At 39.2% G+C, this 1,153,433-nt stretch overlaps 12 protein-coding genes, 6 long non-coding RNA genes, 11 other non-coding genes and 1 pseudogene across 95 annotated transcripts; 18 read left to right on the forward strand and 12 right to left on the reverse strand.

The window, feature by feature from the left end:
• The first annotated feature begins 592 nt into the window (after positions 1 to 592).
• On the forward strand, positions 593 to 41,748 carry KIAA0040 (KIAA0040 ortholog). Of its 2 annotated transcripts, XM_081494046.1 has the most exons (4): positions 593 to 1,046; positions 19,496 to 19,575; positions 35,622 to 35,696; positions 38,266 to 41,748. In XM_081494046.1, the coding sequence occupies exon 4, from the start codon at positions 38,398 to 38,400 to the stop codon at positions 38,698 to 38,700; it is 303 nt and encodes a 100-aa protein (XP_081350172.1). In that variant the 5' UTR covers positions 593 to 1,046; positions 19,496 to 19,575; positions 35,622 to 35,696; positions 38,266 to 38,397; the 3' UTR covers positions 38,701 to 41,748. The 2 variants fall into 2 exon arrangements, with proteins under 2 accessions (XP_081350172.1, XP_081350171.1); XM_081494045.1 differs by lacking the exon at positions 35,622 to 35,696.
• Positions 41,749 to 52,086: 10,338 nt separating this feature from the next.
• TNN (tenascin N) lies at positions 52,087 to 132,852 on the reverse strand. Its single transcript, XM_081494041.1, has 19 exons — positions 132,673 to 132,852; positions 114,322 to 114,763; positions 112,514 to 112,888; positions 111,045 to 111,308; positions 106,478 to 106,663; positions 104,877 to 104,966; positions 93,435 to 93,698; positions 87,792 to 88,055; positions 86,886 to 87,149; positions 82,727 to 82,990; positions 80,732 to 80,995; positions 74,631 to 74,894; positions 71,863 to 71,993; positions 70,723 to 70,855; positions 69,919 to 70,070; positions 64,163 to 64,259; positions 63,112 to 63,279; positions 55,817 to 55,980; positions 52,087 to 53,018 (listed from the first exon to the last, which is right to left on the reverse strand). Exons 2-19 carry the CDS (start codon positions 114,725 to 114,727, stop codon positions 52,878 to 52,880), a joined length of 3,891 nt encoding a protein of 1,296 aa, XP_081350167.1. The 5' UTR covers positions 114,728 to 114,763; positions 132,673 to 132,852; the 3' UTR covers positions 52,087 to 52,877.
• A 19,912-nt stretch (positions 132,853 to 152,764) lies between these two features.
• Positions 152,765 to 161,671, reverse strand: LOC145507481 (uncharacterized). Its single transcript, XR_014054895.1, has 4 exons — positions 159,894 to 161,671; positions 157,876 to 158,114; positions 157,109 to 157,181; positions 152,765 to 152,974 (listed from the first exon to the last, which is right to left on the reverse strand). It is a non-coding gene; the product is annotated as an uncharacterized LOC145507481 (long non-coding RNA).
• Positions 161,672 to 171,929: 10,258 nt separating this feature from the next.
• MRPS14 (mitochondrial ribosomal protein S14) lies at positions 171,930 to 193,679 on the forward strand. Of its 2 annotated transcripts, XM_081493732.1 has the most exons (4): positions 171,930 to 171,984; positions 172,765 to 172,842; positions 187,587 to 187,745; positions 192,861 to 193,679. In XM_081493732.1, the coding sequence occupies exons 1-4, from the start codon at positions 171,940 to 171,942 to the stop codon at positions 193,041 to 193,043; spliced, it is 465 nt and encodes a 154-aa protein (XP_081349858.1). In that variant the 5' UTR covers positions 171,930 to 171,939; the 3' UTR covers positions 193,044 to 193,679. The 2 variants fall into 2 exon arrangements, with proteins under 2 accessions (XP_081349858.1, XP_081349859.1); XM_081493733.1 differs by lacking the exon at positions 172,765 to 172,842.
• A 6,712-nt stretch (positions 193,680 to 200,391) lies between these two features.
• Positions 200,392 to 212,747, reverse strand: CACYBP (calcyclin binding protein). The gene is made up of 6 exons (XM_081493731.1): positions 212,564 to 212,747; positions 207,283 to 207,502; positions 204,015 to 204,111; positions 203,685 to 203,784; positions 202,347 to 202,444; positions 200,392 to 200,962 (listed from the first exon to the last, which is right to left on the reverse strand). Exons 1-6 carry the CDS (start codon positions 212,582 to 212,584, stop codon positions 200,806 to 200,808), a joined length of 693 nt encoding a protein of 230 aa, XP_081349857.1. The 5' UTR covers positions 212,585 to 212,747; the 3' UTR covers positions 200,392 to 200,805.
• Positions 212,748 to 216,820: 4,073 nt separating this feature from the next.
• On the reverse strand, positions 216,821 to 222,605 carry LOC145507339 (uncharacterized). The gene is made up of 2 exons (XR_014054784.1): positions 221,224 to 222,605; positions 216,821 to 217,452 (listed from the first exon to the last, which is right to left on the reverse strand). It is a non-coding gene; the product is annotated as an uncharacterized LOC145507339 (long non-coding RNA).
• A 28-nt stretch (positions 222,606 to 222,633) lies between these two features.
• On the reverse strand, positions 222,634 to 875,151 carry RABGAP1L (RAB GTPase activating protein 1 like). 29 transcript variants are annotated; one of them, XM_081493697.1, is made up of 27 exons: positions 875,036 to 875,151; positions 803,273 to 803,443; positions 801,470 to 801,662; positions 792,928 to 793,138; positions 789,350 to 789,524; positions 782,184 to 782,341; positions 779,855 to 779,965; positions 747,502 to 747,568; positions 742,040 to 742,142; positions 738,552 to 738,718; positions 712,680 to 712,821; positions 678,986 to 679,079; positions 674,069 to 674,219; positions 492,021 to 492,134; positions 462,254 to 462,328; positions 443,116 to 443,241; positions 440,315 to 440,458; positions 439,701 to 439,739; positions 396,205 to 396,246; positions 351,917 to 352,045; positions 253,299 to 253,391; positions 242,490 to 242,600; positions 232,671 to 232,775; positions 230,291 to 230,374; positions 226,845 to 226,916; positions 224,283 to 224,480; positions 222,634 to 222,971 (listed from the first exon to the last, which is right to left on the reverse strand). In XM_081493697.1, exons 2-27 carry the CDS (start codon positions 803,408 to 803,410, stop codon positions 222,819 to 222,821), a joined length of 3,195 nt encoding a protein of 1,064 aa, XP_081349823.1. In that variant the 5' UTR covers positions 803,411 to 803,443; positions 875,036 to 875,151; the 3' UTR covers positions 222,634 to 222,818. The 29 variants fall into 29 exon arrangements, with proteins under 29 accessions (XP_081349823.1, XP_081349824.1, XP_081349827.1 ...); XM_081493698.1 differs by having other exon boundaries at positions 875,031 to 875,151; XM_081493701.1 differs by lacking the exon at positions 439,701 to 439,739 and having other exon boundaries at positions 803,384 to 803,443.
• Positions 242,376 to 244,722, forward strand: LOC145507337 (uncharacterized). The gene is made up of 3 exons (XR_014054782.1): positions 242,376 to 242,945; positions 243,594 to 243,686; positions 243,815 to 244,722. It is a non-coding gene; the product is annotated as an uncharacterized LOC145507337 (long non-coding RNA).
• On the forward strand, positions 353,387 to 357,073 carry LOC145507338 (uncharacterized). Its single transcript, XR_014054783.1, has 2 exons — positions 353,387 to 354,586; positions 355,871 to 357,073. It is a non-coding gene; the product is annotated as an uncharacterized LOC145507338 (long non-coding RNA).
• On the reverse strand, positions 628,973 to 634,028 carry GPR52 (G protein-coupled receptor 52). Its single transcript, XM_081493730.1, has 2 exons — positions 633,251 to 634,028; positions 628,973 to 632,141 (listed from the first exon to the last, which is right to left on the reverse strand). The coding sequence occupies exon 2, from the start codon at positions 631,920 to 631,922 to the stop codon at positions 630,837 to 630,839; it is 1,086 nt and encodes a 361-aa protein (XP_081349856.1). The 5' UTR covers positions 631,923 to 632,141; positions 633,251 to 634,028; the 3' UTR covers positions 628,973 to 630,836.
• A 26,008-nt stretch (positions 875,152 to 901,159) lies between the features above and the next one.
• Positions 901,160 to 901,261, reverse strand: LOC145508058 (U6 spliceosomal RNA). Its single transcript, XR_014055326.1, has one exon. It is a non-coding gene; the product is annotated as a U6 spliceosomal RNA (small nuclear RNA).
• Positions 901,262 to 962,897: 61,636 nt separating this feature from the next.
• Positions 962,898 to 1,001,369, reverse strand: LOC145505160 (uncharacterized). The gene is made up of 4 exons (XM_081486956.1): positions 1,001,243 to 1,001,369; positions 973,218 to 973,902; positions 972,520 to 972,623; positions 962,898 to 964,003 (listed from the first exon to the last, which is right to left on the reverse strand). Exons 1-3 carry the CDS (start codon positions 1,001,367 to 1,001,369, stop codon positions 972,539 to 972,541), a joined length of 897 nt encoding a protein of 298 aa, XP_081343082.1. The 3' UTR covers positions 962,898 to 964,003; positions 972,520 to 972,538.
• On the forward strand, positions 972,090 to 1,042,971 carry RC3H1 (ring finger and CCCH-type domains 1). Of its 16 annotated transcripts, none has more exons than XM_081493683.1 (21): positions 973,499 to 973,736; positions 985,834 to 985,927; positions 1,005,635 to 1,006,005; positions 1,009,280 to 1,009,400; positions 1,010,132 to 1,010,371; positions 1,010,800 to 1,010,975; positions 1,012,059 to 1,012,259; positions 1,015,682 to 1,015,814; positions 1,020,435 to 1,020,553; positions 1,021,909 to 1,022,021; positions 1,025,106 to 1,025,387; positions 1,025,632 to 1,025,846; positions 1,029,698 to 1,030,068; positions 1,030,562 to 1,030,729; positions 1,034,785 to 1,034,937; positions 1,037,015 to 1,037,228; positions 1,037,690 to 1,037,780; positions 1,037,906 to 1,038,038; positions 1,039,815 to 1,039,991; positions 1,041,269 to 1,041,384; positions 1,042,613 to 1,042,971. In XM_081493683.1, the coding sequence occupies exons 3-21, from the start codon at positions 1,005,775 to 1,005,777 to the stop codon at positions 1,042,761 to 1,042,763; spliced, it is 3,405 nt and encodes a 1,134-aa protein (XP_081349809.1). In that variant the 5' UTR covers positions 973,499 to 973,736; positions 985,834 to 985,927; positions 1,005,635 to 1,005,774; the 3' UTR covers positions 1,042,764 to 1,042,971. The 16 variants fall into 16 exon arrangements, 15 of the variants coding, with proteins under 15 accessions (XP_081349811.1, XP_081349819.1, XP_081349815.1 ...); XM_081493691.1 differs by having other exon boundaries at positions 1,039,842 to 1,039,991; XM_081493695.1 differs by having other exon boundaries at positions 1,015,688 to 1,015,814; positions 1,039,842 to 1,039,991.
• An 8,602-nt stretch (positions 1,042,972 to 1,051,573) lies between these two features.
• SERPINC1 (serpin family C member 1) lies at positions 1,051,574 to 1,068,653 on the forward strand. Of its 5 annotated transcripts, XM_081493751.1 has the most exons (8): positions 1,051,574 to 1,051,852; positions 1,057,569 to 1,057,729; positions 1,059,952 to 1,060,321; positions 1,060,981 to 1,061,196; positions 1,062,112 to 1,062,249; positions 1,064,319 to 1,064,709; positions 1,065,643 to 1,065,707; positions 1,068,403 to 1,068,653. In XM_081493751.1, exons 2-8 carry the CDS (start codon positions 1,057,689 to 1,057,691, stop codon positions 1,068,577 to 1,068,579), a joined length of 1,398 nt encoding a protein of 465 aa, XP_081349877.1. In that variant the 5' UTR covers positions 1,051,574 to 1,051,852; positions 1,057,569 to 1,057,688; the 3' UTR covers positions 1,068,580 to 1,068,653. The 5 variants fall into 5 exon arrangements, with proteins under 5 accessions (XP_081349877.1, XP_081349878.1, XP_081349880.1 ...); XM_081493752.1 differs by lacking the exon at positions 1,051,574 to 1,051,852 and having other exon boundaries at positions 1,057,043 to 1,057,729; XM_081493754.1 differs by lacking the exon at positions 1,051,574 to 1,051,852 and having other exon boundaries at positions 1,057,610 to 1,057,729; positions 1,064,376 to 1,064,709.
• A 16,462-nt stretch (positions 1,068,654 to 1,085,115) lies between these two features.
• ZBTB37 (zinc finger and BTB domain containing 37) lies at positions 1,085,116 to 1,097,047 on the reverse strand. Of its 4 annotated transcripts, none has more exons than XM_081493747.1 (5): positions 1,096,998 to 1,097,047; positions 1,096,271 to 1,096,467; positions 1,094,316 to 1,095,272; positions 1,092,463 to 1,092,562; positions 1,085,116 to 1,086,515 (listed from the first exon to the last, which is right to left on the reverse strand). In XM_081493747.1, exons 3-5 carry the CDS (start codon positions 1,095,236 to 1,095,238, stop codon positions 1,086,027 to 1,086,029), a joined length of 1,512 nt encoding a protein of 503 aa, XP_081349873.1. In that variant the 5' UTR covers positions 1,095,239 to 1,095,272; positions 1,096,271 to 1,096,467; positions 1,096,998 to 1,097,047; the 3' UTR covers positions 1,085,116 to 1,086,026. The 4 variants fall into 4 exon arrangements, with proteins under 4 accessions (XP_081349873.1, XP_081349874.1, XP_081349876.1 ...); XM_081493748.1 differs by having other exon boundaries at positions 1,094,316 to 1,095,275; XM_081493750.1 differs by lacking the exon at positions 1,096,271 to 1,096,467.
• LOC145507345 (uncharacterized) lies at positions 1,096,657 to 1,101,423 on the forward strand. 2 transcript variants are annotated; one of them, XR_014054785.1, is made up of 11 exons: positions 1,096,657 to 1,096,722; positions 1,098,232 to 1,098,284; positions 1,098,472 to 1,098,504; positions 1,098,706 to 1,098,747; positions 1,099,069 to 1,099,100; positions 1,099,382 to 1,099,429; positions 1,099,692 to 1,099,732; positions 1,100,014 to 1,100,067; positions 1,100,822 to 1,100,852; positions 1,101,038 to 1,101,067; positions 1,101,245 to 1,101,423. It is a non-coding gene; the product is annotated as an uncharacterized LOC145507345 (long non-coding RNA). The 2 variants fall into 2 exon arrangements; XR_014054786.1 differs by lacking the exon at positions 1,096,657 to 1,096,722 and adding an exon at positions 1,097,422 to 1,097,475.
• Positions 1,097,669 to 1,097,748, forward strand: LOC145508118 (small nucleolar RNA SNORD74). Its single transcript, XR_014055377.1, has one exon. It is a non-coding gene; the product is annotated as a small nucleolar RNA SNORD74 (small nucleolar RNA).
• LOC145508150 (small nucleolar RNA SNORD75) lies at positions 1,098,338 to 1,098,400 on the forward strand. Its single transcript, XR_014055407.1, has one exon. It is a non-coding gene; the product is annotated as a small nucleolar RNA SNORD75 (small nucleolar RNA).
• On the forward strand, positions 1,098,560 to 1,098,641 carry LOC145508089 (small nucleolar RNA SNORD24). Its single transcript, XR_014055351.1, has one exon. It is a non-coding gene; the product is annotated as a small nucleolar RNA SNORD24 (small nucleolar RNA).
• LOC145508145 (small nucleolar RNA SNORD77) lies at positions 1,098,932 to 1,099,000 on the forward strand. Its single transcript, XR_014055402.1, has one exon. It is a non-coding gene; the product is annotated as a small nucleolar RNA SNORD77 (small nucleolar RNA).
• On the forward strand, positions 1,099,249 to 1,099,309 carry LOC145508119 (small nucleolar RNA SNORD44). Its single transcript, XR_014055378.1, has one exon. It is a non-coding gene; the product is annotated as a small nucleolar RNA SNORD44 (small nucleolar RNA).
• Positions 1,099,556 to 1,099,620, forward strand: LOC145508147 (small nucleolar RNA SNORD78). Its single transcript, XR_014055404.1, has one exon. It is a non-coding gene; the product is annotated as a small nucleolar RNA SNORD78 (small nucleolar RNA).
• LOC145508099 (small nucleolar RNA SNORD79) lies at positions 1,099,865 to 1,099,945 on the forward strand. The gene has a single exon (XR_014055360.1). It is a non-coding gene; the product is annotated as a small nucleolar RNA SNORD79 (small nucleolar RNA).
• LOC145508120 (small nucleolar RNA snR60/Z15/Z230/Z193/J17) lies at positions 1,100,112 to 1,100,192 on the forward strand. The gene has a single exon (XR_014055379.1). It is a non-coding gene; the product is annotated as a small nucleolar RNA snR60/Z15/Z230/Z193/J17 (small nucleolar RNA).
• On the reverse strand, positions 1,100,677 to 1,129,405 carry DARS2 (aspartyl-tRNA synthetase 2, mitochondrial). 11 transcript variants are annotated; one of them, XM_081493738.1, is made up of 18 exons: positions 1,129,153 to 1,129,405; positions 1,128,422 to 1,128,585; positions 1,127,681 to 1,127,780; positions 1,126,376 to 1,126,442; positions 1,124,558 to 1,124,659; positions 1,124,072 to 1,124,167; positions 1,122,496 to 1,122,619; positions 1,121,702 to 1,121,748; positions 1,120,621 to 1,120,727; positions 1,119,753 to 1,119,822; positions 1,118,836 to 1,119,015; positions 1,117,717 to 1,117,824; positions 1,114,750 to 1,114,812; positions 1,111,682 to 1,111,834; positions 1,107,960 to 1,108,178; positions 1,107,645 to 1,107,755; positions 1,105,667 to 1,105,742; positions 1,104,017 to 1,104,761 (listed from the first exon to the last, which is right to left on the reverse strand). In XM_081493738.1, exons 2-18 carry the CDS (start codon positions 1,128,543 to 1,128,545, stop codon positions 1,104,547 to 1,104,549), a joined length of 1,962 nt encoding a protein of 653 aa, XP_081349864.1. In that variant the 5' UTR covers positions 1,128,546 to 1,128,585; positions 1,129,153 to 1,129,405; the 3' UTR covers positions 1,104,017 to 1,104,546. The 11 variants fall into 11 exon arrangements, with proteins under 11 accessions (XP_081349869.1, XP_081349868.1, XP_081349867.1 ...); XM_081493737.1 differs by having other exon boundaries at positions 1,129,144 to 1,129,365; XM_081493745.1 differs by having other exon boundaries at positions 1,127,671 to 1,127,780; positions 1,129,144 to 1,129,364.
• On the forward strand, positions 1,100,891 to 1,100,967 carry LOC145508117 (small nucleolar RNA SNORD47). The gene has a single exon (XR_014055376.1). It is a non-coding gene; the product is annotated as a small nucleolar RNA SNORD47 (small nucleolar RNA).
• Positions 1,101,101 to 1,101,177, forward strand: LOC145508094 (small nucleolar RNA SNORD81). The gene has a single exon (XR_014055356.1). It is a non-coding gene; the product is annotated as a small nucleolar RNA SNORD81 (small nucleolar RNA).
• Positions 1,129,406 to 1,129,412: 7 nt separating the features above from the next.
• Positions 1,129,413 to 1,146,902, forward strand: CENPL (centromere protein L). 4 transcript variants are annotated; one of them, XM_081493758.1, is made up of 6 exons: positions 1,129,413 to 1,129,527; positions 1,134,131 to 1,134,147; positions 1,136,298 to 1,136,474; positions 1,140,885 to 1,141,136; positions 1,144,500 to 1,145,042; positions 1,146,248 to 1,146,902. In XM_081493758.1, exons 3-6 carry the CDS (start codon positions 1,136,301 to 1,136,303, stop codon positions 1,146,317 to 1,146,319), a joined length of 1,041 nt encoding a protein of 346 aa, XP_081349884.1. In that variant the 5' UTR covers positions 1,129,413 to 1,129,527; positions 1,134,131 to 1,134,147; positions 1,136,298 to 1,136,300; the 3' UTR covers positions 1,146,320 to 1,146,902. The 4 variants fall into 4 exon arrangements, with proteins under 4 accessions (XP_081349884.1, XP_081349883.1, XP_081349882.1 ...); XM_081493757.1 differs by lacking the exon at positions 1,134,131 to 1,134,147 and having other exon boundaries at positions 1,129,413 to 1,129,875; XM_081493756.1 differs by lacking the exon at positions 1,134,131 to 1,134,147.
• On the reverse strand, positions 1,138,437 to 1,139,938 carry LOC145507409 (small ribosomal subunit protein uS10 pseudogene; annotated as a pseudogene).
• Positions 1,140,693 to 1,146,523, reverse strand: LOC145507346 (uncharacterized). The gene is made up of 2 exons (XR_014054787.1): positions 1,146,266 to 1,146,523; positions 1,140,693 to 1,141,163 (listed from the first exon to the last, which is right to left on the reverse strand). It is a non-coding gene; the product is annotated as an uncharacterized LOC145507346 (long non-coding RNA).
• Positions 1,146,903 to 1,153,433: the final 6,531 nt, after the last annotated feature.

Below are 1,153,433 nucleotides of genomic sequence, written 5' to 3' on the forward strand. Positions count from 1 at the left end.
CTTTGGGTCTGGAATCCTCCTTCCCACGTGGTGGGCAGCACTTTCATTTCCTAGCTTCCCAGGTGCTGGACACCTGACCCACTAGATCCAAATAAAGAGTGGATGCAGGACGATACTGAGGAGGAGAGGGGAAGCAACTCTGAGACCTCTCTGAAGGCATTTCCCCCTCCATCTCTGCTTCTGACAGCTCCTGCTGGAGTGCATACTGTTTCTTATCGCTTTCAGTGAGCAGTGCAAAGACTTCTCCAAGGTGTTGCGTGCCCCCCACCAAACACATAACACTGACCAGGGGAGCCCTGCACTGCCCTCCGTCCAGTGAAGGCACTAGAACCTTCACCCAATCTGTCCCATGGGCTCCCCCTCCAACACCTCCCACCCCCTCTCCGAGAAGGCTGCTCCATTAGGAAGGGCTGGGCTGTTTTCACTTAAGCCTACTTTCCCTCCCAAATAGGTCTCAGGTCTCTGGGAACTTTGGTGCGTCCCTGAAAGCCGCTGAGGGACTGGTTGGTTCCGCAGGCAGGCAGGGGAGCGGCTGTGTCCTGCAGGAGGCGTGTTCCGGGACGGCCGGGGCACGGACACGTAAGGGCAGGGCGGGGACGGGGGAGCCGGCGGGAGGCTCGGGCAGGAGGGAGGGCGCGTCCGGGCCGTGTGCGCCCAAGTCCAGGGGCACTCAGTCCTCCGCAGGCCCGGGCCAGGGGTGGAGAGTGTGGGCCGAGCCCAAGACGCGCGAGGGGCAGCGAGTCTGATTCAGGAAGTCGAGCCTCTGACATCAGGGGCAGGACGACGGAGTGGAGTGAAACCTCAAAAATGCTAAGCGTCCGCCCGCTGGAGGGCAGGGGACATAGAGGGCGCCTTTCTCGCCACCGGCGGCAGGTACGCGCGGCGCAGGGCGGCCCCCGCTGACCCTCCCCTCTGGGCCAGGACCGCGCGGGACCCGCAGGGGCTTCCGAGGAGACACCGGGGACCTCGGCCGCCTTCGCTGGGGCGGCACCTGGCGGATCCCTGGGCTACCGCGCCTGCAGGAAGCCCTCCGGTGGGACTCATAGGTGAGTCTCAAGAGTTTGTGTGGTTGTTGTCTGTTTGTGTGTGTGTTTAAATACTTTTTAAGGTGCCTTCCGTTGGCAAGGGGACTTCCCACTCCCTCTTTCCTCCAGAAGGATGAGTCCAACCCCAGAGATCAGTGAAATTTGAAAATCGTTTCCAAATAGCCTCTTGCCCCTCACTTCCAGGGTTCCCCCCGCTTTGCAAGGATTCTCAGCAGCCTTACATCTGCTTCTGGGCTGAGTCCACATGGGTTCCTAGCCGCGTCTGGGGTGGAGTTCTCAGACTCTAGTTGATAACAGCTGCCGGCAGGAGAGGCTTGAAAGGGACAGAGGGACATTCAGTTTGCTACAGAAGAAGTCAAGACCTGAGACCCTCCAAAAACATCCCAGGCTCAGAAGTTTCTAAATTGTTCTAGACTAAGCTGAATTTTCAAGGGGTGTAAGAAACTGGCCACAAGGAAAATGTGGCGTGGAGCCAGGGCTGGAATGGGAGCCTTTCTGCTATTTCCTGAGCCTCGGGGGATTTGCTGTGACCCAAACTGCTACCTAACTTCTCTGCCTCTCTCAAGGGTCCCACTCCTACTCCTCTCCCCACCCTTGAATGTAGAATGGAGGACACAATGAGACCTGGTTCCCTAATGTTTTGAAGAGCTTCACAGGAATACATTATGTAACAGAGTTAAATAAACTATAGACATACAGAACCTGCATCTCTCATGTCTCCTGCATTAGCAGGTGGGTTCTTTACCACTAGTGCAGCCTGGGAAGCCCCTCCCTGGTGGCTCAGTGGTAAAGAATGTGCTTGCCCATGCGGGAGACATGGGTTCAATCCCTGGGTCAGGAAGATCCCCTGGAGAAGGAAATGGCAACTCACCCCAGTATTCTCACCTGGGAAATCCCATAGACAGAGGAGCCTGGCAGGCTATAGTCCATGAGGTCGCAAAAAAGTTGGACATGACTTAGAGACTAAACAACAACAAACCTGTGGAATAGAGAAAGGATGTTTTCCACCCTCTCCCCTGAATATTAACCCCAGAAGAATAATGAACAATCAACAAGCTGAGTTACTGATTTCATCAAAGAGAGATGTACAACCATCCCATCCATTCATTCATAGTTACTATGCTCACTGTGTGTCAGGCCATATGCCAGGGCCTGGGAGTCCAAAGATAATGGTACAGTTTTTGCATCTGAGGACATGAAATCTGGTAAATGAGGCAGAGAAACAAAATATAGTTACCCCTGGTGGTTCAGTGGATAAGAATCTGCCTGACAATGCAGGGAACACGGGTTTGATCCCTGGTCCAGGAAGATTCCATATGCCATGGGGCAGCTAAGCCTATGTGCCACAACCACTGAGCCTGTGCTCTAGGGCGCAAGAACCCCAACAAAAGAAACCACCACAGCAAGAAGCTGGCACACTGCAACTAGACAGTACCCCCCACTTGCTGTAACTAGGAAAGCCCTCACATAGCAACAAAGAGCCAGGGCAGCCAAAAATAATAAACAATAAAGTTTAAAAAAAAGAATAGTATCCATCATCATAGCCATAGCTATGGGACACTGAAACAATGCAAAGGGGGAGTGAATAACTCCCCCAGGGGTTACCTGCAGAAGTGATGGATGAGCAGGTGTTGAAAACGATTAGGCATTCCCAGGAAAAGGGTATTCCAGACTGAGGAAAGAGTATCTGCAAACTCAATGGTAAGTTGGGGGAACTGCAGGTAATGCAGATTACACTACTACGCAAAGAATGATGAGCTCTTTCCTGTGGCAGTGGGAAGTCGTTTTTTAAACAGGGAAAGAGTATGGTCAGATCTGTGTTTGGAGAGAGAACTAATGGCCAGATGGAAGCCGGGTTGGAGAGATAAGGAACAGAGGTAAGGAGGACCTCAGCTAAGAGAATGGCAGAGGGAACTGAGAAGAGGGGCATGGACTTTTAGTGGTTTAGGAAGTAGAGTCAGAGAGGTACCTGGAGGCCAAGTGAATGTGGCTAAGGAGGAATGAATGGAATAGAGGATTATAAGGTGTTGAGCTGGGGATGGGAAGATGCATTGTGATGCTTGTAATAGAAACCACATGAACTGGAGGAGGAGTGGGCTTGGGAAGCAGAGTTTGGGAGAAAACGATGACCACTTCAGACACATTTAAGTTGGATGTACTCAGGAGATGCCTGGGTGGAGATATATGGGAGGCAGTGGGTACACAGGTCTGGAACCCAAGGAGATGTGGAGGTTGCTCTGATGCGACTATCTCAGATGTTGTGCAGAAAAGCAGTGTTGAAGGAAACTAAAGAGGACTGTATTACACTCTCAGTGAGATTGCTTGACCCTGAAGGGTCTTGGATTGGTCAGTAATGGCCTACAGATCTTATTTTCATATCACATACTGACTTCCATATGACTCCCATGAAACGCCCATGGTTTCCCCCAGCTGTCTTGCAGGATGATACCTAAAATGTTGGTGAGAACCCTGGGTTAACGACACACAGGTGGTGAGGATGCATTTAACCAACAAGCAAATCCCCAGGAATCACTCCCTGATGTGAGAAGTGAATATGTTAGTTGAATTGTAAGATCTGCAGGAGATCTCCCCAGAACTCATACCCCAAGTCAAGGCATGGCACCTGTGTGGGAGAGTCCTACCTTCATTAAAACAAGAAGGACGACTTTCTCAGATAAATTCTAAACCTCTGTAGAGTGGTCCTTTAGGTCTGGCTGCCAATGCCCAGATCAGGATTTTACGTGACCTGGTACGGAAGGAAAAAACACCTTGAACTTGGAACTAGACAGACATGGGTTCAATTCTTGCCTTGACCACTTATTAGCTGCCCTTGAACAAGTCTTTGAATCGCTCAGCTTCATTTCCTTTACATTTAAAATGAGGATAATTATGTCTCACCAGGGCAATGGTTAGAATCAGAATCAAATTGAAAAAGAAAGTACATTTAATGGGCTATATAAATTGTACGGTTCTATAAAAATGTAAGGGGGTTTTATTATTATTATTAATCTTTCCCCTTGAAGTCACCAAATCAGATGGGCTGTGTAGGTGTAGGATTTGGGCAGCATCGTAGGCCCAGATGTGCAGCTTTTTAACTGCATATAATATTTGAAGGCCATAATTATAGAAGTCTCCTTCCATCAGAGCAATGACGGGTATCTGCTTCTCTTTTTACTCCTCACCTAATGTGATCAAAATCAAAGAAGTGAATGGTCTCCTAAAGCGAATGCAGGTTGTACACTGACCAAGAGCTCCTGGAAGCTCACAGGGCTAAAGCAGCCAGGGTTCCACTTACTAAGCCACAGACCCACCCCATTTGCAGCTGAGGCCACCCAGAGGGGACACTTTTTTTTCTGTAATCCTCATCAGTGTGCTAGTTGAACCAGCAGTAGCCCTGAATCTGAGCATCTTTCAATGGCTTAGATGTCTCTGTGGTTTTCCTGTCTCCCAGCCAGAGAAGCCTGACATATTCCAACCTAGTGAAGCTCAAGTTTTATGCCAACATTAGAACTTTCAAATAAACAGACTTCTGATAGGGGCTGGTTGTTGAATGAAGAAAAGGAAGTAACCACAGACTCAGAGACTTCAAATGGAAAAACACTTTAGAGATGAGCCAGCCCCTCCCCCTCACTTCACAGATGAGCAAACTAAGGTTCAGAGAGGGAAGTGTGTGCTGGGGTCAACAGCTGGTTAATGGGGGAACCAGCATCCAAGTCCTCGAACAGTGAACACTCTCTGGGGTTTCTATCACCTAGACCTTCCATGCCTCACACACGGGGGCACAGGCAGGCACTCAGAGGCTGGCAGAGGGGAGAAGTGGAAAGATTGTACTTAAAGGCTGCATCTTCCCCCCAGTGGCCCCTGGGCGTAACCAGGAACAGCCCCTCCTTTAAGGGGCTTCTCAGGTGGTGTTAGTGGTAAAGAACCCACCTGCCAATGCAGGTTAGATGTAAGACATGTGAGTTCGATCCCTGGGTCAGGAAGATCCCCTGGAGGAGAGCATGCCACTCCACTCCAGTATTCTTGCCTGGGTCTCACAGAGTTGGATACGACTGAAGCAACCTAGCACGCACGCACACACGCTGCTCCTTTGCGGCAGTCTCCCTATCACACCCAAGCCTTCTGTTTCATCAGTGTCAAGCCTCAAACTGTTCTTAAGAATTCCTAGAGATTCCCTCAAGAAGGGATACAATACTGGGTGCCTTAAGGAACTAAAATATGTGTTTTTTTTGGTTTTTTCCTTAATCATTTTTTTTTTTAATTAGAGGATAACTGCTTTGCAATGTTGTGTTGGTTTCTGCCATACGACAATGTGAATCAGCCATAAGTATACATCCCCTCCTTCTTGAGCCTCTGTCCCACCCACCCCCACCCCATCCCTCTAGGTCCCAAGTTGAGCTCCCTGTGTTACATAGCAGTTTCCTGTATCTGTTTTACACATGGTAGTATATATACGTCAGTGTTACTCTCAATGCAGCCCACCCTCTCCTGTCCCCACTGTGTCCACAAGTCTGTTCTCTATGTCTGTATCTCTATTCTTGCCCTGCAAATAGGTTCATCAGTACCATTGTTCTAGAGTCCATATATATGCCTTAATAGACAACATTTGTTTTTCTCTTTCTGACTTACTTCACTCTGTATAACAGACTCTAAGTTCATCCACCTCAATTCAACTGACTCATATTCATTCCTTTTTATGGCTGAGTAATATTCCATTGTATATATGTACCACAATTTCATTATCCCGTCTTCTGTTGATGAACATCTAGGTTGCTTCCATGTCCTGGCTATTGTATATAGTGCTACAGTAAACATTGGGATACGTATGTCTTTTTGAATTATTAAAACCTATTTATTAGTGTTTCATGGAACTTGTCATGAAGGCTATTTTCAGACCAGTGGGTCTGGAAATACACATGGGTATTTCATTTTTAGGGTCATCATTACACATCAAAATGGTAGTCAACTCACTGTTCAGCGGAAAGCCTATAAGTGAATCACAGGAACTCATGAGACTTATCACAGGCACAAAAGAGACAAAACAGTGGCAGACAGACTTTCTCCCTCTCTAAGCACTGGAAGGAAAATCTGCAACACAGTTTTGGATAGACAATCCCCAGGGCTACGGAGCAGCTCAGGTTTCTGACATGTCCCCCGCATCAGCCCGAGCCATCTGAACAGAGCACCACTGGGGACATGAGTGGGAGACCAAGCAAGGGTAGCTGAGCTCCCAAACAAACTCCACCCAAACACAAGATTCCTTTCTGAGGGTAACTCCCAAGGGACTGTGGCAGCATCCGACGCGAATCCCGGCCCTGGGAAGAGGCTTCCTCCCACGCTTGTAAGCAAACTGCTCCATGGAATTTGTTGCTAAGAAATGAAAGGAAACCTAATCACAGCCATATTTCTTGATCAGAACAGAAGATTTGTAAGTCATTACAGACTCTCAACTGTCTTTCTCTTTTTAACAAAGAGCAAGCTTTGCTCTCAACTGTCTATAACTCATTCCTCTTGGGATGTTTTTCAGTAGACTTTTATTCTTCTTAAACATGACCCTGATTTCAAGCTGGATAAGCTTAAGGAAAGCCCATCCACAACTTCGTTTAGTTTTCCAGGCAAGTTAGAGAAGAGAGTTGGCAGGAGAGAGGGGAAAAATGTAATAGCAATAAGGATGTAAAATCGCTCAGTCGTGTCCAATTCTTTGTGACCCCATGGACTATACAGTTCATGGAATTCTCCAGGCCAGAATACTGGAGTGGGGAGCCTTTCCCTTCTCCAGGGGATCTTCCCAACCCAGGGATTGAACTCAGGTCTCCCACATTGCAGGCGGATTTTTTTACCAGCTGAGCCACCAGGGAAGCCCTCAGCAATAAGGATAGTTGTATGTAATAATATTAATACTTTTAGTCTTCTATTGTCCTTTTCAGGACAAAAATTGGGGGTACATAGGTTTAGAAAGCATCACTACGAACAAAGCTAGTGGAGGTGATGGAATTCCAGTTGAGCTATTTCAAATCCTAAAAGATGATGCTGTGAAAGTGCTGCACTCAATATGCCAGCAAATTTGGAAAACTCAGCAGTGGCCACAGGACTGCAAAAGGTCAGTTTTCATTCCAATCCCAAAGAAAGGCAATGCCAAAGAATGCTCAAACTACCGCACAATTGCACTCATGTCACATGCTAGTAAAGTAATGTTCAAAATTCTCCAAGCCAGTCTTCAGCAATACATGAAACGTGAACTTCCAGATGTTTAAGCTGGTTTTAGAAAAGGCAGAGGAACCAGAGATCAAATTGCCAACATCCACTGGATCATCGAAAAAGCAAGAGAGTTCCAGAAAAACATCTATTTCTGCTTTATTGACTATGCCAAAGCCTCTGATTGTGTGGACCACGATAAGCTGTGGAAAATTCTTCAAGAGATGGGAATACCAGACCACCTCACCTGTCTCTTGAGAAATCTGTATGCAGACCAGGAAGCAACAGTTAGAATGGGACATGGAACAACAGACTGGTTCCAAATAGGAAAAGGAGTACGGCAAGGCTGTATATTGTTACCTTGCTTATTTAACTTATTTGCAAAGTACATCATGAGAAATGCTGGGCTGGAAGAAGCACAAGCTGGAATCAAGATTGCCAGGAGAAATATCAATAACCTCAGATATGCAGATGACACCACCCTTATGGCAGAAAGTGAAGAGGAACTAAAGAGCCTCTTGATGAAAGTGAAAGAGGAGAGTGAAAAAGTTGGCTTAAAACTCAACATTTAGAAAACTAAGATCATGGTATCTTGTCCCATCACTTCATGGCAAATAGATGGGGAAACAGTGGAAACAGTGGCAGACTTTATTTTTTTGGGCTCCAAAATCACTGCAGATGGTGATTGCAGCCGTGAAATTAAAAGACGCTTACTCCTTGGAAGGAAAGTTATGACCAACCTAGATAGCATATTAAAAAGCAGAGACATTACTTTGCCAACAAAGGTCCGTCTAGTCAAGGCTATGGTTTTTCCAGTAGTCATGTATGGATGTGAGAGTTGGATGGTAAAGAAAGCTGAGTGCTGAAGAATTGATGCTTTTGAACTGTGGTGTTGGAGAAGACTCTTGAGAGTCCACTGGACTGCAAGGAGATCCAACTAGTTCATCCTAAAGGAAATCAGCCCTGGGTGTTCATTGGAAGGACTGATGTTGAAGCTGAAACTCCAATATTTTGGCCATCTCATGCGAAGAGTTGACTCATTGGAAAAGACCCTGATGCTGGGAAGGATTGGGGGCAGGAGGAGAAGGGGACAACAGAGGATGCGATGTCTGAATGGCATCACCGACTCCATAGACATGGGTTTGGGTAGACTCCGGGAGTTGATGATGGACAGGGAGGCTTGGCATGCTGCAGTTCATGGGGTCGCAAAGAGTCGGACATGACTGAACAACTGAACTGAACTGACTGAGGTTTAGAGATGCGTGTGGAGGCAAGGGTTTGGGGGTGGAGAATTAGGCAGGGGAAACTGGGACATTCAATTAGCTTTAGTGTCATGGGAGCAGAATGGCATGCAGTGCACATGCTGGGTCTTAACCTAAATGAGATGTGACTGTGGCCACCTTAAATAAGAAAAGAGGAAAGCTGCACACGAGCCCAGAGCCTCTGAGATCCTGAGGCTGTGTCTTTGCAAAATTTCTGATCCTAGCTCCCTCTGCAGCTCCACCAAAGGGACAGAGCACCAGCTTTCAAAAGCCCCTCTGATGTAAAGGCTCCACAGCAGCCCAGGGCCCCAGGGAGCCTCTCAGGCACACTGGCCCCAAATCCCCCAGGAACTAACATTGGGGTCACAGTGACTTTCCCAGCGATCAGGGACAGGGAGTAAACACATGTCCACCCAACTTTTCTTGCTCGCACAGATCTGCAGTGTGCACGCTAGGCTCTCCATAGCTATTGGTTGAGTCGTGGTGCTAAGACTTTGAGGCACACAAAAGTGACAGCCGCTGCTCCCTCCCACCACCCCCACCAAGGCTGCTCTACCAGCCCATCGAGCATATCATGGTTGTTTATGCTCTGCTGGGGAGAAGCAGTGGGGCTGGAAGAGGACACGCCACTCTCAGGGCCAGCCCTGCAGATGCACCCCATCTGTCGGGCTCCTTTCTGATTCTTGCCTGATGGCTCCCACCCTCCCCTCCCTCACTCCACCTTCCAGTCCTGACCTGAAACGTCCCCTCCTGCCCAAGGCCCACAGTCTGCCGAGCGGCAGTTGCCAGTGCAGTGACGGCCGTGGCCTAGATGCAAACCTCCAGACTGATTACGTGGGTGACCCACCCTATCCCATAATGAGACCTCCCAGGGAGAGGGGAGCACACGGGCACAGTGCACCACCCAGACATGACCTGCTTGCTCAGAGTGCTCCTGGTTTCCAGAAGAGAAACTCAGGCCCTTCCCTGCAGGATGTTTGGCCCAATGCCTTCTCTGGCTCAAGAGAAAAGCAACGATGTGCCGGGTGACTTAGGACACTCGCTGCTTTCCAACTACTGTGTTTGTGCAGTTTTGCATGGAGATATTATTGACCCCTTTGAGGAAAGAGCTGATTTTTACTGTGTTTTCAGTGGATAGATGGCACAGGTTTCCACAGTGGGGTGTGGAAAGAATATCTCATGTTTAGGTAGAAATATTGCATTTCCCCCACCCTGTCTGGGACAAGAGGAAGGGACACAGTCACAGGGCATGTGACACATGGGGAAGAAGGTCTGATGCTCCTGACTGACATTTTCCAGGAAAAAGTCTTCAGATGTTTTAAAAAAATAAATTATTCCTTCAAGAAGGAATACTTCAACCACTGAGGTATGTGGTCATTCAGTATTTGGTACTGGAGGGAATGAATAAATACACACCAAAAAGATAATCAAATCAACAATGTTATACTTCTTAAACCTTAATAATGGAAACTGTACCATTGTTTTCCGTTTATCCTCTATCAGTTTTCCAGAAATTTTGTATTATCTCCTGCCATTTTTTTTTATGGAAGTGAAATTCACATTACAGAAAATTAATCATTTTAATGTGAACAATTCAGTGGCATTTAGTACATTCACGAAAGGGATTGATTGAAAATTTTAGTTGCTCAGTCGCGTCTGACTCTTTGTGATCCCATGGACTGTAGCCCGGCAGGCTCCTCTGTCCATGGAATTTGCCTGGCAAGAATACTGGAGTGGGTTGCCATTTCCTTCTCCAGGGGATCTTCCTGACACAGGGATTGAACCTGGGTCTCCTGAATTGCTGGAGGATTCTTTACCGTCTGAGCCACAAGGGAAACCCATAGTACATTCACAGCGTTGTATTAATAGCATCACCACCTCTAGTTCCAAAATATTTTCGTCATTGCAAAATAAACCCCCAGGCCCATTAAGCAGTTACCTGTTATTGCTCCCTCTTCCCAGCTCCTGGCAATCTGCATTTATGGATTTATCTATTCGGATATTTCCTATAAATGTATGCCCTTTTGTGTCTGGCTTCTTTCATTTAGCTTAATGTTTTCAAGGTTCATTCACGTTTTAGCCTTTACTGGTGCTTCGTGCTCTTTGTGGCTGAATAATTATTCATTCTGTGTATTTACTATAATTTGTTTAACTGTTCATCTGTTGATAGACGCTTGGGTTGTTTCTACCTTTTGGCTATTGTGAATAGTGCTGTTATGAACATGTAAGTACAAGGATTTGTTTGAGTACCTATTTTCAATTGTTCTGGATAGATACCTAGGAGGAGAATTTTTAGATCATAGGGTAACTCTATGTGTAACTTTTTGAGGAACTCATCAAACTGTTTTCTCCAATGTTTTAATCAGCAGATGTAAATTCACTTCCTTTCTTGGAGATAAGAGGCATATGAAGTAGCATCCTTTCCCACGCCTGCTCCCTTATTTGTTGCCTTTGATCTTATGCTTTAAGGAAAGATATTAAACTCTGCTTCTTGTTGTCCTAGAGATGCAGAGTTATTTGGATGCTTGGGATAGAAAATATTTGGGGGACTTCCCTGGTGGTGCAGTGAATAAGAATCCACCTGCCAATGCAGTGGACATAGGTTCGATTCCGAGTCCAGGAAGATTCCACATGCCGCAGAGCAACTAAGCCTGTGTACCAAAACTACTGAGTCTGTGCTCTAGAACCCATGAGCTGCAACTACTGAGCCCACACGCCACAGCTGTAGAAGTCTGTATACTCTAGGGCCCATGAGCCACAACTAATGAGCCCCTGTGCCGCAACTGCTGAAGCCCGTGCGCCTAGAGCCTGTGCTCTGCAGCAAGAGAAGCCGCTGCAATGAGAAGCCTGTGCACCACAACTCGAGGCTAGTCCCCACTCTCTGCAACCAGAGAAAGCCCGTGTGCAGCAATGAAAACCCAGCACAGCAAAAAATAAATAAATTATAAAAAAAGAAAATATTTGGGTAAACTACAAATCCTTCTTGGTGCGGTTAAGTAGTAAGCAATAGGTAACACCAGCAGCATTTCTGGAGGACTGTTCATGTGCCAGGCATTACATTAAGAAAGTCATATCCTTGCTCTCACTTAACCCTCATAGTTCAACTATGATACCTATTTGACATAGGAGGAAAACTGAGGTCTCTACCAAGAGCTAAGTTCTCTTCCTCTGGCTCCAGAGTGTTATTGATAAGCCTCTCCTACAAAGAAACTGCAACTGCCACCAATGATGAATCAGAAGCTGTTCTGTTACGGTCTACTTTGGCAGATGGATAAAGACGCAGTTATAATACAGTATGACCAGTGCTATGACAGGTGTGACAATAGGGAAGAAGTACACTTAGCTCAGCTCTAGGTGACAGACTTACCAGAGGAGACAAAATCTAAGTTCCTGTTATTATTTCATTTATAAGTAAATGAGCTTTTGTGCCACTTGGTGAAGTTGGACCCTCCCCCATCCTCCTTTGGCACCACCAGTTCATCATGCCCTGTGCCCAGTGTCTGGCCCACAGTAGGCGCTCATTAAACACAGGTTAATAAACACATGTGCTTCTGCAGATGGAACTTCCAGGCCCCATCACGCTGCTACAGCACTGCAATGCCTGAGACTCAACTCATTTGCTTTCTTGAAACAGTTGTGGGGGCTTCCCTGGTGGCTCAGTGGTAAAGAATCCACCTGCCCAGGCAGAAGACATGGGTTCCATCCCCAGTATGGGAAGATTCCACATTCTCCAGAGCAACTAAGCCTGTGCATCACAACTACTAAGCCTGTGCTCCACGACACAAGAAGCCCACACACCACAACCAGAGCGTGGCCCCCACTTGCCGCAACTAGAGAACAGGCTGAGCAGCATGAAGACCCAGCACAGCCCAAAATAAATAAATTAATAAGCAGCTGTGGCCCAGGTATGAGGGAAAGGAGATGAGGAAAGGCCTAGAATAGCCTCCTTGGTACTTTCAGTCTGGAGACATGAGTAGACAAGAGAAGGTGGGGAGCAGGGTGGGGAGAGGGGCGAGGCTGTGAAGACATCTCCCCTTGCCGAAGTGAGGAGTCTGTAGAGGTGCCTGGGATCCTGGAGCAGACACAGAATGAACTGCTAAACCACTTTCTGAAACTCTAAGTTCTCCACTTCATCTCAGGGTTGAGTTGTTGCATCCAGACTTCCAAGCTCATGACTATCCTGTATCTGAGGCAATTCACCTCGGCCTGCAGGAACACGCAGCAGCAGCCTGGTGGAAAGATCTCGACTCTCCCCAGTGGATGATTCTCGCTCCTCTTTCCCATGGGTTTTTGGTGAGATTCGGCCCTCACTTACCTTCCTTGGTTCACACTCAGCTCCTCTCTACAAAAGGAGAGTTGTAAAAACTCTTGGGAGCCCTGCTGGCCTTGCTTTAGAAGGCAGAAGCTGTCCCAGCCTGGCTCTGGCTGCATTTTATTTATTTATTTACGTTGGGCCACGCTGGGTCTTCATTGGTGTACGGGCTTTCTCTTATTGTAGTGAGAAGAGGCTGTTCTTCTTTGCAGTGTGCAGCCTTCTCATTGCTGTGGCTTATTTTGTTGTGGAGCCTGGGCTCCAGGTGCATGGGCTTCAGTAGTTGCAGCTCATAGGCTCTAGAGCTTGGGCTCAGTAGTTGTGATGCATGGGCTTAGTTGCCCCGGACCAGATCTTCCCAGACTAGGGATCGATCCTGTGTCCCCTGCACTGGCAGGCAGATTTCTTAACCACTGGACCACCAGGAAGTCCCTCTGGCTTCATTTTTTTCTCACACACATTTCTTAAGTGTCTTTGTGTCTGCCGGACACTATCTTGGAGGCCGTGAGGGAATTTAAAAACCAAAACCAGGCACAGGCCCCACCTTCAGGGGCCTACTGCCTATTCCTAGGAAGCTGCCCAGCCCAGCCGCAGTCATGCCCCTCCATCTAGAGGTGGAAGAAACAGCCTTGCCCCCCAGAATTAGAGCCTGTCCTGGGATCTCTGCTTGCAGGTGCCACCGTTTCTTTGCCCACCACCCAGGCTCTGGCCTGTGCCACTTGTGGCATCCCCAACACCTGCTTCATCCCTACTTGGCTGGTTCTCCAGGCTCTGACCAACTTACCTAAGTCATAAGCTGCTACTCTGGGTTCCTAACCCCAACTGTGAAAGCAAGGCCTTCTTGTTCTGCACAGGCCCCAGTCCTGGTCCCCTCCACTGCTGTAGCCCAACCCTGTTATAGCACCTATGACCTGGCCCTGCAGAGGCCTCTGCAAAGCTCGTGGAGATTTGAGGGCTCAGGTTCCCAGGGATGACTGTGGGCAACCTGACCTGGAGGAGGTTACATACAGCCCCACACAGACACTCTCAACTCTCCCATCCCATAACCATTCAGTCGGTTCACTAACCAATTGACAAGCATTTATTGAGCATCTACTATGTGCCAACACTGAACTAGGCATGGGGGATTCCTAGAGGAGAAAGCTCTCAAATAGTCTACAATCAAGTGGAAAAGCAGATACGAACAGCATCTGTACCACAAGTATACAATAGGAAGACTACATAAGTATCCCACAGTATCTTACACACATTGTCAGGGAGGTAGGTAGGAGAGAGGGACAGAAATGTTCAATTGTGATGATCTCTATCTAACCGTGATTCCAGAAAAAGTCCCCAGGTCACTAAATTCTCCTTTCTCTTGCCCTGTGTGCTGAGGGCTGTTCAGTACACATAGGTCAGTGTTTGCTCTAGTTTTATAGGCCAGAGCATTCCTCATGGGCTGTGCCCGGGACACCCAAAGGCATCTTGCCGTACTACACACGGGAGTCATCAATCACTGTGGTCCCTTCTGCATCCTTGAACTCCCCACTGCTGGATTACAGCAGGGGTCACAAGCTCAACACCCACAGGGCCTGACAGATAAAACTAACATTTATGGAATGTGGGCCAGGCTCTGCTTTAACCACATGACAAAGATGATTAAACTTATCTGATTTCCATAACAATTCAATGGCAGAGGGTCTATTCTGATTATTGTTTTATAGCTGAGGGACAGAGGGGTAGAGGGACTATCCTAGGTCGGACAGCTAGTGAATGGAGGAGGGCAAGCAGCCTTTGACCCAAGCTGGTCCGCCTGAGAGAGTAGCACAGGTAGCGTGGGAATCCCTACAGGACTCGCTGCAAGCTGTGTCTCAGCCGACCTCTCTTCACTGATCACATCTACCTCACAGGCTTCCAGCTTGCAGCCTGTGATTTCCGGTTGCCCTTCTTACACAAAAAACTCATTTGGTTTCCACCAACCTTGGGCCAAATGTTAATAGTACTGTTACATGGGTAGGCTAACTGAGTGTGTGTGTGTGTGTGTGTGTGTGTGTGTGTGTGTGTGTGCACGTGTCTGTGAGAAAGAGTTGTTGTTTAATTACTCAGTTGTGTCCGACTCTTCCACCCCACGGGCTGTAGTCTGCCAGGCTCCTCTGTCCATGGGATTTCCCAGCAAGAATACTGGAGTGAGTTGCCATTTGGAGCAATCTCTTTGATCTTGGGCCAGCTGGAACTGACTTTGGTTACCCTCATGGCCCCAGATTGGAATTTGGGATTATCAACACATTTAAGAATATACAAAGGAATAAAGCATGTTTAGAGTTGAGAGGGAAGGAGGCAGAAAACTGACTAGCCACTCAGATTTTCTCACGCAATAATCTGCTTTCATGGTTAAACATGAAAAACAACCCCTGGGCAGGTCCTTGGCCCAGTGCATCATCTTGTTACCCCTGCTCTGTCCTTGGACATTCAAGTCAGAATAAGGAAGGAGGTGAGGAGGGAGAGCAAGTCTCCCAGTAGCATCTCTTCCCCTCAGGCCACAGCCTTAGGAACTCTCACCTTGGGCCAAGCTGTTGCCTGGAATGTCATGGATTAGAGCAGCTGGCTGGGAGAGTGAGCTGTTTGTTGCCATGGTAACAATGGCAGATTCAAACTCTCCAGATCTGGGCCTGGTGCCTGGGCCACATTGATTGGCTTCTTTCTCTGAGCCAGCTGTGCTTTCTTGAACATCCCGGAATCCCTTCATTCTCATCCTCACTGCATTTAATCATCCCATTCTCCCGGCAGGTGCCATTTCAAATCCCACCCTCCTTGAAGCCTTGCCTAGATTCCTCATTGGAATGAACAGCTTCCTTCCTGCTGCTCCCATAACCATTTGCTTGCGTTTCCCTTGGGACATTTAACTAGTCATGCTTCACTGTTCCCCTGTGCTCATCCATTTCCCAAGCAAAAAATAAATCCCTTGATTCACAGTCTGTGTCTTTAGCTTGGGATCCCTTACCCAGGTGGTTGGCAAGTTTCACATCTTGTTCGGCAGCATTAGCTGGGAGAGCCTTAGAAAAGAGAAGCTCCTTGAGTGCACAGTAGGTTCTCAACGGATGTGCAATGTATTGAACTGTGTGCCGTAGAGAGGGGAAAGGGCAGTTCCTTGGCCTCCTTGGACTCAATTGTGTCAACTACCCAGGCTCAGGGAGGGAAGAAAAAAGCCAGCCAAAGAGCTCCTCTTTTTGAGGGAAAAAAGCAAGGAGAACTTTTTGCAGTAATACCAGTGAGGTACTGAGACACTGAATGCAACACACACTTTCGCTACTCAATTGACTTGGCGTCTGAGAATTACCAAACGGAATGTTAGCAATTTGTGACAGCGAAATGTGTCAGGAACACAGCCAACAGAGGCTTTCCAAAAGCATGGCAATAGCCTCACTCTTGTGTGATATAATTATAATATTCAATATGGCACCCCGTGAGGCAAAGGCCCATATCCAATTGAGGCCAGCGACCTTTGGAAGTCAGGTCTCACTGCTGTCATTTCTGTTTCTTGGCACTGACAGCCTCACTGGAGATCCAAAAGTAGCCAGTCACCAAAAGAGGCCTGCAGAGTGTGCCTGCAGTCTGGAATGCCCCCAGCTATCTGGCATCTGAGCACATTCCGCGCCCAGGCTGAATGAATTCTCCAAACCCAGAATACTGAAATTCCAATTGGTACATTTGTTTCTTCTTTTCCTGAGTACCTTCTGTGTGGCCACAATGCTGGGTGCAAACCCATAAACCAGCCTGGCAGAGTGGAATGAGCCCTGGATATTTAGGGGCAGAAGAACTGCCATGTCTGCCATGATTGGCTGTGAGACCTTGGGCAACTCATTGAATTTCAGTAAACTTCAGTTTCCTCATCTATAAATATGGTCATTCACTAATTCAACAAATATTTTCCAAGAACAAAACAGGTGCAAATATTTTCCAAGAACAAACATGTCCCATCAAATATTTTTCCAAGAACAGAACAGGTGGGAGTAGCTTCTGTCTAGAAAGGAAGCAAAATGATTAAATAAACTGTGACTCTAAAGTGGGTCATGGGCTGTGGTGACGGTATAGGGACAGTGACGGGGTACAGGACAGGGGCTCTAATGAGGTCGTGGAAGGTTTCCCAAGGCGGGTGCTATTTCAGCTGAGACTAACTGTATAGAAACCAGGAGATTGGGGTGTACTGGTTGAGGTGGGATTGGGGGATAGTTGGGGGGATTTGAGATAAAGAAGCTTTCATGAGGCCCCAAAGCAGGAAGGACCACATATCTCAGGGAGTCTGAGAAATGGAAGGTTTTATAAACTGGAAGAGTGACTGGTTGCCATTGTTAGTTCCTCTCCTGTAGCTTTTTGGGAGTTAAAACAGTAAAGAGAGTATCACACTGGGAAATGGAAAAACTAGAACCTGGTCTGCCCTTGGCCACTGACCAGCTTTGCAATTTTAAACAAATTTTGAACACCCATTTCTGTTCTTTAGTTTATTCATCTGTGAAATAGGGCAAGAAATCCCTTCCCTTCTCACATTACAGTGGATTTAATGAAGAAATGTTTGCAGAAGAGAAGCTGTTAAAAAATTAAAATGACTTATAAGTGCAGGGTCTTTGCTAGGACTTTCCCCAGTCATAAATAAATTCAAGCCCATTCAGGCATCAGTTTTAAGACTGGAGAAGTGATTGCACTGCGGTTTTTTTCCCCCCTCCCCTCTGCCTCCCTTCCCAAGGGATCAGGAAATAAATCACAGTTTCTTTCTGATTGGTTTGGTGATATTTCATTTCAGTTCATAATCGGATTTTGTCTAAGGGAGAAAGTACACTATTAATAAAAGTGTTTTTTTTTTTTTAATTGTAATATTTGTGATTACCAAGCCTGGCTGGTTAGGGCAGACTGCCCATGAGCCCAGGGTGGTCCTTAATCCTGCTCTAGCCAAGGCATACTTTGAATTACCAGAGGGGTCAAGTAAGAGAATGAAACATTGACACTGCTACATCTCTCCTGCTCACCAACATTCAGGACTTTCCTGTTACACCAAACCTATGCTGAGCCTTCCAAGCCCCATGAAATCTCACCCACCTTCCTCAGGAGGTTTCTTCACTGCCTTCCCAGTCCCAAACTCTGTACGTGCTGTACACCGGCTCTTGCTTTCCCATCCTATCCAGCTCAGCCTAGCTTCCCTTCTCTCACTCGAATGTCCAAACCTCGATGTGATCACACCTGGTACAGGGGCCCCACACAGCCTCCATCTCCTCCAGGTTGCCTCGCCCTTAAAACCTAAGCCAACAACCATCACTCTCCTTTCTAACTGTGCATGCATTTTGGCACTTTCTGATATTTATCTTAGCCTTTAATAGCTTGTATTATTTTTGAAAATTAAACTGTGAAGAGCATTATCAGTTTATAAAGACTCTCATGTAATATAACTTGACTTTCACAACAACACTGAATGGTGAGTGGAGTCAGTGGAGTTATTATCTTCCCCTCTGAGAGATGGGGAACCTGAGGCTTGGGATTCAGGGATCTGCACTGTCGCCTGGCAGGACTTACCATGTTCTCAGTTTCATTAAGAAACTCTCCTAACTCTGCTCATTGTTACATGGCAGCCTGGATGGAAGGGGAGTTTGGGAGAGGATAGATACATGTGTATGTATGTCTGAGTCGCTGTGCTATTCACCTGAAACTATCACAACTGTTAACTGGCTATACTCCAATACAAAATAAAAAGTTTTTTTTAAAAAAAAAGAAATCCTAGGCTGGGAACCAGATCATACACTTCTCTTTTCCCCCTCAGCACCATGTTGATCACACAGCAGATACTTAAATAATATTTCTTGGAATGAAATCCACATGCAACTACCGGAAAAATAATTGGAATGGCATATTTCATTGATGCAAATCATCACTATTAGTACTATTAGCCTCCTCATGGATAAAGAACAGGATGCTTGCAGAATTATTTTTATTTTAGTGACCCAGTAAACAACTTCGGGGAGGCTCTCGCTTGTTCTATACAAACCTCTCCATTCCCACCCTCGCCCCCGGCAGTCAGTCAGAAGGCAGCCACCCCTGCAGTTTCTGCTCCTTCTGCTCACACCAAGCAGCCTGGCCCCACCGACTCTTGCCTCCTGGGAAGGATGGAATGTGCTTATCAGAACCTGCCCAGCAGGGTGGACATGCTTGACCAGCCCTTGGAAATCTGGGGTCATTTGGGCACACGGAGGATCCAGGCTGCCTAGCACCAGGCACCGCGAGGGGAAAGAGGAGCCTCACTGGTTGGGGTGGGGTCGGGGTGGGGTCCACCCATCCATCCATTCCGGGTTGGAGGCAGGAAGACCTTCCAGCATGGCAGCCAGTTTTCCAAGAACTTCAGTCCACTGTGACTACCTGGCAGAACTGAGGGGTGATGGCTGCTGCCCTGTCCCTACATCGGCCTGGAGTAACACCAGTCGTGACTCTTAAGAACTTGTGCAGTTCCTGAAAGCCTAGGTGCACATTCACACGCACTGCTGCTCTGACACAAGGACCCAGGCAGGTGCCCACTTCCAGTTGGTGGTTGACTTTGGAAAGTGCCTGTGTACAATCAGGTCTTCAGAACTGTACCAGCAGCCTGCCTCCCTCCCAGCCCCGTGCCTGGTGCCCTTCTGCAGAGGTGAACCGTGCTATCACTTTCTTGTGTCTCTTCCCAGATTTCCGCCGTTTGGGAGATAAAGAAATTGAGGCCCCAAGCAACTGAATGAGCTTCCTGAGGACACACGTTAAGTCACAGGTAAGAATTTGAACTGGCTTCTCTTACCACCATGAACTTCCCCTATGTTCCCAAGCTACCTTTTAGCCAAGAATTCAGCTTGTATGAAAATCTGCTGCTGCTGCTGCTAAGTTGCTTCAGTCGTGTCCGACTCTGTGCGACCCCATAGACGACAGCCCACCAGGCTCCCCCGTCCCTGGGATTCTCCAGGCAAGAACACTGGAGTGGGTTGCCATTTCCTTCTCCAATGCATGAAAGTGAAAAGTGAAAGTGAAGTCGCTCAGTTGTGTCCAACTCTTAGCGACCCCATGGATTGCAGCTCTGTCCATGGGATTTTCCAGGCAAGAGTACTGGAGTGGGTTGCCATTGCCTTCTCCAATTGTATGAAAATCTACAAGAGTATAAAATCTACAAGCGTATAAACAAATAAAGCCATTATTCAAAGCCAGGCCTAGGGGTCTGGAGCCTCATAGACTGTCTGCTGAGGGGCAGACAGTCTGCCCTCACTTCAAGGGCACCCCCAGGCCCTTCTCTGGCTGCTCTAAGCCAACTCCCATCTCTGGGACCCTCTTCTGCCTTCCAGTTAGCAGGGGCAGGGCTATACATCCTGACCGTTTTGCCCTATCAAAATGTTCCCACCCAATGTCCTATTTCTTCAAGATACTGATACTTTGAGGGTTGGTCTGATAAAATATATATACATACATACATTGGGCTGATAAAATATACATACATACATACATAGGGCTGCTAAGGAAAGATAAAGCTTAAGACTGGTGTAGAGCCTGCTAGGAGACAAGGTCAGAGTTCCCTGGCCTCTCCACCATCTCCCCCACCTCCCATTGGCCCCATATTCTTTCCAGAGTGTCTTCCATAATACTTTGAGGTCTCCAAGCCAGGATGGAGCAGAGGTGGTGGGTAGGGAGGGCGGGGTAGGGCTGAGGGAAGAGTGCGTGTGTGTGTGAGTGTGTGTGTGTGTGTATACTCTTTAGTATCTATGAGGAACTCCCCTACCCCCACAATCCCCAGTTTAAGCAGTTTCTTCCATCCATACTTCCAAATCACTCATGGGCAATGCCTGTATCCTCCTTTGGGAAGGTCATTTCAAGGGTGGAGAAGAAAAGATATTGATATGAGGGGCAAAGGCAGGCAAACTGAGGGTATCACGGATGAAGCAAAGCCAGTGGCAGTTCCAGAATTCCTCTAGAACAGGACTTAGGGGTAGCAATCTATTTGCACAGAAGCACCTAAAACTACATTTGATAAGACTGAGCAAATGTCACTTATATCAAAGAAAGAGGGTACTGAGGCAAAAAAGGGGGTGTTACTTGCCTGGGTGGGTGCTCCATCAATGTTTTAGCACATTCATATATATCTCCTACGCTCACCAACAGTTATTTATCAAAACAGTAAAAATACATCTATATCCACACTCGATGTTGGGGATACAGATGTAAATGCATACAGACAGGAAGTGAAGATTCATCCACCAGTAACATCGACTCCTCCGCACTACCCACCCTCTGTGGCCCAAAGTCTGACGAACCTGAACTGTTTCCACACTGTGCATTCCACAGGGGTGAGTTATGACTGGAATGAGAATATTTCTGCTCACTCCCTCTATGACTTGGCCTTTACATTTTAAGCCTTAATATTATAGTAAGGTAGCTTTCAGCTTTTAATTGCCCTGAACTTTTGTTAACATTAAATGAAGGGAGGAAATGGAAAGGAAAATAAAATTGTATCTGTATTGCTTCTGAGTTGCATAATTGTATATTTTTGCCACCCCATTAGTTTTCAACTATTCCAGCCTATAAACCTCTCCCCTGCCACCACTGAGGAAAATAAATAAGTCAGTCATTTGGCTATTGCTGCAAAGTTTGCCAAACTCTGAGTTCTCTAATATTAAAGAGAGTGATGCAACTTTAAATTCAGAGTCTTTTTTTTAATTACCACCTGTGGGAGACCCTAACTCACACAAGTGCTTGGCTGTCTTCTTGCTTTTTCTAAAAACATACCTTCCCTCTAAGCAGATATGACGTTAAACATCAGTTATTGGAGTCAGCCACAGACTGTGTCCCCTTTATTTGGGGACCAGAGAAGGCACTGCCCCTCCCAAACCGCTTCTAACTCCAAGATGACCTCAGAGCCTCAGCTCACACTTTCCAAAAATAAAACTGTACTTCGGCACTTCACCACACCCACCAAAACTGGCTCCAAAATTTTTTACCAAATAGTTTGGAAGAGTGAAAATAAGAACAGTATAACCCAGGTATGTCTCTGTAACCATGGCTACAGGTTTTATTAGCACTAATACCAGGATGTGGTCAGATTGGATATATACAGACAGCAAACACAAGCCTGAGTGGTGTCAGAGTGTGTGCCCATAAATTCTCCAAATTGGAAACGTGGCCCTTAATGACTGTGATTCATAAAGGACCTGGGGCAGGCGGGGGTGAGGATGGAGGGAGGGTGAGGGGGTAGAGGGAGGAGAAGGTTTAGGGTGGAAGGCTGCATCAAGAAGAGAAGTCAGGGTTCTAATTTTAGCTGAAATTCAGCTTTTGAGTACAATCCTCTAACATACCCCTACCTTGCATTTAGACTGCAGTTTTCTCAATGTTCTTTGATATACCTTGTCTGTTGTTCACTAGTCTTGACAGATATCTGAGATGGCTAATAGCTGCAGTTCTCAGATGAAAAAGGGGCTCAGAAAGCTTAACTGATTTGCCCAAGGTCAGAAGCTTGGAGGACAAGTGAACCCAGAACTAGAACTGGTTCCTCTTAATATTCTTTCCACCACACCCCTCTGCCAGCCTTTTATATTCTGCTTGGGACATTTGGATATGTATTCATTCCTCTTGCAAACATCCCTCATCCTATCATTTGTTTAATTAGCCAGAAACCAAGATCAATCCATCAAACTGGAGGTGACAGCTGGAAAGTAAGGCTTGCCTTTGGTCCTCGTCTCTTTTTCAAGCCCCTTGCCTCGCTTTCCCCTACACAGATGACAGCACAAAAAATGGGCAGTGTGGTCCCTATTCAGAAGAGAGTGTGTGGTCCTGGGGTTACAAAGTTTAATATGCCTCCAGGGACCAGGTAGGTGTCAGCACTGGGTGAAGCCAGCAGGGTGGGGACTGGGGTACAGGTTTCGGGAACATTGGTCCTTCTAAGGCTCCAGCAGATGTGGGAGGTTAGTGTGGCCCAATTTTAGGACTCACTAAAGAATGAGAATTGTATAGGAAATCAGAGGAGGAAAAAATAAAGTAAAATAGAAGTGCCTAAGGGTTGGATATAGCTCCTGGGCTGTCAGTGAGCACTCTAAGAAGTTTTATGCCTTTAGGTTCCCAGCACCTACTGTCATGTGTGACATATTGCACTTCTCTTATATTTCTGGTCCTATTAAAATGTGAGCCCCTTGGGGTCACAGGAGGTGTCTTAGTTCCTCAAGGGTGTGTCCACCGAGTGTGGCACACATGGCAAGCTTTCAAATGCTTGACAGGTGAATCGTTGGTGAATACCCCTTCATCCTAGAAGAGAGGGTCCAGAGACTGAAGTCCTCAGCATCTGGAGGATGGCAGTTCTAGAGCATAACATTTACAGCAGGATCTTCTGCACTTTAGTAGCTCCATTGTTGTTGGTCAGTTGCTTGGTCATGTCCAACTCTTTGTGACCCCATGAACTACATGTTTTGTCAGTTCACAGGAAAAGTAATGAAACTGCACACCAGACTTTCCTGTCCTTCACCATCTCCTGGAGTTTGCTCAAACTCATGTCTATTGAGTCAGTGATGCCATCCAACCATTTCATCCTCTGTCGCCCCCTTTCCCTCTCACCCTCAGTTTTTCCCAGCATCAGGGTCTTTTCCAGTGAGTCAGTTCTTCCCATCAGGTGGCCAAAGTACTGGAGCTTCAGCTTCAGCATCAGTCCTTCCAATGAATATTCAGGGTTGATTACCTTTAGGGTTGACTGGTTTGATCTCCTTGAAGTCCAAGGGACTCTCAAGAGTCTACTCAAGCACCACAGTTAGAAAGCATCAATTCTTCGGCGATCAGCCTTCTTTATGGTCCAGCTCTCACATCCATACATGACTACATGTCATCCCGCTAACATGGAGCAGTTGGAGGGCATGTCCCTGCTAGTCAGGGCATGACAAAATGTGCTCCACTGGAGAAGAGTATGGCAAACCACTTCAGTATTATTGCCTCAAGAACCCCATGAACACAAAGAAAAGTAGCTCCATGGCCTTGGGCAAATTACTTAGTCTCTGATAGCCTTATCTGTATAATGGGTATTTAAAAGACTCACCTCCTGCATTCTTGAATGAGGTCATGTCTGTTGAGCCTTGATTACACATACAGAGTTGGGCACTTAGTAAGAACACAACCAATGGTGGCTTTTGGATTCAACAGATCATTCCCTGTTCCTGTGAAAGGTGACAAGACATTATGCCAACCCTCTGTTTTTGAGGCTTTGACCTCTGAGGTCTCTGTGTTAAAAGAAGATACTCAAAGAAAACAAGTGAGCATTCTAGCTGAAATGAAGAGGAGAAAGTTGACAGTGATGGACAAGACAAGGTAGCCCTAGGAAACTAGATCCTGGATGTCAAGAGGGCTGAAAGAGGGGTGGTAGCTGATAATGAATGGAAATGAAATCAATGAGAGAGCAGGGGAAAGGTAAATGAGTCTGCCTTGATTCCTAGGATCAGTTGGCTCACTTCTTAAACCAGTTCACAGTAAAAGTCATCAAATTCTGCAAAAACTCTATGAATTCTGTTATGAATGGCTGTTTTTACCTTTCACACAATGAGTAGTATAATAATAAACAGAGTGCTATATGGTTTTCAAGGCAATTTTAAGGCACCAACTGTGCGCAGTGTACTTAGGCAACATGCTTTACACACATTATCTTTATACACATTATTGATTCACTCACTGATTCATTCATTCATCCATTCAACAAATACTGCCAGCCCACTTTCTGCCAGGCACTATGTAGGTATAAGGAATAAAACAATGTAGTACAGTGGAAAAAACACCTCACCTTCTGAGAAATGTGCTAATAGCTAATATCTGTGTTTACAGAAGAAAAAACTAAACTCAATGTGCTTAAGTGGATGTTGCCCAGACTCCAAGCCAGTGTTAGTGAAGGAGGCAAAAGTCATAACTGTATTGTTTTCTGGTTGAGGAGAAGAAAACTCAAGTTTCCTTGATGATCTAGGGACATAAATACGAGGAAGTTTATAACTTGCTAACAGGCTGGGGATATTGTATTCAATCACATTTAGCACTGTTGGAATTTTCAGAGTATCAGAGAGACAAAATTTTTAGTGTTTATTCCCAAGAGTGACTGAAAATGACTAACTATTATCAGAGTCTATGACATGGATCCTTGGGAGACAATGTAATTAGGGAAGGGAAGAGAGAAAGGAAAGGAAGAGAGAGAGGGAGAAAGAGTAAAGGAGAATAAAGTGGCTAGAGATTTTAGGCCATCCATAACAGAAAGTCAAAGAAAGCCCAGATGAAAACCCTTTTAAATTCTTTTCATTGTCCTTAAATTATTCTCTAATTATTTTCCTTGCATCATCTTTGAGTAGAGAGGTGTCTTTTTCCTCCGCTGTATTTCCTAGCATAGCTTAATTAATACTTGATTGATTGAAAGATTGACTCATTTGAACCTGGAATGAAATGGAGCTTTTTAATTTTCTTTTCTGCTGAACCTGAAATAGAGCATATAGTAATTAGGGAAGGATCCCTTGTTATCAGAAAGTGACAGCCACGATGAGCAATTTGTAACAGAGCAAAAGGAAGGTAGATGATTATTTGGGACCTGATAAAGCATACTCCCCACTCCCTACTGCTTTCAGTGATATGGGAGTTTCTTGATCATTATTTCCTCCTTGAAAGAGTTTCTTGGCTGGAGGATCTGTCTGGACAGTGGGCTAAATGGTCGGTAATTGTCATCAAAGTCTGGCCACAGATGTGACTGATGGCCTCTTTTCTATGCCTTTCATTACCCCGGCTCTCTCCCCCAAAACCTGGATTGACTAATTTACATTTTTTTCAAGATCTTTTGAGTTAATCAGCATTTCTTTCATTCATTCATTCATTCATTCATTCAGGGACAAGTTCAACTCTGGGCATCTAAATAGAATAAAACAGGCAAGGACCCAGTTCTCACTGAATTCATTTAGCAGAGCAGGCAGACAGTCCATAAATGCATATGCCACAGTGACAAGAGCACTGCATGTGAATGAGAAATTTCAGAGTAGGAAGAACTACCAGGGCTGTAAGACAGGATGGTGTGGTAGAGATTCACTGGGGGCTTGGCTTCTCGGATGACTTGGTTAAGCAAGGCTTCCTGCTGAGCTAACATGTGAGGTTACAGTGAGTAGAAATTCCTTTGTGTGGAGTTCTGCATGTTATGAAGTGGTCGATCACGCTAAGATCTCAGAGAAAATGTACTGAAGGAATTAACAAGTTCCTACAGGGTGGAAACTCTGAAGTAGGTGTGTCCAGGGCATGGTGGGTGAGGAGGGGGATACGAGATTAGAGATGGAGGCAGGGCCAGCAGATGGAGGCATGTCTGGGGTATGGCAAGGAGTTTCGATTTGACTCCACAGGCATTGGGAAGCCGTGGTGAGTGCGGGCGACGTGATCTGGCCCATGTGGGGAGAAGAGGCCATAAACAGGGAAGAGTAGAACCAGAGACAATGGTTAGGAAGCTGAGCAGTAATCCAGGTGAGGGGTGATGGTGACCTAGCCACGACATGGAGAGAAGTGGACACACGTGGGATATATTTTAGAGAGCAAGGCCATGAGACCAGCTGAGGGGTGGGAGTGCTGTGAAGTCAGGGGGTGTACATGAGCCCCCTGGAGCTGCCGTGATGAAGCACCGCGGGCTGGGCGCCTTAAACAGCTCAAGCGTGTTGCCTCACGGTTCTGGGGGCTAGAAATCTGAGATCGAGGTGTTGGAAGGGTTGGGTCCTTCTGAAAGCCGTGAAGAGAGGATCTGTTCCAGGCCCCTCTCCTTGGCTTGTCAATGGCCGTCCTCTCTCAGTGTCCCTTCTTGCTGGCTTCCCTCTGTGAAAGTTGACCTCTGGGTCCAAATTTCCCCTTTTCATAAGGAAACTAGTCATATTGGATTATAGACCCGCTTTACGCCAGTATGACTCATCTTAACTAATGTATTGATACATCTCCAAAAATGCTGTGTCCAGTTAAGGTCATATTTTGAAATAGTGGTTAGGTCTTCAACATAGACATATACTATATGTGTGTGTGTGTGTGTGTGTGTGTGTGTGTGTGTGTGTAATTTTTTGTGCTGTTCTGTCTTTTAATTTTTCAAAGAAAACAAATAATTACAATATGTCAGACAAGGGGTGTGATGGTAGGTTATTGGCTCCAAGAGAGCTCAGAAGAGAAAGAAATGGGTTTGGGGAGGTTTTCGGGCAGAGGACTGACAGTTACAGAAGACCTCCCAGTGGAGTCTGGAAGGACAAGGAGCTCCCCTGTGAATGCACCAAGGGGAGAGGTGAGAGGCCATTCCAGGCAGGTGGAACAGAGCACGTGGCAGTGCGAGACAGCAGGATGCTTGGGAGAACCTGAGGGAATGTGGCAATAGGGGTGTTGGGGGAGACGAGGCTGGGATGGGAGCAGAAACCATCAGCTCACAAGCGCTTTGTTCCCCTTACTAAGGAGTCAGGATGATCGTACAAGTGACGAAGAGCCAAAGGCGGGCTGAGCGGGGGAGCGTGACCTCATTCTAATTTTAGGAGATGAACTGAAGAAAGGGAAAACTAGAGACCGGTCTGAGGGCTCAGACAAATGCAAAGACAAGGGGGGTGAAAAGGAGGGCGCCTCTGCTCCTCCGGATCCTTTCTCTGCTCCTCCACCCTCTGCCTTTTATGCCACCAGAACTCCCTGGTCATCTTTGGTGCTCCCAGGCTGCAACTCCCTCCTAGACTGTGCCAAGCTCTTCCCCATGTCCGGGCCTTCACCCTGCTGTTCCCACCTGTGCACAGCTAGACCCTTGTCGTCCCTCAGACCTCAGCTCAAAGTCACCTCCTCAGAGGCTATGCTGACTGTGTCCTTTACAGCATCAGTAGCATCTCTTGGTTTCCGTGTTTGTGAACCTGTTCACTATCCACCTTCCCCCTGCAGAAAACAAATCGCTTTACCATATCTACGTCATTCCTGACTACATCCACACGCAGTGCCTAGGACAGCGTTGACACACACTAGGAGTTCATGGAATGCAGAAGGAAAGGGGGGTGCAGACAACAGAAAGACAGTCTGGTGTGGGGGAGGACAGAGGCTCATGTCACACTCTGCCCAGGGATGTGAGGTCCCCGAGATGGTATCCCCATCCTCATTGTCTGTATTTTAATTCTGAATTGGTTTCTTTGAAAAAGAATGATGAATGGAATGGAGTTAAGAGTTCCCTTTCTACAGGAAAACTAGAGGAAGGAGGGAAAAAATGACTTTTAAAGGAGATCTCAAGAATGATGGCACCCAGGCAAATAGAGATTGGGTAGGGGGCTCACACACACCCCCATGAAAGGGTAACTTCCAAATAATAACACAGTAAGAGGACATAATGGGGCTTCCCTGGTGGCTTGGTGGTAAAGAATCTACCTGCCAGTGCAGGAGATGTGGGTTTGATTTCTGCGTCGGGAAGATCCCCTGGAGAAGGAAATGGCAACCCACTCCAGTATTCTTGCCTGGAGAATCCCATGGACAGAGGAGCCTGCTGGGCTATAGTCCCTGGCATCACAAAGGAGTCAAACACAACTTAATGACTAAACAACAACCATAGCAACAAAGAATCAACGTCATGGCTCCAGAACCATCCCAAACTCTAAAACATGTTCTAAAAATGCTCTAAAATGAGCATCAGCTGAGGAGTCAGGGGTGTTTCTTCGGCTGGCCTACTCATTTGGGGTCAGATAACAAGGGCACATGTGTCTGTTGCCAGGCATGGTACCAAGAGGTTTTACATTTACTGACTCACTTGTTTTCACAACAGCCTATTATTATCAGCTTCATTTTACTATGAAGAAAGTGAGCCCCAGAGTGAGAAGCTGAGTAACCTGCCCAATATGAAAGACAGTGAGTAGCAGTCAGGATTCGAACCGAGGCTATTTGGTCCCGTAACCTGCACTCTGGAGCACTTAGCTAAACCCCTCTTGGGTGGAAGCTGCACTACAAGAGAACTGTTAAATGGATCACATATTTGTTATAATCATTATCAACATTAGCTTTTTGTCACCTGTATGAGTCAGGATGGGTTAATTGTTATAGCAAATAATTCTTAAATCTCAGTGGCTTTCCCTCACAAAGATTTCTTTCTCTTCCACTGTTTGCTGTAGTCAGCAAGGTGCTCTACTAGCGGCCATTCAGGAACATCTCCCATCTCTGCTGTCCCAGAGGCCCTGGAGTCCTTCTCTGGGCCCTGTGCATTGGCCAGCCAGTGAGCAAGCAGATAGAGAACATGAAGAACCTCAAGAGAGATTTTAGGACCCAGGTCCACACTCTCTTGTCCAGAACTCAGTCACACATCCCCAGGGGTGTCAGGGGGCTGAGAGGCATAGGCTGTCTGGAGCCCAGGATGAGGACATGGTGGACCTCTTGTCAACTGCTGTCTCAGTCTTACCTGTAAGGACTTCTATATGGGATACCTGACTGGGGTGGGGGGTCATACTGGGAGTCAGAAGACACAGGTTCTGGTCCTGATCTCACCAACTGTCAACTGTCTGACCTCCAGCAAAGCAGCCTCTTCTGGTCCCAGATTCCTCATCACTAAAGTGAAGGAATTCAACCACATGACCCATCTCTGGATTCTTCCAACTCAGGATGTCTGTCTGACAAAGCATCACTTCAGTATTTTTAATAACCATAATGCCTTAATCATTTTTGTATTGATGACCTCTTTGTGCTTTTGTTCAAAATTGCAACCATAATTATAACATTGATTCTGAAGGAAAATACTATCAATTTTCCTCTAATACTCAATATCCAGTTCCACACCATATATGCATACTCTATAAGGTGGAGGAAGAGGCTCCAACCTGAACTAGTTCCTTAAAGCAATTAATTAAGTTGGGGGAAATACAGATCTCTATTTCATCATGCCTTGAGCCAGGTTTAAGTCATAAAGTCACATTCCACTAGCAGATTGTTTTCTGGGATCTGACACTTTTTGTACAAAACAGTACTTACATCTATTAGAGGGCATCTGAGCATGCCAGGTTAGCAAGGTGAGAACCGTGAAGAAAATATATACCCAGAGCGGCGGAGTTAATAACTGCTGACTGAGGTTCCAGCCGTGCCCTCGCTGCCAGAGAGCCTTGGTTTCTGAAGTGTGTGATGGTGTCATAACCAAAGGGATTCTACAAGGACTGCAGGGTGGATCTGAGAGCTGGGCAAGGTTTGGGCAGGCAGGGTGCAGAGCCCTGGGGCTGAATAAGATGCTTTACACCCCCAGGAGAGATGGTGGGAGTCTTAGAGCCTATTGGATGGGATTCCTATTTTAGAAAAGAGAACAAAATATAGCAGAGTCGGACACCAGAGAGGAGACCAGGGTTAGAAGACGAGGAGCGGAGCACAGCCCAGAGACAGTCCTCGTGTCCCTTGGCCTGACAGTTCTGCTACTGTGTCTGCTGAAGTACGCCCAAGTCAGGCCACGCCTCCCACCGGCCATCACCACCCTCACCCTCGTCCAGGTGCCATTTTCTCTGATCAGTTATAATCATCTCCTCCTGCTCCCATTCTCGGCAATCTGTCCTCTCACCCCACTGACAGTGTTCTTTATAAAACACAGGTCTAGCCTATTCCCTCCTTGCTTGAAACTCCATGGCCCTTCTGCACACACCAGCCATTGACATGGCTTAGCCAGCCCAACAGATGCAGGGCCACCTGCCTCAAGGGCTTCCCATCACCCCCCATCACCCTCCACACACACTGCTGCTACATCCAGCCACACTGTCCTTTCAGGTACTTTTCAGAAAAAGCAATGGGTCCAATTGTTCATCTGAAAAAACAAAGCACAGTGAACACATTATTTCCTGTGTTTCCAGACTTTGGGGGGGGGGACATGTTATTGAGTGTTAACAATTGAACTCATTGCTTTAAATTTAGAGGCACTTCAATGAAAAAGTACTGGAGAGTTGGAGATAAACACACCACACATATTACTTGAAAGTGCTTTAGATAAGTTTAAGTTTTGAGACTTCTCAACACCTTGACCACATGACTGCTGTGGTTTTCTTGTCATTCAGACCTTAGCAAAGCCATCCTTGCCCAGTGCCTGCCCCAGCCTCCCTGATGGACATCACTCATTTTCTCAGCATCCCAGACTTCTCCTTTGTAGCACTTTCTATGTTACACATGCACACCAGTCTTTGGGCCTCTTTGCTTCCCACATTGGACTTTGAGCATGAGAGGGACAAGGACTGATCCTGCCTATTTCCTGGATACCCAGGACTCAACCCAGTTCCTGGCATGTAGTAGGTGCTGCCTAAGTAGTCACAGAAGGGATGAGCAGATGCCGTCCTGATTGTCATTTCCTTTGCATCTCTTTCCCTTAATCCCCTCCAGGCCAGCAGGCTTACTCCTTCCCCAGTGCTTCTCTCATGCCCTTAACACAGAGCTTGACCACAGAACTCTTATCACATTGTGCTTCTGCTATTTCTGCCTCTCCTTCTTACAAGTTAGGAAGGAGCTCAGGGTCTGAGTGCCAGGGTCAGACACAGTGGGTGTTCTGTGAATCTCTATTGCATTGAACTCTGACCTCAAAAAATCACTAAGGACGGTGACTGCAGCCAGGAAATTAAAAGACGCTTGCTCCTTGGAAGAAAAGCTCTGACCAACCTAGACAGCATATTCAAAAGCAGACATCACTTTACCAACAAAAGTCGGTCTAGTCAAAGCTATGGTTTTTCCAGTAGTCATGTATGGATGTGAGAGTTGGACTATAAAGAGAGCTGAGTGCTGAAGAATTGATGTTTTTGAACTGTGGTGTTGGAGAAGACTCTTGAGAGTCCCTTGGACAGCAAGGAGATCCAACCAGTCCATCCTAAAGGATATCAACCCTGAATGTTCATTGGAAGGACTGATGCTGAAGCTAAAACCCCAATACTTTGGCCACATGATGGGAAGAGCTGATTCACTGGAAAAGACCCTGATGCTGGGAAAGATTGAGGGCAAGAGGAGAAGGCAGCGACAGAGGATAAGATGGTTGGATGGCATCACTGACTCAACGGACATGAGCAAACTCAGGTAGAGAGTGAAGGACAGAGAAGCCTGGCATGCTACAATCCATGGGGTCACAAAGAGTCAGACATGACTTGGTGAATGAACAACACAATGACCTCAAGGAAAGCAGCTCTGGCCCAGATGCCCTAACTACACAAGAGCAAGAAGTGACACCCAAGGAGGCTGCCCACAGCAGGCCTCAGAGCTGCCGCATATGAAGATGAACCTCTTCCCCACCTCTCCTCGCCCATGAGCCATCCATTCTCTCATTCAGCACATGGCTCCTGAGTGTATGGAAAAGGGTCATCACCTCAGCCTGCTCATTCAGCAGTTTTTGAACCTGATAACTGTCCAGAAACACTTGGGTTGTTTGTTACAAATTTCTGGGCATTTCCTAGACCTACTGAATCAAAGTCTCCAGGAGTGTGATTCAGGCACTTGAATCTTTAACCCCCTTGGTGACTCTCAGGCAGCCAGCGTGACCAGAGTCAGAGACTGGAGAGGAGACTAGGGCTGCCCTCCTGAGATTCTGCCATCACCTGAGATCCATGGGTGAGGAGATAACGCAAGCACAGTGATCACTGCAACACAAGGTATGGGCTCACTGGAACACGCGAGGAAAGGCCCAAGGCAAGGTCTTTGCCCCTTTGCCCCCAAGTTATAATGATGAGATGGCCCCCACACATACTCAGGAGTCTACAGCTGCAGCAGAGGAATCTTTTAAGGTTCTGAGAGAGACCTGACCCTCCTGCTTCACCCTACCTGTTATAAGAAGGCCAAAGATTTAAACCATATGGAAAGCACTCTGGAGAAGGTCTCAGGGATTTTAGTTGGGTGCCATTATGATCCTTATCATTAACATTTCTAGAAAGCATTTGCTACCCAACAGACCCTATTCTTCAGCTTTACGTGTATTATTTCACCTAATAGAAATAACAAGAGGCTGGTGCAAAGGAGAATGCCCTGGCCGTTTCTTGGGGAGTTCCAGAAGAAACAGCAGGCTATGGGCCAGCCTTGGACATGACTCTGGAGCAGCTCTTGGATGTCACAGATGGACCAGTCATCCCTGTGGCAGGAGCCATCTCTGTACATTTCCAGGGGTTCCGAAGTCTGGAGAGAGGCTGGGGCCTTCAGGGGACTAAGTGCTCGCCACAGGCCTCATTTTATGAGCTCAACAGTCCTTCAGACACTATCAGATGTTCCCCAATGACCCTTCTCCATTCCTATTGCTGAAAGCCAGAATCTAGAATTACAGCCACAGAACTTCTGGCCAGCCCTAAGCAGGGAGGTCACTGTGACTCCCTTTTCATTTGAATAGAGTAGGGGTCCATGGTTCTTTGGCCATGAAGATTGGGCTAGAGGTGAGAGATGGGGAAGAAAAGCTCAAGGCTAGAATTAGTCCATTGTTACCTGGAGTTCACTCACTACTTTGTAGATTATGTTTCATAGTGTTGTACAGTTTACAAAATGCATTAAACACATTGAGCTCTTAATCTTCACAACCTCATTACAAGGGAAGCTTATTATCTGCATTTTGTAGCTAGCATTTGGTAACTGGCCAAGGTCACAAGAGTTAACCCAGGATTCAAACCCCCAAGTCTTCTGGCTCCAGGATCTCTGTTCTCCATCAATACCTCACATTCAGGCAGACAGAAGCTTGTGGGAAGAATGAATGAATGACTTTCTCCCAGCTAAATACTAAGGAGGATATAGAGATGAGTACTTGGTTTCAGGAAAACTGAAAGGACTTCTCCCCTCTTCTCTCTCCTCACACCCACCCCCACACCCACAATCAAGGTTGGTTAGCACCTATTGTCAGTTTTACAAGAAGAGATGAATTAGTTTTCAGTGTCAGCAACACTTGAGAGCTGACAAAAGGATGGGGTCTCCCAGAGGGCATTTCTAGGCCGAAGTGTGGCTCCTTTTGCAAAAACATTCCACAGAAGCTCTGACTTTTTTAATTCATACCACCAAGGAGATATTTGATTGTTTCCTGGAAATGCTAATAATGCAAAGCTCATAAATACTAATGAAATGCTATAGATTAGCAGAGCTCAGCAAGTAACCTGGGGGGCAGGGGTTGCCTAGAAGAGAATTTTTAGATTAAAAAGTATAAAGAATACCTTTTAATCGAATTTTCCCCAGACAGGGTTCCCAAGTGTTAATGAATATTCTCTTTGGCTATATGGAGAGTAGACTCAAATAAGTACCTTTAGTAATCCAGAAGCTAATTATTGACTTGGCTTTTGCTTGAAAATAAATCTGTTTATTCACATGGCTATTTTAGGTGCCATGGGATAGATGAGTTTGAGCCAAAGTTGGGAGGGGTGGGAGGGCCTGGAATGTTGAAATAAAGACATAATTCAAAGGCATGCTTTTATTTCATCCAACTAAGCAACCTAAGCTGGAATTTGCTTCTTCTTCTTGTCTGTTGACATGATCCCTCAATGATAGTAAGTCCCATGAAATATACAAGGCTCCACGATATCAAAAACTATTATCTTTGTCATTCATTCCTGAATCCTCAATACTAAACACAGTTTGTGGTACATATCAGGTGCTCAATAAATGTTTGCTAAATGGCTGAAGTGCTCTCTTAAAACATCTTCCAGAGCTTTCCAGACCCTCTTATCTTTCCCTGAAGGGCAGCTCTGATCACAACATCTTCCTATTATGTGCTCAGTCATCTCTGACTCTTTGTGACCGCAAGGGCTGTAGCCCACCAGGGCTGGGATTCTGGCTGTAGCCAGCCAGGGCTCTGACCATGGGATTCTCCAGGCAAGAGTACTGGAATGGGTTGCCATTTCCTTCTCCAGGGGTTCTTCCCACCCCAGAGATCGAACTGGTGTCTCTTGCATCTCCTAAAATTGGCAGGAGGATTCTTTACCACTGGCGTCACCAGGGAAGCCCGTTATAGAGCCCCTCCCCACAAAGAAACACATCCTGTGAAGGTCCTCTCTAACATGGCCACAGCCTACAGTCCTTCACTCTCCAACCCTGAGCTCCAGCCTCATCAGAAGGTCCCCTGTTCTCCTGCTGATGTTCTAGAAGTTTCTCTGCCTGGGATCTTTGACATCTTTTTCACACGTCTGTCAAGAGCCTACTTGTCTCTCAAGGTCAAGTGGCTCTACTTTCATGAATACTACCCTACTGTTCTCCAGGAGCTCCACGACCTTCTCTCTCTGGCTGCACCCAGATTGGGCCCTGATTCACATATGCTCCCCACAGAGACCAGCATGACCCCAGCACAGGAAAGCTTGTCAGTAAGTGTGGTCTGCTGCTGTCTAATTTGAATCACAGAAATGCAGTGCAAGGAGCCTTTGGTTCTCAAAACCGTATGTGTAGGAAGGATCAGCTTAGAGAAAGGTACCCAAAGTCTTCCTACAACAGAACAGAAAAATCCCTCTGGGTCAAAAAAACAGGGCCATACAAGGCTGAGGTCAAAGCAAAGATTATGGCAAAGGGAGGAGACTCCAGAGGAGAGTGAGGGGTGTGAGAAGGAACAGGCGAGGGTCTGGCCCCACTGAGGGGTCTAGGGAGACCAAGCGTGGTTTTCCTCTGTAAAGAACCTGTGCACTTGATGGTGTGTGGGCAGGTCCACGGCACATGATGTTTCAGACACTGGAGGGGCTCAGGCAAAGCCTCCAGCGAGGACACATAACTTCTCAGGATGCTCGTCTTTGTTGCACATTGAGTTTAAGTTCAGATGCCAGTATGCTTTCTATAAACCTCCCCTTGGGCAGGACTGGACTTTTATTGTATGTATCTTCATGCATTTATGAGGTATCTGACAATGGGAAATAAATCTCTTTGTAGTCTCTTTCTTGGAGAAGGCAATGGCACCCCACTCCAGTACTGTTGCCTGGAAAATCCCACGGACAGAGGAGCCTGGTAGGTTGCAGTCCATGGGGTCGCTAAGAGTCAGACACGACTGAGTGACTTCACTTTCACTTTTCCCATTCATGCACTGGAGAAGGCAATGGCAACCCACTCCAATATTCTTGCCTGGAGAATCCCAGGGATGGCGGAGCCTGGTGGGCTGCCCTCTATGGGGTCGCACAGAGTCGGACACGACTGAAGCCACTTAGCAGCAGCAGCAGTCTCTTTCTAGAGCAGACCGGGATAAATGTTTCAGTCGATCTGGGGGATGGCAGAGGATTCTACAAACCCTGGGCTACTTGCCAAAAATGGGTTAATTCCACATGAAGAAATCAGAGGCCCAGAGCCATGCTACGAATGGCTCAGCCCTTGGGAATCTGGAGCTAAGCTTCCCAGAATCCTCAGGGCCAGCTCTGCTACTCAGATACTGGGTGACCTGTGCCTGCATCTCTTTGGCTGTAGAATGGGAAGAATAACTACCTACTGCATAAGCTTGTGATAAAGTCCAAGGAGTCAATAGGCACAAGGCGCTTAGAACAGTGCCCAGCATGTAATAAGTGCCATCTTTTAAAAAGTAATTGTTTATTTAATATGTATTTATTTACTCGGCTGTGTCAGGTCTTGCTGCATCACGTGGGATCTTTTGTTGTGGTCCATGGACTCCAGAGTGCATGGATTCCAGGGTGCATGGGTTTAGTTGCCCTGCAGCATATGGTATCTTAAGGTTCCCAGACCAGGGATTAAAGTCATGTCCCCTGCATTGCAAGATGGAGTCTTAACCACCGGACCACCAGGGGAGTCCCATGAGTGCCAACTTATAGCATGATGTCCGGCTCCTTGGGCCCAATGGCACAGAAAGTGAAGTGAAAGTGAAGTTGCTCAGTCGTGTCCAATTTATACAACAGCATAAACTGTATAAATAATGTTATGAAGGGGTGGGGCCACATGCCTGCAGACTTGGATGGAGATCCTGGGTGGGGCTTGGATGGACACACGGGCACTGGGTACCTGGGACCCCAAGAGTGCATGTTATCCAAGGAATGAGACCTCCAAGCACAACTGCTGGGACACCGTGTGTAACATACCACCCAGATGTATAACACACACACTTATGCTCCAGTGCAGGACAACCCAATGAAGCCTGAATTTCAGAATGACTCTGGACCTAGGTCCCCTCTAGTGCGTCCCTCCACTCACAATGCACCATCCCGTTGCTCACTTAAAAGATATAATTCACATGAATGTGGCTTAGAAAAATATCAAGTAAAATATAAAGTAATGTTACCATCCTTAAGTTTTTCTGCTTGCCCGGCAGCCTTGGGAGAGGTCTGGGTGTTCATCACAGCTTTGTGTGTGATGAGAAACACACATGTGCTTGTGTGTCAGGTCACCTCACCACTCTGGGCCTCAGATTCTTCATCTTTAAGTGAGACAGCGGGTCAGGATGATTTCTAAGCTCTCCAGCCTGAAAATCAATGACTTTTTGATCTTTGGCCCCTGGACAATGTTTAATGCCGAGAGGTCTCTTAAGGTCCTTTGACCCATGCCTGTCCTCCGAGTCTTGTTTAGACCCAAGAACCTGTGGATTCCAGAACTGAAGGCGCCTCTAAGATCTTACACTTGGGAGCTGAGGCCTGAGATCCATGTGGAGAGTTGGAGAAGGTGCCATGGGAAGAGGGATCACTCTGGACAAGCAACCAGAACTGCCCAGCTGCAAGCTCGGGCTCAGGATAGGAGGAGAGAGGCAGCCAGGGACCCCCTCCCGGTTTCCAAGCACCATCACTGATCAGCCTGCAAAACTCTTTTCACTGCAAAGAGAGGGAACATGCAGGGAAGGAGACTTGGGAGTATTTGGTTGGGGGACAGGGAGCAGAGACAAGGGTAATGAGGGAGAGAAAGGTAGAAAAAGAAAGACCTGGTTTCTCACCCACAGCACGGTGAGTCCTCTCCAGATCTGAAAGTGGAATGTAAGGAGGGAGGAGACACAGGGCCGGGAAGAGAGCATGAAGGGACCATGAGAAAAGCAGGAGTGAAACAGGATGAGGACTGATGACCTCTTAGCATGGGGAGGTCCAGGGCCCCCATGACAGCCAGCAAGACTTGGACATTCTATCTTGTGCTTAAGCTTTCATTAGTGTTAAAAATGACAAGTTGTGTTCATGGAAGGTCAGATATGGAGCTGTCCTGTGGGGAGTACGTGTTCATCATTTATCAGGTAGGCTGAAATGAAGAAAGATGGAGAACTACTCCTGTAGAGGGTCCAGAGAGACAACCCCCTAGCCAGAGCACTGTGGGATGCACACACTGATTTATCTAACCATCGTGGAGCACTGCCTACGTGCCAGGTCTGACATCTTATTAACTGTCATATCCTAAGCCCCATATAACATCTACATAGCAAGAATTAGTTAATACATAACTGACTAAATGCATGCTTTTATCTTATTTATTTACAATTTCAGTGAACTCTGGAACTCTTTGATTTCCTCTCATTTCCTGAGCCTAACATCAATGATGTTATTAAAAATTATAGACCGTCCCCACCGCGTCTCTCTTAAATGATCTGCTGTCCTCTCTTTAGGTGCTATCTGTGGTCTGCCCAAACCCAGAGCTGGAAGAGAATTAAGTTCCAAGTGGGCAAGCCTGCATCCTCTCACATCCTACCCTCGTGGGTGAGCTAAGGGGCTCCTCTGGCCCAGTCTAGCCAGGCACCATGGAGAAAATCAGCATGTTCTTCAGTGCCATCTGGGACATCATCTCCACCAAACACCAGGAGGGCCTCTTCAACAGCATCTGTCTAGGCATCCTCCTGGGGCTGCCCCTCCTGGTGATCATCACCTTCCTCTTCATCTGCTGCCACTGCTGCTGGAACCGGCCAGGTGAAAATGGCCGACAGCTGGAGCAAAACAAGGGGAAGAAGAAAAAGAAAAAGAAGAAGAAGGCTGAAGAAGACCTCTGGATCTCTGCCCAGCCCAAGCTTCTCCAGATGGAAAAGAGGCCATCCCTGCCTGTCTAGCTAGGCAGGGGGCAGAGGTGTCCTGCTTTGGGAACTCAGCTGCCTTCCAACCACACGCAATGTGAGGAGCAGAAATCCCTGTAGTGATGCACTCATGTTCACAGAGGAACTACTCAACCAAGGAGCAAACCTCAGACTGAGTGTCCCCCAGGGAGGGCCTTCCCAGGGAGCACATGGACAAGTCTTGGGCACTTTCTCAGCACCTATGTGTCCAATAGCAATGCTCTTTACTGCAGACTAAGGCATGCCTTCCACCCACTCTGGCACATTCCGTATGCAAAAGCACAAGGAACATTTATCCATACTTCTTGACATATCTCCCAGATGCACACATGCACAACACCACAGGTACCCAGGCAAGTATATTCTGTTTATCAAATGGTCACTGAATGTCTACTTTGCACAAGGCCCTAAATGAGGCAGTTCATTATCTGCTCTTGGAAAAACATCTCATTGGAAGGCCTGGCAGATCCAGGCACACATGCACAATTATATAACAAGAGAAGCCTAAGTGCTGTCAGTGCCATACACCACTCAGGTTAGAGATGAATGCTCTCCTATTCTTGTCCCTACATAGCCTTTTACTGGAAATCTTCATAGCTGGACATTCCAGCCATCTGGTATACCCCCATTCCTACATATTGATACAGACACACCAAGTTCCTGTGCTTCTGGCCTCTCACCTGGGAGGAAAAGTTGAGAAATCAAAAGCTATCGTCTTACAACTCATCACCACTGATGAGTGTTTAATGGCATCCAAGACTTCTCTTTGAGATGCTACCCGCAGCAAGCCTCCCTTCTCCAAGCAAGAACAAATGGTTTCTGGCCATCTTCATGGCCAGGTTTATGCCGTCCACTTCAGTGGACTGCCATTGTGTACCTGTGCAACGTATGTTTCACAGATGGAAACGGGATGCTACCCCTGAGCTAGGGATCTCCTATGAACCCAAAGGTTTTCAGTGGGGAAGGAATTAAGACAATCACTGGTACAGTCTCACAGAAGGCACACTGGAAGCAATTACATAAGGTTATCATGGAGGTATGGCATGTTGCAGGCGGGGTGCAGAAGTTACAGAGTTTAAATGAAAGTAGGATGAAGCTATATAGAGATTTATTAATATTTATCTTGAAGCTCAGGCTAGTGCCTTGCACACAGTCGGTACTCACAACTGTCTGTGGATGCTGTCAGATATGTGATGCTGTTAAGGGTAAACTTGTAATACCTCACCAAGTCCCCAAGTGACCTTCTCTTCCAAGTGAGCCCATTAATTGCTGCAACAGGTGGAAGTTGGGTATTAAATTCTGAAGGAGGAGGATGCATGCAGGGCCAAGGTTTGGGTTGAGAAGTGTGCCCTGAGATCCATAAGGACATGTAAGCTGGGTCCGCGGTGAGTTGAGCAGAGCATCTCCCTGCATTCTGGGCTGAGTTTGGGAGGCTGAATTAATCCACTCACAGGGTGAACTGGGTGGTATGTTGATTGTCTTGTGACCACAGCACAAAGATGGATAATTCCCCACGTGGGAGCAGGTTGTGCTCTCAATGTTCATTTGCACATCTGCAGGGTAGCTCTCTTGAAGTATTTTCCTACTGAAGCTGTTCTAAATGATGGTGAAATTGCAATTTCATTAATAATATAGCTAAGCTATGATATTTATAGAAGCAAAAGCTAAATTCTCTAACATTGTTTCATGGAAAATGTCCTGTTTGCTCACTTGGGGCAGCTGGTAGTCACCCTCCTTTCAGGTAAAGTCCAGGTCTAGTCCTGTGCAGGTGAGGTGCCTGCTGGCGACTGCTGCACCAAGATCTTCTATCGGAACACCCTGTGAAGCATATTGCAGGCCTGCTTTTATTTTAAAACCGGCCCTGTTCCCCCTTCTTGTTCTAAGTGGGCCTAAATACCCCAGGCACTCAGGCCCCTCAGGCATAAACCTCTTTGACCAGAGAAAGAAGCACCCTCTGATGCTCTGTCCCTTTGTCCTAGAGCATCTGGCCATCCCCTTCACCTTCCGGAATGACTTCTCATCTCCCCACACCTCCCACTGCCCAGCAGGCTGAGTTGCTTATTCTGTCTCCAACTCTCAGCCTCCCCCACCTTCAAATGGATGACTTGGGGGAGATGTAGAGGCTGACGGCTGAGACTGGTGTCAGATACAATCTAGGAGAGCCGATCTCCAGGATCACGGAACCACACAAGTACCGCAGTTGCCATGGCAACCAGCTGCTAGTCTGAATTAAGACAGCAGTCCGTCGTCATCACCCATCACGACAAGGCCTCTATCTCCAGGTGCAGTGCCCCACCATCTCCTATCTGAATGTATCTGCTCCCCCTCCAGGTGTGAACACCCAGAAACACGCTTCTCAGCTGCTTCCATAACTCAGGTTTGGAGAGCCAAATGCTTGAAAGAGGCTTCTCTTTTATCCCATCCAGCCTCCTCAACAACCTTCACTGGAGTACCCAGAACAGTGTCCAGTGAGTGAGAGGCCCTCAGACTTTGCTGAATAAGTGTGTGTGTCAAAGAAGAAAAAAGCAATTATTGGAGTCCACTGCCTTTTCTTCCCACTGCATTGTCATTCTCCTCTCCCCTGTTTTCTTCTCCCATTCCCCTCTCTCTCTAGGCACCACCGCGGCTCCATCCCTCTCCATCTTCACTCCTCCTTCCCACCCTCTGTCCCACGACTACCACTGGCATCCGGGGGTCCCTTAGGACTGGAGCCTGCCTGGCCCATCTTGTAGGGGTGGGGTTAGGCTAACAGAGGATGGCAAAGAAGAGGTCTCCTAAACCAGCCCAGGCTTGGGGAGAAGCCCCCAGGCCCAGGACTTCTGAACAATCAGAAGAGGTCTTTCTCCCAACTGCTCAATGGATTCACTTTGGGTTTCTTGGGGGGAGGCGGGAGGAGGGGAAGATATAGACAAAGGGCAGTCACCTTTTCAAGAAGAATATAAATGGCCCATGCTGTATAGCGTTTGTCAGTATTTTTTTTTTTCTGGAAAATTTAAATGCACCAAGAGAAGATTTTATTTAAATAAAATACTTTGAAACTAAAAAGCCATGTGTAACCTCCTTACTTATGGAAATCAGTTAGTTAATTTCTTGACATTAGAGACTACCCTCTCCTAGAGTTCACCCAGAATGATGGATGGGGCGACTCCCTCTGGGACGCCAAAGGCCCAGCCATTCTCGGGCACTATCTTCCCCCCACCAGCAGAGTCAGAGGTCCGAGAACCAGGGGTGCACTCACACCCCACTGCCTGCAGAGCAGACATCTCGGAGACTAGGCACCCTCAGAGATGCCAGATGCAGAAAAAGACACTCATGTTCCTCGGCAACACTTAGAGAACATTCCCACCGATGAGGTCGATCAATGTCCTCTTAAAGGAAAAGGGGGAAAATAGCAAAAACTAAGTAAAAATAGACTCCTGAGTTAAATCTGGTGCTGGAAAGCGGAGAGATCAGAAGTCTCTATAGTAGCAGCAAGGGAGATAGATAGGTAGGTATCTACAGATAGATAGATAAATAGATCATAGTAGGTAGACTTTATACATAAAGAGATAGACAGACATGTGTATGAATGAATAAATGTGTATCATCTTTTTTTCGAGTTGGCCATAGCTTTGCATTGGTTAAAAAATGTAATGAAGACTTCCCTGGTACAGCCGATGCAGGGGACACAGGTTTGATCCCTGGTCCAGGAAGATTCCATATGCCAAGGAGCAACTAAGACCATGCACCACAACTACTGAAGCCTGTGTGCCCCAACTACTGAGCCCGTGTACAACTACTGAAGCCCACATGCCTAGAGCCCGTGCTCCACAACAAGAGAAGCCACCGCAATGAGAAGACTATGCACCGCAACTAGAGAGTAGCCCTTGCTCTCCGTAACTAGAGAAAGCTGGTGTGCAGCTCCAAAGACCCAGTGCAACAAAAAATTAATAAATAAGACGTGATGAACATTTTTAAAAATGTAATGAGTTAAATGTTCCTGATTCCTCCCTTGATGATGCTAAGCCGTCATTAGAGCAAAAACCATCTAGAGCAGCGCTGTCCCACAGAACTAGGAATGATGGAATGTCCACTCCCTGCCCAATATAGTACGATTAGCGGTATACAGCTATTAAAATTAATTAAAGTTAAATAAAGCTAAAGGTCCAGTAGCTGACTTACATCAGCCACATTTCAGTTGCTCAACAGCTGCCCACAGCTGGTGGCCATCATCCTGGAGAATGTGGGCCTAAAAGCTTGTAGGGGGAGCAGTCAGACACATTGGCAAAACACCATGCTAATTGCACTTCAAGGGCCTAGGCAGGCATGCACTTCATCTTCCCCAAGGCAGGCTGATACTCCTCTGAAAAGCGAAAGTGTTAGTCACTCAGTCATATCCAACTCTTTGTGGCTCCACGGACTATAGCCTGCCAGGCTCCTCTGTCCATGGGATTTTGTTGTTGTTGTTCAGTTGCTCAGTTGCTCAGTCATGTCCAACTCTTTGTGATTTTAAAATCATGGGACTTTACAGGCAAGAATACTGGAGTGGGGAGCCATTCCCTTCTCCAGGGGATCTTCCTGACCCAGGGATCAAACCCAGGTCTCCCACATTGCAGGTAGATTCTTTACCATCTGAGCCACCAGGGAAGATATTCCTCTAGTTGCCGTCTGTTCCTGGGTTTCCTTCCCCATCACACATATTCTACGACCAACTGAAGACAGAGACCCTTCACTCAGCTCTCTGTTCTTTCCTCCAGGACTTTCAAAACTTTCCACCATCATGGAGGGAATGTTGCCCAGACTGCATTTGGCAGAGGAGGGGCTGCTGCACACCTGGGTGGATGCCAGAGCTCAATACCATCAGCTCCACCTGTCCAGGCTCAGCCCTGACATTTGGGATATGAATGGACATGTGCACAACGCTGTGAGCATTCTCAACTCACCAGAACACTCTGCACTGGCCCCTTGCCCTCTGCCCTTAGTACAATTCCTAAATTCAAAGTCACAGGATTACAAGACTGAAAAGAAGAATGCCTTTATCACCACTTGCAGTCTCTGCCAGAGGTTCAAAGGGATGTTTTGAAATACCTGTGACATTTCATTCAGGAATGGCCATGTATGCAGGTATCTATTAATAACTCCCTCTGGAGGCTATTTGTTCCATTTACATTTTTGACTCTAGTATGTGCCAAGCACACCAGGTGGCCACAATATAAAGGCATTTGGAGGGGCTCACAGCCTGGCTGGGGGAACAGACAAGCAAAGAGACCATTCTAGTACAGTTGGTCACTGCTTTCTAAGAAGGAAGTTTCAAAGCTCATGTTAAGTCAGGGTAGGGGCAGGGGTCACCCAGAAGCTGTCACCCGGAAGAGAGCTAGCTGCAGAGGAGGAAACAGGAAAAAGAGGGCACTGTTTGTATCACCTAAAACCTAAAGGTTTAGCCTGGTGAGGACCACCGTAAGTGTGGGAGGCAAGGACTGGGTTGTCCCGATTCCGAGGCTAACTCCAGCTTCCACAATTGTGTAATGTACATGCAAGACTTAATCTCTGAGTAGAATTAATGCCAGTCAGTATCTATATCAGAAGGATGAGAGGATTAAATGAAATAATGCATACAAACCGTTTAGCACAGAGCCTGGCTTATTGTAAGTGTTCAGTAAATGTTCCTTATTATTAAGGACAGAAGGAAGATCATGAGAGACTTGTGTCCTAAAGAGATGTTCAAGAAGAAAGCCAGAGTCCATGGAATCAAATGGTGCAGACAGGTCAAAGGAGATAGGAATTGAAAATAATGGACATTTTCTGTTCCTGTTGGTGTAATAAGTTCGCTCATTTCACCACATACTGCACTGCTTACAGTACTATCAATACTCCTTGAGTTAAGGGCTCCCAATTTATAGGATGTGACCGGTGAACTTCTTAAGTAACTATCCTTCCTCGCGTCAAGCCCCTCTGTGCACAACTAAGCCACCCTAGGGTGACAGCGCTCCTGGTGGCCAGATCAGGAGAGAGTTTGCATCAACGTGTTTTTCACCTTACATCAGTGCTTCTCTTAGAACATCAATCCAGCTATGTTGCTGATCCTCAGATGAAATGTGCTAAAGATTCACTGGGTTTCATGGGACAATCATGATGCCATGCTCACTTGCTAGATAAGGGATTTTCACAATCTTAATTGCTGTTACAAACTTATTTCTGTGAAGTCTTCCAGACTTTACATCACTGCTTAGGAAAGCTCCCCTAACCACTCAAGTCTTCCCCATCACAACAAGATAAGACCACACTCTTCCTACATCCCCAGCTCTCCATTCCATTCTCACCTATATTAGAGTTAGTCTTTATGAGGCCAGAATTGTAACTTATTCACCATGTATCTCCAATACCTAGCATGGAGCCTTAGTGCATACTAGATGCTACATAAATGCACTGATTAAGGGGAAAAAGAAAAAGAATCACTTGTTTTGTTGTGTTTTTTACAAGTGCAGATCCCCACTTCCTCTTTGTCCTTCCGCTGGATTTATTATATCTTGGACCAGACCAGACAACCTGCTCTTCTAACAAGCACACTAGGTAGATGACAGTGGTCTCTGAACCATACCTTGAGAAATATTATCTAGATATCCAGAAACCAAAAGCATTCTATAGTCAAACAAGTGCTACATACCATGTCTTTCCCCCTCTTTCTTAGAATCTGCAAGTATCATATTAAAAGCTCTAATGGGTACTGGAATAAAGAAATGGGTGTGACTCTGCTGAACTCAGAGTTTTCTCAAGCTTATTTGATCATGAAACCTCATCTTTTAGCACATCTGGAGGAGCAAGGGTTCCAAGGAACAGCATTTGGGAAATGCTGCTCTGGGGGTGTGCATACCCCCATGCTTCATCTGCTGGTCTTCTACTGCTAACACCTCAATTCATATCATCCCCAAGGAAACCTTTTGTGAAATGTAGACAGATTCTCCTTTCCTTTTACTTAACCTTTCTTTCTCATTCTGCCCTTTCTCTTTCTTCCATCTGTGAGCAAGCCATAATAATCCTATTGGTGCCTATTCATAGCAAATATACCTTAGTGTTGGCTAGAGATACACCTTTATAAAAGAACCTGTCTGCCAATGCAGAAGCCAAAAGAGATGCAAGTTCGATCCTGGGTCAGGAAGATCCTCTGGACGAGGAAATGGCAACGCACTCCAGCATTCTTACCTGGAGAATCCCATGAACAGAGGAGCCTGACACACTACAGTTCATGGGGTTGCAAATAGTCGGATACGACTGAAGCAACTTGACACACACCTTTATTAGGAAAAAAAAAAAAAATCCCAAAACTTTGAGTGAAATTATGGAGACTGAAGATGCAAGGCCTCTATCCTAGCAGAGTGCTTTCTACCTCATAAAGGCACTTCCATTACCTCATTTGACTTTTGCAGCAACTGACATCGTGAATAAAACATTCCCATTTTATAAAAGATGAAAGTGAGACCCAGAGAAAGTGAGCAACTTGCCTAAACCTGGATTGGAAACCAAAACCTCAGACTCCTGCCCTAGGGCCCCTGGGGCACACAGGGCAATGCAATCCAGTCCACTGATCCGGGCTCCTCAGAGACTGTTAACTGGCAACAGCACCCCCTATAGGTCAAAAACTCCAATAACGACTCCAATAAAGGGCTCTGCCCGCAAGTCTTTTAGACACTCTGCAGTGTGCACCCCCCTGAGAGTTCTGTGTCTTTTTTTTTTTTGTCATCCAAGTGCCTGACGTAAGCTTGGCTTGCAGAAGCACCCACTTCAAAGACCACTATGCAGGATAAACACACTGCAAACACACACAAGTAGACGAAGACCTGGGCCGCCTCCCCCCACTGTGGCGCCTTTGTTTTAGAGACCCTGGGTGATTTCAGTAATTGACTATTTCGGCCACTTGATTTTTTTTCCCTTTTCCTGCACTTTCAATTCACCAGTAAAGACTGATCCCTCAAAATCCTAGGCCCCCACCATGGACCCCAATAAAAGCAGAACCCTAAGCTCACTCTCTCTCTTGAGCTGTTTTCTCTCTCCCCCACAACCTCACTATACAGCTCCAGGTATGTAGTGTAATTGCCAGGTCTTGTAAGAAATAAACCTTTATTTTTTCAAAGTTTCCTAATAGTTATTGCTGAAGGGTGTCTTAAGATAAGAATCACAAAAGCCAGTCCAACCAAAACACTGGCTATTGACAGGTTGAGACCAGCATAGAACACACAGCCAGCCTCATTGGCCTCCTTATCCTTCTCTCATCAAACCTAATTTTCTTTGCTTGCCAAAATAAGTAACAGTTTCATTCCATTTTTTTTTTTCATTTTTAAATTTAAATTGCAATACTACTTTTGTTGTCTACTTTGGTCATTAAAAGTGCACTGCAATCTGTATTATAGAATGAACAGGCTTTTCTGGGCTAACCTGAGAACGTAACTCCTTTGTATACCATTGGAATCAGATCTCAACCCATTTCCCATTTCCCCCGTGGAAACTAACACGAGGCCTATTGGGAAGTGGATTCAGCTGCGCTTTAGGAACTGCCTAAAACCCCTTCCAGGGGCGCCCCCCATCCCCTTGCCGGACCACCAGCCCAGTAGACCAGGCTGGGGGAAACGGTCCCGAGCTCACCAGGCAATCTTCAAAAGGGCTCCAGGGGCTTCTACCATGCAACTGGGGCTAAGAACAGCAGCTAAAATGAAAAACGGGGTGGTAGTGGATTAGTTCGGAGAAGGCAATGGCACCCCACTCCAGTACTCTTGCCTGGAAAATCCCATGGACGGAGGAGCCTGGTAGGCTACAGTCCATGGGGTCGCTAGGAGTCGGACATGACTGAGCGACTTCACTTTCTCTTTTCCCTTTCATGCACTGGAGAAGGAAATGGCAACCCACTCCAATGTTCTTGCCTGGAGAATCCCAGGGACGGCGGAGCCTGGTGGGCTGCCGTCTATGGGGTCGCACAGAGTCGGACACGACTGAAGTGACTTAGCAGCAGCAGTGGATTAGTTTCTCAATTACCTGTTTTGTGAGGCAACACTGCCTGCGCAACCACCAAGCGATGCTGGATGGTGAGTCGTACCCCACAGGCTGACTCCCCAGATGAATTTACCCGGGAAGGAAGAAACGTGAGGACCCCCAGAACTTCCCTAGCTGTAGGAGAGGAAAGGAGCTTTGAGGCTAGAGGTTCCCGGTAGGACCACACTGCCATCTGCTGGCCTGGCTGGGAACAGCGCGCCCCTGAGCCGGTCCGCGGGCTCCAAACGTACTGATTGATTCGCATTCTTTATTGACAGAAACGCCCTCCCAATCCTCTCCACTAGCCCCGGTGAAGGGCTTAAGGGTATGACTTGGAAATATTTTTAGCGGAAGACTTTCTCCTGTAAATGGCTACGTTTCGCCGAGAGCATTTCATTATTTATACTTGCTTTTCCACTCCCACCCGGGACACTCCACCCTGTCCACAGCCTCCTCCCACAACCTCCCTCTCTTCACACAACACACCTGGTCTTTTCCTTCAGGGCATCCCTTTGATCATAATACCTTGGGTCTTTTTTTTTTTTCTTTCTTTCTCCCTAGCTCCTTCAGCGTTTTCTGGCTTTAATGATCCTTGAATCCCTGAGAATTCCAAGTTAAAAAGCAGAATTTTTTTTTTCTTTTTGGTCACACGGCTTGTGGAATCGACCAAGGATTGAACCCAGGTCCTCAGCAATGAAGCGCAGAGCCCTAACCACTGGACCGCCAAGGAATTCCCCAAAGCAGAACTCTGGACATCACATGACAAACATAAACGCTGGGACCCTCTTCCCAGAGGAAGCTACTGTCAAGAACAACCAGTTTTAAACTCTGCCATGAAAGGAGCCCTCCCCCCATTTACCACCCATCCCCCTCAAGTCCTGTTAATCCTTCCTTCTATTAATATTACTGATCTGTGCTCTTCTCTTTCCCACCATTTCAGCCTCAGGCCAAGGAAGTCAGTGCCTGCGTGCTTAGTCACTTCAGTCATGTCCGACTCTTTGCGATTCCATGGACTATAACCCACCAAGTGCCTCTGTCCATGGGGATTCTCCAGGCAAGAATACTGGAGTGGGTTGCCATGCCCTTTTCCAGGGGATCTTCTCAACCCAGGGATCGAAACTGCATCTCTCATGTCTCCTGCATCGCAGGTGGATTCTTTACCACTGAGCCCCCGGGAAGCCCATACCCATCGCCTACTGCAATAACCCTTCACTGTCTGTGAATCTCTACTTCCTTCCACGTCTCCTTCCATTCTCCAGCTTCCCCAAACTTCCCCAACGCCCCCAACTTACTTCCACTCCTCCTTCCATTCTCTCTGCTGTCACCAAACTGATGCTTCCAAAATGTAAGTCTCACCACAAGTGTCACTCCAAGGTTTAAACACCCTCAGTGTTCCCCACTGCCCCTCCCAAACTTTTTCATCTTAGCTGTGGTTCTCAGCCCCGGTTGCATGTTAGAAGCCCCTGAAGCTTTAGAAAGCACAGCTGCACAGGACTCAGCTGAGACTGATTGAAGCGGCATCTCTGGGGGTGAAGTAGGGTCTGGTTACGTGACAGCTCCAGCTGACTCTGATGATCAGTGACAGCTGGTACCACAGTGCCAGTTGAGACCACCGTGCTCATATGGCTGAGATGAGTTCCTGCCCGTCTCTCCAGCACGGCTCCCTACCAACCACTCCTCACCCCACCAAGAAACCATCTTCCTCCCTGAAACACACCACACTCCATCCGTTCTCATCTTTGCCGTGAGGTAACCTCGTCCCGAGGTGCCCTGCCTGCCCCTAGCCTTTCACCTGTCCCTGGCGAATCCAGATTTGTTCTTCCAGATGTGATGCTGACACCACACCCGCAACACTTTCTGGGGCACCCCGCTCTGCTCACAGCACTCTCTTCATCGCAGTGCCCACTGTGCGTCCCCACAGCTGTCCCCACCACACTGCAGTTCTGCTTATCACTCGGGGCTTTGCTAGCATCTCCCGTGGAACAGGAAACCGCTCAGAGACTATCAACTGTGTGTGATACTCTGTCCTCACTTTTACCCTAGTGCCTGGCTCTGCCGCCTGTCCCTTCTATGACAGCTTTTGATTTTTGCTGTTCTTCAGTCGCTCAGTCGTGTCCAACTCTTTGTGACCCCATGGGCTGTAGCATGCCAGGCTCCCTGTCCTGCACTATCTCCCTGAGTTTGCTCAAACTCATGTCCCCTGAGTCGATGATGCCATCCAACCATCTCATCCTCTGTCACCCCCTTCTCCTGCTTTCCATCTTGCCCAGCATCAGAGTCTTTTCCAATGAATCAGCTCTTCACATCAAGCGGCCAAAGTATTACAGTTTCAGCTTCAGCATCAGTCCTTCCAATGAATATTCAGGGTTGATTTCCTTTAGGATTATTTTCTTTGATTTGTCCTAACCAGTAGGAATTGTCCCTGAAGCTTCAAAACGCTGATGGCTCATAATCTGACTCTGAGAAAAGTGTCTGACCCTCGGAAATGCAGGTCTACCCAGAAATCTATTCTGGGGCCTATATTCAGCTGCCAGAGCAGGAGCTCCTGGAGTTGGTCACATTAAAATGAGGTTAGGCCCAGAGGTTTAGGTCTGGAATGTTCTCAGTCAGACAAACATCCTTTGAAAATGAGCTCCCTGCCCCTACCCCCACCAACTTCCTTCTCTGCCCCAGTGGAATCCTTCAAGAGTCAACTGAGGTTTTCTCTGCTGTGTCCTTTCAGAGCAGCAAGAACCCTACATGTGAAAGAATGCAGGAAACAACTCCAGTTTCCCACAAGTGCTCTGGCTACCATGTCAGCCGCCTCCTGAGCAAACAGCAAATCAGAGAGTGGTCCCCTTCGCCAGAGCTACTAAGACAACAGTCACCCATCCATCAGCAACCCCAGCCCAGACCTGCCGAGTCAGAAGGGCTGGGGCCCAGCAGTCCTCTTCCCCAGGCGCATCTGAGAAGCCTGAGTCAATTTGGGAAGACCCACCCACCAGGAACTCCACCCCCACTCTGAATCATCCCGGGGTTTGATCCACTTTGCAAAGGTGGCTTTCCTTTTCTAAAAAGGCTGCACCCACTGGGGTGAGCACAGGGCTCCTGAGTCACCGAGGTGGAGACTCTACCTGCAAACGGGAGATGAGAGGCCTCGGAACTGAGAGTCTGCGCAAAGGGACCTTTAAAACCAACAAGGAAATTAGCTCCTGCTCTGGCCCTAAGGAAGCTGGATCAAGACTAAAGACATCTAGTCGGTGTCTACAAATATCTGCTCCTCAGATAGGCTTGTGGAGTCCCCAGGACTGCCACCCATCTCCACCTCCATCTCTTGATCCTACTATAATTTTCTTTCATGGCACTTATCACTTCTGGGAATTGTATGGATATCTGTTGTTTATTAATTATCAGCCTCCACCAATAGAATATCAGCACAAGGACAGGAATCTTGCGTCTGGTTCACTTCTAGAGCAGTAGGCCTTAGAGTAGACCAGCATGTAATAGGGCTTAATCAGTATCTGTTGAATGAAGGAAGGAATGAACGCATGACAGCACACACACTCCAGTAGGGCAAGAACTGGCTCACTCACCTCTGTGAGCTCACCTCACACTGCCTGGTAAGCAGGCAGAGCTTTAAAGTCTTCTTGAATCAATGAACAAGGTGCAAGCTTGTTTTTAAACTATCAGCCCCAACACCTACACAGTACTTCATCCAGACTGCCCTGTATCAGATTGAGCAGTTACCCGGGCATTGCTCAGTGCATGCATAAAAGGAGCCAAGGGGATGCTGAAAATTTTAAAGCTTGACAAACACTATTCCAAAAGTATGCCTTGGTATTTGGCCAGAGGTTAAAACCTGGAGAACCCGAGGTAACAAAGGACTCCCAATCCTGAAGGAGGATTGCAGCTTGTAGGGCATTTGTCTTCCTCCTCACTCACTCACTTCTCCTGGTTCCAAATACCATTATTTACCATCACAACAGTAAGAGGTCACGGCCAACCAAATTCCATTATAACGCTCAAATTGTACCTTTGCTTGCACTTAGGTTAAATTTAGAATTCAAGTGCACTTATGTGGGGAAAATAACACACAGCAGATTTTTTTAAATCAGTGGTTTATTTTTTTTTTTTTTCTTGAATAGGAATTTGACTTTTTTCAATGGTTACTGACTTTGCTACAGAAAAACCTTCCAGAGTGATAGGAAAATAAGACAAAAGGATCTGACCTTGCCAAGTGTCCATTCAGACAATAAGCATCTGGTACTGAGCACTTTCAGAAAACCCAGGGGTCCAACAGAATAGGCGGTAGAGGAGGGGGGGGGGAGGCTGAGGACTTGACCTTATGAAAGAGTGACAAAGAAGAGTCTTTGGGAGGACCCAATTACCAAGAGAGTCAAACTATTCAAGGTTGAAATAAGTGAGAATTTATTCACAACATATGCGGATCTACAAAAGTGATTATGCAGATGGCTGGTAGGGGGCACTTCAAAACAGCAGTAATATGGAAGCTGGGGTTTCCAGCATGCTGGATACCAGTCAGAACTTAGCAAAATTCGACTCTCTCTTTGTCTCTTCTAATTCCCTTGAATAACATCAGCAATTTTTTAAAAAGGGGGAAGATTTATGCCTTTTCCCCCCAAAATCCAGTGGTAATGGAAGGTAAGTTTCAGGCTCCTATCAGCCCCTTGTCATCAAAGAGAAACCCCTCTTTGGTGCTTCTTTTTAGACAGAAGATTTGTTTTAGTAGAACTATGTGTGTATGTATATATATGTATATATATACATACACACACACACACCAATTTTGAGATTTCCAATTAGTGAAGTACTAGATGATTCTTCACTATTTTTTCCCCCTAACCCCATACATTTGTTACTGAAGATAGAACAGAAAACCTTGCAGCTTCAGTGCTGTCTCTCCCATACACACTGTGCAGCTACTACTGTATGGATTTTCAGGCCCCCAATATACGTGGGCAAAATGCACATGACAGGGAAGTAAGCTACATGGCTGAGAACTTGGTGACATGCTTTGTCCTGCAGGTTATCCAGCCATCTCAGAAGCCAGGGGCTATGAGCATTCTTCAAACTTCCATTAGCCAGTCATCACTACCCACCCCACCCCACGCTTACAAGGGTGGCCCCAACCCTGGGCTGGTTTCCTCTTGTGCCATATGTGCACAAACGGGCCGTCAGAACGTTCTCGAATTTTCTCCCAGCATTCTCTTCTTTCTGCTCAGGACATGCTCCCCGCTGTAGCCGTGAGGTCGGATCTTCAACTCCACAAAAGGAATGGAGAATTCATGTCCCTTCCATGGCTCCCAGTTCACCCCCTATGTTAAATAAATGAATAAGCCAACAAATAAACAAGCCAACATCAAGAAGATGCACTTGGGAGAGAGTGGAGTGGGTTACAGCACCAAAGAGTGCTTCGCTACCAGAGAAACCACTCCCTCTCTACTTTGTTGCTGTTAGTCTCTCAGTCGTGTCCAACTCTTTCACAACCCCATGGACTGCAGTCCACCAGGCTCCTCTGTCCACAGGATCTCCCAGGCAAGGATACTGGAGCGGGTTGCCATCTCCTTCTCTAGGGGATCTTCCCGACCCAGGGATCAAACCCAAGCCTCCTGCATTGGCAGGTGGATTCTTTACCGCCGTGCCATCTGTGAAGCCCACGCCTGTCTGCACAAGGGACAGAAAAGGGGACTGGGGTACTTATAAAGGAAGTGAGAGAGGAATCTGGGAGTGTGTGCCCTCTGCTGGGCAGCTGAGGTTAGACAGGCTGAGGACTGGGAAGCCCCCTGGGGTTGGAGGATGGGAGTGTGAGCCCAGGAGGCAGGTGAAGCCAGAGCAGCTGCAAAGACAACACGGGGTCAACCTGGCCAGCAGTGATTAAATTCAGAGTGATTTGCCTCACTCTTTTCCTTTACAAAAAATTAAAGACAAAAATAAACATATTAATTGGCCAATTGTGTAAAATCATTTTCAATTTACACTGTACAGATATTAGCTCTGGGGTAACGAATAGCCTGCTGAAAACTAAATTTCGCTTTATGACTTTTGACTGGTGAGCACAATAATATTTAATTCACTTAATAACCTTGCAACCTGGCCAATAAAGAGCCCAAGTGACCAATTTTATGTATTTTAATTTGTGAGGTAAATAATAAACAAGAAGCTAAATGCTGTGCAGACTGTGAAAAGCACATTAACCAGATGAATGTCTTTTATTAGCAAATATGGGGATGGTTTAGGGCACGCTGGCTGCTCATTTCAAATATCTGATCTCTGATCACAGCTTCCCTGAGTCAGTTCACATGCAGCCTCCAGGATTCATGGGCCCACCCTCCTTGGCTCCCCTGAGTGCAAATTTCTTCTTCCCTTTGAAAAATCAAGTAAGGATTGGGAGTCCCTACTGCCTGGTTAGGACCAATGGAATCAGAATGTACCTGGACTTTAGATGTATTAATATTTACAGTCATATTGGTATAAGGTGAGTTCTGGGGAGAGGTGGCTTCCTGAAGGCTAGGATCAAGACCCAGGGTAGGAAATTAGAAACCCAAGGAGGGGGAAATTTCATAGAGTGGGATGGATTAATGATGAGTAGGAACAAAGATGCAATTTTCAAGAAGCTGTGAGGGAGCAAGCAGGAGATGGCTAGTAGCTGGTGAGGAGTTAAGATGATGTCCTTGGGGCATGAGAGTTAGAGAAATCACTAGTAGGAAAGTTTCAGAGCAAGGGAAGGGTGAGGAGCCTGTGTTCACACTCCTGAAGTGGAGAAACTGGTTTAGCACAACACTCTGAACAGACTTTGGGTGGCTCTAAGATGAAGTGGATCCAAGGATGTGTGTGTATGCTAAGTCACTTCAGCCATTTTCGACTCTATGCGACCCTATGGGTCTTACCTAAAGCAGAAAACTGTGTTCCCCGTGATCAAAGGACAGAGAAAAATATCTCTGGTTTAACTGGAAGAAGGACTTCCCTGGTGACTCAGGTGGTAAAGAATTCACCTGCAGTGCAGGAGATCCGGGTTTGACTCCTGGATCAGGAAGATCCCCTGGAGAAGGGAATGGCTACCCACTCCAGTATTCTTGCATGAAGGATTCCATGGACAGAGGAGCCTGGGATCGCAAAGAGTCGGACACGACCAAGTGACTAACACTTAAAATTTTCACTTTTAACTGGAAGAACAACTGGATAGAATTCTGATGTGTCTGTTATGGATAAAATATTTGTGTCCCCTCCCAACCCCCCCAAATCTATACACTGAAGCCCTAACCACCAATGTGATGGTATTCACAAGTGGAGCCTTCGGGGGGTAATTAGGGTTAGATGAAGTCATCCATGGTAGGATCAGTGCTCTTACAAGAAGAGAAGGACAGACCAGAGCTCACTCGCTCTCTCTCTCTCCTCTCTCTCTCTCTCTTGCTCTCTGCCTCTACTGTGTGAGGACAGAGTGAAAAGGTGGCCATCCACATGCCAGAAAGACCTCCCATCAGAAACTGTATCTGCTAGGAACTTGGACTTTCCATCCCCCAGAACCATGAGAAATGAATGCCTGCTGTTAAGCTACCAGTCTCTATTATTTTCTTACAGCAGTTCAAGCTGACGAAGAGAATGTCCACATGTGAATTTGTAAAGCAGGATGATGTGTGACGCATACCATCTCTGTTAAGCAGTGGGCAGCCTGAGTCCTGCCCTACACTGAGGAAGGGCGCAGCACTGGTGGGAATGCAGAGTGCGGGGGGCTGCAGCAGATGGGCAGAAAGGACCCAGACCCCAAGGTCACGGAGCCTGGAGAAGGAGCCCTACTGCTCTGACTGTTGGCCTCAGAAGGAGAGGGGCAGCCACACCAGCTGGAGGGTGTCACTCCAGGAACAGAGTATGGGTAGAGCTAGTGGTAAAAAACCTGCCTGCCAATGCAGGAGATGAAAGAGATGCGGGTTTGATCCCTGGGTTAGGAAGATCCCCTGGAGAAGGAAATAGCAACCCACTCCAGTGTTCTTGCCTGGAGAATTTCATGGACAGAGGAGCCTGGTGGGCTGCAGTCCCCGGGGGTCACAAAGAGCCAGACACTACTGAGCAACTAATACTTTCACTGGGACAAAAAAGATGTTCACCTGTCACCTACCTCGCTATGCTTGGTCTCCCCGTATCTGCCATTGGGGTTGGCCAAGTGGCAGTTCTTGTACCACCAGCCGCCATGATGCGTCAGGGCACAGTTGCTGAGGGCGATGTCGTTGTCTCGGTCAAAGGTTGTAAACTTCCATCCATTGTGGTAAGAGAGCGCATCCCCTGTGGGCAAGCAGAGGTGACAGAGGTGGGTGGGATCCTCCTCTGGCCTGAGAGAGGACTCGGCAGGAAAACCTCCGGGCACGAAAATGCCAGGGGTGCAGTTAGTTATGCCACAAGGAGTCATGCCTTTCTCAAAATCGCCAAGATGAGCACACAATACGAATGAATAGGTTCTCTTTCCTCGCTTGTCACCCAAACTTCAGGCCTGTTTTTCCAATAGCTTGAATAGCATTTCAACTTAGTGGCTTCACAGTAAAATATCCAAACATCCAAAACTGAACTCCTCAACATTCCTCATAGTACCAGACCAACCTCACACAACTGAGCCCCGTCCCATGCCACTGTCTCTGTTTCAGTATCCCCCCAGTGGCCCAGACTGGGCACTCCTGAGCCACCTTTGACAATCCTGTTGCCCCCGCCCCCTGCCATGATCCAGCCCTTCCTTCTGCAGATCATTCCAATACACCCCTGTGCCCCATGGCTGCCACCCTGGGCTCTTCTCACCTCTCCAGGCCTGTGTCAACACAACAGGCTTCCCAGTTCTTCTGAAGCTTAATAAGTATACTTTTTCATCATCTCAGATCTACTTCTTCCCATGTGGAGTGAATTACTCCTCCTGGCTTTGCAGGCTTGTACTTTGGCTGTACCTTCTGTACAACCTCATAGCCTGCTGTCCCCAAAGGCACTGAATGTGTAGGATGGACAAGTCCATCATCCATGCCTCTGCTTACCTGCTTCTCTCTACCCTTCATCAGTCCAAGTCCTCACCATTCCTCGAAGCCCAGCTCAATCCCACTCCTGAGGAAGAGTCTCCTTAATCCTCCCATGCGCCCTCTTAACACACACACCTGAACTTCTAGAGCCCTTCTGGGCACACAGGTACTATTAAGTGCTCATTACAAACTGTCTAGAAACCTGCCTTAATTGCTTGACTTGTGTTTTACTATTTCTCCATCACATTTGTCATCCTTTTATAAGTTTGCTTTTTAACTCAGCTCATAAATGGCAATAAGGGCTCATATAAATCCCAAGCTTAATCAAGTCTGTTCCTATGATAACAATACTTTCATTTAATCTGATCTCCGAGTTACAGATCACCTCCACATGTACATTCTCATCTGATGCCCATGACAAGCCTGAGGGGTGGGTCAGGCAGCTCTTAGTCCCATGAGGATGGAAACTCACAGAGTTTGTTCTAGGGACTTGCCACAGTCTCTCAGTCCACTGGCAGCAGAGCCAGGACTCAAAGCTCCAACCTGAGACCCCAAGCCCAGGGTTCTTTCTGAGCCACCAATTCACCAGTGGTTTCCTTATTTCAACAGCAGGCTTTGATTATGCCAACAAGAATGAGCTATCTCTGACCATCTACAACAATGGTTCTCAAAGTTCGGTCCCTGGGCCAGCAGCATCTGCATCACCTGGGAACTTGTTAGAAATGCATGTTCTCGGGCCCACCCCAGTCCTACAGAACCAGAGACTCCAGGGTGGTACCCTGCAGTCTGTGCTTTGACAACCCCTTCAGATGCCAGCTGAAGCTTGAGAACTTTTGTCCTGCAACCTCATTCATTCATTCATTCATTCAGGAAACATCAGTACAGCAGGTGTACCTGGCTCAGACTCTGGGAATCCAAACAATGGTCTTTGCTCTTAGTTGCGGGTGGCTGGGGTAGATACATAAAGAGTTGACAAAACATGATGTAAAGGGAAGGTCTCAGTTTGTCTTTCTCATTTGGGAGCTCAGATGGTGGCCCTTTCATGTCCACCTTGTTGTTGTTGTTTAGTCGCTAAGTCATGTCCAACTCTTTTGCAACCCCATGGACTATATATAGCCTGCCAGGCTCCTCTGTCCATGGTATTCTCCAGGCAAGAGTACTGGAATGGGTTGCCATTTCCTTCTCCAGAGGATCCTCCCAACCCAGGGATCAAACCCATGTCTCTTTCATTGGCAGGTGTATTCCAGTAGGACACCCGGGTAGCCCTCATGTCCACCTTTGTTGTTGTTCAGTCGCTCAGTCATGTCCAACACTTTGTGACCACATGGACTGCAGAACATCAGGCTTCCCTGTCCTTCACCATCTCCCAGAGCCTGCTCAAATTCATGTCCATTGAGTTGGTGATGCCATCCAACCATCTCATCCTGTTGTCCCCTTCTCCTCCCTTCAATCTTTCCCAGAATCAGGGTCTTTTCTGAGACACAGCAAAACCTCTTCCCCTGTCAATTTTCTCCAATGAAAGAAGAGCAAACTGTCACTTCATTCACAGACATTTCTTCATCTCCTTAGATTTTCTGCAGATAGTTCCCTACAGTTCAAAATACCGCACAATGGCTCCCTTAGTAACACTTTTGATGAGCACAGTTTACCTAACTGGCACGTAAGTTCCAAGAGCTGTTTTCTAAGCACCTGTGCAGATGCTGTTTCTTAAAGATTTCCTTGTGGCTATCTAACCTTGGGCACTGGGATAAAGAAAGGTGAAGCAGGTTGTGGCCTGAGTGTGAGAGTACCCCCCCAACCCCCAATTCATGATGGATTATCTACCTTCTGACTTCAGAGACTGAAGCCACACTAATGTTCCAAGTGTAGATAGTGAGTGCTCTCATAAATCAAAAACTAACTTTTCTTTGGTCATCAGGCCCTGGCCAAGACAGTGTTCTGATGTATTAAGCTTATCTCCCCAAGGAAAATAAAGCAGAAAAGTCAATGGTGGTTAGACTCTCTCCCTCCCTGCGAGTTTTAGGAGAAAACAGTGATGAGAGATAAGTGCCCCACTTCTAGTGTAATGGCCTTGGGTGGGAGGAGTCAGTGGCAAGCTCATAAGAGGTCTGAACCCAAGCCCAGGTGCGGCTGCTGAGCTGGTCAGCACCCATCTCATCAAAATATCTCTTGGGGGTGGGGTGGGGGGGTCCCTAGTGGGTCCAGTGATTAAGAATCCACCTGCCATTGCAAGGGACACAGGTCCAATCCTTGGTCCAGAAAGCTTCCACATGCTGCAGGGCAACTAAGCCCATGTGCCACAACCACTGAGCCCATGATCCAGAACCCATGCTCTGCAACTACTGAAGCCCTAGAGCCCATGCTCCACAATGAGAGAAGCCACTGCAATGAGAAGCCTGTGTACCACAACTAAAGAGTAGCCCCCACTCGCTACAACTAGAGAAAGCCCATGCCCAGCAATGAAGACCCGGTACAGCCAAAATTAAATAAATAAAAATAAACAAAATATTTAAAATATAAATATATACATATATAAATCACTCTGGAACCAACTCTTCTCCTCTCGTACTTCCTGAGATAGGAAAGATGAGCCAGGCAGCTAAGCCATCTCAGGCCAGAAGAAGCTGTTAACATTACATCCCCTATGGATAACACACAGGCACAGGATCACATGTCTGGACCTTGAACATCTTCCACTCTGAGACCAAGAAGGAGCCAATGAAAGTATGATTTGTGTCACCTCCAGATTTCCCTTTTGTTCATGTGTTCAACGATGTTTTCCTTCTTTAAGTGCCAGTACTTAAAAATTCACTTCAAAGCTAGGAAGGCACTGGCATTTGGGATGGAACAATCTTCCACTGTGGGTATTTGGCAACCCTGGCCCCAGCCCACTGAATGCTGGTTGAGTTCCTCGTCACATTTCTAAGTGTCCGTAGGGGGTGAACCATCCCTTCTTGAGTAGCTCTAAGTCTCTGAAATCAGCTGTTAAGTGGCTAGTTAACCCACAGAAATCCTTCTGCACCACCCTGAATGTCTGCCTATTTATGTTTTCAATATAATCTCCAAATTAATGCACAGCGGCATCCTGAAGATAGAGTTCATAGAATGTCCTACCTGTCTCACTCCAAGAATCAGAAAGTCGATTGACCTGGCATTACCTTGCTAGAGTTTCCTTCAAGGAGGAATAATGTGCTGGATTTTTTTAAATTAATTTTTATTGGGGTATAGCTGCTTTACAATGTTTTTTTTAAGTTTCAACTGTACAACAAAGTGAATCAACAACACATATGCTTCAGTCATGTCCGACTCTATGAGACCCTCTGGACTGTAGCCCGCCAGGCTCCTCTGTCCACGGGATTCTTCAGGCAAGAGTACTGGAGTGGGTTGCCATTTCCTTCTCCAGGGGATCTTCCCAACTCAGGGATTGAACCCATGTCTCTTATGTCTCCTGCATTGGCAGGCAGGCTCTTTACCACTCGCGCCTCCTGGGAAGCCCAAGTTAGCACAATAGCTGCTTTACAAGGTTGCCTTAGCTTCTCCTGTACAGCAAAGTGAATCAGCTACACAGACACATATATCTGAGTAGGTAGCTATACAGCAGGTTCTCCTTAGTTATCTATTTTATACATAGTATCAACAGTGTGACTATGTCAATTCCAATCTCCCAATTCATCCCTCCTCTCCTTCCCCCTTTGGTGTCCATTATCTGTTCTCTACATCTGTGTCTCTATCTCTATTTTGCAGCTTCTTGATTTGACTTCAGTAGGAGCAAAAGTTGAGGGCCCACCTGGACAGTCTGAGTAGGGAAAGAGTCTAAAACCTCACTTATCCACCAGAGCTGTACATCTCTAGTTCCAAAAAGAGTGACAACAGGGTTAAAAGCTGGGGAGAGCTGGCCCATGCCTGGAGATATCAAAATGTTCGCTTTCTATCTGAATGCCATGTCCTCTAAACAGTACCTCCTCATCTAGGACATAAGCAGCCAGAAGCTTGCTAAATTTCAAAATCCTCCTTGGGGACCAATCAGCACATATAAGGAAAGCTCAAACTCCACTAACCCCACCACTATAATTCAGAATTTAACAGTAAGAATGATAGTATGCAGGGGAAGATTAGACCGCTGCCTAAATGCTGCATAAATTCTGAGTCTCCCAAGGCTTCCTATTAAAAAATACATCCTCCACTGACCAGCACTAGTTGGCCTGCACAGCCTTAGAATGGGAATTAGCCCCTAATCACAGTTAAAATGCAAATACAGTCCCCGGGAGGAGAATCACAGTAATTCACAAAGATGTTGACTCCTTTTCACTCATTTTCCCATTAGCATCAGGTCATTTACTGGATTAGGATAGACCTCAGAGAAGGGACATTTGAATACTAGAGGGAGGGGGACTAGGTAGCCTGGGAGGGCAGGCTTGAGTGAGGTCCCCAGCAGAAGGCTCATGAGGGCAGTGGGTTTCAGGGAGAGATGTGGGCACATGTGCCAAAGGGAACCAGCCCACCCCCATATCTTATCTATAGAAGGTGCCATGAGTGGAGTCTCTGAAGACTGGGCTTTTTCAGCCTGCGAAAGGAAGGCTGACTGATCACTGTTGTCAGGACTGAACAGGGTATTGGGAGGAAAAGGGATGGCCAGATATTTAACCACGTGGGCTGAGATAGAACAGGAGGAGGCCCAATGGGTCTGATGAAATAAAGTCCATATTTTCTGGCAAGATACAGGGCCCATTTGGGCCTCATTCTTCCCCTTTAGTGTGTACCGTGCATCTGTGTTAACCAGACCTCTTTAGGAAATGATACTCCCTCTTAATATCCTCAAGGAGCCATCATGAATCATGACCTGTGATCCAATACTTTGTATGTGGTGTAGATCTGGACTGTGTAAACTGTCAATGATGCATCATTTGACGGACTTATAACCCTCTGTCTCAAAAACTTATCTAACTGTGCTCTGACCTCTAACAGGAGAGACAGTCCTCTGAGTTTTCTGAAAGACTGCCACCCGGGTTATAATCCTCCGGTTGGCTGGAATAAAACTTCTATGTCTTTCTTGTTTTTCACTGACAGGTCTAAGAGAGACCGCGGTGTGCACACCCCTTCTACCTCTGGCCGGAATGCAACCTCATCAGCTACAGTCGGTTAAAGAGGGTGGGAGGCAGTGCACTCACTCCTATAAAAGGGCGTCTCGAAATCCCTCTCATTTGATTAACATCCTTAGAATCAACTAAATGCCCATCTGTGTTTCCCAACTGTATTTTAACTGGCTTTTTTCTATGCCTGACTTCCATGTTTGTTTATATCAACCCTGAATATTCACTGGAAGGACTGATGCTAAAGCTGAAGCTATGGCCACCTGATGCGAAAAGCCGACTCATTGGAAAAGACCTTGATGCTGGGAAAGACTGAGGGCAGGAGGAGAAGGGGACGACAGAGGATGAGATGGTTGGATGGCATCATCAACTCAATAGACATGAGTTTGAGCAAACTCTGGGAGACAGTAAAGGACAGGGAAGCCTGGTGTGACGCAGTCACTGGGGTCCCAAAGAGTTGGACACGACTGAGCGACTAACACACACACACACACACACACACACACACACACACACACACACACATACACATTCCTACATAGTCCCAACAAAGTCAATAACATGCTAAGTCAAACACTAGACTTACTTGCTAGGGTTTAAAGACGATAAATACAGGTTTAAAGTATAGTATTAAAACAATAACCACGCCTTGCATCTTAAAGAAAATGCTCAGTGTCATAATTCCAGTAATTCATCAGCTGCTTAATTTTGTTCTTTTCCTTTCACGACTTAATACACCACCAACTGGCTTTAATCCAGTGAGACACTAATTGAGGCTATCGTTCCCCTCCTTTCAGCTGAACTGTTAATTTCTGTGTTGTCATAGTTGTGTGGAGTTAATGAGACCTAGACTTCTTATTGTGTGAATCAGCACTTTCATTCTTCTGTCTTTATTTATCGTAAAGTACCACAATAAATTTAAATCACACACACACACACACACACACACACACACAGGCACCGCTGTGCGAGAGTGGCAGCCACACTACTGAAGCCGAATGGGTGGTGGGCAGACACCTCTGAAATCTCTCAGAATAGGGGTTCATCGGCTAACGTACAACAGCCTAAATTGTGGCAGTAGAAGAGGAAGGATTTTACTGGTGGGGGATCAGTGTGTAACATACAGAAGTTCTGATTTTATGATGGTCAAAGATTGCTTGGACGATTCTGTTTAACCCCCTACAGGGAGCGGGCCCTCAACTGTTCAGTGAGGACAATTCACCTTCGTAAAACAATATTCCATCCCCCAGGTCCATGGCAGGTGGCCGACCCAACCTCAAGATGCACCAGGCAGGAGACCCCAGCAAGAAGGACACATTTTGTCTTACCTGCCGTGCCTCTGTATTTCCCGACTGTGAGCCTGTACCGCTCCTTGCTGGAGGCCACCTGGAAGGAGTCGTACACGGCATAGGCAGATTCGTTGGCAGTCTGTAAGTCCACTCGCACCTCATAGCGGGTGGGCGTGCCCATGGTGAGATTGTGTAGCTTGTCAAGTCCTAAGAACAAGGAATGAGATTCTGGTAACCAATCACCCTGTGTGTGTGAGCACCCACCGTTTGCATCTGAGACTTTCAGTTCCCCAAACGTGTCTTGGCCTTTTCCTCCTGTGATAATGGGGGGGGAGTCTTCCCTATATCATCTCTTCTGGGGGGCTTGTCTTCTCAACCCATTATGTGTTTGGCACAGTCATGCTTCTGAGCATGGAAATCATGCCCTCTGGGAGGGAGCGGGATGGGGGGTGGGTAATCATGGGATGAATCTGCCCCCACTGACTCCTTCTCTCTCAAGCAGGAGCAGTCCTACTTATCATCCACTTATCTCACCAAGTGGGAGAGGAGATCAGCCACTGACTCCAAGGTCACTGACGGGAATTTTGAACCAAGCAAAACACAAAACTCATCTACTCTATCAGATACGTGATGAATTTCTAATTCTTCACTTCCCAATTGATGCTTCTGGCTCTTTCATTCTCCACGAACATCTGCTCCAGAAAAGAGCAGAAGGAAAAGGGAGAAAACAATGCCACAATGACTGGCACTCCTAACAGAATTCCAGGGCACCTGTGTGACCACCCAATGAGAGCCCAGAATCCCAATCAATCAATAACTGTTTTCCTCCTGTGGCTTCTGAGAAGTTCAGGCTGCAGGCGGATTGTGTGGGGCTCAGATGCCACATAAAGCCCGTGTGTGACAGTCCCACCCTCCCACACACCCAGTGCACACAAGAACCTTCCCAGCGACCCGGCCCCACCAACACCCTGGTGGGCAGTGTCCTCAGCACCCCATCACCTGGAGCTCTTCCCCCAAGCTGCCTGATCAGCTTCTTAGGGAGGAATCTCCCCTCCACATCCCAGCCTTCAGGGATGCTCAAAGATCATACCAAGCCAGAACTCCTTCATGGGGTCCCCGAAGCCTTCCACGTAGGTCCGCCAGCGCTTGAAGAAATCCAGCTGCCCAGTGTTCCGCCTCTGGAAGACCTGAAGAGGGAGACTGGCATTTCTCTCTGACACATATGGACAGACATGGCTGAATGAGAGAGGACAGCATGGCACGCTGGGGGCTGCCCTGAAGATGGACAGAAGTGGCCAGGAGGTGAAACTGACAGAGGTGGTGATGGACCGAAGTGGAACTGAGAGAGAGGAGGACATCAAGACTGCCTTTCGAGTTCTGGGCTTCCATTGCTGATGGCAATTCACGCTGCCAATTGCTGAGAAAGGGGTTCTGAGAGAGGACAGTTTCCATGGATGCAACATCACTCATTTGGGGACCTGGTGAGTGTGAGTGGCTTCTGAGGTATCCTGGTGAATGAAGGTGCCATAGGAGCCGCTGAATGTAAGGGCCAGAGCTCTCAGGAGAGGGTCAGGCTGGACTTAGAAGGTGAGCATGTGTCTGAGATAATGCTGGCACTCACCAAGTCCAATTTCACTCTCCTCTCCTCCAGGACACAAAGAGACTTTTTGTTTTAGCCTTTCTTGCAGTTAAGTTGGAACCATGTGACTTGTTCCAGCTACAGGACTGAAAGCAGCAGCACAGGGCGTGGGGTAGGGGTTTCCCCTCACTCGCTCCCCCATTGCCCCGGGCCACGGTGCCATGGTGAAGGCCACATGTCAAGAGGGCAGAACCATGAGCTGGAATCAGTCTGAATCCCTGAGTCACCATTTAGTAGTGACTTTGCACACGTGAGAAAAAAACTTTTATGGGTTCAATCATTGGAATTAGATATTAGTTTGCTACTGCAGCTTAGCCCATTCCATCCTAACCAACATGGAAAGCCATCAGGACACAGAGAGGGAGATAAAGCCATTGGAAGGATGAGATCAAAACAGGAACTGAAAGGCGCAAATGGCCTGGAATGAAGCCTTGTGGATCCCAAGATATAAGAGCCACACACAGCAAGATGAGTTCTTGGAGGAGAAAGAGGAGCAGCTGGTGATGTGAAGGACAACTGGGAAAATGTGCAATCAGAAAGGCCACCAGAGAAAGGTGTGCCCGATAGTGTCAAGTGCTGGTGAGAAGTCAGGGAGAATGAGGCCCAAAGTGCCCACAGCCTCTGGTGACACAGAAGCACCGATGACTTGAGCGAAGGCTGTGCTAGTGAGTGATGAGGGCAGAAAGCCAACCAGTTGCAGCTGAAGAGTGAGTGAGAAGGGACAATATGGAGACATGGTTGGGGCTGTTTCATGAGAGTATGGGCTGCTTTCTTTTCAAAAATCCCACTATCTGGGCAAAGGAGGCAGTTCTGGTCAGAATCACTGGATTCTTTTCTATGAAGTAAACCTAAAAAGCATCTAAAGGCTAAACACACCTAGGTATGCTTTTGGACTTCTAATTCCTCCTGGCCTTGGCAGCCATGCTAGACGCCATCCTAGTTCCATCCTAGCTAACCCCACACATGAGTCTGGAATTCCCAAAGGCTTGAGTGGCATCTTCCTCTCCACCTACTGTCTTCTGTGCTCCTTCAAAAGCAGAAGCCCCAACACAAAATCCAATTCCCCTCTTTTCCACCATGCTTCACACCACGTGCCTTGAAGTCAACAACTTTATCTGGAATTTGGTGCGGTAGACCTCCTAATACTTGAGCATTCTTGATACATTTTTCTCTGGGAAGAGACAGGGAGGGAGGAGAGAGCGGGTTGCCCACAGCAGTGCCCAGAGCTCACCACCAACTCCTGAAGCATCAGTCCCTGTCTGCTGGCCTGGGAGGCACTGAATGAAGGGTGGGGGTCCTGGCAGGGAGATGGTGAGTCAGTCATTTCTGTTCCCGAGCATCAGTCGAATTGTTGTCCAACAGGGTTGGAAGTGGGAAGGAAGTGTCTGCCCCTAGAGGTGCTAGGAGGACTCATGAGACAATGCATGTGAAAGGGTAGAGAGCCGTGAGCAGGACTTAGGGATGGTCACGGTGAACAATTGCACTAACACTCACTAACACTGTTGTTCCCTTTCCCCTCTTCTTATGTGTCCATCTTGTAGAGACATCACCTTCCTTTCCTGGCTTCCTTGATTTCTTTTTTTACTTACTGATCTATGTAACAAGTGCTTATTGAACACTTTTAAAGGCTGACTCCAGGGCAAGAATATACAATGCCATTTTACAGATGAGAAAGTGTAGAAAAGCAAATAGAGTCACACAGCCAACTATTCTGTGGCTGATGCAAAGATAAAACACTGCCTCATTTTTCCCTGAGGAAGTCTGAAAACACCAGCTGTGTGGAGTCTACTGTTTAAAGAGCATGCTTTAAGATTCTGAGGCCGTCCATTTCCTATCATGGCACCTGGGACTCCTCCTGGATCATGAACAATGAAATCCTAGGGCATCACCATTTGGTCCCATACACACTGCATCAAATTCTATTCCCACTAATGTAGTTAGTTCCCGTGTAAGGTCAGCTCAAACCTGATCCCACCCTCCTAGGACAGAGGCTTTACAAAGGCATTGGGTTTCTATCTCCAATCAATTAACGTAGTGCCAAAGCATTTTTTGTTTGTTTCTTTGTTTATTTTACTAATGCTTCAGCATGGCTAGGGAAATTGGGAAAAAAAAAGGTTCTGATGCTCTTTGCATCACTATTTAGACCCAGCTCTACACTTACTGACTGTCTCCTTGGGCAAGTCAGTTAACCTTGACTAGCCTCACTTCTCCAAACTATGAGATCAAGATGTTAATAGCCTATTTGTCATTCTCTTAAATCAAGGCTTCAGTATGGTCATGAATCATGATAAATCATAAAGGCCAGAGTCCGGCTCATACCAATATAATAAGTGATTATTATATCTCAGTAAATGTGTTAGCTTGCATTTTATAATGTTCAAATGAACTGACCCATGGGGATCATTTGTACATCCTGATCAGGCAGCCTTAACTGACTCACTGAGAATCTAGTCCATTCCCTTCTATGAGGTGAAAATGCCTTATAATGAACTATTTGGGATAACAGAAACCCCTTGCCAAATAAATCTCAAAGGAGAAAAAAAATCTTTGTCTTATTCTAACAACAGAGCTTGGTTGTACTCTAGAACTTTCAGTCCTAAATGACTAAATCAGGAGGGAAAAAAAGAAAATCTCACTTAAATGCCTGTGGAAAGAGCCTCTCATGTAGTTCTTAGGACTTGCAAGATGGGAAACAGAAATAGAAATATTTGAGACACTTAAGTGTTCCTTAATAGTCTCCATTCCAGCTTTCCACCCACAGCCTTAGTTACCTCAGGGCAGAGTTCTGGCTAACCCAAGTTAATCAAATTGTGTTCTTGCTGCCTGAGTGGAGAAGGATTTCCTTAAAAGGATTTAAGAAGTTCAATTTATAAGGGTAATATACTATGATCAGAGAAGGCAATGGCACCCCACTCCAGTACTCTTGCCTGGAAAATCCCATGGACGGTGGAGCCTGGTGGGCTACAGTCCATGGGGTCGCTAAGAGTCAGACATGATTGAGCGGCTTCACTTTCACTTTTCCCTTTCATGCACTGGAGAAGGAAATGGCAGCCCACTCCAGTGTTCTTGCCTGGAGAATCCCAGGGACGGGGGAGCCTGGTGGGCTGCCGTCTATGGGGTCGCACAGAGTCAGACACGACTGAAGCAACTTAGCAGCAGCAGCAGCATACTATATTCATCTTTCAGTGACAGAAGACTTTTGAACACCCCAAAACATGGAAATTGCCAGTAAAAGATTTGGTGGGGAGGTTTGCAGGACTCCACATATTTTCTGGAGTGTAGTGGCTTTGAGGAGAACCCTACAGTGTCTCAGTTCATGTAGTATCTTCAGAAACCTGGGTGAGAAAACAAGACTAGGGAGGGGAGGGAGCACTGGCATTGGTGGGAACCCAGAGTTATTTCTGGAACTGAACTCTGTGTTCTGGCAAAGGTCACTTGTGTGGGCAAGATGTAAAAGGCAAGCTCAGTGAGGTCAGGGATTTTTGTCTATTTGGTCCACTGCTGGTTCCTAAGTATACAAAAAAGTACCTAACACATAGTAAGCACTCAATAAATATTAGTGGAAAAGAATCATGGATACTCCCAGGCAGACAGACTAGCAAAAGGTCTCTTTCAAAAAATTGCCCTAGACACACTTCTCTTTGCTTGTGTGAGGCTGGCTTTCAAAAAGGCCACACCAAAAGGGACTTCCCTGGAGGTCCATTGGTCAAGACACTGAACTTCCAAAGCAAGGAGCATGGGTTCCATCGCTTATTGGGGAACTAAGATCCCATATGCCAGGCAGCACAGCCACCATCCACCCCCGAAAACAAACAAACAACAAAAAGACCACACCGGACAGTACAGACATCCTGCCAACAGGCACCTACAGGGACAAAGGCAGGGAACTGGCTTCAAGCCTAAAGGGACAGAAGCACAGAGGTATAGTGGTGCTGATGAGAAGCAGCAGGTGCAGCCCTATGAGTCTGGTCAGGTGGACGGCCTCCCATGTGACACTTGGTTCCATTATTTTTACAAATCAATCAGGAATGCCCCCCACCTAATCCATTTCTGCCTCTCGGCCATCAGATGCAGCTGTGTGGATAATAAGTTTTCTTCTTTGCTGCTTATCAGATGGTATCATTTTATCTGCGGCTGCTTGAGCGTCTTTGGTTCCACAGGCCCCTGAGCGAATGTGTAAATGAATGTAGTCTGAGCTCTATGAGATCATGCTTTCTCCTTCCCACAGCAAGTGGTGGAAGCACAGCAGGTAAGGCTGCAGGCTGGTTTGGAGCAGTGAGAGCCTCTCGCTGTTCAGGTACAGGGAGAATGGGGTAAGGAGAAGTGGAAAGATCAGATTGAAAGTCTCAAAAGCAGCTCATCATATAATTGGATCAGCAGATGCAATCAAAGAAGGTACCATGCGGTTTAATGGCCCACAGAGAATAAAACCTCCACACAGATGTGAGATGATCAGAACATTGTAAGTTCCTCTCTTTCAGGGTTTAGCCTTTCATATCAAATTTCCAAAGGCCCTGCTTCTGTACTGTGGAGCCAGGATACAGAGCTTGAACAACGGGCTCCAAAATTCAGAGGACTGAGCCCTCAAAGAGGCCATGTGTTTCCATCTTAGATGATCTGAGATGACCCATTGGGAAAACCAATGACCCAGGAGGCTGGAGTCCTAAAATCTGGTCCCAACTTTGTTATTAACTCATGTGACCGACTCAGTAGACATGAGTTTGAGCAAACTCCAGAGGATGGTGAGGGACAGGGAAGCCTGGCATGCTGCAATCCATGGGGTCGCAGAGTCGGACATGACTGATCAACTGAATGACATGTGACTTGTTCAGGGCACTTCTTCTTCTGAGCTTCAATCTACCCATCTATAAAGTATGAGCAATACAATCTCTCTCATTCTATAGCTTACATGTGAAGATCATGTTTATGAGTGTGCTTTTCAGAGAGTAAAATGTAGGCAACTCATGTAAAGAGGCCATTAGTATTAATAGATGGTGGTAAACCCACAAGCCTTCCCAAACATCAGCCTGAATTTAACCGAGCCTGCTCTATCCCAGGAATCAAGTACCTCGGGCTCTGTTCTTACAGTTCTCTGTTCTCTGAAAATAGCTGCAAGGCACCAAATCATCTCTCTCCCGTGGATGAAGAAGAAATAGAGCTCCCCGGGCTGAGAAACAAGACACTGCCCAGGGCTCTGTGTGACTCACAATCCAGCCGCCTCCATCTGTTTCCATGTCACAGTACACCTGCAGGGGCCGGCTGGCATCCCCATGCAGGTAGATGGTGTAGAGGCCACTGGCGGCGTTACTGTTCTGCTGAACTTGACTGCAGTCTGAAGGGTGTGGAAAACGGGCACCAACTGGGAACCAAGCAGAAGGACAGTATTGTTGGGAGAAAGGCAAGGGAGGAGGGAAGTGGGGCTAGTCCCCTATTTTAAGATCATTTATTTTGTTCAGAAATTATTTTGGAACCTCCCACTACTTTGTATCTTCCAACTCCTCACTCACATCTTATTTTTCTCACTCATCCTGCTCGCATCAAACCCCCCAAATGTACTAGTGTGTGCTAAATTGCTTCAGTGTCTGACTCTTTGCGACCCTATGCTCTGCAAGCCACCAGGCTCCTCTGGGGGACTCCCCAGGCAAGAATACTGGAGTGGGTTGGCCATGCCCTCCTCCAGTAGATCTTTCCGACCCAGGGATTGAACCCACATCTCTTACGTCTCCTGCATTGGCAGGGGGTTCTTTACCACTGGCGCCACCAAATAAGGTCAAGTTCACATCACTTCCTCCTCTGACTAAACGCCCTCCTCCCCTCCACCAGACAATACTCCACTCCCTCCCTTCATCTCTTTACCATGGGATGGATTTCTTCTGAATTCATAACCCCATTTCCATTTCCCCTTGTCTAGAGAAATCCAGAGCCCAGTCACCACTTGCTCTTCCTTGGACACATTTTCCGGCTTCTCCCACGCTCGTCCTGCACTGCTTTCTTGTTCAGAGCTCCATTACCTGTGGAAAGGTTGGTAGATACACTCCTGCTCCGGCGATCACCCTTAAAGGCAACTAAGGAGACAGGGAGAGTGACACCCTGCTCAAGGCCTTGCAACTCAAACCTCTGGTCCTCTCTTCCAAGCTGCACCTCCTACCAAACAAAGAAGACAGTAGACATTCACTTAATCACCCGCAGCACCCTTGGTGTCCACAGCCCTCCCTGGTGCTAATGACAGAAGCTCCTTGGGAGGGTAGAGTTTTGTCTTTTTGAGGGCTCAGTAGTAACCCAGAATCCCAGTAGGTTCCAGCCACTTCTCTTTAGGGCTGTGCCATGGAGATTCAGCACTTCTGGGCGGTCTAGCTGGGAAGCAGCACCTCAAACTGCCACCGGGGGAGCACCCCTGAGGGGGGCACACATGAGGTCTCCTGCCCTCCAGATACAAGCTGGGGCACCAAAAACAGCCACTACTGGCAGCAACAGGCTAGCAACACCAAGCTGAGAAGCTAATGGGCAAGGTGAAGCTGGCCACTGATAGCTGAGGCAGGGAGATAGCCGGGTTTTCAATAACCTTTCTCCCTATGCTTATAGTGGCAGCTTTACCACTGAGCTAATGAATAAATCAAGGTGCCCTTCCTTTTCTCCTTGCTCCCTTTTTTCTTTCTTTTCAAGGAAAGAGAATACTAACTTTCCACTGGGACAAGTCACAAAAATATGCTGGCTTTCTAATTCCAGGTGGGAGGTATAACTCTTGAAATAAGGTTAATCAAATTCATTAAATAAATATTTATTGAACACCAACCATGTGCTAAGTTCCAAGCACTTTAAATACAAGGCGAGGCAAAGCAGACAAAAATTCCCTGTCCTCGTGGAACTAACATTTACTGGGGAAGTAACACGGGACAGATGTGTGGCCAGCAGATACGTGACAGGCAGCTAGGAAGGAGCAGGCACGAAGGTTAGTCCCATAAAATGAGATCACACGTACACTGTTCACAAATGACCAAGTTTAGCATTCTCCCTTGCATACAGCAAGTGATCAGTAGGGACCAACACATTCATAAGCAGGTTGCCATGGGACCAGTTATTAAGCTGGCTGGCCCCAGTGAGTTGCTATACATGGAGACTGGGGCAGAAGAGAAAACATGAGCGTCCAGTACCTTGACGGTGCCATCTGGGAACTGGTAGGTCAGAATATAGCCATCGATCTCGGCAGAGGGGGGTGTCCAAGTCAATACCCCACCAGACTGGGTTACAGCAGAAGGATGAAGGTTTTGGGGAGGGTCAATGTCTGTATATAAAACACCAAATAATTATTATTACTAAGGTAATGAGAAGAGGTAATTTTTGAGATTTCCGTTTATATTCTCTCCCTACACATTCCCATTTTCTTCTTCCTATCAAGCAAGTAGCAGGCTCCATTCTTCTTTGCCATAAGGTCTTTAGGATCTGTTTTTCTAAAAGTATAAACCCATGGAGGACAAGAGGGTTAAGGAGTGAGTTTCAGAGGGAGTTAACCTGGGCTCCCACTTCCCCAGCAGATCTGCAGAGAGTGGTGGTGGTGGTGGTTTAGTCACTCAGTCATGTCTGACTCTTGTGACCCCATGAACTGTAGTCCACCAGTCTCCTCTGTCCATGGGATGGGACTCTCCAGGCAAGAATACTGAGGCGGGTTGCCATTTCCTTCTCCAGGGGATCTTCCTGACCCAGGGATCAAGCCCAGGTCTCCTGCATTGCAGGCAGATTCCTTATTGACTGAGCCACTAGGGAAGCCGCAGAGAGTGGTGAGTATGAGCAACCTCGATCGGCAAAGTCCTGGAGATGGCAGGGCTCCCGAAGTGGCAAGGAAGGACTAAGACCCAATGCAGCATATATATATATATATGATGTGGTAAACGGCAGTCCGAGTTTGGGAGCAGCAGAGGCAAACAGATCTGAAAGGCCCCTGCATACAGAAACCAGGGACACTCAGTAAACACCTGCTCAGAAAGATGACCGAAATACAGGATGGGACCCCACGCCTGGCCTTGGAAAATCACCTGAGACTTCATACACAGCCCTGAGGAAGGAGCATGACTCTAAATTTACTGAGACTTCCAACTAACAAACAGAACGGGAACTTATAATAGAAATTAAGTTGGTACAGAAATATAAAGTTCTGTGTCTTAGTAACTAAGTGTGCAGCCTTAGATGCACACCCTGTACAAAATGGGGAAGCAGGGGAGATGCTTGTACAAAAGAGGAGAGAAAGGGAGACAGGGTAGCAGAGATGTAGGAAAAGCAGAAATGTCTTCTCATTCCCACGCACTTCTCCACTCAAACACCAGAGGGAAAGCATGGGTACGTGTATGCACTGTAGACCATGAAGACTACATCTCAGCAAAAATTCTAGTCAACACCACAGTAATTGGTCAGACAGCTCACTTTTTTTTTAAGCAAACAAGATATGAATGGAAATTTCCATTTTGAAAAATCATTATCATAGAGGGTGATTTTAATTTAGAAGTTTCCAAAAAAGATGTCTCCAGGCTATTTTCTACCCAGTAGCATTTCAGCTGAGAACTGAAATGCAGTATTTTAATAGAAATCAGGCAGCTGTTGTTTCGAATTAGGATGTTTTGACAAATTTTGAGTTTCTGTAATATCAGTGTGCTGTGGCTTTCTAAAGCATAACATCTGGTCTGGATTTTATTGCATCCATCACGCAGAAAAACTGAATTTCCTGGTTTCAAAATCAAAGGAAAACCTTAACTATGTAAATATCTTGAGCTGGCTTCTGCCACCCCTTTGACTGCCCACCCATCCCCAGGCTAGGAACCTGAGATGTCTGTCTTAGTTATTTCTACATTTCTACGAAGTAGAAAGATGAAATATTTTTGTCTTCAAAAATGGGAGGGGGCTTCTCTGGTGATTCGGTGGTTAAGACTCTGAGCTTCCACTACAGGGGGTGCAGGTTTGATCCCTGGTCAGGGAACTAAGATCTCACATGCTGCACAGTGCAACCAAAAAAAAATTTTTTTTTTAATGGGGAAAGTGAAACAAAGAGAAGATAAAGAAGAGAGAGAGAGAGAGGAATGGAGGAAAGAGGAAGAGCGAGGGAGACACGGGGGTGGGGGGGAGAAGGAAGGAGGAAGATGCTGACTACCCCAAGAGAGGAGTCCTGGGTATCCGGGAGCCTTGGGTGTGGAAAAGAGTTTTTCTTTCTACACACCTTTGTTTAATTTGAAAATTTTCACTAGAAGCGTGTATTACTTTTTTATTAAAAACATCCATTAACTGTAACTGATAAAAATAATGAATACATTCAAGGCACCGCTCATTCCAGTGGCCACACATGGTGTACTGTGGCCACACAGGGAATGGCCAGGCTCTGCCCAGACTGTCTAAAGAGACCCGAGGATGCCAGGGTGGGCTGTGTGATCCTGTCAGGTCCCTGTGAGGCCTCATCTCCACAATGCTCAGCGAGACCAGGGGCCTCATCACACACCTAAAATACAGGCAGCCCAGGCCCCTCTGGTGGCCAACTGGAGAGGGACAGTGAGGGAAGGAAGATGCTCCACCACTGCCCCCAATGTGGAGATGGAGGCAGAAAGGGCTCCTTGCCTCCCTCTTCCCCAAACTGGAGCTGAGGCCCAGCCAGGTTCTCAGGTCACGACGAAGAGCCTGGGAGCTGGGCTGGGTGAAGCGAGTATGAGGGAGGCTCCCTCCCACACAGTCACCTTGAAGAGTCACACAGTCTTCCTTCACACCAGTTCCTTCCTAAACTGTCTGTCAACGTATTACCTCAGAAAGGTGAAAAGGGAAGCACTCTGAAGGATGCCCTCAGGGGCAACACTGTGTTCCCCACTCCCCTCCTCAGACTAGATGTGGAGGAAGGCTATCTCCTGTTAGGTGTGAAGGGCTCCATGTCCCCCACCCCGCACAGTACCTGTCAGGGCCTTGGTGTCGGCCTTCCCGCTCTCCCGGTCCCCCTTCTGGGCCCACACGTGGACCGTGTACTCCACGCCCGGCCTCAGGCCCGTCAGGACGGTGCTGGTCTGCTCCTTCCCCACCGGAACCTCCCTGGTGTCTCCATCAGCTGAGGTGCAGCGCACCAGGTACCTGTCGATGACGGCCTGCACCGGGTCCCAGGAGACGGTGGCCGTGTTCTCTGTCACCTGACTGGTCACCAGGTTTTGGGGGCTGTCAATTTCTTTTTAAAAAGGAAATGCTGAATTTTAGGGCCAAAGGAACACATCACCATTCATGATACTTTTATTGACAATACAATTCCATTGAAAACATTTTTCCAGGGGAAACAAACCACTGGAAAAATGTTATATTAAAACTGAAAGAAATTTGATCTTCTCCAAGTTTATCGACATGGAAATTTTTTTGTCCTTTTAGTTCTCATAAAAACAAAAATAAAAATCTCCTGAGCAACAAGACAAGCCACCCAAATGGCAGCTGAGGGGACCTCTTTTGCTATCTCCATGGTATCTAGCTATTTTGTTTCACAGAATTTGAGAGCTGACAAGTTACATCTTTCAACCTTCTCTTTTATAAAGGGGAGGAGAAGGGAGATCTAGAGAAATGGAAAGACTCGTCCAAGATCTTGCTGTTTTCTTGCATTAAAACTTGGACTCTGGGGACTCCCCTGGTGGTCCAGTGGTTGAGACTCTGTGTTGCCAATTCAGGGGGCATGGGTTCGATCCCTGGTCAGGGAGCTGGGATCCCACATGCTGTGTGGCATGGCTTAAAGATAAACAAAGAAACAAAAAAAACTAGACAAAAAACCTAGACCCTCTTCCTCCTGAATTTTGAGCCCTTTCACCTTCTCAAGGACTTTGCTCCCTTTCATCTGCCCTCTTTCACCTGTGCCATCAGTCTCTCCCCCTCTCCCATCATTCCCAGACAAACAAGCTCTAGGCTCTCCTGTCCCCCTGCTCCCCTTAACTCACAGACTTCTCGGGAGAACCCACCTATATATCCCACCTCCTGTTCACTCCTCAGCTCAGTGAAGGTTAGTTTAGTTTTTCTATAGCACATCACTATAACCTCTAGTCTAGGTCACCAACAACCTCATCTTGCCAAATTCAACGGACACCTGTCATCCTCACCTTGCTCGACCTCTGAGCGGCATTTCATACAGCTGAGCCACTGTCCCTGTCTCAAAACACTCTCAGCCCTTGGCTTTCATGACTATACACTCTATTGGATTTCTCTTAACTGTCTCCTCCTCTTCAATTTCCATCAGCAACCTGAAAACGTAGGGGAACCTGGGGTGCCCTCTCTTCCTCTCTGTCTACAGGTGATCTCAGCCATGTCCGCAGCTTTATTAATATTCTAATCATTTACTTAGGGCTGTGTCAGGTCTTAGTCACAGCACATGGGATCTTCGTTGAAGCATACAGGATCTTTTGTTGCAGCACATGGGCTTCTCTCTAGGTGTGGCACGTGGGCTTTCTAGTTGAGGTGCTCAGTAGCTGCCCCCCAGCATGTGAAATCTCAATTCCCTGACTGGGGATTGAACCTGCAGCCCCTGCACTGGAAGGTGGATTCTCAACCCTGGACCACCAGGGAAGTCCCTCCACAGCTTTAAACACCAGCCAGATGCTCACAGCTCCCCAGTGCCTATCAATTCTGAGCCCCTGTGTTTCTAGCAATTCTGAGTCCCTGACTTGTATCTACAAGAACATATCCACCACAGCACCTAGCATGTATTAAGCACTCAATAAATACTTGTGGAATCAATAAATAAGTCTCTCAGTTAAGCAAGAAATCCCATGAGTACCTCAAGCTTAAGCATTTGAAAGTCTTAATGTTCCTCCTCAAATCTGTTTATCACTCAGAAGATGCCCCAGTCATCCATGTTGCTCAAGTCAGAAACAGATGCCATACTTGGTTCCTCACTTTCTTCCTGCTCCATATCTCATCCATCAACAAACACTGTTACTGATGCCTCCAAAATATGTGCCCTGATGTCCTCTTTTCTCATCCCTATTACCATCACACTTGTCCATCTCTCCCCACCAACTTGACTAATCTTCCCCCTTCTACTCCTGTCATCTCTCCCATTTATTCTCCTCACTGTGGCCTGAATAACTTTTAAAAATAAATATTGCCTCATGCCATTCTTTTCCTAATAGAACAGCATGCTCCGTCTTTGAGGTACTGTGTGGTCCTGTATGACCTGACCTTTCCCCCTGACCCCATCATCTAATGCCACTTTCTCCCCACCGCTCTATGCTCCAGCAACACCAGCCTCCTTTCAAGTTCTTCAACCATCTTGTGCTATTCCAACTCAGGGCCACACACATGTTCTTCCCTCTGCCCAAGATGGCTAGTTTTCCCCAACCCCACTTCTGTTCTTCCTCTACAAGCACGCTGTCAAAGAGATCTCTCTGCAATGATGGGAGTAGTCTAGAATCTGTACGTTAGTTGCATATGGGTAGTGACCATTGGAAATGTGGCTAGTGCAACTGAGGAAATCATTTATAAATTCAGTTCAGTTCAATAGCTCAGTCGTGTCCAACTCTTTGCAACCCCATGGACTGCAGCACACCAGGCTTCCCTGTCCATCACCAACTCCCAGAGCTTGCTCAAACTCATGTGCATTGAGTCAGTGATGCCATCCAACCATCTCATCCTCTGTCGTCCCCTTCTCCTCCTGCCTTCAATCTTTCCCAGCATCAGGGTCTTTGCCAATGACCCGGTTCTTCACATCATGTGGCCAAAGTATTGGAGTTTCAGCTTCAGCATCAGTCCTTCCAATGAATATTCAAGACTGATTTCCTTTAGGATGGACTGGTTTGATCTCCTTGCAGTCCAAGGGACTCTCAAGAGTCTTCTCCAACACCACAGTTCAAAAGCATCAATTCTTCAGCGCTCAGCTTTCTTTATAGTCCAACTCTCACATCCATACATGACCACTGGAAAAACCACAGCTTTGACTAGATGGACCTTTGTTGGCAAAGTAATGTCTCTGCTTTTTCATATGCTGTCTAGGTTGGTCATAGCTTTTCTTCCAAGGAGAAAGTAATTTTTAAATTACTGTTAATTAATTAAAATTTAAATAGCCCCATGTTGCTAGTGGCCACTGCATTGGATGGGACAGTGTAACAGAACTGTAGGCTGGACACGTGGCCATGAAACTAAAGACCCCATTTCCCGGTTCCCCTGTGTGAGGGACACTGTGTCTCCTCGGTCTGGTGGGGGAATGTGAGAAGCGACATGTGCAGTGCAGCTATCTCTTCCCTTTCCCATGCCCCTTTTCACTGGCTGGAGTGAGGATGAGTGATGACCATGTATTGGATTGTCCAAGAAGTTCATTTGGGTTTCTCTAGGAAAACTCCCTAGGAATGGCTGAGCAACAATATGGAAGGAGCCTGGGTCTCCTGAACCACGGAGCTATCATACCAGCCTTGGCCCCTTACGCTCTGACTGTTCCACAAGAGAGAAATAAACGTCTTTCTTGTTTAAGACACTGTTATTTGGGTGTTTCTGTCAATGTGCATCTTTTCTTTATTTTTAATTGGAGGATAATTGCTTCGCAATGTTGTGTTGGTTTCTGCAGTACATCAACATGAATCAGCCATAGGTATACATATGTTCCCTCCCTCTTGAACCTCCCTTCCTCTTCCCACCCCATTCCACCCCTCTAGGTTGTCACAGAGCACCAGGTTGAGCTTCCTGTATTATCTACTACTCCCCCATTTCATCCCTGCCCTGTTATTTTCTACACCTATACCATGTTCATCCCCTTCACAAAACTTATAATTGATAGTTATAAATGCATTTTCTTGTTGACTATTTGTCCTTCCCACTGGACTTCAACACAGTAGGAATCATATTTATTTTGTCCACTGCTGTATCCCAGGCCTGGCACTTAGAAAATGTTCATTAAAATTTAGCTGCATGTTGAAATGAACACTGAACTCCAACTGCCAAAAGTTACATTTGTCCCTTTAATCTAAACACCACCTATTAAGTAAAAAATAAAATCAAATAGCTTGCAACAAAACAGTACTTTAATGCAGTGGTTTTAATAATTTTATACTGGTTTTATCTTATTCCCTATAATTTCCTATAGCTGAGAGGCATCATCATTAAAAACACAGGCTTTGGAAAACAGTTTTAAGACATTCATGAGATTGCTCAGTACTGAGCCCATTATTATGCTTTGTTCTTTCTTTAGGTGAATGGAGTTTGCTGTTTTGTTTTATTTTACTGTAAACTCCTAAAATAATCCACAGTCCCTGAGGACATGGACCACAAAAGCAGCAGTGCCATAATTCAGCAGCAGTAGATCGGCCCACAGTGAAAAACCCTATTTTGCTTTTCTTGTCCCTCCTGTTACCTGTCAGGGCCTTGGTGTCGGCCTTCCTGCTCTCCCGGTCCCCCTTCTGGGCCCACACGTGGACCGTGTACTCCACGCCCGGTCTCAGGCCCGTCAGGATGGTGCTGGTCTGCTCTTTCCCCACTGGAACCTCCCTGGTGACTCCATCAGCAGAGGTGTAGTGCACCAGGTACCTGTCGATGACGGCCTGCACCGGGTCCCAGGAGACTGTGGCCGTGTTCTCCGTCACCTGATTGGTCACCAGGTTTTGGGGGCTGTCAATGTCTGAAAAGAAAATAACAATCAATATGCACTATTAATAGTCCACAGAGTGCAGAAATCACAGCCACCTTTCTTGGGGTGACACCCTTTCACGTTTCGTGGGGTTTCTATCTTGCATGCTCTAACTGCAGCATGGATATACGTCTTCTCTCCCCATAAAGACTTTGACTCCTCAAGGAGAAAGCACAGTAGACCAAAACCTGAGCGTCTATACTATTACCTCTATCAAGAGTTTAGCAGGACAAATTTCTTTATTCGTTCAATAAGCGTATGTCAAATGCCCACTATATACAAGGCATGGGAGTAGACAGTTTGCAGGGTTCAGTTGAAGAAGACATGGTCTCTGCTCACAGCAGCTAAAAATTTTGTTTCTAGCATCATGTCAACAAAGACCTCTCAGTTCATGCAAGATAATTCTACCAGCCAAATGCAAATATAAGCCCTCAGAGGAAGTGGGCTATATTTTACTCCACTTGGGGTTCCCACTGCCTAGGAGGGAATACAGCCCATGGAAAATGCTCAATATATGTGGTTAAATGAATTGGAAAAATTAAAATCCAGTTTTAATATGCTTTAGCACATCATAGATTCACTTGTAATGCTGATTTGCTGGCTAAATCACAGTACAGAAATATAATCATACATGTTTTTCACAATAAGGTGAGAATATAACCTAGAAGTTACACCAAAAAATAACACAATATTGTAAATCAACTATAGAAAGTCCAGACATAAACCCATGCACATGCGTGCATATGCTGTCACTTCAGCCATGTCTGACTCTTTGCGACCCCATGGACTGTAGCCCGCCAGGCTCCTCGGTCCATGGGCTCCTCCAGGCAAGAGTACTGGAGTGGGTTGCCTTGCCATCCTCCAGGGGGTCTTCCTGAACCAGGGATCGAAACTGCAGCTCCTGCATTGCAGGTGGATTTGTTACCACTGAGCCACCAGGGAAGCCAGAACATAACATAGAAATTATCCTCATCCTCAAATGACTCATTATAGTAAAGCAAACCACATACAACTACTCACTTTGGTAGATGTAAAGTCTACTTTTTGTAGCTGAGTTTTTAACACATTACAGTTAATATTCATGGCATTTGATTTTCATCTTCTGTTTCCAATCACAAACTCAACAGGAGAGCCTTGATACTGCACAGAAGACTCACTCACTGAGAAGAAGCACTGCCAGGACCTGACCATCAGTCACCGCAGACTTGTAGCTTAGAGGCTGCCAGGTGGCCCTGACTTGTAAAGAAACCAGTTAAAGGGAAATGAGAGATGGTATATGCAGTGCATTATGATGGAATACCATTGGCCCTTCCATAAATCATTAGCTCTGCCAGTTTTCAGTTCAGGAAACCAAAACTAGATGAGGCATAGCCTTAGCATGACAGGCCTTACATTCCTGAAGAACAGTGCTCTGTTACCTGTGGGGGCCTTGGTGTCGGCCTTCCTGCTCTCCCGGTCCCCCCTCTGGGCCCACACGTGGACCGTGTACTCCACTCCTGGCCTCAGCCCCATCAGGACGGTGCTGGTCTGCTCCTTCGCCACTGGAACCTCCCTGGTGTCTCCATCAGCAGAGGTGTAGCGCACCAGGTACCTGTCGATGACGGCCTGCACCGGGTTCCAGGAGACGGTGGCCGTGTTCTCTGTCACCTGCTCGGTCACCAGGTTTTTGGGGCTGTCGATGTCTAAACGGTAAAGTACACTATTAGCAAGCACCAGAGAGTGAGACCATGTTCCTTGGGGTGAGGCAGTCTCCATTCTTATGGTTTTCCTGTCTCCTATGTGGATTTTTAGTTGTTTCATGGACGTAGGTCTTCTCACCACAGCTGGACTCTTGGATCCTCAAGGAAGCGGCACAGGACAGCAGAATGGGCATCGGATCCAGAGTCAGAAGAGCTCCATTCCAATCCCAGCCCGAGAGGCAGAGCAGAGGACCGCGAGGAGGAGCTGGGGGCTGGAGCCAGCAGCCCTGGGCTCTAGGTCCAGCTCGATCATCAGCCAGCAGTGGCCCTGCACAACTCTGCCACCCCTGGCCGGATCTCCATCCCTCATTTGTAAAATGTGGGCCTTGCCAAATAGATTTTAAGGTGCCATAATATTCCATGAATATTCCATGAATCATCAGCTAACTTTGTGATTGCTGAAATCATTCACGTCTCTGTATTTGAGGTTTCTCAACTGTAAAATGGGGATATTGATTCCTGCTCTACCCATCTCAATGAATTCCTCTGAGTACCAATGAAATGAAGAATATAATTCTCATTCATTGCTGGTAGGGATGTAAAATAGTGCCACTGCTCTGGAAACAATTTGGCAGCTCCTCAAACAGTTAAACATAGAGTTACGATATGACCCAGGAATTCCACTCCCAGGTATATAGCCAAAAGAATTGAAAACATATGCCCACACAAAAATTCATTCATAAATGCTCAAAGCATCATTATTCACCATAGCTCCAAAGTGGAAACAACCCAAATGCTCATCAGCTGACAAATGGATAAACAAAATGAATTAGATTCATATAATAAAATATTATTTGGCAGTAAAATCTATGGACACAAGCTACAACGTGGATGAACCTTGAAAATATTATGCTTAGTGAATGAAGTCAGCCACAAAAGGCCACACATTCTATGAATCTATTTATATGAAATGTCCAGAATAAGGAAATCTCTACAGACAGAAAGTATGTAGTTTCCTAAGGCTGGAGGAAGCAGTGCTGCGGAACAACTGCTAATGTCTGGGGTTTGTTTTAGGAGTGATGAAAATATTCTGAATTAGACAGTGGTGATGGCTGCACAATTCTGCATATACTAAAAACCACTGAATCACACACACTATAAAAAGGTAGATTTTATAGTATGTAAATTATAACTCAATAAGTCTGTTCTTAAAAAATGAGAAACAGAGATGAAAGAGCTTTAAAAATTATGAACCGTTACTGTTTAAAAGTGCAACCTTAAGATCCTCAGAATGGAGTACACAGCAATCAAAAGAGAATTTATCCACTAAGAAAGCAGTAAGACTTCCTTGTTCCAAAGAGACTGCAGCGCAAGTCATTTTCCTAAAGTACTTACCTCACAGATCCTAACATGTGGCTTATTTCTTTCCTTTCAAGAAGAAATATTTAATGATTGATCACAAAGTAAACACACAACTGGAGGGACAGTGGATGGATAAAACCAATCCCCATTTATCTTTGCAAGATCAAAGTATGAGGCCAAATGTGAGCCCCTTATTTTGATGTAATGTGTAAAAAGGAAGTGAGGGATGGTGTGTGGTTTGGCAGAAGTCTACTTGCCTGCTCTTCCAGAAATCATCAATTCTGCCACTGTCAGTTCAGGAACACAAAACTTGACCAGCCATTGACTTTAGAATGTCAGGGCTTATATTTCTAAAGAGCAATGCTCCCTTACCTGTCGGGGCCTTGGTGTCAGCCTTCCCGCTCTCCCGGTCCCCCTTCTGGGCCCACACGTGGACCGTGTACTCCACGCCCGGCCTCAGGCCCGTCAGGACGGTGCTGGTCTGCTCCTTCCCCACTGGAACCTCCCTGGTGTCTCCATCAGCAGAGGTGTAGCGCACCAGGTACCTGTCGATGACGGCCTGCACCGGGTCCCAAGAGATGGCCGCAGTATTCTCTGTCACCTGCTTGGTCACCAGGTTTTTGGGGCTGTCGATGTCTGAAAGGAAGATGCTGATCAATAAACACTATTCACAGAGTGAGATCTTGTGCCCATGTTGCTTGGGGTGGGGTAGTTTCCCGTTCTCATAATTTTCCTATCTCATACGTCAGTTTTCAGTTGTTTCACCGACATAGATCTCTTTATACATCCAGACTTGAGGAGTTTCAAGGAGGAAGCACAGAACAGCAGAATGAGCAGTAGACCCGGAGTCAGAACTGTGGCCCTGGACAACCCAGCTGTCTCCGGCTGGGCCTTGGTTTCTTGATCTGTAAATCTTGCCTTCAGGTTGGATGGACTCAAGTTCCTTTGAGCCCTACTGGTCCATGCATGCATCTAATCTCATAAATTAATAACTTGCTTTGTGACCCTGGGCAAGTCACTTCACTTCTCTGCATCTGTAAAATGGGGGTGTTCACCAGTCAGAATGGCTGCTATCCAAAAGTCTACAAGCAATAAATGCTGGAGAGGGTGTGGAGAAAAGGGAACCCTCTTACACTGTTGGTGGGAATGCAAACTAGTACAGCCACTATGGAGAACAGTGTGGAGATTCCTTAAAAAACTGGGAATAGAACTGCCATGTGACCCAGCAATCCCACTACTGGGCATATACACCGAGGAAACCAGAATTGAAAGAGACGCGTGTACCCCAATGTTCATCGCAGCGCTGTTTACAATAGCCAGGACATGGAAGCAACCTAGATGTCCATCAGCAGACGAATGGATAAGGAAGCTGTGGTACATATACACAATGGAATATTACTCAGCCATTAAAAAAAATACATTTGAATCGGTTCTACTGAGATGGATGAAACTGGAGCCCATTATACAGAGTGAAGTAAGCCAGAAAGAAAAACACCAATACAGTATACTAATGCATATATATGGAATTTGAAAGATGGTAATGATAACCCTATATGCGAGACAGAATAAGAGACACAGATGCATAGAACAGTGTTATGGACTCTGAGGGAGAAGGTGAGGGTGGGACGTTCTGGGAGAATAGCATTGAAACATGTATATTATCATATGTGAAACAGAACACCATTCCATGTTCGATGCATGAGACAAGGGCTCAGGGCCGGGGCATTGGGATGACCCAGAGGGATGGGATGGGGAGGGAGGTGGGTGGGGGGTCCAGGAAGGGGAACACATGTAAACCCATGGCTGATTCATGTCAATGTATGGCAAAAACTATTACAATATTGTAAAGTAATTAGCCCCCAACTAAAATAAATAAATTTATTAAAAAAAAATAAATAAAAGATACATTAAAATAAATAAATAAATAAATAAAATGACACACAAAAAAATGGGGGTGTTCAATAGTTATTGTACATCTCTCCAGAGTAGCTCTGAAAACCAAGACCAACAAATGTCATGTAGAAAGGGGCCTTGAATATATTATGGTTATCAATGTTTACAGGAAAAAAAGGCACAGGGAGACAACATGAGTACATATTCTGTAGAACTGGGTATCATAGGACTTAATAACATGCCCTTTATAACAGTTTCTGGCACAGAATGCATGTCCAATGACCACACGCTATTTTAAATGATAGCAGTTTGTTGATATTTTACGAATGTACAAGATTATATTCCTCCGTACCACACATAGATAATGTATTCACCAAGAGAATAATAGCACTTCTCTGTTCCAAATACAGGCATATCTAGTTTTATTGTGCTTCTCTTTATTGTGCATCATAGATATTACACTTTTCACAAATCTAAAGTCTATGGCAATCCTACACACAGCAAGTTTATTGGCACCATTTTACATTTGCCAACAGCATTTGCTCACTCTATGTCTTTGTGCCACATTTTGGTAATTCTCATAATATTTCAAACTTTTTCATTCTTATTATATTGGTTTTGGTGATCTGTGATGAGTGATCTTCAATGGTACTACCATTTGCTGAAGGCTCACATAATGATGAGCATTTTTAGCAAAAAAGTATTTTTAATTAAAGTATACACATTTTTTAGGCATTATGCTATTGTACATTTCATAGACTACAGTGTAGTGTAAATGTAACTTATATGTGCACTGGGAAACAAAAAATTCATGTGACTTTCTTTATTGTGATGTTCACTTTACTGCAGTACTGTGGAAACAAACACAATATTTTAGAGATATGCCTATAGTTGATTGCAAAAGCCATTACCCTATGGTCTTATTATAGACTTACAATCATATGTTCAAGTGGGACCATTCTTATCTTAGCTTAGGCTTGACCCCAAGAAAATCAGTATCTACATTCCAACCTGAGGGCCCAAAGCCAAGGTGGGTGAAACAGTTTTGTGGCCTTTGATTGATCAACCAACTACAGATTATGAATGAGGTTGGAGAATACAAAAAGGTGAGACTTAGAGAGTGGATTTCTTTGAAAAGAGTTACACAGTGAGTCTCATGGGTGAGGGCCAAGCCTCGAGTAAGCAGTTGCAATAGGATCCCTTACTGACCAGCACAGGTATACTCTAGAGCAAAAGTTCTCAACCAGGGGTGATCAGCAATGTCTCGGTTCACTGTGGGATAGGGAAGCTCCTGGCCCCAAATGGGTGGAGGTCAGCAATGCTGCTAAACATGCTACAGTCCACAAGACAGACCCTGCAACAAAGAATTATCAACAGTGCCCAGGTTGAGAAAACATGACCAAAGCTTAGGGAACACCATAGGCTGGTGTCTGACCTGTGCATAAAATATCTGAGATATGAAAAAATGGCTGGTTGCCTTGCTGCAGAGAAAGGAGATGCTGCACCATTGAAAAAATATATATATATATATATCTGGTTGCGTGGACAAAGGGTACATGTGTCTTCCGCAAGGCAAGGATAGCCCACCTGGGATTACTTTAGAAGCTATTGAAGGGAATCACCCAAGAGGGGTGAAGAGACCCCACCAGAAGGGCAGTGGTGGGCACCCCCAGATATGTGAGCAGAGGAAGAGGAGTGGGAGACCAGTAAGAGAGGTACAGGTGCCCACAGGATCACTCCAGTGAAAGAGCTGAGGGAAGAGGACAGATGAGCTGTCTCTGAAGGACCCACGGAAGTGTTCCATGAAGGAAAAATTGGTTTTAATCCTTGTTGGGCACCACAGCAGTCTCAAGCCAGCTGTGACTGTTGCTGTCAAGTGAGATCTCTCACCTCTCCTCCTGCTGACTCCTAAACTCCCACACACTAAACATTAATGGGTCAGAAAGTCTAGCTAGCACTCTGGAAGAACAGTACTTGAAGAACAGAGGAGAAATATAAGAGAAGCCGAGCACGCCCACTTCTGTGGCAGGCAGTCCGCCCACAAATGGCCCAAGCTGATGAAGAAGAGTAGGTTTAACTTTCAGTAAAGTATGTACAATTACTTATATGTAGACATCTTAATTACTAAAATGAAACATATTGGGGGCTTAAAGTGACTTAGACATTTGCTTATTTTGAACTAATAAAACACCATCATTTCTACTGAAAATGCTCATCCAAAGGGCAGAAACAAACATTAGCACCATGGAAAGGCTTTAGACTGGTGAGGAAGGAAGAAATTTGGTTTTGGATCAACTATCCCGCAGCATGATCATTACTTGTGCTTTCTTTATATTTATTCCTTACGAAGGGGAAGGCTTTAGGTATTAACAACAAAGCAGGTGCACAGACAGAGAACAAAGGACCATGAGCAGGAATGTCAATGTTGAAAGCCTAAACTTTGGTCTTTAACCAAACAGGACAAGCTACCCATTCTACAAGAAGCCATGCCATGGAAGAAAGGGGTACACAATTTCCTATGCAAGGATACCAGCCTGCTCATCCTTAAGCCTCTCTTTCTGTTAAGATGAGAGAAGGAAAACCAACCTGGACAGACCATAGCTTAGCAGAGACACAGTGACGATATGTGCTCCCTTACCTGTCGGGGCCTTGGTGTCGGCCTTCCCGCTCTCCCGGTCCCCCTTCTGGGCCCACACGTGGACCGTGTACTCCACGCCGGGCCTCAGGCCCGTCAGGACGGTGCTGGTCTGCTCCTTCCCCACCGGAACCTCCCTGGTGTCTCCATCAGCAGAGGTGTAGCGCACCAGGTACCTGTCGATGACGGCCTGCACCGGGTCCCAGGAGACGGTGGCCGTGTTCTCTGTCACCTGCTTGGTCACCAGGTTTTGGGGGCTGTCAATTTCTTTAAGAAAACATTTGGGAAAGACTAAGCCTTGAAGCAACATCACCCCATCACAGAGATTTTTATCTCCTAGAGCCCCCTTACCACAAGACAATGGTTTTCCCATCCCGGATTCCCTGGTGGGAGTCAAGGGAGAAAGTAACCCCTGGTTCTCCACATCAAAGGACTGTTCATTATAAACCTGACATACTTCCTTAGCTTCCAGCTCCCTAAAATTTGGGAGGAACAATGTCTTCTTAGCAACATTATGGCACATCAAAACAATCCACTAAGTATCTGGCATGATTTCGGGGTATCTAATTTACCATTTTATCAGGGGCTACTTCTTAAGTAATCAATCTAGAAGTACTATCATAATGATAGCAATGACCAGATCCTATCAGTATCTTGGCTGAGTCTGCTAAAAACACAGCCACTACACAACTTTCCTTCTGTCTTTTAGTAGGCTGAGTGGCTCCATGAGTAGCTGTTACTGTCAGGAAGGGCAGCATAATGAGATCACCACTAGAACTCACCGTCTTCTTTGAGCTTTCAGACTGTCTTTGCAAAGCCTCTCAACTCAAGACACATCTTTTGCTACCATGCACACCCAAATCCACACCCTCAAACTTCAATCCCCATTGACCATCTTTCTCTTATTACCTGTCGGGGCCTTGGTGTCGGCCTTCCCGCTCTCCCGGTCCCCCTTCTGGGCCCACACGTGGACCGTGTACTCCACGCCCGGCCTCAGGCCCGTCAGGACGGTGCTGGTCTGCTCCTTCCCCACCGGAACCTCCCTGGCGTCTCCATCAGCAGAGGTGTAGCGCACCAGGTACCTGTCGATGACGGCCTGCACCGGGTCCCAGGAGAGAGTGGCCGTGTTCTCCGTCACCTGATTGGTCACCAGGTTTTGGGGGCTGTCAATTTCTTTAAGAGATGAAAAAGTGTACCATTTGCCAACTCGCTAATTTGTGAAAGGCCAGCACACAAACAACCAAAATGATGACCTCAACAAATTTCAGAGTGTGTTAAATGGCAATAGTTGGGATAATCTAAGGGTTTAATTAAGCAAGTGATCTGAAATTTCCAAGTATGAGCCATTTGCATTTAATGAAAAGTAAGGTTTACACACAAAGCCTATATTGAGTCTCAACTCCATAAACTTTTCTCTACAAGTTGCCTTTGGATAAAAAGAATTCATCCTCATATACACATTTCTCCATTACCCTGGATTTACATAATATACTCTTTTAGTTCCTGACTCCTTATACTGGAAAACAGTTCACTCATCTAGAGCCAGACATCCTGGAATGTGAAGTCAAGTGGGCCTTAGGAAGCATCACTATGAACAAAGCTAGTGGAGGTGATGGAATTCCAGTTGAGCTATTTCAAATCCTGAAAGATGACGCTGTGAAAGTGCTGCACTCGATATGCCAGCAAATTTGGAAAACTCAGCAGTGGCCACGGGACTGGAAAAGGTCACTTTTCATTCCAATCCCAAAGAAAGGCAATGCCAAAGAATGCTCAAACTACCACACAATTGCACTCATCTCACACACTAGTAAAGTAATGCTTAAAATTCTCCAAGCCAGGCTTCAGCAATACATGAACCATGAAATTCCAGATGTTCAAGCCGGTTTTAGAAAAGGCAGAGGAACCAGAGATCAAATTGCCAACATCCACTGGATCACTGAAAAAGCAAGAGAATTCCAGAAAAACATCTATTTCTGCTTTATTGACTATGCCAAAGCCTTTGACTGTGTGGATCACAATAAACTGTAGAAAATTCTTCAAGAGATGGGAATACCAGACCACCTAACCTGCCTCTTGAGAAACCTGTATGCAGGTCAGGAAACAACAGTTAGAACTGGACATGGAACAACAGACTGGTTCCAAATAGGAAAAGGAGCACTTCAAGGCTGTATATTGTCACCCTGCTTATTTAACTTATATGCAGAGTACATCATGAGAAACGCTGAGCTAGAAGAAGCACAAGCTGGAATCAAGATTGCCAGGAGAAATATCAATAACCTCAGATGTGCAGATGACACCACCCTTATGGCAGACAGTGAAGAAGAACTAAAAGCCTCTTGATGAAAGTGAAAGAGGAGAGTGAAAACGTTGGCTTAAAGCTCAACATTCAGAAAACTAAGATCATGGCATCCGGTCCCATCACTTCATGGCAGATAGATGGGCAAACAGTGGAAACAGTGGCTGACTTTATTTTTCTGGGTTCCAAAATCACTGCAGACGGTGATTGCAGCCATGAAATTAAAAGATGCTTACTCCTTGGAAGGAAAGGTATGACCAACCTAGGTAGCATATGAAAAAGCAGAGACATTACTTTGCCAACAAAGGTCCATCTAGTCAAGGCTATGGTTTTTCCAGTGGTCATGTATGGATGTGAGAGTTGGACTATAAAGAAAGCTGAGTGCTGAAGAATTGATGCTTTTGAACTGTGGTGTTGGAGAAGACTCTTGAGAGTCCCTTGGACTGCAAGGAGATCCAGCCAGTCCCTCCTAAAGGAGATCAGTCCTGGGTATTCATTGGAAGGACTGATGTTGAAGCTGAAACTCCAATACTTTGGCCACCTGATGCAAAGAGCTGACTCATTTGAAAAGACCCTGATGCTGGGAAAGATCGAGGGCAGGAGGAGAAGGGGACGACAGAGGATGAGATGGTTGGATGGCATCATCAACTCGATGGACGTGGGTTTGGGTGGACTCCGGGAGTTGGTGATGGACAGGGAGGCCTGGCGTGCTGCAGTTCATGGGGTCACAATGAGTCAGACACGACTGAGCGACTGAACTGAACTGAGTTATACTTCAATAAATCTTTGCATCAGATCTAATATTTTCTTTTGGAAGAAAAATATCCAATAAGTAGAAGCTGTCAGTTCTTTCCATATAAAACATTATGTCTGAGGCCAGAGAACTGGGAGACTTTTAAAGTGAATGTATTTGATGTCTAGGTGGATAAAAATAATCCTACTTGTCTGAGTTTCTATGCAGTTAAACTGAAATTAAACCTGGATTCCACTATTTCCTGGTTGCCAACTTAGAACAAACAGTACAACTTAAGTCTTGGTCTCCTTATCTCTACAAAGAAGGAAATATCAGTACCTACCTATGTGTTATGATGAATGGTAATTGAGATATTGCATAGTAAATCTTAAATATGAGCTCTTTGCTATTACAAATGTCACTAAAGTTATGAAATATCACTTTCTCCTCAAAACATAAACCCTTAAAAAGTCAAAAATCTAAGGAATCAGGTGTAATGATTAGCATGCTTTTACTCTCCTGTTTCAAAAACCACCTCCTTGAAAGGCTGAGCTTTCTGTGACAACAGCTTTATTTCAGACCCGTACACCATAACTTGCCAGTGTGGCCAGGCCAGCTCAGTGGGATACACAGACAAGGCAGAACACGCCAGAAGAAGCACAGGAGCTCGGAATGTACCACCAACAGCTGACATGAAAGGACAAACAATTTATCCTGGGATTCTGAGCTGGCTTCCCTGTCCCAGCCTGTCATATTCCCACACCTTTGCTGTTCAGTCGCTCAGTTGTGTCTTGCTCTTTGCGACCCCATGGACTGCAGCACATCAGGCTTCCCTGTCCTTCTCTGCATGTACTGCTCCCACTGCTAACAGCTGACCATCGTTCTAGACTCTTCAGGTGTCACCTCCTCCTGTGGGCTGCCATGACCCCTCCCACCCCCACCTTTTTTTCAGATTCCCATAGTTCCAGGGTTATGTTAACACAACATAAGTCACGGCACTTTATCTTTTTCACTTGTCTTCTCTACCCAAAGGACTGTGAACACTGTATGCACGCAAACCATGTCTTTTACCTTTGTACCCCCAGAGCCCAGCTCTGTGCCTGACACCCCCGACAGTACCACACCAGTGGTTCCCTCTAATCTGTGGTACTTATTCACACCACCCTCACCTGTGAGCAGGGAAACCTCTTTTTTATTACAACTTTCACTGTCTTAAAAAGGTTGACCCAGGGACGTCCCTGGTGGTCCAGTGGTTAAGAATCCACCTGCCAACGCAGGGAACATGGGTTCAATCCTTGGTCCGGGAAGATCGCACATGCTACAGGGAAATGAAGCCTGTGCCCCACAACTACTTGAGCCCATGAGCCTAGAACCTGTGCTCCTCAGCCAGAGAGGTCACCTCAACGAGAAGCTCGTGCACCACAACTAGAGTAGACCCACTAGCCCCACTCACCACAACTAGAGAAAACCCGTGCACAGCACCAAAGATCCAGCACTGTCAAAAATAAATAACAAATAAATAAATGTTTTCTTAAAAGGTTGACCCACATGTTCTATTCACAACACCCAAAATCCTGGTAAATGGAAGGCCAGGCGTAATATAACCCAGGATCTGGTGATCTATAGTCAGTCCATCAGCCAAATCTGACCTGCTGCCTAATTACATAAATCAAGCGTTATTAGAACACAGTCATGCCAGTTCATCTCCATACTGTTTATGGCTATTTTCTCATTTCAGTTGCAGAGTTGAATAGCTGCACCAGAGACTGTGTGGTCCCCAAAGCTGAAAATATTTACTATCTGGCCTTCTGCAGAAGGTTTCCTGACCCTGACTTTAAACAAATCTAGATCTCACCACCCTTATTGCCAACTGCTTCTTCCCCTGGAGGAGACAAAGACCACATGGCCTCAGGAGGCTACGGACCATGAAATGCTTCCAGGTCAAATGCAGACTAACATTTCTGTGCACTGAATGTTTGTGTCTTCTCAAAATGTGTATGTCGAAGATCTAACCCCTCATTTGATGGTATTTGGAGGAGGGACCCTTGGGAGAGAATGAGCTTTAGATAAAATCATAAGGATGGGGCTCCCATGGTGGGATTAATGTCTTTCTGAGAAAAAGAGACCAGAACCTCCCCTCTCCAGCATGTAAAGAAGAAGGAAGCATCTGTAAGTCGAGAAGAGGCCCCTCACCAATAAATAAATCAACTGGCACCCAGATCATGGGAATTTCCAGGCCCCAGAACTGCAGGAAATAAGGTTCTGTTGTTTAAGTCAACCAGCCCGTGGTGTTTTGCTATAGCAGCCTGAGCAGACTAATACACATTTCAAGAAATAAGCACACTATGATTTATGTACCACTCTCTATGTCAGGTAGGGGCTTCCCTTGTAGCTCAGTTGGTAAAGAATCTGCCTGCAATGCAGGAGACCTGGGTTCAATTGCTAGGTCAGAAAAATCTCCTGGAGAAGGAAATGGCAACCCATTTAGAATCCCATGGACAGAGAAGCATGGAGGGCTACAGTCCATGCGGTCCCAAAGAGTCAGACACAACTTAGCAACTAAACCAACACCACCTCTATGTCAGGTACTCACATGGATTCATTCATGTAACCCTCACCCTAACCCAGTGATGTAGACAGTCACATGCCCCATTTAACAGACAAGAATCTGAGGAATGAAAGTGAAATAACTTGCCCCAAATCACTCGGCTAATAAATGGAAGAGCTGAGATTAAAAGTTGAACAGTCAAGCTTCTGAAACCATATTCCTAACTGATTATCAGCTTCTCTGAGCATCTTGACACTAAGAGACTGTCCAAAACAGAAGTCTATCAATAGGCAAATTCTTTTCTAGGATTCCTGTCATGTGTGTGGGACGTCAGTGGACTCCAGGATTAGGCTTCTCTGAATTCAAAGTCAGTGCCAGAGGAGGGTTTAAGCAGAAGGAATGTCTGGGATATACATTCCCGCGCAGCCGCAGGACACCTGCAGGTCCCAGCCGAGCAGAATGACGGGATGGAGTAAGGGAGCCCTGACAGTGTCTGAAAGCATAAAGTTAGAATTGGTACAGTTGGTAAATCTTGACTCGGGAGGCAAACCATTTTCACGGTCTAAAAGAGAGCTCCAGATTACATACACAGTGCCTGTGCAGTCACTGCAAGCTGAGATAAGCATTCAAATTCACTGTTTTTTTCATGTCCAACAAAAATGAAAATTAGAAAGCGTTCCTCTGCTCTGAGGGAGTTGCATGTGGAATTTCAACCCATGTAAGTATGACCTTCTGATTCAAATTAAAAGGATGGTCTCTTTTGCTTGAGGTTAAAAAGGGGGGAAAAACTCATAATTATGAAATTTAAAATTGCTTTGGCAACCCCTTGCCCCACACCTGTAAACAAAAGAGCTGGTGCTAGGTGGGATTCGGTCTACTAATTCAAGAATCAATCTTTTCCCTGCCGTGGGGAAGTCTGTTTATTTAGAGATGGGAGAGAATAAGAATGAGAGACGACTCCCGTTCTCCTGTTACCTGTGAGAGCCGTGGTATCCGCCTTCTTGCTCTCCTGGTTGCCCCTCTCAGCCCACACGTAGACTTCATAGGCCTCCCCCGGCTTCAGGCCTGTCAGGACAGTGCTGTTCTGCTCCCCGGGCACCGCCGTGTCCTTGGTCTCCCCGTCAGCGGAGATGTAGCGCACTATGTACTTATCAATGACCGCCCGGACTGGGTCCCAGGACACCGCCACTGTGTCTTCCGTCACTCGGTCAGTGACCACGTTGGCTGGACTATCGATTTCTTCATAAGCATAACACAAGAAAGAAAAATTAGAGAAGACCTCTGGCTGGTCAAGGTCACCAGTGTTTCAAGATTGCATTCTTCTGGGTGACCTGGTTCCATAGTCTGTGCAATGCAAGACCCTCCATCATCTATGACAGGGGACAACTGGCCTCTGCTTGAACCCCAAGCTGAGAAAAGTCTTCCTGATGGACGTCCGTTTTCAGACCACTGAACACATTAGACAAAGCTCTTCCAAGTGTGGCTACTTGAAGTGGCTACTCCTTCAAGTATGTCTACCCTTGGTGGGCATGTAGAATACAACTAATTCCTCTTCCCAGAGACCATTCAGCAGGTGGATGGTCTCTTCCTGTACTGTTCTGTACTTAGTCACTCAGTCATGTCCGACTCTTTGTGACCCCATAGACTGTAGCCTGCCAGGCTCCTCTGTCCATGGGGATTCTCCAGGCAAGAATACTGGAGTGGGTTGCCATGCCCTCCTCCAGGGGAATCTTCCCAACTCAGGGTCTCCAGCATTGCAGGTGGATTCTTTACCATCTGAGTCACCAGGGAGGCCTGGTCTCTTCCTACTTCTCCCCTAATCAAAACAGCTTCACCTCTCAAATTTATGCACTAGTAAATTAAAACCTATTATATCATATTATAAATTTATATTACCAACTTCCCACTTAGTTTCTAGACTTGGCATTTACATCTAGACGTGTTCTTGTCTTTCCCTTTTCATAGAAAAATTCCCAGAACCCAGTTCATTCATTCAACAAGTCACTGAGCATCCATTCCATTCCATGGAATGTAATGGCTCTCAGGAATCACCAGTTAACAGGACAGTCAAAAATCCCTCTACATGTAGACTTCATATTCTAGAAGGACTAACCCAGGACAAAATGTCACAGACACTTTACCCCTCAATAACAGCCTCAGCCCAGAGCCTCAGAAAATTCCTGTTTTTTTCATACTTGTCCCAGTTACCCCAGGGGTTTTCAACCTTTGTCAACCAAGGACACCGACTAAGTACCACCACCAGAGGGTCTACTTCAGAAGGTCTGAGATATGCCCTGACATCTCTATTTAAAAAAAACTGCACAGGTGATTCTGATGTACATCAAAGTTTGAGGACCTTCACATTAAACCACATCTCCCCAATTTTTGCATATCATACATGTCCTGGACCCACCATTTATCCTCATTATATTTTATCTTACAGATTCCATTTATAATTTAGTCTTTCATCCAAGATGCCCACTTTCCTTTCCAGGTTCTTACCATTTGCAAACTTAATAAGTGATTCATGTGAGTGCACCCATCAAGGTCACTGATAAAGATGCTTGCCCCAAGACCCCGCCTTACATATAGATTGGTATCCTTCTGGGTGAAGACACACAGAAAGGAAATCTAAGCATTTTTCTTCTTCCTCATCCTGTTTTAGTTCTCTTGGCCAAGGATTTTCCAGCAGAGAAGTTACAACTTTACATAGCTATGTTCTTTGACATCAGCTACAATGCTCTTTTCTTGAGCACAGTGGCTGTGTTCTGTGTGCAAGGAAATGAAATATGTTCTATCACCAGAGACAATGCATATTTTATTTAATAAATCAACTGCCATTTATCAACGACATATTAAGTGCCAAGTGCTTTTAATTCATGACTTTATCAGATGTCATAGTAACAACATAAGGCATTTACCAGGTTCTCCATTTTACCAGGTTTACAAAATTAATAACAGTTACCATTTTGAGATCACTAATTATATGCAAGACTCAGAGAGATTAGATAAATTGCCCAAACTACACAGACAGTAAATGGTAGACCCTGACTCCTTCTGTAAACAATCACTAAGTGTTTACTTGGAGCCAGAGACTTAGCAGTGTTATGAGTTAAATTGTGTCCCCTTACCAAAAAGATAAATCTATGCCCAGCACCTCAAAATGTGACCTCATTTAGAGGTCTAGAGATACAGGGTTAAAATGAGGTCATTAGGGTGGTGGAACTGATCCTTATAAAAGGGGGAAATTTGGACACAGACACCTACAAATGGAAGACAGGATGAAAAACACTGGGGTGCATGTTCACATGCCTGTACCCCAGTGTTCGCTGCAGCACTGTTCACAACAGCCAAGACATGGAAGCAGCCCAAAGGTCCATCAACAGAGGAATGGGTAAAGAAGATATATATTAATATGTATCCATATACACACACACAATGGAACACTGCTAGGTCGCTTCAGTCGTGTCCGACTCTGTGTGACCCCGTAGACGGCAGCCCACCAGGCTCCCCTGTCCCTGGGATTCTCCAGGCAAGGACACTGGAGTGGGTTGCCATTTCCTTCTCCAATGCATGAAAGTGAAAAGTGAAAATGAAGTCGCTTCAGTCGTGTCCGACTTTTTGCGACCCCATGGGCTGTAGCCTACCAGGCTCCTCCGTCCATGAGATTTTCCAGGCAAGAGTACTTGAGTGGGGTGCCATTGCCTTCTCCCAATGGAACACTACTCAGCCATTAAAAAGAATGAAATAATGCCATTTGCAGCAACATGCTTGAACCTAGAGAATGACTTCTCAGTAAGTCAGAGAAAGAGAAATATCATATGATATCTCTTATATAATAGAATCTTAAAAAGTCATGATACAAATGAACTTATTTACAAAACAGAAACAGATTCCCAGACTTAGAAAGCAAACTTTTGGTTGCCAGAGGGGACGATGAGGGGAAGGGATAGTTAGGGAGTTTGGGATGGACATGTACACACTGCTATATTTAGAATGGATAACCAAAAAGGACCTACTGTATATAGCACGGGGAACCCTGCTCAATGTTATGTGGCAGCCTGAATGGGAACAGAGTTTGGGGGAGAATGGATACATGTATGTGTACGGCTCCATCCCTTTGTTGTCCACCTGAAACTATCACAATATTGTTGATAGACTGTACTCCAATACAAGCAAAAAAGTTAAAAAAAAAAAAAAAACACAAGGATTGCCAACAAACCCCAGAGGCTGGAAGGGACAAGAAAGGATCCTCCCCTTGAGCTGTCAGAGAGAATGTGGCCCTGCTGACACTTTGATTTCAGACTTCCAGCCTCCACAACCATGAGAGCCTCCAAAACCAACCTCCACACTCAATTTCTGTTTTAAGCCACCCAGTTTTTGGTACTTGGTTATAGCAGCCCTGGGAATCTAATATAAGCAATGAAGAGAATAAAGACCCTCTACCAGGGAGCTTACATTCTCTTGGGAAAGCCAGACAATAAACATGTGGGGACAGTGTTATGAAGCCCAACAGGGCAAGGAAAAGGAATTAGAAAGTAAGGGACAAAAGATACTTGTGATTTTAGAAGGAAGGCCAGTGAAATGGTAACATCTGAGCAAAGAGCAAAGTGAAATGAGGCATCAGGCCATGGACAATCTGAGGGACCTCACTCCAGGCAAAGGTAGCAGCAAGTTCAAAGGCCCTGCTCCATGTATTCGGGGAACAGCAGTAGGCCAGGGCATCAGGACAGAGTAGGTGAGGGGTTGAGTGGCTGAAGGTGAGGCCAGTGAGGCAAAGAGGCAAGGGGATGCCTTTGAAAGTCATTGTAACAACTTGGCTTTTGCACAGAATGAGATGAGAAGCTTCTGGGGGTGGCAGAGAGGGGCGGTGGTTCACTGAATGGTATGATCTGACATGTTATAAAAGGACCCCTCTGGCTGCTGGAGAGAGTACAGGCTGTCACAGGTCAAGAGCGGAGGTCCCCTAGGAGGCCACTACAACAGTTTATGTGTGAGACGACAGGAACGTGGACAACTGTGGCAGATGAAAGAGGGCTGGGGAGACTGCAAAGACAGAGCTGCCAGAGTCCGCTCGGGAATTTGACGTGGACTATAATGACTTGTCGGTTTGGGTCTTGAGCAATTTGCAGAAAGTGGCGACATTTACAAGGATGGGGAGATCTTTGGTACTGGTATTACAACAAATGCTAAAGGAACTTCTCTAGGCAGGAAACACAAGAGATGGGGAGACAAGAGGGAGGGTAGAGTCTCCAGAAGAGGCCGGGGAGAGGAATGGGACCAAGGGTTTGCTTTTGGACTTATTAACTGGTAACTGGTAGAGTCAAGATTTGAACCCAGTCCCGTCTACCTAAGACTACAAATTTCCACCTTATACCACTACCATTGGCCTCTTCTTCTTCTTTTTTTAGTATTTATTTGTTTAGCTGCATCCAGCCTTAGTTGTAGCACACAGGACCTCCATTGTGTTATGCGGGATTTCAGACAGATTCTCTAGTTGTGGTGTGGGCTCAATAGTTGCACACGCAGGCTTAGTTGCTCCACGGCATGTGAAGTCTTAGTTCCCCCACCAGGGATTGAGCCCATGTCCCTGGCATTGCAAGACCGATTCTTAACTGCTGGACCATCAGGGAAAGGCCCCCATCAGCCTCTTCTTATGGAACTACGACTACTACTAAGAATGCGAAAAAAGTGAAAGTGTTAGTCACTCAGTTGTGTCTGACTCTTTACAACCCCATGGCTCCTCTGTCTATGGGATTCTCCGGGCAAGAACACTGGAGTGGGTCGCCATTTCCTTTTCCAGTGCATGAAAGTGAAAAGTGAAAGTGAAGTTGCTCAGTCGTTTCCGACTCTTAGCGACCCCATGGACTGCAGCCTACTAGGCTCCTCTATCCATGGGATTTTCCAGGCAAGAGTACTGGAGTAGGTTGCCATTGCCTTCTCCAAAAATGATAATAATCAGTTGCAAATAAAATAAAGTATGATCTGAAAATTTCTTGTGACCTGGAATCCAGCAGCACTGGTGGATTGGAACTTGGAGGGGCAACTAGAAAGAGGACATGGTCCCAGACTGTCAGCTCTGGGAGACAGGGGCTGGGCGTACCTCACACCCACTGGCAGAGTGGGCCTCTTGGGATGAGAGGGCAGTGCGTTCAGGACACAGACACTAGAAGGGCCTCGTCCTAGGCCTCCAGAGCTCGAGTAGGCTCTACAAGGATGCTCAAGAGAAAGTGTGTACCCTGAGGGAGAGGGCTCCCTCCTCACCCCACTGCCCCCTTCTGTGCAAAGCATGAGTCTGCACATATCAGGGAAGAGAGCCTCCAATGGCGATATGTCACTTTGGGGAAATTAGTGCTCAACTGGGAGTGGGGACACTTTGACTGGCAAAGTGAGGATGGGGAACACCCAGAGAGTCCTGCCTCTTGAAGTCCCTGGCCCCCATCCTCTCCCACATCTGTACAACCCCCAGGCCTCTCACCGCCTCTCCCTGCCCCAGATCAGCACTTGTCACTATGGCTGCCAGGACCCTCAGCCCAGGCCCATGGCTTTGTAGGGTGAGGACTGCCTGCATGTGCAGCCCTGTCAAGGTCCATCATAGCCACATGGCTGGATGGAGGAAGCCTGATGTTATTATAACCAAGTTTGATAGAGTAATGTGTGAAAGACACCTGGCATATAGTATGTGGTCAATCAGTGGCACCTGGTTTTTTCAATACATTATAGTTTTACAGGTTATTTGCAAAAAATGAGCTTGTGCAACACACCTCTTCTTAAAGAAAAAAAGCACATAAGGAATGAGCATGAGACAAGGAGCTACCTCTGGGATTACACGCCAATTTAGCTCGGTGGCAGCCACTACAGTACTCTAATATCTGGGAAGCAGAGATCAGAAAGATTAGAGAATGACCCTCAAAGAAGAAACTGAATGTTTACAAATATCCCCTCGTTTTTGGATTTCCTTCCTATCTAGATCACCACAGAGCATCAAGGAGGTTCTCACTAGTTTACTATTTTATACATAGGGTATATTATACATGTCAATCCCAATCTCCCAATTCATCCCACCTCCTCTTTCCCTGCTTGGTGTCCATACACTCGTTCTCAACGTCTGTATCTCTATTTCTGCTTTGCAAATAGGTTCATCTGTACCATTTTGCATATGTATAACTGATTCACTTTGCTATACAGCAGAAACTAATAAAACATTGTAAAGCAACTATACTCTGATAAAATTTTTTTTAACATCAACAGTAATGAGGGCAGGCTTGCCTTTACATATAATAATATTATGATAAGTCCAAAAAAAAAAGAAAGATGATGGAAGTCTTCTTCTAAAAAAAAGAAAGAAAGAAAAAGAAACTGAATATTGTCTTTCCATCACTGCCTGTGGATTAAGGACAGTCCTAAAGAGACGTGTTAGACTGCACCTGTCCCACTTGGGTAAGCAGGGCTAAGCTGCCACCAATGATCATGGGAACCGATCCAGGGAATTACAGATTTCTGGCACAAGACCTGATTTTGACACACAGCCCTGAGGCTCCTCCTTCCCCCAGCAGTCCCAGAACCTTCAGGAACAGAGAAAAACCAGAAAAAAGCCATCTTGGCTATAAAGAGTGAGAAGGTAGGAGGCAAAATAGAATCATAGCATGTCAGGGTTACAGAGACCTCACTCAGAGAGGACATGTGACTTCTCCAAACTCATAAAGTCAGTGAGAGTCCGGGCCAGCCTGGAACTTGGGACTCCCCGCCCCCTTTCTCTCAACTCCCTAACAATAGCAACAACAACTTCAGTGTTTAAGAGTCTCTTTACTCCTCTCCTTGATAAATTTCAGGATGGGAATCAGATGCCAAGATACAGATATAGGAGGAAAGCCTCAGTGATAGGACCCCCCACAATGCACGACATCACTGGAAGGAGCCAGCTTAGCAGGACCAAGACCTGCCTCTCTGCCAAGAAGGAATATGGGGATCATAAACAGTCTTTTCCATGGAACAAAGCCTTTTGGTAGCCTGCTGCAGCTGGCCAAATCCGAGATGACTCACAGCCGCAGCTCAACTGGTAGATGGGCCCTCCTGCCCTGGCCCCAACTTCCTCCTCAGGCTGCAACCTCCCATCTGCTGGACACTAGCAGCCCTGGTGGGACCTTCCTCAGGGCCATGGGAGGTGAGGGACATCTAAGACAAGAGTTATAAAGCTTGATAGGAGAGATTCACTTTTGAGTGCATGTATTAGGTGGCACCAGTGGTAAAGAACCTGCCTGCCAATGCAGGAAACATAAGAGATGCAGGTTCGATCCCTAGGTTGGGAAGATCCCCTGGAGCAGGGCATGGCAACCCACTCCAGTATTCTTGCCTGGAGAATCCCAAGGACAGAGGAGCCTGGCGGGCTACAGTCCACAGGGTCGCAAAGAGTCGAACACGACTGAAGCAACTTAGCACATACACACTCAAATAAAGGTGAGCCCCATTTCAGAGAGATCTACAAAACTGGGGATACAGAAAAGGCTAATAAGGAGTTCTAGGCACGTGAGGACAGGTTATTCTGCTTTATAACAAGATTCCCCCACAGAATTGGGTAGGACAGCTGTGAAGCTGTCCTGGGTCTATGCTGACACACTCAACAGCACGGGTCCACGCTCTAACCCATGGCCACGGGATTAGGGACAGCCTTCTCCATTCACAACAGCCACGTGTGAGTCACCTAGCTGGCACAGTGGAAAATGGCACAGCCAGGGGCTAAAATCTATGGGGACATGGGCTTGAGGGCAGGGACGGGGGACAGGGCCTATACTACAGTTGTGAAGGTGAGTTCACTGAAGAGGTATGCATAGTACCTCTTCAGTATAGAACTATAGTAGCTATGTTTTCTCAGGTCTCCTCTACTGCTGTTCATTGTGGCAATAAAATTATTCAAAAGATATCATATGTAGAGAATGTGCTCACAGAGATCGATCCATCTTCCTGCTGTCCTCCTCTAGCTTTGCTTCTGCAAAGCGACCCTAAACTCAAATGCCATTCACTAGTTTACTCTGAATCTCCTAAACTTTGTAGGCCTCAACATTCTCATCTGTAAAATGGGAATAACAATGCTTGCAATGTTAGTAGAAGGACCAAAGATAATATTCATGAAGCCCCTCGGTACCTAGAACACAGTGGGGCCTCAAAGGCTAGAGACTCTCATTATTTTTCAGCTACAGGGTGTGGGGTGGCTGTGAGAGACAGGAGTTCTGAATGATACAGGAGCTCATCTTGAAACAAAAAGGAGCTAGAGAAGGAAAGTTTTAGGGGCTGGGCCATTTCAAATGAAGCACTGTGTTTGGGAAGCAATAACAAGTGAAAAGGATAGTGTGTGTGTGTGTGTGTGTGTGTGTGTGTGTGTGTGTGTTAGTTGCTTAGTCGTGTCCGACTCTCTGCAACCCCATAGACCACAGCCCACCAGGCCCCTCCGTCCATGGGATTCTCCAGGCAAGAACACTGGAGTGGGTTGCCATTTCCTTCTCCAGAAAAGGATAGTAAGAGTTGCCAAAACTTATCTCATAGCATAGTCTCAGGAGAAAAGTTCTGAGAAAATTGCTAACGAGTGAATATGCTACACCGTATGTCCTAATGTGCCTGGGAACATGTGAGATTATGAAAAACCAAGTGGTCCTTTGTTTCAGACTCACTATGGAAAGGCATGAATTACAGATGTTATTACAAAATCATAAACATAAAAAGTAAGAGAAGGAATCTGAAACTCATGTAGTCCAACTTTCCATGTTACAGATGGAGCGTCACCTCTCAGTGAGGGGCCTGCCTCTGGTCATCTGATGGGATGCGGCTGTGAGGGTCTGATGGGGGAGTTTGGGAACACGTCTCCCTGGAGACACTGGCCTGGCTGCTGCATGCTTCTCCAGAAGCTGACCTGGCCCTGAGGTTTTTAGAAGTGCTTTTCAGGGCACTTTAAGCATGTGAACAGGGTAAGATTTTCAGTCGACGCTTTCTCTTCTGTGGTATGAGTTCCACTGAGTGATTCGTTAAATGGAAAACATCTGAACTGTGCCAGTTCCATCCTGTACATGCATATGCCATTCTTATATTCCAGGGTGTTTTTCCGTCTCATGGAATGCAAAACATCTGGAGAAAAGAGAGATTCTTCCCCTCCCTCTTACGTTAACTAACAGTCTGGCCAGGTGTGAGAGTGTTTCCTGACCTTAGAAATTATTGGGTCCTTTTTTGTCATGTTAATAAGGCACATAATACAAATTTATTTGCAATCCAATAAAATATCCCATCCTGCTTTTAGAATATAATAAGCAATAAAAATATTTCTTGAACGCTCATGTTCTAGCTAGGATAATACACTTGAAAGTTTAACTGGCAATTCAGGGCCATTTGTAATTAAATGCTCTAGAAATTCAGGGGCAAAGATGGTTGCCATTTAACATGGTCCTAAAAGGCCTCAGTGAAGCAGCCAGTGTAGGAGCTGACCCTGTGATGTTACTGCTGTGAGCCCTTGAAGGGCAGGGATCAGGGCTCATCATCTATGTATCTAAAGGAACCGTGTCTCTAGGACCCAATGATACTCGGCAATTAATGCTTGTTGAACTGACTTAATTGACAGCTAGAGATAACAGTGGAGAATTTTCCAGGCAGGGGTAACAACACAAACAAACCCACGAGGTAGAGAGAAGGCTTCTGTGTTAGGGAACCCCAAGAAGAGTCCAGTTGCAGGAAGGCTTCTTGGTGGGAAATTCTGAGCAAGACAATGGCCCAGGTTGGATGGGCCCACAGAAGCCAAGATAAAAGGACTCTATCTTACCCAAGACAATGAGAAGTCACAGAATTTTTTTAGTCAGGGAGTAAACAGTATGAAAATTAACCAGAAATTCCCTGGTGGCTCAGATGGTAAAGAATCTGCCTGCAGTGCCAGAGACCCAGGTTCGATCTCTGGGTCACAATGATCCCTTAGAGAAGGGAAAGACAACTCACTCCAGTATTCATGTCTGGAGACTTCCATGGACAGAGGAGCCTGGTGGGCTACAGTCCATGGGGTCACAAAAGACACAACTGAATGACAGAAACTTTCAATTTCACAATGAACAGGGAAATAAAAGTAGGTGGCCTTTTAGTTTTGCGTCCACCAAAGTGGACATCCTGGGTTCCAGTCCCAGGCCTGTCACTTCCAAGCTGGGCAATCTTGAGCTTAATTTCTCTAAGCCTCAGCTGTCTCATATGTGACTTAGAAATAATAATAAGACCTACCACACAGGATTATGATCAGAACTAAATGAGATAATTCACGAGCAGTGCACAGTTTGTATAACACCTGGGGCATGGTAAGCTCTCAATTAATTCACAGTTAAAGAAAAAGTCTCTAGAAGCAAGGAAAGACCTGCCATTTTCCAACTCACTGACAGCGATTCACTAGTTCACCATTCATGCAGGCTGCACAGTATACACTGTATGGTTAAAAAACTAATGTATATTTTATCCTTTATGATTGCCCAACTATATAATTCTTTCACATTCCAGCTATGCAATCTGTTAGGCAGCTGAAACAGTGAATTCAATTCTTGCACCATCTCACCCTTATTCTCACTAGCCCAACCAGCTACTGCCAGGACTGAATTGAAAAGAACTACAAAACTTTTCAAGAAAGTCTCCAAATTCAAATATCCCTTCTTTGCTGGCTCCAAGGATTTGCCTTTACCCAGCGGCATCAAGCTCACAGTCTCCCACCGTGACTTGGCAGGAGCACAGAGTGTTTGCACGAGGCTCACAATTCAATATGGGCTCAAGCACTGTCTAAAAACTAAAAATTACATAGGACATCTTGCATATAAATAAATTAATAAAAAAAAAAACTACCATGATTTCAAATTCTTTTCTGATAATAAATTACAAACTTACTGTCAAATATTACTGATTCATAGCAACATTTGTCATTATGTATTTTCTTAATCCACAGATGCTAAATCTATTGCTACTCCCCTGCGAAAGTCTTTAATATCTCTTGACATTTTAAAGCAAACTCTCTGAGTGTGTTTGTCATGAAAAAACACCGAAATGACAAGAAAAAAGTTATAAATCACCTGTCTTGGGTACTATGGAGCTGTGTGCCTAAGTCCAAGATAATAAATGCCTTGGAAAGAACCCAATGATGGAAGCTATTAAAATAAGCAGAAAGGTGTTGGAAATGGCCTATCCCCTTGACTCCAAGATTCAGGTGGAGATTTTCAACAGCAAGAAAAATGTGAGATAGAAGTTTATTTCCCCTCTTCTGCCCCGCACCCCTCCCCTAGAGATGTCCGTACACAGAGAAACTGGCTATCTCTATACGCAGAAGTACAGAGTTTTTATCCAAAGAGGAGTCAGCAAGAATATAGCAGAAGGCGTGCGTGGGATGCATTCACAGTGCCTCCACGTGGTTCTTACCTGTCCTGCCGTTCAGAAGAATTGGCTTGCCCTCGAAGTCTCCCCTCATGGGGATGACTGTGATCTTATATTCTGTCCCCGGCTGCAGACCTGGAAACAAGCAGCCAATGCCGGGTTGAGGACGGGCTCTGAACCCAGGAGCCCCAGCACTGCTCTTCTGGGGATTCGGAAGGGTGAGGGGCAGGGCTGTGAGTCTCCCCTCGAGACTACAGTCTACCTAAGGCAGCTAAAGAGCTGCAGGACCAGTGGAACATGAGGCATCACTGAGGAGCTTATAGGCCAGAATGGACGAGATGAATCTGATGAGGCTCTGGTTTCTTCCTTGGGCCATTAAGCACATATTTCCCAATTGTATTTATAGCCCAAATGTTTTTCTGCTCCCGACAATCATTTTCCCTCAAAAGTTTCTTTCCTTCCCATTGTAATAATTCACTTAACTTGTTTCTCTTTATTTTCTTTTTTGTCTTCACTTTACTTGGCCTTTTCTGTTTCTTTTTTGTTCTTAATTTTTGTTGTTTCTCTGTAGCAGCCACCTGAATGCTTGTTTCTCATGGCACAAAAATTGAGACTTTGGTGACAAAATGCAGGCAAATGGTAGCATGTATGAGGCACACCCCACAAAACATTGAGAACTCCAAGATGACCTCTCAAGACAGAAATCAGAGGGTGGAGGGCAGGAAAAAGCCCCAGAGGAGGACGTACCAAGGAGCTAGTAAGCCTCAGGGCCCCTCACGTGCACCAGCCCCTTCCAAGGCCATGTGCTTGGGCATTCATGTTTATGTGTTACTTTTCTTAAAGAGGGTCCTGAAAACTGTGCAAGCGTCAGGTGCCACAAAACATTACCCAGCCCTGCGTGGCCCCATTGTGTCTGCAGCCATCTGATTTCCAGTCTTCCAGTGTTTGCTCAGTCACTTGGGATGAGGAATGCCCCACTCCTGGCTGCCTAGCTTGGGATGAGGAATGCCCCACTCCTGGCTGCCTAGCTCAACTCCTTCCACATATGGCACTGAACAAACCAACTTTAACCAATTTCTCAATGTCTCTCTCTCTCCTACACCACACACACACACACACACACACACACACACACACACACACACACACACACACACACACACACACACACACACACACACACACACTGTTCTTCCAAAAAGAAAACCTGTCTGCCATCAAATCCCCTGTCACACACACACACACACACACACACACACACACACACACACACACACACACACACACACACACACACACACACACACTGTTCTTCCAAAAAGAAAACCTGTCTGCCATCAAATCCCCTCTGAGACACAGAGGCTTCCAGAGGGTTAGCTGACTTGGAAGAACATTTCAGATGTGTAATCTGCTACCTGGATGCTCTGAGATCCTGGAGTCAGCCCTGGGATGCTGGAGCAGAGTCTTCAGGCCCCTCAGAGTGGGCTGACCTCTGTGAACTCCCGGAGTCAGGGTTCAGGTGATACTCAAGGCCTCAGGACCCTCTGTGTACAGCTGAGCGCTATAGCGGCTGGTCCCCACTGCTCACACAGTCCCCACCTCAGCATCCACACCAAGCATCTCGCATCCCCAGTGCTGGCTCTTACCTGTGATGTCGTATCGGCTCTTGGGGTCACCACTCTTGGGCACGGTGACCTCGGCCACCTCTTGCCCTGTCAGGGGGCCATACTGCAACTTGTAGTAGTCCACCTCAGTCGCGGGGTTCTCCCATTCCACGTCAAGGGAGTTCTCCGTCTCATCTGTCACCCAGGCAGTGCCAGGCACAGCAAGATCTAGTGCAGGGGTCGGGGTGGGGGGGCAAGAGAAAGTAGTGAAGGTGAGGGCCCCCTGTCTGTAACAGGCCGTTGGCTACCAGGTCAGCTCCCATTCTTGACACTCTGCATGCAGGCTGCAGCCCCAGGACATGTCCTTAAAATGTGTCCTGGAACTGCCAAAGCAGCACGTAACTGTTGGTTTTCCCACTGTCCATGGAGGACAGACTGTCTTCCAGGAAAACTTCTTCTCTATCCCAGCCCATCAGATGCCAGGCAACCCTCCCTGTCCACGTTGCCATGGCCAAGCCCTAAGCCTCAACTCTGAGGCCAGCCGTCAACACACTCGGCGTTGGGGGCAGTCACACTGCTCTGAGCCGAACATTCACCCTTTAGCTCTTCAGAGACGCAGCCCCATGACAAGACTCTCAAGGCCCCTCCATGTAGAGTTTGGGAAATATATTTCAAATTTTCTGGAATGCAACCAGCTCCTTCCTCAGTCTCCCAAATTACAGTTGCTTCCCCTTCTCTCAAATTCTCCTGTAAGATTTACCCTTATGCAAAACCGTAAAGCAGCAGAATTTTAACTTGGTCCTTTGAAGGATTCTTCCTGCAAGTTCTACCAAATTTTAACACCTCTCCCAGATACCTGATATCCTCAGCCGCTCTACCTATTGATCCTGTGAAGGAAGAAAATAACTGTGCATAGTTCTTCATGCCCTGCTGGTTCAGTCGGTAAAGAATCCGCCTGAAATGCAGGAGTTCAGTCATTAAGTTGTGTCCAACTCTTTGCATCCCCATCAGGCTCCTCTGTCCATGGGATTTTCCAGGCAAGAATACTGGAGTGGATGGCCATTTCCTTCTCCAATGCAATGCAGGAGACTGGAGTTCAACCCCTGGGTCAGGAAGATCCCCTGGAGAAGGAAATGGACACCCACTCCAGTATTCTTGCCTGGGAAATTCCATGGACAGAGGAGCTAAGCAGGTTACAGTCCATGGGGTTGCAGAGTTGGACACAGCTGAGCAACTAAACCATACCACTGCCACACGAAGTATTAATGCCTAAATGTTCACCCATCCACTCAGAAGAAAATGAAAATATGATGCCTGTTACCAAGGAATGGATTGCTGGTGTGGCTCTGTGGGAAGGACTTTTGGGTGCTGGTGATGGAGAGGGGTCTGAGGTCTCTGGGAGTGCTTTGAATTTCAATGGCCACCTCCCAGGCCAATGCTGCCTGGTCTGAAGTTTGGAACAGGAAAGACAAGCCCCCAGACTCTCAGCCTCGCCCCCTTCCTCACCTCCCATGCCTTGGATCTGAAGGTGTTCCCACCAGGCTGACTGACCCTTTGTCAAGGACACAGAACAGAGAATTTGTGCATCAGTCAAGGGGCGAACTCTCAAGGCCTGGGGCTCTGAATGTTTCTGAATCTCTCTGTTATGGATAAAGAGCTTCATGGAGCCTTTTCCCTGAAGCACTCCCTCCCAAGCTCTGCCTTTCACCCGCCAGCCTCCAGGTTCTTCCCTCAAAGATGGGAATTTCTTGAGGGAACAACAGGTCAAGAGGTGAATAATGAAAATGACTCAAGGGTTACAGAAGGGGTACTACATGGCTCACAAGTAAAAAAGCAGGAACTTCGTGAAAAAGTGCAAGGTGAGCATGGGGATAAGTGTCTCTCAGGCTGAGGTTCCCCAGAGGAACAAACCAGAAAGGGTTTCACTTGAATTGGATTAGACGACTTTGCAGTCGTCTTTGCAGGATTTTACAAGTCCCCAGGGCAAGAAGCCAGGAGTGGTTGCTAAGACTTTCAGAACTGATGTCTCTGCTCTTCATTGAGAGACTGTGGGCACTGTCCTGGCTGAAGACAGGGGCAGTCAGACAAAAAGAGAAAGAGAAAAGCAGCCAACAGCGGGGGCCGGCCTGACTCTCACAGGTGGGCCTCTGTGTTCTCCCGTTGAACATACACAATTTCACAGGGACTTCCCTAGTGGTTCAGTGGGTAAGACTCTGTGCTCCCAATGCAGGGGCCCAGGTCCCACCCTTTATCAGGAAACTAGATCCCACATGCATGCCACAACCAAGTCTGGGAGCAGCCTAAATAAATAAATACAATTTCACACAACATCAGCAGCAGACAAATTAAGATGAAACATGACCATTCCAAGATTTTGTCTGCACACAGGCAAAACATGAACTGAACATTGTCCAAATCACAAAAATGACTAAACATCCTCCCTTCTGACTAATATGAGTGACTATTCCCCCTCCCTTTTTTTAAACCAAGGACAGCTTTAGCCTCCCTCTAGTCTACCCTCTTCCTAGATAAGATTCACTAAGATACCAATCACAGGATTATCCCCAGTTCATGACAGTATGCAATCAAACGTAAATCCCTGCTTCCCTAACCCTTCTCTCAGATCACCTAACACAAGTTCAAATCCTACACCAGTCTCCTCAAACACTGTCTTCCTGAGACACCCATGGTCCCCCATTGTGTGCGCTCCTGTGAGGCAACAATCAATAAACCCAATTTGTTCAACTACAGGGGTGTTCTGAGAGGTCTTTGGCTAGAGGGCATTGACGATGGCAATCACAAACTGTCCTCCCAAAGAGGATAAGTCCTTCATGCTCTTTCTAACATTGAGCTACCCCTACCCTTTTCTATTCTTACCACCAAAATGGACAGGCAGTCAGATATTTCTGCAAAGACGCTTCATTCCAAAGGCCCATTCACCTGGATCTCCCTGGACTTTCCTTGAGAGTTTAGGGGAAAATGGAGGCAGCTCATTTTTATCACACCTAGAACAGTGCCTTTTTATTTTTTTAAAGTCACTCAGTTGTGTCCGACTCTTTGCAACCCCATGGACTATGGACCCTTCTAGACTCCATGGAATTCTCCAGGCCAGAATACCGGAGTGGGTAGTCTTTCCCTTCTCCAGGGGATCTTCCCAAACCAGCGATCAAACGCAGGTCTCCCACATTGCAGGCAGATTCTTTACCAGTTGAGCCACAAGGGAAGCTGAGGATAGTGCCTGGCGATGTTCAAATAAATGTTCAAGTAAATGTTCAATAAAGTATGCTGAGAAAAGAAATGAATTTGAATCACTCAAACAACTAGGTTTCTCTGGACCCTTGAAGATCTAGGCTGTCTCAGGTACTATCATAGGAATGAATAATTTCTAAAGAATAAGCAGTGATGCTTGTCCTTCCAAACATCTTGCTAGCATTTAGTGGTGCCCTAGAGATTCTGTCCCTCCAGATCTGCCTTCCTGTTCTGTATCCCAGATCATGACCTTTATGAAATGTATTAGCTGGGTCCCCTGGCCCTCTGATTTCTGGTCATGTGCAGCCAATGAGAGTCACCAGAAGACCAGAGGGCAGGAGAGAGAGTTTGGGCAACTGTTCTCCTTCACTGCCTCCTGATGAGGACATAGTGGACTGCCTGCGTTCCTCTACCAAAGGCACTTCATCAGGCAGCCATTTCCTAAAGCTCTTTCTGGGTCCCAGTACCAATTTCCATCCCCTGCCCCTTGAGACTGGGGTGGATCCCCACTGGTGCTAGCCCTGGAGTTTCTCATCATCCAAACCTTACCTATACCTTTATAAATAACCTCTTCACTAAACTTTCTAAGCTACCCCATTTGTTCCCTCTCTTTCCTGCTAAGATGAATCTAATTGATACAGGTGGCTTTAGCAGACCCCCAATCATACCAACTTGACCTTGTTCAGAGGCTCAGTGAGGCCATGAGGATGCAAGTGTCCTCCATGGCTGCTTGTACATGGGTGCCAGAGCAACCAGAAAAGACTATTGAGAGTCCCTTGGACAGCAAGGAGATCAAACCAGTCAATCCTAAAGGAAATCAACCCTGAATATTTGTTGGAAGGGCTGATGCTGAAGCTGAAGCGCCAATACTCTGGCCACCTGATATGAAAAGCTGACTCACTGGAAAAGACCCTGACACTGGAAAAGATTGAGGGCAGGAGGAGAAGAGAACAACAGAGGATGAGACAGTTGGATGGCATCATCGATTCAAAGGACATGAACTTGAGCAAACTCTGGTAGATGGTGAAGGACAGGAAAGCCTGGTGTGCTGCAGGCCATGGGGTTGCTAAGAGTCAGACTCAATTGAGCAACTGATGAATAACAATCTCAGGGAATGGATAAGACCCTGTAATTCCCAATCCAGCAGGCTCCATCACTGGCTTGGAGGACCCAATAATCAAGGAGCAGAGAGAGGGGAATAAGAATGGAGACTTTTCTTCAGAACCTAGGATTGCAGCAGCTGTGTTTTACAAACTCCAAACCAGAGTAATGGCCTGGGTAGTAGAAGGGTACTTGTGGGGACAATGGAAGAAGATGTATAGAGCAGGACCTCTCCTGAGAAACCTGGCTGCTTTCTCACCTGTGGTGGCCAGTAGATGCTGTGGGCTGCTGGAAATCTCTTTCTTCACATTGCGCAGGGTCACGATGTACTTGGTTCCAGGCAGCAAACCCAGGATCTCGTAGCTGTGCTGCTCCTTGGGCACTCTGATCTGCTTCACAGAGAGCTCCTTCCCCAGCGGGTAGTAGCTGAGGAGGTAGTGGTCCACCTGGCTGGAGGGCTCCCAGCTCACCAGCAGGGAATCCTCTGTGCTCTTAAGCAGCTGCAGTCCCTGGGGGGCGACCACTGCACATAGAACAGGAACAGGGGTGGAGACAGTGAGGAAATGGGTGGGGATCTATAGCCAAAATGTATTCCTTGAGCACCTATTTTATATTGAGTTGGCCAAATCATAGCATATGGAAAAACCCAAATGAACTTTTTGGCCAATCCACTGCTTAACACTATGATGGTGTGTGTGGAGGATACACAGCCTGGGTAAGGCACCACGATGGACCCCCTAAAAGTTAGGAGTGGACTATCTGGTTAGGAGTTAATATTGACCCCCCTATGTCACCAGTGATGCTCCAAGTCTTGGTTCAAAACCATCCAACCTATGGCTTTAACAGGAGTTAACATTAATCTTTAAATGGTCCAGAGATGAGAAAGCAAGCTACAAAAAAAAAAAAAAGAGAGAGAGAGAGATAGAGACCCAGCTTGGACCAAGATGGTGAATCTGACCTCCAACAGACCCTGAGTCTCACTCTACCGTGATTTTACTATATTGGCATATTAAATGACATGCCTACCAGCAGCCTTGACTGGGACATTAGGAGTCAAAAAAACAATAAAAGAGAGTGGCACCTCACTCCTTTGAAAAAGCACTGCTCCTTCTCAGATAGACCAATGCACAGTCTCCCCATCATTAACCTCACTACTCCTTCCTTTGTTTTTACTCTTTAAAATTAAATTTCTCTTGCTAGGTGGGCCAGAAGTTGATCTGTGCACTTAGTTCCCACTTCTCCATTGTTCAACCACTGAATAAAGCTTGTGCTGTAGGGATCTCAGCTTGAGTTTTGTTATTGGCACCTAGAACCGCAACCCTCCCCCAGCCAGGCAGAGAGCCTCAGCAGGGCCAGGGCCTGAGCAGGGTCTACAAGACTTCATTCAGTAACACCTACACACTGACACACACACACACACACACACACACACACACACACACTAGATCACCCAAGACTACTGGTCCTCAAACCAGTGGTATCAGCATCACCTTGGAACTTGTTAGAAATGCAAGTTCTTGGGGCCCTACCTCAGACCTGCTGAATCAGAACCTCTGAGAGGGACCCAGGAATCTGTATTTTCACATGCTCTCCAGGGGGTTCTGGTGTAAGCTAAATAAAGCTGGGGTGCCTTACTTAGGACAAAATGTAAACTGATGGTTAAAGGGTGCCTGGACCATGGGGGCCGGGTCAGAAGATAGGCGGACCCAGGCGCATCTCCGCTCTCACCCTGGGCGCAGTCGAGGCCAGTGAAGCCCTCCTCGCAGTAACACTCGCCCGTGTCGCAGAAGCCGTGGCCACTGCAGTCGCCGGGGCAGCGCCGCTCGCTGCAGTCCTCCGACGTGAAGTCCTCGTGGCACTGGCAGACGCCACGCACGCATGCGCCGTGCCCGCTGCAGTTCTCGGGGCAGGCTGGGTAGGCGCAGTCGGCGCCCACGTAGGGCGGCTCGCACACGCAGCGGCCGTCCACGCAGCGCCCGTGCCCGCTGCAAGCGCCGGGGCAGGCGAGCCGCTCGCAGTTGGCGCCCTCCCAGCCATGCTCGCAGTGGCAGCTGCACGTGTCCAGGGAGAAGGTCCCATGGCCACTGCAGTGGCGGCTCAGACCTGCCCGAGAGAGAGAACAGTGAGCGGAGGCTGGAGGGCTTGTGAATGGGGAATCTCCACCCCTGAGGGCCCTGAGAGCAGATCATTTCAGGATTCAGCAAGACTCTTTCTGTAGAGGGTAGGGTCTATGGGGAAGACTAGGAGTCTGCCCTTTCTACTGTGGGCCAGACTCTAACCTACGAAATCTATACTTTATGCCTGAAAAGTCACAGGGAACCACCCTAGCCTTTCCCTTTCCATCCCAAGAGCTCCTGTGACTTCACTTGGTTCCCCCACCACCACCCCGTAAATGATGCTAATTATTTAGTACCTTTCTATGAAAGCGCCTTAAATGCTCCAACCTGGACATCAGTGGGCCAACTTATACTAAAGGGCAGAGCTCCTGGGGTGGGCAGGAGAGAGCTAGGCTGTATGGGAGCTTGTCTTGATTGGAAGAGCTGGACCTAGCAAGTCTGGGTCCTTAGGAAATGAGCTGAAGTTGAAGCCTGGAAAGGTGGGCCTGCAGAAGCTATGAAACAGCCCAGTCTCATTATGGGGATAACAGATGGGAGAAGGGTTAACCAGGCTCCCATCTCTAATCCCAGACAGCAAGAGGCAGTTGGAGGGTGGGCCAGTCCTCCTGATCTGCTTACCAGCCCCAGCTCTTGATTCCCAGAACACCCTTTTTCCTTCCTAAAAACTTTTGATGTTTGGGCTGCTCAGGGGCAGTTTCATGCTCTTTTATTGCCATTTTTTACCCCCCGCAGCGTCCTCCGTGTCTAGTTCTGCGTCTGGCCTATAGGAGGCGCTCTTAATGGTAGCAATTTCTTCTAGCATTAAAATGTATGCCAAAGTATCACTGATTATTATTCTTTGGAAAATAATATGGGCAGTTTATGTTGAAAAAAAAATGTGGTGATGGAGGTGCTCACTATTTGTAAAGTCAAATTGTAGTACTTTATTACTAACAAAAGAATTAACAGTCTGCTGAATAACAGGCCAAAAAATCTTGTGTACATCATCCATAGTTCTCAGAACTTAGACTAGCTGATAGAATTATCCTCAACGGACAGTGAGGAAACTTAAGAAATTTGTCCAAAGTCACACACTAAATAATGGCAGAACTGAGATTTGTACCCAATCCTGTCTAGCTCCAAGCCATCGACCTTCTTTCTTCTCCAACCTGTCACTTTCCCTTATAAAGGGAAAGAGAGATTGGATCCACAAATAAAACTGCGCCCAGAAGCATTCTCTTCTAAAAGCATTGACCCAAGCTCCCTTTAAGAGTTGCTGGTCCCTCCCTGCTCAGGCATGAAGATAACCCCTGGAGCTAGTACCAGTGATGACATCCCCCTTAGAGAAAACCCAGAGAGGCAGGATGCTCACAAGGCTGGGAGAAAACCTAAACGTGCTCATTCAGAGTTTGTTGAATGGATACCAGGTGGTGCGCTCACCAGCTGCTCCTGGGCAGCAGTGCTGGGCACTGCACCGCTCCTTCACCTCCGCCATCTCCTCCTCCAGCTTCTTCACCCGGGCCAGGAGGTCCCGCACGCTGCCTGCCAGCTCACAGTCCTTCTGTGGTGTCTGCAGGCGGATGTTGTGCCTGAAGATGATATTCTGTTCCTCAGTCTCCTCTGAGGCCAGGAGCGAGGTTCCATCACCACGAAGGGGCTGGGGGTCAGCCTCCACCTGGACCAAGGTGGACTTGGGCACATCAATCTTGTAGGTGTGGCTGACGGTGACCTGTTGCTCCTTCTCACTGCATCCAGAAGACTCGAGAGTGGCTGGGGCTGAGGCCACCAAGAGCACAGAGCCCAACAGGAGCCCCAGGGGGAAGCAGAACCTCCCCTGGAGACCCATCCTTGGGGGAGACAGGGAACCGATGCTCCTGGAAGCCTGCATCCAGAAGAACATGCAAAAGAAAGCCAGGGACATCTGTTGATGGAAATTGGCCTTTTTAATGGATTCTAAGGGTCCACGGGAAGCTGAGAAACCAGCAGAAAGATTTCATCCTCTATCTCCTGAGGGCTTGAATTAGATTATTTTTTTTGTTCCTTCTTCACACATTGCACATTCCTGCCTCCTGCTTTGCTGACACTGTTCCTACTCCCTGGAAGGCCCTCCTCTTCATTTCTAATTCTGTATTTCACCTGCACTTTAATAATAACAAGACTTCTTGTAGTCAGGGCATACTTTGTGCCAAGCTTTGCTCATCCTAATCCATCCTGACAACACTATCAATTGTAGCTGTACGTGGAGCACAAGTTGTGTGCCAGGCACTATTCTAAACATTCTACATTTATTATTTCATTCAATTGTCACAACAACCCTTCATGGAATATATGGTTATCCCCATTTTAGAGATAGGGAAACTGAGGCCAGCTACCTCAAATGACTTTCTCACAGGCACACATGGCTGAGAGTGGCAGAATGTGAACCCAGGAACTCTGACACCAGAGTCTGTTCTGGTACCGTGACATCATGCTGCCTCGTGAAGATGAGGAGGCAGAGGCTCATGGGATAGAGCATGTTGACCTGGGTACCATGACCAGAAAGGGCAGAACCTGTTCTCAGCCCCCCAGGCCAGTGTCCCACTCACCACCTCTGCCCACAAACGTGCAAAAGGCAGAATTTCTAATAAAAAATAACTTCTCCACAAAGTCTTCTCTCACACCCCCTCTCTCACCTCAGCTGGAAACTAGTTCTCCTTCTGCTGAGCATTCACAGCAGTGTATGGGTCCCTCTGAGCTTCTCTTAGCAGTGATTCTTGCCTTGTAATTACTCTTGGATGCAACTTGTGTCCACGCAAGACTGTAAGGCCTTTTAAGGCCAGGACCCAAAGCCAAGTCCTCTCAGGGACTGCCCCCAAGACGGGAGCACAGAGCCCCATGTGCTGAGGGGTTCAGTCAGCCTCCAACTCCTCTGATGCTCAGGTGGTTAGTGAGTCAGGCCACCTGGACCAGAGCTGGCTGTTAGGTTCCACCATGTCTGCCACCCACAGAAGGTGCAGACCTCTGGCACCATCTGTGTGCAGGAGGACCCCATCTCTCCTGGGGCCCCTGGCCCCCATCTGAGATGGCACATTCTTGATCACTAACAAGCCGAGTCAGGGCAGATGCCAGGGAACTTGGTTTGCACCTCACGTTGACTTGCAGGTACGCAGTCACCAACCAGTACATCTTTCAGTCAAGCTGTCATCCAGAAACCAGTCTGCAGAGCTGCCTCCTGACAATGGACTCCTGTGATCAACTCGAGACTCACAAGCATTTGTACTTGAGACTGGAGAAGTCAGGAAGCCTAGTCCTTTCCCGGTGGCTGTGTCCCAGGCAAGCTCAGGGTCTCCCTCTCTGTGTGTGAGGCGGCTCCTATCTACTGAAAGGACGAATGGAGCAGGTCCTAGGTGTCTATCCTTGTGAGTTCAGTTCAGTTCAGTGGCTCAGTCACATCTGACTCTGTGACCCTGTGGACTGCGGCACGCCAGGTTTCCCTGTCCATCACCAACTGCACTTTAGCCTCCTCAGTCGTCAAGTGGGAATAGCAGTGGCTGCTTGACTGCATTGTATGTGGAAGGCACTTCCCACCATGCCAGGCACATGAGTGCATGCTCAGTCACTTCAACTGTGTTTGACTCTTTGTGACCCTACTGAGAGAGTAAATTCCTAGGTAGACTTATAAGAAGTCTGGGGTCCCCAAGGAGGAGAAAGGGGTCTGGAGTTCTCAAGGAGGAGAAAAGGACAAACTTTTTTTCTTTAAGCGCAGAACTGATGATTGCACAACAAAACAACTCATCTTGCTCAAGGATATGTTTTTCCTTAAATTCTATATATAACAATGTACCCTGCTTGAGGACCTGTGTCTCCTTCTTGAGAACCTTCTGGCTAATCCTGTCAGCTTAAAATGTATATTGTGGGAATGGGTCTAGTAAGACCTTTACAACCTTGAGACATTCTTTTGATTTATTATAATAACCAATTAAAAAGTATATAGCTCACTTGCTAAGACTAGCAAGTGGGGCATTCTCCATCCCCCTTCCGATGTCTATGTCAGAAGATTTCTCTGTCCCTTTTTATACTTTAATAAAACTCTGCTACACAAAAGCTCTAGAGTGATCAAGCCTGGTCCCTGATCCCAAAGCTAAATCTTCTTTAGAGATCATGAATCCAACATCATTCACCATAAGCTATCATTATGGACTGTAGCCCACCAGGCTCCCCTGTCCATAGTGTTTCCCAGGCAAGAATACTGGAGTAGGTTGGCATTCCCTCCTCCAGAGGATCTTCTAGACCTAGAGACTGAACCCACATCTCATGGGTAGCAGGGGGATTCTTTACCTCTTGAGGCACCTGAAAGCCCTGCCAAGCACATAGTAAGGACTCAATAATTATTTTGAGGTTTTATTTTTAATCAGCTACTCAGTATGACTTCCTTTTTTCTCTTATCTCTTTTATTGGGAAGGGTGATATTGAAAAGAATATACAACATAAATTGAATAGTTTTAGTGAACTGTTATGGGCTTCCCAGTTGCTCAGTGTTAAAGAATCCACCTGCCAACGCAGGAGACACAGGAGACCCAGGTTTGATCCCTGGGTTGGGAAGAGCTCCTGGAGGAGGAAACGGCAACCCACTCCAGTATTCCTGCCTGGAGAATACTATGGACAGAGGAGCCTGACAGGCTACAGTCCTGTGGTTGCGAAGAGTCAAACATGAGTTAGCGACTGGACACACACAATGAACTGTTTTAAAGACAACAGTCATGGAACCACCATCCAAATTAAGAACTAGAATATTGTGGACCTGGAAGATATTATGCTTAGTGAAATGTCAAACAGAGAAAAATAAGTACTCTATGTTTTCACTAATATGTGGAGTCTTAAAAATAAATGAATAAATAAAAGAGAAACAGACTCACAGGTAGAGAGAGAAAATGAGTGGTTATCAAAGAGGAATGAGGTGGGGGAGAGGCAAATGAAGTAAAGTGGATTAAGAGGTACCTACTACTAGGTATAAAATAAGTGTTACAAGGATATAATGTACAGCAGAGGAAATATAGTCACTATTTTATAACTTTATATGAGGTGTAACCTATGAAATATAAAATTACTACATTGTACACCTGAAACTAATGTAACGTTGTCAATTAAAAATTTTTTAAAAAGAACTAGAATACTGCTAGTGAGAGTGTTAGTCACTCAGTCATCTCCAACCCTTTGTAACCCCGTGGACTGTAGCCTACCAGTCTCCTCTGTCCATGGGATGCTCCAGGCAAGAATACTGGAGTGGGTTGCCATTTCCTTCTCCAGGGGATCTTCCTGACCCAGGGATCGAACCCAGGTCTCCCACATTGCAGGCAGATTCTTTACTGTCTGAGCCACCAGGGAAGCCTTGAGCCACTAGGGAAGCTGCTAGAATCCTAGAAACCCCCCCACATGTCCTCATCTGATGCTGCCTCTCCTCCACATCAGTAGTTGAAATCAGCAGAATGCCATCAAAAGGATTGACCTGGGCAGACTACTTCTGGGCAGAAAAAAAGGAAACTCCCTAGTCATTAAGCCAAATTCTAATACTGTGTAAAATCTTTAATTATTAATAGTCACCATTTATCTTATATCAGAAAGTGGAGGAAATAAATGCTGAAGGACCCTGGCAGAATTGTTATTTAAAAATAATAACATTACAACATTAAATGTTATTTGTCGAGTTGCTGTTACATGCAAGGCATTGACCAGATGCATTAATCCTCATGTAAGATTGGTGTTATTCTCCTTACCCTGGGTGGAGAACCGGGTGTTGAAAGTAAGTTCACTTACCAGGAGCTGCTCAACTAGTAGGCAGCACAGACAGGATTCTCATTTAGGTGCATCTGATGGCAAGCCTGTGCTTGTTCTTCATTGATGCGACATTCTGATACAAATAATGGATGAGTTCAGTATATACCATTTCTATGCAATCCCCTCCATTGGACAAATGTCATATATGTTGTACCCAAAGGTTGTGCCACCATTGTGAACTAACCAGAACAGCCCCAAAGGAAAGCTCTTCTTCATGTTACCCCTTTGCCACACTCACTCCACCTTGGCTCTTTCTATTAATATTATCCAAAGCATGTATTATTGATAATAGTAATAGCACACCTCTTCTGAGCACTTACTACATTCCAGGAACTGGACCCAACAGCTTGCAGAGGTAATGGAATGGTCAGTAACACATTTCTTGTCATCAGCTGATTTAGAAAGTTGGTTAGTAAGTCCCCACACATTTTAGAGAAAGCTGTTCTACTGGAGGGTTTCTGGGGGTGGGGAATTTGGGGGGGAATAAGAGGTGAATACAGTGCCTGCCCCTTGCCTGGGGGAGTTCAGAGATGGGGGTTTGCTTGGAACAGGCTGCATAGCAGACTCTGGAGGGAAGCCACAGTGGGAGGGCTTGCACCCCAGAGTTTGGGGAGACACAGTATATAAGTCCTTCCATAGGTGAAGTTCATGCCACAGAAATGATGCAGCTGGGGCCAGAGTCGAGATGCACCCTGCCACAGCTCACTCCAGGGGGCCAACTACCAGAGGAGGTGCTCAGAGGGTAGAATGGGGACGGTCTGAAGAAAAGAGGGGGCAGGTGGAATCAGCTCTGGGAGCAGCTGCCTTAACAAGGCGTCTGATAACCAGAGGGAACTATAACAGCCCTTGCTTAACAAAATGCCTTTTCCCTTCTCTTCTGACCCCCCTCCCTTGCTCAGTGAGCAATATGCCAGTTGGAATAGGGGAGATGGAGGAAGAAAAGCAACTTACCAGGCCAACCATGACCCCCCGCCCCCACTCGCTCACTCATCTTTGGATTCCAAAATCACCCTAAACTGAGTGAAAAGAAAAGCTGCAGCTTGGGTGGGAGACTGAGACTCTGATATGGGAATGTACCTGCCTTTCACAAAAGGGGTTCTCTTCCAACCCCCAAAATGACCAACAGAGCTCTGGAATCTGCTGGAGATCTTTGTTAGAAGATGGAGAAGGTGAGGAGCACTATAGAGTGATTTGTAAGGTAGACGTAGGATAAAAATGACTATATTTCACCGTTGCTGTCTTCCAAAGTTCAGCTGAGTGATAAATCAGTCACACACACATTCTCTGCTTACTCTCTAGGATGGAAACTGAGGCTCAGAGGCAACAAGCAATGTGCTCCTGATTGTGCAAGGAGACTATAAGATCGTAGATTGGAACCCAGGTGCACAGTGTCCACTAACTGAGCCATTAACTCCTGGGCACTCTGCCATCACCAGTTACCACACAAATGGATCTGAAAAAGCACTTTCTAGGTATGGGCTGCACACAAGTTTCCACTGTCAAGTCTCCGCTTCCCAGACAATAGAGCTAAAAAGGCAGGCCTCAGACCTCTCTGCCCACTGCTGTTATCCAACCACCCCCGCCACTCCCAGTCCATGGCTTGCTATTCTCCAAAATACAAATAGAGTGCAGATGGTTTTCTGAAGAAGTTCTGAACAAATGCAAAAAATCCATGGACTCTTGTCATAAACCACAGAGGGACTGGGCATAGCCCACTCTCACGGTGTTTGTCTTTGAAGCCTGGAATAGGAGAAACCCCAGAAGCCCTTGTAGGAGTGTTCACTGTCACCCATGCCTCTGAGTTGTAGCAAGATGTCCTTGCTAATTACAGCCTCTTGGATGCCACACGTTGAGGTCAGATTTTCCTAGGCAAGGATATTTCTCGAAAGATGATGAGAATGGGGGAGTCCTCAACCTAGCTCTTCTGTCAAGGGCAATGGGTGGGAGGAGATGCTTTCTGGCTCTCTCTCCGACATGTGGCAGGAGGCTCAGGGGAAGAAAGGAATGACTTCACCCACTCTTTTATGAACGGCAACCACAGACAGAGGTCTGTGAGGATGGGGAGGAGACAGGGAGGGCAGTACATGTCACCCGGAAAAATGCAGGGCAAGTTTCTGAATGGGGATGATTATTCTGTTGAGGAACAGTTTTCCGTGGAGAGAAGAGTAACTGCTGTAGGAATATATCGGCAAAGGGTGTAGGAGAGCCGGGAAAATGCACACAGGAAACCAGGCGTCCTTGAGAATCAGTTTCATTGACTGACGTGCATGCAGCACATGCTAAGTCGTTTCAGTCATGTCCAACTCTTTGCAAATCTATGGACTGTAGCCCGCCAGGCTCCTCTATCCATGCGGATTCTACAGGCAAGAATACTGGAGTGGCTCTGGGGGAATGTTTCCCAACCCAAGAATCGAACCCGAGTCTCTTGCATCTCCTGCATTGGCAGGCAGGTTCGTTACCACTAGTGCCACCTGGGAAGCCCCTCATTGACTGAACCTTTATTTAATTCTGACTTCAGGAGGGGCAGTGGGTGATGGGGAGAAATAGGAGCAGTGTGCATTAAAACTCAGGACAAATACTGCCTGCTATTGCTGTTTTGAGAAAGGCTCTTTGAGGTGTATCCTGCTGACCATGAACTGGATGGATGGTCCCCCTAGTTCAGCCCTGAGGCTGAACTGATATCACTGGGCTCTACGTTTATACTTTATTTCATTCTCTTTTGGCAGCCACATCTACCTCTGTGGCTTTCATTTCCAGCTGAACACTGAGAGCTCCCCAATCTGTATGTGAGTTCCTAGCCCAGACATCGCTGTAAGCTCAGGGATGACAGTGGCCATGACTGTGTTGAACCTCTCCATATTCACAGCCTTACAGCACAGTCCTGGCCAAAGTAATATTTTGTGTAAATAATAATAGCCACTGGGTTTTTTGCTTGTGTGTTCATTAGATGATGGTGCCACATGCTTAAAAAGACACAGTATTCTCATTTAATCCTTAAAATCCTGGCAGTCAATTGATGTCACTCTCTGTTACAGGTGCTCAGAGAGGTTAAGTAAGTTGCCTAAGGACACACAGCTAACAAGAAGCAAGTGTATTAGACGCTCAGTCGTGTCTGACTCTTTAGCAACGCTATGGACTATAGCCCACCAGGCTCCTCTGTCCATGGGATTTCTCAGGCAAGAAGACTGGAGTGGGTTGCCATTTCCTTCTCCAGGGGATCTCCCTAACCCAGGAATTGAACCCAGGTCTCCTGCATTGTAGGTGGATTCTTTACCATCTGAGCTAAGGAATATATCCCAAGCTGGGATTAAGACCAGGTTTGTCCACTCCCCATATCAGTATTCTTCATTTCCCTGCTATAATTACTGCATCAAATGGAAAAAATCCAATAAGATTACTACATGTGGAAAGGAGACCAAATGTCCACCTTCCTGAAATGTTTAAGAGAGGGATTCTCCAAAATAAAGGAAGCTCAAGGCATACTGAGTCCTCAATTAAACACAAATTTTTCTGAGCAGTACCAAGGATAAACCCCTGGGAAGATAAATTATTGTTTGTCCCATAAAGAGGTTAAATTCTGGTCAGTTATCTTGAGAGGCTGGAAAGCTCTCTTCCTAGGAAACACAAAGCAGACCAAGACATCTGTCTGTAGGGGTAATTACCGACCAAGTCTTCGGCCAGAGGAGAAGGATGGACTCTGATCCCAGATGGTCCTCTCCAATCCTAGGGCTGGTAGTCTTTATGTCACTTCATTTTCTCCGAAGAAGGGCAGGAATAAAATATACTACTTACATCAAGGAGAGTAGCAGTCAATTTCTTAGCTACCATTACAGATCTATTTAAATTTAGGGCTTTCTCTGGTTCCCTTATTACCTCATCTTGCCCTTACAGTTAACCACAGCAAATAAGAGCACTGCTTTGGGTTTTAGAAAGACTGTATTATCTTGGATTTTAGGGTGGAATCACTTTAAAAGATATTCTGTCCCCAAATGAAAGGGTGAACATCACTGAGCTAGGAAGGAAAGTAAAGGAGGTGGGTAGCTAGGGATGTGGCGATGTCACAAATGTTCCCTGGAAATTTACTCCTCCCCCAAACTCCCTCTGGCATATTCACCAGTGATCTACAGTCTGCACCCTGAGTGACTCCAGGGTCTTTTAACTCAAACACTCAGTCTAGGAGAGCAAGTTTTCATGCAACTGAGTACTTGCCATGGCTCAACTCACCCTGGCCTGGAAGCCTTATGTAAGGAGTTTCACCTCTGTATCTTTTTCTCCTGCAGGTTGCAAACACCTATTATCCACAAGGCCTTCCCTGGTGGCTCACTTGTAAAGAATTCTCCTGCCAAAGCAGGAGATGTGGGTTTACTCCCTGGGTCAGGAAGATCCCCTAGAGAAGAAAATGACAAGACACTTCAGTATTCTTGCCTGGGAAATCCCATGGACAGAGGAGCCTGGTGGGCTGCAATCCATGGGGTTGCAAAAGAGTCAGACACAACTTAGCGACTAAACAACAACAACGAATGATGCACAAGGTCATACTGTTTCTGTCTGGGTCACTCTTTAGACAAAACAAGTATATGTGAGCATTTTCATTTCTAGTCTTTGTGACATTGAACTCTGCACAGGCATTCTGTATAGGACACGAGTCAGCAAGTTGTGAGTGAGGATGAAAAATTGATTTCATGTGATAAAGCTTAATATGGTCACATTTCAGACCTCAGTTCCCCCAGCTCAACGACTCTGCTAGTTCAGTGGAATACACCCAGAGAGTGGCCAAGAAATCCTTGTGAAGACCTCACACTGCCATGCAATACCCCTTCTCACAAAGACTCTTTCTATCAAGTCTGCCCACGTGCCCTAGGCTGGAAAAGATAAAGGATGGCATTCCTGACCCAGCCTCAGCACTCAATCACTTTTTCATGGGTTGCTTGTGTGATTGTTTTGTTCTATCAACTGAATCTCTCTTTAACTTTTTTTTTATTTGATTGCATCAGGTCTTAGGGCACTCAAGATATTCATTGCATCATAAATCTTTCACTGTGGTGCATAGGCTCAGTAGTTGTGGCACGCAGACTTAGGTGCCCCAAGGCATGTGGAATCTTAGTTCCCTAATCAGGGATTGAACCTATGTCCTGTGCATTACAAGGCAGATTCTTAAACTCTGGACCACCAGGGAAGTCTCTATCAACTGAATCTTAATCCACCTTGCAAAGGCTCACGTGGGTGATGAGAAAGTGGCTACCATTTTCTAAGCACTTATTATGTGCCAGCCTCTATGCTAAGCATGTTTAGAAGCTCCTCCTGAGAATCAGGCAAAGATATTTATTTATCCCCCAGGAAGGCCACACACACACACACACACACACACACACACACACAAAAAAAACCCTTCATTTTGATTTCAAGGGAATGCATAGGCTCATGCATGAGGAGAAGACAAAATGGGCACAAGGGCAAAAATTCAGAGACCTCAAACTACATCAAACCAAACACCTAGGCTCCAGAATGACTAAATATTACCTTATACAAAATTATCCTTATTCCCTATGCTCCTGAGGGGCGTCTGATGAGAAACTATACTTGCAGCTGAATGGTAATGAAGAGAGGCACATCATGAAAAAGTTGCAATCCCTTTCGTTAGTTTAGCATGTGGTTTTCCACCTATTGAAATAACTTGAAAGCTCCAGCCTTCTATCAAAGAAGAGAGGCTTTTCCTTGTTAATTTCCAAGGACTTGCACTGCTCCACCCACACTCACTGGATCTCTCTTTGAGATCAACAGCACATATTCAGATGGTGGCTGGTTGACATTAACAGTGAGTCTACTGCACAGAGTCGGACACGACTGAAGCGACTTAGCAGCAGCAGCAGCAGCTACTGTGCTGAAACCCAGCAAAGCGCCTGAGATCTCACGTCTGAGATCTCAGCTTCATCAGCTTGCATTCTGGCGGCTCCAGATACTGCTACAGAACCTCAACCATGATCTCATGTCTATATCCAGACCTTATAGGAGCCAAGGCTCTGGAATGAGCACTGGGTGGACAAGAGTTTCCACTGGGTCTGGGCACGATTTCCTCTGGCATCTTCTTGGGAGCAGATCTCAGCCTACTCTTCATTTCAAACCACAGACCCGGACTGGGATGGAAACCAGAAGCCACAAGATGATTTCAAGTCATGCTGTCCTATTTTCTCTCTTCCAGGAGTCAATTGCAGCCCACAAGCTTGGGGACATAGCAGGATTCAGAATTGCATAAAACAATGTCAGGTGGTTTTTTTCCCTCCTCCTGGGAAAATAATACCGATGCTATTACTCTTTATTCCTTCTTAAGTTCCTTCTCCCAACACTCTCACCTTGATTCTGAGTCTCCAGCAAATGCCCAAATGCCAAAAATCACTGATTTTTTTCCATGTAGACTCTGTGCTCAGCCAGCTACCAATCTATAGTCTTGGCTGAGCAGGTGTCACCTGATACCTTAGTAATACTTCAGCTTCTCCAAGAACCAGTGGACTCTAGGCACTGTGGTTAACCTATGTCCAGATTTGGGCAGTTTCTCATTTTTATGTTAGGACTTGCTCTTTTCTTAATGCTTATATAAGCAACTCAGTTTTGTGCTTTTAAGTGATTGTTCTCACTCATTCTTTCTCTCTCCTTCTTCTAGCTCTCTCCCAAACATAAAAACATGTAAATAGATACATAAATAAAAACATCTCCAAAATCTAACCCACCACATTATTCCTTGAATGGTTTCAAAATGTTTCCTTTGTGGCATTATGAGGGTAATAGCATGAAGATTTTGAGAAAAGACATTGTCCTCTTATAATAAGAATCAAAACTGATCAAATTAAATATTTGAATAAACTTCAAAGCTCTTCAAGTTCATTCACAAACATCATCTTTATTGGAATATACAAAATCCAGAAAAGAAAAAAGTTATAATAGTTTCCTGATCACAACTAAAATGAAAGCTCCATTTTAGAATTTTTAAAAGTGAGATAAATTACAAAAAAAAAGAGAAGTCTTTGACATTGTAAAGCCAGCAGAAAAATAGAGATGAGAGCGTGGTAGACTTAAAAGAAACATTTAATATAAAAATCTATTATTCCATGTGGAAAGTTCCCTATAATACAGACTGCATCTGGCCAGGTAAGAAGATTGTGCTTAGCTCAGTTGGGGAATCAAGTATAGTATTGGTTAGGGACATGTTACTCAGGTCCTGGGAAATATTATTAGGAAATAATATTTCCTAATTGGAAATAAATATCACCTCATGGACTTGACAGAAGACCAATTACTCTGCCTGGATATTTAGGATCGGGAAGTGAAGCCCATGAGTTCATTCGCACCTGGCCACCATCCTCCCCCCACAGATAGAATCTTCAGAAATTGGTGCTCTTACCTTGGAGGCTACGGGGTACCACTTCCAATACTTCTGCTACCTGGAAGCCAGGCCTCTGGGGCTGCAGACCTTGGTGCTTGTCTATCCCTCGTTCTCTAATTCCCTCAGCTGTCCTCTCTGGGTTTAAATCCCATCCAGGCCAGGGGAGGAGCCAAGAGGGACTCTTGGGTGTTCCCCTCTCTTCCCAGCAAAAATTCAGCTAAGAGATAATGAACAACTCTTTCTTATTCTAACTAGGAAAGGAAAAAATATATACAAAATTTCTCCCCTTTATTTTTACTTCAGTTACACAGCAGCTAAAAATACTGGAGGCTGTTTCCATTTAAGTAGGTCCAGAAGAAGGTTATTAAAAGAGTTTGCATGTCTCCTGGCCAAGAGTGGGGTCTCAGGGTTTGAAAGTGTGTTCAGCAAGTCTCTCTTTTTTGCTGGTTTCAGGCACTCTGGGATTTATTGCCTACCATTTTTAAAATAGGAAAAGACCTCAAGCACAAAAAGAAACGAGCAGAGACCTCAGGGACAGAACCTCTGTGACTCCCCAGACCTCTCCCTCCATCAGCTCACAGCTGGGAGTGGCAGGGTTCTGAGGACACCTAAGAGCAATAGCAGACCCAGAGGGTCCATTTCACAGCCCATTCTGACCCAGCCTTTCCCAGAGGCCTCCCACTCACCAGCACAGAAGACCCCTGTCACCAGGAGGGCACAGGGGTGCCCTTTCATCTACCCTTCCCCTTTTGCCATCGGATGGCCTGGCCTTTACCCTTTCTATGAACCAGCTGTTCCAATAGGTCACAGCCCTACCCTCCACCCCTCTCCTGCCCTGCTTGAGGTGGATTCTGGAGCACAGATCTACAACACATGTTTTAGTTCAGCTCCGTAGTCATCAAATGCTGTTGGAGAGAGAGCAGAAGGAAGAAGACAGAAGAGATGTGGAATCAAGGAGCTGCTCCCAGAAGTGTGAAGGTGCGTCCAGAGCCAGACTGAGTGTATCTGAAGCTTGTGTCTGCTACTGGCAGATGAACTTTGACTTAACCTCTTCCTGCCTCTGCTTACTTATCTCTAAAAGAGAAATAATGTGATTATGGTGAAGATTAAATGAGTTGATACATGTAAAGAATTTTGACTAATCCCAGGGACACAATGATGGTTCAATAACTTAGCTTCAGGGGAGGGTGGGAAGGGATAAATTAGGAATTTGTGATTAACAGATACACCAAAATATTTATAAAATAGATAAACAACAAGGACCTACTACATAGCACAGGAACTGTATTCAAAATCTTGTAATAGGAAAAGAACCTGAAAAACAATATGCATGTGTGTGTGTGTGTGTGTGTGTGTGTGTGTGTGTGTGTGTGTATTTTTGACTAGCCTGAAGAGGGAGGAAAAACAATCAAAGGAGAGGAGTCAGGTCCCACATGGGATCAACGCTGCACAAAGAGAAGGAAACTGTCATAAGATGTAAGGCACAGAGCAATGGAGTTCAGAGGAAGCAAGAATCCAGAGCCAGACCTAAGACCCTAACCATAAGCCATAAGCATTTTCACCCTGTCCAGGACAGGATGGACAGAATCAGTCATGGGAACAGGGGCAGGGGATGCTTTGGTTTTCCCACAGGTTGTCAGATGGAGGTTGGAGCTGATTTTATTTAACTCTCCAAGAAAGGTGACTTCAGTTGGCACTCAAGTTACAGGATTTCTTCTCAGTAGCCCTCATTTCAAGATCCATAGTGCTGGTTGACTTCTCTATGTGTTTATGCGGAGGCTCCTTTATTTCAATACGAGCTCCTGGAGAATAAGGACTTAGTTTTCTTCTTTTCCCCTCACTACCTATGGTATTGCCAAGTACATAATGCATTATTTTAAATTTTCCAGCACGACAGATTTATTCCTCGAGATGCCCAAGGACAAAGCAAATTCCCCAAACCTATTCAGGCCTAATGAATGGTGGAAGGCATGGTTTTGTCTGCCTCCCCAACAGCCTTGCCCTTCCTCTTGCCCATGAGAACCCCAATTTTACTTAAATAGCCACTTGCCTTCTCCTGATCTTGGGCTTCAGGGGTGTATAGGCCCATTCCATGCTCCAGGAGGTGGGTTCTGATTTATCTAAACTAATCAGGATAATCCCACGGTCCTTACCACTGACTGATTCAGACAAGAACATGCAATGCTTTAGGGGTCAGTGAGTTGTAAGGAGAGGCTGCTGATGGGGCTTCAAGGAAAGGTCTTCACTAAAAAAAACTAAATAAATGACCCAGAGAGGAGCACATCTTTATATAAAGATGTCACATCTTTATATAAAGCCTGAGACTGTGTCAGACACCTGGCAACCAAATGTAAGGAGTCTTAGCCAAAGACAAAGAAAATGTATCAAGGATGGCCAAGCAGAAAGATGGCAGGAATCTGGGGGTTTTAATGACATTACTAAGCTGCTGAATTACTTGCCCCTCAAGTTTTTCTTTAGGCCTCCCAGGTGGTTCAGTGGGTAAAGAACCCACCTGCCAATGCAAGAGATGCAAGAGACACTGGTTCAGTCCCTGACTCAGGAAGATCCCCTGGAGAAGGAAATGGAAACCCACTCCAGTATTCTTGCCTGGAAAATCCCATGGACAGAGAAGCCTGGGGGGCCATAGTCTGTGGGGTTGCAAAGAGCCAGATGCAACTGAGCACGCAAGTTTTCTACTTCAGCACTTTCTTGAGTTCGGATTTTGTTTCTTAGAACTGAGAGCATCCCACAGGATTCTACATTGCTCTGTTAATTTCTTGATAGAAAAGTGATTTATTGACATCCCACTAAGAACATAAAGAGAGAGATGTAGAAAACCCTAGAAAGAAATTATCACAGCCAGGGACAGGCCATAACTTAGAGACAGGTAAGTCAGTTTCCAAAGCTTTCTGTTCCTTGAGCAGCACTGCATGGCCTTCAGGTTGGGAATCCATGGCAGATTTTAAATTCTTTTATTTTTTAATCTTTTTTGGGACTTCCCTTGTGGTTCAGCTGGTAAAGAATCCACCTACAATGTGGGAGAATTGGGTTCGATCCTTGGGTTGGGGAGATCCCCTGGAGAAGGGAAAGGCTACCCATTGCACTATTCTGGCTTGGAAAATTCCATGGACTGTATAGACCATGGGGTCACAAAGAATCAGACGTGACTGAGTGACTTTCACTTCACACCATGTATTTAAATTTATGGACCACAGCCTTGTCTAACTGAATGAAATTATGAGCCACACCTTGTAGGGCCTCCCAAGATGGACGGGTCATGGTGGAGAATTCTGACAAACTGTGGTCCACTGGAGAAGAGAATGGCAAACCATTTCAGTATTCTTGCCTTGAGAACCCCATGAACTGTATGAAACGGCAAAAAGATGAACTCCCCAGCTCGGTAGGTACCCAGTATGCTACTGGAGATCAGGGAAGAACTAACTCCAGAAGGAATAAAGAGACAGAGCCAAAGCAAAAACAACACCCAGTTGTGGATGTGACTGGTGATGGAAGAAAAGCCGATGCTATAAAGAACAATATTGCATAGGAACCTGGAAGGTTAGGTCCATGAATCAAGGCAAACCGGAAGTGGTCAAACAGGAGATGGCAAGAGTGAACATCGACATGTTAGGAATCAGTGAACTAAAATGGACTGGAATGGGCGAATTTAACTCAGGTGACCATTATATCTACTACTGTGGGCAAGAATCCCTTAGAAGAAATGGAGTAGCCATCACACTCAACAAAAGAGTCCAATACGTGTATTTGGAGGCAATCTCAAAACACGACAGAATGATATCCGTTCGTTTCCAAGGTAAACCATTCATTATCACAGTAATCCAAGCTTATGCCCTGACCAGTAATGCTGAAGAAGCTGAAGTTGAATGGTTCTAGGAAGACCTACACGATCTTCTAGAACTAACACACACAAAAAATGTCATTTTCATTACAGGGGACTGGAATGCAAAAGTAGGAAGTCAAGGGATACCAGGAGTAACAGCAAATTTGACCTTGGAATACAAAATGAAGCAGGGCAAAGGCTAATAGAGTTTTGCCAAGAGAACACACTGGTCATAGCAAACACTCTCTTCCAACAACACACGAGAAGACTCGACACATGGACATCACCAGATGGTCAATACAAAAATCAGATTGATTATATTCTTTGCAGCCAAAGATGGAGAAGCTCTATACAGTCAGCAAATACAAGACCAGGAGCTGACTGTGGCTCAGATCATGAACTACTTATTGCTAAATTCAGACTTAAATTGAAGAAAGTAGGGAAAACTACTAGACCATTCAGGTATGACCTAAATCAAATCCCTTATGATTATACAGAGGATGTAACAAATAGAGTCAGTGGATTAGATCTGATAGACAGAGTACCTGAAGAACTATGGATGGAGGTTCATGACATTGTACAGGAGGTAGTGATCAAGACCATCCCTAAGAAAAAGAAATGCAAAAAGGCAAAATTATTGTCTGAGGATGCCTTACAAATAGCTGAGAAAAGAAGAGAAGCTAAAGGCAAAGGAGAAAAGGAAAGATATACCCATTTGAATGCAGAGTTCCAAAGAATAGCAAGGAGAGATAAGAAAGCCTTCCTCAGTGATCAATGCAAAGAAATAGAGGAAAACAATAGAATGGGAAAGACCAGAGATCTCTTCAAGAAAAGTAGAGATACCAAGGAAGCATTTCATGCAAAGATGGGCACAATAAAGGACAGAAATGGTATAGACCTAACAGAAGCAGAAGATGTTAAGAAGAGGTGGCAAGAACACACAGAAGAACTATACAAAAAAAGATCTTCATGACCCAATAGCCACGATGGTGTGATCACTCACCTAGAGCCAGACATCCTGGAATGTGAAGTCAAGTGGGCCTTAGGAAGCATCACTATGAACAAAGCTAGTGTAAGTGATGGAATTCCAGTTGAGCTATTTCAAATCCTGAAAGATGATGCTGTGAAAGTGCTGCACTCAATATGCCAGCAAATTTGGAAAACTCAGCAGTGGCCACAGGACTGGAAAAGGTCAGTTTTCATTCCAATCCTAAAGAAAGGCAATGTCAAAGAATGTTCAAACTACCGCACAATTGCACTCATCTCACACACTAGCAAAGTAATGCTAAAAATGCTCCTAGTCAGGTTTCAACAGTACATGAACCGTGAACTTCCAGATGTTCAAGCTGTATTTAGGAAAGGCAGAGGAACCAGAAATCAAATTGCCAACATCCGATGGATCATCAAAGAAGCATGAGAGTTCCAGAAATACAGCTATTTCTGCTTTATTGACTATGCCAAAGCCTTTGACTGTGTGGATCACAATAAACTGTAGAAAATTCCTAAAGAGATGGGAATACCAGACCACCTGACTTGCCTCTTGAGAAATCTGTATGCAGGTCAAGAAGCAACAATTAGAACTGAACATGGAACAATAGACTGATTCCAAATCAGGAAAGGAGTATATCAAGGCTGTATATATTGTCACCCTGCTTATTAAACTTATATGCAGAGTACATCATGAGAAATGCCAGGCTGGATGAAGCACAAGCTGGAATCAAGATTGCCAGGAGAAATATCAATAACCTCAGATATGCAGATGACACCACCTTTATGGCAGAAAGTGCAGAACTAAAGATCCTCTTGATGAAAGTGAAAGAGGAGAGTGAAAAAGTTGGCCTAAAACTCAACATGCAGAAAACTAAGATCATGGCAACCAGTCCCATCACTTCATGGCAAATCGATGGGGAAATAATGGAAACAGTGAGAGACTTTTTTTTTTGGACTCCAAAATCACTGAAGATGGTTACTGCAGCCATGAAATTAAAAGATGCTTGCTCCTTGGAAGAAAAGGTATGACCAACCTAGACAGCATATTAAAAATACTTTGCCAATCAAGGTCCGTCTAGTCAAAGCTATGATTTTTCCAGTAGTCATGTTTGGATGTGAGAGCTGGACTATAAAGAAAGCTGAGTACTGAAGAATTGATGCTTTTGAACTGTGGTGTCGGAGAAAACTCTTGAGAATCCCTTGGACTTCAAGGGAATCCAACCAGTCCATCCTAAAGGAAATCAGTCCTGAGTATTCATTGGACAGACTGATGCTGAAGCTGAAACTCCAATACTTTGGCCACCTGATGTGAAGAACTGACTCATTTGAAAAGACCCTGATGCTGTGAAAGATTGAAGGCAGGAGGAGAAGGGGATGACAGAGGATGAGACGGTTGGATGGCATCACCGACTCGATGCACATGAGTTTGAGTAAGTTCTGGGAGTTAGTGATAGACAGGGAAGCCTGGCGTGCTGCAGTCCATGGGGTCGCAAAGAGTCGGCACGCTCAGACACGACTGAACTACTGAACTGAACTGAATCTTTATTGAACTTGTTACAGTATTACTTCCATTTTATGTTTTATTTTTGGCCCCAAGGCATATGGGATCTTAGTTCTCTGACCAGGGATTGAACCTAAATCCCCTGCATTGAAAGGCAAAGTCTTAACCACTGGATCACCAGGGAAGTCCCTAAATGGCCATAGATTCTTTGCAGCCTCTCCCTGCAAGGGATTGAATTTATGTCCCCACTGCTTGAACCCGGCTTACCTTTGTGATTTCCTTTGCCTGAATGATTGAGGCCAAGTGTCACTATGAACCTGAGCTTGAGCCTCAAGTGGCCTTGAAGCTTCTATTCTCACCATCTTGGAAAACAAATGCCTTTTAATGATGAAGGAGCACAGGAAAAAGAGGCCTCGCCAGCCTTGCTGAAGCCGCAGACATTTGAATGAGCCCAGCCAATACTACGTGAGCCATCCTGGCCCCAGTCTACTCCAAACTGCCAACCCACAGAATTATGAGCAAATAAGTCATTATTTTAAGTCACTGTATTTTGGAGAGGTTTCCTATGCAACAATGGAAAAAGCATACGGAGCCTATACCCAAACTAGGGGAATAGTTTAACTTGAAACTAATTTCAACCCATTATTCCATCCAAATAAGTGTAACCCATCCCAGAACAACCTGGAAAAAAAAAAAGTTGCTGGTTCAAATGGTGGTTCAACCAACATGTTATTATATCATCTTCTTTTATTTGAGAAAGATGTAGGAAAAAGTATTCCAACTGCAGTCATATCCAATTTTATTTGTCCTAAGAAATCACCCCAAACCCAGAACACCAATGTGCTGGCTCTGGAGGAACCCGAATCATTTATGTCTAGTTTGGAGACCTGGAGCTGGTTTTAGCTGGTCTGGGTCTGGTTTGAGCTGGTTGGAAGATATGTCTTAGTATCTTTAATTAAGATTCTGCTGAATCTAAAGGAACTAAAACACAAACTGAACAGACCTCCACTGTCAAGATCTTGTCTCGGCTCGCTTGCTCACTGTGTCTTTGCTCTAAGTTTTTATCTATTCTATACCCACAGGGACCCGTTCCCTTCGTGGTAGACTCTGATTTCAAATTCTAATAGTGTTTACGGGGATACAGCATCTTTGATTTTTAAATGCACAAGTGCTTGCAGAATAAACAGAATATGGCATTCAGCAAACAGGAGGGTTTATTACTCCCTTCAAGGCAATGGCAGACCTTGATTCTTCTTTCATCAATATTTTCTTCTCTGGGTCAGTATTCTGTGATATCTATCTCAGTAGAAGTCAATATCTTCTTATTAATTTCTTTTCACTATAACATTTGTAATGAGCCGATGACCTGAAATGTGTGGGGTCAGAAGGCTAGATTTGTAGCAAGAGACCTGAAATCTTGAAGGGGATGGCAGTTTGGTCTTATGGGGCTCTTCATGCATCCCTTGCCCATAGATCACTGTTTTGTAGATATCATTACTATTTTCATCATAAATGTAACATAATTATAGACTAACTAGAACATGCATAAAAATGTAAAGCAGAAAATTAACTGTAATTTAATTACTGTAATTTCTACAACCAGAGATAACAACTGGTTTATTTTCTACAGATGTATACATATATGAAGAAACGTCCACATCTGCACCCATGAATAAAAAAGATTAAACAATTAAGATTACATTATATACTTTTGGCTCAATTTTATATAGTAAATTTTTCCCCATTTTCTTATGTACTTTCAAGGACCTACTTTTTATGCTGCATAGTATTCTAATATATACATCTAATGCATGGGGGAAAGGACTGATTACAAACGGAAACAAAGGCATTGGGGGCAGTAATGAAAATGTTCTATACCTTGGCTGGTGGTTGTCAAAGGACTATATAGATTTGTCAATATTCATTGAATCATATTCTCTAAAAGGATCAATTTTAATGTATATTAATTGTATCTCAATAAAACCAAGGGAGGGGAAAGAATTAGCTAAAGAACCACCTCAAAATATGAAGCAGTTCTGCCCAGATCTTCGTCTACTGTTTAATTTCTGTCTTGACAGCACATGGGAATACAAGGAAGTTTTTAACAAAATAAAATTCTAGGGGTGTTGGGGAGGGAAACCAGAGACTCTGATTTAATTGGCCATGGGTTGGGCCAATGAATTATATTTTCTGAAAGTTCCAGTGATGACTCCAAAATATGCAGTCAAGGTTGAGAACCACTGGTCTACATAAGAATTCATTTGGACCAAAGAGGCAGAAGGAGATAAAATGGAATGTATACATTTCAGAATCATAAAAGAATTTTAGAAATTTTTCAAAATAAACATTTATTAGCCCACTGATGTTTTGGTCTGATTTCACTCCCCACCCCCACCAAGGCCTGAGGTAGTCCTATAATTATTCTTGTTGTAATGTAACTCAAATACTATAGAATTTGTTCTTTTAAAGTACACAATTCAGTGGTTCTTAGTGTTTTCATCAGATTGTGTAATCATTACCAGTATTTACTTTGAGAACATTTTCTTCAACCTAAAAACAAACCCCCAATAGTCACTTCTCATTTCTCCTTCCCTAAGCCTGTGACAACCACTAATCTACATGCAGTCTCACTGATTTCATCTATTCTAGACATTTCAAATAAATGAAATCATACCGTAAATGAATTTTGTGACTGATTTCTTTCACTTACCATAGTGTTTTTAAAGTTCATCTATTGGAGAAATATACCGTGTTCATGGATTGGAAGAATTAATAAAGTGAAAATGAGTATACTACCCAAAGCAATCTATAGATTCAATGCAATCCCTATCAAGCTACCAATGGTATTTTTCACAGAACTAGAACAAATCATCTCACAATTTGTATGGAAATATAAGAAACCTCGAATAGCCAAAGCAATCTTGAGGAAGAAGAATGGAACTGGAGGAATCAACCTGCCTGACTTCAGGCTCTACTACAAAGCCACAGTCATCAAGACAGTATGGTACTGGCACAAAGATAGAAATATAGATCAATGGAACAAAATAGAAAGCCCAGAGATAAACCCACGCACATATGGACACCTTATCTTCGACAAAGGAGGCAAGAACATACAATGCAGAAAAGACAATCTCTTTAACAAGTGGTGCTGGGAAAACTGGTCAACCACTTGTAAAAGAATGAAACTAGAACACTTCCTAACACCATACACAAAAATAAACTCAAAATGGATTAAAGATCTAAACGTAAGACCAGAAACTATAAAACTCCTAGAGGAAAACATAGGCAAAACACTCTCCGACATAAATCACAGCAGGATCCTCCATGACCCACCTCCCAGAATATTGGAAATAAAAGCAAAAATAAACAAATGGGACCTAATTAAAATTAAAAGCTTTTGCACAACAAAGGAAACTATAAACAAGGTGAAAAGACAGCCTTCAGAATGGGAGAAAATAATAGCAAACGAAGCAACAGACAAACAATTAATCTCAAAAATATACAAGCAACTTCTGCAGCTGAATTCCCGAAAAATAAACGACCCAATCAAAAAACGGGCCAAAGAACTAAACAGACATTTCTCCAAAGAAGACATACAGATGGCTAACAAACATATGAAAAGATGCTCAACATCACTCATTATTAGAGAAATGCAAATCAAAACCACAATGAGGTATCATTTCACACCAGTCAGAATGGCTGCCATCCAAAAGTCTACAAGCAATAAATGCTGGAGAGGGTGTGGAGAAAAGGGAACCCTCTTACACTGTTGGTGGGAATGCAAACTAGTACAGCCACTATGGAGAACGGTGTGGAGATTCCTTAAAAAACTGGGAATAGAACTGCCATATGACCCAGCAATCCCACTGCTGGGCATATACACCGAGGAAACCAGAATTGAAAGAGACGCGTGTACCCCAATGTTCATCGCAGCACTGTTTACAATAGCCAGGACATGGAAGCAACCTAGATGTCCATCAGCAGACGAATGGATAAGGAAGCTGTGGTACATATACACAATGGAATATTACTCAGCCATTAAAAAAAATACATTTGAATCGGTTCTACTGAGATGGATGAAACTGGAGCCCATTATACAGAGTGAAGTAAGCCAGAAAGAAAAACAATACAGTATACTAATGCATATATATGGAATTTGAAAGATGGTAACGATAACCCTATATGCGAGACAGAATAAGAGACACAGATGCATGGAACAATTTTATGGACTCTGAGGGAGAAGGTGAGGGTGGGACGTTCTGGGAGAATAGCATTGAAACATGTATATTATCATATGTGAAACAGAACACCATTCCATGTTCGATGCATGTGACAAGGGCTCAGGGCCGGGGCAATGGGATGATCCAGAAGGATGGGATGGGGAGGGAGGTGGGTGGGGGGTCCAGGAAGGGGAACACATGTAAACCCATGGCTGATTCATGTCAATGTATGGCAAAAACTATTACAATATTGTAAAGTAATTAGCCCCCAACTAAAAAAAAAAAAATCTTAAAAAAAAAAAATAAAGTTCATCTATGATATAGAATGTATCAGTACTTCATTCCTTTTCCTGGCCAAATAATATTCCATCATATGGATATACCACATTTTGTTTATCCATTCATCCATTGATGGAAACTTGAGTCATGTCCACTTTTTGCCTATAATGAATATTACTACTATGAACATTTGTGCACAGGTTTTTATGCAGATATATGTTTTCATTTCTCTTGGTATTTACCTAGGTATGGAATTGATTTCTGGGCCATATGGTAACTTTATTATGTTTAACTTTTTGAGGAACTGTCGAGTGATTTCCAAAGTGGCTACACCATTTTACATTCCCACTAGCTGTGTATAAGAGTTCCAATTTCTCCGTGTCCTCCCCAACACTTGTTTGTTGTCTATCTTTCTTCCTAGTGTGTGTGATGACTGGTACATGAGTGGTTCAGTGATAGAATTCTCACCTGCCATGTGGGAGGCCCAGATTCAATTCCCAGTCCATGAAGCCACAGCATCCCCTTTGGGGCTTCCCTGGTAGCTAAGCCGGTAAAGAATCTGCCTGCAATGCAGGAGACACTGGTTCTATTCCTGAGTTGGGAAGATCCACTGGAGAAGGGATAGGCTACCCACTCCAGTATTCTTGGGCTTCCTTGGTATCTCAGCTGATAAAGAATCCACCCGCAATGTGGGAGACCTGGGTTTGATCCCTGGGTTGGGAAGATCACCTGGAGAATGGAATGGCCACCCACTCCAGTATTCTAGCCTGGAGAATTTCATGGACTGTATAGTCAATGGGATTGCAAAGAGTCAAACATGACTGAGCGACTTTCACTTTCAGTGTGTGTGAAGTTATATCTTGAGGTTTTGATTTGTATTTTATCAGTAATTAATAATGTTGAGCATTTTTTAATCTACTTATTGGCCACTTGTATATCTTCTTTGGAGAAATGTCTATTGAAATCCTTTGCCCATCTTTAAATTGAATTATTCATTTTTTATTGTTGTATTGGAAGGGTTCATTATATATTCTGGACATTAGACCCTTAATAAATATATGATTTGCAAATATTTTCTTCCATTCTTTGGATTGTCTTTTCACTTTCTTGATATGTACTTTGAAGCACAAAAATTTTTAATTTTGATGAAGTCAAATTTATTCTTTTTTTCTTTCGTTGCTGATACTTTAGGTATCATATATAAGAAACCATTGACTAATCTCAGATCATGAGATTTACAAGTGTTCATCTAAGTTTTTTATAGTTTAGGCTCTTATAGCTAGGTCAATGATCGATTTTGAGTTAACTTTAGTATATGCCAGGAGGTAAGGGCCCAACTTTATTCTTTTGCATGTGGATATCCAGTTGTCTTAACACCATTTATTAGAAAGATTTTGTTTTTCCCTGAATAAATTGCCTTGGTACCCATATTAAAAAATCATAGTCATGTATTTTTTGAGTTTTACCTCTGCTCACCTGGAAGAAATTTATATTTATTCTGTCAGTTGATTAGAAGCTCTCAGTCCAATTGTCCACATCCACACGTCACTGGGCCCAGTGCCTAATAGCTGTGACTTTCAAGTGCCAGTTCCCACTGGGTCCTTAACAAATACTTTTTGATAAACTGATCTTAAGGTTAATCAACTGCATAAAGAGAGCATAATTTGTTTCTGATCAAGTTGATTGGTCTGATTCAAGTGGCTCTCTCCAATCAGCCAGAAGGACCAAACTAACCTGTAAAAGTCAACAGTCTTAGATTTGGAGCAGTGAAAGAATCTTTGGGATGATAGTTGCCTATCGAGTGGGACTATGATTTTGTCTGTTCCTCTCTCCTGTGTGACTCATGGTTAAATCCTGATTTATTCTAAGCTAATCATAGTGATTTTCAGTCTCTATGAAATAGGTTGATTTAGGAAAAAATATTTGATCCACTTCTGTCAAATGGGGCTTCCGAAAAAATTTTTACATATGAAAAGAATGTGTCCTTCTCCTTCCTGTGGCTGTGGCCATGCTTGCCTGGCATATGGCAGCCATCTTATAACTATGAGGGAGCTAAACAGGGAAAAGTATGACCGAGCAGAACTGTGAGAGGAATCTGAGTCCTTAGTGACATTTCTTGAACCCCTGAGCCCACCTGGGAGCTTCCCTACCTCGGGACTTCTCTTGATCTGAGACAATATATTTCTTCATTGTTTTAAGCAATTGGGTCAGGGTGTTTTGTTATTTGTATTCAGATCATTCTAACCAACACAGACCTCCTGACTTTTTACAGAAAATGCCCTTAAACTTCAAAACTTTAAGGGGACTATAAAACTGAGCACAGTGACCTAGGGACTTGACATTCTCCAAGGGGAGTTCCCAAACTCAGCCTCATATGAGCTTCCTTGAGATCTACAAGGAGACCTACTCTCTAGGCTGACGATGATGGAAAAATTATGGTACGTATGTTGAACTTCATCCCAGCACTGAGTCCCTGGCTTCCTCAGGGGGTGCAGCTCATCTCTCTCTACTGCTTTACTGAAAAAAGAATAGAATTTTGGTATTAATGTATGTAATATATCCTTATCCTCTAAAACTGTGGGTTATAAAGGAAGTGGGCTTCCCTGGTGGCTCTGTGGTAAAGAGCCTGCCTACCAATGCAGGAGACGTGTGTTCAATCCCTGGTTCGGGAAGATCCCATGGACAGAGGATGATGATGGGCTACAGTTCATGGGGTTGCAAAAGAGTCAGACTTGAAGGAGAGACTAAACAACAACAAAGGGAGTGCTTTTACATTTGAAGTGGAATAATGAAATCTCAACATCTTTGGATTGGGAGGGCGACAGGAGAAGCCATACATACGGAGTCTCCTCCCTGATAGTAGTCCTCCTCCAGCCAGGGCTCCTTGCCACCCTAATAGCAAGGAAATTTCAGTTGTATATTGAAACCAGCAGGTATGGGATTTTGAGAGCTTCCTAACTCTTCCCAGGTCCACACTCAGTGACATCACATTGGTAGCTTAAAAATCACTGACAGTATTTATAGCATGGAAATCAGCAAGGAGCTTTCTCTTTCTGAGCACCAAGTGTTCAATGTTACCAGCACACCACTGGAAATTCCTCTCTCGGTCCTCCTGGGGCTTGGAGGTTCCTTTATGCAACCAAGGTATCATAATATCTCCCAACCTTCATGACTATAAATCAAAGAAGAGAAAAACCCCACTGTCCCTCCCTGAAGATGACTAACTGCTGAAATATGATAGGAAAATTCAATCAGTTGCTCTACAAACTGAGTCATAGCCTCCTATCTCAAATTTTCCTTCTAAGGCCAGGCTGTTCAGACTTTCGTTTTATGGTTTTTATTTATTTTTAATGCAACTTTGATTCTCCCTAATAGCCTAATTGCCAGCATTTTCATTTATTTTTTTAATTGCTGTTCTCTCAGAGTGTAGGATTACAGTAAGGCTGCTGTGTGGTAGCTATTGCATTGCAAGCAAGGGCAAAGCCACAGCTAATGATAAGGTCTTACTGTGGAACTGCTGAGGTCACCCATTTGAGCCCATCTGTGGTCTCTGGGAGATGAGTCTATGCGTGGCTCCCTGGTGACTGAGGGTACCTCTGTAGACTTATCCCTCTGGCCACCTCTCCTCCCATCTCCTTCCATCTCTGTTATCCCATATCCATCCCCAGCCAGGCTCTATAAGGCTCTTCTCCCATTCTCTTCTCAATTACAGGTTTGGGAAAGTGGGCAAAATTCATTGTTAACACAACTCATCCCCATTGGAGCCTATAGCTGAATATAATTTGTTTTGAATTATGGGATGTTTCAGATATACAGAAAGGTATAGACTCATATGTGTGTGTGTTAGTCACTCAGTTGTGTCTGACTCTTTGTAACCCCGTGGACTGTAGCTTACCAGACTCCTCTGTCCATGGAATTCTCCAGGCAAGAATATTGGAGTTGCCATTCCTTTTCCAGAAGAGTATTAGAAACACTCTTAAACTTCTACCCAGCTTATGAAATAAAACTATATAAACACTGTTAAAGTGTCTGCATGTGCCTCTCTGATCATATTGCCCTATCTCCAAGAGAGAAACACCTTTCTGAAATTGAGACAATTATTCCAGTGCCTATCTTTATACTTTTACTATATATGTCTATATGTATGCTTAAAAACAGTATACAAAATTGGTTTGTGTGCTTTTAAGCTTTATGCAAATGGTATCATATATATTGTATGTCTCTTCCTGAAACTTGCTTTATATCTATTAAGATTATGTTTTTATCCATGTTTGTATTAGGTTTTTGTGTTTTTTTTCCTGTGCCACACATATTGTGGGATCTCAGTTCCCTAACCAGGGATTGAACCTGGGTCATGGCAATGAAAGCACTGAATCCTAACCACTAGCCCATCAGGGAACTCTGTTATTTTCCTATTGCTGTGTAACAAACTACCGCAAATGTAATAGCTTAAAACAACACTCATTTATTATCTCATAGTTTCCATGGATCCAGAATCCAGACATGGTTTAACTGGGTCCTCTGCTCAGGGTTTCATGAGGTTGCAATCAAGGTGTTGGCTATGCTGCATTCTCATTTGAAGGCCTGACTGGGGAAGAATCTGCTTCTGAGCTCATTTAGTTTTTGGCATAATTCTTTTCCTTGAATATGTGTGATTGAGAGCCCTGGATTTTTTAGAGGACATCCACTTCCCTGTCATGCGGCCCTCTACCTAGGCAGGTCACCTTTTAGCAGCTGGCTTCTTTGCAAGGTCAGCAAATCTCTTACTCTAGTCTGCTAAAATGGAATCATATAAGATTTCTTTTGTCGATTTTGTCATAGTGCATTGATTAGAATTAAGGTACAGGTTCTGCCTGCATTCCAGGGGAGGGGACTACACAAAGATGTGGACACCAGTACATGGGGATTATTGGGATCTTGTCTGCCTAGGACCTATCTGCCACAATGTTGATACATGTCACTCTGGTCCACTTATTTCTGTTGTTACCTGCATTGCAGGAATATACTACAAAAATCTACCCATTTTGCTGTTAATGATTAGGTGATTAGGGTAATTCCAATTACTTACAGTTAAAAATAATGCTATGCTTAATAATCCTTGCAGGTCTCTTCTATACATGGGAAAAAGTTTTTAGACCCTGAAGCACACGTCTTCAACTTTACTAAATATGGCTAAATTATCCTCTGGCATAGTTATACCTATTTCTATTCTACCCAAGAGTATATGACTCTCCTACTCTTGAAATAGAATTACTTTAATTTTTTATATTATGGGCAACCGGCATGAGTGAAATAGTGCCTGCTTGTTCTGTTTATTATTTCCCTAATCAATACTAAGTTTGAGTATTTTTTTCCTTTTTGGTTGTTGTTTGTTTCTGCTTCTGGGAACTGTCCTGGATTTTGTGTATTTTCTTACTGATTTGTAGTCCTTTATATATCCTAGGTCTTAATTCTTTCCATTATTGCACTACTGCTATTTTCTCCTTATTGGTGCTTCTCTTTTAACTATTTTTTCCTGGTATTTTTATGTGCAGAAGTTTTTCATTTTAAGTTGTTCAAATTTATCAGCCTTTCCCTTTATGATTTGTTGTTTTAATGACTTATTTAAGAACTAGTTCCCTATCTTGAGGTAAAAAAGATAGTCACCTATATTTTCCTATAAAGGTATCAAAGTTTTGCTTAACACATTTAGGTTTATATCAATAGTATACCCAGAATTTATTTTTTTTCCAGGGTAAAAGAAAGCATCCAATTTTATTTTCTTCTTCTATGTAGATACCTAGATGTCATTTATTTAATAGGCCATGTTAGCCCCTCTAATATGCTATGTCATCTCTAATTTATCAAGGTTTGATATGTGTGTGGGTTTGCTTCTCAGTTCTCTATTCTGTTTCCTTGATTTATTTATTACGATACCAATATTTCCTGCCTTAATTATTATAATTTTATGTTTTAATAACCAACCAGGCATTCCCTACCATCTCATTCTTCTCGTCAAAAAAAAATATTCAGCCTATATAAGACCTTTATTGTTTCATATAAACTCAGATTCAGAAGGTCAAGTTTCATGAAAAGGCTTGCTTGGATTTGATTGGGGTAGTCTTCAATTTATAGACTGATTTAAAGAAGGTTATAAGCTGAAAATTTTCCTTTTAAATTTTATATGTTGAAGTGTTTACACCCAGTACCTCAAATGTGTGTTTGTAGATAGACTCTTTAAAGAGGTAAAGTAAAATGAGGTCATCGGTAGGCCCTGACCCAATATGACTAGTGTCTTTATAAGACAAGAAGATTATGATACAGACATGCATGACCATATGAAGACACAGAGAAAAAGTGACCATATGCAAGCCAAGGAGAGAGGTCTCAGAAGAAACCAACCCTGTTGACAACTTGGATCTGTTCTAGTCTCCAGAAAATTAATTTTCTGTTATTTAAGCCACCCAGTTGATGGTATTATTATAGTAGCCCTAACGAACTAATACAGGGAACTTTGAAAAGTTACAAATCTGAGTTTTCCTGTCTACAGAGATAAGCTCTCTCTCCATTTATTTGGATCTTTCTTAAGAAAGTTTTACAATTTTCTCCATAGTGATCTTACAGATCTTTTATTAGATTTACTCCAAGGTACTTCATTTTTTTTTCATTCTCTTTTAATCCCAGTAGTTTTTCCATAGATTTTTACAGGTTTTATGTGAATATTCATATCATATATTAATAAATAATGACCGTTTAACTTCCTTCTTTCCTACCCTTATAATTTTTGATATCACTGAACAGAAGCACTGAAAGCTGGTGTCCTTGTGTTGATTTTAATTTTCAAGGTGTTGTTTCTCCAATTGCAAGGATACACTGAACATTTTTATGAAGGAGTTTTGCTACCCGACATCCTGCAACACAAGCTTGATAAATCCCTCTTCTGCCCCCTCTTTCTCTAGCCCCTTCTCACTCTTCTTCCTTCAGTACAACCTATCTGTCCTGAGCTTTGTGTCTTAAAAATAAAGTAAAGTCATGTGGAGATTCACACTGAGATGCTGATGGCTGATTATCGATCGGATGGCACATTCACATTTTAAGACAAAAGTCTAGGTCCAAGGAATAAATGTGACTGTTGGGGCCTGAGTGTTCATCTTCTCAGATCCTGACAGTCATGGGAAACACAGCCCCCTTTACAGCTTCCTTTTAAAAATACCACTTCTCAGACTTCCCTGGTGGTACAGTGGATAGGAACCCACCTGCCAACGCAGAGGACACGGGTCTGATCCCTGATCCGGGAAGATTCCACAAGCCTTGGAGCAACTGAGCCCATATGCCACAACTACTGAAGCCCACACCCCTGAGCCTGTGCTCCCCAACAAGAGAAGCCACAGGAATGAGAAGCTTGTGCACCGCGACCAAGAGCGGCCCCACCTCGCAGCAACTAGAGAAAGCCCATGAAGCAATGAAGACCCGGTACAACCCAAAATAAAATAAACAAGTAAGTAATTTTAAAAAATACCACTTCTCTCTGGGCATCCAGATTCATAATAACTCAGATGAAACCAGGAGAAATTCCAAAGGATGGGGACTTGATGTGTCCCCTTATTTTAATCAAACTACCCAGGTTCACACTCCACTTGCTTAAATGGTCTTGGGCAAAGCACTTCCTCTCTCCTGCCCCAACTGTTTGACTTCTCAGATGGGAATCACAGTAGCACTTCATCATGCTTACCTAGTAAGTCGCTTCAGTGGTGTCCAACTGTGCATCCCCATGGACTGCAGCCTGCCGTGTTCCTCTGTTCATGAGATTCTCCAGGCAAGAATACTCGAGTGGGCTGCCATGCCCTCCTCTAGGGGATCTTCCCAGCCCGGGATCAAACCTGCATCTATTATGCCTAACCTGAATTGACAGGTGGGTTTTTTTACCACTAGCACCACCTGGAAAATCCCTAGCACCTTCTCACAACGGGGGTGGGGGGGTGGAGTAAATGAATCATTGATGTAACTTACTGGGAATAGTGCCTAGCATATAGTAAACACTCAATAAACATTAGCTAAGCCAAGGGGACAGCCACCTTTGCACTGCCATTCAGTTGCTTAGTGGGTTTTTTTTTTTCTTTTTACATAAAAATCTCAAAATATGGTGTTTAAGTGTTACCCTATCCCCTGTGTTCCACCCTGTGGCATGGCACAGAACACAGCTCTAGTTTACTTGTTAGAGTTTATCCAACCCTGCCTGGTAGCAACTATACTACTACTCTCCTTGCCTTTTCTTCTAGTATTTAGGGTTGAATGCCACTGGCTTTCAAGCCAGCTTTCCACAATGAATGAAATACTAAGCAAGAAGTGAGCAATCCTGGAAGAACCAAACCAAACCTGACCATAGAGATGCTGGCTCACTGGCAGAACTCCGGACAAAGCCAGTTTGCAGCCGCATCTCCAAGAAAGTCTAGTGCTGTGCTGGGGGTTAGTAGGGCTGGTAAGCTTGATAACATTCATGCCAAGGTCACAGGGAGTGGAGGTGGGAATAGTGAGTGACAGGCCTCAATTCTTTTCAGTAATGCCCATTGATCAAAGAAAATTTCACATACTGATATATATATAGGGAAGTCATTCTGGCTTACACATGAGTTAACTTGAAGTTTACACTAACTAAAACAGCCTGTTTGTGGCCTATGAAACATACATCTGCCTTAATTACTAAAGAAAAGGGCACATTGACTAGGAGTAAAGAATGTCTGCTAAAAATCCAGATTAAATGCCCCCTCTTCCTGATGCTGCTCCTCCTTCAGTAATAAGACGTCCCTGGCAGGCGCCAAGGCCATACTGTACGTGCTGACATGTTTTTCTGAAATCTTGAAGAAATGTATCCCTGGCTTTAATATTCTCAGCCCTGACAAGACATAAAGCTGTGCTGAATGGGGAGGGAGGTGGGAAGGGGGTTCAGGATGGGGAACACATGTATACCCATGGCCGATTCATGTCACTGTATGGCAAAAACCACTACAATATTGTAAAGTAATTAGCCTCCAATTAAAATAAATAAATAAATTAAAAAAAAAAAAAAAAGCTGTGCTGAAAACCCTGCTTCTCCAGAGCATACTTCTCAGAGTAATCTTTGGGCTGGTTTGGGCTGGTCCTCAGTTTAGTTTGGGCTGGTCCTCAGTTTAGTTCAAATGAAATTCTTTTTCTGTTCTTACTACTGACTGCTTATTCGTTATTTTTGTCGACACCATTAAGCAGTGAGATTGCTAGACTGTAAGTTCAGGAAGGGCAAACAGCTGCTGCTCTAGCACCGTGCCTGGTACATACAGGCACTTAACACATAGACACAAGCTTACTTAAATTTTCCCCTGCATGCGCCCCACAGTTAGGCCTAATGCAGGCCCTAGACATGCAATAGATAGTTAATAAATATTGGTGGGTACTTCACGCAGTGGCAACATGCTACAGTGTGAGGTGTTAGCCTCGGGGAGCTGAGGCGTCTGTCTTATAACATACTTCTGTTATATGTTTAATGTGCGCATATGTTTCAGTGCAGTGTGTGTTAGTCACTCAGTCGTGTCCAACTCTTTGTGACTCCAGGGACTGCAGCCCACCAGGCTCTTCTCTCCATGGAATTTCCCAGGCAAGAATGCTGGAGTGGGTTGCCATTTCCTTCTCCAATGTTTAAGTGCACACATCCTCAATTAGTTGCTGTAAAGGAGAAAGTTAAATCACTAAACAAATGCAACTGTGTCCACTAAGTAAGATATTTTGCCTACAATGATTAAGGATCGGGTGTTACTGTCATTCTCAGCGATAGCCAGCATGTATTGAGGAACTAAGCCAGGTCCCACACTGAGCAGGTTGCTGCTGCTGCTGCTGCTAAGTCGCTTCAGTCGTGTCCGACTCTGTGCAACCCAGTAGATGGAAGCCCACCAGGCAGGCAAGAACACTGGAGTGGGGTGCCATTGCCTTCTCCCACTGAGCAGGTTACGAGGATAAAAAGGGGCACTGTACTGCGACTCACAGGGGAGTTCAGTGAGCCTTTGGTCAGAAAAATAGAAGCCCAAGCTCAAAAGGTGAGGGGAAGGGGCAAAAGAGTAAAGGCCAGCTCTCCACCTTTGCTTCCATCCTTTAGAAAATCAGGAGCTTACAAGACCTTGGGAAACCACCACTGATGATCCCAGCTGCCTCCAGTACCAAGGGAGAAAATTTTCAGGAAGGGTAACACTCAGCCACTGGGAAATTTTCAGGGGGTGCACCACTGCTTTCACATAGGAAGCACAAAGGTGCTTCCACAGTCAGAGAAGCAATGAAAAACACATTTGCCTCTCTTTCTCATGCCAGATCTCAGAGGAATGCCTCTCATTGGTGAAATTCAACCGGAAGCAATGGAAGTAAAGGACTCTGAGGAGGGTGGTTCTCAGGCTTCCAGTCCCTGAGATAAGGGTGGAATATAGAAGGGGTGGAATGATGCTGAGTTGTCAACAACTTTGCCATGAAAGGCTTCTAAGGTAAATCAAAGGCAGTTAACCTGTGTTACTACAGTTGATCTTAGCCAAAAGGCCGAGAAGCGATGACACCACACTTATGGCAGAAAGTGAAGAAAAACTAAAGAGCCCCTTGATGAAAGTGAAAGAGGAGAGTGAAAAAGTTGGCTTAAAGCTCAACATTCAGAAAACTAAGATCATGGCATCCGGTCCCATCACTTCATGGCAAATAGATGGGGAAACATTGGAAACAGGGGCTGACTTTATTTTTCTGGGCTCCAAAATCACTGCAGATGGTGATTGCAGCCATGATATTAAAAGACGCTTACTCCTTGGAAGGAAAGGTATGACCAACCTAGACAGCATATTAGAAAGCAGAGACATTACTTTGCCAACAAAGGTCCTAGTCAAGGCTATGGTTTTTCCAGTGGTCATGTATGGATGTGAGAGTTGGACTATAAAGAAAGCTGAGCACTAAAGAATTGATGCTTTTGAGCTGTGGTGTTGGAGAAGACTCTTGAGAGTCCCTTGGACTGCAAGGAGATCCAACCAGTCCATCCTAAAGGAGATCAGTCCTGGGTGTTCATAGGAAGGACTGATGTTGAAGCTGAAACTCCAATACTTTGGCCACCTGATTTGAAGAGCTGACTCATTTGAAAAGACCCTAATGCTGGGAAAGATTGAGGGCAGGAGGAGAAGGGGACGACAGAGGATGAGATGGTTGGATGGCATAACCGACTCTATGGATGTGGGTTTGGGTGGACTCCGGGAGTTGGTGATGGACAAGGAGGCCTGGCGTGCTTCAGTTCATGGGGTCACAAAGAGTCGGACACGACTGAGTGACTGAACTGAACTGAACTGAATTAACCTGTGCTAAGGACCTAAGATACTCCAATACTTCGGCCACCTGATGCAAACAGCCAATTCATTGGAAAAGACCCTGATGCTGGGAAAGATTGAAGGTAGGAGGAGAAGGGGATGACAGAGGATGAGATGGTTGGGTAGCATCACCAACTCAATGGATATGAACTTGGGTAAACTCTGGGAGATAGTGAGAGACAGGGAGGCCTGTGTGTTGCAGTCCAGAATTGCAAAGACTCAGATGCTGCTTAGTGACAACTGAACAACACAATAACAAGGACCTGAGAAGCAACACCATCTGTGCTTACAGGCAAGCTTTGTCATTAAGATGAACAAACTGCTATGTATAAAACAAATAAACTACAAGGGCTATTATACAATGCAGAGAATATAGCCAATACTTTAGAACAACTGTTCAATTCAGTTCAGTCACTCAGTCGTGTCCGACTCTTTGTGACCCCATGAACTGAAGCACGCCAGGCCTCCTTGTCCATCACCAACTCCCGGAGTCCACCCAAACCCACATCCATAGAGTCGGTTATGCCATCCAACCATCTCATCCTCTGTCGTCCCCTTCTCCTCCTGCCCTCGATCTTTCCCAGCATTAGGGTCTTTTCAAATGAGTCAGCTCTTCAAATCAGGTGGCCAAAGTATTGGAGTTTCAGCTTCAACATCAGTCCTTCCTATGAACACCCAGGACTGATCTCCTTTAGGATGGACTGGTTGGATCTCCTTGCAGTCCAAGGGACTCTCAAGAGTCTTCTCCAACACCACAGTTCAAAAGCATCAATTCTCTGGCGCTCAGCTTTTTTCACAGTCAAACTCTCACATCCATACATGACTACTGGAAAAACCATAGCCTTGACTAGATGGACCTTTGTGGACAAAGTAATGTCTCTGCTCTTTAATATGCTGTCTAGGTTGGTCATAACTTTCCCTTCAAAGAGTAAGCGTCTTTTAATATCATGGCTGCAATCACCATCTGCAGTGATTTTGGAGCCCCAAAATATAGTCTTTCATGGTTTACCTTGCTTCCCCATCTATTTGCCATGAAGTGATGGGACCAGATGCCATGATCTTAGTTTTCTGAATGTTGAGTTTTAAGCCAACTGTTTCACTCTCCTCTTTCACTTTCATCAAGAGGCTCTTTAGTTCCTCTTCACTTTCTGCCATAAGGGTGGTGTCATCCGCATATCTGAGATTATTGATATTTCTCCCGGCAATCTTGATTCCAGCTTGTGCTTCTTCCAGCCCAGCATTTCTCATGATGTACTCTGCATATAAGTTAAATAAGCAGGGTGACAATATACAGCCTTGACGTACTCCTTTTCCTATGTGGAACCAGTCTGTTGTTTCATGTCCAGTTCTAACTGTTGCTTCCTGACCTGCATACAGGTTTCTCAAGAGACAGGTCAGATGGTCTGATATTCCCATCTCTTTCAGAATTTCCCACAGTTTATTGTCATCCACAGAGTCCAAGGCTTTGGCATAGTGAATAAAGCAGAAATAGATGTTTTTCTGGAACTCTCTTGCTTTTTCGATGATCCAGCGGATGTTAACTGCAAGTGGAGCTTAATCTATAAAAATTTTGAATTGCTATTCTATACACTTGAAACTGATATAATATTCTAATATAATAAGGAGGTAAATCAACGATAACTCAATAAAAATGATAAATTTTTGAAAAAAAGATAAGGATTGACCTTTGAAGAAGGCTTTGGATAGAGTCAAACCCCAAGACAAGACTTCATCAAACAGGTAATGAAAAAGAGGAAGAGAACGTGGAGGTGAGTAGGCATTTTTATATTTACTCACTGACTCATGCATTTAGTCATCCATTCAGCAAATATTTATTACAAGCATTGGGCTAGGCCCTTGAGCTTCTAGACAGTGAGGAGCCACTGATTGTTTCTAAGACAGGAAATAATACGATGAGATCTTTAGTGTAAGATCATTCTGAAAATGCATATGTGCAAAGACACAATTGAAAGGAAATGCACTGCAGTGTAATCACTGCTCATCTTTGGATGGTGAGATTGTGAATAAACATTATTTTCTTTTCTAAATCTTTCAGTATTTTCCAAATATCTCACAATAAATGTGTACAACTTTTTATCAGAAAAAACATTTTGAGAAAGAAGATAGAGATCAAGCTGGTAACAATGTGGAAGAAATTCATCACACGTTTGTCATCTGATGTTTTTTTCATTAGGATATGCTTCCTTTGCTCTTGCTCTCTTCTTTTTCACCTGGTTGCTGCCTCGTCACTCCTTAGTTTTCAGCTGAAACTGTTTTTCACTGAAAAGACTTGCCTGGCCTCTAAGGCTAGGTTAGGTGTGCATGTCTGACATTCTCAGCCCCTGGGAGTGTCTCCCACCACTTGATATACCTACACGTGTGGGCTTGATGTTCATCTTTCTCACCAGAATGTAAACCCACAGGGCATATGCATCATACTCACCTTGTCCACAGCTGCTTCCCAAGCACATTGGTCACTCCATAAATGTTTCTGGAATGATCAGCTCTATCTATAAAGGATGTTAAGACTGGAGACATGCAGATTAGTAAGGAGGTGATTGTGATAATCTACAAGGATAAACCGTGCCTAAACTAAAGAGAGGAGAGAGTGATGAAGAGGAAGAAGGGAAGAACTAGCCCATGATGCTGTTAACGTGTCAAATAAGGAGAACCTAATGACTTCCTTTTGGATTCATTCAACAAGAAGCAATAGTTTGGGGACTATTTTGGAGGTAGGATTTATAAGGCTCACTGATCAATTAAATGTGAGTATGATGGAAAGAGAACTACCAAGAAGGTCTCAAGAGTTCTGGTCTTGAGGAGCTGGATGTGTGATGATACAGTTTCCTGAGATGGAAAAGGCATTTGTTGGGGGAAGCATCAAAAGTTCCAATTTTGGATGAAAAGTAAGGATAGGGAAGATGGAGGGGGAATTGCTGATCTTAGCTAGGGAATTATTCTCTTAGGCAGGAGATACAGAAGGTGAATCAAGCTTGCGGAGAAATGTTAATTAGGTTTTGGATATGTTGAGTTTGAGGTGTTCATTGAGATATCCAAGCTATCTAATGAGATTGTAGGGGTCTAGAATTTATGAGCAGATCCTGGACAAAGACAGACATGCAGACTTAGTGGTGATAGTTGAACCCATCAGGTAAATGAGAATATGCATACAATGAGAAGGGCAGAAAAACACCATCAAAACCCTTGAGAAACTGATATTTACAGAGGAAGAGATGCCCTAAAAGGATATTGAGAGGGATTCAGAGGAGTAAGAATATCAGATTACATGAAACAAGGAGTGCCATTTTGATCAAAGCAAGAGTTCAGATAAAGAAGTAGTACATTGGAGTGGTAAGTAGGGGCCAGATTTTGGAAGTCCCTGAATTCAAGGCAAAGAAGTTGACTCTTCATCCAGAACCTTCGTGATCAGTGGTGACGACAATGTATATGTTCTGGCTGTACCTGACTGAGCCTCCTAGCCCTGTAGGGAAATTGAGAAACACTGGTGGGTCAAGAGTCCAAAATCTTGATGCATACAGTCAACCTGGAGATAGGAAGTAGAGAGTGGCCCATGAACAATATATTTCTTATCAAACTCTATGTCATCTAACGCAAGTCACCACTGACTTGAATAAGCTGAAGAGTAAAACCCAGACTTCCAAAAACCATAGTTATGTTTGTTTGGTTCTTATAGCCAGGCCCTCAGCAAAGATGAAGGGCAAAAAACATCCCCCGGGAATTCTCCTGGTCTAGCCAACTCCAAAACCAACCACAGCTCATCCAATAGCCTCTGTGATGAACCTCTTTGGCGCCACATGGGCCATGTGTTAGTTTATGTTCCAGAAAGAGCCATTAGACAAGTGCAGAAAAATGTCTGTCCTCATTTCCATTAGAATGTTCCAGAAGAAGAAGACAGCCTGAGGCAAGGGGAAGACAGGCACCATGACTCTTCTAAACACTGGGAGCTGTACCTTCTACCATACCACTGCGGCTTGGGGAGAGGTTGAAAGCTAAGCTTCAAAAACAATCACAAACGAAGGATCTGACTAAACATAACCAAAGAGGGAGAGGGAGGTGAGCTGGATCTTTGCAAAAGGCACTGGGGTGCATGGTGAGTCTGTGAACCTGAATGTTCAGGAAGGCTCCTGGGTGGATGCCTTGGTGGGCAGCGTGTATTAGGGAGCATGCATGTCACAGGAGGATGCACCTCTCTGTGTGGATTGGAAAAATGAACAGCAATTCAGACCACAGGAAAGAGTATCACTGATGGTTAGTAACTGGCAGTGTGTTTGTGAACATCTGCAGGAGACTGAACTTGGCGTAAACACTATGCAGACAGACATTGTGCGGTTGCTTTCAGAAAGCCCCAAGGTTCCAGCCGCTGACAGAAGCCAGAGGCTGCAGAGACTTGACTGGAAGATGAGCTGGACAGGACTGATGCCCTTGGGGAAATGGGCTGGCCCTGAGAACTCTGTGCTCCAGAGCCTGGTTGGGGAGAATAGGGAAGAAAGAGTAAGGCAAACCCAGTTGACTAGAAGGTTCTTTGATCCAATCTTTTGATTAATTCTCCCCCCAGCCCCCAGTTTCACATCTAGGGGAAGGGGAGTGAAAAGGCAGAGAAGTCTTTTAAGGAGAGAGGCCATCTCTGAAGGATGCAAAAGCCAGAGTCTAAGTAGCTGATGTTCTGAAGAACAAGGAGCTTGTGGCCGAACCCTCTAAGTGTCCTCAAGATGTGCCCTGTGGAGGCAAAATTAATAAAATAAAAATAAGCAAATGGGACCCAATCCAACTTAGAAACCCTGCACAGCAAAGGAAACCATCAACAAAACAAAGATGGGAGAAAATATTTTCAAAAAATGCAACCAACAAGGGGTTAATATCCAAACTATGCACACAGCTCATACAACTCAATAGCAAAAGACAACCCAATCAAAAAATAGGCAGAAGACCTAAACGGACATTTCTCTAAGGAAGACGTGCAGATGGCCAAAAGGCACGTGAAAAGATGTAAAAGATGTTCCACAATGCTAATTATTAGAGAAATGCAAATCAAAACTGCAATGAGGTATCACCTCACACCAGTCAGAATGGCCATCATCAAAAAGTCTACAAACAATAAATGCTGGAGAGAATGTGGAGAAAGGGGAACCCTCACTGTTGGTGAGAATGTAAATTGGTGCAGCCACCATGGAAAACAGTATGGAGGTTCCCTAAAAAGCTAAAAAATAGAGCCACCTTATGATCCAGCAATCCCACCCCTAGATATATATCCAAAAAAAAGGAAATGCATTCAAAAAAATACATGCACCCCAAAGTTCATAGCAGTACTATTTATAACAGCCAAGACATGGAAACAACCCAAGCCCCATCAACAGATGATTGGCTTAAGAAGATGTGGTATATATATACAATATTGTGAAATATAATAGTGGAATATTGCTCAGTCATAAAAAGAAAGAAACATTGCCATTTGCTGCAACATGGATGGACCTAGAGAATTTTATACTTACAGAAGTAAGTCAAAGATCAAATAGTATATGATATCACTTACCTGTAGAATCTAAAAATAATATAAATGAAAATTACTATACACAAAATAGATAAGCAACAAGGATTTACTGTAGTGTAAGATACTGAACTATATTCAGTATCTTGCAATAACCTATAATGCAATATAATCTGAAAAAAATTCTGTAATTGAATCACTTTGTTGTATACCTGAAACTAATACAATATTGTAAATCAACCATACTTTAGTTTTTAAAAAATTGAGAAGATGTGCGTTGTTGGAGAAGACAGGCCCCTCTTTACTCTTGGTTTAGTGGAAGTGAAAAAGTAAAAGTATTAGTCACTCAGTCATGTCTGACTCTTTGCGACCCCATGGACCATATCCTGCCAGACTCCTCTGTCCATGGAATTCTCCAGGGAAGAATACTGGAGTGGGTAGCCATTTCCTTCTCCGGGATCTCTCCAATCCAAGGACTGAACCCCAGTCTCCAGCATTGCAGGCATTCTTTACCATCTGAGTTACCAGGGAAGCTCTTGGCTCAGTGGTGAGGCCCAATGTGTCCAGTGAAATTGAGGGGGCAAAAAAGTCAGAGGGAAAATCACAGATAAAGAGGAACCAAGAAGGGATCAAGACTAATAATTAGGCCTAAGAGCGAGGTCTAGGACTAAGGGTATGATGCCAAAGCTGGGGTAAAAGAGAAAGATATGCACCAAAGAGACAATCTCTGCTAGTTCCACCTCGTCCTGTCTCGTCCAACAAACACACAGAGAACTATGAATCCTAAGGTTCTTGCACTCACGGAGCTCACAGTATTCCAGACAAACAGACTCCTAAAGGTCTGCTAACATGGTGAATGCTATAGGTCCAGGGTGCTAGGAATGCACAGAGGAGCAGCCCTAATCCTATCTGGGGTCCCCAGCAAAGCCTTCTGAAGAAGACAAGCATAGGTGCTTTGAATGCAGAAATAACATTGTGTGCACACATGCGTGTGTGTGTTTCCACATGTGCCCACATGCACATGTGCATAATCTATATTCCCTAAGGTCCTGTAGAGCATTTTGCATATGACTGATAATAATAAAGGTTGTTGCGTGAACATAAGGATTAGTTAATTTTTATATTTGTATCTTTCTAACTGTTCCTTTGCTTTCTTCTTTTTCTTTGCCTTTGATGGCAATGCCCAGAGAGTTTCATTTTGAGGTAAGGTCCAATAAACTGGATGTCAATCAGATACAGAAATGGCCATCTTATGACATGAGGCAGTATTGCAGGGGAGGATACCGTGGCCAACAGTAAGAAGGGAAATCATCGTTATCATAATCATCACAGAGCATTTACTGAACACAAAGATCCAGCTGCTATTTTAAGGGCTTTAAGTATGAAGTGTGCTAAATCGTTTCATCCTCAATAACCCAAAGAGGTGGGTATTGCTAGAAATGAGGACTTCAGTCGACACACAGAGAGGTCACACAACCTGGGCAAGGTCCCAAAGAGAGCAGATGGTGGAGTCAATGCCATCTGGCTCCAAGCCTGCAGCTTCTACTGCTTCCCACCCTCAGGACCAAAACCTAAAGGCAAAAGAATCTTGAGCTTGCCCCCGGCGTACAGGCCAGAGTTGCCTAATTATTTGAAAAAACTTTAAAGCTATATAATATCCACCAGTTCATCTTCCCTACTTCCTTCTGCTTCTCTGTAGAAATTAGAAGGTCCTAAATTCAAGGAACTTTATAGATGATCACATTTCTCTGGGCTTTTATTCCAGTGGTAAAAATAAAAATTAGCCATAGAAAACAAGATAATATTAGAATCACAAAGCGCATCATTCTCTCAATCAGATAATAGTGATGAGCCAAGGGCCTACTGCTTTCTGGCAGTAGATGCTCAGCAGGGCCTGGGGACCAGGATGAACGACCACCAGGGTAGGACTGGCTTTCCTGCCCTCAGGTCAGTGTCCACGCTTCGGTGTCACCATCTGAAAAATGGAGCTGATGATCTCTGGGCCTCATTAGAGCATGACAAGATGAAAAAAATTCATGTCTCTATCTGAGAAGTCTGAATCTCCTCAGAGAAAACAAGTATCACCACGATTAATTAATCTAAATATGACAATGACTAGTTGGTGCTAGTCCTCTTTAATTGTTCCTCAGTATTAAACATTAAAACCCAACCTATTACAATTGAGGGGCGAAGGAAAACTAAATGAAGCAAAAAGAAGAAAGAGAATCCTATAAAAAGCGTCTGTCACCATGGCTATCCCACACAGACAACTGTATTCTACAGTGACGTGGCCACGTGTGCGGGCCTGTTCTTCCATCGTCATTACGTCAGCTTTTCCTACTGGGCTGTCACTCCCCTTCATGCTACAAATGCCCCTCCTCTTCCAGAAGCAGGCCCTGTGGTTCCTGGAAGTATGAGGCTGAGGTTTTGTATTGAATCCCAGATCACATCAGAACGGGAGACACTCAGCCTGAATCAGACCTCAAAGACAGACTTCAAATATATGAGAGGACAAGTCTATTCTCTGCTGATTAACAAAGTCTGTAAGGATATACCAAATATAACCTGAACTCTATTCATTCATATATTTACTGAATGCATACTATGTGCCGGGGACTGTTCTAGAAGATGGGAATATAGAATTGAACAAAATAGACTCATCACCATTACTGGCCTCTGGAGTTTACATTTCTAGAGGGAAGGACAGACTAGCTCTCCCTGTAGTTGAAGGGAATCAATATTAATGATGTACTACCCTGTGGTTCTGTGAAGGAAGTAAATGAATGGATGGCAGTTTATGTTCTTCATGTGGGCTTCCCTGATAGTTCAGATGGTAAAGAATCTTCCAGGAGACCTGGGTTCAATCCCTGGGTCAGGAAGATTCCCTGGAGAAAGGAATGGCAACCCACTCTAGTATTCTTACCTGGAGAATTACATGGACAGAGAAGCCTGGCAGGCTACAATCCATGGGGTTGCAAAGAGTCAGACATGACTGAACAAATAAGCACACACATGTTCTTCATGTGTTTTTTATGGAATATACACCACATTTCCCAGGTGGCTTTTAGTTTCCCTGGTGGCTCAGAGGTAAAGAATCTTCCTGCAATGCAGGAACCACAAGAGACGCAGATTCAATCCCTGGGTTGGGAAGATTCCATGGAGGAGGAAATGACAACCCGCTCTAGTATTCTTGCCTGGAAAATCACATGGACAGAGGAGCCTGATGGGCTACAGTCCATGGGGTCGCAAAGAGTCGAACACTACTAAAGTGCCTAAGCATGCACACTACATTTCTCAGTGCTGTATAGGATACTATTGACCCTACAGCTTGAATCCTATGGAGATGTAGTAATTTAGGTAATTACCATTGTACTTTTTTTCCTCTCTTCTCTTCCCTGAGCAGAGAAATCAAGGATGCTTCATCATCATGAATTATACCTAAGAAAGAGAAAAACAAAACCCTAAGTAAAACCCTGAAAGCAGATGTCCAGCAAGTCAAACTCAATCCAGTAAATTTTATATTTAGTAGTGGGCTTCCCTGATAGCTCCCTTGTGATTTCCCTTGTGGTTCAGGGCTTCCCTTATGGCTCAGCTGGTAAAGAATTCATCTGCAATGTGGGAGACCTGGGTTCGATCCCTGGTTAGGAAGATCCCCTGGAGAAGGGAAAGGCTACCCACTCCAGTATTCTGGCCTGGAGAATTCCATGGACTGTATAGGCCATGGGGTCGCAAAGAGTCGGGCATGACTGAGCAACTTTCCCTCACTTCACTCACTTCCCTGGTAGCTCAGCTGGTAAAGAATCTGCCTGCAATGCAGGAGGCCTGGGTTTGATCCCTGGGTTGGGAAGAGCCCTTGGAGGAGGGCATGACAACCCACTCCAGTATTCGAGCCTGGAGAATCCCCATGGACAGAGGAGCCTGGCAGGCTACAATCCATGGGGTCATAAAGTCAGGCATGACTGAGCCACTAAGCATAGCACGGATGTTAATCCCAATCTCCCAATTTATCCCTCCCCTCGCCCTTTCCCCCGGTCATGGTCCTCTTGATCATAAAGCTGATTCTGTTGCTCATTCCTGTCTCTCCAGCTGTGGGGGTGCCTCCTTCTCCTACCAGAGGGAAGTCTACACTTACACTATGAGGTTTTAGATCCAACTTAGGGACTTCCAAGATGCTATTCGTCCAGCTGCTTGTGGCTCCGGCTAAAGCAAAATGTTCCATGTGGTTTCAGGGACATGGTCACACCTGGTTTCTTGTGCAATGTTCTTAGTAGAGCTTGAGTTGGGGGAATAAACAGCTGATAGGAAAGCAGCTTCTTTTTTTCACATTGTTTCCTCTTTTTCTTTTTCCCCTTTCTTCTCTTCCTAGGTTTTCTAAATTTCAAATCCGGATGAAAAGGCAAAATACTAGCAATTTAGCCTATTTCAGCTTTTAGTAGCTATAGGGACAAAAATACCAAAGAATCAGAAGTTAATGAGATTTCAAGGGTAGGAAACCTCTGCAAATCACAGGGCAGGTCCTGTTGATGCCAGCCACAAGGCAGAGGTCCCCTTTTTTGGAGAGGATGCCTGGTACGACCCTGCAGGCCACCCAGCAGCCCCAGAGCGGAAGTGTGTATTGTGTCCTCATGTCCCTGGTCTGTGCGGGGGCCTGTGAAGAAGCAAGACGAGAGCACAGGCACTTTACATCCCGGTAAAGTACACTGTACACGTCTGTCCAACAGCCCTCTCCACGGCTTTCTCCCAGAAACCCATAATCCTTAAGTTTTCCCCCACCCCCACCTCCAGGTTAACATGATTAGACTAAGAAGAATGTTCCTGGATATGCTTGTCTTCTGCTGAGTTTATCAGTTGTCAGGCAAACCGGGTGAATTTAAACTTTGTCCTGATTTATTTTAGAAACGGAAATTACAAAACAGAAACAGATTCACAGACATAGAAAACAAACTTACGGTTACCAAATGGGAAGGGGAGAGAGATAAATTGGAAGTTTGGGATTAACAGATATACACTACTATATGTAGAATAGGTTAAAAAAAAAAAGAAACAAGGTCCTACTGTATAGCACAGGAAATTATATTGAATATCTTGTAGTAAACTATAATGGGAAAGAATCTGAAAAGAATACATATAACTGGAATATATATGCATATATATATTCAGTCCATGGCTACAGTCCATGGGGTCACACAGAGTCGGACATGACTGAGTGACTTTCACGTTCACTTTCTTTCTTTCATGTGGGATCCAGAAAATATAGAGAAGAAATGGAGTTGCAGACATAGAGAAAAGGCTTACGTACACAGTGGGGGATAGAGAGAGTAGGATGAATTGAGAAAGTAGCATCGACATATACACCCTATCATGTGTAAAATAGGTAACTTGTGGGAAGCTGCTGTATAACACAGGGAGCCCAGCCTGGTACTCTGGGACGACCTGGAAAGGAGGGATGGGAGAGGGAAGGGAGGCTCATGAGGGAGGGAATATAAGTAATTATGGCTGATTTGTATTGTTGTACAGCAGAAACCAACACAAGTCTGTAAAGCAATTATCTCCCAATTTAAAAAAAAATTGACATAGGAAACAGACTTATGGAGGGAGGGGAGGAAGAAGAGGGTGAGATGAATGGAGAGAGTGGCATGGAAGCAGATACACTATTATATGTAAAATAGATAGCCAATGGAAATTTGTTGCCTGACTTAGGGAACTCAAACCAGGGCTCTGTAACAACCTAGAGGGATGGGAAGGGGTGGGAGCTGGAAGGGAGGTTCAGGAGGGAAGGGACATATGTATATCTGTGGCTAATTCATGTTGATGTATGGCAGAAACCAAAGCAATATTGTAAAGCAATTATCCTTCAATTAAAAATAATTTTTTTAAAAAATGATTTTTAAAAAGTCACGAAAAAACTTTAAAAGTAGAGGAAATTAATACAAATTAATAACTGTATTAATTATATTAATAATATACATAGTATATTTATGTATTATAGATATTTATAGTATTCGTATTTTTCATATACATATATTTCGACAGCTGGGGGAAATATGTCAACCAAGTACATTACTGAAAGAGCTGTATATGAGTATATCAGTCCCACCATCCCTAACCTTGACTTTACCCCATGAGAAATTCTAGTAAATATGTGTTTACCTTTGGATATCTCTTTAGAAATTCAGGATGGGTGAGGATTGAGCGCACACATTATGGGTCGCTCCTAGTGGAGTCAGATAGGAAAAGAGGAACTTGGAAATGAGACTGGAAAGAGCATTAGCCGTAGACCCGCTGCAATGGCATCTCGACAAAGTTGGTATGTGTTGAGTAGTGTGGGGACTCCCAATATTCATGTGAATCCGCAACCCCAGAATGTGACTGTATTTGAAAATAGGGTCTTTGCAGATGTTATTAAGGTAAGACTGACATGAGATCATCCAAATGGCATACATTCAAATGAGAATGATCTTATAAGAGGTAGAAAAGAATGCAAAGACAGAGCAAGGAGGGCCGGGGGAGTCAGGAGCAGAGGTTGGAATAACGATGCCACAAGCCAAGGAAGGCCAGGAGCTACCAGAAGCTGAAAGAGGAAGGAGCCTCCTCTAGGGTCTTTGGAGGGAGTGGGACCCCCTGACATTTGATTTTGGACTTCTGGCCTCCAGACCCTAGGAGAATAAGTTCCTATTGTTTCAAGTCACCCAGTCTGGGGCAATTTGTTCTGGCAGCCACAGGAAATGAATACAATGAGGAAAAGTAAACCAGGTCCTTAGAATGGGGAATTAGCTTGAGAGAAGAGGTAAGTAGCTAAAATAGAAAGAGGACTTAGCAGTAGCTTCCTCTGCACACAGATACTAAGGCCATGACTGGGATTATAAATCCTGGGAGCTGAATAGACTGATTGGCAGTGACCTGCCGAGCTCTGCCTCATTGGTTAAATGAGATTATCTGGAACCATTTCTTTCTCAAGCACCAACTTACTTGACATCTCTGGATCATAGCAGAATTAAAGGAAAGTACAGCTGCGAGCCAGGCAGCCAGGCTTGGCAAAACGAGGGGGCCGGAATCAGGTCATCGCCTCCGTAGGCAGTGCCAACTTGCACACTATACCTAGCCCGCCGGCAGAATGAGAGACGTGAAAAATCAGCAATTCCAAGTCCCCAGTATCAGGAAGATACTGAATATGTGGCTGGAAAATGGGACTCAGAAAAGGAAAACTTCTTTGAATGCATATTACAAATCAGAATGCTGCAACAAATCAGAACAAATACGCAAGCATCTCCTTGGAACTGCTGGGAAGATAATGTAACACATTTTTGTGAGTTGGGGATGGTAAGTGGAAATCGAGGACCATATCAGCCGCTACTGATTTAAAATGTGCAAGATATTAATCACATCACCTTCATTGAGAGACCAGTCTTTATGATGAATGTAAAAATAAAAAGCATACATTTACCCCCACTCAGAACCTGGTTGATACACAAGATCTCAAGTTCTACAAACGCAAATTTTCCTATTTCCCTAGCAAAGTTCCAGCAGCGGTTTTGGCCTGGTGAAAAAGTATTTTCAGTCTCCTCCACTGGGGTGACTTAGCCAAAAACCTTTTCATGGGATTGTGTTGACACATCACAGATTCAGTGCTAACCCCAGTAACTTGAAGCATCTCTCCCCATCCCCTCATCTTGTCACCTGCTCCTCACCTCCCTGGATGACAGAAACTATGGTGTACTTGGTGTTCAGTTAAGCATTTGGCGAACCAAATTGAACTGGGTGGAAAGGCTGCCTGAAATATAATCTTTTCAAGAAAGGGCCACCAAGGGGAACCTTGGAAAGGGGATTATCCATTGTGGTTAGAGGTGCCTGGGGGGGATGGAAAGGGCACTGCAGAGGGCTGGACTTGATTTTGTAAGAGAAAGCAAGCTACCAAAAGTGAACCGTAATGTGTTAGAAAGTTTACTCTGGCAGCAGAAAAGCATGGAGGTTTTGGGGGGGAATGTAGACTAAAAAATACAGTCACGATCTGAAAGTAGAGAATTATTTGGTGGGAATGTTTAGGACTCCAAGGCCAGAAGACAGCATATCAGTAGCTCTGAGAAATCTGCTCCAAGGAGGCAGGAGGGGAAGTCAGGCTATAGACAAGTTTGCAACACAGGCAACAGGCAATCTGAATATCAAAGATCAGATATCAAGTTAAGGAATTCAGCATTCTGTGTATGGGAAGATGCAAGCCTCTGGGCTCCATGAATTCATTCCTTTCACATGCACCTCAGCTATCTGGAGCCAATCCTGTTTCCTGACTCACCTTAAGGAGTGGCCCAAGTGGCAGATGACTGCTTCTTGCATTCCCCCAGCTCCTCAGCAATCACCGTGGGGTGTGGCAGCATTGGCTGCATCTGTTTTGGGAGCCCTCATTCACTTCTAGAGGCCAGAAATTGCTGATGGCTGTGACATTTGTTTATTGATATGGCAGGAGATATCTTCATTTCACCAGAAGGAGATGGGTTAAGTTTTTTGTTTTTTTTTTTAAAAAAAGGAGGCAGAAAGAGCAGTTATGAGTCCCCTTACCAGTTCGGGTGGAGATAAAGAGGGTCTGACCAAGAGGAACAGGATAGCAAAGGAGGAGATAAAAGGATGATTAGCAGCAGAATCACTGCCGGTAGTTCCCCGGCAGTCCAGCGGTTGAGACTCAGCGCTTCCACTGCAAGGGCTGTGGGTCCAATCCCTAGTCGGGGGGCTCAGTATCCTACATGCCACATGGTGAGGCAAAATAATAATAGTTAAATAATAAATGAAAATGAAAAAGTAGCATCAATAAGATTTGAATGATCTGTTGGATGGGGTATTTTTGTCTTAGCCTGAGTTCCCCCTACTCCCCCACCACCTGCAAAAGCAGGCTCTTCAATAGAGGTTTAAGGGCAAGTAGTTGATTTGCATAGCGACCCTGGTGAGCAGGAGTGAGGAGTGAGGAGGGTGAACAAGAAAGAGGGAAAAGGCAGCACAAAGATGCATTACCGCGTTACTGACAGGACTTCCCTATCGCTTATACCTCCTGGGAGTCACACGAAGCATGTTATTCACAGTCTTCCATCACCTATTGGCTCAGGGTGTCCCACAGGCATCCACTGTCCTGCAGTTGGTGGCCAGGCACACGTGAGAGCTGAGCTATCCCCTGGTTCCTCCAGGGCCCCATGTCAGAGACGCCCCAGGCCAAGAGGTGAGAGGTGCCTGAGGTAAGCCCGAGCGAGCTGCTGTCTCACTGCTCCTGAGCTCCACTTTACATTTCACCAAGTTTAACTGCAGCTTTTCCCTCCTTTACGAAGAAGGGGCCCTACATTTTTATTTTGCACTGGGCCCTACAAATCATGTGGCCAGTCCAGCTATTGAGCCCTACAAAAGAGGCAAGTGTTAGTCGCTCAGTCACGACTCCACTGACAGTAGCCCACCCAGCTCCTCTGTCCATGGAATTCTCCAGGCAAGCACACTGGAATGGGTAGCGATTCCCTTCTCCAAGGGATCTTCCCAACCAGGGATCAAACAAAAGAGGCAAACTCAATTGCAAACACAGGTCCTACCTGATGATAGGCAACACGTCCTCATTGTATTTGGTGTGTGTGTGTGTGCGTGAGAGAGAGAGAGAGAGAGAGAGAGAGAGAGAGTGTGTGTGTGTGTGTGTGTATGTGTGTGTGTGTGTGTATGTGTGTGTGTATGTGTGTGTGAGAATGTGTTTTTCCCGTTTGCTGGCCGGCCTTGGAGCTCCAGTGTGCTACTACTTCCACCTTGTGTTCAATCTCATGCATAGCATGCAGCTTCGGCAGGCAGAGCTGCAAGCAACTGTTTGCAGAAGCGCTCAGGTCTGCCTGCAATGCAGGAGACCCAGGTTCGATCCCTGGGTCGGGAAGATCCCCTGGAGAAGGAAATGGCAACCCACTCCAGTATTCTTGCCTGGAGAATCCCATGGATGGAGGAGCCTGGTGGGCTACAGTCCACGGGGTCGCAAGGAGTCGGACAAGACTGAACAACTTCACTTCACTTCTTCAGGCCACTGCACTCCACAGCCAAGCTGGTACTCCAGTAGGACTGCTATTCAGCTGGTGGTGTTTAATAAAGCTAGACTATCCATACACACCATATCAGAGCCTGGGTTGAAAATGGTTGTGTGTGTATGTGTGTCTGTGTGTGCCTTTCTCCCTTCAACCTCCAACACTTTCTTTTCTTTCACCCCCACTTTCTTCCTCTTTGTTGCTCCTCTTGCCCTTCCCTATACACGGCCCACTGAAAGCCCAGGAAGTCTGGTTCTTTTGAGTCAAACCATATCCAGCTTTCCCCATGGGGGAGGTCCGGCCCTGGAGGCTGCTCCAGGAGAGCATCATGAATTGGAAACACTGCAGGGGTGAAGCAGGAAGAGTGTTCAGGTCCTAGGAAGTTGCCAAGTTAGCCTGCGCCAGGACAAGGTCTCTAGGCACACGCATACATCAAGGTCAATATTCTGACTCAGCAACTCCCAAGGCTGCAGTCAAGTTAAGCCTCTTATTTACCAATTACAAAACAATAAAAAGGAATACTTGGGGCTTCCTTGGTGGCTCAGTGGTAAAGAATCTGCCTGCCAACGATCCCTGGGTCAGAAGATCCCCTGGAGAACGAAATGGCAACCCACTCCAGTATTCTTGCCTGGGAAATCCCACTGGACAGAGGAGCCTGACAGGCTACAGTTCATGGGGCCACAAAGAGTCGGACACGACTTAGCAACTAAACAACAAAAAGAATAATTGAATAATCCTTGCCCCACCCCCAGAAAAACAGAAAGGCGAAGGAAGTGATCAGTCCCGTATTTGGTCTAGACTAAATGCCAAAGGAACAACTTATTTGATGGTCAACAGTAAGGAGTCAGAGAAATGAAGGCCAAAAGGACAGTGAATAACTGAATGACTGGAACTAAACAGGAAGGAGTAGGGCATCCCTGAATTCTCACTGTGCCTGTCCCCAAGGGTTAGCACAGGCTGTTCCCTAATTGGGACCAGACCATGGCCTTTCCCTCTGAGAAACACATTTTCCAAATATTTTGGGTGAAATAATAGAGGCATAAAAAACAAGGACAGGTTGATATTTTTAAATCAACTTCAACATTTCTGTGTATATCATAAGGAAATTGAAAAAAATTTTCAAACATAAATATAACCAGTAATCTGTTCACTCACCTATTAGTCTTAGTATTCAAGTGTATTTCCTTCTTCACCTTTCTTCTATCTAGCTGTATATCTATGTATCTAACCTACAAACATGCCTATATCTTTAAATATATATTTAAAATTTTGGACCCATCAGGTTTTTTTAAACTAGAATTATAACATGTTATTTCTTAGTTCATTTAACTCTCCCCCTACTGTTAGACTTTTAAGTTATTTATTTGTCCTTATTATAAATAATCCCAGGGTATGTGTCCCTGTATATAAATTTTATAGTTACTCAGTATTTCTTTGGGATAGATTCCTAAAAGTGGTACAACTGGGTCAATATAACAACTTTGAATAGGCTCTTGCTAAATTATTTTGTAGAGAAGTTATACCAGTTTATATTTCTACCACTAGGATATGAAATTCCCCATTTCCCCATATCCATAACAACACTGAACTTTTTTTTAACCTTTATTAATTTGAGAGATTGAATTGTCATTGTTTTAATTTGCATTCTCATGGAAACTAATGAGAATGGATACTTGTTATTAGACATTTGGAGAATTGTCTACTGAGATTTAAGTTTAAAAATATGTTCACCTGTCTTTTCTTCTATTTTAAGGCTTTGTTAGCATTTAACTCTTTATCTAAAATTTAGTTTGATAAATGGTAAGTGGTAAAGATACAATTAAAACAGTTTTTCCCAGGTGTTCTTTAACAGTTTTTCCAGTATCACTTGTTCAGTGATTTTTATGCTTCTGTTAATATATAACAAATTGTAATTATACTGGGGTTTCTTTCTGACCTATCTAAGCTGGTTTATTTACCTGTCTGTTGATTTTGGCATCAGTATCACACTAGCTCATTCACAATGGCTTTATAATACATGGCATTTTAATATCTGGTAGAGCAAGACTATTCATTATTTTTCCTCTTTGAAAATTTCATAGCTTTCTACCTCCTTCCAACCCCACTTGTTCTTTTATATAAATTTTAGTATTAAGAAAATTTGCATTAAGGGCTTGGATTGAAATGACACAAAATCTATACTTTAACCAACTGATAAGTTTATAAATAAGGATTCCATGACAGTACTTCAGGCTTTGTTCTTGAACTGTTAGTTCCCCATTGCTGAGTGAGGATTAAAGTCATAGACGTTGGCCTGGGAATAGCTCCATGAGCTCAGCAAGTCATCTAACCTCTCTGTGCCTCAATTTCATCATATATACAATGATTCTTGTCATTTTATAGACTCAAACATCAACTAGCACAGTCTCTCACAAACAAACCTCAAAACATTTAACAATTAAATTTTAATCTTTTTACCCCAAAAGTAATTTTTAAGTCTTCTCTAAAGGAAAGACTATATGGAAAAAAACAAAGGCCATAAGACTGGCAATAGTGGGTATCTTCAACTACATCTAAGTTTATCATGCTGAATTGCATCAGGACAGGGATTTTTTTTTCGGTCATCCTACCTCACACACAAACACCATAGTACATTATAGACATTTAATACATGTTTGTTGAATGAATGCTGTGAAAAGAGGAGAAGCGAAAAGGAAAGATATACCCTTCTGAATGCAGAGTTCCAAAGGATAGCAAGGAGAGATAAGAAAGCCTTCTTCAGTGGTCAGTGCAAAGAAATAGAGGAAAACAATAGAATGGGAAAGACTAGAGATCTCTTCAAGAAAAGTAGAGATACCAAGGGAACATTTCATGCAAAGATGGGCTCAATAAAGGACAGATATGGTATGGACCTAACAGAAGCAGAAGATATTAGGAAGAGGTGGCAAGAATACACAGAAGAACTATACAAAAAAGATCTTCATGACTCAGATAATCACGATGGTGTGATCACTCACCTAGAGCCAGACATCCTGGAATGGGAAGTCAAGTGGGCCTTAGGAAGCATCACTATGAACAAAGCTAGTGGAGGTGATGGAATTCCAGTTGAGCTGTTTCAAATCCTAAAAGATGATGCTGTGAAAGTGCTGCACTCAATATGCCAGCAACTTTGGAAAACTCAGCAGTGGCTACAGGACTGCAAAAGGTCAGTTTTCATTCCAATCCCAAAGAAAGGCAATGCCAAAGAATGCTCAAACTATTGCACAATTGCACTCTTCTCACACGCTAGTAAAGTAATGCTCAAAATTCTCCTAGTCAGGCTTCAACACTACATGAACCGTGAACTTCCAGATGTTCAAGCTGGATTTAGGAAAGGCAGAGGAACCAGAGATCAAATTGCCAACATCCGCTGGATCATCGAAAAAGCAACAGAATTCCAGAAAAACATCTATTTCTGCTTTATTGACTATGCCAAAGTCTTTGACTGTGTGGATCACAACAAACTGTGGAAAATTCCTAAAGAGATGGGAATACCAGACCACCTGACTTGTCTCTTGAGAAATCTGTATGCAGGTCAGGAAGCAACAGTTAGAACTGGACATGGAACAACAGACTGGTTTCAAATAGGGAAAGGAGTACATCAAGGCTGTATATTGTCATCCTGCTTATTTAACTTATATGCAGAGTACATCATGAGAAATGCTGGGCTGGATGAAGCACAAACTGGATTCAAGATTTCCAGGAGAAATATCAATAATCTCAGATACACAGATGACGCCACCCTTATGGCAGAAAGAAAGAAGAAATAAAGAGCCTCTTGATGAAAGTGAAAGAGGAGAGTGAAACAGTTGGCTTAAAACTCAACATTCAGAAATCTAAGGTCATGGCATCTGGTCCCATCACTTCATGGCAAATAGATGGGGAAACAGTGGAAACAGTGACAGACTTTATTTTGGGGGGCTCCAAAATCACTGCAGATGGTGACTGCAGCCATGAAATTAAAAGATGCTTACTCCTTGGAAGAAAAGCTATGACCAACCTAGACAGCATATTCAAAAGCAGAGACATTACTTTGCCAACAAAGATCCGTCTAGTCAAAGCTATGGTTTTTCCAGTAGTCATGTTTGGATGTGAGAGCTGGACTACAAAGAAAGCTGAGTACCGAAGAATTGATGCTTTTGAACTGTGCTGTTGGAGAAGACTCTTGAGAGTCCCTTGGACTGCAAGGGGATCCAACCAGTCCATCCTAAAGGAAATCAGTCCTGAATATACAGTGGATGGACTGATGCTGAAGCTGAATGTTCCCTTGGTACCTCTAATTTTCTTGAAGAGATCTCTAATCTTTCCCATTCTATTGTTTCCTCTATTTCTTTGCACTGATCACTGGAGGAAGGCTTTCTTCTCTCTCCTTGCTATTCTTTGGAACTCTGCATTCAAATGGGTATATCTTTCCTTTTCTCCTTTGCCTTCAGCTTCTCTTCTCAGCTATTGGTAAGGCCTACTCAGACAACTATTTTGCCTTTTGCATTTCTTTTTCTTGGGGATGGTCTTGATCACTGCCTTCTGTACAATGTCACGAACCTCCATCCATAGTTCTTCAGGCACTCTATCAGATCTAATCCCTTGAATCTATTTCTCATTTCCACTGTATAATCGTAAGGGATTTGATATAGTTCATACCTGAATGGTCTAGTGATTTTTCCCTACTTTCTCCAATTTAAGCCCGAATTTGGCAATAAGGAGCTCATGATCTGAGCCACAGTCAGCTCCCGGTCTTGTTTTTGCCTACTGTATACAGCTTCTCCATCTTTGGCTGCAAAGAATACAATCAATCTGATTTCGGTATTGACCACCTGATGATGTCCATGTGTAGTGTCTTCTCTTGTGTTGTTGGAAGAGGGTGTTTGCTATGACCAGGGTGTTCTCTTAGCAAAACTCTTTTAGCCTTAGCCCTGCTTCATTCTGTACTCCAAGGCCAAATTTTCCTGTTAGTACAGGTGTTTCTTGACTTCCTACTTTGGCATTGCAGTCCCCTATGATGAAAAGGACATCTTTTTTTGGATGTTAGTTCTAGAAAGTCTTGTAGGTCTTCATAGAATCATTCAACTTCCGCTTCTTCAGCATTCTGGTCGGGGCATAGACTTGGATTACTATGGTATTGAATGGTTTGCCTTGGAAATGAACAGGGATAATTCTGTCATTTTTGAGTTTGCATCCAGGTACTGCATTTTGGACTCTTTTGTTGACTATGAGGGCTACTTCATTTCTTCTAAGGGATTCTTGCCCACAGTAGTATGTATAATGGTCATCTGAGTCAAATTCGCCCATTCCAGTCCATTTTAGTTCACTGATTTCTAAAATGTCAATGTTCACTCTTGCCATTTCCTGTTTGACCACTTCCAATTTGCCTTGATTCACAGATATAACATTCCAGGATCCTATGCAATATTGGTCTTTACAGCATTGGACTTTGTTTCTATCTCCAGTCACATCCACAATTGGGTGTTGTTTTCACTTTGGCTCCATCTCTTCATTTTTTCTGCAGTTATTTTCTATTGATCTCCAGGAGCATATTGGGCACCTACTGACCTGGGGAGTTCATCTTTCAGTGTCCTATCTTTTTGCCTTTTCATACTATTCATGGAGTTCTCAAGGCAAGAATACTGAAATGGTTCGCCATTCTCTTCTCCAGTGGACCACATTTTGTCAGAACTCTCCACCATGACCCATCTGTCTGGGGTGGCCCTACGCAGCATGGCTCATATTTAAGATATCATAAATACATACATATCTACAGTAGCATTCACAATAGCCAAAAGGTGGAAGCAAAGTAAGTGACTATCAACAGATGAACAGAGAAACAATATGCTTTAATATCCATACAATGGAGTATTATTCAGTCATTAAAAAGTGAGGAAGTATTGAAGCATGCTACAACATGGATGAACCTTGAAGATATTAAGAAGCTAGACACAAAAGAACCGGTGTATGATTCCACTTATGTAAGGTGCATAGAGTAGTCAAACTTATAGAGACAGAAAGCAGAATGGTGGTTACCAGAGTTTAGGGTGCAGGGGGAATGGGAAGTTACTGATTAATGGGTACAGAGTTTTGGTCGGGGAAGATAAAAATATTCTGGAGATCTATTGTGATGATGTTTGTACAATGACATGAACGTACTTAATGCCATTGAATTGTACACATAAAAATAGTTAAGATGGTAAATTTTATGCTATGTATATTTTACCACAATTTTTTAAAAGTTACAAAGCTGTTTAAAGATGCTGTCAGAACTAATTTTACAGAAAGAAAGCAAAAGAGTGCTGCATATAAAGTTGGCTCACCTGTTTCGTTAGCTGATCGTGTTACTATTTTGGCAACATCACTGAGTTCAAGTTCATACTGCTCACCACACAACAGGCCAATAAATCAAGAGATAAGTTATTGGGACAAGGAACAGCGACCTTATTCAGAAAGTTGGCAGACAGAGAAGATGGAAACTAGTGTCCCAAAGAACTATCTTCCTAAAGTTACAACTCTGGCTTCTTTTATACTAAAACAGGAGGGGGCTGTCTTGGCTCCAGCCAGACTCCAGAGTGGATGTGTTAATTTCTTCCTTCCTTCAGGTGGGCCTGGTCAGGATGGTTCCTATGAACTATAAAGTTTTTGTTTAAGCTTAATTCTCATTATCTGGAAGACAAGCGTTCCCAGAAATGTGCCTGTGTGCTTAGTTATGCAGTCCTGTCCAACTCTGTGCAACCCCATGGACTGTAGCCTGCCAAGCTCCCCTGTCCATGGGATATTTTTTTCCAGGCAAGAATACTGGAGTGGGTTGTCATTTCCTCCTCCAGGGGATCTTCCCAACCCAAGGATGGAACACAAGTCTCCTGCACTGGCAAGCAGATTATTTACAGCTAAGCCATCAGGAAAGTTTCACAGAAACGTGCCATTATGTATAATTTAAGCTTATAGGTAGCATCCCTTTAGTGATTAACTTGTAATAGGATACAAAGGTTCTTCCATATTACAATTGCAGAAGATAACCCTCAGCTGTGGGGAGAGAAAAGAAAGGTATCAAACGCGCTAGAATTAGGACTAGATGCCTGCTTGACACTGGTCCAGGAATTCTCTGATTCTACCCTAATTAGGAGCTCATGCTGGTCTTTCCTGCCAGCTGGCCTCAGTCAATCCCTCCCCAGATCATAAGACATGTTCCAAAAAACTTGAACCTCTAAAGAAAGGAGTCTGCATTCAGCTTCCCTTTACAGAAGACTCCTGTCCAATAATGTAGAGGTAAATGGCACACAGGGACATCAATTCATAAATCAACACATCTATTAATCTATTAGCTTTGCCAAGCTAACATATACTCCTTGATACTCATCTACGAGGACTGTAGGTGGGTGGCACTTGCCTTACTTGCTATACAAAGGAGCCCCACAAAAGGTTCATTCCAGACCCAAGGACTTCTGTTCTAAACATGAACTGCAAGTTCCTTGCACTACAGACTGTAAACAGCAGTTTTAACAAAATGGCAGTGCACCGCACTACCCAGCCCCGCCCCCCCCCCCGCTCCGGAAAAAAAAAAAAAGTTTTAAGCGCTTTTCACCTAATATACAATATACATATTTTTAAATATATATTTTTAAGTCCTAGACATATAAATGGAACTACAGCATTGCCATTATCAACATGATTATATGACCATTATAGCTGAGAGAAAAGAGAGATCTGCAAAATTTACACGAGGGGCGACAGAGGAAGAACTAGCCATAACTGTGGGCTTCTAGCAAGCAGCATCCTAAACTAATAATGGAGGATACAGGAGAAGCGGGTTGAGCGAGAATTTAGAGAAAGAGGCATTGGTGACAAGGAACAGGTAGGTAGGAAAGGGTGGAAGAAAAGGAGGTGAATGAGGACAAAGGTAATTTAAGAGGGTGTGTAAACCGCCCAAGAAGGCAGGAACAGGTGAAGAGCGTCACAGTCCACTATCAGCATCACAGCTCCGCTTCCAGATTATTTTGTCCAAATTCCGTTGAATACCGCGAGAACGCTAATCCAATTAACTATCCCCTCCTCCCCGAACGCTAAAGACCCGCCCCCTGCCGCCCAGGTCCCGCCCCTCGTATCCTCGCTGTCTGCGGCAGTGTTAATAAAGTTGCAGCGGTTTGACATTTGCGGTCGACAAGATGGCTGCCTCCATGCTCGGATCTCTGCTGCGGGTCGTCCGGCAGGTCTGGCCCGCGCCGTTATACCCTCCTCCCCTTATCCTCTGAACTTCCAAACCCACGGGTCCTCCACTGTTCTGCCACCAGGAGCGCCCAGTGCAGACCTGTTCCAGGGTTCTCTGTCTGTCCGCTTCCCTCCTCCGGCTTGATTCCGGGGAGGGCCGAGCTGCAAATGTAAATTGGGTTATTTGTAAACTTAGAGTTGACTGGCATTGAAAGCCTGCAGACTGACTCCAATTTATGAGTGTAGGTGGAGACAGAAGGTGTCTGAGGAATAAGGCACCCAAAACCTCCCAGTGTTAAAAGAGAGCCGAGCAAAGGAGACTTGAACAGAGCGAGGGAGGAGAGCGTGGTGGCCTGGAGGCACTCCAAGGGCAGGGAGTGGGGAACTCTGGTTAAAGTCAATTAAAAGAAGGGCTGAGAATTGCCTGTTGGGTTTGCGTGCCTGCCTGCTCAGTCGCTTCAGACTCTTTGCGACCCCATAGACTGTAGCCCGCAGTACTCCTCTGTCCATGGGATTCTCCAGGCAAGAATACTGGAGTGGGTTGCCATGCTCTTCTCCAGGAGATCTTCCCAACCCAGGGATCAAACTGGCATCTCTTGGGACTCCTTCATTGGCAGGCGGATCCTTTACAACTGCGGCACCTGGTAGCCCCTCTGTTGGGTTTAGCAGCGTGGAAATTGTTGGACCCTGCGTCATAGCAGTTTCGATGGTGTGGTGGGGGTGAAAGAATTAGAGACAAAATGGAAGGAAAGAGATACATTCTATCTTTCCTACAAACACAGACTGCAAACGTAGACGAACCTATGAAGACGTTTTGCTGCCAAGAGGAACAGAAAATTGGATCAATAGTTGAGGAGGAGGTGGGTTAAGAGTGGGTGTTTTGTGGTGTTTTTTATTTTTAACGTGACAGAAGTAAGTGCATGTTACTGTGTCAAAGGGAAAGATTCTGTAGGGGGGTGGGGAATAGATAGTGTAGGAGAGGGAAGAATTGCTGAAGCTGTAGTTTGTGTAGGCAAGAGGTGGTGAGTTTGCTGCTGCTGCTAAGTCGCTTCAGTCGTGTCCGACTCTGTGCGACCCCATAGACGGCAGCCCACCAGGCTCCGCCGTCCCTGGGATTCTCCAGGCAAGAATACTGGAGTGGGTTGCCATTGCCTTCTCCAGTGCATAAAAGTGAAAAGTGAAAGTGGTGAGTTTAGTGTTAGATTATTTGATCTTCAGAACATGAACAGTTAATCTGTAATGGCGTTGTCCAATAGAAGTAAAATACCAACCACATTTGTAACTTACAATTTTCTAGGAGCCACATTAAAAAAAGTAATAAGCAGATGAAATTAATTTTATTAAAGTATTTTAAATACGTTTATCAAAAAATATTGTATTTCAGCATTAATCTATAAATGTGATGTGTGAGATCTTACGTTCTTTTTTCATGCTAAATCTTCAAAATCAGGTTTGTATTTTACATCTTAGTTTGGATTCTAAATTTTCCACGATTAAGATGGAAAATGTAGTCCTACCAAAACTCAAACTTTTTAATGTTTCCTTGCTTAAGTTTAGATTTTTTTTTCATTAAAATTAAATAAAATTTAGAATTACATTCCTCTAGTTACTTTTCAAGGGCTCACTAGTCATGTGTGGTTAGTGGCTACTGTATTAGAGCAGATCTTTAATAGCAGGAGGGAATGTAGTGCATAGGATTGCAGATGCTTTTTAAAAAATTTATTTTGTTGAAGTAGAATTGATTTACAATGTTATGTTAATTTATGCTGTACAGCAAAGTGATTCAGTTGCACATATTTTTTCATATTCTTTTCCATTATGGTTTATTACAGGATATTGAATTCAGTTTCCTGTGCTATACAGTAGGACCTTGTTGTTTTTCCATTCTACATAATAATAGTTTTCATCTGCTAATCCCAAACGCCTTATCCAGCCCTTTCCCATGCCCCCTCCCCCTTGGCAACCACAAGTCTGTTCTATATATCTGATTATAGATGCTTTTGATTTCATAATTGAAGAGAAAGTGAAGTCATCAGCTAAACATGGGGATGTGGGAGCAGGTGTCAGGGATTTAAAGAAAGAAGAGATGGTGTAAAATAGTCAAGAGTAGATCAGAAGAATAGTGGCAAGAATTAGAGCCAAAAAGGTGAAGTGAAAGAGGGATCAGGGAGATGAGGGTGTATGAAAGACAATATTGTGTTTACAGACCATGGAATTCAGGTGGCGCAGACTGTAAAGAATCCGTCTGCATTGTGGGAGACCTGGGTTTGATCCCTGGGTTGGGAAGATCCCCGGGAGGAGGGGATGGCAACCCATTCCAGGATTCTTGCCTGGAGAATCCCCATGGACAGAGGAGCCTGGCGGGCAACAGTCCATGGGGTGGCAAAGAGTCAGACACGACTGAGCGACTAAGCACACAGCAGGAGATAGGAAATCAAAAGCTGAGAGACAGGTGAAAAGCTGGTAGGAGCAACGGATTAAAAGTTCCAGAGGGGCTGTTATTAGGGTGTTAGAAGAAACATGCTTTAAAGAAGTAAAGGGTATGAGATACACACAATTGGATGATAGAAAACTTTCACCTACTGGGAATAAAAGACCTCCAGCATGGAAGTAAATAGGAAAAGAGGAGTGGAGGACAAAATGACTGGAGGAAAAGAGTTCGAGGCATGGAGAGATCAGGGTATAATTTCACGTGTGTTGAGATCACCAGGAATTAAGACAGGAGGAGTGACAGCCAGGATTGACAGTGAAAAATGAAAGGGGATGGTGGGGGCTGTGGTAGATGACTGCAGTGGTGGAAGTATAACCCAGTGGCACAAGAGTCACAGCTTCCTTTCAGGAAGGAGGGACAGTCTGGAAGCTGCAGTAAAGAGCAAGGAAGCTTCCTCCCGGTTGTGGGAGAAAAAGAGCTATAGTGGACACTATCGAGCAAATATCTGGAGGAGTTGTTAAAAGAAGTTGAGGATTTGGAAGATATTGATGATGGTAGACCATGAGTTGAAGAAAGTCCAAAGGAATAGTTTTAAGATGAAGAGGGGTGAGAGGGGCAGGTTAGGATATGTACAGAACAGAATAGAAGCGATCTTAACAGGTAGAGCACTGCTATAAACTGGGAAGAAAACACAATATAATAGAAGTGTGGGCAAAGGACATAAACTGTTACAGAAGAAATTAATGTAAGAGACCGGTAAATGTTTATTTTAAAAGTGTATTGCCTTTATAGTCAGAAAAAAAAAAGTTGTCCAGAAAGAATGAAAAGTTCCTTGTTTTTTCTTAAATAGATAGAAACCTGTTAGGAGATGATAGAACACTGATTAGGGATAGTCTGGAAAAGAATTGAAGGGGAAAATATTTAATTTTGGTTTCTGATTCTCTGTTGCTTTCAGTTTCATCAGTAGCAGCAGACATTGCATTGCCCCTTCAGGTGAATTGTTTCTTTCAGGCAGAATGACCTCCTTGGACCTTACCACTCTATTCTTGTCCATTTCCTCATCTGGTTTGGAAAAACTTCACCTTCTCTCCCTTCCCCCGCTTCCTAACTGTATCAAAATTCTGTCAGTCCTTCAAAGCCTTGCCGGAGCCCTCTTTCCGTGACGCTTATTTCCAGCCACTGTGACCATGGCACTCATTTGACTCAGTCGTGAATGAAATTTCAATATCGATTTGACACATGCTGTCTTATTTCCAAAAGATGATTTTAGAGTTGTGTTTCCCCTTGAGACTTTGAAGCATTGAAGGCAGTTTATCTTTTGTTGATAGGTTGAAAAAAGGTTATCTTTCTAGTCTAGTAGTCTCATTTTCAGCTTTATATTCTGTATCATGCTGAACATGTATTTTTTCTAAAACAGCAGTTATAAGAGGCCACCATCATTTTCCATAGCTGTAATTTAATGAACATATAATATCTGCTCTGGTTTGGGAAAGACTTGAGTTTCTAATGGTCTATACTTGGTGTGTACTGTTAGAACCGTTGGCTATCACCATGTAAACATGTGACAGTGAGGAACCCTCTGTCTTGTTACTGGACAACTCACACTAAGAAATGAGTTTTGAGTGACAATTTCAAAGTACCCATTGACCCAGCAGTTCTGCTTCCAGGAATTTATCTTGCTGATATATACAAATATATATGAAATGATTTACATAAGACATTATTCATTGCAGCATTATTTATAATGATAACTGGTGAGGTATGGTCTAGTTGTCCACCAGTAGGTCACAGGATAATAAATCATGATGTGTCTGTGGGGAGGGAAAAAAGTTCTCAGCTGGGGCCCTTGTGTCAGTAGCAAGAGAAAAGCATACAAATTTGTAAGTTTTACCCAACACAGGAGTTTTCATAAGGAAAGAAGAACCAAAGGAGTTAAACCTAAGTGGGTTTTGTGCTAGGGTTAATGAAGCCTGGTAAGTCATGGGAAAATGTGGTAAGACTAAAGGCATGAGCTATGTGTAGGAAACTAAAGGAAATAGCGTGGCCTGTTATTCAGATTCTTCTCAGTGTTCCTCAGGCTTCAGAGATACGGATGCTTCTTTTATGCTCTGGGTATACAGAGGGACCCTCTCATGTGAGGGTCTTATGACCTGTTTCAAGGGAAGGTCAGAAAGTCCTTCTTGCACCTGCTGTTTCTCAGATTCCTTTTGCTTGACATAAACAGTATTCCAAAGGAGCCCTGTTTTGAGATAGTGTCTCCTGAACCTGGTCACTTCCATATAGTGGAATATTATACAACCTAAAACAATGTGGAAGCTTTTAAACATGGATATAGAAAGAGCTCTAAAATCTCTTGTTAAATGTGAAAAAAATGGGTAGGAGAAGAAACATGGGAGAGGGAGTGTGGACGTATGTTTTATAGGCAAAAATCTCTGGAAAGCTACAGCAGAGAAATTAGGAACTGGGTACCTCTGGGATGGGGGTATGGCCACTGGGCAGGTAAGGGATGAGGTGGGAGGATGAATCCACTTTGTGTCTTTATTGAACTGTAGTTGACTCACAGTATTGCTTTTATTTGGTGTTGTGTGTGTGTGTTCCTTCTCTTAATTCTTTCCATTTTAGGTTATTACAAGATGCTGAATATAGTTGCCTGTGCTATACTCTAAATTCTTATTGTTTATTTTATACATGCTAATGTGTCTATTTGGTGTTGTGTGTGTGTGTTCCTTCTCTTAATTCTTTCCATTTTAGGTTATTACAAGATGCTGAATATAGTTGCCTGTGCTATACTCTAAATTCTTATTGTTTATTTTATACATGCTAATGTGTATCTGTTAATCCCATACTCTCAATTTATCTCTTCTTCCCCCCTTCCACTCTGATGATCATGTTTGTTTTCTATATCTGTGAGTCCATTTCTATTTTGTAAATAAGTTCATTTGTATCATTTTTTTTAAATTCCATATATAAGTGATATCACGAGTCTTTGATTTGCTTCCCTTAATATGATAATCTCTAGATCCATCCATGTTGCTGCAAATGGCCTTACTGCATTTTTTATGGCTGCGTAATATTCCATTGTGTGTGTATATACCTCACATCTTTATTATTCATCTATGATGGACACTTAGGTTGCTTCCATATCTTGGATATTGTAAATAGTGCTGCTATAAACATTGTGGTACATGTATCTTTTTGAATTAGAGCTTTTTCCAGATACATGCCCAGGAGTGGAATTGCTGGATTATATGGTAACTCTTTCTAGTTTTAAGGAATGTTTTCTGTAGTGGCTGTACCAATTTGCATTCCCACCAACAAAGTAGGAGAGTTCCCCTTCCTCCACACCCTCTCCAACAATTGTTATTTGTAGACTTTTTGATAGTGGCCATTTTGACCTGTGTCAAGTGATACCTCACTGAAGTTTTGATTTTCATTTCTCTTGAGAATTAGCGATATTGAATATCTTTACATGTACCTGTTAGCCATCTGTATGTCTTCTTTGGAGAAATGTATATTTAGGTTTTCTGCTCATTTTTAATTAGATTAAAAATTTTTTTTATTGGAGTATAATTGATTGACAGTGTTGTGATAGTTTCTGCTGTGCAGCAAAGTGCATCAGTTATGCATATACATATATCTACTCTTTTTTAGGTTCTTTTCCCATATAGGTCCTTACAGAGTATTGAGTAGAGTTCCCTGTGCTATACAGTAGGTCTTTATTAATTATGTATTTTGTATATAGTAATGTGTATATGTCAATTCCAATCTTCCAATTTATCCCTTCCCTCCACCTCCACAAACCATAAGATTTCTTTCTACACCTGTGACTCTGTTTTGTAAATAAATTTATTCAATATTTTTAGATTCCACATATAAGTGATATTATAGGATATTTGTCTTTCTCTGTCTAACTTACTTCACTGAGTTTGACAACCTCTAGGTCCATCCATGTCTCTGCAGTTGGCATTATTTCATTCTTTTTTATGGCTGAGTAATATTACATTGTACATACATACGCATATATGTACCACAACTTCTTTATCCGTTCTTTGTTGATGGACATTTAAGTTGCTTCCATATCGTGGCTATTGTAAATAATGCTGCAGGAACATTGGGGTGCACGTATCTTTTTGAATTATGGTTTTCTTCAGGTATATGCCCTGGAGTGGAATTGCTGGATCGTATTGCTGGTAATTCTGTTTTTAGGTTTTTAAGGAAACTGCATGCTGTTCTCCATAGTGGCTGTACCAGTTTACATTCTGACCCAGCAGTATAGGAGGGTTCTTGTTTCTCCACATTCTCTCCAGCATTTACTATTTGTAGGCTTCTTGATGATGGCCATCCTGACTGGTATCAGGTGATAACTCATTGTAGTTTTGATCTGCATTTCTCTGAGAATTAATCATGTTGAGCTTCTTTTTGTGTGCTTTTTGGCCATCTGTATGTCTTTGGAGAAATGTATATTTAAATCTTTTGCCCATTTTTTAACTGGGTTGTTAGTTTTTATGTTAGTGAGCTGTGTGTGCTGTTTGTATATTTTGGAAATCAAGCCCTTGTCAGTAACATCATTTGTGAGTGCTTTCTCCCAGCCCGTGAGTTGTCTTTTCATTTTGTTTATAAGTTTCCTTTGTTGTGCAAAACTTTAAAAGTTTGACTTGGTCCCATTTGTTTAGTTTTGTTTTTATTTCCATTATTCTAGGAGAGGGGTCTAAAAACATATTGCTGCAATTTATGTCAAAGTCTGTTCTGCCTATATTTTCCTCTAGGAAAATGTAGCAGTGCACTTTTCCCAGGAACATTTCCTGGATAGATTGTCTTTTCTCCATTGTATATTATTTCTTTGTTTGTCGTAGATTAATTTACCAAAGTGCAGGGGTTTATTGCTGTACTTTCTGTCCTGTTCTGTTAATCTGTTTTTTGTGCCAGGACCATATTCTGTCGACTACTGTAGTTTTGCAGTATTGTCAGCAGCCAGGGAGCCTGATTTCCTCTATCTCCATTTTTGTTTCTCAAGATTACTTTGGCTATTCAGGGTCTTTTATAATTCCATACAAATTAAAAAAAAATTTGTTTTAGTTTGTGAAAAATACCACTCATAATTTGATAGGGGTTGCATTGAGTCTATAGATTGCCCTGGTTAATATTGGTAATTTTCACAATAAAATTGGTAATTTTCACAATAAAATTGGTAATTTTCACAATATTGATTCTTCCAATTCAAGAACATGGTATATTTTTCCATGTGTTGTGCCATCTTCAGTTTCTTCAAGGTCTTACAGTTTTTGGAGTATGGGTTTTTGCCTCTTTTGGTAGGTTTTATTGTTGTTTAGTTGCTAAGTTGTGTTCAACTCTTTTGAGACCCCATGGACTGTAGCCCATCAGGCCCCTCTGTCCATGGAATTTCCAAGGCAAGAATACTGGAGTGGGATGCCGTTTCCTCTCCAGAGGATCTTCCTGATGGTGGGATTGAACCCATGTCTCCTGCATTGGCAGGTAGGTTCTTTACCACTGAGCCACCAGGGAAGCCCTCGGTAGATTTGAAGTGCACTGAAAGTGGCTCAGTTGTGTCCGACTCTTTGCGACCCCATGAACTATACAGTCCATGGAATTCTCCAGGCCAGAATACTGGAGTGGGTAGCCTGTCCCTTCTCCAGGGCATCTTCCCAACCCAGGGATCAAACCCAGGTGTCTCGCATTGCAGGCAGAATCTTGACTATCTGAGCCTGGAGGGTGGTATTTTATTCTTTTTGATGCAATGATAAATGGGGTTGTTTTCTTAATTCTCTTTCAGATTTTTTTGTAGTTAGTATAGAGAAATGCAACAGATTTCTGTGTATTAATTTTCTATCCTGCAGCTTTATCAAGTTCATTGATGAGCCTTGGTAGCTTTCTAGTGGCATCTTTATGATTTTCTATGTATAGTATCATGTCATCTGTAAACAGTGGCAGTTTTACTTCCTTTCCGATTTGGATTCCTTTTTTTCTTTTCTGATTTGGCTAGGACTTCGAAAATTTTATTGACTGTTTCTGATCTTAGAGGAAATGTTTTCAGCTTTTCACCATTGAGTATGATGATGTTGGCTGTGGTTTTGTCATGTATGGCCTTTATTGTGTTGAAATGTGTTTTCTCTGTGCTCACTTTCTGGAGAATTTTTATCATAAATGGATGTTGAATTTCTTTTTCTTATTTAAAAATCATTTATTTTTAATTAGAGGATAATACTTTACAGTGTTCTGTTGGTTTCTGCCATTCATCAACATGAATCAGCCTTGGATACACATATGTCTCCTCCCTCCTGAGCCTGCCTCCCACTCGAGGTTGTCTCAGAGGACAGCTTGAGCTCCATGCATCATACAGCAAATTGCCACTGGCTGTCTGTTTTACATAAGGCAATATGTATGTTTTAACGCTACCCTCTAAATTTGTCCCACCTTCTCCTTCCCATGCTGTGTCTGCAAGTCTGTTCTCTGTGTTGCTTCTCTGTTGCTGCCTATAGACAGGGTCATCAGTACCATTTTTCTAGATTCCACATATGTATGTGTTAAAATACAGTGTTAATATTCTGACTTACTTCACTCTGTATAATAGGCCCTAGGTTCGTCCACCTCACTTAAACTGACTCAAATTCATTCCTTTTGTGGCTTGAGTAATATTCCGTTGTATATATGAACCACAGCTTCTTTATCCATTCATCTGTCGGTGGACATGTAGGTTGCTGCCATGTTCTGGTTATTGAAAGTAGTGCAGCAGTGAACATTGGGATACATGTGTCTTTTAGAATTGTGGTTTTCTCAGTGTATGTGCCCAATAGTGGGATTGCTGGGTCATGTGGTAGTTTAGTTTTTAAAGAAATCTCCATGTTGTTCTCCATAGTGGCTGTATTAATTTACATTCTGACCATCAGTGCAAGAGGGTTTCCTTTTCTCCACATCCTCTCCAGCACTTATTGTTCATAGATTTTTTGATGGTGGCCGTTCTGACCAGTGTGAGGTAATACCTCATTGTAGTTTGATTTGCATTTCTCTAATAATAAGCAATGTTGAGCATTTTTTTCATGTGTTTATTAGGTATCTGTATATCTTCTTGGAGAAATGTTTGTTTAGGTCTTCTGCCCGTTTTTTGATTGGGTTCTTTGTTTTTCTGATGTTGAGCTGCCTGAGCTGCTTGTATATTTTGGAGATTAATCCTTTGTCAACTGCTTCATTTGCAATTATTTTCTCCCATTCTGAGGGTTGTCTTTTCATCTTGTTTATGGTTTCCTTTGCTGTGCAAAAATTTTTAAGTTTAATTAGATCCTGTTTGTGTATTTTTGTTTTTATTTCCACTACTCTAGGAGATGGGTCATGGAGAATCTTGTTGTGATTTATGTCAAAGAGTATTCTGCCTATGTTTTCCTCTAGGAGGTTTGTAGTTTCTGGTCTTACATTTAGGTCTTTAATCTATTTTGAGTTTCTCTTTGTGTATAGTATTAAGAAGTGTTCTAATTTCATTCTTCTACATATAGCTGTCTAGTTTTCACAGCACCATTTATTGAAGAGATTATCTTTTATTCATTATATATTCTTGCCTTCTTTGTCAAAAGCAAGGTGCCCAAGCTGAATTCCAGAAAAATAAACGACCCAATCAAAAAATGGGCCAAAGAACTAAACAGACATTTCTCCAAAGAAGGCATACAGATATCTAACAAACACATGAAAAGATGCTCAACATCACTCATTATTAGAGAAATGCAAATCAAAACCACAATGAGGTACCATTTCACACCAGTCAGAACGGCTGCTATCCAAAAGTCTACAAGCAATAAATGCTGGAGAGGGTGTGGAGAAAAGGGAACCCTCTTACACTGTTGGTGGGAATGCAAACTAGTACAGCCACTATGGAGAACAGTGTGGAGATTCCTTAAAAAACTGGGAATAGAACTGCCATATGACCCAGCAGTCCCACTGCTGGGCATACACACTGAGGAAACCAGAATTGAAAGAGATGCGTGTACCCCAATGTTCATCGCAGCACTGTTTACAATAGCCAGGACATGGAAGCAACCTAGATGTCCATCAGCAGATGAATGGATAAGGAAGCTGTGGTACATATACACAATGGAATAGTATTCAGCCATTAAAAAGAATACATTTGAATCAATTCTATTGAGATGGATGAAACTGGAGCCCATTATACAGAGTGAAGTAAGCCAGAAAGAAAAACACCAATACAGTATACTAATGCATATATATGGAATTTGAAAGATGGTAACAATAACCCTATATGCGAGACAGAATAAGAGACACAGATGCATAGAACACTCTTATGGACTCTGAGGGAGAAGGTGAGGGTGGGACATTCTGAGAGAATAGCATTGAAACATATATATTATCATATGTGAAACAGAACACCATTCCATGTTCGATGCATGAGACAAATGCTCAGGGCTGGGGGAATGGGATGACCCAGAGGGATGGGATGGGGAGGGAAGTGGGAGGGGGGTTCAGGATGGGGAACACATGTAAACCCATGGCTGATTCATGTCAATGTACGGCAAAAACCACTACAATATTGTAAAGTAATTAGCCCCCAACTAAAATGAATAAATTTAAAAAAACAAAAAACAAGGTGCCCATAGGTACATGAGTTTATCTCTGGGCTTTTTATTTTGCTCAGTTAGACTATATTTCTGTTTTTATGCCAGTAGCATACTATCTTGATGACTGTAGCTTTGTAGTATAATCTGAAGTCAGGAAGGTTAATTCCTCTAACTCCATTCTTCTTTCTCATGATTGCTTTGAGTATTTGGCGTCTTCTGTGTTTCCATACAAATGGTGAAGTTTTTTGCTCTAGTTCTGTGAAAAATGCCATTGGTAATTTGATAGGAATTGCATTGAATCTGTAGATTGTTTTGGGTAGTATAGTCATTTTCACAATGTTTATTCTTCCAGTCTAGGAACATGGTATATCTCTCCATCTGTTTATCATCTTTGATTTCTTTCATCCGTATCTTATAGTTTTCTGAGTACAGGTCTTTGTCTCCTTAAATAGGTTTATTGCTAGATATTTTATTTTCCTATTGCAATGGTGAATGGGATTAATTCCTTAATTTCTCTTTCTGATTATTCATTGTTAGTGTATAGTAATGCAAGGGATTTCTGTGTATTGATTTTGCACCCTGAAACTTTACTAAAATTACTGATTAGCTCTAGTAATTTTCTGATAGTATCTTTAGAGTTTTCTATGTGTAGTATTGTGTTATCTGCAAACAGTGAAAGTTTTACTTCTTTTCCAGTCTGGATTCCTTTTATTTCTTTTTCTTCTCTGATTGCCATGGCCAGGATTTCCAAAACTGTGTTGAATAATAGTGGCAAGAGTGGGCACACTTGTCTTGTTCCTTATCTTAGAGGAAATACTTTGTTTTTCACCATTGAGAATAATGTTTGTTGTGGGTTTATCACATACGGCCTTTATTATGTTGAGTAGGTTCCTTCTGTGTCCATTTTCTGAAGAGTTTTTGTCATAAATGGGTGCTGAATTATGATTTTTATTTTTTAATTTGTTAATGTGGTGTATCATATTGATTGACTTGTGTATGTTGAAGAATCCTTGCATCCTTGGATAAACCCAACTTGATCTTATTGTATGATCCTTAATGTGTTGTTGGCTTCTGTTTGCTAGAATTTTGTTGAGAATTTTTGCATCCGTGTTCATCAGTGATATGGCCTGTGATTTTCTTTTTTTGTGATGTCTTTATCTGGTTTTGGTATCAGGGTGATGGTGGCCTCATAGAATAAGTTCAGAAATGTTCCTTCCTCTGCAATTTTTTGGAATAGTTCAGAAGGATTGGCGTTAACTCACCTCTGAACGTTTGGTAGAATTCTTCTGTGAAGCCATCTGTTCCTAGACTTTTCTTATTGGCAGTTTTTAAATAATTGGTTCTATTTCAGTACTAGTAATTTTCTGTTTCTTCCTGGTTCAGTCTTGGGAGATTGTACCTTTCAAAGAATTTGTCCATTTCAATTAGGTTACCCATTTTATTGGCATATTGTTGCTCATACTAGTCTATTATGATCCTTTGTATTTCTGTGGTGTCGGTTGTAACTTTTCCTTTTTCATTTATGATTTTACTGATTTTGGCTCTCTCCTTTTTTTTCTTGATGAGTCTCTCTGAAGATTTGTAAATTTTGTTTATCTTTAAAAAGAACCAAAATCTGCTTTTACTTTCATTGCTCTTTTCTAATGTTGTTTTAGTCTCTAATTCATTTGTGCCCTGGCTTCTATGATTTCTTCTACTAACTTTGGTTTTTATTTATTCTTCTTTCACTGGTTGCTTTAGGTGTAATGTTAGGTTGTTTATTTGAGATTTTCTTGTTTCCTGGGATAAACTTGTATCACTATTAACTTCCCTCTTAGGAGTGCTTTTGCTATATCTCATTTTCATTTGTCTCCAGATATTTTCTGATTTCTTCTTTGACTTCTTCAGTGATTCATTGATTGTCATTGTGTGTGTGTGTGTGTGTGTGTTTTCCTTTTACTTGATTTCTAGCTTCATAGCATCATGATAGGAAAAGATGCTTGATAAGATTTCAGTTTTCTCAAATTGACCAAAGTTTGCTTTGTGCCCCTGCATGGAATCTATCCAGGAGGCTGTTCCAAGTGCACTTGAGAAGAATGTGTATTCTGTTTTGGGGTTGAATGTTCCATAAATACCAAGTCTGATGTGTCATTTAAGGCCTGTGTTTCGTTACTGATTTTCTGTCTAGATGATCTATCCAGACAGAATAGATATTTGTGGGGTGTTATAAGTGGGGTGTTAAATCCCATTGATCAAAGTGGGGTGTTAATGTCCCTCACTATTATTTTGTTACTGTCAATTTCTCCTTTTATGTTTGTTAATATTTGGCTTATCTATTGAGGTGCTCCTATGTTGGGTCCATATATATTTACAGTTGTTATATATTCTTCTTGGATTGATCCCTTGATCATTATATAGTGTCCTTCTTTGTCTCTTTTAGCCATCTTTAAAAAGTATATTTTATCTGATGTGAGTATTGCTATTCCAACTTTTATTTGATTTCCACTTGCATGAAATGCCTTTTTCCATCCTGTCTCTTTCATTCTGTATTTCTTGAGAGGTGGGTCTCTCATCAACAGCATGTTTATGGGTCTTCTTTTTATATTCATTCAACCAATCTATGTCTTTAATCCGTTTACATTTATGGTAATTATCAATATGTATATTCTTACTGCCATTTTGTTTATTGCGTTGGATTTGTTTTTGTAGGTCTTTTTTCTCCCTTTACTCTTTTTCTCTTGTGATTTGATGACTATCTTTAGTGTTATATTTGGATTCCATTTTCTTTTTTGTATGTATATTATAGACTTCTGGTTTGCTGCAGTTACCATGAGGTTTTGTACTGTAGTGTGTATTTATATGTACTTGTTGTAAGTTGATCTTATTTTCTAATGCATTTTAGGTACTCTGCATTTGTACTCTCTTCCCCTCATGATTACTATTCTTTATTTTATATTTTATATCTACTTTTGTGTAACCCTTAACTGCTTGTTGTGGATACAAATGGTTTTACTACTTTTGTCTTTTAACCTCCCTACTAGCTTTGTGCATGGATGATTTCCTACATTTATTGTATGTTTACCTTTACCAGTGAGTGTTTCCATTCTGTAATTTTCTTGGTTCTAGTTGTGGCCTTTTCTTTTCTGCCTCGTGAAGTTTCTTCAGCAGTTGTTATAAAGCTGGTTTTGTAGTGCTGGATTTTCTTAGCTCTTGCTTGTCTGTAAAGCTTTTGATTTCTCCATCAAATCTGGATGAGACCCTTGCTGAGTAGAGTATTCTTGGTTGTAGGTTTTTCTCTTTCATCACTTTAAGTACATCATGCACATTCTTCTGGCCTGCAGTTTGTGTAGAAAAATCAGCTGGTAGTTTTATAGGAATTCCCTTATAAGTCATTTGTTGCTTTTCCCTTATTGCTTTTAATATTCTCTCTTTACCTTTAACTTTTGTCATTTTGATTACAATGTGTTGTGGTATATTTCCTTTGTGAATTAATCCTGTATGGGACTCTCTGTGCTTTTTGTACTTGGGTGACTGTTTCCCTTCCCAAATCACAGATGTTTTCAGCTATTGTTTCTTCAAATACTTTCTCAGACCCTTTCTCACTGAGATCCCTATAATGTGAATGTTAACATGCTTCCTGTTATCCCAAAGGTCCCTTAATCTGGCCTCAATTCTTTTCATTCTTTTTTCTGTTACATGGCAGTGATTTCCACTCCTGTGTCTTCCAGCGTACTGATCCATTCTTCTGAATCATTGAATCCACTACTGATTCCTTCTATAGTATCCTTCATTTCAGTTATTGCATTCTTTCATTCTGTTTCATTGTTCTTTATATTTTCTAATTCTTTTTTGAAAGCTTATAATTTCTTGCTCTCTGCATCTGTGCTCCTGCTGAGTCCTTTGACCATCTTTACGATCATTACTCTGAACTGTTTCTTGGGTAGATTGCCTACCTCCACATCACTTAGTTGTTCTTATGAAGTTTTATCTTGTTCCTTTGTCTCAAATATATTCCTCTGTCACCTCATTTTATCCCAAGTGCTGTTTGTATTTTATGTATGTGGTAGATTGGTTACGTTTCTCGACTTTGGAGAAGTGTTCCTCTGTAGGAGACATCTTTTGCATCCCAGCAGTGCTCACCCCAGAGAAGGCAATGGCACCCCACTCCAGTACTCTTGCCTGTAAACTCCCATGGACGGAGGAGCCTGGTAGGCTGCAGTCCATGGGGTCGCGAAGAGTCAGACACGACTGAGCGACTTCACTTTCACTTTTCACTTTCATGCATTGGAGAAGGAAATGGCAACCCACTCCAGTATTCTTGCCTGGAGAATCCCAGGGACAGTGGAGCCTGGTGGGCGGCCGTCTATGTGGTCGCACAGAGTTGGACACGACTGAAGCGACTTAGCAGCAGCAGTGCTCACCCACCGAGGGCCAGGGGCCAGGTAGTCCCAGGGTAGTGTCTGGCCTGAATTTGCAGATTATTCTGTGGGTTGCAGAACAGTAGTTTTCTTTCTTTGAGGGGCTGGTGCCTGTCCCCTGGTGGGTGGAGTTGGGTTTTGATCCTCTGGCAGACCCTGGGTCTGACTCTCCTTCACTTATTCCTTGTCTCTTTTAGGTGGTTCCTTCATCAGCTTCAGGCCAATCTCGAAGTTACTATGTCGATTGGAGAATGTTGCGTGATGTCAAGAGAAGAAAAATGGCCTATGAGTATGCAGATGAGAGGCTACGGATCAATTCTCTCAGGAAGAATACTATTCTTCCAAAAAACCTTCAGGTTAGCTAATTAATATGAGTATCTGCCAGGAAATCGTTAACTCAAATCACTTTATACTTTTTGTTGTAACTTAGTATACTTTGTGGAGACTGGAATCTAGTTTTCTTGGTCAACATAAACAAATACCATTGAAACTTTTGATCAGTTTCAAATGAAAAAATTATTCATTCTTAACTAGCCTTTCAGCCATTTCATTAGGTGATACTTAGAAAGTACTGAGGCATGGTGCCCACACAGAAATTGGATAGTTATTTTGGCCTATGATGTCTCTCCAGTTCATCCCAGTCTTTCAGCGTGCCCAGCACATGACCTACACTATCCCTTATCCAAGGCCATCCCTAAGCCTGCTTCTGAATTCTTTACCCATGAGGTGGGCTTCCATATAGGTTTGACTTCTTGTCATACTCTTTAACTTGAAAAAGAGAATGTCAGCTCAGGCTTCCTGAAGCATAAGTCCTGTACCTAACTGTTAGCATAAAATACCTGCATTCAAGAGTCTTATCAGAGACTGTAACTCATACTCAAGGCCATTAAACTTATCAAAAGCTCAGAGTAAAAATTATTTCATTCATATAAATTTGGAGAATAATATACAGGCTCTTCATTATCATGGATTCTTTTCAAATCTTATCTAAATTCAGCCAGATAAGCAGAAAATGGAGTGCCTTGGACCACTCTGTTACAGCTTTTATTGTAATGGCGTTAAGCTACTTGCCTATATTTAGGGAGTAATAAGAGTTGGCTCCTGAGAAACAAAGCTTAAGATGTTAGGGAGGACAAATTTATGAAGACCTCCATGAAGTCTCTGGTTTGAGGACCATCAGTAGCTGTGCAGAGCCTCTGTGAGTCCTGGGAACTTACATGGCTCTTTGTTGCCTGCCAACTAGCTTACAAGGCGCATTTCTGTCCCAGTGCTAATGAATTTACAGGCTCTCACAGAATGCTCTTCTGTTTCATTTTCCCTTTGCCTAGTTTCCTTATTAGTACACTGCCTTAAATCTTTATGTTCATACACATGTAAACAATTTGTAGCTGTTCTTCATGTTCTGTCTCCATAAAACTTTACTTCACTCTACTAGCCCAATCATTTCTCCTGTTCAGTTCCTTTTGTAGCTCTTATTATTTACCATTCGTTGACTTAATCATGTTTCATATAATTTTATCATTATTTCTTTTCTTTTTTTAAGTGTATCACTTCATTTATTTTGGTCTTTGATTTTTCTCCATCAGTGTTTTGTAATTTTTAGCACACAGATTTGTCAGTATTTCTTAATAGCAACATATGTGTCAGCTTTTGGAAGTCAGGAACTACTCTTAATGCTTACTAATTAATATAAACTTGTGCTTAGTCACTCAGTTGTGTCCAGCTCTTTGTGACCCCATGGACTGCAGTCCACCAGGCTCCTCTGCCCATGGGGATTCTCCAGGCAAGAATACTGGAGTGGGTTGCCATGCCCTTCTCCAGGGGATCTTCCCCACCTATGCATCAAACCCAGGTCTCGCACATTGCAGGTGGATTCTTTACCTGGTCTGAGCTACCAGGGAAGCCCAATATAAACTTAGTGGCTTTCATATACATTTTCTCATTTATGTGTTTTTAATATGTTAGAGTAATTATTTTGCTTCCATCATAGTCTAGTAAGGGTGTGTCCCACACAAACACATGCACAATAATACACATACTTTTAAGCACATACATAAGAATAAATCTGTCCTGACAAAACCTTAGTGCTAGCTACTGCGGTAATCTCTGTTTTCCCCCCAAACCATTTTTGTCCTTAGCATATTTATTTCCTTATATTGCAAATGATGTTTTAGAAATGTAAATCTCACCTGGTCACTGGTCTTTGCGTCTCCAGCAGTCAGAACCTTTACTGTAGATGTCCAGGCTCCATACGCTCCTATCCTTCCTCCTCTTCATCTTCATGTCAAACATTTCCTTCTACTTGGTCTTCAGAGGTGACACTTGCATGATTCAAAAATGTTATGGGAAATAACCTAATCCCTCAAGGGACTAGAAAAACACAGATAAGCCCCAAATTAGCAGAATTCAAGATTGGAAAAGAAATAAATGAAAATAGAAACCAGAAAAACAGCAAAGATAGGTGAAACTAAGAACTGATTTTTTTGAAAAGATAAAACTGATGAGCGTTTAGCTAGACTAACTTAGTAAAAAACAGAAGATTCAAATAAAATCAGAAACAAAAGAGGAAATTTTACAGCTGATACTAAAGAAATACAGAGACTCATAACAGATTGATAAGAATAATCGTAGGCCAACAAATTGGCTAACCTAGAAGAAATGGATAAATTCCTAGAAACATAAAACCTATCAAGACCGAATTATGAATAAATAGAAAATCTGAAGTGACCAATGATGAGTAAGGAGATTGAATCAGTAATCAGAAAAAAGTGCAGGACCATATGCCTTCATGGATAAATTCTACCAGTCATTTAAAGAGGAACTAGTGGCAATTCTTCTCAAACTCTTCCAAAAAATTGAGTAAGAGGGAAACACTCCCAAAGTCATTTTATGGGCCCAGCATTGCGCTGATGGCAAAGCCAGATAAGGGCACCACAAAGAAAGAAAACTACAGCTCAGTATCTCTAATGAATAGAGATGGAAAAATTCCCCATAAAATGCTAGCAAACCAAATTCAATAGCACATTAAAAGAAACATTTACCATAATCAAGATGCAAATAAGTAAGAAGATATTCCATGTTCATAGAGTGGAAGAATTAATATTTTTAAAATGCCCATACTACACAAAGCCATCTATAGATTCTGTGCAATTCTTATCAAAATTCCAATAGCATTTTTTTTCACAGAAATAGAAAAAATAATCCTAAAATTTGTATGGAACTACGAAAGACCGTCAAAGAGTCAAAGCAATCCTGAGAAAGAAGAACAAAGTTGGAGGCATCACATTTCCTGATTTACAAAGCTATAATATTCAGAACAGTATGGTGGTGGCATAAAAACAGACACATATACCAGTGGAACAGAATTGAGAACCTGGAAATAAATCCACAGATAAGTGGTCAACAAGTATTTGACAAGGGAGCCAAAATACTCAGGGGCTGTTGTGGATAGCGTCTCCGTGAGTGGTGTTGGAGAAACTGGATACTCACATGCAGAAGAGTAGACTTGGTCCCATATCTTAACACCACTCACAGAAACTCAAAATGGGTTAGACTTAAAAGACAGAAGTGAAAGTGTGAAACTGCTGGAAGAAAACAAGGGGGAAAAGTTCCTTGACATTGATCTTTGCAGTGATTTTTTTTAGTTGTGACACCAAAGGTACAAGCGACAAAGAAAAGCAAGTGGATTACATCACACTGAAAGCAACAACATGAAAAAGGCAGCCTACAAAATGGGAGAAAATATTTGCAAGCCATGTACCTGATAAGAGATTAATATCCCCCAGATATAAGGAAGTCATACAACTCAATAGCACCCCCCCAAAAAATGATTAAAAAATAGCAGAGAACCTGAATAGACATTTTTCCAAAAGAAAAGTACAAATGACCAACAGGTACATGAAAAGATGCTCAACTAATCAGGGAAATGCAAACAAAAACTACAAAGATCTATCACCTCCCACCTATCAGAATGGCTACTATCCAAAAGATGGGATAACTTGGTGAAGATGTGGAGAAGAGAACCCTGTGCACTGCTGGTGGGAGTTTAAATTGGTACAACCACTGTGGAAAATAGTTTGGAGGCTCTTCAAAATATTAAAGATTAGAACTACCATGTATGATCCAGCAGTTCCATTTCTGAGTATAAATCTGCAGGAAATGAAATCACTAGATAGAGATGAAGTGCTAGCTGCATCCCCATGTTCACTCCAGTATTATTCACAGTAGCCAGGGCATGGAAACAACCTGGCTATCAGCACATGAATGTGCCACTCCGAGAACGTGATTTGCACACACACAGAGACACAGAGTGTGGTATGTGTGCTTAGTCATGTTGACTTTGTGGCCCCACGGACTGCAGCCCACCAGGCTCCTCTGTCCGTGTGGATTCTCCAGCAAGAATACTGGAGCGGTTTGCCATGCCCTCTAGGGGATCTTCCCTACCCAGGTATCGAACCCGGGTCTCCCACATGGCAGGCAGATTCTTTACCAACTGAGCCACCTGGGAAGCCCAGAGTATGATACTATTTAGCCATTAAAAACAGAAATCTTTCCCTTTGCAGTAACATAGATGAACCTTGAGGGCATTATGCTAAGTGAAGTAAGTCAGAAAGACAAATACTGTATGATCTCACTTACATTTAGAGTCTGAAAAACCAAATTCATAGAAACAGTAGAATGATGGTTACCAGAGCCTGGGGATTAGGGGAAATGGGGAGGTGTTGGCCAAAGGGCACAAACTTCAGTTATCAGGTGAGTAAGTTCTGGGGTTGAATAAGTATAGCATGTTGACTGTAGTTAGCAGTACTGTATTACATATTTGAAAGTTGCTTAAAGAGTAAATCTTCAGTGTTCTCTCACACACACAAGGTAATTATGTGAGGTGATGGAGATGTTAACCTTATTGTGGTAATTATTTTTCACAGTATATACATGTATCAAGACATCACATTGTACATCTTACACTTAACATCTTAAACAGTGTTATATATCGATTTTCTTAGTGAAGCTGGGAAAATCATTTGGGGAGACAAAAGAAATGCATTCATGTATTTTCCAAAAGAGAAATGAGAATGTTAGCCAGGAGGTCAGTGACCAAAAGGAGTGGGAGGGAAGGCTTGGGTACTGATACTGTTTCTTAGTCTGGTTGCTGGTTACACAGCTGTTTTCTGTTGGTGAAAGCTTTTTGAGCTTTACACTTAACCGTTTGTGGGTTCTTGGTTATGTTTGTTAGGTTTCAATTTAATTTTGAAAAATTACATTGTGAGTATGTCAAACAGTTCTGTCACTTTTCTTTCTGGCCTGTTTGTTTCTACTCAGTAAAATTCATCATGGTATCCAGGGTTCTTTTGCCACACTTGGCTGCATTAATGAATCTAGCCTTTTGTGTTCTCTTCCTCTGAGCATTGGCTCATCATCTAGAATAAATAAATGCATGTGATCTGTGTAAATAATGTTGTGACTTCCCTTAGGAGATGGCTGATGAAGAAATTGCTGCCCTTCCCCGGGATAGCTGCCCTGTTAGAATCAGAAATCGATGTGTTATGACGTCCCGTCCACGAGGCGTAAAGCGGCGCTGGAGGCTCAGCCGTATTGTCTTCCGTCACTTAGCTGATCATGGGCAACTGTCTGGGATCCAGCGAGCAATATGGTGATCAGAACCTACTGACCTTGCAGGAAAACCATGTAGGCAAGAAGAGACTTTTCTAATAGATAAAAACCTGATTTTTATTTGGGTGTTCTGTCAGTGAATAATATTTTTCTAAACATATAGTTCCCAAGCATAGTGCAACGAGTAATTAAAAAAAAAGAAGTTTGTGAAAATATGTTCTGTATGGTTGTCTTTTCCTTCAAGTTTAATCTTTTAGCAACATGTAAGTGTTCTTGTATTTTTTTAAAGAGCATTACTTCATCCAGCAGTATTATCTTATTGTTCCTCCAGCTTGTTGACATGTAGCTCATGTGTGGCAATTTTTAATCCTGGGCTGGCTACCCAGATCTGCGCAGCTCACTTAATTTTTAGTTGATTGTGAAGACAGACTGTACATTGGATGGTAAAGGTGATGTTCTGGATTATCTAACTAATGCTTAACCTCTTTGTGTGATGGCTGAACCAAAAAAGAATTACTATTTGTTTTCTTGCTCCATCTTCAAGAGCCCTTAGAACAAAATGTGTCTCTTTAAGGCCTGAAAACCTATCCCAGGAGGAAAAGTCCTGCTGGAATGGTATGTATTTGCTGTATTCGTATTTATTTCATCTGTAACAGAAATGAATAAAGGGAGAAAAAGTTGTCTTGTGCAGTAACTTGATGATGTCATCAGCCCAGTGATAAAATATCCATGGGGTAGTACGGAAGCACCTACCTAACATCCGTCTAGAAGATGTTCCTGGAGCTGACACCTGAACTCAAATCAGAAGGCAAGGGATGAGATTGTCTGCAAAGAAAACAGTGAAAGCAAAGGCATCAAACAGTGAAACTGCGGTCACTTCAACGTATCAGAATTAAGAAACACACAACAAAGGCTGTATCAAGGAAGACATCACCTGTGAAGGAGCTAAGACTTAAATAACAGCTGTCAGAGAGTTTTAAGCAAAGGAATGACATGATAGTTTGCCCTACATATAAATAATAGCTGTGTGGTGGATGGCCGTGAAAGGAAAAGACTACAGGCAAGATAAACAGCTAGGAGGATATCTTAATTGTTCAGGATGACAAGGGCCTGAACTAAGGTAGTAGTATGAGCAAAGTAGAAAAGGGGACAGCTTTTTTATTTGGCTGCACCCTCTTCCAGTAACAAGAGAAGACTTTACACATGGTATCACCAGATGGTCAATACCAAAATCAGATTGATTATATTTTTGCAGCCAAAGATGTAGAAGTTCTATACAGTCAACAAAAACAAGACTGGGAACTGACTGTGGCTCAGATCATGAACTCCTTATTGCCAAATTCAGACTTAAATTGAAGAAAGTAGTGGAGATCACTAGACCATTCAGGTAAGACCTAAATCAAATCCCTTACAATTATACAGTGGAAGTGACAAATCGATTCAAGGGATTAGATCGGATAGAGTGCCTAAAGAACTATGGATGGAGGTTCATGACATTGTACAGAAGGCAGTGATCAAGACCATCCCCAAGAAAAAGAAATGCAAAAAGGCAAAATGGTTGTCTGAGTAGGCCTTACAAATTGCTGAGAAAAGAGAAGCGAAAGGCAAAGGAAAAAAGGAAAGATATACCTATTTGAATGGGTATATCAAGAGTTCCAAAGAATAGCAAGGAGAGATAAGAAAGCCTTCCTCAGTTATCAGTGCAAAGAAATAGAGGAAAACAATAGAATGGGAAAGACTAGAGATCTCTTCCAGAAAAGCAGAGATACCAAGGGAACATTTCATGCGAAGATGGGCACAATAAAGGATAGAAATGGTATGGACCTAACAGAAGCAGAAGATATTAAGAAGAGGTGGCAAGAATGCACAGAAGAACTATACAAAAAAAGATCTTCATGATCCAGATAATCACGATGGTGTGATCACTCACCTAGAGCTACTCACCTAGATCCTGGAATGCTAAGTCAAGTGGGCCTTAGGAAGCATCACTATGAACAAAGCTAGTGGAGGTGATGGAATTCCAGTTGAGCTGTTTCAAATCCTCAAGGGTGATGCTGTGAAAGTGCTGCACTCGATATGCCAGCAAATTTGGAAAACTCAGCAGTGGCCACAGGACTGGAAAAGGTCAGTTTTCATTCCAATCCCAAAGAAGGGTAATGCCAAAGAATGTTCAAACTACCACATTGTTGCACTCATCTCACACGCTGGCAAAGTAATGCTCAAAATTCTCCAAGACAGGCTTCAGCAGTATGTGAACCGTGAACTTCCAGATGTTTGAGCTGGATTTAGGAAAGGCAGAGGAACCAGAGATCAAATTGCCAACTTCCATTGGATCATTGAAAAAGCAAGAGAATTCCCCCCAAAAATCTACTTTATTGATTACACCAAAGCCTTTGACTGTAGATCACAACAAACTGGAAAATTCCTAAAGAGATGGGAATACCAGACCATCTGACCTGCCTCCTGAGAAATCTGTATGCAGGTCAAGAAGCAACAGTTAGAACTGGACATGGAACAACAGACTGGTTCCAAATTGGGAAAGGAGTACGTCAAGGCTTATATTGTCACCCTGCTTATTTAGCTTATATACAGAATATATCATGTGAAATGGCTGGACTGGACGAAGCACAAGCTGGAGTCAAGATTGCAGGGAGAAATATCAATAACCTCAGATACGCAGATGACACCACCCTTATGGCAGACAGTGAAAAGAAACTGAAGAGCCTCTTGATGAAAATGAAAGAGGAGGGTGCAAAAGCTGGCTTAAAACTCAACATTAAAAACTATTATTGTGGCATCTGGTCCCATCACTTCATAGTAAATAGATGGGGAAACAATGGAAACAGTGACAGACTATTTGGGGAGGGCTCCAAAATCACTGCAGATGGTGATTGCAGCCATTAAAAGACGCTAGTTCCTTGGAAGAAAAGCTATGACTAACCTAGACAGCATATTCAAAAGCAGAGACATTACTTTGTCAACAAAGGTCCATCTAGTCAAGGCTATGGTTTTTCCAGTAGTCATGTATGGATGTGAGAGTTGGACTATAAAGAAAGCTGAGTGCCAAAGAATTGATGCTTTTGAACTGTGGTGTTGGAGAAGACCCTTGAGAGTCCCTTGGACTGCAAGGAGATCCAACCATCAATCCTAAAAGAAATCAGTCTTGAGTGTTCTTTGGAAGGACTGATGTTGAAGCTGAAACTCCAATACTTTGGCCACCTGATGCAAAGAGCTGACTCATTTGAAAAGACCCCGATGCTGGGAAAGACTGAAGGCAGGAGGAGAAGGGGACGACAGAGGATGAGATGGTTGGATGGCATCACCGACTTGATGGACATGGATTTGAGCAAGCTCCAGGAGTTGATGTTGGTCAGGGAAGCCTGGCATGCTGCAGTTCATGGAGTCGCAAAGAGTCGGACATGACTGAGTGACTGAACTGATTACAGATCATAACTAGAACATGAAAGCTGCTGACTTCTGGCATATCACTGATAACCTACCTTTTCCTTTGAATCAGGGTTCAAGTACTGTTCACATTTTTTTTTTTTTTGCCATCTCCCACTCCTCCCTTTTTTCTTCATGTAATTCATTTGTTTGAGGAGCCAGGTTATTGGTCCTGTAGAATGTCAACATTTGGCTGTTTGCTTCTTTATGTGTCCTTTAACTTAGTCCTCTGTTCCTATAAAGTGGTATTTACATCCAGTGGCATGACCAGATTCAGGTTTAATATTTTAGGAATGGATGCTGTGTATCCTGTTCCGTTACATCAGAAGGCTCATATCTGGTTGTCCAACTTTTGCTCTACAGTCGTTTGTCTGTATTCAAGTGGTGTTTAAATGTTAGCTGGTATTTAAGTGTTAGCCTCTTCACATAGGTGATGCCTTCCTTGATCAGGCCTTTGTTGTGTGCTTCTTAGTTGTGATATGTTGAAGTGACTGCAGTTTCACTGTTTGATGCCTTTGCTTCCGCTGTTCTCTTTGCTGGCAGTCTCATCCTTTGCCTCCTCATTTAAGTTCAGTGGATTCAGGAGGGGTCAGCCTCACCCCTGCATTTGAAGTTCACCATTTATTAGCCTGTCACGTAATGATTTTAGCATTTCACTGATGGTTGTTACCCTGACCTCTGTTTCAATTAATGGTGATATTCTAAATCCCATGACTTTTTCTGCATTAGTTGGAATTTTTCTGTAAGGAGCTTAAACAGTTTATTTTCCTGAAATAAGTTTCTTAAAGACTAGATATACATACATGATTTTCTATTAGTTTTTAGAGTAAGTTGGTGCTATAGCAACTTCCAAAGGTTACATGATTTTTCACTGTCATTATTTTAGTGACAGTTGTAGACTTTCTTTGTATTTGTTTCAGTCCCTGCCATACACGATTTTGATGCTCAAAATAATCCTTTCATTCTTGGGTCCTGTAACCTGTTAATTTGGTACAGGGTATTTGATAGTTCCTTTGCTTTCTGGCATAAGATAACCTGGGCTTACCTTGTATATTTCCTGCCTCATACTTTTTTTTTTTAAGGGTTCGTTTTTTAGTAGGAAATGTTGGTAGAGACTATACACCTTAGGGTGCTGCTCATTGCTATTGAATTCTGAATTATCAGTGCTTTTAGGCCCTTTTGGTGGAAATTGCTAGGAGATGTATACTTTAAGATTAATAATAATGGTAAGTTTATACTGATTTTATACTGTCAAAAATCTTGAATTCCTAATGACATCAATCTAATTATTACTGTCATTATATAATATGTAAATATGGTTTCAATGTACTACTAATTTTACTCCTATTAATAGTAATGATTGCATTGTGACTTGTGTGGGGTTTTTTGTCCTTAGAAAATGGACAAAACACTGTATTCTAAGGTCACTTGAAAGTAGTATAACACTATGTATTTTGTTTGCAAGTTTTAGGGTTTTTTCTTTTTAAAAATATTGAAGTATAGTTGACTTACAGCATTGTTAACTTCAGGTGTACAGCAAAGTGATTCACATAAATATGTATTCCTTTCCGGATTCTTTTCTATTATAGGTTATTGAGAGATACTGTTTTGTGTATGTGAGGAAGTGTTTTTAACTTCATGGATTTACATGCAACTGTTCAGCTTTCCCACCACTTGCAGAAGAGGCTTTTTCTCCATTATAGTCTTGCCTCCTAATCGAAGATGACTGACCTCAGGTTTGTGGGTTTGTTTTTGGACTTTGTTCCCTTGCACTGATCCATGTCTGTTTTTGTGCTGACACCAGACTATTTTGCCTAGTGTAGCTTTGTGGTATTGTCTGAAGTCTAGGAGGGTTATGCCTCCAGCTTTGTTTTTTCCTCCTAAGGATTGCATTGATAGTTCTGGATGTTCTGTGGTTCTATGTAAGTTTTAGGATTACTTGTTTTAGTTCTGTGAAAAAGGTCACGGGTACATTGATTGCATTAAACTTATAGATTGCTTTGGGTAGTATGGCCATTTTAACTGCTTTTAATCCAACAACATGACATGTTTCTTTTTGTTTGAATCACCTTCTATATCCTTTATCAATGTTTATTATAGTTTTCAGCGTGTATTTCACCTCCTTGATTAGATTCATTCCTGAAGTGAAAGTCGCTCAGTCCTGTCTCTTTGCGACCTCATGGACTATACAGTCCATGGAATTCTCCAAGCCAGAATACTGCCTTCACCAGGCAATCTTTCCAACCCGGGGATCAAACCCAGGTCTCTTGCATTGCGGGCTCTTTACCAGCTGAGCCACCACGTTCATTCCTAAGGTGTTTTGTTTTGATTTTTTTTTATTGAAATGTAGTTGATTTATTCAATGTTTCAGGTGTACCACAGTGATTCAGCTATACATACACATACATCTCTTTGTATTTTTTCAGATTCTTTTCCCTTGTAGGTTTTTATAAAATACTGTACAATTCTCTTCACTTGGTCTAGGAAGTAGAGAGGTAGTATGACCCTCCGTGCTGATCTCTTCCTGCCCTGCCTGCCACAAGCTAAGTGTTGCACCCTCCTTTGAGCCTGAGGCTGTTTCCCAGCTGACCTTTCAGCTGGTGACGGATTCCAGGGTGAGGAAGCTGGTCACAGCTCAGGGGCGCAGGTCTCACCCTGATTCTTGTTTCGTCCTACCCAGTTACGTGGTGATTATTTCTTGCCACTTTGGTTCTATGAGATCTTTTGCCAGTGTTCAGTGGGCATTTGGTGAGAATTATTCTCTAGGTGGGTGTATTTTTGCTGTATTTGAGGTGAGTTCCACATACTTTTATTCTGCCATCTTGATCTGTCCCCAGTTTTTTAGGTTTTAAATTCTTAAATTTTAGGTGGTCAAAACAATGGAAAAAGGTACATTCACAGGATTGCTCCCATCTCATCTCTTTCCTTTCCCTATTGGGGGCCATTTTTATTAGCTTTGAGTTTTTTCTTCCATTGTCTGTTTATAGCCAAATATATATATTATGAATTCACATTTCTCACCCTTGCCAACACTAAGGTAGGTTTAACAGAAACAACATCTGCAGTTTGCTTTTCCACTTACTGTATCCTGGTTGATCACTGTATATCAGTATATGGAAACAATCTTCATTTTTTGGTGACTATCAGTACTTTCTGTGTAGATGTTTCAAAGTACTAGTTTACTCACACACTCCCCTATGAACTGACATTTGGGTGTCTCCAACCTTGTATATACCTCAGTATCACTCCAAATTTTTGCCACTGTTACCTTTTAGTAGAATTGTGAGAGGATAAATACATACATAATTCTGGTAAATACTACAACGTATTCCTCTATACAAATTTTAAGCTTCTCAACCTTTTTATTCCGTTACCATATGTGTATTACCCCATACCCTGAAGAGTCAGTATATTTTAGACTGTTTTAAAATTATTTCTCTTCTGAACAAGTTACTTTTTATACATTAAAGGTCACTTACATTCCTTTTTCTAAGGAAATGTTAGTAATTTTAGAATTCTTTCAATGTTTTTGGTTATTGTAGGGGTTTTTGCATCTTGCTCTTGCCATTTTAGGAGGAATAATAACCTTTAACTAAACAATACCCCTAAAAACCTGACATTTCTGACATACTCTTGGACAGAACAGCTTTACTTACTTTACTGAGCATAAAATACATGGGATTTGCACATTTATTGTTGCTTTAGGGTTACTATTTTTATAAGCTATCTATCTGATCCATAGCAAAACTTTATTAGTACCATACAAATGTGTTTGTCTATCACATTTAGATTGAGTTCCAATTTATTCATAAATATATTTAAGCCTAGAGAAAAATATTTGTGATTAGATTATTAGGCCATGGTAATACATGCTGTATGCATTACTTAAGCTCTGGGAGTAAAGCAATCGACCTCTATAAAATCTTAAAACACAGGTACAAATTTGCATTTTATGTAAAAATTCAGGCTTTATTTTTACTTATTCTTACACCGGTGGGAGCGGATGTCAGGAACTGAAAGGCAAGCATGAACTTTGTTTTCTACCTCTTGGCTGAACAATAATACACACTATGTGGCATTTTCATTAGGCAAGACTTGCTTTTTACATTTCACACCAGAATACAACATTACTCTTCTTGAATAAAATGACCTGGTTACTAAAGAAACCATCCTTGGAGGAACTGTTTAATAAGCATATTTTATTTAAATAAATCCTCCAGAAGGAAGTGGAGAATTCATTGCCTTTACTTAGAAGAAGGCTGTGTAAGTAGTTATATGTCAGATTTATTTGTGCAGCTCAGCAACATTTCCTTATTGTAAACTATTTTTCCACATCACAGTTCCCAAAAAGACTTTAAAGTCTCAGAAGTCTGTATCTCCTTTGGCTTGCTTCTCTCTTGATTCCACCCAGGCTTTATTAATGGTTCGCTTCATATCATCATCTCCATCTTCATAAATTTTCTTTAGAACATTCATTAATCCCTCACTAGGATCTGTTTCAGTGTCATAGGAGGGCTTTCTATTAAAAAAAAAATACACAATAAATAGTGGAGAAATATATATATATATATAATTAGTAAGTACAGAGAGACAAATTAGGCTGTAGGAAATACATGAGATAAGAGTCAGACAGTATCCTAAAATATTCTAAGAAGAATCAAAACACGCACAAATTTATCTTAGACAATATACACTCACACTTAGCTCATCAAAGAATGGTCATCAAAAACGGTAAGGTGTTATCATCTTGGGACCCTGGCATTTTAGGTGAGTTTTGGCAGGGAAGGTAAGTAAATAATCATTTACCTTTGTGAACTGTTTTAATGTTTTAAAACCATGTTTCCTTCATGGAATATGAAAATTTCATTGAGAGAAAAATAAACATACATTATAACACACAGACACATACTGAAGCACATACATATTTTAATTAGAAAAGCCTTCCTCTTAAGACTGAAATACAAGAGTCTTGGCTTGGTGGTATAAAAGCACACTTCTAGTTCAATTAGTGTGCAAACTGGGCCCATTAACTTTTCCACTCACCTCATTAAATGCCAGATTCTTGGGATACAATAAGACAGGTTCCTATATTCAGGTGATCCATTCTCGATTTAAAAGCAATTCCACAGATAATGCCTAACCTTAGCCAACCACAACCCAAATGCCCAGTGGCTATGGGAAGGCGGAGTGAGAGATGTGGATGGCTAATTGACTCAATGTAGTACATTACGACTGCAGGAGAACAGAGGAATGTTTGACCTAGAATGGAAGTAGCTCTGAATAAACATTTTTTTTCAGAATAGCCATTACTGCTGCTGCTGCTAAGTCGCTTCAGTCGTGTCCAACTCTGTGCAACCCCATGGACTGTAGCCTACCAGGCTCCTCCGTCCATGGGATTTTCCAGGCAAGAGTACTGGAGTGGGGTGCCACTGCCTTCTCCGATAGCCATTACTAAGTAGGATAAAAATATTCTCTTTTCACCCTGTACCAGTGATAGTGAAATTATAACTATATAGCAGAAACTTGTGGAACTCAAAAACTGTATATGGGTATCTGGGCTACTCTGTAACTACTGAAATGCAATCTCCCAGAACAAGCACAGTTATCTGTGGGGCTGGAGCACCACAGCCCCAGGGTTAAGAAATGGCACTAAACAACCAACCACAAGTACAAAGACCTCCTTAAGAAGCAACCTGCTAGACACACGCCCTCTTCTGGTGCCCTCTGACAAGTTGAAAGCAAACATAAGAAAACTGGGTTAGTCAGAGGATATTAGAAGGTTAAGTGGTCAAATTACAGACTATAATATAAACATAATACAAATAAAAGACTATTATCAATGAAAATCTATAATCCTAGCAAAAAATACATTGTAATTCTTAAATAAATGAAAACAGACTCACTCTTTCTCTTTGCATTCTTTTTCAACCTGAGTCAGGTAGTCCCACCGTGTGTTCTCCGCTTTCTTTCTACATAAGATAAGAACTGTATCTGTCTTGACCTAGAAAAAAAGTAGAAAACAGGTACAACTTAGAACACATGGTGATAAGCATGAATATTTAGAATATAATTATTTACTCAATTATTTGAGTTACTATTATGTACAGGACCTGTTTAGGTATTAGTAATACTTTTTGTAAGTAGGCTGGAGTCTGAAGACTCATGGAGAAATGAAATCATACACAAGTAAAACTCGAATACCTTCAAATACTGGGTGCTATTAAAGAGGGTATTAATGGGGCTGGGGGAGATTAAAGAGGGTATGAATGGGGACTAGGGAAGGAACTTCACTAGGAAAGCCTTTCTGAGGTGAAGTTTGAGCTGTGGCCCAAGATCCAGCAAAACAGGGCCTTCCAGGCAGTTGGCAAGGAGAAAGACTCCAAGAAGGGATGATTTTGGTGTATTTGAAAATGAGGAGGAATGCTGGATTTTGATGACTGAAGGACAGAACAATATGGTAAGAGCAGTCAGAGTCATGCAGAAAATCATGTCAGGCAGTATTGGTTAAGGAGTCTGGAAGGTGAGTATGCAAAAAGGGCAAGAATATACAACCCTTTCAACAAATATTCATATGACTCTCGAGTTCTTTGAGTACTACCTTCAACAAAGAAAGGAGCAGGGAGTCATAAGCTAATCACTGAACTATATTCTAATATTACCTTTCAGCTGCTACATAACTATGTAAACACAGCAGAATGGCACGTCTATATACCAGAGGCATTAAACTTCATTTATTTAAATTAGGTAGAGAAGAGAGATTATATGAATCAGTGAAAAATATTTTCAAAAATACTTTATTTCAATTTTGTGAAACAAATTTTATTCCCATTGTACAAATGAGAAAACTGAGGTACAAAGTGATGACGTGAGCTGCCAAAGGTCACAGTAAGTGATAAACCTGGCATCAAAACCCAAGTCTCATCCTTAACTATTTTCTGTTTGTTCAATCCCCTTCTGATTCTAATGCAGTGTTCTTACAGTCTACTTTTCTAGAGCAGGAGCTGGCAAACTTTTTCTGTAAAGAGCTACTAGATAAATTTAACTGTGGGCCACATGGTGTGCTGTAGCAACTTAAACTTGCCACTGTAGCGCAAACACAGCCACAGACAACACACACACAGGTGAGCATGGGTATGTCCAAATAAAACTTTCTTTAAAAAACAAGCAGCAGGATAAGTTAATTCCAGTTTGTCTTCATTTCATAAGGTTTCACAATATTATGACCAAAAATGTAAACTTACCTTTTTTGAACTGCCTTCCACAGAGATGGGTTTCAAGAGATTGTTCACAATCATGGAGTAACTCTTCCCATTTAGATTCTTTACCAAAAGATCAAATGACCTACAACACAATAGTGAATACATTATCTTTCTGGTTCTATAAAAGGTGGTAATAAGTTTCTGTGGAAAAAAAGCCAGAGTTCTATTTTAGGATGTGCGTTTGGCCATCTCACAGCAGAAGACTCAACTTTTAAAGTGGATGTAAAGGATAATTAATACTCAAGCAGAATTTTAGAAACTGCAAAGGAAAGGACCCATTATAAAGCAATCTTCTCCACTGTGAGAACTCACCTCTCTGTGAAATTCACCTGCACACTCTCAGCAGGCACTTGATGAACTCCAGGTAAGGTAATGTAGATTTTTACAAACTTATCTGACTGGTCCCATCCTGGTAACAGTAACAACAGAAAACAACAGGAGTAAAGCCTGATACACTGTCTCTGGAACAGCAAATGCATCTAGTTCATTAAAAAAAATTCAGATAAAAATCTAATAGAAACATGAAATAAAAATTTAAGGATTTTTTAGATGGAAAAATTGAGCTTCAAAGCAGTTAGGTAATTGACCCAAAGTTAGGCACCTAGCTAGTAATATATAACATGGACTCAAATCCAGGTTTACTTGAACACAAAACCCATGTTTTTTATTCCTTCAAATAAGCAATAGGATAGTTTGTTTATTTAACTATCTAGTTTATTTAACTACCTAACTAATAAAATGTATTTACATTCCTGAAGAATAGCTCATTTCCCTGTTTTATGGAAATAATTTTGTTCTAAGTATTGATAATCTCCACTAAGCTAGATGGCTAAACATCAGTTTTGTCTAATCAGTATTATCTAATTCCATAATCATATCCACTTCTCTAAGCAGTTCAACAAATGTAATCCTAGCTTCCTCAATCCCTTTCCCAGATAAAGCAGAATATAAATTTAGAGTCAATTTCATCCAAATACACCAAATATGACTAACCTAACAACATCTAAAAAATGTTATTTCAGTATATATTATCAAACTATTTAGTTTCTAACCTAGATGAATTGTTTACAGAAAACACCCAAGCATCACATAAAAAGCAATTATATAACAAAATATATTTTTACATATTTACTGTATACTATATATATGACATTTTCTTACCTGGTCCAGTAGAATAGAAATGTAGTGTTTAAAAAAAAATGTGCTAGAGGATTCTGGAGAACTTCATTTAGTTTGTTCCCATCCATTCAACCCATCTTCCACACTGACAACAGTTTCTCCCTAAACACAAACCTAGATTCCTAGTTAAGATGCCATAACCCTACCACCTTCAGGCCAGTTTCCTATAGTCAAAGAAGTACTTAGCATATTTACTACAGTACTGCAGCACATCACTTAAACACAGCACTTAAACTGCTTTTTGCTATGACAATACTGAAAACACATGATGACCTTCATATCTCTCTTTATGTTCTTTGCTCATACAATTCTCTTTTCTTCACAACTGCTGAACCCACCTTTTAAACTGAGATGTTTCTTCTAATTCTCCCTGACTCTTACCTTCCAGCAGGGTTATTTTATCAGCTATAGTCTCATAATACTTTATAAAACTTTATTTGGTTAAGCAGATATTAAGTACTTACTATGTGCTAGATATTGTGAGCACAAAGAAAAAAAGATTATCCCTGCCTTCATGAGAGCTCATTACTCAGACTTTAAGCTGAATTGCTTCCAAAATAAAGTCTACAGTCAACTGAGGAAAGATGGTATTATGACATTGTTATGGTACCAGGTATATGTCTATGACCCAACCACACCATGAGCAGGGACTGGGTCTTGCTCACTGTTGTGTATTCACAAGTCCAAGTACAATGCAAGATATTAGATGCTCAGAAATGTTTTTTGAGTTTAACTGGATTCCCTTCCACAGTTAATATGGGTGGTTGTTTGGCAAAGTGAAATAGGAAACAGGAAGACAAAAAGCTGTCCATATATATGAAACTAGCCATCATCAAAAAATCTACAAACAACAAATGCTGGAGAAGGTATGGAGAAAAGGGAACCCTCCTACACTGTTGGTGGGAATGTAAACTGGTGTAGTCACAATGGCGAACAGTCTGGAGGTTCCTTAAGAAAATAAAAACAGAATTACTGTATGATCCAGCAATCTCACTTCTGGGCATATACCCAGAGAAAACCATAATTCAAAAGATACACACACCCCAATGTTCACTGATGCACTATTTATAATAGCCGGGACATGGAAGGAACCTAGATGTCCATCTAGAGGAACGAATAAAGAAGATGTGGTACATATATACAATGGAATATTACTCAGCATTTAAAGGAATGAAATTGTGCCATTTGCAGAGATGTGAATGGACCCAGAGATTGTCTTAGAGTGAAGTGAGTCAGAAAGAGAAAAACGGTATAGGTGAACTTATCTGCAAAGTAAAAATAAGACACACAGACATAGAGAACGAACACGGATTCCAAGGGGGGATGGGATGGTGGTAGTGGGATGGATTGGGATTTACATATATACACTACTGTGTATAAAACAGATAACTAATAAGAACTGACTATATAGTACAGGGAACTCGACTCAGTGCTCTGTGGTGACCTAAATGGGAAGGAAATCCAAAAAAAGGGGATGTAAGTATACCCATAGCCGATTCACTTTGCTGTACAAAAGAAACACGCTACTGTAAAGCAATTATACTCTAGTAAAAAAGATATATATGAGAATTCAGCAAATCTAAAAAAAAGTGTATATACACACACACGAAAAATTAAATACATAGCAAGCTAACATATCAATATGTCACGTTACTATTACCAGTGCTGCTGCTAAGTCGCGTCAGTCATGTCCAACTGTGCGACCCCATAGACGGCAGCCCACCAGGCTCCTCCGTCCTTGGGATTCTCCAGGCAAGAATACTGGAGTGGGTTGCCATTTCCTCCTCCAGTGCGTGAAAGTGAAGTTGCTCAGTCGCGTCCGATTCTTTGCGACCCCATGGGCTGCAGCCTACCAGGCTCCTCCATCCATGGGGTTTCCCAGGTAAGAGTACTGGAGTGGGGTGCCACTGCTTTCTCCTATTACCAATGAATTGGAAATATTGAATGCTTACAATTTTATGGTAAAATAAACAAGTATTAATTAATGCTTTTCCACTTCACTTTAAAAATGTTAACTGTACATGTGTTTTATTTGGACATGCAATATATCCCTTATAAAATATTGTTTTCTAAACAGTATTATGGTTATTACTGCAGTATCTCTGGATAGTAGAATTACTATTATTTTCTCCTTCAGGTTTTTTTCTATTATCCAAATTTTCTTCGATAAACACATACAGACACAAAGCTGAGTCCATATATACTAAATATATTTCAGAATAGGTTCCTTTTTAATCTCTTAGAAACCATTTTATTAAATAAGAGCTGACGGGTCCTCTACTTCAAATCACCAAAAACACTCACTCAAAACTTTTCAAAAATGGTTTTGTTAGTCACTACTGAAGAACAGGCCTCCTCAGAGTCAGAAAGAGCTGGATGTGATGTGGGGGACAAGTCATACCGTAATTACTGATTTTCACTGTATATCCTGTTGTAATAGGAGCAACTACAGCAGCTGGCTTCTCATTTTCTGTAAGTTCTGCTTTCCTCTGTAATTTCTGCTGCATCTTATTCTTCATTTCTGTCTCAATCTTGGATTTTTCAGTTGTCAGGGCATCACGTACTCTTTTTCTAGTGGCTTTTTCCAGCAGTACCTTCACCTCTTCTAGATCTTTCTGGAGCTGTGTTAAAATGAAAGATAAATTAGATATGATGAATAGTCTATACTGTGCATATTGATCATTTCAACTTACTGAACTAAGAGCTAAGAATAAGAGGGTCACTTAAATTTTCTAGGATTGGTAGCAACTAGGATTCTTTCCTCCAGCCTACTGAATTGTAAATAACTCAAGCTCCCTTTCTTTTAAAAAGGAAAACTCGGAATTAACAATAGGTAATCAAGCCAAATTTTTCCAGTTTGGTAGACTCTTTGCTATCTACCTTTGTTTTAAAAATTTTACTTACAAGATATGTTTGTGATTTATAAATATTTCCTGATAAGATGAATAAATTCAACAAAAAGGGATTCATGGATTTCATTGTAACATGCAGTCCTGTCTTCAGATATTAGGAATTTTTTAAAATATTAAAATAAATGAGTACATGATAAGCATGGTGAAATGGTACAGCTACTTGACTGAGGTAATCCTCTACTTTCCATCAATGATTGGTCCTCAATGATCTTCCCACCCCAAATAGTATGAATAAAAAAGTTTACTATTTTAAGACAAAAGATAAAAAAGATATATTTCTTCTAAGAAGTTGTCTGATTCTAAAGCTCCTGGTTAATTTTACCATCAGAAGTCTGGGAATTGGTTGCACAGTAGAGGGGAAAAACCTGGGCAAACAACCCAACACACTCCTGGATCACTGAAAATGCCACCTGTTTTTTCTTCTCACGCCAATACATGGCCTACCCAAGTCTATTTCTTTCTAGGGAGAGACCAAGACACTGTTCAACAATTAATGGGCTTAAAAACTTTTCCCCACTTATCCTCTGACCTACTGCAAATGCATGAGATCTTTATAAACAAGGGATTCATTTTTGTTAAAATGACTTTACATTCTCACTTGATACTAGCAATTTGACAGGAAGACTGACATGATAGCCAGAGATCATGTAAGGTTCAATATAAAAATATTTAAGTGCTTGATAACTTGGTATAATATCCAAAGTACAGCTTGAAAGTGTTTCTTACAAGTCTTAGAAAATGCAAAACAGAAAAATGAATGCCTTTTACCCCAGGTCTTTTTTTTTTTTAAATAAATTTATTTATTTTAGTTGGGGGCTAATTACTTTACAATATTGTAGTGGTTTCTGCCATACATTGACATGAATCAGCCATGGGTTTGCATGTGTTCCCCATCCTGAACCCCCCTCCCACCTCCCTCCACATCCCATCCCTCTGGGTCATCCCATTGCCCCAGCCCTGAGCATTTGTCTCATGCCTCAAACCTGGAATGGTGTTCTGTTTCACATATGATAATATACATGTTTCAATGCTATTCTCCCAGAACGTCCCACCCTCACCTTCTCCTCAGAGTCCATAAAACTGTTCAATGTATCTGTGTCCCTTATTCTGTTTTGCATATAGGGTTATTGTTACCATCTTTCAAATTCCATATATATATGCATTAGTATACTGTATTGGTGTTTTTCTTTCTGGCTTACTTCACTCTGTATAATGGACTCCAGTTTCATCCATCTCAATAGAACTGATTCAAATGTATTCTTTTTAATGGCTGAGTACTATTCCATTGTGTATATGTACCACAGCTTCCTTATCCATTTGTCTGCTGATGGACATCTAGGTTGCTTCCATGTCCTGGCTATTGTAAACAGTGCTGCGATGAACACTGGGGTACACGCGTCTCTTTCAATTCTGGCTTCCTCAGTGTGTATGCCCAGCAGTGGGATTGCTGGGTCATATGGCAGTTCTATTCCCAGTTTTTTAAGGAATCTCCACACCGTTCTCCATAGTGGCCGTACTAGTTTGCATTCCCACCAACAGTGTAAGAGGGTTCCCTTTTCTCCACACCCTCTCCAGCATTTATTGCTTGTAGACTTTTGGATAGCAGCCGTTCTGACTGGTGTGAAATGGTACCTCATTGTGGTATTGATTTGCATTTCTCTAATAATGAGTGATGTTGAGCATCTTCTCATGTGTTTGTTAGCCATCTGTATGTCTTCTTTGGAGAAATGTCTGTTTAGTTCTTTGGCCCGTTTTTTGATTGTGTCATTTATTTTTCTGGAATTCAGCTGTAGGAGTTGCTTGTATATTTTTGAGATTAATTGTTTGTCTGTTGCTTCGTTTGCTATTATTTTCTCCCATTCTGAAGGCTGTCTTTTATGTACCCCAGGTCTTTTATCTCATTTAACTCAGATGCCCTTGTTTCACCTATCAATCTTTTCTGTTATCATGGTTTTAAAAATTCACATCGTAATAACAAGATGACAAAAAAATTAAAATGCACGATCAGTATATTGTTTTCAGAGTAAGGACTTAACAAATGAAAATGTATAGTCTAAACACGAAGTTTTACTTCTTGACTGAAATAGGAATCCTTTTTATAGGAGAAAAAGAAACTGAGAATTATGCAAGAGATCCTTAAGCCCTCTCTACAGCCAGTCTGACGACAGTACTACAAAAATAAGATATCCACTCAAAGTCTGAAGCAACTTACAGAAGGCCTGTTTAACGTAATTCCTCAGTTCTTTGTTATTTGCAGAGATCTGACCAGTAAAATTGATCCCTTGGGACTTTCCTGTACACATACCTTAGATTCAGCATTTCTTACCTAATTTGTCTAGGTATTCACTTGTTTTCCTTATGCAAAATCACATCTCCCTTTTATTCCAATTCATAGTCTTTTATTTCCAAATTCTTCACTAGGAAGCATTAAAACCAAAGTGCCTCAAAACAGGCAAAGGACTTGTGCAGACATTTCTCCAAAGATATGCAAATGGCCACCAAGAGCAGGAAAGGATGCTTAACATCATTAAGCAAACATATTAAATCCACTTCACATCCATTAAGATGACTAACAACAAACTCTAGCAAACAACAACTATTGTTGAGGATGTGCAGAAATTGAAACCTCCATACACTGTTTGTGGCAATGTAAAAAGGTGCACTTTGGAAAGGAGTTCAGCAGTTTCTTAAAAGTTAGTTCCCATATGACCCTACAATTCCATTCCCAGATATATACCTAGAGATTTGAAAACCATATATCCACATAAAAAGCTGTACACAAGTATTCGGGGCAACACTGTTCTAGGGGCCTAAAGAGTGAAAATTATCCAAGTGTCTATCAATTTATGAATAAAGAAAATGTGGTATATCCAAACAAAAGAATACTATTCAGCCATATAAAGAAATACATGCTTCACCAAGGGATGAACTTGAAAATATTATGCTAAGTAAAAGAAGCCAAAAAGCAAACGATCATATATTGTAACATTCCACTTAAATGTTCAGAATAGGCAAATCCATAGAGACACAACTAGACTGGTGGGTGCTGGCAGGGAGGAGTAATGGGAAGTGACTGCTTAATGCCTGCTTGATAGATTTCTCTAAGGGCTGAAAAATTATACAGTGTTGATGACTGCACACCACTGTGAACGTACTAAAAAGCACTGCACTGTACACTTGAAAATGGTTAAAACCTGTGAATTTTATCTCAAACAAAACCAAAAACCCAAAGTGACCCTAAATGTACACACTGCAATTAGAAAGCTCCCTACTTGGAAGATGACTAATACTGAACTATCCACATGTAGGACTGTAAAGCCACTTCTTTATGGACCATAAAGAAGCCTGAGCACTGAAGAACTGTTGCTTTCCAACAGTGGTGTTGGAGAAGAAACTTCAGAGTCCCTTGTACTGCAAGATCAAACCAGTCAATCCTAAAGAAAATCGATCCTGAATATTCATTGGAAGGAGTGATGCTGAAGCTCCAATACTTTGGACACCTGATGTGAAGAACTGACTCACTGGAAAAGACTGATGCTGGGAAAGACTGAGGGCAAGGAAAAGGGGACAACAGAAGAGAAGATGGTTGGATGGCAACACCGACTCTATGGACATGAGTCTGAGCAAGCTCCAGGAGTTGGTGATGGTCAGGGAAGCCTGGCGTGCTGCAGTCCATGGGTTCGCAAAGGCTCGGACACGACTGAGCGACTGAACAACAAAAAAGCCACTTCAGAGGCTCTTTCCTCAGGGCACATGGTACCATCAGGCCTATATTTAACAGGTAACAAACTTGTGGCAAGTTACCTAGAACACACACATGCGCGTTTTCTTCATTTAAAGCAAATTTTCAGAATCACGAAAGTCAAGTGTGAGATTTCCCAGTCTTGCTCATATTAACCAGAAGATTTCCAAAGAACAAATCTAGTCAGTCGATACTCAACACTTTACTATGAATAACAGTATTGACATCTTAAGTCAGAAAAAGAGCAATGCAAGTTTATGATTCCCGTTCTGTAACTGCGCAGTCTCCAGAAAAGCTGCCTCTGTTCAGTATACAGGGCTTAAAAGAAAAAAAGCTCTTTACCACTACTAAGTTACAACTAACTTTCCAATTTATTTATTTTTGAAAACGCCTATAGCAGATTGCTGTTTTGCCAAGCACTGTTTTGAACATTTAGAACTCTTACTTGGTCTTTACGACTCTATGAAATGGATACTACTGTCGCCCACAGAAGCACCATAACTTGTCCAAAGTCTGTGCAGAGAAAACATGACCAAGAGATTTAAATGCTAGGACCGAAAATTTCCCATTTCCAACCGTCCTCTACCATGGAACAACAGTTTTTGCAATCAGCTGTAATTTAACGAAGCTTCACGCCCTCAGGCTAGTGTAACGCGAGCGGAGGAGCCTGAGGATAAAGTAAAGGTGACCAGCCCTCAGGTCCACCACCGCACCTACCTGCCACCGGGAACCACATCTCCCGCTCACGCACACCGACGGCCGGGGCTGAGCGGGGAGGCGTCGGAAGGCAACTTTCCCGGGTGAAGCGGAGGCCCCGAGGCCCGCAGCGGCCGGGTCGGCACCCAGGCCGCTGCAGTTGGGCGGGTGGTAGACAGGCGGGAAGGGCGGGAACCCGAGGACGCAGGCAGGCGGCCCGACTGGCAGGTGCCGCCGGCGGCCGAAGGGCAGCTCGGCACGGGAGACGGGCGGGAGACGGAGCAGAAAGCTCCAGCAAGGCCGAGCGAGGAAGACGGGGCCGAACTCCTTACCTCTTCCAAAGCTGAAGACATGGTCGGGCTGCGTCAGGCAAGGCCCGGGCTGCAGCGGCGTAGGACGGAGAACGGGAGACGCCGCAGCGAGCGCTCTCACCGCGAGCTCAGACAACACCGGCACGAGTAGTGGCGGACGCAGCCTGCGAGCACACCTGAGCCTGCGCGAGATCTCGGCCCGCCTGCCGCACGCGGCGCCTCTGGAACCTTCGCGAGTCCTTCGGCGCCCCCCAAGCACCGCCTACCGGGCTCCGCCCCGCCTCGCCTCTCCTGGCCCCGCCCCGCCCACCTCGTCTCTTAGCAACACTCAACTCTCGCGATCAAACCGGCAGTTCGAGAAGTGTAACGCCTCCACCTCCCAGCCCGGGAAACTCTATGGAGTATACTTTGACCCCGTTTGTCCCGCCCGCGCAGTCGCCGCTCGGAACTGCTGTCTTCCGTATGGTAATAACCATAACCCAACCCCGGAAATCTGCGGGGTCCAAACCGGAAGTTGACGACAGACTCGGTTGTTTCCGTGCGCTCTAGGACCCGGGGTCATCGAGGCGGCCATCTTGTGTAAGACTAATTTGTTAACTTCTACGAGGCCAAAAAAAACAAGGGGAGAAAAGGAAGCCTATTTATGTTAAGGTGAGAAGGAACGAGAACGTTATCTGTAAGAGTCCTGAAGAGAATAGTTTAATTTTCACTAGATTCTGGCGCTCTGGAGACGTCACGACTTAGCGTGTACGTGATTACGTCATCACGGATCGCGAGAGGAGGTGGAGTTGCATTGGCCACGTGACCGGACCCTTTAGCGCAGCGGGGCGAGTAATATAGCGGCACCTGGAGACGTCACGTTTTAGCGTGTACGACGTGGTGACGTCACTACGGACCAGGCGAGGAGGAGGGGTTGCACGTGACCTGGACCCGATGTCGCGGCTCGGGGAGTAAGCGTAATAATATATGGGTATCTCCGTGGGCCCAGCGTTTGCGGTCCCGCAACCCACTCCAGTATTCTTGCCTGGAAAACCCCGCGCACAGAGGAGCCTGACGGGCTATAATAGTTCATGGAGTTGCAAAGAGTCGGACGTGAATGAGCGACTCTCTCTCTTACTTTTTTTCCCCTTTTCCTCCGTACACCGCGGAAGAACTTACATGGAGCCCTCACCGACCATTCTGCGAATCTCTAGTTGTCACCCAGGTTTGGAGTCGATTTAAGTGAGCCGGTAGACCATAGATACCGACTTAGCGACTGAACAACATCGACCTTTGAAAGTGTGAGCCGAGCTTTCCTGGGAATGGCATTCTGCTCCTGTTCTAGCTCCCGCTCTCTCTCTTCCTTAAGACTCTTAAGAAACCCTATTTTCAGATTATTTTAGCTTTTGGTAGCCCGTCGAAAACATAATAACCCCTGAGAAGTCAAATAGCCCGCATTCAGCTTTATACGTCGTCCGAGGTAGAGATTACAATCAGCAAGTCAAAGGAGGAAAAAGGGTTGTAAAAAAGCAGGCGGACCATTGTCATGGGCAAGAATGTGAAGGGCAGTACAAAAACAAATTACAGGTACGCACAACGTGCACGAATTTCAAACTTGATGTTAAAGGCAAAGAAGCCAGGCGGAAGTCCTATCGTTTGGTTCCCAACTGAAGTCTAAAAAACTGCGAGACATTAAAAATCGGGTTAGTCTTTCCGTAAGCGGGAGAGACAGTGACAGAAAGGAACCACGAGGGGGCTTTTGCGGTTCAAACAGTATTTTGTTTTCTTGCTGTGGATGCTGGTTCCAGATGTGTTCATTTTGTAGAAATTTCATTGAACTGTAATTTGCGTTTTCTTTTTTATGTTGTAGTGAGCTGTAGCCCGCCAGGCTCCCCTGTCCGTGGAGTTATCCACGTGAGAATACTGGAGTAGATTGCTGTTCCCTTCTGCCGGGGATCTTCCCGACCCAGGGATGGAACCCCAGGATCTCCTGCATTGCAGGCAGATTCTTTACTGTTTGATCCACCGGGGAAGCAATATAGTTACCTAAAAGCTATATTTAAGTAGGCCCAGGAGGGAATTTTCCCTGTATGATAGAAATGTTACACTGATAGATGCGATTGTCAGAATTCATAGAACTAACTCCTAAGATCTGTGGGTTTGTTTTTTTTTTTTTTAGTTGTATCATAAGTTTTTTAAAACATGCGTCCAGGGAATTCCCTAGTGCCCAGTAGTTAGGACTTGTCTTTCACTGCTGAGGCCTGGGTTCAATCCCTGGTCAGGGAACTAAGATCCCTCAAGCCCTGCAGCACAGCCAAAACAAAAAAGTCTTAACTGGAAACCTGGAATTCTTTAGGTACTTAATTAAATAGGAATAAATATCCCATTTCACTGTGAGAAGTTGACCTAACCCAGTGATGTTTAAATTTCCTCAGTTATGCACCTGGGGCAAATTCTCCCACCAGACAGCCTAAGGTAACAGTTTTAAATACCACCAGTTACCAGTGACTCGGAAATCTCTGTTCAGTTCCACCAGTCCTCTGAGCTCCAGGCTCTGCCTCTGCTTGGATGTCTGATAAACACGTCAAATTCAGCTTGTCTGAAAAACAACCAAAAAAAAAAAAAAACCACCTCCAGATTTCTCCTCACCCCTAATTCAGATCAGCTTTTCCAGTTATTCTCCAGCTGTGAATGGTCACCTCATTCTCTTAGTAGCTCAGGCCAAGGAGTCTATACTTGAGCCTTCAATTTCAGTCCACATCCCATCCTCTGCCAAGTCATTCTCTCTTTATCCTCAAAGTATGTTGAGAATAAAACCACTTCTCACAACCTCCACTGCTACCACCCAAGACCAAGGCGTGAGTATTTTGTCTGGACTGTTAGCCTCTCAACTGGTTTCTCTGCTTTCCCACTGTGCCTTTACAGTTAGTTTTCCAGAGTAGCCAAGGTAATCTTTTCAAATGAATAAAGTCCAAACTCCTTACACAACCTGGACTGTTCTACCTGATCTTAAATCTCACCTTTGAGTTCCTTTATCTCATGGAGCTCATCTCTCACCAGTCTCCCCTCTCCCTGATTAACACTGGCATTCTTGTCGCTCCTTGAATCCACTGAGTTTGTTCTCACCTCCAGGTCTGTGCTCTCTGCTTTCTTTCAGTCTGGAAAGGTTTTCCTCCAGATCATCACATAGCTTTTTCTGTCTTCCTTTTCTGCCAGCACTTAAAAACACCTTAGAATTTCCCACTTTTAAGAGTCAACAGAAATTCAGTGCTGCTTCTCTCCAGTTGTATCCTATAATTGTCCTTCCATGTACCGTGTAGAAGCAAGCTGACTCCTTGCACTGCTGCCATCATGAGTAACTGGGTACATTAGATCCCAAATCAAGGGGAAAAAAGTGAAGAACATTGTATCCTGAGATAAAAGCAGACCATCATCAACGACACACACGTCAGGGTCACGGTGTCTAGTTCTAGTCCCTCAAATAAATGAAACTCAGGAACCTGAGCTTTTCCTCTAAAATTAGACTCCCTAAAATCAAACGCTTTGTCTCTGATTTTTGCAATGCTGATGTCTAAAAATATGGATAGTAGTGTGAGAACCATGAACAAACTAATTATAGACTTTATCCTTGGAAATTGTGTAGTTTTTTCCTATAAATTCTTGTAATTTCTATTTGGCAAGCTTGTTCTTCTAAAGCCTGAGCTTCCTCACAAACTTGCTTTGCAAGTAAACTTGCAAAAGATTTTATTCTGGACTCCCTAGTGGTACAGCAGTTAAGACTGCCTTCCAATGCAGGGGGTGTGGGTTCAGTCCCTGGTAGGGGGACTAAGACCCCAGGCCTCACAGCCAAAAAACAAAACATAAAACAGAAGCAGTATTGTAACAGATTCAATAAAGACTTTAAAAATGGTCCACATCAAAAAAATCTTAAAAGATTTTGCTCTGAGTGTCTATTTGACAGCGCTCAAGTTTTGTTAAAAGCATAATTTCAAAAAGGTGAAATTGATTCTCATGGAAGTAAAAAATGAATATTAACAAATATTTTATACAACTCATTGCATAAACCAGTGAGGGAACCAGTACCTTGTTAAAACTATCAAAAAGTGCATTTGCACAGCTAGGTATTTATAGACAATTTAACAATGGAATATTAGTGTAAGGTTGCAAAGTTAGACACAAACTACTTACTGTCCTACAGAGTAGTAAAACTATATCTAACTTTTGGAGTCATCTATTCCACTGGAAAGAAAATGGGATTTGCATCCCTCCTGGACAGAAATCTACAGGTTAACAGGTAACTTCACAAAGCGTAGGACCTTTAATCAATAATGAACAGCGAGTTCCACTTACTTTTCATGACAGGACCACTCATGACCTGGTAACTGCGAAGTTCAGTAGATATTTTCTGGATAATTCGACGTTTTACTTTTTATGTAAAATTTCTCATTGTTTTAATTGCTACATGGGCCAAAGAAAAAATGTCTGTAGTCTGGGTTCGGGGCACAAACTAATTTTACAATCTCTGATTAATATTTTTTTAATACATGCTGAATTCTAAGAGGAGCTGACTAATCTGACTTTCATTTGGCTCCAGGGACACCCAAAACAAAATGCAAATTAGAACCCAGTGCACATCGCGATTCTCTGTACCCTGCCTCCGGTTCAGGAGAGCCTATGGAGTTTTCAAGTTCTGCCTGAATTACATGATGTCACCCACTGGGTTGTACTCTGAAGGACAAGCAGCAGCCACCTAATCCAATATTAGCCAATCAGATTGTTGCAAGGTTTTGAATTGGGACACTGAATTGGGACACTGAGATGCCAGTCCACATCACTGGTAACTAGAAGAGAGGGCATATAAACTTGGAGGTTACACACTTTGAAGCAGGGGGTGCCTCTTTTCAGAGACAGCAGCCGCAGATAAGCATCACCTGTCAAGACAAGAAAGAGTGATTATGAGAACAATTGCTCACATTCCTGATGGCATCCCAGCCCCTTGTCCCTGTGCCTCTTCAGGCCCAACAGTTTGGCCTTTGGTATTATGAGCTAAATATACTTTTTTCCCTTTTAATGAACTACCTTATTATTATTAGGCTAGCTTGAGAGAGTTTGTTACTTGGAACCAAGGAATCTCTATAGAGGCATACAGGGCACTTGGCTGTGCCTGCTGTACAGGATATCCTTTTGCAGGGAATCACCCAGAGCAAACTCCTATTTATTTCTCCTTGCTACAATGACTAGAGTCTAGTATCAGATAAGAAGCTTTTCACCAACGCCGGGTTCAGATGATTCAGAATAAAGTCAACTAGAAAAAAAATCAAAAAGACATTGATGGATTTTAGGACAAATGTTTATTACTGCTTAATGGGGCCAAAGGGGCAACACAAAGCATTGAGAACATCACTGGCTCACAAAAACAGTCACCTTGCTACCTTCTTGGTTGCATTTGTTTATTTCACAAGGCTTCATTCACACATGAAAACAAGATATTAATCCAATTCAAGTTCATAATAATTATAAAAGTAAACATTTGTTGGGACAACGTACAATAAATTGCACTTTTCTTAACAAGCATTACATTTACATTTATAGGGTGTACTATACATAATACATGGAATAGTGGAAACATCTAACTGGTCAGTGTTGATAGAGGAGAGAGGCTGCTAATTTCTTTCGTAGTCAATTAGCACTGTTGGAGCTAATCAACTCCTTTATTCTGGAACCTGTTTTCACTGGAGAAGCCATGGGCAAAATCATAGAATTCGTAAAAACAGATGGCATAAAATTTCTACTACCTCCTCAGCAAGGGAAAGGTAGGAGTTGAAAGAAATGAAGTGAGGCTGACTGAGAAACTTTCTTTCTTATTTGAACTAAGGATCCATACATTATGCAGAATACCAAAAATAGAGAAACTGATGCAAAGGCTATTACGATCTTGGATTCTGGGACCAATTCCAGGCTTTATTCTTGTGCTTTCATGACACGAGAGTCTTGACGAATTTATGTCTTTATCATTCAGTTTCCTATATTTTATTCCATATATAATATATAGTTCTTAAAAGTTACATTTCAACAGAAAAGATTTTACATGTTAATTTATTGCCAATGAAAAAGGAAAGTAACTTAAAATATTTATTTTCTACTCAATGATTCTTTTTTTTAAAAGTTTCCAGAATACCACTAACGAAAAACCAGGGGTGGAGGTAGGGAGAGTGGGACACGATGAAGATGTTTTTAAAGCAGGGAGCAAACACACTTGTAGATAAGCTTGACATGTAGTCTTTTAGATGGAAGCTAAGACAGGAATGTCTGACAGCTGACTATAGTCACTAAGCTACTCATAAACACCCACTTTTCTCCTTACAACTGAAGATGATCATCTCCTATCGAGGTGCAGCCCACATAAAAGTTTTCATTTTGGTAGCTCTTGAAAGATAAGAAAATCCCTAAGGGCTGTTACATGGAAGCCACTATGAGACAGGAAGATGTTCTGGAGCAGTTCCAGTTCAATGTGACCATCAGCATGGCAACTAGAGGGCAAGATTTTTGTATCTGGTAGTAGGAAACACAGGCCACTGAGCTGGGTCGGGCCTTCTGTATCTGATCGCCATGTGCATATTCAGTTGAATGGTACCAGGGTATACCAAAGAGGCAGAGATAAGCCATATAAAATTATACCAATCACCAATCACACAACACACAAACCTCACAGCATTCAAATCAAACAACAGTTTGTTCATGCTCTCGTTTACCTACACTTGAAGCAAGAAGAATTTTTTTTTTTAAAGAATAAGTTATACAACAGAATCATCTTACTAAGTAATTAAAAGTGTTCTGTGCCAGAGAGAAAATATTTCACTTTTTAAAAGCTTCTTTCCCCCTAATACGATCATGAAATTAAACAACCACCTTACAGGAATAATTAGTAGACTGATCTCAACTAAAGAAAAAGAAAACTCAACCCCTTACATTAGTTTCATATATGATTCTTAACCTCAGAAATGAATCCGTTCCTTTAAGGATCTCTCATCTCTTGTGCCCTTAATTGTGTATTCTTGTTTCTCTCACTTCAGCTAGGAAATGAAGCCACTAGTTATCAACCAGAAAGTATTTTAGGAAAATGGAGTAAGGGTTTGAGAAACATAAATATTAATACATAGTATAAGAGGATGAAAGTTTTGAAAACAATGAAACCAGATAAATACTATTAAATATCCCAACATCAGTACAAAGGTTACTGTTTTACTTTATTATGGAAATTTAAGAAAGTCAATGAAGAACAAACCACGAACTTAATAGTTGGGAGAGGGAAAGAGAATTATTGGTTGCATGGAAAGATAGGCCATAGGCCTATGTGACATTCCTATTAGTGTTTCTGATAGGCACTCATATACAGAACATTAAGTAACTGAGAATTTCTTTGCATTAAATTATATGTAACTAACTATAACCAAATTGTGCCATGGCTCAGGATGTGGGAAGCTAGAAAACATATGCACTGCAAAATTCAACTTGGTTTCTTTCAGCTCTAAGGAATGTGTTAAGATTCTCAAGATATAAAAGCTAATGACTGAATTTATCAAGTTGAACTTCATTCTCTTATATTGAAGAATTTAATGAAAGGAGAACTCTTCACTTTTCAGAATGCTGCAAATGTTGGATTTTTGGAGGAATGTTTTATACAATGTATCCAAGGAAAAGATGAAAAACACTCTAAAATATTAGAAATTTTCCTGGATATTTGAGCTGGTCAACCTCTTTCTAAAATCAAAAGAAGAGTATGAATTCTCAAATATACTTCAAGTTAAGAGAAATTAAAACTACCAGATACTTAATGCTGGAATGCATGAGTTTTTAAACAATATATGGTGAAGGGCATGTGGTCTGGGATAGTGCTATTGTAATATTGTATGACTAATAATATACCAACTTTTGAATTTTCTTTCTTTCTGTATTTGCTATTGCTACTCACCCAAAGGCATTGTAGTGAGGGACAGTTTAGACTATGATACTAATACACATACCCAAGTATGATGGGGAACTGGAGGAGGAAAAAAAAAATCTTTAGATGGCCATTATAATCTGTTAAAAGAGTTAAAATGCAACAGATTAAATGTTTACAGTGTTTGTACCCGGTGATTTTGTTTAAAGAAACAAATGTTAGGGGCTATAAAACTGAGCCAGGTCTACAGGTAAGAACTGAACCTAGAGCTAGTTCTTTCTCAACTACCATTTAAGGAAAATTATGCAATTTAGGCATTCTGTGAAATGTAAAAAGAGCTCTGTACAGTAGAATTATGAGATTCACAAAACACAAAAGAACATCCTTAATTTAGCTAGCCATCTGATAAGGCAACTTGTACAAGGCTTCTTGGGATCAAAGCATAAAGTACCAGGAAAGCTAACAAATTTTACTAAATGATTTACAAAAACAAGTACCAAGATGCAATTTTCTAGCCATTATATTTTACAAAAAAAATATTAACTTTTCTAAACCACCACATAGGGAATGTTAAAGTCAACACAGATACTCAGAATGCTGAGTTATTTTCCTTTGGGGTGAAAGGAAATGAAAACTATGATGAAAGATATCAGGACAAAAGAAAAAGAATTCTGTAAGAAAAGTATTGTTTGATGAGTGTAATGAAGGCTAACAAACAACCACATCAATTTTATGGGCTATAGATGATATGAACACTTACCGATGAGGAGAACTTCACTTTTTGGAGTTTAATGATTATTTTAGGGGAGAGGATCCACCATGAGTAACTTGTAGTGCATGCTCCTGGACTTGAGATGGCTCTTATATGATTTTTACTTCCAAGAGTGTGTTACTTTTAACTGCAACATATGGCACAGATGAGAGTCACTCTGCCACTACAGGGTTTAAGGTCCTCTGCAAAGAATATGTTCAACAGTGAAGCCACGGATGAGCATCATTAAATGTTACTGTACACAGATGACAGTAGTTTGGTTGACGTAAAAGGACCGAAGGCCTCCAAAACAGTTTAAAAAATGGGAAAATTGGTTTTCCCCTTACCAAAGGATTTCCCGCAAAGACTATTTATAAAGAAATGTTAAATATAATTGAAAAAAATATTTCCATCAACTTTTACACAATAGCTTTACCTTTCCATGAGATAAGTATTTCTATAAAGGTTTTATATGCAATCGAAAATGTAACAAATGCATTTGCATCTCTTCATCTAGGGGTACCAAGGGCACATTTTTAGGAAGCTACAGAACTCAGAAAAAGGGGCCTAGTATTAATGTGATATGAAGCTGACCTCTATTTCCCATTTCATAACTTTAACAAAGTTACAGTATATTAGTGTTTCCTTTGCAAAGTACATGTCAACATTAAACAAATACTCTGTCCCTGGTTCTACATTCCATTCTAAGCACAGTAGCTGTTCCTGGGCCTTTTCAGGCTTCTCTGATAAAGGTCTCCTAAAGATGAAACTCGTAATATCCACTTCTGACTTCACATTTGCCAGAAGGCACAACTGTATTCTTACTTAGGAACTTGCGATTCTCCTGTGGAATTCTGAAAAGGACCTGTTAGGAGACCAGGACCAAAGTGATTTATTTTATCCTGCATTTATAAAAACCTCAGTTCTTTTTTGTCTAGAGTGTGTTCTCAATAGCCTATCTTATTCCATGGTTCTTGGCACTTCATTTCCAGATGTACCCCACAGAAAGTAAAAATAAACTAATTCTCTTTGGGAACTGTCCGGCCCCAGATCTGTTCTTTGCTTCGGATAGGATTATCGCCGTCCAGGGAATCACTTTCAAGAGGAAACCTGACAGTGGTCGTGGCTGGTCCCACAGTGTGCTTTATCTGAGGAAGTCCTGAAAAGTTATGAGGTTTAGGTTTCAATCTTTTTTTTTTTTTGCTGTGACAAATATCTTCCTATCAATTCAACCTTGGAATAAAAGACATCTCCATTTTCATGTAAGATAAAAATAATTATGAATAATTAGTTCTAAATAAAAAGCATTTAGCTCTGAATTACTTGTTTCCAACCAGACATCAGGCATATAAAATAATGTGTAATAATACTATGATGGATTGGAACACGGCCTTCCATGAAGCACAAACACAGGTATTCAACATAAATCAGGTTAGTTTAAATAACATCCCTTTGAAAAGTGTCATACGAGAAAGATTGAGAGCTACTGAAAGATCCTGGCTTGCTTTCTGGCCTCCTTCCCTTCCTTTCAAAGGGACACCAGGACTCTTCCTGGGTTTCCGTCGCTTTGATCGTTGTGCTCCTGTGCTTGGGTGAGGCTGGAACTATGTGCTCTCCTTGGGGGGCTGAGTGGCCTGTGGTGGCTGCAGCGGCTGCGTGCCCGTGGCCGTTTTGATAGAGTTCAGAGTTTTGCTAAACCAAGAGTTTTTTGCAGCTTGGATTTCATTCATAAGGGCTCCTCTCTGATGTTCAAGTTCCTAATTAAAGAAAAAAAAGTCATCTGAGTTATATAAATGTTTTCTCTCTGCCAAAAATAAAATCAGAGTGCAGCTTTTTGGAATCCACATAGCCGTAGTTTTCTTCCTACACACCCAGGTGAGGTTTAGTTGGCTTCTGAATGCAAGAAACAAAAAAAGTAAAGCTAAAAGAGTTACCACTAAAACCTAGAATCTGTGCTTTCTCTGATCAGTGAAAGGAAACCTCATTTTACCCTTTCCTCCCCCTTGCAATTTAGGTCCAATTTAGGCTGCAACCTGAGAGAAGATGTTTAAAACCACAGGTAAACATAAGCATATGGATGGAAAGAAGTTTTACTGATAGGGTAAGCATGAATGAGTTCTGGGTCCCAACACACGGCCTACAGCCCTGAGAATGTACAAGGTCTGGTGCAGAAAGTTCAGGATCATTAGTGTGGTGTAGCAGATTCCATGGCAGGACACAGTGAGGGTGAGCATCACTGGCAGAAGGAAATGGGAACAGTCCATCAGAAGCCAGGACTGTCTTCCTAATTCTGATATCCTCCAAAGTGGAATGAGATTATGGGGAAAGGGATTTGACAAAATCAGGTAAAGATGAAAAGGGACTCCAAAGAAAAGAATGGCTGTCAGCCAACGTTCAACTGTTAGGGCAAGGATAACGGGGGGTTTGGCTTTTCAACTCTGAGGATCAGCTAAGTAACCAAGTTCAATGAGAAAGGACCATGGCAAAGAAAATCTCAGGGTAAACTAAAAAGGCATATGCTTAAATTCCCATAAGATGTGTGTATGTGTGTGTGTATGAAATTTAATTATTAAACATTTATCTAAAACTATGTGTTTACTGTTGTTTAGTTGCTCAGTTGTGTCCGACTCTGCAGCCCCACAGATGCCAGGCTTCCCTGTCCTTCACTATCTCCTAGAGTTTGCTCAAACTCATGTCCATTGAGTTGGTGATGCCATCCAACCATCTCATCCTCTGTCATCCTGTTCTCCTCCTGCCCTCAATCTTTCCCAGCATCAGGGTCTTTTCCAATGAGTTGGCTCCTTGCATTAGGTGGCCAAAGTATTAGAGCTTCAGTTTCAGCATCAGTCCTTCCAATGAATATTCAGGGTTGATTTCCTTTAGGATTGACTGGTTTATATCAGTGTTTAAAAGTGACATACAACTCATTAGTGGGCAGAAAATGTATTCATCATATATGGTATAACATTCCATGATTCTGAGCTTGATAGGTATATTCTACAATACTAGAATATCCTGGACCACTAACTTTATTTTTTTTCTTATTGGTCTTTTATCAAATCACCAACCTGGATTTTACACTTGGCCTCCACCAGCTGCAGTTTGGTTTGTGCCAATTCCAGCTCCATCTCTCTCAGTTGCTTCTTAAGAGAGTCCTTCTCATCATCTGATTCAATCCCCTGGTCCTCTCTGCTTATGGCTGCTACTTTCAAAGCACCCTCCTTGCTGAAAATGTCACTGCAGTGTTTACATGCCATCATTTTACCCTGAAATATCCAAAAGAGATAACCAGTATCAAACTGTATTTCATAGCATATACCATGTCCTGAGATACTGTGGTAAGATTTTTCTTTAGACACTGCTTCTGGTCATCAAATGAAGGCCCATTTATGGAAGTATTTTTCTTGGGCTATCACCAAAATGGTTATAATCAGCACAAAACCCAACTATCGAAGATAGGTGCTACTTGAAGTATCTATAGAAAAACTCTGATAGGAAGTGTTATAGCATTTTCTTGAATGTGTTTTAGAAATTTTATTCTACCATTATCCTTACTGGATGCCAAGCCCATGGCATATACTCTACGTGCATTAATTACCTTATTTAACCCTAGAGTTACCATGTGATTAGGTACTATTATCATCCCCATTTACAAATGAAGAAACTTAAAGAGTACAAGTAAACTTGCCTATGGTAGACAAGGAAGGTCATTATGAGTAACCTAAGTCTACCCTAGCAACAAACAAGTATTGGGTTGGCCAAAAAGTTTGTTTGGGTTATTCCATAAGGTGGTATAGAAGTACCCAAATGAATTTTTTGGCCAACTCAAGATATGTCCTTTTGTTCAACTTTAAGGAAAGATGGTCATTATTATTCAAGGTGATAAAAGTCATTGGGTTACATGCCGGGATTGTCAATCAAGCAGAGAGCACTGAACAATAGCAACAACAGAACTACTGTTTTCTTAAAATATCTTCAAAAAATTTAGAGATAAGGGATATTACAGAACATTTCTATTTTGATGTCCTACTGTTACAAGCTCAGCATGTCCCTAACCATAACCATGTTCCTCTCTTCACATACACACACACACACACACACACACACACACACACACACACACACACACAAAGCAACCGTGCTCACACTTCTCTGTCACTGTGCATGACCCCACCATGTAGGCCTAAAGGCTTTGGTGTCATCTTTTCATTAGCTTCTTCTTCATTCCACTGGTCATTAAATTCTTTCTCTGGTATGTCCAAGCATGTCTCCCAGGCCCAAAGCCCCAAAAGTCACCTTCCCAGAGCAAGGTTCAGATTTTTCAGTTCTCATGTCTCAGATTTTCAGGTTGTAACCTATAAAATATGTATTCACTGAGCATTTATTGTGTGCCAAGTTCTAGAATAAGCACTTTATATACATCATCTTATTTAATCTTCAAAATGACCTTATGAGGTAGGTAATATCTCTAGTTTACAGAACACAAAATAAAGCTGTGCTTAGTGGCTCAGTCATGGCCCACTCCTTGCCATCCCGTGGACTGTAGCCCACCAGGCTCCTCTGTTCATGGGGATTCTCCAGGCAAGAATACTGAAGTGGGTTGCCATGCCCTCCTCCAGGGGATCTTCCTAACCAGGGATCAAAAACCCACATCTCCTGCATCGCAGGTGGATTCTTTACCGTCTGAGCCGAGGTTAAATAACTTGTCAAGTTGTTAAATGATATGCGAAAGTGCCTAGAATGCATTTACTTACTAGTACTGTATAAACCTGAATATATTAAAATTGAATTGCATCAGGTTTCTGTAACACTGGTCCCAAGAGTGGGCTGTGCCAGCGCTGCTGCTTAAAGAATACCAATCCACTTGGTTTACTCCTGGCTCTGTAGAATAAGCTATCACTTTTTTCAAATAAAAAAGAAACAAGGAGTTCTACCACGAGGGAGTAGCATATAAATAAATGTGACTCTGTGACCCCATGGACTGTAGCCCACCAGGCTCCTCTGTCCATGGAATTCTCCAGGCAAGAATCCTGGAGTGGGTTGCCATTCCCTTCCCCAAGGGAATCTTCCTGACCCAGGGATTAGAACTCGGGTCTCCTGCGTTGCAGGCAGATTCTTTACGGTTTGAGCCACCAGGGAAGCCCTATAAACGCTACAGGTTTTCTTTACATCTCTAGACACTGGTGGAAGAATCCACCTCCACCTGAGTTCCATATTTCCCACAGTGTCTACTGTTTGAAAGATTAATGGGATGATCCTGCTGGGCTGCACACTGAAGTCACATCAATCCAGGCACAGTTGGAATGCCGGCTTCTGAGGGTTCCCAGGTTGCCAACATGCAAGAAAGCTCAGGGGCCTCGTGTGCCAATGCTGAAATCTAACCTCCTTTCTTGTTACCTGTTTCTGACAGCCCACAAGGTTTATGGGCTTTCATCTGGCCCCCATCCCAGTCCAAAGACAAATCCTATTCTCCATAATTCCTAAATCCTTTGTAACAAAGGTGGGATGGGGGCTGTATTTAGAGGCTGTCCTGCCTGTGGTGTGTCATCATATATTGGGATCAGGTACTCACTTAAGATGACATGAATTGGGAAGACACTGTATCACAGAACTGTTTCATTCTTTCTCACCTTCACCACTTCCAACTCCTCCTTGCTGGCTGCTTGCTGTTTCTCCAGTCGGGTACTCAACTGGGAACAGATCTAAGAGAAAGAAAAGAGCTGCTTTATTAGAAAGTAGAACAACTCATGTAGCATGTGCACATAGCTGTTTATTCACCCATATATCACTCGAGCATCTCTGACACTAGAAGAAATTTTGCAAATTTGCCAGTGATTCCCACAACGAGCAGCAGAAAGCCTAAGCCTGTTCTGTGTATAAAGCACATTTCTATCTCAGTCAGTAGAAAAAACACAGGGGATAAGTTTGATTTATGTCTGTCACTAGCTGTCGTGACTGGTTCTAGAGAATTCCTGTCCTCACTTTGGATTCAATCTGTAGAACCTTGCTGACTGTCTACTTTGGGCATGGTACTATCCTAGGAATCTGACGAAAAGGATTCTGAACCAGAAATGTCTCCTATCTGCTGCAACACGAAGAGTTTCTGTTTTCAATCACAAAAGTTTCTGTAGGAAGTGGCAGAGTGAATTTTTTAAAAGTTAAAATGAGCAGAAAATGATAGAGACTTAAAACTTGAAACAAGAGGTTTGGCAACATAGCATAAAATGAGATGCCTGGAAGTCCACCTCTGTGACTTCCTAGCACTGTGTCCTTGGGTATATTCACTCATCTTTCTAAGCCTCAGTTTCTTCATGACTGACTGAAAAGTACTGTGCTGTGATGATCACTGGGAAAGAAAATATACATAAAGGGCTTAGTAGGACCATTAAATAACATCTCATTATTCTGATTCTGAAACGAGGTATTGACAAGTACAGGGAACAGAGAGAAATAAGTGCTTTCCAAGTCCCCCAAACTATACGTGTGTGTGTGTGTGTGTGCGTGCGCGCGTGTGCGTGCGCGCGCGCGCGCACTGAGAGACTGATATCTCTGTGCTGTCTCTCAGTCATGTCGGACTCTTTGTGGCCCCATGGACTGCAGCCTGCCAGGCTCCTCTGTCCATGGAATTTTCCAGGCAAGAATACTGGAGTGGGTTCCTCCTTCAGGGGATTTGCCCGATTCAGGGATTGAACCTGTGTCTCTTGCATCTCCTGCATTGACAGGCAGATTCTTTACCACTGTGCCACCTAGGAAGCCCTATATATACTATATATATACATATAAAACTGGAAGGTCAAGTCCTACTAAGCCTGAGTGAAGCAAGAATCTTTTATTTTGGAAAAAAAAAATGGAATAAAACATTTAGGGGATGTCAAATTTTCAAGTGCAATTTGGACTAAAAACATAAAAGGTCTACCTCTATTATCAAAACAGAGACTTAAAAAATCCCAGTCTATAGTTTCAGAGATCAGAACTTGTTGAGTTCAGTCTCCAGGTTCTCCAGATCGAGGCCTGGAAACAACACACAGGACTGTACTGGCTGATGTTAAAAGGAAGAGATCTCTCTAGCAATTCTGGCAAACCATAAACCATTTTAAATAAGCCCAAACCTTCTGAAACATAGCCAATAGTAGCCAATTCCAACTACAGAATGCATTCGGATTATATGTTTAATTATCTTCAAAGAGATGGGTCTGTTGCTTGAAGTGCTTGCCAGATAATATTCAAGAATCGTCCCAAGGACTGCTCTTTGAAAAGTGCTGCATATGGAGGCTACCTATGGCCTAATGTGATGGAAAAAAATGCATCTGCAGTGATGACAAGCACGTGGTCTTTGATGTTCCTCCTACTGCTTAATGTCTAACCAGTCCTTCTCCTAGTTATCCAAATTCAAAATTTCCTCATTAACTCTCTTGTATTTCTTGTTTCTCCATTTTCACAACTACTTCTTGTAGTTCAGGACCCTGTTTTGTTGCAGCCTCTACTGTTGGCCTCTCACCACTCTATTCTTTGCCTGGGCATCTCTCCACTTGCTTCCACATTTCTCCCTGGGACCAAGTAGTGCCGGTTCCATGTTCCCAGTCATGCCACTGTCCTGCTACAAACAGTGAAATCCAAACTCCCCAGCCTGTCCCTGAAGACGTTCCCTGAACTCGGCCCCAACTCATCTTTGCTTTTCTTGCCTGTACTTGAAACTCTTGCAAAACAAAACTGTCACTAATCAACCTCCCATGCCTTTGCACATGCTTTTTCAACCTTGCCAACATTTCTAGCCTTTCCTTCTCCATCTCCAGATGCCTGAACCTCACCTTATCTTTGAAGCACAACTCAAATTACTTCCTTCTCCAGGAAGGGATTCCTCATCTCCCATGTATAATTCCCTCTCTTCTTAATTATGGTCAAGTTTTCCCTATTACAAGATCAGCTTCTAGAGAAGAGAAACTGAATCAATTTCTCTGTTATTCCTCCAAAGCCTCACATGTGGCAGGCATTAAATAAACATATATTGATTATATATATGTATAGATAAATAAGCATATAGATATAAACAGATTATAAAACAGAGTAAGATAGCTCTGAAGCCTTAGTTCTAAGGGGGGAATCCTTGTGGAAAGATATTCACAATAACAAATGAACTAGTTTTCCTCCAAAAGCATGAACAATATGACTGACATTTATATTTATATATCAATAGCAACAAAGCATACTCAGTGTATTAAGTGATTCTTTCCAGTTGGAAAAATTAAGAGAGGTTTGTTTTCTTTGTGCTTTTTCTGCACTTCCACAAGGGACATACATTTTATTTACAAGCAAAAAACCACTTTTTAAAAAAGTAAGACTTAGACTTCCAACTCCTTTGTGAAACAGGAGACCCTAGGGAAATTTCTGGATAAGGTGGTGGCATATGGTGCCTTAATAATTTGGGAAAGCTGGAACTTGAACAGTCCAGTCAGGGTCTTTTGACAAGCGGAGTCCTGGCTGTGCCCCAGCCTAACCAGCAGGGATCACTGGAGCTGGAATGGAGGCTTTCTGAGACCCTGTCTGGTGGTGAGACCAGAAATGTCCTCAAGGAGACCAGCCCCCACCGCCCCCCCCATTAAAAGATCATTTTAAGGTTCATAAGAGGTTTCCTGCTAGGCACTAGCCTCTGTTGGCTAAGGCCACGCAGGCGTGTGTGGGAAAGAGCTCCTGTGTTCTCTACTGTGACAGCAAAGGACGCACGTATCTCCTAGCTGTACAAACGCTAAATTCTAGTGCTTGGCAAATGTGATCTATTGGAAATTAGCTTCTGAGTAAGGCAGAGGCAGGATCCCAATGGTAATAAGATTTCTCATTCCTCTAAATCTATCAAACACTGAAAACAACCAACAGATTGTTTTGCTCAATTAAACTTCCCATGTTATCAGCAAGCATGTCTAACCACTGTCTGTTTCAGAGGAGAAAACGAGCCAACAAATATAATCCGTGCAGTGCAGCAACTGTTCTGGAAACTCTAAAAACAAATAAACAAAATTTCCTCAAAGAAAAGAGTGAAACAAAGACTTCTACAGTGATGAAGCCCACAGGGGCACATTACCTGTTTATACTCGGCAATGATAGCTGTAGTCTTCTTGATTTCATATTCCGCCTTCTCTAGCTGTTTCCTGAAGACTTCTTTTAGCTATAAAGAGTAAGAATGAGAAACATCAAGACTCAGTCAAAATCTTTACACATTTCCACCAATATGCATATTCAAGTCTGCCTGATTCCAAGTCAACAACAATGTAAACAACTGTCGAATAAGGGTCCATTCAGAAGCTATCTTTCTTCTCATGAGAGTCTAAAACAAAAAACATCAAGGAAAACACTGCATGTACTCTTGATGCTCTGTCATAGACTACTGAAAAAACATTTTAGGCCTTCTTTCTCATCTCATATTGACTCAGTTGTTACCTCTCCGGAGGTAGGAACAAGAGGCTTTTGGGACTGGAGTTAGAAATGGAGGTGCAGACTAAAGAAACACTGATTTTAGAAGTTAAAGTGACAGACGATGCAGTACTCGTTACAGTCACAGAAATACTAAATTATGAACGCTGAGCCTAAAACCACAGTTATTTCTGTAGCTTGGCGAAGGTTAGAGCAATGAAAAGGCTTAGATGTCACCAGTTACAAGGGAAAGAATTCAATTCTCCCAAGATGACCAAACAAAAACCAACCCTGGTTAATCTGCAAGTACACAATCAGAAAACAGTTGATGAATTCTGCTTTGCAGCATCCCAAAATATGAATGGAGGATACTCGGTACTTCCAAATTCACAAGTTATTGCAATTGATAGCTGAACTTCTCATCAGAAGATGTGGGAGTTTCTTCATATTTGCTACATTCTAAAATTTTAAGAGCATTTGTAGGTTATACTGATTCAAGCTTGTTTGTTTTTATTGGTCTCCGTTCTTTATCTTCCATAATTCAAGGACATTAACCATGCCCTTTGTCCCTTCTGCCATAAGGCTCCACTGACTCAGGGTCAACTTAGGTAGCTGAGAGGCTTTGAATAAGTTCACTCAGTTTCTCTAAGTTGTAGTTAACTCATCTGACAAATGAGAATACTCTCTATCTCACAAGGGAACCATAATTAAAAAAGGATACACACACACACAAAGGGAAAATCATGGATTAAATTCCTTTGTTAATAGCTTTATTCTTTATGTAAAGTACTGAAGTAGGCCCTCAAAAAGCAGGAAATAAAGAAAAGAGTAAAACCCATCAAAATGCCAAGATCAAACCAGATAATCAGCCCCTGAAAAGTTTTTATTACATTTTAAAAAAAAATTCCTGGTCCACCGTAATTGCCAAAACATTTCATTATTTAGGGGAAAAAAATGAAAATCATGGAATACTTTTTATAAATTCTGGAAGATGCTAAATAACACATCCCTTCATTAGTAACTTTACTGGAACTTTTGCTGGTTGCTTGGAAGGAGGTCTTTGAAATGCTTTGTGTTCTGTTTTATAGTTAGTATTATTGATGTCTCCGAATAAAACTCATTAAAATAATTGAGCTAATCGTGCCTGGCTGGAACGGACAGCGATGGAGACCACTGGTGAAGCAGCCTGCTCTTCCTTAGGGAAGCCGGAAGCTCTGACTCCAGCTGTCACCTGTCACATCTGGGGCTCCTTGGCAACGGCATGTCTTCCAGCTGATCACCCTCACCACTCACATGAAGACAGGAGGGAGCTAACTTCAAGGCTGATTCCCAAAGGGTTTCTTTCTATTCCCTCAGAGAATATGATTTGAGAGTTCTGCCAGGAACAGAAATGTTGGTGCTCCTTCTTCAAAGTCATCAATCCAGAAAATGAAGCGTGACTGATAGAGGCAAATCTCAGCAGAGATCTCTGCAGGCATCTGGCTTAACGATCCTCATAAATGACTTCAGAGAAGTCAGTCATCTTGGAGATGCGACACGAAATTTACAGATTTGTCACAGCTCTTGGGTCATAATTCCAAGTTCTTAAACTTGGAGAAGACTTAACACTCTTGCTAGACATCGCAGTGAAGGCAAATTCCTGAAAGCTGTTCCAGGGTGGAAATGCTGCCACCTCTCCTAACACCCTTCAGGAGAAATGACTCAGTGCTGCTCACATGTACTGCTTCAGCACCAGCCTTGATTTAGAACAAATTTAACTTTACTTCATATTTAACTGATGCTGGGAAAGATTGAAGGCAGGAGGAGAAGGGGACGACAGAAGAAAAGATGGCTGGATGGCAACACCAACTCAAAGGACATGAGTTTGAGCAAGCTCTGGGAGATGGTAAGGGACAGGGAAGCCTGGCGTGCTGCAGTCCATGGGGTCTCAAAGAGTCAGACTTGACTGAGCGACTGAACAACAACTTTACTTCTTGTTTATAGTATTAATCAAGTCCAGGAACCAATGCACCTGGGTAAAGACAAGTTACCCACCCCCCCATGCCTGTTACCTGAGCTGTCTCCTCCTCCTGCTTCCTCTTCTCTTCTTCGGTTTCCACCAGCCTCTGTTTGGTCAAGAGAAGCTCCTTATTCAGCACGTCTGCCTTGTCTTCTGCCTGCAAATCAGAGCACATCAGTCATGAAGAAGGTGAAGAAAGCATGTACATACTTTCTGGGACCTCTGGCTCATCCAGGGGTGGGGGGTGGGGGTGGTTGCTTTCAATGAATGCCAACTAGGTACCACATGCTCGGCACACGTTATCTCTAATCCTCACAGCAAAAATTATTTTCCAGATAATGATAGCAAGGTTTGGAGAGATCAAATAACTGGACTGGGACACACATCTAAGATCAGAGTCACAGTCTGAATTCAGATGTGAATGGCATGGAAGACCATGCTCCTTCTAAGCGTTTCTTCCACATTTTCAGCAGCCACAACAGCACGGACTCTGAGGCTATGATAGGACGGGATGAAGGGCTGGAGCCTCCTGGGGAAGCTTCTACCTGGTGATGTGTGGGGCCGAGCCAGAGAGGAGGAACAGACAGGCTGATCCATGAACCACAGTTAGGTGAGAAAGTTTAAAGATCAGCTGAGGGAACCTGGCCCATCAGGCTACTCACAACAGCAGTGAGTACAGTAAGGAGAAAGGAAGGCCAAAAATGCATAACAGAGACAGCCCAGAGGCAAACTGAAGTAAGGACCAGGAATCCAGGCACATAAGACCGTATTTCTAGAATAGCCAAGAAAACTCAGGGAGAGTGCTCTGCTCTTAATTTGGATACAGAGCCAAAATTCACTGTGAAAGCACTGTGTGTGTGTACATTTAACTTAGTTACTGTATGTCTGCCTGCTTTACACATTAGGGCCCTTACCTCACCCTTTATGGTCTCGGCTTCAAGCTCACTTCTGCAGCACAGGGTGGCCTGAGCCCTGTCCCACTCAGCCCATCCGAATCGGTTCCCCACCCTCATCTGAACTCGTATTTCCCGATAGCACTTGCCACAATCTAGAGTGACAAACTGTGTGTGTGATGTGTGTGCCTTGTCCACTTGGCTGTAAGCCCTAGGAGGCAGGAACCCTCTTTCCTGTGCTCATCACCATACCCCTAGCACCAAGCCCAGGACCGGAAGAGCTCATGCTCCTTAAGTGTTTACTGAATGAATGGACGTGGTTCTCTGAGTTATCAGAGAAGCAGACTTGGGGGAGGGAGCTACAGGATGAGTTCAGCAGAGAAAACCAGACACTGAAGACAGGCAGCTCTTTGAAGAAGCCATCCCTGGCTGACAGCAGCAAAACAATGTCTAAGTCATTGTGAAAACTGGCCAGGTGGCCCTCTGTCTGTGTTTCACCGTATCTCCCACATGTCCAGATGGCTGGGCCAGCACAGTCTGCCGGGTCCTGGCAGAGAAACTACCTTCCAGCTTCTTGGTTCTGTCTTCCAGTTCCTGATGTCCCCACAGCCCAGTGCTCACAGCTGTTTTCAGATGACTTGGAACTGCCGGGTAGTTAAAGTGAAAAATTCCCTTTTGAAGACTCTGAAATTTGTTCTGATACATTAGATTTCAGGAAGAAAATCTACACAGCAAAAGACACATCCTAAAAGTAGAGGTGGGCCTCAAAAAAAGGAACATGTATATTGCAAGTTAAGTTTTAATAAATTGTAAGATAACTAGAAGATTGATACTAAATATGGACACTTAAAACTGAGAATTCTACAGCTGCAAACCGGATGACAAGTTACCCACAAAGTGGAAGATGCTACCCAAAGTCTCCGATGAAGGGTCTTCCAGTGGCAAATCAAGAGCTTGCATTGGTGGATGCTCCTCTAATTCCCCAAGAGTTTGGTTTAACTATCCTTCAGTTGTTCCACTATGGCATTAGCCTTTGAAACTATTTTTAAGTAAAAAAATTCAATTTTCTAGTGAAAAAAAAAAAATGACATCCTGATGGCTTCAGTGTTAGTGGCTCAGTTGTGCCCAACTCTTTGCAACCCCATGGACTCCAGCCCACCAGGCTCCTCTGTCTATGATAATTCTCCAAGCAAGAATACTGGAGTGGGTTGCCACTTCCTTCTTCAGGGAATCTTACCGACCCAGGGATCGAACTCAGATCTCCCGCACTGCAGGCAGGTTCTTTACTGTCTGAACCACCAGGGAAGCAAAAATCTTATCAAATCTGTCTCCCTAGAACAGCTGCCTACTGGCTAAGGTTCTACCCTAGAATTTCTGAGTGACAACCTTGCTAATAAAGACGACTGCACTTTAACTTCCTCCTACTGTACCCCTAACAGGTTCCATTTTGTAGAGAGAACGGTCCTTTTCATAACACACATCATGACACTCTGAAACAAACGTTTTCTAAGTTTGGTTTCTCGAAGGAAGATTCACTCAAACTGTGAGCCTTCTGTAAACCTCTGAAGAGTCAATGCTATCCTGACATTTAGCACCAAGCTTCTAAAATTCTGCAGCATATCTAAATGTTTACAATTTTGGAAATATCTATAAGGGAAAAAAAATCCACTTCCCTGAGGAAATTTTTAATAAACACTTAGATACGTATGATGAGAGGGCCTATCATTTTTATGTACACATTTTCTGCTGCATGATCTTCATGAGGCCAAGGCCAGGTGACCTCACTCTATTTCTGTTCTCAGATCTGACCTCTGTAGGAGTTGCTCTGGGTCCCACATGGGAAGAGTCCCTGGAAGCTGCATCCAGAGTTTCTCCTTCAAGGTTGACAGTGAAGTAGGGGTGATTGTGCTCATCACAATACAACCAGATCTGAATTAACGTCCTCCTCCTTCTAAAAATAGTCTTCTGAGTCTCTGTTTAGCTAACCTCTATATCCCGCTTAAGTAAAAACCATCTTTAACGTTAAAGGCATCTCCAGGAACAGAATACTAAACAGACAAATATTTAAATTCTTTGTGTCCAAATGATAAAACCTTCACCACAGTTTAATAAGACTGAGTGGACATCTGTCATTATCATCTTCTAATCATGTACCAACATCTCATAATGCCTTATTGATACAAAACCTTCTGAAAGTGTTAGTCTCTCGGTCATGTCCGACTATTTGTATCCCTATGAACTATAGCCTGCCAGGCTCCTCTGTCCATGGGATTCTCCAGGCAGGAATACTGGGATGGGTTGCCATGCCCTCCTCCAGGGAATCTTTCCACCCCAGGGACCAAACGCGGGTCTCCTGCATTGCAGGCAGATTATTTACCATGTGAGCCTTCTAACTGTCATCCAACTTCTATGACATATAATATGCAGGTCAGGAAGCAATAGAACTGGACATGGAACAGCAGACTGGTTCCAAATTGGGAAAGGAGTACGTCAAGGCTGTATACTGTCACCCTGCTTATTTAACTTTTTTGCAGAGTACATCATGAGAAACGCTGGGCTGGATGAAGCACAAGCTGGAATCAAGACTGCTGGGAGAAATATCAATAACCTCAGATATGCGGATGACACCACCCTTATGGCAGAAAGCGAAGAAGAACTAAAGAGCCTCTTGATGAAAATGAAAGAGGAGAGTGAAAAAGTTGTCTTAACACTCAACATTCAGAAAACTAAGATCATGGCATCTGGTCCCATCACTTCATGGCAAACAGACAAGGAAACAATGGAAATAGTGACAGACTTTATTTATGGGGGCTCCAAAATCACTGCAGATAGTGACTGCAGCCATGAAATTAAAAGATGCTTGCTCCTTGGAAGAAAAGTTATGACCAACGTGGACAGCATATTAAAAAGCAGAAACATTTACTTTGCCAACAAAGGTCTGTCTAGTCAAAGCTATGGTTTTTCCAGTAGTCATGTATGGATGTGAGAGTTGGACCATAAAGAAAGCTGAGCACTGAAGAATTGATGCTTTTGAACTGTGGTGTCACAGAAGACTCTTGAGGGTCCCTTGGACTGCAAGGAGGTCAAACCAGTCCACCCTAAAGGAAATCAGTCCTGAGTATTCATTGGAGGGACTGATGCTGAAGCTGAAACTCCAATACTTTGGTCACCTGATGTGAAGAACTGACTCATTTGAAAAGACACTGATGCTGGGAAAGACTGAAGGCAGGAGAAGGGGACAGCAGAGGATGAGATGGTTGGAGGGCATCACCGACTCAATGGACATGAGTTTGAGTCTACTCCAGGAGTTGGTGATGGACAGGGAGGCCTGGCGTGCTGTAGTTCATGGGGTTGCAGAATCAGACATGACTGAGCAACTGATCTGAACTGACCTGATGACATATAAATGAGAGAAACAGGCACTTGATCTGTGATTACAACATGAACCAGCTACTCAGAAGGCTCCACTCTAACATTAGGGATGGGGCTCTTTCAGAATTGATTTCTTAAAGAACTAACCAAGGCAACTGTTTAGTTGAAAACAGAACAAAAGAATGTGCCACTTGTGACATGCAGCATCTGGTTCAACACGAACTCCCTGTGGTCAGAAGGGACCTGGGCCCAGTCTGCACTGGGAAAGCATTTGTTGTGTTTCTTGCTTTTGTTCCTCAGGAACAGAAAAAACAAGAAGGGCCTGAAAGCAGGTAACCAAAACTGAACTGGAGATGTATCTTTTTTTCATTTCTGATCACTGAGAAGTCTTTACCGAAGGAGTCTAGAGGGTGGGGGGCAAGTTGTCAAAAGAGAAGGCTGTCAGAGAGAAACATGAAGAGCTGTTGGCGCCCAGGGAGCCTGAAGCCAGCACCAAAATGACATGGGTAGGAAAGAATGTTGTTTTTTTTTTGAGAATGTGTTTTTTTAAGTACCTGATTACCTAATTAGTGTTTGTTTGGTTTACATATTGTCTCAAATACAATCTGCTTTCATGCTTGTTTAATGTTTGCCAATGTTCTGCTATCTGAATTAAGAGATTTGATTTTGATTAAACTGGGAATGAAAAAGTACTGGGCAAACTGGGTAAAGGCAGGCAAAGCCTCAAGCTAATGCCCTTCCTTGAAGTCTGGAGGGGCCAGGTACCAAACCCCTCGGGAAGAAACTACAAGATCAGATTTTAGGAGGAGACAGCATGTTTTGAATTAGCAATTCAATGACATAGCAATTTCATTCTTTCATCTAGATAATAAGCTTCAAAAGGCAGAGGGGCCAGGTCTTAACTACTGTTTTTAAAAGAGAACGACAGGCATGAAGGGGGGAAATAAAGAGAAGAAATAAATGAAGGAATCTTTTCTTCAGGGACTGATCTAGTAGCTCCATGAGATACTTAGGTACTCAATAATTAATTATTTCAGGAGGACCCTAGCAACTTTTCCAGACTAATTTACAAAATGAATTTTTGGGGGTGGAGAAACAATTTTTTAAATAATATATTTTTTTCTGGTCATTAATGTTATAAGGCATATTATTACTTAACCAAAGGTGAAAGTATTACCTGTTCAGTCATGCCCAACTCTTTGCGACCCCACGGGCTGTAGCCTGCCAGTCTTCTCTGTCCATGGGATTGTCCAAACAAGAATATTGGAGTGGGTTGCCAATTTCTTCTCCAGGGGATCCTCCCCCAGGGATCGAACCTGGGTTTCCCGAATTACAGACAGATTCTTTACCTTCTGAGCCACCAGGGAAGCCCTTATTCAAAGATGCTTAAGTAATTTAAGGTCTTCTTAGAAAAGACAAATAATTGAAAAAAGTATAAGGATGAATATAAAAATCAAATTTACTCATCACTCAGAGATATCTAATAGCAACATTTTTTAGAGTTTTCAAAAATTAATTTGTTCTTTATTTTTATTTTTGGGTGCCTTGGGTCTTCATTGCTGCACTTAAGCTTGTTGCAACGAAAAGAGAAAAAAGAATTAGTTTTACTTTTCTTTCCCGAGAACAAAGAAGATGGAGAGAACAGTGAGCAGGCCTAATCACTCTCTAGTTTTTATTTTAACAGTTCCTAATTTGTAGCCTATAACTAAGCTTGCTTTTCGGCCCCCTAGCTCTGCATGAGCTGCATTCTGCACCTACTATCCTTTAACTCTATGCTAATTACATCCTGTATCTGGGGCTCACCTTTACAGCACTCTCTTTGCAGAGCACTCTTTTGCATTATAGAAAGAAGGCCACAGTACAATACACAAAAGACAATGGAGTCAACTACTAGGCTATTGGGACTGCCAGACCCAATTAACAGGCTACCTGAGGTTTATCTACAACTGATTTTGAAACAATGCAAGAGGAAGAATACAAGATCTTTACACTTTTGTTCCTCATCACTGACCCCTGCGGGCAAGCCCTCATCTGTAGAATCCTTCAGATCCCTCAGGGGCTTCCCTAGTGGCTCAGATGGTAAAGAATCCACCTGCAATGCGAGAGACCTGGGTTTGATCCCTGGGTTGGGAAGATCCCCTGGAGGAGGGCATGGTAACCCACTCCAGTATTCTTGCCTGAAGAATTCCCAACAACAGAGGAGCCTGGCGAGCTAGTCCATGCAGTCACAAAGAGTCAGACACAACTGAGCGATTAACCCAGCACAGATTCTTCATGGAAGTGGGGCACAATTTTTGAGGCTTGTGCTCGCTCCCTTCCGCCGGCTGAGGATTAACTTCACTCTTCTATTTCCCCCAGATCTTGTCTCTTTATTTTTCATTAGGCCTCAGTGGTCAGAGAAAGCCAAGATTTTTGGTGGCATCAGGCTTTTCTCTAGCTGTGGTGAGCGGAAAGGCTCCTCTTCTTTGCAGTGCACAGGCTTCTCATTGTGGTAGCTCCTCTTATTGCAGAGCACGGGCTCTAGATGTGAGGGCTTCAATAGTTGCAGCATGTGGGCTCAGCAGTTGCGGCTCGTGGGCCCCTACAGCACGGGTTCAGTGGTTGTGACACACAGGCTCAGCTGTTCCTCGGCATGTGGAATTTTCCTGGACCAGAGGTCAAATCTGTGTTCCCTGAATTGGCATGTGGATTCTTATCCACTGTGCCACCAGGTAAGTTCCTCTTGTAGCAACATTTTGATGTATTTCTATTTTTTTGTCGGCCTTTTTCCTGTCACAAGGTAGATTCCAGCCTCCTTTCCTTTCCTCCAGGATGGCCCCAGGCCAGCATATATCCCTTGCAATTTAGATGTAAACATTATACACAGATAATTTTACTTTTTAAAAAATATTATTATATCATTATCTTCTCATTGTTTTTAAAAATTATTCCAAAAAGATATTTTACAGATGTGCCTTCATCCTTTCTTTCTATTGGACATATACCTTATTTCATTTTTTTATTCTTTCAAGTAACACTGCAGTAAACAACTTTGCACATATATTTTGATGCAAGTCTCTATTTTTTAAAGGATAGTATTCCAAGTAGTGGTAGATATGCCAGTTGCCTCATTTATAAAATGGAAGATTAAAATACCTGCTTAATGGAGTCATTAGGAAAATTAAATGAGATGATGCTTATAAATTGCTAAATAAAGTGTTTGGTGCATACTAGGAATTCAGTAAATATTTAACTTCATTATTTTTCTAGTTTTTAAAGGCTCAACATATAGCAAATACATTTCACACAAAACTTTCAATTTATGACTCTAACTTGTTTCATTGCATCCCTATGAAGTCTAACTGCTTAAAACTTTTTTTCCTTTTAGATTTATTGAGATAGAGGTGACATACAGTGCTGTGTAAGTTTAAGGTGTACAAAAAAATGACCTGAATTACATACATCGTGGAACGATTACCACAACAGATTTAGTGTAAAACTTTTTCATTCAGCTAGCCATCTTAAGAAAACTATTAATGGATAGAATATTCAAAATGGCAGAATCAAGTGTTGGTCAAGGTCATTTGGAAAGTTAATATGGAACCAAAAATTTCATTATAGTACTGAGTCACCACAATGGTCTTACTTATGACAAAAGTAAAACAGTCAAGGTCATGCTGGGTCAATGGCCCTGTTAAATGGGAACCTTCTGCCTTCTTTGGTTCTGACTCTCTTAGTCACACATTTTTCATTTCACCTCTAACAGCTTGCAAATGGGCTAGCTGATGCAGTTTGTGGTCCACAGGGCAATCCCAACCCCCCATAGGGCTGTTGCTTCTACCTTATATATCCTGTCCCAAGCAGCACAGGTTTCTGTTTTAGTTTGAAACTCCAGTTAGTGTTGACTCCTTCAGCTTTCTCCTCCCCCCTTTCAGTACTTTTCTTAACAATGGTTTTTATCTCCCATCTTACTGTGGTCAATCCTAAAGGAAACAAACCCTGAATATTCATTGGAAGGACTGATGCTAAAGCTGAAGATCCAACACTTTGGCCACCTGATTCAAAGAGCCGACTTATTGGAAAAGACTAAGGCTGGCAAAGATGGAAGGCAGGAAGAGAAAGGGACAGCAGGAAATGACATGGTTAGATAGCATCACTGACCCAATGGACATGTGTTTGAGCAAACTCCTGGAGATAGTGAAGGACAGAGAGGCCTGGTGTGCTGCAGTTCATGGGGTCATAAAGAGTTGGACACGACTTAGCGACTGAACAATAACAACAACACGAACATCAACAACTTACTCTGGTTAAAACTTCTGAGCTGCAAAATTAGCTGCTTATACGGGAAAAGGAGTTGTGGCAGGGATCGTTTTTAAACATTAAAAAAAAAAACTTCCATTTTAAACATCCAATCATGTTTATATTATTAACGGATCTGTATTTTAAATATTGCCAATGAATAGTTAGAGTACAGGTAAAGCCTCTTTTTTAATTTTTTTTTTAACAGATTCAGCCATTCTAAGTTTCAACTTTTCTGACCCTGCACCATTGGGAATATTCACATTTTAAAAGTTAAAAAATAGTATGATGATTTTAAAACTGTGCAAGATTCCTTCTATATTGCCAATTATTTCCAAACACACTTGCAATGGAAAAATAGGAAGTCCTAAAGCTATGAGTACTGCTGGAAAGGATGAGGAAGTTAAAGAATTTAAGGGCTTCCTAGCAATAGCTAATGTTTATTGAACACATACTACTGTAGTGCTTTACTTCATTTAATTCTCACATCTTCTCTATGAGGGAAACACTTTTTGAAACCTACAGGCAGGTTAAGGATGGCCCTGGGTCATGTGATTAGTGAGCAGTGATACCAGGATTGACACCCAGGCAGTCCTGGCTCTCTGCCCCTAGGATGCCTGTCAGTCCACCAATACACATATCTCAATGTACATGCTTCATATAAAATCCTCATGTTTACTGTAGATAAGAAATCTTCTTGGAGCAAAAAGTATAGTGCCTATAAATGTTAGAGTGGCATTAATATACTCCTGGTGACATATTCTCAGGTAATGATGCTGTAAGTCCTTGGTTTAGGAAAAGAAGAGATTAAGAGGGCATCCCTGCTGGCTCAGTGGTGAAGAATCCACCCGCCAATGCAAGAGACGTGGGTTCAATCCCTGGGTTGGGAAGATCCCCCAGAGAAGGAAATGGCAACCCACTCTGGTATTCTTGCCTGGGAAATCCCATGGACCAAAGAGCCTGGCAGGCTACAGTCCATGGGTTTGTGAAAGAGTTGGACACCACTTAGTGACTAAAACAACAGGAGATTAAGGGGAGAGACACCAGAGAAGCTTAGAGCTATTTCTTTTTTTTTTAAGTATCTGACACATGCTGTTTGGAAATGACCGAAACCCCAAAGGCTTGTGTTTTTCACCATCTCCTAGGAGCACAACAGGCCCCTCCCACCTGCCACTCTCTTGCATTCCACCCACGCATTCACCCATCAAGCAGCTGACTCAGCATCAAGCACAGAGCAAGCCCTGGTGGGACTGCTCTGAGAGCAACTTGGTCCTTGCCCTGGAGGAGGTCACCACAGTCTTATTTCTACCTAGTGAAACCAGGCTTACCTGATCCAAGTCATTCCGCAGAGCAATCTTGCTGGTTACTAGTTCATGAGCAAGGTCATCATTCTCTTGTTCCAACCTCATGCTGGCCTCCTGTAGTCTCCGGTTCTCCCTCTGCAGAAAAAGAGCAACAGCCAGAGGTGGGCATTAGTGCCTGGACATACTATCAGACACCGATGGAACTGGTGAGGAAAAACAAGCGACAAAAACAACAAAGTGAACTTTTGAAAGTGTCAGAAGGAGAAGGCGCGAGCGGCACAGGAAGGCAGGACTGCTGTCTGGGAAACAACGGTGGGTTAAGCGAGCGGTGCAGCTGCAGAACTCTACCCAGTGAAACTTACAACCCCTTCAGCCCCCCAGACAGGGCTTCATCATAAAAACCATGCCACAAAAAGCAAACTTTTCAAAGCCACCCCCGATCCTGTGAGATTTTCATCGAGACCCAGAACACAGACACAGGCAAGTCTTTGCTGGAAACATGCATGATAATCCCACCCTGGAACGCAAAGGAAACTGCAAGACAGTAGGGACAAAACTGGGAAAACCACTAGGCATTTCTCTGAAATGTTTTCCCCCATTTCAGGGTTTAAATTAATTGAATATATTTAAGATACACAGTTTGGTCTGTTTTGCTATCAACTGATATTTTCATTCTTTTTGGATATGAAGGCATTTACTTTCCTGAAGGCCAGTTTCTTTGTTGGTATGCACAACAGTCCTTATGATAATATCTCAATGTTTGTTTTGCTTTTTTTTAAAAAAAACAAACAAAACTTCAGATTAAAAGATTCTGGGTAAAATAAATGGCTGAATTGGTTTTTTACCCCTTGAACTCCCAGAAAAAAATGTGAAACAGCTATATGATGTTATATATAGCTATAACATAACAGCTATATGTTCATAACAGCTCATTCTTATGAAGCAGGGACTCCCCTTAACCAGTCATTATAAACTGTGTACATTGACTTTATTTTCCCAAGAGCAATTTAGCCTCCTCCATTTCAAAGTATCAAAAGTGCTGTCTTTGCTATTGTTAGCAGTTACAGATGATTCAAAAGAGAGCTGACAGGAAAGACATCAATGTGAGGAGACCTTCCTGTTTTTCAGATTTACACTCCTAACAACGTTTTCTGCAAGTGCGGCAAAAACTCAAGACAAAGCAGTGTTGCACAGCCAGAAGATGAATCTACGCCCTGGAAGGCACTGTATCAGACTGGAGTGGGGGGCAGAGGGGCAGAGGAGAGGGAGGGGCACGGAGTGAATTTTATCTTCTATAGAACATGGACTTGAAAATAAGAAAATCTAATTTCTTTCTTTTTGTCTTTTAGAAACAGGCTAAGAAACAGACGGTAAGGGCAAAGCCTGAGACTCTTTGTGGAGGCAGAAGATCCAAAAACCGGGCCAGCAGAGAAGCCAAAGAACAAACTTGCACTTTGACTGAACTTAGTCAACAGGGCCCATTTCTGTCTTTTCCTTTGGAAAACATAGACTGGGATAGCTGGGAACAGTCAAAACATTTTTTAAAAAGAGAGCTACTGAAAAAGAAAAAACAATCCCAATACAGTGTTAACACATAAGTAAAAAATATCTAATGACAGGAGAAATGTGTATGCTATCTTTGTATGTATTAATGTGTTGTTTAGTCGCTAAGTGGTGTCTGACTCTTTTGTGACCCCATGGACTGTAGCCTGCCAGGCTCCTCTGTCCATGGGATTTCCCAGGCAAGAATACTGGAGTGGGTTGCCATTTCCTTCTTTAGGGGATCCTCCCAACCCAGGGATCGAACCTGCTTCTCCTGCATTGGCAGGCAGACTCTTTACCACTGAGCCACTGGGGAAGCCTGTATGCCTTCTATGGGGAAAAAAACAGACAAGTAACTAGAAAATCCCATTTTTGTAACAACATAAGTAATATTAACTGTGGATAGTGGATTATTTTTATTGTTGTCTTTTTTTTGAAATGTTTCCAAGTTGTCTACAAGAAATTTATAATACATGTGTTTAAAAAGTTGTTAAAAAATAAAAAGTAATCCAGAATATCAATTTCATTGGATAGGATAAAATGCCAAAACAAGAATTTTTTAAAAGTTTATTCCTAATAAAAGCTATATGAAACTATAACGGGTGTTTCTCTGTGACCAAGATACAATGGAACCCCTCAAAACTGCCACCTTTCCAGGAACCCTTCCCCCAAGATATATTCCTGAAAAGGTAGTGTACATATTTGTAGGGGAAAATTATACCCATCAAATACCGTATGTGTCTACACTTGAATCTTTCAATCTGTGCCCAAGTCATCCAAATTCTAGCAGGGGATAGAGATTAGTCTCTCATTCTGATCTATCAAACTATGACCCTTTTTGTGGGAACAACTTACATACTGGGTGGAAACTTAGATTTAAAAAATATGATTCAGAAACTTTTCCAATAAACTCCCTCCTTGTCAGGAAGAAGCAGCAATATCCAGCACAATTTCATCATAACATATTTCACAAGGCAGACTGCTTCAGGCCAGGAAGAAATTTTTCTCATTTCTTGATAAATCCCTTCAAAAGAGACCGTGGTAAGATGACTCAAATACCTATTCCCAAGTGTCCTATTTCTCCTGAAGTTGCACTTGGAGGTCTCCAAGGCACAAAGAGCTCCCTCAACTATTTATTTACATTGCATTAATTTGGCACAAGTGGAAATGTTGCAGCTACCAGTTTTTCATGGTACAGTGTCAGAGGCTTAGAATCAAGTTAAAATAACCTCCAGGTAAGGGGCTTCTCTCATAGCTCAGTTGGTAAGGAATCCACCTGCAATGCCGGAGACCCCGGTTCTATTCTTGGGGTGGGAAGATCTGCTGGAGGAGGGATAGGCTACCCATTCCAGTATTCTTGGGCTTCCCCTGTGGCTCAGCAATGCGGGAGACCTAAGTTAATTCCTGGGTTGGGAGATCCCCTGGAGAAGGGAAAGGCTACCCACTCCAGTATTCTGCTTTGGAGAATTCTATGGACTATAGTCCAGGGGGGGTGACAAAGAGTCAGACACAACTGAGCAACTTTCACTTTCACTTCACATGAAAGGCATACGATACAACACTAGTGGACAAACACTTTGTTCAAAGGACTTAAAAAACGCACCAGGTAGCTACTTCACTATTGATTAGAGATAAATGTCTGATGGGTTATATTATATAAGAAAGAGGTATGAGCGCAGCTGAAACTTGACTGGTCATTTCCTATTACCATGATTGCTACCACCCGAACGTTTGACACAATGCTCAGGGGGTGGGATGGTAAGGGGAAGATCTGGGAGAAATTATGGGTGTCTGAGGGTCTCTTAGGCTTCCCAGGTGGCTCAGTGGTAAAGAATTTGCCTGGCAAAGCAGGAGATGTGTGTTCGATCCCTGGGTCAGGAAAATCCCCTGGAGGAGGAAATGGTAACCCACTCCAGTAGTGTTGCCTGGATAATCCCATGGACAGGGGAACGTGGTGGGCTACAGCTGGCTCCTGGGGTTGCAAAGAGTCAGACACGACTGAGCACGCACGCACGAAGGTCCCTAAAAAGCCAAATAGCCTAGGGGACAAGCCTACTGGCTTTTGCTCTAGCAAGAAGCTTCAGTTCAGTGTCTGCAAAGCAAGCAGCACGGTGGGGAGTGTGGACTCCTGCTCTGCACTCACATACACGTGGGGAAGCAAGCTCTGGGGCCAAAAATGCAGTATCGTCCTCCAAAGTATGAACCTGGGGGTGGTCAGATGGAGATTTTCCATGAAGAAGAACCTGCCCACACTTACCACGGGTTAAAGAGAGACGGACATGACTTGGCTGTCTCTTCCAGCCTTTCCGAGGAGTCAGAACTGTTTTTAGAACTGACTGATTCAAGAAACAGTTTGCCTTTATACTAAAGAAGATAGGTTAGCTTTGGGAAAGGTAGTAATCTTGCCTGGGTCATTCTGAAATGTTGGCAAGGGCGTCCACCAGAGAAAGACTGGAAGTGGCCCCCTAACCTCAGCCAGGACAGAAATGCTCATATGCCACATGTCTGCCGGAGCAGATGTGCTGACCGCTCAGAGCCCATAGACAACACAGGCAAATTGCTTCCCTTGCCTTTTGGAAAAGACTACAGGAGACAATGCTTACATAACCCTACAAATTCACATCACACTCTTGGAAACTTCCTCCATGTCACACAATTAACAACGTTTGCACAAAAAGCAGAGAGCAACTTTTCTCCTTAGTTTCATCCCCTCCTGCGCAGGAGATGTGTAGCCAGGAAAGTTGGATTAGTATCTTGGGGGAGGAGGATACTGCATTTTTCGGAGAGACAGACGCTGATGTTACAGACACACACAGACAAAAAAACTTACCTCCTCAAAAGTCACAGACCAACTATCGTTTTCAATCATAGGTACAAAGACAATTGAAAAAAAAAAAAAAGAATATCCAATGAAATTGCACACCTACTAACACAATTAGGAAATGGTGACAACAAAAAACAGACACTTGGTAATGCTATTTTGCTCTGTTGTTTTTCCTTAGAGTGTCATTTACTCTACGCTCTCTCCAGGACAGCTAACGTTTGATGGAAGAAATTATACTTGAGGCAGCCAATGGGAGCGCAGAGTGATACACTAAACTCCTCCCTCTCCACACTGCTATTTGCAGTCTGCATGACTGATGCAAACACTGTCTGTGGAACTATTTGCAACTAGGGTGTGGGTTGTTTACACTGTGTTGGTAAGAACTGGGTGGAAGGAACTTCCTTCAATGATAAAGCCAGAAACCTTGCAAAATATTTCATCTTCAGGCATGACAAAGCCAGCAACCTTGCAAAATATTTCATCTTCAGGCAATGGAATTATATTGCTGGGCAGGGGAGTGAGAAAGCAAACCGGAGGTCCCAGGTCTCCTTGGTGTCTGGGGATTGGAGTTTGGGTGAAGCAGTATAAGGAATGGTGAAAGCGATTTTTTCCAAGATGAGAAACCAGAGAAATGTGAACTGGCAATCAGAAGAAAATAAACTCAGCCTTAAAGGAAAAAATGATGAAGTAGGTGGCTTTATAAACTCTAGCTCAGTATTTTGGGTGTGCTGTCTGCTGCTATAATGATTTCTTGGCACATGCTTTTAAAGACATTCCAGGGTTCGGAGAAAATGTTTTCCTAAAAGACCCAGGGCAATTTTATTAGTAACGACACACTCAACTCTCACCTCTCTTCTTCTGGGTGCCTCTTTCAAAAGCCTTGATAGTCATCATATTCAAATTTCATCAAACAGTTTTTTGACATTTAAAGACAAATGCCTACAGACAAAAATGTTTAAATGTCTACACTGTAGATGAGATTTGAGAAAGCAAATCTGGATATCTGAAATCATTTCATGCTCTTCCTTCACCCAACACAGCCAGTTTTATCTTTCTGGTGGAAATTTAAACAATTTTAAATGTCAAACTAAAGAGAAAATCTTGTCAGTAGTAACTAACTGGCAGTTGGCAAACCAGACTGAATTTCTTTTAGCATTTAAGAACCATCTTAGATTATACTCTAGCACAGGGGTCAGCAAACTTTTAATGCAAATGCCCAGACAGTAAATATTTTAGGCTTTGTAGGCCATATGGTCTTTGTTGCGGCTACTCAACTCTGCCATTGTTGTGCAAAAACAGTGATAGATAATAAGCATGCGGCTGTGTTCCCATAAAACTTTATTTACAAAAACAGGCAGTGGGCCATATTTGGCCCACAGGCCATATGGTTTATAAATCTCTCTACTTCTCTAGCATATAAGTCAAATTTTTAAAAAGCAAATGGGTTACAGATGATGTAGAAACAGGAGTGTGATGTAATTTTCCAGTCATCCTCTTTTAACAGGAAACAAGACGCACTAAAAATTGAAGAAAAAATTTGGAGCATTAATTCTAAAGATCATTGATAAACATACTGAGAGATTCTTAATATGCATAACCTTTATACCTCCCCTGAGGGTTAAGTATAACTCAATCAGCAGACAAGCATCATCAGAAACCACCTGCTCCTTCTTAGCTAGGCTTGCTTTCTCCACCATCTTACAGCAGTGAGTGCATGAGTTAGCCAAGAGCAAAAAGAGAAAGGGTGGCAGTCATCTGAGGTTTATAATTAAGTTGTCACAGGTAGATAGAAACCATCCTCTTGACTATTACTATTCATTAAAAGCATGTGATTTCATAACAAATATTCCAAAAGCCAGCAACATCTCTGTGATGTGAAAAATAATAAAATATAAGTTTATTTTCATTGGATGAGAAATATTTTTCAAAGATGGATTCACTTCTCTTGACTTCTATGAGTAAGGAAGGGTCCAATACGAAAACAAAACAAAATGGGGTGGGGGTGAGGATCATTTTTTTCCAGATATGATTAGTATAATTTAAACTTTAGCATAATTTAAAAATAAAATATGATCACTGTTGTAAATTATTTCCTTAGATATGTAAGGATAGCAAAAATACAAGTACAAATTAAGCTTTATTTAGAAAACTTTGTTTGTACTATTTATAATTAAACAGCTTAATTTCAAATTACATGCAGGGACAACTGCTCTACAAAAATTAGCATGGGCAAGTAAAACTTTCTGCGAAATTACAGGAATCATTTTCTCTCTATTTGAATTACATTTTAGTTTTAAAAAAAAGTACTATGTCTAACCTCAAGAAAGAAGTTAAACATTCTAAATTTAATTATACTGAATATAGATAAGATCCTTCAATTAGAAACTGTGTATTTATAATACTGTCTCCCAAACCCAAGAGAGTTTAAATATTCCTGATTCTTTCTAGGATTTGCCCAACTAGAACAGGTAATAATATAACCTTCATTACACTTTGGGAAATTCACTGAATTTAATTAATTAGCTGTGCTTTTTGAAGGCTTAACTCACATTTGTACAAGTAGTTCTTTCTTTAATTACACAAGAAAAGCATATCAGCTTCTAAAGACAGATGAAGGCTGTAGCTCTCTAAAATTGCCATTAATGATTACATCATTAGAAAACTAACTTCCCCCAAATGAAAACAGTTCATCATCTTAAAATAAAAAATAATATTTTAACTTCTGAAATTGATAACCACCTATTAGGTGTTTGGCTACTAATTTTTAAAATGACTAAAACAGCTGTACATATCCATGAATGTTTGTTTTCTGGGGATTTATACAAAGATGAACATATACATGATGTATTTCTACAGACAACTCTTTATCTTGTATTTCACTTAATCCGAAATTTATAAATATGCAAACCAAAACATCAGAGCAAATAAAAATCACTACACAAATCTGGCCAGGTCAAACTTAAGAAGGATAATAAAAGAGGCTTATAATGAATACTGTGCATTCTTCTTCCAATAAAGTTTCCTTTCTGTATCTTGGAATCTAGTCATGAAGATAAAACAGAAAGAGTACACCAGAGGCTGTAAGCAGTCATTATAGAGCTCACTGAGTTTCAAATACAAACTTATTCCAAGACGAGGTAGCACAGGCACTGTGCATATGTATGCATTACCTATTTACAGGTTTTGTCTATGTGCATATATATATATGTATATAAACATACACACACACATATAAAGATGAATGCATCACCCACTTTTGTTGGCTGGCCTTTCCCTTATAAATATGAGTACATATAGGATCTATAGTCATTGATTAACTCTAATTCTGACAGGAGGTCTCCCTCGTTTAAGTATGGTTTCTGCACAGGTACCTCTGGTATGACTGAGGTTTATGAAAAAAACATGGCAGGCAGATGATAATTCTCTTGGAACATTTAGCTTGGCGGGATTTTTTTTGGGGGGGGGGATATTATTCACATATCAAAAATTCATCTTTCTAAAACGTACAATTCAGCGGTTTTTCTACATTCTCCAAGTTGTACAACTGTCACCATTATCAAATTCAGAACATTTGCAATGCGCTTAGGGTTCCAAAATTTAGGGTTCCAAAATTTAAATTTATACCGACGCCATTTCATCAAGTGTTAGGTACAGATGAGTATGCTGACATAACCTCAAGAGTAGATATTTTCATATGTCATAAAAATAGACACAAAACACATGTTTAGATAGACACAGCAAGAATGTGAGTGCTGAGAGTGATCTCTACATTGTTGGATCTTTAAATCCATGTCTGGTTTCCCTGAAACAGCTCTTTTAGTACCCCACCATGCCCGAGAGAAACAGTATCAAGCTGAAAAAAAATCCCTTGGAATATCATAAGGTATGACATTTCTGGGTCTTTTTTTTTAATCGACACAACCTTCTTAATTCTCTTGAATTAAGCTAGGGGGCAAGCTAGGGGGTAAACAAGGCATTTTAAACACTACAGATCCTAACTGTTGAGGAGGAATTGTTAGTGAACTGTGTAAGTTCTGACTCAATGCCTTCAAAGATCTTCCCCAAGCTACTCTTGAGAATTTTCATATCTAGGTTCCCAGTCCCTGGACATGAACAATGAATTATAAAGTGCTTATGCCCAGGGCATAGATCTTACTCTTGATAGGATTAAATTTATAAGATGCTAAAATGTATTTTCTAAGATACTTTCCTAAGTTAATGAATACAACTATAATTAGCTTCTTAAACTAGATATTGACAATCTGAAAGAACAAATCTACTGATGGGTGAACACCATGTGCTCAATTGTCACCTTGAAAATGTAATTATAATGTGAGGAGCATAACTTTACCAAGTTTATCTTCAGTACAAATTTTTAGACATTATTAAAAGGGTATAGGAATATTAGCTGAATGATGCATTAGCAAGCTATTACAATAATACAAAAATAGCTATAGAGGATATCTGATATACATAAATAGAGCATTTAAGTCAAAAAGTAGTACCTGTGTTCAAAACAAAGGCCAAAAAAAAGTTTAATTCTACTTTGACTCCTCAGTAAAAATTGTACACATCAACAGCATATGTGTGATAGTCACTTTTTAAAAAAATAATAATACTATCCATTGTACTATTCACTTATACGTACCTGCTTTGACACAAAAAGGATATAAGAAACAATAACAAGTTCAGTTCCAGACTGAATTTGAATACACAATTTTAGTCTTTCATTTCCCTGTCTTCTATTTAAAGAACCCTTCCCAGGCTTCACTCAGAATGATGGCAGCAATAAGAAAATCAGAATGATGCAAGCAGCAGGAGAGTTTCATTCTGGATTCTTAAAAATATTTTATAATTACTGCTTCAAGCTTTCCACAGCAGCATGCTACATAAGCTACATTAAAATTTGTTTTATTGAGGGGTGGAAATTAGCTTCCAACTATGAGTACTTTATATGGTAACAGTTATCTGCGTAGCAGTATGTGGGATTCTACTGTCAGCTAGTTTTATAAACCAAGGAAAAACATACCGATGTTAGATTATTAGGTAACAATACTTGGGAGAAATAGGAGAAAGATAAGTGAGGGACTGGTGGGGCAGACACAAATTAAGGGGATATTATTCTAGTAATAATTGGGTAATTAGAGGCAGCAGGCCTAATAAGGCTAATAACAACCATTTACTGAACACCAACTATGTGCTGGGTACTTTGCATACAACGTACCTTATCTTCGCAACAATCCTTCAAGGAGACGTGTATACTACACATTTTACAGGTGGGGAAGAGGTCCAATAATTAGTCTAAGATGCTGAACAGTGGCATAGGGGTTAAAATCCCCAACTTGGACTCCAAATCCTGTCTTCTTTTCCAGAAATTCAGGTTTTGAACTCAGATCTGACTACAGAATCCATACCCGCCTTCCACCGCTCACCTATGTCAACGTTCCATGCTATTCAATTCAGCAACAGAAACAAGATAGACTGCGTGACTGCAGTGGCCTGTGTCCGGCTCTCTGACTACATAAAGGTAACTCTAGTTACAGAAGTGGACGTCATCTCACAGTGAGTGGTTTAATTAATAATGTCATCACAGTACTTTTTTTGGCAAGTTGTTTCAGCATTGCTGGGACTCAGTGTATGAATACAGTATTCTCTTATCCTAATGTACTGATGTGGAGAGGGAATCATTATATGTCTGTAGGAATCTGAAGAATCAAAACCTGGTGAAGAGAGACACTAATATTTCAGTCAGAAAAAAGTAAGGTTAGGGTCAGTATTTCCCCACCACTGCTTTACGGAAACTGTTGCTAATTATCATTGAGGACATCTTTATAACCAGCCCAGTTTTTTAAAAATACTGTAACTAACTGGGATATTAAACTGAATCATTTTGATTTTAGAACTGCACTCTGTAATAAAATGTCACTTTTTTATATAAATTTGTTCGTGGAAATAAATGTTGCGACAAACACCATGACTGTGCTCAATATACCTTTGTGGTTTTTATTTTTTACTTTTGAATGAGTTTGTATCTTTAACATTGGCTACAGGCAGGGGTAAGTCTGAAACATTCTTGTGCCAGTCTTGGAACCGTTCGCCTTCTAAAAGTCTTTGTGGATGTGACCATGCACAGCTAAAACCGTACTTTGCCATTTTTCTTTTTTTCTCATTTTTGAAAGTAGTTGACAGCCACTTTCTCTCTTTTCTTTTTCCCTTTCTTTCAGCTTCTTATGAAGACTCCCAGTATAAATGCAACAGGTGAAGTTACCTACAAATATACAAACTGAAAGAAAAGAAATATTATGTTTGGCTACTCAGGAGTCTCCTGAGATGAAAACATACCTGGACATTGAGCAAAGTCAGAGTTAACATCAATCAAGAAGGAATAGAGGGAACGAATGTCCCTCAATTGTGGCTGTAGGGAAAAGAAGATATTGGCTCAGACAGGTGACCCGTGTCTCCCATACCTTGTATCTATCCATTGGGTCTTCCTGCTGCAGCTGACTCTCTCGCATTGTCTGATATTCTTTCTCATATTTCTTCAGCTTCTTGGTCGGTACCTGCAGGGTTGAGAGGAAAACCATGTTAGAAAATCACTTAGGAAACCATTTTCTGATGTGTTTCCCAACGAAGTCTCTGGCTTTCTAAAAGAGTACACCTATTCAATGTAGGGTGGAAATCTAGACTCCCTGGTGGCTCAGATGGTAAAGAATCTGCCTGCAATGCGGGAGACCTGGGTTCGATCCTGGGTTGGGAAGATCCCTTGGAGAAGGGAATGGCTATCCACTTCATTGTTCCTGCCTGGAGGATTCCATGGACAGAGGAGCCTGGCAGGCTACAGTCCAAAGAGTCGGACATGACTGAGTGACTAACACTTTCACTTTCAAAGCTTTTCTGTAAAGGTCCAGATACCGTATATTTTAGGCTATGTGGGCCATACAGTCTAGGTTACAACTCCACTGTTGTTACTGTACAAAAACTGCAGATAGGTGATATGCAAACAAATGAGTGTGGTCATGTTCCAACAAAACTTTATTTACCAAAATGAGCTGTAGTTGGTCCATGTCTATTCTACAGCATTGCAGACATAGCATCGTTTTTTCTTGTTAATGTATTTAACAGTGCTATTACTTCTGTTAACTGCTTTTCTTAAAGTAAAATTCATTCTTCTGCCATGTTAAAAATCATAATTATTATTTTATAAAAACACTGAGGAACAAAGAAAATGGAGCCTATATACTGGAGAGAAAGCAGATTCTAGAACTGGTAGGCAAACGATTTCTATTTCATAATGGTTGTCAAGAGAATTAAATGACACAAAATATCTAAAGTAATGCCTGGTCCATGGGACTTTTAAAAACAGTGTTTCTAGAAAATATTATAAAAATTAACCCATTATAATCTGTCATATATTTTATGTAACAGACTAAGTCTACTTTTAGGTTATTCTTGAACAATCAAAATTTACAGAATTCCTTTAAACATCAAAATCTCCCCTTAATGTTTAGGTCCTAACATGAGCGACAAGAAGCTAAAGTTTTAAAAAGAAAACAAGTGTATTACTTGGCTAAATTCTTGGGGACTCAGTGAAGGCAAGGAGCATGTGTTGATGCTCCTCAGCCTGTATCATGACATCTACCAAAGGAATTGGCCCCTAGGAGGCCCTCAACAGATTGCTTTTTGTCAAGTTCAAAACCTGGCATTTACAAAACATGTAAGTGTGTGTGAGAAGGCGAAAGAGAGGATGGAAAGCAGCAGAAGGAAAATAAACTTATAGTTTCCTGGGATAAGGATTGTTTCAGTTCTCTGGAATCTGGCCAGAGAATTTGTTAAATAAAAAGCAAAGACACTAGGTTATTCTAATTACTTTGTTCTTCCCATCCAGGCACACTGTGAGTACTGGAATTATCTGCTTTTCATCACAACTGGGAAGTTTCACACAGTCCAAGCCCATCAGGTAAGTGTAAATCATTCAACAATCGCATGACGACAATATTCACTTGGCTGATGGGGACTGCCTACCTGGTAAGACAAGAAGAAAGGACACTTTCCAGCATGCTAACTGAACTGCAAAACCATTACTGAATACTAGCATAAGAAACTCTAACCTTTACTACTCCGTCTCCAGAGACCTTCAACAATACATTGTGACCAACGTGAGCACAAGGCAGAAAAATGCCATCTGCCAACTGTATGGCCTTAAGATCATTGATAAACAATGAGGAAAATATAAATGATCATGTACTAACAAAACAGCAACAACATTATTTTTCTTGACTTTGAGAGGGACAATTTTATCCAGTTTTCTTTTCTCTGTACTTATCACATACTCTGAAAACCAAAAACAGATTCTCAAGACGAAGCGGCAAATCACTGGAACTGCAGTCGCCTGAAGCTGGGGAGAAAAAGGAAGAAGTCCCAGTGTTTTAAGCCGTAAGAGGGGTTTCCCAGGTGTCCCTAGGAGGAGGGGTCGAGAGGAGAAGTGAAAGGATTTGTGGGGAGGAGGGAGCCAACTCCAGCAGCCACTTACCCACAAGATGAGAAGGAAGTATTATACAATATCTAAATAGTTTCGTGTAGCTGAATATTGGTACCACTGGGTACCAGGCTGAACATCAGTCTTGCATGCGTGCTAAGTTGCTTCAGTCATGTCTGACTTGTACCCTATGGACTGGAGCCCGCCAGGCCCCTCTGTTCATGGGGATTCTCCAGGCAAAAATACTGGAGTGGGTTGGTTGCCATGCCCTCCTCCAGGGAATCTTCCCAACTCAAGGAGCCAACCCAAGTCTCTTTTGTCTTCTGCACTGCCAGGTGGGTTCTTCACCACTAGTGCCACCTGGGAAGCCCAGGAACATCAGTCTTAGGAGGAAGCATTTTCTACATGGTTCTGGAATGGATTCATTCACCAGTAAGTCAATTACATATTATAAGCTTGTCTCTAGAGAATTTTTTCTAAAACTGTATTTTTTCAATTGAAACTATTTATGACTGAGGGGTTTTTGTTAACATGTAAAAGAGTGTCCTTTTAAAAGTCAGTCTTGTTACTTATGCTAAGAGGTTCATTTCAAAGTGAAATATTTTAAAAATGAATTAAACACCCCTCAATAAGCTAATCCTTTCCCATCTGGCTGAGATTCTAGGATGTTTGGCTTCATCTTGTTCAGGAAAATAGAGCAGGTTCCCAGAACAATATGTTGCTAGGAAACCTTCCAAGCTTATTTATCTTGTGCTGTGGGGTGATATTGAGAATCCACCTGTGATTGGCACAAAGTAAAAGGGAAAAAAAGGTGGAGGAGGAAGGAGAGCTGATATGAAACTCCTGTCGTTTATGAGATAATCAAAGAAAACAGACGGTTGTGGTTTTAAAAACTGTATTTCAGGACAAAATTGATTTTATTTTAGGGAATGTAATATTAAAAAACCTCTTCAGTATGTAGTTTTAATTAAAAACACAGAAAGTCATTAAGAATTATTAAAATTTAAACAACCTACTATCTCAAGAGTAGTATAGGTATCTTTTCCCTTAAGTTACATAAATTTAATGTAATTGTGCACTTCAGCAATGAGATTTAAAGTATAGGGAAGCATGTGTGTAGGTTATATGCAAATACTACGTGATTTTGTGTAAGGGACGACTTGAGTATTCATGGAGTTTGGTATCTATGGGGGGTCCTGGAACTAATTCTCTATGGATACTGAGGAATGACTGTAATTACTAATTTGCTTTACTCTTTCTCAAGGTTAATCAAGCTGGCCTCAGTAGGAGATACAGAAGGTGAAGAATGAATAAGAATACAGTAGTTCCCTCTCATCCACACTGGTTGTCAGACTGCAGACAGGATCAAACTCTACATACACTCTATTTTTTCCTATACATAGGAACAATAACAGTAATAATTATAGAACAATCTTACATGCTGTAATAAAAGGGTTACTTGGACACAAGCACTGTGATACCAAACTGCTGATTTGACAACCAAGGTGGCTGTTAAGTGACTCCTTGTGGGAACACAGTGTGGATATGCTGGGCAAGATGATTTGCATCCTGGGAGGACTGCAGCAGGATAGTGGACCCTAATCAGAACAGCTCAAAATTTAAAACTTATGAATTTTCCATTTGTAAGTTTAGGATTGCAGCTGACTACGGTAACTGAAACCTTGGAAAGTGAAACCACAGATGAGGAGTGACTGCTGTACGCTCAACATTCTCCATTTCCCATGTTCTCTCTCCTTTTTGTTTAAAGCATTGATTTCCTATTTTTATATGACTCTGACAGAAAAAATATGTATGTATATACAAGTTTTTGTTGTATATCAATTAATTTTAGGTGAATTTGTCTTAACAGTCTTTACTTCAGTAATCATGCCCATCTAGGTTATCACCTCACTTCATATTTTTATTACATTATTTTGAATACCTCTGTCTATGGGATTTCCCAGGCAAGAATACTGGAATGGGTTGACATTTTTTTCTCCAGGGGATCTTCCTGACCCAAGGATAGAACCCACATCTCTTGCATTGCAGGCAGATTCTTTACCACTGAGCCACCTGGGAAGGCCTTTGATCAGTAGTAATCAGCATTAAGAAAAACATAAAATGCCTTCTTGCCAAAGAATTTCCTAATAGTTTTAGAGGTATAATTTAGAAAACTCTATATTTAAGCCTCCCAACAATTATGATAAATTAAAAAAATTATTTTACAAATAAAATCCAAGTAATACTTGGAGAGTATTTGCCCAAGACAGGTAACTTGCCCAACATCATATAGCTGGTAAATGGAGCCAGAAATGGGATCCTGGCAGTCTGCTTGCAAAGTCTGTCCTCTTCGACCACTTGGATCTACTGCCTGGGACCAGATGATTGAGGCAAAGCTTCTCAAGAAGTTGACAGTCTAGACATAGAGCTAATTATGTGTCTAATTACCACATAGTTTCATAAGTCCAACAGCAGATGTTCATAATGGTACAAGGGTGATCAAGAAGAAATTTGCTAGGGTAGGGAGAGAGCACCTCAGTAAGGAGGATTTTTCATTATGACTGGTTTACGTAAACTTCCTTGCCCAAACAAACATTCCTGTACTTCCCTTTGCTAATTTTTAACAAGGGGCCACTTACATGTAAGAGGCGTTCATTTTTGGCTTGATGAATCTGCTTCTTTATTTCAAAAATAAATACAAAACTATTTACTGATCTATACAAATGCTGGCAAGGTAAATCACTATGTTTTCAAAAGGCTGATAAGATCTAGTCAGTATTTTCCTGACTGTCAGAGGTCTGAGTGCCTAAAAAATTAACAGGCCAAAGGTATTAACCATTATGTACTACTGCTCTTACTCACTTCAGATAATTTCTTAAACTAAACATCAATGATTCTAATTTAATATATTAATCACTGGATAGAGAAAAACATAAATAAGTAGTATAGCACCACATTTCTTGGTTATGGGGGGGATGTGCTCAGACTGAGCATTTTTAATTGAGTCACTTCCATCAAGATCTGTGAACAGAAAGTGGATCAGTGGCAACCAAAATTCTAGTAGTAAGTTTGCAGAAGCCTAAAGGACTTAGAACGAAATAAACGGGAAGAAATCAAGAGGAGAAGACATCTAAGAAGAGGGAGCATGTCCTTCAGGCTTCACTTCACTCTCCTCATGGTGTTTAGCAAAAGAAGCTACCCTGACTCTTTTTGAGTTTTTAGTACTAGGAGGAGGGAAACAGAGTTAACTTCCCCACCAGGGTACTTGGAGAAGACTCTTGAGAGTCCCTTGGACTGCAAGGAGATCCAACCAGCCAATCATAAAGGAAATCAGTCCTGAATATTCATTGGAAGGACTGATGATGAAGCTGAAGCTCCAATACTTCAGCCACCTAATGCGAAGAACTAACTCATTAGAAAAGACTCTGGTGCTGGGAAAGATTGAAGGCAGGAGGAGAAGGGGATGACAGAGGACGAGATGGTTGGATGGCATCACTGACTCAATGCACATGAGTCTGAGCAAGCTCTGGGAGATGGTGAAGGACAGGGAAGGTTGGCATGCTGCAGTCCATGGGGTCGCTAAGAGTCGGACACAACTGAGAGACTGAACAACAACTGGGGGAAACCTTCGGAGAACATAAGAGCCATTTTTATTGAGGTATAACCGACAAATGACATTCTATCAGTTTCAAGATATACGATTTGATATCTGTATACATTGCAAAATGATCACCAAATTCAGTCTAGTTAACGCCCGTCTCTACTGTTACTGTCTCACTTCATCTTGTGATGAGAACTGTAAGATCTGCTCTCGGTAACTTTCAAATATGCAATACAGTATTATTAACTATGGAAACCATGCTGTACGTTACATCCCTGTGACTTATTTATTTACAACTGGAAGTCTGTACCTTTTGACCCCCTTTCACCCATTTCACTACCCCCCCCCCAAGCCCCAAGCCTCTGGTAACATTAGCTGTATACCAATGCTTAAGGAATACAGTGGTTTAAGGGGGTGAGGACAAGAAAAGTGTTTATCTCTTGCTGTAATTTTAACGTAACTCCCAATGTTTATAGACATCAAATTACTCGACATACTTTTCCTGAATTCACACATGAGTCCACAATGCTGCACTTTCTTTCATTTTGTCAGGCATGCTCAGTTTCCCCAATTACTCAAGCCTGATGGCGCACACTCCTGTGACAGGTTCCTGTTCTCATTCATGAATAATTGTATGATGTGAGTCACCTTCCAGCATTTGTGGCTTACTCCTGAATGTAGTGTGCTCACCAGAGTATCTATGACAGCTTCTGAAATATTGATCTCTACTTTCTTTACCATGTTCTAATATAATCTGTCTGGCCCCAGTGCTGTAGCAACTCCAAGAGAAATGGCATTTTATAGAAACTGCTTATCTGTTCATTTCTAATTTCTCATCTCCAGGCCTATAAATCTAACCTATGTACTATTTATATGGAACTTCTTGGCATTTCTGCTCTAGAGATTTCCTATCAGTAAATAATACCTGGAGGTAATTTCTTTATTATCCATGTTTTGACAACTTCCAAATTTATAGTGCCCAGCCCAAGACTTCTACTGAGCTCAACTGACATAACTCACTGTGAATTTCATGTATTTTGGATGTTTCATATTTGAGATGTTTTCAATCAGGAGACACAACCCACCCCCTACACCCCAACTTGCTCTTCCGTGGTTCACCCTCAACGAAATGCACAAGCCAGGAACCCAGCAGTCACATTTGGGCTGGGTCTACTATGTCCATTCAGTAAGTTGAGCATACTGAGAAAGACTACGTGACATGCAGAGGGACCAAAGTAATGACCAACCCCAAGGTAAGGTGCCTTTCTCACACCGAAGATAAAGCCTTCATTGCAGTATGTTATGTGCCTGTCATCCACCCAGCACACAGGGCTTTCAAACCCAAGAGCCTTGCTAAGCTTTATCAGTCACCTGCTGCAACTAGCTGAGTGAAGCAACTGCAGGATGATGGAGATGCTCTATTTTAACAGCTGACTGGGAGATAGTGAACCTAGGATATGTGCCATCTTAACCAGCACAAAGCAGGAACTCAGAAAACTATAAACACCTTCACCCTGAACTTTCTGGGCAAGCTAGGAAAAAAAGGGAAGGTCAAATAGACCCTGAGGTGATTGAGCCGGGAGTTTCACTCTGAGAGAAGCCTGCTTAAAATTCCATAAAGCCGCAAGAGGGGGCAGATTGAAACGATATATTTTCCTCCTCTCCCAGCCTTCTGAAAAAAGCACTGAGGCATAAACAACTCGGGAGATTTACAGCTTAAAGCAAATTACCTTAAGGTATTGGAATCAGTCAGAGCTTAGATGGAACATTTTTTGAGGCCTACAGCTTCACTGAGAATGCCCTTCTCTATGCATTGTTCTCATATTTGTTTCTTTCTGTTCCCCCTGCTTCATGTACAGATTTGTAAAATAAAAAAAGAAAAAAATGACAGGTTCTTCTTTTCACCCACATGCAATAGTTGCAACAGGGTTACAACCATTCCTATTAGTTTTTAAGTCTTTTTCTCAGATTTTTTTTGTATCTGAAGGAGAAAAAAGACATATAGCCTATTTTTCTTTAAAGCAATACAAATCCTTATCTCACTATATTGGTTAACTTCAATTTTACACTGAATTACAGAAATTCTGTTTTCTCTTAGATTTTGGTGAGAAATGTATCACTGAAAATGTTTATTATAGCCTTTGAAAAATAACCAAATGCTACCCAGTGCTAAAAATTAAGAGTGTAAGGTAGTATGTAATACACTAAATCTGGTCACATGTGGAATGATATTGGTCTGATTCCAGGGAGCAGATTAACCAGCTGTAGTCCCCAAACTGAGCCACAGAAAGCTGATACAGCTATGCATTCAGAATGAGCTAATTAAGCTTATTTAAAACTAGACAATGAGACAGGAGGGGAAGAATGATAGCAGAGCTATGTAGGACACGGTTCTTTATTACCATCAAATGCTACGTTCACTGGAATAGTACTGGCCTTTGCACTGCAGATGCTGAGAAACCCAAAGCAGTATTTTTATGTCAGTTGCCATTGGCAATTAGGTCAGAAGTAAATACATATTCTTGCTGAAAATATTCACTGTAGGCAGGAGGCTGTAGATATTTATGCTACACAAAATTTAATTCAAGACTAATATGCTGGGACTTGCCTATCAGTCCAGTGGTTAAGACTGCCTTCCAATGCAGGGGCATGGGTTCCTGATCCTATAGCTAAGATTCCACATGCCTCGGAGCCAAAAAGTCAAAACATAAAACTGAAGCAATATTGTAACAAATTCAACAAAGACTTTAAAAAATGGTCCACATTAAAAAAAAAACTAAAAAAAAATATATATATATAAATATAAATATATATATATATATGCCAAACAGCAGTTGTATAAAACAGTCTGAGTATGTCTGTCTTCAGATTCACTTTTACTATACCCTACTATCTGAAAAGGAAAGCAGTGGGAAAGAAAGAGAAATTGGGAACCTTTACTGTATTCACCTACCTTAAAGGTAGTCCCTGGAAGGAAGGAAGTCAAATTGGCCAGAAGTCATCAGCAGGAGTATTCAATGCATGATAATTGCACTGCCATCTTTTTTCCTTTTTGAATTTATTTTTTTATTGAAGGATAATTACTTTACAGAATTTTGTTGTTTGCTGTCAAACCTCAACACGAATCAGCCATAGGTATACATATAGCCCCTCCCTTTTGAACCTCCCTCCCATCTTGCACTGCCATTTTTATATACCAACTGTTTAACATGGGAAGAAAAACTCATCCCTCCTTTGCATTTTTAAAAACCTCCCATTTGCTCACTCACACCACAGATAGGTACTGATAACCTACAGTGTTGCAGGCAAAGCCAGCCAGGAACAAATATACAGTGCGGCCCCTCCAGGTGCTCAGTGTGGTGGGGAGGAAGTCTTCAAAGAAATGATCACGCAGTTGAAATAAACACTGCACTTACATAAGGTGAGCGCTCTTAGGGAGAAGTTAAGGTTGGGGGATAAAAGTGGACAGGATTCTATATTTTGATTGCTTCTCTGAGGAATGACAAAAAAGCTGAAGAGAAGTGAAGAGTTAAGTCAGAGACTTCCCTGGTGGTCCAGTGATTAATAATCCGCTTGCCAACGCAGGGAACACGGGTTCAAGCCCTGGTCCGGGATGCTCCCACATGCCGTGGAGCAACAACTAAACCCATGCGTCCCAACTACTGAAGCCCTCTTGCCCAAGCGCACCTGCTCACCAACAAGAGAAACCGCCACAGTGAGAAGCCTGGGCACCACAACTAGAGAGTAGCTCCTGCTTGCAGCAACTAGAGAAACCCTGCATCCAGTGGAGCCATAAATAAATAAATAGTACAATTAAAAACAAAAGTTAAGTCAGCCAGTGAAGAGTAGGGAGGGAGAGTGTTCCCAGCAGAGGGAATGATGGGCATAGGATGGCAAAGAGCATGTTCAGCTATATAATTTGCCAGGACCGATACAAAATAAAAATCAAGGCCACCTGTTCAAAAAGTGAGAATTTCAAGGTGAGAGTAGAGCATTAAACCAAACGCAGTCGCGCAGGGCACACGCCCCTGAAGCCAGCAGGAGGGACGGAAGGCCCGCTGGAGCACAGTGAGGAGAGAAATGGCTAGCTGAGGCTGAAGAGGTGTGCGAGGTACACGGGCAGCAGGGCCTCCAGGGACCAACATCACAGACCAACCTACTGTTGTTTCCTGCACAGCTCCACAAGGAGTTACTGAAGAGCTGTTGTGTAAGCCAGACTATTATGTAAGCACTCTTCTGGGTGCTAAGAGGAAGACAAAGAAGACAGTCTTTCCTTCTAAGCAGCTTACAAATAATTGCATAATTTAGGGTAGAATGTGGTAAGTTCCACAAGAGACTATAAGCACCAATCCGTGGGAGACTCAAGGCATGAAGATCACTCATTTGAGTTACAGTGTGTAAACACAGAGACAGAAGGACTTCAAATGGACTGAAATTAGCATTCCTCTGCCTTTAGAGTAAAGATTGGGCTATATCACTTCCTTATATGCCAGGCATTCTACATGTATTAATTTATTTTCACCTTACACCTGTGAGTTAGGTGCTATTAATTTCCCTCACTTCACAGAGGAGGAAACAGAGAGTCAGGAAGGTTAAATAACTTGCCTGAGGTCACAGAGCTAGCCAGGTGGCTATTCATTGTAATCAGGGCAGTCTGGATCCGGAGTCCTGGCTTTGAGCTAGTATATGACGTTATCATTTTACAAACGTTTTATTTTGCTTTTTTATATCTATGTTATTCTCATGCCTTTTTTATTTCTTTTCCCTGGTCTTCTGTTGTCAGTTTAACCATTTTATGTACTTGATTAGCTATATACACTGCCTCAAATTGGCTAAGAGATAAAAAATAAGAAAAAATAATTTTTCTAAAGATTTTTCCAACTGTATCCTCTAGAGCCAGAGTTGGCAGAAACAAAAATAGGATGGGAACTTCGTTGGTGGTTTTGTGACTAGGACTCTGCACTCCCAATTCAAGGGGCCTGGTTTGATCACTGGTCAGGGAACTAGACTGCATATGCTGCAACTAAGACCCAGCACCGCCAAATAAACAAAATAAATAACATAAAAAAAAAAAAAAGAAACAGGAACATAAGATACATTTAGGTGTGGATTTCTGAAGATGACACAGACAATGCTACCTTCCTCTGCTACTGATGACAGTCTCGATGTGTCTTTGTACTGATGGGACAACCAGAGCTGATATAGATACAGACAAGGACAATTCCTACTGACCCCTTGAGGACTCTAAATCTGAATTTGTGGAACCCTGGGAACTCACACATTGGCTCTCAGTGCCCCCATGACCCACTGCTAGTTCTGTTCCTCATAGAATTGGGAAGTGCGTGTATGTACTCATTCATTCAACAAATATCTAGTGTGTACAAGGCACTATGCCAGATGCTACATGGGATACAAAGATAGCTATGACACAATCCTTTCATCAAGAAACTTAGAATAAAAAAAGAAACTCACAATAATCTACAGAATTTGATTAATGCCATAATTGAAATTTGAGACTCCTGCTGTTACAGTTTAGAGGAGAATATTCTCACAAATCTACGAGGAAATTTAAGACAGACTTTAAAATGGAGCTAGTATGTAAGCAGGCATTGTCCTCGGGGAGGTTTTGCTATTGACCACCTATAAGTATTGGGCTTTCCTGGTGGCTCAGATGGTAAAGAATCTGCCTATAAGGCAGGAGACCTGGGTTTGATCCCTGGATCAGGAAGATCCCCTCCAGAAGGGAATGGCAACCCACTCTAGTATTCTTGCCTGGAGAATTCCATAGACCGAGGATCCTGCTGGGCTATAGTTCATGGTGTCACAAAGAGTAAGACACAACTGAGCAACTAACACTTTCACTTTTCTGTAAGTGTCAGGATTTTTCTTTTCATCTTCATCAGCATTTTTCTTTTTTTTTCGTTTTTGGTAGGTATCAATAGCCTCCAAGGACGGGAGATAATCACGGCCATGTCTTCTCCCTACTACCTTTCTACCAAGCAGGAAGCATCAGTTGTTAGGTGGTAGTCAACAAGCCCAGCACATTCGGCTGCAGGTGCCATCCTGCAGGTGTTAGCCTGCTAGCTTGCCAGAATCTTACATGCAATCCATACAAGGCCAGAGGGGCCTACATATAGTATTTCTAGCCAATCCAGTGAAAAATTATTTGACATCCTTTATGCTAATTAGAAAACCCTCTAGTGTAGATTTAAATAAAAGTAGGTTGAATTTATAGTAGTTATCTCCTGATTGGGGTCTTTCTAATGCCAACCAACTACCATTCCCATATCAGGGTGCTTCAAATATTAATCAAGTCCACGGTAGAGACTAAAACTAACACATATCACACTGTGTAGGCTGTAGTATCTTCATTTAAATTGCAGAGTCTAACAGTAGGGTAGGACTGTAAGAGCTATAGAGAGGGGTAAGACTAAGGAGTAAACAGCTCATTATGGCTTATTTCACTCCTCATTCCATAAAGGAAGCAGAAAGAAAGTGCTGTAAGCAAAAGGCATGGAGCTAAAAGCATGGGCCTACTAACTGTGCCACACAGTTATGTTTGTCTGGGTGAGGACCTAGGAGCCTGGTGTATGGTGCCTGCAGAGCAGGCTGGAAAGAATACCCCGGGGCCAGGTCATTAGAAGATCTAGGTCATTGCCAAATTGATGAAAGTGTGAACTATTTTGGTAGTTGCTAGTTGTGTGACCATATTTTCTGAACTAAAAACTGGGCACGTGGGCTTAGCAGAAGTTTGTATCCACTCTGAATATGAGAAGCAATCTGGAATACGAAAGAACATAGAATACTAAATTTTTAAATTGTTTTGGTAGCTTATAGGACTTAGAAGGTAGAATATTTGACATTAGAACTACCTTAAAAAAAAAAAAGTCCTGTCCCAGAAATGATAAGAAGTCAATGAGGTTTTAAAACAGGGCAACAGAAAGATCATAACTGTGCTAGTAAGAATGTTCATTGGAAATGGTGTCTATGCTAAACTAGAAAGGGGGATAAAGAAAAGGAGGAAGGTGACAACCGAAAAAATATTTATAAAGTTGTGAAAACAGTTCAGGAGAAAAGGTGTTTGTTAAGATGGTGGCAGTATAGGACTTGCCTGGTGGTCCAATGGTTAGGATTTCATGCTTTCACAGCAGAGAGCCTGGGTTTGATCCCTGGTTGGGGAGCTAGCATCCTACAAGCTTCATGGTGCACCCATAAAATTAATAAATAAAACATAATAAATCAAAAAAATAAAAGGAGACAGTAGAAATGCAAAGAAAGGACCATTAAAACCAGTAACAGAGAGGTCTTTAAAGCAAGCCTTCCTTGATCATTTTGGTCAGGCCAAGAGAACCCTCCCCTCCTAAAAGTCCTTTCAAACTAGTCTATACAACTCATTTAACAATCACATATGGCTATAATTAGTTTTTCCGGGGTATGAATTTTCTTAATCCAATTAGGATGCCTTATGGCAAAAAAAAAAAAACCAAAAAAACCCTGTCTTATTTAAACTTGGTATCTCCTGCTTTAATTGAAACAAAAAGCTGAATACTCAGTAGATGCTTAACGCAGATTTGTTCGGTTAAGCACATTCTTCATGTCTCAGGGTTCACAGGGACTGTGTTAAGTAGTCAAAATATTGGAATAAAAAAGAGATGAAGACTGTGCCCATATATTTTCCTTGAGTATGGGTATTATGGGAGACATGATGACAGAGAGTTGATAAGTGGAAAGACACAGAAATTCACTTAACATAGGCTATTTCTGTTACCTAAATGAGAAGACTGTGATAACCAATTAAAAATGGCAGTTTTCCTTGATATGTTTGACAGAGCCAATAATTAGCTCTGCTCTGTGGGGCAATTTCTAAAGTAATGCATGAGAATGAGACTATTTGAGGAAACTTTTTATGCTATGCAATTGGATGCTGTTTCCTAAACTGAAATTCACTTCTGTAATCTTAGGCGCAAAGACATGAGTAAAAACATCATGCATACTAAATGCTTAATACAGGAAGGACAGGTATATATATATATATATATATATATATATATATATATCTGACAGTCAATAAGTGTATGTCTAAGACAATTCTCACTTTGAAAAAAGGTAATATCAAACTAACTTTCTAAAAGTTAACTAAAAGAAATCATTTTAAACGGGGAAACGGATCAGATAAGAATATATTTGCAAGTAGGATTGGCTGCACAGGTGGAAGAAAGGTTAAGATTAGTTTTGTATATGCCTGTTTAAGGTCCATCCACTGCTGTTTACGCATAAATGATTGTTCTCCAAAGCTTGGGGTGGAGTGGCACTTATACTCTCATTTCCATGGAAATTGTGAGGAGGCAAGAAAAATGATGTATGGGGAAATGTGTATGTCAGCCCTCACTTCCATTCCACCCAACCAGCCCTCCTCATTTCCATGGGAACAGAATTGAAAGACCTCCAGCAGCTGAAAGTGAAAGCTCACTCATAGATTGCAGCTGTTTGAATGTCAGCTGAGCACCGCAAATGACAGTTTATAGCAGCTGTTAAAATTTTTAAATGATGTTTTCCCTAATAAATTCCTCACTATAATAATTTACAAGGGGGAAACTGACTATATAACTAGCATGAGGAAGAACACTCAAAGGGATGTTTGAGGCTTAGTCTGTTGCTGTCTTTCATAATTCTAATATCATATATCATTTTAGAACAAATGACTGCAATAGGAAAGGCAGTGAAATGAAGAGTGTGTTCATCAAGTCACTGGGGATGTCGCAAACTTCTTCCAAATGGTGAACGTGGAAAAGTGTAGAGCAACTAATTAAACTCAGGGAGGAGAGAGAAAAGGAGAAGGAGAGGAGGGATCTAATTCAGCTTTTAAAAATGATTAATTATATTTTATCACACGAAATTATGTGAAGATTGTCAGCTACACCTAGAGATGGAACACTGAGTCCAATGATGTTGGTGAGAGATCTTGACTTAGGCATTTGTAAAGAATTCTATAAACAATCTGTACTGTATTCAAATCTCTTTGGTTGGAGTTCAAATGGAGAGGTATACCCATATATACATACGTGTGTGTGTATGTGTATGTGTGTGTGTATTTGCTACTGTGATTGGAAAGAACAAACCAGAACTCGCTAAAGATTGCCCATTTCCTCTCTACTTTCAAGTGCTTTAGCATACACATATAAAGTGACTTGTAGATAAAAATCTGTGTCACAAGCTTTTAGCTCAAGGGGAAATAGCCTCTTCAATTCAGATTATTTCAGATTAATGAATGGGATCCTTTTAAATGTATGTGAAGGCTAACAAAGGAAAAAAAAAGAATTCTTTTTGTTTTACATGTTAGTGACTCAATTTTATCTCTGAGGTACTTTTTCACTCTTTATGGAGAGGTTGTTGTTCCCAATTGTTCCCTATAACTTGGCTTCTACTCACACATGCCTCAGGCAAATACAAAATCTGAACACTGCCTAATACAATTCAACAGAACAGTGTCAAGAGCATTAGCCAGCAAGGTAAGTAAGCGGGAATATTATAATAGACCTTTGGGGCCTACAGGGGCTTTTTATTCTTACCACAATCTTCAAGGTGATAGTTCCAAAAACAGGATATAAGAATAAACTAAGGTAGAGTTCCAAGTTAAGATAACCAATGGATTTTCAATGCTGATTCATGTAGTCTAATTTCGTTTACATCAAGAAGTACATCTCGACAACCTACTTATCATCTAGCTCCAGGTGCTAGTAACACTAACAGTTATGAATGAGACTGAGTTTCTAACTGCCGGGTATCTATTTTTTAATGAGATATTACTATTTTAAAATTAATCTTATAAAAAAATACATGGAGTTCTCCTTCCCCAGCCCTCATTACTATAGATCTTGATATTCATGAGGGTTGTCTGAGAATTTGTGAATGTTATTTATAATGTAACAGATAACATACCCTATAAAATGCAGGTCAGTAGTTGAAAAAATGAAAGTGACCCAAAGTGAATCTATAAATATGGGCCCAAAGTTATTAATAAATTCTGATACTTCCCAATTCTGCATACATGCTTTCTCTTTTCATGAGCATATTTCTACTGGCTAACATAATAGTTAAGATAGTTTTATAAAGCACTTTGATGCTTAAATAAAGTATATGGTGATACAGGTTCATAGCATAGATAGGACCTACTATTAAATTTGATAAGCTGAACCATGCTTTAACTTAATCCAAATGGCTCTTTTCTTGCTAAAAACCATAATTCCCTTGGCCTTTATGAGAAATTAAATTTCTCAAATTTCCTTTTTCAAAGCTAATGATTTCTTGTGATACATTTTCAAGAGATTACTTATAAATGCAAATATGTAAGGACAAGCCAAAATTAAGCCAAAGTTCAAATTAAGTGATTTACTTCATCTCTTAGACTTTGTAAGCAGGAGTAGGTATGTATTTATGTATCTATTGTTTCTAGTGCAGAAAAAGTCAAAGGTATTACACCTAGATATTCTCAAAACTTATTCACATGAACACAAAACAGAGAACCCAGAAATATTTACAAAAATTTTGTGAGAACAGTAGTAAAGCCCTTCCTTGAGAACAAAGAAAATTAAAAAATCAGAAATATCAATCACCTTTCAAGAAGGGAGTAAGTTTTAATTTAAGGGAACTTTTAATATGAATTGAAAACATTTTTACTTCAGGTACTTTGTCATAATTATCCCTTTTTGCTGACAGAAAAGTTAAAGGATACAATATACTTAAATACCTGATTTCAAGGTCAGGGCCAGGAAAGCACAAAAAGAGCCTGGAATATCTTGCTGCTCCACAACCAAGTTTTGAGTGCTCAGAGAAAAATGGGAACATGTCACAGGACACAGACATCATCTTGGAGGGGCTCCTAATGGTCCCAAAAGGGATATTTGAGCATTAAAATGAATAGTTACAGGAACAAAATAACAGGAAATCACAGGTCCATATAGACGTGAATTAAATTATTTAAATTAGGAAAGGGATATTTATATCATTTTAAAGCTTTCTCCACAAAAACCTTATTAGTTATGTAGGAGAACAGAACTTTACATGGAGAACCTGGTAGGAACCACCATTAGTCAAATGAGCAAAGTGAGCATCACCAGTAATCGGACAAATCAAAATTGTGCTCCAGGGACTTCCTTGGTGGTCCAGTGGTTAAGAATCTGCCTTCCAATGCAGGGGATGCAGGTTCGATCCCTGATCAGGGAAAATCATCTCACCTATCACTGGGCAACTAAGCCCATGTGCTGCAACTACTGAGCCCTCTGTGTCACAACTACAGAGAAGCCTGTGCGCTGCAATGAAGGATTCCATGTACCGAAAATAAATGCATATTTAAAAAAATTATGCTCCATCTGATAGAATGGACACAATGAGGAAAAAAAATATCATATCTAGGACAGTCTGGTCAAAATGTATACTCTAAATCTAATCATGAGGCGCCATCAGAACCATTAGACAAACTCGAATTGAAGACATTCTACTGAATAACACACCTTGTAATCTTCAGAAGTATCAAGGCTACAAAATGTCAAAGAAAGACCGAACAGCTGACTGAAGGTGTCTAAAGACAGAAGTTGAATACAGTGCCTGGCTTAGAGCTTATTTTAAAAAAAAATTTTTAATTAGATGAATAATTTGAAATATTAAAGAAAATGATGGACTTTCCAGACTTGTTCTGATATAATCCTACTTGGAGAAAGGAGAAGTACCAGAGGATTTCTCTGGGCTCTTTCTAGTTTACCAGTTCTATCTGGTTTACTATCTTCCTGCTCATCTATCATTCAGAGCACAATGAATACAAGAATCTGAGCATGGATAGCTCAGAACTGCACTGGACAGGCAAATAACCACATACCAAAGGAACATGATCAGTCCTAAGGAAAGCTGAAGTGAAGTAAAGAAGTGAAAGTTGCTTGGTTGTGTCCAACTCTTTGTGACACCATGGACTATACAGTCCATGGAATTCTCCAGGCCAGAATACTGAAGTGGGTAGTCATTCCCTTCTTCAGGGGATCTTCCCAACCCAGGGATTGGACCCAGGTCTCCAGCACTGCAGGCGGATTCTTTACCATCTGAGCCACCAGGGAAGTCCAAGGAAAGTGGCTTTATTAAAAGCAGCAAGAAGCTTAAAGTCTTAATTTAACACTAAGTAGGCAAATCTCAAAAACCTACATACACTTGGACACAAAATGGGAGGCAGATAGTGTCTTCAACAGAAGAGGCCATCACATGCAGCCTTTCACATGATATTTCTGCCACTTGGTTGTATGCTCAACCAGGAAGTGATCAGAACCAATAAGTATTAATATGGGTTTTTTAAGTTAAATATTATCAAAACCTTCTGTTATAAAACAGGAGTCATCTTTTGGCTTCTTACAGTGCCAGGGGACTGTTATGCAAGTAGTAAATGGACATTTAAAGTTACTATCTGTTTATTTTACAACTTGAGATGGCTTCAGTTCAGTTCAGTCGCTCAGTCGTGTCTGACTCTTTGCAACCCCATGAATCGCAGCACGCCAGGCCTCCCTGTCTTTCACCAACTTTCAGAGTCCACCCAAACCCATGTCCATCAAGTCGATGATGCTATCCAACTATCTTATCCTCTGTCATCCCCTTCTCCTCCTGCCCTCAATCTTTCTGAGCATCAGGGTCTTCTCCAATGAGTCAGCTCTTCGCATCAGGTGGCCAAAGTATTGGAGTCTCAGCTTCAACATCAGTCCTTCCAATGAACACCCAGGACTCATCTCCTTTAGGATGGACTGGTTGGATCCCCTTGCAGTCCAAGGGACTCTCAAGAGTCTTCTCCAACACCACAGTTCAAAAGCATCAATTCTTTGGTGCTCAGCTTTCTTTATAGTCCAATTCTCACATCTGTACATGACAACTGGAAAAACCAGAGCCTTGACTAGACGGACCTTTGTTGGCAAAGTAATGTCTCTGCTTTTTAATATGCTATCTAGGTTGGTCATAACTTTCCTTCCAAGGAGCAAGCGTCTTTTAATTTCATGGCTGCAATCACCATCTGCAGTGATTCTGAAGCCCCCAAAAATAAAGTCTAACACTGTTTCCACTGTTTCCCCATCTGTTTGCCATGAAGTGATGGGACCAGATGCCATGATCTTAGTTTTCTGAATGTTGAGCTTTAAGCCAACTTTTCACTCTCCACTTTCACTTTCATCAAGAGGCTCTTTAGTTCTTCGTCACTTTCTGCCATAAGGGTGGTGTCATCTGCGTATCTGAGGTTATTGGTGTTTCTCCCAGCAATCTTGATTCCAGCTTGTGCTTCCTCCAGCCCAGCATTTCTCATGATGTACTCTGCATAGAAGTTAAATAAGCAGGGTGACAATATACAGCCTTGATGTACTCCTTTCCCAATTTGGAACCCGTCTGTTGTTCCACGTCCAGTTCTAACTGTTGCTTCCTGACCTGCATACAGGTTTCTCAAGAGGCAGGCCAGGCAGTCTGGTATGCCCATCTCTTTCAGAATTTTCCACAGTTTATTGTGATCCACACAGTCAAAAGCTTTGGCATAGTCAATAAAGCAGAAATAGATGTTTTTCTGGAACTTTCTTCCTTTTTCGATGATCCATCAGATGTTGGCAATTTGATCTCTGGTTCCTCTGCCGTTTCTAAAACCAGCTTGAACATCTGGAAGTTCACGGTTCACGTATTGCTGAAGCATGGCTTGGAGAATTTTAAGCATTACTTCAGTAGCGTGTGAGATGAGTGCAATTGTGCGATAGTTTGAGCATTTTTCATTTATCAGTTAATCAGAATCTTTAGCATATTGAGGTAAAGAGCAGTGCAGAGCTATATATGTTATATGGATACGAAAATTCCCTGCCTTCCCCCTTCCCTCTTAAATACTCCAATTGGCTGAGATAACTAATTCTGGTTCAGTATAGCTGAGTAAAACACATGACAATAGCTGTCTCCCCTAATCTCTCTCTTTAAAAAAAAAAATGTCTCGCAGGGCTGAAGCAAGCTTTGATTTGGCTCAAAGCACTGGCTTCTATTAGGCTTCAAAAGCCTCACAAAGAAAATCCCTGAAAGAGGATCAGTGAAAAAAGCATTAACTGTTTGAAGCCATAAGAAATGACTTCCCTTATTCAAAGCATTCAAAGCTAGGCTTAGAGCTAGAGTATTAAAATATCAATCTTACCATTAGCACTGGGGATTCTGAATTTTAGTCTTTAAATATAATGCAAAAGACATCCCATCAGCTTTCTTCTTAAAAAGAAATGGGAAATGTTCATCACATAAGAAAATACTGAGTTTCATTGGAGACATATATTCATTCCCACTACCCCGAGCCTGGCCTGAAGGAGGTACATGTATATTGTGAAGTACCCTGAAAATAAATAAAATTAGGTATTAAGAGCATCCATATTGCTTATTTTATCTCTCTCCTTTAAGACAGGTGACGATGAAGGTATGATTTTTCAAAATGTTTCAAGTGAAACTCAAACCAGAGCAACAACAAAACCTCACTGAAATTGAGGGTCTAAAAAAAGAACAAACTATTCCCCATTTGATAAACTGAAACTGATAAATTCCTTTACTTGGACTTTGGTGGTTTCATATTCACCTGAACTTCAAAAATATATCATCAGATTACTGTTAAATTTAGCAGGAATGCTTATCAATATTTGGTTACGCTTTTAAAGCTCTTATCTTTTAAGATATATACTTAAATACTGATGAATGAAATAATATATCTGAAATTTTTAATATCCCAGCAAAAAAAGTTGAGGAGAAATGAAATAAAGAGAAGTGGAAGACTGATGGTTACTGAAGCTGGGTGATGATCCATGAATATTAATCATTCTCTTCTCTCCAGTTTTGTGTGTGTTTAATAATTTCCATAATACAAATTAATATATATGCAAAACAAGCAGACTCAGGCATAAAAAACAAACTCGTGCTTACCAGCAGGGAGAAGGGAAGAAGGAGGGACCAGTTAGGGTTATGGGATTATGAGACACAAACTACTATGTATCAAATACGTAACTAACAAGGATATATTGTGTAGCACAAGAAATTATAGCCATTATCTTGTAATAACTTTTAATGTCATGTAATCTATGAAAATACTGAATCACTATGCTGTACACCTCAGACTAAAATTGTAAATCAACTATACTTCAAAAAAACTTCTGAACAGCAACAAAAACTTTCCATAATAAAAAGATATTTTAAAGCATCCACTATTATTAAAGCTCTTGTGCATAATTATGGCAATGAAACAATGAATTTTGGTCTGGATTTAAGTCCGTTCCATTTAAAACACTGGTTTAGAAATCTAATTCTATCCTTGATGTTCTAATCACTTAAAGTTACAATGATAGATTAAAAAAAAATTTTTTTTAATACAAAAGCATTTTGTATTGGGGTATAAGAAGTAAGAACTGAAGTCACTCAGTCGTGTCCCACTCTTTGCGACCCCATGGACTATAGCCTACCAGGCTCCTCAGTCCATGGAATTCTCTAGGCAAGAGTATTGGAGTAGGTTGCCATTTCCTTCTCCAGGGGATCTTCCCCACCCAGGGATTGAATCTGGGTCTCCTGCATTGCAGGCAGACGCCTTACCTCCTGAGCCACACTGATTAACAATGTTATGATAGTTTCAGGTTATAGAGATACCTAATACCTATGCGTGCGTGCTCAGCTGCTCAGTAGGGTCTGACTCTTTGTGACCCCAAGGACTGTAGCTCACCTGCTGCTCTGTCCATGGAATTCTCCAGGTAAGAATACTGGAGTGGGTTGCCATTTCCTTCTCCAGGGGATCTTCCCAGCTCAGGGACTGAATTCGGGTCTCTTGAATTGCAGGCAGATTCTTTACTGTCTTAGCCACCAAGGAAGCCTTATTTAACAGCTATGCTGCTAAGTCGCTTCAGTCGTGTCCGACTCTGTGCGACCCCATGGACTGCAGCCTACCAGGCTCCTCTGTCCATGGGATTTTCCAGGCAAGAGTACTGGAGTGGGGTGCCATTGCCTTCTCCGTTTAACAGCTATAGTTAGCCCCAAATATAACATAGCCCATTTTCATACACATTTAGATATAGCATGAGGCAAGTGTTTAATAAAAGTTAGACAAAAAGATTTATAAAGTAACTTTGTCCTATTTCCCAGTGTGCATGTTGTAAATGACACCATTATAAATGGATTCCAGTCTATTTCAAATTCTGAATCATAGTTCTTTGAGACACATTTTTTCTTATCTCCTTCTCAACATGGAACATGCAGAAAATAAGTACCAAGTAAATCATCACTTGACAAGGACAAAATCAAGCTCATTGAATGTTTGCTTTAGCATCAATAGGAATTTACATTTCTAATTTCTAATCTGACCAAAGCTCAAAAACTTAGTCATATTTTTCTTAACAAGTCTGAGGAACAGAATCTTTCTTCAATACTGACAGTGGGGAACAGGAAGAGAGCAATAAGTAGAAGAGGAAAGTGGCTTCTCAGACGATTTCTTCCAGCACTCCATCCTCAATCACTTCCATTTACGCTCTTGCTCGCCAAACACAACTGTTAAAAACCCAGGGAGCAGCATACTTCCTTAACAAGGTAGGGGTCACAGTGGAAAAATGAGAAAAGTAGTAGGATAACTATGCAAAAGCACTGCTATATTTGTTTGTTTACAAGTTTGTATCCCCTACCCAACTTAGAAAAGACAGAGGAACCAGATATCAAATTGCCAACATCCAGTGGACCGTCGAAAAAGCAAGAGAGTTCCAGAAAAACATCTATTTCTGCTTTACTGACTCACCAAAGCCTTTGTGTGGATCACAACAAATTGTGGAAAATTCTTAAAGGAATGGGAATACTAGACCACCATACCTGCCTCCTGAGAAATCTGTATGCAGGTCAAGAAGCAACAGTTAGAACTGGACTTGGAACAACAGACTGGTTCCAAATGGGGAAAGGAGTATGTCAAGGCTGTATATCGTCACCCTGCTTATTTAGTTTATATGCAGAATACATCATGTGAAATGCCGGGGTAGATGATGCACAAGTTGGAATCAAGATTGCCGGAAGAACTATCAATAACCTCAGATACACAGATGACACCACCCTTATGGCAGAAAGCGAAGAAGAACTAAAGAGCCTCTTAATGAAAGTGAAAGAGGAGAGTGAAAAAATTGGCCTAAAACTCAACATTCAGAAAACTAAGATCATGGCATCTGGTCCCATCACTTCATGGGAAATAGATGGGGAAACAATGGAAACAGTGACAAACTTTATTTTTGGGGGCTCCAAAATCACTGCAGATGGTGACTGCAGCCATGAAATTAAAAGATGCTTGCTCCTTGGAAAAAAAGCTATGACCAACCTAGACAGCATATTAAAAAGCAGAGATATTACTTTGCCAGCAAAGGTCCATCTAGTCAAAGCTATGGTTTTTCCAGTAGTCATGAATGGCTACCTGATGTGAAGAGCTGACTCACTGGAAAAGACCCTAATGCTGGGAAAGGTTGAAGGCAGGAGGAGAAGGGGACGACAGAGGATGAGATGGTTGGATGGCATCACCGACTCAATAGACATGAGTTTGGGTAAACTTTGGGAGTCGGTGACGGGCAGGGAGGCCTGGTGTGCTGCGGTTCATGGGTTCGCAAAAAGTCGGACATGACTGAGTAACTGAACTGAACTGAGCTTTGACAAGTTTGCTAAGGAAATGCAATAGTTTTTTCAACAAATGGTGCTGAGACAATGGATATTCCTATATGTTAAAAAAAAATGTATGTAAACTCTTATCTCACAACATACCTCCTCGCCCCCCACCAAAGCAAAAGAAAAATAGAACATAGACCTAAACATGAGAGCAAAAACTAAAAAAACATTTAGAAGAAAACCTAGGGAAAAAATCTTTGTGTTAGATTAGGCAAAGATTTTAAAGATATGACACCCATAGCATAATCTATAAAATAAAAAATGGTAAATTAAAAACTCTTGCTCTTCAAAAGACAACATTAAGAAAGCAAAAAAGAAGAGTCATAGATTGTGAGAAAATATATATAAATTATATATCTAATAAAGGACATACCCAGAACATATAAAGAACTCTCACAACTCAACAAGACAAAAAAACCTAATTAAAAAATGGGCAAAATTTTTGAACAGTCACTTTATCAAAGAAGAAATACAAATCGCTAGTAAGGACATGAAAAGATGCTCAACATAATTAGGAAAATGTAAACAAAAACTTCCAATGAACTACTACTACATACCCACTAGAATGGTCTATAACGAGAAAGACTAACAATATTAAATGTTACAGAAGAAATGGAGAAATTAGAATCCTCAGAAACTACTGGTGGGAATGTAAAATGTTAAGAGTCACTTTGGAAAACGGTTTGGCAGTTTCTTTAAAAATGAAACACAGGCTTACTATACAACTCAGCAACTGCTCCTAGGCACCATTTAAAACACTTTAAAACACTGGTTTAGAAATCTAATTCTATCCTTGATGTTCTAATCACTTAAAGTTACAATGATAGATTAAAAAAAAAATTTTTTTAATACAAAAACATTTTGTATTGGGGTATAAGAAGTAAGAACTGAAGTCACTCAGTCGTGTCCCACTCTTTGCGACCCCACGGACTATAGCCTACCAGGCTCCTCAGTCCATGGAATTCTCTAGGCAAGAGTACTGGAGTAGGTTGCCATTTCCTTCTCCAGGGGATCTTCCCCACCAAGGGATTGAATCCCTGGGCTAAATAAAAAGAAGAGAAATGAAGACATATGTTCACACAAAAAGTTGTACATGAATGTTCATAGGAACATTACTCACAGTAGCTAAAAACTGAAGCAAGTAAAAAACATCAACCAACTAGTACACAACTAGTTTACCATCCAACTATGGGTAAACAAAATATGGGATACACATACAATGGAATACTGTTATGCAACAAAAGGGAACGAATGACTGATGTATACAATAGCAGAGATGAACTTCAAAATCATCAGGCTAAGTGAAGGACGTAAGGTAAAAAGCTATCAACTGTTTAATCCCATTGATATAAAATTAACAGAATGTAAATCCATAAAAATAGAAAGTAGATTCCAAATTACCGTGTCTGGGGATGAGATGGGGATTGACTACAAATGATGATGAGGGTGATTTTTGGGATGACAGGAATATTCTAAAACTTGATGTGGTGACAGATGCACAAGCCTATAAATAATTACCGTTCCTGAGTTTCAACTGGGTTCCCATCTATAGATTATCTTTTTCAGATTCTTTTCCCATATAGATTATTACAGAATACTAAGTAGAGTTTCCTGTGCTATACAATATAGGTCCTTGTCATCTTTTCTATATATAAAAGAAAAGATACATGCATATGCATAACTGAGTCACTTTGCTGTACACATGAAACTAACACAACATTGTAAATCAACTAAACTCCAATATAAGATAAAAAATTTTTTTCTATGAGAGAGCGCGCCAAGAAAAAGAAAAGGAAAAAGATTATCTTTCCCAGCCTTTCCCACAGCTTGGAAGGCCATATGACTAACTCTGGTTGTAAGCAAAGGTGATGCACGTCATTTTGTACTACAGTTCTCAAAAGGGAAGGAGTTTGTCCTCCCTTTCCTTTCTCCTTTCTCCTTTCTCCAGGGGATCTTCCCAACCTAGGTCTCAAACCCAGGTCTCCCGCATTGCAGGTGGATTCTTTACTGTCTGAGCCACCAGAGAAGCCCATGAATACTGGAGTGGGTAGCCTATCCAGTCTCCAGGGCATCTTTCCAACCCAGGAATTGAACCAGGGTCTCCTGTATTGCAGGTGGATTCTTCACCAGCTGAGCTACCAGGGAAGCCCTGGTAGCTTTCCTTTCTCCTATTGGCCAGGAGATGGCAAAGGCTCTAACAACTCCTTAGACTCAAGAGATGGAAGTAGCTTGTGAGGATGGCAGAGCTACCTACGTCCTTCTAGACTTGGATCTCACAATCATGGACTGCATGTGAGAAAACCACTGGATTTTTAGGATACTACCATTACATTTTAGAAAATGAAGAATGGAGTTCACCACTCAACATTTGTTAACTGTGAAGTATCTTAGGCAACAGCTATCTTTATGAACTGTTTGCAGATTAGCAGTAAGAACATTCTTATCTAATTACAGAAAAATGTATGCAACGAATTCTGTTTCCAACTATAGATAAATATGGTGGGAAATCTATCTTGGACACTAGTGTATATCTGAAGGATATGTGTTGAAAGAACATTCCAGAAAGTCATGAAAGCTTTGTAACTTCTTTTAGGTGTCAACATTTATTTTCTGAAACAAGGAATCACTAGTCTTTCATTTCATATAATCACTGGCATTTAAATAGAACCAAAGAAAAATTTGTCTTTTTTCTTTTCCCTGTAGTTCTTCAGTAAAACTTTAAGATAAATATTACAAAAAGAAACCTTTCGCAGACAGTTCATTTGTAGAAAGAAGCTAGATATTTTCTTACCTGCCACCTGACTTAGAATGCTGACACGTAATCAACCAGGAGAGAGCCGAAAGCCAGAGGCAGTTACTAACCCTACAGAAGTTAATAAGTTTTGTAGAGTTTTCACAAAGTGAGGGTTTGGTAAACATATTTACATTATCAGGAAGATTATAACACAAAAATAGCTATGTTCTTCAGGCAAGACAGAAGCTGCCAGTTCTAACTGACATTCCACAGGGACAAACCTTTTATTTCTAGAAACACAATGTTTAGTGTTGCTATCTTACTAACATGGCAATGACGAGCATCTCAAAACCTGTGGGGAAACAATCAAAATCCTTATAGTTATATGACTTCATCACATGGTTCTTATGAACAAGCATGCAGAGTGGACTATGAGTAGACACCTCTACTTAGAGCCAAGGTAGAATCTGTGTCATATATAACAGATACCTAAGAGTTCATAAATTAAACTTTCAATTATTGTGCTGTTTACTGGGTATACCAGATAACAATGCAAATGACAGCAGTAAGGAGTTGCTGCCATTAGAATGGCACATATTTATTTTCACTGTTTTCTAGGTTAAAAACTTGAAAATATATAGGCTATGAACATCTGAGATAAATTTTATTGTTAAAGGATTCCTTTCTTGAAAATCTAGAAGAGAATGCATTCAGTTAATATCAACTACTTGACATGACTTATGTTTTAGATTGATATACATTTCCATAATAAACTTATCTGATTAGCCACAGCTGGCACTGTCAAAAACAGATTCAGTTTGTGTCCAACTCATATATATTCATCTATACTTTGCTTTTAAGACATTTCAAGATGTGGGTGTGTTCTTTTCTGAAGACACTGAAAATTCTTGAGATCAAAGACCACATATTTGGCTTTTAGGTATTTCCTGTAATAATGCATGGCACACACCCTTGCCACTTACAATGCACCGCTCCAGCTTGTATAAGGATAAAACCAGTATCCAATCCTTTGGGCTACTTTTCCAAGACAATGGATGTGCACTAGTCTGTTCATATTCTCTTGCCTGGCTCACTTTTGTGAGATAAATTTGAGAGGCTATTAGCAGAGAAAAGTGCTCCCCTGGTAACTCAGTTGGTAAAAAATCTGCCTGCAGTGCAGGAGACCTGGGTTCGAATCCTGGGTGGGGAAGATCCCCTGGAGAAGGAAATGGCAACCTACTACAGTATTCTTGCCTGGAAAATTCAATGGACAGAAGAGCCTAGTGGGCTACAGTGCATGGGGTCAGACACGACTGAGCAACAAAACCACCACCACCGGCAGAGAAAAGCAGTAAAATCTATAGAACAGAACAGAATCATCTGTCTCATGTGGATATGGAACATATGGCTTGTATGTCATTAACACCTGCCAGCCATGGACAATGCCATTGACCAATTTTTTATGTTTTTATTTTATCAAAGAATGAGTTTGTGAAAACATAAATGCTTATTACCCAGCTCAATTTATACTTTAAATGTTCAGAAGTAAAAATCAAATCTTATCTATTCACTCATTTGACTACAAAACAAAATCAGGTCTGCCAAGGGTAGGAGCTACTGTGAATAACAATTCCAGAAACAGAGCAATAAGAGGACATTCCCTAACTGACCAGGGCTTGTTGTATTATCCTGAGTTTAGTCAGCATTAACACAGAAGCTCCAGGGAGAAAACAGGGATATCTGGAATAAAACCCATCCTAGTTCTGGAGGAGTTTAAAAATCACTATCTCCAGAGTCACCACTATCTCCTTTCTACACCATCAAGGTAAGCATAGCCTAATACCTGGAAGCAGTAAGGATCTTTCTGTTTAGTCATGTGTGTCTATCTATATTCAGCAGTTGAAAAGAATCACAGGAGTAACAAGGGAGTTTTGATTTTTATAACAATAAGTAATCATTCAATCACATAATAGGAGTATTTGAATGAGCTATTTCCAACATCTTGAAATCTAATAAGACAGATGATGTCATTACTAAGCAGATAATATGCTCACAAAATTTACTGCTAGTCTTACAAGCACATTCTCAGATTCTGTAAGCATTAAGTTAAAAAGCTCAAAACATCCTTCATAAGTAAATTGGAACCTTTTCACAGAAAGAGAAAGCTTAGAGAAAGAAACAAAACAACTCATACAAATTTTCATTCAATTTAGCTACTATGTTATTCTGCGTGACTCAGTGGGTAAAGAATCTGCTTGCAAGGCAGGAGACACAGGAGATGCAAGTTCAATCCCTGGGTCAGAAAGATCCCTTGGAATAAGAAATGGCAATCCACTCCAGTATTCTTGCCTGGAAAATTCCACGGACAGAGGAGTCTGGTGGGTTACAGTCCATGGGGTCACAAAGAATTGGATATGACTGAGCGACAACTATGTATATCTATATATGTTATTCTGCACGTATTCAACTGAACAGTTTGCACTCTTATTCAATTACATAAAAGCTCACTCTCTTAAACAGAAGTTTTTATGAATTTTATGATGTTTTATGTCAAGTAAAAATATCTTTGACACAAACCAAAAAAAGTAAGTTGGACTTCTTCAACATTAAAAATTTTATGCAAAGAACATCAAGAAAGTCAAAAGACAATCTACAGAATGAGAGAAAATATTTGTGAATCATATATCTAATAAGGGTTTGATATCCAGTATACATAAAGAACTCTTACAATTCCACCAAACGATGCAGTTATTATTTTGGGAGGCTCCAAAATCACTGCAGATGGTGGCTGCAGCCATGAAATTAAAAGACGCTTACTCCTTGGAAGGAAAGGTATGACCAACCTGGACAGCATATTTAAAAGCAGAGACATTACTTTGTCATCAAAGGTCCGTCTAGTCAAGGCTACGGTTTTTCCAGTAGTCATGTATGGAAGTGAGAGTTGGACTATAAAGAAAGCTGAGTGCCGAAGAATTGATGCTTTTGAACTGTGGTGATGGAGAAGACTCTTGAGAGTCCCTTGGACTGCAAGGAGATCCAACCAGTGCATCCTAGGGGAGATCAGTCTTGGGTGTTCACAGGAAGGACTGATGTTGAAGCTGAAACTCCAATACTTTGGCCCCCTGATGCGAAGAGCTGACTCACTGGAAAAGACCCTGATGCTGGGAAAGGTTGAGGGCAGGAGGAGAAGGGGACAACAGAGGATGAGATGGTTGGATGGCATCACCGACTCTATGGACGTGGGTTTGGGTGGACTCCGGGAGTTGATGATGGACAGGGAGGCCTGGCGTGCTGTGGTTCATAGGGTCACAAAGAGTTGGACACGACTGAGCAACTGAACTGAACTGATGCAGTTAAAAATGGGCAAAGGAGTTGAGTAGACACTCCTCCAGGGACATTTCTCCAGATACATAAATGGCTAATAAGCACAAATTAAAAATGCTCAACATCATTAGTCATCATAAGGAAATGCACATTAGAACCACAACGAGATAGCCACTTCACATCCATGAAGATGGCTAGAATAAAAACAAAAACAAAAAGTTGGAAAAGTGTTAAGAATGTTAGTGAGGCAGTAGAGAAATTAGAACTTTCCTATGCTGCTGGTGGGAATGCAAAGTCGTTCAGCCCCCATGGAAAGCACCGTGGTGGTTCCTCAGTAGGATAATTCTATATTTAACTTGAAAGTGAAAGTGAAAATGAAAGTCGCTCAGTCATGTTCAACTCTTTGCGACCCCACGGATGTCCATGGAATTCTCCAGGCCAGAATATTGGACTGGGTAGCCTTTGCCTTCTCCAGAGGATCTTCCCAACCCAGGGATCGAACCCAGGTCTCCTGCATTGCAGGTGGATTCTTTACCAGCTGAGCCACAAGGGAAGCCCAAGAATACTGGAGTGGGTAGCCTATCCCTTTTCCAGTGGATCTTCTCGATTCAGGAATCGAAACGGGGTCTCCTGCATTGCAGGCGGATTCTTTACCAACTGAAGCAATTTCACTTCTAGGTATATACTGAAAAGAATCAAAAACAAGGACTCAAACAGATACTTGTACAACCATATTCACTGTAGCATTATTCATAACAGCCAAAATAAGGGAACAATCCACATGTCCAACAACAGATGAACAGAGAAACAAAATGTGCTCGTATAGTACATACATACAACAGGATGTCTTCAGTTATAAAAAGGAATGAAGTTCTAATATGATACAGCATGGATGAACTGCAAAAACATTACAGTAAGTAAAATAAGCCAGACATGAAGACAAATATTCTATGATTCCACTTGTATGAAATACCTAGAATAGGCATTTCACTGAGACACAAAGTAGATGAGAGGTGACGAGGGGTTAGGAGAAAGGAGGGCAATAGGGAAGAACTGCTTAATGGACAGAGTTTCTGTAATCGGGGGGGAGGTGGGTGAAACTGCTTTAGAAATAAATAGTGGTGAATATAACCAATGCCACAACTGTACACCAAAAAATGACAGACCTAAAAATCAGTTTAAACTTCCGGCATCTCTTCAAAGTCAAGACACCTAGTAGCTTAAATTACTATTTTCTTAAACAAGTATTAAATTATTCAAGTCAGTTATGTGTTCCTCAAAATATGTATTGAATTAAGATTCCAAAATAAAACCCTTGATTATGGAGTCAAAGTTCATATAATTTAACTTCCTAGCTGATGTTGGGATGTCCTCAGAATTATCCCTAAGTGACTATATACTGTTTAAACATACGTAGCACTTCACGGGGACACTTACAGGCATTCAGAAGAACTTACTAACCTTCTGGTGAAAGTTCTAATTGTTAGTTTTGTTTTTCCCACTTTTGAGTTGAAATCTGTATCTGTAGCAGCCTATACCCATTAACCATGATTTTGCCTTTTATTCCAACTTCCACACAATAGCCCTTCAGAAGTCTGAAGACTATTATTGGACCTCCAATGTTCTGCCACCCCAGCAGTGGAATTTCCCTTTTGATAAGATTTCAAACCAGCCTATCCAGGAGATGGTGAGGGACACGGAGGCCTGGTGTGCTGCAGTCCATGCGGTTGCAAAGAGTTGGACATGGCTAGACAACTGAACAACAATGACAATACCAGCCTGTACCCTTCATTCTAGCTGTATTCCAAGTATTTTACTATCATGGTATCCATCACTATTATTTCCTTCTCATTATTTTCCACATTTAAAATTTTTTCCATAATACATCTATATTACCTTTCTGATGACAAAATTCTATTTTAGGGAAAAAAAAACCACATCAGAGGAATCATTAGAGTACTTTCTGTACTCTAAAATATGCTCCATAACAAAACTTATATTCCAATATGAAAGGAAGAAAAATAGAATCAGAGCAGAATAGATGAAAAATACTGTGTTACTTCTTCCTAGACATGATACTTTCAGAAGATTTACATGCACATTAGAGATCTTTGATCTGAAATGGTTAACCTAAGACTCTCACTCTAAAGATGAGAAAATTCAGAAGCAGAAAGGTCAAATGCATTGCCCTGTTTAAATCATTAGCTTAGTGTTTCTGACAGTGCCATAAAATTAAGATTTTCCCTGATTAAAACCTTGAAACAGCATTCCATCGCCCTGCGCATGAAGTCCAATTTCCTTAACATGGCTAGTAAAGCCCACTCTCTTCTCTAGCCTAACTTAGAGCCATTCTTTGCTTCCCTCACCCAACACTCTCTGCTCCATTTCTTTAAGTTTTCCTGCTCACTCCTGAAACTTAGAATACACTTTCTGCTCTTATTGGAACATCCAACACCTTCCCCTCATTCTCTTCGGTTGACTAAATCCTCCTTGTCAGTGAGGTCCCCTGATCCCTAACTTAGATCAGTTCTCCCTCTGTGTTCCCACAGAGCCTAATCCATCTGATTTGGACTGCTGCTGCTAAGTCGCTTCAGTCGTGTCCGACTCTGTGCGACCCCATAGACGGCAGCCCACCAGGCTCCCCGTCCCTGGGATTCTCCAGGCAAGAACACTGGAGTGGGTTGCCATTTCCTTCTCCAATGCATGAAAGTGAAAAGTGAAAGTGAAGTCGCTCAGTCGTGTCCAACTCATAGCGACCGCAGGGACTGCAGCCTACCAGGCTCCTCTGTCCATGGGATTTTCCAGGCAAGAGTACTGGAGTGGGTTGCCATTGCCTTCTCCGGTATTTGAATAAATAGACTGAAAAGTGAGATTCAAGTAAGACGGCAGCAGTTTCACATTCAAACAATAACTTTCTCGTTAGCATATGCCTTCTCCACAGTTAGGGAAATTCAAAACAGACAAAACTATTAACTGCTTTACTTACTCATTGTAAGCATGCTTGCTACAGGAAGAACCTTCCCATGTATAGAACTCAGAGTCAAACATGGAGCTTTTAGAATTTAAGTAAGCGTGTTTACCTTAATATTCACATACCCGAAAGACAGTGAATAACAGGGCCGATCACTGTTAGAGCAATCATTCACCTTCAAGAAATTAAAGAAACTCTAATTATAGATTTAACATCTAACTTACCATCTTCCTTAGAAACTGTTTAGGTGTAGGTAAGTTTAGGATTCTGATAATCAAAGGGACATATAATCTCAAGATAACTATAAGTTATAGTATTATAGTATAATAACTAATGAGTCAGAACAAAGCATAATGCCATGCATTTTGTTTTGTTTTGAATGCAAATAAAACATTTTATCTTTTTTTTTAATGCCATGCATTTTGAATAATGATTAAGAACACTGTCCCAGAGCCAGGGAGCCTGTGTTCAAATTCTGACTTTGCTACTTTCCTGCAGTGTATCCTTGAGCTATCTTCTGAATCCCTGTTTCAGCTTGACCATCTGTAAAATATGCCTAAAGTTTTGTTGTGAAGATTAAGTGACTTAAAAAAAAGAATAATGAGTTAACTGAATTAAATAAAGTTTAAAAATAATGTGATTCTTTTTATTGCATCATTTTATCACTATTAAGATGAAACCCAGGATATATGTATACCTATGGCTGATTCATGTTGAGGTTTGACAGAAAACAACAAAACTCTGTAAAGCAATTATCCTTCAATTAAAAATAAACAAATAATAAAAGAAGATGAAATATAATACTATAGAACTTGTGGACAGACCCTGAGCCTTACGTTCCTTATTATGTCAATCTCCTTTCAGCTTAATTTGTGAGCCTACTAATTTTCTATTCTTACTCTAAGTCTCCTAACATGAAATCAGTGCATAGTCAAGAAAGGAAATTAAGTCTTTCCCTTTGTAGGTGTACTGAAGACAAGTACCTTACTGTCCTATGAAAAATTCTCTAAAGCTGGGGAAGACCGAGGATCTACACAAGTAGCTGGGCTATAGAGGTGCTTAGAGAAAGGTGGATCAGTCCAACGTCAGGAGTGCTGTGGTTACCCAGTCAATGTCACACTTATCCTGCACAACTGGGCCCTGGCTCCTGCAGCCAGAAGCAAGCTGAATCCTATGGGTTTGGTCTAAATAGGTCACTGGTGAGTGAAATTTTTCAGTATGAATTCACAGTCATTTTATATCATGTTCAATATATAAAAAAAAACTTCTATATAGTTTGAAAGATTGAGTAGGCTGAATGCCTTCATTTCACTCCAGATGGAATTAGTACCTTTATTTTACATAGTTCTTATTTCTGTTTTTCCCTTGAAGATTGCTTAGGGGAGGCATGGTAATTTACTGTGGGATATCAATATCACTTCAAATTTGTATATCCTTGAAATATTTTCAGTATTCTTAATTCTGGAAAACTCACAAGACAGTTTCTCTTATTTCTAATTAACAGAAATGAATAGTTTTTGCTCAGTTATTCCAGTTACTTATTTGCCCAGTTTTGTAGAATATCTACCATGTTTTGACCTGGTAGGGTTTGAAAAAAAGTCGTGTCTTGGCAAATGTCTGTTAACAACTGATCTCTTTTCTCCCCTGGGTCCAGTCTCAACCTTCTTGCATCAAATGCAGTGTGCTAAGCTCCATTTCCATCAATGATTATAAAGAGTACTCACTTCCTGAAGAAATAGGTAAAAGTCCTCTGTAGGAGAAAAATGAACTCATGAGTCCAGCCAACTCAGTCATGGCCATCTTGGTTAGAGACAAAATATATTCTGATGTACTCCAGTCTTCTCTCATATCCTCTCTGCACCCTTCCATCATTGGACAGGCTGGTCCTTGAAAACATTTCATTCATGAGCAAGAGTCTTGAGTGCTAAGCTATACCTTGTTTTTCATATCTTCTTTGAAGAGTTCAAATCAATGACAAATTAGAGTACACATTTACAGATGACATTAATCCTTTAAATGGAAGATATATTTCCTGTCTCTTTAACAAGAAGAAAGCTCAACAGCCTACATCCAAGAGAGAAAGCAATTTGCACCTTTCAGGCAGGAGCAATAAAAATGATCGTTTCACATGAAGGAGTCAAATTAATGTAAGTGTGACTGTTAGGTTAGAGGGTACTGCAGAGCTTTTGGGCTTCTAACTAAAAGTCATCTTTTAACAATTAAGAGAGAGCTGATTGCAGCATTCATCACATACTGTATGAGTTTTATCACTAACTTGGGATATACTGAATCCCAAAACACCAAAATTATTGTCACAATCTACCAGTTTGGAATTCCCCAATAGATAGTTCAGTAAATGCACCTAGGACCTTCCCCCTCTTTCCCTCACAATTCTTAGGATCTAATCAAGGAGGGAAAAATTATTTGAAGGTACTTTAATGTACTTGTAAAGCATGCACTGGTAGGACACATGCATTTAAAGAGAACAACAGTGACTCGGAGATGATGTTCTCAAATCCTGTTTTCAAAGAACAGCCTGGAAAGCATCTGCCACAAACTGTTTCAACAGAGCCTACAAAAGGAAGACCTGGTTACTAAAACTACTAGGATTATTCCATAAGAGAACTCCTGAGTATGAACAGTGTACTCCAGCTTTCTGAAACTTATCAGACATTTTGCATGGCTGATAATTGCTGAGATCCTAATTAGCGAAGTACCTGCCAATGAAATGTCATAACGAGGAAAAACAGTACATGTAATCAGGATCTACTTAGAGGTTTGTAGTAAGGTGTTGGAGAAGACTCTTGAGATGGTTGGATGGCATCACCTACTCAATGGACATAAGCTTGAACAAGCTCTGGGAGAGTGAAAGACAGGGAAGCCTGGCGTGCTGCAGTCCATGGGGTTGCAAAGAGTTGGAAACGACTGAGTGACTGAAAAACAACAAAAGTCCTTAAAGAAAACAAAAATGGTTCTTTGTCTCTAACAAGCACCTATATGTTTAAGATAAGGCCTTCATTTTATATGCTTACATTAACAACTATTCTGTAATTCATGCAGGAATAATTACCTTTTTTTCTTCCTTCCTGGAAGAAACCACAATCTCTTAACAAGTGGTTGTCTTTGGAAATCATTGTCTTTTCTAACCTAATACATATACTGATTCTCTTTCATTGTTTTAAGGACCACAGGAGTTCTTTGGATAGAGAGAATTTCTGAGTGGTATGTATTAACCAACTTTAGTACATCATTTTCCTACTCAAAACCTTCATCTATAGGACTAAAGTATCGATCCCTTAGCATTATACACAAAACCCTCCACGATCAACACCTATTTTCTTACCGCTTCCTCGTCTTCCTCTCATATTCTAGCTAGATTAAACAGGATAAAATTCCCAGACATGCTATTTCTCCTGTGTGCTCCTCAAAGTGCTCTTCTCTTCATCTGTAACATCTTTCTTCTCCATATAACCACCTGAAAATTTTCTATTTTTTCTTTAGAATGTTAATCAAAAGTTTCACCTTTAAAGGGGCACAGATATACACTGCTGGTGGGTGAAACGATACATCTTTGAAGGACAGCAATTTGGCTTATATATCAAAATTACAAAATGCACCTACCCTTCAACTCAGCAATTCCACTCCTAGGAACTGGGTATTTCGATATTCTAAATGACATACAAAAGGTTATTACCGCACCAGTTTGTAGCAGCAAAATACTGGGAACAACTCTAAATACACATACATTGGGAGCTGATTAAACATATTACAAAATTCCATACAGTGAAATACTATGCATCTATCAACTGCATAAGGAATCCTTGATATAGAAGAATTTCTAACACATATGGAAAAGCAAAGTACAGAACATGAATGGGATGCCAAAATTTCTGTAAAAAGAGAGGGAAGGAACACACACCAATTTGCTTGTATCTACATAAAATACTTTCTGAAAAAGAAGAACACTACTGGGACAACAGGAACAATTTCACTGGACGCTATTTTATATGTATTGAAATTTTAAACCATGTGAATGTACTACTTACTCAAAAGGCAAAACTGTAAAAGTTTAAAACTCAAAGTGCTAAAAAGTGTTCACATCTTTTGATAGTATCTCTATTTCCCATACTGTCTTTTCCATAAACTCCTTTATTCATTCATTAGAACATCGGACTGCAGATATTCTGTGCCAAATGAAGAGAAATAAAAACAACCTGCAAGGTACAACTCAGGGGAGCAGATAGAATATTCATTTCAGTGAGGCCCCGGGTACACGATGTGACAGGCACACCAAAGAAAGGCTCTCTTCCAGATTAGACTGTTATCTCTTTGAAGATATTTTAAAGGTTAACAGTGCATTGCCCGTAGGAGGTATGCATGTTCAATGAACCACTGAATAAGCTAAAGAAATAAGCAATGCATTATTTTTTTTAAACAGTTAAAAACTAATATTTAAGTATTCAACTAGTGTGTCTGTGTGTGAAAGTTGCTCAGTCGTGTCTGATTCTTTGTGACGCCATGGACTGTAGCCTGCCAGATTTCTCTGTCCATGGAATTCTCCAGGCAAGAATACTGGAGTGGGTTGCCATTCCCTTCTCCAAGGGATCTTCCCAACCTGGGGATGGAACCCAGGTCTCCTGGATTGCAGGCGGATTCTTTACCATCTGAGCCACCAGGGAAGCCTATTCAACTAGACTCTAGGCTAATTAATTCTACAGTAAATTTTATAAAAATGTAGTATGAAGGTCTAAAGATAAAAAGATTTTGAAATAACCTTCTCTATCTTATGTGTACAGATATTTATGAGGGTATCCAATCATCTTGAGAGTCCCTTGGACTACAAGGAGATCAAACCAGTCAATCATAAAAGAAATCAGTCCTAAATATTTACTGGAAGGACTGATGCTGAAGCTGAAGCTCCAATACTTTGGCCACCTAGTGCAAAGAACTAATTCACTGGAAAAGACCCTGATGCTGGGAAAAACTGAAGGCAGGAGGAGAAGGGGACGACAGAGGATGAGATGGTTGGATGGCATCATTGACTTGATGGACATGAGTTTGAGGAAGCTCCAGGAGTTAGTGATGGACAGGGAAGCCTGGCATCCTGTAGTCCACAGGGTTACAAAGAGTTGGACATGACTGAGTGACTGAACTGAATCATTACAACATTATCCACTGCAGACCATGATTACACATATGTGGTGCTTCTTTTTTCCCCCAATACTATAGATTAAATATGTACAGAGAGTACATAAAGCACCAGGCATAATGCTGAGCTGGAGATGTAGTGGTAAACAAAAACAGACATAGCCCTGTTCTCATGGAAGTTATGGGTTAGTGAGAGGCTAGTCAAACAATCACACAAGTTTCACAAGTATTTTTAAGAGCAGGCTCACTGGAAAAGTCCCATAAGCTCGGAAAGATTGAGGGCAGGAGGAGAACGGGGGCGACAGAGGATGAGATGGTTGGATGGCATCATCGACTCAATGGACGTGAATTTGAGCAAACTCTGGGAGATGGTAAAGGACAGAAAAGCCTGGCATGCTGCAGTCCATGGGGTCACAAAGAGTTGGACGTGACTGAGCAACTGAACAACAAAGAAGGAGAAGAGAGAAACTGCCAGGCATAGTCAAATGCCTCCAAGGCAGTCATAAGGAAAGGAAAAGTTACCTAAAGCCTTTATGTCTCACAAAATGTAAGTTAAATGTTATGTTAGCAGGGACTTCCATGGCAGTGCAGTGGTTAAGGTGCTACATTTTCACTGTAGGGGACATGGACTCGATTCCTTGTCAGGGAACTAAGATGGCACATGCAGTGCAGGGGGGCCTAAAAAAATAATTTTTTAAAAAAAATGTTATGTTAGGAAATTGTGGACAGAATACAATGTCCTTGACATTAGATGGAAAAATATCTATATTTTCCTGAACCTCTGAAATTAAAATTATGAATGTAGGCAATAATCTACCATGGTATTTGTGACTTTGTTAACATATCAAGCTCTGTACCACTTTGGGGCTTTCTCTCAGAGGTTTCCTCTGCCTGAGCCACTGTTTTTTTCCTTATTTTCCTTTGGATGGCATTCAGATCTCAAATGACACCAGTGAGGCACTCACTGATTACCCAACATAAAGCCTCCAATTAAACACTTGAATTACATCATTCCATTTTAAGTCTCTGCATAATACTTATCACTGGCTGACAAGTGTTATCATTAGCTAATATTTGTGTCTTTCCTCTCCAAATAATATAAGATTTGCAATTGATACAGGTCTTTCTATGTCACACCTAGATTCCCAGGGCCAAAAGTACAGCAGAGCACACTGGAGTAGATCAATGAATATTTTTAATTAAATATTAAACTGAATGCAAACATGGGTGCTAAAACAAAAAACTAGAATAAGATTTTTCAGTCATTGTGGACAAGCTATGATTTTACAAAACAAAACTTTAGGTATTACACGTTTCATGTCAATTGCTCCTATAACACCTCCAAAAAAGATATTTTGAATTAACTCACAAATCAACCCCACTCCCAGAATCAAGTATAGAAGATAACTTCTCAACATCTGAAACAGGATTAAATGCAGAAGAGCTCTAACGATTGTCATAGCAGCTGGTTCAATCATTTCATATTTAATAGCAAAACAACCTAAGTGAGCTTTAGAAAGTGAATTTATAAAGTCCTGCTAAATGTTAATCTCTTATTTCAAGACTGTGTAAAGGAAGAATCAGTTTGGAATTATATTAATCTATACACATATACCTCTTACTATGTGCTGGGTATTCTTAAATGCTTTAATGCATTAACTGTTTAATCCTATAAGGTACTTCTAACATGCTTCCAATTTCACAGATGAGAGAAAGGAAACTCAGAGAGGTCAAGTAACCTGCCCCAAGTAAATGAGCTAATTGGTGGTGAAGTGGGATTTGACCCAGACACTTTGGCTCCTGGGCTCATCTCTAGACTACATTACCTCCTCTGTCACTCAGATTCTCTTTGAGGAATATAGAGTTGTGAATCATGGGTAACAACTTAACTCTGCAAATGATAGAACTATAAATCTGAATGCTGTATGGCAGCTATATTCTGCTATGGGAATAAAAAAACAGAGAACTTGGGGAAAGAGATAAAATAGATACAAAGAGACAAGCTAATTAGATGGCAAGAGATAATGGAAAATGTTTGCCAGTACCCGCTATGCTGAACTCCTGCTCTTGTGTTTAAAGGAACATCCCCTGGTGCCCACATGATAAATTTCACTTCTTGTTTAAGATAGCTCAAGATTTTATTACTTGCAACTGTAAGAATCTTAACTTATATCAAAACTGATAAACCAAATGAGGGAGGATATGGCTCCTGTGCTAAACTGAAGCTGATGAAATATTACCAAAATATGTTCACTGAAGTAACAATCAGAATGTAAAATATTCAGATAATAACATGGGTCAATAGCTTTATTCTAATCAATATTTTTGTATACAGAATGAAGATTGAGAAACAACTACTGATTTCATTGTTTTCTCCATCTCTGGCACAAGGAATTGCTCTGAATTTTTTTCTTTTTAATTTGGCATGTGAGATGAAATTTATGTGCCAACCTGATAAGGAGGAAGTCGCTTCAGAAAGCTCTCCCTCATCCCAGTTATACAACAGAGAAACTGTAGCTCCCCTGAAGACCTCCCTTCTTTCCCTGGCGCAGTGCTGCTATGTTGGTATCTGTCTGTTACGAACCTTATATCCAGTGCTAATCGAGTATAAACATGTGTTAGTCTGGGTAAAAAGCGTCTGTTAATGGACAAACCACCGAACAGCCAAGTCTCTTACAGTGAGGCTGTGATCTAGAATTTCTAGATGTGGAACACGATAAAGCCAAAATGGACCATCTTTTCTCCATTACATGTCTTGATATCCAACTTTCCTATCCAAGCTGACATAGTAACAATCTTTCCAATTTTAACTTTATAAGGTGGAAAGTTTACATGACAGTAATTTGCAAATTATCTCAATCATTTACTCTTCTTGTATAGATCAGCTGCTGCTGCTTCGTAAGTAATTCTACTGTACCTATCCACTACAAGAACTGAGCATCGTGCCTGGGCGAATTTCTTTATTTACACTGTTGCTGCCGAAGTGTCAAGAAGTCCAGACTCTTGTCAATTCTTTTCACCTGCTATAATGACCTTTAAATTTTTTTTCCATGGGCAATGTGGCGCCTGTCAATCCGTTACTGCCTATTGTTGCAATAGTCGATATATGTACTCAACAGATGGTCTCACCCATATAAATCCCTCTGATTAATGCTACACTGCCTCCTCACCATCCTGAGGCTCAAACCTAAGCTCTTCTACAGCAGGGGTCCCCTGCCTCTGGGATCTAAAGCTTGATGATCTGAGGTGGAGCTGATGTAATAATAACAGAAATGAAGTGCACAATAAATGTAATGTACTTGAACCACCCCCAAACCATCCCCTACAACCTGATAAAACCGGTCCCTGGTGCCAAAATGGTTGGGGACCACTGCTCTATACCATCTTCATGGCAATAGACTTCAAGTTATCTGTAAGACTGATATCCTCATAGTGACCCCTTACCAAACAAAGCAATTCATGAGGGCAACCCAACTAGTACATTTGTCTACCCCTTGCCTTCTTCCATGGGCTTCCCTAGGGGCTCAGTGGTAAAGAACTGCCTGCCAATGCAGGAGATGCGGGTTCGATCCCTGGGTCAGGAAGATCCCCTGGAGAAGGAAATGGCAACCCACTCCAATATTCTTGCCTGGGAAAACTCATGGACAGAGGAGCCTGGCAGGCTACAGCCCACGGGGTCACGAAGAGTCGGACACAACTTATCAACTAAACAACAACGCCTTCTTCCACATCCCTATGACGCCTTACCTACTCACCATACTCATCCTTTAGGCTTTCTGCAGGCAGTTACAAGGGGAGACAATTAGAGCTTTCACTGCTAAGTGCTTTCATTTAATCCTTGAAATAACCAAGTAATGTAATGCTACTATATCCCTCATTCAGATGCTTAGAGAAACTAAGTAATTTGCCAGTAAGCAGCAGATGTAAAACTTGAACTGGGATCCTTATAACCTTAAAGCCTCTGAAACAGTTAATCCCTCGGCCTTTGCACAAGCTGTTTTCACCCTGCTCAGAAAGGCCCGACTACTTTCCACTCCTACTTTCCACTCGCTGGCAAACACCTTATCAGCCTTCAAAGCTTCAGTTAATTGCTTCCATCCCCTTTGGAATTCTGCCTCCACACTGAGTAACTATTCTCTACTTCATTCTACCCTATAACAGTAAATATCACCCCCCAAAATATTGATTTTGCTTGTCTCTTTTACTTTATTATGAGATCTTTGGGTAAAGGATATTCTATTCATACCCAGCATATTGCAGTAATCCCAAAAATGTTTATAATATTACATACTGGCTAAAGCAACGTTCCCTTCATTATAGATTAAAAAGTTGAAATAATTCGGCAGAACATAAGTTAACATTTAACCTGAAATATTCAAGCTTGACAGACTATGCATTGGTATTAGGCTTATTCATGTTTAAACATTAAATCATACATTCTGAATTTAAATACATATTCAAAGCTTCCTTTTGGAATGCATAACAAATATAACAGGTGTGATCTTTTTCCTTTATTTACACTAGTCAGGTATAAAAATAATTAGAAACGGTGGACATGGTAGAGAGGAACGTTGGTGATTCCACTAGGAGACAGAAGGCCCTGATTGAGGAAAACTTTAGAGTCTCTCTCCTTCAGTTATTATTGGTTGTTATTATTCCTTGTGTGAGCACCTTGCAATAAGGGGAGGATGAGGAAATGGGTACAATTTTGTCTCAAAATGAAAGAGTTAATTTCAGCCAATGAACAACAAGAGGAAAAGTAATCTGTTGGATTTAAGGAAAGGCACGAATACTATGTCCAATGAGGCAGCTTTCTCAATGCTTTTGAGTCATTGTGATCAGACTGGATTTTCAACTTATATACCAACTTATTTATGCTGTAATTTACAGGCTTTTGTTTAGCTTATCTTAGCAAATACAGTATTGATCTGCATAACCGTATGTTGTGTGTGTATAAATGATCTGGATGATAAGAGAGATTAAGCTTGACTTCCTTATCCTTTTTTCTTACCTGTTTTATCAAAAGGGCCTATATAAAGAGATCTGTGATTTTCTTCATTATCATTCATTTTTAAAGGATCAATAGGACGCAGCCATATTTTTCAAAGTGTGAATCAAGACAATTCTGAAATCAATGGTTGTGCATAACTATCTTTAAAACAAATGTAACAGAGTAGGAAAAAAAAACTGAATACATCACATGTAGCAACAGTAAGTATGGTTTAGTCAAATTTTCTTTCAGTCTTGTGTGTACAATGCCGTGAGATGTGTCTTTCACTATGTGCCTCCATCAAAGATGTCAGAAAGCCACAGAGCTACTTATGAACAAGAAAAGATTCAGTGTCCACACCAAAACCACTGTACCTAATGGCATTACTACCATTTAAGGAATCAAGATAACTCTCATTATGAAACAAAGTCCAATTACAGAAAGATATTAATTAATCCCATACAAGGAAAGTTTCTAAATACCCTTATAACAGGTAACCTAAACCCAGGGGATTTTATATGTTAGCAAGAATGTAATTTGCTTTACAGTGCAGTAATAAATCACATTGAGAAGCAATTTATTTTATACTGCAGAAAATCTGAGTATTTATCTCTTTCATACAATTTTTTAAAGGGTTCATCTCGGACAAAGCAGAAAACTCAACATGGAATCAAAAGCAAATGATAAATATTTTATCTTACCACAATTTTAGTATAACTTTTCCAGACAAACTAAAACCAAACTATCACCTCCAAAAGATGATACCAATAAATAAATTCTTTCAAATTTCAAACCCAATAAAGAGAACTAAGAATCTCCAGAATGTTCTGTAATTAATTTAACATCCTGACCTTTATACTATTTAAAAGCTCGGTGTATAGAGCTATATTTTGTGTCTTTATCATGCCTCTGAGATTTTCCATGTTAGTGACCAAACCAAATTTCATGTCAAATAAGCTCCTGGGCTAAATCCCCTTTGGGGGAGCTGGAATTGCATCAAGGTATAATATATATCAATATGCAGACTATGGAAGAGTGTTTCCTGGTAAGCACATCAATATTCATTCATTCATCCATTTTCTCTCTTCCTGTCTCTCTGTACGTGTATAAGCACACCCCCCAAATGTGTTGTATTTATTGAGCCTCATAAGGCTCCCCATGACCTGGTCACTGCCTACCTCTTCTGCATCTTCTGTCCTCTACACTGGGTTACTTTACATCTCTGTTTTTGTTCTTCTCCCCTTTAGCCTGGAAAATTCCTACACATTTTTGAAGACTCAGGTCAGATCCCTTAAAAGAATCTTGATAGGACCATTGGAAAAAAGTGAAACAGAATTTTGAATTTTTTGGATAAATGTTCAATGATGGATTATTATAAAATTAATGGCTAAAATGAAGCTTAAAGATTATTCACAACTGTGAATTAACCTATCCTGACTTGGTATATATACATATTTATGGTTAACTAAGGATTGGCAATAATCTCCATATAATACATATAATTATAAAAATAGAAATTATGTATATTAAACAGGAAAAGAATGTAATAGGCTGGATATTTCTGTACTAATGAACATTTAAAAAAGTATATTATGGTTTTGTATTTGTTTTGCTTTTTTGGTCTAGCTGATTCTTTTAAACTGTAGCTATCAAACATTTACAAAAGGAGAAAGTATAATGAATTCCTATGTACTCCTCTTCTGTTTCAACAATTATCAACACCTATTCATTTAGTTTTACCCACATCACCAAACTCTCTACTGGACCATTTTGAATCTTTGCAGACATTATCCTTTCCTATCTTGTTTATCATCATTAACTATCTCCATACACCTCTCTAAATCATTTTAAACACAATCAAAATATTACTGCACACACAAAAATTGAGTATTTCTCAATATTACTAACTATCTAATTAGTGGTCAAATTTTCCCTGATTATCTTACAGATTTTTTTATGGTGTCATTAGTACACCAAAACAAGGTCAGTATACTGCTTCAAGCTGATATTACCCTTAAGTCTTTGAAAATTAACCTATGAGTTCCTCCTCCACCTTTTTTTATTACAATATATTCTTTGAAGAAATTGCCACATTGTATTAAGGCTCCTATGTCTTAGAATAGAGAATTATGGTTTCATACTAGAAAGATGGAGGCTCAATGGTAAAAGAATCCACCTGCAAATCAGGAGACACAGGAGACATGGGTTTGATCCCTGGGTTGGGAGATGCCCTGGAGGAGGAAATGGCAACCCACTCCATTATTTTTGCCTGGGAAATCCTATGGACAGAGGAGCCTGGCGGGCTATAGTCCATGGGGTCACAGAGTCACAAACAACCTAGTGACTAAACAAAAACAACTAATAAGATAATTGTTATTATACTTGCTCATTCTGTTGCTTATGATGAGTACTATTGAATAGAAGAGGTCACTATGACAACAGTCAGGAAAGTATGTTTAAAAGGTATGGATCAATGACCGATATAAGGATGACATCTACAGAGAAGAAACAACAAACATTTGCAAGGACTTTGTTTTTCTATTATGCCAGGACATGCAAACTAAGACTCTTGGAGAATGGTTAAAAAAAAAAACAACTCAAATTTAAATCCCAACTAAAATTATACTTATAATAGTTGTTAGTAATAATGTAAAGACTCTGAAAGTTATTTGATTTTTAGATAGTTCAATTCTTAATGTCTCTGTTATGGCCCACTGGTAAAAATGCTCCACTTTAGAAATACTGAATTATATATGTGTAAATGTAGGTAGCCCTCACCTAATAACCATGTATGTACACACAAGGCAAACACATGGGAGAATATCATGTTTGGCACTATAAAACTTCTTTCAACCTCACTATATAAGAAAGCATTAACCTAAGTTTTACTCCTGGGACACTTTAAATGTACTACTAAGGTATAATATTGTTTAGTTATATAAATAAAACCATGAAAACCTGTAGACCTTGTTGCAGCTGTAACAATGCCAACAGCAATACTTCTATTTTTATTCCCAGGAAGCTATGCCTCAACTGCTACATGAGTACAACCATCATATTAGAAAAGAAATAACAGCCCCAGAAGAGTGTGCAAGGCCCCACCTACCATAGACCTGGGCTTGCTGATGGCCACCAGACTAGTGAGGAAGTCTTCGTCGTGCAGCTGGCTGAAAACATGGGCATCATAGGCCACCATAATGGAGATTTCTTCCATCATCTTGCCAGCTGGTCTTCCCACAGCAGCAGCTGCTGTCCCAGCTCCAGACCAGACTATCCAAGGGAAAATCCTATTGCAGCTTGGTGCCAATGCCCACACCCACCTGAGTTTGAGGGGGTGGAGTGTCAAAAATCCAGAGGAGGAAAAAAAAAGCAGCTGCTATCATAGGCTTGTCTAGCAATTCACTCCCAGTAGAAAACTGAGCGAGGTCTCTTATCTACGGAGGAAGTATATACTATAAACACCTTCTTCATTCTTAATGGAGCAGCTGGAAAATTTAGTTTTTGGAAGTCTTCTTTAAACTTCAAAAAAGTCTCCTAACTGGAAATATCCTAGAGCAAAAAATGAAAAAAAAAAAAAAAAAGGAAACCAAAAGCCACAAAAATTGATGTTATGTCCTTGATAATTAGAATTTTTTTAAAGTTTATCTTCTTACTTCAGTATTACTTATATCAAGATTTGTCTTCTTGGAGAAGATGTAGATTTTCTTACTGCTTATTTTTTTCAGGTTCACAGAAAATAAATAGATGGCAACATTTAATTTTTCAGAATTTATAGAATTCTTGGTGTAATTAAAAATTATCTCAAGAAGTGTGGGAAAAAAGAAAGGTTCTTTTTCCCCTCTGAGTATTTCTGTTAAAAACAAAAAGTACCAAAATATAAAAATGAAACAGACTGCAATATCAGTTCATAACCATTTCCTCTTCTCCCACTAAAAAAACAACAAATATTTTAAACAGAATTCTTGATTTTGAGAGAATTTAGTTTTCTGCTGTTATTCTGAAAACAACACAAGGTTGTCATTTCTAAACTGATTATTATTCTCCCATGATAAAACTTCTCTTTGTCTATTTTTAAGCTTAGAGATTTCTTTTAATTACCCAAATCAGCAGATAGTAATGAACTACTGGTGCCTTAGCAATGAGAAGCGTCTTTTTAAGTACAGCTGAAGACAGTAAATGAACCTCAGTGTTCCCTAATGAAAAAGTGAAAACTGCCCAAATTATCATTACAAGGTTGCCTAAATCACCAGGAAATATAATGTAGGCTAATTCTATGGGGAAAGTATTAAGCAAATAAAAAGGGAGGAGGGCAGATAAAGCTCCTCCTGAAGTTGTTTTGCCAGTATTTCTAATTAAGCCCTTATCTTCTCTGCTTTTTCTAGAGTATGACAGCACAATACTGTGAGAAATATTTGTTAGAATTAGAAATCAACTGGGAATGTTTGTCTTCAGTCAAATAGAATGTTTAGTCCTAATTACCCAAGGCAGTATCATGTTATTTAGTTTGCTTGTTTTTCAGAAAACAAGACTTGGAATAAAATTTCTAATGACTATTTTCCCCTTGTCTTTCTAAAGTATTTCCACCTAGATGAACATGATTACTTAAATAGTACCCTGTTCTATTTAAATGTGATTAGAAGAGGTTTGCAACTACCATAGCATTCTGGACTACAAACACACGCACACAAAACACACACACACAAAACACACACACACACACACACACACTCTCACACACCCAGAAGGGGGAAAACACCTGACTGCCAGGAAACAGAAGCAAGACTAATAGGCTTATTTAAACAGAAAATGCAATACTTTAAATAAATCCTCAAGATTAAAACAGCTTCAAACTGTGTTTGACCCATGCTGGAGCTGGTAAAGCATTTTCACTTCATTTTTTTTTTCCCCTACAAGGCAGTTGTGCCTTTTAAGCATTATCTTTCTTAAAAATTCTTCCTGCAGTCAACACTGACTAACCAGGTAAAGATTAAATGATCATCAGGAGATGAAATATTCTAAAGCGTCAGGCAGTTCATACCTTTTTAATTCCTTTTTATCTTTTCAGTTGTACTTGAAAAGATACTGTGACTCCCTTCGTGCATTCACTAGCACCAGAAGGCTTCCGATTTATCTCGCAGGACCACTTTCTAGCTGTGAAAGCAATTCCTCTGTCTTTCATATTTTCCTTGGCTCCAGTGACTCAGTGCTTCCACACTGGTATCTGAATCAGGTGCGCTGACAAAGACACCTGTTGTGGAAGGTAAAGAAACCACTTCCCATAATGCCTTATTCCCTGCTGGCAACCGCCCAGGGGCAAACAAGAATTATGACCGCGTTTGAGCAGTTGCCTGTGCAACATGGGAGAACACATTCGGTTTAACAATAGGTAATCTTCTTGGTTAAGAACACTCATAACCAAGAAAAAAGAGAAAGGACCAGGGAAAACAATATTAAATAGTTTTAGGTGCTGTGTTATAAAGTCATAAAACTTTTAAGGCATCGGGCTATAGGAGTGCAAAACACTTTTAGAAACAATCAAAGGCTGTAAAGACGGTTTTAAAATGACAAAAAAAGCTAACCACTTCAAATAATTAAGTCCTTTTAGAGCTCCACGTGGGTTGTTAGGTAAACAATTAGGTATTTTTACAAAACTCCTGATTTATTATCTTCAAAAGACTGTTCTAATTAGCCAGAGTGCCTTAGAATTATCCATAACAGTTTGTGCCTCAATCCAACAGGTCTTCTCTAATAGCCACACTGCAAACGCTTTCTAGATAGAGCAAGGGCTCCGTAAGTTTTGTTTGTATCCTTCATTTTCTGTCACCCTTAAATATTCCTCCAGATTTTACAGTCTGGGAAACAAAAATTTAAATGTCCTTTTTTCATACAGTTAAATGTATATCTGTGGTCCCCCAAAAAAGCATACTTCTATGGCTGATTCATGTTGATATTTGACAGAAAACAAAATTCTGTAAAGCAATTATCCTTCAATTAAAAAAAAAAAAACTTAGCAAACCAATGATCTATTTTTTTAAAAAAAAACTGTCTTTATACTACCTTTTTCTCTTTTCTTAAAGATTGTTTTCTCCAGTCTCAGAAATAAACAGCTATGACCCCCCTTCCAGACTTCAGGAGTCACTGTACACAGTCATGTTTACATACAGTACTTCACTGCCTTGCAAGACATCTCTCTGACCCGTTTGCCTTTTCCCCAGTGAATTGAGACCCAAGGATCTCCCTGGATGGTTCCCACCTGAGCTTCTGCAGTCACTGACTTCACATCATTCAGCTCCACTGAAAGAAAGAGGTGGGGAATTACCTGCGATCAAGGAGTGTACTGCCGACAGCACCAGTTGCTGCTAAAATTTGCCAGGAGAGGATTGTGTATTAAATGGGCAGCAGAAAATAAAGTATTCGTGGTAACCAATAGAGGGGCTTCAGTTCCAGCAGGAACGAGCTAGCTGTCTGTCCCAGGGCAAGTCACTTAACCTCCCGAGGTTTCCATTTCCTCGTGGTCATGTAAATTGAGAGGGAGGGAATAGATGAGAGGTTTTCCTGTGTGCTCAGCCAGCTCAGAAAGAGTCAAAAGCAATGTGTCCTTTTCCGCTCCACTAAATAGGCTTACTGGAGGATTTGAAGGTGAGAATACCTTTTTAATCTCTATCAGAATGAAACACAAAAGGGTAACATTAATCCCAGATGTTAGGAAAGTACCCCCCACAGTTGCTATAATGTGTCCCAACAAATGCTGTCTACTTTGTACCCTAAATTGGATTTTCTAATATCAACTCTTTTGCTTTTAAAAGACTTGGTAACAGTTGCTGCACTTTTTATTAGTTACTCTTTACAGTCTTTCTATTCAGAAGCCAAACTGGCTACAAAATAATTTCAAAAGGCTTCTAGATCTCATTAAGATGAAAAAAAATTAACAAATATTAATAAATATCTCCAATGATTTTTGAATGCTGTCTTCAAACTTTTTACACAGATTTTACTCTGTTAGCTGATTTTGTTCCAATGGCCATTCTTCTGGGATTATTCCTATTTAACAAAAACATACCTGGGTCATACTAAATGAGTATGAGTCTAATAAACCATTCCTGGCCTTCAGAGAACATCTATTCTCAAGAATCAAATTTAGTAAAAGCCAAAACAAAAATCAAGAGAAGCCTGAATAAGATGTGAACATTTTCTATTTCTGTGTTCTCCCCAAATGCAGCAAAGTAAAGTAGTTTAATTATGGGAGCAGTATTTTGTTATCCACTATCAAAGCAGCAAATACATTTAAAAAATGAACACACATCATTAAAATATTATCTCACCTCACAAGAGTGGCTTTAAAGACCCTTTCTCCCATGCCTCAGGCTCTACCTGTTGAATATTCTCATCACAACAGCCATAAAATCAGTATAAGCTAGAAGACAAAACCACCAGGACAGAAATATGGCCTAGAGGACAGAAAGGTCTCCCGTGCCCCTACCACGTACTGACAAAGCCTGGTAGAGACAGTTTTTTCTTCCCCAGGGGTTTGTCTAATCATTCAGTAACATCTTTATAGATTCAATTAATAATAATAATAGATTCAATTCAATATAAATATTCATGGAGTATACATGACTCAGTTTTAACGGACTGTTGCAAAACGTTCATGGTATTGACAGAGAGATAAAGAACTCTAAGAAAGACAAACTTCTACCCTTTCTTAATCACAGAAAAGCAATATTCCAAGGAGGTTTCTCTTTACATGCAGCAGTGCACATTACTAAAACCCAAGTGCTCTCAGTGGAGGAATAAGAGATAAATTGAGAGAGAAACCATAGAAGTATCAATAGAAGAAAACTTTTCAGAAGATTTTGGATTTCAGAATAGTCCAGTAACATACTGAGTTTCACAAAGGGAAAAGAACAAGAAGTAGAAGATAAATAAAAGAAATCTTGGTTCTTTTCAAAATCATGCGAATGTAAATAAAGAAAACCATTATTCTTGTGTCAAATTTCAACCGTTCAGCTCATTATCTTTCTTATCTTTGCCAGTAATTGCTAGGCAAATTCAAAACCTCAGAAAACACAGATTTATTTAAAAAAAAAAACACCCTAGAGTTAAACTAAGAAAACAAAAACCAGTGGGACACAAATACTTGCTTAACTGTTATACCGGGTATCTTACTTCTTCATTTGCATCTCACTGCAAAGAATGACGGTGAGGTACATTCCAGACTATGAAAGAGTAGCTGCAAGCTTTAACAAGTCAGCTTTCTACCACATTTGTAACTCTAAAACTCACAGCTATTAAAAACAAGACAACAGGTATAACGTGGAGTCCCTTATGCTAAAGCCCCATGTCACCAAAGACTTTGCTACAGTTTCTACTCTCCCAGAAATGAAATCTTAAACCAGGAATCACCTGATCAGCACTAGTTAGGTAATCTGCCTGATAGAGCAGGTGAATTTCCCCTAAGGGAAAGTGATCTTGCAGTAACCACTCCATTTTTTTGTCTAGTTTAACTTTCTTGGTTCTGCTCCGTTCTGCCTATAAAAGTACAACTCCTGAGAGTGCCATCTATCTGCTAGATTGGCTGCTTCCCATGCATGAATTGTTGAACAAAGCCAGTGAGACCTTTAAAATTTACTCACTTGAATTTTGTTTCTTAACACAAAATTTTCACTTAAATTTTACCTAACCAAAAATAAGTATTTCAAGTGCTCCTAAGCATTCACTGTTGAAGCCTGGCTTGGAGATTTTGAGCATTACTTTGCTAGTGTGTGACATGAGTGCAACTGTGTGGTAACTGTAGCAAAGTAGCACACTAGCAAAGTAATGCTCAAAATTCTCCAAGCCAGGCTTCAACAGTATGTGAACCACGAATTTCCAGATGTTCAAGCTGGATTGAGAAAAGGCAGAGGAACCAGAGATCAAATTGCCAACATCCGCTGGATCATCGAAAAAGCAAAAGAGTTCCAGAAAAACATTTACTTCTGCTTTATTGACTATGCCAAAGCCTTTGACTGTGTGGATCGCAACAAACTATGGAAAATGCTTAAAGAGATGGGAATACCAGACCACCTGACCTGCCTCCTGAGAAATCTGTATGCAGGTTAAGAACCAACAGTTAGAATCAGACATGGAACAACAGACTGGTTTCAAATCTGGAAATAAGTACCTCAAGGCTGTATATTGTCACTCTGCTTATTTAACTTATATGTAGAGTACATCATGAGAAATGCTGGGCTGGAATCAAGATTGCCAGGAGAAATATCAATAACCTCAGATATGCAGATGACACCACACTTATGGCAGAAAACGAAGAACTAAAGAGCCTCTTGATGAAAGAGGAGAGGGAAAAAATTGGCTTAAAACTCAGTATTCAGAAAACTAAGATCATGGCATCTGGTCCCATCACTTCGTGGGAAATAGATGGGGAAACAGCAGAAACAGTGGCAGACTTTTATTCTTTTGGGCTCCAAAATCACTGCAGATGGTGACTGCAGCCATGAAATTAAAAGACACTTGCTCCCTGCAAGAAAAGCTATGACCAACCTAGACAGCGTATTAAAAAGCAGAGACATTTCTTTGCCAGCAAAGGTCCATCTAGTCAAGGCTATGGTTTTTCCAGTAGTCATGCACAGAAGTGCGAGTTGGACTATAAAGAAAGCTGAGTGCCGAAGAATTAATGCTTTTTAACTGTGGTATTGGAGAAGACTCTTGAGAGTCCCTTGGACTGCAAGGTGATCAAACCAGTCAATCCTAAAGGAAATCAGTCCTGAATGTTCATTGGAAGGACTGATCCTAAAGCTGAAACTCCAATACTTTGGGCACCTGATGCGAAGAACTGACTCATTGGAAGAGACCCTGATGCTGGGAAAGATTGAAGGCAGGAGGAGAAGGGGACAACAGAGGATGAGATGGTTGGATGGCATCAGTGACTCGATGGACATGAGTTTGAGTAAGTTCTGGGAGTTGGTGATGGGACAGGGAAGCCTGGCGTGCTGCAGTCCATGGGATTGCAAAGAGTCGGGCACGACTGAACGACTGAACTGAACTGAAAGCATTCACTGCTATTTGCTATTAATATCACCTTGAGTGAGGATGGTTTCAAACACAATCCAGGAATACAAGTAATGCTGCATCTTGTCTCATTTTGAGCAGAATATACAACTGAATTGTAATTTACAAATACCTTCACCTTAATTTCTAAAGCATTTGAGCAACTTTTTAAAAGTTTTACTGACCACTAAATCAAATCATTCCACATGGAGTATGTTTCAGATTCCTTTTTTTCATAAGGTCAGAAGGTAGGTTTAGGGAACAATGAATTGTAAGCTCCTTTTCATTCAAGTGTTCATTTGTCTCAAGTTCTTCCTATAGGGCTGGTGACCCAACCTGGATAACTCCCTTCCAAATGAGCCCTCAGATCTCCGTAGAAGGTCATACACTGAAGCGCGAAGCAGTGGACTTGGCAAAAATTCTGCAGTTAAAACTGGAAGAATTTCATGGTATGTGAATTATATCAATAAAAATAAAAAGAGTAGCATTTACGGAATGCCTACAATGTGCATGAGATGGGCTTATACATTTGTAATATAGTAAAATATAACCTAGTTATAATAATGACTGGAGGAGAAGGGGACGACAGAGGACGAGACGACTGGATGGCATCATTGAACCAATGCACATGAGTTTGAGCAAGCTGTGGGAGAGAGTGAAGGACAGGGAAGCCTGGTGTGCTGCAGTCCATGGGGTTGCAGAGTCAGACATGACTGAGCGACTGAACAACAACAACTTACACTAAAATTCTCCTATAATAGCTAGTGTTTAATAAGTACTCACTCTGCCCTAGACACAGACTCTCATTTCATCTTCACGTAAGTCAACAAGCTACGTACTACAAATATCCTTGCTTTATAGATCAAGTAACTAAAGTGTGGAGAAGTTTAGGGATGTGACTCCATTCTCAACAGTCAGAAATGGAATTGACAGGATTCCAAAACCAGCCTGTCTGGCTGCCAAGTGCGTGCCCTTCATGACTAAAGTAAGATAGGGGAAGTAAGCAAACATGCAGGGAAAATCAGCCCTGAGCCAGACACCATTTCTCCTCCCATGCTGGGATCTCCTTCACACACACACTTCAGGTCACACAATACAATGCACTGTATTTGTCAAGTCACATTAGGATTGTAATAGAATTAAGTCCTTTGGCAGACAGGAAAGTCTTCATGGGAAAAAAAAAAATGGATTAGTTTTCATAAGCAAAGTAATTTTAAGAGAAAAAATAAAATTATCCTGGTCAGAGTGGTGAACTGATATTTAGATACAGTGGGAGATAAGGTTTCAAAGGCAGTTTTGAATCAGCCTGTGGTGGGTTTCTAATCTCAGGTCAACAAATTTGGAATACAAAGTATGTAGGCCATGGGCAGACTGTGCAGACTACAGGGTTTTTGTCTTTCTAGCCTCCACTTTTTTTTTTTGTCATTAGGTCATCAGAGGAAGCACAGTATAATGGTTAACACATGGACTCCAGGGTTCAAAATACCCTGGTTTAATACAATACTTTGCCACATACTAGCTTTTTGACCATGAGCAAGTTCCACAGGCTGTCTCACTATTGATCTTCTCATCCATAAAATGAGAAAAAGATAATAGTACCGATGTTATAAGGAATAAGATAATGCATATAAAAGTCCTTACTAAGCTGCCAGGCTCTATAAAGTATCTGATTCATGATGGTTGCTATTATTATCAACATTAGTAAAAATGATGGGGAGTTCCCTGGTGGTCTAGTGGTTAGGATTCAGCACTTTCTCTGCTATGGCCTGGGTTTAATCTCTAGTCAGGGAATTGAAATTCTGCAAGTCATGCCATGTGGCCAAAAAAAAAAAAGAGAGAGAGAGAAAAGGCTGGAGGGGTAAGATCATCTGTCAAAAATGGAGAAGATGGTAGAATATAACCTTTAGAAATGAGGTGGGGGCTGTTCTCAGTGTATGAGGACAGTCAGTACCTCCATTTCTATTTTTTTTTGTCCAATTAATAAAAAATACAGGAGGGAGAAATAAAAAGTGTCACACAACTCCAATCCTGTACCTGTTTTCCCAACGCGATTGATCTTTCTAGATGTTGATTTGTTTGGGAGTGATTTGGTAATTTACACAAGTCCTTCTGTCAGAAATAATTGAAGCAGGTTAGTGGAGGTAAAAGAGTGATAATGGGGTGGGAGGGGATCTCTTACAGTTAGCTTCCCTCTCCAGTTTCCTGACTACAGTGCAAACAGAGCCTAATCAATTACCTTTTATTAAGTCGAGCAATTGTGACAAGAACAGGGAACAAAGAGAGCATTTGTTGTGTAACAATATCCATCTGTTAAAACCTGATCAAGAAAACAGTTACAATGGGCTATCATGTGCAAATACATAATCCTTCGTCATAATTGTATTATAATAAGATTTTTCAGCATTCATTTGTATCTTAGAGTCAAAAGAAATATCCTATGCAATAGTTTAGAGTAACAGCTTATCCAGAAGCTTAGAACTGACCAATAAACCTGTAATCTACTTTGGTTCAAAGATATCAACTGAATTTGATTAGGGGTGAAGGTGGAAGGAGAGGAAAAATAACACATATTTAACAGTTGCTGTGCCAGGGGTGGTGGCTGGGGGAGCTTTAACTACTTTGTATTTCTTTTAGTTTTAACAGCAATACTATTTGACTGGTTTTATTATCCCCAATTTACAGAAGGGGAAACCACTGCCTTAAGAGTTTATTTGAGGTCTTACCAGTAGTAAATCAGAACCATGATTAAAACTGATATACATGATTACAAAGGCTCTGGGTGTTGTTTTTTTTTTTCTGCTTTTTGTTTTTTCTCCACCTACAACAAGTTCTTCATAACATGAATTTAACAGAGAAGAAAAACAGTTCAACTTGGAGATCCTGAAATAGAAACTTTAAAATTTCTAAAGTGAGATTCTGTATTTCTCTTCTCTTTTGTTTTAAATATTATATTAAATGTTTTAAATATTTTGTTTTTAATATTATATCACTGTATATTGAAAATATGAACTAAAAACTCATTGCATCTAATAATATCATTTACTAGGCATTTGCAAATTAAAGAAAAAGAAGACTGGAGGCAAACTACTGACAAGTGCAATGCACATACTGAGAGTCTGCTACAACAAAAAATACCATGTGAAGTGAGACAGCATTCTTTAACTGTCAATGGTGGCTTTTATGAGTTAAAAATTAGCTTTTTCTTTGTGTTAAGAGCAACAGTGAGTTGCTTAATTGGCTGATAGTAAAATAATAAAAAGGTATTGATAATTTTTTAACAGTAGTCATAAGTAGCAGCAGTGGCAACGCCCAAAGCATTCTAATTTTATTCATTTTGATAAGAATTTACTTTTTATATTCCATCTAAAATTTTTTCCCAAAAAGTGATCATTTCAGGCTTAAGAAGTGTTAGCAAGTGTCATAATAGAGACTCTCCCTCTAAAATCATAAAGATCATAAAAATCGCTAAAATCCTTATGCTTTAATTCCTCTTCAAACTAAGCAGGAAGTTAAGAGGGAATATTAGGGCCTGCATAGCTGACTAAAGGTTTTATTTTCAGTCATTGTTTCTAATATGATAACCACCTTTAGGGCTAAGGATATACATATTCTGCAAAACATCTTCCTTATTTTAAATGTTCACTGAGATCTAAGTAAAGCTTCATATATTTAGGTGAGGAGGCCTAGTTTAACTAGGTTAAGTAGTTTACTAGTTACATAAAGAATCAGAGGCAAAATAAGCAGCCATTAATTTCTAGAATTTCTGGCTTATACATTCCTTATTGCATGCATTCTCAGTTGCTCAGTTGTATCTGACTCTCTGGGACCCCATGGACTTCTTTTCTCTGTCCAGGCTTCTCTGTCCATGGAATTTTCCAGGCAAGAATATTGGAGTGGGTTGCCATTTCCTACTCCAGGGGATCTTTCTGACCTAGGGATCAAGTCCGCCTCTCCTGAGTCTCCTGTGTTGGCCAATGTGCCATCTGAGAAGCCCACATTTCTTATTATGTTGTCCTTATTATCCTGTATTAAAATCCTCAGTGTGTTCTTAAATACAAATTTTAAATATTCAAAACTGCTATGGAATTGTTGTTTTATATTAAACTTAGCATACATTTAGGGAGAATTTTAATTATGCAATATGAGATCATGACATATTTTTAGACCAATGTTTAACTAAAATTGAGATAATGGTGAAACAAAAAATTAACTAGCTGAAATTATGTTTCTATACAAGCAAATCTGAATAAATGGTCAGATTGTAAAACTGGATACAAATATTTTTTACTGGCTCGTGGACAACTTTACATTATGTATATAATGTCTTTTGCTTCTTCTAATGGCCGACTTGTTCTTTGTCACTGCACTACTTGTATTTCTTTTTCAAGGAGTGCAGAAACAGGGAAAGAGGGAAAAACTATGATTAGTGACTTTAACTGCTGGGTGTTATTTTTTAATCATCTATATCAAATAACTAGGCTATGGGAATAAGTTAAAATTAAGAGTTAAAATAAATACAAGTTTCATTTTATATAAATTTCAGTTATCAAATGTCTATCCAATTTTCAGTTTTCTATTCCCACATATAAAGGAGAGTTGCCTAAAATAGTTCACAAGAAAACTGGTTCATAAAGCAGGCTAAATAAACTTCATGTTAAGCAAAGAGTTCTGGCATTAAACTTTATAAAGGATAAAAGAAATTGCCCATTATCTGTGCTTGGAAAAACAGAACTGAAGCATTAATAAGTGTCTACTTTTATTAATTATTTTAGTCACTATTAGCGATCTTGTAAATTTTTTTTCTTTTCCTCTGGAAAAACTGAATAGTAAGCTGGTCTTAAAACTAACATGTTAAGGTTCAAAGAGTTTTTAAACTTCGACCATAACATTTTCTTATTCTCCTCACCATTCTTCTCCACATTATCTATCTTCGTTTTTCTCTTTGTCTCTCTCTCTCACACACACAGCTAAGTGGCTGTAGTCGTGTCCAACTCTTTGTGACCCTATGGACTGTAGTCTGTCAGGCTCCTCTGTCCCTGGGATTCTCCAGGTAAGAATACTGGGGTGAGTTGCCATTTCCTTCTCCAGGGGATCTTCCCGACACAGGGATCGAACCTGCAACTCTTACGTCTCCTGCACTGGCAGGCGGCTTCTTTACCACTAGTGCCACCTGGGAAGCCCCTCTCTCACACATACCTCTCTTAAAAGATTATTTTTTTGAGCTGAACTATTTGACTCTAGCACATATGCATTTTATTTGATATGTATTTATATCAGTGTGACCCCCCCCAAGAGACTGAGCCATATCTGTGAGCGTCTGAGGGTCTTTTGAGGAGGTGTGGGTCAGCAGTGGTCTGCTGAGGGGACAGGGGCCCTGGCAGCAGCAGTCCTGGGAAGCACATGCTGGTGGAAGTCCTCTTGGAGGTTGCCTTTAGCCCTATCAAAGAGCCCGTAGACTCCAGGAAAGGGCCGCCTTAGGCCAAACAACTAACAGGGAGGGACCACAGCCCTACCCATCAGCAGAAAACTGGATTAAATATTTACTGAGCATGGCCCTGCCCACCAGAGCAAGACCCAGTTTTCCCCACAGCCAGCCCCTTGCATCAGGAAGCTTGCATAAGCCTATTATTCTCATCCATTAGAGGACAGAAGAAACAAGAACGACAATCCCACAGTCTCCAGAACGAAAACCACAATCACAGAAAGCATCCTATGGGTCAAAGCCCTGTGTAACTTAATGAAGCTGTGAGCCATGCTGTGAAGAGCCACCCAAAATGGACAGGTCATGGTGAGAATTCTGACAAAACACGGTCCACTGGAGACGGGAATGGCAAACCACTTCAGTATTCTCGCATCGAAAACCCATAAACAGTATAGAAAGGAAAAAAGATATGACATCAGAAGATGACTCCCCCAAGTCAGGAGGTGTCCAACATGCTACCGGGGAAGAGTGGAGCAATAGCTCCAGAAAGAACAAAGAGGCTGGGCCAAGGGAAACCATGCTCACTTGTGGGTGTGTCTGATGGTGAATTGGTGGTGAAAGGAAAGTCTGATACAGTAAAGAACAATACTGCATAGGAACCTGAAATATTAGGTCCATGAATCAAGGTGAATTGAGTGAACATTGATGTTTTAGGAATCAGTGAACTAAAATGGAAGGATGCTTTCTAATTGTGGTGCAGAAAAAGACTCTCAAGAGTCCCTTGGACTGCAAGAAGATCAAACCAGTCAATCCTAAAAGAAATCAACCCTGAATATTCATTGGGAGGACTGATGCTGAAGCTGAAGCTCCAGCACTTTGGCCACCTGATGCCAAGAGCCAACTCAATCGAAAAGACCCTCACGCTGGGAAAGACTGAAGGCAAAAGGAGAAGGGGGTGGCAAAGGATGAGATGGTAGGATAGCATCACTGATTCAATGGACATGAGCTGAGCAAATTCCAGGAGACAGTAAAGGACTGGTGTGCTGCAGCCTATGAAGTCTCACAGAATCAGACACAACTTAGCAACTGAACAACAATGGCAAAGCTGTGTATGCCATAGTGGGAAGACTTAAACCTCTGACAAGTGAACATGCCAAGGCTAAGTGACGAGTTTGACAGGAGACTGAATGTGACAGCACCACTTCCCACTCTAAGCCTTTAGCTCAGATGACTCTTTTGAGGTACTTCTGGGTCAAATAACCAAAAATAAAATCACTACATGTAATATCAACCACTTCAACTGAATCTTTAAGCATTTCCCTCTCTTAAAACCTTCATGTACTTAATATATTAGCTTCTTGGCATTAAAAACCAATATTGTAGAATTCTACATCCAATGAATTAGAAAACATTTCTTTAGTCAGCAATATCACTGATAGGCCATCCTATCAGAAAAGAATAACTAAAGCAAATGATGGACACAGAGCAATGTTAAGAGGTTGATGGGAGAAAAAAGACATTCATGTTAAATATACTATATGTTTTGTTTTTGGTACAAAACATGCAACATCTATAAATTAACCAATAAAAGCAGAAGTTGGAAGAAATTCAAAATGAAACAAACCTCCTCTTGATTTTAATGATCAATAAAGTGTTAGTCACTCAGTTCTGTCAGGCTCTTTGCAGCCCCATGACTGGTGCTGCCAGTGTCCCCTGTCCATGGAATTTCCCAGGCAGGAATACTGGAGTAGGTTGCCAGGGGATCTTCCTGACCCAGAGATCAAACTTGGGTCTCCCGCATTGCGGGCAGATTCTTTACTGTCTGAGCCACCCTAATAAAGAAATATATAAATATAAAACAAATAAGTCCTTTAAGGCTTTACAAGATATAGGCTTATTAGTTATTTTGGTGGTTGCTAAGCAACATTCTCTTCTGTAGGGCTAAAGCACATGAAATTAGCATGTTTTCAGAAAAAAAAAAAACGAACAAAAAATTAAGAGAACAGCATTGGAAAAGTATAAAGAAAAACACATTAACCAGCTAATCAGGCAGTAATAGAGATTTAGTGCTTTTTGCAATAATGGTTAAACATTATGTTTTCCACTGGTACCAAATGAGATGCTACTTCAGCACATTAATATTTTAATTTTATTGAAACAATGATGATTACACTGACCTCTACACTCCTAATTATTTTGAAAATCTCAAATTAGATCAGGATATACTCTAATTACTACCACTAATAATGATCTCTACAGATCTCTTTCTCCAACAATATTAATTCAAATCCCCAGTTTAACGATATGTCACAAGCCTGGTTTATACTTGAAAAAAAATGTATCTGGTTGTGACATTGCATTTTAGTAAAGCTACTGCTTCATGATGCTACTTAAATTGTTAGATCCATGAAAATTCTGTTCTTTAACGTCACCATTTTGGAAAAACCTTTTTTTTTTCTTTTTAAAACAGATCTTGGCTTCCCTGGAGGCTCAGTTGGTAAAGAATCTGCCTGCCTTCCAGGAGACCCAGGTTCGATCCCTGGGTTAGGAAGATCTCCTGGAGAAGGGCATGTCAACCCACTCCAGTATTCTTGCCTAGAGAATTCCATGGACAGAAGAGCCTGGAGGGGTACAGTCCATGGGGTCACAAACAGTTGGATACGACTGAGTGACTAACACTTTCTTCTTTTCACTATAGCAACTCAATGAGTAAAGAGGAATGCTATTGAATCTATTAGGTGTAATAATGGAAACTTTTTTTAAAAAGAAAAGAGGCAAATAACTGAAGGGAAAATGACTGTAGAAATCCAACTGTTGTTGGGAAAGAGAGGATAATAAACAGAATTCCAGTTCTATCATTTTGAGGATTCAAGGGAAATTCCCTACTGTTGTCACTTCTCCCCTTCCTCATTTTTAATATCATGCTGCAAATTGCGTAAATGCGGTAGGGTTGCAACTGCCAATTCCCTTATTCACAAAATCAGTCCCTCCTTAAGTTTTCTTAAAGTCCACAATGAACAAACCTTGATGCAGAGGCTAGTGAGGGTCAACTTAAATGAGCCAATGAAAAGAACCTGCAAATGTGATGACTATCTTCATGGAGGAGAAGGAAGTCCCTTGTGCCTTGATTGTAATCATGACTTGTTTTGGCTCTGCAACCAAAACACCATATCAGCTTAGACACGCAGCTTCTTATTTTATTTTAAAGCAACAGCATTGGACTAAATGATTGGTTGAGTCCACTTTAGCTTAACAGTCCATGACTCCACTTTGTGGCTACAAGACTTATCTATGCAAGAATAATTACTCAGTCTTTAAACCTTCTCAGATGGGACACTTAGTACCAGTTAGCAGGATCTTTTAAATGCTTTCTCTTTTTGTTTTACCATAGTAATAACATTGCCTCAGACTAAAATCAAGAATCCACTGTGAAGATCTAATCTCATACAGCCTCTTTTCTTTCTTTTTTTAAAAGAAATTATTCTATTTATTTATATTTTTTTGGCCTTGCAGCAGGATCTTAGATTCTTGACCAGGGATCAAACTCATGTCCCCTGCAGTGGAAGCACAGTGTCTTAACCATTGGACGGCAAGGGAAGTACCTGAGATGTGACATTTTTAAGGACCATTATTTTATCTTCAAGACCTATTAAAACTACATATGAATAGACACACCAAATTGTGACTCACATCCTGAGGCACAGAGTCACATACAGAAAAGTTTCTCAACCTTGGTACTAGTAACATTTTGAGATGGATAATTTTTTGCTGCATGGCGCTGTCCTGCTCACTTTAAGATATTTTGTACCATTACTGGCCTCTACACACTGGAAACCAGGAGCACCCCTCCCCTAAGGCTGTAACAAAATTTTCCAAACATTGCCAAATGTCCCCTGGAGGTGAAGACTGCCCTGAGTTGGGAAGTGTGGATACATAGTAAATTAAGAGAGGGATTATTTTTGATCCCAAAATTTACTTCTAACCATCAGACTTTCAAAAATAATTTTATAGTTTCAACTCAAACGATGTTGCCCCATAATTATCCCCAAAAATGAGTCACTGATTCATAGCTGTGATAAATTTTCTTTCACTTTGACAAAGTCTTTGCCTCAGAGATTACAACCAGAATATTCAAATATTCTTTTTGTTTTTCAGCCTTGGTGGTGGTTTAGTCGCTAAATCATGTCCAACTCTTGCGACTCCATGGACTGTACTCTGCCAGGCTCCTCCGTCCATGGGATTCTCCAGGCAAGAATACTGGAGTGGGTTGCCATTTTCTGCTCTGGGGGATCTTCCCAACTGAGGAATCAAACCTGGGTCTCCTGCATTGCAGGCAGATTCTTTACCGACTGAGCTACGAGGGAAGCCAGTTTTTCAGCCTTACTGAGGTATAATTGACAAAAATGTATTTAATATATACAATTTGATATTTTGATACTAAATGTTCTCAAAATTGGAAAATCAAAAATCACCTGTGAGTACCTCATTGTTACAGGTACTGTTTATATATCAGTATTAATTAGTTACAGGTTGAAATACGTATTATTCAATGTCATCAATCAGTTTTATAAAGTATCAAGAGGGAACAGAATATTCACCCTAAAAATGCTTATTTGGCATAATGATTATTAATTTTAAGAAAATAGCAGACATAGGAAAAGATCTGAAAACCAAGTAAAAGTTACCCTTTTGTAAGAGACACAGTTTCTCTCTGTACTAGGAAGAGAAGGATGATTACAAATTTCTAGAAACTCTTATCACTGGAGAAGGTTATTTGAAGATAAAATAACTCTTGTCACTAGGAACTCCTCTATTGTGCACTTAAACTCTGCATAATAACCTTGTCTCTGTTTACTGTGCTTTTCCTCCCTTAAATGACTGTCCCCCCAAACATTTTTTGTCTTTAGCTGGAAATGCTACCAAAGATGGTTTCTTGGGCAATGTCGGGAAGTTGCTCTGTTTTCCTGGGTATCTCCCATGTACATAGGAGGTATACATGTTATCAAACTTCTATTTGTTTTTATCCTATGAATCTGTCTTTTATTATAGGAGGTTTCTTAGCCAAGAACCTCAAAGGATAGATGGACAATTATTGATTCCTTCCTTATAGTAGTATTAATGAATTTCAGAGACACAGGATCCTGAATAGTTTTCAGATTCTTATATTTCTGAAGGTGATCAGATCAGAATACACCACCCCAAATATGCTGATGCGATTTAGGATTATTTAGAGCTGAAGGCAACTGAGAAACAGCAGACACAGGAGGAGCTCAGGTCCTCCCCCATCTGCCAAAAAGCAGGGCATGTGCCTGCGTGCTCAGCTGTGTCCGACTCTTTGTGACCCCATGGACTATACCCCACCAGGCTCCTCTGTCATAGGATTTCCCTGGTAAGAATGCTGGAGTGGGTTGCCATTTCCTCCTCCAGGGGATCTTCCCAACACAGGGATTCAATCCACACCTCCTGTATTGGCAGGCAATTTTTCACCACTGTGCCACCTGTGAAACCCAAAATCAGGGCATACATTTCCCTTTGGCAAAGGAAATTTCCTTTAGTAAAGGTATCTCTTCTACAACCCTTATCTACCACGTTTCCCTCACACATTTTCTAGTCATCTTCCCACAATTCACTTCCCTAGAAGCCCCAGTCCCTTTTTCCTGTCTTGTCACAATTTGTTGTGCTGCGGGCGTACATGCTCAGTCACTCAGTTGTGTCCGACTCTCTGCAATCACATGGACTGTAGCCTACCAAGCTCCTCTGCTCATGGAATTATCCTGGCAAGAATACTGGAGTGGGCTGCCATTTTCTACTCCAGGGGATCTTCCCAACTAAGGGATCGAACCCGCATCTCTTGTGTCTCCTGCATTCAGAAGAGGATTCTTTACCACTGTGCCATGGCAAGCCAAGTGGTCCCCAAGTCCAAACGCTTCTTTGGTTTTTCACTTCTTTTCTGTGAAGTTTCCAATCATGTAAAAATATTAACATCAATGAAGAAATATGTGTCTTTTGTCAGTTTAATTCACAGTTCCAAAGAAACCAAACCTGGGAGGGTAGAGGAAAGATTTTCTCCCCACCCTCATTTCCAACCCATAATTTGTTGATATATTTATCATCAAAATGGTGACAATTTTACTTATCCATAAGTATACACCACTATGAATTCAGAGTATTGGCACTGACTATAAATCTAGTTCCTGATTTATACATTGTTAGGGAATCCACTGACTGAAACCACCAGCCCTGGCCAGGCACGAGAGTAACCACTTGTATGAGTTATCTTACAACAGGAGGTCCTGGTAAGGAACACAGAAATAACAAACTGCTGGCAACTGGAATAATTCAGGAAAGGTCAAAGGGAGAGAGGAGACGCCAGTCCATAAGTCCTACCAACCTCCCTGAATTCTCGTTGGAATCCATCTTGGCTGGGTGATGCACGCAACACCAGGAAGGACCTGAGTCACAGTGACTGATCAGAGACAACCTGGAAACTAACCCCGTCACCATAAAACCCAAGACTGTGAGCCATGTGACAGAGCAGTTCTCCTGGGTTCCCTTACCCTGATGCTCTCTGCCCAGGCACCCCTTCCCAATGAAGTCTCTTGCTTTGTCAGTACATGTGTCTCCTCAGATAATTCATTTCATAGTGTTAGATAAGAGCCCATTTCAGGTCCTGGAACGGGTCCCCCTTCCTGCAACAAGATGAGGAAACCAAAGCCTAGGACTTAGGCAACTAAAAAAGTAAGAATAAATTACATTTTAAAAATGAGAGGAAGATGAAAGGGAGAAAGTGGTATAAGAAGGAAGAAGAAGCAATGCCAAGTGGGAAAAAAGTAATGTCTTTAATGGAATGTGGCAGGGTACAGGAAACTATGTCTGACTAACTGTAGACCTGAGCCCCTGGGATCTGTACAGAACAAGAGCTAGAGAGATGATGGGTGTAGTTACAGAGCTTTGATCAGATCAGTGCTTCCTACTGAAACCTAGCAAGGAGCCTGTGGGGCCCCTCCAGCTACAAATCCTTTCTGTGTTCGCTATTTCTTGTCTGTAGGAAAAAGGTTTCAGCCTCCTAAACCTTCTCTCATTTCCAAAGGGCAGATTCAAACAGTTACTAATTAAAAGTAAAGTCGCTCAGTTGTATACGACTCTTTGAGACCGCATGGACACATAGCTCCTCCAACCATGGGATTTTCCAGGCAAGAATACCGGAGTGGTTTGCCATTTTCTTCTCCAGGGGATCTTCCCAACCCAGGGATCAAACCCAAGTCTCCTGCATTGCAGGCAGACTCTTTACTGTATGAGCCAGCAAGTGGAAATACACAAACAAAGGAGGGGCAGTCAAGAAATAAGAGTGCACTGAGTTCCTCATCAAGGGACTGTTGCTGTGGTTCGGTCCCTCAGTCGTGTCTCTTTGTGACCCCATGAACTGCAGCACGCCGGGCTTCTCTGTCCTTCACTATCTCCAGGAGTTAGTTCAAACTGAAGTCCGTTGAGTCACTGATGCCAGCCAACCATCTCATCCTGTCGCCCCCTTCTCTTCCTGCCCTTAATCTTTCCCAGCATCAGGGTCTTCAAGGGATATGTGTATATATATATATATATATATATAACAATATCTTTGCGTTCTTCTGCTGGAACTAAGGCCCCCACTCAGGTGGAGGATGGTAACTTCACGCTGAGTACAAAATTCCTGCAACACCATCCTGTTACCTGGCCACCAACAGATCAGAAGGTCACACACCTGCAGCCCTCACCCCAAATTTTTCCTATAAAAACTTTTCCCGAAAACCATCAGAGAGTTCAGGTTTTTTTGAGCAAGAGTGCTCCTTCTCTTCACTTGGTCCTGTAATAAACCTTTTGGGCTCCCAACTCCAACATTTTGGTTTGTCTGGGCTCACTGTGTGTTGGGTACAAGAACTTTTGGCTGACAATACCATCAAGGGGAAACTGCTGCTGGTGGAGATCTGTAAAATCAGGTGATGGGGTGGATAGAGCCTCCATGCTTCTTGGTTTATGCTACTTGATTAACTTGATTTGCTGCTATTAGGTGGGGTACGGGGTTGGAGCAAGAGTGTGGTGTTTTAAACTTAACTTTGGAAAGGTTGTTTCATGTGTTTACCCTGGGGCTTTTTAATCTAAAGGTATTTAACTTAAAAATATAATAAGTAAAATAGAAAAATAAAAGCAAATCCTGTAAAATGTAGTGGTGAACCTTTGCTGCCTCAGTATGAGTTTTAAGTTGCATTTTATTTCATTTCTTTCTCCTAGGCTACATGTACCATGTAGCCTGAGGGGTCCCGTTCCTCAACCAGGGATAGAACCTATGCCCTTGGCAATGAAAGCGTGGAGTCCCAACCACTGGACTCAAGGAATTCCCTTAAGTTGTATTTTAAATTGGTCCAGGTATTCCAATATGTAATTGGTCAGTCTAATCTGAGAGCATATGGGTGCGAATAGGGCTATATAATATTTTTAAATTAAGAGGGATGCTGAAAACTCAGCCTCTGTGCACCGGTGCCAATAGAATCTTGGAGACAGTGTTTTGGGTGAAGTAGAAAAGAACAGATTTATTGCTTTGCCAGGCGAAGGGGGGACATAGCAGGCTCATGCCTCTAAAACTGTGTGCCCCAACGGGGAGGTTTTCCTGAGGAGTTTTATCGCAATGATCCAAGGGCAGAGTTGCTAATAAGTATCAGGGTGTGTGCAGGGCCTCCACTCCTTTAATCTGACCTCTCCTGACGAGCTTCTCTGGCTTCTTTGATCTGGCCTCAGGTGGTCTCCTCCTCTGCTTCTTCATTCCCTCCCTTCTCTGATTAGCAACTGTTTGAATCTTCCCTTTGGGACTTGGGGAAGGTCACGGAAGCTGGAGTCTATACCTTACAAACAAGAAACGGGGGACAGAGAAAGGCTTCCGTGGCCAGGAGCCCCACAGTCTCCTGCTCAGTTTCAATAACACGAATTATCTTTTCACTTGAACTGTCCATTTAATGAAAGCTATGCTCTTCTTAGTACGAACAAATAAAAATGGGTCACTGCATTAGCATCAATCACTCATGAAAAACTGACTTAAAACAATGCAAATACTAAAAGGCAGTTTACACTTTACATTTTTATGTGGTACTTTAGCGAAATTCAAGAGAACACATAGTTATTGTTTTTCCTATATACAGAAGGCAGTGTTAGACATCTGAGGTACCAGAAAGAAAAACTCAAGGAATTCAGGCTATTAAAATACCGTAGGAAGACAATGAAAGAAACTTTTATACACAATGAAAATCCATGGATTAATCCCTCATTTCCCATAAAAAATAAAAAAAATACCTTTCAATCTCATTTTGTTTAAAATGTCTTTGATTTGAGCCTTTCTTTTCACTCAATCTCAAGAGCCTGTGTCTTCCTTTACCAGGTGCAGAAAACAATGCCCATTGAAGGGGAATAGAATGCTTACTTCAAGATTCTATGAAATCACAGGTGGAATTTAGACTCATATGGTGTAAGAGTTGTACCGGGCCTCTGGGGTCCTCTAACTCAACTGCTTATGTCAAAGGCCCCCAATAAAGCTATTCAGTGGTGAAGTTAAGGTGGGAATCAGCTCTCCTGACCGTTAAGCAAGGGCCCTGAGAAGTGAAAGTGAAAGTGAAGTCGCTCAGTCATGTCCGACTCTTTGCGACCCCGTGGGCTGTAGCCTACTAGGCTCCTCTGTCCATGGGATTTTCCAGGCAATAGTACTGGAGTGTGTTGTCATTTCCTTCTCCAGAGGATCTTCCCGACTCAGGGATTGAATCCGGGTCTCCTGCATTACAGGCAGACGCTTTTACTGCCTGAGCCCTAATGGAAGCCAAAGCCTGTCTTGCCTTTGTTCTATGTACAGGATACATTCACTCCCAGTCTTTCACAGAGCACAGCTAAACTCTGAGGGCTAAATAAGGTAAAGATAAGCTTCCTCCAGTGCCTTTTGGACTGGAGAAGCTCTAGGCCTGAACAGGGTCATCAGAATGGCCCATGGTGGCTGCCCTGTCAGACTGCTACAGATTTCCAACACTAGACCAGAAATTGATTAATTTCTACTACTAAAACACAGGATCTAGGCTCAGCGGGAATTGACTCCCAGCACTTAATATAAACTCAGGCTTTCCTCAAAATATGAGTTTAGGTAACTTCTTCTCTTAACTGAGAATATGAGACTTTTAAAAGGGTTGGGATAAGAGAGAATATTTTAAAAAGCATTAAAATATCTTACATTGAGTATTGCAATCAGAAGTTTTAATAGACAAGTTTTATTTCAAATTCACTGGTGAAATCTATAAATATATTGTGCATTTCCTGGTTGCTTAGGCCATTAAGGGTCTAATCTATTTCCTGAGCTGAAACTAGCTAATGGAAAAATATTTAGAATAGTAATCATCCAGTGAAATGGGCATCTGGCATCTATTTAACCAAAACATATTCTTGGTCATATTTCCCTTCAGTAATTTATATGGTTTCTAAAGGGATAATCTCACTTTTTACAATGAGAGGTCTCTGCTATTAAAACATGGAAAGGCTCCACCCTCTCTACCCCTAATGTTTTATGAATAAGGGCACTCCTCTGTACAATACTCTTTAGCCTCAATATATACATAATATCAGGTTGGGAAGTGTATTATTTGCTTTCCTACCAAGCAATTCATTCCTGAAACCACTGAACAAAAAATAAAAACAAAAATGTAAGGTCAATATTATTACCATAACAAAATTGAGATGTTTATATTTACTTGATGGAACTCTGTTAAATAAATTTATCATATACCACTTCTATGCAATATTGCCCCAAAGCTGAGGAGGTCCAAATTACTGAAGGCAAACTATGACGTGTGGATGCTGGATTTACCATGTGCAGCTTACAATACTTCTCAAAGACTCATTCCCACACGTTTCTTTCTTTTTGGGGGCTAGCAAATTCATCACCCATCAGCATGCCTCTGACACATATTATTAGGTGGAGGATTCAGATGGCAAACTAGTTTTTTATATTTAGCCTAGTAGAAGTATTATTTGGAAGATAAAATGCCAGAGGAAAACCCTGACCTCAGGAGTGTGTCAACCAGGATTTTAGGGTGATCTGTACCATTCCTAAATGAACATTTAGCAGAGATCATCAAGAGTCTTTGAAAACAGTCTACTAGAGCCAGACTTGGACTTTGGAGCAAAGCTAGCCTTTGAGTTGAGACCTGAGAGTAGGGACCCCCTAAATTATGCACAATTCTGCAATCAGATTTTCCACTAGAGGGAATTTCTTTTAAATCATTAACTATAAAGTACAGTTTAGAAAGAAGATAAAGTAGTTTGATTAGATAAAAAGATTACTGGACTTCAAGAAAAGCACCCTGCTTTCTTCCAAACTGGAGAAGGAAATGGCAACCCACTCCGGTACTCTTGCCTGGAAAATCCCATGGACGGAGGAGCCAGGTGTTCTTCTATTATGCAGGTTTTTAGCTTTTCATAATTCAGACACCAGTCAGTGAGGGTTATTTTATATGTTTTGGCACTGAGCACTAATATAATTAGTGCGGCTGCTCTGAAAGCTTCCATCTACTACAGAATTAACAGTAATATAGTTCTCTTCCTTTTAGAAACATCTCATGAGAAAACAAAAATATTTAACTTCATTCCCTTAAGGAAAACAACACATTTCTGCTAAAAATGACCAATACCTTCTTTAAAGAATTTCATTATTAAAGAAAAAAGAAACTGTTCTGTCTGCTGGGCACACCCTGTACAGTCATTAAAATCAGTTGTTTAAATTTTTCCTCCTGGGTTTCACATTTATTATAGATAAATCTTTTTATAACACATTGCCCAGAGATGTTATATTGGAGGCAGAAGCATTTTCTGACCTCATCACACTATTGACAAGCCCCTGGAATGGGCCAGGAAAGAAAAATCGGACAACGTAACTGACCAAAAAGAAATGACATCAAGACTCAGAATTAGACATTCTATGTGTTATTGGATCTGTTGATCATGCTGGGCTCGTGACACTGACTTGCTTGTGATTGTATTTTCTACTCAGAATCTGAAGTGATGGAGACCACAGAAGCGATCTCGAGTCTTCCTAAGCTCTTTGGAGACCTGAACAGATATTCTTCTCTTCTGTGGTTCTCAGAGTTGACATTTCGAGGCAAAAGTTTATGAAAGTCCAATGAATTAAATAAAAATAAGATATCTGATTCCCACACCACTAAACTCAAATAATTAATTGAAAGATAACTTCTAGTGTCTGGCAATTTAAAAGGTAAACAATTTTTATTCAGTCTCAGGTAAAATTGTCATTAGAACAAAACTGGGTGGTGCAGCAGTAAAGAATCCACCTGCAAAGCAGGAGATGCAGTTTCAATCCATGGGTTGGGAAGATTCCCTGGAGAAGGAAATGGCAACGCAGTCCAGGATTCTTGACTGGAAAATCCCACGGACAGAGGAGCCTGGTGGGCTACAGTCCGTGGGGTTGCAAGGAGTCGGACATGATTTAGTGACAGAGCACGGCGTGCATGGAGCAACTCAAGTAAGTAAGACTCTAGAAACACTACTCAAAAAAGCATTATAGTGTCATTGGACTGCACTTTCATGGTTAGAAGTTGCTCTAATGACAAATTTAAAAGCCAGGTCACATAAACAAAGAATTTTTAGAAAGGTAGGAGTTAATTTCCTAAAGTAGCCAAAGAAAAAAATTCCAATTTCTTCATTGGAAACAGAAAAGACTATTTAAAATGGAAATACCCGCGAAATTGCTTTCAAGACTATAATCTGAATGGGGGAGGGAGGAACAAGACAGCTATAAAAATTTTATTCTCTTCATTAAGATAATAAAATTATCATCCTATACATTGAGTCCCTGACTAAAAAGAATAATAAGAAAATTGGACTTCAACACAATTAGAGAAAACAATGAAAATACAGCAGAGTATGTTTTACTTATGGCACCTCACAGGAGTCATGCAGCCCGACTCTACATGTGGTCCCTGTGCTGGGGGCTCTGAGGCTGATCGTCACGATCCCGCCACATCCAGACAGGAGGAAAGATGCTCCCTCCTCTAAGTCCTCATAAAGCCCCACAGGTATAGAGGCTGTATTTTTAAATTTTTATTAGAGTACAATTGCTTTTTGTGTTGGTTTTGGCTGTACAACAGCATGAATCAGCTATATGTATACATATATCCCCTCCCTCTTGAACCTCTGTCCCACTCCCCTATCCCACCCCGCTAGGTCATCACAGAGCACCGAGCTGAACTGTGTTCCCTACAGTAGCTTCCCACTGTGCATTTTATACCTAGCAGTGTGTATATGTCAGTGGTACTCTCTCAATTCATCCCACCCTCTCCTGCTCCCCGCCCCCCATGTTCCCATGTCTGTTCTCTACGTCTGTGTCTCTATTCCTGCCCTGCAAACAGGCTCATCTGTACCATCTTTGCAGATTCCCATTTGGAGGTTTTAAAATGCAGTTTTACTCTACTTGTTTTCTAATCCGTATAACAAATTACCACAGACTTAGCAGCTGAAAGCAGCTTCCATTTATCATCTCACAACTCTGAAGGTCAGGAGTCTGGGTGGGTTCTGCTGGGCTTTGCCTGGGGTCTCATAAGGCTGAAATCAAGACGCGTACTGGGCTGGCCTCTCATCTGGGAGCTCTGGGGAAGAATCTGCCTCTAAGCTCTTGTAGGTTGTTGGCAGAACACAGTTCCTTGAGGAACTACGGACGAGGTTGTATGGACGAGGTCCTGCTTCCTTGCCAGCAGTTGGCTGGTGGGTCAGCCCTCAGCTCCTCAAAGCTGCCTGCCTTCCTTCTCCCATGGTCCCCTCCATTTTCAAAGCAGCAGTTGTGTATGGAGTCCCTTTCATACTTCCTCCCTCCCTGACTTCCCTTCTGCCATCAGCCAAAGAAAGCTCTCTGCATCTGAGGCTCATATGATGAGATCAGGCCCACTCAGACAACCCAGGAAAATATCCCTATTTTCTGGTCAACTGTGACATATAACATAATCTAATCAGAGAAGCCATATCTCATCACATTCTCTGGTTCCAGGAATTTGGCTGGGACATCTTTGAAAGGCATTTAAGAAATTCTGTCTAGGACTTCCCTGGTAGTCCAGTGGCTAAAACTCTGGGCTCCCAATGCACGGGGCCCAGGTTCAATCCCTGGTCAGGGAACATGCCTCAACTAAGACCCAGCGCAACCAAATAAATAAATAAATATTTTTTAAAAAAGAAATTCTGTCTAGCAAAAAAATTAAGGTAAATAAAACAACAGAAGCCAAAGGGTGTTGTGAACTTGTCCAAATGTGAAACAAAGGTATTCTAAATTCCTCACACTTGAGTAAGAAACATTTGCAAATGGTATAAAATAATACAAGTACACAAGAAGTAAGACATCCTTCTCAAACTGTCCCTTAGTCCCAGTTCTGATCCCCAAGAACGACAACTTTTTACTAGTTTCCCAGGTCTCCTGTGAGAAATCTCCATGTTTGCTAAAGCACATGTTATCTGGGAACTCTGGTCTGACGTGGTCCTAAAAGGTTATTAGCAGTCTCCTGCTACATCGCCTGGGCCTCACTCAAGCTCTTCCTGAGAGGGTTGGGGGGGCCGGTGGGGGGAGTTATTCTGTGATAAATAGTCAGTTTAGATTTTTCTAATGATCTGAGATTCATATTGATTATTTCTATTTTCCTAGAAAAGCATTCATGCCTTCCAGGTTCTCAAGTTAATTTGTGCAGGATTGAGCAAAATATTTTCTTATAATTCTCTTATTCTTTCTAGTTTCTATCCTTTCCCCATTATTATTTCTCATTCTATGTTCTCTTCCCCACCCACATCTCAATTTTATTAGGTTAGCTAAAGATTTATCTATTTAATTAATTTTTTAAAAAAGAACCAGCTCTTTTATTTGTCTGATTAATTTTCTTCTTCTAATTCATTAACTTCTATCGTTAGTCTGACTTTCTGCTTTTTAATGTTTGTTTTATTGATTATTTTTCTAACTTCTTGAGTTAGAGATTTAATTCAGCTATTTTCTTTCTTCATTAAGATAGGTGCTTCTGAATTCTATTTTTAGCTGTTCCATAAGTTCTGGCATATAGTGCTTTTCCTCCTAGATTTTCTATAATCTGTTTGATTTCCTCTATGATCCAAGAGTTGTTTAAATAAAAAATTTTAACTATTTCTAATTATGTTCTTAATTTCTAGTTTTATTACAGTGTGATTAGAGAATGCTATATGTATTCATTTTGCCTTTTGGAATTCATTGATATTTTCTTTATAGTGTATTTTGTTTTTATTCAGCAGTATAAAAGGTCTGTTCTTAGCTTTTAGGACACAAAGTGACAAATATTAATAACAAAGAGTTAGTTCATTTATTATCTTTATTTAGGTTTTCATTTTCTTGTTTTTTTGTCCACCTGGTCTCATTAACCAAGAGGACTGAATTAAAGTCTCCTACCATATCATATTTCTATTCATATTTCCCACTTCCTGTTTCTGTTTTATAGAAGACAGTAGTATACTGCTGTTATGAATCATCCCTCTTTGCCTTATTTAAAGCTTTCTCCTATAAATCTAACACTGCCTTATAGTAAAGATGTGATCCCTACTTTTTTGTTTGTGTTTTCCCAGTAAGCTTTTGTTTATCTCTTCAGCCTTGCCTGGGTGATTCTTCACTGAGGCCATTACCCAGCTTCTTCTTCATGCCCAGCCAGGGACAAGGATGCTCCTGCTGCCATCAACACACCCTGTCCCGTTAGTCTAAACTGGGCGTTTCTGGTTTTGTCCCTCAGAGAGTTCTTTCAGTTTCTTCTGAGATTGGCAGCTACAGGTATCTTTCTCCAACTGTGTTTATTTGTTCTTTATCACATATTGTGGTTTGGGGTTGTGTATACCTCCTCCTTTCCTTGAAGATGAGGTTCTTTTTGTTCTCCTAGTGCACTGACGCCCTGATATTCTGTCACTGAAAAACTAGAATCTAGAATTTGTTTTTGCCAGTTTTCCTCCGCTATCCGTGCTCTACATCATGTTCTCTGCTGTCCTGTTTGCTGTCCTGTGTCAGGTGTTCCTGACAACAGTATGTTCCACTCCTTAGCCTTGTGAATGGAGAAGGTAGTTTCTTATCCAGCTCTTTGAAATTCCTCCCATGGTTTCTAGGCTCTTCTACACTATCTCTACCTCTCCCAGAAGCTTCTAACTTACATTTCTCTCTTCAGCTTAGTTTAGTCTGCCTGAAAGTATATTTTGTTTTAGCAGTCAATTCAAAGCGATACTAAACTTTAAGACAAATCAATAGCTGGGCCATTATGTGCTCAATTTAGTGTTTCACCCACTACGTGCAAGGCCCTCTTCTAGGCATTAGAGAGGCACACTGCCATGAATGCTTCAGAAACTCATACTTTAGTAGGGAGAAAAGAAGAAATAATATTCTTACACTTTTTTGCTAATGTACATTTCCACATAGTCACCTCTAAAGCCATGTTTCAGATCATTAACGTTACCTACCTTTCTCTGGTCCCTCCCTGTATCACATCAGGGTTGCCTTTTCCTGTTCAAAGTCTGTGCCCACTTTAGGTGGGCATAAAACTGCTATTGTTCTTCAGTCCTTGCCTTGGCTGCAGAGCCAAAGTAATAAAAGCTGAACCTGTAAAGCAGGTGTGTCATTTAGGATCCTTTGGCTACAAGGAACAGAGACTCAATCAGTTATTCCAAGTAACTGTGTGTGGCTGTATATATTGTGTGCGTATATATATGTATTTATATATATGTGTGTGTGTGTGTGTAAGAGAGGAGTATGAGCGGGAATACTACTGTAATGTCTCATGGGAAAATATGAAACAAAAGCATGTCATGTGGCTAGGCCTCATAGTAAGTCATGGAAAGCTGCTTAAGCAGGCCTCATGAGAAGTACAGGAATACAGATTGAGAATCTCAAGTTGCCCAGGCTCAGGCAAACATGCAAGCATTTGGTTAGTTCCTTGCGTCTTTGGCAACAATAACCTACTGATCATGCTCTTCGCCTACAGATATTAAGTAAAATCTCTGTATCTCCCCCACACACAATTAAAAAAAAAGTTTCATGACTTAGCTTTCACTTATTCATCACTTTTGCTTACTCATGTCTTCTTACTGACTCACATCATCTCTGTCTACCTTTGCTCTAGTTAAGCATTTGACTTCTGTTCCTATCAAATAAATCTCTCTACCTCAAGTATAAACTTTCCTGGGAGAGGATGTGACCAGCCTGCTAGGTCAGCATCATCAGTAAGGTAAAGCACTGGTGATAGGTCTTCTTATGGGTCAGCCTCCACACAACCTGTTTCAGCATTTATTTTTTCTGATTGCTTTATGTCAAATGTAGGTGGTAAGGTCTAGCAATACAGAGCATAGCCACCTACATGCAATGCCTAGAGCTGACATCTTCGGGAAGAGGCTAAAGGTAGGAGTCCTTAGAAAAGGACTGTGGGTATACAGATACTCCTAGCTTTGGCCTGCCTATTGCAGTAAACTTTCCTTAGTTCTGATAACCAAAATGCTTCTTGGAAGTCATAAAGAAATGATTATTTTATAGAATGTTAGATTTTTTTATACTTAACTGTAATCACTACCAAGATAAGAGTCCATATACTGTAACATCAAAAGCATGAGAATTTAGTCTAGCCAGCTAGAAATTCCTGGGAAAGGGTTATATCAAATAGTACCTACTGCTAGTAGTCAAAGGAACCGAGGTGATCAGCGTACTGACTTCTGTAAAGGAACTACTATGGCTCAGCGCCAGTGTGCCTAAAAGAAACTAGAGCTTACTTATAATCACATTTCTGTCATCTAATACCATATAAATGAAAGCTTTTCATTTCACTTATGACAATTAAGGACTGAATTTCACTTTGCTTACAATCCCTATGAGAACAGGTTTTATCATCAGCTCATAGACTGAGAAAGAAAATGATTCCAGAAGTCAACAATGCCATATTCTAGATGAGAGGTACACCAGACTCATAGAATAAACTGCTATGGCTTTAGAATTTCAAGAAGGGCACAGCTGTAAACTTCAGCCTCACTTAACATCTGAGCTGACATAGTAAGTGCCTGACTGGGTACAAACATCTGTTTGCCCAAGCCTAGCCATATGCCACTAGAACTGAAGAGGAGGCAATTACCAACAGAGCCATAATGTATTCCTTAAAGCTCCTGTAGAGGCATGTGCCCAACCTGTCCTTATATGTGCAATTTGCCTGATTCTTGCAAAACTATAAACTCTGTCAATCATATGAATAATCTGATTTTTTTTTTTTTACAAATTGAAGATCTATTCATAAACAAAGGGAATGTAAATTTTGATAAATTCCTTATACAAAAAAAGTTATCATAAAGTTTTTCATAAAAATACTTTCTATGGCCAGATAGTGACCTGTATCTTAAAGGTACATTACTGATGTGGTTAAAAGGAAATTCTCTACAGTGAATAATCCATATAACGCACACCACTAGGAACACTTTTCCTATCAGACAGATACAAACCATTCATTAGGTGTTTTTTTATTAATATGGACATGTATTATGTTGTGCAGATGTTCTACAATTTTTTTTCTATATTCATCAGTTGATGGACATTTGCTTGTTTTTACTTCCAGATTTTTATAAATAATGCACATATTGGGGGGGAAATGCAAAACATACATCCGATAAAGAAATTCTGTCCAAAATATAGACAGAACTCTTAAAAATGCAACATTCAGTTTTTATTTTTTTTTAACTTTTTTCTTTTTTTTTTCATTATTTTTTATTGGACTACAGTTGATTTACAATGTTTGCTAACTAGCAAAGTTTCATTTGGTTTTTAACCAAGGAGTTACTAAGCACTTACAATACACCAGGTATTATGCTGGGTGTTCAGAATATGGAACTGGATTTACCTCCTACCTTCCCTGGGTGGGTGGTGGGGGGAGCTTCCCTTGGGGCTCAGATGGTAAAGAATCCACCTGCAATGCAGGAGACCTGGGTTCAGTCCCAGGGTTGGGAAGATCCCCTGGGGAAGGGAAAGGCTACCCACTCGAGTATTCTGACCTGGAGAATTCCATGGACTGTATAGTCCATGGGGTTGCAAAGAGTGGAACACGACTGAGTGATTTTCACATCCCTAGAGGGAAGGAGTCATGAAGGTCCATCAAGGCAAATAGACTGAGAGATAAATTATGAGAAAATGATGTAAGAGAATGTCTATCAGGCTAATTCAAAAGGCAAAGATTCAGAGGGGTGTATTCTAATTTCAGCGTGTCCTATGAGACATATACACACATTCTGATACATTTTGCATCTCTCCCTGAAGTGTTCACCACGAGAGATCCTGTGGCATCTGTTATCAGAGGTATAAAGGAAGAAAAGATGTTTCCCAGTTTTAATTTATGACTTTCTTGCATCCCAGTGTGTGAATCTGATTTTGTGAATATCAAATGAGGTAAAGCAGAGGTGATCATGGTCTTTATTAACTCTGTTTTGCAAAGAGGGTGCTATCAGTGGGTGGGATAAAGTGGCTACAGGAATGTAAATCTTTGAAAATGAATTACTTGGCTAGACAGATGAGGAGTGATGATTATCTTATATGGAGAACAGGAGGCATTTATAACCTTCAGCTCTTCTCAAGTTTCTCAAATTCCTTCACTCCCTACATAAACCTTCTAACATCCTAACCTTCAAACTGCCTAGTTACATATGATATCAAATATATACAGAAGAAAAATGAGAGAAAAAAAAAGAATGGGCAAGAAATTAGGTCCTTGATGCCACCTTGAAAGAAAATCAGTATCTTTTAACATGATGCTGTGTTTAGTTGCTCAGTTGTGTCCAACTCTTGCGACCCCATGGACTGTAGCCTTCCAGGCTTTGCTGTCCATGAAATTCTCCAGGCAAGAATACTGAAATGGGTTGCCATGCCCTCCTCCAGGGGATCTTCCCAAATCAGGGATCTAACCCGGGTCTCCTGCACTGCAGGTGGATTCTTTACCGTCAGAGCCACCAGGGAAGCTAGTAGCTAAATTAGTTAAATTACAGAATCTTGGTAATTTAAAATAAAAGCAGTGTCTTTTTTTTTGTTCATGTAGAGTTGTATGACCGGGGGTTTTCTGAACTATGTCATCATTTAGGAAGAGATTCTATCATCTTCAATATGTGGTTTCCAAAGGCACTTTGAGTGTATCAGTTGGCAAAAGTTCAGACAGCACAGAAGCTATATGGGAGTTGTTTTTTTTTTTCAAACAGCCAGAAAGAAACATAAAAATGGACATCACTTGTGCTCCTGTTCCTCTGCCCAGCCCCATTCAGATGACTACATGCAACTGCACAGGAGGCTGGGAAATGCAGTTCAAGCTGTATGAGCAGGAAGAAAAGAGAACAGGTTTGGTGAACAATCAGTCAATTTCTGACAGTGTCTTTCCCAGAATATTATACTTTATATGCAAATATATTCAGTTCTTGCATTCTAGGGATGGCTTATTCGAATATGAGTTCAACTATATAAATGTATTTTAAGTATCTTGGAGAACAGGGCGGCAGAGGATGAGATGGTTAGATAGCATCATCGACTCAATGACATGAGTTTGAGTAAACTCGGGGAGATAGTGGAGGCTAGAGGAGACTGGTGTGCTACAGTCCATAGGGTTGCAAAGAGTTGAACACAACTTAGCAACTGAATAACAAAGTTCTAGTATATCAAATAGTGGTACTGTCTCCACTTGCATTTACCTGTCAAACTTGGCATTCCTAAAACTCAACATTTCTTTTTTTTTTTTAAATAAGTTTATTTATTTTAGTTGGGGGCTAATTACTTTACAATATTGTAATAGTTTTTGCCATACATTGACATGAATCAGCCACGGGTCCACATGTGTTCCCCCTCCCAGACCCCCCACCCACCTCCCTCCCCATCCCATCCCTCTGGGTCATCCCATTGCCCCGGCCCTGAGCATTTGTCTCATGCATCAAACATGGAATGGTGTTCTGTTTCACATATGATAATATACATGTTTCAATGCTATTCTCCCAGAACGTCCCACCCTCACCTTCTCCCTCAGAGTCCACAAGACTGTTCTATGCATCTGTGTCTCTTATTCTGTCTCGCATATAGGGTTATCGTTACCATCTTTCAAATTCCATATATATGCATTAGTATACTGTATTGGTGTAAAACTCAACATTTCTAAAGCCAAACTCATCACCTTCCCTCTTCCTATCTCCTCCTGACTTCCTCAACTCAGAAAAAGACCCCTGGACAACCAGTTACTCAAGACAGATGCTTGGGGATAGCCTTTCATATTCTACTCACTCTCAAATCATCATTCAATTCATCAGCAGGTTTACCTTCAGCAGGATGTATTTTATATCCTGAATCCATCAATGTCTTCCAATTGTCCCTAATCCAAGTCAAATCCACTTCTCATCTCTATTATTAGTTTTTCTCTGCTTTTGCCTTTAGAAGAGTTCTTTACTTTTATATTTTCTCTAATCTATTCTTTCTTACGTAAATCAGATAATCTCTTGAAAACTCTCCAAAAGATTTGCATTATACTTAGGATAAAATCCAAAATTCGAGCCAAAGCAGGATCTGGTCCCAGGTTTCATTAACAACTTCATTTGTCAGCACTTATTTTGCTTAGTCTACACCAGCTTTTTAGTTCCCTGAAAAGGTCAAATGCCTTTTTCCATAAGGGCCTTCTCACATGGCCTTCCCTCTGCCCAGAAAAAAATTTTTTTTTTGGTTTGCTTGTTTTTTAATAATGAAATTCATTTTCCCTTTACCATGAAATATCTTTTCACATAGAAGAATGTGATTGATGTATATGACTCTCACTTGCTCAAATACCAAGGCCAAGATGGGTGATTCTCCCAACTGTCTCCCTCTGAAGAAGAGGTGTATTGAGGGGATGGGCTTTTCCCTCTGACTCACCCATGACACAGAAGTCTTGGTTTGACTTCAGTCTTCTGCACAAGGCCTGCTAAAGTCTAAATCTAGACCACCAAGGATCAACAAAGGCTCTAAGAACAAAACACAGGTTTAGAATTTACTTGTATCTCAGAATTCAGGTTTTCACAGAATTTCTGGCTCCTAAAATTCTTCCTTATTTTCCCACTCAGCCACACATTAAAAAATATACTTCAACTATTTTATCCAGAAGTTTTAGATGTTCTGTATCAGAAGAGTTTATACTGACATCTAGTCCACTCTTTCGCCAGAAACAAAAGACCTTCTATAGCATGCTTTACTACTCCTCTACAGCTGGTTAGCGCTGTTAATCTTTTACAGCTTCAGCTGAAAATGTCACAAGTTTTCTTTGATCTGCATTCCTCAGTCTAAACTATCTTCTTACTATTTTCTCTCTTGTAACAAACTTCTCTTTCCTTTTGAAACCTTTATTACAGTGCTTGATTATACTTTATTTTTGGGTTATTCCTCCCCTTCCATTATCCTGTGAGCCTCAGGACAGAAGTCTTGTCTGTTGTGATTATTACTGAATAGAAAGACTAATGCAGTATTGGGACACAGAAGGTGCACAAGAAATTTAAAAATACCTATTAAGCAAAAGAATGAATAGATGCAATTGAATGCAATCATAGTGAGTCAGAAGAGTCTTACATCCTGAAAGTGACCAATAAATACTGGCAACAGTAAACAACTTCTAAAATGACCGCCTTCAAAAATTATGTAGTATAAGATTAATATAAAACATAGTATAAGAGAGATAGTCTAAGCACAGGCTGTGGAACCAGACTGCCTGGAGTCAAATTTCTGATCTGTCACTTACTAACCAAGTGGCCTTTGTTAGAGGCCACTGTTTTCTGCACCTGTCTTCTGATCTGTACAATCAGATCAGTAAGAGCACTTCATGATGTTAAGGTGATGATTAAATGATAAACATGCCAGGCATCCAAGGAAGGAAGGTGTCATTGTTATGGCTGCTCTCATTTCAAAGTTAATGCTAATCAATGGTTCCTTCAAAGGAAAAAAGGAAGTTACACAGAATGAGAGGGGGAAATAAGTAGGAGCAGCAAGCAGTTGAAAGGGACTTGGGCTGTTGATGTTCCAGCAAGACGCAGGAGTACACAGGGATATCCGCGAGGGAGGCAGGGAGGAGCGGGCTGCGTGGGTGCCCAGTGCCAGCACACGGATATTATCGACACAGCGGTAGGCAGAGCCTGAGACAGGCCTGCCGTCTCCTCGAGCCACAAGCCCACAGCACTTAGTTCACACCATCCATCCACCTACTCTCTGGGGAGGATGTCTTTAGATCTGATTTTGGGCTCAGTTAATAGAAAACAGTAGGGAACATCAGCCAATAGGCAAGATTAAGTTGCGCACTTTTTCACAGCAGCAAGTATCTCTGGGCAGTAAAGGCAAGATCTGTCTCCTGCAGCAGTTTTCCTGATAAATGCTGTACTCTGGCCTCCAATCTTTTGGTCCCCAGGGACAGGTTTCGTGGAAGACAATTCTTCCACAGACCGGTAGGGTGGGGCAGAGGAGGGGGCTGGTTTCAGGGTGATTCCAGTGCATTACATTTACTGTGCACTTTATTTCTACTATTATTCCATCAGCTCCATCTCAGACCATCAGGCATTAGATCCCCAGAGGTTGAAAACACCTTCTGTACTCTACTAGGGGATCCAATTTTTCAAAAGAGAAAGTACTAGATCTTTACCCCACTTTCTTTTGTCTTCCTTCGTTTTTCAATGGCATTTCCCCCCCAATACTGGGAATATATTACACAGTCTCTTCTCTGGTGTTCATTTCCTACTCCCCAGATCCTGGATCCATCAAAAACAAAGTCATTAGAGTTTGGATCTTGTGATGTTACACTCACTTTCACACTTTTACCCTCTTCTCTAGATAGGAAACTAGTTCTTTTTTAGTTACTCCTGGAGACAATTTATGCATGGTCCACCATGAAAAACTTACATTAAGAGTTTAACTACATCATCCATGTTAGGAGTCTAAAGTTACATCTGTTGGGATCAGATGACCACAGGCAAACCCTGAGCTCAATTAAAACAAATACGTTAGATCCAAAGAAAGAGTCCGTCACAGCAAAGCATGGAATAGCTAGGCTGGTATCTTGTGGCAAACTTTTATTTGGTTCCACTATATTTTCATTGCTCTGTCAGAGAAAGTATCAGATTGTCCTTTCTTTAAAATAGGGTGAACTCATCCTACCCTCGGAAAAAATAATGTGACACATCTATCTTGCAAAACCAATTTCAATAGTCAACCTTAACTTCCTCATCAGAGTATGTGAATTTAAGGGTGAGCTGCTGCTCTACTTTGGCCAAAAAAGTAGGTATTTTAGGAGATTCAGATTTGTCTTTAAATCTTTGATTGCACCATACCTATGTGCTACTGTCTTAAGAAGGTGTTGGCAAATGCAATCCTCTCTTCCCAGTGACTTATGTCATCTAAACCATTCTTTTTGGTCAACATGTTGGATAGATAACACATAGTACTACTGAAATAAAACCAAAATATCCTGAAAATAAAACAGAATATTTGTTTCAAATCCCCTATAAATTGTTGATAGCTATGTCACAGTAAACCTGAAAAATTTTGTTTCCTGTGAACCTTTCTCATGTATAATAAAATCAATATCACAGACTGAATTTTCTTTGTAATCAGAGTATCTCTACTCAAGTTTCATTAACAATTCATAAGCAACTATTACTTCTGCCATCAGGGAACCCAAACTGATAATGGTATATGAAAAAAAAATTTTTTTTTCAATTGAAGAAGCAGTATCAGCCTATGGTAAAAGAAACTGCACAAGAGGATATAGATATAATTAAATAAAAAGTATTAATAAATGAAAGTGAATACATTAAATGGAAAGGAAGTCTCCTCTCCACATCAAACTCAGTCCTCTCATCAGAAACTAAGTTAATGTGGGGGTTGGTTGGTTTGTTTTTATGTACTGAAACACAAATTTGTCCTGAGTGTGTGTAGTAGACTGATACAAGACAGGCTCCCAATCAATCACATCTCCTGGCATCATCTTCCCTGTGGAGTCCTCTTCATGTGCTTTGCTTTGGTCAAAGTGACGCTGACAAATGTAACACAAGCAGATGCTTGAAAGGTGCTTATGCACTGGGTCTTGCCTTCCTGGAAATCTGAGACCACAGTGCTGAGAAGCAGCCCAGGATATAAAACCATATGGAAAGGGAGATCCTACTCTGAGCTATCCCACCAGCTGAATGCTACCACATGAATGAATCCAGAGATAACAGCAGCAGAACCAGCCAGTCAACTCACAGAATTGTGGGAAATTTTGTTGTTATAAGCCAGTAAGTTTGGGGATGACTTGCTATTCAGCAACAGATAATTGATCAATGTGGAGCATAAACATGCAGCTATACTGCTGATATTCCCTGACTTCAATTCATGAAGAATAAAATATAATTAATAATTATGAAATATGTAAAGAGAATTTCATAAAAAATACACAACATGACTTATGTAAAGAAGGAACAGACTAGTCTGTCATTTGGGATCTGTATTAGCAGTCTTTCGATTATAAACTCTATTAAATTTGACTGTCTACACTATTTAACTTTTTTTTTTTTTCCCACATAGCATGTGGGATCTTAGTTCCCCAACAAGGGATCAAACCTGTACCTACCCCTTGCAGTGGAAGCTCAGTGTCTTAACCAATGAACCACCAGGGAAGTCCCATGTCTACCCTATTTCAAAAGGTTGTGATATATACACCTTGGCTTCAGTTCTTTTAACAGTTGTTTTGACCATGGACAACCAAGAGGTTTATGCAAATAAGACTTGAAAAAACTTTTAGAATTCTAAAATCATTGACTAATAATCTGAAAACCTGCATAGTTAAAGATAACGAAGAGCATTTGGTTACCTAAGCATCAGGGAAGAAAGCTGACCTTCTATCTAGTCTATCTAAGTCTTAAAGGTATTAAAAGGTGGAAAATTCACAAATTTATATTACATGATCCCTGTAATCTATACAATATGATGGACATAATTCTTAAAGCTGCATTCAGACCAAGAAATTCAGATACTCCATTTTTCTATAGGAAGAAACCTGGAATATTATTCAGTGGGACACATGAGGGTTTTTCTATTTCCCAAGTATTTTCAGAGAGGATTTAAAGCCCAATATTCCTCATCTTGAATGAACAGGCTATGTTAACTGAATAAATATTTAATGAGTGACTTCTTTGATCCAGCTTTTATGCTAGGCACTGAACCAGCCCAAAGCATCTAGAGAGGAGCAAGGTATAGAAAAACCCTTGAGGAACTCACAATGGGAGAAACTGACTCAAACCGATTACAGTAATAATGATGAACATTTTTTGTATACTAATGATGCACAGTATTTGCTAAGTTTCTTACATATATTATCCCACTTCATCCTCACAGTAATCCTATTATATAGACAATATAATCCTCATTTTACTGAAGAGATAACTGAGGTACTGGTAACGTCAGATATCACACTGGTAATAAAATAGAGAAGCCAAGGTTTAACTCTAATCACGTAGCTTCAGAAAACCACATTCTTAACTCCAACTGTGGTGCTCTAGTGGAGGAACTGCCAGAATTAGAGTAAACAGCAGCCTAGGCTCCCAGAAGGGGTGGTGTCAGTTCTGGGTATGAAAGGATGATAGGGGTTTGCTTGATCTCATAACTGCAAAAGGACTGGATAAATAATTTAGCCAATGCTTCATACATGTTTAGTTTTATTAATTCTTCATTATCATTTAGTAGGTATTAGCTTTATTTCATAATGAGAAAACTCATACTCAAGGAAATCGAGTAACTTTCTCAGGATAGTCATTACAAGTTACAGGTAGAAGGGACAAGATGTGATACGGTCAAGAAAACACATGGCATATTGATGTGAAACCTGGGGATGAGTGCCAAGCTGAGAGCCAGCAGTGCTCTCTGAAGTGAGGAGCGGTAAGATAAGGTTGGTTTTCCAAGCAGAAAACTCTGGTGGTAGTGAGTAAAAGAAACTCCACAAGATATTAACTACATGGAAACTTACATTACCATATGTAAAATAGACAGCCAATGGGAATCTGCTGTATGACTCAGGGAACTCAAACAGGGGCTCTGTAACACCCTGGAGGGGTGGGGTGGGGAGGGAGATGAGAGGGAGGTTCAAGACGGAGGGGACATATGTATACCTGGGGCTGACTTATGTTGATGTTTGGCAGAAACCAACAAAATTCTTTAAAGTGATTATCTTTCAATTAAAAAATAAAATGTTGAAGCCAGAGAGGCCAGTTAGTTAGTCTGAGGCAGCTACAGTAGTCTAGACAAGCAATGTCAGGTGCCCGTAACTACAAATTCTGAAGGTTCTAAGATCCTACCATGTCAAAAAAAAAAATTCCCCCTCTAAATTTTCCCTTACAAGTGTAATATCTACAACCCTGCATGTTTAGTCGCTCAGTCATGTCTGACTCTGTGATCCTTTGGACTGTAACTCACCAGGCTCCTCAGTCCATGGAATTCTCCAGGCAAGAATACTGGAGAAGGTTGCCATGCCCTCCTCCATGGGATCTTCCCAATCTAGGGGTTGAACCCACATCTCCTGTGTCTCCTGCACTGCAGGTGAATTCTTTACCACTAGAGCCACTTGGGAAGCCATCCTAAAATTTCATGAAATATTTTTGAATAAGGGCTTCCCTGGTGGCCTAGATGGTAAAGAATCTGCCTGCAATGCAGGAGACCCAGGTCCAATCCCAGGGTCAGGAAGATCTCTTGGAGGAGGGAATGTCAATCCACTTCAGAATTCTTGCCTGGAGAATCCCATGGACAGAGAAGCCTGGCAGGCTACAGTCCATGGGGTCGCAAAGAGGTGGACACGACTGAGCAACTAACACTTTCACTTTACTTTCATTTCTGAATAAAAGGTTGTATATAAATGATTTTAGAAAATAAACTAAGTCCTTTGGTCTTAAAACAGTATCCAAGTCATGGTGTTGCTTAAAATACTCATTCTATTATAACAGAATATAGATTTTCTTCTATCACTGGACATCCTGATAAGAAGTAACTTATTTACTTGTACAACTCATAGCCTCTCTTTTAGGAAATGAGGGGAATTGGGGGAGCTTATGGTTTGTATAAGATATGATGCTATATAGAGAAGGACTGAGCTTCCCTGTTGGCTCAGACAGTAAAGAACCCACCTGCAATGCGGGAGACCTGGGTTTGATCCCTGGGTTAGGAAGATCCCCTAGAGGAGGGGCAACTCACTCCAGTATTCTTGCCTGGAGAATTCCCACGGACAGATGGTGGCCTCAGAGTTGGATACAACTGAGCAACTAAGCACAGCACACAGCACGGAGACAGGAGTATACGGAAGTTAATGCATGCACACCACACCAGAACAGGGTATACAAGATAAATTAAGCTAACATGCATGCCAGAGGAAATTCCTTGCCAGCCAAGTGGGCTGATGAAAGTGAAGAAAAATAGGATATTTTAGAAAATCTGAGAATTTAGGAGAAAATGGGAGAACTTAGGTACACTGACAAACACAGGAAAACTCTCATGTGTTATGGATGCTGGAGGTACAGTTCAAGTTAAGAAGGGAATATTTTCAGAAAAAATAGCATTCTGCTGACTATGAGAAAGACACTGCTAGGAGTTGAACTGTATGTTCTAAAAATTCACATGTTGAAGCCCTAACTCCCAGTACTGGTATCCTTGTAGTAGTGTAGTAGTAGTGTCAGTTGCTCAGTCATGTCCAACTCTGCAACTCCATGGACTGTAGCTCACCAGACTCCTCTGTCCATGGAATTTTCCAGGCAAGAACACTGGAGTTGGTTGCCATTCCCTTCTCCAGGGGATCTTCCAGACCCAGGGACTGAACCCAGGTACACCTGCATTGAGGGCAGATTCTTTAGCATCTGAGCCACTAGGGAAGGTATCCTTTTAAGAAGAGGAGATAAGGACATGGGTAACACAGGCAGCAGGATGACCATGTGGGGACACAGAGAGAAGAAAGCCATCTCCAGGGTGAGGAGACAGGCCTCAGAAGACATCAAACTGCCAACAACTTGATCTTGAACTTCTAGCTTCCAGAACTGTGAGAAAATAAATTTCTGCTGCTTAAGCCACCCAGGCTGTGGCATTTTATTATAGCAGCCCTACCAAACTACCACAGGCATGAAACTGGGAGACAGACATGAGACCCAGAAAAAAACAGTAATGTTGGTTAGGAACCAACTTAAGTGAACAACTTCGATAGGTAGTAAGAGCTAGTAAAAAGTACAGTGACTCTAAGCACAGGGGATAATAGAGGATAATGTAGTGCCTGACAAGGAGAATGAATGAAACACTGCCAAGAACACACTGCTGAAGGCACTGAGCCTGTGCCAAACTGAGTGACTGAAGCTTCCCCTAACCTGAACAATGAGACAGAACACTCTGTCTCATTTAGTCGTGACAAGTGGTAAGTCGTGGTAAGTCTTACCACCTCTTCAGGTGGTGTTTGTATGCCAAGATTCCCTCACATAATAATGATGATAAGAGTGATGATGGTGATGATAAAACCACCTGAATCACATGTTACAGAAATTTAGGTAGAAAGTGGTACAGGCACAGAAAAGGAAGAGGCTAAACATTCCAGATGAAAGAAATCGCTTCCACAGGTGGCAGCAATAAAATGTCTCCAGACTAGAGGAACTCACTATGAGAAAGGAGTGCCCCATTTAATCACAACTAGCAACTACAGCGGGCTTCCCTGGTGGCTCAGAAGGTAAAGAATCTGCCTGCAATGCGGGAGACCTGGGTTCGATTCCTGGGTTGGGCAGATCCCCTGGAGGAGGGCATGACAACCTGTTCCAGTATTCTTACCTGGAGAATTCCCACGGACAGAGGAGCCTGGCGGGCTATGGTCCCTGGGGTCACAAAGTTGGACAAAACTGAGCCACTAAGCACAGCACAGCACAACAACTATATCAAGGTATAGAATTTTCCCCTTAGCAGTTTGTCTGCCTTTAAATGGAGCTTCAGAAAGCCTGACAAACAGTTGGAGATATGTGAATAACACTTAAAAAAATCTCCAGTATCTTTTTTGGGTTGCTATTCTCACTGATATGTTTCATTTAAAAAGAAAAGCATTTTTCATGGTGGAGTGGGGAGAGGGAGAAAAGGTACAATAGTAAAATAAATAAGCTCTCCAGAGTATTATTAAATAATTAGATTTGGTCATTTCCCAGCTAAATGCTAAATGGATCCATGAGTTCATGAAACAAAAATATGAATAACTAAGTAAATATAATTATACTTTACACGCCCCAGAGTAGAGGCACTGGCGTCTGACACAGCTTTAGTTGAAGTGTTTGAAACACCCCCAAGTTCCAATGGCTCAGACTTCCTAGCCTAACCTATTTTAAACACCTAAGACATTTATAATTTATTTTTATTGCTACCTAAAAAAAAACTTATATTATTATCAATGAGCAGCAACAGGGGCACAGAGAAGTACATTTATTTTCTTGTCTAGATCAGATCCCCAAACACAAACTGTGAAGCATACTTTAAATATAATCTCAACATGAATTCAAGTAGTTAAGAAAAAAAAATCAAAGAGGGGGACTTCCCTGGCAGTCCAGTGGTTGAGATTCCACTTTACAATGGTGAGGGGATCGGGGTATAGGTTCCATCCCTGTTTGGGGGGCTAGGATCCCACATGCCTCATGGCCAGGAAACCAAAACACAGAACAGAAGTAATATTGTAACAAATTCAACAAAGGAAAACAAAGAGATGCGCCTCTCACTGTAAATAGCTACCGGAAAGTTATTTATTACCACTCCTTCCAGAGAAGGAGGAGGAGTTCTAACTTTATTCTCCTACACAGATAAACATAAATCATAACAACTGGATAAGAGGTAATTGGCGAAGCACTGCAGAAAGTTATTTGAAATATGAAAACTCTCACTTAAGAGCATAACCATTTGTCTTACTAAGTCTTTAGAAGACTGCTGAGAGTGAATTAGCTACAGGGAAAAAGAATACTTAAAAGTTTGAGAGGAGGGAAACTTCTAGTTGAAAGAGTGGTTCTGAAGTGTCCTTTTTTGTTGTTAATTGTATGTGGAGAGCTCTAGGGACACTGTACCAAGTTTGAGATGCAAGTATTCTTATGATTTAGTATTTCTATTTCTGAAAAAAGAGATGCCCACATAAAAATCAATTTTGATATCCATTTATCTTACTTTTCTTTGGAATAGGACAATGGAATGATTTTTATAGATCAGTTTATCATGCAATATCCAGGTTCACCCATCAAGTCAATTTAAAAGTGTTTACATGCTTTCTCCTTAATAAACTGAAAGAGAATGAATGGCAGAAGCAGATATGATGGTAGAATAAAACAGCAGAAGCAACGAAGGATACAAATGTATTCCAGCTGATTAGGAACGGCCAGAAGGGCAGAGTTTTCCAAAGATGAAGGGCGGCTGAGGCTTGGGCATTTGGAGACCTGGCCTGTCTTCTCTACCTGTTACGCACTGTTTCAGAGCGTGGCGAACACGGAGGTGCGTTCGGCTCGTTCCTACAAAGTATGCTTTGTGAGAGGCAAGAGCAAATTGTATTCATTCCTATTTGGAGGAAAACAAAACAAGGCCCCGAATCTCAAGGCACGCTGAGGGGTATCAATGTTAATAGAAGCTTCAAAGGAAAAGTGAGGCAAATGTTTTGATATCAAAACTCCTGCACTATCTATTTGTTAATGATCATATCATTGTATGATCATCATGATGAGAACAAAATTAACATTAACCTGGCAGAACACTATGACAGTGGAAACCGAATAGTCCAAACTGCGGCTGTGAGTGGTCTCTACAGGAAAGGAACATGAAATATGGTTCCATTAAACATGAGCCCTTTCCACAATGCACATAACAGAAATAAGAGAAACCTTTAAATGGAATATGAGAATTCAATTTCTTTCATCCTTCCCTTCTCTTACCTAACCTGCACATTTGCCTTTATTCCCCATCTACTCAGTCCCTCCTGCTATAATGAAAAAAAGTACATTCTTTTGAATCTAATCTTTTATCTGAGGTCTGTCTCTGTTGATAAATATTGAATCTTTAGCTTTTTCCCTTGTGGACCTTTCCTTCTTATTTGAAGATGAATGACCTGGCCCCTGGATACCAACTGTCATCATTCCTTGAGCCATCTCCTATTTCGTAAACACAGCACACTCCCTCTCACACCACAGCATCTGCACGTTTCCTTCAGTCTGAAGTGCTTTATCATCTCAGTGCAAGAAAGCTTTACCTAATCCCCTGGGTCAAAGTCAGGTTCCTTTGCTCTCTGTTCTTCATAAATCTTTATTATATCCTTTCTGAGCATTTGTCTCACTTTGTAATTGTACATCTATTAAGGCAATTATATAATTAACATCTTCTGCACAATATAAACTCAATGAGTTCTGGGAGTTTTTCTGCTTTTGCTCAACTTTGCATTCCCTGGGCCTAGCACAGTGCCTGGCATGTAGTAGATACTATATGAAGACATTGATTCATTGAGGGAGTTTTAAGCATTTAAAGCCATCTTCCCCATCCTCCAAAAATTCATCTCAACCTCACATCTCTTGTACTTATGCTCTGGCTTGCTGGCTATCATCCTCTGTTATCTCCCTACACTAACCTCCTTAGAAGAAGTTGTCTCATCTTCCCTTTTCCATTGACTCACCTCCCATTTATTCCTTGAATCACTGGCTGTTATACATCATCACCCCACTGAAACTGCTGTCACTAAAGCACCTCTTTATCCTTAACTGTTGCATGACATCCACTTCTACTCTCAGTACCTTACGTGAACTCTAAGCATCCTGGTTAGTTGTTCAACTTCATCCTTCTTGAAAATATACCTTTTCCCTTAGCTTTCACACTTCACACTATTCTGGGTGTTGCCTTTCCAGTCTCACTAGCTTCTATGCCTCAGCGCATCTCTTATACGTTAATGAATCTATCCTCAACCCTTCTCTCTGCTCCTCTGAAAATTCACCCACTCCCATAGTTCAAATACTGATGACATCCAAATGCCTACTTTCAGCTCAGATCTGACTTCCATTCCATACCTACTGCCTATTGGATAGTTTTATGTACTTGGATTTGAGATTGTGGATATACACCATGAGCTTAACATGTCCCACACTTAACTCATTATCCTCCATCCTTCTAGTTTGTTCTTGCTTGCCTTCATAAAGTGGTTACTACCAAGTTGCCTAAGTAAGAATCCTGAAAGTCTCCTTCTCTGCCCTAAGCTCTCATTTAATCACTAGAATCTGTTGATTCTATCTCATGAATATTTCTGGAATCTGTCCACATCTCTTTAATACTAGTCTGGTCACTTATTAACTGGATTAATGCAACCTCTCTTGAATTGGTCTGTTACCAATGTCTAATCTTATCCATTTTAATCCATTCTCCACACACCAGCCAGAAAAGCCTTTCTAAAACGTAAATCTGATCATTTATGTCTCTTATTTAAAACCCTTCAATCCATTCCCTTTCCCCCAGGATAAAATCCAAGTTGCTTACCATTGGATTACAGGGTTACATGGCTCTGTACCAGCTGCCTGGCCCTGCTTATCTCTCTAGTCTTCCATCTATTCCCCTCATTTCCTCCCTCCTCATACCCTATTTTACAGTGAGGAACTGCATTTAAGTTTTGGACAACTCCCTATATTCTTATTATCTCTGAGCCTCTGCCTATTCTCTGCATGGAACTTCCCTCCCCCTGCCTCCATGTACTCCTTGCTGTGCTGTGCTTAGTCACTGCTGCTGCTGCTAAGTCGCTTTAGTCGTGTCCGACTCTGTGCGACCCCATAGACGGCAGCCCACCAGGCTCCCCCGTCCCTGGGATTCTCCAGGCAAGAATACTGGAGTGGGTTGCCAGTTTCTTCTCCAATGCAAGAAAGTGAGAAGTGAAAGTGAAGTCGCTCAGTCGTGTCCGACTCTTAGTGACCCCATGGACTGCAGCCTACCAGGCTCCTCCATCCATGGGATTTTCCAGGCAAGAGTGCTGGAGTGGGGTGCCACAGTCATGTCCAACTCTTTACGACCCCATGGACTGTAACCCGCCAGGTTCCTCTGTCCATGGGATTCTCCAGGCAGGAATACTGGAGTGGGTTGCCATGCCCTCTCCCAGGGGATCTTCCCAACTCAAGGATCAAACAGAGGTCTCCTGCATTGCAGGTGGATTCTTCACTGTCTAAGCTACCAGGGAAGCCCCCATGTACTCCTTAATTCCTGCTAATCCTTAGGTCTCATCTTAACTCTTAATTCCTCTGAGAAGTCTTTTTGCATAGCTCCTGGCACATAGTAGTTACTCAGTAAATGACCTTTTCCCTGTAATTTCCTTCTTTTAGTTTAGTGTCAGACCAGTTTTAATATTGTTCAAGTTATTTTACTAATAAAATACAAGTAATATAGGCTATTTTACTTTTTCAAACATTTTATTATGAAGATCTACCAAAAGAATATTTTGAATGATATGATGAACTTTACTGCTAATGGGGTTCATTATAACTGTGGCACTTGTAACACTGTTCCAAACAAAAGTTAACTGGAAAAAAAGAGACGTGCTCCCCAGGTTTTGGAGAGTAATCCTCAGGAAAGGTTTTCACAACCATATAATGTATTACAGTACTCTGACTTCTGTTATATTTTATTATTCTAATTCATCTTTTTTTTCATCTTTTTGTTTTTATCAGAGCAATGCCCACTAAATGAACGCCTCTATGTATAAAAACGCCAAATTTTTAATATTTCATCATCTACATAAATAGTCTATTTGAAACATAAGGAGGCATGAAATACTGAATTAAGTCATATACAATGTCGAATAACTGGCAGTTTTTGACCAAGTGGCGCCAGCGGTGAAGAAGCCGCCTGCCCGTGCAGGAGATATGAGAGACACAGGTTCGAACCTGGGTTGGGAAGATCCCCTGAAGAAGGAAATGGCAACCCATTCCAGTATTCTTGCCTAGAGAATCCCATGGAGAGAAGATCTTGGCAGGCTATGGTCCAGAGGGCCGCACAGAGTCAGACACAAATGAAGCAACTTAGCATGCATTTGACCAACAAGAATGGTAATTTAATCAATTTAACCTAATACAATATGTGACTAATGTTGAATAAAAGTATGCAAAAAAAACCCATAACGAGAACAATTATAAAGGTTATATGTATATTTGGACTGCAAGGAGATCAAACCAGTCCATCCTAAAGGAAATCAGTCCTGAATATTCACTGGAAGGACTGATGCTGAAGCTGAAGCACCAATACTTTGGCCACCTGATGCGAAGAACTGAACTGACTCATTGGAAAAAGACCTTGATGCTGGGAAAGATTGAAGGCAGGAGGAGAAGGGGATGACAGAGGATGAGCTGGTTGGATGGCATCATCGACTCAATGGACATGAGTTTGAGCAAGCTTCGGGAGTCGGTGATGGACAGGGAAGTCTGTGGCACAGTCCATGGGGCTGCACAGAGTCGGACACAACTGAGGGACTGAACTGATATATATATACTTGAATATGTATAGGTACCACATTTATAAATTCTTATGCTCTAAAGAAATATCTATTTTCTTAATATGTTTACGATGATCCCACAACACAAAAGTTAACTTCTTTGAGTCACTGAGTTGCCTTTAAGAATCCAATAAAGGCTATATATTGTCTCACTAGGAAACACAGGATGCCTAGAAGGTTATATAAAGAAATTCAAATTTCTAGTGACTCAGAGTCCATGAAGCCAAGATCCAAGTTTAAGAAGCTCTCCAATCGCAAAATTTTAAACTATAAGCTAACAACTGAATAATGAAATTCAACAAAATTTGCCTTCTTGTGAAAGTGCAAGATATTCATATATTAGTAGCCAAATGATTTTTCAAAGTAAAGTCTGATGGGTAAACATATTTTCTCATTTTAGCCTGGCTGGATCAAAGGAACAGAAGGAATATCAGAATGATTTAAAGTCATGTTAGTAAATTAAAAAAAACACCAAAAATATTCCTGACATTTAGTATCACACAGGTTTCAGAAGAATAAAGTTATTTATTCAATCCAATGTGCTTTATCAATAAATCCTGTTATCAACACACAGAGCTCACAAGTTATTTTTTACCTATAACTGTTGCATTTATTTTAAAACCAGTCAGCTGATTGAAATTACTGGTTACTCAGTTCCTTTGAATTAGAGGACTGATTCATTTTGAAAGGTAATTAAATGAGAACATGTCCATTCGAAGACTATATGATCATATACCAATACTATAAAAATAATTAAAATTTTAAAAAATGGATTACTTTCAACAGAAATTCTTTTCTTAATCTTAAACAGGTTGTGGATAAGAAATCATGAGTTCAACTTATTTGCCTATTCCATACCGTAGCTGCCTTTTTCTTTAAATGTTCCGTCTAATATGGAGCTTTGGTCTGTAAGTCCATCATTTCCTAACATTTCCAGTTGCCGGCATATGCTGCTATAAAGATGGCACGATGACTCACATCCTTACCAGACTCCCACTTTCATTATTCAGTGTAACACCTCACCCTCCACAACCTCTCATGGTTGCAGTCTACCAGAATGGGAATGGGGAGGAGGGGCCCATAGTGGAACAGGCCTGAGTTCCTTTTCAAAACTGTAAGCTGCTGTGAAATCCATTTAGTGGGTTGTGACCAGCTTTTTGGTTTGGGGATTTGGAAAGGGAAGGAGAGAAGTTTAAAATGAAATACAATATAATACAGTAGAAGAAAAATCAGAGTGCTTCATACATTATAAGCATAAGTATCACTTGAGGTATATATATGCGAGTATGTATGAATGTTTAAGGTCTTGATATAAAGGCTATTTCAAAATGCAGGTGTTGGTTAACAATCTTAAATTTTCATGTTGGAGATCTACCTTCTAGTCCCAGCACAAATCCTGAATACTGTACTATTTATGCCTTCCTTCTTTCAGTTAAACCTCACATCCACCTCACAATCCTGTTATAAATTAAAACTGTGTTCCTGTGGGCAAGCTTCCCTGGTGGCTCAGTGGTAAGAATCTGCCTGCCAAGGCTGGAGCTATGGGTTTGACCCCTGATCTGGGAAGACCCACTGGAGAAGGAAATGGCTACCCACTCCAATATTCTTGCCTGGAAAACCCCATGGACAGAGGAGCCTGGTGGGCTACAGTTCATGAGGTTGGAAAGAGTCACATACAACAGTGACTGACCAACTAACAACCAAACAACCTTGTGGGTACTGTTTTAAGTACCTAAGAAAAAGGTACTCTCCTTAGAAAACACAAAAACTAACAAAAAACCCAAAACAAAATAACAACTCTATTATTATTTTTTAAAGAATTCTTATCTAACTGTTAGTGTGCAAATAAATCACTGTGGTTGCACACAGCACTTTCATCCCAGGAACAATCCATTCAGATCATATTTTGAACTTGTTTTTTGACATTTTATGTTTCAGTGTCTCTCAGATCTCATGTTTCTGGCTTGACAACTGTTAGTTACCTCCATCCTCTGAGGAGCTTCATAAATTATACTGGGCAAAAGTCTTTCCCTGTTACATTTCATATTTTAAAATCACTTTCCTGTTTTTTTATTTTGAGTGATTTCCCCATCATTTTAGATTTCCCTTGAAAACGTTTACCTATACCTTTTAACTCTCTACTCTCTTATTCTTAGAAATGAATGTTTTATTTTAATAGGTCCCTACAGCATTGCCCCAGGTTATAGTACTTCCTTCCGACAGCTCGGGAACAATCGACTGGATGAAACCTATCTTTCAAACCTACCACCCACAAAATTCAGTCACCATGACCATTGGAATGTATTTTCAACATTTACAGACAAACGTGGCTTCTGCTTAGTCATCTGATCTTAGTCAAATAAAACAGTCAAAAGGGTTTAAAAGTTTGCATTTCAGGATGAAGACTTTAGAGGTCTATCTTTCTTAATACCTTTGAAAAATGATCTCTTTGAATACAGAGTTCATTTGAAAAACAATGTAATCTTTTTCTCCTGAGTTACTTACATTCAACATTGAGTTGTATTTCTGAACATTTAGAATTTAGTTTAAAATAACTTAAAATTCAAATATAAGTCTAACGACACCAAAAAAAAAAAAGTGTTACAGTGGGCATTGTGCTAAAGGGAAGTCTGTGTCAAAGCACATTTTCAGTCATGAGCTTAATAATGACCTATTCTATCTTATAATTGGTTCATCCCAAATCTGTGGAATCATTTTGGCTCCTTTTTTCCTCTCTCACCCATGTTTAATACATCGTGAAGTCCTGTCGGTTCTCTTTCAGAATATGTCCAGGTTCCAACCACTTCCATTCTGTGTCTCTCCTCATTGTGATCACCCTGGTCAGTCTATCATCATTTCTCACCAGGATTCCTGCAAACCCACATCTGATCTCCCTACTTCTACTCTTACCTTCCTCTTGTCTGTTTTCAACACAGTAGGCACTGTGATCCTCCAAAACCTCAGGCAGATCTTATTATTCTTTCACTCAAAATTCTGTAAGGGCTCCTCACTTCATACAAAGCAAAGCCTATGCCCTTACAGTGGCCTTGTGAGCTCTCCAACTTCCTCTCCTATTGCCCTTGTTTTCATTCACTTCATTCCAGCTCTACACTGGTCTTCCTGCTGTTCCTCATGTTTACTTGGCATGAGCCAGCCTTGGGGACTCTGAATCAGCTGTTGCCTCTGCTGCAGTGCTCCTCCCCCAGACATCTCCATGACTAGCTCATCTCTTTACCTTCAATGAGATCTACTCTATCTAACAACTGTAACGCTTCTTCTCCCCATCAACCCTATCTTGCTTATTTTGCCCTACTTTTTCTCTTTTCATAGCTATTTATCACCTTCTGACATATTAAGTGTATTCTTTATTATGTTCATTGGTTACTGCTGTCTGTTTCCTTCTGCAAGAATGTAAAGTCTGCAAGACCTGGGATCTTTGTTCAGAAAACAAATTTATATTTTTGTCATCGTTAGGTTAAGAAGATTTCCTAGAATATTCCAAAGGTACAAGAATTTACATCAGTAAATTGGTTCCACTTTTTTTTTTTTTTTTTTAATGTACTATCTCGGTACTACCCCAGTGTTTAAGAATCTTTCTTCCAGTGCAGGGAATGTGGGTTCAATCCCTGGTCGGGGAACTAAGACCCCACAGACTGCAGGGCAACTAAGCCCGGGCACTGCAACTAGAGAGCCTGCACTGCAACAAAGACCCAGCCCAGCCCAACAAACAAATATAGATTTAAAAAAACTTTAAAAAGTGCTATCTCACCTTGACACCACAATTCTCTAGATAGAGATTTCTATTTCAAGTTATTTATAAAATTTGTTTAGTTTTATCAGACATGTGATAAGGAACAATATATCCACATGTATCTGCCAGGTGTGGGATGGAAACGGGCAGATCAAGATAGAGCTTTCCAAGTCCCTTAGAGAAAGGAAAGCATGGCCTAAGCAGGTTGCTTTTCTTTAACTCATAATCAAATTTATTTAGCTTAGTTTTGTCAAATTCGCAATTGAGCTTATTTAACTTCGTTCTGTAAAGAACAGAAACAAATTGGTAATATGATGGACTCTGGTGAATTATTGGATTAATTATAAACATAAAAGAAGCCCCCAAATTAACTAAAATTATTATAAAACTTGATTGTATAATTTTTCTGTATTAGGAAATTATCACCTTCCTGGCTATGATCATCAACAAATACCTCTAAAACTTATTTGATTCTTTCACCTAGTTTTTTTTAAGTACTATTTTTGCCCCCACATCAAAAAATAACAACTGGATTAAAGAATTCACACCAAACAACAAAATAGAACAAAAACCAGAGAGAAATCAGGTAGCAAACCAAAAACTCATGGACAACATCTACCATCAAAGATGGCCACTAAGCATATCCATAAATTTAAAATATAAGTAGGTTGGAACAAACACCACCACTGTAAGTCCTGTATACTGTACGTTCATTATCTGTGTAGCAGCAGGAACCAGGAGAAAGCAATGGGACACCTAATAGGAAACTCTCAACAGACACAAGTATTTACTGGAAAGCATTACACACCAAATCAAGAACAGCCACTGAAAATGAGAATGACTTTACCCAACTTAAAATCCAGTAAGAGTTAAGCACAAAAAGCCCATGGATAGACCTGATGGAGCTGGAGCCACGTAACCCCTTTCAACTCCAGAAACTAATTCACCTAGAAATCCTTCTCTGACAGATCCCCAAGCCAACAGGAAATTGGTGGGAAGGGTGAGTTTCTTGCTTGGCCCTAAATAATCTTAAAATAGATGGCAAAATCTAAATACTAAGCCTGCTGCTGTGGAAACCACTATGAGAGCAGGCTACCCTAGAGGCCCACTTGTAAGATCAATGTTTATCTTCCTCTTGTTACGATCCGAACCAGCCAAGGTACACTGTAAGTCCTACTAGAAGATACAGCCACTGTAGATACAGACCACCTTGACAAAAAAAGTCTGAGAGAGACTAGGTCAGATGCCACGTTGCCTTCAACACAGTCAAAATCCAGCAACAAACAGAGTTTTACATAATTTGCCATGTTACTCTGCATTCAGGTTCCACCTTTATTATTTATAAATTCATATATCATACCTTAATATTGCAAGCCTGTTCCATTAGCCTTCTTGCATTTTCCTCTGCCCTGTACCTCTTTGGAAGCTGGACTCTGAAGAACTTTAAGGCGCCTTCAAAATCAGCCTGCAGAAGATCTTCCTTTGAGGTCTACAAAACAATCACCAAGAATCGTCCATTACATTTTAACCTACATTCATAACAAATACATTGCAAAAGGAATTTCTATTTTCCTGAATGTAACTTTCACTGGCCAAGATCTAGGTGAGGTCCAAAAATTTTTAGGAAGAGATTTCTAACCTCTTCAGTATAAGCTGAAATAAGTCACCATAAATCCTAGAAGTGGCAAAGGAATTAATTAACAGGCTAACATATTTAATTTATATAACCTCTAGATTAGAATGGTGGATCCTGGCAAAGCTAACCATATTATGGCTCTGGGAAAAGAAAAATGCCAGAAAAAGGGAAAAATTTGAACTCCGGGACACATCTGTGATTTTAACTTGGTGAGCATTTTAAGGATATTTTTACAAAGCTGGCCGAAGACACAGACAGTACAATTAAAGCACAGAAGAGTTACATAACCAACACCTAATGACTTTTCAATTAATGACAATAGCAGCTCAAATGATGAAAATAAGAAATTGTTCCATATCTTAAAGACTTAAAAATAGTAAATGAAGTAAACCACTTAACTACTGAACTTCTTATGAAAGCTACTTTTGCAAAATTTACTTAAGAAATAACAAATACTTATAAATATATGCATGCACAGAAAAAAGACTGAAAGGAAATAAAAGAAAATGTTTCTTTGAAGAGTGAGGTTATAGTTTTTCTTCTTCTTCTTTATGTTTTGCTGTATTTCCTGTGGGAAAGATCTTATAATAAGAAAGGCAATAAATGTTTTAATAAACAACTACATGTAATCACTGGCAAATACTGAGACACAAATTATGAGACTGAGGCATACTGGGTACACTGAAATAGGCCAAGTCAAAAAGAAATTAGGTGTTAAGAGTCAGCACTTAATTGTCAAAAACGGCAGAAAGAAAATGATTAAAACAAAAAAATATGGTAGCTAGAAATCACAGAACTACATGCAAGTTCAAATTTTACTTTATTTAAATTCAAATGTAAAACTGATTAACAACTACATTGAAAGACTAAAAGGAAGTCAGAGGAATTCCGCTCATAATGAGTTGTCATCACCACCACCCTGGTCTATGCCATTGTTGTTTCTCAGCTGAGTCATTCAGTAACTTCCCAACTGGTCTCCCTCTTTCTCCCTCTCCTTACAGCAGCTAGATACTTTTTCAGATCACGCTGCTCTTCTGTGTAAAGCTCTCCAATGGTCCCTACTGTGCTCAGAATAAAATCCAAAATCGTTACCATTACCTGCAAGACCCTTTATGATCTGGGGCCCTGTCTTCCTCTTCAACATGATGTTGAATTGCATCTCTCTTCTTGGTCTCAAGCTCCAAGAACACTAGCCTTCTTTCTGGTTTGTTTGGTTTTTTTTTTTTTGTACACACTGAGTTCATTCCTAATTGAAGGCTACTGCCTGTTATCTCTGTCTGGAATATTCTTCTCCCACATCTTCATTATGATAATAATTTTTTGTGATTTAGATTTTAGCACAAATATAAGATTTGAGTGAGACCTTTTCTGAGCATTTAAATTCTTCCTCCTAGCCCATCAAGTCATTCTTCATCCAGTCGTTTTCTAGTTTTTCATTTGCTTTCATCCTAAAGAAAGGGGACTTATCTGTCTTGTTCTTTACTGTATCCACAGTGATAAGACTAATGCCTAGAATATAGGAGGTACTTAACTAAAATTTACTGAATAACTGAATGAATCCTCCTTTCGTCTCTCTTTCACTCTACATATATAATTTTTTCTCCCTTTCGCTTCTCTTTTAAATAGAAACATGTAAAATAAAATATTAATTCACACAACAGACATTTTCATAGGGGACTAGGTTGGCCCAAGTTTAGATTTGTAAACTAGTAATCAGAAAATAGAGCCATGCCAACAGTGCCAAGGGAAAAAACAAGCTTTAGTACACCTCAGACTTATTTCCTCCCTCACAGATACTGAAAGATGGTGGCAATAAGTAGTGGAGAGAATATTTAGCAGGATAAAGTGCTATCAACTCACCTTCACTGGGAAAGGCAGTTACTGGAAACAAATTCAGCCCAAAAGTAGGCCTCTTCAACTGAAATATCAACTGCTGAATTATTGAAAAAGCATCCACCTACCAGTTATACCAGACATACCACATCCTATTTCACCTGTAACACTGGTTCTGATGATTATCTCTTTGGTAATTGTTGGGAAAATTCAAGACAGGCTGCTTATAGAGTTTGTAGGGAAACAGGACTGGTAGCTTTCCTCATCATTCAAAACCTCTAAGCGCACCTTTTCTATTGTTAGTGCAACTGACCTCTAGTTACCTACAAACAGATGATCCAGAATGGTGTGGAACAGTCTATTGCCTGCAGGCAGCATGGTTACCTAATTCTCTAATATTGCCCAAGGCCTAATTTCAAGTCCAGCTTCTGAGATCATACAAAAGAAGAAAGACACAGCCCAACTCAGATGAAGTCTCTGGAAACCAGAATTCAGAGTACTCTGTGACTGCCCTTTTCAAGACACTGCTGGTGTTAGCGAAGCTCCAGATTGCCTGAAAGTGTGAGTTGCTCATTTGTGTCCAACTCTATGCAACCCCATGGACTGTAGCTCACCAGGCTACTCTGTCCATGGGATTCTCCAGGCAAGATACTGGAGAAGATACTGGTAGTCATTCCCTTCTCCAGGGGGTTTTACTCCAGGGATTGAACCCATGTCTCCCACATCATAGGCAGATTCTTTACCATCTGAGCCACCAGGGAAGCTTACTTCAAGCATACCCACTATTAAAAAGTCAAAAAATTATCAAATGCAAGTTAGAAAGAAGATGCAGGACTTATTTTGAGAGAGAAATTGATTTTTACATTTTGGGGGGATATCAGAAGTATACATGGGTTTCAGTCCATGGGGTCGCAAAGAGTTGGACACTACCGAGTGAACTAACACACTCAGAAGTATACATGGCAGCTTTCACTTCTTTTTAAAAAAAAATCTTTATTTGTTTATCTGGCTGCGCCAGGTCTTGGCTGCGGTATGCAGCATCTTCAATCTTCATTGTGGCATGTGGCATCTTTAGTCGTGGCATGGGAGATCTAGTTCCCTGACCACCTGGGTCCCCTGCATTGGGATCATGGAGTCTGAGCCACTGGACCACCAGCGAGGTCCCAGCATGGCAACTTTTATACTTGGGTCTTTAACTTCTTTTAAGAGTTACTGAGTTAGCCAAGAGGATTGTTCAGGTTTATTGGAAAAACCCAAACGAACCTTTTGACCAATCCAATAAAGTCTCTCTTCAGTGAGTAATCAATCCTTGCAGCAGTCAACAACAAAGATAAAAATGGGAGAAAAACTTTCTCATCTGCTTTTTCATTCTCTCCTTAAAATTAATGTTTTAAAGAAGTTTACAAATTAAAAAAAAACAAAACTAGGATACAGTTTGACAGCATAAGAAATCTGATCAAAATTAAACCTTAAAGGCTTAATTAAGCCTTAAATGGCTACTGGAGGGACAGTGGGAGCATTTGGCTATAGATGTATGTCAATCCCCGGCCTGAGAGTCCTCCAGTTTCGCCATGCACAGGGATCAGAGTACCAGTACTGAAACTATAGCCAACACTGACATGTTATATAATGATCTTATAATAACTTCCCATGTCATATAAAAGAAGAAAGGAAAAAATCCAGGAGGACAGGAAGATTTTAAACATGAGTAAAAGCTTCTCCTCTTTCTCCAAATTTCACACACTTACAGAGGAGTATGAACTCTGGCTGTGTGCCACTGTTAATACCATTTTGGGAGTGTTTTTCCCACTGAAAAATTCAGTGCAAGAGTATCACATTTTCAAGTGATTAAAAAACTAAGAGAGAGAGAGAGAGAAGAAGGCAGGGTGGGTGGTAATGAACAGTTCTAACATTTGAGTGTTAGCTCCAGATGCTTCTATTCTAAACCTCTCACTGTTCTCCAAAGACAAATCTTTCTTTAAAGGCCTCTGATAAGCAGCAAAATCTAGATTTGATTATTTTAGAGGATTATTTGGGGAAAAAAATCTAGGCACAGTTCTCTTTCTCATCTTCACTATATTCACCACAAATGGCTTTTTCTTCCTTTAGGCATCGAGTCTAACAGGATTTCCATTCCAATGAGCAATGTTTCTGGAGGTCTGAGAATCATTTGGAAGTGCAGGCTTCAGAAGAGGACAACACTACTTAGCTGGTATCTAGGATACCTGTATCCCTTGCTTTGGTATTTTAATTTCACCAAAGAAACATATGCTTGGTAGGTCTGCACACAGAATCTATGTCTTGTGGTAATATCTAAAGTGTAATACTGGTACTTGATTTATTAAAGGGAAATTATTCTTTACTAAGTGTACCTTTGAAAGACCATAAGCAAAAATTCCAAATTTGCTTGGTGTTCCTGTAGTTTGATGGTCCCTCTGTGCCTCAGGGAACAAAATATAAGGTTCAGAGTTCAAATCCACAACACTGTCTTGGTAAATCTTCATTTAATTTGATCAGTTTCATTAAGAAAAGTAACCAGCTTCATATGAAAAAAATACTACTGGGATCTTAAATGCAAAACAAGGATTTGTATGTGGTTAGCCCCTACACAGTCATATTGAAAACATGACTAAAAACCTAAACTTCAGTTCCTTCCCTCCTGACTGGTAATGGAAAGATTACAACATTGCATGTGGCAGGATTCTTCTTAGGACCACCCTGGGCAGATTAACCATCGATCCCATATCATTAGGCAGTCGAATAACACAAGGCTGAACAACTGGACATCGCCCTGGTACACACTAAACTTTGAGCAATAACTCACTGGATAGCTGATCCCAATTCATAGCCATATTGCTAATTAAAGGGCAGGTGATGTGATTTCTCAGAATGTTAGAGTGCCCTAATTCTATCAACAATCTTTTAAGCTGTGTAACAAAGTCAGAGATTTCCAAATGGCCCTACAGATAACTCAGCATACACTTTTCACATAGACTGCAAGTGGCTCTATGACCTATAATGTTCGAGCCCAGAACAACGTGAGGGCTGTACCTACTTGGGCACCTAATTTGGCAACCTAGCCAACTTTGTACAGTTGCAACATATAGATGTCTATGAGCCCCTCACAGATCTGAACCTTGTGAAGATTATAGCTTTTACTGTTGACAATCATTCTACACTACAGGCAGTTTAAAGTCATCCCTGATGCAGATGTAGGTATGATAGACATTTCTTGTTATCGATTTTATGTTTCCCTTCAAAATGATGAAAATGTAAATGCCAAAGAAAGGCAGCACCAGATCACTGTAAAGTTATCAGTGGAAGCCTGTGAGACACAAAGTCAAACAGTCTGTAAGGATATAGAAATGCATTAGATCAAAAACTGATTCCTTAAAGAGAAGCAGATAATTTGTTGAAATATATTTTAGCACTTCTCAATGTCAAAGCTCCTAAAATGCTTTTTATTTCACTGTTAAAAAAAAACACACCTCCTTTTTAATAGAATCATGATTCTTCAGTTTTCCCCTTTATTAAGAAAAAAAAAAAAATGTGACTCAGGGAAACAAAATTCAAGTGACCTCACCTGGGCATTGAAACATATATTTTGAGCTCTTCCTCCTTAAATTACAAAGGTTCTCAAAAAATACTACCCCCTTCCCTATAATTGTATGCTGGTCACTGCATCCAACTTCACCTTGCAGTGATAAATAGACTTTCTTCAGGGTGAGAAACCCCTTTTGTGCACAGTTACCTAACATGTCTGTTATGATGAAATAGGAGAGATCCTATTTATTCGCAAATAGATATATTAAGACTGAGTTAATACTTGTAAAGATAAGTATAAATAGAGATGAACTATACTAGAGGGAGATGTGTGAGACAGAGTTAAATTCAGTCAAGTCAATCTTGCACTTCTGAAAAGACTCAAATATGAGAGAACCAAATGAAGGAACAGTCTAGAATGGTATTAAACTTCATTGCATAAAATAGACAAAGCGAAATTATTCTTGCCCAATTACCAAATAATGGTATAGGACCACTGTAGACCAATTATGTTATAGAACAGTTGCTAGGTATAGTTCTCAAACTGCTAAAAAGAAATCTTGCACCAGTGATTGTGGGTATTTAATTTTAACCCTTGATGGGAAGTGAGGAAGGGTGGTTGGTTTTTTTCCTTTTCTTCAGGAAATTAAATATTTAAAAAAAAGCAAATCAGACTTCCCAGACTCAGCACAGACCCAACAACCCTAAGCTGTTTCTGGACAAACAGTTCAAACATTCCAGGAGAGAAATCTGTAATTTCCTAACCAATGACTTTTAGGGAATAAAATTCCCTACTAAAACGATCAAACTGGACATCAAATAGAGAGGTTAGAAAGCAAAGCACACATAGTCTAGATAAGTCACAATAATGTCTGTTGTAAAATTTAACCCTTTGGAGACATAAATAACAGAATGCCTCCACCAAGCACTTGGGTATCCTGCTTTATTGCTGAGCCTGGCCAGCCATAAGACCTTTTTTCTTTTTTGCTGCCAGAGAGATAATGCCACTGATGTGGGCTCAGAGAGGAGAGCCATATCTCCTCTAGTCAATTAAGGAGTGGCATGGACCAGGCTCGGACAGAGCCCCAGGGCAGTGGCCACTCAGCACTTCCTTCCCGGTCGAGTGGGAAAGGAAATAGGAGACCACAAGCCTCTTCCGGGGATACAAGGAATTCTCACAGAGGGTGGCAGATTCTCTACAAATGAAGTTCAATGAAAAACAGTCTCACCGCCAGAAGCCGAGGCACAAACAGACGATGCCCCATCCCCAGAAGTTCCAGCACTCGACACGCATACTCATTCACCAGCTTACTCCTCTCGTCGTGCATGTCCTGGGACTTTTTGACAGGAGCTGTGAGCTTAGCAGCTGGGGCTGGGCAGGGCACCCCTTCTTCCATGAGCAGTAAGTAGGTATCCAGAATGAGAAAGCGGGATCTCTTATCCACAATTTTGAGAACTGCAGTGGGAGGGGAGCCAGGCTTCGGTCTCCCCGGGAGCACGCACAAGCCAGTCTGTGGTGGGAACTGCCAGCTAACGTCTCCACAAGAAAAACATTTTGGTTAAATTATCCACTGTGAGAGAGCCCCAGAGTAGACTGGAAATGAAATCAAATGCTGATCTAAATGAAAAAAAACAAAAAACGGCAAAAGCAATCGAACGCAAGAAAATGGCCAAGAGTGATGCAGGAGAGTTCACATACATGCGTAAAAATGGACAAGATGCTTAGAAGGGTCTAGCATGAAAGAGTGTGTGAGTGTGTGTGTGTGTGCGCTGTGCATATGTGTGTGTGAGACGGTGTGTGTGTGTGTGTGAGAGAGAGAGAGAGAAGAGACAGCAGCAGCGGTAGCCAGGAAGCCAGGGCAGTTGTGAAGCTGCAAGGAGAAAAGGATGAGCTCATTGCAATCCTTGGTTCGTGACAAGCAGCGCTGCTGTTGCTGCTGCTGCTGCCTCTCGCTGTGAATCAGTAATGAAGGGGTAGGGAAGGAAGGGGAGGGAAGAGAAGGAGGTAGGTGAATGAGCATGCAGACTGTGTCTCGGGGGAGAATGCTGTAATAGGAAGCCAATGGCGAGCAGTTGGGCAGATGCTCTTCCCCTCCCAGTCCACCTTCAATCAGTGTTAGGCTGACAGCTTATGCTGTTGAATCCTAAACCCACAGACAGATGAACTAGCTTCTCCCAACATGGGATGCTCACAGAAAAATCAGACAGCCTGCCGGCTAAAAGACTGACCTTTACTCACTCCTGCTTTCTAATAACGATGGATACCAGTCTGATTTTATACCACATATTTAAAGGGGAAGGCTCCAATCCTCATTAGATCACTGAAATTTCTAACAGAAGAGAGGCTTAGGGGAAGATGACAAAGTATGGACAGAAGAGCAAGGACCGAGCAGCCAAGAAACGACACACCCTCAAGTTGAAGTGTTTATGCAGTTATGACTCTTTGTAGTGCTAGGATATGTAGAAGTAACTCAGCATTCTGGGAAGGCTAGCTGCAACTAAATGGAAGATTTTTTAAAATTTATTTTTATTTTTTATTGAGGTATGGTTGATGTAAAATATTATATAAGTTTCAGGTGTACAACACAGTGAAAATGAAGATTTTTATAAATACATAATATGATAAAGCATAAAAACCTACATTATAATAAAAGCATACCTTTAAGGGACTATTAAAGTTGAGATTCTCAAAGCAGAAATAACTTTCCTAACCTAAAGAGTTTGATAAACACTCAGTTAATAGTTCTAAACATTGTTTTGCTACCTTCTGGTCTAGTCCTGCCTTGTAATAAGAGGACTGACATCCTGGTCGGAACTAGGCCCTAGGGCTTCATTCCCCGGACAAGCCAGTAGAGAGTGAGGATGAAGATGAGGAGGGAGCTACAGCACTGAGTGACCACAACACTGCCATGGACCCAGAACATGGCAAAGTTGGTGAAAAGGGCAAAGGTGGTGATATCAAATGCCCAGTGGGAAGATGCGGTACAGAAGGCCCACCAAGCCTGGCAGGTGTCCGCTGTCTGCCAATGATCTCATTGGTTCTGTTTTCAGGCTGGTTGCCCCTTAAGAATAGGCTGTTGATCAGTATCAGGTAAAGTAATTATGCTACATTATCACTTGGTAAAAAGAAAGAATGTAACTAGTGATTTCTGAAGCCCTAGAAGAGTGAGTAATCTCAGTGAGCATTTCCCCTTATGCATCCCCAACTCCCCAAGTAAATTATTTATCACTCATCAGATTCAGCAATAAATACAGTAAACTTTTGAAAGACAAATTTTTGAGTTATATAGTAGGCCAAAAATGAAACTAATGATAGAAAAGAAACTCTTCTGCATTAACCAGTTAATAATACATGATTTCTCCTATTTCTTTACACTAAGAGACTGTTTAGAAAATTCTGTAAAGTACGTTCAACAGCAAACTGAAGATAATATGGGAAATGTGAACGAGTCATCCTATGAGGCAGAGTGAGAGAGAGGTAAGGAGGGCCAGGCAGTGGTCCCAAAGCCACCGTCTAAAGAACAGCAGCCTCATGCTGGAGCGCTGGAAGCAGGTGTGTGGTGGTGCCGTCCTAATTAGAGCTCTGGGCTTGAGTGCGCTTCCTGAGCCACTCCACTGACTGTGGCCATGTGCAGGACATAAATAGATTTCCATTGTAAAATGAAAAGCATACTTGACTTAATTTATGGAACTGTAATTAAGAACACTGAGTACATAGTTACTTCAAGGGTTACAAAGGTGAAAAAAGGAAAACACTTTCCAATCTGCAGGAGCTTCATATTGGGGAGACACTCAAACACAAAGGTAAAGCAGGAAGTGGACACTGTAAGAGGAAGAGGAACACACTGCGTTATGATCTAGTCATGTCTCCATTGTCTGCAACAGATGCAGACAGAAGTGGGTTTAGACTAGTGGGATTGGCCTGGATCCAAATATAAGAGTAATGAGAATTAAACAGATCTCTAAGAGCAAAGCAAGGCATTGCTTATAAATATCATCCTTTAGTCACATTTACTAACTGAATGACCTGAGTGAGGTACTTACTCCTCTCTGGGCCTCTGTGAAAAGGTAGGAGATCACCTACTTTGTCAAGTCACTCTGAAAATTTAATAAGTTGATGTATAGAAAGGAATTATCTCCTAGTGCCTAACACAGGGTGGGTACCAAATAACCCTAGAATTTCTTTCATTCTTTCTAGAAAGTCAAGAAAAGAGGAGAGCAAGTGTAAAATGCATCATCTTCACCTGGGTTAAGGTCTAGAAAGACAAAAGGCTCTGGATGTTTTAACAGAGAGTTACCCAAATACCAATAAAAGATGCTCCTGTAAGACCAACTGCCTCTTTAGTTGAGGATTTAGATGGCAAATAATAAGTAGTGAAAGGATCCATGATCTTCTCAACTAGGACATGTAAAACTTCAAAAACTCAATTCTCTATTTCTTTTTTGTCTTCTAGACTACTTTTAAAAAGCTGAAGCCTCAACAGTTTGGCAAGTTCCTGAGATCCAACAAGAATGGATACTATCCACTCCAGTATTCTTGCCTGGAGAATTCCATGGACAGAGGAGCCTGGTGGTCTATAGTCCATGGGGTTGGGAAGAGTCGGACACGACTGAGTGACTAACACTTTCACGTTTTTTTTGTTTTTAAAGATCCAACAAAAATAAATAATATTGAGTAGTATGGTACCTTGGAACTGTAAAAACCCCACAACTCACTCTGCCATTCAAGTCTTGGTTCTGCTTAGCACTGTTCCTCATGCTTCTGGAGGTAGAAAGAAACATCAGAGGCTGCTTCTGTCTTTATGGATTATTCAAGCTACTTGAAGAAAAGGCTAAAATAAAATGTAATGAGACCAAGTATACAACTTGGATCACAGGGAAATGAGTCTCTTTATCTTATAGCTGGGACTCACACACTGAGGAATTCGAGTTCAAAATAAGAAAATACATAATTAACTAATATCATGGCTGGCATGGGTACTTCAGCTTACAAGATTATTGGAACTCAAAGAAGAAAAAAGATCCTTGTAAAATATTACAGACTTACCTAGTTTTCTAGGAATGTTTTGACTTCTTGTGATACTTTAAGCATGGCTATCTTAAAGGAGTTTTTTTGTTTTGTTTACTTTTTTAGTAGAAAAGAGAACTTTTCCCCACCAAAAGCAATTCGATGACATTCTGAATAGTCATGGCAGTATCACTATTACCTTGTTACCACTTGTTATCACTACTACTCTTGTGATCAGATTTAACAGTAATTATAATTTATTAATGCAAGAACTTCTACAGTCTCTTTGGGAGTTGGTCATTTTGCTTTGTTTCCTTATCTTTGTTGGCAGTTGGCTCAAAAGACTGCCTATTTGTATTACTGGACCTTTATATTTGTTTAAAAAGGACTACTTATGGTAAGTGAGAAATCTGAAACTTCCAGGCACTCAGTTGGATCATGTATTTTATAATAATACAGGATACAGGATTTTTTTTCCATGCGATGTTAGTGAAAATATCTGAACACAGTCAGTTTCCTTTTCTTCAAGCTAATTATCCTTGTTGATAACTGGGTCTCCTATGAGCTGGTTTCTGGACCATTCTAGACTGTTCACAGTCCTACCTCCTGCTCCAAGGAGATGATTTTGTTGGACAGTGTATCTCAATAAAGTATTACCCACACTAATATACTTGATACTCTAGAATCATGAAATAATGATTTTATGATTAACAGAATCATAAAATAATGCAACGTTTTTAGACCCTAGAAACATCAAAGTCTAACACACACGTTCGTCCTATTGATGAAAAGACTGAGGTGGCAGATAAGTGACTTGCTCAGAATCATAAAACATGCCTGATGGAGAGCCAGGAAGCCAGAGCCCCACTGCACTGCAGAGAACCTACTATTTCCTACTATTTCCTATTTTTCTGTAACTTGCTCTCTTTCAGTAATGAAGCCCATTTAAAAAAAAAAACTCTCAGAAGGAAGACTGTACTCCACCATTTTAATGGAACTGGTCTGAAGCCTGTGCCTGCCATCTGATATGAATGAACCTAAGCGACTTAAATTTGAATTGAGAGGAGGCTTCCAAAAGTCCGCCTTGATAACAGACACTTCTAAACACACACACTTGTAATAATAAAGCACATCTGCCTTCTAGTTTTGAACTGAGTAGCACTCTCTTCTTCAGTCATACAGAGAAGCTATACCCTTGGCCTCTAGGCCACAGTGTCTACATAAAAGCAGCTTTTTTGAAGCCATGTTAGCAATGTGGGCTTAAAAATAGAAGCTAACTTGGTTCATTCATTCCCTCCTCTGGACAGTTTGTATGAGGCTCATCTTTATTTTCAAGTTGAAACAGAAGGCATAAATGGTAGCAGAGGTCTGTTTTTTAAAAATTAATTATTTAATTAATTAATAGGTCAGTACAAATGTAATTGTGGTTTTGGACCATGAATTTTAAGTCATCCTCCTGCTGGTTGTGGAAGCCTTTTCCCTGCAAAGTTGTCAAGATGCTTGAGTCAGCAAGAGGTCAGGTGAGTAGGGTGGATGAGGCAAAACTTCCTAGCTCAATCCATTTATCTTTTGATAGACCAACCTTGTGTTGGTTGTGTCATGTGCATTTGGGCATTGTCATGGAGAAGAATTGGGCCCTTTCTGTTGACCAATGCCAGTTGCAGACCTTGTAGTGTTCAGCACATCTCACTGATTTGCTGAGCATACTTCTCAGATGTAATGGTTTCGCCAGGATTCAGAAAGCTGAAGTGATCAGATGGGCAGCAGACCACCAAACAGTGACCACTACCATTTTTTGGTACAAGTTTGGCTTCAGGAAGTGCTTTGGAGCTTCTTCTCGGTTCAACCACTGAGCTGGTCATCACTGGTTGTATACAACCCACTTTTTGTCACATCTCTCAGTCCCATTGAGAAATGGTTCACTGTTGTGTAGAATAAGAGAAGACCACAAAAACTATGATTTTTTTTGATTTGTGGTCAGCTCATAAGGCACCCACTTATCAAGCTTTATCACCTTTTTAATTTGCTACAAATGCTGAATGAAAGCAGAATGGTTGATGCTGAGTTCTTTGGCAACTTCTTGTGTATTAATAGTTGTTAAGAGGATTAGCTTTGATGATTGCTCTCAATTAGTCATTGTCAACTTCTGATGGCTGGCTACTACGCTCCTCATCTTCAAGGCTCTCGTCTCCTTTGCAAAACTTCTTAAAGCACCACTGCACTGTACATTGGAGAAGGCAATGGCACCCCACTCCAGTACTCTTGCCTGGAGAATCCCATGGACGGAGGAGCCTGGTAGGCTACAGTCCATGGGGTCACTAAGAGTCGGACATGACTGAGCGACTTCACTTTAACTTTTCCCTTTCATCCACTGGAGAAGGAAATGGCAACCCACTCCAGTATTCTTGCCTGGAGAATCCTAGGGACGGTGGAGCCTGGTGGGCTGCCGTCTATAGGGTCGCACAGAGTCGGACACAACTGAAGCGACTTAGCAGCACCAGCAGCAGCACTGTACATTTGTTAGTTTCTGGGCCAAATACATTGTTGATATTGCGAGTTGCCTCTGCTGCTTTATGACCCATTTTGAACTCAAATAAGAAAATCGCTCAAATTTGCTTTTTATCTAACATCATCTCCATAGTCTAAAATAAATACAAAATGCAGAGCAAGTAATAAGTCATTAGCAAAGAAACATAAAGCAACAAATGCGCATTAAAATGATGTATAACGTAACCACACTTAGTTAAGAATGTACTTCAATATCAAATGGCAAATTTCAACAATGTACAAGCCGTGATTACTTTTGCACCAACCTAATGATTTATTACTGGCTGCACTGGGTCTTCGTTTCTGGCACAGGTTTTCTCTAGTTGCAGTGAGTGGGGGCAACTCTCTAGTTGCAGTGCATGGGCTTCTCACTGCAGTGGCTTCTCTTGTTGCAGAGCACAGACTCTACGCGTGCGGGCCTCAGGAGTTGCCTCCTGTGAGCTCAGTAGTTGTGGCTCACGGACTTAGTTCCTCATGGTATGTGGGATCGTCCCAAACCAGGGATGCAATACGTGTCCACTGCATCAGCAGGCAAGTTCTTAACCACTGGATCACCAGGGAAACCCCAAAGGTCTGTTTTTTAATTTTAAATAGAGGAGATTAAAATTATGACATATTGAATCTAGACTGTTCCTTTATGCTCTCAAGCTAGACCGGCATTTTACTTTTTTTCTGTGTTTTCTCATTGTTGTTGAAAATAATGAGGTGCTATATTCATCTTGATAAGTTGTGAATTGCCTCTTCCTCCTTCTCATGGTCCATCTCCAGTTTCTATTAAATTTGCTATCTCTGGAATCTTTGCGTTACATAGAATGCTAGGTGTAGTTTAACAGCTGTCACTGTGAAAAATAATATTTTCAGTGGAGGAGTTATATGGGTCAGCTCATGTATTGGCAAGTGAATTTGTTTCCATAAAATGAATATGTCAAGATGAGGACATTCAATTTCCTTTTCTTGAACAGCTAAGTCTATGTTCTGAAATCCAGATGCTAACAGACTGTACACCTATACTAGTTCTCTCTTCCCTACTTCCCACTCATGGCTTTGAATGGATTCAGTAGAATTTCAGAAGTAGCATACTGGTGAGAGTGGAGGTGATTTTTTCCTTTACTTGCACTGAAGGTAACTGGCTTTCTCTCCACCTCCCTTGCGCGTTCAGCCCTTGTATACACTGAGTGTTGCCACAAGCTGTCTTGCAGGATGACAGTAAAAAATGAACAAGTGTGTGAGGGTCTTTCCTGCTTGGCGGGCTCCTTCCCCTACCTCACACACATATTTTGTTTCAAGCAGAGCCTAACAAAACAACTTACATGTCACAAATTCTTGATAAATATTTAAGTGACTGAAAGTATATATAATATAGTTACCATTTATTTAGAGCCTATTACAGCCATGAATTGGGCTTCACAGGTAGTGCTAGTGGCAAAGAACCCGCCTGTCAATACAGGAGACATAAGAGATGCGGGTTCGATCCTTGGGTTGGGAAGATCCCCTGAGGAGGCCATGGCAACTCACTCCAGTATTCTTGCTTGCAGAATCCCATGGACTGGCAGGCTACAATCCCTAGGGTTGCACAGAGTTGGACACGACTAAAGTGACTTAGCACACATGCAACAGCCGTGAATTATGCCAAGGCCTTACAGTATGTATTACTGCAATTAATCTTAACAACCAATTACACTCATTTTGGGCTTCCCTGGTGGCTCTGACAGTAAAGAATCCACCTGCAATGTGGGAGACCTGGGTTTGATCCCTGAGTTGGGAAGATCCCCTGGAGGAGGGCATGGCAACCCTCTCCAGTATTCTTGCTTGAGAGAATCCCCATGGACAGAGGAGCCTGGCAGACTACAGTCCTTGGGGCTCACAATGAGTCAGACACAACTGAGCAACTAAGCACACACACGCCCATTTTACAAAGGAGGCATCTGAGCTTAAAAAAGAAGTAAAGTGACTTGCTCAAGATGGTGTAGCTACTAAATGGCACCTGCAACTATAATTTACACATCTGATATATAAGTATTTTAAGTCTAGTTTGAGTTATTTGAAACAAAGAAGGAGGTGGAGGCTAGATCCTAGAGGCTAGTCAAGTTAGTCCAGTGGAAACCACAGGATTTTCATAGTCATAGTCACATAGGGTGACCAATGTGTCATTTTAAAACTTTTACTTATTTATTTTAATTGGAGGTTAATTACTGACTAACATGTCTTGGTTCTAAAAGAAATGACAAAAACAAAAACTTATGTACACTGTACCCTGGTGATCTTACCCATACCTTTTTTTTTTTGACTACTGGACAACCCAATCCTGAGTTCAGCCCTCTCTCCAGAGCTCCCAGTCTATATATCTCTTCTTCCTGGACAAATGCAGCCTCACATGCAAATTAGTCCTGGCATGTCCAAAGTCACCATTTCTTCCCCAATGCAGGTCCTCCTCTTACATTTCTCATCCTAGTGAACAGTATCCTCATCTACCCAATCACCCCAGCAGACTCCTGAGGGTCATCCTAGAGTCCTCTTTTTACCTCCACTTCTCCCACTCAACCCATCATTCAAGTCTGGTTGATTTAATCTCCTCATCATCTCTCAAAACTATCCTCTCTTCTTCATTCCCAACTCTTCTGATTTGAGTTCAGCCTTAGTATGACATGCTGGGACTTCTACAATCTGTGATACTCAAGTTACTTGAAGTCCCCCTCCCCCTACACACCAGGTAACCGCATACCTTAATATCTTTGTTCTTTCTCTCTCCTTTTCTTGAGCTATGCTTCCCCTCTAGTTTCACTTACCTTTTCCTAATTTGTTAAAAGTCAACTCTTGTATCACCTCCGGCAGGAACCCTCCCTCGATCCTAGGGTTGGGGTGCATGGCCTTTCTGCTTGGTCTCTTTCCACCTTTGCTATCTCTCTCATAACACTTGTAGTCTCATATTTTAATGAGCTGCTACCTTAAGTATCAAAATCAACCCTTAGGGTCCTTCTTCCCTACTGAGACACTTGGAGATAGGTATCGTGTATTAGCCTTCTTTTTGTCCTAAAAACTTAATAGAGGCAATTATTTGAGACACAGTGGCTATTCTCTAACTATTTGTTGAAATGGTTCAGCATTCGAAATGGATAAAATAATATTATTCATGGGAGGGATAGATAAGCATTTCTCTGGATAGAGATATTGATGCTTTAATATTTCTGAGCCTTTTAATTTCTTTTGGCTGTACCAAATAGCATGTGGGTCTTAGTTCCTTGACCAAGGATTGAACCCACGCCCACTGCATCTGAAGAGCAGAGTCTTAACCACTGGACCACCTCAGGAAGTTTATCTGAGCCTTATAAAGGGTTATTCCCTCTTTCTAGAATGTTTTCCTCCATTATTTTTTCTTTAAAAATTGTAACAATCCTGCAAACTGCTGTCACAGAGAAAATAAAAGCTGAGATATCAGAGAGACCTGGCTTTAAAACCACAATTTCAAGTCCAATTAGTTGCATGACTTTAGGAAAATTAACCTCTTTGAGTCCCACTTCCCATTAAGAAAATGGGGTTTAAAATAGTAATACTATGAAGTTGCTAATGTTTGTTTTTAACATCTGTGACACTTCTAGCTTGGTAAACTGGGATGCTGGTAAAAACATTAATCAATAGGGAAAGTGCTGGGGACAGGAAAGTATGGAGGATGAAATCGGTTAGTAAGGAATATGTGGCAATAAGTTGAAGATGTTCCATAGGCTATGGGAAATAGAATGTGGAGCCAAGGGATGGGTTTAGGAATCACTGGTAGTCATATTCAAGATGAAACAAGGGAATAAATGTAGTAAGTTAAGGAAATATGGACGTTATGAAGACAATCTGCCTGCAATGCAGGAGACCCAGGTTCAATCCCTGGGTTGGGAAGATCCCCTGGAGAAGGGAATGGCTACCCACTCCAGTATTCTGGCCTGGAGAATCCCATGGACAGAGGAGCCTAGTGGGCTATAGTCCACAGAGTTGCAAAGAGTGAGACACAACTGAGCAACTAACACATATGGAAATTATGAAGAACTGTTCTCACAGTATACTTGGATAGTCTTCTTAATCATCCCAGATGTAATTTAATAACTAGTTGTATAATTATCCTGTCAGGGAAATGATAAGCCTACCAGACAGAAAAGTTCCATAACTGCATTAGTTTCACTCACCAGTATGTTCCAGCACTTTGTACAGTAACTGCTTATAGATGGAGTTCAGGGAACACTTACTGAGTTGATGAATGATTGAGTCTCACATCATACTCATCAATGGATATTCTAATCATTTGCTTTTGAAATCTGGTGACCAAAATAAATAGTAATGTGAGACTATAAGCTCCTAATGAAAATGTCCTAAGGTGAGAGTAAAAACAAAAACCTTGTAAGTTCCTACTGTGGGCCAGACCTTGTATCATCTGCTTCCATGCATGACCTCACTTCATTCCCGTAATATGTTGTAGTAACATCACTGCTAAAACAAAGGATTTGCTTGTGGTTTGAAAAATCAGTTTGCCCCATCTCTGTAACATCCTTGATTTCTCACTTCCCTTCTGCCTTCTAAACCCAATTTATCTGTAAGTCCTGTCAGCCCTATCCACAAAACTATCTGAAATCTGTCCTCTTTTTCCATCTTAATTGTCACTACCTCGATCTAAGGCACCATCATTTCCTGACTGGGCTTGAAATAACATCTTAATTAGTCTCTGTGTTTCTGTTCTTGCCTCTTTTCAATCTATATTCCACACGCTAGAATTCCTCAATCAAATTGATGTCTTAAAACCATAAATCACATCAAATTTCTTCCTGATTAAAACTTACACTGGCTTCCCATGTTACTCAAATGCCAATGTATTTCTGTTCTTTATAGGTCTCTACTGATTCAGCCCCTGCCTAAATCTCTGACCACAACTCCGTCCTCTTTACATCTTGCTCACTCACTCACTAGGCTCCAGTCACACTAGCCTTCTTTCTGTTCTGAACATATAAAGCTTTTCCTGCCTCAGGGCCTTTGCACTTGCTGTTGCCTCCAATTTTCATATGGTTGGTTCCACGGCAACATTCAACTCAAACGTTATTTTGCTCCTAGAGGACTTTTCTTACCAGATTATCTAGTGGTGGGTAGTAGTAACACTTAGATTCCTCTGTATTATTTCTTTCATGACATTTATTACTATTTGAAATTGTTTATTCCTTTATTATGTATTATCTTTCTCTGCAACTAGAAAGTACCATGGCAAAGCTCACAGGTGAGAAGAGAGAGAGCTTTTAAATTATCTTGATTGACAAGCTATTAGAAAAATATAACCATAAAATAAGGTTCTTCTCTCAGCTTCTTTCATTCATTCACTCATTTTTACTTTAGAAGATTATTATTTTACAGGGCCTTTTGAATCTCTCTTTTCTTTAGCAACCAATAGTCAACTAAAGTGATGCTTTGACATTTATAGATTTCATGTTTATTGCTTCAGCTCTCTGAGAGACCCCATGAGGCCACAACATAGCACCTTATGAGTTTGTTAAGGAATGAATTTAGTTACCCCCATGTAGCAGATGGTGAGTAACCTTAGCTTATAGTCTCATTCTTCTCAGTTATTATATGTTCTCATGGCAAGACAGTTACTTTATCTCAATTTTATTAATAAACTGAATAAAAAACCATAGAGGTATTAAAAAAAATAGGAAATTTAAGAGCATCTTTAATGTATCCTTTATGAATGCCAAGTTGTTTTTTTTCCCCAAACCTATGTCTATACACATTAAAGAAAGAGATGATACTCCAACTAAATTGGTCTACCTGGTTAACTACAGCAATATCATGATTAATAACAAATGTTATGCCTCCAAAAAGCTTATTATTAATCTATAACCATCATAAAGACTGGCCACAGAAAAATGTAGAAACTATTTTAGACATGCAAGTAGCTGAGTCACTGTGGTTTTTGGTAAAGGAGAGATTTCTATATTTAAAAACAAAGCTATCATAATGGTTTTTAAAGTGTCCTGCAAGCTGTGGATAATATATGCTATATAACTGGTGACTACTTTAGGAAAGAGAAGGAAATTGAACACAAAACAATCAGAAGTAGCCCTTAAGCCCAGTGGGGATAGAAAGGAATAAATGAACCCAAGGGCAAGGGATGAAAGAGGAAATATTCCATTCTCTGTGTGTATATCATGGTCTCAGAGTAGTGCTAGGTGCTAGACAGATGACAAAACTAGCACATAATGTGTTCTCTACCCTCAATGGCATCATAGACTTTATGGCAGAGGTCTTAGCTCATGAGTGGGACAATTAGGAGGTCAACACGACAGTGTGTGGTAACACGCCCAGTGGGTACAGTTGAGTCTAGATTATGATGAAAATGAAATGCTAGAGAATGTGCTTATAGTGGACAACAGATAGGTGAAGATACAGTGAAGACAATTTTTAGAACAACTAATCTGGTAGCCGAGGGCAAGGGAGTTTAAGAGAGGAAGACATCAAAGGCAGACAAGTTATACAGCTCTTGCAGAATACCAAATGTGAGAAAATGAGAGCCTGGACCGGTGTGGTTGTCATGGAAACAGAGCCATGCTTGAATCTGAGAAGCATCATGAAGGAAAAACAGCTCTTCGTTATCTTTGTGTAACTTTCCAAATACATGTAGCTTATTATGTCCTCCTTTATATAACTCACTGATACAAAACTGTCAGAGACAATATTCTGTACCAAGTCAGGGGAAAAGGCACACTAAGGAGAAAACACCCATGATATATGAACACTGCGTCTCTCTTAAAAGTTGCTGACTTTGAGGTACAAAGTTGGTTAAAAGATCAACTGGTTTGGTCACTTTCTCTGAATGTCTAATTATTAATGGAGCTCAAACCACAATATATTAAGCTGAACTAAGCAGAAACTGATCCAGTAGCACTATTCAATTGTCTAGGGACACCCTGGTTATCACCAAATGAGCAGTAAGTGAGAATGTAAGGTCTAGTAAGTAAGCTGCCTTCTCTACAAAAACAACAAACACTTCATATGCAGCTCCTTTCCTTCACATTGAAGAACAAACATGGCAGGGAAGTTTCTGAAGGAATGATAAAGAGAGAGAGAAAAAGGAGAGACGAGCGCTGTCCTAGCATCGGGCCTAGTCTCCCTGAGGGCATCTGGAAAACTGCTCAGTTTGCCACTTCCTTCCCATCTCCGTCGTTCCAGCCTTGGTTCAAGAAGCCTTCATTATTTCTCCCCTTAACAGTCTTCTAATTGGTCTCCATATTTATTACCAATCTCTTCACATTTCAGTCTCTCTCACTGCCTCCAAAATTATCTTCCAAAATATCCTATCCAACTCTATAGCTGTTTAAGCGTACCATCTGGCCCACAGGTTCAAAGGTTAGCACACAACCCTAACCATAAGACATCTTTCAGACAATCTAGGCCTATTCTACCGTTCCAGTTACATCTGTTACCTTAACACCTCATGTTCAACAATCTCATGAAGGTTCTTCTCAAATGTATTATATATCATGATGTTTCTGTTCCTTACCCACGCAGTTCTCTTTACCTAAAATATCACTCCTTGTCTTCTCTTGCTAATCTCTCCAGACTCAAATGTCACTTTCCCTTTCAAGTTATCTTTGTCATTACCTCCCTCCTCCACCTTGGCATCCTGTCCCATTTGTTCAGGACCATATTTGTACACTTGTCTGTCTCCTCTGCTTCCCCTGGAGACTGACTACAACATACTCAGAACCGTGTCTTCACTACCCAACAACTCCTAGTCACTCACTGTGGTCACAGACCATTTAAGTAAATGTTGAAGAAATGAATGAATGACTAAATCTCAAATGAAGAAGTGAGCTATGAATATGTTAAAATATGAGCTTAATTTTTAAAGACGTGTTAAACTAGAGGATGGTAAGTATGTATCTCTTTTACTGAACCTCTGTATTTGCAAGACATTGCTGCGTACTAAGCTGCTTCAGTCGTGTCCAACTCTGTGACAACATGGACTGCAGCCCTCCAGGCTCCTCTGTCCATGGGATTCTCCAGGCAAGAATACTCAAGTGGGTTGCCATTTCCTTCTCCATTGTAAGACATTAAAATTTGTCAAAATGAAAGCAGATGCAATCTTTAAGGATTTCTAAAAGAAGAGAGGAAAATACATGATAAAACAGTGTAAATACCATAAGAAAATAAATAAAACTCAGTATTACTTAGCACTATGCTCATGTTTATTTGGTAGTTTCTTCAGAAACAAGCTTAATTAGGGGAGGGTGGGGGCTCAGTCATCAGACTGACTAGTGCCCTGGACAAATCTACATAGTTTGCAGGATGGACACAAACGGAAGTCCAGAAGTTATGTTTTTGTTTGAATTTTATGTGCAAAATATATTGGGAAAGGGCATGTTAAATAAAACAATTGAAATAAATTGATAGGTAGCTTCTTCCAAGGTTCATCCTTTAAAACGGAGTTGGTTCACCCAGTTAAATGTTTGGAGAATATGCAGAAGCCTAGTAGGAGATCAATACCCACTCTGCTCCCCACTCCTCTATCCTCTCCTCCCACCTCTCCTCCATCTCTGGGCTGCCTTCCTTTACACGTATTTCGAATGGCATCCTAGCAGGTCTGTCTATTCTTGGCTTTGTACCCAGGTTCCTAAAACTCACTTTAGGCCAGCCTTACCTGATGGCCCAAGCTTGTTTCAGTTACTTCCTTCAGTTCATCTGCTCAACCCTCTACCTTTCTAGTGTAATACCACCATCTCTGGGTAGATGACACCCCTGTTCCCAGTCCCACACCTGCTGGGGTCAGCCTCTGCCACTTCCTACCACAACTTACCACAAGAGGACAAATCTCAAATTGGTGATGTCGAGGTGATGTCAAAGAAAGAAAAGAAACCTGAGATAAGGTAAATACAATAAATGGACCAAGAGCACTAAAGTGAAAGAACAGAATAAAAGTAGTCAAAATCTATAGTTGCTCAAATAAAAGAGAAAAATACCAAAGATGCAAAAATATGCACTCTTCTCTCAATTATCAACAGAGAATGATGGCACTAATATCAAACTGAGGATTAACATACATTTGAATGTGAATTGCAATTCTACTTGAATAGCTCACTTATTAGGAAAAACCTTAGTTTAATGATTGATGTCATTTAGTGAAGAGCTAACTCAGAAAGCACTAGGAAAGTATTTAGATTTCTTATCTGATATTCCCAAATGCCCCACTCCCATCTAGCATGCCCACAAAAAGTGTAATCCTGCCCATGATGCAAAGTGCCACCTACACAGAAATGTGGAGCTGACCCAGGGGACAGTAACAAATGAACAAGCTCATTTCAAAGAGCTCCCCTCCAGTTCTTTAAAAGGCAGTTAAGTGAAGCAGGTATTTAAAAGCACTTACAACTTTAGTTGGCAAATGCCAACTAAAAATTGTTGCCTGCCATCTGGTTCTATAAGAACGAAGTCACTAGCCACTGCAGTCACTGACCTTCAACACACCCTAAAAGGAGTTCAGGGTAGAGATGGGGAATGTAGCACTCTGTGCTCTGGGGAAAACTGACAGAACAGGCCTTCAGATGGTTAGATTATTTTCAGGAGAAGATTTTATGAGACCAATTTCTTGCATCCTCTCATATCTAGAAAAGCACTAAAATCATTAACAGACACATCTGCTCCTTGTGACTAGCAGTAACCTTCCTATGACTAGCAGTAACCTTCTGCCAAAACTATACTTGACTTCATGTACCCCCCTCTTCATCAAAATCACATATGTACTGACCTCCTCCCTCACCTCTTCGGAGCAGTCTCTCAGAGCTATCTGAGAGATTGTATCCCAGGCTACAGCTCTCATTTTGCCCCAAATAGAGCTTAATTCATAACCCTTATATTGTGCTTCCCCCCGACCCCCACCCCCACCAGTGGACATAAGTAGGCTATAATGCAACAGTATTTCTCGAATTATCTCTATTTAGGATTGTAATGTAAAAATGGAGGAAGGTAAATGATAACAGAGGTCAGATGTGAGCCTGACCTACAAAACATGTAGATTTACAAAGACTAAAATGCTATGCTTAGACAGAAAGCAGACAAGTCCAAGGTGCATGAGGCTAACCTGAGTCTACTTCTGTTTAGCCAGAGTAGAGATAGGTGATGAGAAAAGGTTTTTAGGAATAGACTAAGGTATCTGAACTACATTTTCAATCTTTAGGAGTCAGTGAAGTCCTATTAAACATAGGAAAAAAGGATGGAAACAGCGTCTGTACTTGACACTAGTAATGTTAATTGAGAGAAATTTTAATCAGTGCGTAATTATTTAAATTAAAAATACTTAATTTGGGAAACATTAGACTTTTGTATTCAAAAGAAAGGAGTTTTCAGCATATATAGTCTATGTGAAAACAGCTGTATTTACCAGATAAACAATCAACAAATATTAAACAAAATAAGCAAGGGTTAGTGTGGTTTCCTTCTCTCCAATGTGACACTTGAAAACAAAGCATAGCTCTTTAGGGGAAAAACAAAACTACTTCAAATATTGCTTTCGATGAGGTGCAATCTACTTAAATACAACAACTGCAAAAAGGATGAGGTGAATCCTGTGGCCCTTTGCTACTCTGTGCATCAATCCTGGAATGAGGATGCTTGCTGAACATGAAGAAACTCAGGTGACGCTCTGGGGTAAAAAGTAAGCTTCAGACTATCTCTAAGAAACAAACAATCTAACTGGAAAATGCAGAACAACTACATATGAAATAGCTAGATAAAACAAAAGAGTGAATGATTCATTTTATAATTGCAGTAGATGCTCATTTCAGGCAGAAAGAGTCAGGAATCATTCTTTAAAGGGGGTAGGACTTAAGCTAGAACATAGGGGCTAGGAAGGCTCTGCATAAACAGAGCAAAAGGGACATGATATGTGAAATAAAGAAGGTTTCAAGATACAATGCTAGAGTTTAGCTCAAAGACTTTCAATGATAGAATGAAAAGATGAATACAGCATAACAATCAGGGACATGATGACAGATGTGCAGGTCATTATCTATGTAAATGGCGCCCCATGAAGTTGCGTGTACATAGTTGCCTTACCCACACATGAATGATGATCAAGATAGGGGGTGAGAGGGAGGTTTAAGAGAGAAGGGACATATGTATACCTATGAATGACTCATGTTGATGTATGGCAGAAACCAACACAATATTGTAAAGCAATTATCCTCCAATCAAAAATAAACTTCAAACAATAATGATGAAGATAATAATGAAAAAGAAATGTCAAGGGACTCTGAAAACATTATACAAGGTGGCTAAAGACATAAAACTGGAACTTGAGCTAGGACAAAATTTAGGAATTATCTTCTTTGGAAATTGAATTTATGCAATTCAAAAATTCAGAAGGCCCACAGACAAATCTATTGCTAAAAGCTGAGGAAAAAGAGGAACCCACCAAAGGAGTGAGCAGAGAAGTAAGGGTCCTGAAGAGTAGAAAACTGGGGAAGAATCAATGGTACCATCTCTGCAGAATGCCTTTTTTCTCCCGATCAATCTAACCAGAGAGTTATGACTAAGTGGGAAGTAAACAACGAAATCTTCCGATCATATATTCAACCAGCTGCTTTTCTGAGCAGCCTCTCCATCTTAAGACACAAGATTGCATGCATGTGTGCTCAGTTGTGTCCGACTCTCTGCAACCCCATGGACTATAGCCTGCCAGGCTCCTCTGTCCATGGAATTTTCCAGGTAAAAATACCAGAGTGGGTTGGCATTCCCTCCTCAGGGGATCTTACTCATCCAGGGATCGAACTTGCATCTCCTGTGTTTCCTGCACTGGCAGGCAGTTTCTTTACCACTAAGCCACCAGGAAAGCTCATGTTGGAATCGAGTACCCATGTGTCCATGCTTCAATTTCTACAGTTATTAAAAACTTCAAGTTTCACAATTAAATGTATTATGTAAAGAGTACTCCTTAATAGATATAGGGCTATTCAGGTGATCACTTTCTTCTTCACTGAGCTTTGGCAGTTTGTATTTTTTGAGGAATTTGTCCATTTCATCAAGCTGTCAAATTTATAGTCATAAAGTCATTCATAATCTTTTGCTATCCTTTTTAATGTTTGTAAAATCTGCAGTGACATCATCTTTCTCATTTCTGTTGTTGGTAATTTTGTCTTCTCTAGTTTTTGCCCCTGGTCAGTCTGCTGAGAAGTCTTGATCAGGTGCATAAACATTTTATCATCTTGACATGTGTTCTCTGTTTGATCTACTCTTTTCCCCCTTTCTTTTCCTGCTTATTTATTTATTTTGTCTGCACTGGGTCTTCGTTGCAGCATGTGGACTATAGAGTGCAAGGGCTCAGTAGTTACGGTGTCCGGACTTGGTTGCCTCAGAGCACGTGGGATCTTAGTTCCCCGACTAGGGATCAAACCTGTGTCCCTTGCACTAGAAGGCAGATTCTTAACCACTGGACCACCAGGGAAGTCCTTTCTGTTTCTTTTAGATTAAATTTTTTTGGTTCTATTTTATTTCTTTTGTTGGCTTACTAGCTGTAATTCTTTGCTTTGTTATTTTAGTAGGGTTTCCCTTGTGGCTCAGCTGGTAAACAATCTGCCCGCAATGCGGGAGACATGGGTTTGATCCCTGGGTTGGGAAGATCCTCTGCAGAAGGGAACCGTTACCCACTCCAGTGGGTAATTCTGGCCTGGAGAATTCCATGGACTATCCAATGGGGTCACAAAGAGTCGGACACAACTGAGCAACTTTCACTTCACTTCACTTACGGTTCCTTTAACTTATGATATTATACACTTCACATAGAGTATACATGCTGTACAATGGTCATACTACCATTTCTTCCCTCCTGGCTTTTATTCTATTCCAGGTATCCCATGCTTTCTGAAAGTTCACTTACAGCACTTCACTTTTATGAAAGACTCACATTAGCATCTGTTTTCACTAACTAAAGAAATCCAAAGAGGACTTTCATTTTTACAAAAAAAAAAAAAAAAAAAAGACAAAAAGCAAAACCCACATTAAGCATTTGTTTTGCAGCAAGCTGAGCAGTTATGCAGGCAACACACACCCCAAGGAGGGAGAGTGGCACCGCCAAAGCTCCTTATCTGGAAACTGGACTCAGCATCAAGTCACCATAGCTCTGAACTGTGTCTGTGAGCATCTGCTTCATCTCAATTACCCCACAATACAGAGTTATTCCTTTTGTTTAAACAGTGAATTATATTTTAGAGATAATTAATCAGGAAAAGGTTTTATATATTCACTCCTCAGCCAAAGGACTTCCTTTAACATTTTCAGCAATTCATATTTGCTAGTGATGAATTCATTCAGGTTTTGTGTATCTGTAAAAGTATTTTGCCTCAGTTTTTAAAACTAAGTTTCCCTTTCTTGTTTATACTTTAAAGATGTTGTTCCACCGTCTCACTGCTAGCACTGTTTCTAAAGAGAAATCTGCTAAATATGGATCTTTGTTCTTTTGTAGATATTATGTCTTTTTTCTTTGGCAATTTAAAGATTTTCTCTTTATCACTGGTTTTGAGCAATTTGATTATGACATGCCTTGGTGGAGTTTTCTTCACGTTCCTTTTGCTTGGAATTTAACTGAACTTGAATCCGTGGATTTTATAGTTTCCATCAAATTTGGAAAAACATCAGGCATCATTTTTTCAAATGTTTTTCTGCCCCTTCTCCCTTGTTTCTTCTTCAGGGACCCCAATTACACACCCAGGAGGCGTTTGCAGTGTCTAACAATTCATTATTCCTTTCTTTTTAAAAATCCCATCTTCACTTTAAATTTTGCATAGTTTCAACTGCTATGTCTTTAAGTTCATTTATCTTTTCTTCTGTTATATCACATCTACCATTAATTTCGTTTAATATTTCTTAGTTCTGTTAAACATAGTAATTTTTATCTCTTGAAATTCAATTTGGGTCTATTTTTTAATATCTTCAATTTCTTTGCTTAACTTTTTGAACATATGAAATAAAGTCAGAATTACCATGTTAATGTCACTGCTAATTATAACACCTGGGTGCATTTTGATCAGCTGGTTTTTCTCTTCACTATGGATCAAATTCTGCTTTGGCCATATACATAAAGGTGATTCTAAGAGGTTATAAAGCAACATTTCACAACCATGGGTGATTTTGCCCCCAGGAGACATCTGGTACTGTCTGGTGACATTTTGTCGTCACTGGTGAAATGCCACCTGTCACTCTACAGAAAGTGGATGGAAAGTGGTCTATACGCTGAACTGACCGAGGACAGCGATCTGACGCCTCAGAGTTGGAAACTCTAGCCTGTCCCCTCAATAGAAGGATACACAGGCTCTATATTTTTTCATAAGTATCTCTCATTAAGACTTCTCAGCCAAAATATGGAGACAGTCAACAGGCAAAGATCAAATGAAGGATGTTGCCTTCCCACCCAAACTTGTGGTTTTAGAGCTGGCCTCCCTGAAACTATTAACAAAATGGGGGAAGATGAGGATGGGCCACTAAAAACAAACATACTACAAGAAGACTTAAGAATTATATTTCAAAGAAAGATTTGGGTTTTTATGAGTTTACTCATAATGAACTGACTGGAAGCAAAAACCCCAAAGCCTACAAAAATACTGAGGAGATTAATTTCCAAAAGGCTGGCCTAAATAAAACCAGCTTAATTATTTGATCACTAAAACAACTCTCAGGCTTCCAAATCTCCACAAGGAGGAGGACACCTCTGCAAACTACAATCCCCAAGGAGGGTGTACTCTCGAACACTAACTTAGACGTCATCACAGAAGACAGTGGATAACGGCATGGCTGTTGGAGATGAGAACCCGAGGGCAGCCAGATGGGCTAACCAGGAAGGCTTCTCTAACCGCTGGAGGAGGGAACCTTGGATACTTCTGTGGACCACTGATTAGAGTGTGTTTCCTATTCTTCCCTTTTCAAAATGCGAGATTTTATTGCACTTAGACTTTTCCCTATCACGTCTGCACACTGGATGTGAGATGAAAAGATACCTTGTCACTGGACTGTGAGGAACCATCCTAGACCTGACAGACAGGACTGTACATCACCCAGGGACCCTTGACTCTGAGCAGATAAAGTAACTGAATGGGGGCCTTTGAATGTCTCGCTTGGGAGGGAGGGAGTGTCCATGTGTGGGAATAAGGTGATCACACACATTGAACGGCCATGCATGCATGCATGCTAAGTCGCTTCAGTCGTGTCCAACTCTGTGCAACCCCATGGACAGCAGCCCACCAGGCTCCTCTGTCCCTGGGATTCTTCAGGCAAGAATACTGGAGTGGGTTGCCATTTCCTTCTCCAATGCATGCATGCGTGCTAAGTCGCTTCAGTCGTGTCCAACTCTGTGCGACCCCATGGACAGCAGCCCACCAGGCTCCTCCATCCCTGGGATTCTCCAGTCAAGAATATTGGAGTGGGGTGCCATTTCCTTCTCCAAGGAATGTAGAGGGGAAAAAAAAAAGTTTGTCCTTTCTTCCTCTTTGAGAATTCCAGACCCCTCTCTCCTTGGGGACCCCTAGACTTCTTATCAACCTGCCTAGGAAATGACTCTCTCATTCCCCCCTTTTCTTTTAGGAGAATTATGTTGCCAAGGGAAAGGGGCATCGGTTTCATTCCATAACTACTTCCTGCTGTTTAGGGTCGTGGTCCCTAAATTGTTGAGGCAACATATTCTCCTAACCCTCATATTGAGGGTCTCTGATCCAGAGGCCCCAATGTCTGTACACATCCAGTCTGCAGACGTGATAGGGAAAAGTCTAAGTGCAATAAAATCTCTCATTTTGAAAAGGGAGGAATGGGAAACACACTGTATGGCCAAAGGGCAGGCAGACTATGACTGACTTTGTTAACTGTTCTCTAAAACATTTTCCCCTTCTTCCACAGACATAACTGCTTTAACAGGACACGTGGCTGCTGTGGTAAAGACTGTATTTCTTTGTTCCCTTGCAGCTCAGTGTGCATGGACAAACATTTTGTCACTGCAACATGAGCAAAAGTAATATATTCAAACTACTCACTATTTGCTTAAAATAAAAATTCTTGTTCTTCGCTTGCTTAAAATTTCGCCCTCTCTCTGAATTGGAACTTCGATATGGCATTGATCTAGTTTTAACCATGTACATGAGGACAACATCTTAGGAGACAGTAGAGCTGTAACATTATCTAAGTCATCCACAGAGCTGGGTTGCCTGCCTTTCTGGGCCAGTCTTTCTCTTTCTGGACTGGTACGCATGTGTGAAAGAAATAAACTATCTTATTTAAACCACCATATTTTTCATGGTTTCTCTTTTCATGTGCTCTTCTGCTTTGCAAATACAGCTGAGCCTACACCCTAATTAATCAAAGTTATCTAGGCCACAAGTAAAAGATTTTGTTATAAATTCTTTTGGCTATGCCAAACCCAGATTTCCTTAGTCAAAGGAAAACAGCAAAAGAGAAAAAAGACCAAGACTATGAAGTTTTTGGTGATTGTATTTGCAGTAAAAAGAGTATATTTTAACCTTTTCTCAACCTGCATAAACCAAGTATCAAAATTTTATATGCTTCAGTTGAATCTCCTCTGACTGATTATCCTACTGTGATGATATCTATCGATTTCCACAGTGAGTCATCAACTCTGTCAGCACTTTAATGAACAAAATTAGTCTATTTCATGCTGAAAAGCAATTCCAGCAACTCTTGCAGATAAAAAGGGTCAAAAAAACTTATCGGGCAGTTACATCCTCTCACAAAATCTCTTGATAGTATCTCCGTATGACCAGCCCACACATAATGATTGGTCAGAGTGAAATGGAATTTTGAGTAGGGCATTAAACAGCATTCAGGGATGACTTGGCCATGAAAGAGAAATAGATAGGCTGAGTTTAGGAATCAAATATTATTCTAGCCAGTCAACGGCAGAGAATATTTTAATTTCATGACCATTCTTCTTCTTTTTAAAAAAAAAATATTTATTTATATGGCTGTGCTGTGTCTTTGTTGTGGCATGCAGGCTCTCTAGTTGCAGCTAGCAGGCTTAGCTGCAGCATGTGGGACCTCAGTCCCCCTGACCAGGAATTGAACCCACATCCCTTGCTTTGGAAGGTGGATTCTTAACCATTCAACCACCAAGGAAGCTCTCATGATCATTCTTGCTAGCTAGTTGGTTTTCACTAGCCTAAATTCAATTATTTGTTGACATAACAATTGCTCCTAGTTTCCCTGGCTCTGTTTCTGTCCTATTCAACCACTGACGTTTCAAAACTGGGATGACTATCTTTAAACATGCAGTTTAAGGAGTTCAAAACACACTACCCCAAAATACAGTATCTGGGAATGCTGAATACTTTAAGCTGAAGGAGTCTGAGAAAGTGGCCTTTTCCCACCCTCCCCCAGACCTTCCCCCATCCTTCTCCTCTGAACCAGATCATAACACCCTCATGTGAGAGGTACCCTTCTACACCTGGAAGGAAAAACATCCTTATCTCCCAGAGAGAAAGATGCTGCAAAGAATTCAAACAAACAGGTCTTACAAAATTTTTCTCAGTTAATCATACTTCCTCATGACTGTTCACTCTTCATGAAACTTAGCATGATAACACTCAAGTTTAACTGGTTCTTCAGGTCTTCACTTTCTTTTGAAGGCTCCTATGTCATGCAATACATATTAAACAAATTTGTAAGCTTTCTTCTGGTAATCTGCCTTTGTCAATTTAGTATTCAGATCCAGGCATGGATTCTATGAGGGTTGAGGAAAACTCTTCTACCCCTACTTAGTCTTCAAACAATATGGATAGAAAACTTTTTCATTCATAGTACAATGTCAACATGGATTTGAGAAATAGAAGTTGATTTCACTACAATATAAGAATCTCCTGCTATGGAATGTGAAAAAGCATGGAATTTGGGGTGGGAGCTCTGGGATTGAGCATCAAATGGGAATGATGATCTCTTCTTCACAGGGTAACTGTAAAGTGTCAAATACCTACACATCTACAGTCTAATAATTAAGAACATTAATTCAATAGTTCAACTCAGGCCCAGTTCTGAGGCTGGTGTATCATTCACCTAAACAAATGACTTTACCCAAGTTATTCAACTTCTCAGAGCCTTTGTTTCTTCATCTGTAAATGAGGATATTGACTCACAACAATCTTTCTAAGATCACTATTGAAATGAAAGGTCATACATTATAAGTGAAATAAGCCAGTTACAAGAGGACATAAACTGTATAATCCTACTTATACGGGGTACCTAAAGTGGCCACATTCGTAGAGACACAGTAGAATGGTGGCTTCTAGCTGATGGGGGCAGGGAGAAATAGGTAGTAATTATTTAATGGGCTCAGAGTTACAACTTGGGAAGATGAGAAAGCTCTGGAAGAAAGCTCAGTACAAGTGGCCAACTTTATGTTATGTATATTTTACTACAATTTTTTAAAAAAGAAAAGAAACTGGGCTTCCCTGGTGGCTCAGTGGTAAAGAATCTGCCTGCCAACGCAGGAGACATGGGTTCGATCCCTGGTATGGAAAGATTCCACATGCTGCAGAGCAGCTAAGCCCACGCACCACAACTACTGAACCTGTGCTCTAGAGCCTGGGAGCTGCAACTACTGAGCCCACGTGCCACAGCTACTGAAGTCCACACGCCCTAGAGCCTGTGCTCTGCAGTAAGTGAGGCCACTGCAATGAGAAGCCCATGTGCTGCAACCAGAGTAGTTCCCACTTGCCTCAACTAGAGAAAAGCCTGTGCAGCAACAAAGACCCAGCACAGCCAAAAATAAATAAAATTATTTTTAAAAAAGAAAAAAATTAAAGGTCATAAAGATTAGTTTAAAAGTACAGCATCAGGTATAGTTTAAATGCTTTACAAATGATGCGTGTGTAACAATTAATTTTATTATTTATTTTTAAAGTGCATTAAGAGTTCATCATAAATGATAAATGTACAATTAGAGAATTTTTGATGACAGTCATTAGATTTGTTAAAATATGGGCCCAACATATTACTTGGGTGTCTGGAAACACCTGCTAAGAATAATGGAAATACAGAGGTGTATGTATTAAACACACACCCTCACATTTACACATGCACACAATGATATTTCACTGGTTTAGAACAAATGAATTGTTCATATTCAAGGATGCTGCTGAAAGGGACCTTTAAGTAAGATTATAAACAATTTGTTGGTATTCATTCTTAATTATAATAGATTGATTATTCTTTTGCATCTAACTTTATTATATTGCTCTCAAAACTCTTTTTTTGTAAGAGAGACGAACATCAACTTCAGCCAAGGAGTTAAACAACAAACATGATAATAATTCCTATCTATTCACTAAAGGATTGAGATGATTGTGTATAGCATATATAGTGTGTGTATATGTATATACATAGATATGGGTACATACACATTCACTTATACACACACATATATATATACATATAGTAAAAATTAGCAGTCAGCAAGACAGAAATTTCGAGCCTTAGAAACAATATTTTCTTATCCCTTTACCTGTAAATAAGGAAATTAAGTGTTAGAAGGGCATCAGAGGGCAGACAGACTGAAACCACAATCACAGACAACTAGCCAATCTGATCACACGGACCACAGCCTTGTCTAACTCAATGAAACTAGGCCATGCCGTGTGGGGCCACCCAAGACAGATGGGTCATGATGGAGAGGTCTAACAGAATGTGGTCTACTGGAGAAGGGAATGGCAAACCACTTCAGTATTCTTGCCTTGAGAACTCCATGAACAGTATGAAAAGGCCAAAATATAGGACACTGAAAGATGAACTCCCCAGGTCGGTAGGTGCCCAATATGCTACTGGAGATCAGTGGAGAAATAACTTCAGAAAGAATGAAGGGATGGAGCCAAAGCAAAAACAACACCCAGTTGTGGATGGGACTGGTGATAGAAGCAAGGTTCAATGCTGTAAAGAGCAATACTGCATAGGAACCTGGAATGTTAGTTCCCTGAATCAAGGCAAATTGGAAGTGGTCAAACAGGAGATGGCAAGAGTGAACATCGACATTCTAGGAATCAGCAAACTAAGATGGAGTGGAATGGGTGAATTTAACTCAGATGACCATTATATCTACTACTGTGGGCAGGAATCCCGTAGAAGAAATGGAGTAGCCATCATAGTCAACAAAAGAGTCCGAAATGCAGTACTTGGATGCAATCTCAAAAACGACAGAATGATCTCTGTTCGTTTCCAAGGCAAACCATTCAATATCACAGTAATCCAAGTCTAAGCCCTGACCAGTAACGCTGAAAAAGCTGAAGTTGAATGGTTCTATAAAGACCTACAAGACCTTCTAGAACTAACACCCAAAAAAGATGTCCTTTTCATTATAGGGGACTGGAATGCAAAAGTAGGAAGTCAAGAAACACCTGGAGTAACAGGCAAATTTGGCCTTGAAGTACAGAATGAAGCAGGGCAAAGGCTAATAGAGTTTTGCTAAGAGAACGCACTGTCATAGCAAACCCAAATTTGTGTTTGTTAGCAGTTTTAGCATTCACTGGATAGCATACTAAACCAATCTGTCTGCAAAATGAAATACAATACATAAAAAATTAAAAACAAACTAAACATTCACACAACAAATTATGTTGGAAGGGGAAACCAATACAAAGGAATGTCACCTAATTGCAAGTGCAGGACTATTATTAACACTTTCTATTTTGAAAGGAGTAGTGTTTTGCTGCCACCTACAGGGCAACAGGCATTCCTTCATGAAAGTTACAAAACTAATTAACTAAAGTTGTAAAAACCATTGCAAATCCAAAAGAATGTTATGGGTTACTTTATATTTTCAGGTCTTTATCTTCTAATTTTGTAACCTGAATAGCTGTTGCAGAAACTACAGCCTTAATTTCAGTCCTTCATTAGATCACCAACTTCAAGCTCAGAAATAATTTTTTTTTTAACCCAAGTTGGTAAACCAAAGACTAGAGAGAACTAAAATCCATTTTCTATTTTCAAGCTCTTTTGCCTTCACTTCATGTTTTCTAACCCTGTGTGGTATTCAAATATGGTCCCACAAGGAGAGAGCCTCTGGAATATGAATTGATCCTTCTTTCTGGTGTCAAGGAAAGGAAAAGGGGAATTGCGTTTTGAAAGGTCAAAGGAATACTTAATCAGCCAGCACAGTTCTGAATAAAAACTGACATTTTTACTTTCAAATAAACAAGCCCTATTTTATTTTACTTTATTTTATTTATGGGTTACATCAGAGAGTTCTTGGGTACTCCCTACTTTTAAAAAAATGTTTATTGGTAATTTGTGTTTCTATTTTTTTAATTTTTATTAAAATATAGTTGACTTACAATGTTGTGCTAGTTTTCACGTATATAGCAAGATGATTCAGTTAAGCATCTTTTCTAATCAGTCAGCTCTTCTCATCAGGTGGCAAAAGTATTGGAGCTTCAGCTTCAGCATCAGTCCTTCCAATGAATATTCAGGATTGATCTCCCTTAGGATGCACTGGTTGGATCTCCTTGCAGTCCAAGGGACTCTCAAGAGTCTTCTCCAACACCACAGTTCAAAAGTATCAATTCTTTGGTGCTCAGCTTTCTTTATAGTCCAACTCTCACATCCATACATGACCACTGGAAAAACCATAGCTTTGACTAGACAGACCTTTGTTGGCAAAGTAATGTCTCTGCTTTTTAATATGCTGTCTGGGTTGATCATAGCTTTTCTTCCAGGGAGCAAGCATCTTGTAATTTCATGGCTGCAGTCACCATCTGCAGTGATTTTGGAGCCCAAAAACATAAAGTCTGCCACTGTTTCCATTGTTTCCTCATCTATTTGCCATGAAGTGATGGGACCAGATGCCATGATCTTAGTTTTCCAAATGCTGAGTTTTCTCTCTCGTCTTTCACTCTCATCAAGAGGCTCTTTTTCTCTGTCTTACTTCACTTAGTATGATATCTCTAGGTCCAGCCATATTGCTACAAACGGTATTATTTCTTTCTTTTTATGAGCAATATTCCATTATGTGTATTTATATATAAATATATACATATATTCTACATTTTCTTTATCCATTCATCTGTCAACAAACAGTTAGGTTGCTTCCATGTTTGACTGTTGTATATCTATATAATATATTTGGCTATTTGTATAATAAATAGTGCTGAAATGAACATTGGGGTGCATATATTTTTTTTCAAATTATGGTTTTCTCCAGATACATGAACAAGGCCAAATTTTAGAATTTTGGGGTTCTCTATTAAGACTCTTTTCTTGATTTGAAGACACTAACAGTAGATGAGGTTTGCTTTATAAATTAGGTTTTATGGTTCAAGCAACAACCTTGATAATCCAACATGAATTAGCTGAAGCACAATCCACACCTCAACCTGGGTATTTCTTTTGTCTCTCTTTTAAGGGAGCGCCTATAATATACTCCTCAGGAACCTACCAGTAATTCTCAAGGCCCCACTGAGCAGATGCTACAATCCTAAAGAGGGGCATTGCGATGGAGGAGCATGGAGACAAAACAGACACATTAGCAACTGCTAACAATGAAAATGAGGACCATCCATTTTCTAAGTGTGACTGTGAATGTTTCCTTTAAGTGCACATGTGTTTTCTTTTCCTCTTGTTCCCTCACTACCACTTTTAGATAATTTAATTTTGAATATTTGATCACAGTATAGTAGATGCTTAGCACCACACTGGGGTCGCCTGGGGAGTTTTTAAGAATACTGATGCTTGGGGTCCCTTGATGTTCAAATGAAATTGTTCTGTACAACTCGGAATCAGAAAATGTTTAAAGCTGACTCTAGTTACAGGAGATTCTGATGTAGAGTTAAAACTGAGGATCTCTGCTCTGTACATTAATAACTCATAGCCTGGCAGGCCATGGCCCATGGGGTCACAGAGAGTTGAATATGACTGAAGCGACTAAGCACGCACACACTTCTTACCCTCCTGGTTCTGGAACTGCCTGCATCAGATCTAGGGGGTAGGGGGATGGCTGAGAGGAAGAATTTGGAAATGCTCAATTTAAACAAATTACTTGGAACTTAGGTGGTTCCAAAGTAAATTAATGATTAATAATCACTTTGAGTTCTATTGATGTTGTTGTTATTCAGTCGCTAAGTTGTGTCTGACTCTTTGCAACTCCATGGACTACAGCACACCAGGCCTCCTTGTCCCTCACCATCTCCAGAAGTTCACCCATGTTCATGTCCATTGAATCAGTGATCTGTTGCTAAAGGGACACACTATACTGTGACATAACTAAAATAAATTGGGATTTATTGAAATTGAAAATTGGTGGGAAGATTTTTTTTTTCTTTGAAGGAGGAGAAGGAAAAGTGAGAAAAAGAGATTTGTCTCTAAACATTAAGAGGACTATCAGACACTACTTCAAACAACTTAAGGAAAGGGACTGTGTGTCCATTGTTGTATCCGTATCATTAAGCACAGTGTCTGGCTCACAACAGGTGTTCAAAAGTCATTTGCTGAACAAACATATAAATGAACAAATGTTATCAGTATACAATGTATTTTACTTGGTCCATTCCCAGTTCAGTTCAGTTCAGTTCAGTTGCTCAGTCGTGCCTGACTCTTTGCAACCCCATGAATCGCAGCATGCCAGGCCTCCCTGTCCATCACCAACTCCCGGAGTTTACCCAAACTCATGTCCATTGAGCCAGTGATGCCATCCAGCCATCTTATCCTCTGTCGTCCCCTTCTCCTCCTGCCCCCAATTCTTCCCAGCATTAGGATCTTTTCCAATGAGTCAACTCTTCGCATGAGGTGGCCTTAAAGTATTGGAGTTTCAGCTTCAACATCAGTCCTTCCAATGAACACCCAGGACGGATCTCCTTTAGGATGGACTGGCTGGATCTCCTTGCAGTCCAAGGGACTCTCAAGAGTCTTCTCCAACACCACAGTTCAAAAGCATCAATTCTGCGGCGCTCAGCTTTCTTTATAGTCCAACTCTCACATCCATACATGACCACTGGAAAAACCATAGCCTTGACTAGACAGACCTTTGTTGACAAAGTAATGTCTCTGCTTTTTAATATGCTATCTAGATTGGTCATAACTTTCCTTCCAAGGAATAAGCATCTTTTAATTTCATGGCTGCAATCACCATCTGCAGTGATTTTGGAGCCCCCCAAAAATAAAGTCTGGTAGGAAATGGTAGATAAGTTGGTAGATAACAAGTGGAAGATTACAAAATGACAGGTTATTACAGGTGAGAAAACAAGGACGTCCTAAAATGGTATAGGAAGAGGTTATTTTAGCTGTAGAAGGGGCACTGGATAAGGAAGCAGGTGCGACACACAGGGCATAGCTTATGAGAGAGCTCCCAGCCTACCGACAGCAGGGTAACCTGGAAGGTTTAGAAGGAGGCCAAAATATGAAATATAAAAAATTATTTCTCCTATGAAATACCAGACAGATTTCTGGAAAGACGATTCCATGATACAAAAATCAGGCTTACTGCAGCAGGCTACTGACATGAGAGAAGTTTGGCTAAATAAAAAGATGTTTCAGTTTGGCATGTAGATTCTGTTTGATATCCAGATCAGAATCACACAAGCTAAACTGGAAAAAAAAAAAAGTATTGTAACACAAATGTATTTTCTATTTCTCATGTAATGTGAAATATTTCTTTCTAAAAGTTGAACACTGAAGTAAACAGAGTAAGCAGGGTCAAATGAATAATCTCTGAGAGAAAAAATTTTCAATTAAGCAAGTAGATTACATAAGCCCAGAGACATACACAAAGATACTTTTTAAAAAAATATAGTAAAATCTGCCCTCCAAGTCAATTATATTTCAATATAGCTGGAAAAAAAAAAGTGCTAGGGTTTCCTATAAATCTAGTCTGAATTACAGTGATGACAAATATAAAATTCACATGTATGAGTAAAATGAAGGTTTTCTCAGAATAAGGGGAAGAGTTTTACTATTCCTTATGCATAGTGATTCTGATTTTTTGCAATCAATTTATCACTCTACAGAAATGGAGATGCAAGTAATAAAAGTCTTCTGAAAGAAGGTAAATGAGATCAAGAATAAGACAAAGATATGGGCTCTTTCCACTTTTATTCAATGTTGTGTTAGAGCGCTGTACTGAGACCTGTCCTCCCCATGAAGCATCTAAGTCACAGCTGGTCTAGGTAAGTGCCCTGAGCACCACCCAACCTTTGCAAAGGCCGAGCCACAATCAGAACGGTAGAGCCTCCCAAGCCCCACCTGAGCAGAGCAGTGATGGAGCTGCCAACTGGGTTGGACAAGCACCCTAACCCTTGTCCTCCTCACATAGCAAATGAGTCACAACATGGTCGGGTGAGTGCTCTTAACCCTGCCCACTCCACACAGAGCTGGGACAGGTGAGCACCCTGAGTCCTGCCCTCCCTACATGGCAGCCCAGCAGAAACTAAGCCTGGCCAGTGCCCTGAGCCCCATTCTCCCCGTCAGCAGATGGGCCACAATTGAGCAGATGAGCGCCTAGAGTTCCATTCTCCCCTCACTGCAGCTCAGCCTTTTCATAAGCAGTGGGTGCATGCAGCCCTCACGACAGATGCCCACAGAAGGCCTGGCTCTAGTGACCACCGGAGACTGTGCTTCTAGGCCACAGGGAACATCTCCTTCCCGGCACCACTCTCTCAAGACTGAGGGAGACAGCCATTTTACCTATACATACAGACAAACACGGAGAGACGGGCAAAATGAGGAGATCGATGGCTGTGTTCCAGACCAAAGAATGTGGCAAACCTCCAGAAAACAGACCTTAATGAAATGGATGGAGATAAGCGAGCTACCTGATAAAGAGTTCAAAATAATGATCTTAAAGATGCTCATTGATCTTGGGAGAAGAATGGAAGAACATAGAGAGAATTCAACAAAGAAAGAAAATATAAGAAAGACTCAAACAGCAATTACACTCAACTGAAAAACACCCTAAGAGGGTTCAACAGCAGAACAGATGAAATAAACGTAAGCACAAATCACTGAGCTAAAAGACAGAGCAATGGGAAACACCCCACAGAGCAGCAAAAGAAAAAAAGAATTAAAAGAGGTGAGGAAATGTTAGGGGCCTCTGGTACAAGATCAAGTGGAGTAACATTCACATGAGAAGAAAGAATAAGCCAGAAGGATTATTTGATGAAATAATGGCTGAAAACTTCTCTAATCTGGGGAAGGAAACAGTCCTCTGGACCCAGGAAGCCCTGAGAGTTCTAAACAGGATGAATTCAAAGAGAAACACACTGAGACACATTATGGTTAAAATGGTAAAAGTTAAGGATAAACAGAGACTCTTAAAATCAGCATGAGAAAAGCAATTAATTACTTAAGGAAAACCCCATAAGGCCATCAGTAGACTTTTTTCATCAGAAACTTAACTGGCCATAAAGGAGTGGCATAACATAGTAAAAACGCTGAAAAGAAAAAAAAACCAAAAAACACATCAACAACCTGCCAACCAAGAATTCTCTACTGGCAAAGTTACCATTCAGAATTAAGGAGCTATTACAAGTTTTCCAGATAAGCAAAAGCTAAAGGAATTCATCACCACTAAACTGGCCTTATTAGAGATGTTAAAGGGACCTCTCTAAACTTAAATAGTGCTAATTAATAATGAGAACATATAAAATTAAAAATCAATCTACAGACAAATAAATACTAAAGGTAGTGGATGAATCACTTATATAGCATATACGAAGGCTGAGACAAAATTATTAAATAAAATCAAAGTACAATAATTAATTGTACATAGTACAAGATATACATAGTAAACTAAAAAGGTATAAAATGTGTCATGAAAAATATAAGACGTATGGAGAGTATACATATACAGGATGTTGTATGTAAACCCCATAGTAACCACAAAGAAAAAACTTATATTACTAATGAATACACAGAAGAAAATGAGAAAGAAATCTAATACTAAAGAAAATCACCAAAAAATCAAGGGAAAGGAGAAAGAGAAGAACAGAACAGAGAAGAGCTACAAAAATGACCTGAAAAAATTAACAAAATGACAGTAAGTCAATTGTTGTTGTTTAGTCACTCAGTCACGGCCAACTTTTTTGCAACCCCATGAACTGTAGCCTGCCAGGCTACTCTGTCCACGGAATTTTCCAGGCAAGTTTACTGGAGTGGGTTGCCATTTTCTCTGTCGGGGGATCTTCCCAACACAGGGCTAGAACCCACGTCTCCATGTCTCCTGCATTGCAGGTGGATTCTTTACCAAGGGGTAAGAAGAGGAGAATTTCTATGTGTAATAATAGCACATAGATGTACTGTAGTACTTACTAAGTTATAGGCACCAATCATATATAAACTCATTAAACTCTAATAACAATCCTATGTGATGGGTGTTACTAATATTCCCATTTTAAAGATACGGAAAATGTAAGTTACCTAAAATGTTACTATTAGTCACTCAGTCATGTCTGACTCTTCACGACCCCATGGATTGTATAGCTGGCCAGGCTCCTCTGTCCATGCAATTCTCCAGGCAAGAATACTGGAGTGGGTTGCCATTTCCTTCTCCAGGGGATCTTCCCAACCCAGAGATTGAACCTGGGTCTCCTGCATTGCACACGGATTCTTTGCCATCTGAGCCACCAGGGAAGCCAGTAAGTTACCTAAGATCACTGGATAAACTGTTGAAGATGGGATCTGTCCTCAGGAGGCAGAAGAAGAGTAGGAAGAAAAGCAAGTACTATGCTAATGCTGTTTTGATAACTATTGAGAGATCAAGTTAGATAAAAAATAGAAAAGATGTCAACTAGATTTCATTAATGACTTGATAAAAAAAGCTACAATACCATGGTAAGGAAACATACCATAGTAGAGACCATTGAAAAGCCAATAATATAAAAGATATACTTAATAACTTTTATATAATATACACAGCCCCTCCAAGATAAGGCTCATTCTTCTAAAATTTAACCAGAATCAACTAACTTCCCTAAAAATATCCCAGATATTTCCAAACAAAAGTACATAACATTGGAGTCTTCAAAACTGAGGCATTTTGTTTGTTTACAACAACAATTATTATAATTACTTTTTAAGTTGCTTTGTTTTTCTGCCTGCTTTCAGGTACTATAAATGTATGTATCTAGAAATTCTGCTTTTTCATGAGTATGGTTGCTAACAGAAAGCAGTTTTGCAATATGGATCAAAAATTAAAATGTGATTACAGTTTGACCAACAATTACATTCTTAGGAATTTATCCTAAAGATACCATAAGTATGCAAAAGATGGAATTTAAGGATGTTTTTTACAGTTCTATTTAACAGGAAAGTCTAAAAACAATTTTAATGTCCATGGAAGTTAAATATAAAATTGGTTAAATAAATTATGATACATATAATAGAAAAATAAGCAGTCATTTAAAAGGCTAAGGAAGTTCTATGTGTAATAATAGCTCCTGGGTGACTGTAGTGCTTACTAAGTTACACGCACTAATCATATATTAACTCATTAAACCTTAACAACAATCCTATGGAATAGGTATTACTAATATTCCCATTTTAAAGATGAGGAAACTGTAATTTGCCTAAGATCACCGGGCAAATTGTGTAAGATGGGATTTAAACTCAACCAGTCTGATCCCGTGCTTTTAACCATTACGTGTGTATTATAACACAGAAGGATATTTATAATATTATATTAAAAAGTCTTGTTCAACAGCATTTTTAAAAGAAAATAAATCCATGTTCATCCCTTCGCATTGTTCTTCTAGATTTACTTACTACCTCCCCATCATCTTATCTATAACCCTCAAACCCATATTAAAACATTTATTTATATACACATGTATATGTATATAAGTATATGTAGGTAGGTAATACATGCTTACATATTCAATAGACTAAAGCGTGGGAAAAAGATTTTATATCCAATTTTTATTACGGTTTCCTCTGAGGTAGGGTTATAAATGGGCTTTAACTCTGTAATGTTTATACGCATGTGGTCAGGGTGGGGGGCGCGTTCTGTCATTTACTTTTAATCCTCGTCAGAAAGCAAAGCATCTATTCTGATTAGAAATTTTCTCTGCCAACATGAAGTCACTCCGATTAATTCTCTCTGATCATCTCCAGTCTATTATAATGTACTACGCTATGACTACTGAATGCATCATATAATCACTAAATTAGATTCTTAAGAATATACCTAGCCTACCTAATGGATTCTGCCAACAGCCTAAATAATTTAATGATGCATCCTACTATAAGGAATCATTCTTTTAGCTGAGTAGCTTTCTAGCCATCTGGTAGACTGTTTCTAACCCAAAAGGAAATAGCTCCTATTCAGAAAACAGATATTATAAACCACACTGAGCAACAGAGACACTCACCTATGTTTATGTTGTTTAAAAATGTTATTGGTTCAGCTTTACCTTTGCTAAGTCAAAAGATTTCAAACAATCTGCGGCCTTGGTTCTATCAATTATCAGCCGAGGGAGAGAATTATTAAATGGTTTTCTCTAATACCGTTTATGGTTCTCCTACAAATAACATCTGGACATTTAATGTGTGCTAATGAGATGATCTATGCTAACATTCAATGCACAGTAAGTGCTCAAGTAATGTTACTTACCTTTCTGATTCCCCTCATCACAAGAAATAGAGAGAAATCCTTCTGCAGCTATACTGAAAATCAGTTAGGCTAGGTTCATAAGCACCTTCAACTATTCCTAAGTTTATTATTTTTATATAAACAAGTTTACACTCTTTTATCTGACAAATCAGAAGCTAAAAATTAATCACTGTCAAATGTGTTTTGGGGTATTCTTTCTCTAGGCGGGAGCAGTTAGATCAGTTAAGTACACTTAGGTACAGCCTATGTGTACTGATTCTACGTGGGGTCAGCTCCAAAATTCAAACAAGAACTCCTCAAGTAACTTTGTCAAATGAATTGTTCATATCTAAACTCAAAATGAAAAATATGAAGTACACTGTATGTACATTTTAACAGAATAAGAGATAAGGAGCAGTAGCCCATGTCTTGAGTTATATAAGGCCCATGTAATGTGATGCCTTTGCTTTGAATAAAAGTATTCAATGGTTAAGCAGGAAAGCTCTCCTAAAATATCAAGAGGGTCTCTGAAACTTCAAGTTACGATCTTTGGGGAAATGTGGAAGACTTATGGGGAATCTAGTAATAAATTCTGAGTAACTTCGTGAATATAACAGTAATGACAATAATGACAGCTACCATTTATTAGGCAATACAACTTTCCACTATGTTAAGGGATTTTATGGATCACATTATTTAGCAATCCTATGAATTAGTTTTCATTATTATCTCAGAACTCAAGGTCTGAGCGCTATGAGTAATTTGCACAAGGTCATATACTAGAGCTGAAATTAGAACCAAATCTATCCGAGTCTGGTGTCTACAATTTTAACAACTACATTTTACTAGGAAAAGGGTGAGCTTGCATCTTTTTATAAACAAGGCAATTTTCACCTTCAATAATAGAACTTCATTTTTAACCAAAGGACAAAAACCAATCAGGTTATTTTCATAAACTCTGCAGCAAATGTCTTGCTGTTATCACACTTTTAAAGTTGCATTGATATGTTGATATAAAATCCAACGCGGTAATTATAATTGAACTCTGACACATCATATAGATTTCTAGCTATCAGAGAAAGAACTGCAAATTGCAAGTAGCAGTTTCTTTTTTAGTCAGCATATTACAGAAGCTTTCTGATAATTCAATTATATGTTTAGCTACCTTTAGAGATGTTATTATGGTAAGAAGCATTTTAAGAAAAAAGCTGGCATCATTTTGACAGAGAACAGTTTTTAACTTTTTCTCATATCATCCAACTCGAATGAATGGAAATATTTTTATATGTTACTGGAAAGAGTGTTATGATAGCAAGATTAAATGGATTATAAGAAAATCAAACTTGAAATACACAACAACAAAAGATGGGAGGAGAGAAGAGCAGAGTTCCTCAGAGAAGTCGTTTTTTGTGTTCAAGAATCTAGAATGAGTCAAAGGTTGTAAATTGAATGATGCTCAGTTCCAAGGGCAGAGAGATAAGACAGTTTGGTTAAACATAAAAACGGACTTACCTTTAGGAGAGCCAAGGCTACATGAAAGATTATGTTCAAACCCTGAAACAGAAAAAGAGAGTCAAAATCAATACTGTCACATCTATCACTATTTTATTAAGTATTTTCCCAAGACATCCACATATCATTAATAAAATCTGACTGTTTTCATCTCCACATACAATAATAATTAAATGATGAGATTTTTTAAAAGATATTTTTCTTCTCTGAGAGGCTTATTATAAATTTTAGGTCCGTCCTATTTAATTGATGCTCACATAAAATTATTGCTTTTACAGTAAATTACTTTTCTTCAGTCTATTTCTGGTTCAAGGCCGGCAAAAGTCAAGTTCCTTGATCAAAATGGCAGTGACAATGACGTCTAAAATTATTAAGTGAAATTCCTAAGTCCTATCTGTGTTATATGGTTACACTGCCCGTGGAAAACAAAACAGAACAAAAGGTGTTGCTGGTAACTAGGCAGATTATATGAGGGGAGCTGTAAGCATCACACGGGATTTCCACCGCCTACCATTCTAATTGTTTTGTTGTTTTAGTGTTTGTTTTCAAGAAGTATTGGTACAACTAGAGGTTGTAATTAGTGGCTATGTGCTAGACTTCCTTGTCTTTTTCTTCCTAAAAACCAGAGCAACATTTCTTCAGGGATAAAAAAATTAAATAGCTTTCTAAGAAGCCATACTGGAGCTGAATTTTGATTCTGATGAGATGTTAAGATATAAAAAACAAGAGAAAAGAATCTTAAATGCTCAAGATGACAGAGGCAGAAACAAAACTGCCACAGGACACGCTGCTTCTTTGCCATGCAAGTTATCATTCATGAGAAAAAAGACCTTTCAAATTTGAGCTGATATCTCCCATAAGTTCAGGGTCTATGTGGTATGCCCTCTTCAGTTTGGTCACAAGTATAATCTAACATACCTTTTGGACATGGAGTTGTACTAGATGTGCTATGGAAAGAATTCCTAATGAACCATCCTTTTACTGTCTCCAAAATCAGAAGCAAGGATTAGGACTAGGTAATTAGAGTACATTCCTGTTACAATATGCGAACCTCTTACATTCAACTACCAAACATGTGATGTAATGGCAGAAGAGATGAATGATAAACACAAAATATTTGGTTGGAAGTTTTGAGTGTACTGAGTTAATTCTTTAAGAAACCAAAGCAGTAAAAAGCATAATCAGGCCAGGAGACAAAATGAAATTGACAAAGAGTTCATTACCACACCAAGCAATGATTCTAGACTAGTTTTGATCAACTTAGAAAAAAGAGAGAGATACTACTATTATAATAATAATAACAATCAATTACTTGGGTTACAATTAAGCGGAATTTGCTTTCCTAATCTAAATTTGGATCCTCGCCCGCTAGCTGCTGCCTACTTGTAGGCCCTGCTCCACATTTCCTCCACCCCCACACCACAACCACCAGGCATAATCAAACCTCACAACCTGAGTGCTGTTCTGATCAACCTGCCATGAAGACCAAATCCACGGTGTCTCTGATTCTTGATTTTTTTTTCAATCACTGTTACTATGTAAGCACCTCGTCTCTAGTTCTCTAATCCCCATAAAGCTCTGGCCTTCCTCCTAAGTCCGTCTCTCACCCTTCCATCTCCTTCCCAGACCCCTTCAGAGTACTCCACTTCATGTTCAGCCAACTCTGCTATGCTCTTGACCTCCCCGACAAACATTTCTCCACCTCCATGCTTTTACAGAAAGAGTGAAATCTAGGGATCCATATAGCAACCTGTATTATGATTCTCATTTTTCAGAGTATGAACTTGATTACCTAAGTTATATATGCATTTAGTAGTTGCAGGCTAGGATCATTCTCCAAAGCCTCCCAAATAAGTAGTTTAATGGCATTTTCACCTCACAGTGTTGGTGTAATATATATAAGTGCTTATTTGATGACCAAATGATTAAACTATACGAGGTATCTCCAAGTTTTCTGGGATTTATTCTTTTCCATATGGACCCAACTAGACCAATTTGTAGAGTCACCATCAAATAATAGGAAGAAACATTTTCTTCAGTGATCTCAAACTATTGGAAAACTGAGCTATGGAACACACAAAGAAGAATTTAGGGAAAGAAAGAATCTGTAAATAACCAAAACAGCTCTTGCTAATAGCAAGAAAAAAATTTATTCAAATTTTAATTTCACTTACACTTAGAATTAGTAAATAATCTGCCTGCAATGTAGGAGACCTGGGTTTGATCCCTGGGTCAAGAAGATCCCCTGGAGAAGGAAATGGCAATCCGCCCCAGTATTCTTGCTGAAGAATTCCATGGACAGAGGAGCCTGGCAGGCTATGGTCCATGGGGTCCCAAAGAGTCAGTACAACTGAAGCAACTAACAACATGATTTTATTGTTTATAGATTATCAGAAGTAATAAGCTAAAAGACAAAGTATGTGCTAGATGGGATTAGAGACATAGCCTATAGAGACAGTTACCAGAATCAAAATATTATACTTGATAGAAAGTAAACTTTAAAAAAAATGTATAGCTATCTGGGCTCATCCAATGACATCAATAGCCCTTCAATAGCTAACATTAGTTTACTGTGATAATCCCAGAAATATTAATGAATGCTTATATTGTATTTGAAACACTGTGCTTAAGAAGAAAGCATAGTCTGTGTTTTAAATAAAAAGTAGCTTTTTAAGTCTGGACAGCTAAAGAGGTAACTTTCATTTATTAGAAAATTTTATACAAATAAATTCTTTAAATAAGTTCATAATATACCTGCTTATATGAAACCCTAGACGTTATTATAAAAAATGAAGAAAAGTAAAGACTTTATAAGCTTTAAACTAAAGTAGAATAGTGTGGCCACACTATACAAAGGTACAATATTTTCAGACCTCTAGATTGCTGGAAATTAGAAAAAACATGCTGTTCTGCCAAGTTCTTTATTTCACTACAAAATGTATCCTGATTTCCTAATAGAATGAAAAAGGAAATTTTAGTCAGATATTTTAAATTATCTATTTTTCTCTTTTAGATAAGACTTATTCCCGTTTAGGAATATAATTAGAGGTATCATTAAATTATACTAACCTCCATAATAGGCCAGCATTCAGGCAGCACAAATAGGTTTCTTTTAAGATGACAATGTCAGTGTAAGCTTTGGTCCTCAGCCTGCTAGCCAACAATGAAGTACACTGTTGTGCTACTTACCACTTATATGCAAAGTCTAACTCCAAGGGCAAGATAACAAATGAGTCAGCATCCATTGACTATTTCCTACATGTCAAGATTTAAATTAATTACACCATAAACATGTCCTTACTTAGTCCCACAACAACCTGAAATTCCATTTTACCCACAAAAAAACATAGATTTAGAGAAGTCAAATTACATTTCCCAAGGTTATACAGCTCTTAAATGGATTTTAACCTATACAGTATAACTCTAGAAGTCATACTCATAACCACCGTTAAGAGAAGATGGCTGAATGAATGAATGAATCCCTTAGCTGAGTATTATCTAATGTGGCCTCTAATTCTTAAAGGATTAAAGTGATTCTTCCCATTTAAAGGCAAGTATATTGAGAGCAAGGAGGAGAAAGATTAATAAATAGATGACCTCTATCAAAACCAAATTTTATTATTTGTCTCCATATTAAAAACACTCACAAAAATCATCTGACTGCTTGTAGGACGTGAAGTAATAGAAACTCAGCTTGCTGTGAAAATAAAGGGTCACCACTTTTATCCAGTGACAACAGACTGAGTGACAACCTTCTGGGTATGAAGTAGTTCCTTAACTGCCTGGGAAGCTGCTGTATCAAAATTCAGTCACAGCCTGGAAAAATCTTCACTTTAAAGAACACCTACAAGTAATTGCCTCAAATTAAATAATTGCTCCAAAGTGCAGATCATCGTGTTCCTGGGTAGGCCAACAGTTGGGCACCCACCACCCTGTATAAAGGAAGGCTGACAGCAGAGCACTCACTGAAACAAAGACACGAGTGTCTTGGGTCTGATGAGCAGGCAATCGTGGGCTCAGAGGGGGCTGACAGATTGTGTGAGAAGCTGTCAAGAACTGCACTGACAGCACTGAGAACAAATGCTGAGAAGGTAGTGTCAAAAAAGTGCCAAACGTGCATCAGCACTTGGGTCCTTAGGGATCAAAATAAATGGGAAATAAACAGTATGTGGAAATGGAGATCCAAGCAACAAGGCAGTGAAAAATGATCAGACAGGTAAATGGAGCAGACTCAAGGACAAACACAACCGAAGCTGGAGAAAATGGGTGCTGCTCTTTCTGAGCCATCCAATGTGGGACACGTCACTCCAGGAAGGGGCAAGGACTCAGTGAGACAGCATTTAGAAAGCACATTGAATGAACTGAGCACTTGCTAAGTATTCAATAAATGCTAGCAATTATTATTAGGTTTGCATATCTATTGCCTGCCATATCTTACATTTTATATATTGTTTTCACTAGTTCTCTCAATACTCTAGGGCATTTATGTTACCGCCACAATTTTAGAGATAAGGAAACTGAGGATCATAGCATCACACTATTAGTAAATGGTAAAGCCAGGGTTAGAATTTATGTATGTTGGACAAAAAAATGTCCACGCTTTTCTTCACCAATTCCATCTCTACCGCGAAGCCAGTGAGATTTTGGTGAAATATCTGTTATGAATTAAAGGTGGTCATAATTCTCAGACACTTTTTCCATTGAGAGGCAGAGTCTTGGTCCCTTCCTCTTGAATCTGATAAGACTGTATTACTGCTTTGACCAACAGAATATGGTAGAAGTGAAGATACACCAATTTTCTGGGCTCAGGTCTCATAAGACACTGATTTATTGCTTCCATATCCTATTTCTTGTAGTGCCCTCTTGGAAGCCAGTCACCAACTAAGAAGTGCAATTACACTTAGACTCCCATGCTCTAAGAGGCTGAACACAGAGGAAAGAGCATGCAGGACACATGCCATGCACAGAAAGAGACCAAGGAACACCCTGGTGTCAGATATGAGAGTGAAGATGTCATCTTGAAAGTGAATCCTCCAGCCTCAGGTGCCCCAGCTGATGCCATGTGGATCAGAGATGAAGCACACAGATAAAGTCTTCCCAAATTCTTGAGTTATGAAATTGTCAGTAAAATAAACAGATGTCCTCAACTTTTTAAAAAACTTTTACTTTGAGATAATTTCAAACTTGGAAAAAATTTGCAAAAATAGTGTCAAGTTTCTGCTCACCCTTCACCCAGCTTCATCAAATGTTAGCATCTTACAAAACCACACAACAACAACCAAAATCAAGAAAGTTGTATTCAAATTTTGTTAAATGTTCCACTAATGATTTTTTTCCTGGTCCAGGATCTAATCCTGGATCATAAATTGAATTTAGTTGTCATGTCTCCTTAGTTTTTCTTCTGGGACAGTTTTCGGTCTTTATCTTTCATGAACTTGACTCTTATCAAGAGTACTGGCCAGTTACTTTGTAGAATGCCCCTCAATTTGATCTGTCTGATGTTTCTTTATGATTAAACTTAGATTATGTATTCTTAGCACAAACACCCCAGAATCAATGCTGTGTCAGCCCATTTTATCAGGAAGCTACATAATAGCAATAATGTCTTGCTCCAAAATCATTGTTTTAAAGTCACTCAGATTTGGCGTAGTTTGTAACATCAGGTAACCAGAAAGAATCCCTTTGGCTTCTCTTTGATAAATTTCTTACTTCTGTGATTTGCACTGAATTTTTTTTTTCCTCACAGAAAAGAGAAAGTGACAGATAATTATCATACAAATATAAAGAAGTAAATACTGGCTGGTCTTTAAATATAGGTCCTATAGCAAGAATACTGTAAGTGTTAGCCAAAAAAAGTATTTTACTTTATTCTGTGCTTCTTGTATTATAAGTACTTTACAAGTTCAATTTTTTAGAATGACTAAATAATGGACTTCGATGGAGTAGTAAGTAAAATGATGCGATGTTCTGGCTTTTGGTTTGTTTCTGGATGCCCGCTAGAGGGCAGGATTGTAGCACTGAAAAACAGAGCAGCTTTACCAAAAAAAAAAAATATTTCTGAGACGTTCATAGAAGCTTTGCATACAAACTTAGATCTTTTTGTTTTTAATATTCTATTTATTTACTTTAGTTCTGGCTGCCTCAGGTCTTAGTTGCAGCATACACAATCTTTCCTTGTGGTACATGGGCTTCTCTCTACTTCTGGCCTGCAAGCTCAGTTGCCCTGCCACACATACGATCCTAATTCCCAGACCAGGGATCGAACCCGGGTCCCCTACATTAGAAGACAGAATCCAGTGGATTCTCAACCACTGGACCACCAGGGAAGTCCTTGGGATTCGTTTTTTCAGTGAACTCAAAATTCAAACAACTAAGATCATAGCATCTGGTTCCATCACTTCATGGTAAATAGATGGGGAAACAATGGAAACAGTGGCAGACTATTTTCCTGGGCTCAAAAATCAGCGTGGATGGTGACTGCAGCCATGACACTAAAAGATGGTTGCTTCTTGGAGGAAAAGCTATGAGAAACCTAGACAGCATACTGAAAAGCAGAGTCATCACTTTGCCAACAAGATCTGTGTAGTCAAATCTATGTTTTTTTCAGCAGTCATGTATGGACGTGAGAGTTGGACCATAAGTAAGGCTAAATGCCGAAGAATTGATGCTTTCAAACTGGTGCTGGAGAAGACTCTTGAGAGTCCCTTGGACAGCAAGGAGATCAAACCAGTCAATCCTAAAGGAAATTAACCCTGAATATTCATTGGAAGGACTGATGCTGAAGGTGAAGCTCCAGTACTTTGGCCACCTGATGGGAAGAACCGACTCAACGGAAAAGACCCTGATGCTGGGAAAGACCGAGGGCAGGAGGAGTAGGGGACCACAAGAAGATGAGATGGTTGGATGGCGTCATGGATTCAATGGACATGAGTTTAAGCAAACTTAGGGAGATAGTGAAGGACCAGGAAGCCTGGTGTGCTGCAGTCCATGGGGTCACAAAGAGTCAGACATGACTGAGCAACTGAACAACAATGACTGAAAAGTGGTATATCTACAAAGTCTGAGTCCTTAATTATGCGTGACTCTGGGAAGAACTCTTAGAAGTTAGTGACATCTGAAATAAATAAACCTTTCAAAAACAAAGCATGTAAAATAAGAGAAATAAATCACAGTTTTCTGACAAGTATTCATCAAATCTGTGTGGCAGGCACTCTGAGAACTGCTGAGTATATACTAGCATTTGTAAGTTTACAAGGATGGATAAGTTATCCTCTTCCAAGGATAGGAAAAGAATATGAGATAAAAATGTGAACAGACAACATTGTCCCTGGGCAAAAAAAGGAGAGGTATGGCCTGGAAAACATGTTGTAGTTTCTATAAAGAAGCCCTATTGGCAATGAACTCTGGCAATCACCCTTTGTTCTCCTCAAATCCCCTTAAGTCATGATGAGCCTTGGATTATGTTGTCTTCTAGCTACAGTTATCTGTCAACTATCCCATGCTGCAGGGGTGTTACTGATGCCCTTCATAAGGACAAAGTAGCCTCACCAATTCCTAACTACCAGCTGATCTTGATTCTTTCCTTCCTCCTATCTCCTGCTAATTTCCATTGGCCAAACTCACCCAGAAGCCAGAAAGTATATGAATTCTATCAGAATTCTTGTACCTATACCCTCACCTTTCTTTTAAACTAAAAAAAGACAAGAGATGAGAGGGATGTAGACGTATAAGTGATGTAGAAATTGAAACACACTGCTGAAAGTTCATTAATTCACTCAAGATCACACTTAAATCGTTGAAGCTAGGATTCAAGACAGGCAGTCTGTCTGCAGAGACAGTGTTTGAAAGGACCATGGTACACTATACACTTTCCTCAAATCTGAAGCTATCAATTTAAAGTGAGAAGATATTTTAAAAGTTAGCTGAATTAACAATGGAGATATTTTAATTATGCATCTTCAGACTAAACATGGTTCCAGAAGACCAGTAACTAAGAGATAGGTGAGAGTGTATCAGTTTATTACTAAAGGTATATATTAATATATCAACTTGAGTGGCATTAAATATATGCTTGTGAGACAATAGAAAATACATATTGGCCTCTGGCACAGAGCTCCAGAAACCCTTGTAATTTCCAAAGTGATAAGAACACTGGGAGCATCTCTGCTCTCCTACTTGGTCTTTGACCCCAGTTCCTGACACAGGGCTCTTGAAACCTCTGTAATTTCCTGAGTGATACAAGTGTCTTTTGTTCTAGTGAAGCAACTGGTGGGTGGATTCCTGGATGGCTCCTGGATGAGAGCTGGTCACTGAAAGACCAGGCCAAGATTGGAGCTTGCAATTTCCGGGTCTACTTCACACCCTCCTGAGTAGGGAGAAGGGTTGAAAATAAAGTTAATGATCAATTAAGTCTGTGTTATGAAGCCTCCATCAAAATCCAAGTAGTATGGGATTTGGAAAGCTCCTAGGTGGAAGAACACATCCGCTCTGGGAGAGTAATGCACCCCAACTCCATGGGGACACTGTGCTCAGGACGCCCTCAGACCTTGTCTTATGCATCTTTTCAACTGGCTGGTATTTGTATCCTTTATCATACTCTTCAATAAACTGGCAAGGGTAAGTAAATGTGTCCCTGAGTTCTGTGAGCCCCTCTAGCAAATTAACTGAACTTGAGAAGGGGGTCAAGGGAGCCTCTGATGTCTAGCCAAAATGGACAGAATTGTTGGTGACCTGGGGGAGCTACTCCTTGCACCTGGAATGTGAGGTAGGGTGTGAGCACAGTGTTGGGGGAGGAAGACTTTAACCTGTGGGACCTGACACTATATCCAGGTAGATGGTGTTGGAACTGAGGTAAATTGTGGGACACCCAGGTGGTGTTGCAGGGAATCGCTTGGTGTGGGAAAAAACAGCCACACATCGGGAGACTAAAAGTGTCAGAAGTGTTCCATATGAGTGTGTTAGGAGTGTGCGAGCAAAGGAAACACACAGAGAAGAAACATAGGAGATACACTTAACTGAGATTTTTCCCTATAACAGGAGGGAAAAACGGGTGTTTCCCTTTACTGTGCTAATCTAGGTAATCCCACTAAGAAGATTTAGACCTACTGGCAGACTGTAAGGTCCTCTTTGATAAGACTCTCACGGGCTGCTACAGCATCACCTACCATGTCAGGAGAGAATGGCATTCTGACCCCTGCTGCTTGTAGGGGTTTCACTGGTGGTACCCAACTCCCCCTATATCCCACCCTCCTTAGTAATCTAACAGCTGTGGGGAGATGAAAAATAGGTTTTTGAGATATTCTCCCATATTAGACCATGCCCTGAACCCCTAGACTTTACTGTATGGTGTTTTTCTCTACCTGGAACATTCTTCCATCTTCTCTTAATGACTGTTCTCCTTGTTTGGGTCTGGGATTAGATGCTAATTCCTCTGGGAGGCTTTTTGGCTTTCCATTGGTGGGTTAGGCACCCCTCAATAGACCCCTTTCAAAACACCTATGCTCTCCACAGCACAGCATTCAGTCTACTGATGGGTAACCACTCATTCACCAGTCTCAATTTCCCTGTAAGTTACACGAAGGTAGGAACCTGCCTTTCTTTACTGGTATATTTCCATCACTTAGGACCCTACCTGGAACAGAGCGGGTACTCAGAATTAGTTGAATAAATGGATGACATAAATAGGATTGTCAGGATCAAGGAAAAATCTTTGATGAGAATTAAAATTCATGAAATGTTCTTCAAACTAATTTCTTCCTACAATGTCTTGACATTAACTACATTTTTTTTTTTTTTTTGGTTGCTGAGCCTCCTTTTCAGGTTATTTGAAGAGATAAACATGTTACACTCATTTCCTTCTTAAATATTAAAAAAGTAAGCTCTTGGATAGTTAACACTAAATTATAGAATGTTACTGTTCATCCTTTTTTGTCCCAGAAGCTTCACCACCTCTTTACAAATCTGAAAACTACAGTATAGTGCATCAGGAAAACAAAACCAATCACACAGTAATCACTGTCTTCAGAGATAAGTAGGAACTGATATTTTAAGTAATCCCAAAGCAGAATCATGCCAAAAAATGAAAAAAAATAAGAATTTTCAGTCCAATATACAGTGGAGAGGATTTACAAGCCTCAAGAAATTGCATGTAATTTTGCCTGATTGATGAATCCAGTGATAAGTTGCATCTAGACTAACACACCAGGGAATGCCCTGCATAGGTGACTCTTACCCCTCCACAGCTGAAGACCTGAGGTTTGTGTCATGGTGGGAAACCATTATGAGTGTATTCATCTTTGGAGACCCTTTCTCTTTCTCCTGTCCTCACTCAGTATATGGGTAAATGTTGGTGATAACACTAGGGACAGTAGAGGTGGAAGAGATACAGGAGGAAAGGGAAAGCACTGAAAAACAGTATGAGAAGTTAAATCAAGCAAACAACTCCACTGTTGCCCACCATGTCTCTGTGGAGGTATAAGAAGAATGTTACTAATTACAGGAGTTCACAAATGTTTTCAAATCTCTAGATGGTGCAGCTCCATCTTCCTCTCCACTGCTGGTCCCCTACCACCTAGAGCCACTAGCAGCCTGGTCTGAATAAAAAATGTAGGGCAAACTTTAAAAACCAGGGTAATATACCCTGGAGATAGCCAAGGAGCCCAAATTTCTTTCTGCCTCAGAGACAGATGTAGCTTCTTTCTGCCAAAAACCACACAGGACTTAGAAATACACTATATGCACCACTTTACAGAAGCCACTACATGGTAAGCTCTCATTGCTACCATCTCATTGAGGCTTCATCACAAAGAACTTCTGAGTACACTGTTTCATTCAACTGGAACAATATCTGGTGCTATATAAGCTAATGGTAATACCTCCATTTTATAAAGGAACCTCAAATACATTAGGTGATTTATCTTAATTCACAGAATTAGAACTGGCATGGTTAAGTTTCCTTCTGATGCAGTTCTTTTGTCATTAGATGCTGCTGCTGCTGCTAAGTCGCTTCAGTCATGTCCGACTCTTAGCGACCCCATGGACTGTAGCTTACTAGGCTCCTCCGTCCATGGGATTTTCCAGGCAAGAATACTGGGGTGGGGTGCCATTGCCTTCTCCGGTCATTAGATGAGTGGTTCTCAAACCAGGATTTTCATTAGAATCACCTGTGCTGCTTTTATGACACACAGATGCAGGAGTTCCACCTCAGATAACAATTTCTCCAGGTTAGAGCCTGGTCACTTGTATTTTTAAGAACTTGCCAAGAGTCTCTAATATGAATTCAGACCAAGAACAGAGCATTACTTAAAGTTAGCAAGACAACTACTCATTAGAATCACCTGGGGAGCTTTCCTAACATTCCCAGGTCTAATTTTATTGGTCTGGGTGGGGGTCAGGTGATTATAATATGCAGCCAAGTGTGGGAATCATAGCACAATGCCTCTAACAAACACATCTTAAGATGCCTTAGAGTCTGCTTATAGCTATTTCATATCATTTAAAATGTTTCTAAAGGTCACATGTGGAAAGTTCTTAGTCAAACAGTGATATTAAATGTCAATGAAAATATTGTGCACTGCACTGTAGTATTATTTAATTAAGAGGTATGGAATCTAGCTGAAGATGATGGTAGAAATAGAAGCAACTAATACATCTTTAAAAATGTAACACTGATATGGAGCTCAGTATAGCTTTTTTAGAACTTGTGGTCAAATAAATGAAGATGTTAAATAATCTCTCTGGAATCTATTAATACCAATCATATGTTATAAAAACTGGAACATATTCAATTCTCTAATGAATGGTCCTTTCAAGTACATTAATGTAGGTAATAATCCACTAAGAATAGAAGGTTGATGCTTCTACAATGAGTAAATCAATACACCAGATTTTACTTGAACTATGCAAACAAACTCATGTGCTCAAAATATCAAGATAAATTAAGTTTTATGTATTTAAAAATAAATGTATGACAAATTCTACAAAGCATACTACATTCTTTATAAAATATAAACATAATTCTATATAATATAAATTAAAACATAATATATAGAAAACAATGCACTGAAAACTCAGTCTTTTGCATGGGTGAATTTTAAAATGGAAAAGTCTGACCTTTTATTTCAATGAATGCAGAAATAAAGGAGAGATATGATGCATATCTGATAAAACGATTAATAAAAATATAAACATTAGGATCCATTGCAGGCTAATCTATATGCCCCATCTTTTGTCAGCAGAAAAAAATATAAAGTGGCCACTTTGAAAATTGTTGAAAATAGGTTACTTATCCAATTTCACAAATGTCTTCAGTGATTTATGTCCATGTATATATGTGTACATATTTATATACAGGTGGTATTCTATTTTACAGGAAACTATATACAACTGTCTATTTTTGAATCTATAGGAAATACAATAAACTCAGTTCAGCATAATAAAAATGCCAACAGAAAAATGTTAAAGTAATAAAATTTGGCAGATTAATGGTGAAAAGAGAACAGCACATAATGAAAAATTAAGCAACAAAATTTCAATTTAGCAAGTTAATTTTGTGGAACTAGTAATAGAAAAGATTTCAGAGAAAACAAGCTATATCATTTCCTTTAAAAATTCCAATGAAAGTCAACATTTGCTCATCAATTACAAATGTGCCCCAAATTTTAACATAAATACATATTACCCGCTTGACCAGAAATCACATTCCTTACTAGAAGAGACAATACACATGCTCTTGAAAATAGCAGTAATTTTTTACTGCAATATGAAAACTTAATCTTGAAACTAAAAATGTTTACAAAACAAAACAGAAATGACAGATTGTTAAATGTAACAAAATATTCTGATGAGCACTGATTTTCCTTGAATACTAACAGAAGTTGGCAAAGGTCCTATTTTCTACAGCTTTATGATGTTTCCTGTCAAGCATTTTTTGCACAGCAACCTTAATAATTTAGAGTACAATTTTCCGTTTTCTACTTATCCATTCATACATCAGGGATATGTAAAATCTACAACCTCTGACCCATGAGCCATAATAATTATCTACTTTTTTAGAAAGCAAAAAGTAAATGAGCTTCCAGTATAATTTCAATTAAGCACTATGATTTATGTAGCAAATCATTTTTTGTTAGAAATTAGCGACCATGGAACAAATACTGAGGACTTCAGGTACCATGAAGTATAGTCATTTGATTGCTCTAGCATATAATTCAGGTCATTCACAATTATGCTAAGCTACAAAATGGATGGGGAGCTTTTTCCTTTATTAAGAGTTGACCAAAAGAAAGGTATCTATCTAAAGGAGGCAGATAGTTGAATCACTTATCCTGGAGGTTCTTTTCCAAGAAATCTTGGCCTCATGTCAAGGAATCACACAAAAAATCACAGATCGACCTGCCATGGTGAGGAGGAGATGTCTCCATTTAGGAAAAAATAGTAGAATTAGTTCAGTTAGTTTGGTCTGAAGATCTACTGAATGACAAAACAACAACAAAAAAGCAAGTTAAAAGTAAGAGCTATAACAAAACAAAGGGGCCTAATTAATAAAGGACACTGAGCAATAGGAATACAGTGAGTGTGTCAGTCGCTCAGGCGAGCCCAACTCTTTGCAACCCCATGGACTATAGCCCACCAGGCTCCTCTGTCCGTGGGGTTTTCTAGGTAAGGATATGGAGTGGCTTGCCACTTTCCTCCTCCAGGAGATCTTCCTGATTCAGGGATTGAACCCGTCTCTGCTGCATCTCCTGCTTTGCAGGTGGATTTTTTACCTGCTGAACCATCAGGGAGGCCCAAGAATACAGGAGTTGTTGCAAAATTTCTATAATTATAGGGGGAAATTCCAGAAATTAATTCTGTGAAATTCATTCCCATTTAAACACAGTAAATTACGCCTATTAAACAATCTGGAAATTCACAGTAGAATTCATTAATGCTGTAAACCGAAAGTTCCAGAGCTTAGGCAAGTGTCTCAACCTCTCTGTAAGTAAGATTCTTAAATAATAAAATGGGGAACACAGGTTAAAAATAACAAAGCAGGGGTTTGGTAGTTCACTTCCTGAGTTCAACCTTGGAAGACTGATTCTTAGTGTACTGATTCTTACTGGTTTTAGTGCAAGGTCTCAGTCACACAGAAAGGTAGGGACTTCTACAATCAAGTATTCAAGAGGCTGAGCATGAAGATAGGGTTGACCCTAGCTCAACCCACTCCAGTTTTTTTGCCTAGAGAATCCCAGGGACGGAGGAGCCCACTGGGCTGCCGTCTATGAGGTCGCACAGAGTCGGACACGACTGATGCAACTTAGCAGCATCTCATCTTGTGTTTCATTTATAATAGATGTCCTTTTTTTTCTCTTAAGATCAAGTTTTTTTTAAATTAATTTATTTATTTTAATTGGAGGCTAAATACTTTACAATATTGTAGTGGTTTTTGCTATACACTGACATGAATCAGCCATGGGTGTACATGTATTCCCCATCCTGAACCCCCCTCCCACCTCCCTCCTCATCCCATTCCTCAGGGTCATCCCAGTGCACCAGCCCTGAGCACCCTGTCTCATGCTTTGAACCTGGATGGCGATGTGTTTCACAAATGATAATATACATGTTTCAATGCTATTCTCTCAAATCATCCCACCCTTGCCTTCTCCCACAGAGTCCAAAAGACTGTTCTTTATATCTGTGTCTCTTTTGCTGTCTCGCATATAGGGTAATCGTTACCATCTTTCTAAATCCCATATATATGTGTTAGTATAGTGTATTGGTGTCTTTCTTTCTGACTTACTTCACTCTGTATAATAGGCTCCAGTTTCAACCACCTCATTAAAACTGATTCAAATGCATCCTTTTTAATGGCTGAGTAATATTCCATTGTGTATATGTACCACAGCTTCCTTATCCATTCGTCTGCCGATGGACATCTAGGTTGCTTCCATGTCCTGGCTATTGTAAACAGTGCTGCGATGAACATTGGGGCACATGTGTCTCTTTCAATTCTGGTTTCCTCAGTGTGTATGCCCAGCAGTGGGATTGCTGGGTCATATGGCAGTTTTGTTCCAGTTTTTTAAGGAATCTCCACACTGTTCTCCATAGTGGCTGTACTAGTTTGCACTCCTACCAACAGTGTAAGAGGGTTCCCTTTTCTCCACACCCTCTCCAGCATTTATTGCTTGTAGACTTTTTGATAGCAGCCATTCTGACTGGTGTGAGATGGTACCTCATGGTGGTTTTGATTTACATTTCTCTGATAATGAGTGATGTTGAGCATATTTTCATGTGTTTGTTAGCCATCTGTATGTCTTCTTTGGAGAAATGTCTGTTTAGTTCTTTGGCCCATTTTTTGATTGGGTCGTTTATTTTTCTGGAATTGAGCTGCAGGAGCTGCTTGTATATTTTTGAGATTAATTCTTTGTCAGTTGCTTTGTTTGCTATTATTTTCTCCCATTCTGAAGGCTGTCTTTTCACCTTGCTTATAGGTTCCTTTGTTGTGCAAAAGCTTTTAAGTTTAATTAGGTCCCATTTGTTTATTTTTGCTTTTATTTCCATTACTCTGGGAGATGACGACCAAGTTTTTATCTCCTATTGAGTTCGGCTTCTGACTTTTTACCTTTGTCTATTTTACCTCTGGTTCTATAATTTTTACCTGAGAACTTGCTCAGTTCTCCAGGCTTTTTTAGGGCAGGGCCCTTATTGTTGCTAATCTCCTCTTTGGAAATGAGGTCCTGCTTCTAAACCTACCCATTTGGGTGGGGCTTTGAAAGCTTTACTGGACCTGCTTTCCATTCTGAATACTACCCTCTCCTGAGATCTCACAGCAACCCACTCCAATATTCTTGCCTGGAGAATCCCACGGACAGAGGAGCCTGACAGGCTACAGTCCATAGAATCACAAAGAACTGGACAGGACTGAAGCAACTGAGCACACACCAGAGATCTCTATAGTCACACTTTGTGTTCCTGCTAAGAGCTATTCCTTCTTTCAATATACTAACACTTACCAACAACTACATTAGGAACTATAAAGAAATAAACCACAGCTCTGCCCTTGAACACTGCATGCTCTAAGAAAGGCATGAAAAGATCCTCTACGTCTACCAAGCTGACCCCTACAGTCTCCTTTGCAGGATTCTTCATACTTTCTCATCAAATGCTGGGTGCCATAGCTTCAGTATTTGATCCTCCTTTATTGACACTCACTCCCTAGGTGACCCCATCAAATCCTGTTTAAATACATACTATGTACTGATGACTCCAAAACCCACATCTTTAGTCTCACTTTCTCTTTTAAACTCAAGACTCATCTACCCAGCTACCTCAAGATCTCTATTTGCATGTCCATCTGGGAATCTCTGTCATGTCTGAATCTGAACTCTTTATTTTTCCCACAAACCTGTTTTCCCTCCAATCTTTGCCACCCCAGTTGTCATGCAACTGCATTCTTCTAGTTGTTCAGACAAAAAACTTGAGAATTATCTTCTATTTCTCTCACAACCCCCAATCAATCCAATACCAAATCAGCAAATCTTATAGAATCTACATTCAATATATATCCTTAATTCAACTATTTCTTATTATCTCTACTACTCCCACTCTATCCCTAGCTACCATCCCCTCTCAATGTGGATTAATGCTATAGCCTTCTGGTCTCCCTATTTCTACCTGTTGGACCTCCAGTCTATTGTCAAAACAGCAGCCACTCTGTTAAAAGTGACCCTTTTAAAAGAGACATTATGTCAAATCACTGCTCAAAATCCTACTTTTTTTCCCCTTAACTTTGATAGCTTCATTAATTCAGAAGTTTGGACTGACTGATTTTTCCATTTAGAACAGTACTTGGCACATAGTAGTGGCTCAGTAAATAGTTGTCAAATGAATGAAGAGAACTACAGCGAGAGAGGCATGTACATGACAACATAGGGGGTGTCCAAAGGTAGAAACATGAGTTCCAGTTGCGTAAACTAGGAAAGGCTTCACAAAGCAGTGGATGCTTGAACAGATTTCGAGGAATAAACACACACTGGTCAGGAGTTCTGAGAGGAAGACAACTGAAAGCCAACAGCATGGCCCCTGTAAGGGCTAAGAGAAACAAAGAGGCATAGTGCACTCCGGAACTGCCTGGGATTCCAGAGAGTGGAGATGGAAAGTGTGAGTGAGCAAAGAAGACTGAGCTGGCGGGGCTGGGGGTGGGGCCAGGAGCCACCTTGCTGGCTCTCTCTGACTCCTGCAACTGTCCAGAACTTGGTCTTCCTTACTATCAGTTCAAGAGATACTTGGGCTCCATGAAAGACGTAAAAGGCAGTAGGGAGTCAGGGGTTATGAGATGGACTCTGGAGTTAGCCTTCCTAAGTCTGAATCAACCCTTCAGTTCCTCCTAACTGGATGATTTAGAGAAATGACTTACAAACTGTCTCTGCCTCAGTTTCCTCATAAACAGTGACCTACCTCAGAGGGCTGTTATGAGGATTCAATGTGAACCACTTAGAACAATGCCTGACACACAGTTCAGCACTACATATCTGAACATGTTATTATGATAGTCTACAAGACTGGACTTCCCAGAATTTGTATATGGAATTTCATTTATTCAAGATCTTAAGGAATTTGCTCCATATTTTGATAAAAGCCGACCTATACATTTCTTGTATAACTTCTCGAAAAAATTTTTTCTTTCTCCCAATCAATTTGATCATATGAAAGACTGAGTCTTAACAGGAAAAGCTTAGATCACTAGGAAATAGAAATAGCTAGTACTTCAGGAGAAAGAGATCAAAGGATTAATACACTTGAAAAATGAATAGAGAAGAGAGATGTTTATAGCTTTTGCTTCTTAGAAAATAATGAAGCTGACTAATTTAGTTTTTGAGTATTTATTCCTTATTGGCTAGTTGCCGTTTTTAAAAGTCGTATTAACAAAAGAGCTTGGCTGCACTGATAATGTAGGGAGTTTGCCGTGATTCGGCTACTATCTTGCCTATAACAGTCACTATTAGACTGGGAAAGGTCACTGGGCTGAGGGAGATCTCTGGACACGCCTGCACTCAAGCCGTGAGATGTCAAATCTCAACCACAGGAAACAGACAGTGATAATAACCAGAGAATTTGAGGAAGACAACCAGGAAGCTGAACATCCCTTCTCTTGCAGTGTTTACTGGCTTCATTGTGTGGATCTGCTTCACATCTAACTGCTGTTCCTTTTACTATAGTATAAATTTACTTCCTTTTGGTCTGTCTGCAAAGGAAACGGAAAACACCTGGTTGCAATTTTGCATGTCACTGAGATACTTCTGAAGGTACCCTTTTCAAGTTTAAATATTCTTAATTCCTTCAATCTGTCTTCATATATACTATTCTAAATTGTTTCACTGTTTACTTATGAACTCTCTTCAAGGCTTTTATAACATTTCCTAGCCAAAAAAACACAAAAACCCAAATTAGGTAGTATACTGTAGCATTGGTCCAAAGAGTACAGACAGCTTTTGAAGAATTATCTAGTATACTCAAAGTATTCAATTTAATTCCTAACCAAACTGCTTTCTCCTGCTTTGAACCTGAGGATCAGCCATGGATCTTATAGCTTATCTTGTCATACTTACATGAGTCCCCTTCTTTTTAAATAAGGGCTCTTGGCTTGAACTACCCACAGAGTATTTTCCAAGGTGAACAATCTGTGATTCTTTAAAATTTAAATACAATAGGAACACCTGATTTTCTGGTTTCAAATAAAGAATAGATTGACTTATAGAGACATGGCTGTCTTTTAAGCTCTGGATCACTAGAATATATAACAAAAAAGGCACCAATATTACCAGGGCCAGAGTCTGAGAACCAAGCCTCATTTACAGAATATGCCTGTAGAATCTAGCCTTCTGAGACTGGAGGAGTTTCCAGGCAACTTACAAACATAAATGGCAGTGAGACATCCAGGAATGTGAAGTCAAGTGGGCCTTAGAAAGCATCACTACGAACAAAGCTAGTGGAGGTGATGGAATTCCAGTTGAGCTATTTCAAATCCTCAAAGATGATGCTGTGAAAGTGCTGCACTCAATATGCCAGCAAATTTGGAAAACTCAGCAGTGGCCACAGGACTGGAAAAGGTCAGTTTTCATCCCAATACCAAAGAAAACCAATGCCAAAGAATGCTCAAACTACTGCACAATTGCATTCATCTCACACGCTAGTAAAGTAATGCTCAAAATTCTTCAAGCCAGGCCTCAGCAATACGTGAACCGTGAACTTCCAGATGTTCAAGCTGGTTTTAGAAAAGGCAGAGGAACCAGAGATCAAATTGCCAACATCCTCTGGATCATCGAAAAAGCAAGAGAGTTCCAGAAGAACATCTATTTCTGCTTTATTGACTATGCCAAAGCCTTTGACTGTGTGGATCACAATAAACTGTGGAAAATTCTGAAAGAGATGGGAATACCAGACCACCTGACCTGCCTCCTGAGAAATCTGTATGCAGGTCAGGAAGCAACAGTTAGAACTGGACATGGAACAACAGACTGGTTCCAAATAAGAAAAGGAGTACGCCAAGGCTGTATATTGTCACCCTGCTTATTTAACTTATATGCAGAGTACATCATGAGAAACGCTGGGCTGGAAGAAACACAAGCTGGAATCAAGATTGCCGGGAGAAATATCAATAACCTCAGATATGCGGATGACACCACCCTTATGGCAGAAAGTGAAGAAGAACTAAAGAGCCTCTTGATGAAAGTAAAAGTGGAGAGTGAAAAAGTTGGCTTAAAGTTCAACGTTCAGAAAACTAAGATCATGGCATCTGGTCCCATCACTTCATGGCAAATAGAAGGGGAAACAGTGGAAACAGTGGCTGACTTTATTTTGGGGGACTCCAAAATCAGTGCAGATGGTGACTGCAGCCATGAAATTAAAAGACGCTTACTCCTTGGAAGGAAGGTTATGGCCAACCTAGATAGCATATTTAAAAGCAGAGACATTACTTTGCCAACAAAAGTCCGTCTAGTCAAGGCTATGGTTTTTCCAGTGGTCATGTATGGATGTGAGAGTGGGACGGTGAAGAAAGCTGAGCGCCGCAGTATTGATGCTTTTGAACTGTGGTGCTGGAGAAGACTCTTGAGAGTCCCTTGGACTGCAAGGAGATCCAATCAATCCATCCTAAAGGAGATCAGTCCTGGGTGTTCATTGGAAGGACTGATGTCGAAGCTGAAACTCCAATACTTAGGCCACCTGATGCGAAGAGTTGACTCATTGGAAAAGACCCTAATGCTGGGAAAGATTGGGGGCAGGAGGAGAAGGGGACGACAGAGGATGAGATGGTTGGATGGCATCACTGACTCGATGGACATGGGTTTGGGTAAACTCTGGGAGTTGGTGATGGACAGGGAGGCCTGGCGTGCTGCAATTCATGGGGTCGCAAAGAGTCGGACACGACTGAGCAACTGAACTGAACTGAACTTATGAATAAAAGTAAAGCTAGACAGTTAGGAACAGCATGAAAAAGAAAAGTCTTAGGTTGCAGGTCTAGTGTATAAAGGTTTCAGTTTTGCTTTGTTTTGTTTCCTGGATTAGTCACTGGAAAAAAAAAATCTATCAAAATAGCATTGTAATCTAGTTTTCACAAATGTTGAGAAAAGAAAGAGAACTAAAAAACCTGAAGAAGTTACCAAAGTATAAAGTTGCTTTTTGAGACTACACAATAGGACTGACTAAACCCTAAACAGAAGGACCAACTCTTTACGACCCCTTGTACGGTGGCCCGCCCGAGTCCTCTGTCCGTGGGAGTCTCCAGGAAGGAATACTGGAGTGGGTTGCCATGCCCTCCTCCAGGGGATCTTCCCCACCCAAGAATCAAACCCACATCTCTTATGTCTCCTGCACTGGAAGGTGGGTTCTTTACCATTAGTGCCAGCTGGGAAGCCTAAACAATAGGATAAGCACTCATTTTAGAGGGATATCTACTTGTGTGCAAACAGAATGACAATGAAAACTGTCTATACAATTCCTAACGGCCCTCATGACCTTTTAGTTGTCTCAGAGTGATGCTTCTGAGGGCAGTGAGCTGCACTAGGTAAAAGTAGAATGTCCTTAAAAAAAAAAAAGAAAGAGGCTGTTCTTAGAGCCACTCTCAAGGGAGGTAGGCAAAAAGGGCAATGCTGTTTTCCACTTCAGACTGAATTTGGAAAAAAATTATTCTGTCCATTAAATTATTCTCTAGGCAATAATTTTTACATTTTAAACCAAATTCATATGTTCCAAAGCTGAATTTATTTTATGCCTGCTTTCATTTCCTTTAGGACTCTGAAACTGTGCGACTGGGCTGGATGACCGCTCAGGTGTGAACAACTCTATGCCTGGGTACAAGTAAAGCCCTTCCTTCTCAGAGAATATGTGGACAGACACTATGTCCCAGTGAACACACATGGTGCACTGAGGACTCAGGTTTAAATACAAGCAACTAGTGTGGGCAAAGTTCAAACATCCAGGGAGAAGCACTGTGTATTCACAAAGTCTTATTTCAGTCAAGTAATTGTTATAGAATTTATATTCTGAGTTTTTGTAACTAATCTGCTTAGCTTTTCATTATTTCATGCTGTAAAATTTTAAAGACAATCTAAAAGGGTAACAAGTTACAAATAGAAATAAAACTTGTCCTTGCGTTTTTTAATTAGTTCCAACTAAGTATCTGGAGCTTAGAGTGCTTAGGCAATAAATGAGTAGGTCTTGCATGTCATTCTCTAAACAGTGTTACTTCTGAGAGTGAAGAGTTAAGACATTAGTCTGCAATATCTTCTGGAGAGAGAGACTGGATTCCTTTCCTTCCCTACAGAGAAACGCACTTCTGATGGTTGGTACAGGAGATTAACGGTGTAAAAGAAAACACGAGAACTTTGCCAGGGGTTTCATTTGTTTGCTGCTCTCTAAAACCTTGCTACACAACATGTGCTTGGTGGAGGCAGTATCAGCATCACCTAAAAGTGAGTTAGATGTGCAGACTCTCACGTTCTATATCCCACAACCACCAACTGGAATTTGAATTAGCAGTTAAACAGGATCACCAGGTGATTCAAATGCATAATAAAATTTGAGACCCAATTGCTAAAGTTCCTTCCAGTTGGAGGAGCTTCAGCTCAGTTCAGCCGCTCAGTCGTGTTCGACTCTTTGCGACCCCATGAACCACAGCATGCCAGGCCTCCCTGTCCATCACCAACTCCCTAAGTCCACCCAAACCCATGTCCATCGAGTCGATGATGCCATCCAGCCATCTCATCCTCTGTCGTCTCCTTCTCCTCCTGCCCTCAATCTTTTCCAGCATCAGGGTCTTTTCCAATGAGTCAACTCTTCGCATCAGGTGGCCAAAGTATTAGAGTTTCAGCTTCGACATCAGTCCTTCCAATGAACACCCAGGGCTGATCTCCTTTAGGATGGACTGGTTGGATCTCCTTGCAGTCCAAGGGACTCTCAAGTGTCTTCTCCAACACCACAGTTCAAAAGCATCAATTCTTTGGCACTCAGCTTTCTTTATAGTCCAACTCTCACATCCATACATGACCACCGGAAAAACCATAGCCTTGACTAGACGGACCTTTGTTAGCAAAGTAATGTCTCTGCTTTTTAATATGCTATCTAAGCTGGTCATAACTTTCCTTCCAAGAAGTAAGCATCTTTTAATTTCATGGCTGCAGTCACCATCTGCAGTGATTTTGGAGTCCCCCAAAATAAAGTCAGCCACTGTTGCCACTGTTTCCCCATTGATTTGCCATGAAGCGATGGGACCAGATGCCATGATCTTAGTTTTCTGAATGTTGAGTTTTAAGCCAACTTTTTCACTCTCCATTTTCACTTTCATCAAGAGGCTCTTTAGTTCTTCTTCACTTTCTGCCATAAGGGTGGTGTCATCTGCATATCTGAAGCTATTGATATTTCTCCTGGCAATCTTGATTCCAGCTTGTGCTTCCTCCAGCCCAGTGTTTCTCATGATGTATTCTGCATATAAGTTAAATAAGCAGGGTAACAATATACAGCCTTGATGTACTCCTTTTCCTATTTGGAATCAGTCTGTTGTTCCATGTCCAGTTCTAACTGTTGCTTCTTGACCTGCATACAGATTTCTCAGGAGGCAGGTCAGGTGGTCTGGTATTCCCATCTCTTTCAGAATTTTCCACAGTTTATTGTGGAGGAGCTTATGATCTTATAATAACAAAATCTGACTCTTGACAAAGGTGTCTTTAAAATAAGATAAAAAGGAAACTCACTGAATTTGAACATAATAACATTTTAATGAAAAGAAAGGATTGTACCAGGCATGCAAGAGGTACTGCCTCATTTAATCCTCATGAAAACCCCTAAAAGATGAATAGTATTATCTTCTTTTCACAGAAAAGGAAACAGTTGCTGAGAAGTGAAAAGCTTTGTCTGAGGCTGCACAGCCTGGGAGCAGCGGTGTCTGTCTGCGGAACTAGGTCTTTCTCCCTCCAAGTCCTACACTGCTTCTACACCAATGACCAGGGGAAGAATCTAGGAAAAGGTGCTAAGGGTAGTCACACAAAAAAACAAACCAAGTGAAGCTCAGTAAACCAACAAACAAAGGTTTATCAATTACTTACACTGGACCAAGAAATGCGCAACTCTTAAAGGAAACCTAAGATGTGAGCAGCAAAGCAAAATTAAGACAATATAATGAGTATAAAATCTGTGATTCAAGTAATTATTAGAGATAATCAGACTTTAAAAGTGATTTTAAATGTTAATAATAGTTATCTCATGGTTAGTAGAATTGTTGCTTTAAACTTTCTTCTCTGAATTAATCAACTTCTCTAAAAGGAGACACCGTTTTTAAATGAAGCTATGCTTCTACCAGTTTAATATAATACTTTAATAAATAAATAAGAAAATAGATAAATTAAAAATGATTTTACATAAAAATAAGCAAATAAATCACAGGCCTCAAAGTTTCAAACAGGTCACATTCTTGGATTTTTCCATTTCATTTATTTTTACATTTTTCTTTTAGACATTATATACTTATTCTGCCTTGTGATTCAAAATATAACGTACTTCCCACAAACAGCAGATGGCACCATGCATCAGTGAAAAGAATGACAAAAAAAAGTCATAAAGGTCAAGCTGTCAAAATTGATATCTTTTTAAAATAACTCAAATTTTCTAATTAGCTTTATAATAGTGACAGATAATTTAAGACTTCATTTTGAAGATTCACTTTAGACAAGGAAGTTACTTTTGATCCAGTTTTGCTGATGAAAACTTGTGTGAGGATGCAAAAGAGGAAAGAGGTATCCTACATTGTAAAAAGTCTACTGCAAATCAACTTAAAAATAGAGCTTTTAACATAACAACTCCCAACTCAAGAGAGGTTTCTGGGAGAATAAAAATTCAAAGGGAAAATTCAGATTGCTAAATTATTAAAATAATAAATCTAATATACAATTTAAGGATCATAAAATCATTACTGTATCTTCAAAACTGATTTTAATCAATAATCTGTGGTATTGTCAACTACATATCACAAAGAATTACATTTTTTTGCCACCAAACCACATCATAATTCTTTTCTTTGACTCCAAATGCTCCCAAGTATTGTCCCAAAACACAGTAAGAACCTGGGAGGCATGCTAAAAGCCAAACACAGTTAGAGTCCAAGTAAGTCCTTTCCTTCTTTGACGAGCAACCCAGCAAGCAAATAGACATTACTTCAAATACTATTTCATTCCTGAATTCATCAAGCACCTGGACTGTGTTTTTACAAAGACAGAAAACAGATTCTATAGGCACAATTTCTGTAACAGTTATAGAACGAAAATGAAAGGTTAAAAGGCAAAAATAAAAGTGATATAGAAGGTTATATATTATCGATACTTCCGATTTGTAAGACTAAATTCCACTAAATCTCTTTTTCCAAACCAAAAACTTGTAGGGGTTGGTCAAAACAGGAGCTCACGTCTTCAGAAGTTAAAAAAAAAAATACCCAAGAACTCATCAGAAATTTTCCTGCAATATTTTCCTTTCTCAATCTTTAAACTATGTATGTAATGCTTTGGGAAGAGGGTGATGTTTTTCATTGTCTCAGATAGGTATTTTTACTGAGTTAAGCACAGCAATAATACTTCTCAAGGGTTTAAATTATAAATAGTTTTGCCCTTCAATCATAAAAGTTCATTTTGGGTCCAAACAATAAATTTTAAAAAATGAAAATTCACTTAAAACCGTGCTCTTGGCTCTAGGTAGTCATTCGTTTCTGATTCAATTCAACCCTATTCTAGTCTATCTCATCTTTTCTCGTTGAGTTGTCAGAATTCATCAAGTCCTCCCATCCTTAACCATGCCCTTAACAACAACCATTCCCTCTTTTCTGAAGTATGAATTCACCTACTGCCCTTCATCTCCTCTGTTGCCACTTTCAACTAACTACCAGCTTCTATGGGAACCAGTCCCTAACTTGTCTCCTTGGTCTTCTTGCTCCCCTTCAATGCATTCACAACAGCCACTGTCGTGGTTTAGTTGGTAAGTCACAGCCATACTTATCTCTAAAACAATAAAATCAGACCACACAATTCCATCTTATAGATCTTCACTGGCTCCTCCCTGCACTTGGAATGAAATCCCAGGTCCTCCTCGACACGGCTGCCAAGCTCTGTTATCACTTGGGCCCACCCACCTCCTGGCCAACTGCTCTCTGTGATCTACCAGTTCTGCCTTTCTTCAATTTTCTCCCACTCAAAAGCCTCCCACATGGACCTTCCCTACCCATCGCGGAGAATTCTCGTACTCATCTCTCAGATCTCAGCTCTAAATGTCACCTACTCAGAGAGGCCACTCCTGAGACCCTAATCTAATATAGGTTTACTTATTACAAAAACCTTGAGGAAGCTTGTACTTTCCCTTTATAGCATTCATCAAAATGTATAATCACATATGTTTTGTATTTATTTGTTATTTGTCTGCTCATTAGCCTGTTAGCTCCATGGATAGAAAAATAAATCTGTTCTATCAACTATGATATCTGTTGGGTCTAACCCAGTGTCAGAATATATTAGGGATTCAATATTTTTAAATAAATGAATGATTGGATGAATGAATACAACAATTCCCTTTAGTGAGTATCTCTGGTCCCCTAAATGTTGAATTTACTGGTTATTGTTTTTCTAGAGACAAAAGACAAAGCTTCACTTCAAAACAACTTGGAAGCATATGTTGCCCCTGCTTTTGCTTTCCTGGCATCCTCCTAACTGCTCTAAGTACCAGTCTGTCTCACATTCATGTTTGGGATGAGAGTTGCCTACTTTTCACTCTTTTTCAATGCCTTTGAAAGCAAATTAACTCATGAATCCTTTTAGACTCTCTTATAAACCTTTAATAACCCAACCTTAAAAACATCTAGTTACCCTGCTGAAATGATGCAACACACCAATGTATTCTATGAACTCCTGTCCCCCCAAATATGAGAAAATATATCAAAAAAGGCTAAAAATCTAATTAAAATTTTTGCATACACCATATAATGTGTTCCCTCCCTCATAAGTCCACAACAGTGTAGCACCATTAGACAATTTGGCATTACACCACATACTCATAAATGTAGGTTTACTGCAAAAGATAAAAGGTATAAGTACTAGAGGATAAATCTGTAAAAGCCATAATCTTCAACATCAGCGTTCACTCTTAATGCTGAATTCTCACTGAATATGTGTCAGTTGACATTACACAACTATTCTGGCTCTCCCAGGATTACCTTTTGAAAACATCTATTTCATCATGCCATTACCCTGATTTAAAGTTTCAGTGGCTTCCCATTTATATAACTGTGCTTCCCAAACTGCAGACGCCAAATCTGATGTAACAGTGAGTTATGTGTGAGGGAAAGAAAAGCCAAAGCAAATATGCTACATCTCCTTGGACAAACAGTTTTTACTTAAACATTTTTAGGAAAAAACATTTACATTAAAACAGCTCTGGCTCTACTGTGGAGCAAAATGCAGAATTTAAAACTGAATTTTAAATACATGATATGCAACTATACAGAAGCTTTGAGTTTGTGAAACTGTCAGACACATGATAAACAGTAAATATGTCAAAGAGACATACTCTTGCCTGGAAAATCCCATGGATGGAGGAGCCTGGTAGGCTGCAGTCAATGGGGTCACTAAGAGTCGGACACGACTGAGCAACTTTACTTTCACTTTTCACTTTCATGCACTGGAGAAGGAAATGGCAACCCACTCCAGTATTCTTGCCTGGAGAATCCCAGGGACGGCGGAGCCTGGTGGGCTGCCGTCTATGGGGTTGCACAGAGTCAGACACGACTGAGGTGACTTAACAATACTGGGCTTGAGCAGTGGACCTCCCTCCAGTTTGGATCAGGTGTTCCTTTTCTTATGAGCTCATCCCTAATATATCATTAGTGTCAATATAATATTAGGTTGAACCACAGGAAACTGTCAATATTCAATGACTTTTTATTTACAAAAATGACATACCCGTATGGTTCAACTTAATAGAAGAGTCTTTCTATCTAATTTGTATGCAGTCACCTCAACCTGCCTCCTTTCAAAAATATCTGTTAGTTCTTTGTCTCCATCATCAATTACTGTTACTGGCCTAAACCAGACTTCAGTAAATGTTGGCTTAGGATTCAATCTGAATCAATTTGTACACAAGTATAAGCAAGTATTCGATGTTCTATATATTAAAAAAAAAAATTCCCTCTCCTTCAGGTTATGGCATAAACAACTCCTGTTTGCCATTTAATAGTACTGAAGGAGCATGAGCTAAAAAGAAATGGGAAAGCCATTTACAGTCATGCTCCCACACCCTAACTGATCAGAGCATTTGTCTCAGTATGCCACTGGGCTAACATACAACAAAACCATTCTAATACGCCACTTATGTAAGTGTAGAATCTTTTAAGCTCGATCAACTATTTCTACTGTTAAAGAAATAGGCTTCGTCAGAGTAAGAGTACCTTATATCAACTACAAAGAACTGAGTATCAAGTCACACTTCTCTTTGTAAAAAAGAAAAAAAGTTATTTGTGAATCGACTTTTAAAAAGCTTTGAAACTTTTTAAGAAGGAGAAATTTTAGATTTTCAAAGAGATTTTAAAGTTTAGTATATTATAAACATATTATTAACAATCATATATCATTTTCTGACTTTGTGAAAGTGAAAGTCTGAATAAGCCTCACAAATCGTCCACATTGAAAACAAAATGCAGACTCATTTCATTCCCTACTTGGCAACTGCTAACTTTAAAAGGTTCCATCTTACTCTTCACCTAAACCTTTATGAAATAAAATACCTGCCTATTTTTAATCATTATTTGTCCTGCTGCAGCACTGTCATGAAACAAAACTGATCCAGATACCAGTTCTGAGGAAGTTTAGCTGTTAAAATACACATCTGTTTTCTGTCAACTTGGCTTTGTTGATAGGCCCATAGTAACAGACGACCAAAATAGCCTTGAAAAAAATCAACAGAACGAGGTTCTTACCCTAGAATCAATCTGAAAATACAGCAACCACATAAACATTGCTGGATATTTCCCTTAAGTTTCGTGTTTCTCTGAATTCATTACCTTGGACTATTATTTTACTTCCTAGAATTTGCAAAAGTAATGAATTCTAAGAAATGAAAAAGTGCACTATTCTCATGCCTCTCCATCTCACTCTTCTCAACCTCCAGAAAAAGGACTGTGCTTAAACCATTCAATAGCTCCCATATGGGACAGAAGGCAGCTCCCTCATAACTCTCCACTATTGTTGCTACTGATGATTAGAATGATCAAAAAGTATATAACCTTTAGCCCAAACACATTTCAATATATAAGCACATAAAAGTATTAAATGAGCACTCCTTAAACTTCAGAGAATTTTAAAAGCTAGAAACATTTGTTCGGAGAAGGCAATGGCACCCCACTTCAGAATTCTTGCCTGGAAAATCCCATGGACGGAGGAGCCTGGTGGGCTGCAGTCCATGGGGTCGCTAAGTGTCGGACATGACTGAGCCACTTCACTTTCACTTTTCACGTTCATGCACTGAAGAATCCCAGGGACAGGGGAGTCTGGTGGGCTGCTATCTATGGGGTCTCACAGAGTCGGCCATGACTGAAGCAACTTAGCAGCAGCAGCAGCAGCAGAAACATTCGTTAAGTACATAAATTTCTAGGGTCATATCTTTCAAGAGTCTTGAGTCTCAGATAGGGCTACAGAATTTGTGTGATTAACAAGCTCTCCCCATCCCTCTTCCAAGTTATTTCTTTGAGATATAATTCAAGTACCATAACATTCAGCCTTTAAAGGTGTTCAAATCAGTAGTTTTGAGTATATTCACATGATTGTACAACTATCTCAATTATCTAATTTCAGAACATTTCATCACCCTAAAAAGCAACCTTTTATACCTAATCTCACTTCCCCAGCTCCTGGCAACTACTAATCTACATTTTGTCTCCATGGATTTGCATATAAATGAAATCATATAATATGTGCTCTTTCTATCTGGATCCTTTAACTTAGTACGATATTTTCAAGATTTATCTAGGATGTATCAGCACATCATGCCTTCTATGGCTGAATAACATTCCACTATATGGGTATACTATATTTTGTTTCTTCATAATTCAGGTGTTGGACATTTATGTTGTTTCCACTTTTTAGTTATTACGAATAATGCTGACATGACCATCAGTACAAAAGGTTTTTTTTGTGGGGGTATTTTTTTGGTAAATTTATGTTTTTAGTTCTTTTGGGTGCATATACAGAAGTTGAATTGCTGGGTAGTATGGTAACTCTATTTTAAACTTTTTGAGTAATTTCCAAACTGCTTTTCAAAGTAACTATAGTACTTTACATTCTCATCAGCAATTTATGAGGGTTCCAGTGTCTTCACACCCTCACTAATGCTGGTTTTCGTCCAACTTTCTGATTATAGCTATTCTAGAGAGCATGAAGTGTGTGCTTTTAGTTTGCTTTTTCCTGATGACTCAGGATGTCAAAGATCTCTTAATGTGCTTATTGACAATCTGCATATCTTCTTTGGGGAAATGTCTATCCAGATTCTTTCAGTTCAGTTCAGTCACTCAGTCATGTCTGACTCTTTGTGACCCCATGGACTGCAGCACGCCAGGCCTCCCTGTCCATCACCAACTCCCGGAGTTTACCCAAACTCATGTCCATTGAGTTGGTGATGCCATCCAACCATCTCATCCTCTGTCGTCCCCTTCTCCTCCTGCCCTCAATCTTTCCCAGCATCAGGGTCTTTTCAAATGAGTCAGTGCTTCGCATCAGGTGGCCAAGGTATTGGGAGTTTCAGTTTCAACATCAGTCCTTACAATGAACACTCAGGACTGATCTCCTTCAGGATGAACTGGTTAGATCTTCTTGCAGTCCAAGGGACTTGCAAAAGTCTTCTCCAACACCACAGTTCAAAAGCATCAATTATGCAGCGCTCAGCTTTCTTTATAGTTCAACTTTCACATCCACACATGACTACCATCCACTTTTAAAGTGGCTATCGCTCTTTTACTACATTTGATCTTAGCCAAATGGATGAGATGCTTGAATGGCATCACCGACTCGATGGACATGAATTTGAGCAAGCTCTGGGAGTTGGTGATGGACAGGGAAGCCTGGCGTGCTGCAGTCCATGGGGTCGCAAAGAGTCGGACACGACTGAGCGACTGAACTGAACCCCTTTATTCATTAAGTTGCAAGTGTTCTTTATGTATTCTAGATACAAAGCCCTTATCAGACATGGGATTTACAAATATTCTCTCCCATTCTCTGGGGTTTTTTTCCCCACTTTCTTGATAGTATCCTTTGAAACACAAACATTTTTAATTTTGATGAAATCTCTTGTCTTTATTCTTTTGTTACTTGTGCTTTCAATGTCATATGTAAGAAATCATTGCCTAATCCAAGGTCATGAAGATTTACAGTTAGATTTTCTTCTAAGAGTTTCATACTTTTACCTCTTACACTCAGGCCTATGATTGATTTTTTGAGTTAATTCTTAAAGATGTATGAGGAAGGGGGTACAAGTTCTTTTATATCTGTCTATCTATCTATCTATCTATCTATATATCAATATCCAGTCATTCCAGCAACTTTGTTGGAAAGACATTATTTCCTTATTGAACTGTCTTGGCACTCTTGTCAAAATCAACTACCCAGAAATGTATATTTGTGAACTCTCAATTCTAATCCATTAATCTATACATCTATACTATAACTAATCAGCTAACAGACTTTCAGTGTTGCACTGTATCATCATGCTCTTCTGATATTAAGAAAAAAATTCTCACAGAACAAGGAATATTTATAAAATTTCCAGGCAATGTACTACTGGACATGAACAGAAAACAACTAAACTGATTTTGGGAGAAAAATAATATCTGGGACAAGAACTGGATCATATTTCTAGATAGGTGAATGCTGCTGCTGCTGCTGCTAAATCGCTTCAGTCGTGTCTGACTCTGTGTGACCCAATAGACGGCAGCCCACCAGGCTCCCCCGTCCCTGGGATTCTCCAGGCAAGAACACTGGAGTGGGTTGCCATTTCCTTCTCCAATGCATGAAAGTGAAAAGTGAAAGTGAAGTTGCTCAGTCGTGTCCGATTCTTAGTGACCCCATGGACTGCAGCCTACCAGGCTCCTCCACCCATGGGATTTTTCTGGCAAGAGTACTGGAGTGGGTTGCCATTGCCTTCTCTAAGTGAATCGGCAGAGTTATATCCAAAGGTGACCTGTTGTTCAGAAGCCTGATGATTTTGTGTATTTCAAGACAGACTCACTGTATCTGAATGTGTTCAGCACTATTAGCTTCAACCCAGTCACTTATTTTTAAGCTGTTTATATTTCAAGTTAAAAGTTTATTGTTAGACAATTAGACAATAATGTGCTTTCCTCTGCTGAACAGAAAAAACAATACTTAGAGATTTTATCAGGGCTACTGGATATCTATCATTCATCTTTTTACAAAGAGTCATATAATAATATTAATAAACATTCCTTTCAATCGATTTATAGGAAAACAGATTCTGAATACTGAGAATGCACTAATTTTTCTCTGTATTAAAGATTCTTATGGACAAAATGGACTCTTGCCTATCTGTCAATTAGCATAAATGAGAGGACTGGTCAGAAGTACAACTGGGAAGTTGGAGAACAACTAGACCATGACCACTAAGTGCTGTAAGTAAGAAAGAACTACCAGAAAATGACACAGCCCAAGCTGCAACTCAATAGGTCAATGAGTCAGTAGAGTGTGCAGGAAATTGTTCTATTCAGTTGAGGAAATTTTTCTGGCAGTATTTCTCACAAAGAAGGGCAAAATGGGCTATATTACCAGGACATGGATAAGAAGCAAAATGTCAAGTGGACTTCTAAAAAAATAAGAGCTTCTGAAAACCCTGATGAGACAACCTAAAAAGCAAGAGACCAGAATGTTCTTTTATGCTTCTTTTATAACCAATGCCATCAGCTATTACAGTAGTGGTAGCTGATTACTGTATATCTAGATACAATTGCTCTGGGTAAATAATGTAAAAGTCAAATCATTATTTGGTTAAAAATGCCAAATAATGGATGCTGATACTAAAGTACCTGAAAAGGGAAGATAGAGAAGAATACCAGGAGTATCAGAAGAAGCCATTGCATGATGAAATCGTGCTAGATCACAGAAGGAGCAACTGAGATACAAGATCAACAAATTCTTGGACTGAGAGACCTCAGCTGATGCTGAGAAGTGACAGAACTCAGTCTTTAAATGAAAGTAGATAATGGGGATTTCTTAAGAGAGACAGAGATCATGGTTTGTTTGGACAATAATGATCAGTCTATCAAAAAAACTATTTCTAAGTTGGCCAATCATATGATGAAGATGAAGGGCAGCAGTCTGTTTGGAGAAGGTAAGAACCAGTAGGACCAGGGATATAAAACTTTAAGCAATGTGTGGCCCGGAATTACTCTCCAGAAAAGTCTGCCAGTAAAGTAATTAGCCCCCAACTAAAATAAATAAATTTATTAAAAAAAAAAATAAAAATAAAAATAAAAAAAAGAGAAAAGTCTGCCAGTATGCCGTCCTCAAATCTTTGAGACTTAAAAAGGAAAGCTTAAAGTTTATCAGTAAAAACTGGGTATGAATAAAACTGAATGGTAAAGACAAGGAACTACTCTCCAAAAGAAAGTCTCATTTCCTATCTACTTCCAGTTGACACTATGTGACAGAGTTTGTTCTCTATTGTACAATCTAAATAATTTATAAATCAGACTGTTATGAATAATAGCAATGGAGGTCTTTAAACTTGTATTAGGTTAGAAGATGCTTTCACAATCCAATTTTCAGACAATGGGAAGCAGTCAAATATTTCATATTGCTTTGCACATAATTATGAAAATAATTTACATAGAGTGACGTTAGATGCTGCCTTTACTCAAACCCTGTTTGAAAATCTAAACCACGAAAATGATTTGGAATACTGCTACCACTTCAACTCTGAGGACCATAATTTTTAAGATTAACTCTATATTAAAACTGTGCTACTCCTCATTCTAATTAAACAAATATCTATGGCTGGATAATATATTTTTGAAATATTATTTTGAGATTGATAATATAGTTTTGAGAGTAAATATTTATTTAATAAATATTAAAGGCTAAATTTTAAAGCAGTTAACACTAAATAATTTCAGTCCACGAAGTATATACACTCAGAAATATTTTGACTTTCCAGATCCACCAATGACCCTTCACAGAAAATCTGTTTCCATGTAGAGTACCTGCTGAGTGCGCTGTAGGTCATGTGACTCCCCCCATGGCTACCCCTTATCACAGAATACCGCACAAGAGATGAACAACTAGCCTAAGGTGACACATACATCTGACTCATGAATCTCAGGTTTATTCAAAACACGATCAGGACCAATTACGTTACCCCTGAAGAGTGTTATCTTAAAAATATAAAGATAGTGCCAAGAGCTTAACCTTAGAGCTTAAAGGTGATGCAAGAATTTTTCTGAGATATTTTAGGCCCTGTACAAGCAAAGATACAAATATATAGGTCAGGAAAAAAAGGGGAGAACATCTAATTCATAAAGAGCAAGAGATCAATACAGATGAGGGGCTGGAGTCTGTGTGTCACCTGTCCTTCCTGAGGTCTACTCGATGGACATGAATTTGAGCAAGCTCCGGGAGTTGGTGGTGGACAGGGAAGCCTGGTGTGCCGCAGTCCGTGGGGTCCAAAGAGTTGGACACGACTGACTGACTGAACAACAATTGAGTAGAAAGACACATTTTCCTTTCAAAACATATTTTGAAAATAGACTTGAGAAACTGGTGAATACAATGTTTTCCAAATATGTTCAATTGTAAATTGCTCATATATATATATATGTATATGTATGTATGTATGTATAAACACACACACACACACACACGTACACACACACAGAATACGTAAAGACATACATGAGAATGATAAACACCGAATGGTTCCTCTGAAATAGGGAAAAGGGAGTGTGTGTGACCAGGGAGAGGTAATAATATACAAAGCTAGTATTGTTGGTATTGTTTTATTTCTTAGCCAGAGAGGTAGATACACAGGAGTTCACTGTATGTCTTAATGATTTTGGTAAGTTTTATTATTATTATTTTTTAATATTTTTTTTGATTATTTGGCTGTTCTGGGTCTGAGTTGCAGCACTCAAGATCTTTAGTTATGACATGTGAGATCTTTGGTTGTAGCACATGGGATCTAGTTCCCCAACCAAGCATTGAACCCAGGCCCCCTGTGTGGGCAGCGTGGAGTCTTAGCCACTGGACTACCAGGAAGTCCCTATTATCTTTTTTTAATTTTTATTTTATACTGGAATATAGTTGATTTACAATAGTTAGTTTTAGGTGTATAGCAAAGTGATTCAGTTACACGTGTACCAATTCTTTTTCAGATTCTTTTCCCATACACGTTAATATAGAAAAGTGAGTAGACTTCCCTGTGCTATAATGTAGGTCCCGGTTGATTACCTCTTTTATACATAGTAGTGGGTACGTGTTAACCCCAGACTCCTAATTTATCCCTCTCCTGACCACCTATCCTCTTTAGTAACCGTAAGTTTGTTTTTTATGTCTGTAAGTATGTTTTGAATATTTAATCATAAAAATAATAGGCTATGTTTATTTTATTCAATCAATCCATGTATGTACATTTAACTTCTACAAGTGTTTCTGCAACCAAAAACAGTATAAAGTAACTTTAGTTATTTTGATTCATGATGAACTGAAAGATTTTTAATGGAAAAAAAAAGTCATCCTACAACTTAAAGTCAGTGATCTTTGTTCTGATTATGAGAACTAAACACACAAATAAATAATGTGGGTTACTGAACAGGTTCAAGGTATGAAGTCTTTGTGAGTCTGATTTTACTGAAGCAAAATACCACTTCTATTTTTAGGAGTAAATATGTTCTTGTATTTTAAAGTACTAGGTTTAACATGTTTATTGCCCCATTGATCATCTTTCATAATTATCCCACACTCTGTAGTTCTTATTTAAAGATTGATCTTACATGTTCCCAGAGGTGCAAAAACCTGCTTCTAGAACAAACACTGCAGAGGAGCTGTAATCCAAGCACTTCGAGAACAGAGCACGTAACAGTAACTTTCCTTTTCACTCCACAGCATCATCTGTCTCCAAGACGCTCCCTGGAGCATGCTGCTAAGTCACTTCAGTCGTGTCCGACTCTGTGTGACCCCACAGACAGCAGCCCACCAGGCTCCCCCGTCCCTGGGATTCTCCAGGCAAGAACACTGGAGTGGGTTGCCATTTCCTTCTCCAATGCATGAAAGTGAAAAGAGAAAGTGAAGTCGCTCAGTCGTGTCCGACCCTTAGCGAACCCATGGACTGCAGCCTACCAGGCTCCTCCGTCCATAGGATTTTCCAGGGAAGAGTACTGGAGTGGGGTGCCATTGCCTTCTCCCTGGAGCACAGAGGCTGCACAATCAGCCATCCTTTTCGTCTCCACACTACACTAAATGAAAACATGTAATCAATAAACTTACCCCAGATGCTCCATCAGCACATCCTGTTTCCTCTACTTTTGAAATCTGTCCAGAATTCAACCGTTTTTAAGCACCCTCACTGCCGCTGGTCCAAACAACTGAGACTAGCACAATTGACTCCAACTGGTCTCCCACTCCCCTCTTTGAACTCTCCCATCTTTTTTTTTTCAACAGTGCAACTTAGTGATCAGGATAAAACATAACCTCTCCAGTGGTTTCTCCTCTCACTCCAATAAAACCTAAATTCTCTACAAGAGTCAAAAGACCCTGTTTAAGGTCTGCCACATTTCTCTTCTTTCTCTTTCTCCATAGCATTTAACACCTCTGATATACTGTAATTCTACTTAGTCATCTGTTTATTGCTTGCCTCTTCCACAAAGGTAACAAAATTAATCAGGGGAAGAGTTTTATCTGTTTTTTCTTTACTGTTGCATCCCTGAACTTGAATGATGCCAAGCATTTAGTAGGTGTTGAATAAATGTTTGTTGAATGAATGAATGAATATTCCTCTCAGTCACAGGAAGTAGAGATAGTTGTTCTGCCATTTTTTAATTGGAGGTTTCTGTCTCTTTCTGTAATGTCAAAATTAACAAAAACACAAGGCTATAAGACAACTGATGTGAGAACCATAAAGACTCTAGAAACTGGGAAAGATATTAGCACCCAGAAACAAGATATTTAAGAGAGTTCTTTTTCTAGTCCTGAGATTTTCTATTGATAAGTAAAACATTACAGTAGCCTACAGAGTATTTATTGGTTAGTCAAAGTATTTTTTTCCCTTCCTTTCATGACCAATTACTACTAAAATTTTCAGAAAATTTCATGTATTTGGTCTTAACGCTCCTTATATCAGCTCTTTGTAATGTGCTTTAAATTCAACATATTACTTGTTGAAGGTATTAATGCTTCTGTAGTAATCATAGCACAATACATAAATGTATCAAACTAACATGTTGTGATACATAGTGATACAAGCTTCAATTCAGTTCAGTTCAGTCACAGTCCTGTCAGACTCTTTGCGACCCCATGAACTGCAGCATGCCAGGCTTCCCTGTCCATCACCAATTCCCGGAGCCTACTCAAACTCATGTCCATCACATCAGTGATGCCATCCAACCATCTCATCCTCGGTCGTCCCCTTCTCCTCCCGTCTTCAATCTTTCCCAGCATCAGGGTCCTTTCCAGTGAGTTGGTTCTTCGAATCAGGTGACCAAAGTATTGGAGTTTCAGCTTCAGCATCAGTCCTTCCAATGAATATTCAGACTGATTTCCTTTAGGATGGACTGGTTTGACCTCCTTACAGTCCAAGGAACCCTCAAGAGTCTTCTCCAACACCACAGTTCAAAAGCATCAATTCTTCAGTTCTCAGCTTTCTTTATGGTCCAACTCTCACACCCATACATGACTATTGGAAAAACCATAGCTTTGACTAGACGGACCTTTGTTGGCAAAGTAATGTCTCTGCTTTTGAATATGCTGTCTAGGTTGGTTGTAACTTTTCTTCCAAGGAGCAAGCATTTTTTAATTTCATGGCTGCAGTCACCATCTGCAGTGATTTTGGAGCCCCAAAAAATAAAGTCTCTCACTGTTTCCCCATCGATTTGCCATGAAGTGATGGGACCAGATGCCATGATCTTAGTTTTCTGAATGTTGAGTTTTAAGCCAACTGTTTCACTCTCCTCTTTCACTTTCATCAAGAGGCTCTTTAGTTCTTCTTCACTTTCTGCCATAAGGGTGGTGTCATCTGCGTATCTGAGGTTATTGATATTTCTCCTGGCAATCTTGATTCCAGCTTGTGCTTCCTCCAGCCCAGCATTTCTCATGATGTACTCTGCATATAAGTTAAATAATCAGGGTGACAATATACAGCCTTGACGTACTCCTTTTTCTATTTGGAATCAGTCTGTTGTTCCATGTCCAGTTCTAACTATTGCTTCTTGACTCGCATACAGATTTCTCAGGAGGCAGGTCAGGTGGTCTGGTATTCCCATCTCTTGAGGAATTTTCCAGTTTGTGGTGATCCACACAGTCAAAGGAATCCACACAGTCAAAGGCTTTGGCAAAATCAATAAAGCAGAAATAGATATTTTTCTGGTACTCTCTTGCTTTTTTGAAGATCAAGCAGATATTGGCAATTTGATCTCTGGTTCCTCTGCCTTGTCTAAATCCAGCTTGAACATCTGAAAGTTCACACTTCATGTACTGTTGAAGCCTGGCTTGAGGAATTTTGAGCATTACTTTGCTAGCATGTGAGATGAGTGCAATTGTATGGTAGTTTGAACATTCTTTGGCATTGCCTTTCTTTGGGATTGGAATGAAAACTGACCCTTTCCAGTCCTGTGGCCACTGCTGATTTTTCCAAATTTGCTGGCATATTGAATGTAGCACTTTCACAGCATCATCTTTCAGGATTTGAAATAGTTCAACTGGAATTCCATCACCTCCACTAGCTTTGTTCGTAGTGATGCTTCCTAAGGTCCACTTGAGTTTGCATTTCAGGACGTCTGGCTCTAGGTGAGTGATCACACCATCATGGTTATCTGAGTCATGAAGATCTTTCTTGTATAGTTCTTCTATGTATTGTTGCCACCTCTTCTTAATATCTTCTGCTTCTGTTAGGTCCATACCATTCCTGTCCTTTATTGTGCCCATCTTTGCATGAAATGTTCCCTTGGTATCTCTAATTTTCTTGAAGAGATCTCTAGTCTTTCCCATTCTGTTGTTTTCCTCTATTTCTTTGCATTGATCGCTGAGGAAGGCTTTCTTATCTCTCCTTGCTATTCTTTGGAACTCTGCATTCAAATGGGTATATCTTTCCTTTTCTCACTTGCCTTTAGCTTCTCTTCTTTTCTCAGCTATTTGTAAGGCCTTATCAGACAGCCATTTTGCCTTTTTGCATTTCTTTTTCTTGAGGATGGTCTTGATCACTGCCTCCTGTACAATGTCACGAACCTCGAACTTCCGTCCATAGTTCTTCAGGTACTCTATCAGATATAATCCTTTGAATCTATTTGTCACTTTCACTGTATAACTGTAAGGAATTTGATTTAGATCAGGCTTACACAATGTTCTATATATAAATATATATACACACACATAAGTATATGTATCAATTAAAAACTCAATGTATCACTATTTGAGGGAGGAAAGTGGGGGCAAAGAGTAAGGATATATAATGAATCCATTCTTCAGATAACAGCTTTAGAAAAGTGCTTTGAAAAGGGGATTACACTTTGTGGTATTTAATCATATATCCCATACTGTCATTTTTTTCTCCTCATCATCCTAAGAAGAAAGGAGAGGCAGGAAAAATATTCCAATTTGAAGGGTCAATGATTTCCTTAAATTTTGTGAAATACCAAGTTACTATATAAATCTGAATATATTTGATACTCTAAAAACTGAACTATCTGGGAAGAGTCAACTTCAAACACCAGCTGTCAGTTATCTTGTCAAGGCTAAAAGAAACACTGTTTTACTTATGTCTTTTGAAAGACCATGGAAGAAAAAACACTTTTGGAAGACTAACTGAATCATCATAGTCAAAAAGAAACAGAATAAACCTTCTATTAGGGACAATGGCTAAAATTTTGGTTTTAGCAAAGAAGCGCCTCCACTGAGTGGAAAACAAAGATGTTTAGAAAGGTAAGAAAGAAACAACAGCTAGTTAAAGCCTCTTAAGAATCCCTGAAGTCAGCTAGTTACAGAATAAACAGAGAAGCAACCAAAAGGTTTATACAGGTGGATGGAGCAGAATGGAGGGCAATATTACTAAGTGAATATTTACTATATAGCAGACAAAGTGCCAGGCACTTTATATTCATAATTGCCTTTAATCTTTAAAATAAACCCAGGAGCTTCATTTCACAGAGAAAGAAACTAATACATATATTGGTAAAGTGATACAGGAAGGATTAACTTAAAAACCAACTATCTCAACTCCAATGTTAAGCTGTCTCTCTGGTTGCTTCTTCTGTAATTGAATACATTGCTGAATTTTCCCCACCAGGGTAACTTCCCTCATATAAGCACAAAAGTGATTCAGGTCTTAGACCCAGCTCTTAGTTCTCATTTGTATGCAGCTTTAGAGATTAAGTGAATGATTTCAACCATCAAATGAGTTTCATTTTGATTCACGTTCATGAACACTAATCTGATCCAGGACCTGCCCACTAAAAATAAATAAACAAATAAATAAAAGAAAATAAAACAAAAATCTGCCCCTGTTCACAAGGAAGATTTTTACAGAATAAAAACAACTCAAAAAGTGATGCTTAAGATACTTTGAAAAACTGTTTGGTAGCATCTACAAAAACCCTAGCTTACGTATATCTTGACCCAGAAATTTCACTCCTAGCTGTGTACCCACTGAAGTGTATACACATGTTTACCAAAAGACACGTTCAAGAATGTTCACAGCAACACTACTCACAATATCTCTAATCTGGAAATGACCCAAATGCCCATCAACAATAGAATGGAAGAATAAATAAACTGTAGTATAGTCACACAATGGAATAAATAAACCATGCCTGGGGGCACTATGTGGATGAATCTCACAAACAATATGATGAATGAAAAAGCAAGATGAAAAAGAGTTCATATTGTATGAGTCCACTTAAACAAAGTTCAAACAATTAAAACTAATCTATGGTGTTGAAAGTCAAGACCACATTATTTGTCAGAGAAGCAATGACTGAGTGGAAGGAAGGAGGGCTTATGAGATACAGACAGTGTTCTCCTTTAATCTGTGTATGTGTTATATTAGTATGTTTGCTTTGTTAAAAATCACCATGTTTTATTTTTGGTGGGTTAACAGAACAGTATTTACACTATAATTAATACTTTTAGCCTTCTTTTTATCCCTCAGTATAAACTGAGGTACATAATAAACATAGAAGGTTTTGTTCTTAATTTTTTTTTTCATTTCAACTATTGGCTAAATGTCAATCTACAGAGTTCTTCCATTTATCTCAATACAAGAAAATGTATTTTCAACTCCAGTTTCAAATCGGGTAGCCAACTATCTTTACCAAAAAAAGAAGCTGACCCAATCTACCACATATTCAGCTTTAAGTAAATATTTCAAATAAAACCATCATTAACTAGGAGTTTTTTCTAATTCCAGAAGCATTGACAAAGTCTACTAAAATTCTTCCCTTTTCTGCTACCTAACTTCATGTTCTTAACCTTAAGAAAAATGAAGAAATCTTTAAAGGCATTTAACTTAGGAAAACATGAAACGACAATATGCTTTCTAAGAGTAAAAATTTAAGCTCAATGTCTTTCTCATTTCACAATAGGATCTTTGAGCAAAATACTCTGCAGAGCTGTACATCTTTTTAGTCAGAATAAAGAACCCCAAGAGCTTAACACTTTTCCATCTGAGAATTTCCAAGCCTTCCACTTGTAACTCAATATTAATTCATAACCATCAATATTTAAATTGTCTTTTTAAAGAAAGAATACAACAGAAATACCTATGGATGTTTCTAATTAAGACTATGTTGTCATTTCTTCTTTTAGAATATTTGATCCCATATGAAAGAATGGCTTTGATATAAATATTTTATTAACCACAAGAAGGAAAGGGGCAAAGAGAAAACACAGACAAGCAGGAAATAAAAGTTTATCTAAAAATTTCCTTTGTAAATTAATGCTCTGACAAAGATGAGTTAGTGGAAAGAACAAATGTCCTGAAGCATACTACAATATCGTTCGCAATAAACTCTATTTTGAAAGGCTATTTTACTGTGTTAAGAGATGTTATCATTTATTTCCCTGGTTTCCACAATGTTGTGTTTACAAGCAATTCCATGTTTTAGAAAGCTAGGCAACCTCCTTGAACAGCTGCAGAGTACACATTTAAGGGAAGAGAAAGTAACACCTCTGATGCTCTTATTAATTTTAATGAGCATCAAGATTAATTAATCATCAACACTGTGATTATGATTCTGAATCACAGTGGACAACTGATGAGAAGGCTTATAAATTTTCTTTTCTTTTCCCTACCATAAATGTTGCTAATTTTCTTAGTAACTGATATTAGAAATTCAGGTCTCTTCAAGATGAAACTTCCTGAGGAATTATGAAATCTGGGTTCCAGAAGTCCTGTGGACAGAGCTCCAATGTTAGGAATCACACCATTCAGGAAGAGACAATTTCACAAAGTCACTATTCCAGTGTTACTTCTTCTACCAAAAGTGACCCAAGAAATCCAATTTAACTGGTATGATCAAGCATATTAATTTCATTCTCTTTTCTATAATGAACACCATCAAACCAATCTGTTATATATTTAGATAACACCAGCAACAAAAATGAAGCAATGATAGCATTTGCAAGCTCAATGGCACCCCACTCCAGTACTCTTGCCTGGAAAATCCCACAGACGGAGGAGCCTGGTAGGCTACAGTCCATGGGGTCGCTAAGAGTCGGACACAACTGAGCGACTTCACTTTCACTTTCACGACATATAAACATAAAACTATTAACTTTTCTATTTTTATAAATACCATGAAATACTAAACTCAGCTCAGTGTGCAATGAATAAGACACAGGCATATCTACTTAACAAAACTAACTTTTAGTATCAATCTCTTTTAAGATTACAGAACTCAATGAATTTGCTTTTACTTTCAAAGAGCATTAAACTAAATTAAAAGAGCCAGAATTGTTTATTTACCACACCGATTTGGACAATCAAGCAAAGCAGAATTTTTAGTACAAATGTTCAATTTGTTTTGTGTATATTGCGATCACATAATTTTGACTCTGAATAAGGTTTTAGCTCCTAATTTTGCATTCTTCCTTTAGGCTTAATTTACATAGGCATTTTAGAAACTAATTTGTAAGTAAAATAAATAGAATTAAATGTTTCATCAACTAGGTTCTTCGGCTGTTATAATATTCTGAATTTGAGAATTTATTCTGTGACTCTCAGTGAGCCACTCAACTCTTCTGTATCAAAATATATTAACAAATGTTTTAAAATCTTATGCATTTATAAACGCTCTGCAACCTTTATATATTGTGCAACTGCCACCTAGAACCTTTGAAGAGCAAAACCCAGCTATGTTTGCATATAACATGGTTACTGCTATAGTAGGTTGAAAAATGACAATTATGCTTTATATAGATTATGTTTTATCTTTTTAACCTTATTTTTATAATTAAATTTCTAGTTTCTGGGGTGATTAAAATGGTTAGAATTTTTTTAAGGAAGTTATAAAACTTTATCTAAAAAATGTAATACTATAATGCAAAACTGTCTAGATTATATTAGGCTTATACTTTTGATTACTCCAGCTTTTTACATTAAGACAGTTATATTTTTAAATATATTTATACTCTCAATAAAAAAGTTCTTATCCAGCAACTTTTCATCACTGCAAAGACTATTAAACATTTTGATGGGCAGTACATGATACATGTATGTGTAATACTACTTACATCTTTAAAGTAAAGAGTAAAGTAAATAAATACAGCCACCTATGGAAATAAAAACAAACAAAGAAACAATATAGATACCTAAGGAATTCTGCAAACTAACTTCTGAAATACTCTGTCTAAAAAATATGATATAGAAGCTTTAGTTTATCACTTCTCAATTTACTGGCAAGAGTCTTAAATAACATACAGGAAGAGATATCATATGACTTCAGAATTTAATTACCATAAAATTTTCATTTATATTCACTCTTGGAGTATAATTACATTACCATTAAAAATACTCGATCCTGATTTCATTTATTTAACTTAAAAGATCCTTTGTATTAGTAATGCATAATTACACAGATACAGGCTTATTGTGAATGTAATGATACAAATTTAATTACCTTATTTTACTTTGTAGAAATTACATATGCCTGATATTTTCATTTCTCACAGATAATAAAATTAAAATTAATGTAGTCTTGACTGAAAATTCAAATAGAACCTTTTGGTCAATATTTCTGGCTTAATGTTCTTTTTTAAGGAAAAAAGGAAATGAAGAAAACTGTAACCATTTTAAGTGAGACTATTTTCTATTTTGGCTAAAATATGAGAGATGGGATTCACTCTACCTCACAAAGAAGTAAGTCAATGATGTGGAAGACCATGCAGAGTGGGAACTTGGCAGTAAAGAGAGTGAGAAACCACTGGGATGCGTACATATGAGCTTCTAGGTTCAGATCAGAAAAATGGTTGTGCAGGTCCGGTAACTGCTCCTGAAAGTCAAAGTGGAAAATTGAGGGGGAGGCACACTGAGGATGCTCTATTTTCTGCTACAGCTGCGATTTATGACGAGCTGGCTATGATGACTCTCAATTTACTACAGTATTCATTGAATTTTATATAACTACATAGAAGTGATGACAGGAGATGAGAACTGGGGATGTGACAGAGGACAAGACAGACTTGTTATGAACAAATAACAAAGATCAGCTCTTGCTCACTTAACTGTTCCTGTTTCCTGGGAAACGCCTGCAATGAGAGGACACCTGCAGTCTAGTGAATACTGTGACTCCGTGGTCAAGTCACAGCATTCTCATTCAGGGTTCACTCCTGACTAGCCAGGAAAACAATGTACCTTCTCTTTGAAGACCATTTAATGTCAATGTCATTTAGGCTGTATGATATTACTTCAGTACATTATGGTACTGAAGCCCAAAAGATAATCATACTTTTAACAATCCAGCTTCAACATATTAAGAATGGTTAAGTATAGAAAATGTACAAGTATATCATGTATGAAACAGGATGTCTCCTAAAAAGAAAAGCTTTATGCTAGATCTTTCTCCCCCCACGTATACAAGTAAATGCCTTTGAAAAGCATGAAAGGCAAAGTAAAGAGTATTAGCATAGCTATTCCAATAACTGGAAGACAAAGGCAAACATACATAAAAGCCCACTTTAGTTTTGTTTTCATAAACAGAACACAGAGACAAAAAAAATACAAAAAACCAATTCTCATACAAGATGCTTTTTGAAAAACACCCCTATGTGCCCATCAGGTACTTTTAATGGGGTATCGAAGTGGTCATTAACAGACAAAAAGTGCTAATAGAAAATGTGTTTGGTTTCTTCATAATACCATGAGCTTGCTATTCACTTATCAAGTACTTTTATTTGACTCTCAAAACTCTAAAGAATAATTATCTTTGAAAAAAAAATATGAATTTTTGTAAATGAAAGGTAAAAAAGTGAAGAATACCAAACATTTACTTGGAAGAATTAAATTTCTAAAAAACAGTCTATTGCTCTTACTGTCCACAGATAACCAGATTCTTCCACCCAGTCTTTTTCCCCCTCAGTGCCCATTTGTCGCTGGTGCTTACAGTTCTTTTTGACATGCTCCTCCCCCTTTATTTCTTCTTCACAGTTAAGGTCTTATACCTTTCTGTATTCCCTTCTTTCAATAAAGCTGTCCTTAACCTCAGTGCAAACTCTCTGCCTTCCACCTTCCTGTTCTAGTCTTTCAGTCTGGCATTGGCTTCACTTCCCTTTTAGACAACTATGAATCTGACAGCTCATGTCCATTAACTCCTACCAGTAGCCCCTACCGCCACATCCCACTAACCTTCCTCCCCAGCCACTTTACTTCTCCCCACTATGGAATCAATTCATTCATGTATTTTCTTCACATTTCTCTTGGGTTCCCAATACTTCATACAGAGAAAGCCATAGAAACATGCTTTATAAAGCCATTACAAATTTAAGATTTATTGTACAACCTCGGCTTCCCTGGTGGCTCAGACAGTAAAGCATCTGCCTACAATACGGAGACCCAGGTTTGAACCCTGGGTTGGGAAGATCACCTGGAGAAGGAAATGGTAACCCACTCCAGTATTCTTGTCTTGAAAATTCCATGGACAGAGGAGCCTGGTAGGCTACAGTCCCTGGGGTCTCAAAGAGTCAGACACAACTGAGAGACTTCATTTTCTTTTCATACAACCTCAGGTAAAATTTGAAAGCTACTCAGTAATTCCTTTAACAGCACCAGACAATAATTTTGCTCTTGCTCACAATCTATTTTATGATATATATATATAAAATAATACCTATTTCTCATACATATAATCATATAAATTATGAAATAGTAACAATATTGTTAGAGATCTGGAAGTTACAGAGGAAGACATTTAAAATATGTCACTGCTGCTGCTGCTGCTGCTGCTGCTAAGTCTCTTCAGTCATGTCCGACTCTGTGCGACCCCATAGACGGCAGCTCACCAGGCTCCCCCGTCCCTGGGATTCTCTAGGCAAGAACACTGGAGTGGGTTGCCATTTCCTTCTCCAATGCATGAAAGTGAAAAGTGAAAGTGAAGTCTCTCAGTCGTGTCCGACCCTTAGCGACCCCATGGACTGCAACCTTCCAGGCTCCTCCATCCATGGGATTTTTCAGGCAAGAGTACTGGAGTGGGGTGCCATTGCCTTCTCCGAAATATGTCCCTAAATTACAATATTTTATGTGGTTTTTAATTTCATCAATATTTGTCTCTTTAAAGTGTTCCTTACTTGTGAACCTAAATATAGTACTGGCGCTAGGTAACACTGAGAAAAATATTAAGTATTTCAGTTTTTATCATGAAAATATCACTTATTTACAAATAATACTGGGAACCCTCTTCATTAACTGAACTTACCATATTCATGCTTAGAAGTTTCTTAATGTTGAATATTTAAATGGAAGACTTTTTATAAACCATCAAATAGTTAAATATTTTATGATATTAAGACCACTATTGACATTGGTCAAAATCAAATCCATTTACATTTCCTGTAACTTTCCACTAGATTTTCATAAACCATTATTGTTTAATTTTAGAATTTTTCTGTAACTTAACAAATCCCTTAGTGATAAAAGTTCCTAGTATTTATTTACCTGCATGAGTCTCTCCAACTGATAGAATTTGCAGTGAAGATCTTCAAAGTTGTTTTTGTAGAGGTCTCGTAAACCATAGTCATACATGATTTTCACCAAAACACAGAATGCTTGTTCTTCTGGCATCTATAGGAAAACATACACATATAGAACAGGACTGAATGGCATGTGACCAGAGTGTCAGAAATACGCCTGCATGTTATTAGACCCCTGGATCAGTGGTTTAAGGTCACTTGGGAATGGAATTCTTCAGAGCCAGCTTTCTGCAGAGACATAGGTAAAATGTATGTTCCAAATTTTGAGCTTCCTCACTTGAGATGAATTTCTCTCTTTTGTTAATTTTAATCATCCTTTCATTTATTTATTAAACCATCTTAAACATAGGTAATGCAGTCAGATGATGTCCAAAAAAATCAGAACAGTGTAAAAGTATATGAAGGTTAAAAAAAGTCCCACTCCTTTCTATCCTTATAACCACTAACTCCTGTATCTGCCCCCCCCACCTCTTTTGCATAATCCCAAAATTACTCTTAATAATTTCTTGTGTATCCTGTCAGTTTCTTTATGCAAATAAAAGAATTATACTTATTTTATTTTCCCTTTCCTACATAAAAGATGGCATTCTAAATACATTGCTATGTATATCTGCTTTCTTCTCTCAATAATGTTCCCAAAAGAGGGATTGTTGGGCCAAAGGATAGAATGAGTTTTTAATTTTGACAGATAGTATGATACTGTCCTCCCAGAATTTTCCTGATGTTGCTTATTTTTCTCTCTATAAAAAACATTTTTCACCTGTTTCAGAAGCTTATGAGCTTCTTTCATTAGGATTTAAATGACAAATAAAATTTGATATACCTTTCCAGAGATATTTTTATCTTAACACAGAATAAAGCCTAAAGTCAAAAGAACAGATCTCTAAATTATAGTATCGAGCTGAAAGAATTTGGAGAGGGACATATTCAATATTCTAGAATTTGTACTAAGCAAACAGAAAAAGTTGTCCTTATTCAAGGTCCTAGGATGTACCTATTATGTAAACATTTAGTTTAAATGTCATTTCTTTCAAAGTCTGACCTTGGCTGTTTATGGTATCTGACACATCTGTTAGACTAACTTCCTGCCTGTATAACTAAATCAAGTAGGGTTCTATTCACCCACTTAGAAATGGAACTGTTTATCTGAGTTCCTACACAAATTGGCCACTTCTGTTTTCTACTATAAACCATGAAATATGTGACTTAATTAAAATCTCCTAAAGTTAAATAATTACAGTTAGCTCTTGTCATTTTGCTTCTCTAAATATTTGCTTATTTCTTTATCTATAAGTTGGGGGCTTGGCTTTGACTCCAGCTGTTCAAATCAGCAGACATCTTTCAGTTTATTTGCAGTTATCTGGAATGTAAGCACACTGTATTTTCTACCCCTTTACCAATTCTGTCACTGAAGCTTCAGTTGAGACTAATGTGCACACATACAGTCCACAGTCCTTCTCCTATTACCACATTCTAAGCCTCTTCGTCTTCTCTCAGATCTCTACTAAAATGGCTATACAAAAAAGCTGCAAGTAAGATAACTGTAACCAGCCCTGGAGAAATTAATTCACTTAATCTCTCCCTCTTTCTGAGTGATGGTTAGTTGAATATTTTACCATCTGCTATCTCATCTTACTTCCTTGAATGTGGTAAAACCATTAAAGCAAATGTTTAAATGCCCTTCAGCATTCATATATGCAATCTCTGAACATATGAGATCATGCACTGTTCTAGGCCCTGGATACAGAGGCCAAAGTAGAGTGTTGTCCCAAAGGACAAGGAAATAGGCAAGTCAACTTGAGTTTGATGTAGACACAGAAGTCCTGGAGTAGGAGAGGCTGGATGTGTGGGAGAGGAGTTAGATGCCACTACAGTTACAGTGCAAACAGAGGGATGACTGAGTACGAGCTAGATCAGAATAAACTATTCACAAAAATGACAAGAGACGTAAATTTCTACTGTGCCTTTAGGTATGGAGCTTAAGGTCATTCATATTCATTCATTCCATACTCATTCTCTCTCCTATCCCTGAAGCATCTCTTTCTTTTATCTCTTGGCCCCCTTTCCCCTCTCTCTCTTCCACCTTCCCCATGTAACTGTCCCTCTCACGCATACATACCAACAACATATTGAATAAATGTTCTTTAGTTTGAACTTGATCCCTAAAAAGAAATCCCTAATAACCTTCATTTAAAAAAAAAATACATCTGTATTTGTTGGCAGGTGGGTAGCCTTGGAGTTAGTATACTTCAGGTCTAGCTTCAGCAATACAGTCAAGGTTTTGATTTTCAGTTAGTTCATGGGTCACATGAAAGTCATAGACTAAACCTATAAAATATCAGTCCAGCTGGAGTAGAATCAATACTGACTATCTGTGAAGACTAAGGTCAGATATAATAAGCTCTTATGGGATCTCAGATATTGCCTTATCATGAAACTAAAAATGAATTTCTGTGTAAACAGTAAAGGCTTGCTAACAAAATGAGTAAGAAAGTAATGGGAAATATGTATAATTCTTTGGAAAGTGGAAATTCAACCTTCTCTTTATAGTTTAAAGAAGAAATGGGATCTGTTTAGCATGTTCAATTAAAGCTTCCCTTGGTATTTCTCGCTCTTCAACTAATGCATTCATTATTAAAGCAGACAGCAGGGTAAACACTCAAAATTTAGTAAAAATCTCTAAGATATACAAAATGAGAATACCTAAAAATGTATAAAATATAGCTAAACAAAAAATACTCATGGACATTTACACCACAGAAAAAAAGGAAGTTCACACATACACTTATAACGGTATTTTGCTTTTGAAGGATAAGACAATGCATGTTTATGAAATATATGTCAGTAAAATGTCAACAACAGGGAGTGAAGGCTGAGCCTAGGTTTGATGAAATTGTAAAACGTAAGATACATGATAAAAATATATTTTGGAAATAATAAACAATAATCACTTGTGGCCACTAGTGGCTTCATGATGGCAGGAAAAACAACAATAAATTGAAGTTTTGTCAATGCAAATAAACATAATACTAAAAATTCTAACAATAAGTTGGGAAATAGGAACCTAGCATTAGCAACAGCTGGATTTTACCAAAACTCATCAAATAGAGAAAATAAATTGGAGTTGAGAAGCACTGTATAACACATCATTACAAATCATTTCCATCAGACAAAACAGACATAAACAGACTCAAGAGTCTAAGTAACAGTAGAATATGGCAAAATAATTATTAATTTTCAGTATTTACAACTTTTCTGTTTTTAATGTTATTTAATGTAAGTTTATGTCATTTAATTTTTCCGTTTTATCGAGATGTAATTGATGTACAAGAGCATGTAAGTTTAAGATGCACAAAATGATGGTTTTTCTGATTTACATATTTATACATATATATAAATGTATGTATAATTATATCCATATCACCTCACATAGATACTATTTTTGTTTTTTATTGTGAGAATTTTGGAGTTTTTTTGTGGTGAGCAATTTTCAAATATATAATATTGTTAACTATATTTACCATGCTATACATTACATCCCCTGAACTTATTAATCTAGTAACTGGAAGTTTATACCCTTTCACCATACTCACCCGTTTCTTCCATCTCCCACACCTGGCAACTACCTATCTACTCTGTTTTTGTAACTTCTCTTTTTTAAAAAAAAGTTTCAGCATGTAAGTGACATCAAACATGTCTTTCTCTGATTGACTTATTTCACTTAGCATAAAGCCCTCAAGATTCATCCATATTGTCACAACAAAAGGATGTCCTTTTTATGGCTGAATAATATTCCATTCTATGTGTATACCATATTCTCTCTTATCCATCCATCACTCAGTAGACACTTAGGTTGTTTCTATGTCTTCACTTTTGTAACTAATGCTGCAATGAATGTGGGGTGAAGGTATCTTTTATGAGTTTGTTTGTTTTCTTTGGACAAGTACTCAGAAGTGTAATCACTGGATCACGTTAGTTCTATTTTTTACTTTGTGAGGAACCTCCCTTCTGTTTTCCACAGGGACTGAACCAGTTCCCATTCTCACCCACAAGGCACAAGGGAAACCTTTTCTCCATATTCTCACCAACATTTATTAATTCTTGTGTTTCTGATGATAGCTGTGCTAACAGACGTGAGGTGATATTTCACTGTGGTTTGATTTGCACTTCATTAATGATTAATGTAAAGAGTCTGCCTGCAATGAGGGAGACCTGGGTTTGATCCCTGGGTTGGGAAGATCCCCTGGAGAAGGAAATGGCAACACATTCCATCATTCTTGCCTGGAAAATCCCATGGACAGAGGAGGCTGGTAGGTACAGTCCATGGGGTTGCAAAGAGTTGGATGAAACTGAGCAATTTTCACATACACATACATAATGATTAATGATGTTGAGCACCTTTTCATGTACAGGATGGCCATCTGTATGTCCAGAGGAAAAGCTTTCAACCTATCACCAATGAGTATGATGTCGGCTGTTGGCTTATAATATACAGCCTTTATTATGTTTAGGTACATGTCTTCTATACCTCATTATGTTGGGAGATCATCTCATGAACAGATGCTGAATTTTGTCAAATGCTTTTCTGCATCTATTGAAATAATCTTATGATTTTTATCTTTCACTCTACTAATGTGACACATAACTTTTATGATTTCCATTTGTTGACCCATCCTTGCAACAGTTCAGTTCAGTTCAGTCACTCAGTCGTGTCCAACTCTTTGTGACCCCATGAACTGCAGCACACCAGGCCTCCCAGTCCATCAGCAATTCCCAGAGTTTACTCAAACTCATGTCCATTCAGTCGGTGATGTCATCCAACCATCTCATCCTCTGCCATCCCCTTCTCCTCTGGCCCTCAATCTTTCCCAGCATCAGGGTCTTTTCAAATGAGTCAGTTCTTCATATCAGGTGGCCAAAGTATTGGAGTTTCAGTTTCAGCTTCAGCATCAGTCCTTCCAATGAATATTCAGACTGATTTCCTTTAGGATGGACTGGTTGGATCTCCTTGCAGTTCAAGGGACCCTCAAGAGTCTTCTCCAATATCACAGTTCAAAAGCATCAATTCTTCAGCACTCAGTTTTCTTTATAGTCCAACTCTCACATCCATACATGACTACTGGAAAACCCAAGGCTTTGACTAGACAGACCTTTGTTGACAAAGTAATGTCTCTGCTTTTTAATATGCTGTCTAGGTTGTTCAAGCTGGTTTTAGAAAAGGCAGAGGAACCAGAGATCAAATTGCCAATATTCGCTGGATCATCGAAAAAGCAAGAGAGTTCCAGAAAAACATCTACTTCTGCTTTATTGACTATGCCAAAGCCTTTGACTGTGTGGATCACAATAAACTGTGGAAAATTCTGAAAGAGATGGGAATACCAGACCATCTGACCTGTCTCTTGAGAAACCTGTATGCAGGTCAGGAAGCAACAGTTAGAACTGGACATGGAACAACAGACTGGTTCCAAATAGGAAAAGAAGTATGTCAAGGCTGTATATTGTCACCCTGCTTATTTAACTTATATGCAGAGTACATCATGAGAAACGCTGGGCTGGAGGAAACACAAGCTGGAATCAAGATTGCCGGGAGAAATATCAATAACCTGAGATATGCGGATGACACCACCCTTATGGCAGAAAGTGAAGAAGAACTAAAGAGCCTCTTGATGAAGGTGAAAGAGAAGAGTGAAAAAGTTGGCTTAAAACTCAACATTCAGAAAACTAAGATCATGGCATCTGGTCCCATCACTTCATGGGAAATAGATGGGGAAACAGTGGAAACAGTGTCAGACTTTATTTTTTTGGGCTCCAGAATCACTGCTGATGGTGACTGCAGCCATGAAATTAAAAGACGCTTACTCCTTGGAAGGAAGGTTATGGCCAACCTAGACATCATATTTAAAAGCAAAGACATTACTTTGCCAACAAAAGTCTGTCTAGTCAAGGCTATGGTTTTTCCAGTGGTCATGCATGGATGTGAGAGTGGGACGGTGAAGAAAGCTGAGTGCCGAAGAATTGATGCTTTTGAACTGTGGTGTTGGAGAAGACTCTTGAGAGTCCCTTGGACTGCAAGGAGATCCAATCAATCCATCCTAAAAGAGATCAATCCTGGGTGTTCATTGGAAGGACTGATGTTGAAGCTGAAACTCCAATACTTGGGCCACCTCATGCGAAGAGTTGACTCATTGGAAAAGACCCTAATGCTGGGTAGGATTGGGGGCAGGAGGAGAAGGGGACGACAGAGGATGAGATGGTTGGATGGCATCGCCAACTTGATGGACATGGGTTTGGGTAGACTCCGGGATTTGGTGATGGACAGAGAGGCCTGGCGTGCTGCAATTCATGGGGTCGCAAAGAGTCGGACATGACTGAGCGACTGAACTGAACTGAACTAGGTTGGTCATAGCTTTTCTTTCAAAGAGCAAGCATCTTTTAATTTCATGGCTGCAATCACCATCAGCAGTGATTTTGGAGCCCCAAAAAATAAAGTCTCTCACTGTTTCCACTGTTTCCCCATCGATTTTCCATGAAGTGATGGGATCAGATGCCATGGTCTTGGTTTTCTGAATGTTGAGCTTTAAGCCAACTGTTTCACTCTCCTCTTTCACTTTCATCAAGAGGCTCTTTAGTTCTTCTTCACTTTCTGCCATAAGGGTGGTGTCATCTGCATATCTGAGGTTATCGATATTTCTCCCGGCAATCTTGATTCCAGCTTGTGCTTCTTCCAGCCCAGCGTTCCTCAGGATATATTCTGCACATAAGTTAAATAATCAGGGTGACAATATACAGCCTTGACGTACTCCGTTTCCTATTCGGAACCAGTCTGTTTTCCTACGTTCAGTTCTAACTGTTGCTTCCTGACCTGCATATAGATTTCTTAAGTCACAGGTCAGGTGGTCTGGTATTTCCATTCTCTTTAAGAATTTTCCAGAGTTTGTTGTGATCCACATAGTCTAAGGCTTTGGCATAGTCAATAAAGCAGAAGTAGATGTTTTTCTGGAACTTTCTTGCTTTCTCGATGATCCCCATTTGAACATGGTATATGATCTTTTTAATGTTTTGTTCAATTCAGTTTGCTGGTATGTTGTTGAGAACTTTTGAACTATATTTATTAGGGATATTGGTTTATAGTTTTCTTGTAGTAACCTTCTCTGGTTTTGATATTAAAGTAAAGCTTGCCTTCTAAAATGAATTTGGGAGTTTTTTCTCCTCTCCAATTTTCTGGGAAGAGTTTGGGAAGGATTCGTACTAATTCTTTAAATGTTTGGTTTTAACGTTGGGTAGCATGCAGTAAAATCATCTGGTCCTGGGGTTTTCTTTGTTGAGGAAGTTTTGATTCCTGATTCAGTCTCCTTACTTGCTGCTGATCTATTCAGACTTTCTATTTCTTGAGTCTTGTGTATTTCTAGAAATTTATTCATTTTTTTTTCTAGGCTATCCAATTTGTTGGTGTATTGCTTTTCAAAGCAGTCTCTTGTTATCCTTTATATTTCTGTAGTATCAGTTGTAATGTCTCCTCTTTTTTAATAATCTCATTTATCTGTGTTCTCTTTGATTAATTTAGCTAAAGCTATGTAATTTTGTTTATCTTTATCTCTTTTGAACATTTTTAGCTTAAAGTCTATTTTGTATGATATAAGCATAGCTACCTCTCCTTTCTTTCGGTTTCCATTTGTTTAAAATACTTTAATTCTATCCCTTCACTCTCAGTCTATGTGTATCTTCAAGGCTAAAGTGAGTCTCTTTGGGCAGCATATTATTGGTTCCTACCTTTTTTTTTTCTTTTTCCCATCAGCCACTCCATGTCTTTTGGGATAATTTATCCATTTTCATTTAAAGTAATACTGATAGATAAGGACTCATTATTAACATTTTGTTAATTGTGTTTCTCTTTGTGAATTCTTTGACCCTGGCTTCCGCTCTTGCAGTCTTTCTTTGTGATTTGGTGACTCTTTGTAATGGCATGCTTTGATTCTCTTTTGTGAATCTACTGTTGGTTTTGCTTTATGGTTAATATGAGCCTTATATAAAATATCTTATAACATCCTGTTTTAAGTTGATAACAACTTAACTTTGATAGCATATAGAAACTTCACAGTTAATGTTTCTTCCCACTTCACACTTTAGTTACCGATGTCACAATTTACATCCTTTTTTAAAATATTGTGATAAAAATTACTATAGTTATGGTATTTGTTTTATACTTTTTAAAAAGAGCTGTAAGTGAACATACACCATACACATATAGATTCACTATACATTAGAGAATCTGACTCTGACTGTGTATTCATCATTGTTGTTGCTCAGTCACTAAGTTATGTCGGACTCTCTGTGACCCATGAACTGCAGCACGCCATACTTCCCTGTCCTTCACTATCTCCCAGAGTTTACTCAAATTCATGTCCACTGAGTCGGTGATGCTATCTAACCACCTCATTCTCTGCCACTCTCTCCTCCTTTTGCCTTCAATCTTTCCCAGAATCAGGGTCTTTTCCAATGAGTTGGCTCTTTGCATCAGGTGGCCAAAGTATTGGAGCTTCAGCTTCAGCATCATTCCTTTCAATGGATATTCAGGGTATTTATCATTACAAGTGAATTTTACAATTCATGGTTTTATGATGTTAAATTAGCATCCTTTTATTTCAGCTTGATGATGCTCTTTAATTTTTCCTGAAAGGCAAGACTAGTGATGCTGAACTCCCTCCGCTTTTGTTTGTTGGGGACCATCTTTATCTCTGTTTCATTTACGAAGTTCAGCTTTGCCAAGCCCAGTATTCTTGGTTGATTTTTTTTCTTTCACTGTTTAGAATATATCGTCTCACTTTCTTGGCCTCCAGTGTTTCTGCTGAGAGACTAAACATACTTATAAGTCTGGATAAACCTGTTCTTTGGGTGGGGCTGCTGGCTGTGCACCATGGTCAGAATGGCCACTAGCTGAGCTTTGCAATCACCTCTGGATGGGCAAGGTCACAGACTATGTTCCCTGGCAGGGTGGCACCAGTGGTTAGACTGGCTGGGCTCCATAGCTTGATGGTACTATAGGCGGGGCTTTGAGGCTTCCTAGGGAAGGGAGCCTTCCCTTCGGGCTACCTGGTTATACAGTGGGACAGGCTGTGCCCAACAGTTGGGCAAGGTTGCTGACTTGGCTCTCTGTCTGAGCAGGGCTGTAAGATGCAATCGGCAGCTTGCTCTGTTTCTCTAGCCAAACTTCCTATAAGATCAGGACTGGAGCCTAAACCAGCAATTGTACGGGGCCTATGAATTTGCTTCCCTGCCTGGCCAGAGCAGTAGAACAAGCTCTATGGCCAGTATAGCTCATTGATTGATGATCTACATCAAACTGCCAACCAGTGTCTCTGACCAGACGAGGTCACTGGCTTGGCTCTATACATAGACAGAGCTATGGGCTGGGAAATCGCGTTGAATGCCACTGAAAGCAGTAATGTGGTCTGTAAAGATCCTCTTCTCTGTCACTATCTGATCTCTTGTGGTCAAGCCCTGCAGATTCCCCTAGTGATCTCTATTAGGTAGAGCAAAGCAGGCCTCCTAGAAAGCATCTTGCAACACTGGGGGAGCTGGATGTCCACCTTGGGTTCTCACTTTGGGATGCTGTAAGGATAAAGCTAGTGGTAAAGAACCTGCCTGCCAATTCAGGAGACACAAGAAACATAGGTTTGATCCCTGGGTGTGGAAGATCCCCTGGAGGAGGGTATGGCAACCCACTCCAGTATTCTTGCATGGAGAATCTCATGGACAGAGGAGCCTAGCAGACTACAGTCCGTAAGATCGCATAGAGTCAGACACGACTAAAGTGACTTAGCATGCATGCAAGGATAAAGGAAATGTATGTGAGGGACAACACAGGCATGTGGTAGGTGACCAAGGAGGGGTCTTTCCCTCCTTGAACACAGAAACTATGTCTTACACATCAACAACTATCATAATGCTTTTATAGGTAGGTACTCAAAAGAATTAAAATGAAATGGGTAAAACTTTTTATCCAGGTAAAATTACAAAAGTAAATTTATTTTTCTTTTTTTTTATATGTATCTCATTTAACTCACTCATCAGTCTCACTATGCAGGAGATATTTACTACTCCCATTGTAGAGGTAAGGTATAAAGGTATATGAAGCTAAAAGAGATTAAATCAAGAAAGGAAATTACTACTAAAGTGCTTTCTACTGTTAAATGGTTTCCAGAAATATATGCTCTCACAAAGGAAGTAGCAAAATGTATTTCTTTTCATATAAATGAGAGCACTTCTTATGTATCACTGGGAAGAATGATCCATGAGAAGAATGCCCCTTTTCTGTTCCTCACTCTTTTTATTACAAAAATAGTGACAGCCTACGGTGTCCAGGCTCCCCTCAGAATTAAGGCACACAAGCTCAGGGTGAATGGCTGAGTTGGGGTTTATTATATAGACGGCTGTGTCTTTGAAATTTTACTTTCTTTTAAGGCTGATCATATACGGCACTTAGAACATAAAGTCTCTATTATTCACTTTAGATGATGAGATCATTCATAGCTTCGTCTTAATCCCAAAGCTCTTTGTGGCATGTAGTAATCTCTATGCCCCTACTAACTGCTGGACTCGGATGACCTAGGTTCAAATACCAATCCTAGTTGTGACCTTGGGCATGCTACAGTACCTCCCCAGGTGTCAGATTCCTCATCTATAAAGCAGGGATCATGACAATCTACTTCATTCTGAGGACCTGCCCCTCTATATATAAGTGACACATGAAAATTAACCACTATTATTGTGCACTCAGGCCCTTGCGGATATAAAAACCTGCACGTACCCTCAGGTATGCATATTTATATCCCATGATGAGCAAGAGGGGCTCCCCTTGTGGCTCAGCTGGTAAAGAATCCGCCTGCAATCTGGGAGACCTGGATTCCATCCCTGGGTTGGGAAGATCCCCTGCAGAAGGGTATGGCAACCCACTCCAGTATTCTGGCCTGGAGAATTCCATGGACCGTATAGTCCACGGGGTCGCAAAGAGTCGGACACGACTGAGCGACTTTCACTTTCACTCACTAACTGCTGGGCACTGCTGTAACTTTGTATCCCCCAAAACTCTTAGCACAGAGAGCTAAATCAATAGCAAGTATTTGATATTTATTTAAGATAATTTTAATAAAACTCTGAATAAATCTGCTTTTATCAATGAAGGCATGTTACTCACACAGGGCAATCAGTTGGACACTGTGAAGGTAAAAACCAACAAAAATGTAGAAGGAAAGGATCAGTGTGAAAGTTGAAGCAAGGGGCAGCCAAATATAACTATATTAGTACTGGATTTCAATATTATAGTAAATGATAAATGTAAGAAATTTTTGTATTATCTGTATTTTGTATTGGCTATTTAGCTTATATCTCAATTAACTTAAAAAATCAGTCAAGATCTGAAAATCAATCTGGAGTTGCACGAGCAAACTTCATTTTACTCTAAGAGTGGGTTCCCCCACTAAGTAGCATTGAGGCATCCATCTATTTTTAAAAAAGCATTAAAATGACTCTTTAGCTTACTGTTTTTGTTGTCGTTTAGTTGCTAAGTTGTGTCTGACTCTTTTGCGACCCCATGGACTGTAACCTGCTAAGCTCCTCTGTCCATAGAATTTTCCAGGCAAGAATACTGGACTGGGTTGCCATTTCCTTCTCCAGGGAATCTTTCTGACCCAGGGGTTGAACCTGCATCTCCTGCTTTGCATGTGGATCCTTTACCGCTAAGCCACCAGTGAAGCATTTAACTTATTACAATGATTTCATTGAACTAGACAATCTAATTTATCATTGATATGCAATTGATTTGTCTAACTTACAATAAAAATAAATCACTGAACAATATATTTTAAAATCAGATATTAGAAGTTGGAGCACAGTGTGTCTCTAGTAGTGAATATCCATCTTTGCCGTGTACAGGAGCTTTGTCATGGAAACAGTATTGCTTCACTGAGGAAATGATGAGATAAATATTAGAAGCTTATAACTTAAGATATCAAAACGTCATCCATGGCTCTATGAAATACAAAACTAAATACCTGCCTCACATGCACAAGCTGAGAATCAAGCATGACCTAATCACTGTTTATTAACAAATGCTGATAATGATCTGCCATCTGTATTAACAGATTATCACTGAATGGAGCCAGTCTTTAAGCCTCACTGCTTCTCTCTGCATGGTCAGTCATGTCTGACTCTCTGTGACCCCATGGACTGTACAGTCCACCAGGCTCCTCTGTCCATGGAATCCTCCAGGCAAGAATACAGGAGTGGGTTGCCATTTCCTACTCAGAGGATCTTCCCAACCCAGGCATCAAACCCATGTCACTTGTGTCTCCTGCATTGGCAGGCGGATGCTTTACCACTGTGCCACCTAGGAATCCCTGCTTCTCTCTGCAATCAACCACAAAACAAAGCACCCTAAGTACTTCAACTCTTTAAGACTCACCTGAAGTAACATACATTAAGATTTTTTTGAAGTAAAATTATATGTTGAAAATCTTAAATAACTGTTTAGGATAAAATTAAGTTTTTATTTCACATTATGTGTTTTCATGTCTTTTTGAAGTCAATCTACCTTTTTCCATGAAGTTAATGAATATTCCACTGATTTTTTTGTTTTCTTCAACAAAGGTGAATGTTAGAGACTATTCTGACAATCATAAATTAATGAGTCTTCATTTTCTGTTTACAAGTTGAAAAGCAAATAGATGAAAACTTCTGAGTGTTTATTTTCCTTTTAAATCAAATATATGCCAAATACATGGTAAAATACATTTAAATTTAATGGCTATTTGTAAGTCTTAAAACATGCTGTACCACATATTAGTTTGCTTTGCATGGTCGATATAAGCTAGGGTCCAAAAGAAAACTGGCTGGGTTAATAAATAATTATTAGTTTTAGAAAGAACAGCATTGTTACAGACATTCATTCATGACCCCATTAATCCTCACAAAAGTAGGTATAAGTTCCATATTTTAAATATTAAACTAGTGAGGTTCAAGGAAGTTAAGTGATTTGCCAATAACTATACATCTATTACATAAAGTCTGGTCTTAATCCCATGGCTATATTCTTTTTGTGCCAGATACAAAATGAAACTACACTTATAATGCACAGTATTCAACACTCATAGAAACCCAAGGAGGATGATAATATTATTTTCACTTTATATTATAAATGAAGAAACTGATTCTTCAATCCAGGGAACTTCCCCAAGGTCATGTAACTTGAAAGGTATTAACCCACAATTTAAATTCATAGCTGTGCTTTTTATAATCCTTTGAAGGAATTCAGCTTTGAAAGGACAAAGAAGTCTGAGAGAGCTAAATGGGAGGATCAAAAGAGGATTTTTTTTCTTAAGGCAAAATGCCTTGATTGTATTTACAGGACATAGGGAGAAGATGCTGAGGAATGACTCTGAAGCACTGATGCAAAAATTAACAGAGAACAGGAAAAATCTCTTGGGTTTATAAGGAAAAGGTGATTTGGAAGTAAAGAAGGGGTTATTAAAAATAAACTCAAACTCTTATAGCAAAGAATCACTACAAGATAATGGGATGTATCTGTCTAGCATTCTACCTTCCTATCATCTGATGTCAAAATCTCCTTTCTTATAGGAACACCATTTCATTTTTCAGGAAGAGTTGATCCAGATCATTACCAGCACAGAGGTGAACTTAAGACCCGGGCCAGGCCCATCAGAACACTTGAACTTCCTGACCTCAGTAACCAACTCAGGAATGGCAGACCCCCAAGGGCAGGCCAACTAGAATCCTCCAGGGTTTTTGCTTGCTTGTTTGTTTTGTTTAAGTGCAGGAGCTATAGCAAAAGATACACATGATGCCTTGTAAATGAAGCTGTAAAACTGAAAAGATATGAAGCCAGGCCAACTTGAAAACTGCCCACTTTGTGCCCTGCCTTTATATGTTAAGGCAATAACCTCTAAGCACAACAGAGATACAGAGATGCAGATTTCTGATGACAAAATATGAACTCTGGAATATCAAGCATATCAAAATCATCTCTGGCTCTGGACTTCCCAGTTATGTGAGCCAATATATTTCCTTTTAAATTTAAACTACTTTGAGTTCATGTTATGTCACATGTAGCAGAAAGATTCTTAAATAATATCATGGCACAAATATTTTTACTTATATAAGCATATAAAGACACTAGGAAGCCTCTGTTTTGTTACCTCGGACTTTGTAGAATCTTTATGTTCAGGAAAACTCAGAAGTAGCTCTGCTTCTCATTTCTTAAGTTCATTGGTTAAATCTTACCTGAAACTTGTTTTTTTTGGGGGGGGACATTACCAGAGTTGTAATTTTTAAATCTTATATTATTTTTAAATGTAGCTCACAGAAAAATACATAAAAGTTAAGATTATGCTTCATAGAATAAATGATTAAGAAGTATAAACAGGTTAGGAGCTAGAATACTGTTTACTCCTGAAGATCCCTACGTGTCCCCTCCCAGTCATGACTCCCAGTTTCTCCTGGAAGGACTGTAACTGTATCCTGACTTTAACTGTATTGACTTCATTGGAATTATCTGTATTTTCCATCTACATAGCATCCTAAAAAAACAGTTTACTTTTGTCGTTATTGAATTATACTAAATGGAATCATACCAAATGACACCAATAATTTGCTTTCTTACTAAATTTTATGCTTGTATGATTCATTCACAATAGCCCATGTAGTACAGGAACTTTCCAGGTGGTGCTAATGGTAAAGAATCTGTCTGCCAATGTAGGAGATGTAAGAGATGCGGGTTTGATCCCTGGGTCAGAAGATCCCCTGGAGGAGGGCATAGCAACCCACTCTGGTACTCCTGCCTGGAGAATCCCATAGGAAGAGAAGCCTGGCGGGCTATAGTCCATGGGATCACAAAGAGTCAGACATAACTGAAGTGACTTAGCATGCATGCATGCATGTAGTGCAAAACATTTCTTTCACTGCTGTATAGTGTCTTACAATATGAATATAACATAATTTATCCATTTTGATATCTAATTACAATTATAATATTAGACATTATAATAATGGGCATTTGAGTTGTGTGACCAATTATAAACACTGATCCTATAGTATAAACTGTAATTATGATCCTATTTTAATACATGATTCTAGTGTAAAAGTAGTGAAAGTGTTAATTACTCAGTTGTGTCCTACTCTTTGCAACCTCATGGACTGTGTCCTACCAGGCTCCTCTGTCCATGGAATTCTCCAGGCAAGAATACTTGAGTGGATAGCCATATTATTCTCCAGGGGATATTCCCGACCCAGAGATCAAACCCAGGTCTCCCACAATGCAGGCAGATTCTTTACCATCTGAGCCAATAGTGTACAGGTTCTTAAATTTGACTAAAGTATATACTAAGAGTGTAATTGACTGGTATGCATATCTTTACCAGATAAAGCAAAACTGGTTTCCAAAGGAGTTGTGCCTAGTTACAGTTTTTGAAAAAATGCAATACTTTTAAACATTCTGGCTTATCCAAAAATAATCCTTTTTGTAGTTGGAAAGCTTCCATACATGCTGATATTAGTGTGTGTGTGTGTATATATATATATATATATGTGTGTATATACACACACACACAGTGATTTAACCTTAAAAAGGAGCATAATCTTCTGAAAGTCTAAAAAAGTATATGTTTGATTAAAAAAAAACTTTAAAGCTGCTTGACAATAAATATGTGAGAGAAATATATTGGTGTTAAAAATTATCCAAAATACTTCATATAGTATTTAGAATAAATGAATATACAAAAGGATATTATTTATTATACTAATAATATAATGATATTAGTGATAATTATTGCATATTTAACTTTAAAGGCAAACACTATAATGATTACAAGCAATCTGTGCTGTAACAGCTTTTTTGAACTATAAATGATAAATTTCTTATGATTCCATCAATGGCTGCAACAGCATTTATGTGATAAACATTTAATTCTTCCAGTGCTTTACTGCAAGTTACAAAGAATATTATCAAACCATCTGAAAATTTCCAAGCACCAGGAAAAGATATTTATTTCTTAAAACTATTCAGACATGGAAAAACTTTAAAATTCTAAATTTTTGTTCTTAAACCTACTTTCATTTTTGGTCTTTCTTTCCTCTTAGGCAGTGAATGTGAAATATAAATGACCATGGGTGAGGAAGACAGCATCCCAGAAAGAAGCTGCTTCTGACAATGATTAATGCGGAGCCGCCAAAGGATATCTGGCAGCAAAAAGAAGCCATTGCTTATGTAACTGATAAAAAATTAGTCAGTAAGGCCCTAATAACGTATCTCTCTGGAATCCGAGATAGTGTATTTGATGGATTGTTTAAGCTAGACTGTATTCTTCTACCTATTTAAACCATGGGGACAACATGAAATACAGAAAAGAAAAAATCACAGTTAGTTTCTCTTATTCAAATTGGTTAATGGATATACTGGTCTGTCAATGAAATATGCTGATTAATAGAATTATCACATATATTTGCAATAAAATTATAATCTAATCTAATTTGTTTTTCACTAACATTGGTTATCAGTTTGTCTTTCCTCCAGGATTCTGAAGGCATTTCTATATTTCCAGTTATTTTTATAAGCAATGACAACAACTGTGTAGTTCTAGTAACGTAGAAAGTGTAGAAACTAGACTACATTTCTATTCATTCTATTCATCTATTCACTTTGGAGGCCATTTTGTTGAATATGTTTACAATAGCTGACTTTCCATGACCCTTATAATAGAAGAGTAGATAACGTAAAAAAAAAAAAAAAAAATCTGGGTTATTTGAGTTTCTTAGCTATTTAAATCACTCTCTTTTTTTTCAAGGAGAAAATGTGTCCAAGTAAACATGAACTTACAGTTAAACTAAACTTCTGTTAAGTCTCAGAACAGATTTCCTAAAGTGATATTCTTCTCATTGAGGTTTAATAGATATAATGTATTTCACAGGGCTATAGGTCTAAAATGCTAAACTGTGACATATTCAAAGATTACTCTGTAGAGTAATCTGAAGACAAAGCTTCAGTATCTGTAGCCTGAACATCATCTTCTCATCAGAGTGATCATAAAAGCTCCTTTTAGAAAAATGATGGTTTTGAACCCTGGTGAAAACACCCATTACTGCTTACAGTCTCTGGCCCCTTGTGTAGTGACCTGACTATTATAGATACTAGGTGGCATTAGTAATAGAAATAAGGACCCAGGAATTTATGACTATAAAGTACTTGATTATCACAGGAAATCTCAAGAACGAGGTCTGTGGAGATGACAAAAAAAGGACAGTAAGAGAATATCAAAAGAGCATAAACAGATGATAATGCCACAGAGAAAGAAATTGAAATCAAAGTTAGAGTGAATAATCACAATATAATGGTATATTATTTTTTTCATTAAAGTCAAATGATCAGAATTAGGACCATGAATCTACTATAATTGTTCTTCACTTTCAGAACGCAAACCTTAAAAAAAATGCTTTTGTTTTAAACTTGATCCTCTTTGCTGCATCTGACATTATACAATGCTGCTTCTCTGTTGAAAATCAAGAAACTCTTCAAAGATCCCTCTTCCTCATCAGCTCTTTAAATATTTGGCATTTCTGGGTTCTATTCTGTTTTTCTTCTTCTACTTATTTTTCTGAAATGATCTCATCCACTTTCATCATTTCAGCTTTGATTTCTCCCCAGAGTCAGTCTCCAGTATACAGCTGGCTGCTGGACAGCTACTCAGATGGCCCCCAAATACCCCCTCTTTCCAAAATTTTAAAACTAAACTCATCATCAATTTCTAACATTTTTTCTTCCATTCAATCTCAATGGACGTGTTTTCTACCTCAGCTCAAAATACCGTAATTTACCCAGTCGCTTAAGCAATGAAACAAGACATGCTACCTTTGACCCTTCCTTTGTCAATCCATCCATGAAACCTATCAGTTTTGCCTCCAGAAAAATGTTTAATTCTTTCTTTTTCTCTAAGTCTCAATATCTCTCGTTTAGATTGATATTTCCCAACTGGTATCTCTGCTATTGCATGCTCCTTTTCAGTTCCATCCTCTACATGGATATAGGAATTTATCTGAAATGAACATCCGATTGTCATTCCCTTGCTTCAAACTGATTGTGGCTCCTCATTAGGTACAGAATAAAGCCTCTATAGAATAAAGCCTACATTTCTTGATATTAAGAAGTCTTTATAATTTGTTCCCTGCCCACGTGACCATTTTTATCTCACATCTCTTTCTCTGCATACACTTTCTACAGCAATGATATAGAAACGATCATTTCACTGTTCCCTTTATATATTGTGCCCTTTGTTTTGCCATACATTTGCTCACGTAGCCATCTCTGCTCCTCTTATCCATCTTGTCTCCCCCCCCCACAGCCTCATTTATATCTTGGCAAAGCTACCACCTCCTCTAGGAAGTCTTTTCTGAAAGTTCTCCTCTCTTCTCTTATTCTGTGCATCGCTTTCACTTAGCACACCGTAAGTCCTCTATAGTGATCATCACAAAAACAATGCAGATACATAAAAAAAATTAAAATAATAGGTATGTGCCTACATTACTTGTGCCCCATTACAGCCCATAAGGCCTTTGAGAACACAAGCAATAAATTATTCATATTTGTAATCCCACGTCTTAGCCCAGTACTGACAACTGATCCTCTGTAAATGTTCTGTCAAATGAAGGTGACTAAGAGGAAAGACAATGTACAAAAATAAATCACAGAAGAGGTAAAAGACTTCCCTGTCACATTCCTTCATGATGCTCCTGGTCCTGCTCACATTTGGGCAGATACATTGACTTCCTCAATCCTAGTGGGTTCTAGTTAAAAATAACTCCAAATAAGCAATTTATTCCCTACCAGCCTGCAAAATTAATTCTACTGAGAAACTAACTGTCCTGTTCTTGACATCAAATCTCTTATTTTCTCACCAAAAGTACAAGTTTAAAAAGATATGCCATGTGTAATCTCCATCAGGTAAATGGAGGATAAGAAGGGAGAAAAAAAAAAAAAAACAAGCAGAAAATAAAACGAATTTGGCAGCACCATGCCATTTATTACATGGAAAATTACTTACATGCAGCAGCAAGACAGCAGCAAGAAAAGACTGTCCTTGACAGTACCCAATGTCTTCGTCGTAGACAGAGTAGGCCTAGAAAAAAGATGAAAGGAGAGAAATATTATAAACATTCACACATTTTAACCTAAGTGCTAGTTCACATCAAGCTGCTACTTGTTCTTATCCCTAGCCTGTCCACCACAATTTCACTGATCCCTCATCTTGAATGTGCAAGCCATTAGCACAGTGGAATCCTTCAAAGAGGCAGCACATTTCCTAGAGCAATTCTAGATGGCCCATTATCCCCAGGTTCATCTTTAGAATCTGGAATAAAAAGATGCTCAGAGCACCTAAATTAATTTTTAAAGATCCATTATAGTTTGTGGTCAGGCAGACAAGACTATGGGAGGCAAGAGCAAAAGGTGGAGGAGGGTAGAAGGGTTCTAGAGTTGATGTGGGAATTCTAATGCACTATATGGGGGAACCCTGTAGTACAGGTACCATAACCTAATAAACACCCCCCTCAAATCACCCTTCCTAGCCTCTACATGTTCCCAGACTTTGAGGGACATTTACATATCCGTTGTATACTGTTTTTTTTTTTTTCTTATATAACGCTTTACAATATAAAAACCACTTGTGGCTCCAGGGTAGTACAAAGGTAGACAGTGTGGGTTATAGCTATAGTTTACTGACCCCTGGTTAAGAACAACAACAACAAAAAAATAATTCAGGTGCTCCCCCATTTATTTTTAAAATACAAACAACCTCAATTGTGCTGTTTAAATCCTGGACATGTACCCCATTCCATGTATCCTACCTATCTGTGGTGCTTCATTTTAGTGACAGCATCTCCATTTAATGTACTTAATACAATACAATGCACTGTGATTTTGTAAGTATAAAAATTCTCTCTGTCCAGGGCGATGGTTATCAAAGATAAAGAGGAACAGTTATCATATCTTCCATATGCCAAGGTAGTCAGAGTATAAGGACTAGAATTCTTTTTTTTAATTAAAAAATCTTTATTGAAATATAGCTTATATTCAATGAAATGCATACCTTTTAATTTCACAGTTCCTTGAGTCATTCATGTAACTCTATCATTATAGAATATTTATATCATTCTAGAATGTCCGTCATGATTCTCTGAAGTCAAACCACTTCCACCCTAGGCTACCAGTGAGCTGATTTTTTTCACAATTATTAGCTTTGCATTTTTAGAAGAACTTCATATAAATGGATTAATATATACTCTTTTGTGTCTGACTTCCTTCACTCAGCATAATGTTTCTGAGATTCTTCAATGTTGTTGAATGCATCAGTAAATCATCCACTTTCACTACTGAGTAGTATTCCACTGTATAAATATACCAGAATTGGTCTATCCACTCTCCCACTGGTGAACATATGGGTGTTTTTCCCCCTGACTGGGGCTAGCACAAATAAAGCTGGTTTGTATACACAAGGCTTTTTGTGTACACAGGTTTTCATTTCCCTTGGGTAAATACCTAGGAGTGGAGGTTCAAGTTCAAATGCTAAGTGTATGTTTAACTTTGTAAGATATTGCCAGATTATTGTGCAAAGTGATTGTTCAGTTATTGCCTCCACATCAGCAAAACATAAGAGTACTCATTGCTCACATTCTTGTCAATACTTGACATTGCCAGTCTTTTTCCTTTTATTAATTCCTGTGGTTTTGACTTAAATTTCTCTGATGGCTAATAACACAGAATGTATTATAATGTGTTTTTAGGCATCTGATACACCTTCTTTTGAGACTATCTCTTTGAGCTCTTGTTCATTTGTTTAACTCAGTTGCTCATCGTATCACTGTCGATTCATGAAAATTCTCTATACATTCTGTTGACAGAATCATTATCTGACATATCTATTACCGATATTTTCTCTCAGTGCATGGCCTGCCTTTTTATTGTTTTAATGGTGCCTTTTGAAGAACTGTTGTTATCTTTTAACCTTCTGCCAATGATGACATTATCACACCCTAATCTAATGAGAGAAAAATTAGATCACAGAATCATTTCCTAATGAATTTTAAAGAAGCTTTTCTTCATTATAACCAGTTTCACAAGCTCAGCCTAATTATAAAAACTGAAAGATGGATTGCCATCCTTTTGCTTATTTAATTTTCTTTGATTTATATAGTTTTATTCATGAGTCCTTATTTGTACTTTTATCCAGAGCTCATGGATAGGGGTGGGTCGGTGTGTGTGTGTGTGGGTGTATGTGTGTGCAGAAGGATTACAGAGAGAAAAGAAAAGGAACAATTAACAAAGAAAGAGGGGAGAGGTTCTAATACTATCCTTATTTAGTGCATCCCTGATGGTTCTCCGTTACTGTGATATTGAATGGTTTGCTTGGAAACGAACAGAGATCATTCTGTCAGCAAATTTGGAAAACTCAGCAGTGGTCACAGGATTGGAGAAGGTCAGTTTTCGTTACAATCCCAAAGAAAGGCAATGCCAAAGAATGATCAAACTACCGCACAATTGCACCCATCTCACATGCTAGTAAAGTAATGCTCAAAATTCTCCAAGCCAGGCTTCAGCAATACGTGAACCGTGAACTTCCAGATGTTCAAGCTGGTTTTAGAAAAGGCAGAGGAACCCGAGATCAAATTGCCAATATCCGCTGGATCATCGAAAAAGCAAGAGAGTTCCAGAAAAACATCTATTTCTGCCTTACTGACTATGCCAAAGCCTTTGACTGTGTAGATCACAATAAACTGTGGAAAATTCTGAAAGAGATGGGAGTACCAGACCATCTGACCTGTCTCTTGAGAAACCTGTATGCAGGTAAGGAAGCAACAGTTAGAACTGGACATGGAACAACAGACTGGTTCCAAATAGGAAAAGGAGTACATCAAGGCTGTATATTGTCACCCTGCTTGTTTAACTTATATGCAGAGTACATCATGAGAAACGCTGGGCTGCAAGAAACACAAGCTGGAATCAAGATTGCCGGGAGAAGTATCAATAACCTCAGATATGCAGATGACACCACCCTTATGGCAGAGAGTGAAGAAGAACTAAAGAGCACTACTATAATGGAGGAGTAATTGGACCAACTTTCCCTCTGGTAACAAATTTAATCTATATGCAGACAAAATACATAACTATCTGAAAGCACTGAGCAAAAAGCTGGAGGAAGAAACTGGAGGGGAAAATAAACTTGGAAGAAGGTAATGACATTGGGTAAAATTCTCATTCTTTACGGCTTTTGCTGGAGGCCATGTGCCACAATGGAAGGATAAAACTTGGATATTAAACAATAGACTTACTGGTGTGAAGAATCAGAGAAAAGACTGGGATGACTGTAACAGCTAGAAAGCAAGAGTAGAAATGCTAGGGAAAAAGTAACAGAAGAGAAGCCTTTACTACACCTAGTGTAAAAGTACAATATCCAAGACAATGTAAAACTGATACAAGTATAGACAAATAAAACAGAATAAGAAGTCTAGAAGTAGTTCAGTTCAGTTGCTCAGTAGTGTCCGACTCTTTGCGATCCCATGAATCACAGCACGCCAGGCGTTCCTCTCCATCACCAACTCCCGGAGTTAACCCAAACTCAAGTCCATCAAGTCAGTGATGCCATCCAGCCATCTCATCCTCTGTTGTCCCCTTCAACTCCTGCCCCCAATCTTTCCCAGTATCAGGGTCTTTTCCAATGAGTCAACTCTTCTCATGAGGTGGCCAAAGTATTGGAGTTTCAGCTTCAACATCAGTCCTTCCAATAAACACCCAGGACTGATCTCCTTTAGGATGGACTGGTTGGATCTCCCTGCAGTCCAAGGGACTCTCAAGGGTCTTCTCCAACACCACAGTTCAAAAGCATCAATTATTCAGCGCTCAGCTTTCTTCACAGTCCAACTCTCACATCCATACATGACTACTGGAAAAACCATAGCCTTGACTAGACGGACCTTTGTTGACAAAGTAATGTCTCTGCTTTTTAATATGTTGTCTGGGTTGGTCATAACTTTCCTTCCAAGGAGTAAGCATCTTTTAATTTCTTGGCTGCAATCACCATCAGCAGTGATTTTGGAGCCCCAAAAAATAAAGTCTCTCACTGATTCCAATGTTTCCCATCTATTTCCCATGAAGTGATGGGACCACATGCCATGATCTTAGTTTTCTGAACGTTGAGTTTTAAGCCAACTTTTTCACTCTCCTCTTTCACTTTCATCAAGAGGCGCTTTAGTTCTTCTTCACTTTCTGCCATAAGGGTGGTGTCATCTGCATATCTGAGGTGATTGATATTTCTCCCGGCAATCTGGATTCCAGCTTGTGTTTCTTCCAGTCCTGCGTTTCTTATGATGTACTCTGCATGTAAGTTAAATAAGCAGGGTGACAATATACAGCCTTGACATACTCCTTTTCCTATTTGGAACCAGTCTGTTGTTCCATGTCCAGTTCTAACTGTTACTTCCTGACCTGCATACAGGTTTCTCAACATCAGATGGTCTGGTATTCCCATCTCTTGAAGAATTTTCCAGTTTATTGTGATCCACACAGTCAAAGGCTTTGGCATAGTCAATAAGGCAGGAGTAGATGTTTTTCTGGAACTCTCTTGCTTTTTCGATGATCCAGCGGATGTTGGCAATTTGATCTCTGGTTCCTCTGCCTTTTCTAAAACCAGCTTGAACATCTGGAAGTTCACGGTTCACGTACTGTTGAAGTCTGGCTTGGAGAATTTTGAGCATTACTTTACTAGCGTGTGAGATGAGTGCAATTATGCAGTAGTTTGAGCATTCTTTTGCATTGCCTTTCTTTGGGATTGGAATGAAAACTGACCTTTTCCACTCCTGTGGCCACTGCTGAGTTTTCCAAATTTGCTGGCATATTGAGTGCAGCACTTTCACAGCATCACCTTTGAGGATTTGAAATAGCTCAACTGGAATTCCATCACCTCCACCAGCTTTGTTTGTAGTGATGCTTTCTAAGGCGCACTTGACTTCACATTCCAGGATGTCTGGCTCTAGGTGAGTGATCACACCATCGTGATTATCTGGGTCATGAAGATCTTTTTGTACAGTTCTTCTGTGTATTCTTGTCACCTCTTCTTAATATCTTCTGCTTCTGTTAGGTCCATACCATTTCTGTCCTTTACCCAGCCCATCTTTGCATGAAATATTCCCTTGGTTTCTCTAATTTTCTTGAAGAGATCTCTAGTCTTTCCCATTCTGTTGTTTTCCTCTATTTCTTTGCACTGATTGCTGAGGAAGGCTTTCTTATTGCTCCTTGCTATTCTTTGGAACTCTGCATTCAGATGGGAATATCCTTCCTTTTCTCCTTTGCTTTTCACTTCTCTTCTTTTCACAGCTATTTGTAAGGCCTCCTCAGACAGCCATTTTGCTCTTTTGCATTTCTTTTCCATAGAGATGGTCTTGATCCCTGTCTCCTGTACAATGTCATGAACCTCCATCCATAGTCCATCAAGCACTCTATCGGATCTAGTCCCTTAAATCTATTTCTCACTTCCACTGTATAATCATAAGGGATCTGATTTAGGTCATACATGAATGGTCTAGTGGTTTTCCCTACTTTCTTCAATTTAAGTTTGAATTTGGCAATAAGGAGTTCATGATCTGAGCCACAGTCAGCTCCTGGTCTTGTTTTTGCTAGAAGTAGAGCCACCCTTATATAGTCATTTAATTGCAACAAGGTTAGCAAGATAACAGTGAGGAAAGGAGAAATTTTTACATATGTAAAAATGGAAACCTATAGAGATTGTTTCAACAAATGTACTCAAACAACTGGAATCCATATGGGGGAAATTAATGAACCTTTATCCCTAACTTTAATTTCATATGAAAAAATTAATTCTAGACATACCATACTCCTAAATATAAAAGTAAAATTTAAAGCTACTCAGGAAAAAGACAGAACATCTTTGTAAAGGCAAAGGTTTCTTAGCCAGGGCACAGAAGTATTAACTATTAAAAAAAATAAACGGATACAATAGACATTAGCAAAATTTAGAAAGTGAAAAGCAGAGACATGACTCTGCTGACAAAGGTCCGTATAGTCAAGGTTATGGTATTCCCAGTGGTCACATATGGTTGTGAGAGCTGAACCAAAAAGAAGCAGAATGCTAAACAATTGATGCCTTTGAACTATGGTGCTGGAGAAAACTCCTGAAAGTCCCTTGGACAGCAAGGAGATCAACCCTGAATATTCACTGGAAGGACTGAAGCTGAAGCTCCAGTATTTTGGTCATCTGATGAGAACAGATGACTCACTGGAAAAGTCCCTGATGCTGGGAAAGATTAAAGGCAGAAGGAGAAGAGGGTGTCAGAGGATGAGATGGCTGGATGGCATCACTGATGCAATCAACATGAACTTGGGCAAACTTCAGGAGATAGTGAGGGACACGGAGGCCTGGTGTGCTGCAGTCCATGGGGTCGCAAAGAGTTGGACATGACTGGGCGGCTGAACAACAACAACAACAACACTGATAAAAAGATACCATTAAGAAAACAGTTGAACTACAGACTGGGAAAATATTTGCAAATGTATCTAAACAGTCTTGAACAGAATATATAAAGAACTCCTCCAACTTGATATCAAAAAACCCAATTTAAAAATGGACTGAAGATCTGAAAAGATACATCACAGAGAAATATCTATGAATGGTCATTGGGAACATGCCCAAGTGGAGAGGAGATGAAAATGGAGGATTCTCACCTCCCCCATGAACACATCAAAAAATACACCTGTATGTGGAACAGTTCTCACTGAAAACTCACTGGAGATTGGTAGAAAGACTACTGTACAACTAAGACTGTAAGAAAGATCCACAGAGAATCAAGTAGGAAGGAAAGAGAAGTGATGAAACCTGTGCCCCCAGGAGCAGACTCAGAGGAAAATGGAAATTATACGGGAACGAGATCCTCCTAGGGAGTGAATGGTTTGAGCCACATATTGGTGCCCCAACCTTGGGGACCAACACAGGGAAGATGAGCCCAGTGGCTGGTTGGAGGGACAAGGGGATTAACAGGAGGGCTGTGTGAAGACTGGACTCCACTTGTGAGAAGCATGCACACATTTGCTTGCTCCTGAAGCAGGACACAGAGTGTGGTTTGTAAACTGCATGAGTGGCTGGCCAGCTTCCTGAAGACCATACCAGTGCCTGCTCCAGTGCTTCAGAAGCATTCTGGGTCTCAGATCGCAACCATACTGCCAGAGCCCAAGGCCTGACCTACCCCAAATGCCTAAACCAGCACCTTTAGTACTCCAAGATACTTTAAAGTATTAAGATGGGTTAATTAATGGAATGCAAGAGTAGATGGGTAGAGACATCTGATAAAAGAGGTAACAAAATATTAATTATAGAATCTATGTGATAGATTTATGGATGTTCACTGTACAGTTCTTTGAGCTTTTCTGTGTATTTAAAAATACTTTGTAACTTTCGGGGGGGAATGTTGTTTCTATACTCTCTCTTCACTCTGATCTGGACTACAGACTACTCTTCTGGCTGGGGTTCCAAGGGAACTTTATATATTCAGTCAGCAAGTCACTACTTACAGAGTATCTATTATATAATCGAACATTGTGCTGAGGTAGACACAAGGGTGAAAATATATGGTTTATGTTCCTCAGCTCAGAATCTTGTAGAAGAACTCAGCACGTACAATGAGAAAGTACACAGTGAGATGAGTTCCAACAGACAGATGGAAGATCAGAGGGAAAGGGCATGTAACCAGGCCATAGTGCAAGGAATGGAGATAATGGCAAGGGAAGCATCTCAGACAAGGTTCTACTGTCTTACTCTTAAAGAAGAGGATGTGACCAGAATTGCTGCAAGCTTGGCCTCACATTCTTGAAGGAAGAATACTGAGATTCTTTAGGCATGCTGCATGGTCAAAGGCAGACAATGTCAGACACTGTGCTAAATGCTTTCCCACATTCTCAATAAATCCTCACAAAGCCTGTGAGATGACAAAAGTGATATCGAGAGAGGGTAATTAACCTGGGCAAGTTAAACAGCTAAAGCCAGGATTTGAACCCAAATCTTCTCAAATACAGAGCCTATATACTTTATACCTTTATTATATCACTGCTAGAGACTGTGTTCTCTCAGAATTCGTATGTTGAATCCCCAAAGTAATGGTTATTTCGAGGTGGGGCCATTTGGAGGTGATTAGGTCCTGAGGTAGAGCTCTCATGAATGGTATTACTGTTCTTACAAAGGAGATTCAAGAGCACTCTCTCACCTCTTCTGCCACTTGTGGACCCAGCGAGGAGATGGCCATCTATGAACCAGGAAGTGAGTCCTCACCAGACACTGAAAACTGCCAGCACTGTGACCAAGGCTTCCCCGCCTCAAGGATTCTGAGTAGTAAATGTTTGTTGTTTAAGCCCCCAAGTGAGTGGTGTTCCTGTAATAGTAACAAGCTAAGACATTCACTTAGACTGTGTGCAGAATTATTCTTCTTAGACATTTATGTGTTTGGATCCACATAAGATAAGAGGGTCTATCTTCTGATTTGCCTTGGGGCTCAACAGACATGGAAAATCAGATTGCATACTCTCAAGAAAAAAGAAAAAGACAATAATCTGATCAAGGGCAGCTTAATATTTTTCAGTCCATAGCTTCTGGGTTTAGGGAAGGAGAAGTTTTAATTTCTTTATGTAATATGCATGTTTATTAACATACTAACTACAAGCTAAAACTTAAGACATGAAAACACAGATAGTTGTTAAAGCTTAATCATGTTGGTGCTAACACGTACATATAATTTAAGTTCTCCTTATTAAAATCAGTATGGTGGGGGAATGAGAGGTTGGGATAAATTGAGAGAGAAGCATTGGAATATATATACTACCACGTGTGAAATAGCTAGCTAGTGGGAAGTTGCTGTATAACACAAGGAGCTCAGCCTGGTGCTCGGTGATGACCTAGAGGAATGGGATAGGGGAGTGGAGAGGGAGAGAGGCTCAAGAGGAAGGAGATGTATGTATACTTATGGCTGTTTCACGCTATGGTACAGCAGAAACCAACACAACATTGTAAAGTTAATTATCCTCCAGTTAAAAATATATTCTGAAAAATTAATATGGAAAACACTTGATTTTTTTTTGCCTTGTGAATAAGTGTTATGCATTGATAGAGATGCTAATTTTGAACATAATTTTCCACAGGGTAGTGAGACTTTCTTTGCCAATCCAAAATACACAATAACCACTACTGTTCTTGAATTATTTTAAAATCCTTAAGGAAAGTTTTTAGTCTTAGAGCTAGATTGTCTAAAGCCTTATCAAAAACCTATTTCTCTCCAAACACTCTCACTCACATGTCTTTATCAGATTGATACAGAAAATATAGCATGGTGTTTCTCTTTTGTCTCAGAAATGTGCAACATATTGCACTATTTTATCAAATAATCACACTTACAGATAAAGATGAAGGAAGTTCAGACTCACAGTAAGAATGAAATCTGATGTTCTTTAACAAGACAGATAGGCTGCTATGTGGGCATGCAAGAAGGAATTAAACTTCTAAAACAGAGTCCCATTCAGCTTCTTGATACTACTAAAGTACTGATGTATTTGTTGACTTAGTGGCTATCAATAGACTGTAGTTAAGTTTATCGGTTTTAACCATGACATGTTAAGTGTTTCTCTAAACTCTAACCTAAATATTGAATTGTCTCAAAATTTAATATAGCTCTGAGAATAGGAAATACTAACTCAGATTTCCCCACTTTAATAGGAGCTTGACATTTATGTAAAGCAATTTTCCATTTATTAATATTAGATAAACTGTTAAATCTATCACTACAATGGACTTCTGCCAACATGAGACCAAAACAAACAGATAAACAAATCAGCCTTCGGATTATTGCTCAGTAGCCCTTAAATGAGTATGTTAGGGAGAAAAATCCAAATATAAAATATGTAGAATAAATTCACTTACAAACTAAAAAGAGATCTGATCTCACACAATCTGAGAGACAAAAAAAGAGATACCGAAGAAATACTATTTTAAGTAATGCTACAATAAGCTAAATGAAAAGAGGTCACAAAGTGACAAGAATCATTAAAACACATGGTTGTCTAAAAGTAGAATAACATTTAAAGAAAAGATTACTTAATATAGCACAAGAATATAAGTGGCTTTTCAAATAATTCTTCAGCATTAATTTTTCTAACAAATAACCAGTAATATTTACTCAGTTCAGTTCAGTCACTCAGTAGTGTCTGACTCTTTGCAACCCCATGAATCGCAGCACGCCAGGCCTCTCTGTCCATCACCAACTCCCGGAATCTATCCAAACCCATGTCCATCGAGTTGGTGATGCTATCCAGCCATCTCATCCTCTGTCGTCCCCTTCTCCTCCTTCCCAGAATTAGGGTCTTTTCCAATGAGTCAACCCTTCCCAAGAGGTGGCCAAAGTATTGGAGTTTCAGCTTCAACATCAGTCCTTCCAATGAACACCCAGGACTGATCTCCTTTAGGATGGACTGGTTGGATCTTCTTGCAGTTCAAGGGACTCTCAAGAGTCTTCTCCAACACCACAGTTCAAAAGCATCAATTCTTCGGCACTCAGCTTTCTTCACCATCCAACTCTCACATCCATACCTGACTACTGGAAAAACCATAGCCTTGACTAGACGGACCTTTGTTGGCAAAGTAATGTCTCTGCTTTTAAATATGCTGTCTAGGTTGGTCATAACTTTCCTTCCAAGGAGTAAGTGTCTTTTAATTTCATGGCTGCAGTCACCATCAGCAGTGATTTTGGAGCTCAAAAAAATAAAGTCGGTCACTGTTTCCACTGTTTCCCCATCTATTTCCCGTGAAGTGATGGGACCAGATACCATGATCTTTGTTTTCTGAATGTTGAGCTTTAAGCCAACTTTTTCACTCTCCTCTTTCACTTTCATCAAGAGGCTCTTTAGTTCTTCACTTTCTGCCATAAGGGTGGTGTCATCTGCATATCTCAGGTTATTGATATTTTTCCCAGCAATCTGGATTCCAGCTTGTGTTTCTTCCAGTTCTGCATTTCTTATGATGTACTCTGCATGTAAGTTAAATAAGCAGGGTGACAATATACAGCCTTGACGTACTCCTTTTCCTATTTGGAACCAGTCTGTTGTGCCATGTCCGGTCCTAACTGTTGCTTCCTGACCTGCATACAGGTTTCTCAAGAGACAGGTCAGATGGTCTGGTATTCCCATCTCTTGAAGAATTTTCCACAGTTTATTGTGATCCACACAGTCAAAGGCTTTGGCATAGTCAATAAGGCAGAAATAGATGTTCTTCTGGAACTCTCTTGCTTTTTCGATGATCCAGCGGATGTTGGCAATTTGATCTCTGGTTCCTCTGCCTTTTCTAAAACCAGCTTGAACATCTGGAAGTTCACGGTTCATGTATTGCTGAAGCCTGGCTTGGTGAATTTTGAGCATTACTTTACTAACGTGTGAAATGAGTGCAATTGTGTGGTAGTTCGAGCATTCTTTGACATTGCCTTTCTTTGGGATTGGAATGAAAACTGACCTTTTCCAGTCCTGTGCCCACTGCTGAGTTTTCCATATTCACTGGCATATTGAGTGCAGCACTTTCACAGCATCATCTTTCAGGATTTGAAATTGCTGTGCTTAGTTGCTCAGTCGTATCCAACTCTTTGCAACCCCATGGACTGCAGCCTGCCATGCTCCTCTGTCCATGTGGATTCTCCAAGCAAGAATACTGGAGTGGGTGGCCATGCCCTCCTCCAGGGGGTCTTCCCAACACAGAGATCAGGTCTCCCGCATTGCAGGCAGATTCCTTACCATCTGAGCTACCAGGGAAGCCCAAGAAACTGGAGTGGGTAGCCTATCCCTTCTCCAGGGGATCTTCCCAACCCATCAATCAAACTGGGGTCTCCTGTATTGCAGGAGGATTCTTTACCAGCTAAGCTACCTTAGATACATAAGTAATTTATTTAACCCTTACAATAACCCTCTCAGTTAAGCACTCTTAATATCCCCATTTTATAGAAGAAAAAACTGAGGCAAAGTAAAAGTAAACAGCTTGTGCAAGGTAACCCAGTTAGTAAGCAGCAGGTCAGAACTCAAACTGAGGCAGCTCCAGTCTTCAAACTAAGACCCAGCTTCAGAGCCCAAGGCCTTAGTTACTGTCAGTATACAGTCTCTAGATCTCAATGATTGTTGACATCATATGTGGGACAGTTTACGTGAGCAACAGAAAGACCTAATGATAACACATAAATTTTTCTTTTTGCTATGTATTCAATGAATGTTCAGAAACAAATCACAGAGAGAGCTTTAGTTAAAGAAGAGGAATGCTAACACCAAGTTTAGGACAGTGGTTGACTTTGGCGAGGGAACACTGAATCTGAGAAGAGCATCTGGGAATATTCAAAGATATTGATAATGATATATTTCCTAAATTGTATGTACAGGGATACTGCTTCTATTATTGATTTTTTCTAATCATAAATACAAATTATGTTTACTCATTTGAATGTATGATACATTTCATAATTTTAAAAATTTGAATATATTTGAAAACATTTCATAATTTTAAATTTTTGATAAATTTTAAAAATATGACATTTCATAATTTTAAAAATTTAATTAAAGTTTTAAAAAATTACTTATTAGTAACATTCCATTTCACTGAATGGTACACAGCACTGGTTTATGTTAAGATTTCAATTTGGGTGACATCTCTAGAATATAAATTTATGAAAGACACACACTGAGCTGGAGTTTAATATAATGATTCAAATAGTAAAACAGACAACTAATAAAAACCACTTTCCTCGGAGAAAACGGTACATGTATAGCTGATTCTCATTACTTACCCTAGTTATGCTCCATGAAGTTTCTGCAAACACTGAATTGAGCAGATTACTCAATTCCTATCCCGAGGGGATACAGTGTTTTAGGCTTCTGCAAGCCTCTGGTCACAACATTTTCATCAACTGATCAATATACAATCTTGTGTTACACGTGTTTCTACTTAAATACACCTTTTAAAATATTTATTGTTGACTCATTAATGCTGAAATCACAGCCAACAGTGTTTCACTCAAGCCTGAATGAAGGTTATCTAACATACGTATTTCCTCCACAAGGCACATCACAGCCTTCTGCTGCTGCTGCTGCTGCTGCTAAGTCGCTTCAGTTGTGTCCGACTCTGTGTGACCCCAGAGACGGCAGCCTGTCAGGCTCCCCCGTCCCTGGATTCTCCAGGCAAGAACACTGGAGTGGGTTGCCATTTCCTTCTCCAATGCATGAAAGTGAAAAGTGAAAGTGAAGTCGCTCAGTTGTGTCCGACTCTTCGAGACTGCATGGACTGCAGCCCACCAGGCTCCCCCGTCCCTGGGATTCTCCAGGCAAGAATACTGGAGTGGGTTGCCATTGCCTTCTCTGTCACAGCCTTCTGGTGCTTAGCAAAACAGGCAGCACTTCAGCACGACACGTGGGGAACACTTTAAACAGCAAAATCACCAACAACAAAATCACCAAAAGCACAAAAAGGAGGTACTAACTACACTGCAAAAAAGACACTGGTGTGTAGTATGAGAGCTGAAACAAGAAGGCAGAGCATTACCTAGTTGCATCTGAACTTGGCAGGTACTTACTCATCAAGCGACTCAGACACTGTGTACAGGCACATCAGTGAATGACTACAAAAGCAGCAAAAGTATCAATTTTGAGGTTACAAACAAATCGTAGCAAGTAGGTGAATTTGAAAATATGGAGTCTCTGAATAATGAGGATTGACTCTGTGTATGTGCATATTAATAACTATATTTGTCCATGTCTACATATCTTCTTGAAGAAATACATATTTTTTTGGACACACACACATATACACACACAGGCATATCCAAAATTAAGTGAAATTGTTTATTTCTGAATAAGTCTACAAAAAGTTAATCAATACAAAGCATTTTAAATTAATAAAACAAATATTGTTATTGATTGGAATAATAAATTATTAGTTTTAAGAAGGACCACAAACATTAGAACAATCAAGTAAATGAAAACTTAATGTGAGTGTAGCCCCACAATACAATTTGAAGTTTTAAATTTTGATTATAAATCAATGTTTTATTAAAAATTTTCAGTACTCAATTTCCTGATCATATTTCTTTTCACTCAAACCTTTAGAATATTATCACTGACTTGTTTTTATCTATTTCTTTACTATTCAGTACCAGTAGTCCACAGTAACGAACCATTCATTATCCACTGTTTTCTATGAAACTCAGCATGTGTTTTACCATGAAAGCAATACAGTTATTAGGTTATCAGATTAGCTGTAATCATAAAATAAGTCCCTAACTACAGTGACCAGTTCAATAACTCTAAAATCATTGATTGCTGGGTTAGAAAAAGCTTAATCAAAAGTTTTCTACTAGTGGATCTGAATGCCAAATACTTCAAATTTCAGCTCTGCCATTTACCAGAATTATTTCAATTCCCTAAGTTTCAATTCTTTTGAGGCAACAAATATTTATTGAGAGTCTACTATGTGAAAGGGTGATCTAAGCAGTGAACAAAAAGGCCAAAAATCTTTGCTCTCATAAAATAAGCCTTCTTAGTGGAAAAATATAACAGCCTAAATAAATAAATACCAACATAGGTACAAAGATACATACATGTATGTCTGAAATTATTAAGCGCAGTGGGAAAAAGTAAAGCAGGGAAAAGGGCTAAGAAGTGCTGGGTTAAGAGGAGATTAAAGTTTTAAGCCAGGTGGTTAGGGCAGGCCATACCGAGAAAGTAACACTTGAGCAAGAAGCTGAGAGAGGTGAAACAGCAAGCCACAAAGATCTCTGGGAGAAGATTGTTCCAAGCAGAGGGGATAGCCAGGGCAAGGACTTCAGTGTGTGAGCAAACACAGCATGTATGGCTGGGGCAAAATGCAGGATGGAAATACTACTAATACATGAAATTCACAGCCCTGTAAACCACTATAAAGACTTTGGTTTTTACAATGAATAGTACAGAAAGCCGGAGAAGGCAATGGCACCCCACTCCAGTACTCTTGCCTGGAGAATCCCATGGATGGAGGAGCCTGGTAGGCTACAGTCCATGGGGTCGCTAAGAGTCGGACACGACTGAGCGACTTCACTTTCACTTTTCCCGTTCATGCACTGGAGAAGGAAATGGCAACCCACTCCAGTATTCTTGCCTGGAGAATCCCAGGGACGGCGGAGCCTGGTGGGCTGCCGTCTATGGGGTCGCACAGAGTTGGACACGACTGAAGCGACTTAGCAGCAGCAGCAGCAGTATAGAAAGCCACTGGAAGCAGAAAGATCAGGTAGATAATCATAGCTTAGACCAGGGTAGCTGCAGTGGAGATAGTGATTAAACAGTCAGGTCCTGCGTATATTCTGAAGACAGAGCCAAAAAGGCTTTCTAAAGGACAGGTGTGTGGTATTGGGAAAGGAAGTCATGCACGGCCTGTTGACCTTTGCATGGCTGTAAAAGCACCGTAGGCCTGGAACGTTTCCACATGTGGAAATAAGGAGTCCTCACAGCTTGAGCTGAGCTTACTGTCTTGTTTGGGAGTATATTTTCCTTTTCTAGCTTGATGTGTACTTCATTGTTCTGCTGAAGTGTGTGTGTCATATGGCACCTGGCCAACCCCACCATTATTATCTACAGCCTTAGTGAGGAGGGAACGTGGCCCATCCCTGCAGCACAGACCATCTCCCTGCAACAGTACAGGTGGGACTCACTCACCACAGGGGGCTGACACTCACTGCTGCAGCTGACTTTGCTCTCTCTTTTCTATGAGTAAAGCATTGCTCCTTCCAATGCCCGTGTGAGTCGTATCTTTCCTAGTAACTCCAACGTCTGCAAACCACACAGTGGGTTGACATCCTGGGGCTGCTGCCCCTGATGGGTAGAGAATGGTTGCTACTATTTTAAAAAGTAGTGAAAGAGAAAGAAAGCAGAGTTCAAGGATGATTCAAGGTTTCTAGCTGAGTGCCTGGAGAATGGAGTTACTACTCACTGAGACAGAAAAGACTATGATGATTCTTTCTGATTTGGAATACATTTGTTTTCTGACCAGACCATTTTCAGAGCAGTGATACAGGTAAAATGCTGACTGATACAAGTTTAGGACAGAGATGGAGAAGAAGAATTGGTTACAGCAAGTATAGACAAATCTTCTGAGGACTTTTGTGATAAAGGGGGACAGATGTTTTCATCTATAACACAAAGGTAAAAATAGAAACCATATAAGTTTATTTGAGAATTAAGCAGAGTGCCCAGTACACAGTGAAGTGCTGAATAAATGGTAGCAATGACAAGCTGACATCAAGAAAGATTACTATGCCCTTTTCCCAAATATCTCATTTCAGCCATCTTCAGAATGAATGTGAAGCTATCTGAAAGGGGTCTTACTACTAAAATTCTTATGGATTCTTAGGTTCACTGACTTCTTGAGAATGCTCAGTTTTCTCTAGATGCCCCCCTCAAAAAACTCACAAGTTTGTTTAGATACGTAAGTTGTACCTTTTTTTTTTTCACTCTTTGAAGCCAGATATGCCAATGTAAGTCTAATATATCTTCATAAACTCTCACAAGTAAAACTCAGGAGAGACACAAAGGATAATAAAATTCATCTGTAAAACATCATTATTCTACCCATTTCCTTCCTGACGCCATTAGGGAGAGAAAGACAGAAACAGAGAAGGGTAAGCTGGCATGCGATATCCGACCCTAACCAGGATGACAAGACCATCCATGTGAGGAAGTGGTGGCTGACAAGGTGAGTACATGCAGGGTGACATTCTGGCCCAGGCGTTAGAGCCTGACCATGGTAAAGAGGCTCTCTGTGCAAGAGAGAAGTGCCAGCAGCAAGGGGAGATTGGTCACAGACAGCAATGGTGATCTAATGGATTAATATTTTAAGGATAATGGGAGCTGGGTTTCTCATTGTCAGAGAAGGGAATTATAAATGCAGGACACTAGAATTAATCCTCTGGTGCTGGACTGAAGTTGGAAGTATTTCTATGAATCCATAGTTTTTAACACATATGAACCGATATAAAAACAAATGTGGAATTACTAGAGTTGATCAATGAATATAGTAAAGTTGCAGGATATAAAATTAACACACAGAAATCCCTTGCATTCCTATACTCCAATAATGAGAAAACACAAAGAGAAATTAAGGAAACAATACCATTCACCATTGCATCAAAAAGAATAAAATACTTAGGAATATATCTACCTAAAGAAACAAAAGACTTATATATAGAAAACTATAAAACACTGATGAAAGAAATCAAAGAGGACACAAACAGATGGAGAAATATACCGTGTTCATGGATTGGAAGAATTAATATAGTGAAAATGAGTATTCTACCCAAAGCAATCTACAGATTCAATGCAATCCCTATCAAGCTACCAATGGTATTTTTCACAGAACTAGAACAAATCATCTCACAATTTGTATGGAAATATAAGAAACCTCGAATAGCCAAAGCAATCTTGAGGAAGAAGAATGGAACTGGAGGAATCAACCTGCCTGACTTCAGACTCTACTACAAAGCCACAGTCATCAAGACAGTATGGTACTGGCACAAAGATAGAAATATAGATCAATGGAACAAAATAGAAAGCCCAGAGATAAACCCACGCACATATGGACACCTTATCTTCGACAAAGGAGGCAAGAATATACAATGGAGAAAAGACAACCTCTTTAACAAGTGGTGCTGGGAAAACTGGTCAACCACTTGTAAAAGAATGAAACTAGAACACTTCCTAACACCGTACACAAAAATAAACTCAAAATGGATTAAAGATCTAAACGTAAGACCAGAAACAATAAAACTCCTAGAGGAAAACATAGGCAAAACACTCTCCGACATAAATCACAGCAGGATCCTCCATGACCCACCTCCCAGAATATTGGAAATAAAAGCAAAAATAAACAAATGGGACCTAATTAAAATTAAAAGCTTTTGCACAACAAAGGAAACTATAAACAAGGTGAAAAGACAGCCTTCAGAATGGGAGAAAATAATAGCAAATGAAGCAACAGACAAACAATTAATCTCAAAAATATACAAGCAACTTCTGCAGCTGAATTCCCGAAAAATAAATGACCCAATCAAAAAATGGGCCAAAGAACTAAACAGACATTTCTCCAAAGAAGACATACAGATGGCTAACAAACACATGAAAAGATGCTCAACATCACTCATTATTAGAGAAATGCAAATCAAAACCACAATGAGGTATCATTTCACACCAGTCAGAATGGCTGCTATCCAAAAGTCTACAAGCAATAAATGCTGGAGAGGGTGTGGAGAAAAGGGAACCCTCTTACACTGTTGGTGGGAATGCAAACTAGTACAGCCACTATGGAGAACAGTGTGGAGATTCCTTAAAAAACTGGGAATAGAACTGCCATATGACCCAGCAATCCCACTGCTAGGCATATACACCGAGGAAACCAGAATTGAAAGAGACGCGTGTACCCCAATGTTCATCGCAGCACTGTTTACAATAGCCAGGACATGGAAGCAACCTAGATGTCCATCAGCAGATGAATGGATAGGGAAGCTGTGGTACATATACACAATGGAATATTACTCAGCCATTAAAAAAAATACATTTGAACCGGTTCTACTGAGATGGATGAAACTGGAGCCCATTATACAGAGTGAAGTAAGCCAGAAAGAAAAACAACAATACAGTATACTAATGCATATATATGGAATCTGAAAGATGGTAACGATAACCCTATATGCGGGACAGAATGAGAGACACAGATGCATGGAACAATTTTATGGACTCTGAGGGAGAAGGTGAGGGTGGGACGTTCTGGGAGAATGGCATTGAGACATGTGTATTGTCATATGTGAAACAGAGCACCATTCCATGTTCGATGCATGTGACAAGGGCTCGGGGCCGGGGCAGTGGGATGATCCAGAGGGATGGGAGGGGGAGGGAGGTGGGTGGGGGGTTCGGGAAGGGGAACACATGTAAACCCATGGCTGATTCTTGTCAATGTATGGCAAAAACTATTACAATATTGTAAAGTAATTAGCCCCCAAGTAAAATAAATAAATTTATAAAAAATAAAAAAAAAATAAAAAAAAAAAATAAAAGTTTAAATTAAAAAATTAAAAAAAAAAAAAAAAAACAAATGTGGGCAGTATATATCAGAAAAAAAAAAAAGGCAAACTAAGGATCTCCAAAAATGCGCTTCTCCTTAACAACAAGAAAAATGGCAGAAACTGTTATAATCAACTTTTTCAGAGCTCTGGATATCGAACAAAGGTTTGCAGCAGCCTGAGGGACATTTATTCCAGAAAAGCAACTGAATTTTGGTAAGAGCGAGGAACTCTGTGACATTTTTAACTTGCCCTAGTTCCATCCCCTGCTCCGTAGCAACATGAAGACCTTGAAAACTAACAGCTTGCATTCTGCAGTGAAAACAAGCAGCCTGGCAGCCACCAGAGGGAGCAAAATGGGACTAGAGCTTCCTGTAAAGACCCACTCCCAGAAAATTATCATTATTTGACCTGTCTACTGATTCCCCAAAGAGTCTACCTGCAACGTTCACTCAGGATGGAAGCCTTTTCCCCAGGGGCATTTGTCAAAAACAATTACAGACACGTTAAACATGGCGACTGCCTAAGGTGGTAGATGAAAGTTGGAGCAGACAAGAAACTAACCAAAAGGCTTAAAGGTAAAGCTTGGAAACAAGATGTCCATAAGGCCTATGAAAGATTCGGATATATTTCTGAGAATTTATAGGGCCACACCTATGCATAAGGTTTGAGAGATGCCCAAAGCTTTGTGTATGCTTAGAAAAGGCCTGAGATGGTTTTAAAATCTCACCTCTGGCCATCCGTGAGATTCTGCACAAGTTGAAAGTCAACTGGCTGATTGATGAGTACTGAAGACATTCCTAAATACATACACACAGCCCCATGACAAAGACTGAGAAACTTACTGGTTACAGGCATTTAAGGAAATCTCTGTCTAAACACTAGCTAATCACCAAGTGGAGACTTCAGTGGCCACAAATAACAAAAAATACAGACTTCACAGAATTAATGCAAAAAAGTTACCAACCAAACTACATTAACAAACAACAATAAAAGTTGGCAAACCCATAGAGACAGAAAGTTCAATGACTGTCAAGGGCTGAGGGCAGAGATGATGAGGAGAGACTTGTAATGGATACAGGATTTTTTTTTGGAGTGATGGAAATGTTCTAGAATCAAATAGTGGTGATGTCTTCATAACCTCTTAAATATACTAAAAACCACTAACTTGTTCAATTATTCAAAGGGGTGAATTTTATGGGATGTGAATTATATCTCAATAAAAATCTATGTTTGTGTGCATACACATGCTTACGTATGTCTTTGTGTATATTTATATTTCCCAGCCCTGTTCACTGTGGTGACTTGTGAGAAATGACATCCCAAAGCAATGAATACACCTAGCAGATCTTGGTTTCTTACCATTTTTGACTAAAGAAAATAGGGCTCCTTGGAGAAATGGCTAATTGCAGAACTAGGGCAGAGAAAAAAATCTTGGAACATCTTTTTGAGGCAGAAAGAAAGGCAATGCTCTAAGAATGATAGAGTACATCTATCATTTGAAGGTCTTAAAAGTCTCCTGCTGTCTAATTGGGGACAATCTGAGCACCAAAACAAATAATACTAGTGAGAGAATATAATCCCCTGAATAAAATGAAGATTCACAAGTCCAAGTGACTACAGTAAGTAATAAATAAATGGAAAGTCTGATAAGGAATGAGATATTTACATAGCTACAAATTGTGTCACACAAAATACTTATCAATTACAAAGGCAAGAAGAGTAACTTCATATCAGAGAAGCCTGGTAAACAGCATCTTATTTATACAATTAGGGTAAAAATGGGGAAGCACCCACACCTGTGTGCCACCTGGGAGAAAGAAAGAAGAGCAGAGAATTCCTTCTGTGTTATTTCTGCCAAAAATATATAACCTAAATCTAACCATGAGGAAAAAACAGGCAAATGAAATTAAGGGACATTCTAAAAAATGGCTGGTCTGTAATCTTCAGGTCAATAAAGTGAAGGAAAGAGTGAGAAATCGTTCTAGACAGAAGGAAATCAAGAAGGCAAGACAATCAAAGGAAATATGTGATTCTAAACTAGATTCCTTCTCTATACAGGATAATATTTAGATAATTAGTGAAACCTTAATAAAGACTAAAGCTTAGGTGGTCGCAATACAGCAGTGTTTGCTTTTCTGATTTGGATGCTGTATTCAAGTCATGTGGGAGAATATTCTTGCTTGTTAGAAAACACCCTAACGTATTTGGGAGTGGTGTCGCATCATGTTGGAGAATCACTCTCAAATAGTACAGGAAAATAAAATTCTGTACCTGCAACTTTCTTCTAAGTTTGAGATTGTTTAACAAATATAGAGAAATATGGAAATATACATACATATATATAAATAAATTTGACAGGATCATTTTTGCCTTGATTCTAATAATAAAGACTTGGAGCTTAAAAAATTTTTAAGTTTTTCCTATATGCTGATAAAAAGGGAATATCAACATAAGCTCTAAAAATAGATTCAGTGATATGAAGTCATCTAAACACTGGTGACGATAAATGTAGAAGGCTAGATGTCTCACAAGTATTCACTCACAAGCAATTTTCTTATCTAATATAGCTGGCAAGATTCCTAGATTTGTTTCCTTTTATATAACACTTCTAAAAAAGCCCTTGGCAACAACTTAAAAGTGAACTGATATACCCTTTTGTTTCGAAGGAAATGTAAAGTAACTGCCATATCCTTAAAAAAATTTTTTATGTCCTTTTTATAAGAAACTGCTGTGTGATTATGGTAAATTACTTGCAGGATTTATACTCTTGATTTTTAAAAAATGGTACATAAAGGACATCAAAAGGAGGAAGGAACTCTACAAAATAAAGAAAAGCAGCAGCCATGTTCTGAAGAAGTTTAACCTGAATAGTCATTATGAATAAAACTGCAGAAGGAAATGGTAGAAATAGAGAGCTTTTTCAGAGTTTATGTACATTAAATTTTCATCTGAAATATCAGCGTGATGACCATGAAAATGCACCTCTCAGATTTCCAACATAAGGGAACATATTGACCAAGGGTCCCAAGTGGTTGCACCAAGATCACACTTGCCATGGGCTGCTCCCAATTAATGACTGAGCGCAGCAAGAACCCAAAGGCAGGACAGCTTCTGGGAAAAGTGGGCGCTTACAGGCCACCCCAGTGGCTTTGCCAAACTTGCCTCAAAAGTGCACTACATCCAACACACTTCCATCTGACCCTCTTCCCTTCCTCTCGTCTTTCGGGATCAGACCAGCATGGCTCACCCAGCTTCCTTCCCATTTTCTTTTACAGGCACTTCCCCTAATACATTTTTTACACATTTAATCCTGTCTGGATGACAGGCTTCCTACAGGACATGAAATAACACAGTCAGCTGCATCAAGTCAAGACTGCTGAGTCAACTATATTAACACCGGATAACCAGTACTGACTGCACTCAGCAAGCAGGGACAAAGAAAAAGAAAATGTCAGCGACAGCCTCTTCCCTCCAAGACTGAACACACTGCAGAAAAGATGAAAATGAAATCAATCAGATAATGTTCAAAATATAATTCATAATAACCTAAATTGTACAAGAGTATTTTTAATCTCTAAATCACTGTGGGTAGAAGTGGGTAGGACAAGTTTCACAAGGGAAGTGGGCAACTAAGAATTGGACAGATGGGAAGGAGGAGGAGAGCAATTCAGATTCACACCCTTCCAAGGTCTTTAAGAGATGCGAGAAGAGGTCTGGTTAAGGAGGAGGCTTCAGAGTTTTAAAGACATTGCCAACTGCATAACAATTAGTAAACAGGAAGGAAGTGTCCATAATTCTATAGCTAACTAACTCAGAAATAACTGAAGAGTTTATTACTTAGGATATTTAAGGCATCTGAATCTGGTATAGAAACACACCTCTATTGTGAGAAAAATCATAAATTCAGGAGGTACCAGGATTAGCATTTTATTTGAAGGTTCTTTGTGTATGTCTTTGCAGGCTAATTTTGTTTTTTCCTTTCCTATTTTAAAAAGTAACCTTATTTTTCTCCTTTTCTTCAAAGAGTAATGTTTTCTTAAAAGAGTGACTATAATCAAACCCTTAGGATAGACTCTAATCCTTGTATTCTAATTTCATACATTTTTATTATCCTCATAATCCCACCATTTCTCTTCTTTATTCTAATAATGGTGTGATGGCTTCAATTAGCCTTTCAGTTGAAAGACTACAGACAGGCTCCACAGAAACTACAAAGCTATTTCAAGAAAAGCTCTTATGTGCTTAGGCACATAAAGAAATTTTAAAAACCTCTTCAGACACTCTCAAGAGCATTACAAATCTCTCCTTCTCTTTCCAGGATTCCAGCTTCACAAACCTGACCTTTTCGTTGTTACAGTTTCAGAAGAAAACTCCATATTTAAAATAACAGTATGTCTTCCCAGTTGACCTCTGACTCATAGAAAGTCTATCCTATTAACATGTGTATTAAATAGATAAAAAAAAAAACCAAAACATCCTTAATGTATGACTTTAATGATACTAACAAATATAAAAAATATTTTAAAAATATTTACGCAAAAGCTAAGCATAAAGTTAACTCCCAACCACACACACATACACACAAGTGAAGCTTTTCAACTTTAGGTTGCTAAGATTTCTTTTTATGTGTCTGTATGTGTGTAAGCATGCACCTGATGTTCTGAATAGCTACAAACATAATTGTCCTTCCATAAAAGAAGCAGAAATAGCCAATTCTTCTAAAATTTGAAATGACTGATTTAAAGGGGGGGAGGGAACTAAACAAGCTCTTACTCTGAGAGATTAAGTCTTAGCAGTATGATAATCTACTTATCCCCCTGTAAACAAATCATCAGTGAGTTTCCCCCTCCTCCAGAAACTCTGAAACTAATAACTAACAATATGTCTACTGAAAAGTTTGAGGAATACATTATAAAGGTTTGATCTCTCATATTTTCTCACAGGAGCTAGGTAATACCTTATAGAAAGGGAAATTTGTGGGAAAGTGCCTATAATAATACTAAGAATAGCTCAGCAGAGATTTTCGTGGTACACTGTCAGGTACACAAAAATTAAAGGTAGGGCCAATCAAAGAGGAAGGTCTCCAGTAAATATTTCAGACTTTTAGTTGAGATCCTGGAAGATCCTAACCCTCCAAGCAAAAAAATAAAATCAAAACTGGCTCAAAGGGATATGGCAATACTCCATCTTCTTACCAGAGGAATACTGATTCTGCTCTGGAATAAAATAACATCATCCAAAGCCTTTATAATTTTTCATACACAAGACCCAGAATTCTATTAAATATGACTGAGTAGGCAAAAAACATGAGCAAATAAATAAAAATCAGAGAAAATAGGAATACATTCATGTAAAGTAAAAGTTGCTCAGTTGTGTCCAACTCTTTGTGACCCTATGGACTATAAAGTCCGTGGAATTCTCTAGGCCAGAATACTGGAATGGGTTGCCTGTCCCTTCTCCAGGGCATCTTCCCAAACCAGGGATCGAACCCAGGTCTCCCACACTGCAGGCCGATTCTTTACCAGCTGAGCCACAATATATTCATAGGTGATCAGATACAAGATTTTATCAGACTTGGACTTTAAAATAACTGTGATTAATCTGTTCAAGAAAATTAAAGGGAGGAAAAAAAAAGTAATTTCACCAAGGAACTGGAATCTACTTTTTAAAAAATCAAATGGAAATTCTAGAACTGAAAAATAAAATAACATTAATCAAGAATTTAATAGATTGGAGGAAGGATGATAGCAGGCTATAATGTGTTCAGAAAATATCATTCAAACTAGGGATCATTCAGGAACCCCAAGGAAGAGAAATGCATTACAAGTAGTCAAATAGGTACAAAACTGTATTGAAAGTACTATCAATTCTGTAACAACTCATCCCTACAGTCACAAACCCCCCATAAATCAAGAAAACAATATAAATAATATACAATTGTATCTACTTTCACAAGAGTCAGTGATCATTTGCGTTCTGTAAAAGTCATGTATCACAGAGTGAAGTAAGCCAGAAAGAAAAACACCAATACAGTATACTGATGCATATATATGGAATTTGAAAGATGGTAATGATAACCCTATATGCAAGACAGAGTAAGAGACACAGATGCATAGAACAGTCTTATGGACTCTGAGGGAGAAGGTGAGGGTGGGACGTTCTGGGAGAATAGCATTGAAACATGTATATTATCATATGTGAAACAGAACACCATTCCATGTTCGATGCATGAGACAAAGGCTCAGGGCCGGGGCAATGGGATGACCCAGAGGGATGGGATGGGGAGGGAGGTGGGTGGGGGGTCCAGGAAGGGGAACACATGTAAACCCATGGCTGATTCATGTCAATGAATGGCAAAAACTATTACAATATTGTAAAGTAATTAGCCCCCAACTAAAATAAATAAATTTATTAAAAAAAAAAATCATGTATCAGACCACTCATCATTTTGCTATCTAAATAACTCCTGAAATGCTTTAGTTCTTATATTAAATCCAACCTCATTTTTGAGAAAAATATTTGCTGCAACAGGGGTTACATTTATTTTTGTCCTTCTACAAACCATTATACTATCAAATTATTAACCCAGATGAACAGAGGTATGATTTCTCTGTAATATGCTCAATCCCTCCCATTTAATTCACAGCACTAGCCTCTTTTATATAAATCAGTTTGCTGGAATCAGAAAATTTGAAAAAGCAACATGCCTCAAATTAAACTGCACAAGAGTCACTTCAGTCTAATCTGTTGTGAACAATGTTTTAGCTAATTACTATGACTTGTCTTAGGTCTTATAAACAGATGTGTATCTAGAAGTAAATCACTAAATGCGCTACATTTCATGCGTTCATGAAACACTCCCAAACACAGTAACAGAAAGCAAGGTAAAGATTTCAAAGTAAAATCACACCCATTTATAGTCCTAGTATTGACAAACAGAGCTGGGACCTAATATAGGAATTGTTAGTAACCGTTCGATTCCTCATTCAATACGTCATATTTCAGAAAAAAAAATTCAAACAACACTTAAAATCATAGCAAACTGTAATAAGAATAATCTTATCACACCCCACGCTCTTACTGAGGAGGAAATTTAAGAAGTGATTTTCCCAAAGTCTTAAATCTGCCTACAGGAGGAATAAGACCAGAACCGTATCTCTTAATGTTTAGTCCTTTAAACTATGCCAAACTGTCTCCCAACTAAAACCAGATTTTACATCATATGTAAATTAGAAAAGTGCTAAAGATACTTGGAGAGACCTTATCTTCTTCCTCCTTTAAAGGACACTATTTCAAAATATGTTATTGACATAATTAATAGGAAAGAAAGGAGGGAGAGAAGGGAGAAAAAAAGGGAGGGAGAGGAGAGAGAAAGGAGGGGGAGGGTGCCAAAACCTTCTCGTTTCTAGAATCTTATGAATCCTATTATACTTTCAGTTCCATTTCCACACATAAATTTATGACAACGGAAGAATCTTTGAACCTTTTCGATTTCCTCCTACTCTGAAAAAGATATTAAGAGTCAACAACTAAAATTGACAGGGCCATTAAAACATGACAGTGAGTTTTTAACAGTATTCCCTCTAATCTGACAGTTCAGATCATTCCTCATTTCATCAGTCACTGAAAACTTTTTAACTACAAAGTCAGACTGTATCCTTGAAACTAGAGTTGATTTCTACACTTATTCTAACTTAAGTTCTCTTAATAATTTCTCTCTCAATTTAAGAGATTTCATTGATGAGGAGTTGTCAGGAATAAATGAGGTGATATATGTGAAAGTACTCTGTAAATTTGAATTTATTATAACACTTGGAAGGTATTGTATGAAAAAAAAAGTCTATAAATGTGTTGCTTATGTGAATACCACCAATCTTAGTGGTAAATCATTAAATGCATTTCCTTTACAATCCAGAGTGAGACAAGGATGTCTGCTATCATTACTTCATTTTAACACTATAACAGAGGTTCGGGTCAGTGCAATAAGACAAAAACTTGTTAAGGGAAAAAAAAGAATAAGAATGGCTTAAGAAGAGGCAAACTGTCCTAATTTACAGATTGTATAACTAAGTAGTTGGTTTAATGCCAAGGTTTTATTAATGCTTATTCAGCTTTGTGCCAAGTATCCAGAATGGAAACTCAGTTTTATTGCTGAGATTGTGAGGTATGATGTTAGATACTATTCTAGAAATAAAAATGATAGAATAGGTTCATCATACTCAGTGACCTTAAAAGTCATACATGGCAAGATAAAGCTCATATGGCTCAAATTGAATACAAAAAGCAAAGGAAAGTGGATGTACAAACTTGAGAAGAATATTTAATCTAAACTATTTGTGATTATCACCACCATCACAGGTTTTCCTGCAAGAGGACTGGACTACTAAATAACAGCAGCTCAAGAGGAAAAGGAATTGTGTCAATTACAAACTAAGTGGTCCACAAGGCAGGACCCCAACAATTTTGGTTTCTCCAACATTTTCTCATATATTCATCTCTCCTCTCCTCCATTATCAAAGACTGTTGAAAAGTTATGTTCGGGTAATATGTATTTTAGTATAACATTAAAAGCCTAAGGAACTTTTATTTACTATCTTAAATTCTGAAATGTTTTTAGTATGATTTTTTTTTTTTTGGTTTTCCACATTTTCATGAAATTCAGTGTGATTTAAGCTACTTAGCAATTATAATGTATCTTAGAGCTACATTTTCATAACATTTTTTACTCAGAAAGAGTTTAAAACTGTGTAATTGCATTACAAAACACACACTGATAATCTAAAATGGCTACACAAGCTGTGGGAATGTATAACAAATACTTTCTAGTGAATTCAAGGCTGGATTATTACCTGTAATACAAAAGCAAGGGGTATCATATACTTAAATGCACCTACTATTTAATTTTTATCTTTGTGTTCAGTAGTGTTTTGGATGTTTCCCTTTGAAATTTTACATAAGGAGGCAAATACTGGTTTACTACAATGGAGCAAAACTCTGCAATAATGGCTTCAAGCACATAGAGCCATCTGTTTTAGATATGTGAAAAAAGTATCTAGATTCAATCAGAGACAAATTGCAAGAAAAGTTACTGAATGGCTGAAAATATACTAAATTCTAGGAGAAAAACATTGCTCCATATACCATAAACCAGACCTTTCTAAATAACTTAAGAGACTATATAAATTTTGATATCTTCGTGATACAAGCCAGACACTAGCTTGTAAAATTTCAAAACTGGTAGAAAAAAATTTTAATAATTACATTTCCTTTTTACAAGCATATAATGAATATAAGATACATTTTTCGTGGTGTTTGATGGTTTGGGGCATTTTAAAGACTAGATGACATATCACCTTCCAGAAATCAGTACACTGTCAGACTTTAAGTTAATAATACATTTCTAGCTCTAAACGATATAGTCATATAAAAATAGACTTCTGATCAGTGTGTACATTTATAATCCTCCAATATGGTTACATCAAGAGAAAAGAAATGGAAAAAAAAAAGACAAGACAAGATAGGAGTAGGCAGAAGGCTAAAACACAAACATGCAAGAAGGATTTTAATCAAAGTATAACATTTGCAGAACATCCATCCTACTTGGTTAGCACATATAAGCACTGCTTTTGTAAGCATCTTTTTTTAAAAAAGTAAATATAAAAGGATATTGATATGTGAGTATATTTCTGACTACCTACTGACTACTCTTTGCTACTAAATACTTAACTAAAGGCTAAATTTGATAATTCAGAAACGTGTAATCTGGCTTGAAAATCAGCCATGGTGTTTGTTGTTTTTCCATATTATTACAAGATTTTTGTGTAGCTCACTATTCATTAACAATCTTTACTGGAATGGTAGCCAAGGACAAATACTGAATATACCCACCACACTTTGTAGGACATTTTAACTTTGGGGATAAAGGGCAAAACTTTTTTTAATGGAAATTTTGCAATTTTGAGTCTCTGGCCTCAATTAGCATGGACAATACAAGTTAATGATATATAATGATTTGAAAAGTTATTCTGCATTTCTAACATAACTTTGAGAAATTAATAATCTGATAACTATTCTCCACTAATAAAGTGTTTTTTTTTATTATTAATTTAAGCACGGCCTATTTACTGAAAATCAGGAAACAGTTTTCTTCCAGGTCTACTAATAATGAGGGAGAAGAAAGATTTCAAAATGGGACATTAAAAACTGCACAAAGATGTGACATAACTCAGAGAATATCAACAATATCAGAGAACCTGCCAGTATTCCAAAACAGGTGCCGCACTGTTTCCTACTTTTGCCTACTGTCAAAAATTGCAACAATTGCCACATTATCTTGTCAGATAGAGTCATCGAGAATCCTCTGAGCCTTCACTGCAGTAGCCTAAGAGGACCTTTCAGTTTCTTTCCTGTTAGCATCAAAGCCAAACTGAAGTCAGACTATGCCCCCTTCCTCACAAGAAGGTACAGAGCACACAGCCCAAAAGTCATCTTCAGGACTCAGTATGGAGGATCTGGTAGTGATAGCGTAAAGGACAAACAATGGCACAGGGCAAATAAGAAATGCAGACAGAAAGAAAATCTAAGAAACTTTAAGATGTGTTCCTAGAATATAGCCCTGAAGAGTAAGTTAGAAAAACATAAGGCAGAGGGCCTTACCTTGCAGATCTTGTAGAGGGATTCCTGGCCGTCTCCTCCAGTATCTTTGAAGTAATCATGTGCAGGAAATGTACGATGAATATCTCGAGTAATAACACTCTCCTGGGCTGAGTCCTAAAAAAACAGTAGAGTTGGTCATTGATTTAAATTTTCTTAATTATGAAAAATAATATGTACATGTTAAAACATTTCAAACAGCACAAAAAATATTTGCCGCTTCCACCATTAACAAAAAAAACCAGAAAACCTGCCTTCCTTCCCAGATGCCTAGTCCCATTCACTAGAGATATTATAAATACCACCAATAGTTTCTTTTGTGTCTTTCCACCCATTTATCTCTAGATGTGTGAATCCATGTTTATGTGAGGGGGAGAGGAGAGAAGGAAGTTGCACATACCCATCTCTATCCTTTGCTTTTTGAAGCACAAATAGACATAAGCTCTCTGCTCTTTTCATTTAACAGGATAACTGATAGAATATTCTTTATCAGTACATGTAAATGTGTTTAATTCTCTTTAAGAGCAACTATTAAAAAGAATGAGATACACCTGGATATAGACATACCAAAATTTATTTAACATTTTCTTATCACTTTTTTCTATTTATATCACAAATACTATCACTAGGAATATTTCCATACATACATGTTCAAGACAGATTCCAAGAGGTGGAATTGCTAGGATACTGGATATATGCATTTCCACTTAAGGTACTTTCCCTTCAGAGTTGTTGTACCACACATAATCCAAACAATTATAGTGTCTGTGTTTCTCCACATCTGCCCCAAACCAAATATTATCTGACTTTTTAGAGAATCTGATATATGAAAACTCAGACCATAGTCATTTAAAATGTACAAAATATTATCAATCTTTCCTCCCAATAGGTAAATTACCCAACTCATTTGCTTCAGAAAATAAAAAGCCCCCAAACTAGCATACTAAGATGACATACACTTTAAATATAAATCTAGAGGCTTTTCTTTTCCAGACAGATTTAGGATCTAAAAGTTCAAAATTGAGTAAGTTCTAAGCTTTACAAAAAATGATTAATCATTCACTTGATTTTATTCTTCTCAATGTTTGTTTTATCTGTTTAAATGTCAAGAAAATAGAACGAGACTACTTCTAGCAACCTCAATAATGAAAATATTCTGCACAATTAAAGAAGCATCAATGATTACTAATGCAAAGTAAAAGTGTTGTTTAATATCTTGTTTCCATATTTGAACAAATCCTCTCTTTCAGTTAAAATTAAGAAAAGAAAAAAATGTTTAATATATGAGTTACTTTAATAAATGCTATTTCTCTTTCTTTTCTAGCTGAAAAGTATATAAAGGAGGAGTAGCTGATGAGCTCTAAAGTTAAGCCAGTGCCTTCTCTTGCTGCCTTTTTCATTTCAGCTGCTATAACATGCTGGGTGGTAATTAGATCTTATATCATGTGGAGAAACAACTAAAACTGAAACGTTCCAAATCTGCCAGTAAACACCAAACATATTATAAATCAGTCCAGAGGAAATTCTGATGGCTTATAGGAATGGAATGCTAAAGACAAATAAAAATGAAACTTTCAAAAAATTACCATAACTTAAACAAAAGGATACACAGAGAGTTTACATTTATCATGGCCAATGTAGTTTCTAATGGTATAGACTATCGGAGAAGGCAATGGCACCCCACTCCAGTACTCTTGCCTGGAAAATCCCATGGACGGAGGAGCCTGGTAGGCTACAGTCCATGGGGTCGCTAAGAGTCGGACGACTGAGCGACTTCACTTTCACTTTTCCCTTTCATGCACTGGAGAAGGAAACGGCAACCCACTCCAGTATTCTTGCCTGGAGAATCCCAGGGACGGCGGAGCCTGGTGGGCTGCCGTCTATGGGGTCGCACAGAGTTGGACACGACTGAAGCGACTTAGCAGCAGCAGCAGCAGCATTGGGGTAAGATAGGGATATAGAACAAGGTAAATATAAAGGTAATGTATATGGAAATATATTACAAAATACATGATTTATCTGGTCTGATATTCAGTCTAATCAGGGGAATCTGGTAACAGGCAGATGAGTTTTCACTGTCCAGATTTCCTCCATCAGTGGGTTTTCTTTTCAATAAGTCTCCACTGACAAACTCTGAAAAAAATAGCCAATGAAAATGTTACTCCTCCCAAGTTGAACTATTTTAGGGGCAAACATGTGTCGACTGCTTCACAGGATAACTCATTTTTTACTTTCTGAGATGCTGAGGGAAAGAAATCATTGGACTATATTCCCTAGAAACTGACTACTCTGTTGGTATCATGCTGTGTTTAAATGGTGCCAACAGTCTGATTCAGAAAAAGAGAAATTGATCAAAAATTTCTAGGATATAACTCTGCATAATATTGATCAATTTTTTCTACAAATAGTTGAATCTTCCTTATTTGTTTTAAAAAGTAAAAGGGCAAAATCAAATGAAAATATTGGGTTGGGCAGAAAGCTTGTTTGGAGTTTTCCATAAGATGTTATGGATAACCCATTAAAAATCATAGACTTTTCTGCACTTAATAAACTTTACCTTGCTATGATTACTTTTAAATGCTTTCTACATATGTGTTTCTAGAGTTTTCTTCCTACATATCGCTCTCAGTTGGCTAAGGGAACAATTTCTGGAACTTCACTTTACAAACTAAATAAGCTATTTTGCTACATTATTCACTGATGCCTTTAAGTGAAGGTTAAGAAGTACACTGAAGTGAAGTGAAAGTCACTCAGTCATGTCCAACTCTTTGCAACCCCATGGACTATACAGTCCATGGAATTCTCCAGGCCACAATACTGGCGTGGATTATCTTTCCCTTCTCCAGGGGATCTTCCCAACCCAGGTCTCCCGCATTGCAAGTGGATTCTTTACCAGCTGAGCTACAAGGGAAGCCCAAGAATAATGGAGTGGGTAGCCTATCCCTTCTGCAGGGAATCTTCCCCACCCAGGAATTGAACTGGGGTCTCCTGCAGTGCACACAGATTCTTTACCAACTAAGCTATCAGGGAAGCCCTAAGAAGTACACTAGACTCTTACAAATAGACTATTATGAATGAAATTGCTAGAGAAAATAATAGTGTTTTCAAAGCAAAAGCTGAAGTTAACCATCTTCCAATTACCCATACTGTTACGAATAGGAATGGTATATATTTAGGAACCCACATCTAATACCCTAAATTTATCCACTCAATCATTAAAGTATTTGAGTCAGGGAATCACTAAACCTAACATTGCAAAAGGAAGACAAAATGATTTTTCTCTTCAATATTCATCCCTTTTTTAGATGTATTACAATTATAATAAATAAATAAATAAAATGAACAGAGGACAAAAAAGAAGCCAAGTAACTGACCATCCAAATATCTAGAGTTAAAAAGTTTCATATGAAAAATTCTCTTAAAATACGGCCAAAAACATTTTATAAGCACAACCAAAACTGATATGAGGTCATTTTCTTGGAAGGTCCCCATAAACAGAGTCTCCTTAAGTACTTACAATTATTCTTAGAATGAGAAGAGGGAAGAATTCATCTCCTGCCAGGTGGCGAATTCACCACCTAGAGACTCACAACTTTAGCCACAATTTACTTCCCAGTGGATGTATGTCCCATTCCAATCTTCAATCCAATACGGTGGCTTAGTGGCTGTGGGGCCAGTCAAACTCATTGATTCTATTTTCGGCTACTTCACGTAACAACTATAGAAGCTCAGACAAGTTATTTAATCTCACTAAACTCAGTTTCCTCATCTTTAAAATGGGATGGTAATACCAAATTCATGTTGTTTAGAAAAAGACAATGTGTGTAAAGTGCTTAGCACACTGCCTATTATCAAGTGAACACTCATTAATCTGTGTAGTTGCTAAGTTGTGTCTGACTCTTTGTGACCCCATGGACTGTAGCCCGCCAACCTCCCTGGTTCATGGATTCTCCAGGCAAGAATACTGGAGTGGGTTGCAATTTCCTCCTCCAAGGGATCATCCTGACCCAGGGATCAAACCCACCATCTCCTACATTGGCAGGCAGGTTTTTTATCAGTTAGCCACCAATGAAGTCCCTAAATCTGAGAATACTCATTCAAGCAATAAATAAAAATAATAATTATTATTCCTCCTTCTCATTAAGGATCATGTTCAGCTGTTTAAAAATTTGGTGAATTTATTTTTAGACATCCTTCTGTATTTGTACATTTTATATAATGAAATAAATCACTGTTTTTCTTCAGATATCATAAACATTGTGATTATGAAACCAATTCCCTTTCAGCGTGATGATGCACTAATGCATATATACCTTCTTCTGAATTTTCTATCAGGCATCTTATGTATATTATGTCTGATATTATCCTGGTTTCTATTAGTCCATGATGAAAAGCAAAAGTGAACATTTAGACAAAGTGATGTTTAACCCAATATGCAATGCTAGGGCCACTAACGCCAGTGTGAACACTGTGGCTCCAGCTTTGCAAATATTCATGCAAGAAAAAAATATGTACACAAATATACCCTGAAAGAAGACTGGCAAGCACAGAGTACAGCAGAAGCTAAATTTGCCGGAACAGTTACCGTTTTCATTCTTTACTTCAGAATTCAGCATCTGAGGATCAGTGAGGGGCTGAAGTCACAGTTAAGGACAGAACAAATGCCACTGTCACTATTACAAGTCTCCCTTCTGGACCATCACCATCAAGAAAATCACTGGCAGGCAAAGTCCTTGAGATCATCTTCTATCCTGCCTAAGGAGGCATCAGCTTGGGCCACACACACAAGCTGACTCAGAGCAGAAACAGGCAGTGGTAGTGAGAGGTTTGGAAGACAGTCTTTTCTTTCCTCTTTGGACCACACTTCTCTGATACTACCACCACACAGAAATGAAATTTCTACTGAGTTTATCTTTTTTTTTTTTTTTTTTTTTTAGGGAGGAGGCCCATGCCATGAGGGGGCTGAGTAGGGATCTGAGAAGGTCAGGAAGGTCAGGAGAGACTTGCCTGAAGGCACAATTCTGGGGCAGAGATTTGCAGGATGAGCCGGAGTCTTTTTTTTTTTTTTTTATAAATTTATTTATTTTAGTTGGGGGCTAATTACTTTACAATATTGTAATAGTTTTTGCCATACATTGACATGAATCAGCCATGGGTTTACATGTGTTTCCCTTCCTGGACCCCCCACCCACCTCCCTCCCCATCCCATCCCTCTGGGTCATCCCATTGCCCCAGAGTTTATCTTTTAAGGATTTTCTTTCATTTCCAAACTGCTAAGTCATAAAAGAAAACTTATCTTTAAAAATACATCAATCTCTAGTGTGATAAAATCCATGGCCTGACAAAGGATATATAATTCAGCTTGTTGAAGGTCAGTTGAAAACCACTGCTAAGAGGTATGATAAGTATCTCAATTAACTCTTGATCATTTTAAGTGGAAACAATTTACAGCCTGTTATCAAGAGGATCACGTAAGTTTTCTTCCAGTATATTGTATATATTCTGACATCTTTCTAATCTTCTTAATTCCTCTTTGAAGACAATCATCACTTACTTGCTTGTTGTGAGAAAGAAACAAATACAGCACTGAAGTGTCAACAAGTATTAGGAAGACAGGTTTGGATGACCATACCTTATTATTTTTTATGGAACAATTTCTAGGCTGTCAACAACTGGAAAGGTATTCTAGTGAGGATGAGTATTGTCACATGTGACTTTAGCACCAGATGAAGTGAAAAAGTAATGTCCTGATAAACAAACACCTTTGGCTGTACTCTGATTTGCTACATTTTTACAACTCTCGCTGCACCGTTTCTTATGAATCTCTATCGTCAAATCCAAGCTAGAAGTGCATTTTCACTTTTCATCTATTACAAAATCATTTCAACTTTTAAGTACCATGTCAACTTGTATCATTAGAAATGCCAATGTAGACCATGCGTAGCCACAAGCAGTCAGCAGATAAATGATTCAGAGCCTAAGAAAAAAAAATTGACCTTAAAACGTGCCTTCTATTCTTACTCCACAGGGATCCTCCTTTAGTTCTATGCTGGAGCTAGATCTGTGGAGAAACATCACAAACTAGTCAGCTTACATGTCCCTGAAAGCAGATGGGTTTGCAGTGGTGGCTCTGATTTATTTGCCTTGATGTTTGCCAAAATTCCGAAGAGGCAGAGATGAAAGGAGAAAACATAAAAAGTTCATTCTAGTTTCAAACATGCTACTAAAATCATGAGCTAGAAACAGTAACACAAAAAGGCTGGATCACTGTCAGCCTTCATTTCTTGAATATGGGCGGGGGGGAGTCTCAGCATTAGCAGGGTAATATGGAAGCAAAGAAATAAACAACAACTAAATCATATTGTTAGCAAGCTGCTTCCTGGGCACTGCACACACATGCTGCCAGATGTCTCAGCATCAAAGCCTGACACAAAGGTCAAAAATATAAGCCATATTCTGGCTTCAACTAGAAGGAAATCTCTTAGGGGGAGTAGCAACAGTGAGAACAAAGAGCAGAGGAAAGTGACAGGAGAGGAAGTACTGTCTTCATAAGACCAGTCAATATCCATAACGAATACCTTAATCTTGAAGGGACTGCGGGGAGTGCAGCGGGAATTATGTGATTAGAATAAAGCATTTCTTTGGGACTAGAAGACTAAGAAGCACTGCAGCCTATGAGAACAGCCTGGATTTCCCTGAGATCCTAGGGAATCCAGGTTAGGTACCTCTCCATGATGAATATCTGGGGTTACTTTTAGACTCCAAATGCATCTATGGCCATATTTGGATATGCCCTCATTCCCAGGACTGCTGACCACTCATTGTCTCAAAATAAAGGTTCAACTGGTGTACTTGACAGTCTTGGAAACTCGTACCAATGGGCAATGATAAATTCTGCAACTCTTGTTAGAATGAAGCACAATAACTGAACTCTGTTAGTTCAGTTTGAAAAATATGCTAGTATTTTCCAAAGTTCGATTATTTCTAACTTTGCATTATTTTTTAAATCATTAATTATAAAATTTATCAAAACAGTCCTTTAAACTTTTTTAAGATAAATAAAAAATTTTAAGGGCTATATATTTACTAACCATGTGTAAAAATAACTTTCATTTTTCTACAAAACTTTAAAGAATACCTCTGATAACCAGCATTTGATAAATATGCCTATTTTCACCTAATCATTACATTTTATCATTGTATTTATTTTGACCTCATACATACTAGTTATTGTTTTTATAGGTTGAATATTTTTAATAATTTATAAAACATTCTATCATTCCTTCAATCATGTTACATGCTTCTCTTTGAGTTCAATTAATTGTCTTGAATTGATGACATAAAAATTGAATGTACATAAAAAATTAAGCTTTTTATTTGCTGTACAGTTCAAATCTGTTTATGTATTCAACATCTACTTTTCTGAGTACCTACTAAGAATCAGACACTACTTTAGGTGCAGAGGATATAACTGTTAGCAAGTCAATGTCCCTCCACTATGGAGTTTGTATTCTAGCAATAGAGGGAAAAGACATAAAAAAAAGGTATATAATATTGTTTAGTGAAAAGCACTATAAAAAATAAAACAAGATATAGTGAGGAATGGGATGGTATTTCAGGTAGAGTGGTTTTGCTTCTCTGAGCGAGAATTCACATATTTAAAGAAAAAGCTTTGTAGGAAAGGAAAGAGGATATGCAAGCTATGTTTGCAGATGTCTTCAATGAATTCTTAAACATAACTCTGATACTCTCCTGGATTAACATGGCTACCTCAGAAATTTGTTAGGATAAATGAGATTATTGTTACAAGTTGTTTCAGTTCATATATTTGAATAATGTGTTCCTAGTTGCGTGTGTCTATATGAAAGCTTACCATTCAAATATTTATTTAACACCATGGGTGAGACATTGTATTAGGATCTATAGGATCTAACAGGTATAAGATATAGTTCATAATGTCCCTAAATTGCTAGAGGTTAAGATTTACTTGTAAAGACAAAAATGGAAGGAAATATACGCTAACAGCCAGGTAAGTGATATGAGCAATGGTGGCTACAGGAATTCAGTAAAGAAAGTGATTATAGAAGGGATCAAATGGTGAAAAGTTGCCTTCCACAGGAGACGGAGACGAGGCTGAGCACTGTGGACAAGACAGTCTCAACAAAGCTGAAAGATCTCAAGAGAACACACTGACAAGTGTGGTGTGAGCAGAGGCTGCAAAGCAGGAAAGCACCTGGCATGCCCAGGAGATATGATTCTAACTGACTAGAGAAGGAAATTTATAAAAGGGCAAGTTGAGTGAGATCTAAACTATGGAAAGTTAATCCTGAATGAAGATGTTTTAACTTAACCCTGCAAACAACGAGTTATTTCATCTGCCATGGTCTCTGTAGTCACAGTTGTGTGAACTCTTGTTTCAGCTGAGCCTCATCTACAGAACTGCTGTGTAGTGAAGATTAACCTTACCCCAAAAAAGGACTGGCCTTGGCCCTTGGCCTCCAGGAGATGATCTCTAGGCCCCTGTGATATCAAGTCTAATAGGAAGTCTTTGTTTGCATGTGGACATGACCACCCAAAAGCCTAGCAATGTGACTCATCATGGGGTTTTTGAAGCACAGAGTATTAGTTCTATCTATGGAGAGGCTGGAGGCTAAAGGTCAGTCATATAAACACTACATGAACAAGCCCCCATAAAAACTCTGGACAACAAGATTCAACTGAGCTTTACTAACTGGCAATACTCCAAGCACATGTTCACATACTGATGTCAGGAAACTACATGGTCCATGACTCCATGGGGAAAGGACAAAGGATGCAACATGCTTGGTACTTCTCGTGGCATCTGCCCAACATCCTTCACCCCTTGGCAAGCTTTAATCTGTGTCCTGTAGCTGTAATATGATGTCACCACAGAGGAGCCAGGCAGGCTGCAGCCCACAGGGTTGCAAGGATTCAGACACGGCTGAGAGACCAAGCACACACACGTACGTTAGTATTACAGCTGTCAGAGAGTTTTGCGACTGTTTCTAGTGAATTACTGAACCTGAGGGTGATTTTGGTGAACACCTTGACACAATTAGTGTTAGAAGCAAGGGCAGTCTTGGATGGACTATGCTCCCTCTCTTAACTTTGAAATTGGTTAAATTCTGACAAGTAGGCCATCAACAAATAAAAAGTTTTCACTGTCATATTCTCACCAGTAAATTTTCTCTATTCAAAGATATGTATCATTGCCTTTCTTTTAGTCTTTGACAAAATATTATTCACAATAAAATAGTCTTCCAATACCGTGCCAATCAGATGAATTTTTAAAAAATCACCTTTAATGTAGAACCTCAAATGTTAAAAATGTTGGTCTACTATTGACCATTTGGCCATCTGTTCATTGAGTTTCTCAAAAACCTCTATGTAATCAGTAAAGCCCATTAAATTAAAAATAGGTCACACAACTATGGATATGATCCTATAACTTTCATAAACGATCATCTGGAACTTCACAGGAGAGTGAGTGTAAGTAAACAGTAGCTACATGCTAAGCCGCTTCAGTCATGTCTGATTCTTTGCAACCCCATGGACTGTAGCCTGACAAGCTCCTTTGTCCATCGGATTCTCCAGGCAAGAATAATGGAGTGAGCAGCCATTCCCTTCACCATGGGATATTCCCGACCCAGGGATCAAACCTGAGTTTTTAATGTCTCTTGCATTGGCAAGTGGGTTCTTTACCACTAGCACCACCTTGGAAGCCCAAACTATAACAATAAGCCTAAGTAAATGTCAATAATATGCATATTTTTAAAATCCTTTAGGATCAATAAAGTTACTCTATACTGGAGTATGGGTTTTGAAAAAGTCAATTTTTGTATCAAATCAGGTTACATAATTGCCATTTTATTCTTTTTTGTAACAGTACATGTTTCCATTAACATAAGATTTTACTCAAGTAGGACTAGAAGATGCACTGATCACAACAATAATAATAAAAATAAAATAGGAAGGGGCAAGAACAGAACAATTTGTTCCTGAGAGACTATAAAACTTCTAGTTCTCAATAACAAAGGTTGCTTCAATAATTAAATATTCTAATTCAATCTAGAAAGTGTACAATAAGGTATTTTTTTGTTTTACATATTCTGGTTAATATATCAACTTTCTTTTCTGATACTCTATTCATAATTCTCTATTCAAGAAGGTCAATTTTTGTTTCTCCAACAGATTTCTCTGGAAGTAGTACAATCCTTTTTGCAACATGGTACATTTGAAATCTGATTAATCCTTTTTGGAATAATGCCAAATAATGAGTAGAAACTAAAGATTTTTATTCTGCACTGCTTCTCTCTATATGGACTCACAGATGAGCATTACTATTCTAAGACTTGGAAGGTCTAGGTAAATATATCCCAGCTCCTTGACACAGTATATTCCTTTTTTAGTTTCTTTGCTGATTCCTCCTCTGCCTACTCCTTATTTGATGGTGTTACATCCTTAGCATTGTTCTGTGCTCACTCTCCATGCTCTCCCTGGGAAATCACATCCATCTCTGTAACTTCAACTACCATCTGTCTTCTCTCTCCTGGATCTTTACTAAAGTAGAGGCCAAATCTTACTGGTTATCAGAATCATCTGATAATTTATTTCTGAAGCTAAATCCCCAGAATTCACCTAGATATAATCTACCAATATCTCTTAAGCACTTCCAGGCAATCTGTATTTTTAACAAAGATCTATCCGTCCTTGAGCTAAAGTCCACTAATTGTTATTTGGGAACTACTGGTCTAACAGACTTAGCAATCCACATCTAAAACAAGCCAAAAATTCCATTCAGAATTTCCTATATTCTGATTCTCAGTAGAGTGAACTTCCATGCCTGAGCTGACATGGAAAGAGTTATTCTAGAAGTCTTCTCTCTTTTTCTCCCTAAATCAATTTGTCCTCTGGTCTTCCACTCTGCTTTTCCAATTAACTGGTACCCATGTCTGAATATCCCCATTTGAGTGCCACCTCCAGGTAGACAATCAGTTCTTACTTGTCTTTGTTTCCCTGGTGGCCTGAGACTTTAGTAGGTGCTTCATAAATGGGTGCTGAATGAATCAGAATAAGGGAAGCAGGCATGGGAAGCATATATATATGCTCTATGATGAAGAGACTCAAGTTACATAATTTGAATTCTGAGTTTTCAATTCTCTTCTAACCTCATTTAGTCAACAGCAGTGACAAAAGGAAATAATTTGCAACAAAACCAAAGATAAGGAGTCATAGACTTTCAAACCAAAATTTCACAGCAAAATGCATACCAAAATGTTCTTGCTCCTACTATCAAAGGAGACACTTGAAAATCATTACAGATATTATATAAACTACAAAAAATCAAAATGGATCTATCTTAAAATAGAAGTTAGAAATTCTATCACTATTCCAATTGCCAAAAATCATCATGAAAAGCTATCTGGAGTTTTCTGAGTTTTACCTCATTTTATATGAAAATTTATAACAGATTAAAGACACATTCAAGTGGCTGCATTTTTTAAACCATTAGTCTTATGGACTAATGGTTTAAAAAATTAGTCTTATGGCAGACTTATGGACCCAAGGCGTGGGGGAGGAAGGCGAGGGTGAGATGTATGGAGAGAGTAACATGGAAACTTACATTACCATATGTAAAATAGATAGTCAGTGGGAATTCGCTGTATGACTCAGGGAACTCAAGCGGGGTCTCTGTGACAATCTAGAGGGCTGGGATGGGAAGGGAGATGGGAGGTATGTTTAAGAGGGTGGGGACATACATATACATATGGCTGATTCATGTTGATGTTTGGCAGAAATCAACAAAATTCTGTAAAGCGATTATCCTTCAACTGAAAAACAAATTAAAAAAATAAAGTCTGAATTTCTAATGAAGGGAAATAAAGTGCAACTTCTATAAACATTAAGAAACTGTAAAAGTAACTCTACTTATTTCTCATCTATTAAATTGACATTTGTGGAAGTTACTTCAACTTGACTCAGTGCTATGGGAGCTGAAAGAAGGTTTCTTCTGAGGTGTTTGTCCAGCACTGCGTTTTTATTTAGGCTTAGTTCTGGCTCAGTGGTCAACAATCTGCCTGTCAATGCAGGAGGCTCAGAGACTCAGGTTTGATCCCTGAGTCCGTAATATCCCCTGAAGGAGGAAACAGCAACTCACTCCAGTATTCTTGCCTGGAATATCCCATGGACAGAGGAGCCTAGTGGGCTACAGTCCATGGGGTTGCAAACAGTTGGACATGACTGAGTGACTGAGCAGAACAACAAAATTACAAATAAAAGATCTTTCATTTTCCAGAGCTTTAAGTGTTTGGTAAGTTATATACACATAATGGTTCCTATCTTGCAGGGTACTTAGGTACAATTTGAAGTGGTTCACAATATGAAAATAGTATTATTCCTCAGAGAAACCAAGCATCATTTAGGTCAGGCAAAACATATTTTGTTCTAGCACCAGCACCATAGTTCAGGATATTATCCCTTTAAGCTCAGGCTCTTTCCATGGCCTCTAAATCATTCACAGATGTTCTCTCTTTCAATCAGGCTGTGCAATACTTAGGTTAATTTGCCTAAAGCACTGCTTTGTTGTTTTGTTGTCATTGTTTTTCCATAGTATTACAAATGTTTTACTATTTATTTTTTGGTAATACATAGCTTTTTTTTTTAAATTAAGGTACAGTTGATTTGCAATGTTGTATTAGTTTCAGACATATAACAAAATGATTCATATGGGATGTGGTTCCCTATGCTATACAGTAGGTCTTTATTGCTTATCTATTTTGTATTTTAATGCTTTTGTGCACTTTCCTCTCTCTTAGATGACCCTACTTCCCACACTTTCCCCCTCTGAAATCCTGTCCATTTATAAAGGTTCATATCAGACTTCTTCCATGGTACGTTCCTGACGATCCAAAATTAAAACAATACCTTCTTCCTTTATGCTCTTATAATACCCAACTTCTATAGACTTAACTAAAACTTACTATATATTGCCTTGGGGTAAGACATATTTTACCTCCACTAAGCTCCTGGCCACTAAAGATGGTGCCTTATAGTAACCCATATAGTACCCTATGCAGTAGGGGCCAAACAAAAATACCTGTGTAATAAATGATTCTATGACACAAGAAAATGGTCAACCAAAGCAGAAGGGCAGAGAATAAAGAAAGAGCTTGTATTTCTACTTAAGTAAAGGGTGGGTCATGTCCCACACTGAGCCACAAACGAAAACTAGGTTGGGGTAAATTTTCTGTGCTTGGTCACTCATATCTGCCCTGTGAAATGCTTTGAGCTCCTTGGGAACAAGAATGATAAAAAAAACCATCATAAGGAAGGATGTTATCTACCATCACCAAATCCACGGTTAACATTTTTACGAACAAGAAATAGATAGTCTCATTCAAAACCCTGCTTTGTCAGGGGCTACTTGGAGGTAACTCTGGAGTAAGTCATCACATTTTAGTTCATAACGCTAACTTCCTGATATACAGAAGAGAATCAAAGAAGTCTGTACACAGATTTATCATGATCATCAGAAAGTACACATTTTACTTAAATCTATGTTCAACCTAGCAGAGGCTAAAATGCTTTATGAAGATGGTGTTTACTGCAATTGCCTAAGGAGCCACTGAAAGCAAGAATCTTCTAAACTGGCATTTCATACTATGGCTGTGACAACGTGTTCAAGATCACAATGGTAAATAACACAGCCCTGAAACATGATGGGGATAGTAGGACCAAGACACTGTCACAAACGTAGCAAATCCAAGAGCCACAGAGAGGGGAAAGGATTTTGATTCTTTAAACAACAAAAATATAGCACTCTGACCCCGGATATCAGTCAAGAGGACACCTCTGCATTTGCCACTGGAGGAATATCTACAACTTCTAAATGTAAGGAAAGAGATAGAGATGGGATGAGATAAATGAGGCAAAAAAAAAAGTGGTCTGGCTTTAACCTTGAAAGCAGATATCACAATACCACTATGCAATTACCCCCAGAGAGATCAAGGCCATGTGCACAAAGGGGAGGAGCAGCAGAGAATGACACTGGAGGGGAGGAGGGCTCAACAATACTTCATGAGCAGAACTCCTGACTTGTTAGCTTTTTATTGTATTTTACTGAATGATTAAATAGGGTGACTAGTACAATAATCAGTGTCATATAAAGAAAATGTATTTAATCCAATGTGCTCAACTATAATGTGAGCTGTAGTTGTTTTAAAATTTCATAATTCCACCAGGATTAGAAATTACTGTGCTCTGCCCCAGCTTTAGGATGCCCAGTTCAACTGCTTGTGATTTCATATTGCATAGGACTTACTTACTTGTTACTTGAAAACATTATTTTTATATCTGAAATTAAAAGTTAAGTGGGCATCCTAGATTTATATTTTTGCTAAATCTGGCAGTCTAATCCAGATTACTATTATCACAGTACTGGGAAGATCAATTTCTGAGTACTGCTCACGTATTATTCTGTCCAAGTTGCTTTTAAATACTTGGTCAAGTGAAAGTGAAGGTCGCCCAGTCGTGTCCAACTGTTTGTGACCCCATGGACTGCGTCCATGGAATTCTCCCTGCCAGAATACTGAAGTGGTTAGCCTTTCCCTTCTCCAGGGGATCTTCCCAACCCAGGGATCAAACCCAGGTCTCCCACAATGCAGGTGGATTCTTTACCAGCTGAGCCACAAGGGAAGCCCAAGAATACTGGGGCGGATCTTCCTGACCCAGGAAGGTACCATATTTGATAGAAACGAGTCACATTTGACTTCTCAAAAAAGCTGCATTAAATTTACTTAAAAATTGAGAAAACATTAGTTAAAAGCCACAGATACTGATATGAATAGAATCAGAAAGATCAGTTCAAAACTATAAAAGACTGAGAGGAAAATGAGGACATCTAGATAACAATGGACAGACACCCTTATTAGTGTGAATACGAAGCCTGTGAGGCACAGAAAAACTGAGCTGATATCTGGAAAATAAGATCAAATTAAGATATAGCAGATTGATCTGAGGTCCCTGCAGACATGAAGGCAGGGAACAGACAAAGATTCTTCTCAGTGAATAGAAGAGAAAGATGCTCAGAATGTTTACTTAGTCAACATTGTCCCTCCTCTGTTCAAATGCCAAATAAAATTTGATCAATTAACATCTGAAAAACTTTTCTGGTCTAAGAAGAAAATGGCTTCAAAATTAGCAGAATGACATAAGCCTGAACCTGAGTTTTTAGTACTCTACTCTGCCTTATCAAAGGACAATATGTCACCCTGATATTTACATAGCAAATATTGATATGAAGAAGTATCAGAACAACTTGAAAGGCTTGGTGGGTATGGTGGCCTGGGGACAAGCAACCTTTACATAGAACTCCAATTCAGGAAAAATGAAAATTTATGGGTTGCATATTTTAAATGATTATTTAATTAAAATTTTAAGTAAATAAATGTTAGCATCCATTTCTTAAATATTCTTTTTTCAGATAAGATAAACTTAATTTTTTAATTTTATTTTTTAATTGGCACAAAATTGCTTTACAGTTTTGTGTTGTTTCTGCCATACAACAAGGTGAATCAGTCATAATTTTATCTCCCATCCCTCCCTTCCCTCCCCATATTCCACCCCTTCAAGGTCATCACAGAGTACCAGACTGGGCTCCCTGTGTTATTCAGCAGCTTCCCACTATCTGAGTGTATATATATGTCAATGCTACTTTCTCAATTTGTTCTATCCTCACCTTCCGCTTCTGTGTCCACAAGTCTATTTTCTACTAGTTTCTTCAATACCATCTTTCTAGATTCCACACATACGTGTTAATATATGATACTGGTTTTTCTCTTTCTGACTTACTTCATTCTGTATAAGAGGTTCTAGGTTCATTCACTTCACTACAATGCACCCATGGGCACCTTATCTTTGACAAAGGAGGCAAGAATATACAATGGAGAAAAGACAGCTTCTTCAATAAGTGATGCTGGAAAAACTGGACGGCTACATGTAAAAGAATGAAATTAGAACACTTCCTAACACCGTACACAAAGAAACTCAAAAGGATTAAGGACTTTAACGTCAGAAACTATAAAGCTTTTAAAGGAAAACATAAGCAATACACTCTTTGACATAAATCACAGCAAGATTCTCTGACCTACCTCCCAGAGTAATGGAAATAAAAACAAAAATCAATGGGACCTAATACAACTTAAAAGTTTCTGCACAGCAAAGGAAACTATAAACAAGATGAAAACACAACCCCTCAAAATGGGCGAAAATAATTGCAAACCAAGTAACTGCCCAAGAGTTAATTTCCAAAATATATAAGCAGCTCATATAGCTCAGTATCAGAAAAACAGATGATCCAATCAAAAAAATGCTCAGAAGACCGAAACAGACATTTCTCCAAAGAAGACATACAGATGGCCAATAAACACATGAAAAGATGCTCAACATTGCTCATTATTAGAGAAATGCCAATCAAAACTATAAAGAAGCATCACCCCACACCAGTCAGAATGGCCATCATAAAAAAAAATTTATGAACAATAAATGCTGGAGAGGATGTAGAGAAAAACGAATCCACCTGCATGGTTGGTGGGAATGTAAACTGATGCAGCAACTGTGGAGAACAGTATGGAGATTCCTTAAATAACTAGCAATAACTCTACCATGTTAGTCGCTCAGTTGTGTCTGACTCTTTGCGACCCCATGAACTATAGCCTGCCAAGCTCCTCTGTCCATGGAATTCTCCAGGCAAGAATGCTGGAGTGGGCTGCAGTTCCCTTCTCCAGAGGATCTTCTCGACCCAGGGATCAAACCTGGGTCTCCTGCATTGCATTCAGATTCCTTATCATAAGACCCAGCAATCCCATTACTGAGCATATACCCTGAGAAAAACCACAGTTCTAAAAGACACAGGTACCTCAAATTGCAGCACTATTTACAGCAGTCAGAATATGGAAGCAATCTCGATGTCCACTGACATATGAACAGATAAAGAAGTTGTGGTACATTTATACAATGGAACATTACTAAGCCACAAAAAGAAATGAGTTTGAGTCAGAGGTGGATGAATCTAGAGCCTGTTATACACAGTGAAGTAAGTCAGAAACAGAAAAACAAATATCATATATATGGAATATATATGAGAACAGACTTGTGGACACAACAGGGGAAGATATTGTTCAGTGGCTAAGTCATGTCTGATTCTCTGTGACCCCACAAATTGCAGCACGCCAGGCTTCCCAGTCCTTCACTATCTCCCAGAGTTTGCTCAAACTCATTCCATTGTGTCAGTGATGCCATCCAATCAACCCATCCTCTGTCAGTCCCTTCTCTTCCTACCCTTAAACCTTCCTAGCATCAGAGTCTTTCCCAATGAGTCAGCTCTTTGCATGAGATGGCCAAAGTATTGGTGCTTTAGCATCAGTCCGTCCAATGGAAAGGTGAGAGTGGGACAAACTGAGAAAGCGGCATTTACATAAATACACTATTATGTGTAGTTAGTGGGAATTTGCTAAATAACACAGGAAGCCCAGTCTGGCACGCTGTGATGACCTCAAGAGGTGGGATGGGGGGAGCAGAGAGAGGCCCAGGAGGGAAGGGATATATATTAATAAAATTATGACTGATTCATGTTGTTGTACAGCAGAAACGAATGCAAAATTGAAAGCAATTTTCCACCAATTAAAAAATAAATCAATTTTTTAAATTTAGGTTTTACATGTATATTATCATATATGAAACAGTACACCATTCCATGTTCGATGCATGAGACAAAGGCTCAGGGCCGGGGCAATGGGATGACCCAGAGGGATGGGATGGGGAGGGAGGTGGGTGGGGGGTCCAGGAAGGGGAACACATGTAAACCCATGGCTGATTCATGTCAATGTATGGCAAAAACTATTACAATATTGTAAAGAAATTAGCCCCCAACTAAAATAAATAAATTTATAAAAAATAAATAAATAAATAAATAAATAAATAAATAAATAAATAAATAAATTTAGGTTTTAAAGCCAACTGAAAAGTATATAATCTTGGACCAGTTACTTAATGTCTCTAACCTTTGTTTTCTTCATCCTCACTACTTCTCCAACAAAATAATTATGCTAATTCTAAATTTCAGAATTTTTTTAAGATTAGATATATGCCAATCATAGTACTTGGCACATAACAGGCATTCGACTCATGGCAGGTATCATTAAGTCTAAAATTATTTTGCCTTTTTCCTATAGCATGAGGGCAGTAATTTTAGTATCTGGAAGTTGGGTAACTGCTGAAGCCTTCGGATGCTCCCAGGCAATCAGATCATACCCAAAACTTCTAAGATAGAGTTATGGTGAAAAGACTGGGAGTTAGTGAATACATGGCAATTCTTGGCATTTCTCGTAAGCCATGGGAACTTCAAATCTTCATTTCTGAATCATGATAATGATCTGATGCTCAGTGTGGAGGAGCGTGCATGCTCATTCGTGTGCGACTCTTGGGACCGCCCCCCCCCCGACCATGGATTGTACCTCAGCAGGCTCCTTTCTCTGTTTATGGAATTTTTGAGGCAAGAATACTTGAGAGGGTTGCCCTTTCCTACTCCAGGGAATCTTCCCAACCCAGGGATCGAACCCACATCTCTTGTGTCTCCTGAATGGGCAGGCAGATTCTTTACCACTGCTCCAACTGTTCTGAAAACTTTTGCTTCCGACAGACAAACATAGATGTATATATGGGGATGGTCAAAAATGTTTGACTACCACTGCCTTAGAACACACTAGGATTTCAAGGAGCCCTGATACTGTTTAATATTTATGAGACACAAATAAGCAGGAAAGAAGAGAGCATTTAACTTCTTTGAAAAGGAATTTTTAGGGCAATCATGAGACAGAGTTGCCAAATATGGGCTCTAAAACATGGATACTGGGATAAAGATATAAAAATCCTAGCTTCAATCCATATGGCTGTATTAAGATCAACTACCTTCAAACGACTACAGAACAAAACACAGCTGGTAAGCTAGATGATATATATTCTTCACTGAGCAAGACATGTTCATTTTTTCTTTCTGTTTAAAAAAACAAAAAAACTTGTGCATTTTCTTTTCATTTCCCTACCATACTGAACAGCACATGGGATTCCATGACTAGGGATTGAACCTGTGCCCCCTGCAGTAGGAGGGCAGAGTCTTAACCACTGGACCATCAGGGAAGTCTCATTTTTTCTTAATGGCTATGTCCTTTTAAAAGCATTTGGGAAATATATAACTTAATGCTCTAGTGAAAGGACTTTATACATAGAATCTGATATAAATCCTTTTTGTGTAAGGAATTAGAGATTTACATAATTTGAGTCTTCAAAATATCAGCTTCCCTGATAGCTCAGTTGTTAAAGACTCCGTCTGCAATGCAGGAGACCCTGGTTCAATTCCTGGGGCGGGAAGATCCACTGGAGAAGGGATAGGCTACTCATTCCAGTATTCTTGGGCTTCCCTTGTGGCTCAGCTGATAAAGAATCCACCTGCAATGCAGGAGACCTGGGTTGGGAAGATCCCTGGAGAAGGGAAAGGCTACCCACTCCAGTATTCTGGCCTGGAGAATTCCATGGACACAGTCCATGGGGTCGCAAAGAGTTGGACATGACTGAGCAACTTAAATTTCCTTCACTTTCAACATGTATAATTCAGATGCTGTAGTTTGCAATGCTATTTTTGGTTATGAAAAGAAAGACCAACAATGGATTAAAAAGATGCATGTGATTTTTAAAAAATGAAGCACCATGGGTTGGAAATGCTTAAAGGAAAAAGTTCTAGCATTAAGACAGAAAGGACTTAAGGAAAGTAAGTCTGTCTGTTATAAACTGAACTCTGTCTTATCTTCAAAGACATGCTCCTTCAAACACCTTATGGATTCTGCCCTCAACATTCCACTGAAACTGTTCATTAAGGTTGCGATGACCTCTAAATTGTCAAGCACAAAGGCTATTTTTCAGTGTTCACACTGTGTGAAGTAGACAGCATTTGAGAAGGCTAAATGTTCCTTCCTTTTGTGTGTGTATGATGAGAACCATTAAGGTCTACTCTCTTAGTGATCCTTAAATGTACAATTTACTATTATTAACTATAGTCACCATGCTGTATGTTACATCTCCAGGACTTATTTATTTTATAATCCATTTCTTTTTTCTTGAACCTCCTCCCCAACAGGCTCCTGAATACCACTTATCTGATAGTCCTCTCACTTCTTTACAGTTTCTCAGCCTCTTTTGCCAGCAACTCTTCTATAAACTTCATACTTTCAGCCTATTTTCCTTTTTAACCAACACTATCATTTTGATTTTGTATTTACATACAAGACCTCACCTTTAAGCCATTCATGAATGATTCTCAAATTATGTCTCCAGTCTTCAGACCTACATTTTAAATTGTCTACTAAGCATCTCCATCTGGTTGCCCTACAGGTACCTCAAACTCAGTGTGTGAAAAAACAAAGTCAGCATCTTTTCCCAAAAGTATCTCAGTATCTTTGCTGTTGCTGTTCAGTTGCTCAGTGGTGTCCAACTCTCTGTGACCTAATGGACTGCAGGGACGCCAGGCTTCCCTGTCTATCACCAACTCACGGAGCTCGCTCAAACTCATGTCCATTGAGTTGGTGATGCCATCCAACCATCTCATCCTCTGTTGTCCCCTTCTCCTGCCTTCAATCTTTCCCAGCATCAGGGTCTGTTCTAATGAGTTGGCTCTTCACATCAGGTGACCAAAGTATTGGAGCTTCAGCTCCAGCATCAGTCCTTCCAATGAATATTCAGGATTGATTTCCTTTAGGATTGATTGGTTTGATCTCTTTGCTGTCCAAGGGACTCTCAAGAGTCTTCTCCAACACTACAGTTCAAAACCATCAATTCTTCGGTGCTCAGCTTTCTTTACAGGCCAACTCTCACATCCATACATGACTACTGAAAAAACCATAGCTTTGACTAGTCGGATCTTTGTTGGCAAGGTAATGTCTCTCCTTTTTAATATGCTGTTGAGGTTGGTCATAGCTTTTCTTCGAAGGAGCAAGTGTCTTTTAATTTCATGGCTGCAGTCACCATCCGCAGTGATTTTGGAGCCCAACAAAGTAATGTCTGTCACTGTTTCCACTGTTTCCCCATCTATTTGCCATGAAGTGATGGGACCATCATTCAGCATCTTTGCCTCATATTCCCTCCCCCTTGTGATGAATGGTACCACTCTCTATTTAGTGCCTCAAAGTAAAAATCTAGGAGTCCTCACAGATGTGTCCTCCCATATGACTTTCTGTCAAAACCAATCACAAAGCCCTGTCTGTTCTTTCTCATAACTGACCCTCAAATCCATCATCATCATGTATTTCATTAGTATTGCTTCTTATTTCAATATCTTTCAGTATTACTTCAGTAACTGAGCTTCCACTTTCTAGGATATTATAACCTTCTTTCCCCTTGAAAGTTGATTTTTTTTGAACAGAATTGACTTACCAAAAAAAAAAATTCACCATTTGAAACACACAATTCAATGGTGTTTAGTATATGCACAGAACTGTGTGATTGTCACCACAGTCTAAGTTTAGAACATCTTCATATGCCCTAAATAAACCTCATGCCATTTAGTCATCACATTGTATCAGCCTCATTCCTCTTAGCACAAGGCAACCTCTGCTTTATGTTTCTATATATCTGCCTGTTCTGAACATTTCATATTAACAGAATAATACAATATGTGGTCTTTTCGTGACTGGTTTCTTTCACTTAGCATAGTATCTTCAAAGATCAACCCTGAACCATGTACCAATACTTTATTCTTTTTTATTCCTGAATAGTATTCCACTGTATGGATATACTACATTTTATTTATCCATCCCTTACTTTATAGACATGTGGGATGTTCCTACTTTTTGGCTGTCATAAGTAATACTGCTATGAACATTTGAGTACAAGTTTTTGTGTGAACACATTCTCAGTTCTCTTGAATATATACCTAGAAGTGAAATTGCTAGGTCATATGGCAATTCTCTACCTAACCTTTTGAGAATTGCCAGTCAGTTCCACAAAGCAGCTGCAATTTAAAATTCCCACCAGCAGTATATGAAGGCTTCAATTTCTCCAAACTTAACTTTTGATTATAGCCATCCTAATGAGTATGAAACGGTATCTCACTGTGTCTTTGACTTGCATTTCTCTCCTAGCAAATGATCTGGGGTATCTTTTCACATGCTAGTTGGCCATTTGTGTATCTTCTTGGGAGAAATAACTGAATCAACTCTTTTACCCATTTCTCACTTGGGATGTCATTCTATGATTGAGTTGAAAGTGTTCTTTATGGATTCTGGATACTAGATCCTTACCAGATATATGATTTGCAAATGTTTTCCTCCATTATGGAAAGACACTCCACAGACAGAATGTGGACCATCTCAGAAGGAGAGAGCATCATCAAAATATTGCATGGTTAGTTTTTACGGGCTGGGTAATTTCATAGGCTAGTGAATGGGAGTATTATTTCAAGTATTTCCAGGAAAGGGGTGAGGATTCCAGGGACTGGGTTACCACCCACCTTTTGATCTTTGACTATCATACTTAGAACTGTCATTGTGCTGGTGGGTGTGTCATAAAAGTTTTAAAATTTGATAAAGTCAAATGTATCATTTTTTCTTCTGTTGCTTGTGCTTTTAGCTTTGTATCTAAAAAACCCTTGTCAAATTAAATGTCATGAAGATCTACCCCTGTGTTTTCTCCTAAGTGTTTCACAGTTTTCGCTTTTCCGAAGATCTTTCATCTATTTTGAGGTAATTTTTAAATATGATGTGAGGTAGGGTTTTATTATAATCTTTTAACCTCTCTACCAACCTTTGGTCTTGCTGCCCAAATGATTTTTCTTACAAGAAAACAAACAATTTTTCCTGTTGCCATCAACGTATAATTAAAATCTCTGCATGGCCTTCTCATATTTTTGCAGTGATATCTAACTTTGCGAGAATAGAATAACTGATTAAAACTATCCCCAGGATAGGTGCATGTGTACACTAACACATAAACACACACACACACACACACACACATACTTGTATGTAATTTCAGAGTAGTAGCAAAAACACTAAAATCCATCAAAGACCGCTGGCCCGAAGAATAAAGCCTAAACCCCTCTGCACTCCTTTGGCACTCCATGCCCCCATCATCTATCCTGACCTACCACTCTAGCCTCCTTGTCTTCCAGTCTGCAAACTAGCTCCCACAGGTTAGCATTAAAAGTTCTCTGAGTCAATCCAATATGTCATACTACATTATAATCACATTTCTTTGCACATGCATGCTATTCTTTCCACCCAAAACATATTCGTCTCACAAGAATGTTTTAAATGTTAAGTATGATAACTATTCAACTGGAAGTTGTTCATCCCTAATGTTAGTAGGAATAATATGTACTGGAAGTTAGAAGGCATAAAGTTTGCTAAATTTGAAAACAAAAGACTTAGCATGTTGGGAAATGACTCTATATTTTATTTCCAGAAATTTGAGTGACTTAAACAATGGTTTTATCTGTACTTCTTCTTTCAATAGCTAATATTGGAAATCGAAATATGTATATATATGGAAATCATATAGAGCAAGACAATTTCCAGGTAACACTAATAAGTCTAAGGGAAGGTAAACTGATCACAAAACCAACTCACTATGTAAGTTCCTCTTATAAATTTTTAAGGAAGATTATATTGGTCGATGTATTCATGTGGAAAAAGTTGCAGCATAACACAGAAGAATATAAGTCAGAAAATATGATGTTGTCTCTAGAAAAAGAAATTCAATTAAAAAGAAATTCAGTTAAATTTTCACTTATATATGTTTATTCCACTACATCAGTGATGCTTTCCAGACATCACTTTAAAATGCATCAATTTACTTAAATTTTGTTAAAATTAAAGTTACCACTTCTGTGTACATATCTGAGGGAAACAAGGTCATTATCTTGAAGAGATACCTGCAACCCCATGTTTACTGCAGCATGATTTACAATAGCCAAGACATGGAAAAAACTAAGTGATCATCACTGAATGAACAGATCAAGAAAATGTGAAACGTGTATGTGTGTATATACATATGGTGGAATATTTTTCAGCCATAAAATGAGGAAATTCTGCCAGTTGCAAAAAAAACATAGATGGACCTTTAGAGTATTATGCTAAGTGAAATAAGTCAGAGAAAGACAAATATTGTACGATTTCACATATATGTAGAAACTTAAAAAAAAAACCCTCATAGAAACAGGTAATACATCTATGGTTCCTAAAGTTGGTGGGATGGGTAAAGGTGAGGAAAAGTACATACTTCCAATATTAAGATTAATAAGTTCTGAGGATGTAATATACTACATGATTGCCAAGGTTAAAAATACTAAATGTACTTGAAGCTGGTAAGAGAATAAATAGCTCTTGAAAACTTATCACAAGAAAAAAAATTATAATTAAATGAGGTAATGGATGTTAACTCATCATGGCAACCATTTCACAATATACACACACTTCAAATCATTACGCAGTCCACCTTAAGCTAATGTTATACACCAACTGTAGCTCAATAAAACTAGAGTGGGAGAACCTAACACCAAAGGAAGGCTATATCTTGGCAGGGAAAGAAGTGTTATGTCAGCTGAGAATCAACCCTTAAGAATCAGGACAATAGGACAACTAGTTCTAAATGCTGAACATCTTTGAGAGGAAAAATTCAGGAAGACAGATATAAAATAATTAAAGAGTAACTGGGTGAATTCAAGGAGAAATCGTTATCAAAGTAAAGTATGCAAGTATTGCCATTATCCTGCGGGAACAGCACACAAAATCTGTGGAACTAAGACTAAGGGAAGGCATAAGAATAAAGAAATAACTGTAGGGAGCTGAGGAGGGCTTTTATTAAAATTTATGAAGTGAAAATGTTAGTTGATTGGTAGTGTCCACCTCTTTGTGACCCCATGGACTATAGCTCACCAGACTCCTCTGTCATGGAATTCTTCAGGCAAGAATACTAGAGCGAGTAGCCATTCCCTTCTCCAAGGGATCTTCTTGACACAGGGATCAAATCCAGGTCTACTTGCATTGTAGGCAGATTCTTTACCATCTGAGCCATCAGAGAAGCCCCTAAAATTTGTAAATTTCTATATTTACAGTGTTAAGGTATACTAAAATCTCTAATGAAAAATGTTATAAAACACTGGTATTAACATTTTTAACTCTTTCTAAAGAAATCTAACAAAAAAAACAGAAATCTAACAAATAAATTTACAGACTATGGTGTTACATTTCACTGAGTTTACTATTTTGGGGCTTCCCGGGTAGTTCAGCTGGTAAAGAATCCACTTGCAATGCAGGAGACCCCAGTTTGATTCTTGGGGTCAAGGAATGTGGATGTATTATGCATTAATATGTATGTAATATGTATTAATCAAGCAGAAGGACAGAAAAAAATGTTGGTAACTACACACAAGGGCATAGCTAAAGCCCAGCTCTTCATCAAGGTTCAAGCAAAATCACAAATAAAGAGACTTTGCCAAAATAAAATGCAAACTCTATTTCATAAACTTCTTATTATTAAAGCACTGTTTTTTGGAAATGACAAATAGTAAACTTATTGATTATTCATTATGGAAAAATTAACTTTCTTTACACAAATTGCCTCAATTTGTGACCTTCTGTGTGGAAGAAAATAATGTGGTACTTCAAAAGTCATATCATAAGTAATTATTATTATTATTATTAAGACAAAATAGTTTATGTTTTTTATATTTATTTCTGACAATTTAAAAGAAGTTTCCTAATATTACAGTTTGATTTTTAGGTACAGTGGACAAAAGAAAACATCCAAAAAGGCATATATGAGCCATGTTTTTATTTCTTTTATTTTTCTTTTTATGATTATGTATATTTCAACATACAAAAGAATGGCGTTCCCATTATTTAAGTTGTTTCCCACCAGATAATGTTTTCTTCAGCATTTAACCAAATGTTGGAAACTGAAAAAAGAGAAGCCCAATGTGATTGGTTAATTAAGATTTCAAAGAACCTGCTGCTCCCTAGAGGGGAGGCTAATTTCTCATTTATAAAGCCCATTTATAACTCTCGCTATGAGAAATGGTCCTAATAAAACTCACAGTTAAGTAGGCCTTCAAATGCATACCAACCATTAACATTTGGGCTGCCTGCTGCTAGCAAAATATTAATATTTGATGCTACAGCATTTTCATTTTATAAGACTACTTAGCATAAATCTGTTTCAAGGTCTTATGAAACAGCTTTATTTATGTGTTAAAACAGATTAAATTCCAGATGTAATGGTTGTTTTTTTAATGACTTGAAAATAGTTTATAGCCACAAAGAATCTATATATTTTCTGATTAGATTAATAGCTGTATTTTCTCCAATAAACACACAACTTCTAGGGCAAAGACAACTTACTGTAGGGTCCTTTGAAAAAGAAAAGACAGCCAGGAAGATAGTAAGGGAGAAAGCCAACTGAAGGAGATAAAACCACTCAATTTTATTATAATGTTTGTAATTTACTGAGAATTTCCTATACATTCCTAATCATTTAATGCTCATAGCAATCTAGTGAGAAGCACAGATAATTACTAAACTACATTAAAAGATGAGAAAACAAAATCTCCAGCAAGGTTAAATCAGAGCTCAGTTACATGGCTAGAAAATGGCAGGGCAAGATTAGAATTTAGACTTTGTGTTAAAAAGCATTTGTGCCTCTATTTGTCTAACAGTTGAGCTGTGTCTTAAAGATTCAAAAGCACAGGAGCATATGGGTGTGAATGTCAGTGTGTATGTTTGTCTGAATGAGGGTGGGGGGAAAAGGGAGGGAATGAGAGGAGAGGGGAAGGAAGGGGAGGGGAGAGGGATAAATCTCAGGTTAGGACTCTGATGGACAAAAGCATGCTCATGGAACTGCTCACTGACCCATTTCCTTCTTTAGACTGTAACCTCTTTGAGGGCAGGAAATGTGTCTCTGTTCATCACTTAAATCCCAAGACCTACCAGAGAGCACATAAACATTGACTGCACAAATAACAGAAACTAAAAGAGAATAGTGGTAAGGACATAAAAGGAGAAAGTGTCAAAAAGGAATGCTTAATATCAAATGTCACAAATCTAAGAACTAAAATACCTCCCTTGGATAAAACAAGGAGATTGAGGCTGACTCTAAAGAATATGGGTGGGGGACAGTAGTTCCCAGTGGCATGATGGAGGAAATACAGTCAAGTGTTCCACAATCTAAATATTTATTTCTTCATTTGTGTGTTTATTAGAGTGTTAACATGGTGTTTTAACTATGTTTCTGGGCATAACGGACATCAAAGCGATATTCCATCAAGGTTCAGAGAAGGGAGATGGGGAACAAGCCACGTACCAAATATTTTCTCATGGTAAAACATTATCATATCAGTAAAAACTCTAAAGAGAGGTAGAAACAAGCTAGAAGAATTCATTCCACCCTTCCTTTCACCTAATGAAAAAAGTCTGACTGCTTTCTTAGATACGAATAATGAGGTATAACCCTTAGGCTATTTTCACTTGTTTGTGCTATTTAAATATTATGGGGAAAAAATGACCACACATTAAACAGTACAACATCCAATCAGCTGTTTAGAAGATTTCAACAGTTATGTGGCATTTATGCCACATAAATACCTGTAATAATAACAGTAATAATAACATCAACAGCACAATATCTTTTTCTAAGTAATAAAATTACCATACTATTTCAATATGTGACATGTTGTACATATGGGAAAGCAAAACTGACACAATTTAAATATCAGCTATATTCTCTGAAAAATGAAACTGATCATACTTCCTTTCTGTTCAAGGCTTCAATCTTCACATCAATAGGAGAAAAGAATTTCTTTATTCTTTGCTCCATCAAAGAATGAAAAGATAAGTCCTGAGATCTAAGAAGGTTGTTATTTTCATTAAGTTAAGAACAAGATCAGTAAGAACTTTACCACATGAATCAATTAAAAAATGTAAAAGAGATTTTAAACTTTCTCATCAAAACGGTACTGTGGAAAACTAGAAAGGATGATGAGTTCTAACAAGCACCATCTTGCTTTATCAAACATCAGTATCTATTCTGTACTACATATCAGGACATTTATGGTTATTTGCTTAAAGTCAGTTAATGAGGGTAATATGAGAAAAAGATTTAAATTTGTACAATTCTTAATTACAGAATAATTACAGAGAAAACAAATTTATTACTTTCAAATTCCACTCAGTAACAGCAAGGTCCTAGGGGACCTGCTGTAATGACCAGATAAGGCTGGCTGTAATTAGCATGCCTCTCCTCTGTGTTAATCAGGATGCCCTACTACTGAAGGTGGCTCAGAAACATTCTGTTCTTTTAACCATTTAAAACATTCCCTTTCTAATCTGGCTCACATTATTAGTCATAGGCAATGAAGAAAGAATTCTGGAAGCAAAAGCAAATTTCGTTTCAGGAGCTGTTTCACAATCCTTAAGAGTTTAAATTAATGAGGCCTTTACTAAGTTTGGTTTCATCGTTTGCTAAACTTTTCTCTGTTGAGCACTTACTACCCTCATATGTTTTCTTACTGTTGTTGTTTGTTTGTTTGCATTCAATAGTTTATTATGGTAAAAGAAGCAGAACAAGTTTGAGACCAGTAGTGGCCACTTCTTATGGTTTCTACCTATGTTTCAAAACCAAGAAGGAAGAAAAAAATCATTGTGAGACAAAAGTCTACTGTATCACAGGGAGATGACAGATCAACTCCCTTAAGAATAAGTTTTTTAAAAGAATAGATGCCAGTACTTAGCATAAAAATGTGTATTCAGTAATTATTATATTTTTAATTCTAAGACCAAGGATCTGTTCTTACATAACCACATTATATGATCAAAAACAGAAAACTATCAGCTACTTTGAACGGTAATATCGTCTGAATTTGAATTTCAAATGGCCCTTGACACTAGAAAATGATCTTAAAAGTTTTGTATATACTAGGACTTTCCTGGTGATCCAGTACTTAAGACTCTACATTTCCAGTGCAGAGCAAGCGGGTTCGATCCCTGGTTGGGGAACTAAAATCCCACATGTTGCGGAGTGTGGCCAAAAAAAAAAAAAAATAGAAGTTTTGGGTATACTAAATCAATGATATTTTGAAATAATGGCAAAGTGAAATGGGCAGTGGCTCGGGATTCAAGAGTTTCTTCCTTTTCTGACATTGCTAGTTATATGGCTTTTTAAAAATCAGTTTATCTCAGGATCTCAGTTCACTTAGCCACAAAATGAAGGGATTGGCCAAGATAATTACCAAGATTTCTCCCAATTCCAACTTGCTCCCACTCTGTACAATGATTACTACAAGTAGAAAACTACCATTTGTTTTTCAACTCAACAGTGTGAGATCTTCAACTGATTGTTCTGCCTTAAACTCTGCTACCCAATCAGTACAGCAAGTTTCAACCAAGTGTGGCCATTCTGAGCCTTGTTTCCCTGGTGGCTCAGATGGTAAAGAATCTGCCTGTGATGCGGAAGACCAGGTTCAATCCCTGCATGGGGAAGATCCCCTGGAGAAGGAAACGGCTACCCATTTCAGTATTCTCGCCTGGAGAATCCCATGGACAGAGAAAGCCTGGTGGGCTACAGTCCATGGGGTCGCAAAGAGTAGCTATGATTTAGCGATTAAATCACCACTTAAGGCCTTTAAAAACTGTAGGTTCTGACTTCAGTATATTTAAAACACAATGGTTAGAGGCTTTATAGAAAATTTTAAAATGCTACATAAATACAGGCTAGGTTTAACAACATCTAACATTAAGGTTTAAAAGGAAATTTCACATGTTATCTCATTCAGTCTTTTCTACAAGTTGGAGAGCTATTATGTTACTCATTTTGCAAAGGTCAAGCTCTGAGATGGCACAAGGATTGGGAGAGTTCATAGTCCATGCTCTGTCCAGTCCATCATACTACCTCAAATGCACATATAAACCTCCTAGATAGCCCTCACTTTGATTTAGCAGCAAATGTGTTTTAAAATGCTTAACTGTAAACTGTCATAGTCCCAACAGAGCAAAATCTTGTCCAAAATACATAGAAATTTCTTCATTTTTTATTTGCAAGCTATTCCTGAAGAACAATTCAGGATAACTCAAAAATTAAGTCACTGAGACTAACCTTAAAAATAAAAACAAGTATTTCTGTTAGGAGCTAAAGTGGAGACATGCTGAAACAATGTAAATACAGGTGATAATTCATTTAGTTCCCAATACTGAAATTACATAATGCTTAATAAATTTGGGATATTTTAAAATGGTCATGTCCTTTTGAGACTCCAGAGAATTCAAATTTAGACCATATAAGAAGCTCTTATCCAAAGAGCACTGGTAAATATATGACTGAGAAAGACTATAAGATCTTGACATCTTCGAAGAAAGCATTTTATTGCCACTGGTCATTAAACACAACTCTAATCCAGTGGTCACTGAGACACAAAGCTCTGTGTTCACTCAATCTGTTCAGAGTGAAAATAAAACTCAGTTTATCTGAAAACCAGCCCAAACCTATCCGACCACTGTGATACTTCTATAAGCAACGACAACATCTGAATTATTTGCTTTAGAAAGTATTTCAAGTTGAGAATTTCTGTGAACATGTAACACTGGTAACCTTTCATTAGTTCTAGTTAATACTTCAGGATTACCTATCAGCCAATGATCAACTGATATAATTCCAACATCATTTAGTTATCGTTTAAAATAAGAATCATAAAATAATACTTCTGTATACCTAAAAGCACATTCACTTTCTAGCAATGATTTTATAGAATTTATTTATTTTTTCACAGTAACAACTACAATTGATTCTTAGCTCAAAGATAGGTGTCAGTTTTCCAAAAATCATTTACAAATTGTTGCTCTTGATAATTAAACAAAATACTCTTCAACTTCTTTCCTTTTGTGGGAGGGTGACTTTCTCCAGATTACACACATTAACGCAAAGGAAAGAGAATGCAAGAAATCTTATCTATGAGGAGGTAACAAAGCTTTTAAGTTTCTCCAGTTGGCTGAGAGAAAACATTGCTAGATTCCTAAATTCATTTCTGGACAAACGCCTAACATGGATAAAATTGGCTTTCTGCTCTACAACAGCAGTTAGTTTTTAACAATTCCTTACAAAAACCAGCAGACATTTGAGGGTTGCCAAGGTAAAGAATACAATGAGGCAGTGTACACAGTGGTTACAACAGGCTCCCAAGTCAGTGGTCAGGTCCAACTCCTAGCTCTTCCCTCATGATCTTTGCCAGTGAGAATTCTGTTGGCTGAAAAAAATAATAGAAAACCCTTGACAGAAGTTTATTTGTCTCTTTTGTGTAAATGCTCAAAGACTGGCCGTTCAGGGCTGATGTAGAGGTTCTGCTTCCCAAAGCCCACAGGGTCTCAGTTCCTTCCAGCTTTCTGCTTTATCCTTCCAAGGTGCAGCGCTGGCTGGTTTAGACCTGCATCAACTGTCACATGCTTTCGACAAAAGAAAGGAGGAGTAGAGAAGGGAAGGAGAAGGTGTAGATGATGCAAGCCAACTCTCTCTTAAGAAAGTTCATCAAAATTACCCACAACAATTTTTTCTTTTGCCACAATGGTAAACAGATGGGGAAAAATGGAAACAGTGGCAGATTTTATTTTCTTGGGCTCCAAAATCACTGTGGATGGTGACTACAGCCATGAAATTTAAAGATACTTGCTGTCTGGAAGAAAAGCTGTGACAAACGTGTGTGTGTGTGTGTGTGCGTGTGTGTGTGTGTGTGTGTGTGAGTCGCTCAGTCGTGTCTGACTCTGTGACCGGGGTGTAGACTGCCAGGCTCCTCCATCCATGGGATTTTCTAGGTAAGAATATTGGAGTGGGTTGCCATTTCCTTCTCCAGGGCATCTTCCTGACCCAGGGATCAAACCCAGGTCACCTGCATTGCAGGCAGGCTCTTTACTATTTGAGTCACCAGGGAAACCTATGACAAACCTAGACAGCGTATTAAAAAGCAAAGACATCACTTTACTGACAAAGGTCCATATAATCAAAACTATGGTTTTCCCAGTAGTCATGTACAGAAGTGAGAGTTGGACCATAAAGAAGGCTGAGTGCTGAAGAATTGATGCTTTTGAACTGTGGTGCTGGAGAAGACTCTTGAGAGACCCTTGGGCAGCAAGTAGATCCAACCAGTCCATCCTAAAGGAAATCAACACTGAATATTCATTGGAACGACGGATGCTGAAGCTGAAGCTCCAATACTCTGGCCACCTGATGTGAAGAGCCAACTCATCGGAAAAGACTGATGCTGAGAAAGACTGAGGGAAGAAGGAGAAGGGAGCAACAGAGGATGAGATGGTTGGATGGCATCGCCGACTCAATGGACATGAGTTTGAGCAAACTCCGGGAGATAGTGAAGGACAGGGAAGCCTGGCATGCTGCAGTCCATGGGGTTGCCACGAGTCGGACACGACTTAGTGACTGAACAATTCACACTTAACTGCAAGGGAGGTTAGGAAATGTAGGCCCCATGACTTGCTGGAGCTGTTATTACTGTGAGTAGGTGAAAACAGATATTAGGGTACTTAGCTGTCTCTATCACACTATCTTCTTGATCTTAAATGCTTTATGCCACTGATGTCTCATCTTTAAAATGGAAAATATAGTAGAACCTTCCATCATAAAGTTACTGTGAATGTGAAATAGTAATAATCAACATAGAAGGGTTAGTACTGTCTGGCACATAATACCCAAGAAAGTAAATAATTATTTTTCTTCAGATATTTTCTTTTGCTTACTGATTTCCTTTCAATTGCTAAAAATTTTATAAACTGCTTTGTTCCCTTTAGTTTACTGATTTTTCCCGAACCCCATATTATCAACATGGAGTAAACAGATTGATCCTCTCAAGTCACTGCTTTCAGCAAGGCCCCTCCTCTTTCTAATGTCCCTAACACACACACACACACACACACACATACACACACAGATATTCTCTCTTTCTCAAAGAAAACTTTAGTGCATGTTACTGTATAAATTCATGTGCAAAAAACCTCCTAAATCTATGCAATAACTTCTAAAAACTCCTCTTTCCTTACCTCCAACACCTTCTCAACGATATCCCCACTATGATCCAATGTAGACAATACTAATGATAACAACTACAAACCTGATAATAATCAAAAGTACTAAATTAATAGAGGCTATCACTTTTTGAGTTTTTGTCATTTCCAGATAATGTACTATGGTTTCTCATGAACTCTCTCCTTTTTAAAAAATAGAGTTGATTTACAATGTTATGTTAATTTCTACCATACAGCAAAGTGATCCAGTTACACACACACATTCTTTTTTAATATTCTTTTCCATTATGGTCTATCACAGAATACTGAATATAGATTCCTATACTGAATATGGGTCCCAGTAGGACCTTGTTGTTTATCCATCTTATATATAATAGTTTGCACCTGCTAACCTCAACATCCCACTTCATCCTTCCCCAATCTCCCTTCCCCTTGGCAAACACAAGTCTATTCTCTATGTCTGTGCTAACTCTCTCTTTTAACCCTCATAATAATCCTGTGAGGTTATCATCATTATTATCCCCACATTATAAATTACAACTAAAGCTTAGAAAGTTTATACCCAAAGTCACACAGTAAGCATATAGCAGGGCTGTGATTTGAACAGAGGTCTTGTTGGACTTCAGAGCTGTTCATTTAACCACTGTGTGACAGGTGTCTTGCACAAACCTACCAACTGCAACCTCTGTACACACCTGAGTCATCTTAAACTTCTTCTAATTATATCCTACAGAGGGTCATTAAGGTCTAGCTCATTTCTGATCTCTTCCATGACCCCTTATCAAGTGTAATGTAAGAATAATTATAGTAATTATAATAATAAAGATAACAAACACCAAAATCACACTTATACTATTATATATTGCAATTCTCAGCACCATATACTAACTCATTTAACCCTCACAACAACACTGTGAGTTAGACCATAACAGTCCCCATTTTATAATGAGAAAATGAGGCTGAGACAGGCTAAACAACTTGCCCAAGTTCTTATAGCTGCTGCTGCTGCTGCTGCTGCTGCTGCTAAGTCGCTTCAGTCGTGTCCGACTCTGTGCGACCCCATAGACGGTAGCCCACCAGGCTCCCCCGTCCCCGGGATTCTCCAGGCAAGAACACTGGAGTGGGTTGCCATTTCCTTCTCCAATGCATGAAAGTGAAAAGTGAAAGTGAAGTCGCTCAGTCATGTCCGACCCTTAGCGACCCCATGGACTGCAGCCTACCAGGCTCCTCTGTCCATGGGAGTTTCCCGGCAAGAGTACTGGAGTGGGTTGCCATTTCCTTCTCCGGTTCTTATAGCTAGTAGATGTTGAAGCCAGGATTCCAACTCAGTCCCCTGGATGCACATCTTGTGCATTTCACCACTAAACCATACTGCCATTCATTTATCCTCTGTACCTTATCTCCTCTCTCACAAAATATATTCTTCCCGTAACCCTTTCTTGGGCTTCCCTGGTGGATCAGATAGTAAAGAATCTGCCTGCAATGCAGGAGACCTGGACTCAATCCCTGGATTGGAAGATCCTCTGGAGAAGGAAATGGCAAGCCACTCTAGTATTCTTGCCTAGAGAATTCCATGGACAAAGGAGCCTGGTGGGCTACAGGTCCATGGGGTTACAAAGAATAGGACATGACTAAGCAACTAACGCTTTCAATTTCACAACCCTTTCTGAGATATTAAATCATATAGAGCCTTATACTATAAAACAATATAACCATTTAACATTAAAATATCACACACAAGATATATGAATAAACTAAATGTGGCATACTTTCATAGTGGAATATTATTCAGCCATAAAAAGGAATGGATTTTGATACATGCTACAACATAGATAGACACAGAAAACATTATGCTTTGTGAAATAAGTTAGACATAGAAAGACAAATATTTTAAGATTCCTTTACATGAGGTACTTAGAATAGGCAAATTCACAGAGACAAGAAGTATAAGAGAGGTTACCAAGGGATGGGGGCAGGGGAAAAGGAGACCTACTATTTCAAAAGCATGGAGTTTTTGTTGGGAATGATGAAAAGGTTCTGAGTATAGATAGTGGTAAAGTTTATACAACACTGTGAACGGATTTAATAATTGTCTACTTCTGAAATGTTAAAATGATCAATATTATGTTATATTTTACCACAATAAAAAACATCATGCACATTTTATGACAGTCATACTTCACAGACTCTTGAAGGCTGATGAAAACCTTCTAGGACCAGGAGACACTTAGGATATTTTTACATGGTTGGTTCATAGTTCTGTAAAATTTGTGGCAGACAGAAAATGAAAACGTCCACTTCTATGAAACACCTAAACAGTAAATCCAAAACCAAGTCTTGCTTTCCCAAAGTGATCAACAGTATTTTTAGGAAAATTTTTGTGCACACACACACACACAAACAAGGTGCTCAATAAAAATTTGCTTAATTAAATAGAATATTCAAAGCCTCTCAAAGACACAAATACACAAGTAATCTTTGCAATTATTTCACCAGGATTCAAGGGAAATTCTACAATCTCCATTTTACAAATGGGAAATACAAGGCATGAAGAAGAGAAGCGATACTATTTCAATAACTGGAAATCTGACACTGAGTGCTGCCTCAAATGTGTAAGTTACTGGATCACACAACCTTGAAAAATGCCTCAAAACTCACCCGTGATACTACACATCCAAGAGAGTAAATCATGGGTCCCCAGGCGTCTGAGACTGGCGGCTGCGCCAAGATCAGGCCTGAGCCCCTGAGGCAGGAGCGCCGACTCTGAACTGCTGGAACAACAGAGAACCTCAGGGCCCAAGGAGTAAGTCAGTCAGAGCAGGGTGAACACTGATTACCACCCACAGCCTTCCTCCTCCAGCTTTCCCCCGACATGATTCAACACATCCTCCAAATCAAAAGGGGAGTATTTGAAGACCATAACTCAGGTGAAGTAACCGATTATTATCCACCCAGCAATTCCCATGATGGGAAAAGAAACCAAGGTAGCATCTGTCCTTTAAGAAAGTGACCTGAACTCCTTCTAAGGAAGAGGCTCCAAAACCTTGTCTCAAGTGACACTACTGGCTCTCTAGCCAAACTCTCCCCCACCTCTCATCACTCAGTCTCATCCCCTTTACGGTTATTGACAAGGGCAGAAACATGGAATTTCTCTTCTTGCTCTTTGCTTGGCTTCTATTGGAGGTACAAGAGATAAACAACCGTGGAAATACTAAAAGCTTCATACCAGAGGAAAAAAGATGCAACAAAGGCTAAAGTATACATCAACTGGACATTTAATAACTGGAAATATCACTGAGATATCTTTGTATTTCTTGGAATAAATTCTAAACAGAGTTAAGAATCCTAATTAGAAATGAAGAATTGTTAATATAATGGATTATTCCATAAGATTATTCATACTTACCTATCTGAGGAACAATTTAGGATTATTTTAAATCTATGAAACAATCAAAAGGTTACATCTTATATGCATGAGAAAAAGAATACCACTGAAAATCAGCCAAATCTTCACTAAAGTTTTCAAGAAGTGAATGGATCTATCAGCTTCCTGAAGCATCTCATCCTTCTCCCACCCCTCTTTGACCAAAAGAAAGTGAAAGTCACTCCATCGTGTCCAACTCCTTGAAACCCCATGGGCTATTCAGTCCATGGAATTCTCCAGGCCAGAATACTGGAGTGAGTTACGTTTTCCTTCCCCAGAGGATGTTCCCAGCCCAGGGATCAAACCCAGGTTTCCTACATTGCAGGCAGATTCTTTACCAGCTGAGCCACAAGGGAAGCCCAAGAATAGCCCAGAGTGGGTAGCCTATCCCTTCTCCAGCAGATCTTCCCAACCCATGCCTGAATCTCAAAACAAAGCAACTGGGACATGGGTAACATAGGGAATCAAGGCTTAGGTGGAATTTCTTTTGAGTTGCAGCTGATGCTTAAGCTATAATGTAGCCCAGCTTTGCCTGATATTAGAGATTTATCTTCAGAAGTTATACACAGAAACATTCCAAACTGTGTCAAATCCAGACAATGAATCCTTTACAGATATTATGACAATCAACTGAATATTAACATACCCAAAGGAATTCAAGGGGGAACAGAAGGAAAGTGGAAGCCAAGAGATACTAGACAAGTCATAAGAGGAAAGTAATCAGTCAAAAATAAATAAATAAATAAAGGCAATTTATAGCTAGATGTCAAGTAGTGAGAGAATCCTCCAGTGAGCTTGGTGATCATTAAAATTTAGGGAAGCAAAACTCCTCCACTGGGAGGAGGTGATGCAGTGTGTCCACAACATAGCTGGACACATTCATTACCCAGAGTGGAAGCAGGGAGATAACAGAGAAAGACCATGTTTCATGACATGTGTCTCAAGACTGAAAGATATGTGCTAGGTTAGAAAATAGCTGACTCTAGCCCACTCCAGTACTCTTGCCTGGAAAATCCCATGGACGGAGGAGCCTGGTAGGCTACAGTCCATGGGGTCGCTAAGAGTCGGACACGACTGAGCGACTTCACTTCCACTTTTCCCTTTCATGCACTGGAGGAGGAAATGGCAACCCACTCCAGTATTCTTGCCTGGAGAATCCTAGGGGCGGCGGAGCCTGGTGAGCTGCCGTCTATGGGGTCGCACAGAGTCGGACACGACTGAAGCGACTTAGCAGCAGTAGCAGCAGCTCTTTTATGCTCCTGTTACCTGAGTTAGCCTCAGATACCTCATATACCCACCAAACCCATTCCTTCTGCTATCCTCCCACTAACCTATAAAATCATGAATATCCCTTCACTTCATGGCACACTGCCTACATACCTTATGACACATGCCTCTTGTCATTTCAAATACAATCATTCAACTGAAGTTATGGCAAATATCTGACACTCTGTGGGGAAAAGACTAAAGGGCTCAAAAGGATTAACATGAGCTCAGAAATAACTTTGGCGGGGCGGGGGAGTAGGGGGTGGTTAGAAACTTGTATGGTTTTGTGGGAAGTGGAAGATAGTTAATCCCTGCAGTTCAAAGTGGCTCTACCTTTTTACCTGATCTACCACTTTTAAAACAATTTTGCCTCCTATAAGATCTAGAGAGTTCTAAACATCTTAAATAAGAGATTCTTCAATAATTCCATATATATTTAACTTCTCTGAAGTTGTTACTTCTAACCCAGCAAAAAGTTCCAAGACATTTCAGGTGCCTGAAATCCAAACAGAGTCTTTGGCAGGTGGAGTTCCTGGGAAGAAGAGAAGCCCAGAAGCATAACCATAGGAAAACTGAACCATGGAAAGAAAGAGCATGAACAAGAGATAGGGGAAGGACTTCTGAACCAGCATTTGTAAACAGCTTTCAGAACCTTTCCCACCAGAGACAGGATTCAAAGAGATTATGGTGGGCTCTTGAATTGTCTACCCTCCTCCCCAATGGATGAATCCCAGAAAAGTAGTCTTATTGTTAATAATATCGAAAGGATTTCAGGAACAGAGACCAGTACTGCGACCACTGAAAATTCATCATTATTCTAAAGTTCTTTCTCAAGGTTGAAAATAGGAGTCATTCTCTCAGAAGTCTTTCCCATAGCAGAGTGCCACAGAGTCTCCTGCAAAATTCACTCATCCTTCATTCAGGTACCATCTCTTCCAGGAAGCGTTCCTAGACGCCCTAAGATGGGAATCATAATTTCTCTCTATTCTCATAACATCCTCTGTAAAGTTCCAGCTAAGCATTTAACACGTGAAAAAGCCAATGATACTTTATCTACCTCCCCAGTCAGATTGTGAATGCCCCAAAGAAGAGATTTCTGATGCATATAATCAGTAAGTACTCAAAAAAATATTTTTTTTAATCAATGAAAAATCATCTTTCCTCTCTAAAGATACTTTGAATTACATCTGTCTCTATTGCCCAAGGGATCTGACATGTTTCAACTACACTGGAAGAGAGTAAAACAAGGCAGAATAGGAGAGTGTCAGCATCTAACAGAGTTGAGTTTAATGTCTACATGCTACTTTGCCAAATACGTGACTCTGAGCAGGTTACTTATCTATGCTTCACTATCCTTACCTGCAAAATGATGGTAATAATGGTAGTCATCTCACAGGCTGTTGTGAGGGTTAAACAATTAGATACGTGCAAAGTACCTGGCAGAGTGGCCAACGCATCCTAAATGGTCAATAAATCTTAACTGTTATTGCCAAGCAGAAAAAGGGCAGACATGCACTTAGGAGACTTGGATTCTACATCTCCTGGGATTCACTTGCTGGCCATGTCACCTAGAGCTAATAAAGAACAATCTCTGGGAGCCTCAGTTGCCACATCTAAAAAATAAAGTTGAGGAAAACAACCTGCTTAACCTTGCCAACTGTGTGAATCAAATAAAGTCGGATATGTGAAGCCACTAAAAAATACTACAAATAGGTGAAGTTTGTATAACATGGAGCTCTGAAGTTTTTATTCTGTATAATATATACCTGTCTAATGGGAAGCAAGCACTTCTCATCTCTGCTTTCTTCACTGAGGTAATGATTAGTGTATATATGTACATTATTTTAAAAATGAAAATCTCTTTTCAAAAAAGCAAAACATTTGATAAATGCTCTACATGGCAAGTTATTTAGGTAGACGAGAATAAGGATTATTTTAGAATATACTTTAAAAAAAAATGGATTCCCAGGCATTCCCTCTACCCTTTATATTTTCATAATCTTTATTAAAGTATTTACTATATTCCTGCCTATAGTAAAAAAAAAAAAAAAAACTCTCTCATCAAATTATAAGGCCCAGAGAAAAAACACTATCTTGTTTGTGCCCCCAGTTTGTAGTACAGTGCCTCATACTTAGAAAGCCATAATGTTTGTGGAATTCAGGACAAATACACTATCATCAATTACGAACAGTCTCTTCTCTGAATGTAAAATACTCATTGTCTCTACAGCTCACTTGATAATTACTATGAAAAAATCAGGTGACATTTCTTAGAATACTTTTAGAATATTGTGTAGATTCATGTTGCTATTAAAGCAACTATAAATGTATTGTGGTCTTTTCCTACATATACCTCATGGGAAATAGATGGGGAAACAGTGGAAACAGTGGCTGACTTTATTTTTGGGGGCTCCAAAATCACTGCTGATGGTGACTGCAGCCATGAAATTAAAAGATGTTTACTCCTTGGAAGGAAGGTTATGGCCAACCTAGATAGCATATTTAAAAGCAGAGACATTACTTTGCCAACAAAAGTCCGTCTAGTCAAAGCTATGGTTTTTCCAGTGGTCATGTATGGATGTGAGAGTTGGACGGTGAAGAAAGCCGAGTGCTGAAGAATTGATGCTTTTGAACTGTGGTGTTGGAGAAGACTCTTGAGAGTCCCTTGGACTGCAAGGAGATCCAATCGATCCATCCTAAAGGAGATCAGTCCTGGGTGTTCATTGGAAGGACTGATGTTGAAGCTGAAACTCCAATACTTTGGCCACCTGATGTGAAGAGTTGACTCATTGGAAAAGACCCTGATGCTGGGAAGGATTGGGGGCAGGAGGAGAAGGGAACGACAGAGGATGAGATGGTTGGATGGCATCACTGACTCAATGGACATGGGTTTGGGTAAACTCCGGGAGTTGGTGATGGAAAGGGAGGCCTGGCGTGCTGCAATTCAAGGGGTAGCAAAGAGTCTGACACGACTGAGCGACTGAACTGAACTGAACTGAAATGCCTTGAGGGCAAGATCCAGGCCTTATATTTTCTTTCAAATTTTATATTATTTAGCATCATGTCTCACATACAGAGGAGTTCAATAAAGAGTTGCTAGCTGATCAGTCATAATATGTATGGTAACTTGACATAATCATTATGTTCAAGGGAGAAAAAGGGGGAATAAAAATTTCTTCTTGGTATTACTGACCTTCTGTTTAGTTTTCTATCCAGAAAATAAGAAAACCTGTAACTGTTAAACATTTTGCAAGAGGACTAATAAGATCTTCTGTATTCACTGTTGTGCTTCGGGGCAAAATGATACCCCATAAATAGAAAACTGTATTAAAATATGCATTTCTAGGAAGCCAGGGAGGCTTGTGCCTGGGGTTCCTAAACTCTGATGGACAAGGCAGAGCTTTATATGAGGTGGAATAAGCATCCCAGGGAGGGCAGTGAAAGTGATAAACATTTGAAAAAGCCATCATGGTTTTTAGACTTAATTCATTTTCTACCAGTGGCAAGACCTGGGGTGACAACATTTGTGTGAGTTTGTCTTAAAACAATTCTCTGATTGGAATTAAACAAGTAGCCTGGCTAGATGCCAATTCAACAACTTTCCCCTATTCATCCATTTCTGTAAATTGAGCAGACCGACCATGTACATTCTGTGGCACTGAGGATGCTGGTATTAGGAAGAAGAAATAAATTAAGCAAAATTATTTGCTCTTATTTTTAAAACAACTAGTACTACCATGCATAGCTTTAAACCACAATGCTAGGTAAAGAATCTCAGAGGGTAAATATAAACTGAGTTGATTTTTGGAACCCTTTGCTATCATAGTAACAAGTATTGTGCTTATTAGATGCCAAACAGTATTCTGTATGCTTTGCATATGTTAATTTACTTATTCCTCATAATATTTTCATTTCATGGATGAGAAACTGAGGCACAGAGAGGTTGAGTCACTCATTCTAAATCCCACAGAAGAGCAGAGCCAGGATTTGAGCCCAAAGAGCCTAGCTCTAAATCTTTTGTTCTCAGTGAATATGCTGTATCGTATGTCCATATAGCAGCCAGCACAGATATATGCAATAACTGTTTGTTAAATTTAATTTTATACCTAATTTACATGCTTGTACAAGCTGAAAAATATTTTTTCACCAAAACCTTTACATAAAACCAAACAATTTTAAGTCTTTGCCTTCATGGTTCAGCACAGGGGAAAAAGCATTCTGCTAAAATACTCTAAAACACTGTGAAATAAGGGGCATACAAGTTTTTTTTGGTAAAAGGCCAAAGAGAAAACATTTTAGGCTTGTGGCTCAAACATCTCTGTAAGAACTACTCATCTCTTCTCTGTAGCACAAAAGCAGCCACAGATATTATGTAAATGATAAATTTCAAAGTTTACTGCAAAACCAGTAGAAGGCCAGATTCTGCTTAACGGTCTTAGTTTGCTCACTCCTACTCTAAATAAAAACAATATATACCTAAACAAAAGCTCTGCTATGGCAAAATTAGAATAACTGAAGTACTAGAAGCACATTGTTTAAAACAATTTCTCTGGTTCAGACAGTGATTCTCAGCAAGGGGTGATTTTTCCCCCAAGAGCAACATCCAGAGACAACTGGGGTTGTCCCAACTAGGGTATTGTTACTCTCATCTAATAGGCAGAGGTCAGGGATGCTGCTAAATTTCCTATATTACACAGGACAGTCCCTACAACAAAGAATTATCCTATCCAAAATGCTAATAGTCCTGAGGTTGAAAAACTTTGATTTTAAGAAGAATAATTTATATAAATAATCTTTTCTATCTGTCTTAAAACAGCTTTTCTATTTGGTCCTGAAATAATCCTGTAAAGAAGATAAGGTAGGCACATTTATCTGATTTTCTACAGAAGAAAACTAATATTTAGAGAAGCTAAATGATACAAATCAGTTCACAAAGCCAATTACGTATCAGAGCAAAACTTCACACTCATATCCTAAAACCTGGGTTCATCCCCCCTTACTTGATAGGATTTTAAGACATGCTTATAACAGATATACTTGAAAAAATGCTGTTAAAATTGTATTGTCAAAATATAAAGCTATTAATAAAAACACTGAATTCTGTATTTTAGGTCTTGTTGAATTGGCTGCCATCAAAAAGTCTACAAACAATAAATGCTGGATAGAGTGTGGAGAAAAGGGAACCCTCTTACATTGTTGGTGGGAATGCAAACTAGTACAGCCACTATGGAGAACAGTGTGGAGATTCCTTAAAAAACTGAAAACAGAACTGCCATATGACCCAGCAATCCCACTGCTGGGCATACACACCAAGGAAACCAGAATTGAAAGAGACATGTGTACCCCAGTGTTCACTGCAGCACTGCTTACAATAACTAGGACATGCTGCTGCTGCTAAGTCGCTGCAGTTGTCTCCGACTCTGTGCGACCCCATAGATGGAAGCCCATCAGGCTCCTCTGTCTCTGGGATTATCCAGGCAAGAATACTGGAATGGGTTGCATTTCCTTCTCCAATGCATGAAAGTGAAAAGTGAAAGTGAAGTCGCTCAGTCGTGTCTGACTCTTAGTGATCCCATAGACTGTAGCCTACCAGGCTCCTCCATCCATGGGATTCTCCAGGCAAGAATACTGGAGTGGGTTGCCATTTCCTTCTCCAACTAGGACATGGAAGCAACCTAGATGTCCATCCGCAGACGAGTGGATAAGAAAGTTGTGGTACATACACACAATGGAATGTTACTCAGCTATAAAAAAGAATGCATTTGAGTCAGTTCTAATGAGGTGGATGAAACTGGAGGCTAATTATACAGAGTGAAGTAAGTCAGAAAGAAAAACACTAATACATTATATTAATGCATATATATGGAATTGTGAAAGATGGTAACGATGACCCTATACGCAAGACAGCAAAAGAGACACAGATGTAAAGAACAGACTTTTGGACTCTCGGGACATGGTGAGGGTGGGATGGTTTCAGAAAATAGCACTGAAACATGCACATTACCATATGTGAAATAGATCACCAGTCCAAGTTTGATGCATGAAACAGGGCACTCAAAGCTGGTGCACTGGGACAACCCAAAGGGATGGGATGGGGAGGGAGGAGGAAGAGGGGTTCGGGACAGGGTGACACATTTACACCTGTGGCTGATGCATGTCAATGTATGGCAAAACCACCACAGTATTGTAAAGTAATAAGCCTCCAATTAAAATAAATCAATTAATTTTTTAAAAAAGAATATCTCAGGAAATTAAAAAAAAAAGATTCAATTCTGGGAGGTTTAGTAGAAAGGAAATTTATAAATGTTAAAACAATTTTCAAAAATATCCTAGGAGAGAATCATCACAATTAACACATAACTCAGACAGTAGATTCTCTCCTCCTATTCTCTGTGGACTCATTTACAGAGTCACCTATCAGTCCCAATATTCCTTTCAAAGCATGGTTCTTAAATTCCTTTCTTAGAACTGAATACACAGAACTACTACGAATACTATACTGAGGCACATTTTTGATGGAAATGTACTTCAGTTTCAGTCTGCAGACTCAGGGAACATGGAAGAAAAAAAGTCCAGAGTATTCTCTCCACTGAAACTCAAATGGGACAACAACTGTCCTAAAATATAGCTTCCATCAAAGGGAAATGTTTTAAACACATATGGCAACTCCATTCTCACAGTACCAGAGCCACTGGTGTTTGTGGACTTTGGCAGAATTAAGCACCCATGGGAGCTCCCAGGTCATACTTCTGGCTCTCTCAACTCTAGCTCTCATCAAAATGATTTCATCAGAACCAGAAGCAGAAAAACTGACCAGTTTAGAAAGACATGAAATACTGCTAGATTTCAAATGAAATTATTTCTTCCACCCAATTCTCTCTTTTATCTTCAATCCCACTCAATAGTACATGAAAATGGACTCCTACCATCTCTAAACTAGAGACAGATAAACTAGAAAGTAGTATTTCAACTCAGAGCCTGCTTTAAGTACATTCTTGATGTGTTATCAGCCCAGGACAGTTTGGTCTCCAGCACAGAGGAAGACAATCTATCCTGAATTATCAAAGATGTGGACAAGTCCCATGACAATACCGTTATATCAGGTCTAGGTTTTTTGAATTTGGTATTAAATAATTTGAATTTGCAATTTCTGGCAATATTTTTTTTAACAAAGTAAAAGTTTGATGTGTGCGTGTGTTTGTTTATGTCAGTATTTGATTTTCTAAGGTCTTTTTGTTGAGACATACTGAACTTGAAATTTTTATACCAATGCTTTGCCATATATAGATAAAAGTTCTAAGACTTCTGTGTTAATGATAATACTGAGCAAGAGAAAATATAGTACTTCCTTCAGAAACATATTAGAACAATTTGAGAATAAATTAAAATTTTAAAATAATAAATTATAAAATGAAACTTTGGGAGTATAAAACAAATGATGAAACATGTGATTTTAAAAATTTCAGTGAATTCTTACTTAGGTAACAAAAGCATAGTTTGAAAAAGATGATCAAGTGACCCTTTTCTGAATGGGTTAGTCCTTCTTTCACTGTCAACAGAGAGCTAGGCTGCCATCTTCAGATTCCTTCCATTGTATTCTGAGGGAAAACACCTTAATTTGTTGACAATTTGAGACTCACAATGACTGAGAAATAAAATCAAAAGAAAATACCTGCCTAGGTTATAAGTTCATAGATTGGCCTTCCCTTTATTCTGCTTTCTCACCCAACTTCATTATCGCCTCAAACAATACACCAATGGGTGATGGTGGTTGTTTATAGTCGCTAAGTCATGTCTGAATCGTGCGACCCCATGACTTCTCTGTCCATGGGATTTCCCAGGCAAGCACAGTGGGTTGCCATTTCCTTCTCCAGGAGTTTATTTCCCAACACCATGGTACCAGTAATTTTCTGCTATTAGGGATGATAAATATTAGGAAATTATGGGTAAGCAGCAGCACAGTGGTTTAAGAGACATATTATGGTTTAAAACAAAACTTAAGAATAGCATCTCTAAATATAACCTGAGAATTTGTTTGGAATAGAGTCCAGCTACTTCTACCAACAATTGTTTCTCTTTTGTTCAGAAAGATCAGCCTAATCAACTATGGAGGTCAACAGAATGACAGATGTCACAGACAGAATCTGTCTCTCTCTAGGGGAACTCTCAGCAAACCTTGAAAGTGAGACAAGGTTATATGAGGTAAAGAAGCAAACTGATTAAGCTATATATAGACTTGATTCGATGGAAATTTTAACTTCATCTGGCAGTAAAACTATAAAACAGCATAAGGAGTTCCCTTAGGCTGAGGCAAAACATCACAGCCTTTACAGAAAGCACCAGGGTGGCCGGCTTGCAGCTCTAGGGTGGACCTTTGGTGTGAAAAAGGAGGTCACAATGCAACTGAACAGTAGGAAGATTAACACAGATTTTTTTAGACATTATCACAGCCTCAAAGAGTGGCAGGAGTAAACTGTCCTTGCCTGTCTTTACGTGACTTAAATTTTTCTCTGTTCAATTTTTTGGAGAAAACTCTAAGGAGAGAGGAGAATGTTATCCTTATATCTTTCTCTTTAGGTGGAAGTGGCTGCAAAAGGTTGCAGTGTAACTCTTTGAACTGGGAACAGGTAAAATGCAGGGATTAAGCTGGAGTTCTCTTTCTTCTCAGGAAGCCAGCTGAGGTTCATAGCACTGGGTCTGTTCCCTGACCCCAAATTGCTGCGGTCTATTCACTTCCCAGGGGCCCATGATCTTTTGCAGTCAGAAAGTACCCAGCCCTCCTGGAAGAGCAATCCTCTTTTTCCAGTGTGTATATCCTGAAGCAAAGGAGAGTGAGTGAAGTCGCTCAGTCGTGTCTGACTCTTTGCGACCCCATGGACTGTAGCCCACCAGGCTCCTCCATTCATGGAATTTTCTAGGCAAGAGTACTGGAGTAGGTTGTCATTTCCTTCTCCAGGGGATCTTCCCGACCCGGGGATCGAAGCTGGGTCTCCCGCATTGCAGGCAGACGCTTTACCATCTGAGCCACCAGGGAATAGGAGAACCTAGCCCTTAAAACTTGCACCATACTTCTAGAGGGAAAAGCTTAGCATTCTGAGGCAACATTGCCAGTTCATCTGAGCTTGGCATAAAGAAAAAGAAACCATGGGGATCCTAGCTTGGGCCGACTGTCTTCATATATGACCAAGAGGGCAGTAAGATGATGTAATTCAAGTACAGCCTCTGACCTAATCTAGACAGAAACTGTTCAGCAGGACACAAGTACCTGGTTTTATACCAAGGCCATGGTGGAGGTACAGGTCCCTAAAGTGGTAGACTGGAATGAAGAGGTTGGGAATAAGGTCACAGAAGTGAAGAGAAGAATTCTTGGAGGACAGTCTTCTGGTACACAGTGTATCACTGGTTTGGGCAAGAACTGGCAACCAAGCAAGAGATACACATGTCTATCAAATGAACAAAAGTGATAGTTGGATCCAGCAGATGAATACCATGCCACCAGGCTTCAATCAAGGCATCTATAATAATTTCAGCAATTTCCAAACTGTTGGCAATTTCCAAACTAAAGAGATTAGTCTGGCCATGACACTGAAAAGTTCACTAGAGAACCTCGAGCTTCAGCCTGGGCTAAATTTTCATGCAGTACTTAGGGAAATCATGGGCAACTCAGCATCATTTGCTATGGGCAACTGCAAAGGGTCCTGCACAAGTCATTCACGTTGACCTTTCTAGATACAACGTGGATGCAATTTAGTCCCAATGCAGTAGTTATGTACTTGCCAAATAATTGATGTCATTTAAGAGTGTATATACATGAGATATGATCCTGCCTTTACAATCCTATAGCTAACTTGCAGTGATAAAGATTCCTTGATTTGATCAATCTTTGAATGGCTGAAGAATTCAGAGACACAAAACTCCCTTTACAAAAATGCCCCTAACTCATTGGTACAAACCTCCAGACTCCTCTTTCATACCAGAAGCAATGATACTTTTAGGTTTATAAAAATACAAGTGCCGACTAGCAGAAAAGTGCTCTCAAACCTGAGCTCACTTCATCCATCTACAAATAATTCCAAATTTCTCGAGCTCTCAGTAAAGAACTTCCTCAGGACCCAACAAAGAAACTTAACGTGCAATGTCTCCCTTTATTTCAAACTCTTAAACCTAGTACCAAAGTTCTATTCAGATTTCATTCTTATTAGGCTCTGATTCATATTTCAAGCTTTTGCCACTAAACAGCCAGTTGAAGCGTATACTAAAAAGAAGGCTACACAGTGAGGAGTGAGAGAAAGAGGACCATGGGAATAGTATCCTTGGTCTCCTGTCTTCAGTCATTACTGCCCTTATTTCATCCATGCTGGATATCACCAAGTTAATATTTCTAAAAACCTCCATTTCATGCTTTTATTTTCTACTTTTTGCTATCCCTATAATTCTATGTATGTGTGCGCATGCTCAGTTGTGTCCAACTCTTTGCGACCCCATAGACTGTAGCCTGCCAGGCTCCTCAGTCCATGGGATTCTCCAGGCAAGAATACTGGAGTGGACTGTCCTGCCCTTCTTTCTCCAGGGGATCTTCCCAACCTAGGGATTGAATTCACATCTCTTGTGTCTCCTGTATTGGCAGGCAGATTCTTTACCCAACTGTGTCACCTGGGAAGCCCTTGCTAGTTCTTCTATAATGGACATGTATAAGGACATTATTATTATTATTATTTTCAGTCAAAAGAAAACTCTGCTTTCATTATTTCATTCTCAGAGTATAGTCTAAATGCACAGCCTTCCACCACCCAGGCCCCCATGACTCCCCATTCTGGCAATTCATTTGACCTTCTTCAGTGATTCCTACACTCTTATTGATTGATCTACATTTCTTGAGTACAAGTCATTATCTTACCATTCCTGCGATTTGTTCTTGCTTCTCTACCACAAAGCAGTCCCTAGCCCTTCCCTTATCAGAATCTTCACCTTCATAGATTATATCACTTTTGATGTTACTTACATCTACTATAGACCAAAAGTGAAATTTTCCTCTTCCTTAAAATGTCTCCACAAACTGAGAGCCAATTGATAATTTACTGGCATAGATTATGAGTTGTTTTTCCTATGTAAATATTACTTATACCTTCACTAATCTCATTAAACATTAAGGAAAAAGAACACAACTTGCATTTTCCTTCTTGGCACATAATAGATAGTCAATGAATGTTTGTTGCATGAATCCCTAAACATATTTAAAAACTTTAACATATAGTTAAACCAGGTACTTGATAAATATTCAGTATTTACATGATTCTGGAGTACAAGGGCTTTTGCCATAAAGCTATTGAAGGGTATCCTACCTACATTACTAACACATTATGGAGCGTTTTAAAGCTTGAAGAATGTAGATATTACTCAAGGGTGAGTTAAACAGCGATGGAAATAGTTACAATTGAATATGAAAGATAATTTTTACCTTGGCATAATTATAACCTTTTAAAAAAGGATCTAAATATATACTCCATTTATTTAATGTTCATATTATTACCTCCCAATGCTTAATTCTAAACAAAGAGTTCTCATATATAGAGAAAGTAAAAGGTATAAAGTAAAAGAAAGCTTGCTGTTTTCTCTTTTGTCTTTAACTACAGCCAAGGGAAGCCTAACAGGACATACTGCAATGCCATAAGCCAGGCACCCTCTTGCTTATTCTAACTGCTGGAAATCTAATTAAGGAGAAATAAACAATTTCCTACATGTTGGCCTTGGAAACTACAAGTGTAAGCAAAATACAACACTGTGAAAAGGGTTATGCAACTATTACTGTTTATTATGACCTTAAGAGTTATTAAGCACCAAAAAGCAAAGAGTCATCTTACCAAATAAACTTAAAGACTTATTTTCCTCCTTTAAAGCAGATAATATCCATGGTAAGATATATGACACTCCCACCCCCTTAAAACATTTTATTTTCAAAGAATCTTCACTTCAGAGGGAAAATGTTAAATTTCTAGGAATGTACTATGCTCAAAACTGAAAGAAATTATTTTCAAACAAGTACAAGGTGTCTTTTTAAAGAAAGGAATTACAGTGTACAAATCAAATTAAACATTTTCTCCTATGGTACATGCCATGCCATATTTCACTGCCAGGTAAATGCATTGCTTTTTGAAAACCTACCATCAGAAAATTTCAAGGAGTTCACTTGTAAATGTCATGGGAATTTAGTGCATTGGTGGTGGTGGTTCAGTTGCTAAGTCGTGTCCGACTCTTTGCGACCCCATGGACTGTAGCCCCCTAGGCTCCTCTGTTCATGGGATTTCCCAGGCAAAAATACTGGGGTCGGTTGCCATTTCTTTCTCCAGAGCATCTTCTCGACCTAGGGACCGAACCCGGGTCTCCAGCTTGGCAGGCGGATTATTTACTGCTGAACCACCCAGGGAAGCCATTTAATAGATTACTATAACTCAAACTGATTTCAGTTTTACCAGGTCAAAAACAGGAAGGTTTAACCTAATCATGAACACATTGCAACATTTTAGATACCTTCTTTAAAAAGGAGGAGAACTTCAGATGAAGCAGACTGAATACTCTAAAAGAAAATAGAAAAATAAAGAAAAGGTGCAAAATTATTTCAGAAAAGATGAATGAGAGGCTCAATTTATAAAAAGCAGGATTTGGTTCAATTTGTAAAAGCAATTATACTTGACAACATTAGGGATATAAATGAAGAGGACAAAATGAAACAATAAAAATCTGTTGAATTTGATTATAGATCAATTCAATTTTGAGGCTATAGTTAAAGGAGCGCTGAAATGATATTTTCACTTAAATGACGAATTCTGTTACTTTCTACAAGGAAGAACACTAGCTGTAATTACCTGTGGTTCTATGATTCCTGTTGAGGATTTCTGCATCTAAGTAAGTGAGAAATAATTGTCTGTTGAGGATTTCTGCATCTAAGTGAGAAATAATGGTCTATGCTCTTTTTTTCTATACTGCTTTGTCTATTTTTGGTATCAAAGTAGTATTAGCTTCAAATATGACTCAGTAGGTGTTCCCTCCACTTTTCTAGAAGAAACTGTGTAAAATTGGCATTAATTCTTCAAATGTTTGGTAGAATTCTCCAGTGAAACATCCAGAACTGGAGATTTCTTTTTCAGAACCTTTTAAATTACAAGTTTAATTTCTTTAATGGATAAAGAGATATTCAGATTACTCCACCTTGGCTGAGTTCTGGTAGTGTGTGGTTTTCAAGGAACTGATTTTTTTTCTTCTAAATTATCCATTTATGGGTATAAAGTTTTTTAAAGTATTCTCTTGCTGTCTTTTTAATGTGTGCAGGATCTGTACTGATATCTTATTTTTCACTCCTGATACAGGCAATTTGTGTTTTATCTTTTTAAATTTGTTTTTCCAGTCTTGTCAGAGGTTTACCAATAATGATCCTTTCAAGAAATCAGATTTTTGTTTCATTAATTTTCTTTCCTTTTTTTTTTTTTTACTGTTTAGGTATATTTGATAAATAAGGTTTGTATATATTTAAGGTTTGTATATATTTAAGGTTTGTACAGAGTTGGACACGACTGAAGTGACTTAGCAGCAGCAGCAAGGTTTGTATATATTTAAGGTGTACAACTTGATGGTTTAATGTGCATATACAATTCCCTGTATGCTGGCCTTGGAAACTACAATTGTTACATAATCACCACATTCAAGCAAATTAACATATTCATCTTTTCAATAGTTAGCACAATTTTCTTTTTCTATGGTGAGAACACTTATGAGCCACCCTCTTAGCAATTTTCAATTATGTAATAAAGTATTGTTAACTATAGTCACACTGCACTACATTAGATCTCCAGAACTTACTCATCTCGTGTAACTGAAACTTTATACCTGTTAACTAACATTATCAAATTTCCCTCTTTTCCCAGGCCCTGATAACCACCATTCTACTCTTTGCTTCTATGATTCTGACTGTTTTAGATTTTAATCGAAATGAGATCATGCCATGTTTGTCTTTTTGCATCTGGCTTATTTCAATTATCGTAACATCCTTCAGGTTCATCTATGATACGACAAATGACAGGATTTCCTTCATATATGTATAGAGTGATGTATATATTTTAAAACTTTCTTCAATCATCTGATGGTGAAGGCTTAGGTTGTTTCTCTATCTTGGCTATTATGAATCATAGTGAAATGACCATGGGAGTACAGCTCTCTCTCCAGTTTATGATTTGATTTCCTTTGGGTGTATACTTAAAGATTTCTGATCATATGGTAGTTATATTTTTACTGAGGAATCTCCATACTTTTTTTCTAACAGCTGTACCAATTTACACTGGTAATTTACATTACAACAAACAATGAACAGGGTTTCTTTTTCCCCACATCTTCCTCATCACTTGTTTTGTCTTTCTGATAACAGCTATTCTAAATGGCGTGAGATGATACCTCACTGTGGCTTTGATTTGCATTTTGTGAAGCTGGGCATCTTTTCATGTACCTGCTAGCCATTTGTAAGTCTTTGAGAAAAATATCTACTGAAGTCCTTTGTTCATTTGTAATCAGATTATTTGGGTTTTTTTTTTTTTTGCTGTTGCACTTTATGAGTTCCTTATATATTTTGGACATTAACACCTTATATGGTTTGCAAATATCTTCTCCAATTCCACAGGGTGCCTGTTCATTTTGTTGACTGCTTCCTTTGCTGTGTAGAAGTTTTATACTTTGATGCAATCTAAGTTGTCTATTTTGCTTCTGTTGCCTGTGCTTTTGGTGTCATATCCAAAAAATCACTGCCCAGACCAATTTCAAGGTGCTCACCGCCCCCTCAAGCTTTCTTCTAGGAGTTTTAACCAACTGTAAGTTGGTTTTTATATATAGTGTGACATAAGAAGCCTGCCTGCCAATGTAGGAGACACTGGTTTGATCCCTAGGTCAGGAAGATCCCCTGGAGAAGGAAATGGCAATCCACTACCATAATCCAGGATTTCCTTGCCTGGGAAATCCATGGACAGAGGATCCTGGCAAGCTACAGTTCATGGGGTCTCAAAGAGTCAGACACAACTGAGTGACTAACACTTTCACATACGAGAATCCAACTCCATTTTTCTGCATGAGTATACCCATTTTTCCAACACCATTTATGAGATGATCCTTTTCCAATTCTGTGTTCTTGGCACCACTGTCAAAGACTGGTGGACCAAAAGAGTGTAAATTTTTATCTTGACTCTCTATTCTGTTCCACTGGCCTATCCACCTTTTCCTGTGCCAGTAGCATACTGTCTTGATTAAGGTAGATTTGCAATATATTTTCAAATAAGGAAATGTGATTCCTCTGGCTTTGTTGTTATTTCTCAAGACTGCTTTGGCTATTCAGGGTAAGAGCTGTTGGATCCTTGGTGGTAAAGGCTTCTGACATCCTCTTATTCATTTTCTTCCCATACGGGGGAAGTATTGGCCAAAGCAATCTTTCTTGGCACTAAGTGTGGCATGGAGGCCTCTTTATTTCAGCAGTAGGATCTGGGGCGCTTGTGCCCGTACTGACATACATGACTGGGGCATGGAATGCACAGGGAGCAGCCAGGAGCTCAGATCCTGCAGAACAACTATAGTTCCTGAGATGAAGACACAGGCACACCCACTGATAGTGGCATCAATGTCCAAGGTGTGGGCACATATGGAGTTGAAGTCCAGGGCTTGGGGGCACAGAATGACCAGTGCCTCGGACTGGGGAACAGAAACACCTGCTGCAGTGGTAGTGCTGGTGTCGAAGGTGTGGGCATGTGTTGAGCAACTGTGGAGTCAGGGTCTGGTGGGGCTAACTGGTCCTCCTCCTGGGGGAGGATGGAGACAGCAATGGCTCATGTGTTTGTGTGGCAGGGGAGCACAGCAACATGGGACTCTGGAAGCTCTGGCAGCTGAGTTCAGGGTCAATGAAGACTGAATAGGTCCTCCATGGTGACAGCCACCAGTGTCTACAGGGGTGATGAGGATCGCTAGGGCCCTCCTGTTCTTTTCCTTGGGGGAGAAGGAAGGACAAGGAACCCTTTGTCACACCAAGGGGTTGAGGTGACACAGGCAAAATGCTGACTATGCTTTTCCATGCAGGATTCTCAGTTTCTGTGTTCTGCAGCTCCCCTGCTGTAAGCCATCATGTTTTCATCAATATGCAGTTGCTCATTCACTGTTTTTGTTGTTTCTGCAGAGGGGCTGAGCACTGGAACCTCCCAGTCTACCATTTGCTGATGTCACTCTACTGTTTTCTTATTTTGAATTTCCTGGTTTCTGTTTTTATCTTTATTATTGCTTTGGGTTTATTTTCTCTATTTTTTTGTAATTTCTTGTGTTAGGGATTTCGATTATTGATTTGAAAGCTTCCCTCATTTCCAATGTAAGGCTACAGATTTCCCTGTCAGCACTGGTTTAGTTACCTCTGACATATTTTGATATGTTTTATTTTCATTTATACTCAATCTGAAATATTTTCAAAAATTTCCTTTGAGACTTCCTCTTTGATCTATATATCACTTTTCTTCCTGTCATATTTGTTATGGATTTCCACTTTCAATCTACTGCCAGAGGCCATACTCTCTATGTGGAGAAGGAAATGGCAACCCACTCCAGTATTCTTGCCTAGAGAATTCCCATGGACAGAGGAGCCTGGGGGGCTACAGACCATAGGGTTGCACAGAGTCGGACAAGACTGAAGCAACTTAGCACATACTTTCTATGACTTCAATTGTTTTAAATTTACTGAGGTTCGCCCTATGGCCAAGAATATAGTCTAACTTGGCTAATGTTCCACTTGTATTCTGCTGTTGTTGGGAAGCATGTTCTATGTGTGCCAGATAGATTCTACTGGTTGACTGTATTGTTCAGATCTTTAAATACCTGTTGATTTTCTGGACACTAGTTCTATCTGTTGCTGAGAAGGGAGTTCTGGGTCCATTTACATTTTAACATAATTTCTAGAGTGGCCACATCCGACATACTTTGATCTTTTGTCCACTGAATATTCATTAATAAATTTTGAGCAGATATACTGAACTTTACAGTAACAGTCACTGATTGGCTGACTTTCAGAAGCCAAGGGTGATAACTGACTTGTTACTTTTCATATGTGCAGTATTGGATTGGGGCTGTTATTGACTGGCTGATTTGCAGAGGCATGGCAACTGGAGTGAAGCTGTCATTGATTGGCTGATTTTCACAGCATGTGCACTGATCCAGAGTTATTTCTAATTAATGATGGTTACTTATTCATGACTTGGGACTTGGGCAAAGAACAGTCTATTCCTTTATTGAACATAAAAACTAAATACTTTTAATTCTCAGTTCCCTTCAGAATAACCTACATGAGAAACCATAAAGGAGTATACAGATCTATATTTCTGCAGGTATGATTTTCAGCTAGTATTGCCATATAAACAACTTAAGTGTCAGTTACAGTGTAGGAAAAATAAAAAAGCTTTAACTGCTGAATTTTGATATTGTATTGGAAATGCTAAATACATGATATTTAGTGCATCCTAATAAAGTCAATACAGGACACACGATAGAATCATTAAATATGGGATGCATGGCTATCCTAATTGTGAGAGAATGTGTGTTTCCTGATAGAGATTTGGATTTCAGGCAGTAAGTACCACGGACATTTTTTAAATAGGACAAAAGACATGACTAGATTAATGTGTAGACAGGTCAGGAGGGAAGGGGGTGTGGCCTAGAAAGTAATGACTACAGGAGGGTGATTAGTTTAAATATAACAGATCCAGGAAAAATATTAAAAATGAGATCCCTCAATTATTATGAGAGTACCTCTTAAAACAAAGGTCAGGGGAGGATAGAGAAGGAGATTGTAAAGTAAAACAGAGCTTGGTCTCTGGCTAGTTTTGGTCTCAAGTGTTTCAGACTGGTATAGTGCTCAATTCCTACTTAATGGCAAGGATAATTCCTCTACACTATTTATAGGAAAAAAACCTAAGCTTCTGGAATTATTCTTGGTTTTAGGGATTCAGAAACAAGGTGGCTTGGCTTTTCAATAGTTGTGCTTCAGCAGGTTTTTCCATTTCTTGAGCTCTCAAGAGCTATTACCAAAACATCAAAAGCTTTCACTTCATCTCTGCATAATTCTAAACTTTAGCTGGGAACGGTAACCAAGTTTGTACAAACTTGCTTTTCTCTTCGCAAGCATTCAAGGTTTGAATACCTATAGAGGACTGCATCACAATATTTAAATCCATTCTCCCCTTTGAAAGCATTCTTGCTCTACAAAGTATCTCCACCAACCATGCCAAAAACCTCCAAACACCAAGAAAATGTAGAGATTTACTTTCTATAATTATCATTATGAAGAAAATAGAGTCAAAACAATGCACCACCCTATGGAAATAAAGCCTCCTCTTCTATCTGCTTCTGAGAACTACTTGGGCTGCTGCTGATGCTGAAGTTCCAATACTTTGGCCACCTGATGCAAAGAGCTGCCTCACTGGAAAAGACTCTGATGCTGGGAAAGATTGAGGGCAGGAGGAGAAGGGGGCAACAGAGGATGAGATGGCTGAATGGCATCATTGACTCAATGGACATGAGTTTGAACAAACTCCAGGAGATGGTGAAGGACAAGGAAGCCTGGCATGCTGCAGTCCATGGGATCACAAAGAGTCAGACATGACTGAGCAACTGAACAACAACAAATGTACACATACATAAAGTTATATGTTTAAGAAAAGTGAGGTACAGTATGCTAAGAGATATTAGCAAAAACTGCTTACACAGCAGCTTTTGGCTTTACTACCATTGTAGAGTTGGTGATGAACAGATGGATTTGGGGGCAATAACCTAGTTTTTTGCTTCACTTCACTGTTCAAAGGAGAATCAAAGACAGGGGTTCATGTATACTGAAAAATGGCTTCACACATGCTAAACAACATGCTCCTATATAATTAATATTTGAGGAATCAATCACTGAATTTTAAAATTTTCATCATATAAGCACAGCAGTAAGACATTTTTACCAAATTTTATCAAATCTGATAAAATTTTATCAAATTGCCAATATCTGTCGGCTCAAAGAAAAAGCAAGAGAGTTCCAGAAAACCATCTACTTCTGCTTTATTGACTACTCCAAAACCTTTGTCTGTGTGGATCACAATAAACTGTGGAAAACGCTTAAAGATATGGGAATACCAGACTACCCTACCTGCCTCCTCAGAAATCTGTGCAGGTCAAAAAGCAACAATAGAACCAGACATGGAACAACAGACTGGTTCCAAATTGGGAAAGGAGTACGTCAAGGCTGTATATTGTCACCCTGTTTATTTAACTTATATGCAGGGGTACATCATGCTAAATGCCGGGCTGGATGAAGCACAAGCTGGAACCAAGATTACTGGGAGAAATATCAGTAACTTTGGATATTCAGATGACATCACCCTTATGGCAGAAAGCAAAGAACTAAAGAGCCTCTTGATGAAAGTGAAAGAGGAGAGTGAAAAGTTGGCTTAAAACTCAACATTCATAAAACTAAGATCAAGGCAACCGGTCTCATCATTCCATGGCAAATAGATGGGGAAACAATGGAAACAGTGACAGACTTTATTTTCTTGGGCTCCAAAATCACTGCAGATGGTGACTGCAGTCATGCAATTAAAAGACACTTACTTCTTTGAAGAAAAGCTATGACAAACCTAGACAGTGCATTAAAAGGCAGAGACATTACTTTGCCAACAAAGGTCTGTCTAGTCAAAGCTATGGTTTTTCCAGTAGTCATGTATGGATGTGAGAGTTGGACTATAAAGAAAGCTGAGCATCAAATAATTGATACATTTGAACTGTGGTATTGGAGAAGACTCTTGAGAGTCCCTTGGACTGCAAGGAGATCAAACCAGGCAAGCCTAAAGGAAATCAATTCTGAATATTCATTGGAAGGACTGATGCTGAAGCTGAAACTCCAATACTTTGGTCACCTGATGCGAAGAACTGACTCCTTAGAAAAGACCCTGATGCTGGGAAAGATTAAAGGCAGGAGGAGAAAGGGATGACAGAAGATGAGATGCTTGGATGGCATCACCGACTCGAGGGACATGAGTTTGAGCAAGCTCCAGGGGTTGGTGATGGACAGTGAAGCCTGGCGTGCTGCAGTCCGTGGGGTCACAGAGTCAGACAGAACTGAGCGACTGAACTGAACTGAAATACATTTTTATAGTTGTGCAGTTTTCTTTTTTCAATCTAGCTTAGTGTTGCCACGTTGAATTATTTTTTAAACCTTTTGGACACTTTCCAACTAAACTTGTAAAATATCAACTGGAGATTCAGATATTCTTTTAGTGTTATTTAAACATACGCAGCAAAAAAATAATAGCAAGTAGTTAGTGAATGTTAAAGTTAAAAATGAGAAAGGTGACAAGGAGACAGAACATGAAGTTGAAGTAGTAATTGAGCTTTCCAACCAAGATAAATTAGTTAAGCAAAATGAGGGAACTCCAGCCACGGACTGAAATATCGGCAGATGAGTGGCATACGAACACTCCTGCAAATCTATTTGGAAGTGATGAAAGTGTATCTCAGACACAGGTGAAGGGTAGAGGTTTTACTCTTCTGAAAAACTTAAGAGAACAGCTTAATTTGTAAAAGAGAATGAGAAAATCAGGTTATTCCTATAATTATCTCTAATACTAAGCATATAACATGATACATTTATAAATAAACAAGCTCAGAGTTTCTTCATTATTCCTACTCATAGTCCTAAGAATACTGGTGAACAGGACTTTTAAACTAAGGAGTATGAAGTACTTGAACAACAGAAACTGTAATTTTACAAACAAGTACATTAAGAAGATAAACGATTTAATTAACATCACATGGCAAAATTTTTAAATCCTATATTGTTTGGCTTCATTCTGTAGATAATGCTTTCCATGAATTACCTTCACTCTGAAAGATTATTCATACAGGTTCTAAAGTGAACATTTGTGACATCAACCAGGGAAATGATCCATAAAGTTACTTCTAAACTCTAAGCTCCCTCACAAAGAGAGCAGTGTTCCTGTCAAGCTGTCAAGAAGCGCTGATAAATTTAACAGGCATCAAGCCTCTTAAGAAGTTGGTGTCTCAGGACATATTTGTGCAATTAAAGTTCACAGAAAGAGCTGGAACAAAAAAATGTGAGACATTAGAACATCTCATCTAAAGTTAAACGATAATCGGTGATGGGATGTCACAGAGACCTTCACAGAACCTAACCGAGACTGTAAGATCATCTTTGATTGCTGCTGCTGCTGCTAAGTCGCTTTAGTCGTGTCTGACTCTGTGCGACCCCATAGACGGCAGCCCACCAGGCTCCCCCATCCCTGGGATTCTCCAGACAAGAATACTGGAGTGGGTTGCCATTTCCTTCTCCAATGCACGAATGTGAAAAGTGAAAGTGAAGTCGCTCAGTGTGTCCGACTCTTAGCGACCCCATGGACTGCAGCCTACCAGGCTCCTCCGTCCATGGGATTTTCCAGGCAAGAGAACTGGAGTGGGGTGCCATGTGAAAGTAAAATTAATCTTGCTGAAAGACAACATAAATATGATCCTTTTCAAATATAATATAGTATTAGATTTCCCCGGTGGTCCAGTGCTTCAGATTCCGTCTGCCAACGCAGAGGACACGAGATTGGTTCCTGCTCCAGGAAGATTCCCCAGGCCACAGGGCAACTAAGGCTGTGTACCACAAATATTGAGCCTGTGCTCTAGAGTCTGGTAGCTGCACTAGTGAGCCCACATCTTACAACTACTGAAACCCATGCATCCTAGAGCCTGTGCTCTGTAACAAGTGAAGCCACTGCAATGAGAAGTCTGAGCACTGCAACTAGAGAGTAGCCCCTGCTTGCTGCAACTAGGGAAAGCCCACATGCAGTGATGAACATCCAACATAGCCAAAAATAACAAAAATATCCAGGACTTTCATTATCCCCTACATATAACCTCTTTAATAAAAAGAAACAAATATAGTATGCAATAAATTGATGGATCTGAGGTCAGCTTAAATACTATGACCACATATCTAAACTTTGCAGAGAAATTCTCCATCACTAAAACTGCTAAGTTTACCTGCAATTTTTGTTCTTTTAAAGCTAATCAAGCTCTATAGTATAACAAATGCTTACTTCAGAAGATGTAATGTGTATATATATATACACACACATATAAAATGGAATATTACTCAGTCATAAAAACAAATGAAATAATGCCATTTGCAGCAACATGGATGAACCTAGTGATTATCATACTAAGTAACTCAGAACAGACAGAGAAAGGCAAACATCATATGATATGACTTACATGTGGAATCTAAAAAAATTATATAAACTAACTTATTAACAAAACAGAATATGACACACAAACATATAAAACAAACTTATGGTTATGAAAGGGGGTTGCAGGAGTTGGAGGGAGAGAAAAATTAGGAATTAATATAAACACACAACTGTATATAAGATAGGCAAACAACAGGGACCCAATGCATAGCACAGTGAACTATACTCAATATCTTGTAATGACTTATAATGGGAAAGAATCTAAAAAAGAATATATATATGTGTATAACTGACTCATTTTTTTGTACTCTTGAAACTTACACGACATTATAAATAACTATATGTCAAAATAAATAAATAAATCAGAAGGGGGGGAAAAAAACAAAAGCTTACTTTTTTCACCACCTCTACCACCATAACAATAATGAATATTGGCATTTCCTGAGGGCTTGCTTGCTATGCAGCAGACACTGTGCATGGACTTACTATTTACAACAAATCTAGGAGGAAGCTACTACTGTTTTTACTCTCACCTTTTCTCACAAAGAAGCACCACTGCTAGCACAATCGAGAGCAAGGATCTGAATCCAAGTCTGTTTAACTTTAACTCACAATGTTAAAACTCAATTTTCAAAAGTGAGTTTAATGAACACCTACTGGCTTTTTCAGTTTTCATTCCAATCCCCAAAAAATTCAATGCCAAAGAATGCTCAAACTACTGCACAATTGCACTCATCTCACACGCTAGTAAAGTAACACTCAAAATTCTCCAAGCAAGGCTTCAGCAATACATAAGCCGTGAACTTCCAGATGTTCAAGCTGGTTTTAGAAAAGGCAGAGGAACCAAAGATCAAATTGTCAACATCTGCTGAATAATCAAAAAAGAAAGAGAGTTCCAGAAAAACATCTATTTCTGCTTCATTGACTATGCCAAAGCCTTTGACTGTGTGGATCACCATAAACTGTGAAAAATTCTCAAACAGATGGGAATACCAGACCACCTGATCTGCCTCTTGAGAAACCTGTATGCAGGTCAGGAAGCAACAGTTAGGACCAGACATGGAACAACAGACTGGTTTCAAACAGGAAAAGGAGTACATCAAGGCTATATATTGTCACTCTGCTTGTTTAACTTATATGCAGAGTACATCATGAGAAATGCTAGGCTGGAGGAAGCACAAGCTGGAATCCAGATTGCCGGGAGAAATACCAGTAACCTCAGATATGCAGATGACACCACCCTTATGGCAGAAAGTGAAGAAGAATTAAAGAGCCTCTGGGTGAAGGTGAATGAGGAGAGTGAAAAAGTTGGCTTGGAGCTCAACATTCAGAAAACTAAGATCGTGGCATCCGGTCTCATCACTTCATGGCAAATAGGCGGAGAAACAGTGGCTGACTTTATTTTTGGGGGCTCCAAAATCAATGCAGATGGTGACTGCAGCCATGAAATTAAAAGACGCTTACTCCTTGGAAGCAAAGTTATGACCAACCTAGATAGCATATTTAAAAGCAGAGACATTACTTTGCCAATAAAGGTCCATCTAGTCAAGGCTATGGTTTTTCCAGTAGTCATGTATGGATGTGAGAGTTGGGACTATAAAGAAAGCTGAGCGCAGAAGAATTGATGCTTTTGAACTGTGGTGTTGGAGAAGACTCTTGAGGGTCCCTTGGACTGCAAGGAGATCCAACCAGTCCATCCTAAAGGAGATCAGTCCTGGGTGTTCATTGGAAGGACTGATGTTGAAGCTGAAACTCCAATTTTTGGCCACCTGATGCGAAGAGCTGACTCATTTGAAAAGACCCTGATGTTGGGAAAGATTGAAGGCAGGAGGAGAAGGGAACGACAGAGGATGAGATGGTTAGATGGCATCACTGACTCAATGCACATGAGTTTCGGTAAACTCTGGGAGTTGGTAATGGACAGGGAGGCCTGGCGTGCTGCGGTTCATGGGGTCCCAAAGAGCTGGACACGACTGAACTGAACTGAACTGTTTTATCTTAATCCAACAGATACAATTTAAGAAAAGAATAATCAGACAAATCAGCTCAACAGTCCTTTTCCTCAATTTTTGTGAAACAATTCTAGTGACTCTAAATACTCCACCTCACCTTTACCAAAAGAGGCATCTTTAAAAGAATCAACTATCAGAAAGGACTCAGAGCAAGTTCTTTTCCCCATATTATGGACGGCACATTACAGGAAATGAGAGATCTGATGAATTCAGATTACTGAGTAACATCCACATTATACCACCAGCAAATATCTAAACTTTGTTTATACTAGAACTCCTGCTTTATTTAGCGAGTCTTGAGAGCTTAGTGTAGAGAGTGTATATGCACACGTGTGTGTTTGTGCATGGATGCGTGAACATCTGAGCCCCACCTTAATATGTTTATACTTAGTACATTTGCTATATGCATTACTGTCAACCTATACAGTAAATATTCTTAGATAAAACAAGTGCAAATAGATTGCCTTACATGTCCCCTTACCCACTGGGTTATGCAGTACACTTCTTCCTCATTTTGGAGACCATGGAATGAAAGAAGTAGAATTTTTTCTGGCTTCTTATTTCACTAGAATTGACACCAGATCCAACCTTAGAGCAGTTCAAGGGCTTTTTTCCTAACACTCGGGAGGGTCAGTGGAAGAGCCAATCTCATAGTAAACAAAAACGTTTTCAGGATAGGTGTAGAAAAGCCTTGTTTTCTTTATATGTACATTTAGATCTATTCTTTTTTAACTTTAGGAGTTTTTTTTATCTTTACAACAGCAACTCCTTTCTACTTAGAAGTTTTTTGTTTTTTTTTTATGCTAACGTAAATGCTGCACAGAATGAAGCAGCCTGTGTGGTCGAGACAAAGGCAGAACATCTTGTTGTTTAATCGCTCATTCACGTCTGACTCTGAGACCCCATGGACGGTGGTAGTCCGCCAGGCTCCTCTGTCCATAACATTTCCTAGGCAAGAATACTGGAATGGGGTTGCCATTTCCTTCTCCAAGGGATCTTCCTGATCCAGCGATTGAACATTAAACCAATTGACAATGTTTGTTAAAAACTGCCATGCACCAAGCAATATGTTAAACATTTTACAAGTGTTATTTCACCCAATTCTCAAAAAATGTAATTGGAAAAAATTAGGTAACTTCCACAAAATTACACATGAAGCACAAGAAGAACAAGAATTAAAACTCAGGCTTATCTAATGCTAAACTCTCAATCCCTCAGCCTGACCTCCAACTAAGCCACACTAGGTTTGATTTTTCCATGAAAAGATCATAATAATAGTAACATGTATTTACTATGTGTCAGCATTAACTTATTTTTGAAAATGATACTCTAACTAGAAGCAGTTATTAATCTGATTTATAAATGAGGAAACCAAAGGATTAAAAAGTCAAATTATTTACCCAAGTTCACAGAAGGCTAAAAATTAATGTAAGCCAAGGCATTCTACTGTCAGAGCCCAGACTCTCAACCACCACACTAAAGCAATATGTTTTTCTGTGGCAATTTCAGCCCGCTAAAAATTCAGCAGACTAATTTACTGCGGTCCGGTATTGGTATCACATTATAAAATGAGCTTGTAACATGTACAAATGTGTACACATACATACACATGCACTATTAATGACCCTGTATTTCTAGATTATTTGATATTTCAAAAAAATTTTTTAAAAAATCTGTAAATTGTGTACAAAATTTTAATATTTCAGAGGCAAAATCCTCTTACTTTTTTTCTGTAAATTTGACCATTTTCCTCCAAGGGAGTTCAAAGTAGTTCTTTGATAAATAACATAATTTTGTAACACAGAGTGAAATATCATTACACCCACTTTGTGGGTAAAAAAAAACTAAGTCACAGAAAAATTAAATGTCAGGCTGCAATTGAAAGAGTAAACGGCAGCACTGGGAATAGAATACAAAAGTCCTAGATTAGTGGTATGTCTATAAGGTTATACCTCAATAAATAATTTTATAATGCAGTGTGAAATATCATTACACCCACTTTGTGGGTAAAAAATAACTAACTCATAGAAAATTCAGTGGTGAGTCTGTGAGGTCATCCTTCAGTAGACACTGGTGGGTCACATACTACAGAGGATACATGGCAGACAACATAAGGTTTGGAAAAATATAAGAAAAATCATTCTTAGCTAATAATCTTACAGAAAAAGACAGATGTACAAAGAACCATAAGGGAAGAATAAGGCAAGTACTAGTAAACAAAACAAAACAAAACAAACTCTATGATATGCACCAAGAAACCAAAACAGGAAAAATCACTCTCAAGTTGAAAGACAGGGAATAATTTAAAGTGAGTTAGCATTCGAACTGAACTTTATGAACAATTAAAATATTCACACATAAAGGTAGAGAAATGTGCATTCCAGATAGAAATATTATATCATCATAAACAAAGAAATGATTTTCCCAAAGAACAGCTCAGAGGAAGCTGCACCATGGCACCCACAAAGAAGAAGACAGTAAGATCTGAAAGAGGGAAAGAAAGCTTCATGCAGATTGTGCTGTTGTTTAGTCACTAAGTCCTGACAGACTTGTGACCTCTATGGACTGTAGCCCGTGAGGCTCCTTTGTCCATGGGATTTCCCAGGCAAGAATACTGGAGTGGGTTGCCATTTCCTTCTCCAGGGGATCTTCCTGACCCAGGGCTCGAACCCTCGCTTCCTGCGTTGGCAGGTGTATTCTTTACCACTGAGCCACCAGGAAAGCCCTGATGCAGACTTGAGAGGGCATTTTCAAGCAGGCTAAGGAACTGAGCTTTCTTCCAACCAAGAAGAACAAGGAAATGACATAACAGATTGCGAGCTTCAAGGAGATTGCTCTGGCAAAAGTTTTAGAAGATTAACTAGGGAAGAGAGTAACTGACTGCATACTTGTTGAACGATATTGTGCCTGGGGTATGTGAAGTCACTAGAAATTCACTGAAGGTATTTCTTAAAATGTAATTTTATTGGAAGATCTGGAGAGGTGGAAACAATAACAACTTTTTGTGCCCCTTTAAAAAGTCTTTACACATGCAATAGAACCATCCTTTGCATAATGATCATAAATAATGTAGCAAAACATGTAAAATCACATCTTGGCAGATCATTAGGGTTGTGCTCTAAGGCAGCACCACCCTCCTCCTCTCTACTCAATAACTAGGCTCCCTTTTCCTTCACTGGCTGTTGAAAGTTCTAAGTTGCAAATATTTGGCAAACACTGTACAAGGTTTTAATAATTTAAGTAGGAAGGTCTAAAACATGGCAGTTACAGGCAAAACTGCAAAGAGGAAATGGGTGGGGTAGATGTTAGGGGTAAGGTAATGGTTGTCATCCCTTCTTTATCCTTCTGCCCAAACTTGGTTTAGATATCTATCCTACAAACTTCCACAGAACACTGCACACTGCTAGCTCAGCACTTATTATACCAAATTGACAGTTTTTCCTGTTTGTGTAATCCTCACCTCAATTCATACCAAATCAGGGACTGCCCTGGGGTACAGTTGTATCCATAATACTTTGTACAACTTCTGGCATCTAGTAAGTATTCAGTAAATGTCTGCTGACTAAATAATTATAGAAGCAACAGATGAAATGGCATCATAATTATTCATATATTCCTTTCACAGAGGGAACGAACTCACCCATCCATTTGACTTGAGAATCCTGTCCCTTCACAAAGATTTAATCAGGCCAGAAATGAGAATGTATTCTCAGCCGAGGTGAGGTGTGCTGTGGTAGTCTGGGGGACACCTTCAACCACCCTTCCTACGCTTTCAAAACAAATTTGAAGAGCGCTTCGCCATAACCACTTGATTGTCTTTCTGGTACTGCTAACCACCTTCCTAACCACTGCTTAGTTAGGGCAGCCACAAGCACTGATATTGTGTACAGAGTGGGAGCTCGTTCGTGGAGGTTGGGAGAGTTATTTATCCTGTGCATGTAATGGAGGGATACCAAAGACAACCACTGCTATATTATAGGGCTTGCTCTGGGCTTAGTGAACCAAGGAGCTTTATTTGAAAGTGAATATAAATTTTACATTGACAAACTTTTAAGATATTAGTCTAGAGGTACTGGTTTTAAAGTAACATTTCTTAATGGAGTAATGCTATACCACCTATAAATATATTAATATCTGTATCTCCAAATAATATTATAATATTCAAAATCTTAGGGTCACAACAGTTTTACTTTCAACAGAATCTTTTAATAAAAATATTTTAAAAAATACTTCAGAAAAACGCCTCAACAATAAGGGTCATAAATACTTAAAACATAGGAATGCTTTAATGAGCTTGAATTAAATTTATAAATAAGGTCTGGGGAAAATGTTTCTCTTTAAGTTAAATTTTATCATCACAGGTTTTGAGACTGAGAAGACTGCAAGAAACAACCCTCCTTTCATCCCTTCCTTCCCCACTTATTTCCTTTCCTGAATCATCAGGAAAAAGAAAAGAAACTTGCTGCCAATGAGGCATAGAAGAGAGGCAAGACAACATTCATAGAGCTCAACGTATGGAAAAAGGGAGGAAGCAAAGACATGTTTTAGACCTTATTAAAATAGAGGCCAGTTAAAACGCTGTTTGCTTTCCTGCCCAATATCTAAGCTTAATGTCCAATGGCAGGTGAATAATGAAATATTAAAATTTCTTTGTAGGCACACAGATATAATTTGCAATACTCCAAAAATCTACTGATAAATAAATAGTGTATAAAATAGCAGAATCTGGCTTAGAAAATTCCATAAAGAAAGGAAAAGTCTAAATATCCTTGATTTAGAATCAGGAAGTTCAAGAGTTGCTAATGCTATGTAGCACTTACTAAGCACTTCTGCTGAGGACTGGGGAGACAGTCATATAGAAATGACTGGTTCCCCAAAATCTTTACCCATATCCTCAAATGGGAAACAAGGGTGTTCCTTAGGAAGATAGGTTCTTAGAAGCAGTGTGTTCAGGGCTACAGGCTCCACTGACTCCGTAATTAGCCTTTTGTCCTCTGAGAGGAAGACATATGCCTTTACACCCACCCCAGGTTAAAGAAGGGTGACTGTTAGTACTGATATAGCTCCATGTTTCTCAAATCTTATTAAGCTACTTTGCACTTGGTTCAACCTCATAATATGAACTGTCATAGCAACTCATTCAACTGCTTCCCACATAGAAGTTTATAGTCTATTTTTAATTGAAACTTCATCTAAGTCACAGAAGAACTGACAAAATACAAAAGCTCAGCTGGAAACGCTTTTCTGAAATTAACTTTATGGTTTGTTGAGGGAGAAAGGAAAGGCAACTCTATCTCAAAGAAATTAATAAATGATACTGTTGGCCTTTTAGGTTAAAAAATCAACTTCAGAAGCAGAAAGATAATATTTCAATATCTATTTATATTCTACAATTTAAAAAAATCTCCCTGCCTTTATATCTATTCATTCTTATTTCAACAAAGAAAATTATTTTAAAGTGGAAAATAAACATGTAACATCTAAGCCTTTTTTCCCTATTAAGAGAAAAAGATGAATTATTTACAAGATCTTAGTGTACAACCATACCAGGCAATAATTCAGATACCCTACCTTCTGCTCAAAACAAATAACAACATTCCTTGCTAAATGTTAGCAAATTTCTTTAAAGTGACTATAAAATATTTCTAACATAATACATATCTAGTCCCAAAAGATATCTATAGTTTTTCCTTCTACTCATTGACTTACTCTATTATCTAAAAGCAATTATCAGTTTGATCTAAAAGTTACCATTTGTTAACCTTATGAATGCTTGTTTTGATGAAAATCAGTTTTTTAAAAAAAGTAAAAAGGTTTAATTATTCCCATACTTAATCTATCATTGTCAGTCACCCTAGAGATATATCACAATTTCATAGAAGTCACATGTAAATTCTTCCTGTCTCTGAATCCCCACAATCCTTTCCTCTTCTCTCCTTCTTCCTCAACCTTTGTATACATATACACTGCATACACACACTACATACACACTCCCATAGAGTTGCAGAAAGTTAAGATTATTTTTGCTTTGGAGTTTTTCATTCTCAAACTGCACCTTTAAAGAAAGTGATATAAACACTGAGAAAAGGCCATATATTAAATTCCCAGGTCATATATTAAATTTTCTCTGACACTGAAATTATCCATTTCAATAAATTCTCCAAGTGCAGACCTCATTAATAATTAAAATACTGATGGAAAGGATATTTGCAAAGAGGAAAAAAATGTCATGATAAAAACCTGAGGTGAAATAAGGACAAGATTTTGTACAGAAAACACACATGCACGTTATTTCAGCCTGTATAAATTCCATTAATATGAGGCTATCATGTTCACTTAACAATATTCACTAACTGCCTACCACACGCAGACACTACAAAAATGAAGTTTTAAGATGAATTTTTCAAGAATCTTTTTGATGCTTAGAAAATTACACACATCCAATTTACTTTTTAAATATTCTCAATTTTTCTATCAAGTCCATGGCAAAATTGAAATATTTTAATTCAACGAAAATCAGACAAGCAATTCTGAAAAATGAAAGCCTGTTGTCAGAGCACTTTTCATAACCACAATGAATATTTTTTCCTCTGGAATTAATCATTAATCATTTAGGAAATGCATGTTTCTTAAAACGAAGTATATCCCCACACAGCTTTCAAGAAAGACAAAGGTTGAAGAAATTGGGAAGTGGAGGGCTACAAAATTGTAACTAAGAACACCTAAGGTGTTCCCACTGAACTAAACACCTCAGTTCTTCCATAAGGATTCTGAACAGCTAACAGGCACCAAGTACAGTCCTTTCATAATACAGTCCTTCTACAGTCCTTTCATAATAGTCTTTACTGAGACTAAAGACAAACTTTCCTTGGCAAATCATTCATTAACTGCCATGTTAATCACTCAGTCGCGTCCCTATGGACTGTAGCCCCCCAGGCTCCTCTATCCATGGACTTCTCCAGGTAAGAATATCAGAGTGGGTAGCCATTTTCCTCTCCAGGGGATCTTGCCAACCCAGGGATCGAACCTGGGTCTACCTGCACTGCAGGCAGATTCTGAGCCACCAGGGAAGTCTAAACCTACAATGCACAGAGCAACTAGTTCTCGCAGATCCTAACAATCTGGACTTGCAAAGTTCTGGGCCTCAAGGACCATTCCAAAATCCTAAGATATGTAGAGGAGATTTTCTTTAAAAAAAAATGACTGGGTACAATCCTTAAAAACCTACGAATTTGTACATAAATGGGGCTCTCATAGAAATTTTGCTTCATTTTGTTTAGTTTTGACATATGTGCAACAGAGGAAAGACATGGTAAATATCACATCTTATGAGATGAAACACAAATATTAATTTAGAAAATTCATTTTTTAAATTATTTAGAAAATTCAAGGTAAACTAGAATAGTGCTGACTACAATAGTAGTGGTCTTTAGAGTGAATATCATTCATTCATGTCAGGAAAGTGACATTTTAAAGATCCAAAGTCCCAAAGGTGAGAAAGCAAAATTTAAGCATAATTTCATATAATAATCACGAAAGCTTCAAGTCCAAGGATCATGACCCCATTTTTACACAAACACTGGGTCTATTGATACACAAAGGTAATGGTCTACTAAAAGCAAGGGACACAACTAAGACATCTTAAAACCTTTGAAAGATATGCACAAGGACACACTTATTCAAAGAGACTAACAAAACTGAATACAATTAAATTATAAGGGAGAATGAAGGAGCATTTCTTTGTGTGTGTTTATGCCTAGTTCTTTTTAACTTCTGAATAATAATAAATTTTTAAAATAAATTTAGTAAAATTTACTAAACTTAATAAAATCCAATTCTGGATTCAGAATCAAGCAATGTTTAAATCCAAGTGAAAATAAAAACTCTACAGGAAAAAAACCAAATTCATGTATATTCAAAATTTCATCACAAAGAAAGCTAGTAGGCCCTCTCCTTAGAACTGTCCAACTTTAGGATCAAATACCTAATAAGAATGCCAGCATCCATGAGAATGGATGGACAGACAATGTTTGGTATACTTCCACATTAGTCACAAAGGTAAGCATTTTGACTTTTATTCTCCAGATTACATTGATCCATATACATTTTTCTAACAATAATGACCTAAATCAAATCCCTTATGATTATACAGTGGAAGTGAGAAATAGATTTAAGGGACTAAATCTGATAGACAGAGTGCCTGATGAACAATGGTCGGAGGTTCGTGACATTGTACAGGAGACAGGGATCAAGACCATCCCCAAGAAAAAGAAATGCAAAAAAGCAAAATGGCTGTCTGAGGAGGCCTTACAAATAGCTGTGAAAAGAAGAGAAGCAAAAAGCAAAGGAGAAAAGGAAAGATATTCCCATCTGAATGCAGAGTTCCAAAGAATAGCAAGGAGAGATAAGAAAGCCTTCCTCAGCGATCAATGCAACAAAATAGAGGAAAACAACAGAATGAGAAAGACTAGAGATCTCTTCAAGAAAATTAGAGATACCAAGGGAACATTTCATGCAAAGACGGTCTCAATAAAGGACAGAAATGGTATGGACATAACAGAAGTAGAAGATATTAAGAAGAGGTGGCAAGAATACACAGAAGAACTATACAAAAAAGATCTTCACCACCCAGATAATCACGATGGTGTGATCACTCACCTAGAGCCAGACATCCTGGAATGTGAAGTCAAGTGGGCCTTAGAAAGCATCACTATGAACAAAGCTAGGGGAGGTGATGGAATTCCAGTTGAGCTATTTCAAATTCTAAAAGATGAGGCTGTGAAAGTACTGCACTCGATATGCCAGCAAATATGGAAAACTCAGCAGTGGCCATAGGACTGGAAAAGGTCAGTTTTCAGTCCAATCCCAAAGAAAGACAATGCCAAAAAATGCTCAAACTACAGCACAATTGCACTCATCTCACACACTAGTAAAGTAATGCTCAAAATTCTCCAAGGCAGGATTCAGCAATACGTGAACCGTGAACTTCCAGATGTTCAAGCTGGTTTTAGAAAAGGCAGAGGAACCAGAGATCAAATTGCCAACATCTGCTGGATCATCGAAAAAGCAGGAGATTCTCAGAAAAACATCTATTTCTGCTTTATGGACTATGCCAAAGCCTTATTTTTCACAATAAACTGTGGAAAATTCTGAAAGAGATGGGAATACCATCTGACCACCTGACCTGACTCTTGAGAAACCTGTATGCAGGTCAGGAAGCAACAGTTAGAACTGGACGTGGAACTACAGACTAGTTCCAAATAGGAAAAGGAGTACATCAAGGCTGTATATTGTCACCCTGATTATTTAACTTATATGCAGAGTACATCATGAGAAACGCTGGGCTGGAAGAAACACAAGCTGGAATCAAGATTGCCGGGAGAAATATCAATAACCTCAGATATGCAGATGACACCACCCTTATGGCAGAAAGTGAAGAAGAACTAAAGAGCCTCTTGGTGAGGGTGAATGAGGAGAGTGAAAAAGTTGGCTTAAAGCTCAACATTCAGAAAACTAAGATCATGGCATCTGGTCCCATCACTTCATGGCATATAGACGGGGAAACAGTGGAAACAGGGTCAGACTTTATTTTTGGGGGCTCCAAAATCACTGCTGATGGTGATTGCAGCCAGGAAATTAAAAGACGCTTACTCCTTGGAAGGAAGGTTATGGCCAACCTAGATAGCATATTAAAAAGCAGACATTACTTGGCCAACAAAGGTCGGTCTAGTCAAGGCTATGGTTTTTCCATTAGTCATGTATGGATGTGCAAGTTGGATGGTGAAGAAAGCTCAGCACCAAAGAATTGATGCTTTTGAACTGTGGTGTTGGAGAAGACTCTTGAGGGTCCCTTGGACTGCAAGGAGATCCAACCAGTCCATCCTAAAGGAGATCAGCCCTGGGTGTTCATTGGAAGGACTGATGTTGAAGCTGAAACTCCAATACTTTGGCCACCTGATGCGAAGAGCTGACTCATTGGAAAAGACCCTAATGCTGGGAAGGATTGGGAGCAGGAGGAGAAGGGGACGACAGAGGATGAGATGGTTGGATGGCATCACTGACTCAATGCACATGGGTTTGGGTAAACTTCGGGAGACGGCGAGGGACAGGGAGGCCCGGCTTGCTGCAGTCCAGGGTTTTGCAAAGAGTCGGACACGACTGAGCAACTGAACTGAACTGAACTGAACAATAATGCCTGTTTTTATTGCATTCTAATCAAAAGTTTCAAAAATAATTTTAACAGGTACTATAAATTATGGAGATCATTATTTTGTGTGTATTGATTATTTTGGGGTTTATGCTCATTAATTTCATTTTTTTTACTTCTTTTTTTTTTGTGAGACTCATAATCTAATCTATCCACTTCCTACCTATACCTGGTGGTGATGATTTATCCACTCTGTCGTGTGCGACTCTTGCGACCCCATTGGCTGTAGCCCACCAGGCTCCTCTGCCCATGGGATTTCCCAGGCAAGTACACTGGAGTGGGTTTCTGTTTCCTTCGCCAGGGGATATTCCCAAGACAGGGATTGAACCCGAGTCTCCTGCACTCTACGCAGATTCTTTACTGACTGAGTCACCAGGGAAGCTCACCTATACCTATTAATGATCAAATATTTCCTTTTATCCCTAAATGACCCAATGGAATCAGAAGTTTCTTTTAAAGTGTTTAAGTAACCAATTCATTCTTGCTTATTTCTCACATCACTTGTAAAATCATAATCATGGCATAAAATCCAGGAGATTAAGCCCACTAGCACCTCTTTTTCCCCAGAAGGTTAAGGAAACAATTAGATTCTAATAAAGAATATGCTTCGGAGAAGGCAGTGGCACCCCACTCCAGTACTCTTGCCTGGAAAATCCCATGGACAGAGGAGCCTGGTAGGCTACAGTCCATGGGGTTGCTAAGAGTCGGACGTGACTGAGCGACTTCATTTTCACTTTTCCCTTTCATGCACTGGAGAAGGAAATGGCAACCCACTCCAGTATTCTTGCCTGGAAAATCCCAGGGACGGGGGAGCCTGGTGGGCTGCCGTCTATGGGGTCGCACAGAGTCGGACACGACTGAAGCGACTTAGCAGCAAAGAATATGCTTAATGGGAAATGAGGATGGAATGATGGTTTACAAAAGTAGATGTTTATAGTAAATATGAAGCCAGAAAAAGAAGCATAATTTAGGGAACTTAATTTTTTTAAAAAAGGAAAAATTAGAGTCTCCAGTTTTGTTATTCACACATATATAAGGATTTATATATTAATTATAAAGAATAATTATATATACATAAATACAAAGCATCTGAGCTTGTAAATGGGCTTCCTAATTGGTACTTTGATTTTATTCTTTACTTTGTAATTAAAGATATGATTTTGTGTCCTGCAATAGGACACAACACTGCAAAAGGCTAAATATTATCCACAGTTCACCAAAGTACAGCTAGTAGCTATTAGAAAAAAAAAGGTAGGGAAGTACCTGTTTATGACAAATGATTCATTTTTTATGAAACAAAATACTCAATGTGACACAAAAGTCCTCTCAAAGGGAAAGAGATTGATGATGATAGCAGTTTTAATAACAGTTGTTAATGTCAATTATGTGTTTACCAGGAGCCAGGCGCTGTTCTTTGTACTTTACACGTCGTAACTCTCACAACAACCCTAAGAGATAGGTGCTATTATTATCCCTATTTTATAGATCTGAAACTCAGTGAGGGCAAATAACTTGTCCAAACTAGAAAGATGTAAAGCTGAGAGAAACTCAGGCATTCTGGCTTCAGACCCTGATTTAAGCACTATGCTGTTACAATGCAAAACAAAACAAAACTGTATTTAAGACAAAGGACTATGGCTTTACAAATTTGGATTCAAACCACTTTAATTTTCAGCTGTGGGAGTTTACATATAATTTCAAGCACAGTAGGTTTAGCATTTAATCATATTACAAACATTTCACATTATTACTTAGTAACAAGGCTAATATTTACTAGTCAACAGATGGTTGAAAGCTGTCTTAAAATGATTCATGAGTATTATTTTGAAAATGTGACAATTCAACGTGATGAATATATTAAATAGGCATGAGCTGATGAGTGGCAGACGAAAGAGCACTGCTATACTTCAGCATTTAGATCACTAGTTCTCCAAATGTGGTTTCCAAGTCAACAATATCAGCACTGAAGAATCCAACTCCTGGTGAGAAATCCATGTATGCTTTGTGATTGCCTTTGGGCAGATCTAGAAAAGGCTTTACCAGGAAAAATGAAGAAAGTCACATTCTCAACACCAGATTTGATGCCCAGCCAATCCACTGCAATGTGTAAAAGGAGTTGCACTCAAGGACTCAGGCCCCCTGGCCAATCATACTCTTTCCCTGGCTTAACTCTTTCATTTTTGGCTAGTTGCTTTAATTGTTACTCCAACACTTGGCAGCTCAGGACACTTTCTTACTAGCTCAGTTAAGCAACTGAGAAGCATCACCTGGGAACTTAATAAAAAAAAAAAAGGCAAAATCTTGGGCCCTATTCCAATTGAAAAAGAAATTCTGGGGTGCAGCCCAGCATTTTGAGCTTTCACAAGCTCATCAAGCTTTGAGAATACTCTTTTAGGGAGACACCCTCCTTCCTTCCAGATAAATAAATGATTCCTAGTTATTTCTTGGGGGCATTTCCTAAGAGCACTTACAAGAGGAATGATCAAATTCATGGCTCAGAAACTTCTGAAAAGATAATCACATCACAATATATATATGTCCATCAAATCATCACACTATACACCTTAAACTTACATAAAGATATAGGTTAACTAGAGCTCGACAAAGCTTGGGGGTGGGGAAGAGTAGGGCACTAAAGAGCTGAGTGAAAGGTCAATAGGATGGATGGGGCTTGCTGACAGTGGTGCTCACTGAAGAATGATCTGACTAAGCCACGTCTTTGGGGAATCCCCAAAGAATCTATCTGTAAGTCTTTCCTTCTTGGACTTCTTACATTCACTAGAAAAAATTCTTCCAGTCTCTTGCTCTGACAATATATGTCTGATTACCTACATCCTGTGGGCTGACAGAGAAGACTGGAAGTCTCAATATTCAACATGCAAAAGTTTCATTTATTATCCCTGATTTCAACAGAGTACCCACCTGTCTTCTGCCTTTTACTGTTTTGTGGTGTTTGGTCCTGGTGCCTTTATTCTACCCTTTACAGAAAATCTGCCTTTAGACTCCTGCCATGTAAGACAGGCACTGCTGCTGCTGCTGCTAAGTCGCTTCAGTCATGTCCAACTCTGTGCGACCCCATAGACGGAAGCCCACCAGGCACCCCCGTCCCTGGGATTCTCCAGGCAAGAACACTGGAGTAGGTTGCCATTTCCTTCTTCAATGCATGAAAGTGAAAAGAGAAAGTGAAGTCGCTCAGTTGTGTCCGACTCTTAGTGACCCCATGGATGGAAAATCCTCCGTCCATGGGATTTTCCAGGCAAGAGTACTGGAGTGGGGTGCCATTGCCTTCTCCAAGACAGGCACTATAACCCAGCTATATGGTGAGGAGGACAAGATCTTGGAAACCAACTGCTTAAACAGATTTTTGAATCAGTTCTCTTGTTTTTAACCCCGTTTTAACTCCCATTTCCAGAGGTACCCAGTGTTTCCAACTCTGAGTAGTATGAATTCCTGGTATCTAAATCAGTTTTCTCAGTTTTCCCCTCTGCCAACTTATAATTGCATTTTCTCAGGTCTGCTAAGTTAGTTTGCACTCATGCATCTGCTTTTCAGCTTTCAAATTTTGTAGTTTATCTCCCATTTTCTTTGTCTTTTTCAGTTTATTTTTTTTAAGCCCCTTTAGTTTCCTTTTAGAGGGGCTTTGGGAAGGGCATGAGCTGTCAGTGTATGTTTAATCTGTCAGGTCTAACTAGAAGTCATTTTAATTTTTTTTACTACATTTTAATAATGAATAGAAAATTCACAATGCAAGAAATTAAATTTAGACTGCAGCTATCTCTTTCCAAATATAGATTTCTATAAGCTCCTTCTTTCTGAGTATGACCACTGGTTATCTTATTTTAATAAAACCAATAAACTCATATTACAAACATTTTACTATGATTTAAAATGGATAGATATTCTGGCATAATTTAGAGTGTGACTAAATAATCTACTAAATTATAATACATCCAGCTAATATATTCTTTTATGATTGAATCAAATGAATTTTTTCAGCCTATAATAAAGGCTCTTTATTTTCTGTGGAATATACATTTTATCTGCCACTGCTTATATTTCAGATTATCTAAGCCACCTAAATTTTAAATTCATTAATAGGCTTTTCTAGTTATAAACACATTATGTTCTTGATAATAAAACACTTTAAATCAGATGCTGACATAAGGAAACCTAGATAATTCACATATGATTTTAATTTGGAATATAAAATTTTTTTCAATAGTTTTTATCAGTTATTACTAACTGATAATGTATTTATCAGTGTCTTAAATAATCAATCTTTAAAAAAATATATAGAATAAAATGCAAAGCAGTTATTTTGTCTTTTTTCCTATGGTAGTCAAGAAATGATGACTGAGAAAATAAGACAGTCATAGTTTAAATATATTTGATGGTATTAAATAGTTATCATAAACCTATTTTATTCTTAATAATTAAAATTCACTCTACATCAAGTTGCTATGGCAACACAACTTCACTGAAAAATAAATTCTTCAAGTTCTTCCATGAAGCATGCTGCTGACCTGAAGTCTTTATTTTGAGAATAGGGAGAAAACTATATAATTTTCCAGTTCATAAATGTCTAATCAATATTTAGAATTGCTTTCCAATCTATAGCAGGAGTTTTGCTCTCAGAGTCCTGGGGATTGAGTCTTTTATTTGGCTTTCATTTCCTGATCCCCTTAATACATGAAAACATTCTTGATAAGAACCATTTCAGCAGGGCTCACCTCAGGCACATTGGCTCCAACTATAAATAGTAAAATCTGCCATCTGCCTTTCTATTCTTGTACTGAATGCAGTGCTGGCATTGTGTTCACACTTCACTGGAGCCAGGCCTGATGCTGTATCGCCAGCAGCAACAGAAAATAATAGTGCAAGACAGAGATAATGAAGTGAAGAACAGAAATGGTACTACTATAATTAACTGCTGTTTTGATATTCACCACAATAAAGCATACAGAATGGTGTGGAGATAGCCTAAAGCCACATTTCGCCTCAGCCTTGTAAATGGGTTTGAAACCAAACTATTGTTGGAGCCCACTGATTTTACATCACTGATGACTATTTAAAATGTAAAGAACCTAAGTACAGTTAGCAATATATGTCTGTCAAGTTAGAAAGAGGCTCCATAGTTGACCCATGTAATTTTTATACTAATGATATTTAATGAAACATTTCTTTCTACAACCATGGGCTATTTTCCTGTTCTGTTTTAAAGAGATAAGCTCTTTAATGATGAAAAAGCCCTTTTACTGTGCCTGACCCTTCCTTACTCTCAGTTCTGAATGAGTGAGTCAAAGTTGCTCAGTCATGTCTGACTCTTTGCAGTACTTGTGACCCCATGGACTGTAGCCCGCCAGGCTCCTCTCTATGTGATTCTCACTCAGGCTTCTCTCTATGTGATCCTCACCCAGGTCAGAATACTGGAGTGCGTAGCTGTTACCCTCTCCAGGGGATCTTCCCAACCCAGGGATAGAACCCAGATTTCCCACGCTGCAGACGGATTTTTTACCGGGGAGCCACCAGGCTGAAACGCTATGCAAATTTTCATTTCAACACAGCTCCCTATATTTCTCTTGGATATTTTGAATCCTTAGCTACTGTAAGATACAGACCTTTCCTCAACCTTGCCATTACACACATTCGACCTATTTTAAAACAGAGTATGATTTTCAAAGAAGTCATTTGGATATTGTAATTGAAGAGGAATGTATATAGGGCAACAGTCATATTGTGTATTCCTATATTAGTAACTCTGATATTCCTGTATCATTAATTACTGAAGCCATTAGCTTACTTACATCATCAACTCCAGGAGGCACAGAACACAATATGAATAGTGTCCCTAGAGCTGTGCAACACAACATAACTAAATGTATATTTAATGCCTAAGATGAGATGAGAACAGAGTAGATTGCTTTGGTTTTGTTGTGGTATGTTTTGTTTATTTGTTTTTAACTCCCCACATGGATTTAATATACAATAAGAAATGACTATCACTGGCCTAATAGTATCAATATCTGTACCAAAGTTTTTCAAGACAAAATGATTTAACCCTCTAAAAATTTTTACCTACAATCACTTCCTAGCTTTCACATTCAAAAAATCAGTAATATTCTTAACTGATTGATGCTAACAAATATAAAGCATTATGTCAATGCAAAAATAATATAAAAAATAATGTCATTTTTGTAAAGATATAAAAAACAAAGGCAATTAGGGAATTACAATGTAATACATGTAAGACTGTGAAATATTCTTTAGGGGTGGAACACTTTCCTTCGTGAGAGAAATAAATTTATTGAGATGACTGAAGTGCCATCTGGAAGTCTACTATAACCACACAGCATTTATAGTGGCTTAGCTGAATTTTTTTACTTCCTAATAAGCTAAGGGGAAGTTTAACAAATACAGCCCTGACTGACTTTACCATGTATTTCTACAGGATGTATTTCTATGGATTCAGACTCTTTAAAAAAACTTGCCTTCCTAAAAGTTGTATCAGTAGTTCCCTAGAACTGGAGGGGTATTGCTACTGCTGCTAAGTTGCTTCAGTCATGTCCAACTCTGTGCGACCCCATAGATGGGAGCCCACCATGTTCCCCCATCCCTGGATTCTCTAGGCAAGAACACTGGAGTGGGTTGCCATTTCCTTCTCCAATGCATGAAAATGAAAAGTGAAAGTGAAGTCGCTCAGTCGTGTCCGACTGCCAGCGGACCCCATGGATTGCAGCCTACCAGGCTCCTCTGTCCATGGGGTTTTCCAGGCAAGAGTACTGGAGTGGGTTGCCCTTGCCTTCTCCGGGAGGGGTATTACTTGTTCACTATTGATTGGTAATGTTTTATAGTCACTTGCCAGGAGAGAATTTATGGCTTTCTTAGAAATAAAAATGGAGGCTCTTACTGGTATTTTCAAAGACATTAAAATATTGCAAGGAAGACATTAGTATTTCTTTCAAAATTACTTTAAATGGGTCCTATTAAGCCAAGTCCTGCTTCTACATCTTCCCCTATAAAACATATTTGAAATGAAGTAAATATTTCCCATGCTTAAACCAACATAAGAAAACTTGTTTTAATATCATGTTAAATTTAGATTGCATTCTTATAATATAGCACTAATGATAATAATGTTATATACTTCAGCAACATATTATTCAAATGTGCACCTGAAAGCTTCGCCTTAGTGAAATTGCCAGGTTCTTCCAATAGGTCTCTTTTTAAAATAATTCATCAACTCCACATTTTAAAGGAATTATGAGCTAACATTTGAATAAAGAACTTTATTAATAATCATCTTACAGCATCTATTATTTTTAAAAAATTACTGTTCAAATACTGGGTTCAAATCTCAGCTCTGTCCCTTACTAGGGCTATTTATTTAAACTTATTAAGCCTCAGTTTCATCTATGAGGGTAATTATAACACTTAATTCATACAGTTGTTATGAGGATTAAAGAAGGCATAAAGCATTTCACACACACAGACTCTCTCTCACACACACACATTTTTCAAAGTTAGAATAACTCAACTACCTTCTAACTGATTTCAAGATTTTATCTTATTAAAGGAGCAGATAATTTTACTTTACAAAAGTAGTGGGTATTTCGGATGAATTTGACTTGGTCTTGGTATTTGTCCAATCTTCTAGATTATCTATAGTTACAGAAACTTCTTCATTGGATTATTTTGAGATAAAAATGAAAAAATCTTTATTGGGTTTAGCACAACACCCAACATTTAACCAAGTGCTCATTGCTGGTTAGTAATTCTTTTTCTCATTATTATTCAGTAAACACAGTTTTTATGGAATGACTAATCACAGCCCTGTTAGTCCCTCAAGCACCTTTGCACACAGTAGGAAAAAGCACCCCTCCCCTTGGACTGGTGGGTGGGACAAGGCCAAGCCAAGGCACACATATGAGAAAGCAGAGTGACGACCTGCCTCCTCGACAGGCTCCCTCTGCAGGTTATCAACCTCGATTAAAGTGCCTAGAGGTGGGGAGGCAGAAAACATTTCCTGAACAAAATGAGTTTTAGAGCAGATGGTGAAACAAGGGAATAAGCATTAGAAAACATATAGAAATATTAGGAAATAAAAAAATTTATTCAAAGAGATGGCATGCATGAATGTTAAAGGAAAATGTACTTCATAAGCACCATTCTTTCTTAGAGTAGGTGAGAACTCAGATGTTACAGAAGAAGTAAGCCATGTGGATGGGGAAGACAGGGTTAATGGGTAAAATCTTCAAGGAACATGGTGTATCTACAGTCATATAGATACAGGTGTAATGAGAATTCAGATACTATGGGTAGAGGATGAATTGGTGTGAACAGGTGAATCAGATTCAGCTACTGGTTATAAGTCTGCATACAACTAGTCCTTTCTAGTAATACTACAAAATTTAATGTATACTGGTGAGCTGATTTTCAGAAAAGGAGTATCTATAAACTGGTTGCCTCTTGATGAAAGTGAAAGAGGAGAGTGAAAAAGTTGGCTTGAAGCTCAACATTTAGAAAACTGAGATCATGGCATCTGGTCCCATTACTTCATGGGAAATAGATGGGGAAACAGTGGAAACAGGGTCAGACTTTATTTTTTTGGGCTCCAAAATCACTGCTGATGGTGATTGCAGCCAGGAAATTAAAAGACGCTTACTCCTTGGAAGGAAGGTTATGGCCAACCTAGATAGCATATTTAAAAGCAGAGACATTACTTTGCCAACGAAAGTCCGTCTAGTCAAGGCTAAGGTTTTTCCAATGGTCATGTATGGATGTGAGAGTTGAACGGTGAAGAAAGCTGAGCGCCGCAGAATTGATGCTTTTGAACTGTAGTGTTGGAGAAGACTCTTGAGAGTCCCTTGGACTGCAAGGAGATCCAATCAATCCATCCTAAAGGAGATCAATCCTGGGTGTTCATTGGAAGGACTGATGTTGAAGCTGAAACTCCAATACTTTGGCCACCTCATGCGAAGAGTTGACTCATTGGAAAAGACCCTGATGCTGGGTAGGATTCGGGGCAGGAGGAGAAGGGGACGACAGAGGATGAGATGGTTGGATGGCATCACTGACTCGATGGACATGGGTTTGGGTAGACTCTGGGAGTTGGCGATGGACAGAGAGGCCTGGCGTGCTGCAATTCATGGGGTCGCAAAGAGTCGGACACGACTGAGCGACTGAACTGAGCTGATAAACTGGTTCACTGGAGCACTACATCAGCTAATTTTCACAGTGAGAACCTCAGTCCTACAAAGGAAAGTTCACAGAGGCTCTGTCCGGGAAACTCACACTGCATTTAGACACACGGACTTGGTTACTTTTCCAAGTGTCTCTAACAACAACAGCTCCAGTTAGTCAAATTTGCCAAGGGTACACTGGTTTTCACTCATTTCCTTCCTGTTTGTTATTTGTATTTATCATCCTTGGCACATTCTGCCAAACACTTAACATTACTTATGCCCACTCTACTCTTCCCCAGACCATTCTGACAGTACTCTCACTGAACTCTGGAGAATAATGAGTTAACTCTCCTACTCTTCAAGTTTTCATTGATTGCTCCTTTAACAATCTGACTTTCTTTCTCAATCTCTCCAACACAAATGATTAGAGTCACCCTTCTCAGTTCTTCTTTGCTAATTACAGACCACTGTTTTACCAACTTCTCATTTTCAACTCCTGCCAAAAACTTATCTACCAATTCCCACTTCTATATATATATTCCCACTCTAATAACCCTGCTCCACAGACTTTACAGGTTTAAAGGTTGGTCTTTCTCCTATTCCCTCTGCTCAGAAGTGACCTTAAAAGTCACAATGACCACTAGCACTTCCTGAACTTCAAGTGATCTTCATTTCCACCTACTCCAATTACCAACCATCACTACTCTCCTAATAATAACTATGACCTTCTTTGTATCCCAGACTCTGAACACTATAGCCCTCAACTCTCTTCCCTCTATCTGATTCCTCACTCCTGTAAAAACTCATCTTAATCTTCCATTAATTAATCAAAACACTTTTGGTTTCACTTACCTCTCTACCCAGTTTCATTTGCAACCATTTCAAATGAGTCTTCACTAGCACCCTCTACTCCTTCTACTCTGGAAACTCTGCTATGCAAAACTTACAAATTTCCAACCTTGAAAATTTTTTATTCTATTTTCTTTACTGTCAGTTTCTTTACTCTCATTTCCATAGATGCTAAGCACTGCTTAAAAAAAAAAAAAAAGTCACCAAACCATGCTTCTTGGGGCTAAAACAAATGTTCAGTCTCACTAACTTCTGTAAGGTTTTTATTATGGCTGAGTAATCCATGTTGTCTTTTCTTGTGTCTACTGAAGCAAGTTCACATTTCCCATGATGGTCATTTAAAATCTTTGCTGCTCTCTTCAACTCCAAACCCCATCTTATCTACTCTTAGTCTTGGCAGATGATCTCACCTCTACTAAAAACTGCAATTCTCTCTACTTCCCTCTTCTTCACTTCATATCTCAATATCTGTTCTATTGGCTGGATAGTCAGAAATTGTTCCTCCTGCTTTTCAGTGTAAACCCTGAACATACGACTTTTCACTCATCTCTTTCTATCTTCTCTTACGACTTTCACTCCCTTCACAGATTCTTCCCCAGTCAATCAGACAAAGAAAATGACCTCTCTTAACCTCAAAGGTAACATCTCCTCATCCCTTTCTTTTGTGGCTTAAGCCACAGCGGACTGAGCCTTCAAAGTGAGGGAAAGACTACAGTGGGGTATGTGGCATAATCTACTTAGATGTAGAAAGAATTCAAACTTTCCACATTTATTTTAATCTATTTTATTTATACTTATGTACATTTTATAACATATTGTCTGAGGAGGCCTTACAAATAGCTGTGAAAAGAAGAGAAGCAAAAAGCAAAGGAGTAAAGGAAAGATATTCTGATTTGAATGCAGAGTTACAAAGAATAGCAAGGAGAGATAAGAAAGCCTTCCTCAGTGATCAATGCAAAGAAATAGAGGAAAACAGCAGAATGGGAAAGACTAGACATCTCTTCAAGAAAATTAGAGATACCAAGGGAACATTTCATGCAAAGATGGGCTTGATAAAGGACAGAAATGGTATGGACCTAACAGAAGCAGAAGATATTAAGAAGAGGTGGCAAGAATACACAGAAGAACTGTACAAAAAAGATCTTCACGACCCAGATAATCACAATGGTGTGATCACTCACCTAGAGCCAGACATCCTGGAATGGGAAGTCAAGTGCGCCTTAGAAAGCATCACCACGAACAAAGCTAGTGGAGGTGATGGAATTCCAGTTGAGCTTTCAAATCCTGAAAGATGATGCTGTGAAAGTGCTGCACTCAATACGCCAGCAAATTTGGAAAACTCAGCAGTGGTCATAGGACTGGAAAAGGTCAGTTTTCATCCAAATCCCAAAGAAAGGCAATGCCAAAGAATGCTCAAACTACGGTAAAGTAATGCTCAAAATTCTCCAAGCCAGGCTTCAGCAATACGTGAACCATCAACTTCCAGATGTTCAAGCTGGTTTTAGAAAAGGCAGAGGAACCAGAGATCAAATTGCCAACATCCGCTGGATCATCGAAAAAGCAAGAGAGTTCCAGAAAAACATCTATTTCTGCTTTATTGACTATGCCAAAGCCTTTGACTGTGTGGATCACAATAAACTGTGGAAAATTCTGAAAGAGATGGGAATACCAGACCACCTGACCTGACTCTTGAGAAACCTGTATGCAGGTCAGGAAGCAACAGTTAGAACTGGACATGGAACAACAGACTGGTTCCAAATAGGAAAAGGAGTACATCAAGGCTGTATATTGTCACCCTGATTATTTAACTTATATGCAGAGTACATCATGAGAAACGCTGGGCTGGAAGAAACACAAGCTGGAATCAAGATTGCCGGGAGAAATATCAATAACCTCAGATATGCAGATGACACCACCCTTATGGCAGAAAGTGAAGAAGAACTAAAGAGCCTCTTGATGAAGGTGAAAGAGGAGAGTGAAAAAGTTGGCTTAACGCTCAACATTCAGAAAACTAAGATCATGGCATCTGGTCCCATCACTTCATGGGAAATGGATGGGAAACAGTGGAAACAATGTCAGACTTTATTTTTTGGGGCTCCAAAATCACTGCTGATGGTGATTACAGCCAGGAAATTAAAAGACGCTTACTCCTTGGAAGGAAAGTTATGACCAACCTAGATAGCATATTTAAAAGCAGAGACATTACTTTGCCAACAAAGGTCCGTCTAGTCAAGGCTATGGTTTTTCCAGTGGTCATGTATGGATGTGTGCAGATATCATTATATTACGTGATAAAAATCTGTCAACTCCATGATTTATAACTTATCCCCCTCTATCTCACGGTCTTTAACTCCCTTAAGATCAGGCTCCTTGAAGGAGCTAGCTATGGTTGCTACTCCACTTCCTTCCCATTTCACGTTTTCTTAAAGTCTGGCTTCTACCCCAGCCTAAAATCCTTAGATTTGAAAGGTGGCAAATGAGCTCCACCAACAAAAAAGAGGATCTCCTCCCCTGTTTCAGCTTAAAATGTAGCACCAATTTCATGATTTAAAAGTCAAGCAGCACAAAACAGCCTATGTTTCCTCTTTTCATAAGATTCCTCTTCTGAGAATCAACTGTTTTTCCTTTAATAATAATTAGCACTGTACTTAAATATTCATAAGCTTATATAGCTATTTCTTGATTCACTCATTTCAGATTTTACCTATAGTTTCCTGCTCTGGTAGCTGAAACTTCACCTTTAAATAGATATAAGCATTCACTGTTATCACTTTAACTTTAAGAGTCTCTCTTCTTTTGATTTTCATCACAGTATGCATCATCCCAAAAAACACATATACAAATTCATAAAAATGTGTTAGTTTAGTTTTACAATTTTTCATATGAAGAGTGCTTAAAATATAGACTATTACATACCTGACTTATTTGTCCTAAATACTCATTGTAGATAATTTTAAGTAAGTAAAATCAATAATTTTAGATAACTTCAGTACACTATTACGAGAAATTCATCAAAATAGACAAGCTATTATAAAATTTAAAATTTTTTACACTAGTTAAAAACATGATACCAGTAATACATCTTAGCCTATATCACATGCTTTCCTAGAAGAGTGGCAACTGACAACAGTTACTTGGCTCAACGTTTATTTTTTAGTAAATGATCTACTGAATGTTAAATATATTTTAAACTGGATAAAAGTAAATAACACTTAAAATGTATTGAGAAATAGTATTGAGGGATGATGTAGAATCATTGCTTTGTAAGTACTTAACGAATGCTAACTATCTGGGCCTTTTATGAATTATTAAAATGGAAATGAAAGGATAGTTTGATTATACTACTAACATCTGTCACAAAGCCTTCCTTTAAGGTATCTGCATGACTCTCCAGCAGTGCTATGACAGAACTCATTCTCAAGGAGGACTGTGACTATCAGGGAGACTTAATTCCACTGCCTTAATGTTACTACACTTCCCCTCTGGCTTAGCAGTAAAGAATCTGCCTGCAGTGTGGAGAAGTGGGTTCGATCCTTGGGTCGGGAAGATCCCCTGGAGAAGGAAATGGCAACTCATTCCAGTATTCTTGCCTGGGAAATTTGGTGGGCCACAGTCCATGGCATTCCAAAAGAGTTGGGCATGATTGAGCGATTCAATAACGTCGCTATAGGTGCAGAATGTTAGCAGGATCAAGAAAACTAGTACTATATACATCTGTGACTTCAAACATGACCATCCTGAATAATATACTTTATACATGTACATGTTTAAATATTCACTATTCTCTGAGCAGCACAATTTAGCCTAAAGCAATGTCTTCAGCAATGTGGGCTCCAGAAAAGAGTACATTAGTGCCACTGTCACAGAGGCCTCTCCAATTCACCAGGTGAGTCATACAAAGACTCTAATTTACCTGGCTACCTCATTTTGAATTCCTGGTCTGCTACAACAGGTAAATTGAGAGAGGGTTAGAGAAAAACTGGAGGCTTACAGTGTGGTCATTATGCTCTGAAAACATGATTTTTATACATGGTGTGTGTCAGTAGCTGAGTCGTGTCTGACTCATTGTGACCCCATGAACTGTAACCCAACAGGCTCCTCTGTCTATGGAATTCTCCAGGCAAGAATACTGGAGTGGGTAGCCTTTCCCTTCTCCAGGGGATTTTTCTGACCCAGGGATCAAACCCAGGTCTACCATACTGCAGACAGATGCTTTTTACCATCTAAGACATCAGGAAAGCCCTTATATATATATGATAATAAATTTCAGTTGTCCCTTGTGCTTCCAAGAAGCAAATGTTTTAGAGTATAACATGTAAATTCTAGTACAGTCTTAAGCATGGACTTCTATATCTCTATTCTCTATCTTCCACATTAGAGTAAAATGGGCTAAAATATGTACTACCACACATTTAAAAAGTTACATGCAGTGATAGTTAGAAAATACACAACAGGTTTGCTAGAAATCAGTAACTAGAATGGAAGAAGTGAAAGTGATAATGTGACCATTACTGCTGTCTCCAAGAATACTGCCAGCTATTAGCTATTACCACGACTAGAGTACTAGGCAAGAAATATTTGTCCCACATGGTTAAGGCTCATCTTCTGAAGAGCATACTTCTGCTATGAATAAACATATGGTGAAATCCTTTGTTCTTATTAAAATTAAGATTGGTTTACTGTTCATTAAAAAACATTGTAAAATACTTCACAACATGATTAGTTGTATAAATAAGCCACACGCTATTGAAAAGTCCAGCAGGAGAGAAATTAACCAGGGAACTTGATGGAGAGTCAGAAAATACAATCAAATGGAAGGACGCATGCTCAGTATATCTAAAATTACTCCAGGAACCATCAAAAAAAAAAAAAACCGGCATGAAATTCTGATTTTTCCTAGGTGGAAATTATGACTTAATTTATTTTAGTTCCAGTGTTCTAAATTTGTGCTTTTAAGAGCAGGCTTACTTCAATTGTAAACATGCAGCATTACATGAGAGCCTCCTGGATTCTTTTATGACTAAGGAAAATTAGTCATAAATTATTTTCACTGAAAACATGCGCCTCTGCCACAGTGTTTTGCTGGTAAAGAAACAGGTTTCATTCTCCTTTAATCTGTAGCTTTCTTTACACTACAAATCTGTTGACTTTCTGCTTGAAATCTATGTGGTCCCTTTTCTCTCCTATCCCTGCATACAACCAAAACCGTGTGGTTGACTTTTGTGTGCTGTGTGCCTTTAAGTGATGCTCTAAGTTTTTATCCAAATAAGAAATTCTACAACAGGTTAGGAATGTGGAGTCCCTGAAGTCATATTGACTAGTTAAAACTTCAAAGTTTTGACAGGACATTTTCATTAAGATTGTGCTCCTCTTTCTGCCCAAAGTTTCGGTCATTTAGTAAGAAAGAAAATCTGTGGATACTGATACATGGGATTGTTTCTATTGTGGTTTGACCATCAACCAATTTAGTGCACTTTGAAAATCAACTAATTAATGTCCTGAGTTAGCATCCTAACAGAAAAGTCTGTTGAGCTATGGTAAGCTTTATAATTAATACATGACAAATTTCTTTGTTCTCATGTAAACAAAACATGGCATATAGAGTCATGGGGAAACCCTGCATCCATTCAATGAGTAGTCTGATTGAAATGCAGGTGTTTCCTCCTTCAACACAAACTTGGATTGTGGGATACCTGACCTTGGGGGTAAAATTTTGTCTGTTTATACTTTGTGAAGGCAAAACTGAGAAGACCCATAGGAGTCCCAAGGTCTCCAAACCAAGTTCCTTTATCCAAATTCTGAAATAGTGTTTCCTAACTTTATTATGCTGTCTTGGTCAAGGATCATTTGATTAGAAGGAACAGGCTCCACTTAAGTCAACATAGGCAAAGAGAATTCACTGAAACAGCACAGGACTCTTACTCAGAATCTTTGCAAATTCAGAAAAGAATAGCTAAATCCCATGAAAGGTATCTTCCAATTCCTCCTTTCATTCACTTGCCTATTCATTCAGTCAATATTTACTGAGTACCTCCTATGTGCCAGGCATTGTCTTAGGAGCTGAGGACAGAACTGTGAATAAAACAGATGAAAAGAAAATCACTGCACTCATGAAGCATACATAATGATATGAAAAGACACAGGAGTGGAAAAGAATGCAAAATATTTGAGGGAAAAACTTCACTGCGTTTGACCTAAGTATGGCACATGTGGAAAAAGAGGTTAAAAAACTAGTTTGAGATAGGTTTTGCAAGTGAGGTTGACAATTATCATCTTAGGTTATATTTAAGATGCAGTAAAAACCCAGCGGAAATTTTTAAACAGGGTAATGGCATTATTAAGCGAGAGCTTAAGGAAGACCAGAGCTACAAACGGTGGATAGAATGGACTCAAGCTGGGGTTGGGGGAGGAGGAAAGGATGTGAAGACCAATAGCAACAATTGCTACTTTCCCACTCTAGTACTCTTGCCTGGAAAATCCCATGGACGGAGTGGCCTGGAGGGCTACAGTCTATGGGGTCGCTAAGAGTCGGACACGACTGAGCGACTTCACTTTCACTTTTCACTTTCATGCATTGGAGAAGGAAATGGCAACCCACTCCAGTGCTCTTGCCTGGAGAATCCCAGGGACGGGGGAGCCTGGTGGGCTACCATCTATGAGGTCACACAGAGTTGGACACGACTGAAGCGACTTAGCAGCAGTAAGAAAATGTGTGGACCTTAACCTCAGCAACGGGTAGAAAAAATAAAAAGGAGGAAATAAATTAGGCGATGGCAGTTATGTAAGTAGAATGGACATGCCTCTCACTGAATATAAAAAACTTTAAAAGTTGTCAAGCATGACTGACCATGCCATGAAGTAAGACAATGAACACTGTGTGTAGCAGAGGGTAGTGGGTTAGAGAGAATAGAGAATGACTCTTGACTTTTAAGACACTTAGTTTGAGATGTCACTGCACTTTGAGTATAGATACCCTGGCAACATAGCTTTTGCAGTCCAGAAATAAATATTTGGGAATCATTGAAATGGGTTTAAAAGTAGAAATATGAAGTACTTCAAAGGAATGGATTGCAGGGGCAGGCGGTGGTTGAAGGATTGACTGAAAGATGCCTGTGTTTAAGGTTTGAGAAAAAGGGGTAATAAATTCTTTGTCAGAGAGTTAAGAGCATTAAAAAATTAATGCATTCTTGTACATTACCTGAGGAAAAAAGAAGGAAGCAGGAGGAAGTAGGGGTTAGGGGATTATATATACAAACATATCGAGTTGAAATATGACAAAAGAGGGGCAAGATGAATGTTTTTAATTTATATAAGCTGTTAACGTTACTGAGCCACATGCATTTCCCTCCTTCAGCAGGGATATGATATAAGGTATTATAACTTATCTTACTCTAGTACACACTGGGCCAGTTTTGATTACATAGAGATTTCTAGCTAGGGTTCACCATTTTGAAGGCAAGGCATTAAACCTAAAAGAAAGAAAGAGTATCTGAGCAAAAGGTTTTCATCATTATTCTTCAAGCTTTAATTATCTTTTTTCAACACTGAGACTAGCTATTTTTACTCAGAGATTCTCTATCCAAAGATGCTCTAATTACCTTGCCCTGAATAGACTCTGTTCACCCCTATTTATATAGTGCTTTGAACATTTAAAATTTGCCAGTAGTTCTTAAAAGATGGTATAATACTACAGAACTCCGATTTAATTAAACACAAACGTGCTTTTTTTTTCATTCCTAACAAAATGAACACAACTAAACAGGGCTTGCATGTTATATAGAAGTAATAAAACAGGCACTGTGTATATCAGTCACAGTTCTTTAGATTCATATAATGTGCTTAATAACATTATTTCTAGAGTGAGAAGAAAGTATATCTTCCAATAAAAATATGTGACAGTTGTTCAGAAAGGACAATCATTTCCTTGAGAAATCCTCAGACTAGATTTTTCTCACAGACACATTCCTATGAATAACTTTTCTGAGGAATGAAGCTGTAACAATTTCTCTAGCCCTCCCAGGAGAGAACATCTCCCTCAAGTAGAGAGTTGGGGTCAAATACACAATTGCAAATGACATGCCAATTCATCATATGTCATCGGATCTTAACCACTTTTTCTCTGGTAATGGTACCATTTAGCTAAAAAGCAATCAAGATTCTTCTGAGAACATTGCAGAAAAGATGAACAACTATATTAAGAAGAAAATAACCTTGAGATTCAATAGCAAAGTAAAGGGCATAATTGTATTGATTCAGAGAAAAAGCAAAGGACTGTGAAACAAAAGTACATAAAAGATTTACTAAATATATAGATGCAGAAACAGTAGAAACAGTGACAGACTTTATTTTTGGGGGATCCAAAATCACTGCAGATGGTGACTGTAGCCATGAAATTAAAAGATGCTTGCTCCTTGGAAGGAAAGTTATGACCAACCTAGATAGCATATTAAAAAGCAGAGACGTTACTTTGCCAACAAAGGTCTGTTTAGTCAAAGCTATGCTTTTTCCAGTAGGCATGTATGGATGTGAGAGTTAGACTATAAAGAAAGTGGAGCGCTGAAGAAGTGATGCTTCTGAACTGTGGAGTTGGAGAAGACTCTTGAGCATCCCTTGGACTGCAAGGAGATCCAACCAGTCCATCCTAAAGGAAATCAGTCCTGAATATTCATTGGAAGGACTGATGCTGAAGCTGAAACTCCAATACTTTGGCCACCTCATGCAAAGAGTTGACTCACTGGAAAAGACTCTGATGCTGGGAAAGATTGAAGGCCAGAGGAGAAGGGGACAACAGAGGATGAGATGGTTGGATGGCATCAACGACTCAATGGACATGAGTTTGAGTAAATTCTGGGAGTTGGTGATGAAGCCTGGCGTGCTGCAGTCCATGAGGTCGCAAAGAGTCGGACACAACTGAGCGACTGAACTGAACTGAAATGTATTTCAAGGCATACTGAAAGCCCTGCAGAAAACTGTAAAAACCCACATTAAAAATATTTTCTGCCAGGGTGGTGAAATTTAGGGTAAAAATAGTAGATAGGGGATCCTGGGTCCTGTTTTATAGGAACATATTGCTGATATGGTGTGGGGAAGATATGGGCTCCTCTTCCAATACATTGGAAAATGGCAGAGTCCTTATTGTCACTAGCATAAATGTATATAAGAAATCAGAAGAAAGAAATGTTACTTATTCAAGATGTCATAATATTCATAAAATTTTTAATGTACCTACAAGTTTAAAATTCTTTTGAAATGCAGATACAATATATCATTTCATAAGCAGTGAAAATTCATTCAAGATAGAGCATGCCTTTATTGGCATCACTACGTTGTAAAGAATGCAGATACTGAATAAAGTGTGGTTTCTGCCTTTAAAGAATTTCTAACTACATGAGCAATGGCTCTATTTGGTGAGTACAAAATATGATATATTAAAGATACTTAATAGTAAAACAAAATTCAGAGACATCTTATTATCTACCATAAGGTTACAGTGTTTACTCATCTGATCCACTTTGAACCAATTCACTAGACTATGGATCATCAAGGCCACTGCAACTCTTGCATATTTTTCCCCCAAGTGGTTTTTTTGTTTGTTTGTTTTGTTTTTACTATTACCATCCCCACAAGAATGTGCTATGAGAGTAAATCAGTTTTGGTTTGGTTTTTGGTTTTCTTTTCTTCTTTGTTTCAGCTTCTTGATTCTAGCTATAGTAAAAAGAAGTTGCTGCATGGAAGTTTTGAAACTACAGATAACATTAAAGTAAGAGATGAAAATAACCTATCAATATCAATTACCTACTACAGTTGACCCCTAAAAACAGATAATAAAAATTGGTAGAAAAGAATGCTAGAAGGTACTCATAACTTCTGTACTTATAGATTAATATTTCCCATGGTATGCCTTTTGTTTGGGACTTCCCTGGTGGCTCAGTAATAAAGAATCTGCCTGCCAATGCAGGAGATGCAAGTTGGATCCTTGGGTCAGGAAGATACCATGGAGAAGGAAATGGCTACCCACTCCAGCATTCTTGCCTGGGAAAGAGGAGCCTAGAAAGCTATAGTTCATAGGGTCACAAAAGTCAGACATGACTTAGCAACTAAACAACAATGCCTTTTGTTTAAGTATGTGAATTCAGCATATCTTTAGTAATACAATGGGAGCACCAGTAGAACATGGCAACACTATTATCAACAAACATAATTCTGACCACTATATTTTTTAACTTTTTATCAAAGCAATGAATGTACATGATTTTAAAATAGTACCCTTAGGATAAAGTGAAAATCTGCAGTGTTTTGTCCCATGTTATTCTCCTGAGGAAATCATTTTCAATTCTTTGAGCTAGTTCTTCCTATATTTACATACACATATCTAAATAACATGTACACCCCTCAACAAATCCCACAGCATATAACAGGTGTTAGTGAGCTATGCAATATACATATGGTACTGAGATGGACCTGGTAGCTGGCCAGTTCTTTAGGAGACTTTTCTTTGGAAAGGTCAGTTTCCCCAGAGAGGAATCCTTCAATTTCCTCACTGTGTTAAGTCTAGTTGCTAATATTCTGTCTGGCATTTCAGCTGCTTATATTAATTACATGAACTTTTCTATGCACCTCATTTATAAAAAGTTCACTGTATGAGGACATTTATTTGAAATTACATTTCAATAATTATGAAGAGTAGCAAGTTTTGAGGCACATTTTTACCAACATAATTTTCTACATATAATTTTCAGTTTCTGTACATAAAACACATCTTTATATCAATTAATAGTATTTAAAGGTAATCAGTGTTCCAGTGAAACAGCAGAATTTTAGATTAAGAAAAACCTAGAATATTTTCTAAACTGCTCCATTAATGCTCAAAATTAAGAAACAATTAATAGATATTCTAAGAATTCTAAATGGCATGCTCCTCAAAAAGGGGGCATATATAATAAATATTTTCTAAATTGATGTGTTTTTTTCACTGCTGAAAATCTTGGAAATCAGAACAACCATGTGTTTTAGAAATACCTACAAAAAAGAAATTATTATGCAATAGAAATATTTTGAGGAAGTATCCTAATTGTTGGTACATAGCTGCTCTCCCCAAAAGTTTTTGGGTTGCCATTTTCTTCTCCATTTATTTTAAATAATCAACAATAATGACTACTTACAGTTGTCACTGAACAACTAAATCTTCTCACAGTGCCTTATGTACCCATCCAAAAAGCGACTAAAAAGATTTTAATGGAGGTATAGGGAGAAAAATAAACAAGTAATAAGGTGAAAAGACCAAGCAGTTTAGAAAATGTAGAATCTCAAAAGGACATAGAAGCTTCTGTGTCCTTCCCAAGCCTTGGCCCCTACCATAGATTCTGACTCAGGAAACATTAAGAAAAATAAGAGAAGAACATTCACAATAGGAAATGCTTGTTCCTCATTTTAGATCACTGAAGTTGCTCTTCTAAGAAGTCAGACATGTCTTCCATTCAGTTATGGCAACGGGCTTATAGAAAAGAAATTAGGAAAAAGCAACTTGGTATTTAATTTTTAGCTGCAAATAAAAAATGTGACATCACAAAGATTCATCACTCCCATTTAATCACAACACCATACTGAGCAAATCTTTTATAGAAGTCCCGAGTCTTGATTAACACTGAGTTTTTTCACTGGGATTCAGAGCTACTGTACCTCCTAGCTCCTTCTCAATCAGAGACTGTACTTTGCCAAGAAACAAAACTGTGGATAGTAATACCTGCATCAGAAGGGTATGGTGATCATTAAATGACAATGCAGATGACAATGCATGTGAGCTACCTGTCCCACAGGCACTTCATGCACCTTAGTTTCTCTCCTTCCTTTTTAAATGCACTTACCGCACCTCACTTTCATAATCCTTACCACATTGTCCTGATTGTCTACCGGTTCCTTTCTCTATGAATGCTTGCATATTAGGAACTCTATATTCCTCATCTTTGTATCTGAGCATTTAGTATAGTATGCAGTACACAGTAAGGGCTCAAATGAGTCAGCCATAGTAACAGAACCCACTAACACCTGAACTGAATGGTACATAAGCATCGGGAAGTAATAGTAAAATGAACACTGTTCCACTTATAAGGAAATCGACCACAAGCTATTTATACTGGGTAAATCACTTAACCTCTCTGGACATCATTTTCTCACTTGTAAAATAAGAGGTTTGGACTAAAAGATCCCAGAACTTCCTTCTAGCTACAAAATTTTGTAATTATATGATTGTAACTCTAAACAGTATAGGAGTTATAACAGCCTAAAATTTTGTATTAAAAATATAAACTTTAAAAAAGTTCTAGGAATAGAGATTTAAAAGACAGAGAAAGCCAAGAAAGTGACAGGTGATGCATGTTTCAGGTTTTATTTTCTTATACTAAACAAAACTGTCACTGCTGCCCCCTACTGCTAGGAGCAGCTACCATTTACTGAGTCTTAATATGTGCTAGGCACTGTGTTAAACTCTTCATGTAAATTTTATCATTTCATCTTCACGAGAATTAGATGAAGTAATTACTGCCATTAGAGCCGAGGACACTAAGACTCAGAGTGGTAGCCCAAAGTCACGTTGACTGGAGCTGGAACTCTAAGCCAAAGTATGTTTGATGCCAAAACCCACTAAGAATACATGTATCTCGGTACCTATAAGCTGTCTAATTCTATGTTAAGAGAAAATAATCTCACCACTTATATAATTATGTAAGTACTCATCATAAGGAAGGCTGAGCACCAAAGAACTGATGTTTTTGAACTGTGGCGTTGGAGAAGACTCTTGAGAGTCCCTTGGACAGCAAGGAGATCAAACCAGTCAATCCTAAAGGAAATCAACCCTGAATATTCACTGGAAGATCTGATGCTGAAGCTGAAGCTCCAATACTTTGGCCACCTGATGTGAAGAACCAACTCATTGCCAAAGGCCCTGATGCTGGGAAAGACTGAGGGCAAGGGGAGAAGGGGGAGAGAAGAGGATGAGATGGCTGGATGGCATCACCAACTCGATGGACATGGGTTTGGGTGGACTCCGGGAGTTGGTGATGGACAGAGAGGCCTCAGTTCAGTTCAGTCGCTCAGTCGTGTCCGACTCTTTGCAACCCCATGAATCGCAGCACGCCAGGCCTCTCTGTCCATCACCAACTCCCGGAGTCCACCCAAACCCATGTCCATCGAGTCGGTGATGCCATCCAACCATCTCATCCTCTGTCGTCCCCTTCTCCTCCCGCCCCCAATCCTACCCAGCATTAGGGTCTTTTCCAATGAGTCAACCCTTCGCATGAGGTGGCCAAAGTATTGGAGTTTCAGCTTCAACATCAGACCTTCCAATGAACACCCAGGATTGATCTCTTTTAGGATGGATTGATTGGATCTCCTTGCAGTCCAAGGGACTCTCAAGAGTCTTCTCCAACACCACAGTTCAAAAGCATCAATTCTGCGGTGCTCAGCTTTCTTCACCGTCCAACTCTCACATCTCACAGAGAGGCCTGGCATGCTGCAATTCATGGGGTCGCAAAGAGTTGGACACAACTGAGCGACTGAACTGAACTGATACCTCTAGCATCCCTGAATGTTCTAAGTTATACCAACTGCATACACTAATTTTAAAACCTTTGATGATTATAATTATTATACTATGCTATTCCTTTTTAATTTTGATTCCCATAAAAATATAATCAGGTGTTTTTAAACTTGAGTTTCTATGTGCTGTAAGATTTCATCAAGAATATATGAACTACATTCTAATCTAAGCCATTTCCTGGATCATAATGTGGTATACATGATAACTAATCTTGAATAAAGGAACTCATTTTTAATTTTTTCCCAGTTCTACTGTGCATGTTGTGTTGTGATATTTTGGTCTTTCGTAAGATTGAAAGAAAAACAACTTTGAGTGAATAATTACAACTTATTAATGTGTAGAAAGCACATTCCATTTATGAATTCCTAATATTGCCCAAAAGGAACTCAGAATATAAAGAAACACTCCTGTTGTAATAAAAATCTATAGCACATAATCAATTCATATTGACTGAGAGATTGTTCCTCTGGAAAGAGAGACTTCTTGAACTGATAAAATATATAGAAATTAAAAACATTATATCAAATTTATTTCATGGTCTGGGATTAGATAATAGAGATCAAAGAGCCAATTCTTAGCCTCTATGAGGAGAAAGCAATGCTAAATAGTTACAATTAAAATTTTGTTTCTGTTTAAATGCTTATTCCTCATATCCATAGGATTCAATTAATCTTGACCTACTGATCAAATTTACTAGAGTCTATACCATGATATCAGGAAATTATTAAAAGAAAGATCATAAAGTATATTTGATTTAAATAAGCTCTCTTTATAAATGAATGCACCCAACCAACATCATGTGAATATTACATGTGAAGTTAAAGTCATTCAGTTGTGTCTGACTCTTTGTGGCCCCATGGGGTGTAGTCCACCAGGCTCCTCTGTCCATGGGATTCTCCAGGCAAGAATACTAGAGTGGGTTGCCATTCCCTTCTCCAGGGGATCTTCCCAACCCAGCAATCAAACCCAGGTCTCCTAAACTGCAAGCAGATTCTTTACCATCTGAGCTACCAGGTAAGCCTAAAAGTAGATATATTCCTATAAATAGGTTTCTATGTAAATTCATACATAACCTCACTCTTTCTTAGCTGAATCATTATAATCTCATTTGCTCAATTACCATATTTCAATACAAACAAAGAATACAAATTAATTAGTTCAAAGCTAAACAAACAAAATGGGCTAAATTATGCCATCTTTTCTAACCATGGTTTAGAACTTTAAAGGTAAGGAATAAAAATATAAAACTAGCTTTTCAAATGTGATAAGAGTAACTTATCCATGAAACTTGCAGGCTCTTGAAATAAATCAAGCCTATAAGGTAATGTGCTTTCAGGGATTTTCTTTTCCCTTCTGGGAGATACTGCAATGACCACTGTATAGTTACAGCCTCTGAGACAGAAACCAGAAATGAAATTAATATATAGGCCAAAGCTACTAATAATGTAATGTGCAACTCTCTGACATTAATAGAGATACTCAACCAGAGATGAAGTGCCTAATCAGTTTTTGCAGTCAAGCAAATCAATAGCCAACCTACAGAGGGTTCTTGGAATCTTTTGTTCAAATGACAAGGCTGCTAATCTTTATAAGCAGTCTTTGTTTGACTGAAAGAGAGAGAAAAAAGAGCAAGGGAATCTGCAAGAAGCTGCCAATGACAAAAGGGCAAGAGGGGGAGGGTGCATAAAAAACAGGCTCAGAGAACCAGAAAGCAGTGCACCAGGAAGACTCCAGGTTATAAAAGGAGGGAAAGAGAAATCATACAACACGGAGAGCCCAGAAAACCAATGGATCAAAGGGGTGGGAGGAAGGGAGCACAGGAAGACAAATAATTTACACAATGTACAGTGGTGTTATGAAGGAAGGGCTGAAGACAAAAATGCAAGATAGTGACCCAATGCAACCTCCTTGGTTGAGGGTGAACTCTAACTTCAAATTCCACTCAGATGTTCCTTAACTTTCTTGTGTCTTTCAATTATAAGTTCAACCTCTTTAAGGAATTTCCCCAACCCTCTTTTCTTTCTTGGGATGGCAGCTAGTTAAAAAGAAGAGATTGAGTTGTCTTATGGCATGCTAACTCACATGCTGTATGTAGCTAAGGCAACTGACTGGCTTCCCCTTAGACATCTGCCATTCTACCTAATCACTGTGTGTCCTATGCTTGTGTCTAGTGAGATCTGGCTGATCTTTTTGGCTTACACCCTTGAATACTGCTATAGCCTTTGGGCTTGAGACCCTCTGGTTTTGAGGTCCAAATACTCTGCAGCATCCAGGCTTTCTGTTTAAAGGCTTTGGTCAGCTGACCAGCACTCTTAGAATTTCTCTATCGCTAGAGAGTCAGTTTTTTCAGGCAGTCTTGCTGTTCTTGGATTCTCTCCTGAAGACAACAGATTATTCTTATTATCATCATCATTATCATCATCATACCTCCCTATCTTCTACTTTGACTTTCAGCCTCTGAAAAGGCAGGTAGGGGAATGAACACACTATGGCTCTTCTCAGCCCTGGAAAAGATTTCTTCTCCTGGTCTGGCAGAAATTGCCTGTTTTGTTGTTTAATCACTCAGTCGTGTCCAACTCTCTGGCAACCCCATGGACCCCGGAAGGCTCCTCTGCCCATGGGATTCTCCAGACAAGAATACTGGAGTGGGATGCCATTTCCTTCTACAAATACATCATCCTAAATCCTTTATATACCATATATATGTGTATACATATATGCTTATAGTGAAATTATGTATAAATTTTCAAATTTGGCTCTTTATACACTAGAGTTTTTAGAATTTAAAACATCCTCATTTCTCTCATAAAACCCAGAATATCCTGATTCGGTACAGATAAAAAAATTAATTTAAAACTCAAAACATTGGACTTTGATCCAGTAATTATCCTCCTAAGAATTTATCATACTGATAACTGATATGAATGTATGTAAAATGATGTATAGTCAGAATTATTCACTGCAGCATTATTTGTAAAAGCATAAGATTAGGAATTGAACTGTCTACCAATTGGATATGGCTACTATAGCTGCTAAGAATGAAGCAGTTTCATACATACTGATATGGAAATGCAGCAAGAGATATTATGTGAAAAAACCTATGTGTACAAGAGTGTAAACTATGTATCTATTGTGTACACAAAACTGAATGGGAGAGAAAGGGTGGAGGCCAGTTGGGGAGAAAGTAGGGGAAGGAGATTTATATAAACTTATATCCTTTTGTACCTTTTGAATTTTGTTATTATACATGCATTTCACATTAAGAAAATAATTTATTGAAAATAAAACTCAGAGCTGAGCAAATGATTCCTTTATTTGAGGCTGCATCTACCCTCATCCTGAAATAAACAATGCATGTAAATGGTTCCATGGACTGATTGGGGAAGGGCTGGAAGGACAGGAACAAGGAAATACTTGGAACAAAGATATAGTTTTAACAGCCCCAAAAGATTCCACACATCACCGTGGGAACTAGGCCAACTTTCACATTTCCATCCCATGAGTTTGTGACACTGGAAGAAGGTAAACGGGAACGATGACATTTCATGGCATACATTTCAGAGGGAAATCAGTTTCCACCAAACAGTCACAGGGTGGAAAGAGTGAGTTTCAAAGACTCGAGCAAATACTCACCACAACCTTACAACTCATGCTGGCGAGTCCCATGGGCTTCGGAGAAGTGAGCAGCTTCCTCGGGCAACGCATATCTTCTAACAGTAGTTTAAAATGGCATCATAAAAGACCAAAGATTTTGGCTGCTAGGAAATCTTTCTAATGGCCAACTTAAAATTTCACAGTAACAATGAAAACAGAGGGAAATATTAGCTTTATTAACTTTAACCATCTAAACTGGAATTGAAACAATCGGGAGGTTAAGATTCTAAAACCTCATACAAACAACCTAAATCTTTAGAGAATCATTTTATATCACACACAAAAACCATATAGTCTCTTGTAAATTATAACTGCTTGGTAGAAATTATCTCAGAGGTACTTTTTTCCTTCAGGAAAGCAACAACAATAATACTTCAAAAGAAGATGAAATGAACTGTGTCACAGTCTACCAGCCAGTTCCACAGTGCTTTAAATAGGAACAAAATAGAGTGAACTTCCTTTCCTATCACATTCCTATCTTACAAGAAATAGCATCCACTGGCCCAAGGGAAAAACAGTACATCAACACAAAAGCAACCCATCTGAAGGTGGCTGTGGCTTTATCTTCAGGAGAGCATCAGCAGACATAAGCCCACTTAATTTGACCTAAACCCTCTAAGCCTCCAACAGAATATTATTTTCAAAAGGCAGGAAACAGATCAATGCCATTTTTTCTCTAAAAATTATTATACACAAGCAATATTCTAAATGTATGCTCTTAAAAATACTAGACTCCAGTGGGAAAAAATCACAGAAAAATAAAATTATTTCTTAAAAAATAATGACTAAGTGTAAAATGGTAGCTTCCAAGAAGTACTTAAATTCAAATATAAAGGTGAAATAGATCAGGCTTTGAGATTAAATGTCAAGTCTGAAGTCTGAATAGATTTCAATGTCATATTTAAAAATAAAAGTAGATTTTATTGCTATAGACTGCATTCTGCCTATAAAATTATTATTAAGTTTAATGTTCAGTGGGTTACGAACTTCAACAGGTAAGTAAATAAATATGAAAATGATACTTTATACACTTATTTAATCATGTGTGCTATTCTGGGCACATTTAAGATTGTTACTATATTTCGTGAATGTCATTCAGTAAATATTTCTCAAATACACATTATGCCAGGTTCTGGGAATTCAACAGTGAGTAAAAAAAAAAAAAAAAAAAGACAGTCCTTGACAACGACAATGAGAAAGAATTAAATGGGTAATAATATTGCAATGAGTTAAGGCTAAGTTGGAAGTACAAGATGCAAAGGGGCCACAGAGCAGGTTCATCTGCCCAAAACCTGACCAGTATCGAAGAGCAGGAGGGGCAAAGAGTGGTGAAGGAATTTAGGATCTTTCCTAAAAAGTTTTCACATGTAAACTAGGACTTTAAGGGTCACTAGGACTTATTCAAAGGGAAAGAGGAAGAAGGCTCCAATAAAGGAAGAATTACCTGTATAAGAGAGGAGAGGCACAGGGTAGGGTAGGAAGGTAGAAAGCAGGGGATTTGAGAAACTAAAAGTACTTAATTCATTTCTCAGGTAAATGAATGAAAACATTCTCCCTTCACTCCTTAATTCTACTTAGTCATTCATTCAATTAAAATTTACTGAGCTCTGATAAAGTTATGCATATATCAGGTCCCTCAAAATGGAGGCCACCCCATTGGCCCCGTCCTCATCACATATCTAAACATAAGTCAGCCTGTACTTAAAGGAAACACTTCACTGTCAAGGAAATCTAACATACACTAATTGCAATCCGCCAACTCGGCTTTACCCAACTTACCTTACCCTAGAAACTAGGACCTGCTTGCCTAATAAGGAAGTCTCTGACCTCCTAGTCAATCATGCCCTACTTCTGACTTGTCTCTTCTAATGCTCTATAAAACTTGCTTTTGCCCCAAATCCTTCCAGAACAGAGCTCTACTGCTTGTAAGACACTGTACCCCCCCAGTGCATGATCGTTTTCCCTTCAACAAAGGACATCAAATTTATTACTAAGTTGTTTTAGTTTTGTCATTTTACAGCTTCTATTATCAGCTGCCCCATTCAAAGGGCAAGGTACTGTCATCTTTTTCAAATTATAAAGCCCAAATAAAAGGAAATCAATACTCCATATAAGGGCTCTTTATCTTGGGATGATCTTACACACAATTCCTTTGAAAAACAACCAAAAAGTAATTACTGTCAAATTGATAAACTCTCTGAGAAGGAATTAAGTCTTCAAATAACTGTTTTACTTATTTTCCCATTTTTCTTATTCCACTGCCTCTGAATTTTCATAATATGTACATCTTACAGTTCAGTAGGTCAGAAATCTGACACAGGTCTCCCTGGGATGACTGAATTCCTGCCACAGTCTCCAAAAGGACAAATCTGCTCTCCTGATTTTTTAAGGGCCATTCACATCCCTTGCTTTTGGCTCTCTTCCTCCATCTTTAAAGTAAGGGTTAATCAAGTCTGCATCACTCTAAATCTCTTTTCTGCCTCCCTTTTGCATTTTTAATGACTCTTATGATTATATTGAGCCCACTAGTATAATCCAGGATAATCTCTCTGTATTTTAAAGTTAACTGATTACAACTTTAATTTCATCTGTTACCTTAATTCTCCTTTGCCATGTAACCCAACATATTCAGAGGTTCTGGGAATTCCGAATGACTGGGGAGTCATTACTCTGCCTACCACAGCACACTAAATGAATATTTAACACAACATTGAGGAAGATGCACTGGTGGCTTTTATACTCCTGAGATTTTTATCTGCTAGGGTAGATTAAAAAATGTGTATAATATCACACTGTCAAGGGGAAAAATGCATCCTAAGAGTACTCTAAGTAGTAACTAGGTGACTACAGAAATGAGAAAGAACATTTTTAAAAGCTTAAGGGAGAATGAAATATAAAGTAGGTCTTAAAGCACAGGTAAGATCCACGTAACAGGTAGAGATGAGAATGGGGGATATTTCAGGTGGTAGCTTTGTGTGACTAAATAGAAGGAAGATTTAGAAAAAAGAAAAAGGAAGACATATGTAACAAGTCCCAATAGGATGGAGTGAAGAACACTCAATGGGATGCAATGGGAACTGAAAATTCCAAGGAGAGAATGGTCAAAAATTATTAAAATGTTGCAGAGATAAAGGAATGCAAAGACAGAGAAGTCACTGGAGTTTTAATTAGTGGATGATTGGTGAACTTCAAATGAGCACTCAGCCAAGTGCTGGTGGCAGGAGCCAGGTTACAGCTTTTACAGAAGCAGGCTGGTGCAAGTGTAAATGATTCTTTTGATAAACCTAGTTCAAACAGCAAAATCTTTTTAAAAAGAAGGTTCAGAAGACAAGATAAAAGGTTCAGATTGCGGCCATGAAATTAAAAGACACTTACTCCTTGGAAGAAAAGTTATGACCAACCTCGACAGCATATTAAAAAGCAGAGACATTACTTTGCCAACAAAGGTCCATCTAGTCAAGGCTATGGTTTTTCCAGTGGTCATGTATGGATGTGAGAGTTGGACTGTGAAGAAAGCTGAGCGCCGAAGAATTGATGCTTTTGAACTGTGGTGTTGGAGAAGCCTCTTGAGAGTCCCTTGGACTGCAAGGAGATCCAACCAGTCCATCCTAAAGGAGATCAGTCCTGGGTGTTCATTGGAAGGACTGATGTTGAAGCTGCAACTCCAATACTTTGGCCACCTCATGCGAAGAGTTGACTCATTGGAAAAGACCCTGGTGCTGGGAAGGATTGGGGGCAGGAGAAGAAGGGGACGACAGAGGATGAGATGGTTGGATGGCATCACCGACTCAATGGACATGGGTTTGGGTGGACTCCAGGAGTTGGTGATGGACAGGCAGGCCTGGCGTACTGCGGTTCACGGGGTCACAAAGAGTCGGACATGATTGAGCGACTGAACTGAACTGAACTGAAGTACACAGTATGCCGACAGGAAGAAATCGATGAAACTAGACATAAACCAAGTCATATGCTGTGCAGTGCTTAGTCACTCAGTTGTATCTGACTCTTTGTGACCCCATGGACTGTGGCCTGCCAGGCCCCTCTGTCCATGGGGATTCTCCAGGCAAGAATACTGGAGTGGGTTGTTATGCCCTCCCCCAGCAGATCTTCCCAACCCAGTGACTAAAACCAGGTCTCCTGTATTGCAGGCGTATTCTTTACCATCTGAGTCACCAGGGAAGCCCATTTTTACAGTATAAGTCATAGCTATTTTATGTCTATCTCCTTTTGATAATGTAGTCCTTTAACGCCTCTATTTAAAACAAAAAACAAAAAACCCATAAGAATACAATTAAATATTTAATTGTGTAGCACTAAGGAACTACATTTGACTTAAAACGTAAGCTTACGGCATGATCTAAGACCACTCTGGTCTGTTTCTACATCCCCCACGAGACATGAAACAACACTAGCACCGAAGGAATGACAAGAACAGTGATGATCAAGATCTGTCATGCAAGAACCAGTGATCAAAAAGCAGAATGGCAGTTGAATGTGCCCTCCTCACTATGATATTTTCTCATACTCTTTTCTGTATTTCCTAATGGTGCAGATAGACATTTAAAAGTGAATTAATGAAAGCACCAATAATAGTGAAACAAAGAAAAATTAAGAAAAAGGTGAAAAGAAAAATTTGATTCCAACAGAACAAAATACATAAAGAAAAATAATAAATATTGAAAGTATTACTGGTAACTTTTCATTTTTCAGTGAAATCAACTGTATACTATACTACGTATTAACAAACATAGACAAAATTTAGAAAATATTAAATTATAATATGAAGAATACTATGCTTCTGAAAATGATCATTTCTGACTGACTAATTTGCTCATTCCAATAATCTCAAACAAGTTTAATTTGGACAGTTCTGGTTATATATCTGAGCAAAATCTCATATAACTGAAGCCTTAACTCAATAATAATATTTCACAGAAAATCTGATAAACTATTACTTTAAAAAAAAAAAAAAGCTCAGTACTGAACTCCAAGAACATAAAAAATGGGCACAATAGGGATTATTTAATTAAATTCATGATGTCTGAATGATCTCTCTGCCTCTGTTAAATGAAGTAATATTATTTGCTTCTTATTACCCTGCTAGGTTTTAGAAGACACTACAAATGAGTTTTATTCCTAGAAAAATTATGCATTTAAATTAATTTCTAAATATTAAACCTAATTTGTCATTGATTCTTCTGAGGAACTTGACAACAGCAAGTCCTCTCAAAAGAAACACATAGCTGCCCAGCTAAAAGACATTTCCCATCTTCTCTTGGCTTCCCAGGCAGCTCAGTGGTAAAGAATCTATCTGCCAACACAGGAGACGTGAGTTTGATCCCTGGGTCAGGAAGATTCCCTGGAGAAAAAATGGTAACTCACTCCAGTATTCTTGCCCAGGAAATTGCAAGGACAGAGAAGCCTAGTGGGCTACAGACCATAGGGGTCCCAAAAAAGTCAGACACGACTAAATGACAAAAGTGAACCTAATCCTAACTGATACAACGTGCATATCCTAACAATTCCACACTTAGCATATACTCAAAAGTATAGACCAATGCTATCTAAGAGAGTGACAGAAATGTTCTGTATCTTGGCTGTTAAATCAAGTAGTGGCTAGCAATGTGTGATTATTGAGCAATTGAAATGTTTTTCAACATTTAAAACTGAATTTTACATTTTATTTAATTTCAATTAATTTAAATTTAAATAGCCACATGTGGCTAATGGCTATTGTATTGGACAGCACAGCTCTAGGTATTAAAAAAACATCAAAACTGTAATTGAGTTAATTTTAAATGATATAAACTTCTCCCTAATTTATATATAACAATATAGTAAAACTGCAAACATCATTTTAATAAGAAACATGCCTATAACCATACTTTGCTAGAGTAATGTATACTGTCACCCTGCTTATTCAACTTATATGCAGTGTACATCATGCAAAATGCCAGGCTGGATGAGTCACAAGCGGGAATCAAGATTGCCAGGAGAAATGTCAATAACCTCAGATAAGCAGATGATACCATCCTAACAGCAGAAAGTGAAGAAGAACTAAAGAGCCTCTTGATGAAAGTGAAAGAGGATAGTGAAAAAGCTGGCTTAAAACTCAACATTAGAAAACTAAGATCATGGCATCCGGTCCCATCACTTCATGGCAAATAGATGGGGAAACAATGGAAACAGTGACAGACTTAATTTTCTTGGGCTCCAAAATCTGCAGCCATGAAATTATAAGACGCTTGTTTCCTGTAAGGAAAGCTATGACAAACCTAAACAGTGTATTAAAAAGCAAAGACATCACTTTGCCAACAAAGGTCCATATAGTTATGGTTTTTCCAGTAGTCATATATGAAAGTGAGAGCTGGACCATCAAGAAGGCTAAGCACCAAAGAATTGATGCTTTCGAACTTTGGTGCTGGAGAAGACTTTTGAGCGTTCCATGGACAGCAAGGAGATCAAACCAGTCAATCCTAAAGGAAATCAACCCTAAATATTCATTGGAAGGACTGATGCTGAAGCTGAAGCTCCAGTACTTTGGCCAACTGATGCGAAGAGCCAGCTCACTGGAAAAGACCCTGATCCTGGGAAAGACTGAGGGCAAAAAGAGAAGAGGGTAGTAGAGGATAATATAGAATCACTGACTCAATGGACATGAGTTTGAGCAAACTCCAGGAGTTAGTGTAGGACAGGGAAGCCTGCCATGCTGTAGTCCATGGGGTCACAAAGAGTTGGACATGATTTAATGACTAAACAACAACAGAGTAATGTTATTATGATTAAGTTGAGCTATGGTATAGAAACTTCGAATATGTTAGTTGTGAGGATGAAGACAATTTGACAATGGGTCTAAAACACACACTTTCTACTTTCATACAAAAAATATCCTGAATTTCATCTTAATCTGAAATCAACTGCTCTCAAAAATGTGATAGGATTTAAATAGTTTTCACACTTCTCCATTCATATGCCTCTTAACTCAGAGCTGCTGGAACATACAAAGGACTATCTAGAAAAGTATAATGCCTTTCTATGCATTAACAACTGAACTAATATTATGTTGGAGAATATTAAAGCAAAACTTGTATTCAAATTTCAATAAAATTACTTCTTAGCATGCAATGAAATTTTTTTTGCTCTGCTTTAAAAACTAGTGGATACTTTTCCTCCCCAATGTTAACTACCTTCATGTCAAGAGGTATGAATATTATGGATAGTAAAGCACAGTTCTTAGGTTATTAATAAACCATAAAATTCACAACAGAAAGGTATCTCAAAAAGGTCATGCAGTTTATATGCTCACATTTGTCTATGTTCTCCTCTTTCCCTTCAGGCAGAATTAATCTCTGTGATCATAAAATACTCTGTATGATAGATCTCCTTCTTACACAGCACTTACTGTACTAGGCCACGATGGTTTTCAAAACTGCCTCTGCTCTACACCTTGAAATTCTCAAGGGCAGGAGAGAGCTCAGAAGGGACTGTGGCAGTGGAACAAAACCATCCAGAAGTGGCACAAAGCAGTTTGCTCTCTAGGGCAGAGGAGCAGAAGAGGAGAAATGTAATCACGGCTCACTTATCCCACGTTTCTGTCCAGGGCTGGTCTTGGTTACAATCTGCTTTATTTCAGTTCATCCTGTAGTTCATTGTTGGGTACACCTCTGTTTGCTTAAGGTTTCTGATTTGCAAAATCACATGCAAATTAAGGAGTAAATGAGATACCAAATTTAACCATATAATGGATTAATCCTAAATAAACCTTCTAAGTCACTTTGGTTAACATTACACAGTTTGCTGAACAGAGTATTCTAAATGGCGCTCACTGTTTCTGCAACCTCTGTATAACTCCCTTTTGTTTTAAATAATCTGTATAGAATCAATTAAGTATTATATAAATACCACCCACTTCCTTAAAACAGAGACATGAGCAGATGAAGAACTGATTTTAAAGTTATGAAACGATGTCATTTTTAAAAATTCACTTTGAGTGACATACTTTTAACTGCTGCCTTAAACTAAAATTACGAATAACTCGTTAGTTATCTGAATTCCTATTTTTTAACGTGAAAATCAACTCTAGAACAGGCTAGACTTGTGACACTAGGTATATATGATAGCAATATTAGAGATATAAATGTACTCCAGAGAGAGTAAATATCCTGGTCAGAATATCCAGGAGCAGAACCAATACTGGCAACCATTCACCATCACTTAATATACCCACCCACCTATTACCTCTAACCAACTATCCAGTTTAAGACCCCTTCAGGGCTAAGTAGGGAGTAAAGAAAGTTATGATCTTCACCACTGATGTACTATAATAAATTAGGAACCTTCTGCCTGAGGTAATCAGCTAGCCAGAGAAACATACAAAAGTATACCACTGCTTCCTCATGACCAAATTCTACATTGGCATTTTAAGCCCACCTTTCAGATGGGCTTTTCGTTGCATCTCTGTCTTAAAAAGCTGTCATCCCAGAAAGGTTTGAGAATTTCCATAGCAACTTCAAATTTTAAAGTACTATTTCTCAAAGTGTGGTCTTAAACCACCTGCACCAAAATCCGAGAAGGTTTGAAAATTGCAGATTTCTGGGCTCCAAAGTCCCACCAAAATGAACTCAGAGATGCGGAGCCCAACTTTTCGCAAACATCCTCCCACAAGATTCTGGTACATGCTCAAGTTTTGAGAACCTCTGCCTATGAACAAGGTATTCCTGTGATACTCTGTACATGCATTAAGAAGCACTGGACATACAGATATAACCTACACTTTCTCCTGATCTCTAGATCAGGAGCAGTAACAACACCAGGGAACTTGCTAGAAATGCAGGATCTCAGCCCTGTTCCAGCCCTGCTGAATCAAAATTTGCTCCAGGTGAGCTCCCCAAGTGATTCATATTTACATTAAAGCCCGAGGTGCACTTTAATAATACTGCTCTAGACAGCTGTACTGTCTAGAGCAGTATTATTCTTGAAGGCAGATGTCCTAGGGCACTTTCCACCAGTAAACAACAAAGTAAATTAGGGATACTATGGTAAACACCCAAAATACACTTTTATAGTGAAAAAGGCAATCAAAGCCAAGGCCTTGCTGAAACCACTGAGAGATGATTCTGAGTATCTTTCACTGAATTTTTAAATGTTTGTGATAATATCCTCTCCATTCCTTTCTACCAAGCATTTTATTAATCATGGAAGACAGAAGTCATTCAAAATACAACTGAGAACAGACAAAAGCTGAAAAGGAGAGGTTGCAAAGCAGCAGTGGTTTGTGGGTTTGTGAGTTGTCCCGGTCCCCAACTTCAGACCCACTTAATATATAAAGAATAAGCAAGACCTTATTCATTTAATTCAGCACATTCTAAAAGTTGTTTTCCCATGTATGGATGTCTTTCTGGTTGGGGTATTGTTTCTTACTGAATAAAAAGATTTGATGAAAACAATCAAAATCAAAATGTTAAGAGACAGCTCTCTGAGAATCTTTTTTAAAACATAGTAGGACACAAATTAGAGAGAGGACTAAAGTCCAGAAAGATACACTTGAAAACTAGACAAGAAAAACAAGAACTAATGTGCATATTCTAGGTATATTTTGTGCTACCTGACAAAATATCATGCTGTCATAACACTTTACACAGAAAGGACAACTTATTTTCTTAATCACAGCAGCATATTAAGTTAGTTATAAAATTTATTGCTAGGTAAGGACATTATTACCACTCAACTATGGCAATACTATTTACATATTCAGCTTATTATAAAATGTACTATGCAGGTTTGATATAAATACTTTAAAAAAAATCTTTGGAGAAATGATCTCCAAGCACTCATTTAAGTACTTGACAATGGCAAAATTATATTTATTATAATTTGACATTTACTTTGTACCTGACTCTACATAAAACTTACTCTTTAAAAAAAAAATTATTTACTTATTTGCCTGCTCAGGGTCTTAGTTGCAGCATGCAGGCTCTTTGCTGAAGCATGTGGGATCTAGTTCCCTGGCCAGGGACTGAACCTGGGCCCCCTGTGTTGAGAACACTGTCTTAGCCACTGGACCACCAGGGAAGTCTCCAAACTTACTCTTACTGTATCCACATTACTAAGATTTTTAGGAAGTGCTTTGAAATCAGTTAGTGCTTAAACCCTCCATTTAAGCACTAACTGATTTCATAGCACTTGCTAAAAATTTCAGTATGTAGGTACAATAAGAGTTAAGTTTTATATAGAGTCAAGTACAAAGTAAATGCCAAATGATAATAATATATAATTTTGCTATTTTCATGCATTATGTCAGGGTCCCTGTTGTTGTTGTCTTGTCGCTAAGTCTTGTCTAACTCTTTTGCAACCCCATGGAGTGTAGCCCGCCAGGCTCCTTCTGTCCATGGGATTTCCCAGGCAAGAATACTGGAGGGGGTTGCCATTTCCTTCTCTGAGGGATCTTCCTGACCCAGAGATTGAACCCGCAGACCCGCATCTCCTGCATTGCAGGCAGATTCTTTTACCACTGAGCCATCATGGAAGCCTTAGAGAAAGAAATGTATCCAAATGTCTAGTACCTTTGCTCCATGGAAGAAACACAAGCTGGAATCAAGATTGCCGGGAGAAATATCAATAACCTCAGATATGTGGATGACACCACCCTTATGGCAGAAAGTGAAGAAGAACTAAAGAGCCTCTTGATGAAGGTGAAAGAGGAGAGTGAAAAAGTTGGCTTAAAGCTCAACGTTCAGAAAACTAAGATCATGGCATCTGGTCCCATCACTTCATGGGAAATAGATGGGGAAACAGTGGAAACAGGGTCAGACTTTATTTTTGGGGGCTCCAAAATCACTGCTGATGGTGACTGCAGCCAGGAAATTAAAAGACGCTTACTCCTTGGAAGGAAGGTTATGGCCAACCTAGATAGCATATTAAAAAGCAGAGACATTACTTTGCCAACAAAAGTCCATCTAGTCAAGGCTATGGTTTTTCCAGTGGTCATGTATGGATGTGAGAGTTGGACGGTGAGGAAAGCTGAGCGCCACAGAATTGATGCTTTTGAATTGTGGCGTTGGAGAAGACTCTTGAGAGTCCCTTGGACTGCAAGGAGATCCAATCAATGCATCCTAAAAGAGATCAATCCTGGGTGTTCATTGGAAGGTCTGATGTTGAAGCTGAAACTCCAATACTTTGGCCACCTCATGCGAAGGGTTGACTCATTGGAAAAGACCCTAATGCTGGGTAGGATTGGGGGCAGAAGGAGAAGGGGACAACAGAGGATGAGATGGTTGGATGGCATCACTGACTCGATGGACATGGGTTTGGGTGGATTCCGGGAGTTGGTGATGGACAGAGAGGCCTGGCGTGCTGCAGTTCATGGGGTCGCAAAGAGTCGGACACGACTGAGCGACTGAACTGAACTGAATAACTCAGAACTGAGTTTGAAAACAATGTTACATGTTACAGAAAGCAAATACCAGAAAATCAAGTGAAACTGTTGTCACATACTGGTTGATTCAGAATCAACACTAAACTCCAAAGTCACGTTACACCCTTTTCTACTTGCTATGCTAACAATTCTTAGTTCATTGCTCAGAAGTCCTAAATGTTAGACAATGATGATTACTATATGTAAACAGCACAGCAATGCCTACAGCCAAGGAAATCACTCCACAAGATGCTTAGTAGCTCAGTGGAGGTTATTTGCTTATGAACAGTATAATTTTAGCTTGTGATGCTATTTGTTCATACATTTCAAAAGTCTGGCTGCCATTCATACACATAGATCAGCTGCAAAGATTTGTTAAAGAAGCCTACCTAGCAATAACTTCTGCAACTGATTTTTAATAATAATACTTTAATTACAATAATCTGGCAGAGACCACATGCACAGCTTTGATATCTCAGCACATCCAGTTCTGCTCCTGCATCTCTGGTACTTAACCAGTACCACCTTCAGGTCCAGGAAAGAGGAGACACTACCACAGACCCTGTGTTGCAGAGGATCCTAGTATCGCCAATAGCCCAAACCAAATCTACTGATGAACATCGGGATGCCTTCTGCCACTTGGATCTGGGGCTCACCGCTGACACAGTGCGACCCTGACCCTGAACATCTACTCTCACAAGTAATCCTCCTTAAGCCTCAAGGAAATGCATCTCTCCATTTCTTATCCTTCCTCCTCAAAATAAAAGGAGATTATGTCAGAACGCCCTGAAGGTGTGCGGGCTGAAGACGGAGACAGATTCTGCTCTGGAGCTTTGGGAAGATTTGAGCAATGAAAGCACTTAGGTAAGAGAAAAGACAAATTAATTAACTTGTCAAATCCTTTCTCTCAGACATCATGAATGCAATAAATCCCTGCTTAACCACATATCATTTCCCAAGAGTGCCAAGGGCCGTTTTCTTGCTTCATGTTTTAATTTACGGTTCTGGAGATACTTGCAAATGAACATGGTGTTTGCAAAAGTTGCACACAGCAGCTGAAGAGTATTTTACAATATTAAGAAATTCATAAATCTCTTGTGTTTGCCTTTGACATCAATAGATAGTTTTGTACATATTAGAAGAAAAATAACCTGAAAATAGTTTTTAAACTGTTTATATTTCCTTTAATTTATATTTTTATTAACATGTATTCAAACTTTGGTGAAATAGCTGAACTACTTGATTGGTCAGTAAATTGCTCCAAATTTTATTTAAATCTTATTAACAAAATGAATACAACTAAAATAAAAACACTATAGGCATAATTAACTAATCTTTAGAGTACTCAATAGTTTTACATTTAAATTCAGAATACTGAAGATTAGAAAATTGTTATAGGTGAGATCTTTCCTTACACAGAAGACTGGGAGCTTTGTTGAAAAGTTTTCTTATCAAGTATCATAAATGCATAAAAAATTAGAATTAATTCTGACCTTTCCAAGTTTCTACTGCTAAACTTCGTTTGACCCCAAGCCAGAATTATCTCCTGACATGGTGCCAGTGGTAAAGAACCCACCTACCAATGCAGGACACATAAGAGACCTGAGTTTCATCCCTAGGGTGGGAAGAGCCCCTGGAGGAAGGCATGGCAATCCACTCCAGTATTCTTGCCTGGAGAATCCCAGGGACAGAGGAACCTGGTGGTTACAGTCCATAGGGTCGCAAAGAGTCTAAAACAACTGAGGGGACTTAGCACGCATGCACCACGACTCCCAACCTAGTGCTCTTTCAGTTTCAAACCCACTCCAGTATTCTTGCCTGGAGAATCCCAGGGACGGGGGGAGCCTGATGCGCTGCCGTCTATGGGGTCGCACAGAGTCGGACACGACTGAAGCGACTTAGCAGCAGCAGCAGCAGATAAAGAACACAGACATCTAATTTATTATAAAGTGGCCATACCTCTTTGTACCTGTCTAGGTATTTATTACGAAATGTACTGTAAAGATATTCTTACTATATAAGCAGATACAACCTAAAATATTGCTCCATGCTTTGACTTTAAATGTATAGCAGTATTTCACTGTATTCAAAATTGTTTTTTCCTCCTAATACTTTTGAAAAGTATCCTTATAATATGTATGACCAACTGAGGACAATGATGGGTTAAAATCGGTTCCTATTATGTATAAACTTTGTTAATGAAAACAGAATGACATAAATGTAATTTTCTCTGGTTCCTATTATGTATAAACTTTGTTAATGAAAACAGAAAGACATAAATGTAATTTTCTCTTTTTAGTTTAAAATATTACAGTACAAAAACCAGTTAACACAGCAAGCCTGAGACTGCTGTCCTTAGAAGGGCTAGCTTGCAAGGCTGGCCATTTGTTGGCATCTGGGAATTTGAATTTGGGGACGGGTCCCACCACTCTCTAACTGATAAGTATACCTAAACTATTTGTACAGACACACATTTTATACTGAACACCTACTTTCCTTCTAGGAGTCTGGAATTTCTGTACACACCAGATAAAGTGTGTCTATGTGACTCGATAAAAAACCCTGAACTTCTAGGCTCAGGTGAGCCTGTCTTGGAGAACTCAGCTGAGAGAGGCCCTTGGAAGCTTGTGCCTGGTTTCCTTCAGACTTCATGCCTTTTCCTCTTGCTAATATGCTTGTATCCCTTTTACTGTAATAAATCATAGCCATGAATGTGACTATATGCAGAATCCTGTGAGTCCTTATAGCAAATCCCCAAACTGGCAGTGGTCTTCGGAACTCTCACCATGGTAACACTTCTGCCCACTGTAGGAAAAGTGGATAAATGATCCATTTCAAGACCCATCAGCAATCTCTAACCTCACCCTTTGCCCCTTATATGTGGTCAGCCACCAGGTTCTGCAGACTCTCTTTTTTTATAATATTACTTTCTTTCTATTTCCACCAGACCAATCTCTTTGATTTCTTTCCAGTTACCACTCTCCTGATCACCTCAAGCTCAGATTATGACAACAGTCTCTCTCATTCTGCTCTGACTGTCCAACAAAATACTACAGATGAAGTGGCTGAAACAACAGAAATTTATTTCTCACAGTTCTGGAGGCCAGGAAGTTCAAGATCAAGGTGCTGACCAATTCATTTCCTGCTGAGAGCTCTCTTCCTGGTCTGCAGACAGTTACCTTCTTGGAGTGCCCTCACACAACAGACAGGAGAGCACTCTGCTCCCTCTTCCTCGTCTTATAAGAGGACTCGCTGTATCATATTAGGATCCCACCCTTATATCCTCATTTAACCTTTACCACTTTCTCCCAGGCTTATTTCTAAATACAGTCACACTGGGTGTTAAGGGTTTCAACACATGGATTTGGGGTGTGTGTATGTTAAACTTTCAGAACATAACAGTCTCCTAACTGGTCTCTCTGACTTCTGTAATAAATTCTGCATTCTGCAGCCAGATTAAGCTTCCTGAGAGGACTGTAGTCACCAAGCAGGGATCTCCAACACCTATGGTATACAAAACAAGTACTTTAACCTGATGACCACAGAGTCAGTATCTGACATCTGAATGGGATTTACTTTGGAAGTTAACAGAGTGGTTTGAAAGAGTATTTAGTTCTGATTTGGATATGTTCAAGCTCTTTTAAAAATATTAATTGCCTAGTGTTAAATTCTAACAAGTATCTACTTTTCTACGGTATTGTCCAACTTGCAAAATTTCTAATATATGAAGAAATTATCATCTTCGCAAACAAATTACTCCCTAATAAGTATACTTGAGTGTTTGAAAGCAACCTGAATATTTTACCTTCCCTCCCTATTAAAGAAGGTAAACATTGTCTTAATATCAATTTTGTATTCCCAAGCCACTCAATTTTGTATCTTCACATTGTTGTCTTACTATTAACTTTTAAACTGAACTAGAAAGGAATGTTAATTCTTCAAAATAACTAATATACCATCAGTGCTGTAATCACATTCAATCAGAAAGGAGCTTCAGCAAAAAACCAGCTAAGTGCTAAGTATAACTGAATTTAAAGACAAAAAACTACATAAAAAAGGGATAAATTTTTTAAATTCTAGTGAATCCTTCTCAAAGAAATTCATGCAAAGTGGCTAAAATGTGCTTCTATTGAAAAATAATCAGTATCAGTACATCAAGAGTTTTTTCTAAATTTCTGCTATGCATAAACCACTATGCTAATCAGTTACTTCAGTGGAATTATAAAAGCTTAATACATAGTGTCAGCCCTCTTAACTCCTGACTAGGAAAATAAAATAAAAAGGCAAAACCTAACTTTCAGTTAACTTGGCTAGCACACAATGTCAATGAAGTCATTGGTTTAATCTATGACAACTGGTATGCTTTGTTCCCTAAACACTACATTCTAGAATTCCCTTGAATGCAAGCAGGGTCAGGCATTATAACACGGACATAAAACTAAAAATCTGTCATTACTTCTGGAAAATTAATCAACATCTTTGCATATAAAAGGTAGTAGCATTACCATTTACTTTGGTGATATAACTAAGTTTACATAGATTGTGCATAGGTCAATTTACATTTTTTAACTGAGTCTTGAGGGGATTCCACAAAAAAAAAAAAACTACCAAACTTAATCTGTGAAATTCAGAATCAATTCCTAGTTGATGACAGAGAGGTGGAAAAAAAGGTATATCAATCTACTCAGTGAGAGAGGGTGATGCTGAGCCACGATATTTTGGTAGGTACCTGCCAAATGCAGTAGTCATTCTGTGCAACCAGTAGGAGTATGAAGGTGGGTCATGGCTATAGAGAGAACTTGACCGTGCAACCACTGTCAAGAAATGATCAACACACAAGGCATGTTTGGGCGAAAGTTCTCAGTACCACTGAGAACTCCGCTCTTGTAGCTGTGAAACAATCAGAGCTTGTTTTTTCTTCTCAAGGCAGCTTAGTTCTATAGTACCTGGCCTTCTGGGCTTCAGGAGGGTAAGTAAGGTATGTTTGGCAGTGACAATCCCCAGTGAAGACAGCTGAGCCACTTCCCAGGATGCTGTCAGAAACTGGAACTGAGTGAAATTTTGTTTTCTTTCAGTATTGGTCTAGTGAACAATTTTGATATACTTGTTCTGTTCCAGTCCAAAGGGTTTAGAATAAAGTGTATGTCTGGTTCCAACTCACACTGAAATAATCAGTGTCTTAAAACTGATTAGTTTGGGGCTTCAGTGGGACAGAGCACTTATGACGAGGAATTCTTTCTGCAGAGCCTCTAAGATCTAGCCTCTCCCCAGGGCAGACACTTTCAGCAAAATTTAATACAATGACTCTCAATCTTTTGAGTGCAGAGAGAAATACTTAGTTAAAACTTCAGGTTCCAAAACAGCACATGAAAAGATGCTCAACATTGCTAACTATTAGAGAAATGCAAATCAAAACTACAGTGAGGTTATCAGCTCACAGCAGTCATCATCAAAAAGTCTACAAACAATAAAAGCTGGAGAGGTGCAGAGAAAAGGGAACTTGTCTACACCTATGGTGGGAAGGTAAACTGGCACAATCACTATGGAGAATAGTATGGAGGTTCCTTAGAAAACAAAAAATAGAGCTACTATATGATCCAGTAATCCCACTCCTGGGCATATACTAGGAATATATATACAAGATGGAATGTTACTCAGCCATAAAAAAGAATGAAATATTACCATCTGCAACAACATAGATGAACCTAGAGATTATCACATTAAGTGAAGCAAGGCAGGTAGAGAAAGATAAATACCTTAAAAAACTAAAAACAGAGCTACCATATGACCTAGCAAGTGCACTCCTGGGCATATACGGGAGAAAACCAAATTCAAAAAGATACACTCATTCCAACGTTCACTGCAGCACTATTTACAATAGCCAAGACATGAAAGCAACCTAAATGTCCATTAACAAAGGAATGGATGAAGACAACATGGTATACACACACAATGGAATACTACTCGGCCATAAAAAGAATGAAATAATGCCATTGCAGCAATACAGATGGATCTAGAGATTGTCAGACTGTATGGAGTCAGACACAGAAAGACAAATATCATATGATATTGCCTATACAGGGAATCTAAAAAAAATGGCACAAATGAACTTATTTACAAAACAAACAGAGTCACACACACACACACACACATACACATATATATATAGAAAACAAACATGGTTACCAGGAGTGGGGGGCTGGGGGTGGAAAAAGGAAGTGTAAATTGGGAGAACAAGATTGACATACACACACTGCTATATATAAAACAGATTAAAAGGATCTACTGTATAGCACAAGGAACTCTACTCAATATTCTCTAATAACTTATATAGGAAAAGAATCTGAAAAAGAATGAATATATATATATATATATGTATAAATGAATCACTATGCTGTATACCTGAAACTAACACAACACTGTAAATCAACTAAATTCAATTAAAAAAAAAAATCAGGTTCCAGAGACCCACATACCAAATATTCTGATGTAGGGGATCTAAGGTGGTTTCAGGTTATGCTCAGTTCTAGTAAGCACTATCAGAAAATCTGATGGAAACTGTTCATAGCCTACACTTCTGCAAAATGCTAGATTAGTGATTAATTCACATCAGAAAAGACCTCATTCATTAGAAAGTAGTAAAGACATCTTTGCTAGAAAGATATAGGCAACACAACTTTCTGATATTTGGTAACCAAATAATATCCCTTATCACCAATGTATTCATGTAAAATTATATATACACACACATATTTGAGCCTACTATTGAGGACAATAAATCAAAGCAGCGCTTATCTGACAATCAGCAATTTATGAGAGGCTCTTACACAGTTACAACTGTCATTTTCTAATATCAGTTAAAAAGACATGAGCATAAACACATACAAGCATGTGTTTGGTACAGTTATCTCAAATACATATGCCCTGTTCTTAGCTTTTGTATAAAGCACTTTGCTAATAGCATCCAAAAATTCTGGGGAAACAATCATACATTCTTAGAAATGTTCAAGCAAAGCTCCAAAATAATTATCAGTATAATCTACTCAAAAGCAAAAATACTCTCATTTTTGTCTAGTGCTCACCTAGAAATCCAAGGTAGACTGCCTACAAATACTTGTTGAACACCTATAACACGTAGGGTGCTACTTTGGGTGACAGGCATACAGTGATGAATGTGACAAAGTCCCTGTCCCCCTGGGATGGAAGGTTCTAGAAAGAGGAAACTGGAATGATTTTTACATACATATGTCAATGTCCAGTCCTTCTCCTCTGGGTTTTTAAAATTTTTTTTTTTAGATTCTTTTATGTCCAATGTCCAATGCTAGCCTAAAAAACTAACCACTATTTGAAATTCACTGTGCAATATTTATACGAAATACATGTCAATTCCATCATATGCTGCTAAGTCGCTTCAGTCGTGTCCAACTCTGCAACCCCATAGACGGCAGCTCACCAGGCTCCCCCGTCCCTGGGATTCTCCAGGCAAGAACATTGGAGTGGGTTGCCATTTCCTTCTCCACTGGATGAAAGGGAAAAGTTAAAGTGAAGTCGCTCAGTCATGTCCAGCTCTTAGCGACCCCATGGACTGCAGCCTACCAGGCTCCTCCGTCCATGGGAGTTTCCAGGCAAGAGTACTGGAGTGGGTTGCCATTGCCTTCTCCAATTTCATCATATGGATCCTGTTTAATTTTACCTCATCAATAATACCTGTTTAAACTCAAAGTAGTTAGTAAGTATATACTCTGCTATAACACTAGAAGATTATAAAACCAATGTGGAATGTGAATCCATTGTTGAATAACGATCAGGATGAATTCTCATAAAAAACTAAAGCACATTTTAAATGTATACAATTTTGTCAATTATATCTCAATAAAATTATATATCAATAAAGCTTATGGTAATGGGCAAATGATTGTTAATAGGGGGAGCCCAACTTGTTCTAACTCTGTGTGATTGCAAATATAACTTTTTGTGCACTGAATTGGTATTTTACAAAAGCTAGAGGTGAAAAGATGGTAAAATTGGGATATCAGAGCATAAGGATAATGACTATTTGCATTTTAATATTTTAAAGTAGTTTTCTGTTTAATTAAAATCAAATTACAAATTTAATTTTTAATTAAAAAATTACAAAAATATAATTTTTATAAATATGGATGACAGAAAAATGAAATAAATTACTAATAGAAGCTCTGATGTACCCCACACACACATATAAACAGCAGAATTATTTAATATAAAATCAGTCTTATTTTTTTGGTGTATAAACTCTCTTACAGAATGTCATCATTAAGTCATTAAATAAACTGGAGCACTATGGTGCTCTCACACACAAAATAAGAATACTAAAATTCCTGTTCATTTATCCTTATTCATAAGTATCTTTATGTAACCTTTAGACTTAGAAACACAGAGTAAGTGAGTGAAAGTGGAAAGTCGCTCCATCGTGCCCGACCCTTTGAGATCCCCTGGACTATACCATCCATGGAATTCTCCAGGCCAGAATACTAGAGTGGGTAGCCATTCCCTTCTCCAGGGGATATTCCCAACCCAAGGATCGAACCCTAGTCTCCCACATTGGAGGCAGATTCTTTACCAGCTGAGACACCAGGGAAGCCTCGAAACACAGAAGAAACTTTTAAAACACATGCATTGTAGAGAAATATCAGGAAAGAGACAAAAGCTGACCTTAAATAACAATCAAAATATTTCAGACACAAAAACATTAAAATAACCTCTTTATAATATACATATCCCACATTTATAACTGTGAAATGGCCAGAAAACAAAACATATGATCAAAAAAGTCTCTTCTAACTCTTAAGATTCCATGATTTTATAGTATTTATAAAATGCTAACATTTTCTTATCGAGGCAAATTTGCCAACTTTAGTCATGAGTCTCCTCAATTCTCTGACTTTGAAAATCTCCTCTACAGCAACCCTCTATTAGTTTCCCAAGGAGAGATGACAAACAAAAGGAAGGAACAGCAGCTTCAGGTTAACTGCTAAATATAGGGGGAAACAGAGAGCCAGCATCTGTTGGAGTTGAAAGGAAACCATTCTGGAGTCAGACAAAACTGGATTTAAATTCTGTAGATTCTGCTACTTAGTAGATATGAGATGATGTAGGCATTTAAATTTCAAGGCTTAATACATCTGCCTGTGAAACAGACTTACTAAATAGTTGAATAAAATAATATACAGAAGACATTTTCATAATGCTTGTTACAGAGTAGCTGTGTTGTAAGTATTATTTCTCGTCCTCAATATATTTTTTATTGAAGTGCTGATTTACAAAGTTGACTTACAAGGTTATGCTCCCTGCTATAATTTTATTTTCTGTGTTTAAAAAGATGAGAACCATGGCTAAGTGAAACATCCAAGCAACTTGCAATTTTAGTTTCAGCATCCCATGCCCATGTCTCACTTTCAACTAGGCTTGAACAAAGAAAAACTAAGGTAGCTATTAAAAGATCAGATTAATCTTTGAGAAATTGTGGACCAGCAGAAAGATGATGACTAGAAGAAAGACAAAGTTTAAGCTGTCAATACGAAAATACAGATTTCTGATATACTAAGTTCTATGCTTCAGCTAGTAAAATTCTAGACAGATGGCTTATAAAATTTAAGTAACAAAGATGTTTCACTGTGTTCACCCCTGGAAAAAAAATAGCAACAATTTAACTGTGTTTATCTTTGTGTACATGCACGTGCATTTAACCGGTTTCAATTCGGAAAACCTGAGACAGAACATATTTAATTTCTGCAGGGCTAACAACAATGATGACAGCAGCTGTTGCCAACATTTACTGGACTCTTTCATACGCCAGGCATTATGACAGGTGATTTATATTCATTATTGCATGCACTCCCATGAAGCAGGTATTAATCAAGGTTCAGAGAGGTTAGGTAACATGCCCAATACTACACAGATAACAAGACAAAAACGAAAAACTAAAACCCAGATTGGTTTGACTATGGAATGACTGAATTACTATGCTTCGCTCTCATTAGCAAACATCTTATGAAATAATTGACAATAAGAAGGAAAAAATGAGGATGACTCTGTTGTTGAAACAGCTAAGTATATCTGGGATATATCTGGGATATATCTGGTATATATATATATTTTGTAAACTGGAATTACCAATTCATTTGAGACTATAGTTGGTGAAACAAGGCATTACTGCTACGAATAAACCAATCCCTGCACTATGCTGTGCTTAGTTGCTCAGTCATGTCAGATTCTTTGCGACCCTGCAAATGTAGCCCGCCAGGCTCCTCTGTCCATGGGGATTCTCCAGGCAAGAATGCTGGAGTGGGTATCCATTCCCTTCTCCAGGATCTTTTCAACCCAGGGATCAAATGCAGGTCTCCTGCATTGCAGGCAGGTTCTTTACCATCTGAGCCACCAGGGAAGCCCACAAATACTGCAGTGGGTAGCCTATCCCTTCTCCAGGGGAACTTTTCAACCCAGGAATCAAACTGGGGTCTCCTGCATTGCAGGTGGATTCTTCACCAGCTGAGCTACCCTGTTTTATTTTCTTCATGACATTTATTATAATCCAAAATTACCTTATGTTTTACTTCTCAAAGTCTTAACTTGGAATACTTTTTGTTTACCTCCATTTGCACAGAAACCCTATGAGAGAAGAGAGTTAGTCATTCTTAATCACCACCATATTCCAAGTATTTCAAACCGACTTGCACCTAAGAGGTACTCAATAAATATCTATTGAATGAACAAATGAGCAAAGTGCAGGGAAATAAAGACATTTAATCTGGGAAGAGGAGGAAGATATAAATGCAGTTTTCACATATCAAAAGACCTATATCAAAAAAGGAGAAGACCTATTTCTGTTTTCTGCAGAAAGATTACATAGGATCAAATGACAGACATTTCAAGAAAAAAAGATTTGGGCTCATAATTAAGAAACATCTTCTAAGTCATACAGCTGTGTAACAATGGAAAGGGCAATCTTACTAGTCACAAAACGATTCCTAGGGTAGGAGGTTGTGTCCATAAGCTATCAGTTAACCTAAATCTATGATTTAGAGTACATTAAGAATATAATAAGATGATACATCGGAGAAGGCAATGGCAACCCACTCCAGTACTCCTGCCTGGAAAATCCCATGGATGGTGGAGCCTGGTAGGCTGCAGTCCATGGGGTCGCTAAGAGTCGGACATGACTGAGCGATTTCACTTTCACTTTTCACTCTCATGCATTGGAGAAGGAAATGGCAACCCACTCCAGTGTTCTTGCCTGGAGAATCCCAGGGACGGCGGAGCCTGGTGGGCTGCCGTCTATGGGGTCGCACAGAGTCGGACACGACTGAAGCGACTTAGCAGCAGCAAGATGATACATGAAGACTGAAAGAAAGTGATCTAAGTGATTACTCAGAGACGGTATCTTGAAAGACAGTCAAGAAAAAAATCAGTACAAATTGGATTCTGAATGAAATGGTGAGGGAGAAGAAAAAGTTCTGATAGACTTTTGTCCAATGAGCATTTACTAAATACAGAGCTGTAAGCTGGAGGTCTAGGAAGACTCTAGGAAGGCACCAATGAAATTAATAAGAAAACAAAATACAACAAAAGGAGATGGTCAGTATAAGGAATCAGTTGGCAATAATGAATTCCTTCTGTAATTGTTTGGGTTTAAATTTTTATGAGAAATCCAGAATAAAAAGGCAAAATATGTGTGACAAGATAAAGGTATAAGGCCAGATTTGAAAAGCATGATTTGAAAATATTTACCAAAGAATTGTACTTCAAGCCCTGAGAATGGATGAGCTTTCTGCAGAAATACTCAAAGGGAGCAATAAATTAAAGAAAGGGAGAACATCAAAACTATAGCTCTGGAAGGACCATTTTTAAAGGCCAACTAATCGTTCATTTGTCCTTGGGTAGAAGTTCACTTAAAAATCCCAAAGGTCATTCCATCTTTGTAAAAACCTGCACCAAAATGCATTCCTAAAAATCCCCCTGCAAAATATATTCCAAACAGTAAAGATATTTGTATTAAAATCTTTCTACATTTTAAATGTAGTTATGGAATACAAATGGTAAATTTTCTTTTAGCAAATGCTATAAAATAATTGCATATTAAATTATACTTTGATTTGATAAACAGATAAGCAGAAGAACTTAAACACTTTTTTCCTGAATTTGTAATTCAACACATAAGTTTAGAAAATAACACATTATCTTCTGACAAGTCCAAAATATCTATCTGTATTGTATCAAATTAAGTACTTCACAAATGGTGAAAAAAGGTTTCTGCATTTCCATATATGCCCCAATGTTCTAAAATAAATAGTATCTTTCTGCATCAAATTGAGACATTATAATCAACGAAATTTAATTATAAAGATCTAGTTGTTTTTTTCCAAACTGTGATTTTTGTTGTTGTTGTTATTGTTAATTCTTTTCTCAATCTTACTTAATCATAAACAATGTTAACATAATGATAAAAATTATAGGAAAACTAGGTTTTAAAAACTGTGGCGCATCTTTGTAATTTAGTCCCAATTGGAAGACTGGAAACTACAAAGTTAGTAAGTATATTGCAATTAGTAATCAGGAAGAGAAAGGAGAGGCAAATTAGTACCAAAATACTACATCACTAAAACTGTTGTTTAGAAGCAATGAATATAAGTAGTAAGGAAAGGTGTATTTCAAATAAAAGGTCTACTGCTGTAAAAAATAAAAGGTCTCATCTAATTGAAGAGGCCTATATTCAGTTATTTCTATGAGCATAAAAAGAACTGAATGCCTCCCTCGGTGTATACTGTAGGAAAGTATACTCTATCAATATCCTAAAACATTTAAACTATATATATATATATATGTATGTGTATGACATTTCTATAAGTAAATATCAATATAACATAATGTATAAAAAAAGTTAATATAGCAAGCCTAAGACTACTTACCTTTGAACAGCCTCCTTGTAAGGTTAGCCTTTGGCTAACTTCTGGGAACATGGAGGATAAACAGTTCCCTACAATCATATAAAACTTCCCCCTAAATGATAAGGAACTCATTATACTTGGACTGTGTGTGCAAACAATATGGTTTAAGCTAAATATGTTTTCCTCTGGGAATCTAGGACTTTAGTAGGTACAAGGAGAGAATGCCTACATGACCAGCCCCAGGTAAAATCCCTGAGAGTTGAGTCTTTAATTAGTTTCACTAATAGACAACATTTTGCACATGTTGTCACAACTCACTGGAGGAATTAAGTGCATACTATGTGACTCCACCGGGAGAGGACTCTTACAACCTTCTGTCTGATTTCCTTTGCTCATTTTGCTTTATATGCATTTGCTGTAATAAACCTTAACCATGAGTACAATTTACTAAATCTTATGAGTACTTCCAACAGAACACCAAGCCTGAGGATGATCTCAGGGATCAATAATAAAGACAGTTTGAGACTCTTTGATTACTAAACATTGATTTACACATTAAAGATGCTTATCACATATGCAGATGGCAGAAGCTTAATGAATATATTGGAAGATACAGTGAAGTATCAAAAACGCTTGAACAACTGAGTCGATTCTAACAAAATGAAATTAAGTGAGATAAAGACAGTCTAGGATTATGTTTTTAAAAAACAACTCAACATATGTATACCTATGGCTAATTCATGTTCATGTTTGGCAGAAACCAACAAAATTCTTTAAAGCAACTGTGTGTGTGTTACTTGCTCAGTTGTGTCCAACTCTTTGCAACCCCATGGGATGTAGCCCACCAGGCTACTCTGTCCATGAGATACCTTCAATTAAAAAATAAATAAAATTTTAAAAAAAGAGGGAGGGGAAAAAAACAACACAAGCTACTATACATGTAGGAAGAAGGAACTTGTAATTAAGTAAGTATGAAAAAGACTTGAGGGTTTATTGAAAATAAACCCATATATTAATATAATATATAATTAATATAAACCCATATATTAAATGGTAAGATATAACTATCAAAGATTCCCAATTTACTTCTGTGCTAACTAAAAAGCATACTGTATATAAACTAAGAGTAAATAATAGCCCAATTCTCCTCTGTTACTGGTCATATCACATATAGAAAATTCTATTTAACCATTTAAAGAAGAATATATTATAGCACATTCATGGCAAAGCTGGTGATGAGCTCCAAAACCATATTTTACAAGGAATAGCTCAAGACTAAAAGAAGAGTGGAGACAGGCACAATGGTTCTACTAACATATATAGAAAGTTCTTGGGTAAAATATAAATTTTAATTTTTTCCATATAATCACAAGGAAAAGAAATCAGGAAGACATTCATTCAAGTTGCATATAAATAAAAAAATTATCTAAAATTCAAAGCTACCCCAAAGATCACTCACCCTCCTCTAAAACACATATTTGAAGCCTAAATGTCCACTTAATGTGGGTTCTGGAAGGAAGAATTCAATTAGGTAGATAGCTATATTAAATATAACTTAAATAATCTTTCACTTCTTCTAAATACTCTTTTCCATAGCTCCTTCATGTATACTCTACCAGAAAGGCAGGGGGGAAAGGATTTTGAAGTAATCTTCAGTCCAACTGCACCCTTAACTGAGTTGGGGAGAAAAGGGATAAGACCTCAAAATACAGTTAAGCCAAATTGTTCAATTCAATTCAACTCAACAAATAAATGATGTACTATAATAGAGAGCCCTTTAGATTCAGCTCAACAAAGAACTGAGTAGCCACCATGTACAAAGCACTCTAAGAAACCAGGGCAATGTAAAAGAATGGAGAGAAAAGCTGGACTTACAAGCATCCCCTGGCTCCTTAGACATTCATATCAGGTGTCACGGCTCCAAAGTGGTAAAGCCTCTCACTGGCTTACCACAGCTCCAGTCACCACTGTGGGAACGATGGTTTTGAAGGTTAGAAAAATCCCAAGTATCAAAACCAGGCCTGGGGTTCTCAACCATTAACAGCTTATGTCTTAAGGTCCACCCCCAAAGACACAGGCCTCCAAAGTGTCTGCTTGAGAAAAGATCCTCCCCCACAGCTGTAACAGAGGCAGAGGAATGCAAGAGGGAAAATGTTCTAAGTCTTTCTCAAACCCTAATATAGGTGGCTGTGTGACACACACAGCATGCTTCCCACCAAAAAAAGAAAGAAAGAAAGAAAGAAAGAATTTGAGTACCATGGTTTAAATGAGGCTCAGCAGATCCATCCCAGTTTTAAGGGTTTTAGTGTTTTTTTCAATGCATGGAAGATAAATACCACAAAAAACACATTAAACAAAGCAACCTCTTTCAGGGGCTCAGAGGAGATAAAGTGAAAGTCAATTCTCTTAATTTACTTGTTAATGTAGAATTGCTGCTGGAAAGTTTGTGGTGAAACAGGTAGACTCGTTACTATTTGAACCACCAGGGAAGCCCTAAGGGTAGGCTGATGGTTGTTAGTGTGAAAATAAACTGGCTCACTTCTTTTAGAAAATTTGGCACCATGTATAAGTCATTTTAATAATATTCAGTATTTCTCTTTCTTAAAAATTGGAACAAAATAATACTAAATACTAAAACTTATTTATAAAATGTTCATAAAGAGTATGCAATAACATAGAAAAATGCTTAAGATATAAATAACTACATTAAAAACCCTTTACATAGAAAAAATCCTGGTCCATGGTAGAAAATGATACGGGGGAAAAACAAATGAAGAGTTTTTATATCTATGTGTTAATATTATATAGAATTATGAGTGATTTACTCTCTTTTTTATCCTTCTAAATACTCCTATATTTCCTGCTGGCTCAGACAGTAAAGAGCTTGCCTGCAATGCAGGAGACCCGGCTTCAGCCCCTGGGTAAGGAAGATCCCCTGGAGAAAGAAATGGCAACCCATTCCAGTATTCTTGCCTGGAAAATCCCATGGTCAGAAGGAAGAGCCTGGTGGGCTATACCCTATGGGGTCGCAAAGAGTCAGACACAACTGAGAAACTAACACACATATATTTCTTTAAGGAATAATACTTGTTTAAAGATTAAAAATAAAAACTGAAATGAATTCTGACTGAGGATGAAAAAGGGACAATTAGCTATGTGGAAGCAATGAGAATTAGAAGAGGCAGACTATTATTCAACATAGTTTTGGAAGTCCCAGCAGGGCAATTAGAGAAGAAAAAGAAATCTAGATTGGAAAAGAAGAAATAAAACACTGTTTGCAGACATGATACTATACACAGAAAACCCTAAAGATACCACCAGAAAATCACCCGAGTTAATCAATGAAATCTATAAAGTGGTAGGATATAAAATTAATATACAGAAATCCTTTGTATTCCTATACACTAGCAACGAAAAATCAGAAAGAAAAATTAAGGAAACAATCCCATTCACCATTGCAACAAAAAGAGTAAAATACCTAGGAATAAACTTATCTTAGGAGACAAAAGATCTGTATGCAGAAAACTATAAGACACTGATGAAAGAAATCAAAGATGACACAAACAGATGGATATATATATATATATATATATGTGTATATATATATATATATGGATATATATATATATATATATATATATATAGTGAAAATGACTATGCTCCTCAAAGCAATCTACAGAGTCAAGTAATTCCTATCAATTTACCAACAGCATTTTTCAGAAAACTAGAAGACAAGCTTTACAATTTTTATGGAAACACAGAACACCCCCAATAGCCAAAGCAATCTTGAGAAAGAAAAATGGAGCTGGAGGAATCAGACTCCCCAACTTCAGATTGTATTACAAAGCTACAATCATGAAAACAGTATGATACTGGCAGAAAAATAGAAATATAATCAATGGAAGAGGATAGAAAATCCAGAAATAAACCTATGTACCTATGGTCAATTAATCCATGACAAATGTCGGAAATACAGCCTCTTCAACAAATGGTGCTGGCAAAACTGGACAGCTACATGTAAATAAGTGAAATTAGATCATTCTTTAACACCTGACACAAAAATAAGCCCAAAATGGATTAAAGACCTAAATGTGAGACTGGACATTAAAAAACTTTTAGAGGAAAACATAGGCAGAACACTCTCTGACAAAATCGCAGCAAGATACTATTTGTCTCCCAGAATAATGGAAATAAAAACAAAAATAAACAAATGGGAACTAATTAAACTCAATGACACTTTTGTACTATGTTGAATACTGAACATTTCCTTCCCTTTCACTTTAATAACTTTTCAAATATCCCAAGGTATTCTCTGAGACTAAAGCAAGCAAACACATAGCTAAATATTTAGGTCAATTCATCTTTAAAATTGGCAACCCACTCTAGTATCCTTGCCTGGAGAATTCAATGGACTGGCGGGCTACAGTTCATGGGGTTTCAAGAGTTGGACATAATTTAGCAACTAAACCATCATTTTTAAAATGCATCAAGTTCTCTAATTCTTCAATCTATTACATTGCTCCTAAAATTGTTTTGCAATCTCTACCTCAAATTCTAGAAATTAGATAGTCTGCCCCTTAGCTTGCTTCCCACAATTCAATAAATTACTCTCTGGACTTAAAAGCATCCAGGAATATCTGCAGAACCACAATTTATGTCACATAAAACAAAAACAACAAATATTTATTATCCTAATCTATTGATACAAAATGCAAACATACCTGGCTAATTCAGATTTCAATAATTTGAATTTTGCAATGACTCATCTTGCAAATCTTTTTAATGAGTACCATAAGTTAAATGATCAAAATTCTCACAAAAACCTTAAATGTTTAAGACAAACTTTTCAAATAACTCAGTAGAATTCAGTTATATTCAGTTGATGTATACACTAGAAACTAAGGAAATAGTACATCTAAGGACATTTATAAGGCAATCCTGTGTTAGCCTAATTAGAGCTCCTTTAATTTTTCTATAACTATATTATTTCACTGAAAGAAAACTGAATTATACATTAATAGGGTTTTATGTAAAAGTATCACTAATTTAGACTGCTTTCTCTGATTCCCTGAGTACAATCTTTTAGACTATACACAACACAGCACTTCATAAAGCACAGTAGCCAGAAATGTCAAGACCTTTTCTATCATTAGGTTCAGAAAAAACCATCCTATTATGACTTCAACAACACTGCAAATCCATTATAAAGAATATTCAGAACATAAAGTGTGCAGCTATGACATGTTTACTTTTCAAAAGCAGATATATATATGTACTAGTGTGTTTTTGACAATTCTTCATCATTAAGGAGAGGGAGCAACAGAGGACAAGATGGATGGATGGCATGACCAACTCAATGGACCTGAGTTTGAACAAACTCCGGGAGATACTGAAGTACAGGGAAGCCTTATATACTGCAGTCCATGGAGTCACAAAAAGTTGGACACAATTTAGTGACTGAACAACATCATCATCGTCATTAAGGGTACAGTTTTTAAATACATAACTAACACTGCTCAATTCAGTCTACATCTCTCTGAATAAATTCAGCAGATGTTTTTAAACTGTTGTGTTTTTAAAAAGATAGGTAAATTTTATAACCCTCTATGGATAAGAAATTTCTTTAAGAAATTAGTGCTGAGAATACATCTCATTAAAATTTTCCATGACCTCAAAATCCCACCTTCAATTTAAAACTTCATATGGAATTTTTCCTGTATTAACTAAGTCAGTCCTCATTTTCTACTCAATGAAAAAGGGTCAGATCCTTCAACCACCAACCATTCATAAATACATTATTCAAGAACTTTATCACAGGCAAAAACATTGCTGCACAAGCTATATGGTCAGTGATATCTTTGTCTGGCTATGTGATCTTGTGAGGGTCACTTAAAAATCTTATCTCAGATTTCTACATGTAAAATGAGATAGGGTTTACTCACAGAAGCTTTTAGAATACATTTAATTCATAATGCCAAGGGCATTATACATGTTCAAAAGCATTTTAAGCTTTTTCAAAACTTAATGTGCAGTATTTTATAATAATTTCTTAACACATATGACAGAGAGGCAAGTACTTGTCTCCAATCTCCTCAATGCACACAGAATCATTTTAATATATCCCATATTAACATTCCCAAACTAACACATCACTGGTAATCTCAACAAAGAATGTTACTTCAAATCCTAATAAGTTTTCTATTAAAAAATACATGTACCTTTAACTATAGCAAAAGTAAACACTCTACAATGACTGCAAATTGAAAATACAAGGATTTTTTCTCAGTCTGTAACAGGTGCTTCCCTGGTGGCTCAGTGGTAAAGAATCTGCCTGCCAATGTAGGAGACATGGGTTTTGATCCCTGGGTCAGGAAGATTCCCTGGAGAAGGTAATGGCAACCCACTCCAGTATTCTCGCCTGGGATTCCCATGGACAGAGGAGTCTGGCGGGCTACAGTCCACGCGGTTGCAAAAGAGTCGAACATGATTTTTAAGCATTATAACAAATACACATATATCCACATGCACACACCTTTTTATCTTGTCCCATAAATAAATGCTACCGCAAGATGTTCTGGACTTCAAAATCTATAAAAGTATATCAAGGTATAGTCCTTTAATAAATTAAAATTTTTTGTTCAATTTTTACTATTAAATCACACATAGAAACTGAGAAGGTAGGGATGATAAATGATGCTGATTACTGAAATAACAGAAGCCATTATAAGTTCCATTTAATAATAATACATTCTAAATATAAATCTTCAAAACGTACTTTTCCAGGGTTATCTCCAAGTAAGTATACCTAAAAATCCAGTAATCTTTTAAGATCTTGGAGAGCAAGAAGTTAAATGCATATTTATTTGTAATTTTTCTTAAATTTTAAAATCTAATTTATGGCAAGAACATTTCACAAAAACCTAGATGTACATTATACAGAAGTTGTTTTCTTACAAATAAGAAATTGTAATTTGCAATTGGCAAGGAATTCTAAAGACAGAATTTTGAAACTTTTCTTTGCCAAAATACTCACAAGAAAAATCCAAATAACAATTTAACTTGTTAAAATATTAAAACAAGGACTTTAGGATTTTTTTAACCTATTGCACAAATTATCTTTTAACCTTGGCAAAATCTATCATTTATAGTATCAATTTTACAAATATCATTTTTAATTACAAAACCTGTGGAGGAGTAAATGAAATAATTATGAAGAGGCTAATTATTATTATAAAATGTATACTCTAAAAATGCCTATTTTAAAATTCAGACGTTATTAGGAATATAAGTAACTGTTGTTTTTTTTTTATAAATTTATTTATTTTAGTTGGGGGCTAATTACTTTACAATATTGTAATAGTTTTTGCCATACATTGACACGAATCAGCCATGGGTTTACATGTGTTCCCCTTCCTGGACCCCCCACCCACCTCCCTCCCCATCCCATCCCTCTGGGTCATCCCATTGCCCCGGCCCTGAGCCCTTGTCTCATGCATCAAACATGGAATGGTGTTCTGTTTCACATATGACAATATACATGTTTCAATGCTATTCTCCCAGAACGTCCCACCCTCACCTTCTCCCTCAGAGTCCATAAAATTGTTCTATGCATCTGTGTCTCTTATTCTGTCTCGCATATAGGGTTATTGTTACCATCTTTCAAATTCCATATATATGCATTAGTATACTGTATTGTTGTTTTTCTTTCTGGCTTACTTCACTCTGTATAATGGGCTCCAGTTTCATCCATCTCAGTAGAACCGATTCAAATGTATTTTTTTTAATGGCTGAGTAATATTCCATTGTGTATATGTACCACAGCTTCCTTATCCATTCGTCTGCTGATGGACATCTAGGTTGCTTCCATGTCCTGGCTATTGTAAACAGTGCTGCGATGAACATTGGGGTACACGCGTCTCTTTCAATTCAAAACTGTATGTTACACAGAGTATATACACGACACTTGGTCTTGTCAGGCATAACCTCAGACAAATGCACAGGTCATTTCTTGCTACAGTCTGCACTGCATTCAAAGATACATTTTGAACTTTAAAGAACAGACTATATAATTTTGTACTTGATTTTTTTTATGTGTGGGCCTTCCACTGAAAATAATGTCATCTCTTTGAATTTATAGAGTATATTTGAGTAGTTTTAACCAGCATCAACATCATTTCCACTTGCTTAAGTAGAAAACATAAAATAAAATTGGAGTCAGATTTCTAAACTCAAAGAGAAACGTGATTTATTTTGCATTTGGATAAAGGAGCATTTGGGGAAATTTTAGAATTTAAGGAAATAATTCCATTCAATAAATTCTATCACTATGCACTATGTTTATTCTTGATACTTATCACCTGCAGATTTTGAAATTTTACAATCTCCAAAATTAATCTGATCTCATTTATGATAGTGAAGATACTGATATCACATATGCCTTTCATGTTAAACACCCATCAGACATAACAATCTCCATTTGAATTTATTACTCTGATTTTCTTCACCTTAATAGAGAATCATATGTGAAAATAAATTAAAAGTTATCATTAAAAAGTTACAGATATGATCTTTGGGGATGGGGGGGCTAAAAACAGAATCTTGCCTATCTGTGAAATAGGCAGCTAATGCACAAGCTGGACTCTACTTCCCTAATGCAAGGTCATCCTTCTGTTATTTAAAGATGTGAAAAATGCATTTTAAAATGCATTAACGGTGCATTTTAAAAAAATGGTGCATTAAAAAAAAAGTGGTAGGTAACAGAGATCCACTTTAGATTCAGCAAATAACACTTTAAAATGATTGTGCTGAAGCGAAATTATATCAAGAACATCTAATATCACAAACAGAAAGGCATCAAATGTTTCTGAAAATTTTACATGTAATAACAAATATTATACAAGTCAGAAACTACATAAATTGTCTTTAAAAGAAAATTGTATTGAGACAAAATTAGCTAATGTTACTTGTAAAATCAAAACTTCTGTGAAACATCAAAAAAGTTTTTAAACAGCACACTTAATAAGACAATTTTCCAATTATAAAAGCAGTAAAGATTCACTATAAAAAAGTTTTGAACAGAATATTAATAAAGAAGGAAAACCTAATCACATCACTTTTAATATTTTAAAAGAATTGCTTACACTATTAAATAAAGTTAAAATATTTTAAATTATAGAGCAAAACTAGCACTGGATAAACCTTACATTTATAAGAAACACTGAAAGGAGGATTATCTTTTCTCTTCAAATCATTTTTCCTCAATGTCCACAAATTTGGTTGTTGATTATGCAAACTTTCTACACATCCTCCCTAATCTTAAAGTTTTACTCAGGGAAAGGAGCAACTGTTGGACCCTACACATCAGAACAGAGCATCAACTCAGTAACAAAGGCTCTGTGCACTGTGATGGCCCTTCCTGGACAGAAAGGATGCTATGCTCAGCACATTATACAAGAAAATTCCCCACATCTTAATTTCCTCTGTTTATCACACATTTATATCTTTTTCACATCTAATGATTACCTTCCAGGGTAGGGAGAGATGGAGGAAAGTCATTTAATTTAAGGCAACAACTTCATTTCTAATTTTATATAATGAATGATATAAAGAGAGTAAATCTACTTAAAATCTTTGTTTCTTCCAGGTAACATGTTTATGACAAAATATCTTAAATTCCATGTTTGTATACGAGGAAAACTAAAACGCAAAGACAAATGGCAAGGTACTCCTGAACAATGCTTTCCTACTATTGCCAACGTGATGAAAGAAAAATGTTTAAGTATGTTGTATTAAATATATAACTAATATAATTTTTGTATTTACTATATTAAATAAAGTGTTAGTCTCTCAGTCATGTCCAACTCTTTGCGACCCTATGGACTGTAGCCCGCCAGGCTCCCTGTCAATGGAATTCTCCAGGCAAGAATACTGTAGCAGGTTGCCATTTCCTTCTCCAGGAGATGTTTCCAACCCAGGGATCAAACCCAGATCTCTTGCATTGTAGGCAGATTTTTTACCAGCTGAGCCACCAGGGATGTAGGTTAATCTCAGAGTCATCCTGTCTCATCCCATCATCTGCTTGCTGGATATCTTTCATCTCCAATGATGTCTTCATGAACAACTATTCCTGGGAAAAGAGCTTACACAAATTATGGAAGCTTTCTACATTTAAAAATATCTGGTGGTTTAGTCGCTAAGTCATGCCTGACTCTTGCAACCCCATCAACTGTAGCCTGCCAGGTTCCTCTGTCCATGGGATTCTCCAGGCAAGAAAACCAGAGTTGGTTGCCATTTCCTTCCCCAGGGGATCTTCCCAACCCAGGAATCGAACCTGGGTCTCCTGCATTGCAGGCAGATTCTTTACCACCTGAGCTCTGAGGGAAGCCTGGGTTTAGGCCAAATCCAAGTTTAACAGATTTGGTAAAAAAAAAAAAAAAAAAAGCCATTTTATATAACTCTAAATTGTTACAAAATACAACTTCCTTATCAGAATCAGTCATCTTTAACTTGTGATAGGAATAAATATGGCAGCCACAAAGACAATAAAACAGCAGCTACCACAATTCGAACCCTTTGCATGAGTCAGGAGCCATGCTGAATACAGACTGCTTTATCTCATTTAATCTTTATATCCAGCCTACTAAGAAGGTACAAGTCTCTGGATCTTTCTGATTCAGACGAGAAAACTGAAGACTTGGAACATTTAGTATCTTACCAGGGAGAAGGCAATGGCAACCCACTCCAGTACTCTTGCCTGGAGAATCCCTTGGACAGAGGAGCCTGGTAGGCTGCAGTCCATGGGGTCGCTAGGAGTCACACACAACTGAGCAACTGAGCGACTTCACTTTTCACTTTCATGCTTTGGAGAAGGAAATGGCAACCCACTCCAGTATTCTTGCCTGGAGAATCCCAGGGACAGGGAGCCTGGTGGGCTGGCTGCTGTCTATGGGGTCGCACAGAGTCAGACACGACTGAAGCGACTTAGCAGCAGCTAGGGCTAAACAGCTTATGAGGTCCAGGCTTCACAAATTCATAGGTTACAAAGCCTTACGACACTATATAACTTCAGAAACAACTCCACAGATAATAGAACCTTTAGAAATAGACTACAGCATTATTGTTTGCCTGTCATCTATAACAAAATTGGAATAATTACCACAGAATACAGCATAGTAGTTAAGAATGATGGTTATGCTTTCTATTCTTAAAACATATTCATCTTAAAAAGGCAGAATAGTTTCAAAATAAATATTACCTTATTACAAAACATGTATTAAATCAAAAGGAAGTTAAGTGGCTTATCCTGGCATTGCCCACAAAACATTAAAATAAGTGAAGAATCTAAACCAAGGACTTGCCTTCTAGAGGCTTTCCTTTCAGCCTATAACAAAGCTTTCCTTCTCCACCCTTTGTCTTCAAAAAAAAATCGTTAAGAAATTTATAGAGACTTGGAAAAGATACGCAATGAAAACTTAACAGAAATGAACAAAGGGACTGTCAAGGGAATGTCATGCCCCAGGGCTTCAGTTTGATTAAAGACTAACTGGTAAGTGTGGGCTTATCAGATTGCTACTTTAATAAAAGAAAGTTTTAAGATCAAAGAAAAAGATATCACAAGGAAAGAACTGAAGCAAAGATTTAGGTGAGGAAAAAAAAAACTGAAACAAGCTTTGCAGGGAAAAGGTAAAGACAGAGGTACAAGGTTTGAAGGCTTTGGGGGGAAAAGGCAGGGTAGCAAAATGGTTATGTGAGTGTGGACGAACCTCTACCACTGACCAAGAGACTGACCTTGGATAAATCACTTTTCTTTGGTTTCCCCATCTTTAGGATGGGAATAAAAACAGTACCTATCTCCAAGGGTTGCAATGAGAATTAAAAGTCATCACTGCCATATGACCCAGCAATCCCACTGCTGGGCATACACACCGAGGAAACCAGAATTGAAAGAGACGCGTGTACCCCAATGTTCATCGCAGCACTGTTTACAATAGCTAGGACATGGAAGCAACCTAGATGTCCATCAGCAGACGAATGGATAAGGAAGCTGTGGTACATATACACAATGGAATATTACTCAGCCATTAAAAAAAATACATTTGAATCGGTTCTATTGAGATGGATGAAACTGGAGCCCATTATACAGAGTGAAGTAAGCCAGAAAGAAAAACACCAATACAGTATACTAATGCATATATATGGAATTTGAAAGATGGTAACAATAACCCTATATGCGAGACAGAATAAGAGACACAGATGCATAGAACAGTCTTATGGACTCTGAGGGAGAAGGTGAGGGTGGGACGTTCTGGGAGAATAGCATTGAAACGTGTATATTATCATATGTGAAACACAACACCATTCCATGTTCGATGCATGAGACAAATGCTCAGGGCCGGGGCAATGGGATGACCCAGAGGGATGGGATGGGGAAGGAGGTGGGTGGGGGGTCCAGGAAGGGGAACACATGTAAACCCATGGCTGATTCATGCCAATGTATGGCAAAAACTATTACAATATTGTAAAGTAATTAGCCCCCAACTAAAATAAATAAATTTATTTTAAAAAGTCATCACATATGTAAAACTTCACTGTACCTGGCATATAATTATTAACTAGCATGAGGAAAAGAAAAAAAGAAAAAATGCCATAAACACAGCCTCAGGTTTTTTGTACAGAGGATGTATGAAGTCTTTTCTAACTATACTTACATACCAAACTAAAGGAATTAACATCTGATTCCCAAATAACTCGCATAATGTTGAAGGTTCTATTTATATCGTCAACTTGAAAGTTAGTATTATGTTTCCTCAAACTTTATTTTCCTTAAACTGGTCTGAACTCAAAAGGCACATTTCAACTTATCCAAGATGTCACTGGCAAACAGAATGAGAATCAATGTAAACAACCCAAACCACAAAAATGTGAAATAAATTTTTGATTTCCCAACAGTAACCTCTTATTCTGAATGTTTTATTAAACTGAAGCAACTGAAGCAAAGTCTGATTTTGAATATGTAGAATACTGTTTTATTCTTTATTTTAAACCTTTCTTACATGTTTAAAAATATACATGGGTTCAGAACAACCTCAATAAAACAATGACATTTCTTTTACTAAAGGACCTCTTAAGTCAAACCACCAGTGGGCAAACGTAGTTGGCTTTCAATTTGAAGAGTCATAGGCACATTTCACTATATGCATTTCATAAAAGAATCAAAAATGCTGAGAATACTCAGTAGTTGGATATAAATTTTAAAATATCTATCTGGCAGGAATCTTATAGTAAAAAAAAAAAAGTAAGATTTAGATGTTTTAGCACTTACACCTGCTTCACTATTAATTTCCCAAATGCCATTTTGCTACATCTAAACCCCTGACAATTACACAACTCCATATAGCACACAAAAAAATAAGTTAATTTAATCTCTGAATGGGTAAACAGATCATTACAAAAGAAAATATTGACAGTTCTTACCTGTATTTGATAATTAAGTATACTTTATTCTCAGCATCACTAGGAATGCAGCTTGGTCTAATAGAAATATCTAATTAACAACTAACAAAAGTATTTTTCTCTTCAAAGAAGTTTTTATATATTTTTGTCCAATGTTGACAATTTAAGCAACACTGATCTATATAGTGTGCTAAGAAGACATTAGGCACAGATCACATAATGTAATTTACATGTTCTTTGTTGTAAAAAATATAGTATGTGCAAATCCATTATCATACAAATAAATTGGTGGACCACAACAGTAAGCTTTGCAGACCTAACATAAAAAGGCTAGTATTTTACTCTTTAAAAATAAAAAAGGTGGAACACACCAAGTAGCTTTAAGAGCAATACCCTACTTCTGAGTGAGTCCTCTGCATTTGCATTGTGAATTATCTTAAAGAAAAACAAAGCTTAACTAACTATAGGCCCCCCCAAAAAGGACACCACTTTGGGCACATGTATTATTTCAAAAGAAACCAAATAAAAATGTTTCCCAAAGCCATTAAAAAATACTTAACACAATATCTTAAACAATATATAGAATACTTTTATAGAAGGAATAAGCCATTCAACATTATGACTTTCATATAATAGATTCTTTCATTAGCTAAGACACTTCTGGCTTAAGGTATCAAAGGATGCAGATAAAGAAAAATGGAGGAAAAATAATAGCAGGCTGTTAGAAAGGAGGAGGGAGCATACATTTACCCAGAAGAAACAAACAAACAAAAACACTGTTTCTTTTTCTTCACTGCAGAAATTTGTGCTAGGGATATAAAAACACAAGCAAAAGGGTTGTGTGGCAGGTAATAAAATACAATGCTTGCTATGCATCCTCCATGGAGGGACCTTTTAAGGACTGCAGATTAGTGAGTTTAGAAGTACACTTTGATGCAAAAGGTTATACTTTACCACATATATAATATGTAGCATTTTTCTATAAAGGGCAATTTATGTAAGTAATTTCCACAAACACAGAAGAGAGTGAGAGAGACAGAGAGAGAGAGAGAATGAGAGGCAGAGACAGAGAAGAGAGTCCAGTGAGAAAGAGAGAGAGAGAGAGAAAGAGAGACGCCAGGGGCTTCGCTCATGCCCTGTGGAAGATCTGAGGTACTTTTCCATCCTCAGAGCTTCACTTTTCCTAGTACCACATATTTATACTCACACATTACAATTATCTCATGAGATTACCCTCTATATATCTTTAGGGTTTTTTTTTTTTCATGAAAAAGAAAAAAAAGAAACTTTTAGTCCCTTCCTCTCATAGTCAACTATTCAAGTAAATATTTCTCTAGTGGCAAATTTCCAGATGAAGCAAGAATACAATCCAAAACTACTGTCAGATTACACATGATTTACTGTGGAGTTTTCTTCAAATGGAGCAGGAATTAGCCCGTTTCCTAGGTTTGGGGTCTCGTGCTTCCTGATCCTTGACACACATACAAGATGTACACATTGTCTCAGACAGTCTTCGGAGGCCTAGCCGGAAAACACTGTTGGAGAGGCTGTATATAACACAGTTACAAAAACTATTACTTATAGCCAGCCAGGTGGTTAGGAAGGACAGTGTTGGATTGTCCAAGACCCGGGAGCTTTCTAGAAGAAAGTAGATGATGTAAGGGAGCCACAGCATGTAAAACACACTGGTTATCCGAAACAAAACCATGGCGTAGCGACGATCAGGGCTATGCCCGGCCTCTCCAGAGGCAGCAGCCTCATGGCTTGGGAATCGGGCCCTCCGGTCATTTATCTCTTTGGTGTGCTGCCGGCAAATTTTGAAAATGTGGAAGTAAGTGAAGCAGACAACCAAGGCAGCAGGGGCATAAAGTAAACAAACAATAAAGCCAGTAAAATACGCACTGGTGAGCCAAGAGGTGGCACACCATTCAAAAATGTCACCGTGGTAACCAGGCTTCCCCCAGCCGAAAAAGGAAGGCAAGAAAATCAGGCAAGAGTAGATCCAGATTAAAATAATGCAAATTCTCAGGCGACATGGGGTGACCAGTTGATTGTAGGACAGAGGCTTGGTGATGGCAAGATAGCGATCCACACTGATGCAAGCAAGACATGCCATAGAAACACTTTTCAGGACTGAGATGATATATCCAAAAACCTGGCAAGTCAGTGACTCGTGGATACCTGTGGAGTAGTGGAGAAGTGAGAGGGTAGGAACCAAGCAGCTAACTCCAACAAAAAGATCAGCATACGCCATTGTTTGAATGAAATAGCTGGTCGTATAGTGGTGTAAGAGTGGAGCACAGTGAAAAACAAAGATGACCGTTAAATTCCCAGCAATGATGAGAAATGTCAGCAAGACAATGACAACTGTCTCGAAGATGCATACGTCCACCGCACTGTAGTGGCCAAATCCAAGTGGGCAGGAGTGACGTTCGGACACGTTCAAAATGCCACTGCTCGTGTTCAGGATCCTCCATTCAGTCCACCTGGAATCATTCATGGCTTGGAATTAAAAGGACCTGCAGCCCTAGCTACAGCAAGCAGGTGCCCTGCCTAGCATCTGCTAAACTCTGCCCATGAGTGTCTCAGCGTCAGCTTCGGCAGACAGTGGCAGTGCTTCTATCACAGCTGAGCATCCCAGGGAGTACTCAAGTCTCTTCATCAGCCTCGGTGCAGCAGTAACACACCTCAGCTTTGGGGGGGAAGGAAGAGGAATAAGCTAGAAAGGAGGTGAAAAAAAGGTCACCAATTAGCTTCCTCTGGTGCTTTCAAACAACTTTTTGCAGACACAAGGCGCTTCTAGAGAAAATGGACTTCTTAATAATACCTTGCACTATGAAAAATTAAATCTGTAAAAGGAAAAAAGCAATTGCCAAGGAAAGAAAAGCTCTTGTGGGCCATTAGTTCTCTTCAGAAAGGTAGTTTCTTAGGGATCAACTAGGAAGAATGAGGAGGGAAAAAAAGAGTCTTAAATAGTCTCAGGCTTCCTGTTTCATCTGTCAGGAGAAATGGATTCAAATTTTAGAACTTAAATAATTAAAATCACAAATTTGGCTGGAAAGCTAAGAAAAAGTTCATTGGGCTAAATAGTGTCTTTGGGCTCAGTTCAAGGTTTGATGCTGGTGGGTCAACTTTATGATCCATTTCTCTCTCTTTTATCTCAAAAGCTAAGAATCCCCTTCTCCAACAAGATTAATTCTAAAAGATTCATCTCTATTGGGGCACTAAGGAGCAGAAGAGAGGTAACAGACTCCAGACTGCCCTATAACTCTCATGAGAGGAAAAAAACAGCATATTTCCAATAAGGAAGATAATACACAATGGGTCAACACTGACAAAATAGAAAAACAAACTTCTGAAGTTTTAGTTCTGCGTGCATTTTTTAAGCATTCAGATGAAAACAGTTTTAGCCCATTACAGTTAATGATGCTAACACCAGCACTGCAATCTGTATCTTTTCCTTTTCAAAAGGAAAACAAAATCATTTTTGCTATTAATTTCAGCATCAATAACTGAAAATAACCTTCAGTATCTGATACGCCACCTTCCTTATAATGGAGCATGATCATAAAATATACAGCTCAAAGTTATTTCTCACTTTTGCAACACACCTATCTCTCACAAATATATGTAAATATGTATAAAATTTAGACAATAGAAACTTTTCTATACGCTCTGAACTTCTGACTAGAAATGCTGCCATTATTTATTATTTAGGTATTTCTAGTAGTCTTTATAGTCTATATTGCTGTATCTTTTCTGTTTTCATTAAATGATTAATATATTAAATCATTACTTCGACTAAATCTTTTCAAAGTAAAATATTACCTTTTCTGTTATATTTGCAGTTCTATAGCAGCCATATGTTAAGAAAATGTCTCTTCTATTTCTGTACTCTATTTTGAGCAAGTGCTCAATTAGTACAGGGGCCATTAGGTAGGTTATAAGATGTTCTTGTTTTAAAATACTTCTAAAGCATCGAGATGAATTTAAATCCTAGAGTTTGAAATACTGAAAGATTGGCAGGATAGAATCCATCCAAAAGGCTTCCAAGGTCATTCTGATATCAGGTTAGCATTTGTCAAAAGTCTTTTTTAGAGTATAGGCATTTCAGCGAGTCTCCTGTCAGTCTTTGTTATCATACCTTTTGAAGAAATAACATGCATTAGAAATAAAAACATTTCCTTCAGGAACGATGCAGGAGCTTAATAGAAAGCATTCTTCTCAAAGTTATTTTCTTGTGCACCACCAGGTCATTAAGGGAAGTCTTTCTTCTTTCATAATAATATCCACAGGATATTCCTCCTTGTACATTCCTAGTTTCACTTATCACAAAATAGTTCTCTTGTTACAGGAATAAAACAATGCTTCTCACCTACATTCACTCTTATCAGCTGCTAGGCTGGGCTGCTTGATTCAGAAGTCCGATTTACTGTGATGCAGTTACCGAGATGCTGTCAGTATATTCTTCACAATCTCCCAGTATCACTGCCTGCACCTGAGCCGAAGCCCTGCTCCTCCTCCTCCTCACCCTGAGCTGATGCAGAAGAACTCACCATCAGAAAGGTGACTCGGTCCTCCTGCCCCAATCAACAGCACAGCCAATGGCCACTGCAGCTGAAACTGTCACTAGGTAACAGTTGCCAGGCACATGCAGGCTTATAGACTTAAACTCGGCAAGCTCCGATCAAGATTGACAAAAGAAGACAATGGGACTGACCGATCCTTATAACATATTAATGACATGTATGAATTTCTAGAGGTATTGTCCTTATAGCATGTGTAAAGACTATTTTCTATGAGCAGGACAGGAAAAAGACCCTAGGATGCACCTTTAAACCCTGTAGAAAAACTACCACAAGGTACTATGACACTAAAAAGTCAGCAGTAATCTAATGCTCACTGGCAGAAAAAACTTATTAATTATTAAAAATCATCTAAGTCTTCATGAACTCAAGTGACAGAGCAACTATTTTTACTCTCTAAAATATATTATATTCTGATTAATAGAAGTTACTTGATAATCTCTCCAACCTCTGCCACACCCACACTAAACTGCCAAATCTGATGTATCTAACTGTATAAAGCATTGGAACTAATACCTCTATACTAAAATCTACTTGCTGGACTATTTAAGGTCAAATATGACCTCAGAAGAGTAGACATTAGAAATAAACAGAATGACTGCTTAGTTCACTTTTTATCCTAATAGAAAAAAGAATTACAGAGTCAAAGAACTTTTTCATATAGTTCTTGAGCTACTCATACCCAAGTCAGAAGAAAGCTAATTTATAAGCTCATTTATATAATGGATGTTTAAAACCATTTCCACTTATTTTGACTTACTATAGACAAACATTCCCAAATTTTAAAAATATTTCTTACAGGGTCAGCAACTTCCTTAAAAGTGATTTAGAATTAATTTATACATTATTTCAGAATTGAACCAGGAAATTTAAGATGAAAACGGATAACCAACGTTTAGAGTGTATTCTATGTGCCAAACATTATGTTATATGCTTTACATTTTCTTCTCAATAAAAATACTAAATCCATATGAACTAGATACCCATCATTATCACCTTCCAAAGAAACAGAGTGGGTACCTAGAGAAGGTGAGTATAATTTGCTTACCAACAGTCATAAAACTAGGAAGGAAACAGGTCAAAATTGTCATTCTTAAAACCATTTTGATGAACCCCTCCCTCATTCCCTCTGTTTTCCACTTGGAGCAGCTATTGAGAAAATGTCTAAGGACAATTATTTTGGGATTTCAAAAAATGATTTCTAAACAACAGGACCCTATTTTTTCCTTCATTTTTAACTAACTTTCAGGAAGACCGTATCATTGCTAAAATCTTCATGAGGTTAGATGAAATTAACAAACCACTTTTCTCATTACCAGAAAAATTTATAAAATAAGTTAGAATAACAATCTTAGAATGAGTACCATACTGAGATTTGAAAGTAAAATTTGTAAATATTTTTAAATTATGAAAGTATGATAACACATTTACCAGAGACTTGGAAAATACAGAGCAAAGTCACATACAGTTCTACTCTATATCACAACTATTTTTTAAGTAGATAAATTAAACTTTTAATTGGCATTTCAATATCAAACTATCAAAAATTAACAGAAGAAATTAAAAAGCAGAAGTATATAGTAGATCTGAAAAGCACTATGAACCTATTCAACATAATTAAGATATATACAATTTTCACACAATAGCAAGGTAAAAAAGTTCCCACAGACTATAAACCAGAAGACACTGGAACATATCTAGGGACATAAAACAAGGTGCAAAAATTTCATGGTCTAAAGGTACTGCAATTATACAAAGTCTGTTCTCTTATCACTGTGGAATTATGTTAGAAACCAATAATATCAAAAGCTATTTGAAAATAACTCACATACTTTCAAGTGCAATGTGACATTTACCAACAGAGATCATTGACCTAGTCACTGAAAGTCTCAAGAAGGTTAAAAGACTGAAAAAACACAGAGGGTGATTGTAGAGAAGAAAGTATTTAAATGAGAAATTAATACAAAAAGGCTAGAAAAGTTCTACTTTACAGGGAAGCATTTTGACTTTTAGGGACGCATAAAAACATGAAAATCAAACAAGATTCGACTTAACTAAAACTTTCTTTCACAATAATAAATATTCAAAATAAAAATCATAGATGATAAATATTCATGACTGTAGACAGGTCCTACATTCCACATAAAGAGTTGAATATGAAGGTTTCTGATGAAAACACTGAGAAATAAAATGTTACTAACTATTAAAGTGACCTCATCTAAAAAAATCTTTAAAAAAAATCATTTTAAAAGTATACACTATAATTTTTCAAGTTTTGAATCATAATATTTTAAAAAAATCAGAGAAATGACCAAAATGTCACTTACAGATATTCAAATACTAGGTCACTTCGACACATTTATTTCCAACAAATAATCACTGGTAGAGACTTAAATCTAAGAAAAATATAAATAATCCCTAGTTGTACATGCTGTCAAAGGTATATGATAATATGTGAGGGAGAGTTCAAGGAGCAACAGCTTTGACCCACCAAGCTTCCTTCTTTTCTTCCACCAACTTCAAAACACAGCTTCAGGAGTTCTGACAAGGTAATTTTCTTCTTTCCTGAGACTGACTCTTACTACTGGCCCCTCACTTTCCTTCCCTTCTATCCTTTTTTACTGAACTGATTATAAGAGAAACTAATTTATAAAGTGAAGCTCTAATAACACAGCACTAATAGCATATATTTACACAGCTCATTACATAAAGCACTGTTTTTATATTATGCATAATTCTCTTCATTTTAAGGGTCATTAGATGTTTTATTACTGCCATTCTTATTAGTCATTATCAACCACCCCTTTCTCCTTTCAACTTATGAACACTGGCTGGGAAATAATATAAGAGGAATCATCATTTGGGATTACTTCAGAATCACTTCTAACAGCTAAAAGTTAGAACTTCTTGAGATGATACATCAGGGATGTTTAATTCTTCATTCATACCTTACATATGTTTTATGTGTTCAACATTTGCACATATAAAATTCAAATATAAATCAATATTTCATTAGACATCTAAGCAACTCAAGCAACTACTCAATAGGGGTTAAACAGCAAAAGAAGAGAGAACCATTAGCCACTGGTGGTAAACAGCATAAACAGTAGGCAATGATTATCAAGGAGAAATGCAAAACCAATACTGTGGGTGGAAAAAAAACAGAAGATAATGTAAAAACTTTTTTTAAGTTTATTTTTAAAAGATACAAAAAGGTGTATGGACTCAATTTACTTATTTCTTCAACTATTCCTCTCCACCTATTAACTTTTCTCCACCTCCATTGTCACTACCCTAAGCCATCTAGCCATCATCGTGTGTGTGGATTACTACAGAGGCTTTCAATTTGGTCTTCCTGAGTGGTCTACGGCCTCTTTTCAAACCACTATGGGCAAAACAGACAGAATATTCTTTTCAAAATGCAAACTAGATGGTATCATGCTCACTGAAAATGCTTCAGCCATTTCATACTGCCCGTAGTATACAATTCTAACATGTCCTACAAAATCTGATCTCTGTATATCTATTCAATCTAACTTCTCTTTTCTATTATTTGCTGCTGCTGCTGCTGCGTCGCTTCAGTCGTGTCCGACTCTGTGCGACCCCATAGACGGAAGCCCACCAGGCTCCTGGAGAAGGAAATGGCAACCCACTCCAGTATTCTTCCCTGGAAAATCCTCTAGACAGGAGCCTGGAGAGCCTCAGCCCATGGGGTCGCAAGAGTTGTACACGACTCAGTGATTAAACCACCACCACCACCACCAAACTGGCTTTATCTGCCCCCACTCCACCCTTTCCTCATCCCACACATATTTGCTATGTTCCCTACTTGCCACAGGATATTTGTACCTGCTGCTGATTATTACATCACGTTTTTTTTTTTTAGTTAATTCAGATATATATATATACACACATATATATATAATCCATCCCTCCTCATATATTCAAATTAAGGGCAATATTATTCATTTATTTATTTATTAAAGTTGTTCAGTTGTGTCCGACTCTTTGCAACCCCATGGACCATACAGTCCATGGAATTCTCCAGGCAAGAATACTGGAGTGGGTAGTGTATCCCTTCTCCAGCAGATCTTCCTGACCCAGGAATCGAACTGGGATCTCCTGCATTGCAGGCTGATTCTTTACCAACTGAGCTATCAGAGAAGCCCATTATCCATCTACACCTCTACCTAAATCCAATTCAGTATGCATACTTGCCTGCCACTTTGAAAAATCCCATCTAGCGAGAGATAATGATTATTATCATTTTAAGAATAAAAAAATGCTGCAAAATATAGTATAAATGTATTTTAAATGTACTATCAAATGTAGTATCAAAGCAACTTGGTCTAAGAGCCAAGAGAAAAAAAAAAATGAATATAAAGTGGGACATTTTAGAATCCACTGATTTTGTGATCCTTCAAGAGCAGAAAACAAGCTTATAAATTAACTTCATTTTATTATGAGGCAAGTTATTAGCTATTAAAAATATTTAACAACTGTTAATGGTACTACAGAAAAAAATTTCCTCAAACTGACAAAGACACTATATGGGAAAGACCATGGCTAACATAATGCTTAATAGTGAAAGAGTTAATGCTTTCCTTTTAAAACTGGAAACAAGGCAAAGACGTCTACTCTCACCACATCCATGCACAATATTCTGGAAGTCTCAACCAGTACAACAGGCATGACAAATAGTTTAGTGATAAAGGAAAAGAAAGACATGACTGTATATGTAAGAAAGACCCCCAAAAATCTACCCCAAAAGCCCATCAGAACTAATGAGTAAATTTTTTCAGAAACAAGTTTAATATACAAAAATCACTGCATTTCTGTACACTTGGAACAGTAAATGAAATTTTAAAACAATAAGCTATTTACAACAGCATCAAAACACAGAAAATATGAATAAACTTAACAAAAGACATGTGTGTCCTCTATCCTAAAAAACACAAAATGTCACTGAAAAAAAATTAAAAGGTCCTAAGTAAATGGAGAGATATATAATCTTTACAAATTAGAAGACTCAATATTGTTACAAATATTAATTTTTCTCAAATTGATCTATAGATGTATTGCTATTCCAATTTACATCCAAGTAGGTTTTTGGTAGAACAAAGAAGTTGATTCTAAAATTTATATATAAACACAAAGGACCTAGGACAGCAAAAACAATCGAAGGGAAGGATTAGGAAAAATTTGGAGGACTGGCACAACCTGATTTCAAAATTTATTATTAAGCCACAACAATTAAGATTGGCATAAGGAGAAGCAAACAGATGACTTAAAAGAATAGAGCCCCAAACTGCCCATACAATGAAGTTCTGCAACAGGAAAAACTTTGATGAAAGAAATCAGAACATGGCTGCTGAAAGGTGTGTATGTGTGTGTGTGTTTACTGTGTATGTAAGTTATAGCTGAAGAGAATGATAAAGATGATTACACTTGCTTTTTTCAAGTGCTCCCATTTTGGTGCAAAGCCATCAAAGTAGAGACCTAAATTACTTGAGTGCATTTTAAGGCATTGCCAGGAAATCATATACATTGATGTTGAAAAAGAAAAACACCAGAATTCTCCGAAGCAGTGTCCCATTAAGAATAAATAGGCTACTGAAATGTCTGAAAGAACAGAAACTGCTGGACAGAATAAATACATTTAGCCCATGTCTACTTTCACACTCTCTCAATCATTATACCTGACTCATTGCTCACTGTTTGCACTCACAGACACAACAGTCCAGATGCAAGTGAGACACTGAGTGAGAAAAGGCTTCTCATTAAATGCCAGTTATACAACACTCTGAGACCGCCCTAGCTAGCTGGGATCTAAGACAGCTGGCTGAGAAAGCAAAACCTTTATGACAATCCATTATTTACAGTCAGTCACAAAGGAAAATAGACAGACAAAATACTAATTTATGTGCATGTTTAACTCAGTGGGGGGAACACTCAAATATATAATTAAAATCAAATTAATTGGTCAAAAGTAGTATGCAGAGCAATAAAATAAAACCATGTACAGTATGATCTTCCCTCCCATTTCTCCAAGTTATGTTATTATTTTTAATAAACATCTATTTAGTTTGAAGACTGTGAGTTAGAGAAGAATATATAGGCTTTAGAATGAGCCAGATTTGGGTTGGCACTGGCTGCAGCACTTAATAGCCTTAAGGCCTTAGCTACGTCATTTTCTTCATGTATCTCAGTTTCCATATATAAAACTGAGATAATAGTTAACTTTTTTAACGTCGGTTATGAAAATTAGGAATTAAAAGTAAACCTGAAAAAGCACATAAGGGTAGTGCACTCAATTCTCATTGACAATGAAGTTAAACATATTCTTCACTATCAACAGGCTTTTTGTTCAGTCATTTCTGCTTAAGAAACCACGCGCACAGTAACCCGTTGAGATTACAGAATTAAAAACAATACTCTCACTTTTCTCGAGTTGCCATCTCTCTCAACAGTCCTTTTAAAAAATATATTCTTAAAATACACATTATCTGAACCTGACCACACATCTCAGAAAATTCATGTGATTAGCAACACAGTAATATAAAAATTACAAACCCTGGTCCATAAAAATCTCAGTTTCAAGGATCATGCAATTCCCAGATAAATATTTCTTTTTTAAGTTTTTAAATTTTGTTTTACTTTATCCAATTTTACACTTAAATCTTTATAAGATGGATCATCCACTTCTCTGCCTTCTTATTAATAAATTGAGAATTCTGAACACAATTTAATATTTGCCTAGTAGGCTGTGATCATCACGGTTAATGTCAATTAGAATACTATCTCATAACACAAATCAAAATTTGGATTTAATATACATGTATACTGACTCAGGAGAAACTTGTTTAATTTTTACGAGCAATTAGGTACCTATAAGAAAATATATAAATTGTTTATATTCATCCCTATATTTTCTGACTCTATTTGCACAGAAAAGAATACATAGCTCCCTTTATTTTTATACATAAATACAGCAGTATTCTTCCTTCCTCTTTTAACTTGCTATCTTTAATTTTCTAGAGGATTAAATATCAGAAACTAAGCTTATAAGAATTTTTTTTCCTCCAACAGTAAACAGAAGTATTGCTCTATGAATAAAGTGTCATAGCTCAGGTCTGCACTGTCAGTTATTTCCAGGTAAGTGAAGTGGTACCTATTTTAGTATGGCAATAGACATAATAAATATGCTGAAAAATAACACAGGAAAAAAGGAAATTCCAAGCTTTCTTACAACTTTCACATAAGAGCTATCAATCATTTATGTTCTTTTCTTACTTTATATAACAAGAAATTTGGAAATTTAATTTTTATATCAATGAAATCCCATCAAGTATTAATATTATCTCTCAGAATGGGCTCAATACAGTTACCTCCCTTTAATTTTTGTACAATAAAAATACAGAAGAAAAAGTTAAACCTTAAAACATATCCAGGGAAAGTCTGTTAAAATCATATGAAAATAGAACAGCACAATTTCATTTTAAATAATGGGTTCACATTATAGGAAGAAATGTTGATTCATATTCACTTTTAATTGAAAGAGATTTTTCCCTTATAAAAGAAAATTGCTATTTTTTAAGATATCTTATTGTTATGGCAACTGAAGCGCTAAAAATAATAAAGAAATATCAAAGTTGTTATAGCAACTGGAATTTTAAAAAGCCATGAAGTATAAAATAATCAAACCTTTACTTGGCTTGAAATGCAACATCTATGACTCAGTTTTCAAAAGAAAATCTGAAGTACTCATGCTCTTGTCTTTACAAGTTGTCTCTGGAGTCCAAATTAAACACACACACACACAAACTTCAGCATAACAGTTGAAGTATTTCTTATATTCCTTACATTTCTCTCATTATTCTATATATATTAAACAATGTGGCTTTGCTAACCATACAAGTTAACTAACTTCATGAATAGCAGAAAATGATTACTCAATAAATGTGTGTTGAATTGAATTCAACTATACAGAGTTGGCACAAAACCTGGAGTTTCTGATTTTCTAACTCATTTCTAACCTCTAGGCTTCACTTTTAGAAAACACTAAAAGTGCAGAAAACTTTTACCCACTGCCAAAGTGCTCTGCCCAGATTTATCTAATTAGTTCAATTAATTTAAAAATTTATTGAAGTCCTATTGTATACATGGTATTATGCAAAGTTCTAGGACTTTTTTCATAGAGTTCACAGTATAGTACAGAAGAACTAAAACAGGTCACCACCATTCAAATGTAAAGTGCAATGAAGGAATATAATGAAATTATCAAGAGAAAATTCATAAAGGTCCTCTAATCAGTGGTAAGATCCTTGAAGAATCTAAACCATGAGGTAACATAAATTTTTTGTCTGTTCTCAGAGAAGCTCAGATTAAGAAATTAAAACTAAGATTTATATGCTTAAATCAAGACACATCTTTACTTTCATAGCTTTGTATGTTCCTTTCTGATAACTAATGACCAAGATACAGGTAACAAATATAGTAACACTTAGTGCTAACCCAGAACATCTCTCCAGCATTTATGGACTGAAGAGAATTGGCTGGGAATAGACTTCTTGATTCCCTTGTTTTATTTGTATCCATCTGCATTTTAGTATTTTCAACCTAAAACCATCAGCTTATTTTTAAACAAGCAGTGATTTATCTTGTGAGCTACTGATGAAGACTTGAGAAGTTCAGACTTGGCTCAGTGGGAAATAGGAATATCTTAGACCTAGAAAGGGATTGTTTGTGTGACTGTTGATTAGTAAAGCCTCCTGTTACATATAATACACACACACACACACACAAACATGCATACACAAACATTTCCTTATCTATCTTACCCAATAAAGAGAATAACTAGTGATGACTGGTACTATTTTGATCCTGAGGCCAATACAATTCTATTACTTTTGATTAAAAATAAATGATATGATCCTTTATATGAATGATTTGTAATAACGTGCTTTATTCTGAATCCATGCTTATTAGTATCAGCCAACAAAATCTTACTTTTATAATTTTTATGAAAAAAATACAAACACTCAAAAACAACAGGAAAAAAACCTAATTTAAAGTCACAGAGTTGTATTAAGTGCTTAGATTGTATGTACAAAATAAATTATTCAACAGTTAATTTGATTGAAAATGTAGGAATTTATATCCACGTAGATGTTAGACTTCTATTCATTTATGCCAAATATATAGTGTCTATGTGTATGTATATATTATACATTTTATAATATTTCTCAAACTGCAGCCCAACGAATCTTTGAGAGTTATCTTTTGGGTCCCATGAGTATTCAATAATACCTTTTAATTTTCAGTTTTTACTTTCACAATAATCTTAAAGGCTTTACTAGAAGTAGATTCTGATAATCTGATGGCTATCTCATAATGAAGTATTGTTATACAATACTGGTGCCAACATTCGTCGAAGTGTTTACCACTGTTTTGGAGCCAAGTAGTTCTTAATTTGTGCAGGCTGAGAAATCAGAACATAAAGAGGTTTAATATGTAAATGATGTACCAAATAAAGATGACATGACCTAACACCACACTGTACAAGGAAGTTTTCCAGTGGGTCAGAAAAGTGTGTTGGGAAAACTGAGTCATCTGAGGGCACACGGCCCCATGAGCATGCCAAATGCTAAGAAAATCTGTACCATAACCGTCAGGATCACATGAACACTGTGACCAGCAGTTTAGTTTCAGGAAAATAAGCTCATCAGTAACATTAAATTAATATGGTGAGTGTGCATTTTTATTGATTTTATAGCCTGTTTCTGTTAGATTTATTATGGTCATGAGAAATAAAAGTATAAAGTTTATATTTAATTTTATATCACATATGGTTCATACTGAGGTAATAAGGAAATGATATTTATAGTCAACACTGGTAGAAGGGGACTGTTGAGGACTTCTCTCCCTATGAAATGGTGTGGCATAGTCTTCAAAATGAATATTCTGGAAATACAATGCGATATATTTCCATCCCATACCCTGTACTGTCAGCTCCTAGACCTACACTATCATCTCATTTTTTCTTTAAGCCTGACACACAGTGCTTCAATCATATGTACTCAGAACAAGTTTGTGGAAAGGATAATATTAATGTTGATCCAGAACTCCCCACCCCCAAAGATCTCAAAATGCTTTATCAACAGACATTATTACTGACTTTATAAATATATTTTATGGCTTACTCAAGATCACATTAAAAATATGATGAAAGAGAAAAAATTTACAGAAAGGAGTGAAATGAAAACCCTCAGACCAGGGATGTATTAAGGTCATTAAGATTCTGTTGTAGCAACAAAAAATTATTTACTTGTCAATTTAATTCACCAATCAAAAAAAGTTTAAGTATATCTAACCATCTTCTTCACTAGGTTATGTAAGCTCCTCTGAAAGTATCTTTCACCACTGTTACTCTGAGTGGCAAGCACAGTGCCTGGCATATTACAGAAAGTGTTAGTTGCTCAATCGTGTCCGACTCTTTGCGACCCCATGGTCTGTAGCCCACCAGGCTCCTCTGTCCATGGGATTTCCCAGGCAAGAATATTGGAGTGGGATGCTTTTTCCTTAGGTAATAATATTTTCTAAATAAATCAAATTAATTGATTTGCATCCCCCTCTTGCTAAATATCAACATAAAAATTATTTTCTAAGTATGGAGTCTAATCTACCAGGTTGGAAAGAGTCCATGGGGTTGAAAAGAGTCAGACACAACTGAGCAACTAATTTTAATCTAGAACAAACAGCAGAATTCTCTTAAAATATCAGAAATTATGGTAGCTTAAACTCGTCCATATAAAGCTTTTCAAAAGAAAGCTAAAAACATTATACTGTCTCATCATCCTTGGGTCATGTTATGGAGGAATGAAGAAAACGAGAAATCAAACGAATTGACCTACATTTTCCAGCACAACTTTATTTTTCACCAGGCAGTTTCAAAGCTAAGTGGCTAAAGTGATTAGGTAGCATATTGAACCTCTGACAGAAATCACTTTTAAGAGACAGAGACTGAGAAAGGGAAGAATAAACCTATTACGCTGTTTTCAAGACATGACTAAAAGAAGAATAAATGTTGCTCAACTGGCAGAAGATTGTAAGAAAATGTCTCTACTGAGAAGGATTTGAGATCAAAGAAGAAAATGTGATTAAAAACTGAATTATTAAGATTGAAGTAGGGATCAGCAGGGTGGTTGGATAATTTGGGGCCCCCTAAGGAGCGCCAAGCAACAATGTTTACAAACTCCTGAGCTGAGAAATAGGACTTTAAGTAAAATGAATGGCTATGTATTTACAGACATTCATTATACACACACACACACACACACACATGCATGTCTGTAATTTATTTATATAGTTTATTGTTTTTTAGTCACAGAGTCGTGTATTTTGTTCTTTTTTAGTCACAAAGTCGTGTCCAACTTTTTGAGAGACCTCACTGACTATAGTCTGCCAGGCTCTTCCGTCTATGAGATTTCCCAGACAAGAATACTAGAGTGGGTTGCCATCTCCTTCTCTAGGGGATCTTACCGACCTGGGGATCAAACCCGCGTCTCCTGCATTGGCAGGCAGATTCTTTACCACTGAGCACAGTGTGTGTGTGTGATTAAATATCCTATTAATCTAACACTGACACCTTCACAAAGCCAGCTTCAACTCAGCAATGCTTTAGATGTTTATAGTGACAAGTGTAACAAGGTTAACCTTAGAAAGTGTAGCTGTACAACATGAACTCACATTACAAATGTTACAACCCTCTGGTTTTCCCTTTCACTGTCTCTTAACTATTCCTACCTTCAGGTGCTGAAATAGCCTGATGCATAAGCAGTATAAAATATAAAGATATAAAAGTTACAGATTTTTTTTAAAAATGTTTTGTTTAAAGAAAAATATGCTTTGGATTAAAAGTAGATTCTCATAAGATTTAAATGTGCCAGTAGGGTAGAATTAACTGGGTATTTAGAAGTCAGAACACTAATCCTAAGTAATTAATAATCAACATTTACACTAGAAAAAAAAAGTGTTTACAGAATTTTACTCAATACCCAATATTCTGAAGTTGCTTATAACAATGAGATAAATCAACCTGATTCATTTTTCTTTTCTCATATACATTTTGACCATATATATTTTTTCTTTTATCAATATACTTCCTGTGCTTATGCCATTTGAATAATATCAAAAGCTTGGAGTCTCAATACTCCAGTCTTTCAGTGATCGTGACAGGGAGAAATCATGATTAAGATGTATTTGTGATAGAAAAGTTTTAGAAAATTTTAGGAAACCATTTATCCAACATCTCTTGTATGTCTTTAAATTTATAAATTTAATAATCCTGTTTAAATGCTTACATATGCAAATCTTACCAAATTTTTGTACCAAAAGATGGCTGCAAAAGTGTGAAGGATTCTAGTTACAGTAATGGGTTAGAATGACATTTTCCTTAATAACTCCTTTTCTAAATGTACCGCCCAAGCTGAATGTCATTATGAGACTATTTATAATTTAGAACTTTCCGTCAAGATGATTTTATGCCCTGACACGACACTGAGTAGGCTGGAAACAGCTGTATGCCCCAAAGGAAAATGAAATTATTGGTGTTATTCAAGAGCAAAGGTATTAAATACAAAGTGTTTTAAAGAACTTCATGAGAATGATGGTGGATAATTGATTGCAATGTACAGTAAAATTAAACCTTTCAAGCAATAACAATTACAATAATAAATGTTATTCCATCAATAAAGTTTTCTCCCTCTAAGGAGATGAAAGTTAATTATAAATATAATTCTAACCATTTGAGCTTCCTAATAAACTAGATGTATGGAATGGTACTACTACAATTAAGGTTTTTGCTGCACACAAAGTGGGTATTAGAAAAGTTTTGGAAAAGACAAACAATTTACCCAATACTTATGGAATGTGTTTACATTTATCAATTTCAACTTTGCATAAAATGAGTTTAACTAACACAAGTAGTATCAAGAGGAAAATGTCAATTACTAGGGAACATAAGGATTAACTATATTTAAGTAAAACATTGGTCTACACTCCACCATTAACATAAAACTGTGAAAAGGACAATCTGACTACAGTGCTTGCTTCCATTTTGCTTTATTTACTTTTTAAATATATTAAAAATAAAAAATATCAGGTTATGTTTAATTTGCTCCTTATATTTGGGGGGCTTTTCACAAGAATCCAACTCTGTGGAGAATTCTGAACACAGTATTGTGAATGCTCTTCATGTCTTAATCAAATGCTACCAGAAATGAGAGAAGAAAGTTTTAGTTCACTTATGCACTGCATGATATAAAGGAAACCCCTTGACTTCTCCCAGTCCCAAATGCCTAACATATCTCATTTATAAAGTGAGATACTTAACATATGAAGCATGCACTAAAAACACTAGATCCTTTTTTAGAGTTCTTGAGAGCCTTGAAATTTTTACATCCAAACATCGCCTATTAAGAATATAATAAGGACTTCCTTGGTGGTCCAGGGGCTAAGGACTCTGAGCTCCCAATGCAGGGGGCCCTGGTTCGATCCCTGGTCAGGGAACTAGATCCCACATGCTGCAACTAAGACCTACTGCAATAAAATAAACAAATACGTTAAAAAAAAAAAAGAATATAATAAGCATAGGCTGGAACACAAAGACTGTAGACATGAAAGCCAAAGAAATAAATAACATACTACAGTATATCTTGATTATACAGGTCAAATCCTGTTTACAGCAAATTCTATAACACATTCAAACGAAAAACCTCAGCATGACAAAAAGATTCCCAATGCTGTGGCTGCTAACCTAAACATCTCAAATAATACTCAGTATGTAACAATGTCCCTTACCAACTGAAACAGAAAAAAAGAAAAAGGGGGGAAAAGGTAGAAATTCCCCTATTATTTGCTTACACTGACCGACAAGGATGATCTAACCATTCTGTTCTAAATGTTAAATCATAATCCTATTGTTGGCTTATTTTAATTCCACAAAAGCTTGCATTCCACTGTATACCACAATTTTACAATAATAATAATGCCAATAAAGTACTAATGATGGGCACAAATAGAACATAAAAGTGTGCCATAAATGATAATATATATGCCAATGAAATGCAATAAAGCCTGGAATTTATTCCTGTTTTTATTTCAGAGTAACAGTAACACACTTCAGAAAGAGTGTGATTTCAAGGAGATTTTGTGTTGGTTGCTCAGTCGTGTCCGACTCTTTGCAACCACATGGACTGTAGCTTTCCAGGCTCCTCTGTCCATGAAATTTTCTAGGCAAAAATACTGGAGTGGGTTGCCATTCCCTTCTACAAGGAGATTAGTGTCTTGAATATGGTTTACATTAGTCAGCACCTTTTTCCAGAAATTTTGATTTAAAATAGTTTTTATTTATTTAAAATATGGTTGAGTACACTTGACTGAGATGACTTAAAGTCTGAAAAGTATATGATAAAACATTTCTAGAAGTCAGTAAAATGTGTATTTTACCACTATCAAAAAGAGTTTAATAACTAAAGAAACACAGAAACGATATGGATGTGAGGAAATAAATGAAGGTTAAATCTGCAGTTTATTAGTTGGAGAAATCAGTCCTGAATATTCATTGGAAGGACTGATGATGAAGCTGAAACTCCAATACTTTGGCCACCTGATGCGAAGAACTGACTCATTGGAAAAGACCCCAATGCTGGGAAAGATTGAAGGCAGGAGGAGAAGGGGATGACAGAGGATGAGATGGTTGGATGGCATCACCGACTCGATGGACATGAGTCTGAGTAAGCTACATGAGTTGGTGATGGACAGGGAAGCCTGGCGTGTTGCAGTTCATGGGGTCACAAAGAGTCAGACACAACTGAGCAACTGAACTGAACAGGTTGAGAATGCAAAAGCAGCAGAAGTTAAACTATGAGCCAGTATCTCTACTTACCCAAAGGGCATGAAGTCTGAGAGGAAGACACATAGAGGTTATTACTTTCACACCATAAGCACACCCTGCTCTAGGCCAATACTACTGAACACAGAAATCTTAACAATCTCTATTTGGCAGTGGGTCAGAAAGAAAAAGATAAATCCTATATTCTCGGAAGGCCACAAAAATGGAGACACCCATTTTATTCATTCATCCTACTTCTTGAAAGCCTACTATACCAATGCTTTCTTTTTGAAATCCTCTGGTTTTGGTCAAATGCATCTTTTCTTATAAACTGAAGTGACTTTTCCTTTAGGAACAAGGATGCTTATTTCTCAGATTTGTCTTTGGCCTACATATCCCAAAATAATTTTTTTCCTGTTTCTGAAAAGAGAGAAAGTTTAGTTCTAAACAGATGTCATATATAAATCAAAAGTAAAATGAACACTTAGTCTGCCTTCTGTACTTAAATTACCTACAGAAGTTGTTTCAAAATTAGATATGAGGGCTTGGCAGAAGATAGAATATAGTTTTTACAGAATAGTAGTCTATCCTAGGAAGGAAAGAGGGAGGAAAGAAAGGAAGGAGGGAGAGGAGGAAAGAAAGGAGCAAACAAAGAAAGGTATGTTCAAGACTCCCAAAAGGAACTTTAGGAAAATTATTAAATATAAATATTTATGATGCATTTAATCCCAAAGCATATTACTTAGCATTTAAATAGCCCCTTTGGCCCAGAAGTCTTTAAAAGTTTTTTTACTAGTTGACTCAAAATTCAAAGTAGAGGTACACAGGATTTTGGAAATACTATGCAGCTCATTTTGAGATTTTATTTTTAATGCAATTTTATTCATAGTAACTTTTCCAGAAGAGAACAAAGAAAAGCCCAAAAGACAGGAGGAGATAATGCCAAAATATTTGTTTTCATTACTGTCAATTTAATAAAGTGTAAAGTGCTTCCCACAATGTCAGATGCAATCTAAAGATACTATGGAGAAATGTTGGTGAGATAAGTATATATTCTATAGGGGCACAGTCACCTATAAGCAAAAGATGATAGTGTGGCATAGAAGAATGGACCCCAAACTTAGTGTTAGAGATCTAGGTTATAGCTTCAGATCTTATAATTATCACTATGTACTATATATTCCTACAAATAAGTTCCTGTACCTTTGATTTCTCATTTGAAAACAGGATAATACACCAATTGTTTTGCTTATCCTAGATGGTCAGTTGAAATATTGAGAAAATATTTATAAAACATTCTGAGAAAACAATTCTAAAGTATGCTAAAATATCATCATTTTTCACTAATAATACTAAAAAGAAAATATTTTAAAGAAGATTTTACTCAGAAGAATGGATACCTGACCAACTACTTCATATAATTTCCATTTGGCCTCTATTTCCACATCCATAAAGCAGGGAGAATCATTACTGGCCTAATTTAGTATTATATGAGGCTTTCATAAGGATAAAATTAGAAACTATATAAAAAAAATCTTATAAACTATGAAAGGCTATTTCTATGAACTTAATGTTGATGTCACAATAAAATTCGTACCTTGAAACTTGAATTTTGAAATATTAGGAAATGGGGATCTTGGGAAGTGATTATAAATGAAGTCCAAGAAAGCTGCCCCTTCCACCATGTGGGCAAGAAGGTACCATCTATGAAAGTTCCCCCAGGAAGTGGGCCTTCATCAGACACTGAACCTTGCCGATGCCATGATTTTGGAATTCCCAGCCTCCAAAACTATGAGAAAGAATTTCTGTCATTTATAAGCCACCTACCCTATGGTATATATTTTGTTATAATAGCCCAAATGGACTAAGATAGCTATGAAATAAACACAAATGATTATTCCTATCATTATGAATTTAAGTTTCTATTCTTAAAACTTTTTTTGGAAGTTGCTCAAATGTTAAGAAAAATTGACAAATCTCGATGCTCCTTATTAATCGGGCACAGAAAGCCTAGGTACAAGGCAGCGCTCACCCAAAAGGCAGAGAAAAGGCTCTAGTTTGTTACATCTACAAGTCTCCAAACTCAAAGAAATCACACAAAGCCCTTTTTTCTAAAACATGTGCTCTTAAACCAGACAGCTCTACTGTCTGGTTTGCTATGACTTTGGACAAAATCTTTATAAAATATAAAATCTTTATGCTTCAGTGGCAACATCGTAAGGTAAGATTAAATGAGTTAAAAGATTAAATTATACTCAAAATTATTAATTATCACCATTAATATATCATTAATATGTATATTTAAATATAATTTAATATTATAATTATAAAATTTCTACCTAACAAATCTCAGAAGAATCACTCTTGCTTCCCTTCAAAAGTACTAAAGCTTAATACACACAGGAGCTGTACTTCTTGTATGATGGGGTGGGCCTTAGCAGACCAAGCTAAGTTCTAGACTAAACACATCCAAAAAACAACTCACTGAGCACTGAAGAGAGAGAAAGAGTGCAGGTATACTTTGGAGAGGTAGTCAAAATCTGGAGAAAGGGAGTAACTGAGGTAAGTTTACATTTTTGCACCTTTGGCATGAGGGCAGGCCACATTCACAGCGTGATGTTGAGTGGCTAAAGTTCCAAAAGAAAGCCCACCACTTTATCTTGGAACCAGGGACAGTATCCAGGGTAATTACAACTGCCACAGAGTGAGGAGGGAAATAATAGAGAAAAAGAGCTAGAAAATGAGAACTCTAAATTTGTGCATAATATCTGCCCAAGTATCTGGGTAACTCCCAAATCAAACACACGTGACAGACTGCAAGCTGGTAGTCTCAAGATAAATGGACTGAACTAAGAAATGGGCTGCTGACCACCACAGGCAAGACAGAGTTTATAGTTAAAAGTTAAACACCTTCCAAAAAAAAAAATCCTCTCATATCATTCACACTTTTCAGAGGACAATTCCAAAATTATCTGACAAACAAATACCAGGAAACTATGACCCATTTGCAAAGGAAAAGGCAATTAAAAGAAGAAAATTTTAAGATGATTCAAATGTTGAAGTTATCAGACAAGGACTTTTCAGAGGCTGTTTTATATATATATATATGTGTATATATACATATATACACATATATATATATATATAATGTAAAATGCTTCACATCCTAAATGCTTCTATGCACAGAAACTGTTGTGTATATGAAATAGCTTTTGTTTATATCACAAGGTGATATTGAGTCTCATTCCTGCATGAAATTTTGTGAATAAATTGTTATCTTATAAGAAAATTAACATTTTTAAAATGTGTTCCATGAATAAACACAGTCTGGACATGGAGCTATCAGCAAAGGAGCCCCAGCATTAGCTAAAAAAAATCCTCAGAAAATTAAATTATTTTTTAAAAGTCAAACACATTTCTATATAACAATTATGCCCTGATTATATATGTTATTCTGCTTTTTTCTCTTCACTCCAGAGTCATCATCACCTCATTTTTAGTCTGTTTTAGTAACATATCTTTGAAAGGGGAAAAAAGGCTATTATAACTATGCTCAGTGATAGAAAATTATAATGTAATGAATAGAAAGAGAAGAAATTTCAATACAGAAACTGAAATATAAAAAAAAGATCCAAATGAAAATTCTAGAATATAAACATGCAATAAAAACTCACTGGATGGACTAAGAATTGAGATAAACAATAAAAGATAAGTAAACTTTAAGAAAGGTTAACAAAACCTATCCTATCTGAAAAAGAAAGAAAAACAACTGCAAAAAAGAAGTACAAGAATGTGGGGGCATGATACCAGTATTTTGAGTACCAGTAGTAGAGGAAAGAATTGGGAAATAAGAGATATTTTAAAAAATGTTCCCAATTTCTCCAGATCTGATGAAAGACATAAATTTATGGATTTATGATCCTATGGAGGATTAGCATGAAGAAAACCATGCCTATCATAGTCAAATTGTTGAAAACTAAAGTTAAAGAGAATTATCTTGAAAGCAGCCAAAGAAAATGTGTTACACGCTGGGGATATGAATGATGATTATATGAATGATGCGGGACCAGCTATATAATTTGTGGGCATCAGTGTAAAATGAATATTCAAGGCTCATTGTTCCAAACTATTAAGGATTTCAAGACAGCAACAGCAGAAAATGTAACCAATCACAGATCCTTTCTAAATATGGGGCCCTCTGCAGCTGCACAGGTCACATGCTCATGAAATTGACCCTGAAATGATCATTTACTTTCATCAGGAATTATGGAAGCCAAAGATGGTAAACAACATTCCTCAAATGCTAAAAGAAAAAACCATCAACCCTATAGTCTGTGGTTTTTGCTGCTTAGTTGCTAAGTCATATCTGATTCTTTTGCGACCCCATGAACTGCAGCCCACCAGGCTACTCTGTCCATATCCAGAGACAGAATCCTTCAAAAATAAAGCCAAAATAAAGGTACTTTCAGACAGTGGAAAACTATGCTGTTACCAGCAGATATTAAAGAAATTACTTCAGGTTCAAGGGAAATGAGAGCAGAGAGAAAACATGAATCTTCAAGGATGAATGAAGAACACTGAAAACAGTAATAAATATCTGGATTTTGTTCTTTATCCTAAATGCATCAATGAAAGTTTTTTAAAAAGCCTTTTCTGGCCTTAATATGGAAAACAAGCTGTAGGTTAAGTGGGTGGGGTATGAAAAAATGGAAGTGGGAAGACCATCAAGAAAGTTATTGTTGTCATCTCGGAAAAAGATGTACCTAGGACTCTAGCAATAACAAAGATGGAGAAAGCCCATGTTTGAATCCTAAGTAGGCTCTTCCCAGCTACACTGGACTACACTTCGACAGGAAAAAAGTACAAAGTATTTTCTCAGCTGGAGATACTGGCAGAAGATAAAGCTTAGCTTAAGCTTCATTCTGTTCTGGAAGGGCCCCAGAAATACGTTCACATCATTATATGCTTTGGTAAAATTCGCAAAAAAAAAAAAAAAAAAGAGTATTTTCCTTAAAAAGCTTCTGCTCCCCCCTCCAAAAAAAAAAATTATATATGCTTCAGGCCCAAATTCTGAATCCTCATTAGATACTCAGACAAAGCTAAGTAGCATAAAAGGGAGAGATGAAAGATATATTAGAAACGAAAATCAAAAGCTATTTTAAAAATCTTCTTGGGTATTTAGCTAAAAAGTCTTGAATGATGAGAGTCAGTTAAAAAGCACTCCCACAAATTAAATAAGTAACATTCAACCTAATGGTCTCTAAATCAATAATGTAGTGTGTTCAAGATTCATATAATTGTACCTGTTAGTAATCAAGATTTTCTTCCGAGGAGTGATTTCTAAGGTAATACAAACAAATAAAGAGGCTCTGAGGGTTAATGCATTTAATATGCATCACTTCACTTTCACAGCAAAGGCACTGGCCAGGTTTTCCCAGAGGACTGTTTTGTCACAGTTATCTCTCTGGCTACATATTCACCCAATTTCAAAAAGAAAAAAAAAAAAAAAAAAGCCATCCAATAACCTTAAATTCTGTGTTAAGCTACTATCTCTGTGATAGAATATTTCAAATTAATGTGGTTGGCTCTTTCACTAAAGGACTCTTCTCCCATATAACCCAACAGAAGGAATGGGAAATAGGAGTTATCTTCCCAGAAAGTAAAATGTACTATGGTTTTAAATGTGATGGGTTGAGTGGCACAGAATGAAGATTAACGGAAGTAAAATTTAATTCTTGTTCAATAGGCTCAAGTGGAAAACCTAAAAGGCTCCACACAATTTGAGCATTAAAGAAGCCTGAATCAAAAATGAAAGTGGACAGCCAAAATCCAGGAGAGAAAAACTGTTCAAAAGAATCATCTTCTACTTCTCTGACTCTCTGACTTTGCTTTCTTCTTTCCCATCAAGTAAAAGCCAAGTATCACATAACTTGTTTGTTACATAAAGCATAAACTAGGGAAAAAAATGTAAACCTTATAAGGCAACTATGTTTAACCCATTTTATGTTTATTTACATAGTATTCTTTTGATAAGGAACTACTGTATCACTATTTTACTTTGTAAATAATACTGACTCATCTGTCCATCTGTAAACTCTATTAACGAAAGCTCTCTATGATTATAAAAAATTAACTATTTTACAGTAAACAGTAACCTACATTGTGACCTTTTAATATATTTATCTTTCTTAACTAGAATAAGCCAGGAATAATTATACCCATTCACTGAGCTAATAATCATTTTAAAAATACTTCAGAAACATTTTAGTGTTTAAGGTCTAGGACCCAGATCTTTAATACTCAAACTGTGGTTCATGGACTAGTAGTGGTGTTGGCATCATCTGATGAGTCGTTAGAAATGACAATCACAATCGCAATCCCCATCCCAGACCTACTGAATCAGACTCTGTGTTTTAACAAGAGTGACAGGTGTTCTGAATGCCCATTAAACGCAGATATCTGTCCTAGGTAATGTTTCTGACAAAAGAAAAAAAAGCCGATGGTTGAAGTTAAAACTGAAAGCAAACAAACCAAAAACAGATTTTCAAGGTCTGACTCAGGGTTTAATGATTAAATCGAAACTTGCAGAGGGATATGGAATTGGCATCTTAGATTATATTCAAAGTTTATACTCTACATAGGATCAAAGTGACATAATGCCGGCATTTAGTTTCACTGACATATTTTCATGGGACTAAACACTCAGCTCATATGGTAAAGAATCTGCCTACAATGCGGGAGACCAGGGTTCAATCCCTGGGTCAGGAAGATCCTCTAGAGAAGGGAATGGCAACCCACTCCAGTATTCTTGCCTGGAGAATCCCATGGACAGAGGAGCCTGGCGGACTATAGTCCATGGGGTCGCAAAGAGTTGGACATGACTGAGCAACTAACACTAAACATTCTTTATAGACTCTTTCGGGTGCCCCTGGAGCATCACATGATTCTTAACCTTTAAAATTAGCAAGATAAGACACTGGGCTTCTCTTGTTTTTAAAGGATGCTTCAGTGCTGCAGGCATTGTTAAAGAACTTCTCTATCTCCAGAATAAAAAGACATAATCATGATTTAATTGTAACTGTTTTCTCAAAGTACTAATATACTACCAGAGGACCCTATATTCAAAAATTGTCAGTGACTTAAGACACCAACAAATTTGGTACAAACTGGATAGAATTTAACACCAAGAGAATCTCTCTTTAAATGGTAATAAAATCATTCTCGGGAGAGATCCACAAACAATACAAGTGGAAATTATACCTACTACCTTGCTAAATCTAAATATGACCTTTTACCTAAGAACAGTGACTTGAGTGCCTAATTTGGAACAGCATCATTTTGGAGTGAGGCACAGTTTTCATCCACTGCCATTGTGTACAACTAGGAGGGTAGGTAGCAATACTGGTGAGCAACCCAGATAACAAACAAAATGAGTTCCACATATGTGCTGTCATGCTTCAGCATTCAAAAGCTCAGCTCTAGAAAGCCAGCAAGTTGCTTCTTAGCGTTTAGCCTCAGGAAGTAGTTATCTATTGATGAGAACTTTGATAGGCTTACAGTTTTATCATCATATAAAGAAGAAATATTCTCTGTGTTTATATGCTCCAAGCAATGTTCAATGCAGAACATTAAGAAGAGAGTTAGAAATCACAGATAAATTAAGGTAAGTCCAGTTTTTATTTCCAATTTGGACACACCTTTGACTTTGGGCTGAATATTTAAACATTTAGACTTCTGCATTAAGTTGTAATACTATTATTTGAAATCAATCTATTCCATAGATAAGTCACAAAGATAAATTAATAAATGTTTCTACATCAATTTTTAATTAATGTATTAAACACATGCTGCTGCTGCTGCTGCTGCTGCTAAGTCGCTTCAGTCGTGTCCGACTGTGTGCGACTCCACAGATGGCAGCCCACCAGGCTCCGCCATCCCCGGGATTCTCCAGGCAAGAACACTGGAGTGGGTTGCCATCCTACGTGAGACTACTTCAAATAATGTGAACATCTGAGTAAATGAGTTATTCAAATTAACACAAATCCATCTACCTAAAGTTCAAAGAAAATCCAAAACAAAAATAAGACCAGATATGAATAAAGCTATGGCTTTTGGCTTTAAGACTGTTCTTGTTCAAGACACTGACTTGCTCCCATCAGACACATCATATACAATATAGGTGAGTGACATTCTGAGGTTAACAACTTTTCTGTCTTTGTTTAAACAAACCACAGGTCTAAAAGAAATGCATCTACCTTTAAAAAGCAATTACACCTTCATTCTTGAGACTATGTTTGCCATTGCTAAGCATGCCATGAAGTTTGTAAATATTAGATTGTGTTGTATCAGCAAACATCTGTATAAGATTTACCATCTTGAACTACAACTGATTGAAATAATTGCACAGAATAAATTGATTGCCAAAAGGCTGCAATTCAAATCAACTTCACAAAAAGTATGCTCTGACTCTACTATGTGCCAATGGGTGGGAGTGGGAGGCTGGTAAGGATACAAGGAAGAGTAAGTCACAATTCTAACCCCCACTAAGGGTAGCTTTCCTGCTCTTATCTTCCTAATTCTTCCAAATATCTGCCGATTTTAGAAACTAATAAACCTCTATATGTGTATTAGGACAAATATCAAAAGACAAGGAGTAAAGTTAACAAAAAGCAACATCAGGAAAAATGATAAAGTTCTCATTAGTAGTTAATAATCAATTATGATTTGGTAAATTAAGAAATAATAGATTCAGTTCAGTTCAGTTGCTCAGTCGTGTCCGACTCTTTGCGACCCCATGAATTGCAGCACGCCAGGCCTCTCTGTCCATCACCAACTCCCAGAGTCTACCCAAACCCATGTCCATCGAGTCGGTGATACCATCCAGCCATCTCATCCTCTGTCGTCCCCTTCTCCTCCCGCCCCCAATCCTACCCAGCATTAGGGTCTTTTCCAATGAGTCAACTCTTCGCATGAGGTGGCCAAAGTATTGGAGTTTCAGCTTCAACATCAGACCTTCCAATGAACACCCAGGATTGATCTCTTTTAGGATGGATTGATTGGATCTCCTTGCAGTCCAAGGGACTCTCAAGAGTCTTCTCCAACACCACAGTTCAAAAGCATCAATTCTGCGGTGCTCAGCTTTCTTCACCGTCCAACTCTCACATCCATACACAACCACTGGAAAAACCATAGCCTTGACTAGACGGACTTTTGTTGGCAAAGTAATGTCTCTGCTTTTAAACATGCTATCTAGGTTGGCCATAACCTTCCTTCCAAGGAGTAAGCGTCTTTTAATTTCATGGCTGCAGTCACCATCAGCAGTGATTCTGGAGCCCAAAAAAGTAAAGTCTGACACTGTTTCCACTGTTTCCCCATCTATTTCCCAAGGAGTGACGGGACCAGAGGCCATGATCTTAGTTTTCTGAATGTTGAGCTTTAAGCCAACTTTTTCACTCTCCTCCTTCACCTTCATCAAGAGGCTCTTTAGTTCTTCTTCACTTTCTGCCATAAGGGTGGTGTCATCCACATATCTGAGGTTATTGATATTTCTCCCGGCAATCTTGATTCCAGCTTGTGTTTCTTCCAGCCCAGCGTTTCTCATGATGTACTCTGCATATAAGTTAAATAAGCAGGGTGACAATATACAGCCTTGACGTACTCCTTTTCCTATTTGGAACCAGTCTGTTGTTCCATGTCCAGTTCTAACTGTTGCTTCCTGACCTGCATACAGGTTTCTCAAGAGACAGGTCAGATGGTCTGGTATTCCCATCTCTTTCAGAACTTTCCACAGTTTATTGTGATCCACACAGTCAAAGGCTTTGGCATAGTCAATAAAGCAGAAATAGATGTTTTTCTGGAACTCTCTTGCTTTTTCGATGATCCAGCGGATATTGGCATAATTGATTAGCTGGATATAATAATCATCATAAACATAAAAAGGCCTGGGAAACAAGACATATAACACATACATAAGACACATACCCTTGTTAAGTATTTTCTTGTATACAGTAATTCTCTAAGATGACCTCAGGTAAGATAGACCGTTAAGTAACAGAAAATCCAGTATGATTTAAATAGATAAATTAACAAATTGTTGTTAGATATTTATGCTTATTTTGATCTTGTACATTTTATATATATACTCCTTGGAAGGAAGGTTATGGCCAACCTACATAGCATATTTAAAAGCAGAGACATTACTTTGCCAACAAAGGTCCGTCTAGTCAAGGCTATGGTTTTTCCAGTGGTCATGTATGGATGTGAGAGTTGGGACGGTGAAGAAAGCTGAGCACCGAAGAATTGATGCTTTTGAACTGTGGTGTCGGAGAAGACTCTTGAGAGTCCCTTGGACTGCAAGGAGATCCAATCAATCCATCCTAAAAGAGATCAATCCTGGGTGTTCATTGGAAGGTCTGATGTTGAAGCTGAAACTCCAATACTTTGGCCACCTCATGCGAAGAGTTGACTCATTGGAAAAGACCCTAATGCTGGGTAGGATTGGGGGCGGGAGGAGAAGGGGACGACAGAGGATAAGATGGTTGGATGGCATCACCGACTCGATGGACATGGGTTTGGGTGGACTCTGGGAGTTGGTGATGGACAGAGAGGCCTGGCGTGCTGCAATTCATGGGGTCGCAAAGAGTCGGACACGACTGAGCGACTGAACTGAACTGATATATATATATGTTTGCTTATATGTATCTATATACAAACCCAGGGCTTCCCACATGGTTCAGTGGTAAAAGAATCTGCCTGACAAGGCAGGAGTTACATGAGACCTGGGTTCTATCCTTGGGTATGAAAGAACCCCTGGAAAAGGAAATGACAACTGACTCCAGGTATCCTTGCCTGGAGAACCCCATGGACAGAAGAGCTTGGCAAGCTACAGTCCATAGGGTAGCAAAGAGTCAGACAAGACTGAGCACATATGCATATACAAACCCAAAAGTTATCTACTATGATACTTTCCATATAGCATGGTTTATTCCGGGATTTAGATAACATGGTAAAATGACAAGATTATAAGTTAGAAAGCCTTGCAGGTCAGCCAAAATATTCCAACTCCAGAATTATTGCTATCATGTAAACTTATATCTGAAAACAAGTCCATCAAATATCAAAGTTTATTACCATAAAACAATCTGCTAGAAATCCTTAAATTATCCCTTTCCTATGGGAGACATAAGCAGTTAAAGAACGTTGCTAGAACCCAGAGAGCAAGTAGCTAAGTCTACAGTTTCTTTCTATAAAAAGGCTGAGCACGCAGCTGATGAGCAGTTTCCCTTTTAATTAGAGTAGTTTCCTGATTAATTAGTCCCAGAACACTTAATGTAAGACTACCCTGTGCCACTGGGATGAACGATTCTCTTCACAGTACTACTAAGTATCATCTTTTCTCTAGGATCAAGCTCAACCTGTTTTCTGATCAAACGGGAAAAGATCTACTCTCACAAAAAGTGAGTTGGAAAAACTATAGCGAAGAACTGATTCATTGGAAAAGACCCCAATGCTGGGAAAGATTGAGGGCAAGAGGAGAAGGGGGCAACAGAGGATAGGATGGTTGGATAGCATCACTGATTCAAAGCATGAGTTTAAGCAGACTCCAGGAGATAGTGAAGGACAACCTGGTGTGCTGCAGCCCATGGGGTCGCAAAGAGTCAGACATGACTTAGCGATTGAACAACAAAAGTAAAGATCTGAGGTCCCTAGAAAGTAAAGTAAGAGAGCCTCAGAGACTTTAATTAAATAATCTGTATGAAAAGACAGAACCTTACTTAGTGTACCTAAGCACCAACTAGAAAGACGGGTAGAAAAATTAACATAAGCATTCAATTAAAAATTACCAATTATACTTTTTCAAACATGAACTGAAAGTTCAAGAGTTCAATGGAATTGCTCCTTTTCACATCATTTTTACAGGTATCAAGGTAAAAGTTACATGATGCTGTCTTCAAAAAATTAGTCATCTATTAAAAGATTAAGTAGCTTTTTTAAACATGTCAGAGATCATCCTCTTAAAGGGTAGAAGTGATTGAATTATTCTGACAGTAGTAACAAGTAAAGCTCTCTCGTAGAAGAAAATGTGCATACCTATAATATTCCAATCCAAAAATTTAAAAGCTCTGAGCAACTTTTACCTAGATCCTCTGGAGAAGGGAAAGGCTACCTACTCCAGTATAGTGCACGGGGTGGCAAAGAGCGGACACAACAGAGCGACTTTCACTTTTCTTCTTCATTCATAGGGATAAAAAAAGTTTGTATGTAAAAAATTAAAGTCTTTTGTCTGCTTAATAGAAGTATAATTGATAAAATAAATTGTGATACTAGAAAAAGTAAAGATTTAACATAGACAAAAAAGGAAACAAATGAGAATCATATTAAATTGTTATGGTATAACTATTCTTTCAAAATTGCAACATATTGAATTAATTACAATACTTAGTTTGAAACACTCTATGGAATGAATATATTAAGACAAAAGTCAGTTTGTACATTAAAGCTTTAAATCTGAAAAAATTTTGCAGCATCAAAAGTATCCCCTACATGGCCTTCACCTAGTATTTTCTTGAAGCACTTCAAGAAATTTCACAAAGAAACTGAATTTTTCCAAGGCTATGATAAGCTTAAATTTATTCAGTGGTTCTTCTGGGGTTTTTTTCCCTTTGCTTATTTTTTTCCTATTTGATGAAAAAAGGAAATAGGAACTAGGATTGATTCTGCAGTAAGAGACATAGTCCATGTCAAATTTTCAGGTCTTTGTACGTATATCAATAATTACATATGAACTACATAATCTGGAAAGAAGTAATTATAACAGAAAAGAATGAATTAAAAAGACAACTTTTCAAGGACTAGTCTTGGGTCTGGTCCCTAAAAGCTACTCATTAAATGTGATGAAAAAAGTGAGGCTTCAGTTAATCAGCTCTGATCTATAACTTGAAATGTTCTATTTAAAAAAACCCAACACTCATAATTTCTAATCCAATTCTTCACATACAATGTCACAGCCATTAACTCCTACTTTTTTTCTTCAAATCATGAAGTACTAACCTAAAGAATTTAATTCATATAGACACTCAACAAATATTTAGGAAGGACAAATGCCAGGCTCTGGGAATACAAAGAACAACAAAATGACAGTTTCTGTATGATGACACAATCTACTGTCTTGTTAGTTTAAAACTCAACTAAAAGCCATGAAAGTAAAACACAGCCTAATCTGAGAAATTCACTGGTAATGTGAAACCCAACAAATAAAAAACAACAAATTAAAAAAAAAAAAATCCCACTTTTCAGAACTACATTATGACAGTTAAGAAAGGGAGGCAGGTAATAAAAAAGAATGAAATATATGATGGAGAGACAAAGAAAAATAAAGTATAAAGAGACATAGAAAGAGAAGATACTGAGAAGGTCATGAAGTAATCAAGCAAGAAGTTGCAACTAAAACTGTCACTAAAATACAAACAGAAATATGTAATATGCTGGAAGAGGGGGTATCTTGGTGCCTGCCTCATGGATGTCCACTGTCTTCTTTTTTTTTTAACCTCGTCCACTGTCTTTCTTTTTTTTTTAACCTCGGCACTAATTAATACTAAACATGTGCTGTCCTTAGTCGCTCAGTCGTGTCCGACTCTTTATAACCCCATGCAACCCTAGGACTCTTTGCAACCCCAAAGCCCACTAGGCTCCTCTGTCTATGGGGATTCTCCAGACAAGAATACTGGAGTGGGTTGCCATGCCCTCCTCCGGGGATTTTCCCAACCCAGGGATCGAACCCAGGCCTCCCTCACTGCAGGAGGATTCTTTACAGTCTGAGTCACCAGGGAAGTAAACTTATCTAAGAACAAATTTGAATGGAAAAGTAAATCAAAGCCAAAGAAAAACCCTGGAGAAAACTTATTACACTGCATTATCCAATAAAATATAAATATGCTCTAGAAATATGTGCAGATAAGTCCAACACAGTTATTATAAAACTGGGACCCAGGAATCACATTATAACCTCAGCCTCTTGAAAATTATGAGATTTAAGAAAAACATTAGTGCTTTCCTCTTATCCTTAATTCTTTAGCTATAAATATAGTTTTTACACCACTGGATCCATGCTCAGTAATAGCCCAAAAGTCTTCTCTCAAAACAGTATACAACTACTCTAATTCATTAGAAAATCATCTTTTCCTTTAATTTACCTCAAAACTATTTATTATGTTTAAAGAATAACAAAAATAATACTTAGTACTAGAAGTAGAACATTATCACTTAAGTACACAAAAACAATTAAGAATATATTTTTAACTTTTTATAGAAACATATCGATCGATGCTGGGGGGAAATTTCTGAAGTCTCAGATTCACACATATCATCATAGTTTTTATACATGTGGTTGTCCATATTGATATGATAGAAAATGAAAGATTTCAGGTAATGAGAACAAAATTTTAATAAAATTTATCCTGTGAGTAACAAGCAAAGGTATAATTATGTATTAAGAAACCATTGCCCTTATTATGAAAGAGAAAATAAAAGGTACATTTTCTTAAAGAATCTCAATAACTCTTAAGTTTCCTTTAACATAGACCTTCTAGTATGTACATGTTCAAGTCATTTCATTACAACACAGTAGGTATTCTTTAGTGTCCTTGCTCCCCTTATTTTTTTGGTTAATAAATTTTAAAGAATTATAAATTTTCTGGAGAAGTTTATATAAATTTTATGGCGATAATCAGTAATATACCCATACAAGAGTCTGTGACTTTTATAATACCAACAGTACAGACTCAGCAGGAGTAACCCCATTCTATCAAAAAGCTCATTTCCTACAAATAGACAAGGTGATGACAGAGAACAGAGCAGCTTTGTAATTAAGCAATGCCCTGCCTCTCAACGAAACTAGTGTTAAACGTTATTTGACTAACATACGGCATTGAGTTTTAAAAAATAAGCCATGTAAAGAAAAAGCAAATATCTACCTGGCTAAATGACATACAAAGTTTACTTTGGTTGTGGAAACTTAAAAGAAAATGTAACTGATTCCATAATTTCACTTTTCAAATATTCACTAAATTTCATTTGATCATAAAAAAACACCAATTTAAACATTTCCTCTTGAGACTGTCCAGTAATTATAATTACAGTACATTCCACTAAAATAGGGTAAAATTTTTTCTTTAGCTACATGTTTTATTAAAAGCCATCTGCTACAATAATACACTGGAGAACAGAGAGAAGACAGGCTTTACTCTGAGCAGTACCAATAACCTGACAAGAATAAACAGAGTGAAGCTTTATCTATCCATACAATGCTCAAGAAAGCAGAGAACCTGCAGAATCTTAAAACAGGCCACTCTTACTGTTGTTTTTTATTTATATCCCAAAAAAGATTTTTTGGCAGCAACTACCAAAGTAATACTTGCAACTTCGCCGTTTTTACTCTCTGATAGAGGTTTAAGCATATGCTCTCTGTACTATGTCAAATTAGACTTCTTCTTTGTAAGTTTATACCGTTTGTACTTAGCCAGTAGATGGTATTTTTCAATTCACTGATTTTAAAAATGAATGTGCATTACCATCCTAGCACAGTACCTGACACACAATAGGTACTCAAATATTTACCGAATAGATACTGTAAAATTACTTGTTCAAATTCTATTACTTCAACTCTAGGTACATCAACCAATTATGAAGATTACATCAACTCTAGGTACATCAATTAAATATAAATATCCATTTTGATATGACATATTTTCTGAGGTTTTTCATTTCACATATTTATTCTAAGAAGAATAAACTTGTATTATGTTCTTTTCATTTTACCAGGGGGACAAACACTGACCCATAAGTAATGGATGTAGTTAGCCAACTGTGGTGGAAGTGAGGGAAGGAAGGAACACAATGACTTCACTTCCTAAGGCTTCCAGGATAATCCAAGCTAAGTCAACAAGGGGCACCCGAATCATTATGTAAGCTACTCCTACTTACTCTACTCCCTCCCCTATTCCACTCAGACATATTTAATTCCCATCTCAGGCATCAACTTCCCCATAAAGTCTTCCCTGATTCACCCAAGCACAGCTGCCACTACCTATTTCATAATCCACACACCTGATTAAAATACCTGTTATAACCTGTATCATCATATATTTGATCTATCTGCATATAGGTATGGCTTTCCCTAGGCCATGCTCCTCAAAGCTGTGAGGCCCTTTTGTCTACACAGGCTTAGAAACCACACAGGGCCTGGCCCATAAAAGATGCTCAATAATGAGTTACTGAATGAGTGAATTAATAAGTGAATGACACTGGTATCTGCCTTGCAGTCTTGATTACATCATATAGTCATTAGGAGTGATTTTTAGAGAATATCATTTAACTTTATGATATACTTGAATATGCATAATGACTAAATAATAATTCATATAATCATTATAAAGCCAAGTGTAAGGATTCAAACATTCCATGATATTCACTAGCCAGAAGGAAAAAAAAAACAAACAAGACAAATCTGATTTTTCATACTTCTAAAAAGATTAATGCTCAATTCTATCAGCTGTTGTTCACGTCATATGCTCTCATGAAAACTATGTGACTGGAAGTTGACTAACACTAAAGTAGCAGTATACACTGATACAAATATCCATTATTACTAATACCATACACTCATATCTTAAATACACACTATGTACCAAGCACTTTATCATTTTACTTAATTCCCTCAACAATTCTAGTAGGTACTACTATTATCTGTGCTTTACAAATGATGAAGCTGAGGCTTAGAAAGTTGAGATAACTTCTCAAGATCACAAGTTAATACATGGCAAGGGTGAGACTCAAATTCAGGTCAATCTAGCACTAGAATTTAAATCCTTTAAAAAGAAATCGTTGTGTACACATATATACATACACTTCTTAAATAAAAGATTCATTTGGAAAAAAGCAAATTTAAGTGAGAGAAGGAAATGGCTTATGATAACATTACTTCTGAAAGCTTATCAATTAAAAGCTTATTTTCTGATTTTAACAAAATATAAAGTATGAATGTTATCAATTAGATCACTTCTACAAGAAAGGAAAGAATTATAGTCTAATATTTGCTATGTTATATAAGCAGTAATCAGCAGACTTGATAAACTATACCACACATGCCATGTAATTACAAAAATCACACATACATTTCTGTAAAGCTACATAAAACGCAGATTGCCCTGAAACACACACAATCTTCCCTACATCAAACGGCTCATAATGTGTGAAAATGCCGTCATTACTCAGTGGCTCCTAAAGCCAGCAATTAAGATTTAATTCTGGACTTTCCTGGTGGTACAGTGGACAAGAATCTGCCTACCAATGCAGGGGACACAGGTTCAATCCCTGGTCTGGGAAGATTCCACGTGCTGTGCAGCAACTAAGCCCATGCACCACAACTACTGAGCCTGTGAGTCACAAGTACTAAAGCCTACACACCTAGAGCCTGAGCTCCGCAACAAGAGACGCCACCACAGTGAGAAGCCCGTGCACCACAATGAGGAAGAGTAGCCCCAGCTCACCACAACCAGAGAAAGCTGCATGCAGCAACAAAGATCTACTGCAACCAAACTTAAATATTCTTTTTAAAAAGATTTAATCCTAATCTTTGAAGCTCTAAACTCTGTTTGTCTCTATAAGGAGCAGCGAGGTTACAATCCTTCCATTGCCCTTTCAGATCAACTCAATATTATGAAGGATGCTAATTTAATAGAAATAACAAGAAATCTCAATGATAAGCAATAAAGAACTTATACTTTCAGAAGTATGTGGTACAAGTCTGCCATTAATCCATCAACAGTGTTGGTGTCCTCAGCCTCTGGCAGAAACCATGTAGGAGCAGACAGTGGTTGAAGCCTCAAGCTGACTTTAGGAGACATGTCTGAACACCCACTTGAAAAGGGACAGCTTGAAGCTAGGTGATTTCAGCTTTCCTATTACTGATTCTATAAAGTACTGTTAGAAATTTTCTATCATTTGGAAAGTTTATACATGTTTTTTGCTATAAACAGAATTCTTCAAGCAAACTAAAGTTTCATTTCCATACAATGATCAGCATAAAGTAGAGAAAAGGGGATAATACTGCTTTTATTTCTTTAACCTTTTATTACCCTTAATGATTAATGATGGGGAAAACACAGAGAAAGAATTTTCCCTTCCAAAGGATCTTTAAAAGACAAAACATAAAAATGCCCTATACCTTTGACATCTATTTTAGAGTTTTCTAGTTTATGTATTCACATACTGACTCTGCTATTTAGTAACTGGAGGTCTCTCAAACTCTCTGAACCTCCCATCCCATCGATGGTAAAAATGGGAGTTCCATCACTGAAGTTGTCAGGTTTACCTGGAAAGGGCATATGAAAGCACTAGACATAATACCCATCACATTTTCCACTGGTTCTCTCAGCAAGTATGTTTTAGCATCTGCTAGAGGGCAGTCCTAGAGTTGAGTGTTAAGATTACAGCGGTGAGCAAATCCATATGCAGTCCTTGCTGGCCTAAAGTTGACGATGAAGAGTGCCCTGTGGCTCATACTGAATTTCCTACAGCCTCTAACCACGGCAGAACTTTTCACAACTCTGTGTCTTTGGGTATGGCACTGCTTCAGCCTAAACACACAGAGAAGGCAATGGCACCCCACTCCAGTACTCTTGCCTGGGAAACCCCATGGATGGAGGAGCCTGGTAGGCTGCAGTCCATGGGGTCGCAAAGAGTCGGACACGACTGAGCGACTTCACTTTCACTTTTCACTTTCATGCATTGGAGAAGGAAATGGCAACCCACTCCAGTATTCTTGCCTGGAGAATCCCAGGGACGGGGGAGCCTGGTGGGCTGCCATCTATGGGGTCGCACAGAGTTGGACACGAGTGAAGCGACTTAGCAGCAGCAGCAGCAAACACACCCTCCTGTTCTTTGCTCCTAGGCAGGAGAGTTAGCTGCTCCGGTCTCTGTACTCTCCTACCACCCTGTTCCTATCTCTGTCACAGCACTAGGTGACATGTCATCACCATTCCTCTGCCTTCCAGACTGACTCCCCCACTGGACTGTGGATTTCTACTAGATAAGATACTGGTGTTACTCCTCACACAGAAAACACCTGCATGTTTAATAAATTAAAGGATGAATCAGTGGCACAAGTACATAAAAGTGTTACACATATTTCATTTTCTTTCTTTCTCTTTATTTCTCAGGAGGATGTCCTTAGCCTGCACAGATATCACGAACACATAGTAATCTCCATACTTCCTTCTTTTCCATGCTACTCATTTAACATTGAAACATACACTGCTTTATAATTTTTCCCATCCCCTATCACTAGTGAGTGCTTACCATGTATTAGGAACGCTCTGAGTGCTTTATGTAAACTATCTTATTATCTTATTCAATCCTCCCAATTCTGTACAATATGTATTATTAAGACCACTTTATAAATGAGATGAAGGATAATTAAGGAATTTGCCCAAGGTCACAAGCTAGTAACCAGCAGAGCTTGAAATCTGAACCCACAGTCTCCCTCCAGTTGTTGTTCAGTCGCTCAGTCGTGTCTGACTTTTTGTGACCCCATGGACGGCAGCACGCTAGGCTTTCCTTCCTTCACTATCTCCTGGAGTGTGCTCAAACTATGTCCATTGAGCTGGTGATGTCATACAACCATCTCATCCTCCCTCCAGAGTGAGCACCATTTCCTCCCAAAGTGGAGTTATAGCTTTCACCGAGGCAAGTTGTACCTAAAAGTTCCATGATCCTGGCACTGGAGTTAACACAATTTTTCCATGGTTTAGATGGATCAGCTCATCGGGCTTGCTCTGTTTGGTCCTCAGCTCCAGATTAAGGTTACCACTTAGTCTGCAGCTCCTATCCTGGTTCATCTTAAATCTGTCTAGAGTTTTTCATCCTTTTTAAAACTTTGGTCCCTAAAGTCTTTTTCCTATCAGTCAAAAAGGCTTGCAAAGTGCTTTAATCAACTAAAAGCAACTGTGACAGCTCCCTCCCCTAAGGCAAAGGTTGATATGCTAATATGATGGAGTCACAAAATCAAGCGTATTTCAGGGCTTGGTCAGATATTACAATGGATGAAGAACACAGAGTAAGTAATAAAGAGTAGGAATAGTATGTCTATGAAACAGGAAGTACAAGCTTGAGCGAGCAATGGATACTGTACTGATGCTTACATAAAGCAGATGATAGGCTGGATCCAGTCTGCTGGCTATATGCCATCTCACCTGAAAAGAATGCTTCAGAATGCGATTTGTCTTTTCAAAGAGTGAACTAGCACACTACTACTAAAGGATGAAATGATAAACAGACTAGTTTTTCTCCTAAGAGCCCAAACACCTTTTCCTTCTTCCCTGTATTATCTGATACCTTTGGCTGGGATTTTAGCAAGTTTATTTGTTCAAGCTGAACCAGTTCATTAACTGACCTTGAAATCTTGCCATTCCCTTAATAAGAGAGGAGAGATTACTGGGACCAACAGAAAATACTACCAGCTTTGGACTAAACACACAGGCACATCTTACTGAAAATCCTCTAGGTATTCATGTTCTTTCTCCTGAGCATCTCCTAAGCTCATATGCATTCACCACCAAAGTGCATTCTTAATGTTCTTGGCTACAAGCACTTGCTGTCTGATTTCTACCCTAAAGCATAGAGAAAGAACAAAATTATTTTTTCAATACTATCATTATTCATCTTATTTTTATTATGTTTGGCTATCAAGCAAGGAAGACAATGAAATTAAATATACCACTGTACTTAATCTCACAGAAATGTTATGACTTGAAAGCCTGAATAAAGGCACATGATCAGAGCCACACATTTCTACATTGTTTATATGAAAATTCTTTTGATAAATGGTACTGTTAATGATAGAAATATTAATAACATTAAAAATTTTATGTGGTCATTGATTTATAAACCAAAGGTGAAAATATTTATTATACTATCTTTAAATTATACATTATTAGTCAATCTCAAGTGGAGATTAGTAAACACTTGCTGTCCTAAAATAAGCTACTAGGCTTAGATGCTTTTCATAATAAATTATTCCACAACAAAGCTCAATCACTGTCACTATCAACAGGTAGGTATTGCAGAGAAAGGCAGGTGTTTACCTAGTATCGAGTCTTTCTTATTAATAAACTCATATTTCAGTGGATGAAGAGGAGCCGCAACAAGCCATTTTAAAAAAATATTTCCCACCATTCCATGGAGATAGTCATGTAACAGAATCCTGGTCAAGGAAATTAAGTGGACGTTGTTGTTTGGGGGTTTAAGGAAAAGCTCTTTATAAGGGTGACACCCGTGGTCCAGATATGCCAAAGAGAGTTCTAGATTCAAGGAAAGTTCAGGCTCATGGAAGGTAACCTTTAAACACTTGGAATTTCCCAAATGACAGAGGCATCTTTGTCATTCACGGTGGGACCCGCCAATCACCTCTTACAATTTATGCTTACATTTTGGGTGACTCAAGGAAGGACCATAGACAGTTCATTCTAAGAAGAGGACTAAGCATGGGAGCTGGCCAAGCCAGAAAGACCAACCATGAAATTAGAGGATAGGGTTGATGAGCCAGGTGATTTCAATCCAATCTCAGTGGAGAGAAGAAGACTAAAGACTTAGTTCAACCAAATGGTTGGCAATGATTCAATCAATCATTCATATATGATTAGATTAACTATATATATAAAGAAACCCCAATAAAAATTCTGGACACCAAAGCTTGCTGAAATGCCTGGGTTGGTGATACATACTACTACAGATTGATGCTGGGAAGGTAAGGTGTCCCTGAGGAAAATGTAAGCTTCCTTGGAACCCTCGCAGTTCCAGATTCTGCCCAAAGTATCTCTTCCTTTGGCTGACTCTAATTTATATCTGATGTATATCTTTTTGCTATTAAAAAAAAAACACCTTGTAATCATAAGTATAACACTTTGCTACATGCCTAGGGGAGTCTATGGGGACCCCCAAATTTGTAGCCAACTAGTATGAAGTGAGAATGGCACTGGGGATCCCCAATGCCATTTTTTGTAGTTGATTTCAGAAATCTTGGGCAGAACTTCACAGTCTGGAGGACTATTCCTTTAACCTCAAGTTTGGGTGCTTTTGTCTTTCCTTTTCTCTTTACTGGACACAACATGATGTAGAGAAGTCATTTGGGACAACAAGGTGACAAGCATAGACCAAGTATTTCAGACAGAGTTCAATCAGGGACACAGAACCTGTTCTAAACATTTCAAAATGGATTAATGCAAGGACTTAGGTTCTTAAACACTGGAAGAACCAACAGATTGGGAACATCACTGCTAGCTTTTAGGCCTGCCACAACTACAGTCCAAAGAATCAGGAGGTTGCCACTGCTAATCAAGGTAGGAAACTGTAGGAAAAAGGGACAGAGAATGAAGGCGGGTGATTCATAAGGAAATGTCCAGAGCAGATGAAAATCTGACAAGCGGCAAAGGCCAGGCATCTGCCTACTACTGCCAAAGAAAAACAATATGGCTTTTTCCTCCCTCCAGTCTTCACAGGCAGAAAGTAAACCACTATCAGAATTCCAGAGTGAAAGGAGTCTGGGAATATTTTATTCAATGAAAACATTTATGCCATTCTGTCTCTTGGATCTTTTTCCTGAAAACTGTATATTCAAAACTACCATGTTGTTTAGTATATGTGTATAAGCATATGCTTAGTAAAGCTTTTATCACACATAAAAACATATACTATATGATCAGGAGTTTATAAACAATATTGTGGCAGGCTATTTTCATTTTTCTCCCAAAGTTGAAATCTTAAAAGGTATGAATTAACAGCCTCTTAGCAGAGAAAGGAATATGACAGTAGCTGCTACCCCATAAACAGTCATTAAAAGTATACAATTTCTTACTCATAGGAAAAAGTGATTTGATGCCAAGAGTTATGGTCTCTGGACATTTTTGCTCACATGGTATCATTAATAAAAATGTCTTAGCATAAACTTCCAATATATGTATATTTATTATTTATGTTTATTATTCCAAGTGCTACTGTACTAATAAAAATACTATAAAGCATAGAAACAGACTATAAAAAAGATTTTTTGAAATGAAAAATGTTTGCTTTACAAAAATACTATTCAATATAAAATATGGGTCATTTAACTTTTCATTTTCAGTAATTTTTCTATGAAGATAAACTTTACATGACATAATATTCACCAAAGTGTACAATTCACTGGTTTTTAGTATATTCACAATGTTGAGAAACCATCACCTCTAATGCCAGAATATTTCCATCACCCCGAAACGTAACCCCAAACCTGTTAGCAGTCACTCCCAATTCCTCCCTCCTCCATCCCCTGACAAACAGTAGTCTATTTTTTGTCTCTATAGACATATCTATTCTGAACATTTCATATGGACAGAATCATACACTATGACTACTTATCTTTTAATATGTTTGTCAAGCAGTTTATGAAATGACAGTTTGAAAACTTCCCCAAATCAGTTTTTTGATTCATGGTTTTAATCATGATCATATCTGGAAAACACTAACAGAGCAGAGGCACATCATTTGTTTCAGTCCCACCCATCGACCATTTTGTTGAAATATGGCTAGGCAATTACTCATTTTCTCAAAGTATTCTTAATAAACCAGAAGGCAGTGAATTTTTATGTTTCTAACAATCAGTCTCAAATTTCCTGCAACTAACTTGCACAAGATTCAAATGTTCTTCAAATTTATGATTCCAGATTTCAAAGAAAGAAAATGGTAAGAGTTTTTGAATAACACAGACATGCAGTTTTCAATCAGAAAAATCACAGTGATGTTTAAATTGCCAAATGTTTCAAACATCCTTTCCTATAACATGAATTTATTTCCCAAAGTAGTTGCTTTGTCATCCATTATCATAATATTAGTTTTTGACTGAAGGAAAAGAGTAGTGTTTCTCTTTTTTAATATCTTGATATGTAGCATCCTGTGACATCAATCTTTGTAAACCATTCATCTATCCTATGAAGATTAGAACTAGATAACCTGTAAATCCACCTAACCTAACACATGCAAACTGCAAGAAAACTGAATATTCTAAAAGTGAATACATGAGTGTGAGCATCACTGTTATTTCATTCCAAAGTGTGCAAGTCCCTTCTTCCCCCACCTCACTCCTGAACCACAAGGGATAAGTGGCCATTAGCCCCAAGGACTTAGTAAGGTACCACAGCACAGCAAATATGAGTATAGCTTAACATCATTTTGTATTTGCAATTTAAAATTGCAAATGGAACTTTAGATATCTCTGCCCCCAACATCAATGGATTATCCTGCACATCCCACTACAGAAAATACTAATTACAAATGGTATAAAGGGGTGTTTAATATACGAATTGAGCAGTGACTGAATATACTAGGAACTCAGAAAATATCTGTGGAAGGATTGGAGGCAAAGAGGTAAGGGAGGGGATAAGGAATTAGAGGGGCTTAAGAATTTTAAAAGCTGATGTAGCCTGAGGAGTAAAGTCTCACTGAACAAAAAAATTCCTTTATGAATAGAGATTTTCTTTAAAAAAAAAAAGTTATCATTATTTTAAAATCCATGATTTAGAGTAGATTAAGAAATTGTGAGGTTAAGACCTAAGAAGAAAACCTAGGAGCCAGGATTACCCATGTTCTAAAATCAGTTTTTTGGACATAAGCAGAGGAATTTACATTGGAACCAGAGGCTCCTGACAGGATAAGGATCTGGGAAACTATCCACATCATCTACATGTAAGGTTACATAAGCACAGACAGTCATAATTTCAAGTTAATTTGACTTTACAATTATACTAGAGTACAATTACACTGTGTACAACTGTATACACATCTCACACAATAAGAAAGGCTAATTGAAAGTACATGAAATATAAGTATATTCCAACTTAGTAAATAGTTATATCACTAAAATGAAAAAAATGAAAGTCAAGGCATTAAGTGTTCATAGATGACTACAGTCCATTGTTTATCACTATTCAACTAGTGTTCAGAACAAAAGGCAGACATATTCACCCAACGATGCAGTATAGCTTTTCAAAAAGTTCAAAGCATTTACGACTCATTGGAGCTATGAAAACAGGATTTAATTAATATACTGTCACATGAGAGTAACATGAAAAGAGCTCCTACCTTTGTGATAAGAAGTCGGTACCTATCCAGCATCACCTGGTTGTCATGGCAGCCTGCTAATAATTGCCATACCTCTGCCCTCAATGCTTCAGGAATACCACTCTTCACCAGAGTGGATAGCCCCTTTGGTCGTGCACCAAGGTTATTGTGCCTGAGAAAATAAGAAAATAAACCATTCATACTCCCTTCACCACTACTGACCTGCTGCTGTTATGGAAAATACATTAGTGAGTTTATATTTTTAAAACAGTGTAAGACTGAATCAGGAGGAAAAATGGCAGGGAGCGGCATGAAATAATAATAGTAGTGTTGAAGTTTAGTAACATCTTCAACTTTTTTTCTTGATTGCATCTTCCTTATTAGTGAACCACGTTATCCCATACACAAGGAAAGTTTTTCCTTCCTCTCATTTACTTTTTAACCATTCTATGAACTTACTCATAATAATGAATGCTGCTGCTAAGTCGCTTCAGTCGTGTCCGACTCTGTGCGACCCCATAGACGGTAACCAACCAGGCTCCGCCGTCCCTGGGATTCTCCAGGCAAGAACACTGGAGTGGGTTGCCATTTCCTTCTCTAATCAATATGTTAACTGTATATTCCCAGGCAGCATTTCAAGGCATAAAAGAGCCATTTGAATCCCCTGAGATGAGTGTATGGTGTGTGCGGCAAGGGCTGGGGGCTAGGGATGCTGAGAGTGGATCAGAAAAGAGGCCTATTACACTTTGACTATACCTCTAAATCATTATCCAAAGTGCTCACGAAAGGAAGAACCTAGCCCTTTCCTACAAACCTCATATGACCTATCCAACTCCCCAGCCACATACACTCAGCAGCTTCACCCATTTCCAAGGGTGCTTAGAACCTGAACAAAGACAAATGCAAAGTTGTGAAGCCAGTGATCACACAGCAGGTATACGACTCTGGTAATCTGCCCAAATGAACTGAAACTGAATTGTAGTTCCCAGCTTATGCCTAGCTTGGACCTGGAGCTATGTTCCACACCTTTTTGTTCAGACTTTATCTCTACTTTTATTTGCTGCTCACCTTTAACCTCGTTAAGAGTTGATCCTTAAGGTAACCATCCAAACTTTAAAGATGTACTGTGGTTTGGTCTAACATCCCAGGTTTTGGCTTCAGGTTTTGAACCTGTGAAGTCATAGAAACCATATGTCTATTTTCTAAAATTGGCCTCCTGCCTACTTTACCTACTTCTCTATCTTTACACTCTTCCAAATGCAACCCAGACCTCAGTTTTGGCATGTCCTTCATTTGAAAATATGTTCCAAGCTTTCCCCATACTCTCATAACCCGACTATCTCGGAAAAACTGTAACAACTTCGTAACTCGAAAGTTCAAGTAAACTCATCCCATTAATATCTTTAATAAACCATCAAATTTATGACCATTCTGCCTTCTTTCAGCCTCTTAAGGGAAAACTTTTATATTGTTGAGTTAGAGAACCTAAGCTGACGATACTGACAGGCTTGAAGCAAAACAGAGTAAAAAGAGGTAGAGCTTACACAATTTAACATGCCATGGAACCATTAAAGAACCTAATTATGCTGCTAAGTGAAAAACAGCAGGTTTCAAAATAGCATATATGGTATTATTTTAAATACACATTCTCTCTCTCACACTCTCTCCTTAACACATACTATTCTGAAACCTGCTTTGGACATGCATAGGGAAAGAATATGGAAGAATGAAGACCAAAATATCTATGCAATGGAATTAAGAGAAAGTATTCCTTTTATTTTTGTATACTGTTTGAAATATTTACAATGATCTTGAATCCTTTTATAATCATACACACACAAAAAAAGTCATTTCAAGTCTTTAAATTTCTCCAGTGGACTTCAATTAAAAAATAAATTAATTTGGAAAAACACCATAGCCAAATATGCTCCACAAAATACTTCAAGTAGAGGCTTCTTTGGTGACTCAGTGGTAAAAAATCTGCCTATCAATGCAGGATACAGGGGTTAGATCCCTGGTCTGGGAAGGTCTCACATGCCACTGAGCAACTAAGCCCACGTGCCACAATTATTGAGCCTGTGCTCTAGAGGCCGTGCCCCATAACAAAAGAGGTTACCACAATAAGAAGTCTGCACACCATAACTGGAGAGCAGCTCCTGCTCACGGCAACTAGAGAAAAGCCGTTGCAGCAATGAGACCTAGCACAGCCCCCATAAAAAAAAAAAAAAAAAAAAAAAGAATTCAAAAAAAAGAGTTGATTTAAAAAAATATGTCAAGTAGAAAGGTTATTAACTATTCCTAAGGAGACTTACACTTGAGTAAACTACATGACACATGGGTTTCCTTCCAGCTGCCTATTCTTCACTCTCCAACTGTATTTAAATTAGCAAAGGAATGGTGCACCAAAGAGAGCCAGGAGCAGTTTCATAAAAGCATCTTGTTTGTAATTTTATTATTTGATTCTGATCACTGATGCAATGGACATGAACTTGGGAAAAATTCAGGAGATGGTGAGGGACAGGGAGGCCTGGCATGCTGCAGTCCATGGGGTTGCAAAGAGTCGGACACGGCTGGGCAACTGAACAACAGCAGCAACAACATACTTTTGCATAGGAAAAACATATATGATTTGAGGGCTAGGTGAGTTTCTGAACTCTTAGTATAAAATAAAACTAACTAAAAACAACAGTGTGCCAAGGGCTAAGCTCATTTCTCATGAAATTAAATGCAAAGATTTCTGAATTTATAATGAATAATATAAGAGTAATTCAAAGTAATTGAATATACTACATGTTAAACATACTACATGTACTACACGGTTATACAAGAACCGTGAACTTTCAGATGTTCAAGCTGGTTTTAGAAAAGGAAGACCAGAAACCAGAGATCAAACTGCCAACATGCGTTGGATCACCGGAAAAGCAAAAGAGTTCCAGAAAAACATCTATTTCTGCTTTATTGACTATGCCAAAGCCTTTGACTGTGTGGCACAATAAACTGTGGAAAATTCTGAAAGCGATGGGAATACCAGACCGCCTGACCTGCCTTTTGAGAAACTTGTATGCAGGTCAGGAAGCAACAGTTAGAACTGGACATGAACAACAGACTGGTTCCAAATAGGAAAAGGAGTACATCAAGGCTATATATTGTTACCCTGCTTATTTAACTTATATGCAGAGTACATCATGAGAAATGCTGAGCTGGAGGAAGCACAAGGTAGAATCAAGATTGCCAGGAGAAATATCAATAACCTCAGATATGCAGATGACACCACCCTTATGGAAGAAAGTGAAGAAGAACTAGAGAGCCTCTTGATGAAAGTGAGAGAGAAGAGTGAAGAAGCTGGCTTAAAGCTCAACATTCAGAAAACTAAGATCATGGCATCCGGTCCCATCATTTCATGGCAAATAGATGGGGAACAGTGGAAACAGTGGCTGACTTTATTTTTGGGGGCTCCAAAACCACTGCAGATGGTGATTTCAGCCATGAAATTAAAAGACGCTTACTCCTTGGAAGGAAAGTTATGACCAACCTAGACAGCATATTTAAAAGCAGAGACATTACTTTGTCAACAAAGATCTGTCTAGTCAAGGTTGTGGTTTTTCCAGTGGTCATGTATGGATGTCAGAGTTGGACAGTGAAGAAAGCTAAGTGCCGAAGAATTGATGCTTTTGAACTGTGTTGTTGGAGAAGATTCTTTAGAGTCCCTTGGAATGAAAGGAGATCCAACCAGTCCATCCTAAAGGAGATCAGTCCTGAGTGTTCATTGGAAGGACTGATGTTGAAGCTGACACTCCAATACTTTGGCCACCTGACGCGAAGAGTTGACTCACTGGAAAAGACCCTGATGCTGGGAAAGATTGAGGGTGGGAGGAGAAGGGGACGGCAGAGGATGAGATGGTTGGATGGCATCACCGACTCGATGGACATGAGTTTGGGTAAACTCTGGGAGTTGGTGATGGACAGGGAGGCCTGGCGTGCTGTGGTTCATTGGGTCGCAGAGTCGGACACAACTGAGTGACTGAACTGAACTGAGGAGACTGGAAAGAGTATCAATTTTTTGAGTCTATTCTCTCTCTTACTAAACCTTCTACATGCATCCATAATAATGAATCCATAAATCTATGTACATTATAGAAATGGCAGCCTGTCCAACTGGTTTAAAAGTCCTGCCTTTGGAGCCAGACTGCCTAGATTCAAACCCTGGCTCTGTCATTGACTTGCAGCATGATCATGCTTCTAACTGCAACTCCATCACTTAACAAGTCCCATCTCTTCCTGCCCGTTCATCAGCTTCCCTTGCAATTGTGTCCTCTTCCTCTGGCATAATCAAATTTTTTCTCTCTGCAAGTCACGTCCAGCAACACACAATGTACATGCTATACTGATCATCCTAATTTCTAGAATTTCTCAAATTATCTCTCAACGCACATTCACTTACTAATATGTCCTTATTTCTTATCACCGCTTTATAGCAAAACTTCTCTCAAGAGTTATCTATCTATACCTGATGATTACCTCTCCTCTTAGATAAAGTCCAACCAGGCTTTCATTCCTCCCTCTCTATGGATAGTTTCTTGTGTGAGTCACCAGAACATTCAAACTGCTGGACCCAATGAAATTCTCAGGCTTCCTCCAACCTGATCTTTCAGCAGCTGAGCACTTCCTTCTTGATAGACTTGCTCACTTGTGTTTACCTTGACTCTCCTCCGACCCTAATGGTTGTGCTTTCTGGGACTCCTTTGCACGATCTTCCCTACTCATCTTTCCAACTGCCGAACACTGGAGTTGTTGAGGGCTCAGCACATAGATGACTATCTATATTTACTCCCTAAGTTATCTCAATAGAAAGATACATAAACATACAGTTTTTAATTAATACAACAGATTAACAATCATGTAAATATAAAATTTTTAATAAGAAAAATAAATTTTTACCATCTTCCTAGCAATTCTCCCCAAGAATACAGGATCTTCTCAGGACAATCCTTAGACACATCACCTGTTCCACTTGAGAGTTCATTATCACTCTCTGCAGAAGAAACACAAAAACAACAAACATTATATCATATAGTACTTTCTATATTTATGTGTTATAAAACAAGCATGACTGTTTCTAATAAAACAAATACTTCTGCTTATATTACACCACTGCAAAAATAACAGTATTAACTTCAATAATATATTTTATTTCAGTGCCAAAATAAATATTTTCAAAGCACAAAGTTTTTATTAAAATTCTTGTCCACAGTTTACATGGTATGAAACTGAAAATACCTATAAATAAATATCTTTACCCAAAGGAAGTAAAATTTAAAAGCTAATGGTAACATGGTTAGAAATTCCTATTTAGTGTTTTATTCATCAGTTTAGTATTCTCAAATATTGTGTGTGTGTGTATTCAGTCACTCAGTCGTGTCCTACTCTTTGAGACCCTATGGACTGAGGGCCACCAGGCTCCGCTGTCCGTGGGATTCTACAGACAAGCATACTAGAGTGGGTTGCCATTTCCTGCTCCAGGATATCTTTCTCAACCCAGGGATCAAATCCCCATCTCCGGTGTCTCTTACATTACAGGCAGATTCTTTACCACTGCACCACCTGGGAAGTTCTTTTTTTTTATTAAAATCATTTACACATTTTATATTATAGTCATTAATATTAATATTTGATGAGAAATAAATACTAAAGAATCAGACATATATATCAATATATAACACTGAAAAACATTTATATTATGATACAAATACACAACCAGAAATCTAAAAAAAATATTTAAAAGATATACTGAAAAGTACAAGATATTTTTTACTGTCCGTGGGATTCTACAGAAAAGTATATTAGAGTGGGTTGCCATTTCCTGCTCCAGGGGATCTTTCTCAACCCAGGGATCGAATCCATGTCTTCAGTGTCTCCCAGAGATGAAACTTTCATCTTTTAAAATGGCAACTTCATAAAACATTGCAAAATGTCAAATAATAGTTTTAGAAAGAATAAGACAGCTTGTGTTATAGTTTACAATCAGTAGTGAAAATAAGTTAACTCTATAAACCTTTTGAACGGTAACAGACTTGGTAGAGAAAGGAAATGTAATGGGCACAATTCACCTACATTATAACAAAGCTTTTGACACAGTGCTACCTAAGAAAAGGCTGGAGAAGTACTGATTCAATGATAAAATAGGCTAGATAAAAATCTGTCTGGCTGATAGCAAGTACCAAGGTTTCACCAATGCTGTTACAATATAATAGGAATTGCCATTAAGTGAATCTCACAGGAGATCTGTGTTAAAACAATATTGCTTAGCATGTGACAAATCCAGTGATCCAAGAAGAAACTCGTTCACACCAGTGGATATATTCAACACCAAAAATTAATGTGATAAATGAAGATTTATTTGGTGAGGTTTAAAAGATGTGCTTATATCTACCTGAAAAGATTTTATCACATATTTAGCAAAATATAAACAAACTGTATACACACACACAAACAAATGCTTCATCATTTTCAGGACAACATCAGATAAACAAGAATGATGATGGACATTTTATTCTAAAAGCAAGTATTATTCTAGCTATCGGGCATGAAGGTTAAGAGGCTATATGCTAACATCACTGCTCTAGAAATTACCTCACGCAGAAGTGAGAGGTTTTGTTTCTTTTAAAGCTAAAGCAAATGAAGTATTACTAAATATTGGAGGAATAAAGTCCAGTCTTATGGACTCTGAGGGAGAAGGTGAGGGTGGGACGTTCTGGGAGAATAGCATTGAAACATGTATATTGTCATATGTGAAACAGAACACCATTCCATGTTCGATGCATGAGACAAGGGCTCAGGGCCGGGGCAATGGGATGACCCAGAGGGTTGGGATGGGGAGGGAGGTGGGTGGGGGGTCCAGGAAGGGGAACACATGTAAACCCATGGCTGATTCGTGTCAATGTATGGCAAAAACTATTACAATATTGTAAAGTAATTAGCCCCCAACTAAAATAAATAAATTTATAAAATAAAAAAAAATTAAAAAAAATAAAATAAAATAGCCTAACATGAAAAACTATGCCTTATAATCCTTATAATTTTTTAACTAAAAAAAGGCACTTCTGAGAGTAATATGAATATGAATAAAGGAAATCTCATTTAAAATGAAGTCAGGAAACCCTGAAGGGGCAATTCTCACACATCTATCATTCGTGGCAGCTTACAGGCACTAACAGGAAGGAAGATTTCCTCCCCACCCAGCAAGGACAAGCTGCTAGCCACCTGCAGTCAGTGAAGAACCCCAGCAGCCCTCCCCAATTTCTTCCTTTTCTCTATGAAAGCAAGCCCCTCTCCTCCATTCTCCAGATATGCCTATCATTTACTGTTGTTTGCTTGTCCCAAATTGCAATTCTCTCCTATTACAAAACAAATTTATTCTGCTGATAAAATAACTGGCTGGTTTTGTTTAACATCAGCAGTGAAAAGGGACACTATTAAAAATTACACTAGAAAACAGGTTAAACTTACACTATCTCAGGCAAACAGACTTCTGGTCACCCTTCTTACTAATTAGTACCAAACATAAGTATTTATAAGTTGATATTCAATTAAGCAGGGTCCAAGATGATCACACATTATACTCTAAGTTGACACACAGTAAATAATAATACACCAAAATGCCAAATTATTTGATGAAGTTGTACATGCTAAGTTGGGAGATCAAAATCTAAGAACACAATAAAAGAAACAAGGAAACAAACACTGATGGACATACTTAATCATGAATATGAAAAAACTCAAAAGGTTCTACTGATATTGAGAATCTTTTGGACTCTTATTGTTCTTGCTGGGAAAGGAATCCCTAAGCATGAAACAAAACCAAGATGCTTTAAGAGAGAATAAAAAATATGACTACCTATAAATTTAAAACTTCCATGAAGGTACAGTATATATTTAAAAAAACTATATTTACAGTATATATTTAGCAAAAAAAATTCTAACATATGACAGGACTATTTTATGTAACATACCAAAATAAAGAGCAGTCCAACAGAAAATTGGGCCAAGGACAGGAACATAGTACAGGGAAAAATACATAAAATACAACTAGTCAAAAAAGAAACCCCATCTCATTAATAATTTTTCAATGCAAATTAAAACAATGAACCATATTCATCAATTAGACTGGCAGACAGTATAAATAATAATAATATCTGGTGTTGATAAAACAGGCAACAGGAAGGTTGATACCTAAACAAGCAATCTTTAATTTATTAAGATTCTAAGATGAATATACCATTTGGTCTAGTAACTTCACTTCTAGAAATTTATGATCCAGAAACAGATATACCAAAAAAATATGTTAAAGGATTTTCATTATATCATTGTTTGTGAAAATAAGAAACTGAAAACTATCAGGAATCTATCAATAGGAGTTTTATTAACTAAATTATGGTCTATCCAGTCAATACTATCCAGCAGTTTAAAAGAATTGGTGAACCTTTATATGCTAACATGAAAATCATCCAAAATATACTGTGATGGAAAGAAATAAAAGAGTAATTTTAAGTATGGTTTTATTTTAGTAAATATTATTCCTTATATGATTACAAAGATATTTAAAAATAGCTGTAAGAATATACACCAAAATTACGTTTCAATTTAACAGCAATTACGTTTCAATAACTAATAGAATCTTATCACATAGTAGGCACTCAATAAATATTTAGGGAATGTATCTTTCAGTTCTAAGTTTTATATTTCTGTAATACTTTTATCTTTTAAAATAAGTTATGTGGGACTTCCCTGGTAGTCCAATGGCTAAAGCTCTGGGCTCCCAATGCAGGGGACCCAGGCTCGCTCCCTGGTCAGGGAACTAGATCCCACATGCCTCAACTAAGACCCAGGGCAACCAAATAAATAAATAAATAAATATTAAAATAAATAAATAAATAAATAAATAAATAAATAAATAAAATAAGTTATGTATAACTATAAAAAGCACAGGGAAAGGATTTTAATCTTTTAAATGACCCCTGTGCTATATGAAACAAAAACCTATTTTATTATTACCAACCCCTACTGCTATGTCATAAAACCATGAATGATAGCAACAATATCTTGTCTTCTTGACACTCTCCCAAGTTACTGTCCACCAAAAAAGGAAATCAGAACTGTAAGCAACTATGTTAGCAATGGAGAACTCCAAGGAGAAGGAAAGAAAATGGGCACACTGAAGTAAAACCAAACCGCTGATGAACAATTAAGACAGAAACAACAGAAGATCGGGAGCCAAATATTTGGATGAAAAGTAAGATTTAGCCAAGTAAGTTAGGGGGCTTCCGCAGCAGCTCAGTGGGTAAAGAATCCACATTCAATGCAAGAGACCCAGGAAATGTGGGTTTGATCTCTGGGTTGGGAAGATCCCCTGGAGAAGGAAATGGCAACCCACTCCAGTATTCTTGTCTGGGCAATCCCATGGACAGAGGAGCCTGGTTGGCTATCGTCCAAAGGGTCACAAAAAGTCGGACATGACTGACTGAATAAACAAACAAACAAAATAGACTCCTACAATAATATCTTTAAGACTTCCGTGAAAACATGCCTGTTGACTCCCTGGTGGTTCAGTGGTTTAGGAATTTGCCTGCCAATGCAAGGAACGTGGGTTCAATCCCTGCTCAAGATTCCACATGCGGTGGGGCAATTAAGCACACGCACTACCAACTACTGAACGCTGCCTGCCCTGGAACCCAACAAGAGAAGCCACCACAATAAGGAGCCCGTGCACTGCAACTAGAAAGCAGCCCTCACTCACTGCGACTAGTGAAAGCCTACGTGCAGCAATGAAGATCCAGTGCAGTCAAAAATAATAAATTTTTTAAAAACCATGCCTGTTTACATTATTTAGTCATATATTTAATATCTGTAACATTCATGTCCTTCTCTTGAAGTCCAAGCTCTGCCAGGGCTGTGATTGTATCTTATTTGCCTTCATATAGTAAACTGCAGCACATAACACTGGACTGTGGAATGAATGGAAGGATTACTTTGTTGCTGCTTTATTTTGAGAATACTGTTCATACATATAAGGCAATTGGGAAGGAAAACCCTGGAGCAAGAAAGATGAGAAATCAGGCAAATTTTCTGTAAAGACATGAAACTGCCCAGGTTTCGGAGTACTGATTGAGGAGGAGGACAATTCCTATTTTGACTGCAGGGGAGGCTTTGGAGAAATATGACAATGTTAAGAGAGTTAGTTGAGGGAATTTGTAGGTAACAGTTTCATCTTCCTCTATAAAGCTTAACTTTAGGAGAGGTCTCTGACAGACTCTGCTTAACCTACACACCAGGATTTGGCAGAGACTTTTCTTAATATGCATAATTTCACTTCCTTATGAACATTTTTCTCATCGATTTCAATTTCCCTGCAGTTACTGACGTCCTTTAGAAAGCAGGACCATGAAGAGCATTTCAGATGTCACTGGATTCATACTGTAGGACTACTACTTTCTTTAAACATCAGTGAAATGGAAATATCAATCAGGTAGCATGGTAAAAATTAAATAAAAATGTATTTGAGGTACACAGGGTGCCTGCCACACAACAGCACTCAAGTGTCAGCTATCATTTTTATTCTTATTGTTATTGAGCCCTTAGCTGCCTACTTTCAAAGCACTTAAAAGTAACTTAAAAAGGATTCCAGGTTTGTTCTGTTTTAGCCGCTGATTTCTAGTATGCAGAGAGCAGAAATCAATTGTACAATGCCAAAAGAAGTTATAATAGATGTAAATGTTTAGATCAAACAAAATAAATATGTATGATGCTGCAATCAAAATAATTTAGCTTCTTAACTTTAGCACCACTCCCTGCTTTGAAAAAGAATTGTGTTTCTATTAGTGATGTTTTTCATCCTAATCATAAAAGGAAATTTTCAGAACTAGTATCAACAAAAATCATAAAAGGGAAAAAAGTACAGACACAGATATACAAAATACTTTTTTCAAATAAAATTAAAAATAAATAACAAAATTAGGGACAAATAAGCACAAAAATCTCATTTTCTTTTCTACTAAAGAATTACTCATAAAATAAAAAGCTGAAAAGTAAGCACAGATAAAATGTGACTACTGAGGGTTTTCAGATATTTTTCCCCTTAATTTTAGTCTTTCTTAGTAAGTAATAAATATTTGTTGAAAGAAATACAGGCGATCACAGGTTGCTAAAAATATTCTTCTAAACACACTGGGGAGAAAAAAACAAAAAACTTTAGTAACTGTGCAAAATGTGTAGAAACAGGTCTGTACAATGACATCTGCCAACCTGGAGTGGTAAAAAAGTGATTCATTTTGATTGCGTGCTGCCTGCTAAGTCACTTCAGTCATGTCCGACTCTTTGAGACCCTAAGGATTGTAGTCCCCCAGGCTCTTCTGTCCATGGGATTCTCCAGGCAAGAATACTGGAGTGGGTCGCCATTTCCTACTCCAAGGGATATTTCTAACCCAGGGATCAAACCCACGTCTCTTTTGTCTTCTGCACTGGCATCTGGATTCTATACCACTAGTGCCACTTTGATTAAATAGTTGTAAAGAATGTCATTTTGATGGCCAAAACCTACAGCCACATTTTAATGACTTTGAATATAATATAATCTTTCACTTTTCACATCACACAATCAGAATATACTTGTTTTACAAAGAAGCTTATGTGCAAGTGTGAATCATTAATGTAAAACAAAATATATTCCTTAGTTTCTGAAATGTTCTAACATTTCCCACTGTCCAAGCAAGTTGATTTACGATAGAGAAAAGATTCAAGTAGAAACCACAAATTGCTTGCTTCTTTCCAACTAAATTATCATCACTGTCATTTTGAATCTAATTACAAGTTTAAAATTCATAATCCCTGTAGTTCCTAAGCTTAAGTGATTAATAAAAATGTATCATTAATTGCTGAAACCTGTCAACCACACTCAAGAGAACTAGGGCAACCAATACACCTGACATGAAGGACAATTAACAATGTTAAGCAAACTGTTACATTTTACATTTTTCTGGGATATTAATGACTTAGGATTTATTAAGTTATGTATTTACACTTTGAATTTCAGTTCTTTGGAAATGCATTTCAATTTTACTTCCATTTTCCTATTTTTAAAACTGTATGTATGCATGTATGAGTGACATACAAAAACTGTAGATATTTAGTGTATAAAACTTGATGTATTTGTAGAGGTTAGCAGAGTCCTAGAATAAGAAATTTGAGTAATGTCTATCTGAATGTATTATCTATGACTCTTTGCAAAATAAACTGAGGTAATAAAAGAGGAAAACAGCATCTGGCAGATTTTTTAAAAAGAACATATGATTTAATAAAAAATGGTTTTAAAACACATTCAAAGAATGACTTTTTTAAGGTAGCTATTCAATTAGAGGGAAAAATTAAGCAAGAATTGGAGATAATTAGAAACAAAGAATAGCAAGAGAAGAAAGAATTCATCAGGCTAGGTCAAATCTAACTTATGGTAGAAAGGGAACACACTGACGTCTACCATGTGGTACACAACATATTCAAGAGTCCTCTGAGCAGACCACCCTCTTCAACCAAGAATGTAACTGAAAGGGAAAATACTCACAAATAAATAAAAAAGGAAGGGAAAATGCCCACAAAACTAGCAAAAGAAGCCATATGAAATCAGGCAGTCGAAGAAGTAACAGTGAAATCAGGTTCATGTCTGCAGTTGGGTTTATATATTCCACTGAGAGACTATACTTCAGAATATAAATTTAGTTGAGTTACTGAGAAAATTAGGTAACTAGACATGATGAAGACTGAATATCCATCCACCTATCTGTATATATGTATACATATATAACATGTATATGTGCACACTTATGAACACATACATGAGTGTGTACATATATACACACATGTGTCTCTCTGTGTGTATGTATGAGGAGAGGAAGAGAAGGACGGAGGGAGAAAGAGAGATGGATAAGTGTAACCAAAATAAGGAGGGGTGACAAAATCTGGAGGAAATGGTTCTCTTTAAGAGAAAGCATATTAAGTATATGAAGAGATTGCCAAGTATAGAACACAATAGGGGGAAAAGCAGAAATTGACAAAATAGACCTAGGTTAGCTTTTAATATGGGCTTTCCTGGTGGCTCAGATGGTAAAGAATCCGCCTGCAATGCAGGAGACCTGGGTTCGATCCCTGGCTTGGGAAGATCCCCTGGAGGAGGGCAAGGCAACCCACTCCAGTATAGATGATATACACACAAGGATTTTAAAATTCAAAAGTCATAAAAAAATATTTATGAAAGCAATAGAAAATAACAGATTTTTGAGAAAAACTCAAATTTTTGGAATTTAAGTTCCATCTCTTGGGCCCGCTAACATTCTCTATGTGGCCCATGATCACACATCTTCCTGTGATGTCCTGAATACTCGTCTGCCTTCCTTTCTAGACTAACTTACTCACTTTTGTTAGAAACTGTGTTCTAGTCATCACTGTATTCCTCCCTATCAAACTACTGGGCAGTTTGGCTGGCAACATTTGTATAGAGACACAAAAGATCACAAACAATGAAAGCAATCTTAAGAAAGAAAATCAGAGCTAGAAGAATCAGGTTCTTTGACTTCAGACTATACTACAAAGCTACAGTCATCAAAACATTACGGTGTTGGCACAAAAATAGAAATACAAATCAATGGGACAGGATATAAAGCCCAGAAATAAACCTACACACCCATGTTCAATTAATCCATGACAAAGGAGGCAAAGACTATACAATGGAGGAAAGAAAGTCTCTTCAATAAATGGTGCTGGGAAAACTGGACTGCTATATATTTAAAAAGTGAAATTAGAACATTCTTTAACACCATACACAAAAATAAACTCAAAATGGATATGAAATACAAACATAAGACCAGATACTATAAAACTCTTAGAGGAAAACATAGGCAGAACACTCTTTGATATCATAAATTGCAGCAATATCTTTTCTGAGCCATCTCCTAGAGTAGTGGAAGTGAAAACAAAAATAAACAAATAGGAACTAGTTAAACTCAAAAGATTTTGCACATCAAAGGAAACCATAGACAGAATGAAAAGATAACTGACAGAATGGGAGAAAATATTTGCAAATGATGCAACCAACAAAAGACTAGTCTCCAGAATTTACAAACAGCTCATGCTGCTCAATAGTAAAAAAACAAACAACCTAATCAAAAAATGGACAGAAGACCTAAGTATACATTTCTCCAAAGACAACAAATACTTGTATTTGTCTGATTTCCTATCCCTCTTCAGTTCAGCTCAGTTCAGTTCAGTCGCTCAGTCGTGTCCGACTCTTTGTGACCCCATGGACTGCAGCTTGCCAGGCCTCCCTGTCCATCGCCAACTCCCAGAGTTTACTCAAACTCATGTTCACTGAGTCAGTGATGCCATCCTACCATCTCATCCTCTGTCATCCCCTTCTCCTCCTGCCTTCAATCTTTCCCAGTATCAGGATCTTTTCAAATGAGTCAGTTCTTCGCATCAGGTGGCCAAAGTATTAGAGTTTCAGCTTCAGCATCAGTCCTTCCGATGAACGCTCAGGACTGATCTCCTTTAGGATGGACTGGTTGGATCTTCTCTCCAGTGTTTTCATAAATGATATCACTATCTATTCAGTTGCTCAAACTGCAAATCTACAAGTTGTTCTCGAAACCTTTTACCCTCATCACCTACATTTAATTACCCAACCCTGTGCACACCACCTCCAAAACATTATCTCAAATCTATCTACTTTTCTCCCTTTCCAAATACAACTCTAACTCTAACCTCTAACATTTTAACAGATCTTACTATGAGGGTCTCCCAAATGATCTTCCTGATTCTATCCATGCTCTACTGAACTCCATTCCACATGTATCCAGCTGCTGTGGCATTTTGAAATCATGAACCAAATCTTTGTCTCTCCAGCTTAGAACTCTTCAAAGTCTTCAAAAAGAAGAAGGCCCTCACTGTGGCTTACAGGAAGTAACATGATATCCCCCTGGCTACCTGTCCACATCTGTTGTACTACTAAGTTGCTTGTCCCCTGCCCTTTGGTCATCTGTCCTCCCTTTTACTTCTTCAAAATCATCAGGCATACTTTCACATCTGAGACTCTGTACCACCTGGCCTCCCTCCTGAAATGCCCTTTGCCCATACTGCAATGGCTGACTTTCTCTTGTCATTCAGATCTCAATTTAAATGTCACTTCCTCAGAGAAATTTTTGCTGACCACCTAATCTAAAGCAGCTACCCAAACCAATCAAGCATCATTAGTTCTTCACATTTTTCTTATTTATTTATCACCTACTGTCTTCTTCCCAATTAGAAATAGAAACAAATTCATCTATCCTATTATGTCAGAGGTTTTCAAGATCAACTCCAGGTTCAATGATTTCCTAGGAGGACTCAGAGAAATCAGCATATAGTTACTGAACACATGATTTACTAGTGACCGTGAAAGGATACAAAGACAAATCAGCAAAGGGGAAAGACACACTGGGTGGAGTCTGGCAGAAAGAAAGCAGAAACTTCCAGGACTCCACTCCCAGTGGACTCCCCTCCAGGTGCTCAGTGCTGAGTCACTCTGCCGAGTCCGTATCTTTGCGACCCCATGAACTATAGCCCGCCAGGCTCCTTTGTCCATGGGGATTCTCCAGGCAAGAATACTAGAGTGGGTTGCCATGCCCCCTCCTCCAGGGAATCTTCCCAACCCAGGGACTGAACCCAGGTCTCCCGCATCGCAGGCCGATTCTTTACCATCTGAGCCGCCAGGGAAGTGCACTTAATCCCTCCAGTAATGAGCTGTGATACTATGTGTGAAATACTATCTACCAGGAAAGCTCATGAGAGACTCTGTGCCTGAAGTTTTTTCTGAGGCTGGTCGTAAGTACCTATGCTGAGCATGTACCAAAATTTCAGAAGCCAGGAGAAAAGCAGGTGTTCAGGATAAACCATCCTGTAGTACAAACAGTTCAGGCCACAGTTAGTCACTCTTCTCAGTTAGGGAATGTGCCAACCCTCCTAAAATCTAAGTTTACCAATACCAGCCAAAGGCCAACCTTGCCAACAGGCTCTTCTAAGGACAGAAGTCTGAAGTTTGTTATGTTAACTCTTTTCTGCACATTTATCCACCCCTATATCACCAATTATAACTTCCATTAACAGATTTTAAAAACAAGAATACATTTTTTGTCTCTAAATCGAATATTTCTAAGAAATTCCTGCTCATTAAATAAATATTTACCTAACACTTGCTACATGGTAGGCACTGGGAGCTCAAAAAATAATAAAACACCATCTGCCCCTTAGGAACTCACACTCTAGAGGTGACAAAGAATTTAAAAGACCATATTTATAAGAAAGCATTTTAAAAATTACTAATAGTGGTGTGTACAAAGTACCATTAGAGCATGATGATAGAAAGACTAACACTGCCTCAATATATAACAAAATCACTTCCAGGAAAGAGAGAGAGAAAAGGGCCTACTTCAGCTACACGAATATCTGAAGGGGTAATACTTGAGCCTGAGCTGAGATCTAAATGATAAGGAAAATGCAGCCAGCAGAAGTTTTGATCAAAGTACCTTTCAAACAAAGAATAACATACACAATGGCACTAAGAAAGGTCGATTAGAGGGAAAGCTTTAAATACTCAGAATATTGTAAACATTCAATAAATGGTAGCTATTAGTATAATATCATGTCCTCTTCATGCATTAAGAAACTGATGATTTTAGAGATTAGATACATGACCATATCTCTAGTACATTTGTATACCATTTATATCTACTCTATTCATTCATCTACCAAAAAAATTAATTTTAGAAGTTAAAAATAGTGCAAGTAAAATGAAGCAAAAATTGATTAGCTATTCATTCATTCAAATATTTACTAAGTACTCACTACATGACCAAACTTAAGAAGATGAAACAGACATGCCTCCTAACTTTGAGGAATTTATGTTCTAGGAGAAAATAAGTACGTGGACACAGACACATGAGAGGAAAGCAGAATATGGGCTATAACAGAAACAGGAACAGAAAAGTCAGTGGTTGGAGTAGGGTAGTAAACATGCCTTAGATCAGAACACTTAAGCTAAAGCAATAGGTAAATGAAAAACAGCCTTACCCTGCTCAAAATAAAGGGTGAGGTAGGGGGCAGCACAAATATGGAAAAAAAATTAAGGGTTACATCATTAATAGACATACGTTTTCCTAAGCTGTGTAAACAATTTATCTCCTAAATCTTTTATACAAAAAATACCCTGAATAAAATAAATCATTTCCAAGAAGATACTTTTAACACAACTGTAAAATATCTCTTACGCCAACCTTTGATTAAATCAGAAAATACAAAATCGGCATGACGTAAAAGGCCCTCCATTATTCAACCTCTGTATTCTCTCTCATCTCATTTCCCACCCTTACAGATGAACAATGTATATTTTATTGCACACATAATGTGGTTTCCCATCACCTGAAGCTTTCTTCTGCCTGGAAGGGATCTCTTATGGTAGTGTCCAAACATTTCCAGCTAAATAATAGCATTAATCAAGACTGAACTCAGAGGCATAATTTTCAAAATGTCTTCCCTAACTTTTCAGGCCAAACCAAGTTCCTTTTAGTCAGCTCACATTATGCCCTGTTCTCATCTTACTAAAGTTGGCCTGCCTGATCCATAGGGTCTGAATCCACAGGTTCAAACAATGATGGGGCACCTGTAAGGGTATCTGAGCATCTAAGGATATTGGTCTCAACAGGGAGTCCTGTAACCAATCCCCATCCTACCCCCAACACCCAGGGATGGCTGTACTGCATTTACTGTATTTTACTAAACTTATCTATTTATGGGTCTTTTTCTTCAACCAGACTATAAGTGCCTCAGTGGTAACAGTCACATCTTATTTTTGTTTCCACAGCAATGAGCGGAGCAGTGGGTGCCCATCAAAAGTTTGTTAAACTTTTACAACTTTGATAAAAATTACCAATAACAAATCTGAGTTATAGATGGCTTTCTAATCATTGCAACTGATCCAGGAATCACACTTGAAAAACCTAAAAAAAATAAATCGTTAGTTTTCTTTAGAGGGAACATCCTGAGTATCAATTATCTACATTTTTCAGTCTATAGTACAGACTCTTCAAAACAGAGATCATCAGCAAGTGCCAAATGTAGCTATGGTTTGCACTGTGAATGAGAGAAGATCTAGCTGCTCTGTATACTTTTTAGGTGAATGAGCAGTAAAATGAAATCATACTGCAGAAGTCAAAGAGTCTTCCATGTATTCCCACTTGGATTGAGGGCCACTGAATCTCAGAAGAGGTGATTTTTCCATGATCAATGGTTCTCAATTCTTTCTACCTCTGTATCATTCACATATGTAGCCCATTCTCACGAATTCTTTTTTTCAACACAGTGAATTCTCAACTTAGGACATACACTTCTAAAGTAACAAGGCACTTCCATATATTGAGAATTACTGATCTACATATATTAATTGAATTTGAAAGCATCACATAGGAACTGACAAGTTAATTCTTTTATATTTATGAGTATTTTATATTTATACTTATATTTATTTCTTTTTCTAAAAAAAAAAAAGTGACAAAGGCCAACATACAAAATGTGACTTACTCAGGGATAGATCCCTGAGTTGGGAAGATTCCCAGGAGAAGGAAATGGCAGCCCACTCCAGTATTCCTACCTGGAGAATCCCACAGACAGAGAAGTCTGGTCCATAGGGTCGCAAAGAGTCGGATACAACTGAAGCGACTTAGCAAGCAAGAAGGATGAAAGAATAGAAACTGAAAAGGAAAGATAAGTAGGACAGAGAAAAGACTGAGAATGATAGAAGCAAGGAAGGGAAAATTAACACTAGAGACTCATAAAGGTACAAGGAGAGAGATAATTAGAAAGACTATTAAGCAGGTTATAGCTGGGCAATTCTGAAGAGACATAAAAAATCTAATACCCTTATTTCTCTGATGTAAAATTTGTTTGTGGTTTTTGTACAAAGAGAAAGGACAAATTAAAGCACTAATTAACTAAAGCCAAACTTCTGTTTTATTATTTAAATATCACTCAAAAAATTTTAATGTGCTCAAATGGGTATCACTTAGAATATTTATTGAATAATTTGCCTATCTCTATTTACAGTGTAACGAAAACACTAATACTACTGTATTATGTAGACCTTCTGCTGACATACACTTAACAAATATTTACTCGAGTCCAGATATTACAGCCAGGGTGAAAATTTTAGCATTAAGTTTTCAGAAAGCTCAGCTTTCCTCCTGTCATTATAAGAGATCTGAGTCACTCAACTCCCAATGCCATATTCAAAGCATTAGAACACCATACCCCCTGGTGTAACAAAAGCCATAATTTCTTCAACTGAAAAATTGTCCTTTCTATTGAGATATCAACTGCTGCTAAAGAGATGGCATATGAATCAGTTCCATAAGCTTTCTGCAAATAGTTAATCAACTCTCAGTCTTGTTTCAGTTAAAGGAGTTAACTGTTTACAAATGCAATTATAAAGTAATCAGGAGGTTACATTCTGGTCCGGCCACTGTCACTTAATCTCAGGGTCTCAGTTTCCAGAACCATAAATGAGATGGTTCAGTATAATTAAATTAAAATAACATTTATTGAGTACATTCTGTGTACAAACATACAATGCCTAATTTGTTGCAAGGTTCCAACACTGAAATTTGTTACTGATTTGAGGTTATCAAAATTGTTCTGATTGAAACAGACTGTATAAAGAGACCCCAAGAGAACCCAACAACTAGCATCCTCCTCCTCGGGTTTTTCCTCAGACACTTACTTTCCCAATCCCTGCCCTTGAGAGCCACAGTTGCTCATAAAATTTCTGGCTTCAACCCAAAGCCCAGCATGAGGCTGATAAAGAATGGCAGTCTGCCATATTCAGATATGACCTGAAAGGAAGGTAATGCCTGAGGAGGAAAAGGGAGATTCAACCAAGGTGTTAGCATGAAAACTACTCATAAACTGTGTGACTTTGGGCAAGCTGCTTATCCTCGCTAATTCAATTTTTTTATACTCAAAAAAAAAAAAAGATAAAATACCACCTCATAGGACTGGTGTGAGAATTAAATAGATAATTCATTTACTTTCCATACATATGTTTCATTATTATTCAGTTGAGTTCAGTTCAGTCACTCAGTTGTGTCCGACTCTTTGCGATCCCATGGACTGCAGCATGCCAGGCCTCTCTGTCTATCACCAACTCCAGGAGCCTACCCAAACTCATGTCCATCGAGTCGGTGATGTCATCCAACCATCTCATCCTCTGTGGTCCCCTTCTCCTCCTGCTCTCAATCTTTCCCAGCATCAGGGTCTTCTCCAATGAGTCAGCTCTTTGCATCAGGTGGCCAAAGTATTGGAGTTTCAGCTTCAACATCAGTCCTTTCCATGAACACCCAGGACTGATCTCCTTCAGGATGGACTGGTTGGATCTCCTTGCAGTCCAAGGGACTCTCAAGAGTCTTCTCCAACACCACAGTTCAAAAGCATCAATTCTTCAGCACTCAGCTTTCTTTATAGTCCAACTCTCACATCCATACATGACCACTGGAAAAACCATAGCCTTGACTAGACGGACCTTTGTTGGCAAAGTAGTCTCTGCGTTTTAATATGCTGTCGAGGTTGGTCATAACTTTCCTTTCAAGGAGTAAGCATCTTTTAATTTCATGGCTGCAATCACCATCTGCAGTGATTGTGGAGCCCAGAAAAATAAAGTCAGCCACTGCTTCCACTGTTTTCCCATCTATCTGCCAATAGACCATATCAAAATGTATTTGTGTTAGATGAAGACATCTTCATCGTGCTTCAACTGACTGAAGAAATTTAAATGTTCTGGAGAATGATCTCTAGTGTAATCTGGAGACACTTCATTTTTTCAAAAGGATTAAGATATAAAGATGACGTCAGCTTAAGTGACCACAGTCCTGACAGAGTATAGACACTCAATAAACCTCTGGGAGGGACAGAATCCAAAGGGGAAGCTAAAATTCTTTCCCTTCAAATAGAATGGATTATTGTTTCTGGATTCCTAGTGGTTTTGATATGTATATTCATAGTTTGATGGGATCCCAAAACAATATACACCTCTTAACAGATAAAAATGCAAAAGGAGTGGGTGTGAGAGAATAGTTTTCCATGACTCTCCCCTGACACTACCACAATAATAATGTCTACTTTCTTCCCCATTTCCCTTTAGACAAATATGCAAGCATATAAACCAAACAAGATTTTAGAATTGACTATAGGTATCGTGAAATACTAAATCTCTGACAGGAAGAGCAGTTTATATTAGACTTAACAATCAAATAGGTGCTAACAAAATTCAAATCTATTAGCCTAATAAGCATATAAGACATGCTCAACTTAATTTATAATCAAGGAAATTTGAACAAAATGAGATGCCAGTAAGAATGATAAATATTTTAAAACTGATAATATCTCCCGTTGGTAAGAGGTGAAGGGTGCTCAGATACACTATTGGAAGGGGAATACATTTGCAGTCTTTCTAGAAGACAATTTAACATTACCTATCAAAAAGCAGATTGTGCTTCAGAGTATATATATAAAGAAGATTATTCTTTATAATAGCTGGAATAGCAAAAAATAAAAATGGAAATTGCTTTTAGAACCTTCAAAAGAGAAATGGAAAAGTAAATTATGCTATACCCATGCCACAAAATATTATGCAATTTTAAATAGTGAAAAACGGTTTAATGAAGTGTTCATAAGAGACTGCTTAATGAGAAAATCAAGTTGACAAACATGATATACACAATGTTCCTTTTGGAAACGAATACATAAATTCCTTAAATGATTTCTCCTGAGAATTAGTATTGGTGGGCAATAGGAGTCCATTTTACATTTATTTAAAATTTTTAAATATGAAAAAGAGAAAGAAAATTTCGTGTATTTTTGTGTTTGTTTCTTAAGCAATACAAAGATGATTATCTTCCCAAATCATAAATCAATGATTAGCTTCACACAGAATATTTTTCAGTCATGCTGTTAATTTATTTAAATGTCTTAAAGATTTGATTAAGTAAATGATTATCTCAGTCAAAACCCATTTTAGTTGATTCATGTGCTTTGTTAAATTGAAATGACAAACATATCAATAATATTTGCAAGGGAAAAGAGAACATGCTATTATAAGTTTATCTCAAATTCACTTGGGGGTTTTTGTCTTACATTTGATTCATCATTTGTCAACAACAGTAATTATTTTAAGAATTCTAGCCTGTTTCTAACCAATCTCCTCTCTTTATCACACTACCATTTAAAATGTTATTGGTATCATATTAAGCTGAAGCTACTGGGAATAAATACTCTTATCTCTTAGTATGCTGGATCAAAACAACCTTTTCAAACACATGCTTGACTGAACCACTTTGGAAAATATAATTACACCAAAAATGTTATTAGAAAAATAAATAAAGTCAGATTTCTACAAAAACTGTGTTGAATTTAGCCAGCTGCACTGACCCTTCAAGTACAAAGTTCATTTATCCACTCTATAAAGGTCAGCCCTATTATCAACAATGACATTTATAGGATTAAATTAGGGCTTCCAATTTTTAAAAAACTCTATTATAGTATATGATTGCTGTGCACATAAATACATGAGATTTATTTTATTAAAACAAAAAATCCTCAGGTCATGAGATAATTACATACCCTGAAAAAGAAACAACAAGAAAGAAATTCTGTATTAATTTAAAATTTTAGATATCAAAGATTTTTCCCTCAGTTCTCAATTATTCTATGAATTAAATTAAGTATGAAAAGGAAGTTTTAATGAAGGGGAGGAATCCCATTTCAGTTAAATTTCTGCAATTTCAAATAAAAACATCTTTCTATGCAACGTTAAAAACATCTTTCTATGTAACATGAACTCTGAATAATATAAGAAACATGAGTAAGTGCTCAAATTTTCATCCAAACTTGATGCAGCACTAGCTTTGGTGCTATATCTAGCAACTTGCATAATCAGATTCTATAGAACTCAATATCTTATTTTCTAATACTCTTTCCTCTCCATTCTCATCCTATTCTATAATATTGATAGAAAGTGTTGATAGGGAAATTGCAAAAGTAGCATTGGGACAATCTCTCTAAGCATTATAACTTAATTTTAACGTTCACCTTTCAAGAAATTTGAGACATGAAAGCAGGCAATGAAGTAACACATTAGTTGGCATTCAGGAGAATTTACAGGGGGTTGGGAAAAATGAATTTATCACACTGAAGTTAGAAAATGATAAAGGCCAGTTGTATGCACATCAGACTGACACGAAAATAGCACTAATTAAGGAAGAACTAAGGATAAGTTTCTATGGGAATAATGGTTAATTCAAAATTAATTTTCTAACTTGTGAAATAAATATTTTAAATAAGTTAGAGGCTTTTCTGGTGGCTCAGATGGTAAAGAATCTGCCTGCAATGCAGGACACCCAGGTTCGATCTCTGGATTAGGAAGATCCCCTGGAAAAGGAAATGGGTACCCACTTCAGTATTCTTCCCTGGAGAATTCCATGGACGGAGGAGCCTGGCGGACTACACTCCAAATAAGTTAGAAAGAAAGAAAAGTGACCATGATCAATTAATGCTTGACTGCATATTTTTACATTAAAAAAATGCTACAGATAATATGAACAGTGTATCCACAAAGTACTAAATGAACCAAACTGTACACCAGCATGAAAACAGAACACCAAAAGAATAAAAAAGGGACACCAAGAAAAACCAAACCTATAGAAGTTTAATAATCAAATCGGAGCATTTTAAAAGAAAACATTTATCTAATTAACCCTTTTCTAAAAGCACACAACACAAAAAGGAAAAAAATTAACAAAAACATACCATATAAAAATCCGTAACTCATATTTACTATATTCACAATCTTATACTTCCTATAAGGTTAAAACTTAGTTTCATGCAATGGATTTATATACTTTTGAATAAAATGTCTAAGAGTCTGATTTTCTTATCAGAGATTCTGCACTGTATTAACCTCGAAGAGCAATCCTCCCTGGATCAATATAAAAAGATATTTTTATGATCTTAAGGTGTATTTTTTCTATTAGGTTGTTCATTTATAACAGTTTGAATTAAATATACATTTCAGACTTGCCAAAACAACCACAAGTAAAATTGTACCTTGAATATTAACAAACTGTGTAGGCACACTCAAGTTACTAAGTGAGAAGGATGGGTGCTTGCCATCACACCTATCTGATGAAAACACTAACTCTAGCAGTATTGCTTTTCTTTCTTTTCTTGCTATTTATATTTCTTTTCAAATATATTTTCTATTAAGAATGAAGTTAAACCATGAAATCTGACTTACTCTCCTTAAGGTCATTTCAAAATGCAAAAAGAAACACACTAAAACTTTACTCTAATACACTATACATAGCAAAAGTCCTATAATAACAGCTTATTTTGGAACACTAATAAAAAGGGCATTTATTATATAATAAAATGTAACTAACAAAAAGGAACATCAACTATACTGTGGCCCCGTTTTTGTACACAAAAGACATTACAGTGATACCAAAACATTCCACAGAGTTTCAGAAATTACATAAAGGATACTTAAAACTGTTCACAGTGTGCTTTGACTGGTCGGGTTGGCCAGCTTTTCTGTAAAGGGCCAGAGAGTATTTTTGACTCTCCCATGTTGTTATTGTTTCTTTTTACTTTTTTGGGGGGTGGGGAACACTGGGGGAAGTTGCTATTAAAATCCTTTATAAATATAAGAACTGTTCTTTGCCCAGAAGCCATATAAGAAAAAATAAGTTATGGGCCAGATTGGCCAGTAGGCTACAGTTCGCCCTTTCAGTATAACTATTCATTCTTATTTGTTTCAAAATATTAAAGATGAAGGAATCTTTTAAATGCCCAATACTACATTTTCCAAAGGAATTAATTTCATTAAAAAGTAAAGGTATATTTGCAGTAATATAAAAGACTAGAATATATATTTCATAATTTAAATATAATAGAAATCATTCCCATATACATTGAACATGTTAGAATCAGATTTTGATCTGCCAGTTCCAAGAATCCTATCGCTTAAAACAAATTGAAACACTAGATTCCCATGAAAATCCACAAGTTAAAGATAGAAAAATAAACTTTCCAGGCACAATAACATTGCAGGAAGTGAATTAAAACATATTCTTTGTTAACTGAAAGGTCAATTACTGTTTAAAACTGCATAAAATCTTTTTTTTATGGGGAGAGAGTAAAAAGACATGCAGCTTAGATACATAATACAGTTTACTTATACTGAATAGTACAGATTTTCACTCTTTGGAGGTATTTTAAACTATAAAGATTACTGTATGATTGAGGGGAAATAAGATTAGATCTTGACAGATCTTACTAATGAATCAAACACTGTAAGTTTGTATTTTAGATTTCTAAATGAAGTACAAATCACAGGGGAGGAAATAAAATGCTTGAGTTCAGTTGATATGGAAGCAATCATACTCAGTCATCCCATGATTAGATCGCAGTGTTCTCTGAAACATCACCAGTTAATTGTAAAGGGAAAGGTCAGAAACCCAAACAGTACTACTAATCTTATATGAGTATCATCATCTTGATTATATTTAGGGAAATGCAATACACACTGTGATGTGTCATAGTATTACTTAATTCCTGCAATGATTCAAAATGTTTATTCGCAACTAAAACATAAGTAACCTTAAAGGAATTCTTGTCACTCTCAGAACCAAGGTTATTGTTAAAATATCTAGGTACACATACACACACACAAACTCATAGAAAAGACGTGTTTTTCATCATAGGGGAATAGAATCCAAAAGCAGGAAGTCCAAGAGATACCTAGAGTACCAGGCAAGTATGACCTTAGAGTACAGAGTGAAACAGGGCAAAGGCTAACAGAGTTTTGCCAAGAGAATGCACTGGTCATAGCAAACACCCTCTTCCAACAACACAAAAGAAGACTCTACACATAAACATTACCAGATGGTCAATACCAAAATTCGACTGATTATATTCTTTGCAGCCAAACATGGAGACACTCCATACAGTCAGAAAAAACAAGACTAGGGGCTGACTGTGGCTCAGAATTAACTCCTTATTGCCAAATTCAGACTTAAATTGAAGAAAGTAGGAAAAACCACTAGACCATTCAGGTATAACCTAAATCAAATCCCTTACAATTATATAGTGGTAGTGACAAATAAATTCAAAGGATTGGATCTGATAGATGAGGTGAGTGAAGAACTATGGGCAGAGATTCGTGATCAAGACCATCCTCAAGAAAAAGAAATGGTCTGAGGAGACCTTATACACAGCTGAGAAAAGAAGAGGAGCAAAAGGCAAGGGAGAAAAAGAAAGATATTCCCATCTGAATGCAGAGTTCCAAAGAATAGCAAGCAGACGTAAGAACGCTTTCCTCAGTGATCAACGCAAAGAAACAGAAAAACAATAGAATGGGAAAGACTAGAGATCTCTTCAAGAAAATTAGAGATACCAAGGAAACACTTCATGCAAAGATGGGCACAGTAACGGACAGAAATGATATGGACCTAACAGAAGCAGAAGACATTAAGAAGAGGTGGAAAGAATACACAGAAGAACTGTACAAAAAAGATCTTCATGATAACCACGACAGTGTGATCACTCACCTAGACCAAGACATCCTAGAATCTGAAGTCTAGCGGGCCTTAGGAAGCATCACTACAAACAAAGCTAGTAGAGGTGATGGTAATTCCAGCTGAGCTATTTCAAATCCTAAAAGATGATGCTATAAAAGTGCTGCACTCAATAGGCCAGCAAATTTGGAAAACTCAGACATGGCCACAGGATTGTGAAAGGTCAGTTTTCATTTCAATCTCAAAGAAGGTCAATGCCAAAGAATGTTCAAACTACCACACAATTGCACTCATCTCACACGCAAGCAAAGTAATGGTCAAAATTCTCCAAACCAGGCTTCAACAGTACGTGAACTATGAACTTTAAGTTTCAAGATGGATTTAGAAAACGCAGATGAACCAGAGATCAAATTGCCAACATTCATTGCATCATAGAAAAATCAAGAGAGTTCCAGAAAAACATCTACTTCTGATTTACTGATTATGTCAAACCCTTTGACTGTGTGGATCACAAGAAACTGTGGAAAATTCTGAAAGAGATGGGAATGCCAGACCACCTGATCTGCCTCTTGAGAAACCTGTATGCAGGTCAGGAAGCAACAGTTAGAACTGGACACGGAACAACAGACTGGTTCCAAACTGGGAAAGGAGTATGTCAAGGCTGTAGATTGTCACCCTGCTTATCTAACATATGCAGAATACATCATGCTAAATGCTGGGCTGGATGAAGCACAAGCTGCAATCAAGATTGCCGGGAGAAATATCAATAATCCCAGATATGCAGATGACCCCACCCTTATGTCATAAAGTGAAGAGGAACTAAGGAGCTTCTTGATGAAAGTGAAAGACGAGAGTGAAAAAGCTGGCTTAAAACTCAACATTCAAAAAAACAAGATCATGGCATCTGGCCCCATCACTTCATGGCAAATCAATGGGGAAACAATGAAACAGTGACATACTTTATTTTCTTGGTCTCCAAAATCACTGCAGATGGTGACTGCAGCCATGAAATTAAAAGACGCTTGCTCCTTGGAAAAAAGCTATGACCAACCTCGACAGTATATTCAAAAGCAGAGACATCACTTTGTCAACAAAGGTCCATCTATCTAGTCAAAGCTATGGTTTTTCCAATAGTCATGTATGGATGTGAGAGTTGGACTATAAAGAAAGCTGAGCACTGAAGAATTGATCCTTTTGAACTGTGGTGTTGGAGAAGACTCTTGAGAGTCCCTTGGACTGCAAGGAGATTCAACCAGTCAATCCTCAAGGAAATCAGTCTTGAATATTCATTGGAAGGACTGATGCTGAAGCTGAAACTTCAATACTTTGGCCACCTGATGCAAAGAATGGACTCATTGGAAAAGACCCTGATGCTGGGAAAGACTGAAGGCAGGAGAAGTGGATGACAGAGGATGAGATGGTTGGATGGCATCACTGACTCAATGGACATGAGTTTGAGCAAGCTCCAGGAGTTGGTGATGGACAGGGAAGCATGGTGTGCTTCAGTCTATGCGGTCGCCGAGAGTCGGATACGACTGAGCAACAGAACTCAACGAAATGTCAGACCACCTTACTTGTCTCCTGAAAAACCTGAATGCAGGTCAAAAAGCAACAACTAGAACCAGACATAGAAGAGTGGACTAGTTCCACATTGGAAAAGGAGTATGTCAAGGCTGAATATTGTCACCCTGCTTATTTAACTTATATGCAGAGTGCATCATTCAAAATGCCAGGCTGGTTGACTCACAAGTTGGAATCAAGTTTGCTGGGAGAAATATCAACAACCTCAGATATGCTGATGATACTTCTGCATATTTAATATCTAATGATACCACTCGATGACAGAAAGCAAAGAGAAACTAAAGAGCCTCTTGATGAGAGTGAAAAAGCTGGCTTAAAACACAACACTCAAAAAACGAAGATCATGGCATCCAGTCCCCCATCACTTTATGGCAAATAGATGGGGACAGAGTGGAAACAGTGACGGATTTTATTTTCTTGGCCTCCAAAATCAGCAAATGGTGACTGCAGCTGTGAAATTAAAAGATGCTTGTTCCTTGGAAGAAAACCCATGACAAACTAGAAAGAGTATTAAAAAGCAGAGACATCACTTTGCCACCAAATGTCTGTATAGTCAAAGCTATGGTTTTTCCAGTAGTCATGTAAGGATGTGAGAGTTGGACCATAAATAAGTCTGAGTGCCAAAGAATTAATGCTTTCAAACTGTGGTGCTGGAGAAGACTCTTGAGAGTCCATCGGACTGCAAGGAGATCAAACCAGTCAATTCTAAAGGAAATCAGTCCTGAATATTCATTGAAAGGGCTGATGCTGAAGCTGAAGCTCTAATACTTCAGCTACCTGATGCAAAGAGCTGACTCATTGGAAAAGACCCTGATGTTGGGAAAGACTGAAGGCAGGAGGAGAAGCAGGCAACAGAGGATCAGAAGGTTGGATGGCATAATTGACTCAATGGACATGAGTCTGAGCATCCTCCAGGAGATAGTGAAGCACAGGGAAGCCTAGCATGCTGCAGTCCATGGGGTTGCAGAGTTGGACACAACTTGGCAACTGAACAACACAAATATTTCTTAAATTAATTAATGGTTGAAACTAATTAATATAAAAATATGCTCTCTTCCAGGGTGAACTAATCTAGCACTGAGCGTTTGAATATGGCAGTTAAAGACAGGTATGATGCAGTCACATTTCCCTGCCAATTATTTCTCTAAAATTGGTCATTTCCCATTTACAGGACCAGCATCCTAGTTCAGGCTTTATGTCCTCGAATTAGACACATATACCCTTGAGTGTGAGTGGGACATATGAAAAGGATGGATGCCACAGCTGTGACAAAGTTGTGTTACATGGCAAAGCAGAAGGGATTCCGCAGATATGAAGTCCCTAACCACTTTGGCTTTAAGTTAATCAAAGGGAAGCTATCCTTGAGGGGCCTAACCTAATCAAGTAAACCCTTAAAAGAGAGTTTAGAGGACCTCCCTGCCAGTCCAGTCATTAGAACTCCATGTTTTTCACTGCCAAGGGCACGGGCCCCATCCCTGGTCAGGGAAGTAAGATCCTACAAGCTGCACCATGTGGCCAAAAGAAAAAAATTAAAACCAAAAACTATCATTAAAAAAATGGGGAGCCTGGGCCTTCTCCTACTGGCCTTGAACCAAGCCCCTATGAGTACTATAACCACAATGAAATGAATTCTGTGAGCTCTGAAAAGAACCCCAAGTTTCAGATGAGACTGAAGCCCCAACCAAAACTCTGACTGCAGCCTCAGGAGACCATGAACAGAGGACCCAGCTAATCCAGAGCCACACTCGTGATCCATGTGAGATAATAAAAGGGTGTTACTTTAAGACACTACATTTTTGAAATAACTTATTATAGAACAATATAAAACTAACTAATACACTCTACTTTCTCTCAAATACCTTCCCTTATCAAATGCATTTTTTGATCACTTTCATTTGTTTAAACAGATTCAAGAATCAGACAACAACATGAGGAAGCCCTTTCTTCCCTCTCTCACGTATACAAAGAAGTGTGCAAACACATCAATTTTATAAATATAAAAAGCACCTGAGTGGAAAATAAATAGTATCTAGCATGCCAGTATTATTTTGTAGAAACATATTTTCTCATCTGTAAAATGAATATAATAATAGTATTGACCTTATGGGGTTGATATGAGGAATAAACGAATTAATGTGTGTAGGTAATTTAAATTCTTGCTACTCAGAGTGTCGTATGACCAGGAGCAATAGCATCTGATACAGTTTTTTTTAAGTAAGACTTCATTTTAACAAGATCTCCAGGTAATACATACACACTTAAAACCTGAGAAGCACTTCTTTAATCAGCACCTACCACAAATAAGTGCAATATATGATCACTGAAAGCGAAAGTCACTCAGTCATGTCCGACTCTTAGTGACACCAGTCCATGGAATTCTCCAGTATAGTCCAGAACTATACAGTCCATGGAATTCTCCAGGCCAGAATACTGGAGTGGGTAGCCTTTCCCTTCTCCAGGTGATCTTCCCAACTCAGGGATCAAACCCAGGTCTCCCACAATGCAAGCAGATTCTTCACCAGGTGAGTCACAAGGGAAGCCCAAGAATACTGGAGGGGGTAGCCTATCCCTTCTCCAGCACATCTTCCCAATCCAGGAATTGAACCAGGGTCTCCTGCATTGCAGGTGGATTCTTTACCAACTGAGCTATCAGGGAAGCCCTAATATGATCACTGTATTTCTTAAAAAACTCATTTCTTTTCTATATTCTCCACTGTATTTTCATTCGAACATAAAGAAAACTCATTTGCAAACTGATTTCCACAGTAAAAGCTGCCTGTGGTTATGTTTAATCAGACTATGAATTAAGAAATTAAAAGAAAATAAACCTCTAGTTGAGTCTGAGACTGTTTTGCTCTGCAACCAAAATGAATTAGAAGTGGTGTTAGCTACCAGTCACTCAGATCAAAGGGAATATTTTTAGTCTAGATAGCACTTAACCAATCTAAATATAAAAACAAAAAATGCAGATTACAGTAAAGTTTAGTGTACAACCAAGTGTGAAGCTTGCCTCATATTACTGTGAATCTGGTCTTTTACAATTACTTGGGCATGTGTCTTAAAGGACATCACCGTGTATTTCCCATCTATTGTGTTCTTATAATTTACCATCCACGTTATAAGTAACTAAATACAATACAAGTCCGAGGTCAACAAACAGAAAGTCAACTTGAAAACCAAATAAAGCACTATCAAGTGTACCTCAAGTTTCAAAAGCAAGAGCAATTCAGAACATGAAGGAGTACACAAAGGTGACAAGGTAATTTAAAAATAATCCCTCTGGCAGATGCACTGATGGACCTAACTGCCTGCAAAGATTTCTTGCATGCAAATTAATTCCCTTTAACACACTTCATTTTTTGAACAGCATTTGAAAAATCTGCAAAGATACTTTAATTCATTTTACTTTAGATCTTTCCCAGGAAATTAAGAGTAATTTTAGTCCTTTAAAGTCTGCATCCCTTTTTAGTTAAATTACAGGCTAAGGTAAGACAATTGAGTGACTTGAACTTCCACTTTTGCTTTGACAGGCAAATTGCTGAAAATAATTAAATAAAAGAATACTCCAAATCCCCCCAGCAGGAAAACATTCCTATGCCACCTCCAGCTCTAACTTTTGATATCTGCGTTGACAGAAATGTCAATTACAGAACTAATAATAAAGTATATTGGAAATGTATGAAATGTCTCCTCTATAAAAGAAACTATTAACTTCCTACTGTGTGATTTCTGTAGCTTTTTTAATACGAGTGATGGCTAATAGATTTTCAAAAGACAAGCTGACATCTCAAACAGTGAAAACTTGTTAAGAAGGGAAGTAAAAATTTTTAGGGAAAAAGAGAAATCTGATGACTTGTTCAGACACATATAAGAATGAGAAATTGAAAATTTTACTTATGTTTTCATATTTCCAAGTGCAATTTCAGAAATGTTATTTCATTTTTCTAGTCTTTCTCAGTATGAAATCATCTTGAAGCAATGTTAAAGAAAACATATTCATTTATTCTACAATTTTTGTGATAAATATATTTATTTTTATTCATTGCTTCATTTATTACTATTCATGCTATATACTGAAAAGGCAAAAATCTCACTGAGAAGGTGGTACTTGAGGAAACCTTAGAAAGAGAGGAAGGAGAGACCCATTTGGCAATCCAGGAAACAAGGTGCCCTTCCGGGGGAACAGCAAGTACGACAGCCCAGAGGCAGATTATACCAGAGTCTGTGAAGGACACAGAAAGTGAAGAAGAACTAAAGAGCCTCTTGATGAAAGTGAAAGAGGAGAGTGAAAAAGTTGGCTTAAAGCTCAACATTCAGAAAACTAAGTTCATGGCATCCAGTCCCATCACTTTATGGCAAATAGATGGAGAAACAGTGGCTGACTTTATTTGGGGGGCTCCAAAATCACTGCAGATGGTGATTACAGCCATGAAATTAAAAGATGCTTACTCCTTGGAAGGAAAGTTATGACCAACCTAGACAGCATGTTAAAAAGCAGAGACATTACTTTGCCAACAAAGGTCCATCTAGTCAGTTCAGTTCAGTTCAGTCACTCAGTCGTGTCCGACTTTTTGCGACCCCATGGACCTCAGCACGCCAGGCCTCCCTGTCCATCACCAACTCCCAGAGTCTACCCAAACCCATGTCCATTGAGTCAGTGATGCCACCCAACCATCTCATCCTCTGTCGTCCCCTTCTCCTTCTGCTCTCAATCTTTCCCAGCATCAGGGTCTTTTCAAATGAGTCAGCTCTTCGCATCAGGTGGCCAAAGTATTGGAGTTTCAGCTTCAACATCAGTCCTTCCAATGAACACTCAGGATTGATCTCCTTTAGGATGGACTGGTTGGATCTCTTTGCAGACCAAGGGACTCTCAAGAGTCTTCTCCAATACCACAGTTCAAAAGCATCAATTCTTCAGCACTCAGCTTTCTTCACAGTCCAACTCTCACATCCATACATGACTGCTGGAAAAACCATAGCTTTGACTAGACAGCCCTTTGTTGACAAAGTAATGTCTCTGCTTTTTAATATGCTGTCTAGGTTGGTCATAGCTTTCCTTCCAAGGAATAGCGTCTTTTAATTTCATGGCTGCAATCCCATCTGCAGTGATTTTGGAGCCCAGAAAAATGAAGTTTGACACTGTTTCCACTGTTTTCCCATCTATTTGCCATGAAGTGATGAGACTGGATGCCATGATCTTAGTTTTCTGAATGTTGAGTTTTAAGCCAACTTTTTCACTCTCCTATGTCACTTTCATCAAGAGGCGCTTTAGTTCTTCTTCACTTTTTGCCATAAGGGTGGTGTCATCTGCATATCTGAGGTTATTGATATTTCTGCCGGTAATCTTGACTCCAGCTTGTGCTTCCCCCAGCCCAGCGTTTCTCATGATGTACTCTGCATATAAGTTAAATAAGCAGGATGACAATATACAGCCTTGACGTACTCCTTTTCCTATTTAGAACCAGTCTGTTGTTCCATGTCCAGTTTTAACTGTTGCGTCCCAACCTGCATACAGGTTTCTCAAGAGGCAGGTCAGGTGGTCTGGTATTCCCATCTCTTTCAGAATTTTCCACAGTTTATTGTGATCCACACAGTCAAAGGCTTTGGCATAGTCAAGGCTATGGTTTTCCCAGAGTTCATGTATGCATGTGAGAGTTGGATTATAAAGAAAGCTGAGTGCCAAAGAATTGATGCTTTTGAACTATGGTGTTGGAGAAGACTCTTGAGAGTCCCTTAGACTGTAAGGAGACCCAACCAGTCCATCCGAAAGGAGATCAGTCCTGGGTGTTCATTGGAAGGACTGATGTTGAAGTTGAAACTCCAATATTTTGGCCACCGGATGTGAAGAGCTGATTCTTTTGAAAAGACCCTGATGCTGGGAAAGATTGAGGGCAGGAGGAGAAGGGGACGACAGAGGATGAGATGGTTGGATGGCATTACTGACTCAATGGACATGAGTTTGGGTAGGCTCCGGGAGTTAGTGATGGACAGGGAGGCCTAACGTGCTGTAGTTCACGGGGTCGCAAAAAGTCGGACACGACTGAGCAACTGAACTGAACTTTGAAGGAGAGCAAAGGACAAGGGTGGAATTTGTGGGGCAGAGAGTGACAGCGAATGAGGTCAGAAAGGTTAAAATCAGAAAGCAAAAATCACATATGGCCTTGTAAACCATGGTAAAGAACTTTGGCAAGCAAAATGAGAAGCCAATGGAGGATTTTTAGAAGAGAAGAAACGTGATCTGGCAAATTTCAAAAGGGTGACTATGGCTAGTGCAGAACCACAGACTAAGGGGGAGTGAACAAGGGTAGAACACAGGAGACCCATTAGGAGGTACCGCAGTAATCCAGTCCATGAAATGACAGCACCAGAGAGAGGGTAGATTCTGGATTCTGAGATCCAGAGCCTAGGAGTTGCCACTTGCTCACAGGGGAAGCCTACAGAGAAGATGAGCCTTTGGCCATTTACTCCACCTGGAACATGTTCTCTTCATAGAACAGAAAAGAACCAAAACCACTGTACACGTGCAAGGCCTCATGTCCAGCATAGATCTGTGAATAGCTAGGACCTCTCTAATCTGCCTGAGTGTGTGTGCAGCCTTGCATGTATACACAGCCTCCCAGACCACCAGTGATAGGCAGAATCTAATGAGGCCCAGTCATTCCTTAATCTCCTTTGGAAGGAGATTTCTTCTTTCCCAACCAGAATTACATCATTCTACATAAAACATTCGCCTTCCCATTCTTTTGCCATTAAAAAAAAAAAAAAATCGCTATTGTTTCTAATAACATTCCAGAGATATGTGGTTTTTCTACATTTGCTCCAAATCGAGTGACTCCCTTCCAGGGGTGAAAGCAAAGCTACCAGTTTTCACAGCTTGCCCCATCCTAGCAAAACTACCATGATAATAAGCCAGTGGTGGGAATGAGCAGTATGGGAGAAGCCTCAAGTACTAAAACGCCTCTCAGAGTTCTCATTCAAGGCTCAGTGGTTTTTCTTGAATAAATGCTTTCCCCATATTTTTATATAATTTGATCACCTTCTCAAGTCCTTTGCTGCCTATTTTTTGACAATTTTATTGACATTTATGATTGCTTTTTCATAAGCAGATTTGCCAAGCTTCTCACTCAAGCCATTCCTGCATTGAATACATTTTAAACATAATTTGCCTGAGCAACCTACTAAAAAATATCACAGAAAATATTTTTAAACATTGCTAAGTATGGAAACTGCCTGTATGCTAAAATCATTATTTTCTTTTTACTGTTACATGCCTTTGTTGAAGAGCTTACTCAGGTGGGCTTAAGTAGAAAAAGCTTCTAAGCAGAGTAAACAGCATTTACAAAGACACAGGAAGCCTGCTAGGAAACTGCACCCTTAAGTGTTGGGTGGGTAACTATTTTTAGCTCTCCCTTCCCTACTACAGATGAGCTCAAATCTCTTACACCCTAAAAATGCCCTTTTGTGGCCACATGCAATTCAATGTTTTAAAGTCCAGTCTCTTTTCTCTTCTTCTCCATTGACTTTCTTGAAAAAATAGTCTGAAAAGTATTTAAAACATCCCTTTCTCACCTCTAGTCATTCCTCAGTCCAGTACAAGAAGGCTTCTTTTCCAACTTTATTAAAATCACTCACAGAGGTACCCAGTAGCCTCTCAGATTTACCGAATCCAATGAACAATATTTGGTCCTTATCACACTGAATCTCCTTGCTGCAACATCATTTTCTCCTTTTGAATCTCCACTCCTTGGTCCATTACTACCTTGTCTTAGTTCTCCTCATATTGATGTGATCATTTCTTCTGCAGATCTTTTAGTTGGACTTTCTCTTCCTGCATCTACCCTTAAATGTTAGTGATCTCTCAAAACTCTAGTGCTAACCCACCCCTCCCACATTTTCTCTCAAAGAAATTTCAGCCAATTATCATTGCTTCACACTGATGACCTTCACACCTTTATCTTCAGTTGTTAAAACTTCTCTCACAACATAAGACCATTTCTAATCACTAAAAAATAGCTGTACTTCAATGTTCCACAGTGAGTTCAAATCCATCACTATGTGAAACTGAATGTATCATACCCCCACCCCACACCCACTCTTCCCAGGTATTCTTATCTCGTTTGCTGGCATGAACATCATCCAGTCACCTAACCTAGAAATCTAGATTTAATCTATGATTCTTTCTCTTCCCTTCCCTTCTTTCTGCTGCCCATGACATCCAATTCAGCTATAAGCCTCGTGGCTTTTACCATGGGAATATTCTCACATCTCCTCTGCCCCTTGTTCCTTACATGCTGAGGCAGCCACTTTGACACACCTGCACCGAACGAACTTTGTCAAAAGGGCTACATCAAAAGTGAAGTTGGAGCCCAAGTCAGCTCTCTTGCTAAGACTAGAAAATGATGGCCTTCCAATACTTCATACAGGACTTTCAGATGCTGGCAGTGAATGTCTCCAAACATTTTGCTGATTAATAACAAGCCAAAATTGGGATCATTTAGTTTGCCATTTACTTCTAAATGTATCAGTTTTCTAATTATGTTATTTTCCATTAGCAAATGGTTCTTTCCTTACACTGCACATCTATACAACTTTCAAACCTCGTGAGCCCTAAATTTTCAATGGATCAAAAAATACCTTTCCAAGACTTGAATGGCATGGAGTAATAATATGTCAGACAAAATGCATGGTAAGTCGATTAAATAGCAACTACATTGTATACCACAAAGCAGATGAATACTATGGAAGTGATATTCTGTGACTCCTAGGCTAAGATATAAAAGGCATTGCAACTTCCACCTTAGTTCTCCGGACTGCTGTCTGGGGAGAGCTCACCACTGTACCACATGGACACCCAAGCAGCACTAGTGGGAGGCCTATGTGGAGAGAAAGTGAAGTATCTTGGCCAACTGCCAGCATCATTTTGGCAGCTATTATGAATCAGACCCTTGGAAGCTTCTCCAAGCTTTCAGCCCCATCAGTGTCATCTTCAAATAACTAAATCCCCCAGATAATATCTGACTCTCCCATAACAAACGTGAAGCCACAACTGACCAGACAAGCCTAATTCAAGACCCACAGAAACCATGAGATAATAAATGTTTTCTGAGTGAAAAAAAAAAAAAAAAGAACTCTACTTCCAACTACATGTAAAATTTTAAATGGTTCAGAGACACATCATTAATGGGGAAAAAAAAAAAAAACTGACAGGGAATTCCCTGACAGTTCAGTGGTTAAGACTCCACATTCCTACTGCAGGCCGTCCAGGCTCAATTCCCCAGTCAGAGAACTAAGATCCCACAAGCCACAGGGCACAGCAAAAAAATAAAAAGAAGAACGAAACTGACAAATTAGACTTCACAAAAATTCATCTTTCGTTTCTCAAAAGACATTGTTCAGAAAATGAAAAGGCGGACTACAGAATGGGAGAAAGTATCTGTAAAACACATTCAAAAAAGGACCTTAGTGTGTGTTAAGTCGCTTCAGTCATGTCCAACTCTTGGCAACCCCATGGACTATACAGCCCGCCAGGCTCTTCTGTCCATGGGGATTTTCCAGTCAAGAATACTGGAGTAGGTTGCCATTTCCTCCTCCAGGTAAAGGACCTTTACCAGTGTATTTAAAGAAATCTTAAAAATCAACAAGAAGACAAATAACCCAATGTTAGAAAGGGCAACAGATTTGAATAGAGTCTTGACAAGAAGTATAAACAGATGGCAAAGATGATATAAAGAAACTTTCTTTTAATAAATCCTATCCTATAAGCAGATAATATAAATGTTAAAAGTAAAGATCCATCATTTAGCTCTAGTTTATATAAAAAGTACTGAGCACAGAGCCAAATGAAGTGTGACTCTCATGAGGTTGGTTAGCAACTCTCGGCAGCATTCATGTAGTAAACAAAGCAGATAACTGCTAATGTTTCAAAAAAGTGAATCGTAAGTGATACGGCAACAACAATAAACAAATCAAAACTGAATCATGTCAAATGAGGAGTAGGACATGACATTAACCACTGAAATTCTAAAAATGCTTAGGAGAATTTGAAACTTCTCATTAAACACTTCAAACGAACAAGACAGCAAAGTTAAGCTGTCAAATTTAAATAATCGTGTAAGTTGCACTTATGAGTACACAACCAAGGAACCAAATGGACCAAATTCTCTTCTGCATCTAGTAGAATTTAGTCTAAAAGTAGCAGAGACTACGAAGAAACACCACTCCTCCCCCTACCGCTCAGAGAGGCATGCATGCACGCACATGTGCGCACGCACACACACACACACATACACACACATCTGTGAGGATACAAGTAAAGCAGCTATGTAAAGAGAAGAAACTGAGTAAGTTTCATTTCTTACCCTCTTCTGCTTCATCCTCCTGGGGTGACAATGGGCCCCCTCCACTAGTAGGAGTGACTGGTTCCTCTTTCTCAGACTCTCGCTGTAGACTCACCACCTCATATATTGCATCCCCAGCATTGGTATGGCCTTTTCCCTCAGACTGAGAAAGATATAAAAATGTGTTTAAACATTAGAAATTTGAAGGAAACACTGAAAGATGGTGTATTTCAATGGTCACTAAAAAGAGCTAAAATGAAAAAGAGCAGCAGGTTATGCTTGATCTACAGCATGTCTGAAGTTGAGAAAAATCTTTCAAGTGCAATGTTCACCTAACATTCTAAATGCATGGTTCTTTTAGTATTATTTTAACCAATACAATAAAACCTATCAACCATCTGAAAAATCTCAATTTCTCTTATCAGAAAAACCTAAGACACCACAGATTCCAGGGCAGACAGATAAGCAAGTGATGTTGGATTCTTTGGACTGACTACCTTGCTCTGAGATAAACAGATACCAGCTATATCCATCAACTAATTCATGGAAGTAGGTAGTTTTCACCTTACAAATGGCTTACATTTTAAATGGCCTTTTTTAAGGAGGAAAATTTCCAAGGCAATCATTAATTAACCAACTTAGCATGGCCTACAAAGTCCTAGACAAACTAAACCTTGCCTCTCCCATGAGCCTCATCTCATATTAAAAGACTGTTACAAACTATACTTCAGCCACTCTGGCCTTGTTTCAGTTCTGAGAACTTTTTCTTTTTTTCCCCGCCCAAGGCCTTGGGATATCTTTTTCTCTCTGATGATACAGCTTTGCCTCCTATTCTTTGCTAACTACCATCAATATTGGATCCTTATTTCTTAATGTTACTTCTGTTGATGTTGTTCACTTGCTTTGTTGTGTCCAACTATTCGTGACCTTATGCACTGCTGCATGCCAGGCTTCCCTGTCCTTCACTATCTCCCAAAGTTTGCTCAAACTAATGTCCATCGAGTTAGTGATGCCATCCAACCATCTCATCCTCTGTCACCCCCTTCTCTTCCTGCCCTCAATGTTACTTCTACAAAGAATCTAAACTAAATTCCCATGTTTTCGGTTCTCATCATAACTTTTCCTTCTCTCTCAATGCATTTACTATAATATTACTACACATTATATTTTTATTATATTTGTTTAATGGCTATCTCATCCACAACAGAGGAAGTATCATATGGGCAGAGATCATGTTGACTTTCAATCAAAAACAATATGGCACCTGACACATACTAAGTATTCAACAAATATCTGTGGAATCAATGATTAGACTTATGAATTTTAAAGTCACATAGACCTGAATCTGAATTCAAATTTCACCACAAGTAAGAGCATGGTCTTGGACAAATACTTTACTGAGGCACAGTACCTCTATCAATAAAACCAAAATAAACCATCTCAATTATTAAGGAGATTAAATATAATAATACTTAGAACATAAAATTAGAGTGAAACAAATTTTTATTACTATTATTATCTCAGCATTTACACCATTTTACTACACTCTAAAGAACACAAAATAAGAATAGTATAGGCATATATAGAGGTGTAATTATCTCAAATATCTACCTGTACTGTAATTCATTTAAACTACAAAAACATAACTACATTAATTAGTCATTATTTTTAAGAATTTCTTCTGAACAATAAATCAAATTGCAGGCCCATTTGCCAGCCATTTAGCAAATAATAAAAGGTAAAATTGTCCACTGCATTAAACATAGAGGGAAAAAAAAGAAGACAGCCATGAAAAATTATGTGGTTAGGTTTAAACCAAACATTTTTTTTTTGTAGTTCTACTATATTCAGGAAACAAAGATCTCAATCCCTAAAGCAACAACTAAAGTAATTATATAAAGAAATACAATAAAAATGAAATACTAGAAAACAAGATGACGGAGGAGTAGGTGGATATGGAGTATTTCATGAATACACCTTCAGACACAGAAGTGCATGCAGAACACCAGCTGAGAGCAGACAGGAGTAGCTGAGCAGCGGAAAAGAATGGGGAGGGATGTGGAAAGGGGGTTCTGGAAGGGGAACACATGTACACTCATGGTGGATTCATGTCAATGTATGGCAAAACCAATACAATATTGTAAAGTTAAAAAATAGATAAATAAACTAATTTAAAAAATAGATATATATAGAATCACGCAAAACTTGGTAGGATGGAGGAACTAGGAGGAAAAACAGGAGTGTTACAAGGACTGGACCAGCCCTTAGTGGGTGGGGGAAGTGAAGCAGGGGTCCGATCCCCACATCAGGGCAATTGTCTGAGTCAGAGGAGAAACATTTAAGGCTGAGAGTGAAACAGCTGATCTGTGGCAGCCTAAATGGAATGAGAATCAGACAGTCCTTGCTGCAGCCATGCATACCCCAGACAGGGATACCCCTAGAAGGCGCAGCAGTTGGGAGCTGGAGCTTAGGGATTGTGGAGCAATCCCAGGGCGAGGGCTGCTCTTGACCATGGAGAGATGGACCAAGGGGATGTGAGGGAGGAGACTGTGGTGGGAAATGCCTGTGGAGGAAAGCCAGGCAGCCATGGAAGCAAGGCCATACTGCTGAGTTACGCATAGGGCATGGAGTCATCACCATAGCCTCTCTTTCCCCATAGGCCAGCATCGGCAGCAGAACAATACAGAGGCTGGCCCATCAAGTGCTTCATGCACCAAACTACAGAGTAGGACCCCACCCAGGGTGCTCATTTAAGTGACTGATGTACCAAACTACAGAGCAGGACCCCATGCAGGGTGCCCCTTTAAGTGCCCGACACACCAATCTACAGGGTAGGACCCGAGCCAGGAGGGACTCTCTATATGCCTGACACAGTGATCAACAGAGAAGGACCCCAGACACGGGAGCCCTCTAAGTGCCTGAACAGGTGGAGCTAAGGAGAAAGACTAGCCAAAGAGGCCTTCTGATCGTCAGCAACCAGAGGCTCCAAAAAAGACTCTGATAGGGCCACAACTCCTGCGGCTGAGGCAGTCTGTGTCCCTGCACACCTGGCGCCACCAGGGTCCCCATGACCCAAACAGCTGCGCCACCTTCACATTCAACCCTCACTGGGGCAGAGCTGCCACAGGAAAAAAAAAAGTCTTGCATCTATGCATGTGGGGTGTCTTTTGCTGTGTCTGACTCTTTGCAACCCTGTAGACTGTGGCCTGCCAGGCTTCTCTGTCAAGGGGTTCTCCAGGCAAGAATACTGCAGTGTATTGGCCAATACTGGTAGCCATACCCTTCTAGAGAACTATATTTCCTGCTGCCCTAGCCGTCAACTACCCTGATTCTGATCCTGAACAATGGAGCTGGAGAAATCAACCTTCCTGATGTCAGATTACACTACAAAGCTACAGTCATCAAGACAGCATGGTACTGGCACAAAAACAGAAATACAGACCAATGCAACAAGATAGAAAGCCCAGAAATAAACCCATGCACCTATGGGTACCTTATTTTTGACAAAGGGGGCAAGAATATACAATGGGGCAAAGACAGCCTCTTCAATAAATGGTGCTGGGAAAACTGGACATCTACATGTAAAAGAATGAAATTAGACCAATTCCTAACACCATACACAAAGATAAACTCGAAATGGATTAAAGACCTAAATGTGAGACAAGAAACTATAAAACTCTTAGAGGAAAATATAGGCAGAATACTCAATGACATAAATCAAAGCAAGATCCTCTATGATCCACCTTCTAGAGTAATGGAAATAAAAACAAAAGTAAACAAGTGGAACCTGATTAAACTTAAAAGCTTTTACACAGCAAAGGAAACTGTAAGCAAGGTGAAAAGACAACCAACCCTCAGAATGGGAGAAAATAATAGCAAAAGAAACAATGACAGGGGATTAATTTTCAAAATATACAAGCAGCTCATACAACTCAATACCAGAAAAACAAACAACCCAATCAAAAAGTGGGGAAAAGACCTAAACAGACATTTCTCTAAAGAAGAAATGCGACCTTTGTTAGCCATCTGCTAACAAACACATGAAAAGATGCTCAACATTGCTCATTATTAGAGAAATGCAACTCAAAACTACAATGAGATATCACCTCACACCGGTCAGAATGGCCATAATCCAAAAGTGTACAAACAATAAACACTGGAGAGGGTGTGGAGAAAAGGGAATGCTCTTGCACTGTTGGTGGGAATGTAAATTGATACAGCCACTATGGAAGACTGTATGGAGATTCCTTAAAAAACTAGGAATAAGACAACCATGTGACCCAGCAATCCCACTCCTAGGCATATACCCTGAGGAAACCAGAATTGAAAAAGACACATGTATCTCATTGTTCACTGCAGCACTATTTACAATAGTTAGAACATGGAAGCAACCTAGATGTCCGTCGACAGATGAATGGATACAGAAGTTGTGGTACACATACACAATGGAATACTACCCAGCCATAAAAAGGAACTCATGTGAGTCAGTTCTAATAGGTGGATGAACCTAGAGCCTATTATAGAGTGAAGTGAGTCAGCAAGAGAAAGATAAATATCATATACTAAGGCATATATATACAGAATCTAGAAAAATGGTACCAAAGAATTTATTTGAAGGGCAGCGATGAAGAAACAAATATAGAGAACAGATTTATGGACATGGGGAGAGAGGAGGAGAGGGTGAGATGTAGGGAGAGAGTAAAATAGAAACTTACATTACTATATGTAAAATAGATAGCCAAGGGGAATTTGCTGTTATGTTTCAGGAAATTCAAACAGGGGCTCTGTATCAACCTCGAGGGATGGGACGGGGAGGAAGATGGGAGGGAGGTTCAAAAGGGAGAGGATATATGTATACCTATGGCTGATTTATGTTGAGGCTTGACAGAAAACAACAAAATTCTGTAAAGCAATTATCCTTCAGTTAAAAAATTAATTAATTAAAAGAAAAATGAAATACTAATCAAACATTCAAATAATCCAAAAGATGGCAGCAAAGGAGAAACAAAAGAAATGTATAAAAAGAAACAAGCAGAGAACAAATAATAAAATGGTAAACTTATATTTAAACATATCAATAGTTATGCTAAACATAAATTGCCTAAACGTAACAATTTAAAAACATAATTCTCAGGTTATGTTAAAAACAAGACACAACTATAATCTGTCTACCAAAAAAACCCACTTTAAATACAGTGACATAGAAAAGTTGAAAATAAAATGAGGTTAGAAGATACACCATGAAAACACCTACCAAAAGGAAGCTGAATAGACTATATTAGTAAAAGACAAAGCTGACTACCAAGCAAGAAAAAAAAAAAACACACTAGGTATAAAGGACACTACCCTATGTTAAAAATATCTAGTCAACAAAAATATATAAGAATCTTATAAACATATGTAGCTAACAACAGGCTCTTAAATATATGAAGCAAAAAATTCACAGAAATGAAGAGATGGACAAATCCACATTTACAATTGGAGACATCAGCACTCCTCTCACAGAAATGAAAAGAAGTATATGAAAATGTAGCAATGTTATAGAAGAACCGTACATCATCAACAACAGGATCTGATATTATATATCACTCCATCAATAACAGAAGAATACACATTCTTTTCAAATGCACATGGAACATTCACCAAAACAAACCATGTCCTGGGTTATAAAACAAACTTTAAGACATTTTTTTAGACTTAACTAAATAATGTTTAGTGACCATAATATAATTAAACTGAAAATCAACAACAAAAATATGTCTGAAAAATCCCCAGATACTTAGAAACAAAATAACACAGTTCTAAACATTCCATGGATCAAAGAGGAAAACTCAAAGTAGAAAATATTTTGAACTGAATAAAACTGAAAATACAACAAGTGAAAATAAGTGGGATACATCTAGGATTTAGAGATATAAATATATGTATTTCAAATGAGCCATCCAAAAATCAATAACCTAAACGTGTACCTTAAGAAATGAGGAAAAGAAGTGCAAAATAAAGCAAACAGAAGTAAAATAATAATAATAAAGATAACAGCACAAATCAATAAAACTGGGGACACAAAAAACTGAAAATCAATGAAACCAAAAGGTAGTTTCTTTACAAAGATCAATAAATTGATAAATCTCTAGCTAAATTCATAAAACAAAAAAGAAAGAAGATACAAATTATCAATACCAGGAACAAAAGCATGGGTATCACTATATACTCCATGAAATCAAATGGATAATAAATAACTGCAAAGAGTCCTATGTATATTAACTGTTCACTTCAGTTCAGTCACTCAGTCGTGTCTGACTCTTTGCAACCCCATGAATCACAGCACGCCAGGCCTCCCTGTCCATCACCAACTCCCGGAGTTTACCCAAACTCATGTCCATCGAGCCGGTGATACCATCCAAACATCTCATCCTCTGTCGTCCCCTTCTCCTCCTGCCCCCAATCCTTCCCAGCATCAACTTAGAAAAATGCACCAAATTTAAGCTGTACACCAAAGTAATTTGATACACTGTATATATTGCAAAATAGCTACCACAATAACATCCTTCACATGACATAGTTAGTCTTGGTAATTTACTAACAGATTGTATTCTTTCAGTAGAAGTATAGTTGATTTATATGTTTCACATATACAGCAAAGTGATTCAGTTTTATGCATATATATGAGTGTATATACATGTATATATGTGATATATACATATATACATATACACTCATATGTATATACGTGATATATACATGAGTGTATATACATGTATATATGTGATACATACATGTATATATATTCTTTTTCAGATTCTTTTCCATTATAGGTTATTACAAAACATTGAATATAGTTCCCCACGCTATACAGTGAACTGAAGTGAAAATCACTCAGTTGTGTCCAGTCCATGGAATTCTCCAGGCCAGAATACTCGAGTGGGTAGCCTTTCCCTTCTCCAGGGGATCTTCCAACCCAGAGATCAAAGCTAGGTCTTTTGCATTGTAGGCGGATTCTTTACCAGCTGAGCCACAAGGGAAGCCTGTGCTATACAGTAGTTCTTTGTTTTTTATCTAATTTATATGTAGTAGCATCAGCTACGAAGAAGGCAATGACAACCCACTCCAGTACTCTTGCCTGGAAGGCTGCAGTCCATGGGGTCGCGAAGAGTCGGACACGACGAAGTGACTTAGCAGCAGCAGCAGCAGCTAATCACAAACTCCCAACTGATCCCTCCCCTAACTGATCATACTTTAATTTAAATAGGTTTAAATCAAACATGCATCTTCAAAAGGGAAACTTCCTCTTACGCTTTTTAACTCTAATAACTGATTAAAGGCTTTGCCTCCAAGTGAAAAGAATGTTAAGGCACCTGAAAGCAAAGAAGAGATTTGGGAGGAGGACAAAAAATAGTTATTTTAACATTAAACCTGTATTTAGCCCAGAGGCTATAACAAGCCTAAAGGAGGCCTGAGCTAGGAAAAGATTTAAGAAAGTGCAGCTACTTCCACCTCCAGCCTGGATCATGCTCTCCTAGAGAATAAAGAAGAGACGGCTCCCTTCCTTCTAACAAGAGTCAAGCCACAGGAGCTTCTGAGAGCAGGTAAGACTATGATGAACTCTTGTCATGCCCTAAAATCTACCCTTTTCTTCAGGCAAGCCTCCTCCCTCTAAACGATGTCAACTAAAAACACGAAACAGAATGGTGGCCTCTGAAGAACAGCTTATCAAGAGAGAAGCTTTTCCTCTCTCCTTAACAGTGATCTCCAGTCTTACCTCTTGTACATTATGACTCTGCTTCTCATTTCTCTATAACTTCCCCTTGAAGGCTAGCAACACTTACCACCCCAAAATGTCTCTTTGGCATTTAGATTATTTAGAGTTGAAACCAATCAAGGCCCAAAAGACTCAGGAAAAAGCTTTGTCCTTCCCCCTCACTGCCTAAATTTAGATCGCAGGCCTGTTCCTGGAACAGAGCTACAACAACCTGCAAAGGATATGGGCAAGGTGTGATGGGGAAACTCAGCAGGGCCTAGAGATCAGAGTCCCCTCTGTCCCATTGTCACCGCGTAGCCCAGCAAACATCTGTTTACCAAACATTTGCTTTCCCAGCTCCATATGAACTACCTTTTTTTCCAAAAGCACTCCCCCCAACATGTTCTTTTGTCTTCAACTGAAGATGGTATTTAAGGTGAGGGATTCGGTCATTTTGGTGAATTACAGTTTTCCTGGGTCTCTCCAATGTATGTGCTGTGCTAAGTTGCTTAGTTGTGTCTGACTCTTTGTAACCCTATAGACTGTAGCCCACCAGGCTCCTCTGTCCATGGGTATTCTCCAAGCGAGAATACTGAGGTGGGTTGCAATGCCCTCCTCCAGAGGATCTTTACAGTGCAGGGATTGAACCCACATCTTTTATGTCTCCTGCATTGGCAGGCAAGTTCTTTACCACTAACAACACCTGGGAAGCCCTGATGTACATGTGCTATTAAACTTTTCATTTTCTTCCTTTAATCTATCTCATGTCACTTTAATTCTTATTAAGAATTACCATCTAGTCAAAAATATGGTTATTCCAGTAGTCAAGATTGGATGTGAGAGTTGGAATATAAAGAAAGCTGAGCACCGAAGAATTGATGCTTTTGAACTGTGATATTGGAGAAGACTCTTGAGAATCCTTAGACAGCAAGGACATCAAACCAGTCAATCCTAAAGGAAATCAGACCAGAATATTCATTGAAAAGACTAATGCTGAACCTGAAGCTCCAATACTTTGGCCACCTGATTCAAAGAGCTGATTCACTGGAAAAGACCCTGCTGCTAGGAAAGACTGAAGGCAGGAGGAGAAGGGGGTAACAGAGTATGAGATGGTTGGATGGCATCACTGACTCAATGGACATGAGTTTGAGCAAGCTCCAGGAGATGGCAAAGGACAGGGAAGACTGGAGTGCTTCAGTCCATTGGGTCTCTAAGAGTCGGACGTGACTGAAGGACTGAACAACAACAAAGCAGAATCATAGGAGATGGTTCTTGGATGTGAGTCCGTCTTCTCCCCAGTTGCCAGTCTCCTTATTAAAGCAATCTTTCCTTTCCCAACAATGAGTACTGGCTGTTGAGAGGCAGGCAGCTAAACATGAGTTCAGCAATAAGCATAAGGATTACTATTTTGAGCTAAGGGCAATCAAAACTCAGCAGATTGTTGAAAGCTCTTCAACCTCTCCCTGAATTGCCTAGATTTACATAAGAAAGGGAGAGCTATTAAGAGAGATATCCTTTTACCTAAGAAACTTATAAGCAGTTCATGATCTGAGCCACAGTCTGCTCCCGGTCTTGTTTTTGCTGACTGTATAGAGCTTCTCCATCTTTGGCTGCAAAGAATATAATCAATCTGATTTCGGTGTTGACCATCTGGTGATGTCCACGTGTAGAGTCTTCTCTTGTGTTGTTGGAGAAGGGCGTTTGCTATTAACAGTGCATTCTCTTGGCAAAACTCTATTAGCCTTTGCCCTGCTTCATTCTGGACTCCAGGGCCAAATTTGCCTGTTACGCCAGGTGATTCTTGACTTCCTACTTTTGCATTCCATTCCCCTATAATGATAAGGACATCTTTTTTGGGTGTTACTTCCAGAAGGTCTTGTAGGTCTTCATAGAACGGTTCAACTTCAGCTTCTTCGGCGTTACTGGTCGGGGCATAGACTTGGATTACTGTGATATTGAATGGTTTGCCTTGGAAACGAACAGAGATCATTCTATCGTTTTTGAGATTGCATCCAAATACTGCCTTTCAGACTCTTTTGTTGACCATGATGGCTACTCCATTTCTTCTAAGGCATTCTTGCCCACAGTAGTAGATATAATGGTCATCTGAGTTAAATTCACCCATTCCAGTCCATCTTAGTTCACTGATTCCTAGAATGTCGACGTTCACTCTTGCCATCTCCTGTTTGACCACTTCCAATTTGCTTGATTCAAGGACCTAACATTCCAGATTCCTATGCAATATTGCTCTTCACAGCATTGGACTTTGCGTCTATCACCAGTCACATCCACAGCTCAGTATCGTTTTTGCTTTGGCTCCATCCCATCATTCTTTCTGGAGTTATTTCTCCACTGATCTCCATTAGCATATTGGGCACCTACTGACCTGCGGAGTTCATCTTTCAGTGTCCTATCTTTTTGCCTTTTCATACTGTTCATGGGGTTCTAAGAGAAGACTCTACATGTGGACATCACCAGATGGTCAACACCAAAATCAGATTGATTATATTCTTTGCAGCCAAAGATGGAGAAGCTCTATACAGCCAGCAAAAACAAGACCAGGAGCAGACTGTGGCTCAGATCATGAACTGCTTATTGCCAAATTCAGACTTAAATTGAAGAAAGTAGGGAAAACCACTAGTCCATTCAGGTATGACCTAGATCAAATCCCTTATGAGTATACAGTGGAAGTGACAAATAGATTTAAGGGACTAGATCTGACAGACAGAGTGCCTGATGACCTATGGACAGAAGTTCGTGACACTGTACAGAAGACAGGCATCAAGACAATCCCCATGGAAAAGAAATGCAAAAAAGCAAAATGGCTTTCTGAGGAGGACTTACAGATAGCTGGGAAGAGAAGAGAAGCGAAAAGCAAAGGAGAAAAGGAAAGATATTCCCATCTGAATGCAGAGTTCCAAAGAACAGCAAGGAGAGATAAGAAAGCCTTCCTCAGCGATCAATGCAAATAGAGGAAAACAACAGATTGGGAAAGACTAGAGATCTCTTCAAGAAAATGAGAGATACCAAAGGAACATTTCATGCAAAGACAGGATCGATAAAGGACAGAAATGGTATGGACCTAACAGAGGCAGAAGATATTAAGAAGAGGTGGCAAGAATACACAGAAGAACTGTACAAAAAAAAAAAAGATCTTCACGACCCAGATAATCACGATGGTGTGATCACTCACCTAGAGCCAGACATCCTGGAATGTGAAGTCAAGTGGGCCTTAGAAAGCATCACTACGAACAAAGCTAGTGGAGGTGATGGAATTCTAGTTGAGCTATTTCAAATCCTCAAAGGTGATGCTGTGAAAGTGCTGCACTTGATATGCCAGCAAATTTGGAAAACTCAGCAGTGGCCACAGACTGGAAAAGGTCAGTTTTCGTTCCAATCCCAAAGAAAGGCAATGCCAAAGAATGCTCAAACTACCGCACAATTGCACTCATCTCACATGCTAGTAAAGTAATGCTCAAAATTCTCCAAGCCAGGCTTCAGCAATACGTGAACCGTGAACTTCCAGATGTTCAAGCTGGTTTTAGGAAAGGCAGAGGAACCAGAGATCAAATTGCCAATATCCGCTGGATCATCGAAAAAGCAAGAGAGTTCCAGAAAAACATCTATTTCTGCTTTATTGACTATGCCAAAGCCTTTGACTGTGTGGATCACAATAAACTGTGGAAAATTCTGAGAGAGATGGGAATATCAGACCATCTGACCTATCTCTTGAGAAACCTGTATGCAGGTCAGGAAGCAACAGTTAGAACTGGACATGGAACAACAGACTGGTTCCAAATAGGAAAAGGAGTATGTCAAGGCTGTATATTGTCACTCTGCTTATTTAACTTATATTCAGAGCACATCATGAGAAACGCTGGGCTGGAAGAAACACAAGCTGGAATTAAGATTGCCGGGAGAAATATCAATAACCTCAGGTATTTGGATGACACCACCCTTATGAAAGAAAGTGAAGAAGAACTAAAGAGCCTCTTGATGAAGGTGCAAGAGGAGAGTGAAAAAGTTGGCTTAAAGCTCAACATTCAGAAAACTAAGATCATGGCATCTGGTCCCATCACTTCATGGGAAATAGATGGGGAAACAGTGGAAACAGTGTCAGACTTTATTTTTTTGGGCTCTGAAATCACTGCTGATGGTGATTGCAGCCAGGAAATTAAAAGACACTTACTCCTTGGAAGGAAGGTTATGGCCAACCTAGATAGCATATTTAAAAGCAGAGACATTACTTTGCCAACAAAAGTCCGTCTAGTCAAGGCTATAGTTTTTCCAGTGGTCATGTATGGATGTGAGAGTTGGACGGTGAAGAAAGCTGAGCGCCGCAGAATTGATGCTTTTGAACTGTGGTGTTGGAGAAGACTCTTGAGAGTCCCTTGAGCAGCAAGGAGATCCAACCAGTCAATCCTAAAAGAGATCAATCCTGGGTGTGCATTGGAAGGACTGATGTTGAAGCTGAAACTCCAATACTTTGGCCACCTCATGTGAAGAGTTGACTCATTGGAAAAGGCCTAATGCTGGGTAGGATTGGGGGCAGGAGGAGAAGGGGACGACAGAGGATGAGATGGCTGGATGGCATCACTGACTCGATGGACATGGGTTTGGGTAAACTCCGGGAGTTGGTGATGGACAGAGAGGCCTGGCGTGCTGCAATTCATGGGGTCGCAAAGACTCAGACACGACTGAGCAACTGAACTGAACTGAAGAAACTTATCTGCATAAGAGGACTACCTCCTTTTTTTAATTCCCCAAATATCTCCTCCCACTTCTTGTGAATGACCTTCCTCTTTGCATCCCCAGATCCCTCTCCTTTCCCTGGCTCAGGATGGAATATAAGCTTCAATTACCAGCTTGCCTTTTGAGTCTTCATATCTTTCTGGGGCTCCCACAAGCACATAATTAAATTTTCCTATTAATCTGCCTTATAGTCATTTATGTATTAGGCCAGCCAAAGAACATAAAAGGGAAGAAGAGAAATTTTGTCCACCCTTAAAATATTCCTTCTCTGCTGTGATCACAGAACGTTACTCACATAGATCTTCAAAGGGGCTTCTTTTAACCACAACTTCCTTTCATTCTACTGCTATGGCCCCTCCCTTTTCTAAACCCCACAGCATTCTGTACATTATTTTTATCTAATATTTATCACAACCCTTCAAGTAAAATGCCAATTTTTATATATTTCCTTATTAATAGGAAGTGCACAAAGTTCCTTTGGAGATCAGGTTTTTATTTGAAATATCTTATTCTCACTGTGCCACTAGAATAGATATTACAAATTAACTTTGAATTAACTTGACTACAATAGTCATGGAATTATTTGTACTAAAAACCGTTTATATTCACTAATCCAAATGTCACAGAATTTCAGAAAAAAACTCAGTAATACTACTAACCCACACTATTAGTTTATAATAAGAAAATCAAGGCTTCCAGACATAAAGGTGTTAGCTAGTTAGAATAGGAAACAGGAGTCCAAAATGGCGGTGGCTAAATGACAAGGAAGGGAAAAGCCTGCGAAAATAGAACAAAGGAAGGTCAAAGGAAGGTCCGAGGACCTGAGTGAGAACTTCAGGTGGAACAACACTCCTGGCTAAGCCCAATTTGCATAGGGCAGGCCCAGGGGGAGGAAAAAAAACATATAAAAGGAGGAGCCAAAGTGCGCTCTCTCTCCCCGCTTGCCCCCCCGCCCCGCGTGTGTGTGCTTTTCTTTCTCCCCTACCCCCCACTCCCCACGTGCGCTCTCTCTCTTTCCCCCGCGGGCTAGGGCGTTCTTCTCGTGGTTTCTCTGGGTCCAGGGTCAGCATGCCCTCATGCTTCGAGGATGGATTTTCCTATTATCTTATAAATAAAAGAGCTGTAACACTGATTAGTCTATGAGCTATAACACAGTCTGTTCGAGACCAGAGAAGACCCGAGAGCTGTGACCCACAGAGGGCTCTAATGTTCATCACTCCAAATATTTGTTGTGACGAGGCAGAACCAAGGAGCATACACTCGCCTGACATCTATGGTGCCGTGACTCGGCTTTAACCTGGCTGATACAACCTCGGCAAGGAGGAGGCCAAGCACAGCAGGAGCCCGGGACACCAAAAAACGAACTCAGCAGAGAGCTCACACAGCTCAGTCTCCGATTCCAGAAGACCTCCAGTTAAGGTTGGAGGCCCTCGCTCCTATGGCTGAAGGGACATATGCCTAACAAAATCTTAATTCCTTTATAATCCTAACAAAATCTTAATTCCTTTATAATCTCTCGTTTCTTGTTTCCTCGAACCCCCTGTCAAGCGAGTGTATGCTCCTTGGTTCTAAGGGACTCACAACAGGTTTTTTTATAACTATTTACTGAGAAAAAGCTTCATCTGTCACACTTATTTCATATAAAAATTCAAAACATTTATTTCATGTACTAAATCCAAAATATATGATATACACTACATCTCTATATCAGAATAAGTGACCCCTTCTCAATCAAATGTAAATTTCACTATGTCATTTAAGGCCAGATGCTCCAAAAACTAAACATAACTTAATTTGTTACTATTATTAGAGCTTAAAAATTTCCATAAAAATCAGCAACCCATTTTTTTTTCAGAAAATTTGTTCATCATAATAATCACATGTACTTACAGAAATCTCAATGTAAATTATTTAAACCTTACTAATTCTACAACATATGTTTTGTATTTCAAGAAATGTCAAGCTACATTAAAATATGTTGTACTGGCCTCAAAATGTTCTGCATTTCCTGAATCAACCTAATGTAAATAACATTTCTTAAGATTACCTTTAAAATGAATATAAGTATTTATTTCTTCATAACACGATTTTTTCTCTATAATTGCCTCTGATTGCTCTTTATAGTTTATCATAAATTTACAAATGAAGCAAGGATTTAAAAACCACCCCCTACACGTTTTCAGTGCTGCTGACTCAGCTGACCCTTTGAGAACTGAACTCTATTTTGCAATAACTTCACCTAATCAGCTATTTTTCTTGAAACTATCTTATTTATAAATATGCCTAACTTATGAAATAAAAGATTACTGAATTCATTGAAGTGCTACCTTTTCCAGGCTCCTATCTCCATATGCTTCTACACTTTTATGCCTAATAAAACTTTACTGTTATCAATTTTTACTAAATTTTCACACCAGCACAAAGTAGAAAATATTTTTATGAAGGACAACACAGCTAAGAATGTTGCACACCATTATTGGCAACAAAATCAATTATCTCAGTCCATAGAAAATAATTTCAACATTTCAAACAAGTAGTATTTTAAGAGTAATACTCTAGTCTTAAGTGCAAGAATATTATCTATACCTTAAGAAAGTATATTTGACTATGAAATAAGCAAAATTTCCTTATTGAAATATCAATTAGGTTGCTAGTTCACCATCATACCCTTGTCACATTATTCTCCAACTGAGAAGCCTTTTGTTTTTATTTATTAAATTATCAACACACTAAAAGAATATAAATCTTTAGATAAGAGGATCATTTATTCCTCACTAATAGGCCACTTGATAACATGGCCTTGGTAATGTGTGATTTCTTAAACTCCACACAAATGAAAGACAAGGGAGAGGTGCTAGTACTTAATGAAAATAACCCAAGTCACGGTACTTACCATCTTGCTTTGCTTCACAACTGGCTTATTACTTTTTAAATGCATTGCAAAAGAGTATATATATATTTAATGAGTCTCTCCTCGCTGGCTACAATTTCAAAACTTAAAATACTAATTTTTCATACGTGAAAATACTAATTTTTCAGATCTTAAAAACACTAATTTTTAAGACCTTGATAATGGGAAAGATTGAAGGCAGGAGGAGAAGGATTGAACAAGAGGATGAAATGGTTGGATGGCATCACCGAATGAATGGACAGGAGTTTGAGCAAACTCCAGGAAATAGTGAAGGACAGGGAAGTCTGACGTGCTGCAGTTCATGGGGTCACAAAGAGTCAGACACGACCTAGTGACGGAACAACAAATTTTCAGAATAAATCCTTTTAACTCAGCTAATAATTCAAGTTTTCGATGAAGGCCTATAATAAACAATCTATTCTCATTTCAGTACCCAGAATGAAAACCTGCTTTATTCAACTTTATTTCCTTTGATGTAGTCTCATAGTAAGATCCACTCTATAGCACAATACAAACCAAACCTGAAAGTAAATGGTAACAGCTGAATGTCTTATAGTTCTTTAAGCAAAATAAGACCAGCAGAATATAAAATTATTCAATGATTTTAACAAGTATAAAACAAAACAAAAGCAGTACTACAAAGGTTATATTCTGATAACTTTCCTATCAAAGAATCCTGCCAATAAACACCTTATGGATGATGGAATGCACAGCACTTATTTTTAGTAATAAGAAAAAAATAGAAATAATAATTCATCAAATTACTTCTTAAGCAATTTGTTAATGTAGCAGTAGGTGATGTCACCATAGTTTAAAGACATGAGTATCTTCAATTCATTATGAATTCTATTTTGGGATATTTTAAAACTATCATTTAAGGGAATTCCCTGGTGGTCCAGTGGTTGGGACTCCACACTCTCACTGTTGAGGGCCTGGGTTCAATCCCTGGTGGGGGAATTAAAATCCCACAAGCTGCATGGTGCAGCCGAAAAAACACAAAAACAAAAGTAAACCAAAAAAAAAAAAAAAAACTGTCATTAAAGAAATCACTCTGAAATGACACAGTAATAAGCAGATAATATTTTAAGCATTAGAACCTTCCAAAACTCTCATTTTGCTTCCAGCTGTTTTGGAAGTCCTCCCATAAATTAATAATTTTTTTTTAAAAAAGAAAATATCAAGTGATGCATAATTTCTATTTTAATGAGATATAACTGACATATAACATTGTGTAATGTGTATAATGTGTTGACTTGATACATTTATATACTGTAATACGATTACCACTGTAGCATTAGACAACACCTCACATCATTATTTCTTTCCTGTGGTGAGAATAATTATGATCTAATCCCTTAACAACTTTTAAAATTTATAGTGCAGTACAGTCAACCCTTAGTATCTATGGCAAGACTGGATTCAGGACCTCACTGTGGACATTGAAATCTACAGATGCTCACGTACCCCATATAAAATGATACAGTACAGTTGGCCCTGCGTATCTGCAAGTTCTGCATCCACAGATTCAACCAACCAGGAACTGAGCCATGGACTAATCCAAAGACCAGCTAAACATTGGTTGAATCCACCCTTGAGGAACCCATGGAAAAAGGGCCCACTAGATTGTTGACTACAATCACTAAGTTTTGTATTATACCTCCAAAATGTTTTTTTATCTACTAACTTACAGTTTCTGCATAATTTCTTAACTATAGCGTTTCAGCAGAAAGAAATCAGTTCACTTGAACAGTATCTGCTATGTTATTCCTCTAAATGTTGGCAACAAGAAGTTTTTGGCATTTGCATCCATATTTTGATGAGGTATTCACTCAGCAAAATCACTAGCAGAGGGATAGACTTTCAAATACAGAAAAAAAACAGAAAAAAAAGACTGAATTTTCTAAAAATTTTAACTTTGTATTTAAAGTAAAGTAAAATGTACCATACTACTTTGGATCTGTACTCAGCTTCTCTCTGTCCCCAGTTACGGGGGTGAATTATCTTGTCTCCCATTCAATCCTCAATCAACTGCAGTCTGACTTCTGCCCCAATACTCCTCTCAAGTTGTTCAGGTTTTACAGTCTAAGATCTTTATCTCTTATCTACCAATTATATCCCAAGCTAACATCCCTGCAGTACCTAATGTTGCAGGCTTTTTCTCCTGCTGGAAACAATCTTCCCCTTTGCTTTTCCTGGCCTCACACTCTTGTGATTTTACCCCAAGATCTGTGCTTATCCTTCTACATCACTTCGCTCAATCCTCTTCCTATACCAATCTTTTAAATGTCTCCTCTTTGAACACTTGGTCTTGGGGTAATTTCACCTACTCCTATTCACAATTCTCAAGCATTAACCACTTTTAAAATCTTTATTTCCCAAGCGTAGGATACAAATATCTGACTGCCTACTAAACCTAAACAACCCTTTGAAATGTGAAAATCAGTTCAGTTCAGTTTAGTCGCTCAGTCGTGTCTGACTCTTTGCAACCCCATGAATCGCAGCATGCCAGGCCTCCCTGTCCATCACCAACTCCCAGAGTCTACCCAAACCCATGTCCATCGAGTCGGTGATGCCACCCAGCCATCTCATCCTCTGCCGTCCCCTTCTCCTCCTGCCCCCAATCCTTCCCAGCATTAGGGTCTTTTCCAATGAGTCAACTCTTTGCATGAGGTGGCCAAAGTATTGGAGTTTCAGCTTCAACATCAGTCTTTCCAATGCACCCCCAGGACTGATCTCCTTTAGGATGGACTGGTTGGATCTCCTTGCAGTCCAAGGGACTCTCAAGAGTCTTCTCCAACACCACAGTTCAAAAGCATCAATTCTTCAGCGCTCAGCTTTCTTCACCATCCAATTCTCACATCCATACATGACCGCTGGAAAAACCATAGCCTTGACTAGACGGACCTTTGTTGGCAAAGTAATGTCTCGGCTTTTAAATATGCTATCTAGGTTGGTCATAACCGTCCTTCCAAGGAGTAAGCGTCTTTTAATTTCATGGCTACAGTCACCATCAGCAGTGATTTTGGAGCCCCCCCAAAATAAAGTCTGACACTGTTTCCACTGTTTCCCCATCTATTTGCCATGAAGTGATGGGACTGGATGCCATGATCTTAGTTTTCTGAATGTTGAGCATTAAGCCAACTTTTTCACTTTCCTCTTTCACTTTCATCAAGAGGCTCTTTAGTTCTTCTTCTCTTTCTGCCATAAGGGTGGTGTTATCTGCATATCTGAGGTTATTGATATTTCTCCCGGCAATCTTGATTCCAGCTTGTGTTTCTTCCAGCCCAGCGTTTCTCATGATGTACTCTGCATATAAGTTAAATAAGCACGGTGACAATATACAGCCTTGATGGACTCCTTTCCCTATTTGGAACCAGTCTGTTGTTCCATGTCCAGTTCTAACTGTTGTTTCCTGACCTGCATACAGGTTTCTCAAGAGACAGGTCAGATGGTCTGGTATTCAGCATGTCTAAACCTCCGCTAGCTTTCCTCATGAGCCTGGAAACACTTCTCCTTGAAAGTCTATTTCGATCAAAACGATCAACAACCACCCAGTCACAAAGAAGTAATCCTAGGTTTCACTTTCCCTCAACCTCGCATCAAATCAAACACCAGATCTTGATTTCTACTTCCCTGAAGTATCTCAAATTCATCTTTTCTACTACCCCACTGCAAAATACCAGGCCAGATGAATCACAAGCTGGAATCAAGATTGCCAGGAGAAATATCAACACCTCAGATATGCAGATGATACCACCCGAATGGCAGAAAGCAAAGAAGAACTTAAGAGCCTCTTGATGAAGGTGAAAGACAAGAGTGAAAAAGCTGGCTTAAAACTCAGCATTCCAAAAACTAAGATCATGGTATCGAGTCCCATCATTTCATGGCAAAGAGATGGGGGGAAAATGGGAACAATGGCAGATTTTATTTTCCTAGGCTCCAAAATCACTGTGGACAGTGACTACAGCCATGAAAAAGATGCTTGTTCCTTGGAAGAAAAGTGACAACAAACCTAGACAGCGTACTAAAAAACAGAGACATCCCTTTGCTGACAAAGGTCTGTATAGCCAAAGCTATGGTTTTTCCAGTAGTCATGTATGGATGAAAGAGACAGACCATAAAGAAGGTTGAGCACTGAAGAACTAATGCTTTTGAACTGTGGTGCTGGAGAAGACTCTTAAAGAGTCCCTTGGACAACAAGGAGCTCAAACTAGTCAATCCTAAAGGAAATCAACCCTGAATATTCACTGGAAGGACTGATGCTGAAGCTAAAGCTCCAGTACTTTAGTCTCCAGACGCAAAGAGCCAACTCATTGGAAAAGACCCTGATGCTGGGAAAGACTGAGGGCAGGAGGAGAAGGAGGCAACAGAGCATAGCTTGAATGGCATCATTGACTCAATGGACATGAACCTGGGCAAACTCCAGGAGATAGTGAGGGACAGGGAGGCCTGGCCTGGCGTGCTGCAGTCCATGCAGTCACAAAAAGGCAGACATGACTTAGTGACTGAACAATTATCCCCACTGCCATCGCCTTTCTTCAGGCATTCATCATTTCTTATCTTGGCCACAGCAGCCTTCCTACTTCATATTCATTGCCTCCAGTGTCAATATCCTTTTCACTGCTGTCAGATTGAACTTTCTCAATTAAAAACATATTGTCATTCACAGCTTAAAATTCTCCCAACCTGAGGATAAAGTACTAAGCAAGGCAATGACCTACCTATTCAGAATAATTACCCACCATGCCCACTGATGCTTCAGCAATATAGCAATATCTAATCTCCTAAAGATTTTCAACATGTCATGTTGCATCAGAGCTATATGAACTGACTCAACTATTGTCTCTGACTAAAATACCCTTCTCTGTCTTACCACAATTCAAAATCTTGACCTTTCTACAATAGTTAGTTATTCATTTATTGGTTAATTTATTCATTCATTTATTTTAGGCTTAAGATACAAAAGATTCTGTCCAAAAAGAATACCGACTAGATAGAACACAAGTATTAACTAATATTAACAATAATAGCTAACACTTATTGAGCACATACCAGGTGATAAGCACTGTCCTAATGGGTCTTATATGAATTCATATTTAATCATCATGAGAGCTGTGATGTTGTATATAATAAGAAATACATATTTTGGTCTTCATCCTGGCTCCTGAAACAATGCCATAGCAATAAACGTGAAAGAAACATCTTTTGTTATAATATTTGGTTTTTATCCATTTTCTGAACTAGTTCCAAGAAATCCTCTGATGGTCCAGTGGTTAAGACTCCATGCTTCCACTGCAGGGGGCATGGGCTTGATCCCTGGTCAGGAAACTAAGTTCCCACATGCTGCAAGGTACCACCAAAAGAAAAAAATATATATCTTGAACCATGAAATAGTTCCAGAGCAAAAAGGTAAACTGAGCATTTTTTGTTATTTCTAATGATCTTCTTTCAACTACAACTGAATTTATGTTCATGAGGTGACTTTTAGAAAGCCCCTAAGGACACGAGGGCTGGGAACAGGGCAGGTGGATGCCAGGGGAATCTATCATCTTGATTTGAGGGTTGAAACTTTCAGCTCCCAGCCTGCAGGGAGGGGAAATGGAGTGGTGCTTGAGTTAACTGCTAACAGTCAATGATTTTCTCAATTATGCCTACAGAATGAAGCATCCAAAAAACCCCTAACTTAGCTGTTCAGGGAACTTCTGGGTTGGTAAACACGTGGAGGTACTGACAGGGTGGCAAGACTATATATCCCCGATACCTTGCACTAGGCATCTCTGCTAGCTGGCTGTTCCAGAGTTGTATGTATCCTTTTCTAATACACTGGTAATCTATTAAGCAAACTGTTTTCCTGAGTTCTGTGAGTTCTAGCAAATCATCAAACCTGAGGAGGGGGCTGTGGGAACCTCCAATTACAGCTGGTTGGTCAGAAACACAGGTGACAACCTGAACCTGCAGTTGGTATCTGAAGTAAGGAGGAGGGGGACAGCCTTGTGGGACTGAGCCCTTAAACTGTGAGGTCCATGCTAACTCCAGGTAGTGTTATCACTGAACTGAAGGTCATCCAACTGGGGTCACATTGGAGAATTAACTGGTATAGGAAAAACACTCACCTGTCTAGTGTCAGAAATGAAGTGGTGGAAACAGTAGTAAAGGAAACAGAGTTTTCTTTAAACAAATCTGACGGGGTATAATAAAAATCCCCACTTCGGAGATGAGGAGTATCTTGCCTAAGGCTAAATATCTAGGAAATGGGGGGAAGCTGGGATTCAATCCTAGTAACCTGACTCCAATTCAAGGTGACAAGTATGATTAGTGAGTGTCACTTCTTCACTGTGCATACACTTCTACTGTTGCATGAATTACCGAGTAGGATATTTTTACCATTACACTCTTCACTCTTTAAAGACAAAAGAACATGTATTATTCATTCACATATCCCCAACACTATCATGCTATAGGTACTCAATGAATATTTAATAAACAAAGTACTGAAAATCATTTCTAAAATGAATAGTGGTATCTCAGCAAACTAATTTTGCTTATTATGATTCAGGCCTTTGACTCTCTCAGTTTAGTAATACTTCATATCAAGCATGAATGCCCTCTTGATTTCTGGATCTTGACCCCTACTAAAACCTAGCTGAAGGAGAGTATCTTATTAAACTTATTAACAATGAGGTCAATAAGACTGGTAAAAGTTATGAAGGTCTATTTCCTGGTAACAGGCAGCAAAGCTTTAAGACAGTGGAATAAGCATCCAATAGTAAAATATGGGATGTTCATTAGCAATAAAAAGGCTTTTAGAGCAAGGGATCTTTTTAGCAAGCCATTTTCAAGTGACTCCATGTAAGCAGAGTGCTCTTCTCAGATCAGCATTATACAAAACGAAGTTTCAGCAGCTAAGAACCCGTTTTCTTAGAAAAGGAATCAGTTGCTGCACTTCCAAGGTTTCCAATGTTACAAATCCTTACATTTTCTTATAAAGGCTTCATATACTATATATCTAATGTAATCAGTGATGTCAACAAAGATGATACAAAGAAAGACAAGTTAAGTGAAATGCAACAAAAATGATCAGTGCTCATATGGAAAAATTTTCAGGAAAAAAATACTAGTTTTAGCGTTACAGCTAGCATATTTTCCATTTCTCATAAACATTTCAGAAGGACAAGTTTTAGGGCAAACTGCTTAGGCTTAATTTTTGATCTATCACCTAATAACAACCCTCCTGTGCCTAACAGTTTATCTAAAAAATGGGGTTAATAAAGCTACTTACACCTCAACAGTGGCAGGCTACAGTCCATGGGGTCGCAAAGAGTCAGATACAACTGAGTGACTAACACTACACTACACCTTAACAGAGTTGTACTGAGGAGGTACACCATGTAGGACCTCTCTTTAAATGATGGTTGCTATCATTACTATTGCTCATAGTAACAGTCAGAGAAGTTGTTATTGTTCTTTCCAACAAGAATGGAGAGATTTCCTTGAATATACAGAATACTGAGTAGAAAACACAGAAAAACCTCATCATAGAACTTAACACAGTTGACATTTATAGAATACCCCATCCAACAAATGCAGAATACATATTCCTTACAAGTACTCTTGGAACAGTTACCAAAATAGGTCATGTCTTGGGTAAGTAAGTCTCAACAACTTAAAAAGATTCAAATCTCAGAGTATGTTCTCTGTTCAAAATGAAATTAAATATCAGACTAAGAAAGATATCTAAAAATTTTGCATATATCTGGAAATTAAACAACATATTTCTGAAGAACTCACATGTCACAAAAGAAATAACATGGGAAATCAGAATATACGTTTCAAATTTATGAGCACATAAAAGATCAAGTTTTTATGGGTACAGCTAAAGCAGAAGTTAGAGGGAAATTATAATCTTAAAAATTAAAAGATTTTAGGGAAAAAAGATATTAGTAAATAAATGTTTTTAAAAATCTTCACATGAAGAAACTAGACAAACAAGTTAAATCCAAAGAACAAAAAAAGGAAATAAAAGAGAAAACAAAAGGAATCAACAGAAGATAAAACAGAAAAACAACAGAGAAATGAATGTGCCCCAAATTTGGTTCTATGGGGAAGAATGAAAATCAATAAAATCAATATACTTCAAGCTAGGCTGATAAAAAAACACAAGGGAGAATATATAAATTACCAGTATCAGAAATAAAAGCAGATCATAGAGATTCTAAAGATATTAAAAATAAAGAGGGAAAATTGTAAGCAATAAATTAAATATCCTTGATTAAACTGAAGACTCCTTGAAAGACAAGGATCACCAAAAAATGAGTCAAGAGGAAATAAAAATAATAATAAACAGAGTAACATAGCATCTACTAAAGAAATTAAATTATACTACTAAAGTCAGAATCTGCCTGCAACTCAGGAGCCCTGGGTTCGATCGCTGGGTCAGGAAGATCCCCTGGAGAAGGGCATGGCAACCCACTCCAGTATTCTTGCCTGGAGAATTCCATAGACAGAGAAGCCTGGTGGGCTACACTCCATGGAGTCTCAAAGAGTCAGACAACGACTGAGCAACTAATGCTTTCACTTTCTTTCACTTCTCAAAGTTAGAAGGGCTTCCCAAGTGGTGCAGTGGTAAAGAATCTGCCTCCAATGTAAGAGACATGGATTCAATCCCTGGGTTGGGAAGATCCCCTGGAGTAGGAAATGGGAACCCATTCCAATAGTCTTGTCTGGGAAATGCCACGGACAGAGAAGCCTGGTGGGCTACAGTCCATGCGGTTGCAAAAAATAAGACGCAACTGAGTACAAAGTCAGAAATCATCTTCTTATTTTACATTAATTTAAATCAGTTTCACATTTAATGGAGCTGAGTACTACAAGTGAGTCTAATTTAATCTTTTTAATTCACATGAAATGATGTCAAATAGATTTTTTTTCTTCAAATAGTATTTTTCTTATTACTAAGAAATCTTATGGTACTTACCACTCAGTCACTCAATAGCAGCAATTTTAAAAAATATAAAAATAACACTTAATAATAAAAATCCGCTCATATATTCTTTACCTTTATGTAAATATAAATTCCAGTACTCTTGCAAGATAAACAAGAGTACTGGAATTTATATATTTACATAATTAGATGTATGTGCATAGTATATGAAGCCTAACTGAGCAATGATAAGTTTTGGTAATATGAAAATGGTTAAGTGGTTCCTATATTTGTTCACTGCACTGATGCTTGCTTTTACGTTACTTTTTGCATATTACAGTATATGAAGCAACAAGCATTTTTAAATTTGGGAGAGAGTGAGCATTAAACAGGATATGAGGAATTCCTATCACTCAAACAAAATATTTCATTCTGATTTCATACAATGGATACTGTTAGAATTCAAATTATTTTTCACAGTAACCTTCTTCCTTCATTTACAAAAAGGGTGTTTTACATACTAACACTGCTTAAGAAAGTAAGAATTTCACAGAAACCCTAATATTGTTCATCTAATTTTAAAATAATTGTAGAACCTTACTGATAAGTCAAATAACACATTCATATAATATTATATAGGTAAAAACAACTATAACAATCAGTTATTACTTGGAAACTTTTTCCCTGTTACTTTCTAAAGATATATTTCTGTGCTCTTTCTTTTTGGTTTTATATAATCATATATAAAAGTATTTGATGTATATTTAATATTTCTATTAAGTATGTTGATACTTTACAGGTACCATTACAGGTTTCTAAAACAAATTTCTATATAATTTCACTAGCTGTTTTTTTCCACTGACATTAATCTTACATATTCACTGGAAGGACTGATGCTGGAGCTGAAGCTCCAATACTTTGGCCACCTAATGCGAAGAAATGACTCACTGGAAAAGACCCTGATGCTAGGAAAGATTGAAGGCAGGAGGAGAAGGGGACAACAGAGTATGAGATGGTTGGATGGCAGCACCGACTGGATGGACATGAATTTGAGAAAGCTCGGGAGTTGGTGATGGACAGGAAAGCCTGGCGTACTGCAGTCCACGGGGTCACAAAGAGTTGGACACGACAGAGTGACTAAACTGAATCTTACATATGCATTTTACAAATACTCTATTGTTAACTCTCCCACTCCAGTACCCTTGCCTGGAACATCCCATGAATGGAGGAGCCTGGTAGGCTGCAGTCCATGGGGTCGCTAAGAGTCAGAAACGACTGAGCGACTTCACTTTCACTTTCATGCACTGGAGAAGGAAATAGCAACCCACTATAGTGTTCTTGCCTGCAGAATCCCAGGGACGGGGGAGCCTGGTGGGCTGCCGTCTATGGGATCGCACCGAGTCGGACACGACTGAAGCGACTTAGCAGCATCAGCATCAGCTATTGTTAACTCTAAATATCATTTGATTATCTGAAGAATTTTATTGCTTTTTATTGCTATTTAAAGAATTACACTGGCATTAAAGAAAAAATAGTAGAAAACAATATATGAAAAGAACAAAAAGATCCTACCTGTTTCAACCTCATGAAGAAAGTCTCCGTGAAAGTTTTCCTGCTGAAATACCAAAATCGCTCATTTGCAGGGTACACACGTACTACTGTCTCCAGGAGAAAGCGGACTGGCTCCACCACCTCTGTGACTACCATATCCACTGCCACGGTCATGTATACTCGTTTATCTGCAGTAGAAATGTTCTGTGTTTTATGCTAACTTTATTACTACTTGATTGAGAAAACAAAGTTAAAGAACTTAGGTTCTTTATACTCATGTTACCCTCTATGTTTAAGTGTTTTATTGACACATAGATTGACAAAGTAATCAAGTTTCCCAAGTACATTTCTCAATTCTCCTAATCCCATTTTAATGAAAAGACTAAATCTTCTCTGACAATTTTAATTCTTCCTTCCCAAAAACAGGGCCTTAATATAAAAATAAAAATTCCGAATGTCTTTTACACTGAAACTATCTTTCAGGTTGCCCCCCACAAACAAACAAACAAAAAACACTAGAAACAGAAAATCACAAAAATTTGCCCTTTCATTCTATACAAAAAAAAGATACTAGAAATTATCAGGTTTGTTTAATGAGTTGCATGGGAAGGAATGTCAAGTCAGAAGAGACACTCAATCTTTACTTCATTCAATTTGCTTGGAACATTTTTATTAAAATGATTCTCTCAATGTTGTATGCTTTAAGGGAAGTCTCTGGGAATTTGTTAATACCCACAATGTCCATAATATATATTAACCCTCAGGAAAATCACTGACCAAAGCTCTAATGAAATAGCTCTGTGTAATTTTCATATATATACTCTCTGCATACATAACATATAAAATATTCTCTCTGTATATATTCCATGTATACACACAGTATATTTATATGTAGTATAACTATAAATATATTACAAATATACATATACTATTTATAGTATTTATACACTACAAATATATGTAATTTTCAAATATATACTCTATATATGGTGAAAGTCTCTCAGTCGTGTCCGACTCTTTGCGACCCCATGAACTATACAGTCCATGGAATTCTCCAGGCCAGAATACTGGAGTGGGGAGCCTTCCATTTCTCCAGGGGATCTTCCCATCCCAGGGATCAAACCCAGGTCTCTGGCATTGTAGGTGGATTCTTTACCAGCTGAGCCACAAGGAAAGCCCATACTCTATATATAGCATACAAAATACTCTATATATACACTATATATATATATATATATATATATATATATACTATAAATATACTAGAGCATTCTTGCCTGGGAAATCCCATGGACAGAGGAGCCTGGCAGGCTACAGTTCACAGGGTCGCAAAGAGTTGCACGTAAGTTGTGCCTGAGCACATACTATAAATATATATATAATATATATCAGAGCCCTGGCAAGTGCTTTTTTAGACAACAACAGTATACTGTTATAAGTGAACATTTCAGCTACCATTTAAAATGCTTACTTGCTACAGCCTCCTTTAAATTTTAATCTAGAATTTTCTAGGCCAGTGTCTATTGGTTTTCTTTAGTTTCACTATGATAGGCTGATGGACCACTGGAAGTTGGTGATGGACAGGGAAGCCTGACATGCTGCAGTCCATAGGGTCGCAAAGAGTCGGACACAACTGAGTGACTGAACTGAACTGATGATAGGTTGATATGGATTGATTTACCCTTTTGAAATTCATTGAGCTTTGTGAATCTGTGGTTTCATTAATCCACATAACTGTATTGTTTATTTTTAAATTACTTTTAAAATTTAAAAATTTATTTCGTCTGTACTTTTCAGTTCTCAGTTAAAAGGAAAGTTCAAATAATCAAGCCTACCATTAGAAGAAACCTTCAATGGTTTCTTTTTAACCATTATACAACATTTAAAATCATCAACTATACTGCTATTAATTAAACTCAACAAAAGATGTATTACATTTGTACTAAATGCAAGCATTCTATCTGCCAAGTCAAGAGAACCTGGAATTCTCTCAACATTGTATCAGGATGTTATTTTTATATAGAATTATATAGTTTAATTGAACAAATAAAATTTTAAATATATTATTATTTTTAATTGACAACCAAACAGGTGTTAAAATACAAAATGAACTGAACTACGTGTTACATTAAAAACAGATAAAAACTGCTTTTATAAGTTATTGTTTGAAATTTCTGTATTTTATTCTTCAAAATTATCAGCTGGCTTATTTTTTCCATTTTCATGTTGATTTTCTGAATGATTAAAAGAAAGAAGTTTATAGACTGGTATTCACAAGTCTGTATCCAGAAATAACAAACTGTGGGTGTAAAGATTATTTATTCCTAATATATGAAAACCTATATTTTACATAATCATCATTTTTCTCTTTTTAGCCCTCATTTTGAAATAGCTTGATGTGTAATCAAATGCATGCAATTTATGGAAATGGTAAATACTCCTGTTAAATTCAAGAATAAATATAATTTACTGTTCTTCATTAATATCTTTCCATATCCATATTCACTAATGCTCCTGTCTTTAACCAAAAGTCTATTGTGGATATAAAGTAAATAATATAAAACTAAAGATCAAGGAAACTGATCCATTATTTTCTCAATATAAATTATTGTGTTGAATCACAGTAAAGCATTTAGTGAAGATTATAACTCATGAGGGGCTTCCCTGGTGGCTCAGCTGGTAAAGAATCTGCCTGCAATGCAGGAGACCTGGGTTCAATCCTTGGGTTAGGAAGATCCCCTGGAGAAGGGAATGGCTACCCACTCCAGTATTCTGGCCTGGAGAATTCCATGGACGGTATAGTCCATGGGGTCTCAAAGAGTTGGACACGACTGAACAACTTTCACTATAACTCCATAAGATGAAACTAAATTTTAGTTTAAAGGGAGACAGTAGAGAAGAAAACAACAAAAACCACATGGGCAATGAACAGATATTTAGATAAAGTAGGAATAAAAATAAAAACAATGAAAAATGAGCCTATTTATATCATGTATAAATTCTGTTCAACATTAGACATATTGAACAAAATGAAAAAATAAAAAACTTGAAAAAAAATATTTGCCACAAATGAAATCTTAAATATACATTACTAAATTCCCAAAGGTCAAAAGATGGAATAAACAATTAGTAAATAAAAAATATATATAAGTAATTTGTAATATAAAGAAAAAAGTTAAAATAGATATCAAAGATATGCAAAAGTTCCACAATTGTTTTTCATTTCTTTCATATTCTGTCTTTTCCTCTACAAATAAAACAACCCTATTATGACACATAAAACACTAAGCCCAAATACTTTCCTAAATAATGTAATATAATTAATCCACATATCCTTGGAGGGCTTTCTTCTGAATAAAGGAGGTTATCCCCATTGACACATAAAGTATGAAAAGAAGAATAACTCCATTTAAAATAAGTACCAGAATATTTTTTAAACATGGCAAAACAATATTGTCCATAATGCAAATTTTATAATAAATATTGAGTAATCTTTTAGGAAAAGTCACCTTTTGGGGTTTCTTCATTAAGTGCCAGAAATATTGGTGCATTGGGGTTCCACATGCCAGTGATAACATAAGCTCTCCCATCACAGCTCTTTCCCATGGATTCCTATGACATTTCAAACAGAAATCACTGAGAATATTTACACCCCAAAAATCATCATTTTAACTTATAAGTATATCTTACTTTAAGCAATCCAATTAATTAAACTTGAATTTACACTCAGGGCATTTATTTTCTTAGTAAATTTTTTTCACTCTACAGAAGCATTTCTTTAAATATTAAATTCTCCTGCAGCTTTCTCCAGCATTTCTATTTAGAGACACATACTCTAGGATAAAAGGTATGCCCTTAGCTGCTGACTCACAAAAACATGGTATTGATATGAAGTTATATTTAACTTTATCTTAGGCTGGTTGTCAAAATCTCACATACCCAGACATACAAGGATATATGAAATGAGAATTAAGCTAATCACAGGAAAATATTAAAATTTTTCTTCTAATGTTCTAATTTTTAATATATTCTTAAAATAACTAATTTCCTTTGTCACAATTAACACCTTTAAAGTTAATACTTTTCTACTGTCTATATGCCAGATATATGGACACTTGCTTACAATCATAAATCAATATTAGGAGACTAATACTGGTTTGTAATCTATACCCAAGGTTGTTAACTATTTTTCTCTACCCTTATATTTATTCTCCTTCCATTCTCTCCTTCTCTTCTCTTCTTGCTCTTCACTTCCGCCACTCCTTAAGCCAGCTCTTGACTCTCACTAAAGCAGAAACTTCTATAGTGAAAGCAAGGCCACATTCAGTTGTGTATATGTATGTGTGTATGTGGTGTGGGGGAGCTTAGAGGTTGTCCCATGGGAGAAAAGCACACAGTATACAAATATAAGCATTTGCAAAAGAGTATTATTATCTATAATATTTTCATTTTTCTATACCAGTTTCCTCATATTATGAATGGAGAGCGCTAAAAATGTCAGGCTAAAAGACAAAGAAGTTCTTTTTTTCAGTATTTCCCACACACAGAAGCTTCTCTGAATCCTTATGAAACTATTTCAGTCATTTGGTAATTACTATGCACATTTTTCTAGTGTACTGGTGATAGTTCACTGATCGGACTGTAAAGCAGAGAGGAAAAACACTCAAAACCATGTAAAGGAGTACTCAGTACCTCCAACGCACTTATATACTCACATTCATTCTCTTTCCCTGTCTCCCTCCCTCCCTTCCATGTGCCTATCCTCTCTCTCTACTGTCTAATTAGACCCCCATTCAGAGCAAGAATGAGCACCTGACCCCAAAATATCTAGTTCATTTCTGGACAAGAGCTTATGCTATGCTTGAGTCCAAAAAATGAGCTAGGCCAATCAAATTCTTTCTTTCAATTAACAAATACCAAGGAAAGTGGGTAGTCAGCAGTGGGGCTGAAAGGTTTTGATATGAAAATGACAGATCACATGCAAAATGAAGTTATAACTGAATTTAAGGTAGGGGAAAATATATAAAGAACAGCAGAGTATTAGGAAACTGCCAAGGGTTAAGCAAGAAACAGAGAAAACAAACACACAAAAAAATCCTTAAAAATAATGAATCATGTAGTCAAAAAACAAAGGCACTTACAAAGGAGGTGAGTTGAAGGGGCAGAGAGAGTGGGAAACCTAGAGAGAAGGGCAGAGATGAGACAGGGAGGGAGAGAAAGGGCAAGGAGGGAAAAAGGGAGGAGAGGAAAAAAACGAAAGAGGCGGGCAATGGAGAGAGGAAGGGACGGGGAGAGAAGAAGGTGCAGAAAGAGAAAAGGGAGCAGAGCACCAGAGGCTGTGAGAACAGGGGCAGCTCCTAGGAAAGAGGCTCACTGCAAGAGCAAGCCCATGCGGGGAGGGGAGGCAGACAGGAAGACATCAGACAGAGACCACTTTGCAGGTTCAGGTACAATTTCATCAAGGTCAATAACCTCTTTTGTTCTTCAGGTGCTCTAAGTGAATCTTTGTTCCCTGTAAGCAAAACAGCCTAAGCAAATCAAACATATTTTTATTTCTTTTTAGTCTTCACAACCACAAAAATACTGTCTCATACATTAAAAGCCTTCAATAAAAGTTTCTCCTCGAGTTATTTCTGTTATTGTACTAGATATTTCTATTACATAGCCTGGCTTGCTCCCATCCCCTTATGAAGAGACTTTCACAATCTTTGCTCTAGAGTTCTTTCCCAGCTCCTCTACAGCCCTTCCCTCCCCTAAGAAGGCTGACAAGATCAGGGACATCAGGGAAAGGACATCTGAACAGCAAACACCTCTGCCCCAAAGAGGCCAGGCTAGAACCACCAGATGCCCTCCTCTTAAGAAAATAAACCAGGAAATAGAAACAGAATATAGCACTTCGCAATGGAACATAAGCTGAAGAATCACATACAAAGCCATGAATGAACTACTGTCAAGTTATGAGTAAGCTGAAGCTATGAGGTCAAGTAGGGACAGCAGGGTAAAGCACACAGATGTATCAGGAGGAGAAGATAACACACAAAGAAAGAAAGAAACATAATGCTAATCCATTCATTCCTTAAGCAAATATGAGCCTACTATGAGTCATGCTCTATGCCTGTGAGTATCCGGCAAAGAAAACAAGAGAATGGTCCTGACTTTATGGAGTTGACAGACTAATGATTTCCAAACAGCAGTTTGTGACCCATTTGTGGATCATAAAATCAATTTAGTGGATTATGATCAGACTTTTTAATCAAGTAGAAGAAAACAATAACAGATTTCATCACAATGAATTGTTTCATAAATTTCACTCTCTTAAATTTCATAATTTAAGAATTATTTCATAAAAATTTTACTTCAGCTTTTTTTAACATTTATAAGTGTATTAGATTAAAATGTAAATTTTATTTCTGTGAGTCCAATACTGGCCTAGTGTCTCAATAAATAGTTAATTATGAAGATCCACAAACTTTCTGGACTTCCCTGGTGGCTCAGACGGTAAAAGCGCCTGCCTACAATGTGGGAGACCTGGGTTCAATCCCTGGGTCGGGACGATCCCCTGGAGAAGGAAATGGCAACCCACTCCAGTACTCTTGCCTGGAAAATCCCATGGACGGAGGAGCCTGGTAGGCTACAGTCCATGGGGTCACAAAGAGTCAGACTTGACTAAGCGACTTCACTTTCTTTCATAAACTTTCTGAGGCATCTCTAGGATTATAAGTTGTGTTCCAGTTCCATGAAATCTGACTCTACTCAGTTTTCACCTCTTTTTGGTACTTTCCTGTTCAGCTTTTCCTAGGTACCAATGGTTGTAAATCAAAAATTCTCATTTCCTTATTCCTAGACTACAAGTATCTTCAAAACTATTCTCACTACTGGGAGAAAATTCAGAGTCCCTTATCTGCACCTCCCAAAAGAACTTAATTTTATTTATATGTGATTTTGTTTATATACTATGTATAATATATATAAGTAATTCAGCTGACTAAAAATACATTTTGTTTATAAATACAGCTTTCTTTTTCATGTACATTTTATATTAAACAAAATTTATAAATGTATAGAAAAGTCTCAGCTCATCCTGCTCATTTAGCATTCACGGAACAAAGTAGGCACTGCTCAAAAATTATTCTAGTCAAATAGAAAAGCCTCATAAATTCTGAAGTTCAATTGTATCCTTTTTCAAAGTTTGTCAGAATAAAGTGCAAGGGGAAATCTGTTTTCAAAGAGTTCATGTATTTGGATTTGTCATAGAAGTATTAATATCTTCCTCTAGAAGGCAGAACTAAGACACATTAGGCAAAGTTACAAGGAATATGATTTCAGGTGATTACAAAGGTGTAACCTGTAATAACCACAACTGTCCCATAGTCTTCATTACAAGGTAATGAGTTCCTTTTTATTAGATGTAGTCTGGTTAAAGCTCAATAACTGTGTATTAAGATACCATGAAGATTAATAGCATTGGGTAACAACAAATCACAACTGTTGATAATTGTACATACAAGCCCTCCAACTTGATCAACTATTTGTTGCACTGGTAAGCCCACTGCTCCTTCCAGGAGCTTCAGTGCTGACAAACCTTTGATTTCAGTATGGACTCTTCAAGGTGGAAGGATGCACTACAAATGAGACATGAAAGACTAAGGGGGATCAAAGCTCATGCCAGGTCTCCAAATCTCTGCCAGTGATTCATCTTAATCTTTTAAACTCTGCAAGATCATTACTAATTAGGATCTAGGAGCTGATAAGTATTTAATGTCCTTGAAACTACTCCTCACAGAATTTTCAGGGCTCCAAAATGCTATGTCTTGCCTTAAGCAAAACCACTTGCATTACTGATATGCTGTAAAAATGGATGGAAGAGAGATGAACCAATAGCTAATTTGTTTTCACGTTTAATATAACTGGTTGTCCTTACCTTACCTACCCAAGCAATGCTTCCTCGTTATTTCTGTGGCTCACTGCACGAACTCTATGAGAGCATTTAACCCAGTGATGTCATTACAGATTTAAAGATCTGTTTCCATCACAAGATTATGAACCCAAAGATGTTAGAACTTTATTACCATATCTATAATGCCAGCACTCCACACAACACTTGGCATACAATTAGGTGCTCAAAAACGCTGAATAAACTATCCTACTACCACTAAAAAATCAATGTGGTATTATCATGAAATAAAGAAAGAGTTGATACAATTTGTGATATTTAAATGACATTTGCAAAATACAGCTGAAAGGAGAACATGTAGTGCTACCTAAAAAAAAAAAATCTCATTTAAGTAAAGAACTTTATACTTACACTAAAGTAACTCTTTCTTATAACATTTCTAAACCATAAACTGGATGTTTTCATTAACTGCACTATTAACAGGATTTCTGTTTAAAAGTTAAGATGGCTTGCCATTTTTACATCAAATACCAACTCTTAAATATATATTAACTTTCAAGGGCATTCCTTAAATGAATACCACTCCCACAGTAAACATACTTTGCTAATGAAAGGTAATCAAGAAGGAAAAATTCAGAAAGGGAAATGCTTTAAAGAAAACAAATGCATCCATCACAATACTCAAATTAATATCAATAACACTACATTAAAATAAATGAAAGGAACCATATTCACTCTGGATATGCCTGTTATAATCATGTACTTGTTATTTTTGGTTCAGAGAAAGGATATTTTCCTAAGAAGTCAAACAGATGAGTAGATGAACTTTTTCATAATACTATCCTTTTAACTGCTTTCAACTTGCATATCATTCTTTCTACAAAAATTTTTTAACTCCTAAGTTTCTCCCTGATTAGAAATTTTAAGTATGGGGTTCCAAATTAAATGACTATTATCACACGGCTGAAAGTTAGAAGTAATTTTGACAAAATGACAAGATTTCAAAATAGAAAATACTTTAAAAACATAAAATAACTATCATCTATACTTGGTTAAGGTGCTAAAGATTTTCATTACCATATCCAGTAAATGCATGTCACTGTTCTTCACGTTTCGACCTGGGCTTAATAACATTCCAAAACATCTGAAAATATTGGGGGGAAAAAAGAAGAAATGAGGTATCAAGAATATATAGAAGCCCACTGAACAAAAGCCTTTTAATAGTAACTATACAATCTGTATAGCTCTGTACTTACAAATAACTATTTTTTTTAGAGAAACATCACAAATAAGAATTCATCACAATACATAATAAAATCACACAGAAATAAATTATTTAAATTCCCAGATCTCTATTTCTGCTTCTGAAAGATTATCAATGAACAGAAACTGTGATAAAAATAGCCACAAATTGTTAACTGAAACAAAATACAGTAGTGAGACATGAACTAATTTCTAGGTAAAAATTAGAGATTGTTTGCCTTACAGTTATTCCAAACATACTGATCAAGATCAACTAACCAAATTAAATTAAAAGTAAGAAAACTTAAAAAAAAAAAAAAACAATTAGAATAAAACACTGTACTCTCTCTTTGCCTCAAGCCAGATTAATACAATCAATCACCCTGGCCCTCAACAGTCATGTTCACTGAGTAGACTATCAATACTATATCTTCACTTTGAAAAAAAAAAGTTATATGAAACTTATTACTAAAAAATGCTATTATACTAGTGAAAATACTATCCAGCATATATTATATTATTAACTACTTATTCTGTGCCTCCTGATGCTAGGGAAGTTTTAGGAATCCAATTAACACTATCACTTTATTTGTAAAGGGTTTTCATCAACTCTAAAATTCAGTTAAACCTAACATTTCTTTATATTTGTTATGATATTATTATTGTTTCTTTATTGTTAGGAAACGTAAACTCCAGAAAAGTTAATTTACTTAAACTCATATGGCTATTACATACCTCTTATACTAAGAATCCATGTGATCTATCTACAGTGCACCTCTCTCTGCCAACAATGTATACCCACACTTACTAGAATACAGCAGTTTTTATTAAAGCTTTCCAAACGTTAAAAATATGCTACAGAGCATTTTATAAAAGGAGTAAAGAATATAAATAAACTAAATATAAGATTATTTTAATTTGAAAATAATGGCAGCTGAGCAGTCAATACTAAATCTGATGCTTGTTTTCCAAAGGTTTACTTTTCCAATGGCAGGGTTTTTCCTTCCATAAACAAGAGTGGTCCTATGCAAATATGAGCCTAGTAAGTGGTAAAACAATATTTACTTCCTGTAAATATTTGAGGATACCTTCCAGAAGTCATGTAAAAATGATCAAGTATATAATAAAGATACAACAAAGTCAGTAAGCTTTGAGGAAAACCTTCCAAACACACTATTGTAGCAGTGAGCAAAACATAATCAACTAGAGATAATTATAACCTAATACTCATAATTTCAATATGATTCCTATACATTGCTATGAACTGTCTTTGAACTTACTTAACAAACACTGTCTATACAAATTAAATATTAATTAATCAGGCACTTCATTGTACTATTTCTAATTGTGCCTTAAATTCTTTATAACTATGGAAAACAGTGTGGAGATTCCTTAAAAAACTGGGAATAGAACTCCCACACAACCCAGCAATCCCACTGCTGGGCATACACCCTGGGGAAACCAGAATTGAAAGAGACAAACGTACCCCAATGTTCACTGCAGTACTATTCACAATATCTAGGACACGGAAGTAACCGAGATTTCCATCAGCAGACAAGTGGATAAAGAAGTTGTGGTACAAGTACACAATGGAATATCCCTCAGCTATTAAAAGGAATGCATTTGAGTCAGTTCTAATGAGGTGGATGAAACTGGTGCCTATTATACAGAGTGAAGTGAGTCAGAAAGAGAAAGACAAATACCGTATATTAATGCATGTATATGGAATGGTTTTTTCTAGTAGTCATGTGTGGATGTGAGAGTTGGACTATAAAGAAGCTTGGCACCGAAGAATTGATGCTTTTGAACTGTGGTGTTGGAGAAGACTCTTGAGAGTACCTTGGACTGCAAGGAGATCCAACTAGTCCACCCTAAAGGAAATCAGTCCTGAATATTCACTGGAAGGACTGATGCTGAAGCTGAAACTCCAATACTCTGGCCACCTGATGCGAAGAACTGAGTCACTGGAAAAGACCCTGATGCTGGGGAAGATTGAAGGCAGGAGGAGAAGGGGAAAACAGAGGATGAGATGGTTGGATGGCATCACTGACTTGACGGACATGAAGTTTGAGCAAGCTCTGGGAGTTGGTGATACACAGGGAAGCCTGGCGTGCTGCAGTCCATAGGGTCACAAAGAGTCAGACATGACTGAGCGACTGAACTGAACTGATGGAATTTAGAAAGATGGTAATGACAATCCTACAGGCAGGGCAGCAAAGGAGACATAGATGTAAAGAACAGAGTTTTACACTCAGTGGGAGAAGGCAAGGGTGGGATGATTTGAGAGAATAGCACTGAAACATGTACATTGCCAAATGTAAAATAGATAACTAGCACAAGTATGATGTATGAAGCGGGGCACCCAAAGCTGGTGCTCTGGGACAACCCAGAGGGATGGGGTAGGGAGGGAGGAGGAAAGGGAGTTCAGGATGGGGGGACACATGCATCTCTGTGACCAATTCATGTTGATATATGGCAAAAACCATCACAATATTGTAAAGCAATTATTCTCCAATTAAAATAAATTAATTTAAAACAATTTAGTTTCTCCAACTAAAAAGTCAGGTCAATGAGGACAAAGATGTGTCTCACATTCTCTACATATTTTGCTTCAGCTTGCATCTCTCATGGGTGTTTTACACATGATTTTTCCTATTATACAATTTGGGGTTGGTTTATTTATTTACTTATTTATTTTTTTATTTGGTTGTGACAGATCTTATTTGTGGCATGTGGGATCTAGATCCCTGATGAGGGATGGAACCCGGGCTCCCCCCCTCCCGCCCCCCGCATTGGAAGCACAGAGTCTTACTCACTGGACCACCAAGGAAGTCCCAATTATAGGGTTTTTAAGTTTCAAAGGGCCTTCCTTGTAGCTCAGCTGGTAAAGAATCTGCCTCCAATGCGGGAGAACTGGGTTTGATCCCTGTGTTGGGAAGATCCCCTGCAGAGGGGAAAGGCTACCTACTCCAGTATTCTGGCCTGGAGAATTCCATGGAATATATAGCCCATGGGGTCACAAAGAGTTGGACACAACTGAGTGACCTTCACTTTCATTTAAGTTACAAAACTATCATACAGTCACTGTAAAAAGCTAAAGAATACCAAAGTGTGTAGGGAATTTCTCCTTCGTCTCTAATCTCAGCCCCCTCAGGAACCAATACTAAGAGTTTAGCAAGTACCGTCCCTACTTTTCTATTGCTTGTTTTAAAAATTAAAGTTTTATACTGTTTGTCAGGCTTCCCTGATAGCTCAGTTGGTAAAGAATTCTCCTGCAGTGCAGGAGACCCCAGTTCGATTCCTGGGTCGGGAAGAGCCCCTGGAGAAGTGATGGGATACCCACTGCAGTGTCCTTGGGCTTCCCTTGTGGCACAGCTGGTAAAGAATCCACCTGCAATGTGGGAGACCTGAGTTCTATCCCTGGGTTGGGAAGATCCCCTGGAGAAAGGAAAGCTACCCACTCCAGTATTCTGTCGGGAAGAATTCCATAGACTGTATAGTCCATGGGGTCCCAAAGAGTCAGACACGACTGAGCAACTTTGATTTCACTGTTTGTCAACACGAAGTGACAACAGTGTGACTTTAGTAAAAGCACCTATCCCCTTGGGCCTATGCTTCCTCTTCTACAAAATAGGAGAGGTACAACACATAACTCTTTTGTTGACCATGATGGCTACTCCATTTCTTCTAAGGGATTCCTGCCCACAGTAGTAGATACAATGGTCACCTGAGTTAAATTCACCCATTCCACGCCATTTTAGTTCACTGATATCTAGAATGTCGACACTGACTCTTGCCATCTCCTGTATGACCACTTCCAATTTGCCTTGATTCATGAACCTAACATTCCAGGTTCCTATGCAATATCCAACCAGTAACGCTGAAGAAGCTGAAGTTGAACGGTTCTATGAAGACCTACAAGACCTTTTAGAACTAACACACAAAAAAGATGTTCTTTTCATTATAGGGGACTGGAATGCATAAGTAGGAAGTCAAGAAACACATGGAGTAACAGGCAAATTTGGCCTTGGAGTACAGAATGAAGCAGGGCAAAGGCTAATAGAGTTTTCCCAAGAGAACACACTGGTCATAGCAAACACCCTCTTCCAACAACACAACAGAAGACTCTACACATGGACATCACCAGATGGTCAACACCAAAATCAGACTGATTATATTCTTCGCAGCCAAAGATGGAGAAGCTCTATACATTCAGCAAAAACAAGACCAGGAGCAGACTGTGGCTCAGATCATGAACTCCTTATTGCCAATTCAGACTTAAACTGAAGAAAGTAAGGAAAACCACTAGACCATTCAGGTATGACCTAAATCAAATACCTTATGATTATACAGTGGAAGTGACAAATAGATTTAAGGGACTAGATCTGATAGACACAGTGCCTGATGAACTATGGTTGGAGGTTCGTGACATTGTACAGGAGACAAAGGAATCAAGATCATCCCCATGGAAAAGAAATGCAAAAAAGCAAAATGGCTGTCTGAGGAGGCCTTACAAATAGCTGGGAAAAGAAGAGAAGGGAAAAGCAGAGGAGAAAAGGAAAGATATTCCCATTTGAATGCAGAGTTCCAAAAAATAGCAAGAAGAGATAAGAAAGCCTTCCTCACAGATCAGTGCAAAGAAATAGAGGAAAACAACAGAATGGGAAAGACTAGAGATCTCTTCAAGAAAATTAAGAGATACCAAGGGAACACTTCATGCAAAGATGGGCTCAATAAAGGACAGAAATGGTATGGATCTAACAGAAGCAGAAGATATTAAGAAGAGGTGGCAAGAATACACAGAAGAACTGTACAAAAAAGATCTTCACGACCCAGATAATCACGATGGTGTGATCACTCACCTGGAGCCAGACATCCTGGAATGTGAAGTCTAGTGGGCCTTAGGAAAAATCACAACAAACAAAGCTAGTGGAGGTGATGGAATTCCAGTTGAGCTATTTCGAAATCCTGAAAGATGATGCTGTGAAAGTGCTGCACTCGATATGCCAGCAAATTTGGAAAACTCAGCACGGGCCACAGGACTGGAAAAGGTCAGTTTTCATCCAAATCCCAAAGAAAGGCAATGCCAAAGAATGCTCAAACTACCGCACAATTGCACTCATCTCACATGCTAGTAAAGTAATGCTCAAAATTCTCCAAGCCAGGCTTCAGCAATACTGAACTGTGAACTTCCAGCCGTTCAAGCTGGTTTTAGAAAAGGCAGATGAACCAGAGATCAAATTCCCAACATCTGATGGATCATCAAAAAAGCAAGAGAGTTCCAGAAAAACATCTATTTCTGCTTTATTGACTATGCCAAAGCCTTTGACTGTGTGGATCACAACAAACTGTGGAAAATTCTGAAAGAGATGGGAATACCAGACCACCTGACCTGCCTCTTGAGAAACCTGTATGCAGGTCAGGAAGCAACAGTTAGAACTGGACATGGAACAACAGACTGGTTCCAAATAGGAAAAGGAGTCCATCAAGGCTGTATTGTCACCACGCTTATTTAACTTATATGCAGAGTACATCATGAGAGATGCTGGGCTGGAAGAGGCATAAGCTGGAATGCAGATTGCTGGGAGAAATATCAATAACCTCAGATATGCAGATGACACCACCCTTATGGCAGAAAGTGAAGAACTAAAAAGCCTCTTGATGAAAGTGAGAGAGGAGAGTGAAAAAGTTGGCTTACAGCTCAACATTCAGGAAACTAAGATCATGGCATCTGGTCCCATTACTTCATGGGAAATAGATGGGGAAACAGTGGAAACAGTGTCAGACTTTATTTTTTTGGGCTCCAAAATCACTGCAGATGGTGATTTTAGCCATGAAATTAAAAGGCGCTTACTCCTTGGAAGTAAAGTTATGACCAACCTAGACAGCATATTCAAAAGCAGAGATATTACTTTGCCAACAATGGCCCGTCTAGTCAAAGCTATGGTTTTTCCAGTAGTCATGTATGGATGTGAGAGTTGGACTGTGAAGAATGCTGAGCGCTGAAGAACTGATGCTTTTGAACTGTGGTGTTGGAGAAGACTCTTGAGAGTCCCTTGGACTGCAAGGAGATCCAACCAGTCCATCCTAAAGGAGATCAGCCCTGGGTTTTCATTGGAAGGACTGATGTTGAAGCTGAAACTCCAATACTTTGGCCACCTGATGCAAAGAGTTGACTCATTGGAAAAGACCCTGATGCTGGGAAGGATTGGAGACAGGAGAAGGGGATGACAGAGGATGAGATGGCTGGATGTCATCACTGACTCAATGGACATGAGTTTGGGTAAACTCCGGGAGTTGGTGATAGACAGGGAGGCCTGGTGTGCTACAGTTCATGGGGTCGCAAAGAGTCGGACACGACTGAGCGACTGAACTGAACTGAACAACACATGAACTCAAAGGATTCTTCCAGCATTAAAACTGCATAATTGTTTTCTATCAAGCTATAATAATCATTTCCAAAATTATATTTCATTAAAGCACAACAGGTTTCCTATGGAGACAAGCTGGGTCTATTAGGAATAACATCTCAGTAATTAGATACTATTAGTACCACAAACACCTAATGTGAATATTAAGTGCTTCACTAGGGAATTCAAAGCATTCAACCTTCTCATATTAACTCTATAAATAATGTTTTAAGCAAACTGCTATTACACCTATTTTTTTCAAGGAGCTAACAATCTAGTATGGGAGGAAAATAACAGAAAATTACAACTGTATGGTAAGTTCTATGATAGCTGTTGGTACAGAAGGTTAACAAAGCACAGAAAAGACACTTCCAACATTATTTATTGACAGAAAATTTGAAATCAAAACTCCTGAGTATAAGATGATGGTGTTATCATATTAATAATTACCATATTATAGCAGCTGTTCATTGAATGTTTTCAGACATTTACTATATTGTTGCATCCACATTTTAAAACAACCTCCATATAACAAATGATAAAATTGGTTTCCAGAAAGTAAAAGTGATTTGTGCAAACCACATAGCTATTAGGCCATGACTCTGACTCCAAAACTGCATAGTCACTTAACGTTATAATTTGTCATTTTCTGGCCTATCAGTCATTCTTGTTGTTCAGCTGTTAAGTCATGACCAATTCTTTGCAATCCCATGGACTGCAGCATGCCAGGCTCTTCTGTCCTTCACGATCTCCTAGAGTTTACTCAAATACATGTCCATTGAGTAGGGGATGCTATCTAACAATTTCATCCTCTGCTGTCCCCTCTCCTTTTGCCTATCAAAAAAAAATTATAAATTCCTGGTGTGATCCTGGGCAAGTCACACACTTCAAAGCCTCACTTTCCACATTTCTGAAACACAAATATACCTGCTTACAGTTTCACTATCTTAATATACAGTTAAAATGAAAAAAACTCACAGGGAAAGGACACTGCAAACTCTAGAGTACTTGCCAATTATACATTATATGGAACAATGGACTGGTTCAAAATTAGGAAGGGGTACGTCAAGGCTGTATATGGTCACCCTGCTTATTTAACTTATATGCATATTACAATATGGAAATACCGGGCTCAATGAATCACAAGCTGGAAATCAAGATTGCCAGGTTCAGTTCAGTTCACCCATTGAGTCGTGTTCGACTCTTTGCGACCCCATAGACTGCAGCATGCCATGCTTCCCTGTCCATCACCAACTCCCGGAGCTTACTCAAATTCATGTCCATTGAGTCAGTGATACCATCCAACCATCTCATCCTCTGTCGACATCTTCTCCTCCCACCTTCAATCTTTCCCAGCATCATGGTCTTTTCTGGTGAGTCGATTCTTCACATCAGGTGGCCAAAGTATTTGAATGTCAGCTTCAGCATTAGTCCTTGCAATGAATATTCACAACTGATTTCCTTTAGGATTGAGTGATTGGATCTCCTTGCAGTCCAAGGGACTCTCAAGTCTTCTCCAACACCACAGTTCAGAAGCATCAATTCTTCAGTGCTCAGCTTTCTTTATGGTCCAACTCTCACATCCACACATGACTACTGGAAAAACCACAGCACCGACTAGATGGACCTTTGTTGGCAAAGCAATGTCTCTGCTTTTCAATATGTTCTCTAGGTTGTTCATAGCTTTTTTTCAAGGAGTAAATGTCTTTTAATTTCATGGCTGAAATCACCATCTGCAGTGATTTTGGAGCCCAAAAAAATAAACTCTGTCACTGTTTCCCCATCGATTTGCCATGAAGTGATGGGACCGGATGTCATGATCTTAGTTTTCTGAATGTTGAGTTTTAAGCCAGCTTTTTCACTCTCCTCTTTCACTTTCATCCAGAGGCTCCTTAATTCCTCTTCACTTTATGCCATAACGGTGGTATCATCTGTGTATCTGAGGTTATTGATATTTCTCCTGGCAATCTTGATTCTCGCTTGTGCTTCATCCATCTCGGCATTTAGCATGATGTACTCTACATATAAGTTAGATAAGCACGGTGACAATATACAGCCTTGACATACTCCTTTCCCAGTTTGGAACCAGTCTGTTGTTCCATGTCCAGGTCTAACTGTTGCTTCTTGACGTGCATACACATTTCTCAGGAGGCAGGTCAGGTGGTCTGGTATTCCCATCTCTTTCAGAATTTTCCATAGTTTTTTGTGATCCACACAGTCAAAGGCTTTGGCACAGTCAATAAAGCAGAAGTAGATGTTTTTCTGGAACTCTCTTGTTTTTTTGATGATCCAACTTGGCAACTTGATCTCTGGTTTCTGTGCCCTTTATAAATCCAGCTTGAACATCTGGTAGTTCATGCTTCATATACTGTTGAAGCCTGGCTTGGAGAATTTTGAGCATTACTTTACTAGCATTGTGAGATCAGTGCAACTGTGCAGTAGTTTGAGCATTCTTTGGCATTGCCTTTCTTTGGGATTGGAATGAAAACTGACCTTTTCCACTCCTGTGGCCACTGTTGAGTTTTCCAAATTTGCTGGCATATGGAGTGCAGTATTTTCAAAGCATCATCTTTTAGGATTTGAAATAGCTCAACCAGAATTCCATCACCTCCACTAGCTTTGTTTGTAGTGAAGCTTCCTAAGGCCTATTTGACTTCGCATTCCAAGACGTCTGGCTCTAGGTGAGTGATCACACCATCATGATTATCTGGGGCGTGAAGGCCTTTTCTGTATAGTTCTTCTGTGTATTCTTGCCACTTTTTCTTAATATCTTCTGCTTCTGTTAGGTCCATACCATTTCTGTAGATTGCCAGGAGAAATATCAATTCTCACTGATATGCAGATGACACCACCATTATGGCAGAAAGGAGGATCTAAACAGCCTCTTGATGAAGGTAAAAGAGGAGAGTGAAAAACCTGGCTTGAAAATCAACATTCAAAAAACAAAGATCATAGCATCCGGTCCCATCACTTCATGGCAAATCGATGAGGAAACAGTGGAAACAGTGACAGACTTTATTTTCTTGGGCTCCACAATCACTGTGGAAGGTGACTGCAGCCATGAAATTAAAAGACACTTGTTCCTTGGAAGAAAAGCAATGACAAACCTAGACAGCATATTTAAAAGCAGTGACACCGCTTTACCTACAAAGGTCCTTATAGTCAAAGCTATGGTTTTTACATGTATGGATGTGAGAGCTGGACAATAAAAAAGGCTGAGCATCAAAGAATTGATGTCTTTGAACTGTGGTGTTGGAGAAGACTCTTGAGAATCCCTGGACAGCAAAGAGATAAACCAGTCAGTCCTAAAGGAAATCAACCCTGAACATTCATTGGAAGTGCTGAAGCTGAAGATCCAATACTTTGGCCACCTGGTGCGAAGAGCTGACTCATTGAAAAAGATCCTGATGCTGGGAAAGATTGAAGGCAGGAGGAGAAGGGGACGACAGAGGATGAGATGGTGGATGGCATCACCAACTCAACTGACATGAGTTTGAGCAAGCTCCAGGAGGTGGTGAAGGACAGCGAAGCCTTGCATGCTACAGTCCATGGTGTCCCAGAGTCAGCCACGACTGAGTGACTGAACAATAACTGCCAGTATTATTAAGAAGTGAAGTTCGACCTTCCACACTGCCCACCGAGTCTTTTACTCAAAATAGCTTGAAACAGCTTTTAATACCAAGTTAGCATCTATATGGGCTTCCTCGGTGGCTCAGTGGTAAAGAATCTGTCTGTCAATGCAGGAAACCTGGGTTCAATCCCTGGGTAGGGACGATCCCCTGGAGAATGAAATGGCAACTCACTCCAGTATTTTTGCCTGGGAAAGCCCATGGACAGAAGGAGCCTGGTAAACTACAGTCCATGGGGTCACAAACCAGTAAGTGACTAAACCAACCAACCAACGCATCCATACAAACACCAAAAACTCTGCACATCTTGTATGGCTTTAGGCTTAATTGATGGAGAAAAGGAGGAGGAAAAAAGGATTATATGTTAATGTCCCGCAATAGGAAACTATTTTTTTTTACTTTTTTACTCCATAAAAATCATAATTCTACATATCTCCATGAAGACCATGGATAAAAAGAAAGGAGGAAATGAAAAGGAAAAGAGGCAGAGAACTGACCAGTATCAGTTAAAGAACACTGTCTCTTACTAGACTAAACTTGTGCTATTAAAAATGAGAAAGTGACAGTAGGACAGACAGAATAAACAGAACTACAACAAAGAAGAAAAGCTGTAATTCAATCATAATTTTTAGAATACACAAAAAACTCTAAAAACTAAATAATTTCATAAAGTTGGAATACTAGCCACCTTATACAAGTTAAAGCAAAAAAGATAGTTGGAAAAGTCTTCTATATAAGAATTGTTGGAATTATTTTTTCCCTTATTAAAGTTATCAGGTAGAGAAAGATATACAGGCATTCCTCACTATACAGAGCAGTGTGGAACCGTAAGAATAACCATACAAGGTGAAATTGCATTGTGATCTTATCAACAATGGGAAACATTATGACTATCCTGTGACCTGTAAACATATTGTCAAAACTTCAAAAACTCTTGTCAGTTACAAATATATAGGGAAATTTTTAAAAAGGTAAAACTATTATTTAGTACTTTATATTTTAGACCACTTAGAAATATTGAAAACCGAAATATTTTATTTCTTTGGAAAAGTTACTAAGAATAGTTTAAACAGTGTTTACGTGGAAAAGACCCTGATGCTGGGAAAGACTGAAGGCAAAAGGAGAAGGTGGCAGAGGATGAGATGACTGGATAGCATCACTGACTAAATGGACATGAACATGGCCAAACTCCGAAGATGGTGAGGGACAGGGAGGCCTGACATGCTGCAGTCCATGGGGTCACAAACAGGCAGACATAACTTAGTGAGTGAACAACAACAACAAAACAGTGTTTGCTTTCTTCTCATGTGATAAACAATACAGAATAAGCATTTTTTTCCTATGCCTTGGCAAACTGTCATACTCCTTTCTAACTTTGAATGAGCTTCCAGTATTTTATCCTTTGCACTTTTACATCTCTAAGAGTTCCTTTAACATGAAGTTTTTGCTGGTATGACTTCCCAGGACATTCGTCCTTTTCATCAAACCACTTGCCTTATTTATGTTGATAAGTTCATCTTCACTAAGCTCCTCTGGCTGTATACCTAGTGTAAACCAAGTGTCAACATTCCCACAGTCAGCTATCTCTTCTACAACTCCACTTATGCCCTATTCAAATCCTGCCAAGTTATTTGTACGGCGCAATGAATGTTTTGCCACACTACACAAATACAACTCACTGTTACTTCCAGTCATGATGTGTGAATGTTTTCAATTGTATGCCTTCATGTCGCACCTCTTCCAAAACTCAGCTAAAGAAATTGTAGGATCTCCAGTTTCTTATAATTACCATTTATTTCAGTGTTGCAACTAACTGCAAAACTGTGGCATGAACAAAACCTGGATTTTATTTTTAACCGCAGTCTTCAATTCAGCATAAAAATAAACACTCCATTTCAATCATAAGAAGCTTTCTATTCCTAGTGAAATTGAAACAAAAAAATGCTGAAATGCCTTTATCATGTCTTTGTTATATATCAGACTTTATCAATATGCTTCATACTGTAGCTTCATGCAGAGCTAGGTCTCATCCTATCTTCATTTTGCTGTCATCTTCTTTTTTTTTAAATTTTTTATTGAAGTATAGTTGATTTACTGCAGTCACCATTTTCAAATCTTCTAAGATAACATGCAATTTCATTTTCAGTATTATCACTTTTCATTGGTTTGTTGCACTCATCTTTGTTGGCTACCTCTTTCAGTTCAGTTCAGTCGCTCAGTCATGTCCGACTCTTTGCAACCCCATGAATTGCAGCACGCCAGGCTGTCCATCACCAACTCCCGGAGTCTACACAAACCCATGTCCATCGAGTCGGTGATGCCATCCAACTGTCTCATCCTCTGTCGTCCCCTTCTCCTCCTGCCCCGAATCCTACCCAGAATCAGGGTCTTTTCCAGTGAGTCAACTCTTCGCATGAGGTGGCCAAAGTATTGGAGTTTCAGCTTCAACATCAGTCCTTCCAATGAACACCCAGGAGTGATCTCTTTTAGGATGGATTGATTGGATCTCCTTGCAGTCCAAGGGACTCTCAAAAGTATTCTCCGACACCACAGTTCAAAAGCATCAATTCTGCGGCGCTCAGCTTTCTTCACCATCCAACTCTCACATCCATACGTGACTACTGGAAAAACCATAGCCTTGACTAGACGGACTTTTGTTGGCAAAGTAATGTCTCTGCTTTTTAATATGCTATCTAGGTTGGCCATAACCTTCCTTCCAAGGAGTAAGCGTCTTTTAATTTCATGGCTGCAATCACCATCAGCAGTGATTTTGGAGCACCAAAAAATAAAGTCTGGCACTGTTTCCACTGTTTCTCCATCTATTTCCCATGAAGTGATGGGACCAGATGCCATGATCTTAGTTTTCTGAACGTTGAGCTTTAAGCCAACTTTTTCACTCTCCTCTTTCACTTTCATCAAGAGGCTCTTTAGTTCTTCTTCACTTTCTGCCATAAGGGTGGTGTCATCCACATATCTGAGGTTATTGATATTTCTCCCGGCAATCTTGATTCCAGCTTGTGTTTCTTCCAGCCCAGCGTTTCTCATGATGCACTCTGCATATAAGTTAAATAAGCAGGGTGACAATATACAGCCTTGACGTACTGCTTTTCCTATTTGGCTACCTCTTTCAATTATTCATTATTGCAAAATGTTACATGGGTTTATCATCGAGAGACCACGGAGGCAAAACAACAACACACTTTGCTGTCTATGAGTGAACTAAATAACAAATACACCATAACCAATCATCAACATACTTTGAAAGAAGTGATGTGAACAGTCACTGGATATGCATTTATGTAGTGACTGTGAACTGAAGAGCTAACAGCAAAGTCTACATTTTATGCAATTATTCACAGTTAATATACCACGGTTAAAAATTTGAAACATGTGGCTGGGGGACTGGTATTCTTTAACTAAACCATGGTAACATAAATCCATGCATATCATATCTGCAGAACAAAGACAGCATGCATGTACATGTAGGTTCCAAATAAATATAGCCAACGTTTTTCCTTCTCACAGGGGTAGTTTACTCTGATTCTGCAGGCTATTCTGATTTCCAATTATCACTCACAAAGCACCAGCAATCTCAGAAAAAAGCATGACTGTGGTAGTATAGCACACATTTATTTGTTTCAGGGACTATTTCAAATAACTAGCAAGTATCACCTATATTATCCTTCCAACATTCTTAAGAAGTATCATTCACAATTTACAAACTAGAAAGTGAAGCATAGAGAACTTAAATAATTTGATCAAGTCACTGTAGAGCAGGGTTTCAAACCCAGATGAGGGGATTCCATAGATGTGAACCTTAAAAATCTTGCTTGCTTCAGTGCCTTCATAATAGAAAGAGTAAGTTTCATCATTTGGAATTATACTCATCAGCAAGAGATATTTAAAATTTGGTTATATTTTTCTTTTCATTCATCAGTTCAGTTCAGTCGCTCAGTCATGTCCGACTCTTTGCAACGCCATGAATCGCAGCACGCCAGGCCTCCCTGTCCATCACCAACTCCTGGAGTTTACCCAAACTCATGTCCATCGAGTCGGTGATGCCATCCAACCATCTCATCCTCTGTCGTCCCATTCTCCTCCTGCCCCCAATCCTTCCCAGCATCAGGGTCTTTTCCAGTGAGTCAACTCTTCGCATCAGGTGGCTGAAGTACTGGAGTTTCAGCTTCAACATCAGTCCTTCCAATGAACACCCAGGGCTGATCTCCTTTAGGATGGACTGGTTGGATCTCCTTGCAGTCCAAGGGACTCTCAAGAGTCTTCTCCAACACCACAGTTCAAAAGCATCAATTCTGCGGCACTCAGCGTTCTTCACAGTCCAACTCTCACATCCATACATGACCACTGGAAAAACCATAGCTTTGACTCGACAGACCTTTGTTGGCAAAGTAATGTCTCTGCTTTTGAATATGCTGTCTAGGTTGGTTATAACTTTCTTTCCAAGGAGTAAGCGTCTTTTAATTTCATGGCTGCAGTCACCATCTGCAGTGATTTTGGAGTCCAAAAAAATAAAAGTCTGACACTGTTTCCACTGTTTCCCCATCTATTTCCCATGAAGTAATGGGACCAGATGCCATGATCTTAGTTTTCTGAATGTTAAGCTGTAAGCCAACTTTTTCACTCTCCTCTCTCACTTTCATCAAGAGGCTTTTTAGTTCTTCACCTTCTGCCATAAGGGTGGTGTCATCTGCATATCTGAGGTTATTGATATTTCACCCAGCAATCTGGATTCCAGTTTGTGCTTCTTCCAGCCCAGCGTTTCTCATGATGTACTCTGCATATAAGTTAAATAAGCACGGTGACAATATACAGCCTTGATGGACTCCTTTTCCTATTTGGAACCAGTCTGTTGTTCCATGTCCAGTTCTAACTGTTGCTTCCTGACCTGCATACAAGTTCCTCAAGAGGCAGGTCAGGTGGTCTGGTATTCCCATCTCTTTCAGAATTTTCCACAGTTTGTTGTGATCCACACAGTCAAAGGCTTTGGCATAGTCAATAAAGCAGAAATAGATGTTTTTCTGGAACTCTCTTGTTTTTTCTATGATACAACGAATGTTTGCAATTTGATCTCTGGTTCATCTGCCTTTTCTAAATCCAGCTTGAAACTTCAACAGTTCACGTACTGTTGAAGTCTGGCTTGGAGAATTTTGAGCATTACTTTACTAGCATGTGAGATGAGTGCAATTGTGCGGTAGTCTGAACATTCTTTGGCATTGCCTTTCTTTGGGATTGGGATGAAAACTGACCTTTTCCACTCCTGTGGCCACTGCTGAGTTTTCCAAATTTGCTGGCATATTGAGTGCAGCACTTTCACAGCATCATCTTTCAGAATTTGAAATAGCTCAACTGGAATTCCATCACCTCCACTAGCTTTGTTTGTAGTGATATTTTCTAAGGCCCACTAGACTTCATATTCCAGGATGTCTGGCTCTAGTTGAGTGATCACACAATCGTGGTTATCTGGGTTGTGAAGATCTTTTTTGTACAGTTCTTCTGTGTATTCTTGCCACCTCTTCTTAATATCTTCTGCTTCTGTTAGGTCCATACCATTTCTGTCCTTTATTGAGCCCATCTTTGTATAAAATGTTCCCTTGGTGTCTCTAATTTTCTTGTGGAGATCTCTAGTCTTTCCCATTCTGTTGTTTTCCTCTATTTCTTTGCATTGATCGCTGAGGAAGGCTTTTTTATCTCTCCTTGCTATTCTTTGGAACTCTGCATTCAAATGGGAATATCTTTCCTTTCTCCTTTGCTTTTCACTTCTTTTCTTTTCCCAGCTATTTGTAAGGCCTCCTCAGACAGCCATTTTGCTTTTTTGCATTTCTTTTCCATGGGGATGAATTTGATCCCTTTGTCTCCTGTACAATGTCACGAACCTCCGTCCATAGTTCATCAGGCACTCTGTCTATCAGATCTAATCCCTTAAATCTATTTCTCACTTCTACTGTATAATCATAAGGGATTTGATTTAGGTCATACCTGAATGGTCTAGTGGTTTTCCCTACTTTCTTTTTCACTCACCAGGTAGGAAATTTTATTTGTTCCCCAAAGATTTTTAGAACACTAAGACTAATTACTATGGAAGAAAATTTTTAATAGATGCTTAGGATTGTCTTAAATCTGCTACCAGTGCAGAGAATTTAACCTATAGGAAAGTTATGAAAGAACAAATAGTATCTTTAGATCCATTACTGAAAAAAGTATCAGTCAATAAGCTTCAAGCAAGTATAACAACCTTAACACCATCCTTGGACAATAATGTCCCATTAACTCTCACACTCATAATGGATAAAAATTTGAAATGCAGAACCATGATTCAAATATGAATACTTTTTACTAACTCTCTTCAAATCAAAAAAATGAAAAATTAGCTATAGTCAAAAATATAGTCAAAAATGATTAGAACAATCAAAATCTACAACTTGGCTTAATCACTGCTAAAAACATTTAGTAAATCAATTCTTTTGCTTTATTTTCAATAGTAGTAATAAAGGAAATTTGGGTAGTGATACATTTGGGCTTTTGCATGTATCAGGTTTATACATCAAAATAATCAAAAGCCAAACTGCAAATATTTTTATACTTGAGTAAAACTATAAATACAATTTTAAAACATCAAAAACAAAGAAAAATAACATTTTCTCCCTATACTGCTGGTTAACAGGGGCCCATTTTCTCTTTCATAAACATAAAGCAAATGAAGCTGGAGTTGAGCCAAACAACAGCAAAAAAATTACAAATTCAATTTGATGAGAAAGTTTAAGGCATAAGCAAGTTAGCATGCGTGCTCTGTTGCGTCCAACTCTTTGCAACCCGATGGACACTAGCCTGCCAGGCTCCTCTGTCCATTGAATTTTCCAGGCAATAATACTGGAATGGGTTGTCATTTCCTTCTCCAGGGAATCTTTCTGACCCAGTGATCAAATCTATGTTTCTTCTGTCTTCTGTATTGGCAGGTGGATTCTTTTCCACTGTGCCACCTGGGAAGCCCTATAAGCAAGTTTACTTTTTAACAAAATAAAATACTAGTGATTCCACCTGGAGTTCCTGCTCCTTTTTCTTTTTCTTCTAATTATTTTTGTTTTATTGACATTTTCACCTATGACTATTCACATATTTTTCTTTATCCCTTTCCTCAAGAGTTTTATCTTTCTTTAGTTGGAAAGTAGAACGGATAGTTGGAAGTAGAACGGATATGATTTACTGATGAATTAGATGTGCAGTGAAAGAAAAAGAAGTCAAGGATGACTCCAAGTTTTCAGCCTGAGTAACTGGAAAGATTAGACTATAAATCATAATGCTGGGGGAGACACAGGAGGGACAGGTTTGTGACAGGGTAGGGGGCTAGATTTTGAGCACAATGATTCTGAGACATCAAAGAAGTGAAGCTGCAGGATACATGAATGAGGAACTTAGAGGTCTGAAACATCAGGTGAAAGATGAAAAGTTGGAAGTTACCTATTTTACATGTATGTTTAAAGGAATGAGACTGGATGAGTTAACCTCAGGAGTGAGTGTGGTAGCAGAAAGAATAGAATCACATCATCAAGAAGGCAAAATGGATTAAAAATCTAGTGTACAAGTAGGAAGTTGGCCATAGGAACATGGACATTTCATCCAGAGTAATGAGAGAGAAAGCAGAATCTGTATTACAGAAGAGAAAGACTGGTAGACACAGTGATGGGAATATCTTAAGTTCTATTCTTACTGCTTCTATTGCCTTAAAAGATCACTGGCTGAAAGTAAACAGGGTAGAAGATACGATCAAGGTTTAATGAGAAGGTGTAAAATTATCTAGGAAAGAGATTAACAGCTTGTCTAGTAAAATGAAATAGGAATGCTATCAACACTAAAGCATACCTAAGGTTATGGTCAATCAGCACATTTACATACAGTTTTGTTTTGTTTCTTCCCCAGCAGCATTCATTTATAACTGGTGTTGTTACAAAGGTGCAGAAAGCTGGGATTAACTAGAGCTGGGAATATGCCAGGCATATAGGAAAATGAGGAAGAGAGTAAAGGAGTTTGTAGAAGCATATGAAGTAATAATTTGTACAGATAAATAACAGAATCTAAGTTGGGAAGGAGATAAGTAAAAACATGAAGTGAATGGGTAAGGGACACTAAAACAAATGTATGGGTTGATAGGACCAACTATAGACTAACAGTAACATTAATTAGAAAGTTAATGGTATTAAGAAAACAGAAGTGACTTACAGCAGTAAGAGGTAGTGAACAGGATACTTAAAATTGAGATTATGAAGGGAGTACAGTTACAGGTCATGACAAATTCTAAAGAATGACCACAGAAGTAGGTGGTTAGGGTAGGGGGAAAGTCTGACGGGAATTCCAAGGACTTGTGGATAACCACAACAAGCGAGGTTAGCAGATGCTAAAATCTGATAGCATGAACTTGGAAGCTGGGAGTTTTCTAGAAGAAAAGAGAAACATGGTCTAAAAGAAGCAAGGGCATGCAAGAAAGATACTTCCCCACCTTCAATACAGAGATACCAAAGGGTGGCAAGAGAGGAATCTTAGGCACAAACTCCAAGAGTACTCTCCCTGGGGAGTCACACAGAGGACATGCTTTCCCAGCAATGAGGTGGGACATGAGTACCCTGCTTTACTCCTTCTGGTACACAAGACAAGGAAGGGGCAGCATTACTAGAGTAATGAGGAGTTCTGAGTATCCTCTTACTATTTCTGATGGGTAGATGGAAGGGGAACAGAACATGAGTGTGGAGGAGGTTCTACTTGAAGTGCATCAAGAAAAACTTATTCTGGGTGTCTGAAGACATTATCAGGTGGTAAGTTTCCAAAACTATAAACCCATGTATATTTACTATACATTATCATAAACTCATTACTCATTGCTCCTCTGAAGACAAGGTGCAGAAAAGCTATTTTGTATCCTCATAAAGAGATCTTCAATTAGGCAAATACTCATTTTCTGTAATCAATAAAAGCCACACACACACGGAAATAGTTATCTTAAATGTGATTTCTGGATGAAAAACTTGTCACAACAAAATGCTCTTCTGTCAGAGTCTTCAAGACCACTCAAGGTTCAATGACTTGCTACAAGGACTCACAGGACTCAGCATACAGTTGTACTTAGGCTCAGGACATAGTAGAGTGAACAAATACAAAGCAAAATCGGCAAAGGGAAAAGGCACACAGGGTGAAGTTCAGAGGAAACTAGGCACAAACTCCAATAGTACTCTTCCTGGGGAGTCACGCAGAAGACACACTTTCCCCAGCAACGAGTTGTGACGTGTGAGAAATGACATATGTCACATATGTGACATGCTCACAGACAAGAGTCTTTCTCAAGACTAATCACATATGCATCCTCTGCCCAGCATATACCAAAATTCCAGATTCCATAAGGAAAGCAGGAGCCCAGGACAAATCACATTGTTTGTACTAAGTGGCCTAATAACCCGCTAGTCTCAGTTCTAAGAATGGTGGAAACAAACCCCAAAGCCAGGTTTCCAATTGCCAGACAAGAACCAACCTTACGAGCAGAACTTTCAGGAACAGTAGTTTCAGTCCTCCTATGTTAACTCTTTCCTGCACAGTCCTATTTTGGTATTAATATTTTAAGCAAAAAAGAAATTAATACTAAACAACATGATCTGCGTGTAAAATAATTTGGATTCCTCAGAAGCTCAATTCCACTTAAAACAGCTGAATCAAGCTATATGAAGCTCTGACTAGTTATCAAAAGGATAAGAATTTTCTATGTATGGTGGAAAAATAGAATAATTAACCTAAACATATAAACCTTAAAGAAAACAAGTAAAGAACAATTTAAAAAATAACATGAGAAGCCAGGCTTCAACAATACATGAACCATGAACTTCCAGATGTTCAAGCTGGTTTTAGAAAAGACAGAGGAACCAGAGGTCAAATTGCCAAGATCCGCTGGATCATCAAAAAAGCAAGAGAGTTCCAGAAAAACATCTATTTCTGCTTTATTAACTATGCCAAAGCCTTTGACTGTGTGGATCACAACAAACTGTGGAAAATTCTGAAAGAGATGGGAATACCAGACCACCTGACCTGCCTCTTGAGAAACCTGTATGCAGGTCAGGAAGCAACAGTTAGAACTGGACATGGAACAACAGACTGGTTCCAATATAGGAAAAGGAGTACATCAAGGCTGTATATTGTCACCGTGCTTATTTAACTTATATGCAGAGTACATCATGAGAAACGCTGGGCTGGAAGGAGCACAAGCTGGAATCCAGATTGCCGGGAGAAATATCAATAACCTCAGATATGCAGATGACACCACCCTTATGGCAGAAAGTGAAGAACTAAAAAGCCTCTTGATGAAAGTGAGAGAGGAGAGTGAAAAAGTTGGCTTACAGCTCAACATTCAGAAAACTAAGATCATGGCATCTGGTCCCATTACTTCATGGGAAATAGATGGGGAAACAGTGGGAACAGTGTCAGACTTTATTTTTTTGGACTCCAAAATCACTGCAGATGGTGACTGCAGCCATGAAATTAAAAGACGCTTACTCCTTGGAAAGAAAGTTATAACCAACCTTGACAGCATATTCAAAAGCAGAGACATTACTTTGCCAACAAAGGTCCGTCGAGTCAAAGCTATTATTTTTCCAGTAGTCATGTATGGATGTGAGAGTTGGACTATAAAGAAAGCTGAACACTGAAGAATTGATGCTTTTGAACTGTGGTGTTGGAGAAGACTCTTGAGAACCCCTTGGACTGCAAGGAGATCCAACCAGTCCATCCTAAAGGAGATCAGTTCTGAATGTTCATTGGAAGGGCTGATGCTGAAGCTGAAACTCCAATACTTTGGCCACCTGATGTGAAGAGCTGACTCATTTGAAAAGACCCTGATGCTGGGAAAGATTGAAGGCAGGAGGAAAAGGGGTCAACAGAGGATGAGATGGTTGGATGGCATCACCGACTCGATGGACATGAGTTTGGGTAGGCTCCGGGAGTTGGTGATGGACAGGGAGGCCTGGTGTGCTGTGGTTCATCAGGTCGCAAACAGTCGGACACGACTGAGCGACTGAACTGAACTGAAAAAGGATGACTAAATTTAGTAAAATGTATTAAAAATAGATAAAATCAAGTTAATAATTAGAGCACAAATACAGTATTCCACACAGAAGACTTCTTTCACGTTTGTTAATTATTGCCTAAACTCATACTATATAAAAAGAACATTTTATGTAGTTCTTCCTCCTACTTCCTTTCAAATAAACCAAGATCTTAAAAAAAAAAAAGAAAATCTATGTTGCCATTACAAATAAGAACAAAATATTAGTAATTAAACAATGTTTACTAAGTGATATAAAATAATTGTATCTATAGGTACAACAGCTCTCTCAGCTCTTCTCCCCAAAAAAGTCATACAAAAGAGTCAAATAGAAAAGCTTTAGGAAGACTAGCAAGAAGCCCTGCTGCCTCTTACTAGCTGTTCCTTAGCAGGCAAAATAACACGCTTTAGTTCCTTCCTTTGCCAAAAAAGAGTAAATAAAAAGATAATTTTTTTATCTTCCCAACTGGCTCAGTGGTAAAGAATCTGCCTACCAATGCAGGAGACATGGGTTTGATCCCTCATCCAGGAAGATCCCACAGACTTAGAAAACAAACTTACAGTTGTTGGGAGAAAGATGGGGAGAAGGGATAGTTAGGGAATTTGGGATGGACATGTACACACTTCTATATTTAAAATGGATAACCTAATATATAGTACAGGGAACTCCACTCAGTGTTATGTGGCAGCCTGGATGAGAGGAGAGTTTGGGGGAGAATGGATACATGTATATGTATGGGTGACTCCCTTTGCTATTCACCTAAAACTATCACAACATTGTTAATCCAGCTATAACCCATTAAAAAATAAAAAGTTTTTTTAATCATAATTTGAGATAAGAAATGATTCCATTTAACTTTGACTTGAATGAACTCTGACCTGTTTGTACTGTATTTTCTAAAGGTCTGGGGTTAAATTACACGTTTTTATTTGAACAGCAAAAAAAGACTATCAGTTAAAAAGACTGTGTATGGCAACTCACTCCAGTATTCATGCCTGGGAAATCCCATGGACAGAGAAGCCTGGCGGGCTACAGTCCATGGGGTCGCAAAAGAATTGGACACAACTGATCGACTAAACGACAACATGGCATCTATTTCCTAGGTAAACCATTTAGTAGACTATTATTACTTTGTCTTTTCCAGTGCATTTTGTTTTCCCTGGAGCGAAAAGATTTGCCGGTGTTTTTATATTGGCTTAATTTTTCTATGTACTTAACAGAAATTCAAATTCAAACACTTCCTTAATTATGTAAATCTCTTTTACAAATCTTCTGGTACTGTGGGTGTTGTGTTAAATTTGTCTTCTTGAGGAAATCACTCCTGAAGACTGCTCTAACGATCTGGGTTCACTGTTCTCTTGGCCTGGGTCCCCATTACTGTCACCCTCAGGACTCCTCCTGATTCTGTCTTGTGTTGGATATTCTGAATCCTGGACCCTATGTATGTATTTATTTAATTCAAAACCTCATTTTTTGGTAGAGGACATTCTTCAGTAATTTTCCAATAAAAAGGGTTCGGGAGATGGAAAAAAAAAACTATCTAAAATAAACATTTTCCTCCCAGAAATGTATCAGGAACTTTATCTACCAGACTGGCTAATTTCGTTAGATACTAGTTCAATTAGTTACTGTCAGTATAAGTCCAAATAGGGAGAGAGCATAAAAATAATTTGAACAAGGAAATCTTATTAATAAAAAAGAAAAATTATTGTCTATAATAAGAGAGTGACTACAAAGAGAATTTTTAAAACTATCCTAAGGCGAGGAAGAGAAACTGAAAGAAGAGCAAACCAAGAAAGAAGATCCTCTCCCTGAAGCTGGTAGCCTGATCTCACTGTAGAAGGTATGACTGTAGACCAGTGGATGACGAAGAAGCTTTCTGGACTGCCCCAGCAAAGCAGGCAAGAAAACAGGAAACATCCTCTAGGGTGCAGGTAGCCAATGTCAGAGGCAGAGTCTGTGTCTGTTTCTGAAAGACCACAGGAAGATCTCACTGAGCCAGGACCTGGACCCTGAGTTCACAGAGGGAATGCTCAAACTGTGTGCACAGCTGGAGCACAACACCACTGGATATACCAGAATCTTGTAGCAAGAGCAGGGAGCAATCACAACACACCAGAACCAAGAACACAAGTCCCTTCCTCAGGGTATCTCTGCAGCACCCTCTACTGGCACAATTTAATAGTGTGTGTTCAGTGGCTCAGTCATGTCCAACTATTCACGACGCCATGGAATGTAGACCACCAGGCGTCCATGGGATTTTCCCTGCCAGGATACTGGAGTGGATTGCCATTTCCTCCTCCAGGAATTTAATACTGTACTTGCTGTAAAGAATAAGTGCATAAAATTGGACTAATGAAAATCAAGTGAAGAAGTGACAGTTGCTCAGTCGTGGCCAACTCTTTGCGAGTCCATGGACTGTAGCTTGCCAGGCTCCTCTGTCTGTGGAATTCTCTAGGCCAGAATACTGGAATGGGTAGCTGTTCCCTTCCAGATCAAGTGTGAGGGCAGAACTGGAACATGAACCGAGAACTTTCAGATATACAAGCTGGACTTAAAAAAGGCAGAGGAACCAGAGATCAAATTGGCAACACATGCTGGATCACAGAAACAGCGAAAGAATTCAAAAAAAAAAAAATCTACTTCTGCTTCACTGACTATGCTAAAGCCTTTGACTGTGTGGATCACAAGTGGAAAATTCTTAAAGAGATGGGAATACCAGACCACCTTACCTGCCTCCTGAGAAATCTATATGCAGTTCAAGAAGCAACAGATAGAATTGGACAGGGAACAACAGACTAGTTCAAAATTGGGAAAGGAGTACACCAAGGTTGTATATTGTCACCCTGCTTATTTAACTGATATGCAGAGTACATCACACAAAATGCTGGGCTGGATGACTCACAAGCTGGAATTAAGACTGTCCGGGGAAAACATCAACAACCTCAGATATGCAGATGATACCACTTCAATGGCAGAAAGCAAAGAGAAACTAAAGAGACTCTTGATGAAGGTGAAGGAATGAAGCTAAAAGAAGAGAGGGAAAAAGCTGGCTTAAAACTCAACATTCAAATAATGAAGATCATGATATCCGGTCCTATCACTTCATAGCAAGTAGAAATTGTCACATATCATTTTCTTGGGCTCCAAAATCAACGTGGACGGTGACTGCAGACACAAAATTAAAAGACGCTTGCTTCTTGGAAGAATAACTATGACAAACCTAGACAGTGTATTAAAAACTTGAGACATCACTTTGTCAAGAAAGGTCCGTATAGTCAGAGCTATGGTTTTTCCAGTAGTCATGTACGAATTTGAGAGATGGACCATAAAGAAGGCTAAGGGCCAAAAAACTGATGCTATCGAACTGTGGTGTTGGAGAAGACTCTTGAGAGTCCCTTGGACAGCAAGGAGATCAAACCAGTTAACCCTAAAGGAAATCAACCTTGAATATTCATTGGAAAGACCGATACTGAAGCTGAAACTCGAATACTTTGGCCACCTGATGTGAACAGCAGACTCATTAGAAAAGACCCTGATACTGGGAAGGATTGAGGGCAAGAGGAGAAGGGGGTGACAGAGGATGAGATGGTCGGATGGCATCACTGACTCAATGGACATGAGTTTGAGCAAACTCCAGGAGATAGTGAAGGACAGAGAAGCCTGGCATGCAGTTTATGGGGCGCAAAGAGTCAGACGTGACTTAGTGACTGAAGGGAGGATACAGTTAAAATACATCAGCTCTTCTAATTACTTAATAGCCAGGTTATAAGTCAAAATTTCTTTTCCTAATGTAAATCAAGAATGTAAATTGGAACAGATCCATTCAAGATAAATCTTGGTACAGATACACTCAACAATAAAAGTGGATCTTGGTACAGACAATATGGAAAACAAAATAAATGTGGCTCAAAAAGTTAAAACTAGATTCTACTATATGATTCAGCAATTCCACTTCTGGGTATATACCCAAAGGAAATGAAATTGAAAAGTGAAGTCACTCACTCGTGTCCCAGTCTTTGTGACCCCATGGACTGTAGCCTACCAGGCTCCTCGGTTCACGGGATTTTCCAGGAACAAGTACTGGAGTGGGCTGCCATTTCCTTCTCCAAGGGATCTTCCCAACCTAGGGATCGAACCCGGGTCTTCTGCATTGCAGGCAGATGCTTCACCGTCTGAGCCACCAGGATATCAAAGAAATAAATGCACTCTTGTGTTTATTGCAGCATTATTCACAATAGCCATGATATGGAAACAACCTAAGTGCCCAGCAACAGATAAACACACAAAGAGGATGTGGCATATGGGCTTCCCTCGTGGCTCAGAGATAAAGAATCCACCTGCCAATGCAGGAGACTTGGATTTGATCCCTGGTCTGGGAAGATCCCACATGACATGGAGCAACTAAGTCCAGGCACAACTATTGAGCCTGTGCTCTAGAACCCAGAAGTTGCAGCTACTGAGCCCATGACCACAACTACGCAAGTCCACGCGACCTAGAGCCCATGTTCCTCAATGAGAAGCCACTGCAATGAAAAGCCTGCACACCACAACTACAGAGTAGCCCCCACTTGCTGCAACTACAGAAAATACTGCACAGCAACGAAGATCCAGCACAGCCAAAAATAAATCAATAAGTAAATTAAATTTTTTTTAAAGAAAGGGTGTACAATGGAATATTACTCAACTATGAGAAAGAAGGAAATCTCACCATGTGCAACAATAAAAGTGGATCTTGAGGACATTATGCTAGTGAGATAAGCCAGATAGAGACAGACAAAACAGCATGATATCACTTACATGAAGAATCTAAAAAAGTCAAGCTCGTAAAAACAGAGTATACTGGTGGTTACTGGGGAGTGGGGGAATAGGAGAGATGTTGTTTCAGAGTACAAACTTGTAACCAGAGGTAAATAAGCCTTGAAGATCTAACACACAGTATAGTTAGTATAGACAACACTGCTTTAAAGTAAAACTTGTTAAGAGACTAGATCTTAATCATTCCAATCACAAAGAAATAATTGATAATCATGTGACGTGACAAAGGGACTAATGCTACAAATGCAATCATATTACAATATATAATCAACATGCTGTACACCTTAAGTTTATACAATGTTATATGTCAAATATATTCCAATTTTCAAAAAAATTACTGCATTTGAACAATCTGGAACTCTTCTCTGCTAGGACCTGGTAGCCTCTTTGTCCACAACTATCTTGAGCAGTCACCTTAAGTTAAATAAAGCTAAGTAAAGGTCTTTTGCCACTGGAAAAACAAGAAATTATTATTCTATTATAAAAGTATACTATGATTTACAAAAGTATTCAAAAAGAGGTCCAACAGAGATCTATAGACTATACCAATGTCAATTTTCTAGTTTGTGTATTGTACTATAGTTACATCAACTTCTCCTTATATAGCTTTTGCTTTAAGCCAGCAAGCACAAATTAAAAACTGAAACAAATTATCAAAACAGGCACATCTCTGAATCACTCTACAAATGATCAAACTGCTGTCTAGTGGTGATGTGTTTATATTTTATATATATATATATATATATGTATGTATATGTAATGATTATACTCTCCCAAATTAGGATCAGATACAAGTAACCCATGGAAATTTTTTCTTCCTAGCAGTAAATGGCCTATGTTACTCAGTACAAATGAAGCTGCATACTTACAACAAATCTAGTAATTACACTTTGCTTGCTATATCAATACTTCATTCTGATTCACACATCAAGCATCAGGGCAGATACCTGGGAACAAAGTGATCTGACAGACATAAAACCATGAAGCCAAAATCTCTTCCCAATTAACCTTCCACAAAGTCTGAAATTACCATCATTATAACTCCACTTCTTGTTAGGGAACTGTGAAGAGGCCAGTTTTCCAAACATGTATGGTATTACTCTCCCTGAATCATTTTATTACAAATTAAGAAGTAATACTTAGCAAAAATCAACTAGTCAGAAAATAAATGCAACAAAAAGTGAAAATTTTACCACTCACTTTTTGGCTATCTAACATAACCAATGGAGAAGGAAATGGCAACCCACTCCAGTATTCTTGCCTAGAAAATCCCATGGACAGAGGAGCCTAGTGGGCTGCTGTCCATGGGGTCGGAAAGAGTCGGACACAACTGAAGCGACTCAGCATGCATGCATGCATTGGAGAAGGAACTGGCAACACACTCCAGTATTCTTGCCTGGAGAATCCCAGGGACAGAGAAGCCTGGTGGGCTGCCATCTATGGAGTCACAGAGTCGGACACGACTGAAGCGACTTAGCAGCAGCAGCAACATAACCAACAATCCATCAAAGCATCGAAGTGGGTACTATACAATAACGCTACTTATCGTGTATATACTGTATTTCAAATACTAGACAAAGCTTTAAAATCCATATCAATTTCAGGGTATATAAGAAAATCTTCTGCAGTATTTCTACACACGGTGAGACCGAAATCCATGAAAACATCAGCTGGAGAAAGATAGAGAAGATTGTCATCTCCACTTTGGAAACACCAGAAGAGATTGACCTGACTGGATTTGCTTTGACATTTTAACTGGAACATCTCAATAATTAGGCTTAGGCTGCTCTTCTCGCACATTTCAGATTACAATCATCTTGCTTTCACCCCTCAGCTGTTATTGTTGGTCTTCTCCTGAACAAATCAATCAGCTTTTCTCCCAGGGCAAGGTGCCCCTGGGTTTGAAATCACTGAGAAATCACTTGAGTGCCCCATGTATACTCTCCCTTTCAAATTCCACTGGAAACAAACCAAAGAATACCAATCCATTTATTTTCTAACTGGTTTAATTTTAAATTTAGCATATAAACAAAATTCAATTGGGTACAGTCTTCAAAAGTATATACTCAGAACTTAAATGGCTTGGCTTAAACCCTGGCTCTATTAGTTTCTGGCCAACTGACGGAGTTGCTTAATCTCATTAAGCTTCTGTTTCATCTTCTGAAAAAACAATAAGGCAATAATTATAATATCTTTCTCACTTGTTGTTATGACAATTAAATTTTACAATGGCCATTACAGTAAGTCCTCAATAAATGTTGCCTGTTAATATTTTTTTTATGTCCAGTTCCTAAATAAAGCTTAATATGTAAAATCTAACATGAGTGTTTGAGAAAAGCAAAAGAACATGAACAGAACAAATCTTCAAAACATGAGAACAGTTTTCATATATCCTGTAAACAAGTTAGGAGTTTATCAGGTACAATATTCTATTACTCTCCACAAATTACAGTGAATTTAGTCAATCCTCTAACTTTATAAAATCTCTACATACTTTTTATTCACTTACTCGAACAGTGTTTAAAAAGACCAGAGTAAGAATATTTATGTGGTAGTTGGTATTTGATTGTATGACCTTGAGAAAGCTATTTAACCTCTCTAGCCTCAGTTTCCCTAAGTGAATAATGAAGACAATAGCATCTACACCTCATACACAGCACCTAGAACAGTGCTCAGCACAGAGAAAGTTCTAAGGAAGGGCTAAGTAACTATAAAGCACTGGTTCCTAGCACGGTGCCAGATAATGGAGATTCTGGGATAAATGACACAGTACTTGCCTACAAGTACTTGCTTTTGAACTGTGGTGTTGGAGAAGACTCTTGAGAGTCCCTTAAACTGCAAGGAGATCCAACCAGTCCATCCTAAAGGAGATCAGTCCTGAATATTCATTGGAAGGACTGATGTTGAAGCTGAAACTCCAATACTTTGGCCACCTGATGGCGAAGGGATGACTCATTTGAAAAGACCCTGATGCTGGGAAAGATTGAGGGCAGGAGGAGAAGAGGATGAGAGAATGAGATGGTTGGATGGCATCACCAACTCAATAGGCATTAGTCTGGGTATACTCCTGGAGTTGGTGATGGACAGGGAGGCCTGGCGTGCTGCGGTTCATGGGGTTGCCAAGAGTCGGACACGACTAAGTGACTGAACTGAACTGAACTGAACTGAAGGAATCCTTGAACTTGAATTCACAAATAAATAAATTTTTCATAATAATAATTAGCATTTTTAAAAACCAAAATATTGCAAATTAGCATCCAGAATGGGTGATGGGTACACTGGGGTTCAACATATTATTCTTTCTCCCTTTGTGTCTGTTGTAAATTTCACATAATGAGAAGTTGTTTTTAAAAATGATAAATCACTTTCCATCTCAGAAGGTAAGCCAAAATTATGTGATTTGAAGTATTTACTTTAGCACAGATGTCTTTGTACTACAAATGAACTCTGTCAACAGCAGTGCTTAAAATTCAGAGGTTAAGAATTCCCTTGACAAGACTGCCACCTACTGGATCACCTTAAATTCCACTATTCACATTTTGGGATTTAAACACAAATATAATCCAATTAAAAGCAAGGGTTTCTTTTTTTAAAAAAAAAAAAAAAGGGAAATTCAAGTATTTAAAAAACACCTGACGTCACAGGAAATTCTGTCTGCTGTGTTGAACAAAGTATTGTCTGGGCAAGTCCCCATTAGCCAGAAGCAATCTCAATCAAGTTTAGTTTGGATGTTTAGAGGTCATCTGACAGAATGTGTGAAAAAACAAGCAAAAAACCCCAACAAATATGCTAATTATTTTTGAGTGTATGAACATATGGTTGTTAGAATTATCATCTACATTAATTATGTTAAAATAAAAGTAATATATTAAGTAGTTATACATGGAATGAATTTTTTTTAACTATCCTACTGTTATACAAATGGGTACATCTGACTTAGGTAAAATTTCTAATGAAAGCAATATATATGATTCAGAAAGTGCTTCATCTCAAACAACTTAGGCAGAAGTTGAGATACTATGCTCTGGAAAAATGCCTTAAAGTTACTCAAAAAGTAGCTAAGTAATGATGAAGGCATTAATGTAAAAGATTATTGAGGAGAGCCTGAATTAAGCTGTCTTATGAATATGAGAATACGGGCAAAGGCAACATTTCTAAGTAATTATTATGTGCAATATATTTTAAATGTATGTATAAATGTTTAAGTTAACAATGAAAACATAAATAGGCATTCAACTATTTCACCTATATTCACCAAGGTTTCTATATTCAAGTTAATCCATCTTGGAGCTTCTCATTGGTAAAAGGAAGGACTGCTTTATATACAAGCATAGTACAGGCCTCTACAGTACAGGGATAATATATCATTTAATCATAAAACTTCAATATTTGTAATTACTATTTGTTTAAAGTTAAATTATTCAACACCTAACACTTCTTTGCCTGTGTTATTAATATACTACAAACTGGTTAATGCCCTTTGTTATGCCAAAGAGAACTGCCTTTTATTACACCAGAAGGGAAGTGCTCAGAGCATTTTTCAAGGACAAAGGGTTTGACTGGGCTCCTGGCAAATTCTGGGACAATTTGAGCACCTAGATAATTAAACATTACAGTGAATCATGAACTATTTCAGGGGAGAGGGAACTTAAGAGTCAATATCAAAAACAAACAGTGATAAATGGGAAAAAAAAAAAGGAGATGTCGGGCTTACAGGAGAAATGTCAAGGGCTGCCTAGAGAAAATGCAAAAGATGGAAAATTACCACTCTGCATTCATCATGATAAAGATTAGATCAGACAAGAATTATGAACGAAAGCTAAACCAAAGAGAAAATTTTGATTTGATGAGAAGCAAAACCAAAGAGGAAATTTTGATGAGAAGCAAGATATTTTCCTGGGTCTCCCAACAAAACTGCTTACTAGTTGCAAAGGAGGAGGGGGAAACAAGAAAAAGAAAAAAGAAATTACAGTGGAGAAATCAGACATCTTAGCTGGAAATCAAAAATTAACATCACCAGAAAGGGACAGATGGTTATCAAGAGCCTCCATATGTGATACACTGTGAAGGAGAGAAATCATCTATACAGCAATAAATTATCTGCATCTAATCATGAGGAAATATTAGATAAATCCAAATTGAGCAATGTCATATTAAAAAGAGGGAAAAGAGACGTACTCTTCAATAACATCCATGTTCTAAGACAAAGACTCTGGAAATCTTTCAAAATTAAAGAAACCTCAAGATGTATGCAGCTAAACGCAGTATCTAACCCCAATGGGAATCCCAAATTGGATGGGGGGAAAGGACATTATTGAGTTCACTGGCAAAATTAGAGACAAACAGTAGATTAGATAAAAAGTATTGTATGGAAAATAAGTTTATTGAAGATGATACACGTAATGTGGTTACATAAGAGATAGCCCTACCCATAGTTTTCCTAGGAAAGACACATTTCCTAATGAAGTATATAGGGGAAAAGCATCATGGTATATACAAGTTACTCTTCAACCGTTCAGAAAAACAATCATGTTTTTTGGTGTGGGTGTGTGTGTGGGTGTGTGTGTGTCTATGAGTGTGTGTAGGGAAGGAAAGATTGAGACATAGACTGAGAAAATGTTTGGAAAGCGAATGGGATAAAATGTTATTAGTAGGTGATTCTGAGTATACATGTATTTTCTGTACTAGTTTTATTGTTTTAACTCTTCTGTAAGTTTGAAATTTCTTCTAAATAAAAAGTTCAAAACATTGCTGTATCTACTGCTAACAAAAATTAAACATAGAAATAAATACATAATTGCATGCACACCCATGTGTATGTATGTATGGGTGTGTTTATATATTTAAAAGACAAATCTCTTAAAGATTCTAAAATCTCAGCAAATAAATGGACTTTTTAATAATCAAAAATGATTGAGAAGGGAAGGTGTCTGTCCTATATGTAAATAAGGAAGAGCAAGAAAAAGCCCAAATTGGATTGAAACAGTTACTACTGAAAAAATAAAGCCATTTCATGTTTATTTACCCCCATCAACTGAGATTTTTCAATGAACCAGTTACATTTAACTTATTTAAGTGGGGAAAACATTATTATTCTCATTCTCATTTTTAAATGGAGAATCTGAAACATGGTGAAAAGCCACAGTCAGTAATACAGCAGAGATTCAATAGTATGTCTCTTGAAACAAAAACAGTGTCAACACAAGTTTTTGATAGTATGTAGGAGCAAGCTGCTTACCTTTCAATAGCTAATTCTTTGTTAGAAAGTTGCTGCACTGTAATCACAACCTTCTTCTCTATTCCTTGTTTTAATTTGAAATAAAATTTATCTCGATCCTTAGGCACAGGACTGAAAAATGCAAAAAAGAACAGAAATGATCAATAATTAAAAACAATAAAAAGGTCATCTATTTCAAGGTTAGAATGAAACAAGAGTATTTAACAACCTCATTAAGATATATCAAACTTTCACCTTGACACAAAGTAAATACAAACTTTGGTTGTATCAGTTTCAGATGTACAGCAAGTGAATCAGTTATACATATACATATATCCACTCTTTTTTGGATTCTTTTCTCATATAGGTCATTACAGAGTACTGAATAGAGTTCCTTGTGCTTGCTCTACAGTAGGTTCTAATTAGTTGTCTTTTTAACATACCCTACTCTTTGCAACCCCATGGACTGTAGCCTACCAGGCTCCTCCCTCCATGGAATATTCCAGGCAAGCATACTGGAGTGGGTTGCCATTTCCTTCTCCAGCAGATCTTCCCAACCCAGGGAATCAAACCTGGGTCTCCCGCATTGCAGGCAGACACTTTAACCTCTCCATGGAGGGAGGAGTCTGGTAGGCTACAGTCCATGGGGTCACAAAGAGTCGGACACAACTAAGCTACTTCACTTTCACTTTAACATATAGTAGTGTGTATATGCCAACCACAATTCTCCCAATTGATTCATCTCCCCCCACTTTCCCCCTTGTAACCATATGTTTGTTTTAAATTAAAACTTTTTAAATTACATCATTTCAAATTTTAGTTTATAATTTTAACAAATTTGGGAACATGGTTTATTTAATTTTAAGACTGTTATATTTCTGGTTTAGCTGGTTATATGGTTATGAATGCTTTTAACACAGTTAAACCCAAGGCAAAACAAGTGAGAATAAGAGCTTACTTTTAAACATCCAGAATTAGAGATGACTGTGACAAATCCAAGAAAATATAAATAAAAGATGAACAAAGAGGAATAGATCAGGGCAAGTTAAATTCTAGCTTAGGCCAGACTGACAATTCTTAAGAATTAGTCCATTAAAACAGTAAGTGTTTAAAATATAAGCTGTCTTATCTGAAAAGGAAAAATACTTTTAGTAACTTATTTGACCTAAGTCTCAATTTCTATAACTTTAAAAAAAAAAATAGATAAAATACCTACCTAATAATTATTGTCAGAAACAAAGGAAAAGTAAAGGCACATAGGTGATCAATAAGAGTGTAACTGTTTCTTATTATCTGCCTATTTTTGAACTAAAGAACAACATTCCAAATATACAACAGAAGGAAATAGTTAATTAAATGATGGTCAAATCATACAAAATACTACTGACAACTATTAAAAACAATTCTAATGAAAAATATTTTAGGGACTTCCCTGGTGGTCCTGTGGTTAAAAACCCACCTTGCAATACAGGGAACACGAGTTTGCTCCCTAGTCTGGGAACTTGGATCCCACATGCCATGGAGCAATTAAACCTGCATGCCACAACCAGAGAGCAGACATACAGCAACTACTGAGCCCATAACACAAGATCCCACATGATGCAACCAAATAAGTATTTAAAAAAAAAAAAAAAGAAAATTCTTACATCATGAAGTTAAAAGAAAAAAACTACATATATATATATGTATATATAACTATATAAAATACACTCTGGAGGTGGGGGGGGAGGGATAGTAGGGATTGACATGTACATACTGCTATGTTTAAAATAACCAACAAGGACCTACTGTATAGCACAAGGAACACTGCTCAATATTCTGTAAAAACCTAAATGGAAAAAATATTTGAAAAAGAATAGAGACTTGTATAGAGGTAACTGAATCACTTAGCTGTACACCTGAAACTATTACAGCATTGTTAATCAACTGTACTCCAATATAAAATAAGAAGTTTAAAAAGTACACCCTAGTATCAAATATTCTTGATAAAATTGTGATAGAATAAAATTTATTAATAATTTTGATAAAATAAATTTAAAATTTGATATTAAAAATTATTTTTAATAATTAAAAAGTGATTATGGCTGACAAGACCATAAAATTTTATTCTAATTTTACTCTTTTACTAATTTTTGTATAGTATGTATATTAGTATTTTAAAATATCAAGAAAATAATTTACTTAAACTATCTGAAAAGCCTGACAAAAGTGAACCATGCATCCACCAATGAAGTTTTTCTGTATCATCTTAAGCTTTATTACAACAGTGTATAGTTTCTGGAACCTATACATTAGTCAATATTATATTTCAGACACAATATTAATTTTTATTTTTTCCAAATAATCTCACCTAAAGTTTCCTTTTCCATCATCTTCTTTTACCTCCAAGGAGACACTGAAGGTAAACACATCACTGTCGGGGGTAGGAATAACCGAGTCTTTAACATCAGATACTTGTCTAGAAGAACGTTTGAAAGCTGTACAGAAACTATATAAAATTCTGCTTACCTAAAAGAATAAAAGTGGAAATAATATTAGACAAAGATTTTAACTGCATTTTGATCACCTCTAATTCTTGAATCTGTAATTTCCCAAGGTCACAATGTTCTTAATAGACAAAGTAGATATAGGGTAAGCATATGTGTGTGTGTGTGTGTATAGATAGAGAGTGAGTTTGTAACATACAGTGTACACACACACACAGACACACACAGTTGACCCTTGAACAACACGGGTTTAAAGTGCCTAGATCTACTTACACTTTTTCAACACTAAATACTACATTACTACATGACCCATGGTTGGTTGAATTGGCAGATGTGAAACAGTGGATAAGGAGGAACCACTAATATGGAGGGCCAACTACAAATTACCCATGAATTTTTGACTGGGCAGGTCAGCGCCCCTCACACACTCCACCTCCCCAGCACACTAGTCAAGGGTCAACTGCAGTTTGTTTCTTTCAATCTTGCATTTAATAAACAGAATAAAGATGTTTAAAGTCACGAAAGAATTTGCAGGTACTTATAGATGTTTCTAGGACTCATAAGATACTATATTGCAAAGAATGAATCCTAAGACAATTACTAGAATGATGCTGGCATCTAAATCTTCCCGGTGAACACACACAAATAAGGTTTTAGCCCAAGTTGTCAATTTCTCTTTTCACTTCCCTCAGCTTCAGAGAGCTAGATCCTGAGCCATACAATAAACTCTGTTCTTTGCAAAATGAAACAAAACAAGGCAACATGATTTAAAGAGCTTCCAGTGTTGTTTCCCAATGCTGTTGCTATATAAATGTGTCACAAAATGAATGAATATGAAACGTTTTTATTTATTAGTATTAAGCCACCCTGGTGATTACTTGATATATACATATGCACATATATATTATAAATGACTTACTCTCCTCCCCTAATATGGAGGAGCACTCTAAATCTCACAATCTTCCAGAGGTTATTATCTTCTTTGGTTCCAAAAGAAGTACCATATCATCTCAAATTTGTATTCTTGAAGCAAAAAGACCTTTCAAATCTCTCAGGTCACCCAAGCATTGAACAAATAAAAACAAGATGAAATAAGAATGATTTAAACAAAAGTCATATTTTCAAAATCTCACACTGGAAGGTACTAGTAAAGAGACTTCTCTGAGTATTGACAAATCCTTCACTTGAAATAAAGTGAATTCAAATTATTCTTGGTATTAGTCTAAGATTATAATATTTTATAATTTACTCAAAATAAGAGCACTCTCGTTAACAGAAATTCTTATACAGAGGTCTTTCCTCAATTTTCTATTTTTGCTACATTCATATATCTTACCTTTTCTCATACACACACTCCATCACAAACTTCAAAAACTTGCAACAGCCACACTTATACCTACGTACTGAATGATTACCCTAACTGCCTTTCCAGGGCCAAATCAACAGTTATCTAAATTAACTGACTTATACATTTTAACTGTATAAGAATGCTGCCTGTCATCCCAAAATTCAGCTTCAGCAACAGCATCATATTTGTATCACACTGCTTGTAAAATGTTAATGCTACTATAATTTTATATAAAAAGTAAAAATAAAGCAACAAAGGATTGATATTAATAAAAACTTTATACTTCAAATCTTTTACAATTAAGCCAATGATAAATTCACTCATTCATGCAACAAATATTCTTTTAGTGTCTTCTGTGTATTAAGTATTTGTTTTAGGGGCAAGGGATACAACAATGAACATGGAGCTTAAGTTTCAGCACAGCTTGGGGTGAGTGGCAAGGAATCATCAGGTAACACAAAAGCAGATATGTTCAGTCTCAACTGGATCCTTAATTCACTTAGCACAATAATTTAAGTGTTAAGGACACCAGAATCAAAGAACATGCTGGAAAGAAGTCACTGAAGAGTATGCCTACAAGGTAAAGTGTAAATAGGGACTTGAAACTTTTTGAGTTGAGTACGCCTCACTTCCTAACTTCAAATACAATGTGAAGTCTATTATTTATTTTATACATTTTTAAGAAAACAAATTTTAAGCATATTTTTAAGAAAACATTATATGTGAAAACAGAATACCTATAATTTTTGATACATTAGTAGAGTTAAACCCTAACCATATTTATTATTCTCTCCTATAATCATTTCATTTTCTTTGTATCAGAGCTGTCAGCAAGCCTGCCATTTGAGTCCACACCAAAAAAAAAGCTAAAGAACTTGGCAAATTCTGAAGCATAGGCAAGGCTCAGGAATTTCTTTTATAAAAAGCTAAGTATATGGGGTTGAGCCAGAGTAGCAGAGAATGATGGGAGTGGAGGGAGTGGAATAAGACTACAACCTTCTGTTTTTGGAGGAAGGACTCAACAGTACATTAACAACAATTTAATCCAATCCTGCATTTAATCCTGACTATGTCTTAGAAGTTGCTATTTCCAACAAGGTTAAAATCATTTGTGACTTCTAGAGTCTGTGAATAAGCTTGAATGATGATCCAAGAACAGGTAAGGTAGAGTGGCTTAAAAGACAATGATTATCAGTATCTATAGTTACTGGAACAAATTGGGTAACTGATTTCATCATGAAAAGAAAATTTAAGACATAATACCATGGAAAATATTCTATACGCATCACACTATTAAAAACACACACACACAAAATCTAGAACAGGCATTTTCTTTGCAGATGTCAAAAGGTTTATTAACAAATAATACAGTACAATTTTTCCCCAGGAGGCAGTACCTATAGAAAGCACTGGTTAAACACAAAACTATCTCTTGGGGTGGTGGCTGTTGTTTTTGAAGAGGTGAGGAGAAGGGCACAGGTAGATACGTGGAAAGGAGATACACAAAAATCTTAATTCTGGTGGAATTCTGAGTAACCGTTGTTTGTTATTTCAGTAGTTTCCAAATTTTCAAATATGTAGTATGTTAACAGTCCAAGAAACACTATTAAACAAAATATTTACTTAAATAACATAGCCAATTTTTCTAAAATAAAGCCTTTTCACTAATAATGGTGAAAGAGAATCACCTCTTTTAAAAACAAGTATCAAGAAAATGTTCACCCAAAAAATAAATGTAGAAAAGTCATCCTATAAAAGAATACCCAGAAAGGTATGTGTTAAAATTTTTAAAAACTTGCTCAAATATACTACTGAAAGGAACAAAAAAAAAAAGGCATATCAAACAAGAAATTTTTTACTAATAAAAATCAACTTATTTGAGAAAAACCCTAACAATATAACTTCCAAATTAATTTCCAAAATAAGGCATTTTGCTAAAATATTATCTCAATAAACATATGTTTAGAAACAGTATTTTCCCAAAGAATTGTGTTTATTTTATGTAGTGGTATATCACCAATCCTAAGAAAAACCAGAGCATTAAGAATAAAGATCTTCTTAATGATATTCTTGGTGTTTATCATAAAATACAGCTGAATGCCTTTAACAGAAGATGATAACAACCTGCTTCTAAAATACAACACTGAAAACTGCTAGTGATAGTAAGTATAACATACAAACAAAAAAATCTGTTTTGAAGGAAGTAGTTACACTGACTAGTAGAAATAAATTCTTTAAAGAGTCAACTAAGACTTTTAACTGTATCTTTAAAAACAGCTTTGTATAATATATCCACAAAGATTAAACAAGAATAAGTGCCTCTATGGCTTTTTTCACTATGCCTTCTGATATTATGCTTTGTCTGCAATTCTTCACCAGAATGTTCCCTGTACAAAGATCATCAGCATTAAGATACTTCTGGCTGGATTCTCCAACTCTTTTGCCATAGACAATTAACATCCACTCCAGCAGAGTCCCTCAGAAGAAGATCCAGGGTAACAGAACAAATATGTCCTAACCCTTCTGTGGGAACCCTTAATCCTCATGTCATAGGTCCAACAAAGCCATCACCCACACTGGGCTTCCCCTCTACCATGGCTGATATCTGCTGCTTGTGCAATTTTATGATGAAATAAGAGCATATCACAGTGACAAACGGTAGTGGCAGCCATGCTGCAACTTTCTGTTTAGAAGTTGTCTTCTTGCTTTTAACTGACAAACTTCTTCAAATCTCATCCAGGGCCTCTGCAAACAATGGAAAACAAATTAGCGACATTGTGCATAGTAAGTATTTAAGCAATAAGAACATCTGTCATCTGTCCCAGAGCTATCTTTGCCACTTGTCTGTGACCATTAAGAGTGGCCCATATACTAAGAACTAATATTGTCCCTTCACCATAGAACAATAAACTTCTGGGAACTAGATAAGCAGACCAATAAATGCAACAAAAGGCAAGTCATTATTTTTTGAGGGGGAGAGAGGAAGATATGAGACACCTTCTATAAAAGGCATGAGTAAAACCCAAAGGTTGCTGGAATGACCAAGATATCCCTTTATAAAGCATAACTGAAAGGTAAAAATCTACATTTACTTTTTATAACAAAGTAACAGGAAAGCTGTTACTGAAAAATACATGGGCCTTCAGAATCATATACTTCCTTTGAAAACTAGCTTTATTATCTATTCTCTTAGACTTCGGATACAGAAATGGTAACCAATTTATCACCCAAACCAGAACACTTTCGAGAATAAAATGGAGGCTTTAATAATATACTTAAACAACAGGCATAATCTATGACTGCTCCAGGCAAAGAGAAGCGTAAGATCACTAGTCTAAATAAATACTATCTCTGTTATGGAGATGTTTTGAGTATCAAGTAAGTATTTAACACAGTGCCTTGCATAAGCCCTATGTCTATACTGGGTTATTTGTATCTAGAAATGATCGCTCATAATAAAGTTGAATGACGACTGTGAAATATTTTTCCTCCAAACAATTTTACCACCAATGTCCCAGAATGTAACTCTTTGAAAAATTTACTCAAAAAAACTAAATACATGAACATCACTTTCTCACAATCTACATGTACCAAATACCCTCTCTGCTGCTGCTGCTGCTAAGTCGCTTCAGTCGTGTCCGACTCTGTGCAACCCCATAGACGGCAGCCCACCAGGCTCCGCCGTCCCTGGGATTCTCCAGGCAAGAACACTGGAGTGGGTTGCCATTTCCTTCTCCAATGCATGAAAGTGAAAAGTGAAAGTGAAGTCGCTCAGTCGTGTCTGACTCTTCGCGACCCCATGGACTGCAGCCTACCAGGCTCCTCCGTCCATGGGATTTTCCAGACAAAAGTACTGGAGTGGGTTGCCAATGCCTTCTCCGACACCCTCTCTAGAAATATACTATTTAATACTATACCCAAAAGGTCGAGGCCGAGAATCCCCCCCTCATTTTATCCACTGCTTACCCACTGTTAAAACTCTCAAAATGACAAATATCCCCCCACATAAACAAGTGGACGCTATAATCCAAAAAGAAAGTTTCATACCATCACAGTTATGAAAAATGCTTGCAACCAGGTGTCTTTCAATTTCCTTCCACAGCAGTGTTTCTGCCTCTTCAAGAAGCAGGCTCTCCAATTCTTCAAAAGTTCATTTTTTTACTGTTGAGTGCCAATTATCCAGAATCCACACAGGCATGTTAAATGATGGTTGCCAACATGAAATGCCAGGATTCTACCATCTGCTTCCCCACCTCTGTAGTGGAGTTGTAAGGATCAGAAATAGACCCCCTAATTCACAAACACACACACACATTCTTTCAACATATTTATATTCACTGTCTCCTATGTACCAGACACACTTGTACTCATTCATTCTATCTATCACACACTTGGCCAAGCAGTCAGTACATGCATATATGTATACATACTGGTATATGTATTGGTATATGTATGTGTATACATATATCTCTATCTATCTATCTATCTATATATATACATGCAACATACACACATGGATAAAACAGAACTATTTTAGATAGTTTCAGAACTACCTAAAACAAACAAACAAAACAAATTTGAACTCCTTACATGGGCACAGTTCTGACAGAGACCTTCTATGTCTATACATGTTTATTTTAGTATAAATAAAATCGATCACCAGGGCATAACAACTGACATACTGCTCACGCTTAGTATCAGACACACAGAAATATACATTTCTATAAGTTCCCATGTTGTGGCCAGAAACAAACTCTCAGAACTCCTGTTAATACAATGGTTTATTTACGTTTCACAGTACAGAGAAAACAGTAACTGCTGCTTTTAGCATTTTCTGGTGACAATTTATATTTCCAAAAGCAAACACACCTGAGATTTACCCATCAAAACCCACTTATTAATGCCTCTGAAATGGTTGTATAATTACCAAAGTTCTAAAAGTGCAACTTATTTTTAATTTGAGAAGAATTCAATAGATACCAAAAAGAAAGCAATCTCCCCATGTATATATGTAACAGCCATTTGACTCTGAGTCTAAAAATAAACTAACATTTAATCATTAGTGTGAGGAACTCATTGGCATCTTAAAAGTACTACAAGTTGACAGTTCTGCTGAATGGGAGCATTTGTATTTACAATTAAAACCAGTTTTATAGAACAAAAGCCAGCCTCTGAACAAATGCACATAATAAATGATCACAAGTGAAAACCGAAGAGATCTATAACACAATCTCAGTGCCATATCTAAGTGTAAGCCTCAGTAGAGAAACAGGTATTGTTATAGACATTTTTTAAAGTCACGGAGAACAACCAACTTGGGCAAAATAATAAAAGAGGGGCAAAAATACTCTTCCTTCCTAAGCCTGAGCAATTACTACCGTGGGGGGATGGGAGGACAGCTCATCAAGTGGGATTTTTCTGTTACATATGTTAAACTGAGAGTACCACTTCAGAGCACAAAGTAACCAGATCTAAATTTCCATATTTCATTCTATGCCATCACAAATATTAACTTTCTATTTAGAAAGATACTCCAAACTTATTATGTAATATGGTATATGGTCATACATACTAAATTATTTGACAGTGAAATCAAATAGTTGATTTGATTTTAACTATAGTTGACTCAAATCAAATATTGAGTCATCTCAATAGCAAATTGCTACAAAATATTATACTTACTGCTTCTTTAATTTCACAGGAGAAGACATGTATCTGGAATTCTTCAGAACCATGGGAACTCTCTGTAAAGGCGAAGCAATTGCTCTCTGTTGTCCCATCATGGCCACGTGCACAGAACAATACCTTATAAATTGGAAAAGATGCTATCTCCATATTGTTGGATTGGTCTATGATTCTGCAAAACAGTTATGAGAAATGAGATTAAATATTAACTATCAAAGAACAAAGGCAGTTTTACTAAGCCAGTAACATACAATTATCTTAAAATCACAAAAATAAACTGGTACTAATAATAATCCAAGAAAACAAATTATCTTCATATTTTTATTATACACACACAAATTCTTTATCTTCTTTTCACAATTACTTCATTTTTGTGTCCTATGATCCAATCCATTTCATCTCAAAGCCAAGGATACACTGTCTGGTAAAATCAATGCCGCCTATCCCTAAATACTAGACTTGTTCTGTTATGGCAAAAGAAACACCCAGAAAAAAAAGAACAAACCATCCCTGGAGAGCTCATTTCTATTTAAAGCAATACCTGTAAGTTTATCTAAGTTCCAGGTCATTCATTGTTCAACAAAGACCTCTCTTACCCTAAAAAAGGTCAGAGTGGTTCCAAAGATGAACTTAATGAAATTTAAGAGGTAAAAGGAGTTTGTGGAATTTTTCAAATATTTCTCTGACTTTCCCTGTATAAATCATAAGGTTTTGGATTGATCCAAAACCTCAAGACCACTTCAGGATCTCAAGTTGTGAAACTAAGGGGTACCCATTAGGAACAGAGAGGCAAATCAAAACACTAAGTCTTTGTTAAGGCATGTTTGGCACTGTGAAATTCAACAGATAACAGTGAAAGGCATTTTGACCCTTATAAGAGATATTATACAAACCGTCCCTCTCCAAAACCCTTTCCTGGAAAATCAAAGCATTTTTACCAAAATCTTGTAAATTTATATTGCTATTATTTTGGTCCTTAGTACTTTTCCCACATTTTAAACTTCAGAGAATGAGGCAAATCAGAAAGGTTTTGTAAAAGATTTAAATCAGCCTTCAGAGAATAGTATAGGCCAATACTTTGGCCACCTGATGCGAAGAACTGACTCATTTGAAAAGACCCTGATGCTGGTAATGATTGAAGGCAGGAGAAGAAGGGGACGACAGAGGATGAGATGGTTAGATGGCATCACTGACTCAATGGACATGAGTTTGAGTAAGCTCTGGGAGTTCGCGATGGACAGGGAAGCCTGGTGTACTGCAGTCCATGGGGTCACAAAGAGTCAGACATGACTGAGTGACTGAACCAAAGATACATTTAACCTAATTTCCTAGACTTGGTTCATTTATGGGTTCATTCAGCAAATATTTACTAAAAACCTGCTATGGACCAAAACTGCTCCAGACAATGAAGCTGCAGCAGGAAGAAATACCAATAACTTGCTTCCATGGAACTCACATTCTAGCAAGGAAGTGAGACAATAAACAAACAAATAAATATGCAATATCAAGGCAAAGAAAAGTTCTTTGAAGGACAAAAGGCCCAGTGAAAACAAAGAAGGATGGTTATGATATGATCAAAGGAGGTTTATTTTGATAGTCTGACAGTTTCTTACAAAACTAATCATACTGTATGATCTAGCAATTACATTCCTCGGTATTATTCAAATGAGTTAAAACCCTGCACACAGATGTTTACAGAAGCTTTATCCATAATCATCAAAACTTGGATGCAATCTCAACGTCCTTCCATAGGCCAATGGATAAATAAATTGTGGTACACCCAGACAATAGCACATTATTCAGCACTAAAAAGAAATGAGCTACCAAGCCACAAAAATTCACATAAGAAAGTTAAATGTCTGTTATTAAGTAAAAGAGGCCAACTTGAAAAGGCTATTTATTATATGATTTCAACTATATAATTTACTGGACAATGCAAAAGCTATGGTGACAGTAAAAAGATTAGCGGTTGCCAGGGGCTGCGGGAAGGGACAGATGAACCAGCAGAAGGCAGGATTTTCAGGACAGTGCAAGTACTCTACATGATACTCTAATGCTGGATACATGTCATTATATATTTGTCCAAACTCACAGCATGTACACCACCAAGAGGGAACCCTAATGTAAACTATGGACTTTCTAAAATATGTCAGTGTAGTTTCATCAACTGTAACAGATGAACCACATGGAAGAGGACGTTGATGGTGAGGGAAGTGTGTGTGGGGGAAGGTGGGGGTGCCTATCCAGGATATGGGCAATCTCTGTACTTTCTGCTCAATTTTGCTGTGAACCTAAAATCACTCTCAAAAGTAAACCCTATTAAGAAAAACAGGGAGAAAAAAAAAAGACTTCTTTCAATAAAAGGTTTCTTGAGGTGAAACTGGAGAGAAGTGAACGAGTCACTGGAAAACCAAGGAAAGCTTGTTTGGGCAAAGTAAGGAGACCACACAAAAGCCCCATGGGAGAACTCCTGACTGATAGGTCCTGAGGCAGGATTCATGACTACCTTTGAGAAAGAACAAAGAGGCTACTATGACAGAATCACAGCAAATGAATGAAGTACATGTAGTGACAGAAGCGAGAGAACAGAGAGGGCGGGAGAGATGATCAGGTCAAAGCAGATCATAAGGGCCAGACATGGTAAGAAAGAACTTCAAAAATAATCACAAGTGTGATTGGAGGCCACTGATAGGCTGAATGTAGGAAAATAACAGTATCTGATTACATTTAAAGAAATTCAAGGTTCAACATATAGCTGATTCACTTTGCTGTTCAGCAGAAACAAACCCAACATTGCAAGGCAATTATACTCTAGTAAAAAAATAAAATAAAGTGTTAGTCGTTCAGTCGTGTCCAACTCTTTTGCAACCACATGGACTGGAGCCTGTCAGGTTCCTCTGTCCGTGGAACTCTCTAGGCAAGGATATTGGAGTGGGCAGCCATTCCTTTCTCCAGGGGATATCTTTCCAACCCAGCAATCAAACGTGGGTCTCCTGCATTGCAGGCAGATTCTTTACTGTCTGAGCCACCAGGGAAGCCAAAATAAAATAAATGGGTTGTATTTACATATCCACAGAGCACAACACACCACATATGCTGGCTGTAATTCTCTCCAACTAATAATGTGATAAATTCATTCCAGATACTATGCAAAACAAATAAATATAGCCAGGCCAAAAAAAGAAAAAAGAAATTCAAGATTCAGATGACATTAAAAATTACTCCCAGCAAAGCATATGAGAAAAAGTCATTTTGCTTCTTTCCAGTCTGATGTAAAGAGCTTAAAATCTAGGGAACAGTCGTGTTCTGAATCACTGTTAAATGACAAGGTGAAACACAAATCATAGGTATTTTTAGGTATAGCTGTATTTATAGTATTCCAAGCAAATTTTACAAATGCCCCAAGCAAATAAGGAATACAGTCTAAACCTAAACATGTTTGCCTTGCACAGCTACAGAGTAAAAGTGAATTCAAAGTAAGTCCAAGGCCTCATTCATGATAAAATATTATCACCACTATCCAAAAAAAAAACTTCATATGTGTCTAAAGGCGGTAAAAAAAGATTAGAGCTTACCTCACAGAACCTTCTGGAACATTTGGCACATACAGAGTAACAGGAAAGGGGTGCTGACTGGAAGATTTCATAGTTGCCATTGCCCGTAAAGCTTCCACTTCATTACGTGGGGAAGAAACCTTCATATATCCTAAATAGGTCAGTTTGTTAAATAAAACACTATCTTCTTCAGGTATTTCACTTGGAGAAGATGGTCTGGGTGTAGAAATTTCTGAGGAAAGAAAAAAAACACTCAAAAGTTAATGTAAAACTTTCCAGTATAATTTCACCTATTGCCCAAAAACAAATGAAAAAACTGCAAATAAAATTTAGGTCTCCAACTGACAAAGAATTAATCTCCAAAATATACAAGCAGTTCATGCAGCTCAATACAAGAAAAACAAACAACCCAATCAAAAAGTGGGCAAAAGACCTAAACAGACATTTCTCCAAAGAAGACATAGAGATGGCTAGTAAACACATGAAAAGATGCTTGACATCACTCATTATTAGAGAAAATGCAAATCAAAACCGCAGTGAGGTATCATCTCATGCCAGTCAGAATGGCCACCATCAAAAAGTCTGCAAACAATAAATGCTGGAGGGTGTGTAGAGAAAAGGGAAACCTCTTACACTGTTGGTGGGAATGGTACAGCCACTATGGAGAACAGTGTGGAGATTCCTTAAAATAAACTGGGAATAGAACTGCCATACAACCCAGCAAACCCACTGCTGGGCATACACACCAAGGAAACAAGCATTGAAAGAGACAGATGTACCCCAATGTTCATTGCAGCACTGTTTACAGTAGCTAGGACATGGAAGTAACCTAGATGTCTATCAGCAGACAAATGGATAAGGAAGTTGTGGTACATATACACAATGGGATATTACTCAGCTATAAAAAAAGAACACATTTGAGTCAGTTCTAATGAGGTGGATGAAACTGGAGCCTATTATACAGAGTGAAATAAGTCAGAAACAGAAACACAAATACTGTATATTAACACAGATATATGGAATTTAGAAAGACAGTAACGACCCTATATGCAAGGCAGCAAAAGAGACACAGATGTAAAGAACAGACTTTTGGATTCTGTGGGAGAAGGCGATGGTGGGATGATTTGAGAGAATAGCATTGAAACATGTATATTACCATATGTAAAAGAGATGACCAGTGCAAGTTTGATGCATGAAACAGGGCACTCAAAGCCAGTGCTCTGGGACAATCCAGAGGGATGAGTGGGGAGGGAGATGGGAGGGGTGTTCAGGACGGGGGACACATGTACACCAGTGGCTGATTAATGTCAATGTATGGCAAAAACTATCACAAAATTGTAAAGTAACTGTCCTCTAATTAAAATAAATTAATTAATTTTAAAAAAATTTAGGTCTCTCTGTATTTTCATTTCTTTTAATGTTTATCCTGCATCTTATGAGTTCTGGAATTGGCCATTTTGTACTTCAGATCTCTCAAAGTATTATCTTACTTATTGATAACTTCTTTAAAGGAAAGGAAAAAAAGTCTAAATTTTGTATTTTAAAAAGTCAAAAACACAGAGTTCAAATGATATAAAACATTGAGGAGAAAAAAACCGTACTAAAGACAGTGTAAATGTGCCAAAAAATAATGAAAAGAACATCAAATTTATTAAGCAGCCTAATTTCCTAAGCAAAAGTCAACAATGTTAAGATATTCCATCTCATACTAGTATTAACAAAAGTCAAACTCCTTATTTTGTTCCATCCTGGCTTGCTGGCTTCTACAAACTATGTAAGTATCCCAATGAAAATTTTTTCCTCAAAGTAATTATTTTGATCAATTATCCTATGACTGCTCCCCCAATTCTTTTTTTTAAAAATCCACTTTAATTCTAGCAGAGCATGCACACAGCAAAGCCCCAACTGTGGTTAGAGAGCATTCATCTGCATATATCAGGTAGTATAAAGCTTCCCCTCCACACTCTCCCCATCCACACCTAAAAACCCCATTCAGCTAGTCTCCAACTCTTCCCGTACCCATATCCATGCTGTACAAAATTAAGCATGCCTGTCTCACCCAAACTAGATCCTTGGGGCATGCTCTAATTCTCATTAGCAGGATTATATTTACAGGATATTAATATATAATTCACAAAAGCCATTCTCAACCTCCCCACTCCAGCTTTCAAATATTATACTAAATCATGCACCCTTCACTTTTTTTTTCTATTGAAAAACTAAAGCCTTTCAAAATGAAGTATTTCATCTACCATGTTCTTCAATCATTGAAGCATGTTTCTTCCTGCTTTGAATCAGTTCAGTGTACTGTATTTCAAAAGAGACAAAAAACTACAAATACAATATAAAAAAGAAAGAAAAAAAAACTACAAATACACTTTAAGGTTGAATGTTAACATGTTGTGTGTGTGTGTGTGCGCAGAATGAATTTTGTTAACTGAGCAAGTACTTATGCAAAAACAATTACATGCCAAAGCCACTGGTAAAACTATGCTCCAGTGACTGATGAACATGGTAGATCAAGTAATTCAAATGGTCTAACTTATGTGTAACTGGAGTCCTACAAAAGAGGGAAGGTGCAGGAAAAGCTTTCTAAAGAAATAAATCTTTTATAAAATCTGTGTAATGCACAGATTCATGAAACTCTGTATACTCCAAATACAAAAACAATACACAAATGGATCCAAAAACAACAGATGGCAAAGTTAGTAGACAAGACCTTTTAAAATAACTATTATAAATATGGTAGAGGAATTAAAGAAAAACACCTAACAAAAGAAGAAGAAAAATGGAAGACAGAAAAAAAGAACCAAAAGAAATTCTAGAGCTAAAAAATGCAAGAGCTGAAATGAAGTATTCTCTTGGTGAATATAACAACTAATTCTAATTTGCATAAGAAAATAAGGAAGTTAAAGAAGTTCCCTATATTACAAAGAACATAACAAGAATGTTAAAGAAAAATGAAACTAGAGGGAAACTGAAGAGCACCAAAAGTCATAAATATGACTTTTTCCTTACTGTTTAACTTCTTTAAAATACAACAGACTGCTGGTTATATCCATTTGGAAATCTTATAAGTTAGTATGTCTAAAATGGAATTCATTAGATGTCTATTCAACTATTCATATCTTGAATAACTCTTGAATCCATCCTACTTTTCTTTGACTCCATACTCATTATCCAAATTACTACAGCAGTAACTTTCAGTTCTTCTTTCCTCCAATTTATTACCTACACTTTAGACACCAAGATTTCCATAAAGATGAAAGAAAGAGAGAGGAAGGAAGGAAAGGAGGGAGAGAGGAAATAAATTAGATATACCACGCAAACATACACCACATAAACACTAACTGCAAGAAAACCAGAATGGGTATATCAGTACCAGAAAAATCAGACTTGAAAACAATGAACAGTAACAGGAGAAAAACAGACATTTCACAATAACAAAAGGGTTAATTTATAAGAAAAATGTAACTTTAAAAGTGGATATGACTCTCATACCAGAGCTTCAAAATACCTGAAGCAAAAACTAGCAGAACTGAATACCCTCAAACTGAGCCAGTCAAGCCAAAGTAACAAGTCTATTACAGCTTCTATCTATTAACTGAAAACACTGGGAAGAATATAAAAAGTAAGTACCTTAGGACTGTTTATGTTTTTTTTAAAAAAAAGCAAATAACAATAGACAAATTGGACAGAGAAGTCAAAACCTGAAGGACTACCAGTATAGTACTGGGTTTCCTTTTATATTTTTTCATCCTTTACATCTCATATTTGATCTAAGGGCAGCCCACGTTGCAGAATTGTGCAGTGAGCAACAAAACTATGAGAGAAATCCAATTTATCTGGCCAAAAAACAGAAAAAGGAGTCCTTGTAAACCACAGAGTGTTTGGGGAGTTACAACATTTTTCTCTCTCTCTCTTTTTTCTCTCCCAGTTCTACCACAAGGCCAGCCCAGTGATAGAGCTGCAGCACTATGTATGTGTGATGGGGCAGGGGGCGTGCGGGGGGCTGGGGGAGAAAATGGAGCACCTACAACTCCAGGGAGAAGAAAAGAAACCTCTCAGTAGTTAAAACACCCAAGCAAGGGGCAAGGCTCTTGTGGTTCAAAAAGAAAAAGGAGGCCTCTGCTATTTTTTTTTCTTTTCTCTCACCACTCTGTGCTAAAGTTGACTCTAGTCATACAAGACCACATAACAGCACAAAGGAACAAAAACTCTAAGTAAGAAATCCATCTTTCTACCCAAGGGAAGAAAGAAAATGGACCCCAAGAAGCCAAAGAGTATGGGGGAAACCCTGAGGAGGAGAGTTGGAGTAGGCAATCCTCTAATTTTGTGTATGAACTAACGTAAGTCTTGAGGTTCACCACATTGCTAAACATGTGTGGAACAGACCAAAGAAGCATAGCAAAGGTTTTAGAATTGACTGACTTTGGAATCAGAAAGCAAGACAGAACTTGCAGTCTGGATGCAACCAACTGGACTGCCTGCTAAAATAAAATCAACATTCTTCAGAAGATTTGACCTGGAAACACAATCTCAAATGTAAGAATCAGAAAGTCTGGAAAAAAATCCAATTACTTAACAACAACAAAAAAACAAAGGTGACCAACTGTCAAGGGAAAAAAGCAATCAACAGAGACCAATCCCCAAATGATGCAGTTGCTGAAAGCATCAGAAAAAGACTTTAAAACTGGTATTATAATCATGCTCTGTGACATAAAGATGAAAAAATTCAGAATGAATGAAAATATTAAAATCTGCAGCTGAGGAACAGAAAAAGGAACAAGGTAAACTTAAAACCAGAAAGAGGAATATCTAAAATTAAAAATTCACTGGATGGGCTCAAAAGAAAGGAGGTAACAGGACTAAGAGTCGGTAAACTGGAGCACAGATAAACAGAAATTTTCTAAACTAAAGAAGAGAGGAAAAAAAGATTGGGAAACAATGAACAGTCTTAGGAATTATAGGAAAATTTAACACTTTTGTTGTCTTAGAGGAAAAGACTATGCACAAAAAAACTTTCAAATTTCATAAAAGATGTAAATTTACAGATTCAAAAATCTCAATAAACATCAATAAAGATAAATTCGAAGAAAAGCATACCCATATAATCAAACTGCTGGAAAATGAAGATATTAAAAGTAGACAGAAAAAAACAGCATGTCACAAATAAGGGAACAACAAATGATTCAAACGACTGCAGATTTCTCATCAGAAACTATGGAGAAGAGAAGACAGCAAAACAACATCTTTACAGTACTCAAAGAAAACAACTATTCAAAGAATACAGCTCCACAGAAATCCAGGGGTTAGGTACGTCAATGGAGATAAAGGGCCTACACCCTGCCCAGGGCCCATTTGAAGCAGATGTGTTGTAACTATCAGGCTCAGACTTAAAACTGTGTGTAATTTTATTTTGAGGTTAAAGATTTTCAGAACTGTTGATGATGACAAACATTTTACTTGGTATTCGCTTTGTGCCACACATTTTACTAACACAAAATACTTTCTACGGATGATATAGATGATATCATTTAAGCTTCTAAATCCCTATGAAATGGTTTCTATTTTATCTCTGTTTTACAGATGAGATAACTTACTATTAGAGAAGTTAAATAACTTTCCCAAGCCACAGACAGAGCCTGGATTCAAACCTAGGTCTGAGCTCTAAATATGTCTTAATCTCTAAGAAAGGTCTAAAATAGAACGAATTAAAAGCAAAATGAAGTATGCTGCTGCTAAGTCGCTTCAGTCATGTCCGACTCTGTGCGACCCCATAGACGGCAGCCCACGAGGCTACTTCGTCCCTGGGATTCTCCAGACAAGAACACTGGCGTGGGTTGCCATTTCCTTCTCCAATGCATGAAAGTGAAAAGTGAAAGTGAAGTCGCTCAGTCGTGTCCGACTCTTCACGACCCCATGGACTGCAGCCTACCAGGCTCCTCTATCCATGGGATTTTCTAGGCAAGAGTACTGGAGTGGGGTGCCATTGCCTTCTCCAAAATGAAGTATATTCTGCTCTTAATTATAGAGAGTATCAGCTCTTCAAAGGAAAGAATTGTTCTATCCTCTTTCTATTCCCAGCACTTCTAACAGTCTCTAAAAGATTAAACACTCAATATACACCAAACAAATCAATCAGTAAATGAATGAAATTTTTTAGAGTTAGTGATCCTTTCAGCAACCAAGTAATGGCAAACACACATCTCTTGACCCCACCTGGATCCTATTCTATCCACAACTAAATGTATCATAACTGCAGCCTCCACTTAGACAAAACTCATGACAAGTGGAAATCCTGGGTTAAGGAGGCAAATGATAAAATATTTTTTAGCAAGCCAATACTTTAAGATCTAGTGAAATCACACACCACTGCAATAAGTTCATATCCTTGTAAATATAAATTCAGTTCTATACAAGTCATTCTTCTTCAATTCTATTATCCCTTCCTCAGCAGAACGATGCAAAGAGTAACAAAGAGCATGAAAGAGAAGACTCATTATGTAACCAAACAGTATTTTAGTACATTGCCATAAATTAGCAAAAATTCCCCGTACAGCTGAATCCACGTAGCCAGGATATATGATCATCAAATGAAAAAAGCCAACAAGTTAACCAATGAGTTAAACCAATGATGTTTAAACAAAACCATTTATCTATTCAATTTTATCACTGGCAAACTACATATCTTTAATATTGACTTCAGCCCATTTAAATATAGATACTTCCAGGTAGTTCCTTACCATTGAAGTTAGGGTTTATTTTAAACTGACCACAAGAATTCTCTTAACAAAAACTGCAACTATGAAGAGGCAGCTGAAAAGTCTTGTCTCAGTTCTTTCAGGCTACTGTATAACAAAATACCACATGGGTGGCTTACAAACAACAGACATTTAATTCCCTCAGCTCTGGATGCTGTGAAGTCCATGACTGAGGCTCTGGCAGATGGCTGCCTCGTGAGAGCTCCCTTTCTAGACAGCATCTCTTTGCTGTGTCCTCACATTGCAGGAGGCACCAGCTAGCTAGCTTGTAGCACTTTGGCCTAGATCTACACTTAGCCTACATAAACATTCAGAAATGTATCATGCGGCCTTAAGTCAATTAGGATGCTATCTCTTCTGCAGAGTGACTTACTGAGGAATCTGAATATAACCAAGACCAGCATGTATCGATTCATGTCATTCCCTTGACCACAAGAAAATGGTTCAGTTGGTCCAATCAGAATAAAATTCACAACTTTTTGTTCCATGGTTAAAACACCAGAGTCTTTCTCTCAACCACCAGGTATTAACAAATCATTTAGTCTTACTTATCAATTTCTGCTGCTAACTAGCCATGACATGGAGAAGATCAAAGCTGAGTAGTTTACAAAGAAATATTACCAGAGCCCAGATCAAACCACACCTCCAGTGTTTAAAACAGTAGGGGTTAGGTTGAGGTAGGTTTGCCTTTTCCTGTTCCAAAATCATTTTCACTTATAAGGCTGGTATTCCTACTATAAATCCTACTTATTCATGCATGTATTTATTATTTATTACACTGTAATAAATACTTTTACAGTATTATTACACTGATGGAGTTGATATGTTATTTTACTTGGACTTCTCACAAATTATAATTTAAAATAACTGTATTTAAACTGAGTAAGAAGGCATATCATATGAAAGAATGTGTATATTAATTAATTACTCTTTGATACCCAAGAATTTATTCAACTGTTAAGCATTTATTGAAGATCTACTATACACCAAGTCATTGTTCAGTCGCTAAGCCATGTCCAACTCTGTGAACCAATGGACTGCAGGACACCAGGCTCCCCTGTCCTCTACTATCTCCTGGAGTTTGCTCAAATTCATGTCCACTGAGTCGGTGATGCTTTCCAATCATCTCATCCTCTGCCACCTGCTTCTCCTTCTGCCTTCAATCTTTCCCAGCATCAGGATCTTTTCCAATGAGTCGGCTCTTCACATCAGGTGACCAAAGTACTGGAGCTTCAATTTCAGCATCAGTCTTTACAATGAACATTCAGGGATAATTTCCTTTAGGATCAACTGGTTTGATCTCCATGCAGTCCAAGGGACTCTCAAGAGTCTTCTCCAGCACCACAATTTGAAGCATCAATTCTTCAAAGCTCAAACTTCTATATGGTCCAACTCTCACATCCATACATGACTACTAGAAAAACCATAGTTTTGACTACACGGACCTTTGTTGTTAAAGTGACGTCTCTGCTTTTTGATATGCTGTCTAGTTTTGTCACAGTTTCCTTCCAAGGAGCACGTGTCTTTTAATTTCATGGTTGAAATCAATGGGTAAATTGAGTACCATGGGTAAAGTGAGTACCCAGACACAGTATCAGTTCTCAAACAACACTCAGACTGATTTTACAGGTAGCAATACAAACAGAAGCTTAAGAACCAAAGTGGGAACTCTTGACCAGAACTGTAAAGTTGGTGGCCTTGATCTTAGAAAGTTAAGCTAATAAAATTTTCTGATTTTCATCTTAAAATTTTCATCATCACTTTTTCTCTTACAGTTTCTAAGAGTTCAATACAGTTACCTGTATTTGATGGATCCAAAATTAACTGAAGAGATGGCTTATTTGTTTGCCGGGCTGAAATATTTCCAAATGAATGGTCTGAAATTTCACTGGAACTTGGACAATCAACAGGAAGGCTGCTTTGCCCCTTCTCCGAGTCTCTCAAAATCTCTTCCATGGCTTTTTCCAGTTGTTCATCACCATTAGAAACTATCTACAGACAAAGGAAAACAATTCCTTTCAATCATAATATGGTTCTAGAACTTAATAAAAATACTGCATTTCTAGAACATATTTAAATTTTAAAATAGTTACTGAATACCAAGCGTTAGGTGTACCTAATTTCATGAGATATAAAAGAAAATCCTGAATTTAAAAAAACAGAACACAATAGAGGACTATTAGTTTCAGACAAGGATTCTCCAGAAACACCCAAGGCAGTTTCCAACTATATTTGGTCTAAGATCTTACAAAGATTTTTGTTGTTTCTTTTTTTTATCTTTCAGTAACACATTTTAAAAATCAAGTAATCCTAAATTTATGTGTTTTAAAGAGAAAAATGGTAAGTTTAAATAGACAGTATTTAGTGTCAATATCATTTAAAAGGTCATATTTTATGTTATCATAGCATAAATATGTTTCTGATTTCTTTACAAATTTTGCTTGAGTGGCCAAGGAGTATTGGTAATTTCCTTATATTTAAATTGGCTGACCTTTTTCTTCAAAGCCAAGTGAGACACACCAAGCATAAGTAAATAAATGCCTAAAGCACATTAATGTGAAAACAGAGTTAAATGAATTTAAATAGCTATTTATTTAAATATAGATATTTCAATAAATTTAAAGGAATCCATTGACTATTTTAATGCAATTATAAAACTATATATCCTCAACATAATGTAAAATGAGTACTTAATCATCTAATTTTTACAAAATTAGATGCAAAATTTTTTATTAGATTTATATTTTATTAGATTAACATACTAACATACCTTTGTATCATAATTAATACTAAATATAAGTCATAAACAATATACAGCACTTTGGACTAATTTCTCTCTCCCCATATCTAGAAGGTGGTTATGCAATTTCCATAGCTGTATACCTGGGTTTGCTTGGTTTTGTTGATTGTTTATAAATAAGAAAACAGTTTTCCTTTGGTCAAAGACCATACATATATCTGTTTGCAAGAAAAAATATATATATCAAACACATACTTGAATTGGTACACAGCTTCAAAGAAAGACTTTTTTTGATAATTCAAACAGTATGCTGCCTAATAAAAATGCAACATAAAAATGGAAAATAAAAAGGACCACATCTAAATAACAACTCAATGACTAAAATTACACAACATATACTTAAAAAATATTCAGACAAGTATTAATCACACAGATGAATGCTACAAGCTGACTTAAAGCATAAAAATTATAAAGCCAAGTCTCTCAAGTGAAAGTAGTACATAACTACATATTTATATAAGTAATTTTTAAAACCCAACAGCAGTAAGAGAGACAAAATTATCGAGATAAATTAAACTGATCTAAGATTTAACCATTAAGTCTAACTTGCCAATTATCCTTTCTCTTCTTTTCTCCCTTCTATTTATTCTTTCTGAATTCTAAAAGATAAACAACCAAAAATAAAAAACTTTAAAAATAACAAACCTAACAATTAAGTCTCTGGATAAATCAAACATTGATTCTATTCTCAAAGTGACTACTTGAGAAAAAACTTTGGATTGTATACACTTCCCAAGATAAGTTTCACCTAGTTAAAAAGAAAAATTTAAAATAATATCATTTGTAGAAAAGGAAAAAATACCTTCAGTTCAGGTTTTTCATCATCTTTTGTAGAAGTATCACCTCCATGTTGAGGAACCAAAACAAATTCTTCACTGTTGAGCGTAGTCACAGAATCCGATGACCCACTAACCTTTTGTAATGAAGCTCTGACCTCCATTTCAGTTCTGCAAACTTCTCTTCCCACATCCACCTGGTCAACACCACAAAGATTAAGAAAAAAAAAAACAGTGAATAAAAACATGAACTACTGAGTACCTGGATCAATTTTTTTTTTTTGGCCTTTAAACATGGTTCAGGCAAAGAATTCTGCTGGCTAGATAATCATCTCAAAACTAGGGAGTCTACCTTCTTGGACTGGGCCACATAATGGAGATATACCCTGAGTTTCCAGACTAAAAGAACCATATTCTTCCCTGAAAAACAACATAAACCTGCCCATATCTCAACTAAAAGGATTTACTACTATACGGCACTCTCTATATTTCTCTGAGAAATACTTTTTGTCCTTTTTAATAAATATAAAAAACAAATAAGAAATAAGCTAGAAGTATGTACAAATTCACACACAAACAAAAATACATTCACTGCTGACTTTATAACCAAATCTAAATGTCTGCATAACTTATCTTCTCAAACTAATAAGCATTGTACCTTAAAATATTTTTTCTGTGTCACTCAAGTTGACTGATTAATACAAAATTCAACATTCTAAGCCATGTATCTTTTCCTTTCCAGACACAAAACAACTTATCTATAGGAACCAGAAAGCAGGGGGTGGGGGCAAGGGTGGCGAGGGGAGCAAAGCTTTCACATTGTACTCATGCAGCAGTATTCATATACCGTGTGATTCTATTTTCCATATAGATCTCTAGTAGCTTGGCTGGTAAAGAAACCACCTACAATATAGGAGACCCCAGTTTGATTCCTGAGTCAGGAAGATCCGCTGTAGAAGGGATAGGCTACCCACTCCAGTATTCCTGGGTTTTGCTGGTGGCTCAGCTGGTAAAGAATCCACCTGCAATGCGAGAGACCTGGGTTCAATCCCCGGGTTGAGAAGATCCCCTGGAGAAGGGAGAGGCTACCCATTCCAATATTCTGGCCTAGAAATATCCATGGACTGTAAAGTCCATGGGGTCGCAAAGAGTCGGACACAACTGAGCAACTCACTTTCACTTCACACCATAGAAACTCAACATTCTCTATCACTTCCAGAAATCCAAATGTTCACACAACTAAATTTAACTGAACATGTACACTATGTAAGAGCCACTATACTCGGCATTTGGGGTTACATGAGTGAATAAGGCAAACAAGATGCCTCCTCTCCTGGAGCTTACAGCTAGTGAGGAAACAAGCAAGCAAGTAAGGAAGGAAATCCCAAATCATTCAACAGACTATGAAGAAAACACAACAGCCTAATATAACAAAGAGGAGCTGTAAGGAGTACACAGACAACTTTAAGGAAGGTAGTAGGAAATATTTGAGCTGAAACCATGAAGATTAAAAAAAAGAACCATATGTTAAACGATCTGCTCAGTGACAAAGGGGGTAATATGACACAGAGGTAGGACAAGTTCAGTTCGGTACAGTTGCTCATTCATATCCAACTTTTTCCAACCCCATGGACTGCAACACACCAGGCTCCCCTGTCCATCACCAACTCCAGGACTTTACTCAAACTCATGTCCATCGAGCCGGTGATGCCTTCAATCTTTCCCAGCACCAGGGTCTTTCCCAACGACTCAGTTCTTCGCATCAGGTGGCCAAAGTATTGAAGTTTCAGCTTCAACATCAGTCCTTCCAATGAATATTCAGGACTGATTTCCTTGAGGATTGACTGGTTTGATCTCCTTGCAGTCCAAAAACTCTCAAGAGTCTTCTCCAACACCACAGTTCAAAAGCATCAATTCTTCACCGTTCAGCTTTCTTTATAGTCCAACTCTCACATCCATACATGATCACTGGAAAAACCATAGCCTTGGCTAGACGGACCTTTGTTGACAAAGTAATGTCTTTGCTTTTTAATATGCTGTCTAGGGTGGTCACAACTTTCCTTCCAAGGAGTAAGCGTCTTTTAATTTTATGGCTGCAATCACCATCTGCAGTGATTTTGGAGCCCAAAAAAATAAAGTCAGCCACTGTTCCCACTGTTTCCCCACCTATTTGCCATGAAGTGATGGGACCAGATGTCATGATCCTAGTTTTCTCAATGTTGAGCTTTAAGCCAACTTCTTCACTCTCCTCTCTCACTTTCATCAAGAGGCGCTTTAGTTCTTTTTCACTTTCTGCCATAAGAGTGGTGTCATCTGCATATCTGAGTTTATTGACATTTCTCCCAGCAACCTTGATTCCAGCTTGTGCTTCTTCCAGCCCAGCGTTTCTCATGATGTACTCTGCATATAAGTTAAATAAGCATGGTGACAATATACAGCCTTGATGGACTCCTTTTCAAATTTGGAACCAGTCTGTTGTTCCATATCCAGTTCTAGCTGTTCCTTCCTGACCTGCATATACATTTCTCAAGAGGCAGGTCAGGTGGTCTGGTATTCCCATCTCTTTCAGAATTTTCCATATGTTGTGATCCACACAGTCAAAGTTTGTGGCATAATCAATAAAGCAGATATTTTTTCTGGAACTCTTTTGCTTTTTCAATGATCCAGCAGATGTTGGCAATTTGATCTCTGGTTCCTCTGCCTTATCAAAAACCAGCTTGAACACCTGGAAGTTCACAGTTGACATACTGTTGAAGCCTGGCTTGGAGAATCTGGGGTATTACTTTGCTAGCGTGTGAGATGAGTGCAATTGTGAGGTAATTTGAACATTCTTTGGCATTGCTTTTCTTTGGGACTGGACTGAAAACTGACCTTTTCCAGTCCTGTGGCCACTGCTCAGTTTTCCAAACTTGCTGGTATATTGAGTTCAGGACTCTCACAGCATCATCTTTAAGGATTTCAAATAGCTCAACTGGAATTCCATCACCTCCACTAGCTTTGATCGTAGTGATGCTTCTTAAGGTCCACTTGACTTTGCATTCCAAGATGTCTGGCTCTAGGTGAGTCATCACACCATCGTGGTTATCTGGGTCATGAAGATGATTTTTGTATAGTTCTTTTGTGTATTCTTGCCACCTCTTCTTAATATCTTCTGCTTCTGTTAGCTCCATACCATTTCTGTCCTTTATTGTATCCATCTTTGCATGAAATGTTCCCTTGGCACCTCTAATTTTCTTGAAGAGATCTCTAGTCTTTCCCATTCTATTGTTTTCCTCTATTTCTTTGCATTGATCACGAGGAAGGCTTTCTTATCTCTCCTTGCTATTCTTTGGAACTCTGCATTCAAATGGGTATATCTTTCCTTTTCTCCTTTGCCTTTCAGTTCTCTTCTTTTCACAGCTATTTGTAAGGCCTCCTCAGGCAATCATTTTACCTTTTTGCATTTCTATTTCTTGGGGATGGTCTTGATCCCTGCCTCCTGTACAATGTCATGGACAGAGGTCCATAGTTCTCCAGGCACTCTATCAGATCTAATCCTTTGAATCTATGTCATTTCCACTGTATCATCCTAAGGGATCTGATTTAGGTCATACCGGAATGGTCTAGTGGTTTTCTCTATTTTCTTCAATTTAAGTCTGAATTTGGCAATGAGTTCATGATCTGAGCCACAGTCAGCTCCTGGTCTTATTTTTGCTCACTGTATAGAGCTTCTCCATCTTTGACTGCAAAGAACATCATCATTCTGATTTTGGCATTGATCATCTGGTGATGTCCATGTGTAGAGTCTTGTCTTGTATTGTTGGAAGAGGGTGTTTGCTATGACCAGTGCATTCTCTTGGCATAACTCTATTAGCCTTTGACCTGCTTCATTTTGTACTCCAAGGCCAAATTTGCCTGTTACTCCAGGTATCTCTTGACTTCCTACTTTTGCATTCCAGTCCCCTACAATGAAAAGAACATCTTTGGGGGGGGGGGTAGTTCTAGAAGGTCTTGTAGGTCTTCATAGAACTGTTCAACTTCAGCTTCTTCAGCATTACTGGTCTGGGCAAAGACTTGGATTACCATGATATTGAATGGTTTGCCTTGGAAATGAACAGAGATCATTCTGTCATTTTTGAGATATCATTCAAGTACTGCATTTCTGACTCTTATGTTGACTATGATGGCTACTCCATTTCTTCTATGGGATTCTTGCCCACAGCAGCAGACAGAATGGTCATCTGAGTTAAATTCACCATTCCAGTCCATTTTAGTTCATTGATTCCTAAAATGTCCATGTTCACTCTTGCCATCTCCTGTTTGACCACTTTCAATTTGCCTTGATTCATGGACCTAACATTCCAGGTTCCTATGCAATACAGCTCTTTATAGCGTCGGACTTTACTTCCATTACCCGTCACATCACAGCTGGGTGTTGTTTTTGCTTTGGCTCAGTCTCTTCATTCTTTCTGGAGTTATTTCTCCACTCTTCTCCAGTAACATATTGGGCACCTACCAACCTGGGGTGTTCATCTCTCAGTGTCCTATCTTCTTGCCTTTTCATACTGTTTATGGGGTTCTCAAGACAAGAATATTGAAGTGGTTTGCCATTCCCTTCTCCAGGGGACCACGTTTTGTAAGAACTCTCCAAAATGACCCCATCCATCTTGGGTGGCCCTACACAGCATGGCTCATAGTTTCACTGAGCTAGACAAGGCTGTGGTCCCTGTGATTAGTTTGGTTAGTTTTCTGTGACTGTGATTTTCATTCTGTCTGCCCTCTGATGGACAAGGATAAGAGGCTTATGGAAGCTTCCTGATGGGAGAGACAGATTGAGGGGGAAACTGGGTCTTGTTCTGATGGGCCATGCTCAGTAAAGTGAAGTCGCTCAGTCATGTCTGGCTCTTTGCAACCCTGTGGACTGTAGCCTACCAGGCTCCTCTGTCCATGAGATTTTCCAAGCAAGAGTACTGGAGTGGGTTGCCATTTCCTTCTCCAGGGGATCTTCCTGACCCAGGGATTGAACCCATATCTCCTGCATTGTACCTTCTGAGTCACTAGGGAAGTCCTCAGTAAATCTTTAATCAAATTTTGTTGATGGGCAGGGCTGTGTTCCCTCCCTGTTGTTTGACCTGAGGCCAAACTATGGTGGAGGTAATGAGATAATGGCAACCTCCTTTGACCTTCCCCATGCAAGCACTGCTGCACTCAGTGCCTCTGACCCTGCAGCAGGCCACCATCGACCCACGCCTCCACTGGAGACTCCTGGACACTCACGGGCAAGTCTGGGTCAGTCTTTTGTGGGGTCACTGCTCCTCTCTCCTGGGTCCTCGTGCACACACAAGATTTCCAAAAGATTTCTTTGGCTGCTCAGTTAAGAGTAGATTAGGGAGGAGAAGACTAGAAGAAGGAGGTAATAGGTGAGATCATGGCTTGGATTAGGTTTGTAAAATGGATGTGGAGAGATAGATGTGGGATTTATTTTGAAGTGAGATTGACATGACTTGGTAGTGGGAGGAATGAAGAAGCAGAGATGAATCAAGGATCATAACCAGATTTTTTGTTTGTGCAACTTAGTAGAAGGTAGTGTTCTTCAGAAATGGGAAATCTGAATAAGAAACAATTTTGGAGGAGACATTAGGAATTCCTCTTAGGTCACATTTTAAGATACTGATAGAATTCCACATGGAAATATCAAAGAGTTGGATTTGAAATCAGGAATTTAGAGGAGACATTTGGTTCTGTTTGTGCCCTCCAAGAGTCTGCTTCCCCAGTACTATGTAAGTTCTGGTGGCTCTATGATGGGTTTAACGGAGACCTCCTCCAAGAGGTCTTATGCCATACCCAGGTCTGCTGCACCCAGAGCCCCTGCCCCAGGCCACTGCTGACCCGTAACTTCGCAAGAGACACTCAAACACAATTCTGGCTCAGTCTCTCTGGGGTCTCTGGGTCCTGGTGCGCACAAGGTTTATTTGAGCCCTCTCAGCAGACAAGCGGACCAGTGCTGAAGAATGCAGGACCTTGTAACCATGGTAAGTCTGACCCATGCCAAAAATTCCCCCAGATATGTTCTTTTTCTCTTTCTAATTAGGTTCTTTTGTTCACTTCCTCATAAAAAAAAAAAAAAAAAAGGCTGCAATATCTCATTTTGCCATTAGGTGACACTAACACCATTACTCTCAGCAAAAAAGGAGGAAAAAAAATTACTTTCCCCTTCAAGTCACAATTGAAAAAATTACTTCCTAACATTATTAAAAAATCAAAGTTTCTACTAATATCAAAACAAAGCATAATTACCACCAACTCCAAGGCCTAGCTCACATTTATTTCTGCTAGGCATGTAAACATACTTCTTTTTTAAAACCCTTCAAGCACATTCATCTGTCCTGTAAAGGTTTTTCTCATTTTGCATGTTACATGTGTATGCTAAGTTGCTTTAGTTGTGTCTGACTCTTTGCAATCCTGTAGACTGTAACCCGTCAGGTTCCCTCTGTCCATGGGATTCTCCAGGCAAGAACACTAGAATGGGCTGCCATTTCCAGGTTATCTTCCTGACCCAGGGATCGAACCTGTGTCTCTCTGTTCCCTGCACTGGCAGGCGGGGACTTCACCACTAGCACCACCTGGGAAGCCCTTGCATATTACATGTTTCTGAAAATGCTGTATGTATTAGCAGCCAAGATTTTACCCTTCAGGCTGCCCCATGAAAGCCTGATTGTCAAGACATTACACACTTCAGGTGTTCTTTCTATGGCCAATCCTTCTTCAAATCCTTTTCAGTTGCCACTCTTCTACTTGACATTTAAATGTTGGAAATTCCCCAAATTCTGAGCTTTTTTCTCTGATTCTTTGCCACTCACTCTTATTGCCAAGGATTTAAATAGCATCTATATACTAAAAGTCTCCCAAATTTCTATCCCAAACCAAATGTCTCCTCTAAATTTCTGATTTCAAATCCAACTCTTTGATATTTCCATGTGGAATTCTATCAGTATCTTAAAATGTGACCCAAGAGGAATTCCTAATGTCTCCTCCAAAATTGTTTCTTATTCAGATTTCCCATTTCTGAAGAACACCACCTTCTACTAAGTTGCACAAACAAAAAATCTGGTTATGATCCTTGATTCATCTCTGCTTCTTCATTCCTCCCACTACCATGTCATGTCAATCTCACTTCAAAATAAATCCCACATCTATCTCTCCACATCCATTTTACAAACCTAATCCAAGCCATTATCTCACCTATTATCTCCTTCTTCTAGTCTTCTCCTCCCTAATCTACTCTTAACTGAGCAGCCAAAGAAATCTTTTGGAAAGCTAAGTTGGATTACATTAAAGCTACAGACTAAAACCTTTTTCACTAAAATTCAAATAAAATCCAAACTTCCTGCCATGACTTCAACGCCTGACACACCCTTGCATCTGTCACCTTTTCATTACAGCTCTTTAGTCATGGAAAGTTCTTTCCCACTTTAAGTCTTAGCACTTATTCCCTGCCTTCATATGGCTGGCTCCTACAGGTATCACCTGCCATTCATAGACTCAGCAAATATTTAATGAGTCCCTACTAGGTGACAGAAATCGTAATGGGAACTAGAGACTAAATGGTTAGTGAGATGAATGTAGGCCCAATTTTCTTAGAGCTAACATTCTTACGGATGTGTTAAATAATACAGAAGAAAGTAAATTAGGATCATATATTGGAATAACCACTAGAAAAGATGCTAAGAAGGCAGGAGGCAACATGGATTCAATTGACATTTGGATTTAATAACGACAAGCAAATCATGGAAAGAACTAGGGAAAAAGAACTTCATGTAGAAGAAACAGCAAATACTGGGTTGGACAAGAAGGTTGTTCTGATTTTTCCACATGATATTTTGAACAATCTTCTTGGCCAATCCAATCAAAAACCAAGATGCAAGAGAAGGCTGGCTCAGTTTCTAGTGGGGTCACTGCTCCTTTCTCCTGGGTCCTGGTGCACAGTTTTGTCTGTGCCCTCTGGGAGTCTGTGTCCGCAGACACAACTGCACTCATCTCACATGAGTAGTAGCAAAGTAATGCCCAAAATTCTCCAAGCTAGGCTTCAACAGTACATGAACCAAGAACTTCCAGATGTTCCAACTGGATTTAGAAAAGGCACAGGAACCAGAGATCAAATTGCCAACATCTGTTAGATCATAGAAAAAGCAAGAAAATTCCAGAAAAACATCTACTTCTGCTTTACTGACTACACCAAAGCCTTTGACTGTGTGGATTACAACAAACTGTGGAAAATTCTTCAAGAGATGGGAATACCAGATCACTTGACCTGCCTCCTGAGAAATCTGTATGCAGGTCAAGAAGCAACAGTTAGAACTAGACATGGAACAACACACTGGTTCCAAACTGCAAAAGAGTACGTCAAGGCTGTATATTGTCACTCTGCTTATTTAACTTACATGCAGAGTACATCATATGAAATGCCAGGCTGGATGAAACACAAGCTGGAATCAAGATTGCAGAGAGAAATATCAATAACATCAGATATGCAGATGACACCACCCTTATGGAAGAAAGCTAAGAGGAACTAAAGAGCCTCTTGATGAAGGTGAAAGAGGAAAGTGAAAAAGCTGGCTTAAAACTCAAAATTCAGAAAACTAAGATCATGGCATCCAGTCCCATCATTCCATGGCAAAGAGATGGGGAAACAATGGAAACAGTGACAGACTTGATTTTCTTGGGCTCCAAAATCACTGCAGATGGTCACTGCAGCCATGAAATTTCTATAAAAGATGCTTGCTCCTTGGGAGAAAAGCTATGACAAACCTAGGAAGCATATTAAAAAGCAGAGGCATTACTTTGCCAACAAAGGTCCATCTAGTCATAGCTATGGTTTTTTCCAGTAGTCACGCATGATGTAAGAGTTGGACCATAAAGAAGGCTGATCAGTGAAAAACTGATGCTTTTGAACTGTGGTGTTGGAGAAGACTTTTGAGAGTCCTTGGAATTCAAGGAGATCAAACCAGTCAATCCTAAAGGAAATCAACCCTGAAAACAGGGTTGATTGGAAACTAAGCCAGCCTCAGATTCCTAGAATCAATTCATCAGTTTCATTGGAATATTCATTGGAGCTGAAGCTCCAATACTTTGGCCACCTGATGCAAAAGCAGACTCAATGGGAAAGACCCTGATGCTGGGGAAGATCGAAAGCAGGAGGAGAAGGGAACGACAGAGGATGAAATGGCTGGATGGCATCACCGACTCAATGGATATGAGTTGAGCAAGCTCTGGGAGTTGGTGATGGACAGATAAGCCTGGGCATGCTGCAGTCCATGGGGTCACAAAGAGTCAGAGACGACTGAGCGACTGAACTGAACTGAGAGAGAAGTCTTTCAGTTGTGTCTGACTCTTTATGACCCCATGGACTGTAGCCTACCAGGCTCCTCCATCCATGGGATTTTCCAGGCAAGAGTATTGGAGTGGGCTGCCACTTAAGAAAAGGCTTACTGAGAAACAGAAAGGAGGCCATGATAGCTTTAAAATAATGAGTATAGGTAAGAACACAGTCGTCCCTCAGTATCCATGGAGAATTGATTCTAGGACCCACCACAGACACCAGAATCCACAGATGCTCAAGTATCATAATTGACATTCCATATCCTCAATTTGTCATCTGTGGCTTCAACCAACCAGACTGTGTAGTATTGTAATATTTATTGAAAAAAATCTATGTATATGTACACTCAGGTCAGTTCAAACCCATGTTGTTCAAAGGTCAACTATACTTGGTATGAAATGAAATATAGATAGAAAGGCAGAGAGCCTGAGGTCACCCCTAAGGCTAACTAAATATACTCTCTTCCCAATCCCAACCCACAAAGGATTCTTCTTCAGTTCAGTTCAGTTGCTCAGTCGTGTCCGACTCTTTGTGACGCCATGAATCGCAGCACACCAGGCCCCCCTGTCCATCACCAACTCCCGGAGTTTACCCAAACTCATGTCCATTGAGTCAGTGATGCCATCCAACCATCTCATCCTCCGTCGTCCCCTTCTCCTCCTGCCTCAATCTTTCCTGGCATCAGGGTCTTTTCAAATGAGTCAGCTCTTAGCATCAGGTGGCCCAAGTATTGGAGTTTCAGCTTCAACATCAGTCCTTCCAATGAACACCCAGGACTGGTCTCCTTTAGGATGGACTGGTTGGATTTCCTTGCAGTCCAAGGGACTCTCAAGAATCTTCTCCAACACCACATTTCAAAAGCATCAATTTTTCTGCACTCAGCTTTCTTTCTTGTCCAACTCTCACATCCATACATGACTACTGGAAAAACCATAGCTTTGACTAGATGGACCTTTGTTGGCAAAGTAATGTCTCTGCTTTTTAATATACTGTCTAGGCTGGTCATAACTTTCCTTTCAAGGAGTAAGTGTCTTTTAATTTCATGGCTGAAATCACCATCCGCAGTGATTTTGGAGCCCAAAAAAATAAAGTCAGCCACTGTTCCCACTGTCTCCCCATCTGTTTGCCATGAAGTGATGGGACCAGATGCCGTGATCTTAGTTTTCTGAATGTTGAGCTTTAAGCCAACTTTTTCACTCTCCTCTTTCACTTTCATCAAGAGGCTCTTTAGTTCTTCTTCACTTTCTACCGCAAGAGTGATGTCATCTGCGTATCTGAGGTTATTGATATTTCTCCCGACAATCTTGATTCCAGCTTGTGCTTCATCCAGCCCAGCGTTTCTCATGATGTACTCTGCATATAAGTTAAATAAGTAGGGTGACAATATACAGCCTTGACAGACCCCTTTTCCTATTTGGAACCAGTCTGTTGTTCCATATCCAGTTCTAACTGTTGCTTCCTGAGCTGCACACAGGTTCCTCAAGGGGTAGGTCAAGTGGTCTGGTATTCCCATCTCTTTCAGAATTTTCCAGAGCTTATTGTGATCCACACAGTCAAAGGTTTTGGCATACTCAATAAAGCAGAAGTAGATGTTTTTCTGGAACTCTCTTGCTTTTTTGATGATCCAGCAGATGTTGGCAATTTGATCTCTGGTTCCTCTGCCTTTTCTAAAACCAGCTTGAACATCTGCAAGTTCACAGTTCAGTACTGCTGAAGCTCAACTTGGAGAATTTTGAGCATTACTTTGCTAGTGTGAGAGATGAGTGCAATTGTGCGGTAGTTTGAGCATTCGTTGACATTGCCTTTCTTTGGGACTGGAGTGAAAACTGGCCTTTCCAGTCCTGTGGCCACTGCTGAGTCTTCAAAATTTGCTTATTATATTGAGTGCAGCACTTTCACAGCATCATCTTTTAGGATTTGAAATAGCTCAGCTGGAATTCCATCACCTCCACTAGCTTTGTTCGTAGTGATGCTTCCTAAGGTCCATTTGACTTCACATTCCAGGATGTCTGGCTCTAGGTGAGTGATCACACCATCGTGGTTATCTGGGTCATGAAGATGTTTTTTGTATAGTTCTTTTGTGTATTCTTGCCACCTCTTCTTAATATCTTCTGCTTCTGTTAGCTCCATACCATTTCTGTCCTTTATTGTGCCCATCTCTGCATGAAATGTTCCCTTGGTACCTTTAATTTTCTTGAAGAGATCTCTAGTCTTTCCCATTCTGTTGTTTTCCTCTATTTCTTTGCATTGATCGCTGAGGAAGGCTGTCTTATCTCTCCTTGCTATTCTTTGGAACTCTGCATCCAGATGCTTATATCTTTCCTTTTCTCCTTTGCTCTTCACTTCTCTTCTTTTCACATCTATTTGTAAGGCCTCCTCAGACAGCCATTTTGCCTTTTTGCATTTCTTTTTCTTGGGAATGGTCTTGATCCCTGTCTCCTGTACAATGTCAGGAACCTCCATCCATAGTTCATCAGGCACTCCATCTATCAGATCTAGTCCCTTAAACTTATTTCTCACTTCCACTGTATAATCATAAGGGATTGATTTAGGTCATACCTGAATGGTCTAGTGGTTGACAGTTAAACTAACAGTTAATTCTGAATTAGCATGTAACTCAATACTAATGTGAATTGTGGTAGCTTATTTAAATAAGATATCCATTTTTAATAGAGGTTTTCTTTAGCCCAAGAGAATGTCAGATAGTCTGTCCTGCTAACAAGAAAACTAATAGTTTACCATATGCAATTTTGTGACCTCTTCCAAACACAGCCTGGCAACTCTCATTCTACTCAAAATTAAGACAGCTCTTAATACAACCATAACAACCCTGCCTTGAAGGGACTTTCAGATACTTTTAGAAGTTTGCCGAGTACTACTACTATCTTAGCAGTGAAGGTATTAGTGTACCTTCCCTACTAAAGCAGGGTGGAGGAGGAAAATTTAAAAATGCCTTAAAACTCATTATTAAAAAAACTAAGATCATGGCATCCAGTCCCATCACTTCATGGCAAATAGAAGGGGAAAAGGTGGAAGCCATGACAGATTTCCTCTACTTGGACTCTGAAATGGTGGATGGTGACTGCAGCCATGAAATTAGAAGATGACTGCTTCATGGCAGGAAAGCTATGACAAACCTAGACAGAGCGTTAAAAGCAAAGACGTCACTTTGCCGAAAAAGGCCCGTACAGTCAAGGCGGTAGTCTTTCCAGTAGTCATGTACAGATGTGAGAGCTGGACTATAAAGAAGGCAGAGTGCCAAAGAACTGATACTTTCAAACTGTGGTGACTCTTGAGAGTCCCTTGGAGTGCAAGGAGATCAAACCAGTCAATCTTAAGGGAAATCAACGCTGAATATACATTGGAAGGACTGATGCTGAAGCTGATGCTCCAACACTTTGGCCACCTGATGCAAACAGCCAGTTTAATGGAAAAGACCCTGATGCTGGAAAAGACTGAAGGCAGAAGAAGAGGGTGACAGAGGATGAGATGGTTGGATGGCATCTCTGGTTCAATGGACATGAACTTGGGCAAACTCCAAGAGATGGTGAGGGACAGGGAAGCCTGGCATGCTGCAGTCCACAGGGTTGCAAAGGGTCAGACACAACTTGGCGACTGAACAACAACTAATACCTTACAGGACTGAAGACTGCTTTGAACCTCAATATAGAGACAACATGCTTATCAAATTTGCACACAAACACAATAAATTCAATACTTTAAAGTGCAAAGAAAGAAAAGTCAATACTTAAAATATTTCCACCAGCAAGTAATAAAATTTAAACAGGGAAAGAATAGTCTTTTCCATAGATAGTGTTGGGAAAATTAGGTATCAACACGCAAAAGAATGAAGTTGGACCCCAACCTCACACCATACACAAAATTCAACTTAAAATTGATTATAGACCTAAATATAAGAACTAAAACTATAAAACTCTTAGCATAAAACATACGAGTAAATCTTCACTTCCTTGGATTAAGGATGGTTTCTGATATGACAGTAAAAGCACAAGTGGCAGAAGAAAAAAATAGTTCAACAGTTAAAAGAAAAATGGTTAAACACATTGAAATTAAAAATGCACTGAAAATGACACCATGAAAAAGTAAAATCCATAGGATGAGAAAATATTTACAATAGTTGATTATCCAGATTAAATGAGGAACTCTCACAAGTCAATAATAAAAAGACAAATAATTAAACTTCTGTTACCAGCTAAAGAGCGTGGACATTATCACTTTCTTCCCTATAAGAAGAAAACATTGGACAAACCGAAAAGCAATAGTTTTCTTGGATCTATCAGAGAACTGAGGTCACAGGACAAACTGCCATTTCAAATCTGGGGCAAGCAAGAGAAAGACAGCAAGTAAGAGCTGCTGGAGCCATAAGCTGGAAGGAACACTTAAATGCTAATTTTGACAAACTGCCGGAAGCTAAGTATGGGATTTGAGTGTGGGAGTGGACAGTGGGCTGTGGAAGGGTGGTTTCAAATTTTTTCATATTTAGTTGGTACTTAATAATAAGTAATAATAAAGAAATTTCTAATGTTCAAAAAAGAAGAAAATGTTGAAACAACTATATTGATTTTAGCCAAAGTGGTTTCAGAACCAGAAAGATTATCAGAGATAAAGAGGGGTATTATAAAATAATAAAAGGGTCAGTTCTCTGAGGAAATGTAACAATCTGAATTGAGTATGCACATAACAACAGGGCATCAAATTACTTGAGGCAAAAACTGGTAGAACTTGAAAGGAGACACAGAAAAATCCACTATTATAGTTGGAGATTTCAACACCTCTATCTGAAACTGACAGATCAAGCAGATAGAAAATTAATCAAGACATACATGACCTAAATAGCACTATTAGTCAACTTGATCTAATTGATGTTTATAAAATACTAATCTAACAAGAGAAGAATGTACTTTCTTACAGGGAACATTCACCAAGGGAGACCATATTCTGGACCATAAAACACTCCTTGGTAAATTTTTAAAAATTAAAACTATACAAATATTATTGACCTCATAATAAAATTAAACTAGAAATCAAGAACAGATAGCCCAGAAATTCCCAAATATTTGGAAATTAAATAACATATGCCTAAGTAACCATGAGTCAAAAATGAAACAATGAAAGATTTTAAATACTTTTAACTAAACAAAAATGAAAATATAACACATTAAAAGTTGTCGGGTATAGTGAAAGCAGTACTTAGAAATTTGTTGCACTGAATGCATACATCAAAGAAAAAACATCTAAAATCTGTAACTTACGCTTCCTTAGAAACCTTAGGAAGCTAAAAAACAAAGACGGGGAGCATATAAAAAATAATAAACAGAAATCAATGAAATTGAAATAGAAAAGCAATATAGAAACATTTAAAAATCAAAAGATGGTTCTTTAAATTTAACCAAAAATAATTAATAGGCTTCCAAAAGAGAAAGCACTGGACATAGATGGCTTCATTGGTAATTCCACCAAACATTTAAGGAAAAAACAGTATCAATTCTCCATAATCTCGTCCAGAAAATAGGAGAGGAAATACCTTCTAACTTATTCTATGAGGCCTAATATTAAAAACTAACACCAGGGTACAAGACAAGAAAACTATAGATAAAATATTATAAACTCATATTCAACGATGTATAAAAAGAATTATACTCTAGGTATTCATGACTGGCTCAAAAATTAATCAATGAATTCAAACATTAATAAGCAAAAGTAAAATCACTATCATGTCAATTGATGCAACATCCATTCATTATAATAACTCTCAGTGAACCAGCAATTGATGGAACTGCCTCAACTTGGTAAAGAATATCTACCAAAAAAAAAAAAAAAAAAAACCCCACAGCTAACATCATACTTAACTGTGAGAGACCGAAGAGACTGGACACTTTCCTTTAAGACTGGGAACCATGTAATGATATGATTAACATTAAGAAATAAAACTGTCTTTATTCACAAATTACATAACATCATAAGAAATAAAAGCTATGAAGATTGAAAAGGAAGAAATAAAATTGTCTTTATTCACAGATTACATAATTATCTATGCAGAAAATCCCAAAAATCTATCCAAATTGAGTGAGTACGAAAAGTCACAGGATACAAGGGCAATATAGAAAAGTCAATCTCTTCCCTACATACAAACAATGAAGAATTTGAATTTTTAATTTTTTAAAAAGCAATACCATTTACAATAACACCAAACAAATGAAATAATTATGTAAAAAATCTATCAAAATACCTGTAGGATTTGTTCGTGAGTAGAAACCCACAAAACACTAATGCAAGAAATTAAAGAAGATCTAAAAGATGAAAAGATACTCAATGTTCATAGATCAGAAAACTCAGTATTGCTAAGATGTTGATTCTTTCCTACTTAAATACTTAGATTCAAAAAATAACTTGTTAAGACTGAATAAACATATTTAGCACTCACCTATCGACACGAGGACAGGGACTGTATCTATTTTTATTTTATTCACCAACACATCCCCAGCACAGTGCCTATACATACTATGGACTCAATAAACATCTGTTTAACAAACAAGTCAATTATTTTGGATATAGCAGGCTGGACTCCTGCATCAGATAGGAAGTTGTACTGAATGGATTCTAACGTCACTTAATCTTAAGATTCTCATTCTACATAAAGTGCAGAAGAATTCTATTCCAACAAGTCAATTTAAAATATAACCTTCTAAGTCTCCTATTATGCAGCAGAATAAACACTAAGCAAAATGTTACTTTTTCTTTATATATGGTGATTTGCTATCACATCAAATCAAAATAGCAGTTGGAAAATTTTCAGTCTTTTAAATAACATGGAGCTTCACTGTTCTATGAACTCAAGACTAATACATCCATTTCAACTCAGCATGTAAAACAGAGCAATGCACAAAAGCAAAGCTGCTTTTAAAATGCACTTTGTTAAAAGTCTGGCCTATTATAATCCCCAAATTATAATGCAAAACCTGACAAAGGATTTTTATATCTCTTCAGGCACAGAAGAAGGAAAAAAAAACAACACCAACACTGGGAACTACAGTCTAGGCATAAACATTTTTATTTTTAGGGCATTTTAATGGTATATGAAAATAAGAAAACTAAGCAGCGCTACAGAAAATCTAATGTTTCTTCTATCCATCTTCTTCTCCCCTGCTCTAAACCCAAAGATATTCTATAAACTGACTGACTTAAATCACTTAAACACACATTTCCCCCACACCTACAGTAATTTTGAGCTTCCCAGGTGGCACTAGTGGTAAAGAATCTGCCTCCCAATACAGGAGATATAAGAGACACAAGCTCGATCCCTGGGTTGGGAAGATCCCCTGGAGGAGGAACCCACGCCAGTATTCTTGCCTGGAGAATCCCACGGACAGAGGAGTCTGGTGGGCTACAGTCAATGCGGTCGCAAAGACTTGGACACGACTGAGCATCAGAGCACATAGTAATTCTAGAAATTCTATCAAGTGAAAGAGCTTTTAATTCTTACTTTAATACCATATAATTTTTGTCAAATGAGCAATATATCTATATTAACACCTCACTTGGAGTGATGGACAGGGAGGCCTGGCGTGCTGCGATTCATGGGGTCGCAAAGAGTCAGACACGACTGAGCAACTGAACTGAACTGGAGACCTAAAACTACAATTTTCACATGTACAAGAAACAGTACAACATTTAGCAACGCCTAACTGGAAGCTATCTTCTTCCCAAAATAACAAAACACATTCAGAACTATAAAATCGTGGTGTGGTACACATGGTCCAATTTCTTTCTGTGCCAAATGTGGTTGTTAGCCTACTTCTTCTTGCTTTAAGATTGAGGGCTTGTACCTATTCATTTTCAAGTGATTCTTGAACTAAAATAAGAAACTGAAAATATGAGTGTGAGTTAAAACTGGGTAAGCTGGGAGATAACCAGACATGAAAATTAGAATGACTATAGTAGATCCATTGTAACAGCGGAAACAGGAAATACTCTTCACTTACAGAAAGAAAACAGACATGCATAATTTAAAACATCATTTACCAACCATAATTCCTCTGTGCTTTGAAGAATTAAGTTAGTCCTAGAAAAAAAACTACCATGACCTCTGTTTACTAACCAGTCCATCTACTATTCTAGTTATCAGGCAAGGGCCACACCAATAGTATAGGTATGTGTGTCCCTGCTTCTGATTCAAGGCACAGAAGGACCTTATTAATTCACATTGCTTTAGTGGATACCTATTTCTATTTGTCCAGCAATACTCTCCAAATCTTTTTTTCTGAAAATAAGCTTTCCCTCTACTCAGATCACATGGATTTTACAGAAACCTCAACCCTGTGGCCAAACAGATCTAAAGGTGAACACTGAATCCAAACTAGACCAATTAACCCATATCCCTTCCTATAAATGGAGAAGGAAATGGCACCCATTCCAGTATTCTTGCCTGGAAAATCCCATGGACAGAGGAGCCTAGTGGGCTACAGTGCATGAGGTCACGGAGAGCCAGACACGACTAAGAGACTTAACACTTTCTATAAATTCTTTTTGGATAAGCACATGCTTAAATTGTGTTTCTGTCGCATGAAGTCTAATTAATTAATAATTATATGCTAGCAATAAGATGTACAAGATATATTTAATAGGCTGAAGATGGCCATATGGTTTCATATAGTAATGTTTGTGAGAAAAGAAATATAGGTGAAGAAGAGATTCTGAAAAGCTGACAATAATTCCCAGATAAATGGTACAGTCAAAGAAATGAAAGAAAGAAAAAAAGTAGATAAAACACTTACTTGAAATAATTGTAGGAAAAAAAGATAATACAAGTACTTATACTCAAAGCATGATTTAAAAGGCAATAGGAGAATGTTTTATAACCAAAATAGGAAGCCATCAAAACAGGACAAAGAGGAATTTTAAATGGTTGGCACATTATGATTACTGCTATATATTTAATATTCCTATGTCATAAAAACAGACTGCAATAGAGGAAAAAAATTTTAACCTAAGAATTTATATTAGGGAGGTGAGATGTGTGGAGTGATTGAAGTAGATCGGATTACTGTTACCAACTTTTTACTTCCTCCCTGTTACAGAATTGTACATTTATGCCCCTTGCCGTGATGATTTTTTAACATCTCCAATTGGAGTAAGTGAAGTAAAATATTTCCCTGCCCAAGTAAGTTTGGACTTAGCCATGTAATTTGCTTTGATCAATGAATATCAACAAACAAAACCTGAACAGAGACTTCAAAGGTACTTGAGTTTTTTGACTTGGTTTCCTGAACTTATGTCATTTATCATAAGGAGAATATGTGCCAGGAAACTAGTGAACCCAAAATGCAACATGAAAAGACCTGAATCCAATCTACAGCCTGAAGAGTCTCCCTCACAGACTTACAAAACATGCATTAAAAACTAAATGTTTATCATAAGCCAAACACTCCAGCACTGTTATAGAGCATTACCAGAGTAATAGCTAATTCAGAGACTTACTATATTTAAATTCCTTCAGCATTATTATACTATCTTCAAATAAAAATTGGCTAAATGTGAATCATTGCAACTAATAAATTAATCTCCAAGACGAGATTGATATACTTAAACTATTGCCTAAAAAAATCAAAGGGACTCTGTAATTTTCATTTATATTCCACTGACTTACAATGCACGTCAATGGTCTATCTTTCTAATACTAACATTCAACCTTAAGTATACTCAGTTGTGTAAAACTTTGACCCATGCATTATACTGCAGTTTAGAAAAGCCTACTCAGCAATATCTCCTAGGCAATAATACAAATGAAAAATATTCTGAAAATAAATACAATAAAAAAAAATTCTAATGAAGACTAACTTTAACTCTAGATTTTCCTCTTGGTTTTTCCACCACAACTATATATGCAATCTATTCAAGAACAAAGTTGATGAAGTTATATGCACTATACACTCACTTTTTGCTTGGAAAACCAAGGATTGTCAGCTAAGCAATTTGGTCAGAATTCCAGAAACTTGGCTTAAGACTAATAGCCAGCTTTATGCCCAGCAGGTACAGGCATATGGTCAAGAGGAAAAAGTCCATCACATGACAGACTACACTAGGGAGTCCACTTAACTACAGTCCCCTTCCTCCGCTGGTCTAATAAAACCATCTAATGCTTCATATGTTGTATGCTGCTGCACAAAAGCACAAAACACAGTAACAATCTTGAGTTCTTTCTGGCCCACTGTGTTCATGGGAAAGGCATCTATCTCACTTCTGTGAACATGCTGGTTTATCTGAAAAATAAGAAGTTTGACTAACTGACCTCGCTCTAAAAAATGTACACATCATTTATTTTCTGAATATATCTGTAGATGAAGAAGAAACAGAATATAGATGAAAAGGTTGAGGCAGAGAAATTAAGTAACTTCTCTAAAAAGTTACAGAGTCAGAAGTAGAATTTAGAAATCCCCTGTTAAGAAATCTATTTACTAGCAAACTACCTTTCCAAGAGTTGGAAACTATTACACTACTATAACCCAAAGTGGGGTCCAGCTGCTCGCCACACAAAAGCCAATGAAGAGGTGAGGCTGGAGGAAAGAACAGTCTGCTTTATCTTGGATGCCAGCAAATGAGAAGGGGGCAGGGGACTCTGTCCAAAGGCCGACTCCCCCCTTCACTAACAATCAGTAGGTTAGAGCTTTTATAGGCTGAGGGAGGGGGCAACATCCAGAAACAGCACAGTCAGTTCTGACACGCGTCTTGAAATTGGTCATCAGTGGTCTGACCAGCATTATCTTGACTGTTTTAAGTACGGATAATCTTCAGTTCCAGGGTTGGTTTGTTTCCATTTCCTGAAGCCAGTTCTCGGAATTGTGGCAGTTTATGTCACAGCTATAGTCTGGTCATCGTGTAGTTAACTTCTTCCACCTGGTGGGGGTTTCAGTAGCTACAAGACAGCTCACAGGATATGGCTCAGACTATTATCCATAGCCCTTGAGAAGGAACTAAAGGTCTTTATCTAAGCTTAGTGATTATTATTATTTGGTTTCCTTTGTTTGCTTTCCTTTGTTTCTGCATGTTCTTACTTCTTTGATTAAACTTACTCTTTGGCTAAACTTACTCTTTGGCTAAACACAAAAAGCAAGCAGAGAACATGGGGGGACAAGGCACATAGGGTCCTGCTCTGTTTGACTATTGCAAACATTTTCATCTAATTATCTCTTCTGCCTTCACATAATACACTCTAGAGAGTATACCAAATCCCCCAATTTGGCATAACTAAGCAGAATTTGGTAACAATAAGCAGAAGTAAGAGAGGAAAGTAGTGAATTAATATTTACTGTGTATTTCCTATATAAGTGGCACTAAGTTAACAGAAGATATAGTCATTACCAGTTTGTTAGTTCTAGTATGGAGAGATTCAAAGTAGCAACCAAAACTTCATGAACTGGACAACCAGACATGGTTTCTCAAGCTAAGGAGAAGAATAAGGGTTTCCCTGTTGCTCTCTTCAACTATTTGATCCATACAAGCTCAGCAGTCAGAGGAGACTCAGTAACTGCCCAAGAAGACATTGCCCAAGCATCAACACAAATCAGGAAATTAAGTCAGAAGATTTTTTTTTCCCTATTAGAGCCTATACACAAAGACCTGACTTCTGTCTTGGAAGCATAGGTCCTTCTGGGTATACTAGAACATTAAGTATTTCTAAGATGACTGACTTAACACCTTCCTGCTCATGAGAAGAAATTTAAATGTACAGTACACAAAAGCTTCTTGGCATACAGTGTGAATGTATGTTTGTATCTGTGTATGTATTTGTACCTGCCTAGTTCTACAGAATTACTGACCCATATAAAAGAGCTAAAATTCATGAAAATCCCTCAAATTAATTAGGTTCCATGAAAAGCCACTTTTCCTTGATTTTAGAATTTCTAACAAAGTGATAATATATAATACTACTTCCTAATTTTTTCAATAAAATGACTCAGCAGGATGCTTATGGGGAAAGTTAAGAAATGTGAGAAAAAAAAAAGTTTTGAAATACTAAAAAAGGATGTCCAAATTCTGTTAAACAAAATTAAAATACCAAGAATAATCTGAAGAAGCTAATATTTCCTAAATATTAAATTTCATAAGAAAACAATTTCTATGAAATTATATAATGTCATGTATCTACAAAAGCAAAGGAGAAGAGGGTTTTGCTGAGTTGAAACTATAAACTAAAATCAGTTTTCACTGTTCAATGGAAAAAGAAGTCAAAATAAAAATTGTTCTAGTACTGGTTTCTACTTTACAAGTTTTCACTCTCACAAGGCAAACAAAACCCAATGATACTTTATATCATTAGAAGAGTAAATGATTCAATGGCTTCATAACCATTTCTATTGAATATCCTACATGAAGGATGTTTTTCAAATGTTTTCTGATATTTTAAACAGGAAAAATGCAACAAAATACAAACCATCACAAACTCAATATTTGATGGTTTCTCACCGTCCTAAACCCACATGTCCATCTTGGTATTTGTCATGTCTTTGAATCCTGGGTTACAAGCCACAACAGACTTGCTGCCATATTGTAGGTAAAGAATGGAGTGTTACAGCCTCATGGTCTTCAATGCCACTCACACAGAATCCAGTTAATTTTTTAAGAACCTTTCACTGTTGTTGCTAATGCTGAACATGTATTATTTGACAGGCATACCAAATATCTAAGAGACATTCCAAACTCAACACATTCAAAAATCATACTTCCGAACTTTAGAACCAACCTTCCCCAGAACTTCCCCACCAACCTTACCAAGTCATCCCACACCACCCTCCTATAGATTTTCTCATCTTGACTGATGGCAACTCCATCCTTCTAGTTACTCCAGCCAATATTAGTCATGTTACTCCTTTCTTTTTCTCTCCTTCACCAATCAATCTCTTTCTCCCTCACTCACTCCCTCTGACTTTACAGCTATACTGTCAGCCAATTCCCTTGGTTCTCCCTTTAAATCACATCCAGAAATCATCCATTGCTCATTACTTCTCCTGCCACTATCCAGTCGTAGCCACCATCATCTATTACCTGGATTATTCTAAAAGCCTCCTAATTAATTTCCCTGTTTCTTTACTTGCTCCCCTATGGTCTATTTTCAAAAGCAACCAGAATGATCCCTTTAATGTAGTTCTTATCTGTCCTCTGAACCCTCCAATCACTCCTCCATTTCACTCATATAAAAGCCAAATAAGTTTCAATGCCATTACATGCCTTTACTACAAACTTACGCCTCCTCATTACTTTCCTCACCTCATCTTACTTTACCTTTGTGACTCAATCCCTACAATTCTCTGCCTGGTTGCCTCAACTCCACCTAAATGAGCTCCTGACTGAGCAACTGAACTGACTTTCTCTCAAAAACTCCTGATGCATCTGCTCTGATTGTTCCAAAACAGAACACTCTTCTCTCAGATGTCTGCTTGAGTAACACTTTTAGTCCCCTGTTCAAATGCTGCGCTGTGCTTAGTCACTCAGTCGTGTCTGACTCTTTGCGACCCCATGGACTGCAGCCCATCAGGCTCCTTTGTCCATGGGGAGTCTCCAGGCAAGAATACTGGAGTGGGTTGCTATGCCCTCCTCCAGGGGATCTTCCCAACCGAGGAGTTGAACCGGGGTCTTTTGCATTGCAGGTGGATTATTTACCAGCTGAGCTACCACGGAAGCCCTATTCATAACTTTAATAACAGTTCCCCACCTGTTTCCCCATCACCAACTTCTAATACCCCTTTATCCTACTCTACTTACTCTGTTCCCAGAACACTTATTTTCTAACATACAATCAATTTCACTTTTGTATTATATTTACTGCTACACTAGAATGTATTAATAGCATCTTCAAAGGCAAGGATCTTTCTTTGATTCACTGATGTAACCCAAGCACCTAAAAGAATGTCTGGCTTGTAGCAGACAGGTAAATATTTGCTGAATAAATGAATGTCCAAGATGAACAAACACAAAGTTCCTAAAACCCAAAGAGCCCTCTAATGCCTTCCAGCCTGATCAGTACTTCATCTCTAAAGGGACATGATAAGAGCACTGCTGGTCTCTTACACTGGGTAACTAACCAGCATACCTTCTTGACATTATATAGTACTTCCAAGGGTTTATGATTTAATGAAATAACCAGAAGCCAGAGTAAATTAAAATGTTAGAGACCTCCTCAACGAATTTCCCATTTATGCAACAAAAATGACAACACTTACTAGAGAGTCAGTCATATTAAGAAGCTACTGTTGATATTTTCGCGAGTGTGAATATGGTGGAATCGTTCTGAGGAAGCCTTTAGAAATACATAGTGAAATATTTACTAATTAAATGATATGATATCTGAGATTTATTTCATACAATCTGGGGTAAGCACAGGGGAAACTAGATTGTGATCATTTTAACATTGCTAAATTGGTAAAAGGTCATAGGAACACTTACATCATTTGCCTTGATTTTGCATATGTTTGGAAATTGTCAGAAAAAAGGCAAAGTAAGAATAACATGGAAAGTTAGTTTTAAAAAAAATAAAAACACAAAACAAAAGCCTATATCTCCTTTAGCATCTAACACATTAGTGGCATCTAAATAATAAATAAAATAAATAAATGATGAAAGACTAAAGTATACAGTAAAACTAAACAATAGTTTCTATAAACTACCATTATGACAAGCAGACTAAAACAAAAATTAATGACTAAAGTTAGGCCCGCCTTCAAAGAAAAATGAGATTCCAAGTGATGGTCACAGTGACTTCAGATGTATATGGATGACTTGGACAGAATGGGGACATAATGAAAAGTCTTCATATTTTTCCAAGATAAAAGGCAGTGCACTATATTCCAAAAAGGTCATTTATATAAATGTAAACTATAATTATCAAGGATAAGAGAACATGGTTGAAATTTTATGTACCAAATAACACTGCAGTCTAATTATTAGAAATACAAGTATCTGTTCAGTGACTCAGACTCCACACTCCCACTGCGTTAAGCGCGGGTTCAATTCCTGGTCAGGAAACTAAGATTCTGCATGCCGCAAGGCATGGTCAAAAAAAAAAAAAGAAAAAGAAATATAAGGACCAACTTGACTAGAAAACAAATATAGCAGGAAACAAAAATACTATCTCAATCCCAGAAAGAGCAAGTAAACAAAAAAATTTTAATCTTAGAACTATAAAGGTAATATAAACTAGATATAATTAAATTTGCATTCTTCAAAACATATCTTACAACACTAGCAGCAGTTTCAACAATCTCCTTGGCTGATTAAATCAATTCTAGTAAAATATTTGCCTAATATCAAGATGAGAGCTACCCATTGTGCTCATGTACAGATAAATGTTTATCAGTTTTTAATTCACATTCAAGAACTGGAAATAAAGATCTAATGGATTAAGTACAAAAAGGTATAAAATTTTCCCATCAGGAATAGAAACTGTTATTCATGACAGCTTACTCTGATAATTTGCCAAAGAGTAAGATGTTCTATATGTGTTTCACATTCTAGGAATACCAGACTGTTAGCTACCACCTACATAAGAACACATATAAAAACATCTCAAGTACCTAAGACTGTCTGACACATGGTAAACACCAAATATGTACTAAATTAACAAAATTAAAAATCACTAAACACTTGGACCAACAAACACATCAGAGCTACCATCACAGATTGTTTAAGATGTAAAAATGAGAATACTACATATCAAAATCTTGCTGGTTTTGTTCCACAATACCTTTACAGTAATATTATTGCACAAACGGCCACAATCTGAAAGTGTCAACTGAAAAATTATTAAAACTAGTAAAAGATTTCCAAAAAAATAACAGCTCTTAGGACACTGCTACTGCTGCTAAGTCGCATCAGTCATGTCCGACTCTGTGCAACCCCATAGACGGCAGCCCACCAGGCTCCTCCGTCCCTAGGATTCTCCAGGCAAGAACACTGGAGTGGGTTGCCATTTCCTTCTCCAAGGCAGGAAAGTGAAAAGTGAAAGTGAAGTCGCTCAGTCGTGTCTGACTTTTAGCGACCCCATGGTCTGCAGCCTACCAGGCTTCTCTGTCCATGGGATTCTCCAGGCAAGAGTACTGGAGTGGGTCGCCAGTGCCTTCTCCTCTTAGGACACTAAATACACAAAATAGTGCTCACTGTTGTTATTTTGATATTTCTCTATTTTCACGCATTTCACAATTTTGACACTCTCAGCCTACCTTTCTTATGCTAAATGCAGTAATTTATAACCACAAGGCAAAGATTATTTCCTGTTCTTCTCTGGTGACAAGATCTGCCCCAGAGGAAGAAGGTCAGATCTCCTCTGCAGCAGTGCCCATCTAGTAAACCACCCCCACACACACTGCTATGGACAAGTGTGTGGTCCCATCCAAAGACTCCCTGGCCAACCAGGTATTAAAGTGAGTGGGCCTCCCTCCCAACCCAGAGACCCTAAGTCTCTGGAACGAATTTCAACTAGCTACAGGATTTGCCTCAGCCTATTATCCAGATATTTCACACTTTTTTAGCTGAGTATAAATAGAATATATTCACCACCACCCCACACACACACACAAATCAATCAATGTTACTATTAGACATTTAATTTTTAAACATTTTCGGACATATATTCTCTGTGAAGATAGCAAATAATCAGTATTGCTTTTATTATTAAGCAAGACTATCAGGCATAAAATATATTAATTCAATAGCTTTCTTGTAGGCCAGGGGTATCTCATTTGTTGTTCAGTCGCTCAGTTGTGTCCGACTCTTTGTGACCCCATGCACTGCAGCACACCAGGCTTCCCTGTCCTTCACCATCTCCTGGAGTTTGCTCAAACTCATGTCCATTGAACCGGTGATGCCATCCAACCATCTCATCTTCTGTCGTCCCCTTCTCCTCCTGCCTTCAATCACTCTATGCCAAAAAGGAGGTGGGGAGGAACCCATTCATAAGCACCAATAAAATAATTGCCCAAGATAAACTTCTTACATATACAGACCTACAAAAAAATACTAGTAAACTCTACTGAAGACCAAAAGAAAAAAAGAGCCAACAAATAGAAACAATGTTCCAGGAGAGTAGAATAGAGAAAACAGACCATTAGGTAACTAACTACAGAGTGTAAAGATGCCAATTCTCTCCAAGTTTATTTACCAGTTCGATCAAATTACATCAAAATTTTAAAAAGAAGTTCTTATGAAACTTAACAAAATAATCTACATCAAAATTTTAGAAAGAAGCTCTTGTGAAACTTAACAAAATAAGCTTTGGGATGGTGGGTAAGTGCCTGCGCTCTAAAGCCAGAGACAGCCTGAGTTTGAATTCTGGTTTCTCAGCTTAATGTGATCTCAAACTAAGTACTAAACCTTTCTGCATCTCGGTTTTTGTGTCTCTCAAGTCATGATGTAACACCAGCATCACTGGGTTGTTACGAAGACTGAACGTGCCAATCAGCTCAGTTTAGTTGCTCAGTCGTGTCTGACTCTTTGCAACCTCATGGACTGCAGCACAACAGGCTTCCCTGTCCATCACCAACTCCCAGAGCTTGCTCTAACTCATGTCCATTCAGTTGGTGATGCCATCCAATCATCTCATCCTCTGTCATCCCCTTCTCCTCCTGTCTTCAATCTTTCCCAGCGTCAGGGTCATGTGACATTAAAAACTGGATTAAAGATTTACTGAGCACAGCCTCGCCCATCAGAACAAGACCCAGTTTCCCCATAGTCAGTCTCTCCCACCAGGAAGCTTCCATAAGCCTCTTATCCTTATCCATCAGAGGGCAGACAGACTGAAAACCACAATCACAGAAAACTAATCAAACTGATCACATGGACCACAGCCTTGTCTAACTCAATAAAACTATGAGCCACCATGTAGGGCCACCCACAATGGATGGGTCATGGTGGAGGGTTCTGACAAAATGTGGTCCACTGGAAAAGGGAATAGCAAACCACTTCAGTGTTCTTGCCTTGAGAACCCCATGAACAGTATGAAAAGGCAAAAAGACATATAATAGGCTAGACAAAGTAGATAAAGCTAAATTCTATACCTATTTATCTCTTTCCACTTGTATGAAAAATTTAAACTCATATTTTCATTGTCTAGGAAAAGTAAATGTGCTAGAAAATTATAAAGCCCTGTATAAATCTTATTGCAATTGTTCAGATGGAAAGAGAGGTATAGCTTCTCTAGAAAGAAAATTGATCATCTCTACCTGGTCTATGAAAAATAACACTTATATTAAAACTTAACTACTCATGCAGGAGGAAGGAGTGAATAATTAAGTAATGAAACAAATGTTCCATCGTCAAAAAAGAAAAAAAAATCATTCAGCTTTGTGGCAAAGTCATCCAAAATGACACTGTTTTCATCTTCTCTGAAATAGAATAAAAATGAAAGTAATACAGAAAGAAATATTTGAGGACTTCTTGAAACTGGTAAAAATATTTCCCTCAAGAAGATCCAGCTGTTAGAATTTAATGATGTACAAGCTGGGTCTCAAAGAGGCAGAGGAACCAGAGATCAAACTGCCAACATTCACTGGATCACGGAGAAGACAAAGGAGTTTCAGAAAAACATTTACTTCTGCTTCACTTACTACGCTAAAGTCTTTGTGTGGATCACAACAAACTGTGGAAAATTCTTAAAGAAATGGGAATACCAGACCAATTTACCTGTCTCCTGAGAATCTGTATGCAGGTCAATAAGTAACAGAACCAGACATGGAACAAGTAACTGTTTCAAAATTGTAAAAGGAGTATGACAAGGCTATATATTGTCACCCTACTTATTTAATTTATATGTAGAGTACATCATGTAAAATGCCAGGCTGGATGAATCACAAGCTGGATTCAAGATTGCCAGGAGAAATATCAACAACCTCAGATATGCAGATGATAACACTCTAATGGCAGAAACTGAAAAGGAATTCAAGAACCTCTTAATGAGGGTGAAAAAGGAAAGTGAAAAAGCTGGCTTAAAACTCAACATTTGAAAAACAAAGATCATGGCATCCAGTCCCATCACTTCATGGCAAATAAAAGGGGGAAAAGTGGAAGCGGGGACAGATTTTCTTTTCTTCAAAATCACTGCAGACAGGGACTGCAGCCATGAAATTAAAAGACACTTGCTCCCTGGATAGAAAATTATGACAAACCTAGACAGCATATTAAAAACCAGAGACAGCACTTTACCAACAAAGGTCCCTCTAGTCAAAGCTAAGATTTTTCCAGTAGTCATGTATGAATATGAGAGTTGGACCAAAAAGAAGACTGAGCACTGAAGAATTGATGCTTTTGAATTTCTGGTGCTAGAGAAGACTTTAAAGAATCCCCTGGACAGCAAGGAGATCAAACCAGTCAATCCTAAAGGAAATAAACCCTGAATATTCATTGGAAGGATTGTTGCTGAAGCTGAAGCTCCAGTATTTGGCCATCTGATGCAAAGAGCCGACTCACTGGAAAAGACTCTGATGCTGGGAAAGACTGAAGGCAATAGGAGAAGGAGACAGCAGAGGGTGAAATGGTTAAATAGCATCATCGCCTCAATGGACATGAATTTGAGCAAGCTATGAGAGATGATGGAGGACAGAAGAGCCAGGCATACTACACTCCATGGGGTCTCAAGGGGTCGGACATGACTTAGCAACTGAACAACAACAGTAACTCATGTGAAAAAAACAGATGATCAACCACTCTAAACAAACAAAACACAACTTCAAAGAAAGTAACAGAGATAAACTGAAAGACAAAACAAGTTTTTCGTAAGGTAGAAAAGAAAATCATAAGTAAATTCATCAAACTATGGGAAAGGATGTCTTTCTCTAAAATGTATACTCTACATGGAAACAGATAATGGTGCACAATCTTGTAAATATACTAAAAACCACCCAACTGTACACTTTAAAATGGTAAATTACATCTCATAACAAAAATTTAGTGTCAAATTGACATTTATATGCAAAACCTTCCAAGATAAGGAAAATATACATAAATGATTGTTATTCATCAGAAATTTTGTGTTTTGCAAGAATCTACTATTAAGCCATAAATTTCTATATGTTCCAAGATTTATCTTCTCAAAAAAGGAGGGAAAGGGCATAAGTACATATTTAGTCTCCCTAAGAAGCCACAAGATTTGAATATCTGAACGGACATGTAAATCCTTTGTTAATCTTCTCCATAAACAGTCTCTATGCGTGAGAACCTTGTGAGAATCTGCTACAGTTTCAGTTTAGAGTAGTTGATCACTGTGTTTTTTTTTCCCCACAGTAGTCAGTGATGCTCAGTAAATTCTAACAGCTAGATCCTCTCTTGTGGGAAAAATGTTCATACTTTTGCAGACCTAAACTGGGAGCTGGGCTGCCTGATCCCCCTGACAGCTACAGCTCTGCTCATACAACAAAGAATGTGACAATAAAGAAAAGACCCCTGCCACTTCTGATTAGGAGTTCCATGCTCTGGGCAAGACAAGCTCTAAGTTGTCCACCTCAAACAGATAACTGTCACTTCTCTGAAGCCTCCAAAGCCTAGAAACAACCCCACATAAGTAGGATTTCTCTTTTCCAGGACACACAGGGCAGAAGGCATCTAAGGGAAGTCAGAATAGCACTTCTTTATCCTGAGCCGAAAGTGGTGTTGCTTTTACCTCTGTTCTACAAAAATAAATAAGAGAAACCCCCAGAAGTAAAATCTAATATACATAATTTGAATTTCATTTCAAAATATTACAAAAAGTAAATACTAAACTGTTATTATAAAATTGTATCGTTATAAAAAAGGCATAATTGACTTCATTATAGACTAAGTACTCAATTCAGAAAGCCATCAGTGTCAGGGAAAAATCCATACAGCTGGCTCACACTGCCAACCCAAGAAAATACTAATGACCTGAATTATAGGCATCATGCCTATGATAATTACCATTCACTGAGTATCTGTGTATTTATAATATTTCCAAAAACTCTACAAGGTACCTATTAGCCTCGCTTTATAGATATGAAACAGGAAAAGAATAGTTATTAAGTAATTTGCCCAAGGACAGAGTTAGTATACAGTTGAGGCAAAACTCAAAACCAACTTAACCAGACCCCAAAGATTCTGCTTTTTCACTGTGAAATGATGCCTCTCAAAAGAAATATATACAGTAATAACATCTAACATTTACTGAGTGCTTATTTTGTCCTACGCACTTTACACTCCATTTCATGTAACCCCAAAAACATGAGATAGAGCTAACATTAATCTATTTTTATAAATGAAGAAACAACAGGATGCCAAATGACACCCTAGGTCACATGACTAGTACGACAATTCAAACAGAGAGACCACATCCTTAACCACTACACACACACACACACACACACGCATTTGCTGCCAATCATTAAGCTCATTACTTAGCAGGCACTGTGTTACATACTTTTCTTTTTCTTTCTCAGAAGAACCTCCAAGAACAACTAAACAAACTCTAGATTTCTAAAAGTTCAGCAACTATTATTCCTCGACTAAAACAGCCTTTTACTTCACCATTTCAATGAATTTTAAGATGGTGTGTTTAACAGAAAAAGTAACTTAAATCTAGAAGACAAATTTAGAAAGTCACCAATACATTAACAATATCTTTACTATGTTGCCACAATTTTATCAATTGTGCAATCTCCCCTCATCCTCAACTATGCTGCTGCTGCTAAGTCTCTCTAGTTGTGTCCGACTCCCAGTGACCCCATGGACTGCAGCCCACCAGGCCCCCCCATCCATGGGATTCTCCAGGCAAGAGCACTGGAGTGGGGTGCCATTGCCTCCTCAACTATCAACACATTCTAAACCTGAATGATTAACTCTGCTTTTCCTTTAGTTAACATAATAGTTAGAAACAGATAGTTATCATTAGCATTTTTGTCATTCTGTCGCTCAGTCCTGTCCAACTCTTTGTGACCCCTTTAACTACAGCATGCTAGTCTTCCCTGTCCTTCACTATCTCCCAGAGTTTGCTCAAACTCATGTTTATTGAGTCGGTGATGCCATCCACCATCTCATCCTCTGTCATCCCCTTCTCCTTCCTTCAATCTTTCCCAGCATCAGGGTTTTTTCCAATGACTCAGTTCCTCACATCAGGCGGCCAAAGTATTGGAGCTTCAGCATCAGTCCTTCCAACAAATACTCAGGACTGATTTCCTTTAGGATTGACTGGTTTGATCTCCTTGCAGTCCAAGGATTCTCAAGAGTCTTCTCCAACACCTCAGTTCAAAAGCATCAATTCTTCGGCACTCAGCTCTCTTTATGGTCCAACTCTCACATCGTACATGACTACTGGAAAAACCATAGCTTTGATTATATGGACCTTTCTCGGCAAAGTGATATCTATGCTTTTTAATACATGGCTAGGTTTGTCATAGCTCTTCTTCCAAGGAGCAAGCATCTTTTAATTTCATGGCTGCAATCACCATCCACAGTGATTCTGGAGCCCAAAAAAAATAGTCTGTCACTGTTTCCACTATTTCCCCATCTATTTGCCATGAAGCAATGGGACTGGATGCCATGATCTTAGTTTTCTGAATGCTGAGTTTTAAACCAGCTTTTTCACTCTCCTCTTTCACTTTCATCAAGAGGCTCTTTAGTTCTTCTTCGCTTTCTGCCCTAAGAATGGTGTCATCTGCGTATCTGAGGTTATTGATATTTCTCCCGGCAATCTTGATTCCAGTTTCATCCAGCCTGGCATTTTGCATGATGTACTCTGCAAATAAGTTAAATAAGCAGGGTGACAATCCACAGCCTTGACATACTCCTTTCCCAATTTGGAACCAGTCTGTTGTTTCATGTCCAGTTCTAACTGTTGCTTCTTGGCCTGCATACAGGTTTCTCAGGAGACAGGTAAGGGGTCTGATATTCCCATCTTTTCAAGAATTTTCCATAGTTTGTTGTGATCTACCCAGTCAAAGGCTTCAGCATAGTCAATGAAGCAGAAGTAGACATTTTTCTGGAATTTTCTTGCTTCTTCTATGATCCAACAGATGTTGGCAACTGGATCTCTGGTTTCCCTGCCTTTTCTAAATCCAGCTTGTACATCTGGAAGTTCTCAGTTCACACAGTGTTGAAGCCTAGCTTGAAGGATTTTGAGTATGACCTTGCTAGCATGTGAAATGAGTGCAACTGTGCAGTAGTTTGAACATTCTTTTGCACTGCCCTTCTTTGGAATTGGAATGAAAACTGACATTTTCCAGTTCTGCGGCCACTGCTGGGTTTTCCAAATTTGCTGGCATACTGAGTGTAGAACTTTAACAGCATCATCTTTTAGTATTTTAAATAGTTCAGCTGGATTGATTATTAGCACTTACTATTTGACTATTTTTCAGTTGCTTTGCCAGGAGTCAATTAGTCAGTTAACTGGGATTAAAAATGAATTAAGTAACTCATCCAGGAACCACACAACCAGTAAGCAATGAAAATGAGATGGAAACTCAATTCTCCTCCAAAGTACCACTCTCAAATTATTCATACCTTAAAATCTAGGGAATTTATTACCAGAGATGTATCTAGATGAAGAAAGGGGGGGAAGGGCAGAGCAATCTTACATTCGCAAGTAGGAAAAATCTTGGAAATAAGAAGCTAGTCATTCCATATCTGAATTACTTAAGAAACACTTAAATGATTAATTGGTTAACAACAAAAAAGTACAAGAACATGGAAACCAGATAAAAACTAAAAATTTCTATAAATGGTCATGTCTTTCCAATTTTGAAAAAAATAGAACAAACAGGATATGTCACAATTTCTGAAAACAATCCCCCCAAAGTAGAAGAAAAATCATTAAATACTTGCCTAAAGGTAACAAAGAATTATTTTTAATGTGTATGACATAGATTCATTAATTCAAGCATTTACTGGAAGTCCACTATATACTTAGCACTCTAAGCTGGAGGATGAATCAAACCTGTGGGCTTTTTTAGGCCCTGATACCTGCAACAACACAGAAGATCCTTGCAGCTTCTCCACTGCCACATATGCTTTGGGGATTATTTGATCTCTTTAAAAATAAACAAAAATCTCAGCACTTTCAAGTAATTCTCCCTACTCTCCAAAAATACTATTTAGACTCTTGGAGCAAACCATTTATCCAACCCACTTTTTGAACTTGACACAGAATCAGACTATTTTGAAGCGTAAGAATTAGATGGATAGCACTAGTTCCATGTGAGAGGTTCACAAATGGAAGCACTCATCTACAGCAGGGGTCCCCAACTTCTCGGTTCTAATGCCTGATGATCTGAGGTGGAGGTAATACTGATAGAACTAAAGTGCACAATAAATGTAATGGGCTCAAATCGTCCTGAAACCATCCCGCACACCCCCAGTCCTCGGAAAAATTGTCTTCCACAAAACCGGTCCCTGGTGCCCAAAAGGTTGAGGACTGCTGAGAGAGGAATTTTAACAGCTCCACTTAATACTGGCTCTTTCAGCTGCAAGTCACAAAGCACGCAGCTTCTCTGTAAACTTAAAACAAAAATCAGTCTTATCTGAATTCAAATAAGGCTTTCACAACTTCAATCATTAGGATAACAATTTTCAACCCTATACTAATCTTTACAAACATAAGATGAAACCAAAGATATAAAAGAAAGTTCCAGTTATACTGAGCTAAATTTCTATACCAAAACCAATTCCACCAGGAAGTTATAAAATAAAGAAGTGAGTATAGTGATCTAATTGGTTCCCAAAGTCTGACTACTGCTACATTTTAAAGTCACCATCAAAACTTCATATATAAAAAAGCACTCCAACTAAAAGCATGGAGCAAGTACAAATAAAGGAAGTGTTCACCCTAATTCTATCAATTAATAAGTTAAAAGTGGGTACAGGTCCTCCAACGTGACAGTCTCACTTACTTATTAGTTAATTGGGAAGATAAACTCTGCTTGCCCCAAGGCATTTTTATGTTACTACATTGTTAGGAGATTTGAGTTCAGTTTAACAAAAGGTATTTTCTTTTCATCTACTTAATCCAGTCACAGATGAGATAACAGAGAAATGAACAAGTATTTCTACCATAAAAAAATATATCATAGGTTATAAATACAAAATAAAAATTGACTATTCCTAAAGGGTATGAATAGGCCCAGACAGTGAATATATAGTCATAAACACAGTAATGCTACTTTATTCAGGCAATACCTTCTTAATTCCCAAAGTTTACATTTGGGAATTTAACAATTGCAAGCCAATACTCAAAGTGAGAAGTCAAAGGTCCCCCCTCCAGTTAAATTCTCCAGCTTATCTTTTTAACACACAGCTAAACGTTATTTGTTATACTTTTTCCCTAAAGGTAAAAAATGAGGCAGGGATTCTCTCCTGCTTCTGAACAAAGGAATTCAGATAAAAACTCATATATCTGATATCAAAATTACCAGCTCTAAACCAATTTCTACAAATGGGAAGCTGTTTCCAAGAAAAATCAACAAAGAAACTCGAGTAGTTAACTTGACATCTGAACTTCACTTCCTTTTTTCCCCCCAAATAGCAGCGAATAACTTTCCTCCCACTAGTCAAAGCCCATCTCAGGGCCTTAAATTTTCTGTCCCTGACTTTATTTTTTATTTATATGTGTTGTTTAAGTAACTTGCACCTAATATGCTAAATACCACTAGCTTTTCATAAGAGTACTAAGCATACAAATTCAGTAACACCTGACATGACAAACCAGAAGATGAAAGCTTAAAAAATGGAAGGATGGGGTCTTTTACAACTTGTCATAGTCTTCTCAAAACATCAAACTTCTGTAAGCCAAGAACATATTTCAGTGTGTTGTGAAAATAAACAGCTGGAGAAACACAGAAATAAAACTCACATTTGACATATCCAGAAATAATATTCAAACACTACATCTGAAGTAAATCCTAATCTATTATGCTATAGATATAGCTATAGTAATCACATACTGCACTTGGGAGAAAAAAATTCTCAGGCTCCTCCTTGCTTCACAAAAATACAGTATTCCAAAACCCCAGGTCACACAGAGATGAACTCACACACGTACAAAGTTCATGCATGCCCTAACAATAAGCAGTGGCCAGGGATCAAGGCCACCTAGGCAGAGAAGACATCCAAGAGCATTACAGTAGACCAAGGCTGGCTTCCATGAAAATGATATCCTCATCTAATTGCAGTTGAAGGCATTTTCCCACATTAGGCATTTTACTAACTTCTGGTGCCTATCTCTTCACTTTCTGGTTTCTAAAAATCCCCTGGGGGAACTGCTGTCCTTTCAATTCAGATCCAATATGTAGTAGTTTCTACCTTTCAAATAAGAAAAACTTAAGATTAGCATACTTCCAACGCAGAGTAACTACTGGGTGTGGGGGGAAAGGGAGGGAGGAGAAGGGGAGGGAAGCAGGGAAAGGTTTAATGCAGGCAATTAAGAAAACTCAGCAAAGTCCATGTCTTACATGGTTTTCTTCATATATATTTTTAAAACCAAATCAGTAAACAGTAATTAGTCTGAGAAAAGCTCCCAACTTCTTTAGCCAAAAAACAACATAATTCAGTACCAGGAATCCCAGCCCTTGTTACAATTTCTAACATCATACAGACTGTACACAACTATGTTTTAACCTTATCTCATTCCATAGATACAGGGACTCGTTACCCTGTTGCTTGCCTGTACCAGTGCTCAGTCATGTCCGGCTCTTTGCGACCCCATGGACTGTAGGCCACAGGCCTCCTCTGTCCATAGCACTATCCTAGCAGAGTGAGTTGCCATTTCCACTTCCAGGAGATCTTCCCGACCTAGGGATCAAACGCCCTATCTCCTGACTGGTAGGCAGATTCTTTACCACTGAGCCACCTGGGAAGCCCACTTACCCTGTTATACATATCCAAATCTTAATGAAATACTTTAGGATCTTCCTTAATCTGAGTATATGAGAAAATGAATGTACAACAACAGGCCAGTCAACAAATATTTATTAAACAATAATCATGTGCAAGGCATTCATATAAAGTTTAAGGCAGGTCAATGCTTTTGGGGTGTGTTGCTACACACCAATATAAATGCCACCTTTCTTACAAAATATCAACATGTCTCAAATTAAAGCTCCTACTTCAAATGACACAAGACAGTTAAGATAAGCAAGTGTTCATGAATGTGTGGTTGACCCTTCCCTCAAAATGTGGAAAATATTACTGAGATTTCATTCTGACAAGAAAATGAAAACTTATACCTACTTGTCTGTGTAATACTCAGTAAACTCTGCAGTATAAGGGTACATCAGCATAAAAATAATTGTAACCTTTGCTTTGATGAAATGAGTAAGCCAAAGAAGCAATATTAATTTGAAGGCACACATGTCTATTAACAGTACAATTTAGAATGTAACAAGTATCACATATTGTGTGTTTAATGTGGTAGTTGTAATTTTTAAAGATTTAAACATTCAGGGTCTAGTCTGTTGAAATAACAGTTACCATTTTATTACTATTATTTACTAAATGCTTACTATGAACCAAACAGTATTGGGCATTTTAGTTATCTTTTTGTTGTCTATGTTCACAACAGTCACTGAACTAATTGCATTCCCACCTTATAAATGAAGAAATACATTCAAATGATTAAACAATTTGTTCTAGTTAATACAGCTAATTAAACACAGAGACCAGATTCAGAGCAACCGTCTCTGGCAAGGATGGCCCACAGGTTGGGTGCCTGGTGTTGGTCTGGGAAGCGACCAAATTAAAAACATGCCTGCCTAGTTCCCTGACCAAAGTTTCCATCTGAATGAACTGTGGCTGTGGCAGGTGTCATGATTCATCGCACCGGGGGGGCAGGGGAACTATTCTTCTGTTCTCTTACTTCTGTGTGGGGGCTTTCACTTCTTGCAAGGAAGAATGCAATATTAGAATCCTTACTACATTTCACAATTCATCCTTACTAGTACTAAAGCTTAACAATTTTTTCCTACATTTGGGATGCCCTGGTGGCTGAGATGGTAAAGAGTCCGCCTGTAATGCAGGAGATGTGGGTTTGATCCTGGGTTGGGAAGAACCCCTGGAGAAGGAAATGGCAACCCACTTCAGTATTCTTGCCTGGGAAATCCCATGGACAGAGGAATCTGGCAGGCTACAGTCCATGAGGTCGCACAGAATTGAACACAAGTGAGCAACTAACCCTTTCACTTCACTTGGCTCCTTGTTTCTGTTCTCAATGAATTAAGAGCCTGGAAATGTGGAGAAGTGACTTCAACAGACGTTCCTGAAACTCCAACTGACATGTGCAGCATAGTAAGAAATAGAGGAGGTTAGAGATCAAGCAGCTGTCATTAATGAAACACACTAACATCAAGAGAACCACAGGAAGGGATATTATCATCTACAAAATAAACCAGTAACATAATTCTTTTTGATATTGAACTACATAGTTTCACAGATAATCTATCTTTGAATATGTACTTAATTTATGAAACTTTTAGACCATTTGGTCTAATACCCTGACCACTTTGGGAAAAAACTAAGTCAACACCACCAGCTTCGTTGTTGCTATGAAACTGAACTTCTATCTTCTAATACCAAACTTTATAGTCTGGCCCATCTTTATTAATTGCTTGCCTTATTAATATACTAATATTAATATACTTGCCGTATTAATATACTTGCCTTCCTAGACTTTTGCTAACTCTCATGAGCCAAATCTGACCCTTTCCTTGTGTACAATGAGTGCTCTTGACTCAGCTTTTCTCTGTTATTCTAGGAACACCCTTGGCTATGCCCCCAAACATCTTGTAGCAATGTTCTCTATTCACTGGCTGATAAAGGCCTGCAGGGCAGTAAGCAAAATGATCATGGCATACCAAGCAATTATAAGAACAGAGTAAAGGAAAGGAGAAAGAAAGTAACAGGAATGTGGGAGGGAATTGAGGAAGAAGAATGCAATGTTCCACGATCTGACTGACCAATCTATTTTTCTCAATCAGTATACACATACCCTCAGGCACAAACTGAGGCATGCTGGGGATACACTAAGACAATGAAGGTGTCTCAAACATGGTGTCAGGCCTCTTCATTCACCCCAGTCTTCCAAAATTAACAGACTCTCAGGATTTTTTTTTCTGAGAGTGAAATATTACTACATTTATATAATCAGTATGCAATAGAAGGCAACATTCACATGACTCAATATAAAACACAATTTAAGAAATTTCCGGGGGGGGGGCGTCCAGGAAGGGGAACACATGTAAACCCATGGCTGATTCATGTCAATGTATGGCAAAAACTACTACAATATTGTAAAGTAATTAGCCCCCAACTAAAATAAATAAATTTATTTAAAAAAAAAAGAAAAGAAATTTCCAAGTTGCTCTGAGGTATATTCAAAGGGTAGTCTTACTCTCCTCTGTCTGTGAGGTTCTTTTCAGGTAGCTTAAGAAGCCCTATTTTATACAAATTTGGGAGGGTAAAATCCCAACAGTTTGATCTGCCTGATTAACAACCTTTACAGAAAGAGTAGATCACTCCCTCTACAATGTTCATACAACATTTTATATTACTTTATATTCTTACCTAAGCATTTATCAATCACATAATAACTTATGTGTCTACCTCATCAATTACAACTAATTTCTCCTGGACAGCAACCATATGTCTACTTTTCTTTTATTTAGAGCTCCTAGGAAAATGGCAAGAACATAGTACACCACCTGACAATATCACATTTGTTAGAGTAAACTTACACATTTCAAAGACCAAATAATTTCTCTCTAGCAAGATCATGTCAACACAGAATCTTATAATATGTTAATCACATTAGACAACTCATACAAATACCTAACCCAAATCTACTTTACCACTATAATGGGATTTGAAAAATTAATCCACTCACCCACAGTCAAGAAATTACATTCCATAGACTTAATATAAAACCAAAAGCTGAACAATTACTGCACACAGTTCTCTTATATAAAATATACCCTTTCAAATCAGAAAATTTCTGGTCCTGCAAAAACAAAACTATGATTAAAAATCTTTACAAATGATGACTGCCATTCTCTTCATCCCAGTACATCTTATTAAGAACAACAGATCTTAAGATACAACAAATCAGAATTGCAGTGTTTGTTTAGCTTTAATTGCCCATGCTCTACTTACTTCTAGTGCTATCCTTTAAACCTATCTGATTCTCCAGAGGGCAAGCATAACTACATTATGCAGAGTCCCAAAGAAAACTTTAATTACTTCAGTGGGAAAAAAGGCTACAACGCCTATGATCTTCCTAGGTTTTCAAAGATGATCAGAATTCTCAAGACAATATCAATAAAAAATGAATGAATGACTAATTTCAAAAGGATAAGCAACATTTTCTCCCATGTTTTAAAAAGGGTTCTATTTAATTTAGTAGAAAATTTGCATATTCTAATATTATCATCTGAAAAGTTTAATGTCATACATTTTATTAAACATGATGCATACCAGAATGTACACACTTCCATTTAAAAATATACTACAGGCTACCAATACAGTGACCAAATGGCATTTTATTAATGCCCCAACAGTACTGACAAAAACACAATTAATAAATATTTGATTAATTAAGTCAACAAATATTTAAGCTTCTTCTTATATCCATACACTGTTCTAAGCACAGGCTATGGTAAGTCTAACACTTAAAACCCTTGCCTTTATGTAGTCTTTAATTTTCTGAAAAGGCAGAAATTCAACAAATCAACCCACAGATCTATACTCATCAAATGCTGCAAGTAGAATGAAGGAAAACAGTCAGGTGATATTAGTGGTGGCGGTGGGTGGGGGGTAATCCTGCTTTAGACTGGAACACTTAAGGATGCCTCTCTAAATACAAGACACTTGAGATTAAGATTCCACATTCAAAGATTTGAAGAAAAGATCATTTCAGGTTATGGGAACAGCATGTGGGAAAGTTCTAAGGCAAGTTTCAGAAATTGAAGAGTCAGCATAACTTGATCATAATAAACCAGAGGAAGAGTAGACTTCTTACAATCTGGTAAGGAACAAGATTGTATACAGCTTTGTACCACATTTAAGGATTTAAGGTGTTACTCTAGGCGCACTAAAAAAAATCTAAAATGAAGCATTATAGGTGAGGTGCATGCAAGAAAGACCAATATACAGAATGCCAGAAGGCCTTAGCCCTACCTCAAAAGCTTGGTAAATAAAGGTACACATAGATTTCAACTTAACATGTTAAAAGGTGTATTTGTGTTATGTTTGCATGATTCCCTATTTTGAACAACTTTTTCAAATAACCCATTATCTACGAGACATGATCACACTCCTTCCTTTTCCTTTATACATTCACATTAGCAGAGATATAGCTGAGCAATAAAGTGGTTAACTACAAAGGAGAATAGAAGTACATGGATATGCAAAAAAAAAATCACAAAAAAAAATGTTGGTGAGGATGTGGAGAAAAGAGAAAGCTTCTACACTGTTGGTGTGAAAGTAAATTGGTACAGCCACTGTGGAAAAGAGTATAGAGGTTCCTCAAAAAAACTAAAAACAGAACTACCATATGACCCAGAAATTCCACTCCCGGGTATGTATCCGGAAAAAAGCAAATCACAATCAGAAAAGATACATGCCCTCCAATGTCCATAGAAGCATTATTTACAATTGCCAAGATACAGAAACAATCTAAGTGTCCATCAACAGATGAATGGATAAAGGAGAGGTGGTATACACAATGGAGTAATACTCAGCCACAAAAAGAATGAAATGCTACCATTTGCAGCAACACAGATGGAGTTGGGAAGCATTATGCTAAGTGAAATAAGTCAGAGAAAGACAAACACTGTATGGTATCACAAGTGGAATCCAAAGAATAAAACAAACTAGTGAATATACCAAAAAAAAAAAAAAAACCACCCAGACACATAGACATAGAGAACAAACTAATGGTTAACAATAGTGGAAGGGAAGAAGGGAAAGACAAGAAAAGTGTAGACGATTAAGAAGTATAAACTATAATACTATGCATAAAATAAATAAGGTACATGGATATATTGCACAGCATGGGGAATAGAGCCATTATTTTATAACAATTATCAATGGAGTTCACTTCAGTTCAGTTCAGTCGCTCAGTCGTGTCCAACTCTTTGCGACCCCATGAATTGCAGCACGCCAGGATTCCCTGTCCATCACCAACTCTCGGAGTTTACCCAAACTCATGTCCATTGAGTCGGTGATGCCATCCAGCCATCTCATCCTCTGTTGTCCCCTTCTCCTCCTGCCCCCAATCCTACCCAGCATCAGGGTCTTTTCCAATGAGTCAACTCTTCGCATGAGGTGGCCAAAGTATTGGAGTTTCAGCTTCAACATCAGTCCTTCCAATGAACACCCAGGACTGATCTCCTTTAGGACGGACTGATTGGATCTCCTTGCAGTCCAAGACTCTTAAGAGTCTTCTCCAACACCACAGTTCAAAAGCATCAATTCTTCAGCACTCAGCTTTCTTCACAGTCCAACTCTCACATCCATACATGACTACTGGAAAAACCATAGCCTTGACAGACCTTTGTTGGCAAAGTAATGTCTCTGCTTTTTAATATACTGTCTAGGTTGGTCATAACTTTCCTTCCAAGGAGTAAGCGTCTTTTAATTCCATGGCTGCAATCACCATCTGCAGTGATTTTGGAGCCCAGAAAAATAAAGTCAGCCACTGTTTCCCCATCTATTTGCCATGAAGTGATGGGACCAGATGCCATAATCTTAGTTTTCTGAATATTGAGCTTTAAGCCAACTTTTTCCAGTCTCCTCTCTCACTTTCATTAAGAGGCTTTTTAGTTCTTCACTTTCTGCCATAAGGGTGGTGTCATCTGCATGTCTGAGGTTATTGATATTTCTCCTGGCAATCTTGATTCCAGCTTGTGCTTCTTCCAGCCCAGCGTTTCTCATGACATACTCTGCAAATAAGTTAAATAAGCAGGGTGACAATATACAGCCTTGACGTACTCCTTTTCCCATTTGGAACCAGTCTGTTGTTCCATGTCCAGTTCTAACTGTTGCTTCCTGACCTGCATACAGGTTTCTCAAGAGGCAGATCAGGTGGTCTGGTATTCCCATCTCTTTCGGAATTTTCCACAGTTTATTGTGATACACACAGTCAAAGGCTTTGGCATAGTCAATAAAGCAGAGATAGATGGAGTAGAATCTTTAAAAATTGCGAAACTATGTTGTACACCTGAAACATATAATTTACCTAATATTGTATATCAACTGTACCTCAAGGAAAAAAAAGTACATGGAAATGTAATGACAAATTGGGAAATCACCCTCTGCATAACTAAACTCGGTAGTTCTCCTGAAGGTTAGGGTGGAATGGGAGCAGGGCTCTATGCAGAAGATACTGACATTCTGAAACTGCTTAAATTTTAACCATATGCATCCATCACTTTTAAATCAAAACATCAACTATCATCATTACATCTCTCACTAGGAAGCAGCTTAAACTGATGTAACTTCTTGCCAAAACATCACCAAGTCTTTCAGAAATTATTTCCACTTAATTTTAATGACAATGAAAATGTATTAGCTATTATTTTGTGATATTATCCTCACATCTTCATCTACCTGAAACTCAACTATGTAGAAATTTCCTTGGGAGTTTCCACCTGCAATAGTCTATTTGATAAACATTTTTCATTATTAAATGAAACATTTTTCATCTCTACCAAAATGAGTTTGAGCTTTATTGTCCCCCTAAAAATCCAGAGGTCAACATTTAATTCTACTGTAATTTTTTTTAATTTTAACCAAATTTTAAAAGTAAAGGTACACTGTTTTCCACCTGCAAAAATCTGTCCTAGATAAATATCCATTAATACAAGAAAATACAATGACAAGAACACTAGATTTGCTTTCAGGGGAGGTGGTGGTGTAGTCTCTAAGTCGTGTCCGACTCTTGCGACCCCATGGACTGTAGCCCACCAAGCTCCCCTGTCCATGGGGATTCTCCAGACAAGAATACTGGAGTGGGTTGCCATTTCCTTCTCCAGGGGATCTTTCCGACCCAGGGACCAAAATGCATCTCCTGCACTGCAGGCGGATTCTTTACCACTGAGCCACCAGGGAAGCAAGGGAGACCCAGATTCTATGCAACAGTAAGGAAACAGTTCCATAAGTTATGTAGTATTATGCTGCCAAATATTTGTCACAGAAAGATATCAAAAATACACTGTCTACTGCAAGCTCATTTCTTTTATTTTTAAATGTGTGTATTTAGTAAACAATGTATGAGGAGAAGGAGATTTCACTTTTTACTTGTACTCTTAAATACGTTACAATGATTACATACTACCCAGGATTTTAAAATAAAGGTGGAAATTTTCAGGAAATAATTATTTGAATGTACAATTTTACATCTTTTTAAAAAATCATTTCAACAAGTAAAACCTAAAACAAATAAAATTCTAAATTACCCTTCAAGTACTTTAAGCTCTATAGTTCTCAAAGCAAGCTGTATACAATTTTCTGCCTCTCAGCTGGATATTTTCTTAGTGAACAGTAGCTAGCCGGTAGGCTCTGAAGTTAGAGCTAAAAAACTGTAAGGCATGTCCAGGTCTGCTTACATTTCCCAGATCAGTAACAGGCGGATGGCCCAGAGCACTGACACATCCCTCCTGATGCCTCCTATTTCTACAATCACATTTCAGTGGAGCCCATCATGAATCCTAAGCAGTCAAGAATCACTGCCTTATACAGAAAATGTCAACATGAGCAAGCTAAGGTTGCCACCCATAACTCCACCCCGACCTTGAGTGACCTGTGGGATCACCGTCCACACCACTAAGGCTGAGCATCTTCCTAAATAAGCTGGGAATTCTTAGCATACAACTGCCAAGATGAGAAACTAAATACCCTGACTACCACAAACTGAAGAAGTAAACAAAGAGCAGTAGATCGAACTCAGGGTATTGGATCTACAAATAAATCCTGAGGAGAGTACAAGAGATTAACACTGCAAGGCTTCGTGAAACTTCTCTACTACAAGAGACTCTAGATTAGAACAGCTGCCAGGAGACTTCAGATTTTAAAATATTTTTAAGATGGAACATCACAGGCCTATCTGCTCAGCCTCAATCTACTATTAACTGTGAACAGTACTTAGCATCTGGAAAGAGGAAAGGAAGTAAGGGGAAGAGGTGTTACATGCAGGGGAACTTTTTTTTTTTTTGGAACTTTATTTTTAACTAGATATACTTGTGTATTTATTAAACATTTTACCAAGAGAATATGCTCATATGGTACCAACATGATTTTTAAAATTCAATTAAGACTGAAAATATAAATATTCCTAAAAATCATACACAAGTTAGTGTGAATAAGTTTAACAGAAGTTTTCTAGAGGGAATATGGTAAAGAGCAGTGACTGCTAACAATTACATGAAATGATGGGATAATAAATACTATGTACTAACATAGGTCAAGCCCTACTCCAAGCCCTTTTTATATTATATATATCAATTTATTTAACCATCACACATTATAACCCTTCTTTTACCAAGAAGGAACCTGAGGCACAAGAGCTTATTTTAACTTTCACAAAGCCACAGTGATTAAATGATGGAAGCAGGATTTTAACAGTCTGATTCTAAGGGACTTCACTAAGACACAATGTCCCTCACATTAACTGTAAGAGGAAGACAAGAAAAAGGAAAGGTGTGAAAATAATAGCATAATAGGAAAATTAACAACTTGATTTTAAAAATGGGATAAAATAGATTATCTCAAAGAACTTATACAGACAGCAAATAAATATACAAAAAGATGCTCCACATCTAAGTCATCAGGGAAATGCAAACTGAAACAGTAAGATACCACTATACACCTATTAGAAGGACTGAAATCCAGAATACTGACAATACCAACTGCTGACAAAAACATGAAGTAACAGAAATTCAGTCATTTCTGGCAGGAATGCGAAATGATATGGCCACTCCAGAAGACAATTTGGTGGTTTCTCACAAAACTAACCATATGATCCAGTGATCACACTCCTTGTTATTTACTCAAAGGAGCCAAAAAGTTATGTTCACACAAAACCTGCACGTGTATATTTGCAACAGCTTTATTTATATTTACAGGAATGTAGACATAACCAAGATTCCTACAGTAGGTGAATTCACAAGTAAATAATCCAGACAATGGACTATTACTAAGTGCTAAAAAGAGACAGCATATTAAAAACCAGAGACATCACTATTCTGACAAAGGTCCATCTAGTCAAAGCTATGGTTTTTCCAGTAGACATGTACAGATATGAGAGTCGGACCATAAAGAAGGTTGAGTGTCGAAGAATTGATACTTTCGAACTGTGGTGTTGGAGAAGACTCTTGAGAGTCCCTTGGACTGCAAGGAGATTCAACCAGTCCATCCTAAAGGAAATCAGTTCTGAATATTCATTGGAAGGACTGATGCTAAAGCTGAAACTCCAATACTTTGGCCACCTGATGCAAAGAATGGACTCACTGGAAAAGACCCTGATGCTGGGAAAGATTGAGGGCAAGAGGAGAAGGGGACAACAGAGGATGAGATGGCTGGATGACATCATCGACTCAATGGACATAAGTTTGAGCAAACTCTGGGAGATGGTGAAGGACAGGGAAACCTGGTATGCTGCAGTCCATGGGGGGTCACAAAGAGTCGGACATGACTGAGTAACTGAACAACAACAATCGAGACATGAAAACACATGGAAGTACTTCAAATTCATAATGCTAAGTGAAAGAAGCCAATGTGAAAAGACTACTTACTCTAAAGATTCCAACTTTGCAACACTCTATAAAATACAAAATTACTGGTGGCAGAAGAAAAATGAGTGGTGGTCAAGTGGGATGGAAGGATGAAAAAGCAGAGCATGGAGGATTTTTAGGGCAGTAAAACTATTCTGTATGATACTATAGTGGTGGATACATGTTGTTATACATCCACACATAAACTGTACAAAACTAAAAGTGGATTCCAATGTACACTACAGACTTTGGGGATGTGGATTCCAATGTACACTACAGACTTTGGGGATGATTATGTATCAACCTAATTTCATCAATAGTAACAAATGTATCACTTTGATGTCTGATGCTGACAGTGAAGTAGGCTCTGCATGGAGGGTAGGGCAGGAGGGGTCTATGGAAACTGTACTTTCTGCTCAAATTTGCTATGAACCTAAAACTTCTCTGAAAAATCATCTATTCAACTATTTTAAAGAAATAGAAATAATAGCATCATGAGGTTAAAAGAAAAAAGATAAAGCAGGGCTGCCTGTGTAACTTGAGAGTCATGTTGCCACTTTTTTCCCAAGCTTTACTTACATTTCAAATGAATAGATAATCATGGCCCTTCCTTGCCAAGCATCTTTAGGAGTTTGAAATCCCTGAGAATGCCAGGTTGTGAGTAAGGATGTTAGCTGCTCCAGGATCAGCATGTTCAAATTCACCAACTGAATACTTCTAATTAAGTTGTCCACACATCTTTGGTATTCTTACTGTCCCTACCAAACTTTAATTCCAATGACATAGAGTTTTCTCCCTCACTTGCCATTGTGGCCAGCTCCTATGTAATCCTTTATAAGAATTTCCATTCAAAGAGATTCTATTCTTTTTTAACACCTTTCCCTTTGGCATTTACAGGCTGTAAGACTGAGGAAAGGCCCAAATCAAAAGAAAAAAAAGAAAGAGAGAGAGAGAACAAAGGATATATACCATCTATCACTTAAGCCAAGTTACAACAGTACTTCTACTTACATTCCAAGGGCCTGAACTTAGTTATATGACCACGCCAGCTTTCAAAAAGGGCTGGGAGATGTAGTCGTTATTATCAATGAACATGAGCCCAGCTTAAGAAGATATTACTTCAGAAGAAAGGACAAACAGCTGTTGAGGAAAAATTAGCAGGCTCTCCCACACTCATCCTTATACCCTCGCCGCAATGGCTGACATATTCAATAAATATTTTGAAATAAAAATGTCTAATAAATCAAACTGAAAAAAATCAAACATTTACAGATTCCCCTGTACACATTTAAATTCATCAGCTTCAATATTCCTTCAGAAGCTAGTACCATCCTCATTATATAAACTTATTTTTTAATATTTAAGAGGCAATTTAGTGTGCTCCATAAAAGAATAGTCCTTGGAATCCAGTTGTCTGAGTTTAAATCCCAATTCTGCAATTTACTGATAGTGTGACCTCAGGTGAGTAGCATAATTTCTCTGTGCCTCAGGTTTCTCATGTGCAAAATGATGATAATAATAATAATACCAACTTTCTCAGGTTATTTGCATGTATGAATACATTAAACTTAGATCAGTAATTGACACATAGAAAGCACTCAATAAACGGCAAGCCACTATTACTCCCCAGCATTACGAGCCAACTAATTGTTCCACAGTCCTTCCTTTATCCTCCAGAGTTTATCAGATCCCAGTACATGAAGATCATTTTTACTTTTATTCTACCTTTTGAATTCAAGGCAACTGTTTCAATCTTTTGATCCTGAGACATTTAATTTTCCATAATTTTGTTTATATTATTTGTCCCCAACAATACTTTTCTATTTCCTCCTGTTTACCTAATGCCTACGAACCTCATCTCAAATCTCATCTCCTCCACAAAATCTTCACTGTTTATCTAATTATGGTTAAACAGTATGCAGAGGAGACCTTCAAACACCTACACTCTCAGCTCTTCACTCCTTGCCCCAAGATGAGTGGTGGTTAAAAGTAAAGGAAAATGGCCAGACTCTCTTCAAATATTTCACCCCAAACAACATACTACCGTGGAGTGAATGTAGTAGTAGATATGAGAATCTGTCTTCTACTAAGGCAGACATTAAAGGAATTCACAAAATATAAAACCATGCTTTCTCACTAAATTGTTTTGTTTTAGAAATACTTTCCAATAAAATGTATGTCATTTATGTCAACATGCAATGGATTTCTTACCATTACCGTTAATGAACAAATTAAGCATTCTAAATTAACAATTTTGCTTCCTAATAGAATAAGTGTCCCCATATACACATTCAACATCTTAGCTCTGGTCATGCTATTCCCTTTACCTAAAGCCCCCTTCTCTCTCATCTGGCTGTACCTAGACACTACCATGCCTTCAAAACTTAGCTCAAATTGTACCTCTTTCATCATCTCCTACCCCTCCTACTGCAAACAATTTCTTCCTACTTGAACTGCCAATGCACTTTATCTGAACCTCTCTCAAGATGAACACCTCTGTGTGATTTATCTTCCTCGAGGGCAGATTACTATTCATCTTGTTTCTCCAGCTCACAGTGGGCATAAAATAAATGCTTTTGCAATGAATACTTCTAAAACTTAACAACTGGTGACAAATTGTATTTCAAAGAACAAGAAACAGGAAATAAAGACAAATATAAAGTGACTTTTACAAACCAAGAATGGGTAGGCAAACATAACTACAGATTTAAAGAGGATCTAAGATGACACTGGGTCCAACTTCTGACCTAAATTATCCCCAATTATCCCCTCAAAGTGTTTCTCCCAGTACGATTTCTTAGTTATTAAGAAGAAAAAGAAATTATAGCTACCTGAGCAGAAATGGAATTTATTAAAATATATCTCAGAAAAGGGAACTGGACTTGTAAAAGGCCACACAGCCGAGGCTATGCCTGAAAGCAAGCCTCAACCTTTCCAGTGATGACACCGCTGCCGCTGGCAAAGATGTGAGAGCTTGCACCACCCACAGTACCGTCTAGTACAGTCTAGACACTGGGTGGATGCCACACTTAGAACCAGTGCCCCTGCTGCTTTTTAAACTAAACAAGATTGTGGCTACTGCTACCAACCCTCACTGGAATGGATTTTTTCCCAGGGTCATCTTTATATTACAAGCTTCTAGTCCAAAACTGGAGATAGGTATTTGACTGATAGAACCCAGGTATGTATCCATGCCCTAGATGAAAAGGGGACTGGGAGTAAAGCACCTAACATTTTCAGCTTCTCTAGTAAAAAGAAGCCTCTGCCTCATAAATTGAGGAAATTTGCCAAATACAGGCAATTTTTAAGGCTGGAAAGCCTTAAAAATGAGAAATATTCACTATTCGTAACAACCCTTATTGATGGCATTCTAGCAACCACACTACCCTAAACTGCAACGAGCAAAACCATATGATACTTACAGTACTGTACCACAGATAACTTCTTAGTGATAAGGAAAAAAATAAACTTTATAACAGAACAATTCGATTCTGTTACCACTTTACCCAGTGATCAATCTCAGCATCACTAAGAGTGGGACAATGAGACATGTGCCTCCAGACACAATCATTATGGCCCATACAGCACAAACTATCAATATTGGTGCCCAAAATGTTTTAGTTTAAATAAACCTTCTTCAGTTCTAGCTTTCAGCTTATAGGAAACAGGAAACAATGAAATAAGTCAGACAAATTCAAAACATGGAATACCTTACAGGACAGTTGGCTAGATGTCTGTATTGTCAAGAGAAGAAAAGAGGTAAAGTGGGGAGACGTATGTAGGTTAAAGCGTACATAAGAAATTTACAACTAAATGCAATTGCAGTCCTTGATTAAATCCTGCTTTGAACAAACCAGCAGTATAAAAGACATTGTTTAGGACTGAATTGTGCCCCCCACTCCCACCACAAAAAAATAATACATATATTGAAGCCCTAACCCCCAGTACCTCAGAATGTGACTATATTTGGAGTTAGGGCCTTTAAAAAGGTACGTTAAAAGGAGGCCATTAGGGTGGGTCCTAATCTAATCTGACTGGTGCCCTTAAAAGAAGGAAAGTCAGACACACAGAAACGCCAGGGATGCACTCAGAGAGGAAAGACCACGTGAGGACACACAGAGAAGGCAGCCACCTGCCAGCCAAGGAGAGATCCTCGGGAGAAATACACTGATTTTGGATTTACAACCTCCAAACTGTGAGAAAATAAACTCTGTCGTTTAAGCCACCTGGTTTGTGGTATTTGGTTATGGCAGCTCTAGCAAACTAACACAAGCATTTTGGGTATAACCGGCAAAATTTTAATTCGGGCTGGGTTTCTCAATGATATTAAGAAATTGTTAATTTAGTTAGATGTGATAATATGATTACAGTTATATAAGAAAATGTTCCTACTTTTGAGAGATACATTCAAGTAATTAGGGATAAAAATAAACCAATTTCTGTAATTTGCAGTGCTACATCCAAAAAAAGAGATTAAGCAAAAATGAGAAATATAAGAATTGTTTGATTTAGATTACTATGTGGACATTAGGTAAACTGTTTTCTTTCCCATAAATTTCAAATTTTCCATAATGAAAAGTTAAAAGAAAACATACCTATATGATACTGATTGTGAAAGCTGGACCGTAAAGAAGGCAGAACGCCAAAGAATTGATGCCTTCAAACTGTGGTGCTGGAGAAGACTCCTGAAAGTCCCTTGAACAGCAAGGAAATCAAACCAGTCAATCTTAAAATAGATCAACCCCAAATATTCACTGGAAGGATTGATGCTGAAACACCAGTATTTTGGTCATCTGACGCGAACAGACAACTCACTGGAAAAGTCCCTGATGCTGGGAAAGATCAAGGGCAGAAGGAGAAGAAGATGTCAGAGGATGAGATAGCTGGATACATCAACCATGCAATGAACATGAACTTGGGCATGTTCTGGGAGAACATGAACTGGGAGATGGTGAGGGACAGAGAGGCCTGGAGAGCTGCAATCCATGGGGTCACAAAGAGTCGGACATGACTGGGTGACTGAACAACAACATGATACTGATTGAAAGAGGACAAACTGATCATACAGTAGAACAGAGATTCCGGAAATAAATGCCCACAACTAAAGACTCAAATGAGGAACAAAAGTAATAGGGAAAACCATATTCATTTCACAAACATTTATCAAGTGTATACTATGTGCCAAGTACCGTGCATACAGAGGTGAACAAAAGAGACATGGTCCTGCCCTTAAGGGGCTTATAATCTAACAGAGGAAAGACATGTAAAAACAAAGTAAATACAGTAAGCAAAAACGGAAGAAAAACAAATAAAAATGTAAGCCTTTTGAAACGATCACTTTTTTTTAAAGGGAGCTCCTCAGGGTTCTATTCCAGGTCTCTTCAACTCTACCCACTTAATCTCAATTAGTACATTTCAAACCCAGACATCTTTCTCACATTTTATACCATTTGTCAAGCTGCCTACAGACATCTACAATGTCAAACTTTGAACTCATTTTCTTCCCCCAAAACGCTGCTCCTCCTTTAATCCCTCTTGGTCAACCTGCCCAAGAATTATGACTCCTCTTTCACTCCTAAATCAAACATATCACAAAGTCCCAATGATTTTGTCTCATAAAAACTTCTTAAATCTGTCCACTCCTTTCAAGCTTCACTACTCCCATCCTAGTTCAGTTACCTGGATTACTGTAATAATTTTCTAAATTGTCTTCCATACTCTAGCCTACTTCTCTCCAAATCAACTCTACACACCCAGGCCAAAATAATCTCTCTAGAACAAAATCTAATGTGTGTCTCAGGTGGTAAAGAATCCATCCACAATGCAGGAGACCTGGGTTCAATTCCTGGGTTGGGAAGATTCCCTGGGGAGAGCATGGCAACTCATTCCAGTATTCTGGCCTGGATAATCCCCATGGGCATGGCAGGCTACAGTCCACGGGGTCACAAAGAGTCAGACATGACTGAGCAACTAAGCACAGCACAGCATTCTTAGAATAAAGCCCACATCTTAAATGATCCGTAAGACCCAGCATCACCTGGCCCCTGCTTACCTTTACAGCCTCATGTGTCACCACGACCTCTTCCCGTTCCTTCAAATACACTGCTGTCCAATCCATACTGAACTTCCTTTTTTCACTCTTCAGATTTGCTATGTTCTTCCCTACTTCTGGACCTTCATATTTGCTCTCCATCTCCAGGACTCCCACATCATTTTCCCTGGCTAACTCCTACTCCTTCTGATCATAGAATCTCTCCTCTGGCTAAGGTGCCCCTCCTCTGAGCTACCCCTGCAGCTCAAATGGCCTATCACTGTACTTATCACAGAGCACAGTAACTGCCCAACTCCTCCCTAAACTATAAATTCTATGATGGCAGGCTATCTCTGTCATTAGTACCTAGCATATCAAAGCCCTTGATTGGATACATTAACTCTGTCAGCAATAATTACTAAATTGATCTTCATTTTCATATGATTTATCTTCAGTTGGACCCCAAAATTGCATCTTTTTCAATCCAAAAAGTCCTGACGTGTTATTCTGTGGGAGGATTACTTAAGATTTAGAAAACTGTCAGAACTTCTTACAAGTGCATTTTATTTTCACTTCAAATATGAAACTTAAAAAAAGTTCCAGTTTTCAAAGCAGAGTAGTTACAATCCTATTTCAACTTCCCTCCTTATTCTCATTTCCTTGACCTCTCAAACATTATATCAGTAGGTCTCCTATAGGGAAAGCACCTTCCCAGATATATGTTTCACTGCAGAAATGCCTCTTTTTTTTTTTTTCCTTCACCACAGCTAGTGGTTTGCGGGACCTCAGTTCCTCAGTTCAGTTCAGTTCAGTTCAGTCCAGTCGCTCAGTCGTGTCCAGCTCTTTGCGACCCCATGAATTGCAGCACGCCAGGCCTCTCTGTCCATCACCAACTCCCGGAGTCTACCCAAACCCATGTCCATCGAGTCAGTGATGCCATCCAACCATCTCATCCTCTGTCGTCCCCTTCTCCTCCTGCCCCCAGTCCTTCCCAGCATTAGGATCTTTTCCAATGTGTCAACTCTTCGCATGAGGTGGCCAAAGTATTGGAGTTTCAGCTTCAACATCAGACCTTCCAACGAACACCCAGGATTGATCTCTTTTAGGATGCATTGATTGGATCTCCTTGCAGTCCAAGGGACTCTCAAGAGTCTTCTCTAACACCACATTTCAAAAGCATGAATTCTGCGGTGCTCAGCTTTCTTCACCGTCCAACTCTCACATCCATACATGACCACTGGAAAAACCATAGCCTTGACTAGACGGACTTTTGTTGGCAAAGTAATGTCTCTGCTTTTAAATATGCTATCTAGGTTGGCCATAACCTTCCTTCCAAGGAGTAAGTGTCTTTTAATTTCATGGCTGCAGTCACCATCAGCAGTGATTTTGGAGCCCAAAAAAATAAAGTCTGACACTGTTTCCACTGTTTCCCCATCTATTTCCCATGAAGTGATAGAACCAGATGCCATGATCTTAGTTTTCTGAATGTTGAGCTTTAAGCCAACTTTTTCACTCTCCTCTTTCACCTTCATCAGGACGCTCTTTAGTTCTTCTTCACTTTCTGCCATAAGGGTGGTGTCATCCGCATATCTGAGGTTATTGATATTTCTCCTGGCAATCTTGATTCCAGCTTGTGTTTCTTTCAGCCCAGCGTTTCTCATGACGTACTCTGCATATAAGTTAAATAAGCAGGGTGACAATATACAGCCTTGACGTACTCCTTTTCCTATTTGGAACCAGTCTGTTGTTCCATGTCCAGTCCTAACTGTTGCTTCCTGACCTGCATACAGGTTTCTCAAGAGACAGGTCAGATGGTCTGGTATTTCCATCTCTTTCAGAATTTTCCACAGTTTATTGTGATCCACAAAGTCAAAGGCTTTGGCATAGTCAATAAAGCAGAAATAGATGTTTTTCTGGAACTCTCTTGCTTTTTCGATGATCCAGCGGATATTGGCAATTTGATCTCTAGTTCCTCTGCCTTTTCTAAAACCAGCTTGAACATCTGGAAGTTCACGTTTCACGTATTGCTGAAGCCTGGCTTGGAGAATTTTGAGCATTACTTTACTAGCATGTGAGATGAGTGCAATGGGGCGGTAGTTTGAGCATTCGTTGACATTGCCTTTCTTTGGGATTGGAACGAAAACTGACCTTTTCCAGTCCTGTGGCCACTGCTGAGTTTTCCAAATTTGCTGGCATATCGAGTGCAGCACTTTCACAGCATCACCTTTGAGGATCTGAAATAGCTGAACTGGAATTCCATCACCTCCACTAGCTTTGTTCGTAGTGATGCTTTCTAAGGCCCACTTGACTTCACATTCCAGGATGTCTGGCTCCAGGTGAGTGATCACACCATCGTGATTATCTGGGTCGTGAAGATCTTTTTTGTACAGTTCCTCAACCAGGGATCAAACCCAGGCCGCTGGCAGTGAAAATATGGAGTCCTAACCACTGGATCATCAGGGAAATCCAGAAATGCTGTTATTTCTAAAACTAAAAAAAATGTTAACTCAACAAATCACCCTTCTATCTAAGGTAAAAAAGCAGTATCCAGTATCATGTTTTTGTTAATTAACATGAGTTTTTAATTACTCTTGCCAAACACTGAAGCATATTTCCTTCAAGCATCACTCAAAAAAGTTCTGAAAAAAATTAGACCATAAGAGTAATTTTCCTAGCTAAATAATTCTAGTTTTTAACTAAATTAAAAACAATTGTTGGAATTATTTGGGAGGCAGAGTGTCCCAACATTTCTCAACAACGTTCAACTATAACCAAAATGTGTTACACTTAGGGTTGTCAGATAAAACATATGGCACTCAGTTTAACATTGAATTTCAGAAAAATAATTTTATTGTATTTGGAATGTACATCTCAAATAGTGTATGTATTTTTATTTGTTAAATCTGGCAACCCTAGTTATACTAACAAAATTATCATTGCTAGCAAAATCCGATTTTACTTATGCTTTTTTCATTATAAAAGTTACAGAAATTTAGGAGAAAAAAAGATCCATAATGCTATCGAGCTAATACAGTTGGCATTTTAGTGCATTCCTGATATTTTTCTTATAATTTTAAATGGTTACATGCACTCTTCCTTAAAATGATAGTCTAATTATTTTTATGCTACACAATAGTTCTTGCAATAAGTGTACCATGTCTTAAAGCCTCCTATTGTTGAAAATTTAAGTTGCTTCCAATAAGCCACTACTATAATGTTGCTCTGAATAGTCTCCTGCAAACACCTGTTTCTTATCTTTTCCTTCTTTCTTCTGTAGTTATTTCTTTAGGATATTCTCAGAAGGAAAGCTACTGATCAAAGATTTATAAAACAATTATGAATAGTCTAACAATTCTAGATACATCTCACCAAATTGCGATCCAGTAGCACTATCTGAATACTCCTGCTTTACTAAAATCTAACCAGCATTACATACAACTGTTTTTGAAAAAATCTGAAATAAGCATAAAGTAGTATTCCATTTTGTTTTAGTCAGCATTTCTTTGATTACTGAGAAGATCACACATTCTTCTGACAGTTGCTTACAGGTTGTATATCCTCTAATATCAACAGTCTGCTCATTTCCTTTACCCACTTCAAAAATGTTTTTGTTCAATATAATAATAAAATATTCCCAAATTAAGACTAAAATAGCCCACTGTCTAAAATTCTAGTCACATGCACCAAAGGGAAAACTAGTTTATATCTACAATTCCAACTGCCTTCCAGAAATTACTACAAAAGTTACTTTTAATGTAAACTTTCATTTTATTTACATGTATATTGTCTCAAAATTCATTTCATAGAAATCATAACTCTCAATCGAAATTAATTAAAAAGAGACTAAAATTTCCTGATATTTAGAGTAAATACCAGAAAGATCAGTTCAACTTAATACTTGGATATGCCACAGAACCTAATTTGATCATCAAAACAGAAATCATGTTGCAGATCTAATCTCTTTAATAATCTAGATACACCAAAAAACTGAGTAGGCAATCAGAGTTAACTCTCCAGTGCTGTGAGCAATCTCACAAATATAAATATGCACTACTGGTTTCAAGAGAAGAGTAAGAAAATAATTAAGTAGCTAAACCCAACTTCATCAACACCATTAGAGCAGGACTCAAAGCTCACAACAAGCTAACAACAGAGATTTTAGAAATAATCTAATTCAATCTCTTTCCTCTCCCATCCTCCACTCATTTTGCAACAGAAAAAACCAAGGCATAATGAAGTAAAATGAACTTTCAAGACAGTCATAAAGCTACTTAGCAGAAAGAATGTCTGCTTCATTCTATAGTAACAAAACTTTATTGAGCTAATTATTTGAAGCTCTAGAGATAACAGAAGTGATAAAAACTAGTTTAAGTCCTTGCTCTCAAGGAGCATACAAGCTACTAGAGAATGGAAGAAAGGAAGGAGGCAGTGAAGAAAGAGAGGAGGGGTGGAGAAAGGAAGGAAGAACGTTTCTATGACAGGGGTAAGTATTCTGCATGAAAATACATAGGGCAACGTGGCAGAGCAAGCTGAGAGCATCAAGGACCACTTCAGATCAGGTGGTTTGGGAAAGACTCAGAAAAAAAATTTTTCAAGCGGAGATCTGAATGACAGGAAGTCAGCAACAGGAAAATCAAAGGAGAGAACAATCTGATTAGATTCTTTTATATACAAATGTTAGTCAAGGTACAGCAGGAGGTGACAGGGAGGGTGGCAATATTTCTTTTGATCAAAATGTGCACCATTTTGCAGTAAAGATACTACATTTATACTAGATTTAATAATACTAGATTTAATAATAAATACTGCACTAACTTGATGATCTGTTGCAAATGACGCACAAACTAAGATAAAATACTGCCATAGGAAAATATCTAAATCATGATGATTTAACTTAATCTGCTTTGAAAGACACAATAATTAACCAACTTTTCAATGATCACATTTGAAAGTGACAAAGAACTTTAAGATTTACAGATAATTTTTTAAATTCTTAGAAGATATTAGTGAAGGAATCAGCACAAGATAATGCTAATAAAGATTCACAAATAAGATGGAAAAATTAACATTAGTCAGAAACTTCAGTTTCCAACTTTTCTAATCCATGGTTTGACACTTGCATAACAACAGCCTAAGACTTTTTTCCAGCAAAACTATTTATCTTAAATGACCCTAGGGATATTGGGCTCAGAAAGTAAGACGTTTTAATTAATAATTCTGCCTTTTTAAAAATTATTTTTAATACATGTATGTATCACTTTCCCCACTGCAACCAATTTCCTGAAATACATGGTTTTACTTCTTTACATTCCTCCACAGCACTTAACATGACGCCTTGCAAACACCAGAGATGTAATGAAATGACAGATCCCAACAGGAGCAGCAGTCATATAGATCTCAACAACTTGTGGCACTAAGGGGGTAAAGAACAGGTGGGGGGGGGATGGGACACTTCATTTCTAGAAATGTCTTAACACATTATCACAGAGGAACAACTCTACAGTCCATAAGCCTTGAAAAGTGCTCAGCTCACTGAAAAATCATTCTGTAATCAAGTAAGTAGTTTAGTATTGTAAGCATTTTAATAACTAAAAAATAAACAAAACTTTTAAATTTTAAGTAAATTAAAAACCACCCAACCAACTGATGAGGGTTTAAGCCAGAATACAGATGTTATGCTACATCTGACCCAATCAGGTTTCACTCATTCTCCTTCACATAAAGCCACAGGCCCTTCCCATCCATCTCCCATCCGAGGTCAAGAGCGCTGGTGGAAAATCTCTGCTATTATTCCCCCGGTGATCCAGTTCTCCTTCACCCTATTTCTTGGTTTCCTGCTGTCAAACAAAGTTACTAATAAAGAAGGAATACCGAGGATTCTGGCTTGATAAGAGAGCTAGGAAAACTTACCATCTACGGAGCACCTTCCATACACCAGGTAGCTATTTCTAAAATTTCAGAGTCATGAGGTTTACTATTTCATTATACAGATGTATAAACCCAGAAGTAAGGTTACTTATCCAGGGTCACACAGCTAGTAAGTTTGTCAGACACAGGGTTCTTTCCTTCCAAGAAACAGATCAATAACAAGGCCAAGATAATGGCAGTAAGAGGCACAGCCACCAATACATGTGAACAAGGTCAGAAAGCAGCAAATTCAAAAAAAGGAACTCTACAATATTTTCCACCTACTTTATTTTTTTATATTCAGAAGCATCTTTATTTTTTTTGTTTTTAAATTGGAAGAAAACTGCTTTACAATGTTGTATTGGTTTCTGCCATATAACAGCACAAATCAGCCATAATTGTATATATCACCTCCCTTCTTGAGCTTCCCTCCTCTTCCCCTACCCCCATCCTCCAAGTCACCACAGACAGAGCACCAGGCCCACCTACTTTAAACCCACTGCCATCACAACAATTACATGCTTAACAAGGCCTGGAGAAAGTTTTTCAGGCTGATAATGAAATTTGGAGACTACATGATTTGCTGATATCTAGCTCAAAGACTGGATTTTTATATACAGTTATTATTTCATTTTAAGAAATCTTCATTTAATAATGTTAATGATAGATCCAAATGAGCTCTAACACAGTTTACAAAACCACTTTAAAAGTACTACTGTAGTAATACTTTAAAAAGTATTTAAAAGTAAATGCCAGAGACAATAAGAAAGAAAAGGAGGATGAAGAAACATTTATGAGAACTAAACAATGTGCCAGAAACTGTGTTATTTCTCCTCTACATTCATTAATGTATTCAAGATAAATAACTCTATGCAGTACAATTATCCCCAATTTACAGATAATTTCCCCAATGCCACACACAGCCAAGATTCAAATCAAAGGGAGACCAATTCCAGAGCCCTAAAGAAAATAATAGCTTTTGTTCTCAAAAAGCCTATACTGTAGTCTAAAGTAGAAACAGACAAGCTACAATGCAATGTTATTAGTATCACAACAGGGAGGAAAATAAGATGCTCCAAAAACACAGATAAGAGATATCTAACAGATTTCTAACAGTCTATAATCTCAGTGAAGGCTTTCAAGATGATAGCATCTAGACTGAGAGACAACTCATAAGTCATCCCGAACAGAAAAGACAACCTGGTCCATACTCTCAAAAGGACATGATACCCAAATGGTCAAGAATCCCAACTTTGATATTTTATATAAGCAAATACCTAGAGAAGGAATGGCAACCCACTCCAGTACTGTTGCCTGGAGAATCCCATGAAAGAGGAGCCTGGTGGGCTATAGCCTATGGGGTCGCAGAAAAGTCAGACAGGATTTGGTGACTGAACAATATAAGCAAATAATTTCTAGCCAATGTTATATAGCAAAGACTGTGCTCAACTATGTCTGAAAGTGAAAGAAAGAGAAGTCTCTCAGTCATGCCCAACTCTTTGCAACCCTGTGGACTGTAGCCCGCCAGGCTCCTCCATCCATGAAATTTTCCAGGCAAGAATACTGGAGTGGGTTGCCATGCCCTCCTGCAGGGGATCTTTCCAACCCAGGGATCAAACTTGGATCTCCTGCATTGAAGGCAGACTCTTGACTGTCTGAACTATGTCTAATATTCTATAAAATATGCAGTCTATGTGTCATATGGGGTTCCCCAGTGGCTCAGCAGTAAAGAATCCGCCTGCAATTCAGGAGACGTGGGTTCAATACGCGGGTTGGGAAGATCCCCTGGAGAAGGGAATGGCAACCTACTCCAGTATTCTTGCCTGGAGAATTCCATGCACAGAGGAGCCTGGACAGAGGGGTTGCAAAAAGGGTCAGATATGACTGAGCAACTAGACAACAACAAAGATGTGTCATATATAAGAAGAAAACTAAATCTAAGGTTTTTCAAAGCCCTTTGGAAATCAATCACTCAAGGTAAACAATTTGATAACTAACATAAGGGTTTACCCTCCAGTTTTCACACTATTTCATATTTTAAAATCTTTCTAAGAAAAAACTTTAATGCCTTCATAAATGTACTATACAGACCATATATTTAACCTTTTCTTGTAAGGGAGAACATGACAAACTTTCATTATTATTCTACATATACTACTAGAAATACAACAGATACCCAAAGCTAAATAGGTGTGCAAGCCTGTTTTCCTTTACTATCTATGGTTTTTATAGTTGGGCTGTGTGTGTGTATAGTTTTTTCTATTTCTTCTTTGCTATCAGTGTCAGCAATCTCACTGTTATTATCAATATGTATATTTATAACACCATTTCAATTCTATATTATTCTTTTTAATCTGCTACTTTAGAAACCACAGCATCATATATAAAATAAGAGTTAGTTCTTGGTGAGAACTTTATTTTTAAGTAATTACTTACAAAAAATTACATCCATTTGGGGGTTTCTACATGTTTCAGGAAGATTAGGAGCTACTGGGTCTACCCAAGTAAAGAGTTACAACTTCAAATTTTTATACCTCTAAGATGCCTCTCTGACCTTCTTTAAACTCAACTCAGACCAGGTTACAGAACCCTCTGAAGCTTTCCTGTAAGAACATCCTACACTGCCCCCATCCTGGCTACACTCCACGGTATTTGTATGTTTCTCCAATATGACTGTCATTTCCTTAACGGTCTCTTATCTCTGCTTCTCAAGCACTGAATCCATTCCTTGCCTTACAAACGCCTGCTAAATAAAACAGTGTCAGAGAATGAAACCCAACTGTATAAAGAGCCATAAAACCGTAACACCTCATACAATGAAAACGACCTTTCATACTCATAATGTTAACTATCATGTGAAAATACACACTTACGAAATCTAAATTGAGGGCCAATCACAAGAAAAGTATTAAGTGCAAGCTAGCAACAATATACTATTAAGCTGTTTTATCCACCGCACCCTCAAAAAAACCTGTTTATCTTGTGGGGAAGAAAGCAAAATACATATTCTCCCCAGGCAACCATAATATATTTTTCCACCCTCAGTGCAAAAAAATAAACAAACTGACATTTAAAGAATAGTGATTGTTAATTATCCAAGCTAAAATAAAAACATTTGGGGGTATATCTAGCTATTTTGAGGTACGAGAATAAAATAAAAATCACCCATTACAAACACTCATAGATCTTGCTGTTGGAAGCATCTCTGAGGTCACCTAATGGTATTTAAAACTCCTCACTGCAGAAAGAATTCAGGCTGCTTGGTAATAGACAGAGAGGCCTGGCATGCTGCAGTTCATGGGGTCACAAAGAGTCGGACATGATTGAGCAACTAAACTGAACTAAGAAATGATCCAATCCACTTTCTACTCGATACATCCCTACATTTCTGCCTCCACTTGCCTTTCACTCACTGATCCTCTGGACCCACACAAAACACGTCTTCTGCTGTTCAGATAGCAGCCTATCAAAATCTGTTTGCTCGATTTATTTTATGGCTTGACTTATTTTAGTGATTAAAAGTAATATATGTGCTTATCTATTTCAAAGATTTCTTTGGTTTCTCAAAAATTTCCCAGTAAAATGAAAACACCAGGCACGTTTATAGATTTCCTATTGTAAATCTTACCTTTTTAGGTTCTCATAATTACCCTATGAAACACACAAGGCAAGTCTCATCAACCCCATTTAAAGAAATCATCAATACAGAGTAGCAGTTGAGAGCTGCTATGAGGTAATTTAGGAGCAAAAGAGACCTGCCTCTTATGAGCTGTATAATCATAAGTTACCACCTTCTCTAAGCCTGTTTCTTCATCTGCAAACTGGACACTGTAATGGTTCCTACCTCAGGTAGTTATTGTGAAGATTAACTAGATAATGCACATTATCTTATAGAATAACCCATTCAACACTCAATAATGTTAGTTGTTGTTATTATTATTATGCAAAGAGGAAAAACTGCAGCAAATCACTCATGCTCTCAGAATTTCATTGCAGCACTACATCAAGAATTGAGCTCTTAGGTTCAACCTACCTTGTCTTCCACAAAACCAAAAAATGTTTTCAGTAATTTGTGGCTTAAAGCTGATGCTTTTTTCCATTCACTTTGACCAACCATAATTTATAAAATCTACTATTGTGCTCCTCTTCCAAATGAAATTTTCACAAGTATGAAAATTACTAAAGTTCTCTATCTGGAAAAATTAATTCTCAATGGCACATAATAATAAAGTTCCACCATGACTAGCATGTAAACATAATGAAACTTACAAGTAAAATGAGAAGCATCACATTAATTGCTAAATGAACTAGTTTCTCTGAAGTACTATTATGGATTATCCTTTAAAACCTTTATCTCGTATCTTCAAATAGTAGAGATTGCTATTTTATTGTTTGTGAAATCAAGTGCAACAGGAGAAACCTGTTTCACCTATCAAAACTATTGACAGTACCAACAAGAAATATAAAATGCATGTCAGAATTTTTAGAAAATTAGAACACCCCACTGTTTATAAAAACAGCACTATTTATAAAAACCAAGTCATGCAAGCAACCTAATTATCCATTGTCAGATGAGTGGATAAAGAAGATGTGTATATATACACAATGGAATATTACTCAGCCATAAAAAAGAATGAAATAATGCCATTTGCAGCAACACGGATGGACCTAGAGATTATCATACTAAGTGAAATATTCCAGAGAAAGACAAATGTCATATGCTATCAGATATTATATGTGGAATCTAAAAAGTGATACAAATGAACTTATTTACAGAATAGAAATAGACTCACAGGCACAGAAAACTTATGGTTACCAAAGGAGAAAAAGAGGGTGGGAGGGATAAATTGAGTGTTTGGTATTAACATATACACACTACTATACATAAAATAAACAACTAGGACTTAGTATTTAGTACAGGGAATTATATTCAATATCTCATAATAATCTATAATTGAAAATAATCAAAAATTATATATATATTTGTGTGTGTATACATATATATAACTTAATCACTTCGCTGTACACCTGAAACCAACACTTTTTAAATCAACTATTCTTCAATTTAAAAGTTAAATAAATACATAATTATGGGAATGCAAACTAGTATAGCCACTATGGAGAACAGTGTGGCGATTCCTCAAAAAACTGGGAATAGAAATGCCATATGACCCAGTAATCCCACTGCCGGGCATACACACTGAGGAAACCAGACTTGAAAGAGACACATGTACTCCAATGTTCATCGCAGCACTGTTTATAATAGCCAGGACATGGAAGCAACCTAGATGCCCATCAGCAGACGAACGGATAAGCAAGCTTATCTGTATGTGGTACATATACATAATGGAATATTACTCAGCCATTAAAAAGAATACATTTGAATCAGTTCTAATGAGGTGGATGAAACTGGAGCCTATTATACAGAGTGAAGTAAGCCAGAAAGAAAAACACCAATACAGTATACTAGCGCATATATATGGTATTTAGTCAATCGGTAAAGATAACCCTGTATGCGAGACATCAAAAGAGACACAGATAAATAGAACAGTATTATGGACTCTGTGGGAGGGGGCGAGGGCGGGATGAAATGGGAGAATGGCATGGAAGCATGTAAATTATATGTGAAACGAATCGCCAGTCCAGGTTCAATGCATGATTCAGGGTGCTCGGGGCTGGTGCACAGGGATGACCTGGAGGGATGGGATGGGGAGGGAGGTGGAAGGGAGGTTCTGGAGGGGGAAAACATGTACACCCATGGTGGATTCATGTCAATGTATGGCAAAACAAATACAATATTGCAAAGTTAAAAAATAGAAAATAAACTAATTAAAAAATAAATAAATAAATACATAATTAGAGGCCTAGATTCATTACTGAAAAATTAAGCTGCCTAACTCATGCAGAGGATGAGATGGTTAGACAGCGTCACCAATTCAAAGGACATGAATCCGAGCAAACTCTGGGAGATAGTGAAGGACATGTGAGCCTGGCATGCCGTAGTCCATGGGGTCACAAAGAGTTGGATATGACTTAGCAACTCAACAACAAACAAACTTATGCACAAAAATTTTTATAGGTTCACTAGTACTAGTAAACAGGTGGTCCAAAGAGTTGAACAATAACATCTAATCTCATTTTTCCCATTAACTTTACCAGGAAGCTTGGGTTAGTGTTAAAAGTAGATTCTAGAATATTAAGAGAAAAAAAGAGATGCAGGAAAGAGGACATTAACTAAATTACAATTTAGCACCAACTTAATAAGCAACATCTTTGCACAGAAAGACTAGGACAAAGTCTTTAACATTAGTCCAAATCTGACCACTAACAGCAGGGCAAAATATGAGAGATTTTAAATGAAAGAATACAGCCCATAAGAGAAGATCTCTGTGGAAATAAAATAATAAATGATTAAGGTCTGATGGCCATTAGCCGCTGAGACAACAAAATTACTATAAAACAACCTAAGAAACCATATCGTCTGCCAGTACATGTATAGTCTCCCTTCAGAGGTTGACTTCTCACTAAACAAAGATATAATTTATCCCAAGTGTCTTACCAAGATAAATTTACTAAAGAGAAACTATTGAAGGAAATACCTAATAACCACTCTAACAAACATTAGCATTTATACGATGCTGTTAGAAAGGGGGCTCAAAAATGACAAAAGTACATCTTGAAGCACAGAATAAACATAAACACTCAACACTGTTTATCAAAAACTAGCGTTACATTTCTCTTAAACCTTCAAAACTGAAAAACCACAAGTTTGTGTTTTCTCTAAAAATAAGTGTTTGTAATTTGCATCCCCTCTGGTGGAAGTTTGATTTTTAAGGTCCTGTAATTTTGCCTGGCTTCTTTGGTGGCTCAATGGTAAAGAATCTGCCTGCCAATGCAGGAAACGTGGGTTCAATCCCTGGGTCAGGAAGATTCCCCTAGAGGAGGAAATGGCAACCCAACCCAGTATTCTTGCCTGGGAAATCCCATGGACAGAAGAGCCTAGTAAGCAAACTGAGTGTCTGAGCGTGCACATATACAATTTTTCCTACTGCTGATAATGAGGGCAGAATACGGGTGCACATAAAACACAGGGTAAGGGTGAAATTCGGAACTCCTTCACTGGTACATGAATGAATTCTATGCTTGACTTTTAAAATGTGCTACTTTCCTGGAAATGTGGCATACAAAAAAAAAAAAACACACACACTGGGTGTGCATGGGTCTTATATTTGTGACTTAAAAGATAGTCTTCAAAGAGCCAAACCACTTCCTTTTAGTCATTTACCAGGTAGACTGTATTCTCACCAAAAATTCCAATAATTGGTGGGTGGCGTGTGTGTTATACATACACATCCATGTGTATGTGCTTAGGAAAACGTTTGCATAGTTTAAATTAAAGACACTTTGTACCACATACACACAAAAAAACTAATAGTAGAAAATTTTAATAAACTCAACTTGTAAAACCTAACATGTAAAAAAAAAAACCTACCTCTGTGCTGACATGATTAGCTGCAGCATTCAAGTGGTGTGAAGTATCTGAAGCATGCTGCATCTAAACTCTTATCATGTGAAGCAGTTCATGTGAAACTGCCAAAACTTACAGTAACAGGACCATATACATATCAGAACTTTAAATGAGGAAAACAGTATGGTAAAGACATCCATTCATATTTATTTTGGAACCAAATCTCAACCCCAAAATTTCTTGTCAACCATCCAGAAGTAGCCCAACTTTTTACCAAGAAGTTTTGTTGTTTTTTTTTTTTTTTACTATAGTAACTTCATTACCAAGATTACCAAAATTTTCCACACACTTCCAGCAGTCTGTATGTGTTACCTGGGCAACATTCTAAAAGGGCTTTTACTTTATAGAATCGGTAGGTCAAAGAGAAGTAAAGCTTCTTCAAACTGACTATGCATTAATTAGAAGCAGTGAGTATGAAATCTTCAACAGGCAGAAAATCTTGAGAATCAATCTGATTAACAGACACGATGTACTGTCATTTGTCTTCATTTCCAGCCATCTAATTCCCCTGTGGAACAAAGCAAGCTCCATCCAGGGCTTCAAAACATCCCCAGTCATACAGGTTGTCAAAGACATAAATGCTGAAATCAAAGGAACTTCTTAAGTAAAGAATTTAGCAAGCCTTCACAACTGACTGTGGTATGAATAACCTGCTTTGCTGTCCTAAATTCTGAAAACTAGTCAGCTCAGCTGTGGATCTGTATCAACCGCCTTTCTGCCTAAGCCAAACCTGCCTCCAAATTAAGACCCAGTCATTTAGAAAGCACATTTTAGAAGGTGCTTTAAAAAGACTTTCAAAACTGCTTCCTGTTATGCTACAACCAATCTGATGCTATTTGGCAAAACAGAAAATAATGGTATCTCCTTACAAAGAAAATGTTTTCCCTTTCTTTCCAACAGTTTTAGGATTAATATACTCAACTTTGCTTCTCTTACACTAATAATTTTTCCCTCAGCTTTTACTCTAAGGATACTTAAGTGCTCTCTGGGTCATAGTCAAGTCAGGAACAAAGCATACAGAGCTTACTGAACGTTAAGAAGTAAGTACCAAATGACTGCAGAGACAAAAGTGAAAGACCAGCTGAAAAACAGAAAGGAAAACTGGCATTCAAGGCTCTTCATCGTCTGGTACTGACTTTCTCGCCTAGCTCTTTCCCTCTATACCTCTGATCACCCTGGCCCAGAAAGATCTTTCTCTATTTACTATGTGTCCTGTTTCCACATGTCCAAATCCTACCCGTTCTTCAAAGCATGGTCTAAATGTCACCTCTTCCCATATCCTTACAACTAAAAGTAATCTCTCCCTCCTCTAACTTGCACCTCATCTTTATCTCTTTATTACACATTACTTTCTGCCTTACATTATCTTCATTTCCATATTTAATCTCCCACACAAGCATAAAGCCTCAGGGTCAAGGTTCATGCCTTACTCATCTCTATTCAAACTGCTTAACATGTCTAACACATATTAAGCTCTCTGAGTTCCATGGGTTAGGAAAAGAGATAAATCCACTAGATATAAATCCAGATTAGGAGTCCATAGACCCCGCTTTGCTAATGACTAGCTATATGACCTTGAACTTCAATTTTTTAGTGTATCCATCCACAAAGTCAAGAAGGTGGACTAAGCCAGTTTTTAACCATGCACGGTTATCCATTATTGGGCTGTAAAATCAGTTTTGGCATCAAAACCCAGCATTATTTTTTTAATAAAATAGAAAATACCAAAGTGTGTTGTAGGCAGTGAAGTGGGACGCTATGAATGTTTAACTGGCTATCCAAAGGAGAGAGAAAGCTCCGAACTGTAACATCTGTGGATGTCCCTGGTGTCAAGACTCCCACCAAAGCCAGCTTCAAGATACACATGCACCTGGGTGGAAAGAGAGGCACAAGTGCTCTTCCAAGTCACCTGAGAAGCCAGCTCCAGCAAAGGCCTGAAACGACAAGTAGTATTTCACCAAAATTTTCTTTCAACTTCGTGTGTGTGTGTGTGTGTGTGTGTGTGTGTGTATTTCTTACTGTGAGTCACAGTCAAAACCGTTCATAAATGTTCAGCTAAACAATCTCCTAGTCCTCTTCCATGTGTACTACACAATGCAATAAATTGCACTCTTAGTTACATACGTAATCTCTTCAACACCAAAATTTATGTCTCTTCAAAAATGAGAGTAAGAAAGATGCCTACTGGTATCATCAGAAGGCAAATTATAGGAAGTAAAAATTTGGCTTAGGAAGTATTAGCAAAAGGTCAAGGTTCTCAGCCTTTGTTCAGTTACAACCGAGGGCTACAACATCCTCCTACTAGTTGCAATGGCTCATTTAGCAGAGGGTTAGGGGAAAGAGGAGGAAAGGAAAAGGAAATCTTTAGTATGAAAAAAGGTCCATGTAATTGTGAATATGTCCCTTCACACATCCCACTAAGAACCTTGTTGTTTTTGTTTAGTTGCTCAGTCCTGTCCAACTCTTTGCAATCCATGGACTGTAGCCTGCCAGGTCCCTTGAACCATGGGATTTCCCAGGCAAGAATATTGGAGTGGGTAGCCATTTCCTTCTCCAGGGGATCTTCTCGACTCAGGGATTTAACCCGCATTTCCTGCACTGCAGGCAGATTCTTTACTACTGAGCCACCAGGGAAGTCCTTACTTAGAACCTGGGTACAAAGAAACTCAAAGCTATAAAAAGGTGAATTTCCATCCCTGATGCTTCCCTGTTAAATTCTCCAGCACAAGCCTGCATCCCTCAATAGACTTCCATTACTGAGAATTCCCTACTACTAAAATTAAGTTTTTGCCAGGGACTAGAGACATGTAGTACTTGTTGGATTTAGAATAGGCAAGGGGAAAAATAGCACAGCAAACAGTTGTTAGACTTGATATTCTGGGAAAATCAAGCTTTTATTGAAAAACATACTTTCTTATTTTCTTCTTACTTAAGCTTACTAAACTGGGTGAGAAGGAAAGTTTATTGAATATATTTTGGGCTGTACTATGTCTATCACAACAACACAGTCTGTAACCAGATTTTTCCTGAGTGTTTATAAAGAATTGTGTTTTCTATTTTTAAGGTTATTTAGAAAACAAGGAGGCTCAGAATTTCAACTAGGCTAATAATGTTAGCTCAAATCTAACTCCAAATCAACTGAATATATGCACAGAAGTTTCCCAGGAAAATCCCAAAAATTACACCAAAAAATACAAAAGATGAAAAAAAGAAGTCAGCATGAACACAAACTGGCAATACTCAATTGTAATATCCTATCTGTTGAATGAGTGCAATATGGAAAGTAAATGAAGTATGAAAAAGAGAACATTGAGATACAAGTTCTGCTTAATTCCATTAACTATTTCTTATTAGGGTCCGCTGATAGGTACTTCTACCCAATTTGAAATATTGACCATCAGGTGAAAATTATTCAGTTCAGTCGCTCAGTTGTGTCCGACTCTGAAACGCCAAGAGTCAAGTCAAGCAATGTCTTTCTTCATGCTCACAATATTAAACCTTGCCTTAAAAACTGAGTGTTTTACCATACTCAGGCTCTAGTCAGTATTTTCTTTGTCTCCACTATCTGTGGTGCCAAATGCTCGTAAGACCATCTCTATAAGAGGCTGTACCAGAGGCTGGAATAGCCTGGGGCTGCTGGTCATGCTCAGACCCACTGGCTGACCTATTTATAGAAAGTAAGTGCTATTCCTGGGCTTCCCTGGTGGCTCATCAGTGAAGATCCACCTGCAATGCAGGAAACATGGGTTTGATCCCTGGGTCAGGGAGGTTCCCTGAAGGAGGAAATGGCAACCCACTCCAGTATTCTTGCCTGGGAAATCCCATGGACAGAGGAATCTGGAGGGCTATAGTCCATAGGGTGGCAAAGAGTGGGACACAACTGAGCAACTGAAAACACACAAACACACATACAAGAGCTATACATGTAACAACTCATTAAAACTTGTGACACACAGCAAAAAGAAAACTCTGTGCCTGGGAATCCCATAGCCTACAGTATCTCCATCCTCCAAACATCCTCTATTCAGCCATTAAGACCCCTACACCACTTCAAGACAACAGCAGGCTAGAATTCAGACCAATTTCTATACCCTCAAAACAAGAAAGTTTTGCTACTCAGCTACTACTCTCTTCAAAGCTCATCTCTCAAAGCCTTGTTAGCTCTCACTCATAATATTTTAACTTGGCACAAGAGAATTCCTTCTTTTGATTACTCCAAAAGAATGGGTAAAAGGACTTTGAGCTTCAATGCTGTATCATCTGAGTTCAAATAAACAGACACTAGCTAAATGAGCTCAACTTTGGGTTAAGGCAAAGAAAACTAAGTTTTTAGAAATCACAAATTTAGAACTGGTGAGCTGATAAAACATAAAAACTGTTTCACATACACAATAAAATTCTGTTACTCAAGTTTTAAAACACCATAATAACCACTGAGGTGAAAAGAAAATTATCTGAATCATGAAACAATTAGCAAGGGCACAAAAATTCACAGAACATTGCAACTATAATGTATAAAAATTACCATCAAATAACTCAGGCCAAAAAAAAAAAAAAAAGTCACACATTTACACCTTTTATGCCTTTTATGTCAGTTGGTATATTCACTATGTCCCAATAGTAGTGGGAACTACTACTTTGTTTCCAGCTTCCTAGAATAGAATGTAAGCTATGTAATACATTCACATATAAAGACTGCCCAACTACATCACTTCTCCCCAGATGATCTGTCAATACAAAATATCAGGGCACATTTTGACCTGATTTAACAGACTCCAGTCTCAATTTCAACTAACCCCCCAAACAAGCATTTAATACAATTTGAAGATAATGTGTACATTAAATTCACCTGGTTTTTCTCCTTTGTAGTTTCACTGTCAGTTTCACATGGGACTCTGTTGAGATAATGAATCACAGGCCAGTTTCCCAATACTAGCAACTTGTGGACCAGTATTTTCCATGGGCAAAAATATCCACTTCCAATTTTACCACAAGCAAACTTCATGTTTGTATTTTTTGCCATCATTCTACAAATGCGCAGATCTTCTACAGAAGTGCAGCAGAAGCCACACATAAACACTATTATGAGAAAAGTCAGGTTTTCGTGATACCGTGTTTTCAGAATGTAAAAAGCAACTACCTATCTCCCAGTACGTGCAAGAAAATTTACATGTATTTTCAAAAAGCCCTAAACCTTCCAGCACCAGAACTGCAGACCTTGAAATCAAGTTTCCAGTCAGCGTTGAAATCTATCAGGCAAGTGAAAGCTGTCCTTACCATTCGCAAAATGAGGTTGGCATTTCTCGTCACTTACATGAAACTCTCAATTCTACAAGTGACCACGTAAATTTCGGTACGTTTTCTAAACTGAGCCTATCTAAGAAGTATACGGAGAATACACAAGCACCTGGACCCACTGCCCTGGGATCAGAAACAACCCTATCGGTCCAGTTCCCTAGCACCCGAACACCTCCCCGCTGGCCAGTGGCCCCTTTCCACATGCTGACGCACTGCCCAGCCCTGCACCGCTGGCGACCAGTGCAAAGTACTCGTCCAGTCTCAGAAACTTTGACTCAGTTATCAGGACACTGAGGACCCACGACCTGGACGGGGGATGTTTGGCATGGCCAGGCGGTCAACTTTGAAGCGGGGCATTCCTTGCAGGTAGAGATCTGCCCAGCACGCAGCCCATCCCAGCCAGCAAAACCACAAGCATCAACAGCAGAAGCGGGGCAAAGTGCCTGGCGGAGACAGGGGGAGCGCGAGGGCGAGACGCGGTCACGAACGGATGCCTGAACGTGGGTAAGAAAATACCCTCACCACACGCCCACCCCCACCCCCACCCCCGGACGTGGGGCTGCTGGGACGGCGATGCAGGCAGCAGCCGGCTGCAGTGTCAGGAGGGCACATCTGGAGGCGAGCGCCCAAGTCACCACCCCCGCCCCCAGGTGGAGGGGCGCCGACCCCGCCCGCCCGCCGACCCGCCCCGGCCGCGAGGAGCGGCCGCCCGGGAGAACCACCGATGTCCGCGAAGCCACCTACAGTCCCGAGCCTTCCTCCCGCGGTCCTCTCGCATCCCGTCCCGGCCCGGCCCCCACCGCTACCCTCCCCCGGCGCAGCCCCGGCGCCAACACCCCCAGCCCAGCCCGCGGCTCCGGGCCGCTGGTGCGCCCGCCGGCCTCTAGGAGGCCGCCCTCACCTCACCTCCTCTCGTCTCCGCGGGAAGGGCCGAAACAACTCTGCCAGGCGCCCGCGTCGCACCCGCCGCCCAGCGTTCTGCGACCCGGCCCGTCCCGTTCACTCTGCCGCCGCCGAAGCCCTGAGAGGGCGGAGGGAACAGGGCGGAGGGAGCGGAGGGAGGCGGGGAGGAGGACCGCCCGGCAGGAAGAGGCGAGGGAGGGGGCGGGGCGGGGAGGAGGAGGAGGCGGTGTCGGGTCGGGAGCGCGCACGTCCGGGCCCCTCGGAGCGGCGTGCGCGCTCCTGACGGCGGAGGCGCCTTCTCTGCCCTGGGCGGCGGGCGCGCACGCGCGTACACGTCCCCTCCTGCCGTGTTTGGCTTAGCGTCTGTGAGTGAAGACCTGGCCCACCTAGACTGTGAAGAGTAGGGACCCGGGAAGGGGCTAGAGACGCTCGCGGTGCTTCAGAACTTCCCAGAGCTTAACCGTGCCGGGAGCCCAGCCGCGCGGGTTCGCTAGGGCGACGCCGATCTCCGAGCAAGTTGGGCTGAAGCCTTGCCCAGCGATTACTGATCTCTTAGATAATTCTTACTTTGGAGCGATTGTGTTCTTGCTCATAAACCTGGTTTACGTATATTGTCATTCTTAATCCCCAGTACTCCTCAGGGAAGTCACCTTAAAGAATTCTAACTTCTCTCGTCAGTTACTCTTTTCTGTGGCTCTTTCAAGGTGTCTTGTGGGCTTATAAAGGTTCCTTCTGTGGGACTCAGGAGAGATTGAAGTGGAAAATAACCAGTGGGGATTAAACAGGAAGCGCTATTATGTATTTATGAAGAAAACTTACCCTCATTTGCACCTTTTTATCCTGTGGGGTAATAAATTTGGGGGTACAAACTAGCAGAGATAAAAAGAAGCCAACTCTTTCATCGACTAATGCTGTACTGATCCTTAAACTGTGGATATCCTTCTTCCTAGATCTTGTAGGCAAAAAAAAAAAAAGACCAGGAATTTTTCTGAATTTCCTTAGTACTTTGTTTCTAAAGGTTTGTGGCACCGAATATATTCAGCCTTATCTGGGTAAATTTGTGCGATACTTTAGCCCACTAAAGAATCTTTTGAGGCTCTGCTTCATTTTTATCTTCCACCGTGCCTAGCATAGTGTCTGACTTAAGAGAAAGTACTCCATAAATGTTATTGTATAAATAAGTGAAGACATCGCAGGAGGAGTTAGATGTGTCCAATGATTTCCACTCTAAAGTGACTTCTTTAGTTTAAAATTCTCTCTCCTACTTAAATTCTTCTGCACTCATTTCCCCACCTGGATCCAAAAGCTACCCTGAGAAATCCTTCATTTAAATGTCTATAGATGCTAGGGGGCTTACCTCATAGCTTGGTATACCTACAATGCAGGAGACCCCAGTTCGATTCCTGGGTCGGGAAGATCCCTTGGAGAAGGGAAAGGCTACCCACTCCAGTATTCTGGCCTGGAGAATTCCATATATGGTATAGTGGACTACACACTGTATAGTCCATGGGGTCACAAGAGTCAAACAGGACTGAGGGACAGGACGGAGGGACTTTCACTTTCTTAGATGCTGGGACAGACCAAGAGTATTACAACTGTTTAATATTTCCCCTAGGTGCTGGGCTTCTTCCTAGGAAATCCTTTAACCTCTATATCCCAAGAGACTACCTAACTCTGAGCCTGACCCAGTAAATGCTGAACTTTCGGTATTTAATAAGGTTAAGGTCAGAATAACTCAGATCATTTGTATCTATTAATAAAGAAGCCAACAAGTATGTACTGCTGCTGCTGCTAAATAAAATACTGGTAAAGTTACACTGGGTACAAGGATGTCAACAGATGAAAATGACATGGTTTCTGCTTTCTGATATCTGCTAACTGGAAAAAACTTCCTGACAAAAAGGGCAACACCGTGACAATTATCTGCACTCACTAAGAAACAGACCCCCCAAAAAAGGAACTAAAAGTTTTAAATCGTAAGTTCAAAGTAAGTTTAGTGTTCCTATATTCAGTACTACAAGCCTTTGGCAGCATAAGAATGTCTACCATTGGCTGTTGCTAGTTAATTGTCCTATCAAAGTGGAGCATAACGGCTTAGTCACTATTATAGGATCACTGATGTGCCAGCTTGCTACAAGGAAAAGTACTCTGTTCCATAGCCACATGTTACACCTCTTAATCACGAGGGGTCATTCTGTAAAACTGAGCTGTTCCTCACAATAGAACTTGGATAAGAGATGTCACAAGAGAACCTAGATAAGAGGCGAGTCACAAGAGAACACAGATAAGAGACAGTGAAGGTGATTTGATACAAACGCATCCTCACTACCAGGAAAACAGTTCTAAGTATATGCCAGAGAACTGTTAAGAAAGCATTCTTCACAAACTGAGTACTGCTCACTTCTTTCCCTACTATGGCATCCTTAGCATTAAACATACACCAGCAGCCCTGGTTCATAAGAGGACTGAGGCTCTCACTTTGAGGGAAGGGGTTATAAAATGTTCTAACGTGATTCATAACATGAAACCAGTGGCCTAGATCCAGATCTAACCCACAGATGCATTTTGTTTAGCCTGCATGGTGCTTAAAAAGTTAGCCAAAGTTCAAAGCCAGAAGATTCCACATTCTTTTCAGCCTTCTTTTTAAAAAATGGAAAATTTGGAAACAGTGGGATTAAGTTTCACATGGTGACAGAAAGCTACAGGACATGCACTGTCTCTTTTCCAAAGTCTCTACATTCCTCATTGTACCTCACATTGCCCTGTTTCTTTCATGTGGGTCTGCAGTTCCCAATTTTAAATATCAGAATATCGAAAACTGGAAAGAAGTTCAATGTTGAACAAAAATGGAAGAGCTTAAACTATAGTATTTAAGTAGGTGGAATTTTTTTTTTAAAAAATAAGGTTTTATAATCTCTTTATAGCTTTATTTGTTCATTATCTTTTGGTTGCACTGGGTCTTCATTGTTGCACCCAGTCTTCCTCTAGTTGCAGTGAGCAAGAGCTACTCTTCGTTTCGGTGAATGGGCTTCTCATTGCAGTGTCTTCTCTTGTTATGTAGCACAGGCTCTAGGCATATGGGCTTCAGTAGTTGCAGGACATGGGCTTTAGTTGCTCCAAAGCAAGAGGGGTATTTCCAGACCAGAAATCGAACCCATGTCCCCTGCAGGCAGATTCTTATCCACTATACCACCAGAGAAGTCTGGAGGTGGAATATTATCTTATTTTTATGATGAGTATTATTGGTTGATTCCCACCCACGTGTGTGTTTCCAGCCCTCTGCAATTATAGGGCAGCTAATGATTTGAATGGGAATAGGCCCACCTCCAAGTGTAGACCCTGACTGAGGTACACAATCAGTCTAATCAGGTCTTCACCTGATTCTGTCAGTGATCAATGCTAACATAGATCTAAATTGGCCCAATGTAACGAAAGCCTGAACTTGTGTTGAGAGAAGAAAAGTGCCCTCCCACATTTCTCTTTCTCTGTCTCTCTTTGCTGAGTGTGATGGATCAATGTGAATCTCCTAGTTACTGTAGCCAGTTTGCTGCCATAAGTGAAGCCAGCCTGAAGCTGACACATGACACACAAGCTCAAACCCAGAATGAAACTGACAACCTTCCTCTGCATTTAGTAACTTACCTAAGCCAATAAATTTCCTTATCTATTTAAGAAAGTTTGAATTTGGCTTTTTGTTACTTGCAGCCAAAGCTAAATTTTCCATGCCTGTTACAGAAGAAAAAGCTGTGGTTGCATTATTTGACACTTCTAAGAATATACTTCCAATGGGATGAATAGGTAACAACCTACTTGATAAAATTCAACAGGATCTTAAAAGGAACTTCACCACCACCATCCCCCAAATCCTTCCCTGACTAGGTAAACTTATCCCTTGGGATCCATCACTACATTAAAAACAAAAACAAACAAAAAAAAACTGTGACTTCAATCCTCTGCCCTGTTTAAATCAACTTTTGCTGAGAAGAGTATCAGTAATCTTGTGTAAATGAGTTTATCATATGGGTTTGGAGTGGTTTTTTACTATTGGAAAGATAGAAAATGAGACAATGGGAACCTGAGGAAGGAAAGAATCAACAGAGAAAGATGTAATAGGAGAGACTATATATTGTTGGGACTTCCCTGGTGACCCAGCAGTGACCCTGGTGACTCCACACTGCCAATGCAGAGGGCCTGGATTCGATTCCTGGTCAAGGAACTAGATCATACATCTTGCTGAGACTGAAAGATTCTGCAAACCACAAAAGCTTGCACATGCCACAACTAAGACAGAAGATCCCACATGCCACAACTAAGACCTGATGCAGCCAAATGAAAAAAAAATTTTTTTTTTTAAAGAGACCATAGATATAATGTAGAAGACAAATTTTTATATTTCACAGTTCTATGTAGGGCTGAAATTCAGATTGCGTGTGCGTGCGTGCTAAGCAGCTTCAGTAGTGCCTGATTTTATGTTACCCTATGGACAGTAGCCCGCCAGTCCCCTCTGTCCATGGGATTTTCCAGGCAAGAATACTGGTGTGTGTTGCCATGCCTTCCTCCAGGGGATCTTCCTGATCCAGGGATCGAACTCACATCTCTTACATCTCCTACATGGGCAGGTGGGTTCTTTACCACTAGCACCACCTGGGAAGCCCAAAATTCAGAATAATTCACAAGCACCATCATGTAGGCTTCATCAGACTAATTCACGCAAGTCGTACTAAGCCTACGTGATGGTGCTCATGTAAGCCTCACAATTTTGCCACTCTGAGCTAAGTTGCTTCAGTCATGTCCAACTCTGTGAGACCCTATGGGCCATAAACTGCAAGGCCCCTCTGTCCATGGGTTTCTCCAGGCAAGAATACTGGAATGGGTTGCCATACCCTCTCTCCAGGGGATCTTCCTGACTCAGGGATGAAACCTGTGTCTCTTGCGTCTCCTGCATTGGCAGGTGGGTTCTTTACCATTAGTGCCATGTGGGAAGCCCAAGCCTACATGATAAACCAAACCCATTAAATCACCCTTTTAAGACTAAATAAGAGCAAAATCAAACAATATGTATATAGGAATCAGAAAATTTCCTCAGTAGTAGAAAAGGCAAGCAGAATCATAGATATTTCTCTGAAGAAGAATGCTGATGTACTACTTTTGTGATTCAATAAAAAATAAAAAGGACACTTACCAAAACTTTTCCCATACCTTGTGGCAGATGTCGGAAATTCATCTTCCCCTCAGAGCTCTTTTCTTTGGTCTAGGGCAGCCTTCCTCTTTCATGTATAACAAAATCACCTTGGGAGTTCATTTTTAAAATGCAGACTTCTATACTCAGCCCCAAAGAGATTCAGTAACTCTGGGATGAACCTCAGGATTTGTTTTATTTTGACATTTTATTACAAAAATGTTTAAACACGTAAAAAGTAGACAGAATAGTATTATGTCATCTTGTCCAAGCATTCAGCTTGAACAATTATCACCATTTGGCCAATCTTCTCTTCCCTATCCTTCACATGGATTTTACTTATTAAAAAATACAATAAATATATGTATACACTTCATTATACAGTTCTAAAAGGTAAGGAATTTTTTTTTTTTGCAATCAATAAAATCCAGAGTATGGGAGAATTTATAGGACAAACCACCAAGTTCCTTACCAAATGTATCGCATAAATTAGGAAGGAGAATATGTTTAACTTGCTTGAATCTTGATTTTCTTTGCTTGTTTTTAAAAGTTTCATGCATGCATGCTAAGTCACTTCAGTCATGTCTGACCCTGTGATGCTATGGACTGTAGCCCACCAGGTTCCTCTGTCCATGGGATTCTCCAGCCAAAAATACTGGACTGAGTTGCTAAGCCCTCCTCCAGGGGATCTTCCCGACCCAGGCATTGAACCCGTGACTCATATGTCTCCTCCACTGGCAGGTGGGTTCTTTACCACTAGCACCACCTGGGAAGCTGCTTTAAGAGCTTCATGTGATATAATTGCCATACAATGAACTCTACATATGTACACTGCACAATTTGACAAGTTCTGCCATATGTATACACCTGTGAAACCATCACGACAGTAAAGATAGCAAATATATTTATCGCCCAAAAAAGTTCCCTTGTGTCTCTTTGTAAGTTCTCTCTCCTACTCCCCAGTCCTCAGGCATTGCTGTCATTATAGACTAGTCTGCATTTTCCAGAGTTTTCTATAAGTAGGAACCACACAATATGTATTCTATTTGATATTGCCTCTTTCTCTCAGCGGAATTATTTGAGATTCATTCTCCCTGAACAACAGACTAGTTCCAAATAGGAAAAGGAGTACGTCAAGGCTGTATATTGTCACCCTGCTTATTTAACTTATATGCAGAGTACATCATGAAAAACGATGGGCTGGAAGAAGCACAAGCTGGAATCAAGATTGCCAGGAGAAATATCAATAACCTCAGATATGCAGATGACATCATCTTTATGGCAGAAAGTGAAGAGGAACTAAAAAGCCTCTTGATGAAAGGGAAAGAGGAGAGCGAAAAAGTTGGCTTAAAGCTCAACATTCAGAAAACTAAGATCATGGCATCTAGTCCCATCACTTCATGGCAAATAGATGGGGAAACAGTGCAAACAGTGTCAGACTTTATTTTTTTGGGCTCCAAAATCACTGCTGATGGTGATTGCAGCCATGAAATTAAAAGACACTTAGTCCTTGGAAGGAAAGTTATGACCAACCTAGATAGCATATTTAAAAGCAGAGACATTACTTTGCCAACAAAGGTCCATTTATTCAAGGCTATGGTTTTTCCATTAGTCATGTATGGATGTGAGAGTTGGACGGTGAAGAAAGCTGAGTGCCGAAGAATTGATGCTTTTGAACTGTGGTGTTGGAGAAGACTCTTGAGAGTCCCTTGGACTGCAAGGAGATCCAACCAGTCCATCCTAAAGGAGATCAGTCCTAGGTGTTCATTGGAAGGACTGATGTTGAAGCTGAAACTCCAATACTTTGACCACCTCGTGTGAAGAGTTGACTCACTGGAAAAGACTCTGATGCTGGGAAGGATTGGGGGCAGGAGGAGAAGGGGACGACAGAGGATGAGATGGCTGGATGGCATCACCGACTCGATGGACATGAGTGTTGGTAAACTCCGAGAGTTGGTGATGGACAGGGAGGCCTGACGTGCTGCGATTCATGGGGTCGCAGAAAGTCGGACACGACTGAGCTACTGAACTGAACTGATCCACATATCAGTTCAGCCACTCAGTTGTGTAGATGTCAGTAGCTGCTTTTTAGCCTTCCAGTCTCACGGCATGCTTCCAGCTTCAGTACCCATGTGAGCCTGTGGCTTCAGCTCACTCTAATGCTTCGTTTTTCTTTTCTCTTTTTAAAGAAATTTTTATTGTAGTTGATTTACAATGTCAGGTGTACAGCAAAGTGAATCTGTTACACATAGACATATATCCATTCTTTTTTAGACTCTTTTCTCATCCAGGCCATTACAGAGCATTGAGTAGAGTTTAATAATCCATTTTTCTGTTTCCCTTTTTCTAGAATCTGACAATTTCCCCTTTCTTGCTTTCAAAACATACTGAAATTGGCAACATATTTTTTCAATTTTTTACATTATTATCTAGCATTTTTATATTTTTGGAAAGCTGCATGTGTGTTAAATCACTTCAGCTGTCTCCGATTCTGTGAAACGCTATGGACTGTAGCCTGCCAGGCTCCTCTGTCCATGGGATTCTCCATGCAAAGATAATGGAGTGGGTTGCCATGCCCTCCTCCAGGGAATCTTCCCCACCCAGAGATCGAATCCCCATCTCTTATGTCTCCTGCATTGGCAGGCGGGTTCTTTACCACTAGTACCACCTGAGAAGCCCTTTTGGAAAGGTAAGGAGTCACAAAAGAATCAAGATGGGATTTAGTAACTAGAACAACAAAACAGAGTGTCTTCCTTTATCAGCTGACATTTGACTCCACCATTTTAATATGAATTTGATTAATTTTTTAACAAAGTTTTTGAAAACTGTTGAAAAAAACTCCCTTTTAGCTTCCCAGGTGGTACTAGTGGTAAAGAACCTGCCTGCCAATGCAGGAGACCTAAGAGGCGGGGGTTCGATCCCTGGGTTGGGAAGATCCCCTGGAGGAGGACATGGCAACCCACTCCAGTATTCTTGCCTGGAAAATCCCATGAACAGAGGAGCCTGGTGGGCTACAGTCTGACTGAGGCAACATAACCCATAGTAGAAAGGAACCCTTATTTTTTAACAAAGTAAAGAAACTATACAGAGCTTCCCTGGTGGTCTAGTGGTTAGGAATCCGTCTTGCAGTGCAGGGGACATGGGTTTGATCCCTGGTCTGGGAAGATCCCACGTGCTGCAGAGCAACTAAGCCTGAGCACCACAACTACTGAAGCCGGCACACCTAGAGCCCAGGCTCCACAAGAAGAGAAGCCCCGCTGGCTGCAACTAGAGAAAGCCCGCACACAACAATGAAGATACGGCACAGCCTAAATAGATAAATTTTTTTTTAAAAAAGAAGCTATACAAAGAGGGATGTGTTGATGTGGTATCAGCCATTTTAGCAGAGTTCTTGGTCCTCACTGAAATCCCAGCACCAGACAGGCAAACAACTTTGGCAGTGACCCCATGTTCCTTTGAAGTACTTACCACAGGCCTAGAATTTAGATTTTGGACATATAAGATATATTCCTTAAATACATATGTTTTTCAGGAAAGCAACTTTAAAAATTACAAGCACTTTCATGGTAAAGGGAGCAAAATTACCACTTTCCTCTTCTGGTTGAGAGAAATCTGCCCTCTCCACCACCTCCCACCCTTCCCCCAAGACACCCTTCCCCCCCTTACTCCCTTTTCCCTCTGCCACATTAAAAAATAAACTGCGATTTGAAGCAAAAAAGATTTATGCCAAAGTTCTGTAAGAGTCTATCTAACATTAAAGTAATTGAGAATTATCAAATGACACTTTTGCTTTCAGTTCATTTCATTTCAGTTCAGTTCAGTTCAGTCGCTCAGTCGTGTCCAACTCTTTGCGACCCCATGAATCGCAGCACACCAGGCCTCCCTATCCATCACCAACTCCCAGAGTCTACCCAAACCCATGTCCATCGAGTCGGTGATGCCATCCAGCCATCTCTTCCTCTGTCGTCCCCTTCTCCTCCTGCCCCCAATCCTACCCAGCATCAGGGTCTTTTCCAATGAGTCACCTCTTCACATGAGGTGGCCAAAGTATTGGAGTTTCAGCTTCAACATCAGTCCTTCCAATGAACACCTAGGACTGATCTCTTTTAGGATGGACTGGTTGGATTTCCTTGCAGTCCAGGGGACTCTCAAGAGTCTTATCCAACCCCACAATTCAAAAGCATCAATTCTTCGGCACTCAGCTTTCTTCACCGTCCAACTCTCACACCCATACATGATTACTGGAAAAATCATAGCCTTGACTAGATGGACCTTTGTTGGCAAAGTAATGTCTCTGCTTTTTAATATGCTATCTAGGTTGGTCAGAACTTTCCTTCCAAGGAGTAAGTGTCTTTTAATTTCATGGCTGCAATCACCATCTGCAGTGATTTTGGAGACCCCAAAAATAAAGTCCGACACTGTTTCCACTGTTTCCCCATCTATTTCCCATTTTAGAATATACTAAAAGTCCTAACACTTTCTCTAAAATTTCCCCAATTTCAGGAAGATTCTCACTTCCCTTTAATTCTCTGATTTGATGACAATAAGAACTTCTTGTGGAAGATCATTTGTCTATAATATTTATACCTGTATATATTATTACTAGTAATTTTAAATTTCATATCAAAATACAGGTTTGAGGATTATTTTTCTTAAAAGGTATATCCTGTGATCTTATTCACAATATCTTATAAGATAACTGGTGATGACTGGACGTTCATTATGTATTTTCTATGTCTTTCAGTGTGCGTAAAATTGCATAATAATTTTTAATTTAATTCCACTGTCACTTTGTGCCTTACTTTGGATACATACCTTTTAAGCTCTTTTATAGAATTAATATCTCTCTTCTGTACCCCCACAACACCTGGTACACACTTCCTTACAGCACCTATAACACTTTCTTACCTTTGAATTTTTTCATGACTATTTATCTCCACTAGATTCTAGTCATGTACGATGTGACAGTTGGACTATAAAGAAAGCTGAGCGCCAAAGAATTGATGCTTTTGAACTGTAGTGTTGGAAAAGACTCTTGAGAGTCCCTTGGACAGCAAGGAGACCCAACCAGTCAACCCTAAAGGAAATCAGTCCTGAATATTCATTGGAAGGACTGATGCTGAAGCTGAAAGTCCAATACTTTGGCTACCTAATGCGAAGAATTGACTCATTGGAAAAGACCCTGAAAGAGTGAAGGCAGGAGGAGAAGGTGACGACAGAGGATGAGATGGTTGGATGGCATCACCGACTTGATGGACATGAGTTTGAGTAAACTCCACGAGTTGGTGATGGACAGGGAAGCTTGGCGTGCTGCAGTCCATGGGGTCGCAAAGGGTCAGACACAAGTGAGTGACTGAACTGACTGAACTGAGATTCTGTCTCTTGGAAGACAAAAATCATGTCTTTCTTCTCCTAGTACCTAAACATTTAGTAAATGTTTATTGTATGAATAACTGAATAACCATATTCACACATTCGTCTTAGAAATGCTTTTATTCAGTTCATTTATACAGAATAAAACCTTGTATATTTAATCCATTATTATTTTTTTAACTTTGGTTTTACTTACTGCAGCTAAACCTAAATCTAAATGTTGCTATAATACTTAAGTCATTTTCAGGTAATCCTCCGTCACTGATTCACATGATTTTAGAATAGAGAGTTAAAATAGTTTCATAATACTCTAATTCCTTTAAAATGAAAATTCTTTATTTAGATGCATCATACTTATGATAGCTGATACAGGAAGGCTGGATAAAAATTTCAGTAATTATTTTATCTCAATAACCATAGCTAAAATGTATGATTTAAGTACATTTGGGTTTGATATTCTTTTTACTGAAAGGACACTGAATTTTCTCCCTGCCTTAGGAAGGTTGAATTTTTTCATTCAAATTTTACATTTATTTCTTCTGTAAGGTTTGAGTATTCTATACTCATTTATCTCAGGATTCTGCTGCAGTGACTGGTGAATAAAACTAACACAGGAATTGTACATTTTTTATTTTATGAATCTGGATTTGCAATGCTTATTTCCTCCTAAGACCTGAACTTGCAAGTTCTGAAAGGTTTCCACTAACTATACATGGAAAATCTGTGTACTTGTTACACTGAGCTAGTATGACTTGCGAAATATAGTCAAAACATAACTAATCTCTTTGATTTTTACCCTCTGCCACTAAGAAGAAAATTCCAGCATGTCTCATGACCTTTTTGCTCACTTATCTTACGATCATTTTAAAATCACAAAAGTCAGCCTCAATTTGACATTTAGAAGGGAAAGCCTTAGAGAAAAGAAGAAATGTGGTCAGCTGCTTCATCTTTCCTGCTTACCTTCTCCCTATTAAGTAGTTGCTGTTCTTGACTCTCTGGGTTGGAGTACAAGCAGCAAATAGGAAACAGGGAGCAGAAAGGTCTTACTGTAGTGAGATGATTTTGTATTCTCTAGGACTGGCAGCTGTTTAAAACTGATCCTCTGTCTTCAGGGATTTGGATGCTTGGTCAAACAAGCTACAACTCTTTCAGCAGCTCCTGACACTGGGCATATACTCTATTCTTGCAGCCACTTATCCCTCATCCTCAGATTTCTTGGACATCTACATCATTTGGTTCTTTCTGTTAGAGCCCAACTGACATTTTAGTCAGCTTTCTTGAATAGGGAGTCAAAAAGATCTCTGGACTGATTCTTTCTCCCCTGTGTGGCCCACATCTGCTCTGTGGAAAGCTTTTTGCATCCTTCATCCTTCAAACTCTGAGAGAGTTTACTGATCCCACTGTGTTTGAAGCATGGGTCATTCAGTTGTGTCCGACTCTTTGCAACCTCTTGGACTGTAGCCCTCCAGGCTCCTCTGTCCATGGGATTTTCCAGGCAAGAATACTGGAGTGGGTTGCCATTTTCTTCTCCAGGGGATCTTCCTGACCCAGGGATCAAACCTAGGTGTCCTGCATAGGCAGATTCTTGACCACCAGAGCTACCAGAGAAGCCAGATCCCAGTAGTATTGGGTATATCCTCTCCAATAACAAAGAGCCTACCAGGCCATCTCTTTCTGGCCATCTAGATTTTCTCAGGGAGAAGTCAGACCTAAGTCCTTTATACCTCATCCTTCCCACCACTGTTCTCTGAACAATCCTGTAAGCGTCCACACTCACTAGGCTGAAGGTGAAAGGGTAAGCATCCTTTCCTCCTTCACCTTTGTGAGAGAGCCTAGGGTGCACAGCATAGCTTTTTCTAAAGAAGGCCTCTTCGCAAATTCAGTCTTACTATCCATCTGTTTGACCCTTGTGGTTTTTAAGAACTGTCTAATCAGTGGAAATTTGTTTGAAATTTCTGCTTGGAGGCCTGGTACTTTACCCTGAAGAATCACACCTGTTGCACTGGAGTGCTTCACTCACAATTTCCTATTTAACTTCCTGTTACATTTGTTACAGCTTCAGGATTCAAATAACCAGGTTTTTCACAGAATTATATAACCAAGAGAAAACTAGCATATTTTCCAAATAATTATGCTTTAAAAAATTAAAATCCTTTATTAGAACAACAGGAATACCAGCTGACAATAATCACAAAGTAGTCACTCAGTTCAAAGTAAATTTTGGTATTTTTCTCTCTGATCAGTAACTTTTATCAGTAGTTTCTTTGAATTACTACATCCTCTTCCCTACTTCACCATGAATACTTTCAGGCCTAAGAAACCTTCCTCTAATAAATCCTGCATTCTTCATCTCAGAGTAAAAAAAATCTTTCAGAATACACATTTGTCTGTCCTCTTTAAAATCAAACACCTCTTTAAGAATCAAACTTCCTTTTAGATATATGTGTTGCTGCTTCTACATATTTTAACTTTCCCAAAGACTTTCCTTCTCTTCTAAGTGGGTAAACAGAAAGAAGGAAACATGTAGGCATGTAATAGACTTGTTTCTCTGTCATGATTCCCTTATTACTTTTTTCTCTAACCAGAATAAAATATAACAACTTTTACTTACCCCTGAAACTCTGCCTTTTGAGGATAAAAAAGTACTTTAAATTCCTCCCCTTCTTTCTCAGTCAAAGTTTTCTATATATTGACTCATGGTTTCTTATAACATTTAATGGGTTATAGTCTATTTCCATCAATATTTAATTTAATGCTCAAAATGTGCCAGATTTGCCCATAGCCACTCTTCAGGCTAGATTCTGCAACTAACCCCCCATTCCTGGAACACTTTGCTTTCTGGCTCACCTGGATATTCTAAGCTTATCTTGTACTGTTGCTGCCCCAGGACTGGAACTGGCTACTTCTCCAACAATCCTGGTTACTTTTGTGGAAAATGGTATTTAGAAGCCAAAATCTAGAGAATAGATGTGCTCAGTTGTATTGAAATGTTTTTTCTCCCAGGCCCTTTCAATGGACAGAGCTAGGGAAAATAGATAGAGAGATACAAAAACACACCTTTAGTTCTATATTTATTTTGTATCTCTTTATATCTATTTATTTATCTATTTATCATCTATCTGGATATAACCACAAATTCACACAAATACCTCCAACAACAACCTGACACCACAATATTGTAGTTTTCTTTTTTTTCCATCTGATAGTGGGAAACCTGGTCCCAACTTTTTAATATATTTACTTAATCAACTCCCCTATAAGTAACAGATCTTCCAGGATCACCCCACTCCCTTTTCTGCATAGATTTCCTCCTCATCCATTCAGGTTCTGACCTGTCTGCTCCTACATTATAAAGCTTCTCCTCATATTGCTGAGGCTTTGCCACCTCATGCATGGCCAGTCCTCCTAACTTGGATCAGGCTAGGACTATCCATTCTAGGCAGTCCTCTTATACAGGCACTCTCCTTTCCCAGATGGTCCTGAAACCCTTCTCTGAGCGTCTGTGATTCTTCTCATTCATACTTAATGCTAGCCTTACTCTGTCTTACCTAATGGTTTTGGGAAGGAAGAGGAAGTAAAAGAAAGAGGCTAAGTCATATACATAGTGTGCAAAGCCACAAAACTGGTGAGATCTCCTAGAGAATGAGGATAGAAGAGAAATAAGCCTTGGGGGAACTCCAACTTTGACATTTATTGTCAAAATAATGAGGAGGAACAAATAAAGTAGACTGCAAAGAAGGAGCCAGAGATGGGGGAAAACCAGAAGAGAGAAATTTCTTGGAAGCCAATGTAGAATGTGTTCGAAAATCCAAAAAGATGTATTCCATGCAGTTCAGTTCAGTCGCTCAGTCGTGTCCGATTCTTTGCGACCCCATAGACTGCAGCATGTCAGGCTTCCCTGTCCATCACCAACTCCCCGAGTTTGCTCAAACTCATGCCCTTCAGTTCGGTGATGCCATCCAACCATCTCATCCTCTGTCGTCCCCTTCTCCTCCTGCCTTCAATCTTTCCCAGAATCAGGGTCTTTTCCAGTGAGTTAGTTCTTCACATCAGGTGGCCAAAGTATTGGAGTTTCAGCTTCAGTATCAGTCCTTCCAATGAATATTCAGGACTGATTTCCATTATGATTTCCTTTATTCAATGTACTCCATTGAATACTACTAAAAGGTGAAGCATGATGAAGAATTTATCATTGGGTTTAGTGATATGGAGAGCAAAGATATACTTGATGAGACTATTGCTAGTGAAATGGTGAGGGAAAAAAATGTAATTGGAGTAAATTCAAGATAGAATGAGAGTTAATGATATGGGACAGCACATATAAAAAATTCTTTTGAGTTTTCTGTAAAGAGGAATAGAGACATGGGGCAGTGGCTAAAGAAGATTGTGAGATTGAGAGGGCTTCTTTTATTAATTGAGATATTAAATATATTTGTATGTTGGTTGTCGTGGTCTGGGTGTGAGTTGGAAAAGAATTTCCAGACATGAGACAGAATGAGAGGGAAATAAAGTTTATTAGAGTGGGAGATGCTATTAGAACAACTGGTCAACTCAAGGGAGAACCAATGTTGGACAGGTGTCCTTAGTCCACTTTTATACCCAGGGTACAAGGAGTGGGATAGGGGGTCTTGTGGGTCATTTGCTGATTGGATGAGGTATGTATACTGGGTGGGGGAAGAGTAGGGAAAATACCTTCTCTCTATGGGGTAGGAGGGGAGACAGGTTATACTGTTCCATTAATAGTTACAAGATGGGGGAGGGAAGGATGATAAGGGTCTGGTTTTTCCATTCCTGCATTCCAAGACCCTCCTTGGTTTTATCTGCTCTTTCATCCTTGGGTCACCCCATTAGCGTTAATAAACCCATGAAGTGGTGGGGGGGAGGGTGACACAGGAAACAGATGGGATCATTTTAAGAGCAAAATTCTTGAATGAGCAAAAGGAGCTAGAACCCAAAGCACAGGAGGAGAGTTTGGATTCAGACAGAAACAGAAACAGCTCAGCCTTCATAATAGGAGGGAAGGTGAAATGCAAGTAGGTGGGTGGAATTAATGGTGAGAGACTGTAAAAATTCTCTTCTGACTGATGCTTTTTACTCAGAAATAGAAAGCAAGGTCATCCCCTGAGAGAGAGAAGGGAGGAAGATGCTTGAGGGGAGTGGCATCATCTGGAAGAGTGGGAGAGACAAATGACTAGAGAAATGTAGAGAATGGCTGGATAATGCTGAGAACCCACTTGAAACTTGAGGCCATAATTTTAAAGTGAGTCCAGTCAGCATGATGATTTTTTTTTCTTTAACTGATTAGGTGCAGGCACTGAGTAGGTAGGGAGTTGTATTACAGCAGGCTTGGAGCTCTGCAAGCAAATACCAAAGGAGAGAAAAGTAAGAGTGTTGAGGGTGTGACTCTCACAGTATAAACCATCTCATGACAGAGTTTAAACAATATTAGCTATAAAATGTTTAAAAATGCATTTCACTAAAAATTTAAATAATTATACAATAGTTTCACAAATGTATATGTGTTGTGATAGATAAAAATATTATCTTCTTAACTATAATTGACAGCCACTTTTGGAGATAATATTATTTGTGTGTGCAGGAGATACAAATACTAAATAAATTCAGAAGTCAATATTACTGTAATCATCAGTATTTTCACTATACATCCATGAGCTCTATAATAAATAGCTATTGTTTCTTATTTCAGAACTGAATGCAGTTTAGGAAATTCTGGGCTAAAACTTTTCTCTTTGCATCTAGGAAGCTATTAACTGTTTTGACTCATCTCACCTCTGTTCTGTCCTGAGGCACCAACAGCTTAAAGAGCTATTACTTCAGTAATTTTATTACCTCATTCCAAACAATATAAGCCAATAAGAAAATCCATTAGTATTGACTTTGTGAGAATAGTTACATGTGTGTATCACAGATGGCTCCACTTTGGACATGCAGATGTGCCTTAGGCCTCAGTCCCTTTTAGAACTGGGTGGGTCAAGGTCTTTGCATAGTCATCCATTGTATATTCTCTTAACAACTATTTGAACAACTGCCTTGTGTTGGCTCAGTGGGGGGACATAGAAATTAACATACTATGCTTTCTGCCCTCAAGAGGTTTCCTCAACAGTAGCCCAGATTCTATAAAGCAGTCTGTGATCAGTGTTATATTGTTGATATAAATTGCATCTATGATTATACAGAGTGATTGTTCATTCCAGGAATGAACAAAGAAGTTATTAAGGAAGATGTGGAGATGTGGTATTTGAACTTGAAGATGGAAGAATTTTGAAAGACAGAGACTAGAATAAGAAAATTTTCCCTGCAGAAAGCATGGATGAGCAAAGACATGGAGATAAGGAGGGGGGAAATGAGTGGAAAGAAGAACATTATTTTATTTTATTTTTTAAGATTTAGGTTATTTTGTTTCTTTTAGTTTTTGTCTTTTGGTGTTTTTTGGCCACACCACATGGCTTACAGGATCTCAATTCCCTGACAAGGGATTGAACCCAGGCCTCAGATGTGAAAGTGCCAAATCCTAACCGCTAGACGACCAGGGAACTTCCAAGAATAACATGTTTTAGATATCATTTGGTAGCAAGAGCAAAAATCCACTGATAAAGTTTAAAGTAGAATTTGTTTAAAAAGAATTTTTCACAGATTCAAGAATGTGTACAAAGTGGATCTGGGCCAGACAAGTATGTAGAACCAGGAAGAAGAAAGTTAAGAACCAAGATTAATCTTTCCTTCATTACTAGTTTTCATTGTCTATTTCTTTTATCTTTCTCTCCACCCTGGTGAGTCAGTCTGAAGCCTCCAAGAGGTAAACATCGGAGTATGCACATAGGATCAGCTATACCCCAATACAAAAAGTTAAAAAAAAAAAAAAAGAAAAAAGACTCACATGGGAAAAACCCACCTTCGCTCCAAGCACTAGTCCCCAGTAACTCAGAATCTCTGCGATCCGTTTCCAATTTCCCGGAAGGGAGAATTTGAATGACTCAGTTTGGGCCAAATAAAAGAGCATCTCTATTTTTTTAAATGCGCAAGTTGGAATAAGAAGATCTGGGTGTATAATGCACAATGCAGAGAATATAGCTAATATTTTATCATAACTATAAACAGAGGATAACCTTTAGAAATTGTAAATCACTGTATTGTACACCTATAACTTTGGAGAAAGGAATAGCAATCCACTCCAGTATTCTTGCCTGGAGAATCGAAAGGACAGAGGGGCCTGGTGGGCTACAGTTCATAGGATTACAAAGAGTTGGACATGAAAAAACAATGATCTGGACTTGAATCACAGATCTGATATACACTGCCTATGTGATTTTCTTAAGGAATAGTTTCTCTATGCGTTGCTGCCTTGTCTGTTAAAGGAAGGTTGATAATTCTTTACAGGGTTATTATAAGAATTAAGCAATATAATAAATTAAACTCCTTGAAATTTTTAAAGTCTTATACAAAGCAAAAATGAAAGAATTAAAGGAAGAAAAGTAGTTCAGATTCTATAAATCAGGGTTTCTTTTAAATAGAGGAATGGGTAATGAATCAGAGCAAAGAATATAGAGTCAAAGAATCTGTTAGGAAACTATACAATAAATTGGTTTGTAAAGATGTGGTACCAGTTCATGGTAGGGATGAAAGGCAGTGGTGGTAATGATACAATAGTAATAATAGTAATAGAATTAGGATAGAATAGTATTAGAATTAGGATAGGAATGGAATTAGATAAGAAATTGGACGGAAAATAATCTTTAAACTTTACACAATGTGAGCCAATCCATGCAGATAAACTCCTCTTTTGAGTGATCTTCCAGACTGTAGATAAATCTACAAAAAAGGGAAGAGGCTATGTTTCATTCAGGAATACTCTTCTGGAAAGAGAATTAGGCTCCTTGCATATAAAACTCTTAAGAAGAAAAGAAGATAGAAAAATGTTAAAATGATACTTTTAAGTCAGAATTCCTCTCATAGAGAGGGAGAATTCATCTATGAGAAATGTAAGTAGAGGGCCAAGTACAATATTCTTGACTGATACCAAAAGACTATCTTGCCTAATAATATATCCTCCACCGGTCATGTTATAGTGGCTAACATTATTGCTTTGAATTTAAGACATTGAAGGTTTCTGTTAATATATGCATGTTTTCCTGAAATAATTCAGTGAGGAAAAGTGGTTCCTTATAAGATACCTAAATATTCATTGGAAGGACTGATGCTGAAACTGAAGCTCTAATACTTTGGCTGCTTAATGTGAACAGCCAACTCATTGGAAAAGACCCTGACACTGGGAAAGATTGAAGACAGAAGAAGAGGGTGACAGAGGATGAGATGGTTGGATGGCATCACCAATTTAATGGACATGAACTTGTGCAAACTCCGGGAGATGGTGAGGGACAGGGAAGCCTGATGCGTTGCAGTCCATAGGGTCGGAAAGAGCCGGACACGACTTGGCGACTGAACCACAACATAAGATACCAGCAGGGAAACCCACTAACAAAGGGAAGATTTTTAAGGACAAAAACTTTGTTGACAAATACCACCTTAAGGCTAATCAGTTTATCATAGTATCTGTCCTATGACCTAGAAGGACCAGAAAGAAAAGCAGATTAGGACTGGAGAATTTTGCTGCAGAGGTAGGGGATCACGAATGGGCTCAAACTGAGATTCGCAACTTCTGAGAACTGTTGTACTATCACAACTCATCTCTTCCTCTTTACCCCTGGCTGCTATGTGTAATATGAAGCAGAGCATTGAAAAAATACACCAGGAGAACTGCATTTTAGGTTCTTCTAACAGAAAGGGGAACTAGAAAGATGGAGTAATTATATTCTGCGATAGGGAAAACTTTAGTAGTGAGTACATAGGAGCGGACAGAATCAGGACATAATTTTTGGATGCATTAAGTTCCAGGTGCCTGTTAAATAACCAAATACAGATGTCAAAGAGGCACTTAGATATACAAAGTTGGATTTATGAGACTGAAGTTCAGGAGAGAAGCAGAGATATAAATTTGGGATTGCCAGTAAATAGGGACAATATTTAAAGCCACAGACTTAATTAGATCACCAAGAGAGGGAATAGAAATAGAAAAGAGAAAAGAACCAAGGACCAATCCCTAGAGCAGTTCAACATTTAAAGGCTGAAGAGCTAAGGATGAACTCTCAAAAGGAAACTGCAGATGGCTAGAGAAGTAGAAGAGAAATCAGATTAAGTGTGGTATTCAGTTCAGTTCAGTTCAGCTGCTCAGTCATGTCCGACTCTTGGTGACCCCATGGACTGTAGCACACCAGGCTTCCCCGTCCACCACCAAGCATGGTGTACATACAGCCAAATAAAGATAATGTTTCAAGGTGAAGGAATGATCAGCTGGTATTGAAGGCCGCTGATGGGGTCAAGAAGATAAGAAGTGAGCAATTCAGTATCAGTCCTGAGTTTTGATGAAATGAAGATAAAAAAGTTTTTTTTCCATTTGTCTGTTTTTATTTATTTATTTATTTTGTTTGGCTGTATTAGCTCTTAGTTGTGGCCTTTGTAGCCCCACAGCATGTGGGATCTTAGTTCCCAGACCAGAGAACTGGGAACCTACATCCCCTGCATTGCAGGAAAGATTCTTAAACACTGGTGATTTAGGTGCTAAGTCGTGTCCAACTCTTGCAACCCCATGGACTGTAGTCTTCCAGGCTCCTCTGTTCATGGGATTCTCCAGGCAAGAATAGTGGAGTGGGTTGCCATTTCCTTCTCCAGGGGAACTTCCTGACTCAGGAATCAAACCAGGGTCTCTTGCATTGTAGGTGGATCCTTTACCAACTGAGCTACAAGCAAAGCCTAGGTAACTATAGTGAAGTGAAGTGAAGTCAAAATCTTTCAGTCATGTCCAACTCTTTGCAACCCCATGGACTGTACAGTCCATGGAATTCTCCAGGTCAGAATCCTGTAGTAGGTAGCCTTTCCCTTCTCCAGGGGATCTTCCCAACCCAGGGATCAAACCCAGGTCTCCTGCATTACAGATGGATTCTTTACTAGCTAAGCCACAAGGGGAAGCCCCAGGTAACTATAGGGTACTATCTTAATGGGTTTCCCAGGTGGCACAAGTGGCAAAGAGCCTGCCTGACAATGCAAGAGGTGCAGGAGACACAGGTTCAATCCCTGGGGAGCCTGGTGGGCTACAGTCCATGGAGTCACAAAGAGTCGGACACAACAGAAACGACTTAGCACCCTCAGAATAGCCACTGAATTTACTACAGTTCCCCAAGTAGTCACAATTTTAACTGAATTCCTCTTATGAAGAAAAGCCTGTGCCAGGTGCTGGAGAAACAGAGATGAGGAAGATATGGGTCCTGACTTGAAAAATCATTCCCCCCGCCAAAAAAACACTGCCACCAAATTCTGAATATATACTATGTGTCCAGCACTGTGTAAGGCACTTTACAAGTACTATCTCATTTAATTATAACCATAATCCTATGTGGCAGGTATGTTTTATAATCATTTTTAAATCAGGAAATGGAGGCACAGTCAGGTTAAGTAACTTGACTAAGTCACTCAAGCACTAGTAGTCAGAATAGGAACCGTGTGTGTGTGTGTTTGTGCGTGTGTGTGTGTAAGACTTAAAACAATTCTTGAACTCATGGTTTTATGGGTCAGAAGTCTGGGCTGGGCTTACATGTTTAACTCTTCTGGGTCAGTTTGACTGATTCATGTGCCTGCAGTCAAGAGCCCAGCAGCTCAGAGGTCCTACTTCAGGCACTTAAAAAAGCTGTCAGTTTAGGGGAAGGGGGTAGTTGAGCCCGCATCCTCTAGCAAACTAGACTAGACTAGTCTCTCATCCTTTCACAGACTAGCCCGGGCTTAGCCCACGCACTATGAAGGTTATGTAAGACTGAAAGTAGAGGCAAGCAAGGTCCTTTAAGGTGAAGGCTACAAACTGGCACTCAATATTACTTCTACCACGTTGTACTGTTCACAGAAAATTATGAGGCCCACATTCAAGATGTGAGGAACTTGCTCAGTAAATATGTCCACAACATCTTGCATTTAGTAGGTGCTCACTAATTGCTTATTAAACAAATAAAAATAAAAGACTCTGCATTTCCAATGCAAGGGGTGCAGATTCAATCCTTGGTAGGGGAAATAAGATCTTATGTGACAGGCAGTGTGGCCAAAATATTAAAATAAATTTGGGTCTTTAAATAAAATTTTTTTAAATAAAATAAAGAAATTCAATCTTCTGCTCAGCATTGCTCATTATTAGAGAAACACAAATTAAAACTACAATGAGGCATCAGCTCACACCAGTCAGAATAGCCATCAAGCAAAAATCTACAAACAATAAGAGCTGGAGACACTGTGGAGAAAAGGGAACCCTCTTGCACTGTTGGTGGGAATGTAAACTGATATAGCCACTATGGACAACAGTATGGAGATTTAAAATCTAGAAATAAAACTTCCATATGACCCAATGATCCCACTACTGGGCATATACCCTGAGAAAACCATAATCCCAAAAGACACATGTATCCCAATGTTCACTGAAGCACTATTTACAATAGCTAGAATATGGAAGCAACCTAGATGTCCATCGACAGATGAATGAATAAAGAAGTTGTGGTACATATATACAATAGAATGTTACTCAGTCATAAAAAGGAATAGATTTGAGTCAGTTTTAATGAGGTAGATGAAACTAGAGCCTGTTGTACAGAGTGAAGTAACTTAGAAAGGGAAAAACAAATACTGTGTATTAACACATATATATATGGAATCTAGAAAAATGGTACTAATGAACCTATTTGCAGGGCAGGAATAGAGATGTAGACTTAAAGAACAGACTTGTGAATACAGAGGGGGTAGGAGAGGGTGGCACAAATTGAGAGAGTAGCATTGAAACATATACATTCAGTTCAGTTCAGTCGCTCAGTCGTGTCCGACTCTTTGCGACCCCATAAATCGCAGCACGCCAGGCCTCCCTGTCCATCACCAACTCTCGGAGTCTACCCAAACCCATGTCCATCGAGTCAGTGATGCCATCCAACCATCTCATCCTCTGTCATCCCCTTCTCCTCCTGCCCCTAATCCTACCCAGCATTAGGGTCTTTTCCAACGAGTCACCTCTTCGCATGAGGTGGCCAAAGTATTGGAGTTTCAGCTTCAACATCAGTCCTTCCAATGAACACCCAGGATTGATCTCTTTTAGGATGGATTGATTGGATCTCCTTGCAGTCCAAGGGACTCTCACGAGTCTTCTCCAACACCACAGTTCAAAAGCATCAATTCTGCAGCGCTCAGCTTTCTTCACCGTCCAACTCTCACATCCATACATGACCACTGGAAAAACCATAGCCTTGACTAGACGGACTTTTGTTGGCAAAGTAATGTCTCTGCTTTTAAATATGCTATCTAGATTGGTCATAACCTTCCTTCCAAGGAGTGAACATCTTTTAAACAAACCATTAGCAGCAGAAAAATGAAGAGTGTTTTCTAACTGGACAGAGAATGCGTTTCTGAGCCACAGAGTGCAGGTGGGTGAATCCATAATGCATGTGGCACAACTCCTCTTAGCCTTCATTTTCCTAAGTATACTAAGTAAGATGATTCCAATAAGTGGGCAAGGGAGATCTGAGGTTTGGGTTGTGCCCTGAAGAGGATGAACAGAGAGCTCTGGGAGCACATATGAGTGACATCTAAGGAAGGAGGGCTCTGAAGGAATGCTTCCCATAGGAGAAGACATCTGAGCTGCATTTTGGATTAATAACATTTTTCATAAACTGTCTAGCAAAACCAAGTATATGTAACTTTGTTCTGTATTTTCCTAGTCTTTTGTAAATGTGTTATCACCCTTCCATAACTTAAAAAAATTAATAGGAAAGAGAAAAAAAGAAATCTTGATGAGCAGAGTTTTTAGGAAACTGATGCATAGATAGGTGAATATATTTCCCCAGAGAAAATGAAGCATATGGTCGGACATCTGATTTGGCAGTATGACAGAATATTTGAAATTGGGACTCTCCAGTAAAAGACAGCATATGGTCACTGTGAGCACAGGGTGTAGTTTGGGAGAAGGCACTAAGGTGTGAGAGGACTGAGCCAAAGAAACGGTGAGTGACTGCACTGGGATGAAGCAAATGTCTGAAGTCATCAGCATTGACTGCAGAGAGTTAAAAATAGCACTAAAATATAGAAGCCAACCAAGATCCCCTACAGAGTTTCTCGCCCACTCTCCTCTCTCTGATGTGACAGATATCAACAGCCTCCAGCAACGCCCACCAGGTAGGCTTTAGAAGTGGGTGATGATAGATTTTGAGGCAACAGTGGACATGAGGGTCAGCAAAAAAACAGTGAAGTAGTTGGGAAACAGACAGCAAATCCTGCTGCAAAGATACTGATTACACCTCCTCTTAATTCCCACCTTGTGACAAAGGCCAGCATTGTAAATATTTTACTTAATAGTTTATATGTCCCTCAGAAGACAGGATACAAAAGGTGTTCTTTTTTTTTGAAAGGGAAACAATATTTTTAACCTAAAGAGAAAATGGAGGGATGGGTGGGAGCAGGCTTGAGGGAGGGGATATATATATACTTATAGCTGATTCACACTGTTGTGCAACAGAAGCTAACACAACATTGTGAAGCAATTATCCTCCAATTAAAAAATATATCCTATGATAAACCACAATGGAAAAAGATATTTTAAAAGAACATATATATATATATGTACAACCAAATCACTTTGCTGTATAACAGGAATTAATGACAATGTAAATCAACAATACTTCAATAAAAATAAATAAATAAGGAAAAGAAAAGAGAAAATGGATTAGATTAATTACATTTTGGTACTAACTACTTGACTTCTTCCTCTGCAAGGCATAAACTCCTAAAACCTGTATTTAAAATAGTGTAATATTATTATGGTACTTCATGGGATAAGAGAAAATAAATTTTAAAAATCTAAGGACTTCTTGAAAAGGGAATAAAAGGGTGAAAATCAACCAGAAACCTAATTCAGGGAGGAAATAATTTGTGAAAATCAAATAGGTAGATGATGGTGACAAAGCAAATCATGACATTTCTTGGAGGGGGTGATAAATTTTCAGAATCTGAGTTTACTTCTTTGCATTTCATGACATAGTGAAGTGGTTAATCTCATACATTCATGTTAAAGAAAACAGGTACCTTGACAGAAGCAAACACTTTTTTTTAAGTTTTTATTTTTTATTGGAGTATAACCGATTAGCAACATTGTGATAGTTTCAGGAGGAAAGCAAAGGGCCTCAACCTTACTTTTACATGTATCTATTCTCCCCCAAATTCCCCTCCCATCCAGGCCATCACATAATATTCAGTAGAGTTCCCTGTGCTGTACAGTAGGTTCTTCCTGGTTACCCATTTTAAACATAGCAGTGTATACATGTCCATACCAAACTCCTTAACTATCCTTCCCGACAACCTTCCCCTCAGCAATCACAAGTCTGTTCTCCAAGTCTGTGAGTCTGTGTAAGTTCATTTGTATAAGTTCTTTCTAGATTCCACAGGTAAGTGATGTCATACAATATTTCTCCTTCTCTGTCTGACTTACTCCACTCAGCATGACAAACTCTAGGTCCATCCATGTTTCTGCAAATGGCATTATTTCATTCTTTTTAATGACTGAGCAATATCCATTGGATATATGTACCACGTTTTCTTTCTCCATTCCTCTGTTGATGGACATTTAGGTTGCTTCCATGTCTTGGCTGTTGTAAACAGTGCCACAGTATTGGGCACATGTATCCTTTCAGATCATGTTTTTAGGAGCAGATAATTTTAAAAAGAAGGAAAACAAGGTCAAAAAAATACATAAAAATATTTAGCCTCACTAGTAACCAATAACAATGAGATAATGTCTTTATCAAATTAATAAAAATTTAAAAAAACAAAGTGTTCAAGGTTGTTGAGGGTAGAACTGTAGAGTCTCACAGGTGGCTAGTGGGAGCATAAAAAGTATGACTTTTCTGGGAAGCAAAATATAAGAAAAATCTCAAAAATGAGCCGAGCATCTAATGTAGAATTCTACTTCTAGTATTTATTTTGGGGAAATAAACAGAAGGGATACAGTCCATAGGGTTGCAGAGTCAGACACGACTGAAGCAACTTAGCATGAATGTTTAAGGCTAGATATAAAATTTTAATAGTATTGTTTACAAAGCTGAAAATATCCAAGAGTTAATTAATGAATATGATGATATTTTTATCCATTAAGTGTGCAGTCATTTAAAATTATACCTATATGCATACACCTGGGAAGAAATTCATAATACTAATAATAAAGTAGGTTCTGAAATAGTATGTATAGCTTGACCTCAAATTTTTTAAAATTTATAACTATAGACATGAATGCTTACCCCCCAAAAAGCCCAAAATGTTAGCAGTGACAGAATTATGGATACCTATTCTGTCTTCTGATATTTTCTACTTTTTTTAAATAAAGATGTACTATTTAATAATTGAAGCATAATCAATATACAATATCATATTTGTTTCAGGTGTACATCATAGTAATTATATTCATTGAAATGGTCACTGTGATAAGTCTAAAAAATGTGGAATGCTTCACAAATTTGCTTCCTCACACAGGGGCCATTCTAATCTTCTCTGTATCATTCCAATTTTAGTGTAAATGCTGCCAAAATAAGCACTGTAATAACATTGTAATGACTACTTCATGAACAGGAGTATTTTCCCTCAAGGTTTTATCTCCAAAGGATGAAAAATCAGAATGCAGGAGTGTGAGGATGTCCAGAAGATGAAGCTGAATGAGAACTGCATGTGTTCAAGAGTCTAACTTTCAGGAGGAATGTCTAACTATCAGGAAAAATAATGAAGAACTTTTATACATGCTCCAGAAATGATTAATTCAGCAAAGATTTTTTTAGGTCATCATTTTATTCTATTTTTCTGGCTTAAAAAATTCTTCATCTGGAGAATTACACTTTCATAAATTTGGGGATATAGGATGAGATGGAGTGGGGAAATTCAAATATTTTCTGTCAGCAACTTTACTACTGTCAGTGTTTATCTCATCACCAAGGAAAAATGGTTCACAATAGTCCTCAACCATCAGAAATATCTCAAGATTTCAAAAATACAGTAAGAACCATCATACCGATGCTTTTGCAGCATCTTTCAAAATGTTAACATGAAACAGCATCTGTAATAACCCTACGTTGTTGTGTTGTGTTAGTTGCTCAGTCAAGTCGGACTCTTTATGACCCCATGGACTGTAGCCCACCAGGCTCCTCTGCCCATGGGATTTTCCAGGCAAGCATACTGGAGCCGACTGCCAATTCCTTCTCCAGGAGATCTTCCTGACCCAGGGATCAAACCTGGGTATCTTGCATCACAGGCAGATTCTTTACCACCTGAGCCACCCAGGGAAGCCCATATAAGCTATATCAAAGCAATGTGATTCATAGGTCATCATGAAATGCAGGTTGCCAAACTACACACAAAAGTGTCTGTTTTAGCCAAGGTTCTCAGTAGCAGTAGTTAGAAACCAATTCTCACTGATTTAAGCAGATCAATAGTGGATTAAAAGGATATTGGGTTATACTCCCATAATTTTTAAAAATGATATTGAGTGCCTCACAGAATTGCTAGGAAGGCTTGAAAAACTAAACTTGAAGTCAAGCAGTAGGGATAAACCACCCACAGAACTGATCTGATGAAGGAGTTGGCTAGAATAACCAACCATCCTGGTTTTCTTGGGGTTGAATGATTTCCAGAGATTCAGAGCTTTCCATGCTAAGACTGGGTAAGAGCTATGCAAGCTGTGAGAAGAGGGTCCCCCTGCACCTCCCGACCCCAGCCAGTGCCAGGGACATCAGGCTAGACCACACAGTCTGCCTTTTGGCTATCTCTACACTGGAAACGGTAGATTGCCATAATCTTTCCTGCCAGTAGATTAAGAGAGAGAGACTGTTGCTTGTATCTTCAGGTTTGAGTCAAAAGTCCTGCAGAGATATCTGACTGAAGAGCCTGGGTCATAGGTCATATGCCTTTACCCTAGCTGCAAGGAAGGCAGAGAAAGATTATCTGACATCTTCCACTTCCACTATGGGAGATATCTTTGCTTACCACCAGGGTTTACACAATGAGGAATTCTCTAAATACAGGCAAGCAGTGCAGGTGGCCCAAATAATGACCAATTCCCCTACAGAATCCAAATTATTAATATTCTTAACTCTCTAACATTATTTGAGGACACTAAGGCAATCATTTGTCTTTTTTTTTTTTTTGTCAATCAATTGGCTGACTATATTGACAGGATTCTGATTGGTTACATGTTAGAGAAAACATACAATACAAAATACAGAAAAAGTTCATTCCATCCCTTCCCACTAACCCCCCCTTATACACCCACCCCTAAACACTCGTCACTGTGCTTTGGGCAGAACAGGACTCAGAACCAGAGGTCAAGGTGACCAAGGACAACGAGGCAGAAGGGGGCTGTGAGCAGTGGGTTCATGTCTGTCACAATAATGCAGTGATAATGCTGTGAGTCTCCCAGCTGTGAGTCAGTGGGTGAGAGAGGCACTGCAGCCTGATGACCGCCAGTTGAGGGAAGAGCTGCCCCTCCTTTCCCTGACCCCTCTGGCCTTCCCCTCCACTCAGAACCAAGAGCACTCCAAACACAGTAAGGATATGGATGCTCCTGCTGACATTGTAGTTTCTTTGATTTAAATTAAGTTTTAAAAGTCAGGCTAACAACATGTCACTGTAATACTATCTTAATTACCTGGTCACACAATAGTTTATGTCTATTAAAAATTTTACAACTATATGACAAACATAATCCTGTATTTAGGTTGTAAAAATTTTAATCCTCTGATTTTTATCCACCACAATGGATTGTTCCCTTTTCATTATTTACTCAGGAGAAATCTTTTCTCTCTTTTGTTTTTAATATTTCTAGAGAAGACAAATATTTGCCAAGGAGAAATGGATTCGAATGGAAAACTTTTATCGAGGACAAATGTTAGGAACAGTAATGGACAATGTGTTCTGCATAACTCTTTGGCCTTCACTCTTATATTTGTTGTGGTCAAGTGACTTGAGCAAAGGATTTCAAGTCAGCGCTTGTGTACTTTTCATAGCTGTTCGTTTCTCTTGCAGAATGACCTGGAACAAACCCATTAAATTTTTTTGTCTTATCTTCATATACTGAACTATAAAAGTGACAACGCCCATAATAAATCAAAGATACAGTTTTTACTGATCGTAAACAACAAAACAACAGACTCAGAGCCTGGTCCTGCCTTTCATTGTGTAATTGTGCATTCTTGAGGGTATCACTTAAATTCTCACATGTCAATTTCTTTGATCTATAAATGATAATAATATCTACACTATTTCAAAATATACATGACAAAAAGCATTTTTAAAAGTACAGAACAATAAGTGCAAAGTGTTATTATTGAATGATTCTTCCAGTATTTAGTGCTAAAAATGCAGAGTGCTTCCTTTGATTTTATCTGGAAAATATGTCTCTGAAAATCAATATAAAATTATAGAAGCTAATAGATTAATCTTTTTACATTTATGGTTATCTTCTGTATGGTAGATTTTTAAGTGGTAATTATTAATTCAGTTTTCTTACACTTACTGTTTCCTAAACTCCATTTTTTCAAAAGCTTTCTGAATTATATTTATAGTCTCTGAAGTCCTGGGGATGCTCTTTTGTGGTTATTTGTTTGTTTTTTTTTAAACCTAAGATGTCCAAGATAAGATTGCATACAGGAGATAACCATTAATACAGGAAAGAGTAGCAGAATGATTCTACTTAAAATAATTGCCCCCTAATGGAAGTATAGAATGTAAACTCCATTTATACTGAGAAGAACAAATGGGGAGGAGGAGAATCTGTTGAAAGAGATTTGCTTGACAAATATACCATATCTACTTTGTGAAATTACCAAGTGCCTAAGGACTAGAAAAGTACTCACATGCCCCCAATGAAGAGGCTCCTTTGTTTCCTTGATAGCTGGCCCTTTAAATAGTGTCTGGATAATCTCACATTAACTCTTTGGAGCTGTGAATTTATAGATTAAAAATTGCTGATATAGGACAGCCATGTGATTAATCAAAATACCAGAAATACAAGCAAGCAGGCAAGAGGCTTATCTGGCAGCTTCATAACTGGGGCTCTTGGGTAGGGAAAAAATATCTCAATCCCACTCCTTTACAAAAGTCCTTTCTATATCTCAGCCTTCACTGTCTAAACCTAAATAGAATTCCTTTCTATTTTTAATCCCCTTTCAACATAGTGAAAGCAGAATTTACACACCAGATTTTGTCTTTTATCCATCAACACTTCAGTTGAAGACAAACTATACTGCCTGTTAATCTCAAGTAGGATAAACCCTTCTGACTTTTCTCTCACACCTACTTTAAGTGTGTTTATCACAAAAGTTTGGCTTAGGCAATTGGTTTGATTTGCAGAGATGGTACTGCCTATTTCTCTGGGTGACCTTGGGCGACCTCTCAGATTCTTTTCCTAGAGAATGTGCTATAGTTAATAAAGAACTATGTGATCTGTCTTGCTCATGATAAAAAATTTTTGTTAGTTGATTTCTTGATTGAGAGGCAGAGCTTAGATTCACAGTGCTGAAGAGAGTAGATCCTATTTGTAGAGTTAAATATTCAACTCAGGATTGTTTATACCTAAGAATAGGAAGGAATTTGACTTACTTCTTCATGAGGCTAAAACATGCAAAACTCTACACATTAATACAAGTAGAATGCAGATGATGCCACACTATGTCCTGAAAGAACTATAAAGATGTATAAGAAATAATCCCTGATCACAAGGATATCACGGCCTAGTAATGACTTGCTACAATAACTTCTGACACATTTTAAAAGATTCAGTTCAGGGTCTTCCCTAGTGATTCAATCACTAAGATTCCGTCCTCCTACTGCAGGGAGCCCAGGTTCAATCCCTGGTCAGGGAACTAGATCCCACATGCTGCAACTAAGAGTTCCCATGCCACAGCTAAAGATCCTGCATGCTGCAATGAAGACCCGGGACAACCAAATAAGTAAATAAAAGACTCAATTTAAAATACAATTGAGACTATTCACCATGTTCAAGGCATGGTAAAAAAAATAATAATAATTTCTATTGCAGTGTTCTAAATAATTTTTATGAAATGTGATTATCAATTAAATCTTCATCTTTCTTTTTAAAAGTCAGTAAGTTTTACAGGATATTTAAAACAGAGAAGAGTCCTAAGTCCTTCCACCTATCATTCCCCTGTTTCCAAAGACAGTGACTTTCAACTCTAGGTGATTTTCTTCATATGAACTTCCATACTGCAAATAACACACTTGTATTGCTGGTAGCTCAGACAGTAAAGAATCCACCTGCAGTGCAAGTGACCTGGGTTTGATCCCTGGGCTGGGAAGATTGCTTGGAGAAGGGAAAGGCTACCCACTCCAATTTTCTTGCTGAGATCAGAGGAGCCTGGTGGGCTACAGCCAATGGAGTCTCAAAGAGTCAAATATGACTGAGTGACTTTCACTTTCACTATTGCTATACCATGTTCTTTCTGTTGTAGGAATTCTCTGTTGTCTTCATTCAGTTCAGTTCAGTCATTCACTTGGGTCTGACTCTGTGAGACCCCATGGACTGCAGCACGCCAGTCTTCCCTGTCCATCACCAACTCCTGGAGCTTGCTCAAACTCAAGTCCATTGAGTCTGTGAGGTCATCCAACCATCTCATTCTCTGTCATCCCCTTCTCCTCCTGCCTTCAATCTTTCCCAGAATCAGGGTCGTTTCCAGTGAGTCAGTTCTTCGCATCAGGTGGCCAAAGGTTTGGAGTTTTGGCTTCAGCATCAGTCCTTCCAATGAATATTCAGGACTGATTTCCTTTAGAATTGACTGATTTGATATCCTTGCAGTCCAAGGGACTCTCAAGAGTCTTCTCTAACACCACATTTCAAAAACATCAATTCTTTGGCACTCAGATTTCTTTATGGTCCAGCTCTCACATCCACACATGACTACTGGAAAAACCATAGTTTTGACTATGTGGACTTTTGTTGGTAAAGTAATATCTCTGCTTTTTAATATGCTGTCTAGGTTGGTCATAGCTTTTCTTCCAATGAGCAAGAGATCTTTGAATTTCATGGCTGCAGTCACCATCTGCAGTGATTTTTGGAGCCCAAGAAAATAAAGTCTGTCACTGTTTCCATTGTTTCCCCATCTATTTGCCATGAAGTGACAGGACCTGATGCCATGATCTTAGGTTTTTTGAACGTTAAGCTTTAAGCCAGCTTTTTCACTCTCCTCTTTCACTTTCATCAAGAGTCTTCCCTCATTCCATCACAATTAAACAGATATACACACAATCAGTTCCCATTCCTCATCATCCCAATATGCTGCTGCTGCGTCGCTTCAGTCGTGTCCGACTCTGTGCGACCCCATAGACAGAAGCCCACCAGGCTCCGCTGTCCCTGGGATTCTCCAGGCAAGAACACTGGAGTGGGTTGCCATTTCCTTCTCCAATGCGTGAAAGTGAAGTTGCTCAGTCGTGTCTGACTCTTCGCGACCCCATGGACTGCAGCCTACCAGGCTCTTCTGTCCATGGGATTTTCCAGGCAAGAGTACTGGAGTGGGGTGCTATTGCCTTCTCCCCATCCCAATATAGTGATTAGATAAACGTATACTGTTTTTATTATGATTATATATGCTTTCAGAACAGTAGCCAACTAGGGCCATTTTTGCAAAATGTTTTGCTTTCTCTAGAGTTGATAACTTCTATGTAAGTTTAGCTAATATTCTAATCCCTAATTCAATCAAACTATCAGTCAGGTACTTAAATTCATTAATGTATACTATCAATTTCATCTTCCTAAATATTTCTATCCCCAGCCTCTGACCTACTCCAGCTTGAACTTGTTGCATAGCTATGGTCCTAGGATCTCCCTTGGCAAACACCTTGAAGAGTCTTTCACTCCTCTCCTATGAAGATGTCCTGATTGGAACACAACCTTCATTAAGTTCATGAGAAAGGATATATACATGGAAAATAAGTTTTTTGAGACCTTGCATGTCTGAAAATGCCTTTTCCCCCTTCTACTTGCATACTGAGTATAGAATTCTAGGTCAGAAATAATTTTCCTTCATGATTGTGAGACCGTTTCACTGTTGCTTTCTTCTTCTAATATTGCTTCTGAAAAAGCAAAAGACATTCTGATTCTTGATTGTTTGTATGAAACCTTTTCTTCTTTTTTATTTTTTTTTGGAAGTTTATAAGATCCTCTCTTTTTCTCCAGTGTAAATCCATGGTCATGTGTCTGGGTGGGGGTCTTTTTTTTCCTGATCATATATACCCAAATGAGATTCTTCAATCTGAAAACTCATGGCTTTCAGTTCTAGGAAGTTTTTGTAAATTATCTTGTTAATGCCTTTCCAGTTGTTTTCTTATTTCTTTCTGTCAGGAACTCCTATTATTCAGTTGTAAGACCTCTTGGACTTGTTCTCTGGATTTCCCCGCCCCCTCCTCTTATTTTCTAGCTCTTGCTCTTTTTGCTCTGCTTTCTGAAAGGTTTCCTCAATTGGATCTTCCAAGCTTTCTGTTGAGTTTTTCATGCTACCATGATTTTCATTTCAAAGAATAATTTTTGCTGTCTGAATATTGTTTTTATGTAGCATCTTGTTTCATGAATGTAACATCTTCTCTTTTATTTAAGTTTTTTCTCCTTGCCTAGTTGCTATCTCCTCAAACTTTTTTTTTTTTTAAATATTCATTTTGGTTTTTATCTGTTTTATGATTTCTTCAACTTGGTATTTAATGGTATTAAATTGATTGTTTGCTCATGTAGGACACTGAAAGCAATTGAAAGCTTTGAGTATAAGTCAATTTCAAGTTTTAGTGTGAAATGATATGGCTGAGTTGTTTGTTGTTTATTGGGGGATCCCTGAAGTGTTATCTTTAGCTTTATTTACGGACTGTGATCCTCAGACAAGGATCTTCCAACTTCTTGCCTAGAAGGTCTAGACCTGATTGCTGGTATTTTGGAGTCAACTGTGGTAAGAGTACTCGCTCAGACACTCAGTCATGCCTGATTCTTTGCGACCTTATGGACTGTAGCCCACCAGGCTCCTCTGACCATGGGGTTCTCCTGGCAAGAATACTGGAGTGAGTTGCCATTTCCTCCTCTAAGGGATCTTCCCAACCCAGGGATCAAACCTGTGTCTCTTATGTCTCCTGTATTGGCAGGCAGGTTCTTTACCACTGAGCCACCTGAGAAGCCAGTGAAAGGACTTAGGATTCAGCATTCAGCATGCACTCACATTCTCCCATGTTCAGTACAGTACTCAACATTCAACTGTGACTGATGACCCTCAGACCGGAGACCTCTCTGTTTTACCCTCTCCAAAGAAAAAGTCTATAGTCTCTCGTGGGGGGCAGGGAGTAGATAATCAATCTGCAGTGTGGACTGAGAAATAAAATCTATCTGTGTATTTTATTATCTTTCAACTAACATTCTTTTTAAAAAAGTGCCCCTACTTTTATTTCCATTTAAAGAGATACCTAGTCTTGCTAATTCCTGGCATTGTAAGCATTTCTGCAGCACAAGTCAGTTTAGTTCTTGGCTTTCCTCCTGCTAGTTTAGTAAGCTACTTTCACTGGACTCCTCTCAGTAACCACCAATCTATATCTATCTGCTTCATAGCAGACAAAATGTCATTAATTTTGTTTATTCTCCTGTTTTCTAGCTTATCAGTTTATGGCCTTATTTTTTTAAAACCTAGTTTTACTGAAGTTTCAGGAGGAAGCAAAATTAGGTGTATGTGCTCCCTTTTACTGAGAAACCCCCATTTATTTTTTTTACTGGGAGGCTAGCGAATCAAAGGAATTTAATGCAAACCAGAATCATCAGAGAGACACCATCAAAAGCTAACATAGCTCTCCTCTTGTTCCAGTAGGAGCTTATGAAGAGAAAAAAATGGCATGTTGCTCCACACAAAAAATGAAGACCCATTAAAATATGGGTTGGGTGAAGCATAACTAATCAATGACATATTTCCTTCTACAATATTGATTTAGGTTGTACTATTAGTTAAAAATTAATACAAGTTTTTTATTAATAAACTTCATTTTTAGAGCAGTTATAAGCTTACAGAAAAACTACACAGAAAATATAGAGTTCCCGAATACCCTTCTCTACCCCCATGCGGTTTCTCCTGTTATTAACGTCTTGCATTAGTGGAGTACATTGTCACAACTGATGAACCAATACTGATGTGCTAGTAAAGCCCATGGCTTCCTCTGGGGTTCACTCTTTGTGCTGTACAGGGTTTTTTTGTTTGTTTTGAAAAATGCAGTGTCATGTATCCAGCACTATAGTGTCATACGAAATGGTTTCGGCACCATAAAATACCCTTGCATAACCTGTTCAGTCCTTCTTTTTTTCCTCTCTTCAAATCACTCACAACCACTGATCATATTACTGTCTCCACAGTTTAGCCTTTTCAAGAATGTCCTATTGTTGATATTATACAGTATGCAGCCTTTTTACACAGACTTCTTTCACTTAACAGTGAAAGAACAGTGTGAACAGTGAACAGTGTGAATAGTGTGAAAAAACATTTAAGGTTTTTCATATCTTTTTGTGACTTAATAACTTATGTCTTTTTATCACTGCAAAATAATCCACTGTATGGATGTAGTACAGTTTGTTTATCCACTCACCTAGCAAAGAATATATTGGTTGCTTCCAAGTAGCAGCAATTATGAATAAAGCTGCTATAAACATTTGTGTATATGCTCTTGTGTGGACATGAATTTTCCACTTATGTGGGTAAATACCTAGCGAAATATTTCTGAATTAGATGGTAAGATTATGTTTACTTTTTAACAAACTGCTAGACTGTCTTCCAAAGGGGCTGTACTATTTTGTATTCCCATCAGAAATAAATGAGAGTTCCTATTATTCCTCATCCTTGTCAGCATTTGGTGTTGACAGTATTTGGAATTTTAGCCACTCCAATGGATATGTAGTAGGAAATCACTGTTGTTTTAATTTGCAGTGCCTTAGTGACATATAATGTTGAGCATCTCTTCACACATGCTTATCATATGTATATCTTCTTTGGTGAGGTGTCTGGTCAGCTCTTTTGCCCATTTTTAAATTGGATTGTGGGACTTCCCTAGCAGTCTAGTGGTTAGGACTGCACACTTCCACTGCAGGGGTTGTGGGTTTGACCCCTGGTTAGGGTACTAAGATCCCACGTGCCACAGGGCAACTAATCAAGGCAATGAAGATTCTGTGTGATGCAACTAAGACCCGATGCAACAAAATAAATTAATTAATATTTAAAAAAAGAAGAAGAAGAATGGGGAGAGTTTCCATGAGTAATTTAATCAGTCCCTGAACTAATAAAATCAGCATGCCTACAATCATACTGTGGAAATATAAAAAAGGTCATCTAAACAGTAGACTCCATATGCTCCTTTGGCATGAAAACAAAAGACTCTCATTCCCTTTCACCACCACTCCCAAACTTCCCAGCATGACTTCTGTGGCATCAAGCAACATTTAATATCAAGGTGAGGGCTCAAGTATGCTACCTCAAAATAAATGGCTCAAGTTTGGGGCATTTTATCAGATGGAGAGGTCATGGAAGATTTATCCAGTAAATTAAATATCTATGAGTATAAGGTTTTTCCAAATAGAGATATTACTAAAGTAAACAACATCTAGATTTCCCTGGTGGTCAGTGGATAAGAATCCACCTGCCAATGTAGGTTCCAACCCTGGTCCAGGAAGATCCCACATACTGTGGAGAAAGCCTATGTGTGCCACAACTACTGAAGCCTGCATGCCCTAGAGCCTGTGCTCCACAACAAGAGAAGCCACTGCAATGGGAATCCTGCCCACCGCAACTAGGGAGTAGCCCCCGCTTGCTGCAACTAGAGAAAGCCCATGTGCAGCAATGAAGATTCAATGCAACTAAAAATAATACATTAATTAATTTAATTAAAAAAATCTCATCTCAATTTGGGAGATAAATTGCATGATCATTCTACTTACAAGGGAAGTGAAAACAGTGCTCAAGAGTTCTCCAGAAAACCCTATTCTTACTCATGTAGGCTACAAGAGTCCCCATTCTTAAAAAAAGAAAGAAGAGAGAGGTCATACAATTCAGTTAAACATTCATACATGCATTAATAACAGAAATTCCTGAAATCAGAGATGATAGATCCATTGTTGCTTAAACAGCTGTCAGAGGCATTTTAAGCTATCAAATGGCTTTTTAACTAGATTATCTCATATCTCCCTGCTCACTTTCACCCAGCCTGGAAAGTCCCTCTGAATTTAGAAGTTTTTCTCTGGTCTTTGAGAAAATTTCCATGCTCCAAATAGCCAAACAACCTGCCACAGGAAGATCCCTAGATATTTAGATGATCTAATAGTTTATGTTTAGAACTAGGTCACAACATTTTTTTTTTCCCATTCAGGTCCTCCTTCCTGTTACTATTTTGAATATTAAATAGAATCCTCACTGAGAGGAACTGCCTAGTTTTAAGGCAGAAAAAGTCAATCAACAATTTCTGAGCAACCTCTATGTAGGTCCTTAGGTATGTTGTCTTTGGGTACAAGAGCTCACAACATAATCAAACAATAAATATATTAAATAATTGCTTTAAAAGGCAAATAGTATTGTGGAAGTATAAAATAACCCGATGATTTATGCAGTTTAGAAATTAAGCACAAAAGGAATTAAAAGAAAAGGGAGCTGAATGTCTTAATAAGTATTGGAAGAGCTTTGGTTAAAAGGACAGATTCTCTATGTGTGTATGTGTGTGTGTTTGTGTTTGTGTGTGTGTTGGTAGTAAAGTAATGAGAATATCTTTGAATTACTCAGATTAAAATAGTACCTCTCAAGTTAAATTGTAGTTATCATGTTGACATTTTGGGGAAAAAAAAAGGAATGATGAGAAGCAGAGTTGTACTATTCATAAACTCTAGCTATGATAAATCCAGCACTATTTAAAGAAATACAGGAAGGAACCATGGTAGGAAAGAGACATAAGATATTATTTTTTAAGGCAGATTAAGAAAACCAACTAGATCTTTTATAAACTAAAAAATACCATAATTGACATAAAAAAACCCAAGGGAAAATTACTTAAGCTAGCTGATCATAATTTATAAAAAGAGCTTCATGACTGTGTCAAAGGATTGTATGATAAATGTAAAAGGAATGTAAATCTGAATTATTGGTTCTAGACAATAGAAATCAACTCTGGCTGATTCAAATAGAAAAGGAATTTATGGATGTTGGATAACTTACAGAATCTACTAGAGAACTGGAGAACCAGACCCTTAGGCTACTAACCTTAAATGATATTCATAATAACATTTCAGGACTGGCACAGGAAGGACACCATTCCTCCTAACACAAAAAAGCATCCACAACAACCTGCACCACCCAATACCACTACCACAAATACATGACACTGTATCACCAAAAGACATGTCTACCACTCTGCTCCAGGGAGTGGATCTTTCAGCAACTTCCCCTGAGTTCCTCATAGTCTCAGCCACCACTACCACCTGCTAAATGTTCAGGAGAGTGGCTCTGACTGGAGCTGGAAGAGCAGGTATCTGGAATAGTCAGTTTTTCTAATATAAGACAGAAATCCTGTATATTACAAGCATTAGTTATTCACTCATGTTCGACTCTTTGCAACCCTATGGACTGTAGGCTACCAGGCTCCTCTGTCCATAGGACTCTTCAGCAAGAATACTGGAGTGGATTGCCATTCCCTTCTCCAGGGGATCTTCCCGACCCAGGGATCAAACCCAGGTCTCCTGCATTGCAGGCAGATTCTTTACCATCTAAGCCACCAGGGAAGCCCATCCATATTACAAAAGAGCTTCAAATACTAGGCAGTCAAAAAGAAAAAAGCCAGTGTTGCTGTAAGTCACTCTGTAACTGCCCGTAAAAGCAAACACACTTCTTCCTATTGTTATACAACTAATTACTTCTGCTCAATAATACTGTAACATATCCTTCAACAAATGGAAACCTGTTCTCTATCACCCCCAAATGGGGACATCATCAGTTGGTGCAGGGGGTGGTTAACTATTATTATAAGCTCTTCCTGTTAGTAAAGTTGTATTGGAACACAGCCATCCCCATTTGTTACATATCACCCATGGCTACTTTTGTTCTATAGTGTCAAAGTTGAACAGTGGTAAGAGACTGTCTGTCTCACAAAGTCTAAAATATTTCCTATCAGACAATTTACAGAATAAGTTTACTGACCACTGAATTAGTTCATTCAGCTCCAAGTCCACAGTTTTTCAGTAATATCTATTATTCCTTTAATCATATCATTATCCCATCACAATATTCTAACCTCCAGACTAAATTATAAAGACAAATACCAACTACAAATCCAGTATAAAATGGTGGGGAAAATAGAAAACATTTTTTAAAATCTTCAAAGATAAATTTTTACTTTATTACTTAATTCAACAATTGTTTATTGAATACTTACCATGTGTACTCTTCTATATACTGGAGTTACAGTTGTGAACAAACATTATTAGGAGTAACAAGCAATAAATATCATTTAGATAGTGATGAGAAGAAAAATAAAATGGGTAGTGGGAGGAAATATATGGAAGAGGAACAGAGTTGCAATTTTAGACAGGGTAACCAAAAACAGCCTTGATGAGAAACTGACATTGAATAAAGACCTAAAAGAGATGATGAGATGAGATATGAGATATGCAGGTATGTGGGGAAGATCGATTGAGATAAGGGGAACAACATGCATTGAAGAGGTAAAGAAGAAAACCAGTAATGGAGAGATTAGTAGAATATGAGATCAAAAGGGGGCAGATGACCCCAGTGTTCACTGCAATACTATTTACAATAGCCAGGACATGGAAGCAACCTAGAGGTCCATCGACTGATGAATGAATAAAGAAGTTGTCATACATTTATACAAAGGAATATCACTCAGCCATAAAAAGGAATGTGTTTGAGAGTTCTAGTGAGGTGGATGAAACTAGAGCCTGTTATATAGAGTGAAGTAAGTCAGAAAGAGAAAAACAAATACCGTATATTAACGCATATATATAGAATCTAGCAAGGATATCAAACCAGTCAATCCTAAAGGAAATCAATCCTGAATATTCATTGGAAGGACTGATGCTGAAGCTGAAGCTCCAATACTTTGGCCACCTGATGAAAAGAGCCAACTCATTAGAAAAGACCCTGATGCTGGGAAAGATTGAAGGTAGGAGGAGAAGGGGGCAACAGAGAATAAGATGGTTGGATGGCATCACTGACTCAATGGACATGAGTTTGAGCAAGCTCTGGAAGACGCTTGAGATCTCTCAAGGACAGGGAAGCCTGGCGTGCCACAGTCCATGGGGTTGCAGAGTTGGACATGACTGAGTGACTGAACAGCAACAATGGAATCTAGAAAAATGGTACTGAGGAATCTATTTGCAGCGCAGGAATAAAGATGCAGAAATAGAGAACAGACTTGTGGACACAGTGGGGGAAGGAGAGGGTGGGACGAATTGAGAGAGTAGCACTGAAACATATATACTACCATATGTAACATAGATAGCCAGTGGGAAGTTGCTGGATAACACAGAGAGCTCAACCTGGTGCTCTGTCACAACCTAGAGGGGTGGGGTGGGGTAGGGGGTGAGAGGAAGGTTTAAGAGAGAGAGGGGAGGTGTGTATACTTATGACTGGTTCATGTTTTTGTATGACAGAAGCACATATAACATCATAAAACAGTTATCCTTCAATTAAAAAGTAATACAAATTTTGAAAAAAAAATTTAAAAAGAAGGGGCCAGATGATGTAGAGTCAAAAAGTTATTATGAAAATTTTAACTCTTTCTCTGATGTGACACAGCAGAGGAGAAAACACAGATCTATGCTGCAGTTCTTTTCCCTGAAAATGGTTATGAGAGCATACGAGATATCTATGAACTTAATTCTTAGATGAAGATGGCACATTCTCTTTGCTTTTAGCAAGATAGTCACCAGATAGTCATTCTTCATTCCTGAAAGATCTGAACCTTTGGTGGTCCTGCCTGTATAATCTCCTACAGTCTTCCATCACCTTATACCTCTGAATATGTCAATAACAAGTCCCAATAGATGGTCTCCATCTGTAACATTCCTGCCCCTTTTTTTGGAGCAGCAATCCTATTTTCCTGATATCCAAAATCAGTTACCTCAATAAATCATCATAATATCCCCCCTTTTTTTGTCAATTGGACCAATGGTAAAAGTATCCTAAAATGACTAGATAAAATTATTAAATTGCTCTTATATTCCCCGTAGAAGCATTCTTCTCTTGCTTTCTTAGATTAATAAATAATCAACGCTCAGAGCTGCAGGTACAGGAAGCGAAAACATTTGAGGAGACTATTATGCATTCATTTAGAAGACATCTGTCAAAACTGGCATGGACTCTTTAAAACTATCAATGTTATAAAGTAAAAACAAAGTAGCTGGGGAACCATTCTAAACTTCAAAATGTTGAGACATGACTACTAAGTGCAATGCATGATCCTTGATTGGCTGTTGTGTCAAACTTTTTTAAAAAGCTATAAAAACATTACTGAGAAGTCGTGTCAGACTGTTTGTGATCCCATGGAACTCTCCAGGCCAGAATACTGGAGTGGGTAGCCTTTCCCTTCTCCAGGGGATCTTCCCAACCTAGGGATTGAACCCAGGCCTCCCACATTGCAGACAGATTCTTTACTAGCTGAGCCAGAAGGAAAGCCCGTTCCAAATGTTGAGACATGACTACTAAATGCAATACATAACCCTTGACTGGCTGTTGTGTCACTTTTTAAAAAAGCTATAAAAATATTATTGGAACAATTGAGAAAATTCAAAAATAGACTAGATATATACACAAATGTGAATGATCCTGAGTGTGATATGGTTATGTACTATATGTATCATAACTGATGATTATGGAATTATTATTATTATATTTATAATTATTAACTGAATTATTTAGGAATGGAGTATAATGACACCTGCAACTTACTCTCAAAGGAACAGCAGCAACAACAACAACAAAAATGTGTGTGTTTGTGTACATTAATAGTGCAACTGACAGAGAAATAAAGCAAATGTAGCAAAATGTTAACAATTAGTGAATCTAGGTATTGACGAGATCACTCAACAAACACTTGGGTGGATGGGAAAAAGAGTATCGGGCATTTTGTCTACCTGATTATTGAGATCTTCCTCTGAAATGGGCAATTTTAGTGAGCATTCTCATGGGATATAAATATTCTAATAACGTGGGCCCACTCTAAGAAATGTGCCCTCAAACTGTTTTTCTAAAACTTCTTGTAAGCCACTCTTCAATTATTTTACTTCCAAGTCTCTGCCCATTCATCAAAACTATGAGTTATTGCCCATGAATCAGTAGATATATTTACCTTATGACATCTTTTTTTCTAGGTGAAGTGAACAATGCAATGTCCTGCTTAAAATTTAATTGATGGGGTGGTAGGAGGGGCTCTTTCTTCCATTGCCCTTCACAATCACCTCTCCATGGAGCTATAGTCTGATCCTCCTCCCTAAAATCCAGACTCATATATCCAACTGAAGACATTGTCACCTGGATGAATAATAGATGTCTCAAATTCAACTTGTTCAAAATTAAGCCTCTGTTCTATCCTTCTGGCTGAAGAGAACTGTTAGCCTTCTGGTTGTAAAACCTGAATAAATGTAAGCCAGGATGGGATTTTTTTCTTCTCCTCAGTGAATGAACATAGAGAATTCCACATGAAGCCCTAGGTATGGGCTGAGGAAAAAGCAACAGAAAAGATGCTATGAATATCATTTACTTGTACTTTGCTTGTTCATGGCCATACATATATCACTTTCACTTGATGATGGAATACTGCTGAGAACATCAGACTTTATGGTTTGGTTTATGGAGGGCTCCTCAGAATTCATAGCCCTCTGATATCTTATGGTCAAGTATTCAATCTCTGCAAGAGACTGGTATCAAAAAAAAAAGAGTTGCTTATCAAAACTAGCGTAGTTACTTGCCAAAAAGAGTAGAGTTTTTCTCCCAGATTGTAGGATGCCTACATTTTTATTTACCTATTAGAACTTTCCAGGCTTCTCAGGTGGCTAAGTGGTAAAGAATCCGCCTTCCAAAGCAAGAGATTCAGGTTTTATCCCTGGGTCTGGAAGATCCCCAGGAGGAGGAAATGGCAACCCACTCCAGTATTCTTGCTTGGACAACCCTATGGACAAAGGACCCTGGTGGGCTACAGGCCATGGGGTCGCAAAGAATTGGACACGACTGAGCGGCTAAACAACATTAGAACTTACCATCATCTCCATAAAGCTCTCAGACCTGCCTTAATCATTTAGAAAAACTGTGCTTGCTTTGGATCTGTCTCAAGTCAAAAACTTTTCATGTTAACCTTAAACTGGGTCAGAGTAGCAGGCTCATGTGACACATGTTGCCTCTAAAATCCAAGGGGGCTCACCAAGCATTGTGTCTCTTTCTTAGTGGTAGGCAGAGTAGCAACCTGATGTTCATTTTAGAGAAAAATATCCCAACTTTTTGAGGCTAAAGTGCAAGTAGTTCTGTGCCAGTGGCTGCATTTGATTATTTTAAATAGAGAGCATGCCAAAGTTTGTTAGGTGAATAATACCAGGATGTTAGAGCAAAACAAAATTATTTTCTCTTATTAAAAATATACTGTATAAAGTATAGCAAAAATACTTGTATGCATGTCATTAATTTTTTTTTTTTTTGGCTTGGTTGGGTCTTCATTCCCTTGCATGGGCTTTCTCTAGTTGCAGTGAGGGGGGACTACTCTTCATTGCAGTGCAAGGGCTTCTTATTGCAATGGCTTCTCTTGTTGCAGAGCATGGGCTCTAGGTGCACAGGCTTCAGTAGATGCAGCAACGCAGGCTCAGTAGTTGTGGCACATGGGCTTATGTGTTCCATGGCATGTGGAATCTTCCTGGACCAGGGATCAAACCCACATCCCCTGCATTGTCAGTTGGATTCTTATTCACTACACCACGAGGGAAGTCCTACATGTTGTTTTTAAAGAAACAGCCTGTGGCTTGCTATATTGATCCTGAGTACGTATTGATCCCTGGTGGATACTGAGTGCATGATCATGAGATACCTGTATCCATCATGAACTTAATATTATCTAACTACACACAAAGTGAAGCATCAGCACATCATAATCAAGTGGAAGAAACATAAACAGGACTACAGCCAAGCAGGTCTAAAAGTCACAAGGAAGTTACACATGTAGTTTTGTCACACCTCCAGCATGTTTTTTTCTGACTTCACTGCCATGCCTCCCACATCCCACTTCTGTGGCCTCCCACTTCTGTTTGCTTCTGATCACTTGCTTGAAGAAGGGGGGCAGGAATCTAACAAGTTCATATAAAGTGCTGTACAATATAGTAGCTCTTGCCCTAAACGGACTTCTGTGATATTTGGCTTCCTTCAGGTGAACCCTGAAGGACAATTGGAAAGAAATATTCCCCTGTGGCAAAAACCTTAAGAACAATAACTTAGAGGATTTTCTGCTCCATGCAACTGAAAACATTTTATATGATATGAATTTTCCATATAGCATTGCTGCAAACAAAAGAGCTCTGTGAGTCCATAGTATGACATCCATTGGATTTACAAATTTTATCTGACACCTCATCCCCCAGAAGCAGTTGGTACTGATCTTATAGAATGGTGACATGGCTATCAAAAACTCAGGTACTGAGTTTGCCAACTGGGGGATCATGCTATATTGACGTGTGAAGTTGGCATGGTCCTATACAATGTGATAAATGCTCTAAACCTCTGATTAATATATGATACCCTAGGAATTCCCTGGAGGTCCAGTGGTTAGAACTTTGTGCTTTCACTGCCAAGTGTTCCGGTTCAATCCCTGGTCGCAAACTAAGATCCTACAAGCTGTGCAGTGTGGCCTATACATGTGTGTGTATGCTTAGTTGCTCAGTCATGTCTGACTCTTTGCAACCCCATGCACTGTAGCCCACCAGGCTCCTCTGTCCATGGGGAATCTCCAGGCAAGAATACTGGAGTGGGTTGCCATACCCTCCTCCAGGGGATCTTCCCAGTCCAAGGACCGAACCCAGGTCTCCCGCATTGCAGGTGGATTCTTTACCCTCTGAGCCATCAGGGAAGCCCACATATATTTATTTTTTCTGTCTCCAGTCTTCAGGACTGGAGACAGCAGTTTGACAGTCAGCAGGTATCAAATGTAAAGGTATAAGAGAGGATTAATCCTCTGAAGGAGAGTGCAGACTGAACAACCAGCCAAAGACCATGCCGTGGGAAATCCCGCAATCAGAGGCTTGATGGAATGAGAACAGACTGATGTGCAACTGTAATAAAAATCAATGAGGCATTTCTAGTTTTAAGTGGTATTTGGCAGCTCCTGACTCAGTCTCTCCCAACTGCTGCCTAAAACACATAAAAAGACAAAGAAAAATGATAAAATTTATACCAATGCAGAGCATGAAGATGGACAGGGGGCTTATTACCAAGAGGAATTAACCCAATTTATGAGGTCAATGGAGTTGAATTCAGAAAAACAGTTGGTGGCATGACCACGTTCTGCTTCATGATTCAGAGCAGATCCAACCATGTAGAAAAAGGTAGGATGTCTGAGCATCCCTCTCCCATTGTCGGCTTGTTGACCCAGAAAGCCAGGATCCACACAGAGCTGCAAACTGAGCCATCAACCTTCTTTTGCCTCCAAAATCCCAAATCATGCTTTCTGGTTATAATACTATTAGAGGCTAGCATCTTTCTCTCTATGTCTGAAGACAGCAACTTCCAAACTTCATTGGGGAAGGATGGGGTAGGAATGGAGAAACAGGTAGTGGTCCACTGTGCCCTGGCAGATTTGTCTGTATGAACAAAGTCTACAGACAGTGCTGGTCATGTTTTCTGAGCTGATAGCAGATCATGAATTCCACTGGTTTGTTTTGTCAGAGAATCAGTTAGTTCCTATCCCTCAGGCAGTACATAAATAGCATTAGGTTCTCAGTGTCCCATCGCCATAAAGCAGAGCCAGGTAAGAAGAAACACTGGGAATGACCCTGGCCTTGGGCATACCAGTCTGGGCTCTAGCTAAAGATCTAAGTGAAAGTTTCTTAATCACTCAGTCACGTCTGACTCTTTGTGACTCCATAGACTGTAGCCTGCCAGACTCCTCTGTCCATGGAATTCTCCAGGCAAGAATACTGGAGAGGGTAACCATTCCCTTCTCCAGGAGATCTTCCCAACCTAGGGATAGAGCCAGGTCTCCTGCATTGCAAGTGAATTCTTTACCATCTGAGACACCAGGGAAGCCCCAAAGATCTAAGAGTAGAGCCAAAGGAGATCCATACTTCCTCCTATATGAACGGTATACGGTTGAGGATGAAAAAATAAAGAGTGGGAAAAACTTTCCAAACTGACTTAAGGTCTTCATAATTCCCACCAAATCTAGCACTATGAAAAGCTATCACATGCTCATGTGTTTTATTTCCTCAGGTTAGCATTCCTGGTTTTGTCTTCAGAACCTACCAGCCAAGGTCAATCTTTTTTTTTTTTTTTTAATCATTATTTATTTATTTATTTTATTTTTGGCCACACTGGGTCTTGGTTTTTGCCTACAGGCTTTCTCTAGTTGCAGTGAGCACAGGCTACTCTTTGTCATGGTGCCTGGGCTTCTCATTGTGGTGGCTTCTCTTGTTGCGAAGCACAGACTCTAGGGGTGTGGGCTTTAGTAATTGCAGTTCACTGGCTTAGTTGCTCCATGGCATGTGGAATCTTCCTGGACCAGGGATCAAACAGATGTCCCCAGCACTGGCAGGCAAATTCTTATCTACTGTACTACCAGGGAAGTCCACTAAGGTCGATCTTCTCTGATAATCTTTGAAAAAGATCCAGTTCTTGGTTTACCTTCCCCTACAGATTTCACATTTCAGATTATTGTCTACTTTTCAAGATTGCCAGGGATCAAACCTGGGTCTCCTGCATTGCAAGTGGATTTTTTATCTCTGAGCCACCAGGGAAGCCTAGGCATTGAGTAGATTAAAACAGATTACTTCTAAGTGACCAAAAATTAGGTAGTCCTCATTCAGAGTTTCCACTGTAACAGAGTTTGGAACAAATCTGCAGTGATTCCCTCATAGCTCAGTTGGTAAAGAATCTGCCTGCAATGCAGGAGATCTGGGTTCGATTCCTGGGTTGGAAAGATCCCCTGGAGAAGGAAATGGCAACCCACTCCAGTATTCTTGCCTGGAGAATCCCATGTACAGAGGAGCCTGGTAGGCTACAGTCCATGGGGTCTCAAGAGTCAGACACAATTTAGGGATTAAACCAACACCACCACCACCACCACTGTAACAGAGTTTGTAACAAATTTGCAGGGATAAAATTTGAAATCCAAGCTATGGTTTAAGTATGCATCAAGCGTGAACCACTGTGTTTATGTGTGATGTTAAGAGAAAAATGAGAGGCTTTGGAATACCATTCATGTTCATTTCTTTAAAGAAATCTTAAGTATATATTCAACTAAGTAAGAAAGAAATAAAAATAGGAATTCCAAATGAGGAAGCTGTGCTGTAAAATATGGGCAGTGGACATTAAAGCCCGTTAAACATCATTCATTCATTTAATTAATAAGTATTTATTGAGCTGTTACTATGTAATAAGCATTGGAAATGCAACAATGAACAAGACTTGTCCAGGAACTTGTGGGAAATAGAAAAAGGAAATTCAACAAGTAATCACAATCATGTGTGGCAATGAAGCATATAATAGAGGGGGCTAGCCTATTTTAGGGGTCCAAGAGGACAAACCAGAGGTGAAATTTTAACCAAGACCTAAAAGATTGCTAAGAATTAACCAGGCAAACAAGAAGAGGGGACAGTGTTCTAGAAAAAATAAAGAGCTTTTGTAAGCCTCAGAAGCAATAGACGACACTTGAAGAACAGAAACATGTTCACTTGAGAACTCGTTTTCAGTCCAGTGGTTAGGACTCTGCACTTTCAGTGTCAAGGGTGCGGGTTCAATCCCTGATCAGGGAACTAAGATCCCACAAGCTGCCCCATACAGTCTAAAAATAAAACAAAACATGTTCACTGTAGCTGGAACTTGGACACCAGGCTAGAGAAATAGTCTGGGCCTGGATAGTAACTCAGTTCAATTCAGTCGTTCAGTCGTGTCCGACTCTTTGCAACCTCATGGACTGCAGTACGCCAGGCCTCCCTGTCCATCACCATCTCCCAGAGTTTACTCAAACTCATGTCCATTGAGTTGGTGATGCCATCCAACCATCTCATCCTCTGTTGTCCCCTTCTTCTCCTGCCTTCAATCTTTCCCAGCATCAGGGTCTTTTCCAATGAGTCCATTCTTCACATCAGGTGGCCAAAGGATTGGAGTTTCAGCTTCAACATCAGTCCTTCCAATGAACACCTACGACTGGTCTCATTTAGGATGGACTGGTTGGATCTCCTTGCAGTCAAAGGGACTCTCAAGAGTCTTCTCCAACACCACAATTCAAAAGCATCAATTCTTCAGTGCTCAGCTTTCTTTACAGCCCAACTCTCACACCCATACATGACTACTAGAAAAACCATAGCTTTGACTAGATGGACCTTTGTTGGCAAAGTAATGTCTCTGCTTTTGAATATGCTGTCTAGGTTGATCATAGCTTTTTTTTCCAAGGAGTATCTTTTAATTTCATGTCTGCAATCACCATCTGCAGTGATTTTGGAGCCCCCCAAAAATAAAGTCTGTCACTGCTTCCACTGTTTCCCCATCTATTTGCCGTGAAGTGATGGGACCAGATGCCATGATCTTAGCTTTCTGAATGTTGAGTTTTAAGCCAACTTTTTAACTCTCCTCTTTCACTTTCATCACGAGGCTCTTTAGTTCTTCTTCACTTTCTGCCATAAGGGTGGTGTCATTTGCATATCTGGGGTTATTGATATTTCTCCTGGCAATATTGATTCCAGCTTGTGCTTCCTCCAGCCCAGCGTTTCTCATGATGTACTCTGCATATAAGTTAAATAAGCAGGGTGACAATATACAGCCTTGACGTACTCTTTTCCCTATTTGGAACCAGTCTGTCGTTCCATGTCCAGTTCTAACTGTTGCGTCCTGACCTGCATATAGATTTCTCAGGAGGCAGGTAACGTGGTCTGGTATTCCCATCTTTTGAAGAATTTTCCACAGTTTGTTGTGATCCACATAGTCAAAGGCTTTGGTGTAGTCAATAAAGCAGGTGTTTTTCTGGAACATCTTTTGTTTCGGATGGATTTTGGCTATTTGATCTCTGGTTCCTCTGCCCTTTATAAATCCAGCTTGAACATCTGGAAGTTCACGGTTCATGTATTGCTGAATCCTGGCTTGGAGAATTTTGAGCATTACTTTGCTAGCGTGTGAGATGAGTGCAATTGTGTGGTAGTTTGAGCATTCATTGGCATTGCTTTTCTTTGGGATTGGAATGAAAACTGACCTCTTTTCCAGTCCTGTGGCCACTGCTGAGTTTTCCAAATTTGCTGGCATATTGAGTTCAGCACTTTCACAGCATCATCTTTTAGGATTTGAAATAGCTCAACTGGAATTCCATCACATCCACTAGCTTTGTTTGTAGTGATGCTTCTTAAGGTCCACTTGAGTTCATGTTCCAGGATGTCTGGCTCTAGGTGAGTGATCACACCATCGTGATTATCTGGGTCATGAAGATCTTTTTTGTATAGTTCCTCTGTGTATTCTTGCCACCTCTTCTTAATATCTTCTGCTTTTGTTAGGTCCATACAATTTCTGTCCTTTACTGTGCATGAAATTTTCCCTTGATATCTCTAATTTTCTTGAAGAGATCTCTTGTCTTTCCCATTCTATTGTTTTCCTCTATTTCTTTGCAATGATCACTGAGGAAGGCTTTCTTATCTCTCCTTGCTATTCTTTGGAACGCTGCATTCAAATGGGTATATCTTTCCTTTTCTCCTTTGCCTTTCACTTCTCTTCTTTTCACAGCTATTTGTAAGGCCTCCTCAGACAACCATTTTGCCTTTTTGCATTTCTTTTTCTTGGGGATGGTCTTGATCCTTGCCTCCTGTACAATGTCACGAACGTCCATCCATAGTCCTTCGGGCACTCTGTCTATCAGATCTAATTCCTTGAATCTATTTGTCACTTCCACTGTATAATCGTAAGGGATTTGATTTAGGTCATACCTGAATGGTCTAGTGGTCTTCCCTACTTTCTTCAATTTAATTCTGAATTTGACAATACAGAGTTCATGATCTGAGCCACAGTCAGCTCCCAGTCTTGTTTTTGCTGACTGTATAAAGCTTCTCCATCATCGGATAAGCCATATCAAGAGGGTTGGCTTTTATCCCAAAGGTAGATTGAAAGATTATGGAAAAGTGTAACAGGAAAGAGGTAATCAGGCTTGAGAAAATCTTATTTGAGAAAATTCAGGAAAAAAAAATTATTTAATGGATTGAACTGTAACTCAGGTAAAGTGGGTAGATTCAAAAGATACTGACCAAGAAAAGACATTTAGGAGACAGAACCAGTAGGATATTGTGAATGATTAGATACTGCAGTAAAGGGAGAGGAGGAATTAAGACTACTAGTTTCTAGCAGGGGCTACAAGGAACCCACACATCATGGTAAAGACCCTATATGCCACAACTAAGACCTCACACTGCCAAATAAATAATTTTTAAAGTTTTTATTAATTAATTAATTTCTTTTGGCCATGCTGGGTCTTTCTTACTGCACGTGGGCTTTCTCTAGTTGTGACGAGCAGGGGCTACTCTCCAGTTGAGGTGCGTAGACTTCTCATTGTGGTGGCTTCCTTGCTCAGCAGTTGTGGTGCATGGGCTTAGTTGACCCCATGGCATGTGGAATCTTCTCAGACCACAGATCGAACCCATGTCCCCTGCATTGGCAGGTAGATTCTCAATCACTGGACCACTGGGGAATCCAATAAATAAATTTTTTTTAAATAAGTAGAAAAAAATGAATAGAAACATACTGACAAATGAGACAGATGATGTAATTACTATATAAAAATATAAAGAGTTATTATAACTATATTCCGTGTGCTCTACAGGGTAGAGGAAATATTGAATAATAAATATAAACACACAGAAAATAATAAAAAGATACAAATTGAACTACAGAAGATGGAAACAGCAGTAGTTTAGATGCTGCAGATGAAGGTTTTTGTGAAACTGTAGGGATAGTGATAAAAGTTATCCAATACAGTTTTTCTATATATATGTCCAGATTTAAAAAAAAAAAAAAAGACTGAAAAATGAACAGAGAATCAGCTGTGAGATAATTTTAAGCAGCCTAAGATAAATGTAATTGGAATCCCTGAAGGAGATTTAACTTTAAATGTGAATAAACATCAAGAATCATCAGACATTTCAGGATAGTCTCTAACATGGAAGAGACCAATAGAAATACTCCAAAAGGAACTTGGAGAAAAATAGGTAATGAGGAGAAAAAAAGTTCCTATTAAAAAAAAAAGTAGCTTGTTCTCAAAGAGATAAAAGAGATAGCATCCATGAAATGAGATGACAAATCTATTTTTAAAATGGATGACACTTAGAGAGCAACAAAATATTTTAGGAATTAGATAATATAAAAATAATTTTAAAGACATAGAAGAATTGATAAAATTGAGGAAATCTCCCAGAAAATAAAACAAAAACAAAAACTGAAGGAAAATGAGAGTTTTAAAAAGTAAGAAAATTTAAGGGTCAGTTGAGCTCTAATACCCAAATTTGGAAAGAAATGAAAAAGAATAAAGCATGCAGGAAATTATTGAAGAAATAATACAAGAACATTTCCTATAGTTGAAGGACAAATTTTAGGACTGAATGAAGCTCATTGAGTACCCAGCGCAATAAGTGAAAAAGACCCACATCAAGGCACATCATGGTTAAATTTCAAATCTGGGATTAGGAAAAGATTATAAGAGCTCTTAGAAGAAAAACAAAGTCACATGCAAAGAGTTAAAAACCAGAATATCTTCAGACTTTTCAGTAGCAACAGTTGAAGGTAGAAAACAATGAAGCAAGAGCAGTATGAGGGAATATTATTTCTAACCTAGATATCCATACCTGCAGAGCTAGTGGTCATGTGTACAGATAGAATTAAGACATTTGTGGACAAACAAGAGTATTTTTTTAAGAAATTGCTTCTTAAAAAAAAAAATGACTTCTCATATACCCTTTCTCAGGAAGCTGCTGAAGAACGTATCACCAAAAAGAAGGAATGAACCAGATGGTACATCAAACTGGGTAACTGAAGACAGTTTAATAAAGGGACTGTTTAGAAGGGTATGGACAGGGTTTAGGGAAAGCAATAAGGTGTAGCATAGCACTCTGGGCCTAGTAATGCCCCTAGGCCTGAAGGGGCAAGGGACGGGAGTGGTTAGTGAAACTGGAGACAAGAGACAGTGCTATCTGGTGGAGACTTCCAGACAGGAGCTGTGACTTTAGACAGAGGGAAGGAGTCAGGAGAATAAATAACCCATCTTCACTTCCCTCCCTCATATCAAATGCTGAGCCTCCAATTAGCCTAACCCTATCAAAAACCAAAGAGAATGGCTTATCTCAGAGTTATTACAGATTTGGCTCCAAACCACACAATAAAGCCAGTATCACAGCAAGTCATACATACTTTTTGGTTTCCCAGGGCATACAAAAGTTATGTTTACACTATACTGTAGTCTATTAAATGAGCAATAGTGCTGTGTCTTTAAAAAAAAAAAAAGTATGTACCTTAATTTAAAAATGCTTTATTGTTAAAAAATGCTAACCATCATCTGAGCCTTCAGTGAGTCATAATTTATTTTGCTAGTGGAGGGTTTGAAATAGTCTAAAAATTATGAAAATGTGATATCGAGATACAAAGTGAGTAAATGCTGTTGGAAAAATGGTGCTGATAGACTTGCTCAATTCAGGGCTGCTGTAAAACTTTAATTTGTAGAAAATGTGTTATCTGCAATGTGAAATAAAGCAAGCTATGCCTGTATGTAGCAGAGTGGCAAAGGGAGGAGAGGAGTTGAGGGGGCAGAATCTGGAATATTGGATATCTAGTATAGAGGTAGATACAGGACCCAGGAAATGGGATCCAATACAGCAGCAAGGCTTCCTGGGTGGTGCAGTGGTGAAGAATCTGCCTGCCAGTGCAGGAGACTCAAGAGATGTAGGTTTGATCCCTGGAGCGGGAAGATCCCCTGGAGTAGGAAATGGAAATCCATTTCAATATTACTCAGCCATAGAAAGGAATGAAATTGGGTCATTTGCAGAGATGTGGATGGACCTAATGACCATCATACAGAGTGAAATCAGAAAGATAAAAACATTGTACATTAATGCATGTATGTGGAATCTAGAAAAACGCTACAGATAAACCTATTTGCAGGGCAGAAACAGAAACACAGATGTGGAGAATGGACTTGCAGACAAGGTGGGGAGGAAGGAGTGGGTGGGATAAATTGGGAGATTGCGATTGATGCCTATATACTATTGTGTGTAGAATGGATAGCTAGTGGGAAGCTTCTATATAGCACAGGGAGCTTAGCTTGTTGGTCTATGCTAACCTGGACGGGTGGAATGGGGAGTGGAATGGGAAGGAGATCCAAGAGGGAGGGGACATATGTGTTCATATAGCTGATTCACTTCGTTGTACAGCAGAAACTAACACAACATTGTAGAGCAACTATACAACAATTTTAAAAAAAGAAATAGCAGTATAGGCATGTTATTTAGACATTTGAGTGTAAATACCAGAACAGCCAGCTCAAAGGTTTGAAAGCAGTGACTCATGGAAATGGAGGGAGGAGAAAAAACAGGTCCAGAGATCGCATTTTTCATTAAAAGCCTTATAATATAATTTGACTTTTTAAACTATGTACATCCCATAATGTGACAAAAAATTTAGATTAAATAAAAACCCTGAAAACTGAAGATTTTTCTTTTACTAAAACAAAATTAAAATGTAGCCAACTCCTTTATATAAGTATAGCAAAATACACAAAATCTTGTTTGTCCGATCTTCTTCCACTTCTATGGTTTCCAAATTTCCTCTTCTCGGTGCTCTAGTCCCTCAGATTTTATTAAATGAAGATTATTTGCCACCTTCACATAGAATGAGGAAAAACAAAAAATGGCAAGTATAAAGAGGCTCAAAAGAATAGGAGTCTTGGGCAAGTTTTTTTGGCTAAAAATTGTTAGAACATGAGATATGAGAAAGAATTCTAGAATGTGGAGATTTTCTTCAGAAATTTCCTTCCTTGAAAGAAAAAATTGTTATTAAACAAATACATTCTGGAGATGCTGTTAAGTATAGCAACAACCAGTCCTCCAGTGCATTCACTCAGCCAGTGAGCTCAAAATTCAAGACAAACCTAATACATAAGCTAAACTGTAATAAAAAAAATTAATAGTAAAAGCTAACAGTAACTGAGCAGTTGCTAAGTGATAAGCATTGTGCTGAGCCCTTTATTTGCATTACATGATTTCTATCCTCACAGTCATCCTAGGAGTTAGATTTGACTATTTCTCCATTCTACATATGGGAAAATCTTTTAAAGGATGAGTAACTAACTTGTTCGGGAGAAGGCAATGGCACCCCACTCCAGTACTCTTGCCTGGAAAATCCCATGGGCGGAGGAGCCTGGTAGGCTACAGTCCATGGGGTCGCTAAGAGTCAGGCATGACTGCCCGACTTCACTTTCACTTTTCCCTTTCATGCACTGGAGAAGGAAATGGCAACCCACTCCAGTATTCTTGCCTGGAGAATCCCAGGGACGGGGGAGCCTGGTGGGCTGCCGTCTATGGGGTCGCACAGAGTCGGACACGACTGCAGCGACTTAGCAGCAGCAGCAGCAACTAACTTGTTCAAGGAAGTGGCAGTCTGGATTTAAACTCAGATCTGTCTTACTCAAAAGCCCAAGCTCTTATAAACTTCCAGTGTACTTCGAACAAAACCAAAACTGACAACTGGGGGAGAGGGGGAATGGGGAAAGATTAGAAATCACTCTGGCTGTCAAGTCTCAAGGCTCTAGGAGTGGAAGAGGAAGTTACTGACGACCAATTAAAACTGCAAAAGAATGATATTACTTTATAAAAGAATGCCACTGTAGACTGTCACATGAGCACTATTAGAATAAACCAAAATACAGGTAAATTAACTCACCAAACATTTATTGAGTGACCTCTGAATTGGTCGCTGAGCTAAGTATTGGCAATATAATTTCTTCATATATAATATAATACATTTAGAAATAAAGATTTGTTGAAGAGTCAGTACAAAATTGAAAGCCCTTTGTGATCCCAAGAACAAGAGATTATCAGTTTCTTAGAAGAAATTAATTGTTATACTATGGCTGTTTCAGTAGAGGGCACTAGGCGATCAAGATGGTTTTGAACTTCAGGTGGCAAAATAGTTAACAGATGCATATTTTTAGAACTGCGTAGTCATTACAGTAAGTCCCCTACATATGAACCTTCAAGTTGCAAACTTTCGAAGATGTAAACATGAGTGCCAGCCCCTATATGCCAGCTGTTGTATTGTACTACTGTACTTTTCAAGATACTGTACTATAAGATTTAAAATGTTCTACTTTTATGTTTATTTTTTATGTATGTATTATTTTTGCGAAAAGTGTTATAAACCTATTACAGCCCAGCACTATACAGCTGATTGTATTATTTGGGTACCTAGGCTAACTTTGTTGAATTTAGGAACAAATAGGACTTATGAATGTACTCTCAGAATGGAATTTGTTCATATGTGGGGACTTACTGTATTTTAAAAAGCGTATCAAGTCATGAACCAAAGAAAAGAGGTTTTATGAATATTGGTGATATCACTAAGGTTAATATTCTAGATGCTCGCATGGTTACAAATTTCTGTAATTGAGTGATTCTGTTTATAAAATGATTTTCACTACTTATTTGCAAGTGTCAGGACCACCAGGAAATGTCAGTTTAGCACCTAGTGCTTATGAGAAAGATAGCTTAGGGTAGTGGAATAAACTATGGGCCAGAAATCAAAAGGCTAGGGTTTGAGAGTACTTACCTACCTCCATCTCTTGACTGCCCTCACCCTATTAGTTCTTACTAATTATATAACCTGAGGGCAAACTGTGTAATTTCAGTTCCATACCTCTAAAATATTGATAATTTTGCTCCTGTTTAGGAATGTAAAAGTGTGTTGCAAAGTGCTGTAAATATGTAAGGTAGGTACTGCTGCTGCTGCTAAGTCGCTTCAGTCGTGCCCGACTCTGTGCGACCCCATAAACGGCAGCCCGTCAGGCTCCGCTGTCCCTGGGATTTTTCAGGCAAGAACACTGGAGTGGGTTGCCATTTCCTTCTCCAATGCATGAAAGTGAAAAGTGAAAGTGAAGTCGCTCAGTCGTGTACAAAGTATAAAAATTCAAGCTGTTAGAAAAAAATTCCAGAAACTAAATGCAATATACCCTTTTGATTCCAGGCCTACAGAGATTGGCTTTAGAATCTTCTGACAATAGTGTTCGTCTTGCTAGTGTAGACAAAGATAAAAGGCATAAACCTACTATCACAATTTCAGGATACTTTCTCCCCTCTTAAGATTCTGCAAGTCTCTTTTTTTTCCCCTAAATCTTTAAGAAGTACAAATTAATTAATGAATATTTGATAAGAGATCCTTTTATCATGTAATCATCTCTATCAACAGAAAAACTTCCATTAATTTGCACAGCAGATTTCCCAGTTTTGGGGGAGAAAACACATCCATCTGTACACTTTGCACTAAACATACACATGTATACACACACCCCGTTTGCATGCCTAATTAGCAGTCTGGTCACTCAGCATCACTTCCAAATGCCTTGATGAGTAATGTTTCCATTAACAAATTCATAGGATATGATTATGTTCTACTTATGTATGGGAAAACTGAGGAACAGAAAGATCAAATTATTTACTTAAAATGACATAGTGTCAATCATAGACATTTGCCTTCTAATCATCCTGGAACCCCTTACTATCTTAAAAGTCCCTTCAACAGCAAGGAGATCAAACCAGTCAATCCAAAAGGAAATCAACCCTGAATATTCACTAGAAGGACTGAAGCTGAGGCTCCAATACACTGGCCACCTGATGTTTAGAGCTGACTCACTGGAAAAGACCCTGATGCTGGGAAAGATTGAAGGCAGGAGAAGGGGACAACAGAAGATGAGAAGGTTGGATGGCATCACCAACTCAATGGAATTGAGTTTGTGCAAACTGCAGGAGATGGTGAAGGACAGGGAAACCTTGCGTGCTGCAGTGCATGAGGTCGAAAAGTCGGACACGATTTAGCAGCAGAACAACAACAACATGGGACTATTGAAAAATTAGCATTCTAAGTTCCATTCTGTTTATCTTATTATTCATTTAGTTATGAAATTAACAAATACATTCCGAATAGCTACTATATGCCAGGCCCTGAGGAAAGCTTCAGAGCTACAATAAGGAGGGAAAAAGAACCCAGCACAGTCCCTACACAAGAAGTTTATCATCTGACAGAGGAAACAGAGCCCCCCCAAAAAATGTGAGGAGAAAAATTAAATAGCTGTGAGTCGTGAACATTCCAAGAAGAAAGGCAATAAACATGAATTCATTATGTTAAAATAGAAACAAACAGAGGAAAATGATCTTAGAGAGAATGCAGGAAAAGTCAAGTCAGTAAAAGATGATGACATTTAAGCTGAGTCCTAAAAGTACAGGGTTTCCCTGTGGCTCAGCAGTACAGAATCTGCCTGCAAGGACACGGGTTTGATCTCTGGGTCAGGAATATCCCCTGCAGGAGGAAATGGCCACCCACTCCAGTATTCTTGGCTGGAAAACCTCATGGACAGAGGAGCCTGGTGGGCTACAGTCCATGGGGTTGCAAGAGTCAGACATGACTCAGTGACTAAACCACCACCATCACCACCTGAAAGAGAAGCATATTGTGAAGGCTGCAGCTCTCTTGACAGAGGTAGCACATGCAAAGACCCTGAGGAAAGATCCTGATGTGCTCCAGGAGCTGAAAGAAGACTGGATAATCAGAACAAGATGAGCAAGGGGAGAGTGACTTGAAAAATGAGGTTTAAGACATATGGTGGGGTCAGATCACAATGAGTTTTACTGGCCATGGGAAAGTTTGGATATTTTTCTGAGTACAATATGTACTCACTAGAAGGATTTTAAAGAGAGGGATGACATGACTGGATTTGTATTTCACGAAGATCTTTTTGCTACTGTGAGAAGAACGAGCTGGAAAGGAGCAAGAGGAGCAACAGGGAGCCAAAATGAGAGTGTAATGAAGTTATTATTTCATTTTATAATTATTATTTCATATTATTTCTTTCAGATAGATGACAAGAATTCAACAAAGATGGTGATGTATATGAAAAATTGTTCACAAACTGGAGGTGTATCAAATATACCTATTGTTCTACTGGTTATCAGTAAAGTATTTCTATGCATAATACACAAGATAGAATCTTTTCTCTTGACAGGATGAGTTCTCTTTCAATGAAATCAAAGCTGTTATCAAGGAATGCAATCAATCTACCAAATATTAACTGAACACCTTCTAAGTATAGAAATGAAATTTGAGAGGTTTTGCTCCTCCTCAAAATATCTACCAGCTTGGAAATCAAAAGCTCTCTGAATTAAACAATTAGAAAGTAACCTATTGCTTAATATAATACTAAATACTAAGGGCAGAAAGTAAGTTCTCAAGAAGAACAGAGGTTTAAAAAAATTTTTTTTGGACTATCCAGGTATGTTTATGGTTCTAAAAAGGGAGATTCTTTTGGGGATTTTAAGGATACATAAAGTTTAGGTGAACCAACAAATTCAGGGAAGGAAAGGATTTGCATAAGATTATTATGGCAAATATTTTGGGAATTTCTGCTCAGCTCAAAATACTGGGTTGGCCAAAAAGTGCACTCGTGTTCTTCTGTAAGACATTACAGAAAAACTCAAACTTCTTGGCCAACTGACCCTCCCTTCACAGGAATGAGAACCTGATAACCAAGTTCTACTGTCTGGTCCCTACTCTATGGCAAGACTGACTAGAATTCCCTGGATGCTTGACCCAAACCAAGTCAGGCCAATCAAATTCCCTATCTCATAAATTATGAATTGGAACTCAAAACAGGTAGGTTAGTCTTTAAGCAAGGCTGAACTGTAACATGTAACATCAGGAGCCATAAATAGGCAGAGAAATGGGGGAAATTGATCTGCAGGAGGAAGGAGCAAGAGAAAAATCCTGATTTGTTTGGTTCAAGAGTCTCTACACCCTTCCAGAGTCTCTCATTGCGTTATCCTTGAATTCTGTAAGAAAACTCCTTGTTGTTAAGATAAGTACCCTGTTTGCTTAAGTTGCCTCAAGTTAGTTGCATAGAAGCAATTTGCCTTATCTGAGCCCAGTACAGTCATGAAAATGGAAATGATCATGAACAGACAGGATTGACTACAGCAGATCATTCTATACACAGAACACTGAGCAGCAATGGAAAAGGATAAGGCTAGGCACCATCTTTAATAAGCATTGAGCTAGTGAAGTATGACAAACAGCATACCAGAAGAGCAACAATCTCTCATGGATGTTATCAAAGATGCTTCACACAAAAAATGTAAACTACAATGTCAGACAAGAAAGGGACGCATGAGCTAGGCACTCACAGACTCAGGGTAAAGTGTTAATTTATGGAGATTAATTTGTCAAGATTCTTTAACCGGACATACTCTTTTCAACAAACAGAATTTATTGAGTCCTTACTATGTTTCAAGGAATCTTCTAGATTCTAGAAATTAAGTACTAAATAAGAAAGACAAATTTTCTGTCTTCCTGAAACTATTCTTACAGGGGCAGGGAGTCAAGGAAGAAATAATGAATAATAAATTAGTTAATGTGGTTCATAATTTCTAAGAACTCAAAGTAAATAATTAGATAAATGTACAACTAAAGAGCCTCTTGATGAAAGTGAAAGAGGAGAGTGAAAAAGTTGGCTTAAAGCTCAACATTTGGAAAACTAAGATCATGGCACTCAGTCCCATCACTTCATGGCAAATAGATGGGGAAACAGTGGAAACAGTGGCAGACTATTTTGGGGGGCTCCTAAATCACTGAAGATGGTGATTGCAGACATGAAATTAAAAGACACTTACTCCTTGGAAGGAAAATTATGACCAACCTAGACAGCATATTAAAAAGCAGAGACATTACTTTGTCAACAAAGGCTATGGTTTTTAGTCAAGGCTATGGTTTTTCCAGTAGTTACGTATGGATGTGAGAATTGGACTATAAAGAAAGCTGAGCACTGAAGAATTGATGCTTTTGAACTAAGGTGTTGGAGAAGACTGTTGAGAGTCCCTTGGACTACAAGGAGATCCAACCAGTACATCCTAAAGGAGATCAGTCCTGGGTGTTCATTGGAAGGACTGATGTTGAAGCTGAAACTCCAATACTTTGGCCACCTGATATGAAGAGATGACTCATTGGAAAAGACCCTGATGCTGGGAAAGATTGAGGGAGGGAGAAGAAAGGGACAACAGAGGATGAGATGGTTGGAGGGCATCACCAACTCAATGGACATAAGTTTGGGTAAACTCCGGGAGTTGGTGATGGACAGGGAGCCCTGATGTGCTGCGGTTCATGGGGTCGCAAAGAGTCGGACACAACTGAGCGACTGAACTGAACTGAACTGAACATAGATGTGAGCACAAAGATATTGACATATTACAATGCTTATTTACAATATTAAAAAATTGAAAACCACCTAAATGTCCAATAATAAGGGATTAATTACATAAATTACAGAATATCTAAGCAATGGGGAATTATGTTTCAATTCAAAAATATTTTAAAATAGTAGTAACTAATGTTCACTTAGTGCTTACTATGTGCCAGGTATTCTTCTAGTGTTTGTATATATAGTAGTTTACTTAATAAACACAGAAATCCTGAAGTAAGTACTTCATTACTTCGTTTTATAGGACATGAAAACTGGCACAGAGGCTAAGTAACATACCCAAAGTCATATAGTGAGTAACTGGGAGAGGAAAGATTTGAACCAAGAGACGAATTTGACTGTAGAGCCTGTGCTCTTAACTACATCTCCAGAAAAGCATTCCAATATGGGAAAATATCCACACTATAATTTTTAGGTTAAAAAGTGCAAGATATTGAAATAACTTCATATATAATTTTAATCAAATTATGTATATAGCATATTTGTGCTCTAAAAAAGCATTAGAAGATATTATAAAATATTAATAAACTATTTTCTCTGAATGGTAGGCTTACACAATTTATTTTCCTCTCTGCTTTATATTTCCAAAACTGTTTTTCAATTAAGGAAGATTACTTATTAAAGGGGGTAAAAATTGTGCTGAGTCTTGACAAATGAAGAGAAATTAAGCAAAAATTTGCAGAAAAGTAAGTGGGAGGAAGTTTAAGGTTTGCTCTCAAAATCTCTATAGTGAATCAGAAAGCAAGGGAATCACTTACATGTTGAATCTAAAATATGACTCAAAGTAACTTATCCATGAAACAGACTCACAGACAAAGAACAGACTTGTGGTTGCCAAGGTGTGGGGGGCGGAGGGTTAGGGAGGAATGGGTTGGGAGTTTGGTGTTAGCAGATGCAAACTATTATATAAAGAACTGATACACAACAAAATCCTACTGTGTAGCATAGGGTATATTCAGTATCCTGTAATAAATCATGATGGAAAAGAATATGAAAAAGAATATATATATATGTATAGCTAAATCACTTTGCTGTATAGCAGAAATTAATACAACATTGTAAATAAAAATACATCAATACAATACCTTTTTTAAAAAAAGAAAAAGCAGGCAAAAATTGAGTTTCTATAAGTTGCTTCTTCCAAGATGTTTTTCAAAAAGAGATTTGACATTTAGGGCATTTTATTTGTCATTTTTACAAAATGAAGCTGAGACCAAGATAAGAAAGCTTACATGTCCACAAAAATTAATAATGAAGCTAGAAAAAGAAAAGCCCTTCTGATACTCCAGGCTACATTGCTAATAGTATTGGGGAAAAGGCCTTTTCTAGGATTAAAAATGAGTTTTTTAGAACATCTCTGTTGGAGAATAGCATTAATATAATCAGACTGATTGTATTTGAACAGAGACTTATAAATGTAGAATAAATGAGAATGACTAGATATCTTATCATAAGCATTGTCAACCATCCATAAACTAGATAATGTTAGTAGTTAGTTTCAAATTATTTAAGAATTAGTAGTACCTGCTGCCATGGAAGTTTCTGACAATAATTTGGGAGCAGGAAATGGAGACAGTTTTATCTTAATATCTATATATTTGACCCTTACGGTTCCACATGGGAGCTAGCTGATACAGGAAGATGGTGGGCCATTTCATCTCTATTTTTGTTATGTTTCCAACCACACAATGTGCTTTTCTGAATGATATCTCTAAAGCCAAATGAATAAGATAAAAACAATCTCTCTCCAGAAAGACCAAAAATAAAGAATAAGTAAAGATACGTCTTGGAGAATAGCAACGTAATTTTGTGATCACTGGTCACTCAATAGGTATTTGTTAGAAGCCTATAAAGGGCAAGATAACTATGATATGAACCTCCATTGTATAGACACAGTCACTGCCCTCAAAGAGCTTGTCTCTAGTACAGAGATAAGTAAACAAGTATTATATATGATTCAAGGCAAGTGTATTTAATGTGCTATGAGTGGTATGAATCATATTTTAAATCATCACAAAAGAGGGAAGGATTACTTCTAGGCAGGTCAACTGAACTGAGTTCTGAAGAATGGTGGAAATTCAACAGACAAAGATGAGGGGTAAAGAATCCATTCTAAGCACTCCACCAGGTGTGAATATAGAAAACCAGGGCATATATTAATATTGATATCACAACACAGAGAATTCTGAATTCCAGATATATTGCCAGGAATATACACCTTCAGTTCTTTCCCCCATTCAGCTCCAAGATGCTGAAAATGAGCCCAAAAATCTCCAATAAAAGGTTTTGCAATATATTTCCAGGACTATCTGAGTCATCCAAGAGAAAAGATGTAAAGATACCAGCATTGGGGTTTCCTTAACCTAGCGGCCAACGCAGCACACTCTACAGTAAACTTCACAATAGACACGCTTTCCTCATGGGCTCAGGCTTACAGTCAGCTCTTCAGCAGTTTAAAACAGATAAGTAAAGTTCACAGTTATCTCAGAAAAGCCTCTAACAAATATATTAAAGTAACCGGAGGGAAAAAAGACCATGTGGAGAAAAGAATACTCAAAAAAACATCCTCATTAGACTCAGAGAAATAAGAGACAGCACTGCATCAATGAAACAAGAACATGACACCAAATAAAAAGAACATTGATAATATTAATACAAACAAAACAAAAAAACAAAATCAGCCCTTGTAAATTAAGACTTAAACAACCCAGATAAAAATTCAATATCAGGAAGATGATGTTGTAGATAAACAAGTACAGCAAAGAGTAAAAAACAGAGATTAAAAAATGGGAAAGGGAGTGGGAAAAAGAATAAGAATACTCATCCAGATGGACCAACATCCAAATAATTCAGGTCCCAGAAAACAAGAACAGAAAAAATGAAAGGGAGGAAATAATCAATAAACATAGTCAAACTGGACTGAAAGATGTGTGTTTCCTGACCGAGAAACACAACACATCTACTGTGCAACACAATAGATAAAAATAAACCTATATGAATACACATCATGAAATTTCAGAAACCTGAAGACAATGAAAAATTCTACAAGCTTCCAAAGGTAAAAATAGGACATATAAATGAATTCGAATAATTTTGAACTTCTGTGGTGGGCAGAATTCTAACCTCCAGATTCCCCATCACTTACGTACATGTGTACTATGAAAATGTTTTACTATAAATACAGTGGATATCACTCTCATAATTAGGTGTGTTATATGGCCCAGTTGACTTTAAGAAAAGCTTGACCTAATCAGAATGAAAAGGACACTTAAAAGTGATGGTGCTCTTCCTGAGAAAGGAGATTGTCCATAGGTGACTTTGAAGACAAGGAGGTCAAACAGCAAGAAATGCCTTGGGCTTCCCTGGTGGCTCAGACAGTAAAGAATCTGCCTACAATGTGGGAGACCTGGGTTTGATCCTTGGGTTGGGAAGATCCCCTGGAGGAGGGCATGGCAACCCACTCCAGTATTCTTGTCTGAAGAATCCCACGGTCAGAGGAGCCTGGTGGGCTACAGTCCATGGGGTCGCAAAGAGTTGGACATGACTGAGTGACTAAGCTCAGCATGGCTGAGAAGGGTCCCTGGCTACCAGTCAACAAGGAAATAGGGGTCTAAGTCTTACAACCACAAGGAGCTGAATTCTGCCAATCTCCTGAATGAGCCTGGAGGTGATTTCAGCCTTGTGATATCCTAAGCAGAGAATTTGGTCATGCTGTGCTCAGATTACTGATCTATAGAACTGTGAGCTAATAAATAGGTATTGCTTAAACTGCTAGATTCGTGGTCACTTGTTAACAGCAAGAGAAAATGAGCACAGCTTCTCAGCAACAACGGAAGCTAGACAACAATGGAGACACACTCAATGTTCTGAAGAAAAGCTATTTCTAACCTAGAATTACATACCTCACCAAACTGCCAATTAGCTGTTAGAGTAAATTATGGATATGATCAGACATACAAGGTCTCAAAAATTTAGCTCCTATGTATTCTTTCTTAGCAAGCTACTGGTACGTGCTTCATCAAAATTTGGGCGGAGGGTGGGAGGAGTGGATAAATCAAGAAAGAATATGTGGTATACAGGAAAAGGTGTGAAAATTCCCAGGATATTGGTGAAGGGAGACCATAAAATGACATGCACCAGACAGCTAGTCCACACTGGAGCAGTTCAGAATACTTGGAGACATTTCGCCATGAAGATTAAATCACAAGAATGACTAATATAGCTGAAGGAATAGAGAGGAGATTTAGATATGTGGCAGAGAGCTGGGGTTGAATTATTGATAAGTATATAGAAAACTAACTGTATGACAACAGCTTCAAAAAAAGACCCGTAATTCTAGGGGAAACAAAAAGTTGTATAAGAATAGTTGTCATAGTTTATTACTTGGTTTAACTGTTAACAGTTTTTACATGGTCACTATAGAACATTTAATCACAGCAAAATTACAGTAAGACTTAAAGTTCAAAATTAAGAAGTATTAATAGCTGTAGAATCTAAAAAGTAAAACAAACCAGTGAATGTAACAAAACAGAAACAGACTCAATAGACATAGAGAACAAATTAATGGTTACTAGCAAGGGGAGTGGAGGGGCACAATATGGGAGAGGGGATTAAGAGGTACAAGCTACTATGTTTAAAATAAATAAGCTACAAGGACATACTGTATAACATAGGGAATATCGCCAATATCTTATAATAACTTTAAATTGAGTATAATCTAGAAGAAATTTGAATCACAATATTATACATCTGAAACTAATATAATATTGTAAACCAACTACACCTCAATTAGAAAAAGAAAGAAAGGACTTCCCTTGTGGTCCAGTGGTCAAGAATCGGCCTGCCAATGCAGGGGACATGGGTTTGATCCCTGCTCCGGGAAGATTTCACATGCTGCAGAGCAACTAAGTCCATGCACCACAACTACTGAAGCCTGCACCCCTAGAGCCTGTGCTCTGCAACAACAGAAGCCACAGCAGTGAGAAGCCCATGGGCTGCAAGGAAGAGTAGGCCCTACTTGCCGCAACTAGAGAAAGCCCCTGTACAGCAGTAAAGACCCAGCACAGCCAAAAATAAATAAAAATTAAATTTTTTAAAAAAAGAAAAAAAATAAGAAGTAGAAAGATAGTATGCTTACAGATCTGGAATACCAAATGAATTAAAGAGTTGAAAAGTGCTACCTCTATAGAGAAGGAAAGTGTAAGATGTGATGGACTGCTCATTTTAGTTTCAAATCTTACAAAATTATTTTTATCTTTAGAGACATGTATATCTTTCATGAAGATAAACACTAAAAAAGAAGAAGGTAGTGAATGGGATCTTTACAAATTAATCAGACATCAACGGCTTTCTTGAAAGGGAAACTACTGATAATCCTCTGATCATAATAAAATGTTTTCATGTTAGTATTCATTTTAAAAGGCAAAGAAGTTTTTATTTGCCAAACAATAGAGCATTGTACATTTTTGAGCAAAAGAAACCTATTCATTATGACAAGTGGGGATGGAAAGAAGTAGATTTTAAAAATCTTAGGAAATAGACTCAACAGAACCTGGTAATTGATTGCTAAACTGATGGGAGCAATGATAACACAGAAGGTATGAGAAAGGAGGAAAGAGTCAAGGATGGTTCTCAGGTTTCTGACTTGGAGTACCTGAGTAGATGGTGGTACCATCTGCTGAGACAGAAAACTCAGAAGAGAAACAGAATTGGAAAGACAGGAAAGAACGCAAGCTTGATTTAGTTCAGTTCAGTCGCTCAGTCGTGTCCAACTCTTTGCGACCCCATGAATTGCAGCACACCAGGCCTCTCTGTCCATCACCAACTCCCGGAGTCTACCCAAACCCATGTCCATTGAGTCGGTGATGCCATCCAACCATCTCATCCTCTGTCGTCCCCTTCTCCTCCTGCCCCCAATCCTACCCAGCATTAGGGTCTTTTCCAATGAGTCAACCCTTCGCATGAGGTGGCCAAAGTATTGGAGTTTCAGCTTCAACATCAGACCTTCCAATGAACACCCAGGATTGATCTCTTTTAGGATGGATTGATTGGATCTCCTTGCAGTCCAAGGGACTCTCAAGAGTCTTCTCCAACACCACAGTTCAAAAGCATCAATTCTTCGGCGCTCAGCTTTCTTCACCGTCCAGCTCTCACATCCATACATGACCACTGGAAAAACCATAGCCTTGACTAGACGGACTTTTGTTGGCAAAGTAATGTCTCTGCTTTTAAATATGCTATCTAGGTTGGCCATAACCTTCCTTCCAAGGAGTAAGCGTCTTTTAATTTCATGGCTGCAATCACCATCAGCAGTGATTTTGGAGCCCAAAAAAATAAAGTCTGACACTGTTTCCACTGTTTCCCCATCTATTTCCCATGAAGTGATGGGACCAGATGCCATGATCTTAGTTTTCTGAACATTGAGCTTTAAGCCAACTTTTTCACTCTCCTCCTTCACCTTCATCAAGAGGCTCTTTAGTTCTTCTTCACTTTCTGCCATAAGGGTGGTGTCATCCGCATATCTGAGGTTATTGATATTTCTCCCGGCAATCTTGATTCCAGCTTGTGTTTCTTCCAGCCCAGCGTTTCTCATGATGTACTCTGCATATAAGTTAAATAAGCACGGTGACAATATACAGCCTTGACGTACTCCTTTTCCTATTTGGAACCAGTCTGTTGTTCCATGTCCAGTTCTAACTGTTGCTTCCTGACCTGCATACAGGTTTCTCAAGAGACAGGTCAGATGGTCTGGTATTCCCATCCCTTTCAGAATTTTCCACAGTTTATTGTGATCCACACAGTCAAAGGCTTTGTCATAGTCAGTAAGCTTGATTTAACACATGATCAAATAAAGTACCTACAAGACATCTAGGCAGAGAAGGCAGGTGGCAACTAGATATAGAAAACAAGAGTTCAGGCATGGAAAAAAAAAGAGAGAACAAGAGTTTATACAAAAGATTTGGTCTGGAAAAAGAGAATGGGAAATGTAACAAGATAAATAAGAAGACTGTGGGGAAGGGAGCAGATGAATCCTTCCCCAGGGGCAGACCTACTTTGCTAGACCAATTTAGAAAAGGTTAGGCTTCAAAAGTCTATGGGAAGATTGAATGACATCACTTTTTGTGAACTCTAAAAAAAAAATGACACAAATAAACTTCCTAATAAAACAAACAGACCTACAGACATAGAGAACAAATTTATGGTTACCAAAGGGGGAAGGTGGAGAGAGGGATAAACTAGGAGTTTAGGATTAACATATATGTGCAACAACATATAAAATAAAAACAAGATCCTGCTGTATAGCACAGAGAACTGTATTCCATATATTGTAATAACCTAATGGAAAAGAATCTGAAAAATAATATACTATATATATATATATATATATATATATATATACACACACACACAAACACACATATATTACTGAATCACTTTGCTGTACATCAGAAACTAACAACACTATAAATCAACTATAATAAAAGTCTATGGGAAGGTTGAAAATTGTAACTTGGAGAAGTTGAAAGTCCTAAATTATTCTATGGGGAGAGTATATAAAGGGTTAGAAGACAGTGAGACACCCTGTGGCTGACAGAATTTTGGGAAGGGGATAGAAAAGTCCAGCTGGGAATTGAAAGTTATTTGTTGTGTGATATGCCTTGTAACTCGACACTTTTTTCTTCCTATGAAATCAATAGTAAAAACTGGCTTTCCTTCTCAGTATTTTGTGGAGCAGAGTTGTTTTAGGAGGAATGTGGCAAAAAATGAATTGTGTCTCAAGGTTTGTACAAGGAGAAGCCAGACATGGTCTATAGAAGGATGGCTACATGACTATAGTTACCAACAGTAAAGTGCTAGGGGAAGCATTTGCAAACATCTCTGGTAAGACTAAAACCAAGAGGGAGTCAGGGAAGTAACTGTGGTTACACAGGAAGGTCTCTGATAATCTCAACTCTTTCTTTTTAATATTTATTTATTTGGTGGTGCTGGATCTGAGTTGGGGCATGCAGGATCTTTAATTGCCGCATGCGGGATCTTTATTTGTGGCACACAAACTCTTAGTTGCGGCGTGTGGGCTTTAACACAGGGATGAAACCCAAGACCCCTGCATTGAAAGTGTGGAGTCGTAGCCATTGAACCGCCAGGTAAGTCCCTTGATTCTTTTTTTTAATAGCTTGTTGTTCTTGTTCCTCCAATACTGCTTTTTTGTATTTTTTTAAAGTGAGATATAATTGACCTATAACACCATATTAGTTTCAAGTGTGCAACATATGGTAAACTCAATTCTTAACAACAACAACAAAAAAAACCAGAAGACAGAAAGTAAGGTCCATAGCCAAAAGCAAATATAAGAGATTGGCTCTAACATAAAGTATCAGCAAAGCTGAAATGAACTAATACGACTTGTGAATAAATGCTAAGGAGGATGTGAAGAAAAATGAACTAACCTACCTCCTGGGTCCAATGGCAATGCTAATTCATTGGTTCCTACCTTTGTGTCAACAAGGGGCCCATCAACTATGATTTATCAATATTCCACTCCATTGTGCCTCCACTACCTTCACACCCGAGGTTCTTAACTCTGCTTTACTCTATATCATGTGTGTGTGCTAAGTTGCTTCAGTCGTGTCCAACTTCTTGAAACCCTATGGACCACAGCCTGCCAGGTTCCTCTGTCCATGGGATTCTCCAGGCAAAAATATGCAGCAGGTTGCCATGCCCTCCTCCAAGGGATCTTCCCAACCCAGGGATCAAACCTGAGTCTCTTACGTCTCCTGCATAGGCAGGCAGATTCTTTACCACTAGCGCCACCTGGGAAGTCTACTTAAATCCTAGCACCTATCAATACCTGAAATTGTATTATACGTTGTTAATTTGTTTGTTGTCTGTCTCCCTCATTCTAAAGTAAGTTCCACGAGCAGAGGAACTTTGTCGTCAATACTCTGTCTGCAAAAATTGTACCTGTCATAAAAGATATTCAATAAATATTTATTATTGGCTGAATCCAATAATTCAGTCAATAAACAAAACAAACCTGTCTTGTTTCTGTCTTTTGTCAAAAATGAACTTTGGATTAAAGCAAGGAGGAAAAAGGAACTTCCCTGGCAATCCAGTGGTTAAGACTTCATGCTTCCAATACAGAGGATATGGGTTCAATTCCTGGTTGGGGAACTAAGGTCTCATGTGGCATGGCCAAAAAAAAAAAAAATGAAGTAGGAAAAAACTGGTTAAGAAGAAACAAAGTATTGAAAATTGAGATAACTTGTTAAGCACCAAGTAGGTGTCAGGCACTTAACCTATATTATCTAATATAATCCTCAAAGCAAAGGGATTGTTATCCCCTTTGGTAGATAAAGAAGGTAAGTAAGCCAAAGGCTTAAGGAATTTGCCCAATCTGGCCAATGTCCAAGCCAGAGTTCAAACTCAGGTCTCTCTGACTTCAGAGCTTGTGTCCTTAAACATGCTGTGATTCTGCCCAATGAATGCAAAACATTTCCATACTATATTTAAATCCCTTGCTGTTATTCAGTCACTAAGTTGTGTCCAACTCTTTTCAACCCCATGGACTGTAGCACCCCAGGCTTCCCTGTCCTTATCTATCTCCTAGAGTTTGCTCCAATTCATGTCCATTGATTCAGTGATGCCATCCAACCATCCCATCCTCTGTTGCCCCCTTTTCCACCTGCCCTCAATCTTTCCCAGCATCAGGGTCTTTTCCAATGAGCTGGCTCTTCGCACCAGGTGGCCAAAGTATTGGAGCTTCAGCTTCAACATCAGTCCTTCCAGTAAATATTCAGGGTTGATTTCCTTGCTGTCCAAAAGGCTCTCAAGAGTCTTCTCCAGCACTACAGTTTGAAAACATCAATTCTTCAGCTCTCAGCCTTCTTTATGGTCCAACTCTCACATCCATACATAACTATTGGAAAAACCATAGCTGTGACTGTATGGACCTTTGTCAGCAAAGTGATGTCTCTGCTTTTTAATATGCTGTCTAGGTTTGTCATGACTTTCCTTCTAAGGAGCAAGTGTCTTTTACTTTCATGGCTGCAGTCACTGTCTGCAGTGATGCAGTGATTTTGGAGCCCAAGAAAAGAAAATCTGTCACCATTTCCACTTTTTCCCCATTATTTGCCAGGAAGTGATGGGACCAGATGCCACAATCTAAGTTTTTTGAATGTTGAGTTTGAAGCTAGCTTTTTCACTCTCCTCTTTCACCCTCATCAAGAAGCTCTTTAGTTCCTCTTGGGACCCAACCACATTATCTATCAGGATCCTAAAAGTTTTAAAGTGCTTTTTGTAATTATGAAGAAATTAGGAAAAACAGACTGTTAGAAGACTTAGTCTTACCAATACTAAGTGGTGGGTAAATATATTTATGATTTTAAGAAGAGCAAATTATACAATAAGGGACCACAAAAGTAGATAATTCAGTTGAACTACATATATAACAGTCTTGGTATTTGAAATACATTTAGACTGGGCACTTCAGTTTGTACCCTGCCCTCCACTTCCTGCTGTCTTCTCCCAGCCATCTTATATATTTTGATTTCCTGTCTGGCCCTCAAAGAAATTTTAATATATAACCCCAGAAACCATAGAAATCTGTCGCAGGAGAAATTCGAGGACATACACACATTGTACAGGATCACTTTTAGAAAAAGTAGTAATTGATCATTAAGAGCCAACAGAGGTTTTCTATAAACTCCTAAGATAAAATTCTTTTTCAAAGTTATTTTATTGATTCTAAATGACAAGGAGGTAATGGCAGCAAAAGTAGAAAGTAAAGTGTAGATTTTTAAAACCTACATTTTAGAATATCTTAGGGGCAAATACACAGTGGAATGGAATGGAAACAATGTTTGCCTCTGGCAAGGGAATGAGAAGGCTGGAGAACAGAAGAAGGAGGAAGACATATTTTACTGTCTATGTAAAGTATCTTTTGAATTGTATGGCTCTAACATTTCATGGGTGATGAAGCTCTTGTTGACACAAAGGCAGGAATCATTGCATACGTGGAACAAAATTCAACCTAATGAGCCTAACCTCCAGAGTTTTCTGAAGATTCTCTGAGATGATGCTGACACTATCTCCCCAGCCTTTATCACAACACAGACAAACCAACTTACTTTGTTCTCAATTACCACGGGATGCTAAATTCAGATGTCTGTTGAAGCTTAGTTGTTTCCTACACATGACTCAGCTACCACTTGTCTTCACAGTGCATCTTGTCATGCTGAACCCATTAAGTCACCACCTAACAAAAATTTGCTCCCTCCCTCTTTTACAGTTTTGGGTTAGTTGATTAATGTTCTTCAGTTTCCCAGCAACAAGAAATAGACTTGTAGGCTGTGAAGTTCCCCTTTCTTTATCTTCGGTTTTCCACAGACTTTAAGTTTGAAGGGAAATAAGTAAAGTTTCAAGCCATTGTTTTATTTAGCTAGGTTTTGAATGATTTTGATATACCTTGGCCTAGAAAATACTGAATTTCTGATTTTTAAAAAACACCAAAATGCATCAAAAGATGTTATTAAATTTCTCTTTTCCAAGGAGTAAAATGTAATTATTAGAGATAAAATAGCATACATAAACCTTAGTTATGGAAATGGAAGGAAAACCTTAAGAAAAATCTTAGTTAAGGAAATGGAAACCTTAGTAAGGAAAACCTTAGTTAAGGAAATGGAAATGGGAGTACTCTAACTGATACCCTGTTATCCTCAATCATTTTTTTCTAAAGCATTAAAAGTATTTTTACTAACAACAACAAAATACAATTTTAGAGCATGCAGTATAGGCAATATTATATATCACTGCTATAAATATTAAAATAATGTACTAACAAAAAAATATATATATATATGCTCAAAGACATCTATTTCAGTAATGAGTCACTAGTTTGCTCTTTCTTCATAAATAAAGAGTGAAAAATTAGTGAGAATTTTTGACCATGACTTTTCTGTGCTCTGTTAACCAAAGTTGAAATACATTCTGAGTGTTTTCTTCCTCCTGGAGGTATTCTCTTTGAACTTACCCCAAATTTAACATCATAAACCTAAAAATAACAACTTTGGCTTCATTTTTAAAACCTAAGAACGATTGCTAACCAAAGCAAATATACTCAAAATGCACAAGTGCAAGCAATAATGTGGAATAAAAATACTCAAACCCTTGGAGAATTTACTCCATTCATTCTGTTTCTTGGAGGATAATTGTCTGGTTTATGGACTGAACAGATCTTTTGTTCCTTCTCACTCCAAATATAGTTGTACTTTTGCCATTTAACCACTCATTTTATTTTCCCCATAAGAATCTAGGAGAAATAAAAAGAAGAACCAACATCTCAGCTCTTGGACTTTCAAAAGGACAGTACTGTATAAAGTATAGTCAATATCTGCTACTCCAACTCACTGGTGGCCCAAATTTCAAAACACTCTGGAAACTGCCATCAGCTAATGAGAGCCACTCTTTCAAAAGTTTATGCTTCTTTCCCAAAGGTAGTTCTCATCCAATAACTGGTCAATGTGAGGTTATAAATGACTGGCCTCTTGTCTCAAGGTGGAATATGTGTGAAGGGACTCCCAGCTCCAAAACTTCTTGTGGGGTCAGTGGAGGCTTCTCTTGTGACTGGATCAAAGATCAGCTTTTCCCTTTGCCTTCATTCCTTAAAGGTGCTGTCCCTGAAAGTACTTCTCAATAAACCTTTCTCCATCAATTGCTAAGTAAGAGTCTGCTTCTAGGAGACAATCAAAGGCATATTTGATTTTCTTCCAGCAAAAGTAAATTGCTTTGTAGTAATGACAGGGACAGAGGAAAGGGACAAAGTCAGTGATTAAATAGTTAATCCCACTAGGGGATTGTAAGTAGAAAAATATGGGAGACCCCTGTAAGTTGATGATTACTCAAGAGAGCAGGTTTACTTAATCACAAAACCAAGCAGGCTTGCTTAGCAATAAAACCCATGCAGCAGAAGCATGAGACATGCCCCAAAACAGTAAAACAATGATGCCATGAGACCTACATCTTGCCCAGTGAGCTCAGTAAGTTAATGATCCCTAGGACATGCTTTCTGCACACACCAAAAACAATAATTTGTGGACCTAGCTTGACCAAGTAGGGACAAGAAAACTCACCTGCCAACCTGGTGGAGGAACTGATGATGAAAGCATGAGCTCTACTCAAGAAATACAAAGAAGTTATTTTCCCCCTTCCCATTTTTCCTATAATTATAAAACTATAGCCAAGTAAGTTCTCAGGGTGTGGTACCCCCTTGCCTACCTGCTTGTAAGTCTCACAAGCATCCTATTCTAATAAATCACTTCCTATCTATCACCCTGCCTCTCACTAAATTATTTTCTACACTGAGACATAAAGGACTGTGGTACCAGAGCCATACAAAGCCCCTGAAATGACACCAAATGGTTTCAACAACACCCCTGTACTCTTTTCCTTAACATTTCCCTTCAATTTGCCAGTGGTTTTTGTTCTTTTTAAGTTCCTGCAGCTGCATAGGACACAGAATATTAATAACAGCAATAAAATGAAAGCTGTATTATTCCCTGCCTATTTCATAGCTACCCAAAACAATATTCTTAATTTTCTCAGAGATGAGGGAGAAGATGGAGCCCGTGAAATTAAGTAAGTTTAATTGACCTTCATGGAAATCAAACTCATGACCTTGGCATTATTTGACTGTGCTCTGCCCAGCAGAGCTAATGGGTTCACACAGAAAGCTTAAAAATGAGATTTTAAGACTACTTCCATAAATCTTGCTGCCTTGTTAACAACCACCACCAAGAGTAATCCAAAAATTGTATTTTTGAGGGGTTTTACGTTTCTCCAACAGATTCTAGCTAAAAATGACAGGCTGATCACATAAATTCTTCTCCTTGCCTGCCTAAGAACCTCTTTAAAATTAAGAGAATTGGAGAAGAAACAACAGCAGGTTAAAAATGTCAACAGTTTTTTAAAACCGAGATCAGATGAAGTAGCAGTTAATGACTGTGCAGAGCAGAAACTGAAGAATAGCTCCAGAAAAAATTACATTTTGTAACCCTCCAGTGAAACAGCTGGCTTCCGCCTAACCATCCTAAGTAAACAGAAAAAAGGGGCCCAGAGAAGTCAGAGACAATGTAAGAAGAAGAAAATTCTTTTTAAAACTCTAAAACTTTCAACGAAGATTATATGACAATAAGAGATTATATGACAATCAATTAAAAAAAAAACAGACTTCTGTAAAAAAATTAAACAGAAAATGTAAAAGCTATATAGAAATTAAAAATATAATAGCCAAAATAACAATGTGATTTGAAGTATTGGAAGAGAAGGTTAATGAATCCCCCGGAAAACAGAGAAAGAGAAAATAAAAGAGGTATAGATGATCAATCTAGCAAGGCTGAAAACCAAGCTGTAGAATTTCTGCAAAAAGAGAAAATACATATGAGTAAATTATCAATGAAATAATACTAGAAAATTCCCCAGACCCAAATGACAGGAGTCTACAAATTGAAAAAGCCCAGATACCTTAAGCAGTGGCTAAAAAAACATTCACACAAAAGTTTGTCATTGTGAAATTTTATAACACTGGAGATGAAGATTCTGAAATCTTCCAGAGAGGAAAAACAGGTAATATGCATAGGAGCAAGAGAGAATGGCTTCACAATTCTGTCATCAATAAGAATGCTAGAAGATAATGAAACAATGCTTTCAGAATTGTGAGGAAAAAGTACCATTCAAGGCCATAACATAGACTCAGGATATTTTCACTGATTCAGGGACCCAGATATGTTATTTTCTGTCCATCCTTCTCTGGATTTTACTAAAGATGTACTACAACAAAAGAGAGATATAGATAAAGACAGAGAAAGACATGCAATCTGGGAAACACTACAGTGCAACATATAAGGAGCAGGCCCAGAGAACAATCAATACAGATTGAAAAAAGACAGAGGTATCTAGGAATATGGAGATATGTTTACACACAAAGAAACAGTTAATATGGATTTTTTTTAAAAAGTAATTGTTTCGGAGGCAGTCACTGAGAGGTAATTTGAAGGAGTGGGGCAAGAAACTACTGTTTGTTTTTATAACTTATTTGGTGCTATTTAATTTTTTAAAAAAATATGTGCATGTAGCAAATACTTTGATTAAAATGTTAATGAAGTAAAATTGATAAAAGGTTAAATAAAATAATTTTCTATTATAAAATATCTTTTTAAAGGAAAGTACTATAAATAGAAGCTGAACACAAAAGGATCACTGGTCCTAAATAAAAATATGCCAAACAAACTCCCACTTGCTCTTTTGGCACCTTGACAATCAATTTGCTATAAAAGGTAAGGATGACTAAGCCAATGAAATTCAAGTTAATGCACTGTGCTTGAATGATGCTTATCATGGACTTAGAGAATGTACTAATGATTTTGCACGGCTTCTGATTTAACCTAGCATTATATCCATAGGAAGTTTAAAATATTCTTTATTATGCAATTATGGCTATTTTAAATGATTGTATTGCTGGGCAAATGATATATTTATTCATTTTGTCATGTTAAGATGTCTAGGGTTCTTTTCAAATTTTTAATTTATTTTTGGCTGTGCTAGGTCTTCAGTGCTGGGCACAGGCTTTCTCTGATTGCAGGGATCCGGGTCTGCTCTTTGTTATGGTGCACAGGCGTCTCGTTGCAGTGGCTGCTCTTGCTGCAGAGCTCCAGCTCTAGGTACTTGGGCTTCAGTAGTTGTGGTGCACGGGCTTCGTTGCCCCATGGCATGTGGAATATTCCTGGAGCAAGGATTGAACCCATGTCCCCTGCGTTGGCGGGTGGATTCCCAACCAATGGACCACCAGGGAAGTCCTAGGGTTCTTTTAAATGGAGCAAATGCAAGGTAGACTTGACTAACTCCCTTGCCTTAGCTTTGGTGTTAAACTTCAACAATTCTTAAGGGTTTCTTTTCACACCCTCCCCTCAAATTAGAACCATTTTCTTTCTCCCTCTAACGTTAGTGACATATGCCTTTTGAATCAAGCTCTAGTAGATCCTTTGACTATAGTTTGTAAAACAAAGCACATGATACTTGTTAGTTGAGTGATGGATACTTAGGGTCTTGATTGTAGTATTCAATCTACCTCTGTTTGTACAGGAATTTTCTTTACTAAAATATCTAGAATAAAGGTGGGTGTCCAATAAAGGAAGGCTTCCAATAAAGGGTTTCCCTGGTGGCTCAGCCAATAAAGAATCTGCCTGCAATGTGAGAGACCTGGGTTTGATCCCTGGGGAAGATTCCCCAGAGAAGGGAAAGGCAACCCAATCCAGTATTCTTGCCTGAAAAATTCCATGGAGAGAGGAGCCTGGCAGGCTACAGTGCAAGAGATTGCAAGGAGTCAGACACCACTGAGTGACTAACATGTTTCAGTTTCCAATAAAGGAAAGCATTTGTTAATATCTATCTTTGATTGTTCAGTGAGTCAACTTAGGAAGGCAAGAGTCCATTTTCTTTTCAATCTTTTCCATTATAAATTCTATTTTTGTTTTTAATATAAAGAGCAGCCTACATAACAATAATAAAGATTTCATCCTCATCAGCAAAACAGGCCTTGGCCTGCTAAGAACCTGAAGGAGAGACCCTCCAGGGAAACCTCTGTAGGAGGCAAAGTGTTGATGAGTCAGCTGGTGGCACACTTTCTCTGCCTTGATAATAAATCAGAGCTTCAGTTAATGAGTAGGATTGCTTTGTTGCTGAAGCACTTGTTTTGGGAGTGACCATAGGTCTGAGGGTGTAGATATTAATAGACTCTAACTAAAAAATAACTCCTTTTTTTTGGGGGGGGGCAATTTTTGTTTCAAAGTGTGAAGTGCTACTTATGGAAACCTAGACAAGTTGTTATTTGGATAATTATTCTCTCACTGAAACTCCATTGGTGGTTATAGTTAAATTAAAAAATGATACTACCTTTCCTGCTCTAAACTGTTCGACTGGGCTGTTTACATATTAAGCTGTGCCAAGCCTAATCTTCCTCCCAAAGCCTGTGTTTTGCTGATCCTTCAGGTGATTCATCTACTATATACACATGAAAGTTATAGTTCACAAGGTTGTTGTTAAAATTAATTAATGTTTGCTGTGTACTTTATGATCCTCAGATGAAAGGCATAAAGGAAATGCAGTGTGTCTACATAAAATAATAAGATCAGTACACATTGTAAAGAATGTTGGGATCTTTCTTAATGAAAGGTGAAGTATTAACTTCAGGTTATTTTTTATTAGTGTTTGTAGAAAAATCAAACAGCATTTGGAGGAATATAATGAAACTTAGTCAACAAAGGTCCATCTCGTCAAGGCTATGGTTTTTCCAGTAGTCATGTATGGATGTGACAGTTGGATTATAAAGAAAGCTGAGCGCCGAAGAATTGATGCTTTTGAACTGTGGTGTTGGAGAAGACTCTTGAGAGTCCCTTGGACTGCAAGGAGATCCAACCAGTCCATCCTAAAGGGGATCAGTCTTGGGTGTTCACTGGAAGGACTGATGTTGAAGCTGAAACTCCAATCCTTTGGCCACCTCATGCGAAGAGCTGACTCATTTGAAAAGACCCTGATGCTGGGAAAGATTGAAGGCAGGAGAAGAAGGGGACAACAGAGGATGAGATGGTTGAATGGCATCACCGACTCAATGGACATGGGTTTGGGTGGACTCCGGCAGTTGGTGATGGATAGGGAGGCCTGGCATGCTGCGATTCATGGGGTCGCAAAGAGTTGGACACTACTGAGCGACTGAACTGAACTGAATGAAACTTAAAAAGTTTTCAGGTAAACATGTAACTGACAAAAGCAGATATAATTCTGTTGTAGACTAAGCAAATACAGACTAATGATACCTAAATATCAAAAAGGATGAAAGAAACAAAGAAAGGAAAAAGGAAAAAAAAACACATACTCAATGTTCAAAGAAGGCAGACTGAAAATAAGAATGATTCTTGATTCTCAAGATTCTTTTCCCATTGAGATAAACAACTCTAAACTGGCCCCAAAAGAGTTTATCAGAAATGTTTGATCTTATTTTACTCTGCATAGTTTTACACATAGCTGATGGAAGGCTGTTCAAAGAAAGAAAGGAGGAGGGTGGAAACACTGGGTAAGCATAAACATCAGTGAACAGAGGAGACCCCCCGAGAGTTATTTTTGAACCCATTCTTTATTTCCCTCCTCTTGATAATGAAGGCCTAATAATATTTCCTTTCAAAAATCACTTCCTCCTGCCGTTCACACCTGCCTCACCCCAGCTGGATCCCTCAGCATCTCAGATCTGGATTGCCACAGTAGTCACCTGGCTGGCATCCCTGAACACTCTCACTCTGTATACCAAATTTATCCTGTCTAAACCCCCTTCCTGCCTTTGAAGTCCTGTTATCATCAGGCACCCTCTTCTTACCCGGTGTAACTCTCTATTCAGCTGCATTGTTCTCCTTGGAGGTTATGCCCTCCTTCATAATCTTTACACCATTGAAAAGTACTATCCTTCCCCTCCACCCATCTAAATTAAAACCATTCTCAAGGTTTCTGGTCAGTTTTAAAGCCTTCTCTAACTATGCCAGCTCTCAAAAATACTTTCTCTTTTCTGATATTTTTGACGTTTAGGCACCTAGAGTTTGTGCCAGTCTTTTTTTTAATGCAGTTTTATTTATTTTTGGTTGTGCAGGGTCTTCCTTGTTGCTTGGGCTTTTCTCTAATTGAGGCGATCAGGGGCTACTCTTTAGTTGTGATGTGCAGGCTTCTCATTGCAGTGGCTTCTCTTGTTGCAAAGCATGGGCTAATTGCAGAGCACGGGCTGAAGGGCGTGGGGTCTTCAGTAGTTTTGAACATGCAGGCTCTAGAGTGTGGGCTCAATAGATGTGGCCGATGGGTTTAGTCATGCCAGAGCACGTGGGATCTTCCTGAAACAGGGATCAAACCTGTTGCTCTTATGTATACAATGAGACTGTCATCTCCTTGAGGACAAAGACTGGGTTTTTTAAATAAATTTTTAAATTAATAAATTAATTGATTGATTTTTGGCTGCGCTGGGTCTTGGTAGCTGCACATGGGCTTTCTCTAGCTGCAGTGTGGCGGCTTCTCATAGAGGTAGCTTCTCTTGTTGTGAAGCATGGGCTCTAGTTGCCCAAGGGCATCTGGAATCTTCCTGGACCAGGGATCAAACCCATGTCCCCTGCATTGGTAGGCAGATTCATAGCCACTGGACCACCAGGAAAGTCTGGAAAAGACTGTTCTTGATATACATTTGGCATGTCACAGAGTGAAACACTTAACAAGGAACAAAGTAAATATTTGTCTGATTGGCTGATCCTAACTGTGGTCTACTGTTGTCTCTGTTTGAAAATGGGATTGTGGGGTGGGGCCAGGTTCATATCATATTTCATCCTAATATTGGGGGTAGAGCCCTCTAGGTCCTGGCTTTAGGAGGGAAAACTCTCATTTTAGAGTTTACATATTGAATCTTCGTTTTTTGTGCCCCTAGTCCTTCTCGGTCATGAAAACTGAATTTACCAAGAGAGACAAATTCAGCAAATGTTCTCAAGGAGAAAACTCAGAGCTCCTTGTAAAACTGAGACCTCCTGACTTTATTCAGAACTTGGTCTGAATATTCCTAACTTTCTTGCCAGCTTCTATATATATATATATATTATGTTATATATATATATTTAAGATCTTTTTAAAAATTATTTATTTTTGGTTATGCTGGGTCTTCATTGCTACGTGTGGGCTTTCTTTACTTGTGAAGAGTGGAGGCTACTCTTCATTACAAAGCACAAGCTTCTCATGGTGACTTCTCTTGTTAGGTGGTTGCAGCACTCAGGCTTAGTAGTTGCAGCTCACAGGCTCTAGAGTAGTTGTGGGCTTTAGTTGCCCACAGCACATGGAGTCTACTGTATTGAACCCATGTCCCCTGCACTGGCAGGCAAATTCTTATCCACTATACCACCAGGGAAGTCCCTACAAGATAATTTTTAATAAAATATTTCAACCAACATTTTTTGTTGCTTTCAACAGGAGGGTCTAAGTCACTGATATTATTTTTCTTTGTTTATGTTATTAAAAAGGATCATATTCTATCAATGCATGGTTTCATAACCTGCTTTTTAATATTCACAATGTATAAAGAACATATCTTACTTAAGGAATATGTGTCTGCAATCATCAATTGTTTTTTCATTCAACAAATATTCCCTGAAGACCTGATATCTATAAGATATTTTTGGTCCCTAATGATACAACAATGGATAATACACAGTTCCTACATGTATGAAACTTAAATTCTAGGAGAGGGGAAATATCAACCTATGATAACACAGTAAACTATATAATTGGGCTTCCCATTTGGCGCGAGTGGTAAAGAACCCACCTGCCGATGCAGGAGCTGTAACAGACATGGGTTCAATCCCTGGGTCAGGAAGATCCCCTTTAAGAGGGCATGGCAACCCACTCCAGTATTCTTGCCTGGAGAATCCCATGGACAGAGGAGCCTGACAGGCTATGGTCCATAGGGTCAAAAAGAGTTGAACACCACTGAAGTGACTTAGCACACAGCACAAGCTACATAATTACAAACTTTCTTATGAAGAAAAAATAGAGGGTACTATGAGAGAGGCACTCAGTTTAGACTGAGAAGTCAGGGAAGGCCATTCTAAACAAGAAACATTAGAGACTAAAAGATGAATAAGAATTAGTCAGGTGAAGAGGGAAGGGAAGAACTTCCAGGCAGAAGGGACAGCATGTATGAAGTCCCCAAGATAAGAGGGAGCATGTCACGTTTTGAAGATGAAATCAAGCAGAGAAGTTGTAGTAGAGATCCACGGGGGAGAGAGTGAGACACAAGCTGGAGAATAGGCTGGGGCCAGATCATACATGGTCTCCTATGCTCTGTTAGTCAGCTCTGGCTGCTACAAAAGATGGGGTGGCCTAAGCAACAGAAATTTATTTTCTCACAGTTCTTCAGGGTGAAACTCCAAGATCAAGGTGCTAGCTAGCATGGGCAGGATCTGGTGTGAGTTCTCTTACTAGCTTGCAGATGGTGGCCTTCTGGCTGTGCCCTCACATGGTGGGGAGAGAGCTCTGGTAGCCCTTCCTCTTTTTATAAAGAACATTGGTACTATCAGACCAGGTGTGTGTTAGTCACTCAGTCATGCCTGACTCTTTGCAACGCCATGGGGTATAGTCCACCAGGCTCCTCCATCCATTGGATTTTCCAGGCAAGAATACTGGAGTGGGTTGCCATTTCTTTCTCCAGGGGATCTTCCTACCCAGCAATCGAACCCAAGTCTCCTGCATTGAAGGCAAACTCTTCACCATGTGAGTGACAGGGAAGCCCTATCAGATAAAGGCTCCACCCTTCATCTCAATTACCTCCTTAAAGATGCTACCACCAATACAATCCATGGGAGGTTAGATCTTCAACATACGAATTTGGGAAGGGGACACAGTTCAGCCTGTAGCATATGCCATGGATTTCAAATTCATTTTAAGTGTGATAAGAAGCCATTGAAGAGTTTCATGCCAGGAAGTGACATGATCAGTTTATGTCTTGAAAGAATCGGTGTGATTCTTCAAAGACAGAAGGGGAGAGACCAGTTAGGAGACTAAATAGCCAAGATAAAATAAGGCAGCTGGGGCCTCTTTTGTGTCAGTGATGAGCAGAGAGAATTCAATGCATTCTAGGACAAATTTAGGAATAAGCATTGTCATCATTTAGTGATTATCTGGATGTGAGGAAGACCTGAGTGTCAAGGAGTTGTCTAGATTTATGGCATGGGCCAGGACTGGATGGTGGCATAATTTACTGAGGTTCAGTTCAGTTCAGTTGCTCAGTCACGTCCAACTCTTTGTTATCCCATGGACTGCAGTATGCCAGGCTTCCCTGTCCATCACCAACTCCTGGAGCTTACTCAAACTCATGTCCATCACGTTGGTGATGCCATCCAACCATCTCACCCTCTGTTGTCCCCTTCTCTTCCCGCCTTCAATCTTTCCCAGCATCAGGGTCTTTTCCAACAAGTCCGTTCTTCCCATCAGGTGTCCAAAGGATTGGAGTTTCAGCTTCAGCATCAGTCCTTCCAATGAATATTCAGGACTGATTTCCTTTAGAAATGACTGGTTGGATCTCCTTGCAGTCCAAGGGACTCTCAAGAATCTTCTCCAACACCACAGTTCAAAAGCATCAATTCTTTGGCACTCAGCTTTCTTTATAGTCTAACTCTCACATCCATATATGACTACTGGAAAAACCACAGCTTTGACTGGATGGACCTTTGTTGGCAAAGTAATGTCTCTGCTTTTGAATATGCTATCTAGGTTGGTCATAACTTTCCTTCCAAGGAGTAAGCGTCTTTTAATTTCATGGCCGCAATCACCATCTGCAGTGATTTTGGAGCCCAAGAAAATAAAGTCTGTCACTGTTTCCAATGTTTCCGCATCTATTTGCCATGAAGTGATGGGACTGGATGCCATGATCTTAGTTTTCTGAATGTGAGTTTTAAGCCAGCTTTTTTACTTGCCTCTTTCACTTTCATCAAGAGGCTCTTTAGTTCTTCTTCACTTTCTGCCATAAGGGTGGTGTCATCTGCATATCTGAGGTTATTGATATTTCTCCTGGCAATCTTGATTCCAGTTCATGCTTCTTCCAGCCTGGCATTTCGCATGATGTACCCTTCATATAAGTTAAATAAGGAGGGTGACAATATACAGCCTTGATATACTCCTTTCCCGATTTGGAACCAGTCTGTTGCTCCATGTCCAGTTCTAACTGTTGCTTCTTGACCTGCATACAGATTTCTCAGGAGGCAGGTCAGGTGGTCTGTAATTCCCATCTCTTGAAGAATTTTCCAGTTTGTTGTGATCCACAGAGTCAAAGGTTTTGGCATAGTCAATAAAGCAGAAGTAGATATTTTTCTGGAACTCTTGCTTTTTCGATGATCCAACGGAGGTTGGCAATTTGACCTCTGTTTTTTCTAAATCCAGCTTGAACATCTGGAAGTTCATGCTTCACGTACTTTTGAAGCCTGGCTTGGAGAATTTTGAGCATTACTTTGCTAGTGTGTGAGATGAGTGCAATTGTGCAGTAGTTTGAGCATTCTTTGACATTGCTGTTCTTTGGGATTGGAATGAAAACTGAACTTTTCCAGTCCTGTGGCCACTATGAAACTATGAGCCATGTAATGTAGGGCCACCCAAGGAGGAAGGGTTATGGTGGAGAGTTCTGACAAAATGTGGTCCACTGGAGAAGAGAATGGCAAACCACTTCAGTGTTTTTGCTTTGAGAACCCCATGAACAGTATGAAAAGGCAAAAAGATAGGACACTGAAAGATGAACTCCCCAGGTCAGTAGGTGCCAAATATGCTACTGGAGATCAGTGGAGAAATAACTCCAGAAAGAATGAAGAGATGGAGCCAAAGCCAAAACAACACCCAGTTGTGGATGTGACTGGTGATGGAAGTAAAGTCCGATGCTGTAAAGAGCAATACTGCATAGGAACCCGGAATGTTAGGTCCATGAATCAAGGCAAATTAGAAGTGGTCAAACAGGAGATGGCAAGAGTGAACATTGACATTTTAGGAATCAGTGAACTAAAATGGTATGACCTAAACCAAATCCCTTATGTTTATACAGTGGAAGTGAGAAATAGATTCAAGGGATTAGATGTGATAGAGTGCCTGAAGAAATATGGACAGAGGTTCGCGACATTGTACAGAAGGTAGGGATCAAGACAATCCCCAAGAAAAAGAAATGCAAAAACGCAAAATGGTTGTCTGAGGAAGTCTTACAAATAGCTGAGAAAAGAAGAGAAGCAAAACGTGAAGGAGAAAAGCAAAGATATACCCATATGAATGCAGAGTTCCAAAAAATAGCAAGGAGAGATAAGAAAGCTTTCCTCAGTGATCAATGCAAAGAAATAGAGGAAAACAATAGAATGGGAAAGACTAGAGATCTCTTTAAGAAAATTAGAGATACCAAGGGAACATGTCATGCAAAGATGGGCACAATAAAGGACAGAAATCGTATGGACCGAACAGAAGCAGAAGATAATTAAGAAGAGGTGGCAAGAATACACAGAACTATACAAAAAAGATCTTCATGACTCAGATAATCATGATGGTGTGATTACTCACCTAGAGCCAGACGTCCTGGATTGCAAAGTCAAATGGACCTTAGGAAACATCATTACAAAGCTAGAGGAGGTGATAGAATTCCAGTTGAGCTATTTCAAATCCTAAAAGATGATGCTGTGAAAGTGCTGCACTCAATTTACTGAGGTGAGAAACACTAAAACTGTAGGTTTGGACCAAGAAGAAGATAAATGTAAGTCTATTTTGAAATGCTGAGTTTGAGATGTCTACCCGACATTTAAGTGAGACGTCAGGTAAGAAATATATGGATCAGAGGCTCAGCAGATAAATCTAGCATAATGATACAAGGATGAGGGAATCATCAGTTGGTACTTAAGTCATAGGAGTGGGTGAGATTAGACAGGAAGAGAGAACAGAAAAAGGAAAAAAGGGGGCCTAAAACTAAGCTTTGAAGAACATAATTTCCTCATCAACACTTTATGATGAAAAACTTTAAACATAAAGAGTTACACTGTTAGCATCCATATACTCATCACCAAGATTCTATAACTGGCTTTTCACTGTATTTGCTTTTTCCCATTTCTATTTATTTGTCTAGTCGTCTATCCATCTATCAAGGTATCTTACTTTTGATGCATTTCAAAGTAAGATGCAGATATTAGTACATTTCACCCCTAAATGCATGCACATCAACCAGAGTTCAATATTTATCTATGAGACTTTTTAAATTGAAATTTATGTATAATGAAAATGTTCCATTTGATGAATTTTAACAAAAGTATAACTGCCTGTTTAATGCAAATTCCTATCAATATATACACATCATGACAACCCCAGAAAATTCCCTCAAGTTCCTTCTAGTCAGTCTCGACCCCCTCTCCCACAGAGGCAACCATATTTCTGATATTTTTCCCCCAAAGACTGCCTGTTCTAGAATTTCATATAAATGGAATTATATAGTATATACTCTTTCTTATATGTAAGGCTTCTTTTATTCAGCAAGATGTTTTTGAGACTCATTCATGTCATTGCAAGTATAATTAGCTTGTTCTTTTTTCTTGATGAGTATTACTATATTGTATGGCGACACCATTGTTTAGATTTTCTTCTACTGATAGACACTAAAATGCTGTTTCTCATGTGAGGTCATCATAAGTGAAGCTGCTACGAACATTTATGTATAAATCTTTGTGGGCATAAGTTTTCATTTCTCTTGAGTAAATATCTAGAAGTGGAATTGCTAATAAGGTCAGAAAGTTGATAGATGGTTTGTTTTGTTTGGGGTTTATGTGTGAGTGTGTGACAGAATATTTTACACATTAGCATCATAGCAAGACAATCCATCCAGGCATCATCCTGATCTGAACCCCCACCCACTATGTTTGCACAAATACTCTCCCATGATCATTTGTGTTAAATATATATAAATACAGAAAACCCCTTTTCTGCATATCAATCTCATCTGAGAAGCAAAATGATGTTTATAGGCATATATAAGAAAGTGAAAGTGAAGTTGCTCAGTGGTATCTGACTCTTTGCAACCCCATGGACTGTAGCCCACCAGGCTCCTCCATCCATGGAGTTTTCCAGGCAAGAGTACTGGAATGGGTTGCCATTTCCTTCTCCAGGGATAGGCATATATAACAGGTTATCAAATATTTCCTGTGATTCCTTGTGATAAAGTCGATGCAAATTAATTTTGTTCTGTGACTTTTATATTGTCAGTTGAGAGCATCTGATGCTTGGATAGATGTTGCTTGAAACTAGGTTACAAATCTCTGCAGAAAAGAACCACAAATGAACACTTCAATTATGAGAGTGGAAATAGTTTTGCACAAAATTTTAAAAATAATTCTTTTTCCATGTAATTTTAGCAAAGAAGGTTTTGCGCCAGATGAAATGCTTGATTAGAAAGAATGCCTGTTAGCAAAAGGAATTCGAGAAAAAATAAAAAGCACTTCGCATCTGTCATAATTTTTAGCTAAGAGAGATATTTACATGGAGACTTTTCCCTTGAGAAATCTGTGCAATATTAGTTTTTAATGTAGACACTAAACATTCTTGGCAGAATAAGGAAAACAATCACATCAAAAGCTTGAGAGGACTGCTTATTATTTGAGTATAATCAATGAACTGAGTAACAGAAGGAAACTTGTAATTTAGGATATCTCCACTTCAGTTTAAGTGAAATGGATGCAGATGTTAAGTTTTGAGATTGTTATGACTAGGATCATGATATCAGGGCCCAATGAAAGAAAAAACATGGATAACTCCTTTAAAGTGAGTAAACATCAACTATATGAAAAATGGGAAAACGGCTTATTTCTGTGGACCCTTGATTGCTGTACCCTTTCCCTTGTATGTTAAACTATTTTGGTGGTTAACATCGGCAGAGAGGGAATTTTCTGGAAGAATCCTGAGTGGCTTATACTTTTAATAGTAAGGTAGGGAACTGAAGGAAGCTAGATGGCCAGAACCTAGGCTAAAGTCAGTCCAGAAATGGCCTGGTACAGGTACTTTTGATCTGACCAGTGGAGGCTGGACCCCATCTCAGGATTGTTGCCAGTTTCATCAGACTCTGGGTATCACAGTTGCGAGTGGGATGAATTCTAGTTACTTCTTTGTAACTCAGTTCAAACTCAAAGTTCCAAGTAACAGCATCCAGCCTACCAAGCTTAGATCACTTTCTCTTACCCTAGGATGCTGTGGGGTACAGGGGGAGGAGGTGGCGGGTGGAGGGCAGAAGGCAAATATCTGGATTTTCTGGCTGTACTGGGAAGAAAGATCCTGCCACCCACAAATATTCCCAACTGGAAAATTCCCAAACAGTATAAGAAGGGTGATGAGCAGTCAAAAAATCATAAATATCCATTATATACATCTATCTGTCAGGGGTACGGGGCAATATAAGAGAATCTTGCTCTGCCCAACAGCTATTATAGCATCATTTCTGCAACTGTAGGCAGTAGGTTGGGGGCTTCCCAGGCAGCTCAGTGGTAAAAAAGAATCTGCCTGCCAATGCAGGAGGTGCAGGAGATGTGGATTCTGTCCCTGGGTTGGGAAGATCCCCTGGAGGATGAAACAGTAACCCACTCCAGTATTCTTGCCTGGAGAATCCCATGAACAGAGGAGCCTGGTGGGCCCTGGTCCATAGGGTCGCAAAGAGTCGGACACAACTGAGTGACTGAGCACACGTGAGGCGGTAGCTTACTAAATCACCAATTATTGATATAAACATATCCGTATATACATGTACACACAAGCACACAAATTGATCCACTGAAGTTTGTTGTTTTTTTTTTTTTCCTAAGTTTACCGTTCCTATTGAGAAAAGGAAACTTCTTTCTTTTTTCCAGGTCAAATAAAGGGTATGGTCACAGGTGTTATTAAACAACAGCTATATCATAGTACCTAACCTCAGAGAATAAATTTGAAAATAATGTATTTTGATGAAATGACATTGCGAGAAGGCAATTCAGCCATGTAGAGTCATAAAGGTTCTGTTTAAGGGACTTCTTTTAAAAGATGCTCCCTTATATAGCTTACTGATGAGAAGGAAGTTCTAATCAGGGGCATTGTTCTCCTCTCCATATTGGTTCCTGAATGACCCCTTGTGCTCCTTTGATTTTATCTGATGTTTACAAATCAAAAGTATTAGGAAAATCTGCCCACCTCTGAACTCAGTTTCCCGTTTAGTCTTGTAGAGTCATCTGTTTACGTGACAATTACTCATACAGGATTATTTGCAAATATTATGTCCTGTTGTTGTTCTGGATTACTAATTCCTTGAAAAGGCAGCATCTCTGTCTAATTGTGTTTAACACCAAATATTGGTCATTACATGTAGGGAAGATTTTTAAAGCTGCTGTTGGACCTTATAATAATAAATAGCTTGCCTGGCTACAGCAAATAAAATCTCTCTTCAGGGAAGACAGGTATGACAAACAACAGTGTGGGAGCCAAATCCAGCCCACCAGCATCTCTTTATATCTGCTTTTATAAACAAAGTTGTACTGGAATCCAGTCATGTTCACTAGTTTACACATTGTTTAGAGCTGCTCGCATGCTATAATAACAGAGTTGAGTAGTTGTGGCAGAGACCAGATAGCCTGTAAAGCCTAAAATATTTACTATCTGGCCATTTACCAAAAAATCTTGCTGACCACTGATCTATGTCAGTGGCTCTGATCTCAGATCACAGGATGGGATCTTCTGTAAAATCCCCCAAAAGAAAAATTCCCTGGTCCCACACCAATACCCCAAATCGAAATCTCTGGAGAGCTGGAGATACAGTTTTAAAAGTTCACACAAAATTGAGAATCACCAGTCTAATATAATACACAGTACCTAGTAATTTTGGCTTCCCGGATGGCTCAGTGGTAAAGAATCCGCCTGCCAATGCAGGAGACCAGGAGACATGGGTTCAATCCTTGGGTCGGGAAGATTCCCTGGAGAAGGAAATGGCATCCCACTCCAGTATCCTTGCCTGGAAAATCCCATGGACAGAGGAGCCTGGTGGGCTATGGTCCATGGGGTCACAAAGAGTCAGACATGACTGAGGGACTGAACACACACAAGCACAGTATAATTTTAATAATTTTCATTCACTGAGTGTCTACTACTAATAGATGTCAAGCATTGCACTAGATGCTCAACATGTATTTTCTCATTTACCTACATAAAACCCATCTTAGATACATTTTAATTTAATACATTTAATACATTAAATACATTTACTCCTTATTTTACAGCAAAGGAAATACAGCATTCTAAGGTTAACTTGTACAACACAGCCAGTAAGTAACGGGACAAGTGTTTGCACTAGGTCTTTCTATCTGTCCAAGACTGACAACAGAAGAAAAATACACAGGTGGAAAGAGATGCTGATTCTTATCCCCTGAGATGTGCATTTTCTCTGGGGGAGCTGTAGTATTTCCTGTTACTAATGCTACACAGACCTCCATAACAATGGTTGGCCTAAGTATGACTTAGGCCTAGGTATAACTGCTGAACTCTCCCGTTAAAAGAAGGTAGCACATCTGAGAAAACACTGGAACATTCAAATAAGATGTTATTCAAATTTAGAGGATAACAAAACAGAAACAAACTTATGGAGTAACACGAGGGTGAAAACTCATCTTCAATGAGGAGTATGCCACAGGACATTTTCATATCTGGTTCATGACATGTCTCCCACTGGTAGAGCTCAACTTTAATCCTTAACCTCTTAGAACATCATAAAGAACTCTAAAGACTCACCTAAGCCCAGATCTTAGAAATTAAGGCATGGAGCAAAAGGCAGTTTCCTCTCCATCTTGCTTACAGCACAACTTTCAAATGCTGGTTTCCTGAATGATTTACATATCAATGTCCAACTTTTTCTTAACTGGTTACTTATAACAAGGTAAATCTAATAATGCCTAAGAAATATTGAACATACATTTTTTGCTGCATGATATAATTTGGTTACAAAATGTATTTAACCTCAGTATATCAGAGCAACTAAAGAGCCTCTTGATGAAGATGAAAGAGGAGAATGAAAAAGCTGGCTTAAAACTCAGTATTCAAAAAACTAAGGTCACGGCATCCAGTCCCATCAGTTCATGGCAAATAGATGTGGAAAAATGGAAAACAGTGACTGGTTTTATTTTCGTAGGTTTTAAAATCACTGTGGATGGTGACTGCAGCCATGAAATTAAAAGACACTTGTTCCTTGGAAGAAAAGCTATGACAAACCCAGATGGCATATTAAAAAGCAGAGACATCACTTTGCCAACAAAGGGCCATCTAGTCAAAGCTATGGTTTTTCCAGTAGTCACGTACGGATGTGAGAGTTGGACCATAAAGAAGGCTGAGCACTGAAGAACTGATGTTTTCGAACTGTGGTGCTGGAGAAGACTCTTGAGAGTCCCTTGGACAGCAAGGAGATCAAACCAATCAATCCTAAAGGAAATCAACCCTGAATATTCATTGGAATGACTGATGCTGAAGCTCCAATACTTTGGCCACCTGATGGGAAGAACTGACTCACTGGAAAAGACCCTGATGCTGGGAAAGATTGAGGGCAGGAGGAGAAGGGGTCAAGAGAGGATGAGACGGTTGGATGGCATTATTGACTCAATGGACATGAGTTGGAGCAAACTCCAGAAGATAGTGAAGGACAGGGAAGCCTGGTGTGCTGCACTCCAGGGGCCACAGTTGACTGAGCGGCTGAACAACAGCAACAATATCTACAATTGCTTATTTAGGCAGAGCTCTAAATGCTGTTCAAATCATTAGCTCAATAAAAATGTTTAATCCAGTCACACTAATCTTGGGTCTATTCAAGTTCTAGTATCTGTCTTCTGCTAACTCTCATTGTGATGTGACTTAGATAATTTGGTTTTTATAATTCTAGTATCCTATTTATTGTTGCTAATTTATGCCTCCCAAAGCATTGATATTTTACAGTGCAAGGAGTAATTAGAAAAAGAAAAGCAGCTTCAGATTTCACTGAGTAGATTTAAAATTGTACTTTCACTAGGGTGCCTTTTACTTATGATACTCTAAAAATGAGCACTTATTATTGTTGTGGGCTGAACTGTGTCTATTCATCCCTCTTGCTCCCACCAAAGTCACATGTTATAGCCCCAACTCCGAGTACCTCAGAACATGACTGAATTTGGAGGTAGGGCCTTTGAAGAGATAATTAAGGTAAAATAAGGTTATAGGGGTAGGCCTTAATCTAACATACCTAGTGCCTCTATAAGAAGAGGAGATAGTACACAGATAGACATGATGGTGAAGACCATGTGAAGACAGAGGGAGAAGATGGTTGTCTACAAGCCAAAGAGCAAGGCCTTGGAAAAAACCAAGCCTGCCTATACCTTGATTTGGGACTTCAAGCCTCTAGAATTTTGAGAAAATATCTGTTGTTTAAGCTATCCAATCTGCAGTATTTGTTACCACAGCCCTAGCAAACTAACACAATAATGAAAACGAACAACATTCCAGTGAGTTTTGCCCAATTTAAAAGTGGAGCTACTTTCTCCTATGACACTGTTTAAAGTATTATAGAACCTGGAATGCACCTCTCTGCCTCAAGTTGTCTGATGTCTCTTTCATAAAGGGGTGCTGTTTACTATCACCCTGGAATCGGTCTCAGGAGATCAGTCGAAGTTCAGATATTCTTAATTCATAGGTGGTAGGCCAGTTCAAAGGCAATTACAGGCAGGACTCAGAAACATCATTTTATTTAGCTCTTTTGGAATCAAGTCTACAGGAATCTAGTTCCAGAAATCCCAGAACTAACTTGGCTACATCTTCCATGATCATTTTGGATTGTTACCCTGGATTGAAGGCAACCCCTTAGGTTTATTTTGCAGTTACTAACTCGGGCCTATTTTGAGATTGGACTGTAAAGATTAAGGGCAGGTCAGGAACTATTGATTTCTTCCTATTTTCTTGGAACACCTTCCTCTATTTCTTACCCTACAGATTTATCTTAATGAACACTGGTAAAGAAGTGTAGACCGGGGGAAAATGTAGATTATGGGGAATCTATATACAAGGAAAGGAGGGTGAGAAGGAGAGGACTAACTTGGCCTCCCATATTAATTTACCTAAAGCAATTTACAAAATTCAAATGACTCAGCTCCTGTACCCTCTATTTTGTGCATGTGTTCATTTTTGAGGCTGTCATTCCCTCTGCATACATAAATAATTTACACTGGAGAGGTCTCAGGACCTAGCTGTACTTTCAGTTCAGTTCAGTTGCTCAGTTGTGTCTGACTCTTTGAGACCCATGGACTGCAGCATGCCAGGCTTCCCTGTCCATCACCAACTCCTGGAGCTTACTCAAACTCATGTTCATCACATTGGTGATGACATCTAACCACCTCACTGTCTGTTGTCCTTTTCTCCTCCAACTTTCAATCTTTCCCAGCATCAGGGTCTTTTCCAACAAGTTGGTTCTTCCCATCAAGTGGCCAAAGATTTGGAGTTTTGGCTTCAGCATCAGTCCTTCCAGTGAATATTCAGGACTAATTTCCTTTAGGATGAACTGGTGGGATCTCCTTGCAGTCCAAGGGACTCTCAAGAGTCTTCTCCAACACCACAGTTCAAAAGCATCAATTCTTTGGCCCTCAGCTTTCTTTATAATCCAACTCTCACATCCATACATGACTACTGGAAAAACCATAGCCTTGACTAGATGGACCTTTGTTGACAAAGTAATGTCTCTGCTTTTGAATATGCTGTCTAGGTTGGTCATAACTTTCCTTCCAAGGAGTAAGTGTCTTTTAATTTCATGGTCACAGTCACCATCTGCAGTGATTTTGGAGCCCAAGAAAATAAAGTCTGTCACTGTTTCCATTGTTTCCCCATCAATTTGCCATGAAGTGATGGGACCGGATGCCATGATCTTAGTTTTCTGAATGTTGAGTTTTAAGCCAGCTTTTTCACTCTCCTCTTTTAGTTTCATCAAAAGGCTCTTTAGTTCTTCTTCACTTTCTGCCATGAGGGTGGTGCCATCTGCATATCTGAGGTTATTGTTATTTCTCCTGGCAATCTTGATTCCAGTTCATGCTTCATCCAGCCTGGCATTTTGCATGATGCACTCTGCATATAAGTTAAATAAGCAGGGTGACAATATACAGCCTTGACGTGCTTCTTTCCCGATTTGGAACCAGTCTGTTGTTCCATGTCCAGTTCTAACTGTTGCTTCTTGACCTGCATACAGATTTCTCAGGAGGCAGGTCAGGTGGTCTGGTATTCCCATCTCTTGAAGAATTTTCCACAGTTTGTTCTGATCCACATAGTCAAAGGCTGTAGCATAGTCTATAAAGCAGAAGTAGATGTTTCTCTGGAACTCTCTTGCTTTTTCGATGATCCAACAGATGCTAGCAATATGATCTCTGGTTCCTCTGCCTTTTCTAAATCCATCTGGAACATCTGGAATTTCCCGGTTCATGTACTGTTGAAGCCTGGCTTGGAGAATTTTGAGCATTACTTTGCTAGCGTGTGAGATGAGTGCAATTGTACGGTAGTTTGAACATTCTTTGGCATTGCCTTTCTTTGGGATTGGAATGAAAACTGACCTTTTCCGGTCCTGTGGCCACTGCTGAGTTTTCCAAATTTGCTGGTATATTGAGTTCAGCACTTTGACAGCATCATCTTTTAGGATTTGAAATAGCTCAACTGAAATTCCATCACCTCCACTAGCTTCGTTTGTAGTGATGCTTCCTAAGACCCATTTGATGTCTCCTGTGGAGGTATGGGTCAGCAGTGGCCTGCTGCAGGAGCTCTGGGTGCAGCAGACCTGGGTATGGCATAAGCCCTCTTGGAGGAGATTGCTATTAACCCCACCGTAGAGCCACCAGAACTTACAGAGGACTGAGGAAACAGACTCTTGGAGGGCACAGACAAAACATTGTGAGCACCAGGATCCAGTAGAAAGGGGCAGTGGCCCCACAAGAAACTGACCCAGACATGCCCATGAGTGTCCAGGAGGCTCCAGCTGAGGTATGGGTTGGTAGTGGCCTGCTGCAGGGTCAGAGGCACTGAGTGCAGCAGTGTGTGTATGGGACCTTTCAAAGGAGGTTGCCATTTTCTCATTACCTCCACCATAGTTTGGCCTCAGGTCAAGTAACTGGGAGGGGACACAGCCCTGCCCATCAGAACAAGACCCAGTTTCCCCCTCAGTCTATCTCTCCCATCTGGAAGCTTCCATAAGCTTCTTATCCTTAACCATCAGAGGGCAGACAGACTGAAAACCACAATCAAAGAAAACTAACCAAACTGATTACATGGACCACAGCCTTGAATAGCTCAGTTAAACTATGAGCCATGCCATGTAGGGCTACTTAAGATGGATTGGTCATGGTGGAGATTTCTGACAAAATGTGGTCCACTGGAGAAGAGAATGGCAAACCACTTCAATATTCTTGCCTTGAGAATCCCATGAACAGTATGAAAAGGCAAAAAGGTATGACATTGAAAGATGAACTCCCCAGGTGGGTAAGTGCCCAGTATGCTACTGGAGAAGAGTGGAGAAATAACTCCAGAAAGAATGGAAACAGAGCTAAAGCAAAAACAACGCCCAGTTGTGGATGTGACAGGTAATGGAAGTTTAGTCTGAAGTTTAGTTTAGAGCAGTATTGCATAGGAACCTGGAATGTTAGGTCAGTAAATCAAGGTAAATTGGAAGTGGTCAAACAGGAGATGGCAAGAGTGAACGTCGACATTTTAGGCATCAGCAAACTAAAATGGACTGGAATGGGTGAATTTAACTCAGATGACCATTATATTTACTACTGTGGGCAGGAATCCCTTAGAAGAAATGGAGTAGCCATCACAGTCAACAAAAGAGTCTGAAATGCAGTACTTAGATGCAATCTCAAAAATGACAGAATGATCTCTGTTCGTTTCCAAGGCAAACCATTCAATATCACAGTAATCCAAGTCTATGCCCTGACCAGTAATGCTGAAGAAGCTGAAGTTGAACTGTTCTGTGAAGACCTATAAGACTTTCTAGAACTAATACCCCAAAAAGATGTCCTTTAAATTATAGGGGACTAGAATGCAAAAGTAGGAAGTCAAGAGATGCCTGGAGTAACAGGTAGATTTGGCCTTGGAGTACAAAACAAAGCAGGTCAAAGGCTAACAGAGTTTTGCCAACAGAATGCACTGGTCATAGCAAACACCTTCTTACAACAACACGAGAGAAGACTCTACACATGGACATCACCAGATGGTCAATACCGAAATCAGCTGTACTTTAATAGATCTAATTCAAACTCCATTCTCATATCCTCCATTGAGCCATCTATTTAAAGCTGATTGTACTTATATGCCTCTACGTACAGATCTAACACACAGTATTGACATCTGTCAAAAGGTAGGTTCTATGACATTAGAATGACGATTCCCACTAGTTTTTCCTTTTAATTTTCACAGAACTCTATATTTTTATGCAAGTATCATTAAGTTATTTTATACTCTAGCTGTAGACAAGTACTTCTCATTGTATTCTTCCCACTAGATTATTACATTTCTTTAAGGCAGGGACACATGATTCATTTATTTTTGAATTTTTTCTCCTCTTCCAGTCCTTCCCACTCTCTAGCCCCCCTCCTCAATAACATGGCATTTATCTATAATAAAGAGTTGGGTATATATGTGACCTACCTAACTTATCTTAGTCTCTGTTTCAGCTCTTGCAGTGAGTGAGTTGGTAGCTAAGGTTTTTTTCTAGCCCTAATACAATAAGCAATGCTTTAAGTTGACAATTACACATTCCAGATCAATTTTAAAGCATGTGGTAACTTAAAAAACCACTTAGCATAAACTAAAAAGCATAGCCTATTCTAAATAAATTATCAAAAGAAAAACATTATATAGGCATATCAGAAAACACATTTAAAAGATTTATAAGGCTTTATTCTAACTGATTTGTGTGTGACATTAAAAAACAGCACTAAAATTTTTTTAGGGTTCATGCTAAGAGCAAAACTGTATTTGGTTACTGTCATCCTTATTTGACTGATCAAGAAACTAAAGACTATAACGATATATATCTAAAATGGATTTTTAAAGAACATTTGTATACCTTTTGTGTGCCATGTGCTGTTCTAAGCCCTTTACATGAAATGATGCATTTAATTTTCATAGTATATCAGTAGTAGAGATCAAGGAAGAGTCTAAATTTTTAGAATTAGATAATAAAATATAAGATAAAACCAAATTATTTCAGTTCCGTTAAAGCTACAACATAGTGATTTCTAAGCACAAATGACTATGAGACATTTAAGTTGTCTTTAATAATTTATTCTTAATGAGTTAGCGTAAGGTACTTCTCAAGCACTACTTCACTGTATTAATATAAATTTCACTAGATTAAAACAAATTATATAGTTTAAGCATTTAGAAGCTTAAATATAATTTAAATTTCAACATAATTATTTAATCTTATTCATATAAACTCTCAACACCCTAAAAATAGTTACTATTATTTAACTATAACATAGCAAAAATTTTAAACAGCAGTATCAGGGGAAAAAAGTGTTGAATTCACTAGCTAGAATTCTTAGAGTTAATTTGGGAATAAAATCCAGGATATCTTTCCACTGAATAACCATATTATCTGCTAAATAGACTCAGTCTCATGGGATAAATTATTCTCTGCACTTTATACGTCTATCCTATCTGGGGCATTCAAAGCCTATAAACTACTTTTTGTAGATTAGTTTTTATTGCAAACACTTGTTTTCTTCAAAGGTGGTCTTTTTTGCCAAATGTTTGTTTAATTATATCACTAAAATAAATTTTGGGAAGCCCCTCCATTTTAAACTTATTTTTAACCAAAATAAAAATAAATCTAACTTAAAAATCTTACTTTTTAAGGGAACCTTGAAGCAGGTCTACCTGTCGAGGTGTAACTATTAACAGTTCAAATAAATTATATTATTTAGGTTAACTGTAATGAAAGTTGGCTTACTTGCTTCACCTAAACAGGGAAGTTGGCATGTTTGCCTAGCAACAGCCGCTGAAACCTTCTGTTGTGGAAGGTTCCCTAGGAGTGAGAAGGGAGGAGGAGGAAAAACTGGAGGAACAGATTAATCTGTTTTTCCCAGCAGGAGACTGGAGGCCTGGCTGAGAAGGGAAATGCTATCCAAAAGATAGTCTTTAGATTAGCACACACCCACCTAGTCCTCCATGGTAGCTAGAAATTTGCCCTTGGCAGGACTGGGGTTACTATTTACTGGGTTGAAGAGATGGTTACAGATTCAGCCCACTTCAAAGAGACTAAATTCCAGTCAGTATAAAGACATCAATAGGTCTTCTAGAAAGAAGCTGAAATCTGAGTAGCAGGAGGGTGTTAGCAACTAAAAAGAACTGTTCTCTGCTCAGAATTTAGGAAGGTGTGTGATATATTATTTACAAATAATATAAAAACACTGGCTGTTATAGTAATTGAATTTATCACCTTAAAAGCAGAAGCTTCTCTAAATATAGTACTTCTCTTGGTATTGGGGATGTATGCGGGGAAGAAAGGACAGAACAGCAAAATCTCTCTTCTCTTGGCCAGACCTGAGGAAAAAACAAATGGGTGATAATTCAGAGGAGTATTAATTGGGTGCTTATTCTCTATTCCAGAAGATTTATTTTGAAATTAGGACTGTATGGTATAAGAAGAATCCCATTTCTCTCCTTTCTTAAAAGCAAATATTTGGTTAAACTGAATTGTCTCGAAGGGGTCTCCCATGACCCCAAATGAAAATGGCTTCTTTTCCATAAGGGAATAGAAACTTTCAATAACCACAAAGTTAGCTTTTAGATCCGATTTTTTTCTTCTAAGAGCCAGTTCTTTTCCTGTCCTTCCTCAGACAGCTCTTAATTGGTCACATAGGCCTGGAGAGACGTTTTGAGGCAGCCGAGTGCCCAGGCCTTTGGACTGTTTAGCCCTGTTGGGAGGCTGAATCCTTCAGAGACTCTGTAAAAGGACTGACTAGGGCAAAGCTGGTGTGATCAAGAACCAGGATAAAACGAGATACGAACAATTCTTCTGGGGTTTAGGAGGAGAGACGTGAAAAAGAAACAAGAGTAGAGGGACGAGTTGAGAAAGCCAAGGGGCTAGAGGTGAACGCGGGACCGGTTGGAAACGTCAGAAAATTTTCAATTCACCCTCGCCGTCTGGCCACTTGCCCGCGGGACGCCGAGGCGCTGGGGGACCAGTTCTTCAGCTCAGGGCGTGGGTGCACGCCGGGTCCAGGGGGGGAGCGACGCCACCCTCCCTCCACGGCGTTGGTGGCGGGTGACTCAGAGCTTTGCTCCCGCGCCCGTCCCGCCCCCTTCGCCTGCCCCGCCCCTGGAAGGAGGAGCCTCGCCCTCGTCTCCGCCCCAGTTTCTGGGGCGGGCCGGAGCCCGAGGAAGAGGAAGGGGACGAGGACAACGAGCGACGGGGCGGAGGAGGAGGAGGAGGAAGAGGAGGCAGACCAACAAGATGGCCCCTGCTGCAGGAGCAGCCTCAGCAGCAGGTGGGGGGCCGGAGGCGGCGCTGGTGGTGGCGGCGGCGGCCTTGGCCCGGCGGCCTGGGACAGAGTCAGAGTCGACGGTGGCAGCGGCGGCGGCGGTGGCTGCCCCGGCGGTGGTGACGGCCGCGGGGACTCGGAGCTGAGAGGAGCTACTGCTCGGACCAGCGCGGTGAGCGAGCGGCGGGCGGCGGCGTGGGGAGCCGGGCGGCCGCGGCCCGGCCTCCGTCGGGAACAATGGGCGGCCGCGGCGGGGCAGGGGCTGTCCTCGGCCGCCCTCGGCTCCTCGGCCGTAGCGTCCGCCCGCTCGGCCTCGGGCCCCGCCAGTGGTCCAGGGGCTTGTCAGTGGCCGGCGTCCTTTAGGCCTCAGGCCTCCGCGTGCCGCCGGGAGGGCCTGCAGGAGTGGGTAGGCCGTGGGGAGGTGCAGACGCCGCCCTGGACGAGGGGAGGGCGAGGGAGGCTTCGGCCATAGGGAGGGGGCCACCAGGCTGCCCAGCCCCTCCTGTTAGTCCGAGGACCTCGGCGGGAGCAGAGAGCGCCCGGGGGATGCTTTTTGGACCCTCAGGCTGCGGGGGTGGAGGAGGTGAAGGCGTCTGTAAACAGGCGTCGCCTCTGCCTCTCTGCACCTCAAGGCTGGTCCTTCTCCCCTACCCCTTAAGCGCTCCCCTTCCTTGGCCAAGTGGGTTTTACGAAGTCTGTTTGCCTGGAGCTACTGCAGAGCGAGCCCGGTAGTCTTTTTTTCTTCCCGGCGGCGCTAGGGCGGTTATGTTTGCAGGTGTTTTTTTTAAAAAAATTTGAGTGCACGACAGCAAGCAATCTGCCAGGTGAAATGTGATTATCGACAAAGGATGGCGAGAGAGACAGAGAGCTAAAGGCTGTTCCTCTTTAAACATCTCTAGGCATCGGTTCTCAGTAAACATCAATTGTGTTCTCGTCCAGGATGAGAGTGAAACAAGGGCTCTTTTGGAACAGTAAATAATATAACTCTTGACATCCCAGAATAGTCCCAGAAACTGGAAACAAAGCCGCTTACTGGCAACGCGGAGACAAATTGTAATGTTTGAATAGAACTTTTCTTCAAAGAAACCTTTTTAAATTATTAATGTGCCTCATAAGAAGCAACATTAACTAGATAAAATAGACCTAATGAAGCATTTCTTAAGGAGACAGAAGAGGTTCACCTCCAGGCTAGAACTTGTCTTTTTTTTTTTTTAACAATTTTCAAAAAGTAGAAACAACTGTTCTCTGTTGAATATTTAGGCTTATCAAGACGCATTATAATTGCCCTGTGTCGTGATTTCTGAAACGTCAACAATTAACTACTATTTCTCCTAAACTTAATTTCTCAAGGAGGAAATTATCCAAGTTACTTCTATTTCAGTTTCTACGGCAGTATGGAGAAATTTATATTAAAATTGTTTGAATGCCTCCGAAAGACTGCTTTCCACTATTTAACATTCACTCTCATGGTCCAACTCCTTTGCGTTCTTCACAGGACCTGTGCTATGCAGAGAATATGCCAGTTAATATCTTTTACACAGTTTTAGGGTGAACTTCTAATTAAAATTGTCCATATCTGTTGTAATTCAGAGCATTTTCAGGTTATATGAAGTTTAATGAGAGGCACTGGTCCTTGGTTCTTCCACAAGAACTCACGGTAAATAGACCAGCAATTGAGTAAATGTGGAGGTGGACTATTTTTTTGTTGTTTAGAATTGAAGTATAATAGATGAATATGAATGGCTTTCATTTTGTGTCTAGTATAAATAATGTTGTGGATGTTTTGACTTTAGGTAGTGGGGAAAGAACAGCTTTCACATGGCTCCTGCTGATGTGAATTTTCTGGGGATACATTTCAAAAGGGACATTTTTTAAGTGTTCAAAGTTATAATTTAATCAGTCTTTTTATTTTTTTTTTGCTGAATTTTGTTAGATTGATACAGAGTGCAAGTAATCTCTATATCATAATGATACTTAAATTTATCTGTGACTCTAAACCTATTGGAACAATTGTAGTAACTTATGATTTTGTAAATTTTAAGTGGTCAGTGTGCTTTGTTGTGAAAACAGATCTTGTGTTAAGGACTAATTTGCCTCCTCATCTTCCTGAAAACAAAGATTTTTAAGTGTTGATGGTTTTGTGTTTGAAATTAGATGCTGACTCAACAAGCATTGAGGCTAGGTCCCAATTTCTATTTGATATTAAAAAAGCTCTTGGAGAATTGTGCTTTTGTTTGTGTCAAACTATTTTAAGATGTGATCCCTCAATTGTCATGTCCTCAATATCAATGTTTATTCTGATTATGTCAGTTCAGATATTCTCAAGTGATAATTTAAGAATTTCCTGTAAGAAGTTTTGGGACCATAGCTTAAGAAATAGATTTGTATTTTCAAGGTAATATTAAAAGTTACTATATGTTTCATTCATTTGGAGAAATTTGAAAGGCTTTTTTAAATACATTAAAAATGTAAAATTACAGTTTTTCAAAGCGTATTTATAAAATGAATAAAAATATTTGCATTTATCCCTCCTACTCATCTGTAATATTGGTGGTATTCGCATTTTATATAGGAAGAATCTGAGTCTAAGGAGAAGCTACTATAACTGACAAAAACACCACTTAATAGGTGAAAAAACTTACTCAAATCCAAGTCTTGTGACACAACTTATTAATAGATGTTTTACTACTGCTACTCCTGCTATATGTCCCAAGGTCAAATTTGCATCTCCTGTATGACGGATTTCTTTTTTTTAAACTATGAACTATGTTTTGTAACACTGTGCTTGCCTTTTGCTCTAATATCCTTTCTATTATCATTATTTGTACCCTGCCAGTATTCACTTACAAGTTTGAGAAAGTATTTACTCATGTAAATTACAGAAAAAACACTTGTTTTTGGTTTTAGTACATCTGAATGCCATACATATAGAAACTCATACTGTTTACATAGAACAGATTTGTGGTAATGTTGTAATTGTTTCATGGCTTTAATTTGTTAACTGAATTGTGCCTTTGAAATAAATACTTAGGAAGATTTTAAAATGATTTTAGTAACATTCAATGATGTTAAGGTCAGGTCAGCTTACATTTGAAGTTCTTCATTTATAATTTTTTAAAGCCATAAACCATTTAGAATTCTGCAGCATTTTTTATCTCCAGGTATTAGAGCTTGAAATGGAGTTTGGTGGAGTCTAATGAGTCTTTTCTTGCATATATCTTGGAAGTGATTGGTATCCAGTAAAGTGAAGAATAAACTGATAAATGATCCTTGTTTGGTGGACACTTTGGAGCAGGATGTTCCTTGGCAGGGTATGCTGACCTGGTTTAGCTTTGGCCCTGTCCATGCTCAGGAGTTCAGGTATTCTTTGGGATTGGATTCAAGTGGATTTAAATTCTCAGATTGACCTGCATCAAGACAGTGACAGATTTCAAAATCAGCCTGTTATTAGGATCTACTTTAAGATTACCGTCTCTTTTGTTTAATCCTAAAGTCTAGACTGTATTTGGACTAGCCTCTGAGGGTATAGCATAATATTAATTTTGTCAATCATTTAGATAAAGAAATTTTTCTTATTCCAAAGTTTCTTAATGTTGAGTCTATACATTTTCATGTGTGAAGTTTACTCAATCTGAAGTGACGTTGCACTATATCCGCAAGACAGTTAGCTTTAGCATGTTTATTTATATCCAGTCTTGGTCAGATTTGTGCTTGTTTACTTCTTGTATTCTTGTTTACTCTTTATGTAATATTAGACATTTCTCATCAGTTCACAGTATTTCTGATTGTTTGAGGTTTGAGAAAATTTTAGTAAAAATTTTGAGTTCACCTTCCATGCACAGCTGAGCTGACTAAAATTGTGTTCTGTCCTAGAAGACTAAATATTGCAAGGTTCATTTATATATTTTTTGAGATTATTTTACAAATGTATGTCAGAACAATATTTTGATGTTTGTCAGGCATTTTAGCACTGATATCAATACGTACCTATTACTGTACATATACGGTGATAATTTAGCTTGTAATGCTTTTTTTCTAAATATCTCTAAGATCTAAATAGCATTTGAATGTGGTAGTTTTGAAGAACTCTAAAATAGTCTATATATTGTAACATAAAGTTTTTTAAATGGAGGTTTAAATTGCATAATATAAAATTAACCATATTTAACAGTTCAGTGGCAATACATTCACAATGTTGTACAACCACCACCTCTGTCTAATTCCAAAACATTTTATCACCCCAAAAGGGAGCTCTTGTACCCATTGAGCAGTTACTCCCCATTCCCTCTCCCCCAGTCCCTGGCAACCCACCATACTACTTTCTCTATGAATTTAACATAAAATCATTTTGAGCCAAGATTGAACATGAGTACTGTGTATAATTGAAGTTGCAAGGAAAGACTTTGTGATATGATTGTTAGGAATCAAAAACCACCTCATTCTTTGTGTTCTTCTCTAAGTACAGTAGGCATGCTGCCAGGGATTCTTTATGGGAGAAAAGTTGGAAGTCACAGCATTTTGAAGTTTTTGTTTTGATCACTCCAGAGAAGTTGTACTTAAACTCTCAGATTCATTAGGGTTGTGAGAAGTAACTAAATTTTAATGTTCTCTACAATTGTGAGCAATGAATACTTAGTCTGTTGTCTGCAACTTGTTTGCCTTTTGTTTTTTCTTAATATATAGAAGAAACTTGGAATATTAATAAGCAAGAACTTATTTGAAGTTACAGTAGAAAATGTTTGTTAGATTGAAGCTCTTTTATCTTTATGAGTCTAACTTTATGACTTATTCAGCTAACATTTGAGGCTGTTTGGAGTTAGGATTTGCTTGTTGACTAAATCTTCAAAACCTTGGTCTTGGCTCTATACGTAATTCCCTCCAAAAGCATGGACACTGTTAAACAGAAGCAATTGGTTTGTAAATGTTTGTTGGTTGATTGAGGGAGAAAATAAACAGACTTTTTTTTTCTTTCTGGAATAAAGTATAATAAAGTTGGACTTTTGTAAATTTAGAATTACTGCTGAATTTGAAGCTTTAGTTTTGGGGTTTGAAAATACTTTTATTCTTTTCCAAAATTCAAAATTAGGTACTTCCCCTAATTAAATTTAAATTTTAATGTTTATGGTGAGAAGTGAAATACAGAGTTTATATTATCTGTTAAAGATTTATAATACTTTACAGATACAGAAGCTCTAAGCAGGGAAGAAGGATTTAAATTTTGATGCTAATTTCCTCTCTTTTAGGTAAAATTTAATTATTAAATTTAGTTTTAAGCGGAACTTTAAAAGTGATAAAAAAGAATTATATAGATATATTTAGAATTCAATGCAGTAAAATTCCTGCTTTCTTTTCTTCTCTCTTTTTTTAAAAAAATATTTATTTATTTGGCTGCACCTGGTCTAAGTTGCAGGTGTGGGATCTAGTTCGCTGACCAGGGATCAAACTCAGGTCCCCTGCATTGGGAGCGTGGAGTCTTAGCTCCTGGACCACCAGCAAAGTCCCCTTCTTTTTTTTTACTCGTGACTTTTTTCAGAAAATGTCAACTCTCTTTGTAAATATTTATGTTTACAGCAGCAGCATACCTCATTTGTGTTTGATAGTAACATTTATTAGAAAGCTAGTGTGCTAAATTAATACATTTAATCATAAAAGAACATCTTTAAATGAGGTTATGTTTAGAGATTATGCTTGAAAATACGGTTAGTGTAAGATTTGTGAATGAAACAGGATCATTATATTCTTAGCTTTATTATAAAACAGTGTATCATCTGGCCAGATCCCAATGCAGAATAAGAAATAGACAAAAAAACCTTTATTAAATATTAATGAACTAAATCATCTATATGAAGGCAACTGGCTTAGAACCTCTCTTGCACTGTGTGTAATTCTAAGAAGTTTGATTATCTGCTTTATAATTTCACAGCAGATTAAAAATGCAAATTAGATGTGGGAGTAGAGGCACTCTAGGTGAGATGGACAGCAGGAAGAGTAGTAAGATAAAAAATCACCTTTGTCGTTGTTCAGTCTCTAAGTCGTGTCTGACTATTTGCAATCCCATGGACTACAGCATGCCAGGCTTCCCTGTCCTTCACTGTCTGCCGGAGTTTGCTCAAACTCATGTCCATTGAATCAGTGATGCTATCTAACCATCTCATCCTCTGCCACCCTCTTCTCCTTTTGCCTTCAGTCTTTCCCAGCATCAAGGTCCTTTCCAATGAGTCGGCTGTTCCCATTGGAGCTTCAGCATCAGTCCTTCCAATGAATATTCAGGGTTGATTTCCTTGCAGTCCAAAAGACACTCAAGAATCTTCTCCAGCACCATGATTTGAAGGCATCAGTTCTTCGGCGCTCAAGCTCCTTTATGGTCCAACTCTCACATCCATACCTGGCTACTGGAAGAACCATGGCTTTGATACGGACCTTTATCAGCAAAGTGATGTCTCTGCTTTTTAATATGCTGTCTAGATTTGTCATAGCTTTCCTTCCAAGGAGCAAACGTCTCTTAATTTCATGGCTGCAATCACTGTCTGCAGTGCTTTTGGAGCCCACTGTTTCCACTTTTCCCCCTTCTATTTGCCATGAAGTAATGGGACTGGGTGCCATGGTCTTTTTTTTTTTAATGTTGAGTTTTAAGCCAGCTTTTTCACTCGGCTCTTTCACCCTCATCAAGAGGCTCTTTAGTTCCTCTTCACTTTCTGCCATTAGAGTGGTATCATCTGCATATCTGAGGTTGTTGATATTTCTCCCAGCAATATTGATTCCAGCTTGTATTCATCCAGTCCTGCATTATCACATTAGCTTGGGACAATGAAATACAAAGACACTTTAGACTCCTGAGTATATCATTAATTAATTAATTAATTATTGTATTTTACTGTATAACCTGTTGTTCTTCTTGATAGATTCATTTTGGGGAAATTTACTTATGTGTGTGATTTGGGGAATCATAAAACTATATACAGAGTATATTAAAACATAGACTTTGGAGTCAGATGTATCTTAGTTCCCATCTTTTATCATATAACTGTATAATTCTTTGTCTCTAAAAACAGAAACGGTAATATCTTAAAGGATTGTTTTGAAATTTAAGTGAGTTAACCCGTATCTTTAATATAGTATGCATTCAATAAATGTTACTTTCTTACTTAAATTTTGTTTAATGAAAATCACTTTAGAAAGATATTTATCTAGAATATTTGAACATTTTCTGCTGTCAAATGTTAGTGTTCAACATAAACTTTGTGTACTGGTGGAGTTGGTGGTAAAAAATGAAATACCATTCTCATTCTTCCCACATCAGTCTTTCATTAATATGAACCTGTGCTGTTTAATACCAGCCACTAGCTACATGTGATTATTTAAATTTAAAATTTTAATGGACTTTCTTATAAAGCAGTTTTAGGTTTATAGAAAAATTGCACTGTAAGTACAGCATTTCCATGTATGCCTTTCCCCACAGTTACTTCTGTTAACATCTTACATTAGTTTGGTGCATTTGTTATAATTGATAAACCAGTATTGACAAATTATTAACTAAAGTCCATAGTTTACTTTACAGTTCGTGATTTGTATTGTACAGTTCTATGGGTGAGATTGTCTTTCACTTAGCAACGTACGTTTAAGGTTCTTCCCTGTCTCTCCATGACTTGATAGTTCATTTCTTTTTATTGCTAAATAATGCTGTGTTGTATGGATAAATTTAAATTTTAATTAATTAAAACCAGAATTTAAAATTTAGTTCCTCAGTTGCACCAGCCACATTTCCAGGGTTCAGTAGCTACATGTGGCTCGGTTCAGTTCAGTCACTCAGTTGTGTCTGACTCTTTGTGACCCTATGGACTGCACTATGCCAGGCTTCCCTGTCCATCACTACATGTAGCTACATGTGGCTAGTGGCTACTGTATTGGAAAATGCAGATATAGCACATTTCCATCATCTCAAGAAGTTCTATTGAAGAATGCTGATGCCAACCAAAGTCTGATTCTCCATTTACATTCACTCTCACAGAGAATTTACCTATTGGCACAGCCTCAATGTCTCATTAAGCCTACATTTTCAGTGCTTTGGCTTATGCTGCCAGCAGTCCTAAACTTAACATAATTTAAAATTCTTTACTCCCTCAAAGAAACAGCCTTTCCAGATGCTGTCCATTATAATGTGGTTTCCTATCAGGGCATCATCTTTTACTCCACTCTTCTTGTCCCTAAAATCTAGAGTCATCTTTTTCTTTATTTTTTCTCTACACCTTTTGAATGTTTGTCAAAGGTAAACATGTCTCAGAGCTAATAACTGGCAGAGATTAGATCAGAATCTAGAACTCCTTTTTCTAGTTCTCTCTGGGGATTTCCACTAGTTGGGGGTGCTTTTACAATAATTTTAAAGTTGCAGTCGCGTTTGAAGAGTTTATTGGGGACTGTGTGATTTATATCAAAACTGTAGAGGTTATAGCTATAGATTTAATAAATAGTGATGTACTAATTCTTTTAAAAATAAGAACGTGAAAATGAAGACATTTATCTTATTTCACTGATTCTTCTCTATAATTTGGTTATGATGGAAAATTTTTTTTGCTCTGTGTGTGACCCACTTTGCATAATAAAAATTAATTTCCTGTACTAATATGAATTGGCTGGTAAGAGTGAATAGAATTTTAACTGAACTTTGTTGCCATCCAAAATTCTCTGTTGGTGCCCTGCTGTCCTTTATATTCTATTCAGATACTTTGTAACATCCAATTTGGTTACCACATGAACTTGTATCTTCTTAAACATTCTTCACATTATCCTGTTCAAGTTTCCAGAACTTGAAAAATGGAGAGCCTTTTGTCAGTCTCTTTTGCTTTTCTTTTGAGGTAAGCTGTACCTCTGCTTTTGCTGAAAATAGCCATACTGTGTATGGTCTTGATTTGACCTTCACTGTACACTGGTTATGCTTGCTCAAAAGTTCATTTTTGTGGAAACCTTCTGTTAAAGAGTAGCAGTCTTGCATGTTTAAGTACTGTATTAAAAAAAAAAAAAAAAAGCCTGAATTTTAACCTTCATTTTGAAATGCTTTCCCTGTAATTACTGCTCTTAAAACCCATGTTTTATATGTCAGTTTTTACATTAATTACTGTTTTGATTAAAACTGTCACTCTTTGCTTGAATCTAGCCTCTCTTTAAATTTATTAAAAACTTTTTAAAAATGTAAGGCTCTTCATATATCTAGAAAAGTTGAGTTACGAGTTATCTGAGTCAAGTTTTTCCGAAATGTCATTTTACTAGGTAGGTCTGCAGTTGATAAAATCTGCACATAAGGGCACAAAAGTTCCTTTCAACTTACTCTCTTTCTCCTGCTTTAGAAAGAAGAGGAGGAGGGAGAGAGGGTTTTTTGAATAAGAAAATTCTTAGGATAGAAAATGTAATATTTAAATCTCTTTAAAAGCATTTAAGAGTAACTTAGAATATCACAAAGCTTAGAACAGATAATCTCATGAAAACATCTTTAAATATTGAAGCTGTAGCACCTATTCCCCTAATGATTGACATGCATTATTAGTTAATTCACTGTATTCAGAGTATTAAAATAAAACTTTAAGCATCTTCACAGCTGTATAATGACAAAATGATAAGTGGCAGAGGAGAAGGAAGGGGCGGGGAGCAAAGTCCTATCAATTGAATCTCCATTTTTGAGAGATTTCAAATTCAGTTATTGACTTTTTAAAATATTCTTTTTAGTTTTAAAAAGACTGGTTGTTTTTGTTTGTTTTTAGAGCAGTTTTAGATTCACAGTAAAATTGAGAAGGTACCAAGTTTTTCCCCACACATACATAGCCACCCTTATTATCAACATTCACCACCAGAGTGGTACATTGATTACAACTGATGAACTTAAAATTGATGTTTAAGTCTATAGTTTATATTAGGGTTAGGGTTCACCCTTGGTGTTGTACATTCTATGGATTTGTACAATATGCATTCTTCTTTCATTTAGTAATATGCCTCTTCCATGTCTCTTCCTGGCTTGGTAGTTCATTTGTTTATTTATTTATTTTTTTATTACTGAATAACATTCCATTGTCTGATTGTACCACAGTTATTTATCCGTTCACTGGTGGACGTCTTGGTTGGTTGCTTCCAAGTTTTGCAATTATGAATAAAGCTGCTGTAAATATCCACATGCAGGTTTTAGTGTGGATACAAATTTTCAGCTCCTTTGGGTAAATATCAAGGAGAGTGATTGCTGGATTATATGGTAAGAATATGTTTAGTTTTGTAAGGAACTGCCAAATTGTCTTCCAAACTAATTGGCCCATTTTGCCTTCCTAGCCACAATGAATTAGAGTTCCTGTTGGCCCCACATCTCTGTCAACATTTGATGTTGTCTGTGTTCCAGATTTTGGCCATTCTAATAGTGTGTAGTGGTGTTTTATTGTTTTAATTTGCATTCCCTGATAACATACGATGTGAAGTATCTTTTCATATGTTTATGTGGAATCTAATATTGTATAGCCGGAGTCACACAATATATAGCCTTTTCAGATTAGCTTCTTTATCCTTAACTTTTTAATCTGTCACTTCAGTTTTAGCTTTACCTCATTCGTAGATATTTTTAAGAATGTGGTTAATTTTGGAGGCATACTTTCTTCTAAATATTAAGTACTAGCATTAAAAAAATAGAACCAATGTGATATATTCTGCACTGTTACCTTTCATGTGACTTGTCCAGCACTATCTTTAGAAATATGAAACATGCCACAATCAGGTAGTGATATTTTTCAGTCATTTAAAAATTATTGAGCAAATATGTGCCATACAGCAGCTTCCCTGGTGGCTCAGTGGTAAAGAATATGCCTGTAATTCAGAAGACATGGAGATGTGGGTTTAATCCCTGGGTTGGGAAGATCCCCTGGTGGACGAAATGGCAGCCTATTCCAGTATTCTTGCTTGGAAAATTCCATGGGCAGAGAAGTCTGGTGGCCTACAGTCCACGGGGTCAGAAAGAGACACAACTAAGCAACTAAACAACAATGAAATGGCATACTGCAGTATGAAACAATATGGATTTTCTCTTATAGATAAAGTTTAGAATGTATTGGAGTCATCCGAGGGGCAACCTAATATACTCTGGGCTTTAAAGAGATTTCTTGAGTTTCCTGAATTGAATGAGACTTAAAGGGTGAATAGGGGTTTAACATCCCTGACTTATTTGAGCCAGACAAGACCTAGAGTGAAAAAGCATATGTTGTATGTGGGGAAATCTTCATACTTTTGTTGCTAAAATATAAAATCTGAGGCAGATGGTGATGAAAAATAAAGCTGGAGAGGTGGGTAGGGGCCACATCCCAGGGGTCTTGTATGACTTGTTCAAGCAGTTGGGATCAATTCTGCTAAGGCACCATCAACGAGTTGTGTTGTGTTTTGTTTTTTTTTAATGTTTGAGGTACAAAACACACCCACTAAAGGGCAAAAATCATAGGTGTACATCTCGATGACTTTTTACGTATGTACACTTGTGTAACCACCATCCAGATCAAGATATTCAGTGTTTCTGGCATCCAAGAATTCTTTCTACTCTTTCCTCTCCCCAATGTTTCCTGACTTTCCCAAGAGTAAATTCTCACTTCTAGCACCATAGTCTGTTTTGCTTCAAAATCGTACATCATGTATTCTTTTTGCTCCTTCTATAAACTGAATCCTGCAGAAGGTGCTATTTTGTTTTTGGCGTTGTTGACTGTAGTATCTCTGAAATTTGGCCATGTTATATTTAAGAGTAGATCAGTTGGTCTATTTTTATTTTTGCTGTATAGTATTCCATTGTATGAAATTGTCACAGTTTATCCCCTCTACTGTTTATGAACATTTGGATTGTTTACAGTCTGTTTTTGGCATCTTATGAGTAAAGCTGTTATGAACATTATTGCATACGTATTTTGGTAGCCATATATAGTCATTCCTCTGGCAGTGAAATTTGGGAGTCATTAGTAGGCTTTTGTTTAGTCTAAGAGGATACTGCCAGTTTTCCAAATATACCAGTTTACACTGCTAGCAGCATTGTATGAGAATTTTGCATGCTCATATAGTCTTTAATATGTGGTATTGTCAGTTAATTTTTTTTTAGCCATTTTGCTAGGTATAGTTTCTCATTGCCATTTTACTTTAAACTCCCCTCGTGATGACTCTTTAATAAGCATCTTATACACTTATTGGCCATTTTGATATCCTCTTATGAAAGAGGATCTTTCAAGTTATTGTCCTTTTTTTATTGCTTTTTTTTTTTTTGGTCATAGAAGAAAACCATAAGTGAATGAGCAGCTGCTGTGAGGAGGGTGAAGGAAGACAAAGCTGGAGACAGATCACTTAGAAGGTTACTGTGAGATCCAGGTGAGAGAGACTATATACATCCTGTATGAGAGCAGGGACTTTGTTTCACTCAGGAACTACATCTTCAGATCCTAAGGCACTATGTGGCACATGGTCAGTGCTCAATAAGTAATTTTTGAATGAATGAATGATTACAGCCTTCAATCATGGAAGGAGAGATAGGAAGGAAGATACAGATATAAGAGATAATATACAATTTTTAATGAAGGTAGAAGAGGATGGAATCTAGGATGCTTGCCAGATTACTAGGTGTGTACATTGAGTCAAGTTGTGTAGTGAGGTAACTAAAGAAACAAAGGCTACAGAAGAAATTACCGGTTTAAAAAAATAGGGACAGGTTAATTACCATGTGACCTTGTGCATATTACCTAACATTTGTGCTCAGTTTCTTCAACTGTAATATTAAGAAATAATGATATCTGATATCTAATAGGGCCATTGTGAGGACTAGGTGAGATAATCCATGTAAAATTTAGAATAGTGCCTGGCACATAAAATATACTCAAAAACGATGAGAGATAGAAACAAACAAAAATCCCTGTCTTCATGGAACTTAAATTTTACTAGTGGCAGTTCCACACTGTAGCAAAATAAGAGAAACAGCATATTGAATGGTGAGAAGTATTTTGGAGAAAAATTAATCAGGAATGAGATGGGAAGCACAGATTGTGGTGGTAGTGTGATTTGGGTTGAGGGGTCCATTTTAAATAGGGTGATCAACTATGGCCCTCCCTAAGGGAATTCACGTAGTAATATGTGTAGGGAAATAGGGAGAAGGTTCAGGATTGGGTGAGGGACAAATTGTTCGTAATTTAAGATGAGAAAGGAGGCCCCCTATTTTATGAAAGAATAGAGTGTAAAATTAGATGTGTTTATTGTATAACCCACGACGGTTTGGCATATCCCATCCTTTTATCCTCTGTTACCTGTTGCACACACAGGTAATGTGTGTTACACAGACCTAAGCATGTATTTATTCCCTTAAAGATCATTGTTACCTATTTTGTGCTTAATTCTGATACAGTAGTAACAAATCAGTAGGTTCTCTAACAGTAGCTACTAGTTGGGAACAGCAAAATATCTTTTTTACAATTTATATGCCTTTTTCAAACCACTTGATATATGTAAATAAGATACGTTGTAGCTGTAGGCTTCTGGGTTTGGACTCTATGTAGCAATTGGTTCATTCTTTTTAACTCTTCAAAATAAAAGTTTGCCTGAGATTAACAGTCTAGAAATAGATCAAAAGTGGAAAATGAATCTATACTTTTTTTTTTAAGCATTCTTTTTCAAGTATGTGCAGTTGAATACCCTTGTGTCTTTGTGTTCTGGAAATAGTTTGAATTTTTTCAGGCATATTTCACTAAAATAAACAGTGATAAAAATGTCCTTAGGCCTTGGCCAGTAGATTATGGGGACTTTTTAATAATACTAATGTTATTGTTATTTTGCTATTATTAAATAGGTTGTATCTTTAACACAAAGATTCCCTAGGTCAGAGTGTACACTTAAGTATCACCCACCCATTGCAAAAGAAGCACATTGCATTTGAAGCTTACCTATTCTGAATACATCTGCCTGTTTTTTCTTTGCTGCCCAGTTCTAGACTCAGTCAGAGCCCTATGGTAGGTAGCTATGAAGTTCCACAAGGAAGTCTAGGACACAAGCTCCCTCAGGAAAAAAAAGTAGAAACAAGTAAAAGTAAAGGCCTAGGGCTATTAGTGTGGCACATGTGCTGCTTTGTTTTCTTGAGTAAAGAGGGAATTCTTTGCTCTCCCGTTTTGTTGTTTAATACCTGGTATTTTCCTTCTAGTTCAGCACCAGAAATTTGCTTCATTCAAAATCCAAATGTCATCAGTATTCAAAAATGAGTTCATGAAGGTTTGCTTTCTAATTGTAGTTTAACTGGAATGTTTTGTAACAGATTAGTAATGTAAATGTAGGAAAAAGAATCTTAATATGTTGAATGAAAGAAGCCAAAATAGAAAACACATGCTGATGACTTCATTACATAGAATTTTAAAATAGTTAAAATTAATCTACAGTATTAAAAGTTAGGATAGCAGTGGCCTCTGACAAGAATAAAGAGATAAGTGACTGAGAAGGATAGCGAGGGGGCTTTCTGGGAAGGGTGGGGTATACAGGTATGCTCACTTTGATAATTCATTGAGCTGAACACTCTGTATACCTTTTATGTATGTATGTTATATTTCAATATATTAAGGATCTTAAAATACTTATAAAATTAAAATTCACTTTGTTTTTTAGTCCCCTGATTATTTCTCAGTGAAATATTCTAATATGCTTTGTGGGTCTCTTCCAAAGAAATAATAGAAGTTTCTGTAACCTGATCAGAAGGTTGTTGGAGGATTAAATGAGATGGTTTGTAAGTGCTTAGCACCCAGATCCCACCCCTGCCACATACAGGTTTGGGATAGAGGGGGAAAAGATTCAGGGAGTACGTAAAGGTAGTTATAGGTGGGTGAAAGCAAGTATAGCTTGCTGAAGATGACTAAGGTGATACTGGTAAGGAAGGTTAGGCCTTTAGATTGTACCAATGAAGACTAATAACACCTAATGGGAGTATTTGAATCACTTTGAATAAGAGTTAATAATGCTGCTCTGGCACATCAACATGGAGGACTGTTACACAGATGACAATTTAAGTGTATAGGTTGGAATAGAACACAAAGGTTCAGATAAATTTAAATTAAGCCTAAGTAGTACATATTGTTAAGTCTAAGGATTTGTTGTTCGTGCTGTGCTTTGAAAATATCACCATTTTGGTACACTTGAGTGCTCTTCCCCTCAGTTACTGATAATTTATGCTGCAAGAATAAGAAGCTAAATTTAGGCATGTGGTGTTTGTGAAGGTACTTAAATATATTGGTAATTTTTAGGCCTTATAAAAAGACAAGATTCACTTTATTAAAAGTTTGCAATTCAGTTGAGGGAAACTTTTAGATTCTAGTATGAATATTATATTCAGTATTACTCTTTTCTCAAAAGGCTATAGTGAAATTTATAAATGTAAAATTGTGTCTTGACTATATAAACAATTAGATAGTCTATTTCTGAGTAACAAACCACTCCAAAATTTAGAGTGGCTTAAAACAGCAACTATTTACTTATAATTGTGAGTTAGTGCTTGGAGCTAGGTTAGCTGCAGGTGGTTCTGCTGCTGGTCTCTGAGGTTAGTCATGCAGCTTCAGTCATCTGGCAGCTAAAACTGGGGCTGATTGTTCTAGGGGTCTGAGCTGGGACAATTTTTCTCTGTTCTGTTGGTCTTATCTCAGGTCTAGCTCAAGTCCCCTTACATAGTGGCACCATGTTCCAAGAGAGCAAGAGTGGAAAGTTGCAAGGTTTCTTGAGGCTTATGTTCTGTCTGGAGCTCTACAAACATCACTAATGCTATATTCAACTACAGTTTTCAGAGTAAGCCAAGGTCACCCAGATTCAAAGTGGGGGAATAGATTCTCTTTCTTGATCGAAAGAACAGCAAAGTAAAATTACAAAGGCGTGTAGCTACAGGGATGGGAGGAACTGTGGCCATCTTTGCAGACTGTCACAGTAAATGATTAAAAAACCTAAGGGAAAAGTTTTTTAAGAGTAAAGTTAGATAAACCAGGTTGGAATCTCAACCCTTGGTGACTGTGAGATCTTAAGAACATTGCTTGCCTTTTCTGAGCCCTGATTTTCTCAAAGTTGTAATAATATTTTGCAAGGTTATTATGAGGATTAAAAAATAAGACACTTTAAGTTTTTAGAATATTTTGACCCATCACAAATTCTATTATTATTTTAGAACTTGTCATTCCTTTAAATTTCCATTTGCTTATGTTGTTGTTGTTCAGTTGCTAAATCATGTCTAACTCTTTGCAGCCCCATGGACTGCAGCATGCCAGATTTCCCTATCCTTCACTATCTCCTGGAGTTTGCTCTAATTCATGTCCATTGAGTCCGTGATGCTATCTTATCCTCTGTTGCCCTCTTTCTTTGCCTCCAGTCTTTCCCAGCATCAGGGTCTTTACCAGTGAATCGGCTCACATGGCCAAAGTATTGGAGCATCAGCTTCAGCATCAGTCCTTCCAATGAATATTCAAGGTTGATTTCTTTTAGGATTGACTGGTTTGATCTCCAGTCCATGGGACTCTTAAGAGTCCAGCACCATAGTTCAAAAGTATCACTTCTTTGGCTGTCAGTCTTCTTTAGGGTCCAACTCTCACATCTGTACATGACTACTGGAAAAGCTGTAGCTTTGACTTTATAGATCTTGTCGGCAAAGAGATGTCTTTGCTTTTTAGTATGCTGTCTGGGTTTGTCATCTTGCTCACTTATTACCTTAACCTGTGATAATCTCCTTCAAAGATAGGAATGCCAGCATAACTTGCTACTAATGGTGGTGTCCCAGAGGCCCTCTGAAAGATACAGTTGAGAATTTTTTCCTCTATTATTTGCTAGCTTTGATGTTAAGACTCGATTGCTTATAAGTTGTCTGCTGAAAATAATCAAACAAAACCTAGATTTTATATTTGGGTACATCAGCCTTGAAGTATCTCTCTACCTCCCTCTTCCAAGTTGAAATGTGTATAGTCATTGTAAAAAGCAACTGTCAAGATTTTTTAAAATTGCATTTATACCTCATAAACAAACTAATATTAAACTATTTGGGACATTAGAATATTTGGGTTTTTAAGCTTTTAATGTCTTTTGTTTATAAGTTTTTCTTTTGTAGTGTTTAGGGAAGAAATCATCTAAAATTGACATTACTTGACAGTATCAAATTCAGAACTTATATTTTGGCCACATAGAATTTGTCATCATGTTGCTGGTGTCAGATATCTTTTTTCCCCAATGTCTTAAGGTGGGAAAGTAAGATTATTGATTTGAGACTTTCTTCTTTTTTAATATGGACACTTAAAGCTATTAATATCCATCTAAGCCTTGTTTTAGATGTATCCCATGAATTTTGGTATGGTGTGTCTTCATTTTCATTCATTTCAAAATATTTTCTAATTTCCTTTTGATTTCTTCTTTGACTTATTGGTTATTTAGCAGTATGTTGTTTAATTTCCCTATATTTGTGAGTTTAAGTTTTTTTCTGTTGTTGGTAATTTCATTCCATTGTGTGCAGAGACAAGCTTACTGAGACTTGTTTTATCATCTAGCATATGGTCTATCTTGGAGAATGTTTCATAAGCATAAACACTTAAAGAGTTCTGTTGTGTTGAGCATTCTATGGATGTCTTTTAAGGCTAGTTGATTTATAGTGTTATTCAAGTCTTATCTATCCTTGTTTATCTGTACACGATACTTTGGATAGTAAAGCCCTAGGTTTCTTCTCTAGCAGCTTTCTATTAATTCAGTTGACTTTCTGTTGGTGAAAGCATAAATATTCCAGCTTGATATGTTGGCTATTGTATATTAGCTGGCTTCTTCTGTATTAAAACCATAGCTGCTGCTGCTAAGTTGCGTCAGTCGTGTCTGACTCTGTGCGACCCCATAGATGGCAGCCCACCAGGCTCCGCCGTCCCTGGGATTCTCCAGGCAAGAACACTGAAGTGGGTTGCCATTTCCTTCTCCAGTGCGTGAAAGTGAAAAGTGAAAGTGAAGTCGCTCAGTCGTGTCCGACTCTTTGCGACCCCGGACTGCAGCCTACCAGGCTCCTCCATCCATGGGGTTACCCAGGCAAGAGTACTGGAGTGGGGTGCCATTGCCCTCTCCATAAACCATAGAGAAGATATCAAGAAAGGGGGTGGGGGGAAGCCCAAGACATTCTCTGATTTTAAAGAACCTGCTCTGTTGAGGATAGTTTTAACATGAACTTAAGAAATTGTCACAGCAATCCAGGTAAGAGATGTTGGCAGCCTAAAGTAAGGATTTAAGAATGGATGGAAAGGTTTCAAAAAACACTGAGGAAATAAAATGAATGGGACAAGATGATTGTTAGTTGAGGGGAGAGCAGGCTTGAGGAAAAGTGAATAGTGAAGGATGATTTCTCATGCTTCTCTCAACAGGTAAGTCACTTCATCATTAAAATAGGGAACAAAAGGTTTGGTATGGTTGAGATAGTTTGAGACCCCAGTTGGACATGGATGACTAGTAGTCAACTGGTTATATGATGCTGGCACTCAGAAGAGTGGCTTGAAATTTTGGAAGTCAGAAGCATCCAGTTGGTAGTCAAAAGCTGAAAGTAGCTGAAATCACTCAGGGAAATTTTTTAGAGAGGAGAATTGAGGAAGGAATTCTGAAGAACCGCATATATTCCAAGGATGGGCAGAGAAGGAGAAGCCCTCAAAAGGGACATGTAAGGAGTGGCCTGCTAATTAGTGGAATACCTGGAAAGTATGCCATTATAGAAGCCCAAAAGGGCAGCATTTGCAGGAGAAACTGGTTAACATTACTAAACACTATATAGAAAGAAAGAAGATAAGGATTGAGATGTGACTGTTGAATTTCATAAGAAGATTGTTGATATGCTAATAGTGGTTGGGATAAAGTGATAGTTTGAAAACTCAAAGGTGCGGGAGAAGAGAATAGAGACCAGAAGACAGGCACAGGGATTGAGTTACTTTTTTTTTTCTTTTTTACTTATAACATTGTGGAGATAGAAGTCAATTTGTTGTTTTTTGTTTTGAGCTCCTTTTCACAAAGATATAAGCTTAAATGCTTCCATATAAGCAAGGAAAGAACTAATAAATTAGGGTACATTGAAGAAACAGTATTAGTGTTGTGCCTTAAAATGTATCAATTTCACTGAATTCCTCAGGAGCAATTTCACTGAATTCCTCAGGAGTTTTATAAATTAGTATTTAACAATCTGGAATATAAATTTATGAGACACAAGTTAATTTTTTTTTATAGTGAACATTTTCCCTTACATTCAAGATTATTGAGGACTTGCCAATCAGATTTGTCATTGTGTCTCAGAATAACTTCTGGGGACAGGAGGAGTAAACTTCCTTTATAAAAAGGAGCCATTATTTTAGCAGGAGGACAGATTTCAAAAGATAAGTGAGTTATCTTTATGGCTTAAAAAGAGTCTTAATTAAGGAGACTTCAGACTTTTTTTCTTTCTTTAAGCTTATTTTCCTTTTTTTAAAGGATATTTAATTTTTAAAGTAAAATGAATTAATATACAGAAAGGGCTCAAAAAGTTTCTGTGCATTGTTCTTGGTGTTGGTTTTGTTATTGTTTTTTAGGAAGTGTTATTATTAAGAAGACATCAATTTTCACAAAGAAAACAAGTTTCAGACATCTACAATTAATTTGAAAGCAGTTAACAAGATAACAGATCAACCAAAATGCATTGACACATTCCAAAATATATCTGACTTTGGTTATTATCATTATTCTTTGATGTTTGGGCCACCATTAAATGGTGAGGACATATGTACATACAGCGTATGTAGTCTTCAGCAGAATATTAATGCAAACTAAAAAAAATAACTCTTTGCTATGACAGATAAGTTTCCCTGCCTACTACCTGACAGCTCCTTTTAAGATGATACTTTTGACTTTGGCCTTTTTATTTCATCACCTCTTTAATAACTCTAATGATCTCTTGTGGAGCACATTTTACACACAATGTAGAACTTTGCTATATAAAATAGAAACCTGAAGCTTCAAACTATATACCCAAAGCTGGTAGCTGTCCTTCACTTATAGTGTTTCAGCTTGATCAGGCAACTTCTCTTTGAATGGCTTTACCCTTCCTTACTATTTCCTCGTCTAAATTTGGCTTTACGTTGGAAGTAGAAGTATTTGTTTTTGTCCCTCTGAACACTGGGAAAATAAGCCACCTAAATTAGCCCTTTGCAGCTTTCTTAACCCTTTTTATCAAGTTCTATTTTCCTGTTCCTCCTCTTAAGTCAGAAGCCCTTCTCTTTATACCGGTCCTAAGAATTTGTCTATATTTGCACTAACATTAACATATTAAGTTATTTATATCTAGGATGTTGTGTACAATATAAAGTTACAATTCAGTTTATTTTGGGAAGAAGTGTTTTTACAGTCAAAATTGGGTCTTCACAGGCTGTTATTGCTGGAGAAACCTTGAGCCTTCAGAAATCTCACACTTTTATATACGAATTAATTAATATTCTGCTGAGAATTATAACACTGAGTGGTATTATACTAAACCTTCATTTATTTTTCTTCTTTTTGTTTTTTTTTCTGTTCTTAACATCACTTTCAAGATAGTTAAAAATTTTCTCTTCTCTGATGTTGCCCTGTTTATTGGTTGCTATGGAAATGGCCCAGGCAAATGGCAAATTAAGGCCAAAAATAATAATTAAACTCATCTCATGGGGCAGGGTGGGGTGGAAGGAGATCCAGGATTTTCTTCTTACAGACAATAAGGTTTTGTTTGTTTGATGTAATATCTTGCTCTAGGTAACTTAGCTGTGAATTCACATAAGAACTGAGTTTTAGTCTCAGCTCGACAATTTATTAGCCTTGGGCAAGTTATTTAATGCTGCTGAAGATCAAGAGTTACCTATTAAATGGGTATAATAATGCTTCTGAAAAGTGACTAGGCCAGAATAGATACTTGAGGAATTTTAATTTTCTTATTTCTCCCTCTAAATCAGACACACATGGAGAAGGAAATGGCAACCCACTCCAGTATTCTTGCCTGGAAAAGTCCATGGACGGAGGAGCCTGGTGGGCTGCAGTCCATGTGGTTACATGACTGAGCATGTGTGCATGAGGGTGGAGGGAGATGGGTTGGTAGCAATAAACTGGTAGAACTAAAAAAATAAATAAATAAATCAGACACACATAAAATGAACCTTAATAGAGGAGATGGTAATAACTTTTTAACAATTTTTAAAATGTGAGTTTGTAATATATTTAAATTAAATCTTCAAAGCAGTATAATTTCGCTATTTATTTAATTTAGCTATTCCCTTGTAGCTCAGTCGGTAAAGAATCTGCCTGCAATGCAGGAGACCTGGGTTCAATTCCTGGGTCAGGAAGATCCCCTGGAGAAGGAAATGGCAACTCACTCCAGTATTCTTGCCTGGAGAAACCCATGGACAGAGGAATCTGGCAGGCTACAGTCTATGGCATTGCAAGAGTCAGACACGACTTAGCAACTAAACTACTACTACTAGAATTATTGCTGTGCTCATAGAACAATCTGAAAGATATCTTTATATTTTTAAATTAGTACATTAAAATTAAAAACTGTGACTTTATAAAAAGCCTTTAATGGCTATTTAAACAGCTTTATTGAAATATAATTTACATGCTGTAAAATTTACTTAAGTGTACAATTCAACAATTTTTAGTAAATTTGTAGAATAGTGCAACTATCAGCACAATAATTTTAGAACGTTTCCATCATCCCTAAAAGCTCTCTTGCCATAATGACTTAATTGCACATGTTAAGTGACAGAAATTTAGAGAATTTTAAAGTACCAGCTTATGGGTTAAGCTGGCCCGAGTTTGAATCATAGTCCAGCCACTTTAGTAGTATTTTGGTTTCTTTATCTTTAAAATGGAAATAACTGTATCACAGTGTTGCTGTGAACATTTAATTAATTAGGTATAGTATATAGAGCATTGATAGTATTGGCACCTAGTTGGTGCTTAACAAATACTGGTTACTGGTGGTGGTTTATATTGTGGTTTAGATTTGTGGTAGACATTTAAATGAGAGATGCACCTGAAAACACCTGGCATAAGACATGACATGTGGTTTACTTTTGGAAAGCCAAGCTCTGTTACACATCATGTTATCATAATTTTGTCTGTAGTAGCTCTTTGGGAATTGCTTTAATCACCCATAAACCTTAAGGCTCACAACATGTAGTTGTTTGTTGTTTTGCAGAGGCATGGATTTGAAATGAGTTACTACAAGGCATTTACATGACTTGGAGTTTGATGTCTGCAAACTAGTCACTTAGCTGGTGGAATGAGTCAGTGGTTTAATTGTTTACTGTTCACTGAAATAATTTTCTTACTCTGATAAGATTTTATTTCTTTTTAAAAGAAAAAAAAACTCTGGGAAAAGTCTAATGATAATATTGAAGATTAATTTATTAATATAGAAGGATAGGGATGAGATGATTAGATAGCATCACGGACTCAGTGGACATGAATCTGAGCAAACTCTGGGAGATGGTGAAGGATAGGTGAGCCTGGCATGCTGCAGCCCTTGGGATCGCAGAGTCGGACATGACTTAGTTACTGAACAACAACAGCATAAGAGATATTTTGAGTGATGGTTTTTAATCAGAATTTAGAAGTTGGGAAGAATTAGTAAAATGTCAATGTCACATTCTGTATAGTAACTCCTATCAATGATATGGAAGAAGGCACAGAAGACAACCTTCTAAATGCTGTCTAAGCATACTCCTACTGGTGTAAGAATGTGTATTTTATTGGGGAAGTTATATATGATTTTTTAAAATAAGTTTGGGCTTTCTTCAAGGTCAGACTGAGTGCTGTTTAATTTGTATTTTGAATTATCTATTATTGGTTATCAACAGTATGATCACCCAATTGTTGCCATCTACATAGGAGAGTAGGTCTTATTTAAACTGATGGGAAAGTTAACCATTGCTGTCATCATTGAGCAGCAGAGTGACTCTTGTATTTTTTTAGAAATAAGAGGATTCATCATTTATGCTCTGTTTCTGATTAGGAAGGTTCCAGTAGAATTACTCCTAATGAGCTACATTTAGTCTGAGCCCTAACACATAATGATTTTACCTGAAGACTTTGAGCACATGTGCATTAATTAATAGAATTTTTTTTGTTCTGACACAGCCTTGCTCTGAAGAAGTTTAAAGACTCTAGATGTTGGTATTTAGTAATTTTATCTTGTGTTTACTCTTTTTAATTTATTTATTTTTAAATTGAAGGATAATTGCTTTACAGAATTTTGTTGTTTTCTGTCAAACCTCAAGATGAATCAGCCATAGATATACATATATCCCCTCCCTTTTGAACCTCCCTTCCATCTCCCTCCCAATCGTACCCCTCTAGGTTGACACAGAGCCCCTGTTTCAGTTTCCTGAGACATACTACAAATTCCCATTGACTATCTGTTTTACATATGGTAATGTAAGTTTCCATGTTACTCTCTCCATACATCTCACCCTCTCCTCCCTTCTCATGTCCATAAATCTGTTATATATGTCTGTTTCTCCATTGCTGCCCTGCAAATAAATTCTTCAGTACCATTTTTCTAGATTCTGTATATATACATTAGTATACGATATTTATCTTTTTCTGACTTACTTCATTCTGTATAATGAGGTTCATCCACCTCATTAGAACTGGCTCAAATGTTCCTTTTTATGGCTGAGTAATATTCCACTGTGTATATGTACCACAACTTCCTTATCCATTCATCTGTTGGTGGACATCTAGGTTGCTTCCATGCTCTAACTATTGTAAATAGTGCTGCAATGAACAATGGGAAATGTGTCTTTTTCAATTCGGTTTCCTCAGGGTTTATGCCTAGGAGTGGGATTGCTGGGTCATATGGTGGTTTTAGTCCTAGTTTTTTAAGGAATCTCCATACCATCTTCCATAGTGGCTGTATCAATTTACATTCCCACCTACAGTGCAAGAGTGTTCCCATTTCTCCACACCCTCTCCGGCATTTATTGTTGTACACTTTTTGAAATGATGGCCATTCTGACTGGTGTGAAGTGGTATCTCATTGTAGTTTTGATTTGTATTTCTCTAATAATGAGCGATGTTGAGCATCTTTTCATGTGTTTGTTAGCCATCTGTATGTCTTCTTTGAAGAAATGTCTGTTTAGGTCTCTTTCCCACTTTTGATTGGGTTGTTTGCTTTTCTGGCATTGAGTTGTATGAGCTGCTCATATATTTTGGAAATTAATCCTTTGTCAGTTGTTTCATTTGGTAATATTTTCTCCCATTCTGAGGGTTGTCTTTTCACCTTGCTTATAGTTTTCCTTTGCTGTGCAAAAGCTGTTGAGTTGAATCAGGTCCCACTTGTTTACTTTTGTTTTTATTTCCATCACTCTAGGAGGTGGGTCATAGAGAATCTTGCTTTTGATTTATGTCATCAAGTGTTCTGCCTATGTTTCCCTCTAACAGTTTTATAGTTTCTGGTCTTGCATTTAGGTCTATAATCCATTTTGAGTTTATCTTTGTGTGTGGTGGTAGGAAGTGGTCTAATTTCATTCTTTTACGTGTAGCTGTCCAGTTTTCCCAGCACCATTTATTGAAGAGGCTGTCGTTGCCCCATTGTATATTCTTGCCTCCTTTGTCAAAAATAAGGTACCTATAGGTGTGTGGGTTTCTGGGCTTTCTATCTTGTTCCATTGGTCTATATTTCTGTTTTTGTGCCAGTACCATACTGTCTGGGAGAAGGCAATGGCACCCCACTCCAGTACTCTTGCCTGGAAAATCCCATGGACGGAGGAGCCTGGTAGGCTACAGTCCATGGGGTCGCTAAGAGTCGGACACGACTGAGCGACTTCACTTTCACTTTTCCCTTTCATGCACAGGAGAAGGAAATGGCAACCCACTCCAGTATTCTTGCCTGGAGAATCCTAGGGACGGCGGAGCCTGATGGGCTGCCGTCTATGGGGTCGCACAGAGTCGGACACGACTAAAGCGACTTAGCAGCAGCAGCAGCAGCACCATACTGTCTTGATGACTGTAACTTTGTAGTATAACCTGAAGTCAGAAAGGTTGATTCCTCCAGCTCCATTGTTCTTTCTCAAGACTGCTTTGGCTGATCAGGGTCTTTTGTGTTTCTACATGAATTGTGAAATTTTTTCTTGTGGTTCTGTGAAAACTGCCATTGGTAATTTGATAGGGATCACACTGAAACTAGATTGCATTTGGTAGTATAGTCATTTTCACAATATTGATTCTTTCTACCCAGGAACATGGAATATCTCTCCATTTATGTCGTCTTTGATTTCCTTCATTAGTGTCATAATTTTCTGTGTACAGTTTGTCTCCTTAGGTAAGTTTATTCCTAGATATTTAATTCTTTTTGTTGCAGTCGTGAATGGGATTGATTCCTTAATTTCTCTTTCTGATTTTTCATTGTTAGTATATAGAAATGCAAGTGATGGCTGTGTATTGATTTTGTATCCTGCAACTTTGCTAAATTCACTGATTAGCTCTAGTAATTTTCTGATACTATCTTTAGGATTTTCTGTGTACAGTATCATGTCACCTGCAAACAGAGCTTTACTTCTTCTTTTCTGATCTGGATTCCTTTTATTTCTTTTTCTTCTCTGATTGCTGTAGCTAGGACTTCCAGAACTATGTTGAATAACAGTGACAAAAGTGGACACCCTTGTCTTGTTCCTGATCTTAGGGGGAATGCTTTCAGTTTTTCATCATTGAGAATAATGTTTGCTGTAGGCTTATCATATATGGCCTTTACTATGTTGAAGTAGGTTTCTTCTATGCCCATTTTTTGAATAGTTTTGATCATAAATGGGTGCTGAATTTTTTCAAAGGCTTTTTCTGCATCTATTGAGATTATCATATGGTTTTTATCTTTCAATTTGTTAATATGGTGTATCACATTGATTGATTTGCATATGTTGAAGAATCCTTGCATCACTGGAATAAACCCAACTTGATCATGGTGTATGAGGTTTTTGATGTGTTGTTGAATTCTGTTTGCTAAAATTTTATTGAAAATTTTTGCATCTATGTTCATCAGTGATAATTGGCCTGTAGTTTTCTTTTTTGTGTGTTATCTTTGTCTAGTTTTGGTATCAGGGTGGTGACCTTGTAGAATGAGTTTGGAAGTGTTCCTCCCTCTGCAATTTTTTGAAAAAGTTTTAGAAGGATAGGCATTAGCTCTTCTCTAAATGTTTGCTAGAATTCTCCTGTGAAGGCATCTGGTCTTGGGCTTTTGTTTTTTGGGAGATTGTTGATCACAGCTTCAATTTCAGTGCTTGTAATTGGGTTGTTCATAATTTCTGCTTCTTCCTAGTTCTGTCTTGGAAGATTAAAGTTTTCTAAGAATCTGTCCATTTCTTCCAGGTTATCCATTTTATTGCCATATAGTTATTCATAATAGTCTCTTATAATCCTTTGTATTTCTGCATTGTTTGTTGCTACCTCTCCTTTTTCATTTCTTTTTCATTTATTTCTGCTCTGATCTTTATGATTTATTTCCTTCTGCTAATTTTTGTTTTTTTTTTTGTTGTTGTTGTTCTTCTTTTCCAGTTGCTCTAGGTGTAAAGTTAGTTTGTCTATTCTATGTCTTTCTTGTTTCTTGAGGTAGGATTGTATTGCTATAAACTTGCCTCTTAGAACTGCTTTTGCTGCATCCCATAGGTTTTGAGTTGTGTTTTCATTGTCATTTGTTTCTAGAAAGTTTTTAATTTCCCTTTTGATTTCTTCAGTAACCTGTTGGTTATTTAGAAATGTATTGTTTAATCTCCATGTGTTTGTGTTTCTTACAGTTTTCTTCTTGTAATTGATATCTAGTCTCATAGTGTTGTGTCAGAAAAGATGCTTGATAATGATTTCAATTTTCTTAAATTGACTGTTCCATGTGCACTTGAGAAGAAGGTGTATTCTTCTATATTTGGATGGAATGTCCTGATGATATCAATGAGATCCATCTCATCTAATGTATCATTTAATACTTGTGTTTTCCTCACAAGGAATACTTGTGGTTTCCTTTGTGGGAGTTCTCACTATTTGATACTCCCTAGGGTTAGTTCCCGAAGAAGGCAATGGCAACCCACTCCAGTGTTCTTGCCTGGAGAATCCCAAGGACCGGGGAGCCTGGTAGGCTGCCGTCTATGGGGTCACACAGAGTCAGACACGACTGAAGCAACTTAGCAGCAGCAGCAGGGTTAGTTCCAGAGAAGGCAATGGCACCCCACTCCAGTACTCTTGTCTGGAAGATCCCATGGACAGAGGAGCCTGGTAGGCTGCAGTCCATGGGGTCACAAAGAGTCGGACACGACTGAGCGACTTCACTTTCACTTTTCACTTTCATGCACTGGAGGAGGAAATGGCAACCCACTCCAGTGTTCTTGCCTGGAGAATCCCAGGGATGGCGGAGCCTGGTGGGCTGCCGTCTGTGGGGTCTCACAGAGTCGGACACTACTGATGTGATTTAGCAGCAGCAGCAGCAGCAGCAGCAAGGTTAGTTCTCTGGTAGTCTAGGGTCTTGGAGTCAGTGCTCTCACTCCAAAAGCTCAAGGCTTGATCTTGGTGATATTGAGAAGAGCCTTTTGTTTCACTGGAGTGATGAGACCAAAACAGCGCAGTCGCCGTAGGTGGGGTGTGGCGCTGTCTTCCTGTTACTTTTTTTTTTTCATTTTTATTCCAGGTGCTCACCTGTTGCAATAATCTCTTTGGACACATCTAGAATTCCAACAACGTCACTTAATTCCTGTTTCTTTGTCCAGTTATAGCTCCTTTGTCTTCTCAGCCTCTCTTGCTTGTTATGATTAAAGTGTGTCATATTTACTCTTGATTGAAAGAATGTTTATTATATTCACAAAATCATATGTCCTTTGTGGTTTAGATGTGTTTTGTAGTTGAAGATGGTGTAAAAAACTGTCTTTGAGAAGCTTGAACAATGTTTTAAAAGATGACTTTGGAGAAAGATGTTTAAAGAATGAGGAAGTGGAAATTCTTCTTATATCTACTACAACTTAATGACAATTTGAGTCTTTAAAAAAGCTTTGGTTTATGATTTTACTGATTGAAATAGAATCGTCAAAGAGTGACTTACTATTCTTATTCATTAAATTTTCTACGCAGGGTCAAACTTTTAAAATACTGTTTTCTCTTAGTGTCTCAAACCCATCTTTTTGGTCAAAAGAATGCTTTTATTTTTAGTGAAGAGCTGGGTGCTGATTCTGAATGATAATTCTATCAACTTTGTTATGTCTCTAAGAGCTACTTTAGTGGAATGTATGAGGGGTTAGCAATTATATACTTCATTTTACTAGGTTAATACAGATGGAAATGATACATTTTATTATAAAAGTAATAAATTATACTAGTTCTTTGAAACATAAATTCTAGAGAAGTTCTTAAAGCAGTTTTTAATGAATTTTATAAAGAACTAATAAGTAATTTTGATGATTTTACTATCCAAATATGTATACTAAAAGATCAATTTATTAAAGAAAATGTTTTAATAGTTTTATAGTAATTCTTTATGTTCTAAATGTGGTTTATCTTCTCTTGTTTTCATTCTTTCAGTTTTTTTGTACTTATTTAAGTAAATTGTGATTGTATACATTTTGTAAGTTGCCCAACTGTGTAACTGCTGTTAAGTTTGTTAGATATTTTCTGTATCTTTTTCTTCTATCCATTTATCTTAATTGATACCAAGACTGTAGGATTTTTTCCCCCAACACAAATGACATCATATGTATTGGTCTGAAAGTTTTGCTTTAACTTAACATTTCTACATGCTTAATTCTCTTTTTAATTATTCTGCATGTTTTGAAAGTATAGGCATACCCTGTTCTAAAAAACAATGAAGTAGATCATTTCCTGCCTCTTCAGTGCCTTAACATTACGATTAGATACCACTGTTGTTGTTTAGTCACAAAGTCATGTTTGACTCTTTTGTGACTCCATGGACTATATAGCCTGCCAAGGCTCCTCTGTACATGGGATTTCCCAGGCAAGAATACTGGAGTGGGTTCCCATTTCTTTCTCTAGGAGATCTTCCTGACCCGGGAAAATCTCTTGCTTTTTAGGTGGATTCTTTACCATGAGCTACCGGTTATGAGTTAAAAGATCCTATAGTTTTTGGTTCCTTCTAATTCTTTAGTCTCACCTCATATCTTTTTGTCTTGCTCTCTGTTTTATTTTTTGTTTTGTTTCTGGCTTCCCTGTAGCTTTGATTTTTTTTCAAGCTTCCCAATTGTACTACATTGAATTTAGTCTCAGAATCTGTGATTATGCTTTTCCTTTACCTGTTATAAAATCTATACATGCATATTGGGCTTCCCTGGTGACTCAGACAGTAAAGAATCTGCCTGCAGTGCAGGAGACCCGGGTTCGATCCCTGGGTTGGGAAGATCCCCTGGAGAAGGAAATGGCAACCCACTCCAGTATTCTTGCCTGGAGAATCCCATGGACAGAGGAGCCTGGCGGGCTACAGTCCATGGGGTTACAAAAGAGCAGGACATGACTTAGCAACTAAACAATAACATCTGGGTTATTATTGCAGCTCGTTTTGTTTTTAGCTTATTCAGCCTTACTAAACCTCCATTTCTCATGGAATTGACAGTTGAACTCCACTGACCCTCCGATCAGTTGAAAATCTATGTTTAATTTATAGTTAGCTCTCCATATGTGTGGCTCCTCCTTGTCTGTGGTTCTGCACCCAAGGATTCAGCCAGTTGCAGGTTGTTGTGCTGTGCTTAGTCGCTCAGTCGTGTCCAACTCTTTGCGACCCCGTGGACAGTAGCCCACCAGGCTCCTCTGTCCATGGGATTCTCCAGGCAAGAATACTGGAGTGGGTTGCCATGCCCTCCTCCAAGGGATTTTCCCAACTCGGGTTGAACCCAGGTCTCCCACATTGCAGGCAGATTCTTTACCATCTGGGCCACCAGGGAAGCAGGTCATTGTAATACTACATTATTTACTGTTAAAAAAAAATCCACATACAAGTGGACCCTTGGTATTCAAACCTATGTTGTTTAAGGGTCAACTGTATCTGTAAAATGGGATAACAGTAGCTACCTACTTTTTATCATTTTGTTCTATGTAAAGCATTTAGTACATTTACAGTATGTGGCACATAACATACAAATAGTGAAAATTATAGTGATTGTGCAATAAAGCGTTTATGTTTTGTGCTCTTTTGGGTTTCTATAGTTTTATAGTGTTAACGGAATAAAGTGCCATGTTTTAACTTTGTTTCATGATTAGTTAACAAATGTTAAGTTCTCTACACAGCCATACTAGTAAAAAGGAAGGAACCATTTACTCTCTGAAGGTTTAACTTAAGATCAGATTCTTCTTAGGCATTAATTTAAGCTGCATGCTAATTTATAGAAAAGATTGGATGATACTTAATCAACTTCAGCAAACATTTCTAACTAATAACCAGTTCTTATTCTAAATATTATGTCTTTTAAGCACTTTTCTCCTTTATTTTGGAGCATTCTACAACCCCATGCAAATTGTAGCATTTGACTCTACAATTGAGTAATTAGGTACTTCATTTTCTTTTTTAGCATTTCATATGATGGTCTCTTTTTATTAAGTAATAAAGATTTAATATAAACATGCCTGTAGCTACTCATTCTATTTGCAGGTACATTTTATTTAAAATATTTATAATTAATTATAGAAATAAAAATGTAGGCATTTTCTTTACTCACTCTGTCCTGCTATTGCATGGGCCATTTGAACATATACACAGACAACTTTAATTTTAGATCTACATATGAAATTAACTTGTTAACTGTCTAGGTTCTTACATTTTTTTTCCCCTTTATCCATTTATTTGATAGCACAAAAATCCAGACAAAGCTCAGGTTACTCACAAGGCAGATACTACAGAGTTTCATTGTTTCCCTAATAATTCAGAGTCTGGCACACAGTACTAGTAGTGCTTAGTAAAATATTTGTTGAATGACTGGATAAAATTTTTTAGCATACTAATGGGAATTGTTCTCTCAATAACGGGCTTGCATTTAAGGTTGAATTGCTTCAGTAAAACCTGAATTAAATGTAATGCTTGGAAAATAAAATGTGTAGATAATTTACCTTTCTAATTAATTACAGCTTAGATGAGTTTTTCTTTTCTTCCATAAGCAGTTGCTAGGGAGCATAATCAAATCTTTAAGAACATGTAATACTGTGTTACTTTATTGTTCTGTTCATCAGTTGTCATTTTTAGAAACTACAGTTAAAGTAAGTATAGCAGGTATTGTTTAAGATATGTGCAAGAAGTTTCAGATTAGATTTTATATGTAAAGAAAATTTCTGTTAGACGCAGATGATAAGTTTTGTAACTTGATTTTTATCCCCTACCAAAAGGTAGTGGATAGACAGTAAAATTTGACTGTATGTATATATGTTCTGGTTAACTGTATTGTTCTATCATTCTTAAACTTGGGAATTTAAAAAATCTTTTGAAGTAAATCATGTTAACTATGTTATAACACAAAACACTATAGCAGCAAATATAAGCCATAACAGAGGCTTAAAGATCTTTACCAGTTTTAAAAAAAACTCTTTAAGATAAACGTTAAAATCCCCACAATCACTTTTTAATCTCATTACCCACACTGAATTTGATGAGAAAAATATTTTAGGGTAGTTTTTACTTTAGGCCAGTTTTTAAAAAACTCTTTATTAGGGTATAACATACACTGAAATGGATACATTGTTAAGTGTAGAGCTTCATGAATCTTCACAGATGAACAGATTGTGTGCAGATCAGAGTAGTCTTAGCTGTCTTAAGTCTAATTTTAAAATATAAAACAATCATAAACTTAGATAAATTGAGAGACTTAGATCTTGGATCCAACTTTGTTATTGTCACCTACAGCAAATTACTTTCTTTTTCTGAGGTCTGCACTCCATCTCTAAAATGAAGGGATGAGACTAGATGTTTTATTATGGCTCTGATTTTGTAAAAATGCAAAAAAGGTGGACTGTGTTGATATAAATGTGGTATAAAATGTTATAGGTAGTAGGGTGAGAATGTACAGTAAAGGAAGACAGTCATTTTCTTTCTTTGTTTTTCAGGTTATATTTCACACTATGTGCTGACTGTATTTACAGAAGATATTTAAAAAAAACAAAAAACTTTTTTCAAAGATTTTGATTCCAGTGGAATCTTTGCTTTAGATTTTGTGTGTGTGTGAGTAAATTGTAACTCCAGAACAATGCCTGTACAAGCTCCACAGTGGACGGATTTCCTCTCCTGCCCAATTTGCACTCAGACTTTTGACGAAACAATTAGAAAGCCCATCAGTTTGGGTTGTGGCCATACTGTCTGCAAGATGTGCCTGAACAAACTCCACCGCAAGGCTTGCCCATTTGACCAGACCACTATCAATACAGACATTGAACTCCTCCCAGTGAACTCAGCATTGCTGCAGCTAGTGGGTGCTCAGGTTAGTTGGGTAACTTATTACATTTTTAAATGTCTGTATATGTGTATTTTCCTCCTGAGAGAAACTGATTAAGATTGAGTAATATTGCCTTCTATTTAAATAGATAAAATTCTGTTCAGTACTGTTTAGATCCTTTATTTCAGTACCTTAGGTTTTGTTGTGGTAGTACAGTGTTTCTCAGTCATTGCACAGTAACATTCAATCTAGTGGTCAGATTTTCTCAACAGCCTTAGCTTTCAGATCACTAGAGAAACAATAGAGGTAAGTCACAAGGACTTCTTAATATTGAGGAAGATATTATTTGCTAAACAATTGCATTTTACTTAATAAGAAAAATGAAGCTGCTTTAGACAGTTTTACTTGGTAGATACTAACTGAAATGAAAGATACAGAAAGTAATGAAAACTATAGAACACTGCCTTTGGAACCTTTTGTCTAGAGTAGGAGCAAATGCTCCTTAAATACATAAAATATAAAAGTTAGTGATTCTGAGGGTGATACTCTGAAAGCTTTGTGTCAGTATTCTCAAGTTAGAGATGAGTGGTATCTTCAGAAGGTTTCACAAAGCCAAGGAAGGCAGGCTTTTCAGAGATAGATATGATTCACTTAAACAATCCCTCACTGATTTGCATAGTGTGAGTCTGAAGTGTCAAATGTTTACTGTGAATCATTTTCTGAATAAATATACTACAACTTGGACATTAATACTTTTATTAATATTAGTACCACTAATATTTGCTGGATCAGTCTATAAGTGGATAAAAAGTAAGGAAGGTGGATACTATGTACACTGGAGATAAAGAGAGCAGTTCTAGAACAGGTTATTCAAAAGGAAAACTTATTAGACTTCCCTGGGCGTCCAGTGGTTGGGATTCTGCACTTCATTGCTGAGGGCCCAGGTTCAACTCCTCATCAGGAAACTGAGATCTCACAGTTCAGTTCAGTTCAGTTGCTCAGTCGTGTCCGACTCTTTGCGACCCCATGAATCGCAGCACACCAGGCCTCCCTGTCCACCACCAACTCCCGGAGCTTACCCAAACTCATGTCCATCGAGTCAGCAATGCCATCCAGCCATCTCATCCTCTGTCGTCCCCTTCTCTCCTCCTGCCCCCAATGCTTCCCAGCATCAGGGTCTTTTCCAGTGAGTCAACTCTTTGCATGACGTGGCCAAAGTATTAGAGTTTCAGCTTCAACATCATTCCTTCCAATGAACACCTAGGACTGATTTCCTTTAGGATGGACTGGTTGGGTCTCCTTGCAGTCCAAAGGACTCTCAAGAGTCTTCTCCAACACCACAGTTGAAAAGCATCAATTCTTCGGCGCTCAGCTTTCTTCACAGTCCAACTCTCACATCCATACATGACTAATGGAAAAACCATAGCCTTGACTAGACAGACCTTTGTTGGCAAAGTAATGTCTCTCCTTTTTAATATGCTGTCTAGGTTGGTCATAACTTTCCTTCCAAGGAGTAAGCGTCTTTTAATTTCATGGCTGCAATCACCATCAGCAGTGATTTTGGAGCCCAAAAAAATAAAGTCTAACGCTGTTTCCGCTGTTTCCCCATCTATTTCCCATGGAGTGATGGGACCAGATGCCATGATCTTAGTTTTCTGAATGTTGAGCTTTAAGCCAACTTTTTCACTCTCCTCTTTCACTTTCATCAAGAGGCTTTTTAGTTCTTCTTCACTTGCTGCCATAAGGGTGGTGTCATCTGCATATCTGAGGTTATTGATATTTCTCCCAGCAATCTTGATTCCAGCTTGTACTTCCTCCAGCCCAGCGTTTCTCATGATGTACTCTGCATATAAGTTAAATAAGCAGGGTGACAATATACAGCCTTGACGTACTCCTTTTCCTATTTGGAACCAGTCTGTTGTTCCATGTCCAGTTCTAACTGTTGCTTCCTGACCTGCATACAGGTTTCTCAAGAAGCAGGTCAGGTGGTCTGGTATTCCCATCTCTTTCAGAATTTTCCAGTTTATTGTGAGAGTGAGCTGTTCTCTTACTCTCTTGACAGTGTTGTTTGAAGCACTACACTTCTGGTTTCGTTTTTGTTTTTTGGCTGCAGCTTGTGAGATCTCAGTAGTATGAGATCAGCTCACAGAATGGAAGAAAATAATTGTGAATCATGTATTTGAGAAGAAACATGTATCTAGAACATACAAAGAACTCTTTCAACTCCATTATAAAAAGAACATCATTTTTAAATGGATAGAGATCTGAACACCTCACCAAAGATATGCAGATGGCAAATGAGCAAATAAAAACTTGCTCAGCATTGTCTGTCATTAAAGAATTGCAAATTAAAATGACAGTCAGAGGTATAACTACTATGTATAAAATAAATAAGCTGCATAGATATATTTTACAATAAGGGAAAGATAGCCAACATTTTATAGCAAGTATAAACAAAATATAACCTTTAGAAATTGTGCAAACAGCAACGAGATACCACTACACATGAATTAAAATAGCTAAAATTCAAAACACAACGCAAAATAATGGTGAGGATATAAAGCAACAGAGACCCTTCATTTGTTACTGGTGGGAATGCAAAATGGTATATCTACTTTGGAAGTTATTATATGATTCTGTTTATATAAAATGTTGTAAATAGGCAAATCCAGAGAGACAGAAAATAGATTAATTTCTTCCTACGACTGGAGGAGGTTTGAGGAGAAATATGGCAGGCATGACTGTGGGGTTCTTTTAGGGGGCCATGAAAATGTTCTAAACTTTTGATGTTGCATAACTGTGAATATACTTAAAGTCATTGAATATATAACTTAAATGGGTCAATTATATGTTATGCAAATTATGTCTCAATAAAGCCGTTACAGAAATAAAACAAAAATTTTAAAATGCTGTAATTTTATATGTATGTATAGAAAAGATCTTTTGAAAGAATTCAGTAAATCTAATGGGTTTTGATAGTGTCAGTGATAGAGTGCAAATGTAAGTGTTAGTCGCCCAGTTGTGTCCAACTCTTTGCGACCCCATGGACTGTAGCTCATCAGGCTCCTTTGTCCATTGGATTCTCCAGGCAAGATATACTAAAGTGGGTTGCCATTCCTTCCTCCAGGGGATCTTCCCAACCCAGAGATTGAATCTGGGTCTCCCACACTACGCTACCACTCCTGGGTGAACTGCACTACAGGCAGCTTCTTTACCATCTGAGCCACCACAGAGAGTAGGAGTGCATAAAATATACTCAACAAAGCATTTGATCATAATTAATTAGTGAGCACTCAAACACCCTTTTTTTGACCTCTAGGTTCCTGAGCAGCAGCCCATTACTTTGTGTAGTGGGGTTGAAGATACAAAGCATTATGAGGAAGCCAAGAAATGTGTAGAAGAATTAGCACTGTACCTGAAACCACTCAGCAGTGCTAGAGGTAAATTGGATGAAATTATCCATGCTATTTAACCACATGTTCATCAAAGATGCTTTTGTGACCATAAAAATTGTCGACTGTGTTAACAAAATTCATTTATTTATTATAAGCCAAACCCACTGATGCTAAATAATATCATTATAAACCACATCAAATAAAGTAGTGAATTTAAAGTTTAGGTACTGTTTATTGGAAACATTTTTTGAATGGGTTGCAAAAGTAGGTATAAACATAGTAGTAGTTTCAGAAGGCCTCTTTGTATCATTTGACAACCCTGAAACTCTGAATTGTCTGCCTTCTATCCAGTTTTGTGTGGTGTGCTGTTGGGGATATAATACAATTGGAAGTTACCATTACTGTCTTGCCAATATGGCTTGTTTTCATTGAAAAGGTGAGCTTAACCACTATGAAATGTACCAAATCTGTTAGGAACTAAGATTTGAATTTTTAATTATTAATATTGATTAGCCTTTTTTATTATGATTAAAATGAATAATGATATATTTAATGTCATAGTGAGTATTCCATTTGCATGCAGTTAACAGCTTTGTATACTTTTAAACTACAAACGAGGCTTCATTTGTGTGATTTGTATTGTTTATTTTAAATATCCTGATAGAACCCAGAACTATTCCATATATCTGTAAGTCAATCAGCCCATTAGAGGAAGTTTTTCTGGACTCCAAAATTGCATTGGAAACCTAGAAATAACTCTTTCTTCTATTTTAAAGGAGTGGGTCTGAATAGTACTACTCAGAGTGTTCTGAGTCGCCCAATGCAGAGGAAGCTAGTGACGCTGGTCCACTGCCAACTAGTGGAAGAAGAAGGGAGGATTCGTGCCATGAGGGCAGCTCGATCTTTAGGTGAACGAACAGTTACAGAGCTCATTCTCCAACACCAGAATCCTCAGCAACTCTCTTCTAATCTTTGGGCAGCAGTCAGAGCTAGAGGCTGCCAGTTCCTCGGACCAGGTATATAATTAAAATTTGATATTTAAAGTATGGTGTAGGCACTATAGGTGATATAAAAAGGTCAGTTCTTTGCAGTATTCTGTTGTTATCAAGGAATGTTTCACTTGGTTTCCCATAATCATGGCTTGGGTAATTCCAAGTCAGTTTTTCAGTATACTTGGAACTTTTCTCTTAATGCCAAAAGTTTATTCATTTTGATAGAGATTTTCCTTAACTGTATTAACCTGCTTTCTTAAATAAAATATATGGAATGTAATACAAAATTGCCCCCATATGGTTCAGAAAGTGTAGCTGTGAAATTTGGTTGTTGTTGTGTTGCCCATTAATTAAGTGATACCTGTAGAAATGATTAAATATTGCCCTTCTAAGAAATGGATTTATCTTATATCTGTACATGAGAAATTTTGGGTTTTTTCAACTTTTCCTAGCAATGCAGGAGGAAGCCCTAAAGCTGGTTCTCCTGGCCTTAGAAGATGGTTCTGCTTTGTCTAGAAAAGTATTGGTTCTCTTTGTGGTGCAAAGATTGGAGCCACGGTTTCCTCAAGCCTCTAAAACTAGCATTGGGCATGTTGTCCAGCTCCTTTATAGAGCCTCCTGCTTCAAGGTATGGTAAATTTCAACTTAAAAGGAAACTTCCTTTCTCCAAACTTTAGTAGTAAAACTTGAGTTTAATAAAGTTGCCTGTACCTTTTCATAAAATTTTAGCAGATTATCTTTTAAAGAATGTAGATGATAGTCCAGTAGTTAAGACTTCTTCCAATACAGGGGGTGTGGGTTGGATCCCTGGTCAGGAAGATAAGATCCCACGGGCCAAAAAACCAAAACATAAAACAGAAGCAATATTGTAACAAATTCAACAAAGACTTTAAAAATAGTCCTCATGAAGAAAAGAAGAAAAAAAGAAAAAAAATCTTAAAACAATAAGAATGTAGTCACTTAGCTGTGTTTGACTCTTTGCAACCCTGTGTACTATAGCCTGCCAGGCTTCTCTGTCTATGGGATTCTCCAGGCAAGAATACTGGAGTGCGTTGCCATTCCCTTCTCCAGGGAGATGGTATCCTATTAAAGTTAGATCTTGTTGCGTTGAATTTTGTATATTAGATATTGAACAGCATAGATCAAATCAAGGCATATAGATTTTTGTATTTGAAGAGACTATAAAGCCATGTCAGTTTTCCATCAAGACTACAAACAATTGATCTAAAGAGAGAGTCATTAAAGCAGGAGTACGTTTTATATGGCTATTTGCTCATGATGTAATTCCACATATACAGCACTGGAGCTCCATTTGCCATTTTGGTTTTAGTATATGCAGTAACGCAGAACATAGTCCTTTGTATGCCAGATTGAATCAGCACTACTTCAAACACTGGTATCCAGTATGTTTCTCTTACTGTTCATTTTGTTTTCCTTCTTAAGGTTTCTTGCTTTTGACACAACACATAACAAGTACTTCCTGGGCCAGGGGAGTCTGTCTAAAAAATTGTTAATTGATAACAAGCTATAAGGAGGCCATCGCATCCCCTCATCTGACACTCAAACTAAAAAAGGCACAGTGTTTTTCAGAATAGTTGTATGAGAATTTTCTTCTTTTCAAAGTATTTTCATGTCTCTGTGTGGTCTTATAATATATAAACACAATTTGTTTCTTACTTGACTCATTGTGAGATTACATATGTCTTATTAGGTCACCAAACGTGATGAAGACTCTTCTTTGATGCAGCTGAAAGAAGAATTTAGAACCTATGAAGCTCTGCGGCGAGAACATGACTCCCAGATAGTGCAGATTGCTATGGAAGCAGGCTTACGAATTGCACCAGACCAGTGGTCCTCTTTGCTGTATGGGGACCAATCTCACAAATCTCATATGCAGTCCATTATTGACAAGGTAGACTCTTTTTTTGTTGCTTACTTCTTGGACTAATCATGGAGTTTGGTAATTCATTTATTTAATACATATGTATTAAAATGAATACTATATATCAGGCTCTTATAAATTATATTCTCTGTAGCTAAGTGTCATGTCATAACTAGTCACATCATATTACCAGTTTGTTCATATAAAGGTGTAATTGACATTGCTTATATAAGAATTGATTTAATTAATGTTTTAAGTTTTATCTAGTGCTGCCTTCCATCCCTTTGAGAGTCTCCCATCTCTATTTTCTCACTGCCTCTCTCCCTTTTATTTTTCTCTGAGGTTTGATCACTATATTCATTTAAATTTTCTAAATGCTTTTATCTTCTTCCTGGAGCACCTATTTAATGCCTGAAAGATGTGTACACTGAGGTTTCTTGTGACTCTCAGCCAGGAAAATTTCACATAATAAGTTACCAACCATTCTAAATTTGATCAGATTTTCAGTTTATTTCTACTTTTAATTGTTGCTTGTTATAATGAAAAGATCACTTAAGTACATATGAATTTTAGGTCAGACCCCTAAAATTTCTGACTCTGAAAGCTCTATTTAATTCTCTTAAAGCTATAGAGTAATATTTAAGCTGGTTTTGTTGTAATTCAACATGAAATTTGTGAAAGTGCTGTATTCAAAGTCTTTAAGTGCTATTTGTATATATTATGTTCAATAATTTTTTAAAAATTTCTACTATTTTCCTTAATTTTTGCTATTTTATCTTAAATCCTTATAATCATAGAAATGAGACTATATGTGAGAGTCCACCCTGTATTTAATTTAAAGAAATGTCAGTATAGCCTAAATAAAAAATATTTAACACTTATTGAGGGCTTACTGTGTGCCTGGTAGTTTTAATTGTGTATTTTTATTTTAATGTGTTAATACTTTGCTTAGAATGTTTTACTTTTTGGCCATACCACATGGCTTGTGGGATCTTGGTTCCCTGACCAGGGATTAAACCCTGGCCATGGTAGTGAAAGTGCCAAGTCCCAACCACTGGACCACCAGGGAACTCCCTGTCTGGTAGTTTTAAATAATTCATTTAATCTTCTCAACAGCCCTGTAATATTCCTTTTATACAGAAACAGAGGGAGGTTAAGTACATTTCTCCAGGGTCATATTGGTAACAAGTGATGGAGCTGGATTTGAACTTGGACATTCTGACTCAAGAATCCAGCTCTTAACCATTCAAACCTCTTTCCAGGCTATTCTCCCCACCCCACCTTTTTTTATTGTTGCTATTCCTAAAGATAAAATTCTTGAAATAAATAGTAGGTTGATGTCAAAGGAGAATTAGGAAATGTGTTTTATAACTGTGTGTTGCATAATTTTCAGTATATATTATTTGTTCTGTCCTGTAGATACCTTTACCAAAACTTTACCTCCCGCTCCTAGGTGTGAAATTATGTAATAGACTGATTATAACCTTAATCATGGTGTTTTAGAGGAGTTCCTTTCTACTTCTGAAGAGAAACTTGACTGACTTTTGTGAAAACTCTAATAGGAGATTATTAACCTTCTTATCTGAACTGGACTATATACCTAAATGTATACTCTGTAATAATTTGCTCACATCGTGAGCATTAATTTGAATTTAATGTCCTAAACTTTCATGCAACAAACTGGTAAATGAAGTTTGCAGTGTGACATCTTATTACTATATAGAGCAATAGAACTTCCTGTGATAATGAAAATGTTCTATATACATGCATTGTCCAATATAGTGATCACTAGCCATACCTGGCTTTAAACACTTGACATGTAACTTGTGTAACTGATAAACTAAAATTTTTGTATTACTTAAAGTTTTTAATAGTCTTACATAGCTAAGGGCTACTGTATTGGACGATGGAAATAGAGAACTTATTAAAAGTGACAAGAAAATCAATAACTGTGCTAAATTAATAAAGAAATATGAATTTAGAGTTCACAAAGAGGAAGTATATCTAATTGATGGGATAGAATGGGCCCCAGTAATAAATACACATCTAAAACAGTAACATGACAAATACTGTCTGTTAAACTATAAAGAAACAAATACTCTCATTCATTGCTGATGGTTTGTAAAGTGGGTTACAGATTTTTGGGGAATTAACTTGTCAGTGAAGCCTCAAATTTTTCCACTTTTAAATTGAAATATAGTTGATTTACAGAGTTCTATTACTTTCACATGCAGGATCTTAGTTCCTTGCAGCGGAAAAGGAGTCTTAACCACTGGACTACTGGGAAGTCCCTGAACCTCAAAATATTCATGTCCTTTACCAAAGTTACTATTTCCAGGAATTTATTTTAAAGGAATAATCCAAACTTTCAAAAAAGTTACAAACTCAAAAGTGTTATTTGCTAAATTATTTATAAAGGATAAAATAAGGGGATGGTTAAAGTAGTAAGTTTATTTAGAAAGATGCACATGTCATAGGCAGAATGCAGTCCGTTTCATGAGGTGAGAGCAGCCCTCTTCTATATTAATAAACCACAGAGCTAAATGTTTTCAAGTAAGACCCCTTAATTGTGAAAAATGGAGGTTAGTTGTATAGTCATATCTGACTCTGCACTCCCATGGACTGTAGCCTGCCCGGTTCCTCTGTCCATGGAATTCTCCAGGCAAGAATACTGGAGTAGGTTGCCATTTCCTTCTCCAGGGAATCTTCCCAACTCAGGAATCAAACTCGGGTCTCCTTCATTGCAGGCAGATTCTCTACCAACTGAGCCACTAGGGAAGCATCACCTAATCTTTTTCTTTTCTTTAATGGTCAAATGTATTGGCCTCCTTAGGAGAGTTAGGGCAAGTATGTGTGTCCATTAAGCCTTAGGAAAACATGCAACCTGATAGCTTCCAAGAATCCCAAACCAAATACAGAATTTTTCTGAACTGGAATGAACTCAAATTATGTAGTCCATGTAACAGATGAGTTCAGATCGAATCTGTAAATGTTGTATATGGCACCAAAGGTGCTATAACCTTTGGTCTATAACAGAACTTGAACTCAAACTCAGTTTGACTCCAGTTTCATTGCTTTTGTTGTATAACATTATCTCTAGACTGTATTTCCAAATTTCGATTATTTGAATGGATCCAGGAGGCAAACTAACATGGTGCTGTAAGAACCTGAGCTCTAAAGAGTATTTCCAAATTGAGGAGTTGAGAAAGATCTCACATACAAGGAGTGTAATGGCAGAGAGAAGAGAGTATACAATATACCAACTTGTGGATGCAGAGAAGCCCAAGGCTTCTTCAGGAAGCAAGTGATCCAGTTGGCCAAAGCATGGGATGTGAGCCAGGATAAAAATTAAATATAATTAATTGCGAAAATGATTGTGATCTTGTAAATAATATTTATTTTAAAAGGATTATCTGGTCTTTGGGGGAAGTTAATATTTATCTTTTTTTAAGTTGCAGACCCCAGCCTCTTTTGCACAAAGTGTTCAGGAACTAACAATTGCTCTCCAGCGGACTGGAGATCCAGCAAACTTGAATCGACTAAGACCCCATTTGGAGCTATTAGCAAACATTGACCCTAGTCCAGGTAAATCTAGGGGGAATTAATGGACTATCCTATATGTGCCTTAGTACTATTCAGTGATTCTTTTGTCTTTTGTTACATTTCTCTAGAATTTCCCAGAGTAGTAATTCTGAATTTTTTCTGTAAGTGGTTAAGTTTCTGGCCCCGATCTTGTCTGTCTCTTTATTACTTCAACTAATATTATTTAATACCTTTTACTGTTCTGTTCACTTCACCAGGAAAATAGATTCTTTCTGGGATCTTTTATGTTTCTTCCCTGTCTCATCACAAAATTGTGCTTTATTTTTACCATTTTCATCTTTTTTGACAAAACTCCAGTTTTTTCATTTTTTCTGTATAATATGTCCTTAGTTGCATTTTTTTGGTCCCATGTTTCCCTTCTCCACAATAATCTTGTTCCATCACATATCCTCTTTTGCATGTCTAATTTGTCAAGCCATTTTCTGTTCCTTCTCCTTAACTTGAAAATCAACCAGCCTTCATTTTTCACCTGATACTTAGATCTTGGGTGTGTTAGCTTATATGCTCCTGTCCTTGTGTTTATTCCTACTACTGAATTAAAAAGCTCTTAATATTCACTAGTAATTTCCTAGTTTCTAATTCCAAAGGCTTCTTAAACTACTTGTCTTCAGCATTTGGTAATGTTGTTGAGTACTTCCTTGATAAACTGTCTTGATACCTTATCTTTCGGTCCTAGGATTCTCTCCTGGCCTGTCTGAATGTAGTGCTGTCTTACTTTGTTCACTTTGTCTGCTCTTTCCTCTCTTGCCCCCTAAAGAGTAGGCTGCTTGTGTTCTTGGAATTTTGCTTTCTCTACACTCTCTGTGGAAGATGTTTGTTATTCATTCTCAGCATCAGGTATTATTCCTTCACAGATAATAGACTCCCAAAAACCTGTGTCACTATTATCTGTTCATCACTCCAGACCTACTTTCCCAAATGCTTTCTGAGATTCTACATCCTCTGCTCAGTGTTTCAAAGCAAACTCATCTTCAGTTGATACTTGCTCTTTCTCCTGTGTTCCCTTTCTCAATAAATGACCTGATTCTCTGAGGTATGTAAGCTTAAAACCTGAGTCTTTTGTCTTACCTCATATCTTTTCTTTCACTTGCTCTACACACCATTTCAAACAAGATTTTCTGTTCTTTCACAGTATCTCTCTATCCCAAAGATTAATGCTGCCTCAATGAGTGCCTCATTCCTTTTCCTGAAACTAAATGCCTTTCAGTCTCCTCTACTCTTTTGATTCTTCTGATCTAATCTGCTTACTGCTGCAAAATAAATCACATCTCTGATGTTATTTGACACTCAAACTTTTAATGATACCCATTGCCTGTAAAATAAGGCTTGGAACACTTGACCATGACATTTCAGAGTAGTAAATTTATTACCAAAATTGCTTAATCAAATCAGTTAAGATCTATTTTTATTTTTTTATTTTATTTTTTGGCCATGCTGCACAGCATTCAGGATCTTAGTTCCCTGACTAGAGAGTGAACCTGGGCCCCCTGCAGTGGAAGCCCAGAATCCTAACCACTGGACTGCCAGGGATTCTAAGATCTATTTTTAGAACACAGTGATTTTATTTTTTCCCACTGCTGTGCTTTGAACATTCTGAGCAATCAAAAGAGCACTTCATAAGCTCACTACTTCATCAATCACCAATCTGTCTACATCAGTCTGAGCCAATATACTCTACTCCTTCCTTGTGTGACAGTGGATAAACCATACTTCCAGCTAAGGCCACCCCCTTTCCTTATGTACTAATATCATCTTGTCAAGTATATCCTTCCAGTAGCCTCTGTTTCTTATGTCATCAGTTTTCCTTCTCTATAGAGTAGCTCTGTCAGCATACATTTTATCATTCTTTTCATCGGAACCCACTTTTGACATCATTTGCCATCTACCTACAACTCCAGTTCTATACTTTTTATAGCACTCTCTTGAACACACTCCAATCAGACATTTATCTCTACCACTCAATAGAAGTGGCTTTTGTCAAGATCACAAGTGACTTCCATGCAGCTAATTCCAAATATCAATTCTTGATTCCCTTTGTGTTTGACCTGTTAGCATTTAACATAGTTGTTTACTCTCTACTCCTTGTACCACTCTTTTCACTTCTAGGCCATTGTACTCTCCTAGTTTTCTTCTTACTACATTGAAACCTCCTTCTCAGCCTCTTTTGCTGATTTCTTCTTCTCTCCATAACCTCTAAACTTTTTTCTTTTTCCCCCCATATTTTCTAACCTATGAAGTGCTTCCAGAATTTAGTCCTTGTGTCTCTTCTCTTTTCTATTTATACGCATTCCCTAGATAATCTCATCTAGTCTCACAGCTTTAGATTTTGTTTGTATGACTCACAAACTTGCTATATTTCATCAGTACTGAGGCTCACATTTTTTCAGATTTTAGCATTTCTGAAATTGGGCTGCATTTGTATAATCAGTGACGTAATAATTAGCAATTTTTTAAAAATTTTGGTAGCACATAAAATAATGATACATATTACAGTTGATGGTGTTTTAAAATCTGTGTAATTTAGTATTTACCGCCTAGACTTTCTTCTTAAATTCTTATGTATATCTGCCTGCCTGTTATCTAATAGTTCTACTTGAATATCTAATAATTATAAGAGTAGTCTGTCTAAAAATGAGTTCCAGCCCATATCCTTCACCCACCCACCCATCATTCCTTTTAGTGTCAACTCCATTCTTCCATTTCCTCAGGCCAAATACCTTGGAGATATCATTAACTCATCATTCTCTCATAAAGTACATCTGATCTATGAGCATACCCTATAGGCCCTACCTTTAAAATCCATTCAGAATCCATCTACTTATCACCTCTCTACTACCTCCCTCTTTTATCTTCATGGATGATGGAATAGCCTCCTATTGTCTGTCTGGTTTTAACATAGGAGCCAGAGTGATTCTATTACCCCATTGCTCAAAAACTCCAGTGGTTTCCATCACTCAATACAAGCCAGTCTTTTCTATGACCTACCAGACCTCACATGATCTGGTCTTCCTTTACCTCTCTCCAACTTCTTTCACTCTTTTCCCACCTCATTCATTCCAGATTTCACCTCTATTAACATGTCAGGCATACTCCCATATTAGGGCCTTTGTACTTATTCTTCCCTCTTCTTGGAATGCTTTTCTCCCTATATATAGTAGTAGATCCACAAGGCACACTCAAACCCTACTTTTGAGTCTGTAATCAAAATGTAACCTTCTCAAGGAGGCCTTTACAGGAAACCTTGTCTAAAATTTTACACATACCTGTGCCACTCTCTTTCTTTGCTCTATTTATTCAACTCATCATTCTCTAGATAATTTGTGTTTTGATTACTTATCTTATTTATTGTCTGGCTTTTCTCCTTGAATAGAATAAGAGTTTTTGTTTTGATATCTACTGCTTCTCGAGCAACTAGAATAATACCTGAAACTTTGTAGGTATTCAGTAAAATACTTTGTGTATGACTGTTCTCTTTACTTTTCTCTGTGCCTTTACCCTTTTTTCCTGATGAAGTTCCATGTGTCTTTCAAAGCCTAGTTCAAATGCCATCGCCCAGAAGTTTTTCAGAGTGTTCCAACAGGAAGTCATTTATACATATGCATTCTTGCTTTATTTTGTATTTCTTTTAGAGAACATTTCATATTTAGCTTTGTAGTTAATTTTTTCTTTAGAAAATCACAGCACTTAGTAAATGATGATTGTGCATAGCACAGTTGCTTTATGTAATAGCTATTCTATTAAACTTTTTAAGCATTCTGTTTACCAATACTTGCCTTATACAAAATTTCAAAATAGACATTACAATTTGGCTTGACTATAGGCAATTCACAATTACATTTGATCCAAAGTGTGTTGGTCTGTACTATACTCTCATTTTTTAAGGTGCAAACATTTAGAAACTAAAACTTTTTACCTAAAAATGTCAAATTTCAGTTTTCCCTGGGAAACAGAAGTATATCTGGAAGTGTCATCCTTGCATCTTCACATAACAACAGTCAGCTGAAGTTGAGTAGTCACGGTAACCTTAGATGGGAGACATACTCTTCAACACAGTCCCTGTCATTCTTTTTTTAAAAATCACTTTATCTCTTTGAAATTTATTTTTTATTCTATTTCTCAGTGATTCTAATATGAGTTATTTTTTTTAATTGGAGAATAATTGCTTTACAATGTTGTATGAGTTTCTGCCATACAATAACATCAGTCAGCCATAAGTATACTTATATCCTCTCTGTCTTGAACCTCGTTCCTTCCTCCCACCCCACCCCACCCCACTAGGTCGTCACAGAGCACCAGGCCTGTCACTCTTTATTGTTATTTCCAACAATAAGGGTCTGATGACAGTTGCTGTTTATTATCTGTCATATTTCATTCCTGTATGTTACCTTCACTGTCTCTGTAGTTATTTTAGATTGCAACCTATACTTTAAAAGGATATATTTATTTCTTTAAAATGATGTTTAGGTGAATAAGCTATTTCGTGAATAGCTATATGAAACTTAGCTTAATTCCTCTGCAGTGCTGGCACTCCTTTGCTAATTTAGTACTGGGCAGAACTTTGAATAACATAGTTTGAAAAAAATTTTTTTATTTGTTGTATAGATGCTCCTCCTCCTACTTGGGAACAGCTAGAAAATGGGTTGGTTGCTGTGCGTACAGTGGTACATGGGTTGGTTGATTATATCCAGAATCACAGCAAAAAAGGAGCAGATCAACAGCAGGTAAGGGAGGTGTTTGAAATTTAGAAGTAAGCTACTGTGGTTATCCTTACAGATAAAAATTAAGCCAATAAGATGACAAGAATATTTTTAGACTCTGTAAAGACCAGAAATTAAACTAAAAATTAAAAATCTATTTAACTCCCTAGTCCATTAGTGGGTCCCTATTCCGTAACATCAAGAAAAATGTAACAAAAATAATAAGATTTATAGTTTAGAATGGTTAGCAGCCAGTTTACTGGATTAGCCTAGTAATTTTGTCTGACAGCATTGAAATTAAGTAATCCTTATTGGCCTGATGCCGTGCTGGAGTCACTTTTCACACTGGATATAGCAGCATTTGATTCCGTGCTAAAGGTTATTCCATTTATATAAACTTATTCTTTTCCTGGCTACTATTGCTTTTCTGTTTGATTGTAAGTATTACTTTTTATTGCTAATGCTGTATTTCTCCAGTACTGTTCATATATTTTGTAAATGCTTTTCTGTATTAGTATTTAAATATTTTTCATTCATAATGTCTCTTATGCCAGTGGGCCAAATTTTCCTCAGATATTTTTTAATGGAATATAAGGCAGTAAAATCTAATAGCCTATGTTATGGCTGGCATTTTAAATTTTACTCCCAATGATTTCATTTCACCCTCAGAATTTGTTAGGTTCACTTTATCTTTTATTTTGCCATAGTAAGATTGAGAAATTAAAACTTTGATACTAATTTATCTGACTCAGGTAAATATTAATAATTTCTTTAAAAGTAAGAAATATTAGAAGTGTCTGCTAAATCGAATAGTACAGATATGCTTTTCCCAATCTAAGATCAGAACTTTATTTTTTGATTAAGACGTTTAGAAAAATTAACGTTAAAATTTAGTTAAAATTACTTTTAACTCCCTGTTACAAAAATAATATTAACTTTTAAGTTCTGCCCATGTAGATTTGTAGTATGTTATAAAGGAACATAATTGTAAGCATAGTTACATTGAACACTGTCCAAATCAAGTATTAGAAGACACGGTAAGTATTTGAAGGTCCTAAACTCCAGGGGTTTGCTTGTCCACTGTAAAATGTTGGAAGGAAGATCATAGAGCCCTCATGAGATTGAATCAAGAATTTATGTGATGTTACATGTTTGATAGTTAATATCAACATAGAAAAATCAGGGCTACATTTTTTAAGTAATTTATTTTTGGACTCTCTTAAGACCTCAGACAGGATGATGTTCCAGCACTTTTGCTCTGAGTAGTCTAGATAAGTGTATAAGTTAGTCTGAGTTATTCATCTAGATTATTAAGTTCCTTAAATAGCGACACAAAATTTACATTATTTTAAATAGCTAATGTTTAATTTTGATCTTAGCCTCCACAGCATAGCAAATATAAAACATACATGTGTCGAGACATGAAGCAGAGAGGAGGATGCCCTCGGGGGGCCAGCTGTACATTTGCACATTCACAGGAGGAACTGGAAAAGTAAGTTTGAAAGTCATCAGACTCACCCTTCCAATAATTTGTTAGAGAATAATTTGCTGCCATTGAGAAATAGGAAGAAATGTATTTGCATTTTGATGAATAGGAAATGTTTAGATACAATACAAAACTGAAAAGAAAAGCAAATCAGTTTCCTTACCTTTCATTACATTGTGCCTACAAATGAAAAACTACTTAGGGTTAACTAAATCTAGAAATGAGTCATTTTCAGTACCCCCTCCCCCAAATTAAAAATCTCAGAGTTTTCATCAGCTTTAACTGCTTCACCTTAACTAATTGAAAATTTCATTTCCAATGGAGAAATTTGCCCTTTGGTCTATCAAGAAATTATTTACTGCCAGGCTCATTTTCACAGATTCTTTCAAATTTCAAGGACCAGATAATTTCAGTGAAGTTAAATCTCCAGCACAGAGTAAAAAGAAAGGAAAAACCTCTTAATTGTTTTATAAAACCCGTGTAACACTGACACTAAATTTGACAAAGATAACACAATTAAAGAAAGCTACAGATTCATTTCACATATTTTTTAAATCCCAACTATTATAACTTAGAATTCAGTACATTAAAATAGACACCATTACAAAGGTGCAAAGGTAGCACAGTATAATTACTGTAGGTTAGAGAAGAAGGGTTTTATAACCATGTGATCATATCCAAAGATACCAAAACGCATTTGAATAATATTTGATGTCCATCAAGGTTCCTTAGTAGAACAAAAATGTCGTAGACATTTTCCCAACATGATAATTATATCTCAAGCCAAGAGCCAGCATGATAGCCTGATGCTTACTTGGTATTAGTTTATTAGATACAGTCTTGTTTCAGGCAAGAGTCAGGGAAATTTTTCTGCTAGTAAAAAGTGTTATTTAACATTCTGGAAGTTGTAGCAAGTTGTATGTAAGCAAGAGAATAAAATAGCCAAAATCATTAAATAGGAAAATTCAAGGGAAATACTAGAATCAAAAGAACCAAGAATTTAGTAAAGTAGCAAATCAAAAAATTATACGAAAGCAAAAAATTAATTGCTTTCATATAAACTAAAAAGGGAAACATAACCAGTTCAAAAGCAAGGTGACATTAAAATCCCTTTTGCATTAACAACAAAAACAAAAAAGTTAAACACCAAATAATCTAATAAATACCCAGGATCTGTATTGAATTGAGTTAGTAAACTACCTAGGAACATAAGAGTTGACTAAATGAAGCATACTATGTTCTTGGATGAGACTTAGCATTATAGAGATTTTATTTTCTCTTAAACAGTAAATTCAGTGAAATCTCAGAGTCTTAACAGGATGATTTTGGGGCCCTAACAAATTCATTCATTTGGAAGAAAAAATATGCCAATAACCAGGAAATTCTGGGGGGAAAAGTCTTCAGTGGGGACTAGACTAATAACTGTTAATATTAACCTGTTTTATGAGCTAAAGTATAAAAACTGTGGTATTAGCATAGGAATAGATAGACCAATGAAATACAGTAAAAAATCTAGAAAGGATTCCAGATACATATAGGAACTCAGCAATGTGAAAAAAGGTGGCATTTCACATCAATATCAAAAAAATATGATGATGAAACAACTCTATTTGAAAAATAAGTAAGGCTGGATTCTTAACCTTTACACCAAAACGAATTACAAATTTACCCGAGATTTAAATATTTAGGAGAAAACTATAGACTACTTAGAGATTTTTGTTGTTGCTGTTACATCGTCTTATGTAGGAAAGGATTTTTTTTTAATATTATTTTATTTATTTATTTTTGATTGCACTGGGTCTTCATTGCTGCATGGGCTTTTCTCTAGTTGTGGTACGGGGAGGCTACTCTCTAGTTGCAGTGCACAGGCTTGTCATTGCTGTGGCTTCTCTTGTTTGCAGAGCATGGGCTCCAGAGCACTCAGGCTTCAGTAGTTGCAGGACATGGGCTCAGTAGTTGCAGCTCCAAGGCTCTAGAGCACAGGCTCAGTAGCTGTGGCACACAGGTTTTGTTTCCCTGTGGCAAGTGGGATCTTCCCGGACTAGGGATCAAACCTGTGTCTCCTGCATTGGCAGGTGGATTCTTTACCACTAAGGTGCCAGGAAAGCCCAGGAAAGGATTTTTGAAGAATGACACCTGGCATGCATAAAGAAGATTAATAAATTTGATGAAGTGAAAGTTAAAAGTTAAGATAATGGCTCAAACACCACAAATGTAAAAAGAAGGAAAAATGGTGAAATGACATGATACCCATAACACAAAATGATCTCCTACAAATCTGTAAGAAAGAGAAGAACCAGTAGATACATGGATCAGGCATATAAACAATTCACTGAAGAAACACAAATGGCCAGCAAACATGTGAAACTATGTTCAATTTCACTAATTGTTAAAGAAATGCAAATTAAAATAAAACCTGATTTTTTTTTTAACCATCAGAGACTGAGACTAGCCAGTGTTTAATAAGATATTGAAAAAAAGCCTTTTTTTTTTCTTTTAATCAGTAGGAGTTATAATAGCAATTTCTAATGTGCATAAATTAGACTTAGTAATTCTGCTTTTGGTTATTTACACAGGTGTGAAGTATATGTATATAATTTTCTGTTACCACATTGTTTTAATAGCAAAAATTAGGGACAACCTAAAGTATACTGACATAAAGAAATAGTTAAGATTTTGAAGTAGAGGAAAAAATTTACTAAGCAGCCATCAGTTCAGTTCAGTTCAGTTCAGTCGCTCAGTCGTGTCTGACTCTGCCATATTTAACCCTATTTCTGTAAATAATAATCTTACAAATGTAAGAATATTAAACTAGTGCATAGAGTGGAAAAATCTGTATTATATATCAAACTGCTAACAGTAGTTACTACTGATGGGTGGTCTCCCCCAACCCGTACTCCAAAGTGTGTGTATGTGTGTCTATATGTATATATACAGACACACATAAATATATACAAGTTTCCAAGATGATAGCTAGAGCCAGATGCTCAGAATCTTTTCCTTTTGTATCTGTTTCTTAAATATGTTTTATTTCTTGATTTTTGCTTCGACAATTTTGATTTTTGTTGTGCACCTTTGCTTTTTTTATAGATTTCGTAAAATGAACAAACGCCTGGTTCCCAGAAGACCCCTGAGTGCCTCTTTAGGTCAACTTAATGAGGTGGGCCTGGCTTCAACAGCTATCCTTCCAGAAGAAGGGGCAGTGGATCTGCCTAGCAGAAAAACCCCTGCTCTGCCAAATGGGATTGTATCAGCAGGGAATACAGTAACGCAACTGATTCCACGAGGGACAGACCCCAGCTACGATTCCAGTCTGAAACCAGGAAAGATCGATCACCTGAGCAGTAGTGCCCCTGGGTCCCCTCCTGACTTGTACGTTGTTTTTACTAACTTTTGTTTATTTATTCCTATTTCATGTGCCAGTGATTTTTTGAGAAACAGTATAGGTGACATAAGATCAAAGTTTGCAAAATTTGTGGAAAAAAATGGTTATTGAAAGAAACCTGTTTCCCAAATTTTGGCAGTTTTTTTTTTACATGTAACAAAAACATGTCTGTATACATTTAGAAATGTTTTCCAGACCTTAAACTTGACATGCAGACTCTTGCTCCCATAGGCTAGAATCGGTCCCTAAGAGTATTTCTGCCTTGCCTGTTAATCCGCATCCTGTACCTCCAAGAGGACCAACAGAGCTGCCCGCTATGCCTGTCACTAAACCTCTTCAGATGGTGGCGCGAGGTTCTCAGCTCTATCCAGCACAGCAGGCTGATGTTTATTACCAGGATCCTCGAGGAGCTGCTCCGCCGTTTGAACCAGCACCTTATCAGCATGGTAATGATCTTTCATTTATGTCACTCACTTTTCTTAGGAATTATAAAAATGATTTCAAATAAGAGTGACCATATTTTCAGTAACCTCCTCAAAATAAATAAATGCTTTTTTTTTTAATACTTGGGGAAAAACTGAAGTTATATGATCAGCTAAATAATATGAAATACATGAAGTAGCAAAGCTAGGAAAACCAGTTTACCCTAACTGCTAGAAGCAGTTGTATATTAAAAGTGTTTACATATTTATGGAAATAAGTTATTCAAGTACATAATGGAAATTTGCTGAGGCAATATATATTTTCCTGACAAAAGTTTTCTTCAAGCATGAGAAAAGAATGTAATATTATGGTGAATATAAACTAAACACACTTAGTACATTTTTTCCCTTCAGTTGTCACCTAATATTTTTTTCTAGGTTCTGTAATATACATGAAAAATGCAAATACGTACTTCTAGAGAGTTTATAGTATAGAATCAATATTAGTAAAGAATGGAAAACTATATGTGTTAGAGTATATCTATATACATGTTTGAAATTAGGTGTTCAGTTGTGGTGGTTAATGTTAGTGTGGTAGAGATTAACTGCAAGACTCAAGGAAGATCATTGAGAACTTGAGGACTCAAAAGACTCTGGAAGAATGCCCTAAATAGAGGTTTTGGGAATAGAAAGGAAAATTTACAAATGGATTGTAAAAATGAGAGTCTAGAGTCAAGGAGGAGTAAGGAGACTATTGTTAATCCAGGTGTGACTTGAGGTCTGGACTAATGTAGTGAGAAAATAGGAAGCAGATATTTGAGAAAATAGACATAGCCAGTTTTAATGGTAATACTAGGTATGGAGAATGAGTTTTCACATAATGTAATTCATGGAGAAGGAAATGGCAACCCACTCCAGTATTCTTGCCTGGAGAATCCTATGGACAGAAGAGCCTGGTAGGCTGCCGTCTATGGGGTTGCACAGAGTCAGACATGACTGAAGCGACTTAGCAGCAGCAATTCATGTTAAAAAAAATACACAATGAAGAAAATATATATAGGACGCTTCTGTCCTAATTGCCAACAGAGGAGCTCATCAGTTGAGGCAAATGTCTTGAAATTGGGAAGCTACTGCTACAACTGTTGGGTCGGGAACTCTAGGAGACTTCCCTGGCAGTCCAGTGGTTAAGACTCCATGTTTCCACTGCACGGGGCATGGGTTCAGTCCCTGGTTGGGAAACTAAGAGACTACGTGCCTTTCAGCATGGCCAAAAAAAGAACTCTGGAGTTATGCAGTTAGCCACTCTATCTGTACCAGCAGAATGGATCTTTTGAGGGCCCTATCTCTTTCCAGTTAACTCAATCTCACATTCAAAACTTATGCAAATGAAAGATTTGTGGAACCTAAGCTTCAGGATTCAGGATAACCTAAGTCCAAATTCAGACTTATATTGAAGAAAGTAGGGAAAACCACTAGTCCATTCAGGTATGACCTAGATCAAATCCCTTATGAGTATACAGTGAAAGTGACAAATAGATTTAAGGGACTAGACCTGATAGAGTGCCTGATGAACTGTGGACAGAGGTTCGTGACATTGTACAGGAGACAGGGATCAGGACAATCCCCATGGAAAAGAAATGCAAAAAAGCAAAATGGCTGTCTGAGGAGGCCTTACAGATAGCTGGGAAGAGAAGAAAAGCGAAAAGCAAAGGAGGAAAGGAAAGATATTCCCATCTGAATGCAGAGTTCCAAAGAATAGCAAGGAGAGGTAAGAAAGCCTTCCTCAGCGATCAGTGCAAAGAAATAGAGGAAAACAACAGATTGGGAAAGACTAGAGATCTCTTCAAGAAAATTAGAGATACCAAAGGAACATTTCATGCAAAGATAGGCTCGATAAAGGACAGAAATGGTATGGACCTAACAGAAGCAGAAGATATTAAGAAGAGGTGGCGAGAATACACAGAAGAACTGTACAAAAAAGATCTTCACGACCCAGATAATCACAATGGTGTGATCACTCACCTAGAGCCAGACATCCTGGAATGTGAAGTCAAGTGGGCCTTAGAAAGCATCACTACAAACAAAGCTAGTGGAGGTGATGCAATTCCAGTTGAGCTATTTCAAATCCTCAAAGGTGATGCTGTGAAAGTGCTGCACTCGATATGCCAGCAAATTTGGAAAACTCAGCAGCAGCCACAGGACTGGAAAAGGTCAGTTTTCGTTCCAATCCCAAAGAAAGGCAATGCCAAAGAATGCTCAAACTACCGCACAATTGTGCTCATCTCACATGCTAGTAAAGTAATGCTCAAAATTCTCCAAGCCAGGCTTCAGCAATACGTGAACCGTGAACTTCCAGATGTTCAAGCTGGTTTTAGAAAAGGCAGAGGAACCAGAGATCAAATTGCCAATATCCGCTGGATCATCGAAAAAGCAAGAGAGTTCCAGAAAAACATCTATTTCTGCTTTATTGACTAGGCCAAAGCCTTTGACTGTGTGGATCACAATAAACTGTGGAAAATTCTGAAAGAGATGGGAATACCAGACCATCTGACCTGTCTCTTGAGAAACCTGTATGCAGGTCAGGAAGCAACAGTTAGAACTGGACATGGAACAACAGACTGGTTCCAAATAGGAAAAGGAGTACGTCAAGGCTGTATATTGTCACCCTGCTTATTTAACTTATATGCAGAGTACATCATGAGAAACGCTGGGCTGGAAGAAACACAAGCTGGAATCAAGATTGCCAGGAGAAATATCAATAACCTCAGATATGCAGGTGACACCACCCTTATGGCAGAAAGTGAAGAAGAACTAAAGAGCCTCTTGATGAAGGTGAAAGAGAAGAGTGAAAAAGTTGGCTTAAAGCTCAACGTTCAGAAAACTAAGATCATGGCATCTGGTCCCATCACTCCATGGGAAATAGATGGGGAAACAGTGGAAACAGTGTCAGACTTTATTTTTTTGGGCTCCAGAATCACTGCTGATGGTGAATGCAGCCATGAAATTAGAAGACGCTTACTCCTTGGAAGGAAGGTTATCGCCAACCTAGATAGCATATTTAAAAGCAGAGACATTACTTTGCCAACAAAAGTCCATCTAGTCAAGGCTATAGTTTTTCCAGTGGTCATGTATGGATGTGAAAGTTGGACGGTGAAGAAAGCTGAGCGCCGAAGAATTGATGCTTTTGAACTGTGGTGTTGGAGAAGACTCTTGAGAGTCCCTTGGACTGCAAGGAGATCCAATCAATCCATCCTAAAAGAGATCAATCCTGGGTGTTCATTGGAAGGTCTGATGTTGAAGTTGAAACTCCAATACTTTGGCCACCTCATGCGAAGGGTTGACTCATTGGAAAAGACCCTAATGCTGGGAAGGATTGGAGGCGGGAGGAGAAGGGGACAACAGAGGATGAGATGGTTGGATGGCATCACCGACTCGATGGACATGGGTTTGGGTAGACTCCGGGAGTTGGTGATGGACAGAGAGGCCTGGCATGCTGCAATTCATGGGGTCGCAAAGAGTCGGACACGACTGAGCGACTGAACTGAACTGAAGCTTCAGGAAAATACAGTTTTTTTGCTTTCCAGTGTTTGCAGTATATTAGGCACACCAGAAAGATGATCAGAGAATTGAGAGAGCCAGTTTACTATTGTAGACTGTGAGTAGGTTGGTGTTTTCAATAATTTGGGAGGAGAATTTTTGCTTGATATTTTTCATATAAGTCTAGCCTGACTACATTCCTAAGCAGAGGGGAAAACATCTAAAGAAATGAGTGGATTTTTGATTCTTTACTGTTGAAATATTTTAAAAGGAAAAGTCTTATATTGAAAAATAGATGGGCTGATTGTTGCTTTTGGTTGCTCTTTTGTGTTGTACAGGTATGTACTATCCTTCACCACCACAGTGTGTGTCCCGTTTTGTCCGACCTCCACCATCTGCTCCTGAACCTGGTGCTCCCTACTTGGATCATTATCCGCCATACCTCCAAGATCGTGTAGTAAACTCACAGTATGGCACACAGCCACAACAGTACCCACCTATGTACCCACCACACTATGATGGCCGTCGAGTATACCCTGCTCAGTCTTATGCAAGAGAGGAGATTTTCCGAGAAAGTCCTATACCTATTGAGATTCCACCTGCAGCAGTGCCACCCTATGTACCAGAACCCAGAGAAAGATACCAACAAATGGAGGGTTACTATCCAGTGGCTCCACACCCAACTCAGATCAGACCTTCGTACAACAGAGTATGCTGAGTTCTTTTTATTATTATTAATGTAGATTTAATTTGACTATCGCTTACAGTGATTTTTTGTTTAACCTTTTACCATGGTAATAACCCTTTGATCAGTTAATTCTTTTAAAAGAAAGCATCTTTTGTCACCTTTTCATAATCTTCATAGGTTTAGGTTTTATTATTTTTTTTTTTTTTACTATTAAAAGGGAAATAAATTTATGTCCCACTCCCACTAACCCATCTTAGTTTCTAAAAATGTTAGATGATTTTATTAACATTTCTAGATTCATTTAGAAAGTATGGTCTCTGACCAAGAAAAAGAAACTTATATTTAGGTCTTTGGGAAATCCTGAGAACTTTTAGGGGTTTTGTTTTGAATTATTAAGTCTTGCTATTTCCAGATGTTAAGATGAGTATACAGGCTAGTTATTTAAAATATGTGCTAAGTCAATCAATGTGTCCTGAAATTCATTTTCAACTTGTACTCATCTTTTCATTTTTAGGAGCCCCCATACAGTCGGCTTCCGCCTCCTCCCCAGCCCCATCCTAGTCTAGATGAGCTACATCGAAGACGAAAGGAAATAATGGCACAGCTAGAAGAAAGGAAGGTTATCTCTCCACCTCCTTTTGCACCTTCACCAACATTGCCTCCTACCTTCCATCAAGAGGAAGTAAGCCTGTGGCTTTTTAGTCTCATTTATCAATTTTTCCTTTATCAGCAGTTTAAGTAATCTTCACCTTTCCCAAGATCATGAAGATATTTTTCTGTTTTCTTCTGAAAGGTTTATTATTTCACATTTAGATCTGTAATCCATCCAGAATTGATTTTTGTATAAAGGATCGTAATCTGGTCATAGTCATAGTCAGGTGACTGTATATGTTTCCGTTTCATTGATCTATTTCTCTGTCCTTCTACCAACACCATACTGTCTTCATGTGGTGATGTTTGTTTTCCAGTTTTGGTCTTCAGGTTTATCTTTGCTGTTCTTTGTCCTTGGAAATTCCAAACATACTTTAGAATCAGCATGTGGATGTCCACAGAAATATCTGCTGCAGTTTTTATTAGGATTACGTCGAATCTCTGGATCTGCACAACCCAGTATGCTAACCACTAGCCACATGTGGATAATGATACTTAAAATATGCCTAATCTGAGTTCCCCTGTGCTATAAGCATAAAACATATATTGGATTTGAAGAATTAGTACCCCCTCAAAAATATTTCAGTAATATATTTATATTAATTTATATAGTCTATATATTAATTACATATTAAGATTATACTACCTTGGATTATTAAGTTAAATAAAATGTATTGTTAAAATCATTTAACAATTTAACCTCTTCCCCAGTGGATCTTCCCTTCCCAGGGATTGAACCCGGGTCTCCTGTGTTGCAGGCAGATTCTTTACTATCTGAGCCACCAGGAAAGCCCCCTTTTCACTTTGGATTTATTAAATTAAGTGTATTGTTAAAACTAATTTTATGTTTTTATTTTTTAATGTGCCTATTAAAATTTTTTAGGTTACATATGTGGGTCAGTTGTGTTTTTCACTGGACAGTGTTGCTTTAGATCCATTTGGGGAGAAGTAACATCTTTCCAATAGTGAGTCTCCAAGAACATGGTATACTCTCCATTTCCTTGAATATTCTTTAATTTCTCTCAATAATATCCTACCTCGTATGGTTTTCAGTGTCTTTCACATCTTTCATTAAGCTTATTCCTAGAAAACTAATGTTTTTGAAGATGTTTTAAATGGAATCCTTTTTGAAGTTTCATATTCTCTTTGTTCTTATTACAGAGAAATTAAGTAGATTTTTATGAATTTTGATCCTTGTGTTCAGCAGCTTTGGTAGATTTCCCTATTAATTCTAGTATTTGATAGTGGATTCTTTTGGATTTTTGTGTTCTCTATGAATGGTGACCATTTTGCTTTCTCCTTTTCAATTCTTAAGTATTTTCTTTTTCTTATATTAGTTGTGTAAGCTAGATCCTCCAGTGTAATATTAAAAAGAGAGATGATGATAGATTTTCTTATTTCTGGTCTTTGAGCAAATGAAACTTCTAACAGTTTACCGTTATGATGTTTGCTGTCAGCTTTTTTGTAGATAATCTTTATCAGATTAATAAAATTTCCCTGTATTCCTGGTTTTAGACTATTTTTATAACTGAGACATGTCAAGGTTTTGCTAAACTCAATAACAAGGAAAACAGGATGAAAAGGTTGATTCAAATACAAGAGACAGGCTAATATAGATAGTGAAAGGCAGAAAAACACTGAAATAGAGTTGCTAGAATAAACTGTTTAATCAACTAGAGAGTAATAAACAATAATTTCAAGGTTATCAGTATTTCAACAGGACAGTGCTAAAAGTTATTATGAGTGAGTATTATCTTACTATCTTTTTAATGTCTACAGGATTTATTCCACTTCTGATGTTAGTAATAATTTTTTTCCTTGGTTAGTCTTGCTAGGGATTTATCATCAATTTTATCTTTTCAGAAAGCTATCTTTTTGCTTTGTTGATCTTATGTATTTATTTTGGCTTGTTGTTATACATACTGCCTCAGCTCAGTGTGTTTAGCCATTTTTTTTTTAAGTCAAATAGATTTTTTTCGTATGGTTGCAGTTTATATTATGTAAGGAAAATGTCTTACATGCTTTATGTGTAAAATTATAATTCTAAACAGTATTTCTAAGCAATGAAAGTTGAAAAGTAAAGTATACCATATTGCATATAATAGTAAACTTTGGGGTGTATGAAAGTAAAATTACTAAAGATGGTTCACAGTATCTAGCTTTCCTATCTAAACACTTTGGATGAATTTTCCACAGTAATGTAGGTTAATTAGTAAAGCTGTGACATCTTAATATAATTTTACTTGTAAAGGATAAACATGACATGATACTTTTTCAAACACTGACTATTAGAGACATCCCTGAGCTTTGTTATGCTATACCATTTTTTGAGAAATATGGAAAGCAATATGACACTCTGAAAAGTGAGCCAGTTTTAGAATGAAATACACTTATCTGTCAGGTTCAGCTTTGTGGCTCAGATCTTTTGTAAGTTACTTAGCTTTCCTTAACCGTGAGGCTCAGGTTTCTCTGTTTGTAAATCAAGCATAACAAAACCTACCTCATAGTGGTGTGGTGAAAATTAAATGTGACATAAGGCATCTGGCACATAGTGGACATTCAGTAAATAGTGACTATATGTATTATTTCTTTTATTTCTAAAAAATAATGTGTAACTGTTAAGGAGCTTTAGAATTTGTCTCATTACTAACATAACAAAGCTATATAATTAAACTTCAGTCCTGATTATTACAATCCGCATATAGTTATACTAAACTCATACATTATGAAAATAATGTAACATAGAAATTTTTCCAAAATCTCATTTTCTGTATCATTGTCAGTTTATTATATATTTCAACTTTTTAATATGTATTTCAACTTTTATGTACATGAACTAACATATTGTTATAATTTTTAAAAGAATTATTTAGTAATTACAACTTTAGGTTTTGTGTTTTGTATATTTTTGGTTTTTGTTTTTACTTAACCAATTATCCTGCATGTCTTGCTGTTGGAGGCAGAAAACACTCTTCTTAGTAGGTCATGTCTTTTAAAAAACTAGTTGTTTTATACAAAATTTGTGTGTGGAGGAGACATGTAAAAAAGAGATGGAATTTTTAAAATAGAAGTAGGACCAAAAAAAATAACGGAAAGAGGTTATAAACAATGGAAACAGGAGTTGTGCTTGAAAATGAGTGATATTTTGTGAACAGCAGATCCTTCTGCCAGTGCAGAAGACCAGAATGATGACTCAGAAAATAGAATTTTTTATTTTATTTTGTTTCAGTATAAGGGAAGCATAGAGCCATTTAAATGTGCCAGTACCCCCCTGGAGTGTTAGTATGCCAGTATATACATCTGTGATAAAGTGAGGGCAATTTAATAGTGTCCTGGCACTCCTTATACTGGTATAACCTTGGTCAGATCACCCATGTTGTCTCACCTGGACTTGAAGAACATATGAGATAGTGTATATCTAAAGGCACTTAGAAGGCTGTAAAAGGTTACACAAATGTGACTATAAGTAAAAATACATCAGACTTAGAATACCTATTTGGTTATTATATAACTTCAGAGCTCATCCTCAGAAAATTTGGAGTCTTCACTTCATTGAATCAACATAAGGACCAGATTTTATTCAAGATACAAGTTGCTATTAGAGAGATTTCAGGGAAAAAGTCATTATGTCATCATGTACTTATATAGAACATTTAAGATTACATTTAGTGTAATCTTACATTTAAGTGTAAAGTGTTTAGTGCTCTTGTTTACCTGAAATATTATTGAAAGAAACATTAAAGAGGGTCTAGCAAAACCAGGGTGTAGTACTTATTTGCTTAAATGTTAACTTAATCTTTTGAGAAAGAGGATGAGCAAATTGCTTCAAAAATCCTAATTTGATTCTTTGAAAGATTTTGAGATACTTCTTTTTGACCTTGTGTTAACAAAGTGAAATGGCTCAACATCAGTTTTTGTTTGTTTTATATTTTTCATAGTCAACAAAAATCTTCTATTGTGACACAAATCAAAAACCATTATTTTGTTGCTTTAGCATGATGTTCTAAAGAAATTCCTGCTTTCTCTGTGTTGTTACTCATAGACCTATTTCCTATTTTGTTTCCTTTTTCTTTTTTCTATCTCTAGTTTTTGGATGAAGACTTGAAGGTAGCTGGGAAATACAAAGGAAATGATTATAGCCAGTACTCACCCTGGTCATGTGACACTATTGGCTCCTACATTGGAACCAAAGATGCAAAACCTAAAGATGTTGTGGTAGCAGGGAGTGTGGAAATGATGGTATGTGTACAACTAAGCCATAATTCTATACTGCGTGATTGAATTATTTTTAAAACTTTAAATTTCTTTTATAATTCTTAAAACTCTTAAGTTTAAACAATAAAGTTGAGTCTAGTGAACAACACTAGTTTTTGAGTCACAATTATAGTTACTTAGTTTCAAATAAGCTATGGTATACTGAAATGTATTACACTAAAATCATCTTATTTTTCAACAAAAAGTAGTGTAACACCAGTGTATCTAATACTCAAGCTTAAAATATATGACTATTTTATCTTAATTGCTTCTTTATCCTTTAAAGATATAAAACTTTACCTAAGTAATTAAATCCGACTTTCTATACCTCCCTAATCTCATTTTCTGCTCCTCTCCTTCCTTGGAGGTAAGGTAAATCCTATCCTGAATTGAGAGTTTATCATTTCATGGATACTTTTATTCAACTTATAAACAATTTTGTTTTGAATATTTATAGACCTTATACATATTATAAATTTCAGCTTATGTTTTCTTTCAGCATTTTTTTTGAGATGTATCCAAATTTATATCTAAGTTCAAATTCATTCATTTTCACTTCTTTTATCAGATACCATTTATGATAACTGATATCATACAATAAATATAATTGTTTATTCATTTTTATGTTGACATTTTTAGGCTGTTTTTGATCTTTTATTATTATCTACAGTGCTACAGTAAACATTCTTGCTTATGTTTCCTTGTTTACATGCATGAAATTTATGCTTAGGAGTAGTGTTGATGAGTTAAAGGTATGCCTTGACTTTTTTTTTTTTACTATTATTCTTAAGCCATTTGCCCTTATTAATTTTAAGAAAGGTTCCCTGGGTTGATAGATACAGATTTTCAAAGAGAAAGACTTGTCCAGCAGGTTGAGAGAAGACCAGTTCTTGATAATAGAAAAGGAAGACTTAGATGCCAGGATAGCTGTAAATGAGTGAAGTGGCATCTATAGCATGAATATGATTAGATGCCAGGCAATAATAAAAGAAAAAAGAGAAAGAAAGGAATATAGAGGAGAAAAAAGCAGAAAGGAACCTTTTGCTTTTCTGTAGTGGGTTTAGGGCAACATTGTTTTTAGGCCATAAAAAACAGCCTCTCTAAGAACAGGAATGAGATAAGGAGGCAGAGTAGATAGAAACCCTTGTTTCAGAAAGAGTAATTAAAATAACATAAACATTATCAAAATAAAACTCATTTCTTTAAATTACTAAAGAATAAAAATGTTGTCCAACCTAACCTACATGTTATTGAACATTTCCCAAATGGATAAAAAATCTCCCCCCAGTGTTTCTCAAACATGAATCTGGATGTGAATTCTGATCTTTAGAATTTAACCTAAGGATCTGTTAAAGTTCAAGTTCTAATTCAGTAAGCCTGGGATGAGACCTGCATTTGAAATTCTGCATTTCTAATGAGTTCTATAGTGATGCTGTTGCTGCTGGACTTTGGGCTATACTGTGGGCTTCCCTGGTGGCTCAGCTGGTAAAGAATCCACCTGCAATGTGGGAGACCTGGGTTCGATCCCTGGGTTGGGAAGATCCCCTGGAGAAAGGAATGGCTACCTACTCCAGTATTCTGGCCTGGAGAACTCCATGAACTGTGAAGTCCATGGGGTTGCAAATGGTCAGACACGAATGAGTGACTTTAAGTTGCTACTTCACTTTAAGTAGCAAGGGTCTGACAATCAGTTTCCATTTATCTTTCTGACTGAAATCCCTTTTAAAAGCCTATGTTGGCACGTTTTTAAAGAATGTTTACATATATATCTATTTGAATGTGTACATATACATATTTGTATATGTATATATATGTGTGTGTATATATATGTATACTGGATAATGATGTAAAAAATATTTCTGATGTTGTAGAAAAAGATACCATTATAAGGAGTGATCGGAGATTCAAAAGGTAGTGTTTTATATGACAGCTAAAAGCAACCAACGATTTTAGTCTTTACCAGTAAAAACATTATACTCTATTTTAACCTTATTACAGAGCTAGAGGAAATTATGTTAGAGATCTAAGTGAGGGGTGGGTTTCTCATTTCATTTTTTCTCAGAATGTGGAGAGTAAAGGAATGAGAGACCAGCGATTGGACCTTCAGAGAAGAGCAGCAGAAACCAGTGATGATGATCTCATCCCATTTGGAGACCGACCAACAGTATCTCGGTTTGGTGCCATTTCTCGAACTTCCAAAACGATATATCAGGGTGCTGGCCCAATGCAGACTATGGCACCTCAGGGAGCTCCCACAAAATCTATTAACATTTCAGGTAAGAATCTCAGAGGTAATCAGATTTTAGAGGGCTCACAATCACAACTGCCAACACTACCTTCTCCTTATTTACCATCAGTGCTCTTCGTAATCCTCAGGGGCAGTAGTCTTCAAAGTTTTCTGTGGCATTAGCCCTGTAGAAAAGTAATTATAACCTGGGGAATTATAGGGGTACAAACTAAAATGTCTGTATATGAGGATAACCTATGTGTTTTTTAATAGTTTCATTGTTTTTGTTAAAATAACACATCTTATTTTTTAAAAATTCATACCAAAGGAAAAATTACAAAGACTGATATTTTAGTGGGGAAAAACAAACATCAATACCTTATTACCATTTTGGTAGCCATCTTTGAAGATAACTAAAGAATATAACTTTGACTTTTAGATTGTGACTACCTGAAAAGAAGAATCAAATTTATGAATTGCATCATTTCACTGTAACTTACTCTCTTACAGATTATGGTCCGTATGGAACCCATGGTGGCTGGGGAGGTTCTCCATATTCACCTCATCAAAACATACCTTCTCAGGGACACTTCAATGAGAGGTATTACATCATTCTTATTACTTTTACACACTTAAAATTACTCAGCTTGCTTTGTTTTTCTGGTCAATAGTTTTTTTTTTTAAATAAAATTTAAAATTTATTCCACATTTTCCTTTCCACAAAAGGGAGAGAATATCTATGTCAGAGGTGACTAGTCATGGAAAACCCCTTCCATCTGCTGAGAGGGAACAGCTACGACTAGAATTACAGCAGCTAAACCATCAAATTAGCCAACAGACCCAGCTACGTGGACTAGAGGTACAAGCTTAGAGATATTCCAGTTTTTAAAGCGTTCTCAAAGAGATTTTAAAAGGAGGAACTTTTGAGGTTCAATGAACCTCAAACTTTAAAGTCTTTTTCTTAAGAGTTAGTTTAGGTGTCCATTTTTCAAAGAATTTTAATACTTTGAAGTTCTCAGACTTTAGGAAATTTAGAATTTCTATTATTTGAGAATAGAAAACATATATTTTATATGTTTTATATGTTATTATTATATATTACATATATAAGCTCCTTTTATATTTTTATACTGTATAATATTTTAGATAATCTAAATTTCCTAGATTATCTAAAATATTAAATTAAATAAAATACATAAAAGGAGCTTATATTCCCTGATAATACATTTAAGTTGAAGGTATACTATATAGTTTTTAATCAACAGATGCTTTTAACTTAAATTTTGTTTTTCTCACATTTTCTTTAATTTTTAAAAATTTCTCTCATTTCTTTTACTCCTCAGTATCTTTAGTAGAAGCTCACAACTTTGACCTAAAAGAAAAAATCCTCTACATAATAATAACACCTTTCATTAATATAGTTCTTTCACTTTATAAATTATTATTGTACATCTTATTTGACCCATACGGGTTCCTGACACATAGATTGGGCAGGTGGTATTTTCCTCCCTTTTTGGTTGAAGGATATGAATTTCACAGAGACTGAAACATGAACCCAAGTCTTCATACTCCAAGTTCAGTGTTCTTTCCACCATGCTATCTAGTACTTAAGAGAAACAGAATGTCAGAAGACAAAAAATTCTTGAAGTCCTTTAAGTGCCACATCAGGAAGACTAGGTTTTGTTTATATTATCCTTTGGATTGGAACATAGACTTTGAATATGAAAAGCTAAAGACATTCAGTGATAAATGCATTGCTCCCTTCTGAAGAAAAAGATGCTCTTAGAACGTTAGTCTTTTTCTTTCTACCAAGATCTTTAATAATATATAAGGCATTGCTTTGGAAATAAATTTCTAACTAATTCTGTCTTAGACTTTCTTATTAGCAAGACCAATAGGTAGGATGTTCTGTGTGTTTGCTTGCTTGTTTTTCAGCATGTGTCTGGCTTATACTCTTATGTAAGTGATAAAGTTTAGAAATATAAACCTGTATAGTATTCATGTTTGTCTCCTTTTTCCATTGCTTTATTTACATTGGTCCAAAACGTCTTGCTAATTCCTATTGTTAGAAAAAAGAATGCTATGTTTACTATGTTCATCTTCAGGTAACTAGTTATTAAAGATCTGGACCTTTAACTTCATAAAATATAATTCCTTACCTTGCTATTTCATGGCTTTTTATCTTAGTTGAAATTTCCTAGACTGATTTTCTGTTCCAAAAAATCTTAGCATTGTTTAACTCACTGTGGTTAAAAGTCATTGTCATTATTGAAGTTTCATTGAAAGAAATTATACAATTTATTTCAGAGAAAGTTCAGTTAAAAAAGAAAAAAAAAAAGCACTTTTATAGTTTTTTTTCCCCCACAGTTATAGTTGACTTCTCTCTTGAATAAGAAAAGAAGAGCAACTTAAACCAAAGATTAAATTACTGTTCACTAAGTTTAAATCCCCCATCGTTTTCCTTTTTTATTCAAATGATAATTCAAAGAAACAGTGCCTTATAGTTGCATCATTTTTACTGCAAATATATATGAGTAATAAGCTACTAAAGGCTGTGGTCTGGAATCGGGCCTGGTCATTCTGTGCATGGTGTGAAATGTGTTGAGCTGTGTATGTGCTTGGCTTTATGCACTAGGCTATTAGTAACAGACTGGTGTTGCAGAGGGAGGCGAACACCTTGGCAGGCCAGTCACAACCCCCACAACCACCACCTCCTCCAAAATGGCCTGGAATGATCTCAAGTGAGCAGTTGAGCTTGGAACTGCACCAGGTGGAAAGGGAAATTGGGAAGAGAACCCGGGAACTGAGTATGGTAAGTATTACTGTGGAAAGAGAGAGGGAAGGTGAAAGGGAACCCTGTGTGTAGTTCTGTCACTGAACTTGTGGCTCTGGAGTTCTAGAATCATCTAGAGCTATAGAATCATCACCCCAAGGCTAAAATGAATGATTAATACTTAGAAAGTGTCGTGAAGATGGACTGCCTTCTTATTTTATCACTTTTCTCCTCATTTATATTTTGGTTTGAGTGTGTTCTTTGTCTTAGTTTTCTGTATTTATAATAAAGTTTCAAGGAAAACAGGGTGATTATCTGAAAGTTACTAAATTTCTGCTAAACAAGTTGATTAAGGAAGCAGAGGGGATGGCATTTTTTGCAGTGCTGTATTATCCAAGGGCTTCCTTGAAGCTCAGTTGGTAAAAGATCTGCCTGCAATGCAGGAGAACCCAGTTTGATTCCTGGGTCAGGAAAATCTGCTGGAGAAGGGATAGGATCCCACTCCAGTATTCTTGGGCTTCCCTGTGGCTCAGCTAGTAAAGAAGCCACCTGTAATGCGGGAGACCTGGGTTCAATCTCTGGGTTGGGAAGATCCCCTGGAGAAGAGAAAGGCTACCCACTCCAGTATTCTGGCCTGGAGAATTCCATGGACTGTGTTGGCCATGGGATCGCAAAGAGTCAGACACAACTGAGCGACTTTCACTTCACATGTTATACAAAGGTATATTACCAAGTAACATTTCTAGGTTTCATAGCCCTTAAGTTATTGATGACCTGTTTTTTGTCATGAATGAAATGCCATCAGCATATTCTTTCCTGTGGAATTGAATCCACAGATATGCTTAGGATTTATGTTATGGTACGTGAACACTCATTTCAGTAAATTTTGAATCTTAGGAGATTGAAACATTCCTTCAGATTGCATGGTAATTGATATTTCTTTTTGTTGTTGTTGCACAGTTTTCACATTCTTTTAAAGGAAATACATGGGGCTTATTTGTTTTTCTGTTTTCAATAAGTGTATTGTAGATACTATATTTTGACTTGATTTTTCTGAATCATCAGTTTTCCTATGAGATTTTCCAATGTTAACATGAAGACATTGCCCCCTTATTGCCCATCTTGGATGATGAGCAAGTACACCATACTCCATTATATTTTTGTGTTGTCATTCTTTTAATCTGCCTGTTTCTTTGGTCATTTTACAGAACTAAATATGATTTCTGTTCATCATTTTGTATTACTTGTAGCTGGTTTCTCCTCCATCAGCACTGTTAAATAGAAGATAATTAAATTTATTTCCTTTTCTTTCAAAGGAGAACCAGTGTTCTCTGGACATGAAAAGCAAATTAAATACAAGTAAGCAAGCAGAAAATGGACAACCAGAACCACAAAATAAGGTTCCAGCTGAGGACCTTACGTTGACATACAGGTAAATAAAGGGACACTTTCATATAGTCTCATACAGCATGATAGAAGCACTCTCATAAATATAATTTGATTTTTACAATATCATTATTTTGTATACATTGAGAAAAGAATATTTTTGCATAAATTTGGGAGTTAATAAAGGGGTTTCCTTGGTGGCTCAGTGGTAAAGAACCTGCCTGCCAGTGCAGGAGATACGAGTTCGATCCCTGGGTTGGAAGATCCCCTGGTGAAGGAAATGACACACCACTCCAGTATTCTTGCCTGGAAAATTCCATGGATAGAAGGAAGCTGGAGAGCTACAGTCCATGTGGTCACAAAGAGATGGACATGACCTCGCAACTAAACAACAAAAAGGAGTTAATAAAACTTATTTTAGAACAGAGTCAAGGTTGAATTATCTGTTAATATCCAGGAAATGAAATTTTCTGTTTCCATCTCCTTCTTCCCCTTGTTTTATAATTTATTTAAAACCGTTGTTACTGTTTTGATGTATATATACCCTTAAGTGTGCAGGCATTTAGCCTCTTTCACCCACATATCCCCTGTTCTATCCTCCTGGTTTTTAATTTGGTCTATCCATATCACCCATTACAAGTACGGAAGAAATAATATCAACTATTATGAACAACAAAATATTATTTGCAAAAAAATATTGTAGTTAATTCTTTGTTTATACATCTTACACTTTAGGATATTTTGCAGCTAGGGCACTTTGAGGCTTTTAATGCATAGTCCTGAGTTGCCTTCCTGATGATATACAACAACAATTTCTAATGCTCTGTTGCTTCCAGGCTTAGGTTTTTGTCTGTTTAAATCCATGTATTATCTTGTCCTAGTAAACCTGCTAAAGCAGGGGTCAGCATTTTTCCTTAAAGGCCAAATAGTGAATATTTAAAAATTATTAGTCTTACTATCCATGTCAGAACTTCAGTGAAAGCAGCCATAGACAATATGTAAACAGATGGGCAGGCTGTGTTCCAATAAAACTTCATTTACAGAAACAGGCAGCTATACAAAACAAAAACCAGTCAACTAGCTTGTCTTGGTTTGCCAACCCATATGCTAAAATAAAGCATGGATATAGAGCTATAAATTAAAGTTTGAAAGCCATTCATGTATTTTCCGTAGTGCTATATAGAAAGGCCCTGTTGATTTTATTCTACTAATAATCAGTTTTCTCTCTCCTCTTTTAAAATTCCAACTCTTTTTTTTTTTTTTAATATTAACAGTGATGTGCCGAATGGATCAGCATTGACACAAGAGAATATCAGCCTCCTGTCCAACAAGACCAGCTCTCTGAACCTGTCAGAGGACCCTGAGGGAGGAGGGGACAATAATGACTCCCAGAAATCAGGAGTTACATCCAGTTCTAGTCCCTAAAATATGAGGAGTCCTACTTTTATCTTCTGCTCCTAACCAATCTGTGGGGCATAGGGGTAGGAGAACAGATAACTTCTAAACGTTCTCTGAGAGTGGTCAGAGAAATCCAGGAAAAGCACCGGAGGCAATGTGCACAAACACCACTACTAAAAACAAACCCTGCACATAGTTCATATTAATGCATTTTTTGATTTAAAGAAAAAGAAAATTAGCAGTATCTGCAAGCAATTCAGATTAAATTTGTTTTTGTTCTGTGAATGAACTTTATTTTAATAACTTTGGACGCCTTGGATCCAGGGCTTTAAAAAAAAAGAAGATATTATATATACACTCTGTTTGATTAATTGTATGATCTTAATGAAGTAGGTTTTTCTTGTATTTTGGTATTATTACATACCCAGTGTATAATTTCATACCCGCAATCCTTTCCAACTCTCACAACCCCATAAAATACCATAGACTAAAAGCACCGGCTTTTCTGAGAATTCTGTGGTGCTTGAGAAATAGTAATAGACTAGTTATTAGAAAATGTGCAGCAAACCAACTTTTCCAAGAGTCATTATTTGGAAGCCATAATTTGCTTTCTTTCTGGGTCACAAGCTTCATGTGTAGAGAGGTTTTTCATATGACATTAAAACTTTTTGTTGTTGCTCAGGAGGGCTTTATTTCTTGTTTTTGTGTTTTTTTCAGCTTTTTAGAGAAATAATTACCAATTAATTTTTGAAGACCTCATTTTCCTATCATGAACCGCTTTCATTCGCTTAATGTAATCAGAAATCCAAGTCAATTTTAGAGTGCTTGATTAGATTTAAATGGAAATTATTTTAAGGATGAACTATAATTTATTAGCACTGAAAATACATATTTAGTTTATTACCTATATTGAGCTAATGGCTGGAAATTCAGAGCAGTGCTTTTCCAAGTTGAACTTCTGAAATCATAGAATGTTCAAAAACCACGACAATCCACCATGTTTTAAAACTGCTCAACACTTGATTGAACTTAAAATGAGCAGAGCCACACTATTTCAATGAATGTTTTGTTTTACTCTCAAAAACCAAAAGTACAAAATTCCTATATACTGGAGCCCCTGGCTTTCAAGGAGATTTGGCAAATGAGAACTGCCTGAATCTTAAGGATAGTTTACAAATTGATCAGTAGTTGCCTTATGGAATCATTAGTACAAGTAGGTAGTAAGTACCTAGAAGTCAATTTTTGTCGTCTTGGCTTCACTATACTGAAAAGACTCTTTATGAAAATGTTGAAGAGAATAAGGAATAATTTTTCTCATTTAGTTCTGCTGCACATATTCTGATGCCACATGTCTATACTGAACTAAGACCATAAAATGTGTTTAGTGGGGATTTGATATAGTCACCCACCATAGCCCTATGTTTGCCTGATTTTCTAGAAATTTCCCTTTCTGGATTATACTACTAAAACAGAAAGCACTGGTTATGTAATAAGTTACTGCATTGCTTTGGTTGGGTAAAAGCAAGAGTTTGTATTTTTCTTGTTTCTTATTTTCTTAACCCTTAACTCCTGCTGAGGTCATAACCACCTCAGTCTAAGCTCTGTGTCTATTGTACTGTTAAATGAAACAAATGAGGGGTAAGGGAGGGGGGAGGGTGATACAGTCCTGCCATTGCCTACCAGTAGGAGAGTCCAAACAGAACACTCTTTTGAGTAGCAATTATTTAATTTGCCCAGTCAAGGCACCGTGTTTATATACTATTTCACATTGAATTTGATTATGCCCTACAGACCTGGCTGGTCAAGGATTTGATATACACATATTGGCTTGGGATTCGAGCTTTCTTTTTTATTTAAATAAAAATTTATATATATATTATATATATACATATATACATAGCTATATCTGTATATATATTGGGTATGTTTTATGGATTTTTTCGCATGAGCGCAGCTGTTGCGATAAAATGACTGATTGGGAGGTAGAAGCACTGAATGAAGATGAGGCATTTTATCAGTTGATATCCATATTTTCCTATTTTTAAAAAATACATTTGCTTTTTTGCCTTTTTTCGTTTATTTTGCTTAAAACCCTCTTACATTTGCTACTTAAGTACTTATTGATTTTGGGAGGAGAAGGAGAGAAATTTTATGTCTGACAGAGTCCTGAGATTTTTAATTTCTCTCTGTAACTATAAAAGGCAACATTCTTGGCCTCTAACCTTCTGTAGGCAGATTTGGGCAGATCTTATTTCTCCTTTGGATGTGTTAGATAATTCCTAAATTTTAGGAGCAGTTGGTTCAGTTTGGAATTCAGAATGATTCTGGTATTAAAAAGAAATTTATGGGTGTTGATTTTGTTGAAATATGGAGTAAAAGTAAAATTCCATTTTGGGTATCTGTTGAAACCCCTAATAACTCAACTTCTGTTGTTCTTGTTTATTTCCTTCAAATACACTCATTCTTTCACCATTTTGATTTTGTAAGCTAGGTAGAAAGAGGGATTAATTTATGTTTTCCTATTCTGAATAAAACCAGAAAAGCCACTGTTTTGAACGGACTTAAAGTAGTCTCTCTTTTTAAGGTATTTTCATGGAGTGAGGATGGGGGATCTCTTAAATTGTAGCCTTAATTCTAGCTATACCTCTCTAAGACCCCGCCCTTGAGAGGAAATCTGGGTGGGTAGAAAAGCAAGAGGAAGGTATACTGTCCCACTGTGCCTGTAACTCACCTATTTAAGATTAGTTATTCTGCCTTACCTCATGGAAATTCTTACAACTTTTCCAGTGCTCATAAGCAGTTTTAGGAATTCAATAAAACCTCCAAAAAATTTGTTTTTCTCTTACTTTCTTTTCCTTTTCTCTGTGATATTCCTTGTCATATGATGAGCCTATAATGGTAAATGGCCTGTTTTGGCAAAACTGTTTGACTTTTTAACTGCTTTTTTCTTAAAATCTGTGAAAGATACTGACTTTTCTGGCTTCTTAGATTTATTCCCAGAGACAGTTAAACAATGAAGCCAGTCAGATAGGAGATACCATCTTTAGGCTTTCTACTTATTCAAATGTTAATTTCTTCTGAATTAAAAGGCAGTACTCAGACATCTCAGATGAAAATGAACACTTTTGACGAGTTAAGGTAGGAGTAATAAGCATTACTTTCAGTTCTGTTTGGATAACACCATAATTTTATTATAACCAGAGTATAATAAAGTACTTTGACCTTTTCTTTCAGTGAGTCTTAGGAAAAGGGTAGAAGAACTGAGAATAAGATATCTAGACTCAATTTTCTAACCTATATGTAGTTTTTTCGCCTTACTTATAGGTACTGTCGTAAGTTCAGTAGCTGCCGTGTCTTGGGTAATTTACAGAGGCTGACATGACCAAAGATCCATTCCTTGTTACTTTTCTAATCAAAAGAAAAATTAGTTATAACATAGGTTTCTAGTAATATTCAAATAGTAAGACAGTATTTTTAATACCAGCTACAAAATACTTAACTACTCAGAATGTATAAAAATATATTTCATACAGCATTTAATATGGCTAATTTCCTTCTCCGATTTTATTTCCCTTTCCTTCTCCTAGTCTTTCCCTTTTTTTTTTTTTTTTTGGTCTGAAAGACCTAAAATTGGTGTGATTCTCATTTGCTACCTTGAATATGTAACTCCATCAGATTTTCCATAGGTCTTTAAAGTTGGAGCTCAAAGTTTGTTTTTGTTTCTTTTTTCTCTGGCCCTTCTCTTGCAAATTCCCCTTGATTTACCACTGCCCTCCCCCAATCTGCAACAGTGACAGTTTGCTGCCTCAAAACAGAGCATTCAAATGAATTCGCTTAGCCAATAACTTCTGTGAAGTTGCCTTTTCTAATGGTGTTATTACTCAGTGATGCACAAATGTGGTATTTGCCCTACTGGTAGGCAAAATAAAGGTCTGTTTAGGAATGGTAACCTGCTGTTTTCTTTAAAGGAGAGCCAAAGACTTGTGCTTTACTCTGTTTTGGTTTGGGAGGAAATAGTAGCCATTTTGATTGTGAAACCTCTTAGTATTCGTGAATTGATTATACTGTATAGGGAGATGTATCTAAAGTTAACTCTTAAAGTTAGCTGGACTTATAAAATATAAAAGTAATGAAAATCCATCAGTTTTTCTAAAACCATGAATGTCATCTTTTACAGTATTGTGTATAAGCAGTTCCTCTCCCCATATACTGAGATTGTCTTGTCATGATAGCATGTTATATTTTGTTATTTTACTTGTGCCTATAGGACAGTCTGCTGTCACTATGATCAAGTCTTGGGACTGAGTAAAAGAATCCGTGAACATGTGATTGGTGAAAAATAATTAACTGTAGTCACTATCTGTTAGATTATATTCAGATTCAGAGAAAAAGAGATTCTTTTCACTAAAGATAAAGAGTACTCAGTTGCTGTTGCTTATATACAAATGGTGATAGATGGAGATCTAACCATCTCTTTTTTGCTTTTTTTAAAGAGTTGAGTAAAGTTTCATGTATAAACTATATCTGTGAAAAGCACTTGTGATGTTTTATATGTCATTAAAAGGCCCAGTTACTTTTTAGGGGAAATTAAGAACCTGTCTGGAAATTAACTGCAGTGTTTACTTAGATTTTTACCCAAAAAGTCCAATTGTGTTTTGTTGTTATTGATGATACATGATTATTGTGTTTGCAAGATGATATCTTCCCTGAAAAATCTGCCTATCCTTTTAGGTAAAAATTAGGGCTTCTAAACTAAAGCATATTTTACACTCTACATTAGGGATTGAAAAAGCAAGCAGTCTACTGTTGTCATTATTTTACATGACTGCCCATTTTGCTGGCCTATATGCATACTTTTCTGCCTTGGACAACTATGATTTTTATATTTATTTGTAGCTTCAACTCAGCTTTATGAAATTTTCCTGCTGAAATTACTTATTGGGAATTACAGGTGGATTGCAGTTAATATATTTTTTTAAATTCTTATTTCAACTTTCCTGAGCCACTTGGAAAAAGAAAGATGTTTTTGTCAAAAGACACTATTAATTGTAGTAAATGCCAGCTTACAATTTAATTCTTAAGATTTTCTTTGCTAAAGATGTTTTCACATGTTTTAGATTCTAACTGATAGTAACACTAGCAGCAACCTTACTTAAGAATAAAAAAACTGCCACCACCAAGAAGTAGCACCTTTTAATAATAAATATGTTCCCAATGGGTGAGTTTTCAATACTGCACTGAACAAAGTGGATAAAGATCCCTTTGAAATCCTATTGTGATAAAGGGACTAACCTCACCACTGGAATTACAGAGCTTGTGAGTTTTCAGCCAAACACTGAACTTCCCCTAAACTTTATTCCTGAGCAGAACATCTCAAGATTAATAGCCTTTATTTTCAAGAGAAAATAAGGCACAATAACTCAAGAGAGAGAGAACTTAAAATAAGCCTCACGACAAAATATTGTGTCCAAAATATGTATTTAGAAAAATAAAATCCTGTGGAGTTTGTTATCCTAATGTATGTTATATACTAGATAAGGTGATTCATTTTCTTGTATTGAGGTCTCATTGTTTCTAGTTGGGGTTTTTTGTGTGTTTTTTTTCTTTTTTTTTTTTTGGTTTTGTTTTGTTTTTAATTTAAACTCTTAAGTAGACAGAGCTCACAAGTCTTTGGCATCCATTCTAGGTTGTACACTCAAGAGTCATCTTATAACTGGAAACTGTCAGGTGGCCCCCTACTCTAACTCCAGCTGATATATGAAAGGATCAAGAAAAAAATGGAAGCAAACTATTGGGTGGATAATCAGTAGCCTTTTATTTTTTTTTCTTTAAGAAATCACCATTTATTAATGTACTCTTTCTCCACTAATTGACTGCCATTCTCACAGTAATATCTGAGCCACCCTGTAAAATATTCCTCTGATTTCAAGGCATTTTAAGCTTTTGCTTATCATGTTTACATCCTCTGTTCAACTAAGACACTGTTCTGAGAGCTACTTTTTCCAGGTGTGTTGTTGCCTAAATTTCCTTTATTTCTTCTTCATCCTCTCTCTTCTTTCCTACATTCTGGGAATGAAAGGAACTTAGAGAAAAAAAGTTGATCCCCCCCCCCCCCACTGATCCATAGGGTTCATTATTTTACTTTATAATAAATCTATGACTTTTTAGAACAACAGAAACGGAAAAAGTGAATTAAGATAATGAACAAAACCTTTTACCCACTTAAACATTTTCCAGTTGTGAGATTCCTCTTCTTGTGTGTGGTCTCTTGTTACCCCTTGTTACCCGTCTTCCCCTGACTATAGTCAATTTGGTCTTTAGGCTCATACCAGTCTCCCGGAGACATTCTGCAGTCATTATCACCTTTTTGGGTGGATTTTATTTTGTTTGTTTTTTTTTTAAATAACTTTTTAATATTGATGCATATTTGCTTGGGATAGAGCTTGTGTAATTTACCAATCGTATTGATTGTATGTGATTGTGCCCTGCAGAGGTATATTTAACAAGACAAAAATAATGTAGGTTAATAAAGGAGCCCATGAGATTTGAGTCAGGTTATAAATGACCATGAAATCATTTACAGTTTGAACAGTGAAAATTTATGTCTCCTGTTCTTAAATTAGTGCTAGACAGAATATCATTTTTAAAAGTTTTTGTGCGTTTCTGTTATTTTCTCCTCGCCTTAGCTCCCTGTTTGTTCTCTCCTGCCTCACCCACCTGTTAAAAATTAAAAATATTGAGCCTTAAAGGGACAGGTCATTTTTAAATTGCTAAAGTGTGTGAAATTTTACTTTTTCCAAGTGTTTCCAACTTTTCTTTAAAAAGTGAAGACAGATAATGAGTTGGAATTTCACAAGCTGTGAAATTAGCATCTGGCAAACTGTGAAATCTTATTATTTGAAGACTTTATCTCCTGGAAGTTCTTTGGGAATAGGAAAGAAGAACCCTGTTTTTGAAATAGACTATTTTTCTCTCTTTTTAAAAATCTGTTTATATGTTCAATTTTTAAATGGCTTTCAAAAAAGTGAGGTGGGAAAAAGTAGTAATAGAAAGATAAATGCTGGGTCTGAGTAAGTACGTAGTCTACTTGTTGCAGGGTTTTGAGAGGATGAGGCCATCTCGTTCAGCCTGTGTGCATGCTGTTTATATCAAAGTTGCCACTTTTGTTAAAATGGTATTATTTTCTTTATTATCTTGGAAACTGACTCAGCCTCATGTTGCTCCAAATTAGTGTTTAAGGCTCCCACAAGTTGCAGATAAAAGGATTATTTTAACAAGTAGAAGGAGGTGATTCACCTTTTGGTTTGTAAATATATGAAACTGTCTACAAGGTCTTTATCTGCTTTCTGTCAGCATTTATATTAAATGATAAATTAATGAGGAGAAACACGTAGTCTTTTTTGTAAATGAGCCTGTGCCATCTTATTCTAATCCTGGGATTGTGTACTTGTTTGTACCTTTTTTATGGAGTTGTGTTTGTTTTTTAGGTGAAAAATAGAGAAGTAGATAATATACACAAACACATACTCATAGTGCCAGTTTTATAGATTTCACAGGAGTTAATCCAACACCACAGTCCAGAATCCTTCATTTGTTATACAGTGACTGCACATTAGGAATAAAGGTAATGGTTCTCAGATCCTAGAGTCAGCGTTCAGTGAGACTCCATGGTTAACATGCAAAGTTCTGGTTTTTATGCCTTCTCTTAAAAGCAGGACCTTTTTATGCTTAAGCAACATGGCCTTACTCTGAATACCTTCCTGATGCAAATATTTTTTGTCTTTCTTACTCACTTTTCCTAACTGTCTTGCAATCCCCACCAATTAATCAGTCCTGACATTTAGAACATTTTTCGAGGCTACTGTAAAATATACCCTGTTCAAGAACTCAGTGGCTTAAAGAAAAAAGAGGGGGAGGGGAGGGGACTACTTTAGATTAAAAGGAACTTAGATACAAAAGTCACATACAGTGTGTGGACTTTGGATCCTAATTTCAACAAACCAAACATTCAAAGATTTATATATATATATATATATATATATATATATATATATATAGTTAGGGGAATTTGACTTACACATTGAATATTAGAAAAAACAAAGGAATAACATTTTGTTCAGGGCTATAATAGCACATTGTTATAGAATAAAATGTCCATATTTTTAGAAGACACATAACTGACAGTGAGTAGAGTTTCCTTTAAAATAACTAAATATTTTTAAAAGAAAAATGATGTATATTACCATTGAACAAATGTCATGGCTTCTACTATCAGTTAGCATTAGGTATCCATTTGGTACCATTTTGGACCTCAAGAGAAGTGGCCACAGTCAAAAAAGAAAAGCTCAGGGGGTATGGGGGATGGTAACTATTGCCTAAGATAAAATCAAGAATGGGAATTCCAAAACCAGACCTACTTCTTAACCACTTACCTAGGCCCACCCTGCTTACAAGCAACAGGTTACTTTCTGATCCCTTACACTGAGACTCATTGATTAATAAGAGTTTGTATCTTTGTGTATCTTTATTAGCATTTCAGTCCCAGTAACCAGCTAGTCTGCATGATCAATTTGTAAACTCTGCTTTCCAACATGGTGGCTCAGTTAATTAATGGCTGCCACCTTTACTGGGAACAGCTAGCACATCAGAAGTAAACTTGCAACTACTCACTGAATACTTACTACAGTAATTACTAAAGTTATTTACTGAGTACTCCCCATATGGCACAATACTGTAGAGAACAAAAAATATTCTCTACCCTCAAGGAGCTCAAACTCCACTTATGGAACTTGACATGTACATTTATGGATAGGTAACATCATCTACAAAACACCACAGACAGAATTACCAAAGGATCATTGTTGTGTTAGTGGCTCAATCATGCCCCAATCTTTGCGATTCCATGGACTGTAGCCCATCAGGCTCCTCTGTCCATGGAATTCTCCAGGCAAGAATACTGGAGTTGGTTGCCATTTCCTTCTCCACCCGAAAGATTATTCATCCACGATTATCTTCAGAAGAAATGAGCAAAGAGCTGTGAGACTGACTATACACAAGGAAGATTTGACCTTGCCTAGCTGGGCAGCAAAGGCTTTCCTGAGACAGTGGCCTTGAAGGTAAGAAATGGCTTGGGCCGGGGGTGGGGGGTGCTGGTGGGGGTGGTTGGAGGAGGGAGATAAGGAGACTCCTAGTCAGAGAAAAAAAAGATGTGTGAACTCCACAAAAAAGAATGTTATGGAAACTGAAAGAAGGTCACTGAAGTGAGAGGAGAGAGTGAGATGGCTTCAGATGCAGAGCCAGATCACAAAGCTGGCTGGGTTTTATTCTGAAAGTAAAAGCCATCCAAGGAAGGGTCATAAGTTGGGGAACTAAAGCGATCAGATTTGTGCCTCTTTAGTCATGTTTATTGAATAGGCTCTGTGTCAGCGTGCTTCTCAATCCTAAGGTGAATGCAGTTCACCCAGGGCTCTGGTTAAAGTGTAGCTCCTGTTTCAGCGGGTCTGGAGTGGGTCTGAGATTGTCTAACAGGCTCCCAGGTGATGCCCATGTTGTCTGTCCAAAAACCAACCCCAAAGACCACACTTTGGAGTAGTGGGGTTCTTTCTTGATAGGCAGTTTTAGAAGCAGAGGGATCCAGTTTCTGCCTGGTTTAGTGAAATGAATAAGATGTGAGGCATAATGAGACAACTGGAGACCACTTAAAGACAAATTTAAGGCTGGAGAAGCACGGTGACTCAGCAAAGTTTTTACATTTCGGGAGTTGGTCCTGAAAGGCACAGAAGTGTTTGTATGGTGAACGGAGAAGAAGTAGAAGTTCTAAGCCTGGGAGCACATAGTATATGGCCTGGAACAGAACTTCAAGGAGTTGGCGATATAGAAAAGTTTGGTTGAGGGCAGGTCTTGGAAAGCTTTATGTACCTCTTCTGAGTTGTTGTGATTTTTTTCCCTTAGCAATTAAACACTAGTAAAGATTTTCAACCTGAGAGTGACGTGATGATTGTGATTTGAAGTGGAACAGGGCCTAAGGCATGGCTTCCTTGGTGGCTCAGTGGTAAAGAATCTTACCTGCAATGCAGGAGACTCAGGTTTGATCCCTCAATCAGGAAGATCCTGAGTGGAATGACAATTCACTCTAGTATTCTTGCCTGGGAAATCCCATGGACAGAAGAGCCTGGAGGGCTACAGTCCATGGAGTCACAAAGAGTCGGACACAGCTAAGTAAGTAACAACACATGGCCTAAGGCAGAGAGCTTAGTTACAAATCTGTTGCAATAGACTTAGAAGAAATGATGAGGGCTTGCAGCAGGACAAAGAAAATGAAAATGAGGGGAGGAATTTCTGAGACAGTATTTAGGCCATACTTTAGGACAGCACGAGTATGATTGGCATTTCTAAACACCCAAACGGGTGCCACCAAAGTCAGCAGCTTCCCGTAATTCCCTTGACCAAGTGCATGGACTGATCCAATATTATCAGGTTAAAGGGAAAAAAATTACCTTTACACTATCAAAGCCCTTAAAAAATTCAGTTTTAAGGAAAACGTACAGTGACCTTAGTTTGTCATCATCTTGTTATCCTCTCAAGTCCAAAAATGTTCAGGTTATTAGGATCTAAAGCATGCCCTCTAATTTTCCTCAGTCCCTATGCTTACCATTATCATTTAACTGGGCATTTTGTTAACCTGACAGCAAGCTAGACAACCAGGTGAACTCCTGGCCTTAGGGCATGATGTAGGCTGCCTCTCCAGAGTGGATTGGCCCATTTCTCTCTGAGCAGCTGGAGGGTTTTGTATCCAGCACCATTTCCTGGTAAGCTGAACCTCTGAAGCCACATGAGGTGTGATTCCTAGAACTTGTTTCTGTTCAAAGTTAGAAGCCTGTGCCCATACAGTATCTGTTGATTTTTAGCACTGGCTGTTTGGGAAGGACCTGAAACCAACTGTGTCTTGATGGGATAAAAGCTGCCAAGCTACATTCATTTCTACCCCCTCATTTCATCCTCCACCCTCAAGTGGACTTAAATTTGCTAAAGCAGCCCTTGGCAGAAGTGGGTATAAGACACCAGTCACACAATTGACCTGTGCTTACTCTTGATTTCAGCTTTACTGCAAGTTTCTGCCTGTTGCTTCTTGGTCTGTCCAACCCACCCTCTCTCTGTCCAGGGAACTTTCTCCCACTACCTCGAACCTCTGCCCCTGCTGTCTTCTCAATGTCTCTTTTACCACCTACAACTTCCTGAACTAAGCAATGAACTTTGACCACATGCGGCCCTCTCTTGCTCAACCTTGCAAGAGGTGTTTCTATTCATACAAGGTGTCGATTCCTCTGGATAAGTAATCTTTTTTACTTTACTTGATAATCTTAACCTTCCATTTGGGAGAAATTTAAAGTACTTCCTTCTTAATAAGTCAGCCAAACTACTCTGAACCTGGGTTTCTTCAAACACAAATATTTATTGAGTACCTGGTACATTCAAGAACCAGTGGCATGTGCACTGGACATGTTCAATAAGTATTTATTTTTATTTGATTTCCGTGAAACTGAAACTGAACTTTCTCATATTTGTGAGAATTTGGACAAATACAAATGAGATGCTTTGAGATTAGCTGCCAGATGATAATGCAGGAGTTAGTTTGATAAACTTTACTTCACCTTAATTACTAGATGGTCGTAGCCATCTAGTAAACGAGAAACCCAAGAGAGTTGGCGACAACTCTGTGTGTGTGTGTGTGTGTGTGTGTGTGTGTGTGTGTTTGTGTGCTAGATGTTTTGCCGAATTTCTGTGGAAGAGTTAAGCTTTGAGTTACTCAGTAACCACAGCAGGAGCTCAGTTGTACTGTTTGTTCTCTGCCAAGGTCTTACTCTTGGATCCAAAGAAAAGAATAGAAAGAAAAGCCCAGGATATGAGGCAATGGTGAGGACCTGCTCGATTTCCTGCTCACAGGAGTTACTACTGAGACAAGAGGCAGAGCTAGGGAAAGAGGAGTCATATTTTATTACTGGCGTTGAAGGAAGCATTAAAGAGAGGGCGATTGAATGCTACATTCTTTCCTCTCCATGGCTCCTCAAACCTACCCCTAACATAGCAAAGCATGGAGAGGCCCTCTGAGCTCCTTCCAAGCTTGTTTTTGCTCAGCATAGAAGTAGTGCTAATTTTTATCTAATAAAAATTCCGAAAGTCTGCCTCCACTTCCAGAAATGGTTAGACGTTTCCATGAAGAATTTGATTTTAAGGTACACAATTATTTGATTTTAAGGTACACAATTTGAATTTAAGGTACACCTTACAGGGCTTTCCTGGTGGCTCAGTGGTAAATAATTGGTTTGCCAATGCAGGAGACAAGGGATCGATGTCTGATACAGGAAGATCTCACATGCCACAAAGCAACTAAGCCCATGTACCACAACTATTGAGCCCTGTGCTCTAGAGCCCACATGCCGTAACTGCTGAAGCCAGTATACCTTAAAGCCTGAGCTCCACCGCAAGAAAAGCCACCACAATAAGAAGCTCCCACATTGCAACTAGAGAGTAGCCCCTGCTCACCACAAGTAGAGAAAGCCTGCACGCAGCAATGAAGACCCAGCACAGCCAAGAATAAATAAGTTATTTAAAAAAACACTTTGCTACTGCTACTGCTAAGTCGCTTCAGTCGTGTCCGACTCTGTGCGACCCCACAGACGGCAGCCCACCAGGCTCCGCCATCCCTGGGATTCTCCAGGCAAGAATACTGGAGTGGGTTGCCATTTCCTTCTCCAGTGCATGAAAGGGAAAAGTGAAAGTGAAGTCGCTCAGTCGTGTCTGACTCTTAGCGACCCCATGGACCGTAGCCTACTAGGCTCCTCCGTCCATGGGATTTTCCAAGCAAGAGTACTGGAGTGGGGTGCCATTGCCTTCTCCGGAAAAAACACTTTACAGAATACTAATGACTCTGTATGTGTCTGAGTGTGTGTGTGTGTGTGTGTGTGTGTGTAAAAAACACTTTACAGAATACTAATGACTCTGTATGTGTCTGAGTGTGTGTGTGTGTGTGTGTGTGTGTGTGTAGACAGAGATAGAGACCCAAATTAGTTCACCCAACATACCAGCTGCTTTTTCCTTTCCTCATCAAACCAGTCTAAGATGTACCAAGAGGAAAGGGATTTGGGGTCATCAAAATCTTCACAATGTAAGCCAAGGGGAGTTGTATGCAAGAGAATTAAAGACTGGGCTGGTATTAAAGACTCCAAAGGACTGCCTGGAAAAATCACATTTGGAATGTGCCTCAAAGACAAATGCTCTCTGATAAAATGTGGGTAGACAAAGGAAATGGTGGCAGCCCCTGAGTTTGCTTCTGGGCCCTGGATTTTGAGGGACTCCTGGACAAACTTAATAGAGACTACTCAGAGGAGGGGCTTCCATTGTGGTTCAGACTGTAAAGAATCTGCCTGCAATACAAGTTCCATCCCTGGGTCAGGAAGATCTTCTGAAAAAGGGAATGGCAACCCACTCCAGTATTCTTGCCTGGGAAATTCCATGGACAGAGGTACCTATAGGCATTTATTAAACACATGTTAATTAAATGAGCATATGACTCAATGAATGAATGAACATATTAAACCCAGTTGCTGATGTATAGTTCTTCGCTACCAGGTCAGGTGGTATCTGCATCCTCATCTCTTTTCCCACGATGTTCACCAGACCCCCTTCACCTCATGTGCTCCATCTCCTCTTCTGCCTTCCTCCAAGGCACAAGTCTCACAACTTCTACAGGCTGGAACAATAGGTCTGAACCGCATATTCCACCTCAGGATGTTTGTTATCTCCTGTTTCTTCTATGTGGAAAGCTCTTCCTGAAAGTACTATGTGGCTCCTCCCCGCCCCCGACCCAACTTCTCCCCAATTACTAAAATAAGTAAAATTAACAATATACATAAATATGATTCATTCTGTTTGCTTTTTAGAAGTATTTCAGCAGATGCAAGCTTGTTTTTCACCTGCCCCACACTGTCTCCTAATCCCCCAATAGAATTTTTCTAAGTATTCCTCACCCAGCTCCTCCACCTTAAGAAATGTCTGTGGTGGCACCCTGAGGCCCCTGCTATTGTGTCCCTCTCCAACCACTTCAAGGCTGAATGGGGAATGAGGCCATTTTACACAAAGGTGTAACCTGTCTGGGTCACCGACACATGGTCTCTCAGAGGCCTGAAGGTAGCACCTGTTTCAAAATATTTCTCTTCTCTCCCCTCTGATTAGATAACATCATAGCGCCTGTTTCAAAATATTTCTCTTCTCATCAGCTCCTGATTAGACAACAATATTCTGTCTCCTTAAAAAGCTATGAGAAAAGAAGGCATTGCACTGAGAAGTAGAAAGCTAGAATTTTCTGGACATTCAACTTAGCTAGTTATATACTGGGCTTCCCTGGTGGCTAGATGGTAAAGAATCTGCCTCCAATGCGGGAGACCTGAGTTCAATCCCTGGGTCGGGAAGATCCCCTGGAGAAGGGAATGGCAACCAGTATTCTTGGGACTTCCCTGCTGGCTCATACAATAATACTATTTTATTTATATAGAATATGTACTATTTTCTACTTACTGGTTTGGTTAACCAGGAAAAAAAAATTCCTGCAGACAGAGTTCTCCTCTGTCAGGTATTTTCTGATGAAGTTTTGTGAACCTGTCCTCCTTTTCCTTTCCTATAAAGATGAAGAGAGTAAGAAAGGTGGGCCTCTTTCTCTGGACCTGACTGAACTTTAAAACTTCTCTACTAATTAACCAACACTGGGCTCCACACTTTGCTTAACCCTGGGAGCTGGTCATCAGCCTTTGACCTTGGTCCTCCCCTCCTCACCAGCTCCATCCCCCACCCTAGCCTCTGGAAGCCCAGTCAGATATAGAGGAAAGAACCAGTCCAGAGGGATTGCCTCAGACCACACTATCTCCACTCGCTGAGACCTGTGGAAGATTAGCGACCATGATTTCCAATGGGATAGGAACCGTCACCACTGGAAAAAGGTAAGAGGGGTGGGCTTTCCCTCTGCATGCCCTCACTGGGTTTCCTGACCTCTGAGGGATTTGCCAGGATGACCTCAACACCTTCAAGAAGACCAGGCCCTCTCTCCCTGGTAGTTACAATCAGACTTGTTTGGAAGATGTCATTCTGAGTACCCTCCCTCCTGCTTTGTTGTTGGGATAAGGCCTTTCCCTAAGCCGCACCTTGGATTCCCAACCCAAGAAACAAGGGGGATGTCTTCCCTCAGAAGAGACGCTGCTCCACCGCAGCCCTCACAGCAGCCCAGGAGACACTCCAAGGGGAAGCGTTGGGCCTGCCATATATCTTTAAAGAGGGAGAATGTAATGTGTGCTGCTGCTGCTGCTAAGTCGCTTCAGTCGTGTCCGACTCTGTGTGACCCCATAGACGGCAGCCAACCAGGGTCTGCCGTCCCTGGGATTCTCCAGGCAAGAACACTGGAGTGGGTTGCCATTTGCTTCTCCAATGCATGACAGTGAAGAGAAAGTGAAGTCGCTCAGTCGTGTCCGACTCATCGCGACCCCATGAACTACAGCCTACCAGGCTCCTCCGTCCATGGGATTTTCCAGGCAAGAGTACTGGAGTGGGGTGCCATTGCCTTCCTCCTTCCACCCAATTCCACCCTGCCCCCCTCTTTTCCGTCACACCCCCCACCCCCTTCCAAGGTGTCAGTGACCTTTGACAAAGCATCCCATGCCTTAACATCATACACATTCCTTCCTTGATCTTTTTTTTTTTTTTAACAGGAAGCTTAAAGTGAGGCTCTGGCTTGAACACCTTGGTTTTTCTTTGTGCTTAACCAGAGCTCCCAGGGCCCCCTCAGCCTCCGCTTGTATTTCTAAAGGTAGCTGAGGGACGATATGGGAAACAGAGACAAGCCAGCTGGGGAGATGAATGGCAAGTTTCTCTCTGCTTCCTCACCCTGTCTTCCACAGCACCTCTGCACCTCTGCTCTCCCACTCAGTGCCTCTGTTCTTACAAAGACTTCAGGGTTGACTTCAGATCATGCAAGAAACCAAGTACCTCTCAGTTGCCCCCAGCTTCCAGCCAGCCCCACATTTGCCCAGAAGACCACTCTGGCGAGTCCTTTCTACACTGCCTGCATGTCTTGTCTTTTTCTGCTGGGGGAAGATTGTGAAGTCAGTACCCATGTACAGACTTCCTTCTGTAGGCCTAGGGCCCCAAGTCAACCAGAGGAAGCGTCTGGCCCCTCATGTCTTATCTATAAAAACACTATAATAGAGTTTATTACTTTGTTTACTTAATTGGGTGTCCCAATTTTCCTAGTTTGTCAATTTCATGATATCTTTTTTTTGAAAGTGAGACAGGTTTTATTTACTTTAGTGAACACACTTGGGAAGTTACTAAAATTTCCAGGCATCATAAAATGATGAGGACCTGATCTAAGGCAGCAAGAGAACAAGAAAACAGAATGCATAGAATCTAGGGTTTGACTATTGAGAAGGGAGAGAGGGAGATCTCCTGGATGGCTCTCAGTTCTCTAGATTGGATGACAAGGTACCTGAAGGTCCCATTTGCTGAGCTGGGGGACATAGAAGGAGAAGCAGGTGTATGGGTAAGAGACACAAGCTCAGTTTACTTGTATTTCACTAAGGGATCAACAGGACATCCAGGTGGGATTGTCCAGCAAACTACTGGTCTGGAACTCAGTGGAAAGATTAGGACTGGAGATAGAGATTTCAGAGTTTTCAGCACTTAGATTGTAGTTTTGCCCCAGGCATTCCTTCTTAGCCCTCTGGTGTTGCTGTCAATCAAAGTCTTCCCAGTCCTTTAACATCCAGGTTAAAATCCCTTCCCTAAATAGCTTCTGTTAATGGTTCCTCCAACTGACCTAAGTTTTCACTGGGCACTAAAATTCCCTGCCATTTTTCATGTGTGCATGGTCCAGTTCACCAGTTCAAAGCTTCACATTCTTTATTTCCTCCAGCATGAGTCCTTGAACACACAAGACTTCTAATAACATCGTTACTCCAACAGTTGACTCTAATTTCAACAGGACTATGTCCAGGGTAAGGAGTCCAGGATGGAACTTGTCCTGGGCCCTTGTACTTTTCAAAGGTGTTGGCCCTCCTTCTGGCCACACAATGTGGGCTGGTAGTCTATGATCTACTAGGGTAAATCTGTGGTGGGCAGTGGGGAGGGGATTTCTCAGCCTAGCTTAACTCAGCTTTCTGTCCCTCTATAGGAGCATATGTCTTCTCCCTTTGCTGCTTATTGGCCTCTGGGGCTGTGTGACCTGTCATCGGAGCCCTGTGGAGGACATCTGCACAGCCAAACCTCGGGACATTCCTGTGAATCCCATGTGTATTTACCGTTCCCCAGAGAAGAAGGCAACTGAGGGCGAGGGCTCACAGCAGAAGATCCCCGGGGCCACCAATCGGCGGGTCTGGGAACTGTCCAAGGCCAATTCCCACTTTGCCATTGCCTTCTATCAGCATCTGGCAGACTCCAAGAATAACAATGACAACATTTTCCTGTCACCCCTGAGTATCTCCACAGCTTTTGCTATGACCAAGCTGGGTGCCTGTAACAACACACTCAAGCAGTTGATGGAGGTACAACTCAAAGCCCTTCTGCCCAGCTCCTTGCTGGAACTCCCAAGAGAACATCCATGTGCTTTAGCACCCTTTAGAGACTTTGGGTAGTATCCCCGGCTCTTTGTGTTTCCTTCTCTCTCTCTCCTTCCTACCCTTTTTTTAAAAAACAAATTATTTATTTATTTGTTTATTTATGGCTGTGCTGGGTCTTTGGTGCTGCATGGGTTTTTCTCTAGTTGCCCAGAGAGGGTGATACTCTTCTGTTGTGGTGCTCGGGCTTCTCATTGTGGCGACTTCTCTTGTTGCAGAGCATGGGCTCTAGTGCACACAGGCTTCAGTAGTTACAGCACACAGGCTCAGTAGTTACAGCACACAGGCTCAGTAGTTGTGGTGCATGGGCTTAGCTAACCCACGGCATGTGGAATCTTCCTAGCCCAGGGATCAAACACACGTCCCCTGCACTGGTGGGCAGATTCTTAACCACTAGACCACCAGAGAAGCCCCCTTTTCTTCTTTTTTTCCATTTATTCCTTTAGAAAGCATGAGTTGAATGTTTATGCTGTGCCAGGCACTGTGCGCGATGACTACTGGTCAGGGGCTGACTGGCATGATGCTCACTGACCATGTGAGCCAGGCTGTCCCACCAGACCCACCACTGTTTTCTTTGGCTTCTACAGGTTTTTAAGTTTGATACCATCACTGAGAAAACTTCTGATCAGATCCACTTTTTCTTTGCCAAACTGAACTGCCGACTCTATCGAAAAGCCGATAAATCCTCTGAGTTGGTATCAGCCAACCGTCTTTTTGGAGACAAATCCATTACGTTCAATGAGACCTACCAGGACATCAGTGAGGTGGTATATGGGGCCAAGCTCCAGCCCCTAGACTTCAAGGTGAGTTCCAGATGTCATCCCACACCTCAGAGTTCTTCCTCTCCACTCAGAAGTTAAAGAGACAAGGAAGCAGGATCCTAATGAACACTGCTATGCTAGTTGAAGGCAGGAAGAGGTGTTTTAAGTCAGAGCCCCTGAGATATGTATTCTTATTTGAAACCTGCAAAATCAGTGCTATCTATGGATTGCAGAGGCTGCTCTGAAAGTTATAAAAATCCTGTACAGTGGCATTCAGAACGTGGTCACTCATTCACACAACAGAGCAAGTGTAGACCAACTTCTCCTAAAGCATGACAGGGAATGACCTAGGAAACTTTGGGGTTTTGAAGTAAATTCTTAATGTCTCATATTATTACTATCTTGAAAGTTTGTTAAATGTTGAAAGCCTTATTACTATTTTCAAATATTTTCAATAAACAGACTTATTTAAAAAGTAAAAAAAAAAAAAAAAAAGTCCTGCAACGAAGAAGTCTACTGATTTTATTCAAAAGGTATTTCTCAAACTTTTTGGATCACATAGGCATCTCTCCTGTGCCCCCTGCACCCCTGCATCACTCCTTAGCTTCCCAGAGAACGCATCTCATGAATACTCATAAGAGTTCAGGTTTCCAAAGTCAAAGAAGATAATATTTTGTTTGCTTTTCCCAGATGATTTTTCTCTTCTTCTATTTCTTTATTTCTTCCTCTTTTTCTTTCCTTTCTTCCTCTTTCTTCTGTTAATATTTATTAACTCTATGGAAGATCCATGATAGTATGCTAGATATGTGTGGTTTCTCCAATCTGGGTTAGAATGACGGTTTAACAAAATGGTGGGAAAGAGTGGAGGGATGATGGACAAAATAAAATTCTGCATGGGGAGACGGAGAAGCCGATTGAATAGCACAGTTGGGTAGGTTTGTTTCCTGTTCTCCTCAGGGAAATGCAGAGCAGTCCAGATTAACTATCAACCAATGGATATCCAACAAGACTGAAGGGCGTATCACTGATGTCATTCCCCCACAAGCCATCAATGAGTTCACTGTCCTGGTGCTAGTCAACACCATTTACTTCAAGGTACTCAAAAATGGTGCTGGAGGGAGGCTCAAGAGGGAGGGGACATATGTATACTTATGGCTGATGCATGTTGATGTATGGCAGAAACTAACACAATATTGTAAAGCAATTATCCTCCAATTAAAATTAAATATATTTTTTTAAAAAATGCAAAAAATAAAATAAAATGACCCTGGAGAGACCTCAGGGATGACATATTTCCCTCTAGCTCACTCTCCTTCATAACATTGGGCATGTGTAGGCAGATCATTTTGAGAAATAGTACATGCGTGGGCTGGGCATAAATACAAATTTGCTGAATCTAGAGTCGTGTCTAGGGCTGTGGTTGCTGGACTGAAGTCCAAAGGGGGCCTGGTAATGTCTCTGGGCCCAAGGCAGAGTGTACACATTCATAGACCAGCATGCCCAGCAGCAAGGTGGACATGATAATAAATTCTCATTAGTATGTGACGATTTCTTCTGTCCAATTAACTTCATTTTGAAATCTGGAACAAAATGAGAGTCTATGGACAATCCTCAGTGATGAGGTTTTCTCCATCATCTAGAGCAGCTTCTGCAGCGTCTCAAAATTCCTCTTGCCTGAAGCTTCTGAACCTCCTGGTACCAGACTAACCACAAATTTTGCAGAGGCCTTGTGACATGATCATGCAGATGGCTTTGTCTTTCTCAGAGAGTCAAGTTGTGAAGATTGTTCCAACCTGATTACATTTAGGAAGGAGGATGAGGGGAGAGGGTACGGGGAATAAACAGACCACTGATACTCAGGAGGCCCGCCAGCTTAACGCAGGGTGAACTGTGCCCTCCCGGGTCGTGCTCTAGATGCGTTCTTCTCCCCGACTGGGCCTGGGGGGTTAGCCCGTCACTGCTGTTGCCAATTGCTTTGTTGCTTGGGGGTTCCCTCATTCCAAGAATGCAGTAGGTTGCATTTCTACAATGTGTACTGACTGCTGTTTGCAGTTTATGAAACACTTTGCCTCCTGATTCTCATGACATCACAAATGAGAACTTGAGCTGCTCAGACAGATTACTTATATTCTTACTCTTCCACTTCTGACTGCAAACTTGAGCGAGTTACTTAAGACCTTTCTGTGTCCCAGTTTCTGCATCTATAAAGTGGTAACAATGATACATCTGCCTCACAGGGTTACTGAGGGGATTAAGTCAATGCATACAAAATGCCTGGAGTGGTGACTGGCACACAATAAGCATCCTACAAATATTAGGGATAACCAGCTCCTAATTTTACAAGCGAAGAACCACCACTCAAAGAATTAAGTGACTTGTCCCCAAATCAAAGAGCCAGAAGATGACGAGGAATGCTAACTACAACTTGGAAATGTCACAGCAGTATCTTGTATCCCTTCCTTCTTTGAACAGGAAGTTGGCCAGGCCTCACCCTCTGCCTGGCAGAACTCCCAGATGACCCCCCTGGGGTTACTACCTTTGTCTGGCTTGATTAATCAGGGACAGAGCCCAGCATTTTTGGAGGATGGTCTTTGAGAAGGAGGCTGGTGGGAGGCAGAAAGCAAAAGGCAATTAGATTTAAACTCCAGAAGAGACTTGCCAAGAAGCCAGTAGGTTATTCTTGTTTTTATTTTTTTCTTGTTATAAAAGCAAATAGTCATTGCTGAAAATCTAGGAAATACAGAAATTCACTCAAAAAAAACCCCACTCATGATTCTGTCACTCTGACATAGTCAGCGTTAAAGCCTTTTTATGCATATTCCTCTAGGTCTTTGTTCTTAAAAATTGTACTTCCTGTAGTCTTCCCTGGTGGCTCAGATGGTAAAGTGTCTACAATGCAGGAGACCTGGGTTCAATCCCTGAATCGGGAAGATCCCCTGGAGAAGGAAGTGGCAACCCACTCCAGTACTTTTGCCTGAAAAATTCCATGGACGGAGGAGTCTGGTAGGCTACAGTCCATGGGGTCACAAAGAGTCGGATATGACTGAGCGACTTCACTTTTTTAATGTAATAAAATATTGTGACTGTTTTTCATGTCGGCATTCTCCTACGGATGTTTCTGGTCTTCTTGCTTTGTGATTCTCCCACCTGGTGTCTTCCTCCAGGGCCTGTGGAAGTCAAGGTTCAGCCCTGACAACACAAAGGAGGAACTGTTCTACAAGGCCGATGGGGAGTCATGTTCAGTACCCATGATGTACCAGGAAAGCAAGTTCCACTATCGGAGAGTGGCAGAAGGCACTCAGGTGCTCGAGTTGCCCTTCAAGGGTAATGACATCACCATGGTGCTCATCCTGCCCAAGCTGGAGAAGACCCTGGCCAAGGTGGAACAGGAACTCACCCCAGACATGCTGCAGGAGTGGCTGGATGAGCTGGCAGAGACACTGCTGGTGGTCCACATGCCCCACTTCCGCATCGAGGACAGCTTCAGCGTGAAGGAGCGGCTGCAAGACATGGGCCTAGAAGACCTGTTCAGTCCTGAGAAGTCCAGGCTCCCAGGTGAGGGCAGGAAGGGCTTTCCTCCTCTCTGTGCCCTCAGAGTTGTCTGACCAAAGGTGGAAGAGATGGGGAAGGAGTAGACCAGAGGGAGTCAGGACACCTGGATTCTAACCCCAGGCCTACTGCCAACGCAGGGGAATCCCTTCCCTCTCAAGGGATCAGTTCTCTCCTGTGTACGAGGGGAAGCTGGCTCTTGGATCTCCATGGGCCCAGCTGGCACTGGAACCTTTGGAGTCTGTAACTGATAGAAGAGGTGGGACCAAGTAGAGAGGAACTTGAAAACCACCAGAGAGTTCTGAGCAAAGAGACAGATAGGATTAAGATCCAAGGACATCCGAGTCCCACCAAAGAGGTGTAGCTGACATTTAATAGCCCTTCCTGATATTCTAAAGGGCTTCTGTGTTTTCTAAGGTCACATGGACAGACGCAGTCAAGCCTTCCCAGTTTTGATACTCTAATAATAGTGTTAAGTTGGTTTGGTTCTTCCAACACACCATTGAAAAATATGCATTAAAATATCTCATTTTTAAAAAGAAGTTTACAACATTGATTAAGTGGATTCACCTGTAATGGGCTGTCTTTAAACTAGGTCTCAGAACCACAGCTTTTCTTCAAGGTGTTGTCACACTGGAAGGAAAGACATTGCTACTAGATGGAGTGAGCGTTTTTTTAAGAACAGAGTCCTCAGCCTCAACTCCCAACCCCCCATGAGCTAAAGCACCAGATTAACTTCAAAGGAACCAGATGGAATAAACCCAAAGTATTTTATTATTTTTAACATGTATTTATTTTGAGAGTATCATTAGATGAGGGTCCAGGATTTCTATTTTTCGAAAAGTCCCAAAGGACCTCTTAATCCAAACTGAATTCCTCTCTGTGGATTGAGGCCAACTTTCTCCCATTTCACAGATCCTTCTCTGGTCTTCTTTCTAGGTATTGTTGCAGAAGGTCGGAACGACCTCTATGTCTCAGATGCATTCCACAAGGCATTTCTTGAGGTAAGTACACCTCTCTCTGCTCTTCTTATGCTTGCTTTTTTGTTACCATGCTGCTTTATTATTCAATACATCGGTATCTCATATGATGAGTAACTTTGGAGTCATTCCTTCATTGGCTCTTACAATGTAGACAGCAGATGTTTGAACAGCAGGTGACAACTGTGATAAAAGGCATGTTTCCAGTGTCCCTCAAACCCCAAGTCTGTAGTACCCTCCTCTACAACATAACTCTGACTTGAAGCCCTCATGGTCTAATTGTTCCACCCTCCATCCGCTACCTCTCCTGGGAACACAGACATTAAGGTGAAGGTGATACTGGAAAAGCAGCCAGCAAAGGCATTCAAAGGAGAACCAGGAGAGGATGAGCTCATGGAAACCCAGGAAGGAGTTTTAAGAAAATGGAAAGCATCTAGTAAGAAGATTGAAAAGAAGATTGAAAGTGACAGTCAAAAGTGACTGTGACTTTTCCCTGAGGCATTTGGACATTGTAATGGGGGCACATCCCAATTGTAATGATAGAAGAGCAAATGGAAAATAAGAAAGGAGAGCTGGTGAGTGTAGATCATCATTGTAGTGTCCTACAATGTGTTCCAGAAAACTAGAACTCTAGACTACACTGCAGATAATAAAAAGTTAGGTGGTCAAATAAATGTATATCCTCTTCTAGGGAAATTAACAGAAAATCAATGCACTTTGGAGTTTTGATGTCTGAGCAGTTCCACAGTGAAGAAAATGGTTCAATATTGCTTAACCTCGTGTTGCCCCAACTAAGATGCCCATGGAAAACTTTACTGGAGTAAGAGCTGTGTAAAGCCTCTAGAACTTCTGGCTCTCAAATAAATACTGAACTATGGATCAATAGCGTTAGTTATCTAGAGAGCTTGACTCAGGGTCTGAGCATCTGTATATTTACAAAGCTCCTCAAGGAATTCTGATGCGCATCCAGGTTTGGGAACCACTTATGTAGACTATTCTTTGCGGGACCCAGGCTATGAGGGAAATGTGATAGGCCAATGTTAAGAGAAGGTCATAAAATTTAGGAATCTCAAAGAGAAGATTGTGGTCAAAGAGAAAGATTTCAGAACATGGTGCTAGTAAATATAGTTGCAGAGTCCAAGCTCAGTGGGAAACATGTCATTAGGAGGAAAGTGGAAGGATCAAGGGACATGAAGAAGCCAGGTAATTGTAATGGGAGTGAGGAAATGGGATAGTTTGAAAAAAACAGAAGGTTATAGTCTGAGAGGATAATGTAATTATAATTTCAAAGGTCAAGATGTTCTGAGAGATGGCAAGTTCAAAGTGCATCCATGGGCTGGTTTGCTGAAGTGAAGGCAATGCTAACTGGGTTCAATGAGATGAAAGAAATGGAAGTTTAGAGTACTGGATGGGTCTCCTACCAAGATATTTTGTCTAGGTCATACGAGAGCAGGAGTTAGGTTAGACAGGCAATGGGCTAGGCAATAAAATCCTCAATGTGGGACTATATTCTGTAGAGCAGTAGAGACCTATAGGACCAAAGCAAGAGTAGAAAGATATATATCTTAAAAAATACTGAGGTCAGAACAGGGGATTTTACATGAATACTGGATTAATGATTTTTGAAGTGAAAACAACACTGAAGCCGTACCAATTATGGAAGAAATAACATTTAGAATGCAAGAGAAGATGAGTCCTCAGGATTTTAACTGTGACTGAGAATCTTCTTCCACGAACCCCAAATGGAAGTGGTCAACTCAGACCTCCACGAGGACCCTGAGTTACGATCAAGAAGAAGCAAAAGTTCAGTTTCATTTGTCTACCTGAGCCCACTAAACAATGATGCAAGGTTCCTCCATGGCTCTTGGGAACCCTATACACAGGACCCTAACTGACTGTCAGTCTCCTGAGAAGCCGCTGAAAACCAGAATCTGATTTGAGTAAAACAGTCCTGGTCTTACAAAAGCTCGTCTGCTCTTAGTTCTAAAATGATCATGAATTAGATAGCATGTGTAGAAGGAAGAGGTGGTAAGGAACAAGGAAGGGAAAATCATCAACCAGGTTCTCTCAAAGCTCAGGGATCTGAAATGCTTTCATTAGAGGCAGGGACAGAGTTTTAGTGACATTCTAGGTGCCTACGCAAAATTTCTAAAGGTATCTCCCATCTCCCTCCAGATCTGTGGCAGTTCTACTTGTCAGTAAGTTCCAACACCATCCTTTCAATCTATTACTCTGAGAAATATTCATCTCATCCAGCCAGAGGACCCTCCTCTTTTCACAGGCCCTAGCTCCTGAGTGGCTGTTTACAGTAGTTCTATCTAGGATCTTGATGATCCAGAGTGGAACTACCTCAACTATGGTGCTCTAATTTTGAGTCAGTATGTCTTTTAGTATAGAGTTCAGTATCACGTACAACGTTGCCAGCCAGAAATGTGACAACCTTGTGTACATCCAGATTTCTGGTTCAGAGAGTATCTGAATGGACCCTGACATTTACTTTCAGCACAAGGCTTGGATCAATACAAGTCTTACATCAGTATTCAGTGGATGAAAGAAAGACTAAAAGTAAGGTTCCAGAGGGGATCTGACCTAACTCGTATCCTTTCAACTGGAAAATAAATGGCATTTTGAGGAATTGCTGTGTCCACGGATGATGCACCTGCTTGTAATGAGCTGCAGAGTAGCTAACGTGGCAGTTTGTTTCCCATTTAACCTGCAGGTAAATGAGGAAGGCAGTGAAGCTACAGCAAGTACCGCCACTATCATCGCTGGTCGTTCACTGAACCCGAACAGGGTGACCTTCAAGGCCAACAGGCCCTTCCTGGTTCTCATCAGGGAAGTAGCACTGAACACTATTATCTTCATGGGCAGAGTAGCCAACCCTTGTGTTAATTAAAATGTTATCCTTTGTACTTCTTCCTGTTTTGGTTTGTGAATACAAGTAAAAATAAATACAGCTATTCTCATATCTGACAATTATGAATGGACTTTGCCATCTGAAATGAAGGCAAGGAAAGGAGAAATGGACAGAGATGCTGCTGGGCATTTGGTATAACGAGGCTTTCAACTTTTCTCTACTGGTGATCACATCTGGGTCAAGAAAGTGAAGGAGGGAGGTATGTTACTACTTCATCTTGAAAGATGGCAGGCATCTTGAGAGGGCAGGGAAAGCATGAAATCTAGATAATCCCTTTATACTAAAAAAAAAAACCCAAAATTTAAAAAGAATTTATCTCTATACAGAAGAGACAGAGATACAAATCTGAATATTAAATCATTTAATTCTCAAACCACTCACATGCATAATGTTCTTTTACACAGTGTTAAAATAAAGAGGAAAATGTATTTTTATACAAACAGAATTTCAAGTATACATTAATAGACTTTTCAAATTACTAACCAAGTTGCTAAGATTTCATTCACATTGTTCTTAAAGCTGTTCAATGAGAAAGCTTTTGCTAAACTGCTTTAAATATGTTTATATAAACCCATATATCTTCACTCTTTCTCTGAATCTCCCTCCCCCAACCCCAGTCTCTGCCCACCCTCCGGCCCCCCCCTCCCCTGACACAACAGGGCTCCTGGGGCTCTAGGAGACATGCAACCCCACCAAGAACTATTGGCTTGTCATCAGGGGAAGGACAGAATCTACAGGAGGAGAGACGGAGAACACCTGTCAAATTAAGGGAGAGAACGAATCTGATACTTAGAAATGACACAAATCAGGATGGTATTTTATAGCCTGTGTGATTCACTTGGCCTTTTCATTAAAAAAAAAAGTCTCAGCCTCCCACAAAATCACCCTCAAGTTTCTGATAATTTGGTAGCTGAGAAAATAATATTGGGTATATCCCCTAGTGAAACATCTCAAATTAAGGTAGGCATTTTGAACTTTTCCATTTGGTTCTTTTGCCCTTTGGCTGGGGGTGGGGGCAGCCTACAAATGGTTGACTTGCATGTTTACATTAAGGAATTTGGTTAATTTCACAGGGTCTGCCAAGGGTTCTCCCTCCTCAACTCTCCTCCTGAAGTAATGTGGCTTCAGGGCCAGGAACAGCCACTCTCCTTAGGAATTAAAGTGCATTATTTTCAGTAAAAGTGGGGGTAGGGGAAGGTGTGGTTTACACTTAAGTGATAATGATTAAAAGAGAGTAGGGTGAAAATCCTATTCCTATATATAGGTATTTATAGTTAAGAGCATAATAAAAACAGATATTCTCTAAGGAAATAAGATGTACAAACCCAGTCCAGCACCCTCAGGGGTGTGAGAATGCTAGCCTTGGCTCACTGACTGTTTTGAGACATCCTTATGGAGTAATCGTTGCAGACAAAAGACACAAACCTCAAGTGTTAGTTTTTTCAAAGGGAAAAAAACAGACAGGTTCTTCTAGTTAAAAACCAGATCTCATTCCCTTTCAGGGATAACAAGATTTTAGAAACTGATTGTCGGTTTTAATATGAATCCTTGATTAACAAGTTGTGAAAAAAATGTTAGATAACTTTGTTGCTTAGAAATATTATGCTATCCTTAGAAACTGAGGATAAGGAGGCATAGTTGGTCCTTGCTATCAATAAATATCATCTGAGGGGAAGCTAAAATGTTCCTGTCATCTCTTTGATAGCTACCACCAGAATCTTACTTTTCCTTTAAATGCTTTACTATTTCTTGGGGGGGCGAACCCAAGAATTTTCCAAAGAGAAGTATATGCTACATTATTAGCTGTATGAAGAAGTGATGAGAAGGGGGAAATCGTCCTGGATTCTGGCCTCTGAGTCCAGTGTGATCTGCTTTTCACAGTGACCAGTGGGAAGGCACAGTGCCAGGGACGGGAAGATGAGAGACAGCTGTCACCCATCGTGTAAGCACCATTGAGAACAGCTGGACAGATGTCTTTGAGACTATGTCCATCTGAAGGAAACCACATTTCGACTACATTGACTTTTCTATCTTTGAACCCTCCGTCTTTTCTTCTCAGACACAAAGCGTAAGTGGGTCCCACCTGAAATTATGAGAAGCCAGGAAATCTAAGTGGGTTGCAGGATCCTATCAGTTCCTCAATCAGGGATTGAATCCTGGCTCTCAGCGGTGAAAGCGCCAAGTCCTAACAACCACTGGATGGCCAGGGAATTCCCTAAGTGTTCTTTCAACGTACTTCTCCCTTTACTCACTTGTGCTGACAAGCCAAAAATTTAGAGTTCTGATGTTAAGATTTCTTAAAGGAGAAGACAATGGTTCCTGACTCATGTGGCAGATCTATTTAAGTTCTGCCATTACATTGCAAAACAATGCAATAGGCTACAACAGTGAACACAGACCACAAAGGATGAAAAGTTAACGTACTGAGACTTTGTTTTTTTTGCCTACAGTTTGGGTATGTTTTTCTTTTGTTGTAGGTAAGGGAATGGGGCAGGGTGGTGAAACTGCAGTCAGACCAGTTTCTGTTTAGCTCTTTCAGAAAGGATTTCTTAGAGGTTTAAGATGAATCAGCAAGCCAATCAGTAGGACAGAAGAATTTGGCTGAACTTAGTCCTGACAGAGAATTCCTGATAGGGAATTTCATTACTTGTGTAAAATATAGTACAAGTTTATATATATATGTGTGTGTGTGTGTGTGTGTATATATATACACACACACACACTTTACCATTACTTCCTCCTTCTCCTCCTCTACTCTCCTTCCCCTAAATCTTAAAATCCAGTGCGATGTGATCTGCGTAAAGTTCAACAACATTTCACAGTGCTCTACAAGGTTTCTCAGTATGAGAACCCTAATGGGCTCCTCTCTGGATGCAGACAAGTCTCAAAGGCTACTGCTTTTCTATTCCACCCACCCAAGTAAGGAAGCCTTCTCAGGTCTTCTAAGGCATAGGAGGCATTTCTGACACTGCAGCATATCCATGCTAAGCAGATAAGTCAGGCCTAAATGTTATTTTAATGAAATGTCAGAGTCTGATGCTAATTCAGTCCTCTGCACTTAAAATCTTTCCTTCCACCCACTTGTTTCTTCTCAAACACACCACCTATTTGAAATTTAAATCATCGATTATTTGTAGGCAGAATAGGAATGAAAGTTTCCACAGTGCCAGCAGTCTCTCAGATGAGACCATCACGTTTGAACTTGCTCTTAAACCCAAATTTCTTTCATGAATTAGAAATTACTTGGTAGTTTATTAGTTTGAATGGTGGCTCTCACTTTTTAAAGGATAATCAAACAGTCCTCCTCTCCCCATTACCACACTGAGGTTGCCACGGGCAGGTATTTTACACCTGGGTGGGTGAATGAACCAACGATATGAAAACTTGTTTGGGAATTACTGGGTTAAGTCTTTGACATTCTGGAACAAAGCTGCTAAAAGGACTCATTTCACATTTCATATAAAACTCAGAAATATTTACGCCTTAGCTAGTGCATTTAATTCACAAAGGAACATGGAAAAGTGAAAGTCACTGTACACTGAAATCCCACTTAGAAGACAGGCTAAGGGACAAATAATCAACTACATCACCATCACACCAGGAAGGACCCTTCTATTTCTTCATTAACAATGCTACCTGATTATTTTACAAATAAAAATCACCCTAGGTGGCTTGGGCCTGGCTCTTTTAATAAGTTCAAGTGCTCTATTTTAGCTAGCAGAGTTTTAAAAATCTCCACTTAAATCACATATGAAAGGGAAAGAGGATTCTAGGGAGCAGACTCAGAAAATGTCTTCTGCTGACTTGTGCAGGCTTTGGTACAGAGAGGAAACTGGGTGCATGGCGACAGCTCTCTACTGAATGACTCTGAGGACAAATGGATGGTCCATTTTACCACCTGAGCCTTGGCCCACGCTAAGTTTTAAACTCCGAGCCATGCCTGTGATACTGATAAAGGTATCTATGACAAAAGACAAGCGGGTGGAGGTTATCCTGCCACAGACCATTCAGGACTACCTAGGAAATGATTCTCAACCTTGACTGCCCATTAAAATCACCTGAGGAGCTTTTAAAGCCCAGGCTGCACAGCCAGCCAATTAAACATGCATGTCCGGAGGGGGCCCTAGGCAGCAGTCATTTTGTAAAAAGCCCCAGGTGATTCTAATGTGCAGCCAAAATTGAGAACTACTTGCCGAGGTCAACTAGCTGTGTAGTATTTTAATAGAAAGCATTATTAAAGTCACTGTTCACCCAAGCCAGATAGAAGATAAGACTCTATGCTTCCTCCCAGATTCACAGATTGATTCAACATGCCTCCAAGAAATGACCTAGGCATCTCTCACTTTTTTTGTTTTGTATTTCAATAAATCACTTTGGCTATAAAACAGACTGCATGGCTGACAGTGTATTATTGGCTTAGGTAAGATTGCACCTTAAGTATGTGTTTGTAGCAAAACAGCTGGGGACAGGTCTAGGCCAAGACTCTGGGCGCAAACAAAAGATAAGCCAGAAGGAAGAATTTCCCTAAGCAGGAGTTAATTCCTGAGTCTAGGTTTTTAGTAGCATGGCTTATAGGCTGACAATTATCCTATAGTTAGAAAAAAAATAGCTGTGGTGAATAGATTCACATGATTTTACTATCTCATCTCCTTACAGAATTCATACTGTTAGACAGATGAAAGTTACTATTGGGCTGGCCAACCCAATACATCAGTCATCACCAATAAGTACTGCTTATTGAATTTGGAATTTCACACTGTCAGTACTGTCACTTGCCCTATCCAGTCAACAGGAAAGTAAATACTTACCAGTTAGTACCTAAAACATGGATATGAAACTCTCAAAAGTCTGCAAATGGATCACTCTCTCGTTTTCACTCCTAACCAGCGAGTCCCTGTTTGGACATTACAACCAGCCATTCTAACCAATGCGTTTGAATGAAAAGGTGGAAAGCATTCTGGGATATTTCTGAAAGGCCCAAAAGTCTTTTCTCAGCTGTAACAAATGTTCAAAAGGTAGGTAACCGGATTTGGCTCAGTGGATTAGTGTGCCCCCAACAGCAAATCAGCTGAGTGCTCCAACTGCATTTAAAGATCAGGTGGTCTGCCTAGTGGCATTTACTATCGAAACTGAATTTCCTGACACCCACAATAGGCCATCCTAACTATTATAACATTATTGGCATTATAAAGAGAAAAATTTCAGAATGTCTAAAACCAAAATAGGTCATCCAAAAATCCAGGTCATGCAAAACTGCATGTCAAGATACTGGCAGAAGGCTCAACATCAGGAAAATAGGTTGATATTCCAGTCCCCAAAATGGGCTGCAAATGGCAATTAAAAAATAAAAAAAGCTCAGGATTCAAACAAAATTTTCACATCAGTAAAGGAATTGAGTGCATCTTTAAAAACAGCAGAACGACTCCACTTACAAGGGCTACTCTTGCCAAACAGAGGCCAGTGGATAAAAGCACTAAACCCAAGTGTTCTGACACTGATCTGGGCAACAAAACCAAACATTAACATGTGAAGATGACAAGGAGAAGTGAGATACTGCAACCTTTATATTTTGGGTCTGGCTTTCCTTTGCTTGCTACAGAAAGCTACACTTTCTTCAGCCAAGTGCTCAGAGGTAGAGGAGCTAAAGCGAGTACAAAAGAGAATGAGGTGGACAGCGGCTGAGGAATCCAGCCTCCTGCGTAAGGGGCTACAGGGCAAACTTGGAATATTCTGTCTTTAATGGGAGGTAGAATTTTCTACACTGACTTATATGCCTTCATCAGACATCTTTTTCTCATACACATACATAAAATCACATACATATAGCGGGCAATTCATAACGATATTGCAACTTGCAGTGACTGCACACCTATCCCAACAGATATTTTCAACCTAAATTTTGTATTAACCCCCAGCTTTTCTCTGGTAGATCCAAGCCAAATTTGTTCTTTTGAGAGCTCTCCTTTTGCTGGGCTTCTAAACATACATTTCACTTTAACGCCTACATCTTTTGTCGCTAAAGAACAGCTGCACTAAGTGGGTGCAAAGTGTTATAACATCTTTATAAATACAAAGTGCAAGAAATACTTTTCTTAGCCAAAATACAAAGAAAGCAACTAAAAGCTCTCATAGCTTACTATACCAAGAAATTGATTTTTATAATCAATGATACAGCCAACAAAATGCTTCTAAAGCTACCAAGGTTATAGTGGATGAGTAAATATATTTATAAACATACATTTATGAAAAAAAGATATTAAGAAAATAGCCAAACTTCCCACAAAAGTTATTTGCATGAACTATCTTTAGTATACCACTCTATGTTCAATGCACATGCATATACAATTGAATTATATTAGTGTTATTTTTATTGGCCCACTTTTCCAAAAAGAAAACAGGCTCACTTTTCAAGTTACATGATTTAAAATCATTTTTGTAAAAATAGCAAATACCATATAAATTTTACATATCTTTGCTATCTGACTGATAGCCATTCTTGAAGTGGATTTCAGCCATACTCTTAGTGACCCCTGCTTTAGCATCTTGGCTTCCAGAGGAAACACATTTTAAGCTTTGTTCCCTGTGTTGTAATTCTGTTTCTGCAATGGCTCTTTAAGAACCACTAGAGTTAGGATTCTGTTAATTTACAGGAAACTCAGTAGATCATCTTCAAATATGTCAAAAACATCTGCTTTAAGATGTGCTAAATGCAGAAATCTAAACCATAGGAATTTCTCAGGCAGTTGTTATTAGCTTTAATGGTTTAGACTTATGATGCTGAAAAGAAAGAATAAGTATTTTGTCAATCTACAGGTTCCCTTTCTTCTTTGTCCTCTTTTTCAATTTGAGATGATAGTACAGTTGACCCTTGATCAACACAGGTTTGAACTGCATGAGTCCACTTATACCCAGGTTTTTTTCAATAGTAAATGCTACATTACTACACCTCCAGCAGTTGGCTGAATCCCCAGATACAGAGGAACCTCAGAAACAGAGGCCCAACTATTAAGACATAGGCGGATTTTCCACTTGCAGAGGGTTGCACCCTAATTCCCACATTGTTCAAGAGTCAACTGTACTCAGTTTTTGTGCAACCACCAGATGATTTCAAATTTAAGAGTCAAGAGAATCTAGAGGAGGGCCAAAGGGCAATAAGACACCGAATGAGAGGCATCTTCATAGATTATCAAAGATTTTTCAAGTAACCAGCATTTTTGCTATAAGCTTCTTTGCTGCAAACATTTTTGCACCATGACTAATTGGCCATAAGAAAATTTTGCCACAAAAGATAAAATAACTGGATGACAGTTTTTCCTTTGATAGTTTGGTTTTGACAGGCATATCTCCCAGTTAGTGACATTACTGATGGTTTTATTGAGCTGACAGATAATGATGATTGGCCCCATGAGTTGGTTTCTTATTTTGAAACACACTACACTGGAAGATAAACAGGCCAAAAGTCTCAAAGGTGCAGAGCTGAACCCACATTTCCTATACAACTATGGAAAGTATGAACAGACATATGACAAGATGCCAAGAACAAACAATAGTGCAGAGGCTTTCACAACATGATACAAAGCATGGTTTTGAATATGCATCCTGGTTATTTGGAAACTGACACCTCTCTCAATGAAGGAAGAAGTTTAAGAAAAAAGAAAATGCAAAATGCTGATGAGGAGATGATCAGAATACTCAATACTAAGAATGAAAGACCTGGAAGACAAGTGCTTAGGTACAACACACAAAATATGAAAATCAGTTATTTGTGCAGGATTGCCATGTGAAGAGCTGACTCATTGGAAAAGACCCTGATGCTGGGAAGGATTGGGGGCAGGAGGAGAAGGGGACGGCAGAGGATGAGATGGTTGGATGGCATCAGCGACTCGATGGACATGGGTTTGGGTAAACTCCGGGAGTTGGTGATGGACAGGGAGGCCTGGTGTGCTGCGATTCATAGAGTCGCAAAGAGTCGGACACGACTGAGCGACTTAACTGCCATGAACTACACACATTTTAGATGTATTCAAATATTTTGTAGTTTGCTTTCAAGTTTTTTTTAAAAAAACTAACTCATTTATCACGTTTCATTATGTCCTCTTTAATATTCCTCTTTTATTTTTTACTATTTTATCTTTTACAGGAAAATTGCCTTGTAGTGAATTAGTAATTAAGGTGAAAATGCCTGCAGCAGAGATGTAGATGTCTATGGCGAAGATGCTTAGAGCAAAAGTACCTAGAACCAATTTTTCATTCCCTGGGAATATATTTTCAAAGGCTTTCTCTGTCACAATGGGCAGACTTTGAGGTACAGCAGAGTGGAAAATGTTAAGGCTCACTGATTTTTATTCATCAAAATTTGCCCCAATCATCATATGATAAAACCTTATTTATCCGGATGCCTAAATGACTCAAACATTCCATACCTGGTTATTCAACCACAAATGCCAAAGTCCTTTTTTCCTGTCCCAGCATTTTCTAGACTCCTAAATTTTCAGCCCTGAGTACCCCTTTTATTTCCTGTATTTGCAATTCCTGAGGCCTGACCCGAGAACAGAGATCCCTTCAACAATATGATCTAACTGGGGATGACCAGCAAGAAGCCCTCACAACTAATTCTCTAAGAAACCACTGCAGATGGAATGGATAGATAATACCAAACCTTCTTTAGAAAGTTGATTTGGGGATGATCGTTTTTCCAACAGAATTTATTCTTTGCCCTTATTTCTTCTGAAAGCAATAGAAGTCCTTTTATAAGCCAGCAGGAATTAAAGCATCCTAAACTTGACAAATCTAACCCCAAATCATAACACTTCAATGATCTATCATTTCAGGTAACAGAAGCCAGTAGCAACTGATAATTTTAAAGGATTAACAACTATAAAATGGAGCAACAGAGTTAACAAAATGGAAGGTAATATAAATGGAGTGAACCTCTTCTCCAGCACAAATTTGTGCCAGAGGTGGCATTAAAGATAGGTAGGGGGCTTCCCCAGTGGCTCAGTGGTAGAGAATCCACCTGCCAATGCAGGAGACACAGGAGATGAGGGTTCAATCCCTGGGTTGGGAAGATCCCCTGGAGGAGGAAATGGCAACCCACTCCAGTATTCTTGTCTGGGGAATCCCATGGACAGAGGAGCCTGGTGGGCTACAGTCCAAAGGGTTGTTGCAAAGAGTTGGACATGACTAAGAGACTGAGCACAGAACAAAGATATGTAGTATATGTGGCAAAATTTTCAATTATGTCAAAAATAGAATCCATCTAGCCACTTAATAGAAACTCCTGTTGAAACAGATTTAGCAGCCATATGAATTTTCCATACCACAGGAGTTTTTGCCTATTTGAAAATGAAGTACAGCTGACATCTCTAATAAATCAAGGTCTGTAACAGCAAGGTTTTTACTCCCTCTATAGATTATTTCTGGTTTAGCATCGACAGTTACTGTTGCTTCACAGGAAAAAAAAAAAAAAAAGGGTGAATGCAACAATGTGGAACTTGCACAAAAGAAAACATGGAAATTTTGCTATAAGTGAAACTTGGGGGTGGGAAGCTAATGAAATCTGTTCCAGGTATTTGTTTCATTCTCCTTCTAGCTTCTTCTAACCCATGGTAAGTAGAAGAAATGGTTTCTTATGGCACAAACAACTGACCTAAATGAACATGAGTTAAGACAAATCCAAAACACCTACTGCTGCCTGTAACAGATTAAAGATGGTCTCAAATCCTTGACACATCTTCCATCAAGTGGTAAGGCATCTCCTCTCCCTTTGAATCTGGGCTGACCAGTGACCTCTTTGACCAATAGTGTGTAGTGACGACTCTTATGAAAGCTCTGGGCCTGGCTCTGAAGAGGACTTGGAGGCCTGAGCTGCCATTTCCTAAACTTGAGTACTCTGATGGAGAGATCAGATGGAGGGTCCCCAAGGCTCCAGAGATGGGGAGGAGGCCTGCTGGGCCTAGTTTTCCAGCCCTCTCAACCAAGGTGTCAGGACTGTGAGCTCACCTTGGACACCCTGACCAGTCCAACCACCTGCTGAATACTATCAGATGACCTGAATCGTCACCACAGGGAACATGAAAATGCCTAGACAAGCTTTTCCTGAATTTCTGATTCACAACATCATGAAATATATAATGTAGTTGCTGTTTTAAGTTACTAGGTTTAGATAGTTCATTACATAGGGGTAACTGGAATGCTATCTTTCAATTCCTATCTCGGTAGTAGTAACTCAATCGGTTGTTCACAATTAGAACCACCAAATGGGTGACTCCTCTAAATTGGTGGGCAATATCCCCAGAAAATGTTCACCATTTAACATCTACTCGAAATCAACTGCATTATCTCTTGGAGAAACTGTCCGATCACTTATTCTTGAATTAAAAGTTCACTAGATCACTTATTCTTGAATTAAAAGTTCACTATAAGCAGTGCTATTACTGACTATGGTATATTCTAGTTCACTCCAACTCTGTTAAGTATACAGAATTAACATGATGTACTGGATACAGTCTGGGCTTTGGAATCAGATTGGTAAATATTGGCTCTGCAATTTATCAATCGTGTAATCTTGGGCTCAACAGTTTCATCTATAAAATATGGTATAATTATACCTGTTAAAGGCATCATAGTCCATTAGGAGTGTCAAGTCTAGTGAAAGACTGCCTAGGTCAACCTCTCTGGGTCTCAGTTTCTTTTTAAAGTAAAGATAGTAACAGCATCTACTCTAATGGGTTTGTCATAAGGAGTAGCAGAGTTAATGTGAGGCACATAAAATTGTGCTTAACACATAGTTAACACTCAAAGTCAGTGATTTTTAGCTACTTCTGTTACTACCTCAGAGAATTATTTTGAGAATTTACTGCAGTTATGTCTCTAAAGCACTTAGTATGGTTAATTCCATCCCCTTCTTTTTAACCCTCATGGCTTTTAAACGCATATACCAGCCTCTAACCAAGTGGGTTTAGGACTCTCAAGTATAGGAAGCCACATCTAAACTATGTATAAAATCAGTTTTGCTATACAAATTCCAAGCACACTGTCTGGTACCAAAAATTAGTTAATGGAACAAAAATGTACTTAATAGAACAGATTCTCCTCTTGCTACCTACCATATAAGTGATTTCACAGGATAGGAAACATTTCCCCATGAGATACATACTTTTGACTTCCGGCATTATGGATTAATTTAGATTCTAAGAGTCACAGTATATTAAATTGTGCTGTTGGTCATATGAGATGCTGAACAAATATCTTAAGTGGGTGGTGAATTCTAGTTTCCTTAACAGGACTTACTGAGTAGACATAAAAAAAGGAAGCATTAGAAAAGTGGCTTCTCCCCCCTTAACTGCTCTGCCTTTGTAACTAAGCTTTGTGTTTAAAGCTTCCACTATTTGGGCTAGTGGACCTTTCTCAATTATGTTACGATGAGAGGTATTTATTATACAGACAATGGGGAAGATGTAAGATAAGAAATTTATTTATATGTGTACCCTCTGTGAACGTAATGCATATTTCAGGCAATGCTTGCCTTCTAAGTCACTGCTGTTCTTCACAATTGAGGGAAAAGATAGTCTGCCTACACAAACCCAGATAGTCTGTACAGATATCTCGCAAGCTTTGATATCACTGTTCCTATCAACAATTATATCTTTTGGAATGTAATTAAGTTAGGTTTGAAAGTATGAAACTATCCAACTTTGGTTTGTCCTGAGCAAGAAAAGTTACTTAATGCAAAGTAAAAAGACTGGTCCTGGGAAAAGCACCACTTAATAAGAAGAAGAGTGAAAAACAGAAAGACACTAGAAAGCAAAGGAGGCAAAACCACATTAAGATTGATAGTTATCAAAGAAGTCATAATGCTTGGCAAACTCCATTATTTTCAACAGATTCTTAATTAAATGACATCTGTTACCAAGACCTCAAATGGAGGTGTATGCAAATGATTCACTGGACTACCTAAATACAATTTCTTTCACAAGTCCTATACCCTAGATTAACTGGAATCCCAAATTAACCAGGAAAACAGCATTCTAAAATCTCAAGAACTCATTATCAATACAAGTGCTCCAAGACACAGCAGATCTGACCTATGCAAATATTCTGGAACCTCCTAGATGAAGGTTATCTATTTACTCGGAGGGTATAACATATAAAACCTAATTTCCAACTTAGTGAAGAGGTACCATATATGCATCTAGGTCACTCATCCAAACTTTGCATGTGTTGGTAGAACTCACAGCAAAGTAAGAATCAAACTCACTGTATCGTATGAGTGTGGCCTAGAACACTTTGCCCAGATAAATTTAACTCAGAAGTCCATGCATTGTTTACAAATGGGGAGCCATTATATTTTCCTCTTGCAAGGAATGTTTATTATCATCCTAACATTTTCCATTTACTTTTCCACATCTGGCATAAATAAACTAATTGAACAGTAAGAATGAACATTCACAAGGCAAATATATAATAGGCAAATATATAATGTCCCAATATATACTGAGAAGAATTACAAACAATAACAGAAATTGGAAGATAGTTCTAAAAAGAACTTTAAGTCTTCAGATGTTTAAGTTTTAAAATATTTTCTTTTTTTAAAAAAGGAAGATTTTGGCTTTTTACTACTCCACATAGAACAGAGTAAGTTTACTTGAGTAAACTAAAATAAAGATTTAGTAAAGAAACGGGTAGTTTCTAATCTAGAAAAACAGTACTTTGGATAGGAATCAAACCACTTATTCTTAAGAGAAATTAATTTTAATATTGGTGGGAATAAATCCATTCTTGCCATCATCATCATGTTAACTTAGAGAAGTGGCAAAATTTACTTATAAAAACATTACTTCTCTTCCCCAGTATTTCTCTAAACATGGTATTCATTTAACCCTACGTTATCATGCATGGGAATTATTTTTAAAAATTACTTTCTTAAATCTGTACTTACCATCCTCAACTTAATCTACCTTAAAGGCAAGGACAAATCATAAGGCCTGCTCTAAATGCTTTAAAGCAATGGGATTCGAGAAGGAGCGCATATGAGACAAGGATCTAGAAAAAGATGGCAACTTCTTTCAAGAAACTGATGCATACATGGCAGTACAAACTTAAAAGCTCAACCAACCTGTTATAAAGGCAAAATGACAAGAGTGACAAATTGAGGGGGATGGTGTAATTCTTTCGAATCTATTAATAATTCTGGACTTGGCAACCTTTTCTGTCAAGAGCCAGACAGCAGGCCATGTAGTCTCTGTCAACTTTGCCATGACTGTACAAAGTAGCCATAATACCTAAATGAATAGGTATGGCTCTCTTCCACTACCCCTTTCTTTATACATAAAGGTGATCTCAGGATTTGGCTTGGGGACTGTGGTTTGCTGAATCTTAATCTAATTCCTAAATCCTAGAGATACACATTGCCCCCTTAGGGCATCCTCTCAAATGGAGGGATTTACCTGGCTTAATTGCTACTTGTTCTTTTTCTAAATCTCAGCAACCAAAATACTGAATGAACGAATACACAGATAAGGAGAACATCTGAGGAAGAGAAAAAACAAAACAAAAAAATCCACATGCCTGTTACAGCTGAAAAAACAAACACTTCCAAGATTCCAACTCCTCCCTGATTAAATGTCTTTCCACTATGACTAAGACTTTTTATCTTTGTTCCAATTTAATTTCCTTCCTATTGCTCATTGCTTTCATTTCTTTAAATTAGATCTTCTAGTCAAACAAAATGTTGGTTTTGCCAGTTAAAATAAAATTAGTGTTAAGAAACAGCTAAAACTTTTAAAAGTTATTTCCTGACCAAAGACTATTCAGCTATTAAGGATGAAGTTCGCTATTTCACTCTTCTATCAAACCACTTCCAACCAAGGTCAGATTTCAACTATGAAGTTAGTAGGAATGGTTTATTTCTATTGTCATGCCATCTTTGGAAAACCCTGTTTCAATGATATAGAGGGAACTGGAAACACTAAAAAAAAAAAACCCCAAAACTTCCCTTAACTGCTATCTTCCTTGTTTTCCAATCTTTATCCTTCAGGAACTAATTTATACTTATGTATTCAAGACTAGCTTTGACCCTCTGGCATAACGAACAACTGGGGGGTAGTTTGCAACTCACAGAAAACTCAACTCTGTTCAGAGGTAAATACGGTTCTGAGTAAAGAGAGAACAAGTCATTAGAAAGAGCCTTCTGCCTAAAGTACAGTATTACTATTCATGCCAATGCCATATTTTAAACTGGTATCAGAATTCTGAGAGAGAAAATAAAAGGTACCTTTTCGAATGAAAGTAGATTAATGTCATCTCTCTTCTTTTGCTGAGAATATTAGGTAGCTCCTCTGCTATTAAGGGCCACTCAACAAACAAAAACAGTCCCAGTGTTTGCTATTTCACGGCATTAAAGTATTTAATGATGATTTAGCTCTCACTGCTAATGCTGTTCCCTTCACAAGGTGACACGTGCAAGTTAAAATTTGGTAATAGTTTTCAGCATTAGCTAAAAGTCCATTTAGTACATCCTTAAGAGAGGTATCCTCTGTGCACATACCTATAGAGCTATTCATTAATGTAGATAGAACACGACTAACTCCTATGTCTCTACAAGGATGTTAGCTAAGAACTAGGACAATGTCACAGTGAACCTGGATAAGAATCTTGGATAGTTATTTAGACTAATAATATCTCTTCTAACTAAAATGGAGAAATTGTTTTCAGAAACTTAAATCTGTTTAAAAGTTAGGCTGGTTTGAGTTTTCATGAATTTCATGGCTCTGCACTAGGCCAGTTAAGAAGAGAGAACCAGCAAACATGATTGTGCTGAAGTGGTCCTAGATGACCGAAAAGCACTCTATTCACAGTATAGATACAGCAAAAACCTGTTAGTAGTGAATAAAAAGGGAGGGGGGAACCCATCAAACTCTCACAGCATTTCCACATCTATCAACAGTCCCTATTTCACTTTAAATGTCTGCTGCTCACCCTGGATGGAGTACTGACAAATACTGCAGAGGTTCCTCTTCACAGAAATGAGTGCACCTCACTTTTACAATTTGGTAATAGTTTTAAAAGCTCTATTTTCTCATATAACATTAAAAAACTAACAAAGCAATACAGAACTTTCCAGCATACTTCTTCTCAAAAGTAGGATGGACTTACATTTTTTTGGTAGGCTTCAACAGTCCTTCTAAAGCAGCGTATTCTGTACCTCTCATCTCCCTATTTAGTAATGGCAGAATCTGTCCACTGAAAACCCTGATTGCCAGCTGAAATGCTTCTTTAAAGATTTCAGTCTAATTTCAGCTCCACTTTTTCTATGCCACAGAGCACAGTTGCTCCCTAAGATGGCCCGAGGTGGCAGTTTTCACCCTATCATGCTGTTTGTTGCCCAACTAAAGAGAATGCCACAGTCTGTTTTCTGAAGACAAAATATGGCTTCAACATGACTTTTAAGGGTAGGCGCTAATCAAATGGTAGTAGCATTATTACATTTCTGTTAAAAGATGCATTCTGTCTTTCCAGAAGAGAAAAATAACCATTCACTAGTGATATGGTACAGCTGTATGTATATGTACAGGTCTCAGATTGCTTAAGAGTTACCCTATGCATTCTAACTTCCGATCATCAAAGCAAGGCCATTCTTCCCTACCCACTTTTCCACATAACCAAAGCATTCTCAGGAAGGGGGCACACCACTAATGTTCTCATGAATGGCTCACCACCAGTGCAGGCATGATCAAACCCTCTCCCAAATCTCTTTTACAATCATCTATGCCCCTGTACCAAAACGATTTCTTAAACCACTACATATTTAAATACTCTCTAAAAAATCAATGATCAATTATGAGAAGCCAGAGAGTTTTCTCCTATTTGCACTGTAACTTGTAAGCATCTACTTGCCTGCATCCCTTAATAATCCTCCTTCATTCTCTGCATGCAAGACAGGGCATCTGAAGCTCTACATTTGGTAAATTTTTTCTGACTCTCAGTGCTGGATTAAGAATCTCAGAAATACCCAGAATTACCAAAAAAGGTCCCTTGAAGTTTCAAAAATCTTAGGAATGATTAAGTAACCAAACCTGATCAAAATTGATCCCCTTGATCAATTTATTGCAACATGATTGTGCATGATGTTTTCTGGTAAATGCCCTGTAGTGTATTATTAAAATGCAAAGCTCTTGGAGTCACCAGCAATTTGCTAATGGTTGGTTTATGAATTACTAGGTTTGCAGACGCAAGACATGATTAGTGAGGTTCTTCTATTGGACCGAAAATATAAATTATCACATATGCAGAAGGAAATGGAATCGTGGTTGCAGTAAGAACCATAGTGTTGAATTTCTACAACCACAATATTGCAGAAAAAATGTTTAAAACGTCATATAAAAGTTATCAAATATGGAGACCTGTGAATTTAAAAATAGAATCCAGGCTCATTTCACTGTAAAGTGACATTTTTGATGTATAATATTGCTGTTATGTGAAACTAGGAGCCGAAGAGACTGGATGAAACTTTGGTAGTCAGCCTTACACGTTTATCCATCTGGACTAGAGCCATTTCTTAACACCCGAAGATATGCAAGCATTATGGCTTACAAATACTGATCAGGAAGTTACAGTACAGCTGGCTCTGTGTTATTTGATATTCGGTAACTGCGAAACAAAAACACTTCCTTCCCTTGCTCCCCTCTTCCTCGACACAACACTCGAGCCCCCAAATGCAGGAATACCTATTGTAAACACTTCTTTGCTGCTCATTTCACTTCCAGGTGCCTAAAGTGCTTCAGATGATGCTGCCCATCAGAATACTGCTCCAAGATGGCCGCTTACGTGAAACAATCAGGCAAAGTATCCGGTGCCCTGCCTGGGCAAAGATTAAGTCTAACCTTTCAAAACAAAAAGAACTACCAGGATTTTTTTTTTTTCGCTTGAAATATGCAACTGCAAGTTCTAGCAGGGAAGGAAGAAGAGAAACTCCCCCTTATCATCACCATCATGATGACTTCCTTCTCTTTCGTGGTTGGCTGGTTCAGATGACCAAGGCTCCTGCTTTGTGTTTTATACCTGGGCAATGACAGCCACCAGGGTGATATGGACCAAAGTACAGTGTTCAAACATGACTGGTAGAGAAATGATCATTTATCACTGTTTTGTTAAAAAAACTTTTATAAAGTTAACAAACCAAGGCTGTTGATCCCTGAATTAGAAAGTTGATTTGCTTATTTTCCAAGTGTGAGGTGGGAAGAAAGAGGGGAAGAGCCTCTAGTGCTTTTGTGTATGTTGCTAATGCTCTAGTTTGGCAACATCTTGGGAGCATCTTCTGATCTGGTGATGTGGCATTTCGTGAATCTAAGTACCAGTCCATGGCCCTGATGCTGGTTACTTATGGCCCAAAGGGGAAGAGGGTCTGCCCCCTTCCCCTCGCTGTCTCAATCTGGTCCAGTAGTGGACACAGAGCCCTGGGCAGTTTCCCCAGAAGCAACTGTCTCTTCTTGTGAAGGTGATTCTTCCTCAGCTTGTCCCCGAGATGTGACAGTCGTTTCAGGGGAGATGCTATGAGGCCCCTCCAGGGGTATACAGCCAGGATGGTTTTTGCGAAAGTGCTGATTCAAGATGGCCTGAAAGGGGAAACTTTTGCCACAAACATGACAGTGAAAAGGCTTGTTGCCTGTGTGCTTGCGGATGTGGTATTCCAGCTGATCTTTCCGGGTATATTTCTTGCCACACATGCGGCAGACAAACGGTGTGATCCCCATGTGCAGGCGCATATGGCGGTCCAGGCTCCCCTTCTGGTTGAAAGACTTGGCGCAGTAGATGCAGGTGAGACGGGGGTTGTACCGGAACCACCGCTCAGATACTTCCTGCTCTCGGAGATACTCCACATAGCCACTTACTCCCATCATTGCTGACTCTTCTACCTGTACCAGGTGAGGACAGTAAGTAAGTGAGACTATGTAAGTATACACAGTAAAAGACATCAAATCGGTTTTTACTTCTGTCTCTATGCTAAATGATTTTTAGCAGAGATCGAAACAGTGAATTAATTACTACCCAAAAGTAAAGATTTTAAGATGGGAATTTTTTAAAACATTAAGGCCACTCTACTCTATTACCATAAAAGAACAGGACAAATGAGTTACTTTCTGGCTGAAACACCTCACGCTTACTAACCTCCTGCTAAATTTTTAATTTATGGTGATAGGAGAATCTAAGCCCACTCATACCATCCATTTGGACTCTAATTTGCAATCAGAATCTAGACAACCAGGTAAGTACTTTGGCAGTGTTGGTCCAATAGAACTTTCTGTGATGATGGAATTATTTGATAATCTGTACCATCTAATACAGTTGTCATCAAACACATGTGGTTATTGAGCATGTGTAATATGCTAGCGTGACTGAGGAACTGAATTTTTCATTTTAATTGCTTTCAATTAATTAAAATTTAAATAGCCACATGACATGGCTAATGGCTATTATATCTGAGAGTATAGAATACACTATGGCAAGCACATTATAAATCATATTTTTGGCATTATCATTAATACCAAAATTTAACCCAGCAGTAACTAGCTTTATAAAAATGTATATAACTGGTAGCTGACAGTATTCCTTTTTATCCCAAAATATTTTAGTACCACATCAACATATTTTCTTTATTCTAAAGACTGATCAAAGTTTAAGTGACCTAAGAGAAAATTAGCAAAAGAACTGGGAAACTAGGCTGAGATATGAATTTACTAACTTAGTTATTTCTTCCTATAACCTCTTCACAATTTGATATCCAGTGAGTATTTGCCAACTGGCTATTGTCTACCAAATACAATGACAGGTGCCACATGGAAAGAAGTACAAGACCTGATTTCTATTTTGCTTTATGAACAGAAAGATAAAACCGAACAAAAAGCAGACAAAACAAAGAGAAGTAGGGGGAATACATATTCCTAATGATGCTGCTAATTCACTCCAATCTCTCTTAATTTATAAAGTATGTCCCTACTAAGTTACATTTCTTGCATTGTGAAATAGAATTACTTGAGACATTCAAAAAAAGCAATTACTGTAAAAGCATTAAAACTCTGCTGTTGCTTAGATAACTAAGCCTTTACATTATTGAAAAATAAATGCTTTCCTTTTCTGGTTTAAGTTTCAAATCTCGGTTGCGCTGGGTCTTCATTGCCACATGCAGGCTTTTTCTAGTTGTGGCGAGCAGCAGCTACTCTTCGTTGTGGTGTACAGGCTCTAGGCATATGGTCTTCAGTAGTTGTGGCACACAGGCTGTCTCTCCATGGCATGTGGGATCTTCAGGGACCAGGGATCGAACCCATGTCCTCCGCACTGGCAGGCAGACTCTTAACTAATGGACCACTAGGGAAGTCCCTAATTTTTTTTTTTAATTGAAGAGGAAATACATATATAGTTTAAAACTTTTTAATAAGTTTTAGACACAACAGTATATTGAATCCTCATCAGCCAACAGTTTCAACCCATGAACAATTTTGTTTTTTCTTTACCTTCACCTATTTGTCTTTTTCACATTATTTTTTGAAGAAAATCTCAGGCATAATTTCATATGTAAATATTCTAGTATGTACTTTTAAGAGATGGGGATTCTTTTTTCTTAATGTAATTAAAATACCACTATCACACCTAAAAACTTCCCAGTAATTTCTTAATATCAATTAAGTAAAATCTTGATTTTGTTTTACCTAATCGGAACATAATCTAAATAGTCAAAGTATGTAATATATGAAATAAGTCTTCCTCCTATCTGAAAGCTAGAAGGGAGAGGGAATACTATATTCTTTTGAATGAATAATTGAAAAATCTTGTATTTATAAATGCTTTGCATTCAAAATTCTGTATTAAAATATCACCATTCTGGATTAACTGGAGAAAGATGAATCTAGCAATTAATCTTACACCCTTTTCTTGAACTTCTAAAAATGCATTTTATCTCCTTTCACATTTGTTAGCCAATAGTGCTCTTCAGTATTTCCAACAGAAGAGAGGCAGTTCTCAGCAGGTTTGGGAAGCAGTATGTAAAGAAAAGCATGGACTGATAAGGCTTTAGATGATTCTGATTTATTTCATATAACATTTCTGCTCTAAGTCACTGGATAATCAAAACTGAACTCACATCAAGAATGAGGGATTATCCCACTAAAAGGTCCTGGATGAGCACTGACAAAGCACAGAACAACTTCTCTGAGGCTGAGTTTCCTCATCCACAAAATAAAAAAGTTAGCGTATGTTTTGCCAATTCTATTCTATTCTTATGAGAATCAAATATGATAACAGGGTACTTTGAGATATCCCTGAAAGCCTCTGGTTATATTCTACAGCAATTTAAGGGTGCTGGAACCTGGGTTTAAATCTGGGAACTTCCCTGGTGGTCCAGTGGATAAGACTCCATGCTTCCAGTGCAGGGACCTGGGTTCGATCCCTGGTCAGTGAACTAAGATTCCACATCCTGCAACTAAGCCTGCATGCTTCAACTACTGGTCCTGCATGCTCTAGAGCCACCGCACCACAGTGAGAGAAGTCCATGCACCACAACGAAGACCCAGCGCAACCCCCACCCCCCAAAAAAGTAACAAGCAAACAACAAATCTCCATCCTACTTATTATTTGATTTTGAACAAGTTATTTAACTACTCTGTGCATCAGCGTCTCCATTTGTAAAATGAATATAATAACAGCATCTACCTTGAGCAGATGCTATGAGCACTGAATGAATACATTAAAGTGCTCAGCATAACTCAATGTTAGCTATTATTAAACATTACAAAAATTCCTAATACTATTCATAATCTTGAGGATACCAATTCCCTAAAAAAAAAAAGGCATAAAATAGTGTCATAGCAGTACTGTCCACAAAAAGAAAGTAAATTTATTCTAGTTATCGATCATGAACCATAATCAGAAAACTCACACATTATGATCAATTTCACCTAAAAATTACTGCAATATAGTTGCAATAAAAGAGCAAATAAATGAGCATAAAATGTAGACTGGTCCTTGTCATAGGCAATGATGTATCTTTGGTAGTTTTATTCCTTTGAACTCTAAAAAGAAGCAAGGACAAAAATGGCTGCCACCTGGTTGTCCGATCACAGAGGTGGATCAGACTTCCCTGGTGGTCCAGTGGTTAAGAATCTGCCTGCCAATGCATGGGACACAGGTTTGATCCTGATCTGGGAAGATTCCACACGCCTTGGAGCAACTAAGCCCTCATGCTACAACTATTGAGCCCACAGGCTGCAACTACTGAAGCCGCAGTGCCCCAGAACCCAGGCTCTGCAACAAGAGAAGCTATTGCAATGAGAGGCCCGAGCACTGCAACTAGCGAGTAGCCTATGCTTGTCACAACTAGAGAAAGCCCACGCACAATAATGAAGACCCAGTGCAGCCATAAATAAATAAATAAATAAAAAGTGGATCATTTCACTTTTCCCACTTGGCAATTCCCTAGTAGATTGTAAACTCTTTACACACAGGGACAATCCTACATTGCTGAAGATGCTAGAACCTGACAGTCCCTGATATGTAGCTGGTGCTCAAGAACTGTTTTCTAAATGAACTAGTCCATACAATAAATAAATTCCATATAAATGGATGCTTTCTATATTTTCTAAAATAAATGCCAGTCTAGATTCTTGACAAGGGCTTCATAGCTGTCCACAATCCAAATCTTCAGTTACTAATCAAAGAACTGAAGGGAATTCAAAAATCATCTGATTAGTTCTTAATTTTATTTAATGATTTCTAAAACTGAGGACTTAATTTAGTAGCTGTCTCTTTACTGGGCCCCTACTCAGTAATTTTAGCTATTCAGAACTACTTAGAGGTAAAACGACTCCCATTTAGTGGCACCTAATAAGACAATATGAGATACTAATAAGATCAGAAAATGTGGGCTCTGCTATCAAGGAGATTTCAATTTAGGAGACAAATTAATGTAAATCAGAAAAGAATCATTTATATGAGTCAATAGAGAATTAGGAAAAAATTATACGGTACCACGTGTAAATGCTATAGTGGTTTAAGAAGGGGAGATCAAAGGGGATAGTTAGGACAGATGGAACTAGGAGTCAGGCCTTGTGTGGACCCAGGCACCTGAGTATCCCTGACTCAAGAGGCAGAGACAGCAGTTTGATGTGGTTCTGAGGCACAGAGTCTGTCTGTTTGGGATGGTTAACGCTGATGAATGGTAGGAAAAGCCAGGTTTGAAAGATTATAAATTACTTAGAAAATCAGACCAAGTATTTAACCTTCCTGTGGTAGAAAAAGGAAAAAGCCATAGAATGTTTAGAATAAAGGAGTGACCTTAGCAGTCTTTTCCAGTCAAATCACTCTTATAATCAAGAAGCTTTTCAAGCCTATCAAAATTTGTTCTTACTATAATGTAAGTCATGTCCTGTTTTGGTTCTCTGTGGTGAGAAAACAGTAACTGGTGAGTAGACTCACCATAATAAACTTTCATGGATGTCAAGGCATATATTAAACTCGTCTCTTAATATCAGTTCCAGACAATACTACTTATCTTCCATTTCTTTACAGCCTGTACCTTCTGTTTCAGTCTGGTAAATACACTTGTAGAATTCCAAGTTTTATTCCTATCCTATTCACATATGGAATAAATTATCTCTTTCTAATTACTTTAAAAACCACACTTAAACTCTCCTGAATAACACTTTGCTTAAGTGGATATTGATTCCTTTAACTGCATTTTAAGCACTCCTATTCCCACAACACCATTACTTAAGTCTATACAGTCTTATCTGTATGTGTTTTGTGTATTTGTTAGTCTGTCTTATGCCCACATTAAATTGTAAGGTCTGTCTCACTGCTGTATATATTTTTACAATAGTTTTGGTCACATAATCATCACATTCTATGGGAGAGATGAGGAAAAAAAGGGCCCTGATAATATGAGTAAATTTACTTTTCCTTCAAGTTCTTAAACAGTTTTTCTCACACCTTACTAAAAACTAAAAAATTCTTTAATGGTTACAATTCCTTTTCTGGTACCAAACAGCATGATAATATACACATAGATAAAGTTGATAACAATGTTTTGCTGCTGTTACTACACTATATACATAATAAACATCCAATGGTTTAGATAAAAATTTAAAAAGATACTATCAGTATTGTGCAGAAGATAAAAAATTAGCTACCAAATCTTAATCTATCAGTGTTTCCTCTTAAAGGGCCACAGCGTTTATAATTTATTGTGTTCTACTTGGTGAGTTCACCAACTTTTTAAAAACCAATCTTCAATGTTAGACACCTGTGAGAAAATATAAACAAAAATATCAACCAACTACACACTTATACTATTTGCTAAGGAGTCACAAATTAAAGACATCATTTCTACCCTTTCTAAAACATTTTAGTCTAACAAGACATTTAGGAAGAAAATAAATGAAAGGATACAAACATACTAAAAAGCAAGCAAAATATAAAAACGCATAAGCAATTTGTTTACAAATATACAATACATATAAACTAGCAAATATGTAGCCTTATAACCACGTATGTACAAAAATCAAACTTTCTCCATCCCAGGTCCTAAATTACCTGCATGAAGTTTTCAGAGGTTATTTTTATTACTCTTAGGACTACAGACTGGCTCCTATAATCAGGAAAGAGTTCCACAATCTTATCCTTTTCTACTTCCCAAACTCTGCTGACACCAAAAGTGCATTTCCTGCATGCTCACAAGCAAAAATAAAGAAAAAAGTAATCAAATGCAGCATTTATTTAACAAGACATCTTTCCTTTCTTATTCATTATACTATGTTCACACACGGTGGCAATTTCTTCAACCACCACAGCAATCTCATATCCACTACATACCTGGGAAGTGGGTTGCTTAGGTTCATCCATTCTCCCAGGAGACTCACTTCTGGCTCTGTGTCTCTCCGTCAAGGGAACAACACTGCCGGAGGGGCTAAATCTGTTGGAAGAGGAGCACAAAGGGGACTAACAGGAGCACAAAGGGGACTAACAGGAAAGTAGTGTTGAGGAGCTTATACACTGGTGACATCTGCCTCCTTTATAGTCTAGGAAGGGGGAACAAATTGAACAACAGATTTCTAAGAAGTCCTTTCATGGAGTCAATATAGAATCATATACACAATAAGAAGGCTTCTCAGGTGGCGCTAGTGGTAAAGAACCTGCCTGCCAACGCAGGAGACGTAAGATACACAGGTTTGATCCCTAGGTCAGGAAGACCCCTGCAGGAGGGCATGGCAACCCACTCCAGTATTCTTGCTTGGAGAATCCTATGGGCAGAGGAGCCTGGCAGGCTACAGTCCATGGGGTCACACACAGTTGGACATGACTGAAGCGACTTAGCACACCAGCATGAAATAAGAAAAGTCTGCCTTACTAAATTTTTAAGAAATAAAAAATGACATAGCTGATAGACCATATGATCTGGTGAAGCTAAGGCTAAATATAAGCTTCTATCCTTATGTTAAGTACTAGAAGACCAAAAAGGAATAGATTAAAACTAGGTCTTTTGTTTCTTCTATGTAAATTTTAGGTTTTTGGTTAATCCTTTCCCCAAGTCCCATGATAATCTGCTATATATTTCAGGCTGTTGATATAGACTGTGGAGATCAAAAACCTTTGCCTTTAAAGCTATTTAGTTTATGATACAGTTCTAACAAGGGGGACAACAATACTAATACAGGTGAAAGTATTAGGCTCAAGAATATTTTAACTAAAAAAATAAAAAATAAAATAAAATAAAGGAATATTTTAACTATTAAGGACAGAAGAAGGAAAACACTCAAACCAAGACCAACTGAAGTAGATACAGTATATACTCTCTGAATTTATGACACGTTTATCTCTCAAGACCAGATGCAAAACAAAGGAATAGCTTCTTTAGTTAACATTGTTAATTCACTCAATTTTAAACTTTTAAGAAAGGAAAAGAATATTACCAATCTAAGTTGGTAATACTTCTCTCTTTAAGACTTTCTTTCAACTTAGATTAAAATTATTGTTATTTCCCCCCAAAAGAATGTTCTAACAATCGCAATGCATTAGAAAGAAAAAAGTAGGGCATAGGGCATACTAGCACTGGTGAAAAAAAGAAACTCTCAGGTTTACAGTAGCAGCTGTCATCAATGAAAGAAAATAGAAAAGATATAGTCAAATGACAAGTGAAAAAAAGGCATGAAAAACACTCAAAAAGCTTTTCTTTGGAATTACTTGATTATACTAAAAAGAACCATCACTGCTAGTACCATACTTCCTCAAATTCGGTAGAAGGGGAGGCAAAGAAAGGTAAACTGCTACAAAGGAAAGTGAAACTCCCAGAGGCCACCTACCTGTGTGAGAACATACCAAGGAAGGGCAATGCTCTCAGATTCACAGCTGATGATCAGCTCTGTTCCTGGAATTCCGAAGAGGCCCTGGCAATTACTGATCCTAGTGTGACTGCAGATGCTATTCTGATTCATGAAGTGTCTATCTCTACTATAGTTCTCACAACACTGTGAACACTTCAGGACTAGGAGCTTCCTGCTTTAAAAAAATTAGAATGCAAGTCTTTTGGCACACTTTCAGTTTCCCCAACATAAACTTGTTTTGATGAAGAACATCAAGTAAGGAAGATGCTCTTTGCGTCACACAGAGGGCCTCCTTCAGCTATGTCTACACAGTAAGCCACTAGATGGGCAAACAAAACAACTTACCTGTCAATCTCACTGCTTGTTGGCCTAGCCACCTTGGCTCCTGAAGATCCTAAAGTATAATTTTCCTGTCCTACAGAACCATGGCCTGTGGTGTCAATTACCATGGCCGTGACTTCCTCTGCACTACTCCCATCTTCTCCAGAAGGCTGATTCTCAGGCCCAAGCCACTCCTCTAGATTTTCCGTTTTGATGTGTACTGCTCCCAGGACTCTAACTTCGTCGTCACTCCGGGCTCCTCGGTCTGCTACCCCTGTCTCCACGTACCACTGTCCTGCTCGGTTGATCCGAAGAATGGGTTCCCGGCTCTCTACATCAGAACTCTGTTCAATTATCTGCGGGCTGGTGGACTCCTCGGGAGGACTGAGCTCCCGGATATCCAGGACAGCACTCACCTGACCTCGCCGGTTTCCCTTGGGGGTATTATGTCGGGGGCTGAGGGAGCGGTTTAGATTTGGTGTAACTCTGTGAGACTCCGGAGGTCCCTCTGCATGCTTGGTCCTCGTTTGACTTAATTCGGCTTCAACCTCAGCCACATTAATTTTGAAATGAATGCCCTCCAGGATCTGTGTACATTTGTCTATAATGTGCTGCATCTGCAGAAAACTGGCAGCGGTCAGGTAGCTGATGATATCCGCCAGTTGCAGGCATATCCGCCCGGTATAACAGAAAGAAAGGAGCTGTTCAAAAACAGTAGGGTTCTTGATGACTGAAATGGAGACAGTACTCATCTCATTCAAGGACATATGATCCCGGAAGTAGGGGGAGCTGGCAGCCAGGACCACTTTGTGAGCCCGAAAAGCTTGTCCTTGCACATTGACCACGATGTCACAGAGACGGCCTTGCATGCGCAGCTGGTTCAGATGGCTCAGGACAGAGTTGCTGAAGTCAGGGATCTCCAGTTGTATGTTCCCACTTTTCTCCATGGTCGTGCCTGAGGGTGTAGGCAGGCATTCAACCCTGCTGCGAGAGAAAACCGAACCCTCATCAGTAATTATAACCACTCCTTTGCAATTCAAACCTATTTTAAAATATTATCAGTGAAATTTCAAAATCTCCAAGTAGATAAAGATACCTTCCTTATGTTTAAATATTGAAAAGACGTATCAACAGGTTTAGTAGGTTACGTTTCAAAGCAAGATACCATTATAACCAAAAAGATTGTTAAGACTTCTAAAAATTCAAGTTATGCCCATATTTTCCTTATTAACAAGCTATGTAACATCAAAACTGAAGTTCAACAGAATACAGGGGGTAAAAGAAAACCAGTGTGACAATTTTTATTTTCTAAGTGTTGATCATAACGTATTTGCACACAATATAAGGAAGCAGCTTTCTGAATAAATTTAATTATACACAGGTGGGCGATCAAATACCCCTCTGAACATTTTACTACTTGCTGCATGAATTAATGTTTATTATTTTACAAAGTGACCAATATCCCACATAAGCCATTATTTCTAAGCTGAAGAGTCAGAGCCCACACAAAAAGACTTTGGGTTTAGCACTGGGAGGCAAACTCTAGGTCAGGAAAAACTCCAAGTTGTGTCAGGATGAAAATGCAGATTACTTGAAGAAGTTCACCCTCAGGATTAGGAAAGGGTAGATAAAGCTGCCTTTATCTAAATCCAAAGTTGGAATTTTCAGGGTGGTAATGATACTTTGATTCTAAAGTTTAGTTGCCCAAAGCTGGTGAAAAACAGCATTTACCAAGTATGGCCAATATTTTTACTTTAAATAAGCCTGTAACTGCATCCAATAATCTTCACCGGTTGAGAATAGTTTGTATAAATCCCATTAGAAAGACACTGACTTGAGGATACGTAGTTACCTAAGATCTGAAAGTTCAGTAAGTTATCCTGACAAGCCCACAGTATTGTTCGCAATTATAAACGCACTTATCAGTAAATAGGGAAGTGTATACACTGCGTTTAAGAACCAACTTTAGCCAATCTGACCTTTTTCCAAAGCGTTTTTGTTTGTTTTGAAACTTTTAATCCAATAAGAGCCTCTGTCGATGCCATCATGAATTCAGATGTTTATTTTGGAGCCTACACCAGCGCCTTTTTTTTTGTTTCTTTCCGGCAATTCCCCAGTGAGGAGGAAGCCCCTGGAGTAAGGTCTTTCTCTACCGTCGGCACTGGAGGGGTGAGAGCTGCAAGAGGGAGAATCGGGAACGGCATGGGGTTGGCCACTCCGGTACTCAAGTGGCTTTAGTCCGCGTTGGGAAGCGTGGGGAACGGAGAACAGGCAGAGGGGCGAAATGTCACTGAGAAGCAGGGGCGGAGAGGAGAGGAAGGCGAGCGGATCGGGAGCGAGCAATCAGGTGAGGGTAGAGGACCGGGAAGGGGGCGGCGCCCCGGGACCCGGTCCAGGCGCCAGGCGTAAGCGGGCGGGGAGCTGCCCAGAGGTGGGTGTGTGTATCTGGGTGTGTCAGGCTGCCGTGGGGGAGGGGGCCGCCCATCCCGGGGTCCTGAGGGAGGGGCCCACGAGGGGGCGGGTCCCGCAGCTCGACGCGGCCCGAGGCCAAGAGGGTGGAAGGTCTCCGGGTTCCTTGAGGCGGGGTGGAGGGAAGTGGCTGAGCGCCCCACGGGCGGCTGCGGCGGAGACCGGGCGAGGCGGCCCCAGTGCAGGGCAGCGGGACTACCGTGTGGGGCCCGAGCCCAGTCAAGGAGCAGCACCTACCTCCGGGGGTGGAAATGGGCCGGAATGGGCCGGAACACCGTCCCGGAAGTGAAACCCCCCACCCCCTCCCCCGGAGCGGGCGACGTGCCGGAAGGAAATCACTCACCCTTATACCGCCCCCCTTCCCCCTCCCCCAGTGCTTTCCGTCCCTCGCGCCCCCTCCCCTCTCTTCCCCTCCTCCTCAGTCTGTAGGAGGGCGGGAACCCTGAATCACGTGGGCAACTGTATCTCCGCCCACAGCGGCGAGGTGGGCGGGGCCAAGGGCGGGGCCGAGGGGGCAGGCTTAGAGGACGGGACGGGGGTGCGGCTGGAAGAGGAGGAGACTGAGACAGAGGGGGAGGAGCTGAAGCCGTCTCTGGCGGAGAGTGTGCGTCATGACGTCATGGCGCAGAATACTTATATACAGGCGCCTGGCCGCCATCTCGGTCTTTCGTGGCTGCGAGCCGGCTGTTCCTGTGACTTTTTCCTCTGCGGCTAAGTAAGTACTTAGCCTGAATTCTGTAGCTCTTAGCAGTTCGGGTATCCTTGAGTTGGCTGGTATGCCTAGGCCACTTGCAGGCCATCGCAGGGCTCTCTCAAGATAAGATGGTGGAGGATTGCGATTTGAGTGCGGGGACGCTCTAGTTTTTACTCTTTATAGGGCCTAACTGCGGAAAAAAACCGCAGCTCGTTTGCTCTGCCTCTGATGAAGCCTGTGTTGGTAGGGACATCTGAGAGTGTTGATGAATGCCAACGGCTCTGATGGCGGTGCAATCCGACTCACCGAGTGGGTCTTTGTTAATGACCTGGGAATGAATCTTCCTCGGCCTCCTGTTCTCAGGAAGGCCACGTGGTTCTTTTAATGGCGGCGTTTCGCATTGCACCATTTTTGTCATTGCTTAACCCACTCCAGTATTCTTGCCTAGAGAATCCTGTGGACAGAGGGGCCTGGTGGGCTGCTGTCCGTAGGGTCGCATAGAGTCGGACACGACTGAAGCGACTTAGCATGCATGCATGCGTTGGAGAAGGAAATGGCAACCCACTCCAGTATTCTTGGCTGGAGAATCCCAGGGACGGAGGAGCCTAGTGGGCTGCCGTCTATGGGGGCGCACAGAGTCGGACACGACTGAAACGAATTAGCAGCAACCTTAATTCTGTGGGGTTCTCATGTATGGGTGTATAAACGATTTGTGTGTATGATATGTAAGTGACGTAAACTTAAAATACATTTTTAAAATTACTCACCTTTTCATAGGAACCGCGGCTGACATGACTCCAGTGTGGATTTTGATGGCTTCTGGTGGGCAGGTAAGAAACTGCTGAATACAGTGGGAAGCGTGAAATCTTAGATGTGGTCTTTAAGCCTGTGATGGTTTACAGAGTAGTGGACAGAAGGAATTTCTGAAAATTTCTATTCTGAGGCTTAAATACTTGAGACAATGATTAGCTTAGCACCACAGTATATTTCATTGGATACTCTTTGTCTGTTTTCTAGTTGTGTACCAGAAGGATGACAACTACTGCTGGGGTGAGTTACTGAAATTCCCTCACAAGGGCAAGTTAGGTTGAAAGTCCACTGAAAGTGCCACAATGATGACAATTTATTTGCTACTCTTGACTGTGAGGATGACGAGAATTATTACCACCATTATTCTAACTGAGGCACACGAAATGGCTGTTTAGAGAACACAGAGATTGCCCCTACCTTGACATGAAACTTTCTTCTCAGGTCTTAAAGCTCAAGCTTGCTTCTGTAGCTATGAGCCGACAGGTGAGAAACCATTTTTTTTATAATCCATGTTTACCTACTACTATGAATTTTTTTTAAGAAAGGGACCAGTGAGTGCCAGGTGGATACTGGTGCTTATATTAGGAACGTCCTCTACTTTCTTTTCAGATGTTAATCTCTGCGTTCTTTTATTATAATGAATACTAGGGGGAATCTGAAGAAACAGATACTGTGATGGTTGCATAGTTCAACAGATACGAATCATGAAAGAGAAACCAGTTTATCTGATGTATCTGAGTTAGTAAAACTTGGTGATTGTAGATGTAAACTACTACTAGTAATCTAGTTTCTCTTTGTTTGTAGCCACTAAGCAGACTTGGCTGGAAGTTGAAGAGGTAAGTAAAATTACCAGTGAACTAAACATTGGTGACTCGGCGAACATGACAGAATGCCACTAATGGCTTTTTAGGGTTGCCTTCCAATGCACAAAGCGTCCTGAAAGGATTAAATGAAAGCCAGTTCCTTGTCCTGTGTTAAAAACAGCCTGTGTGATGATAAGCAAATGCTGACTGAATATGAAGGTCTTAATTAGCTCTATCTGATTTCAGGCATTTTTTAAATTTGTGGGGAGAAAATTTATCTTTGGCTATTGGAAAACCACTCTTTTATTTCTTAGGTGAACTTGAATCCTTGACCTGTCAAAAACAGTTGGCCTGACTTTTTGGTGAGTATTAATGTCAAAATCATTGTTACAGAGACTGCTGATGAAGTTGAATGCTTAATTACCAAGCTAATCTGCCTGGTTTGTAAGTGCATGTTGAGCATGCTATGAAAAGGATGAACAGGGTTTTTGTAATGATGTTGCACAAATGTCTGACCTGAAATTAGCATGTTGACAAGTCTAACACTGAGGAACCCTTTGACAAAATACTTGAGAATTTAACAATAAGATTGACATTTTAATGAAAAGGTCTTTTACCTTACAGATGATGGCTACGTGTTTTTTTCTATGGATGACTTCTTTGGGGTAAGACACGAAAACACTGACTGCTGGCATTTGGGCTTACGTTGTTTCTGTAATGTGCTGGTCCAAGTGGTTGACCTTTGATAGTGTTTTCTGATGTTGGACAGGTCAATCTCACCTAATTACTAAGCAAGGTACTGTTAGTGATGATTTTTATAATAAAACAGATGGGAATCTCTCTGAAAAAGAATGAAGTTTTTAAAAACTGAAACAGTATCTCGAATCAGTATCAATAGTATTTTGAAATCTATTACTGCTGATTAAAAGTAATTTAATTTCTGCAGGTGTGAAGAGAGGTAGTGACTACAATGCAAGGAAGGAGGAGTTCCATACCAAAGGTATGGAAGTCTCAAGTTTGGTTTTCCTGTTTTGTGATTTAAAGCCGATACAATGATGAAAACATAGTTCAGCAGACTAACAGTGATGAGCAAATACTGTCTTTCGCTCCTATCTGATGTATCTGGCTGCAACAATTCTGTTTTATACCCTTGAAAGTGGAAATTAGTCAAATTAGTCCTTGTCTCACCGAAATGTTCAGGATTTAGATAAGTATAATGTAAATATCCTATAGTTAATTTCAGGATTAGGAATTAACATCTTGATAAGAACAGGCTAACACTGAGGAAATTTCCATGTCTTAACTGTAGACAACACCAGAATGAGTTACTCAGCTGATGTTTGATAGTAATTTTTTAGAGCAGTTGAGGTTCACAGCAAAATGGAATAGTAACTTCCTGTGTAGCATCCTCATCTCACTGTCAACATTTAGCATGAGATTGGCACTTCAAATTCTGAATCTAGGGCTACAATCCATGGGATCACAAAGAGCTGGACACAACTGAGTGTGCATACCACGTACTGACTTACATTGGAGTTCAGTCATGGTGTTGTATATTCTGAGTTTGGTCAAATGTATCATGAGAAAGATCCACCTAGCCCAGAACAGACTCAGTGATATAGAAGTTTATTGAAAAATGTTAAAATGGGACAAAGGGTGAATTTTTAAATGAATGTTTTAATGGCATCATATATATATAACATTTTACAATGCCATGTTGTAAATGAAAGTCTTTATTGTTCATTTTCAATCAGGCAGATGTTCTGCTGTCCTGAAGATTTCAAGGTAAGTTATTTTCTGGTATTTTTGAAGAGTTAAAAGGTAACCAGTGATGTGATGATTCTGCCAAATGAATAGAATGATATCAACCATAAAACCGTTCCATTTTGATTCTGAGGTTACTTTAGCAACAAGTATCACACATTTTTTTTCCTTTACTGTAATTTAACATATGATCATGTCTTTTTCAGGGCATTTATGGTACCAGTCAGACATAACAGGTAAGCCTTGAAAATAACTGTACTGCTTTGTTTAAGAATACGTGATGATCTCAGCCCAACTTGAACTCTCTCACTGATGACTTGATGATGTTCAAAGATCTGATATTCTGTGTATCCCAAATGGCATTAGAATTGAAACATGGAAGGAGAATAAAAATGGCTTCTCTGTTCTTGCAGCAGCCAGATGGATGCACATGGGATAGAAGAGCAAACAACTATGAATTGGCTGTTGCTGTGCACAGCTTGTGGGATCCTAGCTTCCTGACAAGGGATCAAATCTGTGGCTGCTGCAGCCCTGACCATTGGACCACCAGGAAATTCTCCAGCTTTCTATTTTAATAAATGTTTATAAATCATTCTGAAGTATGCTCATTTCAATTTCATAACATGTAGGAAAATAGGACACTTGTAATCAAGAAGATCCCATGGCATGTTTTTTGAGATCTTTAAGGTAAATACTGCAGTTGTAACATCCTTCGCTTTAGAAAAATGGATACTGATTTTGCAGATTTTGGGGGCGAGTGTGGTTCAAGTTAATGAGAAAATAAACTAGCCAGTGAGTTGCTAATTCCTAAATTACCAAGGAAACCATTAGCTCTGGCAACATCCAAACGTGTAAGTACCTGCTAATCAAATTTAATCTTTCTAATTTGACACTCATAAGTGTGTAGCAACATTTAGCTGGGGTTTTAAGTCTTGGTTGCTTGCCAAAACATCTTAAGTTCCCAAGAGCTGAAATAACCAAAAATTCAGTTAATATTAGAAAGCTTAGCAGTTTGGGATTTATTCCTGTAAAAGGTTGACATTTTTTTGGCCGCACTGGTCGATTGGGATCAGACCTGGACCAGGACGGTGAACCTCAGTATCCTGTATTACATGCAGGCTCTTTACTGGCTGAGCCACCAGGGAAGCCTCAAGTCTCATTACCCAGCACTATTAGGGGTCCACTATAGACACTCAGATTCAATCCCTGAGTTGGGAAGATACCTTGGAGAAAGAAATGGCAACCAGCTCCAGTACTGCCAGGTGGGCTCTGTTCCATGGGGTCACAAAGTTGGACAGGACTAAGTGCATATAGTATCACAGTAGGCCCTACGTGGATTTTGAAATGTAAGTTTATTTCTTGGAACATTTTAAACCATGACAATTTGAATTAACCTTAAGATTTTCTGGGCATAAAGATATTGAAAATGCAGAGAACAAAACATCGTTAAACAATTAGCCAATGTCCAGAAGAATCTTCCCTGGTGGCTAGACAGTAAAGAATGCCCCTGCAATTGGGGGATAAGGGTTCCATCCCAGGGTCGGGAAGATCCCCTGGAGAAGGGAATGGCAACCCACTTCAGTATTGCTTGGAGAATACCCACGGACAGGAGCTTGGCGGGCAGGCCATGCTTGACAGTCCATGGGGTCACAGTCAGATATGCCCGAGGGAGTAAGCAAAACATGGTTATAACAATTATGTTCAACTCAGCTCAGTCCTCTTTGTGATCCTATGGATTGGAACATGCCAAGCTCCTCCATCCATGGGATTTTCCAAGCAAGAACACTGGAGTGGGTTTCCTTATCCATTGTTAGCTCTAAGATACCAAGAAAAAACCCTAAGCAAACGGTATTTTGGGCCAAGTTACTGAAACCTCGCTTACAGTTTACAATCAGCTTGTGTGCTTCAAAACCCTGGTGTTATTTCCAACTTACGATGATCCCCTGGATTTCAGCATAAGCCTCTTTTTGCCCTGCCAGGACTGAAGGACTGATGGCAACATGGCACTGTATGAACTTCTGGGGACCTGAGGTGTGTCTGTAGGCTACAATAATTCTTTGGATTTAGGGAGTCATTAGTAACTCATTACCAGGACAGAAAGACATTATTGTGGTCAGAATTAGGCTCGAAACAGTGAATTGTAAGTTACATTTAGAAAGTAAGTATTGTACTTGGGATAAATGAATGTAAAATTTCATTTTAACTAACAGAGCATCTAAATTACTGAGAAAGGGTAGGCAGAGCTGGACACCTTTCTCATAACTGCCAGCAAGGGTTTTTCTGGCTCCAGAGTACATCCACAAATGGGAAACAGATTGGGTTAAGGGACAAACTAGGAAAAGAGCTCCACCTAAAAGACCCTGATGCTAAAGGTGGGAGGAGAAGGGGATGACAGGATGAGATGGTTGGATGGTATTAACGACTCAGTGGACATGAGTTTGAGTAAATTCTGGGAGCTGATGATGGACAGGGAAGCCTGGTGTGCTGCAGTCCATGGGGTTGCAGAGTTGGACACAACTGAGCGACTGAACTGAACATCATGAAGGACATGTACACTTCACAGCCTACTGAACATCATAAATTAGACCTGGACAGATGATTACAGTAGCACACTGCTTATGGCAATGTGAGAAAAATAGACTGGAATGTAAAAATGTTTGGCATTTATAAATTGTAAATCAAAAGAATGTCAAGGCAAAAGTGATAAAGTAGAACAATCAAGACTTTTTACTCCCATTTTACAATTATAAGTCTTTGTGTCAACAGAATGTAAAAAAATGAATAAATTCCAGTGTTCACTTTTCTACATTTGAGGTTAGTTTAAGTTTAGTGTTTTCAGTTATAATTGGGGAAAATTTATTCAGGGAATCATGATTATTTAAAAAAATAGAAATATATACAATAATGATTAGTGAGATTACTGGTTTCCTTTTTACCACAGATGTCAGTTTTGTTTAACCTAAAATGATTAAATACATAGTATTTTAGTATAAAATACCAGTATTCTGTTTCCAGGTGGATAATATTTCATTAAGTAATGCCTGAAAGGTTTCCAGAGTATTTTTACTCACGTTATCTTCCACATATATTTATCTCCTAGGATTCTGACAAGAGGGATTCAGGGCAAGCACTGTTTATATTTCATATATGCAGAAAGGGAGGCAAAGAGAGATTTACACAACTTGTGGAGTAAAGCACTAACACTTGTGACCTTTATTTCACTGATTTTTTTGCTTTATGTCCTGTTTGCTTCTCACTATATTACATTGATGGTATAAATGTCATTATCCAGGTTATTTTATAGGATTCTCTTGGTGAAGCTGGTTGCATTGACCCCTCCATCAACTGACCAGTCTAATGGGGCAAGAATTTTTCCATATTTTTACATGTGGTTTGACTACCTCTGTCCTAAGAGAACAGTCTACTGTCTGAGTATAAAAAATGTGATTAGAAAACACTATGCCATTATGTTACTCCAACAAAGAGCCATCCATCTTTCACACCTCTCCAAGTAAAAAGAGACTTTAAAAAAGTTCCAAATAAATAATCCTAGTAATGCATGTTATCATGAAAACTGGATACCCTTTATCTGTTTCTTCATTGAGGTGAAGAATGCAGCCAGGATTTCTTCCATATAAAAACTTGAAGTCAGATCTGTGACTGAACTCCAGATCTGATCTTAGCCTTGCGGAAACAAAGGACAAAATTCAATAGCTTAACTTTCTGAATGGCATGGATGATTCGATGAGCTCTTTTCTGTTTCTGCATCTGTTGGCCAGGAGACCTGGATGTGATAGGGCTTTAGTTCCTCAGGAGGGATAGAATCTGGGGCATTGCTCATGAGGTCATGCCCCCGGAAGGACTTGGGGAAGGCTATGACATCTCTGATGCTTGGTGCTCCAGTGACAAGGCACATCAGTCTGTCTAACCCTGTAAAATAAAAGTTGATAGCTGAGAACATAACCTAAGGTTGAGAGTGACTTAGTTTTTCTATAAAGGTTGTACAAAACTTTTAAATAAGAGCCTTTAATAAGTTGCAGCTAATCAAAGTTCCCTGGCCTTTTTAGGGAACTTTTGTTTGAGAGGTTCTTTTCTATCTTATTCTAGAAAAGTGCTCAGGACTAATATTCACATGCTCCTGGGATTAATAGTCACAACAATTAATGAGTCCTTAGCAAGTGCTCACTGAAGGCTGAACAAAATTAGTTGCTGTGCACGGGACTCCAAAAACAGAAGGAAGTCCCTGTTGTTGAGGGCCGACAATCTAGGTAAGCTTCCTAGAACCTCTCACACTCTTTTCTTGTTTGAAAAAACTAGCAATGTGAGCAACCAAGGCCATCAGAAAGGCACTGGGATATTCCTAATTTCACATAAGCTGAATACTGTGGAGCAGTACTTTTCGTACTCCTATGAACGTGTCTGAGCCTCCAGGGAAGTGAGCAATATTGACTTAAGACTGTCTAGTTTTATTCTGTTAAAAAACATTTTCAAATGCAAATTATCAGTTAAGTTTTATCTTTATAACTGGTTAAATATATTTTTTAAAATATATCATCAGGGAATTCCCTGGTGGTCTAGTGGTTAGGACTCCATGCTTTCATTGCTTAGACCAGGTTCAATCCCTGGTCTGGGAACTAAGATCCCACAAGCCACACAGCGTGAGCAACAAAATATCAAAATGAAAAACACCAAATTCTTTAGAACTCTTCCGCTCACTTCATACCCTCTTTACTCCTCCACTTCCCCAACCCCACCCTTCCTCATAAGCTGAGAGCCCAAATTTGACACTTAGGCAATGGAGTGAAACAAGGCTTGAAAAAGGACAGATTGTTTACCTAAGGCAATTCCTCCATGAGGGGGTGCCCCATAATCTAAAGCCTGGAGCAGATGGGAGAGCAATTTCACATCTTCCTGAAATTCAAAAGATAATTTAAATACATACCAAGGGCCCACTAGGTGCCACAGTAATACAATTAGTTGCTAAAGGGAAAATAAAAGTTGAACTTAAAAAGTACCTGTAGAGGCCTACAGTTTAGCAAGAGAATATGACAAGTCAGGGGTACTGCAACATGCAGAGAAATGCTTGAGGCCCAGTAAATGCAGCTATTATGCTGATAATGCAGACAGAGTAAGACCAATTAAGGACACGAGATGTGGCCTCAGAAAAAGAGGGTGAAAAGGAGGACCTGGTCCTGTCACATGGGCTAAAAGGGAGGTTATCAGGAAGGCAACAGTGCAGATGCTGCCAGAAGATAAGACAGCTTGGGGGCCAACGACAGGCTGCTGGATCTGATGACCACCGGCAAGTTAACTTTTATGGGCAATGCCTGTGGAAATGTTGCAAGTGGTCTGAAATGGTTCCCTAACCAGACTACAGATCACTATCAAGTGGGGGAGACTTTAAGGAACAAATGCCCAAGTCTCAGATCTAGAGCATTTTTATTTTAATTGGTCTGCTGAGGAAAAGTGAGTGGTTTTCTTGTTTTGTTTTTGGTGCTTTACAGGTGATTCTGTTCTCATGTGCAGAAGGGCTGAGAGGCACTGGTGTGTATGTAGAGAAGAAGTTCAAGCAATGTATTCTTAACTGACATTTTGAGAAGCTTGAAAGTAATGAAGAAAAAAAGAAGCTGGGAAACTGGTGGTTAGGGGTTTTGACTTAAGAGGAGAAAAGTTAAGGAAGTTGGTAATGTTTTTAAAGCTAGAGTGTTCTGAGTTCTTCAATCCTGTTCTCAGAAATAAAGTTCCTCAATCCCAACTAACCCACCCCACAAAGTGATCTTTTAGGATCAGACTCTCTTGGACCTCCTGGACCAAAGATTTCCAAGGATTTCTTGGGCCTCCTGAAATCCATCCTAGCTTCCTGAAGAGTCATCAATAAACCTCAGATTCTTAGGCTTGCATCTACATAGACTCTTCTGAAAATTCTGATTAACCCACTCTCCATCATTATCATTAAAATCTACCCCACCTCAAATACTAAGGGACATAAAATGCTTTCAAACCGCTCTCCTTTTCTCTAGCAGGATCAATATTTTCAGGACTTCCCTGGTGGTCCAGTGGTTAAGATTCTGTACTTCCACTGTAGGGAGCATGGGTTCGATCCCTGGTTGCAGAACTAAGATCCTGCATGCCCTGTGGTGTGGCCAAAACTGCACCCCACCCCCACCCCCACCAACACAATATTCAGCCACTTCAGAATGCATCCATTTCGGAGCAGTGCAGTGATTAGGAGGTTGGGAGCTTGGGTTCAAGAGCAACCCTGCCTGGTCCTGAATCCTGGCACTGCTTGTTTCTGTGCTATGTGACTTTAGGCTAGGGTCATTAACCTGTTTATCTTCAAAATGAGTAGAATAAGGGTGTTAATTTAAAAAGTAAGTGTGAGGGAACTACCCTGGTGGTCCAATGGTTAAGAATTTGCCTTGTAACCCAGAGCATGTGGGTTCAATCTCTGGTTAGGGGATTAAGGTCCCACATGCTGCCGAGCAGCTGAGCCCTTGCACCACAACTACTGAGCCCATGTGCTCCAGAACCCGCACTGTAACTATAGAGTCCACTACTAACATCTGACACAAAAGAAATAACTGTGAGGATTAAATGTGTCCAAGCATATAAGGTACTTAAACAGTGCCTGACATATAGTAGTCACTAAAAAATACCTGTTATTTTCATTTATTTTTCAAAGTCTAACACTAAAGGTAGAGAAATAAGCTGACACTATTCTGTAGCTAGTGAATCCTCCATTCATAACAAATTTTAACGAAACAGACAAATATTAGGGTTTTAAAAAAAGGCCAGGTTAGAAGATGACATTACCTTTAGTACTGTGGCCAGGATGTAATGCTGAAGCTCTGAATTATGAATTCGGATAGAACCACCTCCTATCTCATTGCCGTTTAAAACCAAGTCATAGTGTTGGCTACGGACCTAGAAGATTCAAAGAGCCTTTGCGTTAGAGAAAAATCTCTGGTTTTCTGTTCTGTAGGTTGAAGACACTGTAGCTACTTAGGGACAATGGCTCAAATCTGACAATTTCTTCTGGGGCTTCTGGAACTGGGTCAGATCATGAAACCTGAAGTTCTCTGCCTTGTTTCCATATTTCCTTTTAATTTGCAAGTATAGATATCATACCTTGTGGGGCTCAGTGTAAAGAAGGTGAATATCACTCGGATGGGGAGCAGTAAACGGGTGGTGGGCTGACTCCAGCTCTTGGGGATTTTTCTCCTTGGGAAGGAAGAGGGGGAAATCCACCACCCAAAGGAAGGAGAACAGAGCTGGGTCACGAAGCACCACTCCTCTTGCTTCTAGAAGGTCAGCACACTCCAATCGTAATTTCCCCATCAAAGAGCACTGCAAACAGAAGATACAAACATTAACTGCTGTGACAAAACAGGCAGCAAATGGCACATGTGGATTCTAAAGCCAGGCCTTTCTCTGAGAAGTGAAAGTCACTCAGTCATGTCCGACTCTTTGTGACACCACGGCCTATTCAGTCCATGGAATTCTCCAGGCCAGAATACTGGAGTGGGTATCCCTTTCCTTCTCCAAGGGATCTTCCCAATCCAGGGATCGAACCCAGGTCTCCCACATTGCAGGTGGATTCTTTACCAGCTGAGCCACAAGGGAAGCCTAAGAATACTGGAGTGGGTAGCCTTTCCCTTCTCCAGGGCATCTTCCCAACCCAGGAATCAAACTGGGGTCTCCTGCATTGCAGGCAGATTCTTTACCAATTGAGCTATCCAATTTACAGATGAGACATTCTCTGCCTCTCAGGAGAGAAGGATCTGAGGATGATGTGACTGCGACATTGCTGAGGATAATAGTCACACTCAGCAGACTCGGTGAGTATCTGCTAACACAGTGACTTGAGAACACAGGTACCAGGGCTTGATGAACATGGGTCTGTATCTCAATTTAGCTACTAACTCCTCTGTACCTTTTCCCATAGTAAAATGGAGATAAAATATCTACTCTAAAGACTGTTGTGAAGATCAAGTCAGATAAGCTCTGTAATATGAACCAGCCATTATGATGAGTATTTCCTTACTGTTCCTGAAGGATTGTGGGGAGGAGCTGATGAGAGGCTCGTATACACTTAACATTCAATAAATGTTGGCCATTATTAGAGAAGCAGTATAGGTTAGAGGTTACATTAAGAGTGTGACTTCTGGAACCAGACAGATGGGTCCTCCACCTCCTAGCTGTGTGAGTGTGAACAAATTCTTAACCTCTGTGCCTCAATTTTCTTGTTGTTGTGTAGTCACTAAGTCGTGTCCAACTTTTGCAACCCCACAGACTGTAGCCTGCCAGGCTCCTCTGTCCATGGGATTCTCCAGGCAAAAATACTGGAGTAGTGTATACCTATGACTGATTCATGTTGATGTTTGGCAGAAAACAACAAAATTCTGTAAAGCAATTATCCTTCAATTAAAAAAGAAAAAAGAATACTGGAATGGGTTGCCATTTATTTCTCCATTCAAAGTTTTCTTTTTTCTTTTTTTTTTCCTGCACAACATGTGTACTTCCCTGGCTAGGGATCAAATCCACGGCCCCTGCCGTGGAAGCACAGAGTCTTAACCAACTAGACCACTGGAAAAGTCCAAGTTTTCTTACCTTTAAAATGGTAACAGTATCAGCACTTCTCTCAATAGGGCTGGCATGAGGATTAACTGAGTTAATATACACTAAGTACTTTGAACAGTGCTAGGCAAGCAGAGCGAACTAACTGTGTTAAGTGCTAACTGTGACAGGCAGGGCACTCCTGAGAAAGAGGAGTTAGAATAGGAGACATGCCTGCACACATGCATAGGTGTCACTCTGTAGCCTGTTCTATTTAACACTTAGATATCCACACAGGGCACCTTCACTGTGACATATTCAGAATGCTAATGTTAGTCCTCATAAATCAGGTTTCCAGTGTTCTCTCAAGGAAGTCCCAATAGGAATCTGAGCAATACCTTCCTGAGAGGAGAACACGAGCAGCTTTCAGTTCATATCAGGGAAAAGTTTAATAGCCAAATGAATCTGTGGCAGGATTTTTAATACAAAATCCCAAATTCTTTTTTAAGAAATGCATTGACACATTGTAAAACAATCATCAATCAATTAAAGTAAGTAAGGATTAAAAAAAAAAGAAATGCACTGACAATAAAATTTGTAATTAACTGGTGAATCCCTCAGCAAATTTAACAGTACTGGCTCATGGCTGGTATTCAAAAATAATGTTCATAAATGAATTAATTTAAAAAATTACTATAGTTTCAAAAAAAGTTGTAATTAAATAGCTTTCTTCACTCTTATTGCAGGGAAAGGGAAGGGCAGTAGATTAACTTAGGCTTGTAGCTGAACTCTGAAACTATTCCTTTGGAAGAAATAATGATAAATAAGCACAGTACAAATAGAAATTAGTAGAATAAACTTGATAAAGTACAAATTAGCCACTATAAAGATATACGATAGTGCAAGGATGACTTTTCATCATGCTTGACATTTGCTGTAATATTTAGTATATTTTCTTTCTTTTCTTGGCTGTGCCATGTGGCATCTGGGATCTCAGTTTTCTAACCAGGGACTGAAACTGGTTCCCACCAGATGGAAGCACAAAGTCCTAACCACGGGACCACCGGAGAATTCCCTACAGCATATTTTCTTTTTAAGTATTTCTTTTTATTTTTTGGCTGCACAGGACATGGGATATTAGTTCCTGGATGAGGGACTGAACCCACACCCCTTACATGCACAGAGTCTTAATCACTAGACCATCGTGGAAGTCCCCCCGCCACAGTATATTTTCAATATTCATGTTTGAGTTTTATACCACACTTTGTATATTTTACAACAAGGGCACAATACAGTCCATAAGGTCACAGAGTTGGACACAGCTGAAGCAACTTAGCATGCACACACAAACCACACTTTGTATATTTTACAGTGATCTCTAAGTGAAATCCACTGTTCCATACATCTCCTGAAGAATGGTGATTTAGCCAGCATGTGGCAGCGTGTACCACCTCCCAGTTGCTGCTCCTGAGGAAAAAGGATTCTGTCTCAACTAAGTAGGACCAGGAGTGTCTGCCAGCCCAGCAGCTCTCCAGCAGTCTGATCCGTCCCTCCACAATTTCAGGAATGCATTCTATACAAAAGTTTGGGACTACCAACTTTTCTTAATCTGCTAAACTTCAAAAATGAAAATTTTTTTCACAGCTGTACAATGAGTATCAATAGCCTTCTTTCTACCCAAGTGGCTTTCCTAATCAGAGCCAGATCTAATCTGTGTGAGCAATGCCAATGGAGGCTGGTAGCTGATGCAAAAACTGTAGTTTTTACATAATGCATTATAAAATGCCAAAAGACATTTATTAATATAAAAACTGGACTTCTCTATTGGCGCACTGGATAAGAATGTACCTGCCAATGCAAGGGAAACATGGACTTTATCAATAAGACCAGAATCCCAGTCTGGGAAGATTCCACATGCCATGGAGCAACCAAGCCTGTGCACAACAACTACTGAGCCTGAGCTCTACAGGCTGTGAGCAGCAAGAACCAAGCCTGAGTGCTGCAGTTACTGAAAACTGCATGCCCCAACTCTATGCTCCATAACAAGAGAACCCTGTGCAATGAGAAGCCCCTGCTCGCCACAACTAGAGAAAAGCCCATGCAGCAACGAAGACCCAGTGCAGCCAAAAATAAATAAAATTATAATATATATATATATATATATATATAAGACCATGCAGAGCAGCTCCATTTTAGGAAATTAACAGTCAATTTCAAATATGTACTATATACATAGGAGAAGAGAGGCATCATTCAACACCACAGCACAGAAGCCTGAAGGTCATTTTTCTTACTGCTCTCCTGTGCTCTCCGGCAGTGAGTAGGACCACATCCTCCTCTTGGGTCTCCAACAGTTTGACGAGTCCCAAGCCTTGCTCCTCCATTATGAACTTAGCAACTGGAGAATTCCAGTTTTCATTGGTTTTCAGGAATATAGGTAAGACTTCCTGTGATAAAGAAAAAGACTTACAGTTTTTAAAAAGCAGAGGTGATTTATTTTTCCTGTAGTACAAAGATTTCTTGTCTCCAAAAGAAAAAGAACCTACATGAGATTATCTCTATTTCCTCCCTGATACTGCTGCTGCGTCGCTTCAGTCATGTCCGACTCTGCACGACCCCACAGATGGCAGCCCACCAGGCTCCCCCATCCCTGGGATTCTCCAGGCAAGAACACTGGAGTGGGTTGCCATTTCCTTCTCCAATGCATGAAAGTGAAAAGTGAAAGTGAAGTTGCTCAGTCGTGTCCAACTCTTAGGGACCCCATGGACTGCAGCCTACCAGGCTCCACCGTCCATGGGATTTTCCAGGCAAGAGTACTGGAGTGGGTTACCATTTCCTCCTCACCGAAATGAAAAAAAAAAAAAAAAAGGAAAGAAGGGTGGGAAGGGATGTCAGCAAATAAGAGATTTCTGAAAATTTTTGTCAGGTTGCATGTGAGTGGGATAGGAATGACCAAAGAAGCAAGATGAAGGAAGCTCTAGCTTAGAGAACAGTGGAGCAGCTTCAGCACAAGAAGGAACTGATATGGCGCAACACACGGATACGCCCCTACCTTCACCCCATACAAGGAACAAGCTCATTTCTGTCTCCTGCCCGCCCCTGTCCCTGTCCTCCAGTGAGCAAACAATCAAGGGAAACTGTTGTTTGTTCTTGCTCCCCTCTGTTGCAGCAGGGGCCCCAGTAAAGCCTTGCCTGAATTTTTTTTTTTTAAAAAAGAAGGAACTGATCTCACCCTACAGAAGTCTGAGGCACAGGGCCCCCGAGAAACAGCCAACCATCTTGCTGCTCACTCGAAAGTAAATCTAACCATTTACAAAGGGCCCTTTAAACAGCTTTCGAAATAGCTCATTCTTAAATATGTATAATTAATAATCACTACACATTGAATAAGCTACAGCATTAAAAAAAAATAAAAAGACCCCTAGAGGAAAGAGATAATTTAGGGACCAAAAAAACTTAAATCTTCAAAGGTATTAAAAAAGATACTTTATCAATAAGACCAGAATAAAATGTAAAGAAGCAAGCAAGAGCTAGTAGGATATAAAAATATGACTACTTAAATTTCAACAGGAGAGTTGAAAAATCTTCCCGAAAGAATAAAAAAGACAAAATGATGGAAAGGACATGAAAACAAAAGAGACATGCAAGTTACAAAAAGAGGCCCAACACACAAGTAAAGATGAAAGAAATTAAGCTTCATGTTTAAAAGGTCCCTCAAGTGTGCGACACATGGAATGTTACTTCCATGTCTTGGTTACTGTAAATCGTGCTGCTATGATCATTGGGGTGCATGTATCTTTTCAAACTAGAGTTTTCCTCTTTTCTAGATATATGCCAGGAGTGTGATTGCTAGATCAAATAGTTAACTCTATTTTTAGTTTTTTAAGGAACCTCCATACTGTTCTACATATTGGCTGCATCAATTTACATTCCCACCAACAGTGTAGGAGAGCTCCCTTTTCTTCACATCCTCTCTGGCTTTTACTATTTACATAGACTTTCTGATGATGGCCATTCTGACTGGTGTGAGGTGATACCTCATTGTAGTTTTGGTCTGCATTTCTCTAATAATTGGTCATCTGTATGTCTTCTTTGGAAAAATGTCTACTTAGGTTTTCTGCCCAGTTTTTGATTGGGTTCTTTGGTTTTTTGATATTCAGTTGTATGAGCTGTTTGTAAATTTGGAAATTATGCTCTTGGTGGTCACATCATTTGCAAATATTTTCTCCCAGTCCATAGGTTTTCTTTTTGTTTTGTTTATGATTTCCTTTACTGAGCTAAAGCTTGTAAATGTGGCTAGGTCCCATTTGCTTGTTTTTGCTTTTCTTTCTTTTGCCTTGGGAGGCTGATCCAACAAAGAATTGCTACAATTTATGTCAGAGAAAGTTTTGCCTATGTTCTCTTCTAAGAGTTTAAAGGTGTCATGTCTTATATTTTAATCATTCAAGCCATTTTGAGTTTACCTTTGTTTATGGTGTGACAGTATGTTCGAAGTATGTTTTTACATGTGGCTGTCCAGCTTTCCCAATACCACTTGCTGAAGAGACTGTCTGGGTAGTCCATTTTCAATCCACAAATACAGCATTTATACATTTATGATCAGTGAATATATAATTCTGTATTCTCCTTTTCTTACAAATCATTATAACCTGAACATTTCCCCTACATTACAAACTTTAAAAAGGAACTTTAATATTTATTTCTTTAATTCTTCCTTAATTTATTAAACCACTCCCATATGATTTCATTTTATTCCTGTAAATAATACTGTGCGTAAGTGTCCTCATATCCAAGATCCTTTCTTTAAAGTATAGAAAATTACTGACTCAAAGAGCATGACTATTTTTAAAGTTATTGATTCCAAAATGATTGAGGCAATTCACACTTCCAGTGACAGTGTAAGAATACCCATTCCCTGCTCCTTTTCCTCCAGATTTTAGTGCTACCGTTCACCAAGCCAAGAACACAAAGTATATCTAAGGACAGGTATATTGAGAATTTAAAAAAGGGTATGGGAAGAATAATAAATGTTGGCTTTCTTTTACACTAACCATGCTTCATTTAAACCTTGGGCACATTAAACCTTGGGCTTTATTTAACCTTCCCAACTGCATTAAAGAACTATTATTTATTTTAAAAGGCTATGGTTGAAATTTGCATTCTGATTAATGGAAAATTCAACTAAGTTGGAGTCTTGGAGTTATACCCAGCGATAAGATGAACTTTAAAAAGAAAAAGAAGAAAAGTAGAAGACTGATCTGAAATAACAAACCTCTCAAAACTAATGATAGCACAAGAGCACAAGCAATTAATAGTTAAAAATATTGAATCCTTAAAAGAAAGGAAAAAACCTGCTCCTTACCTCATTAAAATGGTCAGCTGCAAATTTTCTAATGGACTCAATGTCCTTCCTTTTCAAGTATCTCTAATGAAAGAAAAAGTAAATTCATCAATATGACAGCTTCACAAACACATCTAAGAAATGGAAAAGAAGTATATTTTGTGTCTTTCCATTATAATAATAAGATTCAATAAAGATTTAATTTCTGTTGTCAAATGAAAAAATTTTAAGGCTTGTTACAGGGTGTATTCTTTCTAACTATGCAGATCTCAATAGAAACAGCTGTGAATGTATTCCACAGAAGACTGTGCATACATAATATGTTCAAAATGTATCTTTACAACTGAATTGTGAAAGATCAACAAAATCAATAAGAAGGCTTAGAATTTGATTATTTCAGGTCACTTAAAATTCTTTATATCTTATTTCTTTAAATTATCCCAATGTGTTTCTAAGTGAGACACTATGGCTATCATCATCACTAATACTCATTGAACTCAGGTACGGGAGATATAAAGAGGTGAAAACATGGTTCATGACCCTGCAGTCTACATGCAGTTCATGACCCTTCTAATCTACTTGGGAAAGAATGGATATACTCAAATTGGGATAAATAATATCAAGCAATTTATGTTATACTGAGCTTACCGGAACACATTCAATATATCTGGACTAGAGTATGGGCACCAAATTACTTTCCACTGAACATATGAAGTGAATAAAAAGTAATGGGACTGAATTCTTATACCGATTTTAAATATAGTAATATGCTTATATAATCCAACTGAGTAGTCTTTCAAAATAGTCATCCTATTCAAAATACATTTGGAACTCCTCTTCCTAAATTATTTCCAAAGCAGATGTGCTAACTACAGAAAAAAGACATGTCCCATTACTAAAGAGCCCATGCTTACCCAACCCAACCATTCTCCTACTTTCATTTCCACTCCCTTTGCTTTTCATAGCTCCACCTCCTTTCTCTCCTGCTGTTATTAATACAATAGACCCCAGAGCCTCAGAAAACCCAAACCAACAAGCAATGGCTATGCTGGAACTGATACAGGACTGGGAGCCTTTGGACAAACTGAGGCTGGAACAGAAAATAATCCCAAAGGAAGTACAGGAGAACTTTACAGCATTAAAAAGGAAAATAAAAGCACTAGATCTTGAGAGTGTAAACTTGAAATTCATAAGGTTTTATCATTCTCTCCTTACAGTTCTAGAGACACTCAGTTCAGTTCAGTTACTCAGGTGTGTCCGACTATTTGTGACCCCATGGACTGCAGCACGCCAGGCCTCCCTGTCCATCACCAACTGCCGGAGTCTACCCAAACTCATGTCCATTGAGTCGGTGATGCCATCCAACCATCTCAACCTCTGTCGTCCCCTTCTCCTCCTGCCCTCAATCTTTCCCAGCATCAGGGTCTTTTCAAATGAGTCAGCTCTTCGCATGACGTAGCCAAAGTATTGGAGTTTCAGCTTCAACATCAGTCCTTCCAGTAAACACCCAGGACTGATCTCCTTTAGGATGGACTGGTTGGATCTCCTTGCAGTCCAAGGGACTCTCAAGTCTTCTCCAACACCACAGTTCAAAAACATCAATTCTTCAGTGCTCAGCTTTCTTTATAGTCCAACTCTCACATCCGTGCATGACTAATGGAAAAACCAGAGCCTTGACTAAATGGGCCTTTGTTGGCAAAGTAATGTCTCTGCTTTTAAATATGCTGTCTAGGTTGGTCATAACTTTTCTTCCAAGGAGTAAGCGTCTTTTAATTTTATGGCTGCAGTCACCATCTGCAGTGATTTTGGAGCGTCCCAAAAATAAAAGTCAGCCACTGTTTCCCCACCTATTTGCCACAAAGTGATGGGACCAGATGCCATGATCTTAGTTTTCTGCACGTTGAGCTTTACGCCAACTTTTTCACTCTCCTCTTTCACTTTCATCAAGAGGCTCTTTAGTTCTTCTTCACTTTCTGCCATAAGGGTGGTGTCATTTGCATATCTGAGGTTATTGATATGTCTCCCAGCAATCTTGATTCCAGCTTGTGCTTCATCCAGCCCAGCGATTCTCATGATGTACTCTGCATATAAGTTAAATAAGCAGGGTGACAATACACAGCCTTGACGTACTCCTTTTCCTATTTGAAACCAGTCTGTTGTTTTATGTCCAGTTCTAACTGTTGCTTCCTGACCTGCATATAGATTTCTCAAGAGGCAGGTCAGGTGGTCTGGTATTCCCATCTCTTTTAGAATTTTCCACAACTTATTGTGATCCACATAGTCAAAGGCTTTGGCATGGTCAATAAAGCAGAAATAGATGTTTTTCTGGAACTCTCTTGCTTTTTCGATGATCCAGTGGATATTGGCAATTTGATCTCTGGTTCCTCTGCCTTTGCAAAAACCAGCTTGAACATCTGGAATTTCACAGTTCACATATTGTTGATGCCTGGCTTGGAGAATTTTGAGCATTACTTTGCCAGCGTGTGAGATGAGTGCAATTGTGCGGTAGTTTGAGCATTCTTTGGCATTGCCTTTCTTTGGGATTGGAACGAAAACTGACCTTTTCCAGTCCTGTGGCCACTGCTGAGTTTTCCAAATTTCCTGGCATATTGAGTGCAGCACTTTCACAGCATCACCTTTTAGCATTTGAAATAGCTCAACTGGAATTCTATCACCTCCACTAGCTTTGTTTGTAGTGATGCTTTCTAAGGCCCACTTGACTTCACATTCCAGGATGTCTGGCTCTAGGTGAGTGATCACACTATCTTGATTATCTGGATCATGAAGATCTTTTTTGTACAGTTCTCTATATTCTTGCTACCTCTTCTTAATATCTTCTGCTTCTAGAGACACTATTAGACTCTATACGACAAATTACATTGTTATTTAAAGAGAATGCTTCTCTCTGAAGCTTAAATGTGCCAATGTTGAACATATTTACTTCCCAAATACACATTCTAGAGAAGACATAGAATTGGCTCCACTTACTGCTCCTTTACAGATACATATGGCTTTGACAGTTCCTTGGGGCTTACTAAGGGCATCTTGGAGAAATCCAACTTCTGTGTTTCTGAACGTGTCACTGATATCTACAATCTGGAAAATAGAAAAGAAGAAGATAACTAAATGTGAGGTCATTTTTATCACAAAACCTTTTACAAACAAGATTTTAAAGAGGAGAGTAGATCTTAACATTTACAGAGCACATTCATCGAGTGTTTACTGCAGGCTGGGCACCATAAAAATGTTAAGGTACTAACGTATTAGTAATAGTTCATTTCATCTGTACAACAAGAGTATGAGGTAGGCCCTCTTATCATCCCCATTTAATAATGAGGGAACCAAGGCACAAAGAAATGACTTGCCCAAGATAACACAGCCAGTAAGTAGCAGAGCCAGAATTTAACTTAGGCAGCCTTACTTAAGAAGAACCACCATTTCATATTACAAAAGAAACAAGGAGTAGTTAACCTGGCTGCTGTAAGCAGGTAGCTATAACTTTTTCTGTGTTACATTTTTGTCATTACAAGAATTAAGCACTGCCTATTTGTGGACCAGGCAGAATTCAGTTTCTAAGGAATCAACACTGACAACTGAGGTAAATGTCATCAGCATTACAGCAGTGAAGAGCTGTTGGTCTCCAAGAGAAAATAAAAAGAGGCTTCCTAAGGGAAACTGCTCTGCAAATAAACATTTCCCATGTTTGAGCTCTTTATAGACCAGGGAAAGAGAATAAACAACCCTTAATCATTTGCCCTCCAAGTGCCATTTTAGCGTAAGAAAAATTCAAGAGGAAAGAGTAAGTTTTTTTTTGTTTCAAGTTACCATTCATATCCATATAACTAATAACTTGTCAGTAATAAAAACATAGCAAGAACCTTGCTCTTGAAAATGGATCTTGGAACACAGTAGGTAGAGAAAAGGTATTGTAATGCTAACATGCTATTATTCTCTCTTGCTGTACCTGGGTAACAACAAAAGTAACAAGCTAAGGGAACAGCAAAAAATATGATATAACAGTGTAACTGGTTGTAAAGGTTAAAGTGGTTCAAAATTGACTACAGGACCATTTGGGGGCAGAGTCCTGGGAAAAGTGAAGAAAACTACCTTCATCCCAAAGCGAGTGTCAGGTTTATCAGTTCCATAGCTGGCCAATGCCTCAGCAAAAGGCATAGAAGGAAAAGGGACCATCAGAGGATCTTTGTCACTGGGCCACGAATACTGGAGCAAGCCCTCAATTAGACTCTGGACACCCGTCTGGTCTACAAAGGACATCTCTATGTCAATCTGAAACCAAAACAACATACGGAAACTAACTTGAAGAGCCACCGTATTAATATGGACATACACAGTTATGTATTTCTATTGTTTCAAATTACCATTGGATTCTGTTCTTAATACGTGGGGGAGCAGGTTAAATATTGTAGTATGTCTGTTTTGTGCCAGGCACTGTGCTAATGCTCTACATACATCAAACTGTTAGTTCCCACAACTATCTCATGGCTGAACGCTCAGAGAGGCTAAGTGACTTCTGAGTGTGTGCAGTTAAACCGTATTTAATCTTAATGTCTGTCCACCTCTAAATCTTACAGTTTTTGTGCTTCACCTACACTGGTTAATATGATATCACATAGAAACTAAATCATAATAGCTTTGTTCACACTGACTAGATCTGTTTACAGATTAAATATCAACACAAAAAATTGTTGGTTTTAGTGCGCAAGATTTTTTAAAGAACTTTATCATATCATGATCATTGAAACACTTAGGAATCTGTCCTTCCTTAGTTTATGACCATATTCTTTTGCTTTACAGAATTTTGTTGTTTTCTGTCAAACATCAGCATGAGACCATATTCTTTGTAAATGGATCAAAAATTAAAAATAATTAATCCCTTAACTACAGGTTGGTTTAATTAAATATCTGATAGATAAAATGCAATGAGAAGAAAGTATAATTTCTGTTCACATTCTTGGGTGTAGCAACGCTGAATCAATAAGAAACAAATGAATATAACTAAGTACCTGAGTAAATTCGGGCTGTCTGTCTGGTCTCGAACCTTCATCTCGATAACATCGGGCAACTTGAAAATATCTACAATTGGAAAATAGCATTAACTCAGTCAGGATTCTAGAAACACACACATTTTCCCCTAATAGTTCCTGGCAATACAGGCTATGAAACAATAATAATACTAAAACAACATAAGAAACTGTAAAATTCTTAATGATGCTCTAACCTAATCAGACATATGGTTGACCCATGAGAAGTTAACTACTCTACATATTGTCTTAAAAATATACAGTGGCACCTTTGGATGTTCATGTATTAGACTGACACACAGGACAGTCCATGCTTCTTTATACATACTCTTTTGCTTCAGCCAAACTGAAATACCCACTGCTCCATGAAATCACTTGAGCCTTCCTGGGCTATGCTGTTCCAACTTTCATATTCGCCTGCTGAAATGCAGCTCTGTCCCAGAAGGCCTAGATCACAAAGTTTTTAATGATATTCCTCAAAACAATATAATTTCCAACTACTTAATGCAACCAGTTTGCAACTCTCAGCATACTTATTTTTGCTTTACGTCACACTTGGTTTTATTATCCTGTTTTGTCTTATTAGATTCATCAGCTCAAGAGCAAAACCCATTCTTTTTTGTTTTTAACCCCTTGCCCCATCTATTAGCATAGAGCTTTGTACATGATGGACACTCAATAAATCTTTACATAATAACTACACATTTTTAGGGTATTTTACAAGTATTTTCCAAACTCTCAACACTTTTTGAACCTTCTTTTAAAAGATTAGACAATTTTGTGTTTCCTTTTCCCTCTTTCCCCTCTCTTTTCCTTTTTTCTAACCACTGCTAGCATAAAGAAAGCTCACCTGTCTAGACCACCAACCATCAGGAGCTGCTTAAACTGTTGAGGACTCTGAGGGAGAGAATAAAACTTCCCAGGTTCCCTGGATGGTATTACAAACTCTTTTGCACCCTTTGAATGAGAGAGAGGGAGTGCAGAAATATTATTAAAAAAAATATCCAATAACTGGTAGAAGTCAATACTTTGGTTCCTCAATGAACTCAACTAAAGGGCAAAGTTCCCACAATGACAGTTCATTTCTTACTCATCCTTCAGTCCCCCAAAGGTTTGCACATAGTAGGCTTTAAATAATATTTGTACATATTAAGTATACTTAATATTATGCTTGTTGAAATGAATGCCCAATTCTATTACTAGCTAAAAGGTTATTTTTTTTAAATTTGGAATCCTATTTATTTATTATTTTTGGCTGTGCTGGGTCTTTGTTGGTATGTAGTGGTTTTCTCTAGTTGCAGCAAGCAGGAGCTATTCTCCAGTTGTGGTGTGTAGGCTTCTCATTGCAGTGGCTTCTCTAATTGCAAAGCATGGGCTCAGGGTGCATAGGCTTCAGTAGGTGCATTGTGTGAGCTCAGTAGTTGTGGCACATGGGCTTAGTAGCTCTGCGGCATGTAGAATCTGCCTGGACCAGCGATAGAACCCATGTCCCAGCACTAGCAAGCAGATTATTAACCACTGGACAAGCAGGGAAGTCCAGGTAAAAGGATTTTGTGCATCAGTTCCTATGAAAATAATTCTTAATTGCTTTTCTAAATTTAAACTGTAATTTTATAAGTCCATGGATTGTATAAATATCAGTGTTTGGAAATGTCAGTTCTTAATGAACAAGTGATTTATTTTTAAGGAATCAATTCATTATTGTTTGGTAGCTATAAACCTCAATGGAAAGAAAATGATATAGGATTAAAGGATTCTGACTAAAAGTACTACCCCATATAATTTTCTCAACTCTAAAAATACCTAGTTAATGTGACCATCTTAAGGCAGTAAAATAAAAGAAACAGAACTAAGGGAATATAAAAGCAAAGTGGTCTAGTTTCATAACTAACAGGATATTATTAGCAGGTTGACTTAAGGAACATACATACCCCTGGAGTCCTCTTAAATAATGTTGGTGTTTCTACATCCACAAAACCTAAAAAAGAGAGAAATGTCAGAACTTAATAGATGGGAATTTACCAAATATGATGTCTACAGTACACTCCAACAAATCTGAGGCTACCATTTAATTAGGAATTTTGACTGTAATAAGTTACCAAGTACATTAATGCTGGTTTCTACCAGTTCAAGAGGGAAGCTGATTTTCATAAAATTCTATTCTGTTCATCAAGTTTGTACTCTTGTCCTGAAATAATTCTGTTGCTAGATTCTTGTGTATTGAACTGTTCTGGTTTTCCTCCTGTTCTGCTGGCATAGCAAATATAACACAAACATAGTAGAAAAAAGTCCAGGGCTGATTGAAGAGTCTAGTCTCATTCACATGACATTTCTTCTGCTTTTTCTTAAATTTTATTTAATTGGCTGCCTCAGGTTTTAGTTTGGGCATGTGGGATCTAGTTCCCTGACCAGGGATCAAACCTGGGCCCCCTGCTTTGGGAGTGCAGAGTCTTAACCACTGAATCACCAGGGAAGTCCCTCATGTGACATTTCTGAGCTCCCAATAAATGATGTACAAGCATGAGAAACAATTAAGAAAACTCACAGATAACAACCAAAGAGCTGGTCCACCTTCAACATGATGGGGAATACATAGACGATGTACACAGGCACTATCACCTTGAAAAGTCTGTATTTATGACCCAGTAGGGAACTAAATTATGTTTTATGTTACTGAAGTATGCCCTAGGATAAAATACATGGAAATCACTGTTTCTTTCCTTACCATGTAGATTACAGAGATATTCCCGCATTTTCATGACCATCTGGGATCTCAGTCGCAGGTTATACTGCATTTGGACACTACGCAAATCTAAGTAGCGGTACTGCAAACGAAGAGCCTCTGTTTTCTAAACAAATTTGAAGATTTTTATGCTTAAATATGTTTCAAATATTAAAATATTTCAAATATGTTTCAAACATTAAAAAGATATTAACTTTAGACACAGACTGAATTTTCAAAAACTTTAGCTCTATCTTTAGCTTCTATCACTTGTATATACACCAGCATTCTTAATTCCTACAATTTCTAGGCTTGTTACTAGTAAAGATTTTACATTTTTCAGGGAACCACACTTCACTGACTGAAAATTTGTCTACCTTTCCAAACTTGTATCCATTCATTTTTTCCCCTTCTTTTTCTCTTTTTTGACCACACCATGTGGCTTATGAAATCTCAGTTCCCCAACCAGGGATTGAACCTGGGCCATGGCAGTGAAAGGATTCTGGAATCCTAACCACTAGGTCACTGGGAACTCTCTATCCATTCATTTTTAAGCCTGGCGTTTATTCTTGAAAAAACAGAAAAAGTAAAGATTTCAAAGATTATTAAAAAATAAACAGCAGAGCCAAAAACAGCCACGACTTTATCATCTGAATGGAAGAAGTGTAAGAAACACAAGGGAACAGAGGACGACGCTACAACTGTACTAGCAGGAACATAATGAGAAGGTCTGCTTATTTTTTAAGATGGTAAATCTCTGCCTCCCTCTTGTGCTGACAACCTTTTTTAAAAAAGTCCTTTCCCCAGAATAGGTTATTTCTTCGATACTAAAATAGAAATAGAAGAACTATCTGCCACTTCTCTGTTTAAGAGCTTATAGCTGGGGGAAAACTGTACATTTCCTTTTTCCCTCCCATAACAAGGTCAACTCTGTAATTATATTGCTTTTTCTAATTAAAATATTAAGTACTGGGAACTCAAATGTAAGACAAAGTGGCCATGTAATTAATTTAAAAATGTTTTATAGGTTAGTTTACAAATTAGGTATTATACAGGTAACTGTAGATTATTTGTGACAATTGTAGATAATTGTCACAAAGCTGAAAATTAGCTGGGCTTACATATTCGGGGCTGTCTAGCTTTCTCAAAGAATATCCTAAATTACAGTAATCATATTTGTATGATTTATAAACATTTTATCATTGCTAGAGGCTTAAATTTAACATATGCATTGTCAGAGGCTTAAACTCAATATATGTCATTTGGCCATTCCAATGGTAGACATAAATTTCCTTTCAAAATATAAAACCATAGCAACAAAAAAACTTTAACAAAATGACACCTAAGTCTTAAAGACAACCATGTTTCCAACTGTCTGAAAAAAAATTCTAGCTTAATGAAATGTTGATATTTAAGAACAGTTCCCTAGAAAATTGTAAAACTAGAAGAATAATTCATGACATAGCTATAATAGAATGCTTAATTTCATAGAAAAACTTTTTCTTAAAACTCTAAAAATACTTTGCTGGTTACCAACATTTTCTAGACACTCTATTTTATTAGTAACAGAGGATGGCACCTTCACAAAGTCCTTAATTTCAAAGGGCAGCTTCTTGCAGGAATTCAGAAGTTTAGCTGTCTTAACTTTGATTTCAATCTCACCTGTCGGCATTTTCTTAAAGAGAGAGAGAAAAGACCTGTTTTAAAAATCATTCAATCAATCAAGTACACAATGAATATTTATAAAATACAAGCATTTATTTACATATGTAAAACGCAGGGGGTGCTAATAGTGCATAGTCTAAAACATAAATGTCTGTGTATGACTCTGAGGTTGTTATGCATCTTTGTGGCTGATGAGCTCATTAACAAACGTCTTACCATGCATATTTATTTAGGTGCTTATGTTCACAGTGACGATTTTTAAATCTGTAGGTTCATTTGTAAAACCTGCAGAGCTTTAGTGCTAGATATCTAACAGATACACAGTCTCTGTTGCCTGAATGTGTTGATAAAGCAAATGTACACAGGCAAAATTTAAACAGACAGTTTCTAAATTACTAACTGGATTCTCTTGTCCTGGAGGTCGGGAAATTACTGTCCCAGACACTTGCACCACAGATTCCACGGGGGCTTCGCATAAAATCTTCTTCACGGAAGCAGCAGACTACAGAATAAGAGGGAAAAACAGTTCCAACAAACAAGTGAACAAAGAACTCGGCAGCAACTGTCGATTATGGCTTAGAAAAATGTTAATACTCATAGCTTAATTATCATAAATACCAGGGCTGCCGTTAATGACTTTATTAAAGAATTTGGTAAAAAAAAAAGAAAAAAGAAGAATTTGGTAAATTGAATCCCCATTTTGACGCCATATAACCGAGCATGTAAAACTATTAGTTAAGAATTAAATTTTTTTTTCCTTAAGAGAAAGTAAGGAGAAGAATGATTGATGCGAATAAGCCCCACATACTTTAAAGGCAACTGTCTCCAGGGTTAACTTTAGGGGCAGTTAAATCCAGGAGCAATGAAGGAGTTTCTCCTAGGTTAGCTATGCTCATCTCTGATACCTGAAAGATAACCCATGACTCTTTACTTAATTCAAACATTAACAGCTGAGTAAATCTTATTTTTCTCAGGCATATAAACATTTGTAAATATTACCACTTTAGAAACCAATTGGCCAAGAAGCATGGCGAGAATTCTTTATTTTATCTAACTTTAATGGTGATTATTTTTGGAGCAGATAGTACCTTCACGTGGCTCAGATTCAAAGGGAACAAACAGATCTACAGTGGAAAGTCTCTCTCCTATCTTTTCCCTCCACCCCTTAGTTCCCCTCCTGAGTGATATTCAACGTTATGTGTCCTTTCAGGGACATTTCGTAACACACACACACACACACACACACGCCCTTTTTAGTATAGATAATATCACTCTACATGCTCTTCTGTATCCTGTTTTCATATCTAACAATACAATTTGCATTTTTTCCCATATTAGTATATAAAGAGCTTCTTCAAGCTTTTCCTTGCTGTGAGAATGTACATTAATTTTTATGCCAGTCTCTTATTGGGGAACATCTAAGTTATTCTCAACTTTCTTTCAATTAAAAACAATTCAGTGGTGAATAACCTGGTATTATATTTATGTCATTTTGCATCTATGTTAGTCTGTATGTAAGGTAACTTGAAGATAATTGACTGGAACTGGAATGAATGGTTCAAAGAATATATGCATTTATGACTTTGATACTGCCAAATTGCCCTCCATTGTTCTAGTGCCAATTTGTACTCCCTCCAGGAATGTATGAGTATTTATTTTCCCAAACACTGTGTGTTGTCAATCTAATGCAACAAAAATAACTATTTTGTATAATTTTTTTTTTTTTTTTTTTTGCCATGCTGCATGGCTTGCCAGGTCCCAAGTTCTTCAGCCTTGGAACATGATAGTGAAAGCCTGGAATCCTAACCACTAGGCCACCAGGAAATCCCCCAATTCTGGGCAATTTAATTCATATTTTTCTGCCTATGAGTGAAGTTGGGCACATTTTCATATGTCTTTAAACATATAAAAAAACAGCCATTTATATTATATCTTCTTTTCTATAAATTTTATGTTCATATTCTGCATTCATATTTCTACTGGATCACTGGTCTTAAAAAATGTTTTTATTGATTTGTAGTAGCCTTTTAGATATTAGAGAAATTAGTTCTTTGTTTGTAACATGAATCGCACATATTTTTTCCCAGTTTGTCATCAGTCTTAATGCTGCTTATGGTAGTTTTAACAAAAACCTCAAACATACTGATCCAATATGCTTTGTTTACTCTAACCACAGCATCAAAGAAACTTTCAGATAACAGGAGGACCCTTCTATTACCTCATCCTGGGGAATGATAACTTGAACAAGTCCATGGAAATCTCTTAGGACCAGGAAAATATTTTGCCTGATTAATGAAGAAAATGAACGTATTAGGATAAAATCTCTGAGAACAAAATTTAAGCAGGCAAAACGAACTAAACAAAAAACCCATGCAATTTCTCACTTTTTTTTATAATAAATAATGTGCTTCATAGCTATCTATATTCACACAATTATCTATGTAGCTTATTAAGAAAAAAACCAATTTTTTCATTTGCAGTATCGACTTTAATTAGGTTACTAATACTATCCAGATGACTTATTAATAAAAAGGCAGATTTTTAAAATTTTATTAAGTCTTTATAAGAAAATTTAATTAAATTTGGAAACTTTCCACATATTAAAATCCAAAAGTAATATTTTAGGATATTAGAGACATCTGATTGGTCATTTTTTAAAATGCAGCAATATAAAATCTTACCTTTTTCTAAATATAAGACTCAACAGACATGTGTTTGAGTAAACCCTGGGAGATAGTGAAAGACAAGGAAGTCTGGCGTGTTGCAATCCATGGGGTCGACTTGGCAACTGAACACCACCGCCAAATAGTAGATGCAATCTAAAATTTTCTAAAAGAGGTCTAATACTAACTTAAACCTCTACAAACCATCAAAAGGCCCCCAAATCCCAATATTTTAGCATTCAACCTACATTTCTCACACTGTTTTTAGTACCAAGAAGAGGTACAGAAAAGCTTCCTCAGATTTTCATTTTAGGAGATAAAAGTCACCAAATGTATGGGTCAAATATCCACCCAGTGGGGACATATTTTTTAGGAAAGTCACACAATCTATGTATTTTGGAGCTCTTCATTGTGAATTAATGTGCTATTCACATATGTTCTAGAAATATAGAGCCAAACAACAAAAAACTGGACTCAACATCAAGGAATCATTGTTCATATTTTTAGGCTTTTCTCTACCTAAATTTAGAATAAAATATGCTTTTTTATGCTATTGAAGCTTATCAGCTTACCCAATTACTGGTCCTAGAAACTCTTCAATCTTAGTAAATCTAGGGACATTTCTGTCCTCTGGTGAATCACACTTCATTACTGTACCCTTCAACAGATGTTACTGGTACTTACTGAGTGACACTATTTGAGTCTTTCAAAACAAAATAAAACTGAAAACTCAATGACTTCTGAGACTCCTGCAAGAGTTGCAAAGCTTTTATTCTTCTGATGGTTAAAAATTAATAAAAGTTTGAATTGCCTTGGGAAAACCATCATCATGTGTTCTTACACCACTTGCCTCTATCTACCTTCGGAACTGAATCCATCCACACAAGGTGACTTCTTGGCCTAAGTGAGAAGAACGCAACTCTCCACACGTGTTGGTCCGGGCAACAAAGCTACTGAGTTCTTTAAAAAAAGAGGGGGGGAAGGCAATATTAAAAATATATCATTTGCAAATTTCTGAGAATAGACTCGCAAATCATACCATCTTTGGTATTTCATGTCAATGGATAAAATCTAAAGTTGAAGAATGTAATCAATCACTATTAAAATCGCCTGCAAATGTGTCAAAATCCAAGTGAATAACTGTCAATGTAAAATTTTGCCTCGTCTTAAGACTATAAATATTTTTGATCACTCAGCATTTGCACTGATCTGTTCTTAATAGTGAACATTCTTCCTCAAATGAAGTAAAAGTCCTGGAAATCACAGAAGTTTGTTGGTGCAGTAACTGGTTTTAGTATATGAATCTAGAGTGAAACAGTTACTTGTACACTAGAAAACTCTATTCAAAGTATTCTCAAGTATGCAAGAATATTTTAGGCTTCTTATTTAGGCATCAACTAAATGAATAGACTATTCATGTGGTTACTCTACTGGTCTTTTTAAACTCCAGAGGAAAAAATAAAAAAGGAAGAGGGTGAATAAATGAGCTTCTACACATAAAGCTAGCCAGTCAAGACTTGCAGGGAAATGGAATACAGCACTCTGGCAGCAAGAACAAGAGGCAGTGCTATTCAGAGGACAAAGCTCCATACTGCATTCACCTGGAATTCTCCTCTGTGAACTCAGCACCAGGCTCCGGGAGGCAGAACTCCAGATCAACTGGGTGGTCTTTCTGGTGGGTGTGGACAATCCCCTGCACAGCCGACTTAACCAACAGGAGAACATGTTGGAGCCGCAGGATGGTAAGACGCTCAGGAATTTCACGCTGCAGGTGTTGGATGGTGGTCAAAAGTCAGTTTAGGAACTATAACAAATCCCTTAAAACGCCAGGAGTTCCCACTCTCTTTAATATTGAAGCCCTTGTCCGCTGAACATTCAAATGCTCGTGTAGGTCAACTAGGTAAATCTGCAAAGTCTTTGGGGTCTTGGGGGAAGGTGAGTAGGGTAAAGATCTTTTAATACCCTTTCCCCCTTCTCAATGCATTCGTTTGCACTTCTGTTAACAAAGGTAGGCCAGAAGCGACAAGCGAAGGACTCCATACAGCAGCGCAAGGCGGGACACCACGACCGTGCAGAGGAAGCAAGGGGACGGTCAGCAGGCGCACGCCCTTCCCGTCTTTCCACGCTTTCCTGAAGGTTCCCGCGGGCAGAACCGGAAAACAGGGAAGAAATCAGCCCTGCATTTCAAACCTCCCAAACCTGTCGGCCGACCTCTAGTCTTCAGAAGGAGGAAGGCAAGCAAATCCACAATGTTTCTAAGGCCTGAAACCACACACACATGCCGCTGGGCGCCATGGACTCCCTAGCCCACCCCGCGACGAACCAAAATTACGGTAGAAGGAGTCAACCAATCAGAGCGCGGGGGAGGGGAAAGGTTGTCGTCGCAGCCATCTTTACTACGGGAAGAAATTTGAAGGCATGCTTAACCCCGGTAGAAAAGGGAGGAAAATGAAGACAGTGCGAGTAGGGAAGTAGACGGTAACGGTTAGATCGTTCCCATGCCCTCAGTTAAAATGGCGACCGTAGTTGCTTCATTAGCTTCACAGACTTGGAATCGGCACGGCGGAGACGTCCTGCGTCCGGCCGCAGAGCGAGTCGGGAAACTATTTTAAACGGAGGAGGCGGCTGAACACGAAGTTGCCGCTTCTCAAAGGCGGGATTTCCGAGCTGGCGTTGGCCCCTGAGGGCTCAAATGGAGAGGGGCGAGGTGGGACACACTGTCCCTTGCCCTTTCCCACCGCGGGCTGAAGCAGACTCCTTATGAGCGAGGGTCGCGGAGCTGGTGGTTGAGGCAGCGGATATATCCCTTCCGGCTTGAAGTGCCGGGCTGGGCTGGCGTCTTCTTGCTGGGCTCATTTGCGTCAGTCTTGAAGCTTCTTGTGGTGGAGCGAGAGGGAATTAGGGAGGGCCAGGGGTTCCTCTGGACTTTCTCTTTGCTGTCATTTTGGCGGCTTTTTAACTTCGAGGGATTTCAGTTTCGGTGTAGTTTTGGATCCCGGCTTGAAGAATGATTCGTGAAAGGAATGGGTGACAGCGTCATCACGGCATTTTGTTGGTAAGATACTTTGTTATTGGCTCAGCCATAGCAGTGAACTTTGTGTTTTGCCGTGTCGTGTGGTCGTTACCTTTTCAATACTTGGCTGCTCAAGCGCGTTTCACAGGACCTGCTTAGCTCTGGGCTAAGCATTTGTCGCAGGCTAAAGCCAATTCTGACTCTGTTGAAACTGTTTCTTTGACTTGCTTTTAGTTGCTTTTGTTATTATAATACATAGTGGCCTGCCTCAGAATTCTGCACTTCTGCCTGTTATTAAAGTGCCTTGGTTTAGAACCCTGCCCGCCTGTAGATGACAGGAAGGAAGAAATGAGCACATCCCCTGCCTAAGGCTTGTTCTTCTAGGAGATACTTTCAAGATTGATGTTTCCTCACCTCCTCCCATCTCTATCTATAAAAGAACTGGCATCTGGCGCCAGATAAGATGGTCATTTTGAGATGTTAGTCTACCATCTTCTTGGTCAACTGGCTTTCCGAATAAAGTCATAAAATAAAGAAAATTTATTTTCTTTGTTGGAAAATAAATTGACTTCCCTGAACACCTCATCTCTGAATCATTGACCTGTCTTGTGGTGAGCAGAACGAGCTTGGATTTGGTAATACATTGGTGTTGGGGCGACTGGACTTAGGTGTTGGTGGCAAGGTACAAAGGTGATGTAAGTAAGGGTCCATTTCTTCACAGACTTAACCACAGAAAAAACAACTAAGTTGTAATTGTGTGTTCTTAATTGCAAGTGGAAGAGGAATTGAATGGGGAGCTAGCTCTGTAGATACTTGGAAGTTTCTTCTGAGGATTTGAAACCTCTAGGATTTGGTCAGACAAATGGGTGTGGAGAAGTAGTCTTAATTGGCTGTAGGTTGAATAAAAAAGTCAGGAGTAGAGGCAAACATGACAGGAGGGGAGAGCAGGAGGATGCTGAGCAGTCTAGGGTGGGAATGTGTGTTTGAGTGTAGGGCAGCGTTTCTTAACCTTTTAAAGCATCCTCTCAAGACCTTTCTTTACCCCCTTCTACCAATTACACATGCATAAAACATTTTGCATTCAACCTTAGAGGGCTGTTAGATTTTGGAAAGACCGTTTGTCCATGGATCTTGGGGTAAGAACTAAAGCAGTAAAGAGTGAACTGGAATAGGGTCAGATACTATGATCAGATAAGGTAGTGCCTTGAATCCCAGACAGAGTGTTCTGACTCAATTTATTTAGATGTGTGGGAATTGTTACGGGATCTCAAGCAAGGTAATGACAAGGTAAAAGAGGTGTCTATAGAAAAACTAGTCTTGGGTTGGGGAAAGGGGCTTGGGTTGGGAATAAGTGGCTAAAATTAAGAATGGAATTGAAGGTGATTTGAGAGGGCTAATAAATATATTTTTAAGAAATATGTCAGAATTTGATGGTAATTTGGATGTAAAACTTGAGTGAGGAGTAAAAGATGACTAAGGAGTATTTTAATGGGCAGGGAGAAAAATGAGAAGGAAGAGTTGGAATTGTTACCAAGAAACAGGATAGTTGGAGAGGAAAGATTGGTCATGAAATAATGTTTATTTAGCTTTGAACTTAATGAGTTCGAGGACACAGAAGTTCCTTGTTTTACAGGAAATTGGAAATGCAGGTGCAAAAGTATGGGGCTAGAGGAGTCATATATTGAATGAATGTTTCCTTATGGAGAACAAGTGATTTCAGAGTTTGGGGAGACACCAGCTGTTGTAACTGGAGGAAGCAAAGGAGTCAGCAAATGAATCAGAAGAAACTATAAGAAACAAGGAGGAGAAATAGTTGAGTGTTTGAAAAGAACAAGATAGCAGAAAGTTTAGAGGAATAAGGATGAGCAAACTTGATGACCCAGTAATTGTCCATGATTTTCACATAAACATTGTTGACAGTCTTCAAAGGGCAGTGGTAATCTTCAAATTGCAGTATCTTTATAGTGATAGATACATAAGAGATTGCTGAAGATATCTAGTAAAATGTTTATTAGTAAATGGAGGCAATAGTTGTATACCACATTTCCAGGAAATTGGTCTCAAAAGGAATGAGATGAATAGATTTTAAACAAAAAATGTTTAGTGTTAGGAATATGAGAATATGCTCAGCAGTGGAAGAAAAGAATCCTGTGGAGTAGAGATAAGAGATAATAGAGGTTTGAAATAAACATGGAAGATTGTGCCTAAGGGGGATGTGAAGGAATATGGAGATCAAGAATATCAGTTGATGGATTGACTTTAGAAAGCAAGTAAAAGGACTGCTTTCCTTATAGTTGGAAGGAAGAATATTAGGACAGTAAAATATTGAATCAAGATATATTTTTAACCTCTTTAATTATCAGGCAGGGCAAAAATAATCATTGTTGAGTATGGAATGAGAAAATAAAATAGATATAAATCATTTTCTGATCTTTAATGCATGGATTGGGCTATTTCACATTACTGTAGTATTAAATACTCAAGGGAAATGTTTTCTCAAAACCAATCCTTTAAGCTAGTAATCTTTCTCTCACTTTGATTGTTGTTCAGTTGCTAAGTCATGTCTGACTCTGCCACCCCGTGGACTACAGCATGCCAGGCTCCTCTGCCCTTCACTGTCTCCTGGAATTTGCTCAGATTCATGTCCATTGTGTCAGTGATGCTATCTAACCATCTCATCCTCTGCCGCCCCCTTCTCCTTTAGCCTTCAGTCTTTCCCAGCATTGGGGTCTTTCCCACTGAGTTGGCTCTTTGCATCAGGTGGCCAAAATATTGGAGCTTCAGCTTCAGTATCAGCCCTTCCAATGAATATTCAAGGTTGATTTGCTTTAGGGTTGACCCTTTTGATCTCCCGGCAGTCCAAGGGACTCTCAAAGTCTTGCAGCACCACAGTTCGAAAACATCAGTTCTTTGGCGCTTAGCTTTCTTTATGGTCCAACTCTCACATCTGTCCATTACTACTGAAAAAAGCAAAGCTTTCACTATATGGACTTCTGTTGGCTAAGTGATGTCTCTGCTTTTTAATACACTGTCTAGGTTTAATACACTCCGTCCAAAGAGCAAGTGTCTTTTAATTTCGTGTTTGCAGTCACTGTCCGCAATGGTTTTGGAGTCCAAGAAATCTGTCACTGCTTTCACTTTTTACCCTTCTGTTTGCCATGAAGTGATGGGACCAGACACCATGATCTTAGTTTTTTGAATGTTGAGTTTTAAGCCAGCTCTTTTCACTCTGCTCTTTCATCCTCATCAAGAGACTTTTTAGTTCCCTTTCACTTTTTGCCATTAGAGTAGTATCATCTGCATATCTGAGACTGTTGATATTTCTCCAGGTAATCTTGATTCCAGCTTGGGATTCATCCAGCCTGGCATTTTCCTTGATGTACTCTGCATAGAATTTAAATAAGCAGGGTGACAATATACAGCCTTGTTGTACTCCTTTCCCGATTTTGAACCTGACCTTTGTTCCATGTCTTGTTCTAATTGTTGCTTCTTGACCCACATACAGGTTTCTTAGGAGACAGATAAGGTGGTCTCGTGTTCCCATCTTTTTAAGAATTTTCCACAGTTTGTTGTGATCCACACAAAGGCTTTAGCATAGTCAGTGATACAGAAGTAGATGTTTTTCTGGAATTCCCTTGCTTTCTCTGTGATCCAGTGAATGTTGGCAATTTGGTCTCTTGTTCCTCTGCCTTCATGTACTGTTGAAACCTAGCTTGAAGGATTTTGACATCATCTTACTGGCATGTGAAATGAGCGCAATGGTACAGTAGTTTGAGCATTCTTTGGCATTGCCCTTCTTTAGAACTGGAATGAAGACTGACGTTTTCCAGTCCTGTGGCCACTGCTGAGTTTTCCAAATTAGCTGACATATTGAGTGCAGCACTGTAAAAGCATCATTTTTAAGAATTTGAAATAGCTCAGCTGGAATTCCATCACCTCCTCTAGCTTTGTTTGTGGTAATGCTTCCTAAGGCCCACATGACTTCACACTCCAGGCTGTCTGGGCTCTTGGTGAGTGACCACACCATTGCGGTTATCTGGGATCATTAAGACCTTTTTTGTATAGTTCTTCTGTGTTTTCTTGCCACCACGTCTTAATCTCTTCTGCTTCTGTTAGGTCCTTGCTGTTTCTGTCCTTTATCATACCCATCCTTATGTGAAACATTCCCTTGGTATCTCCAGTTTTCTCTCACCTAGATAGACTTTAATGTTTTTTTGAAATTTATAGCATTTCTCTTTTAAAAGGCGTCAAATTTAGTCAGGCTTTTTTTGTCTTGAAATTGATGCCTACTGAAAAGCAGCATGAAACAAGGAGGTAAGAGCACCTACTCTGGTGTTAAGACTGTCTGTATTTAAATTCTGGCTTTTGCATCTTTAACTGCATGACTTTGGCAAGTTACTTAGTTTCTTTGTCTTTCCATCTGTCAGCTGGGAATATAATAACTCACTTCATAGGATTGTTAAAGGGTTTAGAAAAGTACCTGGCACATGATGAATACTCAGTAAATGTTAGCAATTATTCCAAAAAACAAATTTGAAAAAGAAAATATTCTCTGTAAGTGATATTGATTGAAATTCCCTTTTGAATAGAAAATTCTGTACGAATTTAAAGCTAGACTGCTTTACAGTGGCTGCTATTTAAATTGTATGGTATATGATCTTCCTCTGGGCATTATCTTAGCTTTGAGAACTATGTATTTAATTTATGTATGGAGTTTTGTGTATGGAGTGTGTCGTATTTTGACCTGATGAAATTTAAATATAGTAATAAAAATTTTTTAAAGGGTAACCACGCCAATTGTAGTTTATTTGCTAAGAGTCCAACTCTTGTGGCCCCATGGACTGTAGGACGCCAGGCTCTATAGGATTATCCAGACAAGAATACTGGAGTAGGGTGCTGTGCCCTCCTTCATGGGATTTTCCTGACCCTCATCCCTTGCATTAGCAGGTGGATTCTTTACCACTAGTCGCCAGGGACGTGCAACTGTGCCAGTACTTGGGAATAATTTTTATAACTTTTAAATCATAACTCCTTTCAATTTCGGGATTCTATGAAATAATTCTGTTCAATTAAACCAATACTTCCTTAACAAAAAAGTATTCAGTATTATAGCAGGGTAATTATACAAGAGAAATATAAAGAGCACAGTTTCAAAATAGTTTAATCTTACCGGGAAAAGAGGAAATGCACACCAGAAAAATAGTACAAGGAAGTAAATGAATTTGGGCCAAAATTAGTGGTATAGACTAGGTGATCAAAGAGCTATATGGGCTGGTTTAGTCGCTAAGTCGTGTCTGACTCACTGTGACCCCAAGGACTGTAGCCCACCAGGCTTCTCTGTCCATGGGATTTCCCAGGGAAGAGTACTGGAGTGGGTTGCCATTCCTTGTCCAAGGGATCTTCCTGATCCAGGGATCAAACCTGTGTCTCCTGCTTTGGCAAATGGATTCTTAACCACTGAGCCACTGGGGATGGGCTGGTGTATTATTCATCTCCAAAGACTTTGTAGAATATTCTTGAGTGATTTTGTTAGACTCGTCTAGAGGGCTTTGGGGCTTTTTCAAAATATTTACCCCTGAGACCTCATTCTATACACACATGTACACTGGTTCCAGGAATGAGCCACTGATACAGACACAGACAGAAGTGTGTAACATAGGACTTCTGGGGGGAAAATGGTTAACAAAACCATGCTGTTTGAAAGGGGATTCAATTCAAACATAGTCTTAGTGGAGATGGAATGGAAAAAGAATACCTGAGATAGGGAATATAGTTGATAGGCAGACACATGAAGATGAAAATGTGTTTATGTCTAGGAGAATGGTAAGAACAAGCTGAATTATGAATTAAAGAGTACCCAGCAGAAGAGAATTTCTCTCACCACTGTAAAGTGTTTGTACAGGTGACTAATAAGAAAGTGTCATTTCTTTCTGTTTGTTTTGTTTTTGTTTTTTCATTATTTTAAAAGTGCCATTTCTGAAAAATGGATGGCCCTCAGATATGGAACGCTCGGTTGTGGTAATAAGACCCAGTTAAGGAAGTAGCTTTGGGAATGAATGGGGAAACTGAGAAAGAAAAAATGCAAAAGAATATGCTTTATGACTGTGTGTTAAAAAGTAGAAGTCGGAGACTACTTAAACAAATTTAAATTAACTTAGAAAGTTGATAGGAATTTGAAAATGGACCAGCTAGCTTTTAGAAGGAGAATGGAAGGAGCTGAATTTAGTTTTGAACATGCTGTGTTTGAGGTATCAGATGCCATCTTATCAGGTATAAGATGTTCATGAAGATAGCCTGTTAGCCAATGAGAAATACAAGACTTGGTTAGAAAGTCAAAACTTGAGGCAGAGAGAGGGAAGGAGGGAGAAAGAATCCCTTTACAGTAGGGAGAAGAATCAGTGAAACTACGAGCATGAATTAACTTCTTAGTGTTTGGAATTCTGGTTTTATTTCTTTTTATGCAGACCATGGATTCTTATGATGCACCAGAATTGACTCCTAGACAAGATGCTTCCTCAAGGTTTAAAGATTCTTTTATAGGCGCCACCCCTCTGCAGAAACGATTAGAATCAGTCAGGAAGCAGACTTCATTTATCCCAACTCCACCACGAAGGAAAATCCCCCAGTGTTCACAACTGCAGGTATGTTTTTTGTGTTCCTTCGTGTTACCAGTAACTGAGAATGTGAACCAAACATTTAAATTTTTGTTACTATTTATTATATATATTATAAATATTTGTTACTAAAAGATACTTTCAGTATCTTCTTACTCCCTCAAGTAATAAATGAGAAATAGTTAAAACAATTATTTGTACTATGAGTGCCATATGTTTTTTAACTTCCTTTAATTTGGAATGTTTCCACAATATTTTGTTTTTATGACATTGACAGTTTTGAAGAATATGTTTCCTCCTCTTCCATTTTTAAATAGAATGTCCCTCATTTTATATTGGGTACTGGAGTGGATTGCCAGGCCCTCCTCCAGGGGATCTTCCCAACCCAGGGATCAAACCCAGGTCTCCCGCATTGTAGGCGGATTCTTTACCGTCTGCGCTGCCAGGGAAGCAATACAAAATGAGAAATATTGTATTTGTCTGATGTTTTCTCAAGATTAGACTGAAGTTATGTATCGCTAACTGGAATATTGTATAGGTGCTGCTGTGTCCTTTTTGGGGGAATAACACCTGATAGCACATAGGTGATGTTAATTTTGATCACACTGTTAGAAAGTGTTGCCCCCAAATTACTGTTTTATTCCCCCTGCAACTAATAAGCAGTCTGTGGGGAGACCCTTTAAGATAATACATATACCTTGTGCTTTGTCAAAATTTCACCTTAAACTTAACATCCCTTATCCACTGATGTTTTTTGCCTGATCCTATTTTTAAAAATTATTTATTTAAGTTTTATTTATGTTTTAATTTTTTCAGTCTTATTGGTTATCTTTTTAAAATTAGTATTTATTGGAGTATAAATTGAGTATAAAGTTGCTTTACAACATTGTGTTAGTTTCTGTTGTACAGCAAAGTGAATCAGCTATATGTATACATATGTCCCCTCTTTTTTGGATTTCCTTCCCATTTAGGTCTCCACAGAGCATTGAGTAGAGTTGCCTAATTCCATCTTTATCATGACGGTTGCAAAATAATGGCTTTCCATCTCTATTTGCTCCGAATTTTCCAGCTAGCTTTTGGTATTGTGTTTTAGGCCCGTCTCATTTCTATTCCATTTATTTATCCATTTATCAGTATGGATTCATTAAATCTTGTTTATTTATTATTTTAAATTTATTTTTTTATTGGGGTATAATTGCTTTACAATGTTGTTAGTTTCTGCTGTACAACAAAGTGAATCAGCTATGTGTGTGTGTGTATATATATCTCTCCACTCCCTCTTGGACCTCTCCTTACCCCATCCCACCCATCTAGGTCACAACAGAGCACTGAGCTGAGCTCCCTGTGCTACACAGTAGGTTTCCACTAGGTATCTCTTTTATACATGGTAGTGCACATATGTCAGTCCCAGTCGCCCAGTTCATCCCAGCTCCCTCTCCCCGCCATGTCCACATGTCCTTTCCCTACATCTGCATCTCTGTTCCTGCCCTGCATATAGCATCTGTACCATTTTTCTAGATTCCACATACATTGGTTAATATATGATATTTATTTTTTTCCTTCTGATTTACTTCAGTCTGTATGACAGATGCTAGGTCCATCCATGTCTCTACAGATGACCTGATTTCATTCTTTTTTATGGCTGAATAATATTCCATTGTATATATGTACTATATCTTAATTCATTTGTCAGTGGACATTTAGCTTGCTTCCACGTCCTGACTATTGTAAACTGTGCTGCAGTGAACATTGGGTCTTTCTGAAGTATGGTTTTCTCAGGATATATGCCCAGGAATGGGATTGCTGGGTCATATGGTAGTTCTGTTTTTAGTTTTTTTAAGGAATCTCCATACTGTTCTGTATAGTGGTTATATCAATTTACATTCCCACCAACAATGCAAGAGGGTTCCCCTTTCTCCACACCCTCTCCAGCATTTATTTATTTATTTATTTTTAACAACTGATTATCAGTTTATTAAAAAGTTTGATTTAGGCATCAGCAGTGGTGACTTCCACCTCGACTCTTGCAAGGTTCAGTACTGATGGAAGTGATCTGCTTGACAGTCTCACAGGGACTGTGCAGATCAATGAGTCGCTTGTGGATCCTCATCTGAAATTGATCCCAAGTCTTAGAACCTTCACCACAAGGAGTTTTCCTTGTAGTTATTCTCAGAGTCTTGGTAGGCATCTGAAGAGGTTCTTTCACTTTGACATTCTTTTCCTTCACACCTCTGATCAGGTAGGCACATTCCTTTTCTAGAGACTTCAGGCTGCAACTGGTGAGGGTAATCCTAATTCAGTGAATGGCCACCTCTGGCTCCATAGGAATCTTGCTGGTGCCTTTAAAGGCCGTGGCTGTGGTGCGGCTTCCTGACCAACTTGTTCGTCCACAGGAGCGAACAGTGGTGAATCATGAGCAGGGGCAGGTGACATGGGCTCTGCTGCAGTGGCAACCGTGTCTTCTTCAAAGAGTCAACATTTAATACTTAGAGATTTTTTTGATGACGGCTATTCTGACCAGTGTGAGGTGATACCTCATTGTAGTTTTGTTCTGCATTTCTCTAATAATTAGTGATATTAAGCATCTTTTCATGTGTCTCTTGGCCATCTGTATATCTTCTTTGGAGAAATGTCTATTTAGGTCTTCTGCCCATTTTTTTTGATTGGATTGTTTTTTTATTTTAATATTGAGCTTCATGAACTGTTTGTATATTTTGGAGATTAATCCCATGTAGTTGCTTTGTTTGCAAATATTTTCTCCTGTTCTGAGGGTTGTCTTTTTGTCTCACTTGTGGTTTTCTTTGCTATGCAAAAGCTTTTTAAGTTTAATTAGGTCCCATTTGTTTATTTTTGTTTTTGTTTTAATTATTGCAGGAGGTGGATCAAAAAAGATCTTGATGTGTTATGTCAGAGAGTTCTTGCTGTGTTTTCTCCTTTGTCATTGGTCTTACATTTAGGTCTTTAATCCATTTTGAGTTTATTTTTGTGTATACTGTTAGGGAGTATTCTGATTTCATTCATGTGAATTCCTGTTTGGTTTTTTTTTAATTTTTCTAATTCCTTACTAAATTATTTTGGTGTTTATATTGTCCCAGATTTGTCTAGTGGCAATATGCTCTTTTGATCATTCATTAAAAAACCCTAAACCTTGTATGTAACATTCATAATTTGTAATTTTGTTGAAGCATGAAATAAAGCCCTAGTGAATACAAGTTTGATGGATGCTTCTGAGTCACTTAGCAAGAAGTCTGACCAATCAGTCACCCACACCTTCCTTATAACTTTGTTTTCTTTTCTCTGTTGTAGGTCTAGTATCTTTTGGGATATGGGAAAATTTTGCTTCTTTATGAAAACTTCCTTAAAAATTCCTAGTCCTGGTAATGAAAGTGATAGCTTTTAACCAGAAAACAGAGATTGTATATAAATTCAAGAATGGAATGTCCAGTTCAGTGTTTCCTTTTCTCTATGTGATACAAATAATTTTACCACATCTTTTTTTGGTTGCACCAATGGGCTTGTGGGATCGTAGTTCCCTAACCAGAGTTTGAACCTGGGCCCCTGCAGTGAAAGCACCAAGTCCTAACCCCTGGACTGCCAGGGAATCTCCCCCCAACCTTTTTTGCTGCAAATATTTTGATAGTAATAAGAAAAAAGTTTTATAACTTTTCCATGAGTACTTCAGTCAGGACACATATTTTTGTCAAGTGGACAGCTGTGGTGAAAGTTCTAAAAGAGAGGTGGAACTGTGAGACTATATCAGGAAGTATGGATTCTATAGAAAATTTCAATTCAGGATAAAACTAGGAGCTTATATGGGGGTGTATATGAAGACCCTTGACAATGCCATAGGGCCAGTACAAATGAACTATTTTGTTTTTGATGGTACCTGTGATTCCAAAAATCACGACAAGTACATAATGTCAGATAATAATAAATGCTGTGGAAAAAAAAAAACATGTTAAGGAGATTCATAGTGACAAAGTTGGAATGGATGCAGGTGCTGCTTTAGATAGGGTCCCTCTTGAGTGACATTCGGGCAGAGACCTGAAGAAAGGAAAGGGCCATGTCCTGTAAACACTCTGGGAAGAACATCAAAAAGGGAAGGCACAGCAGATGCAAAAGTCTGTTCAAAGATCTTCAAAGAGTCCTACAAACTCAGTTTGACTGGAATGCAAAGATCAGGTACCCAGTAACAGATCTATATTAAATACTTAAAATACTGTGATTAAATTCTTAGTTTCCAAGTTCTTTTTTTATTTTATTTATTTATTTATGACTGCACTAGCACAGGGGCTTAGTTGCTCTGTGGCATGTGGAATCTTCCCAGACTGAACTGGTGTCCACTGTATTGCAAGGCAGATTCTCAGCCACTGGGCCACCAGAGAAGCCCCTAATGTTTCCTTATTGTCTGACTTCTTTTGTCTTGATTTTTTTTAGGAAAATGTTGATCCTCAAAAGTTTGCATTCCTTCTGCATAAACAGTGGACTTTATATAGTTTAACTCCATTATATAAATTCTCCTATACTAATTTCAAAGAGTACTCTAAACTTCTGAATGCATTTATTGCTGCTGAAAAGCAGAAAGGACTTGCTGTGGAAGTGGGAGACGACTTCAACATCAAAGTGATTTTCTCTACTCTCGTGGGAGTGAAAGGAACACCAAGAGATCCTGAAGCATTTCTTGTCCAGGTATATCGTGAAAGCCGTACTTGCTTCCTAGGAGAAACGAATGTGCATTGTTTTAATTTAGAAATTGTACTATATTCTTACTATTTGTAAAATTCTTAAGTGTGTGATTTATAACCTATGTTATATCTTGTTTGATCAAATTATAGCAATTAGATTTTTCCTTTTACAATATAATCATGTTTCTTTTAAGAAAACTTAAATATTTAAGTACAAACAAAGTTAAAAACTACTGTATAACATTTTGGTATACATCTGTTTGGCAATAGACAATCTGAGTAGACCTAGGCCTAGTAAAGAAATGGAGTCAATAATTAATAACCTTCCAAAACAGAAAGCAACAGGTCTGGATGGGTTCACTGGTGAATTCCACCCAACATTTAGAGAAAAGGTTATACCAGTTTCCTACAAGCTTTTTCAGAGGCTAGAAGCAGAGGGAATACTTTCTAAGGGGAGGGCCAGGATCACCCTAATACCAAAGCTAGGCAAAAGACATTGTAAGAAAACTGCAGACTCCATCATGAACCTAGATACGTTTGTTTGGCTATCTGTACCTATTAAAATTGTGATCATATTATCCATACTTTTGCGATATGATTATGGCTTTTTTTTTTAAACTAATAATCTGCACTGTAACTAGTTAAATCATGTCATTTTGAGTAACTAAATGTAAATTTTGCATTTTTGTAAATTTATCTGTATATTTCTATGGTTTTTACTGGGATTAAAATCCTAGAAGTAGATATATCATACCATATTACTCTTAGAAATGTAACACTTTATATTCCTTCCTATATGTAGTGTATAAAAGTAGTATGACTATCATTTGTTTTATTGATAAACCAGATTTATTTTATTATTTATGCCTGCTACTTCTGTTTCTGCTGAGTTAACTCATTTTAGTCATTGATAAGTTCTGAAACAGCTGAAATTTTGTTTGTTCGATCAGGGGTCAGCAAACTATGACCTGAAGCCCACGTATAGCCTGCTGCTTGGCTTTGTAAGTTATGTTTTCTTAAAATAGATCCCCTTTCATTTGTTTCCATATTGTCTATGGCTGCTTTTGTGTTACAACAACAGAGTTGAGTAGTTGCTACAGAGACCATATGGCTTGCAAAGCCTAAAGTATTTACTTTCTGTCTGACCCTCTACAGAAAAGGTTTGCTGACCCCTGGTATAGATCATGGAATTGGCAAAGATTTCAGGATTACTGGGATTAGGTTCAGCTTCATATAACAGAAAGTCTAAATAACAGTGAATTAAAGATGATAGAGGTTTAGTTATCTTGCAAAAAAGTGTCTAGAGGTAAGCTTTTCAAGGCTGATAAATGCTTCATGAAATTAATAATAATCTAAGCTCCTTCTGTCTTCTCTGTCATCCTTGGTGCATGGCTTCCATGCTTATTATGGTCTCACTGTAATCTAAATTGGCTCCTGGAGTTCTAAATATTATGTGTAAGTTCAAGGCAAGGAGGAGGAGGATGGGAAGGGCAGACAGGTTGCCTGCCACTCAGTAAATCTTGAATGAGACTTGCTGAGAGCCAACAATAACTTCTCTTTACATCCCAGTTGGAAGGGAGACTAGAAATTTTTTTTAGTAGGTATTTTGCCAGCCCAAGTAAAATCTCTCTATTATTGTGAAAGGAAAAATAGATACTGGGTAGATAATTAGCAGTCTCTGTCAAGTAAAGCAGTTGATGCCTTAAGAAGTTACATGGTTTGCATGTCATCGGGCAAGCAAATATTCTTGTGAGAAATAGAAATGACCTCTTGAATTCCTAGTGTAGTATCCTAATAGTTTTCAAATTAAATCTATTTCTTGACAGAGTTACAGGACTTTTAGATTATGAAAATATGATAGACATACTATATCTGGGCTTTAAAGTATTTGAAAGTCTCTCATAACTTTTTGAACAAGGAGGAGAATGGTCAAAGTAATTGTTTACATGATTGTCTCTAAAGGGATATAATATAGGGCTGTGATCTTCACCTTGTCCTGGTTGAACTTAAATTAAAACTTGTATAACTATCTGAAAGGTATGTTTGTTATATAATTTACAGATTTGACTTTTGAGGGGGTTAGTCAATCTACTGGAAAGTATAATCAAGATTCTGGAAGATCTGAATGGATTGGCACAGTGGGCCAAATTGAAAGAGATTAAAATTTTAGTAGATATAAGTTTACTGCCTTAGTATAAGTTGTGGGGGGTGGGGGATTTACTTATTAACAACGAAAATGAGTATGTAGGGCTAATTTATGTAACACTTTCAACTAAAAACCAGAAAACTACTACAATCTAAGGTTAGATTAGTAGGAGTATAATATAGGTTAAAGGTGGTAACAGTCCTGTAATCAGACGTTTTTGAAGTAATTATGTTCACTTATGAATGACTCCTGTGCCAAAGGATTTCAGAGAAGTGTGTCCAAATAGTGTGAGAACTTAAATGTATGTCATAGGAAGAATGGTTGCAAAACTGGAGATACTGATCTTGGCAGCATATGATAGAGACCGTCAAATATTTGCAGGGCTTTTTCTGTAGAAGAGAGATTAGATCAGATTTGATCTATATGCATGTAAGGAAAAAAGTAGGACCAGTGGTTAGAAACTACGGAGCCTAACACACGAAAGAGTATTTTAAGTTGATAGAGCTGCCTTAGGAAATAGTGACATCTTTCCCAGTGGAAAATTCCAGCACATTGGATCTGGTGGCCTTTTACTTTATAGTCCCTTCTCAGGTTGAGATTTTTTTTTCGGGATGCTGTACCTGATTATACCAATAAGGTATACCAAAAGGTATTCCTTTTTTTGCATTTGGTTGCACCAAGATCTTACCATATACCTTGTCCTAGTCAGAATATCAGGAGAAAGGTCAATTAACTTGAATAAACCCTAATAATGATTAGGGAGACTATTCTCTGTATGGTTTTTGGCAGGCAATGTTAATTCAACATATCTTCTTATTTTTAAATATACTATATTAATTAATGCTGGGAAGATGTAATTTAGGAGTAAATGTACTTTTGTTTTTTATTTATTTATTTTTGGGTATGTTGCTATACAAGGATCTTTATTGCTATGTGAGGGCTTTCTCCAGTTTTGGCGAGTTGGGGTTATTCTCTAGTAGGTAGTGTGAGGGCTTCTCATTTTATGGCTTCTCTTGTTGCAGAGCATGGGCTCTAGGGCACAGATACAGTGGTTGTGGCTCATGGGATTAGTTGCCCCAAGGCATGTGAAATCTACCCTGGCCAGGGATCCAACCCCTGTCCCGTGCATTGGTGGGCGGATTCTTAACCACTGGACCACCAGGAAAGTCCAGAATAAATGTACTTTTGAATTTAATGAACCTATTTGATTTTCCTTCATAGATTCTGTCAAAATCTCAATTGCCATCTGAGCACAAAGAAGGGAAAGTGTTGTGGACTGGTTGGTTCTGCTGTATATTTGGAGACAGTATTCTGGAGACTGTTTCAGAAGATTTCACCTGTCTCCCCTTATTCCTTGCGAATGGTGCAGAGACTAATACAGCTATAATTGGAACCTGGTTTCAGAAAACTTTTGACTGTTACTTCCGTCCGTTAGCAATCAGTGCATTTAATCTTTCCTGGATGGCTGCTATGTGGACTGCATGCAAAATGGACCATTATATGGCCACTACTGAATTTCTTTGGTCTGTACCCTGTAGCCCTCACAGTCTGGACATTTCTTATGCCATACATCCAGAAGATGCAAACGCTTTATGGGACAGTGTTCACAAAACACCTGGGGAAGTTACCCAGGAGGAAGTTGACTTGTTCATGGACTGCCTGTATTCACATTTCCATAGGCATTTCAAAATTCATTTATCAGCCACAAGATTGATTCGTGTTTCAACATCTGTAGCTTCAGCACATACTGATGGAAAAATAAAGGTTAGTTTGAACAAATCTAGTTAAGTTATTTTTCCTTATTTTTGCATAGTTTTCAGAATGCATGGTTAATTATATTTTCCACATTGAAGAAATGCTTTGGAATACTCAATTCAATTTCATGAAGTCTTTATATATTTTTAAATTTTACTTCCATATGCTCACATTCTAATAAGTATATTTTCAAACTATTTTATATAGTGTGTTCATATCTATCTGTGAATATGAGGGTGGCCCTGTTTTATCTGGTCTATTTTAAGAACCTCTCTTAATGATGTAAGACAGTAATTGTGGTTCCTAGGTTCAAATAATGCCATGATGATAGCTAACATTTGTCAAGCACTAACTGTGCCAAGCATTATTAAGCATTTTTATACATATTGTCCCATTTACTTTTTACAACAACCTGCTTGCATAGGTTGTAAAGAGGAAATTGTGGCACAGAGGATAAGTAGGCTCCCTCAGAATCAACAGCTATTAAGTGGAGTTGAAATTTAAACCCAGGCCTCTGACTCAAAAGCTTATATACTTTTAACTGCAACACTGTACTGCCTCTCAGAAGTTTGAAATTAATGTGTTAACTAAGTTTCTGCCTCTGGTTTGCATCGTGTATACTTTTGAGAGGTGGCCCTAGTGGTAAAGAACCCGCCTGCCAAAGTAGGAGACATAAGAGACGTGGGTTCAATCACTAGGTCAGGAAGATCCTCTGGAGGAGGACATGGCAACCCACTCCAGTATTCTTGCCTGGAAAATCCCATGGACAGAGGAGCCTGGTGGACTACAGTCCATTGGGTCGCAAAGAATCGGACACGGCTGAAGCGACTTAGCACGCGTGTACATACCTTTGAGAAGGAAGCTATGAAACTCTTTCTAGAAAGTGGAGATATATAAGTCCAAGGGGTTCATAGATACCCTTCCCCCACCTCCCCCTCTTTAGGCAGGTAGGTGGCTAATCAGTGGAAGTCAGGATAAATAAGAACCTTAATCTAATTCCTTCTAAGCACCATTGACTAATAGTTGCAAATTTATTAAAGTCATTCATCTTTATTAAGTAGTCTGTTTGGCTTAGAATAACAATAGTATGGGTTCCTATTCATAGCTTAGCTTATAGATACGAAATTTAAAATAAGCCTGGAATATTTATCAAATATCAAACTACATTATTATAATTAATTGTATTTTAATTTAAATGTCTTTTTTTCCCCCAGATTTTGTGTCATAAATACCTTATTGGAGTGCTGGCGTATTTGGCAGAACTGGCGATTTTTCAAATTGAGTGAGGTCTTGTGGGGACTAAAGTTATGGATTAAATACCTTTTTCTCACTGACTACCTAATTGCTATGCTGAGAGGGACTACAGGAGAAATCGGCTTCTATCCATCTGTTTTCCTCACAGTGCCTTGGAGTTACCCAGATGAAAGCCAAGAAGGATCTAGAAGAACAAAGAAGGTGGTTGTGGATGAACCATAGCCAGGTGCCTGTGTAATAGTCATGATCGTCTGGGATTCTAGTTCTAGAATATGCTGAGTTGTTAATTTGTTGGCCATCTTCCTCACAAATATATGTTTATTATGCCAAACTTCTTAGGGTTCAAATCAAATACCTCTAATACTGAATATTTCTGGTTTGCATCTTTAAAACCTTTAATCCCTATTTTTAAGCATTTTAGACTTGCATTCAGAGAGATTTTCTGTCTTCTACAGACATTTTCCTAGCATCATTTTGCTGTAGACAACTGGCAATCAAAATCCACTCCAAAGGAAACTAAAGTTGCTCTCCTTTTTAAGCCACTAATATGCTTCTGTTTTTAACTGTTTAATTCTTATTGCAATGTTGAAGTAAATATTCAGTTTTAAAACAAAATCTTGTGTTTGTTTATCAGTGTCTTGATGGCAAACCTTTAATTAGTGTCCCAGGAATGGGAAGTTACGGGTTTTTTCTCTATAAAGGTTACACAATGACTATGTGGAATCATACAAATCAGAGAGTTGAAAGACAGCTGTGAGTCTCTTCTGCGGGCAGGGATTATATTATGTAACTTTCATGTCCTTAATTTTGTTTTAGCACAGTGCTTACTAAATATCTGTAGATTAAGTGAATTAATTTTAACCTCTTCCATTTTACAGATGAAAACTGCAAAATCATGCAACATAGACTTGCACAAGATGTTATGTCTGAAACTTCTTTTTACTCACTGAGCAGAGGAAGATTTTGTTTTAACTTAAGAGAAAATGTTTTTTAAAATCTTCTTGGAAAGAAAATAACTTTAATAGGCTGTCATTAAAAAACAAAGACTAACTTCTGGAATGGGGTATTATTTCACATATACTAGGAACAGCAGAGGTAGTGAAACAAGCATGGGCTTTGGAGTCAGACATTCCTTGATTCAACTAATATTAAGATCCTACTCTGTACTTAGAATTGTATCGGGTTATAAGAGGTTTCGGAGAAGGCAATGGCACCCCACTCCAGTACTCTTGCCTGGAAAATCCCATGGACGGAGGAGCCTGGTAGGCTGTAGTCCATGGGGTCGCTAAGAGTCAGACATGACTGAGCGACTTCACTTTCACTTTTCCTGTTCATGCACTGGAGAAGGAAATGGCAACCCACTCCAGTATTCTTGCCTGGAGAATCCCAGGGACGGCGGAGCCTGGTGGGCTGCCGTCTGTGGGGTCGCACAGAGTTGGACACGACTGAAGCGACTTAGCAGCAGCAGCAGCAGCATAAGAGATTTAGTAGTGAGGATAAAAAAGAGCCTTGTCTTATAGAAATTATATTCTAGTAGAGGAAGGCAAAAAAGTAATTTTAGGTAGAGATAAATGCTATAAATAAAGCAGTGCAATAAGAAGAATGACTGGGATGGGGCCTATTTTATATACACTTGTCAAACATTGTCTCTCTGAGGAGGTGACATTTGAGCTGAGTCCTGAATAATGAGAGAGAACCAGCTGTATGAAGATCTGAGGAAGTGTGTGCTAGACAGGTGAAACTGCAAGAGCAAAGGCCTTGAGAAAGGTAAGAGCTTGGCTTCTTTGAGGAATAAAGGAAGTCTGTGTGGCTGGAGCATAGGGAGTATGGGTGGAGCAGCATGAGATGAAACTAAAGAGATTGTGCAGCAGAGACTTATTTATGCCATGGTGTTATATCTCCCAGTTTTCGCCTGGGCATGCGGCTGCCCAGAATAAAGATGACATTTTTTAGCTTTTCTCAGGTGGGTATAGTCAAATGACCGAGTTCTGACCTATGGCATAAAAATGCAAGTGTTGTATAGATCTTCTAGGAGTCTTCTTAATAAACAGGCATGCACCCCTTGCCCTTTTCTTATTTTTCCAATTTTGCTGTTTGGAATGCATATAATGACTGGTTCTCTAGCTGCTTTTTTAGGTCACTAGGGTGAGTGTAAAGTCCTAGGGATGGCAGAGTATGGCCTGGAAAGAGTTTGTGCCCTGAGGACTCTTTTTGGCTATGCTTGGTCTTGGGCCTTCCCAGATGGCTCAGTGGTAAAGAATCTGCCTGTCAATGCAGGAGACATGAGTTTGATCTCTGGATCTGGAAGATCCCCTGGAGGAGGAAATGGCAACCCATTACAGTATTCTTGCCTGGAAAATACCATGGACAGAGGAGCCTGGTGGGCTGCACTCCATGGGGTTGCAAAGAGTCGAAAATGACTGAGCACACATACACACTTGCTGGGTCTTGGTTGAGGTCCGTGGACTCTTCATTGCAGCACACAAATTTTTCTAGTTGTGGTGAGGTTTTCTCTAGTTGTGGCACGCGGGCTTAGTTGCCCTAAGGTGTGTAGGGTCTTAGTTTCCCAACCAGGGGTCCCAGTCAGCTGCACTGGAAGGCTGATTCTTATCCTCTGGACCACCAGGAAAGTCCCCCTTAGAACTTGAAGCTGAACCCCAGTGCCATTCTTGGATGGTCTTTCTCCAGACTTACGTATCAGAGATGTAAACTTCTACCTTGTTTAAGCTCTTGTTACTTTGGTTCTCTTGCTCATAGTCCAAACCTAATTCTAAGTGATAGAGGAGGGATCCACATCATTTAAATTTTTACTGGTACTGTGAGGAAACTGGATTTTATTCTAAATGCAATGGAGAGCTACTGACGTTTTAAGCAGAAGAGTTAATGTGACCCAATTTGTATCTTGAAAGATTTTATAAGATATAATGGAGAAAGAATTGTAGGTACACAAGAGTGGAAAAGGGAAAAAAAATTGCTAGAAATGGTACTGCCTCATGGGAAGTTAGCAATATCTAGCAAAATTATGTGTGATTTTACCCTTTGGGTAGCAATCCCACTTGTGGGATTCTGTCCCCAAAATTCACTAGCAAAAATAAAAACTGAAGTGGGAATGAAGCTATTTATTACAACAGTATATGTAATAGCAAGACTGAAAAAAAATCCAAATGCTCATCAGAGAGGGATTGCTGCTGCTGGTACTGCTAAGTCGCTTCAGTCGTGTCCGACTCTGCGCAACCCCATACACGGCAGCCCACCAGGCTCCCCCGTCCCTGGGATTCTCCAGGCAAGAACACTGGAGTGGGTTGCCATTTCCTTCTCCAATGCATGAAAGGAAAAGTGAAAGTGAAGTCGCTCAGTCGTGTCCGACTCTTTGCGATCCCATGGACTGCAGCCTACCAGGCTCCTCCGTCCATGGGATTTTCCAAGTGAGAGTACTGGAGTGGGTTGCCATTGCCTTCTCCACAGAGAGGGATTGGTTGAATAAATTGTGAGATGTCTGCATAGTGAATTACTATGTAGTTATAAAAGGGTTTGAGGAAGATAGCTAATACTGCCGTGGAGTTATCTCTAGGATATAGTTAAGTGAAAGAACAAGATGAAGACAGAGTGTACAGTATGCTTTTATGGAAGGAATGGGGTGGAGAATATGACTGTGTATGTGTATTTCCTTCCATTTTCAGAAACAATGGAAGGATAAACCAAAAACTAGTAAAAGTGATTGCTAGTGGAATGAGGGGAACCAACTGAGTAGAGAGGGGACAGGAATAAATTTAGAAGTTTTCTGAATATTCCTTGCTTATAGTTTGGAACCATCTAAGTATTTTATATAATTACAAAACAAAATTGGATCAAAATGAAAAAAAATCCTTAAAACCTGAAAACGAACCTAACTATATGATGTTTAGGCCATAAACATACAGAGAATTATTTTTAGAATCTCTAAATCCTTGTATTTTGACTATACATTGTGAGTGGGCTATATCCTAGGGAAAGATTCCCAGCAAAGGAATCTTAAATTGCATTCAGTTACCTTATTATTAATAATATCAGTATTGTTATACCCATATTCACAGGTGGCTCAGTAAAGAATCACCTGCAATGCAGGTGACATGTGTTCAATCCCTGGGTTGGGAAGATCTCCTGGAGAAGGAAATGGCAACTCTCTCCAGTATCCTTGCCCAGAAAATCCCATGGACAGAGGAGCCTGGCAGGCTATAATCCATGGGGTCACACATTTGGACATAACTTAGCAACTAAACAACAACAACATTGTTATTTTATCACTATTCATAATAGAATATATGTAATTATAACAATGTTAGAAACTAAGATTTTCAGTGTACGAGTGTAGAATTTAACACAATTATAAAATCAAGTAGAAACTCTGTAATGTTAAATTTGAATTGGAAATAACAGAGCTCATTTATTTTTGAAGTGGAGAAATTTTAAATCTGATGAATCCCAATTTGTCAATTTTTTTTCCTGTTGTGTTTTGTGCTTTAGGTGTGATATGTAAGAAATCATTGCTTAGTTCAAGGTCCCAAAGATTTATTCCTATGTTTTCTTATAAGAATTTTATAACTTTGGCTTTTAAATTTAGATCTATAATACATTTTGAATTTTTATGTATGGTGTGAGGTAAGCATTCAAATTAACCATTTTGCATATGAATATTCATTTGTTCCAATACCATTTACTGAAAAGACTATTGTTTTCCTATTGAATTGTCTGTTACCTTTCTTAAAAATCAATTGGCCATAAATGTTTGGGTTTATTTCTGGACTCTCAAACTTATTTCATTGATCTAAATAATCCCTATGCCAGTACCACACTATCTTGATTCTGTAGCTTTGTAGTCTGTTGAAATCAAGAAGATGAGTCTTCTAGCTTTGTCCTTTTTCCAAGATTGTTTTGGTTCTTGTGTTTTTATATTGTCATAAGAATTTTAGGATCAGCTGGTCAATCATTGTAAAAAAGCTAGGATTTTGATAGTAATAGCTTTGAATCTGTATATTAATTTGGAGAGCATTGCCATCATAATGATACTAAGTTTTCTAATCTGTGAACATGGACTACCTTTCCATTTATTTAAACCTTTCAAGATTTTATTCTACAGTGTTTTATCATTTTCAGTGTCCAAGTATTGTACCTTTTTGTTAAATTTATTTCAAAATTGTTTCTTTGTGCTGTTGAGAATGGAATTGTTTTCTTAATTTCAATTTTGAATTGTTTGTTGCTAATGTGTAGAAATGTAATTGATTTAGTGTCTTGTTCTTGTATCCTGTGATCTTGCTGAGCTTGTTTATTCTAGTAGTTTTTTCAGTGAATTTCCTCAGATTTTCTATATATGAGGTATGTCTTTTGTGAATAATGACAGTTTTACTTCTTAATTTCAATCTGGATGCCTTTTAGTTCTTTTTCTTGCCAAACTGCTGTGGATAGAATTGCCAGTTCAATGGCAAATAGAAGTAATGAGAATGTACAGTCTTTTTTAAATTTTATTTTTGGCTGCACTGGGTCTTTGTTGCTGTGCGTTGGCTTTGTCTAGTTGTGGAGAGCGGGGGCTACTCTCTAGTTGTGGTGTGCAGGCTTCTCATTGCGGTGGCGTCTCTTGTTGCAGAGCACAGGCTCTAGGCTGCAGGTTTTAGTAGTTGCAGCTTAAGGGTTCTAGAGCGCGGGCTTAGTAGTTGTGGTGCATGGGCTTAGCTGCTCTACAAACCTGAACCTGTGTCACCTGCATTGGCAAGTGGATTCTTATCCAGTGTACCACCAGGGAAGTCCACAGTCTTATCTTGTACCTGATCTTAGTGAGAAAGCATATTTCACCATTACATATGATGTTAGCTGTGGGTTTCTCTCTTTTTCTTTTTTCTATTTTTTTTAATTTAAGTGAATAGCCGTATTTGACCAGTGGACATTGCATCTTTTTTTAATACATATTTTTTAATTGGAGGAAAATTGCTTTACAACGTTGTGTTATTTTCTGCCATACAATAATGCAAATCAGCTATAATTATACATATATTCCCTCCCTCTTGAACCTCCCTCCTCTTGCCCTATTCTCACCCCTCTAAGTCATAACAGAGTGCCAGGCTGGGCTCCCTGTGTTATATAGGAACTTCTCATCTATCTATTTTACACATGATAATGTATATATGTTGATACTACTTTCTCCATTCATCCCACTCTCTCCTGCCACTGTGTCCACAAGTCCATTCTCTGTATCTGCAGCTCCATTTCTCCCCTGTAAATAAGTTCATCAACACCATTTTTCTAGATTCCATATTACATGCATTAATGTATGGTACTTGTTTTCCTCTTTCTGACTTCACTCTATATAATAGGCTGTAGGTTCATCCACCTCAGTAAAACTGACTCAAAATTTATTATTTTTTATGGCTGAGTAATATTCCACGGATACATATACCACATCTTCTTTATCTGTTCATCTGTAGATGGACATCTAGGTTGCTTCCTGGGCTTTTCATAGATCCCCTTTATCAGGTTGAAGTTCTTTTCTATTCCTACTTGTTTAAGGTTTTTGTTTTTGTTTTTTTCTTTTTTGGCCTTGCTGCATGACTTCTGGGATCTTAGTTCCCCAACCAGGGATTGAATCCATTCCTTCAGCCATGAAAACTTGGAGTCTTTGCCACTGTACCACCAGGGGATTCCCCCTGAAGGTTTTTTTTTAAGTTATGAATAGATGTTGGATCTTGTCAGATTATTTTTCTGCATCTATTGAGATGATTCATGACTTACTTTTTTTAACTTCAAACCACACCTTTCACTTCTGTTTTTCATTTCTGCATGTAAGGATCTTGAAAGTTGCCACTCTGTCCTAACAAGTCATTAGGTCAACAGATGGAAGAATGAACTATTCTTGGATCTGTTAGAAGTGGGAGGACAGAACAAACAGCTGCCCCAAGTTTGGGGAGACAAACAGGCCAATACAGGGAGTCATGGCTTGCAGGAGCAGCGACTCATGAGCAGAAACCAGTGTGGAACCAGTGCCTGGGTCAGAAAACCTGAATTATAATGGAATTGCTGGAGCCTCAGTGTGGATAAACCTCAGAAAAACTCCAGGGGGACTTGGTCATAGGGGAGCCCTCACAGTATTATGAGATTTACCTCCAGGAGCTCAACCAG

Source organism: Giraffa tippelskirchi, chromosome 5 (assembly GCF_054371585.1).
Source record: "Giraffa tippelskirchi isolate mGirTip1 chromosome 5, T2T-mGirTip1v1.2.pri, whole genome shotgun sequence".
Lineage (NCBI taxonomy): Eukaryota > Metazoa > Chordata > Mammalia > Artiodactyla > Giraffidae > Giraffa > Giraffa tippelskirchi.

Bases quoted from the DNA above. Each gene is read 5' to 3' on its own strand.
- TNN (XM_081494041.1), bottom strand. From the start codon at position 114,727: ATGGGTCTCCAGGGGAGGTTCTGCTTCCCCCTGGGGCTCCTGTTGGGC. The intron at 93,699-104,876 runs GTAAGAACCACG...ATGCTTATGAAG, and splicing joins TCTTCTGAACGGCAGGACAG to AAATCGATAGTCCAGCCAAC. The intron at 53,019-55,816 runs GTAGGTGACAGG...TATTTAACATAG, and splicing joins GGGAGACCAAGCATAGCGAG to GGGGTGAACTGGGAGCCATG.
- KIAA0040 (XM_081494046.1), top strand. From the start codon at position 38,398: ATGGAGAAAATCAGCATGTTCTTCAGTGCCATCTGGGACATCATCTCC.
- DARS2 (XM_081493738.1), bottom strand. From the start codon at position 1,128,545: ATGTTCTCCTGTTGGTTAAGTCGGCTGTGCAGGGGATTGTCCACACCC. The intron at 1,120,728-1,121,701 runs GTATGTATGTTC...TCTCATTCAAAG, and splicing joins TATTTAAGAGGACTCCAGGG to GGTGCAAAAGAGTTTGTAAT. The intron at 1,107,756-1,107,959 runs GTATGATATCTA...TGAATCTTCTAG, and splicing joins TTTACACTGAGCCCCACAAG to GTCCGTAGCCAACACTATGA.
- GPR52 (XM_081493730.1), bottom strand. From the start codon at position 631,922: ATGAATGATTCCAGGTGGACTGAATGGAGGATCCTGAACACGAGCAGT.
- SERPINC1 (XM_081493751.1), top strand. From the start codon at position 1,057,689: ATGATTTCCAATGGGATAGGAACCGTCACCACTGGAAAAAG. The intron at 1,062,250-1,064,318 runs GTACTCAAAAAT...GTCTTCCTCCAG, and splicing joins TCAACACCATTTACTTCAAG to GGCCTGTGGAAGTCAAGGTT. The intron at 1,065,708-1,068,402 runs GTAAGTACACCT...TTTAACCTGCAG, and splicing joins TCCACAAGGCATTTCTTGAG to GTAAATGAGGAAGGCAGTGA.
- ZBTB37 (XM_081493750.1), bottom strand. From the start codon at position 1,095,238: ATGGAGAAAAGTGGGAACATACAACTGGAGATCCCTGACTTCAGCAAC. The intron at 1,092,563-1,094,315 runs GTAAGTTGTTTT...CTCTTCCAACAG, and splicing joins ACAAGCAGTGAGATTGACAG to ATTTAGCCCCTCCGGCAGTG. The intron at 1,086,516-1,092,462 runs GTATGTAGTGGA...CACCTGGTACAG, and splicing joins CTAAGCAACCCACTTCCCAG to GTAGAAGAGTCAGCAATGAT.
- MRPS14 (XM_081493732.1), top strand. From the start codon at position 171,940: ATGGCTGCCTCCATGCTCGGATCTCTGCTGCGGGTCGTCCGGCAG. The intron at 172,843-187,586 runs GTGGGTTAAGAG...TGTCTCTTTTAG, and splicing joins GATCAATAGTTGAGGAGGAG to GTGGTTCCTTCATCAGCTTC. The intron at 187,746-192,860 runs GTTAGCTAATTA...GACTTCCCTTAG, and splicing joins TTCTTCCAAAAAACCTTCAG to GAGATGGCTGATGAAGAAAT.
- CENPL (XM_081493756.1), top strand. The intron at 1,136,475-1,140,884 runs GTATGTTTTTTG...GATTTTTTTTAG, and splicing joins CCCAGTGTTCACAACTGCAG to GAAAATGTTGATCCTCAAAA. The intron at 1,141,137-1,144,499 runs GTATATCGTGAA...TTTCCTTCATAG, and splicing joins CTGAAGCATTTCTTGTCCAG to ATTCTGTCAAAATCTCAATT.
- CACYBP (XM_081493731.1), bottom strand. From the start codon at position 212,584: ATGTCTTCAGCTTTGGAAGAG. The intron at 207,503-212,563 runs GTAAGGAGTTCG...ATTTTAACACAG, and splicing joins TGTCTTCAGCTTTGGAAGAG to CTCCAGAAAGATCTAGAAGA. The intron at 200,963-202,346 runs GTGAGTCTGTTT...TTTTTTTAATAG, and splicing joins AAAGAATGCAAAGAGAAAGA to AAAGCCCTCCTATGACACTG.
- LOC145505160 (XM_081486956.1), bottom strand. From the start codon at position 1,001,369: ATGACACACTTTAATCATAACAAGCAAGAGAGGCTGAGAAGACAAAGG. The intron at 973,903-1,001,242 runs GTGAGCACCTGG...GCCACTGACAAG, and splicing joins CAAAGAGATTATTGCAACAG to CCCCTGGACCACTGGCGGGG. The intron at 972,624-973,217 runs GTGAATTGAAAA...TTTTTTCCTCAG, and splicing joins CAAGTGGCCAGACGGCGAGG to GTCTGGCCAAGAGAAGAGAG.
- RC3H1 (XM_081493685.1), top strand. From the start codon at position 1,005,775: ATGCCTGTACAAGCTCCACAGTGGACGGATTTCCTCTCCTGCCCAATT. The intron at 1,010,976-1,012,058 runs GTATGGTAAATT...ATGTCTTATTAG, and splicing joins ATAGAGCCTCCTGCTTCAAG to GTCACCAAACGTGATGAAGA. The intron at 1,022,022-1,025,105 runs GTAAGTTTGAAA...CTTTTTTTATAG, and splicing joins TCACAGGAGGAACTGGAAAA to ATTTCGTAAAATGAACAAAC.
- RABGAP1L (XM_081493697.1), bottom strand. From the start codon at position 803,410: ATGGAGGTCAGAGCTTCATTACAAAAGGTTAGTGGGTCATCGGATTCT. The intron at 789,525-792,927 runs GTAAGCTCTAAT...ACTGTTTTGCAG, and splicing joins GTTCCAGAAGGTTCTGTGAG to AATCATAGACCAATCCAACA. The intron at 224,481-226,844 runs GTGAGAAAGAAT...TGGATATTTCAG, and splicing joins AGGAGTTGGAAGTGGTGAAG to GGTAAAATGATGGCATGTAA.